We start from the raw sequence: 1,144,714 nt of genomic DNA on the forward strand, positions 1-1,144,714 counted from the left end.
TTGTTTGGCTCAAATTTAATGTTAATTATATAGACCAAGATTTACTTGATCATTGGTTTATTTACTTGTGATTAAAATTGTATTATTGGGCCTCCCCAGTGGTGCAAGGTGTTAAGACGCAACCTATGAAGCTGTCCACAGCCACTGCAGCAGGAGTTTGATCCCCAGGCTGGCTAAGGAACTACCCACATGGTGCAGCGGACCTCTCCTATCTTGCCTGCTACTCCCCTCAGCAGTGTACTTTGGTCAATCTGCCTGTTCTGCTCCCCACTCTGTCTCTGGTGAATCCTCTCACCCCCACACCTCTGGCCTGTACCCCAGTTCTTGTATGCATAAATAAATCTTTAAAAAAAGCTTTAAAAAATAAAATTATGCTATTACTGATAGAATATATTTATCATCGGTCAACTATCAATGACAACAATTACAAGAGAAGTATTTCTCTGAGGCAGTGAAGTGATTGATTAGCCTGGATCAGAGAAGCATATGATCTGCCATATGACTGAGCAACTCAATCTATCAGCTAGAAGATAAACCAATAAAAATGTCCACCAGCATTTCAGCAGCCTGAAAACACCATACTTTATATTCAGCTACTTCTTTGCAACTTTCTGAAAATTGTCCCACAGTTATTTTCCAGATATAGAACAGTGCAGAAAAAAGTATATGTGTATATATTTGACTTGTCAAAATGTTATGAGGCAAAAAGGTAAAGAAATCACCCAGACACTAAACTAGATATGCGGGGTCACACCAATTGAGATCAGAACAAATCTCTGCAATTGATATATCATTATATATCAAATATAAATCCTCTCATCACATGCACCTCTGACCTATACCTCAGTTCTTGTACGCATAAAGAAATAAAATATTTTATAATTAAAATAAAATAAAAAATATTTACCAATGTTAATTGGTAAAGAGATTCAGATCCTCCTGAGATTTCAAATGTATTATTAAAAAAAAAAACAGAAAGAAAATAAAGAAGTCAATTAACTGCAAAGATATGACTTCAAATTTTCATTAGCTTTACTTTTTTTAAAGATTTATTTATACATACAAGAGCTGGGGGGCTCGGCAGGGGTAAGGGGAGGGGTGAGAGGATTCACCAGACACAGAGTGGGGAGCAGAACAGGTTGATCTACTGAAATCCACTGCTGAGGGGAGCAGCGGGGAGACAGGAGAGGTCTGCTGCGCCATGTGGGTCACCCCCCTGGCCGGGGGTACAACTCAGGCCGCAGTGGCTGCAGATTTCTTCATAGTTCTGTGACTTAGCCCCTTGTGCCACCATGGAGGCCCCTCAAAAACTTTTAGAAGCTTCTCTAGTCTACTACTAAAAGATATTTTGGGAAACTCTGAGGTCACACTGATGTTTTCCTCAACCTTTGAATTCCTCATTCCCTAACCAGGATGTGGTCTCTTGTTTCAGATTCCTTACTGTTTTCTCCTTACCCATCAACCCACATTTCCTGACAAGTAATACGGCTTTTGATGGTCAGATACTAGTCTGCCTGCAAAGATTTCTTCCATTTCAGGTGTGAACATTTATTTGATGGCAATTGGATGTTCATACTTGGGATTACAGATTCGCCACTCAGACGCCCTGTTCCGGCACGCACCATCAAGGCCCAAAATGGCTTCCTAGCCTGTTCCTGCCAAGCTTTGATTCCCTTTGTTATATTATCTCTGTGATTATGCTGTTATGTTGTGTCTAAAGCACTTTCTCTGCAGGAAGGTTTTACTGTTCCTTTGTCTTTATCAGTCACTGCTCAATTTTATCTGCTCTGTTGTCCTACAATAATTGTTTTGAACTATTACATCTAAGTCAATCTTTTTTGTTGTTTCAGGAATAAATGTTATTTATCATTTCAATAAGATTATAGAGCAACATTTCTCTGAAATCTGTTTGCTTTTCTCAGTAAAATCCCTCTCTCGGGAATATTTTCATCTGCCTTCTGCTTACATTGTTTCCCTCATTTTATTTATTTTTCTCCCCAGACTTTGAATAATCATTATGATGTTCCTTTTCTGATCTTTACTCAGCTTTGACTTGGAAGAGAAATGTAGGAATGCCCACAGGAAGAGGAATGGAGCTCTCCGCCAACTAAAATTCTGTTTTGCCCTCCTGAAAATGCCCTACCAGAATAATTTCTTTCAGCTTAGATGCCTTATGATCAGTGTAGAACATTTAAGCAATCACTGCAAAACCCATTAAGTGTAGTCCAGTGTGTTGACCTCTCTCTCCTTTCAAATATCTCTCATCTGCTAGAAAGTATTATCTTGTGCAATGGTAACTTTATATTCATTGAACAATTCCCCATTCCTCTTAGTCCCCCATTTTCTGGCTGTTAGTCACATTGGGTGATTAATCAATTAACTGCTTCTATAAGTTTTCCTAATTTAGATTCCTCACGTAAGTAGAATCATGCAGTATTTGTTCTTTGTGTCTAACTTATTTCACACAGCATGTTGCCTTTCAGACCCTTCAAGTTGTCACAGAATGCAGAATTGTTTTCTTTTTGCGGGTTAAATAATATTCCATTAAATTAATTTATGGGTGGATATTTTTTGTTGTTTTCATATTTTGACGACTTTGCCCTTTTAATGGCACACTCATAATCTGTTATTTCACAGATCTACTGCAGAGATAGGACAGGAGACTTAAGTCTCACACCCCATATTTTGGAGGTGTATGTTTCAAGATCTGGGGGTCCATATCAGTTTGGAGCTGCCGTCTTCATTTTGATCCACATTTCACAGTATTTGGTATGTTTGCTTTGTAGTTTTTATTCAAGATACATTCCTTGTTACATCATTGTGTTGGTCTGATAGATTTTGTAGCCCTTATTCCAACAAAATTTGCAAAATATCTATTTTAATGAAAAAGATTTAAAATATCATTTTTCTATTAAAACAAACAGATATAGAATGCTGTAGTGCGTTTAAAATACAGATGAAAATTTAAGAACCCATGAAGTTTCAAAGATATTACCCATTTTGGGTTTCCATGTTGTACAACATTAATTCTGAAAGGATTACAAGGAAGTGCTGCATTACTATAAAAAGATCTAGAAATAAGCCCTTTCTGGAAATTGCTCCCTGACACAGGTTAACCAAAGGGAGACAAAGAGAAAATTATTAATTGTGGGTCAAGTTGAAAGACATTTTTTAAATTAAGCTTAGTTTTCACAACTCTGATTAAAACTAACTTAATGACTATAACTCTTGTTAAAATGCAGATCTTATGTATAACACTAATATTTATTTTTAAGTGTTAATCAGCACCAATTGAAACGACATCTCCCAAGCCATGAAGATGACTTGCAACGATGCGACAGTTCCCTCTAAAACCTATGCCACTTCTTTCTGAAACTCATCTTGCTATGTGGTTTAATATTTGGATTTGAGATATTAATGCCAAAACTTATAGAATAAAACCACTCATTCAGTCATCCCTGGGTGGCCTTATTTTACCCAATTCATAATTCTTAAGAGAACGGATAATGTTAAAAAAATAAAATTAAAAAAACTATACATTATTTTTCTGTAGTTTCTATCTAACTTGGGGTTAGAACTAAATGATGAATCACAAACTTACCGAAATACTGTTTGACTTGTTAATCACTCTTTAAGATCAAATTTGCGCATTTCCCACAAGTTCACACCTCATGACAACATTAATTGATGCAATCCACAGGCTTGCACCTTTTACTGAAGTTGTTGATTGACTTGACCGGGAGACAAGAGAGTCCTCTGTTACACTGCAGTATTCCCCAAGCAGGACACCCTCCTAGACATGGCAGTGATGGCTGCAACGAGAGCACCAGCGAGTTGCAGATTATAGGATTGTCCAGTGCATGTTAGAGCAACGAGAAATGCCATCACTGTTGAAAAGTTAGAAATTGATAAGTTAGTCCAATAAGTTATTTACACACAATTGATACTTACAAAAACTGATTAGCATATTTCCTAAGAGTTATGACTATGTATAAGAAAACATTAAGCAGTTTAAGGAAAACAGTTGGTGTGAAAACAAATGTCAGTTACACCCTGGCACATCAATTACTCTTTGAAAGAAAGAACAAAACCTTTAATGTAATTTTTGATTTTAGGTCAGTCCTTCCAGGGGGAGGTGACTTATTCTCTCTGATGTTACCTGATAGCATTAAATTAATAGTTTTCAAATACAGGTTATTCCCCACTTTTCAAAAACAAGGTTTAAGCCAATTTGATTTTACTATAGACCCTAGATAATTAGTACCTGTTTTAATGAAACAAAGAAATTTGAAGAAGTGTCTCAATTTTATCACAAAAGGTGAAAAGTTTGCATAACACTCAGCTAGTATTTATAGTAGCTGTTCTAGAAGCAGTTGCATCCCAGGCACTAAGACTGGCCCCACCAACTCCTTCCCTGAGGACTATCTCCTTCAGCTGATATATATGTACCTTGTCATTCCTACTTTTCCTATATGTTAGTGTGACTTTAGGTTTCATGTGTTATTTGATATGAGTTGGTTGGTTATTTATGGGTTCTGGGAACACTCTAAAAATTTCCCCATAAATTAATGATAATGGCTTCTTCACTTTACATCATATCAACTTATAAAATGTTTCAGATAGAGAGGGAAACCTACATCTCATTCCAAAGATCTCCAGGAATTGTACAAGGACACTGAGTCTACAGTTTCCTTTTCATTTCTAAGCCATTGGGATGACTTTCACAAATGTCTGGCATGTTTACTACCAATTATTTCAGACTATTCTGTGATGTGTTAAAGAATTTAGTATACATGTTGGTGCTGTATCATTGTTGCACAAGAGTGAAAATCGGACCACAGGCTTATCCACTGAAGGGGTGTGGAAGATACAGGGATAGGCAGACCCAGAAAAGGGAGAAAGTAGTAAATCCTTGCTTGACAAGTAATTTAGTATTATGATAATTTATTAAGTATAAGGATAAGCACTACAAGAATCTCTGTTTTTCATGTCTTAAATACCATGAGTATATCCATTTCTTCCCACAATTTAATCATCACTCCAATAAAAACCCCTTTGACCTGGTTAATTTCTCCAAAGACCTGTGTTTCCACCAAAGGCAGAAAAACTTGTTAGTGCATATAGATTTTTTACTATAGCAATTGATGATTCAATATATAGCAGCAACATACAAGTTTCAGTAACTAACACATCTTATAAACAAATTAATTAAATTCTAAAATTCAGGCTTTAATCCCATCATTTCTGGTTGAAGTGGATCATTACAAACTCAAACGGATTTGAATTTCATTTATATCTTAAGAGAAATCCAAGTGTGTGGTAAGTTAAAAAAATATATATATGTGTGTGTGTGTGTGTGTGTGTGTGTGTGTGTGAATTAATGGGAGTAAGCATTTCAACCCAAGAAAAGGAATATTAATACTCTCACTTAATCCCCAGTTATATAAATATATTCCCACTAAAAGCTGTAAAGGCCATTAAGAAAGCAATCCACATTTAAAGCTCACAGAATTGTGCCAAAAAAGTACCTGTCCTCCCCACGCCTGCACTAAATGTTCATTCAGTGCAATAAAATTTTAAAGAATATAATAAAGCAATAAAATACCATTTATTAATGATTTTTATTTGGAGATAAATAAAACAGACTAGCAGGAGGAATGAAATTTTTCCTTACCACATTAACTGAGATAGAATAAAGGACAAATCAAACTTGTGACAATAAGGAAGAATGGCTTTTCCCACACCCCTGGCCCGAGCCTGGGCAGCAGGAGGCAGCTCACAGGGAAGGCAATATCTATGTCTAGGCATCAACCATCCAACAACTTAAGGAGGCCAGCTATATGCACCTCCTCTTGTAAATTAAAGGCTATCCTTAGAAGAACAGGCGAGGTTGACCTAAAATTTCATTAGAATTCCTTATAGAATATATATATTCTGGGACTCCCTGGTGGTGCAAGGGGTTAAACACAGCACTGTGAGGCTGTCCACAGCTACTGCAGTGCGAGTTTGATGCCTGGCCAGGGAGCTGACCCACAGGGTGCAGCAGACCTCTCCTGCCTCGCCCACTGCTCCCCTCAGCAGTGTATTTCAGTCAGTTGCCTGATCTGTTGCCCACTCTGTCTCTGGTGAATCCTCTCAGCCCCTGCACCTCTGGCTTGTACCCCAATTTTTATACTCATAAATAAATAAATCTTTACCAAAAGTATAAGTATATTCTATATATAGATATAAGCAGATCATATTTGTGTTTATATATCTATATATAACTCCATATATAGATATAATTCTCTCTATATATATAGAATCCATTAGAATTCAGAATATAACACTGACTTGGGGAGTAGAGGGTGAGCCTCTGCCTCAGATGGTGAAAATGGAAATATTCAATCTCTAGTAAAGAAATGTAGCCTACTTGCCTTCAGGTTCACACGTGCAAGGAAGCAGGTGTGCGGGTTACAAAATCATCCACTAAACAGAGAATAATTTACAACAGTCCTGTCACTCTCAGTGGCCTCAGCAGGACTGGTCTCTATGTGATCCTTGAGAAGCAAGCATTTAAAATAGCAATGGAAGTGGTTATTTAAACACAAAAGCCTTCTCTTAGAAGTCAGCATTGTTTCATCTTGCTGCCAGATTCATTTTAAACAAATAAATAATATAAAATTAAACTTTCCAAGAGATCACAATAATTTTATAATCTTGAGGTGGTTTTCAGAATTTTAAAATGCTCTCAGAGGCATAACTGTGACCAGAATTCCCTGTAAGTGAGACAGAAAGATATTCACAGGCAGGATTTGGCAATTTGTGCACCAGCTCTCGCTGAATTGACCACTTGTGTGTTTGACTTGTATTCTAAAGAGACAAACACACACTGTCCCTTCTTTCAAAGGCCAAGTGTATGGTCTTGATGCACAGCCTTGTGTGTATTTAAGTTGAATAAATAGATTTAAATTACATCATCTGCCTTAGCCCTTATGTAACTGCTCCCCCAAAAAAAATAAAAAATAAAAAAGATCAGGTATTTATTAGATTCCCTCCATCCTGCTCCCAAAGCTGATAATTAAAAAACTATGACCTTGGGAATCCTCCATAAATATTTATTAGGTGAATATGAGAAAAAAGACTTTAGTCAAATGCTGTAACCCAGATCACACAGTGAAATATTTTTGAATCCCATGAAGGGTTTATAATAGAAATTCATCATCGAATCACATTATTAAGCACCCAGGTGTGCAAAGCAGTGTGTCGGGTGCTGAGCAGAGCATAATGAAATCAGTTTGAAATCAGTTCAATGCTGGCCTGAAAAGAAAAAAAAATTATAATTTTCAGTAACATTTTCAGAAATAAAATTCTACAGTCCACCAGGACAATTCCTTAAAGAAGTAACACACATCCTGTTGAGAACATAAAAACCTTCACCTTCCAACTGGATGCATTTAAAATACATAAACTTCTAGAGGTGTACCCAGGAGAGCTCGCTTTTAATAGGGCTGGGGTTGAAAATAAAGTCAGTGCTAGATTGTGGCAACCATTGCTTTTATTTCCTTTTTAAAGCTCAATCAGAACAGGTAGCAAAATCTCTTATGTAATTTTATCTGCACATGCTCCCTACACCCACGGCATCCCTCATCCCTCTCCTAGAATCCGGTGGCCATACCCCTGCGGTGCAGAGGTGACACTACGTGACTTCGGAGGACGAGACTGAAGTCGCATTCAGTTTGCTTTCTTGGGAGGCTGATACTTTAAACAGAGTCGCCAGGCTATGAAGACGCCCTCGCAGCCCTTAGGCAGGCTTGAAAGGAGAGTCCAGTATGGACAGGATCACCAGCACTGGCTCCCAGAGCTCAATCATGATCCACCTGCTTGTCCTAGTTTAAGAGCCAGGTCCAGCCACTTAGGAAGTGGCTCGTCCCCTCCAGGGCCATCACTCAGCCGTGGTCATGAGGACACTCAGCCCTCCCGAGCTCTGGTCAAACTGAAGACATGCTTCATTGATCATTACTTTTGTTTAAGAAAAAAAAAAACATTATATTCAACCATCTATCCTTGCTATTGCTGGTTTAATAGGCAGTGAGGGGCTCTGGCCCAGCAAGTTTATAGAGATTATTGCATGTGTGTGTGTGTGTGTGTGTGTGTGTGTGTGTGTGTACACATACATATATAATGACATTTCTCTGAGGTTATCTGAGTTGCACTCATTGTCACATGGACCACAAAGGACAGTCCACATGGGGCATAATAAAAAAGGGGAAGACAGATAAATAGATTCCCATTAATGGTTCCCAATCCCCAAATTCGACTTTCTACTTTTTACTCAGAGTGAATTGTGGCCTTTGACATGTTTTCTATCCCAAGAATGTTATGCAGATCAAAAATTTGAATATGGTATAAATTTAAACAGCTCCTATAGAGTGAGGGTGAAATAAATGGGCTCAAATTCAAACTGATTTGAACTGTAGTTTTCCTTCTTCCATGCGCCAGCTGTGCAAAATTGCAAATGAATTAATTTCACCAAATGTCTTTTCATTCATTTACAAATAGACTGAAAATTTAAATGAAATAGGGCCAGAGACTTAAATCAAACTCATTAAATGGTAATCACATTTATATTGGGGATATTATCCACTGTTCTATATTAGCTGTGTGCTTTAATTAGCTAATATATTAATGAGACATATTTGGAAATAAAAACAAAATTAAGGTTACATGAATCTTCTACAGGCAAGAGAGGAGGAAGGATGCAACACTTTCATGTAAAAAAAAATCAGCCATCCACCCATATTTAGTTAAATACCGGAACAGGGGACCTACAATCCCTACAGGCAATAATCGCTCCAGTACCAACTTCCTCCAGAGCCTTCACGAAATCTCAGGCAGGATCCTCAAGATATTTCAAATGCCATCAGAACTTAGCTGAGGAAATTTTGTTCCCAGAAAATTCTCCATGAACATAAATCAGCTAAAGCAAAGATTTATGTAAGCTTAGACTCAGGGAAAATGACATCATTTGTCCTCGTAGACAGAATTTCCTAAAGTATCAGTTGAAAAGCATTTGTATGTCTTCAAAAGCAATGACTTGCTAATTTTCAGAAGGAAATGTAACACAGTATCCTAAGAAAATGCAAATATATATATATTAATGTCTACCTAAGCAAGTGTTTTCTTTCGATTTGGGAATTAAAAGAACATGCTGGTTCTGCAGAGGATAAAGGATAAAGAATCGATAGATTTAATTACAACAAAAAAGAAAGGCGAACCCATTAGCCCTGTATCTACATTCATTTTTGCCCCACAGAGCTCACTTTCTTTCCACTTTAGCTTGGTTTCTTAATTCCCCTTGTCATCCCATAAAAAAAAAAAAAATTAAATATCTCTATAGAGAAGGTAGCTCTTAAAATATTCTGTGATCTTGGTGATTATTTGAAATATGTGGCCCGTCCTTCCGCAGAGCACGTCCAGAGCTGACCCAGAAGGCTCCTTCCCCTGGGCTGGTGCTCGCTCCTGGGGGAGCAAAGACAGGCCCAGTGTTGGCATCTTCAAGGTTGCTGCTGCTCCTGCTGTTAGCGAGGTTGCACTGAGCGTTCCTTAGGCAGGTGGACTGATTTATGGGGCTGTGTGTGAGGGCAGAAGGATGGGGGTGTGAGCAGCACCAGGCTAAGGGAGGGTAATTAAAGGCAAGTGGGGCAGGGGGCGAAGAATCCTATCTCCTTGCATTAGCTTGGCAGGTGGCATTAATGCACGGTGTAGACGAGGACAGAGTGGCTGTGTCTTCCCTCTCTGGGAAGACACTAGATTGGAAGATTAAAAGCAGACACAGAACAGATTCTATTCTTTTTTGTTGTTTGAGCCTCTCTTTCTTCTGATCTCTGTAATAAGTGCTTGTTATGGAAACATTAGAAAATGCATAAGAACAAAAATAAAATGAAGCGAAAAGAACATGTGATCCTCCCATCGGGAGATCAGGAACAAGTCTTTTTTTCTTTTTTTTTTTTAATGTGGTATGTTAACACAAGGTAGACAAATGAAGCCGAGCAGAACCAGTGTAAATGATTGGAACCCACACTTTCAACAGACTTGCTTTGCTCTCCCTAAATCCCTCCAAAGAAGCAAAGCAAACTTTCACCTCCTCTTCTAAATTTTTGATATAATAGTTTATGCACATGTAGGGTAAAGAAAATATCAGGCTTTTCTGCCCTTCCGCCATCAGGATAGATGATGGATCCTTGTCCTGAATGCATGCCTGATGGCGGGCACCTGGAATAGGGTGTGGGCATAGGTAGATGGGATTCAGCTGAGCTAAGACTGTGCTTTTTAAGGGCGGTGTCACGGGGGGACGCCAGCAGCCCCAGCCAGCAGCAGCAGAACCTGAAGGAGAAGCCGACGCAGAAGCAGAGAACGCCAAAGAGCCCAGATAGAGTAAAGACTTGTGGGGGCTGGGAGGCCTGCCAGCCTCCTAGCCCCCCAGCCAGCACCCCTGCCTGCCATATGCCTGGTGAACCCCAATAAAAGACCTGCAAAACCACTGAGGACTCTGACTCCTCCTTTACCCGGTCTGCATGGGATCAGAAAACCTGCACCTGTGCCCAGTCTGGCCCTTACACACATCTTCTAGGTAATATCATCATTAAATTAATTACTATTGGCACTTCATTGTCAATAGTTACATATTTTTCTTGCAATGCAAGTACCACAATTTATTGAGTTTTTTTTAATTGAAGTAATATTAGTTAAGATCGCCATAGGTTTTTTTGCTATTATCAAAGCGCTGCTGCTGATAGTTTGTAGATGGCACCATTTCCTGCCTAATGCTTAACTTTATGATGTCTGAAGAAGGAAGAATGATTTGCTATTGACAAGTTTCCCCAGCAATGCCATTCAGAGCACTAGGTTGGACCAACTTTTTTTGCAGTGATGCAATCGCTGTTTTCCCAAGACAGAAAAGAAAAGCAAAATTTTGCTGAAAAAACTGTTCCCTGCTGGCAAATATACAGAGCCATGCCTCTCCCTTCTCACTAGCTCAATTTGGAGTTTTCATGGTTTTTAGATTTAACCAGTTTTTCGCAACTTTCCAATTGAATCTGAAAGACAGAATGCATCCACTTGGAACCAGTGTAGATGATTGGAACCCACACTTTCAATAGATGTGCTTTGCTCTCCCTAAGTCCCTCCAAAGAAGCAAAGCAAACTTGGACAGGTGCTCTAGCCCCGTGTCTTTATTCAGCGGGGCAGTGGATCAGATGTCAAAGACAGCATGACTTCTCATGAGCAAACAGGCATCAAGTTTACAAACATCCTCTCCTCCTTTTATTCTTGGGTCACCTCATCAGAATATGGGCTTTGAAAGGTCAAGGAATGCGAGGATTCTGGAGGCTTCAGATTTGCATTGATTGAATGAACTTCAGGAGCAAGATGGAGAAGATTTCATTAGCCTGGTGGAGAAGAGCAATTACATTCAATTAACCGCATAAGGCCAAACTGCCCTTTGAAATTACTCAATTCCATTATCCCTTGGTGTCTCATCAGTAAAGTTATCGTTGCCCATGTATTTTGGTGAAAGTAAATAGGATAACATTTATGTGAAGTGCAAAACAGAGAAAGCCTACAACTTATTGAATATACAATATATGTTTGCTTCTTATTATTTCATTATTATCTCTAATCATTAGCAATGCTCTCCATGCAGGACAAGGCCTAACAAAGTAGGTTAAGGTCAGTCAAGGATAGAATATGATTAACTATCTCAGGAGATAAAAGAACCATAACGGGACACTTACAAGCAATACTGGAGAAGATTATTCTTGGGATGTTTTAGGGACTGTAACATGGCCCTGTACCTTTGAGAATAGTTTCCCCTGAAGTTGTAGGAAAGAAGGAAACTATTTTCTTTTAGGATCTGAGAATAGAGGAATTTTCCAAAATAAAAATGCAAAAGGAATTGCCATTAGGAAAAACTCGAGCCATTTCCAAATTAATTAAATGCATTATTTTTAACTACAGAGGAGAAATATATATACACATATATACTTTCTAGTGGGGAACCATGGAAAGAGGGAGAAAAAGACCAGGTAAGTCTGGGACAAACGATAAAAATTAATGTACAAATTAAGATACAGCTGCCCGGGTCATCCTCCTGTGTGTCTCTCCCATGTGTCTCTCAATGTCTCAAATCCACATGTCTCCGTCCATGTCTCCCAAGTCCCTGGGGCAAGTTCAAACCTGGGGCAAAAGCATGTTCCTCTTCACTTGTCTCCCCCTGTGTTTCTCCACGTGCCTCCAAGGCTTCTGCATCTTCACCTGACCTCTCACTCAGTCCCTCACTGGATGGCAGGGAACCCAGCACCTCCCCTTTACAGTAAGTCCTTATGATGTGTGCATGTTTCCTTGTGAATTTTTCATCTCCCTTTAATGCGGTAAGATCTCAGTTTCTTCCTTATTTTATCCCAGAGAAATAGGATTTAATGATTAATTTTGTTTTTCAAATGAGAGTTTTCATCCCTCCATCCTTCTCTCTTTTCCTTCTGCTCTGTTTTCAGAACCTTTCCTATGTCATTTCCTTGAAAACAATCAGTTTAACACAATCCTTATTCCAAAGAAACATATTTTGGGCTGGCAAAATTTGCTCCCATTCACTAGAATATAAAGTACTGAGACTAGGGACCTAATCTTATTTATATATGAATTCTTCACATCACCTAAAACTGTGGCAAGTAGCAGAACATCTTGCAAACACTGAAATATTTATTTGTTGGGTAAATGAATAATGCAGCAAGTACATAAAAAGTGAGGGAATAACATCAAAACTCTTCACAAATGCATTAACCATCAAAGAATTTACTATCTCTGTAATCATACATTCTGCAAAATATTATTTACGTGAAGTTTCTTGAAGAAGTTTAGTAAGTTCATTATTTTTTAAAATCTGTTTTGGGCTCATTCTTCGATGTAGTTAAGGTAATGGTGACAGTTCCTTGTGGAACCTGCAGGGCCTCACATGGTCTCAGCTGTGCGTGGCAATGAGACACATCTTGGGAAAAGCCTGCTCCAGACACCTTGGGGAATCAAGCTTCCCCTTGAGCATCAACCATACGTTCAGTCTGGTTTACTTTATTTTTCTCCTTTGGTCTTTCACTGCAATGTGATGCATTTTTCTTGTCTTTTTTTTATTTCTTTCACCCCAATGAATGGTGAGGTACACAACAAGGATTTTGTCTGTTTTTGTTATGACTGATTGTCTGGAATAAATTCCAGGTTCTTTAATGAACAGTTGAATGAATTAATGAAAGAGAAGCAAGAAGCAAGGTAGAGTGAGAAAACTTTAAGTAGAGTCTTCTCCTACTATATCAGAATAAGTAGAAGGTCCAGAATGACCTGTCCAGAAAGTACGATCAAAATAGAAAAGAAATACTGGTAACCATGTAATCTTGCAATAAATATGTGCCTGCATGCAGCATATAGGCATGGGGCATGGAAACATATTTTTAAGGGGACTGATAAGAAACTTCTGAAAGAAGATACTCCATGAAGCTGAAGAATGTTTTCTTCAGTGTTTTCTAAATAGAGCTAAATAAAATGAGTAATAAATCAATAAATCGAGAACTTAAAATTGTGATAAGACAGTGAGATGTGAGCAAGGGAAATCATTTGCCAAGAAAAATAATCAATAGTTCACAATGAGAACACACAACATAAATTTGGAGCGGCAAAGAACAGAAAACACAAATTTGAAAGGAATGAATCAACATAATATTAAAATTATTTTGAATTCATTCGACAGGTCTCCAAAGGGTTGTTAACAGCCGGAGGGGAACTTCTGCCTAAAATGACAGACACTTAGAACTTGACATATTCCGCTAGAGAACAGACTTCTTCAGGAGAAAATATCATTTCTTTGCATTGGATTCTTTTCTACTTTTCATATCATCTTGTTGTCAAAGAAACCCAAGAAATACCAAGATAGCCCATTTATATGCTCGTAAGATTGTTGTATCCTTGCATAGTCAATACAACTTTAAATATATTCTATTTAAATTTGTTTCTTCAAATTCATCTTGTAGATATCCAAAGCTTTAGTAAAGAAATCTCAAAATAAACACATCCTGTTTATTTATTTATTTTTGGAAGCTAAACACTTTCAGAATTATTTAAACTTAAATTGATTTGTTTTTTTTTTTACTTGACTCAACCACTGAGGAAATCTGAATGTAAAATAAAAAGAGCAAATATTAAAAATAAGAATTTTTAAACAAAAATTAAATTCCAACAAGCTAAGACATTCAAGCCCATGGGTAACCAGAGAAGTAATATCCTCAAACATGGTACTTAACTGACAATGTCACTGGTCTGAGTCAGCCAAGGTTTGGCCTCCCACTTCATGCCAGCTTCTCCCTACCACCTGACCCCATCGGCTTCCACTGTTAGGAACAGAACAGGACCGTCCCAGGACATTTTTTTTTTTAATAAAAAGAAGAAAGTGAGAGAAATTACCTATTATTTTTCCTTCAGGAAAAGCAATAGAATCCCAACATTACTAGAAATAGCCTAGAACTGAAAAGTCTCCTGCATTTTAAGTTTGGCTGCCCTTCCTTGGTCAAAACACATCCAACAATGGACTTGAAGGCAGTGCTAATTTAGATGCTTCCTGAACAAATCAGCACATAGGAATTATTTTCTTATTTTTTTCACCACAGCATCTCAAATACTAAAAACAGAGCATGAACAAATAGGCACTCAATAAATATTTATCAAATACTACCCAGTAGATGAATGTGTATATGACATATTTGTTTCTATTATCTAAAAAAAATGTTAAAAAGTTCACATAAAATTACTGATGGTTATTTATGGTAGTAGGTGTGGGGGAAAGATTTAATTTTCTTTAGGTAGCACTTGGGGATTTTCACATCACAATTTTAATCTTCCAAAATGTAACTTTTTCATAACAATTTAATTTGAATTCTATGCTGCCTAACAGAAAAATGATCTATATTCAATTCCAGAAAACCTCAGTAAACTTAGTTAGAAACTCTTTCAGCTAAAAATTAAAACTTCATCCAGGCATCCCAGTGCCATCCTCGGCCTCCTCTGGTGGGTGCCTGTCTGCACGCATCAGCCCCGTGGCTGGATGTACTGGCCCCTGACGCTGTGATTCGGCCTCAGTGTCATTTACTCACCTGGGTGTGCTCAGTGTGGCCTCCAGGCTGCCCACGTGCTCACAGGCACTCTGTGGTGCTGGGGTGAGGTATGTTTGGAGAGGTGCTGGGTTCAGAGAGCGGGATCCTTGGGTTACCTCTGGAAAGTGTCACCAGAGATAAGTGGTGAGTTTCAGTGGCACGTGATGAGTTTCCCCACCAGGCAGAGACGTTTAGTTATATCTAAAAGGACAGGTTTATTATAAAAAGGGAGAGAATAAAGGACACTTGCAGAGACGCAAGTGGGCAGAAAGAGCTGCCATAGTAGGGACAGGTTTGCTAAAAAAGAGGCCTGTATAATCCCAGGCTGCAGCCTTGGGAGGAGCCTCCACTGCTTTGCAAAGGGAGAAGGGTGAAAAGCAGCACCTGCACAGGCAGGTGGGCGGAGCGCTGCTACCTGCTGCCAGGACAGAAATTGCACGGATTGGATAGAGTCTTCTCCTTTGAAGGGTTTCATCCCTGTGGGGTTGATAACTCTTGTTAACCTGATTAAGCAGGTGAAACCTGAAACGACCAGAGGAGATTCTCTAATGGTCCTCAATCTCCATATTTCCTTTTCTTTGGAAATGTTCATCCCTTTGTGGAGTTGTTAACTATTGTTTAATTACTTCTAGGGAGAGACTAGGCCGAGTTGTAAGGCTCTGTGATTCTCTGCAGCGGCCCTCAACATCCATAGCCCATCTCTGGTCTGCGCTGCCACATACTTTTTCTATAGCATCTGATACTGGGCATAGCAGTTGGGAGTGGAAGGATTTTTCATTTCTGTAGCTGCTTTAACAACTATGTTAATCCCTTCTATCCCCATCTCCAGCTTTAGGCCTATGGGAGCCAGTTTCTGGTCTTGTGATGCCTCCTTTCCAAATTTCTGCACTTAGCCTCTGCCAGCTGGAGCTTGCCACCTCTGCAGAGGCCCACGGTTGACTGTTGGCTACCCCCTTGGAGGTAGTTCAAAACCAAGTGCCCTTAGACACCTGACGTTTCTCCCTCCTCCCCAACCTGGCAAATTTCTGTCTTAAGGAATTTGAGTCACTTTTCAGGAGCTTTCATCCACAATTAAAATGAGTGCTGCTTCTTCCAATTCTTCCCTCTTCCACGAGTTGTTTAACTTTTTCTCATTTGGAGCGCTACACCCATGCCTTTCAGCTGCGTAGTGTTCCAAAAGCTGCCTCTTGTGGCTGTACCACAAAAGACACACCACAGTGGGGAGGGCCAGAGCCACCTGAACAATAGTTTTAATTTCTATGTTTATTGATCTTTATAACTCCTTTACAATTGTACTTTCATATGAAACTTGCGTGGCTATGTTACGCTACCACAAGATTATATCCATTTAGAAATAAATCTATAATAAATGGGAACAGACTATACCACCCCAAAATATGCCTCTTTGGTGTATTATTTTGAACCTGTGTTTTTTTTTTTTTGTTTGTTTGTTTGTTTGTTTTTGTGGGACTCTCACTGGTGGCCAGGGATCGAACCAGCACTGCAGAGGCTGCGGGCAGCCTCGCAGCCCAGTGCTCAACCGCTGGGCCACCAGGGGAGGCCCTGAACCGGTTCTTTTCTATGAAACCACAGACAGGAAAAGCTCTGAAAACTGATTACAAATTACCCTTTTGTAAAAGATGTTTGCATTCATAAGGAAATCATCATTTGTAAGGCCATCTTCCTCTCTGTCTTAGGAAGAATGAATACATTTCTGTGAGAAGACAACAGATTTAAATCTGCAAACAACCATACCTCTGTCTGCTGTGCCTTGTCCACTAACCTCCCACAGCTGACTCCCTTTGCCCCCAACATCTTTTCTCATTAGCTAAAGATGAAAATTAATGGTTTACGCCATTTCTGGGACTTACTCAATTTTCCTGGGTCTCTCTTTTGTGTCTGCAGGGAGTGCAAATATTATTAACTTCTGTTTGTTTTTTTCCTGTCAATCTGTCTTTAATTACAGGGAGTGTCTCAGTGAAGAACCCATAAGGTGTTGGTTGCAAAGGAAATTATTCCCTAACCCTTTGAATTCTGCTAAGCTGCCAAGTAATCGGCAAACATCAGCCAGATTAACAAGAGGAAAAAGTCAAAAAGAAGTTTAATAATAACACTGAAAGGTCCATGCAGGAATGGGAGCATATGGGTGGAGAAGGAGTTGGTTAAAGGTGGTACAGGACATGTCCCGAATGAGAGCCAGTATAAATTTTAGGAGGCGAGGAGCGAAAAGAAAAATAAGGTTATGTTTCTTTTACCATCAAACCTTATGCTAGGGGAAAAAGAATGTCAGTGAGGACCCACAGCCAGGCAACCCGTTTAATATCGGAGCTGCCCTATAACACTTAGATCACTGCAAAAATACTTACAAAGAATATGGGGGGTACCTGCCTGTTCCTCAGGGAAGAATGTTATTACTAGTAAAAGAGGGGCCTCCAACTCTCCGCTAACGAGGTTTCAAAATCCTATAGTGTCATGGCTCCTCCCACTCTTAGGGCCAATATTAGTAATAACCTTATTTTTTCTTTTCTCTCCTCGCCTCCTAAAATTCACACAGGCTCGCATTCGGGAAATGTCCTGTACCACCCTTAACCAGCTCCTTCTCCACCCATATGCTCCCATTCCTGCATGGACCTTTCATACACACGTACCTCCTGTCTGCAGGGGAGAGACCCACATAACCACCAGGTAACGCCCCACAAGGCTCTGATACAACCTTAAATAATTTCACTAAACCAGGGAAGCTGGGGAGAGGAAGGGGAGGTCAGTTAGGAAGTTTACCAAGGAAGACACAGTTGACAAAAACAGTGCATACCTAAGTTCTACAATTCCATAGCAAAGAGATAAAAAGCGATTAGGTCTTTCCTAAGTTCTACAATTCCATAGCAAAGAGATAAAAAGCGATTAGGTCTTTCCGGGAGATTGTAGAGAGAAGTTTACATTTAAATAGCTTTCAAAAGCAACCTCCACTCAGCCTTCAGAGCCCCTCCCATAAGGTCAGTCTTTTGTAAACACATATTTTGGGTTGAAAGATCTTTGCTCCCCTACAAAATGCAGAGAGAGTTATTTTTTCTCCCCTATGACTCAAGAACTATCACAATGAGAAAAAAAAAAGGTATTATTCTCTCTTTTTGCTAACCACATTTATTAGTTTATACATTGCAATATTTCCATGTTGTTACAATACTATATTTTCCACACAGAAATCCACATATTTGTTTTGGTATTAAATCAAAAATTATATCTAATCCCATGAATTTTTGCATACTGAAACTTTTCTATGGCTTTGAATTTTGAATCACAGCTTGGCTGGTAATAAAATATTTCTTCAGACCACCTTTTCTCTTACTGAAAACATGGAAGTGTTGTAGAGCAACCCCGATACAAAACGGGGTGCCTGACTGTGGGTCCTCACCCGCGCGCTTAAAAGGACGTATCAATGCTCTACTGCAGGCCCACGTGAAAGGTTCATAAAAGGTTTGTTTACAAAGGGAAGGGGAAATGAGGAAATGGACAGCTCTGGGAGAAAAGTGGGAGACAAAGTTTTAAATGCGTCCTACCCGATCCGCCGATCAGGAATCCCAAAATGGCGCTCTGAGAGCTGGCCGCCAGCCAGGAGCCGTGAAGCCAGGAGGCGAGCGATCGCGAGCCAGAGAGCGCCCAAGGCCCACGTGTTTGGTTTTTCATATCCAACCTGGCTGCCCAACTCCACCCTCAGGTCCCAGCCACCCTCCCTTGGTGGTGATGGGATTTGTCTTTCCCAGAGTCTTGATGGCTTTAGTCTGGAGTGGGGGTGGAGTCCACAAAGCCTGTATGGGATTAGCTCAGGACATCACTTCCCCCTATCAGAAGAACCTCTTAATTTGTATATTTCATTTAAGTGCAATACCAACTTGACTTTTGTCGCTGATGTTTTCTCTTATATATGGCATTGAAAATACTCTTCATTTAGTGTTAATATCAAATAATTTAATCAGAATATGTCTTACTATGACCTTGAAAGCTCTAGATCAGTTTTTCCAGGTCCATAGTGGCCCTTTAAAAATAAACTCAGGGGCCTCCCCAGTGTTGCAGTGGGTTGAGCACTGCTCTGTGAAACTGTCCGCAGCCTCTGCAACGTGGGTTCAATTTCCAGCCCTCCAGGGAGATTCCCACATGGCGGCGAGGCAGACCTCTCCTGTCTCCCCGCTGCTCCCCTCAGCAGTGTATTTCAGTGGATCTGCCTGTTCTGCTCCCCACTCTGTCTCTGGTGAATCCTCCCGCACTCCAGCGCCTCTGGTCTGTACCCCAGTTCTTGTATAAATAAAAATATAAATCTTAAAAAAAATAAACTCAGGTCTTCAGTTAAATATTTATGTAGCACAATTTTTTCTTCTTCTGAGTTCCATTAACAATATAATGGATTTTCCCCTTATCCTCTGGATAGATGTTTTCTGATTTTAAATCATTTAAAAATTTGTAGTACCTTTAATAGGTTTTTTTTTTTTTATGTCTTTGTTATATTTTTTTGGCCAATCTAATCTCCCTTTGATTATTTTGTATTTTAATCCAAAACTGATCTCTTTTTCATTTTCTTCAGTTATTTTTTTAGTTTGTTTAATTCTTATTTAATGTCTCCCTGATTTTTTTTTTTTGTTTGCTTCATTTGGTTTCACTATTTTCTGAGATGTGTTATATTTCTGAATAAAGATTTTATAACTGCAGTAGCTTAAATAAGGTATTTATTTGGATTGAGAGGGTGTGTTTAATTTTTCTCTTTTGTGATTGTGTTAGTGTATGAGTGAGGGGCACCCAAGGACCCCAAACTCTAAAGAGGTGCACTCTCTAACAGGTGTCCACCCATGCACCACACAAAAGCCAAGTGGACTCTTAGTGTGAAAGACCTTTAATAGGATTAGTGTGTTCAGAGAGAGAGAGAGAGAGAGAGAGAGAGAGAGAAGAAAGGCAGGATAATACTTTCCCAATAAAACATCCAAAATAAACCATCCCCTTGTTTGGCAAATATCCAGCCAATGGGGTTGCTGCAAAGTGGAGCATCTGAGGCCTGATAGCATGTCACAAGCCTCAGGTAACTTCTAGTGGGACTTCTGCCAAGGGCAGCATCCCCACATCTCTCTCACCCACATGTTTTTTCTAAGTACCTCTTCCAAGAGATTCTACATGTCTCTCCTCTCTGTATCTGCTACAAGTCTCTGGGTACAAGTTGAAACCAGAAAAGCGAGAGGGGAAATCTGAGCCCACATGCATTCGGTTACACACCAAGCATTGGTGTCTAACTCCACCCACAGTCCCCAGCAAACCCCTGTCCCCCTGAGCACTGCAGTCCAAGGAGGCTGCCTGTAAGTGGAGGCAGGATACCGCACCTCCCCTTCACAAGGTGTATCTATAACAATTTGTGGCTTTGGAGAAATGTTATCATGTGATATTTTTAATTTCCATGCCCTATTGTCCTCTCTTGGTGTGCCATCTGCAATTTTCTACTTGTTTTGTGATATTTTATTTTTCTGGATCAGATACCATGGCTGCATGCAGATGGGGGTAAAGGTGAAAGGGAATGAACTCATTCCTTCTTATCTTCTTTGTTCTTCATGAATCTGACTAGATTATTTTGTTTTCTGCAGTCTTAGTTTAATTATATCTTAATATCTGGTTTTGGTCCAAGAAGGCATATTACAAGCATCTCACAATCCCTTGAATTTTACAAAAGCCAATTCTTCTGTCACTAAACAATGAAGGCAAGGATTTTTATCTCTTGTGCCTATTGTTGAATCTTGACCCCCCTAGACAGGTGACAGGAATATAGAAGTTGCTCATTGAAATGTTTTGTATGGTCAGTAAATATCTGAATCTAATCATCAAACATATGGTCATAAATGTTTATTTTCTTACTCTATTTAAAAGATGTTGGATCTTGTCTTATATCAAATACAATATATGGATTAACTCCATAACTATGTTAGCTCTATAACAAACAGGTGCTAGCTTGAAGAAATTTTAGCATACAGTGGTAGTTAGCATTGGAGAGAAATTGAGGAGATTTTTAGCTAATAATTTTGTAAGTAATACCTAAGCTTTGAATCTAGGCAAGCTTCCCACCACAAATTGAGTATCAGAATGAAAAGTAAGCAGAGGAGTGAATGTAGGTAAGAATTGAGGCAAGGAGCTATCCCTATAAAATTGTATACTTCTATTACCTAAAAGTTATCCAATAAATAAAAAACATAACAGTTTACAAAATATCTGAGTACCACATTGGAGAAACAAAACTAAAATGCAATCTAAGACAACATTCCTGAAGGTCCGGCAGATTTGGGATCAAAATCCTTCCAGCTGAAAATCGTTTGATAAGTAAAATGAAATCTGTGACCTTCCTGGCAAAAGGGGGTGACTGAAAATGTCTTAGGAGCAAGGCACCTGTTATGGGTTCATCCCCAGAGGGGGGGGAAATAATAGCTCCAATCAAGCTTACCATGTACTGTGATCTTTGTTATGGCTTTGGATGACTTACACTTGGTGACACAAATCAGTTAGATACATTTAACAGCCAAGAAAAGTGATAGTTCCTGGGAACAACTATCGCAGCCAAGAAATTCATTCTTCTTCCAGAACAAGTTGAAAACACTTTTACACACAGGATCTCAATCTTGTAATGCCCTTTTGTGAATTGTCACATTTAAAAGAGTAGCTTTTGTTATACCGAATACGCCTCAGTTGCAGAGGGAAGTCATGGAACTCTCCTGCTGGAAGTAAGGAGTTTTGAGTTAATACAAAATTTAATAATAAACAGAAATATTGTTTAGTATTTTTGACCTGTTAATGGTCAAGAATTGAAAAAAATGTTTTTGAACACTAAATATATTTTATATCTCAGTTTGGTCAATAGGTTATCAAGTCATCTAAAACGAGAATATAAAATCCACAATACATATCTGATTTTATTTTTAGTAGTTTGCCATTTTTATCTTTTTTGAGTTCATTTTTCATTAGAAATTTACAAGCCATGTAGTCTCTGTCTCCTGCCCTCCACCCTCTTCCTCTTTCTTGTTCTTTATTCTTCAATAAAGTTGATCCCAGAACAACTCAGGGTGTGGGGTGTCCAGTCCACCTAACATCAAAAATCTGGGTATAATATTTGACTCCCACCAAAACTTAGTTACCAATAGCCCGCTGCCAATCTGACACCTCACAGAGGACACAGTCATGTTTATTATACGTATTCTATGCTGTATTTTTACAACAACATAAAATAAATAAAAAGAAAATGTTATTTAAATATCATAAGGGAGATAAAATACATTTGCAGTAGCAAGTGTGGGGAGTAAAGGGTCAACTGATTATTAATTGGGGACAATCCATGTGTGTTTCAAGGGTCACCATGGCTAACTGTATTGTCAGTTACCTTCCTGCTAGGACTGCTTGTCCTTTACAGCCATAGGTGAGGCAGCAGCAGGTCTTGCAACTGTTCCCAAGTGATTCCCTGCCCATCTGGTCCTCTCTGCTTGTCCCATGTGGGCTGGGCTGGCTGCACTGAGGCAGCTCTGTTCCCCAGGAGAGGCTGCCCTCCCACAAGGCTAGGGGTCACAGAAGTGTTTCTCCCAGCTTCCTTGGCTGGCCTCCACGAGGGCTGCCTCCGGCTATTCTCAGGGGATTAGGTCTTATGGGCAGGAGAGGAAACACTAGGAATGTAGCATTGTACACTAAAATCACAAGGGTGGAGGGGACAGTGTGGGGACATGGGAAGGAGAAGCAGCCTGACAAAGGGTTAGGGGGTCTGACTCTGGAGTTGGGGTTTAACTCACTGCATCAATCATCTTAAGAAATGTACTTATTACTCTGAGATTGGGTTTACACAGTTTTGAAAATAGAATCTTAATAGCACCAAATCATGACGACCATAGAGTTTTGGTGAGGACTAACAAGAATCCACAGTAAGAACCGTTCACCTCCCTTTTGGAGTGTCTCACTTCACAACAGAGGTTGTGCTTGCACTGAGGTCTTGTTGGAAAGAATGATTTTCCAGACTGCATTGTTTAATCCAGACCTGCTGTCTCTCCATTTGGTTGTATCCACATGGTCCGAGTTGTCGCCAGGTATTGACAATACAAGCCTAGTACATAGCTGAGGTCCCAGCCAGAGTGACAAACTTTTTCCTAACTTCAATTTCCACAAAACAAATGGAGGTGGTGCATCACGTCCACACATATGTTGGCGAGATTCTCTGTCCTCCGCTGCCTGCATTCTGTTAGAAATTTGCTCCCATCTCCCTTCTTCCTATCCTCAGAGGATGGACTCATTATCCAGAAATATGTCTCCTTGGCATTTCTCTCCTGTACACAAAAATCAGGCAGAAAAGAGCCATCCGGGCAGGAGAGGCAGACTCCATTCTGAGGGATCGGCCACATCTCCCCTGGTCAGCTGGGAGATCAAGTGTCTGGCGTTGATTTCTTTCTTCAGGCTTCAAATGTTTTCTCTAAGTAATAGAAAAGGGAAAAAAAATCACAAATGTATTGAACGTCTTTAGATCAATTGTAAGAGGAAAAAATACAAGCATAATACCCTATTGAGTAGACAGCATTTCTCAAATGTATTTCCTTTTGTTGACCCCATCAATCTATGCTCAACATCTCTGTGAAGGAGGCAGGGATCATCATTTTAATGATAGGAAAATAAGTTTTGGAGAGTTAAGTGAGATTTCTCCTGTTACAGATACTCAACTCTGACAGCATTATTTTCTCAACTAAAAATAATTTTTTACCTTAAAGATATTTACACCAATTACTAATAAGTCACAGGTATGATATATATCATATGTCTGATATACATGTCTGATATATATATATTTGTATTATGAAAATGAAATTTGATAATTAGATAGCAACTTGAGCTGTAAATAGTCTTTATTTTTTATTCACTATCATAATTAAAATGTTGGTATATATCCTTTGTTGGAGGTACACTTTTTTTTTTTTTTTAAAGATTTATTAATTCATGCATGCAAGATCCAGGGTACAGGTCAGATGTATGGGAGAGTAAGAGAATTTACCAGAGACAGAATGGGGAGCAGAACAGGCAGACTGACTGAAATATACTGCTGAGGGGAGCAGTGGGCGAGTCAGGAGAGTCTGCTACACCATGTGGGCTTCTCCCTGGCTGGGGATTGAACTCATGTGGCATTGGCTAGTGATAGCTTCTTAGGTTGCATCTTAACCCCTTGCACCACCAGGGAGACCCGTAGGCTATCTTCTTGACTCTTGGATCTCTGATTATACAAAGCTGAATCTTGATATTAATTTATTTTTTTGAAGTTAGCTCCACTTGGTTTTCTCACTGTCAGTCAGTAAACTCTATTAATTCTGCAGCCACTACATCTGTGTCACCCAGTCCACAACCAAAAGGCAAGCACAGTTTCTTCACGTGTCTCTCGGCTCCATGTGCCTCCTCCAGGTCTCCTGGCTCCATCCTGCTTCCTTGTCTCCTACGGACTACATTGAAACACATGAAATTGTCATTCATGATCATCCTAGACTTATGTAAATTGCAACCTATATTTCAAACTAGTATGTTATATCAAGATTATATGGAATATCCAAAAAATAGACATTTCAGTATTAAAAAGATATTACTTAGAAGAAAATACACAGGTGGAAGAAATGGACAAGAAAAGCTAAAGGCTCATCTGTTCTGTCTTCCCTGCCTGTTCACACAACCCTGTATATTAGGTGTCGATTAATTTTGAAGTTTATGTATAAAATGCACCCTCAGTATATATTATTAAAGGTCAAATGTAGGGCCTCCCCGGTGGCGCAGCAGGTTGAGCACAGAGTTGTGAAGCTGTCTGCAGCCTCTGCAGCACAGGTTCGATCCTGGCCGGCCGGCAAGAATCCCACATGGTGCAGCAGACCTCCCCTGTCTCCCCGCTGCTCCCCTCAGCAGTGTATTTCAGTCAATCTGCCTGTTCTGTTCCCCACTCTGTTTCTGGTGAATCCTCTCACCCTCCCGCACCTCTGGCCTGTACCCCAGCTCTTGTATAAATAAATAAAATCTTTAAAAAAATAAAGGTCAAATGTATTCTGTTGTAAATTATTCACCAACGAACAATGATGAGGTACATCATATGCTAATTTACTTTTTTGAAAGTGATATCTTTGACTTCTTGGGAAATACTGTGCGACTTCGTCTCTGGACTGATGGGTCCTTATCTTCAAGAAAACAAAATCCAGTGCTAAACTAGATTGTGCTCTCAATTGTTCTGTGTGCAATGAAACAAGTCAAGCTGTTTCCATCACTTACCTTCATACTAAAATTGGGGACTTATTAATATTAGGCTGCCTGGTGACCACCCCAGGTCTGGTGCAGGTAAACAGCAGGCAGAATGGAGTGAGAGAGGGAGATGTGGCCAACTGTGAAAAACACATAGGAAGTGCAGGCTCCATGGGCCAACAGAAGGAGAAAAATGAGAACCATGGCAAAGGAGTAGAAAAATTAGCAATGTATTTTCAAAATGCCTCTGAAAATAAGGTGAGATTTGATGACTTGCTGTTGTAAGTCCCAACTACAGACAGCTGAGACAGTTGAAGTCAGCAAGATTAGGCTGCACTAGTAAGTGAAACAATCACCAAAAATGGGCAGGATGAATCCAGAAAAACAGCAAATAGTAATGATTGCCATTAGGTTTTCCATTTCCTCCAATTTTTCATTCTCTAAATGCTCCTTGCAGACAGTCTTCAACTCGCTAAATGACCTCTATCTAGAAAATAGATAGGCACTCATTCCCAGATGGAGAGCTCACATTTCTTTGCCAAGACACCAGCCCAAAGTGGTCCTGGGGGGAGGAGGTGGGAAAATGCACAGAGCACTGAAGAGCATAAACAGATTCTAAGAGCAGACTGCAGTGCTGTCATTCATTGAATTTAAGAGGCCATTTATTTTTCCAGAGCAACATTATTTTATGGAGCATAACAAGAAAAACATGACAAACTATGACAATGCTTCCTAATTTAGAGTTTTAATTTTGTTCTCATCAGAAGAGTTGTTTTTAGAATTATTTAAACATTTTTATCATTTATCTCTTTCATTCACAAATGATAAATTAAAATACAAACCAAATAAATTAGAAGTTGCATGCCCCCCCCAAGTGAAGACAATTGAAGATATTCCTCCTATAGTGAATATTTGTGTTACTAAAAATCTGTCCACTGCACAATTTCTGTGCTCTTTCCTATACATAGTAACTTTTCTTTAGGATCAAGTCATAGTGTAATATTCTTAAAAAAATATTTCAAAAGGCAATTAAACTTACTGTATGTACTTTAACTGAAGAGATGACAATATGAACAGCTTAGTCCAAGTTCATTATTGCACATAAGCAATGAGAATCATAAAATAATGACCTGCTGAGTGGGAATAGTGGTAAATATCATTAATTATAAGAAAATTCCTGACCACAAATGTATGTAGAAAAAAAATCAAATATATGAAAAACAGGAAGAATAAAGATAACTCGAAGAATAATGATAATGCAAAATATAAGCACATTGAGTGTTCAACACTCAGGAACGCTTTCATTTTGCATGCATGTAGTAAAACTACTGTTATTTTCATGCCCTCTCTCAAGCAAAAAAGTACAATTTCACTACACCCAACAAAGTACCTAAAATGATAACAATGCCAAATAACAGCAACGATGTAGAACCAAACAAAATCTCTCTTGCATATCTTACTGGGCTGTAAAGCAATATTACTATACTGGAAAAATAGCTCTCAGGTTTCTAATAAAGTGAAATATAGCCCTGTTGTATGACCTACCAATTTCACCCTTAAATAAATGAGTGTATTTATTTCCAGAAAGACTTGCACATGAAAGGGTGTATCTATCCACATAAGGACTTGTACTCATAGTAGCAGAACCATATCGGTCAAAACTGGGTGTCTCAGACACCCCTGAAGAAGAAATGTAATTTCAAATGCCTCTGGAATGTTTGTACAAGAACCATTCAAGCACAGACAATGTAATAAAACATGTAAGTCAGAACGTCAGAATAGCAGGTCCTGTCTGCGTGCTTGTGTGCACGTGTGCGTGTATTGAACATTAATACACAAAACCCTATTGAAATGAGGTCCAGAGGCTGAACAATGCCCAAGCACATAGAGATCAGCAAATTCCAGGACCCAGCATGCCAGGAAGAGATGCTATTTCTTCCACTGAGGAGGTGGTGGCCCAGCAGGCGCACGGTGGGCTGTTAGCCTGGGGCTTGGGCAAGTGCACCCTCTTCCCTGTTGTTTCTACATAAACCCATTTTGTTGTTAAAATAACTGATTGCTTTTGTTTGTGGACAACAGTTGTATAGACCAGAAAGTACATGAGGGACTTTTATCTGACCCTGGGTATGTTCTGTACCTCAGTCTGGTCGTAGTTAGCCCTGTGTCTGCGTGTGCGTACAGATGTAAACTCATCACCCTGCGCGTGCCAGACCTGCACGCTGGATGCCTTCGGCTGCTTGTCTGTTATCCCTCAGTATAAAAATACTAAAGTTAATTTACTCAAATGGGCTGATATGGTTTATTTTGTGATTCAACAGAATTCCGCTATGGACAGTTTCTAGATACATTCAAGGTAATGTTAAAATTTCTCTCCTGATAAGCTGAGGACAGTAGAAGCCAATTGACAAGTTGAGATCAACACATTAGCTATCATTTTAAGGTCAACGTACAGGGAAACACATTTGGAGCAAAGACGTAGGTATAGTCTTTGGGGTATTGGAAGAGGAAAAACTGGGATATCAGACAGGAGTACTGAAATAGGTAAAATGTGTTGTAAGCCAGTTACCTTAATAAAAAAAGATATAAGAAGTTACAGTAAAATAAAATGTTTCTACGACTAGCAATAAAAAGTGAGAGGTTTCTCTACCTCATACTATTCACTTTTGATAAATCCCATCTAGTAATGTGAGTACACTCGTTTAGATACATTATTAGGAAAGTAAGTTTTGTGGGCTGATGTGAAAACACGAGCAGTACATAAAATATAGACAATTTGGTTCGTTATATTTTATGGAAATACGTGTTTCGAATTGCGATCCTGCCGTACAGTGACCTTTTTAAAAAGTCAAGTATTTCAGGAACAACCTGTACAGTTTAAATTAGTGTTAATATGCATGTCTAATGCTACTTACAATTCCACTTTCACTCAAAATGCAGTGTTTGTGGGTCGGAATTTCAAGTTGCTTTCCTTGGAGACCTGGATACTGTCTTCCTCCTGGGACCGATACATAAAAGGCAAAACCTATGGAGAAAGAATCAAGAGGATGCATAACATTTTGAAATGCAGAGACATCTCCTTTCATAAAGCCACATTCAGAATATTTCCTAAGGACAAGCATTTTTAAGAGTAAGTGATGCAACATAATTTTAGAGTGGAAAATTAAAAACACCCACTGCATTGAAGAGATGGGAGCAGGTCAGGAATATAGAGCTTCCTCTCAGCGGAATGCTTAGGAACCATTGACATTAAAGGACTAAATTGTCCTTTGGTAAAGGAAAAATTAGAAAGGCTAAAGAATTGAAGGATGATTTCACGAGTTATCCACACAGTTATCGAAGTCACAGAGCTGTTTGTCAAAGGAGAGCAGTTACTAAGTGGAATGAACAATGGAAAACTTTCTACTAAAGTTTTCTATTATGTAAATACTGTATAAATTCACAAAAAATCACAGATTATGGTTATGTTTTCAAAACTGAGGAAACATGAATTAAAACCTAACAATTATATTCTGGTTCAATTATGAAAAGTGTATCTTCTCAGTAGTCCCCAACTTGCCAGAGAATAAATTAGCAGTGAAATGAACCTGCATTGCCATTTTCCCAGTTTTTTTTCATGTAAGGGTCTAATTTTCTCATAAAATGATAGAGCAATATTTAAGGTGTTTTGTAAAAATGCATTTATTGTGTGAACAATCACACTTCACATAATTCTGTTTCTCAAAGAATTCTATATTCAATTAGTAACCACGGGGGAAGATCAATAAAAATGAAAAGTGATTTTATAATTGGCCACATTAATTGAGAAATTAATAACTCTATAATAGAAGCGTCCATCACTCTATCTCTTGAGTACATATTTCAAATCACCACATAAATCACTTACTTAAGAATTACGTATCTTATTTTCAGACACCCATCTGGGATGCTCATTATGCCCCAAATATTTATTCTCTGTTTCTTTTTATATTGCAGTGCTAGCTATTTAATTAAAGGAAGAGACTGTCTGCCTGAAATTGAATAAGATGCATTTACATGTCTCATGTTAGAAAAATAATTACCCTGCACTAAAAGGGAAGTTTTAACTGATACTATCAATTGCCCAATTTTCCAGCCACTGAGACCCCAATTGCTAGGGTTAGCTGTTCAGTTTTATTTGTCACAGCCTCTGACTTCAAGGACACTCAGCCTTACAGGAAGCCAAGCACTTACCATCTTGAACAAAACATCTTCTAAGGCAAAGAGCAGAGTGCAATGGAACCCATGGGGAAAGTTGCTAGAAATGGCTGGAGCTAGATGAATGAGTCAGAAAGTAAATTACTAAGGACATTTCATTTCAAACTGCTTAAAATTCATAATCACAATGATTCAAACAGAAATGATATCGCTTTTGTTTATAAAACCATTTTTAAACAGAATAAAATTACCCAAATATGTACTCACACAAAGTGGGGTATAGTCTTGAGAGTAAGCAAGTATAAGCTAAATCTAAATCATTTAACCACATCAACAAACTAGAAAGGCAAAAAAGAGGGGTTGTGGAATGGTTGCCTGCAAAGTGGACATAAGCATTGAACAAATCCACGCAAATCTACACCCAGGCACAGTGAGTATTCACCTGAATTTCCTGCTCTGTTGGCTTTTCTTTTTGATGTTTAGGAGGGCATGGGGGAGTCATCCACTGATATATGCTGCTGGATTTCAGACTGCATCAGGAACTAAGATTGTTTTTAAACCTTTTGCCAGATAATAAATAAGGTAGAAATGAGTCCCTTCAGCTTAAAGAACTTGGGGCAATCAACTGAGACTAACGGCAGCAGAATTAATATACATGGTATACCTATCCTCTCTTTCTATCCGTTCTTTGCTTGACATTTATGGAAATATTCTTATGCATATGAGAAAATGATGTAACATTGTGAGCCTAAGAAGGAATATTCTTTGCTAAAAATGAGGAAAGTGACTAAAGCCAAAAGAGGTAGAAATGTAACTGGAAACAGGAAGGTATTTCATTGTAAATGAATGTGGAACTCACATAGTCCATCACATCAAAAGATCCGTGGAAGGAGAGTTTATGAAATTATTTATAAAGGTATCCTATGCCCTGATGTTTGGATGTAAGATATAATGCAAATTAAATAAGTCAAGATTGAATTGTTCAGTCTGTTAGATTTCCATAGACATAATATCCAGAATGGAAAATTTAAAGGCACATCAAATTCCTAGAATTCATTGCATTTTTGCTTCACTGCGAACTTTGAAGTTTCACAAACCTATTTATATATATTTCAAATTTGAATTTCCTTTTGGAAACAGCAATTCTTACAAGGCATCTCAGTATTAGCACAGAGGGGCATTCAGAGAAATAGATTCATATTGAAACACTAAAATTTTGTAATAAATCAATTTGACTTCTCTCTTAATATCCCAAATGTGAATCATTTGTCTTTCCTTCTGTCTAAACTACACATCTCGCCACTTTGTGCATCTATTCTCTGAAATTCCACTCAGTGACTTTAAATGGTTGCTTCTCATTGAAGTTAAGATGCCTATCAAATTCCTTAATTTCTACCTAAACCTAAGTGATAGTGAAAATGGCTGAAAGTGTTAGGGATAGAAAAGGGTCCCCTTAAGAGCCCCAGGGGAGTATAGCCATAGCCCCACATTCCAGAATTGGCTGGCACCAACACTTCTTTTCCAAGGACCAGATTCAACCGTGGATAATTCAGTGCCAACATCACTTCTGCTGCGAGTAGTAGGGACCAGTTCTTTGAGGACTGCTGGACTGGAGACCTCATTTTCCCACTGGTCATTGACTGGAAACTGCCCTCCATTCTATGTCATGTGGCTTCTCCAAACAAGTAGCATGTTTAAACAAAGCCAGTGAGAGAGTGTGAGCTAGCAAAACAGAAATTAGAATTTTTGTAACCTGATCATAAAAATTACAGCAGGCAAAAGTTGCCACAATCTACTGATTAGACAGAAGTTCTCTAAAGCTGGGGAGCTATTCAAGGGCATAGACTCTGGAAGGTGGGAGCCATGGGGGTCTTCTAAGAGACTGTCACAACAATCCCCTTCCTATCATCCTGATTTTAGCCCTCCTACTCATTCAAAAGCATTGTCTCCTGGTTTAATTTAAATTTCCCTGAAGAATAATGAAAGCTTATCATTTGTATATCTGGTGTCATCAATTTTCTGTTCTAATATTTTGCCTGATTTTAAGAAATTGGGTTTCTGCTCTTGAGTTGTAAGAACTCTGCATATTCTGTGGATACAAATTTTGACAAATATATTCATAACAAATGTTACATCTAGTTCTGTGACTTTGTTATTTATTAACTGTATCTCTCCAAGTACAGAAATTATTAATTGAAAAGTCTCATCCAATAAATCTTTATTTACCCCAGATTTGTAGATAAAGTGTTCTATGTGTTTTGGAAAGTTTTATGTTTCCACATGTTATGCTTACGTCTATGATCCATCATAAACTAATTCCTTTTGTGGATGGGATCAAGTAAGGATAAAATGTCATTTTTCTTCCCAAAATGTATACAACTGTTTCCATGTTTATTGAAAACATTATTATCTTTCTCCATTGAATTATCTTAGCACCTTTGTCAAATGGCCATACATGCACAAATCAATCTAAACTCTCCATTTTGTTCCGTTGATCTATTTTCTCTATATTGATCTTACCAATGTTAAAACTAGTCAAGGCAATGTAAGGTTTCCATTTTTGCTCATTTTGAAATTTGTCTGTGCTCCTCTAGGCACTTTATATTTCCACATAGTATTTTCAATCAGTTTATCAATTTCTATCCAAAAAGATCTACTGGATTTTTATTCAGGTTCCTTTGAAACTAGTAATAATTCTTTATACATTAAAAATGTTTCATGAGTTTTCATTTTCTTACTGTTTTACAAATTATTTTTCAACTTTTATCCTTGAGAAAAAATTGGTAAATAGAACCCCCCCCCATAAAGACTATTACAAAGATTCCCAACCAGTTACTAAAATACATTATAAGAAACAATTTTAAAATATGGCATCAGCACAAGACTGATATACTTAAATAAAGAATCCAGAAATACACTTGCATATAAATTGATATTTAATTAGAAAATCTTGAGCTAGAAAAATTAATGTCATATTGACAAAAAGACCAAAAAATGTAATTCATGATGTTTTTTTCCTAACTCCTGTGTGTGTGTGTGTGTGTGTGTGTGTGTGTGTGTGTGAGACAGGAGAGAGAGAGAGAGAAAGAGATAAGTACATTTAGTACATTTACTCTCTTACCAAATTTTGCAGTTCACAAAGCTGTATGGTTAACTGTAGGCACTATTCACACAGCAGATCTCTAGAATGCATTCATCTAGCACAACTGAATCTATGCACCCATTGCACAACTACACCATAGTCCCACCAAAGTATGCTTATAATTTGATCTAACAAGACTTTTTCTAGGCAACTGCTTGAAATGCATACAAAAAGACCAGTACAGCCACATTCCCTGCGGCATTATTTGTAATACTAAACCATTGGAGAAATGTACATGGCCATTCCAACAGGAGCTAAAGACACTACCACACCAGTGCAGTGTAGTATCCTGTACAGGAGTTAAAAATAATGAAGTAGTGCAATACAAATTGACAAGGAAATAGTTCTTAAATACATATTTATCTTAAAAATTGAGAAGTCGCAGTTTCTCGCTGTATTGTGATCTTAAAATTTATTTTTCTTAATTTTTAAATACTTAGTAGGATACATAAAAACTGCTGTTGGAAGTGAGAAGTGGAATAAATGGGAACTTTTGAAACTATGCAGCTTCCTATTTTTTGATGATTTTATAAGAAAAATGTGATCCTATCTAAAAATATACCAAATAAATATGAAAGCTTAAAATAAAGGTTGAACAGAGATTTTTCAAATGCCAAATGCTCTCACTTTTACTTCTCTCCATCACTGGAATTTGCTTTCTTTTCCAGAAGAGGATGAAAAGGATGTCTCTAAGCTCCAGGATAACACAAGAATTGTGGAATATTTGCCCTACTCAAATCTTTAGCTCTACTTCACAGCACTTAATGGACATTTAAAAATATTTGGAGAAGTAATTCAGAAATAAATTGTTAATGAATTATACCAGTTAACTACCTAATAAATGGAACATGAAAAAGACTGGTACTAGTAATGACCCCGAAATACTAAGTTTAGTGCAAAAATGTAGAACAGTTTATCATTGCTGGTTATGTAGTAATTCTGCATTGGAGAAATGCATTATTTGTAAGTTTCTCTCCTACTCTAAAATTCTATCTTATTAAAAAACTTATACAACATTATAACATGTTTACTTATAGTGCTGTTAAACTTACAATCATTCTAAGTAAATAGTTTTAGAAGAGTTTTCTTCATAAAAGTTTTTGATATGTTTGAAATACAGATTCCCTTTTACATAGCATTAAAATTAAATTAAATCTTGTATTCTTTTTAACTGTGGTATATAATTAATAGTCAAAGGTTGGAAAACAAAGACAGCTTTTAAAAATGTATATTACAAGACCAATTATTTAAATGAGAAACTGTAATTTTTTCTACTGCTTAGTAATTGAGAATGAAAGGTTGCCTTGACAACAGAATATAGCAAAATAAAATGTTAATGAATCGTAATTGTTCTAACCATTAGATAAAGTGCTGACTTTATAATATGTAGGACAAATACTTATTGAATTGTTAAATCATGTAACTACTGAACACAAAACATTCCTTTAATACCTATTTCTAAGTATTAATTTTGATAATGAACTCATTTCTTCTTATGAACCAAATTAATGTGACTTATGGAGTTCAAAGTTAAGTCTGCAATCTTACATTCATCTCTCAGTGATGGATGGCCCGTAGAGAGAAAAAAAAAATGGAGCATTAGAAGGGAAATTGATGACATCCCTTTTTCCCCACAAAATGAAAACTGAAAAGAAAAAAATGACAAATGGAGAGAACACTGGTATTATTATTTGTAAAGCTTATAGAGGAGAGCATAGGTTGGTTGCAAATTAGAAGTGGATTACAAATAGTCCACCAGATTGCCTATGCTTGGGCACAGGTAGGTAATCAAAGTGCTTATAATATTGGAATCTTCTCTTTGTGGAGCATATCTCATGGAAGAGCAAACCACAAGGGTGACAGATCAGCTAAAAAAAGTGGGGACAGCAAGGAGCTGGTCTCAACCTGCCAAGTTTCTTGTACTGAACCTGCTGGATGACTCATCTCCACTGGACAGTGTGAAAAGCCACCAGTGAACAGTCTAACAAACCCTACGCACAGAAATTCCAGGCTGAAGGACTACCCCCATTACTCATTCACCAATGTTCTTTTTGCTTGTTTTAGATGTTTATATTTATTATTATTTTATGAGGTATCATTGGTTTACAACACTGTATACGATTTAGGGGTAGAGTCTCTCATACCTCTTCAGATACATGTCACCACAGCACCCCCCACCACAGCACCTAGAGTTCTCCACCACAGTCTATTGCCCACCCCCTGGGCTCCACACCTCTTTTCCCCTTTGGTATCCTCAATTCTTCAGTCCAGTTTCTGTTAACAACATGGATCACTGCAGAGGGTTATGCAATGCAAATTAAGTCAGAGAAAGACAGATACCAGATGATTACACTCATCTGTGGAATATAAAGAAACACAACAAAGAAACAGACAAAACTAAATCTGCTCATTCTGATCTCATTCTTCTGTATAGAATGTCTTTAATTTTCTCTAACAGCTTTCAAAATTTTATTTTTCTCTGTTTTCAGCAGTTCAGTTACATCAAGTTTAGAATGAGGTTTTCGATTTTTTTATCAGACACTTTTATATTCAAAACATTTCATCATATTTGGGAAATTCTCCATGATCTTTTTCCAATATTTATTCCATTCTATTCTTTCATTTATCAACCTAGCATTCCAAATGCATGTCTATTATACCTTCTTACATTATCCTAGAGCTCTTAGAGAGTGTATTCTGTTGACTTTTTAACCCTTTGTCTCTGTATTTCAATTTAACACTACAATTGATGTCTCTTCAATTTCACAGATTCTTACTCACCAGCATAATGAGGTCAAGTTTTGGGATGAGTCTATCAAAGGGAATTTTTCACATATTATTTCTACCACTTTTCTTTATCACTTTGTTACTTCCATGACTGCACTGAAATTTCCCATCTGCTCATGCCCGTTGTCAACCTTTTCTACCAGGTCTTTAGCATATAAATTGTAGATATTTTAATTTCTGTCTGACAACTGAAACAAGTGAGTCTGGTTCTGCTGATTGCTATAGCGCTTGAAAATGCTTTCATTTTTCCTTTGTGTTTTGTGCCTTATAATTTTTGATAATTGATCTTCTTCTCAATAGTTGAATCCTTGTTTCAGCTGTGTTTACTAATCAAAGCATGCTGGACTACTTAATTCTGATGCAGCTCCCTTTCAGCCCATTCTGTATCACTAGGGCTGACACACATGTTATTTATAGGCGAGGCAGAGCAGAATGCACACAAATATGGTGTCAACTATAAGCCCTGGATGACATAGAGTGTTTGTTTTTTTAATACCCAGAGCAAGACTCCTACTGTGTACTAAAGCCCCCATATCCTGCCTGTCATTTTCTTACAAGCCTTTATAAAAATAGTCTCTTGGCTATGTAAAACATCTTATCATTTTATACCATAACATCACAGTTTCCTTAACTCAACAAGTCACTTGCTTAAATAGTCTGGGTAAAATCTAAATATAAATGTGGGAACAATAACAAGAACACAAAGCAGGAATGAGCATGATACAATATGACAAAAACATAAACACTTTTGAACCCAACATGGGTGAACATGAAGACTCTGTGCACATTTATAGAACAATGTTTTATAACCCAGACAATAATTTCATTTTAAGTATCTTCTTATTGTAATAACTAATGGATACAGTAATAGATATGCTTTTTGTATAAACTCCTAAATAATTTAACCCCATTGATTCATTTTCAAAGGCTTTCCGTTATGAATTTTCAAAACAAAAAAAGAATTAGTCATGATCAAACCGACCATTTCATATAAGATAATAAATTTCCTTGAACTCTGAGGATGTGATCCATGTGATTTCTCATGATGATCTTGACCCTAATGGTAGCAGTATCCTTATTCTCCAAAATGAAATAAATTATAGCTATCACAAAAATGTTCATTTACAGAAATTATTTTTTAAAGTAACATTTACGCAATTGCTTACAGGGTTGTTTTCATTATACAGTCAGTTTTTGTTTTAAAAACAGGCAAGTCTTTCTTGTAGGTAGGCTTGGGCAGTTTTCCAAATGAAGGCAATAATATACATATGTATATACACACATATTTTATCTATCTATATATACACACATGTATCTGCATATATATACATGTGCACATATGCACTCACACACTTACACACACACACAAAGTCTCGCCCTAAATTTAAGTAATATAAGAAATAACAAGTAAAAGAATGAGTATGAAGCAGAAAATTACAGAAGAAAAACGTCCTTTAGTATGTGATGGTTGATTTTATATCAAGTTAACTTGGCCATGAGATGCCCAAACATTGGTCAAAAATTATTCTCAGTGTTTCTATAGGGTTATTTTTGGACGAGTTTAATACTTAAATATTAAAACTGAGGAAGTGGACACTGAGGAAGTGTCCTTCCTAACATGAGTGAGCCTCAATCAGGTGGAAGTCTGATCAACAAATGGTTGGTCATCCTCAAGTAAAGGGGACCTCCTTCAACATGGCTTTTCTCAAAAACCACTGGTTTATGGCAGATGTATTATGGCTGTCTCCAAACAATCCATTCCTTGTCAGATGGCCAGTCCAAGCTAGGTAGCTTTGGAGTTTCTCTTTAACAGTTGATCAGAAATGAACACGTGATCAGATTTTGGCTGTTGAGATCTGAGGGGAGGTCTGATGGTGGCACACAAAGGAAAGCACATCCTAATTCTAAGAATGAGACATAGCAAGAAACAGTCTTTCTCTTGTCTCCTAAGTTCTCAAAATGCTATCACTACTTTGCTGTAAGTTTGAGCATGGAAAATTAGAACAACGGAAAAAATCTGGTTCCATCATCCCTGGATTTCTTTGGATGTGAGTTAATGAGTATCCCTACCATTCAAGTTATTTTGATTTGGGACTTACGTTACTTGACAGTTTGAAATATTAATTAGTGGTTATGATGGTTAATTTTATGTGTTGACTCGACTAGACTGAGGTGCCATGATATTTGCTCCCTTATCTAAATGTTGCTGTCAGGATACTTTTTAGATGTGATGAACATTTATAATCATTTGACTTTAAGTAAAATAGATTGCCCTCCGCAATATCACTGGGCCCAGCCAATCAACTGAGGGCCTTCAAAGGAAAGACTGAGGTTTCTCAAAGAAAGAATTCTGCCTCCCAGAAATCCTTCTAGACTTTCCAGCTTTCCAACTCAAGACTAAAAATATCAGCTCTTAACTAATAACCAATCTGCCAGTTTGACCTACAGATTTTGATCTTGACAGCCCCAGCAATTGTGTCAGCCAGTTCCTTAAAATAAATCTCTTTATATGTATCCTACTGGTTCAATAATCTGTAGAAATCTGACTTATTCAAGGTGCAATAGTTCTATTTTGCAATTAGGAATATTATTTTCAAATAATCAGTAATAATGTTAATTGATAATTAAACAATTACATAAAATCCATTGCCTGATTCTTTCTTTTATAAAAGAACCTATATTGGCATGTATTGGAGAACGAACAAATTAAATAATCTTAATCCAGGTTCAATTTACTAAATACATCTTCATTTTAAACCACTTACTGTTTTGAAAAATTCTAAGTGACTGTCTTTATGATTTCTTGCAACTTAAATTGAACAAGGATATTTTTGCTTAACCCCTTTCTTATGTGTTCTCTGTATCTGAGATTTTTACATTTGTTCTTCCATAAAGGCAGGATTATTTTACCTATCTTTGTTTAGTACAAAAGAATTTTCTCATAGTAACATTAAAACAATGAGACTATGCATTGAATTTTGAGATAATATAATTTCAAACTCATAAATAAAATTTTACTATCTCTTGTTGTCAAGGAAACCACTTTGCATGCCCTTGTGTTGAATTACTAAAATGGTTGGGTTTTTTAAATGCAAATGCTAATTCTTACTTCACTTTGTATGCTGCATTAAATTAATCATTGTAATTTATATTTGATGAAGTTATTTTGTGTTTGCCAATAAAATACATGAAAAATAGAACAAATAAGTTATTGTCAATGAGCTAGGCATCATTATCAGAAAAAAAATAATATTATCTCAATGTCAAAAAAGTGTATGAAAATAATTATACCTGCATTTTATAAGAAAAATACTATATTTTGAGTCAATAGTGTATATGGTATTATAATATATGAGTTTGTCTCAAAGAAGGCAAAATTATAACTCATCATGAAAAGTGATGGGATATAAATATTTGTCAATAACTAACGATTCAAACAATTTTACTTACGTGGGCCAAGGAATAATAAGGATATCATAAATTCCACATAGACTCAGATATATCTTCCATTTGTTTGATTGTTCTCAGTTTGAAATAGCTTCAATTATATATTGAATGTTATTACTAACCAAAATCTTTAAAAAAGATAAGGCTAGAGTTCAGGCATCTAAATACCCTTCAATAACTTTTCATAAAGTTGTCAGTTAAATAAAAACATATTAAGCAAATACAGTTTTTAAATGAAAGTATATAGGCTTGATGCAAGCACATATTTAAAAATTGTGAAGGAAGCCACAAAATTTTTTAGTCTATTGTTGATTTTTTTTTTAACATTTTAGAATTTCATCTTATAAAGTCAAAGGAACTGGAGATACCAAAACTAACTAGGATTCTTTTTATAACATTCTGGGAAATTTGATAAAAATGTGTTAATAATAGAAAACAATTTTCTTGATAGGTTATATTTAATTTGGAATAATATATACAGGTCACACTATACATTTGATACAATAAAATAGCTAAATACAGATGTTTGAGCCATCTGTTATATAAAAAAAAAACTTTTCAAACTGTGATTGAGATGATAATAAATGGATAAAATGGAAATGGAGTCATTACTATTAATTTATGTTTAACTCCACATGAAAATTGACAGATTTCAGATTTCATTAGTATTTATTGAGATTGTTAAAACAAAAAAAAAATCAGCTTCTCAATCAGTTTTAGAAGACAGGCTCACTCAACAAAGAAGGAAGCTAAATTAATAAATTCATTGAATTAACAAATTCATTCACCAACCAGGTCTGAGTATGAATCTTGGCAATTGTATAATTGTTGGTGTTTCTACTTCTGACATTGAACAACACCCTTTCATCTATTCATAGGAAAAGGTCCACTTTTCTTAGTGTGGATTCTTCACATCATCACATCTATTTTTGTGTTCATGGTCTTTCAATACTTCCAGTCACTAGGTTTGTCTATTTTGTCCCTACTATTGAATTAAGGCATACCCAGCTCTTCATTGGTGATTAGAGCCCAGTAGTTCAGTAAAGTCAGTTGAATCTGTAGTTGGGTATCCCCAGAGAACTGTAGAGGGCATTGTAGTACCTCAGAGAAACTCAATGGGAAGGGAAATTAAATATTTGAAGATCATTTCTTATCCACATTTGTGTAATCCTGTCTGTATATTGCTTCTCCCAAGATGGCCATGTTAGCAATGGTAATTCTTCCAATTATTAGCATGCAATAAACTTGCATTTTGTGTGGCTTCTATTTCTTTTAAGCAATGTCTCACAATTTTCATTGTATGGGTCTTTCTTCACATTTGTTAAATTTATTCTTAGGTATTTAATTATTATGAGATTATGAATGGGATTATTTTTCTTGATTCTTTTTCTTCTAGCTTCTTGTTGCATATAGAAATGCAACTGATTTCTATAAATTAGTTTTGTACCCTGAACTTTACTGTATTGGTTTATCATTTCAATTAGTTTTATTGTGTGGTCTACGTATATTACTATGACATCTGTAAATAATCATATTTCTGTATTTTTTTTCTGGTCTGGATTCCTTTCGTAGCTTTCTCTCACCTTATTAGCTAGGAATGCCAATACTCTGTTGAACAGCAGTGCTGAAAATGCATGTCCTTGTCTTGTCTTAGTGGGAAAACTTTCAGTCTTTCACAACTGAGCATGATGTTGGCTATGAGTTTGTCATACATGGCCTTCATTATGTTGAGGTCTGCTGCATCTGTCCCAGTTTCTTGAGGGTTTTTTTTTTTTCATAAGTGGATATTGAATATTATCAAATGCTTTCTCTGTATCTACTGATATGATCATATGATGTTTTCTCTTTCCTTACATTGACCTGTGGTGAATTACACAACATATTCAGATGTTGAACCACTCCTGTACCCTGAAATAAATCCACTTGGTATATATGTGATCCTTTTGATGTATTATTGATTTCAATTTGCTAAGATTTTGTGGAGGATTTTTGCATCTATGTTCATCAGGCATAGAGGTCTGTAATTTTTTTTTTCTTGTGATATCTCGGTCAGGTTTCGATATCAGAGTGATATTGACTTTATAGAATATAACATATATTTCCCCCTGAGCACAATTGATTTAACAAAGCTACCCATGTCGTTATAATTAACAGGTTCAGGTGTTAACCCTTCAGGAATTGCACCAACTGCAGAGAGCTGTCTCATAGGTGATGACCCTTCTCAAGTTGATTCATATCCAATGCTCTCTGAAGCAAGATTATGAAGATCCGGCTATTTGTCCTGACAAGATAATTTTCAAAGACCATTGTAGCTCAGCTCTCCCCCACAGAGACATGCAAAGCTGTATATCACAGTTCTATTTCCCCCTCTGCCACAAACGACTGCCATTTTCCACTACCTGCAACAGGTGTGGCCTACTAATGGGCACAAATTCATTGAGTAAAATGTGTTGCTGGGAAAACAGGATAATCAGTATCAATGCAGCATCCTGTATATTATTTCTAAGAGGAAATGCTATTTTAACAATGGAGAAAGCCAAGTGAACCAACTTAGCATCACAATGACAATAAAAATTTCATCCCATGAATCTAATCATGAGGGAACAGACAAGAACAGGTGCCCAGCTGCTGTGGTGCCCAGCAGGAATTTGGTTCCTCCAAATTATCAATTCCATGAAAGAAAAAACCTAGATAAAGTATTCTAAATTAAAGGAGATTAAAGAAATATAAAAACTAAATACAAAATCTACTCTGCAGTTAGATTTTATATCAAAATTCAATAAAATTTATTAGTAGGAAACTGAGCAAATATGAATGTGTTATCAACATGAAATTACTTGGATATGGTTATATATGGGGTTATAACAGAGAAAATTCTTTTTTCTTAGATAAATCATGCTAAAGTGCTTAGGAGAAAGTGTCATTTTGTCTACAACTTATCCTCAAATGGTTTATGGAGAAAAATGGTTTATGGAAAAATGGTTTATGTAGAAAAATGGTTTATGGAGCAAATGTATTATTATGTATACTTATCTAGAAAGATATTAAAATGTGGCAAGAATGTAACTAATTATGGTAATAATAGATCCCCATTAAATAATTCATTCAACTTTTTTCTATGTTTTGAATTTTTATCATAAGTTATATTAAAAATGCATACACTTAAATTCTTTTATCAGGGCTTTAAATATCTTTAGACAATATTACCAGGTTGCTTAACATTTTTAAATCCACTGGAAGCTAGAATAAAATACATATGTCATCAAATTTTCCAGAATAATAATTTTGATTCTTGATTGGTTAGAAAGAAAAAAATATTAAGAGAATTAGTTTTAAACCATTGAATAACCTTAAATGTAGTGAATTTAGTTTTGATTTTGCTCTTAAGATCTCACAATAGAGGAGTGTAGGGTAAGGAAAAATGTCAGGCTTTTCTGCCCTCCTTTTCTGCCAGCAGGATAGATGATGGATCCTTGCAGTCCTGAATGCATGCCTGATGGCAGGCACCTGGAGTAGGGTGTGGGCAGAGGTAGATGGGATTCACCTGGGCTGAGACTGGGCTTTTAAGGGCGACCTCACGGGGAAGCCAGCAGAAGCAAGAGAGAAGCCGAGAAAGAAGCAGCAGAAGCCTAGAGAAGCAGAGAAGGCCGGAGAGTCCAGATAGAGTGAAGACTTGCTGGGGGCTGGGAGGCCTGCCAGCCTCCCGCCCCCCAGCACCCTTGCCTGCCATGTACCGGGTGAATCCCAATAAAAGACCTGCAAAAACCACTGAGGACTCTGACTCCTCCTTTACCCGGTCTGCATGGGATCTTAGAAAACCTGCTCGGTGGCCTGTCCTGCCCTTACAAGGGGCCTCCCTGGTGGTGCAAGGGGTTAGGACTTGGCCCATGAAGCTGTCCACAGCCACTGCAGCATGAGTTTTGAGTCCCAGGCAGGGAGCAATTCACATGGCGCAGCAGACCTCTCCTGACTCACCCTCTGCTCTTCTCAGCAGTGTGTTTCAGTCAGTCTGTCTTTCTGTTTCCCACTCTGTCTCTGGTGGATCTTCTCAACCCAGCTCCTCTGGCCTATACCCCAGTTCTTGTATGCATGAATAAATAAAGCTTTAAAAAATCTCACAATATATAAGTGGACGTAGATGCAATTATCACTATGTATTTTAATAAGTTTTTTGAAAACATAGGTTTCCATCAAAAAGAGATTCTCTGGCAAAGAAAACCACCCCTTGCTATACTGAAAGCAATGCACTTCAGATCATGCTTAACTGAAATGTTGAGGGGATATGGTAGTTCTGGGAACTCTGTTCTCTCTTGCCAGTATCATCACCATGACAACCTCCATTACCTGTACTCATCTGCTAATTGATACTCCATGGGTTTTTTAACATTTTCTTCCATGTTCTTGTCTCAGAACATCACAAATTACTCTTAAGGGTACTGCGCAAGAAGGTTGAGACTGTGGTCAGTCTCCTGCTAAGAGTCCAGTCCGCTCACCACTTTGTGTCCGTTCTTCCAGGCCCAACAGCTTATCCACCAAATTCTGCATGGATCTTTGGCACATTTGTATTAAGTGAAGGATAAAGTAGATGCTGCCAGAAAAGGTTATCAAAATCTATCAAATGCATTAACTTAATTGTATCTATTTAAACACCCTCTCTGCTTCAATTTTAATCAGAGAAAACTGCAAAAATCACCACTGGAGTGTCATTCCCGTTTTGTTTTGATCCTATCTTTCCATATAACTTTTGTAGGACAACCTTCTGAATTGCTTCCAATTTCTTAATTATTACTATTTTTCAATGCGGATTGTAATATATACATATTCATTATGTATTTACTAGTTTTCCTTTGTTAAAATATTAATAACTAAGTGTTTTTTACCAGCCACTTTCTATAAATTGTTTTTTGTCCTACATCACTTTGGCAGGATTCATTAAAATTCCTACTAAACTGTAAAAACCAGGAAGTTAAGGGCTTTCTTTTTCTTAGCAACTATTGAAAGTTCAGCTGATAGCACAATTCAGGGCTGCCCTTTATGCAAGTGGGTGATAATATCTCCAAAAATACCCATGTCCTTGGTCCCAGAACTTGCGAATTCATTATATTACGTGGCAAAAGAAAATCTGTAGAGCTGATTAAGTTAAGGACTTGGGAATGGGGCAATTATCCTAGATTAACCCATTGGGCTCTCTACCACCACAAACCAGCCTTTTAGTAACAGGTGGGATGGTCAAGGCTGGAGCTCTGAAGAGGCTGTCAAGGATCTGAGGCTGGAGGCAGGACAGGAAGGAAAGCAGCGCCCTCTGGAGGGGAAAAGAACAGGAACTGTACTCACCTAGACCCTCCAGAAGAAACTGGTCTTACTGATACCTTGTCTTACAGTGACACTGACTAAATGGCTGACCTCCAGGAAAGTAAGATAATGAGGTGTGTGTTGTTTTAAGCTATTCTACGTGTAGTAATTGGCTATAGAGCAAAAACGAATGCATCAGTAACTAATCTTCAGATTTTAATCATCAAGGTAATTCTGAGATCATATGTAAATAGAGTCGGGATACAAAATGAGCTCTCTCTGAGAATAAAGCCTATGAGATTTTCATTAGATTTACTAAATTACAACAGTCACTCTCACGAGACAATTACATGAAAAGTGGACCATATGTTTGGCACAGAAACATTTTCAGCATTACATTACTTTACTCACTACAGGTAAAATAGGTGACCCAAGTAAATGCGTCCTCATATGTTTCAGTGAAGACTATGCATCTGTGCAGCAAAATCCTCAGCGTTTACCTTGTAACATTGGGAGTGCTCTTCTGCTTACTTGCTAGTTCATGCAGAATGTTTGCTTTCAGATAAACACTAAAATCACAGAGTTATCAAGACTGTCTTCATATGTTGAATACCCACTTATAAGTGTTTTAGAACGTCTCATATATAACAGTACAAGTTCAGCTGATTCCCTGAGGTGGTGTGTCAAATTTTGTTTGATATTATAATTAAATTGTGTATTTTTTCAGCACCCACATCTTAAAATATAAAAATTTTAAGATCAGGTTGGTTGAAATATAATTTACATACATGATACCACACCCACTCAGGGTGGTTCAAGGGTCAGCCAAAGATGTGGTCAGACAGAAGTCGGGTCCTTCTCTGTCCTTTTCAGAGAAGAAGTGGAAATAGGTATCTTGCCCTCTCTTCAATGGGACTGAATTACTCTGACTCCTCAATGAGGTTCTTTAGATCAGAAAGATGGTGGTTTCCACTATCCGCCATTCCCTAGCTCCTTGAGAGCCTGTTCAGAGCTCCAGGGGGAGAGAGAATGGAGATGCTGATTCATTCAGCGTCCCCCTGAATCAACATCCCTCACCTGCAGGCAGCTGCTAATTGTATTATCCCAAGATGTTGCCATTGTTCCGGCGGCAGCACCAGCCACTCCTTGGAACTTACTCTTGGAACTTACTCTTGGAACTTACTCGGTCACTCCCAGAAGCACAATTCAGTGTACACTGATTTTTGGACTTGGGTGGATTTAATAGACAAATGGACACTCAATAATAGATCAGTGGGTCTAATATGGTTCACAGCCCTGGAATACATACACGAATGATTAGAACATAAACATTTTCTACGGGATATATTTTCCCCACATTCTCTATACAGTGGAATATCTGCTAAGAATGTAATCTCTCACACCATATAGAATTAAATCTTTCCTATATTTCTTTGAATTGGCAATATTTGTAAAATGTAAGATCTCAGTCAATAAAGGGTACAACTTTTGTTTTGAAGCAACACTGCATTATTTCAGAGAGAGAGAGAGAATAAGTCGGTGATAACAGTGATTAAGAATGTTACAAATGAAAGTCCCAATATAAAAATAGAATAGCATTTTCATGAGCTGCTCGTCAGTCTTCATGTGCTTTGGTTATTACCCTTTTCAGCAGCCTCATCTTACCTGTGACTACGTCTTATATTGCCCTTTCCTGTAATGGCTCTGTATTTGTCCCTCGGCGGGATGTTGCGCTCATAACCCTCACACTTATTTCCATGATGTAACAAAACACAGTCTGTTGCTATGGCGATGATCAGCCTCTCCCAGCTTGAGCCACTGTGATTACAAGACTCTAGTGCTACACTCTTCTTTCAATTTTCAGAGATCGCTTTTGTTCTTCCACACACTTCAAATTCAGCACTTAATGTGCTTTGATTAATGTTTCAAAGTTTAACGGGTGTAGTGGTGTGTTAAGTGGTGATGCTTTATCTGCATTTTTGTAGCACCACATTGTTCCCTATGAATATTTCACGGAATCACCGTAAACGAGGTGTATCTGACATTTTAAAAATACATAAATCAGTGTTGAGATAGCAAATACATGTATTTTACAATTTGTTTACATGAGAGTGAGATAGTAGGACTTTAATCTCAAAAATGCAAACTGAATTATGAGGGAAAAATTATTTCAATAGTGTTTTGATTATTAAATATGGGTCAATCCCTGAATTATTGGAGCACAACGAAAATGTTCCTACCACAAGAGTCACCCAAAGTTTGACACTACACAAATGTTACCTCGAATTTATCAGACACATTTCAAAGAGCTCATTTGCCAGGTGAAATTGTATTTAAAATTGAAAGCACAAATTCTATGTTTTGACCTTCAGTGCTAAGTAGGTCAATAAGAGAAAGGCACCTATTTTATGTATATTTCTATATTTTAAGTATGTAAAAATCCTTTTATAGTTGTCAGTTATAGTTTTGTCCACAACTAAATATCCAGAAAGTGGTGAATTTTGATTTCATAAATGTAGTGAAACCATATGCCGCATTATAAATTTGCATATAGCAAACACACCATGAATTTCCTAGCTAGTAAAATTTACTGTTGAAGTTTTCATGTAATATTGAAATCAGTATTTTTGCAATAGGGCAAATTTTCCATGAAATGCAAAGTTGTTAATATGTCATCTATATAAATACATCAATTAATATATAGGATTATATATACAATTAATTAATATCCACTGATATGAAACATCACCCAAGAACCCATTACTCTCCTACCTCCAATTCATTCTGAAGTCCCATTAAATATCACCTAGTAATTTGAATTGGCATTAAAATAAAAGCCTGGACTTTATTAACTGAATCAAATTCTTTTCTTCCCCAGAACAAAGATACCCAAGCTTAAAGTGCTATTTAAAATTCACTAGATAAGAAAACCAATTTTGTGAACTCTTATCTAGCATTATCACCTAAATTTTCTCTTACAATTACTAATTTATGGACTGAGTAACTTATATTGTTTAAAAAATCATGGGCATTTAGATTCATCTATACCCATTTATCAACCTCCAAATTTGTTCAATATCAAGTAAATCTAAAAGACTGAACCCTATTCAGAAAGGGAGAAGATAAATTTCATAGGGAATGGAAATGTTTTCATCTATAGTACTGTGCTAAAAAGGGACATAATTTTTAAAATGAAAGTTTGGGTTATTTACAAGTTTATGTGTTTATACTAAAACCATGTATCTTCCAAGTACTATATTCCACACACCAAGTGGAATTCATTCTCTCAAGTTGCCTTGTTTTCAGTCTTGAAACAAATTTTCTCAAACAATTTTAATCCCCCATGATTAATTAGTAATATTAATGAATGGTCTTTGTATTTCATTAGAAAGAGTTATTCTTACCTAACAGTGAAGAGTTTCTGCTTAAGTCTTCCTCACCCCTAGGCACCCAGGGAGCTAGGTCAAGGTCAAAGCTGCCATGTTTACCCTGGAAAACAACGTCTACCTCCATTAAGCTCACACCAGCATTAGAGTTCTGCATAGCAGGAGAGCAATAACAATTGTGTTATATAATGATGTTTATGTTACACGATCTCAGAGGACCTCAGTCCATCAATCAAATATGACATTGTGTCCCTTATGGTCCTAGCAGTTAATGCAAATACTTACAAAAACATATCCCAGAGCAAGGGAGTATACATTTCAGTGTCAGAAGTGCTGACAGTAATTTTGAGTAGAGTAAGAGTTTTAAACAATATGGATAAGGCCTAAAGGAAAACATAGAACTTCAACTGGATCTTTACAATGAGAAAATTTTAGATGAATATAAATGTATCAGCTTGCAAAGACAGTTGGCATGAGGCATAACTTGAAGGTAAGGACCATGGGGAAGGTGAATCAACTTCTGCAACATGCCAACAGCTGTATTGCAGGAGACAAATTGAAACTATCTCCTAAGTTTCGTGGCCTTTCTCTTGAATAGCAGAACTAATCTATAACTTAGAGATGGTTCCATAGAAATCACTTAAGCATTTTTAATAACTACTTTACCTTTCACATAAGAAAAAAATGCTGTGTTTTAAAATTGTTTGCCAAGTTAAATAAAAATTATATTTAATTTATATCAGATTCTATTTTTCAAACTTTAAATGCTATTAATCAAAATCTGAAGTAAATATTTAGTTTCTTACAACTGGATTTTACCTCTTTTTTAAGTGACTGAATTTATATGAACACCAAATATCATACTGCGCTTATTGGAGACACGCAGCAACAAATTCTAATCACTTAAAATTTTTAAGATGTTCTTAAGTTTCATCTTAAATATTGAATTTTTTCTCATGGATGTTTCTAGTTATTATTTTTAAGGAAACTGAGTAAAAATAGGCTTAGAATAGTTTGAATTGATTATACTTCATCCCACATTACCTTGAATGAAAATTATTAATCATGCATTTTTTTATTTTTTATATATCATTTTGATCTATTTGAGCAGTTCTTACACTCCTGCTGATAGATTCCTAAAACTGGGTATTAAAACCTTGTGATATGTTGAGGAAAGAAAATATTAAAACATGTTTATGATTATGTCTTCCCTTCTTAACCTGAATTTCATATAGGCATGTGAATGTGTGTTATTTAAACCATGTTATGACTATAATGGCACATACACATTTAGAAGTTACAAATATACAAAAAAAACCTCAAATTGATGCAAGGGTTTTACCAGCAGATTCCAAAGACTTGAGGTATTAGAATGCCTTAAATTAGAATTAAGAATTGAATTACTGGTTTTATATTCTATCGTGTCATCTTTTCAATTTTTAGCAATTTGTCTACACAATAGACTTAATATTAGATATAATTACAGTAAACCTGGACATAAAACTTGGGAAAATTCACCTTTAAATCACGTCTTACTTTTAAAATGTGCCCAGAAAACTGAATATATGAGCTGCAAACATAAACTTGAGGACACAGCAGATGACGTAAATGCAGTTTGTTCAAATAAAGGGATCAAACAAATATACAGAGTATAAAGTAGAAATTCAATTTCACTGGAGGACCTGCTTCTCCTGGAAGTGCCTCTGATAGCCACTACCACTGGGTTGGAGAGAGCATTACTTAAAGAGGAAATTGCATAAACATGAAAATTTGTGATTCGTGCAGTACCTAATCTAATAACATCTAAAAAAAGATTACAACATGTTTTCAGAAAGGCTTAATTTATCTAATCAGGATTTATTATTGCTTTTGATTAGAGCTCATATTCACTATGTTAATACAAAATAACACCCCGACCAAGGGAAGTTATCAACTGGATAGAAAGAGCTATTAATTCTCTTCCCTCAACTTTAGCCGATTTGTCCTTTAAATCCTTTAAGTTCCTCTTTTAAACCACATGATTCTAAACATATCACCAGAGCAACCATATGGGGCATCCTAATTGACCACACAAGGGAATAGGGTTTCCACACTCATGTAATTTGGGGATAGTGCAGCGATCATTTTCCTTGACCTGATCAAAATTACTAATCCTAACATCTACAAATCTGTTTGCAAATTGGAAAATCTCTTATAGTTTTTTCCTCTGGAACACTATGCCATAGTCGCAAAGAGTCATGGGTCCATTTTACACAGGGTTGGAGCTAGGATTATAGCATCATGGTTCTCCACATATGATGCAGGTCAAATGTGGCATTGCTGGCATAAATTATAAAATCAAATGTAGTAATGTGTTTGATTCAGTTTATTATTTTATTTATTTAAAGTAATATTTAATAATAAGAAAGAGCATGCTTTTTTGCCATTTTTATGCTGTAGATATTTTCTTGAACAGTGCAATAGATCAAGGATCTATTAACACCAAGAACTGAACCATTTAGTGTGTACAACAGTGTGGCAGCTAGACTCTAAGACAACCCCTGTGGTCGCCATGTCTTGGTGTCCATGTCACGTGTACGCCTTCTCCTTGGTAACAAATGCAAACAGGAAGCTCATTTTATGCTGATGACTAAACTGTGTCACTTCAGTAGTTGAAGGAAGGATTAAGAGGCCCACCAGGAGTCTTCATAAAAAAAGAAACTCTTATTGATAGAAATCAAAACCAGCACACTTTCAAGGTTTGGGTAAGTTTGGTGTATTTTCCTGCTCACCGAGCTGTCTAATATTATCTGAGGGACCCACTGTTTGATGTGAAGTAAATTATTAATATTGAGTAGGAGCAGGCAAAAGAATGTTATGGGTGTCATCGGTTCTGAGTTAACAAATAGTATAGAAAAAGTCACAGGCTCTAATTACACACCACCTGATTATTTGCAAAAATCGACTACATGACTATGTTTGTGCTATTATTTCACTGATATTTCTATGAAATGACTTTAATAGTAGACTATTTCTCAGCATACCATTGGAATATGAAGAGTGCATTGAGATATATAAATGAGAAGTATGCCTGCATTCAATCTGAGAAGACTCTTCTGTGGTATGCCGAGTCAGATTTCCAATGGGATATGTAAAAGGTATATGTCAATTTTACTTCCCTTTTGCTATTCCTAATTGTCACGCGTTTGCGCAATGAAAATCAACGCCACTGTTCTTTCTACCTTTAAGAAAAATTTTATTAAATCTAGATACTATTGATTTGATAGGAATGTTATTATTACCCTGGTTATGTTGAATTTGGAGTACATTTTCAAGGATTTCTATTTCATTTTGGAAATAACATACCTAAACATAAGTTGTTCTTTTTTCCCAAGAAATATCTTTATCAAGTGCTTGAATTAAATAACAAAATGCAAAAAAGAACAAATTTTATTCTGCTTTCCTGATTCGAGCAAATAGCAAGCTTAAATGGACATAAAAGGGAAAAAACAGTATTTTTGGAAATTAAAGTTGAAAGTGAAGTTAGCAAGTGGAGACATTTTTATGAGGAATAAATATGCATCTGATAGTTCAAAAAGGTGAAAATGAAAATGCAATCAGTTCTCTAATGAATTAATTGGTACAGCCAGGACGCTCATGTAACTTTATGTGAAGTTGCTAATGAGCAGAAGAGCAGTTGCCAAAAACAGGCAGTCAGCACATTCCAGAAACTTCCTTGCCTTTTTAAAGGCATTATAAATAGCACATTGCTGTTTCTTCCAAATCAACATATTTTTCCTTTGCCTTCTACATTTAGAAGAAATTGATAGTTTTTTTTTTCTATCTAGAGAAATAATGAGAACACAGAAAGCCTTAAAGCTACATATTTTATATTTTGCACTGGGGTTTTTTGTTTGTTTTGTTTTGTTTTTGCTATTCTTAATTTGCATTGCATATGCAGTAGTAACAACTAGTTTTTCTTGGAGAGTTCCTTTGTCCATCCTGGAAAACAACGTTTCTAAGAAACACTTCACTAACGCATGTCAGTCACACAGCCTTATGTTGGCAGACCCTCTCAGGAAAGTAACGTGAAAGACTGGAGTTCATTATCAGGCACACAGGAACTTGGGGACACCATCCAAGGGCAAATCTTAGTGTTAGTCATTTGTGGACATGGTGAAATAAAACTCAAGATTGCTTGATAATTATTTCAAATGGTTCCAGATGTTTGCTTGGAATTTTTAACTTTTAACCCCTAAGTCAAACACTTTAAAATATTGGAAATGCTTAGTAAAACATGTCTAGCTGCAGGTGACCTGAATTAGGTACAAGAAGCGCTTCCCCTGTGGCCCAGCCTCAGCTAACACCCAAGTGGGGAGGGAGTCTGTCTATGGACCACCTGCTGTTGCCAGGCAACCCCTCGTTGGAAGAGCTTTGGATCCTCTAATAAGTCAGTGATAACAGTCACAACCAGCCAATGAGGAAATGGGTTTAATGTAGATGGAGAGGAAGAATATCTAGGTAATCAAGGCTAATGCTATTCGATAGTTGGTTATTCTTCTGTTCTTTGTTACAATTGTAATACTTGTTTGTTTACAACACTGCAGCTTTGGTGGAGTGTGAGCTGCCCACAGCAATGAGTGTCTCCAAGTTAGGCAACTGTGCCTGGCACCTGGAGTTTATGAATAAACATATGAAAACACTGCTAAAGTATCGCTTCGATCAAGGTTCCTTGGCAATTGTATTTTCCACTAAAGAAAGAAGTAAAAGTGAGCGAGAGTAAGAGAGAGAGTTGACTTTTCATTATCTATTTATCCCAATGATTAACATCTTATTCCTTAGCCTAGCAAAATTGAGAGCCACAGCCAGGCTGCGATGAACGTATGGAAGGAAATTCATTTCTTAAAGAGAGGATGATCTGTTGCTAAACTTGGTGTAAAATTCTAAAAAAAAAAATGAAAATTTAAGCAAAAACCCTGAGTTAAAGCTGAGTCAAAGAATTGTGTGAACACAGTTGATGTCAGATGTCTGCTCTTCCAAGGAGAGTCAGAAATATGATGTGCCCACTTGGAGCAGGATTCACTGTTGCTGCTGGGGGAAAGACCAGCAGAAGGCACAGGACAGAGGGAAGACTAGCAGGTAGTTTGCAGAGAGACATCACTGGACTGTGTCCTGTCATTTATTGTAACCCACAGGAAATCTTAACATTCCAAGCTCCAGCTTACTCAATTTTAATATACTAATGATTAGAATGTCTATCTTCAGCCATTTCAATCTAAAGGCATTGAAAATAACTTTGCCAAGCACCTGACATGCAAAAGATACTCAAATACATCCATTCCCCACCCCACTGAAATCAGGACAGCCCCATCTATGCAAATCCCAGCTGTTATAATTCAGCAAGTGTTGTCTGAGGATAGTCTAGTAAGAGGCACAGGACGAAACAGGTAAGGCTCTGGCCTTCTGTAACCTGAACAATTTGAGGTGAGACTCAGTCACATCATCTGTAACTCAGAGGGGTGAGTCACAATCAGTGCCACCGTGAAGTTCAAACACTGCGGTGCAGTTGTCTGGTAGACAGTGAGAGGAATCTGAACGAGCCTAATCCCTCAAAGGTTCTTTGAGAATGTGTAGGGTTTACACAGCCCAAAGCTTTGCATCATATATTAAGCCTTCTCTGGCCAGTGCAATCACCAGGGAAATCTCTTCTTTATTGTTATGGATGTGGTATTCTCATCTCACTTATTGGATTAAAAAAGTCTTGAATTTCACAGCTTACATCACAGGGGGAAACTAATGCTGAGATGCACTCATGTGTAATAAGTGGGACGAAAGTTGGTTTGGAATGAAAAGACCAGAGGTGTGTTTCCTTGATCATTCCCAGGAAGTTTTTTTATCTAGAAAATATAGTCATACCACTCATTCAAAGAGTTGGTATGATGATTTAACAAGGTACAATCTATAGAACTGTAAAATTCTATAAAATGGAGGTTGTTTTTATTAGAAGTGGAGCTCAACTAATAGCTGTTGATTGAATAAAACTTGCAGTTATATGGCTTAAGAAAGGATTTTTCCATTCTCTAAATGAATCACTGAGATTCTTCATTGAGGGCAACTAAATGAATTTCTAGCTTTCTGTTTAAAATCAGCCAACCATACAAGTGCTATATCCAGACCATTCCTTGAATGTATTAAATCTATTAACATTTTCATTATTAGCATCAATAATAGCTCGACTTTTGCTTTAATAAAATGATGCTAAGTTGTCATAGAATAAGAATAATGATATCTTAAGCTCCATAGAAAAAACTAAGCTGAAAATGGAAGATTTTATACTGTCAAATTACACTGTAATTCCAATTTTAGGGCAATTGCCTTACAAATAAATAGAATTACTACCCACTCTCTTGTCGAAAGTTCCTGTCCTCTTGCAGATGAACTAGTTGATCTCTATGCTTTCACAGAGCTCAGAAACTAATTTCTTCAATTAGTGGAGGAGGAATTATAATAAGGAGATGAGCCCTTATAATACAAATATAAATAAAATATAATTCAGTAGCAATAAACCCCAAGAATTCAAAATAAATAATATAAATTCAGTTACGTTTTGGGTTTCCAACTTTACATAAATAATAAAGAATTCAGTATCACTAATATTCACTTGAAAGTGGGATCTCTACAAGCATTTTAATTTAAAATAAATCTTCCTTCTCTTTGAAATACTTTAAGCAGGATCTGAACTGAAGAACTGAGATTCATTTAATCTCTGTCTAGCTAAATTTTTCACATCTTTCAAGACACAGTATAAATGCCTCTCGACCAAAATGCAATGATTTCCACTACACTTTCCATCACTTAACAATTCATATCATGCTTTCTTGTGTTGGTATCTGATTGTATTCTTTAAAGATATTGATAATAGCGGAAACCACTGAGATATTATAAACTTGAAGTTTAAATTATGTACATTGTTCAAAGTAAAATAAGAGAAATTATTTAGTGGGGAGTGACGACATGAGGATACTTCTTAAAAGTATGAATATGTGCAGCTGTATATAGGATTCCAGTATATGGATGTTATTGAACACAGGATATAGAAGAGAAAACTATAAATGCTACAGATAAACCATGTCACACAGTCTGTGCTCCAAGAAGTTTTCTCACATGTAAATTTTGGTTTTTGCATTCCTAAAGTTCTGTTTGTTAAAATAGTTGTACTTCTTTGTGGTTTTCCCACCTATTTAAATTATACTAATAAAAATGTCAAAGAAAATAAGTTTGTTTTAAAAACCAGAAGGCAGAATTAACAAAAAGGAAAAGCTTTCTCTTGAACCCTAGTAACAGAAGAGATAGAAGTCACAAATGAATCTTCTATTAATATTAATTTTTGCATTTATGAAATAATTTCTGTACCAGTATCACAGACCTCAAGTTATTGCAAAATCTTTAAGATTTTTTAATAAAATCAGATCAATAGATCTTATTGGGGTAATTTTTGTGTCTGCAAATAAAATGCTGTGTTTATCAAGCATCTGTCCTGTGCTCAGTTCACCTGCACCCACTGCCCCAGGTCCTCACTGCACCCCTGTCCTGCTCTCCTGGTGTCACCTCACTCCTCCTAGTACGCATATGCAAAACAATGAGCTTGACGAAACCCAAAATGAATCCTTCCCCTGCTTACCCTGCTCTATGCCTTCCTAATGCCATCAAGACAGTCCCAGACGTATCCTGCAAATACTTTTCCCCCTTAACTGACCCCATTACATGTACACTCTAAGCTACCTTCTATTTCCAAACACACATTCCTTCTCACCCATTGGTCTCTGTCCATGTACTTTGTATTAAGCAAATATCTATAATTTCCTACATTACTAAGCTATGCTGATTTTTATTTTAACACAATTTTGGGCCTTCCTAGTGGCACAAGGGGTTAAGCACAGTACTATGAAACGATCTGCAGGCACTGCAGCATGAGTTCAATCCCCAGCTGGCCAGGGAGCTGACCCATATGACCCAGCAGAGCTCTCCTGCCCCGCCTGCTGCTCCTTTCAGCAGTGTATTTCAGTCAGTCTGTCTGTTCTGTTTCCCGCTCTCTGGTGAATTCTCTCACCCCCCACAGCTCTGGCCTGTACTCCAGTTCTTATACGCAAAAATAAATTTAAAAAAATCTTAAAAAAAAAAACACAATTCCTAGTGAGTTTTGTCTTGTGTCTTTTCTGCATCAGTGGAGAGTGGAGATAATCCAATGTTTTTATTCTTTAGATCTCTCAACAGTGGATTAAAATTTGGGGTTTGCTAATAATGAAACCACCCTTGTATCGATGGACTAAGTCCCACTTATTCATAATGTTTTGTACTTAAAATGAGCTGTTGAGTTATATTTGCTAGGTCTGCTTACGAAGGATTTCTGCATTCATGTTCATAATTAGTCAACCCTATAGTTTTATTTAGTGCTATCCTTGCAGAGCTTGAAGATCCGTGTTATTCTAGTTTGGTAAATCAGATGAGGATCATTTCCTCCTTCATGTAAATTCTGGGACAACTTCAGCCTTCCTCCATTGATTTAGTCTGGACTTGGAATTTTTTATGGCTGATCTTTGTGACTTCGTCCTGTCCTCTATCAAAGTAGTTGGTTTCTTTTAGGAGTTTAAACTTTAACTTCCTTTACTTATCTGTTCTTTTACTTATTTTGCTAATTTTCTTCAAACCACTGGCTTATGTGTTTATTAGTTCTACCACTTTTTCTCTTTTTTTCCAATGAAAGTGATTGAAATTTGCTAAGAGAGCAGAACTTAAATCACACCCCCCTCCCGCCACACACACACAGGTAAAACACATAAGGTGGTGAATATGTCAACTAACTTAACAGGAGGAGAAGTTTTCCACAATATGAATGTAAAACAACTCATCATATTACCTACTGCAAATATCTGCAATTGTTTTTTATCAATTTTACCCAGGTAGAGACAGAAAAAAAACTATTAAATTCTTATTAATTCATTGTAACGACTTTCTTTTAGTTTACTTCAGTATTAATTTTCTACCATTTGAGTTGAGAGTGTTCTTTAGTAATTTTCATGCTTAAATTTTTTATTAATGTAAGTATATCTACTACTACAATTCTGTCTGGGAAAGTTCAAAGAACTACCAGCGAACAGGGTGGAAAAAGAAATTATCTTCAACTCACATTATTGTATGGCAAAAGGAACTTTCCATAGGATTATGTCAGTTTCATTAAAAACCGACTCTTACTATTTATTTTGAAATGGACAGCTTCTTGGATGTCCTGTGTTCTTTGGACCTCCTGCAAGTTTTTGTTATATGTGACGTATCAGAGTAAAACACAAGGCCTTTTAGAACTGTGTTTTCTGAGTTCTATGGTATGCTAATATAGTCCAAATAACAAGTAAAAGTAGTCAATTTCACTTTATGATTTTCTTAATTATGACAATATTTTCAAATGAGAGAGTATAAATGTTAACTTGTGATAAATATTTGCATGCCCTAATCCTATCTCACAGTGTATTATTTTAAGATAGTTTGAGTACAATGAAAGATGAACATTTTAGGTCAATATTTAATACTGAAGTGGCACAACTCATTTGAGTAATTATCTGATGCACAAATAATGTTTATAAAATATCCATTTTGCTTATGAATAAATTAGCTCAGGCATGAACACTGAAAATTATTGTTAAATAGCACTTCTGCTGTCTGCTAAATAATAAATTTATTTTGCAATTACAATAATAAAACCACACTTAAGGCAAGTCAAAATCTTGAAGGAACAGAAAAATAATATGAAAAAAAAAAACTGGTTTTCAGGACAACTCTAGTAAATATGCATCCTATGTCATTAAGATCATTTAAATTCTAGAACCTGCCACCGCAGTTTTTGAGCTACTGGATTTTTATCAAGGCTTTTTATCAAGCCTGCATATGGCCTCAGAAATTTGATCACATGCAGGTTTCTTAACATTAAGAAGTTAAAAAGGAGATTAACTCCACCTAAGGTATTGTGATACTAAAATCAGTACTTTTTTGGGTAAATACATTCTAATTGGAACACATCCTTGCCCATTCATGGTTCCCTGTGATGGCTCCGACACTCCAGTGACAGACTAATAGAGGCTATATGGCTGGAAAGCCCAAAATATTTACCATAAAGGAAAAAGTCTCCTGACTCCTGTTAATGATAGAAAAACATTAAGTCGGTAGAAGTCATTGAAGGGCCGTTTGAGAAAGTTAGAGAAAAACACATGCTCTGCTATTTATATCTATTATTTTTTCTTCCCTGAAGGACAAACAATATTACTGTGTTTGCTGAGATTTATTTTGTGTATGAGTCAAATTTTAGTATCAACTGTTGATATTTAATATTTAATAGCAACTGTTTAATTGCAACCATTACTTCTATCGATAGATTGTCATCTAGATGTATTCATTAGCTACCTGGAGACTCGGGGACAACCACAAGCAGCAGCGCTGCATGTGAGCCTGGCGATCAGGAGACTGTTGGTTGATTGGGCTAAACCTGTGGGTCCCTGGGAGCAGCATGAAGGGTCCAGAATTTGCCCTTGCTGGTGACAGTTCAGCTGCAGGATGGATGGGTGACGATGACCCCCCGAGGGAATCCGCCTGAAATCAGATCCTCCTTCTGCTCAGATTTGAGCAGAATAGAAGCCCTTTTGCAAGCAATCTACCTAGACATTAAAAATCACCTCTGAAAGAGGTTTTGGTAACACTTTTTGGGGTGCGGGGAGGGAAAAATAGTACAAAGCATATGAATACAGTGTTGGAGGATTTGGGCCTGTATCTCTCCACCCAGCACAGTTCCATAAATTACACTTGAATAACGATCACTTTGTTTCTTGGAGGATCACTTTTTTTCTTGGAATAATATTTTTTTCCTTTTCTTCATGACTTTTTTTTTTTAAAGATTTTTTTTTTTTTATACAAGCACTGGATACAGGCCAGAGGCACGGGTGGGTGAGACATTCACCAGAGACAGAGTGGGGAGCAGAATAGGCAGACTGACTGAAATACACTGCTGAGGGGAGCAGCGGGGAGACAGGAGAGGTCTGCTGCGCCATGTGGGTATCTGTCTTGCTGGCCAGGAATCGAACCCACGCTGCTGAGGCTGCGGACCACTTCACAGCACTGTGCTCAACCCGCTGCGCCACCGGGCAGGGCCTCTTCATGACTTTTTCCCCTTGAAAGTCTATGATCTTTTTGGAAATTTTAAAAAAGAATGTTTAGGTTTTTGATTATTGGTTTTAATTCATGGCTTGTTCTTGTCTTCTGTGATTTGAAAGGGAAGGTGTTAAACCACCAGGGAACTGTGGTGAGAATTTAAGTGGCAGATAAGCTATGTCAAGGGCAGAGTTATCCAGACCGTAGAACATGCGTATTCAGCTTCTGGCGCTCAGATGGTTTGGGCCCCTTCCTGGAGACTAGCGAGGTCTCCATGTCCTGTGTCCTTCTGCTCAGAATCTCCTTCCTCGACTTTGTGGATATTCTGTGTTCATGCCCATGGGGTCTGGGCTTCCAGATTCCTGGTGGGTAGGTGGGATTTAAAGGTCTTTAAAATCATAAATCACTGCAAGTGTAAAACTATTTTTACCTGGTAAGAAAACATATTGAGCACAACTTGAGCAGATTAAAAATAAAGAAAAATACAGTATGTACTAGCAACCTTGATCAAATCACAGTGTGCTGCATCTGTGAACCAAAATACAATGTATTCCATATTAGTTAGCAAGTGTTTTGGTGCTATTATTGGAAGGAACTTTACTGAAATACAAGGCCCAACATGGAGTTACCAGGACCCAGGTAGTGCTTTGAAATGTGTCCCACCTGCAGGTGCAAGTTTTGTGTGTTGGGGTCAGGGTCTTCTTCACTGATCTCCTGACCAGGTTGAGTAAGCCCTCAGGACAGGACTGACCCTCCTCTCTCTCCTCCTGCAGCTGCATGGAGATGCCTCTGGGGATCTGTCCATCAGGTGCCCACGCAGAGGGCTGGTCACTGGGAGGATGTGGGAGCTCCAGTCAGGTCCCTGGTTCTTCTCCATGATGACTCCACCACCTTCTTCATGGTCTGGTGTTAACATGGCCCATGTTGGCGGGTCCCTGGGAAGGAGGACCAAAGTGTGTTTGTAGGTTTTGCTTGTTAACTGAAGTACATGGGCAAAGAAGCAGCAAAGAATTTAAGGTGGGGATACAAGCAGTAAGTAAATCCATGATCTACCCACTGAGTCAGCCCCAGGGATGGGGATAGCAGGTGAGCTGTGACATTAAGAATTTGTCTGGTGGTGCAGGGGTCAAAATCTCAGTGCTATCAAACAATTGCCAGCCACTGCATCATGAGTTCAATCCTTGGCCAGGGAGCTGACCCACATGGCGCAGCAGACCTCTCCTGTCTCACACACTGCTCCCCTCAGCGGTGGATTTCAGTAGCTCCGTCTGTTCTGCTCCCCACTCTGTCTCTGGTGAATCCTCTCACACCACCCACCCACCTGTGAGCAGGACCCCAATACTTGTGTGAATAAATGAATAAAATAAAATCTTTAAAAAAAATTTGTAAAAGGAAGTTGTTCATGTTTGTCAAAGACCTAGCAGTGTGAGATACACTTAGGAAATCCAGGGTTTTAAAATGAATAAAATTTAATTGAGGCAAACAATATATGACAAGGTGTTTCTCAAACTTCCTAAAATTAACTGGATATAGTTCTTGACATAAGGTTTTGGATGCTACTCTGCCTTGAGCCACTGGGTCCTGTTTGCTAATCTGCCCAGACAACGAAAAATACTACCCACAACATGATCCTCATTATTTAATATGGAATTCAATGTACTTGACTGGGAAATTCTAATGTAAATCCTTATCTAAGCTACGTTAGCATTCTGTAACCCTTAAAGCTATATTTTTTTACATTCTTCATCTTACTTGTTAGTTTCATCCAAACTTTTCGATTTCTCTAAATAAAAAAATTATAATGCAGCAATTTTTTAAAAACTCAAATAATTAAATCAGAGCTCTAATTACTTTGATTAGACACTTCAATTATAAAGAAGCTTTTTCATTATCTACTCAATTAGTATCACCTGTCTACAAAAACAATTCGCTGTGAGAGGGCATTTTAGTAAGTTCACTTCCCCGAACATTATCATATAATCATTAAATTAGGAATTTTTTTAAGATTTATTTATTTATGCATACAAGAACTGGGGTACAGGCCAGAAGTGTGGAGGGTGAGAGGATTCACCAGAGACAGAGTGGGGAACAGAACAGGCAGGTTGACTGAAATACACTGCTGAGAGGAACAGCACGCGAGTCAGGAGAGGTCTGCTGCACCATGTGGGTTGCTCCCTGGCCAGCCGGGGATCGAACTCGAGCTGCAGAGGCTGCGGACAGCTTCACAGGTTGCATCTTAACCCCGCAGCACCACCGGGAGACCCTAAATTTGGAAATTTTTATTGGAGCACAGTAATTGAAGTTTTAAGTTTTCTTGGGAAAATGTTGTGTTTTTATTTCTTTGACCCTGATAATTTTTTTTTGCTGAGATTCGGAGAATCCATATTTAAAAATAGTAACACCTAAAATTAAAAAAAAAATTGTGAAAAGAGACCAGTATTTGCACTGTATTCCTCTATTTTAAGGAGAATTCTATTAAAACATAATGAAGTCACTGTGGCTTAACTACAGAATATTTAACATACATGTAAGAACAAAATCAAGCAATTTTATTTTACAAGGTGTGTCCTACAGATAATAGGATAACCTAGAGTTCTACATCATTACAATATGAAAGGATTTTCAACAAAAAATTCAATCTCTACATTTTGTACCGAATATGTAAGTTTCAGCTAATCAAGCAATGACTCACAGGACTGACTTCACATTAGATGCACCTGTATCATTCCTAAACCCCTCCCTCCCAAACAATTTATCCCGGGTGACTCTGCTCCATCCCTATGCTAGGTTAAGCTATTTTTGTTTTCCTTTATTGACAAAAAGAGATTAGCAGCTGAGTCCTGAAGGGTTCATTAGCCCTGCTTTAAGTTCAAAGGCCCAGAGCTGCCACACCTGATAGCTAGGGGGGCTTCTGCTACCTGCTCCCCGCTAGACCAAGGAGCTCATCTCATGGTCACCTTTCCCAACTTCTATGTCCATTGGATGTTTGTTCAAACTTGACCGTTTCCTCCTCTGCTTATTGGGGTTGTTACATATTTTACATCTTTATATTTACTCCACTTATTTAATGCACCTATTTTAAAATCTTAAACCAAATTTCGATTATCGATCATATCTCTTGCTTTTATGCAATGAATATTTGCTTCACTGCCCTTTTTACAAGTACCTTTGTTTACCTTTCTTCCTTTTGTTGATTATCCTTTTTCCCTCCTGTCTGGGGAGGGTGGCTATTAGCATACCCTATTTTTATCTCAAAATGTTCTAAGTAGCCTTCTTTCCTAAAAGATAATTTGTCAGGATGGGAATTCTAGGTTAACAGATATTTTTTCTCTAATGCTATTCCATTACGTACTACCTTTGTTGTTATTGAGAGGCTGTTCATTTCTGCTCCCTCTGAAAATAACCACCTTTCCAAATGAATTCACCACTTTTAGAATTTTCTCATTTTGTTTGTTGTTCTACTGTTTCTCTATAATGTGGGCTGATATATTTTTACTTGTAATGTTCTGAAATCTCAGCTTCATCCCCTTGATTATGTAGCTTATTCTGGATCTACAGGGATGGAGAACACCTTGCTGGGTAACAGGGACTAATTCTTACTTATCCAATTAGCTTTACCACATTAAGGAAATGCTAAATATAATGTCTGTAATAAAAGGTGCAATTGGCCATTAATGCCAAAATTCATAGTTTCTAGACTACCGGAGATACCCTGAGGAAGGCCAATTCTTGGCTCTGCCTTTTCTCTCAGGATTCTGCTTTCACTGTATTTTGGAGATTTGGAAATTCCTTATATTCGTTTCTATTCATCAATACATTCCTCTATTTTATTTTTATTTTTTTTTAATAGAGGCATGTTATTTATTTGTTTGTTTGTTTTGTTTTTATACATGCACTGGGTACAGTCAGAAGCGCGGGAGGGTGAGAGAATTCACCAGAGCCAGAGCAGGGAGCAGAGCAGGCAGAGGGACCGAAGTACACTGCTGAGGGCAGCAGCGGGCGGCAGGAGAGGTCTGCGCGCCATGTGGGACCCTCCTCTGGTGGCCGGGGAGCAGCCAGGGATCGAACCGGCACCGCAGAGGCCATGGGCAGCTTCGCAACCCAGCGCTCAACTGCTGCGCCACTGGGGAGGCCCCATTCCTCTATTTTAAATGTATCTTTTATAACATAATACTTGTTTGAATTTCAGGGTCACTCAAAATATCTATTATAACAATGCATAGAAAATTGAGAAACAGAAGGCCTAGCTTGGTATAAAGAAGATTGTGAGGCAGGAAGAATACACAGGCCCCTCCACTGTGGCTGCGGAGCTGGCATCGTGTTTTGGCCTCTCTTCTGTTCTCCTCTTTCCCCTCGTGGGGGTGTGGGACCAGGGTAGGGTCCTGTTCTCTTTCATCTCATAGTCCTGATTTGAGGATTTCACCTGTAGGATAGCAATGGTTCAGAACAAAACCAACAAGAAGAGAATAATCAATTCACAAAATGGGTCTAATTCATTGGCTTCCATTTCCTTTTCATAACACGAGGAGTAGTCCAGGGAGAGGCAGGTGGAAATCCGTGAGCACATCTCCATTTCTGCCACCATCCACCCAACCAGTGAAGCCACCTCTCCCCAAACCTTGAGCCACAGAGACACCTTTGAATTAAACAGAAGATTGACTACAAATGTATCAACAATGCATCAGAAATGGAGTCTCCTAATAATTGATGGCTAAGAAAACACTGTGGAATCACTGAACTGTTGCCTTCCACCATTTTATTTCTCAGCATTCATTTCCAAGTCTTACTTGCAAATCCTTGGCCTGGCTAGATCACCTGTCTGTCTTCTGGTTAAGGAGCAGAGAATTTGGCATTGATTTTCCTACCAGAAATATATGAAATAGGGAAGGGGTATTTCTGTAAGGGGGCAGCCAGATGGCCACAAAAGGCAAAGGACAAAAGGTAGTAGGCACATAAGGCATGGGATGACATTGAAATGTTATCAAAATAGGGGAAAAAACAGTAAAATTTGTTTTGAAAAAGATAGAAGATAGATAGATAGATAGATAGATAGATAGATAGATAGATAGATAGATAGATAGAGAAAAAGGACCATGGGTCCTTTGGTGATGAGTGTGGTGACATACATCTGAAAAGGTGTGAACCTATTCCTATAAATCATATAGGAACTGGGCCTCCCCGGTGGCGCAGCGGTTGAGCGCTGGGTTGCGAAGCTGCCCGCGCAGCCTCTGCAGCGCCGGTTCGATCCCCGGCTGCTCCCCGGCCACCGCAGGAGGGTCCCACATGGCGCGCAGACCTCTCCTGCCGCCCCTGCTCCCCTCAGCAGTGTACTCGGTCCTTCTGCCTGCTCTGCTCCCAGCTCTGGCTCTGGTGAATTCTCTCACCCTCCCGTGCTTCTGACTGTACCCAGTGCTTACATAAATAAATAAATAAATAAATCTTAAAGTAAGTAAATAAATAAATCATATAGGAACTATATGCTATAAACCAACATTACCTCAATAAAATAATAAAATGAAACTCATTGAATAAAAAATTAATTTAGATTAAAGTTATATACATGTATATATATACAACACCTACAAGATATGATGGGAGAATAATATAAAGAAAGGAATGGATATGGGCATTAATATTTAGACATAAAGGAATCTGGGGCAAAATTGTGAATCAGCTACTTTGGAAAAAACAAAGTCAATCAAAGGGACAGGTTTTACATGAGGTGTGATGAGGTGTGACACTTGGCATAGGCACATTAAGAAAAGAAATATATTTCTGAGGATAAAAAATACATTAATTAATTGTATTATAGCCATATCATCTATCTTTCTTTCTTTAAAGTCATACTGAATAAGTCTAATATTTTATGCTCTACACAGGCATATATGAGTGTATGCTTTGTTATTGTTGGGTTATGCTTAGATATTTCCTATAATAAAGTGCAATTTTCTTAAAAGCAGCAAAATTATTTATTAGGAAGATTACAAAAATATTTCAATGCTACATGTCCAGAAAGAAAGAAAGAAAGAGAAATGGGTTGATTAATAGATTAAATGAAATAGCAGCACACACACTGACAAACAATAGGAAGTAGAAAGGGAAATCTTGAGATTCAATGTGCTTTGTTTATATTATTTTCTCTTCCTCTTTCTTCCAAGGTAGAATTGAAAAGCTCTTTTCCAATGTCAGCCAATATCAGGCATTTTGCCAGATGGCGAAGTGGAGGTAATATCATAAAGGGTAATGACTAAATTTATTTTAGAACCTTTGCTTCTATAGCTTTGGAAAGAAAGTGATTCATAGCTGAGAAATCAGGATAATGCAATCAAAAATCCCTGTGGTACCATTCTTGACCTTTAAAGCCAACACACATTTGCAGAATGGAAAATTGAGTGGGAAGTCTGCTCTTAAATACTTACCTTGTGCTGCGTGGTGGCTCACCAGCTAGACAGTGCTCCTTATCAATATTTCAGAGTCTGATGAAACAGGTACCCTTTGTAACCAAAGGTCACACTAAGATCTGGAAACTAAAGCAGCTTGAAGGGAGTCATCTCTGGGAGTACTACTCCTAGCGACAAAAGAATGTAGAAGAAAATTAGAAAGAGATGTTTTTGGAAAACATTTCATAAAAGCTATTCTAATGTTGGACTTAACTAAGAAGCTTCAATAGTGACAATGTGATTGCTATTACTTAGTAGCAAGAGCAGAAAAACTTCATGCTGATAAACAGATAGGAGTTTATTTTGTTAAAGCATATGAATAGTCCTGTGAATATAAAAAATGTATATCCAAGGTACATGGGTCTAGAATTGGGAAGCTAGAAACCTAAGTTCTTTTTATTTATGCCTCACACTCTGTTACCTAATGTGCTCTACTACTTCAAATGCAATTTCACTAATACAGTTTGTCTTTTCTGATTCCCGTTGGCTTTAGCATGACGTATGTCCCTTCTGGCTTTATATCTAAAGGGGCTATTAGTTTAGATTCAACCCCTAGCATAACCTAGTTAGCCTGGATTCTAAGGTTTCTAGGTCAAATTCTTATATAATCAAGATTTATATGACATACTCACAATAACATGTAGATGAGGTCCCTTGAGTCAAAACTAGTCCCTCCAACTTTCTGACTTCACCCTCTGCCCTCTTCAGATACTTGCTTGCTTACTCTGTCCTTTTGCTTCTGTGAGATGAACTTCTGCTCATCTCTGAGGGGGAGATCAAGTCTTCCCATCCATGGAAACATCCCCTAACTCCCTTCAAACGAGATGTTCCATCACCCATGATTTCCATGCGGACACTGCAAGGCATTTAGGAATCCATGGTGTCTTAAAATAATTGTCTTGTAACATCTTCTTTCATACCAATCATTTCTGTCTTTAAAAAATCCCTCCTCAATTCCTGATCAATTTGTAATCAATTAAATAAAGTATACAAAATGTATTGGATTGATGTCAAAAATATAGCCCCTATTCTTCAGCTTCTCCAGTGTCCTCTACACTTCAGAAAGTGACTTGGGATTCTTCCCTTTGATTCTGAACTGACCCTGTGCCTGGCCTTGGATCTCATATGTTCACTTCTCCCTCTCTCTTGGAGCTCTGCTCACAGTGGGAAACAGCCAGGGCTAACCTCTGACCGTGAGGGACATACGGAGTCGAATGGAGTTGAGTGGGCACTATCTAGTCTTCCCGAACCAGACTGAAACCCAACACAGACACAGGACAAGTCATCCCAATTATAAAGCCATCAAATGAAAGTTCATATATGTGACATAATAACCCTTTATGGTTTGAAGCCACTGAGTTTCAGGCTACTTACTATGTTAATGATAATTAACTGTCAGAAAAAAAGAGAGAATTTTAAGACAAGAAAACTATCCCCTTACCTTAGAAAGACACTAGACTAATGATGCAAAGAACAAAATTGAAAATATTTTACATGGAATAAGAGATAAAAGACTCAGTATAAGCTAGAGTCAAAACTAGGTTAAAATCACATTATATAATTATTCTATTCCATGGAGATGTTTTTGTCAGATTATTTTATGAAAACCAGTTATCAATACCTCAGGGTTTTATGGTCATATAAAAATAATTAAGTGTCATGGTAAAAGAACTTTACTCATAAGAGCATAAATATCTTGTTTTTTATATTGCTATCTGGCATCCAATTTTCTTGGAAAGTTATATTTAGACTCACAAAAGTGATTGAAAATGTATCTCCTCATTGGAGTGCCTAGCATTGCCAGTTCTAAAAGTGAAAAACGAAAACATTAGTTTTGTCCCACTACTTCATTTTCTATTTTCTTTTTAATCTCTTGGATGAGTGACTTATTCAGATCAATATCCATGATTTATAAAACTATTTTATTATCTGTAATATTAAACTATTTGAAGATTAATAATCCTTCTATTTAAATGCTACTGTCTATAAATAAAGGTGTGGAAAAATCTATTTTTCTCATACATAAAGACCATACATATTAGTAACTAAAAAGAACTGACATGGCTCCACTTGGGTCATGCTTTTTATCACACAGACTAAAAAAAATCATTTATCTTATACTGTATGGGGACTTTATTATTAATTTGATAAATTCCCTGTGTCTTTTGTTTTTTAAAATGAGCCATGATGCACTTTTTATTTTTCTTAGAGTCAGGACAAAGATTCAAGTGTCGGGCCTCCCCTGGTGGCACAGAGGTTGAGCACTGGGTTGTGAGACTGCCCACAGCCTCTATAGTACCAGTTCGATCCCCGGCCACCGGCAAGGGTCCCACAAAAAAAAAAAAAAGAGATTCAAGTGTCTTGGAGAAGGTTTTAAGATAGAAAAAATTTAAGTATGAGGACATCACATTAGAAATTTCTGTATAATAATAATATATGTGTAGTAGCTAGAATTTGGAAAATTTAGAACCATGTACAAAAGAAAAAAAGCATATTATTAGAAAATTTTACTCTGCATTTAATTTATTCCTAAGCCTTCACTCCCAAGCTCAGAGAACACATAGCTAAGACTGTAACATTATCTCCCAGTGTGGAATCTAAGAAAACCAAACTCATTGAAACAAAAATGGTGGTTACCAGTGGCCAGGCTGGGGGAGTTGGACAGATGTTTAAGATTACAATCATGCAGCTAGTACATAAATAAGTTCTAGAGATCTAATGCCCAACATCATGATTATAAACAATATTGTGTGATGCATTTCAAAATTTATGAGACTAGAGCTTAAGATTAGATTTTAGTCACCACAAAAAGAAACGATTGCTATGTCATGTGATAAAGATGGTAGCTAATCTGATCATGGTCATCATATTGCAGTATAAATGCAAGTGAGAGGTACCAAGTCAAAATAGATGAAGCACTTTGTCCAAACCGAGCACTCTCTCTACTGAGATCTCTGTTTTAAACCCTGCCATATCTCAAAATATTACTTAAACTTCTCTGCTTCACAATTCATTAATCTAATGTCATCCCATACCAGGATTCAGGCAACAACTCTCTAAATGAGCCAGTGTGCTGTTACAACCAAGTAGGAATGTCGTCATTTCCAGACCAGCCCTGAATGTTCAAGATCTGCTAAATTCTTTACTCTCCAGATGAGGCATAATAAGCTACTTGTGAGTTTCATATTCTGTCTAGACTGGGGACCTTGAAAATTCAATTTCCTCTTACTGACATTCTGTCTTTCCTTAGATAATCCTACTTGTCTTCAGACATCATTTTCTCCACTGCTTCCTCACCTGTACCCCCCATTAAACTGTACGGTCTTGGAGACTACAGCCTCTTCTCCTCTGAAAGGGAACCGCTAATCAAATGTAATCTGTCCTGTTTCCTGCTAAAAGAGTCACAGGTCTGGCGCAGTAAATAATGCAAAGTAAATGTAAACAACAAGGTTTGCCTCTCTAAAGCCTATATAGATGAGATTACCTAAAAGAGGTTACATTTTAACAAGGCCAGACAGCTGCCAGGCTGATTGATCTCCCAGGGCATCCCTGAATACCTGTCTTTTGTCACAAACTTTCCTGCTTACTGACCGATGTTCTCAATGTAAGATGGTTATTGATAAAAGAAACCTTTTGTCCCTAGACTGGTGCTCAGACCTTATGGGACTACCCGGGTCTGGGACCTCATGCATGAGTATTAAAGCTTCTCCTGACCTCACCATTCCTGAAGTACTGCTTGTTCTTCCCCTACCTGGGTAAAAGGCTAGAATTTATTTCTGCAACATTCAAGTTGAGTAATAGCTTAGTAATATAGATAATACCCACCACAGATCTTGGTTCAAAATGAAAAAAGCTGTTTGTTGAATGAATCAAATATTGAATATACTTATGATGACTATAAATAGTTAACTCCAAATTTTCTATTGCTTATATTATTTTCCCATGTGGATTTGTTAAGTTGAATATTTTTCTTGATACACTTTGCAAGACTAAGACTACTGGGTGAACCAAGTAGGCAGATATTTAGAATACAAAGAACACTGAGTCAAGTCAGGAGAGAGGAGGACAGGTTCTGAAATATATTTATACCTGTGAAACCATCACTACAACCAAAGTGGTGAATGTACCCAAAATTTATCAATGAAATACTTTAAATATGTTTAGGTTAGTGCATGCCATTTACAATTAAGCTGTGTTTTTTAAAACCTACTAAACATAGAGTTTCCATGTGATACAGCAATTCCACTACTAGGTATTTACCCAAAGGACACAGAAACATCAATTCAAAGAGCACCTGCACCCCTATGTTTATAGCAGCACTGTTTACAATAGCTAAGCTTTGGAAACAACCCAAATGCCCAAAAATAGATGCCTGGATCAAGAAGATGTGGTACATATACACCATGGAATATTACTCAGCAATCAAAAAAGATAAACACATGCAATTTGCAGCAACATGGAGGCAGCTGGAAGGGATCATGCTCAGCGAAATAAGCCAGAAAGAAAAAGAAAAATACTGGATGGTCTCACTAATAGCAGGGATCTAGAAAACTTAAATAAGGGACCAGGAAAAAGAACATAAGAAAGTAAAAATCAAAATCAACAAACTATGAACCAGAGACACTCAATGGGAGGTGGGGAGCGGGGAGGGGAGGGATTGGGGTCAAAATAAGAGGGTCGCAATTATATGGGGAATATAAAAATAAAATTTATATTAAAAAAAGAAAACAATTTGGTCAAACAAAAAAAAAGAGCAGTATTTAGTCAAGGAAAAACCATGAAAATATGGTAGCTTTAAACATAAAACATTTATAATGTGCTTATTCATTCATAGAGGTTAGCTTTTACTATAAGGTGGAAGAAAGAGAGACTCCAAAGACCGCAGCATAGCAGGAGAGTTGAATGATCACCAAGAGTTCCAATCCTAATTCGGCCAATCCTAATTTTACAGTGGAGCAATCTGGGATCCAGAAAATCGTCTGAGCACTAGAAGATCACAGAGTGGACAGCTGAAATAGATTCAGGCTATCCAATTATAAATTTTCCTGTAGAACACACTGAAAAAAAGTTATTTTGAGTAGTTTTTTTTTATTGAAAACAACTTATAATTTAATCAAATTCTGTATCAGTCAACTCAGGTAAAAATTAGGTCTGCTCCTCACAACATTCATCCATTTTCACCACTGCCTTACAGTTTCTATCAATAAGTATAATGACTCTCTCTCTTAACCTTCATTAATAGAATTAACCTACTGAACTTTCATTCTTCTCTAAATCTTCATATTAATATGGTAGGCCATTGGGCAGTGTGCATCTAAATCTTGAAATTTTGGATTAGGAAAAGTCCTTCTGAGAAATCTGTTTTATTAAACTTTTGGAGGAAAGCCTTCACGAGGGTAACCTCAGGATTAGATTTCTCTCTCAGCACTCTCAAAGCTTCCTTATGGTCATTCTAAACTTGGGCATTGAGCTGATGGTTCCGTTAGAGATGAAAAGTTTGCAATGGTTCATCATAAAGTTGCCACATATAAGACTTCAATCACCAGGCAACTTCCCCCTATGGAGACAGAGAAAGCACTTGGAAAAAAAAACTGCTTGAATCTTGCCTCCTCCTGGGTGCCAGCCACATGGGGAGGACTGGCCCCACACAGACATCGCCAGAGGCAGAAAGGCCTCCCCAGAAAAGTGAGCTCTCAAAGCAGCCAGTAGGTTGTCAGCTCCTAGGAGTGTGGACAAGTAGTATGTTTTCCCCTTGGGGGTGCAAATCATAGTCCTTCCACAGGCCGTGCAGTTTGTGCAAAGAGAAGCTGCAAATGCCAGGAAGCCCAAAGTCCTAGAGGTGGTCAAGTGAGGGGCCCAGCCCATTATGCAATCTAGGGGCAGTGGGAAGTGGCTCAGGCCTGCCAGCAGTGAGAACCCCAATACAGTAGCAGCAGCCAGTGGGGGGTAGGTCATTAAATTTTCAGCATTTGAAATTCTGGTTTTAAGGTGAAATTTTCAGCACTAGGCCTAGGAGTCCTGTTTCCCCTTAGCCTTGGGTCTGTGGTTCTGCTGAAGCCAATCTCAGAAGATCTGACAGCAACGCTGGGGGAAGGCAAGCCTGACAACATCATTCAAGAGGTCTTTCTTCCTCCCTCTGTATAACATTAGAAGGTTGAGTAAGATCATCTCTTAGGTTTCTGGGTCTGCTGTTCTCTAAGGTTTTCATCTTCCTGTCATTTTCTCATATAGTCTCTTTAGGGGTTAACACTTCTTAAGGTCATCCCAACCATATGATTCTGGAAATTCAGACTCATTGAGATAGCAGAATTAATCTAGCCATAAAAATAGACAGAGGTCAGCACTGGCTGAGGCCGAAAGGGAAAAGCAAGGAGGGTATGATGAGAAAATTATACCCTATCTCACCTTTCTATTTCTTTTGGCTTTGGTTTTTATTGGGTGCTATATATCTGGGAACCATTCACATTTGCTGCAGGTAAAGACTTGTGTCTTGGATTTACTGAGACAGGCAGCAGGTCAAGGTCCAGGCCAAGGGTAACTAAAGCAGGGGAAAGCGGGCATGAGCACAGCGTGCAGGAGCGCAAACTTTGTGGGTCAGACACGTGGGGAGGGTTAAGCCTTTACAGAAGCCCCATCTGCCCGAATGAGGCAAAGGCCCAGGGTCTTAATGTAACAGGGGGGTCCCCAGGAAAGGGGGAGTTTCCAGGTTCCCTGCCCCACCTAAGGGAGGGTGGAGCTGAGCAGGGAGAGAAGAAGCTGCAGAGGAGACTGAGGAAGGAGCAGGATGGAGCCAGAAGGAGACCTGGAGGAGGCACGTGGAGCCGAGAGACATGTGAAGAAACTGCGCTTGCCTTTTGGTCGTGGACTGGGTGACACAGATGTGGGTGAGACCGTGGGGAGGTGACAATGGCGGTTTTTGTCTTGATTTTGATTTTGCTCTTTTCCTTCCAGACTCGTCTGGTTGTTTCTGATCCTTTTCTGTGGGTCCCCACTGGAAGACGCTTTGGACTTGGGGCAGGCTTTGGGGCCTTGCTCTGGGCCAATCCCATTTGGAATGAGTTTTACCCATGAGGGGACGGGTCACTTTGGATGCTTGATGTAGAAACTAGATTCTTTGCCTTTCCTGTATTGTTTCCTAGTTGTATTAAAGTTCCTTCCCATTAACTTCTCGTATGTTTTGGGATGGCAGAACCCATTTAGAGCAGGCAGTTTTGTGGGGTCTGGGCTGCCCTCTCTCCCTGCCCTGTAACATTAAGACCATAATGAAGGAGAAACTGCAATCAGTATTTCAAGGCAACGTGCTGAAAGAGCCACATAAATTATGGAAAGTTGAGTAACCTGAACACTTTGAACTTCCTAAAGTTAAAAAGATCTGACCAATCAGACAGAAAACATTTTTCTGTGAATTTTAGTAGAAATGTCCATTGACACAGTATATTGATCTACATATACTTTTTATAAGCTGTGCAGTTTTTACTGAAGGTTTCTAGAATTGCATCATCATTTATACACGCTTTCTTAAATCTGAAACAGTGAAGTGATGTTTATTTGCCACCATAAAATAAAGTGTGTCAAGTTCATGAATAACAGTGCAATTATTTGATATTCTCTTACATTTGCATACTGTTAGAATAATCTTCACTGGCAGCAGGCATCACTCACAGCCCAGAGTCTGAGAAATAATTATAATAACTGCAATCAAATGTTAGCGTTGCACCTTGGCATTTACTAAGAACTCCTTGGTATATTGCTGCATTCAAATTTTATGGGGAAAAATGACTTGGAACTTTAAGTGAACCAATGTTAAAGCAATACATCATTTTATCTTTTTCCTGAAATAAAGGATGTACATGGGAGTAAGATAGGTTGCCCCAGTGCTCATTGCAGAAGTAACTTTATTGCAACTGAACTGTTACAGTAACTTCCAGAGTTAGATTTATCCTTCCCTTGCAAGACTTACTTGATATACTGCCTTCAAGTTCTGTCTCAGTTTTGGTCTTGAGGTAGCTGGCTATGTTTCAGTATGTGAAATACACTCTTAGGGTGATTATACACACGATCTGGAGGGTCTTTTTATTGCATATAAAGTGCTCGTTTCTAGCAGTTTCCACTCTGATGTGTTCTTCAAATAATTACTTCTATTCAAATCAAAGAACTCATCTCTTCTCTTTCTACATCCTTTTCGTAACATGGCTACAGCAAGACTTACTTTGTATTCCAAGAAGGCATGCAGTTATCTCAAGGGTTTCTATATTTCTTGCTACTTAGACTGCTATCATATTCAGAACTTAAACAATTCATCAAGACTGACACATTGCCAGTCTCAGGAAAGGCTGCCATGTTTAACCACAAGTAAGTTTGAAGAGAAGATAAGAAAGGCAGGGAGAGAAGAAGAGAGAGGGAACAAGAAGAGGGCCAGGGTGAGGGAGGGAGTTGGGCGTAGGCCTAACCTGTCTATGGATTTGTCGTACATCTATGTTTTCTGAACAAAACTTCTTCCAGTGTCTCCAGAATTACAGGTTATACAAGAAACACATTAGTTTAATAATTACACGGATGATTGTGACTGATGATTTTGAACAAAACAGAGTTGCAGTTTATATATTTTTAAGCATTTTGAGTTCCAATGTCAATGAAAAGAATTAATTTTGTAGTCATGACCATGAAATATGGCAATTCACAATGTATATTCATAGCATAATTATTTCTCTACAGTAAAAAAGTTACCTAGCTCATCAATTTTAATGGAAAAAAAAACCCATATTATTATAATGGAGAACACAAAAAAAAAAGGATCGAAGGAAAAAAGACATTTTATTTTCTTGCACACCTACTTTTCTTCCAGCACCCCCAACATCCTTCATTTTGTATTATTTCCTTTTTTATGGCATTCACTATAATGCTCAATTTGCTTCATTAATGTTCCTTGTGGTTCTCTCATTGTTTTGTATGTGCACACCTACATGTATGTATGTGTCAGGTGTGTGATGAAAGAACGTGATAAATGTATGAAAGAATACTTCATGTCTCATGATTTCACAGCAAACTGAAAGAGACAGAAAGGCAAGGAAGTTTTCAACTACTCAAAAATCACTGTTTTCATTCATTGACTCAAAATTCCTTATTATGTATCATAGTTTTAATCAATCGATTTCGGTAACCTATAATACAGGTGGTCCTACCGGATTCACAAAAACACCCTACTTGGTGAGGACAGTTTATGGACGAAGTAACTGTATTCCCAAGAGCCTGACTGTGTGCATGGAAGGGAAAGCTGGTATAATTCTAGCAATGCGGGTGGAAGTGTATGCAGCAACACTGCTAGGATGGAGTCAGCCTGGGTATGGGATGGGGCTGGAGAGTTGAGGGTGTTCATTTGGTATCAGGATTGCTCCATTTATTTTTTGCCAGATGAGCAAGTAAGACTGTTAGACAAACTAGTACCTGCATAGGAATGGGAATCAGGAGAAAGTCTCCACTAGGAAGCCACGTGTGTGCAGTCTTGAAAGAAATAAAAGCAGATGATCTGGTGTAAGTGTTGATATCCATAGAGCTAGCGTTGGAGTAATTCATTTCAGTGTGTCAACACATTTCTTTGATTCTAAGACTTGTTTTCTCATTTTAATGTCTTCAAAATTGTCATAAACTTTGTACATAAACATTTATTTACATATATAGTATATCTTATTTTAATATCACTGTGAAATAGAGGATTTTTTTTTTATATTTCTGGTTCATATAACTTGTAAGCCTCATTAAAAGACACATAATTCCCCGGAATAAATAATTGGGAACACGTTTTAACTTAATGAAAGTCTTCCCACAACCCATGACTTGTGATGTGTAGCATTCAAATACTACAAGCCAGCCGTAGAAACAGTGTGCAGAAAATGAAAGGTTGAGGTCCTTATCCTTCTAGGCACAAGGAATAGGCTGGAAATTCATTATAAGTGGTTTTGAGGGAGTGGGGAGGCTGGAGGAGAAAGGAAATGTTTTTCGTATCACTCAAATCTCCAGTTTTGGCAACTGGCCAGTCATGCCATTAAATAATATGGAGAATATCTGTGAGCCAGTTGAGAAATTTGAAAGGTAAGGTAATTCAACTTCAAATTTTGAACTCAAATTGAATGTGAAGGTAGGTAGTTCTAGGAAGCTGTTGAGATTTAGATTCAGAATTTAACAGATATGTTGATACTTCATTTTCTTTGGGAAATTTGCAAGACCACAGAAATGTTTTTGAGAACATTCTATAAATTTTTTGCGTATAACCTGTAGCTATAGTGCTAGAGTAGATTTTTATCAATGCAGTTATGTACAAGTAGAGATCTAACTTGACGATTACCTTCAAATTTGTTGTTCTTTGCATTCTAGTTGTGTACCACCTCCCTGATAAGGCTCTCTGTTTTAATTAGAGAAGAACGTGGTCTATTGGTATTTAACTACCTTCTTGTTGGATATGAATGGTCTTCTCTTCCCCTTGAATCCTGCATTCTTTTGTCTTCTACCCTTTGTCTGACCTCTCTTGGACTGATATTTTCTCTCCTAGAAACCTGATAGATTAATACAATTTACAAAATTCTTTTACTATGCTTTTTGGTAACCACCCCGAAGTTATAATAGGTAGGCTTGACTTCTAAACTTCTAACACTTCTTCCACTTACTGTGGCAGCCAGTGACCTTTATCACTTAATCTCATTTGCCCTCCTCCAAACTTACTCTGCCTTGGTCATGTGATTTAAATCCCTCTGTCATAGATTTTAACCATTGTTTTCCATTTGTGCTTATTGATGAATTTGTCATTTCCTGGCTGTTTTTTCAAACTTTCATTTTCAACCTTGAGTCTGGTATTATTGTCCTTCTCCATAAGAAGCATAGTTCTTTGATATAGTTCTGCTAGTGACAAATGCTCTTCAAATTTGTTTTCGTGAAAGTGTCTTTTTTCCACATCTTCCCTCCTCAAATACTATTTTTATGTGTTTCAGATTGGACGTTGACAGATATCTGCTTCCCACCCTTTGAAGATGCTGCTTTGTTGGCTTCTGATTTCCAAGCTTCTGTGGGGAAGACAGCTGTGGTCTTCTTGTTCTTTGAAAATGCTGTGCCTTTTTTCTCTGACTTATTTTAAGATTTCTTAAGTCAAGCATTTTTTACAATGGTGAATGCATGTTTTCCAGCAGGTAGTTAGTTTGAAGGAGACTATAGAAAGAGTTTTAGTTAATTCTTGAAAAGAATCTATCCTGCTTTTGATCAATTCCTGAAGAAGGAATGTCATGAAGATGTCAAGAAGCCCAGACATTTTCAGTCACCCTGACCCACAGGCCAATTTCTAACAGCACTTTCATTCATTGTTTTCTCTGGCCACTGGGAAATATATGTTTTCAATGCATCTTTATCTCATTTATAAAAGAAGTTTCAGCAGAGCCTTGTTCTATTCATGTGAAGAATTACTCTCCCTGGTCAAGGTCTCTCTCAAATGAAATGTGCTGATCACGTCCTCGAATAAAATCAATGAAAATGTATACTTACTTTTTTCAGCATGTCTCTTACACATTCTGGTCATTTTTGATAATTAAATTATTATTCATTAAATATCTGATATCCAAGTATGCCTTCCAGGTAATTGTAACTGAAGTTTTTCATTACAAAACAATGAACATATGAAATGCCCATGTTGCTATAGGGAGTTTGTCAGCACCCACATGACAAGGAAGGAAGGGATTTTGAGTGAGTCTGTCTGACTTTCCTTGTACGCTCAACACACTTGCACGTGTAGGTGCGCTCACACACAGTGCTTGTGTGTTAGTTTCTTTGATATTGTTCAGTTGTCCTCATGATCCCCCTATAAGCTATTGCCCACCCCCAGCAGAAAGCACAAGTGCAAGCCAGTTAGACTGCAGTGTACATCTGGTCGCTTCAACATGTGTTTGGCTTAAACATGGAAATAAAATTTTATTAATGATAACTTGTTAATGCATTTACATAATGTGTTTTTGCCTGTCAAATAGAAAAAAAACCGAAGTAGATGTACAGAAGTAGAGTAAAAGAGTTGACTAAAATGCAGGTATTAAGATCCACCACTTACTACACTATGTACCATGCAAGACTTTTGTCTGTAATAACCAAGAGGTCTCATAAGTAAATATCAAAATAGTGTAGTCTAACAATATCATTATATACTTAATACCTACATCTGAAAAATTATTTTTTCTTAACTTTTATCTCCTGATATCTGATAGTCTCTGACTCTCAGTGTCTCCCATTCCCAGTCGTACGACAGCTTCCAGAATAACCCTAGATGTGATTCTTTTCTAGACACTGATTCATTACAGCAACTAGGATGATCGTGTCTGGCACATCAACCTCCAGCTGAGAGCTGCCCACACTGGCGTTTGTGTAACTTTGCCTTCTTAAATGGCTATGTCTTGTACCATTTCTGCCGCTTGGGTTCCAGAGTCTAAATTGAGATAGCTTATATAGTTTTTCCAACCTATTCACATAAGTTGATCACATGCCAATGTAGCTTTTCCAAGAACGATCAACTGATTGTTTGGATTACAGCAAAGTTTCACTAAAATTGAGAGATGCAAATGCTTAATGGAGTAAAGACTTAAACCTCAGAATAGGAAGACTCTATTGATGGAGGGGCCAAGTACTGTATGTCTTAAATATTCCCTTTAGGTGAGTATAAACAAGTAACCTTCATTCCCCAAAATTGTCTCCCCGGTGACAGGCATTCTTAATCAAATGCAGAAAATGTCAACTTTTATAATAGATTTATCCATTATTTTTAAATAACATATTTTTCTATGTATGCTCAGCTTTTAGATCTTGTGTACCTAACTCAATGAAATATTGGAGTATATTCACTGCAACATTTTGGGGGAGGATTGGACATCAGTTTGATAGCATGAACTACCTGCTGTAATTGAGGTTTTTCCTAGGGATTTCTCCCATTATTACAGAGAAACAGAGGGAGATCACTGCTTTGCACATTTTCAAAGATATGAGCTGTTATCATTAGTTAATATTAGACTCAGAGGAATGTCAGCACTTCAATTATGTAAAAAATAATTCATCAGGAAACCATGAATCAGAGTCAAAAACCTAAGTATGGGAGCAGTGATCATTAAGTACTTGTAGAAAATCTTGTCTAAATGTTAAGGACTTTTTTGTATAATAATTGCAAATTCAGAAAGGTTACCAGTGAACTCCAGGACCTAAAGAACAGTTCCATCAAGAGGAATAAAGACTCACAAAGTTCATAGCTACAGCCAACTGGGATTTTGTTAAATTAAAGAGACAGGATCACCATCAGCCTCTACCCCATAGATCCCAGCAATGCCTCTTGTTTCTGGTCATTTACAGATGTCTCCGGGGAGGCAATATCACCCCAGTTTGAAAAATATTGTTTTTAGATAAAAGTCCAGAAAGTTGCCTAAAGTCTTACCGTGTCCTCAAATTTCATGTTAATTTACCTAATATTAAGATATTTGAATGATCTGAATTTTGAGGGAATTCATCTACCACAATGAGTTTCTAACTGTAAAATAATTTATTTAATTTGGAGTGAAAATACTCTCCTTGATACTGTGGTGGTGGATACCTGCCTTCATACGTTTGTCCAAAGCTTTAGGACGTACAACACCAGAATAAGCTGCAGTGGGAACAATGGGTTTGGGTGGTTACGATAAGCCAGATGGGTTCATCACTCACAAGAGATGTGAGTTGTGATGAATCTAATATTCTTTAAGGAAACTGCTGTGTATGTGGGGGGAGGGGGCAGAGGGAAATGGGAAATTTCTATGCATTTCCTTCAGTTTTGCTTTGAACCTAAAACTACTCTTTAAAAAATCTTTTCAGATTCCATGTGTGGAAGTTACATTATCCAGAACTTTTATGGTTTTATGTCTATTTGATGGTGTTTACTCCTGATATTTGTTGTCATTTCTTCTCATAGTCTGATTACTTTCTGATTGACTAAATAGCAGATACTAAACATCACAGAGGAAATGTGTGGCCCTTTATGACTGGCCCACAGAGGATTTTTCATTTGCTATTTAAATCAATTTGGGATTGAATTAATTTAGCCTTGAACTTCAGAGTGGGCGAGTGTTTGTCGAGCCCTGGTCTACACAACCCCTAGCAGGCTATGATGTGTACAAAGCCACCCCCATCTTACAAAATATGAACTCCAACTTCAGCCAACCACGAACTCAACAATTATAATCTACCAGTGCCTCAAAAGAGACATGATGTCCAAATTCCTCGCTCACTCCTTTAGGATTCCATTCTTTTTTTTTTAAAGATTTATTTATTTATGCATACAAGAACTGGGGTGTAGGCCAGAGATGTGGGGGTGAAATACTGAAATGCACTGCTGAGGGGAGCAGCGGATAAGACAGGAGAATCTGCTGTGCCATGTGGGTCAGCTCCCTGCCTGGGGATCAAACTCATGTTGCAGTGGCTGTGGACAGCTTTGGAGTACTGTGCTTAACCCCCTGCGCCACCAGGGAGGCCCCTAGGCTTCCATTCTTGAGGAGAAATTATTCTTAGTTATCTTTGTAATTACTGTTTACTTTCAAATAGCTCTGCCCCAGTTTTCGATCTGAGGTTTTGGTTTTTTTAAAGATTTATTTATTTATACATACAAGAACTGGGGTACCGGCCAGAGTTGGTGGGGGTGAGCGGATTCACCAGAGACAGAGTGGGGATCAGAACAGGCAGATCGACTGAAATACACTGCTGAGGGGAGCAGCGAGAAGATAGTAGAGGTCTGCTGCGCCATGTAGGTAGCTCGCTGGCCTGGGATCGATCATGCTGCAGTGGCTGCAGACAATTTCATAGGCTGCATCTTAACCCCTTGCACCACCAGAGAGGCCTGCAATCTGAGTGTTGTTGACAGTTTAGCCTGTCACTGTGTGAAGTGGGATTGCTGATGTCTTATCTCTGTGATGTTAGTAACTTACGTGTTGGGAATTTATCACCATAATCTCCATTCTCCCTTATTGTGGTTCCTTGTTTTATATTCATTTGTATGTGATGTGTGAAAACTCTGGTGCAGGAAAAACCACTGGCAACATATCTTTATTTGTGAAACTAAGAGATAGGTTCATAAGTATTTTTACTAAGCCATTGCATTTTCATCCACCATGTATGAAAGGGCGCCATTCCTTTCCACCAACCAGCTATGTTGGTTATTTTTCAATTATTAATCTAATGGGTATAAAGTTATGTGTTCTTATTAATTCAATGTGTATTTTCATTAATATCAGAGTAACTCTTGAAATATTTATTGTCTACTTGGATTCACTTTTCTCTGAACTATCTATTCTTTTGTCCATCTTTTGCAATGTACTTTTTTAAATTTTTACTTCAATTGTACAAGATCTTTGTATATTCTGGTCCTTAAACTGTCACCAACAAGCTCTTCAAATATACCCTCTTTTGCTCAAACATTTTGTTTATGAAATATTTTTTATCCATAATTTGTTTTAATTTTAAATTCCAAATTATTTCATCTTATAGGCTGTGTTTCCTTTTGTGTTTAAGAAATTTCAGTAATCCTTAGTCTAAAATATAAAAATGCACATAGTTTTACTTTTCAGCAAAGATATGAACTATATTATATGCTACCTTTAAATCTTTAATTTAATCAAGACTTTGCCATAAGCTAGATATATAATTTGCCTCAATGGTGAGTCTTTTGTGTTAGCAATATTTATTGAATAAAGCATTGTCTCACTGAACTGAATTAATTTATTGGACATTTATTAAATTTATGCATACTGTAGAACATAAACATACAGGCTATTAGATACATTGAAGAAGCTTGATTTATATATTAAATTCACCTATTCTGAAAGAAAATCACTTAGATCCTAAAATTATGTACACAGATAAATAATAATTCAAGTGTGAGAATAAAACAAACATTCTCATGAATGTAAGAACTACAAACGTGTTACACTTAGATTATCTTTAAAAGAATTTCTGTAGGTTGTAACCCCAGTAAAAAGCAAATAAAAGCCATTGATGAACTTGTGCTCAACAAGCAAAGATTTTCAATTAATCTGGCTTTGTCAAATCGTATCAAACTTGTTTGTGAGAATAGCAATCTATTTAGAATTGAAATTATTATTAAAATTTTAGAAGCTTTAAAAGCATAATCTAACTTAATTTTCACAACATTATAAAGTGGAAAGTATGATGATCTGCATATAATATAATATTATTATTAAGGGCATACTTAGATTTCATTTTTGCACTATTATTATAAAGTCGAAAATAGTGTTATCCTCAAATAATAATATAAGATGTAATGATAAGCTCCAATATTAACATTATGATTATGTTATGAAACTGAAGTTTATTTTTTTATTTATTCATAGTTTTTCTTACACTGTTGTTTATTTTTGTATGATATTTGATTTCTCCCCTCAGGTATGTCCCCACATTTCTCCCACCATGACAGCCCCCCATGAACCATGTCCACTGTCCCTTGCTTCCCTCCCCTGGTTTGACCCTTCTCCCTCCTCCTTCCCTGGTGGATATCTCAGATCTATGGTGTGCTTGCAAGTTTTGTCTTTTCCCTGCCCCTTTGTTTGTTGAAACTGAAGTCAGGGAGGGCAATAGTCATCTCAGAACTGCTCAGAGGCAGAGCTGGGGTTGGGTTTGCAAGCTGGAGCTGCAAAGTCCATGCTTTTACCCACAAAACAGTTTCTAGTCGCCTTTGATCCCCATAGCATGCCCTTTGTTTGGGACCTGAAGGTTGATTCCAAATTAGTAGGTCCAGAAATTCCATTCTGCCATGTCTTCCTGATTCAGATGAAGTGGGAGGTGATGAGATTCTGCTAATTACAAGGGAGCTGTATTTGTGGCATAAATTTTCTCAAAATGGCTCTTGAACATCTGTATCTCCAGCAGGTCTCCACCGGTTTTTACCCACCAAGCTAGTTCTCTTTTCCAGTGTTCACCTTCTTGGTGCGTTTTTATTTTCTTCTTTTGTTTTTGAAGGTTCTGCTTCATTTTTTAAATGTATTTTTTATTGAGGTGACATTGGTTTACAAAACTGCATATGATTTAGGGGGACAGATTCACACCTCCCCACACCCACCACCAAAACACTCATAATCTTCACCTTAGAGAGTTGGGCCTCTTTGCTCCCAACTCCTTGCCTCCTCTTCTAGCAGCCTCCCCCTTACTAACAATTATTTCATATATTAAATAAGGATCATCTATCTTAATAATAAGCAGAATAGAAAAAATTTGTGAAATTTCTGTATGTTAGTTTTGTTTCCACATTCTTTAGAAGACGTGCGGTATTTCAAAACAATTTCATCGAGTAGCTCTGATTATTCTTATCTTACAGTTTAGAGAAAGGAAGAAAAGGTGTTAAACAAATTGCCCAAGGTCATAATGCTATAAGTGACAGGATCTCCATTCCAAAAGATGCAGTCTCCCTCCAGAATTCTGCTCTTAACTTCAAGAGAATTCAATAAGTTACCTTAAAATAATACTGTGACATGGATAGCCATTGAGTTTATTTCATTTGGCAACAAAAGTTCATATTAGCAACAGATCATCAAAGAATAATGATGAGCTTATTGTGGAGTGAATCAATGGCTAGGTGCATTTTCCTGAGCTGGTGAATAAGATAGAACAATTTAACTTGCAAACACTACATAACAATTACTCAGTTAAATTAAGCAAACATTTCGATGTATTTTGATTTTTCAGTTTATTCAAAAATAAATGATTTCCACTCTTTGCAAAGCTTGCATGATAATAGATCTTCATTTGCATATATTCCGCAATTAAAAGTCAATATTCAGATGTTTGAGTCATCTGTCACAACTGAATTGTGTCTCCCAAAAAGATGTTGAAATCTTAAATCCCAGTAGCCCAGAATGTGAACATGTTTTGGAAAAAGGTTCTTGAAGATGTAAACAGCCAAGTGAAGCTGAGCTTGTGCTGAAGCAGAGCGGGCTCTTAGTTGAATATGACTGGTATGGTGACTAGCGGGAACTCTGGGCACACACACATTCATGCACACAGAGACACACCTGCGTGTATACACACATTGTGTACACACAGATGCAGAAAGTGGAGTCATATTGTCACCAGCCAAGGAGTGCTGGGGGGCCCCAGAAGCTACCAGATGCCAGGCGAGACAATCCCCTGGAGGCTGCAGAGGGCACATGGCCCCGCCAAGGTCCTAAGTAGGACTTGTGGCCTCCAGACTATGAAAAAATACATTTTTCTTGTTTTAAGCTCCTCAATTGTAATACTTTATGACAGTGCAAGGAAAGGGGTGTACCAATTCAAGTAACTCACCACTGACCTCATATTTGGAATAATCCTTCCTTTAAAATCCAGTTTCCAGAATAATATTGGAAACCGTAATTTCTTGTCTGAATCAGACAATTGTAACATGATACAGGAGTTTCCTTTGTTTAATGGAAAGAACACATAGATTCCAATATTTACTTCTTAATTGTGGGTAAAATGTATCCATGAACCCTCACAGGTAAGCTCATAAAGACTTAGTCAAAGATGATATTGTACATTTGTTCTCCAGGAACAGTAAAGGCAGACTGTTCCAGTTTTCCTGATTCCTCCAGAGATCAAGGTCATTTTCTAAGATCATATGAATTTCAATGACACAAACAATTAATAAGGGAATCGCAGAAAACTTATGCCTCTTGAGTCTCTTTCCACAGTGCTAGTGTGTACGTGGAAGAATTAATCAAAGAACAAGAAATAATTTGGTGTGCATTTCAGCTGCCACAGTGGTGATATTTATGAGAAAAATTATTCTCTGTCCCATTGATGCAATTAAAAACATCAGAGATTTCAACTCTTCTGCCTTGGAAAAATGTAGTAGAGATAGGAAACATAGTAACTCAAGTTTTTTATCCAAAAGAAAATCCAAGGTTTACTACATAGTTTACTATATGACAGAGATCATTCTTAAGCCTCAGCCAAAATATTCCAAACTTAGATCTCAGAGTAGTGGCTTTGGCACCTCAACCCACAGCATCTCTTAAATAGCACACTGGTATAGTTCTTCAACAGCTGGACCAATACCCTTAAATAGCTCAGCAATCATTTGTCATCATTGCTGCATACAAAATTCTATATTTTTGTGTTACGTGCACACAAAAGTATTAGCAGATAGCAATACATTAATTTGAACATGAAAAATACTATTCTAGCCTTTTAAAAGCATTTAAAAAGCACTCTAAATATACACAAAACAAATTGTCTAAAACAAAATCCCTTTCCAAAAAGCAACTGTTCAAATACGCTTGCCAAAAATAACTGAAAAGTATGATCTAACCTTGCATTTTTGAGAATTCACTAAAGGGGCTCATGATCACAGCCTTAAAGGTAGGAAAATGCTATTTGACCAAAGATTTTACCCACTACCATCATGTGAAAAGATAAAAAAAGCACATTGTAATTTTAGATAATGATTTGAGGGGAAAAATACTAGTCAAATGGAATTTTTTAATAGATGACTATTACAATATCATTTTATAACATTCAATTGTAGGAATGTATTTGATGTTTAGATTCCAATATAGATAATCTTGGACTTTAATTTATTGCAACTTAACTGGCTCACAGATAAAAAATAAGGACTAGAAGTAAGATCATCAGAATTTTAAGTGCTAGTGTTTAATTTTATAGATGATAATCTCAGTTTAAATAAAGAAATATTCTATCAAGGCACAGACCTTGTGATAATAATTTATTGTACTGTAAAAATAATGTTAAATTTTGAACAAGAAGATTAATTAAACTGAGCCTTAGAAAACCAAACTATTTTTAAGGTTTGTTGGCAAATAACTATGTGTGCATATAAGAAGGACAGAATTATATACTGCCTGTTCATTTTAACAATTACTCAACTACATAATTAATGTGCATTTAGAATTTCCTCTAAAAGTGATTGACTTAGTTAATGTGTGGTTGGATAATGCAATGCACCCAGGATATTCTTACTGGGGGCTGGGAGTTAGCTAGGAAACAAGAATGGTGACTTACTAGAGGCTGTTGAGAAAAAGTGACACCTATCTGGAGGAAGAATCTAGAGATTGATGATCAATGAAAAAAGAGAGAAAGGCCAAAATAGCATCTAGATTTCTGGCTGGTGGGATGAGGTAGACAGTGAGGCCATTCACTGAAACAAACAGCACTATAAATTTGACTCCCCATCTATATGGTTCTTGCCTTCCATTTACAAGAAGAGCAACACGAATTAACTGGGAAGTGAGTTCTACCATCACTACTAACATCCAACAACAAAATACTTGTTGCAGAGCTGGAGTAAAAGGGAACACAAATAAATATGGTGAAAGTATTAATTGATAAACCCTCCTCCTGAGCAATTTGACAACTCTTAGTAAGCTGAAGATGCAAGCACCTTGAGTAGAAGCAATCTGGGATTGTGTCCTGGGGACATGCCCACATGTCTGCCTGGGGAGGCACATCCACACATCTTCACTGCACCACTTTGTTATGGCAAAGCAGGGAAGACACATAATTCCATCTCAGGAAGTGTAGCCACTTTAATAGCTTTCAAACAACGGAGTTTTCTAGTGCAGCAAAAAGAAACCATTGGGACCTATGTGTACTAACATATGTGATGTTGTGTTTAAAAGTTGCGAAAGAACATGAACCTTATCATACAACGTATATAATTTTTAAAAGCATAAACACTATATATTGTTAATGTAAATTACAAGCTGAAATCTGGGACTGATTAACACCAATAATATGGTGGTAATTACCACTAGGGAAGAAAGACATGAGGGAACTTCAAACGTACAATACAAAATATGTACCAAACAATGCTCATTATAACATATCATCAGGGAAATGTAAATCAAAATGACAATGAACTGCTATCTCACACCTGTGAGAATATACTGAAAAGACCAGAAACCACAAGTATTGGCAAAGATGTAGAAACAAAGAAACCCTCAAACACTGTTGGTGGGGATGTAGACTGGTTAGACACCAAGGAAAACAGGTTTCTCAAAATATTAAAAATAGACCTACCATATGATCCAGAAATTCCACCCCCACATATCTACTCAAAGAATACAAAACCACTAATTTGAATTGATGTGTATCCCTGTATTCACTGCAGTACTAGTCACAAAAGCCAAGTTGTGGAAACAACTCAATGCCCGAGTACAGAAGAGCAGATTAAAAAGATGTACTATATTTACCCGGTGGTATACTATACAGCTATGAAAAAGGTGAACTGCCATTTGTGAGGACATGGAGGCATCTCAAGAGGATGATGCTAAACAAAATCAGCCAGAAGGAGAATGACAAGGACAGGTGATTTCACTCATATGGGGGATTTCACTCAAAGGAAGGCTCAGAAAAAACCAAACCAAAACAATCCCTCCAGATCTGACGGCAATATTGAGGCTACCAGAGGTGGAAGAGGAGGAGGAAGGACAAAGTGGAGGGGAGGACCCAGAGTTCTAGGGAAAAGGACTATGGTGCTTTGGTGGTGGACATGGTGTGGGGACATGCGTCTGAAGAGCTGCCATCCTATGCCCAAAGATCGTAAATGGTGTTATGAACGAATGCTATCTTGATAAAGATAAAAAGCAAAAAACAAAATAATAATTTCTGGCTGGTGAAATTAGGAGTGAATTTTATTTCCCTTACTATACTCTTCTGTATTTTTGCATGTTAATGATAATTTTAATAATTAATCAAAATGTTCATTAAAAATTTATTTAAAGTATTTTATTAGACCATAACTATTGTTATACCTTACGATACACAAAATATTTAAATACAGCATTTTAAAGATGAAGTGTAAATTATTTTGAGAAGCACGCCTACCTTGGCACCAACACACACAGCACCGCCCCACTCACGTTCCCGCTGGGTTCAGCCGACAATTCTGACCCACACCTAAAGCCACAGCATTTAGTCATCGGACTGCACTGACAGATGTAATCTTTGTGTAAAGAAAGGAGTTTCCGAAACTGAGAACTTTAAACAATATTATCATTATTCGCTTATCTGTTTTAACAAGTTACTAAATCAGACCTAACCTACTGAAAGTCAAATAAATTCAGCCAAATTACAGGCAGAGCAGGCAGGCGGCTGGGTGGGGGTCATCACCCACTTCCACAGGGATTCTTGAAAGAAAAACTGTTCTCATGTCAGGATTATTTATGCCGTATCATCTGATTTGTCTGGCTAACTTCTCATTTTCCCCTCGCTTTAGGTTTCCCCCCACCAAGGCTCCCCCATCAATGTTTCTTTGGAGAAGTGGCTGGTGGAGGAATTACATGTAGGAAGTAAAATATTCTAATTTACTATAAATTATTTCATTCTATAATAACATAACATTTGACGTGGGTTACACTTACAAATTAAAAAGAGCAGAGCGGATGAATGTGGAAGTGCAGAGGTGTGAAGATTCAGGTTAAGGTCAAAGACTCTTGACAAGTAACTATGCTGAGCAGCTAACACAAGGGAAGCCCGGAATGAAAAGTGTGTTATGTTTTTTAATGACTGAATGCTGGTTTCAGGTTTTCATTGTAGAATATATGCCCTTAACGCTTGTAAAATCGTCTACTTTCCAAAATCACCATCATGCATTTCATGGCTGTATTTTGAGAATCTTTTACCTTGTATTTTGAATCTTTGAATTTTTAAAAATGAGATCAATATTAGTCTCTGTGGAATGGATCTTCATAATTTATGTTTTTTTGATAATTTCTAAGCAAACACATTCTGCTCTAGGGTAGACGTAGCGATAAATTTCATTGTCCCAAGAATATTGGTAATTTACGTTCTTTGCACTCTGAAGTTCCTTATTGATTTTACTTAACCCTCAGGATCCAATTTAAAATGAAATGTTCTCTGCCTCTGATAGAGATACGGGGAGAATTTGGATTAGAGGAAGCAAGGTAGAATAAATCCAAATAGTATTTCATTATTTGTTATTTCTTTCTCAATTATTTTGTCTTTCTTTCTCTTGTTTTGGGGGCAGGAAATGAACCTGAGGTGCCATTTTAAGGATGTTGGAAAAATTAAAACCAACCTAAGGAACACATCCTCTCCCTGAGTTTCAATCCTGATTTCTCTGTGTTTCTGTAACACCAAAAAGTTGCAAGTTTTAAGAAAAGTGTGTCTATTGGGGACATTCTTAGAATTATAGTTATTTCTAGGTAGGAAGGAGAATCCTAGTATGTTCCACCTAATACTGAAATTTATCCTTTGAATTTGGAATCACACTTTCTCCCATGATGTATTTTATTCACCCAGATGCTGTCCCAAGTGCTTCTGGGTACTGTTATTTGGGTACTGTTGTAAGTTTTTCTCATGAGAACAAACGTGGTTACCATATTGGTCGGGTAGGCACTACTATACCCCAGTTAGCATATTGACTTTAGCATGAGATGCAGAGAGGTTGGGTAACTGTCCCAGCTCATACAGCAGGTTCGAATGAAATCCAAGCAGTCTACCCAAAATACTTATGCCATGATTACTGGTGGTGCTAAGATCAAGGAAGGACCTTCTTTGGTGCTCAATGCTGTATACCATATTGGAATGGCGACTGGAATGATCTACATTAAAATTAAAGCACCCTTCATGTGTAAGAATTTGTAATTTCACTTAATTTTGCCCCTGATATAACGAGGATGCCTTCTAATCCATTAAAAATGTGGTTACCCCTCAACATATATATGTACCCATAGGTTCAAGGCAGCATTATTCACAATACTCAAGACATAGAAACAACCGAAATGTCCATCAACCCATGACTGGATAACCGGGCCTAGGTGTGTGTACTCAGTGGGATTCTACTCAGCTATTTGCAAAGATGAAATCATGCCTTTTGTAACATGTGACTGCGATTTTAGGTGATTATGCTAAGCAAAATAAGTCAAAAAGTGAAAGAAAATTACCTGATGGTTTGTCTCATGTGGAATATAAATAACAGAAGAAAAGGAACAAACAAAGTCAACAAAAATAGACCTTAAATGTTGTGAAAAAAAAGTGTGCTTAGCTGAAGGAAGGGAAAGTGTTGGGAGGAATGGGTAGCGGTGTCAACTCTGTAGTTTGCGGGTGGAAGCAGGGCAGTATTTATGCATATAGAGGTGAGAAGCTGGTCATCACTGGTAAATCAGTAAAATTATATTTTAAAATAAAAGAATATGGTAACCCATCTTCCTGTCTTTCTGGACTATAATACCATCTGCCTAGTCCTCTCACTCCCATCGTAATTCAGTGATAAGTGCGTGGGATATAATGATCCTCTTTCTCTACAGTGTGTCTAGAAGCAATCACTTGGTATTTATCTTGCTCTCTAGTATTAGTTCTATTCATTTTATTGTTCTGCTACTCAAGTCTCCCTCCATCTATCACAGCTCACTTTTGTTTAAAGATAATTTAAAATACGAATGTTGGTTCCTTCTGGTTTCAGAGAAGTGATTGATTCCCCCTGACAAGAGCCCGTAGCACTTTTAGCCTCACCTTTTATTGCATTCTCAGTGTTGAACCTGGTGAAGACAATAAACCATATAAAGAAGGTTTTGTCTGAGACCTTTTCCTTCACCCTGACTCACACCCCAACTCCACTGGAAACACAATATTTTTAACATGATCTCTTCCCTCATCTTACCTGCCTACTTTCTGACCCTGCCAGGCCTGGTCTCTTGCTAACATGATCTCAGATGAATCCAGGAAATGAATCTCATGAATGTGTAAACAGACATAGCACTTATATGCCTTCCAATGGGATAAAATAATCCTCCTGACTTTCTCATTTCTCATAACAATATAAAATTATCCAAATTTAGAGAATTCTGATCCAGTTGGAGCATTGCTCTTTGTCTGTATACATATTTAGTTGCTAATTTATGAAAATTGTTCATTTACTATCACTCTATTCTATTCTGGATTCTACTATGTCTCACCTGTGCTATCATAATAGTTTTTAAATTACTTGTTTCAAGGTCTCCTACCCCTCTGCTATCATTTGGTATTTTAACCAATATTTTGGCATCTACTCTGTGCTTAGAGCACATGAAGTTCTGATAAAACAAAGTCAAATAGTGCATTGTTCCTCTCCTCTGCAAAGGTTGATGGCCCAGTGTGTGTGTGTGTGTGTGTGTGTGTGTGCAAGCACTTGCTCATCCTTCACGCTGCAGTCACATTAACCTTCCTGAAATATGGATTTGATTATTATGTCCTCCTGCTTAAAACGTTAACCCCTCCATGTACCATCAACAAATCTTCAATGCAGGGGCCAAGAATACACAATGAGGAATGGGCAGCCCCGTCAGTAATGGTGTCGGGCAAACTGGATGTGTCCATGCAAAAGAACATCTTAACACCATGGAGAAAATCAACTCAAAGAGGATTAAATACTAAGTGTAAGGCTTGAAACAGTAAAACTCCTAGAAGAACATGTAGAAGGTAAGCACCTGACAGCAGTCTCAGCCAGGATTCTTTGGATTTCACACCCAAAGCACAGGCAACAAAAACAAAGATGGACAAGGTGAACCACATTCAATGAAAAGTTTCCTGCCCAGCAAAGAAAACCATTAACAAAGTGAAAAGACCAGTGGAATTCAAAAAATATTTGCAAACAACATATTTGATGAGGGTTCAAATATAAGGAACTCATGCAACTCAATAGCAAAATAATAGTAATAATAATCCAACTTAAAATGGGCAACAGACATGAACAGACATTTTTTCCAGAAATGGTAAATGTTCAGGGGTGGCCTCCCTGGTGATGCTAGGGGATATGTCCAAGCACTATGAAGCTATCTGCAGCCACTGCAGCACTAGTTCAATCCCCGACCAGGGAGCTACCCACATGGCACGGCAGACCTCTCCTGACTTGCCCACTGCTCCCCTCAGCAGTATATTTCAGTCGATCTGCCTGTTCTGCTCCCCATTCTGTCTGGTGAATCCTCTCAACACCCGCACCTCTGGCCTGTACCCCAGTTTTTCTACGTAAAATGAAACAATGGTAAATATTCCATAGACACACGAACAGGTATTCAGCATCACTAATCATCAGGAAAATACAAATCAAAACCACAAGGAGATATCATGTCATACCTGTTAGGATGGTTATTCTCAAAACGTAGCAACGTTAGCAAGGACGTGGAGAAGGTGGATCTCGTGTGCGCTGTTAGTGGAATGCAAGTTGGTGCAGGCATTACAGGAAACAGTATGGAGCAGCCACAAAAAGTCAAAAATAGAACTACTATGTGATCCATCCCTCCCACTCCCAGGGCTAGAGCCACAGGAAGTGAATCACCTCAAAGTGACAATTCCCATGTTCACTGCAGTGTTATTCTCAGCAGAACGTCAGGTAAGCAACCTGTGTCCATTGATGTCCAGACAGCTTTTCTGCCTGGATGTTGAGCTGTGACTTTTACTATGTTTACATAAGCATATATGTTGACAGAGAGAATATTATTCGCTCACACAAATGAAGAAAATCCTGCCATTCGTGACAAATGGATGAAGCTGCAGGAGGTGATGCTAAGGGAAATAAGCAAGGCCCAAAAAGGCAAAAGCTGTATCGTCTCATTGACTTGTGGAATCTTTAAAACAATCAAACTCATAGTAACAAATATTAAAATGTTGAATAAGGGGGGTTCTGGGTGGGAAGGGCGAATTGGGAAGATGTTGGTCAAAAGGTACAAATGTTCATTCTAAATTGGCTATGTTCTGGAGACTTCATGTACTTCGTGATGAATATAGTTAATAATATTTTTTATACATGAAATTTGCTAAGAGTAGACACCAGATGTTCTATTCACACACACACACACACACACACACAAACACACACACACAAGAAAACTGTGTAGGGTGATGTATATGTTAATTAGCTTGAGTTTAGTAATTGACATACATACATACGTACATGTATATATGTGGAAAGATCATTTCGTACAGCCTCAATATATAACAATCTTTATGTATCTTGACAAAACTGGAAAAACAAGACCGCATTTTCCATTAAATTGATTGAATACCTTGCATCTCTATGACAATTCCCCTAAATGCACCACCCCTCTTGGGAGCAGTATTCATCCTGGATGATTTTCTCCTTCCAGAATGTCCCTCGGCTTCCCCACTTCCCACTTGGGAGTGCACAATCGCTTCTCTGTGACAAAGCCCAACATTCAGCTTCCCTCCTGTCCCAGAGGACTTCCGTGCTGGGCTGCTGCATTTACATCCCTCCAACACCATGTCCTTGGGAAAAGCCTTCACTCTTCACAGCAGAGTGACCTCCACCCTTTTCATACTCATGATGCTTTGTCTCTTTCTTAAGACAAGTCCCTGATTATAGCTTACATGTTTCGCATTTAAGGCTTTTGGAATATGGAGTAGATTCAAGCAAAGCTCTAGCGGTTCCCATTCTGGCTCTGCTCCATTCTCTCCCTGTATCTGGGCATAATCTAACCTCTCTATCCATTTTTGCCTCATCTCCAAAATGCAAAGAATAAATAATTCCCCATCTGAAATTGTGCAGAAGGTGTTTGGCGCTCTCCAGGTGTTCGGTGGCAGGTTCAGTGGTAGTTGGCTTATTTTGTCTCCTGAATTAGATGTTTAACAACCAGCAACAGCTTTACTTAGGTTTGAATGCCCCTGTGTTCTCCACACATTATTTTGAATACACTGATAACTCAATATCATGTCACTGATTTAAACTTAACTTAATATTGCTGGAAATATTTGCATATATATGAATATATACATGAAACCAGAGTAATGTGGGAGTATCAGAGATTGCACACAATTTAGTGTGGCAAGGAGACAGAAGTTTTAAGGTGGGGGAATCTTGCTTCTCAATTTTCAAATCACACCAAAGGATTCCGCCTGTGAAAGGTCATACTCATTGGCACAGAGCTCGTGTTTTCTGCCCTGGTTTTTATAGTCTGTCTTCTCCTATTTCCAGAAGGAGTTGGTCTCACAGGGATTACTCAGAAGAATTGCTTTGACATGTATTCCCTGTGGTTTGAAAACTCAAAAGACTGCCAGACTGCTCTCGGAACAGCAGGAGGAAGCTGCTAGTATCCAAGAGGCAGACATGAGATCATGCAAGAGAGAGTTGTCTTGGGTTCTGTTCAATAAGATACAAGAAGCTAGTTGTGAATGTCAGGCTCCCAGACAGTTGGAATGACTGAAGAGAAGCATCTCACCATGCAATGTGGGAGAAATCCAAAAATATCCACAAGTTCATTGACATGACAAAGAAAGTCAGTTCCTGTATCTGCCTGTTCAAGAAAGACCTTCCACACTTCTCATCCTTGCTCGGTCCATGAAAGGTCACAAACAAGCCAGCAAGCTGGTGACTGCAGGTAAAGGACTCTGGGTGGAAGGGTAGAGAGGCGACTGTTCATGCTCCTGCCCCCTCTCAGGTGGCTGGAGCTGCCAAAGCATGTGATAAAATACCAAGTCGGATGTGGTCGGATGTGGATGTGGTCGTTACCATCTTGAAATAAACATTCTCATGAAGAAGTGACTGTAGTTAAGGTGCAAAGTGGCTTTTGCTCTTTCATTGCCAGAGGGGGAGAAGACAAGGGAGACAGCCTCCTTGAGTTTTTGTTCTGTAGAGGGAGGCGATTTGCAGAAAGAACAAATAAAGTTCATCTCCCCACATTCTCATTATGTTTGCAATTCACATCACAGGGCACCAGGGCTAGGTGTCACCCCCACTTCCACCAGGGCCAAAGCACCCCACTTTGTGGACCACATGCTCAGGTCAAGGGTCCTGAAAGAAGTGAGCTACCTGAGCTGTTCTAGACTGTAAAGGCACATTTGTCTAAAGCAGTTTTGTATTTCTTCTCGGCCCCTAAGGGCTGCAAAATCACCATATTCCTCAACCTGCCTCAGTAAGGCTGGAACAACTCAAAGGGACCCACAATTAAATGACACAGTTGTAAGAGTCCTAATGGAATTACCACCAGACTCTGGGGTCTGTGGGCTGAGAGGACAAACGTCTGGTTGAGAGAAGGGAAGGGAATGATGGACACTCCAGGCCTTTGAATATCTCAGGGGGCTGATTCCACCAGGGGCAGTGGACACACAGGGGCCATGTTCCAGATGCCGCATGGAGGACCCGCTGCCAAGGGCCACTTTCTAAGTTTCTCGTGTAACATTTTGGGTGAATTTTTTTCAGCAGCCTATCACTGTGGGTCTCCTTAATCGCTGAAATTCATTTCCCGAAAAGCCTCTTCTCTCTTCCTTTCATTCTCTCTGGCCTCTGCCCAACCCATCTCTTAAAAACCTGTGCAAATATTGACTTGCATTATGTGTATAAAAAACAAGAAAAAAATATGCTTTGACCTGAAATGCTTGTGAAATCCGAAATAAAATGCAATCCACAATTCAAAGAAAATGTAGGTCAGAGAGCCTGACATATATTTGTGGCAAAAAGGCCAGTCCTCATACATCCTTTTATAGACAGCCATCCTCACCTCTGCCCTGCACCCCCAACATGCACACACATACATGTTCACACAGGAACTTGTTTGTATTTCACCTAGGTAGGTGCTAAGAGCACTAAGGATTGTAGAAAACAGAGCAGGTAATTTACAATTGATCTATTTCTGCACTATCGGTAGGTAATCACAAAATCTCCATAAGTCCATGAGGACACTTGGGGTCTTTAATACATGCATTTTTCTTAATCATAATTGCAAGTCATTTACATAAGCAGGCCCATTTAAAAGGACTTGATCTTATTCTTGTGTAATCATTTATAAAAGATTAACCCTATATTTAAGAATAGCCAAAATGGATAGTTTAAAAGATACTATTAATCATGTTTCTGAGAATAATCAGGCAGCTGTATTTTTGGTTATGAAAACAAAAGAGTATTTCCTTGCTGACTGGAATCAGCTTTACAAGCAGTTGGGGAGGGGGTTAGAGGTAATAGAGGATTTTGAAATTGAAATCATCCTCAGAATCCTTAGATTCAAGAAGGACAGTACCGCCCAATATTCTCACTTTATGAGAAAAACAAAAAAACTAAGGTTCAGACTCTGAGATTATTCAGTATAACTGGAATTAAATCTAGGAGAGTGGAGCCTCTTTTCCATGACTAATCAGTAAATATTTATGAAAGAAGGCTAAGCACACATTGAGAATGATTCATACACACACGTAATTAATAAATGCTTAATGGATCTGTTTCTTATGTCTGTGCTCTTTGAGTCTGTGGATCTGAGCCATAAAGATTTAAGACAATAGTCTTCTACAAACAATGTAAGGAGAGATGGCCTGTCAGTCATGGTTCCTTGGGGTTTACCAGTCTTCTCTTTTTTTCAAATTACTGAAATTTACCCAATCGAATATGGACAGTAAAATGTCAAGCAGGTTTTTAAATGAAGACATGGATTCCTCTGTGTATATGGACCACATCTTCTTGATCCAGTCATCTATCTTTGGGCATTTGGGTTGTTTCCAAAGCTTAGCTATTGCAAATAGTGTTGCGATAAACATAGGGGTGCAGATGCCTTTTTGAATTAATGTTTCTGTGTCCTTTGGGTAAATACAATGGAATATTACTCAGCAATCAAAAAAGATAAACTCATGCAGTTTGCAGCAACATGGATGGAGCTGGAAGGGATCATGCTCAGCGAAATAAGCCAGAAAGAGAAAGAAAAATACCGGGTGGTCTCACTCATAGCAGGAATTTAGAAAACCTAAATAAGGGACCAAGAAAAAACCTAATTATAATAAAGTAAAAATCAAAATCAACAAGCAACTATAAACCAGAGACCACTGCAGGGGGAGGAGGGAGAAGTAGGATCAAAACAAGGGGGGTGGGAATTGTATGGGGACGATAACCAAGATGAAAATGCATACATTGTGCAAAAATGAAAAACGATGTAAAAATCTATAGAATAAAAAAATACTTCTCTTTCTTGAATTTTTAAATAGTCTATCTGCAGACCAGAAGAATTTTGTTGTTATGGAGTCAAATGTCCTAGTCATAAATGCATCAATAAGATCATTGTCATTTTACTGAATGCCTACATTATGAATTATGCTTTTAAACCAGGTGAGAGTTTGCATTGCAGGTAGAGAAATGTTGGTATTTGCTTTGTGAAAACTGCAACGGAAATGAATGCAGGCTAAGAAATCTAAGTACACTAAACTAAAAGCTCTCTTACAAAAATTACAGTATCAGTAATTGCAGACATGGGAATAAAGACAAATGTCCCATACATGTTTGATCGATTATGTGCTAGTGTAGAGAGTGATTTGTGTAAACTTTTACTGGGGAAGGGATTTAAAGGGAGACTGTACTGATTTCCTATAGATGCTAAAACAGGTTACCGCAATCTTGGCATCTTGAAAACAACGCAAGGTATTCCTTTACAATTTCAGGACCAGAAGTCTGAAGTCAGTTTCCGTAGGGGCAAGTCTAGATCTCAGCAAGGCTGGTTCTGCCTTGAGGGTCCAGAGGAGAATCTGCTCCCGCCACGTTCTCCTTCTAGAGTCAGGTCCCAGGCCACGGCTCCTGCTGCACCAGGACCCTCCGTTTCCAAAGTCACGTCCCCTTTTCTCCCACTGTGGTCAAATCTCCCTCTCACTCCTTTGCTAGAAGACACTTGTGATTGCCTTCAGGGTCCACTCCACTAGTCCGGGACAATTGTCCCATCTCAAATATTCAATCACATCTGCAAAATCCCTTTTGTCATTTAAGGCAACATTTACAGGTTCCAGGGATTAGGGCATGGATATCTTTGTGGTTATTATCTAGCCTACCACGAAAATCCTGGGGTTATTCCTAAGGAACATATTAGGAAATGTAGTTGGAAATCCCTAAAATTCCTGAACTTAATAGAAATTTGAACCTTATTGGATCCATCAGTCCACAATAACACTGGAGATGGTGGGAAATATTTCCTTAGGTTTGTCATTAACTTATTAAACCTTCAACATCACCAAGAACAACTTTTGCCCTGAAATAATAGATTATTCATCTAAGAATCTTTTCCTTGACAAGTATTGGGAGGGGCTTTTAACTAAAGTAAAAGAATGCTAACATTGATCTTGGAAGCTATTCATCAATCAAGTCAGTATTGGCATGTAACCATGCTTTTGTTGAAACAATAAGCCTAAATGCTGGGCAAACACTGTCAAATGATAACAAGAACTGAGAGAGATGAGGCTCGTGGATAAATAGATCATTGGCAGAAAGCCTGATTATTCAGACTTTTAAAAAATTAAATCATCAGCTAATTATAATATTTGGTTTGTAGATGGGTGAGAGAGAAAATATGTTTATTCCACATATGTATATAACAAAGTGAAGTGAGTGGTTGAATAGTTGGGAAACGATGTAGTAAATTAACGTTTTTGATAACTATAAATGATCATTTCCAAGAGAAAAACAACTTTCCTTTCCATCTTACTTACTTTGCCTAAATTTGCTACACCTCTTCATTCTGCCACGTGGGCACAGCAAACATCTCCCCAATTAGATTCGAGGTTCACATGGACAGATACAAACTCTGTATGAGGCACTTTTTGAAGCTGTCCGTGCAGGGTCCCCTTAGACCCTTGAAACCAGCTGCCTGTGAGTGGAACTGGGGGCTAAAAACTAGACTCTCACAGCTCGTGAAAGCTGAGGAAGAGGAGAAAGGGGGAGAAGGAGGAATGGATGAGGAAGAAAGGATGAGAGGGAGGGAGAGGGAGATTCTCTGGATCATGTGATTTTCTAAATTAGAATTCTCCAAGAACAGGATCACCAGATTCTGTCAAAGCTGAGAGCATCTTTAATGAATTTAGACAGTCAGATCCCCAGAGAAGAATGTCTTTTATATGAGGAAGGGAGACAACTCTCTCTACTGATTAAGTAGAATGGCTTGTTTCTCATATTGTCCATACGCCAAGTTTATTTTAGGGAAGAATCCATCCAAATGTTTCCGGTGAATCATTTCTGGGCATTTACTGTATGGAACACTGACAACACAGAAACATCTTTCAATTATACAATTTAAAGTAAAAATGGCACTGCTTTCAGGTCACTTAAAAGTATAATTTTAAAAATATAAGGCTAGTAAATACAGTTTTCCACAATTAGCACTTCCCCCAAGCACACGCTTTCTGGAATGCTGTAGGTACAACATTAGTTAGGAGATAAAACATGGTGAGTCATCTTCCTGCTAATATCTGTATTACGAAACATTTAGTTTCAAGTCATGGCAAGTAGCCAGAATGGTCCAAATTTAAAATAATAATTCAATAGTCCACATCAAAAATAATAATTTGAAATTTATATCACAGCAAAGACCACGAAAGTCTGTGTTAAAAAACAACCATCACCAAAAACAGTAGTAATAGCACGATGGGTTGGGCTTCAAATGATCCCATTTATTTCCAGTTTGACAAATGAAATATGGATAATCTTGTAATCCATTGTGAATATCAGAAATTATTATGAATTCCTAGTCTTGTAAGTAGATGTGTATACTTTCTTCAGTGAGTCACCACAAAGAACTACTGAATTCTACACTTCATCAAAGTTTAATTTATTGCACCTTAATTTAGAAAAAGAAAAAGCACGCATATTTTTCCAGAAATCACAACTTCACAATACAGATAACTTAGTTTTATTTGTGTTTTTCCTCTTATTTCTCCTACTTATGTTAATGACTATTGCAGTTGTATATGAAGACCATCCTACATCCTGTTCTGTTTTGCCTCCTCAAGAATCTAGCATAACCTTCCTTTTATCCAACAGAAAGTAGGGTCCTGTGGTTCTTGGGAGCATTAAATTTATTATTGGTAAAGTACTTAGAATATAAAAAGCCCATAAGTGCTAACTATTAATTAGTACTTCTATTATAAGTATGACCTTGAAAGATGAAAATTGTAGCTCACATAATTAAATGTTGGTTATACTTAGCAGCTATAAATACAGCTCAGGGAAGAATCAGATTCTAGATTGAACAATATAAAATATGTTATCTAAATACACTCCATTTTTAGCTTGAGAAGAAGTAAACTATCTTGCATGTATGCTATAAAATCATGCATGCACACATATCATGTACACACACGATACACACATATTGGCACAGTTTGTACCTTCTGCTATATGAGAGTGTCTTAGGAGCATGCTTGTTGCTGTTGAGCATTTCTTATGCTTGAGAACAGAATATAGAGTTTTTCAGGTCCAGGAATCACTGACACCTCTTTTACTTATCTTTTATTTTCTGACAAACAGACAAGATTTTGTTTGGAGAAAATTAAGAAACATACTATAAAGCACACAGGTAACATAGAAATCTTAAGCACCAATACCCTACAATACCCCAAGTTTATATTTGTTCACATTTTGTGATTTTTTTAAGACTTTATTTATTTATTTATTTATTTATTTATTTATTTATATAAAAACCGGGATACAGTCAGAAGCGCGGGAGGGTGAGAGGATTCACCAGAGACAGAGTGGGGAACAGAACAGGCATATCCACTGAAATACACTGCTGAGGGGGCAGCGGGCCCGACAGGAGAGGTCTGCCATGCCATGTGGGACCCTCGCCGGCCAGCCAGGATGGAACTGGCGCTGCAGAAGCTGCGGACAGCTTCAAAGCGTGGCGCTTAACCGCCTGCTCCACCAGGGAGGCCTTCTTGTGATTTTTTAAATTGAATTTCCGTTGATGTACTTTCTATTCTTTTCAGGTGTACAATACAATGATTTGACATTTGTATGCAATGTGAAAAGATCACTACAATAAGTCTATTTCTCACTTACTGGAAAATTTTCAAACTTTCTCATAATTCTATAAATTTTCACGAATCGAACTCACGATTCTGTGTTGTTTTCATGGACCACTCTCTGAGCTATTTATTTTATAACTGGGAGTTTATACCCTGAACTCCCTTCACACATTTTACCCATCCCATAACCCATTTCCCTCTGGCAATATTCTCTATATCTACTATGAGTTTTATTTATTTGTTTAGTTTTAGATTTTTTTTAAAAAGAAGTCATTTTAAAGCTTTTATAGCAGGCATTACAGATGAACTTAAGTTCATTCTATTCCCAATCACCAATTTCATTTTCTTCCCACTTTGCAGAGATAAACTTTGAATCCAGCATCAAATCTTTGTTCACAAAAAAAAAAAGAAAAAAATAAAATTAAATGAATATTTATCAACATTTTTATTTCTATTACATAAATTCTACCCTTCCATCTGCATCATTCTTCAACTTATTTGTTTTATATAATCTTCTATCCTTTCGCTAATAACCTTGTCTCTCTCTGTGACTATAAACACCTAACATGGGCCTCCCTGGTGGCGCAAGGGGTTAAGCACAGCACTATGAAGTTATCTGCAGCCTCTGCAACATGAGTTTGATCCCCAGACAGCCAGGGAGCTACGCACATGGCGCTCAGACCTCTCCTGCCTCGCCCGCTGCTCCCCTCAGCAGTGTATTTCAGTCCATCTGCCTGTTCTGCTCCCCACTCTGTCTCTGGTGAATCCTCTCACCCCTGCACCTCTGGCCTGTACCCCATTTCTTATATGCATAAATAAATCTTAAAAAAGAGTTTTAAAAAAATAAACAACAAAACAAAATATGTTTATAGTCAGCTACCGTCATGCAGGCTATTGGCAACAACTGGGTGAGCTGAGTAACGTGGTGAAGCTCTATAGCTCAGAAGGAAAGTGGACAAAAACCAGGAGAGCTCTTGCTTCTGCAGCCTGACGCACACCCTGGAATCACTAGAGGTGGACTTGGGGGAAACTCATAGGGGAGAGACATGTAGAGACATTTGAAAGAGACATGGGCGAGAGGCACATGGGAACGCTGGCCCATATGCAGCCATTGTCTTGATTTGTACTTATCCTTTTTCCCTTTTGCCCAGTTTTCTGGGGCCTCCCCTCTCTTGCTGGTCCCTGCCAGCAGGTGCCTTAGACTTAGGGCAAGCTTCCCCGCTTCAGTTGTCCTCACTTTGGGCTCACCCTAGTTGGCTGGGCACTTGCCAGGAGAGGCATTTTGGGTGTTTTACTGAGCAAAATATCTTCTCTTCCCTTCCCTCCCGAGTCACACTAATTCTGTTAAAGGTTGATCACATCAGAAGTCTGCTTTGCCTTTGTGTGCATGGATGGCCAGATTCCTCTGGAGCATGCACATTGGGATCCCTGGGGACCCCCCAGTCCTGTGCCAACACTTTCACTTTGCATAACTCCAAATGTGGCCTGTCTACTTACCAGCCAGGATGCCTCCAATTCATGGATCCTTTAATAAAATGAATTATATTTTTTAATTCATTTGCATTAATTTCTTGTTTAACCAATGTCAGGCACACTTTGCTGTCCATGACCTCAACAGAAATATTTGTCTTTTTCTGTAGTTATTAACAACTGTTTTAGGATAATTAATTTAGGCACACACAATTGTATCCTACTGGATACTATCATCTTGAGACAATGATGGTGGTATTTTTTTGAAACTTAGAGTTATTTACATTTTTTGTCCTTTTAATTTTACATTTGCCTACAGCCTTAATAAGCAGCTTGTATTACGCAACTTACATAATAGACTCTCAACATAAATTCTAAGCATTTTAAAACTTTTCTATTCAGTTTGTAGATATTATCTGAAGTTATATGTTAATGTTGCTGTAGGGGAGGAAAAAGCATTTCTCCTTTATCCTTTTGAGTTCTTGGCTCAGACACCACTGTAATAAAAGTCTGATTAGCAGGAGAAAGAAAAACATAAGTTTACAACATGTTCCTCTTGCATACATGAGAGGCACCCAGGAATACTGAGTAACTCCTCCCAAATGCCCAAATCATCACTCTAAATACCATCTTCAGCTAGAGACAAAAGATGTTGACGGGGGAGAGATAAGCTATGGCAGGTTACTGGGAACAAGGTAGAATAGTTGTACAGATTTCAGTTTCTGCCTTCTTCATTGATAAAAGTTTCTGGAAACTTGTCATCTACTTTCTGGTACAGAGAGGGAGAGGCCCTTACAAATGGAGATTTTCCTTATACGTGTAAATATCTCTCACCAAAGGGTAGCTTCTACCTGGATTTTTAGAGCTTTTCCTGTCTGCTCTTTCTTTAAAATTATGTGGTACATATACACCATGGAATATTACTCAGCATTCAAAAAAGATAAACACATGCAATTTGCAGCAACATGGATGGCGCTGGAAGGGATCATGCTCAGCAAAATAAGCCAGAAAGAAAAAGAAAAATACCAGATGGTCTCACTCATAGCAGGACTCTAGAAAACTTAAATAAGGGACCAGGAAAATGAATAACTATAAGAAAGTGAAAATCAAAATCAACAAACAACTATGAACCAGAGACACTCTATGGGGGGGGGGGGGCGGGAGGGAGGGATTGGGGTCAAAATAAGGGGGTTGCAATTGTATGGGGACTATAAAAATAAAATTTATTATTAAAAATTATAAGCATTGTAAAAAAATGATTCTTATGCCAAAGAAAAATATTTGGGAGTGGCAAATTTTGCTCCTCAAAATTCATGTCAATATCCATTAAACACATATCACTGGTTTCATTCAATTCTACCTTTTCCCAAAAGAGCTGTATCTGAGGTTTTGTTCTGGGTAAGACTTAACGTACAAACAACTATACTGCTTGTCTACTATTTTGTACTAAAGTAACATGCTTTTTCAGATGGCCTAGTTATAGAACTATCGTGATGATAAGCAGATGAAAGAGCTTTTCGAGTCTTAAAAACCTAAGCTATCATTTCAATGCTTCAAAATGGAAATGTGACACTTGGAATTCTGATTATTCTTACATAAATATGTAAGCAATGTATTAAAATAGACTTGCATTTTTAAATCTCAATGTGTAAGCAGTTCATAGAAAGTGACACATACTTCACTGTTAAATAATGAATAAGTAGCCTATGTGTATTTTTTTTTTCTTATAAAACAGCAGTCTCTTAAATATGCTAAGTTGCTTTTCATATGCATCTGTGGTCTTATGCTAAACCAAACAATCTCTAGGGGATAAAATTATTAATTATTCTTTTTGTATATAAACAAAATAATATTGGCCAAAATATTGAATTTAAATTATAGTTTACTTCCAAGTTATTTAACCAGTGGTATGAAATGAAAATGGATAGCATGCCTTAAAGGGTTTTTTGCTCCTACATCTGAAGCAATGTTTAAATTAATTGTCAGGACAAATGATGCAGTTATCTTAATTTATAATATGTAGAAAAAAGCTTTATTTAATTAATACTTAATATCTAAATAGCAAAGTTCAAATTCCATTGGTTTATCCAAACAAGTTTTTCCAACTTTTTATCGTTTCCTTTTATATATTTTAGCAGACCTACAATTACTTGAAGTATTAGTCATCCTAGGACAATCCCCACGGACGTCCTGACTCTGTCCATTTGCTCCCACAATTCACTCCACCATAAATAATTTTCTTTTTCCCAGTAATGAACAGGTAGGCTCTACTCAATGTCTTATCACTCTCTGAAAATCCATTGTATTCACAAACACTGATAAACCAATTTAACCAGATTTACTTGCATACAGTTTGATATAAATTTTTAGTAAATGGTAGCTGTACTTTTAAATTTTTAATTTGGAAAACATTATTGTCAACAGTTCTGGCTCCCAAGATTTCAGGTTCCTTTCACTTCTGTGATTACACCACGTTCTTCTCATTCTGCATGCCCCTAGGATTCTCACTTACTCCCGGGGGTGCATCTCTATATCATCACTGGCATTTCTCTAGAGCCCCCGATCCAGAAATCTGCCTGGTGCTTGGAGAGCCCCACCCTAATGTGTCCTGAGCAACACAGACCCAACCAGCCTAAGCTGACTTCCCCGCCCGTCCCAGTTACTGCTGTTGGTGGGTCAGTGAGCGAGGTCTGAAACCTTCAAGTCATTGTAAGGCCATTGCCTTCCGAGGCTCCTTTATTCACTGAGTCACCAGCATCTCTAGAGTTTCCTCCATGTCCAATATCTCACTTCCTTCATCCTCACTGTTGGCCCCATGAGCCCAGAGACATGATGTGCTATTCAGGCTGGCACAGCGGCACAATGCGAGTGTCTGTCTCGCATTGTCAGCTTCACCTCACTCTGCTCTAATCCATCCTACAAATTGCTCTCATATCCTTCTCTAAGATGCCAGCCTGTCATTTGAGACCTGCTTCAAACTGTCCGTTTTCTTTCTGCTGCCCTCAGAAAGTACTTAACTTTTGACCAGTATGCCCAGCTCTTTACGATCTCACTACTTATTTTTGTAAAATCCTTTTTCAAACACACTCACATATAAACAATCATTTTCTCAACATTTTTAAAAAATACACTTTGATAGAACTTAAAGCATGGGTTGAAAATGGTGTTCCCTTTCAAGAGTATAGAGTAAAGTTATCAGTGTTACTCATTAAGGATAATTCTTCATATAGTAAATATCACAAAGGAGTATAGTTAATAAGGTTGGAAATATTTCATGAATAATTAACAACTATAGCCATGATTTTCACATAAGTACATGATCTTTTACCCTCAACAAATAGACAGACAGAGGGATGAACTTCCTGGATCCACGTAAACTGAACTTGACTGAAATCTACGGTTTCACGCCTCTATCACTTCTTAGAGAATTATGGCCTGAAAAACTTTCAAGAAACTGTTACCTGTTAAGAGACTTGCTACTAGAAAAATCTCATTAATGGCCTCATTGAGGTTCTGATTTTGTTTATTGAAGCTCCAAAGGTAAGTCGCCAGTGTAATTTACTTGGCAACCACACAACTGTACTTAGAGGAGACGTAAAGGAAAAAAAAATGGGGATAAGCTTTCACAATGCCTTGTCTTTAGGGGGTGAGTTGATTTTAATTACTGAAAATACTTAAATAAAGTCATATACTTATTGAAGTCATTCCTCTTATCAGTATATACAAAAGCAAGACAACTACATGATGCCAGGCTAAATCCAAATGATAAATACACAACAAAAAGAACATAGAAGAGAGAAAGAAGATATTAAAATGGAAAGATAATAGAGAAAAAAATCTCTATTTATCCTTCTCCTATCTGCAAACAATAAAATCTTTCAGGAAATAAAAAGAAGAACTCTTATAACCAAAACTGCAATTATCTATGTCAGACTGCTAAGGTGACTGAAAATTCAGGCAAAGGTTGGGACTAAAAGGGAGAGTCCTGGTGCCACAGAATCCAGTAGATTCTCAGATGAAAGAGGTCTCCAGTGGGGACTTCATCCACGGGGCAAAAGCACAAAAGGCCTTTTGTGTGAACAGGATCTGAAAGAGTTTTGTGAGAAGCTGTCCCAAGTCCTCTCACAGCAGGAGTGTTCAGGAAGGTCCTAAGTGCACACGGATATCTCCGTGAGCCATTTCCAAGACTTGGGGCATGGAGCCTCTGGTGGTACCAAGAACTGCACTTCGACTCTTGACATGCTAAGACTTACCAAAGCTAAGTCACCTCAGTGTCCACTCAACACATACTTATTTGAATACGGACTAGAGACCAAGCATTAGCCGTTCATATAACACGAATGAGCACAGCAGAGAGATATCTCTGGCTCCCGGTTTCTCTCTCTTCTGCCCCCAAAATATACACACTCTCATCATTCTGGGATCTTCCTGCAAACATTCCTACACTAGACAGCATTCTCCTTTACATAATTATTCCAGAACGAATTCCTCTCATTCCAACACAATCCAGGAGATAGAATGGGAGGTCTATAAATATGCTGTAAAGAGAAAAATGATAGGGAATTAAGAAAATCAAGGGAAAAGCACTTTGTCATGGAGTTGAAAAGAATGATGAATCAATTTCTCAGTTTCAAGAAATATAATAAAAATGAACTTGTCAATAGAGGTAAAAATAAAGATTCAAGTAGGAAAGAATAAGGCAATATAAAGAAAAAATTTAAATAAGCAGAAAGAGCTCAGGAAAGAAGTCTAATCAAAATATAAAACCATCAGAAATCTCTCAGTCACACGAGGTGAACAGCTACATCAGAGAATAAGAAAGTAAGAGAAATGCAAAGGAACACACAAATAAAATAAGTTCAACATAAGCTTAACTGATATTCTCAGTGAATGCAAAAGCAATGAGACAAAAGGCCATGAATGATTCACAGAAACATTCTTAAAATGAAAGAAATCTTGACTTTACAAATGGTGCTCCCACAGCGCAGCCCCAAACTGACACACGGTTATCTGAGATGCATCTTAGGATAGTCACCAGACTTCAAATGTAAAATAAACATCACTGCAAATTCCAAAGCAATCAAACTAAATAAATTAAATTAAATTATCCCTAAAATAAATCAGACAGACTCCAGGTTTCTATGTATCATCAGCCAACAGCACAGTGAACTAATATTTTGATGACTATAGTAGGAAAAATGTGTTATTGAATTTTCTGTATTTCTAATTTAGACCTAGAAATCTTCAAATATTTGCAAAAGACAAGTATTTCCAGGCATGCTTTAATACAGGGACTGTGACTAAAAGCAATTAAAGACAATATGGGGAATATAAAAATAAAATTTATTAATTAAAAAAAAAAAAAGACAATACTCCCCAAACAAGGAAAAAGTAGAAATGTGTCAGTTCAAGGAACTGATTCTAAATGACTTAAATGTAATCTTTAAGCATCGCTGAGGGAAATAAGAAATAAGACAAAAGTAGATGTTGTAAATCACAACAATGGAAATAAAAATAACATAACTTTTAGACTTAAAAGTAACAGACTTAAAAACAACATAAGACTTTTATTTTTTTTAGATTTATTTATGCATAGCAAGAGCTGGGGTAGCAAGGCCAGAGATGCAGGGGCGGTGAGAGGACTCACCAGAGACAGAGTGGGGAACAGAACAGGCAGATCCACTGAAATCCACTGCTGAGGGGAGCAGCAGGTGAGACAGAAGAGGTCTGCTATGCCATGTAAGTTTCTCCCTGGCCAGCCAGGGATCAAACTTGTGCTGTAGAGGCTGCATATTGCTTCACAGTGTGCTACTTAACCCCTTGCGCCACCAGGGAGGCACAATAACATAAGACTTTTAGAAGGAGAAAGAAAAAAGCATGAGAAGGTAAGCAAGCAAGAGTGTGGTATTTCAGCATGAAAACAAAAGCAAACAAGCCATCTCAAAGACACCTGCACTGAGCTCATGCAGCTTACCCAAAGAATTCATTTTCCACCTTGTACCTGAATTCTAGATATGTCCAGAAAATTTTCGTCATTAATCTGAACAGAGCATGATGTATTATTTAATGTTTCTCTAATTTTACCCATACATCAGACTCTTATTTTGGAATTCTGAAGCCACAATTTTTGGCTGATGTATATTTTGTTCCTTTATCACCTTGATTTCCATCATCTCTGCTATGAGATCTTATTACCTATTTTCCAGAAAAATCACAGCAGTCCCCATTTTTCAAAATGTGTATATCATTCTTTGGTTTTATTTATTAGACTGTATGTTAAAATAGATTTAAATAGTCTCTCCTATTAAATCCATCCTTTCTATTCTGTACCAGACACCCACTGAGAGGCTGTGAACAGCCAAAGTCCCTTCCGCCCTGGCATACTGGCTAGTGATAATGAGCCTTTGGGAGGCGTCCATGTGACTTTCCCCTTGACATCTACAATCCTGCTGACTCAAGTGGGAATGGTGGAATGGACAAAGACAGTCTTCTCACCAATAGCGTCATTGTGAATTCCTACTCATCAGACTGTAATATGCTTATGAAACAGAAAAGGGTACCTATTATGTAGCATTTAATCAATTAATATATTATCTATTATATAGTTATTTAGTATTTATTGTCACCTTTATGTCATATATTAAATTCTGTATACAGATGTGTACTATTAGAGAAGATAGGGAATATGTAGATAGTCACACATATATTTAAGAATTTATAACTTAGTTGGGTAGAAAAGAGAATGCTAAGGTTTATAACTTAGAATACAGTGTAGTTGAAAATAGTCTTCTGATTTGAATGTTTTCACTTAAGTTGCATGTTCAATTATTTAGGGATTTTCTATGGATCGTCAAATCCCTTGTTACCGCACTTCCTGCTGTTTGCCATTTAGACGGTTCATATTACTTGGCTCCTCAAGGACAGAGGGACTTGGAGAGGTTGGGACACTTTTCTGCCTGTCAGCAGTTCTAGCGAAAGGTTAGCAGGTAGAGACATTTAATATACTGACCAGAATGTGACTGGGGAAATTACTTGTGAATTTTAATTCATCCTACTCTCATATCTCATTATCTCAGATAATTAGTTAGCTGTGTTTTTGTGATCAAGGAGATTTTGGTTGTGTTGTCGGTAATGATATGATCAAGGAAGAGATCAGTGGTAATAAAATACAATTTTTTTGGTCTGTATACTACATTTATAATTTTGAGAAATATTGTTGTCCATTATTTATATTTTTTAAATGTGCTAACAGTGCTTATTTCACTTTGTCAAAGAGAAAATCATGTTTGACAAAATGAAGATAAGAATAACAGTGTTCAGTGTGATAAAAGAGAGAAAAGTGAACTATCATTTACTCTACATCCACTTAACAAATTTTATTCATCTTCTCCTAGGTGCCAAGCATAGTCTTCTAGAAATATGAATAACTCTGGAGCGTATACAGTCATGAAGTTGACTTTCTAGTGGAAAATGTCACACACACACACATATACATGCATATATATATGTATATATAATGGCATTTCCTTTTATGTTAACATGTATATAAATATAGAGAGAGAATATATGCATATATATAAGTATACGGAAGGTGGGCTTTGAATGAAAAGTGGAAACTCTGGTTGAAGTGAGTAAAAAGAGGTATTGTTATTTTCCTTGTGACCACAATTTGAGCAACTAAAAAAAATGATAGATACTTAAAATGATAAATATATTCAGAGAACGTACTGAGTGGTTATAGTAGCTAATCAAATATTTAATAAAGTGTAATATGCAAAATGAACTCTTTGTATCATGAAACATTTCCTAGAGCGATCTAAGAATTCACGCAAAAACAGACAATATCTAAGATGTATTTCCTTTTAGTTTAACATCTCCTAAAATGTTAATTGGGGCAAAAATGATTACAGGTAATCAAATTACATAAGTCGTCAAGTTCCATGGGGCGCATAACAGAAAGGTAAAAGGAGTACAAATTAACATAGTTAGTACGAGTGCATCACAAAGCCTGGACAGGAAATAAAATATCTAGGCCAACAGGGCCCAAAGTGTAACCATAGCACCCTGTGGGTAACCTCTGTGCACGCCTGGACAGGTGAAGTCCACCCCTCGTAATGGGTACCATACAGGTCAGACCCCACCCCAGGAATTAGGACACGGGGAGAGAGAATCCAGGCGACCCAGGTCTGAGAAGGGCAAGCCGGTGAGGCAAAAGGTTTAACCAAAGGCAAATAGTTGCGTGGGTCTACTCGACGGGTTCAGTTACTGAGAGCAGGGACAGTGTTATTTTGTAGGAACAACTGAACAAGAAATTAAGAAAGTTGTAAAGAGTTTCACCTTTCCTAGTTTTGACATTTCCCCCTCACATACAGGCCTGAGTGTCATGTGTTACTGGGCGCCAGTAGGGCTGCCATTCTCATAGTTTCTCAGTTTGTTTACAGGGTGTTTGCCCCAGGAACCCCCTGTGCCTGGAAAACCTGTGTCTAATGATATGCAAATCTTCAATTGCTCATTCAAACTTTGTAACTAAACATCTACCAAGATATAGAATCTCAGGCCTCCCCTGGTGGTGCAGGTGGTTGAACACAGTGCTGTGAAGCTGTCCACAGCCTCTGCAGCATGGGTTGGAGCCCAGCTGGCCCGTGAGATACCCACATGGCACGGCAGACCTCTCTTGTCTCACCCGCTGCTCCCCTCAGCAGTGTATTTCATCAGTCTGCCTGTTCTGCTCCCCACTCTGTCTCTGGTGAATCCTCTCACCCTCCCATACCTCTGGCCTGTACCATGGTTCTTGTATACATGAATAATATAAATCTTTAAAAAAAATAAAATTAAAAAAAAGATATAGAATCTCTTCCAAATCAATCTCCATTCCACCCATGCCCAGAGGCAGTGTCACTTTCTTATGTATTTTTTTTCCATCATAGAGTAGGGATTTTTTAATTTCATTTTTTATTTATATACATTTTACATCATTGTTCATTTATAAACAATGTTTGCTACCCCCCAGGAGTAGTCCTCATAGAATTTCCCTCACCAAGTCACCTGTGCACCATTACCACAGTCCCCTGTGCTCCTCCCTCCCTCCCTCTGAGCCCTCTCCCACCTCCTCCCCTGCAGGATGTCTCTGGTTTATAATTATCTGTTTGTTTTTGTTGTGTTGTGTTTTGTATTGCTATTGATTTTTTCCCTGATGTCTTATTTGGTTCCCCTATAATGCCCAAAAATAGATGACTGGATCAAGAAGATGTGGTATATATACACAATGGAATACTATTCAGCAACCAAAAAGATAAACTCAAGCCATTCGCAGCAACATGGATGGAGCTAGAAGGAATTATGCTCAGTGAAATAAGTCAGAAGGAAAAAGAAAAATATCGATGGTTTCACAGAATAGTTTTGCCTGTTATAGATTTGTAATGTATTCAGTGTGATAAACCTATCCTTATGTATAATGTTTCTTATGTTCAGCCAAATATTTTGTAGAACCATCCAAGTTGTAACATGTTTTAGAGAAATTTATCCTTTTTGATGTCACAGCAACATAGGTGACCATGTATCCATTCTCCTACAATGGACACCCAGGACATTTCCAGATTTTTGTTTATATGAATAACATTATTATTATACAATTTTTTGTGAGCACGTTTTAATTTCTCTTGGATAAAAATCTAAGAAGGTAAGTATATTTCCTGACTTATAAGAAACTATCTGAGATGATTCAAAGTGATTTTCCGATTTGCATCCCAACCAAGTATTTCCAATTGCACCAAGATCTAGACAATACTGACATTGTCAGTATTTTGAATTTAAGTCATTCTGCTGAGTAACAGATCTAGATTTTAACTTTCATTTCCCTGATGACTAAAGATTATTAGCATTTGCATGTGTCTGTTTTCCATTCACAAATTTTTTGCAGCATATCTGTATCTGAAATTCTTTCACCTGTTATATTGCTTTTTTACTCCTCTTGTTGAGATGTGGAGTTCTTTATAAATTGGGTACAGTTCATTGTCACAAATATGAGTTACAACAATTTTCTTTGGGACTGTCCCATTTCTTTCCCTACCACTGTCATTGGCTGAGCAAATAAATAATGATGACAATGATAATGGCAGGAATGAAGTATATACAGTATATTATTTTAAAGGTTTCTGGGATTAGCTTGTTTATCAGCAATCTTGAATGGTTACTAATTGTGTACTGGATTTTTTGTGTGTGAATTGTATGAGGCTGAAGTTGATCTTACTTTTCTATCTAGATACACATCAAAATTTGTTGAAGAGATTTTTATCACCCCACACCCAATCGAACTACTTTGGCCTCTTTATATTTCCTGAAATGATCTTCTAAGTCTGGGTCTGTTTTTGAGTTCTATTTAATATCGCACTTATTTGTCATTATAATGTCAGCAACAGTCCTGATTATTTTAGCTTCATAAGCATGCACTCAGCAAGTGTAAGCCCTTCAGGCCTATTCTTTTTTGAAAGATTGCTTTGGATATTTAGGTTGTTGTGTTTCCATATTAACTCAAGAATTAGCTTGTCAATATCTGAGGGGGAAAATTGCCTGCTTTTATGTGAAGGAGAATGCAATGACTATCAGTCAAATTGCAGACAGCTGACATCTTAACACTACCAAGCCTTCTGATCTATGAACACAGTTTCTCTCTTTTTTCAGGTCTTTTTATAATTCCTCTCAGCCATGCTCTATTGTTTTCATTGCAAAGTTGTAGAGTTCTTGAATATCATTAATCTTATCCCTTAAATATTTTGTTGTTGATTCTATTGCATTTGCCACTGCTTGTCTCATTTTATTTTCTAATTTTTGCTGCAAAATTTTTAAAAATATTTTTATTTTGTTTACTAAACTTATACCATGTGATTTATTAAATTATTGGTTCTAATCATTAGTTTATGGGTTCTTTAGAAATAGTCACATAAATAATTGTATCCTACACAAATAATTTTACTCCTTCCTTTTCCATCATTCTAACTTTTATGTCTTTTGGTTGACTTATTGCTATGGCTAAGACACCAGAAAATACTGAATATAAGTGATAAGAGAGGAATTTTGTCTTGTTCCTGATTCTAAGGGATACTGATAAATAAATAACTATAGCTAATGATGTTAGATATTGAGTGAGGGAGTTTTGTTGATATGGTCCAGTAGACTGAGAAAGTTTTTTTTTTTTTTTCATTCCTAGTTTCCTGATAGTTTACCATAAATAGGTATGGGATACTTTTTCAAGTGCTTTCGTAATTTCTGGAAATGATTTTAGGGTTTCTCTCTGCATTGATTGATTTTCAAAAGTTTAATCAAACTTGCATTGCTGTGATAAAGCATGCTTACTTCAAGATACATTAACATTTTTTCATGCTGCCAGTTTCAATTTGCTAATATTATGTTAAGTAATTTTCAGTTGATCCGCTAAATTTCCTTCTTTAGTCCTGTCAATTTTGTAACACATTTCTTGAAAGCTCTAATATTAGATGCTTACACACAATTGACAGTTGACCCCTTTATCAAGATCCATCCATCACACACCAGGAGAACATAAAGAAGGTGCTGGCACTTGAAGGATCTACAATTTTCACCGGCATGTGTGTACACAGTGACACCAGTGGACTTTCCAATGGGCCACTGTCCCAGAGGAGGATGATTTCATAGACTTTGATTAAAGATTTCTCATCACTGGTGTAACCAATTTGCTAATGTTAGAAGGATTTTTTTTTCTTAAATTTTTGGACACAACTATACTTACCTAAGTACATCATTCTTTAAAGATGTTTACATCCTGTAAGAACATAAAGTAGCTAGTTAATATTATAGGAGTAATTCTAAATGTACTTCCTATTCTTTATGATCTTCTGGCTGATTTAATATCCAATGCAGGGCCCCCTAAGGCAGAACACAACTCTGATTAAGTTACTGGGTCCTTGTTATCTTGTAAGTTGGTCAGTGCAGTGACTTCCTCCAGGATGTATCTTTCCATGCATAGTATAAGGTGTTTACACCAAGGACCAGGAAGTTCACCCTAGACCCATAGATAAAACACTTAACCAATAAATGCACTGATGGATGAAATCTCTCCCCCAAGTAATAAAAGACAACACAACTTGATTTCCATCTTGAGGATCAAGGAGAAACTGTGTTCACCTTCTCATGAGTTTCAAGTTATGTTTAACCAACTACCAATGAATATTGCAAGTTTCATTGTTTGAAAAAGAAGCTGATGAACATCATGTTGAAGATGTGTGCCTGTCTGCAGGCAGTTAGCACCTAGGTAGGAATGTGATGAGTCTGTCACCCAAAATCATCCATCACCTGTCTCATCATGAAGATAGCTTAATTTCCATAATCTCTAAATTGCATAATCACTTCTCAGTGCATAATTATTAAATGGCATTAAGCATTGCATTGGCGAGTGTCAGGACCATCAGTTCCAGGCATTTCACTGCTTGCGAGACAAGGCCGGTGGCTGAGACTCACAGAGCAGCGTGTTCCTGGAGGATGAGTGAGCATATAGGAAGTAGGAATCGCTGCATTCCAGATGGCACGGTGTTCCGTAAGCTCCAAATTGGCACATTTTGGTTATTTTACCCATTACTTCCTCCCCTCAAGACCATTAAAATCCCTAGTTAAATCATTCAACAATCCCTGGAAATCTACAGCTCTCGACTAAATGAAAATTTATGTAATCTTATCTTTCAGAACTTAAAAGGTAGTGATACAATTGAAACCTATAGTCTTTGAAATTTTAGAGATTAAACAAATAGAATTATTAAAATAGAGTTGTGGCATTTCCATATATATGTATATATGTGAATATATATACTGCATCACAAAATAAGTGATTTACTTAAAAGTAATGTGGTCCATTTCCTTTTTTCATGGGATCACAGAAATTCCTGAGACTTAAAAAATACGATGCTAAGACATGACAGTACATAGCCATTACTTTACAGGACACCTCCGGATTCTTACATTTTAGTCAAGACTGTCATTTCTCACTGACTTGATGCTTTCTAAGGAAGAAAAAATAATTTTCTCTCTTGATTTATTCCGCCTGTCTAATATACAATCCTAGCTCTGAATTTTTATGAGGCTTCTTTCAAACATCCATTGGTACAGTAGATGATGAGCTGGTTTTTAGACTAGTAATTGTTTTCTATGGGTACCACAAAATTATTGCGTTCTAGAGCTTTCCATTTGGTAAAATACTGAAACAGTGCTCTGTAAAACAATTGGGGGGAACATTACGGAGGTGATTTAAATTAAACACGTCGACGAAGAAATGCTAGAAAATCCATGTCCCCCTCTGTGTTGTGTGAAACTTTCTACACACCCGTAGATAACATCTGGATATAGCAATCCTAATTAAACAAACACAGCGGGGAAAGATCTCCTTATTGCTAACCCATCTGACACCTGCAAGTTCCTCATTAAACTATACATACCAATGAGAAGAAGCCTTTAGCATTAGCGGAGCCTACCTCTACCCTCGCTGCTAAATCTAAGACGTCAGCAAAATGAGAAATCTGTGTTTAAATATAGACTCTCAACTGCCTTGTTTTACTTTGAAAAGTTGGTGCTAAGTCCACTTTTTGATTTTTATGCTCAAAAACCCCCTGCATGGTGCATACTAATTTTATCATGTAATGGTGAAATTCGGTATATAATTTCTTATTCAAATGTACACTATTTTAAGCTTCGAGTTTTAATAAAACCAGAAATAAGGCCAATTATTTTTCCCTTTAGGAAAATGTTATCACTTTCTCAAAAAAAAAAAAAAAGTATTCCAAACAAGGTCTCACCAAACTCTGTATTTGAGAAACATTTCCTGAATTTAGGAGGTGATTTATGGGCAAATGAGTTTGGTAAACACTGAGTGCCTTTCTCTACCTTAATTGTTTACCTTTCACACGGTCATGAAAATGTCTGAGAACTGATCATGGAAAATTCCTGTTTTCTTTGATGGCAGAATCTTTTCCCCACTGAAATGCCTACTAGAAAAACAAACTCTGGTGCCAGCAATCCTAGAATATTCCCTGATCTGCATTTAGCATGTGTGAAGCATTTCATGTAGTGAGGCTACACAGCCCTACACACACACACACACACACACACAAACACAAACACACAAACACACACATGTCACTGACCCCAGGCAGCCCGGGCCCCTGAAGGGCTGCTTGCTTGGATGACAGGCTGGGAAATCATGAACCTCGCTCCTCGGCGGCGAGTAAGCTGGTTTGGAGCCCAGCAGGTCCTGCCTTCCAATCCCCAAGCCCTTGCCTCTCCCATCTTAAAAAAAAAAAAAAAATTGAAAATGTCCTTTATTCAAATGTAAGATTAAGTTAAGCTCATTCAAAAATAACCTCATGGTAATGTAGAATACCTAGTCTCTCAGGATTTGCTAGAACGCCATTATTTCCATAGGTTTGCTGGGCTGAGGTTTCAGGAGGGGGCTGGAGGGAGGTGGGTATAAGGATGGGGATGGGGAGACACCTATATTCAGACTGTGACATCAGCAAAGAATCCTATAGGTCAGGACTGAGCAGTGTCTCACTCCTGACCCAGGTATGGATGCAGAAGGTGGTCCCTGGGGGTCTTCCCATGCAGAGTTCAGGTAAAGCTTAGCTGGAGAAGCAGTTTTTTTTTTAATATATATATATATATTTTAAAAGCAGGTTTATTAGGAAAAGGTTAGAAAAGTAAAGTGCACCTGCATAGACACAAGCGGGCAGGAAGAGCTGCCCCAGCAGGGACAGGTTTGCTAAGAGAGTCCTGCATGTTTGCAGGCGGGCGGCCTTGCCAGGTCAGGGGCAGGCAGGAGGCTGCCCTGCAGAGGTAGAGAGTTGGTGAAAAGAGGCACCTGCATAGTCACAGGTGGGCAGTAGGAGTGCTGCCCCGAGAAGCAGTTTTTGACCTTGAGGGAGACAACCAGCCATTGACAGTATGATTTTTTAAGTTTTAAACACGTCTATGAATTTTTAATTTCAAACCCAGCATATTTCAATTGATTCAACGATGGTTCCTTCTGCCAGGAACAACGCAAAAGCAACAGGAGCAAGATCTGCCCTGGCACCCTCCGGCCTGGAATGGCGGCTGCCAAAGGGGCCACAGAGGTACCAAGGAGCCTGCGACCGTGGCATGTTCCACCTTCAACTTCTAGGTGGAAATCTTGAGAAGGAAATCTTTCTGACAATTATTTAGTCAGGAAACTACATGCCAGAGTTGGCATTAAACCCGCTGTTCTATCTCCTCCAGCCTCTCTCCCTAAAATGGGGTCATTTGTTTTTATTCTGCCGCTTGTGATGTGGATTCCTGCCTCTCCACCCCCTGAGAAACCTCCTTCTGTCTCCTCCGTCAACCTACTTGAAGGTGGAAATGATTCTTTATATTTCCCATCCTTTAAGCTCTAAAGCCTTACACATGGTTGGTGGGCCACCAAGATTTATATCAATATTCTGTTTTTATTTCATGCCATTATTTCGCGCCATTAACCATTCATTAATGTGACTTTCTCCCCTACTAACATACTTTCAATTAGCTGATATTTTATCACAAGAGGAATGTCACTAAGGAAGCTGAATTTTTCTGATCTTATATTAACACAAAAATTTCCTCTTTCCTGGTACTTGTATTTTAAATGTTTGCAGATATCTTTATGCAGATGTCTTAAACATGAAAAACCCATTGAAGAATTTAAATACATAGTCCTTGGAGTTTTATCATTATGATCATTCCTCCACTGATACAGATTAAGTTCATTAAAATGCCGCTATTTTAAAATAAAAATGACACAGTTGCCTTCTTAAGCTTAAAATAAGTCCATTCAATTATATAACCTTTAATTTTATAATTCATCCATAAAATCTCCAGTTTTGCTGGAAAATTATTTTTACTGATTTCAAGAGCACAATTAAAATTGTGCCTGGACCTTAAGAGCTTATCTTTGTACTGACCATCTAGGCTAAGATCTGATAATTATGCCCCAGAAGAATGTAGGTAAAATCAACTTACAAGGTTATCCAAACTTATGGGGAAGAATCACTCATGCCAAGAATCCACTTTCTTCACCACATTTACTGTATAGAACTGCATTCTGGTTAGGATTACTTTTCAGTTATTTTGAATGCTAATTATTTTTTATTAAAAGCCAGTTGAAGTGGCTAAAGCAAGATGTCAGTAATTTCTCTAACATATGCATTCACCATATACAATGATAATTATATTTACTACCAAATATATATTCCTTGTAATTGATTTCAAGAACACAAAGGAATTAGATTGTGTTATTTTTAATTACACATCTTCAAGTTTAATTACTTGGCACATAATTTAATCATTTTTAACTATATTTTAAGTCATGGGACATAGAAATGTAAAGTATGAGTATCAACAAAAGCTCCCCTGAAAATGAGATTAGTTATATTTAACCTTGATGACCATTCACTTTAATCATCTCTTTATTAGAAAATAGGGGGTCTTTTTAAATAAAATTCATGACATGGTCAATATAACTGGTCAGTTACATAATATGGATCCAAAAACATTCTGAAAATTTCAAATAAGTGATCCTATCCAACAATAAAAGATTATTAAGTATAAATTGAAGGCTTGCTTCAGTCAAGATTTCTGCTGTCCAAATTACCAACTTGGGGAAAATAAATAAGCTACTGTCAGTGTGAAAATACTGAGCTACCTTTAACCACAATGAAGTTAACATAAATGGAGAATGTAATATTTTGGTGAAATATTTAATGAGCATAAAGTCTTCATGAATAGAAGTAAGCTATATAGAAGAATTTTCTCCAGAGGGGAATGTACAAAACAATGCACTGAAGAACAAGAAAAACTTATTTTATTATTTAAACTTTATTTAAGTTAAAGAAAGTTGTTTTATTGTTATTAAAGAATTCATTGATAATTAGTTAAGAACATAATTATTTAAGAGATATATAATAATAATTATTATTATAAGCATCTTTTTAACTTGTGGCAATTGATAGTGTCAAATTTTTTGTAACAGGGATTACTCATTTCCTGGCTTATTATTAGACAATGGGAATTTTGGTAATATTTCTCATATATACTGACTTATAGAGTCTACATGTGTTTATGAAATCTACTGTGGAGTCTGAAGTCAAGTCCATCTTCAGTGATTTCTATTAAAATTTAATAAATTATTACAAATGAGCATCCTATGGAAATATATTTTAAGTTAAAACTACTTCCCTAAAGCATTGGGTACTTCTGCTGAGAAAAACACTAGAAAGCATAGAAATATTCTTGATGCAAATAGCACTTAAACCTTTGGATGAGGGCCTCCCCTGAGGCGCAGCGGTTGAGCGCTGGGCTGCGAAGCTGCCCGCAGCCTCTGCAGCACCCGTTCGATCCCCGGCCGCTGGGCAAGGATCTCACATTGCGCGCAGACCCCTCCTGCCACCCGCTGCTCCCCTCAGCAGTGTACTTCGGTCCTTCTGCCTGCTCTGCTCCCCGCTCTGGCTCTGGTGAATTCTCTCACTCTCCCGAGCTTCTGACTGTACCCAGTGCTTGTATAAATAAATAAATAAATCTTTAAAAAAAAAAAAAACCTTTTGGATGATACAAAGGCAATTGTTCTGCCAAATAAAACATAAATCACATTGTTCCAAAGGAAAGTAATAGTCTCCTTTAATTCATTATTACAGAAATACAAGTATTAGCGTGATGTCAAAATCATGGGTGACTGCCAGGTCTTCCACTTAGCTCACAGATTCCTGGAGAGATCATTATAGCCAACCTTCAATTACTAATGAAAATAGCTGAATAACTTGCAAACTATTAACTTCTCTTGAATTCCTTAGAGAGGTGGGGCTTGGGGGTAGACCCCTAACACAGTTCTAAGGTAAGACAGGTGCTCCTTGGGGAGACAGCACATCAACACTTCCCTCCCTGAAGCAGGGAGAGTCACCTGAGCTGGTAACAAGTTTTTAGCAAATCGTTAAAGGTCCATTGAGGGCTCCAAGAGACACAGATGTCTCATGTATTTTGTTTTGTTTTGTTTTGCTTCCATAACAAAGCATTGCCTACTGCTTGGCTTTACTAAGAGAAATTGGTTTTCTCATAGTTCTGGAGCCCAGAAGTCCAAGATCAGGGGGTGGGCGGGGTTAGTTTCCTGCAAGGCCTCTATCTTGACTTACTCTCGGAGGCCCCCTCATCCTTGTGTCCTCACAAGGCCTTGCCTCTATGCACCTGCGTCCATGGTGTCCCTGTGTGTCCTCTCTCTGTCTTCCCTACTTATAAGGACATCAGTCAGATTGAATTACGATCCACCCTAACAAAACTGTTCTAATTTAATTACCTCTATAAAGAGCCTATCTCCAAATACAGTCACATTCTAAGGTACTGGAGGTTGGGGTTTCAATATATAAATTAGGGGAAACAGTCCCCAATAACCTGGCAGCCTCAGATAAAGGAGAATTCACACCCACTCACGGGTTCTCCATGGCCCTCACACAATATGCTGAAAAATTTTCCTCGTGTGATGCACGCCTGGGGAAAGGGAATAAACAGTTTGGGGAAAGCCACAAAGCCCAATCCTCCTCTGTCTCCCCAAGAGAACAGGAAAATCCTCAGCCACTGAGGGGAGAGCAGCGTGACCTCTCTCCACCTCCAAGGAGGAAGCACCAGTGTCGGCGGGTAAGGAAGGAAAGACCCCCGCGCCTGGGTTAGGGTAAGAAAGACATCCTGGGTCCAAAGCAGGCGGTGTCACTGACAGATACAAGAGCTATGGGATGCCTGAGGATAACCCACACCCAAGACCTAGAGACAGAGTTGCCGACAAAGTCCCAGATTCAGAGTACAGAGGGCACCAGGGCACAGAGGGCACCAGGGCACAGAGGGCACCAGGGTACAGAGGAGGCACTTTCTTACGCTCAGGCACCAGGAAGGCCCCACGCTGGTCAGGAAACAGAGAGGGAACACCTCAGGCCAAGCAGCCCTCACTCTTAACACAGTCAGTGAATTTGAAATCTGGGTACAGTGAGTGTGACCCGAGAAACAACATAAATCCAAACGACCTGGCTGCTGAGTAGACTGGCTCAGCCCCCAGAATAAATGCTCACCAGAAAAAAATTATATATATCACTGCAGAGTGTGTGGTCATTACAGGGAGAAGGCGGCCTGGCCTTCTCGGCCCTCCTGCCCGTAGTCCGGATGCTCCATCAAGTGCACGTGCGCCTGTCTGCACGGACCCGGAGAAGGCTCCTCACGGCGGCTAACAAAGGGGTTTGCATTGAACCAGCGACCACAGATATTCTTCCCTCTAATTGGGGATGAAGAAACTGATACTCGCTTGTTAGCCACGGTTATAAATTGCAGAAAGAGAGTTCAAACTTGGTTCTGTGAACTTCAAACGAAGTGTTCTTCCCTTTTACCAGATTGTTTCTTGTTTGATAAATTCTGAAAACACAGGCAGCGAATCCTTAATGTGGAATTAAGTCATTATGGAGGTGTCTGTACTGCCACGTTTAATTAACTCCATGGATGAGGAGGAAGGGGTGGTGAAGTCTTAGATGATGATAGTTCCACTCCGCTGGGGCTTTGGGGGCCTTGGATTAGCCGCTTCGGGGAGGCTGTATCCTGTGCGGGTCCACAGGGGTAGGGATGGAACCCAAAGAGGTCAGACAACCCAAAGTCTAGCCAATGATGCTTTTAAAGGTAATCTGCTTCTATTTTTTATTTCTTTGGAAATTCAATGTAAACTCAATAGCTTGTCTTTTAATTACACACATACTTGAAATCAAGCCTATGACATGTTTTCCTGTGCTGGTGTGTTCTGGGAGACACTCTGCAGCGGCTGAAAGGCCACAAGGCAGGTTGTCTGTGACCGGAGCACATGGGGGACGGAGGAGTCCTGGAGCCCTCAGCGGCTTTTTCAGGGTTTTATTTGGATTTTACCAGGTACACGGCAGGCAGGGGTGCCTGGGGGGCCGGAAGGCTGGCAGGCCTCCCAGCCCCCGGTGTATCTTCCCTTTTCCTGAGCTCTCCGGCCCTCTCTCGTGGCCTCTGTTTCTCTGCTCCTTTCGCTCTGCTTTACTCTTCTCCTGGCATCCCTGTGACGCCGCCCTTATGAGCCCAGTCTCAGCCCAGGTGTACCCACCTATGCATGCCCACACCCCAGTCCAGGGGCCGCCATCAGGCATGCATTCAGGACCACAGGGGTCACCATCCGGAGGGTGGAAAAGCCGGACACTTTTTACCTCACCCTACACACTCTGTGCTCCCAGCCCTGCTCACCAAGCCCAGACCACCCAGCCCTAGGCTTCAGCATCTGGTAAATGGTACATAAATGGACCAGTTATGCTCCTCCAATGATTTCATTTCTCAACCCCTCATCACCGGCGCCCACAACGTCCGAGCTTTCTGTATTCTCACGTGAGTGCGGCATATGCCTACCCTGCATGCCACACGCCTACCCTGCACGCCACACGCCTACCCTGCATGCCATATGCCTACCCTGCATGCCACACGCCTACCCTGCATGCCACACGCCTACCCTGCACGCCACACGCCTACCCTGCTGTATCCACACTGACAGGAGCAAAGATGACTCTGACTTTCCCATGGCCGAGGCCAGCAGCCTCCTTCCTTCGTCCTTCCCCTTTGGGGCTTGTATAGGGATTGGGCTTCCATGAATCAAAGTGTGGAGAAAAGAGGAAAAGGATTCCTTGTGAAAATTCTTAAAAAACTATATAATTTCTTAAAATGCTTCAGGATTGGTATTAGTATACTAAAGGACGTGAGCTATTTATAAAAGCCCCTGTAAAATATTCATACACTAATTCCTGGAACCTGTGACTATGCCGCAAGGTATGTCAAGGGCGTTAGAGTTGCAGGTGCAATTGAGGTCGTTAATCAGCTGATGATAAAATAGAGTAGCTGGGTTTGCCCAGGTGCATCCAATGGAATCATCTGCATATTCCAGGTTGAAGAGGAATGCAGGGCTTCAAAGTCAGAAAAAGTTTCTCTCTCTGCCCCTTCGCTGAGTTTAAAGAAAGTTTAAAGACACTCATGCAGTGTCCTCTAGAAGCTTGGAAATGCAGAGTGGATTCTCCCCTAGAGCCCACAGTTGGAGCACCGCCCTTGAGCTTAGCTCCATGAAATCGGAGTGGACTTCTGACCTCCAGAAATGTAGATCACAAGTTTATCTTGTTTTAAACTACTGTTCAGGTCATTTTTTTAAAGATTTAATTATTTATGCATGCAAGAACTGGGGTACAGGCTAGGGGTGTGGAGGTAAGAGGATTCACCAGAGACAGAGTGGGGAGCAGAACAGGTGGATCAACTGAAATACACTGCTGAGGGGAGCAGTGGGGAGACAGGAGAGCTCTGCAGCACCATGGGGGCCAGCTCCCTGGCCGGGGATCGAACTTGGGCTGCAGTGGCTGCAGACAGCCTCCTAGCACTTTGTCTCAACCCCCTGTGCCACCAGGAAGGCCCTATCTGGTCATTTAATGCAACAACACCCTGAAACTAATATAAGCAGTAAATAAGATGGCTTATTTTTGTTGGATTAAATGTTTATCAAATACATGGCAAGAAGACCCGTATTTTCCTTAAACACCTTGACAGTTCTAGTTAGATGTATCTTTAATAAATCTAAACATCATGTTGTTGCACATAAACTTGATTTTCAAAATGCAAAAATCCCTTTTTACAAGACAATGCTTCTATTTTTATAAACTGCCCACACATTACATCAAGGGGTTATGTCATGAATAAATAGTGAAAGGCAGATGGAACAAACCGTAGTTTGCTATGGCAATGAAAATCCATTTTTGTATAATTTGTGTAGCACATGTATATGGAGTCACTCCTTTAGAATGAAAATTTATTCAAAACTGATTTAAAAAACAATCTTTCTCACAATGCAAAATGCAGACAGGAACTTTAAACAAGTTATAGTTGTTCTGTTAGCTTTGTAAGCCTTTGACATGAGGGAAAGCGTAATTAGCTATCTCCCAAAACATCCAAATTCACCACCAAAAAAAAAGAAGAAATGATGAATAAAGTCAGTTAAGTCAGTTATATCCTTTGTGGCCTACTGCATTTACTATCCAGAGATACTTACTCTCATCCTCTGGCCTGGGAATATGCCCCCAATTTTTTTCTTGACCTGCAAACGCCTCCCACCATCACTGACATTCTTGAAAAGGTGTTTCATGTTCCTTAACCACCTTCTAGTCTAGCCGGTGTCATCTGACTTTTACTCATCCTCCTCTTTTGACACTCCCGACACTGTCACCAGTGACCCTGTCTTGGAAGACATCCATGCGGCACTGACATGTGTCAGCAGAGTGCCAGGCATTCAAGGGTGTTGCCCTGTGTGCAGAGGTCTTGAGTGGGGTGACAAGGGTGGCTCTGGGTGTCCAGGAGGTAGAGCCACGGTCTAGACTCATGTGGAAACTGGAAATCACGTCACTAGACTTTCTAAAACTACAGCGATATTTGTGGACAGGTTGCTTATTTTCATGTTTTTAGACAATAACACAAAAGGGAATTCTGTGACATTTAAAAATCACTCTTTTAATAAAATGTCTGGAAATCTTTTTTTTTAATGGTATTTTTATTGTGGTAATAATTGGTCACAAACACTAATATTTTGGAGTGTGGGGAACACCTCTTCAGGTGACTTCACACAGCACACCCACAACCAGCACAGCATCATTCCACCCTAACAACTCATTGGGGCCCCTCACCCTCTGCACCCCAGTGTCACGTCCCCCTGCTAGGAGTTAGAGTTTTGTAGTGAGATATCTAGGGTTTGTATTGGTTTAGTTTTGACTATTAAAATGTATGGTGTTCACATCATGAGTAATTAAGTTTGAATCTGAACTTAATTGAGTATGTTTGTGACTTAGTTTGTGTGAGAAATTATATAGTACGATGCGTAATAAAATTTCAAATTCTTTGCAAAATGCAATAGCATGTATTATTCTGTAAATTATTTAATAAGACTAAATTTAAGAAAATAAAAAATACAGTACTTAGATGCTCATTGAAATTATTTGATTTATTAAATAATGTTAAGTATAAAGAGGGGTATTAATTCAAAGACAAATTTCTATGGCTGATAAGATCCACTGAACTCTGGGTTTTGTAAGTGTATAACTTTTGTTTTAATTTTTATTTATTTATGCATACAAGAGCTGGAGTGCAGGCCAGACGTATGGGGTGAGAGTATTCACCAGAGACAGAATGGGGAACAGAACAGGTAGAACCACTGAAATCCACTGCTGAGGGGAGCAGCAGGGAGACAGGAGAGGTCTGCTGCACTGTGGATCAGCTCCCTCGCCAAGGATCAAACTCCTGCTGCAGTGGCTGCAGATAGCTTCATAGTGCTGACACTTAACCTCTTGCGCCACCAGGGAGGCCCCTGTAATTGTATGATTTAATAAATGAGAATATGCAGAATATCTTAAAAGCACACATATACTTGCACAAATTTTTATGATTCAGAGTGAAACAGTCTTTAGTCGACCTATAATTCTTTTACCTGACTCTTCCTTATGAAATAGCTAAATACTAACTTGCTTGACATGTATGCTATAGAAAACTTTAAATATACTTTCAATTTCATGAGAAAAGCAAAATGTTCAAGATGTCAAAATTATTGATGTTCTATAATGAATGATCTTCTAAAAGCTAGTTGAGCAATTTGTCACATTCTTACTCAAAATTAAAGCCACATCTTTGGCATGTTGTACCTCTTCCCTGATGACATTTTCAAGATAAATTGTGAAGTTAAAATGTCTAAGCAATCATTCCATATCGCTAAATGCTTTATTTTTCTTTCTGAGTTCTTATTTTTCTGATAAGGAAGTCTCTTTGGTGTGAACATTAAAAGAGTGAACATTATTGATAAAAAATATTACTGAGCCCATGCACTTGATTACCAGGGAAAAATAAATCAGATTACATTTTAGCATTGGAAATTTTAACTCAAAGATATTTTAATTTTATAAATGGACACACAAAATTAGCTGTGTTTCAAGTATATTGAAATACATTTCCTATTTGATAAAAGTGTGATAAACTAGAACAAAGATTCCATTTTCTACAGCTTGAATGATAAAAACATTTGTGAAACTAGCTGAATGAAAATATGAGGCATCTAAATGAATAATTTAAAAAACTTATAAATATTCATATTTCTCTTAGTTTTCATTTGGGTGTTCTTATCACTTTTGCAATAAGCAGCTACTTATTAGATAGACTTTAAACTGGAAATGTTACGTATAAGCATTTATATAACTTTCATTTCCCAAAAATATTTAGAGAACAAATAGTAAAGCAGAGATATTTACAGTTTATGAAAAGAAAATGGGGTTCTAACCATACATTGGAAAAGTATAAAAGTTTATGATCTAAGGACTCCTAAGGAAAATGTGAGAGTGTTTTTGCTCTGCAAGTTACTGAATTTTGCAATTGTATTCCTGCTGAGCAGAAGGGAAATTGACCTAAATTTCATATGCTCGCCAATTCTGCGTAGTTAGGGAATGGCTTGGAAAAATAGATTTGGAGAAGTTTTTGTTTGATTGCTTCAGGAACATGGTTTCAATTGGTATATTTGATTTATTAATATTGATCTTTGTACCAATTTCACAAAGCCACATGTTTACCTTCCACTTCAAAATAAATTATCCTTATTTGGAGGGTAGATTTTTACTTTTGATTGTATTGATGAACTGGTATCAAGAAAACATTGAGCAAATATTTTTATGAAATCTAGTGTTCAGCCCTAGAGAGAAGAGGCTTAAAGAAAAGAGTAATTTCCTCTCAAGAAGCATGGACTCTAGTGAGCCAGGCAGATGTAATGCCCTGCCTAATGGCTTCTAAGTAGAACTGAGGGTCAGGGCACTGCTGGACAGCTCAGAGGACAGATTCTCATTGGACTGCTGGGGTCAGAACTGTCATAATGGTCAATGTGCATTTGAGATAAAGCATGATCAGGGCCTCTCCTGCTGTCAAGATCTAAATGGAATAGCAGAGCATTCTGAGCGCAAAATTGATAGAGGAAAATGGCAGAGTCTGGAACAGTATGGCCAGTGCTAGAAAGTGACTCGTATGGTTGGAATTGGTGGAAAAGACAAAATAAAAGAGGAATAAGTAGAGTGTGCAGGGATAGGAGCAAAGCAAAGACAGAGTGAGTGAAAAATGAGAGCCAGCAATAGCATAAATACCACTGTCCAGAGTCAGAATGTGCTGGACTTGTCTAAGGAGATGCGGGTTCTGCTGTAGGATGAGTGCTGGGAAATGATGCAGCCATCTTTATGTCGCGCCACCTTCTCCCAAGTTCCTGGAACTCATGTGATCAGACCTCCACAGAGTCAACCTCCTTTGCTCCCCAGGTGTGGTGTCGAAAACACAAACACCCTGTATTACCTTTCCCTCAGAACAGTGTGTAAAATGAAATCCTGTGGAATTAAGAGGGAGGAAAATAAAGAACTTACAACTTCCCCTAATGTTCCTTTCTGCATTAACAGTAGCTGGGGAATCTTCTCTCCAGGAGATGACATTTTCTGGATTGAAATTGTAATCTGGCCAAAAACACCTCCAAGGAACCTAGCTTTTCCTGAGAGTCAACATCACCCCACAAGTCTTTCAACTCTAAGTCCAGTTCCCAACCTCTACTGGCCAAGATAGGATCATTGTGGGGACTTTTGCAGAATCAACCAGCCATGCATCCAAAATTTCAGCATATTATGTCATCAAGATAACTGTAATTTACTAAGAAGCAAGAAGCAAAGAGACGAGAAGGAAAAGAAAAGAAAATGTAGGAAATGTGGAGAGGAGGTTAGATAAGAAAAGGAAAGAAAACGGAGAGATTAAGAAAACATAGAGAAAAATGGAAGGGGAGGGATATACGAGGTAGCACACTGAAAAAAAATGAATATTTTTGAATGTCTCTTGCAGTTGCAAAATGGAGAATCCAGTTTCAGGAGTTGTATTTGCTGTCTATTTGTGTAAGCAAAACAAATTGTGATATATTACCCCCCAGGGTCTGCAGATCATAAATGTGCCACCTCCTCGGTTCAAGATCTCTCCCAAGCTGTGCTCAAGGTGCTATTACTATTTTGTAATTCTTCTGATTATAAAATTCTGGGTTAACTGTTCTATTCTTATTCTTGGACTTGAAAGAATTCCCTCCACCATGCCCTGGCATATATGGTTTTTGACAAGAACTATGCTTGCATTTTTAGTTTTTGTTGCTTTATGTGCACCACTTCATTTTTCTCATACTTTAAGACTCTTTACATTGGTTTTCTGTTTGACTGTGATGTACTTAGGTATGTTTGTGTTTATATTTATCCTTCTCTGGAAATGTTTCTACCACATTTTTGCACTCTCCTATAATTACACATGTTAATCCATTTTGATATTGCCAGCAGCTCTTGGATGTTCTGTTAGTGGTTTCTTTTTTCTCACTGTTTCCTCGTGTTTTATTTAAAATAATTTGTGTTGATTTCATCTTGAAGTTCACCCATCCCGTCCTCAGCTATGTAAAATGCAATAAGCTCATGAAAGTTACACTTCATCTCTTACAGCATGGAATTGGAGTAAAGCAATAGAAGTAAAGCAACACTTATAAGTGTTGTGAAATGCCCATGTGACAGTTCCCATACACTGACCATCTCTGGCTCGATGACGCATCATTACTCAGAGTTCAGAAATTCTGAGATGTTCTAATTAGGGTGTTGACAAAGGGGGGAAATCATTTTAAAAGTTTGAACTGACTACTAGAGCTGCATTAATTAGACTCTAGAATTATATTGCCTAGGAAACTTTTAGATGCATCCCTCATAGTTAATATTTAAGTAGTAATGCAAGAAACTGCCATTTATATAGGTAGACACATACTAGGTAGACAAACAAGTGCCTAGTAAGCCAATCAATGTTAAATCCTCAGAATTGGGGAGTCAGGGGGTTGTTGCAGTAGTGACAAGTATACCATTATCATTACAGGGAGCATACACAGCAAATAGCATTTGCTGGGTGCTACTCTAAGCACTTATGAATTCACCATTTTTCTATGAAACAGGAAATATTAGTACCCCTTTTTTTAGATGAGTTGCAGAAGTTTGCAAAGTTTAATATGCGTCCAGTGAAGTGACAATGCCATTGTGGCAGCCAGCAATGGACTCCAGACAGTCTGGCTCCTGAGTCTGAGCTTCTCCATGATGTTTTATTGGCAGGACCCCACACATCATGTCCTAGTCTACCTACACTTTTTCTATTGCTCAAAATGGAATGAATCCTACTGCCCTTTATTCATATAACAAATTAAAATACAAATTAAAATTTTAGAGGAGATTGTTTTGATGGTATCTCTCAATAATAATGTTATTTTCCTTCTGAGAAGAATTGATGTGATTTATTTGAAGACTTTGGATGACAATTATTCACACAAATACAATTTAAATGTAGACTGCTAAATTTCATAGATTACAAGTTTATTCATGAAAACTTGTGTTGATACTGAATCAGTATTCCTTTTCTCATCTAAATCAGCACATTATTATGAGTGTTGTAGATATTCATTTATTCAAGATTATTGGTGAATATTTCTGATGTACTAAGATAATTTCTAGGAATATCCAGCTGGATATGAATAATGAATACTTAAAGGTAAGATGGAAATTAAAGAACATGCTGAGAATTTAGGGGGAAGGGTAAGTGCATCAATACACAATTCAAATATTACCTACCCCCCAAAAGTTACAAATATATTTGATTTTGGATTCATTTTCATTTCTCAGTGACCACAGGAAGTCAAGCAATGAAAATTCAAAATGCCGAAGTTTAAAGCAGCACCTCATTGTCCTACACCAAGTGCTAGTCCTTTCCCACCTTCTTATAGAACAATTTGTCTTTCCATTGTTAAAAAAAAAGATGCTCCTCAGTCTATTTATGATGAGTACTCCATAAAATTCATGATTTTTTTTAAAGATTTATTTATACAAGAACCGGGTTACAGACCAGAGGTGCGGTGGGTAAGAGGATCCACCAGAGACAGAGTGGGGAGCAAAACAGGCAAATTGACTGATATACACTCCTGAGAGGAGCAGCAGGTGAGACAGGAGAAGTCTGCTGTGCCATGTGGGATTCTGGCTGGCCAGCGGGGATCGAACCCGCACTGCAGAGGCTGCAGACAGCTTCACAGTGCAGCACTCAACCGGCTGTGCCACCAGGGAGGTTCCAAATTTGTGAATTTTTTAAAAATGAGAAATGAATGCTTTCTTCAAATATTAACTGCAGTGTATGCTGATGCCTGACATAAAATAACTTCACTTTCTGCATAGCATTTTCTTTTGTTTATTTGTTTGTTGGATGGTTTCCTTATAGCTAGCAAGGTATAGTCCACCAAGAGTTTGAACTAATTGGTGGACTGAAAAAAGAAAAAAGTAAGTTACCATAGGGAACCAAAACATTTGTGACAGGGAACATGTTTAAAATAAGTAAAAAAAAAAGTAAGGTTTAAAAATCAAGCATCTGTGTCTGTGATCTGTTTCATTCCATACCTCCATGAATGGCACACAGCAAGGCACCTGCTAGTATAGTAACTGCTCTTGAATTATGACAAAATGACTTTGTCGTGGTTAGATTTCAGGTCACTTCCCTTGAATCATTTGCTTTCCTTCTAAATTAAGCATAGCAAAATCAATATTTTCTTCATCTGTTCTCTCTAGGTAGACTAGTTCCTACATCTATTACAAATATGCTTGAAAACATAAAGCAGGTGAAAAAGAAAACACACACACACACACACACACACACACACTAGAGGGTAAAACCACAAAACTGGTAGATGACCATGTTAGTATACAACGTAAATCATGCCACATTAATACTCGTGAGTTTATTTTTTGGGAGATTCAGAAAAATAGGAAATGATCGATCACCCAAATCAATTTAAAAAATTGCTTGTTTTTCAACCACCAGGAAGAACAAATAACTGGGGTCAGAAGTCTTCAGAAAAGGATTCTCCTTCCTGATGGATAAAAGGAGGGGAGGTGGCATTAAATGTGTTTTTGACCCTCTCACAGATAGTAATTCTGTAACCATCTGGTATACCTTTCCCTGCATTTCATAGAACTGCTGCAAGCAATGTTCCCAGTGGTGTAATTACAGCCTTGAAGCTATGCTTATTTCACATGTACTAGATTTTGCCTAATTATTTTCCAAAGAGCATATTCCAATTTATTTTATATTCTTTTAGATTTCCCCAATCCAACCTACATTCCACAATCATTCCATGGCCACATCCTCACTGATAGTTGATAGCATCTAATTTTTAGTTTTTTGCCAATCTGAAAAGCATGAAATAATATCTTCTTTTGTTTTTTGCAGCTCCCTGACTACTTTTACATCTGAGGATCTGGCATATTTTCATTAGTTATTCTTATATTTTCTCCTTTAAATTACCTGTTCATCTTCTGCACTGTTGGCAGGAGTGCAAACTGGTCCAACCACTATGGAGAGCTGTGTGGAGATTTCTGGACCTACTAAACATAGAGCTTCCATATGATCCAGCAGTTTCATTCCTAGGTATTTACACAAAGGACACAGAAACATCAATTCCAAAGAACACCTGCACCCCCATGTTTATAGCAGCACTATTTACAATAGCTAAGCTTTGGAAACAGCCCAAATGCCCAAAAATAGATGACTGGATCAAGAAGATGTGGTCCATATACACCATGGAATATTACTCAGCATTCAAAAAAGATAAACACGTGCAATTTGTAGCAACATGGATGGAGCTGGAAGGGATCATGCTCAGTGAAATAAGCCAGAAATAAAAAGAAAAATACCGGATGGTCTCACTCACAGCAGGAATCTAGAAAACTTAAATAAGGGACCAGGAAAATGAATAACTATAAGAAAGTGAAAATCAAAATCAACAAAAAACTATGAACCAGAGACACTTTTTGGGGGGGGGGTGGGAGGGGAGGGATTGGGGTCAGAATGGGGGGTTGCAATTGTATGGGGAATATAAAAATAAAATTTATTATTTAAAAATAAAATAAAATAAATAAATTACCTGTTCATTTACATCTCCTGTATTTCTATTTGTATATTTTTATTTATATTTGGATCTTTCTACCCTATGAATATTGTATAGTCCATTGATTTTTATGAATTTCCCAACTGTGGCCTTGCTTTTTATATTTCAGATTTGAATTGCCAAGAGTGTATTATTTGCATATATGCTGAAGGCACCCAATTTTATTCTTTAATATGGATTACTAATTTTCCCAGCATTCTTTATTAACTAGGCCATTCTTTCCCATATGATCTGTATGGCCAAATCTGTCATGTAACAGGTATCTGCATCTCAGTCCATGTTCTGCCTATTATATTTCTTTAACCAATTTGTCTATTACTGGGCTAATATCAAACTTGTCTTAATTACAAAATTTTAATATGTCCTTATAGCTAAAGGAAAACTCTGCCTTGTTATCTTTCAACTTAACCTTCAACTTAAAGGGGCTTAAAGAACCCCTTCAAACCCAGAGTTATGGTTTTAAAATATCATTTTGACTGCCCAGTGAGGGCCAATAGTAAAATTGAGGAGGCCATTAGGAAAACTGTCCAACTGAGGTATGAAGGTAGCTAACCCTAAAGGAGTGGTGATGGAGAAAGAGAGCTGAGTAAAGGCAGTGAATATTTAGGAGATAAGATAGACATAATGATTGATTGAATATGTTTGGGTAAGGAAAAAAAATATATGGATGACTGCAATGCCCTAGCTTAAAGAATTACATGACCAATAACGGCATGGTCAAAGATCGAGAATATAAGCAGAAAATAAAGAAGATCAATTACTCATTCAGAAACTAGCAAGTTTATAGTTAGCCAGGATTAGACTGTGTTTTAACCTACCAAAAAAAAAAATCACACTTGCAATTCATGATTCATTTGTCCCTACACTTGATATAATTACCCCTACACTTAATATACTTGCAATTTAAAAAGAAAGAATGTTAGCAAATGGGATGTAGCTTGAACACATGAGGTTGAAGCTCTGTAGATTCTGGTATTATTTGTTAATTAGTAATGTGATTTTTAGGAGATTTGAAAAATGTACCTCATCTACAAGATACTCATTTCAGAATTTTCATAGGCAAATTTCATGCTTTTTAGCATTTTATTTTCTAGAGATTCCATTGTCTACCTTAACTTTCTATTTATTAATAAGTAACAAAATTAAGCATGATGCCATGTGAAAACAGGAAGGAATTTAAAGATTGTGCGGTTACCTCATTCACACACCACTTCAAGGTAAACATTTGTGACACACCCGTTAGGAGCTTAGACTTTCAAGTAGACTGCATGAGGTCTGTCCTTCTACACTTGTATGACTTCAAAGTAACTGAACTCTCTCTCCTGTGCCTCAAATCCTAGTGGCAATTTTATTAATAAGTCATATGATTGCAAATATCATTAAATATTTAAAATATGTATAGGCAGGTGCCTGGCACTTAGTAAATATCATTAATACCAGTTACTGTCTTATTAAATTTTACTTCCATAGAAAAGATATAAGAAATCCCAAGAGACTGTCAATTGTCCACCATCAGATGGTTAGTGGGTCACGCATAGAGTTGGGACCAGAGTCTATTTTTTTTCTTCCAAATCTGACTTTCTTTTCAGAAGTCTGATTTACATTTGCCATTCTACTAATCATATATGTGGAAGCAAAGTGCATATCCTATGCCACACATGTTCAATCACTGAAGATTTACTTATTGGTTTCCATCTGTGGTGCCATGAGAAAAAGATAAAAAAAGATACTATGTTGGTCAACTATGCTCAGGGTGCATAATAGTGTAATGATTAACATCATGCTGAAGAATAGTTCCTCTTACAGCTGTTCCTATTATAACCCTCCCAGAATGGAGGCAGGGATGGGTGCCCTACTCAAAACACAAATCATGCCAGTAAGCATAGAGACAGGATGGATCGAAGACTACAAGTTAGAAAAAATTCAGGGATGAAGAAAAGTTATAAAAGATTTCAAGGTTCTCTTTTCATCTGTTTCTGCATGGATTGCATACCAGTCAAGAGATGAAAGTAGATAATATAATATCTTGAACCACTGTGAGCAGTCATGAATACATTAAGGCACCTGCGCACCTGCCCAGACTCCAGCAGTGGGTCTGAGAGCATGGCTACAAATCTGTTACATTATTCCAGCATAAGTAAGTGCCCATATCTTCAGTGAGGTTAACATACTTCAAAAAATAATCATTTCCCTTATGTATGAGTTTAAATCCAATCCCTGCAGATGGATTTAAGAGTATGTATGAATTGTCAATACGAGGGACATAACAGATTGCCAGAATCTGCACTCCAAAGTGCATGATTGTGGAGAAGGGAAGATTGGTTACAAAGACTACAATTTGGGATAGTCTGAAGTGTTAATACAATTTTTCATATCCACATTTTCTAAATAGCATAGAAAGAGAAGACCAAAACGAAGAGGCAAAAATATTCATCTTCTACAGCTTTAATGTAGTAAGGCAAGATACTTTTGTTTCATAAAGAAAATTTCATTTGAGATTTATCTTTTAGAGGATTTCTATTATTAGGAAAGCAAGATGAAACCAAACTCCACTACCACCCCTCTATAAAAATTCTTGCTGTTTGACTAACATCGTTCGATTTCAGAAGAAACCGTGATAGCCGCAGGTTTATCCACATACAGTAAATTCTGACCAAGCTCTTGGAAAGCAGACCTGGTTTAGATGTCATAAAAGGTGTGGAGATGGTACCACCATGAAGACTTGGGAATTTCACAAGAAACATACCTAGGCTTCAGTGCTGACTCCTCTGCTTTTATCTTGAACGATTAAATTGAAATTTTTATAAGAAAAGAATATTAATAACCACCTTAAGATAACATTTTATGGATTAAATTTAAATGATATAATGTTTTGGTAAATCCCTTTGCAAAAATCTTGCACTTAAAACAATGAAAAAATGTTAAACAATGAAAACAATTAATAAATGAATAATAATGTTAGGTATTACTATTATTACCTACTTTAAAATAATAATGGGATTTTATCCTGTGGAAATTATGTATTTGGAGAACATGTGTGCCAAGACAGAGTTTATTTTTTAACTCCTATGCCAATTGGATACTGTAAAGACTGGTCTGCTCCAAGATCTTCTAGGAAACCTGCTGTCCATATCCAAGCAGCCATTGGTGTCTTGTTCCAAGAAACATGACATGTAATATATCGTAATGTCTTTGTACGTGGTCTGACTTGGTGCCTGATGAATAGCTTCATGTCTCTTTGCCTTTGATATATAATCATCTCACTGCAATGTCTAGGTATGGATTGTTTTACTTTATCTTGTTCAACATTCAAAGCGCTCCTTTGCTGGAGAGAATCAAGTCGTTTTTCCCATCTGAGGACATCCAGTGTCTTATTTTTTGATAACTGTCCTGTTTACACTTTCTCTTGTGAAATTCCCTATTAATGTAGCAGCCCTGTTTGTCTCCTCTTGATTTTCCTTCAACCTTTTCAGGTTTTTCAATTGTTTACATTTCGCAAACTTGGCTGCTTCGCTCCTACCTCCTGTGGCAGGCGTATTCTGCAGAGTCCAGCAGCCTTTTGGGAAGCCTTCTCTTGGAAGCTGGCTGGCTGTGCAGGTACCCTGGAGAAACCTGCAGGTGAGAGGACTAGGTGGTGGGGGGGGCGAAAAAAGGGGGAAGGCAGCTCCAGCTAGCCAGACAAACCAGCACAGACTGTGTTGGAAGTGAGTTCTCCAATCCTAACCCCTCAATGTGGATCACCTTAAATTCTCCCCAAATATCTTTCCCTCAAAATTACAAACAAAATAAAATGGTTGTGTGAAGACATTAATCTGAGGGAAGGGAGAGGTAGATTTCTACTTAGCAATAGATTTCAGTGAAACAGCTACCACCCCACCCCTTGATTGCTTCATGCACAGCAATACTATTTTGGAGTTTCTTTTGAAGGTTTCTCTGATTTCCAATTCTTCTTGGACTGTGTCAGTCATTATGTTAATCTGTTTCTTTATGTAATTTGTTCAGCACCTAACAAGTAACCACAGATATCATAACATGTGCCTGCGAGGGAAAATGACACAGAACTGGCTGCCATTCTGTATCTAAAATTTAGTTTGAGACAAACAGATATTAATGACATTCAATAATATGATAAAAATAATAAAATCATGGATTCATTAGATTTTTAGGTCATGAAAACCACATCAAAATTATTTTTCATTAGTGTTTTATGCCCTTTGATTTTTCTACCATATAATTCTACCATATAATTTTTCTACCATATAATTAATTTCCTCCCAGTTTGTTCCAAATCTTTTTTCAAATTTATGGATGTAGGGCCTCCCTGGTGGTGCAAGGGGTTAAGACACAGCATTATAAAGTTATCCACAGCCACTGCAGCATGAGTTCGATCCCCAGCCAGGAAGGTGACCCACAAGGCACAGCAGACCTCTCCTGACTCGTCTGCTGCTCCCCTCAGCAGTGTATTTCAGTAGATATACCTGTTTTGTTCCCCAATCTGTCTCTGGCGAATCCTCTCACCACCCCACAATGCTGGCCTGTACCCCAGTTCTTGCATTCATAAATAAATAAATCTTTTCAAAAATTAAAAAAAATAGATTTATGGATGAAACTGAAACTGAACTTATTTTTCAATAGTTATTTAATATTAATTAGAGTTCATTTTTTGAGCAATATAAGGCAGGTCTTGAGCATTTGGATTTTGATTTAAGGGGTAATTAATATAATCTCGTATGGTGTTAATTTTTAAAATCTCTGCCCTGACATGTAACAGAGTAAGGAGGAAAAGAGAAGAAAAATGTCTCACAATTTCTCACAAGTATCTTACAAAAAGTGTAACTAAAGTAAACAATATTCTATCACCATCCAAATATATGCTATAAATAAAATAAAGGTGAATTAATTCTACTTGCACCAGTTCAAATTGAGTCTTGAAACAAATACTAAACCGACTTCAATTTCTTATCACTTAACTTTATAATACAATAGAAGACTTTTCTCTCACATATCGAAGTCCCCAAAGTAGCTAAGGTCAAACAAAGAACTTACTGCATTGAAATCAAAGGATGCATTTATTCAAAACAAGTACAAAAGACGTAAAAATGTTGAAAAAAGAAGCCAACAATTGTCATGTTTTATGATAATAGTCTCAGTCTCTTCCACTTAAAAAATATCAAAGCAGTTAAATTTGAATTATTTTTTCCTGTATTCTCTACCAAGCTGCTCTTAAATAATTAGAAATCCATTAATATCATCAGAGTTTTCTTCACCCAGTAGAGGGCACTGCTACATATGGAAACCAACATACTACGAGGTTTTGTAGAGTTTGTGAATCAGTGACCCCATTAACTCCTGTGCCTGGAAGAACTTAATTTTTATTCTTGAAACATAGACTCAAATCCAATGGGAGAAAATGGCTATAGAGATATGGAGAAGAAAAATCATCTATAGCTAAGCAATAACTACAGAGCTGTGGCAGCATGGATAACACTAATCTTATTCTTCTGAGTTATAGGAATATTTAGAATAATGGGCTAACATAGAAATATACATCAAAGTCAGAAATTAGACTTTTTAAAATTAATATTGAACAGTATAAAAAATATGTTATCTTTTTTTCCTCCTTACTAGAATAAGTTCTTCAGGGCTAATGTTCTGGATGACATCATAATTTGGTGAATAAATTCCAGTGGAGGAAGCTTTCACTCCAGTTGACTCTTCACAATAAATGATTCTCTCTCTTTAATTGAAAATTCCAAATTCATTATCCATTTTTACATCACTATTTTTCTTATAGTGACATCAACATTCTAGCACCAAAATTTGAAGTAAAATTCCCCAATAAACATCCTCCTCAAAGATATTGGAACAACACCAAAATCTTTTTTTCAGCATTCAGCCAACTTACTTCAAAAAAGCAAGAGTTTTAATATGTGTGTCTGCTCCTTAGGGAAACAGCACCCCTTCTCAACTATAGTTTCATTTATTTCTTCTCTGTTTATCCAACCAGCTCTTAAAAATTGCTTTCTGATTTGTCCAGCAGATGATGTATAGCACCTTGGATAGATTTACCTTTAAAACTTAAATGTTAGCAGCTCCACCAACCTTCTTAGTTTGAATCATGGCTTTAAAACCTATTTTATTTTTTTATAAATATCATTATGATTAATTATTGAAAGATGTCAACTTGAATGTTTTGTCTTTAAACTGCCTTCTTGTCAGAATTTTGATTTAAGAAGAAGGAATTTTATCTTCTTTATTTTATAAAATGCCTAGCAATAGATTTTTAATAATGATAATAATGATGATGACACAGTTTCCATAGGGTTTCTTCTATAGTTCATTATTTAATCTTGACTAAGCGGAATGTCTGGAAAAATGATTTAGCTAAGCCTGAGTATGAGGAATGCATATCCAGCCACTTTATGCTGCCATCTCTAAGTCACATTGCCATATGCTGACTCTTATTGAAGTGCTCTGCAGGGAGCAAGAGAAATTAATAATTTGACAGAAAATTATTTTCAAAATAGTGACTTTTAAACATATTCTGTCTATAAAAATTGCCAGGAAACAACTAAATTAGTCCACATTTAATCATTTGACCTGAAAAAAATGAGCCCAAATTACTCTTTCATCATTACAAAAAAAAAATCATTGATATAAACTACTAGAAAAGAAGAGAGACAAATACGAACCCTATCGTATGACTCCAATGAGACACACTTTAGTTCTAGACGTTGCCACCTAGTTAACTGGTCTAACCTCAGTTATTATGTCAGTAATTGGTAGCAACATCACCTTCTTGACAAGGTTGTACCAGGATGATGAGCAAAAGACTCCTATCTTAATAACCAGGATGGACCCTGCCCTAGCAAAGGCTAATGGCTCTTATTAATTGTTCAAATCACCTTTTATCTGATGGTGGGCAATTTACTGTCTTCTTTGAATATCTTCTTCACCCCTTATATTGAAATGATAATACCCACCTATTTAGCAAGGAGATTTGTTAATTTGAAATTAAATAATAAATGTATAAGTGTGAAAAACACTTTGCAAGTGATAAAGTGCTGTATAAATATTAGGATATAAAATTAATTGGGAATATATTCAGGAATCAAAACTGGCATAAGAAAAAGTTGTGCACTCTTATCATCTGGGGAATTTCACAGGAGATGATTTTCAATGGAAAGTCTACATTGGCTTGAAGTGAGCAGATCATTATTTTAACAGCACCATTATAATTTTTGTCTGTTTGTGGAAATCATGTTTACATGTTTCAGTTTTGACTGAGAAGTGACGGATTGATTTAGTGGTTCAGAACTGTGTTGGCATTATGCTTAAAACACAAGGCTATCAAGATGCATATGCATTCACCTTTTCAAGATAAATTTTATCTTCTAAGTAAGTGACATCCATACTTTCACTCAAGGAAAATTGTGCTAATACCAATTTACTTTACTAATACGAGGATTCATGTTGAGAGTGGCCACCACACATGGTTCCTTGGGAGTTCTTAAGGAAGCAAGGAAGGAAAGACTTAGATTGATAGTCTCTGAAGAATGCAATGCACATGTGGAAAATACAATGTCTCTAGACAGTGACATTCCACCACCAGAGCCACGAAGGGCTCTTTCCTGAGGTTCACTGGAAAAAAGAAACAGTGTTGAATAGATTTTAAGTTCCATTCAGAACCTCTTTCTCAGGCACGCCTCAATTCCCTCCAGTCCTCTGAAAGTCCATTCAGCTGTCTTCTCAGCAGATAGGAAAAGGTCACTACTATGATTAGACCAGCGCTGTCTGTAGTAGTGAGAGCACTGTAATATCCATGGGTTGATTCATCTACGTAATCATCTAGGAATCACCAGTCCCATACACAGGGAGAACAAGAGCAAGAAATATCACACTATCATTTGGAGAGATAGTTGGGCAGATGATGAGAATAATGATGATGGATGATGAGGGAGAAAGAGAAGACAGAAAGAAAGAGAGAAAGAGAGAAAGCGAGAGAGAAAGAAAAGAGAGAGAGCTAGATCACTTCAAACATGTGAGTTATAAGGACAAAGGCTTTATCTTTATAAGTGGTAGAGACTTATTCCTCCAATGATCTTATTCCTAATAAAAGTGGAGGGGAAGTAGGAGAGAAACATTGCTTACTTCAGTGAGGCAAGGATATCTTTAGAGATCTGTTTGAATTGTTCACTCAAGAGACCTATGGATGGACATCAAGTTCCCTGGCATAATAAATCGCTCAGAACATCTAATGTAATACACATACATCTAATAGTTTTCCCTGTTTTATATACATAAGTTCCTCTTCTTATGTTGCTAAAATGAAGTGATACTTCCTACCACAGGCCCTTTTCACATCTTGTTTTCTCAGCCTGGACTGGAACCCCTGGATCTGGGACAGACTTCTTTCTGATGGGCTGTTTAGACACTGAGACACTGCCCGTAGGAGAACTTCTGCAGACATGCATCACATGAAAGCTACGCCTCTCCTGCTGGACTGGAACCACACACAAAGCAGGGCTGGTGTCTATCTTCTCGTTATTGTATCTAGAGATGTCTGCTCAGTGAAGGTGCACAGCAGGTCTTAGTAAATGTATAAATGAGGGTGGGAGGTCTGAGCATTTAAGCAGACAAGCAGGATCGCGCATTTATTGGCGTTCTGTGTAATTGTGTGTCACCTTAAAAAGCAAATGATATTATGGAACCCTTTCATGGTTAGAAAGTCGAAACTGGTAGATAAGCTGGGGAATAATGAGGTACTTAAAAGCATCCAGTGGACCATGCATGTTGGGGTGTCAAGTGCCAGGAGGGTAGATGAAGGCTGCTGAGGGGGATAGTGATGGAGCAAAGGAAAGTTGCATTCTGGGGGCAGTATTTGAAGCCATGCTAAGAACAGAGGGTCCACTGAAAGTTAGTTATTCATTGGAATTGAAATGTTAACTCAAGAGACATATGGAGGGACATCAGATTCCATGTTAAGACCAGTTACCTAATAAATCACTCAGGACATCTGATTTAATACACATACATTAAATTACAAAGTGAGAGATGATTTGGGAGTATCTGCACCATTACAGGAGGAGCGAGCAGAGGAGGAGGGTGAAAAGAAGGTATGGACAAAATGCTGGCTGGAAGGCACTTGCCAATATAAAATCCTGGACATTTTCTCAGTTATTTTAATGTGACTTAGCCAATTGCAAATATTATCATGATAAACAGTTGAATAAACTAGAATAAAAAAAGTCCAAGAATGTTAGCCGTGGAATGTCAGCTAGTTCAACTCCCACTCGTCACAAGGACACTCAGCAGCCAGCAGCCTGGTGCTCGGTGGCCAGCGACCATGCATTGCAAGGACAGGGTGGGATGAGAACAAAGGTCAACTTCTTCTCGCCAAATTTGTCAGCATATTTTTAAAGGACTGTGAAGTAAAATGCCCTTGTTTGACAGAATCTGCTTCTACTAATTAAATCAGCATTAGCGAAAACCATGTAATTCTGTTTAATTCTGATATGCCTTTATTCTTCAGAGGCAGAACAGTGTTTCTCTAGATATGCTTACATTTTTCACTTGGTGGGCATCCAAGCAAAGCTCTTTGCAACTTATGTATCATGTACACTAAAAATACTGTCTGGATATTTGTTTCAGAATAGAAGGAATTCTAGACTAAGTGATAAATGGCATTCCCCCAACTGCACCCATAATGATTCCATTTTGGTTATAGCGTCAGTTCCAAGACTCGATAGAGTCCAAAATGTCTATCTTAATGCACTTTAAATTTATGACATTAGGAATTTCAGGGATGGGGATACAGTTGCTTTTGTGTGCTTTAATCCATAGGTAAAAGGTTGAATTCTAACGCATTTCTTTTAATTAATTTATTTAAGCAATATTTGAATGGCCAACATCACAGTGCAAAGTATGAAAATGGAGCTATTCAGGAAAGAAAAAATATAGAAGCCACAGTGCTGATATCCAAGTCATCTTATTTTCTAGTGAGGGAGAATGTGCGGGCATATATTTTTCCCTTTTTGAACTTTTGTTTGTATTTTCTGGAAACCCACATAGAAATTGTTGCTATGCCAAACAAGAGGAGAAAATCGTTATTACTTAGAGAGCTAGGAATTCAATAACATTACAATTACATTATTAATGGTCAGAATTAAATTATTTCCTTTCAATCTGTTCCTTTCTAGTACAACCGTGTCTTCAATTAGAACCATTGAAATGAGATGTAAGCATTAGATGCTAAAGAATATCAAAGGAGCAATAAAAATATTCCAAGAGTCCATTATCTGATCCATTCTTTTCATATTTTTTGAACATTTTTTCCCACAATTTCAAATAAATCTTTTCAATAGTTCAGAACTATTTCATCATCTGCCAAAGGGATATCCACCCTGAAATGGCACAAACCCTAAAACACACCATGCTGTGTGTCAAAGCATTAGCCGGGGAGTGGTTCCACATCTTCACCGATGCCATGGAGGAGCGGTGGGAACAGGTGACAATGGTAAAGGGCCTGACAACCATTGGCTGATGATGACGGATGCTTTGTCCAAAAGGAAGACTCTTCCACTTTGGGTTAGAGATGGATCAGCAAAACCTCAGCTCTGAACTAGCAGCCCCACGGATTCTCATTAATTTTAATTGAATGTCCAGTCTAGATATAATTTTCAAACCCAATTAAAAAGGTACTTAAGGTATGGGCAAAAGTCACTGCAAGACTGCTAGCTATAATTTTAAGAATTTGAAAGATGAGATTGGTACCTGGCGAAGACAGAGACAACACAGTGATTCTAGTTGAGAAGGGTAAGGGGAGAGGGTGCTGTGGCACAAGGAAGCTTGCCTTATTTATATACTTGCGTGCAAGAAATTTGAATTTTAAGAATGTCAGTTTTAAAACACCTGGATGAGAGCAGGTACTAGGGAACAAATACGGCTGCCTAAGGGGAAAAAAAAAGATATGTCAGATCCCTTTGATTTCTCACTGTGAATAGGAGCCAAAATTAACATCTTGTGCTGGGAACACCTTTTATCTTTTCAAATATGATCTGCCTTGTTAAGAAAATTCATCTTTTTCATGACAAAATTTTAATATTTTCTCATCTAAACTGACCCATTACTGATGTTTAATCACCAGACTCCTGGCCGGATTTGACTGAAAGATAGACTTTGTGGAATGTAACTTGCATTTTACAAATGTGTATCACAAGATAAGACAACGTGGCGACTGTGTTATCTAAAATAAATACTTTCACATCACTTTCCTTGCTCAGTCTGATCTTCCCAGCATTCCTGCCTGCACCGCAGAGTGGGGTTGCTAAGTCAAGTAGCTAGAGAGAAGATTCTCTGGGGAAGGGAGGAGAGTAGGAGTTGTGAGTGAGTCCAGAAAGACTCAGAGCTAAGCCAGAGCAGGCAGTGAGGGTGTGGTCAGAGTGAAGTCCTGAAGACCGAGAGAGCTGACATAAGAGGAGGGGACTCATGCCCTGGGTCAAGTCCAGTGGACACTAAAAATTAAAAAGTGCCAAACAGGTGGCAGGTCAGGGTGTTACATGATGACAGGGAGGACACATGTGATTCAAGTCCAGAGGTGGTGAAGGCCCTGCATAATGTGAGGTTCGCAAGAGCTGTTTCACAGTGGCCTGACCCCCAGCTTTCAGGAGAAAGATTTATGAGAACCTCAGAGAGCAGACAGAGCTGAAGACAACAAAACTGAAAATGGCAATATTTATTACATAAGTAGATATACTAACAAATATTCTGCTGTAATAATATTATATTCCCTAACCTGGACCTTCTACCCAATGGCACAGAAGGCAAGCACAATGGCATCAGTTTTTGAGAAATGAACCAGTTTAATGGGAGGGTCCCTAGGCAGGAGGCCAGGCTCTTGAATCAATGCCCCTGAGGATGGAGGAATGGTTCCTCATCTTCTATTGTTTCTGGATCAATGGGTATCTGGCACTTATGGGATTGAGCAGCATTTACACACTCACACACACACACATACACACACATATGTAGCATTTATGGGATTGAGAACAAAGGAAGCACTAAAAAAATGCAAGTTGGTGGAGTCTGATTGGTTACTTTCTGTTAAATCACAATGTAGCTCCTATTCGGCTCGTTCTCTGCCCGGAGAACGAAAGATGTCCTTGAGATCAGTGGCCACTTTCTGGACTGTTCTCTGAGACAGGACCATGATTCTCTGATAATAAACCTGCTTGTTCTTGTTTCAAATGGGTAGGAGTGTTTTGCGCCGTTGTCCCACTCTTAAAAGCCTGTCCTGCTGACTTTCAAAACAAGCAGAAACAGCAACAGAACATCACAACCATCACTGTGTCGTCTCTAGGTGTGTGTGTGGGGGGGGGGGAAGTGGGGCATAACGTTTTTGATTTAGATCATTTTTAAATAAAAGCCTACATTTCAAATGTATACATCTGAGATTTAATCTAGTTATGATCCATTCGGGAATCAGAGCATAATCTCATGATCACCCACTGGGCAAGTCTGACGGGACAAGGATCTCAGGGTGTCTCAGCCCAGGACCCCACAGAAGGGGCAGTCCTGCTTCTGGAAGGGACTGAGAATGGCCTGGATCCTTTCTAATTTTCTGCCTCTGAGTTCCGCTCATCTGAACTCTTTCTATTTAATCTCCTTTTTCATCATGCTGGCTTCTTTTTTCTCCTCCTTGCCATATGGAAGAGAGAAGCAAATGTTCCCTCCATTGCCAAACTTACAGCTGTGGATGGATTAAATGCCCGAGGAAAATACTGTGTTCAGTGGCGCTCATATCAGTGACAGGTCACAGGGCTGGGATCTGGGCGTCCATCGCCTGCCTGTGGCCTCTGCTCTCTTGGGGAGGAGAGAGTTTAATAAAACCTGAAGTGTCACATTTTTAAATGATGTTTTTATATAGTTCTCACATTTTCAGACACTAAACCAAGTGAGGTTTCTGAGATTAAAAAGGCGAGGGGAGGGAGAAAGTGTCAATGGGGTATAAGAGATGGCGGTGGGGAAATACATGATAGACAGACAGACAGATGTTGGGAAAATTATATATTGGTCGTCTCCTAATAATCTCACATCACACATGACAATCTAGAATCAGAGTCTTTAACAAATGTATTTAAGGTCACCTAACTGCCAGTTCAAGCAGGGATTTCATGGCATGGTCAGAACTAGAGCATGGTGGTGTTATAGCCACCTAGATAGGGGCTGTGCCTGCCAACACCTACCATTGTGAGAATTCCACCATATTGGTTGATGAATGATGTTTCCCATCTCCTCATCCACAGCTCACCCATTCGGCCACATTGACCTTCTGTGGTAAATCTTAGTAGAGATTATTTGAGGTTAAAACAGATATCCATTGACCCAGAAACAATAGTTTTCCTTTGAGTCAGGATAAAAAGTTTTGCTTAGATGTCTAATATGATTATGGCATTGATGATGATGATGATGATGATGTGATGATGATGATGATATCACATATGGTTGAAAGAGTCAAACTCTCTTAGAAACTTATGGTAACTGGATAGATGAGCTCTGTTAGATGCAAGACTGATCCAGAGATTATACAAAGCTTCAGGACCATGAAAACTATGGACATCTCTCCCTGGAGATATTCCTTGTGTGTGCATGATGTCAGGCTGGAGGCCAGGGGATATCCTTCCTCACTGAAATTTGTCCTGTCATCTCTGAACCTGGCACCTTCAAGTCCTGAGCTTTTAGGGGTTCCAGTGGGGTTGGTGCTGGTATAGTGGGGTTCACACCACTTGGGGTAACCATTCCTCTGCATAGCATCCTCTTGCCCAAATGCATGACCTATGGTCTTCTATTAGCATTCCAACTCCCAGGGCCTTTTTTTGTTAATGTAATATTTTAATTGGTTTACACCTTCACTCTAATCATAACAGCATTTCAGAGGGTGCTCAAGGACCCCAGAGATCAACCTCACCTTTGGTGAATGACTGGCATGCATAGCACTGTTGTCTTCTGTCTTGATGACTTGAGATTACCACCATGAAAAGAATGTGCTACAGCATCAATGAAGGGAAGAGACATCAAGCCCAAGCTGTGAAAATCCACATACAAGATTTCTATGACTTCTTCCCTCCAGTCTGAAAGGACTAACAGAGAGTGTGTTCCTTTCTCCAGCAATTTTTCAACCCAGAAAATTCAGTTTAAGAATCCAAGTGCCGGGAGATGGGGATTGTCATTGGGAGATGGTCGTACTCTCTGCCCAGGTGTTCCACATAATCACCTTTATTTGTGCCAACAATCTAAACACAGCAAAACAATCTCATCAATCAGGAACAGAGACCAGTGTGACAGCCACATTCCCAGATGCCAACCGAAGGCCACCTCTGCAAGCTGGACATGCTGTTTTAACTGTTTCCTGCACAGGTGATAAAAGGAGATAACTATATGTCTATTAACAAAACTAAAAACATTTTTGAACAAGGAGACACTCAGAAGGAAGTAACGCTATAATGAATTTGTGCCAAAATGCTTGATACAATTAATTAATCAATAATATTTGAAGTAGGTACTTATTTTTACTTTGGTCAAGTGGTTTTAATCTCAGAGTTTTCTTTAGATTTTGAAGCATGAGTGGAGGACCAAGAAAGTTAAGGAAGCATAAAACAGCATAGAAAGAATGTGATGTTCTGTGTAAATGCACATTATAATTCAGAAAACAAAGCCATCCACTTCTCTAGATATGGAATCACACCCAAAAGCACATGGAGGTAAGAGTTTATAGGTACAATAAGAGACAGTGTTAAACAATAAATTTTGGCATTCTTCTGTAACCCAAGAGAAGAAAAAAAGATTTTTTCCCCAGAAGTATATAATGGAATTGATGTTGTAGAAAAATATATCTGGCTTGGACCCAAGGACAGTTCCTGCGGAACATGGTGTTACATCCATGCACACCCACCTGAGCTAAGGATATAAAAGCTAAAAGGTAAAGTATTTCCAACTTCAGTGCTAGCATGAAAGCATGCTTTAAAATTCCGAGCTCTAACTACAATGTTGAGGAGGGGGAAAAGAGGTAACTAAGGGATCTTGATGGAAAGCAAGCCTGAGAAAAGTCCAGGCTTGAGTTCTGAGCATCCTGGCTATGAAATGAAAGAGCACGGTGGATGGTCAGTTGTCTCATTCACATTGTCACTGTGGAGCAAACCTTCCCTGCATATTATCTGCAACATGACATTCCCACAGGAGATGTATTGAGGGGGAGGGTGCATTTCCCTGCAGGTCATTAGTGAGTTCTTAGGCAGATGCTGTTTCTGCAGCAGCCCTTCTTGAGACGGAAAAGTTGTCTCAACACAGCTGCAATTCTACCACACATTCAGAAACAGAGAGACCCGGAATGCAACACTCAGGGGATCCCACCTAATGATGGAATCTGGAGAAGCTGAGAGCAGTGCTGTTAGTCATCCACTATCACCGTAATTATAGCTTCTCTCAAATCACCCTGTGATGATGCTGGACAGACACCATCAGCTTGGGTTCTTTGGGGGAAGACGTGGACTGTAAATTTAGCAAATCTGCCCACTGACCCATAACTCAATTTTAATAATTTTATGGGATTTAAAATAATTTCTATGCTATAACATTCTTAAAAATACAGCCAAGCAAGCACGACTACTTCCTTTGAAAGGGGGACCCATAATTTTTCTACCATGGGTCCCCATCATCTCTACCCTTCTCATGTCCTCTTCTGGGTGCACCCCTACACTTGTAATGGGGTACACCCTCAGAGTGGCCTGTTGTCAGCACCCTGTGACCACAGTCATCTGAGCCTGGCCAGGGCTCCCATCAATGATGTGTGACTTGTTCCCCAGAGTTAAGCTGAGATAGTTACATTCTCAACATTGAGAATCTGAACCCAAAAGGAAGACACTTTGGGAGTGAAGGCTTGAGTGCAGGGGCCACGGAACTCTGAAATAGGACAGCTTTCATGGAATAATAAACACCGAAAAGCGGGAGAATGAAGGTTCAGGCATACAAAAAGAGTAAGGCAAAAAGAAGCAGATCCACAGAAAAAGTGAGAAGTCATAATAAAGGAGGTAGAGATAACAACTGCCCATCTAGGAGCTACCTGGAGTCTTGCCTTTGAAAACACACCTTTATTCAGCTTCTCCCAGCATCAGAGAGATGGCCCCACTGCATGTGAGCATCAGAGAAAACTAGACTTAGGAGAAGAAAATGGAGCAGACATGCAAAGGCAAGCAGGCCAAAGCGAAATCCAGAGAAACCACTGGTGCCTTAGTGATGAGAGAAAGCAGCCTTGAGCCCACGGATCCCAGCCTCACGCCCTACAACTCTCTCCGTTTGTTCTTTATGTTTCTGACGCATATTATTTGCAAGTCTTGCAAAAAGCTCCCTCCTCATTTGTTGAGCAAGTTCTTCTTGTGGGAAAAACATTCACCATCAATTAGCACTATCTGTTGTGTTATAGATTGATAACAAATGTATAACTGCATATTTCATTTCCTTGTAAAAATATGTAAATAATCATAGTTGTTACTAATCTATTGTATTTGTATCAAGTGCAGGTCTCAGCTTAAACCTCAAAAGGCAAGAAGGAAATGGAGACATTAGTTCCTTCTCTGCAAAAAGGAAATTGAGATATTAGTTTTTATTACTGCTACAATCAAAAGTTACGTAACAGCAGATCCTCTTGACTAGACCAAGAGATGGCATGCATGTCTAATGGAATAAAATAGAAAGCTATCTCTAATTAATCTCACATATAAGTTACATTAGTTTAAACTGAATCTTAAACAAATGTGATAAACAGAAGAATTGACTGAGCTTGGTTATGTTGTGAACTTTAAATAGAATAAATCAAAACATTTCACGTTTGAGTTGTTTCTGTATGAAATACAATTTTCAAAACTCAAAGTGCGAATTCTCTTTTTGATTAGTTGGTTAAGTCTTTGTAACATATATACACATATGTATATATATGTATGTACATACATACACATATATGTATGTATGAATAAGAGGAGGCATGAACATATTATGTGTGTATATGTGTATATATATGTGTGTGTATGTTTATATATATATAATGAACTTGGAAATGCATAAAACAAATTTCAACAAAAATAAATTTACTGAGGCATGTTAACATGGAAGAAACAGGTTAGCTTTGCTTATATAAAGTTACTCATTTATTGTCTGTTTTGAAGCAGCTTTTGTGCAATATAATGAGTATTATGAGTTTATTTTGTTTGCATGAATTGTAACAACAACAAAAATAAATACAGAAACAAGAGAATCTGTGAATATACAAGAATGAAGGAATCTGTAAACCAGGTTGCAAAGTCCCAACAGGGCAGGCGCTTTTGAAATTGAAATTTTTATGTTCAGTGGGTTATTCTTGGTGGGAAAAACTTACAGTGTTTGTGGGATAGGCAGATATTGACATTATCCTGTAGAAATAGAGATGTTGGGGGAGAAGATCAGACGGGGGAATGGTCACATTACAAAAGAGAGAAGCTAAAATGGCCGATGAGAAGAGAGTGGGACCAGGCCCATGGTCGATGGTCCTGAAGCGCTTGCCTGCAGCCCCTTCAGCTGCTGCGGCTCCTGGGCTTGCTCCGTATCTCCTTTTTCTCTAGCCTTTTTAGTCTCCCTGTTTGATCATTAAGAGGTTTGATGATATTCTCAGCAACTAATCCCTAAAGGATGTTTCAGGCTGGTTTCTGGATGTCTCATGTTAACTAGATCTAAAAGATCTAAGGGAAATTTGGGAGCTAGGAAAGAACCAGAATGATATTGTGGGGGTTTTTCCCACTGAAATTTCAGAGCATTAATCTCAAAATCAGAAATAGTAAGAACCGAAAGATACCACTGAAGTCTTGTTTAAACCTTAATTTTCGACTTCTTTTATCTTAACGTTGAGACCAGCTTTGAAACTGAGCAGTAAAATAGTGGTTTGACCCCTATGTTCTCTCTCCCTGCTTGTCACTTCATGGGGTGACACCCAGGCTTATTCAAAGGGCCCAGTGTGTAGGCAAGTAGGAGAGCGGAGGGTACAAGTCTTCTTTGATATTCTTTACCATTGATAATGAGACCAAAAATATAATGACTATACTTGAGAATATTAATTAACAGAATAAATTGGGCAGCTAAATATATCATCGAAACATGCTTTTCAAATATAAACTTTTAAAAATTAAGAAACACACAATACTAAACTGGTCACACACTCTATAATATTAAATTACAGAGATTGATGTATTTAGGCTATGTCAAAAATTAAAGCATGAATAAAAGACATTCTATTTCTTCCTCTGGAATGATATTTGAAAGTTGGTGAGTTCCTATTATACTAAAAAAAAAAAAAAAAAAATTTCCAGATCTTTTTCTTTCTTGTATGAACTATATCTGAAAGTAATCAAGTAGTTGATGTGGGAAAATTGCTTATTATACAAGTATTCCAAATAATAAATACTGATAGAATTAAGAAAGCATGCAGGATTAGTCAGAAGAAGGTAGCAGTTACCCACTATTATGTAACAGATCTTCCCAAGACATAGCACTTCGAAAGAACAGGTACTAGCTTAAAATTCTTTGCAGAGGCAATTTGGTGAACACAAAAGTTCAAGCAGGCAGATCTGCTGGTTTCTCCTGGATCACCCATGTGAAATCTGTCAGTGATGCTGGTGGAGCAGAGCCTCGTTCACACATCTGTCAGTTCATCTGTTAGAACAGGCAGCAAGACAGCGAGACTGAAAGGTCTTCCTTGAGTGTAAATTTCAAGCCCCCAAATTCATGTCCATTGATTATGTCAATCAAGGCAAATCTCAATACCAGCCCAGAGGGAAGAAGGTGAAAAGTGAATCCCATATTTGAGTGGGAGGAGCTAGGAAGTCCATTTCCAAGAGAGAACAGAGTTAAAGAGGGTGAGTATTTATGGAAGGATTTGAGATCTATCAAATAGTTCTTGGCAATGATCATTTAGCATGGCTAACATCTCAAAATTGAAGCAAATAATATTATGGGCCATTAATCAATACCACCTAACCAATACCAGAAAATAAAATTGAAATCTGACCAAGCCTCTGGGGATAAGAAATTGAGGGAGCAGAAGAACAAGCTACAAAAAATCATGGACAAATACAATTGCAATAGTGTTTATAGCACATAAAATCTGACTCCTTCTAAATAGTAAACTGCAGGGAGAATAAAAGTTAAGTCAAAAAAAGCAGAGATTGGAAAAGGAAAAGCAATGTTATTTTATTTGCAGATAAAATGGCGCCCTACATAGAAATTCAAGGGAATCTACTAACAAAGTATTATGAATAGTGGTGGCTGTGTAGAATATCAATAGAAAAGTGGTGTTTCTCTACAAAGTGATAAACAGGGAATCTAACAATACCCCTTATCATGGCAACAAACATTTGGCGTTCTTTGGAAGAAATCAAAAGGAAGTTCACCAAACTCTCCATAGAATAACGTTTAAAAGACAAAAAATGAGAGAAAGTGGTTATGTCTAAAACGTTAGAATGAGATTTTTATAAAAACACTCAGAATGTATTAACCATTATTATCTGTGGATTGAAAGCAATTGCACCTCATGTTGGAACTGGAACTTGAATAGTTGTAAAGTGCATCTGAATGTGCAAGAGCACATAGCCAGGGCCTAGACACCCCTAAGGAAGTGTGAAAGGAGGGTTTGCCTGCCTGGCATTAAGCTACACCATAGAACCGTGGGGCAGAAACAAGCAGATAAAAGCAGGGTCCAGGGGAAGACCTGGAATATGGAGATGGTGTAAGAGACCTAACATTGCCTATCCCTGTGGAAGTGAAAGACAATAGGCAGTGCTGGCACCATCAGTGTGGAGTTTGTTCTCATTCTAGTCACAAAAATTCAGATCAGTTGGACTAGACTTAAATATTAAAAGCTAAAAAGTAGATTTTGTGGAAGAGAAGTTAGGAAGGTATTTTTACATCCATGGGTTAGATATTCTCAACTGAAAAGTATTGGCCCCGAGGTAAAACAATAATGTATTTTGACTACATTAATATTTTTAGATGATTTTCAAACTTGGGAAACTGCAAAAAAGACAAGAAAAATGGAAAACCTCACTCCCTTAGATATTTTCAACACAGATAACTGATTAGTATCCAGAATGTATAAAAATCTTACAGTTCATTAAGAAAAACACAAATAATAGGGAAAATGGCAACAAAGTTAAACACTTCTCATAGGAGTAAAAACAGTGCATTTCCAATAAATATATTTAAATTTCCTCAAACTCATTAGCAAGTTGGAAAGTACAGATTAAGACATTAGCTAGGTAGCATTTTATATGTGCCAGATTGACACACACAAAAAAAGAGGAATTTGTAGTGTAGTAGAGGTTGAAGCATAAATTATTTAAGCCACTTGGAGAACAGTTGGGTGTTCCCTTTTAAAAATAAAGGAACATATAAGTGTGACTCAAAGATCTTGTTTCTATCTATATACCAATTAAGAAAAGTGAAGGAAAGGAGGGAGAAACATGTTCAATGCTGCATTTTTCTTCATGTTAAAAGTATTGAAAAAAAGGCAAATTCTATCAACAAGGAAAACTAAGTTGTGGTGTTTTTCACCACATGAACATCATAAACTACAACAGAAAAAATAAATTCCATTACATGTACTAATACAAGGCAAAATCCATGCAAAATTCTATAGGAAAAAAGCTACAAAATCCCCCCAAAGTCCAAAATGGATGATTTAGGTTTAGTCATTAAAGAAATGTAATCAAAACGACAATGAGAAACCTACTTAACACAAGCTAAAGATGACTAAAATAAAAGACAGACACTGGTAAGTGTTTGCAGGATGAAAATAATTTAGAACACTTGCATCACTGCTGGGAATTTTAAATTAATGAAGTTGTTTGGAGAAATGTTAAGCACAGGGTTTTCCTATTATCTAGCCATGTCACTCCCAGGTATATATCAAGACAATATAATACACTGGCCCACACAAAACATCCGTGTGATTTTTTGCTGCAGCTCTATTCATAGTAGCTAAAACATGCCCATCAGTTGATAAATGGATAAAGAAAATGTTTATCTATACATTGGAGAATTATTTAACAATGAAAAATGAAGTAACGACATAAACTTCAACATGAGTGAGTCAAAAATGCAGTGAAAAAAAAAAAAACCAGTCAGGAAAGAGCTCATACTATATGATTGCTTTGAAATGACATATTCAGAGAAAACAAGTCTTTAGAGGCAGAATACACTTTAGTGATCCTGAGAAAGTGGGGGTGCAAGGGATGGAGAGGGACTGGCAGTGAAGGCCCAGATACTTTCTTTGGTGTGATGGAAATGTCCTGAAATCAGACATTAGTGATGATAACACAAGTCTGGAAATATGCTAACAAAGTATGGAACTGTGCATTTTAAAAGGCTGATTTTACAGTGTGTGTCGTGTAAGCCACTAAAGCTTACATTTAAAATAGACTAAAACCTGCCAATGACATCAAGGTTACTTTCAATTTAAAATCTTTTTTTAAGAGTAAATAAAAAATGCTGAATGCTATATTAATTTTTCAAAGGCAATTTGAAGATATGCTAATTTCTTAGAAACTGGAATAAGAAGCATATTATCACTGCTGAATTTTTTTTAGCCCCAGAGTGGCATTTTCTTATCTTTTCATTTATTGAATTGTCCATTTTAGAATTAGCACTCATTGAAGTGAGATAAATTGTCTATTTTTGCAGATGAGTGAACCAAAGTCAAGTGAAGGAAATTGGAACTTTTAAATGATGTCCCAACTTTAAATTACAAAATGATGATATTACCCATTTTAAAGAATTTGATTTTCTACTCATACTATTCCATGTTCAGACTGTTGATAAGCCCAAAAAATCAAGGGAAAAAAATCCTATCACGACACATTTCAACAGATCATCCTTTCCAATATACACACTTCTACTTTGCTAAAGTTTGACAGATTCTGCTTGCTTTGATTTATTATAATGTTTTATCCCAAGATGATTCCTTATTGCACCTTTTCTTCTTAGCTAGTATAAAGCTGAAATTTCAAATAGATTTTGTTTTGGCTTCTGAAGTTGCAAATGAAACTGAATGCAGCACAACAATATTGCTGGAACTAAATGATAAAATTAAATTAAAATTAAGGGATTAAATATTGGGGTTGTCTATGAGATGATTTATCATCTGTTTTCAAAATGACTGTTTTCAAAAACCATGGGCTATTGAGTTATAGACAAAGTAGTCACTGCATTTAAATTTTCTTATGAAGCCATAATTTTCATATTCATTTAATGTGTCTATATTTAAGTTAATTGAGAGATAAACATTTTATTTCATTTTAGATTCTAATTCCTGGATGTTACAGTTAAGGAGGTTTTTGTTCTTGTATCTAACAAGTTATGTTTTTGTTTTTCTTCTGTTTTTCTGTTATGGTCTTGGATCCATTGATAGTCTGCAGACATTTAAAGCATCTACTTATATACACATTATATTTGACTAACATTCTGGCTTGGGTAGAAACAAAATTTTCCATCTTTATATTTGTCTTCACTAGATAAAATACTTGGGGGTCACATTTTATTCCCCTAAGAATTTCAAACATGACACCATCATCTTTTCATACCAGAAATCATTGCATGGAAATGATCTTAAGTTAAAAAAAAAAAGAAACACAATGAAAAAAATAGCTTGCAAATACTAGAAACAAAAAGAAACTTCCCTATTGGTTTAAAAAGAAATAAACAACAACTTACACTATACTTAATAGCAATGGAAAAGGAGACTAGGGATAAATTTAATAAAAGGTAGGCAAGAACTTGGAGAAGTGTGATACTTTATTGACTAACATTAAAGAAAATTCAAATACACAGAAAGCTAATTTCTCAAAAAACTCCATTACTTGCATGAAGCAAGGAGAAAAATTTTAATCCCAAATGCTCAGACTGATTCTTATTCTGGGGCACTTTGCTCAGCTGGTGTTGAAGAGTTGTTTATTCCAGAATGAAGGATAAGAACACAAGGAATTTCAGAGAAGGTGCAGACCCAGGCAAACCTCAGAGGATGGCTTTCTTAAATCAACTACAACACTATTTCCTATGCACGATCCTTACCATTTTCTAGATGATTTCCAGAGTCACTGCATTTGACATGCCCAGCCTCCTCCCCAGGCTTACAAACACATCAATATATGCAGAAGTGATGAGTTCCCCATCAACACAAAAAGGGAAAGAACTTTTTGTATTTGTCTTTTGTTACTGTGATGAACAAAAAATAGATGCTCAATAGCCAGACGTCTTAAAATATCCTGGATTTAAAACCCTGACTTCACAATGAAATATGTGAGTTAATTGCAAAATATGCAAACCTGAATCTTCTCCTTCATCAGGTGGGGGTCAAGGATAGCTCTCCTGCTGCTCACACACAAGATGGTGTGGGAAGGTGACTCATAAACTACACATCACTCCCAAAGGCTGAGGCAGGGTGTTGCCACATGTGATCTTTATTTCATTTACCTCCTTGAGAATTTTATTTGTATTGATTTTCTTGTTATTAGTAGTACACACCCCAGAAGTTAATGCTCATATTGCGATATGGCTAGCTTTTTTTTATGAATAATTCCTTTAAACAAGAATTATCACTAAACTTTTCAGTCTCTATATGTTCTGATTCCATTGTATTGTGATTTCCCAAAGGTGACACCTACGTTGAAAAAGTTATCCAGTCATCAAGTCAATATTTACAAAAATAAATCATGAAAATGTTCAGCAGGAATGAAAGTCCATGGATGAAATGGCATACATAAGTCTTCCTTCCCTCATTAGTAATTCACTAATTATTATATGAAAAGAATCAGTTGTTTGTGTTGGTCACAAGTCTTGAAATTTCACTACTCGAAGGAACATGGAGCACTTGCAAAAAGGAATTAACATCATCTTTTTCATTAACTGTAACCAAAATACACCATTTTATTCATTATGAACATGGCAAGAAACCATAGTGCCATCCGAGGTTCTGGTGACACTCACAGACAGATACCATGATTCTGTCATATCCTCCGCCTGTAGCTGCTTTAGACACCTCAAAATATCATTTTTGAAATTATAGAAGTTATAAGGCCTTGAAACTTAATGTACTGATAATGAAACACATATATTACTAACAACAGCCTGCTTTATAATAGCTTGATGCTAGCATTTATAATTGCTGTGTTTGTAATCTTAATTTTATGACTTTGATTATACTATTTTGAAAATGTCCTTATACCGCATAAATCTGTCAAAGATTTGGTTTTTGACAGATATGTTTTTTTAATGATTAAGAATCTCTGCCTTAGTGGATATTTAATTCTACTTCCAAGCCTCTATGGCCAGTTACTGAAAGTGGTGGCCGACGGCATCCACAACGCCTGGCCATGTACCAGAAATACGAACCTCACTCAAACTGCAGGATCAAAATCTGCATGTCAACAGCAACTGTGGGTGAGCTGGACATTTTTCAGTGTGTTATCCTATAGCTTTAACATATTTCCTACTGCAAAACCTCCTTTAGTGTCTATATTTTTCATGGCATTATCTAAACACTAACCAATTTGCAAGAATCAAAGCAGAAAACAAAGGAAAGAAAAAGCATCACAATACCTATTCTATTGCCAATAAACAGTGTGTTTTCTGTGTTTGATTTGACAAAAATACTACTTATCTAAAGGATTTATTAATATGAAATGCAAGGTGGAAGTAAGCCCTATAAATGCAAGGTGGAAGTAATCCCTATTCTAAGGCATACGATTCTAGAATAAACAGACAAATAAATACATCTTGATTCTTTTCAGTCCTATTCTGGAATTTTAAAATCCTGGGAAGTATGTGTTTATCTTGGATGCAAGAAAGAAGAGACAAGTCACAAGAGAATACTGACAAGAGGCTCGTATCCAATATCTACAAAGACCTCATGCAATTCAACAAGAAAACAAATAACCCTTCAAATAATGAGTAGAAGAACTAAATAGACACTTCTCCAAAGAAGACATACAGATGGCCAACGGGCACATGAATCGCGTTCAATTTCATTGATCTTCAGGGAAATGCAGTTCAAACCGTAGTGAGATGCCACTTCACACCTCTGTAAATAGACCTCATCAAAAAGACCAGAAACAAGTGTTGGTGAGTGTGTGGAGAAAGAACTCGGGCACACTGTTGGTGGGCATGTAGACTGGTCCAGTCCTTATAGGAACAGTAAGGAGGTTTGTCAAAATATCAAAAATAGATCTACCATATTATCCAGCAGCTCCACTCTTAGGTATCTACTCAAAAAATACATAGACACTGTTTTTGAAGGGATATGTGCACGCCCATGTATCCTGTGTACATTGCAGGACTTTTCACAGTAGCAAAGTTATGGAAACAACCTAGTCCAATGACAGATGCCTGGATTCAGACAATGTGGTATATCTACACAGTGGAATACTACTCAGCTATGAGAAGGATGAATTTTTCATTTGCAACAAACATGGATGGAACCAGAGGGGATTAAGCTCAGTGAAATAAGTCAGAAGGAGAAAGAAAAATACCTGATGATTTCACTCATAGGTGGAACATAAGGAAACGAATGAACAGACACAACTAAATGGAAATAAGCTCTTGAAATCTGTTGGGGCCACCAGAGATAAGCAGGGAGGAGGCCCAGTGGACTGTGGAGGACGACTCTGGGTCCCTTGGTAGTGGGTGTGGTGTGGCAACACACAACTGAAGTGTGTGATTCTCTACCTATAAATCATATGCAGTGTTGGAAACACTGTGATTGCAATAAATACTATAAATAACAAAATAATACAGTTTTAAAAGAAATAATGTAATATTTATACCACCTCTAAGGACCCTTTAAATTAATGAACATATTTAAACGTTTAATTTCAAAACAGTATGTTAAATAAACTGCAGCAATTTTCCATGGTTTTCCTTTAATCTTCTCTTCACAGATTTCACAAGAGTTCAGAATATTAGCCTCTTGTCAGAAGGATGAAGGGAAATTATTCTCTCCCATTTGGTACTATGTTTTTTTGTTTTAATGATAGTTTCTTTTGCTATGTAGAAGTGTTTTAGTTTGATGTAGTCCCATTTATGATTGCTTCTGTTTCCCTTACTATTGTAGTCAAATCCCTAAATATATCACTGAAATCAATGTCTTGTAAAGTTTTGCCTACATTTTCAATGTATTTTATGGTTTCAGGTCTTACATCCAAGTCTTTAATCCATTTTGAGTTAATTTTTCAAAGAAATTCAAGATGAGGCTGAACTTTCAAAACACAAAGTTCATAAAGTAAATGATGCAATATCTTTCTTTGAAAAATTTGACGCAGTAATTCCTGCCAAAAAACCTTTTTAGCTGTGCGGCCTTCCAGGAATATAAATAAAATGATTAAGTACAGAATCCCTTCAAAATATGAGATGAGGCAACATGCTTATGTAATGAGAATTTCTGAAATTAAATTAAATGTGCATTTTTGTTATTCCTTTGCAGCAATATTTATTGACTATGATGTCGAAATTCTGACGAGCTCTTGAAAAAATGAGTGGGTAAGCAAACACTGAGGCAGCAACTTTCACTTTTTTAATTCCATTGATTCGTGTTTATAAATTTTACTTAGCTATGGTTTTAAGAAAGGTGTATTTACATGTTCATATACACATCTACTATTTAATCAATAGTCCTACCTGAGGACCTTTTTACCTCAAATGTAGCAGAGAAAATAGCATATATTTTTTTTAAATCTTCCTTCCTGAGAAAGTTCCAATTTGTTGGATCAGAAACTAACTTTTCATCATGAGAATAAACTAAAAATACTGTTGAAAACATTGAAAGATACTCATTGATAAATAGAATGGAAACTGTATTGGCAAACTTTCATTACGATGAGCAAAACAGCTGCATAAATGAACATAATCATTGAACGAATTTGATTCTGTTCTTTCCAGGGCACAGAATTCAAGATGCAGAGTCATAGAATGAACAGGCTCACATCAAAAACACAAACCGGGCCTCCCTGGTGGTGCAAGGGGTTAAGCACTGCATTATGAAGCAATCTGGAGCCTCAACAATCTGGAGCATGAGTTCAATCCCTGGCCAGCCCGGGAGCAACCCACATGGTGCAGCAGACCTCTCCTGTCTTGCCCGCTGCTCCCCTCAGCAGTGTATTTCAGTAGATCTGCCTGTTCTGTTCCCCACTCTGTCTCTGGTGAATCCTCTCACCCTCCCACACCTCTGGCCTATACCCAGCTGTTGTATGCATAAACAAATCTTTTTTAAAAAACTGTTAAAAAAAAAAAACAACACAAACCAGTTAAAAACTGGACCATAATACAGAAATCACCAATCTCTGCCCAGTCGTAGGGAGTAATGGACAGTGGCCTCCTTCCTATCTTACAGAGTGAGGTTGAGGTTGCATGGTCATGCCCTGAGGCCTGGAAATTTCCATGCTGCCATTTTGAACTTGCTTCTTGACCCGGCCCCTATCTTCTAAACACATGATGTATGTTCATTTCCTTTAATAACCAACAATTTTTGCAGTATTTTTGAATGTTTACTGGATTGCCATTGTTTTGAAATCTATTGAACACAAGACAAGCAAGGTTTGTTCCTGTACTGGGACATGTTACTGTATCGTCCAGACTTCCCACCAGGAAAACTTCATTCCACAGATGCTCAGAAAGAAACATCAGCTGAGACCACTTCAGGGATTCCCTCAGCTGCAGAGTCCCTTATTACTATTCTACAACCTCATCCCACCTGGAGACCCCAGACTGTCTGTGGGAACAGTTTTGTCTTCTCCTTTGCACCTTTACCTCTCCTTCTGCCCACCCACCTCCTTCTTTTCCAAAGGTCACCTTAAGTCTAGAGCCTATAAGCTCTCCCTCATAAGCACCTTGACCCCTTACCGATTATTTTGTCTCAGTGCCTACTTTCTGGATAACCCCACCTGAGATAGTGCTGCTTTAGAAAAATTAAGCAAGTGAGAATGATCTTTGTTTTTCTTCATCTTATTTACTTTTTTTTTTTTTTTTTTTACTTTTCTCCGTCCCCCTAGAGATCTATTTTGGAAGGATTCCAGATGTCAATTTAGTTACAAGGAAGTTTTTGAAGATGATATTTCCTTGTTGATCCAAAGGAATGAAGCAAAGATGGCTTAAAAAAAAAAGAATTAGCATTTTTTATTCAGGCAACTTATTGTATCAACTCTTTCATGTCATTAAGGAGCACATAGTACAAATGTCAAGCAAGGAAGGTTCATAAGATCTGTCTTCAAAAGTAAGTTGTATAGAATAATCCAAAAGCACATAGCACGCACTAATGTCTCTCTACTACCAAGATCCACTCATGTTTAGGGGGAATTATAGCTAAAACCAAGCATTCTCTGAACACGTCACCCCCCCCACACACACACATGCACACACACACACACGCGCGCGCGCGCACACACACACACACACACACACTTCTTCCTAAAATACACTCAAGGAGGGTTCTGTTGCCTGTTTGTAATACTCAAAGGGTCACAGATGCTGGGGTGCCTGCTGACTTTCATCATTCTCATCAATAGCCTTCTCAGAATTGTCAATGGTAATGACCACAAGTCCAAACAGGGGCTGAGCCACACATTAGGCCTGTATCAAAGGCATTTATTACTTTATATAATCCTATAAAATGAATTATAGAAATGACTTATAATTTAAGTGTTATGTGCATATTTCCAATATGTCTAAGAGTTCTAAAACGTATGAATATACTCACAAATCTGCTTAAAATTTAACCCTGGGTAACACTGAATCAACCATAAAAAGCAAACTAACCTAAAACTCTTACTTTGCTTTTAATTTTTGAATTCTGTTCCTTCAAGGCAGAAGGAATACAGAGAAATGTGAACTCTAATTTATCACTAGACAGTTCTGCTCCTCTGCTTAACAAAAACACCTTCCTCTTAATCACAGTCCTTTTCCCTTATCCTCTACTTTTCCATCTGTTTTCTCCTCCATGTGCACTCTGCTTCCTTCTTACAAGACACAGATGCTGGGCACTGTGTGGTGGATCAGTCAGCTGTTTAAAACTTTTTTATAGTCCAAGATTTATTTACACAGGTTTTAGAGAAAAGAACATACATTTTTCCCTATGTCTCAATTAATCATATATATTTTAATCTCCTAATTCAATAAGCAGGGCAGAGGTGGGTCAAAGAACAGTAAGAATTTCCAAAGATTTAGCTCCCCATCACAACATTCAGAAACAAGGTCCATTGCCTATTGCTTTAAAAAGATCATTGGAAAATATAAAGAAACGCAACTGACAAATATATTCTAAGTTATTTGTAAGTAATGCATCATATTAATAGAAAAGAAAAAATCATCCTTTCCTGAGATTTATCATACCCTGGATTATGTTTTTGGCCTCTTTATAACCTGCTATAAACCTATATAACCTAGATAAGCCTATTATAAAATTCAAATGTGGTAAAATCAGAGAATATTTCAAATATCTGACAGCAAAATTATTGCGCATATTATTTTTTCCAAGTATAGCATTAGTTTCATTTCTTGCTACTCTAAAGACAAAACAAAATTGTATTTTTTACTTCTTGAGAATTCATGGGTAATATTTAGTAATAAATTTAAATAATTGGAATTTTAATGATGTGTGTAAAACAATGCTGGAATATTTTATCCATTTATGTAAGCATTTATGTATCTTTAAGTAATATAGCTTAAATATGATAAATGTTGAAATTTACTTTAAATCTTTATCTATCCAATTTTTTTATTAACAGTAAATCATTTATTTAGTTTAGATTGACCCCAGTATGCTACAATCTATCGCTGGAAAATGCATAATTTTTTTAAAGAATTACTGTTGGGAATAATTAATATGCTAGACACTACTTCACAGCTTAATGAAAAAAGATGAAGGTTAGAAGGGCAAGCATTTTATATATGTAAACTCTCATTTGAGCTTAAACTCTATTCCACTGCATCTCTTTTTTTTTCTTATAGATTCAAATATCCTCATCAGTACAACTTGAAAATTTAAATTGATTAAATGAGTTCTAAGTCCCCTTGCTTCTTTCTGAAAATGTCATTTTTCTAGTGCATTATTTTAATCTCTTTTAGGATATTCTGTATCTTTTGTTTCTCATAACTATCAATAAAATATGTAAAATAGAACTGTGCATTCAGTTCATGAAATAACATGTATGTGTGTATCATATATTTCTTCTGCAAAAAGCACCCTGTTTATATGGAATAAGATCTTTTTCTCATTGTAAAAATCAGTTGTTTCTTTATTCTTACATTGAAAAGAAAATATGGGCAAGCAATACAAATTCATAATCACTCAATCTACCTATTTACCTTTTCATTCAATATCTGTTGAAGCACTGAGTTTTATATGCTATGGGTCAATCTATTTTTCATCAGTTACCGAATATCCTGAAAAAGAATAAAGTAAATAGTATATTACATCATTACCTGAAGCCACTTAACTTTCAAAAGTATATCCACAGATGTTTTTAAAAGAAAGCAACTATGAATATTTGTTCTGTAAAAGAAATGAAATATTTGCTTTTATGTGGCAAAAGAAATGAAGCAATCTATTGAAGTATTCCAACATAATGTGATTTTACTTGAAATGTCAAAACTCCATTTGCTCTGTCACTGAAATAAGATAGGTCTTTTTCCCATAGGTCTTTATTCAGGGGATGATATACTAAAAATAATCAGTTGGACATATGTGGTAGTGTAGAGAAGAATGCTAAATGCCTTTAAATTAGTATTCTTAGTGAAATTAAAGATAGAATTATATTAATTTTACATGGTTCCTAAGTAATTTTCCCTCTTAATGGAATATTTAATGTTGAAGAAGTGAGTCTTATCTACTCTTAAATGTGCTAAAGTTTTTCAAAAGTCTGCAAGAAAATTAATCCAAAAAAATATTGAAGGTGTATTTGAAGTTCTCTTTAGGAAAGCGTAAGAAATAATCTCAAGCTGCTTTGCATACAAACCCTACAAAATCCCTGAAATCCAACGAGATGGTCACAGTTAAAGTGGAGACTGAATTATTTGATTCCACCAGTGATAAATAACCAGCAGGGTTAACATGCAAAATGACTGATATAATCAAAACCAAGTTGTTCTTTTATTTCATTGACTTTTTGTCTTCCATTGCTTACTTAATGCGTATTGAATATAGTTTCCTCTACTCCTGGATGAAAACCCCGCTGGAGTCCAGCACATTTATGTTCGTTGTTGGGAAGAGATCATTCTGCGGCCACTTTCAATATTTAATAGCACACCTATTCCATAGCAATATGTTCATTCCTGCATATTAATAAACACAGTGACAGAGAAAATTAAGTCCTTTTCCTTCTACTTCTAATATCAACCCTGCTGCAGGCTGCAAATCTTTCGGGAAGTTGGGAGCTAGACTGCATTTGGCATCATCTTCCCTTTTGCTTCTCCTCCTCCTCACACCCACCCTCTGCTTGGGGTCTAGTCAGACACCTAAAGAGGATCTCTTGACCTGGGTGGTCTGTCTCGATGCCACGTGGGCAAATCTGCCATGCAGAGGGCTGCCTAGAAATCTTTCCACAGCCCTCTCCAATCATCTTTGAACCCGATTGTGTCCCTGACTCCTCTGGCCATTGTCTTTTAGGGGACACAATTTGCAGAACCTAGATATCACTCTAGAGCTTCTATTATTGTAATCTGTTCCATGAAAAGCTAACCCCTGGGTTTTAGGAAAGACATTTGTAAGGAGAAGGAGCGGGGTCATAGCACTGAGGAGTCACAAAAGCCCCACTGTCCATATACTCACATAATTTACATTCTAGGTACAGGTGTTCAAGGATCGTGGGGTATGGTTTGTTGTTGTTTTGTTTTGCTTTTTAACAATATTTCCCTATAGTGATTTGTGTATCAGACACTTTGGGGCCTAATATATTTCTTATTTGATCCCACACTGAAACTAAAGCAAGAAGAGGCCAATTATAATCTACTGCCTCAGTCACTTATCATTAAGGCATTACAAGACACTACAAAACTTTATGGACTAATATACTAAGTGTTCTCCCTGATGTTGCAAGATGACTGGGATTTGGCTGATTTGGCTTGGGCTCCTCAGGGTTTGGTCAAACGCTGTAGGTAGAAGCCACGTCTGTTCCACGTCTTTCATCCTCTTGGGACCAGTAAGCAACTAGGGCATCTTCTTGGCATGACCAACCAAAATGTGAGGAAAGGAAACCCAAACGCACAAAACACATTTCAAACCTTTGCAGATGGAAATTTTTCTAGCATTCAATTGTCCAAAGAACGTCTTTAGCAGGGAATGATAGCATGTCCACCTCCAGTGAAGGAACAGCCAAGACTCGCAGCAATAGACAATGGGGGGATGGAAGTATTATGGACAGCATCCCAACTTACCTGCAGTCTCTAAAAGTTGTGGTTAAGTCAGAAGTTTCAACTCTGCATTAAGGGTCATTACAGAGGTACTCAAGACCGCTGTCTTCGGAGAAGTTAGCTTTAGAGACTGAGGTATTCCGTCACCACGTTCACCTTTGCCCATGATGACATCATGAGTGGAAATGAAAACATTCCACGCTAGGTGTTGTTATACTCCATCTTGAATCCATGCCCTCCCTTCTTCTTCACACAATGCACCTAAGCTATCCTGTCTCTTTGAATTTGCATTGAAATTTAATAAATTCTTCTATTAAAGTTCTACCTTGGAATGAAGTAACATAGTATCAATCAAATTCAGAATTTAATTAAAATGACTGTTGCCTACATAAAATGGTTTTTTAACCTCTAACCACTCATTAGTGTTTGTTCCGGGTACCATTTGTCTTTTCTATGTATCTTTTGTCTTTTCCTTGTTTCCTGCCTAATACTTCCAGTAGGTACTATTGTGAGTCTCAGCCTCAATCATTATGTTATCACATTGCACAATTTGGATCATTTTTTAGAATTCTATGTGATTTCCTCCCCAGGAAAGCAAATTAAAGATTCATACGGTGTGGAAAGATAAGAGCTTGTGCTATACCTATAGAAAGTTTTAAGATATTTATTTCTCTAAACTTTTCATCTGAAATAATTAGACTTATTTTAAAAAGTTGCAAAGATAGTCATATATTTCCTATATATCCCTCACTCAGATTCTTCTCATGTAACAACTCACATTCATGGTAAAATGATGAAAAGTAAAACTGTAATCTTACTGACACTGATAAACCATTATGAACTAAATTATTCACTTTGTTCAGATTCCTTTATGTTTTCCCTCAAATATCCTATTTTTGTCCCAGGATTCAAGCCAGTACATCATCATGCATTTATTGCCACTTGCTTTTTGATCTTTTCTCATTTGTGACAGTTTTTGACTCTTTCCTTGTCTTTCAAAACCTCGTCATGTTTGAAAAACACTGGTCAGGTAGTTTGTGAAATTTTCCTTAATTTGGGGTTATCTCATGTTTTCTCATAATAAGATTGATGTTATAGATTTAAGGGATGAAGACTCCAGAGGTCACATGCCCTTCTCATTACTTATCTTGGGGTAACATGATGTCAATGCATCTCATTTCTGGTCATTAAATATGGATCGTTTGGTAAAGGTCCAATGAAGAACTAGTAATTTTTCCTTTTCCACACTCCATGCACTGGAATTAGGTCACTATGCCCAGCCTACACTCAGGGAGAGTAATTAAGCTTCACTTCCTAGGAAGAGGAATATGGAAGGAGCACCATAACACATATTAAATCCATCACGATAACTAGTAAATATTTTAGGAAAGCTACTTTGAGGCCATTCAGATGTTCTGTCCTCCCTTAAAATTTAGGCACATAGTTTTAGCATTCATTGGATTTTGCATATCTCTCTTATTATTGTGATGTTCTAATGGTGATTTCTATTTTTCCTTTTTCCTTCTACATTTATTGAATGGAGTTCTTATGTAAGGAAGAGTTGTTCCTTCACCCTATTAATTTCCTTCATTCTTCAATAACTTATTTATATGAGTATAAACTCATGGATATTTATTTTATTTTGGTGCAAACACCAAATATTATCATTATTCATTTTGTTAAATAAATTATTTCATATTTAAACATTGGCAGCTCTTTCAGATTTTTTCTTACATCCTTTGGACATGCCCATATATTTTTCTTTTTGTAAAAGCTCGCCCTCATTTTTTTGGCACCAAAAGTCAACCCAACTTCGTTTTATATTTTCCCTGCTTCAACCCATTTCTTCAAGAAATTGTATTCTTTCATTGGAGAATGTTATTTAGAAAACAAGGTCTGGACTTGGTTAAATGCTAAGGTGTACTTAATTTTATACAGACTCTCTGTCCTAATCATCCTTTCCCAGCCTTATCCCTGGTTAAGTGAATCCTAAGACACTCTATTAAAATAAAATAAAGTGGAGATCAGGCTTGAAGATTACTAAACTACAAAACCATTTACGCCTCATAAGCAAAACTAAATCTAGCTCATGTCAGAACATTAGCAAAACTTAACTTAGGTTATTTCTGGGAAATGCCCTTTCATAATCGTAAGAAAGCTTTTGCTGTATTCTTAAAATGGTGTAATGTAATGACATTTAACCAATCCCCTGTCTTCTGCCCACACCAGTGGTAGGAACCAGCCACTGCAGATTTTAGAGGATTTCCTCCTTCACTTTCTAAGCCACCCTGTCACATAAGCCTTGGAGCTGGCCCTCAGTTTCAGATCGCAAGTCTCCCAGTTTGTGAACTGTTCTTTGATGCATAATAACTCTTTACTAAATAGTATTTTGCTGCTTGGGTGTTATTTTTAAGGTCTCTCAATTTTTGACACCCTCTTACTTTTGTTCTTTTCTTTTTCTATTTTTTCTAAAACCCCTGAACATTCTGAGAGCCACCTCCCTCCATGTCTGCTCTTCATTCTTTAATATCTGTCTTAGGAAGCTTAGTCAGTCTCATGGACTCACAGCCCACATACCGGCTTGACCTTTGCCTGCTCCCAATTTGTCCATTAATGGAATACTTCTTTAATGGACTCGTTGGTTGAGATGTTTTATTTACCACATATAACTTCATATGTCTTCAATAACATTCCATTTATCATCCCTAGAATTTCCATGGAGATGAGAAACAAAACAGGGCTACGATACATACAGTAGTTTGAAGAAGAGTTTGAAGAAGAGGAATTATTTTCTCTTTTCCTGGGCCTTTATATTTTTGTATGATAATAAGAAGAGATCAAGGATGCAGCGTACAGCCGGATGTAAGCCTTCCTTCTAAATTCTGTGTCCTCAGGAAAGTCATAAATATTAGAAGAAATAAAATCCAGGATTGTTTAATATATGAATACCATATTAGTTAAAATGTAGGTTCAGATACCACTGGAAAAGAAACTCACATGCCCAGTGGTTTACAGTGGATAGAAATATCTCTTACTGAAATTGTGGTTGCAAGAGGTCTGTTTCATGAGGCATATACATGTATTTATTTTCTCTACCTTTCACTTCTCTGTTACTTTCAAGGCTTATCAGGAGCTATTCCATGACTTTAGGATTACCCACCTTTTCGCTTTTCATTTTCCAGTTGTCTTTCATAAAATGGCCCCATTTTCTGTATTAACACTTAACTGTTAAGATATTGTGCAATATAATCAGGTTGCTCCAAAATAAAACTCTTTCTTCCATGACAATTTAAATCAGCAATGTCAGATGTGGGATTTGATGCTTGGTTTGAGGAAAGAGGAAAATAAACTGGAACATCAAACAATTTTTATTTAATTCATGGTTTGAATCAATCATAAAAATTAATATATATGCATTCCAAAACACAATTGACAAATATAATTATCTGTTACACTCCCCAGGAATTCATTTTCCATATCACTGTCTAATGGTCATCAGCAAAATGGGAGACTGAGACCAATGGACTCACAATAATTTCAAGATATTATTTTGCTCATTGGGGAGCCAAAGCCTATATATTTAATTGGTACATGTGATTAAATAAATATGTAATCATCATGACCTTTTCCTTTTCAAAACATTGACATCTATATATTATCAAGTTTGGGTGTGAGATGAAGCATCATTTTGAAAAGTCTTATAGGAAAGCTGAAATAAATCAGTTAGCCTCTGCAATATCTGCCTATCTTCCCGGAAATTCCTCACTAAACTTCTTGGGATCTACTAGCATTTAACCTTTGTTACAAGCATCGAGGTCTTTCCAGACAAACAGCCCTAAATATTTTGGATCAGCCACATATCTAAAATCATAAGACTTAAAGAATATTGTGGTCACATGGATCCTAAATGAAAGCATGGAGTGAACAGAAGCATTGTGAGAAAATAAAAACATAGGGAGAGCAATCCTCCTATTTTGGAAAATGATGTCCAAGTCTAATAGGTGAAAATTGTAGGATACTTACAACTCTACACTTCTGATGCTGAGAAGAGGCTGTCAGAAGAATGCTGCAACCCAAGTGAACCATCAGGACTGATTGTTCTCAGAAAGACCATCAGATGCCAACCTCATTTACCTGGAGATGATGATACAAAGGTGACAACCAATGAATTGTTTTTAGAGATTAGCAAAGTGAACTGGCTATGCCTCGGAGTATAGCATTTCACTTCTCCTGATTGAGAAAAAGAAGAATTATGTTTTCAAAATAAAATCGCTGTGCAAGCCATAGAAAAATGAAATGGTAGCCTCTGGACCAAAGAAATATAAAAATATAAAAGGAGGAGGGCTTGGTAGGAGCTTATAAAAATGAATAGAGCAATGAAGCAAAGCAATAACACAGAAAGATGGTAAATTTTGATATATCATATTTTGGCCAGCAACAGAAGTTAGCTTACAGGGAAGAGACAAAGATGACCCTGGGGAGTAATAGAAGCAAAGAAGGAGAGAAAGAAAATATGCTGTGTATAGTCTCATAGTTTGGAATCTGAGTTTAATTTTTAAAAAGTCTGGTTTCATAAGACAGAGACATACAGAAGCAAATAACAAAATTTTCTAACCTACAATCAAGTATATCTGAAACTCAGCTACTCTTGTGTTTTTTTATTAAATTTAATCTCAAGTTAGATATTTAACTCTAAAATATACTTCACAAGACACATTTTTAAAGCACAAAAACTCTCTTCAGCATTTTTAGGGAGACTTTAAGGAATTCACATCAAAGCATTGTGTAGTTATTCTTATAAATTTAATGCTGATGAAATTTGAAAAGAAATTCATGGCTGCATATTCAATCACTTTGGTTCAGCATTTCTAGGAAAGTAAATTTGTAGACAGTCATGAAAGAGAATAATGATCCCTAATGTTGAGATTGCCAATTGTCCATAACTAAAACAGGGTGTCTCTTCCTCTGCTTTTATAATTCCTATACTCCCACCACTTTCTTCATTCCCAAATCCCACCTCTAAATCCCTAAATATGATTTTGTATCTTTCCTTTTGTGCTTGCAACTAAATTTCAACTCTAGTGAACCTTTCTATTTCAGGTTTAGAGCATACAGGTTTTCTTGATGTTCTCTGCATTGAAAATGAAGTTAAGTCACTATGTAGGTGAGTCCTTGATGAATATTTAGTCCTATACCACCTGCTGCTATATAATCAGAATTTCCATCATAAAACAATATTTTCTAAATGTTCATTGTCCTTGTGATCTTGAGTCATTATACAAGTTCTTATGCATTGTTCCATAATATTGTAAGTCAAATGTCACAATCTACATTTATAATTAGCCATATGCCATGAATATTATTTTGTTTTTCAGTTATTATATTTTCTTATCATCTTCAATATTTAATGTATACTGGATAACAAATTCTTATAAAACTTAGCAGCTTAAAGCAACAAATAATTCTTATATCACAGGTATAAGATTTCTGGGGGCAGGAATCTGCACATATATTATGTGGGTAACAATGGTTCTAGTTATTTCACAGGCACAATCTCATTGTCAGCTAGGGCTGCAGTCTCATCTGACAGCTCATCTGGGGAAGGATCCATCTCCAAGCTCACTCACATGGCTGTTGGCAGGTTCAGTGTCTTCTGGGTGTTGGTCTAAGTTTGTCACTTTTTAACTAGAGGTCTCCTTCCCTGCATATGGAAGATGTCACAGGGAAGTCCACAACTTACTTCCACCAAAGTAAGTTGCTAAATGAGCATGAGAGAGTATGCAAGTTGTCTCTTTATTACCAAATCTTTATTTATTTTTCCATTTTCTAATTGTTTAGGGGAGTCACTTGGTCCAACTCACACTTGAGGGAAAAAGATTGCAGAAAGACATGAATATCAAGAGGTGGAGAGCTCTGTGTTTCATCCAGGGGCCATGCCCTACCACATCACTTTTAACCCCAGATTCCCTGATTCCTGATACAAAAGTGAAATGACCACAATGACAGTGGCTTGTAAAACCTCCTTCTTTTCAGGATGAGATACTAAGTTAGTGATTTACCTTATATGAAAGGGTTGACTATAACAAAGGCAGAGTATCTGCAAGGACCTACCCCAATCACATGGGCTCTTTAAAAGCAAGAACATCTCCATTTAATGGTAGAAGATGAAATGGTAGAAGATGAAATAAACATTTAGGAGGGGGTCAAAGTGAAGCAAATTTTTCACTTCCAATCTTTAAGATAGAATGGAAAAGGCCAGAGAACTGCCTGTGGGAGACCCGCATCTCACAGTCATCATGAGAACGGCAACCAGTCTTAGAGCCACAAGAAAATTAATTCTTCCAACCACAAGAATGAGTTTTGAAGCAGACACTTCCCTCAGAACATCCAGATGAGAATTGAAGCAACACTTCAATTTCAACCTTGAGATGCCTACAACAGAAATCTAACCCACATCGTACCAGACTTCTGACTTAACAGAAATTTGTGATGATAAATGGGTATTGTTTTAGGTGGTTGTAGCAATTTGCTATGCAGCAATAAAAAGACAACCAATGTTAGCTCTTAAAGCAAATCCTCCCTAGAGATTCTTCAATGCAAAACAATCATAGAAATGTATGCATCTTAGTAGCAGTTGTGTCTTTTTGACAAAAAAAAAATACATACTGCTTTTTAACTTGTGTTTATAGCAGTATATATTATTTGTAATAGTAATACATGCTGTTACAAATAAGTACATATACATGTATGTATATATATATACACATACATACAAACAAGGGTATTATGTTATATTGACTCTATTATCATATATGTATATATTAAATATATTAGTTATTTTTTAAATTTATCTCTAAGGATTGCTTTCTTCATTTATTGCAGTCTGGCCAACACACCAGGCAGTAGCTAATAATTTAAAGCAGTGTTTCTCCAGTTTTTGTGGGTGGTGACAGCAAAGTATAATACATCTTTATAATAAAATTAAGACTTTGGACAAAATGAGAAAGATAAATACCAGATGGCATCACTTATCTGTGGAATATAGAGAAACCAAACAAAAGGTCAAACACAAACTTTGAAACCAATCCTTGAAAACTGTCCATAGATCTGCAGCATCCAAAAAGTATGTATTGATTTTTGTAATTGAATTTCCACACCTTTTATTTGAATGTAAACTTCAAATGTAGAACTTTAAATATGCCTAGCTTTGGTCCCTGTTCTTTTCCGGCCAAGGGAAAGCAGGTTGTGATAGGGGAGCAGGGAAAGTTTAAGTAGTTGCACTAAACAGAGAATTCTAAACTAATCTTATTATAGCAATGAACCCCAAATAGCAATGCAGTACCAGACAGAAGGCTTGATTCTCATTCATACTGCATGCAAGAGGAGTTTCCTCAGAGGGGACCAAGAACAAATTGGAAACTCTTCTGAATACTGGAAAATTTACTTATGCATGTGGTCAATTGGAAAAAAATATCAAGCACTAACACATTTAAGACAGTATTAAAATATATCACATTAGTGTTGTTGTGATTAAAGCTAGACTATTCTACGTGGAGACAATTCAAAAGAATTCAGAGAAAAGTTTCTAAGTTTTTTTTTAAGACACTTTGAGGAGGAAGTCTATATTATTGTCAATTATTTGTTCTTTTATTGCATCAAACTAAATATCACATTTTCTTTCTCTTTGCATAATAGTCTGTAAAATGTACCCATACTTGTCTTTGATATCAGTTAAATTTTCAAAGAAATGTATTTTAGAGAGAAAATTTTGGATGATGTTCAAAAAATAACATTTTTGCAAAGTTGCTTTGACAAATAATTAGATTTGAAGTGTGTATTTAAGTTTCAGACTGGCAATTGCTGCCTAGTAGATTCTTTTTAAGTCATAAAGCACAAAGTAAATTATACAGATGACAGACCTTAAAGTTCTCAACTTTTTCATCTAACAGTCTATTGTAGATACAAGGGAAAGTGGCTGACAGATTTTTGAACAGTGGTAAGTTTGTTGGAATATAAAATCTTCAATCCCAAATTCCACTTTTAATATGGGAGATAATAATAACAAAAGTTATTCCTTGAGAGCTTGAACATCTATCTTAGATACCAAAATTAGAAATCCACCAACTATAGCTACATAAATAAAAAAAATTATAACCCCCCTAAATGATTCTAAAGTCACAAATTATCTTTCATATCAAATTACCGTTATCAAGGAAAATTTATTGCAAAGTAGAATGATCTTTTGATCATTGCTATAATCATTGCTATCCTCATATCATTGTGATCATCCTTCAGACAGGGTCCTCCCTGGTGGCACAAGGGGTTAAGCACCGCACTATGAAGCAATCAGCAGCTACTGCAGCACGAGTTCAATCCCCAGCCAGGGAGGTGACCCACATGGCACAGCAGACCTCTTTTGTCTAGCCTGCTGCTCCCCTCAGCAGTGTATTTCAGTCAGTCTGCCTGTTCTTTTCCCCACTCTGTCTCTGGTGAATCCTCTCACCACAACACACCTCTGGATTTTACCCCAGCTCTTGTATGCATAAATAAATAAATCTTTAAACAAAATGCTTCAGTCATTTGAGATTTCATATATACATGTATAAAAAGGATCTGAATTCAAATTTTGCTGGCATGCATTTGCCCAGCCAGCACAATTGCATCACAAGCAATGGTCCTAGCTTCTGGTTTTTACTTCACTTTGTTTTTATTGTATGAGAAGAGCAAAATAGAAAGTGTCAACTAGGAGTGCTGAGAGCATGTCTATGTTGCTTCATTCAGTAATGAAGCTCAACACAATCTGGTTGAGTTATATATAATGGGAGACTTAATCAAAGATCTCAGAGTGAGTTGCAAGGAAAGTTAGTCCACTGTTGTTAACAAAAGCAGTTACCTTTAAGTATGGAAAATAGATCCACAGTTGGACAACTTGCTTAGCAGCTCAGGCATCTCCATCCCCAGGGAAGAGCATGGAGCCCGCCCACCCTTGTGCCGCACTATGAGGTCACAGTGTCCCTGTGGGCATTGTGAATTGTTTGACCCATACCAGGCCTTCCATATCCCTTGCATCAATTTATCTCAACTGAAGAAAATTCCTTTGGTAAAAATCAGCCAAGAAGCAGAGGAAACTTGAATTTAACATTCTGAACTGTATTAAATATGTGCCATGAAAATGAAGGAGAGGTGGATAAATCATGAATCAATAATTTTAAAACAAAGATTTTTTTTAAACAGAAAATTGATTTATTTAGGAAGAAAACTTTTTAAAAAGACAAAATAGTCTTAGAAATGAAGACTTCACCACGCAGTACACAAGGCCAAATGAGTTTAAATAAAAAAAAAAAAAACATTTAAGAAAACCTAAAAAGTAATGAATAAATGAAAATTAGATTTTAAGAAATGAAGTTTTTAAAAGTCACACAGGAAATGGTGGCAAAATAAAAAGGCAAGGATGGAATAATCTTCAAATTATGGATGCCCACTGGGAAGAAATACAAAACAAAGAAACAGACTAATATTTAAATATTAGCACCAAGCCAATATTAAATAATTAAATATATGAGCTAAGAAAATTATCCCAAACAAAAGGTGAGCAGAATCTACATACTGAAAGGGTTTACTCAATAATCCAAAGATACCAGCTCTGAGACATCGCCAGTGAACTATAAGAATATAAAACAAAATCTTCAAGGCTTCCAGGCACAAAGATAAAATAACTGCTAAGGCAAAAGGAGCAAAGTGACATCTGTGTCACAAACCACACGCAGAGCAGGGCGACCAGGGAACAGGTTCCTGACAAAACTCAGCACAAGCAAGTCCAAGCCAGGATTTCACCCGAGCCAGGTTTTCCTTCAACAATCAGGGCTTTGAGGAGGCATCCCAGAGTAACTCCATGGGGAAAGGTTGGCTTTTTCAACAAATGGTGTTGGGGAAGCTGCACAGCCATTTGCAAAAGAATGAAATTGAACCCTTATAGCATATTTAATAAAACAACTCAACAAGAATTAAAGACTTAAAACTGCCAACCTCTTAGGAGAAAACAGGTGTCGAGACTCAGGTATTGGTAAAAGCACAGCTAACAAAAGCCAAAACAGACACATGAGACCATATCAAAGTGGAAACTTCTGCACAGCCAGGAAACAACAGAGTGCAGGGGAGAAGATAATTGCAAGTGGAGAGAGAGAGAGAGGGGGTAAGAAAGTATGGGGGGCTAATACCCAAAATACATAAGTAACTCATGTAACTCAAAAGCCAGAAGACAAGAGAAACCCTGTATGTAATAAGTTCTATTGCTTATTAAAAGTGCCACCTACCAACCCCACAAGCTCTGCCTCTTTCTTTGGTCTCTTCTTGGCTCTATATAGGCAGATCAGTTTTGAATTTCACCCAGAGAACTCCCAGAATGGTGAGCCAACAATCACATCTATGGAGCATATCTAGAAATATGATGGACTTCATTAATCTGTTAAAAGAAAAAAGACAAGATGACTTCAGGTTCTTCCCATATCACACACTCAGAAAGTTCACATTATTTTGAGGCCTTCAAGCCAACAATGCACAATCTGAATCTGATTATAAGGAAATATCTGTCAGACCAACAAGAAGTTAGAGACTCCCAACGATTAACCAATATGTTACAAAATTGTCAAGATCATGAAAGACTAAGGGATTTCTGACGTCATCGGGAGGAGAAAATGCAGGACAGGAATCCTAAGAAGACCTGGTCCAGGGAACAGTTCCATGTGGGACAAGGGTGGAAACTAAGTTTCCAGACACCGTAGAAGCATTGTCAGCGCTCATTTTCTGGTGAAATTAGTTGTACTACAGTTAGGTAAAATTTTCACAGTTGGGAAAGCTGGGTGAAAGCGTACGGAATCTTTGTGTTGCTTTTGCAAATTCTTAAATCTGAAATTATATTAAAATAGAGAAGTTTGAATGAACTTATTTTGAAAAAATGTTGGGAAAATACATATAAAAGTATACAAAGATGATGAAGCTCTAACAAATACATTTGCAACGAGCTACACCTAAGCAGAGAGAACAGTGAAATGGAAGGAAATCCTAGACTGAAATGGAAGTCGTGAATATGATGAAAATGGCCATTCAAATCAGTGGGAGTAATGATTATTTCATGGTGTTTGGAAAATGGACTTGCTGTTTAGAAGGGAAAATATGAGTTACCACGGGGTTTAAGCTATGAAATTAGCTATAATTACAAGAAATATTTATAAATGTGAGGTGGAAAGGCCTTCCTGAGTAGGAGAGAAAATTAAAAATGAAAACAGGCAGTATGGAAATGAGTACAGAGTTTAATGACAGACTACGGAGGGAAAAATGAGTTGCTCAATAGAAGATAAACATAAGGCCACAGGCTGGGAACAGGTACATCACAGAAGCATTAACATGGCACAAAAATATGTCAAAAATGTCCAAATGCAACACAGTCACATAAATGCAAATTAAAGTAACACTGAGACATTTGTTTTATGAATCAAATTGGCCAACATTTGCAAAGATGTGTAAATCGGTGTGGGTAAGGTGTTGCTGCACCCCCTTAAATGGCTGATGGGGTGTCAGCCAGGCTGACCATTTTTGAGGTCAATTTTACAATAACTGGTGGAATTTTAAAGCACATACTCTTTCCACACTTTTAGTCGTGAACTTGACAGTGAACATGTGTGCACATTGATTCTCGATGAACACCTGAAGCTTACATTCAATGCATTGTTATTTCAATAATAATAATGATTTCCCCACTAGGAATTTACATCTTCATCTATTGTCAATTATACCCTGCAGATGTTTATTTCCCGAGAGTAGAAAATCTGTGAGTGAAGGGACTGACTCTTTATTCCCTGCAATGTATCTAGAAAAACCTGCCAGGTTCTCACGCCCTTGATATATTTTTTGGTTGAATCTGTGAATCAGTGACTGTCAGTTGTAGCATTGTTTGTACAGCAAAAGCTAAAAACATGTATCCATGAAATAATCTATGGTACCTCATAGAGCACAATGTTATACAGAGATTTTGTTCTGTATTTTACTGAGAGATACCTGTGTCCAGTCGCCTAGTTAATAAATAAATCTTCAAGTTCAATGTGGTCTATTAACTATTTATTTAAAAAGCTTTACTCAAGAGTCTGCCATCAATACCTTTTTTTTTTTTTTTGTTCTCTATTTTCTGTCTCTTCAATCTAGGCAATGAGCAATTTCTTTGCCTAGCTCTGAAATAAAACTGGAACAGGTTTTCCCAATTTCTCCAGTCCCTTGCAGATAATAAAAAGGCCCCAGGTCATTTCCAGACAAGTGACAGACACTCTTGTTTCTGGATTTAACCCCCCAGGCCAAAGTCATACGGAATTAATTCCACACTGTTTTCTCATTGGCAAAAACTCTCTCTCTTCCAGGGAAGCCTGATAGAGCACTGGGAAGTGGGGTGCAGGAGAGGGGTTCGGGGGTTCGGGGAGGAGGAACAGTGGGCCTCCTTCTGGAGTCCAGATGCCACAGCTCCCTCAGGCTTCTTTTCCCTTCACTTCCTTACAGAAGTCCAGGACTCCTGGGCCTCCCCTGGTGGTGCAGTGGTTGAGCGCTGGGCTGCGAAGCTGCCTGTACCCTCTGCAGCGCTGGTTCGATCCCCAGCCACCAGCAAGGGTCCCACATAGCGTAACAAACCTCTCCTGCCGTCCGCTGCTCCCCTCAGCAGTGTACTTCGTCAGTCTGCCTGTTCTGCTCCCTGCTCTGGCTGTTGTGTTCTCTCACCCTCCCGCGCTTCTGACTGTACCCAGTGCTTGTATAAATAAATAAATAAATCTAAAAAAAAAAAAAAAGAGGGGAAACTGCCTCGTGGAGGGGTGAGGACCAGACACAAGCACCAGCCTGTCGACTTGGCAGACGCCTCTGCTCACCCTTCTTGGAGGACCCCTTATGTGGGACATCAGGCTCCAGAACCAGTTTCTCCTCCAGGTCCCCTCCCTCCGAGGTCAGTGGGTCAGTCCCTGGGAAAGCTGCTTCCCCCACTCCTACCCCCACAGGGAAACTTGCCCCCACTCCTAATGAGAAGCCTCAAAGCATTAATTCTTCCCTTGCTCAGTAAAGCACAAGAATGAAGACGTTTATTTGGGACACTTAAAATTACCTGACATTAAACGTGATGTAATACTTGATGTGTGCTATCGAGATTAATCTCATTTAGATGAATTCCTTTTAAGCTATTTTCCTTCTTCAGGTTCAGCCAGGTTTAAACAGTTGTCATATAGAACATGTTTAACCAACGTTGGTGGGTGTAATTCAGGAATCTGGGCCAATAATCCATATAATAGTAAAAAGAGAAAAACTGGAGAAATGCTGTGTTTTTAATTGTCAATTTATATTAGCTTATAGTTCTATTAGTTTGAAAATGCAGGTTCTGCTTTTCGAATTAATAATAAGTACCCTGTACTCCATAAAGTTATATTTTTATTCATGGTATTTTGATAAGGGTTTCATAAAAATAAACACAAGCACTTTTTCCAGCACCCAGCACTGAAATCTGGCATGGTGTCTAGTGGATAAAGTTGCAGAAGGAAGTGTAGGATGATCTATGCTTTCAAAAATCTATTTTCAGAACACTGCAATAATAAAACCAAAAAAATGTATCTGAAACTTCCTTCTTTTGGACACCTAGACATCACCTCTGATTATGTGTGTTCCCCTGGCTACAAGGACATAAGACTCAGCAGAGAATTTTAATTACATTTAGCTTTCATTCATTTATACAATAGTCTTAAAGGTAAGGGACACATCCTTGATTAATTAATAAAAAGACAGAATTTAATGGTACAAAGAGGCAATACATTAGGGAATCATAATTTTGTGATACTTTTGTGTGCAAAATGATATAACTGGATATCATTTCTATTAGATTGATATTAATATATAAATATTGATTTCTCAAGGTTGATGTTAAAGTAATATGTGAGAGAAAAACCTGAAAAATTAAGTAAATGAAATAAGATTCAGATGAAAGTAGATTAACACATTAAATAGAAAAATCTCTTTTGTTATTGCTGAGTAATATTCCATGATGTATATGGACCACGTCTTCTTGATCCAGTCATCTATTTTTGGGCATTTGGGTTGTTTCCAGAGCTTACCTATTGTAAATAGTGCTGTGATAAATATAGGGGTGCAGGTGCCCTTTTGAATTAATGTTTCTGTCCTTTGGGTAAATACCTAGGAGTGGAATTGCTGGATCATATGGAAGTGCCATCTTTAGCAGATTAAGGAACCTCCACACATGCAATTTGCAGCAACACGAATGGAGCTGGAAGGGATCATGCTCAGTGAAATAAGCCAGAAAGAACAAGAAAAATACCAGATGGTCTCACTCATAGCAGGAATTTAGAAAACCTAAGTAAGGGACCAGGAATAAGACTCATTATAATAAAGTAAAAATCAAAATCAACAAGCAACTATAAACCAGAGACCCACTACAGTGGGGTAGAAGGGAGGAGGATCAAAACAACGGTGGTGGGAATTTTATGGGGACTATAACCAAGATGAAAATGCATATATTGTGCAAAAATGAAAAATGATGTAAAAATATACAAAATTAAAAAACAATTTTTTTTAAAAAAAGAAAGATCAAGTTCTAAAATAAATAAATAAATAAACAGAAAAATCTCAGTCAAAATTGTAATCTAGGGCTTCTGTCTGAAATCATTAAAGTTTGAATAAAATGATGAGCTATAGTCCTAATTAGTAATTCAACAATATAGTTGATAATACAGTATGCCAATTATTAAATCACTGACATCATTTAAAAATATATATTTGACATTTTATAAGGTTGGTCGAGAAAGATATATATGAATCAATGTGCTGTTTAGGTGAGCAGGAGTTAATAGGGATTGACTGTTGCATCCTATTTTAATCTAGTTTATTCCCAGTTTCAAATTTCAAATATTTTTGAAAATACTTTATTTTCCATAATATATGTTCATGTTTATCTTTTGCAACTTTTTTATGTAATAGTCATAATATCCTATTTTAAAATAATTTACTGATTTTTTTTAATTAACTTGGGCAAGTTTTATTTAATGGAATATTTCCACATCACTAAATATTTACTGGTCGTGACATACAGCTTCTAATATGTGGAAAAATACTTTGTAGATTGTTAATATTTTATGCCTGTTTATCTCCAGCATATAGGGATGACCTTTTCAAAAAATAGGAGATTAGGGCCTCCCTGGGGGTGCAGGTGTTAAAGTCTCGGCACTTTCAAGCTATCATCAGCCACTGCAGCACCAGTTAGATCCCTGCCCAGGGAGCTACCCACATGGCGCAGCAGACCTCTTCTGACTCCCCGCTGCTCCCCTCAGCAGTGTATTTCAGTAGATCCACCTGTTCTGCTCCCCACTCTGTCCCTGTGAATCCTCTCACCTTCCCCCCACACCTCTGGCTTATACCCCAGTTCTTGTTTGCATAAATAAATAAAAATAAATCTTAAAAAAAGAAGTTGAGATTAACTTTGCACATAAAAACATTTTCACTCTTAATCTCTAAAACCAAGGAAAGCAACAAAGCACTTGCTGAATAGAGAAGATAAGACTATTGGCTACATTACTAGAAAGTACTATTAATTTTTAATTCTGAAGACATCTTCCTGGCACCCGGTCTGGACAGGGTAAGCCAGCATAACAAAAGTCCCTGCTGCCTTCCCCTCTCACTTCTGTGGCACTTAAAATTGTGGATCAAGGTCCACCAACCATGGTCAGACCTGCCAGGGGGTCTCCTTGGTGACTCACTGACACTGGGGACTGTGGAATGTGGAGTTGAGTGAGAAACAAAAGAAAACTATTAGTGTAGCCACGTGGAGAGGACATCTGGGTTCCTGTGGATGGCAAGTTGGGTTAGTCGAGGAGGAAAAGAAGGCAGGAGGGAGGTAGGAGGGAAGCAGAGAGGGGGAGGGAAGGCAGGGAGCAGAGAGGCAAGAAGACATCTTCTTTATGTGACCTGCTGCATATACCCCGATGTCGTGTTGAAAGTGTTTGTAGATAATGAGGACTCGTTTTGTATATTATCATTGAAGAATGTTTTTTATTCCCACTGAGAAAGTAGGGATGGGTATATTAGTATAAATTGAGGCAATAGGCAGGGCAACACAGGAGAATAATTTATAATGTTAAATAAGATGAGCTACAATGAAAGCCTCACAGTGGTATTATATAGTAAATTAGGTAACACTGTTTCTCATGCTGTAGAAACTTCAGGAAATAGAAGAAGGTAACAGCAAGAGGTAAGCTTCATATTATTCCTCTTAGCCCAGATTAAGTGGAAAAACAAATATGCCATATGTAATCATGAGTTCGGCAAATCTAATTGATGCATTTATACTAACTACTCTATTTGTATTCATTTATAAGACTTCCTAGCAATTATCCATGAAGCATTTTAAAAGCCTTACAATGTATTAAGCTGAACACTGAACTTCATCCTATTCTTCAATTAGAACAGAAAACTAAGAAAAAAATATGGAAAATGTTTACTGTGCCACTTAGCAATTTTAAGTGATAATTAAGGAAATCTAAGACCAAAGGGAAATCAAGTCACATTTTCAAAATATCTGGAAAATAATGATGAAGGTATTACCTACTAGAAACTATGGAAACCAACAAAGCAATACTCAGAAAATGGACCAAAAATGCTTTCATCACTTGAAAAAGTGAATTAAAATACTCAATTAAGCATTCAATTTAAAGATTTAGCAATAAAACCATAAACTAAACTTGAAAAAAATTTAAGGGATGAATTAGCAATGATTAAAGCCCCCGCAAAAAAGAAAAAGTTTAATAAGAACAATATAAAAACCAATGGCTATTTCTTTGAAAGCAAATAATAAAGAAGAATAGAAGATTTTTAATCAAGAATTTTTAATCAAGAATTTTCTCAAAAGCGAAACAATTATAAATTTACATAATGTAGTCAGCATCAAATATACACATATATTCAATAATATTTAATATAAATTTAATTACGATTATAATATAAATTAAAACTAAGAATCTAAATGTGGCAATGCACTGAAAAATGAAATCATGAACAAGTAAAGTTTATTCCAGGAAGGCAGAGTACTAGACATTTAGCAACTTAATAATTGAATTTGTCATATTAGCACATTAAATAGAAAAAAAAATCATGAAAATAAAAATAACATAGGGCCTCCCTGGTGGTGCAGAGGTTCAAATCTCGGTGATATCAAGCTATCGCCAACCACTGCCTCCTGAGTTGGATCCCAGCCAGGGAGCTGACCCACGTGGCGCAGCAGACCTCTCCTACCTCTCCAGCTGCTCCCCTCAGCAGTGCATTTCAGTCAGTCCTCCTGTTCTGTTCCCTGCTCTGTCTCAGGTGAATCCCCTCACCCCCTGCACCTCTGGCCTATAGCCCAGTTCTTGTATGCATAAATAAATAAATATAAATCTTTAAAAATAATAATGTAACTCAAAGGAAGATGGGAAAATTACTGAGAAGTGTGCAAAACCCATTAATGATCAGTTGCAAATTAAGAAACTAAGAAACTGCATTTCAATGATAAGTGTATCCATTAGAAATTTACAACAGTACTTGCCAAATGGGGAAAACTTTGAAACATTTATCTTAAAGTCAGGAGCAAAACAAACATGAGCACTCTACCAAAAGCCTCAACATAAAAAGCTGATAACGAATACACTGTAAAGAGAAAAATGATAAAATATTGAAATGGAAGGAAAAGAACACTCTCATTGTTGAGAGAAAATACATTTATTTAGGAGTGCATTAGAAACACACTAAATCAATAATTTCAGCAATGTTGCTGGTCACGCGATCAATAGGTGGCTTTTGATGAAATGCCTATAAGAGTTAGAAAATTTATTCAGTAAGATAGAAAATCACATTCCAACAGCAACATTAGAGGTTACCTCAATGTAAATCTTACAAATTATGCATAAAATATCTATAAAACAAATTATGAAGTCCAGATAAAAATCAAGATGAATAGAACGTCAAAATTTACACTATTCTGTGTTCTTAAAATTAGAACGTGTACTTAAAAATCACACTGCGTGTCTTCAGCTAGTTATCAGTGTTAATATCCAGACATTTTAAATGTGTTGATTGATCTCTGGAAATCAAGGATTTTCTAAAACCAAATATACTGGAATTCCAGAGGGAACAAATTGGATAATATATTGTCTTATAACTAACATGTAGATTAAGCTAGGAAGCATGTTAATTTACAGGTAATGGGGCTAAAGAACTGTCTGAGTAGCTCACAGCCCCTGCAGAGAGTCTTCTGCTGACAGGCAGTACTGCTAGCTCTAACTTCCATTGGGGGTTGGGTTCTTATTCCAGAACATTCCCAAATCAAATACAATGGCATCTCCTCTGACGCTGGGGTTATCTCCAGCATATAAATGGAGTGTCACAATTCTATCTTCCTTCTTTTTTCCCCAAATTTTGCTTATTGAGGTAGTTTTACATCTTTGTATCTGCTGCAGTTGTTATGGGTTTAAACCTCTAATGGATGCTATCATATCCACCACCAGTGCCCCAACCATTCTCAAAGGGGTGATGGCCAAAATATATAAAGAGCTCAAGCAACTCAACAAAAAGAAAACAACCCAACCAAAAATTGGTGGTAGATCTAAATAGTTACTTCTCCAAAGAAGACATACAGATGGTCAACAGGCACATGAGAAAATGCTCGTCATTGCTTATCATCAGGGAAATGCAAATCAAAACCACAATGAGATACTACCTCATACCTGGGAGAATAGCCCACATCAAAAAGACCAGAAACTGCATGTGTTGGTGAGGATGTGGAAACAATGGAGTCCTCGTACACTGTTGGGAATGTTAACTGGTCCAGCCCCTATGGAAACAGCATAGAGGTTCTTCAAGATACTAAAAATGGATCTGTCATATGATCCAGCAATTCCACTCCTGGTATCCGCCCAAGTATAGAGAAACACTAATTATATGGTACATGCATACTCCTCTTCCTTTTTTTTTTTTTTTTCTTTTTTAAGTTTACAAAGCCCAAACCAATTATTTTCCACAGGGTATTCCAGTTGGTAGGCGCATTCCTGCCCTGGGGAGGCTTCACCCCTTCTCTGTGAAGAACTAACTCTCCAAGTTGAATTCCACAGTTATGAGCCCATCTTTGTGAGATCTAAGGATTTAAACTTTAGAAATGACTTTCACAGAAAAGATATGAAGAGAGGTTTTAATCACTGAATGGAAAACAGAGTCCAAAGTGTCCACGCTTTGGTTGGGTAATGTCACTCCAGGCCAATAAATATTTTTTGGTGTATTTCCTTTTGGAAGCAAGTAAGCAATTCTCCATCTCTGATGAGTAAGTTTTTTAATGCATACTTTTAGAGTCACTGTTGATTGTCTTAAAATTACTTTTTACCTAAATGTGGATGTATTTACATCTCACAGGGTCTAGGGTGTATTTATTTGTCAAGTGATAATTTTGCTTCAGAAAGAACACATACACCTGCTAATATAATTTGTTACAGATTTAAAATAGCTATGGGGCCTCCCCTGGTGGCACAGGCTGTTGAGCGCAGTGCTGAGAAGCTGTCCGCAGCCTCTGCAGCGCAGGTTCGATCCCGGCCGGGCAATCCCGCATGGCACGGCAGACCTCTGCTGTCTTGCAGGCTGCTCCCCTCAGCAGTGTATGTCAGTAGATCTGCCTGTTCTGCTCCCCACTCTTTTTCTGGCAAATCCTTTCACCCTCCCATGATCTGACCTGTACCCTGGTTCTTGTATGCATGAATAAATAAATCTTAAAAAAAAAAGAATTAAAATAGCTAGAATAAAGTCCATCACAAGATGTCCATTCACGTTTAATTCTTTATTCCTCTGGGTGACTGAGACAGTTAGAATGCTGTGCTGAGCTAGCAGAAGACTCTGCAGGCGATGAGGGACAGATAAAATTGCACAGGTTCCCTTGTCAATGGGAATTGCTTAGATCTAGAAAACATTCACCTGGGTGCGAGGAGGGAGGGTCTCTCCTGGGAGAACTGGTCTTCCCTGTGGTGCCTGCTCTCCCGTACAAAATTTCTCATCCATATTCATCTAGAAGAAATGGATTCTTAGTTGGCTGGTGAATGATAAAAAAAATAAACAACAATAGGAGTGGAAATGAATGAACAACAAAGCAAACACAACAGTATTATATTTGTACTTTTAGATCAGTGCTGTGTCCCCAGTTTTTCAATAGTCTAATTTAAATGTTTTATTGAAAATCCAGGGACTCTCTTATTGGAAATGGAGTTTTTGCAGGCTTACATATTCACAATTCTATCAAATCCAAAATTTATAAATTTAGAGGACAATCTAATATTAACTGGAAAACACAGTATGCTTGTACATATGTTTATCTACACACATGAGTATGAATGCAGCTCTTTACACTAAGGGATCATGAAAGTTTAATGCGTGTTAAGGCAGGATGTTTTCTAAGACTTCAGACCAGTTTTGAATCTCTTTGACAAGAACAGTCATTTATAGTTAAAGCAGATTTTCTTGTTGTTTCTAGAAAAGAACAAATTCACTGTTTAACATTATCACATCTTTTTTTAAACAAAGAAATTACACCCAAAATTGAAGTCTTTCAAAAAAAGAAAAAACTTTCAAAATATGTTCAAAATGGGGAATAGTAAAGAAATAAGTTGGGTAGTTGACTAATATGTTCCAATAAATGATTTTTCAAGATTCCTTTGGCATACTCCTGGCATTGCCTTTCTATACTTTCACCCTGAATAATATATTGATGGCATTTGTACAAAAGTTAGTTGTAATTTCTCTCACTTATAAATGTACAAATGATATAAGTGCACTACCAATTCTATTTATGGTTAGTTTTTCTAATCATGTATTATTTTTTGGAGTCATAAAAAATAAAACTTCTTAATAAATAACCTAATGACCACAAATCAACTAAAATAATAGTGAGAGTAATTGCAAGTGAAAGACACATACTTTCTAATTAGTTCTGGTGAATGGATGTTTACTCTATAGGTCTTATAGTCCTCTGATTTGATTTTTAATTTAGAGACAATTTTGATTTTCTTAAGAAAAGAAATAATTATAATATTTTCTTGAGATAGGACAATACCTATGATATGTTCAATTCTATTTGTTAAATTTGTCCATTTTAGGACAGAAAAAAATTCTATTTTTTGTGAATCACAGATTTAAAAATCAGAACATTTTTATCCCTGAAATCTAAAAATGGTTACTCCCAAGTATAGCACAATACAATCAAATTGTCGTGGTATGAAAACATCAAGATGATACGGAAATCATTTGAAGGGATTTGCAATCAATTGGAAGATGTATTAAAATGTGATTTTGAAAAAAAAGAATCACTGGTGACACTTCAGTCCTCAATCTTCAGTCTTCAAGACATTGTAAAACTCATTCCATGAAAACTCACATGAAGAATGTGAAGAAAAATTGTCATTCACACTATCTTTAAAAATGGTGGTTTGTGTCAATAATCTATTATTTCACAAATTCTTGATGCTCTCATGTCTATGCACAATTATATTAATATAAAGTGTGGTGTTTTAAAAGGCAAAGCAAAAAGTAAATCTATACCATTATTTACAAGGACATAAAATTTCTTTCTAAAACATGACATTCTGTTTCTTGGTCAAAGCCAAATGGCATAATAAACCTAAGAACACTAAGAACAGGCATTATTATTTTATTTTTTTAAAGATTTATTTATTTATACAAGAACTGGGGTACAGGCCAGAGGCGGGGGACAGTGAGAGGATTCACCAGAGACAGAGCAGGGAGCAGAACAGGCAGACTAGTGAAATATACTGCTGAGGGGAACAGCGGGCGAGACAGGAGAGGTCTGCTGCACCATGTGGGTATCTCCCTGGCCGGCGGGTAAACAAACGCGCACTTCAGAGGCTGTGGACAACTTCACAGCACTGTGCTCAACCTGCTGTGCCACCAAGGAGGCCAGGGCATTATTATTTTAATGAAAGCATTTTTGTTGCCATATAGAGAACAACCTTAAGTCAGCACATACATGATTCTGATGGATCAAATGAGATAGAAATTGAGAAATTGAAGGTAAACAGAACTACAGTTTCCATGGAGAAATAAATCTTTTAAAATTTGGAGTAATACTATATCAAAATAGGTAGATGATAGATGACAGATAAACAGACAGACAGATGATATTAGAGAAATCAGTACTTCTAATACATTTGGCATCTCTACATATTTTATAAAATAGTTAAATGGAACAAACATGCTAAAATGTTGGCTGGAAGTTTGCTTGAGTTAGGCTCCTGGGAGATTGCCCCTCCCCACAGACAACACAGGCCATTGGTGTTCATATTCCTGCAACAGCCCTTCAAGTGCACAACGGAGCTCACTCATTCTTTCGGGTACGCAGTCTCTACCTGACCCTCCAGCACCTATGAAAATATTGAGTTCCTTTGCTACAACTCAAAAAAGCTGGAATCAATTATTTGAAGCTCAGAAAGTAGTGCCTACTTTTAACCTTCCCAAACTTTTGCTGCTTTGGTGGTTACGGGTTAATTGATCTCTACTCAGAAAATCAACCTGAGTCCATGATTTTCTGTAAAGATGCTATAATGGGAAGTGCTCTCTCCTTGGAAGGACATATTTTAAACCAATCTTCTGAAAAAGATTTTAAGTGGAAAAGCCTCTATCGTTAAAAGTATAATTAATTTTCTCAAACAAAAATTGTTCAAGTCCAAACCTTAGATTTTCTCCCAAGGTATTTATAAAGTGAAGTTTCAAACAAGAATTGGAAAAAACCTCTCCACAAGAGCATAAAACTTAGAGTTTCAGTATTTTCCCTGATGCTTCTTTTGTGGAAAGAAATGATACAGAGGTGATGGTGTGTTGTTTTTCTACTGAGAGCTTGGGTGTAAGATTTATATATTTGTTTCCTTCCTTTGAGCAGTAGGAATAGAAGAAAAGCTATCCAAAAAACTCTCTGTGCTGGGCTTCATGAGAAAATTTAATCCGAGTACCAGATAGTATGAGGCTAACTCGTCTGACATTTCTGCCTTAGGGTTGTTTTTAAGTGATCTCACCTTTTCCTGTCAATGGAATTCACTGGACAATTGTACAAAGCTCCCTTTTAGGATAGGAGAAAATGAAAGCCTTTTCCCATCTAATAACATGCCGAAGGTTAAATCAACAAAGCTAAGCCAATTCTAACTTCTAGATTTCCAGATAGAAAAAAAAAAACATATTTCACATTTAATTTTGTGTTATTTGTTCTCCCATTCTTTATAAAATTAGCACTAGTCCCATAAGCTATGAACTGGGATTATTTGGTGAATTATCAAGCTCCTGATATTTTCTTTAACAAGGTAGCATGAACATTAGCAGTATTGGGAGTTCCCTATTAATAATATTTTCAGGGAAGAGTTTTCAATTCCACATCTCTGTTAAGATGAAATAATACAATGGAAATACACCTACAGTCAAACATGAAATATATGAAAAATTTTTCAGAAATGACTACAGCTAAAATATTTTTAGTGTTTTCCATATGGTCCTTAAGCAGAAAATACTCTTTACCTACAAAGAAAAGAAATTTTTGATAGTTTTTTAAAATATTTCTTAACTATTTCAATTACAGGTCCAAGTTCTCTTGGAAATGTCCTTTTACCTAATGATGTCCTTTTACCAGACTAAGTTATTACTATCTGTTTTGATTTTTTTTATTGAGACACATACACACATTCACACACAAATACCAAACTGGCAGATTTATGGATATAAATGCTGTCCTCAGAGTAATCTAAAACCAAATTCTTATTGCTAGAAAAATTGAAGCATAAAGACATTAAATGTGCTTTTTCCCAGATAGCTACTAACAGAGACTGTGAAATATAATAAATTTCTGGAACAACATTTGCTTCATTGTCCACTGATGACATATAGACTACCAATAAAATACCTGCTCTTTTATTAAGTACTAATTGATAAGTATTGATGAGAACAGTCACAATATGTTGTTCATGCGATTTACTTTTTTCTTCAAAGTACTTCACAAACATCCTTGAAATGAAAGTGTAGATTTGTCTAATGCTAGAGAGGGTAAAAATGAGAGAGTGAGAAATTACAGGATAGGATCAGTAATAACTAAGGATTCAAGTAGGAATGGAGTCTTGGATCTCTTGAAAGTTCATTCTAAGTTCCATATAAGACAGTGCCACTGTCTACAGAATTATCTTTTTTTTAACACCTCCACAGTGCAGGAAATTCTCTTACCAGATTTGTTTTCAATGACTAGTACCATTGTTTTATTAAGTTTCATACAATAGTAGATACAAAGGTCATTAAAATAAGCATTGCTTCTGTCTCATTAATGTGTTTGATAACTCTTTTTTATGCACACCAGACGATGCAACCTTTCTTTAAAATAACATTTTATGTGCACCGAACATACTGACCTCGTTCACAAACACCGGCATAACACTAACAGAATTAATAGGATTGTTTCAAGGTATTATCAAGTATGCATAAAATAACACATTAAGACAGAAGTTACAGAGATCTAAAAATAATAATCAGCAATCAGTTCAAACCATATTTAGATTCCCAGGTGGCTGCTTCAATATCTTCTGAATCCAATTCCTGAAGGGATAAGACCCTTTTACAGCAATTAAACAACACTCCCCTTTAAGTCATGAAAGGGTGAAAATCTATTTTCACAATCAACTGCAATTATTGGTCCATTATCCCATTGTTCCTCTGAGGATTGCTCATGATCTTGGACCTCCTTAAATACATGAGCTTTGCACCCTTTCAACCTAAGGCACTAGCCATCGCAATGTAAAGACAAGACAACTCAGTAGCAGCCAGTCATGAAATAAAAATAGAGCACTCCAAACAGGTTGCCTCTGAATATTCAAATAAATATCTAAAATTAATCACACCATTCTGAAAATGCACACCATAAAATACACAAGCAAGTGTATTGATTATGTGAATTTAAACGATATTCTGGAGAGTTGTAAGAGAAATCACAAGAACTGAGACATGGCCATCCACCAAAGAAAAGGCAGGGAGCACCTATCCTGTTATGATGGCTGGGGGCTGCAGGAGCTTCAAAATTAAAAGCAGAACTCCACCTGCCTAGAGATTTAGTGAGGAGGTATGACAAGTAATGACTTTGAGGTGAGATGTGATTAATGCCCTATAAGTGGGGCAAACCAATTTGGACGGTTATAGCCACTTAAATCACACTTGGCTCGAGTTGCCAGGGGACATTCAATAAAAAAAAAAAAAAAGGAACATTTCATCAGACTTTTATCCTTTCTGGGGAATCGCAAAGATATCCAGGCAAGTTAAATTTATGTCAATGCATTTTCTGATCCAGGGGAGGGTGGAAAGGCATCCCTAAGACCTATACACTTCCTGTTCCAAATGATTATGAAAAAGTGTTAAGACATTCATGTTGGGAAGGGTACATACCTACTGGTCACTGGCCAAGAAGTGTAAGGGGCTAAATGACATGGTGTCCTGTGACTGATAACAGTCAAAAGACTGTCGGTCCCCTAACATGCTGTACCTCTTGTCTTGCCTTCATTGGGACAAAGGTGAATATTGCTTGAAGTTCCATGGCTTAGAGCTACTTCTTGCCTCCAAGAAAAATTACTCCATTCCCAGGCCTCCCTGGTGGCGTAGGGGTTAGTTTCATCATCACACCGCTAAGGAGACAGGGAGCTGACCCACATGGCACAGTAGGCCTCTCCTGTCTCATCCACTGCTCCCTTCAGCAGTGTATTTCAGTAGATCTGCCTGTTCTGCTCCCGACTCTGCCTCTGGTGAATCCTCTCACCTCTCACATCCAAGGTTTTGTATGCAAAAATATATAAATAAAATATTTTTTTTTTTAAAAAAGAAAATGACTCCTTTCCCATGAAATTAATGGAGCCACCTGGTAAATGCTGTGTGGGTCCCTGTGAGTCACAGCCATTTCCATATTTCCTGGAATGCGATTCCACTGGTTAAAAATTCCCAGGACAGAAAAACAATCTGAGATATCACAGCAATGCACTTTGTTTTTTACCCAAGAGCTTCCTCTCCAGATATTGATCCTACTGGCTTCTTATTTCTCCCTTGAGCCAGCAGTATTCAAAACCATCACAGGGCACAGCAACAAGGGTTTCCAGCAAATGAGAACAAAGGAGTGTGTTCACGAGGGCTAAACATGCCCTTCTTTACAGACATGATCAAACTTGCCCATTTGTTTTATTAAGGAATCTTCCGATTAAGCTTCTGATTCAAGTTTTAGTTAGAGAACCCTTTGGAATATTTCCTACTTACTAGATTAAAAAAGAAAGAAGAAGAGGCCAGTCTTGTAAATGTATTTAATGCCAAAGTAAAACACAAATCTCATCAGAAAGATTAAATTTCTTCCTTGTAAAACTTCCCACAGAAAACAAATTTTCACCTTTTTCTTGAACTCAGGTAAGGTAGAATTCTGTCTTAGATACTGCATTATTCTTCTTCCATCAGTGCAGAATAAAAGTTCCTCGTACAACTTCAACTGTTCCCACATATTGCAAAATGTAAGTTAAAATACGTGTCCGAAGTATTGCACCACTAAATGTAAGGTTTCTTGTCCATAGCACTCGTTTTTCTCATAACCATTTTGATACTTTCAAAGAAATAGGGGTTAAATCAGTGATACTCGGAGATTCCCTATGATCTAACTAGACTCAGACGCTCCCTTTAACTGCACATCAGAAATATTCCTGAAATTATATTTCTTTTGCTAGTCTAGTGTCCCCCTTATTCCTCCATGGAAAATTCTATAATGCATTCAAGATTCATCTCAAATTCAAACTCCTTTCAACATCTTCACTCTAGAATTTCACCACAATAATACTAAAGCATCAATTTTGTCACATTCACGGAATCTATCAGTTTGTATTTTCCCACTATTATTGCATATGTATTTTGACTCAACTGTTCAATTTTTATTGTGCAAAAATGACATCAACTACTCTAAATCCTCCAAAGAAGGAAAGATGATTCAAAAGTGTATGCCACTCAGAAATCTTTCTGTTCTGTATGAAGTATTGGACATGTACATAGATATCTTCTGTGCAGAGTCCAGCATATAAAGTAACAGAAGAGACCCAGGTGAAGAGTGAGTGGAGGAAATAAATCCGAAAGGGGGAGCACCAGAAGATGATGATGAAGACTACAAGTGACCACAGGGCTAAGCAGTTTGGATTTTATTCTGTATAAGGAATAAGTCAGGTTTTCCAGAAGTGTAAAATGGTCAGTGACAACTTTAAAGAAAATTACCCTGACCCCAATGGCTGTGTGAAATCATGTAGAGAATGGATGGAGGTGGGGTAGGTATTTCACTATCCTAAATTAAGAAAGTGTCAGTGAAAGTAAAGAGGAAGAAATAGATTCAAGATGTTTTTTGAAAGGTAGATTTAGCTGCACCCAGACATGGACTGATGTGGTATCAGAGGTAAGAGGAGGAAAAAGTGGTATCTCTAAGTTTTGGGAACTGAACACCTGAAGGGCTTGTGGGAAAAGAAATGAGACATATAAGAATGGAAACCTGCTCAGGAAAAGATGGCAGTTAGAAAGGAACACTCAGGAATGGATCTGCATCCAGATTATAGGAGCCGATGTTTTCTTTTATGTATTTTATAGTTTCAGGTCTTATATCCAAGTCTTTAATCCATTTTTAATTGATTGTGCATGGAGTTAAGTAACAATCTGATCTCATTTTTTGGCATTTGTCTATGTTTTCCAAAATCGTGTGATAGAAAGGCTTGCCTTTCTCCATTGTAAGGATCCTTTGTTAAAAATTAACTGTCCATGTTTGTTCGGGTTTATTTTGGGATCTTTATTCTGTTGGTCTGAATGTCTGCTTTTGTTCCATTGCCATACTTTTTTTTATTACTATCACTGTATAGTATAGTTTGAAGATAGAGTGTGTGGTGGCTCCATTTCTTTTTCTTTTATCTCTGGATTGGTTTAGCCATTCAGAATCTTTTGTGGCTCCATGCAAATTTTATAATTGTTTGCTCTATTTTTTGAAAAATATCATCATGATTTTGATGGGTAATGCACTTTCAATAGCTTTTTCAGTAGCCAAAATCCAGAGAGTACACACACGTACTGATAACACTCAGGCTTCTGGAATAATAGTGCACGAATTTGGGAAATTTGGAAACCTAGGAGCCAATTACTTGTCAGTTAGAAGACACTAAAGAGATCTAAATATGTTGATGTTGTTCTAACCTTGTGTAATAGGCATCTTTTCTTCCTCGGGTCCCTATGGCCCTACTGGATAGTACTTCCTCTATGTCCAGCATAAGGGGACCTGTTTGCCTCTTGTACTTTAGGGTACAAGAGTTACTTTTCCTTGGATAGTACTTGGAGATTTATCTACACAGAGACACTAATCTCATAAACAACCAAGCCTGGAGATTCCAACTCAGACATGAGCTGCAAGGCAAGGCTATTCTTGATTATGCACACACTGTACATGGAAGAAATACTGACTCATTGTTTATATGAACAATCAGAACAGTGTTCCCAATGGGAGGGGAAGATACAAAGAGAAAATAATATAAGAACATTATTACTTCTCCTGGCAAATGTTATTAATTGTATTACTTTTTTTTTCCACAGATGGAATACAGATCAGTCTCAGCTTGTTGGCAAAGCCATGATGGACAATTACATTGTTCTAGATGTCTTGTTGGCTGGTCATGGTGGGGCCTGTGCCGTTCCCAGTTCTTTTTATTGTGTTTAAGTCAATGAAACAGGTGAGGTAAAACATTGCTTTGGGGAAAAGCTATTTGGTTCTCTAAGGTTCGTCCTCAAGCTTGACAGATTTGCTCTCTTGGTCTGGGCTGGGCAATCAGAACACATAGTTCCAAAGTATCTTGGAAGGAATATTATTTGTTCCCATTTTCTGCTCTGTCATCATGATGCTGTCCTGATGTGTTCTGTATTCTAGCTCAGAATCTTAAATTCTTCTGTCTAATTGCCAGATGAGCTCCATGATGATACAACAACAAAGAAGTCAAGGGAATCTTCAAATATAGTTGATGAAAAAGACAAATGAAGAACTTCCAAACAGAAAAGATCTACATTCATAGCCTTCATGAGCACATCATATAAAACAACATAATACTGACCCACAAATTCTGCAGCTACCAGCCCAGGGGGCAGCCTCAGGAGACTCTGCTTAGATTGAGACGCTCGAGGGGAGTTCAGGAAAAGTGATTTGTCCTGAGTTAGAAATGGAAGCATAAAATAAAGAAGATGAACTTATTGAACTTATGGAATTATATTTGGTATCTTTGCATTAGAATTCTAAATCACAGCATTCTCCTGATAATTTATGATTCTGTAAAACTAATTTCAGAGATCTCATTTTGTTGCAAATATTTTTGGGGAGAATTTTGAATACAAATAACAATGAACAATTCTTTTTAATTTTTTAACTTCTTACTAATGTAAGATCCTTGCAATTTTAAAACTAAGTTATTTGATGTAGCAATCCAATTTGATTTAATTCCATGCTAATTCTGTGTACCCATGAATATATTTATTTTTGCATCTTCAATGTACATTGGTTCTGGGCCTCCCTGATGGCGCAAGGAGTTAAGATGCAGCCTATGAGGCTGTCCGAAGCCACTGAGCACGAGTTCGATCCCCGGCCGGCCAGGGAGCAACCCACATGGCACAGCGGACCTCTCCTGACTCTCCCGCTTCTCCCCTCAGCAGTGTACTTCTGTCAATCTGCCTGTTCTGTTCCCTGCTCTGTCTCTGGTAAAACCTCTCACCCCCCACACCTCTGGCCTGTACCCCTGCTCTTGTATGCATAAATAAATAAAGCTTGAAAAAAATGTACGTTGATTCTATGAAATGTTGTTTATGTTCCTCAAGAAGTCTTTATTCTGCTCATAATCCTCACATGTTATATTATTGCATGAGTAATACAAGATTATAATCGCATGTATTTATATGCAATACAATGTTTATATACTTTATTAAATGTATTAAATTTATAAAATATATATTAATATATAATATGAAATTATACATAACTTATACCATAAATTTAACATTATATTAATTTTTTGCTTCAATAGTGTTTCTTCTATTCGCAATATTTTTTTAAAGATTTATTTATACATGCATACAAGAGCTGGGGTACAGGCCAGAATTGCAGGGGATGAGAGGATTCACCAGACACAGAACGGGGAACAGAACAGGCAGACTGACTGAAATACACTGCTGAGGGGAGCAGCGGGGGAGACAGGAGAGGTCTGCCTTGCCATGTGGGTTTCTCTCTGGCTGGCCAGGGATCAAACTCCTGCTGCAGAGGCTGCATTTTGCTTCATAGTGCGGTGCTTATCCCCTTGCGCCACCAGGGAGGCCCTCTCCTATTCTTAATCTAATTTGGCCTCTGTTACCAAAATTTATTTCATAAATTTCATAAAGATGGAGTAGCAACAAGACACTAGATTATATTACACGACCCCAATCATCTCACGAACCATTTCTTCCTCTCTGAGTAAGTTCCTTTCTTTCTGGAAACTCCATTTTTTCCATGTATAAAATGAAAAATCTGGGGCAAATGGACCTTCACCCAGCACAGGTGATGAGTATAAGCCAGAGAGTGGCATGGCCATCTTTCACCACTGGGACATTTTCGTAAGAACTTTCTTTCACTTGGCAATGACCACTCTCACTATTGACCCACTAATGAGGTTTCTGCAACTCAAGCAACCTTCTCAGCTTACACAGGGAAAGATGAAGCACTACGGCAAGGATTTCAGAAGAACCAGGGCTCAACTAGCACAGGAAACTGGTGTAAAGGAACAGGGACTCTTAGGAGAATATTTCCTAATTAGACAAGGCAGGTAAGCTTGAGTCAGACACATTCTGCCAAGTGAACCTAGTGTGTTGATATTTGAAAACTACTGCATATTTAGTAATAAGTAAACTTTAAGTCTGCCTTCATAATATGACTGTCATGTTAAAACTGAAATTGTATTTATTAAAATAAGCTTGTGACTCAGTACTTACCCAGCGGCATTATGTAAGTGTACATATGTACCGTTTATTCTTCACTAGTATTAAAGTTGCAAAAATTGCTTATGAAAGTTACTGTGCCACTTAGTCCTCATTTTCAATTACTGTGACTACCTTTACCAATGTACACTGGAGCATAAAACTGAGTAAAAGCTGAAATTAATTTCATGTGAAAAAATCATTTCTGTCATTATTTTATAAAACTTGGTTTAGTGTTCATGCTAATAACAAAATTCCGTGTCAAATATTTCCCTCACTTTTAGTAACCACATTTCCTATAGAATTAAGAGCAAAATGCACAGAGCTCACTAATTTCCAAAGTGTCCCAAGTGTTCCTTTTGATTGTGTTACTTTATGTGATAATTTGTACCAATAAAAACAAAACTACAACTCAACAGCTTTTCTTTTACTGGTGTCTTTTCCCATCTACCTCAAAAGCCTATTTAAGTTTATTTTTAAAATATTCCATCACACAATAACTTATTTTAATTACAAAATGGAAAGATATTCTATGCTCACAGATTAGAAGAATTAATCTTGTTAAAATGCCATATTAGCTAGAACAACATGCAGATTCAGTGCAATCACTGTCAGAATCCCAACTGCATTCTTCACAGAAATAGAATTTTAAAAATCATAAGATTCACTTAGAATTACAAATGACACCAACCAAGTAGCCAAAAACTTCCTGAGAAAAAAGGCACAGAAATAGAGGTATTGTGCTCCCTGACTTCAAGCTGTAATTCAAAGGGATAGTAATCAAAATATAATAATACTGGGATAAAAAAACAGACACGCAGGTCAATGGAACAGAATTGAGAACTAAGAAATAAACCATACATTGATGGACAACTAATTAACAAAAGAGTCAAGAATATACAATAGAGCAAGGCAAGTCTCTTCAATAAGTGGTGTTGGTGGAAAACTGGGCGGTCATGTGGAGAGAGTGAAACGAAACCATTATCTCACAACATATGTAAAACTTTGCTTGAAATGGGTTGGAGACTCGAATGAGGGACCTGAAACTAGAAAATACATAGAGGAAAGCATTGGTGATAAAGTTCATGATATCAGCCTTAGCAATGTCTTTGGAGATTTGACTCCAGTGGCCAAGGAAGAAAAAACAAAAGTAAACAAATGGGACTATATTAAATGAAAAATCTTCTACACAGCAAGAGAGAAAGACTCCCATTCAACAGGCAAAAATATTTGCAAATCCTATATGTTGATTTATGGTGATGTTCACTTGAAACATGTGTGATATTACAGAACAACATTACTTCAATATACTTCTTTTAATTTCCACCTGCCTCTCACTGAGGCGATGGAGTTTGCCTGCGGAGAAGCATCTCGAGCACAGACCATGGTTACACTTGGAAGAACCTGGATTTTCCTATTTGTTGAGAAGATGTCTACTGGGAAAGCGACAGGCAAGAAGGAAGAGATAATTTAATGAAATCACTGGTCATAGGAACAAGTCCTCTTTTAATATAGGCCCAATGAAAATTAGTATTATAACCCGAGAGTTACGTACTTTTTAAAAAAATTTTGACATAGAATTGACAAACCTGAAAATACACCCATTGAGAGCAGACAGCTGATTGGTTTTCATTCAGAGAGATGTTTCACCCCAAAAAGAAACCCTGCATCATTCACTCTCCCACTGCCCCGGCTTCCACCCAAGTGCTCGGACTTCATCTATTTTCTGTCTTTGTGGGGTTGCTATTATCTTCATTTCAAATAGATGGAAGTCTGCACCCTGTGGTCTTTTGTGTCTGGTTTGTGTCACTCAGTGAGTTGCACTGTAAGCTCAAGAGTTGACTTTTTTCCTTGTAATGCAAGAGCCTGATTCAAAGATGTGCTGAGACATTCATATTAAAGGGGCATCCACTTCAAAGAGGGTTAAGTCTAACAGGGCCAGCTGCACTGCCAGATATCAGTCAGGCCAGCCCCTCCCACTGAGGTTCCCTCAGAACTGTATACAGATCTTAGAAGATTTACAGATAACTGGCCAGTTGGGATTGACTTGAATATTTTTCTCTCCCCTTTTTCTCTGGTCTTTGTTCCTGCACTTTAAATGTCCACTCTTATCATTTGAACAGACCAGCGAAGAATAAATCTGAGAAGTCCCACTCTTGACCACATTAGAAACAGAAGCCCTGCATCCTCTCCTCTCGCTTTCCTTCTCTTCCCATGAGCTACGATGGCCCAGGTGTGCTGGGTAACTTTCAAGTCTTCTAAATAATAATAAACTTCTTTATTTCCCCAAAGTTTCCCATGGTTATTGCTGATGGCTACCTTGCAATCCTATTAGAACATTAAGGGCTGGTCCAATCCCAGTTTCAACAGGCTGAGGCCAACACATTACATGTTTTCATGATTCATTCATATTGTATCATGTACTAGTACTTCATTCCATCTTTTTGCTGAATAATATTCTACGGCATGTCTATAACGCAATATGTTGATCAGTTGATGGACAGTTAAGTGGCTTCCACTTTTTTAACTACTATGAATAATGACACTATGAAGAGTTGTATACAGGCTTTTGTGCAGACATATTTTCATTTCTCTTGGATTCTCAAGAGTACTCCAGACTTCAAGACTCTACCTTAGAGTCAGATGCCTAAGAGCTAGGTTGTTAAAGCATACAGTAATGATGTTTCTACATGTTCCACGCAATAAAAGTAAAGTAACCATGTGCTTTCTAATGAAAATAACAACTTTGTGACATTGAGGTCTTGCTCATTCTCCCATGGTATATGTGCTTTGGGTATTATCATTTTTCTCTTTAGCCAGCTCTTTCTCATGTGCTTCATTGGGCTGAGGAAGACCATGGTACACCAACGTCAGAGAGGGAGAACACACCCAAAGATCAGAGCCTGCTCATCATTTTTCCTAAGGACATGGTAAATCTGGAGAATGGAAAGTGCTTAGATCAGAGAAGAGGAGTTAGTAAGGTAAGCGAATGTGTTAATAAATTCACTACGTTGCATAGTAGATGAATCAAAAAATTGTGTAACAACAGTACAATGATATGCGTTGTGAATTTCCAGCAACAACAGACAAGTTTTTAAATGATAAGCTTTTCTTTTATATTCCTTTACTTGTCATTTGAAAATGCAAATGTAACTGCATGTTTTCAAGTCATTTCCTCTCTCCCAAGGTGTGCCAGGAAACCTTGTTTCTGTACACCAGCCACTTTCACTGTGTTTTCCTGTTTCAACTACTAGTCCAGGTTTTTCTAGTTATCGCCACATAGTGTATGAATGGAATTCATGACTACTAAGTATGAGAATTTTCTTGGGGAAAGAAATACAGGGAAGAAAGAGAGAGGGGAAACATAAAGCGAGCTCACACTCTGGTGCTTACTCTTCTTCTAGGGACATCGATCCCATCAGAACTGGACCTTATTTGACTTAAATAACCTCCCAAGAGTTACCATCTCTAAGTATGATCACATGGCAACAGGCCATCAATATATGAGTTGGAGGTGGGAGGGTCAATTTTGTCTATAACAAAAACTCAAGTAATTTTTGGTAGTTATGTATAAACTCAAATTGTGACTTCTCCTCTTTACTGATGACACAGTATCAGGGCTACGAAGGCATGCTTCTGCATATTGTAAGTGTTGGTTATCTAGTTAGTGAGCCTTCCACACATGCTGATACATGGACACTAAGTCAACAGCAGCATCCCTGGCCTTTTCCAATTTTTTATACCAGGATTTTATTCATAGATTAAATAAAATACCATAAATTGATTTCTGATGGGTCTTGATATAGAAATGAAAAAAAAAATCTAGGAAATGGGGATATAGTGGTCAAAGGGTACAAACATCCAGTGGTAGATGACTGAGTTCTAGGGAGCTCGTGCATCCCTGAGGAGTGTAGTTCCTGATGCTGTTTTGCACACCACTTGAACTTTGCCAAGGAGAGTACATCTTGAGTTTTCTTACCACACACAGAGAAAAAGGTAATTATGTAATTAACCTGATTGTGATAATCATTTAACATATATTAAATAATAACACTGTATACCTTAAACATACACAATTTTTATTCATCAGCGATACCCCCATAAAGCTAGAAGAATGAGATAAAAGAGTCCTTCCATCATTAGCATCAGCTTTGTATTTTTTAAACAACAACGAATATGTCAGTCTTGTAAGACTGGGTTTATGAAGTTGTCAACAATATCTTCTGGTGTCCCATATGAGCAGCATATACGTACTTACTGTTTTGTGTACTGATGGTTCAGAATGGCAATCGATGTGTTCCTAGTTTACTTTTGTTACTAGGGGTAATGTGACCATTGCAACATTTTTGGTCTTGTAAAAAACATTGTGTTTGCAAAGATAAATCACGTCTAATATGGAGAAAACTCCTGCTCACTCGCTGCCTGAGATGAGTTTTCTGTGACGAAACTGTCACCTGTATTCAGAAATACCTTGTGTTCATGCATTCCCCTTTCATTGGCAAATGTAGACCACTTCCCACTTACCAGAACTTCCACTGGTATTCTGGTTTTTAAATACGACATTCCTGCATCAAATTTCAGATTGAAATCTGTAATATTAACAGCAAGTCATTGTTACTTTCCTAGTAACCGTCTGCTAGCACCACATGTAAAAATTTGCATAATCTTTTTGACTGATGGCAGATAATGCTAGTCAGCAAGAGTCCTCTAGCATTCAGTGATGGACTGGCAAATAATAGGAATAACAGGATGCAGGTCAGTATCAGTGTGGTATCCTTAAAGCATAAACAATTTTAACTAAGAAATAAGTTATCATGAAAGCATAAACTTGTGTCTGAGGTTTCATCCCAACTCCTGTGACCTTGGACAAATATCTCATCTCCAGGCTTCAGATGCACAAAAGGGAGTTTACCCAAATGATTCACAGTATCCTTTATAGATAAAACAGTCTATGATAATTGTGTGAAATTAAAAACTAATTTCCTTCAGGCCACAAACATTTTAATCAGACTTAGATAAAAAAGAATTCTTTTGTTTAATGCCATCCCTGTCAAAAAATGTGATTTTTTAATTCAAGCCCTCTTTTCTCTCAAACAACAAGCATGGTCACTCACCACCTATGCAGTTGTTGAACGTGAAAGTGGACGCCTGAAACTAATAAACAAAAAGCAAGCATGGGAAACACCTTTGCCACGTCTGTGTCTTGCCTCCATGGTGTGTGACCCGGATCTGGGAAGGAAGGGGTGAGGGTCCCATGGCGCCCCACCCCACGCCCTTATCAGGCTTGGACAACAGGCCTGGTGTGTATGTGATTTTGCATGCATGCAAGTGAGGGAAGAGAGGACAGCTTCGTATGTGCCGTGTGGAGAACACTGTGCGACAATGACCAGGAGAAACGTGCACAAAGCACTCTGCACAGCAGCTGGTGCCGTGCAAAAGCACACGCATGTGGTTCTTGCCTCCTGCTCCTGTGTGGTGTTGTCCCAGATGACCACACCAGTGTCTGATCCCGTCCAGTCTCTTCTTGCAGTGGGAGTGGCACTGACTGTTCTCCAGGGTGGGAGAGGGCTGTTTCCTCCTGCTGGGAGGGGGAAGGACAGGCCTTTCCAGATCCTTGGCGCACAAAGTGATGCCACCTCCTCCAGGTAATGCAAGGCTGCAGCGTCTTCCTGACTCAGTTGCCACTTTGCCTCTCATGGTCTCCTGCTCAGTCTGTAGCAGGGAATCAGTTGCCATGCTGTTAGGAAACCCCATTCCCAGGAGATACCACACGGGGTGTCCCTCAGGGTCTCAGGCAGCAGCCAGCACCCAGCTGCCCCCCGGGGCCAACCCCCAGGCCTCCCAGCCCCGCTTCTTGTCTTCACGTTTTCCATCGGAGGCTCCACTCAGGGAGGGGAGACCAGGCCTCCTCAAGTCCCCTCCATTTCCTCACCTGCAGAAAGGTGACAGCTTGCTAAGGAACTACTGCTGTTTTGAGCCACAGAATCTTATGACAAGCTGTTAGACAGATAACTAACACAATTTTTTTTTTTTAATTTTTGTCAGTGATAGAACTTTTTAAATGGGCCTCCTCCCTACAAGATCATCAGTACTTAATAAATGTTGACCGGCTTGAACTAAAGCAAATTTCATTTCACAAGAGTAGAATAGAGTGTGTACCCCACACGCTGGGGTCAGATAGAACTTTTGGATGATGACGATTGCAATAAAGATAATGTGCTCCGAATGGTGGGCTGCAGTCATAATATGAGGGCTATATCTTTGTTGTCAAATGTTAGTGAAAACAATATAGTTAAATAAAATAGTTTTTCTAAAATTCAAATTATTATTATTATCGCAAAATAATGCTTTCATTATAAATGCTTCAATCAAAGTAGGGAGAAACATAATCAAATCTAGGAGACCCCTAGTATGCAAATGATGATTTTATTAATAAGTTGCTAATATCTCTATTTCCTTTGATGTATTTTATGCTCTATCTTTTTTCCTGTTGATGCATAATTTACATTCAGCAAAACTAATTTGGGGAAGACAGATCTATGAGTTTTGGCAAAGTCATGAGGAAAATGTGTTGGTTCAAAGGAAAAATCATCTGGTCACCCGCGTGGTGCTAACTCTATGCACATGTATCAATGTAAGAGGCGCATAGTTCATAGTGGTGAAACTGACAAGAACGATTCTCCAAATTGCAGAGAATTTGTGTTAAAAACTGCATCCACCCGAAGGGTCAGGCGTGCAGATAACACTGCTACGAGACAAGAGATCCGAGTTCTCCCTCTCACTGAGTGCGCTGAGTTTGAATGCCAAACCTATTCCCGCCCCTTTGCTTGCAAATGGCAGCTTTGGCTACAGATTGTCAGACTCCACTGCCTTCGAAATAATGTGAAGAGGCTCTGACTGTGGTCCTCACAGTGAGGTGCTCATACTTTTCAATGTAGGGGTGAAAAAAAGGCGCTATCGGGTGCAAAGCTCTGGAGCCTAGTCACCAGGGCAAGTCAGTCTTACAGACAGCTTTGAGAGCTCTCACTCCTGCTGCCTACACACTGCTTCCCCATCACAATCCACAGGGGCAGGATAGGACTAGGTTGGAAGATTGAGTTCCTTTAAAACAGTTTGGTAGAGGCCTCCCTGGTGGCACAAGGGTTAAAGTCTCAGCACTATCAAACTATTTCCAACCACTGCAGCATAAGTTCAGTCCCCGCCAGGGAGCTACCCACATGGCACAACAGACCTTTCCTGTCTCCTCGCTGCTCCCCTCAGCAGTGGATTTCAGTGGATCCACCTGATCCGCTCCCCACTCTGTCTCCAGTGAATCCTCTCACCCCCCACACCTCTGGCCCACAGCCCAGTTCTTGTATGCATAAATAAATAAAAATAAGTCTTTAAAAACAAAACAATTTTGTAGAAAAAGTGCGCAGAGTTTCAGTGGGTACTAGAAAAGTGCGTCTTTCATCTCTGAAAAACCCAGACTTGTATCTTGAAATTCCAAAACAGAAATGAAAAGAACCAATAAGTAAATACAAGGTCATGTCTCAAAGTCCTGCTCACCACAAAGGAATGGTTTTCAACATATGAGTTTTTCCCCAGATTTATCAAGATGTATTTATATATAACATCGTGAAAGTTCAGCACATACGTTTTGGGGAGACACAAACTTCCAGGGCATGACAGGTGCTGAGATTTCAATAATTCCCAGCATGCTTTGGGACACTCCCTCCAACATAGTTTGTTCTTATGGGGGTTCTGGTACCCGAACACTTCCTGCTCCCCTACCTCCCTCTTACACTCTGGTCCATGCTAACATCTCCCCTTCCCAGGTGGCCACAAAAGCGCTTCTCCCATCCTTGCCTCCCCCCGCACTGCCATCCACCCTCCACAATTCTCACTGAAGGTCCAAATCTGATGATGTCATTCCCCTCATTGAACTCCCCAATGTCTTCCCACCAAACTTAAAATACAAAGACCTTTCTGTGACCTAGTTGCACATGGGTATCTGGCCCCTGGCTGTCCAGAGGCTCTGGATGCCCTCCTTGTTTGCTAGAACACTCTTCCTTAGGGCTTGATGGAGGTTGTCCCTCTGCCTCCAGGCAAACACACATGCCAGGTCCCCAAACACTCCTCTCACCATAGTCAAACCTGCCCCCACTTAGAGCATGTCCCCCGAACTCTCCTGCAAAAGTCACTAACACCCTTTATATCACCAGCACCATTTTTTTCTTGTTTTTCCTTGGAGACCTTACCACTCACAGAGTGATGATGCACTATGGAAGAATGGGTGTATTTATCACTGTCTTTCTCTCCCTTCAAAATACCAGTTCTATGAAGAAAGCAAAAGTGCTGTATTCTCTGTCCCTAGAACACACACTCTCACTTAATTGGCATTTAGTAAATATTTAATGAGCAAATGAATAAATGCATGATGGGGAGGGTAGTGAGGTTGGCAGTATGATTGGCTAAAAGGAAACTAAACCCTTAACCCCCATTACACACAACCAATAGGTGATGGTTATGTTGGATGTAGCAAGAATTGACAGTAGAGAACTTTATTTAGAAACGTAGCAGAGAAGACAGTAAAAATAGACGAAGGATCTAATACCCAGGATATTAAGCAAATTGACTCAACTTTTAATAAATTCAAGAAGTCAAATTTCTGACAAAATTTTATCCACAAAAATTCATGTAATATGTTTCTAAATAAAAGGCATATGAATTACTTATTGTTAAATTTTGCTGGGAACTAGAACAGATTGTAGCTTTAAATAAAATGGACTGAGTTAAATAAGCACAATTTGGTTGCTTATTCCTGATTTAGAAGCAGCAACTACTTTAAATTTATCTATTAAAGTCAGCCTAAATTTTCACCAACACTTTAGTACATTGATCATTAAACAGAGGAGATAAATAATCAACATTTATGCTTCATGAAATGCAGAGAGAAATCCTGTGAAAAGGAGAATGATGGACACATGTCAGCCTGCAGAGATGTATATTAAAAACAGATACAAATTAATGGATTTTAATAATGAAAGTAGAACTAATTAAAGGATGACTCAGGACAGTTTGACTGCATTAAGCCAAGAGTTCCTGGGGACAACAGGGAGCAAAGAGGGTGACTGTACATAAGAAGCTCAGGGACCAGGGGGCTGGGGTTGCAGGTGGCAGCTGAGAGTGGGGTATTAGAGTCACCTCTAGACTGACTCTGAGTGGGGGTCAGCGGTGTGATGGGCACCGCAGACTGTCAACGATGCTTCACTTTCACATTCAAGGATAGGAGGGGGAAGCTCACTTTCCAGTAGGTGGAGAATTAGATTAGCTGGTGTCACGGATGCTCACTTCTGAATAGAATTAGCAGCAGCTTGCAACAGTTAGTAAATCCAATTTTCTCTTGAAGGCACTGGAAGGAAATTTCCCTAAACAGATGGAATGGAGTGAGAGGGAACTGGTTCCAGGAACACTCAGGGACTCGAGGGATGGGAACAACCCATTAAGCCCCGATACCTGGAATCTCATCCAGAATCTATAACTCCTACGCTGAACTTGTCCATGCCACTGTTCTAACCTAAAGGAAGCCTTTATGTTTCTCTCCACTGAATTTCACTTAGTTTTAGACCACTGGGTTCATCTCCTGAAATGTGTTTTGGGCTTTTTGTATCTCCTTCTTCTCTGATTTTCTTCTCTTGCATGTCCTTCTGATGTGATGCTATCTGTCCCTTCACTTAAATTTATTGGCCTACAATGTGAAGCACAGTAAGGCCTCTTATAAGTTAAAATTAAATTTTAAATAAAATTAAATTTTATTATTTAAAATTGTTTAATTTTATCCATAAAGGGTAAAGAAGGATAAACTAAGAGTCCTCTTTTCAGTTTGACCTCTATTTATTCAATAACTCTAGAAAACCATCTCATACCAAAATCATCCAGCTCAGTATTTTCCATTCTTTCTTTCTCAGAAGTTTTGCAAAGTATTTTATTTTCTGTCCTATAAAAGTAAAGATAGAAAGTTTCTAAGGAAGTCTTCTGGTGTCTATTAGTACAGGGACTCGGTTACAAAAGGAGAGAGGCATGGTGTGTGTGTGTGTGTGTGTGTATGTTGTGTGTATGTCCGTGGGCACACATGCAGAGTGTGTTTACTCAAGTAGCCTCTATAGATAAGCCCTCCTTGGTGATGGTTAAGTGTTCAGAGTCCACTGTCATTTAATATGAAGCCAAGAGACACTGCAATATCACCTGAGACTATCATGGTATCTTAGTGTATTAATATTAATATTATTCATCTGCATTATCAAAAAAACATTTAACTCTATTTCCCATGCTCTGCTTAATAAAAAGAAACTGAGTTCTTCAAAATCATTTTACATAAAGCAGTCTAAGTTTGGAATTTTTTCAGTCTTGGCATATATGGGAAGCTAACCACTGAAACTCTTGGGATAATGTGAATCCCATCAGCGCTTCTCCATTCTAACCAACATCAAACACTGTAAGGGAAGAAGCCTTAGGAAATGTGATAGGGTTTTGCAAAGCCGTTTTAATTGTTATGGCCACGCTTACTAAATTTGTTTCTGTGACTACATTTTCTCATTGAAATATATTTCTCATTTTTATCTTTGTATTATAAATATTTCATAACCATATGCATGATCAGTAATTTTAAAATTAATTCAAAATACAGCCTATTTGTAAGCTAAGAAAACTTTACAAGTATCTATCTACCCACCCACCCATTAGGAAACCAATGGGAGCTCCCTCCGTGAATCTACAGTCTCCTCCTGGGGTGCTCTTACTTCTATTGTACACCCCAACTTTCCTAGGGCCCATTCAGTTTAAGGAAATTACTTTCCATACTATCAGCTTCCCTGAAATTTATATCCCATGTAACCCTTGTCAGGTTTACCAAAAAACAAGGTATATCATGCATTCCATCCTCATCTTTTTATATTTATGACATGTCCCTCTTTATTTCAATGAATTTTCTTTTTTTGAAGGAAATGTACTGATATTAATATAGACACAGTAGTACTTTATTTTGCTTCCTTTTTGCTCAGTAGATTTAGATTTTTTTCTTCCTTTATTTTCACTCTTAGTACCTTTGTATTTAGCCTCTCTCTATAGACATCATATAGTAGGATCAGAGAGTAACATCTTCCTTGGTATTCACTCTGTCAATCTCGGCCATTTAAATATAGTGTTAATACTATTAACACTTGATATAATTAAACACAACTGGATTTAGAGTGCATTTTATTTTGTTTTCCTGTTTATAGCTTCTTTTTTTTTTATTCTGCCATTTCTCCCTTGTTCTTGCTTTGGGTTATATGAATATATTTAATATTGTATTTTAAGTTGTATATTGATTGTGTAGCTATATTCTCCTGTGTCGTTTTCATGATTAGTTGCTAGAGAGAATAATTCAGTATATCAATGAAAATATATTTTATAGATACTATAAAGACATTCCATTGCATCACACATTGATAGACACATATTGTTTATCACTTATCTAAAGTAGATTTATCTTGAAGTAGTGTAGATTAAGTTCCTAGCAGAAACAATTTCCATTTCCTATTTCTTTTTAGTCTTTGATTTCTGTCTTAATCCTACTGTTGTATGAGAAAGTATGCTGAATGATCCCAAACATTTCAGACTTGTGATTTATTTTATCATCCAGCATATGGGTGATTTTGTCAAAAATCATGTTCCTTATAAACTTGGTAATATTTTGTATATAATGGGTTGATTAAAGTTTATTTTTAAAATTATAATAAAGTTCTGCAATGCCAGGTAGATACTATCTTATAGATCCATAATATCCAGTTTTCATGTTTTTGTCTTTTTTTCCCCTATAGTCCTATATGCTTTTGAATTTACCTATCATTATTATTTTAAATATCTTTTTTGCTAATTCCAATATCTCCATCACCTGTGGGTCTATGTCTATTATATATTTTATATATTGTCATATATATGTGATTTGCCATATATTCTATATTTTAATGATAATTATCATATATTGTTGCTTATATATTTGTGTCTGCCCTTGCATATTACATTTCACTGAACACTGGAGGACATGCACACCAGGAAATTGTGCAGGTTGGCCTGGAAAGGCTCATTCTTTCCTGTGCTAGGCAGATGGATGACCTGGTCATCTCTAACCCAGACAGGGACTTAGGTGAATTGAGCTGGGATCATAGCAGTTAAAGTGTCCATGCTGCTGTCTCTCCTAGCAATTCAGGGGAAGCTTTCTAGGCATTTTAATGGAGAACATGATGTGTTTCCCATGGTCACTCTCTCAGGCTGGTCCTGGATGCAGATAACGTTCTTTTATACAGCGCTAGACTGTGACAATTATATTCTGATTTTCAGAAGCCTTTTTCTTAGCTTTTTATCCCTATACAGATTAAGAAATTAGCAAGTTTGAAAGGGAAAACCGATCACAGTTCAATCTGAGTTCTCTCTCCTCCATTTTTTACTGGGATCTTGATCAGGTTTCAATTTGAGGCCCTCTGAGACCAACAGAACCTTTATTGGCATCTGTAACGCTGTGGTCCTGTGCCCAGGAAAAGTCTCAAAACTCAGCCTTTTCACTGCATGCGGTGTTGGCAGAGATTCCAGGGAAAAGGCAGACACACAGTATCAGTTCAGCCATCCCACTCTCCTTTGTCTGCAATCTTGGATGTTCTGGGCCTTTTTGCTTCAGTAGATTTCTGATACTTTAGCGACATATTTTTTGTTTTTTATTCAAAACTTCTAATTATTTTCAGCAGTAGTATTGGGCTGCCATGAACAATTTCATCCTATCCAGAAATAGAAGTCTAGTGTATTTTTCAATTGGGATGTTTATCATGTTAAACCACTTGAGAAATCATTTGTAATTGAGCCTTTATCATGGGAGTGATCATGTAATAACAGCAAAATGTATAACATAAAAAACCGGCTACATAAAGAATGAACTAAACTTAGAAAATGTAATGATAAGAAACGGATGGGAAAATTACAGGAATATAATCTTAACTGAATAAAAGGATGTAGGTACATTTGTGGACTGCAATTCAGCCAAATTGTTTTAGTTCTGGGTCATGGATTATGATTTTTTTCCCATAATTTTCTAATTTATTTGTTGTGATAATTTCTTGCTTTTATAATAAGCAAGACCAAAGGTTCAACAAAATATTTACACCAACTAAATATTCCATTAGTTGGAAAATTCATTAAGAAGTCCTTATCCCTGATTATAATGAAAAGATAAAAATAAATGAATGTGACTGAAGAATTACAAACTCTCACTAAGCAAATACATAAGCCACACACAGGGACAGAACCTTGGAGAACACAGAAACTGTTTGATAGCATTATTTTCAACAGATAAACTAAAGTAATAGGTTGCATGGAATAGCCATCCAATTTAAACAGTGTATATTGTGAAACAGGATATTTTATAAAGCCTATAAAGAGATGAACCATCTAGAAATATAACAAAGAGAAAATTCACTTGAGTCTGGTCTGGAGGTTATATTTTTGTGAGTTCCTAAGGACTCAGTGAAAACAATAAAAACAACCAGTTTATAAAATGAAAATCAGGGTAAACTGTCATCTGATGATGACAGTCTGCAAGATATAATGATTTGCGTGTGAAAGGAAAGTGTTAATGCTTATTAGGAAAAATGAATATGAAAAGTATTCATTGACTGGGTGGTATTGCCTCCTCTCTTGATGACTGAATAAGATATGTGTAATCAGATAACAAGAGTGCTCTGGCATAGCAAGAAGATAAAACAGCAGAAGTAAAAGGGCCTTTCAATGTCATCACTACTATTAGCCAACATTCATTAACCGCTCACCATGTACCAGGCTTAGTGCTGTGTGTTTACCATCGATTGACTTGTTCCTTTAATTCCCACTACAATCCAAGAGGAAGATGCTATTTGTTTCCATGGGTTATAAAATGGGAGCTGCAAGAATTGTAATGGGTAAATTCATTTTGGAATGTGCCCTCTATACAAACATGAGAGTCTTACTGGAGTGGATCGAGAACATCAAGCAGACCATTAATTGGAAATGAGTTGCCACATTGGGAGACAGTGTAAGAATCGTTGGGTTATGTAAGGTGGACTCATTATGCCACAATTTGACCTGGTTTCATTTACGTGTTAGTAATAATAAAAAAATTCTCATCTTATGTCATTCATTGATTTATTTTCAAAGTGAAAAGACCAACAAAAGCAAGCTTCTCTCTGAACATTCCATCAGCTCCCCTGTGGTCTCAATGACACGTTCCATGTAGCAGCAAGAGAAGCTGGGAAGTGTATTACAGCAGATCACATTTGACCACTGAACCTAATGTGAGCCCCATACAAAAGAAGATGGTGAGGTAGATCTCACAAAGGCAACCAGACGTGATTTAGACTTAATCAGAAAAGTGAATTGAAAAACTAAGGAATAAATGAACCTAAAAGGTGAAATCAAAGCTGTACAGCAAAACAATACAATAAGATGGGGATACAGACAAATATTTAGAATTAAGAGAAAAAACTGAATCTGAGGCAACAAGCTGATGAAAATAGCATTAGCACAGATTTTTCCATGGATGTAGATATTTTTTAAATCCTACAAATGTGATTAATAATTAATTAGATTTTTTTTTGCAGGCAGGCACTGATTCTAAAGGATTAGCAGTGGGCTAGGCATCCCCGGTGGTGCAGTGGGTTGAGCACTGTGCTGTGAAGCTGTCCACAGCCTCTGCAGCGCGGGTTCGATGCCCAGCCAGCCAGAGGGAGATACCCACATGGTGCAGCAGACCTCTCCTGTCTCACCTGCTGCTCCCCTCAGCAGTATATTTTGGTCCCTCTGCCTGTTCTGTTCTCCACTCTGTCTCTGGTGAACCCTTTCACCCTCCTGCGCCTCTGGCCTGTATCCCAGTACTTGAATACAAATAAATAAATCTTTTTTTTTAAAAAAAGGATTAGCAGTGGGGTCCAAAGTTTTATTAATTAACCCAGATTTCCTTCCTGAAGCTACAGTATACATGATCACAGTATACATGATCACAATAGATGCTACTGATTTTTTTTTAAGATTTATTTTTTATTTATACAATAGCTGGGGTACAGGCCAGAGGCACGGGAGGGTGAGAGGATTCACCAGAGACAGAGTGGGGAGCAGAACAGGCAGACTGACCAAAAGCACTGCTAAGGGGAGCAGGGGGCGAGACAGGAGAGGTCTGCCTTGCCATGTGGGAATCTCCCTGGCTGGCCAGGACTTGAACCTGTACTGCAGAGGCTATGGACAGCTTCACAGCACTGCACTCAACCTGCTGTGCCACCGGGAAGGTCTGCTACTGATTTTCTTAAGAGAATCATTTTGGTATTTCATTCTCAGGACCTATGGGAACTTTGCCTCATTTTCACAACAAATATTGTGCTATCCTGAAAGATAATTCACAGCTATTAACTGATTTTTCAGTGCCTGCACACTAACCAAATATAAATACAGAGAACAAATAAGAAGCAAGTTATCTAAAATGGAATATGTTTTCTTTATGTAAATGCTGGGTCTTGACTAGGCTAGAAGAGCTAAGCAGACACTCAGAGACTTCACTACATGGAAGATTCAAAGACATGAAGAACGCCGTAGATATTTCAAAAAACATTTGCTGGTGAATGAATGAGTGAGTGAGTGAATGAATGAATGAGTAGGTGATAACATCATATGAGCAACAGCAGTAGGAAATGTTAGTTTGGGTGAGAGTATAAAGTTTCAAATCAAATAATGGTATGAACCACACACCAATCTTACTAAGATGGCTAGTTGGCTAATTCAAATTAACTACTTTGAAAGTCTTATAAAAACAGAGTAACATTTTCCAACAACCTAAGTGCCCATAGACAGAGGAGTGGATTAGGAAGCTGTGGTATGTATATACAATGGAATACTACACAGCTATAAAAAAGGAAAAGATCAACTCTTGACTTTTGCATCATGGATGGAATTGGAGGGAAATGCTATATGAAATAAGTCAGAAGGAGAGAGACAAACAGGGGATGATGTCACTTATAATCGGAATATAGAGACCCCAAACAAAGGGTCAAATAAAAATAAACCAATAACAAACTCTAGAAATACAACTATGGAATTTAGGCTACCAGAAGGGGAGAATGAGTGGAGAGAGTCAAACATGGAGGGGGCACAGTGGACTATGATGGAGGACCTTCACTGCCTTGGTGGTGGGAGGGTGGCATATGGCCCTATGCCTGTAAATCATGTACAATGTTGTAAACCAGGGTCACCTCAATAAAAAACAAACAAAAACCAAAGTAGCATTTTCCAGTAACAAATGCATATGCTTTATGATCAGCAAGAAGCAGTGTTTACTAGCTTCAATAACAGCTATATGTGCAGTTACTATGACACTAGAACAGTTCCTATTCTAAAGAATTTGACTGAAATGGCAAATTTTAAAGGAGTGTCACAATTCTTCCCATTTAAATGCTCAACAGCACATCAATCACTCACATGACTTAATTTCCCAATTTGACAAATTTCCACTTGCTTATTAATGAGTAATTCACTTTAAAATTTACAGGAAAATTATCTTTATTTGAACCTCACAAGTAAAATATGGTGATACATTTAAATTGCTTTCATCAAACATGGGTTTCACTCTCCTAAAACTGCCATATTTGAACTATAAAATGATGCACAAATTTACAAAAGTAGCTTGAATGATTAGGTTTTATGGTGAAAAATAAGCAAAACTTCCACATAAAAATAGATTTGCTTCAAATTCTGAAAAGTGATTGGAAAAATTAAGGGATACAGCACTTTGGATTCAGATGTATTTCTGTATGTCATAACGATGGACACATAAACAGAAACAGCACAATAAAGGCTTCTCATTTTGTGTTGAGCGCTCTAATTTGAAAATAACAAGCTAATAAGTCTGGTCTGATAGTGATAAGGGCATCAGAATATTCCTTTTTTTTACAAGAATATCAGAAGCAGGAGGCAAAAGATGGCAGCAGTGAGTTGTTTCAAGATCTAACTCTGCACATGATTATTTTATGTTTTAATATTATCTCATTGTGCATCTAATAATATCTTAATGGACAAATTATTTTAGAAGAAGGGCAATCATAAATGTTCCAATAAAACTTGGCACAAACATAATAAATTAAGTTACCCCAGGGTATCCCTGGTCTCCAACAATACCCACCTCACCCACCCAACCTGTCAAACAACGTGATCGTTTCACCTCCAACCTGAAAGATGAGTGAATAGGGTTTGCCATTGTTTGTTTAAAAAATAACTCTCAAATACTCCAGAAAATTATTTTGATGCTTAGATCTATGGAGGCAATAAAGGCACACATTTCCTGTGGATAGTATCTATGTGCCTACTTAAAATTTAATCCCAAGTGTAACTGGCCTCCCTTCAACCACAACTATCCCCCCACATACATACACTTCTTGAATTAGAAGATGCACAGACCAGGTAAGAGAAAACAAAACAGAAAACTGGTCCAAGCTAAGGCAGGAACAAGAGTACCCTGTCAAACATAATGTGGCCTAAAATGGACACTGCCTCTTACTCCTCCCACACCAGCACACCCCACGGATTCAATTGCCTTTCTGAGAAATGGATTAAAAATTATCCTTCACCACGTGCTGAAACAATGGCCTTCCAGGGGCTTCCTTCACAGGCATCGGGTCTGTGTTCGCGTGGAGCTGGTTTAAAACTTGGAACCAGCCTGGAGAACTGCTTTGGAGGTGAGATGAACGCAAGGCTGTCCATGCACAGTCCAGTTCTGGTGCAGCAGAGTTAAAAATGAGTGATCCACATGCAGGCCCATGGGTGCCTGGCGGGTGGGTGCAGTGCAGTGACTACACCAGGGGGGGAAATCCTCTACTTCTCCAGACTAACAGGGATGGTAACCAATGATACTTTACTGGGAGTGGGGGGGGGGAGTCCATTTGATGGCTTCAAAAGTTCTCACTTCATCTGTGGCTCATTGCATTGTTTTCTACTCGACCTGTCTAAAACTTCTGCTTTGCTCTTACCTCAAAAGTATGGAGACTAGCCCTGGATACATGCTCAAGTCAGGCGCCTGTGCTGGGTCATCTCTTCCCACCTAGAGGAGAAGCACGTTGTCACCCAGAAGCCTCAGTCCCCAGATAGCTCTGCCGCCAGTGCCCTGTGTCTGTCATGATTATCTGTCTCAGAAATGAGCTCTGGGGAGAGGCGAGCGCTGGCGATCCCCAGCCCCGACACTCTGGGAGGTACCGGGTCGGGGAGGGTGAGCTGTGCCATCCTTCAGAGGCCACTGACCCTGGCCCCGGGACAGGCTGTGCTCTGCCTGCCCAGGGCTGGTACGCGCAGAGGGTGCCCCCAGGGCTTCTGGGCAGCGCAGCAGGGGTGAAGGCCAGGCAACTTCCAGGCACAGGACCTGGGCAGCGTTCAGGCTCCTTAAGGTGATCCTACAACGGGGCTGTTTGTCTCAGCAGGAGCCCAGGGAAGCCCCACGGCATCAGGGAGCTGTGGGCCAGGAGGTGGTGCCGGACACACACCTGGAAAGGAAGCGGGCGAGGCCTGGGGCCTAGGAAGACCAAGGACAGGCCCCCGGGGAGCGCGTCTGTTTCTCCCTGCGCCTGGGGCGCGAGACAAGACGGTGCAGAGGGAGGTGCAGGAGCTCCAGGAAAGGAAGAGGGGGTGCAAGAGAAAGAGGGGAACTCATGGCCGCCTCTGCCAGTCCGGGCCGGGCCAGGGTCTTTCTTGAAAGTTGACCCACATTCCAGATTCCAACCCAAAGGGATTCTGTGACGGGAGACAGTTCTTCGCCTGCGAGGAGCCTCCGGAGGAGCGGGTAAGCGTGGACAGGCGGCGCGAGCCCCCGGGCTTCTCCGCTCCAGAACACAGGCCCGGGCGCCTGCCCCGCCGCGGCCAGCCGGCCCCCCAGCCGTGCCCAGCCCGGGCGCACGGAGCCGCCGGCGCCCCCGCCGCTCCTGCCCTTTGTCTGCGGGCCGCCCCCGGCCCCGCCGCCCTCCACGGCCGCCGCTGGCCCGGAGCGCCCGGCCGCGAGCCCCGGGCCCCGCCGGGGGTGCAGGCGCGCCCGGGGTCCCTCCCGCGCGCCCCAGCCCCGGGCCGGCGGGGCGCTCCGAGGATGCTCGGCGCCGTCCCGGTCCCCGGCCTCCTCCCTCTCCGCGGCCGCCGCGCAAACCCGGAGCCGTGGAGCGCGCACGGCCCGCCTGCGCCCTGGCGGCGGCACTGGGCATGCTCGGCACCCGGGGCCGCTCTGGGCGGCGCGGCGGACGCTGCCTCACTCGCGGGGCGCCCGAGCCGGCCGCCGGGGCGCAGGGGGAGGCCGGGGCAGCGGCGCGCGGCGGGGGCAGCCTCGCCCTCGGCGGCGGCGCGGGCGGCACGGGCGGCGCGGGCCGCGCGCGGGCGCCCCCGGGAGCGCTCGGCACCGGGCGCCGCGGCGGCCCCAGGCTCGCGCCCGCGGCGGCAGGCGGCCGAGCGGAGCGGCGGGCGCGGCGCAGGCGGCTCTCCCGGGCCGGCCGGCGGCGCCCGGAGGCGCCCGCAGCCCGCGGAGCCCGCGCAGCCGGGCAGGGGGCGCTGCGCTCGCCGCGCGCCCAGGGGCGGCCGGGCCGGGCGCCGCGCCCTCGCGTCGGGAGCCGCCTCGCCCCCGCGGCGCTCGCCCCTGCGCCCCCGCGCCCCGCCGGCCGCCCGGGCCCCGGCCGCGCTCGCGCGACGCCAGGCACGATGCCGCGCGGGGCCAAGGTCGGGACCTCGCCCTGAGGCGGGCGGCGGCGCGCACGCCTCCCGGACCCGCAGCGCCGGCCGCCGGCGGCGGGTGCATGTTCGCCAGGAAGCCCGCGGGCGCCGCGCCGATCGGTGAGTCCCCCGCGGGGCCTCCCCGCGCGCGCGGCCCCCGCCCCGCGCCCCGCGCCCCGCGCCCCGCGCCCCGCGCCCCCGCGGCTGGTGCGCGCTGCCTGGGCGCGATCGCCGCGCCGGACCCTCGCGGGGACGCGGCGCCGGGAAGGGGCCGGTCAGTGCCGCGCCCGCAGCGGCTCGCGCGCGGCTCCCCGAGGCCCCCCGCGCGCCCCCCGCCCCGGGCAGGCGTATGTGGGGCAGCCCCGACCGCGCGGCGCCCGCCGCCCCCGGAGCCGCCCGGGGCCCCCGCGACGTCCCCCCTGCGCGGGCGAGGGCGGGTGGGGGTGGGGAGGGCTCCCTCCAGCCGGTGCCCTTACGCTCAATGTCATGACGATGCTTGGCTAGAGGAGCGGGGGACCCTTGGCCAGACGCGCCCATGGCCGTGGCCGCCCCTTCCCGCGGCCGGCCGGACCCGGGGCCCCGCGGGGCTGTGCGTGGCGCTCGCCGGGGACGCCTCGTGAGCCCGATCCCCGGCTTTCGGGGGCCGGCGCGCCCTGACAATAGATAGCGAGGCTCGGGGAAGCGCCGCCTGGAAGCAGGTTTGGAAAGCGGCGCGTGTGTTGGGGCGGGGGCTTCGCGAGGCGATATTGGGGGGATCGGTAATTAATGGCTGCGAGCGACGCCGCTGGTCTGGCGTCGCCGAGCCGCCGCCTCCCCGGCCCGGGTGGCTCCGCCGATGGCCGCTCCGCGCGCCCCGGCCGCCGCGCCCGCAGGCGAGTCGCCGCCGGAGAGGGCTGCAGCCTCCGGGTCTGCGGGGTGGGGGAACAGGCTGGGGGCTGTCGGGGTGTGTAGGGGTGGGTGTGCTTCCCACCGAGAGCAGTTACTTCCCAGGCACCTAAACTTGGGTTTCGCCAGGTGTGGGGGGAGTGGAGGGTGTGGAGAAAGCGCAGACCAGGGGCAGGCGGCGCCTCCAGGTGTGTCTTATTTATTCCCCCCGACACCCCTTTGCGTTTCCCCTAAACTGATCTGATTTGCTTTGGCCCTGAAAGGTGCTGTGGACGCGCGTGCCCGATGTGAGGGAGCACATAGGCGGGTTTGGCAAAAGAAGATGCTGAAAGCGCAGCCTCGGGCCTGGGTGCGTGGCTTTTCACTTTTAGGAACTGTGTGGCCAGTATTTGGGGTGTTTGATGCTGGTGGCAGAGACTTCGGTGCAGACAGGGAGGGGCCGAAACTACCTGGGAGTTGGCGCATTGTGAGTCCAGCTGGAGGAGCTCGGGCTGCAGACGGTGGCTCAGTTCATCTCTGTGCTGGTCCCCACACGATTACAGGGCTTGAGAGCTGCGCACTTCCCCAGTCCCCGGGAGAAGTGTTGGATAGGACTCATGGATTTCCAGGGGTGAACCTGGCTTGGCGGTGGGGGCTCGCTCTGGGCAAAGCATGACAGGGGTGGGCATCCCCAAGTGAGGACCAGATAGATGCTCCATCCTCAGGTGAGGACCAGATGCTCCATCCTCAGGTGAGGACCAGATGCTCCAAACCACCTCGCAGAATCCATTTTTGATGTTTCGGGGAAATGTTAGGGAGCCTTCTCCCTGGTCTCTGAGGGCTTGAATGAAGAAGAATGCATTGAGCATTGAGCGTGAGAGGTTGAAATTTGGGGGGCTGGTGATCACACAGCCTGCAGCTCTCAGCCTTGCAGGGAGACTCGCCGGGTCTGCGCTGCTCCGGTCGAAAGGACCCTGACGCCAGCTTCCCCAGTATTGCCTTAGTCTCACCTTATTCACACTCAGAGAACTTTCCACGAGCACACTGAGCACACGCTTACGCGCGCCTCATTGTTTTAACACAGTATTTCTTTCCCAAAGCAGCATCAGGGGAAGTAGACGTTCATGTCTGTCTTTTCCTCGGGTGTCTGTGTTCTCAGTTCCGCGAGCCTGTGTGTGCCCAGAGAGCAGCCGATGGGCGAGCGTGAAAGCCCATGTGTTGTGTGTGTGTGAGTTTTATGCTATATTGTGGATTGAAAATGATAGTACCTGATTGAGTGACAATCCTAGTAAGTACATGAGGTGGTTGCTGTAATAAAATTGTCAGAGTCTTGCGGAAGGGAGTGATTTAATTTGTTATATGTTTGTGTAGTTGTATAACCTGATCATTATAGGTGTCACTAATGTTTTCATTGTTTCTGATAAAAGCCATCCACTGTCAAATTACACTATTTCCATCAGCTTTACATCTTTCACAATAGAATACAAGCCAATTCGTTCTCCAGGGGGAATGGTTCATCAGAGAGAAAAATGAAATGCAAATGATATTAGTGGGAAAATGCAATTTGTAGGTTTGTTAAATAATGTCTAAGGTTAATATCACTTGCATGATGACCTTTAAAATGAAAATTGAAGTTATGTTCTCAAACCTAACATTACTTTTGACATATAATTGAATATGCAGTGCTTTCCCTGGGAATGTTATAAAACAGGCTTTTTCTGTTGTGCCTCTCAGAGTCCCTTTAACAGGCTCTGCCTTCATGCCAGATTGTTGCTGTGCAGTCTGGGCAAGTTTCATCAGGTTGCCCTTCTGGAGGAAGACATTAACTTTATGTTTTAAATAATTTAAAATAATTTATTATCATTTATCCACAAAGTCAGGTGTTCTTTTGATGGTCTGGTATATCCACTTGTAACAAGCCAGTGGGCTAAAGTAGGAACTGTTGCATTTTGAGAGCTGCCAGAAGTGTTATTGTTCTATTTGTTCTCACGGTCAGCCCCAGAAGATCTGAATATCCACTAATGGTTGTTTCTTTGAACATTATTTTCACAGAATGGGTGATGCTAGCGTTACTCTTCTGAAAAGCTTTTATTTTATGATAGAGATTTGTATTTTTCAAAGGTACCACCTCCTGGAGGGTCCTTTTGTTGAAACACCATAATTTAGAGGGTAAACAGATGCCCAGAGGAGAAAGGCAGATATTTTTGAACCCGGGGCTGTTGCTGGGTGCAGTATGCCTGTTGAAGGGTCCTTGCTGGCTGATGTGTAAGACAGAAATACACTTTCAAGGCCAGACCCTTTAGTTGGCTTCCAGGAAGCTTTTCATCATCCGGCCTCCCAAGCTGTTCTGAGAATCCCAGCACTTCTTGGTGCTCTCTTCCATGGGTGCGGGTGAAACGTTAATTTGCGTGGGAAGAGTTCATGGTACTTGTTGCTGGCTTCAGGTTTGTCTGATGATATGCCAGAGCAGCCCCTTTTTAGATTCATGTGAAATATTAAACATGCCATAGATAAATAGTTTCTATCCCATTGTCTGCCAGTCTAGCCTACTGATTAATAAACTGCCTGGTTGGATTTAACGAATCCAATTATATTCATAAACAGTACCTCCAGCACAGGAAACTTGCAGAAATATTCGATCATGCTGTGCTTTGGTCCATTAAAAATGTTAAGACTCATAACAAAAAGTGTATAGTTATGGCACCTCCAGGTGTTTGTCTTTTGAGCACATAGCAGCTAAGCGTAATTTCATTCTTTGCATCATGGTTAATTGATTTGTAGGACGTGTCTTAGCTATATACTTAGGATATTGGAGTTGTACTCTATATCAGTTAGTGTTTAGAAAATGAAAATAATGACTAAACAAGTAAAACACTGCCTCATCAAAGCTGTCTGTCTTAGATTTTCACCTGTGTCCCTTGGCAAGAGTCCTGCAGTGTTTTCTGTAAAATGAATCCTATATATCAAAACTGGTTAGTCTGATGTCATTTCAGATAAGAAATATATTTCTGGAGAAAAAGCTGGGCTTTGCATTAGAGTGAACATATAAATATGGTGTGTATATATAACACTATATGTTTATAGTGTTTTATTTACAGTGTAATATATAGTTGTATGTATATAGTGTTATTTGGGCTATACCTTAGAGTAAGTACGTGTAATGCTATGTGGCATTCTTCTTTGGCCAGGTGCAGAAATATGGAGAAAGCACTGGCTTTGGATGAATCCCAGCTCTATCTCTTCATTGCTGTGTCTTTGGCCATTCATATGTTCCCCAGATTTATTGCTCAATTATTTAGCTGTAAAATGGGTACAATAAGACAACATTTCAAAATACTGGTTTCAGAGTAAAGTAAGTACATAAGTGACTTGTCAGTTGTAAATATCTTTGCAAACACACGGGCGATGGATGGATAGATCTTTCTCACCCTCTCACCCTCTCACCTTCCCTCCTGCCCTCCCTTCTAATGTCAAATGATAATTATGTCTCCTTTATATATTGCTAAAAATATGGGCAACCACCCTTTCTAACAAAGACTATTAAATGAATCTATTCTCTCCCGACTTGTATTATAATCTTATTCTATAGATTCACACAGGAAATGTGCCAGATGTTTTATTCTGCAACCTACAAGTCCTTCATATTGAAATATATAATAGTTCTTTTAAAAGTCTCTAAAAGAGAATTAATTATTTAAAAAAGATTCCAATTCACTAGTCAGAAATGGCAAAACTTTGATACCTTCTATTAGCACTGTATTATTCACCCTGTTATTCACACTAAGATCAAATTTTCTGTAGTGATCTAAACTGTACAAAGAATATTTTATGGTGTAAGAGGCATCACTCTTGGTGAGGCCAAATGTTAAACATCTACTCTGTCTAGAACCACAGAGCGTGAATCCAAGTGTACTATCATCAAAAGAAACTGGAAACAGCTAAATTTGTTACATAAGGAAAAGATTCACTCCACCCCTAATTGAAATCAAGCTCTTGGAAAAAAATGTAAGTGTGTGTATTGGTACCTTTTCGGACAGAAATGCTCATTTTCCCCTTGTTACCGTATCCTTAGTAGCTTCAGCGAAGTGCCAAGCTCTTTTTGGGTCTCATTTTGCCCAACTACTGTTATGGTAGAACTGTGACCCCACAGCACACAATTTCTAAGATAATAATGCTTGCTTGTATCTTAGAATTTGTTACAGAATGTGACCTGTCTAGCAGAAGACTAATTTATCTTCAGTCAGAAAAACATTTTGACTGTAAATATGGCTATTTATATTCAAATTTATGTGTTGTTGTGGGAACTGCCAATTATAAGTTACCAGAGTAAAATGCATGTTATAATAAAAGACCTTCCAGTTTTTCAGATCAAAGTAAGCAAGTGAGCCAATTATGTTTTGTTAAATAAATATAAGTGTCAAAATTTCTGCAAGTTTTGAATGATAGGGAATGTGTTAATGGGATGTTTCCAGCTTTAGATGATGGGGAACAGTAGAGTCAATCATTGATGTTAGTGAATGCATTTATCCTGCTGAGTAAGGAATGGAGTTTTCTCGTTAGTTACATTTTCACGTTAATATATGTGGTTATCGGGCCTCCCCTGGTGGTGCAGCGGTTGAGTGCTGGGCTGCGAAGCTGCCCATACCCTCTGCAGCGCTGGTTCTATCCCCGGCCACAGGCGAGGGTCCCACATGGTGCGCAGACCTCTCCTGCCGCACCTGCTGCTCCCCTCAACAGTGTACATCGTGAGCCTGCCTGTTCTGCTCCCCGCTCTGGCTCTGGTGAATTCTCTCACCCTCCTGCGCTTCTGACTGTACCCAGTGCTTGTATAAATAAATAAATAAACCTTAAAAAAAAAATATGTGGTTATCACAACTGTCCTTAGAAATTTGATCCCATAGATATGAAGTAAGAAAAATGTATTCTGTACACATTTTTATACAATTTAGTCATTTATAACTTTATAATGCTGATTGTAATATTTTCTCAGGTAAATATGTGACAACATAAATCACAGAAAGGTATATAAATTTATCTTGTATTATAAAATTTATGCAGAAATGTGGATCATTGGTATCTTTAAGATTCCAAACATCAGTGCCCCTGCCACCTTTCAGGTTCTAAGAACATTGGGATATTAGAGGAAAAAAAGATAAAGGAGTTGTTGTCATGTGTGATGTGTCACTTTTGATTAGCTGTGGCTTTGATGTGATTCTGACTGGCATCCCAGAACTTGGCCTTCTCCCTCTCCTCCCTTCCCACAGTGAGAGTGGGTTCTGAGCCCACGAACCCTAGCCATGCTCTCTGCAGGCAGAGAGATCTCCAGGGCAGGAGGGAAGGAGTAAGCCAAACTGCTATTCTTGCAGAGAAGGGAAGGGCTGGTGCAAGGGCAGGAGTGTAACATTAAGTAAGTTTCCTTTACCTGGACAGAATTAATAAGAAATAGGGGAGAATAGTTCCACATTGACCTGGCCTATCAGGAATTCTGGTTGTGGAATTCTGGATATAGTAGCTTTCACACTTTTCCTTAGTAGTTGAGCTCTCTAAATATTTTATGGTATTTTGACACTACCATCAGGGAATGTCTAATCCCTGGCTGATTTATAGAGAGTTTGGTCCTTGAAATTCAGCTGATTTATGTATTACCAACTTTAAAATAACTTATTCTTCATGTTTCTTCCCTATTTCCTATATTAGACTTTGCCAATAAATTGGATGCCTTGGTAAGTTGTGCAAATTAGGCATAAAAAGTCAAAATCTGACTTTCAAAGCCACATGTAAGTGATGATCCATGCTAGCTATTATTCATAGCACTTTCTGGCTCAGTGTAGAATAATCAGAATTTAGCTGTCATTTAGTGTTTAACTTTTAATAAGGAAAATAATGGATATAATCAAGAAGGAGCCAAAAAAGAAAGGATTTCCAAATAAAACATAATGTTTTATTTGATTCTGGGCATGACTACTCAACTTAAAGCACATTTCTTAAGATAAATTTTATTCTTTGCTCTTGATGCTTTTATTCGGTTTCTCAAACAATTGAGTAACATAGCAGTCATTATCTGCAGTAACAGAATAATTTAATTTCCAGGAAGAGCACCTTCTTTGGCAGCAAACCAAGTATCCTAAATATTAAAGAGCCCAAATTCAGCCTCATGTCTATAATGCAGTCTTCACTGATTAGGTCAAGCATATTTGCGTTTTTGTTTATTTCTTTTGAGTCATTGAAATGAGGTGGAGGATTTCTTCAGAAAGTGGACAGGTGAAATGGATGTTACGTAAAGACTTTTGAAACAGTAAAATCATGTTATGTTCACCCAGGACATGATAGGTGGTGCAGGAAGGATGGGGCTTGGTGCTCATGGGTAAGGCAGTTTGGTTGAGTTGGGTGGGAAGACAGTCATGCTTTTAAATCCATAGCAGATACATCAATATATTCTAACGTCTCTGTCCAAAGGAACATTAAACAGCTGGGAGTTCTCTTTTGCAAGGATAGTTAATTAGGGGAAGTATTTATGATAGTGGAAGTTAAAGAAAATCAAGAGAAAGAAAACTATATTGAATATGATACCCAGCACACATACCATGCATGTACCCAAAACACAGAACAAAGTGTGTATGACAAGGTTTCTAGTGTTTTTTTTTCTATCAAATATATCATGATTTGATTTATTTTTTATTGCCAGCTTGGAAGAAAAAGCTTGCCTTTAAATTTGTAATACCACATTTGTAATAACAAATATATAATAACATATTTGCTTTGGGATAAGTTTCATTAATTAGCTGACTGCATGATAAAACATTAACAAAGTTCATTCTTCATGGAATGTTTATTATATGTATTTAATCAGTGCTGTACATTGTTTTCTTGTTTTTAAATTTGAGATATAATAAGTAGCTTTGGCAAGTGGGGATCTTTCTAGAACTCTGTAGTATATCGTGAAATATTTTAATCTACATCAAATAATGTTTTTATTTTTTATGTTTCAAAAGTAATGCATGCTTGTAAAAGCTTTGAAATTATAGAATGACAAAAGAAGCTAAAGTTTGTATATGAGCTCAGGTTTCAGAAATGATTATATTTTGGCAGAAATCCTAATATATCACATCGTTAGAAAATGTTTCATGTTCTGTTTTGTTATTTTTCAACATGTGAGATGGTTTTTCTCATATAATTAGTATTCATTTTTGGTGTCTGTTTCCTATACCTTTGTGTACTTTAGTTTGCATAAATAACTTGCTATTTTTGGAGATTGATGGCATTTTCATTTTTTGACTGTATATGTATGATACTGTGATTAAAAATAAGGAGCTTTCATCAGCTAATTTTCTCTAGATTACTTCTTAGAACAGAATGTTTCCAAAGCTATTGATATAGGTTGTCAAACTGACCTCCAGAAAGGTTATATAATATGTATTTCTTTCATCTAGACAGGAGTGTTCCACTGTCCCTGTTATTTTAACAATAGTGAGCATTATAATTTCAGAAAAAGCCAATTTTCAATTAAATATAGGGAAATTGTGTTTTCCTGTAATTTAATTTGTTTTTCATTGTATATGGCTGGGATTAAATATTGCATTAATTTATTACCACTCCTAAGTGTTTTGTGAATTGTCTTTTTGTATTGTCTGCATATTTCTCCATTGGTCTATTTGACTTTTTTCTTACTGCTTTATATTATTTGTCTATAGTAATTGCATTACCCATTGCCATGTTTTCCAGTTTATTCCTAATTTTGTTGTTATTCTCATTTTGTTCAAGCTTGTAGTTAAATGTATCCCCTCTTCCTAGGGGGGATCTTTTTAAAGAAAATGTTCTATTACTTTGTGATTGGGTGTCTCAGTAGTAAATATGGCATGGAGCCAGTGCTGGGGGGAATAACTGAGCAGTTGTGTTCCAGCTTGGCTGAGACCATAGCTCAACTTTTCCACTTTTAATTAGTGGATGTGTTACTATTGAGTGTCATTATTGCTAGAAGGGAAATAATGATTCCTGAATCATCAGGTTGTTGTGAGGACAAATTAAGACTCTGTACCTAAATGACACAGCAGAGACACACCTTTGCTATTTTCAGTAATAGAGATAACATCTCCTTCTCTCTAACTCTTGCCCTTGCTTTCCCCACCCGAAGTGTAATCACACACCTGCAGAGGCCCAGGCGCCTCTGTAAAGGGCCAGTCTGAGCTCACAGGTAGAAACTGTGTCGTGGTCCCTTAGTTGTGTGGCCTCCAGTGCTGCAAGTTCCTTGGGAAGAGTAGCTAGAATGCCATTGACATGCACGTACGTGATTTTCTGTAGCATGCATGATTCATCACATACATGATACATGGACACATGTATGTTTCTGTGTCATATCATGTGTGTGTCTCCAGGTACATGTCACTTTCTCTCTGGTTACATAAGACTCTGCATCACCATGACTCCATACCTGTAATCTGTCTTTTTAAATATTGATCCTTAATTTATAGGATAATAATTGTTACGTAATAAGCACTCAGTTAATTGTGGGCTGTGCATATGCATGTTTTAAAGGGGTTCATACACTAGAGTCTGTTGGATTGGTCTTCGTTCATTTTGGGGCTTGGAGGAAATAGTGGATTAGAATTCTGAGTTCTGGGATCCAGTTCCCGCTGGATACCTGCATTATCTTGTGACTCCACATATGTGATTATTTTGTCTTTTGAATATTAAGATCAAAAGTCACAGGCTTTTGTGAATGTGGTATGATAATTCATGTGAAAATGCAAGCATTTAAGTATAAAATACATTGCCTGGAACTTTTGATGTGCTTCAAAAATAGGCTAATTTTGGGAGGTAAGAGTTGGAGTCAAAAGTTTTTCTTATCTGTATAACTAAATCTCTGACCTCCATTACTAATATGGTTATGAAATGTTCAATTCTCTAATGGTTGTACATTACACACCATTGGGTCTTGCTTAAAGGAAGAATTCTCCTTTCTCCATCAGTGGAAGTAATTCCTGTTATTTCTTTATGCTAGTTCAAAAATTATAAGTCAGACCAAATGGCTCAAAATGTCCCTCTAATTTTTTTTCTTTTTATACAGATATATGCTGCTTGAGAGGGCAGTGGAATGAGACCCGATTGTTCCTCAGAGTATGAAGTCTGTAGAAATGTCCCCAGAATCTGATTTTCTCTTCTGGTGGGTTGCAGAGCCTGGTGCCTGGAAGGCTTTATCACAAAGGTTTTAGAAGTGTGAACTGTAGCTGGCTTCCATTTTTTGAGCATATTTCCTTAAATACTTTGAACAAAATTTTAGAGAATTCTTATCACTCTGCTACCTGTCCACAGGAAGAGATCATGCTTCAAACACAGAAAAAAATGTATTTGTTCCCCATCCTCAAAACTTCTGAAGCAAGTACAGAGGGAATTTGCTACCCCCTAGTATGACTGTGTTCCTTCAAGAGTAGCAAAGTGTTAAGTACTCAGGAGGAGATCATGATCACGGTTTTTTCTGCTGCTTAGAGCAGTTTCAGATATGGTCCTTTTTTATTATAAATCTGAAGTCTCTTTCTGCAGTTGCGGGCGGATTGCATGATAATTGTAAAGCGATTCCTGTTTCTTGTGTAGGCAGTAATGGGGGTACACTTAGCTTGTACTTGTGAACCCCAGAGTGTGAGAAGATAGGGGCAAGAAGATGGCTGGGGAAACTGAGGCTCAGGGACACCCCTTCTTCCTCTACAAATATAGACTGTGGACACAGAAGACAAACATGTTCTGGCGACCTCTCAGAGAGGAGATGGGAGTTTGGCTGATGTAAGAAGAAATTTGGGGGACAAAACAGCTTTTTGAGTAAGCAGGTTGACGGTACATTAATCATTTCACTCAGTCAACAAACTGAATATAAGTTTTGAAGAAACAGTAAGCTATAAATAATAGAAATACTAGAAAACAACAAGTGCTCCAGAACTGGATCATCTGCCCCTCTTGGTGTAGTTTAGCAATTTCTCTGTTAAAGGATGTTAATTTTTGTCCTTTTCAGAAGTGGAATTCAAACTCAGGGAGCCATGCAGCCTTCCTTCCTGTCCCAGCTCTGAAATACTTCACTTTTCCCATGTACACGTTCTGTTAGATTTTGATTGTGCCTAGGACTCAAAATCTTTCAGTCCTATGTCTACATAAATTACATGTACACAGGATAATAAATAGGAGTTTTTGTGGCTTTTTGATGGCCTGACCATTACCCACTTTGCGGTGGCACAACTGTACCTACAGAATGGCAGGTGACCCCTGAGTTGAACTGAACCAGGTGTGGGAGGAAATAGAAGCAAGTTATTCCTTTGAGTTTTATAGCACATGATGAGGGCTTTCCTGTATTTCATCTTTTGAGAGTGATCTTTTGAAATAAGAATTTCAAAAGCAGCATCACACATTTTTGAGCCAATTAGATTTTGTCCTATTTGCATATATCTGGAAGATCCTAAGATGATTTTCATTTGAGTTTAATCTACATACTGTTCCTTACAGTTACTCATCATCTTAGCTAGCTGAGATGTGGCAGTCCAGGCTTTGGTGGCTACGTGATTTTTGAGCTCTTATCCAGAGAAGATCTTCTCTAGCTCACCTCTTTTCGTTGTTGCTCTCAATGTCCTCTACGCTTACGCAGTTGTATTTAGTGCCTGTTGCTTTTCCTCCATATTTTTGGGAATGAATTATTGTATGAACTATGAGACAAACTTCAGGTTTGCATATATTGTACTTTATTGGTTTTCAGTATATATACACCCATCTTTTACATTAAACAGCTACTCACATGCTGTAGGAACAACTTTTTGTTGTTGTTGTTGAATAGTTTTCTTTTAAGTAGCATGTTGGTGACTGTATGTCACTGCTAATGTTACCTTTGGAGTCAGATATCACTAGGCATTGGGGAAAAGGTGAGGCTGCTTCTCTTCCATGACAAAGCACGGAGAAGGCCAGTCCCTGGTGGTGACTCGACACACTACATGCAGTGTCAGTTCTTCCCAGTGCTCAGTTCTTCCCAGTCTGGAAAACCTTGCCACTTCCCCAGACGCTCAGCTGCACATGCACATGAAGCTCAGAAATTCAGACACAGTGTGATACTGCAGTGTTGGACATGGTGCTATGCTCTGGAGGACATCACGGTGCCAGCAGCTTTTGTGATGCTATTTGCAGGTCACCAGAGCAGTGGTGACCATTTGGACAACATGCCCATAGACTGATATGTAGCGCTGAGTGGACAGTTGAGTTCCTTTCTGAATAGAGTCAATATTACCTAAAAATGACCTCAGAATAGGCCTGGTTTCCCTCAATCAGAAGTTCTGGAAGCCACCATGACATGTCTGTTGTAGTACAACCGTCCTGGGAATGACCTCATTAAATGAAGACATCATGAGATTGTCTTAGTCAGCTGTCTTAATAAGATACCCCAGAATGGGCGACTTAAACACACACTTGTTCTCTCAGTCCTGGAGGCTGGAAGTCCAAGATCAAGGTGCCAGCTGATTCATTTCCTGGTGGACACTCTTCCTGGCATGCATGTGGCCTCTCGCTGCATCCTCAGCTGCCTCGCCTTGGTGTCTGCATCTCGCTTGCTGCCTTTTCTTAGAAGGTCACTCGTGTGGACATTGAGTCCATAAACAGACCACAGGGCAAAACCAACAAGGCCTGTAGCTGAAAAAGACCCACTTTGGTTTCAGATCTGAGGTGTTTGGCATAGAATTATTCCCTAATTGAATGAAAATTATTGGTCAGTTATGTGGATCATCCTTGAAAGTGTTTTCAGTGACTCTTCAATTCACTGTAAATGTTTTGCTTTGATCTATAAATATAGAGTGTGGCACTGAACAATATGCTAGATTGGATACCCAGGTGCACATTTTTATATTTGCTAAGACGTGGTGTCCAAATTTGAATTTTGCATGTGTTTTTCATTCAGTGTTTCTTATCTTGATTAAACCTCCCACTTGTTATCGTGCTGATCCAGGTTGCCAAAGTCTCCTAGTCTCCTAGGATTTCCACAGAAGGCTCCTCAGGGGCCACCTGCCTCACCTGTGCTGTGCATCTCCACAGCAGCCTCTCTAAGCCCCAGCACAATTCCCCTTTGCTTCAAACTCAGCAAGGAAAGAGAAAGTCCACCCCTTCCGGTCTTACCTCATCTGTCCCCTCACCCCCGCCTTATTGGCTGTGGCTATCTTGGCCATCTTTCTGTCTCCTGATCATCTTGCTAAAGCTATGATTACCTGTTCTGTCTTCACGGCATGCATGAGAAGTGGGAGTTATTTATCAGTTTATTTTTTTTTTGGCATAGAAGGATAAACTTTTTTTAAAATTTTTTTCTGTAACCAAGATGAAAATGCATACATTGTGCAAAAATGAAAAATGATGTAAAAATATGTAAATTAAAATAATAATAAACAAAAAATGTAAGTTTATTTTTATGTTGATTTCTCCATTAGAATACAACCTCCCTGAAGGTTGGTCATTGGAGTGACCTTAAAATACATCCTATGTTCATACAGTACAAATTGGAACTCATGCGCATCCCAGCTTGCCTGGTTTCTAAGTAGAGAGGCTTTACGTGGGATAAATTTTTAATATATAATAACCATTGGGTGCTATCACAGATAGACGTTGAAATGGGAGGACTTGATGAAAGACAGCTAATCTATCACTGAGTGCATGCCCAAGATCAATATGATGATTATTAGTTAGAAGGAGCTGCCTGCACTGCCATGTACCAAGCGAGTATATTGCTTTTACGTATCAAGTCAGCTGTCAGGTGATTTCCTGGCATCCCCAGTACAGCAGGTGGTTTTTCTAGGGCATATTATCTCATGGTCTATGGAATACAAACATGCCAGCAGTTTTGATGAAGGAAGACATTAAACTTACTTAAAAATGAAAACCGGCAGTGTCCAGAACAATAACCATTGTCTCAAAGAAAAGTAGGCATGGAGTGCAAAATAGCCAAAGGGTCTCCCACGGATGAGATCTCCCAGGATCTTGTCTTGTGAAGACATTATCTTTAGAGAAAGAACTGATGAGTGTTGGCACAGTTGTGGGAAATCATCCTATATAATTGTCAGAAGTAGATTTATTTTCTCAAGGTGAATTTATATTCCATTTCCCATTATATTTAAATTGAAGAGAGCATCTATGATTCTGAATATTGTCAGCTAAAAGAAAAGTAAATTATTACATAATTATACAAATGTTAATCTTGGCATGAGACCTGGAATGATATATGTTGGCAATGTGGTGATGTTTTCTAGAGAATAAATGTTAACATGTTAGAGATAGAGGTTTTTTTTTTTTTTTTACTACTACATAATAAAATATCAGGAGCCTGTTTCTGTGACTTCCAGAGAGGTATTTTAGTATTTCATGTTTACTTTTATTTCATCTCATACAGGAAATGTCTGTAACTCAGAGTTAATATTAACATAAAAAGAAGTATTTGCTTTTAGAAACTTTCATGTTTCATGTTTGGACTCTGCTATCACAAAAATCTTTTTATTTAAATTAGCTATTCCTTTATTCACAGTATGTCTTTGAAATATAAAACCTGCACATAGAAAATGCTGGAAGTTATTGAACTAGGGTCATTGGATGGGCGAGTTTGCGCTTAACCGGAGTATTTTCCTTTGATGTTAAATTGTTGCTGTCCATTCAAGCAATAATTTGGATTAAATGACTTCTCTCTTGGAGCATTGTGTTCACGGAACCCTATCTCTGCATCTTCAGCTTTTGAAATCTGTCTGTAATCATGTCTTAAAATCACTGGCCAGGTTTCATGTTTGAGCTCACATTAGGGGTTTGTGACTGAAAAGATGGTGGTGTCCAGACACCAGCGACCTCGTGGCCGTGGAGGTGGGCAGTGTCCAGCCCCTTACAGTGTTGAGCTGCAGAGCTGAGGTTCAGCACTCTGGCTGGTGACTTCAGCACAGGGCATCCAGTCTTACGCACACAGGGAAATGAGAACCTCGCCTGATTAAGGTAGTCCCTGGGAAAGGTTTTATTTGAGTCATTCTGGGGATTTGGAAAATAGGGATCCAGGGCTACACCCTGCACTGTTGATGAGGGTAGGTGGACTTGCTGACATGCAATCCATATTGACCTACAAAAAAAGGTAATATAAATCTGTCGTTAACCTCATTCATCAAGGAGCTAACTGGTAATTGCACAGTAACATTTATAATCTCCACCAGAAATCCTTCATGTATTGGGTTAACAACAAAGATTCAAATTCTCATGTGTTTTCAAGTACTAAGGGATATGCCAGCACTTGGGTCATGGGGGAAACCATTGATTGGATTAAGGTTGGCAAGGCTGGAAAAAATTAACTTAAGTCCCTGAGAAACCTAAAGAACTGCCAGCGGGTTTGTTTGGCCCTGGGGAGTGGGGAGTAAGGAGCCAGTTGTCATTCTTATCAGCAGTTTTATCCTTTCTGGATTTTTCAGCCTCCCTGATCGATTGTAACTTTTGTCTATAAGCCCCTTGAGATTTATTTAAAGGATGAATAAATGCAATATTTAATATTTTCATGAGACTGTTTTTCTTAGTTTCACTGTTTTTTATTTAGTTATTTTTTGGCTCTTGTATTTTAAAATGTCAACTGATCCTTCTGGATGTTGTTAAACCTCATCTAAGAATGCCATTCATTGATGCAATTAAACTCACAAGTCTTCTCCAAATGGTTACATCAACATGGATGTGTTGGTAGTGAAAAGTTGGGAGTATTAAATAACTTGGTCTCTAAGAAGACAAGTAAGAAATTCATACAAATTGTCAATGGAAAAAAATCTATTTTGCACACTTAATACAGCGATATGTGTTGAAAAGGGCACTTGACTTTTGTGGCTTCCTCCTGAAGGCTCATACCCCTGTCTAATCATGAGAAAAATATCAGGCAAATCCCAAGTAAGGGCCCTTCTACAGAACATCTGATCAGTAATCCTCAAACTCTCAAGGTCATCAAACTAAGGAATTTCTAAGAAGTGGTCAGAGCTAAGAGGATCCCAGAGACACCTAGAGGCAAGATGTAGTGTGAAGCTCCCTGGGCTTCTGGGAGAGGGGTGAGGACATTAGGGAAAAATTATGTAAATCTGAATAAAGTAAGGACTTTAGTTAATAATGTATCAAATTGGTTTTATTTAATTTCTTCTTTTAATTTGTTGCTTTATTTAAATTGTTAAGTTATAACAAATTATATGAAGATGTTAGTCAGAGGGGAAGCCAGGAGTGGGGTGTATGGAAATTCTCTGTATTATCTTTGCAATTTTCCTGTCTAAAAGAGAGTGATTATTCACTTTGCAAACCCAATTTTTAACATGAGATGTTTTTAAAATCACCTGTTCAAAGTTTTTAAAGGTCTCTACCAGGGAAAAGAGGTTTTCCTTTGATTTTAATACCCTTGGATTATGTGGTAATACTTTTGAATTTTTATTCAAATTGATTTATTAATTATTAAATAGTAAGTCAGCATAAAATATTTTTTATCATCTAGTTCCAAAATTTATGGTTAAGTCAAAGAGAATAATTTGTCAAATTACAGAAAAAGCAGTGAAAAAGGAAAAGCTATTTTCTCTTGATGATGATTTATAACCATAAGACATGGGGAACTTAAAATCTGCAAAATTTCGCAATGTGTTTAGTATGTGACTTTTATAGAATTAAAGGCTGTTATTGTCATATATTTTGAAAATATTTCTTAAAATGGGTGGGAATCTTTTCTTCCTTCCATTTATAACCCTCCCCCAGTAATTCATCTTTATTTTATGAATCACCTTATTGACAGTCTTTGACATCTTATGACTAGCCTTCTTCTGAATTCCATGTGGTTCTTGGAACATGTGCATCCTGGTTAGGATTACTAGAGTTAGCAAAGGAAAGCACAGGATGCCTAGTTAAATTTGAATTTCAGGTAAACAATAGTAATTTTGTTTCAAGGTCAATATGCCCCAAATACTATGTGGGACAAACTGGTACTAAAAAGTTTTTGTAGTCCCTGTACCATCCAGATTGAATGAGGCCTAACCATGATGGCCTCTGGGCCACAACAGGCCAGGTATTTCTCTTGCTCTAATAATGATGATGATGATGATGATGATGATGACAGTAATCATAGAGCACACACCATACATGTGGTAGAAGTAGCTAAAAGAAGGAAGGAGAAGGTGGATGCCTTCCTCTTGGTATACTGATTCTTCAACAACATCACTATCTTTTATTTTTTTTTGAGGTTCACACCTCCTCAAATGTATGTCACCATGCCACACCCACCACCAAGGACCCATCGTCCTTTACCTTCGACCATTGAGTCCCTCCCAATTTCGATTCTACACTCTCTCCCCCTCTCCTAGTTGGATCAGTTCTACAGTCATATTTCTGGGTCTGTTTCGTCTAGTTTTGTCAGTTCCTTTGTTTTCTTTTTGTATTTAACACACGAGTGAAGTCATCTGATTCTTGTCTTTCTGCTTGTGACTGTCTTCACTTAGCATAATCCTCTCCAGGCCATCCCTGTTGTTGCAGATGGCGAGGGTTGATCTTCCTTTCTACTGAGTAGGGTCCATAGTGTGTACCCATCACATCTTCTTACCCACTGCTCTACCATTGGGCATGTAGGTTGTTCCCATAACCAGGCTATTGTAAATAGAGCTGCAGTGGACATCAGACTGGATCTCCCTTTGAATAGTGACTTGGTGTTGTGGGGGTCAGTACCTCAGTGTGGAGCCATTGGATCATGTGTTAGATACATTTCTGATATTTTGAGGAACCTGAAAAATGTTTTCCATAGAGACTGGACCAGTCTACATTCCCACCACTGATATAAGGGTTCCTTTTTCTCCACATCCTCACCAACATTTGTTGTTTCTTGTCTTTTTGATATGGCCCATTCTCACTGGAGTGAGTGGTAACTCATTGTGGGTTTGGTTTGCATTTCCCTGACAATTAGTGATGTTGAACATTTTTCTATGATTCTGTTGGCCATGTGCATGTCTTTGGAGACTTGTTTATTTTGCTCATTTTTTGATTGGGTTCTTTGTTTTCTTTTATCAACATCAGTACTTAATGACACTTTCTTGTGCTAATTGTTCTCTTAAACTCAGCTCAAAGTGTACCCTTACAGAAATCTTGTTTTCCATTTACAAGACTGTAACCTTTAAGAGGGAATTTGCCATAATTTTCTGGGCACCTCATGCAGATGAACACAAAATGTCTTGATAAAACAGTTTATGGTTGAACAAGGAGGTTGTGTGTCCCTTGAAATAAGCTGGGAGTTGCTGCTTTAACAAATAGACCCCATATTTCTGCATCTGAAAAGATGAGGAGTCATTCCGTCTTCGTTGTGTGTTGGTGAAAGATGGGATTGGAAACTTGGATAATCCTAGACAGTCTGGGACACAGGACAGTGGATCTGACATCATAGAACTTTCTTCCATGATCCACTGGGGCAGAGAAAGGGAAGCATAAAATTGAGTCATATATCATTCAGTCCAGTTTCATCAGGCGATGAGAGTTATGTGGCCATGCTGAACTTTACAGGGAGAGATGATTGTGGAAGTACCATTTGCCTGGGGGAGGGTGATAACTGGATTACTGGTGAACAGCCTTCCTGTGGTAGACAGAAATGTGAGTGCCTGATGTGAACAGCTACATGTGCTTTCACTTCAGGAGTCGGTCTCTGTGACTTCCTGTTCTTAATCACACAGATCTTGCTTAAGAATATTAGTTAGAAACTGAGGATTTTGTGTATATGTCAGAAAAAGATGATGGTCAGACTCCTGTGGTGGGCACACAATAGGGCGACTCACAGTCGGGAATACACACTATGATGTGCTTACATCAAATGGTAGCTCACTCCAAAGCGATTTGCCGTTTCTTCAGTAAGTCTATGAAAATTCCCTTTTCTAGAAACGCTGTTTCCAGATATGAAGAGAAGCAGATCCGACTTTTCTGTATGTAGCCATATATTTAAATGAACGTGAAGACCTGCTTTTTGCCTTCAGTGCTGGTAAGCGGTGCATCCCACCCGGAGACGCTTCAGAGCTCACTTTGCTTTCTGCTCTGTCCTGCTGCCCTGTCATTTCCCGGCTAAAGGCTAAGCTGTCTGTCCCGAGGACCTCAGGAGTCGGGGTGTCTTGGTCAGGCTCCGTGCCTCCGCTTGGCAGCTGCCTGCCTCCCCCTCCATGCGGGCACCGTCTCCATGGAAACCGCAGGCTGCTCGGCAGGCAGCTCAGCTCTGCTGTTGGGGTGGCTGGAGCTGGCAGAGGCAATCAGAGCGCGAGGAGGCCTTCAAGAGCCCTGGAAAAAGCTGCCAGTGTAATTGCAGAGACAGAAATGAAAAATGTTATTAATTTGAGACATCCAGGCTTGCAGGGACTCTCCTGGGAGGCCTCTCACCCCCATCTCTCCTCAGCATCTTGGAGGCCGGCGCTCCCAAAGACAAGTGATTCCAGCTCCCCAGGACTCTTGTGCTCTGCTGGGGTCCAAGGAAATTTGGGAGGGCAGGAGGCTCTGAGTCTGGGCAGTGGCTCCTCTGCAGAAACAGCGAGGGCTCTGCTGAAATAATCTTGAAAAAGATGTAAGCACAAATATGGCGGTCAGTGGCTGTTAAGCTACAAACTTCAGTTCAGGGTTCTGGAAATAACTTCTTGTCACTTGCATAACTGGACAAGTCTAGAGGAGTTCTCGCTCTTCAGTTTTTGGAAGCTTTAGGTATTTTTTTTTAATTGTAGAAATATGGCATTACATAGATTATGTAAGTGTCAGGGGCGCATCATTCAGAATCAGCTGGTGGATCTGCTCCGGTAGGGTCACTGCTGGTGCTCCCGGTCTCTCCTCCACCATACCATCGTCCTCACTTCCCCGATTTACTCCCCCTTCCTCTTTCCCTTCCAGTAACCACAATTGACCGTAGTCCAAATGTGTATTTCTATTTAATTTATTTCATCTCTTTTCTGTGTGCCACATACAATAAAGTCTTAACAGAGTTTGTCTTTCTCCATCTCACTTTTTTCGCCAAGCATAATGCCTCCTACATCATTTTTTTCTTCTTTTCTTTTTCACAGCTGAATAGTATTCCATGGTAGACTATTGTACAATAGTATACAGAGCACATCTTCCTAATCCACTCACCAGTAGGGTGCTTGGGTTGTTCCCAGTTCTTGGGTGCTATAAACAGCGCTGTGATGAATACGGGGTGTGTGGATCTTGCAGAGGGGTTTTCTGTGGGAACTACTCAGTTTGAGATGTGAGTCATCAAACACCACCAACCATTAGCTTCTCCTGTTTACTCTAAGCTTTGATCTGCCCTGAAAGTGGAAACAAATGCAAGCGCAGGTGCCATTTGTTTCTTACTCTCCTTTGAACACCGTCTGTTGGGGCCTAGACTTTTCCTCTGCGGAAGCTCACCCCATAGATAGGCCAAGAAATTTACAAGAAATAACACATAGCGGTGAGGAGAGAGCACAAAGGAGGAAGAGAATTCTTTAGGGAACAGAACTGAGGGAAATGTGCAATATATATAGTGGAGTTCTTTATAATTCTATTTGGCCATGCTTGTGAACACACACTGATGTTGTTTTTCAAGTATGAAATGAAAAACATTTCAGAAAAGATAAAATCGTACCTTTAAGGTATGTCTGATTCCTTGCAAAATTCCTGCCCCTTACTGGCCTCTCTCTGAGTAGCTGTGAAATTGTTGCACTAGCTATAAAACACATTAAAAAGAAGAACACTTGGGCCTCCCTCGTGGCCTTGGTGTTAGTCTCAGCACTATCACTGCTGAGGCCTGAGTTCAATCCCCGGCCAGGGAGCTGCCCACATGGCACAGCAGACCTCTCCTGTCTCCCCGCTGCTCCCCTCAGCAGTGAATCTCAGCAGATTTGTCTGTTCTACTCCCTGCTCTGCCTCTGGTGAGTCTTCTCCTGCTCTTTACCTCTGGACTACACCCCAGTCTTTCTACACAAAAATAAATGAATAAGATCTTTTAAAAAAAAAAGAAGAAAGCTTGAATTGGTGATTGTCTTCTGTTTTTCTTTTTTATCCATGAGATTCATTATTTGATTCTGCCCCATAGAAGATCTCATAATTGTGCATGTTATTCTGGTGCTTACATACTTCTAGCTATTGCATTTATATATGGTTTTATGGAAATTAATGTTTATAATGTGAAATTGGATTTTTTTCTTTCCTTTGACTATAGCAGTTCTTTGCAACTGAAATAGAGCATAAGCCCATCACATTTGATTCTGTTCTGTCGTTAAGATCAGTGCTCCTTCCTAACAGAACATGATGATGGTGTGATGATTATGGTGATGGTGATGATGATTACCGTAGTGAGGAAGTTTTTCTCCTAAATATCTTATTTGCCACTTCTGGATTGGGTAGTGGTATGAATTCAAGACTTCTCAATAATAGATACTTTAAACATTATTCCAAGCCTACTCAAATATCAGCAATATTGACAGTAAATAAATATCAGCAATAAATAGTCAGTAAATAAACAGTAAACATTTACTGTCAGTAAAATGACAGTAAATAAATATTGTTAATAGGGGGCCTCCCTGTTGGCGCAAGTGGTGAAGCTTCAGCACTTTGAACCTGTCCTCAGCCACTGCAGTTTGAGTTCGATCCCCAGCCAGGGAGGTGACCCACATGGCGCAGCAGACCTCTCCTGTCCTGCCCGCTGCTCCCCTCAGCAGTGTATTTCAGTCACTCTGCCTGTTCTGTTCCCCACTCTGTTTCTGGTGAATCCTCTCACTGCCCCCGCACCTCTGGCCTGCACCATCTTAAAAAAATTGACAATAAATTCATTATCTTTTGAAAAACTATTTCATTTATAAATTAAATGTCTTATTTCTCGTAGCTTGATTTATAATGATAATTCAAAATTGATTTCACAATTTAACTTTGAGATATCATAATGAATTTTAGAAAGTGTGACTTAACGCAGTCAATCTAGCAAATAGCAAAACCCAAAGAGGACAAACTGGCATGGTACCTTGAGACCACTTTTTAGCATTTAATGTAGATGCTGGACAAGAAGAATGATTAATCATTAATTAGCTAGTGTCCATCTCAAAAAATTAGAAAAATAACAGGGCAGTGAGGACATTGAAAGAAAGTAGATAAAAGCCAGCAGTTACAAATGTGCATAGGACAGTCATTCCTAAGCTTCCAGGTATGGTTTATAATTTTATCAATCACAGTTCACTTCAGTAGTTTCAACTGGGGAATTTAACGTAGGGGATTGTACAGCTGATATGAAGCCGAGAAAGAACACAGACATGAGCCTCGGTCAAACATCACTGCCTTTGGCCTGGTCAGGGTCACTCACACTGGCATGAGGTACCTTCTCTCCACCCAGGAAATGCTCAGCAACCTTTGGAGACATTTTGATGCTCATGATGTTGGGGGAGGGTTTTTGGCATCTGGTGTGGAGAGTCCAGGGATGCTGCTCAACACTCCACAGTGCACGAGAGGTTGAGAAAGAATAAAAAAGAGAGGAGGCAGTGGCCCCTGAACCCCGGGTCTGGGTTTCCCAGAGAGAGAGAGGCCCACCCAGCGTGGCATAGAGCACTGCAGGGGACACAGCAGCTGCCTGAGAGGCTGAGGGAGGCGGAGAGGAAGGAAGGGCAATGCTCTGCCTCCTGTCTCCTCCCATCTACCCTCCTGCCAGGAGCTCTCCAGGCTAACCTCAGCTGAAGTAGCTGTTAGGGATGCACAGAAAAATGGCTTCCTGACCACCCATGATACAGGGCAGAGCCAGAGGGTAGATGGGACGGACCAGCAGACAGTCATGGTGAGTCACCATCTTAGCAGATGGAGCCATTGGTGTTTCAAAACCGATAACATTCAATACTTGACCATAACTAATAATTCCTAGTAAAATCATGGAGAACATTCTTAACCTAAATAATCATGACATCCCTAGTGTTGCAGAAAACTCTGCTCTCTCCACTTGTTTGACCTCAGCCATTATAGCAAGACAAGAAAAGACAGGAACAGATTGCAAAAGAAGAAAAATGTTTAAATGTATTTGCAGATAATATGCATATTTATATGTAAACTACAAAGGAATTTGAGCATTAACTCTCAATACAATAAAGAGCATTCTCCTAGTTTCCTGGATTATAATCAGTTTAATAAGTATTGCTTATTTTTACATGCTTGATTAATAGTGATAATTCAAATATCTTTTCTTCAAAAAGTTAATTTTGAGACATCCTCATGAACTTTAGAAAATGCTCATAAGTCGGTGATAATTAAAGGAGCAAAGTGCAAAGCAAAGACAATGCAAGCTTTGAATACTTATTTTAATTGGTGACATTATAGAATGGTCATTAAAAACTTTGAGATGACCTTTTCTCTAAACCAAACTCATGGACTGTTTCTGCTTCACTTTCCATGCAAAGTCATCTTTTTATTTTGCATATACATACACTGCCCATTTGTTGAAGGAGTATGATTATGTTGATTTTAGCTCTACGATTTAGTGTTAAACTTACACACTTTTAGATGAGATTCTCAATGAAATGTATTGTGACTCAAGTCGTCGTGTTAAAGGTTATATAGACAGTTGTAATTTATACATCTGGATGTTCCCTACTAGCCCAAAGATCCAAAAGTAGAAAGTCCCTATGTATATGATCAGTAGGTTATTTTTTGGGTCTGGGAATGCTGTTCCCCTTAGGAATATTATTGAGTGTTCTCAGACTGAACAAGTCACCTATCAAACCACGCTAAATAAGAAATTTCTATTTTTAGATAGTAGGGGGAAAGTGTATGTCTTATATATAAGCAATAAAATAAATATGTAACTATGAACACATACATATGCAAATAAAATGACACACATGAACTGCTCATGGTCTTTCCACTCTCAGAGATTAGGACAAAGGATTAATGAACCTTTTCTTCTATTTGTTTACGTGGATGGCACCCAGTAAAACATGATGTTTCCAGTGATGTCATGGCTGTTATGAAAATGGTGACTTAGACATTTCTCATCATTTAGTGTGTTTAATTCTGTATCCTTAAGGATATCGTGAAAGCAAAAATATACCTGCTAGAGCACCAGCATTTGGCTTGGGTCACCTTGATTGATTTCTTGCCAGTGCTCATGGATGGAAACTCATGTGCTGGGGAATCTTTCTAGTAAAATCCAGCCTCTATTCAAGGCACTAACCCAGTTGCTGAGGGGCTTTGGGTAGTGTTTCTTCTTCTCCAGGGGATGAAGGTGTTTGAGTTGGCATGCTCGCAGTCACCACCTGAACGGGTTCAGTTAGCAGCTTAGGGAGCAGAAATTCAAGCTGCAAGGCCGAGGGAGGGGATTGTGAAGCTAGGGAGCAGAAGACAATACTCTGATCGCCTTGTCTCTCTAGTGTTTGCAATGCAGGAGAGCACGGGCCCCAGAATGAACAATACAGGAACCTTTATTCCCAGTGGAGAACACACAAAAATGAAGGTTTTAACTACAAAAAGCATGAGGTTTAAAATCTTGTTTTTCATTTGTGTGAACCAAGTTAGTATTAGATAATTTATAATTTTTTTCAAAACTTTTGAAGGTAGTACCAGCTTAATCACTGGTGGACACATATGTCTCATGTCTAGCTTAAAAGGTTTATGTTTTCCTTTGAAAACTAAGAAGGGATTTACCTCCATTTAGTACAGGTTATCTGTATGAGAGAGTGTCTTGCTAATTTCCTCAGGTACATGTTTCTACACTTCATTGGCCCAGTGCCATTTGTTATCAGTACTGTGTGTTTGTACATCATGGAGGCTGTGAGAACTTTCCCATGAAGTTTGTAAGAATGAGAGAATTTTATCATTAAAAGTTGCTGTTTTAACTTAGACATAGGATGGGGCCTCGGTAGGTGGTTACCAGTGTCCCACAACCATGTATCTTCCTTCAAGTCAAGAGCAGAGGCGCTTGGCACTCAATCCCAGGCTAGGAGGCCTGGAGCATTTGACTGGTAGGAAAATGGGCAATTTATGCACTTACCCACAATCATGACAGTTCAACAAAATCAATACTTTTTTTTTGCACAAGCGGGAGGAATCTATTAAAGGTGTTCTCTTCAGGGTACAAATATCACCAGCAAAAATGTGAAATGTAAGAATCCCTAGAAGAAAATCTCAGTAGCAGAGGAAAGAGAACTCTCCTCTGCTGTGGCATTGTCTGTTGGCTAGGAAAGCCCTTCTCTGTAGCGGGAAGCGCGTCAGTGCTGGGTGATGGAAAGCAGAGAAGGGTACTCTGTGTACTTCCATGCAGCAGAACTGAGTTAAAAAACATGCCGGGGGCAGCCTGCTCGTGGGCTCTTTAAAGGGGCTTAACCCTATGGCGTCAGGAAGAAATTGGACTTTTACATATCTGAAGTGGCATCTACGTGTGTCAGGTATTGTACAGCTGAACCTTATGTAACATTATAAGCCAGTCCTACTTCAGTATATGTTTATTTAAAAAGCACATGTAGTACATTACCCCAAATACAAATAAAATTTTCACAGCATCTTAATTTAAACTCATGAATGGGTGCATTAGTTACTGGTCAGGGTAATTCTACCCCACATGTAACACTGAGAGAAAATATGTAAAATAATTGAGAGAAGCTATGTTTATAGCAGCACTATTTACAATAGCTAAGTGATGGAAACAACCCAAATGCCCAAAAATAGATGACTGGATCAAGAAGATGTGGTACATATACACCATGGAATATTACTTAGCAATCAAAAAGATAAACTCATGCAATTTGCAGCAACATGGATGGAGCTGGAAGGGATCATGCTCAGCGAAATAAGCCAGAGAGAAGCTTCATTTGTAAGTTGAAATTAATGACATGTCTTCAGAAATCTTCCCAATGAATAGCTTTAAAAAAGAAAGAACAATGTTACGTCTGTGTTGGTTCCCGCTCCCTCCCCTCCCTGGCAGGTAGAAAGAGTAGATGGATCCTCTGAGCTCTGACTCTGTTGCCTTCTTCCTTGTCACCCATGGGTGCCTGTCACCCGCTGTTCCTCCTGTTGGTGAAATGATAGGTCAGAAATCTGAGCAAGAATGCAGTCAACCTGCATATATTATGCTCCTCTGTCAGCTCCTCCTTGGGTGGTGTTGGGGTGACCTCTGTAAAGTGCTCCAGCTGTTGGCTGCTGGGGAGGCTGTGCCCAGAAAGAGAGGAGGCAGAGCGAGCTGTGGCCTTCAGTCCAAGCGACAGATGAACTCAGCCTGCAGGAAAGCGGATGCTGTAGGTTTCGTTTCATCCATGCTTTTGTCATGGGAGGGGCTTCTGCATACACCATGCAGGTGCTTTTAATTCTGTGACAAAGTGGCAAACTCACTGATCGCCAGTGAAGTCTGCTTGGGCCTCCATTCAGCTTGGAAGGGAAGCCTGCAGGGGTTAGTGAGAAGCAGCCTCTGCTCTCCCAGTTACCTCTCCCCACCCCTGGCCCTGGGAGCAGACCCACAGTCGTGGATGGTTCTGCTCACTGCCTTGTGTGGTTTGGAAAAGAGGGTCATGCTTCTGAGTACCAGTTTCCACCTTCCATGGCAAGTCAGTCATTTCAGGGAAGTATCATGATATTGATGAGCTTTCCAATACTTGTGCTTGAGGGTGTTCTGCCTTAAGCGCTGTAAACAGACTGGATTTTTTTTTTTTGCATAGGCATTTAGGACAGAAATGCACTGAAGAGCTACTTGGTAATGAATTGTTTTTTCCTGGGAAATAACCAGAAGTCATCAAAACAAATCCTACTTCTTTACCCTCCCAAATATTTAATCGGTTCTCCATTCTGGTAACAGGATGTGCCGGGGACTGACAGCTCTGACTACAGCACCTCTTGTTCTTATCCAGATCGGGTCTCCAAAGGAAGGATGACCAGCTCCTGCATTTTAAATTCCTAAGACATGCACAGCATCCTGGGGCAACCACACATGCAGAGCCGTCATGTGGAGTCACGAGAGAAGCCTCTAGAGGGTGCCAGAAAGTCTGTCTTTGGTAGTTTCTGAGAACTTGGTAAACTGTCAGGTACATTTCTAGAGATTTCACCATCTTGTCCTTTCTGAAAATACGGAATGTTGTTATCTGATCGTTGGAGAAGCCGAACAGGGAAGGACTCTGTGCGGTCAGCCCCCACTGCGAGGATTTGCTGGGTGGTCCTGGGATCCAGGTCTGATGATTTGAGACCTTGTAGGACAAAGGCATTCTTGTTGAGTGAATGAATAAATTAGCACCTCCTTTCTCTAACGGAGGGCACATGATTGAGCTTTCAGGTTGCTTTTAGCTCTGATACACAATTCTAACACAATCATTGTTCCTTCTCAGTCCCCTCCGAGGCTCATGGCAGGGGGAGGGAGTGTCCCGTTAATTCAGCAGAACTGCTGTCTCCACGAGGTGGAAGAAACTCTCAGTCAGGAATGTTCTGATACGCTGATTCCAAGAATCTGGGGTGTCCCTCTCTCTCTCTTGAATGTTTTCTGTGACTTTGTCTTTTCTTCCCTTAATACAAACAAAAACAGCAATTGTCTCTTGCCTCAAATAATTATTGGACTTTTTCCCCCTGAAATCAGTACAAAGTCTGAGCAAAGGGCAGTTTTCCTGGCTAGAATTAGCATGATATAAAATTAGCACTTCAGCCCTAAGAGGCATGTGCAGCTTGTTGAAACCATCCCTTGCCCATCAGCCCATCTGCTGGGTAGCCTGGGTAGCCTGGTTGTGGCCATTATACCTGAATGCCACACGGCATTCAGAGGCGAGCTTGAATGGGACTCAGGTGGCACCACACGGAGTTGTGATAGTCAAATGAGGCTGGGTGGAGAAAGTAGAATGCCGTTGCAGGCATTTGTCATGGTGATAGATGCATTTGCAGATAGCCAGAAGAATTGCTACAGCTTATCTGCTGTTCCTGATAAGGTGTCAGGAGGCAGCCACAGGAGTGAGCACATGATGATGGGAATCGCGTATTGATTGGGACCTCAAGGAAGAGCACGTATTATTGATCCTTCTCAGGCTATGTGCAAGGCCTCCGGGCATGTGATTTCTCTCTCTCCCTGTACATTTAGCCTGAGAGTCGTGCAGTTAGTTATTAGGCCAACACAGGAAAAGCTGCTCCACATGGAAAAGGCAGGGGAATGTCTGTGGTAGATGATTCTTTAGCGAGGAAGCGCCTGGCTTGGCACTGCTCACTCCATACACAAATCTCTCTAAATTCTCCAACTAGGTCTTTGAGATGGGTTTTTTTTTTTAATTGCCTGCATCCTAGAGCACCGTGAAGTCCTCCCTATTTTCATGGATGTTTCACCTTGACCCATACTCCCATTTAGATGACCTTTCAGATATGGTTCTCTTCCACTGGACATTTTCTCAAAGTGCCTGACAGTTCACTTGTTCAGGTTTCTAGTAGCCAAGCCCAGTGTCTGCACAGGCTTTATTAGTTGCAGCCGCTTGTATTCACTTTCCAGCAAGTTAACAAAAATGCAGTGGCTTAGAGCATCGCAAGTTTGTTCTCCTCTGGTTCTTTAGAGTAGACTCTGGATCTCTGGGTGGAACCACAGTGCATTGTCCACAGAACTGCGTCTCTTTCTGGAGGCTCAAGAGGAGAATCTGTTTCTGCCTTTTCCTGCATCTAGGTGTTGCTCACATCCCTTGGCTTGTGGCCTCCTACCGTATCTTCAGATCCTGCAACAGCAGGTGGAGTCCTTCGTATGTCACATCCCTTCTACCGCCTCTGGTCTCCTATGTCCACTTCTCAGGACCCTGAGGGTCACATCAGGATAATCCTGGAGAACCTTCCTGTTTCACGGTCAGCTGATTAGCAACCTTAATTCTATCTGCAACCTTGATTTCCCTTGCCTGCAACATCAAACATCCTCAGGCCCCAGGGCTTGGAGTCTGGGCCTCTCTTAGAACTGTCCTTCTGGCTCCCAGAGTGATTCAGTCTGACGACGTGGAACGCTGGCTGACTCCATGATGGGTCTCGCTGTCTGCCCCAGTGATATGTGGAGTTTACTTGGTTTGTGAGACTCTCTCCCTGTCTCTTCTTTCCCTTTCTCCATTAATCAAGTATTGGTCAAGTCGCCTTTCTGACAGCAGAAATTTCTCCCCATCTCAGCACCTTGAAATCTCATGTTTAATAACAAATGGGGCACCAACTCCAGGTTGGTAGAAAGCCAGGCATGGGCTGAGACCAGGGAGCTGTCATGCCACAGAAGAAAGATGGTACTTTAAGGAAAGTGTCAGCTTGTCTTCGTGGTAAGATTATTGATTTGTTCTTCATGACTCATGTTTAGAGTGTTCATAAATATCCAGAATGCACCATTTTGTCTGTGGTTGGCACGACTTCCGCAGATATTGGTCGTGCATTAAAGATTTCTACTGAAAAACTGCAATAGCTATTTCTAAGAAGAGAGACATTATTTGTCTGCCTTCAAAATTAAACATTTGCCTCTGTGCACTAAATCTTTTCTTGAATTGGATCAAGAAAGGGTCTGTTGGTGGTGCCCTGGATCAGACCTGGGAGTGATAGCTTTCATTTGGGAGAAGTGTCTTCCTGTGAGGAAGACAAATTGAAATGGATTAATTATGAATAAATTTAACCAAGGAGGTGAAAGACCAGTGTGCTGAAAATGATAAACACTGATAAAGTGAATGGAAGGAAACACACACACCCCCCCACCCACCTACCCACCCACCCACACACCCACACACCCACACACCCACCCACGATCTATTATAAAGTAGAAATGCTGCACTGAGCAACCAGTGTTCACAATCCACTTAGGGTGAACCAGTGGGGAGGAGCCAAACCATTGAAAGATCTGAGTTCTGCTTTCAGTGAACCATAAATTTGAACTTCAGTAAGTTGATTTCAGATACATGTCATTCCCTCATTCCAGAGACATTTGAAGGGAAATCTAGAATTTGGGGGTGCGAAACCATCCCTTTCTTCACCACAACCATAAATCAAATCATTCTTAATGTGTATTATCTATTATATAATATAATGCCTTAAAAATGTGAGGATGATCTTCTCCAAGTTTTTTGAACATGAGTGATGCTTTGATGTAAGTGGGGACGGTGATGTCGAGATTTTATGCTGATTTTACTTGCACTATATTGATATTTACCCAGCAATTCTAAAATTGTGCTTTTAATACTCAGATTTCATTTTCATAAACATCAGCAATAAAAAGGAAGAGCTTATTTCTGCTCCCATCCTAGCTGGGTAATGCACATACATGCACCCATTGTCCTCAAAATTAAATTTACTGCTGGAAATTATCAATAATTTCATTGTCCTCTTTGCATCTGTCCATGGAGCGCTTTCACATCAAAAATAATTGGTTGGGAAGTTACGAAAGCTATTATGCCTGGGATCCCTGTTGGGATATATTTGGCCCCGTAATTTGATTAATTCCCATTGAGTAAAATCCTTTGTGATCTACAGCCTCACGTTCTCAGAGAGAAGAATGGAAGAAAATATCATTTACACTAAGTAACTGTGGTCTTTCCGCAGTCAGCAGTTTTGCTATTGCAAATATGCATAGCAGTGTGCTGGGGGCCAGGGGGAATGTGAAGAAACATTAATATATGGTTTATTGTCATCATATGTGATTTCGTCTCTTTGGCCTTTGACTTATTCTCTTTGAAAGATAGCTTTAAGCTTTATTAGAAGGACAATTTTTTTAAAGATTTATTTATTTTTATACAAGAGCTGGGGTACAGGCCAGATGCGCAAGAGGGTGAGAGGATTCACCAGAGACAGAGCAGGGAGCAGAACAGGCAGACTGACGAAATTCACTGCTGAGGGGAGCAGCGGGTGAGTCAGGACAGATCTGCTGCTCCAGGTGGGATTCTCACCGGCCGGCTGGGATCAAACCCGCGCTGCAGAGACTGCAGACAGCTTCACAGTGTGGCGCTCAACCGCCTGCGCCACCAGGGAGACCCTAGAAGGACAATTTAAATATGAAAATTTTCATCTATGTTTACAGATTATGTGAAATATGAGGAAATCAGGGCTAGCAGGTTGCTTTGCTAAACTAGGGAGTGCTAGTGTGGGGCCCCGACTCTTACAAGCAGCACAGTTGAGTCTTTAGTCTAACTCGATTGCAGATTTCATTTTAGCCTGAATTTCCCTGTTCGTGAGATATAGGGGATTTTGTTTTTATCTTGTATCTGTCAGTGATATTCAGTTCTTTTCACTCCTATTCGATTTTGGTATTTGATGTAACATTGTCTTTGTATCACTTCATATGGATTGATAATAAATGTAAGGGAATTTGGGAACTATCAGGAGGTTAATACAGAAAGTTGCCCCAGGTGTCAAAAGAACTAGATTGAAGTAGAACCACAAAATGATGTTTTCATAATTAAGATAAAATGAAAACTCCCTTTTGAGTGGAGAACTGGGGAGTGAAAAAGAAAGTGAAGTGGCCGTGGTATGATTATTGTATTTTGAGTAAATCTTCAGAATGTGAACTTTTTAGGATTCTGAGGTAACACACTAACATTTTTATTTTAATACTAATGCCCAGCAATGCATTAAGTCATCAATTTCTTTTCGTGTCCTAATGCCAAACGGTGTAAGTGCACTTTAGGGGCGAGCTCCTTTGGTAGATGGAATATAAATTTATTTCAAAACCATAGCGCCGTCAAAGCAGGAAAAGGTCATGGTAGTGAGTACCTGAACAGATTCTATATCTGAAAGAAAACTTGTCCCCTGTTTGACTCACTGTCCATGCAACATAAGCAAACGTAAATTTCTGCAGCAAATGCATTCCTATTTTTTTTTAAGATTTATTTATTTATTTATGCAAACACTGGGTACAGTCAGAAGCGCGGGAGGGTGAGAGAATTCACCAGAGCCAGAGCGGGGAGCAGAGCAGGCAGAAGGAGCGAAGGACACTGCTGAGGGGAGCAGCGGGCGGCAGGAGAGGTCTGCGCGCCATGTGGGACCCTCCTCCGGTGGCCGGGGAGCAGCCGGGGATCGAACCGGTGCTGCCGAGGCTGCGGGCAGCTTCGCAACCCAGCGCTCAACCACTGCGCCACCGGGGAGGCCCTGCCTTCCTATTTTAAGTGGGACATCACTAGTATTGTAGTGCTTAAAACAGAATCTTTGAGAAAAGTTTCCTAACTATGGTCCATATCCACGTGATTTCAATTTGACTATTTGGTTAAGTAGCAACTGGAAGACACCTTGATTTTTATTTGCTTTGTCATTCCATTTCATCCAGTTAGCGCAGAAGGGGATAAGCACAGAGCCAGGCTGGGGGCGCTGCATGGGGAGAGGCAGGGGGTGTTGTTACCAGTCCCAAGTAGGGCGTCAGGGTCGGGGATACGGAGGGGTATCCTGGGAGCTGATGCTTGAAGAGGGTGGGGAGCTAGCCTGTGGGTATCTGGATGAAGAGCAGGGGGGTGGGCGAGGTCCCTAGGGGTGAGGGTGCCTAAAATCCCCGAGGAAGGAGGAGGGGGCTGGGCTGGGGCTGGAGCACAGGAGGAGGCTCCTCGTCTAGTCATGAGTCAGGTGGTAGGGGGAGGACAAATCAAGGGTGTTTGGTTTTCACTCTGGAGAGTTTTGAGAAAGAAGTGACACCATCTGGTCCTCGCCTTAAAGGATTGTCCTACATACTTTGGGGGGGCAAAGGCAGGAGCAGGGAGCTCAAGGAGGAGGCTCCTGCAGGTGTCCAGGCAAGAGCCGCTGGTGTAGACTCTGGTGTGAGATGCTAACGTGGTGTGTCCTGGGGTCAAGGGTTTGTGGCAAGTTGGGGGGGCGTGTGAGAAGCACCCCATGTCTCCACACTGTGACCGAGCAGCCGCAGCGGAAGGAGAGAGTGGCCGCCCACTGAGGAGCGGCCTAGTGTGCCTGGGAGGTGCCCAGGAGGCAATGGACGATACGATCCGGAGTCGAGCAGAAAGTATGTGCTTGGCATCCTGTTGTCCGGACATCAGGGTGGACTCTGTGTTGAGAACGTGTGTGTGATTTTCTGTTCCAGTTGTTTTCTGCTGTTTACAGGGCAGAGCAGGACAAAAAGCACTTTTCGGTCCCTTTCTTGACACTATCATACACCAATGCCTTTCAGTTTGTCATTTACAACAGAGAGGTATCTGAAGACGTTATCTTTATCCTTTAACAATAATAAAAAAAGAAGTTATGTTTTATTGGGAGAAACATTCTACTGTTGTTGTAAAGTGTAGGTGACAATTTGGGAAGACTGTTCTGTATCTACCACATTTAGTACCTGAGGTCTTGGATTTATGGGGATTTCCAGTCTTCTCTAAGAACCATGATGCTTAAATGCTACATTTCATTAGCTGAGGGTCACTGCTTGAACAAAAGTAAATTAAAAATTTTAATTGCTTTCTGAATTTTCTGGTTTAGCTTCTTTATAATGTGTCAGAGAGTAAATGAAAACACATGTTAAGAAAAATATCCAAGCAAAAACCCCAGACTTCCATAGGACATAATTGTTATAACTTGTAAACTTATGTGTATGGTTTTAATTTTTTCCAAAATTTGTAACTAGACTGCTTCTTATGTGCCTTATGGAATTTTAGATGCAATTACCAGAAATTCAATTAAGATAGTAAAACAATAAAATTTACAGATGAGCTTAGAAGTACTTAGCTCTAATTGAGGATTGGTTATAAACCTCTGTTAAACATGACTGATCTGTCTGCGGACATTCAGGTTATTTCTGCATCTCGGCTCTGGTAAATAATCCTACATTATTGCGCTGGACCTGGCTGCAGATAGCTTTGCAAATTAGTCTTTCTGTTACCGGAGGCAGAGGTGATGGAATTAGGAGTGGGGGTAAAATGGGCTAGAAGGGATTGGATTCCTTTAGTGATAAACATGCTGATGTATAACAATGTCAAATTGTAATGCTGTCCACCTGAAACTTACATGATGTTATAAACCAATGTTACCTCCACAAAATAAAACAAAAAATGGCTGTGTATCTTTTAGAATGCTACAAAACAATTTAAAACAATAACCTTCCCCACTGAGTTCTAAGGTTCACGAAGAAGGTAATTATCCAGAAAGTGTGATTATAGAATTGACCAAAAGTTGAAATATTTATAAATTGGCAAAAAAAGGTTGCACAGATAGGAATGTGAATGATCTTTTGCTTAAAAAAGGTAAGACTTCTCAACAGAAAAATGAAGCAAGAGATTAGAATATTTTTCTGGACAGTGAGTCTTGGTTACCCAGCATCCCTATTACAAGAAATCTTTGTGTGTTGTTACAGATGTGCCATCTAGGTACTCATTTCTCTAAGGATTCGAAAGTGTTGCAATACTATAGGGTAATGAAATCCCTTGCTAGTTAATTCCAGTGTGAGTTACTGTAATAGAGTAAGAACACTCTTTAAAAAAATAAGCTGAGGAGCAAGAATGGGTTGCAAGAAGTAGCAATTTCATCATTCCCAGTACTTCTGCGGTTTCTATTTTCATGGGAAATTGAAGGGGACGTGCTGGAATCACCAGTCCACAGGCATTTTCCGGCAGCTCCCAAACCCGGGACGGACACAGCGGAGTCCAGTTTTTGAACGAATTTGTTCTGACTGATGAAGTTGTGGCGTTTTCCCATTTTAATTGCAGTGGTAGGTAGAGGTTTAGCCTGATGGACCGTGATTCACCTGGTCAGCCAGCGCGTGATTGACGCTTATGTAAAAATAGAACAATTCAAACCGGATTGTTTGGCCCTTATTGCTGCAGATCCTCAAACATCTGGCAAATGAAGGACTGGAGGAAATGGTCTGGCTCTGGGCTTCTCTGCCTGTGCTGATTCTGTGGGAAGTGTGGGGGTTGGGATAGAGCACAGGACACCAGGTGGATCTGTCCTCATCCTCCTGTGCTTGGTCTTATGGAGTAGCCGAAGGGCAGCTTAGCACAAGGCCTGCGGGGACAGGGGCAGGATGCTGGGAGAGGAAATGTTGGACAAAGTCGGTGTGGTGTGAGGGGTGTGCGAGCAGCAGGCATTACATGGCTGAAAGGCTGAACAGTGGTTATCGAGGGTACAAGCCAGAGATAGTTCTGGATAGAGCATTTGCAAAGCCTCTGGGGCAAGCAAGACCTTGGTCCCTCCCCTGGGTAGAAAGGACAGCCATGAGAAGCAGGTGGCCACGGAGCTCCTCCCGATCACACCTCGCCTCTTTTTCTTCTACGAGCTGGAATCTCAACTTCCCGTGGACATTGCCTGATCCCGGAGTCTGGTACTGGACAGAGGGCGTTTTAATTATTCTTGTCATTGTGCTTTAGTAGATCCGTTGGGGGTGGTCTGCCCAGACTCTAGCTGTGAGGTCTGCCTGCGGAGGGAGCTCCCAGGGGGTTCCATGCATGGCCACGGTGGGTCAGGTCACAGGGAGGAGACATCAGCGTGCAGGGACCCAGAGCCCATCAGGAGCTCCCCGTGGCGGAGGCCTGGCAGAGGGTCCCCTAGGGATGCTGCTGCCTGCAGCTGCTCAGAGTGTGGGTCAGAGGTCCCCACCCCACTGTTCTGAACACATGCAAGTCTTCATGCATCGGGCCATCAGCGAGTCGACCTCATCTGCTTTTTCAATCAGTGAGATAATGCACGGGAAGCCTTTTACCTGGGGGTGGTATATTCAAGCTTGAAATAGCGATTATTGTTGTATCTTCTGCTCTTCTTGAGATGATTGAGTTGGGAACCAGAAGGGTGCACAGGCACAGAGGAATTAATGCTGTGACACAAGAGTATGATCCATGATAGATGAAGAGCAGGCTGCTGCGGGAGTCACGTGGACCAGCGCTAGTGGTGGCGCTAGAGCAGGGCAAACACTGGTGTGTTATTGCTTATATTGTAACTTCAGGCTTGGCAGTTCATTCAGTCAGCAAACATTTCAAGGTGTCAATCCACACCAGCCTCCATGCCCTCACCCCATTTATAGCAGTTGGATATTTAATTACCTATAAAATTTTGGGGACATCATTTTAAAGGAGGTAGTTAATAAAATCAGCATTCCTTATTTGTGTTCTTATTAGGTAGAGTCCAGAGTTGTTCTAGAATAGTTTAAGAAGGCTTGCCAGGAAGCCTTGGCAACAAGGAGGGTCAAATTGAAACTGGAGGGAAATTCGTGGGAATGAGAGGCGCCATCCAGTGTAAAGTCACTTTCAAACAAGGACCATGGCTGGGTGGAGCCACATTGTCTGTGACTTTGCTGCCTGATCACCCTGGGGGGTGGAATGCAGCCGCCAAGAACGTGTGCATGAAGGAGTCCTGGGCTTGATCTGGGCACCGAGCAGGTGTTCCTCAGCGAACACAGTGCAGTTGCCTCCCAGCAGGAAAGCTCCCTCCGGCTTTCAGCTGGGTGCTGACCCTCGCCAGCCCTGGCCAGCCTTCTGTGGACCCTCTTAGAAGTTCATACTGAAGCCATAATGAGCGTGTCGTCTTCCCTCGCCTCCTTGCTTGTGTATGAGCTCAGACACCGAGGCGTGCAGGCAGGCCTAATTCCCCTTATATGGAGGTTTTTTTTTCTTTAATAGCACAGGCAGTCAGTGATTACATATGCACATTTGTAGCTTAGCTCAAATTTATTAAATATGACACTAAGTAGGTTAACCCGTACTTACTGTATATTAGCTCTTATGCTTATTGACCCCAGAGAGCAGAGGCACCCTTCCGAGTCAAGAGGCTTGCATTATTCTAGGTCCAGACGTGCATGTGCCATTAGTATGTGAGGATGAACTCCCTGGCAAAGGGTAGCCGGATTATATTATGCTCTTGCTTCCTGCACTCCCTGCTGCGCTGCGCACTAGCATAAGCATCATTACTGCAAGCGTGTTCCCCGTGGGACCCCATGTCTTCCCACCCTGGCTGTTTCCCTGCTTCTCACACAGACTCTTTCCTGCCTCAGTGCCTTTGCACCTGCCACGGAGTTCCCTGCCAGTGTCTTTGACAGAGCATTACACCCTGATGTGGCTGCTTCACTCATCCTGTCGTCTCAGGATCCGTTCCATGGGGAGACTGTGTCTGTGTGTTTTCTGACACCAGAATTGATCATATAAAAATAAAGAACATCAATATGTGAAAAGCCATGATTTTAGTATTGAGAGTGAACTTCAGAATTTTGGCTTCTAGTCCTGATGTCAGTAGCATAAAAATCATTTTAAAGTACAGCTATCTAATAAAGGATGTGAACATTTAAAAATGTCCACTCTCAGATCAAATAATTGGACATTATGTGCCTTTAACGCTCACTGTCTTAACCGTTGAAGCTGGTTTGGGAGTTTGATCGAGCATAAGGGGTGTGAGGTAACATTAAAGGACGGCCATGGATGATCATGTTTCCATATTGAGTTGGCAGTTGAATATGCTGAGCTTTCGGTGTGATGCTTTTTCTTTTTGGGGTACCAGTGGGCCTCACCTCAAGTTCTGATCGATTCCAGGTCAGGTATCCGTGGTGAGCGTGTGACACGTAGCTCAGTTTCTGCACATTGTCAGTCAATGCGGCGTATCACAAACCACATGCATGTTGGAAGGAAGATCTGGTTTTTGCGTTTCTTTCTAGTCTCAAATCTGGGACCCTTTGTAAGGGATCCTTACACCTCACCCAGTGATTCTTCCTGCAGGGCTGGTCCCGGATGCTGTTTTACATTCTACCCTGAGAATGTTCTGCAGCTTCCACGTCCACGTCACTCCCCTGACCTCTCCTTTCTGCAAGTTCGCCTCTTCTTTAGTGAGCCCCTTCCCCTCTGAGACTCAGATTGCTGCTGAACCGTGACCCTGAGCTAAGTTTGGCGAAGAGAAAGAAAGAGAAAGAGAGAGAGAAAAAGAGAGAGACAGGCTTTCTCGAAACCCTTCAGCAATGTTGTACTTAAAAAGTTTTATCACTATAAAAGTTATAAAAAAGTTAAGAAGTTAAAAAGTCATCCTTCAGGGTGACTCTCAGCCTCAATGACACGACCAGCCCCCACAGTCCACCCCCCACACACCCCCACCTGCATCCTCATGACCTCCATACCCAGCGGACCATGTCCGGGATCCTCCCCAGAACTCTGCTCACCCTCCTTGGCACAGGGGCTACGCTGCAGGCTTTGTGTTCATGTTTGTTAGCCTTTACAGGTGTAAAGACCTGGTAATCATAGAAAGTTCCAGCACCCATGGTCTATATTTTATTCATTTTTCCTCTCCTGGCTGATAGCAACGGTGGCTGATGGCTATGGCAGGAAGGTATTTCTGAGTTGAAGCTCTTGGGTCCTGCCAAAACAAGCCCAGTTCCGCAGCGGGTGCTGCAATTCTTGGTGTTTTTGAAAGACATTTTCCTGCCGCCAGATGCTGTCCTGTGTCCCGAGTCAAGGCAGTGGGGAGTCCTGTGCGATGCTCCGTCCGTAGCTTTTCTTCCCTCTTCGCTGTGCTCGGACTTGGGCTCCTGTCCCCTCAGTGCCAGAGCACGTGGTCCTGCTGCGGCAGAGGCCCCTTAGAGAACCTCAGTTTTAAGGGGACCAGGGCCCCGAGTTCTGTCCCAAAGTTGTGGAGTCAAGGGGTGCTCACTTTGTGAAAAATCTTAAAATCGGAACCAAAAACAGCATCTGTCGGGCAAATTCCACATCCCGCTCTGGTTTCAGATTTTGAATCTCCACCTGATGAGAAGGTGCTCCCCACCTCCTCCGGCTGTTCCTTCCTTGGCAGGGAAAACGCTTTAACCTGCTGGATGCGGTGCTGGACGGAGCTGGCTTCCCCGCGCTTGGCTGCCCACACGTGCGCCTGTTGCGCGGATCTGGGGTCTGCAGCTGGGCTCATTCAGAGCTCACGGTAAACCGGGGGATGATCTCCGCTCTGGACATGAGGGGAGGGGAGGTGATTTGTCAGCAGCCGGGCCAGTGAACCAAAACTCAAGCTCCACAGGCGTGACCCCCGAGGCCGGGCACCTCGCCCCTCTCCCCTGGCACCTCTCTGGGTAAAACAACTGCTGTTGTCTTTGGTTCAGCCTGTGGCTTGGCGCCTTCTCCGCGCATCCTTTCAGCATCTGCAGTTAATCCCTGGCTTGGAGCTGCCTTTGGGGCATCAAGGATTTTATGCTTGAATGGGAAGAGCCCAAGCAACCGTCTCTGTTTAAGGAACTGTGTCTTAATCAGATTTCTTTTGCTCAGTGCGTACAGCTGCACATACAATTACAGAATATTTTTTATCACTTGCTTTATTAAAAAATGACAACACATGGCAGTGGCCCAGTTCCAAGGGGGAGAGTGGGTCCTCTTTTCAAAAGAGACTGCCATTTTGAATGTAAAGCTTTGCGGGCGTCCTCATGGCCGCCCTTAAACATAAAAGCAACAACAAAGAGCTGTGCAGTATTATCCTGATTTTGTAGAGAAGGAGTGGAGTCCTGCAATGTGGAAGAAATTCTTCAAGGCCACATCGTAAGATCTTGTCCCGGTTTCATCTCCCGGTGCAGTGTAGACATCACTCGCGGTTGGATACCTGCAGGAAGATGCAACACACACCTTTATTCCACTGTAGGGGACATTTTGGAAATACTGGGCACATTTTTTACATGAGATTTTCGAATATTTCTTGACCCCCAAAAATGGTTCCTGAGCCCACTTTGTGAGCCACACTGACTTCTGGGGCTTGGGATCCAAGTGAACAGAACAGCCACTAGCTTCTGTGGACTCACCTGCCACGGAGGAGACTGGCATTAAAGAGTGGACTTAAGTGGACTTAAGTGAGGAGATGGCTTGTGTGCTCGAAGCTGCTGAGGCCTATGGAAAATAAAAGAGAAGTTGCGTAAGGCCAAGAGGAAGGGACAGCAGGCCAGGGATGCCTTGGAAATTTGGCACCGGGCAGTTAGGAACAGGTGCCACTTAAGCCAGAAGCAGGCTCAGCGGGAAGGAGGGATCCTGAGTTGGTCTGTGGGAAAACTTGTCCAGGCTCAGAGAGCAGGGACTATGGGGGGGCTACAGCATCCAGAAGACAGTGCCCAGGAGAGGACAGGCCACTGCCTGTGGGTTTTCACCCACATGCACAATTGCAAAACCACTCAGGTTCAGAGAACAACCATGGGGTTTATTTAACGAACAGGGGACACTGCATTTCTAAAGCCACAGGTGGCTGACTCTCTCGCCCCAGATAGTGTCCACAGTGTCCAGAAGTCCCAACACAAGCCGCTCATCCAAGGCGATGCCATCCTGTCAGCAAGGCCTGGAGCTCCTGGCACACCAGCCAGCAGCGGGCCAGGGCCCAGCTCTCCACAGCTGGAGGTGCTCACAGGTGGGGCCACTGGGAGGACACTGCAGCAGCACCAGTCTCGGTCCGGAGGTTGGGACGGACAATACTGGACGCTGGACCAGACAGTCACAGAGGCAGCAGCACCGCGAGGTGGTGCTGGATGTTCAGCATCTCTCAGAGGTGACCCAGACATAGAGTGCCAGTCACCATCAACAGTGCCGGGCAGTGCTGGCCAGTATGCCGGTCACCTCTAGTCCGCAGGAGGCGATGTCAGAGATGCTGTGCTGACGGCTCTTTGGGAGTGGTTGGCCCACACCAACAAGGAGCAGCTCGTGGAGACTCCAGGTTGGGACCTACTGGTGCTCTTGCAGGCCGTGTCAGAGGCAGGTGGGAGGCAGGTAGGGCAGGTGCGGCAGGCCTGGCCTCTGCAAAGCGCCTGGGTTTCTCTTTGGAGGACAACTGCTGATCCTTCCTTCTTCTTCAGAGACCGGGACCAGAGTCTCCTAAGCTGGCTCCCACCCTGCCTTATATTCCCTTCCAGGATAATAAATCTGATTGGGCCGTTTTCAATCCTATGGCTGACTGGGCCACTTAGCACCAATCACCTCAGGGCAGGCTCACGGCCCAAGGGCTCTGGGGAGCCACAGCCAGAGCCAGCCCCAGTGGGGCCGGGTGTAACACTGTAAAGGGGGGAGTCTGTAGCAGCACCCCAGGGTGGGCTCTGCTGGCAGGCTGCCAAGTGACCTGGCTTCTCTACTGCCTGTCCCTGGAGGGAGCCACAGCACTGGAGCTGGCCCCGTGGGTCTCCACATTCCTCCCTGGAGTCCTGGACCAGGGGCTGTGGCGCTTGCTGCTGCCTCCTATGCCAGAGCTTGCTGCATCCCCTGGTAGGGGAGCCGCTGCTGGCCTCTGCCTTCACTGCCCACAGTCAGCCGCTGGAGCCCGTAGGGCGGAGGTGGCGAGGGGCAAGGGAGAGGCCTGTGACTTTCAGATCCAGCCATCAAGCTCGACCAGCACTAGGGGAAGGGCTGCCCACGGGCACCAACTCTGGCCCAGGTGGAAAGCCACTGCTTTCGAGAAGAGCCAGTCTTGCCCAGCGGCTGGAGCTGCATGAGGGCCTCTGGTTTCAGAAGTTACACTGGTTCCCTCAAACAGGCTTTCTCATGTCTGCCTCAGTTTTCTACCTCCTTGTTTCCTTGCCATTCGGCCATGACGAAGAATTGCATTGACCAAGTCTGGTCTCATTACTAAACAAGGAGTCCGTGTTCATTTATTTAGTTTGAAGCACACACTTTATAAGCTCTTTGCACTTGCGGTGATGACCTTGGGTTATATGACGGTGGCTTGACTGAGCATTTGGATTCAGAGGACAGTGACAGGGTCTTGGGGTTGAGCCCAGGACCATTGCCAGTGCTGGGCACTGAAAATACCAAGTTAATAACTCAAAGTTAGTGAACGCAAAGGTAGGAAATAGGAATAAACAGCAAATGCCAGTTAAGACGGGAGCAGGTTGAGATCTGCAAGCTAATCCTTAGCGTAGAGACGGAGAACAGCAGCAGGTGGGGTGGGCAAGGGAGTGTGTGGCTCACTTGAGGCAGAGAGAGAAATGCGCCGTGGCCAACTGGAAATCACACTCACTCCCATCTTTCACTTGACCTTTGCAGAAGGCAAGGGCAGCATCCAGCCGCCCTCCGTGCTGCCCAGTTTGTCTGCTGCTGCTGAAATTCTGCAGAGCTTTGCCTGGCTTGATTTTGGGTAGCAAGGCTCAAGTTTGGGATTACTGTCACCATCAGCACCTTATGGAACATGCCATGTTGACCAGTACCACAAATGGAGCTGGCCATGGCCAGCACGAGCGCTTGACAGGAACACACAGGACACGCCAGCTCCCAGAATCAAGCCTATGGCTGGCCCCAAGCAGACCTGGCACTTGCGCAGGAAGGTCCTGCTCGGACCCTGTTGAGAGCCTCCCTAGTAGCCTCAGCACACGGGCCGGTGTTGCTGAACAAGGCGGGAGGGCCAGCTGCTCCTGTGGACAGTGGGTGGGCAGGGCCAGTGACTGGCGCCTCCCAGTGGCAGAAGTAGCTGTAACTGAGGCAATGCATGCCCTTCCCTTTCCTCAGGCAGAGGACAGACTTCTCCCTCAGAGGGACAGTTTCAGCCAAGATCTTTTTGATGGCATTAGAATTAATAAAGAAATCCACTTCACGATAAGCCATGTGGACCGATACTGTTGTTTTAAAGATGGACGCTGTCATTGGTGAGTGTATTTTCAGGCTTCTCCTGGGAGATACAACTGGCAGGAAAGTAGGAATTTCTCTCTGATTCTCATTGGGGTGAGAGAGAGAGGGAGGGAGATGGATGGGTTGATTGTGGGGACTGACTGACAAACCGCAGCTTTTAGGGCCGACTGACCCACTGGATATTTAGGTAAGCGTTGATGTTTCTCTCTGCCCACTGGGCTGCTGCAGCAAAGTACCATTCACCGGTGGCTTTTAACAACACTCGTTTCTCACAGTGCTGGAGGCTGGAAGTTTGTGATGAGGGTGTGGGCCAGCCTGGCCTGGCGAGGACCTCCTTCCTGCTCCCTGACCTCCCTGGGTCTTCAGGCAGTGGGAAAGGTGAAGGAGCTGCCTCTTTTACAAGGGCCTTCGTCCCACTTACAAAAACTCTGCCCTCGCGACCCAACCAGAATTCACAGGCCTTAACCCTCCTGTTGCCATCACATGGGGGTAGAATTTCAACCTAAGAGTCTAGGGAGGATGCAGCTATTCAGAGCAAAGCAGCGGAAGTCTTGAATCTAGAGTCGGCCTGGTCGGCTACAGGATGGGGACTCGGCAGAGCGTCCATATGACAGTCAACACAATTCCCGGTGGCCTCAGTCTGGGCTCTCGAGACCTTCAGCTGATTGGATGAGGCCCACCCCTGCTTGGGGGCGATCTCTTTTACGTAAGGTCAACTTTAAGTTAATCACAGCCACGGACACCTTCCTAGCAGTGTCTGCACCAGAGCCTTGCCCTGGTGACACCTGAATACATCGTCATTAAATGGAAAACCTTTATACATTCATGTACTGTACAAATAGTCTCTTTGGCTATATTTAAGGAAGTTGGTCTCAGACAGTACAATGAATAATTATTTCAAATAGAAACTTTTGTTCTTCATTAATGAGATGCAGATGTATGTGAGTGAACTATTGTGATGTTGGATTTGCACCCCAGGTTTTATTATCTTTATGAGGGCTCCGTAACAAAAAGGAATTTGAAAATAAATGATCAAATAATTCTCATCGATTTAAAAATAAATAATGTTTTGCATTAACAATAGTGGCTTTCTTTCTCATTCCCCAATCCAGTTTCATTTGCGAATTTAATCATTTATTGAAAATGTAGAGTAGGAATAATGTCAGTATTCATAAAGGACATAAAGTTGTATCTTGGACATAAATCATGTGAATGATTCCTTGCTTTGCATGTAAATGAAAAGCCGGTTGTTAGTAGCTGTGTTATTACCGATCTATATTCTTAGTTTCATATCTCGGGAATATATTTGTCTTTACAAAACAAAACTTGTTCATCATGTTCAGTGTGACACAGAATTTTAGCCACATTCTCAACTTAGGTTTCGCGTTTTCTGGAAGATTTTGGCAAAGTGGCGAGAACCATCCTTCATGGCCATGTCATGGTGTCTTTGCAAGAACAGTGTAAACCTGTTATAGGGCAGGGAGAGGGGCAGCCCAAACCCCGCAAACCTGCCTATTCTAAATGGGTTCTGCCATCCGCCGCATCAACACAAAACATAGGAGACTTTAATGGGAAGGGACTTTAATAAAAACTAGGAAACAATACAGGTGAGGCAAAGAGTCTAGTTTCTAAATGAAGCACCCAAAGTTACCCATCCCCTCGTGGGTAAAACTCCATCCATATGGGGTCGGCCCAGAGCAAGGCCCCAAAGCCTGCCACAAGTCTAAAGCATCTTCCAGTGGGGACCCACAGCAAAGGGTCACAAACAACCGGACAAGCCCGGAAGGAAAAGAGCAAAATCAACATCCAGATAAAAGCTGCCATTGTCACCTCCCCACGGGTCTCACCCACATCTGTGTCACCCAGTCCACGACCAAAAGACAAGCGCAGTTTCTTCACGTGTCTCTAGGCTCCATGCGCCTCCTCCAGGTCTCCTGGCTCCATCCTGCTTCCTTCCTCAGTCTCTTCTGCAGCTTCTCCTCTTCCTGCTCAGCTCCACCCTCCCTTGGGTGGGGCAGGGAACCTCCCCCTTTCCTGGGACCACCCTGTTACAAACCCAGCTCTCTGTTTGCACCCTTGATCTTTCTTCCCATGCCCCGTCCCTTCCTTCCACTGCCCTGTGGATTTTATTTTATTTATTTATTTTTTTAAATAGAGGCATGTTTTATTTATTTATTTGTTTGTTTGTTTGTTTATACAAGCATTGGGTACGGGTCAGAAGCACAGGAGGGTGAGAGAATTCACCAGAGCCAGAGCAGGGAGCAGAGCAGGCAGAAGGACCGAAGTACACTGCTGAGGGGAGCAGCGGGCGGCAGGAGAGGTCTGCGCGCCATGTGGGACCCTCCTCCGGTGGCCGGGGAGCAGCCGGGGATCGAAACGGCGCCGCAGAGGCCGCGGGCAGCTTCGCAACTCAGCGCTCAACCGCTGCGCCACCAGGGAGGCCCTGCCCCTTGGATTTTAAAGCTTATCTCTCATAGTCAAATTTCTGGAGGAAAGGAGAGGCCATCTGGGACCTAGAATGGACTTTTCTAGATCTGCCAGGTGCAAGGTTTTCCGACCCAGGCATGTAAGTGCTGGCCGTTCTCTCCCTGTTTCCTGTCACCCTGTTCCTGGGAGCACCTAGCACGTCCCACACCCCACCTAGCCCTCTGACCCTCCAGCCTGAGATCCGAGGCACACACTGAGGTATGATGCTCCCTTGGTGAGGAGCACAGATCGCTTCCTTTCTGGTCCAGGGCAGCATCTTCCACACACACCTCCCCCCTCCCCCCAGCAAACAGATCCAAGTTTCTGGTGTGTCACCAACTCCAGGGGCAGGTTTCAGATGCCTTAGCAATCTCTTTGCAGATCACAGAAACCATCCAGGCGGGCTTAGTGGGACATTCCTGGAATTTATTGACTCTGATAAGGCAAAAATCTAAAGTTTTAATGCAGGCCAGGCATTCCGCTGCTCGAGGCTCGTCTCTCTGCCCATCATTCTTCTGCAGCAGGCTCTTCACAGAGTGTCAATATACCCATGGGGAGTCCAAGTTTAGATTTTAGAAGTTAAACACCAGCTAGAAAGAGTGTACATTTTCCAGATGGTTCCAGGAGACTCTGAGGATTGGTTCTGCTTGGTCCAGCCTTGGTCTCTGGGAGTTGTCTGGCCAAGAGGATGAGACTGTCCCCCTCAAAGTAAGGGTTCTGCACACAACACGCCTGCCTGGGATACCACGTGCCCCAAGACACCTGGGTTCAGGGCAGGTGGAGACATAGATGCAGAAGCCATTTGTCATGGAGGTTGGGGGTAGAAGAATGGCCTGGGCAGAGGTGGGACAGGGTGGGTGGGGTGGACCACAGCTTGGTTACTCAAAGCTCAGATAGACAGGATAGACTTCGGACAAAGAGAGGAAAGCAGGACCACAAGCAAGTATGAGGAAACCAGCAGAATGGCCAAGCCCTGAAGCCACAGAGAGAAGGTTTCATGGGGAACATTTGGGGACCTCTCACCCTGCCGGAGAGGATGGAAGTGTGTACATTAGGGTTAATAGCATGGTCTGGCAGGGCCACCTGCAGAAGCCAGCCTGGTGCAGTGGGTGGGGGCTAGGTAAGCGCCATCCCAGCAGGAATCCCCTGGGTTCTATCAGCTTTTCTAACCAGATGCCATGGCATTTGTGGAAGGAAAGAACGAGGTGGCTTAGCTTAGCCACGGAGTGTTTATGCACAACGAAGGCCATCACGTCTGTCAGAAATATGTCCTGTGTGAGTCATGTTGGGGGGATGGAGTCATTTGGTGACATTCACAAACTATGTATCCCTTGCCAGGCAGCCCCAAGTTCATGGTGTGGGCGGTCATTCATTTCCCTAAGTAGCATCATCAAACACCATATTGATGTTGTCAATTGAATTTTATTTTGTACTAGTTTATCTTTATTTAATAACTTTAAATTTATGAGGGTGTAATTGCCGTCAACCTCAGGACTGTTTCGCCTCGTCGTGTATTGGTCTGTGTCTAGGTAACTTTACCATCAGTGTAATTTAAAACAAGGAGATCCTTTGATTTCTTGTGAGACATATGTTTTAGGCCATATTATGGCCTTCTCCTGTAGAACTTGGCAGTGTTTGAACAAAAAGAAGCTATTTGGCAAATATTTTGCTGTTCATTTTGGACCAAAAGAAATGACAGGGAGGGGCAGAGGCAATCACTGTGCATTTCCCAGGAGGGAATTTGTGAAGTTTTTGCAGAATTATGGAAAAGTCCCCATCATTCTAAAAATCTTGGGTTCTCTTTGCCACTATAAAATATTAAAAATGAGTATTAATTAACTTTTTTAAGACTCATAAATTATGTCCATCTTTTAGCATAATTTCTATTATTGTAAGTTTTTAATGTGTCACTCCACAGTGGAATCCACAGGTCACTCAGGCACGAAGGTACCTGTATGGTGCCAGTCATACTTCTTCACTTAAATATTTCAGTATCAGTTTCCACATTGTTTATTTTTAATCACCCCTTTAAGACACAGCAACTTGCCATCTGCACAGCATGCAGCAAAAATTTGATAAATAGTTCTTTGAAATGTTGAAAATGTCACTGTACTTGTGTTTTTCTCAAGCTGACAACATATGGCACATTTCTAATTTTTCTACTAGGATTTCTGTTTTAGTGACTGACATATACTTGATTTAAAAAAAATTGCAACATTCTTCAAGTAGGAATGGTAAAGAGACAATGACTTTTTATATAAGCCAATTTCTGACTTGAATTTTCAGTTTTTAAAGTTTTAAAACTCATCAATTTCCCCCTGAATTTTCAGTTCTACTTGTCTGTATTACCATTCATTCATTCATTCATTCATTCAACAAACACAGCAGCTGAGGACCTTGATGTGCCAGGCTGGCTTTTAGGTACTGTGGATACATTAAAGTGTCTTTTCTCAAAGGGCTTTTGTTTTTAGATATTTTGCTTTAGTTGATTTGCTTATACTTTTCTAAATGTAGACTAGGTGCAATTTCAGGGTTCTCAACAGTCAGTGTAGTGACAAACATCCCTTGAAATATCTTTTCTTAGCTTTGATAGCCTTGGATTTTGTTTGGATTTAAACTTTTCATTTTGCTTTATAAATAGCAAGTCATAGTTGTTTTTGATGACTCAATTTGCTGTTACAGAGTGACTTTTATGGGCTGAAATGCATCATCTGAAGGCTGGATTATTCCCTCACTTGTGGAGCTAGAAGGCCACGATGAAGGGGTGCCACTGGGGACTGGGCAGTAGAGTCTGTCCCCACCCCTCCTAGCGTTGATGGTAGCAGGACCGTCTCTGGTGGTACTGGGCTTCTCCTGTGCACCCCGTCTGTCTGCCTCTTCACATGCCTTCTCTGCGTTCTCTCTTCAAATGAGGGACATGTCCCATTGGATTAGGACCTCACCCTCCTCTGGCATGACTTCCTTTTAACAAATCACATCTGCAAGGGCCTTATCTCCATATCAGGTTGAGATGCTGGGGTCTAGTGCCAGCGTGCATGGGGCACACAGAAAAGAGGGTCCTGGAGGCCTCTGGACTTCACAGGCCATTAATGCCAAATAAGGGACCCGGGCACCAGGCAGGGAGGCCAGCATGCAAGGGGACAGGCACCTCCAGACCCCCACAATTCTTCAACATAGGAATTTTGGGGGATGATGCTGTTCAGCCCATAAAAGTCGCTATGGAGTGGATGAGATTAATTTTGTTCATTTAACAAATATTTATTATGTACCCAGCAAATGGTGTAGCACTGAGTCAGGCATTGGAGATACCAAATTTATTTTGAAAAGAAGACATGATGAGGCCGTGACTTTATGAAGCTGATGGTGGGGTTCATCCTTGTGGTGGTGGTAAGCCCCCTGTGGAGTCCCTGGCTACTATCCCCTGAAAGTCATGGCGGGAAGCTGCTTTCCATTTTGAAACTGCTTTCCTAACGCGGCCGAGGCTCCCTTGTCAACAGGCCACCAGAGAGTCAGGTTCCCTGACCGGGTCACAGCAGGTGCTCAGTTCTGGACACACTCCAGCTCCTGTTCAGCAAGACAATGGGGCTCTGGGCACCGTCAGTTCCAGGACACCCCCAGTGTCTTCCTGCTGTTAACTACAGCCAGGCTGTGACATGCAAACTCAACTCAAACGCTTTCTGTGGATCCTGCTGGATGACACTAGCAAGATTCACCACACAGGATGGTTAGACGTTAAGACTAGTTTCCCAGGTGAATACTGTGATTAGGAAGAAAAGGGACCTACCGGCTGAGGTTATTTTTTAACCATCAGTGATCAAAGAGCTGGCAGCAGCATAAACATGGCATATCTAAGAGAGGAGAGATCAAGTAAACAACAGGTGCTCCCGGAATTCATCCATTCTACAATTAAAAACAAAGTAATATAGACTTTTCGAGCTAGGCTACTTTATGCTATAACAGATTTCCCAATTTGTAGAATGCGTGAAATAATTAGAGCTAGGAGATTGCTTTCATTTTAATGGGAATCTGCAAATGCAAAACCTAATTTGCTTCGGGGGTTGCAGTATTAGAATTCAAAATCTGGCAAAGAATATGTGGGTTTCAGCCTATCCATCCCTTTCTGGGGAGTGTTCATAATGCTTTCTGAATAGACGGCTTTATAAAATGTAAAATGTCTTTGGGGACCTAGTGGACATTCTTCTCAGAAATATGTGTTAAAACTATTTCTGCAAGAATGTTTTATCTTAAATATACCTAGGTTTTATTTGGATAAGTATGGGTTTTCTTTGGTTAAATAGGATGCCCTGTTGTCCCGTCTACTTTATGGAAATGTGGGGCACGGAAGGTCAGTATTGGGAGGGAGCTATCGTCCTCAGCAAGTGATGAACAAGCAGAAGTCTCGGAAATGTAACCACCAGGAAAATTAGAACTCCAGCGGAATTCTTTTGAATGCAAATCTAACAGCAGTATTTGAACCACATCGGGCTAGGATATTTCATATTAGCAAGTCAGATCAAACAACTTTTAAGATCATCTATGCTGGATCAAATAATATAATTCTATGGCCACATTATGGCCATCAGCCATACTGATTTGTTAGCTTAATAGTAACACAGAAAAGTATTACCCAAAATACGGGAACAGGGCCTCCTGGGTAGCACAAGGAGTTAAGTCTCAGCATCATGAAGCCATCCGCAGCCACTGCAGCACAAGTTGGATCCCCAGCCAGGGAGCTACCCACATGGCACAGCAGACCTCTCCTGTCTCCCCGCTGCTCCCCTCAGCAGTGTGTTTCTGTCGATCTGCCTGTCCTGCTCCCCACTCTGTCTCTGTTGAATCCTTTCACACCTTTCCCCTGCACCTCTGGCCTACACCCCAGCTCTTGTATAAATGAATAAAATAAATCTTTAAAAAAAATACAGGAATGAATTGGTGAAAATGCTTAATAAAGCCTGGTTGCATTAAAACCAAATAACTTTCCAAAATTTTTCATTGTTTTGCATTTCTTTGAATCACTTGGCATCAGAGCCAGTCTCTTAAGGACCACGCACCATCACCTTGCATTTCTTTTCTTTTTTTTTTAAAGATTTATTTATTTATTTATACAAGAACAGGGGTACAGACCAGATGCACAGGAGAGTGAGCGGATTCACCAGAGACAGAGCGGGGAACAGAACAGGCAGACTGATGAGATATACTGCTGAGGGGAGCAGCGGGCGGCAGGAGAGGTCTGTCGTGCCATGTGGGACCCTCACCGGCTGGCCAGAATCGAACCAGTGCTGCAGAGGCTGCGGCAGCTTCACAGTGCAGCGCTCAACCACCTGCGCCACCAGGGGAAGTCCTCATCTTGCATTTCTAATGGTAACTTGAAGATAAACTAGTAAGACATAGTGAAATCCGAGCCAATGTATTGTAGCCTTTACTCAGAGTAAAGACAAAGTAGTTATTTTCTGTGGTGTTAGCTTCAATTTCGTGATGGTGAGTTAGGTATTTCTTTCTAAGCTCTGTTGTCAGTCTTGATTATATATTTTTGAAAGCTGGTATATGGAGAAGCAGGAGACTTTTTTTATTTACCTATTGTTTTTTTCCTCCTGCAATATTCCAGTGGGCTGGCTGGGAAGCTCGGCTCTCAGTGCAATATCATAATCCAAGATGTGCAAGTGTCCATGAGGATGCGTGGTAGGTCAAGGTGGCATCTTTGGAAAATGCCCATCTGCAAACAAGGCTGCTATTGGCTGCCTGGACATAATTATAGTGTATAATATATTGTTATATGTTATGTAACAAATATATGTATAAATGCATATTGGTATATAAATTCATATATTACAATATATCTATAATATATAATTACAGAATGACTATAGTAATTATAGTCATTCTTTTTTTTAAAGACTTATTTATTTATTTATACAAGAACTGGGGTACGGGCCGGATGCGTGGGAGGGTGAGAGAATTCACCAGAGCCAGAGCAGGGAGTAGAGCAGGCAGAATGATGAAGTACACTGCTGAGGGGAGCAGCGGGCGGCAGGAGAGGTCTGTTGCACCATGTGGGACCCTTGCTGGCGGCCGGGGATCGAACAGGCGCTGCAGAGGCTGCAGGCAGCTTCACAGACCAGCGCTCAACTGCTGCGCCACCAAGGAGGCCCTATAGTCATTGTTGAAAGAGAAAACAAAATGAGTTGCTGTCATTCTCCTGAGGGAAAGAACCCATTGGGCACTTCTCAAGAGTCAGTGTTTTTGGGGTGGGCTATGTTTTCTTGTTTCTTTTGCATTGCCCTGTTTGCAGATTATTTTGTAGGCTAAGGAATGCAGCCTTTCTCTACAGGGCATTTTTGAAAAACAGGAGGCTCTTTGCCTGCCCCCAGTCATATAAACAGCATTAAATCCTGGTTCTGATTTCTGGCTCCACACTGACCAGGTTGGTACTTACTCCCCGCACCATGCTCCACATGCAGAGAAGCGCGGCCCCACCTGCTCCTGGTTTTCTCCAAAGCAGCTGCATATGGTAGACGTAAAATTTGAGCTGCTGCAGCAGTTCAGCTAATTCTAGCAGCCATATTAAAAATGTAAATAGAGGACCTCCCTGGTGGCACAGGGTTCAAATCTCAGCACTGTCAAGTTATCACCAGCCACTGCAGCATGAGTTTGATCCCTGGCCAGGAAGCTGACCCACATGGCGCAGGAGACGTCTCCTGTCTCCCTGCTGCTCCCCTCAGCCGAATGTTTCGGTAGATCTGCCTGTTCTGCTCCTCACTCTGTCTCTGGTGAATCCTCTTACTCTTTCCCCCCCACCTCTGGTCTGCACCCCAGCTATTGTATGCATAAATAGATAAAAATAAATACAAGAATGCAAATAGGAATGGGAAAATTAGTTTCAGTAGATACTTGACTTTAACCAATACATCGTTTCAACATAATCAGTATAAAATGACACTTCACATGGGGATTATTGCTTATAAAGTCTTCATAGGCAAAGGAGTTGCGGTAGTGCAATTGTGTGAAGTGTGTGTGTGTGTGTATGTGTGTAATATAAATATATCTATTTATATATTGTATATATTGGTTATTCAGATGACCAGACCTGTTTCTCCTACATGCTTGCCTCTCATCCGCAGATCCTGCTTCACAGCTGCCAAAGCCCTTGGAATTGCCTGCATGTTGAGTGATAAGGGTGTCTCTCCTTACAGTGAAGAGATGACTTGAAGAGAAAAACCTAAGGATGGGGGCTGGTTGCCAGGGGAACCAGTCATGTGATGAGAGGGTTGGAACTCACTGCCAATCCTTAATACCCTCCTCCGCCTGTCCCACAGTCTGGGCAAGACAGAGTGGCTGGAGCTTGAGTTCTGTTGTCAATGGCCAATGACTTAATCAGTTTTGAAAACAATGAAGCTTCCATAAGCCCCCCACGAAGGGGCTTCTGAGTTGGTGAACAAGTGGAGATTGAGGGAGAAAGAGGGCATAGCTGCTTCCACCCTCCCCCATGCTGTGCCCATGCAAGTCTCTTTTCTTTGGCTGTTCCTGAGTTAGGTCATTTGTAATAAATTGCTGTTCTAGTGAGTAAATGGGTTAATTTTCTGAGTTCTGTTAATGCTGAGACTTGAAAAGGACCTGGCATTGCAAGAAAGGGACATCTCAAATGGGCGAATGAGAGGTAGAGAAGATTGCATGTTGGAAGGTTATTTTGCTTTTTTCTTTCATTGATATTTGTTGTGAAAGATTGAAATGATTCCTTGAACATTTGTAGAAAATTGGGTGATTTCACTGTACGTTTCTCTGGTCTAAAATAGTGGGCATGTCATGGGCCTCACAGTGTATTTCAGGCACTCAGGGTGGCAGTTAAAATAGTTTGTTATGGGCCTCCCTGGTAGCACAAGGGGTTAAGAAGCAACCTATGAAGCTATCCACAGCTGCCAAAGCACGAGTTCAATCCCTGGCCAGGGAGCTACCCACATGATGCAGCAGACCTCTCCTGTCTCCGCGCTGCTCCCCTCAGCAGTGTACTTCAGTCACTCCTCCTGTTCTGTTCCCCACTCTGTCTCTGCCGAATCCTCTTTCCCACCCCCACACCTCTGTCCTGTACCTCAGTTCTTGTATGCATAAATAAATCTTTAAAAAAATAGTTTGTTGTATCAATCCAATTAACATGCAAATATTTTAATTTAAATATTCTGTATAATCAGTTTATCACATTGAAAATTTCTTTTTAAAGTTTGTTAGTGGTTGACTATTAATATAAAGTGGAGTTTCTAAATCACTCATCCGTATCACAAGGACAGACTTTGAGTGTGTCTTGTTTTCAAGTTGAATACATTTTTTACCAATATTTCCTCCTAGCATCCCTGTAATTTCTCCTTGTGTCTTCTTCCCATCAAAAATAAACCCCAGAATGGTAATTTTGGAGACTTTTGACAGCATGGATTCCTGTGAGCTCCAAGTCATGGTTCTAAGATAACATGAAGCAACACCGGATTATGAGGTTGGGCCCAGTTTCCAACATTTGAATGATAATGCGCAGGTTTTAAAGTTGAGTCTCACTCATAGAATGGGCATCTGCCTGTTTAAATGTTTATATCTTTGAAAAAGATAAAGTATGTAGCACATATTGTTTGTATTATATGGGTCAGGAAGCTTTCCATTTCTCTGGATGCAGTTCACAGATAAGAAACAAAGTTATGCACTAACCTAGACCCAAATCCTTGAGAGACTGCAGTCAGGAAGACCAGTTTTGGAGGCCTGCTGATACTGCTGCTGTTGATGGGGCAGTGGTCTGGAAATAGGAGAGCAAAAGGAAGTATGTTGAACTGCTTTCAGAATTTGATTTTATCTTAAAAATATGACCCCACGTTCCAATAACCAACTACTCTGGATATTAGTGATCAAAAATTCTTTACCTTATTTTTTTACCCTAGAATAAGTCTGTAGTCTGAAAAAACAGATTAAAAGCTTTTGAACTGGGAAAAAAAAACTCAAAAATTCCAAACTTCTCATTCAGGGGTTCTGATTGGTCCCTAAAGATCTTCAGACTTAAAAGGCTGAGAAATACAGATTCAGCTACTTAAAACCAATAGTGTGGGGCATTGTGGAACTGTCCAGCTGTGAATTGAGAGTCCAGGCTCCAAGTCTTACTGTGACGAGTCTTCCCTACCTTGCCATATGCTGTCTAAAAGAAAACTGAATAACTTACTTTGCCAAAAATTCCATAAAAGCAGTGAAGTCATGAATTTTTATTAAATTTGTTCCTCCAGTATTCACCATTGACCATTACGTTTTTCTAGTATGTTTATAATTTACAAAGCATTGTAAATCACATTTATTTAATTACATTTATTTTTCAGACAATCCTTCAATATTGAGACAATAACATTCTTTCAGTGACTTGCTGAAGTCACGCAGATAGTAAAATCCTGGATGTTTTGATTCAGATGATTTCATTTTTCCCTTTCCTCATCAGCTTTTTTCTTTTCCTTTGAAGTGAGTGTCTAGTAAATATTGGCATCCCAATGTATGTTTGATCTGGAATATGTGGTCCTTTCTTTGTACTTCATCATTAGGAAAATTGACACTATTTGGAATATTTCATGGGAACAAGGAAAGCATGGTCATTCTCTCCAGTAACTGTGTACCCTACTGGAAGTGCTAGCCAGTGCAATAGGACATGAAAAATTAAAGTTGGCCAGCTTATGCTTTCACAGCCACTTACAAATAAATGTAGGTTGCAACAATTTTTAATAATTCGTAACTGGAAACCATCCCAATGTTATTCAGCTAGTATAAGGATGAACAATCACTGGTTCATCCTTGCATTGGGATAATAATTAGCAATGAAAGAGGAGGGGCTTGAATGAATCTCAAAGGCATTGTGCTTAGCAAAATAAGTCGACCTTCAGAATATACATAGTATAGGTTCCTTCATGTTTTTGTAAAAAAGATAGACCCCTACGTGATAAAAGACCGATCAGGGCTACCAGTGATTATGGAGTCTGATTAATGCCAAGCCATGAGGGAGATTTTGAGATGGTGAGTATGTTCTGTGTCCTGACTGTGGTGGTGGTTATATAAATGTGCACATGTGGTAAAATTAATAGAACTGTATAAAAAGTTGATTTTGCTCTATATTAATTTGAAAATAAAATTACAATAAGATGAAACCTATAATTAAGAGGGAATGGAATTCTGATAAAATCTACAGAAGAACTTTTTCTGTAGAGAAGATAGGGTGGTTGGGGGAGAAATTCACAAGAATGAATTTTGAAATGTGTTTTCTAAAGTTACAGAAATAGTATATTATAAATTACCTATGTAAACTATACATACAGCATGTCTTCCATCCATACACATACATGCATGTATATATATATATACACACACATATATATATATATACTTGAATTACAGTTGATGAGAATGGTATGTAACTTCTAAAGTTGCATATTTTGTAACTAGTGTCATCTAAAGATCCATGTGGTAGCACTTCTGCCCTGATCACAACCTCTAGGGTTAGATTTGGGTCGCGTGTTTTCTAGGAATGAATCTGTGACGTCGAATGCACTGTATTACATGATGAGTCATCATGTAAGAATTCTACACTCATCAAGAAGGGCAATACAAGTGGTAAGGACTGCAAAATTCTAGCAACTGGTTTTGGTTTTACCTCTGCATAAACATACAAGCTATTTTTCACTGATTTCAATCTCAAATATTAGATTAACTTAATTTAATTTAAATGAGTCCCTATTAGATATTCTGTCAGAATGATTGGTTAGAAATGAATTGTTTTAAACAGGTAAATTAATTTATCTTCCAGTAGTGGTGTTATCTTTTTACAATTATCAATTACTCTTATTAAATTGCCATTTATTATTTTTAGTGCATATGCTATGATACATTGAGTACACTTTGTGGGTGTTATAGCTTCATTTGACAGCCAGGAGACTCAGGGAGGTTGTTAAGGATGAGTGAGATGCTGTCTGTGGAGAGGGGTAAGCTCCCCCCTCATACTCAGAAAGCGTGCTATGTTTTATTCTCTTTCTTTCCTCATCCATCCACTGAACATTGGTCTTTGTTCCAGTCCAATCCTAACTTTCTAGAGCATTCTCAATTAGAAGGTGGGCAACTTGATAGACCCATGGATTTAGATTTGGTAGACCTTCTTGTTTGTATTTGTAGTTTTAATTCCTCCAATGTAGGAGTCAGTATTTTACTTTGTGATTCATGACCGTATCCAACTCAAGCTCCTGTAGGATACAGGTGTTCATGGATTCTACTTCACTGGGTGCTTTCAGATGATCTTTCATCTTCTATTCAATAATGAAACATTGCATAATTACTTGTTTTGACTTCTTTTGTTATCTAGGGAAGCACAGTTAGGAGGCCTAGGAAACATCCGTATGTTCCAGTGGTTGCAATGCTGTAGTCTAAAGCAACATGGGTGGAGGAAAAGAATGAGAGAAAGAAAAGAGGGGAGAAGGGGGGCAGAGGAAGAGTGAGATCATGCTGTTCCTTTGAAAAACTAATTTACAAATGCACAGGTTTATGTAGGGGGCTGTCTTAATATTTTACAAGCGTTTTGATGGTGCATACTGAGCGTTGGCTTCTGTCCTTGGGTGTGTGCTTTCATGCTGTTTCCTGAAGTCTTTTTCTCAGAATTTTCCTTCAAGCTACTCCTTTGCTGCTGTAAGAGCAAACTGTTCCTTTCCCTTCCATTCTGCCTTCCCCACAAATGTTTCATTTGTCATAGCACTAATATCTTTTATCTCTGTCGTGTTATTAATGTTCTCTAAGATTCAAGTTTTTTTCATAGTATATTGAGGACTTGGTATTTGATATACGTACAGTACAAACTTAAGTTGTAGGTTTAAATCCAGTGAGTTTTGAGAAATGTGTGCCATCTTTTAATTATCACATAAAGTATGATATAAAGTAGTTCTGTCATTCCACAGCACTTCAACTTGCCCCATTGCCTCTACTCCCAACCCCTGACACCCCTATCTGATATCTGTCTCTGCTCTTCTGCCTTTGTGGAGTGTCATCTCAATACCTTATGCATTCTTGTGTGTCTGCCTTCTTTCACTCAGCATGGTGTGTTTGAAGTTAACTGCGTTGTGTCTCGTGTCAATAGTATGCCAAAAGATTCCTGCATAGTATGTTTTTCATAGTATGTTTTTCCTGCATAGTGTGTGTTTCACAATTTGTGTATACATTCACCAATGAATGGATGAAGAAAATGTGACATGAATATATAAAGAGTGATATATATATTACATGTATGTCTCTCCACCCAGGAAGTAGCCGTGTGAATGAGCACTTCTGCTCCTCTGTCTGTCTGTATATCTGTACCTATCTCTCTCTCTATATATACACATATACTCACATATATGTCTTAAAAATTAATGAAACCCTGCCATTTGCAATAACATGCATGAAATTAGAGGATTTTATACTAACTAAAGAAACCAGAGGCAGAAAGATAAAAGCCACATGACTTCCCTTGTATGTAGAATCTAAAAAAGTAGAACTGATAGAAAATGAGAATAGAGTCGTGGTAGCCAGAGGCTGGGGAAGGGAGAACAGGGGTGATGTTGGCCAGAGGGTACAGATTTTCAGTTGTGAGTAAGATCTAGACATCTAATGTTTAGCATGGTGATTATAGTTAATACTAGATTGTATGCAGTTTTGCTGAATAGATCTCATGTCTTCTCACCACAAAAGACACACAGATAGAGAGATAGTTTAACTTAGACATAACCATCTTTTCTAAAATATATTGGCTGAATTGAGAGTGAAATAATAGTTTTCAAAATTGCAATTAAAAAGTAAATTTTGGTGGTTAAGTATAAAGTGTATAAGTATTCACTATGCATTTAAATATTTGTCAACCATTATTTAATGCTACCTGTATACCATCAGCTAGAACTCAATATTTCTTTGATGTTCTTTCTTAGGTATAGTTTATGTAGACTGGCATTGGTAAAACTAAGTGTAGCATTCAGTAAGTTCTGACAAATGAATATTAGAATTTAGTGTGTATGTAGTAAATAAAATCATTGTGAAAACTATGGGGAATGGCAGTTTTGACAATTGGTGAAAATTGTATTATCCACAAATCATATTAAAATCTTAACAGAAGTTTTATTGCTATATGGGAAAACTCCACGGAGTTAGCATTTTGACCAATGAGTGGTAGTTAAACGATGCATTGTAAATCCCTCTGAAAGCTTAATTTACCATGAAAGGACCGTTTTGACCTGTGATAATTCCAGTCCTCTCAGACTATTGCCAGTTAGCCTTGGAGTTAGCTGAACCCGCATTAGTGCAAAAGCAGAGAGTGAGTGTCCTTTAACCCCACACCAGGTGATGCCTGATGTTACCAGGAACTTACTGTGCATGCTTGAGAGGACTGGAGGGACCATTACCTACCAACAGGTGACCACCCAGCAGAGGAGCATGTTAGTTTGCAGACTAGAGAGATCATCTGAATGGTACAGTTTCATAAACTGTGAGGAAGTAAATCCTGTAGGTTAGGTGAGTGGCCAAGAGAATCTGAGTTGAGTATATAAAACTTGTCCAGAGCACATCCTCTGTGGAGCGTTGGGACTCTTGCTGCTACCCTGATTGACCCTAGAGTAATGTCAGCACTGGCTGTGCTATTTTAATTTTGGAGCAGAAGCTATTGTAGAGTGGACAGTATTTTGCAAATATTTAGGTGATTGTTGTGGCAAGCCCACAGGCCTGCAAGGCAGGGAGGCCGGCCCAGGCCCAGCCAGTGGGGGCTGGGAGGCAGCTGAGCCTCCACCACCCCCATGAATCTTTTTTGCTCTTTCTCTGGGCTCTCTCTGGCATCCTGTCTCATGTCGTCTCGTGGGCTCACCTCTTCTGTAGTCACGCTGCTGGACCTCGTAGCCTCTGCCTGTCTGTGAATGACACTGCCCTGCCCTCCAGGCTCAGGTGTGCACACACACATGCTTGCACACCCGTACTCCAGGCATACAGTCAGGCATATGTGCCTGCACCCACATTCCCAAGCATCTTCTGCATTAACATGCCCAAGGGCCACAGGTGACAACCACAGAGACTAGTGGCATCGTCAAAAGCCTGCTGAGGTCATACCTGGCAGTGATGCATTTTAATTTCCACCTGCAGACGTGTCCATTGCACTGTTCTTTTGTGTTTGGACCTTGTGGTGTATAGCCCCATGGACGGAAGTAGGAGCTGTGACCTCTCATGAAGAGGCGACTTTGGGTTTCAAGGAGGCTTTCTTGACCCCTAACATGACAGAGTGGTGATTGGTATGGGATGCATATGGGATCCACAGACGGAAAAGGGTTCCCTGCATCTTTATCTCCCATGTCCTGTATCAGCAGCCAGGACAGGCAGCCAATGCTCTTTCTTACCTGAAGGTTCCAGAGGGTGAGAGCTCACCTTTTCTGCTCCCATGGTGTTGGAGGGAGGAGAAGCAGAACCAGGAGAAGCAAGATGTAGTCCTGTGTCCCTTCTCCCAACAGGAGTTCTGAAAGAAGAGGTTTGCTTTGCGTGCTTCCAAGTTAGAGCAGACTCATCCGGGTACATTTTGAGGCTTGTTTCAGAGTGCGGCTTACTGAGCTCTCAGGTGTCACCTTGAGCTGCCTTAGTTGGGAATAATTCATAAATAGGCACAACAGGACCCAGAAATCTGCTGAGTCTCTTCCTGGAGAATTTGCCAACAGTGTCCCGAGTAAGCATTAAGGGCTCTGCTAGATGCAGCAAGGATGCCTTGACGGGGATCCATGCAGATGTCGAGAAACTTGAGAGCACCTGTTGACCTAACCGGAGTCTGCAGGGAGGTGGGTGGACCCTGCTTAACCAGAGACTGAAGCTTCAGCAGCCCCAGCTCCTGTAGCCATATCCTCTAGGATGCTCTGGGAGTGCCCCAGGCACCTCCAGCTGCTTGCTGGTGAACAGCTGGAAGAGATAGGCCAGAAAAGTTTGGGGAATCTATCTCCCAACCCTGCATGCTAATCACATAGGAGTCAGCACCATCTTGGAGTGGGACAGGCCCAGGTCAGACCCTGAAACTCAGCCTTGATTCCAGACACACAGACGAGTTACTAAGACAGTTAAACTATTCCATCTGGCTACAGTCACCTCCACTGCAGTAAAATGTATTTTTCCACCAACTGGCAGTTCAGCTCAGCAGGCTCAAAATCATTATGGGGAAATGGGAGATAGGTTTTTTTCATGCTCCAAGGTAAGTGTGAGTACATCTGAGACCTCTGTCTAGTGTTTTCCTTACATTGTCATTTGTGTAGCTAAATTATTCAAAAATATATTTACTACATTGAGGTAAAACTGGAGCCAGTAGATGATATATACCTATTGGACACCTCTTACCCGCTGCGGGTGTCCCGGGAAGTCCCACATGGAGAGGAAGATGGTGAACTTGCATTAATACCCGCAGCCTCTCCCATGCGAGGTCACAGCTCCTACTTCCTTCCATGGGGCTATACACCACAAGGTCCAAACACAAAAGAACAGTGCAACGGACACGTCCGCAGCTACAGACCCAAACTGGAGGCGTCCACCAGAATGAAGACAGTTCCTCAAAAATATCAGGAATGAAAATCACCTGAGTTATTATTTTTCTGTCCATCTAGAATATAGAGGTTTTTATTTCTTTAACATTCTGCATGCATACCTCCTTTTCACTCATTCTCACAATGCATTAATGAAATGGATTGAATTCCTGCTCTCCAGACAGTTGAGTGGTGCCCCAGAAGGCAGTGCTCAGGTGTCCAGGAGGAATCCACAGTCTAAGGGGAAAGAAAACTAGCAAGCCTTTGTAAAGGCTCCCCAAACACAGACAGACAAAAACAAAAACAGTTTCTCAAAACAAATAGGTCTTTGAGGCAAGTTGTAGTTCCTTCCCTTACCCATCCTGACACAGCAGCACCCCCGCGGGGCTGAGGGTGCCCTGACCACATCCCACTCTTTGCACCGGTGGGTGACTGTGGATTTTACGGCTTCATTTCACGTGGTCTGTGAGCATTCCCTTTGGGACGGGTACAGTGTCATGTGTGCATGTCTACACTCTGGGGCACATCCTTATTGTGTTAAACTCACTGATTAGTCTAATATCTCCCTGCCACTTCACCAGCTCAGAGGTAAGTGGAACATGGAAGCTACAGCCAGTTGGCCTCACGCAAATGAAATTCTCACCATCTTGGAGTGAGCTAAGCACTGACTCACAGGGCTCCTGTCACAGCTGGAAGAATTAGCACGTTCGTGAATTAATGCGTTCGTGGACATTACTATCCTAATATTAAAGTCCTTACCTTAACATGTGGACACATGCTTTTCATTCTTTCCATCTGTTCATCTTTTCCTCCCTTCTGCAGTCTTTCATTATTGCTAATTGGTTTCCATGTTGCTTCATTGGTTAGCATGTGCTAAGAACGAGAGCCACCTGCTAAGTTAGGGGCTCTGCAAGGAAACGTAGGGTTTTGATAGTGAACAGAGGGAGGCTGTAGACCGAAGTTACAATTTTGTCTGTGTTCAACTAGAAAATACGGTTCTTTTGCCTCTTGATTGTGCTCCGTCCTGGGCATCAGGGTGGGCTCAGGGGTCGGCAGCCAGTGGCAAGCGGGGAGCAATGAGTTGCTGTCTCCCTTCTCATGTGCGCCCCCATGTATCTCAGTGGGTGTCTTGCAGACCCTATCTGTGGCACGAGGATGGGAACAGCTTTCTTCTTTGCTCCCCTCAAATTAGGACCAGACCCCTCACCTCTTAGCAAGCCTTGGGGGAAGCTAAAGGCAGCTCCTTCAGCTGTTGTCCATAGGGACCCTGCTTTGGGGTCTGCTGACATGACCCCTATCAGGAAGAACACGTTTCTCATCCTGTTACAGAAATGTATTGCTGGCTTTAGTCCTGTTGCCCGAAGGCGTTCTTGGGTGGGCGAGACTCAGCACTGCTTTCTTGTAAGGGGTGTTTTTACCATTGAGCAAACTTGGATTAAAATATTTGGGGATCATAATGCAGGTAATGTCTGCAGCATAAGAGCAGCTGATCTGTAATCAGAACTCATTGTGAGTCTTATAAAAGTTTTATAAGGTGAAATTCACCAATAGCTGTCAATTGGTTAAAATAGAATCTGTCAGATGACATCTTTCATTTAAGCAGTAGCTATTATTAGCATAATTGCGAAAGTAGGCATATTGATGGCAGTGTTTCCCTTGAATTCAGTGTGTAGACTAAGTAAAATAATATAGTTTGAAATTCTGCATTAGCATTGGTTTGATTTAACATGTAATGTTAATTCATCGATACAGAAACCACTTTTCTATATAGTTTTGAATTAAAATTCTTCATTTTCATTTCATTCATGGCAATCTTCATGCTATTTTTAAAAATTACACTTAATAGCCATTTATATCATGTATGTGTTTTAGGGGTACAGATTCAGCCCGCTCCAAATATATGTTATCATACCATATCTACCACAGTCCTCCACCATATTCCTGGCCAATAGCTATCGCTCCTCTTAATGAACTTGGGTTTTATAGTGATTTACATTTTTAGGTGTAATGTACAGATGGAATTCCTTTAACAAGTAGGATCCTGGCATCCACAAAATTCTCATTTTTGAGAGTCTTACAGAATGAGAGAGAAAACAAGGTCTTCAAAAAAAAGTGTTTGCCCTCTACAATGTAATTCTACTGTCAAATCTCTCCTGGCTAATGATAACTCAGCTCCAGTTGATCATCATAATGGGAACACCAACTCACTTCCCTTGTTTACCCATCTTAAATATAAATCTGTATTGTAACTTAAGAGCCAGAAATATGGCATTTTTTCTGCACTACTCTTTATTTGATGTTTCATTTTATTTTGTCAAGTGGAGAAATCTGTCTATATCTGGATGACATTGAAAAGTCCTCTTCAGAATGAGACCTGAGGATTTCTAGCAAGATCCTTGACATTCACCCATTAAAACTGCAGTTTGGATGTGATTCAGACTAGCTTGGCCTTACCCAGCAATAACTCATCATTTGCTTCATAGCTTTCCCTTTTCAACTAGCCAGGTGCCATTCTCTCTGCTTTTCTATGCAGCCCATCGGCCCACATACTGTCACTTTGCATGCAAACTTGAAGGTAAGTTTCAGACAGATCAGCCTTGCTGTCATAGAACTATTTGAATTAGCAATTCACTCCAGTGTCACTATGTCCATCAGTGATATTGCACCCACATGAATGTGAACTGCAATCATCAACTGCATCTTTTAGTTCGGGAAGTGTCCACTGGGAACATAGTGTTTCCTCGATGTCAAATTGTCTCCACCCTTACAGATAAGAAGACTGCTCTCCATAGCTGCACAAAATGCATGGTTCAGAGTCTAAAACTCATTGAAAAGCTGCATTAGCGTGATTTAAAGTGTTTGAAGAACCACCTTATTGAAGTCTAAAAAATATGTCTTCATTGTAAAGCAGATACTGTAAAATAAATAAAATGTTGCTGAAACAAGTAAAATGTGTAGATGATGAAAATATATGTCAGGTACAGCACACATAAATTTAAAATCCAGCAATTAAAATGGTATAATTATATTGGCTATTTTTGCTAGCTTAACAGTTAGCCCTCTTAAATAATTATGCAAATTCTTATGGGATTTACCTGAAGCACTAACGGAGCCCATTGATGACTTGTGATAAAGCATGAATTATTATAGCTTCATCTGAAGACCTTGTTAGCATTACAATTATTAAAATGTTTGTTCTGAAAGGGATGCGGACTATTTTAGAAAGTAGATGCTGACATAAAATGAGATGTATGTATCACCCAAAATTTCGGTTGCTAGGGAAATATTTGGATATGCATGTCAGTTCATATAAGACCCAATTAAGAGCAGAAGTAGTTGAATACACTCTTCAATGAGTGGTGGTTAGAAATGAGAGTTATTCAGTCTATTAAAATGATAATTTAATAGAGAATACTTCATATTTTGAAGATATTTTAGGGTTTGAGTGGCTGAGACAGAGCTATGCTATTCTGTTCTGGAAGAACAGAATAGAAATAAGATTAAAATAAACCCAATTATATGGTGTCATAAAAGTGTGTGTCTAAGTATGTATGTGTGTGTGGGGGGGGGCTAAGGTGGTAGTCCATATTCCTTTGGACTATAAAGCAGAAAAAAATAATTAAATAATCATGGAATTTACTGTTCCATATATCTAAAAAGTCTACCGGTATTGTGGTCTTCAAGCGTGGTTTGATCAAGACTTTGTAATATATCTATGAGATTGCCTTCACTTTGCCCCTCTCATACAAGTTAGCTCAATACCTGCCTATCTCCCTATCATAACACAAAGGCTACAGCATTTCTCGATATCACTTTTCCAAATATATCATCTATAGACAGGAATCTTCTTTTTCTTGATCAAAAGTGCTCAGATTTGCTCCTATTTTCCTCTTTGAGGTTTTTGTCCACCTCTGAGCTATTCACTGAAGGGTGTTTAAAGCCTGCTTGGAAGTCTTTGGAGCTGGGATACTGACCCATTTCTGTCTCAGGTTTTGTGAGAATGTAGTGATCAGACCAATTCAACACCAAAGCCATGGTCATTGAAAAATGGGCTGGAAAAGGAATAAGTGCTGGGAGAACCCTGTAGTGTCTGCTGTTGGGGAGAATGTGAAGTGGGAAGCTGGGAGGTTGAACAGGGGCATTGGCCTGTTCCCAGGCTTGCAGTTCTAGAAGGACACACCTACTTCCAAACTGACCTTAACCAAAGAATATGTTTTTCATTGAACTCAAACAAATGCTAATCTAATTTATGGATAAAAATATAACTAGAATATCAAGGGTTGCAAACACAGAGTGATGATAATATTACTGTAATTAATGTCATTAATTTGATTCCTGCCACTCAGGTGCCTCCTTCTCTGCTCATGTCTCGTTTGTCTCAGAGAGACCATATTGCTCTATTCCATTTTAAAAAAGTAACTTCTCACCCAGCAATCCCAATTCATTTGCCCTACATGATGTTTGTCCCACCTGACCACCCTTCTGTAATGTACTAATTGGTTTACTGTTTACTTCTCTTTTTACAAGGGTAGGGATTTGGCTTATTTGAACATGGAATAGTGCCTGCATTTGGTAGGTGTTGAACACATACTTGGTGGCCATGTAGCCATGGATCCTTTGGATTTGACATGTGTGAGGAAGACCATTTTAGTGAAGATTTCTGAAGAAGATAGTGGAGTAGAAAAGCACTTCCACATCCTTCTTGGGATGCCTTGTCTGATGCTGTTCCCAACATAAGACAATGATACTTCCTGCTGCTCAACCACAGACACTCTGTCTGGTTGGGCTCCCATTACAAAACACTACAGACTGGGTGGTTTAAACAACAGAAATTGCTTTTTGTCACAGTTCTGGAGACTGGAAGTCCAAGGTCAAAGTCTAGCCAATTCAATTTCTGGCGAGGACTCTTCCTTGCTTGGATCTGTTTGCCTTCTTGCTGTGTCCTCACACAGCCTTTTCTTGTGTGGGCACAGAGAGTGCTCCCAGATGTCTCCTCTTAATAGGACACTAATCCTATTAGGTCAGGACCCCACCCATGGAGTCTCTTAACTCCAAAGTCAGCCACGCATGAGGTTGGGGCTTCAACATGTGAACTGGAAAGCAGGGGATCAAGCATAGTTTGTGCAGACAGCTGACTTGTGGGTGTAGTGTCTGCATAGTGGCTGGGCTGCAGGCCTGTCTTTATGTTGCCAGTAGGATTCAACACCCTCTGATTTCACTAAGTGGATTCATGTTCTTGAAATTGGGAATTCACGAATACATAGCATACCTTATCTTGAAAGCGAAAATAGATCAGAAACTTAATTCTTGCTTAACTTCAGCACTTAAGTAATGCCTGCTATATAACTCGGAATCTACTGGACCCTGTCTAATCCCCACTGAGGGTGGGTGGGTCCAGATTTAATTGCGTGAAATGGAAACATGCCTCCTCACACCTTGACTTAGGCAACAGAGAACTTCCAAGCGCCTAGTAGGCTTATTTGTGTTAATACATCATCCTATTTCATGACAGTCTTTAACTAATCTAATCTAGGATCAGGCAGTTGTATTACATATGTGCACTCAATCGGGAAATCGAATGTTGATGCAATAGCAAGATCCTATCAGCAATTATACAGGCCCGTTCCACTGAGCACCAGAGCTGGTATTTTAAGGTCCCAGGTCAGTGTTTAACCGCTGTCTCTGTAGTTAATGCTCTCTTCCCAGTTCTCGGTTAGGCAGCAGTGTTGTGCTGTAGAGAGAACTAGGCATCTGGAGTCGGAAGGCCAAGGTCAGGTTGTCGCTCAGCTGCACTGTGTGAGGTTTGTCCAGGGCACCGAGTGTCTTTCACATCTTTCATGGACCCCGAGTGTGCCCAGTTCTTAAGGAACCCTGTACGGCTTTGTCATCTGGTTATAAGTCCGCACATATTTCTAGTAATTTAAAAACAAATCACTTCATTTTAAGGTGATTTCTTGGGGTTTGAAGTATAATGTACAATTCTAACACATACTACAAACACCAGTACCATTCAGACATGGTGCGGGGCATATTGACAAAGGAACCATTTTCACCATAGTATGTCGCCAAGTATGCAAGTGTGTCTTTAAAAATGATTTCTTAAACACTGACTCCAGGTGTTGACTCATTTACCCTAGGATTTTAAGCTCACATTTAAGGGGATATGACAATACTTAATTAGCTGGTTTAAGAGGTTCATTGCATTTCATATTAATCAATAGCATACCTGTGTACACATACACACCCACATACACACACCAGTAATTTGGTTGCTATCCAAATTATAATCATGCCTTGTAACAGGCATTAGACACAAAGCTGTTTTTCACATTAATGATTTTCTGACACAACACAATTGATGTAATTGCAAATTATGTCATAGTAAGTGGAAAATATGCTCATTTTTAATTTAGAAATCAACATTTGTTAAAAGTAGTAATCCACATTTAAAAATTTAATGCAATGCACATTTAATTTTCAACACAGTGCTTTAGGCAATGGTTTGACATTTCTTATTATTTATCAGATTGTTTTTCAAGATTAAACTAAAGAAATTAATTTACTATAGTTAATCCTTGAAAAAATGATGAATATCACCCCAGACTCTACAAACACCCTTAATGAAGGCCTCTCTTTGTTACATTGAAAGTGTCATAGTTATTAATTGCTTTTTAGGCTTGTGTCATAGTCTTAGCAAGTTAACGCAAATAACTCAAATTAACATAAAAGCTCAGATGGGAGCTTTAAGCAAATGCTCAGGAAATGCACATGGCATCATTTAAAACTACCGCGCTGGATACCAGATACAGATTTCCTATATAACACATGGCATGGTCTATGAAAATATTTCATATCTTCAAGAATGTGAAGTTCAGTTTGGGTGCATGTGGTCTTACATTTAGTTCTTATCTATAGGATGCCAGGTTTCTGTGGGCATGTGGTTTTCTCAGTATTTAAAGAGTAGGGGGTACTCAAAAGTAGGGGGTACTCTAAATTCATGCCTTTATTCCAGAACCAGCACTTTCTTTAATATGTTTACTGGCTCATTAAATCCAGTATTTCCCATTGTTCTTGTTCCTGAATTTCAACCCTTGCTCTGAGAAAGGTCAGACTCCCTCCTAGTGCAGTGACTTCCCTCACACCCATTTGGCCATTGTTGATTACACCCCGCATCTGACAAAGGTGCCGTCAGTTGTTGTCCATGGTTGTCTGTTGGTTCTCCTAACACTGAACTGTGAACCTGCTAGAACTGTGACCCATCCCTGATTCTTTGTATCAAGGGAGGTTTACCTTGTCCCTGGGTCCATTTGACATGAAATCAGTATTTGCTGCTGCTGAGTCAGCGCCCTTGACTTTGGAGGCCTGTGAGTCCATCCTGACTTGGCTCTTCCTTTCCCTGACAGCACAGATTTCTTCCACGGCTCACTCTTTATCATCCGTTAGATTCGTGCTTTGAGGATATCTGATGGAAGGAAGTGCAGAAAGTCAGTTACATAATGAAATTATGGACATGTTCCTTGAGTTTTTACGTTCCAGCCCAAGGAAAGGTGACTGAGTTATCTGTGTATTATGACACATAGACTTTAGAATTTGGACCCTGAACACTTCTAGTCCTTCAGAATTTATCTTTATGTTCTATTGTCTTATGTATGGTTTCATATCATTTTGCAAATGATGTCATTCCCAAGAATGCTAAAAATAAATGGATAGCCCATTTGGAATTTATTTGTGCTAAGAGACTTTAAATAAGACATCCATCGTTAAGAACCTTTTTTATTAAATTGACCAGATTCTCTGTTCTTATCACAAAAGTTTGTGCTTTTACATTTGCATAAACATTTATAATATAGCTCGGCGCTCAACCTGCATAATTCTCAAGAAGTTAAGTTCCCGGAATCTTCTGTCCCTTGTACCCACAGATTGATTTTCCCCCAAGCATTTTCAGTACTGCTCATTCTGGCGGCTTCCAGTCTTACTGGACTGAAGCTTTCCATGGCACAAATAAATTTCCATAGTTTCTGCGTAGAAGTTTTGTTGGGAAGTTGTAAGTACTCTTATTTTCACAATATTTTGTAATAATACATATCAAGAAATCTACTTACAACTGCTGAGCTTGTGGAGAGTACTTGACTTCTGGAGAGTACATGGAATGAAAATATACTGAAAATGTGCTTTATATTTCAGTACAAAGAAGTCCTAAAAAGTTTTAAACTGTGTGTTGATGTATCAGCATATTTTAAATAAGTAAGGGAGCTATACTCATTTAAAGTCCAAACTCTCAGCATTGGATTTTACATATGTGGATAATTGGTCAAAGGCAAAATAGCGTGGTGAACACAAGTCCTCAAGGATCTAGAAACTCCAAGTTCTTTTGTGTTTTTGGAAAAGTCATTGGGGACAAAATCTGACCTGGACTGAGGTACAGTAATCTATTGTTATTTATCACACTTGATGAGAACATGTTTTATTTTGCCTCAGAAATATACATGTTTCACTAATGAAAATAGCCTGGGAAGAATAGAGTCCAATTAAGAACCAAGAACAACATAGCAGGGGAAAAAAAATGAATAACCATAGGAAAAAAAATTGGGGGGATATTGGCTTAGCTGAGAACCATCTAGAAATAGCTAGGAACAAGGAAGAAGGGCAGGGACTCCCTGTTTCAGCCACATGGCAGATGTCATCCCCAAGCCTAGTGGTCTTTGCAGAGGACCCTGGCATATTGGCCCTTGACAATCTCTACAGCCTCAGTCACGGTCACAAGACAACATTTTTCATAGTGTGTCCACTGGCCGTGGTGTCCCCTGGCAGCTCACAGATGCCTACAGATAGAAGGGGAGCAAAAGGAATGCATGACCTGTTCAGTTACAAACTCTACCCCAGTCCCTGCTGGTTGTGTTGTATCAAAACAGTAGCTGCATCTTTTTACACCCCAAAGAATCAGAACATGCTGGAAACAGAGGATCCAGGATGTAGATGACCACCTGGGGAGCCGGAGAAAGGCAAAGGTTGGACCACGGCCCCACCAGCAGGCAGGGCGAGTGGTGGTTGGCTGGAGAAATGCACAAATGAGGTTTTGCATCCTCAGCTCTGCAGCAGAAGGACTGATTCTGTGTCCTCTGCGTCGGGGCCTGTAAAAGGGAGGTGAAAGGAGGCAGAGACCTGTGAGCCCTGGATGGTGGCAGAACAACTGCAGGGAGAACATTAAAATGGAAACCTTCCAGTTGTCCCAGAAATTGACTTCTGGCAGCTCTGAAAAGCATCACAGAACAGTTGGTAGGAAAGTTCTTGAAATCCCTGAACTCCAGACAAGTCCTGAGAGAATGTGATTCTAAATTGAAGAATTCCCAGTCAAGTGTGGCTTCATTGAAGTAATGATTGATCTTGCTGCTTATTGGGCAGTGTTCTTACCACCTGTTTATCTCCTGTGCCACCCCCTCCCCACTGGACCACAGGCTCTGTGAGCCTAGTGCTTTCTATCTGTGTTGGCTGTTGGCGAGGGGTGTGTGTGGAGGGGAGAGTTCTGGCTCCTGGCACATGGTCTGCCAGGTGTTGGTTGTTCATTAAAAATTTGACAATAAGTGAATGAAGGATGTTCAGTTAAGCTCCAGTGACTGAGTCTGCACATTATGTTTTAAATCTATGGTGTTTAATGGAGTGTGGGAGAGTAGGGAAGCGGGTAGGCAGTGGTCACGTGCTTCTAAAATCACTTTGGATAGAAAAGTAGAATTTATTTTCAATCTGGAGGGTTCCTGCCATCCCGTCCAAATTCTTATATGGCAAGGAACCCACTCTGACGAGCGCTTCCACTGTAAACGGTGGCAGCACTGATGGAAGATGTCCTGTTTTCCCTCTGTACCAAAGTGAAAAGCAGGAATGAGAAGAACTGTAGAAAACAGCACGTAATCAACATAATCTTACGTTATGCAGGTGAATTGAGACAGCAGCAGTTCCATGATCATGGTGGTTTTAATATGCATTTCATTGGAAAACACTGGCAACCACTTCCTTCTGCTCCAGTCAGCCTGTGGGAACTTGCAGGCTTGATCAGTGGGTCTCTGTTTAGTGGGTCTTTGGCACATGAAAATTGCAAACAAAGTACCAAGGGGAAATATACAGTGTTTTACAGTTGGCCTTGCAAACTCAATCCTGTAATGACTGTGAAGTTAACAATTTTTAATTTATATTGGAGACGAAGGCTACATTTTCCTGGATTGCCAGTGGATTCAACAATGTAGATCGTGACTCTGAGCTGTATGTTATTTATCCCTGATCTTCTGGACATGGTTATCTTGGTCCATATGGGCTGACGTAATCCTGGAGAACATCGATAGCAAAAGAGACTTATGAACAGTTAATCACTTAAATTTAAAAAACCTAACCTGTACAGAGGCATAAAGTTATGAAATAAGTACCAACAGTGGGAAGCTGATGCTAGTTGGGATGGTTTCCGCTAGTCACATGCTCATTATTAAAGTAGGAAGTGTGATACCTCCTTTCTCCTTTGTTTTCATCAGTAGGACTTTGGCTATTCATGGTTTTTTGTGGTTCCATATGAATTTCATCAGTATTTGTTCTATTTCTTTGAAGAATGTCATTGGGTATTTTTATTGGAATAGCATTGAATCTGTATATTGTTTTTGGGAGAATGGCCATTTTAATAATGTCGATTCTTCCAATCCATGAACAGGGGATGTCTTTCCATTTCTTTGTGTCTTCTTCAATTTCTTTTAACAGTGTTTTATAATTTTCTTTGTATTGATCTTTCACCTCTTTTGTTAGGTTTATTCCCAAGTATTTGATTTTTTTTTTTTTTTTGGTTTCAATTATAAAAGGGATGGTTTTCTTGATTTCATCTTCTTCCGATTGATTGATTGTGTATAGGAAGGCTACTGATTTTTGTGTGTTGATTTTGTGTCCTGCTATTTGACTGAACTGGTTGATTATTTTGAGTAGTTTTTCTGTGGAGTTTTTAGGGTTCTCTATGTATATTATCATATCATCTGCAAATAGTGATGGTTTTACTTCTTCTTTCCCTATTTGGATTCCTTGTATGTCTTTCTCTTGTCTTATTGCCCTGGCTAGGATCTCCAGTATTAAAGTAGGAAGTGAAGAGACAATGTCTAATTGATGCAAACTTTCTTGATAGAAGAACGCTAGAAACTTCGCCATAGCCACTATTAGAGCACAAATAGAAAGGAATCACACATATTAAATGAGGAAACACATTTGCTTTTCAAGATGAGTTGTCCTGAGCTATTTAACATTTAAGTATGTACAAGTATTATTTTGCTAGTAGAAAGATATGTAATCAGTGGCCTTATAGATCATGTTGGTTCAGGATTTTACCTATTTGTATTTTTGACAAGTTAAAACATTCATTAGGAGTCTGATAAGTGCAAAAGCATTATTGAAGAAAAGGTAATTTCCTCAATCACCTGTGATCCATCAACTCAGAGGCAATTGCTAAGAGCATTATTATCCCTCCTCGCAGATCTCCCTCCCCTAACACACACAGTCTCCTTAATAAAAGCAGGGTGAGGGCAGTAATTACTAGTCATCTTTTTTTTTTTAAGATTTATTTATTTATTTATACAAGCACTGGGTACAGTGAGAAGCGCGGGAGGGTGAGAGAATTCACCAGAGACAGAGTGGGGAGCAGAACAGGCAGACTGACGATGTACACTGCTGAGGGGAGCAGCGGGCGCAGCAGGAGAGGTCTGCACACCATGTAGGACCCTCGCCTGGTGGCTGGGGATTGAAGTGGGGCTGCATAGGCTGCGGGAAGCTTCGCAACCCAGCTCTTAACCCCTGTGCCACCGGGGAGGCCCTACTAGTCATCATTTTTAAGGGTAACTTAATGATGATAACCTCTCATAACTAATGTTTATCCTTGATATGCTATGTATCATGCCTCTTATGTGGTGTACATATATATATATTGATTTATTTTATTTTTCCAACATGCTATGAGATAAAGTGCCTTTACATCCTCCATGTCAGCGATGAGGTAATCCAAGCCCAGTGTGTTACAGATGTATCCAAGACAGAGCAGGTAGCAGATTCGAGGAATAAATCCTAGAAATGAGTAAACAATATTAACTGAAGCTTTTTAACTAAAACAATAATAACTAAAATCCAATTTTGACTGATTAGTTTATATCTTAGGAAATGTAAATTAGATACTAAGTTAGCTTTGATCCTTAACAATTCCTTGAGGTATTTGTCTGTATTCAAAATATACTGTAGATGTCTAGTTAACAGTTCCTATTGCTTCTATTTGCTCTTAAATTACTAGAAGTAGAATGTATTTTTTAAATACACTAAAAACTTTAGAACAATTTTAGATGTCTAGAAAAGTTGAGAGGTAGTTCAGAGCCCCCATATGCCCTGCAACCACTTTCCCCATCTGAACAGCTTGCACTAGGTGTTTCCTACTATTGAAGAGTCGGGACTGATACCTTGTCATCAATGGCAGGCTGCACTTTGTGCACAGTCCCTTAGGTTAACTTGACATCACTTTTCTGTTCTAGGCTCACAGCTATTCTAACATGTGATCGCATTTGGACTTCTCTTGTTCTTACTGACACAGAGTTTTGGGGCTACTGGTCAAAAATATTGTAGGATGCCCCCCCACAGAAATTCGTTTTTATCCTGTGTAGACTGTTGTTGACATGTTCTCTCATTGGGGATGTTGACCTGATTACCTGGCTGAGGTCATGTCTGGAACAATTTCCCTCCTTTTGATCTACTTTTAGTCACTATGCAGCCCACACTCATGAAGGGGGTGATGCTCTAATCTTTCGAGACTGGTGTGCCAATGGATTATTTGGAATTCTTATGATTTCTCATCATTCATTCAGTCAGTCCTTTATATTATTACCAACATGTGGATGTTGATTTCATACTTGTATTATAATGCAATACTACTTTATTTTTTTGCTCAAATTCTGCCAACTTGGATCAACGGGCCCCTACTCCCTTGCACATCCCCAGTATATTTTTTCACATGATGCCCAGCCTTGTCCAGTATTTACCCAGCTGCAGTAGTAGAATCAGCCATTTCTCCAGGGAGCTCTGGTTCCCTTCATTGAGAATGGCCTTTGAAACAACTAGTGTGAGGTGTGTTCTTTGTCTTTGGGTTTTCCTTGTTTAGGGACTCTCAGCTGCGAGGGCTAGGAAATAGACTTCTAACTGTAAGAGTTATTATGAGTAACTGTCTTTTCTCTGTGAAGCTATACATGAGTTCATTTGATGTCTCCAAATCTAGTCCCATAACACAGGGATCCTTCTCTCCTCTTCCCCTTGCTTACATGTAACTTCTTACTCCAAATATGAGAATTTCAGTCCATACCATTTGCCTTCCATTTATGCAATTGTTCAACTACACTTTGCATGCCTTCCAGGAGCAGAATTGTTAACCTTTACCCCTGCTGGGAAATACCATTCAGTAGATTATGTGGTTACAGTTAGTTTCTTTTTCCTTTGTTCTTATGGTCTCCAGACCTTCTCTTTAACCCACCCCACCAGCGTGATTTTTTTTATACATTTATAACACAGTTCAGTTGCCTTGACACATTCTACTTTCCATTCTCAGATTCCCTGATTTCCTCAATGATTTCTAAAAATTGCAAACATAAGATGTCATTCTGTGCTTCAATGTTTTGGGGTTTTTGAAAAAATACATGTCTTGTAGCCAGCATTCTAGTTTCATCCAGAATCATTTCACCAGCCTGCTGTATGCCCTGAGTGCCACTGGCCAACAGTTTTTTCTCTCCCCAAACCTCTGTCAAGCCACTGCTCTTTTCAGCATTCTACAGATTTATACCATGTTTGTATTTAGAATCATACATGTATAGTCCCTTCATATCGGTTTCTTTGGTTGAATAGGTATTTAAGAGTCATCCACATCTTTTCATTGGGTGATAATTCATTTCTTTTTATTGTTAATATTCCATTTTGTGGCCATTCCAGAACTTGTATATCCATTCACCTATCAAAGGTGATCTTGAATACTTCCAGTTTTGATAATAATGAATAAAGCTGTTGTAACCATTCACATGCGGTCCCCTACCCATCTTTATTGAGATATAATTCACATGTAATATTGTGTAAGTTTAATGTACACATTATGGTCTGTGGTCAAATAAGCTAGGTAAGTACCTAGAAGTGTAATTGCTTAGTAGTATGTTAAGACTATTAAGTGGCCAATTTGTCTTCCTGAGAGGTGGTTCCGTCTTACCGCCACGTTAGTAATGAATGAGTGTTTTGCTGCTTCTGTATTCTCGACAACAATTCATGTTGTCAGGTTTTAAAAAAAAACATTCTGATAGCTGATAGCTCTAGAGTGGTACCTCATTGTTGGTTTAATGTACCAGTGAAAAGAAACTACAGCTTCTACTTGAAATAGCATCTACCTAGAAGTCCCCGAATCAGTCTTTGTAAATCGTACTCGGCAAAGTAAGAACACTTTACAGACTCATGGAATTCCTCATAATAAAACTAACAGTTTAGTATGATTTTTATTGATTTGGGTGCAGTGGGGAAAAAAAGAAAAAAGAAGAGCATTGTCATAGGACAAGATATGGGCAGGGTGAACATGGAGATAATGCTGATTTCTGGCAGGAGTGGCATAAAATAGAGACTCTGTGAGTCTTAGATCCCCTTTTAAATAGAGAAACAGGGTGTGGAACAGGAAATAAATTCCTGATAGTGCTGGACAATGACAGCATTCAGAACCCTTAAAAGTAAGCTGTGGGGGGGTCACACGTGACAGGAAAAGGGTTCCTGGCCTTAGTATTTTAACTGGTCTTCAACTTGGTGCTTCTTTCTCTCCCCTCCAACGTATTGACTCTCCAGAAGCCCTGTCATGTCTACCTGTGAAATACCAGTGAGCACACTTGCTCACATCACTGACGAACGGCAGCCGCCCAGTCTGTTCAGCCATGTTCACTTCACATCCATGTTTCCCTACTGGAAACAAAATAATCTTGCAAAAACACTAAGTTGAATTTCTCAATGGGCCTTCTCTCTGTGAATGTCAGAAGTCCTTAATTTGGTCAAAAGCCTGGCACAAAGTCATTCCTTACTAATAAACCTTTCATGCATCAAGGTTTCCTCTCTGCTTTATGCTCTAGGAATCTTGAAATGTGTCAACATCCCTGTTATTTGCTGTTTCAGGGGAAATCTAGGACACTTGCCTATAAATATATGAGAACAAATATTGTGTTTATTATGTAATTGTGCATGCAAAGGGCTCGAAGTTATTAGTTGAGTGAATACAATTTGAGAAAACAATGTTCATTATAATACAATTAATAATAACAAGTGAAATTATCAAATTAGCTAATAGTAGGAACTTGTTAAATAAATTAGAGCCGTAACTGGCCTACTAGCGTGTGGTATTGAGGCCCTGTTGGTAACGTGTGTGCATTACATCAAACATTAACTAACTCTGTTTATGTAATATGAATCCATTATCAGACACATCAGATGGAAATGAGTTTGGAAAACATTTATCAAAACATGAGCATATTAGTCTCTCATGAGTGTCAGGATTATTTTCTTTTTGGGCACTTTTTCCTCTATATTCCAAATATCTTTTAATTTCTCATGAAATTGCTTATTTAAAAATTCATTAGAAAATATATTTTTGTTTTATCTATCACTCTGTTTAACTCAAAATAACTGATATTTCCTAGTGATTTATTATTGTAAGATACTTTGACATTTGATTAGAAAGAGTGCTTGTTTCATATTTATGCTTATAAAATGAAAGTTCGTTTCTACACAGTGCACTGTAGCTAGGGGTATAGAAGCAGATGCAAAAGACAGACAAGAAGTTGCTGCCCATGGAGTTCCCTAATTAGTGCCAAAATGTGCCAACCATTCTCATTTGAATTGCTGTTACATACTGTGTCCCCCCAAAAGCTCTGCAAAATGGAGTCTATAATTGCTTAATTGTCATAGGAAAGAAAAAAACAGTGCTGGGGTACACGCGTGCCCACTTCTGTGCCTACTCAAAGTAGGTCATTCACAGCTGAGGAGAAACCCAGATTTTGTTGTTAAACGTAGCCAAGAACTGATGTGAGAGCTGAATGAGGTCCAGAACTACGGTGTCTCTGCCCTGTGGCTTGCACTTAGTAAATGCAGCTATCTGCCCCTCCGCGGTGGTGGGTAGAGTTGTTCATTATTCCATTATGTTCTAGATCGACTCAGAAAATCAAAGCACTGTGCAGGCTGACACAAAAGCTCCCTGCTTAACTGGTACCTATCAGCTACCAGGACGTCGTGCCAGTGTGCTGTTTACCTCAGGGAACACAGCCACAAAAGAGTGTGTTCATCTTGGAAGATAAGATTGTAAAAGATAATTATGAAGAACACCCCTGAAAGCATCGAAACCGCATATTATTCCTGGAAGAAATTAGCTTCTGAAATGCCTTCTTTCAGCCCCGATAGGTGCACAGAACACCCCTGACAGTCACCAGACACCGCAGGCACCTCCTCATTAGATAATTAGCATGTTTCCTCGTTCAGCAACAGCCTTTTCTGGAGAATCATGAGAGCCAGAGAGGGAAATTCCAAAGTGTATGTTATGCCTTATAAATCAAGTGTCTACTACTTTATCTTTAGGCTTCAAATATAACATTCAAATGAGTATGATCACCTGGTAGCTGAACACTTTGTGATAAAATGTTGTTCTGACAAAAGGAGCCGTTTCTGCCTGCTTATCTCAATGGGTTCTGTTTTCCTCAGTCGCTATTTTCTGTGTTGCAGAAGAGTCCAATGAAAATAGTGTAAAAGCTTGGCTAGTGGGCGAAGGGATTGCCACCTGGGCACCCAGCAGAGTGCCTGGAACACAGTAGGACCTCAATAAATGTGTGACTTGTAGAGGAGCAAATTAAGAAATTTGTGATCATCAGTTTGTCTTTACTAGTTCTACCCAGCAGTCAGCAGGCACAACATACTTGACATGTGTGATGTGACTCTGTGACTGTACTACTGAGTATTATATCATGTCTATATTGACCTTTGAAATGTCTGTCTCTGGGTGTTTTGTGCTATTAGGCGTTCAAATCTCTTAGACAATACCTAGTGTTAGGAGCACGGTATCTTTGTACAATGTCAGATGGACTCATCTTGGGAGCCCCCATATGCTGCTAAGTGTCTATCCAAACCTGATACTATGGAATGTGAGTCATTGTTTAAAGATGTAAATACTTTTCAGCAACAATTACTTGACCTCTTTCAGGTCTCAGGCCTTTTCATGGTCTTTATTTCATTTATTCAACTCAGAGACCTGTGCAATTGACGTTATCCCTCACATTTTAGGGGAAGTATTAACTTAGGTAAAGAAAAACAAATTTGGTTGGCAAGCCAAGCAGGTCATTGTCCAGTATTCTGCAACAGCGACTCTCCTATTCTAATCTGTTCCTTCATGAAGTAATTTAAGACCAGGTTTGGTGTAGTAAAAAAATGTCTGCAGCAATCTGGCATGAGTCTAGATTCCAGCCTTGCTCTTTGCTACTTCCATGACTTTGAGTAAATCACATAAACTTTTCCAGCCTCACTTTCTTCATCTGCCAGCAATTCCTTGCCTGACATAATTTGTCATTTAAATAGCATCTACTGCTGTCTGCACTGTCAGAACATTGCTTCGTTCTACACCTTACTAATATGTCCGCAGCGTCAAGTAGCTCCCTCTTTATCCATGCAGTGATTTGGACAGAAAGAGGTGCAGTCACACCTCATGTCTTCCATTCTAAGTGTCAGTCCCTCAAGGAAAAGTGCATTGAAAATAATGCAACTTAAATAAAAAGGAGTAGAAGCTTATCAGAAGCAACACTGGAAGAGTGAATGTTTTGAGAACGTGTACTCTGCAAATGGGGTAAGCCACGTACGTGCAGAGACACTTGGAATTGTGCCACTAAATGAGAAGTAGACACCAACAGAGGAGCCACAGCTTTACTCCAGGGATAAAAAGAGGACACAGCATGTTGGAAACAAAACCAGCATGGGATTAGGACATCCCCAGGGAAGTGAAACGACTAGAAATCACTGAATGGGAAATTAAATCAAGGAGTAGAAGATGAAGTCAGGTCACCCCTGGCCAGTCAAACTTGGAAAACCTGGTTAAAAAGTTGTAGGTGTTTGTGGCTGATGGGGTTGGACATGGAAGAAAGACTGGACATAGTAGCCCCCAAAGGGATGGAACACACAGCACATATGAAATAGCTGAATATCTCCAATCTGGAAAGAAGATTGAGCTTTCACTTTGGGAGACATTACAGATTCCTATTAAAAAACACCAATACAAACCCCTGCAGAGAGAATTATTCATAAAGTTTAGCAGCATTAAGGGAACATTCGTTAGCATATGGTATGTTGAAAAACATGCATTGTGTATAAGTAAGCTATTCTGGATGTTTCTCCTGATTAACTTATGGGCATTATTTATACACACGCACACAGACACATATACACACAAACATTGTAAATATGTGAAGATGTATGTATTGTATATATCACTAAATAACATGCACATATAAGTATTCACAGCACACTATTATTTTTGTAATGATATGAATTGATGTCATAAAAATGGAAAATTCATGTGTTTCACTAGATTCAGGACCTCTTTTCTTCTGGAAGTGGAAGGCTGTGATGTTGCCATGGAAATGTATGAATGAACAATTAGTGATCTGGAAAACTTTTATAGATACCATTCATTACATAAGTGTTGGGAGAACAATTAAAATATCTAAAAATCTATAATTTAGCACTATCTCAAATGTTAATGCTCGACTGTAGGTCAGTCTTATGATAAGGAGGAAAAGTAAAATTCAGCATGTTATTGTTAAGGACCGAATATTTTTGTCTTCCCCAAATCTGTGTATTGTAAGCCTAGCCCCCTCCCTAAAGTGTGATGGCATTAGGAGGTGGGGCCTTCAGTGGTGTTTTGCCTTAGATAAGGTCATGAAGGCAAAGACCCCACAAATGGGATTAGTGCCCTTCTAAGTCTTGATTGCTTGCTGCTCTCTGCTCACCACGCTTTAAGGATGCACGGTGGAGGCCACCAGGAGGAGGCCTGCACAGAACCAGGTCTGATCTTGGACTTTCTTCCTCCAGAACAGTGTCAAATACATGTCTGTTGTTCAAGCCAGCCAACCTGTAGTAGTAGTATGTTGCAAACAGATGAAGACAGTTACGAAAAGGGGTTTGATAATGGCATAAAACACACATACAACTTCTGTGGGGTCAGCTATGAAGCTAGGTGGTGAAATAGTAGGGCCATTATCTGCGAAAGAACAGGGATGACTCATTCATAATAGTGGCCAATATATGAAGTCATTTTCATGAACTTTAATCCAGTGGTCTATGTGGTGTACATAAAGCACTAAGACATTGCACTAGGAAATATATCGATATTCTTTAGTTTGGTGATGTTTCTCTGCTGATCTACACCAGTTGTCTCTGTGTTTCTAGTAGGTACCTCAAAGAAAACATAGAATATTTGGCTTAGGAAATATTTCTTGGCTGAATTGGCTCATCTCCTGGGGACAACATTTCTGTTCTAGCCAACAAGGGTTCATTCACCTTTGAATATTTGATGTGCATTTAGATAATTCACTAGCTAGTTATTGTTTTTAAATAGTAAAGGATCCTTATTAATAATAAGTACTTCTGCTTAGGAAAGTGACACAAAATGGAGATTTTGCATATTTTAATTTTAAAACATGCATTCTATTGAAACCGAAGCTTCTGTCTTAGACAGGAATTGCATCTTACTATTAATGTAATCAACTTGAAATGTACAATAATAGTTTTAAAGTGTGGTGCTGAATTCCTCAGGGAACTATGATAAAAATAAAATGCATGAAGGGAGGCTAACAAGCTTATGTTTCAGTGCTCCTATTAAGGTTTTATAAGAAAGTTTGTTTTCTGTGGTTTAATAGTATGTTTGTTAAAAGAACTTTTTTGTGGACAAGATTATTTTTTTCTGGGCAATGCATTCCTATAATATAAGCCAGTATAAAATAAGTTCTCCAGTTTTTCAGGAGTATATTCTATAAATTAAAGACCACTTGTGTTGTAATTTATTGAAGAAAAGCACTTTTAAAATTTCATCTTTTTCATTGGGTTATTTTCTAAAATCCTATGCTTTAAAATAGATAGCTTATTCAGATTCTTGTGGGTAATTTGCCTGTTCTAGCCTGCTCACTTATCTTTGAATCTATGTGCAAAGTTCTGTTGTCTACATCTCTTAGTGATGTTTTAATCCGTGATATGTTTACGATGTATCATTTCCTGAAAATATTGAGTAGAAGTATACTACTCAATTTCATAGAGTCTATTGGGATGGTAAATTTCATAATTTGTATTACCTAGGAATGCTTCCCCTGGCATTAGTATTCAAATTTACCAATAATTGCTAGTATATTGAAGATTTTGCAGATGAACAAATGAGCTTTACAGAACTTAACATCCTCAAAGACTACTCAGCAAAGAAAAATATATTGGATAAGCAAGATTTGGCTTTAGATATTTCCAATTCTGAGACATCATTCTTATCGATGAATTAAAGTGCCCCGAAGGTCTGCGAAATTGGAATAATGATAATTTCTACCCCAAGTGGGACAAGAATTTTTCTTACCATGATTTATACTGTATTTTATGTGCTGTACAGTACATAGTCCATGTGTCTTATTGTAAAACCTTCGAATGCAAAACATTATCTGCTAATGCTTGTTACAGAACGATGTTTGCAACTGTAGAAGTCCTCTAAGCTTGTAGAAACTGTCTTTCGACCTCATGGTGTTAATTCTCTCTTTCTTACACACACACACACCCCCCTACATAAATCTGTGCAATAGAAAGATTCTCACATATAAAAATTCCCAGTAAAAGGAAATAGCATTTAAAATATTTAGAGAATTATAATGAATATCTTGATTTGAAGAAACTTAAGCTATTAAAACCCTTGTTCTTTCCTCTTTTTCTCTGTGGTGCATTTAAGCTACCTCTGAGTTCTTTATAAACATACAGAAAAAAATAAAATATCACACTACTGCATGGTTACTGAGGCGGAAAGGCAACTCCTCATACTGTCGTTTTATAAGTTAAACCTAGCAGCAGTGCTATAAATTTAAAGGATTAAAATGTATAGATGTAGAAACATAATTAAAATTTAAATCTAAAATTTACATAAGCTTTAATTTCTAGAGTACTAGCAAATATTTATTGCCAAGTACATTTTGAAACAGCCTGTTATTTTCATAACTGTTCTTGTGTAAAAATTCCATCAATACAAATCTAACTACATGTGCTTACATGTAATCTATTCAGATAAATAATGTGGAGATTCGAGTTAGAGATGAATTACTTGAGAATAACATTTTAATACTGAGCCTTTAATTTGGGGTTGTATGCTACAGTGATTGTTAAACAATATATTAATGCATTTTTATCTTGGATCATAAGTTTTTCCTTTAATAATGATACCACCGAACCCGAAACCCTCATTCAAAATGAAAGAGAAAATAATCCCTCTTTTCCTTGCCCTGGCTAGAGGCCAGGGCTGTTCTCCAGCCCCTGGTTCTGAGCTGTGAGGATGGCAGGAGCACACAGCATCCCTACCACCCTGAGCGTGCATCAGAAACTGAAATAAATGATAAAAGATCATTTATTTGCTGTGAGTGGGGGGAAATTTTAAAAGTCTTTTTATCATTGTTTCATCACGAGGCTTGGGAAAAGTGTTTGCAAAATCAGTCTGCATTTAAAAATGTGAAAAAGTTTGGCCTTTTTTCACCAATTTTGTGGGTTTCTGCTAGTTTATTTTTGATGACTCTCAGTAACGAGATAAACACAACCCCGTGTGTGGGTATCGGTTCTGTGAAACCCGAGGTGTGTGACAAGTCCAGAGTGACAATGAGGGTCACCAGCTGGTCTCCAATAGCTTGCTCCTTGGGTTCCACCGGCTCAGGTGGCACCCACTCTGGCCTTTTTGCTACCCACTTACTCTTGTACTTACTCATTCTTTTGCTTGTAACATTGGAGCTGCATAGGTTTCCCACTGAACTCTTTTGTTACAAATGTTACAATGTCATGTGTGCATCAGTATTTAAATTTTCATATTGACTTTTGTGATACTTGACTATTTGAAAAATTAAAACACACCTGGTTTTAAGCATATTTCTTCATTTTTGTAAAAAAGGCTGAGCTGTTACTTTGAAAACTGGCCAATGCTTATGTACAAAAATATGTGCCTGAGGAGGACAGTTGGGGAAGTCAAGTCAGCAGCTCACAGGATGAGACAGGGTTTCAGGAACATTGTGGTTGTGAAAGACCGACTTTAGGATTATTTTGCTGGAATATTGCTGCAAATGAAAGCCTCTGGGTCCAGGTTCCAGGGGAAGAGCTTGGCCCTTGATGGGCTCTGTTCAGAGCAAAATAGCCTAAAAATAACTTCTAAGGAAGTCATCGGGCTGGGTATGAATGGAAATTGTCAGCAGAAACACAGTCTGCATGGCCACAGCCTAACCTTGGGAAACTGTGAATAATTGATGTGCCCTGGAGAGGGGATTGGGGTTGCAGGTTAAAGCAATGATGTTAAACATCTGAGTGTTAGAGGAGCAGCCGATTTTGGGGTGAAGGGAGGGGGGCTCCAGCAGTGAACCTGCATTCATTACCCCGTGGGGACAATGCACTCCCCTTGAGTGCCTAGAAGCTGAGACCATACCCTGGCTCAGAGAGAGGTGGCAGGGAAAGAAGTGGTGGAGAGAGAGAGAGAGAAAGAGGTCACCTGTGGTGGCTGAACCACAAGCCAAGGAATGTGGGCAGCCAGGCAGCCTGTAGTGGTTGGCAAGGGGGGGACCCAGATTTCCCCAGATTTCCAAGGACAGGGCTGCCTTGCAGATACCTTGATCAAGTCAGTGGAGACCTACCTTGGGCTCTGCCCTCAAGAGTTAGGACCTTATAATTGAGTCAGGTAATTTTTTTCCATCAACCATAGAAAACTTGTAGGGTAAGGTAGGAACGTCAGGTTTTTCCATGTGAGTGATTGTTTCTTCGAAGGAACACCACTTGGGATTTTAAGAAGTCTTATTCTCCTTCCAAGGAAATCTTTGTCTCCTTCATCCATCTTGTTCCTTCAGCAGCTTGACCAGCCTCGCCATGTTCTAAGTGTTCCAAACTCCTCAGGTTCTTTCTAGACCCTCTGCCATCCTTTTCTCCCTGCCATTCGAGGTCTACTCTGATCTGGAAGCCACCTCCTCACTGGTCTGTTATCCATTTTCTCTCACTCATTAAATCTGGAGTTGCAGATCCTCTATCAGGAGGATCTTCCATGGTGCACATTCTCTCCATGGCTTAATGTCACCCAGAGGATCAAGTTGCATCTCTTGAAGCCAGGTGACATCTTGTTCCCAGGCTTGGCTTCCTTTTGTGCAGTCTGTATCTTTCCCTTCTAGTGTGTGATTCCTCCTTTTCCTCCAGTGCTCAGCCTCAGTGTGACTCTCCCCAGGAGCCCCTCCGAGCCTCCTCAGTAAGCGTGAACTTGGTATTCATTGCCTCTCAATCCTCAGGGTGACGGGCACTAAGGGTCACCAGGGCAGCCTTGGGTTCACAGCCCTCCATGTGTTGTCTTGCATGGCAGGATCTCGCTATGCTTGTTTCAAAATTAAACGAGTTATGAAAAATAAACAAATGCTTATGATCCCTGATTTGTTGTTGTTCACCCAATGGCATGAGGTTGTGAAAAGAGAGAAGAGAAAATGAGCGAGCAACTATGAGACTGATAAACCCCAAATGACTGGTCTAGTACATTTGGAAAGAGGAATGACAGTACTTTTGTCTTTATGGGGCCAAGAGCTTTTTTTTTTTTTAAGATTTATTTATTTATTTATACAAGCACTGGGTACAGTCAGAAGCGCAGGAGGGTGAGAGGATTCACCAGAGCCAGAGCGGGGAGCAGAGCAGGCAGAAGGACCGAAGTACACTGCTGAGGGGAGCAGCGGGCGGCAGGAGAGGTCTGCGCGCCATGTGGGACCCTCGCCCAGCGGCCGGGGATCAAACCGGCGCTGCAGAGGCTGCGGGCAGCTTTGCAACCCAGCGCTCAACCACTGCACCACAGGGGAGGCCCTATATTTTTTTTTTTGTGCCAAGAGCTTTTTCCTGAGCCAAGCAGACTAATTCTGAATACAAGGGGTCAAGCCACGTAGCTCTTCCTTACCCAGAAAGACTTGGAGCTGTGCAAATGTGGAAAGCCCACCTGCTTGGGTTCTACACATTTACTTTGTTTTCTGCCAATCACTCATACACTGGAGAAAAGATGGTATAAAATCTAATTTTGGAAATGAGTGATGTTTATCATTCTTGCTGTCCCTACTGGCTTACACTTATCTTTCAGTCCTGTGGAAAAATCAGCATTCCTTGTGGACAAAGATATTTCAGCATGCCTTCCGATTGTAAATTAATTCTAAATACTTTTAAAATTTCCCAACCAGAGATGAGTCTACAGATGAGAGACACACATCCTCATCCTCGCTTGGCGAGCGCCCAGTGCACTCTCCCTGGTCTCTCGTTCTCTGATCTCCTCCAGCAGGGAACATCTGTGCACACAATTTAGCACCTAATTGCATAGCGCCTTGTGTCAGTAACTGTTGCCTTTCAGGTTCACAAGCTATTGTTTCTAAGTGTAGCTCAGTTACTACATTTTCCACAGATTGATAGAAAAAACATAAACCCAGTGGATGCATTAAAGCACAGAGATCAGTGATTGTGCTGGGTGCTCTGAAGCCTTCAAGTAGTTGGTTTGCCGCTCTGTCTCCCAGAAGTAGCACTCTGGGATAGAATTCCCAGGGCAAAGCTGGCTGTGAGTGAAGCCCCTGGAGTCTCAGGTTGGAACATGAAGGCACAGCCCCATGGCTGGCTGCTGCCCTGGTGGGCTCACCTGGTGTAATGACCTGCAGCGGGGCACAAGCCCCTGTCCTCAGCAAGCCAGAGTGGGCGAAACAGCAAAATGAGAAGCTTGGCAAGCTTTGCACCTTGCACAATATTTATCAGTCAATTTGAAATAATTATATGCCACGAGCATGGGCGTCGTGCAATGAATCCCATGTCAAGGAAAACTTCACAGAAAGTCAAGTCTAGGAATAATCCCAGTGTTAGAAGAAGAACCTTTGCTGTGGCAGAGTCACACCCACAAGGGGCCTTCCCTCAGCTGAAACTTAGTGTCTCGCAGTTTGGAGGTCAGAATGTGAAGTCAGGGGGTCCACAGGTCTTCCCCTGAAAAAACCAGAGAGAGATCTGTTCTAGGCTCCCCCCAGCCTCTGCTAAGTTCCTCAGCTGGTAGCAGCAGAAGTCCTGTGTTCCCGTGGCTGTCTCCCTTTTGGGGTCTGTATCAGTGTCCCCTTTCATAGCCACACAAGTCAGTGTGGATTAGGAACCCATCCCATCCTAGTGTGACCTTAGCTTAATGAATTACCTCTGCAAAGACCCAATTTCTAAATAAGGCCACTCTCTGAGTTATCGGGGGTTAGGACCTCAACATATGGGTGTATGGGGGGCACTGCTAACCCGTAGCCAGTACTGTGTTGATCCAAGATAGGAGTAGTGAAGGAGTCCAGGGTTTTTGGCTGGGTCAGCTAGGAGAATGGAATTGTTTGCTGAGAAAGGGAGGGCAGAAGAGCAGGTGAAGGGAAAAGCAGATACTTGAGCCCTGGAAGGGTGGATTGATGGGCCTGTATAAATAGTGTATGTTGAGAATGAGGATCATGGCTCCTGTAAACAAATAAAACAAGTCACAAAATATCTAGTTCTCTGTCTCTAGATAATTATATCAATAATCATCTGTCTGAAAAATACACTGACTGCAGAAGATGATTTTTAATTACTCAAGTCATGTAGGTATTTTCACAATATGCTGCACGGGTAGTCATGACATGTGTTTAAAAAAAGTTCTGTAACTGTGGACTGGTTTTTTTTTTTTTTTCCGCCTAAATAAATGTAGCTTATTATGCATTTTGTCCTTGGGTTAGTTTATCATTTCAGGTCTTTGTTGGCAAGAGTTTATTGGCTGTGAATGGAATCTGGCGAGGAAGGTTTCCTTTGGGAATGAGGAAATGGAAGCAGAATAGAAGCATTGTGCTCTGCTAGAATATTTTTCTTTTAAGAGGACATTGCTGTTTTATTGGTAGGAGTAACCATGGAATTTGATAATTAGAAGAAAGAATAAGCAAAATTCTAGGCGACAAGAAGTGAGAATTTTATAAAAAGCCATGTCAAGCATGAATAATATCTTGAACACTCAATTCATTGGCCTTGATATGCTTCCTCTTAGAACCCTGCTGTAATCATATTTAAATTTCTGAAAGCTTTCACGCTTGCACAAAAAGATACAGGGAAGAAATGTCTTGGACTTTTTCTCTCTGTTATAGTAGCAGACCATGTGATAATAAAATATTCATGTATTCATTGATTTAACCAATATATTTGAATTACTTGAAAATGGAAAGCTAAACATAAGCAGCAGAAATAATTTGATACTTAACAATTTGTCTTAACAATCATTAATGATGAATCTAAAAAAATACATGCACTTTTGGATAATTTAAAAAATACATGTGCATCTATGTCTTAAAGAAAATTGGACCTTGGTATCTAAATCAATCAGCATTGCCCAACAATTTTTGAGGGTAGAACATTGCAATAATTATGATCAGTCCTTCCTAACTATGTAATTAGAGTGTTGAGTTTGGCAGGAGTTCTCTCATTTAAACTGATAATCATTGCAGAATAAAAACTTGGAGACCACATGGTCTCGAGAAGAGAAAAGAGAAATTGATGGTGAGAAATTCTGGTTTCATTCCCAGATTTAGAATAGCTCCATCATATGACTTGGAGAGCAAGTCAATTAATTCTATTTGTAGAATGTGAAATGCAGTCACCCCCTTCCTTGGCATGGCACCCACATCTTTCATTCTGTTTGACCAGAGTGAAACCAGTAGGACTGCATCTTGCTCGCCTAGCATCTGATCAGATCTAGTAATGCTCAACTTAGCATTAGTCATCACTCAGAAAATACAGAGGGAGAAGAGAACGGAATTACAAAGGTTGTGAATGGCTCTATCTGAGAAAGGTTACACGTCCCAAAGTTTGGGGTAATGAATTGATAGGACAAATGTGAGTTACAAGGTAAGAAACTGACTCAGAGTCCAAGATCTTTTCATGAAACACTTTTGTGACATAGTAGAGGTTACTTCTGTGACCCATAACGTCGTGTTTCTGCACTAATGTTTGCTCACCACTTCATCAAATACATTCTGGTAGCTAAAGTTGCACTCATTACCCTATGAATCAAGGGGCATCTGATACAGTTTTAGTCGTCTTGACCACTGTCAGCCAGTGTGGCATAAATGGTCAGATTCTCTGCCCCCTCCCACCTTCCCCCATCTGTTCTGATGGGCACACCATTCAGAACTCATCCCTCTGTCTGTTCTAGCTCAGGACACATTTGACTTATCAACATTTTCCTGTGGCTGGTGTTGCATCATCTCTTTCCTTTTCCTTCATGGACAACCGAACCTCCCAGACATTCCCTGCTCCTGACTCTAAGACCAACCCTTTTCCCACCCAGGCTGTTTGATCAAAGTAACTTAACTGGGTGGTTTGAAACAACTGAGCTTTATTTTCTCTGTGTTCTGAAGGCTGGAAGGATGAAATAACAATGTTGGCAGAGCACATTCCCCAGAAGCTCCTAAGGAGGGTTCCTTGCCTCTCCAGCTCTGGCAGCCCCCTGTTTTTCTGGGCTTACAAGATGCGTCACCCCACATTGCCTCTGTCATTGCGTGGCCTTCCCTCCTTGTGCCAGTGTCTTCCCTCCTTTTCTAAGGGCACCGGTCCTTTTGGATCAATGGTCGCCTTACTCCAGTTTGACCTCATCTTACCTGTTGTAACTTCAAAGATTCTATTTCCAGATTAAGGTCACATTCACCATACTGTGGATTTAGGTCTTCAGCAGATCTTTTTAGGGAAACAGTTCAAACCACAACAGTTGACTATCTGGGCTCCTAACCCTGCTGCATGGTTTTCATCTCCCCACTGGTAGCTGCCCCAAGTCTCTTTTGAATTTCAGATGCCAATTCAGCCTCACAAGATGGATATGCCTGCCTTCCTTTTGTGAGAGATATCTGTGCGTTTCCTGTGTAACTCTGTGCATCCCATGACATGCAGAGGCCAAAGGGACATCTTCAAAGAAATGAATGTTTGTGTTCAAAGTCATTAAGAAAAAGTCATCAGAATCATTTATAGAAAACCTCACATACCAGGCACTTTCTGGGTGTTAGTGGACTCAGGTCTTACAGCAGCCTGTAAGACTGCGGTGTCGTGGCCACTCACAGAGGTGAGCCAGGACTGAGTTACACAATGAGCGGCCGCATCATACCTCGCTCATCCCACAGCCCTGTGACCTTGCCTCTCAGCCTAGGGGGCTCCAGGGCTGCCTGAAAATATTCTTTGATGAAACAGTGAGAAGCATATGGGAGGCACCCTGGGGGTGTAACATAATTTGGGTTGGGGGTGATGTAGTTTGAGTGGATTGGCAAGGGGCGATTACTTTCAAGAGATTTAATTTTGTGTAAGAAGTACAGGTCCCCAATATCAAAACCAGAAATGGAAAACAATGTAACTATATGTCAACCTCATTTTTAAGCCTGGAAGAAATAAAAAAAAACTAAAATTTAATCATGTAAGTGCAAATCAAATAATAAAATAATTGAATATAATTCTGTTATGAGTTTAAATAATAAAATAACAAAATGAATTTTATTCCAAATTTTCAAATTCACAATGAATTTTTATTCCAGATTGAGTCATCCTGAGATGACTCAACGTTAGGAAACTAATTAATGTAACCTAGTACATTAATATTAATCAGAAGAAAATCTTAGTGTCATCTCTACATCTGTCTAAAGTATAATACCCAAACATATCAAAAATTAATTAGCAGGGTAGTATGGAAGGAACATTCTTTAACTACTTTAGGAGATGCCAAGCAGAAATATCGCATGTAATGAATACAATATTAGAAGCACTTCCATTAAAATCTAGAATATAACATGTTAGATTTCCTCTAATTTTCAACATTATATTGGAGCTACCAGGCAATTCTAAGGGAATCAAGGGCGAGGAAGCAAGAGGCATGCTATTATGTGTGGACTTTACAGTTGTATACCCAGAAAACACAAGGGAGTAACTGACAAGCTATTAAAACTAATAAAGTGAGTCCATTAAGATAGCTACATCTCTCAAAATGCAAAAATCAATAGTTTCCCTATATACCAGCCATAAATAACTAGAAAATGCAAAAGGAAATGCAGTCTCATTCACAAGAACAGTGAAATGTAAGATACAGAGGAAAAATCCTAACAAAATATGCAAACATTTCTGGGCAAAAATTATAAAATTTTACAGAAACTCATTTAAAAAAGGAGGGAAACAAGACTTGCAGGCTCACTGCAATGGGAATGGGAGGCCTCACTCTAACAGCCCTGCATAAAAAGGAGAGAATCCCCCCTCTTGTGCGGATTTCCTTTCTGTTCAAATTCTATTCTCAAATTCTCTTCTGTTCAAAAACTCCAGGAGGATTTTCTGGGAGTGACAAAAAGTCACATGTAAATATAAGTGAGCAAAGCAATTCAAGAGAGAAGAGTCGTACTTCTGGTAATAAGGCGAAGGACAAAAGGTAGTATCTTTGTTTTCATGGGAACTACCTTGTGAAGTGCTGAAAACATTAGACGGTCTCAAAATTGGTTCTGTTGTGGGAGGGAAGAAGACGACATTTCATCTGTGCTGTTGTCTCAGTGTTGGGCGTGGCTTGTCACTATGGGGAAGTGAAGTGAACATTTTTTGCCTGTCCGCTATTCACAAGTATAAATTACAGTTGATTGAAAGTCTAGATATTTTAAGAGCATAAATTACTAGGTACAGTTATGGAAGGTTTATTAATTTTTACAAATTTTGTGTCTTTGTGAACACAAAATTTGCGTTGAGAGTTTTGACTCAGTTGAACTGTGAATCTTCTGTGAATCTTCTGAAGAAAGTCTCCAGAGCTAATGTTGAAAGTCAAGGGCCGTGTAGATGAAAACAACAGAGATCCCACAGCACATGTGTTAGCGCCCGAAACACTGGTAACAGCCAGTCCTGGGCAAGATGTGGAGCCGGAGGAAATTGTCCTTTTGTCAAAGCTGGGAATGCAAAATGGTGCAGCCACTTGTAGGCAGTTGGTCAGTTTCTTTACAAAACTAAACATACACCTACCCTGTGATCCCCAGCTGTGGTCTTTGGTGTTTACCCGAAGGAATGAACACTCAGGTGTACCCAGACACTTACCCTGGGTGTTTACAGCAAATTTATTCATAATTCCCCAAACCCAGAAGCAACCAACATGTCCTTCAGTACGTGAGTGTACGTGTCCACCCAGACCGTAGGGGATTGTGCAGTGCAGAAGAGAAACAACCTGTCACTCTGCAAAAAACATGGAGGATCCTGAGATGCAATTTGCTAAGTAAAAGCAGCCAATGTGAAAAGGCAACATATTGTGATGATTCCAACCATAGAATGTCTGGAAAAGGCTGAAATTTGGAGGCAGTAATATGATCAGCGGTTGTTAGGGAACTGGGGGTGACAGATGGCTAGGTGGAGCACAGAGGAATTTTAGGGCAGTAAAAATATTCTGTCTGGCATCAAAACAATGGGTGCATGTCATTATTATTTATCCAAACATAGAATGCACAGCACCAAGAATGAACTGTGAGGTGCAGTAAGGACTCCGTATGATGAGGAGGATGTGTCAGTGTAGCTTCATGCATTGGGACACTGGGAAATGATGAAGTATGGGGACAGGGCTTATATGGGAAGTGCTGTACCCTCCCCCCACTTAGCTGTGTGCCTAAAACTGCTCTAAAAATGGATTCTTAATAATGAAAAAAAAAAAAAAAGGCAAGGGACTGATGCAAATACACGCTTATAAAAGCAAAGAATGAATAGACCCTGACTATACAAAGAACTGCCATGAATGGATTTTCAAAAGCCACACAGGCTTATGGGATTATGTCAGAATGGAGACTCTCAGCCCTACCCCTGATAGGCCCAGTCAGCCACTGGTGGCTCAGCAGGTCTCCGGGCGATCCTAATTTGACAAGCATTATTAAGGCCATTATTAAAGAAATTATGAGAGATGACAGAGCCACGCCATGGAACACTATGCTACAATTAAGAAAATCTGGGACTGATCTGGAAGCCTTGTCTTGCCAAGATAGATGTTGTCAACAAAGCGAACTGCGGAGCAGGACACGCGGGGCAGGCTTTATGCAGGTGGCACATAGCCCTTGAATCTGACCTTGGATCATTCCATTTGTTACAAAGGAGAGGGCATGGCACATGCCACCGAACCTGGTGGATCCTCTGCCCTGGTCTCTAAGTGGCCACATGTGTCCACGCCATAGGGCACCTGTTGGGCTCTTGTAGAATTTATTAGCTATTCACTTGAAGGTGCAGTTTTACATGCTAAAAAGAGGAAAATGTGAATTTTATGGGTGTTAATTATGGGTTGACAAAGGGGCCTTTGTTCTGTGCATCAGACTAGTGGGTGATATTTGCAGAGCACGTGATAAACCCTGACACACTGAGGGGGAGCATTGGAAATCCGCTTGCAGTAATGGGCCTCAGATTGTTTACTGCTTTCTGTTTATTGCTTTCTGTTTATTCAGTTCAAATGGTTCCATAGAACATTTTCTTTTAATGCTCACAGGTGAAACACATGCTAATGCAAGGGAAGCAAACTTGAAGTTTACTAAAGGGAGGGAGAGGTTCCAAATTATCCTGAATTTTTCCGTGGTGACAGGTGTCAGCAGTATGCTACATATGTCCCCACAAAAGCACATCTTAAAAAGTGGCTATTTAGAGGTGGATTTTAAAGAGGAAGAGTAAATTAACTGCTTCTATAAACGGGTTTTGCTTTGGAAAGAGAATATTGAAAGTTTGAGACCGTTGGTAATGGTCTCCGTGGTCATTATGTGATTTTATTGCTAAAATTACCGCAGCCATCATGTCTTTTTACATATTTACTCACTTAACAAAACCTGAAAAATAAATGATCTAAACATTTTTGATTGTTCAAACAATCAATTTTATTGGAATTTGGGCCTTTTGGTTCAAGCGTATTACATGAAACAACTGGGCGTTTAGATGAATGGAAATAAAAAGCAACAACCTCAAATTTAATAAAATAGACTTCATTCATAAATTCACAATTTTTTTGGAAAGTGATGTTTCTTTTTTTAATTTTCAACTGAACGATGCTCTGGATTCCAAAAAAATATTAAAAGCTGAACAATGAAGGTTCTCATGATTCTAATAAATAATCACAACTCATGGTTTCTTTTTAAAAATTGATTCACTGAGAGTTTACAGGATTCTAGTAATCTCGGGTCAGATCCACGTGGAAATGATGGCCATGCATGCACAGAATCCAGTGCCCAGTCTGTGCACTCCCGGGGCGTCCTGGTTTGCGCTTCAGCTCTCTCTGCTCCCCTCCTGAGTGCTGATTCCTCTCATTCTATGCTAAGTCATCCAGAAACTTTCTTGTGCTAAGTCTTCCAGAAACTTCCTTTTGCTTTCCTGCCCTACGCGTGTTTCTCCCTTTGGCTGACTGCTGGCAGCTGTGGGAAGGGCCTGGCTGGCCTGCTCTTTAGTGGGGCTCAGGGGGTTGGTTCCCAGCTGTCTGCGCTCCATTGTCCCTGTTACTTGTGCATGTCCTATGGAGCCAACAGCTGTTTGTTCGAGGGTTTCTTCATTCATTCACTCATTTATTCACTCAGCTTTTCATTCATTCAGCTTTTCAACACAAACACTTAGTGGGGACTGGCTTAGCTAAAATGAACAAAATAGAATTCCTTCTCAGAAAGGAGTGGCCATCTAGGGAGAAACAGTTAATACCATGCAGTCAGTGGGAGGGGAGAGAAGACCATAGAGCTTATTTGAGTGCAGAAAAGTCTCAAAAGTAGGATTGGCAGGAGGAAATAAAGGACTCTTTTCTAGGAAGCTGGTCAATAACTGATGAAACCTCCTGTTTTTAGAAATTTTTATTCACTAAATTATAAAGGTAGGGTTCTTAGCCCCAACTAAGCTTCCAAATGGCCTGGGACCCAACCCCAACACAGTAAATTAGAAACTTTGGGGGGTGGAGGGTGGTACTATAATTTTTCCAAGATAATTAATTCTGCGGAGTTGGGAAGTTTGGGGTAGGTATGTATTTTATGTTCATTTTTAAGGGCAAGATCTTACCACCTGGACGTTTATCTGTCGGGGCAGGTGCTTTCTTGATTGTTATTTTCAGATGTAGGTCTTTGCTGGACTTCAAGGCAGTCCCCTTATAGATGGGAAAGTGCTGTCTTGGAGCATAAAATTATTAGGCTGATTTGATGTGCAGAAATAATTTTAATAGCCAGACCGTGGAAGTCCTGAATACCATGCGAAGTTAGTTCAAATTGAAATTGGCTAAAGGTGGATAATCAAACTAAGCAAAATCACCTGGAGTTAACAATTAGCTGTGGTCACTAGGTAATGATGTCAGCTTGAAATCTCCTGAAAATACTTTTAAATGGGGTTTCAACAGAAGACATGTGGATTTTTAGCATTTCTTCTCCCAAAGCAATAAATTTGAAGGGAATTGTTTTCTACAGATGAATATCTAGTGTGTTTGTTGTTGGAAAGTAAGTGTTATTAACTTATAGAGCCCTGTCAATGCAATTTAATTTCTTCGATTTGAAGGAAAAGTGCATTGCGAATTGAACATACTCTTAATGGGAAGTAGAAATATTTCCCCAAAGAAACACAACTGTATTTTACCATTTGCTTCTGCCTTTCTTATTGAAACACCTCCCCAAAAGTTGTGTAGCATATTCTTCAGAGAAATAATTCTTCCTTACTCATCTGAAGTCTAGAATCCATATTGCTCAGGCATGCATGCATGTACCTGTACACACACACACACACACACGCACACACACACACAGGGAGCCCTTTACTAAGTGATGAGATCATGCAGAATCCAATAATTTCCAGTGTGAACAACCAAAAATTTCAAATGGAGTTCTAGTAATCATTTCTGTTAATTAAGAATTTTTAAATTCTCCAAGTCCAGTCTACCAGGGAGCAGAAAGAAAACCTTTCAAATATTCTACTTAATTAGATGAACTGCAGAGAAGACTGGAATAGTCACAACTAGAGAAGCTATTTCATGACCTGACTCAGGGTAAATGACATGTAGATGATTCCCTAGGAAAGCGGCCAAAATAGAGTATTTAATACGTCATGAAGTTCAGTGATAAGTATTGTTGCGTTTATTTTACCTGTACGTTATGCTCACACTCATATCTTCAGAGTTGGTGATGCAGTTGGAAACATTTAGTAAGTCTGTTTATGAACAGACTTTTCAATCCAGACATACTTATATATACAATTTTGCTTCACTGTTTTTGACCAGAATATTGTATGAGGCAGTCATGGTTTAAGTTAAGAAAATCTATTAGTATTAATAAAGAGTTGCATTTAAAAAAAATCAGAGTGTTGCCTATTTCATATCCTGCCCACTATTGTAACACAGACAAGTCCTAGGTGAGGATCCCAGATCCATCCGTAACATTCTCGAACGTACGGCTGACTTCCCCGCTGCAGGACAGCCGTGGGGTGGCTGTCATGGGGCTGTATTGTTGAAACAGTTTTGCCTTTTCGTGGTGCTCAAGCATTAGGAAGGTGAGGGTTTCCTTTGGACACCATTTTTGTGGTCTGCCTTCTGGCCCCCAACCTATTCCAGCACTAAGACAAAATGAAATTCCTGTGCAATAATAAATAAAAATGTGGGTAGACGCCATGATAACCCTGGCTATCACCAGTTGCATGTACTTGTTAGCCCAGTGGGAGAACCTTGGGCCACTGAAGGTCAATGCTCATTCATGGAAGCGATGAATGAAAAAAATGGCAGACTTAGGACAGAAATGTTGAAGAAACGTCTTTATTTTTTACTTCAGTTCTATTTCTTTAGTCCAGAATAAACTACCAGTTTTCTTTATGGTCCTAGGATAGTTTCTCATTTGTCTTTGTCACTTGCTTTTTCTTCTGGCTAGCATTTGAAAATATTTTAACTGTCGAGCTTGCTCCAGTTTTTCTTAACTTTAGGAAATAAGTGAATCGAGGACATAATTTTCACAGCATCTCTTTGAAAAAATCACTAGCATTTGCTTTTCTGGGCTGGTTATCCATGACTTAAGGTGCAATGCTTTATTTATAATCATCTCAGTGATTCATCAGGCACAGGGCACCCTGGGAAGCTGTGCCGCTTTAAAAGTGATAATAAATTAATAGAGTCACAGGAAGAAGTCTCCAGGAAATATGCAAATTGAAACAGTCCCTTCTGAGAGGGCTGTCTTACACTTCACTGTTCTCTTTTTTTTTTTAAGATTTATTTTATTTATACACGAACCAGGGTACAGGCCAGTTGTGCAGGAGGGTGAGAGGATTCACCAGAGACAACTGAGTGGGGAGCAGAACAGGTGGATCTACTGCAGGACACTGCTGAGGGGAGCAGCGGGGAGACAGGAGAGGTCTGCTGCGCCATGTGGGTTATTCTGAGGCTGGCGGGGATCAAACCAGCGCTGCAGAGGCTGCGGACAGCTTCATAGTGCTATGCCCAACCGCCTGCGCCACCAGGGAGGCCCCATTACACTTAACTTTTCTACAATAGATTTAAGATGCTGTATAGGTGACTCTGGATCATGGAGACAGAAAGAGCAGCTGCTGCGGGCCTGGGTCCTCTGTCCCCCAGGGCACTGGCGTGTGTCCCCTGGGTGGTCATCACCACTTCCAGAGTGGACAAGCTGGTAGAGTGGGCTGGGAGGCTGGCGTCACACTTTACAATAGGTGCTTGTGTTGAGTGGGGTGAGAGGGTCGCCCCAGCACTGGGCCCTGTGTAAGAGAAATGCCCAGGGAGGCGGTTGTGCAAGGCGCTGTCCACCGCTGTCCAGAGCTCCCCACCGACCTGCTGGGACTGGGTCATGCTTCTGCACTAGACAGCCAAAGCCAAAGCCAGGAAGCGGCTGGAGTTCCAGCTCCTGGTCTTACACTCCTGTCACTCCTGTCCCTGTTGGGGAGGAAAGTGATTTCTCTCCTGAAACTCATCCAGCATTACACTGTCCAGTGTTACTTCTATACATCTAGATAATTGTATACATCTAAAAGCCAAAATGTTGCCTTTTACAGCAAAGTGGAAGGAGTTGGAGGGAATTATGTGTAGTAAAGCGAGACAGAATGATAAAGCCAAGTAGTAGCCTTGACATTGTGGATGATTTGACAAAAGCAAAATGCTTATTAAAATTAGGGGACATTGGTAAAGGAAGTAAGGCTTCTGAGCTTAAGAGGGCGGGGTGATGGAGAAAGTATCGAAGGTTTGGCGCAGGGCAGCTGCTCAAGTGGACACAGAAAACGGATTAAAAGCCACCTTTTCTACTTTCTTTCTCCCTGGCAGTAGTGTAGACTTTTTAAAATTTTATTGTATATATATTTTTACATCATTTTTCATTTTCGTACAATGTTTGCATTTTTATCTTGGTTATTATAGTCTCCATACAATTCCCACCACCCTTGTTTTGATCTTACTCACTTCTCTCCCCCTGTAGTGTGTCTCTGGCTTATAGTTGCTTGTTGATCGAAAAAGAGAAACTCATGCCATTTGCAGCAACATGGATGGAGCTGGAAGGGATCATGCTCAGTGAAATAAGCCAGAGAGAAAAAGAAAAATACCGGATGGTCTTGCTCATAGCAGGAATTTAGAAAACCTAAATAAGGGATCAGGAAAAAGACTAATTATAATAAAGTAGAAGTGTAGACATTTAATGTTACTCCAGAGACACTAACCAAAACCCTCTCTTTCCTTGTGTCCACTGATTTCAAAGAAAAGATTTAAAAACTAAATTAGATTAAATTGAAAACAGAAAAATGTTGGGGAAGATGCTAGTGTCTCATCAAAATTCAGCAGCGGCACTTCCCTCTGCAAGATAAACTCTGATACTGTCAAGTTTTTTTCACTATATAACCTCCAAGCTTGGAATATATTCCATTTTGGAGTTTCCTTTTTTCCCATCAGAATATTATTAGTGTATTTTTCATTTCACTGCTTTTGATGGTGCTAATATAGATTGATTTGGGTAAACCCACATTGAGCAACCAATTCACATTTTCTTCACTTTAAACCTGAGCTTAAACTTTTTTAAAAAAAGCTTTTAATATTTGATGTTCAGGTCACTGAAAAGGTTTTAAAAATGGTCATCTTGTTACAAATCACACTGTAATAATGAACATAACTTCCAGTATTTCTTGTAAAATTCTGCGCTTGTCCTGCTCCCAAAGAGATGACTTGCAAAATAATCATTGACTCTTTTTCATCCACACACTATGGTAACCTTCTAGTTATGTGTGAATAGTGCGATTACGATACATTATGTTGCAAGCTATTATTCTCAGTATACTTTCTCATATTTGTAACAAGAAAAAAGACAATGCCTAAAATATTTCCATTAGAGAAGTAACCTTAATCAAGAGAGTTTATTTTTACTTCTGACTATTAAGTAACATGCATGTTACTTAATCTGCATGCATATTAGAAAAAAAGTGGTGCACTCTACCCCTGCATCAGTTACATGCTCCTGTGCAGCAAATGACCCCAAGCTAATGGCTTAAACCATTGCCCGTGTGTTATCTAATAATCCCCTTGGGTCACAGATCCAGGCAAGGCTGCTCCTGCAGTTCATGAGTCCCCAGCCTGATGCTGGATGTGGCAGGGTTGTGGTCTTGTCTTCCGGGAGCCCTGCTTGCAAACTCTTTCTGATAGTTGCCAGAGCTCACTTCCTTTTGGTTGTAGAATTCACTGGACCGTCTTGTTCACTGTTACTAACAGATGCAGACAGTGTGCTGTGTTAAGTCCCCTATTTCTAGGCCTGCTTTAAAAGTCTTCACCGCGTTAGGTAAGGCCCACCAGGATCCCCTTGGTTTGGATGAACTGGAAGTCACTTGATTAGGCCCCTTAAATCTACCTGAAATGAATACCTTTGCCTTTGCCATCTAACGTTGCCTAATCCAAGGGAATCCACCATCTCCACAAGTCTTGCCCACCCAGCTGTGGAGCCCAGAGCACAAAGGCAGGGCTGCTGGGGGTCACTTTCGTTTCTGCCTGCCATGCCCCACCCAAGAAAAACTCCTAGATTGTTACCATTGGCATTCTTCATAACTAGGATGTGACGGATCCAGCGTCATTTCCTTTTATGAAGCACCTAAAGCCATCTTGTATGTTTTGTAAACTTTTGTTACGTAGCTTTCCTCTCTCTCCCGTTCTTCACTGTACACTCGACTCCATGGACATTGGTGTGATGTCCTGTTTTTGAATTCGTTCAAAACTGTTGATCCTGTTTGGCCGTAGCTTATGTCATTTTCAGAAAGCAGCAGTAGCTTTCACAGCGTCAAGTGCGTATCTGTCCTCTGGTCCCAGCACAAAGTCTGCTCCCTCTGGGGCCGTGGTGGGAGCGAGTGTCTGCATGCTGTCCCTCCGTTGTGCAGTTTGCTGCTCCTGGCTCGTCCAGCTTCTGTGCTTGCTCTTCCCCCCTCCCTCAGAGAGCATCCCCTGGATGTCCTGGGAAAGGCGCTTGGAGGTCAGGCCTCTGCCAGGTGCGCTGGAAGGAAACTAGGGCTCCTCTAAGTAGTGGGGCAGGAGAGCAGAGGCCGTCACTGCAGTGGAAAGTGTGAAGAACGGCTGAGGGTAGCAGGAGCAGCTTGGGCGCTTGCGGTGCGCTGAACACATGTGCAGGGGAGAAGCTGCCTCTGCCTGACTTCCTTTTGCCCCAAGAAGGCACAAAATCTAGGGAATCCTTCTGACTTTTCCCCAAGCCCCATCCATCTTCTGTGGGCTGCTTGGGGAGCCTGGGAGAGGAGACCCAGCATGTAGGGGCCTGCGCCTCTGCCTCTCCTCCGTGGGGCCTGCTGTCCACTGCTCTGCTCTGGAGTCTGTTGACTGAAGGCTGCTCCTTGCTGGGTCTGTCTCGCAACAGCTGCAAGTCACCTTCTCAGAGCCCACTGCACCAGCATTGAAAGTATTTTTTATGGTCACATTTGGAATCTTGCTTGGCTCTCTCCTTTGGTTCTAAACATGGGCAGTAAACAGAGGACACTTTACTCAGCCCCCGAAATGGTAGCATCATAGATATCAGGGAATTGGTTATAATCGTAAGACAGCGACACATACAAGAGAAAGTCCTTCTATCATAATAGACTATAATAATGAAATATGTGAAAGATACTGAGCTTTCCATGATGAATATGGATAGTTCAAATGTAACAAAGGTTCAATTAGGCCCAAGTCAATGATGGTTTTAGAATATTGCTTGAAATAAATTTTTGGGTGTGGCCTATAACTTTCATTAAAATACTGCAACAGCAGATAACAGAGGATGGAATTTTATAAGAAACACACACACACACACACACACACACACTCACGCACACTCACACACAGCAGGCTTGTTTTTATGCCTCTAGGTTCATCCTCCAGAGTGTAGATAAATCATTCTGTGCCCTTGTCGGTGAATGATGAGGGCTACTCTTAAATTTCATGTCTTCAAAAGGAAAATTATAAATATACTAAGTTTAAAACAAGCAACATTTTCATATTTAGTGTTTAGGAGAGACGTGGGTCTAACCCATCTTTACATATTGAATTTGCCTTGCAAAATACAGGGCATCCCCAGTTTGGCGCTCTCAGAACCGTTTGGAGACAGGGATTTGGGTATCAACATATACATATATTTAAAATCTAGATAATCCCAAAATTATAGACACATTTAAACATCCTCATGACAATAATTTAAAAGTGGTCCATTGCCTACAGCACTTAATTTTAAGTGTATTTTGCTGAATGCACAGCCTGGGAGCAGATGTGGTATTGTCAGGTGCTGTGAGTCGAATTCAGTGTGGACAGGTTCAAAGGAGAGAAGACAGCAAATGCCTGGTCTCAGCACAGGTGATAAATCACTTGCAAACTTGTAAATTTTCTGTTAACTGTAGTTTTGAGAAGAACAGATGTTTTCTCTTGCATACAACTGTTTCAAAACTTGTCTTAACAAGGGTTATGCTCAGAAAGCGCCCTGTGGTTTCATCAGATCTTCCTTGTTACAATACTCATCCCCAAAAGACAGTTGAGACTATCAGGGGGAGGGCAGGGGAGGAGGTAAAAGAGGGAGGGGGCAAAGGACTGTGGAGGACTGTGGCCGCCTGGGTGGGGTGTGGGGACACACATCTGGGCAGACGCGAGCCTGTACCTCTGAATGGCATACAGAGCTGTCAACCAGTGATCCCCAAGTAGAAAGACTACAGTTGGAAAGCAGTTGAAATGCATTTAAGAGCAAGAGCAAGACCCCGAAGCACACTGAGGACAGGGGCTGGGTGTTGCTCATTTCTCAGCTTGACTCAGAACCATCAATCCTTGGCAATGGATGATTGATTGATACTGACCCCCCCTCAGTATTAACAAAGTGGTCCCATGGGAATCTTGACATTAGCGGGATGCAGGAAAGGCGGGTCTTTCTGGCCCAGCTGGGCAGGAGCGTGAGCCTGGTGCTTGATGACGTTCCTCAGCTCCCTTGTGAATCGGATACGTGTGCTCAGCAGTACCTGCTTGCTGGGCAGCCAGCGGCGTGGTGTTGTAAGACCCCTGGTGCCTGCAGTAGCAGGTCTCTGTTAATGTGGTTCTCGCGTCCGCTTCTAGCTTGGAAACAGCTTGTCAGTGTATTTAATTAAAGCAGGGCCGAGGCAAAATAAGGTAGTTGGCTTGCACGAAGTTTCGGGGCTTGTAACATGTAATTAGTAGTGTGTTGTTAAAGATTTCTCTGGAACCCGGGGCTCCGGGTATGTGATGTCTCATCCTCCAGGGGCATTGAGTCCCGGGCAGCCTGGACCACCTGGCCCTGCCCGTCTGCCCTCAGGGCTGGCCTGGGCCAGGTCCCAGCGGAGCAGGCGCCTCCGGCTCCAGTTTCCTGTGTCACCTTCCTGGCTGCAGAGCAGGACAGTGTAGCCTCTCGCACCTTCTCCCCTTCTCTTTTAGAGGCCGGTGAGACAGTCTGTCTCCCAGGGTGGGGGTGCAGTGTGGGAGCTCCCGTTCTCCGGACTTGGGGTGGGGGGTACATGGGTTCTGTCACATTCTGACCGCTGCCACCTCAGGGGTGACCAGAGGGGCCTCGTCACAGAATGGCCACCGTAGCCTGGCACTGCCCGGCTGAGAGGGCTGGGGGAGCACTGTGGTGCCTTTGGGGGCACTGTAGGGTGAGCAGATGCGAGCCCTCCCCAGCTCCTCCAGGCCGAGGGAGGTGGCAGGTGACTGGAGGGTGTTCCCTTTCCAGGGTCCTGCCAACCACTGCAGAGCTGGGGGCTCCAATCTGGGGAGGGGAGCAGCATCTGCTTGCCTGGACCTGTTGGCCTTGGGGCTTCCTGAGAATTATGAAAGATGGGTCCAGCCTCTGCCCAGGAGCTCAGAATCGGGTTTCAGGGGCTGATGAGATGGGACCCCCTCAGCTCCTCAGGAGATACAGGGATGCAGAGTCCAGGCACGTGCCTTGAGGGTCATCGGGAGGATGTGACCCAGTCTCCGAAGGTTCTGCTGCTGCCTGAGGCTGGTGCTGAATTCCGAGCTGTTCTCACAAGACACAGGAGGGACTTGTCTTCCTGGGACCTGGATGGGGCCCTTCCAGGAAGGAGACCCCATGCTCAGCAGGGACAGGTTCCTGGGCCCTTCCCTTTACATCCTCTTCTTATCTCAACTCCTGCAGGAGGGCGAGAGAAGAGAGGAAGGTTGTGGGGTGCCCCATGCGCCACCCTCCAAGCACTAGGAGGGGAGATGGAGTTGAGGGTGCTACTGGATGTGCAGACCAACTTGAGGACGGAGTCCTGTGTCTCCAAGCGTCCTCACGAACTGAGAGGAGACCTTTTTAGTAACCGCGTCACTGACAATTTAATAAACTGAACCGAGCTCTCTTCAAGGAAACCAGCCAGAAAGGGAAGACTGACAAATCACAGCGGGTAGAAGTTACTAGAAAAAATAAAACCATTTGATATTTATCCATCAACAAGTGGTGACTCCTCATCTATCCAAGGGAGAGGCTTTAAGTTCAGGGGAAGCTGTGATGCCCCTGGCCTTCATCCAGGTGACTGGCAGGTGACTTAGCAGCACACGCGGACTGGGACCAGCAGCTTGTGGGCGCCTCTCTCCACGGGAAGCCTCGCATCCAGCCCCCACCAGCCCACGTGGAGTCCCCAACTCTTGTTTCCACGTCTGCTTGTGCCTGTTGTGCTCTCCCAAATAAGTAATTTAGCTCCGTAGCACATGTACCAAGGAGATAGGGTGGATGAAGCCAAAATCAACTATTGTCTCATGAAACTAACAAGGACTGGACAGTGAGAACAAAAAGATGGGACTAGGGTATGTGAAAAAGTAGTAACAAGAAGCCTGGTTAAAAAAAAATCCTAAAAATCCAAAATTGGTTTGCGCTCAATCTATTTCAGTTTTGTTTCTTAATTCCCCCTCCTCTTTCCGTTAACTGGAACCTGAGTTCCTGAAGGAGGCCCCCTGGGTATGTGTCCTGTGTGAGGCTGATGGGGCCCTCGCCAAAGCCCAGAACCAAAAGGGGCTGTTCTGCCCTAAAAAGACAGGAGATTGAGTATATGTTATGTTCTAAGTTTTAAAGAAAACTAAGGGGTGTATTCATTTTTGTCTGTCTTTTCTCCATTAACTATTTTGGGGGGGAGGGCAAATTGTTATTTTAGGACAGTTTTAGATTTCCAGGATTATTAGAAAGCTAGCACAGATTTTCTGTATGCCTCACACCCATTTCCCTGTCATTAACATTTTACATTCCTACATTACATTTTTGACAATTGCTGAAGCAATGATATGTTATTACTGCTTGAAACCCACCATTGCCCCAGATTGCCTCAGTTTCCCCTAATGTCTTTCTGTCCCAGGACCCCACAATGCACTGACTATGGCCCCTTGAGCTCCTGCTGGCTTTGCAGTTTCTCCAACTTATCTTACTTTTGATGATCTTGACAGTTTTGAGGAATACAGATCAGGTATATTTTCGGTTATTCCGCCTTTGAGATTTGTTGATATTTTCTCATGATTAGCCTGGGGTAGTGGGTTTGGAAGACCTCAGGTGCAGGGTTCCATGACTGCCTGTGCAGGCTCTTCATTGTCTTCGATGTCACTTGACTGATGCTTACCTTGCTCCTCCAACTGAGATGCTGCTCAGAATCACCTGGAGAACTGGATTCACAATTCAAAGCTGTAGGTGACAGGTGGTTGGTTCCAATAGTGCAGGGACTGGAATGCAGTACACACTGGTAGGCTCTTAGGACTGAGTTGAACTTGCATGCACTAAATGTAGTAGATACTCACTGATGAATGTCTGAAATGTTTATTGTTAAAGTGCAGTGTTACTTACATTAAAAAAAAGCAAGAAATGGACCTCCCTGGTGGTGCAGCGGGTTGAGCACAGCACTGCGAAGCTGTCTGCAGCCTCTGCAGTATGGGTTTGATGCCCAGCAGGCCAGGGGGACTCCCACATGGCACGGCAGACCTCTCCTGTAACACCCGCTGCTCCCCTCAGCAGTACTTTTGGTCTGTCTGCCTGTTATGCTCCCCAGTCTGTCTCTGGTGAACCCTCTCACCCTCTCACGCCTCCAGCCTGTACCCCAGCTATTGTATAAATAAAAAAAAAATTATTTAAAAAAGCAAGAAATGATTAGGAGGGGTTACTAGAAATATGGAGTAAAGTTCAAGGAAAAAGCTAAAGACCTTTGAGTTTTCAATATTCTTTTATTTTGAGACTGTATTAGAAGGAAATCCACAGGCTCTGAAATTTTAAAATTTGTGGAACGTCTAAGTATTTCTCGAATCCTAAGTTTGTCAGAGTCCCTTGGGCAGCTAATAAAAACACAGAGGCCTTGTGTCCCTGTGTGAGGCAGGACCTGGACATTTGTAATTTTTAACAGGTGTTTCAGGCAAATTGTGATATGACTAACGTTTAAGAACTAAAACTAAAAATGTTGGATGTGGGATGATTTTCCTGTGGGAGATGCCTGTTGATTTTTCCTACCAGATATCCAGTTCCCTAGTTTTTCCTGCCAGGCACCCGGCCCCTCCCAGTTTTTATGATGCCTTGGACTAAGATTGGGAGTGAGGCTTTTGCTCAAGTCTGGCCAATCAAGCAGCTCCATTTCTACTCCTCAGAATCCAGTGCAGGCTGGAAACATAAACCAGATCCACCTCGTTAAGCGGAGTTAAGCATGTGATGGGAACTAGGACTATAAACATGGCATCTAACCAATGGCACGTATTGAACCTTGGCAGACTAAATGCAAAGGTAAACTTGACCCCAGAAGTGCTTTTCATCAGTAGTCAATGAACTGATTATCCGATGGTGGGCAAAGTGCCATCTTGGATTAGCGATAGATGGCTATTGTTAAAGTCATTGTGTATGGAGGCCCTGTTTACCGAGGAGAAAGGTGATTCATTTGTAGCTGAAAGGCAAATTCACATGCCAGGAAATGTTTCTTGATAGTTTGCTCATGTGAAGGTTAATTACAACAATTTAGTTAAATAATTCATTGAGTATCTGAAAACAAGGTAATTGAAAGTGAGGCTGTGCTTATTAATTTTTCAAAATAACAAAATTATACCACTCCTTTATATGTCATGAATATTACGTGTTGGCTGAGACTTCCTTAATGAAGATGAATGCTTTTTAACAAGTAATCCCCTAAATTTCCCTTTTAGAAAATCTGGATTTTTATATACTGCTTTTATTGGAAGCACTGATGACCATAGAACTTAGCAAATTATTTATTTTGCAGTGCTTCCTTCCTATTCTCAGTTATTTTGATCATCATAATTAAGAACTTGTAACTACATTATATTTAGGCATATTTCTGTCCTCTGGTGTGCAAGATTTTGCCTTTTTTTTTTTTTCCAAATGCAATTTTTTGTTTACTACCTGATTAACATGGGATGATCACCCAGGGATAAGCCAGATCTCATGTGTGTGGAAATCCCAGCTGAGTTCCTCATCAGCTGTTGGTGAGGTTGAATATATTATTTAGTCTCCTTAATTCTCAGTTTTCCCATCTACGAAATAATTGACATTTCTGATATTACATTTCAGACTCTGTGGATAAAATTAATGTATGCAGTAAGGCTAGAGTATAGTATGTATTCAAATGACAGCAGCTCCTTTAGAATCTCCTCGATTGCATCTCTAACTTTCCTCCATCTGTGCCCCTATACAAACATTCATTTTCTCAGCAGGGCCTTATGATTAGGAATTATATTAATGAAATATTCTTCAAAATGCATTGTGGGAAAGTGTCATGTGGAAGCTGGCAGTCTCAAACCCCAGTATTTCCAGCAGCCTTTCTGTAGCTCATTGAATCAGGAAGTCCACCTTTTGCCCCCAAATCTGCCATGCCTCCTTGCGACCACAGCAAAGCCAAGACTGGGGTGCCCTGCCTGCTCTCCAGGGGCATCAGTTTTTAGGACTGCTCTAACAGGACACCACAAACTGCATTGTTAAAAACAATAAAAATCTATTCTTTGACAGTTCTAGGGCCCAGGAGTTTTAATCATGTGTCAGAAAGACTCCAGCAGAGAATCTTTCCTGCATTATGTCGATTTCACTTAGTTATGGGCAGTCACCGCTGTCACCTGGCTTGTGGCAGCATATGCCAGTGTCTACCTACGTCATCACAGGCCACCCTCCCCGTGTGTACCCCAGTTTTTCTCTTCTTATACAAACACCCTTCCATTGAATTAGCTCACACCCCCATCCAGTATGACCTCATCTTACTGTATCTGCAAAGATCCTGTGTTCCAATAGGTCACATCACAGGTTTCAGGTTAACCTAAATTTGGGGGACACTATTCACACCAGTAGACCAGGGCTTCAGATGACTGCTCCATCCCTAGTGCCCTCGGGAAACCAGGGCCCCTCGCAGGCTTCACCCCTTTGACACCGCTGAAAGCAGCATCCGTGAGAATCCCCATAACCCCAGTGAGCTCCACAAGGTCTTCTGGTGATGCTAGCCATGTGCCTCCGTGAGGTACAGACACCATAAACTGCAAGTCCTCCGGGGGATATTCTTTACAAGAAATCTATGTCAAATAGCAAGAGAGCTGGGGAAATGAAATGGAGGTGTGCTGGTAGCATTCTGAAACACCCATTGGTCGACCCAAGCCTCCCCTGCTGCCCTCCGCTCCCCTCCACTCCTCTTCCCATTAGAAAGATGAGGAAACGAATATTCTGGTTACCTCACTTCTCTGAAGTCGCCCTGCCGCTAATACAGGGCAGAGGAGAATTTCATGTACAGTTTCCTCCAATTCAGAGTCCACATTCTCTCCTGGTCTCCAAGCATTTAGTCTGTTTCGTGTTCACTTTGGTCCGCCTGCCCACTGACCTTCTGTCGTCTTATGTGAAGTCGGCCTGGTGGGGTTATCTCTGAAGCGGCCATGTGGTGAAAGCTGCACTCCCCCAACCTTTGAAAGCGAGTCTGTCCCAGGTCCTCTTCCTCCTCTTTATTTTGCTTTATTTTACTACTTAAAAGTCAACACAGATGGGCATTTTGAGGGATGAAAGGAGAACTAGGATGGAATTGGCTGGCAGAGGTGAGGAGCTGGTGGTGTTTCCTCCTGAACAGCATCGTAGGCGGAGAATCGCCAATATTTCCAGTGTGGTGGTGAGAACTGCCTCCTGCAGCTGCCGAGAAGCCCATTTGCTGACTGCACCTTCAGGTGGGGGTTGGGGTGAAGGACCTCAGCCATTTTTATTTGAATCCTTGAAGAAAATTGGCCCAACATAATCCAGTCAGTGGGATAACACAAAATTGACTATTCTACATAGTAGAAAAAATATGTTCCTCAGATCAAGACAGAGCTGTGTGTTATTTCCATTTTGCAAATGAGAATTTAAGTGACTCTAATAATCAACTTGGGTAGTGTATAAACCAGCGTTTCAGACAAAAGCCAGCATTGCTTTGTTCTCTGTCAACAAAGAAGCAAATTGATTTAGGCTTGAAATGTATTCCAATGAACTGTTCCATGCGTTTATTGAATAATAAACAACACGATAAAGTTGAAGCATATTCAGTTGTCGCTTTTTAAAAATAATACTTGGATTTCCTTCTGTTCAGTATTATTTGATGATCAATTTCAGTGCTACAGATGAAAATGCTCTTCTTACTTGACAACGCGCTCAGTATTTTATTTCCTGTAACAAATTGTTCAGAACAGCAAGCACAAAATTTAAAAGATAATGTGTATGAATGAACCTAGTTTTCATTCTCTTAGTATTAAAACCTTTTTAATGGCTTCTGCATGATGATTTCCTCTTAAAATTGATTGGATATCAATTTCAGTGCTTTTCACATGCTTTTTTTATTAGATCCTGATATATGGAAACTAGCTGTAAAACAATACAAAATTCTCAGAATTCTGTCCTTGAGAGAATCTGGGGCTAAGGCTGTGCTTGATATAATTAATTCTGCATTGAAATAGTTTCCAAATCAACTGATTATATTATTCGTTAAATAAAAATTAGATGTTTTTGAGTAATATTATTAGAATTGCACGAAATAGGAAGGTGAAAAAATGGAATGGACTGCTTAGGGAAACCCTTACATTTGTTTAGATTGTGTGGGTGAGTTTTTTGTTCCTTTCTAAAATAGGGGAGTGAACTCTTAACAGACTGGGGGTGTTCCCTGGCCCCCAGTGGCGTTTGACATTGCTGTCACTGCAGTCACTGTTCAACATAAAAAACTCCTGCTGTGATATTGTCAGTCCAGCTTTGTACCAACAGCCAGACAGTTGGATCCAACCTGATGGGTTGAGTCATCTTACACTCTGCTCTTTGAAGCAAGGCTGCCTGTGCCTTAACTAATCCATGGCCTCACTTGTTACAGATTCTATAGCCGCTGCAAATTTGAGGTATGAGTCAACCTGAGAACTTCAACTTGAAGAGACAGAAGGTGAATTCATGTGATGCTGATTTTTCCCCCTTGAAACATACTCTAATACAGAATTTCCAAATTCTGCTCCATGGCCAGGCTCCCTGTGTTCGGGCGTAAGAGAAGAACACGCTCTCCTCTACTCGGCTACGTGTGACATTTTATGGGAACAAAGGATTCCGTGGCCAAGAGATCAGACAACTTTCTCTGTTCTTCTGAAATTTAAAGGGATTTACCACCTTTTAAAAGAAAAGGACCGTTGTGCACCTAATCTATATTTTATTCTTTAAAGCACAGTTTTTCACCATTTAGAGTTCAGATGTCTTTGTGAGAGTTTTATATAAGTTTTGATACTTTGTAGAAGTCACAAACACATAGACATCTAACTTTTCAGAGATAATAAAATGTTCAAAGTCCTCTGTCAGCCTTTCATGGGCCCCAGGTTAAAAACACTCATAAAAGTTGTCTTCTTATTATTATTATCATCTTTAAATTTATTTATTTATGCCTCCAAGAGCTCGGGTGTAGGCCAGAGGTGCAGAGAGGTGAGAGGATTCATCAGAGACAGAGTGGGGAGCAGAACAGGCAGACTGACTGAAATACACTGCTGAGGGGAGCAGCGGGGAGACAGGAGAGGTCTGCTGCGCCATGTGGGTAGCTCCCTGGCCGGGAATCGAACTCGTGCTGCAGTAGCTGATGATAACTTCATAGTGCTGAGATTTAACCCCTTGTGCCTCCAGGGAGGCTCTGTTTCATTATTATCATTATTATTATTATTATTATTATTATTATTATTATTGTTGTTGTTGCTATTATTATTATTATTAAGCACATCACCAGGAAAGCTGAGAGAAACCTTTATCAAAGCTTTGTTACCAAAACGAATTCAAAAGATACATAATTTTAAGTTCAAAAATAAAACTTTACAAATAACTACAAGAAAAGTTATTTATAAAATTTGAGAAACTCAAAAGCAAAAATAATAGAGCACCAGTGATTGAATCAATTTTAGCAGTTTAAGTTTCTAGGTAGTGAAATCACAATGAATATACCATAAATGACAAATAACTTGATAGATCTAAATGCCTTTCTAGTTAAAGAGTTCATCTTATAAGAAAATCACTATTGACACTGTAGAAAAATGGGCAAAGAACAGAATGTACAAAGTGTAAAGTAATAAAAAAGGATAGTCAAGAGGAGGAAATCTTTTATTTTCCCTGGGAATTAAAATTCTGGGGTATGTTGGTCTTTCAGAGCTGCAGACTTCACCAGAAAATGCTGGTACCCAGCCTGGCCCGCTGATGTGCCTGCTGAACCCATAAATTGAGCAGCCTCCTGGTATGAAATGTTTCAGTGTTTCAGAAGCCCTAAAATGGTTCAAGGCTTGAGGCAATAAAACCTTCCCAAGGAAATCATTTTAAGGAAACATATTAAGGCAAGCCCAGAGGTTTCCATTGCACCCTTTTTAATAGTGGAATAATTGGAGACAACTTAAATATTCAAAACAGCAGATGGAGTGGATAAATTATAATGCATCAGCTAATTTGATATGATGGAAGCATTAAAATGACACTGGGTAAATGATCACCGATACAGAAGTGTTCTGGAGGAGATAAGAAATGAAGACTACGTGTTACTAAACACAGAATTGTGAGTGTGTGTGAGAGAGACAAACTCCAGTCTTACTATTGCTTTTTCTAAGTCATAGTTTCTAAATGAGCATTTTAGTTCTTTTGTTAATTGTTGCTTATTAATAAGTCATTTACAATGTTGCAGACCAGTGTTATTGCAATTAAAAAATTAAGAGATTTAGCCACAGACATATGGGGAAATAACTCAGTAAGCCAGTTCTGCTGATACGTGGCCTTGGACTCCAGCCTCCAGAGCAGTGAGAAAATAAATTTCTGTTGTTAAAAAATAAAAAAGTTCCTATCAAACTCTAATGTTAATGCTGGTGATATAGGTCTGTGAGAATGTCACTGTCTCCAGGATGAAGCCCTTGTCCTGTTGAACCCACTTTTATACTGTAAAGCTGCCAACATCACATGGATCTGTGTTTACAGACGTGATGTCCTGTATACGGTGGCTTTAAGAGTGTCATAGTAGGAATATTTGATTCTGGCAGAATCTAACTCATTTTGGATACAATTTAAGAAAAAAGGTGGTTTGGGGATTGTTTTGCTTCATAAGAATGTGCTTGTGTCTCCCACAACCCAAGTCGAGGAATGTGAATGAGTCTCAGGAGACAAGTGAGCAAGTGAAACTCATCACCTTCCTGCTCCTGTAGGGCGCTAGCTGTGCGCTCTCCCTCCCTCTCTCCTGCCCGGCCTCTCCCCTCCCCATACCCCAGCCCTCCCCCCTGCTACCCCCATCTCCTTCCATCACCCTCCTCTACATGGCAGCAAACGCAAGCTCTCACCGCTCCCACACACCCCCTCTTACAGCTGTGGTTACTGGTGACAAAGCAAGTAGCCCCCCACCCCACCCCTGGAGTCCTTCTCTCTCTGTCAGATGCCCAGGACAGGACTGGATGGGGCAGCTCACAGTGTGGAGGGTGGGAGGGAGAGAGAGCAGCGTGTATGAGAATGCTTCAGTCCCCTTCTGCTCCCCAGGTCACCTTGCATGCACTGGGAGTTCCCTGAGTGCAGGGGAAAACTCAGCCACTTTAAAGGTGTGTCCACCCTATTGAACAATTTTTTTTTTCTTCTTCTTTTTTTTTTTTGCATAACACTTGATAGACTAAATCTGAATCTTTACCAGCATTTCAGGATCCTTCAAGTTGTCTTACCACTGAATATTCATGTTAATGCTAGATGATAAGTTGCTATCACATTCCATGAATTCGAGGTCTGTGTTTGAAAAATTTGAAAGCCAGGATTCAGGGCTCCCTGTACCCAAGTGCGGGATGCTGGTGATGTCTCCGAGCTCCAGGGAGTTTTCTGTTTCTTCTTTTCTGACACTTGACTCTGGCTGGTCCTCTCCAAAGACTTTCCCAAGTCTAATGCATAGACTGTTCTAGCAGTTTAACCTACAGTGGTAGCTTACTTGTATAGTTTCCTCAGGCCGATTACATTTTTTTAAATGTGTTAGCTGTTTTGAATTTCATAATTTCCCCCACAGTTCTAGCAGAATATAGTCCTAAAAATACACAGAAATGTATTAAACCTGGAATTAGACTGCCAACATATTTTCGGATCGAATGTTTAATTTCATAATTGGAAAATGATACATCTGCCTGGAGAAAATCAGTGGGGTTGGAAAACAAATTATGTGTCGACAGTGTTGGTACAGAAAAATTATACATATTTATGAATGGCCAAATCATCTTATTACTGGAATTTGAAAATATAATTATCAATCATTTATAAGGTAATGACTTCAAATGAATGCCTTCTCCTGGGGCATTTGATTTATGTGTGTGTGGATTTACACATACGTCCTGTCCATTGTAAGCATCTGTGGTACCTTTTCATTTGATTATTAAATTTTCATTAATACAACTCAGATGTGAAGCTATTAAGTGTCTATTTCAGGGCTATAGGCAAATGGACATTATAGAAAAAGATGAATTAAATGCCAATTTTAAGCTTTAGAAGAATGCTGTTTTCCAGCATTTCAACATTTTTGTGTGATACATATTTTAAGGATATTGTACAAATGGTTCAAAGACAGTGTGACGCTAACTCTTTCAGGATTCCATTTCATAGTCATAAATGTGAAATGGAGCCTCCTACTGATGGGTAGCTGTGGAGGTGCCTTACCCATGTCAGTGTGTTATCACGTCATTTCTGCTTGAGCTGAGCGGCCTCAGTGACCCCGGATGGGATCCTTACGGGAATTCTAGAAACCCATAAATCAGGTTTTCTGGTGTGCTGCCTAGAATTTTCTGTATTTGTACCAAGTAACCAGGGATTCGGCTGCATATTGAAGTCTGAGATCCACTGATTGGATTCACAGGGGAAATGCATCACTTATATAGCTTAAGCAACTCCAAGAATAAGACAATGCTTTTTCCCCTTTAAGAGAAATGGGCTTTATTAAGTTCGCTGAGTGCGTTCCTTCCTGCAGAAACATAAATCAGAATCGCTCCATGCGCCTTCAATCGCTGAATTCTCCAAATGTCTGGCGGACAGAAAATGACTCGGGAGCCTGAGGTCCTGGGAAATCAGGTTCTTTGGGGACAGAGTGTTTTTCTTGGAAGCACTTCAGGGATTCAGCGCTGGCACACGGTCATCCTCAGAAATGACTGCAGGTCGCTCTTGTCAGTTAGCTGAAGGTGCTTTGTGTTTGCAGGATTCCTGAGAACCTTACATGCCCAGTCAGCACTGGAGTCTGGGTTTCTCTTATTCTCATCGATCATATGAACTTCAGAAATGTCTCTTAGGGTCCCAGATGTCCGGCTCTTTACTAACATCCTGATGGAGAAGGAAACTTTTGGGGTGTGGGTGCCCCTCACTGCCCATGATTCAAAATAGCACGCTCCAACTATAGTTCTGTGGTTGTCTACAAGGTGACAGGCTGGTCCAGAGACCACAGACAGGCCGGTTCACTTAGCTTTAGGAAGCTCCATGCCAGAGCTTTTTCATGCTTAATGTATGAAAACACTAGGCAGGGCAAGGCAGGGTTGACCCCCACAGAAACCCAGGAATCTGTCATTTCAACTCGAAGTTTTTATCTGTTGGTTAAGAGTTAGTGAGCCATTATTAGAATATCCTCTTAATTGACTAATGAAACCATGATTGTTATGCATAATATTTGAATCTGTCAAATATGTTTCTTTTCCCTTATTAACCAAGAATGTACTCTCTAGTAGCCAAGGGCATTGCAGCAAGGGAGGCTGAGCAGAACTGCCAGCTGGTGCTGCTGATCGGTGTTTGCGGAGTAATAGGCTCGATTCTCACGCCTTCTGCGGGACTGGCCATCAGTGCCTGGTCAGTGGGAAGACAGTGCCGACTCCAGGAGGGTGGTGCCGATGGCAGGCTGCCTTGATCTGCGTTCTTAGGAGTCCATTTTCATTACCCTCACAGAGAGGCTGAATGGTGTTATGCTGAGGTTTACCAAAAGCCTGGAAGTCAAAAACAGGCAATCTTCTGACACCCTGTGCAGAGGCATCATCATCATTCATCAACCGCACCCCAGCTTAGTGTATACTCAATAGTCCTTTGTCATGGAGACAAGGTGCTCAGGCATGAACTCTGAATTTTTGGAGATGAAATTGGAGAAATTCTGTGAGTATATATGAGCTCACAGCGACATAGACAGTGCACACTCTCTCCCTGTGGCATCTTTGTTATTAATGGACATTGGTTTTCCTGCCATCAAAGAGCATTGAAGCAGTGGGAGTATTGGGGCTGCCCTATACAGCTGCACAGGTTGTGCACTGCACAACTCTAAGGGACACTGTCTGTCTGTGCTCCTCATCAATGCTCAAGATCTTGTTAAAATGCTGATTGTTTTCAGCTGTCGGGTGCTAACCGACGCTGCTGGTGTGCTGATAACATTGAGTGGATGCCGAGATGAAGCTGTGGATTGTACCCTTGAGGTGTGTGATAGGACAGCCCTAAGCTGAGTCAGTCTTCCCATAGAAAGCCACATTCCTAGCCACAGCTGTGTGCCACAGACACGGGCCAGTGTTTCGTGTTCCTGACCACTTTTATACATTACTGTGAGTACTGCTGACTCACAGATGTTGCTCTGAACCAAAGGATAGCTTTGAAAATTTATGTTACCAAACTTTAGAGGTCAGGAGAGTAATAGAGGAGGAGAGTAATAGAATTCACAGCACATTAGTTCATAGGTGACAAGCCCAGGAGAACTCTAGGAATCTAAGCATCAGGGACTAGGACATGACTCGGGGTGTCCCCATTGGCAAAACCAGATTCAACGATCATATCCCAAGAGGACCACATTCGGCCCATAAGTACCCCACCTGGCAGAAGGCATGGGGTAGTGAGTGGTTCCTAGCGCCACTGTAGCACATGACCACACATCTAGTAGTTTAAAACAACACACATTCACTGTATAATTCTGGAGGTCAGGAGTCCAAAATGGGTCTTGTTAGGCTGAAATGAAGGTATTGGTTGGGCTGCATCGCTTCCAGGGACTCTAGAGGAGAATCCATGAGCGAATCCATGACCTTGTCTTGTCCCTTTTGTAGAGGCTGCCAGAATCCCTCTGCCCTCTGGAAAACCGGCATTTCCAGCCTCCAACTTCTCCAGTGTCCTGTCTCCTCCTTTGTACCTGAGCCTCTGCCTTCCCTCTTCTACTTATAAGCATCCTGGTCATAACAGCTTGTTATTTCATTGAGCCCAACCGGATAATCTGGGATAATCTTCCCAAGGGAGGGCAGCTAATCAGCAGTCTTCCATCTGCAGAGCTCCCCAGCCGTGAAGGAAACATACCATTCTGGGGATTGGAACACGGACATCTTCGGGGCTCATTATTTTGCTACTTTGGATGGGAACTTTGGTTGTGAGCCTCAGACACTCATGCAACTTAAGAGGGAGACTTCCCTCCCAGAAAGGCAAGGTTCAGCCTGGCTACAGCACAGAGTAGGGCTACAGCTCAAAGAAGCAGTTTCCACTGCACATGTTGAAGTTCATATTGTCCATTTTTAGGCCAGGAAAGTGCATTCTAAAGATGTTTCTCCTTGGAGTGAGGAATACCTGAAGTTCGCTCAGTGAAACCTTAAAAATAGCATTCAAGGAAGCCGGTCCCCTCTTTCTTCTTTATGACTCTCTGTGGAAGCTCTTGTGGTGGCGACTGGCCAAGCTTGGAGGACAGTTAAACCCAAGTCAGCACTTCTGCCACAAAAGAGTTGCCCCAATCCGTTTATGCATAGGTCATTAATAAGCCAAATAACCAGTGCAGGATGTGTTACTATCCTAAGTGAATTGGCCTAAAGGACTTTGAGTCTGTTGACTTGTTTCCCAAGTGTGTTGACTTGGGTCACTGGGCAGAACCGAATAAATCTGGATGAAAGGTTTCTCCTATTCTAATGCCTTTTATCAGCCTTTGCAGAGCATGTAGAAAGTAGATCTCTAACCTAGATTAAGAGCGGTTGTCCAGCAAGATTCAATTACTGTGTTCTCTTTCTTTTGCACAGTTAAATGTGTGATTTCAGATTCAAACCCACGCATATGCAAAAGAAAGCAAGCCCTGGGGCTGGGTTTGGGGTTGACTGGCCCTTGCAGGAGATGTTTTTCCCATCTGGACTTGCTCCTGGCCCTTCTCAGACAGCAAACTTGTCATTCACGAGGCTGTAAATTAAATTCACAAGGTCATGGCAAAGGATGTGCATAAAAGTAAGCAAGAGAGAAATTTGTTTGAACATTCTCATTTATCTTAAAGCAAGCTCTCACTTGGAAATTCAAATATAGCTTTATTTCATCTTTACTTTGCAAAATCATTTTCTTTTTTTGGATTATTTTGTGTTTTGAATGAGCAAGTGTTTCTTAGGACACAGATGAGGCGTGTCCTGTGCCAGGTGCTGGGGAGAGTGGGAGGTTGGAAGCGGGCTTTAGACTTGACATAAGCCAAAACTTATGTTTGTGTTCTCTGCTCTGTTAAAGACTCAGGCTGTGACCTTGAAGACGTTATTTAATTTCTTTATGCCCTATTACCCTGCCATTTATAAAATGTATCCTCTGCTGGAGGGCTGCTCATGTGTTTCTGTCTTTTGCAAAACACATGTAAAAGCATCATCTTTATTTGAGTGGCTGGAGAATGAACTGGAATTCAGATTTCACCGAGTTGTACCAACAAATATATAGAGTCCACTTTTCAAAATTTACCTAGATGTTAACTCATGTGGCCAATCTAAATTTTAAATAATGGAAATTACTTTGGTGACAGTTATAAGCTACACATTTGGGGGGGGATGCAATTGTGTGCATCTTGCACAATTGGTGCCACTTGCTGAATGTCAGCTTACTCGAATGCAGCCAAATCAGTTTCCTGTGTTCAGACTCGGGGTGTCATCTATTCTGAGGTGGTTTAAATCAGCCTGCAGTAGATCTAATAGCTTGAATTTCATAGTATGTTTGTGTGGTAGGATAGCAGTTTAAATATAAAAAAAAATAACATTTCTGTATTAATTTGATTTTTCCCAGGTACCTATTCAGTGATTAAAGCATCACTGGATCTAATGAGATACTGAAAATAAAATATACAAGTTAATTTCTGATAAATGTTTTTCATCCTATTTTGTTCAATTCGTCGAACAAATGTTGAGGCAGGATGGGCCACTGAGCAGGATTTCTATGATCGAGCAGACCGGGTAAAGGACAATCCTGGAGCCCTCCGGCTTTCTTAGGCTTTTATTGAGCTTTTGCATGTAGAGCAGCAACCAGGTACACAGCAGACAGGGGTGCTGGGGGGACCAGCAAACCCTCCCAGCAAGTGTTCACTCTGGGCTTCTCTCTCTCTTCTGCCTCTTATCCTGCCCTTTCTTCTCTTGGTGACTATCTCCATACTGAGCCATGGCCCACAGAAGTACACAACACAGCTTACGACAACAACAACACCTGCAGGTGCCCCATCAGGCAGGGCAATCCTAATGGTGGGAGGGCAGAAAAGCCTGGAAACCGTTTACCCTTCAACATGTCAATGGAACTTTAATCCTATGTACAAAGTTCAGAGAGTTTATTTTTTTATATGAAAAACAGGTCATGGAAAGGATTTTTTTCTCAATGGTATAGTTTTTTGTAATACACCGAAATGAGATGATTTTCCAATAAGATGACGTATAGGTTGGTATTCTAAATTGAAATGCTGTCACTTGTACAATTTAAATAAATTTAGCCTTGCTCTCCGGTGATCACTGCTTCCTAACAGCCTCCATCAGGCTGCACTGCCTCTTCATTGCCCTCTGCAGACACAGCCGTGTGCGGGCAGGACAGGGTACCGCTCCTTCCAAAGCCCACACTGTTGCCTTTGGTGGAATTAACATCAACAAGTACCACGAGCTCCCTGTTCCTCCATGAAGTCAGTAGTTGATCTTGTAGGTAAATGATTCCACACAAAACAAATGCTCACACAATGAAAAGACCAACAAAATAATCCCTTATCAGACAGAAAAGGTTTAACATGGTCCATTCGCTTCCCATTTATTCATTCAACAGCAGGTATTGAGATGCCGGTGGGTAAAGTTTTAACCGTGAGATGGGGACCAGTCAGTACAAAGAAGTGACTTAAAACAGGAAGACATTAGGTCAGTTCATAAATGATATTTCCATTTGATTTCATTGAATTGCCCTCATGTTCACCCATCACCTAGGACTGTCGAGGTCATTGATGTGAGCCCGGGCCTGCTCCTGACGGTGACAAGTGAACGTTCTTATTTGGTTTTTTAAGTGCATTAACATTGGTTGAAAACACTGTGTGTGATGAAGGGGAGTAAGTTCACCCTTCGCAGGTGTGTGTCACCACACCACACCCACCCTAGACCATCGGGGCCCCTCCTCCCTCTCCTCGTAGCGGCCTTTATGGCTAAAGTTCTGCAGTTATGTTTTTGGGGTTTATTTTGGTTTTGCGTTGTCAGTTTCTATGTTTTGTTTCTCTGTTTTCCACATACAAGTGACATCATCCAGGATTTCTTTTTCTCCTTCTTATTCCCAGAGAACATGGTGCATATTTTCTCCTCACCCTGGTCTCCCCTTGGTGCACCCTCACGAGTCCTAGTTCACGTTTTTTTTTTTTTTTTTTTTTTTTGAGTAAGGATTCTTAAGACCCTTGTGAAGCATTTGAAGACTCCTTCTAAATGTTTATACTTCTTGCCTAGACCTTCACAATCATCTCATCTGTGATTAGTTGTAGAGCATTCAAATAGTTTAAGCCAAGCATTTATAAAGAAAACAAAACCTCTTATCCTTGGTGCAGTTATAGCTCATGGGTTTACATATGTTTAATTAAATGGTGTAATTAGAAGTTAAACTGGAATGAATGGATTTGAAAGAAGCAGCGAACTCCTGGTAGGCTGCTGAGGAGCTGACCACATGCTGGGTGGGGATTACAGGTGGAATTACAGGTGGAATTACAGGATTACAGGTGGAATCAGTTTAAAAAGTTTCTAGAATATGTGCTTCTCAGACAGTGTATGATTAATGACGGCGCTTCCTTTGCTGCTTTGAGGTTGTTGAGGTCTTCGGACCTCAGTTTCATTATCTGGAAAGTGGGAATAATAATGTAAGTGCAGCACAGCTTTGTTCTGTTAATTGAGCCAATTCTGGCGAAGAGATTAAGAGAGTATCTGGTACATTGTAGTCACACAGTCAGTATTAGGCTAATGTCTTGTAAAAAAAAAAAAGTATTTGTGAAATAACAGAGTTATGGACTATTTATGCCCAAGTACGGATGAGTGAGTCAGAAAGATGAGTGGCGTAGGTACATATTGGAATACTGCCCAGCTATCAAAAATACACTCTTTTTATTTGCGGCATCATGGGTGGAGCTGGAAGGCTTGATGTTACGATGTTAAGTGAAATAGGTCAGAGGAGAAAGATGAGTTTGCATGGCGTTATTTATATGTGGAATATAGAGAAACAAAGCAAAGGGTCGGATAATGCCAAACTAAGAACAAATCTTACAAATGATACTACAGAGCTGAGGCTTCCAGACACGGACAAAGTGGGGTGGGGGCACATGGATTAACGGAATAGACTGTGGGTGCTTTGGTGGGGGATGGGTGCAGTAACACCCAGGGGGAGAGCCCCTATCTCTAAGATGCAAACAATGTTGTAAGCCAGTGTTGGCGCAATACAAATATATATTGCTCAACCGTAACTTAAAATTTATAATTTACCTTAATAGCTACTACCTCATTGATCCAACTATACTTTTATTGATAATATTCTTATGTAGACTTATTAAAACTGATAAGACACTGATAAACATTCTACCATCCTTTTTAATCAGAGAAATAAAGTAATAAATTAAAAAAAAAACATGATTGTGGGAAAGATAAAAATTTAAGAGACTTAATTGGATTTTCTAACCCAAATCAGTGTAACTACAGGATAATTGGAATTTTAAAGGCACGTCATGTTGGTTTATCTTAGTGTAGTATTTCCTTACGATCCTTGGACATTCATATATAAATTTTGATATATTTACATATGAAAAAATTCATATATTTAAAAAATTCAATCTCAAGTTTTGTTTCTATGCTTTCAAGATTATCTTCATGTTAATAAGGTTTTCACATTGGTAGGACTTTAAGCCTTTTTTCCTTTTAAAATAATATTATCTTTAATTGATTGAAATTTCATGTATTAATCGTCTTTTGGGGACTATGAAGGTTTGCGAGTGAAATAGAGCCATAAAACAATAGATGATAATCAGGTTACTCTTGGACCTTACCCTTCAGAAAGACTGGTAATAACAGCAAAATTTTGCAGCATAAAAAGTACAGTTTTTCTATCTAACTGGCAGAATTTGTTTTTGTTTTTTTGGTCTGGACAAAAAGCCACAATTTCTTGTAAGGACTTTGCTTTATTTCCTTTCAATGAGTTTATATGTTTGAACTCTTATACTTGGCTATTTATAATAATTAAATATTAAAATATTTGACATCTCATCCAGGAATAATTTCTCTATTAGGGAATTATAACTGATGATGGGAAATATTGTAAATATATTTATAAAGAAGAATGTAGAGTGGGTCTCCCTGGTGGTGCAGCGGTTGAGCGCTGGGTTGCAAAGCTGCCCGCAGCCTCTGCAGCGCCGGTTCGATCCCCGGCTGCTCCCTGGCCACCGGAGGAGGGTCCCACATGGCGCGCAGACCTCTCCTGCCGCCCGCTGCTCCCCTCAGCAGTGTACTTCGGTCCTTCTGCCTGCTCTGCTCCCCGCTCTGGCTCTGGTGAATTCTCTCACCCTCCCACGCTTCCGACTGTACCCAGTGCTTGTATAAATAAATAAAAATAAATTAAAAAAAAACTTTATTAAAAAAAAAAAGAATGTAGAAGTTGGAAATCCAACACAAAAAGGAGACTTTTTTCATACAAAAGGTAATTTAATTGTGAAAAAAAGTTATTTAAAATGCACTAAAATTGGTACAAATGAATTTTAAAATATTAAGTATTGTAATTTTTAGACCAGGCATATAATAGCATCTTAACAAATCTATTTACTCATCTCAAAAGAAAAAGAAAAATACCGGATGGTCTCACTCATAGCAGGAATCTAGAAAACTTAAATGAGGGACCAGGAAAATGAATAACTATAAGAAAGTGAAAATCAGAATCAACAAAAAACTATGAAACAGAGACACTTTTGGGGGGGTGGGGGTGGGGGGTGGGAGGGGAGGGATTGGGATCAGAAAGGGAGGGTTGCAACTGTATGGGGAATATAAAAATAAAATTTATTATCAAATATGCTAAAAAAAATTTATTTTTTTAAAGTTTTTATTTATTTATTTATTTGTTTGTTTGTTTGTTTGTTTGTTTATTTATGTGTAGAAGAACTGGCGTGTAGGCCAGAGGTGAGAACATTCACCAGAGACAGAATGGGGAGCAGAATAGGTGGATCTAATGAAATACACTGCTGAGGGGAGCAGTGGGGGCAGCACCATGTATGGGTAATATCCTTGCCGGGGCTCAATCTCAGGGCGTAGTGGTGATAGCACTGAGACTTAATCCCTAGGCCACCAGGGAGGTCCCATGTCTGCTTTTACAGCATGATACCTTGCAAATAAATAACTGGAAACAAACCTTTTCACCAGCTTTTCTGAACTTTTGGTGTTTTGAATGATCTTGATCTCTTAGAAGGTGATGGACTTCATATCACTTTAAAAATTTGTTGGCATTGTGGTGACTTAAAAAGATGACATCCTTGCTTCCAGATCACAATTGTAATTAGTGTGTTAGTGTCAAAACCTAAGGATTAACTAAAATTATCCAAAAACATCTCCCCAGAAGCTGCTGAGCACTGCCTTCTGGTGGGTAGGCAGTACAAACTGTTGTGTTCAGACCTGAGAATTCTGAGGTCTGATCAAAAAGACCTATGACAAAATATAAGGTATCTGGCTCAAAATCCTTGACCACTTCTGACAGCTGGGACTGGACTTGCTATTTATTTTTTGAGTCTCATTCTCCATTTGTGAAATGAAGTCATAGTTATGACTGTGCATTTTTGTGAGGGTTAGGAGCTTTTTATCTATCACAGTGAAAGAAACACAGAGCTATAAACATAGCAATATACAAGTGACAAGGCCCAGTGAAGGCTTATAGTTCTCTGAGCTTAGAATCAGCTTTTTGTCTGATGAATTTTATAGTTTCAAATATCATTTTATGGGCAGAGCAAATGAAGAGACCTTTTCCCAAAGAAGACATCTAAATAGCCAGTGATGTCATCACTAATCAGAGGGAAACTCAAGTTAAATCACGTGGAGCTACCGTTCCATAAATACAACCATATTAGAATGGCTTTTATTGGAAGGCGAGGAGTTAGCAAGCATTGGCTAGCATTTGGAGAACAGGACTCTTGTTCACTGCTGGTAGGGATGCAAATGAGCATAGCTACTATGAAAATCAGTATGTAGGTTTTTCAAAAAGTTAAAAAATAGAACGACCATCTGATCTAGTCGTCCCATTTCTGGGTATTTATCCAAAGGGAATGAAAGCAGGGTTTTGAAGATATACCTGCTGCCTCCCGTGTTCACTGCAGCCTGATTTCATTATTCACAGCAGCCAAGCTAGGGAAGCAGCCGATGTACCCAGGAGCAGGTGATAAAAAAGGTGGGATGGAGTGTGCACATATACTTTACATATAAATTACATGTGTAAGTACAGTGCAATAGCCAGCCATGGTAGAGAAGGTAAAAGAGTGAAATCCTGCTGTTTGGAATAACAAGGACGGACCTGAGAGCATTGTGCTAAATGAAATAAGTTGGGCAGAGAAGAACAAAGAGTGTGATCTCACTAGTGTGTAGACTCCCAAAGAAACAGACGAGACAACTAAACAGTTGACAAAAATAGGGCTAGGGTTTGAGAGTTACCGTTTTACAACATCTAATCATTCATCCACGTAAAAGCTTTTTATTGATCGCATATCAGATATTTCAACCACTAAAATGTAAGTTTTAATGAGTATCTATATACAAATAATAAGAATTCATGAATATAATAAACTGCTTGCAAACATATGCTTTGGGGGTCACTCTTAGCAAAGCTGTACTTTTTTCTTGAATTGAGTGTTGTAAGCTCTTTATGTCACTTAGCATTTAAAGACTTCCTGTCTGTGAGTACAAAGGATCAACATATCTTGGCAGCCATCAGAATTTTGTGTGGCTCTATTCAGGTTTTGTTTTATTTTGTTCTTTTTTTTTTTTTTTTTTTTAAAGATCTGTTTACCCATGCATACAAGAACTGGGGTACCGGCCAGATGTGTGGAGGGTGAGAAGATTCCCCAGAGACAGAGTGGGGAGCAGAACAGGCAGACGGACTGAAATACACTGCTGAGGGGAGCAGCGGGCAAGACAGAAGAGGTCTGCTCTGTCATATGGGTTGCTTCCTGGCCGGCTGGGGGATAGAACTCTTGCTGCAGAGGCTGTGGATAGCTTCACAGTGTGGTGCTTATCCCCTTGCGCCACCAGGGAGGCCCCCTATTTTTGTTCTTTTAAAGGCAACATGTCCAAGTCAGGGTATCTACTTTCCATGTAGAGGAGTCATTGAAACTCTGTTCTAGAATTAAATTTTAAGTGCTCATTGACAATTTCTCTGCTTAGATGGGGTGACTGAGGAGCACAGATCTCTATTTACAGCCTGAGATTTTGCATCTGACTTCCCATTGATAGCAGTTCTAGGGGTGGGGGTGGATGTGTGGTTCAGCTCCAGGATCTTGAGGAATTGTGAAGTAGCAGATACATATTTGGAATCAATATGAAGGGCAAATTGCCACAATTCAAGTGGACACTTGGAAATACTGAGAAGTGAGAATATGTTGCAGGCCAGTCTGTGGTTGCCATTTGGGAACTTTCTGTTTAATGGGCTGTGACGGTCATTTTGTATTTCACAGTCATTAAGTTGTCCTGGGCTGGCCTTGGACCATGCTTTTCTTGGGTTTGGGGTACCCAATCTTATGTCAATCTGTGATTAAGTAGAGGAGCTTAAAGCGGAAAACTGCTCTCTGTTTAAAATCTTATTCAGGAGGATAGTTGAGAAAACAGGTTTTCCTAAGTGTTGACATTGTTGCTCAGTGATCTGCACAGTATGAAATGGATGGAAAATCTCAAGATCCGTCATGGGGACCAGTGCCTGGGGCCTTCAGCAGGGCAGTGGGTCCAGGCAGTGAGGAGCACTGTATGGGGAGCTCCATTAAGAGGCCAAAAGAATTGTCAGCCTCACTGAATCTCTATTATAAATGTATCAGAACTTCCCTACTCACTCAGAGAGACACAGGTTTTCAGTTTCCATTTCAATTTCTACTCTACTCACCCTATTCTGATGGCTCTGTAATTGCAGAATCTCAGATTGTGTTTCTCTGGCACGAGGAGAAATATCCCTGTGTCTTTGTTAATTCATGAAATCAACTGTTGAAACGTATCTCTGGTATCTGAAGGAGCTAGAAAGGTTTTCGATCCCAGAAGTAGGTCACTATCTGCTTTATAGTATAGACGAACCTGGGATTGTATAATTGTATATATTTTATCATAATCATTAATTTCATGCAGAGGTATTTCCACTGTCAATGTGGACCCAGGTGTGAAGTGTGTGTGTGTGTGTGCATGGTTTCACTTCTTTCATATTACGCATCACTCAAACACATTAATTGGATTATTTTTATTTTATAAACCTGAGAAGATTTATAGGACATTTATGCACCGATTGTTGTAAGTATAAAATTCCTTGGCAAGTTTAAATAGGGCTGATGATGAATTATACATGTTCTTATTTAATAAGCATTTCATGTTGGCAACTCTTTCCCACGGGCTGTCCTAGGCACTGGGTCCAAGGATAGACAGTCCAGTGTTCCAAGGATTTGTGACTGAATCAGGGGACATGTAATGGAAAATATATGATGCTTTTATCAATCTAAAATGTTGGGTAGTATATAATTGATTTAATAACACTTTCACTTGCAACTGACACAGGATCCATTCCAACTGGCTTAATGGAAAAGGAGACCAACCAACAGTGAGGTTAAGAAGCATTCCAAATTTCCAAACCATTAGGAGATTTAAAAAAATCTCATAAGGGGTAAGATCATTACCGCTCATGGTGATAAATGCAGTGCTGGAGGAGGATCCTAGTTGCAAGAGTAACAATGAGGAGGAAGGGATTTATATTGTCGAGTCCTTCAAAGGCTGCAGAGAAGAAGAAATGCGTGTTGGGGGATAGAAGAGGAAAAGAGTTTGACAGCTAAAGTCTCGGAGATGAGTTAAGCATGAAGAAAGAGAAATATGTGTATGCAAAATTTTAATCAATAAGTTATATTTGGAATGACAAAAAGCTTGGTGTGATTATAGTGTAAGAGATGTCTGGAGAAGGGAAAAGGCAGCTTGGACCAGTAACACACATCCTCTGCACCAGAGGATGTCTTCCAGACTGCACTGGAGCCATCAATTTGTGGGCAAACAATGGCAATTTTTAAGTTCAATTGAATAGAACAGAGTGAATGCATCCTATGCACAAGACTTCACATCTCGTGATATTTTGTTTCAGTTGTGTGTGTTTCAGATGTGTGGTTGTGTGTCACTGGGGCCCAATATAAACATTCCCCATCTCAAGGAAAGGTTTGGAAACCTGTGTTCAAGGTGTTGAGAGCCACTTGGATGGATTTAGGAAGAAGCACATCATGGCTGGAATCATGGTCAGGAATTTGACTCTCCCACTAAGAAATCAGAAGCTGTTTGGGGGAGAGGGAGGAGAGGAAGCAAGGAGAGAGGAAGGGGAAGCATTCATGAGTGTTCAGGCAAGAGAGGAGCGGTGGTGCTGATAAGTCAGGAGGGGTGATGCTGAATGGGGTGCAGTTGCGGGCCTCTCTGGGAGCCATTTGTGAGCTAGAGGCTCGTAGAGCTCTGTGGGCCCAGCTGGAGGTAATCATCAGTCCTTATCCACGTGTCTGGTCTCAGCTGTGTGTGACTTTGTTCAAGACTGATCTGTTCAGTGCTCAGTGAGGGGGGAGGCACAGAACCCTTGGGGACTCACTTGTAAGCAGGGACTTTCAACCGTGATTTACTGGCCCACTGATTGCTTCTACAGGTACCTGTAGAAATGTTTCAGGTCACTTGTTAAGAATATAGTGTTTCAGGCCACTGCATTGTCTCACAGTAGCGAGTTGAAGTTTGCAATCATCAACAGATTGAAGGTCATCACCTACCTCTTACCCTCCTCTTCAGGGGTCACCCTGCATTATAGCAGCTACTGCCTGTTGCCCTCCGCTTGGGGTTTCCAGGCCATCCAGTGCTCCCTGAATCCCAGTTGCCCACCTTCCCTGCTCCTTCCATCTCACTTATAATAAGAAAGATTGAGTCTGACTCTTGCCTCTGGGCCTGTAACCCTATTCAGTGTCAACCCGTCACCCTGTCCTCTTTCATAGCTGTTTATCTGTCATTGAGTTCAGTGAGGACCCTGGGTGCATTTGAGAAGTCTTTGTGCACCATCCCTGCGTCAGCCCACCCACCTCTGGGTGGCGTGAGTGTGCACCCCTCGCTCCATGGCCGGTGTGGACTCTGGTGTCTCAGGTCACAGACTTGGCTCTGGAGGAACTCAGGAGAGGCAGCTGCTTGTCCTCGGATCTGCTGTCACAACTTCCACCTCTTAGGTAGTACTTTTTTAAGGTAGAGAAGTTGTTGACATCATGTTTGTTATGACCGATGTGCGTGCCCAAGATCATGTTTTAGGACTCAGGAGAGTGAGACATGGGAGAACAGGGCCTGGAGAGGCCCCCTCCACCCTCAGTGACCTCATTCTGCAAGAATGTGGCTGCTTAGGTGACCTCTCGAACGATCTGTCCTCAGTGATTAAGAGCTCAAGCAATGACATGAAATGGATTTTCAGCCTCCTCTGGCTCCCTTTTCTCCAAACACACAGGTAGAGTGTGCAGACAAGGGGCCCTGCACCCAGAACCCAACCCAGCCCCACGCCTTCCGCAGCAGCAATGACCGTGTCCCACACCCCATGAAAAATATCTCAGCCCAGCTTATCTGGTAGAATTGGACATTCCCCTGTCTCCTGGCTTTGCCTGCCGACTCCCTTTTCTTTGCCTGTTCTGAATTTGACTCAGTGCTTCCAGCCATCCTTCCATGATGTGCTCCCCAAATGCTACCAGGTTCTCTTTGCAAGTTGCAAGTGTCAAGTCCCAGCAATCCTGGAACCTGCTGGTGGACGATTTTACCTGAGAAGCCAACACCCCAGGGTACACGTGTTCAGGCGGTCGGTGGGAAAGCTTTATACTTGCCCAGGGATTTTGCAAATGAAGGCTTTTTTTTTTTTTTTTTTGCATCAAAGTAAAAAGATCCTTTTAAATACCTTTCAGAGAAATGCTCCCGACGCCAGGCCCTTCTTACTCACATTCCACGCTCTAGGAAGCAAGCGTTATTGATTTGACACTAATAGTTCATACATTAACTCAGCAAATATTTATTAACTGGCTGCTATACATTAATGACTAAACTAGGGGCAGGAAATCAAACAGAAACTGAGACAGATTGAGTTTCTGCCCTAATTGTATTGCGTTTGGACAACTTTTACTTATTGCATCACTTATGTTATCAAGAAAAGCTGTATTTTCAAATTTCTTTTAAAAAAGAAGAGGCGAGGATGGTTGTACTTGTGTGCATGCAGAGAGCTGGTGGAATGATGCTCTGCCTCTTGGTAGAGGATGCTGGCCTCACATGCAGCATTGTGATTTTGCAGGTGTCAGTGACAACATGCGTAAAAGGTGGCTGATGCCGTCACTGCCACCCACGTATACTCACCGGCACATTCTCTGCACCTGGACACTCATCATGTTTATTTTTTTCTTCAATTTTACATAATGGTTGTCTTTTACATAATGGTAGTCTTAATGTTGGGGTGTAAGTTTGTGAAAACCCAATATGTTAAATTACATTCAATTAAAAGCATTAAGTGGCATAGTTATCATGACAATATTTGGAGTGTTCTAGTGGCCAGTGCCATTATTCCCTTGGACAGATGGTGATGGCACATCATGACAGCGATGCCCATTTTGAGCATGGAGCTGAAAGTTCATTGTGCTGATGTTCTTGTATTTAGAAGATAGGATCAGAGACACAAGGGGCATGGTCTTGAAGAGGGTGGGACGCATGAGGGGATAAGAAGGCCTGGGATGGCAGCAAGGGGCTTGCTCATGGTTCTTGTGGTGGACAGGAGACAAGGAGGCTAATAACAGGGAGTCTTGGATTAAAATCATTGGCTAAAAGTACAGCAAGAGAAGAGTTGTAGAAGTTTCTAGCAGTTGTAAAGTACATGATTGGAGGAGACATGCCTGAAGAAAATGCGAAGGGGGAATAAAGATGTGACAAGCAGCGTTGAGAAATCACTCATCTTCACCTTCCCTCACTCACTCCAGAGTGTGGTTTCTGGGTAGAGTTGCTGTCAGCTTCCCAGATATTTGCAGTGGAAGACCATTCCAGGTTAGGTACGTGTTGGCTTGTAGCTTTGTAGGCCAGGAGGACTTCAGCCCCAAATCTTTTTCACATATTGTTTTGATATCTTGGCCGATGGCCACTCAGTCAAGATGCTGGAATCACATGGGCTCCTCTCTGATGGTTTCACATCCCACATGCATTCTCCCAGCAACCCAGACTGTTCTCCCTTCAAATTATATTTATAATCTGACATTTTTTCACAACCTCTCATCAAAGAGTTGACTGTTGGGTATAGATCGAGATTATCGGTAGAATTTTCTGTGATGATAATCACTTGTATTTTTACTGTCCAGTGCAGTAGCCAGTGGCCACCTGTAGCTGTGGGTCATTTACAATGTCAGTAGTGCAATTAGAAAACTGACTTTTTAATGTTACTAAAATCTGAACAGGGACTACCCTATTGGGCAAGTCTAGCTATTGGGCTTCATTGAGTCCCACAGCATATCAGGAATTTATAGATTCCAGAATTTGAAGCAGATGGAACCTGCAAATGTGGGAGGAGAAAGAATCAGGATTTGGGGGCAACAGAGTGTGAGGGTGCTGCGCTTGCAGAATGAGAGGGTCTTTGCAAGGATTGAAGCTCCTGGGCTGCAGAGAGGGGGCTTCAAAGAGGAGCAGCTCCCACAGGACGTCCAAAGGAATGCATTGCTGAGTCAGGGAGGAGGGAAGTAAGACAAGTGGCACAAGAATGTCAGTGGGTGACTGACCCGGATGATTGTGACACTAGAGTCATCAGCTACCTTGTTGAAACAGCCACGTCTTGATGCCAAAGTCATCAAAGACAGAAGTGGATAAAGAAGGAAGACATTTAATTACAAAATAGAAGACTTTTACTTTCCGTGTGATGGAATCCTTGAACTGAAACCAAGATAGTCAGGCAGAGAAGATTTTAATGTTGCCAAGTATAATGTAAATGTGTAGTGACTCATGTTTGTGAACTAAAAGCTTAGAATATTCAATTTGAACTCAAAAAGTCTTATAAAACATGGATAGAAGAATTAAAATTGAAAAGGAGGTGCTGTAGATGGGAGCTCCCAAATCTTCTTATTACCACCATCACAGCCAACTTTCTATGAGTTTTTACTGCATCCTCTACGGCAGTGGCCAAGCTGTGGCTATTTCTAAGACTGTTGTGTTCTTCAGGTGTCTTCCACCATGGGCCACACCCTTTGTAGGCTTTAGTTGATGGAGTGCGCTGATTGGAAACAGCACCTACCACTTCCTGATACCTGTAGCTTGAGGGTGAAGGGTGTAAATAGTACCACCTTGCCACCTTTGGTGTTTAAGCCCGTCATGCCTACCCCCTGGGGAAATTAAGGGAAAGACATTAGAGTGAACCAACCTGGCTTTTCATGGTCTGTTTGGGCGGCCAATAACATAGCACCACAGACTGAATGACCAATTAAGGAACTAAAATTCATTTCCTCACAGTCTGGAGGCTAGAACTCTGTTATGAAGGCACGAGGGGGGGGTGCTGAGTCAGTTTCTGTTGTCCAGTCTCTTTCTGGTGTGTAGACAATGGCCACTTCTCTCGAGTCTACACAGCAGAGATTTCCGCTCCCCTGTCTTCTAGACCTAAGGGACTTGGGCACCACCATTAAGGTCTCATTAATTGCAGTTACCTCCCTGAGGCCTTATCTCTAAATGCAGCCACATTAGGAGTTAGGGCTTCAGTGTGTGAGCAGGTGAGGGGGTCAGATGCTCTGGCCTGTGCGGGCAGCTGGACCATCCAGGGAGCCGGATCATCTGCTGCTTGTGTTCTCTGGACACGGACCATGTTAGGCCAAATTCTGCAGGAGCATGAGCCCGTCTCACATGGGACACTGCTCATTCATGTACAAGATGGATTTGTCGAAAATGCAGGGTGGTAGTTGTAGATTCTCATTCCACTATATATAGAAGAACTTCTTACACAATAAATACAGAGTGTGAAGAGGTGTTTATGTGGGATGCAGAAATGTCTGGGAAAACGTCTGTGGCACTTGTACTTTGATAAAAAGCGAAATCAGTTGGGAAGAATTTGTCTATGTTAAGTTGGCAAAAGCAGGAGAGGATCCTAAGGGCCAGGATTGGTGCACTGTGGGGAGGGCAGTCCCGTGACACCTGTTGGGCAACTCTTTGGGCCAGCCAGGCAGCAGAATAACTTGATTTTGATTTTCAACAGCCTTACACATGCACAGGGTCCTCATCCCACCAAAACCATTTCTGGGGATTTGTCGAACATGTCGTACTTGTAAAAATGGTGTTCAAGTTACAAACAAAAGCAAGTTTGGTGAGTTCTGACACATACAATTACCAAATACTAAGTGTGCATTCCATTATTAAACTGCAGAAACTTCTTACTGATAGAAGAAATAGTACTGTGTTGCTGAGCAAGAAATTAAAAAATAAATAAAACTTTACTTTAGTAATCCATTATGTAAAACTCATCATGCAGAACACATTAAATCAGCAAAAAATAAATTCTATCAGAAAAGCCTAGACCGAAATGCCAGTCCGAGGAAATACACTTATCTGGGACGGCAGAGCTAATCGTGGCTGTTCTGCCTCTGCATCTTTCTTTTTGCCTCTCCATTTTCCAGATTTTCTGGATTTAGGAGAGATTAACTACTCATTTTGAGTGGATTAGCTGTATCCAAGACTGAAGTACTTGACTGTAGACCGCAGAGTCGGAAGGTTTTTGTCTGGCAGTCGTTGGCGTGGTTCTGGCTTCTTGTACACATTCCTGCCCTTCTGTGCTCTGCGCAAGGAAGACCGAATGTGGGGTCTTCAGCATCCATAGGCAGTAGTGACCAGTGCCCGAATTAAATTTGATGTTAGGGAGTAGGGACTCTGGAGGTCTCTCCGGATTATTTTTGATAATTTTGAGAGGTCATCTGGGCAAGCAGAAGCTCTGTGACCAGACAAGCCTTGAAGATTCCACTCCTCACCAGTTATTCTCAGAGGAAAGGGGCTAATAAACAGACTCGATTCAATGTCATCGTCGATGGGTCAAGGCTGCCAAATGCCTAAGATGTACCTTCATCCATTGCCTAGTAAATCCCGTATTTCACTATGACAGGCCACTCATGCTTTTAAGAGTTACTATTCATAGAAATTGGTGTGTAGGGTAGTGTTTAGGAGACCTTACAGGTTTTAGGCAATAGGCCGACAATTCAGAGGAGTAAAAAGGCAGAAAACCCAAGTTATAGACTGACTTATGATATTTAGTGACTTCGGGATTTTGGATAATTTCTTTGTCAAAAATGTGTTCATAGAATACATAGAAGTTAAAATAATAATTTAAAATATGTAAGTCTCTTCCTGTCTCAGCTACAGGCTGCGCTTGAGTATTGCCCCACTTGGACACCACTGACGTGGATACAGGTGGACGTGCAAGGTCGCAGGTGGACCGCCCACTGGCCAGGGCAGATTTGGGACACAGGAGTGCCATTTTCTTTCCTTCTCATTTCCTGCCTCTGCCCACCTCCCCCATCCTTCAACCCTCTCCTGGATAGAAAGTCATGCCTCTCAGTCTGCTTCACCGGAGTACAACATTTGCTGATCTGTTGATCTACGTTCTTATAGTTTGGAAGTTTGATCAAATAAGAAAACCACCTATGAAAGCAAGTGGAATATACAATTTTCCTTGCTTATTTTCCTCCAGTCCCACTGTCGTTACTTAAATCTCTTTTTTTCATTCTTTTGCTGTCCATCGCCTAAAATACTTTGAACTCTTTTATTGTGGATGCCTTTTACCAAATCATACTTAATACAATCTTTATTCTTTATTGAAATTCTGCTTACTGGTTTTATGTCCTCACATCCTCCCATATATTTTGTATTTTTACCAGCTTGTTTTTCCAGTGCTGTTCTAATTCCCACCGGTTATTATAAGGAACTTACTTAAAAAATTAAAAACAGATCAAAACTAAGTTGGAAGGTATGACAAGAAAATTAGAGGACTCCTTTTTTATCATCATTTTAAGTAAAATTCTGTAATGGAACCCACTTGGGTTGGAGTATCCTAAATTCATAACTAAATGTGGCTAATCCCATATGTAGGGGCTGCTATGAAAATTGTGTTGCTTAGTATAAAACCCGGTATGCTCATCCGTAGTATAATAGGAAGTACCACTTAACATTCACGCTGCCCTTCTTCCTGAAAGAATATGTAACATAATAGCTTTAGGCAAAAACAACCTTTATTTTCTCCCAGGATCTTTATTTGAATGGTGATTTTGAAGTGCCTTGCTAAAACTTGCCCTAAGTTAATTATTGCTTCCTCTGCTGATAACCATCACTAGGTAATACATGTAACCAAAGCTTTGGTCTTAATTATTTGTGCATGAAAGACAAGTATAATGGAACAAAATGACATTTGAGAATCCTGGGTTTAACTTGTACCTGTGTGCCCATTATGAATTAGACTGATGTTGTTTGAGTTTCTCCTTTCTTTTTCATTGAACTCGGACAAAATAAACTGTGGTAAATGAACCAAGTCAGCTTCAAGGAGCTTTTGTCTGTTGTCGGTCACAGAGTAGGAATTTGGTAAATATTTGTGGAGTGGGCTAGTTATTTACTACGTTTACAGTACCAGCTAAGCTTCTTATTAAGTGAATTATAGTATTTCCTTAATTACTTATGAATGATTGATCATTTACTCTGTGTGATTTCCTTATAAAGGGAAATAAATAATAGGCTTTCTTTAGAGGCGTAACTGTACCGCTACACAAGTCATGAATGTACCTAAAACAGATCTAAAGTGGTGGTTAGACTAGCTTCTCTGGAGACTCATGCTTTTCTGTCTCCTTTGTCTTTCTTAGAATCTCACTTGCCATTTCCTTCTTGTCTTTTTGGCCTTCACTTCCCAAGACAGAACGGCGTTCGTAGTGTCTTCTGGAACAAGGGTGGGTTGATCCGGCAGAAAACATGGCGTTTACTTGTCATCTCCCCTTCTACAGTTAGGTTGTGTGCTTCTCTGTAGTTAAGACTTTTCCTTTTCCCCAAAATCACCAGTTAAGGTTGCCTGACAGTTGCATGCGCTCCCGGCCTCAGCACCCGCTCATCGAACCTGTCCTCTTGCCTTGCAGGAGCTATGCCTGTCCCAGACCAGCCTTCGTCAGCCTCTGACAAGACCAGCTCCCTGAGCCCTGGCTTAACCACCTCCAACGGAGATGGCTCAGAAACAGAAACCACCTCCGCCATCCTGGCCTCGGTCAAAGAACAGGTAGAAACGTTCCACTTTTGTGATTGTGTCTTGGGGGGGAGGCTTGAAAATTTGTTTTTCTTCATGAACTGTGATGGTATGATTATGGAGGAAGAACATCAGGATTTTCTAGCAGAATTTGGTATGTGTTACAAAATTAATATTTCAAATGTGATTATCATTGCTCTTGACCCCATGTTTTGAGTCATGTTGTAGGCACCTTTCCTTAAAAATGATTCCATTGGGGGGGAAACCTTACAGTCAAACTCCCCTGTAGCTGCATTTTTGTCAGAATGAAATGATGAAGCTGACATTTAGTACTATGCAATGCATGTATCCCAATTATTGATCTTTCGATAATATAACATCAAGTAAGCTGTCCAAATATATCCATGAGGCTGGAGAGTGAGTGTGGGACAGCATTGCATCATGTTTTGTTGGGGCAAGCTGGTCCTCCTAGTATTTCTGAGACAGATCAGTTGAGTATGTTACCTGTAAAACTTAAAGTCTGAATGACTCCTCCATCATTTCTTTGCCATAAAAATGAACAAGTAAATATAATCTGAACTCTTTGATTTAAAAGAAATTGTTTCAGAGAATTCAGATTTCTCTTACATAAAAGGTGGCAAAGCTGGAAGATCAATATTTTTTAACTTCACTTCTTCTTAACGTGTGTTAGAATAGAAACCTGCATTGCCTTTTCAAATTGAACAAGCACTGTGTCTCTTGTTAAGGTTGGTGGATGCTGACTCAGCAAGAGTGGTGGAGGGAGCAGAGTACTTCCTAATTCCAGAAACATCTCAGCAGAGCTATAGCTTAAATGGTACAGTTATTCTAATCACAAAGAAGGCTTCCAGTTTCTTTGAGGTCACTGATTTTCAATAAGTGAGGGCAGACTTAGGTAAGATAGGAAGCCACTTAACTGGTCTTGCTGTCAGGAGAGGATCTGAGAAAAGGTCTGTTGAAAGGAGGGAGCTGTAATGCTGTCCCTGAAGTTGGGCCACAGGTGAGGGAGCCACAGCTAAGAAGGCCTACGAAGGACACTGCACTGGGCAGTCTCGCTGGTGAAAATGGTATTTGGGAAATTAGGTCCAGGTGTACTGTCTGTGTAGTCTGCTTCCCAGAGCCCACCTATGAGATGTTTCTGAATTTTTTCATGGATAATGGAAAAGGGAAGCCAAGGTTCTTCCTCTCCCCATATTCAAGATGCTGTTTTGTTACAGTTGATTTATGCCATGGTGTCTTGTTTTGGTGTGTTCTGGAAGTCTTGCTAGACCATTGATTTAGAATGTGGCAAGAGCCACTACAAGTAAAATAAGAGGAATAAATATAGCAAGAAAACTACAAGAGCTGCTTGATGAAAACGTTTAATATTTTATCATGGGACATAAATTCAGAATAAATATCATGTGCCATAATCCTGTATAGAAAATTTGATATGATCACAATATTATTCTCTCCCAAATTAATATGTAAAATTAAGTCCTTCTAATTAGGATCTCTTGGCTATTTGTTGTTTTTTTGCCAAATGGATTAAATGTTTTAAAGATTATCTAGAAGCATGACACATGTGATTTGCAAGGAAAACACGGTTAGAGAGATTCTGACTTTACCAAATATATTAATCACAGCGGTGTCCAGCTGGTCCAAAATAGAAAGGCTGGTCTCTCTGTAGGATGTCACTGAAAGTTCAGAGCAGATTCAGACATACATGGAGACCTAGTTCATTTGAAGTATTTCAGTTTAGGGCAGAGTAGTGGCTTACATGGTTTAAATATAACCGGATGAATTAAAAAAGCAACAGAGTCCATGGGCTTCTTTGGTATGATCTGATGCAAACAACCAATCTCTTCCATCACCGGGAGCTTTGTCCTAAATTGCCCTCAGGTCTCCTTCCTCATTTTCCCCTTTAGGTACAGACTACCATCTGCGGAGTCAAAGTCAACTGTATTTTTTAATTAGCTGTGATTAAGAAAAAAGTGACTTTAAAAGTTAATACCTTCTGTAATTTTTAATATTTATATGCATGACATATTTATAAATCTGTTTACTTGAATATCATTTGTCTGGGCCTCTTTAAGTGCTCATGATAATGAGCTTTCTTGACTGAAAATTTTATTAACATCAGTTAATTTCAAGGAAAAATGACATGACACTTGCTTGTTCCTCTAGTTCTATCTCCTAGAACATCCGGTTTGCAAAGGAAAATCATTCTTTTGTCACAGGAGTCATAGATTCTGACCTGATGGCCATATAATAGGTCACATAGTTTGTTTATTCATTCAACAAACACATGACACACCTTACATAGGTAAAACATAATAGAGAATAAGAAAGGAAATGCAGACATCAGGAAAACTCCATCTTACAGACTCCATTGAAATAAGATTTTAATGAGACTATGAGTACTGGTTCTTAGGTAGTTAACATTGTAGCAAATAATTCTAGTCTATAACCATAGAATGATGACATTTAAGTTGTGCAAAGCCCTAAGCCATGCACTGCATCCCTCGGAGCCTGTGTGGCATGACTAGTACAGCCCCTCGTGTGCTTGGGCACAAACCATGGATTGTCAACGAAACGATGCTCATTGGCTTTTTTCTTTGATCTGATTTTCCATCTTGATTGCCTTTTAACTGGTGATTTCTACACTTTATACCTAACACAACTACAGCAATGATTTATACTGTATTTTATGGGTAATGATCTGTATTTCAGACGTATCTGTCATATTTCCATAAGTTGTTAAGTCTCTTTCTGGTAGGGCTCCATTTCCTCTCCTGCAAGCCTGCAAGTGAGTGGCCGGAGCTCGAAGACAGAGGAGGGTGGAGGTCGGGTATGTGATGACTTCTTGTTAGGTCATTTGAGTACAGATCTGAGGAAGGTAATCTGTGACCACTAATTACAAAGAGGAGCCAAGAGGATGTGGTGATGGAAGAAGGGGTGACAACAGTCTCTAAGTTTCTAAGAATGGGAGGTGTCCCTGTGGTGATGGCTATGACCCAGATGGAAGAAATGAGTGATGCTTGAGAGCATTAAGGGCATTTGGGGGAAAATCCACTGAGTAGGTGAGAGCGAGCGGGACCCAGTGCACCAGTGGATGGAATGACTCTTCGAACGAAGAGCACACCTTGGAAAGGAGAGGGAACTGCGGGCAGGCCGAAGAGCAGGCTGGGGGTGAGTGGCTTTCGCCTCCACTGTCACTGACAGACACTGTCAGCCTGTTCTGAGTTGGAGCGTGCAGGGGGTCTGTGGCGAGCTGGGCTGAGCCAGGCTGGGGGTGGTGGGGAGGGACACCAGAGAGTGGTGGTTATGGCAGCTCTTGGAGTCCACGCTGAGGGCATGGAAATAAATCTGTAAAGTTGGTAGGGACCGTAGAGGGTGATAGCTGGGGAGCCATGTGCTTAAAGTCAAGGATTGGAAAGCAATTGTTAATGTCAAGACAAGGCTAGGACTCTGAGACAGGAGATGGAAACAAGGAAGACAGAGGAAGCTGGTTGGCTCTGTAAAAGCTGGCGGTGAGAGAGCGTGCTCTGTGGATAGTACAGCGCCCCTCACGGAGAAGAGAGACCCAGGTAGTCTCCTGTCTACAAGGGGGCCAAGTGTGTAGGCTGTGATCCACCTGAGATTACTCATCCTCCACTTCATTTATGGGTTCTCATGTTTTAAAAATGTGTTCGAATGCTGTTGTATACCACAGACATAAATGTGCAATCACTCATCCTAGGTCTTTTTATTTCTTTTTATTTTGTATTAAGTCAATGTGCGCATTGCTTTGCTTTTAAGAAAATCATGACTTTCTGAAAAATGTACTTGTTGCAAAATAAGATTTTTTTCCCCTTTCAGTTGACCTGTGTTTCATTTGATCACCACCTGCTGCCAAGTCAGCATGCAAAGGGTCTTCTGATATAAACTGGGGAAGTTACGGGGGCGTTTGAAAGCCTTTAGAGCTCATGTAGTTCATTGATCGTTGGAAGTTATTATGACTCAGATAAATGTGCTTTTGTAATAAATCTACCAGTCAGTGACATTTAATAATGAATAGATTGAATACACAATCTCTAGGTATATAACAGTCTATGCAAAGGTATTATTTCATTGCATTTATTTGATGGTGTTTACTAACTGCCTCCTCTGTGTACAGCTGTGCTTCCTCGGGTGGTCACAGCTTTGGGGTTCTCCAAGTAGTTAGTAGAGGAGATAAAAATACAACACACAAAAAGTAATGAGTTAGGGAATATTCAAAAACTGTACATGAAACTTTAAGAAACACTCCATTATCTTTATCAAACTCCCAGTGATTCAGGTAAACAGCCTCCGGGCCTTGAACCGCTGCATTAATGTCTCTTGTTCCTTAAATACTGTAAGGATTGTAAATCATGTTCTTGATGGCAGAGGAAAATTTTAGTATCATTATTTTGGATATTGATGATTTGTGTGTAATAAAACAGAAGTTCCCCTCTTTTCATAATTTTTTCAATCTTGTCGTTATACTTCGAGTAGGAAAGTAGAAGGAAAGGCATTTTGAGCTCCCACCTGGGATAAAACTACTGCACAGGCCTCCTTTGCATCTGTTATGTTATATGAAGTCAGTAAGAAAGCTTTGAAGATTCATCTTACATAAAATCTAAAGAAATCTTGATTTTTTTTATATTGACTCGTGTGAAAATAGCATGTTTTTATTTTGTTTAGTTTCCATCTTTGTAATTGTAAAAGTACCTTAGCTCTGTATAACAAGGTTATTACTTGGAGGGAGCATGTTATAAAATGCTCCCTTAATTAGTATTCTGCCAGGGGAACATATCATTGCAAAATCTTTCAACATTAGTGCAGCTATAAAGTGCAACAATAGCTTCTGACAACACGGTTTGGGACATGACCTACAAGTATTCATCAGCCTCCAAACTATATTTTAAAACAGCATTTTAGGCAAGCAATGGCAAAATTATATCTGTGGGAAAAAAGAAGAAATGAAAACACCTTTCGGAAAGGTCAAAAAGACGGAGTAAGATTATCTGCAAAAACTAGTGAGCTTGGTATTCGTTTAGTTGGAGGATAGAGAATTATACATTGCCTAGTACCTCATGCAGAACTTTCTTTCCTCATGTACCAAAATTAAAATGAGAGTTACTTGGTTGATGACTTTAAAATTTATTTCTTGTTTCAAGCCAGATGTTGATTGAAAGGGTGGGAAAAAGCATAATTTTCCCCTAAGTGTCATTGCCAGAACATGGACTATTTTAGGTTCAGTGGGTGTCTGTTCCAAGGTGTAGATTGGATGTGAAGGCTCACAGCCAGGAGCCTGTGGGTCGTGGAAGCTGGGGAGTTCATAGCCAGGAAGGAGCTGAGCTGCAGTCAGCAGGAATTAGAGCTTTGTGAGGATCATACTTGCAGGATGGGGCGGGTGTAGACATATCTACCAAACTGGGTGATTAGACTCCCAGCAGAACAGCAAAGAAACACTGTGTACGGAGAGTTCCGAAGTTCAAGGTAGGAAGGAAAGGGAGCTTTTGGGGGCCACCAGACTGACTGGGTTTGACGTGGATGTTTCTTGCTGGATCTTTTGCAACACAAAAGTGATGGTTGAAGCTAGAGATCAAGGAGCAGAAGTTGTCACGAGCTATTTGGGTGACATCCGGGGACTCAGTGGCAAGAGTGGAGTCCTGGTGTGTCATTCTGGATGTGTGGACAGTTACCTGCCCCTTCCCCCACCCTCTCTTATGCACCTTTATGTCTACTCTGTCTTTGCCTGTAAGTTATTTCATTTTTTATTAAAGCTTGATTTTTCCTTACAATTTTAGTTTGTAACTGTTCTTAAGGTACCTATGTATTGCGCTTTCTTTTTAATTACTCCAGTGCTATGAATTCATTCATTTGGCTGCTGTCTGCTCTGTCCCCTTTGAAGGAATTAGTTGTTGGTTCTTAGGGGATTGGAGACTGTAATGGGGAAAATAAAAATGGAGTGAGCTTTCATTTGCTAAATTAGAATATAACCTTTTAATACGTGGGGTTTTGTAACATGACATTATCGTGTATTCCTACTGCATCTTTCATAGGCATTGCTAGAATTCATTGTCAAATGCTGATGTGAAATCAGACTGAATATTTTAAAGGTGATAGTTTCATAATTTTTATAGATTTTCCATTGTGAAGAAATTCATGCATATGGCAGCAAAATGAAAAACTCAGAATAGAATTAACATGATTTTACTTGAGAATAATACTGCTCTAGATATTGTGGGAAATATTGGGGGAGATTTCCCTCTAAGATTTTTATATGAAAGTATAATTATACTCAATTTTTGTTTTTCTTTATAAGTATTTTATCTTTGTAAATTTAGCATGATATAACAAGTATTTTTTCAAATCATTAAATAATTTTGAACCTTTTTCTAATGGCTACATAATATAGGTTCACTGTGAATTACTAAGTATCATTTTATTTAAGTTTTCCATCTTTGTTGGTCTATTAGAAGGGTTCCCTTTTCTCTGAATGAAAAATAAATGCCATGTCTTACTTTCTTGTTCATAAATCATTAGGTCTGCTTTGACAAGGCTGCCGGGAGCAGAGTTTTGAGAAAGAGTTTTAGGACCTTTACAAACTCACTGGGAAAATATGTCAGAGTTAATTACTGATAGTAGCGACAGGCCTGGCATACAAAGCAGAATACTGGCTGTGATAGTCAGTGCCCTGGATGGGGTTGGCACAGAGTAGGAGATTAACACATAGAATATTCTAGAAGGAGTAAATGAGAAAAATATTCAGTATTCAGAGAAACTGAACCAAATATGGTAGGAATAGTCAAGATAAAATGAGAGTCATCATAGAACCAGGCAGGAGACCATATTACACAGTATTCTCAAAAATAACAAAAATGGCTTTGAAAGGGACAGTTAGTAAATTCCTTTAACATGTATATGTTTTAATAAAATACAAATTGCCTCTTTCTACAAAATCTATATGTGCAATTTCATCAAATATAATTAAGTAATGGGGCCTCCCTGGTGGCGCAGCGGTTGAGCGCTGGGTTGCGAAGCTGCCCGCAGCCTCTGCGGCGCCGGTTCGATCCCCGGTTGCTCCCCGGCCACCAGAGGAGGGTCCTGCATGGCGCGCAGACCTCTCCTGCCGCCCGCTGCTCCCCTCAGCAGTGTACTTCGGTCCTTCTGCCTGCTCTGCTCCCCGCTCTGGCTCTGGTGAATTCTGTCACCCTCCCGCGCTTCTGAATGTACCCAGTGCTTGTATAAATAGATAGATAGATAGATAGATAGATAGATAGATAGATAGATAGATAGATAGATAGATAGATAGATAGATAGATAGATAAATAAAAGTCTAAAAATATATAATTAAGTAATGAATATTCTTTAGTAATTATTTTATTCAGTATTTTCTATTCATGACCAAAGAAACTCAGACTGTAAGAAGTATTGTTGACTTTCCTAAAGCCTTATGAGGAAATGCCGTAGCATTGAAACGAGACATCAGATTGTTTCACTCTGAATCTAGTGCTCTGTCCATCATACTACCAGGTCCCATAATTTAGATGTAATGATGGGGCTTAGAATTTTTTTGTTTTTCCCAAGGAAATATTTCTCTCTGACCAAGGTTTTGTTGAGGTCAAGTTCAGTGGTGTCCCGGCCTGTCTAACTCTTACTTAAATAGGAAAAGGGAGGGAGTTTGACGTCGTTTTTGATCTGCATTATATTTTTTGGAAGGAATCATTAGTGAGATACCAAACGAAAAAGAATTCAAGGAGTTATTCCCCTTGTTGCTAATTAACCCTGTCTGTAGTGAAGGGGTGGTGTGGGGGGAGCTGGGGGTACATACCACTTATTCGTGTTGCTGAGGCTCTGAGGCTGGGACAGACGTTCTCTCTAGCATTCCTCAGCGACACAGGTAAACATGCTGCAGGGAGCCCATCGATCATGTTTAAATTGCTGTCACTCAGCAGCAGTCATTAAGGGAATGTGCAGGTTCATGCCCCAGACTCCAAATGAGCCAGCTCGATGCCGGCTGCGTTCAACAAGATCAGCACCTCCTTTCCTGCAAATAATGCCTTCTGACTGCCACGTTCCATGCGTGGCTCCCAGGGATTGGACCCCTTGTCATATGACTAGGAGAAAGCAGCAGAGAAAGAAGCCCTCAATGTCAGCAGGAATCAGACAAACCCACATCACCTTGACAGATAATCTTTGGCATTCAGATAGCCAGTACTCAGTAAACTACTCACCGCGTCAATATTTCCTCGTCTACCGATGCATTTTGCCCTTTCACATCCTGGAAGGTCTGCTGCATTGAAGAAGTTGTATTCAGAATTCAAAACTCAGTTACATAAAAGTCAGTGGAGGATGATTCCATAATTATAGGAATGTCCAAACAATTCTGTGAAAGCTTTGCCTCTGCGAACTCCTCCATTCTCAGAAGTAGAACTCTGAGGTGTCAGCTGAGGTTATTTCAACCCGTGAGTTGGTTGGAAGCATTTGAAGTAGGATGGTAGCCCTGCTGGCCAGCACCTGAGCCTGTCACGTCCACGCTGGAGGAGAATCCCTGCGCGGCACAAGCCAGTCTTGCTCCTGGCCCACCTGTCAACAGACGCAGACTCTTGAGTCCATAACACCCCACGTGTGCAGGTGCTTGCCAGAGACCTGACGTTGCCTGCTGGGGACCTCCTGTCCAAAGGCAGAGGTCAGTCATTTTTAAAGTGAAGATCTAGGGTGGAAAGTCTGTTTGGGGAGCTCAGCTCTCCTCGGGAATGCTCTCCGAGTGCAGGAGCAGGATGATACCAGGATACCCTGCTATCACGGAGAACCGAGTGAGGTAAGAGATGGGCGCTTGGGGCTGTACAGAAACCTGATCATGAGACCATCTCCACGCCACGGTCACTTGATCTGACATGAACGAAACCTGCTAGCACCGGCTGTGAAGCAGACCACGACTGACAGTTGTCCTCGCAACAGGAGTGTTTATTTCTGAAAAACACCTAAATTCATCAGTTTACTTACCAGACTAGGGTTGTGGCCACGCCTCCTCCTCACTGTCCTTTCTCCAGCTCCCAGAGCGGTGCAGGACTTAGGGGAACTGCGTGAGTGAGCTTCCTGTGTTTTCCTGTGTATTTTAGTTCAAAAGAACATGCTTCCACGGTTGTGTTGAATTCCCTGGCCAGCTGCGGGCCATGAGGGCCTCACCTCTGGGTCCTGTTGATTGTGATCTTTTATCCCTGCTGTCATGGCTGTATGGGGTCTGTGTTTTCACTCTGAGCTACCTGCATATCGTTTTGGAATTAATCCATTTATGTTGATGAATTCCAGACCCCCAAATTACAATTTCCTTTATGAATGACCTAAATTAAAACTCATTTAATCAGGTTGAATGGGAGTTTCCATTTAAAAAAGAAAGGTTCTAACTTGAACACTCTTCATTATTTAGACATACTGACCAATGTCTGTCACTATGAACTGGACTGTGTGCCTTCTTTTCTTTTTTTTTTTTTTTTGTGGTTCCATTTTTTTATTATTATTTAAATTTTATTTTTATATTCCCCATACAATTACAACCCCCTTATTTTGACCCCAAACCCTCCTTTCCCCGCCCCCCTCCCCCATAGAGTGTCTCTGGTTCATAGTTGTTTGTTGATTTTGAAATTTTCTTTTTTATAGTTATTCTTTTTCCTGCTCCCTTATTTAAGTTTTCTAGATTCCTGCTATGAGTGAGACCATCTGGTATTTTTCTTTTTCTTTCTGGCTTATTTCGCTGAGCATGATCCCTTCCAGCGCCATCCGTGTTGCTACAAATTGCATGTGTTTATCTTTTTTGATTGCTGAGTAATATTCCATGGTGTATATGCACCACATCTTCTTGATCCAGTCATCTATTTTTGGGTGTTTGGGTTGTTTCCAAAGCTTAGCTATTGTAAACAGTGCTGCTATAAACATAGGGGTGCAGGTGCTCTTTGGAATGGATGTTTCTGTGTCCTTTGGGTAAATACCTAGGAGTGGAATTGCTGGATCCTATGGAAGCTCTATGTTTAGTAGGTCCAGAAATCTCCACACAGCTCTCCATAGTGGTTGGACCAGTTTGTACTCCCACCAGCAGTGCAGGAGAGTTCCTTTTTCTCCACACCCTCGCCAACATTTGTTGTTGCTAGTTTTTTTAATATGTGCCATTCTCACTGGTGTAAGATGGTATCTCATGGTAGTTTTGATTTGCATTTCCCTGATGACAAGTGATGTTGAACATTTTTTCATATGCCTGTTGGCCATTCGCATTTCCTCTTCAGAGAAGTTTCTTTTTAGCTCTTCTACCCATTTTTTTGACTGGATTATTTTCTTTGTTGTTGTTGAGTCTCATCAGCTCTTTGCAGATTTTTGTGATCAGTCCTTTATCATTAGTGTTGTGTGCAAAAATGCTCTCCCAGTCGGTGGGGTTTCTCTTTGTTTTTGTTATTGTCTCTTTTGCTGTACAGAAGCTCTTTAATTTGATGTAGTCCCAGCTGTTTATCTTTGCCTTCACTATCACTGCTTTGGGTGATGTGTCTGTAAAGATGTCTTTGATGTGCGTATCATGGAGTGTTTCGCCTATATTTCCTTCCATGTATTTTAAGGTTTCAGGTCTTATGTCTAGTTCTTTAATCCATTTTGAGTTGGTTTTTGTGCATGGTGTTAGGTAGTAGTCAAGCTTCATTCTTTTTCATGTAGCTACCCATTTTTCCCAGCACCATTTATTGAACAAACTTTCTTTGCTCCAATGCATATTCTTCGCTCCTTTGTCAAAGATTAGTTGACCATAAATCTGTGGGTTTATTTCTGGATTTTCTATTTGATTCCATAGGTCTGTGTGTCTGTTCTTGTTCCAATACCATGCAGTTTTGATGATTATGGCTTTGTAGTAGAGTTTGAAGTCTGGGAGTGTGATGCCTCCATTCCTTCTTGTTTTTTCAGGAGAGCTTTGGCTATTTGGGGTTTTTGGTGATTCCATATGAATTTCATCAATAATTGTTCTATTTCTTTGAAGAATGACATTGAAATTTTGATTGGAATAGCACTGAATCTGTATATTGCTTTTGGTTGGATGGCCATTTTAATAATGTTTATTCTTCCAATCCATGAGCTGGGCATGTCTTTCCATTTCTTTGTGTCTTCTTCTATTTCTTTTAACAGTGTTTTATAGTTTTCTTTGTATAGGTCCTTTACCTCTTTTGTTAGATTTATTCCCAAGTATTTGATTTTTTTTGTTTCGATAATAAAAGGGATGGTTTTTTTGATTTCTTTTTCTTCAGATTTATTGTTTGTGTATAGGAAGGCTACTCATTTTTGCATGTTGATTTTGTAATCTGCCACTTTACTGAACTGACTGATTAGTTGAATTAGTTTTTCTGTGGAGTTTTTGGGGTTCTTTATGTATATTATCATATCATCTGCAAATAGTGATAGTGACTTCTTCTTTTCCTATTTGGATTCCTTGTATGTCTTTCTCTTGTCTTATTGCTCTGGCTAGGACTTCCAGTATTATATTGAAAAGCAGTGTTGAGAGTGGACATCCTTGTCTTGTTCCAGATCTTAATGGAATTGCTTTCAGCTTTTCGCCATTGAGAATGATACTGGCTGTTGGCTTGTCATATATGGCCTTTATGATGTTGAGGTATGTTCCTTGTATCCCAAGAATTTCAAGGGCTTTTATCATGAATGGATGTTGCCCTTTGTCGAAAGCTTTCTCGGCATCTATTGATATTATCATATGGTTTTTATATTTCTTTTTGTTGATGTGTTGGATAACGCTGATTGATTTTCGGATGTTGAACCATCCTTGTGTTCCTGGAATGAATCCTACTTGGTCGTGGTGAATTATCTTATGGATACATTGTTGGATTCTGATAGCTAAAATTTTATTGAGGATTTTTGCATAAGTGTTCATTAGGGAGATTGGCCTATAGTTTTCTTTTTTTGTGTTGTCCTTGTTCGGTTTTGGTATTAGTGTAATGTTGGCTTCATAGAACGTGTTAGGTATTATACCTTCCTTCTCAATTTTTTGGAAGAGTTTGTGAAGGATAGGCACTAATTCGTCTCTGAATGTTTGGTAGAATTCATTTGTAAATCCATCAGGTCCTGGGCTTTTGTTTTTGGGAAGGTTTTAGATTACCATTTCAATTTCGCTGCTTGTAATTGGTCTGTTTAGGTGTTCTATTTCTTTTTAATCTAGCTTTGGGTGATTGTAGAGTTGTAGGAATTTGTCCATCTCCTCTAGATTGTTGAACTTGTTTCCATATAACTGTTCATAGTAGTTTCTGATTATTCTTTTGATTTCTTCTGTGTCCGTTGTGATTTCTCCTCTTTCATTTATGATCCTGTTTATTTGTGCTTTCTCCCTTTTTTCCTTTGTTAGCGTGGCTAGGGGTTTGTCTATTTTATTTATTTTTTTGAAGAACCAGCTCTTGGTTTCATTGATCTTTTGGATTGTTGTTTCAGTTTAAATTTCATGTATTTCTGCTTTGGTTTTTATAATTTCTTTTCTTCTACTGGTTTTGGGTTTTTTTTGTTGTTCTTTTTCTAGATCTTTGAGCTTCGAGATTAGGTTGTTTCTGTGAGTTCTTTCTTGTTTCTTGATGTGAGCCTCATTGCTATATATTTTCCTCTTATTACTGCTTTTGCTGCATCCCATACATTTAGGAAATTGGTGTCCTCCTTGTCATTCAATTCAAAGAATTTTTTAATTTCTTCTTTGATCTCCTCATTGGTCCAGTGGTCATCCAGTAGTGTGGTTTTCAATCTCCATGAGGTAGGAGAGTTCCTTGCCTTCTTTTTATGGTTTATTTCTAGTTTGATGCCTTCATGATCAGAGAAGATGGTTGGTATGATTTCAATCTTGGTGTATCTGTTGATGTTTGTCTTGGGTCCCAGTATGTGATCGATCCTGGAGAATGATCCATGTGCACTTGAGAAAAATGTGTACTCAGATTTTTTTGGGTTTAGTGTTCTGTAGATGTCTGTTAAGCCCAAGCGCTCTAGATCCTTATTTAGATCTTTAGTGTCTTTACTTATTTTTTGTCTCGTTGATCTATCCATTGTTGATAGTGGTGTGTTGAAGTCTCCCACTGCTTATGTGTTTTCTCTGATGTCTGTTTTCAAAGATGATAACAGTTGTCTGATACATTTTGGTGCTCCTTCGTTTGGTGATATATGTTAATGAGTGTTATTTCTTCTTAAGTATTGTCCCCTTGATCATAATGTAGTGACCATCGGGGTCTCTTTTTACCTTTTTGAGTTTGAAATCTGTTTTATCTGATATAAGTATAGCTGTTCCTGATTTCTTTTTTGGTCCATTTGCTTATAGGATTGTTTTCATCCTTTAATATTGGGTTTATTTTTATCTTTTGTAGCTAAATGTGTTTCCTGGAGACAGCAAAAGGTTGGGTTTTGTTTCTCAATTCAGCCTGCGACTCTGTATCTTTTTATTGAAGAGTTTAGTCCATTTACATTTAGAGTTAATATTGATATGTTAGCATCTGTATTTGCCATTGTGTTTGTCTTTCCTTTGATTTTATTTATTTATTCTTTTAATAACTTTTTTTTGGCCTTCTTTTGTTGTTATTCGTCCCTCTGAGGTTCTGGCTTTAGGACTCCTTGTAGTATTTTTTGGAGTGGGGGTTTAGTCGTAATGAAATTCCAGAGTTTCCTTTTGTCTGGGAAGGTCCTTATTCTTCATAGAGGAAGGAGAGCTTTGCGGGATAGAGTATTCTTGGTTGGCATCTGTTTTCTTGGAGTCTGTTTACTATGTTCCTCCACTCTCTCCTTGCCCGTAGTGCTTCTTTGGAGAAGTCTGATGTCAGTCTGATAGGTTTTCCTTTGAATGTTATCTGTTTCTTCCCTCTTGTCAGCTTCATTATTTTTTCCTTGTCTTGGATTCTTGGGAGCTTTACTATTATGTGTCTTGCTGTATTTTTCCTTTCGTCATGCAAGTTTGGTGTTCTTCTTGCTTCTTGTATATCAATTTTCATCTCCTTCTTCATGTTTTTGAAATTCTCTTCAATTATTTCCTTGAATATTTTCTCTGTTCCTACATCTCTCTCCTCTCCTTCTGGTATTCCTATAACTCTTATATTTCTTTTCCTCATGGAGTCAGATAGTTCCCGAAGTCTTTCTTCGGTCCTTTTCCTTCGTACTTCTCTTTCCTTTTCTGTTTTGGTTCTTTTTATTTCTGTGTCTTCAAGAGTACTTACTCATTCTTCCATTTCATCTATTCTGCTTTCATTGCTTTTCCCAGAGTTCTTTAGCGCCTTCATTAATTCTCTGATCTCCTGCATTTCTTTTACTTCCCTCTTTAGGGACTCAATTTCATTCTTCTGAGCGTTGTTTTCCATAATGACTTCCATCAGTTTTTTCATCACGGCAATTTTAAATTCTTTTTTTGGAAGGCTCAGAAGTTCTTCCAAGTCAGTGTAGTTGCAAGCTGGTGGGTGTGTTTTTTTTTTTGTGTGTGTGTGTGTGTCTTTTTTCTGAGGTGTTGCTGCTTTGCTTGTAGTTTTTCTTTTCCCTGCTGCCTGTCTTCTAATTTGCCTTATGCAGTTGGGACACTGTGCTGCTGGTACTGGCTGGCATCTTTTTGGTGTGTTCTTTCGGGAGTTTCAGAAACTGGCAATCCAAACGAGTCAAAAACTGTTATGCCAGAAGTCTAGTGAGGCAGTGGTACTTTGAGTATGTTAATGGTCACTGTCACAGAATCTCTCCTCCTTCTGTGTTTAGTTACAAATGTGTGTCTTGAAGTCCCACAGACTTCCCTGGAGGTGGGGCAGCTGGATTGCACTCTGGGTTCCAAATCTCTGGATCCTCCTCTGGGCTCCGAATTTCTGCAGGTGGGACCAGGCTTGTGGGGGCCTTCAGCTCACCTCTGACTGCACAGGGAGCCTTCTCTCTCTGGCTCCACGGGGAGCCTTCTGCCAGATTCAAGCAGTCTTTATTGAAGAATGTTCTAAATGGCGCTTTGGAGACAGGCAGGTGCCTTCTTTTCTTGTAAAAGAAGAAAGTAACTCCACATTTGTACATAAGTAAGCCACTTCACATAAGTAAGCCACACGCATACCCAATCTTTTAGATATATGCAGTTGTGCATATAAACAAATTTATTTGTTTATATAAACAGATTTGCATTTGTTGACTATCTCCCTCAGTCTTTTTAACAGTTCTTTTAAATAATATTCTCCCCAAGAACCCAACTATTTGTTTAGTGTAATTTGCTTATCTTGTATTTCCTTTGTGTTGAAGAGATTTTCAACATATTTGCACATGATAAAACAGTTAATATTGTCATATTAAAATCTTCTAATTATTGCAGATTTTCAAGTTATGTTTCTCTGTAGTTGCTATTTATTTAAATGTTTGTTTAATAGTGGTGTGATGTATGTGTTATACATCTTTTTTTTTTTATTCTTTACAAGAAGATACAGCTTGAGCATATTTCAGTAGAAGGTTCCAGATGGATAGGACATTTACTTATAAACAGCTGCCTGTAAGAATAATTTCAGTCTTATCTATGGATTATAGGAAATAGAAACTTCATATAAAAATGCTATAAGGATTTTTATTGACTAATAATTGCTGTTATGGCAAATCCCCTGTCATACCCTGCACATTTCAGGGTTTATTTTATTAAATTGCTTTATTGTAGTAACGTTGGGTTACAACATTGTGTATCTTTCAATGGTATAGGGTCACACCTCGTCAAAAACAGTGTATGTAATCCTATCACCAAAGTCCCAATAATCTTGTGGGTCTATTTTGTAGCATTCCCTTAGGGGAAAAAGTAAAGATGGTGTATTAAAGCACCTACTTTTGAAATCTGCTCCACCAAACATAAAATGTGAGTATATTTTCCTATTTATACAAGAAGATCTTTTTTGTTTTTTAAGAAATGTTGACCCTATATGGACATTGCTGCCTTGGGAATTAGAACAGATGAATTTTGACAATATATTTAACCTAACACTCACTGTGACAGAATGTGTTATTGACAGGTGGGCACCAGGCTGGTCCCCATCTCTAGTGTCCTTATGATTGAAGTTGACACTGTTAATTGATAGAGGGGCTCTGCAGTCCCTCTCTCTGTAGGTGGCTTGAGGTAGAAGTGACACAACATGACATCTAAGTCTAGGCATAAAGACTGCAACCCCTCCTCTCAGTTCGCTTCGATGTTCATTCTTAGAAGTCAGTTGCCATGCAGTGGTGTATTAAGACCTTTGTCAAGTCACTCAGTCTAGGACATGAACCCTCAGTGGACATCAGCTTTGATTCATCTGCCTTTCCAGTGAGCCATCCTCAAGGCGCCCATTCAGATGGCCCCACTGAAAACATGCAGAGCAGACTCACTCTGTTCAAACTAATATTTGGATAGGAATGACCAAGATAAATGATTGTCATGGTTTTAAGCTAATAAGGGTTGAGATAGTTTGTTGCACAGAAGCTGGTAACTGATTCACCTTCATTATATAAGTTTGCTGTATTGTTCTTCACCAGTCTTTCTTAGATGGTTAAACATATATGCAATCTCAAACTTGAGATGTGTTTATGAAACCCAAAGGTCAATCTGGGGTTTCTTTAGTTACTTAGCAAATTGATTAACAGGGAGAAGATGTTTCACTAAGACTAAAACAACAATAAATTGGCCTTCAGAGTTTTATTTATTGTCAGAATGTTATATGAAATTGTCTATAAATATAATGCTAAGGAAGAGTGTGGGAGGTGCTTTGAAGTTCCTTGATTACTCTTAAATGTAATAAATTTCAACTCTCAGAGAGAATATGTAACTCATTCTCTCTCACTTTTCTTAATTACACTCTTCCTAAAACAATGAAAAACAATAGGTGTCCAGAAACCTGGATAATCAGATCATTTGTGTTGCTGTGATATAAATTCTGCTGAAACTACAAGAATGTTGTACATCCCACCAGATGCCAATATCTGAAATTTAAAATTCTGAGGAAAATTAAAGAAAGCAAATTGCAATCCTTATCTTGGTAAGCAGGAGGGACAGATTATTTTATTTTATCTATTTATTTATTTATTTATTTATTTATTTTTTGGGAAAGAGAGATCTTTCCATAGAAGAAGGAGTGCAGAGCTAAAGGCGACTGACACAATGTAAAGGACTGGCATTACAGAAATCTTAGACCTATTGGAATATTCTCATAATAATGTGAATAAGAGCCTCAAGGGGGTGTCCTCGTGAAATCTCATGGACATCAGCCACTATGTCGTGAGAAGTGCTCTGGGCCCCTTGGAGGTATCCTTCTTTGTAGCTATTGGGAGGCCCTTTCATCGTGACTGGAGTTGGAAGTTTTTCTTTGCTCAATAGTTTTAACTAAGAAAATTAACATTTTGTTCATGAATGATACAAGTAACAATAATAATAAATTTCATTTTTAATCACCAAGTTTGAATTGATTGTGCAAAATCCATTCCAGTAGTTCTGATGTTTTATTACTATTGGATTGTTTTGTGTCAGTGAAATGATCTTCCATTTTATTCAAGTGGTTGGAATATTTTATTCAAGTGGTTGGAATATTTTAAAAATTCATAATGGGTATAGTGAAACTCATTTTTACTTTTAAAAAATAATCTCTATTTGGTAAAAAAAAAAAAATAATCCTGGTATCAGATGCCAGTACTTTGCAAATTCTTAACTGATCTTGATACACTTTTAGCTGGGTTGAATGAAATACATACCAACTGTGAGCAATTATATGTAGAGAGAAAATAGATGCAATTTAATATATTTAGAGAAAGTTGAGAGTTGCAAGGTCATGATGTGAATATTTCAACAGCAATAATAGCTTATATTTAATTTAAAAATAATGTAACCCATGTAAATCACCTTCGTTCTTCACGATAATGTGATATTCCTGGGTTTTACTTGAATATCACCTTTTTCATACCCTGCTCGGGAAGGGATGAATGAGAAGCTGCATTTCACCTTGTTAACATTCCTTTTATGATTTTATTATTGAAACCATTTAATTAGCTATGTGCATAACTCGATTGCTACTCTTAGTTACTAGGATTTACATTTAAAGCATTAGGACTTGATAATGGTTCATTGTCATTTCATGCTTCCATGTAAAGGAATCCAGATGTTTACCAGGGGACAGGACACCCCGGGGTGGCTGCCAGGCTCAACGTAGGCCCCCACTTTGTGTACAGACACTAACACTCAGCGTTTCTCTGGTTGGCCACAGAGGATGAAGGACCTCAGGATGGTGACTCGAACAGACGTGAACTTACCAGCACATTCCTCAGTCTTTCTGTCCCTGTGGGGGTGAAGGGGGTGCAATGGCTAGAATCTAACATCAAACCTGGATCACTGGAGACCTTGCTTTCTGTCCTGTGAAGAAAGTCAGAACACTTGGTGTTTTGGGTTTTTTTTTTTTTTTTTTTTTTTTTTTCAGTATCCTTCCAACACATGTTACCATGTGCCCTGTGGGGTACTCAGACCTTCCCCGAAATGGGTCAGGTCCCATGCACACAAAAGTACAGCAGACTCTTAGTGTGAAAGAACATTATTTTTTTAAGATTTATTTATTTATGCATACAAGAGCTGGGGTACAGGCCAGAGGGATAGGGGGTGAGAGGATTCACCAGAGACAGAGTGGGGAGCAGACCAGGCAGATTGACTGAAATACACTCCTGAGGGGAGCAGTGGGCGAGACAGGAGAGGTCTGCTGTGCCATGTGGGTAGCTCCCTGCCCGGAGATCGAACTCATGCTGCAGAGGCTGCAGATGGCTTCATAGTGCTGCGTCTTAACCCTGTGCCACCAGGGAGCCCCTGAAAGAACTTTAATAGAATGAGTGTGCACGGGGAGAGAAGACAAGAAAGGTTAATAGTTTCTGAATAAAACACCCCAAATTACAATCCCCTCATGGGCAAATGCTCAGCCAAACAGGGTTGCCTGAATCAGGGCTGAGGCCTGGAAGCTTGCCAGCAGTCTGCGTTGGGGAGAGGGGAAACCCCCATAGGGAGAATAGGAGAGGGGCTCTGAAGCAGGTCTCAGAGAACAGCTGCCACCGCCCGCCTCCCCAGGGATCTCGCTCACCCTGTCCCTGTCAGGTGTCCACATGTGTCTCCTCCCCTGTGTGCTTCCCAGCACTGCCATGGCTCTTCTCTCCTCCTTCCTGAGCCACCTGCCTTCCCTGTTGACAGCTTTGGCCGTTCAGCTCCGCTCATCATTAAGTGGGCCGGGAACATGGTACCTCCCCCTTTCATGGTAGTGTCCCTGTAACACACATTCTTTGTTGTTGTTGTTTTGTTCATTGTATTTTGCTGAAAATATTTCAGACTGAGATCTCCTGCTCCTTACAGTCCGGTGGGTCTTGGGTCATCTCGTAGCTGGAACTTGATGGGAGCTTTTTAAAAGCAGGCCCAAGATCGTTCCCTTTCTGCCTGAAACCATGGATAAGGTGCCTTTTTATAAGCTGTTAGTCCAGAATATTGACTCCAGGCCCAGCCTGTAAGAACAGAATTCTCTGTCAAGAAGTGCAATCACTTCCCACATGCCTGGAAAACATGCTATAGGTGGTTCAAGGATCTTAGGTTAAAAGACTTGATTAGTGACTACCTGGAGAGTTCTGGAATAAACAGTTAAACCAACTAGTTGTGAACACTTGAAAAAAAAAAGTCACCACATACATCTGAGGAGGTGTGAACCTAACCCCTGAATCATATGCAGTTGTAAACCAGTGCTGCCTCAATTTAAAAAGAAAAGAAAGAGAACTTTTTTTTTAAGATTTATTTTTTTGTACATACAAGAACTGGGGTACAGGCCAGAGGTGTGGGGGTGAGGGGATTCACCAGAGACAGAGTGGGAAGCAGAACAGGCAGAGTGACTAAAATATGCTGCTGAGGGGAGCAGTGGGGAGATAGGAGAGGTCTGCTGCACCATGTGGGTAGCTCCCTGGCTGGGGATTGAATTCGTGCTGCAGTGGCTGCCGATAGCTTCATAGGTCTTAATTTCTTGCACCACCAGGGAGGCCCCAAGAACTGGTTTTGAAGTCTGATAAACCTAGGTTCACAGTTTGCCTCCAGCATGTTCTAATTATGTGCTTTTGTACACACTAGTTACCTTCTCTGAGTCTCGGTTTCTTCCTAGGTAGAGCGTTATATATAACTGACATGCATAGAAATGTCTTAAAAAATAATGTGTGTATTATTTCCATTAACAAAAGGCATCACCAGGAGCCAGGGATGTTCCCTAGGAAGGAAGCAGTACAGATGGTCTTGCTCCTCTTTCTTTTTCTTTTTAAATAGATTTCCGTATAGATAAGAGCAGCGACAACCGAAGCGACAATGCTTCCTGACTTCAAGAAAGCTCGTGCCAGTCTCTTGTGAGATTCTTGTGTAAAAGGAGTAAGTGAGGAGTTTCTGCTTGGTGGTTCACATCTGCACCAGTGTGAAAATAAACTCCCTCCCAGAGAGTGTTGGAAATTAAATTGGGGCACGCTTTTTCCTTCTCCTAGTCCATCTGTGGGACTATGGCAGTAGAGGGAAATTAAATCTAAGACTAAATCTGATCTCCCAAAAGCTTTCATTTTATTTTTGTATACTGCTCTTGTCGCTCTTAATAGTGGTAATCATAATAGGCACAGCTAAGAATTCCATGCCGCAACTATAAACCAGAGACATTTTACAGGGGGCCAAGAGAGGGTGGGGTCAAAACAGGGGTGGGAAGAGCTCAAGGGGCTAGGGTGATGGTGCAGAGGTAAATGGGTGGTGGGAATCCACGGGGACTATAGCTGAGATGATAAAGCATACATTGTATACAAATGAAGAATGATGTAAATATATATATATAAAATAATAAAAAAATTAGAAAAAGAATTCCATACCATGATACAAATACATTTTCATTCTCGAAGCTTCTACCTCCTTCCAACCTGTCTACGAGAAAGGCTGTGTTCTCCCCTGTTGAAGATGGCCTGAGAGGGGTGATACAACTTGCCCAGGGTCTACTCCGCTTCAGAGTGGGTTTCCAATCTGCATTTCCTTGCCTTTATAGTGAGTTGCTTCCTCACTGCTCTTTAAATGCACTGGGCCTCCCCGGTGGTGCAGTGGTTGAGCGCTGGTTTGCGAAGCTGCCCGCAGCCTCTGCAGCGCCGGTTTGATCCCCGGCTGCTCCCCGGCCACCAGAGGAGGGTCCCCCATGGCGCGCAGACCTCTCCTGCCGCCCGCTGCTCCCCTCAGCAGTGTACTTCGGTCCTTCTGCCTGCTCTGCTCCCCGCTCTGGCTCTGGTGAATTCTCTCGCCCTCCCGCGCTTCTGACTGTACCCAGTGCTTGTATAAATAAATAAATAAATCTTTAAAAAATAAATAAATAAATGCATGGAAATACGATCATGAGATCAGGTCTGTAAATGTGCCTGAGTAAGGTATTGAAGAGAAGAGGGAGGAATTCGGGCAATGATCTTTAGACAATATGAGTTTCTTAAAAAAAAAAAAATGACATCACACCTGAAAAGATAAAAACAGTTAAAGGCGTGCTGGAAGATCACTCGGTCAATTTTTTTTTTTAAAGATTTATTTATACAAGAACCGGGGTACAGTCAGAAGCGCGGGAGGGTGAGAGAATTCACCAGAGCCAGAGCGGGGAGCAGAGCAGGCAGAAGGACCGAGGTACACTGCTGAGGGGAGCAGCGGGCGGCAGGAGAGGTCTGCCACACCATGTGGGGTTCTCCCTGGCCGATGGGGAATCGAACTGTCTCTGCAGAGGCCGAGGACAGCTTCGCAGTGCTGCGCTCAACCGCTGCGCCACCGGGGAGGTCCACTCGGTCGATTTTTGCTGGGGTTTCCCTTTTTCATTTTCTGCCAGTTTCAGCGCCACAGGCCCTCTCCTTCCATCAGATCCATTTGCTCTGTTTTCAGATTCAATCTCAAGAAAAATCTTTAAGTTCTCTTTAAAAATAAATTAAGCCATCACTCACGGCAAATGTACACTCCCCATGTGATGAAATGAAATGTAGAGGATCATTTATGATTAAGCTAATATTTAACTTGCTGTCAGAGATGCGGTCTTGTTACCAATGTGACCTGTTCAAGGGGCGTAATGTGGAACTTCAGGTTCCCCGGGCTCCCCTGCCATACCTCCTGGACAGTGGTAGGTCGAGATGGCATGTTTAGATTGTTGTCATTGATTCTTTGAACCATTTCAGTTCGTCTTCAAATCGATCACAAATTTCCTTATAATTTGTACCCTAAGAAAGATGCAGCATTGTACTGATAGCTCCCTGTTAATTTTCTTTCTATTTAAGTGGAGTTGGTTTTTAAATATTTCTAATGATACTGAGGTCATTGGTGGAGAGCTTTTATCTCCCTAATGAGAGTTCTAGGCCAAGGATTGGCCTGTGTATGTGATGTTTGAATTTCTAATGTAGTTAGACGTTAAATATCTCTACAAAGAATAAAGACTTTTAACCCAACCTTTATGATAAAGACAGTAAAAATAGTATTGTCAGCAACACATGGTGTTGGTGAAATTGCCATGGACATTAATTTCTCTTATGCAAATATGTGAAAGTCAAGTGCTAATTGTATTTACTGTTTCCATGTGGTCATGATGAACATTAGTTTTCAGAGGCAGATACAAATATCCTAAGTTTTCATTTGTTTCTTCTCCCCAGTTTGTGACACTGTGCTATTTTGTAGTGAATGGAATTATTACTTCATTTTTATTTATCTTTTGAGTGACCCCCATGCTCACACAGAAGATTTTATTATCAAGAAGTAACCCTACTTTCCTAGGCTGCTGTTCAGTACTAGTTCTTCATTTTTGTGATGCCATATAATTAATAAAAAAAAAAAACCTTCTATAAATGTTCCTTCTTAAACTAGTTTATATGTGCTTTTTAAAATCTATTTTATCCCTTGTGTCTAATAACTAGGAATTATTAAACTAATCTCTAGAATCATGACTAGTTGTATTTTACCCTCTGTTTGCTATAGGCAAAAGCAATCTTCATGCCATCCATTTGGAAAAATATTATTTATACCCATTTGCTCAATATCATTGAAAAATGGGGAGTTTTGAATAAATAAAAATTTACATTTCATTAGCATTTTTTATTTAAATTATCTTAAAAATTATCTTAACATTGTTCTATGTTATTAAGTGAATTAAGACCAAGCATTGAAAATGTCTCAACATTTCCTTGATGCCTTTTCATTGGTGGGATTAGTGGAGATCCTGCATTTATGAGGAATTTCATAAATTTTATCGGGAATTTATGAAAAAAAATTCATAAACAATTATAAACACAGGGCTGTGACCATGTTGAGAGTTGAGTCTCTATCCAGCAAAATATCTGAGAGTTGCTTTATTGAAAATATTTCTGAAAGTCATTTTCTTAAAATCACCTACCTCTTTCCCTTTGGGGAAAAAAAATGTAGTGACATCATTAGCTGCTTGAGCTCCAGGGCCCTGGAACTTTCGAAGTGGTGATTTTTGCATAAAAGGATCAAAGTCATTTTCTCCCAGTTGATTGAATGAATGATCGTTGTGTGTGTGTGTGTGTGTGTGTGTGTGTGTAGTTGTTTATACCTTACCCACTGCTTCTGCAAACACTGATTTCATTTTGCACTACATGATGTGGTCAGCAGGGGACTCTTAATGTAGCTAATTTCACTCTGCAGGTAGAGAAACTGGAAGCACAGGGTTTAAGTCTGTCCTCTAAGATTACACACATTGTAAGCTCTGAGATCCCAAACTAGAAGCCAGTGTTTGAACTTGGAGTAATAATATTAGTAACTAACCAACACTGATGGATTTGAAGACTAACTTAAAAGTATTAACTGATCTTTATTGTAAAGGTTGGGTTAGAAGTCTTTATTCTATGTAGAGCTACTTAACACCTTATTCGATATCTTGTTAGCATTAATTAACAAGAACTATTAACTATTAACAAGTAGTATCAGTGTTAACTAACAGGACTGACTCTGAGGCAGACAGGGTGTAATCTGTGAGTGCTCCCCACTTACAACCACCCTCACAGAGCTCATCTGAACACAAGTCAAACGAGGTTCAATGAGGCACGTTCACTTACCTGATTTCACGTGCTCAGGATGTGGCCACATGTGATGCCCACCATGCGAACTCTCCCCAAGACTGAACTGTGCACAACTGCATTTTGAACATTACCAGGTTTCTAAAGTATATATTTATTACATTAGTTAATCTTTCTGTGCTTCAGTTTCTTCATCTATCAATGTGGGGTTAATAATCATGTCTGCCTCACAGTGTTTGAGGGTGTCATTTTGCACTTCATGATGTGGTCTCTGTGATCTTAAAACAGTGTTTGATTTGAAGTAAATATAAGAAATATTAGCTATTATTTTTATGAGCCTAAGAATAGTCACTCAATTTTTTTATTTTAAAGGCAGTAGTAAACCCTGAACATTAGGTAATACAGTTTAGGATTAACCCAATTGGGGCTTACAGGTACATCTCCATCTTAAGTGGTAGGTGGTAAGTGTGCTACAGGCTGAAAGGATGATTTCAATTAAATTAAAACCATTGTCATCCACAACAACTAGTCTTGGGTAAGAAGGAGAACCCCGATGAATCGCAGTGAATCTGGGGGGAATACTAGGAATGACGTGACAAGGCCTTCCCATTTTGCGTCCCCGCCGGTGACCATCCAGATAGAGACTGAGTTTGCTTCTCTGAGTTGGCTGAAATCAAAGGAATAATGTTTACAGTACTATTGGAGAGAAGGTTTATTACCTTTACCTCTAAATAAACCGATTACAATAAAGCCATGTGTCTCTGATGGGTAAAGCAGAAGGAGTTGACTGTGAAAGTCTCCCCGAATAACCCTCTCTTTCTGCCACTGTCTAGTCCTTAAGGCTGCAGTGTTGGCCTCCAAAAGAGGCCAGTGAGGCCAGCTCATGGCTGGAGATCAAGGGAGAAGTTCTGCAGAGCAAGCAGTCGGTCTGTGGTCCCAGCAGGTGGGTGGGGAGTTTGCTCTTGGCATCAAGAGGATTCTGGGACCAGGTGTGACCACATCAGCATTGCCTGGTGTCACAGGCAGGCATAGGGATGAGGGAGATGAGGTTACCCAGGTAGAGGGCTGGGGACCCCTACATCTCTTTCTTTGAGTCTTCATTTTTGGGTCATCGTCTCTTTTACTTCAACCTGGACACTGGGCCATTCTTCTAGTGTAGTGAAAGGCAATGTATTCAAACATAAGGAATTTTCCTTTTATTCTGAGGACAGTGAAAAATTGCATTTAGATTTGGTGGTGGGTAAAAGGGTAGTGTCTACTTTATAGCTGGGAGATGCTATGATCAGATTATCCTTTGAGGGGAAAATGACCCCAGCAGCCTTTTGAGAATCAAATTGGGAGTTTAGGTGACTTCATAAACTGTAGGACAGAGAAAATAATAGATACCAAGAAGGTGTACAGGGTTGGAGGGAGAAGAGAGAGCTGCAGGCCATGGGACTTATCACCAGGTTGAAAGTGTCAGGAAGGCCTTGCAGCCTAACGCGTCGGGCAACAGAGGAAGTGGAGACAAAGTAAGGCAGGTTGAGGTTCAGATGAACTTCCCCATCTCCCTAAATTCCGTCCCAAGAATAATCGTCTCTCTTTTGCCTACCCCTCCCTCTAAGCGAGGCTTAGTGGGTGGAACTGCTTGTAGGGTTCTCTGTGCAAGTTTCTCCTTCCTCATTAAATCAAAAGATCCCCGTGTAACCCCAACAGTGGAAATGTTCTATACTCTATGTATCAGAGTCCAAAGTACTCATGAATGTTCCATGAAACACTGCAGGCTTTTTGCTCAATAACTATTCTTGTTTAGTTATACCGACCAATCTGATTTTTGTGGTATTTCCACTTAATTTTATTTAAATGAGCATATTTTCTATTTTTTGAAATATACTGACATGATATGTCCTAGCCCACAAAACATCAGTTTTATATTAAAATACTTTTCATTATGAAACTTCTCTTTATTAAAAAGAACCCAGTCTTATGCTAACTGACAACATCATTTGCATTAAAAGTTACATAACCTGCATATTTTCTTTCCCATTTCAAAAATGAAAGAAGCAGTTCTTGCTGGGCTACTCTTTTTGCTTTCTGCATAACTTTTTACTTTGTACATTGTTTTTGCAGTACAGCGTATGTTCTTAGTAAGCAGGACAAAAAAACAAATTAAAAAATCTCTGAAAGTGCTTGGCATTACAGTGTACAATTTTAGAATGCAGTACTCATTCATCATCCTATTTTATCTGGTGTTTGGACAAGTGTCTTAACAGATCAGAGAAAAGAGAAGCTTACAGATGATTAAATTATACTAAGACACATGCACACACGCACACGCACACGCACACACACACCCCCTATGTGACGGTGTTGTTGAGAATCTTCCAGAGTCAGTGATCACTGAATAAGAGAAATTCACACTTCTGTTAATGTCCTTAAAGAATAATAGTGATAATTAGGTTTTTTCCTGGTCCCTTATTTAGGTTTTCTAGATTCCTGCTATGAGTGAGGCCATCTGGTATTTTTCTTTTTCTTTCCGGCTTATTTCTCTGACCATGATCCCTTCCAGCTCCATCCATGTTGCTGCAAATTGCATGAGTTTATCTTTTTTGATTGCTGAGCAGTATTCCATTGTGTATATGTACCACATCTTCTTGATCCAGTCATCTATTTTGGGGCTTCTAATTATAATAAAGTAAAAATCAAAATCAACAAGCAGCTATAAACAGAGACACACTGCAAGGGGGGTAGGATCAAAACAAGGGGGGTGGGAATTGTATGGGGACTGTAACCAAGATGAAAATGCATACATTGTGCAAAAATGAAAAATGTTGTAAAAAATGTATAAAATAAAAAAAAAATTAACAACAACAACAAAAAGAATAGTGGTGAAAAAAGCACAATGAACTTGTAAACCCCTGCCAGGAACTGCAGATTGGCCAAGTTCAACCATCTTCTCCCTTCCCAATCTCAGCTATGAAAATAGGAAAGCTGAATTTTATCTTCCAGTGTCTTTTGTTGCCAGGTGTGTCCTGTGGCACAGACCTGACAGTTAAAACCAGAAACCCGCTGAGTTTCTGGAGATAGTTCTTACTTTCGGGAAATGGTCGCTGCCCGGTCCCTGCCCATTAACCCTGCCTCACATGGGGACCAGTGGCTGGAACTACACAGCAGTTCCCGGCGCTGAGCTGGCCAGCAGAATACCCAGTGGGGGAAGCGTTGGGAAAGATGGACTGACCCCTTAAAGCTCAGCATGGACTGACCCCTCCAGCCCAGCATGCAAGAGAAACATGTCTAGGTCTGCAGTATTGTTAGATCAATATGCGCACATCCCCGCAGACACAGTACAAGTAAACGAAAGTCATTCTTAGCGCCATTGTAACTGTTAGAAATAGTCAAATCTTCCCAGTATTTGGAGAGAACACCACTAAACCTTTGCAGAGGTCGTCACCTTTTCTTACTTTCATCCTTTTTCTGTAAGAGATGTTTCACCCCCCTTGACTAATGTCTAGTGGCTTTAAGATGAGGCACACTGTATACTCTGGGGATGAAATGCAGCTGATTCCACTGCCCTGCACACTTTTACATCTTACTATTGATGCATCTGTTCAACTCCTCCTGGACCTTAAAGTAAAATACTTTTAAAACATCCTTTTAATCATGCTCGTATTTTTCCTCTGAATATATATGAGTTACCATTTATTGTCTAAGTTATGTCCTGAACTGGCAAAATACAGAATTTAGAATTGGGAAGTTCTTAAAAATATTTAATTATGTGTCTTGAAAGATGTGAATGGAGCTTGTAAATCTGCATGATATTAATGAAAGCCAAACAGTGAGACTTATTTACAGTTATAGCCTATAAAGACCCTTAAGTTTGGGTCTTTTTTTCTCTCTCTCTTTTTAGAGGGGAGCATTTTAAATTACAACCTTTATCATTGTAAGTTTTTGTTACATTTATGTGACTAGACTGTGGGTTAGAAGCAATGTACAGGTCCTGCCTGCCCTTGGCAGGAGCATAACACCAAGGCGTGAGCAGGTCAAGGACAGCTTGGGGCAGACACACCCTAAGGTCTGTCCACCGGAGTCAGGTAGGATAAAGGGGAGCTTGCTCTATTGTAGGGGGACAGTCAGGGCATGGTGGGAAATGAGGACAGGTGGGGTGAGAATCCGGTCAGGAGCAAGGCGGTGCTGAGCCTGTGACCATGAGGGTTTGGCAGAAGGTGGTGAGGGACAGGTCAGGCTTGACACCATGTTGCACAACATCCCTGGACAGATGTGCACTCTCTCAGAGACCAAGCTCAACTTGGCCATTTATTTATAAATGATAGTTAAGAGTACAAAGTGTATCCTAATGCATGAAGAACAGGAGTTTCTCATCTTCCCTCTTGATCACTGGATATCCACTGCTTCCCTTTCAGATGGCTCATCCCAAAGTGTTGTCTTCATGCGCTTGTATAGACACCTGTTTTTACATAATGGGATCTGGTTATTTTACATTTGGTATCTTACTGAATTCATTTTTCTTATCTGCCTTATACTTTTTTTTTCCATTTTATTTTACTTTCATCTTTTCTGTTAGTTCTTCTTCTTTGGATCGAGGTCTGGTCCACAGTTTGCTCAAGAATGGGGCTGCCTGGGGGCCAGAGTTTGGGCTGGTTCACTGCTGAGCCCCATACCATGTCTGCAGCATTCTCTGGACCAGAGACACGTCTCCCCACAAAGGAGCAGATCCCCTGCACAGGGACAGTGTGGTATTTGTCCCTTGAAGACATTTGGTTGGCTCTTTGGAGATGATTTATTGCTATACAATTGACAAATGTCAGCCCTTCAAATGCTCGTAGCTGTTTTCACTTACTTTCCCCTCTGGCTTCATCTCCAGACAGTTTCTCTAGTTTAATTGTCAGAAAGTGAATCACCGACTGAGGCACTGAGGATTCACTCACTCAATTGCCAAGAAATCTGCCTCCTGCTTGAGCTCTGGAGACCAGCACGTCGCGTCTGTGTGCCCCCCGGGAATGCCTCTGGCTCCCCTCTGTGTGGGGGATATTCCATTTTGTTATTTGTGATTCTAGTCATTGTTTTTCTTCATTTCCACAGTTTTGGGGAAAGAGATCAAGTAAACACACTTTTCTTAGGCAGCTTTCCTCCTTTTCCTAGCTCTGAGTCCCGACAGCTCTCTCATAATGAGGCTGGACAGGCTTCTCCAACGGGAAGCTGAATGTGCACCAGTCAGGTGTGAGTGCAGGTGCCGTGGCCTTCCAGCGGGTCACAGGTTAGGATGCCTGCAGTGGAGCTGATGAAAATGGACACGAGGGCCACGCCTAAGCTTGTGTGGCCGCTGCTGATGTTTGCCATGATCCGGTAGCCGGAACTGGAGCCGCATGCCAGGCACGTAGTGCGTGGGTCCAGGGCCCTGGGTGTCACTGAGGTGCCTTCGACACTGCCACGTGGCACGAAGAGGCTGTTACTCATACTTTTGTTAGCCCCACGTTACAGTTAACCATCTGCTTCTCTCTGTCGTCTGCTTCTTGGCCTAAGTAAAAAATGGTCTGTGTCACTTCAGTTCTCATTAGGTAGGCATCTGTATGCTGAGAGGGCGTCCTAATTAATCTTCATGTAGTAGATGTCGGCCAAGGCCAGGTGTGGAATTGTTCTGAGATGTGAGCTGTCTTCATACCTTTGTAGGTGGTCCTTGGAGGTCAGGCCCGAACAAGATTGATAGGACGAGAACTATCGAGGCTTCTTGATAATTAATTTCAAAGGAGTCTCACTACATCTAGTCTTCTAGTCATGGCTATTAAAGTCATGTGTTCAGATTTTTGATTTAAACATTATTTCCTTTCTCTTCTGTCTTCCTCATGAAAGATGCAGAAATGGTAAAATTGGGAACTAATGATGCTTTGAGGTGGAGATTCCAGTACAAGTACTGAGTCTGAGGTCTTTAGAATTCCACAGGAGTCCCTCAGACAAGAAAGGATTCTTTTAACTTCCCTCTCCCAGATAATGCTTTCTTGCTCTAATCCTTCTTAGCTGTTTCACTGACTCCTTGGTTCTCACCAAAGATACTTGGTTCTAATCAATATATGTTTTGTATCTTTGTTCCTGGTTCCCATTCTTTGGTAACTGAACAAACGACCCATATAAATAATTCCAGTACAGTCTTTTAAAAAATTAACTGTATCAGACACAAAAGACAGAAAATCATGTTTATTTATTCACTAAATTCTGTTCTTAGAGATATCTGTGTTCCCAGGACACAGACTGTTTTACTCTGAATCCCTCAGGCAGTGAAAGCTGTACCTTGAATCGACTATTTCCTCAGTAAACACTAGAAGGAGAGGTAAGATGTCCCTCAAGGTGCTCTTGATTTTAGCAGCAGGCAGAGCACCTGGGAGCTGTGACAGTGCCCAGCTCCTGGGGTCTGTGCTATGCCGGCTGCAGTGGCCCTGGGGAAGGCGGGCAGAAGCGTGGGCTTGTCTGTCAGCAGGGTGGCCCGGTCCCCATGGGCCTCTGACTGCAGGGACATTGCCTTCCTGTGGGAAGAGTCCACCCTGTAGAGCAAACCCCGCGGGGAGTTGCAGTCTCCTCAAGGAGGCACCAAAGTGCAGCTTGCTCTTGGACCATGTTAATATCATTTTAAATACTTGTTACCAACGACCTACTTTTCATTTCTTTGGACAATTAAAAGCACATCCTCCTTAGGAAGGGTTGACTAGAGCAGCCTGTCCCCCCTTAGGGTGAAGTTGACAGACCCCAGCACAGCAGTGCGGGGTCCTGGCCCTGCCTGGCCCTCCCTGGCCCCTGAATGCGTCATCCTAGAGTTTCCTGCCACAGGATTCTCCTGCTGCCATGTTTTGAGTGTAGCAGGAAAGCAAGGAGAAGTGGCAGAAAACATGCCAGAAAAGGGGGACTCAGAACCTCAGAGAGATAGAAACTGAATCAGGGCCACGGGGTTCTTGCAGAGTGCCCTTGGGGTGCTCTCTGTGGGGCGTGATGGCACGCCTGTCTAGACCGGAGAACCAGACGAGCTGCTCCTCTCAGATTTCCACCCCCAGATCCAGTGCAACTAGCCTCGACCTTCAGAGGTGGCTGGATGTAGCAGCAGGTAGTTGGGTGTGGAGGAGGATGGGGTGGCAGGTGGTGGGAGAAACAATAAACGATGGGAGGAAAAGAGCTGCAGGGTCAAGGAGCTCCTGTTCACATGTACCGTCTGGGCGGGAAATCTCGAAACATGTGCGGACTGAGCCTCGCCTTCATGGAATTCCTTGGCTATTTTATTCCTAAACAGACATGCAGGGTGTTGGCTTGAACCTGATTTTATTTTTTTTAATTTATTTTTTTTTAGAGGCATGTTTTATTTATTTATTTGCTTGTTTGTTTGTTTGTTTGTTTTGTTTATACATGCACTGGGTACAGTCAGAAGCGCGGGAGGGCGAGAGGATTCACCAGAGCCAGAGCGGGGAGCAGAGCAGGCAGAAGGACTGAAGTACACTGCTGAGGGGAGCAGCGGGTGGCAGGAGAGGTCTGCGCGCCTTGTGGGACCCTCCTCCGGTGGCTGGGGAGCAGCCGGGGATCGAACCGGCGTCGCAGAGGCTGCGGGCAGCTTCGCAAGCCAGCGCTCAACAGCTGCGCCACTGGGGAGGCCCTGAACCTGATTTTAAACAGTGCCCATCAGAACAGAAGGGCAGAATGGGAGCCACAGCAGGTACTGGGTGGGGGGGGGCTTGATGGCTGTTTCAGCTACTGCTATGCAGCCATCACGAGACCGCCGAGGTGAGCATCAAGCAGCACTGGTGGAGCACAGCCCTGGCGATTGGCTTGGTTCTGCTGGCTGTGGCTAGTGGCCCTCAAGTGTCTGAGGTCACCCAGACGTCAGGAGGGGCACCTGGGAGCCCCAGTTCTGATCATGACATCACCCTCCAGTCTAGTCCCTGCACATGTTCATAGCCGAGGTTGGGGGAGGGGGAAGAGAGGGAAAATAAACCAAACTGTGCAAATGCTTTGCAAGCCCTCGCCTCTGTCCTGTTTGCCATGATGAGCTGCAGGGTCAATTTCAGAGACGAGATAGGAGTCCCCAAGTGGACTCGCATTAAACTCGTGTTGAGTTAGCCATGAGGGCTGTTAGGGGTTTTTCCTGCAACAGAATCCAGCCAGCCTTGCCTGATAAAACCATTGCATATTTTCTCAGCCTCATTTTTGTGTCACAGATGGAAAACTGTACAAGTGAAAAAATACATTCGAGGCCTAATAACAGAACTCCTGTACTCACACGGTAGGGGACTTAGATACTGGATGAGGGGCCACTATTCTCCTTCCCTTATTATGCCTTCTGGGGCTCTCCTTCCACATGCGTGTGTAAGTATGGGTTTTAGGCATTCTGTACACAGACTATGTTACAGTCAATGAAGCGGGTAAAATTATACCCTCATTGTCATTGTGTACACAATCCCATCTAAAATTCATCAGTGATAACTCCATGCTTCGGAATGTAATTTCATATATTAAGTTTCATACAAAGTAAAATATAAATATTGAATTACAGAAATTCTTTGAGATGTTTGTATAATCCCCTTATGCAAGATGTCTACTGAGTGAATTTGATATTGTCTTTAGGCTGTCAGATCAATTTGAACTCACTTGAACTCCACATATACTCATCTTGAATATTCAGCCATCAGTCCCTAGGTCTCCCCAGCGAATGGATGCAATGCAGCCACTGTCTCTGAATCTGATGATGAAATTCTCGACCTAGAAGGTTTCTAGCTGATGACGTAGTGCTGGGGCTCCTCTGTGGGGATTTCCTTCTGGGAAATTAGGTCTTATTAAAGCAGGAAAGGAACCTGTATGTAACAGCTAAACGTGAAAGTGATACTCAGTACAATTTCCTTCCATGCCTGCAGACACTCCTAAGGCAAACACGGATCCCCAAGTAAGCACAGAAATGTCCATCTGACCATTTGCAAGATCAGAGAAAGCCTTTTTAGCCAGGGCTGATCTTCAGCTACCACACGTGCCACGGTCACACCAGCGGTTGAGCACTCTTTGTTCGTGCTGGTTGGCGTATGATTTATATCTGGATTTCCAGGGTGCGTCTGATCTCCCTTAAGATCTGCAGGAGCTCAACCTGAACACCCTAAGAGGGTTAAATGCTGGCGCTGAATACCACTGCTTTCCGCAATGAGAGCTCATTTTTACTGATAAGAACAGATACTCCACTTGATCTTAGCCCAAGTAGCTGAGAAGCAATGAGAACTCACTTCTAACATCTGTTACGCTAGCAGGCCGCTGCCTACCCCCATGCAAGCTCCTTCTGCTGCAGATTATCAGCAGCCAATGAGCTGAGAATGGTTTTCACATTTTTTAATAGTTGAAAAAAATTCCAAAGAAGATGATACTGTGATGTGAAGATTCAAATTCAAATTATAGTACCTATAAATAAAGTTATATGGAGGCAGCTTGCTTATTGTTTATGCATTGTGGATTGCAGCTTACAAATGCCCATGACAGAGATGGGTGGTTGGGACAGGACCTTATTATCCAGAAATCCAGAAATACCTACTGTTTGGCACTTTATAGAAAGAGTGTGTCGGCCCGGCTTAAACTAACACCTGGGTAATGTCACCCAACCCATGGTCAGCATTTTAAAGTAAATTGTTGATAACCATAAAAAGTTTAAGGTACTTGCATAGTGTGGCAAATGCTTGAGTAATTCATACATCACAGGTGATGGGAACTCTTTTTGGAAGTCTGTTGAGTGACACTGGACATACTCGGTGATTAAGTGCAATCATAACTTTAATATTTAATACAAGAATATGTAAGGTTTAATGCTTATAGTGAGATAAATGTAGCCTTTTAAGGGATGATCTATTATAATGTTTTACTTTTTTAAAGGTTTATTTATTTATGCATACAAGAACTGGGGTACAGGCCAGAAGTGTGGGGGGTAAGAGGGCTCACCAGAGACAGAGTGGGGAGCAGAACAGGCAGATGGACTGAAATGCACTGCTGAGGGGAATAGCAGTGAGACAGGAGAGGTCTGCTGCGCCACGTGGGTAGCTCCCTGGCCGGGGATCGAACTCGAGCTGCAGAGGCTACAGATAGCTTCATAGGTTTCTTCGTAACCCCTTGCACCACCAGGGAGGCCCAGTTTTTTTACTTTTTTGTGTTTATTGCCTAACTAAGCCTGTATTTATTCTGAAGGCTGCATCACTTTCATAATATAAAATCACATGATAATATAAAACATCAAACTCGGACCAAAGCTCCATAAAAGGAGTTGTGCCTGATCTTCTTCATTAAATAAGCAGGAGGGCCTCCCCTGGTGGCGCAGCGGTTGAGCACTGGGCTGGGAAGCTGCCTGCAGCCTTTGCAGCGCCGGTTCGATCCCCGGCTGCCGGTGAGGGTCCCACTTGGTGCACAGACTTCTCCTGCCGCGCCCGCTGCTCCCCTCAGCAGTGTATTTCGTCAGTCTCTCTGTTCTGCTCCCTGCTCCCTGTTCTTGCTCTGGTGAATTCTCTCACCGCCCCGTGCTTCTGACTGTACCCAGTGCTTATATAAATAAATAAATAAATCTTTAAAAAAATAAAAAAAAATAAATAAGCAGGAATGGGCATTGTTAGGAATTAAAATATTCCATCAACTGTACAGATGTCAGAATGCATTTTCCTAACACATGCCTAGGAAAACATCTCTGAATCACTTGTTCCCTGGCCTTTCAATTATGAAAGATCAAAGAGGGAAGCTGGGTGTCCTGTCCTTAGTCCTAATGATTCTACAGAGAAAGTTCTGCTCTTTAGTTTCAGTGGGATGGGAATGACAGGTCCTAAGCCAATACATAGGACACAGAGTTGTGAAGACAGAAGTCTCCCCTTCCTTGCGTACCCCTGAACAATGGCCCAGGTAGGGGAATATAGGGTATTAATTCCTCCGAGACCCTTGTCTCGAACAGTAGGCAGTGTGGCAGGATTTGACAGAATCGACATTTTTAATAACATCCTAAATAAACCAACTTCTTCCTTTGTGTGATCTCTCCTCTCCCGGGCTGCCTCTTCCTGAACTGACCTTTTTCTGATCATAATCTCTCCTAGTCCCTGATTGAAACTAGCGATTTTATCTCAACTTTCTATTTACTCAATCTCATCTCCCCTGATTCTTCCAACCATTCCAAAGCCTCACCTCTGCACGGCACATCTTTCCAAAGGACCTGCTGAAGAAGTTGGGGTACCTTCTCTGGCTTACAGATTTCAGGTGACTGGCAACATTGTCAGCTTCTTCCTCCTTGTGCATTTTGTTTCCATTGGACTGAAAATGCCCTAATCACGCTCGTTTTCATATTCAACAAGTACCGACTGGTCAGTTGATTGTTTACCGCTTGCAAAGCAGTATCCAAGAGGTTGTTGCCCCAAAGGAAGGGAGGAGGGGTGAGATACACAAAATTAGGAGAGGCGCTTCTGTGAGTCTCTTCCGTCCATGGCTAGAGGTTCAGCCTGCCCTCATTACTTGCAGATTCCGTATTTGTGACTTTGCCCAATTCCCAGAATATTAGCAGCTCTGCCGTCAGTGTTCTGCTTCTTTCGGTGTCCTTTATGGGAATCACATAGAATGGGGGAGGTCAAACTAGATGTTGCTGTAACGCCTCGTTCCAGCTCCCACGCGGAAAACACGAGTTCTTTTTGTAGTGGACTTACTTCATGCCCTTTTTTTTTTACATGTGTGGGTTTGGGGGTCAGTGTTGCTATCGATATGGCACGTCCTGAAGTGCCAGGTGATGCACTGAGGCTGTGAGGTGCCCTCATGAGAGCGTGCATGTGTGAGATCAGCCTCCGCTCCTGCTCTCGAGTTCCATGTTAATGAGTCAACAAGCTGTATTAAATGTGATGTCTTTAAACAAAAACGCACACAAAGCAAGGTGTTAAGTATCGATGACTTGATGCTGTCATCACAGAATCTTAGGAACCTGATGCTTTCAATCCCCGAGGAGCTACAGCTCATTTTTAACTGATTCAGGGCACCTGCTGACTTTGCAGAATATAACTACACCAAGTAACAGGGATTTGATATGCTGTTATTTAGCTTAATTATGTATTGTGTTATTAACACTGTATTGTCTTTAAGCTGGTACTTAATGTTTAGAGAAAGATCTTAGAATAATTCTTGGTGACGATGGTCATCCATTCATTCAACAAGCATGTGCTGAGTATATCTGTGTGTCCAGCGGGAGGGTGATAAGAGCATCTTCCTGCCCATTGCAGTGAAGATCGACTGGTTTCTAGGGGCCTATGCAGGCTCTTAGTGTGGCCTGTATGATCCTCTCGGCAGTGCTGGGAAGCAGCTATTTGGGGCCTTATGGTAAAGAAATAATTTAAATTGTTGCCCAAGATAATACAGAGTATATCTTGCAAAACTGGGTTTCAAACACAGGTTGACTTGAGTCTAAAATCTGTGCTCTTCAATACTGTGCTATTACATTACTATTTATTTTCAAATTATCTAAAAAGACACACTGAGGATAGACATAAGGACTCCATGCTACCACTATACATTCAGCTTGTCCTGGATTAAATGCTGCAAAACAGCCCCTCTGATTCAGGATTTGGTGGTTTAGATACTGACTTTCTTTTGCCGTTGGTGGATGCTTGGTCATCTTGCTCTTCTTTGGAAATTGGAGTTAACTTTATACAAATTTTTTTAGTTTCTGGAGTTTATGAATTTGCATGGAGTGATGTATGAAAGTGAAGTCCCAGATATTTTCAGGATTAAACTCTGAAGTGGGATGGCAACTATAGCTAAAGTTTTGGCAAGACAAGATGGAGCGATTTTGACAAATATCTCAGGCAAAATAATCTAAAAATCCTTTTTCAGTGTCCACTTAATTTTCTGCATTTCACCTGATGGCATCTGTCCTCCGAGCTTCAGTGTCTCCCTCCTCCCACACAGCCCTGGCCTCTTCTCCAGCAATTCCCTGTCCTCGGGACCCTCCTTGGAAACTGCCTTTCTTCCAGCATTTTCTGTGCTGCTCACCTGATCAGACGAAGTCCACGAGATCCCAGCCATGCCCGCATTTCTGGCTAGATCCTTTTTACACAATATCCGAAACAAATACCCTTTCAGGTGGAGTTTTATATTTTTTAAGCTGGGGCTCATGACCCTTTATTTTAAAAGTAATTATTTTTTTTGGTAGAAACTTTAGATGAAAGGTAAGGTAACATGGAGAAAATAAAAATCCCCAATAATTACATGCTTGGCATTAGCCGAAATTCCAATTCAAACATACACTGCAGCCACACTTCCAGATTATTTTTCATCTGCTAAAATGTGCTGTTTTAATGAGCCTCAACACACTGAAAAAAAAACTTTTATGATTTTTTTGAGATGTCAGGTAAACTTTGTTAACCAAAGTTGTAACCGTGTACTTATTTTAATGATTAGCTACATAAACTTTAGATGGTAGAGAACTACTTGAGGGAAAATGTTAGCACATTGTGGAAAAGGGCACTGAGAACATTTTTAAAAATATAGTTGCATAATTGGATCCAAAATATGCCCTACTTATTCATTATATGATTCAAGTTCCCTGGAAAACAAAGGCACTCTGGTCTGAACTGCTTGTCTCGATGAGGAAAGTTACTTTTCAAAATCTCGAAGCTTCTGTTGAGTGCTTGTGTGTTTGGGGAAACTATAATTTCCAAAACCCACATTAAATGCCACATTCTGTGATCTGTTCTCTAGACATATCATTTCTTGCAGGATATTTACTGTATTCACATTCATTTGTCCTTATCTTGCGGAGACTCTGTCTGATGGGCTAAAAAAAAAAATTAAACAAAGCAGCTGTTATCTTGGTCAAAATCACTACATTTGGTTAATTTAAGGTTTCCTTGTGAGATTCTTCCAGCTGGAGTCATTCACTTCATGTTAACCCTTTGTGCACACCGCAGCGTTTTCTACAGTGATTCTAAATGACCGTGTGTTGTAGTGTTTGGGAATGGGATATGCTGCTGAGCACACAGATTTTTTAAGTGAGAGCCCCACCTGCTTGGGTGTGGATGTCTTTTCTGCTTCTGCATGTTGCTTCACTTCTCTGCCTTGCAATGAGATGGACGCTGCATCGGTTGGGTGGAGCTGCTGTTGTTGCCACTCCTATGTTTAGTTGTATATTTACTCTGCTGCATCGCTGCGTAAATATTTGTCAGCAGTTGCCCATTTTGAAGGCCTGTGCTGGTGGGCTGTTACATGGCTTTCCGACTCCTTTTCCAGCACTGATTTTATTTCCCCATCAAAGTGTGATTTTCTTTGACTTTGTCACTTTCGTTGAAGTCATTTTACAATTGCTGCAATTTGAAAATTGCCAAACTTGAAATGATAACCTTTGAAAACTGACGCTCAGGTTATTATTTTTTAAAAGAATAAGACATTTCCCCTGATGTTTGACTCGTGCTAAATAGTCTTCACAATTTGGTGTAGGAAGGAAGAGTGTGATTCATGCCTGTTGTTGGCTGGCTACCCTAGACACAAGGCCGGGATTCCAGGGCCACTGTGACAAAGTGGCTTCCACACTTTACAGTCTACACCGTTGAAAAGAGGCTCGACAGCATCTGTCCTCCTCAGATTAAGTTGGAGGAAATAAATTTCTTCACTTTAGCTTTCCAGGTAATTTGATGTAACTGATTCCTTCTTTATTGTCACAGGTTCTTACAGCTTCTCCTTGTCAAATCTCACAAGATCATACCATAAAATATAAAAAAGGTGTTATTAAGAAAACATCTATTAGGCCATTTCTGCAGTACGGTGGTTAATAGCCCCCTGAAACTGGCTCAGTATATGTGGAAAAAATCCTTGATCCTCTGCTTGGTGGCATTTGCAAATAGATTTATTTATTCAGAAGCCTCATTAAGATAGGGATGGCTAACTCCCAGGAATCTGCCCAAAGAACATAAAAACACTATTTGAGAGGATCCCCGTACCCCTATATTTATTGCAGAACTATTTACAACAGCTAAGTTATGGAAACAACCCAAATGTCCCAAAGTAGATAACTGGATCAAGAAGATGTGGTCTATGTACACAATGGAATACTATTCAGCAATCAAAAAGATAAATGCATGCCATTCACAGCAACATGGATGGAGCTGGAAGGGATTATGCTCAGTGAACTAAGTCAGAATGAAACAGTAAAATATCTGATGGTTTCACTTACAGGAGGAATATAGGGAACGGAACAAAGAGTCAAAAAAACTTGCAGGTAAACTATAGAGCTGAGACATACAGCAGGGGAGGGAAGAGCACAAGGAACTATGGTGATGGATCTCAGGGGCCAATGAAAATATTTGATGAAAATAGAATAATAGAGAATAGGCTGGTAGATCGTCATTTTGGTGTAAATACTGTTCCTTAGTCACCTTACAGTTCCTCTGATTCCGTGGGCCTGCTGCCTCCTCATTACAAGAAGAAGCCTCCCTGATGAGTTGAGTGTAGAAAGGGATTGTTTCTGCTGATGTTCTGCCCTCTCTCTGCCAGCCTTGCCTCATGCTCTCAATGTGTGGGTGCAGGTTTTCTGCTTCCCCAGTCACCATGTGGCCGCTATCAGGATGCAGGGGAAAATTCCCCCACCCCATCTGTGATCTTCTAATGCTGGATGGATGAACAAATTACCATCAGCAGATGTCTAGGAATAAAAGTGAAAATTTAATAACATGCACCTGAAGAATTCCAGGGTTGTGAGTTCTAAAGTAAAATGGATCAGACCAGGGACATTTATCTTGTGCTTAAGCAGCTGAGCATCAAGGAGAAAGGGGAGATTTTATATGACAAAGAGGGGTGACCTCATCCAGAGTGAAGGATGAGAATCTCAGAGAGAGGACATATTTACAGACCAACCTGGATGGTGTTCCACAAACTACATTCTTCTAGGTCATAAAAATGGGGAGTAGTGATAGACTAGGAAAAGGGCAGACAACTGAGGTAAAGACAGGGCTTCTGTCAACCTCTGCGGCCTTCACTCCTCATAACTTAGAATCTTCTTTCTTTACATGATGGTGGTAGGTTACCTGAGGTCACAAGACTCTGACCTTACAGTCCCCATATCAAGGTTCCACGTAGCAGAATAAGAACACTCTGGGAACATTGAGAATAGCCCCCCGATGCTCTTGGGGAGATCAACCCAGGCAGCCCTCATGAGAGGGAAACTCCACCCTGTTTTCCGTGGTGTGGGAGGTGGGTGGCTCTCATGAGAGGGCAGCTCCACCATGTTCCTTGTAGTGTGAGGGTTGGTCCACGTGTGAGGTCAACTCCGCCCTGTTCTCTGTGGTGTGGGGGGCGGTCCTCGCGAGAGGGAAGCTCCGTCCTCTTCTCTGTGGTGGTGGGGGGCTGTTCTCCTGAGAGGAACGCTCCGCCATGTTCTCTTGGGTGTGGGGGTGGCTCTTGTGAGAGGGGGACACTCCGCCATGTTCTCTGTGGTGTGGGAGGCGGTCCTCGTGAGAGGGAAGACCGCCCTCTTCTCGGTGGTGTGGGGGGCTCTGCCCCTGAGAGGAAGGCTCCGCCATGTTCTCTCATGTGGGGACGGTTCTTGTGAGAGAGACGCTCCACCATGTTCTCTGTGGTGTGGGAAGCCGCCCCAAGCCCGGCGAGCACCGGCCCCCTCACAGGCTGCAGGCTGCTCCACCCTAGTCCTGAGTCTGCATTTGGTATTTTGGGTCTCAATTTCCTTATGTGGAAATGGAGAGACTTAAATCTGAAAAGCACAGGGTTATTTTTGAGACAGATTTAGATCCCACATGTGAAAATCTTGAAAAATTATGAAACGTAGTAATTTTAGCAAAGTAGTCTGGCGACTCTGGGCCTTCTTGCTGAAATTGCTGTAAATCCGAGCACGATGTCAGTGGAAGGCAGAGCTTAGCCACGCTCACTGGTCTCAGAACATGGCCGGTGGCATCGGCCCTTTGTGGTGGTCTTCTGAGAGTGTGGTGCTGGCTTTGTGCTGTTTCTTCAACTTTTATTCATTCATTGCCTGTTGAACTGTTCCAGTGTGCGGATCACCCCGCAGGTCACTGGGATACGAACTGGGTATGTGGAGGCACAAAGGAAATCAATCATCCCATACCCCTCTGAGCTCTCCAAGGCTGGCAAATAATCAAACAAGCATCAGAACTGACGAGAGACAGAGAGAATAAAAGGAAGTTGGACAACATGTCTACCCCCTGGCTGCATGGGAAAGACCCAGCAGGCCTAACTTCATGCCTCACAAACATCTGACATGGCCTGGTCCTAAGACAGGGGAACTGGGGGATGGAACGGGGAGGTGAGTTAGGGAGCTTGCCAAGGAAGGCCCAGCAATCAGCAGTGTGGAGATTGAAAATCTGCCTTCTTGCAGGAAAACAGATTATGGCGTTCTGTCCTCCTGGTTGGAGAGGAGAGGCCCTTGCAGAGAGGAGTTTATGTGTAAATGTTTTTGTCATAAGCAGCCTCCCCCACTCCCCAACTTTAGAGCCCCTTTGGTAAAATCAATCATTTGCCATCAAGGCGTATTTTGGGATGGCAGAGTTTTGCTCCCCTGAAGATCACTGGCTCTTGTCTAGTCAGGGAGCTGGGCCGGGAGCTGAGATGGAGGTGCCAGAGCTTCTGACCCAGCTTGGAAGATCTGGGTGACAGTCCCAGAAAGATGAGTAAGTGAGCTGTGCCCAGCAGCAGTTACAGCCCTTTTATCTCACTCAGTACAAAATACAGTGTCCTCCATTTCTTTTTTTTTTTATTTTTTATATATTTTTTACATCACTGTTCATTTTTAAACGATGTTTGCTTCTCCCGCCCCCTCAGGTGTAGTCCCCAGAGAAATGCCTTGCCCAGTGCACCTGTGCAAATAAGGCATCAGGGGAAGCAGTGTCCTTCAAATGGCCTAACACACACCAGCCTGCTTCACCACTGCTTTCTCTCTGATTTCCGTCTACACCCGCCCAGCCTTGCTGCTGCCCCACCAGTCCCCAAACTAACCCGCGCTTGCCAGCTTGGGTCTTTGCCTGTGTCCTGCCTGAGCAGACAACTAGAAGAGTCTTTTGAGGGACCAGGGAGATGGCTCCGGGAGCCCCATCTGGAACTGACGAATGTGCCTCAGAGAACCCTTTGACGGTTCACATGGAAAATGCTTTTTAGTAGTAATGGCATCATCATTGTTCTAATTTTAGAGCACGTGCCCCACTCCACGCTCCTTCCATGAGCGGCTCCCTCCTCCTCCAGACGCTTCCTAACTCCACCTGGAGGACGGGGATCTTGAAGTGAGGGGAGGCCGAGACCCATGCCCAGCTCTCCTGCTGGTGGGTCCCCTGCTGTGCTGGGTGGTCACCCTTGCGCTGTCATTATCCACCTTAGCCTTTGCTGATGGAAGAATTTTCCAAAGTGTAGTGCGTCTTCTGAGTTTTTTCTTAATTCCTCAGCTTGTTTACATAAGGGTGTGGATGTTCAGTGGATGTGAATGTTCGTGTTTTGGCAACTTGAGGAAACAAGTTTTGGCAACTTTAAGGGGAAGCTCCTCTGATCTTCATTTCCTCAGCTCTAAACTGGAGCCATCTCCCACAAAGTCTTGATAAGGCACCGTTCTGTGCAGTGGTGTTCCACAAGTTTCTCAGAACAGAGATCCATAATATTACAGATGCTTGTCAATCACAACTAGCCGTAACAGGATTGGTATTAGCGTTAAAATAATTATTGTATTATTTAGTGATGCAACTTAACCTAGAAAAACCTCCTGTCTATGTGCAAAGCTTGCTGTCGGGAGAGTTTCTCTATTTATAAGTAAAAGGTTGAGTTTAAGAATATAATGTTTGCTTTGTAAAGCAAGCCACAGTTAGAAGAAGTTGCCTTGTTTGAATTTATCCTTGTATCTTAAACCTGCAATGGACGTTATAAGCGACTGTAGGCCATCATGTTGCCAGTTAGCTTGTGGATGTGGACGTACAGTCAAATGTTACTTGTTACTTGGAGGATAGAAAGTTCAAGTCATTATAAATTGATTGTGAGAGGTCATGAGAGAGGAGATTGTGAACTGTCCATGTGTTTATTATGGTGTCATTAAAAAAATAGTTGACCCGGTGTTAGCTGAACATACATTCTTTGGACCGCTGTGGCCCCAGTATTCTCAGGTCTGTGCTGAGCCCTTGGCCATGTCTTGGGCCTTCTGCCCTGTGCTGTCAGTGTGTCCCAGGCAGAGATGCTCACTTAGTCTTAGATGTCAACGGCTTGCAGACACCCGTGAACACTACCCTCTAGCTGTCGCGATTACCTACTCTTAAAATATAATCACCTATGTGTGCTAAATCATATGGAATTGCTGATATGAGAGTGTTTTAGACACAGAAGACAGCCCTTGTGTTAGGTTCCATCACTAACAGCATGAAAGCAAGAAGGTACAGATATCAGTCTGCTAATTTCATGAGGGTCGTAAAGGGAGTATCAGGTTTATGTAGCTGATCATAAAAAACATGTATGGTTGAAACTTTGCTTGAGAAAGTTTACTGTTTTCTCAAAAAAAAAAAAATGATATACTTTTTCCCTGGATGATGAAGTGATCATTAAAACAAAAGGTTTTAGCAGCTGAATAGGTAACCATTTGAAAACGTGACTGCAATATTTATTTTTGAACTTTTACAGGGAAGAGGGAGGGAGTGAGTCATTCTTTGTACCTGCTGGTTTAACTGGAAATAAGAAGTGTCCTAAGAAAAGAAGTTCTAGGAGTTTAGAAGTGGGGAAAACTTCCTGTCCTTAAAACAGTTAAGGAGATGATTAAATGAACATCTGAGAAGGGTGACTGACTTCCCGCGTGTTTGCACGGTCACCACAGGTGACCAGCATCGCTGCAGCGAGAAGGCCTCTGGGCACCCTCACCCCCCCACCCCCAGCTTCCTAACTGTGCTACTTATGGCCGCTTTTACCTGTGCCCTCTCTCTTTTTGTCCTTATGTAGTTTCTGTTCTTTGCCAGGCATTCATCCTCCAGTCTTCATTCTGTTCTTCTGACCCTTAGCTAAATGCAAACCATGAATGTTGAAAACAGTGTTTCTTACCCTCCTAATTTCCTTGACAAGTACAGTAGACATAACTGGTTGCGAAGGACATCTTGACCTTGAGCTTTGAGGATTAGAAAAGGACCTGGTTTGGGTGGGGGGGTGGCGAGGGCAGAATCACAGCTCAGAATTAACTTGGAAATCACACCTTCTCTAAGAAAGCAAACTTGCCTTGCAAGCACGTCAGTCCTTGGGACACGCTCTTCGTGTGTGGAGCACAGGTCAGCGTGACAGCCACACACACTCTCCCAAGCAAAGGCAGCGTCATTCTTTTTTCCCAAGAGGAGGCACGTCTGCAGAGATCAGTTAAAAATGTGTCACTCTCTTCTGTGAAATCTGCGAGCCCAGCACTTAGACTGTCATCATCCCGTTTTGGAACCACCCAGAGCTCAGTTTGTTTCCTCTCTGTTCCTCCTGCGAAAGCTTGGCACGCGGAACTGGAGGCCTGGGCACAGACTAGCGACCTGAAGCTTTGACCTAGAAAGGTCGCTCAGTCATCGTGATGGAAATCCACCTTCCAGCTGCCTGCAGCTCCACACACTATTTCTCTGTGGGGTCTCAGCAGAGATTTCTAGTTTACCCGCCTTGATTTCTAGTGATTTTGAAGAAGAGAGATTGGCGAGTCACCGCCGTAGAGAAGGGAGATGCATTCGCTGGACCTTTTCAGCTGTGACACCCCCATATTCTGGGTGCATATTTCTGGGTGTATGTTTACCTGCAATTAAACATTTAGGGAGCGAAGCATTTCTTCTCTTTCTGAGCACTTTACAAAGAGCAGTCTTGTAGAAAAGGGAAGCGATCACTAATCATTGGCAAAGTACCCTGTAAACGCGAAGGCAATCTAATAATTACGGGATCATTAACTTAAGTTGTGCTGTGAACCATTTAAAAAGATAAATATGGGTTCTGGGGGAAAATCATTGTCTTTACACAGGGTTCTGAGTATTCTATTGATGATCCTTATCGTAGATTATAAATCACTCTTAAAATATGTGATTTAGGGGAAAGTAAATGTTAGGAGCATGTGAAACCTGCAGTTCCGTGCTGCTTTTGATGCAGTTTGTTTGGAGTTCTGAACACTTACAGTATGTTTTGCTGAAATCTTTATCACCCATCTTGACTTTCCATTCTGATTTGGAAGCCTAATATTTTGTTCAATGCAATGCATTTAAAAGAATATTTAAGTATCTTGAGTGTGAATTTCTAAGTGATCTGCAGAGATGGGTAGGTTATGTTAGAAACTAGTTAAGAGCTGTATCAGCAGTGCAGACTGAACCATAAGAACATGCAGAGGACATTATAAATCCAAGGCAAGATTGACTGGCAAATAAAGAATGTGGAAAATGTGTTCTAAATTGGATGGTGGGGCTATGTATTTTGTTCCAAGAAATCTAATAATTAGCCTTATTTAATTATGTTTCCTACATGTTTAGTTTCTAAATTTTAATTCCCTCTTCCTATCTTTTCCTCCTCATTCATACATATTTATTTCTGTGGTATTTCAAGTGGCTGGTTTTTTGTTCCTGATCTTTAACCCCATTCTGAATAGCACACTGCATACCAATGTATTTAGCTTCTGAGTCTGCTCATGTGTGGCATGAGAACCCTTTGTGTTACCCACCTGAACGCGTTTCCTGTGTTTTCTGTGTTCAGTAATTTCAGTCTTTCTATCCAGTCTAATAATTGCTTGTCCCGCCCACCTTCCGTGTATAGTGAAATGTGTTAAGATTTTCATAATGCCCAAGTGTTGACCCTTATAAATGAAACGAAAGGAGTAAATAAGATATTAAAAGAGGACTCTTGTTTTTTTTCTGCTGAATGTATATAAAGAAATGCCTCCCAGTGTACATTCAGTAGCATCCTTTATATTTTGAGTCCTTTCACCATCCAGAATAGACATCCTCCTATTTTTTATGTGTCCAGAGATCACCAGGAGAGAGTGCAAGTGGTTCTGAGTAACTTGCATTTGGACCAGCCCTCCCCTCCTGTGCCTCTCTGTGCTCTTGCTTTGTCCATTTGTTTCTAATAAGCCTTGAACCCAGCCCAGTGGAAGCATCTGAGGCTTTAGACACATAGAGTCAATTCAGTGTCAAGATCTGAGTGTCAGAGAAGGTGATAATGCCACGTGTCCCACCAAGTATCTTGTCTGCAGAAACCAGAGAGTCAGATGCCGCCCAGCTCTGTCCTGACAATGGCAGGAAGTTACTGATGGGCCCATGTGTGTTCCCAGGTACCTGGTGGGGAGCAGGCAGCCCACTTACCTGCACAGAAGGAGAGCAGGCTGTTGCTGCCATTCCCGTGTCAACAGCTTGTCTGATTCCTGCTAGATTGTGATAATTACTTCAAATGGTGACCATGGGGATGCTGCTGAGAAAAATTAACCCTTTCCTGAGAGGTCAGTAGGTTTTCATAACAAGTAATTAGTGAACTTGCAGGAAGCTGGCACGATCAGCCTTTCTGATGGGTGTTAAGCAGATTTGTTTTAAGGACTTACACATAAAATTATCACATGTGTCTGCATGGAATGGTCAGTGGTAATTACCTTGTGATCAATGATTCTATGAGTAAGATCACTGTGCAGTAATAAAAAAGGTTGATTTGTACAAATAAGTCTGTATGCCTTCTGTTGCATTTATCCTCCCTTCATTAACTTTCCCTACTGAAAGTGAGAAGAGAAGGTTGTGTTTCTGAAAGTGCTAAGGGTTGCTAAGACAGAGTCCTTGAACCAGTATATGGCACAAGTCATGTGGGTAACTGGCAAGATCAGGTTTGTGTTTGGGCTTGAACCAGTGCTGGGCAAGATGTGTATGTGGGATCAGAAAAAGCCAAACACACAGAAACACATTTTAGAGGGGTGGTTTTGTGGGGCAAGGGGAAACCAGAGATGCTGTTCAGAGAACAAACTTCCAACTCTTAAGATGATTCAGTTCTGAGGAACTAAGGAGGTGACTCCAGTTAGTAATCATGTAGAATATGAACAGAAGTTGCCAAGATACAGACCTTAAGGGTTCTCGCTGCATCAAAAGAAATGGTAATTATGTGATGTGATACAGATGTCAGCTAATGCTTTGGTGTAATCGATTTGCAATGTATAAATGTATTCAAATAAACTCATTGTACATTTTAACCTTTTACAATGGTGTAAGTCAATTATAGCTCAAGAGAGCTGGGGTGGCCAAGTAGGAGAGAAAGGAAAGCAAGAGAGAAAATTGTAACCTGAACAAGGCAGAACTCCAGTGTCAATGCATACACAAATTTGCGGGTTGTGGTTCAGCGACAAGGTCATGACGGTTAATAACTAAGGTTCAAGCAACACTGGGCCAGGTGAGGCTGTGACTTCTAATGGGACCACACATGGAGGATTGGAACCCCTGACTGACCTCATACTCCAAAGCAGCTTAATTCCTCCTGTCTGCTCCAAACCGAAGTGCTGGTCACAAGTATAAATAGTGTGGCTTTGGATTCTAGAGGAAATGATAAGTAAATGTGCTCTCAGGTGTGAAGACAGGGGCAGGCAGCCCAACTTAGTCACTAAAAGAAAAGTATTCGTGTCTGTGGTTAGGCGGGGCTCTGGAAAGTGCTTAAACATCCGTTTTAAGAAATAAGAGCAGCTGGTAAAATAAAAGCTGTAGAAAACTTAAGTAAAACAGAGACATATATAAAGGATGATTTCTTTTAAACCATATTATAAAGCATATAACTAATAATTTGATTTATAAAATCTTCATACTTAAATGATAGCTGGCACAACCCAACTGAGAATGGTCCCACCGAATGATTATTTATGCATTTTTTTCAGAGGTGTTTACAAAGATTCACTTTAAGGCGACACTTCATTTTCAAAATTGTAAAACTCAACATTTCATATGAACTCATACAGTCCTAGAGGAAAAAAAAAGAAAGGATGAAGGAATCATATTAGATTCACAAATGATGTAAAACAAAGGCATAAAGAAACAGCAAAATTCAGGGAGCATGATGCAAAATCGTTAGCCGTGAAAATCACACTTAAAACAAAATTTGTTTTGCTAGATCTTGCGCTTTCTCTAAATACACCTGTGTGCCTTTTCTATGATTAAAAAGGGCCAAAATTCTCAAGACAACCACAGAGAAATTCTGAGATACCTCTGCATTTGAACAATAGTCAGGTTCAACTGGAGTCTTTCATATCTTCCCAAAGTATATGAAGAACACAATTACATTTCCAAAACTCTGAAGAACTGCTGTGTGGCACTGCTTAAAAACCAAGTCAAGACTTCGGCTTTCATGCTTCCTCTGGTGGGACTTCTTGAAACAGTGCCGGCCAGAGTCAGTTGAGCACTTAAACCAGTGCTAATGAGTTGGAAGCAGCTGGGGTATATGAATCAGTGGTCATTTCTCTGTTAATATATTTATGTTCAAATGATTATCCAGATGACCAAATAACTTGACCAAGAAAGCAATCTGAAAATAAGGAAAAATCAGTAGATCAGGAAAACCTGGGGAATAAATCTCAATAAGGATTAATTTGCTTTGACTTCAACTGTTCTCTGTTTTCTTCTATCATTTTCTCAGTTCTTTTAACAGCTTTCCAGAGACTAAGGAATCAAGTGCACTTCCTTATCTTCCTAAGAACACAATAATGACCAAATTGGGAAAAAAAAATTACTCATTGTGTATAATTAATAAGCACAAATGATAAAACGGTTCACTAGAATGAAACTTGCATTAAAAATAGGAAAAATACCATAAAATGATGTCTGATTATTTTAATGGGATATGTAAAAAAGCACAAATGGAAGTTTCATGGGACCAGGTAAATGCCAGAAATGGAAGTGGGTATAACAGCATCCCTACTTCTGGCAACACAAACGTTCCTTGTAAACATCATTTACACTATTTCCCATACCTAATTTGGGAGATTTAATTTCTCACATTCACAAATGTTCATTAGTGGACTGTATGTGATTTTTAAAATAATCACAAAGCCTGGCACATAAATAAATACCCTCCCTTTAGGTCCTGCTATAGTTCAATGTTTACCCCATTTTTTAAACTCACTTTTGTTAGTTTAAGGAAAAATAGCATAAGCATTCCCTCATATAATTAAAAACATTAACATAAAAACAAAAAAAAGCAAATCTTTTAAAAAATTGTTCTGGAGTTTTTAATCACTTAGATGAATCTTCAGTTTATTCATTTGCATAGCTGTTGATTGGCAACTATGGGCAAGGTCTTATTCTCTGTTTGCTTATCTGCAGACTCTCTGTTCCATTACATCAACAGCCCAGCTTTCTCTTCTCCCTCTAAACCCCCCCTTACTACTTCATAGGCTTGATGAACTCAACATGTCTAAAACTCTGATTTTTGCCCCAAGTCCTGGTCTTCCTTAGCCATTCCCTTGTTGGTGAATGGCATCTCTGCCTACCCAATTGCAACAACTAAAATCATGAGAAATTTTCCTGCAACCTTCTCTTTCCTTCCCTTGCCTGGTCAGTTATGAGCAAACCTGTTGGGTCTTGCTCCATGAGAGTCCTTGATGTGCCATGTGCCCACCTTTATAGCCACGGCGCTCACTCTCACCATCTTTCTGTCTTGCCCCATTTGGTCTCCCATGTCTGCTCTTGCTCTCCTCCTGTTCATTGTCCCCTTAGCAGCTCCAGTCTTTTAGTCGTTTTAAGTGCACATTTCAGCATGGTACTCCTCTGTCTAACCCCTTTCTAGGTCTTCCCCCCATTTGGGTACTGGTTTTCTTAACATTGGCACTACACCCAGGCCAGGTAACCCTTGGTTGTGGGGCTGTGTATGGTATTATGTTTAGCAGTGTTCCTGGTCTCCACCTGCTCGGTGTCACTGACATCCCGCCCTACAGTTTTAACAACCAAAACGGGGCCTCCCTGGTGGCACAAGGGGCTAAGCAATTCACATCCTCTGCAGCACGAGTTCGATCCCTGGCCAGGGAGGTGACCCACATGGCGCAGCAGACGTCTCCTGACTCGCCCACTGCTCCCCTCAGCAGTGGATTTCAGTAGATCTGCCTGTTCTGCTCCCCACTCTGTCTCTGGTGAATCCTCTCACACCCACACCTCTGGCCTGTACCCCAGCTCTTGTATGCATGAATAAATAAATCTTAAAAAAAAAAACAAAAAAAGAGTCTCCATTCCTTAGTAAATGTTATGTGTGTGTGCATGTGTGTGTGTGTGTAACCATTTAGCATGACTCTAGGTCCGTGCTTTATCTCATTGCTACCCAGCTCATCAGATTTATTTCATGCCACTTCCTTGCTTGTCTCACTCTGCCCTCCTCAGTCTTTTGAGAAAACCAAGATCTTTAGCTCAAGCTTTTTCCTTAAACTGCTGCTTTTGTCTGGAAAAGTCTCTTCACTCTCCATTCCCTTTGCCCTAAATCATCCCTGTCCTTCCTCTACTTCCAACATCATTTCTTAAAAAAAAAAAAAAAAAGCTTTTCTAACCTTCCAGAATAAGTCATATATTTGAATTACACCTTTCTTTTAACCTGGCAATTGGTCTTATAAACATTCATTATAATGCAATTAAGTGATTAATGTGATTAAATGATTAGATAAAATTCAACAGATCTTTCTCAAGTATGCGAGAGTGAAATAATTCTACCCCCAAGATATCTGGATCATAATCGTCAGAACCATGAATATGACCTTAAGTGCCGAAAGGAACTTTGCAATGTGGATATGTTAAGTATTGAGATAGGACATTCTCTTGGATTCTCACAAAGTGTTTTATAATAGGGAGGCAGGAGGAGATTTGACCACAGAAGAAGGTAATATATGTTCAAAGAAAGTCACCACACTGTGGTTGTCAAGATGAAATAAGTTGGCCAAGAGCCAAGGAATGTAGGCAGCCTTTAAAAGTAAGAAAAAGGCAAGGAAGCAGTCTCCCCAGGGCCTCTCAAAGGAACCAGCTCTGCCTACACTTTGACATAGTTTAGTGAAACTGACTTTGGATTTATGATCTCATGAGCTGGTAGTGTGTTAAGCCACTAAGTCTGTGCTAAATTATTATTTCAGCCATAGCAACTAATACATCAAACATGAAATAATTCTAGTGGTGATGACATCTTTAGAGATAGTATAGTTTTGACATCAAATACTTTGTAATCTAACAAGTAAAACACACACATAATTATGGGGAAAAAGAGATGAATTATAACTGAAGTACAAAGAAGGTGTTGTACTGGTACAAAGGAAGGATTAGCGTTATTCTGTTGGAAAGATCCAGAAAGGATAGGTAGGCTTGTTAGAAACGTTAACCTTTTAGGGGCACACAAGGGCTCATGATGTTTTGAGGCACAGGGATGATGTAAAGAAATTTCAGGTCATTGAAAGAGCTTACAAGAGGAACAGAAGCATGATGTGCATTTGGGAAGAGATCCAATTGACCTTGAGTATTGAATGCACTGAAAAGCACACAATGGGATCAGAGTTTGTTTGGTAAGGTAGACTGGCATGTATGATAACAGAGGATCTTGACTGACAGCTAACCAGCTACTCACATTGCGTATAGCCCATGCACAGTCAGCTGAAGTCATTCAGGAGATGGTTGAGCTGAAGCAATGGAGAGCGGCAGTTGGTTGGCCAGAGACCCGAGGCCCCAAAACAAAGCAGGTAGTTTGTGGCTCATCAGTCTAAGGTGGAGATCACCAGATCATAAATAACAAGGGTGGTAGCAGAGGGCATGAAAACCAATAGGATATCTTCTGAGACCGTTTGGAAGTGGCAGCTATGACGGTGTCATGGAGGCCAGAAGAACAAAGGAATTGATGCTGTCACCAAATAGAGATTTTCAGATCTGAAATGAGGACATCCGATGAAGGAGCTATTTTGGTGCATCAAAACTGAATGAACTTGACTTCTGCATGAGACATGCAGGTACAGGCAGGTAAAGCCAGCTCCTATTCAGAAAGCACTGGAGATCCTGTGTCCAGAGGAAAAGGCTGATGAATATGGGGAAAGAGACCTTCTTATAAGCCCATTTGTTGCCAGCCAGCAAAGCAATTATTGCAAAGTCCAGGCAAAGATTTGAATAGTGGTTAACATTATCAGCACATAGAATGTATAAAAATATACGTATTATTAATCTATTTAACATTTTTATTACCCGAGAGAGAGCCAGCCTGCATGAAAATTCTTTGGTGTTTTTATAGACTTGGGTTCAGAGAAACTTGCTAAGAACACGATCAGATAGAATGAACACACATCATATGAAGATGAGAATCTTAGTACTTGGTGACCAGGATGGAAGCAGCTTTGTTTTGGAGTCCCTTGTTCCTGAATTTTTAGGACTTAGCACAAGGCCTGGTCATACTAAGTATTCCAAAAATACTTAGATTGAACAGATTGGAAAAAAAATAGTGTGTCTGAGTGGACATATGCTGTTTTTGCAGCTTCTTTTATTGATAGAAACCCTCAGCCCCCGAGGGTCTGATGGGATGATGGATTCCGCCCTCAGCGATGGGGATGAGTCATGACTACAATCCAGGACTTCATCTCCCTGATCACAGCAACAGGTTGCTGGGTGGGCATCATCCCAGGAAGAGCCCATCAGAGTCTGGACTACATTCTATGGATGTTGAGAAATCAAAGTACCTCTGCTCTCCCCTAAATGCCCATCCTGCCCCCCCATGTCCACCTAGTTCATGTGTTGAAAGGTAGTCCTCTGTGTGAGAGCATTTGCAGGTAGGACCTTTGGAAGGTGTTTAGGCCTTGAGAATGAAGCCTTCAGAAATAGATCTGGTGTCCAAATAAAAAGTCACCAGAGCTCCTAGTTCCTTCCATCTTGCCAGCTGTGAAGCCAGAGGAGGGAGTTCATCTGGTCCTGAGTATAACTCTGGTGTTTAAAAACACCCAGTCTGTGATATTTTGTTATAGCAGCCTGAATGCGTAAGATGATCTCTGTAATCCTAGAGCCGTTGATGTCTGCCTTGCCATAAACATTTTCTTACCCTCATCGTGCTGTCTGTATGACCAAACCCAGGAGTAGTGCAAGGACTTGGCAGTGAGGGATGGGGGTGATGGGGTAAGGATGCTCCTCTCTTCTTTGTGTCTTGAGCCAGCGCTGCCAAAACTCACTCTTCTGGACTCACTTAGGAGAGCCAGCAAATTGTACTTTTTTCCTTAAACAAAGCTGTAAACCCACTACAGTCTTAACGCAGTATGTTAAGACAATGCTTGTTGTTTTTTTATCTCAGGGAAGCACACCCTTCCCCCTTCATGGCTGCAGAGTTTGCATTATTTTAGCCATGTTCATTTGTGGGGTGGATGCAAAGGCTGTAGAGCCTCATATTCGGCTTAATCCTCAGTGCCTACTACTAGTCAGTAGTGCTGGAGGGTCTGATCTCCGTGATGTTTAACTTCCTTACCGAAGCTGATGGTTGAGGCAGCATTCCCAGGAAGATTTCACCTGACATCTCTTAAAGACAGCCATCTGTGCTGTGGCCTCCTGAGCTGTCCCCACAAAGGATCGCTGGTTAGGAGTTTGACCATTGTCCCTCCTGACTCTAGCAGAAGGCTTCTAGCTCTCGCCAGTTCATGAAAAATACAGTTCTGAAGTTCTGAAGTCTCCACCCAGAAAATCCAGTCTGCTCCTGAGACTGAGTCCTGGATTTGTTAAGCTGCAGACATTGAAATAGAAAATGAAAGGCCATTTCTAGCAGACTAGAAGGTAACTCCAAGTTGGGGTGGAAGAGGTTGATCTGATCCATCGGTTTTCTAAACCATCTACCCAAATCATTTCTCTGATAGTGAAGGGGATGCTGGCATAACCCACGAGCTTCATGGTCAACGCCAAGTCGCGTTTAACTGCTTACTTTCAAGTTCTGGCCTGATAGTCCTTATTCCTCCATGGTCTGTAAGAGGGTGGATGTTTATCCCGCCATGATCAAGGAATCTTTTGCTCTTCATTTTAGCTCACTGCCTGTTTATGGAATGTTAGGCCAGAATAGTATTTTGAAAGGGTAAATAGTCAAGGCAAAAATACATTTCCATCATAAATCAGCCCTCTGCTGTGCTTGGCTGAGCCCTCCTGGATCAGACCAACATGACCTTCGCCACAAATCTGGACTTTTTACCTGTGTCGTTGGACACACTGGTGACATCTGGGGTTTTGGGAGGAAGCAATACACACGAAATGTAAATGGAATTTTTTGTGATGTTCTCTTTCACATTTTTGTACAACAGTGACTGAAAAAAACCAACTTGAATCATGGGTTTTCAGAAGACCAAATACACTTTTTTGAATTGTCCACGTTTCTTAAATACTCCCTGTGTTAGAGTTTTAAATATTTTTACTGAAAAGCTATTCCCTTCCTGCATCTAATACTGCCTCGTGTTCACCCCTGTGTCTGGGGGTAGCCATTACTTAACAGCCTGTTCAGCATCACCTTCCCAGAAAACCACTTAGAATCAATTAGACAAGGAAGCAGAGGAAGGACGGTCAGTTTACACCAGAAGCAACTAATTGAGAACCACATTTGGGTTATCTTTTAGAGAGGATAAATAATTGTGAAAAAGTGAAATGTTTGGTAAACTTACCATCACTTCCTGGGAATAATGTCTGCAAAGGGAAATAGCCTCAGCAGTAATTGAATTAATATATTGCCTCAGAAATCCTTCATGGGATTCCAAATCAGAATTCAAGAAAAATAGTATAAAACCTGAATGGAAGATAAAATACAGTTTATCTGCACCTAGGAGGAAGCGGTCAGAGGCCTTCTGGCCTGAGAGGAGATGGCACAAATTTGAGATGAAAAAAACTATTTAAAAATAGGTGTTAAAAATAATAGTTCTGAGAGATATGAGGTATATTTTTTCCTTTACTCTTGTGAGCATCCAAGAACTATGTAGACATTTCTGAATCGCTAATTGCTGTTCTAAAACTTCAGAGATTTACCTTCCTCAGATAAAAACATCCGCTGTCCCTGGGTGAGCTCCTTCCTGTCTTTAGACTCTGAATCTCCTGCCACGCCCCACCTCCTTGACTCCTCTTCCCCTGCCGCTGGACCCTGAATGCCTGGGACTGAGGATGCTGGAGATGTGTGAAATGCTGCTTTTGCAGCCCTATTGTCTAAGTCTAAGAATTTTCCACCTCTTCTCTCCGTAACCCAGTTGGGAATAACTCAGCAATGGTGACAATAACAAGCTGAGCTGTGCACTTTCTTACCACACCTATTTAGGCTTAGGAAGCAAGCTGCGGTGCAGAAGTGTGTCTGTGCCAGAAAGACCACAGAGAACAGAGCCGTGGGCGAGTAGTGTGGATGCGGGTGACGTCTGCCCTTAAATCATATTAACAGATTTTTGAGTGTCACAATCACAAGGAATTGTTTTGATTGCTGCTACATTAATTTTTTTGGGAGGGTCAAATTAACACAATATGCAGGAGAGAAAGGAAGAAAAATTAAAGAAGATTAAAAGTGGAGGGGGTAGGTTGCAGCAGGTGGTGTGAGAAATGGGGGCCTGAGAGGAACAGGAACTGGCCTCTGGGCTTGGTGACTGATCGCTCCTGTTTTCCTCCCTTAGTCCCACTGTGGTCACGATCAGATCAGCGCATCCACCCAGGGGGTGCACGCCCCGGAGAATGCAGGTTCTGTGGCGACAAGTCTCTGTTGGCCATGCAATGGGAAGCTTGAGAAATGGAATAACTGAATGAAAGCAGCTGGTGGGTGCGGTGGAAGTCGGGGTTCTCTCCTGCTGTACTTAATTTTACCAGATTGGTTTATTTTACGATCCAAGTAGGAGAGCGGCATAGTGAGTATTGGTGTCTCCCCCCACCCCGTTAATCACCTCCACATCCCCTCCTCCTCTGCACCTGCTCCTCCTCCTGCTGCTGCTCTGCCTTTCTTCTGTCACCCTCTCATCTCCCCACCCCCCTTCTCTTTTGCATTCCTCTTTCTCCTCTTACATATTTTTTAGTAAATGCTCTATGTTCTCCAGCTAGGTTTTCAGTTGTACTTTGAACGCTCAGATCAACTAAAACATCTGACCTTCCCTACACAGTTTACAAAGCACTAGATGAGACCTGATGTGTGTTGTCTCAAAAGATTTCTTTTAGACTGGAATCTCTTTTAAATTCACTATTGTCCCAAAGGCCAAGGGATTATTTCATTAAGAGAAAAAGCTTTAGGGCCTCCCTGGTGGTGCAGTGGGTTGAGCGCTGGGCTGTGAAGCCGTCCATAGCCTCTGCAGCGCGGGTTCGATCCTGGACAGCCAGCGAGAATCCCACAGGGCACGGCAGACCTCTCCTGTCGCGCCCGCTGCTCCCCTCAGCAGTGGACTTCAGTCAGTCTGCCTGTTCTGTTCCCCACTCTGTTTCAGGGTGAATCCTCTCACCCTCCTGCACCTCTGGCCTGTACCCCAGCTCTTGTATAAAAATAAATAATAATCTTAAAAAAAGAGAGAGAAAGAGAGAAATCTCTAGGTATTATTTCACTTTAGTATCTACTGGCGTGCCTTATATTTGGAAATAAAAGACACCCAAAGAGTCAACACCTACACAGATCAAATTAAACAGTTGTTGAAATACAAAAGCCATCCGATTTAGTCATTTTTGTTCATAGATGCCTTTCTGGTAATTGGATATTTACATCTATTTCCCAAATCTCTGTGAATAAATATGACTTCATTTTAAAAAAAATGATGATGACCATGTCCAGGTGTAGTGAATAAGGTTTCAATTGCATTGATCTTCCCTGGATATTGAACTCATCCACTCATAATTATGGTCAGGGAGAGGCACAAAATCAAAACCGCGTCCTGAGTCAGCACCTGGGACAGCGCTCTCCCTTCCTGTGGTTTTGATATAGGACCCGGAGGATCAATGACACGGCTTCAAACTCACCTCACATTACATGCATGCCTCTTTCAGTTTTATAGTCCATTTCCCCTCTCATCTGAAGTTACGAATAAATCCTGCATAAAGTATTCCTTCGCTTTTAATGTAAAAAATCAGCTAAATTCCTAATATGGGATAAATAAATCTGCATGCTAGTATCAACTTGAATCTTTGATGTGTTTGACTTGAGGACATTGCAAACCTTCCAAAACAATAAAACACAGCCTTCAGAATAAGATTTTAAAATATGGGAAAAGGAAGATTAGACTGAAATCCCAAATGGGAAGCAACAACATCCCAAGTTAATTTTAACTCATAAAAACCAAAGCATCTGCATAATTATTTATGGCAATTTGAAATAAGACTTTGCTCAAATTTTAAAGCAGCCTTTAAAAAAAGAGACTGCAAATGCTATAAACATGCATTTGTATTACAGTGGCATTTATATCTGTGTCTATCTATAGCTACAGTGAGAGCTATATCTATAAATAGATTTAGAGATAAGTATATAGAGAGATAACCACAGGCAGTAAAAATCAACAGCAAGTAGTTTCTGTCCTCCTGCTGCTCTCTGCTTGGGGGAGGAGGAAATCAGGTTGAGCCCATATAAGGACAGCATAAATTCTATAACTTGCTGGAAAATTCTGCGATGCATTCCCAAAATGGAAGTCCTAGATTTCCTGCTTGGATAACCTGGATCAAAGTGATTAATTAAAGCATCAGGAAGGATTTGACCAGATTCGGGTCCCACATCTGCAGATTTCCTATGGTTCATAGAAATCAGGTTCTCTCAATTGGGCGGGAGAAAGAATTCATTCACATTCCAGTTAAAACTCTTCAGTGCCTGCCTTCTTTTATACCGAAGCAGGCAGCAAGCTCTCTCTGTTCTACTCAGATGCAAAAAGAAAACAGTTCCAATGATGAGGCACAATTACTTCCATTTTATGAGTGCATTACAGCACACTTTTATTTTTACCCAGACATGTTTCTTCGACTAAATCTGGGGAAAACTTTTCTTTTTATGTTGTCATTTCTGACTATTGAAATAATCCCAGCCATGAAAACTGTAATACTTCCTCTCTTTATAAAGGGCATATTGAACTTTCTAGGCAAAAGCAGGCCTTTCCTTAGTCTTTGTTAAAACTACTTTGTACCATTCGGGTTTCTAAGGTTTTCCTTCTGGGCTGATGAACGCCTGTTCACTTGGGGTGTTCATGCTAGGAAATGCACCCTAGCCCAGGTCAGTAGAGTGAGATCTGAACACAGTCTTATTACAGTCAGCCCCTCATTGCTTTTTTTTTTAACAGTGTACAAACTGTGCAACTGGACCGGGAGGCTATGATTTAATCTCAAGTTGCAATTTGGGTACGTGCCTTTATCCCTGTAAACCTTAGGCTTGGGATTTAAGACCCATCTTTCTTCTCCATCTTCCTCTAAGACAAATGCCATTTATTAGAGGTAAATTTAATAATTATACTGTGGCATGCAGTCTGGTGAGGAACCCAGATCTTTGGAAATTATATCTTTGTTCCTAACACCTGTGTGTCCTTAGTGGTGATTATCTTAGTAAACTGTGCTGCATTTTGCTTTCTCCTTACATATTTCAACTGTCACATTGTAAGCATGGCATTCGAAGGTAGCTGCCTGGTATTTTGGAAGGACAAAGCAAAGGGATTTACGGAAAGGCAGATAAAGCTGAGGGCGCTGCAACCAGGTATCCTCTCTCTTGCCATCCTGGTCCCTGAACACACGCAGTTCTCAAGGCCACATCAAGAGTAAGATAGAAGAAGCCGAAGTCAGTCCTCTCCCTCTGTGTGCTGCAGTTATGTAAATCTGCCATTCTGGGTTGTTAAAACTCTAGGGAAAGACATACTTGATGTCACACCCCATATAGCTTTAATTCTGCAACGCCAAAAGGAAGGCCCTTACAGCACCAACTCTATTTCCCCTCAAGTGAAATCCCTGAAGAGCATGGCGTTTGTGGAAATGTATTAAGAATTACCCAGAGGCCTCAGGAGCCCAGTTTGTGGTAAGGAACCAGCTGTGTGCTGGAAGTGGACGCCAAGCATAGCTATTCGTACCCACCTGTGTGCAACGATTCTTTAATGCCCCAATCTAGCAGTGAATCAGCTAATTGGATAACTTGCTCCCTCTCTCACATCTGCTGACAGGGAGTGAGGCACGCAGGCAAAGTTCCTAGCTAGCCTACTGCACCCCGCTACATGCTTTCACCCCCAAGGGCTTGATTGAGAGACCCTGCACCTGTCACAAATATTTACCCCGTTACCTAGAAACTCACCCCTGACTTCAGTCATTTGGAGGAAATCTGGTCAAGGAAATAAATTGACATTTACCCACTCACTGTCTAAAAAACATCTTGACTACTATATAACCAGGTAAGACCAACTATAAAAATTTCAGTGGCTTCTTCTCCAAAGGAGTCATCCCTTTAACTGTTCTTCTTCCTTCAAAGTGGCCACTTCACAGTGTTAATTTGCATCCATTTTGCAATGACACACTTATTCCTACATGAAGACCGACTTCCTACTTCATTTTCTGTACAAGGTCCACTCTGGGGAGGATAGAAAATGACACCATTGATACCAGCCTCCCCCACAGGTTTCCAGAGGGGACACTGAGCCTTAACTGAGTTACAGCTGCTACCTTGAGGAAGTTATGTCATCCTTCCAAGACTTAGGACACGAATGGTGGGTTTTGTGTGATAATTTTGTTAAATACATCCATGAGTTTATGCTATGAAGTTTAAAATAAGATACCTATTTTTATTTTTTAAAGTCTTCATATAATCAGTCCAGAAAATTCATTTTTCTCTAAGTATGACACCAAAGTGACCCTTTTTTTCCAAATGCTGTTTTGTTAGTAATACGGTGTGTGCTGACGTATTTGATAAACATGGCATTTTGACTGACAATATCAGTGGAAGGCTCTGAGTTCTCATATGAGAGAACTGCATTTTCAGCTGAGACACTCAGATCTGAATGAGTTTCAAGACTAAACCTTTTTAATTAACTCCTCTGGAGCTTTGAGATCTGTTGGCAACTATGCAATTTGAAGATGGAGTGGCAGCTGGTCTTGAGATGGTTGCTGCCTTCGTAGCTTACTAAAAGATGCTGCTCCGAGTGTTGTCACTCACACCCTCCTACCATCATTCCTCAAGATGGTATCATTCAAGGACATGATAAGTTACTTAATGCTGTGAGACATGATGTGGTGGTAAAATAAAGAATATCTTTAAAAATTATTTTACATGTTTATCATCTTATCATTATTTTCTTATTGACCTTAGGTCAAATCTTGACTCCCTTCTGGATTATTTTATTAGAAATAATCATTGTTTAATAGAGCCTTTGAATTGAATACTTGTGTTTTAAGACTTTGTATGAGTTTAAAAATTGGCTTTAATTAGACTTTCATTTCTAAATACTGATCTAAAACGTAGTATTTTAGAATGACAAGAATTTTAATTTTCTGTTAATTGAAAACATGCATTTTATACATACACACATGGAGTACTTACTCATACTATTAAGAACATATCATAGTTTAATGGTTTTTATTAATAAATATATATTTTATTTTCCAAAAGTAGTTATCTTTTCTTCCAGGAATACCTGCATCCTACTTGTGAAGCGTCTGAATAGTTCATTTGAGTCTATTTTCCATTATGTCTGTTGACAAGCTGTATCTATTAAAATATTGATTGCAGATAGGAATGAAACTCAAGTTCACAGTTGCACATCTTCTTTAGAAATAAAATTCTTAAAAACAGCTGGGAACCATTTGATGTTTCCTCACCCTGGTAATTCCCTGTAACTTGGGATTTAGGATGTCACTGAGGATGTCACATCCTGCTCATCACATGATGTCCCAGTGTCACCTCCTCAAGTGGGTGCAACCTGGGAATATTTTGGCCATTTTGTTTGCCAGAGACTTTTGTCTAAATGACTGTCTAGCGATCATATTTGGTCTTATAGTATGAATTAAAATAAAAGTTTTAATATGGTTTTCTCATCATCTACATCAATTAGAAGGACTTATTCATTTCTTGGAACTTTGTGATTCCAAAGTGTAGCAAGTAAAAGAAAAAAATACATATTCTATCTCTGAACTAAAAACGTATAATTCTTATTTAGTCTTTGCAATCAGGAGGAAGTAATTACTCTTTAATATGGGGGAAATAGCACTTTTCATATTTAGGATCCATGATCCTAAAGGATTATATTTAGGGCTTCTCAATGGTCCAGCAAAGATGATATTTGCCAGTAATCTGCAATGTGTGCTTTTATGAGACTGTCTTGGTTGTCAAGACTATTTTTCCTTTTGAATTAGTTCACTGAAGGCATCTAATATTACAATTAATCCTCAACATTCTTTTGACCAACAGGGAAGCATTTCCAACCACACTCACTAAATTATTCCTAGGATAGAAGTCATGTGCAGTAGAAAAGAGCTCTTGGTTTCAAGGGTCTCATAGTTGATGTTCAAGTCAAACAAGTAACTCATCAAAGGTAGGCAAGTTCCGAATTCTATATATAAGGTTAAAAAACGCAGATGAGGAGGATTCTCTGGGAGCTGAAGTTTTCAAAATGAGACATAAAGAAAGAATATTACGTTGCACCTTATAACCTTACAATATTGCAGATTCCACCATTTTTGACCTGCGGAAATGACAGTCGCATAAAACTCCAGCTCATACCTGCAACTGCAGTGTTTCTGGCAAAAGAAGCCCGTGTGGGAAAGACCCCAAAGGACCGCCAAGCAGTGCCTTAGAGGAAGGCTAAATTCAAGGAAGAATTGGATTGAGTTCCAGTAAGGCTGAACTCTGGGGATGATATTGAAACTGGAGCAACTTATAGAGTGAAAAGTATAGAATGAAATAAACATCATTTTTAAATGACAAAAAGAAGAAATGGGGGGGAGAGGGGAGAGGGAAAAGAAAAAGAGAGAAATCAACCCTAGAGCAGGAAGTGATGGCCCTGATCATAGCTGCATTTGGCTTCCATGTGCCCAGTGCTTGAAAATTTGGTGGGTCCATTAACACCTGCATAGAGAGAGCCCACTAAACTGGCATCTGGCATCTTTATTCCCAACTTCCCTGTCCAGTCCCAGCCGGAGGGCCATTTGTCAGCTGCTTCTCTTGCATTAATACACATGCAAACTGGCCAGAGCCATGTTGCACTAGACAACTGTGAAAATTATGCCTGAATGTCTGCAGTCCGCATCTCAGCTTATTCTCCAGGAATTAAGGATCCATTCTAATTGGAGACACTGTATTAAGAACATTTGCAAAAAAATAGTGCACCGTTTGTGCATAATCTACTGAAATGAATTTTGAAAATTTTAATTTTTTTATTTTTATTTTTTTTAAGAATGGTAAACTATTTTTTTTAAGATTTATTTATTTATTTATGCAAGCACTGGGTACAGTCAGAAGCGCGGGAGGGTGAGAGAATTCACCAGAGCCAGAGTGGGGAGCAGAGCAGGCAGAAGGACCGAGGTACACTGCTGAGGGGAGCAGCGGGCGGCAGGAGAGGTCTGCACGCCATGTGGGACCCTCCTCCGGTGGCCGGGGAGCAGCCAGGGATCGAACCAGCGCTGCAGAGGCTGCGAGCAGCTTCGCAACCCAGAGCTCAACCGCTGAGCCACCGGGGAGGCCCTGAAAATTTTTATTAAAGTGTGAAGCGATTCCGAAATGCTATCTGTTATGCTCACTGTTTTATGGTAATATTTAGTTCATTATCAATCTCTAATGTGTTTTCAGCTATCCTCTATAAACCAGATAAAAATGGGACTTGTTTTTATTCCACAGAACTTTGGTTTATGGGATTTCATGTTTCCTACATCTTTTTGAAATCCATTTTGACAGCCAGTACTGCTAATTGTCAGGACCGGTATTCATGGGGCACAGCGTACATATTTAACTCACTGACTTGTTATTTTCTCTCTTCAGCAAGCAGTGGTCCAGGGTAGAGATTGTGCAGGCTGGGTGCAGGGATCCAGAGGGCAGCTGTGACTTCCAGACACTGACTGGAATGCTTTTAGGGCCTGGACAAAGATGAGGGATGTCAGGATTTCTCAGGTTAACGAGCTCCTCATCAGATACAGCAGTGCAGAAAAGCACAGGGGGGCAGGAAATAGGAGCTGTCCAGTGATGGAGTCTGCTTATTTGTCAGTTGTCAGTAATTTGACTGGCCTCATGCTCCCCACCAGATTGACAGATGAACTGAACGCATCCCAGATAAAGCTGCTCCAGCATTCCTGGTGTTCAGACAGGGGTCCCTTCCTGTCTGTTTCTTTCTTCCTTTTGCTCTTGGTGTTGACCTCCACTTCCGGTGATTATGTTCTTTGTCATCTGTGAAAGGTTGGTTCATCTCAGCTCATGCAGTGAAGACATGTCAATAGGGAGATACACACGCAGGGCATCTCAGATGGTGTGTTACTCTCTCTTGGTTAAACACATGATAATGCAAGTTCCACAGTCTTTATGAAACTGGAGGTATACTGTAATTTATGAATATAGAGATTTAAAAATATTTGTTTAGAACTACTAAGTTCCCAAAGATGAATGCAGTGCTCTTTTGTACACCGAAAATTTTACTTTAGTAATAAAAAATAAGAGGACATTCTCCTTGATGATGACTTTGAGAAGATGATTTTTGTTATTTTGCAAATAGTTATAAACATCTAAAGTTTATAAAATTTAGAAGTCATAGAAAGGTGGTGCAAGGGGTTGTCTCCGTACTATCAAGCTCTTGCCTATCACCAGTATTTTGAGATCGATCCCCGGCCAGGGAGCTACCCACAGGATGCAGCAGACCTCTCCGGTCTCTCCTGCTGCTCCCCTCAGCAGTGTATTTTAGTAGAAGCATCTGTTCTGCTCCCCACTCTATCTCTGGTGAATCCTCTCACCACCACCACCCCACCCACCCCGCCGCCACACCTCTGGCTTACACTCCAGTTCTTGTATGCCTAAATAAATAAAATAAATCTTTTAAAAAAATTAAAAAATAAAAGTCAGAGTTAATAAGCAATAATCCAGGATTTTATGTCATTTAAAATATGAAGAAATAATTTTATGAACGTTTGAATTTTATGTGTAATAGGTATATCAAAATGAGATTAAAAATACTTTGAGTGCCATGCATTTTAAAATGTACTTGCAAAAAAGGTGTTAATCTCAAAATTGCTTTTCATAATGCCTTAGACTCATTGTCACTAATTGTGCGACTAATTGTCAGAATACCTAATGCTGTTTAAATTGTTAGCAAATTTCATGAAATCTAAGACATGTTGAAATTAAGATACACCATGATTTTATGTATCGCTGAGGGAGAACGGAAGGAAGATGGAAAGAAATCAAAAAAGAGGGAAATAAAGAGGGCGGGCCGGAGGGAGGAAAGTGAGTGAGGTGCAAACTCGGACGTCACATTTTTTGTTTTATAAAATTTTTGCTTTGTACCTCTTGGAAAGCTTTGTTAGATTCATCGATAGATTTTTCGTTATTATTATTATTATACATTCTTTTATTTTTAAATATTTATTTATGCAAGCACTGGGTACAGTCAGAAGCGCGGGAGGGTGAGAGGATTCACCAGAGCCAGAGCGGGGAGCAGAGCAGGGAGAAGGACCGAAGCACACTGCTGAGGGGAGCAGCGGGCGGCAGGAGAGGTCTGCGCGCCATGCGGGACCCTCCTCCGGTGGCCGGGGAGCAGCCGGGGATCGAACCGGTGCCGCAGAGGCTGTGGGCAGCTTCACAACCCAGCGCTCAACTGCTGCGCCACCGGGGAGGCCCCTATTATACATTCTTAAAAAGTGAAAGTACAGTTCAGTAAGTTGGTTACTTATTTGTAAAACTTCCCCACAGTCTTTGTCTTCTGATTCACTTTTTATACTTTTGGGGATGTATTTATTTATTTTTGATTGTGGTAACGTTGGTCTCCAGCACCGTCTGTGATTCCAAGGCAATAGGATCGCAAACCCCGTGCCAGTCAGCACGGCACACCCACCGCCCAGACACCCGCAGGCCGTGGCTCCCCACCCGCCCCAACAGCGTGGGGCATCCATCTCCCAGTGGGGTTTCTAGGGCTTGGTTCTGCCCATGCTGCCTTATCACCCCTCAGCTCCCCGCACTCTCCTGCCCTCCGTGGCTCCGAAGGTGGGGGTCAGAACATTTTGAAGGGGTGTTTCACACCTGCCTCTCAGATCTGCTTTCCTCTTGTGGTGACACGTTCTGTAAGTTTGTTTTCTTTTTTTGAAAGATTTATTTATTTATGCATACAAGAACTGGGGTACAGGCCAGAGGTGGGGGGGTGAGAGGAGTCACCAGAGACAGAGTGGGGAGCAGAGCAGGCAGACTGACCGAAACACACTGCTGAGGGGAGCAGCGGGGAGACAGGAGAGGGCTGCTGCACCGTGTGGGTCAGCTCCCTGGCCGGGTGTTGAACTCGTGCTGCAGTGGCTGTGGGTAGCTTCATAGCGCTGTCTTTAACCCCTGCGCCATCAGGAAGGCCCTAAGTTTGTTTTCTTGAGCTCACCGGAATATGTCACTGGAAGGTTTTCAGGCGGCAGCCCTGACTGATGTTCCAGAGAATTCGGAATGGAGCACAGAGGGGCAGGTTTCCACTGAGAACCCTGTGACCCTGGGCCTGGCTGACAGGGACTGGGAGAAGCAACGGCTCTCGGTGCTTTCTGATCTCGGAGGTGTCGCCGTGGGCCTCTGGGAGTGTCCTGCGTGCCTTTCAGCACACACTTCTTTTTGTCCCTGGTGCTGAGCTTGTGTAGCTCATTTCAAAGGTGCAGCTGTTCTCTTGGAGGGCTCAGCTGTGAAGCTCCCCTGTGGTGGTGGGGCGGCTGGGGGCATCCTGGGCTGAGGATTCTGTGCTCGGGATCCTGGGGGGTAAGAGTGACCTTTGTGGTGGAGAGCAGGTGGGGTCATTGGCAGTGACAGGTTTGGAATGATCTCTGTGGCCACAGCAACAGAGTGTGCAAGACCAAAAACCTTCAACAAGCGCTGGGGAACCCGAGATGGGGCTGACGGTCCTCATTCAAACTGGTTTTCCCAGGCTGTGCTCAGCAGACAGCGGAGAAGCAGCAGTGGCGTCCGCAGGGCTGATGAAGGTGGAGGTTTTGTAGCATAAGCTTGGGAAATCTCTGCAGGGGCACTCTCGTCTTCCTTTCTTGCATATTATACAGGACCAGCCCAAAAGAGTCATTGCAAAGAGATTTATGGAAAAAGCAGACACACAAAACCACATAAATATAGATGTGGAAGTTCCAGCATCATCCTTTGTGAGGAGCACGTCACGGTATCTTGCCCATATATAGATCTTCACATTCAGTGTGGCAATGTCTAAGTTCTAAAATCCTGAAAATGAGGTGGAATGGAATTATTCAGAGCCACTTTCAAGCTAAATTTATTTATTTATTTAAGATTTATTTATTTATTGCATAGAAGAGCCGGGGTACAGGCCAGAGATGTGGGGGTGAGAGGACTCAGCAGAGACAGAGTGGGGAGCAGAACAGGTGGATTGACTGAAATACACTGCTGAGGGGCACAGCGGGGAGACAGGAGAGTCTGCTATACCCTGTGGGTCAGCTCCCTGGCCGGGGATCAAACTCAGCCCTATGGTGATAGCACTGAGACTTAACCCCTAGGCTACTAGGGAGGCCCTGAAATGACTTATTTTTTAACTAAGTCACAGTAACCTGCCGCAGGTCCAGCCTTCACAGTTCTGCAATGGGAATAAGTAAAAAATGGTGGACTCGGCACCTCTGTGTTAACAACCAAATGAGGGTGTGTCACCATTAAAAACAAGTTAGAAAGCTGGAAACCTTGAAAGCCACATTAATGGCGGTTTCAATGACCAAAACCACGGGTGTGTGTAATTTTTACTTCCTGGGTAACCGCCCGTGAAGCGGGTGAAAGCCGCTTAGTGCTGCTTCTCCTGTGCTTGGGCTGATCTCCTGTGATTCTTAAGCCCTGAAGGAAAGTAATTCAATCAACACAGACACAGCTCTCTGCCATGCAGACTGTGATTTGTTTCCATCAAGAACGCATGACCTTGGGCTGAGCAATCATCTTCCAAATTTACCTGCTAATATAATTTATCCTGAATGATTTTAAACACATTTGGAAGGGATAGTTGTGACAGAAGAGAAATAAGTCCCTCCTCAGCTGCTCCTTTTTATGTGCAAATACTAACTGTTTCCTCTCCATAGTAAGTCTGCGAGTCCCACCCACGATACTGCGCTGTCTGCTCAACTGAGTGGACAGTCCTGTTTTGCTGGATGTGGATGAGCGTCTGTCTTTTTTTTTTTTTTTAATAATAAATTTTATTTTTATATTCCCCCATACAATTGCAAACGCCCCATTCTGACCCCAATCCTTCCCCTCCCGCCCCCCACCCCCCAAAAAGTGTCTCTGGTTCATAGTTTTTTGTTGATTTTGATTTTCACTTTCTTATATTCATTTTCCTGGTCCCTTATTTAAGTTTTCTAGATTCCTGCTATGAGTGAGACCATCCGGTATTTTTCTTTTTCTTTCTGGCTTATTTCGCTGAGCATGATCCCTTCCAGCGCCATCCATGTTGCTGCAAACTGCATGTGTTTATCTTTTTTGAATGCTGAGTAATATTCCATGGTATATATGTACCACATCTTCTTGATCCAGTCATCTATTTTTGGGCATTTGGGTTGTTTCCAAAGCTTAGCTATTGTCAACAGTGCTGCTATAAACATAGGGGTGCAGGTGCTCTTTGGAATGGATGTTTCTGTGTCCTTTGGGTAAATACCTAGGAGTGGAATTGCTGGATCCTATGGAAGCTCTATGTTTAGTAGGTCCAGAAATTTCCACACAGCTCTCCATAGTGGTTGGACCAGTTTGCACTCCCACCAACAGTGCAGAAGAGTTCCTTTTTCTCCACACCCTCGCCAACATTTGTTGTTGCTAGTTTTTTTAATATGTGCCATTCTCACTGGTGTGAGATGGTATCTCATGGTAGTTTTGATTTGCATTTCCCTGATGACAAGTGATGTTGAACATTTTTTCATATGTCTGTTGGCCATTTGCATTTCCTCTTCAGAGAAGTTTCTTTTTAGCTCTTCTGCCCATTTTTTGACTGGATTATTTTCTTTGTTGTTGCTGAGTCTCATCAGCTCTTTGCAGATTTTTGTGATCAGTCCTTTATCATTAGTGTTGGGTGCAAAAATGTTCTCCCAGTTGGTGGGGTTTCTCTTTGTTTTTCTTATTGTCTCTTTTGCTGTGCAGAAGCTCTTTAATTTGATGTAGTCCCAGCTGTTTATCTTTGTCTTCACTATCACTGCTTTGGGTGATGTGTCTGTAAAGATATCTTTGATGTGCAAATCCCATAGTGTTTTGCCTATATTTCCTTCTATGTATTTTATGGTTTCAGGTCTTATGTCTAGTTCTTTAATCCATTTTGAGTTGATTTTTGTGTATGGTGTGAGGTAGTGGTCAAGCTTCATTCTTTTGCATGTAGCGACCCAGTTTTCCCAGCACCATTTATTGAACAAACTTTCTTTGCTCCAATGCATAGTCTTTGCTCCTTTGTCAAAGATTAGTTGACCATAAATCTGTGGGTTTATTTCTGGATTTTCTATTCAATTCCATTGGTCTGTATGTCTGTTCTTGTGCCAATACCATGCAGTTTTGATGATTATGGCTTTGTAGTATAGTTTGAAGACTGGGAGTGTGATGCCTCCATTTCCTTCTTTTTTTTTTTCAGTAGAGCTTTGGCTATTTGGGGTTTTTGGTGATTCCATATGAATTTCATCAATAATTGCTCTATTTCTTTGAAGAATGCCATTGAGATTTTGATTGGAATAGCATTGAATCTGTATATTGCTTTTGGTAGGATGGCCATTTTAATAATGTTTATTCTTCCAATCCATGAGCTGGGCATGTCTTTCCATTTCTTTGTGTCTTCTTCTATTTCTTTTAAAAGTGTTTTATAGTTTTCTTTGTATAGGTCCTTTACCTCTTTTGTTAGATTTATTCCCAAATATTTTATTTTTCTTGTTTCGATAATAAAAGGGATGGTTTTTTTGATTTCTTCTTCTTCAGATTTATTGTTTGTGTATAGGAAGGCTACTGACTTTTGCGTGTTGATTTTGTATCCTGCCACTTTACTGAATTGATTGATGAGTTGAATTAGTTTTTCTGTGGAGATTTTGGGGTTCTCTATGTATATTATCATATCATCTGCAAATAGTGATAGTTTGACTTCTTCTTTTCCTATTTGGATTCCTTGGATGTCTTTCTCTTGTCTTATTGCTCTGGCTAGGACTTCCAGTATTATATTGAAAAGCAGTGGTGAGAGTGGACATCCTTGTCTTGTTCCAGATCTTAATGGAATTGCTTTCAGCTTTTCACCATTGAGAATGATACTGGCTGTTGGCTTGTCATAGATGGCCTTTATGATGTTGAGGTATGTTCCTTGTATCCCAAGAATTTCAAGGGCTTTTATCATGAATGGGTGTTGCACTTTGTCGAAAGCTTTCTCAGCATCTATTGATATTATCATATGGTTTTTATATTTCTTTTTGTTAATGTGTTGGATAACGTTGATTGATTTTCGGATGTTGAACCATCCTTGTGCCCCTGGAATGAATCCAACTTGGTCGTGGTGAATTATCTTATGGATACATTGTTGGATTCTGATAGCTAAAATTTTATTGAGGATTTTTGCATCAGTGTTCATTAGGGAGATTGGCCTATAGTTTTCCTTTTTTGTGTTGTCCTTGTTCGGTTTTGGTATTAGTGTAATATTGGCTTCATAGAACGTGTTTGGTATTGTCCCTTCCTTCTCAATTTTTTGGAAGAGTTTGTGAAGGATAGGCACTAATTCGTCTCTGAATGTTTGGTAGAATTCATTTGTAAATCCATCAGGTCCTGGGCTTTTGTTTTTGGGGAGGTTTTTGATTACCATTTCAATTTCGCTGCTTGTAATTGGTCTGTTTAGGTGTTCTATTTCTTCTTTATCTAGCTTTGGGTGATTGTAGAGTTGTAGGAATTTGTCCATCTCCTCTAGATTGTTGAACTTGTTTCCATATAACTGTTCATAGTAGTTACTGATTATTCTTTTGATTTCTGCTGTGTCCGTTGTGATTTCTCCTCTTTCATTATGATCCTGTGTATTTGTGCTTTCTCCCTTTTTTCCTTTGTGAGCCTGGCTAGGGGTTTGTCTATTTTATTTATTTTTTCAAAGAACCAGCTCTTGGTTTCATTGATCTTTTGGATTGTTTTTTTAGTTTCAATTTCATTTATTTCTGCTTTTGTTTTTATTATTTCTTTTCTTCTACTGGTTTTGGGGTTTTTTTGTTGTTCTTTTTCTAGATCTTTGAGCTTCGAGATTAGGTTGTTTCTTTGAGTTCTTTCTTGTTTCTTGATGTGAGCTTCTATTGCTATATATTTTCCTCTTATTACTGCTTTTGCTGCATCCCATACATTTAGGATATTGGTGTCCTCCTTGTCATTCAATTCAAAGAATTTTTTAATTTCTTCTTTGATCTCCTCGTTAGTCCAGTGGTCTTCCAGTAGTGTGGTTTTTAATCTCCATGAGGTAGGATAGTTCCTTGCCTTCTTTTTATGATTTATTTCTAGTTTGATGCCTTCGTGGTCAGAAAAGATGGTTGGTATGATTTCAATCTTGGTGTATCTGTTGATGTTTGTCTTGTGCCCCAGTATGTGATCGATCCTGGAGAATGATCCGTGTGCGCTTGAGAAAAATGTGTACTCCGTTTTTTTTTGGGTTTAGTGTTCTATAGATGTCTGTTAAGCCCAAATGCTCTAGGTCCTTATTTAGAGCTTTAGTTTCTTTACTTATTTTTTGTCTTGTTGATCTATCCATTGTTGATAGTGGTGTGTTGAAGTCTCCCACTACGTATGTGTTTTCTCTGATATCTGTTTTCAGAGAGGACAACAGTTGTCTGATATATTTTGGTGCTCTTTCGTTTGGTGAGTATATGTTAATGAGTGTTATTTCTTCTTGAAGTATTGTCCCCTTAATCATAATGTAGTGACCATTGGGGTCTCTTTTTATTTTTTTGAGTTTGAAGTCTGTGAGCGTCTGTCTTTAATAATGAAAGATCTAGAAGGTGGAGTCGCTGGATGAATGTCCGACTCCCAATGTCCTTGTTTCTCTAGTAGGTTAGATGGTTCCCACCTGCAAAACCTGAGATCAGGAGCTCCCTCACCAGTGGAGTGCCAGCGCCATCGCCACGGAAGTGTCTGAACAAGTCCGTTTGTGTTCTGGACGTGTTCACCAAAGCAATTTTTAAAAAGAACGCGAAATGCCAGATTTTGGTTTTTAAGAAAAGAAACCTCGATTTACAACAATGACCTCCTTAAATCACCTAAGATAATCCACTAACCAATGACTAGAATTCATAATCTTTCAACAGAGGAGGGAGATAATATCCAGAACCAGCATTTCTCTGTAGCCAACAATAGCAAGGTCGAAATAGAACAAAAGAAGTTCCCACTCACAAATATCAAAAGTAATGACTAAGTAGAAATAAACATTATCGGTGATGTGGTAGGTAGTCTAAGAGCTCGGTGACTGAAGTCCTGCGTTCTGAAGCCAAGACAGTGCAATCAAAATACTGTGATGAAGTGTGTAGCACTTGGCCACTCATTGGTTGGTGTAATGGGAAGTCATTTAATTGAAGAGACATCTTGTTTCCTCCTCTGTGGTATGAAAATGATAGTAATAATAATGCCAGTTGCACAGTGTCGTGGTGGGAGCTAAATTAGTTAATATTTGTATATTAAAAATACCCACAATATAGGAAGTAATCTATAAGTACTTCTTCTGCCAAACAATATAAACCTTTAATGAAGAACATAAACAAATGATGAGGCAAAGAGTAATCGTAACGCTGAACAAGAACCGCTGTTCAACACTAGGAGTTGTCCCCAAGAAATCTAAGGATTTAATCCATATCCATGCTCACTCTCGACAAGAATTTTTATAGTGGCAGGGATGCGGTGTAATCAGAGAGGGTGTAAGTTTTAATCTGAGATAACCTGGGCGCCTTCCTTAATGTTTCACTCTCCAGTCCTCTAATCTATAAATCCAGTGTATAATGAAGAGTTCCTCATAGGATTAAATTAGTTTATTATGTCAGTAAAGCTTTATAGAGTGCCAGATCTATAGATAAGAATCCACGAGTAACCATGGTTGGCTGGTATTATTCATGTTTTATGGAAAAACTATTTTTTGAAGGAAATCATTGCACAAGAGTAGCAGAGTGAAGCTTGGGGGAGGGAAGGTTGGAAGACCTCGGTGAATTCTTCTCTTAGACATGAACCTGAGTTATCCTTCCACTCTGATTAGAAGTGTGTGGCACAGGTTCAACAGTGAATAGGTGGATGGAGCTGAAGCTCAAGTTCAAGAAGGGATGGCAGTGTTGACGATCAGGAGCTTCCGGAGGCTGCTCCGGATCTGTACTCCTTGAAGTGTTTTCCATATATATTAACCACACCCTGACAGGTAGTAGAGTTGTTACCCTAAACTAAAGAGGTTCAGGAGGGCAAAGTGACCCACCCAAGTTGAGTATCAGCTTGGGACTGAACCTGGGCATCTGGCCCTGAGCCCACACTCCCCTCGGACAGAGAGAGGTTTACTATTTGGTGGAGTTGAAATTTTAGATCATTGGAAAATATTCGGAAAGTTCAACAGAAAGTGTTAGGATAACTAATCAAATGAAAAACATACATTTATAGTTAGATCTACACCCACATCTGTCTGTCTGCCTACATCAGTGTGTCTGTCTATCCTCTGTGCCTACTTCTCTATATTTGTCTCTGTTTTTGTGTCTCTGTCTATCTTACTTTCCAGGAAAAAATAATGTCAATATACGAAATGAATAAATATACGTGTCATGTCAATATACGAAAGATGTCAATATACGAAATGAATAAATTACAGGGGAATAATTCTAAGAACTTCTTTTCAAAGTGGTGTGGCAAAGTATAAAACTGAACCCAGATAATGTCGAGTTTCCTCCTCTCTGAAAATGGAAGATTCAGTGACTTCATTAGCATCAATTCATAATCCCTGTGAAGCTTGGAGAAAGGGGCTTTTGAGGGTGCTGCCTTAGACAACCATCCCTACAAAGTGACAGTGAGACTTGAGATCACCAGGGCAGGACACACCCCTCACTCGGTGGCCTGCGTGCCAGGAGGGGGCCCAGCGGGATTCGCGTCCATTGAGGTCATCGCAGTGACCGCTTGTGCAGTGGGCAGTGTCCAAATGCAGGACGGACAAGTCAGGGAGCCGGTGTACAGTCATCTGGGGTGGACAGAAAGCTGTAGGAGGGGTGATGATAGTGTCCCGGTGCTGTGGCACAGGTCTGTGGAATAAGAAGTGCCCCAGTCTTGATGGCAGCACTTGGAGAAAGCATCCCCAAGAAGAGAGTGTCCAGGCTATCAGCTAAGTGTCCAGTAAGGCGGCGCCAAGTGCCCTGCTCTTGTTCCTATGTCTGGTTTGTAAAGGAGAGCAGGGGAGAGAGCAAGCGGGGGAAGGGGGTATCTTTCACAGACACGTGGGAAATACAGCACGGTGCATCCCTCAGATGGACTATTCTATTATGTGTTCATGGATAGGGACAAGGACAGAGTGGAACACAGGACTTTATTGATTTATTTATTATTTTTCTTTAATATTTTCTGAAATGGCTCTAAGATTCAGAAAGATAAATAAAGGTGCTGCAGTGATCCATGTCCCAACACGGCGCTGCGCCCTTCACGATGACCTCCAGCCTCAGGGTCAGTGACGCTGTCACTCCCTCTTTTACACACTGCACCGTTTCTGGATCCCACCCTCTGCCTTCCCATTTGTCTGTCATACTCATTTCAATCCCCTGTTCAGAGGGAGCGGGTTTGTTTCTGTTCTGCAGAGAGGACTCTTCCCCCATGAGTGGGTCCTCATGCAGCCGAGTCGGTTTCTCCCGCGGTCGGTGTCCCAGCAGCGCTGAGCATCTTCCCCGCCTGCTCCTGGCGGGAGGCCACGGGCGGGAACACGAGGACGCGCCTCCCAGGACCCCGCACACGGCTGCTCCGGGTCTGCAAGATGGGTTTAGAAATTTGACAAAAGCAGATTATAAAACTAGACGAAGAGTCTGAGACCATTTCTGCTTCAAAACTGAATGTTATTTTTAGAAAATCACATCCATGCAGATGAAGCTGTCTGTTTTTTATGAGGAGGATGATTTCCTTTGTGTTGTTTACTTTCCTGAACATTTCACAGTAGGAGGTAAGACGAGGTGAACAGTAAGCGGAAGGCATTTTTATTTCCTATTTTTTAAAAAGAAACTGTTGCAAGGGCACAGATAATACAGGATGCGTAGCTGGAAGTACCGTTTTAACACTTTCTTCGATGTTGCTGCACCAAAATAGAGTCCCGGGTGGTTGAGAGGCCGTAGTGATGACTGACATATTCAGATACCGCACTGAGAATTGTTACTCTATGTTTTTATTTCACATCCACCACCACAGAAAGTGATTTTCATGCCTCTTCCTTTAAAAGTGTGTGCACCTGAGCAGGATTTCATGACACATGTGCCCATGTGTCATGCTTTGTTGCATCAGAATATAATCAATACGTGGGATCGCAGCAGCCTGGCATTTGCATATCGGAGAAAATGAAATAGATTTGTACTTAGGTGACATAGGACACACCTTCTAGGTTTTTGCCATCAAACTGAATTACTTCTCTCATATTCTCTCTGGATAAGAAGTGGATAAGAAGTGCCCACTAGATGAGTTTATTTTCCTATTAATCCTCAGTTAGATTTCTAGGTGACAAGCATCAATTATCTGATTTCATGCATGAAGGGGCCTATGCAGTGATCGTGTGATGGACGGTCAGGGCTGATTGCCTCTGTATTAAGTCCTTATTAAAACAGCAGAATGAAAACGATCCATTGCTAGGTGTCACTCACACAGCTTAATTGTTACTGTAATTAGAAATAACAGTTATAGTTGCTTGCCTACAACATGTTCTAGAAGTCTAAAGTGAGAACACAATTTATTTGCGTGTGTGTTGCATAAAGTGACACTTGGTGTCTGGGTCCTAGGACAGGTTCCTGTTGGCCGCTCAAATCCTATTCTCTAGGTTGTTTTCACTTTTTCTTATTGATTCATTTATTGATTGAACTATTAATGAAACTTTCCCACTGTAGAAAAGGATGGCCAAAGTAATAAAGGCAGCCTCTCGACTAGGTGATTTTATTGCACGTCATGCCCTGAGTGCTTGAGAAACAAGATCAAGGGGTCACTTTCAGTCATTGACCCACCTTTGTATTTAAATTAGCATTCCCTCCTCGACACCAGAAGTCTCTTCAAACATAATTATGGAATCATATGGGAAACAGTGATAACCAAAAATTAGGTGCACGTGAAAATTTCCATAATTTCACCTGTATGTTCAGGCTGCTAAAACAAAAAAAAACTTAATAATGTAGAATAAAAATGGATCTAAAAATTGACTCAGTACTTCTCGGTTACCTTAGTGCATTGGGGGGTAAATAGAAAAAAAAAAACATTACTTCTAGGTGTTTCACAGTAATGAGTGATAACATTACGGCTTCATAAAACGTTGGTTATATAAGAATAACAACTTAAAAATAATTTTCTATTCTGAAGTTGTCATTGAAAACGAGCAGTTACATGGATGAGCTAAATGTGCACACGGACACGCACACACACACACACACACTGAACACGAGGGGTGCAGCCGACTTGCTGGCTTGAACTTGAAACACAACCCAGAGCTCCCACAGGGTATCACGCATGTTCTGCCTCTGCTGCCACCGTCAGTGTCCCGTCCTGACATTGGAGCTGAAGACAAGCCTCCTGGGGCGGTTGGAGTCGCATACTGCACCCACCACCAGTTCAAACCGTCTGGACATTGCAAGCTTCCTCTTGAAATAAATGAGTCTGCAGGTTTGAGGGGTCACTGTAGAGCAGGTAGTTATAGTATATGTATATAGATTGCATACAATTAAAATTTCACAGCAACCACAGCAATTATTTAGAATTTAGATCAAGAGAAGATTTAGGGTTGAGGAAGGAGGGTTTGCGGTGATTATTTAGAACTCAAATCAAGAGAAGATTTGAGGGTGAGAAGTGTTTTATCTATGCCATTGCTTGGAGTAGGTGGCATGTGGTATAAATGAAAAGCAAACTGAATTCCGGTTCGCTTATTGTTATCAATAAATTCTCCATGGCCAGAGCGCCCCAACTGAAGACTCTCTGCCTCCGTTTCCTTTAAGACCTGGCAGTGACAACTTCTGTTCACCTCCAGTCCTCACCTCTCTGCCCCTGGTCTTCACTCACCATGCCGAGCTCCTCCTCCTGCCTTGTGCACACTGGTGCACACTCACTTCACACCTAAGGGTTTTTGCATGGCTTTCTCTGCCTGGAAACCTCATCCTGTCCCTCAAAGTCCACATTATTGGCTTCCTCTCTTCCTCCAACTTCTTGCTCAGTGTCGCCATCTCTGTCACCTGCTTTGACTATTCTGCTTCCAGCTGCAGCCTACCGATGTCTGTTATTCTTTTTAAAAATACATATTTAGCCACTTACAACAGAATATACAATCTGTGCATATGTTGTAATACAGGCACCTCTCAGAGATTGTACAGCTTCAGATCCAGACCCCCTGCATGGTCTTCTATGGCAATAAAGCGAGTTTCACAAATTGTTTGGTGTCCCAGTGCATAAAAATAAGTTGCATTTGCATTATACTATAGTCCGTTAAGTGTGCAATGGCATATGTCTAAAAAATGTATGTGCTTTATATTAGAAATTCTTTATTGCTAGATATGCTAGCCACCATCTGAGCTTCCAGAACGATGAAACTAGCACCATCCAAGATCACTGATCATGGGGCCTCCCTGGTGGTGCAGTGGGTTGAGCGCAGCGCTGTGAAGCTGTCCACAGCCTCTGCAGCGCGGGTTTGAATCCCAGCCGGACAGGGAGAAACCCACATGGCACCACAGACCTCTCCTGTCTTGCCTGCTGCTCCCCTCAGCAGTGTCTTCGGTCTGTCTGCCTCTTCTGCCCCCTGCTCTGTCTCTGGTGAGTTCGCTCACCCTTCCGAGCCTCTGACTATATCCCAGTTCTTGCATAAATAAATAAATCTTAAAAAAAATTAAGTTTTAAAAAATAACTGATCACAAGTCACCGTAGCAGATAAAATAGTGATGGGAAAGTTGCAAATATTGTGAGAATTTCCAAAAATGAGCACACAGAAAGGAAGTGAACACCTGCTATTGGAAAATCGTATCAATAGTTTTGCACCTTCAGTTTATTGAAATCACAATGAGCCACAAAATACATAAAGTAAAGCACAGTCAAATGAAATATACCTGCAATGGTGATTTTCTTCTTCCTCCTACTTCAGTTGAAGATCCAGGAGGACAGGGATTTCTGTGTTTTCATCACTGGTATGTTCCAAACATCCGGGCAATACCCAGCTCCTAACAGGGGCTTCATCAATATTTGCTGAATATCTCAATTTTTACTACATATAATGGGATTATCAGGTTGTTTTCAAAACTTTCTTTCTTACAATCTGAGGAAACACTGGCCCTAATTTTACATGTTAAGCTGGTACAATTTAACATTCACTGAGAACAGCAAACAAAAATTACCCGAAGCCTTATGGGAGAGAGATGTGATTATGTTACATGCCATAAAGAAGAGGCTATTGAAAATGGGATGGAATCAATAAACAGCTCCAGCATTTTTAAACCTATAAATTGTTTTATACTACCTGCATGAATTATTTCGATAACCTTGTGGATAAGACAAAGGAAAAGATTTTCTTCTACTCTTGTTCTGAGAAGGAAATAGATGCTAAAAGAAACAAAAGGACTTTCCTAATGGGCCATGGGAAGTGACAATGGGTCTGTGATTGGAGTGTGGAGTGGCTCATCTTGTTCTTGCACCAATGGTGTTTCCGTTCACACTTTGATCTCTTGCATGGCCCATGTTAGAGAAAATTACCTGAGACCGTCAACATGAACCTGTCTGATGTCTCTGTCCTGGCACCAAACAGACTCTTCATTTATTTCATGTGGAATCCTAAATGATGAGTGTGGATCAAGTTTTCCAAAATCCTAGACTCACAGGGGTCTGCATTGTATACGTTGAAAGTTCTAGAAGACCCTCTCCCCGATGCCTTGACTCTTCATGTGTTTCACATTAAACACTTGATGATTTTTTTTGGCTGCATTGATGGTACATTCAGTGAAAGTTAAGTACTTTTAAGGTTTGCTGTTAACGTAAGGCTCTGGCATCGACCAATCTGTCGATCAACAGAATTGATGGGCCATTCTTCTTTGATCACAGCATTGATTGGCAGAGGTTATAGACTCGTTATTCCTTCAGAAGCTCTATCTAAGAGAAGGACTTTGGTAAACTGAAATGACTAGTTTTTAGCCAACGACATCTGAGTAGAAGCAGCCCTCCAATTGTGTAAACCGTGGGCAGTCGGAGTGTACTTACTGAGAGAGGGTCACCTCACGGGTAGAGCTCGGGGCTCTGTTTCTTAGATGTCACTTTCTCTGCTACATCCTGCACAGATGTGTGGAGGTGGGGGGCCTTTTCTTGACGTTGGGGGCTGTGGCTTTGGCATCTCAAAGGGGCCTGTTGAGGGTCGAACCCAGACGTGAGACTCCGAAGCCATCCGTGCTCATTGTTATGAAGAAATGCTTATTGTTGGCTTTCCATTCACCCAGTGATACTGTATGTGTGAATTTCTGTACATCAGCATGAACACCTGGAATTTGAACCCCGTCAACCTCAACCCTAAGGAATTGTAAGCTGCTAAGAAAATGTTCCCACCAGGGTGGCAAATCTTAAATGACATTACTATAGTTAGTTCTGAAAGAGTTCTGGACTCTGTAAAACATAAGTGCATAATAAAAGCTCTGTAGCCAATTGATCACTATTTTATTTTCACTTCGCAGTTGTTCCCAAATATTGCCTGCTAAGTGATTTTTCTCTTTGTTACCAAGAAGAAGTGTGGTATGAGCACAGTAATGAGATGATGTGAGGAAGGAGTTGTCCTTTGTGTGTCATTTCTGAATGTGGAACCCCTCTCCAGGCTAGCTCTGGCTGTCTTCCAGCATGCAGCAGTCCCCAAGAGATTTTTCTCACCTGGATTTTGCATGTGAGACATTCCCCTGCAAGGCTCGGCTTGGACATGGCGAAGACTCTAGAAGGACTTCCCAGTGTTGAGGTCCTGGGGGCTCCTGTTAGACTTGCATCGTCCAGACAGACCCTGGGCTGTGCCAGTTGTGCGAGCAACGGTGTGTGAGGTAATAACTAGCTCAGGACTCCACTGAGTAAGATCTGAACTTTGATCAGTTCCTCTTTCATTGTCATGCTGAGAAAAGGACAGCGTGCTCTTTGGAGCTTTAGGCTAATTAAATGTTCTAGGAGAAAGTGAGCCTGCACTTAAATACTGTTGGGAAATGCCACATTTTGCAAAGCTCCTCTCTTGGAGTTTCTTGAGATGTGTAAACCTGATAGAGGCTCCAAGATTATATATATATATATATATATATATATATATATATATATATATATATATATACATACACACACACACATACACACACACACATTATATGTATATAATGTGCATAGACGGCTCTATGCTATCGAGGAATGGATCCTTTCTTTGTAAGAGTGGCCAGTATTCAGTGAAACTAGTGGTGATGATGGTTCGTGTCTTGCTAGGATGCTGTAACATTGACTCTGTCATCTAGGTCAAGGGTATTCTTTTGGGTATAAGACAGATGATCTTGTAGTACCTTCAAGGACTGCTGAAATTTTCTATAGCCAGTGCTTCTTGGCCTTGACTATCCTTTGACCAGTGTTAATGCATCTTGCTAATTTTTAAATGAAAGTAGAATTAAGGAAATCAGCAAATATAAGACACCCAAAATAAGTATTGTTAGATTTTTGAGGAATGCATTCTCTAGTGAGGGTGCCATGGACAGAATATTTGGGAAGGGTCACTTAGATTGGAGACACAAGCATTATGTGCCCGGTCCAGTCTTGTAGTCCATGGAGTGTGCCCTGACCAGCCTTGTAATCCGTGTGCTCTGGCCATCCTGCGCATCCATCCACAGGTGTGTGCCATTGCCTGCTGAACACGAACAGTTAACCTCCTGGAGGGGCACCTAGCAACAGGCAACTGCTCCCCCTCATCTGACTCAACTAACTATAGTTCTAAGGATATACTGATAAAACTTTAATAAATCTGAAGCTAATTCATTTGACTTAGAAAAAAAAAAAAAAAAAGGCTGTTATCTTTTCTCATTAAAACCAAAGACCTTGGAGACCAGTTCTTTATGTGAGATGTTACTGGGAACTTGCTATAAGGCCTTATGTTATTTATGCAGATTAAACCTATATCCAATTTATATAACTGCTCTGGGCCCCGTGGTGTCCTAATCTAAAAAATGAGACTTAGAAATGATCTCCAAGACCTCCTCCAGCGGAAAGACAATAGCATTCAGTAATCTTATAATAGGTTTTGAATGGGGGAAAGAAGAAATCAATGTAAGTTTGAAAAATGAATCATTAATAATAATTAAAAAATAAGTATGTACATTTAATAAACAGTATCTGGTGGGACTGTTTTTAAGGTATACATTTTTTATGTTTTTAAATAAATATAAATGTTATGATCATCATTTTCAAAATGAGGACTGAGAAATACATGCGAATTAGAAATGATTATTGCAGAATCGATTTGCTGGTGTAATTTTTAGTAGCATGGTTTTGAGGCTAAAGAGGTGGAATTCTATACTAAGATATTTTGAAAAACAAATGAGCAATTCAAATAGGCAACTCATCATATAAAATTTTGTGGGAAAGGTAATTGAGGAAAAATTAAGTGTAAGGTATCAATTCGCATATTCTCAAGATAAAAATATTTTTGAAGCACATTATGTTTGAGCAAAAGCCAACTTCTCATCTGCTTTTGGACATTAATACTCATTTTTTTCAAAGGAGTTGTTAGCAAGAGGGTCTTTTAGTACACCTTATCACCCTGAGTTGTAGGTTCTATTAAAATGATTATTGGCAAGAACTCAGCCTATTGGTGAGCCGCCATATTCCATCTCTTAATTATTTAAACATTCAGTGGATATGTAGAAGTAGAAACAATGAACTTCATCTTTTCCAAGGTCATGATTGTGAAGGTATTTTTCTTTTAAAACTTCACAACTGCTAATGTAATTGTTGTCTTACTATTCTGATTTTGCCATCGATTGGAGGGAGTAACTTCCTTTTCTGATGGTAGCCCTTTTATTTTTTTCATGGTTTTCTGGATCATGATATTATTTATTTCTAGTACAATCTGCCTGCACCTTGGAATCCAGAGAAATAAATTCTAAATGCATAAAAGTCCATGTGAAGAACTGCCTCCAACTTCAAAACGGAAGGTCATTGCTTAATATTTATGTCGGCTCCACCGCTCTTTCTTCACGCTCCATTCAACACCAATGGGCAAGTCTTGAGCTTGATCTCAGCACGTATTGATAAATAGATCTGCTCCAAATGGTTGCACCCCAGCTGGTTACCAAGATGACACACTTTATAATGTTTCAGAAGTGTCTTCCATACTCGAACACTGGACCTGGTTTCCTTTGATTAACAGCGTTCCACTTTTTCAGGCAGTAGGGCTAGTGTGCCAGGTTGTACTGGAAGGTGGAAAATAATCAAGAAGAAGTAGAAATACTCACTCAAGTTTTCCCTCCCCACCTTAGCTGCCCGTGTCAGTGTTTCTTAGCCACGTGTACATTCTACCCTCCACCCCCACCCAAGTCTATTCTGTTTCTAGTAAGTTTTATTTCCATAATTACTGTGATAATGAAGTCTCTGCTGTGACCAGGATCTGGATGGATAAAGCAAAGGACTATACTCCTACACAAAATTACTTCCTATCTTGGAATGGGAGGAAAGACAAGACAAGGCTTATATTTCCTGTGGAATGATTCTGGGGTAAGAATAAATTTGAGCTTGGCAGTGATTACAGCTGTAAAAATATTCTATAGTCTACTTACAAATAATGTGCATGCGTGTGTGTGTGTGTCTTATTGACGGTGATACCCAATTCTGGTTGGGCTCCAGCTACCTGTTACAGCTCGAGGGTTACTACAACATGCCTGTCACAGGGGAAGTGCCACAGCTCTGGTGTCGTAGCAGCAGTGTTACAGCTCTTGCCTTACAGCTCAAGTATCACAGCACAGGTGTGACAGTTGGGTGTTATAGCTCTAGTGTCACAGCAATATTTATTCCAAGCTCAGAACCACAGTCCAGAGAATGACTCAAGGAGCACTGAAGCTGACTGCCCAAGGAGCTCTGTGGAGCTTGATTATATAGGCAAAGTGTGTGGGCCACGTCTTCCTTATGCAAATGCAGTTTTCATTTCATGTGACACATGAGTGAGTACAGTTTTGATTGACACATGAGTGAGTATAGTTTTGATTGGTGGACAGTTTGTCAAGTGGTGATTTGTCGAATCTGAATCTTGGGCGTGGCTTACAGCATGATTTCATCTTACCTGTGGACATTTACACATGTGTCTACCTGCCTGAGCACCTGGCTGTGCTTAGGACCTGACCCTCCACAGCCTTCGAGCACTTTTTGGTTGTTACCCAGATTCTGGTGGGCTCCATTGGTTCCGTGTTCATTTTTCATTTATTTGTCAATGTGTGTGTGTTTAATTTCCCTTGGAAATATAGTACATATGCTAAATAAATTATGTTTCAAAGGATCATTTGTAATGCTCATTTAAGGTTTTCTCATTTTTCTTTCCTTCCCACTAAAACTCCATTAAAATGATAGCAGAATCATGAATAAGTAGGAATTAAACTATTGATGTGGAAGCCCCTGAACATGAAGAATTTGAACACATTTCTAGAAGACTGCAAATTAATGGAAGAGCTTTGATTTATGATGTGAGGTGGAAGGAAAAGAAACTCAGAAAACATGCAGAAAGCAGAAGCTGGCTTTGTGTGGGAAGGGGTGGGAGCTGATGTGCAGACCGAAGCCAGCAAGGCTTCAGATTCTGCAGGATGAGTCTGGAGGAAAACCTGAAAATCAGGGTGTGCAGAAATAGTGTGTCTTTGTTAGAAAATATGGGCACATACTCTTCTGAGGAAAGAAAGAATGGACCTACTGTAACAGTCATAAAACAAAACAAAACAAAATGTCAGAGATGACATGCATCTTGGAGTGTGAGATGTGGTGGAGGAGTTCTGAAAGAGAATCCAGAGCCATTTGGGGAACTGTAGGTATTATTAGTAGAAATGTACTGTCCTTAACATCCATTCAGAAATGATGAACCTCACCCTTTACAATCTCAGTTGATCTGAAGCTCCTATGAAATTCATTCAGGAAATAACCAACAGGATCCCTGTGAGCTCCATATGTCCTCTCCTCTGCCTTACCTCTGTCATGCCTCCCCTCTCGTTACCCTAGTGCTTAGTAGGTGATCTGAACACCCCAGTTTCTCACCTTGCATCCAACATCACCCTTCTTGGGGAGGATACCTTCTTTCTAAATAGAACATTTAACCCCCTCTTTTTTTGTTCCATATTCTTCTGAATCTTACTTTATAACCTATTTTCTTTCTCAAATTTTTAATAAGTTTCTACCCAATGCTGCAAATTCTTTGCCCCAAAACATGCCTAGTGTTAGCTCTGCCTGAATTTATGAGGGGTGTGGGTGTTGTTTCCTTGTCTGTCCATCTATCCCTCATATCTTGCATGGGTGCTGATAATCTTTGCCTCTAATTCTTCATTTCCTATTAATCCCTCAACCTACTCACCATATCTTCTGCGCACCAGCTGATATTAAAAGTGCTCCAAAAGGCCCATGATCTCCAAAATAATACCCTCCTTAAGATCCTTATCCTATTTGACATGTTCACAGCATCTGATGCTGCAGGCAGAACACGTAGCAAATTGTTTCCACCCCAGATTTTTTAGCTCTGCTGTTCTTTTTCTTTCCTTTCAAAGATTCTTCTCATTTCTGTCATTGGCTCCATCATTGTAATATTTATATAACGCTCTGTAATTCTATACTGAACCCTCTTGTTACTCTTAAAGTATTTTCTGGACAACTTCACCTTATTTTGTGTTAAGCTACCCCCAACCTAAACCAGTAAAATATTCAACTTTTCCTATCTGGCTTTTAACATTGAGCATGAGTGTGCACAGAAACAGCATCTATGGGGAACTCTGATTCCAATGGGAGAGGATCTGACCACTCGAAGGATTGGGGTTGAGAAATGCTCCCAAAAAATCATATAAATTTGGGCCTCCCTGGTGGCGCAAGGTGTTAAGCACCACACTATGAAGCAGCCCACAGCCTCTGCAGCATGAGTTCAATCCCCGGCCCTCCGGAGAGCAACCCACAAGGCAAAGCAGATCTCTCCTGTCTCGCCCGCTGCTCCCCTCAGCATTGTATTTCAGTACATCTGCCTGTTCTGCTCCCCACTCTGTCTCTGGGGAATCCTCTCACCCCCCGCATCTCTGGCCTACACCCCAGCTCTTGTATGCATGCATAAATCTTTAAAAAATCATATAAATTAATGGTAATAGCTTAGTTTCTTAGACTCCCCAAATAGCCTACCAAATATCACTAGAACCATAATCCCAGCCCTCACTGGAGGAAGGAAGCTGATTCCATTTGATTCCAAATGCAGAGGGGAAAAAAATGGATAGTGAGAAGCCATCTATTAATTTTGTTAATGTCCCTTATCAATAAAGCCTCTTCCTTGCTACTTCCAAGGTTTCTCATGGCCTTTCTCCTTTGCCATTCTGTCTGTGGTTGATGTGTCTGGGTGTGAATCATTTGGGGTTATCCTACTTGTGTGTTACTCTAGTAGGTATTACTTAAATGTAAAACATCATCGTTCTGTGTTAATTTTGTTATTTAGTTTCCAAGCAACCTACTTTGGAACAGAAGATGGTTTTAAATCCTCAGTTGATCACTGTTGATCTTCTGTTTAACTCTAGGCATGAAGGTGAATGCACCAGGGAAGACTATACCGTCTAGGAGATATGTCTGGGAATAGAGATATGGAAATTGCCTTTTTTCACTGAAATTTCTATTTGGGTGATTTTTATAGGCACATAAAATTTTTAGAGCTTAAACACCTTCAGTATCATCTTGTCCATTCATTTATTTTAGAAATAAGAAAACTGTAGCTTGGTATCAGAGTTTAGTTGTAAGAAAACCTCTTAAATCTTTCTTTTATTTTAGAAGTAAACATAAATGCCTTGAGAGCATACTTATTGATCAGAGGCTTTATCAGTAATTCCTGGAGGACATTGTGGTCACTTAGTAATATGATTTTTAGTCTCGTTTAAATATTATCAGGATCTTAATGATTTTATTGGGTATTTTAAATTATGGAGTGAAGCAGCTTAAATTGTAATATTATCTCCAATATAGAATTAGAATAGCAGGGTCTCTCTTTACCAAGTAGTGAGAATAATTTCATGGCAAAGAATCTGTGGCTTCTTGAGGAAATGATGAACAAGTATCACTGCAAGGAGCCCAGGAAAGGCCCCACGATGCAGGCTCTCTTGACATATGAGGAAAGTAGAGTCACTTGTAAGGAAACTTGACTTATTGTAGGAAGAGCTATAAAACTTCTGATGTTCTGAACACCTAGATGTGAAAGAGAAAAATGTTGGAGAAAACCTTAATGACATGAGGAAAAGCTTTCTTGAATAAAAAGCTTATTCAAGAAAGCTTTTCCTTCTACAAATCAAAAATCAAGGGGGAAATTGATGTTGCAGACTATATAGAAAATTAGTATTTCTATTCAATGTGGAGGGAGTTGAGAGAGTGATGAAACAGGGGAGTGGGAGAAGACATGATTGTTTACCAGCAGCAAGTCAATACTAGAATAATGAAGTGATCTAAATAAAATTAGAAAGGGAAGCTCTTAGCCCCCTACAACACAGAACAAAGCACATAACTAGACAAGAGGTGGATGTGGAAGTCAGAAATCCTTCTTAGTTATTTGTGCAGGCAGTTTAAGAAAAATATGACTTCTCGCCACCAGTCAATGTGGTGAAAGTCAGATGCTATCTACTGTCATCAGTAATATGGAGGGGTGACGAGCACAAGGGACTACAGGGACGGCACGCAGGGGCTGTGGTGGTGGAGAGTTATGGGGACTGCAGGTGACGGGAGAAATCAAATATTGTACAAAAATGAACAATGATGTAGGAAAATAAATTAAAAAATTTAAAAAGTAAATTGCAGAACATCCAAAAAATGTGGAGACAGAGCCCTCCCTGACTTTCTGGGGGACGTGGGTGCTGGTCAGCCTCTCCAGAGCTCAGGAGTGCCCTCCAGTGGACAGAGGTGCTCTCCAGCGGCAGGGGTGCTGAACGGGATGACATTCAGTCTGCGTGTTGTCTTCCATCCACCCTGGCATGTATTAGCGGGGACATTCCCCAGCTCATGAGAGGGTGTGTGGGGGCAGGCACCCAGCGTGGCACTGCTGGGTAGAAAGAACAGAGGGACACCTGGAGGTTGGAAAATCAGGGTGTGCAGGGGGGAGTCTGCATCAACCTCAGCTCATGACTGGGTCTCCATGCAGACACCAGGGCTCAGGAGCTGAATGCTGGGAGAAACAACATGACAATTAAACACACACAACGTATCATTTTCCAAGACAAGGTACATATATATAGAAGATAACCAGAAAATGGATTAGAAGACTCAATATTAAATACTCGTGGGTGCATTGCCACAAGGGAATGGAGATTGAGTTGAAGACAGAAGATGAAGATGAGGATGACTGAAAAAAGTACACACAAACGAAAGCAGACAAACAAAAAATAAGAGGGTGACTTTTCATAGACCAACTGTAAGAGTTTAACTGTTGGGCGAGGGAGATAGACATTTTTATTTTTCCAGCACTATTTTTTAACTTTTTCCCAACAAGTAAAGCATGGCTTAGCATAGTCTGTTGGCAGTTGGGATTAACTGTATATTAAATAGTGAATGGATGTTCAGATAGAAACAGAATGAGCCAAAAATAGAACGTGAAGTGGATAATTTGGTAAAAAAAAAAAAAAAAAAAAGCTGAAACAGCCAGTGGTGTTACCTGGTCCTGGATCACTACCTCATGCTCCCCTAACTACTGCTAGTTGTTATGTGAGAAATTCAACTTTTCTGTTTTAGAGATGAAAACTTTTTAGAATCTTGCTTTAAAAAAGATCGTTATCACTTAGTGAGGTGAGCACCCTGGAGGATGCAAAGGAGGTGCCAGGGGTCCTTGAGTCAGCTGTGGGGTCCAGCTCCTGACCTTCCTGTTCCCGTCTGCTGGGACTGACTTACTTTTGGGGTGAGGACTGTGAGTAGTTTCTGTGCAGTCAGTTAAAGAAATATTTTATCTGCATTTTTCAAAAATATTATTTTAAGATTTATTTATTTATGCATGCAAGAACTGGGGTACAAGCCAGAGGTGTGTGGGGTGAGAGGATTCAGAAGTGATGTGTTAGAAGGTATTCCAGGATGCCGTGGCACCTTCCTGGCTGCTTGACTATAGTCTGGAAGCATCATTTTCACAGAATTCCCTGGATCTCCCAGTTCTAATAAATCCATCCAAAAGACAAAACATCTGCCTTATGGGACTTGCTCTCTATTAACCCATTTTAGAGCCAAGTGACCACCAGTAGTTTTTCAGATGCTTTCCAGACACCTCTGCAAATTAACTCAAATATTCTTCACCATTTCTCCTCCAGCTGGCAGCTGCCAGTAGATGAAAGAGGTTTCTGGCTTAGCAGAAATATTGAATGATCACCAGCACACCAAGTGAAGCGAAAGAATGAATTTGCACAATTTTGAAAACTTAGAAGTAAAATACACATGGATTCTTCAATGGGTGTGTGTGTGTGAGAGAGAGAGAGTGTGTGTGTGTGTGTGTGTGTGTGTGTGTGTGTGTGTGTGTGTGTGTGAAAGGCTGCTTATGCTTGTACTGTCCTATTGGCAGAGTCTGAAGGAAATACTTTGTTTTTGTTTTTTTAAAGGGAAGGAAGAGGAGTAGAGAGGAGTTCTATTTTTTTTTTAAAGATTTATCTATTTATACAAACACTGGGTACAGTCAGAGGCGCGGGAGGGTGAGAGGATTCACCAGAGCCAGAGCGGGGAGCAGAACAGGCAGAAGGACCGAAGTACACTGCTGAGGGGAGCAGCGGGTGGCAGGAGAGGTCTGTGCACCATGTGGGACCCTCACCAGCGGCCGGGGATCGAACCTGCGCTGCAGAGATTGCAGCAGCTTCGCAGCCCAGCGCTCAACCGCTGCGCCACCAGGGGAGGCCCTGAAGGAAATATTTTGAACGGAGCGTTTCTGTGGGTAGGATTTGCAGTGTCATTGCTTCCGTGTTGGAGGGAGTGTTCCTGTTGTTGCCTTTGCTACTCTGAAGAGGGAACTTTAATTACACAGGGGCAGCCACCAGAGACAAAGTCAGAGCATCTAGCAGAACCGAAAACACATTCCAAGACCCAGACACTTAACAACGTGTTAAGTGACTTAAACACCCTGACTCTTCAATTTGTGATGGTTGATGGAATATAATTTGGTAATTAGCAATGTGTGCATTCCTAATATGACAGTGTTTTATATAATCTCAGTAAATTATGTAAATGTCTTACCTATAAGCTTATATTTTTGTTGCTGCCTCATTATTAAATATCACACATGCCATAGTGTTCACTTTTAAGACAATGCAGTTAAAAACTTTAAATGAGGTAATCAGAAGGCCACAAAAAGCAATCAGCCTGAAGTATGCAATCAAACAGAATAAGACGTAAACATGGCTAAGTATTTAGGGTAAGGTAGGCACATTGCTATCAACCCATAGGGGGAAGTTTTTGTAAAAAGAAAAATGTGCCTTTGCTGCACTTACAATGGAGAGTTCCACCCCCGAAGCAATTTTAGATTTTTGTTGGGTTGCATTTCCATTAAAGCCATTATATGTTATTTCACATTAGGTATCTGGTATACCTAGTTCTTTGTACCTAGTCTTTGGAAGAGGTTGGTCATAACCATTCTATACTGATCACTAGGACTTACACATATTTTATGTGTTTGTTGGTCCTCTGTTGGCTTCACAGTGTATCTGATGAGCTTTTGGTCCTGCACTCACATTGTTTTCTGACTCTTGAGTAAGCCCATGGTTCCTGCTATAAGTGTCAAGGACCCAGTGTGCCCTGGTCTTTTGTAGCACTTGTACGACATGCCTGGCCTTCTTGGAATGGTGTCAGCAACAAAAGTGATGTTTCTGGTGTTGGAAGGGGCATGAGTCATGGGCTGCTTCCGGGGCCTATATATCAATTATGTCTGGGCTTTGTGAGATCCATTTTGGCCACTCAGCACTTTTGTGTTGCTTGTAAGATTTTGAGTATGATTCAAATAAAATTCTCAAAGCAGTAATAGGCTGGTAGCAAAGATCCCCAAATGGAATTAGCTTCATTTATTTGAAAAGTTTCCTGTGATCGTTGATTTCTGCAGTGGAAGATTCCACAAGGAAGAGAGCCAGGGAAAGATAGACTTTCTCAGCAGAGAAGGAAGCTCTTGCAAAGCCAGTCCTTGATCTCTAAAGATAGAAACCTAGAGATGCCAGTTCTTTAGGTAGAGCCATCCAGAGAAGGACACAAATATCTGTTGAAGAAACAAAGAAGGTTCTCTTTTAAAGTGTTTCAAAAGAGTGTTCATGGAATGAGTGTTTTAAGCTTATAAATTTTTGCTCTTCAAAAGATATTACTAAAAAATGAAAAGGTAGGTGCAAACTGGAAGAACATATTTGCAAGATAAATCTGATAATGGACTTGTCTCCAGAACACATGAATGCCTACGACCACCACCACCAACAACAATAACAACAACCTGATTACAAAGATGAACAAGTGGTTTAAATGAGCACTTCAAAAATAGATCATAGGTATGCACAGTAAAAGCAGTAATAGGCTGGTAGCAAAGATCCCCAAATGGAATTAGCTTCATTTATTTGAAAAGTTTCTTGTGATAGTTGACATGATATGACATGATATGAACAGTCTTCTCATCATCAAATTGCTGATCTCTCTCCTCTCACATAATCACAGAATTCTGAACCACTTTTCATGTCCTCATTTTGTCACCTTGCTGCTCACCTTCACCTTGCATGGAAGTGAGAATGGAGTGAGTTGGGCTTCTTCCTAGGGGGTCAGTTAACTCATCTCTCTCACTCTGTGGACTATAGGGTATAAAGAATATGGTTGTAATTTTTGTTAATATTAAAAAATCAAGTCTTTAAACACCTATTAAAATTTTTGTTGGCTTTTTTAAAGTATAAGTTAAAAATCATAAAAATGGCCAGTGTTAAGGTTATGATTCAATGACAAAAGTCTTTAAACATGTAACCAGCACAGTCATGATAGGAAACCTTCCTATCCCCCCAAAATTTCCCTTGAGCCCATGTAATCATCTCCCTTCTCATAGCACCCCCCTCACCCGAAAAATCATCCTTCTGCCTTCTGTCCCTCTGATTGTGCAGAATTCATATAAGCAAACTCACATTTATTTTTGTATATGATTTCTTTTTATTAGCACACCGCTTTCGAGATTCAACCAAGTGATTGATGGCATCAATAATGGATTTCTTTTAATTTTTTTTAAAAAACTATATATTGTATTTATTTATCTAGTCACCAGTTTTCCCCATTTTTGTCATTAAAACTGTTTTGAACATTCAAGTACAAGTACTAGTGTAGACATTGCTTCTTGGGTAGATGCCTGGAGGTAGAAATCAGGGTCATATGCTGTGTATACTTCTTTGAGGAAAGTACCAGTCTGTTCTCTAAACTGTCTGTCCCCTATTGCTTTTCCAGCAGCACTGCAAGGGCTTCAGTTGCTTCAGGTTCTTGCCAACACTTGGCATTGTCTACCTTTTCCAGTGGAGCAATTCTAGGGGCTTGTTATCACATCTCATTGGGGTCTTAATTTGCATTTCCCTAATGACTAAGTATCCTGTGAATCTTTTACTGTGCGTACCTATGATCTATTTTTGAAGTGCTCATTTAAACCACTTGTTCATCTTTGTAATTAGGTTGTTGTTATTGTTGTTGGTCATAGGCATTCATGTGTTCTGGAGACAAGTCCGTTATCAGATTTATCTTGCAAATATGTTCTTCCAGTTTGCACCTACCTTTTCATTTTTTAGTAATGTCTTTTGAAGAGCAAAAATTTGTAAGCTTAATCAATCCTAATATGTGCATATTTTATTGTGTATTTCACGTCTATATGTCATTTACCAGAAATATTTGTCTAACCTATGTTCATAAAGATATTCTCTTACATTTCCTTGTGGAAGTTTTATAGTTTACTATAAAAGTGTAAGGTGAGAATTTATTATTTTTCTTTTAATTTGGGAATATGGGTGCCATACATCATTTCTCGGAAACATTACTCTTTCCACATTGAATTGAGGTGACTCTTTGTTTAAAATTAATCGATCATGTGTATGTGGCATTCTACTTTTTGGACCAAAAAATGTTTTTCCCCAGTCTTGTAACAAGAAAGTTGGTAGCAGTCCCTTCCCTATGAAGACAAAAAGCAAGAGGACATATTGATTCATAACAGTTATATAAGGACTCATTGATGAAATATTTTTGTCTCCTTTTGTGCTCTAACAGTTTCAGCCATGTGGTCATTTCTCTGTGTGGCATTTGCTGTGTGTTGTCATTTTGTTCACTGTTGTTATGCTGGAGTTTTGTTTTGTTTTGCAGATTACTGCTCTGGAATATAAGCCATATGTCACTCTAAATGAGCCGCAGCTCTAAGGTAGCACCCAGCATACAAGTAGACCCTAAACAATGTCTCCAAACCAATGAAAAATTGATAGTTTTGGCAATGGCAGTTATATCATGATATCTTATTTTGAAATTCTAATTTAAAAAAATTGGAACACCTGCAATTTGGGACAGGGAAACTGGCCTTATTGTGAAGGTCCCTACATTAATTTTCCTTCAAAGAAGAAAAATCATTTTGTTTTGATTTTTGCATTTTTATAAGACATTTTGAAATGTCTTATAAACCAAAATCACAAAAGCCATCTTAAAAATTACCCCTAATATATTTTCCTGAATATTACTGCTCCATATTTTTCACATCTACTTTTAATTTTTGTGTTTGAAGCTACTTCTGTTTAACAAAATTATACCTGAAAGCAAATCTATGTAACAAAAGCATCTGAAGTTAAATTATCTTTAAAAGTACAACCTACACTGCCTACTTTGAGTGATTATCACCACTAAATAAAATGACACCATTGCCATCAAACAGTAAAAGGAATTCCATGTTGCCTTATATAAATGAAAATAGCAGGGATTATTTGATATTTTGTATTTATCTATGGAGATGTAGTTACGCTAGTGCCTCAACAAGCCAGTGGCTGTCCTTAGAGAAAAGCAGACAGCCTAAGAGTTCCTGCTTCTGAGAGCTCAGTCTTGGTTAACACATGCACTTTCTTCTCATCTTAAGAATTACTAACATGGGGCCTCCCCTGGTGGTGCAGCGGGTTGAGCGCTGGGCTGCAAGGCTGCCCGCAGCCTCTGCAGCGCCGGTTTGTTCGCCGGCCACCTGCGAGGGTCCCACAAAAAAAAAAAAAAAGAGAGAATTACTAACATGTTCCTCTGTACCATTCCTGTATGTATTTCAAATACATACAGTTTTCCTTATTGTACTTTCTGTCAATCTCCTAAACAGGGTTTTGTGTTGAAATCCATTCCTGAATGCAATTCTGATTATAAATCATATCCATATCATACACACACACACACACACACACACACACACACACGAACACAATATTTCAGACAGAGAATGCGTCCACTCCTAAATGGATGGGAATTAAACACTATGTTTTAAAAGTGGAAATTTTACATGTTTTGGAGTAAAATGATTGTTTTGATCATTCTGATGTAAACGTGAAAGGTATTAGTGTTACTTGCGAGTATTTTTATTTATACATTTAGGGTTCCCCACCCCCCCTGACATCACTGTCTCAACTCTCTTAAAGTAGGCAGGGTAGAAGTACATGGTCAAGGAGATTCTGCTGAGACACCAGCCTTACATGAAGGTGGGAAAACTTTCAGGATTATGCTTTAATAGGGATAATTTTGCCTTTCTCAAAGGCATGTTTTTCTAGAAAACACTATTGAATTGTAGTCAATATTACTATTTTAGCTATTTTATCTGCATGGTCAGTTCCAATCAATTGTGCCACTTAGCATAGTTGGAATAAAATCATCAAAACTGTTCCATTTATGAGCCAGCATGAACACTGAGAGCCCTAGCTGACAAGGACGCGAGTCATAGTGCTCTCTTGTCACTGTGTTTACTGTAAAATGTGTTAGTGTGTCTGCTTGTCGTTGAGGTTGTATATTAAGTTGGCTGCTCTTTTATCCCCAATCGATGATATATTCATCATGTTTTATGTTGGTCAGAAAATAAGTTCATTTAATTTTAGGACTTCACTCCAAATCGTTGCTTGGTAAATAGAATATTCCTTATAAGTCTGTATAAAGTCATGATTTTAAATTTATTTAAAACTTCAGAAATAAGTTACATGATTCCTCACCAGAGTTTTATGGTAAGTTTATTTTCTTGCAGATTAGTAAATCTGCAAGAAAGCTCTTGTCTTTTCTATAAGTGAGCATGATGATATTTTTGGAAAAAAAAAAATCTTTCAGTAAAAAAAAGAAAAGTGGTCTCTTTTTACTTAGACCTTCAGTGTGCTGGTGGTGATTTGGTCTTTCTCAGTGGTGTGGATGATGGCTGCCTTGCTGGACACTACTTTCTGGTAGAGGTGGTGGGGTCTGGGCTCTGGGTTTGTCATCTCTGGGGAATCATTTATTAGCTTCAGAAATAGGTTAATACTGAGAGTGGCAGTCTCCCAGAGCATATCAATATGTAATATGTCAAAAAATCAGAATTACAGAAAATAAAATGGCATGATTAATACCGAAATGATACGTGATATTCTCACGAGAAATAACAATAATGACAATAGAAAATACTACTCTTTCCAATGTTTTTTAAAAAGAGTTAGATTTTAAAATCAAAAAGGAAAACTATCATTGATTAAAATTTTGTTAAAATTAAAATGCATTGGATACATCATTCAAAAACGTTCTCGATTATTTCAAAACAGATACAGAGCTCAGTCTTTGGCTTCTAACTCAAATTAATATAAACTGGTTATCTGTACCTCCAGAAAGAGTGAACCCCCAAGAAAGGAGTCATGCCTTATTAGGCAATATAGAATTGTAAGAAATTGAGGAGTGTAGTGGGATGGTGACAGCAAAATTCAAATGATAAGAGAATCATGTGTTTTTTTCTCCCATGGACTATCCAATACCCTCCACTCAGGACGCCCGTCCCTGAATCACCCACAGATGGCGCCAGTGCTTAGTAGACACGGTTATGCCTCTAGCTGAGAAAAGTAGAAGAATTAGATTCCCAGCTACTGGTGCAGCGCCAAGAGGCTGGGGTATTTAGATAATGTTTTTACATAGCCACCTAAACCAGCGTGCTTGCACACTTCTGTTTGGAATGTTTTAAGTGAATGATACCCAAGTGTTTGGTGATAAGTAATTGTAGATCTGTATTCATGGAAACAAGTTTGGCAAATAAAGATAGCGTAATTAGGACGGATGTCCACCTTGCAGTGAGGTGGTGTTCAGCAGAGACTCTGGTATTTGGATTTAAAAGGTGCAGTAATGAGTGGCCCAGCACAACCCCACATCAACTGTTGCTTTCAAGTTGTACACGGGGCAAAGCAAAGAAAGGGGTGTGTATTAAGAACATAGTTTGAATTGTTTTCATTTTCAAGATTCTCAGTTTTGTAGTATAAATCAAGAAAATCCCAGAAAGAAGATACTGGCTTTTAAAAATGATTGTCTCTTAAAAATAAATAAATAAATATCTCAATATTGCAAAATTCTCTCTTGGATTCATACAGACATCTCCTAAAGTTATGGGACTTATTCTTTTAAGTGGAAAAATAATGTTGTTTTCAGTTCATCAATAATATTTTTCCACAGGGCCTCCCCTGTGGCGCAGCGGTTGAGCGCTGGGTTACGAAGCTGCCCGCAGCCTCTGCAGCGCCAGTTCGATCCCCGGCTGCTCCCCGGCCACCGGAGGAGGGTCCCACATGGTGCGCAGACCTCTCCTGCCGCCCGCTGCTACCCTCAGCAGGGTACTTCGGTCCTTCTGCCTGCTCTGCTCCCTGCTCTGGCTCTGGTGAATCCTCTCACCCTCCCGCGCTTCTGACTGTACCCAGTGCTTGAATAAATAAGTAAATAAATCTTTAAAAAATAATAATAATAATATTTTTCCTAGAATCTTGAAAATGAATATTTGAGAGGTAAAATAATGTACTGATAAAATGAGGGTGCATAGTATAGACAGTATATGTACATATACATATGTGTATATATATGTATTATGTGTGTGTTGTATGCATATAACATGCATGTGTATATCATATGCATGCATGATATACATATATGATATGCATAATGAATGTGTATGTTATATATGTATAAATCCATATATACATATATGAGGCTCATCTCATCCTAAAAGATGGCTTTGCTGATAGCCATCAAGTTTCTTTGGCTTGAGATAGTCTATCAAGGTTTAATTTTGAAAAATCTGTTTATTTTCCATTGTGCCACTGAATAGTAGTTATTTCTTATTTATGTATCAGATAGTCAGGAGTGCAGAAAAGGTGAGAGGCTTACATAATAGTTTTACCAAATTGCATTTGTTATCATTTAATTCTAAAATCTGGGAGGGTGTGTCACCATTTAACATTATGGTCAATGGTGTGTGTGTCACCATTTAACATTATATGTATGCTGCAGGTGTGTACATGTGGTGAATGTTCTGTTGTGAAGGTTTTTCCTAAGAACACTTAGCAATATATTGTCAGCAAGGCGTTCAGGAGCTAAATGACTGAATCTTTATTGCTTTATTGAGGCTAAACCAGAACTGAATAATTTAAGGTTATTTGTAGTGTTGTTATTTTCACTGATCACATGTAATTTTGTAGAAACTTTAATGTAACTATCCTGGGTGCTTCCCATTGAATCCCACAATGTGTGTGTGTGTGTCTGTGTGCGTATTTTTATATTTAATGAGTCTGAACTCAGAAAGGCATATAAAGTCCTGTGTTTATTGATACCTCATTGTAAGCCTGTATTTATGAAGAGCACATGTTTACATAATACACCTGACGTAAAGTGAACATCAGGAGTTAAGCACCTGGCGTGGGCTCAGATGAATGGCGTTAAAAATCTCCACAAATCTAATGGTTTAAACAGACGGCGGCCGGCCGGGAGGGAGATGAAGTCATAGAACAGATCAAAAGACTGAATATATGCAAAACATGGGGGGAAATGTCCTTTAGCAGCCTTAGAAAGATTAACCATATTTTATAGCCTATTACTATGTGGTGTATAAATTGCAACTGGTCTGGTCTGTTAGTAAAGTTCCACTCACATCAGTCTCCTCTCTGTAAATACAGGTAACCATATAGGTAACCATACCTCCTTTACAGCCGTGGTGGTTTTCAGGTGCCAAGGGACAAAAAAATCTTTGTCTGGTATAAGAAGTTAGTGGCTGTCTATCCCTCTGCCCTACCTGGGTAATTTACAGTGTCCATCAGCATATTAATGACTCCAGATCATATAATAATGACCTTGTTTAAATTTCACCTTGTACTCAGCTTGTGCCAGAATTATTTCCATAACACTTGCTGACGTAATTGTTCTCTGCAAGACATTTGGGGAAATGGTTTTTATCCCTCAGCCCAACAGTATTACAGAGGAACTAAGGGCAAGAGATATAAGGTATATTCTATTCTTATGCATACCATGTGTCCATGACCTGACAATGGGCCTAGAATACCAGCTGCTGGTAAATGGGTTTTTTGAATGATTACACGCCAAATATCATATGGAAGTTCCCATTACAGTATACTTACTCCGTACATGGTGAGTGATGGGTGATCTGCTAAGTGGCAGGAAAGAAGGCAAATCATTCCTCAGGTTTAGGTCTATACTGTCAGGACCTTGTGAGTGTCCCATGAGCTTGAGAATTCTAGGGAATTAGGGAATTCTCACACTAGGAAATTAGGGAGCTTTGGACCTGGTCCCCCAGTCTTTCTGCAGAGTGACGGTGATGGAAACTCTTCTGCAGTGGACTAAGGTGAATGGATGAGTAGAGTAGAAGAAATATTTTTAGAAGCTTGGCAAAATAGTTATAGTAGAAAATATTTTGACAGAAAATATGGGGAAACTGGTAAAAATAAGCATATTTGTAGTGTGAGCCTGGTCCACTGCAGACAATGAGGTTAAATGTGAAGGAAGGGATAGGGGTGGACTCAGCCACCCAAGCCAGCAGAAGTGAGTGCTGGCGGGAAGAGTCTTGGCTGCCAGAGAGGAGGGAGCCTGCCTGAAGGAAGAAATGGCTGCTGAGACTTAATCATCTGGGGGCGGTAGAGGTGAGGTCGGAGGAGGTGTAGATTGGGGAGGTTGTTAGGCTTCCAGCGTTCTAGGGTGCTCCGCCACCCCACCAGAAACCATCCTACATGCAGGCCCATGGTGTGCTTGACTTGCCACCTAGACACTCCTCCCAGGGGTAACCCCCCAAGCTGGTTTCCTTCTCCAGGACCTTGGAGCATCTTGTCATAACCACACACTCCCAGGCCAACAGGTCACTGACCTCATTCTTATCCTGAGCAGCTATTGTATTACCTGGTCTATTTATTTAAAATGTTTTTTACAAAAAAGAAAACTGACTAGTAGCCAGAACATACGGTTTCCAATGATTTTCCTGTCCTGTGATTTTTTTGGGGGGAGTAATTATTTGTTAACTTCTCTGCATCTCGGTGTCATTCATTTAAAACCCAAAGATTTTGAACAGATGTTTTCAATGCTCTCCTCCAGTTGGATTTTTTTTCCTATTTCTAAAAACTATCTTCCTTTTTAATTTCAGTATTTAATTAAAACTTATAGTCATGCTAAAGTGCTTATTTGATGAGTGAACTTACATTATTTTTAAGAATAAAATATTTAAATATAAATCCAATTAGAAGCAACGTTGAGTGTGTCCATATTTTTTACAGTGATCGAGGACACATATTAATAGAATGGTTCTTCAATATTTAATAGCTGCTGCTATTTTCTGCTGTTTGCTCCAGTTAAATAAATATATCCAAACATTTTAGTATGTTAAATATAGTAAATAAAGTTATGCTGTAAGAGTTAGAAGTGATCTCTTTACATGTGCTTTATGAATATGAACACTAAATATATTTGAATTTTTACTCAAATCCTATTGAATTCTGATAAAGTATGTTTAAGTGGTAAAGCAAAAATGTGTGTTATTATTGTCCCCCGTTTGCATAGAATAACTGGGGTGTAGGCCAGAGGTACAGGGGTGAGAGGATTCACCAGAGACAGAGTGTGGAGCACAACAGGCGGATCTGCTGAGATACACTGCTGAGGGGAGCAGTGGGGAGACAGGAGAGGTCTGCCGCACCATATGTTGTTAGCTCTCTGGTGGGAATCGAACTCAGGCTCTAGCGGTGATAGCCTGAAACTAAACCCCTAGGCCACAGGGAGGCCCTTGCTCATTTTAATTGCTCTGTGTGTGTGTGTGTGCGCGCACATGTGAGTGTATTAATCCTATGTATGATATATATTCATCAGTTCTCACAGCGACCCAATAAGCTCAGTACCATTATCTTTTCTCTAGAGTTAAGAAAACCAAAGATCAAAGAAAGGCAAAGGCTTTCCAAGGTCACACTGTCATCAGTGCCAGAGCTGATTGGGTCTCTGCACCAGCTTTCTCACCCCCATGTGATACAGCCCCACAAAATGAGGAAACACAGACTTAAATGGCTCTCTGTGAACCCAGCTCTCGTTCATTGAATTCACCGGCCTAGACTTTTCCATCAAGGCACTAACACAATTCATCCATTTCCCCTTGATGGGCATTTGGATTGTTTCTGATTTTTTGCTCCTATGGATAGAATATCAGGATACTCTTATGCCTGTCTCTGGCTTTATATTTTCCAAGAGTTCCATGCCAAAATGTTTTCCAATGTGCCTCGATAAATTATATCCCCATCAGCAGTAGAAACTGTTCTGTTAATTCTCATTTTCTGCATCACTTGGGTTGCTTAACTTTGTAAACTGAAGTGGAAATAATTCATCAGGTGGGGGAAGGAGGTAGTACTTGGTGGGAGGGAAAACAAGACTTTCAAAAGCCACAGAACTATCTGGGTTGGAAATTTATTCCTTTTGAGTTATCCAAAGCTGTATGTCATGCACAATTTTTCACCTTTCTGAACATCATTACCTACTTTTGTAAATTAAAGATTCTTAGTTTAATCTTTTAAACATAGTAGCTACATAATAGGCTATCAGTATAAATTCCCTAAAAATGTGAATGTCAGCAAGTAATCTGAAGTATAATTGCACGCTCAATAAGAAACAAGTTATCATCAAAGTAATTACACTTCACAATCAAAAGGATCATGGAAGGTCATCATTAAGTAATAAATGACACCAAGTTTTTATCAAAATAGTCAAACACTTTCAACTGTCACACTTTTTCTTTTTTCTAGATATGCACACACACACACACACACACACACACACAACGACTAAACCCAGCAAGACTTCATACAGTTACTAGATCTAATAAAGTGGAAAGGGGATTTTGTAGGTCAGCATATAGGACTAGATATTTTTAAACTACAAACTATTATGGAAACACAGAGGAATGTATAATCCTAATCCTAATCCTAAATCCAACCCAAACTGAAGAGAGTTGGGGGGCGGGTGGGAAAGAGGAGGTGCATAGACTGTGACTGTGTGGACAGCAGGGCCTGAGTCTCTGGGCTATTTACGAGAGTTACTGCTGAGAAGTGTGTGCACACCAGTATTTAACTCAACCCTGAAGCAATAAATTGCCAGAAGCAGGAAGATCAAATTAATACATAAAAATTAATGCAGAGCATGTCAATTATGCTGTTTCTGAATGCTCTGATGAGACCTCAGGCTTGCCTAGATTTTTAGTTTTTAGTGGTTTCTCTCCTGGACTCTCTATATTTGGTGATATTTTCTCATCATTTTGCAGAAAGCATCAGAATTTGCTTTCATCTTTTATAAATGCCCTAGGAATTGTTAATAAAAACTTTAAAAAGATTGTTGTAAGCTTCAACAAATGACACAGACACACACACGAATGTCTACATAATTGTGGGAAGGAAGCAACTTTATCCATAACTTCATTACTTATACAAGCTCCTTTCAACAGGATAATTGCTCTGTGAATGCCATCTTGACATTCAAATAAAAACAACTTCAAATCAAAATGGGTTTTGATTAAGAAATCTTGACATTGGCAAAAATTTATTAGAAAATGTCACAAAGAAGCAGATTGGAACCACACTCCGCATGCATCTCACTGACAGTATTGTTCAGTTCAGATGGGGAAAAAATGTGCTAAAGAAATTGATACCAGACCAAAGACAGAAATTGTGTGACCCTCATTATAGGGAACTACTATAATCTACTGTGAATTAACCCTGAGAGAATGTAAATGGTTTTCATTTTTATTTTAGATTTTATTTTCAGAAATAAGAAGCTTCTTAGTCTTACTAAGTGATATAATATTTCTTGTATCTCTACCAACAGTTGTCCTTTCATTCAAATTTACTGTATACTATATATCTTAAAAAATCAGGGAGGTAGAGGGCTAGGAATCATAGGCATAGCTGTGGATCCTTGCACAGCTACTTTAATAGTTCATTGGTCATTTAAATATATCCCAGGGAATTGTTTAATATTGTTTTTAAGGTAAATGAATTATTCTGAAAACATTTGGTTTCCAAAAAGACAAAACTTTCTCTTTTTTAATATTTTATTTTATATAATTCTGACGTCACTTTTCATCTTTGCACAATGTATGCATTTTCATTTTGGTTATATTCCCCATACAATTGCACCCCCCCCTTATTTTGACCCTAATCCTTCCTCTCCCCGACCCCCACTGTAGTGTGTCTCTAGTTTATAGTTGCTTGTTGATTTTGATTTTGACTTTGTGTTAATTAGTCTTTTTCTTGATCACTTATTTAGATTTTCTAAATTCTTGCTATGAGTGAGACCATCTGGTATTTTTCTTTTTCTTTCTGGCTTATTTCGCTGAGCATGATCCCTTCTAGTCCATCCATGTTGCTGCAAACTGCATGAGTTTATCTTTTTTGAATGCTGAGTAATATTCCATGGTGTATATGGACCACATCTTCTTGATCCAGTCATCTATTCTTGGGCATTTGGGTTGTTTCCATAGCTTAGCTATTGTAAACAGTGCTGCTATAAACATAGGGGTGCAGGTGCCCTTTGGAATTACTGTTTCTGTGTCATTTGGGTAAATACCTAGGAGTGGAATTGCTGGATCATATGGAAGCTCCATCTCATAAAGACAAAACTGTTAATGCAGAAGGCATAAATAGTAGTATACCGAAAATAGGATTATAATCAAACAAAAAAATATTCAATTTCACATATTCCTTCGGTAAAATCACTTCTCTTAATTCCCAAGGTCAACAGCATTGAAGTAATAGAAAGACTGCCTGCCTGCTCTGGTGTGGGACATTTCCTAGCAGCCATGCGTGCGTGCACTCGCACACACACACACACAAACACAAACACACACACACATCATTAGCTTCAAATCTCTTGTGACTTTCCCTTATAGTCTAGGCTTACTGAATTCCCAGCACGGGACTAATATCAACAAAAATGAAAATGAGATGATGTTTTCCCTTCATGTCAAGTATACTTAGACTGTTTATTTGCAACAGGGACACAACTGCAGTAGGAAAAAGACATACCCTTGCCCTCAAAGGGCACCGAGTCTGGAGGGCCCAGGAGGGCTGGGATTGATCATACTTTGGAGTGAGAAAGATTAGAACATCGCCAGTGAGCACTTGTTGCCAGTGTCCCGTGGCTGTTGTCCTTTGAACTGGAGAATGAGACGATATCTCTTTGTGGTTTTGATTGGCAGTTCCCTGGTGATAAGTGCATGATGAACACTTTGGCAGTGCCGGTTGGCCACCTGCATGTCTTTTTTGGAGAAGTGTCTGTTTGTCTCTTCTGCTCATTTTTTGATTGGATTCTTCATTTCCTGGTTGTTAAGTTATATGAGTTCTTGGCAGATCTTGAATATTAGCCCCTTGTCAGCATATTTTTTACTCTGATTTAGGCAACAGTCACATTAAAAATATTCTATTGTTTAAAAGTTGTGGACCATCAGCTAAAACCAAGGAGTTTGCTTTTATAAGCAGAGGAAGGAAAGTGGCATATTGGGAGGGGGCTGCTCTGGATCTCCCTTTGGCATTAAAATTTAGTGATTTTTGTAAACTGGACAGACTCACTTCACTTCTGTCGGCTTTAGTTTCTCGTCAATGAAATGAATTTCTGTTGTTCTCTTACATGCCTTATAGGGTTGTGCTGAATATCATATGAGTTTGTCTCAGGCTTATCTTTATATTCTAGAATGTTCAGTTATTCTTTGAAATATATTCTTCAACATCTCTTTTCAATGAAATAGTTTCAAATCTGTATTTTAAATCACAATACACAAAACAAGATGAAGCTTTCAAATATCATTTACCTTCATGATGCAAACCAAATGTTTCTCCTTCCCACCTAAGCAAAGCATGGGTTTTTGCTTGGGATTCATTTATGAAGGTCATTCCCTCCTCGGGCTGACTGGTCATTAGTCAACTCCATGGCAGTGGAATGACCTAGCAACTTTAGTCTGTGCCTTTAGAGGGAACTCAGTATATGGGGAGCTAAAGTGGAACCTTGTGTCCAGAACTAGATATAAAACTCTTTGTCATCAGCACTTATATTGTTATCATAAATCAACATAACAAATACTAGGAGTCACACCAAATTACTGTCACATAAATCAGTTCTAAATTTCTCCTCATGTTTGAAGGAGGTCATTGTGTAGGTTAAAAGATTCTCAATGTGATTTTATTAGGAGGAAACTATAATGATGAGAGGTTAATAGAGTCTGGCCAAAGAGAGGATGTTTATTATTGTCAGGTTACCAGGTCAAGTTCCCAACCTGAGGGTAGGTTGAGAAGATTCCCAAGTTGAAGTCTCTGTTGGTCATTGGCTTCAAACCCATGGACCCTAGGACCAGCCAGGCTTTGTCTAGACACATCTCTGCAGGTGTAGAGCTCTGTCAGGCCTGTGGACAATGGAGCCCTTCTTGTTACTTTACTCGTCAGTATTAGGCATCATTCTCTAATGGACCCATAAGTAAGTTTTGAAATTTTGTCCATTGCTGGTATTATAAAATAGACTATTGTGCTCCCTAAAGTTCAAGAAATGTCAGTCTTCTATTAGGATGTCAGGGAGTGATTAATAATTCGCCCTCTGTTAAGACTGGCTGTCATAGTGACAGAGGGTCATTGGAGATCCACTGATTTGGAAAGAAATTCGTACTCAAAAATCACACTTTATCTGTGATCAGAAAATTGCTGTAGGCTTGGGTACACAATCCATAGCTCATCACAAAGAAATAACCCTGATGGTTTGTGGAAAGTTTAATAGGACTGACTTACTTGGAGAGACAAACAATAAATAAATAAACAAAATCTACCACAAATGATAATAAATAACAATACTTAAAATTTCAGGTAATGGTCAATGGCTTGAAGAAAATAAAATGCATGGGGCATTGAAACTGAGGGTGAGTTGGGGAGAAATGGGTAATATGATGGATAAGAAATGGTTGATATGGGCAAAGTTTCCTGAATTAGCAACTTCTATTCTAAGGCTCACAGTAAAAGCAAGAGCAGCCAGGTGAAGGAAGATCTGGGAGAAAAAGGGCACAAGATCAAGGAATTGTTTCAGGGTTCTAAGGAAAAAAGTATTTTTAGAGCTTAGTGAAGAAGGGAAAGGTGGAAGCTGAGAAATCCACAGGGATGAAGTCCTGGAGCATAGAGTATTTTGGATGTCATGGGGGGGGGCATAAAGGAAATCGTCTCATACTCCTCTGAGTTCTTCTAGGCAGACTGTTTAAAGAAAAGTCATAAAAGAAGATTAACAACATGTAGATCTTCTGTCTATATGGGAGAGACCCTACTTGACTGATTAACTCACCAAATAGCTTTAGACACCATCTTATATAGCTTAGCTAAGTCATTAGAGGCTGGGAGAGAAAAGGGGACAGCCTTTTAGGGAATTTGTCAAAGAAAGCTCTGCAAGCAAATGCAAACAAATGCAGGTAGCTCTGCGATCTACCGTTTCCACTGAAAAAAGAGTGATCACGTCTCCCTGGTTCTGTGATGGAACCACCCTACAAAGAGAAATTTACATGTTAATGTCTTTTTCAAAAACAACCTCCGCCAGCCTTCAGATCCCCTCCCATGAAATCAACCTTTTGCCAAAAACATAGTCTGGGGTGGCAGATATTTGCTCTTATAAAACATTATTATGGTGATGGTGACCAATGATGATGGTGATGATGGTTATGATGATAATTTCATGTAAAGCCATTTGAACATTTTTAGCCAAGAGGTGAAATGTTGTAATTCAAACAATTAGGAATTATTTGGCTGATCTCTTGGGAATAAAGACTGGAGACAGTGGTAGGGGTGGGAAGAAGGGAAACATAGACACCAAGTAAGATGCTGTTGTAGAATTGGAAACTGGTGATGATGGTGCTATGGCAATAATAGGAGTTAGTGTATCACTTGCAGTAGCGCAGAACCAACAGAAGCTCGAAGACGTCTTTTACCTTTTTTTGGGGGGTGACATGTATAAGAAATAGATACAGTTTCAGGTTCTCGTCTATGATTTTTGTACCCAAAGATTGGATTGATGGTGGTACAAAAGAAAATCTAGATTGTGTGAACATAAAGCTAAGTCTAGTAAATAAATACACAGTGGAAATTGGAAGTAGGTAGTTGACCGGATGGGTGTAGAGCTCAGGAAGGGGGGAGACTTAGAGCTGAAAGCATTGAGAATCATCAGCATATAGACAATATTTAATGCCTTGGGCCTGGATGAGATAACCCTATATTAATTTTTTTCTTCCAGTAGTTTCTATGATCAGAGCTTTTCAGAATTTAGCAGGTCTCTTCATAACTTCCCTTGCTCTGCACAGGTTCACATTACATTTAGCATAATACATTTAGTTGGCGGCTTCCATTTCTACGTTTGTTGCAAATGGTTGATAAAAGCACAAGTACCATATTTTATAAGAAATGTTTTCCTGAGTTATTTTTTATGCTTGTTAATGAAATCCAGAATTTCTTATAATGCATTGTGTCAACCTTAAGCACATTCCTTGCATGGGGCCTAATTATGTATCAATTTCTGCTTCTAGCAGAAGGCATGGGAGGGGGTTTGATGCCTGCCGAGCTCAAAGCCGTTCTTCCACGTGGGATGTTGACAGTTTGACATTTTTTGCAGGTCTGAGTTAAATAAAACAGCATTTGAATAAACACAGATTTATCTTGTAGAATTGGGTTCATAATTAAAATTGTTGAGCATCTTTCTTTCCATAATATCTCATGGACCAATCCTCGCATGATAGTAATTTGTATCAGTTGAATTGTAATCTATCTTAATATCCTCTAGTCCAAGGAACTTTAATGTGTAAGTGAATTTATGCTTGTAATTAATGTGTTTTTCTTAAAATTAATGTGCATTTCTTAAAAAACTGAATAACATTCATTGTATGATGACTTGCAATTATTTTAATACATCATTCTTATCCTCTATTTTATCTCCTTGAAAATGGGTAATAATGTGTTTGCCAGATGCAGAGGCTGCATTGCTTCACATATGCTGGTTCGAACTCTCTTGATCTGTGTATATCCTTGGGTGGGGGGGCCACATGTAACCCCTTTTATATTAGACACATTTATGAAGCCTATTAAGCCTGTGGACCTGAGCTTCACATACATATTCCCAATTGCCCTCTTGTCACCTCTAATGGATACAGGATAGACATCTGAAATATTCCAATCAACATTTTCGTTTTCTCTCACCTTCTGCAAATAGTCTTTCATCATTCTTGTCCACCTCGATAAATGATCTCCCATTCCCTAAACTCTGTCCGGAGGTCTAATTATGCCGCCCCGCCATAGCTCCTTTATTCCCCTCTCATGTCTATCCCATGCTGTATGTATTTTGCATTGCTCCTCTAGCAAATTACCACAATGTAGTGGCTCGAAACTGTGCAAAGTTATTGATCTCACTGCCCAGGAATCTGATATGGTCTCACTGCACTGTCAGCGGGTCAGCCGGCTGCCTTCTTCTCTGGTTCTCTGGAGAAGACTCTGCCCCCAGGTGTGTTTGGGTTGTTGGCCAGGTCAGTTCCATCAGAACCCACAATTAGGGTTTCCATTCTGTGATGTCTGGTGCCCAGCCTGGCTCTGACCTCAAGCGCCCACCTGCTTTCCATGGATCATGGTGCCCTTTCTTCTATGCAAAGCCAGCGGCAGTGGCTTTAACTCTCTCTGACCTCCTTTTCTGCCATGTTTCTTCTCTCTTCTGCCTTATTTCTCCGGCACTAGCTGGAGAAATTCTGAGCTTTCAAGGAATCTGTGATGAATTGAGCTGGTTTGGTTCATCTTGCTTTTCCATGCCTCCACATGGAACCTTCATCCCAGCTTCAAAATCCCTTCACAGTAGAACTTAGATGAGTGTTTGATTGAATAACCGGGGCAAGGATTTAGAAGGACCTATCTTTACAGCTCTTCATATCACAAATACCATTCTAGGGCACTTTTGCTTTTCTTCCTCCTCCATGTTTAATCCCTCCACAATCACTGTTTCTGGATGGTCAGTTTCCTCATAGGCCATTTGATGTGATTTCTGTGAATCATAACAGGGTTATTTCTTCATCACTTGTGTTGCTCCAGGTAATTTCACATTAAATTTACCATACTATGTTTAGTTGACCCTTTAACACAGCAGTACCTGTCACTTAGATGCCTCCAGTGGCTTCCTTAGACTAAAATGCAATCCGGAAATGTTCTACACGGGTCTGTTCACGCCGGCTGTTCTCTCTCAATTCACCAGACAGCCTGATTTTCTTCCCAGCACCTACCTCCACGAGAACCACCTTCCCCATTGCTGTGCGTGTTGTTGGTCTGGGAGGCTCATTAAAACACAAGACTTTGCTTTTGTTCAGCATTAAATATTCAACTCCTATAATACATTGATATGGTGATTATTCTTCTTATTTATTTTCTCATAAAAGTTAGTTGCATTTTTATGTGTGCACTTATTTACAGAGTCTGTCTGCTGTGAGGCTTTTTTTAAGGTGCCAGGATCCTTTTCCCAGATTGGTGCTGGGCGCTCAGCCTGAGGAGCCCCTGCTGACTCTGGGAGGAGTATGAAGTGCAGAGGCCAGCCCTGGGCCTGACTGCTCGTGCTTCAATCTCGTTGTATTTATACATCCTCTTGTTGAACGGGCTGTGCAGCTGTTATTCCCAATGGGTAAATAAACTGAATTTAACACAAATTGAGGATCTTCTCCAGGAATGGGGAGTCTGTGACTAGGACTTGGGGCAGTTGGTCCTACTCTGGATTCCTTTCTGAGTCAGCATTGCAATTTAGCCCAGCTTACTTGAAGCACAAGTAAATAAATTATTCATTATTTCCCCCCAAAGTGAATATATATCAGCTTCATCTTATTGTCTAATACTTTCTCTTTAGCATTTTTATTACTGTCAAATGCTTAGTTATATGAGAGATGCCTGAAAACAACGGCTAATGTAAGTCTGCATGAAAGTTTTCCAGGGTGAGATAGTAGGACAGTAGGAGATGACTTGCTGAAGGACTTGGTTGTGAGGAGCAAACAAAACAAGGACTCCAAACTCTAAAACCAAAACTTCAAAGCACTTGTGAACATTTTCCGCTGACACACATGGTGATGGAAATCGTCCATGAATCCCCTTTAAGTATCGCCAAAGCCATTGTTTTCATGAGCTGCTTTCTGAGCTCTTGGGATGTGGGTGTTTAACTGGAGTCCACGTCAGATGAAAGCATTTGGCACCTCTGGGAGCCCCAGAGTAGCCATCTAGGGTGGAGAGAAGGAACCCGGATTGGAGATTCAGCGCCAGGGCTGGGAACATGGAGCACGTACAGAACAGGGAAGGAAGCACCAGTGTTTGGGGTCAAGCGCTGTAGGGAAGACTCCAGGTGGAGGGACCCACCTCGAGATACACCAGCAATCGCCATGGTCCCTTGTGCTCTTCCCTCCACTGTTTTGATCTTAGTCCCTTCTTCCCCCCTGCAGAATGTCTCTGCTTTATAGTTGCCTGTTGATTTTAATTTTTACTTTATTATCGTTACTTTTTTTCCTGATCCCTATTTGGATCCTCTACATTCCTCCTATAAGTGAGACCATCCAATAGTTTTCTTTTTCTTTATGGCTTATTTCGCTGAGCATGATCCCTTCTATCTCCATCCATGTTGCTGCAAATGCCATGAGTTTATCTTTTTTGATTGCTGAGTAATGTTCCATTGTGTATATGGACCACGTTTTCTTGATTCAGTCATCTGTTTTGGAGCATTTGGGTTGTTTCCATAGCACAGGTGAAATGTGTGGTGGGAATTTCATGGGGACTATAACTGAGATGAAAATGCATACAGTGTACAAAAATAAAAAATGATGTAAAAAAGATATAAAATAAAAAAGAAGATAGACCAGCGATCTATACACCGTGATACACCAACTCAGTGCTGAGAGAGGTCACTCCCGTTCCTGCATCTCTCTCCTCTTTGAAGAGGAAATTGTATTTTATTTGCCACAGTGAAAGTTATTGTTGTTTTAGGGAAAGAACTTCCCGTAATATGGAGATTATGGTTACCATTCAACTCAAGATAACAAGCAGAGTGCTTGTCAATTCCCAGGCCTGCTGGTCGGGAAGACGCAGGTAACCGCTGCCCCAGCTGAATGCTCGCTGTGTGCAAGTCACTGCAGGGATAAGTACACAGATTTGTTTAAAAGAAATGAAATTGAGTTCATAGAAGCAGAAGCAGATGTCAAATAGTGAGTGTTTCCAAAATAAATCGGACTGTAGGCTATGGAAGGGCAAGGCTGTCTATTTTACTGCCCTTCTGAATAGATTTTGGAGCAAACCTGGTATTTAATAGCTATTTCATGAATGAGTGATAATCAACATGAGAGACTTCTCAGTCTAGTCGATTGTTGGGCTGTGCAAAAGTCTTTTCTACAGTATTATTTGTCATGAACTCAACCTCTGTCCTTCTACATTGCATTTTATTTTTAGCGACATAATCTTTGTGGAATTTACATTTTACATGAAAATAATATGATGATAAAGCTAAAGCAGCACCCCTGTCATTGGCCATTTGCTCTGGACTTTTTTGGGCCATCCAGTCTGCCTTTTTTTTTTTTTCAGAGCCAGGCTGTGATGGGTTACCTGGGGACTTCAGGACAGATGAGGCTTTCCAGGAGTCCTGGGGCAGCACGCGTCATCCTGACAGCAACACCGACAAGGGATAGCACAGCTGAAAGCCATCAGCTGCTGCAGCAATGACATTTTAAATTATAATGTGGATAAATTAATTATGTTTTTTCATAGTGTGGTTCATGTTAAATGCATAGACTTAGAATCTGTCTTGGAAACTCAAGCTGACAATTTCATATAGCAAAAGTAGCTGGCTACCTTTTTAATTACTACATGCAGATGCAAGCCTGTTCATAGATTTATACCCATATGCTGATGCTGAGTATATGTTGCATTTTGGAGGTAAAGGCAGCAGAAACCAGCAGTCTGTTTGGTTGTTATTAAAATGTCCATGGTGAAGTAGCCTCTTCTAAATTCCTCTTTACTCTGTGTGAAGGTAGGGAATAACCCAAGTAGCATCTTTGCTTTGAAGTTAAGAATGATTAATTTGTGTCATGCTTATCAAAATATCTAAATAATACATCATATCAGAGTGTTTTCTTGTGTTGGATTTTTCCCCATTGATGTTAGGCTTCCAAGAGCACAGGTGCATTCTAGGACAAAGCTTGCTCAATCTCCCACTGCACGTTGATATGATTAGCATGAAAATGAAAAGCAGTATTCTATATTTTTAACTAATTTTTGTGGTCATTTCCAGAAGTGAAACTGCCACTTCCTTCCCATCTCTTTCAAGTGAGACTGTTGTAGGTTCCCCACTAGTGCCACACTGGCTCAGCATGTCACTCTTCCATCTGGACAGACTCTGGAAGAGATGCTCTGGGCTCCATGGCCAAAGGGCAGTGCCCCGTCTTGCTGGGACTGCCAAGAAAGTGTTTGAGTAGCTCTGTCCGATGCCTTCGTGTTTATTATGCTCACTGACACATGTCTGTGGGAAACTGGTCTGAAAGAAATGCTCGCTTGTGTTGCTTTGGATTCTAGGTCTTACCAGATGACAGAGACCATGAAGTTGTTCTTGCTACCAACAATGGAAAAAAAAAAAGTCCTAACTCTGCCTATAATTTCCTAATTATGATAACATGAATATAAAGTGGTAATGCTAAGGTCTTGTGAACCATTAGCAATATAAAGAATTAAATTGGTATGAGATATTTTACAATAGTAAAATAGATGCAAAAATTCTGTCATTCATTTCCTTAAGAAGCTGAATCTCATTTCTTGCATTCCCTTATCTCTAAGAAGGCTTGATTATCACACTCTTTGGGAATGCTCTGGCTGCCTGAGCCTTGGGAACAAAGGTTGGTAGGGAGAGGACCACTATTTCCCAAGTGGCAAAACCTCCCACAGAATTGGGGGCCAGGTTTTGAACATACTACGGCCGCAGTGTTTTCTTAGTGACCAGTACCTCAGAATATTTTAATATGTGCCTGATTATTTTTTTGCAATTGGTTTGGTAATTTAATTTCCCAAATAAGACTTTTGATCTAAATTACCATTCTCTTACTACATTGATAATCTTTCTGGTTTTAGATGTTAATATCTAATGGAAAGATGATGAAGAATATCAAAAAATCATTTACATAAGACTATTTTGTAAGCTGCAAGACAATAGATAGATATATTTATGTGGTTATGATATATTTTCTCATTTAGAAAAGTATGAGCTGTTAAAATCTTAATAAATAGTGAAAAGTGAACAATAAAATATTAACAATGAAATCTAATAAAATGATTTCAATAGAAGTCTAGCAGCTAAGGATTTTTAAACAAATCACATTGGAATTTAGATATGTCAGTTTTATTTTAATGGCCTGATTTAGTCTGTTTCAACTATATATAGATATATGGCTTATTATGGTACCTTATCCTTTTAGGGACATTTCCTTCAGGAGAAAATTAAATTCATGTGTAGCAATGTATCGTTTTCCATCGCATTAGAAGAAAGTCTGTGCAAAATAGAGGGTCATGGAATCTGATCATTTCAATTAGCTCAAAATCCAGCAAAAGTTGGAATGGTTTATAGATTATACCGTGGAAAAAAGAAATATTGGTGATGCTAGCTTTCCTATAGTTCTGAAATAATGTATTGCTTATCTGAAATAATGTATTGCTTCACACTATGTATGTGAAATATATATGTGTGTGTTCTCATCCACACGTACCACTGCAAATACATGGTCACCTTCCTCAGTCCTTTCAGTTCAGAGATGAGATAGTCTAAAATATTTCTATATCTAAGTGCAGTGATACTAAAATAGTTGTAAATTAGGAAATGTCCTTGCTGCCGTACATAAGTCAAATTACAGTATTTGTTGGATGTGGAGCTCTAAATGCTTTTCATTTAATTCAGTTATTTATCTGGGTGCTTTCAGCCTCACCAGCAGACAGGACCTCCCGGATGTCTGCACGGTGTTGTTCCTATTGTTGCGTTCGACTTCTGCGCTATTACCACTGAGCTAATTGCTGACATGTCTTTCCAGATCAAACCTTTCATTACCAACATCATTGTCTGGAAGTGTTTTGCCCAATAATCTTGAGATGCAATTTCCTGAGCCAGTCTTCCTTTTAAATGATGTGCGCATATGTTGGTTTCAATTGTTGACATAGTTTTTCAATTTAGAGAACTAAAGCACACATTCTAGGACTCTTCAAGGCACCAGAATTTTCTGAGCTCACAATGGGATTAATAAAAAAAACCTCCAAAATGTCATCAAAAAAATCTACCTAAATATGTCGATACCTTCAAAAATTTCTGAAATACCCAAGCTCCCCAAAGGATCTGGTAGATATAAAATTTCTATTAGAGATAAAACTTCCTCAGTGGGCCTCCCCGGTGGCGCAGCAGGTTGAGCGCAGTGCTGTGAAGTGCTATCCGCAGCCTCTGCATCACGGGTTCAAATTCCGGCCAGCCAGGGAGCAACCCACATGGTGCGGCAGGCCTCTCCTGTCTCGCCCACTGCTCCCCTCAACAGTGTCTTCAGTCTGTCTGCCTGTTCTGCTCCCCGCTCTGTCTCTGGTGAATTCTCTTACCGTCCTGCAACTCTGACTATACCCCAGTTCTTGTATAAATAAAAATAAATCTTAAAATAATGAAAAGCTTTGTTTAAAAAAAACATTTCCCATATATCTTTGTTGTTTTACATTACTTAATTTTATTTTCTTTTGATATTATAAGCCTGTTCTTAGTGAGTATTAACTTTAATGTTATTAAAGTATTACATTTGAACTTACTGCTAAAATATTTTGGTTAAGTTCAGTACATATTACAAATTTTTAGCAAAAACATAATTGAGAAATTATGTTTCTTCCGTTTCTGGTCTTCTATCCTTCTTTCTAAAGAGGGTGAGTAATGGACACTTTCTCTCCTCAACTTGTAAACTTTCCCTTAGGAATCTTAGTGAAGGAGAAAGTGATCTATTCCCTTCTATTTATGGAAGTTTAGCAAAATCTTTCAAATGTTAGCAGACAAAGGATGTAAAAGTTTCTCTCTAAAATATTGACCTTAGGGCCCCCCTGGTGGCCTAAGGGTTGAGTCTGAGTGCTCTCACCCCTGTGGCCAGAGTTCAATCCCCGGCCAGGGAGCTGACCTACATGGCGCAGCAGACCTCTCCTGTCTCCCCCCTGCTCCCCTCAGCAGTGGATTTCAGTGGATCTGCCTGTTCTGCTCCCCACTCTGTCTCTGGTGAATCTTCTCACCCCCCACACCTCTGGCCTTCACCCCAGTTCTTCTGTGCATAAATAAATAAATAAATCTTTAAAAACATATATTGACTGTAATAACCATAGTTGGTGAAGGATTTTTTAGTAGCCAGGCCAGATGGGGGGATGTCTGCTAGTGCTGACTCCCCGAGACCTGTCTGATTCTTAGTGGCCACATAGTTCTTATGAGACCATTCTGCTGTGGGTGGGATGGGGGTGGGTAATCACATATTTTATTCAATTGTTACATTTTTTAATTATGGCAATGATGATGTACATCGTTCCTCCCGCTGTGTCCTCCGCCTCCCCCTTGCATCCTCAGTACCACAGTCAGGAATTTGATGTTGTGGCTTTCAGCCCTGACCCTAAAATACAAACTTTTAACACCTTATAACTCATCATTGACATCTCCAGTGGTTAGAAACACAAGGTCTGAAGGCCAGCTGCTTAAGTTCAAATACAGCTTCCTCCACTGAAAATCTGTGGGACCGGGGGCAAATTTTCTAATGCCTCTTAATCTCTTTCTTCAAGAAGTCACACAAGTGAAATAGAAAAGGAGCTAATGACTTGTTCCATCTGCCATGTGTGCACACACCAGAGCGAAATTCACTCAATGCCCAAGCTGCTTTCTTCCAACCACAAATACGCCAAATTCTTATCACAAGGATGTGGACAAAGGCAGTAACAGGGGTGCAGGAAGTGTGTTTTCTTGTTACCCAGTGGTGTGTAACAGCTTCTTAACCTTCATCATCATCATCATCATCATCATCATCATCATTTTTTTTTCTCCAGTCCAGATCATTCAATTGTGAATTCAAAAAAGACCATTATTGGCAGAAGCCAAATTGGGAACTTAGAGAAAGAAATAGAGAACAGAGCATGAATCTACAAGAGCTAAGTGAGCCTTCATTTTTCATGAAGTCCATCAATGATGTGGGAAATTTTGAAAATTCCAGGGAATAATTTCATTCCAGATAGACAACAGTTATAAAGAGAGCAGCCTCAGTATTCAGATGCTTTAAAGAGCTGAGTACAGTGTCTCTGGGCATCAAAATACACACTTGATTCAGATAAGCAATGTCATTTTTTTTTTTGGTCAATTAAGCAAAACCTTTATTTTATAAATGGTTTGTTACCCAAAAGTTTGTCTATTAAGTCAGTCGTTTGGCATTTTTAAACACATTTTCTAAAGGAGAGTTATCATATGGTGCTGTGATACCTAAATCAGCTCACAAAAGCCTACTTTGATACAGTTGGATTATAATAATATTGTAAAATTTCAACCCAACTTCCAGTTTATCATAATATTTTCTTTTGCAATGAGAACAGTGGTATTATGTTCTTGACAACAGGGCCAGATAATGAATTTCCTGTAACTCAATACTCTGTGAAATAGAATATACGGTCACAGTTATTGGATTTGTAAAGCCTTTGGCAATTAATAAAATGCTTTCCTCGATAAGAAAAAAATACAATTAAAAAAAACTATCAATTTGAGAACCAACTGAAGTTGGTTAAGAATGTCAGTTAAGTCGGATGTAGTCAAGGTCTCCATTTTGGGGGGTACCAATATTTGGGTCATGTTAACACACAAGAGGGATGCATTCAAAACATTTTGTAAAGAAGCCTTCAACATCCTCACAACAGAATGTAATGTTTCAACAAATGATATATTGTGATTTACATCCACTTAGCATGCACTGTACAGTGGCTGGAAGCCAAGTACTTTTGTTAAAGATCAATTTGGAATTTTTAGAATAACTCCTCATCTTGCTCCACACACCTCCAACCTCACCCAGGAGGAAATAAAGGTTGTTCTCAGTCAATCAGGAAGAAATGCAACATATTATAACTCATGAACCGTGACTCACTAAGTATGTAAGTCCTACTATGAGTTTAAAAAATGATGACAAACAAGCAAAGGCACAGAGATCCTGCTTATAGGAAGGTCCTCTCTGCTGAGTCTGTCTGGCCATCTGTAGCCCCTCATCGAGATCTTAACTTCCGCAGCTTTTTGTATCTAAGTTAAATCTTAAAAAATAGAGGACAGAAGTGTAGGGGTAAATGTAAGTCATTGTGATAATATCCAAGGAGAATGGATCCAGCTACTCAGCAGCTAATTACACCAAAATATTTATATAGTTATGATTCGACGCATTGAATGGAAGTATTCAAGAACTTCTGTTTGTGTTCTGTGCACTTCTCTGATTTATTTGAAATTTGGTGTTTTACTTTGCAAAGGAATAAGTTCAAATTATTCTTATTGGTGAGTGTCTTAGCCAAACGGGTTGTGGGGAGACTTGAAATGCTTCGTCATGTGTGTGATCTTATTGGTATTCCCGGGGCGCCTCAGCCTATTGCAGTCACGTCATGCCAGGCCCGGCCAAAAGAACAGTGTCTGCTCTGTTTTGACAGTGTCTTCATGCTACCACTTTACATAAATGGCAAAGGATGTCAAATAAAGACATGGCTAATGATGCCAAAATCGAAATAAGTACTGCTCTTAACACTGCTGATGGACACACACTATTCTGTGTGTCCAGATATTTGAGCTGTTTGTTAAAAGATAGTGCCTTACATATGATGCTTGAGAGATGGAAAAGGTGAACTATGATACACACTGCATGCCAAGTTTTCTGCCAGGAAGAAACTCTCCTTTGCAATTTAAAATGTTGCAGTCTGTGTGTGTGTGTGTGTGTGTGTGTGTGTGTGTGAGAGAGAGAGAGAGAGAGAGAGAGAGAGAGAGAGAGAGAGAGAGAGGGGATAGATTGCTTTAAAAATAATAATTCTGAATTTAAAATGAGAAGTGTACATTTGTTATTAGTATTATTTGGAAAGAACCTGTATTTGTCGTCAAACTGGAGCTTTCTGGCATTTTCGATGTATTCTGCAGGCAGATGTGCTTCTCCCTCTAATTAACCAACACATTGAAACACTGTGTTGTGAATTCATTCTTTTGCAGACATTGCGATAGGGAATTCAGTAACTGGAGATTCCTGTCTTCAAGCTTTGTTTGTGCCTCAGATTTAAGTTGATAGGAAGTTCATGTTTAGATCATTTACATCATCAGAAATGCCAAGGGGTTTGCTGAACGATCACAGCATGGTCAACTACACGTCCTCTTTGAGAAACCAAGGGCGTTTTGAATGCAATGAAATTAATTGCATGCCAGTGTCCAGCACTTCCCAGGAAATCATTTGAGTTTCTTAACCTGCCATTGCATAAGCTTTTGTTTAAGGTATAGAGTAAAAGAAGGCATGTGTCCTGCCCAGTGTTAAAAAAGAACAGGTTTGTGCTGCAATAGTCCAGATGATAACCAACTTACGTTTTATGGGTGGGATTATGTGTTACCTGCACTCCTACTTCAGGGTCAAGTTTACACAGATTCAGAACCACGAGCCACTGTGTGATGTATTTCCAGCCTCTAAGAAGCTAGTGTCCTATTTCTGATTGTCTGACCCCAGATCATGGGAGCTGAGCCACAGCAGGCAGCATAGGGTTTGGTTCTATCCCAGAGGCTGTCAGGACGGGGCCCAGGCAGAACTCCAGCAGGGTTTGTTTGACTCCTTCCTTTTCCTTTTCTCCTGTTCTTTCCCCACCACGTCAGCCCCACCATCCATTCTGGTCATGGCAGCAGAGATAACTGCAGACTACAAATGCAAAGCTGAGCTGGCCCCGAACATATGACTCCTTGCGACTATTTAATTGCAAAAGAATCTTTGTGCTGGAGCTTCCTCATGATCTTGGAAGGCAGCCTCTCGGTAATTTGACTGCCAATCATTGGTAATTTTATACCTTAAAGTCTGGAGTGATAATAAATAGAATTACAGAGTTTTATGCTGGAATGCTGATTCTTAGAAAATGAAAAGCCAAAATTTCAGGAAAGAACGAAGTCTATAAGCAGTTGCTTCTATTAAAAAAGGGAACATTTCACATTAAACTGATTTGGAAATCACGATAAACATTTCACTTATTTACACCGCTGCAGCTTTCCTGTCTGGTGCCACTGATCCCTCTCCCTCTCTGTCACTGTCAGCAGATAAAAATGGCTGTGACATTAAAATGCAGTTTTCTTTGACTTTTGTTCCAAAAGTAGAATTATGTATATCCCAAACAACCACAGACGGAATTATTTTTAAATTGAGACCACACCAAAGAGTGATTTCATCTTTTTTTTCTGCTTTTATTTTGTTAGATTTAGAAACCTTTTATTTCTCTTTAAAAGTGAGATTGTCAAGGATATTGCTGAAAACCTCTGAGGTTAACATATTTTTTTTAATGAAGACCATTTGATAGATAAATAATGTTCTTTTTTGTACATGCATTCCTATTACAACTTCCAAAAGCCTGGGATTGAAAATAATTTAGGACTTTTGTTTTTTACGTGTAATGTACACACAGAAAAGTTCATTCATCATCAAGATTTTGTGTTTGAGACTCAGCCATCATTGAGTTTGGTTACCAATGAACTATCTTCTCTGCTGAATGACAGTTCATTGTGCACACAGGAGGCAGGCTAGCCATGCTTGTTAGTGGATATGTTGGTAGCATCAGATGGGGCTGATGTGAGTAATGCTGACATCATAGATGTCCACATGCATTGTACACACATGTAGCATGTGCACACAGATGCACATGCTGTTGAGCATGAGCCAAGAATACCATTGCTGATGCATGAGCATGCATAGAGAAAGCTCTAGAAGATATTGACAAACATCAGATTTCTCTTACCATTGTGCTTTCTACCCACAGTCTGTAAAGTTCTGATTATACACAGTACTCACCAATATTTGGTATTTCCTTTCCTCTCCTTTTTATTTTAACCATTCTGATGAGTGATGAGTGTGTATTGGCATCCCGTGGAGGGTATTAAATTCACATATATATTATAAGGTTCAAGTTGATCATCTTTTCACTTGTTTATTGGTCTGTGGCTGGCCTCTGTTGTGAAGTCTGTAAAGCATTTTAACCTTTTTTCTATTGAGTTGTGTATTGTTTTTGTTTAAGGCAATATTTCAGACTTCTACTGATATATAGATGTGATGTATACGTATCCATGGAGATGCAGTTACATGGAATGAGAATATTTTCTTCCACTAGTCCCACTTCATTAATCAATAGTATCCCAGTAGACAGAATTTAATGTGGCCCAACTTGTACATTTTTAAATTCCTTTTATGATGAGCACATTTGGTGTCCTGCTTAAGCAACCTGTGGCTACTCTGAAGTCATGCATGTATTCCATACTTTACTCTCAGCTTTATTGTTTAATCTTTCACATGGAGACCTGCATCCCACGTGGGACTGGGAGATCAGATGGGAGTCAGGATGTACTTTTCACCAGACAGATACCAGGTGAAGCACTGTCGTCCCCACGGCACAGAGATGGAAGTTGCACATGGTGAGATGGGGTGTGACGTGGTGTCTGGACTCCCCCCCACGCCCTGTTCCCTTTGTCTCTCCCCACATGAGTGTCACATGCTCTCGGTGATTGAAGCTTTATAATGCGCCCTCCTGACTGGCAGGTTGAGTCTCTACATTTATTTCTTTCCTTCATGATACTTGTTCTCAACCTCTGCATTGTTCATGTAAATTCTAGAATCCACCATCTATTACCAAAACCTCACTACTCCCCTAAATAACTAATACGCTGAGATTCAGGTTGGGGTTGTGTTAAATCTGTCAGTTAATCCAAGGAGATGGAAACTTTTACAATATTAAATGTCAGTCCTGAAGCCTAGAATCTCTGTCTAATCACTCAGTCCTGCTTTAATTTCAGTAGTGCTGTGAGCCCTTTAGTGTGGGGCCTTACACAGCTTTCATGGATTTATTCCTGGGTATTGGAGGACATTGTTCTTTATATATCATACAGTGTGCACATTTCATTAAAGAAAAAAAAAAAAACCCAAGAGAAAGGAGGGGAGAGAGATGGAAGACAGAAGGGAAAGCAGTGGGTCCAGGGACAGGGACCTCTGAAGACCTGAGGGGCTAGAGAGGCTGGAGGTTCTGGGAAGGACAGCAAGAGACAGTGCTGTGGAGAATGGGGGCTACAAGAACCCCAGTTTAACATTCTCTCTTCTTATGGTCACACTCCCACTGGCGGTGGGAGAGAGTGGACTAAAAGCACTCTTATACTTTATGAAAATACATACTGTTTCAATTTCTAATAATAAGCTTGTATTTACAAAAATCAAAGTCTAATTTTTTTAAAGAATTATTTATTTATTTATACAAGAACCGGGGTACAGGCAGAGGCACGGGAGGATGAGAGGATTCACCAGAGACAGAGCGGGGAGCAGAACAGGCAGACTAGCGAAATACACTGCTGAGGGGAGCAGCGGGCGAGACAGGAGAGGTCTGCTTAGCCACGTGGGATTCTCCTGGCCGGCCGGGATCGAATTGGCGCTGCAGAGGGTGAGGACAGCTTTACAGTGCTGCGCTCAACCGCCTGCGCCACCAGGGGAGGCCCAAAGTCTAATTTTTAAAAGTCACCTTGCTTCATTCTCATTTGAGCTAATACTAAATGGAACCCTTTCCCAAAAAGGGTCATATTTTCTTTCAGCGTCATCAAATATGATCCCAGCAGTGAGTGGGATATTGTTATAGAATTCAAGTATTTCTTCAATCAGACAGAACACTCAGCGGAGTCTAATAACATCGGAATGTTGCTTCTCTCTCAAGAACTTGTCCCAAGTCATGAAACTGTAAAATGTGGACCTAGGGCCCATTGGGTAGACAGTGCAAAGAAAAGTGTTTAAAATTCTTTGCTGAGCTGATGTTTTTGGCCATCGTGGGGTAACATCAGAAAATCCCGTGAAAGACCCAAAGGCATTTGAGGCACTATCATCCTTGGGGGTGGGTAGGAACGGTTATCAGTGCAGAAAATTTAGTTTCAAAGTCAACATCTAGACAAGTTCTCTTTTTTATAAATCTTTGGGGGGGTTAGATTTTGTCCCGTTTTATACGTCTCTTGAATTGCCATCTATTTTCAAAAAAAGGAGATTATTTGAATAAACTTGTGTTTGTCAAACTGTTTGTGCTTGAAATAAAAACTAGACTGGCTTTGAATATGAACTTCAGGCAATCTTGAATCTTTTGCTTGCCTTGAAATTCACCAAGGAAACAATCTAGATTCAGTTTGAAGATAATGTTACAATTCTTCGGGATTTTTTTTTTTTTTTTTTTTTAATGTTGAGATACGTTAGTTCAGGATCCAGATACAAATTTAGGGCAAAGCCATGGAAGACAGAAAACTAGAATTTGCTGGGCAGGCTAGTGGGAGGGTCCTTTTGTGATGAAATGTTGCATAAATAATGCCGAGGGGGGTCTAAATTCACTGTTGCCATGGAGACCTTTGTGCCTGGCTGAACTCTATTATTTCCTCTTGGAAGAAGGCATCCACTAGGCTTGTTGGTATCTTAGAGGCGTCCTGCTTTGCTTTCTCTTAAACTGTTTGCAAGTGAAAGCAGAAATTAAACTATGATAATTCGGCATCCTGACTTTCTGGAGGCTGTTCTTCTACTCCTGTCGTGATTTCTGCGCCCTCTGGGGTTCCTTCTAGCCCTGGTGCGGGGAGGGAGGAGCAGGTGGGGAGAAGCCTGGAACCGCCTGCCTGCAGAGCCGCTGGAAAGGAGGGAAAGTGACCCCCATCTTGTGCTAGTCGACTTGTGTGCTCACCCTGCAGTTTTGAAGTATTTAAGGAGCATTTGTTGTCAAAGGTAAAGCCACCACGTGGAAACTAACGCATTTGTTTTTCCAGTGCTTTTATTATTCCTGTTGCTTTTGTCATGGATTTTGCTAAGGTTTTACAACTACGGGTTGATGGTTGTGTGGAGAACAACATGGTTCGAATGTATTTCTGACCTCACCGTGGTCGGGCAGCGTGTTCATGTTGAAACTGTTAACAGCCAAATAGCCAGGGAGGCAGAAAGCAGTTGGAAGGAGCCCGGGCTGTCTCCCCATTAACTCACCATTACAATGACTTAGTTGTTTTTGTAAAACTTGCTGTGTCTAAGATACATTCTCTAGATTTTGTGAAAGTTCAGATTTTCTCTGCAAATAGCCATCTCTAATGAAGTGAATATTAAGTCATTCAAACAATTTGGAAATTGTGGCCTTTTTTCTTCTTCAGTACACAATCTCATGAATAACCGCATGCAGAGAGAAATTATTCGTAGAAGTAAAGGCAAAAAAAAATCACTCAGTGTCACTAGGTAAAGTAGCTCAAAATTCAATATATTGGACAGCTAACTTGTTGCATTTCCTTTCTTACAGAAATGCTGTGATTCTCAAGGATAAGACTCATATTAGAACAAAAATGCAATAATTACATGTTTTGATCATTCTGAACGGTGCAGGCACCCTGGGGGGGACACACCCATAATTACAGAAAAGCTTTACCTTGCAAGAATTAAGTTTGCTTTTGTTTATGTAATTCATTGAGAGACTCACTCCTTGAACAAAACTTGCTATGATTTTAGTGTAACCTCTGTATAAGAAAATATTTGTAAAGCTCAAGAGATTAAAGAAACAAATTAGTTTCATAAAAATTGTGATTTAACAAGCTGACAGTCTATAGGATTGCACAGGGGGTGGTTATCTGTAAGAGAGGAATCGTAGAATTATGAGTAAGGGAAAATGGAAATCCTCAGAAAGTCTAGATTTTTTATCTTTACTGTTTTCAAATAGATGATAATAGTGTCAGAGAATGATTTTCAGCTTAATTGTGACAATCAAAACCTAAAATGTCTACTTGATTAATGTTACGTGAAATTGGAATTACTTTGTAACTCGGATACTAAGTATGAATCATGACCGTGTTGACATAAAGAAATGATTTATTTTATCAGAAACATATTGTCATGCGTTTTAGTAGTTTCATCACCTAGTGTGGAAATGTTTCATTTGAAAGGAGCTAACCAAGATAGGCTCCAGTGTACTCTGGGAATACCTCCTCGGAAATATTTCATTTCAATTAATTAATGATAAAAGTTTGTGTTCATCAGATTAAGGGTAAGGCATATTTTCATTTTTAAGGAATGAAAGAAAACCTCACTGGTATAGATTCAGAAGAGTGATTCAGGAAAACTTTGCCCTTTGAAAGTGTTTCCCATACACTGACTGTTATTTAATAATACCACCTATGTATAATGATAAATGACTGTTACTTCCCTTTAGAGTTATAATCTCTGGGTAATCACAGGTTGTTTACCAGCACCCTCTGGTAGGTTCAAGTGTATAGTAACTCTCCAAGCATTACATGTGCATGTCCCTCTAATAATTTTTTAAAAAAATAAAGTTGTTAATTTCCTCACATTGACACATACATGTATTTCATACGGGAAGGAGATTGAAACTATTTTAAATTTATTTTTTTAATCTATATGTTTAGATCATGTAGATACATCCAAAGACATGCTACATTGGTTCTTCGGATGGCATTCTAAATACAAGCAGGCAGTCAAACAAAATGTGATTTAAAAGTCATACACATTCTGAGGATTTCCCAAGGCCAAGTGGTGGAATCCTTTCTGGACTGTCGTACTTGTAACTTTTATGTGCACAATTAAGAAAAATAGATTCAACTGTTTAAAAAATATATACTTAACTGGACAACTCAGATTGTCCAACTCCAGATTTGATCCAACTCAGCCAATATATCAAGTTGTAGAATCACAGCTAATAAGTCAGACCAAATCTTCCAGTTTAGGAACAAAGATTTGTGTTTGTGTGTCTACAAGAAGCTTTTTAACCTGTGAATTCTGATGTAGATTTCTGTTTTATAGCTTTTTTTTATAATTCTTGTACTTTGTAGTAGCTTCTATTCAGGAAATCTTAGTTGAGTCCCTTCTATTTGCTAAATATTTTATGAGGTGCCAGGGACGAAAATGGAAAGAGGAACTCTCTAGGGTCCAAGAACTAAAAAGTGTCTGGTGGGGATGCAGATGTGAAAGACAGTGACTGTCAGGCAGTCAAATAATTGCCATAAGAGGGGTGGCGAGGGGAGCAGGGACTGCACTAGAGTTGCCGTGGTGCATTAAAGTAGTTATTTGATCCTCTCAATCTGACAGGATGAAGATAGGTTAAATGACTTGCACATAGTAACTGCTAATGAATGACTCTGATGATTACTTCTAGATAGAAGCCAGAGAGATCTTATGAAAATGTAAATCCTGTCATCATTACTCCATGCAAAAAGAAGGTCACAGGTCCAAAAGTCAAAGGTCATATAGTGGAGGACAAGTCCCTCCCTGTCTGTGTTGCATCTCCTGCAAGTATTCAGTGCTGCTCACTTTGCTCCAGAATACAGAACTCCGTGCTTCTCCTAGACTGTGCTCCCAGGTCATAACTTGCATTTATTACTTCTCTGCTTAAAACTACCCCCTCAGACCCCATTGCTCTTGCAGCCCCAAATAAGCATCCACATGCTGAGCTCTCAGATTCCATTCAGAAGTCACCTGGCTCAGAGTCTCTTCCTGACAGCCCTACTGCCACTGCACCCCTATCTCCTTTGCCTGCATTGTTTTTACCCTGTTTCCTTATCAAAGATGGTGCTCTGCGTAATCTATTATGGTCATTGTCTTCTCTACTGGAAAGTAAACTCCAGAAGGGCAGGGATATCTATCTGATAATTTCCGTTGATGAATTCCCAGCACCTGCAGTCATGTCTGACTTACTTGTTAAATGAACAAATGAAGATCTAAATATATTTTCTGAAACCAGATATACATTGTACTACTTTGTTGGGGTACTTTTCTTCAGGTTTCTAAAAATACAGTTGTGAATATTCAGTTATTTTCTTCAGCCCATTTTTTCTAGCTTAAGTATGTGAGAAACTGGTCAAACACAGGACGCGGACCCAAAGCTACTTAGGCATCAACACTTAGTTGAGCCTCCTGTATCATAATAGAAGTTGAGAATTTCCTTTCATGGTGTGGTAAATGACATCAGATGGACTTTAGTGAAAAATCTAGGCTCTTCCCCCATTAATCTGATAACATGTGACTGAAGGGTACCCAGGGACCCTGAACTATTACAGGTACTAGAAAGGGATCTGGTCATCTCTGTGCATACAGGCAAAGGAAGCAGACTCTTCGTGTGAAAGATCTTTAACAGAATCAGTCTGCATAGAGAAAGAGGAGAAGAAAGGATATATCTAATAAAATTCTGAAAATTACTCACCCCCTCATGGGCAAATGGTCAGCCAAACAGGGTCAGCCTGGAGCAGGGCCTTTGAGGCCTAAGAGCTTGCCCCAAGTCTTAGATATCTTCTAGCAGGGAACAGCATAAAAGGGGTACAGCAAGTCTGGGACAGGAGAGATGCAAAAATACCTGGAGACAAATACAGTGGAGCCATTGCTAATACAGTGGATGGTATTGTCTCTGCCAAGGGTAGTCTCCCCGCTTGGCTCTCACCAGTTGGCTCCTCCAAGTCTCCTATCTATCTCTCCTTCACATGTCTCCTCCACGTCTCCTTCCCAGTAGTATCAGGGTGCAGTTTGGGCTGCAGAATCAAGAGCACAAGACCCCACATACCTCCTGTGTTATCTAGTGTCACCTTGCTGCCCAGCTCCACTCCTGGCTCCCAGCAGCAACTATGCTCGGAAGTCCAGTTCATGACACATTGGAACCTGTAGTCCAAGTTGATGGCATGACTGCATGTAAGTGTTACATCCCCTTCATAGAGGTGCACCTGGAACACTTCCACCCTCTACTGCCCCTAGTCATGGAAACTTGACCTCTGCCCTCAGTTGCTGTAGCTCTCCATTGCTTCTACCATAAAAGTTATAGCTGTTATAATGATATCCTACCTCTCCCTAAAATTCTGCAGTTTATCTGCCTATTATCCAAAATATTTTTTATTAAAAAAGAAATATAAACACTTAAAATATGAAATTGTGCATTTCCAGGTGTTTCTAACATCTGCTAATATGAGGAAAATAATCCAATGACCTGGAATACTTTTGCGACCATATATGTCAGTAGCTCTGTTAAAGTTCTACTCCCAAAATACATTCTTAGGATACAAAGAATCACCAGTCAGTGTTGATCCTGTCCACAGTGGGTATCTCTAGAACCTAATGCTGACTCACAGGGAAAACCTAATAACAGGAGGTGTTTGTCACTTGTGGATCAAGTCATCTGCCTCTAGCCCATCAAGTTCATCCTGCATTTAACAAGTGTAATTACATTCAGCACATGTGGTTTAAAAATAAACTCTGCCAGCTTTAGAAATTTAATAAATACTACAGCATGGATAATTACATAGTGACCTTCTGCACTGCATACATATTTTTAAAAAATCTAAGGGTTCTTCCCTCTAGGGATAAAAGTATTGAGCTGGTCTCTGACTTCTAACAGTACAAACTTATCTTTAAAGAAGAAAAACTAATTTTAAATGTTGGTCAACTGATTGTTTCTTACCACATAAATAGATTCTTAGAGTCTTTCTGAATCCTGTCCGCCTCAGCTGCTGTTGCTTCAGGAGTGAAGGTCTGAATACATGATCCTGCCGCACAGCGCCTCTGAATGTGATTATTTATTGGGCAGCCTCCACTCCAGTCACATGCCCTTCTGCATGAATTTCAGCTGCTTCAGTTCATTTCAAGCCCTCATGCTCTTCTGAACCCATTTCTGGTCATTGTCATTAGCTAATAGGTTTCTGTGAGAGATACCATATTCAGCGTTGCAATGTGAAATGTAATTAAATTTAGGCACTGCGGTTGGAGATTAACCGCACCCATATTATGCCCCAAATTAGAAACTATCAGTATGGAAATAAAGATGGGAAAGACTTAAGAGAGAAACTTTGCCAGCTCAGTGCTGCCACGGACCTGGTAGTATTTAAAGCCTGGCCCACTCTGGCATGTGTCCATTTTCCATTTAGAGGTTTATGTGATCACTTCAAATATGGAATTAAATAGGACCTTTGCATTTCCTCATTTAAAAGTTCATAAACCTGACTCTTGCATTACTGCTCTGAAATGGACACAGGTATGGGGCACATGCAGTGTGCTCCTGATTCCATACTGGCACTGCTGTTCCTGATTGCCAAGCCTCCTTGTCTTTCACCTGTTAATCCCCTGCAAATTTTGAGGTTTCAAGCTAGGAACATTCATTGTGGATCACACAACAGGGTGGATACCCTGTGCCACACTCTTGACCTGAGGGTGGTGAGGGTCTGCTTTTATGGGGCTGATTCCCAGGACAGGTAGGGGGGTAGCCTGAGAGCTTGTTTTGGGCCAGGCCACACTGGGCATGTGCAGAAGAGCCACATGCTTCTTCATACCTCCTATGCCCCATTAGCATCTTAGGTCTCCACCTAGGGGTGTGTTTATTAGTGGGCAAATGAGACCTAGGTCACTACTAGGTCAGCTCCTCTGCCGCCTGCATCTGCGTGGCCAGCAAGTGTCAGTTGATTCTGGGGTCACTGAAAGCAGAGTCTGTGTCTCTTGGTGATTGGCCGAGACCTATTCACCTGGGACCTTAGCAGTAGGAAAGTGAGGCCAGCCAGGTCTAGGTTCTTGTCCTGCAACTTTATCATGTGAAATCTCAGGAAGTGTGAGATATTATGGCTGTACTATAAGTACTAGGCTGAATAGTTATTTCCCAAAGTGCTATGTTAAGATCACACGAACAAATGAATACAAGGCAGTGAACTCAAGTCTGTTTAACCCAGCTTGGATTTTCTGCATGTCCTTGAGTAGGCACTCCAGGCAAACCAAGATGGTGGTGGTTCCTCTGGGTCAGCCTGGGAAGAGCCCATTCCTCTGCCCTTGGGAACAGGAGGCGGTTTGTCAAAGACGGGGTGACCCAGGGCAGGGCAGGGAGCCTCCCTTCATCCTTCCATCCAGCAGCACTGTTCAATTAGCCACCGCTGTTGGTATGGGGAAAACCTCAGATTCCATGAGTTCTCCCCCACACCCCCCTGTTTTTCTTTCCTATCCCCTCCAGTCAGGTGTTCTCCAGGACACTGTTGCCTTTAATGCATGCTTGTACAGCCCCTAGTCAGCACATTGCAGAATGGAATCCTGCAGGGCCTGGAGCACAGGGATTGGTCATGAGGTGCTGTGGGATTCCACATCCAACCCAGGCTGGTGTCTGTTAGACATGCAGTTCCAGACTGTGCACCTGGCAGGCAGGGGTGTGTTTCTTTTTGGCTTCTTGGAGGACTGGTAGACCTATAAACACTTGAAAACCTCCTAGGTGGCTTTACAGGTGCAGAATCTGACTGTGAAGGAGGGAAGGTTGAACATCAAGGGTGAGCTGAGAGTACACTGCCGAGGGCTGGAGGCAGCCTGGGGTTGGCGCATCCTGTCTGCCACATTGGAGACGCTTAAAAGCTCAAGATCCTAGCACACTGGAGGTGGCAACCGGCATGTGACTGACACCATGTACAGTACCAGGAACCCTCTGCCACGCTGCAGGTACGCTCACCTAAGATAAGGGGGCACGGAAAGACAGAGGGCTAAGTGCCCACAGCGAGATACAGGATGCCCCTACAGCGATGCTGGTCAAGACCTGGATCTTATGACGCCTCCAACCTGAGTGCATTTCTTCCTTCTCTCCTCTCTGCTTTCATCCCAGCCATTCAGATCCTTTTTTATATAGTGCAACCTTGTGTATCATTTTCACTCTATTCAATAAGTCTGGGGAAGCTAATAGTTCCAGAGCATCTCATAAGGATGTTCTAAATTAAATGGCGTAATAATAGTGTTATTATCACAGCACTGTTACAGAGTTTCTCCTGCGTGCCCAGCCCTGTTCGGAAAGTCAGGAATAAAGAGCTGACAAAGCTCTGCCCTCACGGACCTGTCATGCTAGTGGGGCCCAGAGATACACCAAGGATTACTGTTAGTGCTTCTCCCCTTTCAGAAGCACCATCTCCAGGAGCAGAGTGAGTTGTGGGGACGTGGAGGCTGGGCCCGCCCTCGTGACACCCAGCAGGTTTCTCTCTTACTGATTTTCTGGAAGAGCTTACTTTTTACCTTCGTTGTTTCGAGGAAGCCAGGACAGCTTTTTCATCATCCTGTTTTACAGGTAACATTGACATTTTGGGGAAACTGAGACAGAATTCTTAATGTACTGAAGGAGTCCTGGCTGGCCGTTAGCCATGGGCAGCAGGAAAGACCAGGGCCCTTTGCTGGTCCCAGCGATGTCCAGCCCTCTGCGTCTGGCACGTGGACTCCTTCTGTGCATGACTCTCCCTCCGTGATGGGGACACTCACCTTTGTGGCTAAGGTCACGTGGGAACCTGCTGGTGTGTGCCACTTCCCGCTCCAGGCACAGCAGAGCATTTCCCAGATCAACGTTCCCAGACATTATTCCTCGGCCGGGAACCTGGACTTATTTTTCGCCAACGTGTGATTCATCCACAGTGTGTGTCTTGGCAGCTTCTACGGGCAGGATTCTTCAGGGTTTTGAGTTAGAAGGTGCTGAACATGGCCACCAGGCAGGCACTCATGGTGGGGGTCTCACTGCAGTGTGTCCTGGCCCAGAGCCCCCTCCAGGCAGAGGTGCTGAGACGCCCTGGCCTGATCTTTCCTTTCTTTGTTGTTTTTGGTTTTTGATGGGTTGGTTTGTTCAGAGTCACCTATTTTGAGATAGAGCAACGCAGTGGAGTCAGATCCACCCTGGTAAGAACTTGGTTTAACTTTATTTCATTTTGTTTTCTCTTCCTTGGTTTGTCCGAGGGCTGGGCCAAGACTCCATCCAGTCACTGAATCTCCGTGCACCTCGGCCTCCAGACCTGCACAATTACGTGCTTCCAATCCGTGCTCTCTTCTGAAAGAGTGGGGTTGCATTGTTTCTCCCACAGGACTTCTGTGCGATGAGCAGGGGTGCATTGTCATAATTTGCTGGAGTCAAGCAGATCGGCCTAAGTGGGGTCTCACCCGGGTCCCTGTGTGGGTCCCTCATCCAGGGGTCTCCAGCCTTTGTTATTAGTTTCACTCTTTGATGAGTAAAGGTCTTTTAAGCAAGCACATTCATTATGTCCTCATTTATTTTGTACCTGAAGTACGTGTACTACTATAATGAAATGTGTATCTTAGAAAATAGAATAAAAATTTCATTTTTATTGGTTTATTTTTTTAAAGATTTATTTAGTTAATTATGTGCAGAAAAACTGGCGTCTACACCAGAAATCCGGGGGGTGAGAGGATTCACCGGAGAAAGAATGGTGAGCAGAACAGGCGGATTCACTGAAATACACTGCTGGGGAGAGCAGCAGGGAGGCAGGAGAGGTCTGCTGTGCTATGGGGGTAGCTCCCTGGATGGGGACCGAACTCAGGCTGTAGTGGTGATAGCGCTCAGACTTAATTCCTAGGCCACCAGGAGGCCCCCCAAATCTTATTTTTAATTGTATTTCTTACTGAGGTAACATTGGCTTACAATGCTGTATCTGACTCAGGTGTGTATGTCACCACCCCACGCCCACCACCAGAGCACCCAGCAGCCGCCACCATAGCTCACAGGCCCCCCCTCGTCTTCACCCTCCGCCCCCCAAGTTCACATCCAAATTTCTGGGGTTTTTTTAGATTTAGTTTTATCTGTCCCTTTGCTTCTTTTCTTTATACCTCACAACTGAGTGAAATCGTCCCATATTTGTCTTTCTGCTTCTGATTTATTTTACTTAGCATACTCCCCTGCTGTTCCATCCATGTTTTTGCAAATGGCAAGAGTTCATCATTTTGTTTTTTAAGCTGAGTATATCTCATCGTGTATCTAGACCGTGTCTTCTCAACCCGCTGTGCTGGGCACTTAGGTTGTTTCCATAACTTGGTTATTGTAAATAGTGCTGCCGTGAACGTGGGGGATTCATTTCAAAAGATGAGAGCAATTTAAAAAAAGTTCAGGCCTCACTTTGCCTATCTCTGTGAATCATCTCCTGCACTCCATCTGTCTTTGTAAGATGCTCTGTCTTGATTCTAGCCGTATCTGGGGTCACTGATGAAGCCAATCATATAATCATGAAGAATTGCTCGTCATTTACTAATGAGGGTATATTGGCCACCAGTCATTCTGCAGGTAGGGGACCCATAAGACACGTTGGCACCCCAGTGCGTTCCATCTGGTACTAGAAATCTATCCAAGGCTTATGCTGATCTTTCTATGCCAACAGTTATGTAGCTGTTTATAGTTTCCCTTTGGATATGCTGTTTGATAGATCAATATCAACAAAGGAACAGACAAAACTATGATTAAAGATTGCGTTTCTGTCTTTAAAGCAGTCTTACAGAATTTGCAGATTATACAAGATAAGAAAATTTGCCTATGTTTGATTCAGAATTAGGTTTCAATAAGAACCTGAAATGCTAAAAAAATATAAGATAAAAGCAAAAAGATAAAACCTTGGGATACAAGTCCACCCTGGTGTGTAGTTTCAAAGGTATTAGTTACAAAGGTATATGCTGTTTGAAAGTCTGGCTTGACAGCAATTTAGAGAAAAAAGTACTGGAGATTTACTTGGATTCAAGTTTCATATAAGGCAACTATTTGACAAGGTTAAGAAAGCTAAGGCAATCTTAGCTTACATTAGTGCAAGTTCAATGCTACAAGACAAATGATTTTCTTAAGTACTTGATACTTTCAGACTATCTCTGGAACGTGTTTGAAATGTCAGATATTATGAGTTGAGGGGTGGAAATAAGCAAAGGAGAGACCATGCGGAGGAGTGGTGATGGAAACTCTAAAAACAAGAAGAGAAGTTAGGGTTTTCAAATATTCGATAGTTTGTAGCATCCATGAAAAAACCAGTGTAATCCCTTGGAGAAACAGAAGACAGAACAAGAATGCAAGTCAGAATCGGAATTGATTATTCAGTTTTTATCAAGAAGGCATTTTATGGCTTGGATGATCTAAACTATCCTTCTGTGGATGGTATCACCTGAGGTTAACCTGTGTGCCAGGTAGCTTTCTGATGGAAGCTGTCAGGCTGACTCTTAAGAAGGATGGATGATAAAGAATCTTCTGTATTCCTCACATGGGAAATTCTACGAGACTGTAAAGGTTATATATCTGGATTGATTTGAATGAAATACAGCTTATATGTCTAAAGAATTTTTTAAAGAACATAATGATATTGGAAGAACCCAGTTATCTGCATGCTAAGGTTTGAAGAGAAGGGCTGTGAATTTTAAGAACAGTGCCCAGGTGATTCATGTGTACCCACTATTTTATATGGATCAAGAACAGTTTAGTAGATTATTCATATAAGTACTTATTCATTATATACATAAAATTCCATGTAAATACCTTCATCTGTATACTAAATGTCTGTTTTCCTTGGCAACCAGTTAAAAATAGGTAATATATGCCTCTTTTCTGTAAAACAGGAATCATAATTACTATAATAGTGGTATTATTAATTTTTAATATTACAATTTCCTGAATCCCAGAAGGGTATTCACAACACTATGGGAACAGAAGATGAGCTTTACTTTTATAGTGGGGAAAAAACGGTCTAAATTTGTTAAAATAGGAAGGTCCTCTTGGCTGAGTTTATTAGTAGGATATGAATAAAGCTATTTGACTTAGCTAAATGCAGGTCCTATAATATTTATTAAATACACTATCTTGTTGACTAATTGCTGACTTAGACTACTGCTTTTCTCATTGAAGAACATGGAAGAATGTGGAGAAAACTAGCTGAATAGGCATGAAGCAGCTGCTGGAGTCATGAGCAGCCTGCTGCCCAGCTCCACGGACAGGGAGGCTGATGGTGATCAGCTCTGCCCTCTCTAGCAGGTAAAGCTGCAGTTGGTGGAAATTACTGTCCCTACTTTCAGGGGACACGAGGATAATTTGGCTGTTCCTAAGAAGGCATAAACAAAATATTGGCTAAGCACAGACAGATGTTAAGGTTATACTCTGTACATGAATTCATGTACTTGAATTCACTTTAATGGAGTTGAGCTTATGGTGTAAGATCTTGCAGCTGATTATAACTAAGTTGTTATGGGCTGCTAATTTGCTAGAAGCTTCTGTCTCGTGTGCTAGCCCAACTGCTTTGATGGGTCTCCTCCTGGTAGTTAATATGAATTAAATGTGGATCTTTTATTTTTTCCCCTGTGGTCTCACATAATGATATTAGCTTGTCTACAGTGTGACAAATTCAGTGTACCAAGAGCATCTGGTACACGATTCTTTATGATTGAATATAAGCCTGCAAACTTGATAATGCACATCCATTAAGACTCTTCCCTGTACTGGGGAGATGTGAGAAGATATGGAACAGGGAAGGAATGTATTGGTCACAGTTCATTTGATCTGGTGTAAACTGTCTATTTCAATGGGTTACATTCATCATCAACACTGTATTCCTACAAGTTCTTTTTTGATTATCAAGACGCAACTATGGATCTGTTCCTTCTAGACAGCCCTTCCTTCATTCCCAGCAGAGGAATTTTAAACAGAAAAAAAAGAAAGAAAGAAAGAAAGAAAGAAAGGAAGGAAGGAAGGAAGGAAGGAAGGAAGGAAGGAGGAAGGAAGGAAGGAAGGAAGGAAGGAAGGAAGGAAGGAAGGAAGGAAGGAAGGAAGGAAGGAAGGAAGGAAGGAAGGAAGGAAAGAAGAAGGAAGGAAGGAAGGAAGGAAGAAGGAAGGAAGAAAGAAAGAAAGAAAGAAAGAAAGAAAGAAAGAAAGAAAGAAAGAAAGAAAGAAAGAAAGAAAGAAAGAAAGAAAGAAAGACCTTCACAGCTGGAAGAGAGGATTAAATTCATTCTTTTGAAGTTGATCTGAGATCTTACACCAAAATATTCAAGTCATAAAGCTACTTTAATAAAGAGTGTTTTTAAATCAAATGCATAGTATGATAGAGATAAAAAGCCCCTGTTGCTGTCCCACTTGGATTCAAACAAGTTAATATGAGAATGCTCATGTTTTGAATATGTCGTTGCCTTAAAAGTAGGGAAATATATTTCACCGATGAAATGTAGAAGTTGACCTGTGTATGTCTATTACGTACCTTACCAAGAATGGAAAAGACTGTTGACTAACCCGTGCTATTGACTAGGTTTAACCACTGGCTGAATAATCTTAAATTACTCAGTTAGGCTGTCAGTTCCCTCCTCTTTATCCAAATACATAATTCATATTCTAAATAATTTAATTGGTTATTTGAAGGTAAAATAGAGAAATACTACAGATTTTGTTGTATAGAGAGTAAAATCACTAAACTGTTATGTTAGGGTACAGTTCCTACCTGATGTCTTCCCTATGGTGACATTAGTCCCTTCAACCAACACTACAATTGACGGTAACAATTAAAAACCACTCTGGAGGCGGCAAGGAACAGGAGTTCTGATACCCCCAAAAATAAAGGTTTGTTAGATCGGTATGACGAGTATAACCCTGCGTATGATAGATCCAGAGAGAATAGTGTCTAGAATGACACATGAATCTTAGAACAGGGAATTGGGGTAAATGATGTTGCCACTTACTAAAACAGGGGAGGGGAGCTGGGTGGCAAGTCGAAGACTTTGACTTCCATGTTGCACATGACCCTCTGGGTTGTACAGAATGGCCAGACAATTGGTTGTACACCGAGAGCTGGCTATTGAGGTTGCGGAAATGGATGAGATTATTCAGAGAAAGCATAACATAATAGAACTTAAAGAGAATCCTCTGGATAATGGTGGTTTAAAAGAGGAAGAGGCACCCACAGAGGAGACTGAACAGGGCAAGCAGAGAGGCGAGAGCAAAGCAGCAAAGAAGCCTCCTGCAAAGCAGAGGAGATTTGCTTCCATGAGCGAGGGAGAGGCCTACAAGGAGAATGGCAATGGCAGGTCAAGTAAAATGCTGATGATGTTCAATGAGGAGAGAATGTATAATTAGTCTGCTGATATGAATATTCAGATATTTAAATTTCAACAAAGAACATTGAGTAAGAAAGGATAAACATTGACCTTTTGTCAATCAAATATTTCTGTTCTGAATCGAATTATGCCAGTAATTTTTATCCTATAATTCAAGTTAGTTGAGAGAGAGCTAGAGAGAGATATTCATGGGAAAAGATAACAGTATTAGAAGTGCCATGAAAGAAATTTAGCCCTCATTTTTTACATTTCGCCTAAAACATGAGTGCATTTGTTCTGTGCATACACTGTTATTGCACACTTCCTCGAATGATCTAAGCATTATTTGTTGATGATATACATGGGGTCCTCCCTCCAGGCATTCACTCATGATTTATCGAGTCTGTGCTAGGGGAGAAGAAGGTGATACTGCAAAGTTAACGTCCCTGTTCTCAAGACATGCATGTTCTAGAGAGAAGACAGGCATGTAATTAGGAAATTCAGCAAAGCGTTGTTAGTCATAGAGTGGTGGTCTTTTCTTCTCGGGTACGGGGAGTGAGGTCAGGAGTGTGCACATACAGAACACCATCCAGTTGCAAGACAAGGACCTTTCATTGGATTGAGGAGCAGAAAGATGGGGGAGCAGAGTGGCTCTCCAGAGCGGTGGGTGCAATTAGTGCTTGTGTTGTGTTGGCCCTTTGAGCAAATGTGAGTAGTGGATCTTGACTGAGCCAAAGGTTCTTGTTCTTCCTCTTTCCCCCTTGAATATTGGAAGTTGCTTTCTCCACTGTGGAGGAAGCCCAGAGAGGACCGTGGAGTGTGACCCTTGCCATGCTCTTTGCCCTCACTGGGTGAGGCGGGATTGCACCACTACCCTCTTAAAGTGTCAAAAGCCCTTGTTTGGAGGGACTATTTCAGTTGAACAGTATGATGAGTACAACCCTGCCTATGACTGGACATCATAAGTCCAATATTTTGTTTCTGGGAAGGTAAGGAAAATTAGGAGGGCACAAAAAGATGAGCTGTAGTCACCCCTCATTCAAGAAATTTGTTATTATTCTTACTGTTATTCTAGGTTGTACAATCTCAGTTAAACTAGTGAACAAAAGCAGTCCTCGGGGTCAGAGTCAGTGGTTTCTGAACAGTGTGAATTACATTTCCAGTCGCAGATCCAGCTCATATTGGGGATGCTCTGTAACATCAAGCCTGAGAGGTTTCAGACACTAAAGTGCTTACCTTTGGGGTCATTGTAAGGAATACATTATTTAATGCATGTAAAATATTCAACAGAGGAAATACAATACTTAATAGTTAACTGTTTTAATGAATTACTTAAAATATTGATTATCATTGTTATGTGCTATCGTAACCAACGGAACTGTCATTCCCAGGAAGGTATGAGCATAAACATTGCTAGGATAAAATTTAAAAAATGTCTATGTTGGTGCCCCATTACTATACATTTTTATACTATGGTTCTGAGTTATGTAGCAGGGATTCAGAAAAAGTTCTAGAGATTATCATGATATAGTTAAGGTCCAACAATCCAAATATCCCCCAATTTTTAATCTCTAGAAAAATTTTACAACATCTTAAAATACCAAGAAATGCGTTTGTTTACCTTTCTTTCATGGAACCTTTTCATTTAGAATTCATGACACCATGGGAAACATGCTTTATTTGGCTAACAAGGTATTTGTTGAGAGATAAAGTGGCACAGCAGAATAGATGGAATCCTGCAGAATGAAGGAGCGGGTCAGAAAACAGTGTTTTTATATATTTTTGTTCTGGAAAGTGCTTCTGATTCTGCTTCATGGTGCTGATCCTGTCAGCTGCTGTCTTGCTCAATGACCTGGGCTAACATTGTGTTGTTTAAAACATTAATCTGTCAGTTTGGAAACTTCCACAGACAGCTTTTGGCCATCGTTTTTGACTTGTCAGTGAGGTCTACATAGCTTTACAGTTGACATTGATTTGTTCCATCCCATGTGGACGTCGAGGCTCATTCTTCCCAGATTTGTTGGACACTCTGCTGTGGGCTTCATATTTACCCTGTCCTTTCTGCCCCTTCCCTTCTGACTTAGCTTTGCTTTGTGTTCCAGTGGGATGAATATTAATAATGCTAAGAGTTTGTGTCTATGAAATCAACTCATTCGAGTGAAGTGGGAATTAGAAGTGATTTGAGAATAAAAGAAAGGTCACCCAGGATTACTTGAAAGTGCAAGTCCTTTATTAGTGCAGAAATGAGGGATGCCAGGGAGCAGATCTCATCTGCATGTCTACCTGCTGGGAAATGGGCCTTTCATCTCCCTGCAGAGGCTCAAGCCAGAGGACAGAGAATCCCGGTCCTGGACTCTGTTCCACTCCCAGGTAGAGAAACGTCTGAGGGTATTCACAGTGTGATAATGACCATAACTCACTTTCTAGTAAAATATATCAAAATACCTGGTCATTTTGCTACAGTATTGCAAGCACAGTCACTTGGTCAGTCCCCACATTGGATCTTTCATTCTCTCACTTTACACAGAATCCACAGGATGTGTTGACATTGTCACTCTAAGACCCAGGTTTCAGGTGTGAGTGGACGGGCAAGACATGGGGAGGAGTGAGAGAAAGATGGAGGCTGTGGGATCTTCTGCATGAGGACAGTTTGCTGATATTCCAGCAGGAGGCAGTGGAGATATCAGGCAGTTGAGAATCTTAGTGGGGGAAGAGGGAGGAGGCCAGGGTAGACCAGGCGAATATCAAGTGTGTGGCTCATAAGACAGTCCAAGCAATCATCAAATGAAGCCAGCAGCAGACCCAGAAGTGGTAGAGAGGGAGAGCCTCTGTCCCCAGGAAGCCGAGTCATTCACAAAGCACTTCTCTAAAGTCCCAGGTCAAGAGGGTGATGGATGCTTGTATCACTGACCCAGAGATCTGCTCAAAATAAAACGTTCTATGAACCCAAATTACAGAAATATAGGATACAGCATGAAAGGATATATAGGATATAGCATGACAGGATATCAAAGTGTCAAACCTCAGCCATTTTTAAAATATTTCTGAAGACTTGCTTATTCTTGGGGAGAAAGCGGGAGGCCACTGTGCAGATGAGAAAGTTGCAGGCCAGGGAGTTGAGCAGATGTGGCAAACCCTGGGGGCCTGTAGATTTTCTCTTATTCTGATATGTCCTCCTTTGCTCTGAGATTTTTGGGTTCTTTGTGAAGATAAACATACCCTGCAAATAAAGAAGGCAAATTGTGTTAACCCCACAACTGTTGAGAATCTCAATGAGAATATTTAGAGTTATCCTTGTATTTGGAGTTATCCTTATAACTCCACAAACCTAGAAAATAGGTGAATAAAGAATTAAGCTACATCAAGTCTGTGAATCCAATTATTAGAATTACATCATGGACTATGAGGAAGCAGCAGTCTTTCTTTTTTTTTTTTTTTAATAATAAATTTTATTGTTATATTCCCCATACAATTGCAGCCCCCCCATTCTGACCCCAATCCCTCCCCTCCCGCCCCCGCCCCCCAAAAAAGTGTCTCTGGTTCATAGTTTTTTGTTGATTTTGATTTTCACTTTCTTATAGTTATTCATTTTCCTGGTCCCTTATTTAAGTTTTCTAGATTCCTGCTATGAGTGAGACCATCCGGTATTTTTCTTTTTCTTTCTGGCTTATTTCGCTGAGCATGATCCCTTCCAGCGCCATCCATGTTGCTGCAAATTGCATGTGTTTATCTTTTTTGAATGCTGAGTAATATTCCATGGTATATATGTACCACATCTTCTTGATCCAGTCATCTATTTTTGGGCATTTGGGTTGTTTCCAAAGCTTAGCTATTGTAAACAGTGCTAGGAAGCAGCAGTCTTTCTAATCCATGCCATCAAATATGTCACCCCGATCCTATAGACAGAGATACCAAGGTGTGAAAAATGTGGGTCTTAGAATTGATAAAATGTGGCATAATTGATATAGTTCTCAACCAGATAGATAAAGTGGTAAATGACTCATCACATGTAAAAAACTGGAGTCCAAAGACTTTGAAGTAAAATTATAAACCAGTTTTCTAGAACATCTTCCAGAACTGACAGGGCTTTTCTGTGAGTTCTGCAGGAAACTCACCCAGCAATTTGGAAGAACACAGCCAGGAAGCCCCACTTACACCAAGAGTCTGATCCACTTTCTACCTACTTCACAAACCCCCTCACACACACACAGCATTATTGCCACAACCACCACCACCTCCTCCACCCCTCACATAGGAGCAGACTATAGGAAACTCGACATATTTTCAGATATCCTTACCATGGAAGTTAGAATCTGAAATAAACAGAAAATCATTATAAAATTGGAACTCCACAAAGAGAGGAAAACATAATATCATTGAGAGAAAAAGGGATGATTTCAATTTCATAACACAAACACCAGATAATTAAAAGAAATACTCAGAGCTCAAAAACCAGGAAATAATTTCTAAGGAAATGGAAAGTATAATAACAATGAAGCACCTGTTAGAGGCCTGTGTGACTAGACTGAGGAATCTTCCAAAAGGTAAAAGCAGAAGATAAAGAGGTGGAAAACTAGAAGAGGAAAAAGGCTTGCAGAGGACACTTAAGGAAACAATGGAGATTTTAACATCTGAATGAGTTAAAGAAAAAAAAATATTAAAAATAAACACAGGGTAGCAAAGCATAATTTTTTCCCCAGTAGAATTGCTTAGAGCTGAAAAACATGCCTCAATAGATTGAAAGGTCCAGAAAAATGTCTAAAATCAGATTTCTAAAATTGGGAACACTAGGGAAGACAAGAAAATAGAGCCTGTTGGCTGAAAGTGAAGTGGTTACACAGAAGAAGCAGAATTCGGGATACTGGACACTTGTCAGCATCAGCGTGGGGGGAGCACAGGAGGCACTTCCTTAGCACATAGGGAGGTCCCTGCCCTCCTCAAACGCTCTAGTTCTGTGCCCAGCTGAGCTCCACACAAGGACACAGCAAGACCAGCAGAGACGCATGGTCTCAAGACACTGACTGCCCTTCGCTCTCTTTCTGGAAAGACATTTTCAGCAGAAAAGGAACTAAGGAAGGAAAATGAAGAAGATGGCCTGGGGACGAGGAGGGGCCCCCAGTGAGGGCCAAGCAGAGACCTGGTCAGAGCAGGTGGGAGAGATTTCCTCAAGGCATTAAACTAATGGCATCTCGTGTGTGTGTGCTCAGAGGAATTTATATACTTGCGGGAAGTTTGTGGTTTTGGATTTATGGTAAATACATAGACAACTGAACAAATAAACAACCAAAAAGAATATTCATTTCCAGAAGGCAAAACTTGTGCTAGTGTTAAGAAATCATATTATGAATAGTGTTCAGTCTGTTATTCTGCCCAAAAATTGTAGTTGAACTCTAGGGAGTGTGTGGAGGAAGCTGGGAAATACGTTTCTGTGACATGGCAGATGCGGAAATGGTGTGAAATCCTCATCTTCCATTATGGAAGATCAACTGATGAGGCCTGTCCCTGAAAATTCAAGGAATAATAATGCCAGGGAGTTAATAGAGTCATGGAAATAGACACCAGAGGGAAGGCGTCTCAAGTTGCATGCTCTGCCAAAGAGATGAGAAGGTAGAGATCGCTGCTGTATCTCAAATAAACTTGACAGATGTTTCTCTGTCCATTTGTGCGCACACAATTTGACTTTAAAAACAACAATGACAATTACTTTATCCTTTGCAGTTGGAAATATGGAAGACGAATCATGTGATGCATATATACACACAGAATTCTTTACATTCATGTTTTTGATTTTATGATACTATTATATAGAATATTATGATACTTTAAATTCCTCTTTTTTGCCTTTTCTCTCCTTTTAATTGTGTCCATCTGAATATACTCATTGGATAACAGCTCTTTCAAATAAGAGTCGCACATCTTTGTTTTTACGTTTGATGAGAGTGCTGAATTCTGAGAATAACGTGATGATGGAGTCAATTTGTAGAGCTGCTGATTTTCTTGCAATCCTCACATCTTCCTTGAAAAATATTATTGCATAAGAAATAACTTGGTCGTTCCTTTTCAGGAAGCTGTGACACCAGGATCCTGGGTCATTCATTCCTAGACATTTACCTAGCTCTAATACAGGTCAGGCATTTTGCTCAAATGTAAAATGAGATTCCAACCGCTTTTCTAAGGAATCGCAATGTCAGAGGAGCGATACAAGCATTTGAACTGATAATTAAAATAAAATATGAGAATGAAGCTCAAGGCTGATTATCATTGGATCACGGGTGATAGGGGTATGTAAAAGAAGTAGAGATGAGAACAGTGGGCCATTAAGGGGATAATTTAGTTATTTAGTCTAAATGTTTCTACTTTCTCAAATCTGGCTTGTGTGATCCCAACTGATGCTATACGACAATGTTAAATAAATTATTCATTGATGGAATTAATGAAACTCTGAGTATATGTTTTCTGATTTCAGTTTTCATATTGAGTTAGCTAAGCCCCCTCAAGAGACTCTACATGCTTTCATCCATTTACAAATACTTAGTGAATTCCATTTAATTAAGTGAAATTAATTATTCATTTAGGCTCTTTAGGAAGAAGGAATAAAAGTATTTGATATTTTTTCTTATAATAATCCTAATGTATTATATGACTCAGCGATGTGAAAACCATGTAAATCTACATCTTAGTAAATTTTAATGAACTTTGTTTCATGCATCTGCTACTTCTATAAATTTTTATGATTTCTTAAAAAAGGTAATTTCTGCATAGTGAGACTCTTCGAACTGCTTTCCTTTTTCTTGAACTTTGCTACCACAACTAAGACCATTTTGCATTTTCTTAAAACTTCGTTTGTCATAGTATGCCATCACTATTCTTAATACCCATGAAATCCCAATTTTTCTGGACAGTTTCTATATCATATTTTTACCAGTTTTACTTAGATATAAAGTATGTATCCCCAAAGCCTGCATTTGCTTACATAGTTTTGATGAGATTGGCCATCTATATTCTCCAAGGGCACCACCACAACCGAGGCAATAAACATGTCCATCACCCCAAAAGTGTTATGTCCCATTGCATTTTTAAAAGTTTTTGTTGATAAGTATCACACTTGACATGAAATATATGCTCTTAAATTTTTTGTACACAACAACACATTTTCAACCATAGGTTCTGTGTTCTACAGGAGATCTCCAGAACTTGTTCATCTTGATAAAAGAAACTTCACCCCCATGGAAGGCAGCTCCCTATTTCCCCAACCCCTAGTGTGTGGCAGCCATCATTCTGGTTTTTACACCAACAAGTCTCCTGAGCTCATGGAAGTAAAAACTAACTAGTGAATCATAATATGAATTTGAATAAGCTTCATCATCTCCATGGGCATCATCCGGCTGTGCAGTGTGGTCTTGTGATGGTCTGTTAAACAAAACAACTGCAAGTATTAGGAATGTTTAGTCCATCTTTTTAGTTGGACTAAGTTCCTTCAACACCCATCTGCTCTTTAAGCAGATCTCCTAAAACATGGTAAGAGTCTCATTCTTTTTCCTGCTTTGAAGAAAGAATTTCTTTCCTGGCCAAGGCTAATCATTTTGCCTTAATTACTTTATCATTTTTTTTGTAAAGTCAGGAAAAACAGAACCCGGGGAATACTTTTATTTTGTTGACACAAGATAATGCATGCAAAGTATCTACTCAGTGCAGATACATTTATTCAACAGATATTTATTGAGCACCTAGTATGGGCCAGGACTGTTCTAGACAGTAAATGCTAAGACAACTCAGCTGCTAACTGTCTGTCATATGTACTACTCGCTAAGCACTCTTTCGTAAGTGTTCAACAAACATTTTTTGTAGTCTCCAATTTTATTATTATGTTCTCTGTTATTATAGAAATAAAACATTGGGTTTTCGATGAAATTCAGATATTTGCTCCCTGAAGACCTTGAAATTTACTGTGTACCCCTTAGCAAAGCACAGAGGGGAAATCCAGTTGATGACCAGCTTCTTTCGTATCCAAAACCACAAAGTGAACACTGTTGGGTGGACATTTTAAAAAGCAGCATAGTGATCCAGTTTATTTAATATAGAAAAGTCAACTCAATTAAAAACTCAATTGTAAAAAAAAAAAAAAAAAAGATGCAGGTAACCCACTAGTTGCCTTTATTTTTAATGCTATAATCACAAACATTATGAAAATATAAAAACTTAAGTACTTCACTGGTTAATAGTTCATTTAGTATGAATTTTTAAACACTGGAAAATATGCATTTATAAATCAAACATGGGGGAAAATGTTATTCTTATAAACCTCCCAACTTTGGGCAAAAATAGAATAATAGGGCCTAGAAAAACGCTAGCCCCTGAAACACAACACACACATGCACATGGACAGAAGATAGGAAATAGCAGCTGTCAAGACACTGCATTTTAGGCGATGCAAGGCCTAAAGTAATTTCTAAGCGATACAAAGCTGCCAAGATGAGCTGAACCTTCAGTTGTTCCAGTGACTGCCTGGGAGAGTTGCTACTGCACTAAAGAAAGGGGGGTACAAAAAGACCAGAGAACTCCCTGATTATGGAGACTGCACTGAGAATCCAGGGAGGCAAAGGTTGCTGGAATTCCCAGACTATTCAGAAAGAAAACCTTGCAGTCTGCAGAGGGCCCCCTTCCATTCTGCAGAGAACCAGGCAGCCCACATATATAAGGAAACCAGCAGGACCTGGAAGGAACTGTCTGAAAGAATGGGGGCAAATAATACCTGATACCCCCAAAGGATTAGAAATTTGTGCCTTCACCCACCAGCCAAGCTGGGAAACCCCAAGATTTGGGGATGTTGAGTAGAGTGTTCAGAAAGGTCTACCTAGGTAGTGTAATTATCTCTGTACTGACTCCTGTTTGCTTCCCCTGGCAAATGTAAAATAAAATAGCTTATGCATATCAGATTGCTTCTAATAACTGTGCCCCAGAATAGAGCTTAAGCTGTGTGTGTATCTACGTATAGATACACACACACAATGGAATACTACTCAGTTATAAATATAGTGAATTCTTGCCATTTGCAACAGTATGGGTGGAACTGGAGAAGGGTTTTCTTAATTGAAGTAAGTCAAAAGAGAACTGAGAAATACCTGATGATTTTCTCATATGTGGAATATTAAAAAAAATAAAAATAAACTTTGAAATCTATCTGGAAAATTGAGGCTGCCAGAGGGGAAGGGTAGCAATGGGAAGCAGGGGAAAGAGGGGACCTATTGGGAGGATTATAGAGTGGTGGTGGATTGGCGTGGTAACATACATTTGAACTGGCGTGAACTGATACCTTTAAATCACATGAAGTGTTATAAACAGTGTTACCTCAAAGCAGATTAAATGGTGCAAAAAAACCAAACAAACAGAAATACAAAGAAACTCAGACTGCAACAAGGTAAAATACAAACAGTTTTATGTTCAAAGATCACCAATATGCAAGGCGGAAGGAATTGGACCCATACGGATTAAAAAAATTCAATCAGTTGAAACTGAACAGGTGTTAAATTGGTTAAACAGGACATTAAAAACAGTTTTCATATGTGTATTCTCTATGTTCAAAAATGTAGAGAATATGGAAGCTATAAAAAATGAAACTTAAAGAGTTGTTGAGTCATCAGTGTCTGGCAAGATTGATGACAGATTAAACATAGCAGAAGAAAAGATGAGTTAATTTGAAGACGCCAATAGAATTATGCAAAATGAAACACAAAGAGTAAAAAGGAATTTTAACAATGGAAATAATATCTATGAGTGGTAGGATTTTTCTAATTGAGCAATTGTATGTGTAATTGTAATCACTGAAGGTGATGAGATAATGAGGAAGAGAAAAAATTCAAAGAAATAATAGATGAAAATTTTCCCAATTGGGTAGAAACTAGAAATCCTTAGGTTTAAGAAGCCCAGTGAGTCCCAAGCATAAGAAGCATAGAGAAAACTACACCAGTGAACATTACAATCAAGTTATTCAGCACCAGTTATAGAGAAAATCTTAAGAGCCAACAGAGAAAAAAGCTACCATATATACAAAGACACAAAAATAGGAGGTCACAGATTTACTTATCTAATGTGATAAAAAATGAGAGGACAGTGGAGCAACGTCTTTCAAAAATGAGGGCAAAATCAAGACTTTTCAATATGTGAAGCTGAGAGACTACATCCCAGAAGAAATGCATTGGCAGAAATATTGACAGAAATCTTTAAGGCGGAAGGAAAAGGATGCCAGATGGAAACATAGATCTAAGCAAATTGATGAAGAATACTGGAAATTGTGACTGTGTTTGGAAGGCAGCTTGCAAATGAAAATATATCTCCTGTCACCTCCCTTCTACTAGACTGGTATGAGGCTAACATAGAGACACTGGCTGCAGTAAGCTCCCCAAGCACTGCATCCATCCCAGAAGTCCAGGGAGAGGCTCCTGACTCATAATGTCTCATATGGGGCCATAGGGCTAATTGGGAGGAAGTCAATCATGCAATAAATTAAAGTACTTTAGGTATCACAAAGACTGAATCTCCATCTTGGAGCTGTGTATGGTTTTTCCATATTATGTACTTAACACAATATCATCTCAAACATGAGTTGGTGTCCTGCTACACAGATTTAGAATAAATAAACCACAAAGCTTGGAAATGAAAAATCCTCTAGAATTTGCTTGTTTTGGTGGAAAAGATCTACCCCCCTCAAAAAAAAAAAAAAAAAAAAAAAAAAGTCCCTAAACCGGTAGAACATGCAAGGAGTAGGAGGAGAGTTTAGATGCACAAACGTATGGAGAGGTCTTGGTATTCGCACCTTACAAATAAACTTTGCTGACCTTCAGAATATATAAGAATAAAAATCTGAGCTCAAACAATACACTTCCTCTGTTTTAGCATCCTAAAGGGAAAAGTTGAGTTCTCGTTTGCAGAGTGTCTCTTAAGTAGATCCTTGTGAAAATGTCAATATGAAAATATCTGCTTTAGTGGAAGAGTGCAAATTTTTTTTTTTTTTTAATATATACAGAGAAGACATCAGCACTACTTTTTAAAGGTCTCATCCACGAGTGTCCCAGGGTAACAAAATAGGCTCATCTTTTTGGAAAAAACAAATCCCTGCTACTGTGGGAGTTACAGTTTTCCAAAATGGATCCCTATAGTATTTTTTGACATTCTTGTTTTCCCAGCACAAAAACATCACTGCTCAGATAACTTACAATCAAAAAAAAAAAAAAAAAAAAAAGAAAAAGAAATTACAGCTACTTTACTTGTAATAGCTCCGAGTCAAAAGCAACTCAAATGTCCATTCATAAATTAACAAATTCTGTTACATTCATACTTTCATCAACAAGGAGCCAACCTTTGCTACAAACATGGTTGAACCTCCAAATGATTACCCAGAAGGAATTTATCATTGTTAAAACATTTTCTGAAATATTTAGTTAAGAGGCGTGGTTTTCTATAATTATTTAACAATGTATCAGAAACTAAAATATGGTACAGAATCTTTCATTGGAACAGCTAGGATCCTTAAAGTGTTGGTGGAATCATTTTTATTACAGCTAAGCCGTTAACAGTGGATTTCAGGCTGCTTTGCAGAAGCATTCTTCTTCATTGGTTTAATTGGTTGCTTTTAAAGGGGATTTGTCAAATACCTCAAAGGGTTTTCACTTTGTAATTGGACTGTACCGAATCGGTATCTTTGCCATTTTGCTGGAACTTAAAGCACAAAAAGTGTAGGTTTAAAGCATTATTTGCCGAACGTACAATATGCAGTTAAGTATGAAAAACAAATAGTGTCAGAGGCGGCCAGAAGAACAGTAAGGAATGAACAGCATATTCCAAATGATTGAAAGAAGTGAATTGTTCCTTTATTAAATGTTACTCTGTTGGTGAGAAAGGATGAAGTTAGAGCCTGTTGGGTGCCAACCATCCACCAAACAGCACAGGCTAATTTTTCATGGACAGTGTTTCCTGAAGTCCTCGTTCAAGTTAGGCAGTGAGTCTTGTGAGCCCATTTTACAGAAGGTGAGAGCGGGAAACTGGTACTCAGAGATAGAGCCTCCTCAAAGCCGGGGCTGTGCTGTCAGCTCAGATCTGCTGAATGGCCAAGCCCCGTTGAGTCCTCGCCCAGTCCCTGCTTCTCCACTTGGCATCGTGGTAAATCACAGTTCCCCCGCTGACCAGCCCGTCATTGTGGTCTGAATTCTGCCCTCCGGAGAGAGGATAGGATTAATCTTTCTGGTGGTTTTATTTCAGGAATTACAGTTCGAAAGGCTGACCCGAGAGCTGGAGGCAGAACGCCAGATCGTAGCCAGCCAGCTGGAGCGATGCAAGCTGGGGTCCGAGACCGGCAGCATGAGCAGCATCAGGTACCGAGCGCCGCTCCTCACTTCTGCGAGGTGCTGCCAGTCAGAGCTGGTCCCTGCCCGTAGGAGCCTGGCGGTGGGCGTGGAACACGAGAGATGTTAGGCGGGAATTGTCACCACCTCGATTTAAAATGTTCAAAGGCCCCCACATGGCCTGGTTTGTACTTGCAGCTCTTTGACCAAAATGATCATGGGCCCTGGATGCAAATTTTGCATCATTTTACACAGAGAGGCTTTTCACTGACTCAAGTTGCTGAAGTCAGGAGATGCCATATCACAGTCTACCAGTTTGATTTTTTTTTTTTCCCCCTAAATGATTGAGACTTAGAGGTTTGGCCAAGGGAGGCGTGAGAGAGCACACACAGATGCAGCTTTGCTGTTGTATGAGGCGCCATTAAATATGTGCTCCTCAAACCTTCTGCACATTCAATTCCCACGTGCAAAAATATGTCCAGTCCACAGGTAGAATAATTGTTCAGTTCGGGTTTCTTTGAGATTAGGAAATGTTTAAAAAGAAACAAAAGTAGTCATTTGAGTAACTCAAGTCACTTGGGAAAATGAATTATCCCCCTTAGGATCATACTTTTTTAAATTCCAAAATGCAAGTGCATGTGTGAAAGAAATGTAATGGCGGCTCTAAGACATAGTTGCATTTCAGGAACGCACTGTGGTGGCCCAGCATTCGCTCTGTGTTGTGTTCTGAATTGCACTTAACACAAGAGCCATTTATTTCTCAATTCATGCAAAAGATGGAGGAGGGGCCACCCTTGGGGGAGGGAGGTGCTGCTTCCCAGCTTCCCCTCCATGCATATCAGGGAACCAGCTCCCTCCATGAGATTCCCACCAACCCTTGTGGCCTCGTTGTCAGTGGCCCAGTCTAGACAACCAGGCTGGTGGCCCCCAGAGATGGATATGCAGCAGGCATCATTCTCAGTCCTGGCTGTTCTGGAAGCAGGACCATGTGTTTGGTGTCCTCTTAGCTGCCTGCTGCTACAAAATATAAAATAAAATAAAATAAAACATCATCATTTCCATTGTTCCAAAATTTGTTATTGTTGGAAGAGCACATAGGTGTCAGGACTGGTGCCTATTGGACTCACCTGCCTTTCATTTTTTAATATTGACTTTTTCTCTGCAGAGCAGTGGTAAATCTTGCAATGGAAAACATTGCCACTCTTTGTTAGACTAGGTCACTTAGATGGAATATCATTTCCAATTGCAAATCCTTATTTAAGATACGTGCAAGAATATCCAGTAAAGCCTCCAGGAACTCGGGCAGTCAGTAAGTGCAAGTGAGGACACTGTCATCTCTTGAGCTCATCACAGACTTGCCTAAACATCCACATTAAACAAAGCAGGGTAGACAAGAAAAAGAAAAGTGAACTGTGTCAACTTAGAATTGTGTTCAGGAGGTTGATGGGTTGAAGGCAGTGAGTATAGGTAGGGAGAACATGCTATTTCCAAGTGTGTGTGTGTATGATTCCATGTGCTGTGCATAATGATTTGAAGAGCTTTTTGTTAATGCTGAACAACTCCTGGGATGTTAAGTCTGTGGGTTCACACATACCACTGAATTGACCTCTATTTTGCTTTGAAATCTGTTTGAATAATAATCTGATTACCTTTTTAATTCACATCCCTGGCCTGATATTTTCGCATTCTGTGCACCTTGTGCTGTCCTAGCCACTTTAACCCTGATAGGAGCAGAGCTAAGAGCTCATGCTGAATCGTGAATTTCAATTCCCAAATTCTCATTAGACCAGAATCTAATTCCTGGGATATGCATTCAGATGCCAGCCTGTGAGAGATTGGGCTCCTGGTCTTGAGAATGTGAAATAGGTGACCCCAAATCTATGGCACACAATGCTAGGAGCTGGGGTGAAGGCCCAGTGGCTGGGGTGCTGGTGGAGAAAGGGTCTGCTGGAGAGCATCCCAGCAGAGAGACACTGTCTGGTCCCTGACAGAGACCCCTTTAATTACCACAGGACTGACGGCCTTTCAGATGTTGTGTCTTTGATGTTGCATCTTTGAACTGACCTACGACTCTTAAAGATGTCCCTCCTCCCTCATCTGATTTGGTTGAGTTGATTTCTTTTCTTAGGTTCAATGTGTCTTGAATAGAATACATCAGTGAACTACCAAAGAGGACAGAAAAATTATCCCATGGTGCCTTTTGGTTCTTTATATCTTGAATCCCTAGCTCATAGCCCATGATGCATTATAAATGATTTCTTGTTAAATATGTATTAAGTAATAATGTTGAGTGCAGATGACTCTGCCTGATGATTTCCCATTACTGTATCACTATATAATATCATTCTTCATCAGCCTTAATTATTTTGTATTTTGGAAATCTCTTATGTATGAATCTTCATTTGTATAATACAAGCAGTTTACTGATATTTCACTGGAGAACAACCAATACTAGTTTACATGGTTCTTTTTTGCCATAACCTAATTGTTTAGCTTCAGAAATGCACCTCTGGAAATGCAAGTCTTCATTAAGGGTGGTAGACTAGTCTAGTGGGCACATCAAAAGGGTATTTAAAAATTTAAAAATTAGAATATCATTTTTTAAAGAGGAATAGATAACGAAGTCTGACAGTTTGCATGTTGTTTCATACTTATTAAGGGTACTAGGGAGACACCACAAAACCAAATAATCATCAGATAATCTTATGGAAATGGTAAAAATGACTAATGCTTGGTATTACTGGGGGATAAGAAGTTGCCACATCTGGTTCCTAATACCTCATTCCTGGTAGTGACATCAGCAGTTGATCTTATTGGAAAAAAATATTAGTATGCTTTTATAACAATCAATTTTTATAGTGGTCAGTCAAACTGCAAATGAGAGTGCTGATAACTTGAGAAAGGGAGACTTCGCAGGCTATCAGTGCCTCGTCTAAGTTTGTACGATGTAAGTAGCTGCCAGTGGAAACATCTTCATCTCTTTAGCTCTTTACATATTCTTCTGAACAGCCAACACATGTTGTAGTTTCTAGAATTCAGCTGTGTAAGTGTTGTCCATCTTCTAGAATGGAATTACTGGTGTCCCTACTGCAGCTGCGGTTCCCCTATGCAACATGGCCTCCTCTCTTGAAAACCCAGGGTGGCTTTCCTCATTCTATTTTTAGCACAAATCTTTCCAAAAAGTGGAAGCTTTCCCTACCTACAAGGAAAATTGAGTTCCATACCTTCTCCCTGATTTAGATCTGAGGCAGGAACATTATTCACCCAGATGATATCCTTAATTTAGGGTCATCGTCAAGTTGCTCTGCTAGTTAGTCTCCTACTCCTATGTGTGGGAGGGTTGTGATCACTTGATTCTTGACTGCCCCAAGCCCATCCCTCCAGCCCAGGCCTGCCAATGAGGTCTTGGGCTGGCAACCTGATGACTCATCTGGTCCCCCCCAGCCTGGGAAGCCTGTGTTGCTCTTGTGAGTCCCCTGGTCTGAGGACCTGCCTGGACTCATGTCCTTGTTTTAACCTCCATAGACCTCTGAGACTATTACTCTGCTTGCCTTATGCCTCAGTCTCACCGCCATGTGGTATGAGGTTGATCTGCATAGAACTTAATACAGAACCATATCTGTGCAGAACCCATGCCCACTTCTGCAAATCCAGAATACACCATAGTCTTTGATTTCCCTCAACCTCAAATGTCCTCCTTCTTCCACCTGGCCATCTCTTCCTTTGGGTCTAGTTACTCAACAGAGGGCTCACATTCTTCTAAATGCCTCCTGATCCAAATTGGGTGAGGTGTCCCATCTGTGGGAGTCATTACAACTGAAAGTATTGGGGATTTGACTCTGCTTGCCCTTCTAGAAGTTCTCTGCTACATAAAAGTAGTTATCTACTATACCCCTTGATTCCCAAGGGCAGAGAAATAATTAGAAATGAGAGAGAGAGATTGAATTCAGAGCACAGTTGGTTTTATCTTCTTGATGAGATCTGACTCTTGGAAGATACAGTGGTGGTGATGGTGATGATAGATGATGATGTCGATGATGATGTTGTTGATGACAATGGTCTATAGTGCAGAGACAAAGAAAATAAAAATTCGGAAGATAGAGAGATTTGATACCTGGTAAGTTCTCCTTGCTGGCTTTCAAGGTTGGGGTGACTACTTTTGGCCAGCAAAGAACATGATTCGTAGATGCTGAGATCGATCTATGACTGACAGCCAGCAAGGAACAGAAGGCCTTAGTCCTAGAACCAAGAGGAATGGAATTTAACCAACAGACTAAATGAACATGGAAGCAAATTTTACTCCCCAGTAGAAAGTAGCAGACACATTGACTCTAAGACCTGAACAAAAGAAATCCAACTAGGCCATGCATGAACTTAACAAAATTTACAAAATGTAGCTAAAAAAAATTGATGTTGATTTAAGTTGCCCATCTCATGATAATTGGTTATGGAGTAGAAGAAAACCAATACAATGTTTTCCAATTGGTTTGTATTATCCCTAGATTACTAATAGCTATATATTACTAGTTTTTCATATAAAGTAAATTTTATTCTGCGGCCATCTACATTTCATTCAAAAGATGACTGTGCATAGCCTATTTTATTTCTCATGCATATCTATATGCATTGGATTCACATATGAAAAAAATCTGTAGCTTTGATTTTAAGAAGTGGAGGTATCTGAATGTGGAGAGGATTCTTATTTCCAGTGAAAAGGACAACCACATATAGTCTTGCCACTTTTATATATAGATCCCCAAGCTTCTGTCTGGAGTTATATATATTTTAAAAGATTATATATATATATATATATATATATATATACACATACCCATATGTATATATATATATATAAATTGCTTGCTCCACATTGAAAGATTGCCGCCCCACAGATGAACTGAGTTTTTTGCAAACAAGTTTCCACTAAAGTCAGCCATTTTTTGAGAGTAGGATGCCATAAGAATTAATGTTTTAAATTTTATCAAAGGTCACTCCCTTTATCAACTAACTTCTATGAGTCGAAATGCCAACAATTCTAAATATAGAGCCTAAAATCATTTTCACAGCTACAAAGAAGTCAGACTTGTTTTAGAGAAAATGCTGACTTCTGGTTAAATTCACAGTGAAGAAACATGAGTCAAGAATTCACATACTGGGCCTTCCCTGTGGTGCAGGGGCTTGAGCGCAGCGTTGTGAAGCTGTCTGCAGCCTCCGCAATGTGGGTTCGATTCCAGACCCGTCAGGGAGACACCCACATGGCGCGGCAGACCTCTCCTGTCTCACCCGCTGCTCCCCTCAACAGTGTTTTTGGACCATCTGCTATTCTGTTCCCCACTCTGTCTTTGGTGAATTCTCTCACCCTCCCATGCCTCTACCCTGTACCCAGTTCTTGTATAAATAAATAAATCTTTAAAAAAAGAATTCACATATATTTTGTGAGCATGAAATCTACTTATGTAAAGTCAGGATCACTGAATTTTATTAAGGAAATACACAGTTGTTTCCCAAAGTCAAACATTATCCTGCAGCATAAGATGTTTAAGCAGGTAGGTGGTTATAGGTATTCTTTTTAATACAAAAGGACAACATATGCCAAAATATTTCACTTGGGAAACAGATGCCTTTGGTAATTAAACAATTACTTTTTAATTTTTTCACATAAAGATTGTTAAATTATGTAGATATTTATACACATACCCACATTTCCAAACACAGTCATTTAGCCAAAGGTAAAAACGACTCATCAGCAGGATTCTAGGTCTATTCCCAGAGTGAGTATATGTTTGCCAGAAGAAAAAAGAATCTGTGTCTTTTAAATTACTTCTAGTTTTGGTTGAAAACTTTATTTTTTTTTCATGAAGTAAGTTTTTAATTTAAAGTCTGAGAGTGACAGTTTCCATGTAGGAAATAATCTTTTCTCATGTGGATACAATATCACTCCTCCATGGACTTCTTCAAACAGGACATTTAGTTTGTTGAATTGGCAATCAGAATTAACATTGCAGTGATGTTTTCGAAATCTAATGTTTGCTTCATTACAAGAACGTAAAGAAAGGAGAAAATAAAGGGACTATAGACATATTTTGGAGTCTTCTTTGCACTGCCAAGTTTGTTTTCAAAAAAAGTGTTTCTCTCTTTGTTTCCTTCCAATCTAAATTCTAGGCAGAAACCTCCCCTTGCAAATATCCTTAATTTTCTTAAGTCCCTTTGGGAAATACCGTTCTTCCTTTTCTTAACCCTGTGTCATCATCTTTCCCAATATCTCTATTTTTTTCCAATTTTCTAACATCTTATAGCTCACTTTTAATGCTGAGATTATTCCTCTAGAGTTTCCTGTTGTATTTTTCCTTATATAAATTAGGAAGAATATTCTAGAATGCTTTCTGGGCCCTCCAGATTCACCTCCATTCTTCCAGAACCATCAAATTTCTGTTCATTTCCCCACAGGTCTCTTCTCCAGAAATAGCAGGAACATTTACTACTCTTCTCCCAATCCTCCTTCCTCTCCAGCCTCAGAGCCTTTCCCTACTGGCCTCGGCTCCACGGTCCTTTCAGAGTGGCTGAGCCATCTCCGTAGGACCTGAGTTCCTTGAACTTGTAATCCTGAAGCAAAATGACAATCTTGAATAAAGCTCCTGCTACCTGCTCCCCCACAGTGAGACTTGCTGAACCTCTTCAACCCCCAAAAGTGCTGTCCCTCTTCACTTTCCTCCACTCCCGTAAGTCCTCAAGGCAGGAATTTGGAGTATGTGCCAAAGCAGTGGTCAGCCAGAAGTACGTTCCATCAGTGCCGAAAAAATAGGTGATTGAATGAGTGTCCCCTGTTTCATTACTGTTCTTATTCTCATTGCTATAGTTTGGGCAGAATCACCAGTCTTATTAATCTATAAATATTTCCAGCACTATATATTCTGGGAAACACCCCCCCCATATATATGTGATATGTATCAACTATGTATTCCTTGACCTGCTAGAACAGAATATTATATTTCAGCGTCATCGTCGTTAGTTTCCACATTAAAGCAGCACCTGGACTTGAGGGGCTAGTGGGTTTCACGTGGTCTGGGTGCAGAACTGTGGCTGAGTTGGTCTCATACTTGACTCTTATTTTAAGATGATAATGACAGTAGTGATAACAGTGGTTATGATAGTGATACTTTTAATTATAATAATGTAGTATTTATTGAGCAGTTTCCTTAAGCCTGGTGTAACATCAGCTGGTCTAGCCAGATCATGCCCTTTACTCTTGTTCAGTCTTCTTCTTCCATCGTGCAGTTGAGATCCCCAAGATTCAGACAGGGACATCCACTTTCTCAACATTCAGCAGCTACTGAGCAGACATTGATTTTTGAACCCAGGTTCCTTCCCTCCCCAAGTAAACATGTTAAAATGTCACAACGTGTTATTCAGTCTTAGCTGGTGTGTTGAATGACTTTGCTTATAACGTCTAAATATCTCCAATATATTTTCATTGTAGGGACATAAACATTTTTGGACTGGCTTGCTGCCTCTTTCCCTCCCTACCTTCCAGTGATTATATTTTGAGATACTTTGTATGATTATATTGCTGAGATTCCTTCTTACACAAATAAGAGGAAGAGAGTAAATAATTTATGTTATCATTGCTTTTAAATATATCCATAGTAACTGCTCAGGATTCGCCTGCAAAATTGCAATGGATAAAAAAATTCTACTAAAATTTATGTCTATAAAAGACCAGCCATTATATTGTCTTAGTCTGGACTTATAAAAAACATCATTTTATTTCTCATAGTTCTGGATGCTGGGAAATGCAAGCACTAAGTGCAGGCAAATTAGTATCTCTGCTGAGAACTCACTCCTTGTCTTTGCTCTGTACCCCCAAGTGCTGGGATGGTGTGGGGCGTCTTCTCAGGGCACTGTCCCTGGTCGTTGCAGGATATAAGCATGACAGAGTAGAAGGTTCTGTGGGTGTGTCTGTGTGTCTGTCCATTCTGCCTTCATTCAATGCTGAGTCCCCAAAAGCTTTTACCAAGTTGCGAATATTTTTATTTGTTTATGCTCACTTGGGAAGATTGGAAACCAGTGATATTTCAACTGGCAAAATAGCAATGAGCGTCGGACCCATTTAAGTGAGACTTGAGTTGTCAACACGAGCTGACGGTGGCTTTCCGAACACCAGGAACAGAGTGTGTTCAAATGATTGAAGTGGAAAAGGGTGTTCAGAGGTGGTGGTCTCGGCACCAAGCACTCAAAGTGTCAGTTGGCCCTCAGTTTCCTCACCTACAAAAGACAAGATGGTGTGTACCTTGGTTTACCCCACGTCTCTGCTCTGGTGGCCCTCACTCATCTCATTCAACCTTTTCATTGCTGGCAGTAAGTCAGTAAGTCTCGTCTGGATACCTTAATATGGGGCATTTCTTAAACTTGAGCCACAAATGAGATTTGGTGCTGCTCTGCTGAGGTTCTGCTCAGTGAGACAAGCGAGTCAGATACAAGGTGGGCTTGAATCCATGTGGCTGGAACAGTGAATCCACGGGGAGTCCAGTCTTGCTGGACCAGGGTGTGGACAGACTTGGCCACTCCAGGGGCAGTCTTGTGAGGCAGGCTGGAGGCTGAGAGTTTTCTTTTTTTTTTTCTTTTTTTTAAAAGATTTATTTATTTATACAAGCACTGGGTGTAGTCAGAAGCGCGGGAGGGTGAGAGAATTCACCAGAGCCAGAGCGGGGAGCAGAGCAGGCAGAAGGACCGAAGGACACGTCTGAGGGGAGCAGCGGGCGGCAGGAGAGGTCTGCGCGCCATGTAGGACCCTCGCCTGGTGGCCGGGGAGCAGCCGGGGATCGAACAGGCACTGCAGGGGCTGCAGGCAGCTTCGCAACCCAGCGCTCAACCGCTGCGCCACCAGGGGAGGCCCCTGAGAGTTTTCTTGATTGGGCAGCAGAACATGCGAGGCAAGTTCATGTGACATGATCAGCTGTGGTTCTGCTGAGAATTGATTGAGACGTCAGCCCAGTGACAAAGCTCAGGCTAGAGACGGCGGCCCTTCTCCAGGAGATTGAGCATAAAACTTAAACCGAGATCATGAGCACTTATAGTGGCTTCAAAATTAGAGTGGAAGGATCTGGAGACTTAACTTGTATCTAAGGAGATGGCGAAGAATGCAAAATGATTATTTATTTCAAAAAACAATTAAGCACTCAGAAGGCTAATCTGACACTGTGGGTGAGCTCAGCTTCCACCAGACAGTACCAATTCAACAGGGAAACTTTGATTTCTTTCTGCCATGATATGTGAATGTATTCTGATTCCCTTTCATCCAGGAGAAGCTATCACAGAATTTTGAATTTAAGAGATAGCTGTGTTAGCAGCAGGCAGCAAAGATGTTGCCTAATTTGTTGACAGTAAAGCTGTATTCATAAGCCCCAGCCTTCTTAAACATCTGTTTGTTTAGTACCTCAAGAGCCGAGGAAGTTTAAAAAATTGTCACACATTGTTGCTTAGTCATATGCACTTATATGAGAATGTAACTCTCAGCAAGATTTTAATGAAAGGATCTGTCCAAGGAATTGACTGCCAGCTTTGCTCAAAATTTAGCAATTAACCTCTCTCTAATGAGTGAACGATGGTGTCCACCTGTTTAGGACTTGTGGACATTTTGACATTCCTCAGTTGATGTGAGAAGCTTCATTCTGTCTCTTGGGACTCACGTGTTGCCCATGTTAAAAGTGTGGCACATTCCAAAGCTCCAATCTAAGTAGGCAGGGGAGGGTGAAGCTTAAGATAGTGGAGCTTGGGGCCAGTTGAAGCCCAGGTCTGCCTCCTGCTAATTGCAAGACTTTGGGAAATTGACCCTCTAGAATCCCCATTTTTCTATTTGTGAATTGGGGAGAATACTGTTTCTCTTAGAAGTTCATTGTAAGGGTTCAACTGGAAAGTGTATTCACGACAATTAGCGTGGTGTTTGTCACTGAGCAAATAGTCTATATATGTGTATGGGTCCTCTTAATTCATTTCTATAAATATTAAAATTGAGTCAATTGTCACATGCACAAGTAGAGAGGAAATGCCTTGCCTCTTTCTTTTATGTAGTATGTGATTATGATGATACCAGCAAATCTGAAGTCAAATACTCTGTCACCATTCCATGCCAGAGAACCCTGCAGTAAAGCGATGATCTTAAATGAACATGTGACTAATGTGGAGGTGGTAAGATAACCATGACAAACTGAAACATTCCACTGTTCAGGACACAGTCTCCTCACCAGGAAACATACTTGCCCGTAGGTGGACATGTGCTCACGGTCACTCTCATTTTGGGCATCTGTGCCCTCCTATCAATAAGCTCTATTGAAGCCTTTGTAGCCTAACAGCAGAAAGGACTTTGCCAGCAAGATGAAGGTGGGCATAGAGAAAATCCTGGACATTACCTAAACATTAGAATTGTAAGCAGTCATTTAAAGCCTTGGGGGTCTTTGAGGGAATGTGGAAGCTAATGGCATCCTTCTAGGATTCATGTTTAAAGCTGACCTTATCTTGTTCCTAAATCAGAGAAAGTCTGGCCCGTTGTCGTATGGTTGGGCTGATGGCATCAACTAAACAAGGACAAATCATAGGAACTTGGATTTTGAAGTTCTCTGTTACGACAGGAATAAATGTGATATCTCATACACTCATTCATTCATTCATTCAGCAGAGACACAGCGCCTTGATTCACAAAGAATTGATGCCTCTCTTTTTGTAAATTTATTGATAAATTACTTGAGTTAAGAGTTGCATAGTGACCTCTTCATGTCCTTTCAAAGGCATAGTTAGACTAACTCGACTGGATTATATACCTTCAAGTTTATTATTAAATACATAATCATTTTAAGATTTTCTCATTATTTAGATAATGTGTGCAAAGGCATTTTTAAATGGTAAGGTAGGATGTGAATGGAAGTTGTTAAGGTTAACACCAAAATCCTGATATGCCGCTATGTAGCAGTGACAGGTGGACAACTGTCGTTACCAATCATTTCTTTTTTACCTACACCAAGGTAATACTCAGAATCATCATCCTGAGGATTTACTCAGAAAATGAACAAAAATCTGGAATGATAGTTAAAAGCATTTTAAATAATGAATAAGTAAAATAGTAAAATCATTTTTTTTTTAAATTTTGAGTCTTTTTTTCCCCTGGGGATACTGATGCAATAGCCCAGCTGGACATGGTACTGTGGCTTCCCCAGTCCAAAGAAGTGATCCATGGCTTGCTGGGTGTATCTGTGTTTCTTCAAGGCATTTTCTGCAACTGAACAAATGCCTCGATCACCTAGGCCCTGGACCTGTGCTAGTGGGCCCTTGAATACCAGCAGCACGAGTGACTGAACTGAGCCTCTGATAGATGACAGTTAGAACAGATGATAGAAGCCCAGTGCATCACTGGGGCTTAGAACTCAGAGCTTCCAAAAGGGTGGAAAAGACATACCAATGTGAACCAATAAGGCAAGGCCATTGGTTGAACCTTGGTCTGAGAAAGCAAACTCATACCCAAGTACCAGCTACTGGGAATGAATAAGAACCCAGATGTGGACTTATTTCTGTGGTCAGCCAGAGTAACCTGCAATCTTCAAACAGATGAAATATTTGCGGAATCTCACAGGAACCCAGACATTTTTATATTCAAAACCAGCCCCTAGTCTGAACATAGGACACCAAGGAGCATTTCCCTCCTGCAGGATGAATGGACTTGGTGCATGGACCACGTATCTGGGAAGCAAGTAGTAGCAATAGTAGTAATTTTAATTAACAACAGTAACTTAAGGACTTTTTGAAAATGAGTGTACATGCTACATATCATTTCTGTAAGAATTACCTATGGTCATTGCTGATTGACTTTAATGAGTTTTGTAGACAGCCAGGTGAAAATTTATATTGCCTGGTAGAAAACAATTGAAATTTATTTATGAGATTTTGTCGTGAAAAGCAACAGGCTATGAATTGTTAGGGATCTCTACAAAACTGAATGCCTTGGTCTGAGCATTTCCAGCCATCCTGGTTAGGGAGAGATTCTTTATAAAAAAATAACTATCAAGACAACAAGAAATAGATTACCTACATTTCTCTTCATTAAGCATATATGTCTCAAGTAGAGTATCATTGAGTAATGAGGGAGGATATAGAATAAAGTTGCTCAACTGCCAGATTCCTGGATTTCTTAGCATCCAGAAAGTGTTGGGAAAATAGAAGCAGCAGCATTAACGACAATGATTAATCTTTGAAATTAAGATCAGGGGAAAAATTATTATAATAAATCTCTTTATGTGTACAGCATCCCTTACTGTGATATACTAAGAATATTATTAAGAATAGTCGTCTTTGGTTAAATGAGCTAATTGTTAGATTGATAAAAGTGTTGAAATGAGTGCGAGTTAAGTTTTGCATTTGAATAACCCTTGCTTGTGACAGAAAATTGTTATGCCAGAGGCAGAGACAGTATGTTTAGCAGAGTGTCCTGCAAAAAAAAAAATCCATGCTTATTCTTTTCCTTTTCCCCATTCTTCTGTTAGTTGAAAATCCTGACTTCTAAGTTATTCTCATAAAATTGGAAATGGAGTCTAATTCTTTTGGAATTTGAGGCTATGGCAAATTTGCCAGTCTCAGGAATTCTTATTTCTGTGTTCCCAGATGTTGCCAGGAACCACACTTTGAGGCCCGTTGTTGTGAAATACTAAATGCATTTTGAAATAATGGTCACATTTGTTGAGTACTTACTACAGATCAAAGACTCTTCTAAGCACTTTGACTTTTAAATTTCTTTACTATTACTTTATTAGTATATACAAATGATTAAGTATAAGGACATAAATGTTTTTATATACATTTTCTAATCTGAAGTGGTAAATACCTATAATGAATGAATGTTGCTTATTAATTTTTATTGAAGTGCTTTTGGTTTACCTCCTTGTTCGTGTTTTAGAAGTCCAGACTCTTCCCTTGAGGTGTCGTCTCCACAGCAAACCCACCACCGGAGCGGCTTAGTCCTCCCGTATTCCATGGTGCTCTCTCCCCACCCTATTATCGCCTTTCTCCCTCCTCTCTGGATGCCTCAGATCTATGGCCAGTTTTCAAGTTCTGGTTTTAATGCTGGTCTTTTAATGCTGATCCTTTGTTTGGTTTCTCTGTATTCCACGTATTAGTTGGATCCAATATTTATCTTTTTTCCTTCTGACTTATTTCACTTAGCGTAATGATCCCTTCCAGCTCCATCCATGTTGCCACACATGGCATGAGTTTATCTTTTTGATTGCCAAGTAGCATTCCATTGTATTTATAGACCAAATCTTCTTGATCTACTCATCTGCTCCGGGGCACTTAGGTTATGTCCATATATTCACTATTATAAATAGTTGCGCACTTTGACTTAGAATTGCATGTTATTCTTACCACAAACCAGGAGAGAGGTTCTGGGTTTAAGTCTGTTTTACAGATGGGGGATAGGTCAGAGTTCAGCATGCTTGTCTAAGTTATCAGAACAGTAAGTGGCAGCTCTGAGATTTCAACCCAGTAATGGACATCCAGAGATTTCTCTCGGAAGACCAGGAGAACCTGACCTTTGTAAGGAAGTCTTTCATTTATTTGCTCATTACATAATTTTACCCCTGTTCATTTTTCATATTTCACCAATACCATATTTTTGAGATGTGTCAAGCATGGAAATACCATAATTTTATAATGTTCTTGAGATTTACAGATGCAATAATGCTTTTTAGTTTTCCTTTGATCTATAAATACTTGAGGAAGAAGCAATGAAAAACTGCCCTTTATAAGATTATGCTTGTAAAAAGTGCTCATGATATAACAGAGAAAAGAGAGCAGGACAAGAAATTTCATACTCAGCAGGATACCGCCTATGGGGGGGGGGAATTATGCATAGGAATCAAATTTGAAAAGAAAATACAGCACAATGCTAACTACATAATTTGGGGATATTTTGAAGCCCACTTTATACCATACACCAGCCTCTTTCTTTGACAAGGTAGTAGAGTGGATGAGAGTAAGAAAGTGAATCTTTTTACTAGAATTCCTCTTATGTTTTAAATTATCTCAGATTGATTAATGTTCCATAATAAGTGGAAGCACTCTTTTTTTATTATTTCAGTGTTTTAGGAGCCAGAGATGAAACAGAGAGAATAGTAAGTCAGGAAAGCCTTCGCGTTAGCTTACCTTTCTTCAGATATTGAGCTCACAAGCAGATCCTCATACTTGAGTTCATTTTATTCTGAGCAATCTTTGTTTTTTTTAATAAAGATTTATTTATTTTATACAAGATCTGGGATACAGATCAGAGGCACAGGAAGGTGAGAGGATTCACCAGAGACAGAGCAGGGAGCAGAACAGACACTGCTGAGGGGAGCAGCGGACGAGACAGGAGAGGCCTGCTGCGCCATGCGGGAATCTCCCTGGCTGGCCGGGAATTGAACCCGTGCTGCAGTGGCTGCGGACAGCTTCACAGCGCAGTGCTCAACCCACTGCGCCACCAGGGAGGTCCCCTGGTAGCGCAAGGGGTTAAGAGGCAACCTATGAAGCTATCTGTAGTCACTGCAGCACGAGTTTGATCCCCAGCCAGGGAGCTACCCCCATGGCACAGCAGACCTCTCCTGGCTCCCCACTGCTCCCCTCAGCAGTGTATTTCAGTAGATCTGCCTGTTCTGTTCCCCGCTCTGTCTCTGGTGAATCCTCTCACCCTCCACACCTCTGGGCTATACCCCAGTTCTTGTATGCATAAATAAATCTTTCAAAAAATAAAATAAAGAGGGATGCAGCACTTTCATTTTCAAACAAGGAGCCCAAGATTCAGATTTTAATGGACAGCACCAGAATCTGACAGCCCCAGGCGCTCTGCCTCCTATCCTGCCCACCGCATGTTCCCCTCCAAGAAAACTGGACTCTCTTGCCTCGAACGAGCCAGGAAGCCAGGGGTGATGTGCAATAACTTGTGGTTTTCGATTTTTCTGCAAGATGTTCCTAGTCGTCAAATTAAGGAAGGTGAAGTGATTTACAAAATAGAAAACCAGAAGGAAAGACTGCTATTTTGTATTCCTGCCATTGTTGAAGTAAAGAATGAAGGTTGCACTTTGTGTTGTGGGGGGGCGCTCAAGGGAAAAACTGGTGCCGTGAAGGTGACCCTGCAAGATGCACCCTGTGCAGAAGCCAGGGCTGTGGATGCAGGCTTGTCAAGCAGGGGTTGCAGGAAACCTCAGGAATGATGTGCAAGCTCCGCCCCCACCCCACCCCCAGCCTCCATCACCAAGCCCTGGCTTCGCAAAGTGAGGTGCCAGCCCAGGAGCATCAGCTGACCCTGGGAGCTTATTAGAGCTGCAGCATCCCAAGACCCTGCAGCAAGCGGAACATGTAGCAGGGCTGAATAAAGCAGCCCTGATGGCGGAACCAGCAGGGCACGTGGGTGAGCATGCAGGTGTGCGCAGGGAGGCCTGGGTCCAGGAACGGAGGCTTCCTGGGCACCCAGAGGAGGGAGAGTGGTGCCTGATATAAGGACTTAGCTGAGGCCAAGCCACCCCCGCCTCCGCCCCCACCAGGGCTCATGTCTAAGGCGGCCCCCGCCCGAGGCCCAGGAACCTGTTGCTTGTGATTCCCCATGGAGTCTGCTGAGCAGACATTTCCCCAGCCCCAGGTGGAAGGGGTCATGAGAGCAGGTCCCCTGAAGACTTCAGAAGCCGTTGAGGGGCATCGTCTGATGAGTCAGGCATATAAGCCCGGCCAGTCCTGTGGCTTCCTGTGACACACGCTTGTCTGTTTGGGCGTGGAAGGCCTTGCGTTTGATGTCGGGAGGAATGGAGACGTGTATTTTTAGAGACAGTGACCGCCTGTGTGAGCTCCTCTTGACTCCTCTTAGCTCCAGTGTCTTGGTGAATCTGCCTCTCAGCCTTTCCCCTCCTCGGCCCCCTGGGGCTGCCACTTCAGAAAATGCTAGTGGCTGGTGTTAAAGTTTCCACTAATTGCCTTATCATTTCATAAAGAGGCATTAATTGCTAACATAATTTTCCCTTTTCCTCTGAATTGCACACTCCTTTTATGCAAAGTGACTACTTAAAATGCTTTTCCATCCTCATGCCCCCCTTTATTTCCTGTCAGTAGAGAAGCAACAAGCAAACCTCCTCCCGTGACTACAGGAAGTCTTTTTGCTTCAGCCTTTGACACTTCCTTGCTAGCATGAAAGTGGATTCTGTGAAAGATTGCTTGACGATTATTTTCTGAGTGAGCAGATATCCATTTTTTCTAAGCCCCTTCTTGATTTTCTTTTGCTATCTTGAACCTGTGGAAATAATCTGAAATGCTAGAACAAAATGTTTTTATTTATTTATTTATTAGATCTCGTCTTTTTTTAAGATTTATTTATTTATTTATACAAGCACTGGGTACAGTCAGAAGCGCGGGAGGGTGAGAGAATTCACCAGAGCCAGAGCGGGGAGCAGAGCAGGCAGAAGGACCGAAGTACACTGCTGAGGGGAGCGGCGGGCGGCAGGAGAGGTCTGCGCGCCATGTGGGACCCTCACCCGGTGGCCGGGGATCGAACCAGCACTGCAGAGGCTGCAGGCAGCTTCGCAGCCAAGCGCTCAACTGCTGCGCCACCAGTGGTGGCCCAGAACAAAATATTTTTAGACCCAGTGATTTTCTTACTGCCTTTTAATTTCAGAGATCTTGCTGTATTTTAAATTGTTGTGTCCTCTGCTGTCTACTTACCCCAATTCATGCAAGTTATACAACTTCAGGGCAGAGAGGAAAGTTCCCATCCCTCTGGACTCTCCTGGAGCTACAAGTAATCAAATAACAGCAGAGAGATTAGTTGAAGTAAAGAACAAATGTAATTACATATAGGGGCCTATGTGGATTTAAATTCTGAAGTAAATGGAGCAAAGTAAGGATATGTGTCCCGAGCTAATGAATGGTAGAGGCGCTTCAGGCTTCCAGCAGAGAGAAGGGAGTCACAGGGCAAAATGGCCAGGTGCTGTATAGTTTCATGTTTGCCCTGCAGCAGAGGCAGGTTTCTCTGATAGAAAGGTCATATCTGGAAATAACCCTAAAACTGGGTTGTACCCCAATTTTCATTCTTTTCAGTAGTCAAGGGCGCGGTAGAAGTTATTCGTGAACTGCCAGTGTGACCTGTCTCGGGAGGACCTTTTCTGAACAGCTTGGGGAGGCCAGTCCTGCAGAACACATGCTATGCACTATACCACACATTCACCCTCACATACACACACAGCCCCTCACATACACCCCCACCCCCACATGCACACACACACCATCACACACATACTCACACGCACACACATGCACACACATATACTGTCTCACACACGCATACCCTCACATAGACACACATGCCCCGCATGCACACACACATGCCATCACACACACATGCACACACGTATGCCATCACACACACCCACATATACCATCACACACATCCACATTTATCATCACGCACACTGACACACAGACACATACAACACACACACACACACACACCAGAAATGTCCAGAGAATGTAGACGTTAAGGACTCTACCTGTCCTCCTGTGTGTTACAGCAGGCAAATGTCCTACTGTAAGTCCTCGGTAGCTCAGCAGAAACTTCCTTCACAGTTCCAAGGCCTTTAATATCCTTTTGACTGAGAGAGTATTTTAAAATTTTGAAATTGAAATTGCATAATGCTGTCTCCAAAACAGCTGGAGATGAAATAGCTCATGTTCCTAATAAAAGCTCATCGTCCATGTTGGCTCCTGGGAAGCTGACTCTGGTGTCAGGAGAATGTCAGCAGAGCAGGGCTGGGAGCATAGGGTCTGCTTGGCCAAGGGCCCACGAATCCCCACAGTCAACCAGAAACCAAATTTTCCAGGAGAGGCTGTTCAGCCGAGCCCTTCCCCAAGGGTCTGACTTTGAGGGTCACCCGGTGGCCTGTCCCCCGGCAGCTGAGGTGGGGTGCAGGGGTGGGGGATAAGTCCTTCCATCCTGAAAAAGATCTGGTCAGAACATCACAGCGCCCCAATGGCGTGCCAGGGGGTAGCACAACTAGACTTGACTTGGCAGACAAGCCAAACCACTGCTAAAGATCATTGCTAAATGATCCTAATAATAACACTTGGTGAAAACAGAATATACATGTTCATGCGCTGCCCATCAACTGTGTGAAACATTCATAGCAAAGATGGCTGAAGGAGAATATAGCAAAATGATGAGTGTTTTCTTTGGGTGATTCTAATTCGATTCTTCAGTCTTCTTAGTTGGTCTCCTTTAATAATTGATGTTTACTACCTTCAGGTAAAAGTGCCTCTTGGCAGCAGCTGTTGCTAACTTTATGAGCTCGCCCGTGGCCAAGTCTGATTAGTTTAGTCCCCTTCTGTCGGCCTTTGTCCCTACATTTGATACCTACCGTGATCTATGGCCTTTTCCCATTTTCCTTGGCCGGCCTTGCTTTCCGGGAGACAATTGTAGTCTCCAGCCCTTAACCGGAACACGGATTAGACCCTTTTTATAGATTTAGGAAGATCAGTTCGGACAGGTATCGATCGCTGTGCTCGTCACGTCCTCTCCCGCCATGGAGTGAGCCTGGAGCAGGTGTCTGCAGGAGAAACCTGTTCTGGGTTGCAGGAGAGCAGGCCATGTATTGTATTGTCTGGACCATCATTATTTTTAAGAAACTCTGATGTAAACGGGGTGCCATATAGGTGTATTTTCAAGTTTATATTACTTTCCACCCTAGGATGGGTGATCAGCAGTTGAGGGCCCCAGTTAGGAGTCTATGGTCTAGGTGTGCCCATGTGAAAGGGACAGTGGGTACCTGTAGTCACGAATGAGGTGAACAGTGTCAAGACGTGAATATATACACGTGGATAGGAATGCTGGCAGCCCCCCCCCCACTTTGTGTAACATGGTCAGTTTCAGGAAACCTCTGCATTCTAGATCTTTGAGTACAGCACCCCCAGCGCTCCAGTTCCATGAGACTCTGTCTCATGACTGATCGTGTAAAGATTGGCCATTCCTGGCACAGAAATGTTACCGTGTCCACCTTGGAATGAATCTCACCTCTCTTCTGGAGACAGCAGACCCCAGACTCTGACAGCAGAGAGGGGGTCTCCCCCAAACCCCACACCTAGGCTGTGAGCTTCTGTGTCTGCTGGGCAATGAATACTTGGACATGAGCCCAAATGGGGGATAAAACCGGATCCCTTTAAGCCACATGTTGTTTGGGGGATAGGGAGACTCATCTCCAACCCATTTCTAACCATCTGAAGAGGTTGATATTTGCACAAAGAATCTTTCACTGGAGCTAGTCATTCTGAATTTAGATATCAGAACCATTCTGAAATCTGCATCTCACAGCTACTTCCCAGTCAGAATTTTACCTACTGCTTCTATAATAATGAAAACCTTGGGATGAGCGCTTAGGGAGTTAAAGTCACCAGAAGTCAATGAGAATCTAGGATGCCCTTGGATAGAAATATTTTGTTACCCGAAACTAAGCAGGCTACATGGGGAGTGTATAGCTTAAAGCTCAAGGAAAAAAAAAAAAAAAAAAAAAAACCACAGCTTAAAAAAGCAATCTTATGGCATAAAAAGTATGTCATTTTCAAGATAAATTACTATTTCTAAATGATACAGGGATGATGGAGTTATCAGTACAAAGGGATTTTGATAATTCCGTTCTAGATACCTAAGCCTATATTGTTCTGAGTGAGTTTGAAGACAGTAAACCAAAGCAAGTCTTCCCAATCCGTGATTTTAGATTGTTTGAAAAGACCATTAATCTCTTTACAGCCCTTTTTTATGAAAACTATTTCTAATTCTATTTGAAAGTTTGGCTCTGAGGAAATCCTGAGCTATCTGCATAATCTTGGGTTAACTCTAAAGTCTCCTTTCATATTCACGATTTGCTAAAGATCTAGTAAATCCCGTGCATGCTTTGTATTTGGGAGAATCCAGCACCGGTTTCCACACTAAGCTTCATTGGCGTGGGCTCCCGAGAGGAGACTGCTTTTTATTGAATTATATTTTCCTGTAAATGTCTCTTCAGCACCTAAAGCAGAGTTAAAAATGGATCAGAAATGACTCAAATTAGGTCGAACCAGACTGTGTGTTTCTTATTTATGAACTTTAGAAGAATCACCTTCTTTTTTGTCGTCTTTTCTGAGGATCTGCAGACAGAATGTATGTATGTCCATGTCACTCCCGTGTGCCCCTGGTCTCGATGCCTGTGGCCGGCGAATTCCAGTCAGTGTGTTCAGTTTTCTTGCTCATCTCCCCGTGGCAGGCTCAGGCTGGTTGTGTGGGGTCAGGCACCGTTGTGTGGTGACATCTGGGACAGAGAAGGGCAGGATGCAGAAAGCGCCTCCAGCCTGCTCAGAAGTCCCTGTTGCTAAGCCCAGATCTCTTGCCTCCCCATTGCTGGTCCCCCAGGAAGGAGCAGCCCCCCCATCCCAGAGTTCCTCTCAATTACATCGACTCTCGTAAATCTCCAGCGAAATGCACGACTGCCTCCTGAATGTATATAATGAGAATTTTCATTTTAAACCATTGGGAATAAAACTCTTGATTTCATAGATTGCAGTGTTTTACTTGATGAACCCCAAGTAAATACAGATGGTCCCTGAATTAAGGTTTTTTGAGTTGGTGGTGCAAAGGCAGGCTCACTCAGCAAGAAACGGACTTGGACTTTGAATTGGGACCTTTCACTGGGCTTGTCCTCGGGGCTGACACGCTCCTGTGGGCCTGGGCACTAGGCAGGGGCCCGCAGCTCCCAGCCAGCTCCATAGTGGAGGGTGAGCACCAGACCCCTCCAGGCATCTCCCCTGCAGCCCAGATTCAGTCAACCACACGAGACAGTCCACACTTCACTACAGAGCAGGCGCTGTGTTAGGCGATTGACCCAGCTGGAGGCGAAGGTCAGTGTCCCGAGCGTGGGTAAGATCGTGAAGCGAAGCCGCCCTGCCGGGTAGACTGGGCACATCACTTAGGGTATCTTCCGTTCACCATGGGGGCGGGGGCTGACCCCGAGGTAAATGGAGGAAGGTCTGTTTACATGGGAAAAGCCAGCCTGCCATTCTTTCAGTGCAAGGTTTGGAGGCCCGGAGAAAAATCTTAAATATTCCAAAAAGCCTCTGAGCCTGCAGCCCAAGGCGGGCTTGTCTTGAATTTGCCATGAGGCCTCCTTGATGGATGACATTGTCATTTGACACCAAGTACAATTGGAGGAGTAACAATATGTTCATTCTTTCTGGACCCTGTGTTAGATGCCTGGGCTTGGAGGCCGATTGTGAAAATGACAGTGATTGATCAGCCCCCCGGGGCGCGGCACTGTGCTCCCTGAGCTCCCTCCGCGTGATTTTTTTTTTTTTAACTGAATCTGCTAATACTGTTCTGTGAGATTATTCTAGTTTATTTACTATTCTAGGGAAATGTGTTCAGAAGACCACTCTCGACCGGTAATCCATCTTGGTGTCCAAGTCACAAACTGTCACCATTATCGACATGACGCCCCAGGGGGCCGTTCAGGAGACATTTTTTATGCAAATGTTTATCGTGTGTGTTTGTCCACCATCCTCTAGCACATGTCAAGGGGAAAATAAAGCACAGGATCCCCTCTCCTCTTTAAGAGTACCCAGTAAAGTTTGGAGGACGGTTTTAGATGGAATGTTACTGGTAGCTTAGAAGAAGGCTTTCTGGTGACAGTTCTAGGCGAGAAACTGTAACTCGAGGTACAAGTACTGACACAGCCCCAGAATGGGTGTCACAGAAGGAGAAGTGGACAGCCATCGAGTTCCTTGTGCCTTGGCCATCCCGATGGAGCCAGGAGGGTTATCTTTAGAACCTGGGGTTAAAAGGAGGCTGAGCTGGGACACAGATGAGCTGCACTGGGGGGGCATGGGTGGAGGGTGGGACCTGGGCAGGTTTGCAGTGGCCTGGCGGGGGCCTCGGGGAGGCCCGGCGCACGGTACTTGGCTCAGCCATGAACCTTTCAGGTCCTTCCCACAGCCAGGCCTGGGCTGGGAGTCCCTGGGCCCTTGGCCACACTGCTTAGAGTGTGGACTCGGCTCCAGACCTCAGCAACTGCCCTCCATACAGCAACTGCCCTCTATTTGCTTACGCGGAGGCTCCCTTCACTTAATTCAAGGTCTTCAAGGCCCCCACGTGTAGCATGTATAGGAACTTTCTTCCTTTTCTCAGGCTGAACACTGTTCCAGTACTGCGTGGGCCGTCCCTGTCTTCCGGGGCTGGAACATGCACAGGCACAAGCCCCCTGGGGCACACGTGTGCAAGCACCAGTGTGAGTCCTGCTGTCAGTTCCTCTGGGAATATACCTGGGCATGAACATTGCCGGCTCAAGCGCGGGTTCTGCATTACCTTTGCACCTGTGTTCTCTTACACGTGGAAGGTGGGGCTTAATCGTTCTTCCTGTGTGGGGTTCCAGTGAGGCTAAATGTCCGTGTTTATGAACTTGGTGTTGATGAAGTTAGTGCTGTGAAGCTCGGGGCTGGTGGAGCTGGCATATGCTTAGTTAAGTGAGGGCCGATTGCCTGCATCCAGGCCACCTGGAGAGCCCTGGCGTCCTCACTTTCACCCTCAAGGCGATGCACAAACACAGGGAGAGTGGGGCTGTTCTTTCAAGGTGTGTTCGGTGCCCACAGCACTGTCCCTCCCCAGCGTGGGTGCTTCTGCGCACGCTGGCTGGCAGCTGTCCTCAGACCCTGAGATCTCAACCCCAGCGGTTACTGGGAGCTGCTCCCTAAGTTCCCCAGGAAATCAAATAGAACTCTCTGTCTCGCGAGCATCACATTCGTCGTGTAAAGACCTGCTTCCCTCTTCACACCCTGGTGTTCCCCCAACACCCCACATGCCGGCCTGAGCCTTCTGGGGAAGGTGTCGCCCACGCTGCCCGTTGAGAATTCAGTCTCTGAGTCCTGCCGCCGACTGTGTTCCCCCCAGCACGGGGGACGCCTAGAGACTTAACTCAGGCCTGAGATTTCCACCCTCGAGAAGCACCTCGGAGCCCTCCCGTGTGTTTCACCAGGTGGTTAAGACCGTGTCGCTCCCCTGCGCTGGGGCAAAGCCATCTTGCAGCTTCTTAGACAACCTGCTTTTCTAAATAAGTTAAAATTAGTTAGCTCTTCTGTTTAAATTTGTGATTCAGTTAATACCTACAAGGAATTCTGAGAAGTGGGAGGCCCACACCAGACAACACAGCCTCTGCCAGCTCAGGTCAAATGGCAATTTTTTTTTTTTGGCAATTTTTTTTTTTTTTTTTTTTACTGTCTGTCTCCTTCTGAAGATGGGAAGCAAAGATAAGTCTGTGAAATGAGTTGTTCACACATCATCTGGCGCCTGACACAGGTCCTGGGGTGCAATAGAACCAGAGAGGGTCCGACTGCTTTTATTTAGTCATGGGCAATAATTCTGTTGAGGTGTGTGGGTATTTCGATGATAAAGAAAAGGAGCCATTTACTGTGGAACAAACAGAAGCTGTCATTTCTCCGTCCACTCCCCTGCAGCACCGACCCAAGTCCCTACAGTCTTTTTTTTCCCCTCATTGCTAAGTCAAATTCCCTGCTTTGCTAATGAGGAAATTGCCAATATAGAAGACAGACCGGCATTGGATGACGGACCTGGTTTATCTTTCAGAGGAAAGAAGAGGTAGTCTCTGTGTCCAGAGTGTTAGTTTCTCTTCATCCTCCCGGGTCTACGTCTCCTCCAATAGAAAGTGTGGATGTGGGAGAAAGGAGCTGGCTGTAGCCCTTGGGAGCATCTCTAGGCTCCCCCATCTTCTAAACGTCATAAGAACTACACAGAAATGGCCATTCACGTATTCATGCCAGGAATATTCAATGCCCAATGCCCAAATCCTTTTGGGGAGTCTCTTGAGCCAAGACGTCTGGGCGCAGGGCTCCCCAGCCCCAAGAGCGTCTGCAGGCACGCTCCCTCCCCCACCACGAAAGCAGTAAGGGCTGGAGTGCCCCTTCTCTGATCCCCTCAGACCCCAAGCAGCAGTGACAGTCCTCCATTGGCCGGTGCTGGGAGTTCTGTCCGCCAAGAACAAAAGCGTTCTCATGCTGCATGGCGTCACAGGAACCCTTTTGGTTTACTGCTTTGCTCCGAGTGTATTGAAGGCAGGATGTGAGAATTCAAGAGCCCCTTTAAATGGCTGTTTCATTAGGGGGTGAAAGGGCTCCGGAGGCTCTGGAGACCTGCGTGGGCGGGAGGCAGCGGGCCGTGGGAAGATGGAGATGAGGGCTGGGCCCCGCGGGGTGGAAAGGCAGGGCAGGGAAGGGCTTAGTGATGGCAGCTGAGGCTCGTGGTGTGTTCCTCCTCTGCATTCTGTCACCCTTGTCTGAGGCAGTTCCAAAAGGAGCTGGCCCCAAGGGACGTTTTTTGAACAAGCAGTTCTGCCCATCCAGATTTGCGAGGACCACTTTTTAAACACGATTGAGCTTGTATTACCAGGGGATTAGTTAGCTGAGGGATTGCTAAGACCCAGGGCCTGGAGGGGCCTGGCCTGTGCTCAGAAGGCACTTGGTGCAGGCCATCTGTGGGTCTGTGTCCCCACTGCCAGCAAGGGGAGCACTGTGTGAGCCAGCTGTGTCTGAGGAGGACCATCTAGAGTAGGAGGGGGGGTGGTCTGGCAAAGGAGGGCGGGCAGGAGCTGGATGCTGGAAGAGGAAGCGTTTCAGAGAGTGTAAAGGCCAGGAATGACACTGAGCAGGTTTTCTGATCCAGCAGACCGGGTAAAGGAGGAATCAGAGTCCTTAGTGGCTTTTTGCAGGTCTTTTATTGGGATTTACCCGGTACACAGCAGGTAAGGGTGCTGGGGGGCCCGTAGGCTGGCAGGCCTCCCAGCCCCAGCAGGTCTTCACTCTGGGCTCTCCGGCCTTCTCTCGGCTTCTGCTACTTCTTTCTCGACTTCTCTTTCGGCTTTTGCTGGCGTCCCCGTGATGCCGCCCTTAAAAGCCCAGTCTCAGCCCTGGTGAACCCCATCTACCTATGCCCACACCCTACTCCAGGTGCCCGCCATCAGGCATGCATTCAGGACCTCAAGGATCCATCATCTATCCTGATGGCAGGAGGGCAGAAAAGCCTGACATTTTTCCTTACCCTACAAAGAGAGAACAAAGTCCTCACTGCTTTGGAGCTTTTCACACCCCAGTAAGTGGACCAGTCCATCATGTGCCCCCTGGTAATAACCTGGAGTTGTCAAGATTGTATATTGAACCCCAAGTTTCTCCCTCAAAAGATGTGGACTCCAGCCTATAATAACCCACACCTGGACCACTAACCCATCGAGACCTGACAAATGCCCCTTTGTCAGTTTGGGATTATCTTGGTCTAGAGGCATAAAATACCAATATAGGATGGGAAACTTGGCATCATTTATTATTGAGGGACTTGAGTTATACAACTCTATGCATTCTCTCTACTGGAATGTTATTTTTAAAGAGGCAAAGAACTCCAATCAGAAACTGTAAGACCATCTTATAAGATCATCTTATGTGATTTGAAAACCACGGGATGACACGTGCACAGGTTCCTGCAGCTATTGTGGAGGGATCTGCCTCAGACCAGCCTAATTGTATCCTTCATAATTGCATGTAGATTAAGCATTGAACATAATCAGTGTTTGTGGATTAAGCATGAAATTAGTATCAGTTTTGAAATGTTCATAAAATCTACATATTTAATTATAAATGGCATGCAAAAGCCACCCCATTGTCAGTAGTCATGCCAAATAGCTTGTGGCAACATGCACAGGGCAGGTCTGCTATGGATTCAGGCAGATGGATAAGGGGAGTCCAGGAGCCCTCGATGGATTTTCCAGGCTTTAATGCTGGCTCAGGGAACCAGGTGCACAGGCCCGCCAGGCAGGGAGGCAGGCAGGGGCTAGGCAGGTACGAGGCAGGTGGACTGGGAGGCCAGGAGGCTGGGAGTTTGGCACACCTCCCAGCCCCCGGCAAATCTTTTACGCTTTTTTTTCCCCTTGGGCTCTCTCTGGCATTCTCTCATGGCCTGGCCTCGTCTATAGTCACCCGGCCTCTCCTAGCTGTCCTCTAGGCGACGCTGCCCTTACCTCCCCTCCCTCCCGGGCTCAGGTGTGCACACTTGCACATGAACACGCACATACCCATGCAACAGGTGTCCACAATCAGGCACGCATGCCCCATGCTCAGGCATCAACACCATCAAGGCCACAGTTGATAGCCACAGAGGCCAGTGGCACCCAAGGCCTGATAAGTCCACTTAGCCTGCACAGCTCCCCTCTGTATTGTTGTGAGACATATTGGACAATCCATGTTGAAAATGCCCTGGTTTCCCCTCAGGATCAGGATGACGCATTTCACTTATGATGCAAAGTAAAATGTATGTGTGCTTGTCTAGAAAATACGTGTGTTCATGTAATTTAGAGGTGGCATTTTTCATATTCCCTTGCTCTTATACTCAGAAATTTCTGTCTGCCCCTTTATCATCTGAGAACGGCGTGGGTCCATATGGAATCACTGGGTCTAATTGGTCCTGGCTGGTGAAGCCTGGTACTTGCACAGCCCCGTCTGCCCCCTCGCAGTGAGTGTGATTAGCATGAGTGGGCAGCGCTGCTGTGGGCATCTTTGGACCACAGGAGAGTCTGGTCTGTATGGAGAAGAGTTGGCTGCAGCGAAAGCTCCTTGCGAGTGTAGAATTGACGTTGTCTCCCTGCAGCTAGAGCCTGGAGAGAATGTTGAATTCCTAATGGAAAACTGAGTTGATTATAGTCTGTGGCAGTGTTTCCGGAGGACGGTGCTAACAAAACACCACATCCTGGTGATATGGTTATTATTAGAAAAAGGGTTTTATAACTGGAAGGGAACTGACAGGTTCCAGATGAAAACTATTCCTGGGTGGGAGGTGACTTAGCCCAAATCACAAAGTCAGGACTTGAGAGCTGGGTCCCTTGGACTCCCAGTTCAGGATCCTTTCCTCTACCCAGTGAAGACTGAGGGGTAAATTGCTCCCCCTCTTGTCTGCCATGCAGAGACGCCATCTTTACCCCAAAACATGAAAACTCAAAAAATCCATCTAAGTGACACCATTTCATGGGTTCTTCTCTATTTAACACTGTGGCTCTATTTCATACTTAATATTTTTAATTATCAAACTTTGTTAGACTTAATAGCCAAGAGTCCGACTATGCGTCTGGGTGTAACTGGAATCCCCTCTCACCGTGCTGTGGCTTTCCCTTTGGGCCTGACTCCCGCAGCTGGGCAGACGGTCCTGCAGGCCATGGCGATGTTCTTACCTGTCATCAGTTATCGGCCAAGGAAAGCAAACAGAAGGTACATCTTCTCACTGGGAGTGAATCGGCATCACCTGCTGGTGTCAGGGACTACATGGCTCTGGGTCACGGATCTTAGCACTGACCACCATTCTGTGAGGGACGGGAATTCTCATAATGGGTACCAAACTGTTTGGAGGGATGTAGGGAAAATTCCAAGTAAGTTTCAGCTGCCCATTTGCAGCCTCTGATGCCCAACCCCAGAAGAGAAGTGGCTGCAGCATGAGTGACAGATACTCACAGGTTGGTCCCCAGGAAAAGGGGAGGTTCCAGGTCCCCTGCCCCACACAAGGGAGGGTGGAGCTGAGCAGGGAGGAGAAGAAGCTGCAGAGGAGACTGAGGAAGGAAGGAAGCAGGATGGAGCCAGAAGGAGACCTGGAGGAGGCACATGGGGCAGAGATATGTGAAGAAGCTGCACTTGCTTCTTGGCCCTGGACTGGTTGAAACACGTGGGTGAGAGACCTACGGGGAGGTTAACAATGGCAGCTTTTGTCTTGATTTTGATTTTGTTCTTTTCCTTCCAGACTTCTCTGGCTGTTTCTGACACTTTTCTATTGGTTCCAACCAGAAGGTCCTTTAGACTTGCGGCAGGCTTTTGGGCCTCAGTGGCCCTGCTTTGGGCCAATCCTGTTTGGCTGGGTGTTTACCCACCAGGGGATGGGTAACTTTTTTTTTTTTTTTAATTTTTATTTTAAAGAGGCATGTATTTTTATTTATGATTTATTTATTTGTTTGTTTGTTTTGTTTATACATGCACTGGGTACAGTCAGAAGCGCGGGAGGGTGAGAGAATTCACCAGAGCCAGAGCAGGGAGCAGAGCAGGCAGAAGGACCGAAGGACACTGCTGAGGGGAGCAGCGGGCGGCAGGAGAGGTCTGCGCGCCATGTGGGACCCTCCTCCGGTAGCCGGGGAGCAGCCGGGGATCGAACCGGCGCCGCAGAGGCCGCGGGCAGCTTCGCAACCCAGCGCACAACCGCTGCGCCACCGGGGAGGCCCAAGGGATGGGTAACTTTTGGGTGCTTGATTTGGAACCTTTATTCGTCCCCTCTTCTTCATTGCACACTGAGTGTATTCAAGTTCCTTTCCATTAAAGGTCTTATGCACTAGAGCATGTTCTGTCTTGATGCAGCAATGAAAGAACCTATTTAGGATGGGTAGATTTGGGGGTCCTGGGGTACCCCTCTCCCTGCCGAGTAACAACAACACACTTAGCACTTCCCTTCTACCAGACACTGGGTTGGGACAGGAATTCTAATGATGGGTGCAAACTGTTTGGAAGTATGTAGGGAAAGTCCCAAGTAAGTGTCAACTGGGTATTTGATGGCGGTGAGGATCATGATGGCAAGTGTGCACTGGGCGGTTACCTTGAGCTGAGCATTGTGTAAGTATTTTCCTTGCATGCTCCCTTTCAACTGGCAGAACTGCTCTTTAACGAAGACCTGCTATTGTTCCTGTTTAAAGAATGATGATGAGAAGATAAAGGCTTAGATCAAATCCATTGCTGGAGAGTGATCATGAAAGGCCCAGTTAGGAAGCCTCTGGAACTTACCTTGATGTTAAGACAGGGCTGTGGTTGCTGGGAAAAGAATCCAAGAGAAGTTGTAGCGAAGGGCAGGCAGCATTAAAAATATGGTCATTTTACTTTTGAAGATAACCCTTGTCACTTGGGGGTGTGCCCAGTTTTCTCTTGCTATGTATGTGTAATATATTTCTAAGTGGTAATAAGTCCATCTCTTGCATCAGATGACTCCTCACTTCTGGGTGAATTAAAATGGGAAATCTAGAAAATAGAAAAACTACGAAATAACATAAACCCAAGAGCACAAAGTCATATACCTTACTCCTTTTTGTTTCTTGAGTTTCACGTAATCACTCTGTCCTGTTAAGGAATGTAAGTCACTGTCATCATTGGCATTTCTCCTGCACACAGATCCTGGCTGTATTAAGTCTCTTGGTCGCACGCACTAGGTGCTGCGCTCTGGCATGTGGTAGGTGAAGCCGCACAGACTCCCACACAAGCTGCTGAGGCTCTGCTGGACACCTGCTGCCCGTCCGACTGGCACCATGGTTGGGTTGGCACTGAGTGGAGGCAGCCAAAACCAGAAGGGCTGCCATTTAAGGTCGATGCAGAGAGCAGCATACAGGACTCAAAGGAAGTTAAATAAGACCACTCAGAATCCGGTGGGTGACAAGTTCTAGAGCTGAAATCAAGGTCGGATGCTGAACTCTAATCTCCTAATCACCTGTGAATGTAGCCCTTGTGGCCTGGGATGGCCTCGTTGTGCCTCTTGGTTCTCAGCATCCCTGCTGGTGGTCTGGGTTGGGGGTGTACATCCAGTGGGATTGACTTTCCGTGTGGAGGATTTGTATTCTCAGCACATATCACAGGCTGACCCGGCCTTCTCTTGAAGCAGTGAGTCCAGGATTCAGAAGGGGTGGGGGCGGGGCCAGCACGTCACTGCGGGTTGGCCAGAGCGAGTGGGAGGTGAGTCCCAGGCAAAGCCAACTGAACCTAAAACAGATGTTTAGGCCCATTTCCCCAGGAATAAGGGATATGTTTAGGCCCATTTCCCCAGGAATAAGGGATATGTTTATGCCCACACCCCGCTCCCTGCTCTCCCTCCCTGTCTTCCATCTCTCGGTCCAGAAAGCTGATTAAACAGGCCTTCTGTCACAGCAGCCCCAGCTGAGCTGCATCAGCCCGAGTTGATGGCCGACCCCGGGCAGCCGTGTTTGGGTTTTAATAGAAAGAAAAAAGCACGTCAGTTTTGGAGACACGCAGCTGAGTTTGGAACCTGGCTGGCGCCGCTCACATCCATGCAACAACCCTGCCCAGCTCGGCTCGAGATGCTGCAGGGCAGATTGGACGCACTACAGTGGGGGCTGGATTTGAATCCTGAGCTGGCTTTGAAAATGGATTAAACCGGTCCAAGCCTCCACTGACACCCAGGTCAAGCGGCCCAGCATCAATCCAGTCTTGGGAGCAGCTGGTTTGGAAAATGGACCAATCAGGCTTGAAAGACGGGGCCTCTGAAGTGGGATTTATAAGCTGAGGCTTCGGAGAGGCTGGGTGCTCGGCTTGATGGAGGAAGGGGTTGGAGGAAAGCTGCTGCGGAGGGTTGTTGGAGAGGAGCTGCCTGGAGAGAGGCTGCCTGGGGGGGGAGCCGCCTGGGAGGGCTTGGAGCCAGCTAGAGAGGACAGGCTGGAGAGAGGCTGCCTGGGAAGGCGGGAGTCTGAGGTGTGAGTCCTCCTGGCAGAAGCTTCAGGAGAAGACTTGACTTCGGCTTCAGGAGTGCCGGCTGCTCGGCAGCCCTAGCAGCACCCCCTGTGCCCACCCCAGCCTCCCCGGTGAGCTGGGGCCTGGTCCACCGCTTACCGGGCCACCAGCCCGGGCTCTCATCGGAGGGACAGCACCATCTTGCACCAGCGGCCTTTGGTTTGGACGCCGGGACGCGGTGGCCACTCAGGGATGGGAGCCCCGGCCGTGGGTGGCCTTGGAAATGCTTTCCTCATCCCAGTGTCCCTTCGGAAGTGAACCTGTTCTGTTGCACCTTGAGACTGGGCGTGCCTCGCTATTGGGAGTGCTGGGGAAGAACCCACACCCTGCCATCCCCCCCCACCCTCGCTGCGCACTTCCGAGGCTGGGCTCACGCCCAAGGGAACTTACCGTCTCGTTTGGAGAAAACAGTGAACCAGTGAACCAGGTGGGAAAGCAGGTAAAGCTGAACAGCATCTCCGTCTGCCTCAGCAAGTGCCAGTGGTTTAGGACAGAAGCACCAACACTCAGAAATGGAGCCCATGTGAAGAGTTCACAACAGATGAAGCCCACACCGCCGGGCCTGGTGAGGAGAGAGGGTCCCCGGAGGAGGGCGCCTTCGCTTCTGCTCGGAGCCGCGCTAAAGGGAAGCCAGCGGGACCCTCGCAAGGTCGAGTCCAGAGAAATGAGGGGCCAATTCAAGGAGGTGAGTGGGTCCCTAAGAAGTGAAAGCTTTTTTGAAAAGCTTTGCTGTGAAGAGAAGCAGTAAACCGTCGCCGCTTGGAAAGTAGAGATTGAGTTTGTGGTTCATAAAATGATTAGCCTGAACTCACCTGGGGCTCCGAACGGCTCTCAGCCTGCCTGGGCCTGGGTCACGTCATCGCTGCAGTGAATCAGCGGCACTTTTAAGGGCACACGGGGCTAATTTTTTTTTTTTTTTGAGTATAGTTATTTGTGTGTATGTTTGAAAGTAGGGAGAACTTGTGGGGGCAAAAAGGACCAGTTGGTGTTTCTCAGGTGTAACTGTGTTGTCTTATGCAGGTAACCTAAGCGTTTGAATGAGGGGGCCCCTCACCCAGAGGGAAGTCTTCAGAAGCGTTGAGAATTACTGTCGCTTGTTTAGTTTGATATTAACTTGAAATTCAGTGCTAGTAGGATAGATGTAAAGACTTTTCTATATTTCTTCTTAGATTTATTAATAGGCACAAAGCTTACAGTTAAAGTAGATGTAAAATTAAGGAAGATCAAATGAAGCAAGTGATTTAAGGCCTAAGAGGATAATTACAAGATTGGGTGTATTTTATGCTGAATACTTGGTGGGGTGTATTTCACGTAACTTACCCTCGGGGGTTGCTTATTCAGAAACTGGAACTTCTCTTGAATGCTGAAATTCCTTTTAATATTGGAAAGAAACTATTGTAAAATACTTGCCCCCAAAATAGTTGATGCGCAACGTTTATTTTAGGTGATGGTAGGTTACATGGTAAACATGAAGAGCTGAAATAGTAACTGCTATTTGTAGCTGGAGTTACTGTGTTTCTATAGCAGGTGGACCTTGTTTCAAATCCGTAACATCGTTTTGAGGTGGGAATGGTAAAAGGAAGTCCCCACTCAGAATGCAAAGGCTTAAGTTACTTGGTGTGAGTGTTTGGTGGTCGATGGATGATAAGCGCGGGCTTCTGGTGACCAGCATGGCGTCAGGAAAATACCCAAGTTCCTACCAAGGTGCTTGTCTTCATTCTAGCTTTGCTCAGGGCAGCCAAAACATGTGTGGCTTGATCTGGACGGTTCTTGCATGAGCATTTTATCCATAGGTACATGCTTGCCAGACAGGAAGTGATTGTGACAGTCAAGATGATTTTTTAGAAAGTGTTATCTACTGCTGTGCTGGTCCGCGGCAAGTACACATGTGATAAAATCCATGCTTTAAAATGTTAGCTTCGGGCCTCCCCAGTGGTGCAGCGGGTGAGCGCTGGGTTGTGAAGCTGCCCGCAGCCTCTGCAGCGCTGGTTCGATCCCCGGCCGCCGGCGAGGATCCTACATAGCGCGCAGACCTCTCCTGCCGCCCGCTGCTCCCCTCAGCAGTGTACTTCGGTCCTTCTGCCTGCTCTGCTCCCCACTCTGGCTCTCGTGAATTCTCTCACCCTCTCGCGCTTCTGACTGTACCCAGTGCTTGTATCAATAAATAAATCTTAAAAAAAATAAAAAAGTTATCTTCAGTTTTAGTATTTTCAACAGTTTTGCAGTCAAACACCACTATCCAATATTAGAATATTTCATTAGCCCCCAAAAGAAATATTGTTCCCATTACCTGTCCTCCCTCACTCCCCTCTCTTCCTGCTCCAGCAGCTGCAAATCTACCTTTTGTCTCTGTACTACACACGCTCTGCGGCCATGTTGAGCTTGGTTATCAATGTACAAGTTGTTTGGTGGATCCTTAGTATCTTCTTGATGCAAGATTATATCTTCTCTGAACAGAAACAATTTCAGTTCTTCCTTTCCAATCTGGCTTTTATTTCTTTTTCTTGCCAATTGTCCTGGCCAAGACTTTGATTAGTGTGTTAAAGTGGCTGCAGCAGACATCTTTGTCTTATTCTGCATTTTAGGGGTTATGGTTTGTTTTAAGATGTGACTATTTTGGAGAGAGATTGGTGGTGACTGAAAATTCAGCAACTTGTTCATTTTCTTGTTTAATAAAATGACATTATTGTACTTAAATGTTTTTGACTGTAACAGAACTATTTACAGTTTTTTTATTAACTGGAGTAAAATCTTATAGATTCTGTAAAGTCTCTTACAAAACATTGAACCCTTGGGTATTTAGATTTTCCTTGTCATTAACACATACACTTCTGCTGAAATTCAAACACGAGTGTTATTTTAAAGCCCAATGTGGTCCTATGTTCATAGAAAGTCGTGCTTCGTAGTGTTGTAAAAAAATGTCATTGCTTCTTTGTGACTTGCTTTTATGTCCAAGTTTACAAAACAGAAACAAATCCAAACTTACCATGGCACCGAATATGGCATATATAGCTCAACCTAGATTGCTGCTTCATTATAACATCTTGAATCTTCTTCACCATAAGTGTCTGTGCTCTGGTGCCTGCCACCCAGTCAGGTGGAGTCCTGGCTGGTTAATATACGTCATAAATGAATTTCCATCTGAAACCCTCTTTCCTTGTTTTCCACATAGTGTTGCTGTGGTCTGGTCACAGAGAGAGGACAGTAACTTCATTTTGTCTGCAGGACTTCACATCATTAACCTTCCGGTGTTACTTTTATTATATGAGGAAAATAAACGGAATCGCTGCAGTATTTTCGTGCTAAGAAGCAGGACCTCAGGGCGTGACAGCCATGAGGCTTTAGCCAAGAAGAACATCCCCCTTTCGTTAGGAAACTGATTTTGTGGGTGTGAGATAATGAATGTGTATTTCTGTTGGTTTGCCCCATTTTCGAGGAAACTGGTTGACTTTTTTCATAGCCTCGTTATTTGACGTAAGCAAATATGTCCCATGGCAACCTCCCTGCTGCTGATTTTTTTTGTGGGATGTGTGACTGTGCATATGCGTTTGTACCTTTTGCAGAAGAGGGGGTCAAGTTCTAAGCAAAGCAGTGCTTTCTAGTTTGTTTTAATATTTCCTCTGCGTCTGCCTAAAATGCCAACTCCCGTGCGTAACTATCACTGCACATCCATGCAGCGTGGCTTTTTGAGGTCACACTGTGACATTTGAGGATGAGAATTTTTTTATTATAGCCAAAGGACACAGTAAAATAAGCTTGACAGCTGATCATCCTTGAAATGTGTTTAGCAATTATATCAAGAAAATGACTCTTAAATACTTGTATTCATATTCAAACATATTAGTAACTCAGAATCCATCATGTGAATACAGCCAGCTCTCAGGGAAAAATAACTACTTTCCAGAGGAAGACATATTTATACATCACTTAAAAGTTGGATTATCTTGCATGGATAGTTAGGCATATTTTATGTCATTGTTTAATATATACCAACCAAAACCATTAGAGCTAAATGTTAGTTCATTACTTAAATTATTTATTATAAACACTGGGAAAGGGAGTTACTGGGTCAGATGCCTCTAGTGCACTTGATAGATGGACATACTGCCTACTGCCTATCGTATGACTATTAATATGCCCTGTGTATGAATGTCACTTTGTGTTATTGAGTCACATGTCTCTGGATCAAATTTAATAGCGTGGACTTAATATATGTTGGTCAATTGAATCACTATTTATAATTCAGCACATTTGGAAATTAAGACCCACTTGTAGAGTTTTAAAACCTTGTAACTGACATGCAAGAACATCAAATTCAAAAAGATTTTTTTTTAAAGATTTATTTATTTTTGCATACAAGAGCTGGGGTGTAAGCCAGAGGTGCGGGGGTGGGGGTGCTGGGGGTTTGAGAGAGGATTCACCAGAGACAGAGACAGAGTGGGATCTACTGAAATACACTGCTGAGGGGAGCAGCGGGTGAGCCAGGGGAGGTCTGCTGCGTCCTGTGGATCAGTTCCCTGGCCAGGGATTGAACTTATGCTGCAGTGGCTGGAGATAGCTTGATATTGCTGAGACTTGACTCCATGTGCCACTAGGGAGGCCCCTCAAAAAGATACTTTAAATCACTGGTAAATGTTTAGTGATTTTCAATCATGTTTCACCTGTCTTCAATCTTTTCTCTAATAGAAATAGTTCTTCATTTAGTAGTGAAAATCATTTTTATGAAAGTGAAATGGTGAAGTGCAGAAAAGTTCAATGACCATAAGTGAGAAATATGAGCATGAGACTCTTAGATAAATGCCAGTCCTTTCTCCATTGTGTTGACCAAACATTTTGCAACCAGTCTCATGAAAGGAACCACATCAAGCCTGGCCCCTGCTGACCAGGATTTCCTTTGTACTAGATGGGGCCAGTTTGTAGAGCAAGCGTGGGGTTAAGTCTTCAATTCAGGGGCATGTCTTCAGCTCCCCAATTTACAGAGAGGGAAGGTAGAGGAGAAAGACATGGTGGACCTTTCCACAGTGACCATCCCAGGGGCCCTGGAATGGATGAGGGCTTTGGGCAGGCAGCCGGAGTGTGAGTAACCTGGTGGAGCCAGAGTCCCGTCGGGCTGATCCTTGAGTGCCCTGTCTACCAGCTCCTGGACGCAGCTTGGCAGGGAGGGTTCCTGTGCTCCACACACTGGTAAGGTAAGGAAAAGGAGCCAGGAAAATGAAGTGCACCATATTTAGAAGATAGTGAGTTTGTGCCCCCTTCAGGAAGATCTGGAAAGAACAGGAGTGTTTGTGGTACAGAGATTGAAAAAAAGACAAACAAAAAATGGGATCCAAAAAAGACAGACCATGTGATTTCACTCATGTGCTACAGAAACAAAACATGTGAATGAATTTAAGAAAAAAAACCCGGAACTTTTAGATGTAAGGCCCAATGAGTGGTTGCCAGAAGGGAAGAGATACTTCGGGTGAAGAAGGGCCTTCTATCTTGTATGTTGGCTAGAACTGCGCTTTGAGTGCGCTTAATGTCGTTAATTCATCATGATGCACACCTGAAATGCAATGTTATGTTAGATGCAGTATTCAATAAAATTAGTTAAAATAACTTAAAACAAATAAAAGCACTAGCTTGAACCTTTGAGCTGGGGAGACGTTCTTCTCCCATTGACTTGGGTCTAAGCCAATGTAATTAATTACACACCCATGTTGTTTTGCTTGTTCTCGTCAGCCATGCTGGATGAGGCATTGCTCATCTCCTGGAGCCCCATGTAAATCAGCTGGTGATCAGGTCCCAGCAACGGAGACTGGGGTGCAGGCATGAAAAGACAAAGAAGAACTCCCTGTCTCATCAGTCCAATGGAGTCTTGAAGGCTGAGTGGCGTGTCCCAAATACAGAAAGCGGGAAGGGTCTTCAAGTCCATGTGATACTGACACGAACACATGTGGACAGGGCTGGGAAGCCCTGTGTGTAGAGGTGGGAGATGGGTGGGAATTTATGCTGGTGCAGCCATTACAGCAGATCCCTGCAGACACTGGGTCTCACTCTAGTCTTTGGGAAATTGATAGCAGAACTTTAGCCTTCTGAAAGATGTTAATGGAGGTGTTAACTACCTAGATTGGCTTTCAGAGCAGTCCCAGCTGTGGTGTGTAAGGGCTGATTATAGAAAAGCAGCACTATTAGGGCCTGTGGGCAGGGCCAGTCATCATGGGGCTCTCTTCAGAGAGAGTGTGTGCTGCTTCCAGCTCAAAATTGTTAAGACTTTATGGATGGCTAAAATGTTAAAAGCACTAAGAGAGAAAAGGTAGATGCCATACAAAGAAGCGGTTAGATTAACATCTAATATCTCATAGCAACAATGAGCCCAGAAGGCAAAGCAGATCTTCAACAGGTTCAGAGAAAACACATGTCAGTGTGTAATTCCTTACCAAGCAAAATGATCCCTGAATAATGAAGGTGAAATATAAGCATTTTAAACAAATTTTAAAAAGGTGGTGACACCAGAGCATTTGACTGCGCACAGGGGCTTTAGGTGAATATGCAGCCGTGTGCCCTTGAAGCCAGCGCTGGTGGAGGAGTCGGAGAGGTGAGAGCAATCCAGGATGCTGACTCACGTGTAAATGAATGAAGGTGCTGTTCTCCCAGTAGGTGAGAAATGAATTCAGGAAGAAAAATACACTTTATGAGGCTGCAAAGCAGATTTGTCCTGAATGTTCTGAACTGACTTAAGAATGTTGGGGGGTGACGTCCAGGTACGGGGTGATGTCCAGGACGCCCAGGTGCAGGGTAACGTCCACGTGCAATCGGAAGTACAAGTCTGGAGCCCACGAAAGCGGTGCAGTCTTGGCGAGTGCAGTGATGGCAGTATCAAGGTGGTATGCGAATCCCTGGGATTAGCTGCATGAGCAAAGGTGACCAGGAACAGGGCTGGGGAACACTGGAATTAAAAAATGGGAGGATTCCTCTGGCTGCCTTTCCTTCTCAGGATCCCAGGAGTCCAGCCTCAAGTTCAACGCTTGGCATGGAAAGGGGAAATTAATAGGCAGGAGGAAAAAAACAGATGCGGGTTTCACTACATTTCTAGAAGTTAGATGATCCATTCATCAAAGGTCCCCAAATTGACTTGTGCATCACCCCCCAAATTTGTGGGAAATGAATATAATAGGAAATTGAAGTTAGGATTCTTGGGTTTTATCTTGGCTCCCGACTCAGCAAGGTGGGTCTGCCCCGGCCCTTTTCCAGTCTCTTCCTCTTTGATGCAATCTCTCCACTCTTGCAGGACTCCTGCACCTCTGACCTTTTCCACAGCCATGACTCGGGATCAATTATTTTAACTTCTTGACACACCCAGGTTAAAACTTCGGTTTTGATCTTTGCCCACTACAGATAGAAACCAAATAGAATGATATGTTCGGTGACTCATTAAATGTTAGATATTTTTTCTTAAAAAAGTGAAATGACCTTTAACACTTTCTGGGAAAACATGACAGAAATGTTGAGAGTAATGATTCCTTTAAAGAAGAACTCCAATCAACTCTCAGCAAGATAACGTGAAATGCCACTGGCTTTTACTGTGCAAGCCTTATTACCATAAAGTTCAAATTCTTGGACATAGCACATTATCAGAGTTGCCTATTTTATCCTGTGGAAACTCCACAGTATGATGAGGAAAGCTAGAGACAGAATTCCTATGTAGATGCATTTAATGTGAGTTATTTACTTTCTCAGTACTTTGAATTCTGACATAATTTTTAATGCTCAGCATAAATATATACTACAAATAGAGAAGGTCCAAGTAATAATTTCTAAAAGAGAAGCACACGTTAGGGTCATCCATTAAAAAATATAGCAACAAGGGCATCAGCAGCCAATGCAGCACGAGTTCTATCCCCTGCCAGGGAGCTGACCCTCATGGCACAGCAGACCTCTCCTGTCTCCCCGCTGCTCCCCTCAGCAGTGGATTTCAGTGGATCCGCCTGTTATGTTTCCCACTCTCTCTGGTGAATCCTCTTACACACACCCCCCACACACCTCTGGCTCACACCCCAGTTCTTGTATGCATAAATAAATAAATAAATGGGCCTCCCCGGTGGCACAGCGGTTGAGCGCTGGGTTGCGAAGCTGCCTGCAGCGTCTGCAGCACCGGTTCGATCCCCGGCTGCGGGTGAGGATCCCAAATGGCGTGCAGACCTCTCCTGCCGCCCGCTGCTCCCCTCAGCAGTGTACTTCGTCAGTCTGCCTGTTCTGCTCCCTGCTCTGGCTCTGGTGGATTCTTTCACCGTCCCACACTTCTGACTGTACCCAGTGCTTGTATAAATAAATAAAAATTAAAAAAAAAAAACCTTTAAAAATAAACAAATCTTAAAAAAAAAAACATAGCAACAAGATAATGTTGTCAAGTGATATCTAAAGCTCAGTTCATTTCATAGCTGTTATTTAGACTCATGTTTCTCAAACTGAGGATGGTGGGCATGGAGGACCTTGCTTAATGCAGATTCACACTGACTAGTTTGGGGATGAAACTTGAGGCTTGGTATTTTTAATGAGTTCTTAGGTGAGTCCCAGACGGCTGGGATCAAAGAATGCACTGAAGTGGCAAGAATTTCAGTCTTAAGGCAAAATACTGTCCTTTTTAAAACAACTCTTTTTCTACCTTGTGAAGCTTTGATTCTCTCCCTAAAAGTCACTGTATCAGTCGGAAAGGGAATCATCTCTAGAGAAAGTGAGAAATTTAAACCCACTGCCATGAGGAATGGCTGTTTCTATGCTAGATTTAAATGCGTTTCTGCTTAGGGAAAGATGAACTATTTGATCTACTTTCAAGATTTTGCCTCCCGTGGAGATTCTATATGAATTGTACATTAAAAAAAATAAACAGGTAACTCATTTCTTATGTTGAAGGATAAACTGGCATATTTAACATTTTTAAGAGTTCATTTCAGTGAAAGTAGATTTGAATTAAGCTAATGCTATCTCAATAAAAAGTAAATTAAAAAGATAAGTAAAATACCAAAGTATCACTAAACATGATTTTTTCTCTCCTGAAAAAGTGGGGATTTAAAATTGAGCAGTGCTAAACAGAAGAGGTCAGAAGTGCTCCACCAATGGGAGCCAGGGGGAAGTCATGAAACATTGAAAGGAAATTCTTCGATTGGCTGAAGTGTAGCAGCTGGCTGAAGGGATTGGCTGTTTGTGATTGGTTGTCTTTGGGTATTGATGACTGACCCTTGAGGCATTTGCAGACCAAGAGCTTGGTTTGCTTACTAAGCTGTTCCCAGCCTCAGGTCTGTCCGACCACCTCTTTGTTTGACTCATTTAACATTTATTTATGTCTTATTTTACTTCAGTATTTTTTGTGGGCCTATATAAATATGATCCCTGCTTTCAGATTCTGCTTACATCATCCATTCTTTAGCCCTTAATGCTTTCCTTTTTCTCATTATTACTTTTCTTCCACTCCCCTCCCCCAATCTATTATTGAGGTAGAGAATTAGGAAATATAACATTATTTTGAACTAGATAAGTGTAATAAAGCATCCTATCGGATGGTTCTTTAAAATGATATTTTTAATAGTTCCTTGATGTGTGTAATTTCTAGCATCCTTTGTCTGTTTTATAAGCACCTTTCATAAGTCTAAATGCCTGTATTTACAGAGAATTGTTCCCTTTAGCCGATAAAACTCAAATCTGTTTGCTGATGCAATGCCTTAGGGAATCAGCAGAATGCTAGACTTTAGTGTTACTGGAAATATGTTCTTTTTTATTAACGCTTAGTTATTTGTTCTTCATGGTGCTCTCTTGTGTTTTAAAGCAGTTGCTTGCTTTGTGTCTTAAAAGAGATAAGTGCATCAAAAAGTTACCTATGTTAAAGGCAAATGGTATGAATGTCCCGCTAAATTCACCTGATCTTAATAATAATTTACTCGTGAGTCTCTCAATTCTGGCATTAATATCCCCAGTTCTGTAGGTTGTTGGGTTTTTTTTGTTTGTTTGTTTTTTGTTTGTTTTTTTAATGATGATTTGGATACTGCTAATCCTGGAGAAATTTTGTAGTTTAATTTTTTCCTAAGTAGGCATTTATTTTAGTATGAGTATTTAAACTTTTTCAGGGCACATAATAAAAGAGATCATGTACCTTGATAATGTGTTGATGTATGGTGCTCAGGGCTACCCTAAAGTAAACCAATTTTCTCCTTTGCGTGATCCTGTCAGAAGCAGGAAGGAAACACCTTTCTCTGTTGTCCAACATCTATTATCTCAACTCCAGTCTCAGAAACACGGTAATTGTGTGCTTGGCAGAACATCAACATAAAGGCAAGGCAAAACTCATGTCCTATATCAGAAAAGCACTTTCCATTTAAATGCTTATCTGGAAGAGCATCCTTTGTTCCAAAACATGCTGAGTTCTGTATCTAACAAAATGAAATGTTTGTGAGCAAAATTGTTCTGGCTGGAGAAGAGACCAGTAGTTCTAATAGTTGAATTATTTGCCTAGAATATCTCCATAGAGTTTGTGGAATATTATTTCATATTCTTAATATTGCATATAGAATATTCTATTAGAGTGCTGTCTTTCATACACTTAAAGTAATTAAGTATAATTCATATACTTAAGTAATTTCATTTACTTAAATTATATTTTAAGTATATGGAATATTTATGTACTTAAACAGTCTTTTGCCAAGTCCATCACATAGAATCTGGTATTTTCCTTTAGGTTTATTGTTCTGAAACATGTTGTTATGGGACCAAATTCAGTCTAATTTCTAGTCCCTCTCCTCCCACCCTCCGGTCCCAGATTATCTGAGAACATTTGGAGTCATTGTGGACATCTCTTCAGGGGCACTTTATACCTCTACAGGCATAAAGCGTCCAAAAATACACCGAAATTCATGTTACTCAACAACATTGAAAATCCCAGGCCGAAGCCCCTGCCAGCTTCACACTGACTATCTGCATGGCCAAAAACACTCCCCAAAGTGGTATCCCCGCCCCCCAAGACAAAGAAGCCCACCTCTGAGTGCCACTCCATTAGTCAGCGTCAAATACAGCGCTGGTAACACGTGCGAGGCAGCGCCATCCCAGCAGCAGAGACTCATTCCCTTTCCCCAACCAGACCCGCCATGAGGGAGCCGGGTACCGTGTTCAGCTCAGCACGATTATCAGAATTAGCGGGAAATGACTGCGTTTTCCAAAGTGCTCTAACTTGTCCTCCAAAATATGAATCAGCCACTTGGGAGTTCCAGACAGTTGTCAGGAACAAGAAAAAGCAGCTTTTTCCCAAGTTGAAGGAGAGTCATTTAGATGGAATCAAACCCTTCATTCCTTGTGGTAGTCTTTCCTCAAACACTTGAGTGCTGATACCTCTGTTGCGGGGGTGTGGGGGGGTAATAGCAGGAGAATACACTTGTATATGTACACACACACACTCACACACACACTCACGTATAATATACTTTCCACTAAGGAATGAAATATCCTAGTTGTGGAGAAACTGAGGCATTTGTTTTGCACAATGAAGTGATACATACGGAGGCACAGGTGTGAATTAAAGTGCAGTGAGAGGGACACTGAGGCAGGTGGGAGGTGGTCTTTGAAAAGACTTGTCCGAAGTGAGCACTGAGAGGTAGTTTTCCAGCTACGTCCCTGCTGACTTCATGGTGCGTCTGTTTCCGTAAAGAGGATGAGTAGAAATTATCTCTCTCCCCCTCTCTGTCTCTGTCCATCTGTGCCTACCCATCTAGGTTTCTCTGTACCCTAATGACAGACCGAACATGGACTAAACCTTGGACACTGTCAAGGCTTGGCAAGCCTCCCCTTTTAATGAGACTTGGGACACCTTTTCCTACATGGCTTTCAGGAAGCAAATCATGTAAACATAAACATGAAGTGTAATCACGCTTACCTTTTCTTCTCAGAGCGACTTTCACGTCAGTTTTCCCTTAGTCTATAACTCAAATGGGAGGTCGCTGCCAAAGGCCAGCTCTTGGTTCCCTCACAGAGGCTTCTAGCAGGTCCACAGAGACCTGCTCTGTTCACGAAAGGCTGCTGCATTCAGGGGACAAACTTGGTCTCTGGAAGTGTGGGCGTTCTGGTCCTCGCACGCCACGTGTGGGGGGCAGGTGGTGCAGCTAAGGGGAGTCAGTGCAGGTGCCGGTGGCCACCCCAGATGGTGCCCCTAACGAGCTTAGCAGGACAGAAAGACCCTGAGCCCCAAGAGGACTGAAACCCGAAGGGAGTGGACATGCCACGTGGGGAGGAAGGGACACGTTCTCCAGCAGATGCCGGCTGTTTGCACCTGCCCCTGTGCCGGGGAGTGGGGGCGGGGTAGGGGGAAGACAGTTGGGGTGGGGGTACATCTCCCAGCTCAGAGGGAGCCTGATTCCCCTCCTTAGAAGTCTGGTCTTGATTTGCTTAACCAACAAGTTTGTTCAGATTATAATAAATTTATAACTGGGCCTCCCTGGTGACGCAGGTGGTTGAACGCAGCGCTGTGAAGCTGTCCGCAGCCTCTGCAGCGCCAATTCGATCCCGGCCAGTCAGTGAGGGTCCCACATGGTGCAGCAGACCTCTCCTGTCGTGCCCGCTGCTCCCCTCAGCAGTGTATTTCATCAGTCTGCCTGTTCTGCTCCCACTCTGTCTCTGGTGAATCCTCTCACCCTCCCGCGCATCTGGCCTGTACCCCGGCTCTTGTATAAATAAAATAAATCTTTAAAAAAATAAATTCATAATAGATTATGAAGAAGCCAGTGATGGCTGACAACTTTTGGGCTTTATTTTAGAGGGTTTGGAAGAACACAGAAAATATTTCCTGCCACATTATATTTTACAACACATTTCAAAATACCATGACTCATAATTAGATTTTTAACATCATAGACTTCACCCATGCCTTTATTCATGTTTTGCACACATCCTCAGTGCTAATTAGAATGAAGATAAGTAAAATCCTCAGTGAGTATAAAGTATAGGTAGATAGCTGCTGGTTAGATAGATAGATAGATAGATAGATAGATAGAGTGAATGAATGAATGAATGAATGAATGAATGAATATATGAACAGGTGGTAGCTTTCATGGGTGAGTCAATGGATGAATAAATGGAAGGAAGGACAGACTGATGGATAATTGATAGATAGATGATAGAAAATAATTAGATACAATAGGTAGGTGATAGGAAGGGAGGAAAGATGAGATGCTGAAAGATTTGTGCAGTCATACACACACACATATGAAATATGAAATATCAATAGTTCTATTTTCTAAGAAATCCTAGTGATGGACATATAGATTTGTCTCCTAATATATATGTCTTGTATTTTATGTAGATTACATGTATATATGTATTTGCTCATGTGTCATTCTCTGTGTATATAACCACACAATCTCTGAAAGTTTAATCAAGGTGTGCAGGACCTAACTCCATCCAATTTCCAGTTACAGGTTTCCTTTTATGAGCATTCAAGAGAAGATCAGACCACCCATTTACAGATTAAACATGGAAATTACATGTTTTATGAACATTTTGTGTATGTATCACAGAAAGATGGAGAAGAAAGCTTTTTAACTTCAAGGAAAGTTTAAGAACAGATGCCCTGTTTGCACTCTTTTAGTTATCCTGTACACATAGAAAAGTCACAGTGACCGAACATTTAGTTTAACGTCTAGAGAATGTGGAATATATTTAGGTGATTCTCTTGCACTCTCATTAACATCTGTTGTGCTTTGGATACTTATCTTTGAGAGCGAGGTCATGGTAAAGCCATTTAAACAAATACTGATTTGATCTAATTCACTAATTTTTCTCTGTGAGGGAGAGATCAGAGATTAGAATAGGGGTTAAGAGAACAAGCTTAGATTAAAATAATTTTTTTACCTCCTGTTTATTATAACATCCTAATTTGTTGCATCCACCATCATCACAGGGTATTTACGAGGCACTGTGGAGGGTCCAAGCAGAGATAAGCCAGTTCATAGAAAGAAAAATAATGTTCAGTCTAATTGCAAAATATGTGGCGATCTTCAGGTCTCTGATTGCCTGGAGTTTGGGCGAATGCTTTTTGTGTCTGACCCTCAGTCCTAAAACTGTGTCTACATGAGGTTCATATCCCTTCCCAGACCCGGTGCTTTGAATGCATATACTGTGAATTACTAACAGGTGCATTTATTTACCTGGGTGCTTTGGAAAGCTTATGACCACATGGTTTATAGCTTGTGAAATCCACCCAAAATAAAAGCTGTAGGGCCTCCCCGGTGGCACAGGGGTTAAGATGCAACCTATGAAGCTGTACGCAACCACTGCAGCACAGGTTCAATCCCCGGCCAGTCAGGGAGCTACCCACATGGCACAGCAGACCTCTCCTGTCTCCCTGCTGCTCCCCTCAGCAGTGTATTTCCATCAATCTGCCTGTTCTGTTCCCCACTCTGTCTCTGGTGAATCCTATTATCCCTCCACCGCCCCTGCACCTCTGGCCTATGCCCCAGTTCTTGTATGCATAAATAAATAAATCTTTTAAAAAATTAAAATAAAAGCTGTAAGTGACAGTTTGAATTAATAGGAAAACATCAAAGATGTCATCTGTGACATTTGGGGGTCTTGTAGACCATCTTTCAATCCAGGCCAGTATTCACAAGCTAAATGGAATAGCACAGAAAAAGTGAAGAGCTTATTGTTTTTGTGAGAGAGTGTGTGCCAAAAGCTAAGAGTTGCAGCTCTCATTAAACACGAAGAGGTATCCTTGCCTTGCTTAAGCACGCAGAGCAGGAACGTGACGAGCTGCCTTCTCCCTGCCTGGCCTGTTCATCTGTGGTTGTCTTCATGGGATCACCGCAGCCATGGCTGGCAATCTGAAGATGCGTGAGGTCATTTACACTCCAACCTCGATGAAGTCATAACCCCACCCTCACTGCCATTTTTTCACCTGATTTCTTTTGTTGTCTTAAGTTTCCTTCACTGAGACTGTCATGTGAACTTGATCCTCTAGATGACAATTAAAATTTTGTATGTTCATTATGAGTATGATTAAAGCCTTCATGAGAGCTCACATTTGCTGATAAAATAGATATACTTGTTGGGCCTCCCTGGTGGCACAAGGGGTTAAGACTCAACCTGTGAAGCTATCCGCAGCCACTGATCCTTGGACAGGGAGCTACCCACGTGGTGCAGCAGACCTCTCCTGACTCGCCAACTGCTCCCCTCAGCAGTGTACTTCAGTCAGTCTGCCTATTCTGCTCCCCACTCTCTCTCTGGTGAGTCTTCTCAACCCCCACACCTCTGGCCTATACCCCAGTTCTTATACACATAAATAAATCTTTAAAAAATATAAAATATTAAAAATTAAATAGATGTACCTGTAGATACATCTGTGCATTTCCAGGATTCTATTCATTGTCTTTCATTTGTGTGTGTGTGAAGAACATTGCATTTATGGTTTTAGACCATAACTTTTTTTGCCCTTATTTCAAGGAACTTGCTTCTTTTCCTTAGTGCATTCCTATGGGATTGAGCACTTTCTGCTCCACCTTCCAGTAACAACATGGTGAGAGACATTCAGGATTTGGCAAGGGAGGAAGAAGCTGGATTTATCCAAGAGGATGTGAATGCCTGTGCAGACAATACTGTAGGAGCTGACAGGGGCTCAGGGTTCTTGGGGTTTTTTGATAACTGATGTGATCAATAATAAAAGCAGAGGGAGATTCTCCAAAGGGTTCTCAAAATAGATGGTGGTGGTGAGGCAGGGAGTGCTGACAAGGATGAAGGGTTTGGTTTTGTTTTAGTCTCATGATGTACACAGGTAATTTATTTATATAGCAAGTGTTTTTAGCTTGTAAGTAATTCGCAGACATGAGTGGTCTCTGCCTCTGGCCATAGTGGCTAAGTAACTCTCCCAGCCTTTGCCCAGATCCCACATCCAGCATGGCAGGTGTTCAGTCCCTGGACCAGTCTTGCATCTCCCAGCTCAGAGCAACCATCAGCTTGAGCCAGTCATGCACTATGGCTTTTGTAGGATTCTCTGTCCCCACTGGGCTCCTTGAAACTTTGAGGAACAGTATCAGTTTATTCAGCACCATCTGACTTGCACTTTAAAAAATATCAGCAGTGTAATGAATATGTGTTGCATTGAATCGAACCTTTAAATGTAACAGTGACTTTCAGATTGTGTTAGGAGGCCCGTGCCGTGGTCAGAGCCAGGGCATCAAAGCTCCCGCACTTGGCTTGCTTGGCTAAGCCTCACTTGGGAAAGAGCTGGACGTCACCCTCCATTGTCATGCATGAGAGGAAGCTCTTGCTCGGGCACAGGTTCTAGATTTTCTCCTTCTGGGGCAGTAGGGGTGTTCCCTGGAGAGAGTCCATCTAGGAAGCTCCCTCCTTGTTCTTGGAACAGATGAAGCTCCCAAAAATGGGTTGAAAAGGAGTTGGAAGAAGCAATTCTGTGGATGACAAACATCATCATCCTCCTTTTCAAGTTGTCTAATGAAAGAATGAATGATCCCATAAACCCTCATCTTCCTTAAGCAACATTGCTAGGCTCTGTTTCAAGGAGTTTTGAAATATACTTGAGAAGCACATATAAAAAATAAAACAATAAAATTCAATAAAAGATATTACAAGGCAGTTGTTGATTAATTGCCAGTTAAGAGGTGTTGACGACTTTGCTGTGCTCTGCCAAACACTATCCTCGCATCAGGGCTGATTAGATTCAGTCTTTAGAAGCAATAATAATAAGCCTCAGTTTTTCCATAAAGCAGGTTTTGGCTGTACCTGAGAGAGTACCAAAAAAATCAATTCTGTTAATGTCCTTACAATGAGATTATAACCTGAGATGCCTGAGAGATGCTTCCCCATCGTGCACCTCACCGCCCGCTGTTCAGTCTACCCTTTGGAATGTGTAGCTATTGGAGTAATCACCTGATCGAGAGTCTAGTGGAAGAATAGTGATAATTATGGGCAATGTTCATTTTTTCTGCAACCATAAGAGGTGAACTGACTCACCTTCCTAGGTTGTAGTCCGAGTCTTCCAACTTCTGACTGTGCATTTTTGTTATTGCTAATTTTGGATTGTAAATTGTTAGGAACCAGGTAGAGACAATATTCTCTACAAGTTGACGTAATCTGTGGTAATGAATGAAGAACATTCTTACTCCTCTGCCAAAACTGAGAATATATTGGTTTGTATTGTGATGAGTTATAAATCAACTGTTTCTTTTAATAGCATGTATAGTTATTTTGAGGAATAAGTAATAATAGTATTGCAACAGGGTGGTCCCCAGGAAAGGGGGAGGTTCCCTGCCCCACCCAAGGGAGGGTGGAGCTGAGCAGGAAGAGAAGAAGCTGCAAGAAGAGACTGAGGAAGGAAGCAGGATGGAGCCAGGAGATCTGGAGGAGGCGCATGGAGCCTAGAGACACGTAAAGAAACTGCGCTTGTCTTTTGGTCGTGGACTGGGTGACACAGATGTGGGTGAGACCCGTGGGGAGGTGACAATGGCAGCTTTTATCTTGATGTTGATTTTGCTCTTTTCCTTCCGGGCTTGTCCGGTTGTTTGTTACCCTTTGCTGTGGGTCCCCACTGGAAGATGCTTTAGACTTGTAGCAGGCTTTGGGGCCTTGTTCTGGGCCGATCCCATATGGATGGAGTTTTACCCACGAGGGGATGGGTAACTTTGGGTGCTTCATTTAGAAACTAGACTCTTTGCCTTACCTGTATTGTTTCCTAGTTGTATTAAAGTTCCTTCCCATTAAAGTCTCATATGTTTTGTGTTGATGTGGCGGATGGCAGAACCCATTTAGAATAGGCAGGTTTGCGGGGCTTGGGCTACCCCTCTCCCTGTCCTATAACAGTTTCAGTTCCACTTTAAACAGCATTGAAGAGCTTGCCCATTGTTAGGGATGGTGCCAGACGCTTCCATGCATATTGTCTCAGTGCAAAAGTATACTTTATTACAACCTACCTGCTCTTCAGAATGGAGAAGAGAATATATTTAGGAAAAAGCAGAGTCCATATATTGGGAAAAGTCTGTTCTCTAGAAAAGAAATAAGTCAGCAAAATAATAAAACAATTCATATTACAGTAGACACGAGGGGAGGTCAGCTTGAAAGAAAAAAATGTCTTTAATTGATCCTTTTCTCCCTGGGGGGAGGGGTTTCTTGTAGACTTGCCCCTATTTAGGCTAAACAGAATAGTGCCAGAAATGAAAATACTTCAATGCCTAGCTTTGAAGGCATTGTCAGATGGAGGGAAAAATTCAATGAGAGTTCAAGAAGTCATTGTTCTAACTCACTATGTGGAAATTTTGTCAAGAAAAAAAATTTTAATTCTTTTTTAAAACAAATCATTGAAAAAGGAGTCCCAGGGCCTCCCCGGTGGCGCAGTGGTTGAGCGCTGGGTTGCGAAGCTGCCCGCAGCCTCTGCAACGCTGGTCCCGATCCCCGGCTGCCGGGGAGGGTCCCACATGGCGCGCAGACCTCTCCTGCCGCCTGCTGCTCCCCTCAGCAGTGTACTTCAGTCCTTCTGCCTGTTGTGCTCCCCGCTCTGGCTCTGGTGAATTCTCTCACCCTCCCGTGCTTCTGACTGTACCCAGTGCTTGTAAAAATAAATACAAAAAATAAAATCTTTAAAAAAAGAAAAGAAAAAGGAGTTCCAGAAGGGACTATTAAATAGAGGAGATGGAAGAGCAAACAGCTTACTTATGCAGATGTTTTGGGATCCTGATTTGCACAAACTGTTCAAAGAAATCTTTAAGACCAGAGAAAGTTGAAAATGAATAGACCTGCTCTATTCATTGACCTGGGAATCTCTGCCTGTTGGGATAATGGACTGGCATGATGCAGTTCTCACGGATGAAATGGAGGAAGCCATAGATTTATTTAAAACACTTCAGCCAGGAAGGGTGAGAAGAACAAGGTGCCCAAAATGTTGGTGGCTGTTGAAAGCTGGGTAACAGATACACTGATGTTCTTAACCTTCTTGGTAAATCCTGATGAATGCTTGAGATAGACCAGAATCAAGTTGATAAGCAGCAATTCTGCAGAAGCCTGACCTCCCACTGGAGAATTAGATGGTGGGACAAGAATAAAAAGTGCATGAGGCCAAGAGCTCTTATTCTGGACACCATGAACTCATGGTTGTCTGAATTCCCTTTAAGTACAGACTAAGTTTTGACTTGAAATTTTTTTATAAAAAGAATATTTCATAGATTTCACTAGCTCCTCAAAGGCATTCTTGACCCACAAAAGTTGGGATTCACTAGCTTAAAGGAGTTCTGAAGCCTAAATGAGCTCTAATATTCTATAAACCCATATATCTAAGAAGAACTTGTCCTTTTTAATAAGTCCCTGCACCATGGAAAGGATTCCTAATTTCCTGAACTCTGTACACTAATATGAGAGCACTTAAGAGCCACAGTACATTTAAAATAAATCACATCTAGATCTTAGACTGTTTTGGCCTCTCACAGAATACTCAAATATATGCACATGACTTTCTCTCTTTTAAATGCCTTTCAGTGTCAACCCAGAATCTCGTGAAGTGAAAATCACTGTTAAAAGACCTACTGAAAAAAAAAAAAAAACAAATGTAAGAAGTGGCAGCATTGTGGCAACATGCGATCCCTGGCGGTGCACCCAGGAGTGATGGTGTAGCTTTAAGTGCCAGCATCTAATTGGCTGCCCAGAAGAAAAGATACCATGAGAGACTGAGATTTCCCTAAGCTGGAAACTCAGTGTGTGCACCTCCCAGCTGCTCAGCACAGTTCTCTTTCATCATTGAGTGAAAGGCGTTTTGGGGACCACTGTTGTGAGGAGCCATGAAGCAGGTGTTGGGGGATTAGGAGGGCAGAAAAGGAATTGAGAAATGGCCTGTGGGTGTGCCCACTCTCTTTAGGCTCCATCAAGGGCTGCTGGCATCAGCAGCTGATAATTTTCTGTTGCAAAGTCACTTAAAGAATGACCTTCCTGGGCCTCCCTGGTGGAGCAGTGATTGAGTGCTGGGTTGTGAAGCTGCCCGCAGCCTCTGCAGCGCTGGTTCGATCCCCGGCCACCAGGCGAGGGTCCCACATGGCGCGCAGACCTCTCCTACCACGCCTGCTGCTCCCCTCAGCAGTGTACTTCATCTCTCTACCTGTTCTGCTCTCCACTCTGGCTCTGGTGAATTCTTTCACCCTCCCGCGCTTCTGACTATACCCAGTGCTTGTATAAATAAATAAATAAATCTTTAGAAAGAATGACCTTCCTGGGCCTCCCCTGGTGGCGCAGTGGTTGAGTGATGAGCTGCAAAGCTGCTTGCAGCCTCTGCAGCACTGGTTCGATCCCTGGCCACTGGCAAGGGTCCCAAATGGCGCACAGACCTCTCCTGCTGTGCCCGCTGCTCCCCTCAGCAGTGTATTTCGTCAGTCTGCCTCTTCTGTTCCCTGCTCTGGCTCTGGTGAATTCTCTCACCCTCCCACACTTCTGACTGTACCCAGTGCTTCTATAAATAAATAAATAAATCTTAAAAAAAAAAAAAAACATTAAAAAAAAGAAGAATGACCTTCCTCTATTGGTCTGGAGGGATGCAAAAGGCCCGCTGCTAGGAAGGAACCGAGTTCCAAGGACAAGCAAGCCAGGGATGGAAACTGGAATGTGGCTTTTCAGTGAGGTCACCGGGCATTTGCCCACAGAAGTACAAGGAGAGGGTCTAAAGACTCAAGGGGCAGTCTTAGCCTCAGCTTATGTTTGGATTGAACACTGAAGGGCAATTCAAGGTTAATACTGTGTGTGTGTGTATGTATGTATATGTATGTATGTATACAGGACTGAATCTGTTTCCTTGAGCTTGCAGAGCACCAAGGAAATCACCCCATACCCCTATAGGTGCTCTAGGCTGGCAAACAAACAAGCATCAGGCAGATTGACAAGACAAGAAGCCCAAAAGAAGTTTCATAATAACATGTCTTCCTCATGTCTACATGGGAGAGACCCAGCAGGGCTGAGTTAGTCCCCTTGTGGCTTCAGATGCCATCTTAAATAGTTTACCTAAGAAAGAAGGACTTGGGGTGAGGGCTGAAAGGGAAGGCCAGTTTGGGGTTTACCAGGGAAAGCACAGTAAACAAAGGTATGCAGGTTTAAGTTCTGCCCTCCCCACTGCAACGAGATAAGATTAGGTCTTCCTGGGAGAAGACCTTACAGACTGAATCTTACATATAAATATCCCTTTCAAGAATAGTCCTCACCCAGCCTTTGTGAAATTAATCTTTTGCCAAAAAGACATTTTGGAGAGGTGTATTTTTCCTTCCTGCAAGCCTCTGGAATAGCTGGACACTGTTTCTCTGTTCTGCAGGTGCATTTTGGAACTATTTAAATTGTTGGCAGTTGAAGTCTTTGATTTGAATAAATAATTATTCAAATTATAATTATGCATAATAAATGGTTATTCACATATCTAATTATTCAAATAATAAATATTTTAAAGGAATGGAAGAAGTATCAACAATGCTACTAAGTGGTCTTAACACAACTGTCCAGTTTTTACAGTTGAAATGATTGGCACTTAGTATATGCAATTAATAGTTCCATTCATTAAAATATTTTGGTAAATAATAAAGATAATCATTTGAATCAAAAAGTATTTTCAATTTCAAATCAGTCTATTAAAGGAAGCAATTAAAAATCATGGCATCCACTCTTATATTTATTTATCAGATAGCAAATGCAGTCACTAAATAAATTATTTTTTAGGGCCATCTGTCCCTTTAGCCCTCCGGTCAACAGTTTCCTTAGGGATGAAAGAAATTTTAAAGTATTTATAAGAGGGGCCTCCCTGGTGGCACAAGGGGTTAAGTCGCAGCACTATGAAGCTATCGGCAGCCACTGCAGCACGAGTTCAATCCCCGGCCAGGGAGCTACCCACATGGTGCAGCAGACCTCTCCTGTCTCGCCCGCTGCTCAGCAGTGTGTTTCAGTCAGTCCGCCTGTTCTGCTCCCCACTGTCTCTGGGGAATCCTCTCACCACCCCCACCTCTGGCCTACACCCCAGTACTTGTATGCATATGAGAGGCCAAGAAGGGAAATTTGATCCTTATGTTTATAGTGGAATTTATAAAAATGTATTCATGAATATGAGAAATAACCTCTGATGAGTGGACATGGCATCTGCTGGGATGGTGAGAACCAAACATGCAAGTGATCTTTCGTGGTCTTCTGTGGATCAGAGATCTGTCTGTGTTGCTGGGTTGGTACCTAAGCATAGCACTAACATGTCTGACCTCAATAAAGCACAGACCGTGTCCCCATTTCTAAGGTGGCTCTTTTCTCCTGTTACATTAACATTTGGAAAAATTGCCTCATCTCCGTGAGTCTTCTGAAACCTATCAAAAATAGTGGAAGCCGCAGCTTCCTTCTGCCTTTCTTCCTAATTTGAAGCGCTCAGGAGTGAGTGTTGCTTCATGGGAGAGCAACCAAAAGGTGGCAGCACCTCTCTGGAAGTTATTTGTATTCATTTCATGTAGGCATTTGTTTTGCAAATATCACTCACATGTCCTTGAGCCTTGTTAGCAGACATTTATTTATCACAAAGCTCCCTTCTTTTGCACAGAAGATGAATACATTAATAGCTGCTGATAAAATTCAGAAAATGTTTTCAGTGAAGACTTGTGCTTCTCTTTAGCCAGTTGGTTTACCAGGCTGAGTGATGTGATGACACACCCACGTCGTCTTCAGAGAGACATGTGCCTAAAGTCCCCTCTCCATCCCCAGTGACTGTGTTAATTACCCACTGGCAGGTTTAGAATCTCACTTTTCAGGATTTTGTGAAAACTGACCTTTAAGATTTATTCATTTATACAAGCACTGGGGTACAGGCCAGAGGCACGGAAGGGTGAGAGACTTCACCCAAGAGAGAGTGGGGAGCAGAACAGGCAGATGGAACGAAGTACACTACTGAGGGGAGCAGCAGGCGAGACAGGAGAGGTCTGCCTTGCCATGTGGATCTCTCCCTGCCCGGCCAGGAATTGAACTGGCGCTGCAAAGTCTGCAGATAGCTTCACAGTGCTGTGCTCACCCCGCTGCACCACCGGGGAGGCCCGAAAACTAACCATTTTTTAAGAACTACAAATAGGTCTTTTATTCCTGACTAAATAATTTTTATATGTGCATATTTTTGTGTGCACAAATGTTACCTTTTTTTTTTTACAAGTTTTTGATCACTATGACATTTGATATACTTTAATGTAATGTATATTAAAATGGTTTTTTAAATCATTCAGGCATCTGTAATTCTAGATTATCCCACCTACAAATCTACATTTAGGGTAGATTAATCTCTTTATAGCTCCTTACCATTTTCATAAACTTTTTAGTCTTCACTTAGAAAATTAACAAAGTCACATTCAAAATTGTCTTGAAATATTGCCTTGTGCTTCGGAAATAAGACACTATGTAAAACCCCATTGATTCAGATAAAATAATGTCTGAAGATTAGTGTTGTTTAATGGAATTCTATTACTGTTGAGTGCTTATAGGTAGCCTAAATTAAGCTAAGTAAGGTACCAGCTCCTGTCAACCTGCTTTGATGTATAAATTACAGATAAGCATAAATGACTTCCCCATGACAAGGTTGTCAGCGCCGTGAGAGCAGCATTACACCCTTCTGTGTTTTACACAGATGTATAGAGACTGAGAATTCCTTCTCTGTAAGAGCGCAATAAATTCTAACATCAATGTGTCTCTTTAAGGCGTTACATGATAAAATCTACAGCTCTAAGTGGTCTTAAAGATCAGAGGGTTTTGCATCTTTTTAAAGATAGCAGAGCTTTTCACATTTGTTTTGATCTGTGGTTTCTTGTGAACTCTTCCTCAGAAGTCCATTCTCTAGCTCAACCCAGAGAGGTGGGGTGTTATTGCCTGATGGGTCTGGAACCTTGAGTTTCAACTCCTTCCTTGCATCCCAGTCACCCTGAGACATGAAACCAGGGGCTCTGGAGCTCAGGCTGAAAGACAAGGATGTCGCCTGAGGCCTTCATCCTGCCCTTGGCTCCCAAGTGGCTACTCAGAACACTGTCATACAAGCAGCCTGTTCAGAGCCAGTGTGGTCTTTGATCCAAACTCAGTCATTACAGAATTGTATACTTTTTAAAAAAATTCTTTATTTTACTATATTTTCTATTAGTCCCTTTCTTTTTCATCAGAAAAAAACTGGGAGAAGAAAGTAGATACCAATATCTGAAAATCAACTCACAGGAGGCACTAAATAGGCAGACATACATACGCGTGTTTACAGACATCTTCGTGTGTGTGATATTTGTATAGACTTGTAAATGTGTAAGGCACATTCACACCATTGAATACAACTCTCCTAGCACTGGACAGCAAGAAATGAAAAATGGTTCCTCTTCCCTCAAGGGAAAGCACTCATCTAAGAGCTAGTTCTCATGGTAGTGACTCTAGATGCGTGTTTAAACCCCTGTGAGCCTTAGAGACCCTTTCGCAGAAAAGCAAGTTAAACACCTCTTGACCAGCTCTGCGTGGTGATGGTGAGAATCCAACGCATGAACACGGCTGGCGTGTGTGGCCAGTTTGTTAGCGATATCTGGACGTGTGCAAGAGCACACGTAGGAGACCTGCGTGAATAACTGTGAGCCGGGCTTGGTTTTCACCACCACACGGAGAGACACCCGACAGCTTATTTCATCCTTCCTCACATTGCAAAGGTTGTGATCATGTTTGACAGCTGTCCTTGTTCTCTTTGAAAATATTTTTGCTAAGCAAGTTCTCTTGCATGAAGTCGCAGTGTTTGGTGACAGCAGAGTGTCTGCACAGAACCAAATGTTCAGTGGTAATTAGAAAGAGTGCGTCACCAGGAGCTGCTGAGTCGCTGGGTTCTGTCTAAAAGATGTTATTTAAAACATTGACTGGTAGCTGCTTGGAAGTCAGACTTGTCACTTTAGCATCTTTCCCTGTTGGCAGCAGGAGCTGCTTCCAGAGTCCCCACTCTGACGGGGAAGCAGAGAGCTTGCACAGCCAGGAGGGGGCTGATGTGATGGCGCCTCCAGTCTTCCAGAGTCCACTGAGAAATGGCATCTGTTGCTCTCGGGGGGAATTCTGCATGTCTGTCTTCCTAGGATGCAGGGTGGGTGAAGATTGTGGACTCTGGGTCCGGGCTGCCTGGGTTGCCGTCCCAGCTCTGTCTCCTGGCTCTGGGAACCTGCAAACTACTGAACCTCTCTGTGCCTTAGTTTGTTCATCCATTAGTTGGGGCTGGTATTAATAATCCTCTGAGTGGGGGCTGAGAGGACTGAAAGGCAGAACATCTGGGAAGCACTTAGGATAGCGCCTGGTGGGCAGTAAGTGCTACTTAATCGTTTGCACTTCTCATAATAAATGATCCATTCCATTATCCATCACAAGTCCTGCCGTTCATGGGAAGGCAGTGGTCTCCCCAGGAAAGGCTAGAGGTGTCCTCCCAACCCCAGGGAGATAGCACAGTTTCAGGACAAGTAATCTTGAACCAGGTAGTTTCAGTAATTACTGTCATGATTGTGTAGTGCTGTGAAATTTAAAAATCTGTAGGCTTAAAATTTACTTTTTCTACCATCTCAAAATCTGGAGATTAATCATTTCATTCCTCTTACTTTGTGACTTCTTGATAATGCTAAGTATCCACCACAGTCACTCATGATTTAATGACCATGTGTGTTCTGTCCTATGTTCATGCCATGGTGGGGGTGTGCAAGATATGAGGTAAGGCTTGTGAGCTGCTGGGGCCATACAATTTTAACATTTAAGAAGGTGAGCTTGCAGATTATCTAAGCAATCAAAATCCAGAATTCAAACATTATCTGTGTGTGCGTGCATGTGCCCGTACAGGTTTATATTCGATTTTGCTTGTGTCTTTAAACAATATAACAACATTTGTTGTCTAGCTTAAATAATCAAAGAATATAAAACACAAAATGAAATAAGACATTGAAGTAGTCTCCTTCAGATTTGTCTGGCACTTGGTAAATCTTTTGGCTCCTTTGGTTAGCGCTAGCACAAATTTGCCCAAGAGTAAATGTGTGATAAACGTGCATTTAATTTCAAAAACTGTGAAAGAAATGAAAGTGTTAGAAATGCACTTTGCATTTTGTTTTAATGTTTATGTTTTATAAGTAGCACATACAAGAATAAAATTCAACTTATTTCTCAAGATGCTTTATAATTTGTAATGGGCAAAAGCAAAATGATGAACCATTTTCTCATTCTTTGTTAATAGCTGGCTTCCAAAATGTGTACATCATTTTCTTTTCATATGGAAAATTTGAAAATCTCATGGACTAGAGTTTTGCAAAATGCCACTGCAAGATCTAAATAGCCAAAAGTCAAATGTGAACCCAGAGATAGAAAGGGAGGCTTTCTAAGTAGAGGTTCTATTTGCTTCATCTTGAGGTTCTCCTGGCCCCACGTCAGGGATTGACGGCGTCTTCAGTGTGTGTTGCGATGGATACTGTGCTGAGAAGTGCTTTCTGGAATATGAATCTGAGCCGTGACTACAGCAGGTGAAGCCAAGAGACATAGAATAAACACAATCAACCTAAAAGAATATTTGCAGAGACAGCCTGGTGTACACACTCGCTGCCTTGTCGTTTCACACACAGCTGTGTCTGCAGATGATAAAAATGCTTTCCTCATAGCAAATCTTGTTCTGAAAAAACTATAAATAAAATGAATATCAATTGAGAATGTGTGTTAGGACACCTCAATGAGCAGGCATAGAGAATAAATTTATGCGAATGGGAAAGTTATGTGGGCAGCTGTGTGCCAATCACAGCATTATTACTCATTAATTTTGTTCTTTGCGTATTTCGTGGCGGTATCCAGAACACATCTCCCAACTCATTCTGTTTTCATTTCACTCAAAAGAAGTGAGGCTGTGTGTTGAAGAGCTCCTCTATTCACCTGTTTATTCCTATTCGGGGATTTTCAGAGAACATTTATTGAATTTACCGAAGGAAAATGAGTTGACAGCATAAGAAATTCAAACAGATTGTCTAATTCAACCATATTTTTACAGCCTATACATTTTATCTAGAAAAATGATGAAGTATCTCAGTAGTTTAGAAGGGAAAGGTACGCAGAGGACTTGAACAGATACTTCCCCAAAGAGGGAATGGGGGTGCCATTAAGCATGTGGAAAGGTGTTCAGCGTAATTAACCATTGGGAAGATGGTTTGGCAGCTTCTTATAAAGTCAAGCATAGACCTACCCTGTGACCCAGAATCAAACTTATGGGTATTTACCTTAGAGAAATGGAAAGTTAACATTTCTACCAAAAATGCATTAGCGTATTCATACTCTTTGTGATAGTAAAAAGCTGAAACCTAGTGTCTTTCACTGGTCAGTTCTTTAACTGTGCTGTGCCCATACCATGTGGTGCTATTTAGCAATCAAAAAGAACAAACTCCTATACATGCAACAACTCCAGCAAATCCAAAGGCATTTGCTAAGAAAAGCCAATTGGAAATAGCTGGATATGTAAGGTGACGTGACACTCTCCAAAGACAAGTCATAAAGATGAAAAGACTGTCAGTGATTGCCAGGGGCTATTGGTGGGGGGTGGAAACTGGGGAGGGGGGAGGAGAGTCTAAAGGGATTGCAGGAGCAGGGAGGTGTTTAAAATGATGCAGTTGCTCAGTATCTTGCTTATGCTACTAGTTGCACAAATCTATATATGTATAAAAATTCTCAAAACTTTATTTCAGAAAAAAGTACCAATTTTATTATATGGTAATTAAAAAAATTAATCACAGAGTTAGCATTTTCTATCTAAGCTGCTTACAAAGCTAAAGTCATATTAAAAAATTCAAGTCGGTGGCAATTAAAAAAATAATCAAATTTTACTTTTGGTTTACATGTTCTTTATCAACTCTGTGAAACAAAAATACCCACATCTGGAACAGCTCTTCCCAAGTGGCAAGGATGAGGTGTTGCTACTTGGGGTGGTAGCAGGTGGTTCATGGTTGAATATTTTCATTTGAACAACTTTGCATTTCCTTAAGTGGGTGCTTAAAAATGTAATTAATATACCAGGGCCTTAATTGTGTGGATTGTGTGGCCCAGAAGTGAGCTAACTATAAAAATAAGTGGAATAATTTGAAAATTATGTGAATAATGGATGGTTCAAAGACAGGCAAGGATCTGATTAAAATTTAAGAAATAATAGGCAGATCAGTATTTTTTGTGATAACTAGCTTTTTCAGTACGTACACAGTAGGAAAGCGAAAGTTTTAAGGAAATGACCATATGGTCAGATTTTTTTTAAGTTACAGCATTTTTTTTTTTTTTTGCTTCAGAAAATAAAAGAGAACACTCTACTGAACATTTCCATTGTTTAGAATTAACTTTATCTGTGTGTTTGTGTGTTATAAAAGCAAATCAAAAGTGCAAAATGGTCAAGGGAAACCTAGGTTTCCATTTTACAGAATAAAAACAAGTACTATACACACAATGGAATATTACTCAGCATTCAAAAAAGATAAACACATGCAATTTGCAACAACATGGATGGCGCTGGAAGGGATCATGCTCAGCAAAATAAGTCAGAAAGAAAAAAATACCGGATGGTCTCACTCATAGCAGGAATCTAGAAAACCTAAATAAGGGACCAGGAAAATGAATAACTATAAGAAAGTGAAAATCAAAAATCAACAAAAAACTATGAACCAGAGACACTCTATGGGGGGTGGGGGGCGGGGAGGGGAGGGATTGGGGTCAAAATAAGGGGGTCACAATTGTATGGGGAATATAAATAAAATAAATTGTATGGGGAATAAAAAAATAAATAAAAACAAGTACTATAAGTAAGAAGAAATTCAAATGGATGTTTTGTCTTGGTTTATCTCTTTTAAATGGTTTCTGACGTGACCATTTATATCTTCTGTGTTCAGTCACGGATACTTCAATAAGGAAAATAAAATTGTATTAACGTATCCATGCATAAAAATATTTAATCTGTTTTTATTTTCCCTGAACCAAAGGAAGCATTATTTCTATGTGAACATAAGTGTGCACATTAAAATAATCGAACATTTTTACCTCTTGTCCAAAGCTCCAGGTCATTACTGTATATGTCAGCTGTTTCCAGATCAGCCAGGGTTATTACAGTATTATGCACCACAGTGAAATCTATTAATCAGCAATAAGTAGGGAGACACCAGGGCTAATGAGCAACTGGTTCTTTCTATGCAGTTTTAAATTATTTAGCACATAGCCCTGATGAGATTACCTGAGATTAGAGATGAGGACGAGCTCGCGTCACCTGGTGATAGTCCCGTGGAGGCGATTGAGATTTGGCGTGGCTGCAGAGAAAGGGAAAATGACGTCGATCGCTTTTTTCTCCTCATCCTCCTTTTCCCCTCCTTCCTGCTTCTCTTCTGCCCTCCCCAGGTTCTGTCTCCCTATCCCTCCTTTCCGTCCACCTTCCCGGGAGACTCGGGGTTCAGTGCCGGCGGGGAGCGCACATGCAGTCACTGGTGTACAAGGATGTGCTTCTCAGACCCGGGAAGCAGCAGCAGAGGTGGGGCTCGGCCCCCCAACCCGGAGGCTGTGTGCGCTGCTTTATCCCTTGCAGCCTCAAGTGCTGTGGGCGGGGATCCGGACAGAGACAGCGCACTTAGAACCTCGCAGACTTTGCACCGTCAGCTGGCCCGGCTGCCCATGGCCGTGGCCCCCGGGAGATTCTGCCCACCCCGGGCCAGCGCCCTCCAGCTGGTCTGCAGTAGGAGCCCAATACTGGCCAGGCACATAGGGCCCTGCAAATAAACAGGCGCCTCCTGCTGGTGATTCCTGTTTTGTTCTGTTTTATTCCTGCGAGCACCTCTCAGGGCTGGTGCCCTGTTGTGACTGGGCCACGTGGGTTTTTGGGTTTCCCCGTGCATAGAAAAGCGATGGTCTCGTGATGCTGTGGTCTGTGACGTGCCCAGTGGTGTCGTGTTTAAACACAGTGACACACCTTAATTACACATGACACACAGACTCGAAGGAGACTGTGCCCATGGATTTGCCGGAGTTGGGGTGTGGGGGGACCCACCTCTACTCTGTAAAAACCAAACCCAACCCCAGACCATGGATCTGTGACACGCAATAAAGGGAAGCCCAATATAAAGAGATTCCCTGCATGTTCTTAATGCTCCTGCCAGAGCAAGATTAGGGGGCTCAGGAGAGGAACGCCCCAGAGGCAGGGAACCCTGGTGGGGGAGCCCAGCATCACAGCTATCAAGATACAGACTATTTTAAGGCTTGTTTTGAAAAATCAAAATTAAGGCTAAGATGTGTGACGGCTAGACAGGGAGGCTCTTGGGGGCACAGGGGGCCGTGTGCCTTGGGGCTGCTGCCGTCACCCTCTTAGGCTGCATCCTTCTCCGCTCCCTGCGTCTCCCCTGCCGCTGGGCTTGTGGGATGGCCCCTCCTGGTGTGCAGAAGACTGGGAAGTCTTTATATAGTCACACTTTTTCATTGTGGAGCTTTCATTTCTTTCCACTCGCTTGCACATACAAATGTGCGTGCTGGTGAGAGCCTGGAGGGCACATTTGTCCTGTTGCCCAGAGGGTAGGCTGCGGCCCTCCCCATACCTGTGCTTGGGAGGGACCATCCCTAGCGGGTCACCTGCCTTGCTGGGCCTGCGGCTTCTGCCCACAGGAGCTCCCCTGTCCCCAGCGCCCTCCCCCCAACTCCAGCTCCTGCACACGTGGATTCACCTCCTGCAGACTCCGCTCCTCCCCACGTTTTTTAAAAATAATGAATCTACCTAACTCTCCATACGTGCACACATCATTTAGTCCCAGAGAAGGCACATCTTACTTGGCTTTAGCTAACACAGACACGTTCCAGGCGCCTCACCAGAATGAAGAGCTCTCCGTGAATCAGCATTAGATGTACTGAGCGGGAGCCTGGGGGGAGTGCCAGTGTTCCCGCAGCACCTCGCTGGCATCACGGGAGCCGCACGGGGCACAAGTTCAATAACCAGTTACTTAAAACGATAGCACGGAGGATACAGCGATGCAGTCTGTGCTCCGCTGGGGGAGTCTTAAATCGTAAGGAGATAATCACCTGCCCACGCCCGCTCAGCAGTGAAAACCGACTCCAAATTTGCTCTCTCTCTGGTGTGTAGCGGACTGGAATCTCCTCAGGATGTTGAGATCGTTGTTGTTATTTTGACCACAGTGAGTCTGCAAGCTCACAGCTCCAGGACTTGGCTCTGACTGTGCTTGCATCTCTTGATGTTCAGGTGCAAGCTTGGCAGGGACTGTTGCATTGCAGCTCACTGCGGTGGTGCTGACTTACCTGGCTTTTAAGGCGCCTCTGGAGTCGAGATTTAATAATGGTTTCCAAGAGTGAAATATCGTGTTAATTGGGGTGTGTCAGGACATGAGAATTAAACAATGAGATATAAAAGATCTTTCTGGAAAGCTGTGGGATGGAATCCACAAAATTCTCCCTGAACTTTGTCTTATTTTCATTCTCGTATACATTGAACTTACTCCAGCCAAGTCATGAAAAACATGACTGAAGCCAGTGATTTCCTTAGCCCAATATCCTTAAATGTGCATTCTCCTATTTTCTTTTTATTATTTATGCATACAAGAGCTGGGGTACAGGCCAGAGCTGCAGGGGGTAAGAGGATTCACCAGAGACAGAGAGAGGAGCAGAACAGGCAGACTGACTGAAACGCACTGCTGAGGGGAGCAGCAGGGAGACAGGAGAGGTCTGCTGTGCCATGTGGGCAGGCTATCTGCCTGGGGATCAAACTCAGGCCGCAGCTGTCATAGTGCCAAGACTTAACCCTTAGGCCACCAGGGAGGCCCTTCTCTCACTTTCTATGTTGAGCTTTTTCTATGTTAAATTTTCTGTTACATAAAAAAGGGGAAGTTTCATTCCAGGCCATTCAAAGTTAACTAAGATCCTTTCTGTTCTTTACAATAATATGATTTCATGGGAAGAAAAGGCCAACACAGAAATAGCTAATAAAGCAACTATTATTGCAGCAGGACACACTTGTCTATTATGATTTGGCACTATAAGAAATAGTGAAACATATGTGTGTAGAACCCTTCACATTTTTTAAGTGTTTTGGACTACACATTAATTCTAACAATGATTGTGCAAGTTCAGCATATTTCTCTTAATCTACACAGAAATAATGCCCTCGGGGCATATTCCCATACTGGATAGGAGATGGATGCTGTTATTTACAGAGGAGTAAACTTGTGGGGTGCTATTATGTAGGAAAGATTGCTGGGTGCAGGGCTACGTGGCGTTTTTAGTATGTGAAAGTGGTACAGATGAGCCAATTTGTGCTCAGTTTGAGCTCATCAGGCAATAGGATCATGGGAGAGGCTCCCTACCCATCTGGACCTCCATTGCTTTCTCAAAAAAACATGAATAATAATACCTGGCCTGCATTATTATTGAGGAGTTGGAGTGACTCGTGCATGTACTCACTGCCCAGTGCCTGGCATGTGGTGAATTGTCCAGGAAACCAGTCTTGTTGGTAACTGTAGCTGAGCACAGAAAGGCCCAGTGGGAATTTCAAGGCATTCTGCAATTCTGAAAAGTCATTAATAATGGAAGCCTATTGATAGAGTTACAAGTCCTTAAGTGGATTTTCCAAGTTAATTAGTTTCCCGAATCATCTGGTTTGAGTCCATCCAGGTTTGGCAGCATGAAGTCAACTATTTTTCTCCTTTATATGAATATAGGACATGAGTTGCCCAAAGCAACTCCACATTTAAATATAGAAAGTAGAGGAACATGAAGGTTTCGTTGTCAGACTTCCCTTTCTCCTGCCGGTCTGCTCTCTGCACTGTCGTGTGATACCTGCTCTCCCCTTTTCTGTGTGGGGTTCTCAGTTTGCTGCCCTGGTATCAGCAAGTCATGCCATGTGCATTGGGAACATCCCTTCTGTCTTGGCAGGAAGTTTATTCTTTATATGTGTGTCTCCCCGGGACGCAATGGGTGTGTTGGGGCACAGATGAAAACTCCCCACGCCTCTGGGCTCTTCGTGGGCTGGCTGAGTGGTCAAAACAGCACCAGACTGGCTAGCGAAGAAGAAGGATATTCAATAATATGCAGGGGAGCTGCAGTGAAGGTGCCGGAGAGCAAGAATGCTTGCCCTGAGTTGGGGGTGCCGGTTCCAGGAGACAGGACAGGGGACTCTGCGTGTCAAGGAGAGGATGAGCTCACCCTACTCTGAGAGTGGGATTCTCAGAGAGAGAGTGTGTTTACAGATACACTGCCCCGCATGAGGCGCCCAGACTGCCTTCTGCTGGGCATGAGCAGCAGTGATTGCTTCTTGGGATAGGGGAGGGCAGAGGACTGAGTCAGGGTGACAGCTGCTTTCAGCCTCCGGGGCCTTGAGTTGCTCTTAAGTTAGAACTACCTGTAGCCTCTTGGTAAAGGTCATGGACTTCCTGGGGCTGCGATTGACCTTGGGTCCCCATAGCAAGGGGACACTGATTGAAGAGGAATTCCTATATGACCCCTTCAGGGAGACCTCTAACCGAGTGTTTGGCACCCCCAAATTAGGAACATAATCCGTGCTGCTGAATCCACACTGATTGGAAAGTGGACATCAAGGTGGTTTGCTGGAAGGTTCTAGCTCTTGCGCTATTACTTGTTGACCCTTAGGCTCTATGGTGCATACAGGGTGGTAAGATGGTGACTTGAACCTTGACAAGTCCTTTAGCCCGTCGCTCTTACTGGAAAACAAAAATCAGCACAAAACCGGCCACTCAACCTTCTCTCACTTTCTAGCAACCCCCAGGTCGTGTGTGAGCTATGAAGTGGCCGAGGGCTGGTGAGCAAGCTGGCTTGTTTGCCGTGTGGAGAGAGAAGGATCGTCCCAAGCCTTGCTTGGTGTGTGACCTGGGAAGGGACTTTCCACAGACTTTGAGGGGGCCCCCTGAGGGGACAGTTCATCACACCCCAGCCTTGCAGTGAGTTTCACAGAAGTGGCCGCAGGCCCAGTGAGGCAGGAGGCAGTGCAGGGGCCGGGGCGCATCCAGGGCACCCTGGACGGTGGCTGGCCACAGCGAGGACAAGAGCCGAGCCAGGAGGCAGCCGCAGGCAAATGCTGAACTAATGGAAACTCCACCAGAAGGGAGGGGGTGGGACACACGGAATGACGCCACATCTGGAAAATCGCAGTTATCACGGCCGTCAGTAACAGTTCATGAGAAAAATCAACGTTCCGTGCCGCGTTCCTTCCAGCCGCGATTTCTGAGGCGCCCATGAGGGAGCACTTCTGTCTTGGTGCCTCTCTCTGCTTCGTCCTCTGAGAAACCTCCAGTCCCCACCTCTGTCTTTTGAAAACTGGCCAGTGTCCAAGACCAAGGTCAAATACTAACTTCTTCCAGATGCTTTTTTCATTCTCACTTCTTGACCAGTTTCTCAGTCTGTTACCCGTGGTCTCCGACCAATTTCTGTCCAGTCTGGCTGTTACAACAAAACAATTGCATAGATGAGTGTCTTGTAAACAACAGAAATTTGTTTCTCATAGTTCTGGAAGCTGGAGATCAGGGAGCTGATTGGGTGATCACGAGGACCCTCTGTGGCTTGCAGCCTGCGGCTTACCTGGTAGAGGGCAGAGAGCGGAAGCTCTCCAGATTAAAAGGATGGTAATCCTGGTAATGAGGGCTCCCCGCTCCTGACATCACCTCATCCTAACCACCACCCAAAAGCCCCACTGCCTAAGACAGCAGCACCCACTTAAGCGGTTCCTCTCGCTATGGTTCCAGTTACCTGCGTTCAACCTCAGTCTGGATATATTCCATCCAGGGAGATATTTTGAGAGAAATAGACCCTGTTTCCATAATGTTAGTACTGTGTATTCCACTGTATTGTTAGTTATTGTTTCTCCCTTACTGTGCCTCATTATTAAATGTCGCTTGGCCACAGGTCTGTCTGGATGTGGGAAGGGTGTAGCGGTGCCATCTGCAGTTTCAGGCATCCCCTGGGGACCCTGGATAAGAGGGGGCACCTGTTCCATCATATGGGGGGAGGCAGCATTTTAATGCATGAATTTGGGGAGACGTGAGTGTTCGGTCCATAACATCCAATCAAGTCTTATTCTCTCCTCTCTCTGGACTCTCCTACCATTTTTGAAACTTAAAGCTTGATTCTGATAGTTAGAAAAACATTCTAAAAATTTCCTATTTCAGTGTTTCTCAGTCCCCCTAAATAGACTGGAGGTTCCATGGTAAGTCTTGCTTATTTGGGGGTGAGGGTGAGGAAGACCCACTGTCTTGCCCAGGGCATGGAGTAGAGCCAATAAGGAATTGAATTGGCCAATAAGTTATCTTGATAAATAATGTCTTAACTCTACAAGCCGTGTTGGAGGTGTTTTGTTTTGTTTTAACCTCACAGGACCAGAACGCGTAAGTCTGCTGTTTAGGAAGGTTCTGGTTTTCTCTAGAAAAATCGCCATGCTAACCAAGTGATTATGTCGGGATCTGCTTTGTGTGTCCCCAGCCCCAAACAGCCTATCGATGCAGTCCTTGAGGCTCTTGCTTGCTGCTCTCCAGGGAGTAAAGAGCCCTTGAATTCCAGTCAGACTTGCTCACAAGCTCCTGCAGAAGTTTACACATTTAGGACAGATGAGGGTGTCTTCAGCCTTGTCACAGTCACCAGGACCAATGCAAGCCTTTGCACTGTGAGGTTATGCCCCGTGTCCCCTCTGGGACAGCAGCAGGCCCCATGGAGACACCCCTCAGGTCCTCAGCGTGGTCTGCTCTCCAGGCTGTGCCTGGCTACTTGCTCCTGACCGCTGGGTGGGCTGTGAGCCCCCACAGTGCCCTCACTGTGCAGATAGCACTGTGCCCTCTCCCTGCTGCGGGGCAGGTGGGCAGCTGTCCCTTGAGAGGAAGGTCTCCCCTGGGAATGGCGAGGGGGCCCTCATCCTTAGAAGTCCTGGCCTCAAATCCCTTGGACTTCCTTTCCAGCTGCAACCTTGGACATTTTCAAGTCTTTGACCCTGGGATGAAGGTGGTAACTTTGCTCATCCTGAGGGTTATATTGAAGATGTGCAATAAGTGTTAGTTAATTCGGTTGTTTTATTTTGCTCATAAGAAGAGGACACTAAGGCTCTGATAGGCTGTGCAACTGGCAGTGACCAAGTTGCTCATCAACGGGAAAGACCCCACAGGAAGGCATAGTGAGAAGTTGCTTGTCTGTAAGCTGGGAAGAAAACATCACCAGGATCTGGCCACACTGGCAGCCAGTCTCAGACTTCCAGCCTCCAGGGCTGTGAGACACAAGTTCCTGTTGTGTGTGAGACCTCAAGTCTCTGGTTCTTGTGGCAGCCCAAGCAGACTCAGACGCCCGCCCAGGGAGCAGGACTGTTTCAGCTGCAGGAGGCAACAGCTGGAGGGGGTCTCTGCACCGTACTTGCTGGCGGAAAGAACAGCCCCAGCTGTGGAAAGAGCTGAAAGTTTCTTCTCTGAGCACTGCCTTGGGATCAATAGAGCAGCTTGCCCACTTGGGCTTTGGTGGAAAAAATGTTCTCCCTTGAGAAAACCAAACTCAAGACTCACTTAAGGGTAGGGTCTGGTTTTATACCACCTGGGCCCTTGCACAAAACCTTGCTGACAAGGTTAAACTGAAGAAACCCCAGATCCTGGGCCCAGGGCCCTGGCATACGCCCTGGCAGGTGACCCTTCTCAGAGGGCCTTCCACAAAGCAGACCATGCAGGAATCCCACAGGAAAGAGAAAACCCTGCTGAAAATGAGCTCAGAGTTAGAAATGTCAAATAGTAAAATGAATGAGTCATCACGAAGAAGTCAGCACTTTCAACAAACAGAATGATTAGCAATCTAGGAATCTGAGTTGCTATAGGAAGCTGAAAGCAATAATAAAATAAGAGACCATAAAGTCTGATAAAGAGCAGAATTTCTACAAATGAACAAGTATGGACTCTTGAGAGAAAGCCTCCTGGGAGAGTTTTGGTGATCCAGGTGCTGCCCTTGCACTGGCTGGGATGCTCAGGGCAGAGCCCAGGGCATGGCACATCTTGGGTACCAGGCTGGAAGGCAGCCTGAGCCCTGGTGTGCCTGTGAGGGTTCAGCACTGCCTGTGTTTGCACCATGGGGTAAGCCTTGCGACGCCCGCCTTTTCTCCCCAAACTTTTATCCTGAGTGAATTTGTTTTGATTGAAAGGTAACCTCAGAATCCACCTTCTAAAGCCAAGAAATGCCATGGGTGGATTTATTATTCATCTTCATGAATTTTGATTCTAAGACCCCACAATGAAATGCGCCTTTTCTTCTTCCTTTCATCTCCATTGACTGGAAGGCTGGCTTGGTGCTTAGGGACTCTGATGCCCAAGAACATTTTACTTCTGTGCTGCTGTGATTCTTTCTTCCGGGGCTGATAACCACTGCTCCCAGGCTCTCAGACACCAATAAAACACTGCGATAATACAGTTTTCTTTCATTCTTAATTGTGCCTTGAGTCTTATTCCCACTGCTACCGTTGCCATTTTCATAGCATGTAGAATAATGATTTCATCTTGGCTTTTTGCAATGAGACATTTTAACATTCATTTGAATTAATGACAGAAGAAGAAAGTTACAAATCCTTTAGTTAAAAGAATAGCACAGCATCACTTCAAGCTCATGCATACATTTTTATCCTCTTCATTTTACTAAATTTAAATGCAAGAAGTTTCTCCTGTTAATCCATATGCCCCTCTAAGTAATGTGTTTTTGTTAGAAGCTTAAAGAGACTTATTAAAATGTTTAAGTACTGTTGCATGTCTTTAAAAAATAGAATGTTAGTTGCACATTGCAGCTAATTGGTCAGAACTCACCTTAGGATTCTGTCCTTATCACGCAGACTGAATCCACAATCATTGCTACTGAAATAACATTAAAATTTCTGTAAGTAAGACAATACTCCCAGGAACACAATGTGAGGTTGTTTGCACAGTCTGGTTATTGTAAATAGTGCTTCAGCAAATGGGGCGGGCACTGATCCCTTCCAATTAGTATGTTTGCATTGTTTGGCTAGATACCTATGAGTGGAATTGCTGAATCATATGATAGATCTATTTTTAATAATTTGAGAAATCTTCATATTGTTTTCTGTAGAGGATGGACCAGTCTACATTCCCAGCAACAGTGTACGACAGCTCCTTTGTCTCCACATCTTCATCGGCATTTGTTGTTTCTGGTCTTTTTCATACCAGCCACTCTCACGGGTGTGAGGTGGTATCTAACTGTGGTTTTGCTTTGCATTTCCCTCGTAAGCATTGATGAGCATTTTGTGTGTGTCTGTTGGCCTTCTGTATGTCTCCTTTGGAGAAGTGCCTATTTAGCTCTTCTACCCATTTTTTATTGGGTTATTTGGTGTCTTTTTATTGAATTGTACGCATTCTTTGTAGATCTTGGACCTTAGACCCTTGTCACCTGTATAAGATATTTTCAGATATTTTCTGTTCTGATATTTTCAGATATTTTCTCCCATTCAGTAGGGTATTTTCTTTCATTTTGATTTAGCGATTGTTTCTTTCACAGTGCAGGAGATTTTAGTTTGATGAACTTTCAACTGTTTATATTTTGTTTCTTTTGCTCTTGGAGATGTAGCTACAAAGACATCACCGAGGCCTATGTCATGGAGTGCTTTGCCTATGTTTTCTTCTATGTTATTTTGTGGTTCAGGTCTTATATTATTCAAGTCTTTATCCATTATGAGTTAGTTTTTACTTATGATGTGAGACATTGGTCTACTTTCATTCTTTTGCATGTGGCTTTCTAGTTTTCCCCACATCATTTATTGAAGAAACTTTCCTTCCTCCAATGTATACAAAACTTTAGTATTCAAAACAATGGGACACTGAAATGAAAACAGACACACAGACCAGTGGAATTGAATTGAAGGCCCAGAAGTAAACCCACACTTAAATGGACAGTGACTCTACGACAAAGGAACACCTTTTATTTTTAGGGTGATAGGTTTACACCTCTTCAGATGTATGTCAGCACCCCCTAACCACCACCAAAATACCCATAGTCCTTCACCATTACCCTCTCCTTTTCTCTACCCTCCCGCTCAATTCTGTAGTCAGCTATCTAGGGCTGCTTTTGCTTAGTTTTATCTATTCCTTTGTTTTGCTGCTCTATAATCAACATATTAGAGGCATGATTATTTTTTTACATATTTCAAATTAGAATGAAGTGGGTATCTGACAAAGGTAAAAGGAAAGGAGAAAGGAGATGAAGTTTTCTTATGGTATTTTTCACTCCTGAGTCTATAAACGTCCCCCTAAATGTGATGTATCGTAGTCTATGTTCATTTGGTTGTAGGGCTTGGAAGATTCTAGCTAGTCCATTTTACTCTATTTCCTTCATTTTTTTTTCTCAAAGACAGTGGATCCAAAGGAACTCATGGGCAATTGCCAGATGAGTGTCAGGCCTAGAACTCAGTGATAAATTGTCACTCTTCCACTGAACTACCTCCAGGTGGAAAGCAGGACAAAAAAATTCCCTCTGAAATTGGTTGTGTCTTTTTAAATTAGTAAAAGAAAGCTTCATAGATACCAATGTTAGTTTTACCCCAGTCTGTGTCCATAGAGTCTGCCAGGAGGGAAGTTTATCCAAGAGCAGCCATCTGCCCTTAGGATTGCACTTGACCTCTGTCTTCCACTGTGTCAGCTGTGAATCAGTCACTTGATGCTATTACAGTGCCCATATTTTCACAATGGAATTCCAACAAATAGCAGCAAACTCCAGATGGACTTGGTCATCTTCCTGCCAGTCTTTTTTTGAGAAACTAAACTAAACCAGTCGGCTAAATATATTTAATCAACTTAATTGGATTTAATATTTTCAGGGTCCGAACCATTTTGGAAGGAGAAACAGATGTTGTATGAAAGCTATATGAGTTTTTCAGAAGCTCCTACTAAAATAATTATAGATCAAGAACTGCACAGTCAAATGTGATCTTCATTGGAGTCATTTTGGCAAAAATAAAGATGACAGGAAGGCTGTCTCAGTTTTGTTTGCCTGCTTAGTCCTCACATTTCAAAATTGGAACACAGAGCATGTGAGAAGACCCAGTTGTTGCATTAACTCTGTTTCATGTTATTACCATTTGCTCAAACACACGTAGCCATCCACAGCAATGGAGAGCAACCCATGCACTGTCTCAGTTTGCAAGAACAGCACATCCTGGAAGACCATGCGAATGGGACACTAGTTTGGAATATGTTGTGCTATTTCAAGAAAAGTGCTGAATGAGCAGGGACAGTGAAAGAGGGGTTTACTTTTTTAATATTTTAATACAGCTTCATGGGAAAAGTCACACCCATTAATAGCCGGGTAAACAGTAACTATGTGAAAATGGAAAAATGCTTTGAGCGATATTAAGCTTAAGTATTTAAGAAAATTGTGTCCTTTGAAAGACAAGAAACAGTTTCAATGATTAGGAAATCTAAAGGAAATATTTTGGGGGCAGGAAAAAGGGACTATCCTTGCAATGAGGGAAGCAAACTGGAAGCAGAGGCCACCGGGCTCTCTACTTGTGCTCCCGGTGGCCCAGAAGGGGGTTCACAGCAAATGTCTTCACAGTGAATAAAACCTCCATTGGACCCATGACTGAACATGCCTGGAATTGTAGTTAATAAAGTATATGAGTCAATCTTGGCCCTTTTGAGCTCTTAAACCCCGTATCTACCCAATGCCAATCCTGCCACCTTATTTTCATCATCTACCACCTCCTGACCTGTTTGGCCCACTGCCCCATGGCTCCCCAAGAATTGTCTTTCCCCCATCCCTGGACTGCCCTATAGGCAGTCCAGCCTGGTCCTTGAAAGCAGAAATCGGATGCTTTACTCTCTTGCTCCACTACTTCCAAGGGCCTTTCTGATACTCAGCCAACATCACATCACCATGCGTGGGCCTGTTCTCTGGCTGCCCCCCTGGTTCCTTTTCTGATCCTGAGCTCTGCCCTCTCCTCAGCAACTTGGACAATGCTGTTCCCTCCACCTGGGTCTCTCATATCCCCCCAACTGCTCCTTCTTATCACCTACTCAGTGAAGAACCCCAAAATTTGATTTAGAACTAAACCATTGACACTACATTCCTGTGTCTTTATTTATCACCTTCCAATAGACTGTGAACCTGTTTACTTATTAATCGTGTTTATTATCTTTCTCTCTACTACAAAGGAAGGACCTTTGGTTAATTACTGAATTTTTCAATGCCCATAGAGGCACATTTTAGGGAATCAGTAAATATCCTATAAATGAATGAATGAAAAATTCAACATATTTACAATTTAGTTTCTTAATCACTCATTTAGAGATAATCTATAATCTCAAAAGTGAATTTATATTCTGGTCATCACTAGTTAATAGATATTAACTCAAAATAATTAATTAAAATTGCTGCTAAACTAAAATTAATCTTGGTAGTTTCTGTAGAGCTTGCCTCACCAATCAGTTGAGAATGGAAAAGAAAATCAGAAATCTTTTTAATTTACCAATAAAGTCATATTTATAAGGAACATTTTCCTTGCTGCTGATGTTGGACCAGCAGTTTATGAACACCTGCCTCCTTTACCCAGTCCTCCAAATTAACTAAAAAGGAAAAAAATGCAACAAATCAAGTCGATGTTTGCTCTTTTTATGACAAAGAAATAATAGTTTTTCATATCAAAAATGCACCCATATATACTTTCTCAAGTATCTAGTACAGCAATGGCCCTGAGCTCTGCCTTAATCCTGGCAAAGAGAAAGTCAAAAGTTGGGAGAATGGTGCCAGGAAGTGATTTTCTCTCTAGTTTACTAGGAATGAATAACGAGCAGTGATCCAGACACACAACTGGGAACCAATTCCACTAGGCACCTGCTTATAAGCCGAAACAAGCAGTGACTGAGATCTTTGGTGTAAAGTTTTTTATTAAAAACCAAAGTGAAGGGCCTCCTCTGGTGGCGGAGTGGTTGAGTGCTGGATTGCGAGGCTGCCCGCAGCCTCTGCAGCGCCAGTTCGATCCCCAGCCACTGGCGGGAGTCCACAAAAAAAAAAAAAAAAACCAACAAAGTGAAGGAAAAGGGGTTGTACCAAAAGCTTGAACACTGAAAAAAAAATAATTAGCCCCCTTATGGATTTATGAATATTTATATAACTTCACAATTAAAGCATAGATGTATGCATGGATGGAGGGAGGGTGAGAGGAAGGGGTTGATGATAGGTAGATAGATGATAGGTAGGTAAGTAGGTAGATAGATGATAGATAGTGCATGGATGGATGGATGAATAGATAGACAGATAGATAGATAGATAGATAGATAGATAGATAGATAGATAGATAGATAGATAGATAGATAATCCTACTTCTATAGACACTTAGAAGTAGATTTTCAAGTTTTATGCATAATTAACATGAGGAATAGCCTGAATAGTGTACATATACCAAAAATAGGATTATTATTTGAATGTATTTTCTAACTTGGCCAGAAGCAATATAATATAATTACAATGCACTTGAAATGAAATGTTAAAGCAGGAGCATTTAAATTGGCAAAGCTATTATGTTAGACTTGTGTGATTAATCTTTGCGAGGAATGGCAAACTGATTTTTAATGAGTTTTAAATGTAGGACTAAGATTGATGGCTCGTGCACACTTGGTGTGAGGACTGAGGCGGACGCAGAAGCAGGGAGGGATACGGCCGTGTGAGGCCACATGGGACAGAGGCAGTTTCTGGATGGTTAATCTTGTTGTCCTTTGCTTGTTTCTTTCCACCGTGGTCGTTTATTTGCTGTAGACCAAAGTTAAGAAACACATAGATTAGATGTGGAGCAACTCATTTCTTTGTTGACATCTGTAATTATTTAAACAAAACACTACATTACATGAAAGTTGCTTTCTGAGATCCCAGTAATGGAATTTATTTCCCATTTGTATTCCTGACTTTAGATTTTAATTTTTTTCTTCAGTTTTTGTGTTGATATTTTCCCTCATTGTAGCCTATTTCAATATCCAGCTTATTATTCTAAGAAAAAAAAATTAGAGTGTTGCTTCCATAAACGCACCACCGTGTCCTAACACTGGGAGCTGGCGTCCATGGCGATGCCAGGAGGTGGGCAGCTGGAACAGGAAGCCAGGAGAGACAGAGCTGGACTCACAGGAGAGGTGCCTGGTGACACCGCTGCTTTGCTCTTAAGCAAATCCAGAGTGAATTCCAGGCAGCCAGGCCACACCCACGAGGGGGAGACCAGTCACCAGGGTCTGCTGCCTGAGATCACTGAACGAGAGATAGGAACCAACTGGACTTCAGATCAGAACTGTGAGCTCTCCCGTCCTCAGCCCTTGGCTCTTGACCTGGAATTACACCCCGTTTGGTTTGGGTGGGGCAGCTTGCAGAGGCGTGTGTGGAAATCCTCGATGGCGGTGGGGTGAGGGGCCTTGTTGGTCAGGAAGGCCGGCTCTCACTGATCTTCCAGAGAGGCAGTGGTTTGAATGCTTATATCCCCCCAGTTTCTATGTGGAATCCTCACCCCTGTTGTGATGGTTTTAGGGGTGGGACCTCCTGTGAACCGACAAGCCACGGGTTTGTGAGGAGTAAAGAGAAGAATGCAGCTCGGAATTCCTCTGTGGGTACCTGCCATGTGAAATGGACTCAATGTTTATGTAAAATCCTAAACTAGCAAACGGAAAGACAATATTGAGTCAGCGACGTGGGGTAAGCGCACAGGTCTCCGTCCATGGGGTCATTAGAAAGCGTCTGTTGTAAGTGAAGTATCTGTGCATGTCTTTCTGCACATTTTGGGTTTGACAATCCATGGGGAAGAGGTGGTTTCCTTGCCTGGCCGAGAAGTCAAAGATCTCTCTGGAAACCTTTCCCATTCCGAGAGCAGAGATGTGTATGGCCACGGGTGCTGTTCGAGCAGGGGAAAGTCTGCAACTTTAAGTCCTTCCCCTTGGCTATTGCTTCTGTTCTTGGCTTTAAGAGGAGGAATTTCACTGCCTTGGAATTTGTTGTAGTTAATAAACAGAGCCTGGCATTTCCTTCAGTGGCTGCCAGGGCACCTCACCAGGTGCGCGTTCAGCGCTTGAGATGTCACTTAATTTTCTACAAGTGACAAAGTTGAGACGGACATGCTGTTGACAGTGGCTGACAGTTGTTAATATTACAGCTGTGAGCAGTTGTTTTTATTTAAATGACTGGGCTTGGGAGAGGTGGGCGAGGCAGAGCATCTCTAGAAACCTGGGGGGTAACTTTCCATCCGTCACCTTGTGTCATTGTGACAATTATTTATCATTGTTAAAATGAACTTTAAATTGCATTGAAATGGAAACCTAAGACTCTGCTTGTCATTTTTTTTTTTTTCGGTTTTTAAAAATACCTTCATTGAGGCAGACAGTACATGCCCTGCCCTCTGCCCACTTGAACTATTCGCTTTGGCACATTCATAACCACAGTAAACTTTTTTATACCCTGTAAAAACTGTACCCTTTAGTCAACACCCTGGTACCATATTTTGAAGAAAACATTCTTTTTATCAGGAGTGGCATTGTTGAACTAAATAGTTTCATTCTTAGCCCTGGTGGCCTAAGGGTTAAGTCTCAGCACTGTCACCCTATGGCCTGAGTTTGATCCCTGGTCAGGGAGCTACCCACATGGCACAGCAGACCTCTCCTGTCTCCCCGCTGCTCCCCTCAGCAGTGGATCCACCTGTTCTGCTCCCCACTCTGTCTCTGGTGAATCCTCTCAACCCCCACACCACTTGCATACACCCCAGTTCTCCTACAAAATAAATTAATAAGTAAATATTTTTATGAAATAAGTTTCATTTTTAACTGTCATAAGATAATAAGTAATAAGAAAGAGGAGCCTTCGTAATCTCCTCCCTGACGAGCACTCTGCTAATCACCTTCATTTACTGTCTTGCTTAATTTTTACCTTACTGTTTTCTTCCTTTTAACAAATCCTTGAGTCGATCGGCACCGTGATCTCTCCTATGAGAGAGAGTGAAGTGACTCAGAGCACTGAAGAGCACTGAAGTGCTCTTGCCCCTTCTCACTGGGGTGAAGAGGAAATTTTGGGGTTCAGGGAACTCTTGTTTTTCTCTCTGCAAGTGAATCACCAAATCCAGATGATCTCTGCAAAATTGAAGTCCCAACAGTCTTGCTCTCCGGGTGTGTTTAACATGAGCTTATGTCCTTTATCTCCCGTGGTAAAAATCTCATATCTGATCTCCTGGACTTGGGTGACAATGAGATGAAAATTTTAAGAAAAATAAAAGGTAGGAAAGGGAGAACACTGTTAAACACAGTTAAACCCACGGGTTTGCTGCAGCGATTCTGAGACATCTCACTATGTTAGTGCGCCTTGTCATGCTCCAGGAGAAAGCAGGAGCCTGGAGCCCTTCCTGGATGTACCTGGGCTGCCAGGGAGCAGCTATTAATGTGTGTCTGGAGATGGGGTTCTCTCACCCCTGCCTACTCCCCCCGCCAGTCTCCCACCTGCGTGGGCTCAGATACTGAAGTTGTCATCACTGAGGGAATTTCACATTCACTCATGGGCCTGGGAGCCGTCCCACTGTGATGCTTGTGTGGAAACACTTTAGGATGACTCAGCCCTGCTTCTTCTGCTCCCTGGGGTCACAGTGCTCCCCAGTTCCTCATGTCCCTCGGAATACAGCAGCAAGCTGGAGCTCTGCCCAGTGTCTGAGGGTACAAACTCCACCATCCACGCTTCCTTTCTGGGCCAGTTCATAGAAGTTACCAGACAGATTTCCACAGCACCACTCTGCCTTCTCTCACAGACCCAGTCCCATTTTGAGCTCTGAAGTAAGCAGATTCTCAGGGATTTTCCCGAGTAAACACATTGGTGAAGACCAGAGAAGGAAGGTCGAAGGTTGAAAGACTTAATCAAATGCTGTTTAGTAAGTGCTCACGAAACTCCAGGTACTACATGGATAAACTACATGGATAAACTCACCTTGTCTTCACAACTCTTTTAGGGCCTTACCGTGACAGGAACATTTGCCCGCCTGGTAAATCACAGAACTAGAACTGGGCTGAGCCCAGAGTCAGATTCCAGAGCCCTTGCCATGTTCCTCTCATCAGTTAATATGATTGTTACATTTCTGAGGGAGGCAGGGATAGCGGGGGTTACGATCCAACAGATGACATTGGACTCCAGGAGGCAGCTGACATGGAGCAGGGCTGAGGTCCCAGCAACAGAGACAGACAAGGGGCTCAGGGCCATACCCCAGGGTCTTGGAGTGACGGCAACAATCTGCCATGAGGGATGTTGTGAAAGGGTGTCTCTCTTGTGTGTGAATAGAGAGGTGCCCCAAATGCCTGCATTCACTGATAATCAAACAGGACTCTTTGGAGCTACAAATATACTATCTTTGTTTTTATCAATGAATCAACAAGTATTTCAGTTTCCTAAGTAGGACAATGTGGAGCTGAGCTTCCTGGCACCACCATTCACTAGCTCTGTGACCTTGAACAAACGATGTCACTTCTTTTGGTTTAAAAAATGTGGAAAATCCTGGGGCCTCCCCGGTGGCGCAGTGGTTGAGCGCTGGGTTGCAAAGCTGCACGCAGCCTCTGTGGCGCTGGTTCGATCCCCGGCTGCTCCCCGGCCACTGGAGGAGGGTCCCACATGGCGCGCAGACCTCTCCTGCCGCCCGCTGCTCCCCTCAGCAGTGTCCTTCGGTCCTTCTGCCTGCTCTGCTCCCCGCTCTGGCTCTGGTGAATTCTCTCACCCTCCCACGCTTCTGACTGTACCCAGTGCATGTATAAACAAACAAACAAACAAGCAAACAAATAAATAAATAAACATGCCTCTATAAAAAAAAAATTAAAAAAAAAATGTGGAAAATCCTACAGAGGGTGTCATATGAATTAATGGGATGACATGTCAATTGTCATGCAAATATAATGTGGTGAATTAATACTGTTTCTCCATTGTATCATGGTGTATATAGCAACTCTGCTTCTAGAAAACTTTCAGTTTTAAGAACTATATGTACAAAATAGTTTCTAGGCCTTTACTCTGGATAATATTTTGGAAAAGTTAATTTGTGATGACATTTTTAAATAACAGATCCGAGCTGAGGCTGCCTTCTGAGGGGCTGGGGTTGGAGTGTAGAAATGTGTGATGAGCACAGAAAAAAAAAACTTTTCTCACTTGTGACATCTCCCTCTGTGGGGTCATAGCCACAAATAGGGAACCGCAAATCTATGCATAACTTTCCATTGCTGTAGATAGGATATTGGAGGCTCTGTCAAAAATTCACCACACCCTATTATACCCCATCATAAGTAAGCTGAGCCAGCCTGCTTTACATGTGGGCAAAACCAATGCCTTCCCCTTGATGCAGGGAAGGAAGACAAACACAATCCTTTTTCCACTTGGGACCCATTGAGAAGTAGCAGAACCCATTAAAATCTATTGCCCAGATGATTGAATTAGACACTAAATGAGTGACAGTAATAAATGTGCATTTGCCCAGTGGGTAAAGACTGAAATATAATGTGCAATCTCGTGGATACTGTCTGTGTGAAGATGAATTCGAATTCGTCTTTGAATAAAAGTTCCATTGTGTTTAATTGTATTAATTTAGTTGCTTTCATTCTTAAGGCTTATGAGATAACTTCATTTTTCAGATCTGAATGAATGAATGAATGAATGAATAGCCCTTGCTGATGGGGAAGATTTATGCTGACAGGGTGGAAGAGCATAAGTAATCTTGCATTGCTTTCAAGGCGCCTGAGCAAGCAATCTTGTTTGGATGGAAAGCAAAATGCTAAATCCCTATTCTATATGATCACTTTAATTCTGAGCAGAACAAACCTTCCTTGATAAGCATTACTTACCAGTATTTAAATGAAAAAATCATCTTTCCATGCCCTTATTTTCTCTCCTATTAGAAATGATCACTTCTTGAATGACAAAATGATTGATTTTCAACCAACACATCAAAACTGAAAGGCAGAAAGAGGAAGGAGGAGTGATTCCCACAGAACTGCCTAAGCTGTAGCTAAAAAGAGACGTTAAAGGTCACCTCCTGCCAGTGACTTTGGAATTCCCCGTGTGGTGGTCACACCGTCATGATGGGTCTCCTTGTGGGGAGCAGGACAGCCAGTCCTGGGCCCGGCATCAGTGTCGCCAAGTGATGCAGTTGAGCCCATGGTTTCCAGTAGGTGTGGAGGCTCCTGGTTAGGACATTTGTGTGCTGTGAAAAGTGAATCAGAACAAAACTGAGCAGTGTCCTGACCGCTCTACCAGGGGCTCTTGACATCATGCTCGTTTCTCCTTGGAAACTAGCAGGGAAAATCGTACAGATTTGCTCATCCATCTCTTTTGCATCTCACTAAAAAAACTCTTACGATACACTTCAATCCCATGTTTCAGTCCTGCATGTACCTTTTGTACCCCAATGTGGGCATGACCTACAGGACGTGCCGTCAAGCATCATGCATGCTCCCAGGCTACCATAGAAGAAACCAAAAGGTTTCCTCTTTGTTCACACCTTGTCCCATCTGACTTACACCTTGAACAGGCAACGGTTCCAGTTTCTGTGCCATGCTGAAAAGAACAAGCCATTTACTAATATTCAATTTCCTAATACTGAGAAAATTCCCATTTGTAAGAACATATCCCCAAGCCCCAGAACTTTCTGTTATGCATTTCATCAGGAGTTCCTAACGTTGACATATTAGCAAATCCCTCTAAACTGAGAATGCCTTTGTCTGAATATAAGTAAACTTGAATTAAAGTATGTAAAAGCACATTATACTGATCGTGTTTTCTTTTTTTATGTAAAATATATAATATGCAATATATGTAGTATAATATATGTATAATACATGTAATATATATTATTTTATATATTAATGTCATGTTAATATGTATCAATTAATGATTGATATAATGTTTCATAATTTATTATATGTACTATGATAATATATTGTTATATATTACATTACATTATATTATATATATATATATATATATAAAAAATACTTTAGTCATCTAGGAAATGTTCTATAGAGAATATTGGAAAACCTGTAGGGAAGGAGCAAGAAATTGTGATCATGTCACAGTAAATCCAGAAATGACAGAGCTTCACATCCTGACAGGGTCCTTTCTCCAAAGAGAACTGAAGTGCTTTTGCAAAGCACTGGGGTAGCTTGTGATTGTGGCTGTTGATGTCACTCCTGAGGATGGTTTTTAGTGTTACTAATCAGTCTCTGATCTAGTGCTAGCCAACGCGGGCACTTTCATGCATGATGCTGTGGGAAACAGGTGAGAAGCAGTGTGTTGGGCAGAGACAGAGACACTGGGCCTCAGATGGAAAGGCCCTGAGATCTCAGTTTAAATTCCTTCACTTCTTTCTGGCTCTTGATGTCAGCCAGTCACCTCATTTTTTGGCATATAAAACGGAGACAGTGCTGTTGGCCTTACAGAGTGGTGCATGGTCTCAGATGCTTAAAAGGAGCACCTGAAACTTGCAGGAATTTATCATTGTTTGCTGTTGAAGAGTAAGAAGTAAAATTTTTCTTTAGAAATTTTTTTTTTACCTAAAATTGATCAATATGCTATATATATATAAGTATGATGAACTTCAAACATATGTATTGCAAACAAATTTATGCACATAGTCTGTTGGACTGTAGAGTTTCCAGCTCCAGTATTCTTCAAATTTTCATTTAAATGAGCTGTTTCAGAAGAAGTACAGCTTTTCATGTCTGAGCTTTTTTTCCATCCGGAAACCAGTGAATGAATAGAAATTACTGGATAAGGGCAAAATGCTAGTTGGTATAAATGACTCCAACCTGGAATCATCTCATGCCCCACAATATCTAACTATATCTTGCATATGTAATGTTAGATATGTCATGCTGCTCATTAAGGGCACCTAAAATAAAGCCCTTGAAATTCTAACAGAGTTAAGCCTCTATGGAAGATGAATTTCCTGAGGAAAGAAACAACTTCACAATAATTTCCTAGCTTTTCCCTAAACATTCCTGGGTGTGTGTGTGTGTGTGTGTGTGTGTGTGTGTGTGTGTGTGGAGAGAGAGAGAGAGAGAATATATATATATATAGAGAGAGAGAGTTTGTAGTAAAATTTTTTGAATTATCAGAACTCAGATACTTGCATTCTGAAAAACATGAGACTTCCTAACATTTTCAGAAGGTTTAAATTACATTAGCTTTTTGTTTGGGGATGTTTTAGCAGAAAAGCCATAAAACTTTGCCCTTATTTTCAGAGGTATTTTTCCATAGCAACTCAATTTTTCTTCATGGAGCAGGAAATGCACTTTTATTTACAATTTTCAATAATTTTATTTACAATTATATTTTCTTCATTAATTTGGAGACATGCAGTAAAACTGTTTTGGCCATAATAGAAAGACTCAGTTAAAAAAAAAAAACACACAATATTGAATTCTGTTTGTTCTTTGTATTGATGTTCTACAGCCTGGGGGCACATCCTGGTGATGCCAGCACGGGCTACTTAGCCAGGAGGATGTAGTAGTTCTTATCCTTGCAACATGTAACATCATTAAAATCAGCTAATCTGTTATGTTAAAAGTTTCTTTCTGAAGCAAGTTTAGCCTTAGAATTTACAATTACGGCTGGAATTATCCCTGTAATCAGCTTGGAAAGTGTTTATGTTGAGCAAATAACAGAGGAGAGCAATCTCTGGAAAGCTGTGCTTGCTAGTTGTGTTTCTTTGGGTATAAATAGCTAAAGGATACCGCTAAGTAGAAAGTCTGCGATTATGTTGATTCTTCTAATGAAAGAAGGTGTTAATTGTGTGTCTTCTGCCATCAGAAAAAGATTGCATCAGCTTTTTGTTTTAAATATTAAAGACCTATTATAGGATTTAAACAAATAGGTTAGCTCTTTAATGTATGGATTATATAAATTAAAATAACGTTGAAAAAGATACATAATAAATATATAAAAGAATTGTGCATTTTAGTCTGATGCTATTATTATCATGCACTTCCTAATATAATTGTGATGAAAAACTTTCAAAGAACACAAGACTTGTGGGTGCCATTGGCATATACAATTGGGGCAGAAGAACTGTACTGAATTTAGTGTGTTTTTAGAGCCCTGGTTCTAACTGTGACTGTGCCACCAAAGTGGGTGATATTATGGAGATATAAGGCCTTCACTGTGATATTAAATATAAATTTTATATTAGATGAGCTATAAATCCCTTTTTATGACAGGATTAAAAGCTATGTTTCAAGATTATTAACTGATTATTACAGTAAAGGTGTATTAACTAACTCAGAAATATATAGGTATCATAAGGCTGGCCTTCATCTGCATTATACAAGAGACTCAGGTCGAAAGTTAATATCTTTGTCTTTTTGGAATTTTCTATAAACCAGAGAAACTTTGCAATAATAATGTACTGTCTGTCTTATAGTCTGCTCCTAGATTGCCTTGTAAAGTCTACCTTACATGACAACTTGTAGTCGTGAGAATAGTGTATTAAAATAGAAAGTAGACATTTGAATAAAAGGTTGTCAGTATCATTAACAAAGAAAGGCTGCTGATAAATAAGACCAGAAAACATGCAAAAATCCTAATGCACATGTGTGCAAATGTCATGAGTATATAGTGGCCAAGAAAGGAGTATTTGCCAAATATATAAAAATGGGGTCACACTTCTTGAAAATCAAAGAAACCAAGATTTAAAGATGTGGTAAGGACAGAATATCTGTCTTCCAAAATGTATACATTGAAATCCTAACCCAAGATGAGGGTGGGTGGAATTTTCATGAATGGGGTAATAACTGCACTGGCACCTAACCCCAGATTTCCAATGTCCAGAACTGTGAGAACTTAATTTCTGTTGTTTGTAAGCCAGCTCAGGCTGTGGTGTTCTGCTTTGGCAGCCCAAACAGACAAGGACAAGAAGACGTACCGCTTTTATCAAAAAAGTTGAGAAAAACATATTTTTAATACTCAGTGCTGGACTGTGGGCCGTGACCCCATAATACTCATAAATTGCTGGCAGAAAGAGAAAATAGCTTCAATTTTTCTGTTGAAAAAGCAGCTATATGTATGACTACCTTAAACATGCTTACAACCACTGACCATTAAATCCAATTTTCAATTTCAATCCTAAGGAAAATAGGAAAATAGTGGCACAAAAGTTTAGCTGTTATTTAATAAGAAAAATGCAAAGCTAAATCTCTAGTGGAAAATGAATAGTTAAAAAGTCTCCATACATCCATTGCTTAGAGTCTATGCATCCATTAATTTTTAATATAATATAGAAAACATATTGGCAACAATGTTACTAGACAAAACCACATATGCTAATTCCAATACACTCATGAAAAACAACATAGTTGTGGTTAAGTTGTACACTGATAAACTTTTATATTTATATACTTTGGTGATTGTATTTTTTTTCTTTATTGAGATAACCTTGGTTATTGCAGTGTATGTGATTTAGGGGAATGCCACAGAGAACAGGAGGCAGAGAGGGGAGCAATGCTCCATAAGCCAAAGAGTGCCAAGGGTTGCCAGAGACTAGAAGAGAAAAGAGAGGACCTGCCCACCAGTCTTCAGAGAACATGATCCTTCGACACCTTGACTTAAGACTTGAGCCTCCAGAACTCCTAGAAGATAAACGTCTGTTACTTTGAGTGACCCAGTTTGTGGTACTGGTTGCATCAGCCTTAGGAAATTAACAGGGTTCTCTCATGGCCTTCTGGGTTGAGCAAACCCCCACTACCACCCTCAGTGAACCATCCCCACCCTCAGCACAGCCCTGCTTGGTGCGTCTTCCCACCTCCGCACACCTGTACGCAGGACCCACTGCAGCTCAAGACTTTACCCTTTACCCTTTGCTTTCCATGGTGTCCAGGGGCCACCCCAAGCAGGAGAGGATAAAAGCGAGAACCCCCCCAAGCCATCCAGAGTCCAGAACTGCCTGGTGACTTGTATTTGCTCTGTTTCAAGTAGATGACACCCCCACTTGACACCCCCAGTGTTACTCTTCCTGGTGCTCAGCACCTCCACCGGTGTTCGAGCAGCTCAATTGCAGACTCGAGCATTTCAAAGACTAGTATTTTAGAGAATCACTGTATCTATATGGGGAGCCACAATTGTCTCCTGCTTTTTACTTGAGTCATTTAAGACAATTGTGGGGAAAATAATATTTTTTGTGATGAACACATTTCAGTATCTATAGTTCTGAAGAAAGAGAAAAAGTTACCAAGGGAGATGCTTCTCCCAACGCCCAGTGATTTGACTCCTCTCACTGTCACAGACACTGGAACCAGTGTTGAGTTCTCTGTGTCAGTAAGTCTAGGTCAGGGTAGACCAGTTAGCTCTTTCTAGTTGCTGTTTCTGAACTGGTTAAACAAAGCCAGTGTTCTGTTCTACTGAAGGAGAGTAATTAATCACTTTTTTAATCCAGATATATATGTTAAATTATGTTATTGTGAAGCATCCAGTAAACAGTCAGTGTCAGCAGGGAATGAATGAGTTAAGCAGAAGGAAGCTAATGTTGATCTAATGTGTCTGCTTTGCTATACCACCCAATATACTTAATATTAAATACTATCTTGGAAAAAAAACTGAAACTCCAGTGTTTAAAAATCTCACTGAAGTTTATGTTTTTGAGAAAAAACAGATTGAAGTGGAATCTAATTATATGTGATTTTAAATAAAAAATATTTCCTCTATATTACATATTTTTTCATTGTTCAGGGGACTTAAATGTCACTTTGGTTCACTTTTACTTAAAATAACAGTATATTACTTAAGGGACTATAAAGACATCTGAGAAAATAGGACATTAAAATAGGAAAATAAAGATTAAAAATTTGGAAGAGAAATTTCAGCTGGAGAATTTAAGTTAATCTGTAGCTACATGTGCTTATACAGACATAAGCATGTATATACCTATTTATATCTATAAATAGTGTTACATAGAAAAGATAGATATCTGCATGTGCTTATAGAAAGACAAACATAGGCACATGTATATCTCTGTCTGTGTAGATATAGTTCAATAGGTGATTTAGAAAGATATAGATAAAAACACAGAATTAATTGTATTTTCATCATATGGTGCCACCAAGCCAAGCCTGCAGCAAAGAGATAATTCTTTGGCATAGACACAAAAATTCCTAATTGTCAGCCTATCCAGTGAATATCTGTATGCTATACGCACATTTTTATGTAAAAATTTGAAGACAAATATCAATACAAAAATCATCCTAATAGTTCCCACATGTTCTGTGCCCACAGTCTGCTGAGTAAACAGCAGCACTGGTACATGTTAGAATGTGTCTCTTTGGTAGACACATTGCAGCTTTCTTGTAATTATTTCTTAGAAGCTATAATGCAGGTATTACTTAGATCTTCTACAGAAAAATTGAGTTACTGTTAAATCAAAGTGAGATGGATGGTGATTTTACACTCTCATAAATTAGCGATTCTAATGTGAGATTTTATAAAGACATAAAAGGCTGAATAACTAATGCAACTATGTCAGACATTCCCTTGTAAGCATTATTATAAAGATGGAAACAATAACCCATTGAAAAATCCAGTTATTCTCTCTGCTACATTAAGATAAATTTGATCTGAACATAATAGATTTAATATGAATGTATGGAATTTTTAATATTTGGGATTGCTCTTAGTTCTTTTAAGAAAAATAAGGTTTAAATATAGATTTATTGTGTGTTTTATAAAAGGCAGAGGTTTTTTAACATTTGAATATGTTAGGACTTAATCTGCGTATGACTTAAAGATCATATTTATTTGCTAAGCCTGTGCAATTTGAGAACTGAGTTGGTGTCCTGAAAATTTCCCATTTGCATTTTATTTGTTCATATATTTTTATTAAGGTTTTCATTGGTTTGCAAAGCAATATGCAATTTAGAGAAATAGATTAACATCTCTTGGGATCTCTCACCACACCACCCTCACCCCCACAGCACCCATCCTTCTCCACCAGAAACGCCCGCTCCACCCTCTCTCCCACCCTCACACCCCTCCCCTCTAGTAGCTTCAGTTCCACAGTCAGATTTCCAGGATTTGCTTTGGTCTGGTTTGGTTTGCTCCTGTCTGTTTTCCTCTATGTTCCACATATGAGTGAAATCGTCTGGTATTGTCTTTGTCCTCCTGACTTATTTCACTTAGCATTATCCCCTACATGTGGCTGTATAATTAAATCTTAACATTCAATTCAGATGTTTTAAAATCCTTATATGCCATCCTTGAACTTTTGGCAATGTAACTTTAAACAGCACATTTTTAGGGCTTCCCTGGTGGCTCAGCGGTTGAGCGCTGGGTTGCGAAGCTGCCCGCGGCCTCTGCGGCGCCGGTTCGGTCCCCGGCTGCTCCCCGGCCACCGGAGGAGGGTCCCACATGGCGCGCAGACCTCTCCTGCCGCCCGCTGCTCCCCTCAGCAGTGTACTTCGGTCCTTCTGCCTGCTCTGCTCCCCGCTCTGGCTCTGGTGAATTCTCTCACCCTCCTGCGCTTCTGACTGTACCCAGTGCATGTATAAACAAACAAACAAATAAATAAAACATGCCTCTAAAAAAAAAAAAAAAATAAACAGCACATTTTTAGTTGTTGTTGTTTTTTTTTTTTTTTTAACTAGGAAAGGATTGTAAATCCTTTATTTTTTTAAACAGCACTTTTTTGGAAAGGAAGTTATAAAATTAAGACCACTAAGGAGCTCCGCCACTTGTCCCCACAATGTCACCTCTGTAAATCTACCCAAAGAACACAACCAACATTTATAGGAAATTTATTACCGCCATCTATACATCTGTACAGCTATATCTATTGATCAGTTGATTGATCTCATTTATTTAAGTAAATGTAAAACTAAGAGAAATTGGAAATAAAATAACTGATCAAAAAATCACTTTACATGGCTTGTACACATATTGAGATATGAAGTTAAATTCTGAGCATTTATATGGTGTTGTAAACCAATGGTAAATCAATAAAAAATTATTTTAAAAGTAAGGTAACCTCAATAATAATATAGTGCATATATAACATCATGGTATGTTGCCATTATAAATTATTTTCTCCAAGGAATAAAATCTAGGAGAAGTGCTGATAAAACATTGGCATTAAAGAGGTAGTATTATTTTAATTTTATAAAGTAATTGTATGTGGGTGAATAATAGTGGAAGAAAATACAGTGTCTTACAGAATTGAAGGTGATTTTATTATTTTAACTTTGCTGAATTTCTAAATTTTTATCATAAATACATATTAGTTTTATTTTTAAATAGCCTAAGAAATAAAAGGAAACAGATTAAAAGGCTCATAAAACATTGTCATCCCTGACAAGTTTGGGGTAAAAACAAGAATAGAAAGGCATGCAAGCCTATTTGCTTACTGCAATTTTTATGTCAGATATATAAAGATTTAAAAAAAAAAAAAGGGTAATTAGAGTCCAGAATGATGCTAATAGAAGCACACATTGAAGAAAATATCTTGTTAATAGTCACATTAACTGATAATTAAGGGAGAAGACAGTTTGACTGATGTGCTTTTCCCCAGACAGGGTAATAGAGCTGAGGTGGTTGCCCAGTAGCATCCCAAGTTCAGTTAGAAACCATCCCAACCCTCTATGGAGAGTTCCATAATTTCCCTTTTTTTTTAAATTGTAAACACAATGAGCTCAGTAATAAAGCGGATTGATGAGCAGATTTTACATTTATATCAGCTCTGCTCAATGCAAGTGAAATATACTTGCAAGATGACACCTCATTGTAAGAAAGACTCTAAATGCTCTCATTTGTGTTATTAATGTTATGACACATGTTTCATTAACAAGCAAAAATTAATTACCAAATATGATCCTGATGGAGTGTTTCTTTTTTAACTTTGACCCAAAGCAAAATGATCATCCTTTAAAAAATAAATTTAATTGTAATACATTATAATTTTTGGCTCTTTAGATGAGCAGAAACATATTCTTCTGTATCCAAAACTTTCTACAGCAGATTTTCTGCAACCATGGACATTTTCTGTATAGTTTGTATCTTTTCATGCATTGGAAAATACATATTCTCCCTCTACATGATTATATTCCCATTTTATTTAGTTTGCATACAGTGCATTCAGCATATAAGAGCTAGTCTAGTTGGACAAATTTGTATATATAGAACCTTGGGAATAACTTTATCCATGTTCTCTGGAAGTTAAATTTTAATTTCGGGAGCAAATACATCTGTGCATAATGTATTCTCAACATATACTTATTTTATCAAAAATATGTAAAACTATATATATTGGCCCTGTGATATCTTACTAGCTATGAATATTGACACATGTATTTATAATGCTGGTATTGTGAACACTCCCAAGGAGTTGTTGCAGAACAAAACACACTTTAGCTTTCTCAACATCTAGATTCAAGGCTTGATTATTACCCAGTATTTCTCATTTGGGGATTCTCTCAGTCAATAGTTCTCATCCAATAATGGTACATAAGAATTTGGAAATATATTTTATTTGCTCAGAGCTTTTCATATGAATTCCAATATTCTCAAGGTAAATTGCCTGTCTTATTAAATAGTTTTTAAAAGCTCACACACTGGGATCATAACATCACAGTTAAAGCTTGAAGAAAATGAAAATGTATGTAATTTCTTTGTAAGTGTGAGTTACGATAAAGCATTGTTGGCAGACAGTTTTGATGCTGTGAGCCAAGTTCTCCCATTGATGAGAATAGTTGCAAAATCACTAGGATCCATTAAAATTAATGAGAACTTATATATAGAAGAAAGGAAATATGTTAGATTGAGCAAATAATCACCTGGGTAATTTTTGCTTGAATATTAACAATGAAACCTTTGAGTGTCTGGTTAGTAACAGTGTGGACACCCTATTCCCAGTTTGCCCAGAACTACGTGGTTCACACCACTTGTGCTGAAATAATATTGATAGTGTTCCCTTCCCTTGTCTTCCTGTCTCAAAAACTATCCCATTTTGGTCCATAAATTAAAGCAATTACTCATGATGAACAATTCGCTTTCACTTATCTGCTCTTCTTCCATGGAGCCATCCACAAGACACTAAAGGAATAAAAGGGGAATAAAAGCATCCAACAACTGTGGATTCTTCTGGCTAACTCACAGGCACAAGACCCTTTATTTGCATTTTGGTCAGGGGCCCCCACCTGTGCCCACAGGGATTCCTCTGTGCAGTCTAGGCCTCGCCCTAAGAAGTTGATAGGATGCCTGGGGGTTGGGGCAAGCATTGTCTGACTTGGCCTTCACACTAAACAGTTGCAGAGACTTGTGAAACCCTTCTTTTGGGCCTCAGACTTGATGACCCCAGGAACTGAGGCCGGACAATGAGCTGGACAGTGAGCTGGCTGCCCTCTCCACCAGGCACATCCCATACCTGGGAAAAGCTGGGTCTATAGCTGTGTGGTGTGGTTTACAGCTCAAAATCAGCAGTTAGCTATATCATTCGAAGCCATCGTAAGTCAATGTGCAAGTTTTAGGCATAACAGCTTTTTAGTTTGCTCCAGACAAAGGGGGGAAAAAGAATTATATATGTAGATTAGACTATTTATAGAAGAAACAAGTCCTTATCTAGGACTGTGTACTATATCTCTTACAAAGTTAAAATTGAAGCATGTGTTTTGGAGAGAACTGTACCATGTTTTTCTAGATAATGATTAAATCATCTGATATCTAGGGAGCTGCCGAAGACATAGATGATGATATGAAGAAATCATGTAATCTTGCATGTGAGGCCATTCAAATATCCTCTTTCATAAACCAGGGATCACTAGGGTTAACTATTGTGTTCTTGTTAATTGCTTCTTCTTACAATCATTAAATCCTAGAACGCCAAATGTAGCAGTCAGTGTAATCACCTTTACAACTCAGAATTCCTTTATCTAGCATAATATGAAATTAGGTGCTCGGTTTTAATACGGGATCATGTGTTTCTCAACACCACTTGCAATTCATATGTTAGAGTGTGGAAGCTTTCTCCCTTCTCCAAGACCCTGGCCCAGACCTCTACCCTGCCCATCCATGCTGATTCTGTGTTCACAGTGGCTGGTGCCTCCTCGTCTTCAATTCTCAGCATCCAAAGGAATAGGACTTGGTACAGTGTGGACACATATACAGAATGAATGAACAGATGAAATGAGATCAAAGCAAATGAATGGATCTTGGATGCTGTATGTTCTCTGTGAGATTATCATACAGAGAGCCTGGGGGATAAAATCCCTGTTCTTCCCATTCGCTCATCCAGTCCAATGGGCAGGTCCAACTATTTTTGTCTACCTTTTAGATCATTGGCACATTCCTCCCCAAACAAAACTCTCATCAATTTGGAGGTCTTGGCAAAATATGATCGAGATATCATAGATCTGAAGCTAATATTCAATATTATAAACACTAGAAGAGCTGTGATGTGGGGTTACAGAGTAATTCAATCGTCAATGCTCTTCAGACACAGTAAGAGTTGGTAGACTGCAGCTTGAGGGTCAAATCCAGCCTGCTGCCTGATTTTCTAAACAAAGTTTGTGCATACACAGCCTCCTTACTAGGTGTTCTGTATTGAGGCTTTGCCCTACAACGCCAGAGACCTCGTGACCCACAAAATCTAAAAAAATCTGGCCCTTTACGAAAGAGTTTGCCAACTTCTTAATAGATTGTGAGACAAAATAGATCTTCCTTTTATTGCACTGAATGCCCCATATACTTCCACAGTAAAGTACAATAGCAATTTTTAATTGATGTTGGAGAAAAACAACCTCAAACATTTGGTTAGTTATTGTTTGTGTGTATGTTACACTTGTAAATACTCCATTTTCTATACAGTTATCCAGTTAAATTAGATTAGATAACCTCCTTACTTGGGGAATGTGTTTTATTCCCTTCAGATGTATCATGTAACATGTTTGAGCCAGAAATAAGAGATTCATTCTTTCCCCAATGATGAATACTGTAGATAATTCGAGTGAAAAATGATAATTGATAATGAAAATATGCACACACAGAAAGTTGAGAATTTTGGAGTGAAGATCCTTATACCCACCACCTGTACTCTATCACTAACAGATTAATATGCTTTTTATCATGTATCTATTCATCCCCCTATTTCCCTTTCCAAATGCTGTTTGTCATATAACACATACCATTTGTTGTGCTTTTCAAAGACATCCCAGACATCCGTATACTCCCTCCCCATACTGCAGTTTATAGATCAGTAACTGTGGTTAAATACTGATTTCAAATTCCTAGTTTTCCCTTTGAAGTACAATTTACGTAAAAGGATTAGCAAATTCACACAAATTTGTAACCAGAACTTTGTGAAGATAGCAACATTACCTGTCATCCCAGGAAACTGGCCCATTCCCCTTCCCAATAACTCCCATTCCTGCTCTCTCAAAAGCAACTTTCTGCTTTCTTTTAATAGGACTACCATTGCTTAGTTTTGCCTGTTCAAAAGTCCATATTAAATGGAACCAAAAGGACATTATTTTGTGTAAGTCTTTTACTGAGCATGGAGCTTTTTGGCTTATCCATGTGTTACTAAGTTTCTATTGTTTTCATTGTTTAGCAGAATTTCATTGTATAGACCATGGAGTGGTCCAGAATCACTGGATCATTGAGTAGATTTATTTTTTCATTTTCTAAGAAAATGACTGACCATGCCCCAAAGTATCTGTGCAATTTTACACGCGCACAAGAGCATATTGGAGCTCTGATTGCCTCACAGTTTTGCCAACTTTGATAGTGCCAGTATTTTCAAAATAGCTATTTAAAATGTGGGTGTGAAGCATTTGTCATTTCCCTAATGACCAATAATGTTGAACATTTCGAATTTTATTGTAGCTTATTTTAACATAGATGCTTACAGCTAGTTTATCTGTCTTTAAAAAAAATTCCTGTGAAAATCTTGATGTGGGGAAAATGCACCCATACTTTTCCGATGGTCTCAACAGAAGTTAATTTTTTCCCTATAAAATTCCACTACATAACCAATTGAAACACCTTTATTTCAATATTTGCTGTTGCAACACACACACACACACACACACACACACACACACGTGCATGTGTAGTAATAAGTCCAAAACAAGCTGCCCTTGCAATTATTCCTCATTTCTGTGCTTTGAGCTTCTTTGTGTTTTACTGGTGGTTGGAGTTGGCTTGCATTTCTTTTTTTCTCTTTTGGTTCTTGCTTATCATTTTATTTGACTTGCCCCTTCCACTGTGTCTCGTGATAGCTCACAAATATCACTGTTCAGTTGAAACTGCCCCACCCTCCGCCTTTCCTTTCATTGCTACATGAGCAGCCAAAGAAATATTTCTCTGGCTGAATTGCATTCTGCAGAGCTTAGCTATTGTGTTGTCTAGAAATGTTAAATTGACTTAAATAAGTTATTGATTTTTATTTTTCTTTCATCTTTAGCTCATATTAGAAATCTGCCATGTCAATATTCCTACAGACTCCACTTCATCTCACTCTCCAGTTTTATTCCATCATTTCTTTCAAGATCTGGTTCAAATCATGTCTCCACCCAGATATCTTCCCTGGTGAAGTTCAGTTTTCCTGGTGTATGTTATCATATGTTCAGTTTCTCTTAACAGGTAATACTTTCAACATTACCCACTGGTTAATTCTTAGTTATATGCATTGTTTCCATTTAAAACTGTGGGGTTATTTTTCAAAATAAAAGCCTTAAGCATTTCTGATTTTTTAATCACAACCCCAGAAATGAATAATATTGAGTGCTTTTAGTGTGTGTTCATTTTCATTGAAGAATTAAATAAAATAGATTAATTTATTCAGATACAATGAAGCAGATAATTAAATGTTTAGTCCTGTGTTTCTGCAAGTATCTTTCTCTTCAATACCAAATGCAGAAATCTGTCAGCCTTGTAAATGTGAAAATCAATCACTAGATCAGTTTCCCTAACCATTGGCTGTCAAGGAGTATTCCGTGCTGGGCACTCTGTTTTGGTTTTCCAGGACCTTTATGCACCTAGCCCACTTTAGTGGTTTCACAATGCCGTTTTCCTTGTGCAGAATCCTGTGAATCAAGAATCCCTGCAGGATTTATTCTGGTCTTTCCTCTAATGTTGTGGCATCAACTAAGTTCCTCGAGGCTACGGATGGCCTCAAAAGGCAGATCAAGAGGACTTCAGTCCTGTAAGCCAGCTCAGCGCTCCTCGAGATGGCCTCTCCTTGCTCATGGCTGCCTTGGGTTTCCTCACAGTATGGCTGTCAGACTTCCTTTACAGAGACTGGCTTGTACAGCAGGAGCTCTCTTAAGGCTTAGATTGTAGGAATTAGAAAGTTACAAAGTATTGCTTTGCTGCCTATTAATCATCCAAGCAGGTCATGGTCAGTCCAGATTCAAGAGGAAGGAGGGAAATAGACATCATTTCTCAAAAGGTGAAGTAGTAGAATTTGTGGCTAACTGGAGCCCATCACAAGTCCCTGACATAAGGGTGTCTAGTTTGACCTGCTGCAGTTGTTTAACCAGGATGAGCTGCTGCCCTGAGTTGCCGGGGATTCTTCTGAAAGCAGTGAGTTGATTTCCTGACCTCTGTGTGGATTTGTGGTAGTTTTAGCTGAGTTTGCTTCCAAGAGCTCTTTGTCCTCTTTCACCTTTCATCTCAACTTGCAGAGCACAGGCAAGAGGTGTGATGCACCCCACAAAAGCAGGCTCAGAAAGAAAGAAGAAATTTCACAAAGTCCTCCACTAAATGTTAGAACCTCAGTGAGGAGTAGCTGTCTCATAGGTTCTTGTTTTATATAAAGACATTTTTACTGACCAAATCCTAACAGGGGGTGTGTGTGTGGGGCAGTGGGGGGTGTGTAACAGAGACGATACCTTTTCCCAGCAGGACAGACTAGAATTCTTGATTGAATCTCTAAAATAGAGAAAACAAAGTACATATGAAGTAGACCCCTTATGTTTAATTATATGAAAGCTACAATTTCCTTACATTGAAAGTTTCTTTTCTCTATTTCCTAACACAACATACTGTCCCAACTTCCAAATTAGGACAAAAAGCATGTGGTTGTGGGTGGTGGTGGTTGAGGGTTGAGGATGTGTGTGCATTTATGTGAGTGTGCTAAGGAAGTCTGAGCAGATGATGGCAAAATAAAGAAACACATACTTTCATCAGTTTTTAACAAATTGATAATCTTGTCCATTTACTAGGGGAGAAAATAGTCCTTTCCAGGGAATTACCTTTATTTAAAATTTTTTATTTGGGGTGTATTTAACTTTTTGATAGTTTCCTATATTTTGAGTGCCAGAAAAGACAAAAGACAGAAAGTAAGACTTTTGCCCTGTTTCAGTGTTAAGCTTCTTTTTAAAAAATTTCAAATTGTCCACTATGATTTTTAAATGGTCATTTATCCCATAAATCGGGGAAGTCTGAACTCCAAAGTACTTCATTCTATTTTATACCCCATCCGAACACTTTACTCCTTTTTGTGTATTTTATTAACTATTAGTATTTTTTCAAATAGACACTTTATTGTCCAGTTGTGAAATGCAAATCAATCCCATCAGTTACAAATAAAACACACAAAATTCACATTTGCCGTCCTGTCCCTTCTGCATCAGAAAAGGGGGGGAGCACATCTGTGTTACTGGGGTTCCCCTGTTCTCCCAGTTGGATAATGATCTGTGCTCTGAGGGCTGTGATCACCCTCTTTGTGGTGACTCATCATTTCACTTTGTTGATGCTTCTGGAAAATCTATGCAGGATACCAAAATCTGGTTTCCATGCTGCATTTTCTGTGAGAAAGGCTCATTAGAGTAATTTATGGGGGCCCGGTAGGACTTAGAAATGGGTGCAGTCGGAACTAAACCAACACCACCAACTCATTTCCTTTAGACCATTAAGCACATTAGGTGATGAAGGGCTCGTCAGTTCCTCTCTAGCCAGATTAAACCAACAAATTAAAAATGAAGGATGCCCTTGCTGCCTGTGAGTGTCCTGAGCTCTCATCCAGGCGCTCTCTGGGGTCCTGCTTTGCCCTATTGCCTTAAACCAACATGTAGGATCAGATGTGGAACTGGGACGTGCTAATGACAGCTGCCTCTGATGTGTTCTGATTTATCTTTGTATAATTGTCCCCAATTAGAAACTGCTAGGAACACATCATGGAACATTTATAAGTGAAAATAATGTTTCATTTAACAGGAAGCTCAAGTGAATGAAATATGGAAGCGGACTTAATTAAGGAGAGGAAAATGAATTTGTTCAAGTGTCTAGGAGGAAAAGATTTTAACAATTGAAAACAAAAATGGAGTTCACTATGTACAGACCTAAAATGTAGTTGTACTCAAAAAATAAGTTTTCTTATGCTTATGGTTGTGGACACTACCTTCCACCCCCTCTAGCTCCCCCCTACAGGAATAATTTTGCCCATTGTGGTCTTCTCTTACATCAAAACATATTCTGAATTTAAGAAAAAAGTGATAATATGTAGATTTAGAAGTATAAAAGTATAATTAAATTTTCATTGTTTGCATAAGAGAATCTATCGTGCACCATTGCATAGTATGTGTTCTTGAAGTAATAAATATATAGGGGAAGTTAGCTCAGCAGCTGACTCATGAATGTTTCATTGCAATTGAGGTTGTACACGCAAACATTCGATCTTTAGGTGACTTGCTGTCAGTGATGTTTCATGACAGAAGTATAATAAAAGTGTATCATCCTCTTTTGTCCAGTACAATTCTAAAGAAGACAAAGCTCCATCAAATAAGGAAAGGCCATGTTTAGAATATGAAACAAAGGTCCTATCTTGTGTGTGTAACTCTGATGGCTTCTTTTTGTGGGCAAATGTTTCATGAGGATCGGACATCGAGTTCCGTACTGCAGAATCCAGAGATGAGTGCTCTTGAGTCTTTGTCCTCAGGTGCTCTGCTGCAGGTAAATATTAAAGAAGCAGATCATCATAGTATGTTTTGGAAAGTGACCAACTACTCTAGGGCTTTGGAGGGGCAGAGCCTCAGCCACCTCAATACCTGGGACAGGTGGCTGAAATTGGGTCCTCAAGTTGGGTCAAGGGCATCTTTGCCAATCAAGCATGCTCTGGGAAGGAACTGGAGTTTCCACTTCCCAACAATGCAAACCCCTGAAAGCTTCTGAACTTGAAATTTCCATGACCAGATTTTTGGTTTCGGATGTTGATTTCAGGAGGGATAATTAATTGGAGCAAGAAGAGACTGCAAGTATGGAGAATTGGGTGGTGTGAATTGGGAGGATTGGTCCGGTAATGTTTGTTTCCGGACCTTTATATATATTATCATTTTGTCCCCGGAGCAGCAATCGAGGTAACCCACATTTAGAGCCTGCTACATAATCTGCAATGCCCGGGGGCAAAGTGAAAATACAGAGTTTCTTGTTCAAAAAGCAGGTGGAAGAGGCCTAGCAGTACTAAAAAGATCTCAAGGTTTTTCCTGTCTCCCATGGTCTCAGTCTTAACTGTCATGGTGGTTTTGAATTTCGTATTTGATATCTTTCTAAGCAAAGAAAAATTAAAAATTAAATATTGCCTGAATTTTGCCATTTATCTTTCTTTGGCACCATGCCAGATTTAGATGCAAATGTGAGAACATTTAACTCATAAGCAGAAGCACTGAAATGATCCAATTCATATTTCACAGCCCAGGCACACATGCATATGCATTTTGTTCTTACCAGAATAGTAGAAACTGCACGAATCTGCCTCAACTGTTGTTATTTCACTTTTTGATAGGCACGTATTCATCATTCTGTTACTGAGAGTAAGAAAGGACTGGAAGGAAATAGAACTGTGTGCCACCTTATCATTCCCTTTGCCTCTAGGTGATTGTTTGCAGCTTAGTAGTTGCCTAACACAGGAGTCCCATGAGTGAGGATATTGGAGCGGGGGAGGGTTCCTTGGTGATTCTGGGATGTAGAACAGCATTGCCTTCTCCATTCAAAGCAAGTTCTGGGACAAAGAGAAAGCATGGCCTTTGGAGGCTGCCGGCATGCCTGCTTGCTTATTCACAGCACAGCCAGCTTACCTTGAACTGACCTTGATCCTGCTCAACTTCCGTAACACATCCCGGGTCCGGCAGGGATGGCCGGTGCTGTAGGTGGACGGGGCAGAAACCGAGGACATGTGTGTTGTGTATGTCTCATCTGCTCATGCATTTGTGTCATTTGTCTCACTTCTGCCATAAGGAAGGGCGTGACCATGAAAGGATATTGTCGATGGAGCACGGATAGGTAGAGCTAAGTATCTCCAAAATGATTTGGGCGCCATAAGCTTTAAATATCTGAGGATCACGAGTAGATCCTTTAATGCCTGGGTTTTTAAATGATCTTATACACTTGGCTGACAGTACAATTGTTGAATGAGACCTACATTCCTGTCCTCATCCTCCCAGTGCTATGCTGAATGGTAGTGATGAGAGTGGACATACTGTTCCTCTGCCTGATCTTACAGGCAAAGCCTTCAGTTTCCCACCGCTATGCATGCAGCTTGCGGTGGTGTGGGACACATGGGCTTACAGGAGGACTTCAGGACAAACAGTTGCCCTGAGATGGTGAGAAGAGACAGAGACAGACCCAATATTTCAGCTCCCAATATCAGACTTGAAATGTGGGAAGACAGTAACTTATTTTAATGTGTCATCTCTGTCTCCTCCATAATAAGTATGGAAAGTCACAGTCCAGTGTGATCAGGGAGAGCAATTTCCAGGAGTCAGGCTAGGGGGGCGGGGTCATGGGGCAGATCAGCATCGAGATAGCTTCCCTACAAACTAGTAGGAGGAGCAGGTATGAGTCTGCCAAGTGCAAGTCTGGCTTGAATGTATCTGCTTCCACAGAGCCAGTGAGTTATATCACGTGAGGCCTCTTGGACTCCCGTAGACTGCATTAAGCCTTGTACTTGGCTCTAATACCCTAAGCCAGAATATCACTTTTAATTTTCCCTGAAAATATATGCAGTGGAAGCCAACGTGGGGGCCTGATGAGCAGCAGGAAGCTTGCATATCATGGGTGAATTTTCATTCCAAAGCAGCTCAATTCCTTGCATCTGATTGGCAGTGGGCCCTGTGATTGGTATATTATGCTGCAGAGAGAGTTCCTTCATTCACAGAACAAAGCAGAAATGAGCCCAGGGCAGGGTCACCGCAGCTCAGCCTGCAAGGAAGGAAGAACAAAAAGCATAATCAGGAGTGAGCACTGGCTTCTCTTTTTTCCTTCTTCCTTGCTTCCTTTCTTGCTGTCTCTTTACACCACCGTTAACAGTCGTCTTTTAATTCACTTTTAGTTATTGCATGGGAATGAATGAGTGAACATACTGCATGTAGAAAAGCCACTTCAGGGAAAAGAAGACAAAGCAATACCAAACCATACTTGTCATTGGGTTAACCTTTTCATTGAAGTGATGATACAGTCATAAAAAGATGCAAAATAAATACTCAGGATGTCCCTGTAACTCTCCCAAGTCCCACGTCTTGGATATAGTGCAATAGTGCAATGAGAAACTTACCACGGGTGTCACTAACAGATTCCCCCAGACTCACATACACTGTGCATATGTGTGCGTGTGAGTGTGTGTGTGTGCACTTCTGTTTGATCTTATCTCCTAAGTGACTGCCTGTGAACACAAGGTCATCGTTGTCTTACATGCAGCCAGTTGAGTGTAACGAGATGCCTCCAAGTTGTGCTTTCTGCTTGTAGCAATAATGAGTTTCTTTTCACTGCCACCCACTCTCCTCTGTGTGGATGGACCAGCGTGTCTAACCATTCACCTGTTGCAGGAAATTTAGCTATTTCATGGTTTTTGGCCATTTTGAAGCAAATACTATGAACATTTGTTTGCCGATGAAGCATTTTAACGGAGCCCATTAGATATTTAAATCACTTCCTACTGCTTCTGAGCAAGGGAAGACGCAGCAGCCCACGAGAGCACTTTGTGTGTATTGTGTGACTTCTCCGTAAAGGCACTCACATAGACATTTATTTTTACAGATCACCTGTTGGTATTCAAAGACAGAAAACAAAAGATCCAGTTTTCTCTTTCCTGTGAAACAGGCCATGGCTATTTGCATCAATACCCACTCAGTATCTAAAAGATAGAACTTCACCTGTTTAATCCAATTATATCGATGTCAGAGAAACTCAATCCTCAGGGCGGGACATGTGATAATAGAGAACAAACTTAGGGAACAAGAGCAAGGGAATGAGAAGCTGGGAGCAAGTCAGTGTGATGCCAGGGATTGTAAGTATGAGGGATACTCACCCACAGACACACCTCTCCCCTTCCCCGCCTTCCCACCATCACGAGAAGTGAGGGAAATGCAGGCTTCACCCCTCCAGAGATGTCCCCAGGGTAAGGGGCTGCTTTCACTGAGAGGGATGGGCCATAAGGGGGATTTCTGGGATGTGGGATACGGAAGACTGAGACATGAAACACCTGAGAAGCTTGGTACAGGTGCCACCTGTCGGCAGACACACCAACAAGTCTTCTCCTGCCTCAGATATCAGTTATGAACGATCAAAATGCAAACCTAGTGAGTGTGTCCACTCCCAGGATCTGCGTGGAGGCTGCAGGTAAATCAGAAACCTCACCTGAGTGGCACTGAATACCAAAGGTCACCACTGTCAGGACATGTAATGCAGTGTATACACTTAGCAGACACTACACAGGAGCTCCACTTCTTGATGGCTCAGAAGGCAATTCAAAGGGAGGTCTCAGAGTCACTTGATGAACAGTAGCCCTGGCCATCTGAAATGGCCCCTTCCGACATTCCAGTTGATGGGCGCCCACAGGTGGAGGTATTCTCTACGCTCCTTTGTTGTCTGCTGTGACTGGCCTTCTGAAATATTTCAACTGCTGTAAAATTCTCTTGTACTCGTATGAGCATTACAAAGTGATCATACCCAGCTCCTGCATGCAAAATCTCCCAGAAAACAGAGGTACAGCAGCATGAGAACTTTCTAGTTTATAATTCACCATTTGTTTCTGCTTTGGGTATGGAATTTGGCGCACATAATGTGTCTCTATAGTGTGACTACAGTCAGCTCCAAGATTCCAGAAGCACTTGAAGGAGAGAAGCTTGTGTGTGCTTCTTTCCCATGGTGAGAACTCGGCCTCCCTGTCCATGCACAATCACAGGGTTGAGCCGAGGGCTCATTCTTTGCGGTTGCTGGAAACTGGAGTATGGATTTTGAAAAATTAAAACAAAACGGAATTCATGTTGGATCGCCCTTGTCTGGCTCATGCCAGCCAGTTCGCAGACCTGATGGACCTGGGGGCCCTGTGTGAGCAGCCGTGGCCTGCAGCAAGCCTGGCAGCAGGACCAGCACAGTTGGGTTAGGGCGTCTCCCCTCCACTCACTGAAGAATATAGATTCTTGATTCAAAAAAATTAGACATCCAGTTACCACTTTGGATCTGGTTTATTTTCTTCCAATAGTTTTGAAAGTACCAAATGGGCTTTAAGTTCTTTTTCTTAAAGATTCATTTATTTATGCAAACAAGAACTGGGGTACAAGCTAGAGGTGCAGGGGGGTGAGAGGATTCATCAGAGACGGAGTGGGGAACAGAACAGGCAGATGGACTGAAATATACTGCTGAGGGGAGCAGCGGGGAGACGGGAGAGGTCTGCCGCACCATGTGGGTAGCTCCCTGGCCAGGGATCGAACTCATGTTGCAGTGGCTGTGGATAGCTTCATAGTGTGCTACTTAACCCCTTGTGCCACCAGGGAGGCTCCAGTCTTTACAGTCTATTACAGCAAGAACAGAGGTTGTGGTGGGTGGCAATCTGGGCAGTACTGGTGGGAAAATTTACCATTTAAAATCAGTTGTCTGTCTTTTTAAAAAAAAAGTTTTATTAATTTTTTTCAAATTGAATTATTTCTTATATCATTGTAGTCCCCATGTTCTTTCACCACCTTGTCACCTGTGAACCATCCCCGTATTCCCTTATGTTTATCTCTCCCCTGTTTTGCCCACCCTTTTCCCCTCCTTTGCTGGATGCTTCAGTTCTGTGGCTGGTTTGCTGGTTTTCACTTTTTCTTGACTTTTTGTTTGGTTTCTCTGTATGTGCAATTTTCTGTCCTTGGAAATCACATACTACATTTATAGCCTTTTCCAGCTTATTTGATTAAAAACAAAAGATGAGGGGCCTTTCTGGTAGTGCAAGGGGTTAAGTCTAAGCACTGTGGGCTACCTGTAGCTACTGCAGCATGAGTTCGATCCCTGGGCAGGGAGCTGACCCTTATGGCACAGCAGACCTCTCCTGTCTCCCTGCTGCTCCCCTCAGCAGTGTATTTCATTCAATCTGCCTGTTCTGCTCCCCACTCTGTCTCTGGTGAATCCTCTCACCCCCCACACCTCTGGCCTGCACCCCAGTTCTTGTATGCATAAATAAATAAATCTTTAAAAAAAAACAATAAAAAAGATGAGCCTGCCAAGCCCCTGCCCTCTGCATGTGACTGCATGTATTAACCCGAAGCATGGGTGGTCTTTACTCTCTCAGGCTCCCTTCTGCATATGGTGTTGCTGGTGTTGCTGGCCTTTTATTTTCTTTTTATTTTAATGCCACCTATATTGCCAGTGCTGTTCTAGGGGGTATTTAAAAGTTGTATTATTTTTTCACTGAGATAATGTTGGTTTACCGCAGTGTAGATGATGGACAGGTTCACTCCTCTTCAGGTATGTCACCGAACAACACCCACCACTGAAGTCCACGTTATCCTCAGGCCCCCCTCCTCCACTTCACCCCTCACTTCACACCATCTCCCTCTGGAAGCTTGAATCTCACAGCCAGATTTCTAGGGTGTGTTTTGGTTCAGTTTCATCTGTTGCTTTGCTTTATTTCCTTCTGTTCTGCATGAATGAAGTCATCCAGATTTGTCCTTTTTCTTATTTTGCGTAGCAGCAATTCCGCTCCTAGGTATCTACCCAAAGAATGCAAAATCACTACTTTGATGGGACATCTGCAATCCTACATTTGTTGCAGCACCATTCACAATAGCCACACTGTGGAAACAGCCTAAATGCCCAAAAACAGAGGAGTGGACTAAGAATGTGTGGTGTGTATACACCCTGGAACACTACTCAGCCATTTGCAACTTGGACAGAACTGGGGGAGGGAGGTATTTTCATGGGCTTTGCACATATTACACTCTTAACTTTCACAAGGTCTCAATAGAAAAAATTCTAGTAACATCCCCATTTTACAAATGGGGAAACTGAGGCTTAGAGAGAGTGAAAGCCCCATGGGCTGAATACAGTAATGCTTCTCCTTGCAAGGGCCCCCCATTCTGTGTGTTTACTTCTCATGCCTGGGAAGCCATGGGAGCCAGTGCTGCCTCTCCCTGTCGCCTGCAGTGAAGACACATTTATTATTCACCTATTTATGGTGACTTTTTTCACCCCTTCTCCAATGCTAGTTGTTACCTTGATTGGAAGAACAGATACCACCACACCTTGGATATCATTAATATCACTGTTCCCCTCACCCCGTGTCTTTCTCCATTTCGGTTCCCTCACAGTGAGCCGTAGTCCACATCACAGGATGAAGGAAAGATGTGTAAGCTGCAATGGACAAGGGGCGAGAACCCTTCCAGCAGTGTGTCTAATTAAAGAGAAGCAGCACCAGGCTCCCTCAAGTTGTGCTGATCAGCTGATAGAGATATTGTTGGTCCTCAGAGTGTCCTCAGAGCACTCCACAGGCTTGTCACCACACACACAACCCCCAGATGAGGTGCTTTATGGCCCAGTGTTCCCCTCTATAACAGCTGTAAAATCCTGTCTTTGGTGAAAATATTTAAAGCTCAATGAAGATGCATCATCTCAGAAAGAAATGGACATCCTGACTGCACAGCAGAGAGAGTGTGCATCCGCTTGGAGTGACACATGTAGTAGGGGGGAAACCAGGTGCACAAACATTCTGGTGGAAACAGCATTACTCACCAACCGAACTAACATGGACCAGCTACTATGCAATGGCAAACAGCAAGGGCAGGCTCCGGGCTCCACTCCCTCCACGTGTCCTGAGTAGCTTCCATTTCTACATTGCTTACCACAGGTGACCAAGGTCTTTTTATTCCCAACCAGTGCCTGTTATTGTGATGATGCCATGTGCAAACCATGCACCCAAAGACTTTCTGTCATAATGCACTTTTAGGACCACGGGCCTCCAGAATCGAGGGGCCTGGGTTCTGTGGACTAGGCTTAGACATCAGTTCTGAAGCCATTTATTTCCCCATAGTTTCTCTAGCTGACGTTATAGGCACATCACTTAACTTGAGAGCAAACTAGCAAAAGCCTTGGGGTCCCTTAGTCTTGAGTGGAACCTTGAGTGTGTACTCACATGCTGCAATGTGGAAGGGGTGCTTGGGCTTCAAAATGCAGGGAAAGATGATGCATTTGAGGTTCCTAACAGATGAGTAGCTGCAGTCATGGTTTGCTAGGTGTCTTTCCTGCTGTTAGGAAAACTCCCTGGACTTTCACTTTCATAGTATATGTATTTTATTAGATGTGGCCTGGAGGTAGGTAAGAGACTCGTGTGCTGGAAATGAGGTTGTACATCGCTTCTGAAGGGCTCAGAGGTGGCTCTTTGGTTGAACTAGCTCCCCGCACCATGCCCCCAGGGCTTGGAAGTTATTGGTTGCTCACTTGAAATGTTCAAGCTGTTCCAAACTGGAAACAGTGAAGGCAATACTGTCAATTTTCTCACATGCAATGTAGAGAAAAAGTAGTTAAATCTCTAAAACAATACTTCTCCTCTATTTTTATTTCTTACTTGTTTCAGACTCGTTTTGCACCATTTGAATTTCAACTCCGGGCGATTCTAACAATGATGAGAATATTGTGTTGAACCACAAGGATTCAGCTAAGATTTAACTAAACATGTTTCTAAATGTAAATTTTTTCCTATTTCTGGTATCAAAGGTGTTATCAAATTAATGCTACCATTATGTTCTCATTTTTCACAGAGTGAAACAATAGAGAGCCAATAGAAATTCCCTTTTGCTCCCCATCTGACTCATTTCTCTCAATTCTCACTCAGAAGCCACTACCCTCATGAATTCGGATGTATCTTTTCAATCCGGATATTTATCTTCTGTGTGTGTGTGTGCGCTATGTGTCTATACACTATATTGGTTAGTCAGTGTTTTTAAAATTTACATAATTGATATCATGGAATAAATAAACTTATGTGCAGTTTGGTGTTGAGAGTGACTCATGTTGATACATTTTTATCTGGCTAATCTACTTTAACCGCCAAATTGTATTCATTCCCCTAGAGTGTCGTGTATGACAGGGATCCGAGTTATTATATCTGTCCGTCCCCCGCACTGCGGGTTAGCTAGGGTCCCGCAGGGTTGCTGCCACGGGCACTTAGGCATGGAGAGCCTCGTGTGTGTCTTCTGGAAACAAGTGCATGAGTTTCTCTGGAGACTCTACCTGGAAGTGAAATCGATTGGCTTTTGCATGTCAGCCGCCGTTACAGGTGTTGCTTATAGCTCACTTAAGTGTCTCTTCATCTACTCTCCCACGTACAGTGCTGCTTTCCCCATCTCCTCCCCAACACGTAGTACTCTCGGCTTTCTAGAAAATTGGCCAGCAGTCTGTGGAGGATGAGAGATATCTTATGTCTGATTTTTATACCACCAGTTCCTAATTGGGTTGACTCTTTTCATCTGTTCAGTGGACATATATTCTTGAATTTTCTACTATGCATTAGCTATACACACATTTGTTGATCTCTCTTCTATTTGACTTGTACAGAATTTGTAGGATTTATGTATAATTCTAGAAACTAATCCTTTGTAAGTTATGTGCATTGCAAGTATCCCGTCTGAGGAAATGATTTGTTTTTTGATTTGGTTATGGTGTTTATATTTTTATCACTAAGTAATTTTGTTGTCTTTTCATCTTTTAAAAATTTTGTGTTAAGGTAACATTGGCTTACAGCACTGTATAGAATTAAGGATTATAGATTCCCACCTCTTCAGACACACGTGACCACACCACGCCTGCCACAGAGGCGCCCACAGTCCAGTGGGCCCCCTGCCCCGCTGGTAGCCTCAGTGTTACCGTCAGGTAGTTAGGGCTTGGTTTTGGTTTCTTACTGCCTGTTATCTGTTTTGTTTCTCTGATTCCACGTATGACCAATGATATCTGGTATTTGTCTTTCTCCCTCTGGCCAAGTTCACTTAGCTTAATTCCTTTCAGTTCCACCATGTCGTCACAAATGGCAAGAGTTCATCTTTTCTTTTAATAAGAGTAGATTTCTGTGTGTGTGTGTGTGTGCGCGTGCACTCATGCACCCACATAATACACACACACACACACACACATATCTTCTTAATCCATTCTACTGTTATGGGCACTTAGGTTGTTTCCATAACTTGGCTGTTGTCAGTGGTTCTACAGTGAACACAGGAGTGCAGGCATCCCTTCTTTTTTTTTTTAAGATTTATTTATTTATGCATACAAGAGCTGGGGTGCAGGTCAGAGGTGTGGGGAGGTGAGAGGCTTCACCAGAGATAGTGGGGAACAGAACAGGAGGATTGACTGAAATACACTGCTGAGGGGAGCAGTGGGCGAGTCAGGAGAGGTCTGCTGCGCCATGTGGGTTGCTCCTTGACCAGCCAGGGATCAAACTGGTGCTGCGGAGGCTGTGGATTGCCTCATAGGTTGCATCTTAACCCTTGCATCTTAACCCAGGGAGGCCCTAATGGGTAAGCTTTTGCATTCTTCAGGTAGACACCTAAGAGTGCACTTGCTGGCTCATAGGGTAGATTCATTTTTAATATTTTGAGAAGCCTCCACACTGTTTTTCATTAGGGCTGGAGCACCAGCTGAGTGCGAACCTGCAGCCCACAGGCAGTATAAAAGGCTCCTTCTCCACATTCCCCGCAACTGTGTCCCTGGGCTTTTTGGTTATCGGCCATTCTCCCAGCGTGAGGCGTTCTCTCATTGTGGTTTGGATTTGCGTTTCTCTGGTGATAAGTGATGATGAGCTTTTTTTCATGTGCCCATTGGCCATCTGTGTGTCTTCTTTGGAGAAGTGCCCATTTCTTATTTGGTTTTTTGTTTTGCTCTTGTTGATTTGTATGAGATCTTTGTAGATCTTGGTATGAATCATGTACAAATATTTTCTCCCATTCAGTTGGGTGCTTTCCTTTTAATGGTAATGTCTTTCACTACTCAGAAGCTTTTTGATTTTTGATGTCATACCATTTTTTAACTTTTGCTTTTTGTTCCCTTGATGTAGGAAGGAGTCAGTTTTGATGTGTGAGTAGAATGTTAGTTCAGAAAGGAAGCTCCAGTGTCAGATTCCGGGGTCAGAATCCCCATTCTACTTGCTGACTATGGCAACTCTAGAAAATTCCCTAGCATCTTTTTATCTCAGCTTTATTTTCTGTAATAGAAAAATTATTGCCTCTCTCAAAAGTTTTGACATGCAGATTAACACCGGTTAGAATATTCCCGGTGTAAAGAGACAGCTCTCTGTTAGCTATCAGAATGTGTCCTTTTAATATATCACTTATAGAACTCTTTCCTAGCATTACCAATTCATGTACATATTTATGTATATGTTTACAGGTTAAATGTTACTCACAATACTCTTTGTTATAAATATTTGTTTTTCTCACAATAATTGGTTTCTGGGTCTTACACATAGTTATGAATAAATACATATAGAATGATATAAATTACACTATATTTTTATTACATATCATTCTTCAGAGGTGATTTCTCTTTCAAGAATGAGCATTCCTGTAGTAAAAGCAAACTTTACTTCCTCAAATTGAATCTGCTTTGAAGTTAAAACAACCTCAGAAATGACTTTCTTGTCATATTAAACTGAATTATATAATTGGGAGAAAGTCCACTACCAGTAATTCCTGGACACTTAAAATAAATGTGTGTGACGCTCAGGCACAGGCTGGGTATATTGAATGAATACTTTGTTTGCTTTTTTAAAAAAGTGGCCACCTTAAGGCAATTTTTAAGAGAAGAAATCAAGTGCACAAAATACACAATTGCATAAAATCCCTTAACAGAGTGTAGTAGTAAAGTGTGCATTTAAAGTAAACAAGTCTAAATCAGGTTTCCCTCAGGATTTCAGTTTTCTGTGATCACACATGCTTTTAATGCATTTCCACTCAAGGACTCGGGAAACCACTTAAGTGATTAGTGCTCTTTGCCCCAAAGGAAGGTGCCTCTGTTTGGAGAGGTTACTTTCCTACTCACTGCCAAAGGGTTGTTTTTTTTTTTTTCAATTTTATCAAAAATGTGTTTCTTCTTGTTTCTGTTGCACCATTTTTGAAAGAGGAACAAAAAGTAAATATTATGTAAGAGTGTGACCAGTGTAGTCCCACACATAAAATCACCATCACTGCACATGCACAGATACATCTCAACGTGTGGGACAAGCTGTGGTTCTAGAATAACCCAAGGCTTTCTTCCCACTCCATCCTGCAGGAACGGCTGCTACAGGAGCACAAAATGCCTTGGGACCTCAAATAATGGCCCCTGACTGGATTATGCAATTGTGACATTGATTCTGCAGAAACAACCCTCCACCTACCCTGTCAGCAGAGTCGGGTGTAGTTCCCACTCATGCTGGGTCTCATCTGCCTTGTGGGGGTCTCCCCACCCGGGGCCACTCCACATGGCCAACCCAGGGTCAAGAAGGAGCCACGTGAAGGTCTCAGGCCTGCCCTCGGGGCCCAGGGCAGAGGTGGCACTTGTCACACCACCTCACAAGCCAAGCCTTCCATGACCCCACCTGTGGGCAGGCGGGGAAGCGTGTCCTTGACGGTGCTGGTGGGGGAGAGCGAGCTCTGCCCAGACTCGGGTCGCGCTGCCGTGGGCTCACCCTGCTGATGCCACTGAAGTCACCTGTGTGTTTCCCCTCCATGACCGCTCAGTTGTTTCACAGATTAATTGGCTATAACATACATAAGGGGAATGTACATACCAGCAAAGTCACCCATTGAAAGTGTAAATTCAGCAATTTTTTTCTAAATGTATAGTTATGCAGCCAGCACACAATCCAGCTGTAGAGAATGTCTGTCATCCTCTCCCACACGACACCAATTCACTTGTGTCCATTGGCCGTTAAGACCACTCGTCACGATGAATTCCAAGGTGAGCTTTGGAGTCTTCATCGCTGCTGAGTTCCTTCCTATGGTCCACTGAGTGGACCACACAGACCATGAGCCTGTGACTCCCCATCTACGAAGAGAGATCTGTAGTGACTGTGAATTAAAAAAGCCCAGTATGCAGTAAGCACTTAATAAAAGTGCATATTAATGAAAGGAATGGAGTATCATAGAGATCTCAGGAAGTGTAGCATGAGAACGATTTTTATTGCATCAGAAAGAAAGAGTCTATCAGGTTTCCAGGGATGCCATAACAAACTAGCACAGTTGAATGACTTCGAAACAAAAGGAATTCATTCTTTCCTGTTTGGGAGACCAGAAGCTGGAAGCTGAGAGTTTGGTCTGTTCCTTCCCTGCCTCCCTCGGGCCCTGACAGCCTCAGGCAACCCTGTCTGGCTTCCTCTCCTGCCTCTGCCCCGCAGTCACAGGCGGCTTCTCTGTCTCTCTTCTCTTCTGTCTCTTAGAAGGAGACTGGCCTTTGGACCTATGGTATTATCTGAAGGTCTTTGACTTAATTATATCTGCAAAAATCTTTTTTTCCAATAAATAACTACTCTCGCGTCCTGGAGATTTCATGCAGTCCTGCTGCGGAGGGTGGGGCCCCCAGTTACTCCACTAAAATGTGAGACCGTTTTCTGCAGCTGTCTTAAGTGCTACTTGATAAGTGAACGTGTCCTGCCATTTTTAAAATACTAACTTTAGGATCAGATTTCTGTTTTAAGTATTAAACTTTGTAGTTATATGTTACTAGTATAAAGCATTTCATTTTGATGCAAAAAAGTAGTACTGGATTGAATTTATAATGTTACCATTTCATGCATCAATTGTCTATAGTTCTCACCATTTAAAGCTGTTTTCTAGTTTGATATAACAGATTGAGAACCTGTAAAAGTCACATGTGTCTTAAGAGACTAGTCTTGTATTCCTTTGCATTAATCATGGCTTTTTTGATAACTGATTTGCAGCAGAATTCCCTTTTTTTCCCCCATAAATGCATTCAGAAGTCATCTTTAAAGTACAGATTAAAGGTCTAAAATCCACTAGCTGTTGTGAAGCTAATGAACTATTCATAGAAACTGCTAGATCTGAGTCAAAGATCTTGAGAAATGAGTGTCAAACACGTTCTCAAAATGGTGATTGTCTCAGTAACTGGCATCTGGATTTCTCACCAATTATTGACAGATAAAAATGGGGCCTGTAAGAAGTATATGCATATGTATTGAAAGACTTGTTCATATTTAGAAAGTTTAAATGTGTATGTTTAATAAAAATACACGTTGCATATTAATTTAACATAATATTGTTTGACTGTTTATTAATAATGGCATAATTTATAATTAAGAACAAATTAATATTATATCAATCTATTCATTTATATATTTAAATCAATAAATCATCTAAAATAAATCTCTGTTATGCCCCTCAGCTGCTGGGCAAACATTAATTGTATGTGCATTGCAGAATGCACCAGAAGCCTCATGTTGTCACCTGTTTTAAATATAAAGTATCTTGAAATAAAGAAATTTTAAAAAGAATCTGTGTTGCCCTGCATGGGTCTTCTCTGTAGTGTCCTTGCACATTTTGTATATGAACAACCCTTTCTACCAGGGTCATTTTATAAGATGAGTTTGTAAAGGGAAGATTTGGGAATTGTATTAATTCCATTAGTAGTAAAGTGTTACAATTTTAAGATACTTAATTTAAACTATAATAACCAACTGAAATAACTGCTCATATGTTATGTCAGGGAGCTATAGACTTCCCTTATTTATAATGAAAAGGAGAAAGTTATTTCTTTATTACACTACCTTATAAAGCTTACACTAACTACCCAGACTTGAATTTAAAAATAAATAAAATATATAGATGCTATTGTAAGGAATAAGTGCAATAGATGGGTTTCACAAAAAAAAAAAAAAGCAAAAGAATGAGCTTCTCTTCTGAAAGTTGCTGAGCAATGTCATTTATAACATATTAATGCCTGTGAATCAGGAGATGTCTATCAAAAAAGCTAAGGCTGTAGCAAAATGGGATCTCTTTTCTCTAAGAAATCATGGAGGTTCCCTGGAGCCACGCTGACTGCCCTGATGTGCCTTTGTGTCTGATAGTCTGGGGTCCTTTCATTTCCAACAGTGCATTATACCTGTGTATTCTCTCTTTTACAGTTCAACAGAAGAGCAGTTTCACTGGCAATCACAAGGTAAAGTACAGCCCCTTGATGAACACACCTGCTTGTACATGCGGATCCGTTGATTAGTCCTCTTGGGAACTTTGGAAAGAGACTTATCACCATGAGTACAATAGCACCATGACACTAAAATTTGATGAAGTGGTTTGATAGCGCCCGTGTCATGGGAATTAAGTTCTCTCTAGTCCCAGGTAACTTTATGTTTTGCATGGATACATGGAATTGGCTGGTCATGTCTTTCCAAACTGCCATCCAAGGGTGGCCATGTTGTAGTTAATGTGAACTTCATAGAGGTAATATGTTTGGTTACCACACTTTAGATTGTTAAAGAATAGTCTTAAGCTCTAATGTTAACATTATCATGTGTTTGTTCATCACTTTAAAAATGGTGTATTTCAGATGGTCAAAAAGACATCGAAGATGAACTTACAACTGGTCTTGAACTGGTGGATTCCTGTATTAGATCACTTCAGGAATCAGGAATACTTGATCCACAGGATTATTCAACAAGTGAAAGTAAGTTCAATGCCAGTTATGCTTGAAGAGAGTTAAAATATACATGTCTTATGCTATTATTTTTCTTCTATGGTTGATATCATGAGCCACACCCAGTATGGCATTGGACCCATTTATGTACGTTTTATCCATTTCACTCCACTCTCTACCTCTTTCCACCCTCCCCCTCCCCCAACTCTTATTAGCTCATAAGCTCTCTGAATCAGCAGTCAGGATCTAGATTTCCCATCAATCCCTGCCATATTGGTGAAACTCACCAATTCTCTCGTCTCTTTTTGGTTTCTACACTAGCACATTGTATGAACTCACATCTGTATTTCTTCAATCAATGAAACAGCTGCTTTAAAATTAGCTGGCAATGCTTTCTTCACACAGCCCTTTGTTGATAGATATCTTGAATAGTGATTATATGACAAAATTTAAACAATGCAGATATTATAAGCAGTACCAAATATTTAGTGCTATACTATAACACTGTAACACCTTATATTTCTATATCAAATCATGTTGCATTGCTGTATCAGAATGTGTAGAGATTTCTTCTCCTCCATTTAAATATATATTTTTCAGCCAGATTGGTTAAGGCTGAGAAATAAAAGTGCTAGAAATTGAAATGAGCCTCATTTTAATAAATCATAAAATTCTCTTGACTTATTTTAATAAAATTCCACAAAAAGCCAAAAATTAAATCATTGGAACATACATTACCCTGATGATTTCTACATCAGAAATCAGTGGAGCATCTTATTTCTTAATTTAAAAAAATGAAATTTCCTTAAATAACTATCAAGTTTTGCGATATGAAAGGAAGATAAAAGAACAGGGTAACAGACTGATCCTGATATTAAATTACACATTAGTTCATTTTCTCTATACTCTTTAAAAATGCCACTACTTTTAGAATAAGATTATCATGCATGTATGCTTAAACCCATAAACATCCCCTCAATAAACCTCCTAAATTAATATATATGATTTATATTGTCTTTGTTATCTATTATATTTAAAAAGTAGAATTGTTAAATATATTTCCTATGTAAGATGGTCATAGTTAGAATCATGTTTAATATTTGAGACAATGCACTCACTTTATTAGAGTAAGAAAGAAAAGTGGAGTTCAGAATGGGGCATCCTGGAAAGTGACGGCAGAGAAGACCTTATTTTTCATATAATAATAGAGAAATATGGTTGATTATGAGGTAAGGAGAAGGAAGACCTTTATTACATGTAAAGTACAGAAAAGGAAGGAAGAGCAAACAAAGAGGCAAATAAATTAAAATAGAAATATATCAATCTTGCACTACATGTACACACAATGTTTTCTTCTTTGAAAAGAATGAAAATTCAAGTTTATAGTAAGAAAAGTAAAATAGCGATGTGACGTTTATGAGACATTTAGAGTAATGAAATAAATGCTGAAATTAAAGGAGTAGAAAAATTGTGACAGCAGATACAATGAATAGAAAGAATGAGATTAGGAAGAAGGAAGTGGAATTTAATGCAGAAGCACTAAGCAAGGTCAAAGAATTGTGTAGTGAAAATGTCTTAGCTCATCACGATACAATAAGCTCATACTAAAATCCAATGAACATTTATGAACCAAATATTACAGCATATGAAACATTGTTGAAAACAAAAGGAGAAATTAATGAAAATATCATTGTGAACATTTTGTTGCATATTTCTCATGATCAGAGAAATACTAGGAGACCACAGAAGGTTAGATTTATAATTAACAAATTAATGTATTAATAAATTTTAAAAGTTTTATGCGTTGTATGATAATATATATTTGTTATATATGTCCGGGGAAAAACTACAGAAATTGATTAGCCAATGGATGGTAAAGACTATCCTAAAAATCAAAGAAAGGTCACATTCTTAGATAAAATCCAATAAAATTGAAAGTAAATAATAAGCTGATAAGCAGAAGTAAAATGACATTAAAATTAAGAAACATTTTTATATCTACTACTAAGTCAACATGGAAACAAAATAGAAAATTGCATATTTTAAAGCAAATAAAATAGCAACACTTCATGAAAATGTAGTGATATGGAAAAACTTTACTCAGGAAATCTTAATTTTGTTATTAAAAATAGAAAACAGGGCCTCCCCGGTGGCGCAGCGGTTGAGCGCTGGGTTGCGAAGCTGCCCGCGGCCTCTGCGGCGCCGGTTCGATCCCCGGCTGCTCCCCGGCCACCGGAGGAGGATCCCACATGGCGCGCAGACCTCTCCTGCCGCCCGCTGCTCCCCTCAGCAGTGTACTTCGGTCCTTCTGCCTGCTCTGCTCCCCACTCTGGCTCTGGTGAATTCTCTCACCCTCCCGCGCTTCTGACTGTACCCAGTGCATGTATAAACAAAACAAACAAACAAATATAATTAATAAATAAATAAACATGCCTCTATTTAAAAAAAAAAAAAAGTTAAAAAAATAGAAAACAAAGTAAAGAAATGTAGTATTCAGATTTTTGAAATCTTAAGAACAGCTAAAGAAACTGAAAGAAACTAGAAGATGGAGATAATAAAAGCAGTGCGGACATGAAGTAATATAAAAATAAAATAGCAGAAGAGATTTTTTTAAAAAAATCAGTAAATCAATACCTGGAAAGATTAAATAAATGAAATAAACACAAGGGTAAATATATAAGCTTTTTAAAACTTTGTCAATTAATACTCCTGAACTTTCTTAATTGAGATCCTCTGCTATATATATATTTTCCTGCAACATGTGTTCAAATATTATCCACCAAAAAGTACATCTTTATTACTAGAAAGTTAAATATCCTGGTGGGTTTGGGGGGAATATATTTCATATCTGCTGAATTTGTTTTTTCTTTCAGAAAGAGTAGTTAGTCCGTGTTATTATATATACATTATCTTTTTGAGGCTCCTAGAATCTTAGTCGAGTATTCTTTTTGTAAGTCCCTACTTCCTTGTTTAAAGTTAAGAAAAGAAACAAAACAAGCAAGTAATGAAATCACCATCAGTTTTAAGCAAAAGCACAATGAAATGCAAAATACCGATTCTTAAACAGTCACTCAGATCATGTTCAAGAGTCACTTAGAGACTGAAAGTTGAGTAAAATTTACGACATTAATTCTAAAAGGTTGAGTGTCCTTTGGGTGGGTCAATTAAGGCATATTTTAAATAGACCTTCTAAATAGTAAGTCACAAAATAAAAATCTCTGTCACTGTATTTGTCTCAGGGTCAGGTGGGACATAGATTCTACTGAAAAGAGTTTAACTGAAGAGAATTAAATTAAGGGGCTATTTACAGAGGAATGGGCACCATTAAGGGAAGGAGTCTTCAGGAAGTAACAAGATGGCAGCCCTTGACTCTTGGTCCTGAAGGAGAAATGAGGGACTAGCACCAGCAGAGCCCAAAGGCATGGCAGGAGCAGAGAAATTAAGATTCTACGCACACTCTGCTCCTAGCATCTGAGGTCCCTCTCATATCCTCGACCCACAAGTCCACTCAATCGTAAAACCAGAGGCCGAGGACTCCCAGCAAGACAGTTTGTGGAGGAAAAAAGGCGGAGGGTGAATATGGGGAGTAGACACAATAATTCAGCGCAGATTCTACTGAAATAATAGAGCCAGCTACGTGTTTACGTTCTTGATGTATAAATATAATAAATAGATGTGTCATGGCTTCTTGACACATTTCATATAATTAGCACAAGCCCATAAGATTCTTCTAGACCCTTGTTTTTGTGATTATCCGATCAATGGATTCATTAGCTGGAGCAGACATGAAATAGCTGAAGCTAAATTAGACCTGGCAGGCTGCCCTTGAGAGCCAGCCTCCTAGTCTTAACTCAACAGAGACTAGCGCAGCACTAAATACTAAGTAGGAAACGTAACCCGTCTTCACCCCCAAGCTCATTGTACTTAATTTGTTGTGTTTGAAAACTTTTGTTATTTTTCTTTCCAAGGTAAAATTTGAATCTTACTATAAACCCATCCTCTTCTTGATCCTAAGGCAAGTAGTCGCTGCTCCACTGCACTGACTTCCGAGTGTCATACAGAGATCAGTGTTTTCCAACACTTTGCTGTTTTTGGAAAGTGCTATTCTAAACAGTATATAAATCGTGTATGCAACCTTTGTCACCCCGCCACTATTTTGTGACTGCCAGCTGTGTAATTTCAATTTTAACAAATATGTGTCACAGAGTCACTTGGAGAATTGCTACTGCTATGCTGGGAAAAAATACTGACAGAAGCTGAGGGCCATTAGCTTCTCGAATAATGCACGGCTTGACCTGAAAACTGCTGTGGACCATGCACCTTATTTAATCCATGCATCCTTGGAGATATTAACTCAGATATGTGTGATTATACCTTAGCCAATAATTAACACAAATATTGTCAATCAAAATCAGAACTAAAGTGGAAAACTGGGGAGGACTAGACGTAAGTGTTTATAGAAATTGTTAATCTTTTGAAATAGTGATTTTATTTTCTTTCAGGAGCATATGACAAATGGATGTTCCACTGTAGTCTAGAAAGTCCTAGTATTCAGCAGGAGAAAAATCTTAGAAGCTTTAGAAGCTTAATGTATTCCAAATGTTATGGCAAAAGATCCATGTTATTTAGTTTTCAAAACAACGTGTTTTGAAAAATCAAAAATCAATCCTCTAAGTTGCCATTCTGAGCAAGTGGAATGCTAATAGAATAATCACATGTAGTTTGATGGAGGTGAATGTATTATTTATTGTTGATTTGCAGCCTGTCATTTTCATTTAATTTCTGTGACTATATTTAATTATATATGGCAAGAGAATTATTGAGAGATCAGGTCATTAAAATGCTATAGAATTTCACATAGGGATATGTCAGATATGCAATAATAATAATAAAAGCGAGAGCATCCTTTTCAAGTCAATTTTTCACAATTTCTGTTCATGGACCAGAGGATGCAGAAGTGTTGTAAGAATACAAAATTTCCATAAAAATTAGAATAGACAAAATGAGAAATACAGGAATCACATGGCTGAGGCTAGACACCAGAGTCGGGCTCGGGGAAAGAGCTGTTTTGCTTTGTTTTCTGTTATGGTGGAAATGAGGTCCCCAGTTCCTAATGGAAGGAAGACCCACCCTACCCTTTGGGGTCTGAAGGCCTGTTCAAGTGCTCCTGCTCTCCTCACTCCACCAGTGGTTGAGGACGGACGGTCTCCTGAACTTAAGAGACCCAAGTCCTTGCCTGGAAATGGATTTCCTCCTACTCAGGAGGTGCCTTTGCTGGGAAATCTCCTTATCATAGGCTCTTAGGTTCAAATTTTTGAAACACAAACAGGCTGTCTTCTTTCTAGACATTTTCAAATCTGAACCTGTAGCTGTGGACACTACCTGCATCCTCTTGCTTCCTCTCCAAGTTCATCCCCACCGCCACCCGCCCTCGTAGCGCTGGATGGCGTAGAGCCAATGAAAATGTCACAGTGTCAGAAACGCATGGTGCAAGTTGAGGGAAATGTCCCAGTGACAACAGGGGTCATGATGTCCTTCTGGAAGCTACAATCATCTTCCTTCTCAGACGGTGTCGCTACCTGATTTTTAGTTGATGTTCAATTTTGTTTTCTTTGATGTCCTTCTATCATGTAGACATTTAAGAAGCATGTTATACCTTCCCCAAAGAGGCCACCAGCTCAGAGGCAAACCAAGGCATTGAAAGTTCAGGAAAGACACACATACTCAACACCCCCTGGTCCATTCCTTACAATGCACATGTTTCCTTAAAAACATCATATTCACTTGTCATCCGGATCTCCTGACATCAAGCTTAAGGCTTTGAGCTTGGAGAACATTTCTACTCAAGATACAACATTTCTAAGAAAAATGTCCCAAACACCAAGCTGGGCATTGGATGAAGGCAGTGAAAGTAAGGAGACTGTCAGAATGGACATGAGTGTGAAGTAGGGAAAGAAGCTGAAAGTCCCAGCAGAAAATCAGAATAACTAGCCTTCCTGGGGGACCGTGGAGAAGGGGTTTCCAGGCAATACCTATGGACATGTCTTATGGGGTTCCTATGAGTTTAAACATATTGAAACTGCTACCAGTCCAGTAATAAGCCAGTTCAGCCACACCTGATGTAATCAAATCTTAATATACTGGATTTTCTTTAAATCTGTATGGATCCAGGTAGGTGTTACTGGCATTCATTTTTTTATAAAGCACTTATTTTATTAAGCACTTATTAACAGAAGCAAAGCATCTCTGCCCTGTGGCATTTATATTCCAGCCAAGAAGAGTGAAATTGAGCAATAGCAATCGAAATACGCCAAGGTCCGAGAGAGTTGCTTTGTGTAATGACAGAGCTGGTAATGGGGACAGTAAGTCAGGCTTTAACAAAGTGTACCTGGGGGAGGGGGGTCCTACAGGCCCCCAGGTCCTCTCATAGGGTCCACAAAGGCGAACAGTTTTCCCAATAGTACAATGATGTTATTTGCATTTTCCATGCTGACAGGCCTGGCATGTGTGATAGCGATCATCTGCTCTTCACTTTTCCCGGATTTCCTATGGTGGCCAGCACTCCACATCACCATAAAAAGAAAAGCTCATTATTTCTCACATAATGCAAAGCCTGACCCCAACTGCTGTACACTATGGGCCTTATTTAATCTGTGCAACCTTGGAGATACAAAGTCAGAGCTACAGGTGAAAGGGGTAAGAGGCTGGAACGTTTGAGAACCATCCTTGTTTCGAGAGCATGATCAAAGTCCCAGGAAGTCCTCCGGGGGGAGAGGATCTTAGCTCAGGGACCTGAATAAAATGCACAAACAAGCCATGCAGCTGTCTGCGGAGAAGTGTGGTTGGTGGCAAATCAGAAAGCTGATATAATTCCATAAATACACTGTAGTGTTTTCAGGACTTAGCTTTGATATTTCGTTTTCTTCTAAACCGTTTTGTGTTAATTTTCTATTTTTATAATTATTGATAGTCAAGAATACAATTTTATATCTTTAGACTATTAATTTACGAAACATTCGTAAAATGTTTTTTTTTCTTCTCTTGAGCTATGTTAGTTTATGAATGGTAAATAATCAAATGATACGATTTTACGAGGGAATAGATTGCAACTGGAGTAAGCTAGACAAAAAATACCATTTTAGGATTATAACATTGTGTAAAATTTCATGTACCCTAAAACTCTTCAGCTATAGATTTGAAACTAAAGTTAAATATTTAAAGTTTTTTTGTGATATCATGTTGCTTATTTCCCTCCATTGGATACAGATGGAAAGAAACTGAGTTTTTGCTCAGTGTGACAGGTTTATCTAGCTTCAATTTATCCTGCTACAGTAGTCAAACTTGAACAGGCATACTTATTGAGCCAATAACATTGGTTAGATCTAAATCAGTTCAGAATTAAATGAGTACTTCTCCATTCACATCACATTAAAGTTTTAATTTTCCCATCAAGCATTACTTGTTGAAAGCATCTTACTAGATGAAATTGATATTCTGGAAATAGAGACTTATGAAGTTTCAAAACCCACCTTCCCAGTACCATCCACATCATCAGCCCCTGGAGCGTTTTCCCTGGGTTAATTTTAGGACTAGTCAGTGGGCTGATTCACTGTTGTAGAGGCTGGACACGACACAGTGCAGGTTTTCTGATCCAGCAGACCAGGCGAAGGAGGAGTCAGAATCCTCAGTGGCTTTGCAGGTCTTTTATCGGGATTTACCAGGTACACAGCACTCTATCTGGGCTCTCTGGCCTTCTCTGCTTCTCTCTCGGCTTCTGTTCGTTCTCGGCTTCTTGGCTTCTGCTGGCGTCCCCATGACGCTGCCCTTAAAAGCCGTCTTAGCCCAGGTGAATCCCATCTACCTATGCCCACACCCTACTCCAGGTCCCCACCATCAGGCATGCATTCAGGACCGCAAGGATCCATCATCTATCCTGATGGCGGGAGGGCAGAAAAGCCTGACATTTTTCCTTACCCTGCAACTGTTTTCAAAGAAACTTCTCATTGAAACTCCAATTTATGAGCTGTTCAAGGAACTCATGAAAATCACCTGTTTATCACCACTAGCTCCTCTTATTCCAAGTCAGTTTGTAAATACACTGGTTCACCCAGAATCCATAAAGAAGAAACTGCTGCTATAAATGAAACGATTAGTAGCGCACTTTAAGCAAAAGTCAATATTTTTACTCTGTAGAGTTAACTTGTAGTTAAATATGACTAAAGTACCTTGAGCTTGCTCTAAATCAATTCGATAATCTTACAAATAATTGACAATTGTTCTCATTGATTTTGTAATTTGTAGTCGTCCCTTTGTATGTATATAATTTCCACCGCCCATTTTCCTCATCCTTACTTAATATTTTCTATAAAAAGATTCCCCCGTCTCATCATTTGATTTGCTCTGAGAATTTACCCTCATTTAAAATAAAGTAATGCTTAACCTTCAAATCATTCTTAATCTTCCTTAAAGATTCGATAATAAGAAGGTAGGAATGAATACCGATTCTTTGTCAGGTGTGTGTGAACCTCGTCATTATTTGTATGGTTTGCATAAAGATAAGATTTTATATCATGTTGAATGAATCTCTTTTACCGTTGAGTTAATTAAGGTTTCTGTAATTCCTGACAAAGGTAAATCGAAACAAAGCTCCCATCAGCCAATGTTTGGCCCTGAACTTGGCTGGCTCCATCTCTGTTTATTGTTCCTTTGTTTATGCTGAATTTACCACCTCACAAAACATCCATTGAGTGTTTATTAGAGACATTGCCTAGTTCCAGGAGCTATTTATTTGGGTGCATTCTTGTTCATAACACTTGTCTTCTATTGGTAAAAGAATCCTTTAGAATGAAATGGGTAATTTAATTACGCCTTAATGACCTGGTCCTGTTCTTGTGGCTTCGGACACCACTGCTGGTGACTTTGATCGCTCCATCTCTGTCTTGAAATTTCATTTCCATATAATCAAAATTTGATCTTGGAAGTTATTTTAAAACCTAGAAAGATTAATTGTGTCGTCTTCCATTTGAGTCAGAGTCCCTTTCTAACGCCATGAATTCCCACCAAATCCACCTCTGATTTAAAAGTGTCCTTCATCACATCGAGTCCCCAGCATGGGTTGTCATCCATCCTGCCCTCTGAAATGCCCTATGGTGATAATTTGTGTTTTTCTGCACTCACTCAGTTAATATCTGTTGTCTTCTGAGACAGGTGCTTCAGTGAAGCAGAGCAGAATTAGCCTCTCCCCATCAGTCATCTTAGAACTGGTAGACCCTGGAGGGCTGCCTCATCTGCTGGCTGTCCACAGGGATGCCTCTGCTCTGCCAGGTGCTCCAGGTGCCCGTTGCAGTCGGCCTGGGTCCTGCTGGTGGCCACTCAGTTGTGGTCCACTTAGTCACGAAGTCCTGATGAACTTCTCTTAAAATATCTCTTAAATGCACACCTTTCCCTTCCGTCCTAATGCGACAAGTACTCCAGTTAGGATTCCCTGAACCCCTGTGGCTGTCCTTTCTCTGCTCTGCAGGAAAACCTGGCCCTAGTCTCTCCACACAGAGTATCTAAGCAGAGTCTTCCTGCCTAAATGTGCAGGCTTTCTGTTTCCATCCTGTTACCCTTCAAAGAACCTGTTGTTGTGTAAGATCGTACCAACTTGTCTGTCAAACAATTAAATTCTTCAAGATCTTAATTTAGAAGGTTAAGGTAGTATGGTGAGGGGGTGGGGGTTGCTTTCTGGACAGTCAGGAATTATGGCAGGCTTCTTGGAAGAGGTGACATTTAAACAGCACTTTAAGTTTGGAAATTGATTTTATCATCAGGCTGTGTGGCTAAATAATTAGATAATAATAATAACTGACGTTTATATAACAATTTATATTTTTCTAAGTACTTTCACATCCTTTATCTCATCAGGTGCTCAAATTTGCAGAGATTAAAATTTGAGAGACTGAACAATGCAGTGTGGTCAGGGACAAGCCTTCTGAAGCCAGACGGCCTTTCTGGCCCCCAGGCTGACCCCCAGGAGCCGTCTGGTCTCAGCTAGTGCGACCTTCAGTTCCGTCCACCCAAATGGGGAGGAGGGTACCATCCTCCTTGGGGTCTCATTGGGGAGTAATATAAATAGCTGCAGGCTGCTCCCTATGACGCCTGCAAGTTAATACTGCACAAGGGTTACTGGTGACACCACATGCACCATGGCCGCGCTCTCCATTATGCCTCCATGAGCATGAAGCTCAAATCAGCTCAGGTCTGCTGAGTCGCCGTCCTGGATCTTTGCCAGTACATTCCCAGCCATCCCGTGGGCGTGATGTAACCTGGATGACTAGAAAGTGCCACCTGGTAAGCCTCTGGGTTTTCCCTCTTAGTGCACGGAATGCAGTTAATTAAGACTAGCCATCCTCTGGGCCTGATGTTCAGCTCAAGCGGGCAAGAGAGCAATTCCACGTGAAGTCTTACGGCTTGCGTCTAGGCAGTGCTGCACAGGATCACGGGACCCTAAGATGTCTAGTATGTAAGAAGACTAACAGCGCATGGAAATGCATGTGTCATCAGGACCTAGGAGTGAGTCCAAATTTTGATGCTGAAAATTGCTGTTTCAGCCTGCTGAGGTAGGTCTCTGCCCCAAAAATGGTGGGCACCAAGTTGCCCCTCCCAGCCCTGGATCCCACAGGCAGAGGCTCGCTTGGGAAGAGCTCAGTCTGAGGCGTGGAGATTCCTCCTGCAAGCAAGTTGATGTCTACTTAGGAAATAATCTTCCCACCTGAAGATGTTGATATATACATGTGACTTAAACAGTGCTTTGGTCCTACACAGCAACTCCTGGATTTTAATATGGAAGATAAACATCCGAGTCTCATCTTCGTCTTACAAAGTGTGTGGCATTGATTGACCGCTGGGCCATTCCATGTCTCTGTGTCCACTTCCTAGAATAGTGAAGAAGACCATTAGCCATTCTCTTCCATAGTATGCTGTGGAGTCTCTCATCTATTTGAAAATATTGAGATCTTGGTTTCACACTCCAGATGCTTTGTTCCAGGTACTTCTTCTAGGGTCACTGTGAGGTTCCATGTGCCTCTAGCCTATATTGCACTTGGGATTTCCCTCCGCTGTCCAGACAGAACTAAAGTGTCTTGTTTCAATGAAGCCTGGACACTGAATTTTATCAATTTATCAGGAAATGCTTTTACCTCCTTTTCTTGGCCTCACTTGGAGCAGACCCTGCGCTCAGATTTCTGGGCTACCCCAGCATCAGATGGCCTAAAACGGACAAAGTCATGAGACCCCACAGGTCCAGGTCCTGGACAGATGCATGTAGAGTGTGGCCACTGCTCTCTGTGACCTTACAGGACAGCGTGACCCACTGTTACTCACAGCTCGAGTTTCTTTTAGAGCAGTTTCATTGCAATAAGACCACATTCCCTTTCGTGACTGGTCTCTCCCTCCCGCCCCAGGCCCACCAACCCAAGAAATCCTCTAACAAAATCCTCATTCCCTCGTGCGTACAGTTGCTGTCCTCAGGACTGCACACTAATTTGCCTCTAACCCAAGCCAGACAAAAGTTTAGAGGAAAAAAAAACATAATTTAAAAGGACAAAACTTTGATAAATGCTTTTGAAATCTGGAAAATGTGTATTTTCTACCTCAATGCACAGTAATATTACTAAAAGGAATCAAGAGTTATGTCAATGTTACTTCCATTATAAAGTAATTAAACATCATCCTATAATTGTCAACTTTTTCACTTTCTCACGTAGCTGTGCTCTTTAAAATGGCAATGAATAAATGCTGTTGATGAAAACTTAGTAAGCAGTGGGAAGATCATTCTAGAATGCTTGCAGTGTTTTGGCTATTGCCCTGCCCCCTCCTGGGAGACACGATGTCAGTGTGTCAGAGTCATAATATTAAGATACATCGCTCATTGTTGCAATTACCTTTGTCAGGGTACAAGGGTTTCACGCTTGAGGTGAATGAGAGAGTAATGAGCTAGAGAGCATGGGTTTGTTTTTGTTGAGTATTGATCAAAGACACCACGGACCCTGTGAACGAAGACGTGATTAGTTCGTGATGTGTACTTCAGGAGCACATAAATCATACTTTAATTGAAATGCCTTTGAAAAGGGACTTCAAATTGTCACCTTAAGATCCAGCATGGAGATCATTTGTAGGTTTCTGAGATCGCCTAATGAGTCTATTCGGGATTTATAAGACGTTTGACTTGCTAGCTACACGCCTGCAGGAATGTCCATCAGCCCGAAGTCACACAATCACTTCAAAAGGCAAATAACCACTCTTCTGCTTTCTAGATGATGTTCAACAATTTCAATGAAATTAAGGAATTTATGGACATTTCCAAAGTCCTGCACATGCTGTGTCTGTCTTTCATCACCCAGGGGTGTATGGCCAGGCGGGAGAGGACATAGGCTGTGAAGCCCGTGTTTCTAGGCTGTCCTGAGATACCTAGAAAAGTCTCAGCAGGCCTCGCTGCATTGCCAGGTGGACTCGTGTCCACTAGCCCTCAAAGCCCTCTGCTCCTCCAATGCTCCCTCCTCCATTAGGTTGTAGACCCCAGTGGGGCGGGAAGCTCCTGGCCGCAGGTCATCATGTCCTCCCTGTGTGTGCCTCTTCCTTCTCCTCTTAGCACTTGGTCCCCATCTGCCCCTGCCCCGGCAGCTCTCCCTCTTCCCTCCCAGACGCTCTCCACATCTCAGCTTGCCCGTGGCCCGGACCAGCCCTTGACTCTGTTTCCTCAGCCTCCACAGTAGCAGCGGGGCTGTATGTTCCTGGCAGCCTGAGTGGGACTCCGAACGCATCCCCGTGGAGACATTGTGTGTCTGCTGAGTAAGCCTCTAACTCCATCGCTAAGGAGGAGAGGATTCTTGCAGGCTGTTGCAAACCTCACCATCTGGTGGATATGTTTTCTTGGGAGTGCATTTTCTAAATTAAAAGCAGAAGCGTAACAATTTCACTTTTTTTGTGCCCTTGGTGGTGAAATTGGGCCTGGATAGAAATGTAATGATTTCCGGGGCCTCCCTGGTGGTGCGAGGGGTTAAGTCCTAGCACTCTGAAGCTATCGGTAGCCACTGCAGCATGAGTTCAATCCCTGGCCAGGGAGTACCCACGTGGCGCAGCAGACCTCTCCTGTCTCCCCGCTGCTCCCCTCAGCAGTGTATTTCAGTAGATCTGCCTTTCTGCTCCCCACTCTGTCTCTGGTGATTCCTCGCACCTCTGGCCTGAACCCTAATTCTTATATGCATATATAAATAAATCTTTTTAAAAAATGTAATGATTTCCTTGCTTGGCAGTTTCCAGCAGCTCTAGAAATTCCAAAGTACCGTGTCTTCCTGGGATTGAGGAGTTGGAATGTTACTCAATATCCAATGAGGAAAAATATTTTTACATTGCTTAGACATTCCATCAGGGAATTAGAAGGAAAGCAAGGTCTTATATGGTAAGGTTTCTGTGAACAGAATGACAAATTATTTTTTTTAAAGATTTATTTTTATTTATTTATTCGTTCATTTATTTATTTATGCAAGCACTGGGTACAGTCAGAAGCGTGGGAGGGTGAGAGAATTCACCAGAGCCAGAGCGGGGAGCAGAGCAGGCAGAAGGACCGAAGGACACTGCTGAGGGGAGCAGCGGGCGGCAGGAGAGGTCTGCGCGCCATGTGGGACCCTCCTCCGGTGGCCGGGGAGCAGCCGGGGATCGAACCGGCGCTGCAGAGGCTGCGGGCAGCTTCGCAACCCAGCGCTCAACCGCTGCGCCACCGGGGAGGCCCAGAATGACAAATTATTTTTATGCCAAAAAAGCCCATGCCATGTCAAATCTGGAGGCTCGTTTGAAATATAAAGCTTTGTTCTAATCTTAAAGAACTAAGGAACTTGAATTTTGCTCAAACGTCTTCAAAATTATACTGCTATACAAAAGCTAAAGGGCGAGATTGAGGGTGGGAGGATGTTATCTGTGGTCCATGTGCGTGGAACTTGCCTTCAGCCACAAAGAAGTGACTGCGCCGCGGTTCAGACAACATGAGGAAAGTGGAGCTGCCAGTGTCCACCCCCAGCTCACTTTCCTCCACTCCCCTGTCACCCATACACAGTGCACATGCGAGTATACTCATCCCCTTCTTTCAATTCCTTAATTCTTTAATTCTTTTAATTCCTTCTTTTAATTCCCAAGGTAAGAAATTTGATTAAAGAAAACGTTCTTAAAAAGAAAATGGGGAAACTCTAAAAAGGACCCCATCTAAATAGAATGTGAGCAAATAAAATACAACTTCTTGTAATTAAATAATAGGGTGAAGAATGAGTTCCATATCTCCACCACTTGTAACATCAGCCACTTTAGCAGTGCCAGCCTCCACGCCTTACCCTCTCTTTGTTCTTTGACTGTGCATTGCTGTGAAGGCAAAGATAACCAGCTGTCAGAGATCCTGTGAGATCAGGGTGAATTCTACATTGTACAAAGAGCTATTAATATTTTAAATGCTGTCTCTCCACCCTTCAGACCTGGAGGTATGACATCACTATTTATACAATAGGATTTAGCCCTGATTGGAAGGTTTCAAGTGTTTTAGCATCCCGATAGTTAAGTAGCAGATATAATTATATGAACAAAATTAACATGTACCAAAAGGTGGAGTTTCAAATTATTTCAAATGTTTCTGATATGGTCCCAAAATAACTACTTGATTAACTAATTTGTCTCATAAGAAATATCTCTATGTAGGTCAGGATGAGATCACTTGAAAAAAAAATCGACTCTTTGGAGAACTTTTAAACCACTGGAAAAAAAAATCTCATTTAAGGGCTGGAGTTGAATTATATGGTCATTTTATTTCTCAGAATTCAAAGCATAGATGGCTGGAATCATGTGCGTGTGATAATTCTAGGCTACTTGCAATAAATAATACATGTCATTTCTGCTCCAGCGAGGCTGTCACTTACTGCTCTAAATGACTTTCTGTGCAGGGCCCAGCTTGCTCTCCCAGAGTGCACTTCAGCTCAGTTCCAAACCTGAAGGGTCCTTCCAGTATCCAGCCAGCTACCATAGCAACCAGACCCTGGCCCTGGGTGAAGCGGCCCCAGCGCAGCTCCCTGCCCGCGCCACGCAAGCCCGGGGTGCCAGCCAGAGCTTCAGCCAGGTAGGTGTGGGGGGCCCTCTGCCTTGCAGCCCCTGGTGCCAGGGGAATGGATGGGAGCAGGCTGGGGGCGGGCAGGAGCCCTGCCTTTCTTAAGCTGTCCCACACCTTCAGCAGGATGCTCTCCCTGCGGTGGACGAAATGCAGGAGGAGAATCCTCCCAAGTGATGCTGAGCTGTCGCCAGCTTTCCCTTGGGCTGGCTGGCTCACGCCCCGGCCGGCTGTGTTTAGCTGTGTGAATCGGTGGGTTTGAGTCTCCTCACTCTTTGTCTTTGGGCTAGAAACAGGACAGGGTTTCTGAGTTTGCCTGCGCACCTGGAATATTTCTTCTTGAAAATAACAGCACAGAAGTGATTCTTGGGAGTTCGTCCAGGAAGGAACACTGTTTGTGTGATGGCATTTCTGAGCTCTCCTGAAGATGGTTGGGAGTAGTTTAGTTACACTTTGTCAAGTTTGGTTGTGAAATGTGCCCTTAATTGTTTCTGTAAGGTGTGTGCTTGTTCTTGGAATGTCACTGCACAAATTTATTTGCTGCGTTAAAACCAGCTCTTGGTACAAAGAAGTGACCACTGATCTGAAATATTTTTCAAGAAGATTTAAACGCTGTAATAGCTCTATGAGTAGGTAGGTAGGTATAGATAGAGTGTAGATAAATATACCTAATATCTTGGTTTCGGTATATTTAATTGACCTGCCAGAATTAATATATTGGAGGGCTATCTTATTGAAAACTAGTTTAAACTTTATTTCACCAACATATAGCCCTATTAATCTGTGTTTTTGCTCCTGAAGTGAAGACCCCCCCAAACCCATGAGCACCCTGCCCTTCTGCTGGCAAGCTTCATTTCATCCTTAGTGTTTATGGAGAGGTGCCTTTGCCAGGAACTCGGCCCAGGCCTGGCCACCCACCACCGGCTCTGGGACAACCCATCCGTCTCCGTCACCAACTTGTTACCATTCACCCAGTTGTCTTTCCCATTGAACCAAAAGCTACTTGAGGGCAGAGGCATTTTCATGTTTTAACAGCAGCCCCTGGCCATCTACATGGCCTGGAGCAGTGCTGGTAAAGAGAGAGGAGTGAAAGGTGAGCCGAGACTTTTGCACAGGACGTGAGGTGCCCATTTAAGGTAACCTGGACACACAGAAGTGTCAGCGGAAATGCCTCCGTGCACCGCAGCTGTTCAAGTGAAGTGAATGTCCCAGCACTAGTAAAAATGCAAGTGTCTCCTGCCAACAAGACCCTGAACAACCAGGACCTTGGAACTTTCACCTGTGGTGCCAGGCTATAGGGTGCAGGGTCACGGGGGCAGGTGACTCCTTCCACTGGGCAGAGCCTCCCTTCCCTGATGGCTCTGTGTGGGACCAGGGTTCAGGGGACACCTCTTCGTAGGTGGAGAAGGCAGGTGGGTGGAGCTTGAGGGCGTGGGAGCTGAAGTCCTATGCGGGTCCACACACGCAGGGCTCCCCAGCACCGGTGATCTCTCACCTCCAGGATCTCAGCTCCCCCAAAGTGCTGGAAGCAGACGTGACGGCTCTGTGAGCAAAGTCTAAACATAGTTGTGCATTTATTAGAAGAAAATATTCTGTGTGTACAAATGCACCTGTATGTGCTCTTATTATCTGCAGAAAATAATCCTCATCATTTCATTATAGATGAAGATTCTATCTTGTCTGAAATACTGAGGGAGGGAGTCACCTAGCCAACATCAGACTTTTAAAGCCAATTTTATTTTAAGATGAAATGGAAGCTATATGATTTCTTTTTTTACCCCTCAAAAGCATCCCTATATTGAGAGGAACTATGTTTCTTTTTTCCACCTACACTGACTCTCTTTGACCTTGACGTGCTGATCATGGTGGATTACATTCGATTTTGAATTCTTTAGAAGCAAACAGGTGTCTCTTGACCCTGCTATTATCCTTATATCTGGCTGCTCTCCCAGGTTCGAGGGGCCACATTCAGAAATAAGGGATATTTTTTACTCAAATCAACCTACAAAAACTATGAATTTAGCTTTTATGGTTTCCTAGCACCTCTCAGACATGTACCTTATAAAATAGTAAAGTTGTCCCTTCTCTTATTTTTATCTTGAACTCAGTTTTTACTCTTGCTTGGCTTTTTTCTTATCAGTGTCAAAGGCCCCATCATTTGGGTTATAGACACTGACTCAACTGGAAATAAAGACCAGCATCCCCCTGGCTGAGCCTCAGGGAAAATGGAAATATTAGCACAAAACAAAAAGTATATCAGCTTATCAAGGAGTTTGGGGGCGTCTTATAAGCTCATCTCACAAGTAGCTGGGCAGGGACCAGCTGTTAAATCAAGGGTTTCTTATAAGACCTAGGACAGCCCTCCCCTGGGCCCCTCGGGACTCATCTCAGCTGTACACTCTGCTTCCTCCCCGCAGCCAGGCTGCGCAGCCCTCTGCATTTCATGTTTTATTAAGTTTCTTTAGATAACTGGTCTGCATTTATAGATGAAAAGACTCCATCACAACCATTTAGGGGAGTTCTCTTGCACCCATTGTGTCCCCACCAGTAAGAAGGGAGCAGAATCTTGACTGATTCAGCTCTCCCCATGGCCAGGAGTATGTTCTCTTGTCTTGACCGGTTCCTTCAAGTGCATGGATGGCCTGAGCCTGCTAAGGGGTCTGTGATGTAGACAAACAGCGGGGGCTCACACCCCGAGTTAAGTGTCTCCTGGAGGAGTTTGCGCTCACATGGCTCATTGCCAGGCGTGAGACAGTCGGTGGCGCTCCAGACAGCAGGACTGGGCTTCACATGAAAAGTCTACGTCCAGGCTGAATCAGAGAGTTGGGGGGGAGCTGTGGAGTCATGGCGGGGGGCGGGGGGTGCTGCACCCCCCGAGGAGCAAGGTGAGGCAGCTCTAAGTGGGCTCATCCCAGGCGGTGCTGACGCTGGGGCAGAGGTTCGAGCACTTTCACTTCTCAGGCCTGAGGGCCTGATGCTGTCTGAACATTCAAGCCAAGGGCTGCTGGATTCGTGTGATCTCCGCCCAGCCATCGCGGCCGCCATGTGGAGGGCAAGCTGCATGGACATGACGGAGGAGAGGGAGGCGCTGTCTGGGCACTGGGGAGCTGGGCTGGTGTGTTGATGGAGCAGGAGGGGGCGAAAGCAACTAAAAGGGGCCCAGGAGACGGGGGGGGGGGGGGGGGGGCTGGGAGACTAAGCTCACCATTCTGAGAATCCTGTCTTGGTTGGAGTGAATCGAGGCACAGGCAGAGCACTAGGAGCAGGCAAACGCCACGGCCTGACCTGTGTCACCCATCATTGCAGGCTTCCCCCGCTATCCAAAAATAGAGTGATTTCTGAGTCTAGGAACATTAAAAAATGTTTTCCATACAAGTCAATGGTGACAGTGTTCCAGACTCCCAAAATAATCTGCAAATTCTACCAAATAGGAGCTGGCCAGGTAGCCGAGGAGCCTGCACGGCATCTGCTTCTTCCCATCAGGCCGCTTTGCCTCTGGGGCTGACCCATGCAAGGGAAGTCCCGAACTCCCAGTCAGTGCCTCAGGGTCCACCCGCTGCTCATCAGGCTCCAGCTTTATTCTTCATGCTTCCTCTGCAAAGGCTGTGGGCTAAGAGAAGAAGGAAGCTGGTCCTTTGCAAGACTTTATCTCGCATCCAGTTTCCTATGAATTTTATGAAATGCTGAATAGCAAACCTCCTCTAGAGGAGCGACTATAAACGTTGGTCTCACCTCATATGCAAACATGAAGCAGCCTCACCGAGGAGTCCGTCCCTCCGAGAAACAAAGCATGCTAGCAGCTTGGACGCAGCAGTTCTGGACAGTGGCTTAGTGGTGCAGGATGCTCCTCCTGCTCCGGCAGATCCGGGAGCACGCGTGTCTCATTCCTGGGGAGGTGCCTGCCACCTGAGGGGGGTTCAGAAGGGGTTCTTGTCTAGAAATAAAGCTTAATCTATAGCGGATGCTCTGGAAGAGGCATCAGCTTTTGGAGAAGCAGCATTGCAGCTTCTGTCTCATGTGGCCTGTTTCGTGCTGGACTCCGTGTCCTCAGTCTCCCTCACGTGTGACACGTCACTGTTATAAACATGCTGCTGCTGCTTCCGCCAGAGCTTGGCGTGTTTGCAGAGCCCGGGACATTGCGTGTTGGTGCACTGGTGTCAGAGAACTGTGAGAGCCAGGGCTGGGCACAGAGACCCCAGGGGCGAACAGGGAGACATCCCCAGCCAGGGCCTGTTTTTGCATCTTCCCTTAGAACGAGCTGTGACAGACGACTCACGGGTGCACTCAGGGGCTCGGCTGGGAAAGCCGTCTCTGTTGCGTGAGGCTCGCAGAGAGCAAAGTCACTATAATGCTGGGAAACACAGAGTTTCAAGGAGATGTGTTAGTGCAGAATGTGTACATAATGCAGTGTTTCAAGGAGAAATCATATCATTTTGCTTATTTTCCATGTCAGATTTGAAACTGTCAGCATATTGGATTTGTAGTTCTCGGGTGATTACCTCTTAGAAATCCCTGCTTGTCACCGTCTTAAAATCTTCTCCTGCACTTGCTCTCGCCAGCATGAATGCACGTCATCTGGCTCCTTCAGGGAGACACGCCCATCGCAGGCAGGGGGGTGTGTGACTGTAATTTCCTCTTCTGAGCAAATGTTTGCTTTATTCCAGGTGTGCTCGATGGGCCTCTGGCTGGAATAAAAGTTTCATGTACCATGTTTTTGACAAGTCTCTGGTTTTTCAGATGTTGCCACGAAGAGATCCCTCCTTATGTATTATTCTCTAAGATAAATTTATATAAGTCAGTTGTGTCATTGTTTCATCTTCCTTCTCTGTGTTCTTGCGTTGACTGAACACTGCAATGGCATGTGAAATGCTTTTCAGAATAATATGTATCACTAAGAACCCTAATCATAATTTTATTAAAGGAAGGTAGAGAGAAGGAGAAATCGGTTGGTGCCCAGGATGCAAAATCTGTATCTTTTTCACCCCATTTGGATTAGTGACTGAGCTGCAGTGAGAGAGACAATATGATTTATAAGATCTCTCTCTCCCTCCCTCCTGCTCTCCCTCTCTCTCTACCTCAACTCATCCCTCTCTTTCTTCCATAATTTTGATACCTTCATGCAAAGAGAGAGTGAAAGTGGTCTCCATTTTCATCTCCAGCATCGTAATTCTTGTGGACTTTTTAATTGAGATGTTCTCATCTGAGAAAGGAATTCCTTCTTGGCACCTTGGTTTTTCAAATGCTTAAGCTTAATGAGCTCTGACTTTCAATGATCATGTGACATCACTGCCAGGTAAACCCAGTTTTTCTCGCCTGAGGTGAGCTCACCCAGAGGTGTGCTCCATGCAGAAGCTCTTTCTTCATTTATGCTTATTCTTAGTTTTTACCAAAACCAGCACTTCTCATGGGAATTAGTAGATGAGGGACTTGATGAATGTATTTGACTATTTCCAAAATTAGCCTTTCTCACAGCACCAGGATTTTCTACCTTGGGAATTACGTTAAGGAGCTGCATTCCTTTAGAAGACAGTTTCAAGAGAGAACTGGGTAAGGCTGGGGGAGCACTGGTAGCAGTATTCCAGAAAGCCGAGTTCATCCCCGGGAGTAAGGTTGAGACAGGACTTGGTGGGGGATGGGCTTCCTTGATTGTACTTCATGATGGGGACAGTCCATCCTCTACCAAAATGAGACAGTGTGCACTTTGGAGTGGGTAGTTTCTTCTTGTTCTCAAGCTATGAGAGTAAATGGCTTTGTCCATTTGCCTGTGCAATCTCAACGCCCTGTGCAAACTTATCCCAGCAAAGTCTACAGACTTTCCGATGTTTCAGTCAGCAGCACAGAGCAGGTGTTAATAAATCATGTTACCAGATTGTTCCATTTTAGAAATGGGTTTCTTCAAATATGTCATCTCAAAGACATGTCCTGCTTTTCAGTATTTTAAACTTTTCCACAAATCCTCCTCTTGACCCAGAGTTAGAGATTGTGCTGACAGCCTGACTAATCTAAATGCTTCTTCCCACGCACTGTCCTGCCCATAAGCCATGGAGCCGCTTTATAAAATGTGGTGGGCCTCAGTGACCCCGCGGGCGCAGGGTCTGAAGTCACCATGCCGGCGACTCCAGCTGTCAAGGCTCTTGTTCACAGGCTGTAAACGTTGCGGAGTTTTGTTTTGATTTTTTTTGAACTGCCAAATCCCTAAAGAATGAGGATCAAGTAAGTTTCCAAGTTCGGAGAATTTTTTCCCCTGCTCACCCCAATTCCTTTCTTATTACCCTGTCTACAGAAGACCACATGGCAGATCAGGAAACAGACGGGTTTCAAACCAATGCCACATTCTGGCCTAAGAGCACCATAGACACACAGGAAATCTCACTGTACCCCCTAAAAAATGCACACACAAACACAGGCAAGTGTGTGATCTAAAAAGTACAACTTAGTGTTTCTGAAATCTGACCCATCTGAAACTTAGATGTGAACTATTATGCAGATGAAGTATTTTATTTATAAGCATTTTAGTCAGCTAGGTGTATTGTTCATGTGTTTTGTTTTTTTTTTTTTAACTTGAAGTCTAATGTACATAAAGCGTCCATATGAATATCATGTTTCTTGTTGCTCTTGGTGAATTTCCCATCATGGGAAACAAGAAAGGAATGACATTTAATGTGCACTAAACTCTGCTTCTGGGAAGCTATTTAATCAGAGAATCTACTTGGCAGTGGTCTCCTTCCTTGTTAATTTCACATAAAGGGCACCCCCATTTTGGAGGAGTGAGAAAGACAAAGTGGCCCTTTGGGTGGAGTCTGATCCAAAGAGCTGAGAGTGAAGACATTAAGAGGAATTATCCCTTTTGGTAATTCATACCATATCTAGGGCAGTATTGGGTTTCCATCTGCTCCAGCTATTTCTAAATTTTTTATGTCACAAATTTGTTAAGGGTCTCATCATCAACCAAAAATTTATTTCAATTCTCACTGCTTGTACACACACATATTTCTAAATATCCCCAGGGACTAAGGGTAAACTCATTGTTTATTTTTAAAGGTAACATTTTGGAATTCTAGCTCTGAAGCTGGATTTACACCTTGATGGTATTATATTTTTAAGGTGGAATTGAGCTTCCATGACAGTCAGGTAGAGATGAAACCCAAGGTGTGTTGAAATAGGCTTACATTATTTTTAATCCCTGCGAACTGTGCAGGAGACTTGAAGTACACAGAAGCCGAAAGTACCCTAAAGTGGCAAGAGTTGTTATATGAAATTACATAGTAGAACAAAATAGAAACCCAAGAATAAAAACAAACTCCCAAAAGATTACTTTTTTGTCAATTGATGCTAAAGAACGGATGTCTTTGTTCAGCCATGAAACCATTTCTAGGTCCTATTACTCCCTAGATAATCAGATTGGAGAACGCAGCCCTTGAATATTCACTGTCAAGTAAAGCAGAGCTTATACAACTGTGCAGTCCTGCGAGGTTGCACCAGCCACACTTACTGTTTCAATTCAAATTGATTTAAGTTAAATATGTATTAAAATCCTGTGCACATTTCAAGCTTTCAAAAGGCCCATGTCTAGTGGTGACCATATTGGGCAGTCTGTGTTTCCTATACGGAAAAATATCAATCTTAAAAGTGTGTTTAAATTTTTATTGTTTGTTTTACTTTATGCAAGAAAAATATGCAAAATTCAGGGCCTTCCTGGTGGCGCAGGCCGTTGAGCGCAGCAGTTGAAGCTGTCCGCAGCCTCTGCAGTGCTGGTTCGATCCCCACCGGCCTTGGAGCAACCCACATGGAGAGCAGACCTCTCCTGTCTCACCCGCTGCTCCCCTCAGCAGTGTGTTTCAGTTGGTCTGCCTGTTCTGTTCCCTGCTCTGTCTCTGATGAATCCTCTCACCCTCCCGTGCATCTGGCCTGTACCCCAGTTCTTGTATAAATAAATAAATCTTTAAAAAAAAAAGAAAGAAAATTTTGCAAAATTTCATCAAGATCCTATAATATTTAAAAGATTTTCCAATTGTTAAAATTTATCAAATACCTGGAGTTAATGTGGTATCTCTCAAAAGTTCTATAGATTGGAGGACAATTTAAATTACAAGACAATAATAACTGAGCAGAGACTAGAAGTTTCAATGAATTAAAAGGAAAACAAAGGATTTGCAAAATGTACTCAAGGTTTTCCTAGTAGCCATGTCATTCTACTATTTAAATACTAGAATTCTAAAACATAATATTGTCTTGATTTATATTGATATATTTTAGTGTTTATTCAACTCAGAATTACCATATTTGGTAATAGCATCATTAATGTTGCATGAGGTTGTTAGTAATGTTATATAACCAATGCAAAACAAAACACAGTTGGTTTTGTTGTAGGGAGAGGGCTCTCCTTAGATGCCATGAGACTCTTTCTCCTTACTCTGCTCCTGTGGGAAGGGAAAGCGTTGACAGAAACCTGATAGAAGGCTTTTCTGTCACTTTCCAGCTGAGTTTTGTGCAGCTGAATGTGGCTCCAGCCCCCATAGAACTTCAGAAGAAAAGTTTCAGGAGAGGAAAAATAATTTTACCTCTACTCTTCCATGTGGTTGGCTGAGCTACTCCCTGTAATAAAGGACAGATTAACAGGAGAAAAAAAATAATTTCATATATACTGGGGTGCCAGTGATATGGAGCCAAATGCAGATCAGGAAATTCAGACTCCCATTCTATCCTGAGTCAGGGGAGGATGGGTTGGGGTGGCCAAGGGGCGGAGAGGAACTCACAGGACAAAGGAAGGCAGGTGTCAGAATTAGGTGATGGCCCGACCACATAGATGGTGAATCAAGTAAAGGCTTACCTCTGGCACTAACCTTTTCTAGCCAGGCCCCCAATTCAAATTCATTTAGGTATTTAAGGAGGTAAATGTTTTTCTGGAATCTTCTGAGTCTTGACTGCAGTCAAAACAATCCACATAGCAAAGTGTCAAGTCTTGGGGAAGCTGATTCTGAACTTTCCAGCAAAGAAAGTAGGTCCCTGTCTGCAGTTTATCAGTGATTGTCATACCAGCAGTGCCTTCCTCCCTTCCAGAGACTGAGAGAAATGCAGACTCTCAGATCCACTCCTAACTTCTGGATCATATCCAAATGCCTTCTAGATCAGTGACTTACAGGCTTCGGGGACCATCATGCTCACCTTGAAAATGTGTTAAAAGCTCCCTCCCAAGGCCCCGAGCATTCAGTCCGGTGGAGGTGGGTGAAGCTGACCAGTGCAGTCCTGATGGTGGCTGCTGGTACTGGGAAAAGCTGTGCTTGGGGCCGGGTGGGTCTCATCGTCAGTTGCAAGTTGGAATCACCTGATGAGATTCCAAAAGCCTCCCATAGGGCCTCCCCGGTGGCGCAGCGGTTGAGCGCTGGGTTGCGAAGCTGCTTGCGGCCTCTGCGGCGTCGGTTCGATCCCCGGCTGCTCCCCGCCCACCGGAGGAGGGTCCCGCATGGCGCGCAGATCTCTCCTGCCGCCCGCTGCTCCCCTCAGCAGCGCACTTCGGTCCTTCTGCCTGCTCTGCTCCCCGCTCTGGCTCTGGTGAATTCTCTCACCCTCCCGTGCTTTCTGACTGTACCCAGTGCGTGTATAAACAAAAACAAACAAAACAAATAAATAAAAACATGCCTCTATAAAAAAAAATTCTTAAAAAAAAAAAAAAAAGCCTCCCATGATGGATGTGGAATTGAATGACTGGGCTACAGCTTGAGTCCTGAGATTTTTTAAAATCTCTCCTTGCAATATAATATGCAGCCAGGTTTGGGAGGCCCAATCCATGCATTTCATGCTCAGAACTTTGACTGGGAGGAAGTCAAAATCGGAACTATGAGGAAACACCATGTCTCTGCATGAGGCTGGACTTTGTCTCCAGGGCTTGGGGGGACACATGGCTTTTACAGAGCTGCTCCATTGCCCTGCACCCATGAAATCCCTCACTTCCAAAGCCCCGGGACAGGCCAGATCAACCATTCTTGCATTTACTCCACAAACATCCATGACAGCTCTGCTACGCAGCCAGCCTTGTGCTGCTCACAGGAGACACATCATTGAATAAAATGGATCTTACATTTTACTCTCACTCCTACTGTTATGCTAAAAATGATTGCTCCTTGGTGTTAAGGAAACACCAGAAGTGGACAGTACTTACTGCCGTAAGAACAGATTTTATTCAGTGAAAGCTACTGCAGTAGGGAAAAAAAAAAAAAGAGATCTAGCAAGCACTGGGCTCAGTTCCAAAGACAGCCAGGCAAAGTGGGGATGTCTAGCCGGGGACCAAGGGTGGGGGTCCTTAGCTGGAAAGTTACTCAAAGCAACATCAGATGAGGAGCGGCGGGCTGAACCCACCTAACAGGATCCTGGCTGAAGCTCAGCTGGGTGACGGAATTCTGGGGGATGTGGAACCCCATCACCTGTGGAGGGCGATCAGATGTGGGGCACAGGGATCCCGTTAAGCTGACTCAGCAGGATTCTTGCCAGAACTGAACAGTGTAAAAGTGAAACCTGAAGGCCAAAGGTGAGGGCCCAGTGGAGGCGACAGCTCAGGGGTGCCTGAGTAGTTTGGTAACAGGCCATCTTTGTCAGTGTATCAACTCCTTATCCCAAATATATATACAAACACAAATATATATGTATATACACATATATGCATAGTTACATACTGACTTTCATATATGCCCGTAGTGAAGTCTATGCATCCTGTATAAATAACTGCACACGCCTTGCACAGAAATTTTCTTTCAGTAAAGGCCTTCTCCTTCCAGGCTGCTCTTAATAGAGGATTTTGTTCAATTAACTCCCTCACATCTTCGCGTGAGCCTGACATCCCAGATAAAATTTGGGATGCTGTGTGGGGGTGAGATGCCCAGTCTAACTTGCCAGTTGCCTTCCCAAACAGGTGGAGAGGCATAACTGCAACTTTTGATGGAGATCGTCTGTTCTTTCTCCCCTGCCCTTGTCCTTCAACTCAGCTTCTCCCTTCTCATCCCCCACAGCTATTCCCCCCCCAGATTTAAAAACCTTCCTTCCCAGCCCCAGACTGCCTGCGCCCCCCCCCCCCGCCGCCCCCCCATCCTACCCCAGTTTCACACCCACCCTGTTCTCAAAACCCTTTCTCCCCCTCCGGGAAAGCCTGGAAGATCCAGCCCTCTGGCCAGGAGCAGTAGACAATGCGGTGTTTTCATGGGAATGCTAATTTGTCTCTGGACAAGATTCAAGAAAAGTGCTTTCCCCTCCAACTGTCTCCACCCCGACCCTTGCTGTCTTTTCTGTTCTTGTAAATAAATGAGAGGCGACTGGCTTTCACTTGGAAGGCCCAGCTGCGGGGGGCTCTCACAGCAAGCTCCAGGCTGAAGATGGGGACACCAGCACGAAAATCTAGAAAAGGGAAGCCTTTTTAGTTGTTGTTTTTTACAATTACTCTGATTCCTCTAGAAGTGCTTTTAAAAAATTCTGAAAGGCCACGTTTATTTATTCAACTGAAGATGTCCCCCTCCTTCTAAGCTTTCTTGCGCCCCCCAAAAAAGAACCGACACAACAATAGCAGCAGAATAAACTCTGAGCGGTGCTTATATTCCCGATGTTCTCAGCTGGAAGCCGCTGGGCTTGGGGAGCTGAAACTTCAGCCAATGACATGACCTTGGGGCGGGCGGGGCGCGGAGGGGCGCGGGCCGGGGTGGGGCCGGGGGTGGGGGAATGGAATGCAGGAATTTCTCCTGGAAACCGCCCCAGAGCCCCTGATGGCCATTCGGGCCGGGGCGCGCGCCCAGGGGGCGGCCTCTGGGCATCTCCAGGCGGCACCGGCCGCGCCCCGGCCTCTCTGACACTCGGCGGAGCCCGCGTCCCGGGCCGGGCGCCCCCGCCGGGTCTGCGCCTCCCCGGGGATCGCGCCCGGGCGCGGGCGGGTCGTGGGGCGCCGCGTCTCGGGGTCGGGCGCCCCGCGCCGGCTGAGCGCGCGTGTCTCTCTCCCGCGCACAGGCCTCCACCAGCCGCGCCGGCCACCTGGCGGGGCCCGAGCCCGCCCCCCCGCCGCCGCCGCCGAGGGAGCCCTTCGCGCCCAGCCTGGGCAGCGCCTTCCACCTGCCCGACGCGCCCGCGGCCGGCGCCGCCGCGCTCTACTACTCCAGCTCCACGCTGCCCGCGCCGCCGCGCGGGGGCTCCCCGCTGGGCGCCGCGCAGGGGGGCTCGCCCACCAAGCTGCAGCGCGGCGGCTCGGCCCCCGAGGGGGCCGCCTACGCCGCGCCCCGCGGCTCCTCGCCCAAGCAGTCGCCCAGCCGCCTGGCCAAGTCCTACAGCACCAGCTCGCCCATCAACATCGTCGTGTCCTCGGCCGGCCTGTCCCCGATCCGCGTGACCTCGCCCCCCACCGTGCAGTCCACCCTCTCCTCGTCGCCCATCCACCAGCTGAGCTCCACCATCGGCACCTACGCCACCCTGTCGCCCACCAAGCGCCTGGTGCACGCGTCCGAGCCCTACGGCAAGCACTCGCAGGAGCTCTATGCCACGGCCACGCTCCAGAGGCCGGGCAGCCTGGCAGGTAAACGGCTCCGCCCCGGGGGGCACCTGGGCGCCGGGTGGGGTCTTGGGGGCACCTGGGCGCGGGGTGGGGTCCTCAGAGGCACGTGGGGGCGGGGTGGGGTCTTGGGAACACCTGGGAGCCAGGTGAGGTCTTGGGAGCACCTGGGGGCCAGGTGGGGTCTTGGGAGCACCTGGGGGCCCGGTGGGGTCTTGGGAACACCTGGGAGCCAGGTGAGGTCTTGGGAGCACCTGGGCACCGGTGGGGTCTTGGGGGCACCTGGGCACGGGGTGGGGTCCTCAGGGGCAAGTGGGGGCCGGGTGGGGTCTTGGGAACACCTGGGAGCCAGGTGAGATCTTGGGAGCACCTGGGGACCGGGTGGGGTCTTGGAGTCACTTGGGCACGGGGTGGGGTCCTCAGGGGCAAGTGGGGGCCGGGTGGGGTCTTGGGAGCACCTGGGAGCCAGGTGAGGTCTTGGGAGCACCTGGGGGCCAGGTGAGGTCTTGGGAGCACCTAGGGGCCGGGTGGGGTCTCTGGAGCACCTGGGGGCCGAATGGGGTCCTCGGGTGCACCTGGGAGCCCGGTAGGGTCTCGGGCAGCCCTGGAGCGGCCGCAGCACTCCTGTGGGGTCAGGCTGTGGCCTCTGTGCCACCCCTGCGGGGCTGCCCTCGGATGTTCCAGGGTCCCAAGTGAGACCAGGCAGCAGTTTTTTTTGGGGGGAAGTGATGCCATCTCTCATTATCATTCCCTCGTGCTCCCCTCCCTCCTCATCGCCCCCCCTCCATCTTTCCAGCCTGAGAACTAAGCTTCAAATGAAGGCAAATGTAATAAAGAAGGACTTTGACTTGGTGGTTGCAGCCAGAAGAGGAGGCAAACAGGCGCATCATGCAAATGGCAGTATTGCCGGGTCCCGGGTCGCCCGTCACATGTACTTGCAGGGAAAAGTCAGGCCCACGCTGCCTGTGCTGAGATGTCAATAGTAGCAGAAAAGCAACCTCCAGTGAATGGCCTTGTGTTCTTCCACTCTCCTGTGGCTTGGCTGTATTCTGTCTTGCCTACATTTAGTCACTGGGGAAAGGAAAGGGCTCCCCCACACCTGACATCGAATTCACATAGATTCAGCAGTGGCGGAAAGTCACCCTCAAGGAATCCCTCCAGGGAGTTTCTCTCCTGCTCATTGTAGGGACAGCAGGCGGGGCTGGCGTGGGCGGAGCCCGCTGCCTGGGGCTCTGGCATTTCTGTGCCTGTGAGTACCCATGGAAGCCCACACTGAACCCCCAAGTCTCTGCTGTGCACACCATATGTTCCGCTTAAACAAGACACTTTGATTGAAAGACTAATGTTTTGTCTCCTAAAACACCTGACAACTCACCCGGATTTATGGTCGATTTTTTTGTCTTTTGAAAGTATTTGGTAATTGTGTCCCTCTGGTAACAGATGCTGCGCTCATATGTTTCCTTTCTTGACACAAATAGATGACTGCGAAGATAAATAGGATAAAAAGGAAGCTGGTTGCTTCCCTGTGCCGTGTGCAGGGCTTCTGTTAATCCCACGCGGTCACTGCTGCTGTGGACCGGCCTGGCAGGGCAGGGTGCTGACGGGAGCTGCTGCTGAAGAGAATAAATTTGCTGAAATGGAGAGATTCTCTCTGTCATAGCTCTCTGGAGTGGAGGATCTTTGTGCCAGCTAAGTACCAGCCCAGAGCCTCAGGAGTAGCAATCTGGTTGGCAGAGGGCCAGGAAAAGAAATAGGGAAATTTCGTTTATATGTTTGGAAACTTTTTATGTTTGTAAAATAAAGTTACTGGGTCACATCAAGGAGTAGAGCTGGTGCAGCTTATGGGAGACTAAGGGCCCCTGGGACCTCCCTAGTCACCACGGGGCGAGGAGGCAGATCCAGGCGCTGCACTGACTGTCCTGGACAGCATCCCTGGTGACTCTGCTTGGTCAACCCCGGCTAGCCCCTCTCATCAGCTTAGTGAAAGTAGGAAGGCAGGGCTGCAGAAGCTGGGCAGTGGGGAGAGGGTGCACTAGCGCAAAGAGCCTCTAGGGTTGGATTTAGGAAGTTTTAAAAGTAAACACCTTGTGCATGTAGCTGGCACTCTCGTATCTGCAGTGAGTGTCTCTAAGGGTGTTGGGGGGAGGGGATTGGGGTGTTGTTGTTATTGTTGTTGTTGGGGGTAAGGAAATTTTGCCTGAAAGAGAATTTCAATTGATTTTTTCTATCTAGTCCTCAGATTTTCTGATCATTGCACTGTTAACTGAAAAAAAACAATATGTCTTTGAAGATTCTTAATCTTATAGGAGTAATAGATACTTTCTGTGTTTGAATTACCTTGTTTAAAATACATTATTTTAGGGCCTTCCTGGTGGTGCAGGGGGTTAAGCATAAGCAATCCCCACCCAGGGATCTGACCCACATGCGCAGCAGACCTCTCCTGTCTTGCCTGCTGCTCCCCTCAGCAGTGTGTTTCAGTAGATCTGCCTGTTCTGCTCCCCACTTTGTCTCTGGTGAATCTTCTCAATTCCCCCACACACACCTCTGCCCTCTACCCCAGCTCTTGCATGCATAAATAAATCTAAAAATAATAAATAAAATAAAATACATTATTTTAAACATACCTTTATAGAGTTTCATGCCAATTGCTGCTGGTGGTTTTGAGTTCGAAATGACAGCTCTGCACAAATGCTTGGGTTGCTTTGATCCTGTACCCCACCTTAAAATTAGCAGGCCCTTGAAATTAGCCCAGGAAAGGTGTGGGTACAGATGCACCTAATGTTTGGAGAGATCAGGAATATTGGAGCTTTGGATTCCATGCCTCCATCTGTGGGCTTGGTACCCTTCCAGGCAGCGTATAGTTTGGAGCCAACTGGTTTGCTAATTGAAAAAGCATAGCTAAAGTGAAGACTGAAAAATAGCTTTTAGATTTGGGGGGTTGTGATTTGGGAGACTTGTCCCTGATAACCAGGAAGTGCGAATACAGGCTAGTTAGTGACTTTCAAACTGGAGTGAATTAATTCGTCCAGTCATCATTTATTAAGCACCTCTTCTGTACTGGCACTGATTTAGACCCTGGGGATACAGTAGTGATCAATATCAGCCCAAATCCCTGGCCTTGTTTCAAATGGAGAAGAAAGAAAATCATCAAGATAACTATCTTTGATAGAGTGGCCAGGTAAACCCTAATTAGAAGGTGCCTTCTGAGTCAGCCATGAAGGAAGGGAGGGGGAGTTGGCCTGTTCATATCTAGGGGAAGTGTGTTGGGAACAGAACTTCTAGTTCAAAGGCTGGTCAGTGGAGGGTGTCCACTATGTCTGTAGGACAGCAGGGAGGCTGTCGGTGGATCCGGAAGGAGGAAGGCAAAGAAGGAACATGTCAGCTTAATAACCAGTGATGGTTACGGCGCCTCTGTAAATAATATGATCCTTTCATTTTCTGCTGTAGAGCAAAATTAATCCTGTTAAAAGTAGAAACCTGAGTTGTAAATACATATTAAAGTGAAGTCAAACATAAGAAGCCTGTTTGGAGGTAAGAATGAAATGAGTTAAATGCAGATTTTTTTAAACAATGATTGTAACGTTGACCTAAGGTGGACATTAAGAATCTGCTCGGGGGTCCTCCCTGGTGGCGCAAGGGGTTAAGATTCAGTACTGTGAAGCTATCCTCAGCCACAGCAGCACAAGTTCGAGCTCTGGTCAGGGAGCTACCCACATGGCGCAGCAGACCTCTCCTCTCTCGCCCGCTGCTCCCCTCAGCAGTAGATTTCTGTCAATCAGCCTGTTCTGCTCCCCACTTTGTCTCTGTTGAATCCTCTCTCAACCCCCCGCATCTCTGGCCTGCACCCCAGCTCTTGTATGCATAAATAAATAAATCTTAAAAAAAAAAAAAAGAATCTGCTCAGGGGATAGCCAACTTGTCCTGCCAAGTAGACAGAAAAGTTGACCACATGCCGTGAATCCCAAACACCACATATTTGGAGTTTTCACATCCATTCACCGAGCGGTTAATGCTTCCAGGTGCACCTGTTATAAGAAAGAACTAGAAAAAAAAGTCTAATCCTAGATAAAACCTTCACCATCTCCTCTGTCAGGTTCTCAAAGGAAACGTGAAGTCCACTGGGGTGATGTGAGAGCTACTTGAACACCTGACTCCTGGGGTGTGGCCCAAAGGCCATGTGGTCCCTGGTAGCCGCTGTGCAGGTCATCTGTCCCCACCCGTAGACAGACAGATCCCTGAACTGGGTTCTGATGAACCTTCTGCTAATTTGAGAAAGTCCCTACTTTAGATTTACTAATTAGAATGTGATCAGCCCTTTAATTTTTTTTTCGAAGTCTGGCTCTCAGCCGGAACTTCTGGGACTCCTTTGGAACTGATGCCCCTGGGGGCCTATCCCCAAACACAGATACCCAACTCCTTCCTCATGGGGTGAGGGCCTTGCAGGTGGCTCCCCCCACTTCATTGTGAGGTGGCAGCCCCAATGCCTCTGCTTCCCCACCAGAAATCAGAGACACGTCGTGAAAATCACTCCCTTTTGCACGGAGGCAGAAGCAGCTGCTACCGGGGCGTTTGTCCCCCTTAAATCTAATAAATTAGCACGGATTACTGAGAAATTGGCAAGAATTAGTGGCATGAAAAAATAGAAAAATAAACTGTCAGAAGAAAAGGAGATAAATTATAGGATAAAAGAGATTTAAAAAAAACAAGCCGAATCTTTAGCTTCACTGCTGAGGATTTGAGAAGATCTTGTGTTGATTAAATAAGGACTGGAAGGTATGTGAAAAGGTCAAGGAGAAGTCGGCCTTTCTGGCTGTTTATGTCTAACTGCCCAGATCAGGCAAGGAGCTCTCCGAGGAGGCAGGGCGTAGAGGAAGAGCCGAAAACACGAGACGTGCAGTAGGAGCAGCAAGGGGTAGATCCAGGACACCCAACCTGTGACTCGACTCCCAGAAAGAGAAAGAGAAGTCACCCAGGACAAGTCTCCAGGGCTGAGGAGCCTGTGGCTCCAGAGAGAAGCCCATGTTCATGTCATGAGCTCTTCAGCACACTTGGTTCAGTGCATGTGGAGGTCTGGAAGGCCTAATCCTCGCTCCCTCACTCCTGAGGGCCACAGGTATTCTGGAAGCATCTTTCTGGGATTTTAGGCTCAGTTGCAGTTAAGCAAAGCCTGCAAAGAGCTGCGTGGGACCCAGGAGGCTTGCTGGAGGGCACAGCTCTCCCGTGCAGTGCCAGAGCAGACCGTGCACCAGATGACACCTGTTCTCTGCTGTCTGTGGACCGAGCACCTGCCCAGGAACCTGTGGGCAAGAAGGCAGCTAAGAGAACCCAAAGGCAACTGTGATTTCGACTGAGTGGACCTGAGTCTCAGCATGCCACGTACATGTCTTTGAACAGACTTGATATCTCTGATTTTCCTGTCTAGTTTTCTAGACAGCACCTGCCTTTCCAGACAGGGGCCTGCACTGAACCTCTAACCGCCCTGCATTTCCTGATGCATCTGGCATCCACCTTGACACTCCTTGAATGAATCAGCAATGTGTTAAAGTCAACTCTTAAAGGAAAAAAAATCAAATATCCCTTCGGAGATAAGCTTTGTTTTAATATTTGATGCAGAAAATGTATTTCTCATTAGAATGAAAACATGCACTCACACACAGAGGGTTTAGTTTTGTCTGCAACCAGCTGGTCAGAAGCAGATAAAGCCACAGACCTCACCGCTGGTTGTTGTAGGTGTGTGTGGACCCAGACAGCCTCCTTCACTGTCACAGCCTCCTGGAAATGACATCTCCATGAGAGTGAGCAAAGGTAAAGGAAGAATTGGAACCTGGGAAACAGGCTGGCTTTACTCTGACAGTCACAAGTTTGAGTTCAGCTTATGTGCTTTGCTATGTGTAGATAAAGAAAAGGGGCAGTGAGTCTTTGATCATAAAAATGCAGTTGTTCTTGGATCAAGACCATGTGGTCTACAGACACAATGGAATACTACTCAGCAGTCAAAAAAATAAACATTTGCAGCAACTTGGATGAAACTAGAAGGGATTATGCTCAGTGAAATGAGTCAGAAGGAGGGCCTTCCTGGTGGTGCAGGGGGTTGAGCGCAGTGCTGTGAAGCTGTCTGCAGCTCTGCAGTGCAGGTTCGATCCCAGCCAACCAGGGAGCTACCCACATGGCGCGGCAGACTTCTCCTGTCTTGCCTACTGCTCCCCTGAGCAGTGTTTTCGGTCTGTCTGCCTGTTCTGTTCCCTGCTCTGTCTCTGGTGAATCCTCTCACCCTCCTGCACTTCTGGCCTGTACCCTAGTTCTTGTATGAATAAATAAAATCTTAAAAAAAAAAAGAAATGAGTCAGAAGGAAAGAGAAAAATAGCAGATGGTTTCACATATAGGAGGAATATAGGGGAGTGAAATAAGGGATCAGGGAAAAAATTAATAACAATAAAAAACAACAAAACAAAACAGAAATTAACAGACAACTATAAATCAGAGCCATTCCGCGGGGGTGGGGGGGGGAACAAAACGAGGGCGGGAAGAGCACGCGGGACTGTGGTATGCTACACGGGTGGTGGAAATTCTGTGGGGACTATACCTGAGAAAAGGAAGCAAACACTGCAAAGAAATGAACAATGATTGAAATATTTTTGAAAACTGCAGCCATTCTCGCTGGGGCCTCAGGCTTCCATCTGCCGGTTTAGCTCTTGCAGTTTCCTGCGTTATGTTGACCTAAAGAGACGTCACTAGTGCCTGTGCACAGGAGGGCGATGCTGGGTGTCATTGCATCCCTGACGTCTAAGGATACCCCCAGGAGGCACAAAGGCTGGATGTCCAGCATCAGAATCTTCTTCAGCGGCTCCTTGGGGTCACGCATGAGGCTGTGAGGCAGGATTACCGCAGACGGCAGACCCCGACGTGGCCTCCCTACAGAGCAGGATGGACCTGGAACTTCAGCCTGTGCAGAAGTGTTACACCAGAAAAGTGTTACACCAGAAAAGTCAACACCAGTGGATTCCTGGGCTAGGAAAGCATCAGCTCCTCTGCTGTACCAGACCAGTCAGAGCTTCAGTAGGATCTTCCCTGGGTAAAGACAGCAGGAAAAAATGGGGTGGGAGGATTATAACTATACATAGTTCCAATCAGCGTTAGGGATTAGTGTTTTAATAAACGTAACTCATATTCAAATTGCTATTCATATATAATTCAGTTACTAACTGGATTCACACACACACACACACACACACACAAACACACACACACAAGCTTTTAACCAGAAAAGAGTCATGGGAACATTTTAAGCCTTTGCCATGAACCTTCTGTAACACAACATAATTGGTCTCTTTCAAACATTTTTTATATGCCAAATATTACACTGAGTAAAATAATAAAAAAATAGAATTCAGTGGTGATATAACAACTTTGTAAAATGTAAATATAGAGAGTGACTAATCTTTGAGGCACATTATTTGCCATTTTTCCCCTTCCAAATATGTCGAGAGTTGATGTCTTTTTGTTCTGGAATTATCATTCAGGGCACTGTTTGACTGTTGGTGAAACACAAACCAGCAGGAAAATGATGCAGGGAGAATCCCTTTTAAGGTTTCATTTTAGAAGCTGAATATCTGATTTTTTAGCAGAAATTTGTGCAGCCTGTCTCTAATAGGGACTGAGTAAAAGGCCTGTGTTTAACATGCAAAAAACATCTCACATATTTTTATAAAATTTGAACCACTTTATGAATAAAGCTGCATGCTAAGCCTGTTACTTTTCCTGATAAACCCTTCTCCTGTCCTTACACTGAGACTCTCATCAGGGCAAATCCGCCTCCTCCAAACAAAAACTTAACCTCCAGCTCCCAGGGCTGTCAGCACTTTGGAAAGTGGCAGAGAGACCTGCGATCCCTTGGAGCTGAAAAGCCTGTCTGTCTGTCCGTCCATCCTGCATCTCAAAATGACAAAAAAGATGGGTCCGGAGCACCTTGTTCTGGATTCTTTCCATGGACATGTCCACGATCATCCATAGTCATAGGTCTGGAAGCCAGAGTCCACCTACACTGTCAGCGACAGATGAAATGACGCGCTGCGCTTCGCCGCCTTGCTGGTGAACAAGAGCAGTTGCGGGTCTGAGGCCGCCCACCCGAGCCTGCGAAGGGCCGAGTCACACAGTGCTCTGCACCAGGCCTGCCTGTGCTAGCACAGTCGGAAGGGAGCCGGAGCGAAGCTGCTGCGTCCACCCAGGGGAAGCTGCTCCCAGGGAGGCCTGGGTGGGGTTTAAACAGGGAGCCCCTCCCAAGGGACATCAACACTCACAGGGTTGGCTTCCAGGGTCAGGGACAGAAGACTTCAAGTACAAGCCTGCAGTCGGGCCAGATGATGTTGGCCTTCTCCACAAAGTTAGTGCAGTTCATCCAACATTCACTCCCCCTAGTTTCTTATTCTGCTGGTCTCCGTTGAGGATTTGTGGTGCCTGCGAGAGTCTTTTGGGGTCTTTTCCCCAACCTCATCGGCCTGCCTCATGGCGTGGCAGTGATTGCACTGAAGAGATTCTGAGAAAGACTTGGAAGAGCTCACGGGACACAGGACATCACGAGGCAACCCCTCCCTCACCCCTACAGCACATGGGGACCCCAAACCTGAGGACTGGGCTTTACCACTCCCATCTGAGAACTCACACTTGGTCTGGCCCACAGGCATTTTCCAGAAGCCCACAGAAGTGAGGGCCACGGGGGACAGAGAATGCCCACAAGCTTTGCAAGGAAACTTAATTGCAACCTCACACGGAGCTTGCCGAGGCCCAGGCCCGGCCCAGTGTGCCTGGAGACCTTACATCAGCCCCAAGTCCGCCAGACCTGACCATCCAAAACTGACCATCGAGAACTAAGCTTGGACGCCTGGGGGCTTTGAGTCTTCCATCCCCCGGCTCCCTCCTCTGAGAGCCCCCGTCTGTCTGGAGTGAGCCCCAGGACTGTTCCAGGGGTCTCCCAGGCTCATATGCGTGTTCATGGGAAGCACGGAGTGGAAACCTTACACGTGTGCTGTGCAAGGCGGGGAACCTGCAACATACCTGCTTCTCCAGAGGCAGCCAAGAAGCGCTGTGAAGATGGCCCAGCTCTAGAAGTTGTAAAATAGATGAAAACAGGAGCACATTTTCTGCTTTCCAAAACAAGAGTTATCATAGAATCTTACATCATCAGATGACGTGTGGCATTGCAATTATTGGGCTTTAGTGGCAATTCTGTCTTTGAATATATATGAAATAATAATCCTGCTTCCAAAAACAGCCTGAAAAATATCCTTAGTCTGTGCAGAAAAGGTGTCCATAAATCTTAGCATTGATAACAGCATGAAATCAGCTGTCAAACTCATTCGGAGAATTAGTGCTCATTTGCAGTGAGATTTGACTCATGGAGCCAGTTCAGGACATATAGGAAACGTCTGGATGTCCTTTAAAGACTAACATTAATTTGTGTGTGGGATAGGAATAGGAGTAGCTTTTGGAAGTTTGATTTGAGTCAAAAGCAGAATTCAGTGTAGAAAATTCAGAATGTCATCGGCCCAAGTCCTCCTCCACATTCCTCCCCAAATGGCAGTGTGAGCACAGCTGTCGAAATAGGCTTCCCTTTTCTCATGTCGAGGGGTTCCTTGGCTCTAGGAGGGGATATTTGCAGCAGTGGTACTTAGCACCCATTTATTTATGAGACAATAATGTTAAACCAGATTCTGTTAGACTTTGTATTTCTTTTTTTATTATTTTTTAAAATTTATTTATTTATGCACACAAGAGCTAGGGTACAGGCCAGAGGTGCAGGGGGTGAGAGGATTCACCAGAGACAGAGTAGGGAACAGAACAGGCAGACTGACTGAAACACACTGCTGAGGGGAGCAGCGGGGAGACAGGAGAGGTCTGCCGCACCATGTGGGTTGTTCCCTGGCTGGGGATTGAACTCATGCTGCAGAGATTGCGGATAGCTTCACAGTGCTGTGCTCAACCCTTTGTGCCACCAGTGATGCCCTAGTCTTTGTATTTCTAAGAGTGGTCATTTCTGGTTTCATTTCCCCCACCCCCCTCAAATTTTATAACAGATTATCAATCCAGATTTTTAAAGTCCACACGCAACTTTCACAGCCATGTTGGAGGAGGTCAGGTACCTGCACTGGCTGACTGCATCCCTTGGGGATAACGACATGTCTGCAGTGGACGCTGGGGAGGGAAAATTCCTCTCATCTGGGGTCCACCTTCCGTAAAAAGAAAGTTCTATTTCATCCTTCAAAGATGTAACTTCACTAATAAATACCAATGCATGAACAGATTGCCCAATTTTTTAAAAACCTAAACTTTTAGATTTTACTTAGACATTCCTAGCACAAGAAATTTATAGCTCTTCTTCAGAAGACCACTCATTGCAGAAATGAAAGTGCTTATTCCAGCCACCTGCTCACAGGCCCCGCATGCGCCGTCTCTGCCTGGGACCTGTGTTGTCTCTGCCGTTCTTTCTCACCTTCCGTTTCTTTGTAAATGAGCATTTGAAACTGTCGGCCAAATCTGCAGAGAAAACATCAGTGGCGTTGTTCTTAAGAACTGAGTGTTGATATTCCAAAATGAAAATGATAAAGAAATCTATTATTTTTTTGCAAAAGCAAATGAGTTTGTACTAGGAGTCACGGGTTATTTGGTAAGGGATAAAATGATAGGAATAGGTCCCAGTGAGGACCAGAATGGGTCTGTTTCCTTCTACTCGGTGAAGTGATTGGATAATGTGGCAGTGACTGATACTGTCTGAATAAGCAAGAAATGATCCGTTGAGGTTTGTAAGCTGTTAGGTACATAATTCTCTCTTTTGATGCTTCATCTTTAGATGCTTAATTCTTCTGTCTGCCCTCCTTTACCTGGGGCAGGGTGAACTCTGCAGTGGCGGCCGAAGGCATGGGTGCCCATTGAATGCACAGTGCTTCTAGGACCAAGTCCAGATTTGAGGGGAGGGGGGTGTTCTGGACCTAGCATTACAACAGACCACGCCCTGTGATTCCCTGGGGATAAACACAGATTTGAGAATTAATCGTAGTCTAAGGAGTGAACATTCAAAGGCGAACCAAATAGCTGAGCTGCAGCCCAGCGAGTCCCACTATTCTCAGGAGTTTGTGGTGCGCATTCTCCCGTTGACTGTTTCTCATCCTTTTGATAAAATTGTGGCTCAGGTGATGGGAAATTTTGAGCTAAAAGAAGATCTGTTCAGTTCTTGTAATGAATCGTAGCCTGCACTCATAGATTATATGCTAATTGGCATTTCTTTTACAAGACAACACAGATTAAATAGACACTAATGAAGTCGCAAGTGTGAGCTTTGTAACCGGGACCCCTGCAGGCTCTCACTGTGGGGTCTCTGTCTGAGAAAGGCAGCGTAGCTTATTCTCTGGCCTCACATCTGAAGTTCTCTGCTGAAATGTCAAATGCTAGAAAAGAACTTGCTTAAACAAAACAAAGGAACAGACAAAACTAAACCAAAACAAACCCCAGAAATCTCACTGTAGAATTTAGCCTACCAGAAGCGGGGGGAGTGGGGGGTATGGTAGGAAGACAATGGGGTGGGGACTCAGTGGATTAGGGTGGAGTGTTACGGGGCCTTTACTGGGGGGCCAGGTGTGGAAACCTCTGAAGAGATGTGACTCTATACACCTTCATCTGCACAGGGTTCTGAACTTCGTTGCCTCAATAAAAACAATTCAAGAGAAACTTTCTTGCCCACCTGTCAGAACAGCCTACCTCCTAAGGCTGCTCTTCCCACATCCTACTTTATTTGTCCACGGTATCTGCCTGTATATGATGACTTACTTGTTTTTAAGACCAGGGTCCTAGTCCTGAGCACGGTGGTATCTCCACTCCTCAAAGGTGTCCAGGCACTCAGCAGATACACGTTGAATGAGGCAGAAACCAGTGTATCGATCAGTATGATCAGTGTGGCTAGGCCGCACCTCTGGAGGATGTACACTCATGTGTTGCTTAGCGACTGGGATACCTGCGGAGAAATGCATCCTTGTGGAGATCATTGTTGTATGAAGGTCACGGAGTATCACTGCGTGACGTTACATGTTAAGCCTACTGCACACGCAGGCTGCACACCTAGCCTGTGGGCACGCCGCCACGGTGCTGACACGTGACAGTCCAGACACGCCTTGGAGCTGTTGCAGGTTGGCTTCCAGCCTTCTACGATGAAGACACACAGTAAAGAGAGCACAAGGATTTTTTTGGTTTCTGGCGTATCAAACTCGTGTTTACACGAGAGTCTCCTGAGTGTGCAGTAGCGTTATGTCTAAAAAAACAATGTGTGTACCTTCATTACAAAATACTTGATTGCTAAGACAAGTTAGCCATCCTGTGAGCTGTTGGATAAATGCGGCCCATAAGCTTGCTTGTTGAGGGATCTCCCAAACCTTCTGTTCTTAAAAGTGCAACATCTTAAAGGACAGCAAAACCAAGAACCCTGGGAGGAGGTGTGCCCGTAGGTAAGCGCCAGCAAAAGAAATGTATTTGCCTATCATTCTCGAATGGCAAACCTTCCATTTTTCTGGTCAAGTGAAAACTGAACCTGTGGCTTGTCTGGCCCAGGGGAAATGTGGTGTGAACAGAGACGCGGGCAGGCCAGTGAGTGAGATTTCAGACCTTCCCGCTTCATGATTTCCCAGCAAGGATATCCTGCACGTCTCCTGCTGGCTCCCTGCGGGAGTAGCTCATGTTCCTTATCTGCAATTTGCAGGTTTAGTTTCCTGCTGCATCCCCTTGTAAGAAGGAGTCTGCTTTTCTTGGTCATTTTGATATTTCTTTTTCCTTTTGGACTTCATTCCTCTGCACCCTCTACAGTGATCCATTAAGGAGCAACACTAATTTTATTAAGGAAAGAAAATAAAGCAGTAAGATGTACATTTTGCAATAGTACTTCACGGTTATCCCAAATGGTGCCATTTATATTTTAAAATTACTTCTCTGAATTGTTTGTGCTATTTTGATAGTTTGTGTTAAGAGGTACTTGGTTTTTCAAATCAGAGGACATGTTCTGCTGAGGTGACATAATTTCTTGGTTCTCAGTTGAAGGGCATGAGCATGCCTGTGTCACGAGGTTTCCGTTGCTTCACAGAGGCTGGGCACTTTCCCCCAAGCACGCACATCCGATGCCCTACATCCCTTGCCCTGCAAATGTCGGCATTACTAGCTGTGTTTTTACACTTGAGCAAAATAGGGCCCAGAGAGGTTGGCTGACCTACCTGGATTCGCCCAGCTGGTTAGATCCAGGTCTGGGGCACAAGGTGGTTTGGGAAGAATTGACAAAATGAACAGCAGGAGAATTATTGGTTAGATGCTTTGTGCATCTGCCGCCTTTCCTGTGCATAAGATGATAGTGAACCTTGAGTTCAAGCTTCTGCATAGTAGTTGCTCATGTAAATGATGGTGCTGGAGTGAATGCGCCTACCCAGATGCAGGGGGGGTCCGAATGTACCGCACTCCAGTATACCCACTCTGAGCCCCTGTAGCGCCTACCTGCTCAGCCACAGGATTGAACCAGCCCTTTCCTCTCTCCACACCTTCACCGTAGCTCAGTAGTAGGGGACTTTGGGTTTTGCACCATCTGAATGGCCATTCAAGTCCACCTAGCTGCAGGTAGCCGTGACCAATGTCCTGTGACAGGTGGTAGCTTGCACACGGTGCCTGCAGTTTCTCCCCCGCTGTCCACAGCCTACACAGTGTGTGGACTGTTGGAACACATTTCACTCCCCTGCATTGCACCCTCCCATAGCTCGAGCCAGGCATTCATGTTGCAGACAGGAGTCTTCAAGACCAGTTTCAGAAACACATTTTATGTGGCAATTGCCAGTCCTGAGCTCTCTAGACCCAAGCTTTGTCTGGTGAAGAGCAGAAGGGAGAAGAGTGAACCCCTATGATGGTGTTGAGAGGTTGTGAGCATCGTGGCAGAAATTGATCAGGAAGTGCCTTATAGATGCAGGGCCGATACTGGATGGCCCATGTCTGCAGCAGCGGGGACACCCTGGCTGCAGGGGGTCTGGTCTGTGGGGTCTGCTTTCTTTTGTGCACTGGCCATTGGCCTTTGTCAGGCTGCAGTTCTTTTTCACCCCTCAGCTTGGTCAAAGTGCAACTTCCAGAATTGTTCTCCACCATCATAATTGTTTTTGATATGTGGTATATTTTGGACAAATTCAATAGCTCTTGGCTTCTTGTTATGTTCATATGGTACCAGTTCCAAGCAAAGCTATAAATGCTTCCTAATATTTGGAGTTCACTGTAAATGCAGCGCTCACTGTCAAATGGGTTAGAATGGAGAAAGAAATAACAGAAGAAAGGTGCATTCTCATGGAGTCAGCAAATATATTCACTGGCTTATAACATTTTGGAATATATTCCCAGAAGAGGTGGTATGAGAAATCTTTTCTCAAAATCCCCACAATAAGGTACACCGTGTTAGTGTGAATCTGATACGATGAGCACTGGACAAGGAGTGAAAGCCTTGAAGGTGCTGTGCCTAATGCTGATTTAAAGAAGGTCGCATACTATTCAAATATTTAATACTTTTACTATTGTGCTTTTCTCAGAATCAGCATGTTGAAAGTCTGATAGCCACAGAGGTAGATAGACCATATCTCAAGATTCTTATTCCTGGACCAAGACTCTTGGTCATTAATTCCTGATTCGTAGAACTACCAGAGATTCCTAATGTCCAGTAAGTGCTCGTCATAGGGACACTGTCACACGTGCCCGAAGATGGTGCTACTTTGGGGCATCTCGATTTCCATCATGGGATGTTTTTAGAGGCTTTTTTATAATCAAGGAATGGTGATACAGTCACAAAGCTAAAACTACCAGCGGTGATAACTTTTAGTTTAATTCTGTTGCATTTGGGATATAATGAGGTTCCTTTCTTTAACACTTGTTATGTTCTGGGCAATATTATCAAACCTCCAGGAGTAGGAAGAATTGACAGCAGGAACTCGAGGCATAGCATGCTGAAATATATTCCTGGAAAAGAGGAATATGAGATAATATTCAGTGTGATGTTGGCATTTGATAAATCAGATGCAATGAACCTCATTATGCAAAACAGTTATTTTGAATCTATCATTCATCTGAACACGATCTACATCAGATTTTATTTAATTACTTGCGAAGAGAAAGGTAAGGAGCTAGCCTGCTTCATTGCTTCCCTCTATCCCAGCTCTCAGTAATTTCTATAAACACTGAATTCATTGACTTCTCAGCACTGACCCGCCACTCAGAAGTGCTGTTTTCTGTTTATTTAAATTTAAAGCTGCCTGTGTACAGTGTACCAGCCAGACCTCTATCTATCAGCAATCTCAAAACTTTTGAATAGCTTTTTCCTGTACCATACTAGATTCAAATCCTTGGCGTCAGATGCCAGCATTAGTAGATGCTCAAGATTTTAAGCTTTGGGCCTTGGTGTGGTCACAGGTGTTGGTGGTCAGGGGCCGGCGCAGCAGAGGCAGAGCTGTCGCAGACACTGCCGGCATCAAGAGACTCCTGTCGCCTTAGGTGGGAAGAGCTGTCTCCCTGCTGGGGCTGATCAACAGCCCTGACGATTGAATTCCAACATGCCACGGGCATTAATAGCTTTGGAGACTTGCCGAAGCAAGTCTTTCCTAAAATCTGGGATTCCCTAAAATCTGGGATTTCCTAAAATCTGGGATAGAATAAAATCTCGTGCTGTGTCTTGTCCACTCGCCACTGTTAGAAGAGCATTTCTCCTTGATGTCCCGGGGTGCCCTCCGCCCGCCTCTCCCCCTGGAGAAGATCCTCCTGGCGTTGCCCTCTGCCTCGACCACAGATAAGAGGTCGACTCTCTATCGATGGCTTCTTCCCCGGGTGTCAGCTCCAGCTCCTAGCCCTGGGGGGCCCAGTGTCCTGGTGTACAGGGGTCCTCTGGGCCGTAGCATGTCTCCCCAAGGTGCAAGCCAGTGACGCCGTGAGGATTTGCCCCTGTTACCAGGCAGGGACCTGTTGCCTCTTTCTGTCAATTAAGCTAGTTCCTGACCAGCGTTTGGGCCTACTCAGGGGAAGGTGACTAAATGCGGAGGCTCCAGCTTGGAGGGCTCAGCGTGAGGGAAACTAACTTGAAAACCCTTTTCTTTCAAGTCTGCACCTCTCCGAGATCGAGGTTGTTGTAAGTTCGAGTGTTTTGGTCCATTCATTGTCCACGGAAAAACGCTGATGGGCACAAATTCGGAATCGCTTTTCAGGAACAGCACCCAGGGCTTGGCCACGGCTCATTCACTGGCTCATTCCTTTGCGCGGTAGTTTCTGTTGTGAGCTTGCAGGTGGCAGAGGCGACGGGGTGATAAGAGGCTTTTAGGTTGGCCAGACTGTGTGGCTCCTTTCGTGGGGAGCCAGCTCCCTTCCCGGGGCGGGGAAAATGACGTTTCGCTGCCCCGTGCAGTGTGGACTTATCTGACTGATGCGCCTCCTTCCTGGGGGGTCAGGTGGGTGCAAGGCAGCTGGGTGACGCCGATAAGCCCATGAGCTCGACATAATGCTGCCATTTCCCGAGTTCATTTGATCGTCCGCAGATTGCAACATTTCTGTGCAAAAACTAAAAATCGGAGTATGTCTTTGATAAAGCAGGTCATGTTGGAGTCCCGGCCGGGTTGTAACAGCCCCCATGCATTTCTTCCAGCTGGGTCCCGGGCCTCATACAGCAGCCAGCACAGCCACCTGGGCCCCGAGCTGCGGGCCCTGCAGTCCCCAGAGCACCACATCGACCCCATCTATGAAGACCGTGTCTACCAGAAGCCCCCCATGAGGAGTCTCAGCCAGAGCCAGGGGGACCCTCTGCCGCCAGCCCACACCGGCACCTACCGCACGAGCACAGGTGTGTATTGGGGAGCCCGCAGAAGGGTGGGTCTGCCGGGGAAATAGCTGACTCCTCTTCATGAAAGGGGTATTGTGTCCATGTGTGTGCACGTGTGTGTGCATGTGTGTGTGAACATGTATGTCCTCACGCCTCACAAGCATGAGGACCGTCTTCGACCAGTCATGTCTGTGCTGATGATGAGACTCCCTACCAGCGAGTCTCGGTGTGTCACCAGGCGAAGAAGGCTGAGGCTTGTTTTGTGAAACAGGCAAGTGGAAGGAAGTGATACTCATTTTTTTGTACCTCATGATTAACTTATTTAATGACTATAAATACTCCAAGGAAATACCGTCACTCCATAGGACAGAAAAGGCGTCTGCTAATTCTGGGAAGTGTTCAGTGGTGATGTAATCTACCTACTTGGCAAGCTTGGGGATAAACACATTTTTACTGAATATGTCCCTTATTTTGTAAGACCAATGGAGGATATTTGCACACACACATGGGTGAATCCTCGGAGGTATTCTTTAAAGGTCAGGTATGGGCAGTTGCTTACGGTTCGATCAGCTGGAGAACCCTCCTGGATGACAAATATATTTTTGGAACCAAGTGCAATGAGAGACCACGTGAAAAAAGCCAAGTGTTTCTCAGAAGGTGTAGCTATTTGTAAAATAACTGGACAAATGCCGTGATTAAGTGTGCTAGAGAATACTTAAGTATAAAATCAATATAACTAAGAAGATGTTGAGAACTGGCACTTATAGAAAGTCATATGGTAAGTAGATTTAGAAAATACTATATGCTGCTTGCCGGACAGTGAAGGCAGGGCTCCTGACCGCTGGTGGGAAGGCAGAGCTCAGGTCCAGGGGCCCAGGACTCTGCATCCTCAAGCCTTTGTATCGCTAGTTGCCGTGCAGAAGTGGCACCTAGCAGTTTGGTAAGAAGGCATGATGATGCGAAATCACATGCTTTTAAGATCCAGGCACCCTAAGTTGCTTTTATATTTGATTACTGATATTTACGTTTAGATGTATGATGAGAAGAAACTATGCTTTATTCTATCTCCGACATTGTAAATGCCAGCCCATATGAATAATACACATCTTGGCTTAGATGAAAAAGAATACCCATTTATTCCTCTGTCAGGATTTCTCTGGCCTTCGTCTGCTGGAGTCACTCCTGTGTAAGGTTGGGCCGTTTTGACATTTCGTTTGCTGCATATTATTAACTAAGATAATTTGATGTCCAGGCACCCCTTATGAAAGACAACTTAACAACCTCAGAGACATTCCATGTCTAATTTGAATAGAAACTGACAACAGAGGGATTATGCTGATTGTGTCTTCCATATTCACATTCTCTAGGAAGTCTCTCTTGTTAATGAGCTTCTGGCGGTTTAATAAAAAATTAACTACAGTAAGAAAAAAATACCAAACTCATCTCTGTCACAAGATAGGTAGGAGAAGATATTCACATTTAATGAAACAGCTTTTTCTCTAAACCAGGGGCCAGCAAATGTGATTTATGGGCTGGCTACCTATTTTGGTAGTGCCAAATACCAAATGCCTATTTGGTATTTGGTAGTGCTAGCTAGTGAGCTAAGAATGATCAGTACATTTCAAATGGCTTCACATAATGGTGGATTCATTTTGTGATATGTACAAATTATATGGAATTTGCATTTCAGTGTCCATATGTGGCAACAGCCAATCCCCTTCATCTGTTTCACCTATAGCTGTCCCCAGTATGGCGACGAGCAGGTGAAGCAGTAGTGACTGATGCCACAGGGTTGGCAGAGCCTGAGAATATCCACTTTCTGGCCCTTTGAAGAAGTTTGCCCAGCCGTACCCCGGGCATCAGTGGAGAATCTTGCTGAAAGATGATCAGGTGTTTCTCTGTGTTCTCCCATGAGTGAAGGGCACAGGATCCTCTTAAGTGTTCAGGGGTGAAACCTGTTGCCCCAGCTCTCCTCCAGAACAGTCCTGGCAGATACCTGCCTACGTGTTTCACCCAGTTGTCTGAGATCCCATCCCAGGCCACCCCATGAATGTGAGACACTTTTGCAGATGCTGATTTCTGTAACACTGCGGAAATTTCTAGAACTCCATGGGTGATGTTATGAGATGACAGGTGGAGATGCCACTTCTCCTCAGGCCCTAAGCGTGAAGTCATAAACCCTGCCCCCCTGCACCTGCCAAGGTTACCCCTATTTCTACACTAAATTCACTTCACTCCTTACACTTTCGCACCTGACCCCACAAAGCCAGGCAATGTCTCTGTCAGAATGATTCTTTTCAAAGAATCATTTTAAAAAAATGCTTTTAGTATGGGCATGTATCTTTTACTTATAAAATATATACAAATTATATAATATCAATAATTTATATCCAATAAAGTAAAGGTTAAAAATGAATATAAAGGGCCTCCCTGGTGGCGCTAGGAGTTGTCTCAGCACTCTGAAGCTATTGGCAGCCCCTGCAATGTGCTGAGTTCTATCCCCAGGCAGGGAGCTACCCACAGGGTGCAGCAGACCTCTCCTACTCCCCTCAGCAGTGTATTTCAGTGGATCTGCCTGTTCTGTTCCCCACCCTGTCTCTGGTGAATCCTCTCACGTGCTGCATCTCTGGCCTGTACTCCAGCTCTTGTATGCATAAATAAATAAATCTTTAAAAAAAAAAAAAAAGGATGTAAAGGAATTGCCTAAGACAGCTTTCCTACAGCCAGAGGGTCATTTATAACATCTGCTGTGTTGCCCATATCCCACCCTAGAGACCACTGGTGTAGACCCTGAAGGAGCTCCTGGGCCAGAGGAGAAATATTCCTTGGACAAGGAAACAAGTGCTGGTAGACCAGAAGCTTTGGGGGCCGCTGCTCCCGGCTGAGATGGGTGGCTGTGCCTCATCTCTGTGCCTTTAAGAAACAGACCACTGACCGGGGCCCCTTGAGTTATATCCTGAGGCATTTCCAGGGAAATAGGTGGGAATGGAGGAGCAAGCACTTGGGATTGAAGACTAGCAGACCTGCCTCCCTAGTTAATAAACGATGAGTCTAGTGTCAGACAGGTGAGGCAGGCAGCCAACCTTAGAGCGCCCTGCACTTGCCCGGACCATTCCACAGGCGTCAGTATAGTCACCTCCCCAGGACCACCCTTGGAAGAGGTGCTCTTGGGACACCCACTTTACATGTCAGAAAACCAAGGCACAGAGGCTTTGAGTAAGAGGCCTGATGTCCTAGGGGGTGCAGAGTGAGGCTTTCCACCCTCATACCCTTCGGTCACCCTGGACCTGGGGTCTCTTAATGGTCATTTGGGTGAGGCTGCATTTGTAAAACCCATCTTTTAAAACAGAAATAAGTATGCAACCATGTGCATTTCTAGAGGTTCATGATTTTCTGTTGTTCATCAAACACACCATTGAAGACCACTATGTGCTCAGTAGAACATGACACTTGAAATCCACTCCAGAGAAGCTTAAATCTGCCCCGAGTATGCTCACTTTCATTTCAGAGGACATGCACATATGAAACGTTCACTAGCAATGGAAAGTAATATCTTAAAAACTAAGTGAATATTCCAGACAAAATTAAAGACAGAATATTAATAAAGACACTAAAAGAACACGTAGCGCCCTTTTTATCATAGGGAATAATGTGATTCAAGATTGTGCTTTACCCAGCCTCCTCCCCACGCAGCCTGTCCAGCTTCTGCTGAGGGTTGGGTCCAGGAGGTGTGCCTTTTCCTCCTGCCCATGATCGTTCTGGGATGCCCACCTCCCTGGGCATTGCTCTGGGCTTGCGGCCCTCCCTGGCCCTGCTTGGACCATGCTCACCCACCCCAGGCCTCCCTTACCCCAGAAGCACTAGAGTAACCCGAGTGATAGACTCTTGTAGAGCTGAAAGACACACGGGGAGGTGACCTCACAGAGACCAGGACATGACTGAGACATCAAAGATGGCACAGTCAGCTCCCTAGACTATTGCCAGAGAGGTTTCATGGGTGCCTTTCACTTCCCCCTGCTCTGTCCATCCCTCCTCTTGGTCTTCTCTCTCGGCTGCCATGGTGAGCACTGGCTGTTGTCACGTTATCGTGATGACTGACCCTCAGGCTCAGGTGAGGCCCCTCTCTGCGCTGGGCATTCCAGGGCCCCAGAGGCCTTCCCAAGCCCAAAAGCGACCTCCCCGCAATGGTGGAAGCCTGACACCTGTGTCCACTCGATGTTAGAGCATCAGGCCGTCCGCACCCTCCTGCTCGCCGCTCCTCCACTCCCGGCTGGTCGCTGGTGAAACGGGCCAAGCAGGTTCACTTCTCACGTGGGAAATCAGTTTTCCCAGCTGAGCCCTCGGAGAACATGGTCTGAAAGGGTCTTCTGCAGCCACCACAAGACCCAACTCCAGTTCCCTCAGCCCCCGCAGGACAAGACAGATGACCTTTCTCCCACACTCAGCCCTAAAGTGGGGGGACGGCGACAGGGAGATGTCATGTCCTCTTGTGCAGGGAAGGAGACTGTGTGAGGTGCAGGACAGTGACTGCGGCTGGACCATGGGTGACTATTTCCACCTGCTCGTACAGGACGATTTCCCCGAGATCTGAGACTGTATTTCCTGCCTGATGAAAATTTAAAGAGACACATTTTTAACTAAGGTGTCTGTTTAGATAAAGCATAGATTTCACTGGGGATAAAGCTTGTCAAGCTAGAGCTTGTACACCCAGCAAGGTCCTGGGTCCTCGTGGATTTGCTGAGGATAAAGTCTATTAACCAGCAGCTAAATAACAGGAATTTTTATTTCAAACTCAAACATAGCAATGACTATCAACTTCGGAGTCCCTTAATGAACACAAGCACTTTCCTCTGACAACCTCCCAAACAAATCTTCCTAACTCGTGCAAATGGCCAGTGTGGGCTGCAGGGAGTCACGTGACCTGCCACTTGGATAAATGTCTCAGAGAGTGGCGACAGCAGCATCCTGTGAGGAGTTGTCAGCTTGTAATAAAGAATGAATTAGCGTGAGACTATTGCACTAAGAGATTCTGCTAAATATCTCTATGAGGTTGACACGGATGGCAACATAAAGAGAAAGGAAGCATGTGGGGAAAATATTTGCACATTTGGAGAAAGTCATTTTCATTCTCTGCAAGAACAGCCAGTGTTTAGTAAAGCTACAGAGTTGTTACCTAGGGCCTTTAGCTTCCTAATGTTGTAGGTCTGTCCTTCCATAATATGTAATAATCTTCTTAATTAAAATCATTTGAGTCCACAAAAGTGGAATATTAGCAGTGTATTATGAAATGCTGTTATACTTCAAACTCTAAAGATTAGAGTTTCCCATTAGGGAAAGTCAGGTGAGGTCTTCTATAATCTCTTAAAATCTTTACCTTCTTAAGGTCTGAAGTCATGAGCACTTCAGGACTCATGTGGAAATGTTTAATGAGCCCATCCATAAATATCTCAAAGCCTGGAAGAACTTCCAAGGCTTACCTCTATCAGCTCACCGCCAAATGGCTCCATAAAAAGTCTAATTACTGCTGAAGGAAGACAGAGTTTGCTAGCAGAATAGCTCTTTAGTAAAATTCAGAAGTATGGTTATTGCCAGAATGTTGTACGGCGAATAGGGGGCACAGTGTTGATCAGTGTTGATAAGACTGATAACTTACACGCTTGGCTTCACCCCAGAAGGTGCACCCCAATTCCCTGGAAGATGTGACAGCAGGTTCTTAGGGATCCGTCACTAAAGCTAGCCATGCCACAGAGGGTAGCAGGGAAGGATTAGATTTCAGCTGAGCTGTTACAACACACCAAAAGTAGGAATTTAGGAATAATGAAGACATTTCCAGATGATGCCCAGTGGTGGAACAATAATTACAGATTAGCAGATTCTGCCTCACCGACTTTCTCCGTAAGTTAAAATAGTAATTAAAAAGCTCTAGAGCTAATTTATGTGACTGTTGTAGTTCTTGGAAATGTTACAAATGAAAAGGAAAATGCATGGAGCAAGATGACGGTATAAATCACACTTGGCAGAGAAATGCTTATTTTTACAGAATAAAATGAGCACAGCACCTACCGCTCCAAATCTGCCAGGTTCCAATTCCCAGGGTGGCAGCCAGTTATGGGACTAGGAACCCTTTCGCTTCCTTCGAGAGTCTTCTGGAGCCTCTCGGTCTGCAGGTGAAGTTGGATGCATGAAGGACATATCCACCTTCCATGCAAGGACCCATATCGCCATGTACTTGGTGTGAACGCACTTCCTGCCTCAGAAGTGGAAGAGATTTCTCCCAGAGTGAATCCTGCTCTCCAGCAAGCAAGTCCTTGCTTACAGCTCCATCTCCAAACTAGGGTGCCTTCTGCCACCTCTTGTGGCACAGACAGGCAGCTAGGACGCCCACGCATGCCCCCGAGGTCACTGGGCTACCTGCCTCTCCTGCCTTGTCTATCACGGGTTTGCTCAACTCTCGCCCCAGCTCAGGAAACAGAAGTGAGTCCCCCATGGACACGTTAGCACGCCCAGCCAGCACCCCCATTTCCACCAAACCACCTGCCCCTGGGCCCCTTCCACCTTCAGTTGAAGGAGATTTTGCTTTATGCAAAGAACCCAAAGAACAATGGCAGCACAGGTTTTGAGGAATATGAAAACAACAAGGATTGCGGATTACGGGCGCTTACCTGTTCTCACTCCTGTATCACAGCAACTGGGAGCGTTTGTTGTTGTTGTTTCTGTTTTTGGCATCACTCTTCAGAGGGTAGGCCTTGTAAATAGGTCTGCTGTCATTTCTAGCACTCAAGAGCGGAGACAGGGTAAAACCAGAGGCTCGGGAGTCCCAATGCCCGAGTTTAAGTTGGGTTGTGCCCACAACGGTGCCAGGCTTTTGGACAGTCCTAGCAGCACCTGCCTCATCGGCGGCTGCGGGGGCGCCAGGCAGTGGACAGGGTGAGGGTGTCTAACGGGGCAGCTGGTCCACGGAGAGATCTAAATGCACCACAGTTGTTGTTCTTTCCTCGGATCTAGGCCGTGTAGGCCTCTCCACTAAAGCTGAAAATGGGTTTGAAATGTTGAAAAGTAGGACGAGACAACAGCATCACCCTCCGACCCCCACCCTCCCACACACTCTTAAGAGGGGACTCAAAATGGACACGTTAAATATGTCTATAAATATGTATAAAATCATCCATATGCAGGAAGAAATGTAGGCCCTTTGGATTTCCACTTTATCCATCACTCCTATGCATTTTTAATTTTTATACCACATTCTATAAATCTACCGCGGCTCACGATGCTGTGAGTGCCATAACAAAGTAGAAATTGTAGCCATTGCTGAATAGCAAAATGATCCTCTTTTGCGGATCTACAATAAATCTACAATAAATTCACTCACCTGATCTCACCTTTCGTTGGGGGTTAACACGGTAGGCAGGTCTGCTGGTGTTTTCAATAAAACAATGAAAACAACATCAGTTATAATGATTCCATCACTGCTAAATCCTCCGTTAAACGCCTCTCCCCACAAATGTGATAATTCACGAAGTTAGAAGATTATGTTACATTTATCTTCGCTTCTTTTTCCATTGAGTTAGCCAGGATCAGCCCCTGCTCTAAGTACAGAAAATTGGAAGAACTTTTCAAGTCAGTTCTGGGTGAGAAGATACTGGGTTGTGAGCAAAAGTGTCCTTATCCCCAAAATAATGGAGCCGAGCCCCTCTTTCAAGTGTGTAGACCATCTTAGACTCATGACACCCAAGTGGAACTTATTTTCTGACCCCATTACTCCAGGGATCATGACTTAATTGCCTTGTTTTATGCTTATTTTGTATTATATAACACATTTTAAGTTTTTATATGTATACATATATATTTGAAAGCAAAGATAAATAATAAAATAATCTTATTTTTCCCTCTGTTGTCAAGCTCTATTTTATATCTCCCCAAGTTTCTTTATGTCCCCAGATTCTTGCATTTTATTCCTTTCTCCTTTTATTCTGTTGCCAGTAAATAATGCAGCAAAATTAATTTGCTGTCATCAGCAAAATGGAATGTTTAATGTTATTAAAAAGGCTGGCTCTTCTCTTTTAAACAGATATAATCCATGAAAGGTCCAGTTTCTCCATGATACACTAGACCTTGGTTTGTGTAGCTCCATGGAGAAGCGGAGATTTCATGCGCAGTTTAGATATTGAGGGAGGTATGAAGTCAACTGCTTCAGATTTTAAGTGCTTTAAAATCTCCCCAAAGAGACCAGCAGTGTGGTTATTGAGTTCTAAGAGCTTGTTGAGGGAAGAAGGGGCTGTTTGCAGAGCAGGTGAGGGGAGAGGAGTGTTTGCAGAGCTGATAAAGCACCTTCCACTTCAAATGTTTGCCATGAAAAGGTTCAATTGAATAGAGTAATCCTACAAGACAGACAATTTGGTCAACTGAGCGCTAAACCTTATATACGAATAAATGTACAACAGGGCAGACATGAAGGGGAAATTGCATTAGAGGAAAGTGTTCTGACCCATGTGTGTTTCTCCACACTGATGGGGCCATTTTTTTATGTCATGAAAACAATGTCATGGTGACATTATTGGTGGTTAGTTTGAGATCTGTTAGATCATCTAGATCTACTAGATGACCACGTAGCCCATCCCTGAACAGTATTTTTTCTCCCATTGTTATATGTGGCTACTTTACATTACTTTCATCGCATGCATAGGTCCTTTGTTTATTTTAACCTGCCAGTTCCAATATGAATTCTGATTTTATATCTTGAAATTCTCAGCAGCCGTCTTACTGACTGTGACCCACCAGAAGTTTAAACCATGAATTCAGGGATAATACTTCTAAAGGGCCATTTGTGAAGTATCACAAATATAATTGTGATTTTTTTAAATATGATCTTTCTAAAAATAATTACCCCAAACTTAAGTACAAATAAATACAAATAAAAAATAAATAAAAATTAATTACCCACCTTAGATTTCATTGCCCAACTCGTTTTTCTTAATATAGTCCTATCATAGGTTTAACGAAGTCTCAAAACACTTTAAAATAAAACTAAGGTGTTTAAAGGTATGTCATTCTTTAATTTGTCTAGATAAAAGCAATTGCAATTTTTGGCATAAAAATTTTTCTGTTTTATCCTGCATATCTCAATACAAGTTAATGAGAAATGGTATAAAGTGCATACTCGCCAATTTGTAATACATTTTAAATATAGTACCAGGGTGTTAATTCCTATCGTAAGTCCATCTCCTCTCTGTGCCTTTAGCAGACATTTCCTTTCACTTTGGGGCTCTCTTTCATCCTGTTTTCTCACTCTGCTGCGTACCTCCAACACCTTTGGGGTTTGGAAGACTGGCCTGGTTTATACAAGCAGAAGCTCTGGAAGCAGAGTGCAAGGGTGTGACCCCCCAACCCCCATCAGCTGTCAGGCACATTGAGGCAAAACACTCAAATCTCTCTGTGCCTCAGTTTCCCACTTGAAAAGTGAGAGAGATGAATGACGAGTTTACTGTCTTACAGGGTTGCTGGAGGAAATATGAGGCTCACACATCCAGCAGCTGGGGGAGCTCTAAAGTGTGTGCCCGCAGGGCCTCATTTCCCAACACTGGGGGGGGTCCTCGTGCTCCCTAACTTCCTGTGATTCCGCATTGTCAGTGGTAATGATGACACAGCTCGTCTGTGTCACGTTTTCAACCTGTGGGGTATTTGATGTGCTCTGTACCTCTAAACACCATCCCTGGGGCCCTTTTGCTCTCTTCTGCAACACTCAGGAAACCCAAGCCCAGGGAGATCCCGTAACATGCCCCTGTGCCAGGAATGTCCTGGAGGGCCCGGTGGCGGGCCTGGTTCTCTCCCTGCAGAGCCCAGCCCTGGGCGTTCCCTGGTATGCCCTATAAGCCCTAAAAAAGGCCGCCAAGTGGAGTAGGAATAGGAATGCCAGCCACAAATATGTGTGGGCCTCCACCCTCCCTTCTCCTCTGCCTGAGATGTAGCCTTCTTACTTCTGCTTAATTAGCTTCATTTCACACCCTATTTTCACATTTCGACCCAATCTTCATTTACCTTTTTCATCTTTTTTTCTTTTTTTTTTTTTTTTTTTTTTGGTCTGCTGTTGGGAGTCTTTCCTCTCATTATACTCCCATTTAATTTATGGTCCTCCGGGAGAATTTCTTCAGCATGGCTAGTCAGGATTTTGCCTTTACCTGTCCTATGTTTTTCTTGATTTGGTTTCGTTTTTTAACAAGAATGTGTCTTTGGGTTTCAGTATTGTTTCCTGATGACTCTCATTGTGTCCCTCCTTCTGCTAACCACTATTTAATATGCTGGAAATGAATAATTTTGCATAAAAAAGGCTTCCTTTCCTCACATCCATAACCATGTTAAGCAAGCTTAAATGTAGATATTTAGTTTCCTGGACAACAAAATACATTGCTCTGAAAAAAATGTCAGGTGTAGCAAGTGTCCCCTTGATTTGCTCCTAGGTTAACACAGCTTCTAGAAAATGAAATTCCTTTACTTCTCTGTATTTGTCCTCCAAAAAGCAAGTTATGCCTGACCTCAGTTTGACACCCCCATCTCTATAAGAGAAAGCACAGTCATACATTTTAAAATAATTTTTATTAGATAAGTTTATATCATTTTGAAAAAATAGAAATCCTCCAGAAATTGCATGAACACAACACGGATTCTCTGATGTGTATGTGATGTTTATTGGTCTAACTTGGTGGCTGATAGTTTAAAAACTCTAGCAGCTCAAAAAAGAAAAGAAAAGAAAAGAAAAAACTCTAGCAGCTCAGCACTCCTCACTTCAAACTACGGCTCCTCTGGGAACATATTCATCTTTTATTTAGAAAGCGATTCTTGAGACTGTTTCCAATTCTCCTCACCTCTTGGTGCCTGGTTTCCTAATTTTTGGGCATCAGGAGTGTGAGTATTAAAAGCTCATTGGAAAAGGGAAGCCCTGAACTTAAAACTAAAAATAGTTCTATGTGTTAAATGTGCTCCCCAAGTTCACTTTGCAACTTTTTTTGTCATTTTGACCCAGTTTCCTTAACTTCCTTCAATTTGACATGCTGTCTCTCTGCTTGTCCTGGCGTCTGTCCCCTCTGGGGAGTCAGGACGAAACAAGTCCTGCCATCATGCACTAGGACGAGCTAGGGTGGGCGTGGAGGGTCTGGTTTATGGCCGGACACCAGCTCCAATGGCCCCGTGGTGGAATTGGCCGTGTCCACCATGCGGCTGGGTTATGTCTGTGTCCTGACCCTCAGTGCTTGCAGCAGTGACCAGGCTAACAGTGGGCTGGCCCCATTCTACTCACACCAGAGCTGCCCATCCCCTGTGTGAGCCAGCTCAGCCGCAGGCATCAGAAAATGTTGGGAACCAGACAAAACAGCCACATGCAACAAACTGAGAGAAATCCAGGAAGGAAACAAAAAATTGGAATTCAGTTTGGAAGTGGTCAAACTGATTGTAGTAACTGGTATAAAAATCCTCAAAACAATTTTAAATGCATTTTAAAAATGCAAATATGCCTGAAAAACCCTAGTAGCTCCTCCTTCTGTGCTGTAATTGGGTGAGCCTTCACCCCTGCCCGCCATGCCTGCCTTTCACCAAATGCATTTGTGGCAGCATTAGCTGAAAAAGAGGTGCATGCAAATCTAGAAGTGTTTTTACAGGAACTCAAGGGCCCTGCATTTCATGCTTCAACACCAGCCTGGAAATAGGAGCTGTCCCTCTCCACCTGCACCCCCATCACTTTCCTTATTCTCTTTTATTTGGGAAAATTAACTGCATTGCCAAATTTGGATTACACCCTTAATAAAGTGAAAACTTTCTGAATCTTCACAACTTGAACACAAAAAAAGTGTCCGTGATTCCTTATAAAATAGTCCCTAGATTAATATGTGTCAGTCTCACTGGTGTGAGATGGTATCTCATTGTAGTTTTGATTTGCATTTCCCTGATTACAAGTGATGTTGAACATTTTTCCATTATGCCTGTTGGCCATTTGCATATCCTCTCTGGAGAAGTTCTTTTTAGCTCTTCTGCCCATTTTTTGACTGGATTATTTTCTGTGTTTTTGTTGAGTCTCATCAGCTCTTTGTAGATTTTTGAGATCAGTCCTTTATCAGAAAAATACCGGATGGTCTCACTCATAGCAGGAATTTAGAAAACCTAAATAAGGGACCAGGAAAGAGACTAACTATAATAAAGAAAAAATCAAGAAGCAACTATAAACCAGAGACACACTGGGGGTGGGGGGGTGAGGGAGAAGAAGGACTAGAGTCAAAATAAGGGGGGGTGCAATTGTATGGGGAATATAACCGAAATGAAAATGCACACATTGTGCAAAAATGAAAAATGATGGAAGGATTATATAAAATAAAATATTTAAATAAATAAATAATAAAAAATGTTATGTGCAAGCGGAAATGAGAACATTTAAGACTGGTTGTCTTAAAAAAGAAAAAGTCCCTAGATTGACTTCCTCTGGGTTTTAGTTTGGCTGAGCAGTTTCGTGCAGGTTAGCACCTTCTCTTGCGTGTCGGTAAGTGACACACACGCCCCAGATGTGCCCCCCACAGCTGTATCTGAAATAGCACGAAATGGTCCGTGCCCTGGATAACGCCGAAGGTGTCGGTTCAGAGATGACCGATTATTTTTTATTCTCTTTGCACCCTTATTTTTCTCACGTGTGTAATTTTCCCCACCTAGACCCGGTGCGCCCTTTCTGTGAGCGGGTCCTCAGTGTTTCACTTTGTCCCTACTTTCCTGTCCTAGCCCCATCTTCCCCCGGTGTCGACTCCGCCCCCTTGCAGCGCACAGGCAGCCAGCACGGCCCCCAGAACGCCTCGGCCACCTTCCAGAGGGCCAGCTACGCCGCCGGCCCCGCCGCCAACTACGCCGACCCCTACCGACAGCTGCAGTACTGCCCCTCCGTGGAGTCCCCCTACAGCAAGTCCGGCCCTGCCCTCCCGCCCGAAGGCACCCTGGCCAGATCCCCGTCCATCGACAGCATCCAGAAAGACCCCAGGTGGGTACCGACCTTTTCCTTTTCCTGCCATGTCTCGGGAGGATGTCCAGCCAGGCCTCTCTGGGGTGTTCTCAGCGCTGATACCCCATTATTCACTTGTGTCAGCACTGAGCGGGGAAGGCTCGGCTTTGCTTGGGTTTTATCCCCTGTTGTGAGGCTTTGCTTATGGGTCGTGGATTTCTAGTACCTTCTGTGAGTCATCAGCAGACAATAAAGATCTTTGGATCAGAACACCTGTAGGTCTTGAGAGTGCAGCGGCTTGGTAAGATCTAGAACAGTTTCGTAATGCAGTGGGCACTTCATGGGGAGGGTGACACTGGATGTGGCCGCTTGGCCTTGGGGTAATGTACTGACTCGTGAAAGCTTGCTTTGTCACAGAGTATTTCTAGGTGTCAGCGTTAAGTGGTGCATCTAATAGTTTCCATGAAAACTTGGAAATTTAGCAAATCTGTGTTACCTGCCTTTTTCTGTGTCTGAAAATAAAAATAAGGTTGATACGGTTTGGGCATTGATAAAAACTTGCGCATAAACGTATTAGAGAAAGTGTTACTATTAAAATGTGTTTCCTTTTGCCGCAGTGGCAAGGGATTTAGCTGGCAATGCAGTACTTCTGAAGCAGGAATTGAATTCCCATAGAATTAAATGATGTTTTATTCAAAGCCATTTGATTTATACTGATAGTCCCATAAATATATCTGCACCTGTAAAGACGATAGATATGTCAGATTTCTGGGTTTCTTTACAGCAGGCATGTGAATTGACGGTGGTGCACTTAAAATTCATCTCAAGGAATTTTCCCAGATAGAGGCAAGTGCATATGTACTGTATTGAGGGACTTGCATAGATTCTTTTGTAAAAAAGAAATCATTTCTACAAATATAAAAGGCAGAATATAGAAATGGAATAACAGTAAACCCTTAAGATCTGCTACATAGAAATACATGTAATTGAGTTGCCATTGCTTTAGCTAACATTGATGTTTAAATGAAGGATAAACGTGTTCTCTCCTATGGAGATATTCATATTAGGGAAATTTGACTTATGGGAAACTAAATTTATGTTTTTCTGGCTACAGCTTTACTTCATGGTTTTATACTGTGCATCAAATGCATTTTATTTTATTAAATGCCATATCCCTTTTATTTTGTTACTGTCGGTTTTATAGCTTTTTTCTTCTTTCAGTGCATTGTCATAGCTCCTAACTTCAAGTGATGGGTTATATCACATACATTTCTTGAGTACCCACTATAAACCTAAAAAAAGCCCATAAAAAGATGAGGATGAATAAGATAATAATGGCCCCAACCTTTGCATATGTGTAACTTGTGTGCAAGTCAGTGTTACAGGAATTAAAAGGTCCCTCTATTATTTCAAGAATGTTAAGCGTTGGCCTTGAATATCTGTAAATCCAGGGCAGGGGTGGGGGTTCACGCCACTGGCTCAGATAAAGAAACAAAAGAAAGAAATAGAAGCACTTCTAGAGCCAGGACTCGACTGTTGTGGCTTGAGAGGAAAGAGACTAGGTCATGCTAACTGCATGGAGGAGAAATACACTAAAGCCTTTCTGTAGAGTTTTCTTAAGATGAAGAAAAATTTAAATCCGTGTTCAGACGCCATTGAAAGATATTCCAAGTCTAAAGTTTCAGTCCAGCCTCTAAAGATTCTTTTACAAGTTTTTACATCTTCCTTGGAATAATAAATTTTTACTCTCCCTAGGTTAAATAGCACTAGAACTACTGTGATTAACTTTGAGGGATCAAAATGGATCATTTCGGAATTACAGCTTATGATTTAAACTTTTTCAGTCTTTAGACTTCTTTAAAACCCAACATCCATTCTTAAGAGAATTTGTCAGAGATTTATTTATTATTAAATACACCAGGAAGCTGCTTTGCCATTGCAAGTGCATGTTTATAACACATTACAATTCACAAAGCACTTTTATTTCCTCTTTGATGTTGTTCTCTTTTGAGGGAGGAAACGAATAACCTCATATTTTGCGCCAAGAACAGAGACTCAGAGCACTGAAATGACTTACTGATGGTTACTGCTCTGATGAGGGCGGGCCATGCACCCTTCCATCAGACTTTCAGGACACCGCGGCGTCTATTGACATGAACATTTTTATTTCCTTATAAAATACAAAAAGCAAAAGGAAAGAGCAAGCTCACATCATTTGTGTGTGATTTTTGGTGTGAATGGTGGTACCAGAAATCCATGTGCAGGAGTGTGGAAGTTGGGGGTGGGGGGAGCAGATTTCTCAGGGGGTCTGGTATCTCTGATCCTGCTCATTGGGTGTGTGATCTTCGTTTTATTTTTCATTTCTTTGCTTTCTCTTATCTACCTTGTTCATCTTATTGCAGACCATGTCCTTCTCTATGAAAAGAGTTCTGCTATTATTCAGAGAAATGTTCAGATAGTGCATTTGAAAATAAGAATCTGAGTTAAAATAACCCCAGTTTCGTTAGACTTGAGACCAGACTCTTCCCGTTAGCTTGTAGGACGAAGCCAGCAGCTGTCAGCAGATCCGTCTAGGGGCTGGATTTTCCCAGGTGGCTTAGCTCAGTCCCGTGGATCAGGAAAAACCTCAGTCTTTTCTCTCTTGACCCCCTCCTGTATCCCACCCAGGATGCACAGCACCACTGTACAGAGAGCTGGTGGAGTCAGTTTTCTTTTTAAAATCAGTAATCATTGAGAAAAAAAATTTCCATATATAAAATTTACCAAATAGCCATGTTTATTAAGAAGCTTGTCTTTTAGTTGCTGGTGATCTTTCATAAAATGGGAATTGCGGATGAATTGTTGACATGGCTGGTGGCTAGGGGGTTGTTGGCGTTTTACACCTGATATTGAGAGTCGCGTTTGGGTGTTTTTAAACTTAGGGGTCAGATATCATTCTTCAAATTCAAATGTGTGAAAGGGGTTTTGGCGAAGTCAGGTGTGATAAGTCATAGCATCCTTATTTTGAAAATGTGATTGATGAAATAGCTAGGGGAAAAAAAGTAAAGCAGAACTGGTTTGCCTTCATATAGGAAAGGAACCGCGAAGTTCTCGCCCTTGAAGGAAGAAAAGTTAGGGCCACGATGTGACTCACTTAACGCGCAGGTTACAGCTTGAAGAGCGTCTTGTAATAGCGTTTGATTCACTCCTCTTCAGGAGTGAATTACATCAATCCTTGATGTAATCCTTAATGTAGATGACCCCAAAAGCAACTTTTCAAACAGGCTCGAAGAATCTACCTCATTGTAAACCTGACTTGAAATGAAACCTTCACTTTTTTGTTAGTCACCGTAATAGAGAGATAAATATAACGACTCACCATGAATGCTGAATTCGGGCCCAGATTAGCAACTGTGGTCTCAGTGAAGTGTACAAACTTGCACTCCAGGCAGATGTTTTGTTTCAGCCCACAATATTTGTTCAATAATATAAAAATGTGCACTTTTAAGGAATTGCCTCTTGCTCTCTACTACCTGTTACCTGCTATTTTATTACTGAAGTTGTTTTATTGTTGGGTTTTATAATATTATTAAGTGATGCTGCTTATCATAAATAGCGTTAAGTAAACCTTGGTTGAGAATGTTCTCCTGATGTCATTTGTTCCCTGTTACCTGCCCAGTACAAAACCATCCTTACAGCATATTGTAAATCGAATGCGTAGTGAACAGAACAGACTATAAAATGCGTTTTTGTGGCTGAAGCGTTTATAATAAACAGCTTTAATATTCTTCACAGCCCAGTCCTCCTGGATTGTGAATCTCTAGGGAGTCTGCTTTTCACTTCAAATGAAATGCAGTCACTTCCTTAACTGGGAATTGTCAGGTGGGGGGAAGAAAATACTGAAATCTAAGGACCCTGAAGTTGAGGGGGCTCAGAAGTCATTTATTCAGGTCGGAAGCAGACCTTGAATGCCTCTAGCCATGGGCCACTCATTACCTCCTAACATTTGACTCATTCTTTGAGTAATTCAAACCTTGTGCCCTGATGTACAGATACCAAAGCTGCATCTCTTGAAAGTTCATTTCCTGATCATGCTTCTGGCTTTTGAAATCATGAGGACTTGCCGTTCCCTTCCTCAGAGGACAGTGTGGAGGGCAGCTTCACTCGCCCGCCGTGGCCAGGTCTCTGTTCCTTGCTGGCTGCAAAGGTTCCTCAGCCACCCTTTCAGGAACTCTCTCCAGGGGACCCTCGGGGGTCAACTCCCTCCTGGTGCAGGAGGAAGATGAGGTTTACCACGGGCAAGTTTTCTGGATGCTCAGATGAGAATCATTCATAATGGAGATGATCAGGAAAATGAAATCTAAAATAATTGCTGTGTTCCATGGTCGGCATTAAACCAGCATTTTTATTCACTAAGATCACCCCAGACCCCCATGACATGACTTTTAGTGTGTCCCATTTTATGGACGGGGACTGTGAGCCTCAAAGAGCTAGAAATTGACTCAAACCATCTGACTCCCAATCCTGGTTTTAAACTACTGTGAATATTGATACCAATATTAATTGTTATGAATATTAACACCAATATTAACTGTCTGGTCAAATCAAGAGTTAGCTCTGTTCACACATGACTTCCACCAAGCCATAAATCAAGTCTCCTTAGCTGGTATTTTTTTAATCTTTTAAACTGAAACGCAGGACTTTTCATTCACTTCTTATTAGTTGATTCTATTATTTGATACTGCAGGAATGTTTTCTGAGTCCTGGTTTTGCTATCCAGTAACCGCTGCTCTGGGGCGTGCGGACGTTTGAAAGGCGTGCATATGCGTCCTTGGCGAGGCTGCAGCAGGGCATGGCCAGTGCTGGCCCCAGGATGGGGCCCTGCAGCCCTTCCTCCTCTGGACCCTCCCTCTGGGTCCACCTGAAGTCACCCCATACATCTAGGTGACTTTTCTTGAATATTCTACGACAGACTCTTGTAGATGTGCTGACAACATGAGAACAGCTTCATTCTTTCTGGAGCTTTCAAAATTCCATGAGTGAGCGAGGCTTATCTGCAAATGACTGGAATGTGTTGGAGAAATAAGATGCACATGTTGGGGGAAATCCAGGGAGGAATCAGTTGGCACAAATCTTGGGAATGAAATGGGAGTGAAAGCTGTTGTAAGTGGAGAACAGTTCAGAAGAGGCTGGAAGCAGCAGGGGCCTGAGATACGCAGGTTCTCCTGGGACTTGGGTTCTGCAGGGAGTGGCTGAGGGCAAAGGCTCCTGGGGGCATCCCCTGCCTCGTCCAGCTCCTGGTGGCCAATGTGTTAACATGTGACTCCAACTTCCCAGTCTCTGACTCCACAGCCACATGGCCTTTTTCTCCACGTCTCAGTGGCATACACAACACCCGTCTGTGAGGAGTGGGTTTTCGCGGAGGAGGAACGTTACTCGTGGTGGCAGGGACTCCTTGGGCCGGCGGCGGCTGTCTCTGTCTGGTGCTTTTCTGGCCTAGACTTTGCTCTTGAGAAACAACCCCTTCTTCCCAGTCCTCAAGTTCAGCAGGCCCAGGGCTGACCCCCACTGGCCCCACCACTGGGCTGGGCTGCAGGTGCAGGACGCCAGAAGCCGTGCCCCACTCTGACATGCCGCGCTCCCGCTTTAGACTTTCCCACATAACCTGGGGCAAAATTCCTAATACAGACAGCAAGAGCCAACACGGGAGCAAAAACTGCTGAACAGCCCCTCCTGTGTCAGCGAGCATCCCTCCCCAACACCACTCGTTGAGCCTCTGCCCGCCCTCCCTGGAGGGGGATACTGTGGTCCTGGGTTTCTCCATTATAAAGCGCAGAACAAAGGTGTCCTTGGTCATGGAACTGGTGTCGCTTCTGATTTTCCAGTGCCTTGATTATATGTGGTTTTATGAGCTTTCTAGAACTTTCCTTTAACCAACCCTTCTAAAGCCACCTTCACGCCCTGTCCCAGGAATAGATAGTAACTTCCCGCCCATTCAGCGCCACTGATCAGTTCCCTACAAGAATTAAATCTTCATGAAATCTTTACCAAGTAGGTTTATAGGAGACACAAATCTGGTGACTCCATCCAGTGTTGGGTATCGTGGATCCCTAGAAGTGAGAACAAAGATGTCAGGCATCTTTACCCTTAGGGTCTGCAGTAATCTCAGGACAATGATGATAACATGTAATGCAAAATCAAGCACTTGTTTAAAGGGATGGCATGTTGAATTCCCAAGTAAAATGAGTTAATTATTTTGAAATATTAAAATGCTCTCATCGGGCCTCCCCAGTGGCACAGCGAGTTGAGCACAGCGCTGTGAAGCTGTCCGCAGCCTCTGCAGCGCGGGTTTGAGTCCCAGCCGGCCGGGAGCTACCCACATGGCGCGGCAGACCTCTCCTGCCTCGCCCGCTGCTCCCCTCAGCAGTATATTTCCTCAGTCTGCCTGTTCTGTTCCCCGCTCTGTCTCTGGTGAATCCTCTCACCCTCCTGCACATCTGGCCTGTGCCCCAGCTCTTGTATAAAAATAAATAAATCTTAAAAAAAAAAATGCTCTCATCGCTTGGGCTAGTAATTCATACATACTACTTTCTGCTTCGTGGCTCACTCTGCTTTCTCGCTGATAAGCAGGCTTGTGTGTGTGATGCCTGAGTATTACCTCCTAGGTTTAGCTCTTCTCATGGAGACAATAGTAGGAACTTGAAGATGACGTCATCCCTGGTCCCCATCCCTTGAGAGAAGGAAGAGCCCTAAGAGAGGGAGCTGCAGATGTGGCGAGGAGGGACCCCTCCTCTTCACCTTCACTGTGAAGATGCCATCAAAATATTTGACAACCCAAAGTGCGCAAATATTAAGAATGGCCTTGGAAACAAGCCAAGAACCAGAAGCGAAGGGAACATCTTTCCCTGGACTCTCAGGGAGAATTAGAGACCTGCAGATCCAGGAGGAGGCTCTGAAGTTCAGATGCTCCAATTCCATACACGGCCTCTGTGTCCTGGCCGTGCGCCATTGTCCATGCCCCATGATATCCCTTGTCGAGTTCCAGGGGTTGGTTTTGAAGGAATCCAAAGAAGGTTTCATGCTTCAAAAGGATTCAACAGAAAGTTCTGTAGATCCATTATTGGATCAGATACTAAAATTAAATAGTGGCATCTCTCCTCCCAAACTTGGAGTCGTGAGTGGGGGCCCTTCCCAGGGAAAAACAAAAACCAAAAAACAAGGAATTCAAGGGGCAGATTTGGTTCACAAAGTTCATCATTCCTCAAGGGCTTTTTCCAGGACAGCCCTAGACTTGATTTTATTAAAGAAAATCATCTGTGGATTTGCTACAAAGATTGTGTGTCTGTACACATGTATTAAGTGACTGTGCACATATTATCTGTTTGTTTATGAGCTCTGCATACATTTATCCAAAGATAAGATCTACAGAGCTATAAGCACACAATAATTAATGCAACAAGACGCACAATAAATCACACGGTATCGATTTTGCTTTTTTGTTGTTTATCCCTTGTGCTCTCAATCCTGTGGTTTGCTTTTGTTTTACCATTTAAAAATGTTTTCCAGTCTTTAAATCAAGATTGATGCACTGCTAAAAATTGAAACCAGAACTTGACAAAAGTAAAGAAACATAAGACTTGTTGGCCTTACAGAAATGTAAATCCATTATCAGAGCTCTGAGAACATGGAGAAGCCCATTCTGGCGGGCCGTGTCGTTCTACAGCCCCCAGTGAGCGGTGCTTGACTTCTTCAAACTCTGCTTTGTTTTAAGTGCCCTGTGCTATGCAAACCACTTGATCATTCCTTAACTAAAAGAATTTCCTTGATTGATTCCTCATTTTATGCTTTTAACTATAGAAAGGTTGGTTCATTTTTAGCATAGCTCAATTAATCCATCCTCAAAACCCTCCTCTTTCTTCCTCTACAGTGAGAATCTGAAATCTCCTTTGGTTATTTCATGTACAAACCAGTTTTAATATTTTTCTTGATGTCAGAAGTCACTTTTCGTCACTATCTAACTTTGAACATTTAATTGAGGACAGAAGTGGAGCGTCCAAAACTTTTATTGTCTCACAAGGCAGGTGGTAGTTGACTGTCAGTTTGTAACTAATGGGAATTAATTTCCATTGCTTCTTGAGATGTTTTGCGGCTAATAGCACTCATTAATTTGGAGCTACTGACATCAATAGAGAGAAAATTAGCATTTTACAGTAAGAGAAAAAATATATTTTGAGCTGAAATTTTTTTGTTGCTTATGATACATTTTGGTTTGACAAGTCTGGTAACTCGAATTCTTTGATCTACTGAAGATCACACTCAACTATCTGGACTGAGTTGCTGCCCAAGCCTGTTGTAGAACCCACACTGAATTCTGTTAGGAATAGGAGGAAGGATACAAAAGGAGGAGAAGAGAGGACGCCAAGTGGGAAATTCAGTGGGCAGTGGCCCTTCAGGGCACAGAATGTTGATGTACTAAAATGCACCTCATCGAGGCAGACGCCACAGTTACAGGACGTCCTCACCAGCAGCGTGCGTTGTCCCCTGGAAACTGTCTCTAAGCAGAATGACATATAACAAAACCAATTTGGCCACAGGCTAATTGAGAGTCAATATCCTACAGCTTATTTCTGATCACAGATTCGTTACCAAATTTCTAAAGATCCAAAGCACTTTTTGTATTTAATGAGCATTGTCTCATTCATTTTTCAACCTGTTTAGTCCAGGTCAGGGTCATGTGGCTACTGCCTGACTGGGCAGCTCAGGGTCAAGGCAGAACCAACCCTGGACAGGGTATCCTTCCCCCACAGGGCCATCACACACATACGCAATCACTCCCACTGGGACCATGGAGTTGTACACCCTTGCAGCCCCCTGTGCATCTGTAGGATGTGGGAGGAAAACAGAGTCCACACACACAGTGGCCCCAGGTATTGAACTTTTTCCCTAGTCACCATAATAACGAAAGGATTGAAATGAAATGATATTACCCGGCAACCTGGATATCCTCACTTTTTTATTGTTCTACCTTCAGAATTCTCTGGGGCATTTCAGGATAGACTTCGCTTATTTAATGGTCTGTTTCTCAATACGTCATATGGCCACATGGCCACAAGCTGCCACATCAGGAAAACTCGGATTGTGTTTGAGATCAGGGCAATTTGCAGAGCATCCCCTAAAGGAGGGCCGTGTCGCCCTCACCTGCTCTGCTGAAGGTTCACCCCATGAGACCTCAGCATGGTCCCCTTTGACTTTGAAACTTAGTACAGGGGCTCCCAACATTTTTAGAATCAAACACTCGTTCTACTTCAAAGGTGTACTGGCACCGTGGCCAGTCTTTTGCTTTGCAGATAGTCTCAATCTCCAAAGAATCACTTCTTAAGACTCAGGAAAGGCAGACATGAAATAGCCTTGGATATAGGACAGCCTTTGCAATTAAATAAAGGCACCCTTATGAAAGAAGCAAGGGTGGTTTGCAGACAGACTGGAAACCACTGGCTTTGCTGCCAGAATGAGGCCAGAATCACTTCTCTGAACAAACAAGTCTTGGAAAATTCACTTAAGATGCTGACAAAGGTCCCAATGAGTGGGAAACAGAAATCCCAACCTTTTTACCTTATTTCCTGTGTGTGTCTCTACTGCTTGGAATGTATACACTGAAGGAATGGATGGTGAAAGGACTTCTCAATATATTCAAGTGTTTTGAAACAGAAATAATGTCCTAAAACTTCGTTTCTGGGAAATCTCCACATAATGAGCATGAACTCTAGAATTAACAGCAATACTGGAGGTGGTAGCCGGCATCCAAGACGGCCCCAGTCACCACAGCTGTTCATGTTCACACCTTCATGCGCCCCTCCCACGATGAGTCGGAGTTGGCCTGTGATTAGAGCCCTGCAGGAGTGGCTGTGTGGTGTGTGGAGGGAGAGAAGCCCGTCCAGGGTCCCGAGGCACTCAGGCACCCCTGGAGAGGACGTCACAGGGCGGGACCAGCTTGCCCACCTTGTGACTGAGTCTCCTTTGAAGCAGCCCCTGTGCCGGGCACACCTTGGCATCTTCCAGGTTAGGTCCCAGATGCTGCAGAGCAGGGACAGTCCTTCTGCTGCCCCCTCTCTTACTTGAGGTAATAAATGGTGCTGCTGCTTTTAACCATTGGGTGGTGCCATGATTTGTTACACTCATCTGACTCTCATCTCATCCAGGTTCTCACCCAGGTTATCAGGCTTTCCTTCCAGTATCTTCTGTGATGTTCCTGTTCCCCTTTTCTTGATTAAAACTACCCATACTTCCCTGATGGGTGAATAGGTAGAGGAGATAAACAAAAGGTCTATTTGATGGACTATCACTCAGTCTGAAGAAGGAATAGAAAGGTTGACATTTTACCGCATGAGTGAACCTTGGTGGCATCACGATAAGTGAAATAAGTCCGTCGTAAAAAGACAGATGCTGTTGGATTCTCCTGTGTGGGCTCCCAAGAGTCATCAGATAGAGCCAGAAAGTGGGGGAGGGTTATAGGAACCAGGAGGAGAGAAGTGGAGAGTCAGCATTTAATGGGACAGTGGGAACACACTGGACTGGGATGGTTGGTGATTGTTGCCAAATCACACAAATGTCCTTTATGGCCTTTAAACCATGCACTTAAAAATGATTAAGATGCTGAATTTTGTGTTATGTGTATTTTACTACAATAGAAAGAAAGGTAAGGAAAAGGGCAAAGAGTCAGCTAGAGGCTGTCCAGGCAAGGCTTCCTAGAGACAGGACCAGCAGCTGGGCCCAGGAAGAAGAAGGAAGGCACAATCTGTGGGTCCTGGGCCTGATTCCTTCCAGAACACTGCCCCTGCTCCTTGGCTGGCGTATCTGACGTCCCTTTTTTAAGAACATGCACAGTGCCCCATCCCATTTATCACTTGCCAAGTATGTGACCTAAATAAGTTCTTTAATCTCTAGCCCACATTTTCTTATGCTTTATTAAGAATAATCATATAAGAAAGTATTTCCTAAATATTAACTATGAAACTCAATTAAAATCCTGAATGTGAAGTAGCTTTTCTAATTAACTGGCACAATATTATCCTATAGAATAAAAGTAGTTCTTGGTATTATTAGAGACTGAGTGAATGCCTTATGTTGATTTTTTTGCAATTTTATTCATTCATTCAACAAGTATTTCCCGAGTAGCAGCAGGCTGGCAGGCATCATCTGGATACTAGAAACTTCAGGTAGGAGAGGTGAGGTAGAAATATTAACTAGGAAATACTTAGGAAAAAATTCACTTAACAGCATATAAACTTCAAAAAAATAGCATATAAACTTCAAAATAAATCAAATTAAAATGAGAATTAGCAGCTACCTTTTTATTAAAAATTGTCCTCAGTTACTGGTTATTCCAGTTTACCACATAATTCTCTTTTAGTAGCTTCAGGTGCTTCTACTGTGCTTTTTGCTTTTAAAGTCACAGTTCTAGCTCATGACAGCTAGTGGAGTTAATTTCCCCTCGCTGTGGATGAAGGCAGTCGCTCCTACCTCAAAGGCCCCGAATCAGAAAGCTTTCAACCAACACAATGAAAGCTGACCAAAAAGAAAGCATCCCATTTCACTCAGGAGCCAACAGAATCCTTATTCCTATCTCTTCTCGACGAAGGAGTCGGCTCTGTTTCAAGCCAGGCCATCTTATATTAGAAAAGACCTCATTACGATAAGTGGCAATTAACATCTGTACTGCAGTAAAAGTGCTTCTGACATTAAAGAAGAAAATATAAAACATGGGCTCTTTCAGATAAACAAGTGTTTCTGCAGGGAAGCTTGCAATGCATTTGCTGTGCTTTGTTTTGAAGATGACTGGAACATTAGCAGATTTATATTTGTTATAGACCAGCTTGAAAGTAGCAGGCGGTAGTGCTGATATTGTAGGACCGTAGGAACAGCATCCCCGGGCGTGCCTGCCCGGTGCGCGCATCCAGACTGGGCCTGCTCCTTTTGAGGTAACTGAGAACACTTGATGACTAGAAATTTTAATTGTGGATTGTTAGAAAGGAAAGGTATTTCTGTTTGATTCCCCTACACTGTTGCTTTAATGCAAATGGAGCAAGTTTGCAGCATGTTACGGGCCCCTCCATGTCCAGCGAGTGTTTCTGCACATACCAGGCCCGCCCTTACCGGCCACACGCAGCTTTGTACACAGCGTGCAGCATTAGCTCATCCAGCGACATGAGCACGAGTCACAAGGCATGAAAGTGCACTCTGGCTGTCGCCGTCAATAGGAGCTTGTTGCACGTTCCAGGAAGAGACAGGAAGCTGCTTCAGCAGCCTCGGCGGGCCGATCGCATTCAAAGCCACATCACGATCCTGGAGACAAAAGTTGCTTTGGGGCCATGGTAGGAACTCTGAGCCCGGTGCCGAGAAGGACGCGACTGCGCGCCCCCTGTGCAGAGCTTGGCGGTGTGGGGTCTCCTGGCCCTGACCCCCAGTTTCCTCTGACCTCCTCTCTCCTGGTCTCGTAGCACACACCCCCGGGCTGCTGGTGCCTCTGCCCTCTCTGCACCTCTCTAATGGTCACCGCACGGTGCCTTGAATCTAGCTAGCTCAGTCTGTGATGGGTTAACTGTGTGCTCCCCCGCCCTCGTGAATTCCAGTCCCAAGGCCCAGTGCCTCAGAATGTAACTGTCTTTGAGAAAAGTCCTTGCAGGGCTGGTTGGTAGAGTGAGGCCATCGGGGCGGGGCCCACTCTGGTGTGACTCTCGGTCCTTATAAGAGGAAAGGGCACGTGAGGCCAAGGAAGAAGGCAGCTGTCTGCAGGCCAGGAGAGCGGCCGCACAGGAACCCACATCCGCCGACATCTGGGTTGTGGGTTTCTAGCCTCCAGGTGGTGACACAGTGAACTGCGGGCCTGAGGAGGTGGTTGGGGCAGCCTGGCAGGTGAAGCAAGGGGTGTATCTGGAGGCAGGAGGGGCATCCTGCACATGCTGGACACGGCTCCCGTGACTGGCTGCCTCTCTGCTGCCCCTCGGGAGGAGATGCCTTTTGGTCAGTAGGAACCCACTGGCCCTGAGCGGGTGGGTTCTCTGAGCAGTGTGTCCTCAGAGTGCAGCCTTGGGGGGTGACTGCTGCTCTGGAAGGTCTAAGAGACACCCCTTAGCTGGCCCATCATTTTGCTCATCTAGATGGACTTTTCTGAAGATGAGTTTTGTAGAGTAAGAGGAACGGAGCAAGCGCATCAACAGGGCACATTTCTCTTCTCTGAATTTGGATAAGTTTGTACGGATTGTTGAAAGTGAGATTCCAAAAGAAAGGAGTCGTCCTACTACGTTCACACCTAATCATTAAACAGGGGAATAAATCGGCCTAATAAAATCAAGGTCAAGGGCTTTGTTGAACCCATGGAAAGGGGATAATTTCTGTAAAATAAGAATCATTGTCTTTTCCATCTCATTCCTTCAGTTTTAAAATCAATCACCACATTCAATCCACCACATTTTGAATTTTATATTAAAATATATTTTATCTTTATACTTTAAAAAATTACAGGGGCCTCCCCTTATCATAGGGGCTAAGTCTCAGTATCAGTGCTAGGGCCTGAGTTCAATCCCCGGCCAGGGAGCTACCCCCATGGCACAGCAGACATCTCTTGTCTCCCCGCTGCTCCCCTCAGCAGAGTATTTCAGTGGATCCGCCTGTTCTGCCCCCTGCTCTGTCTCTGGTGAACCCTCTCACCCTCCAAACCTCTGGCCTACACCCCAGTTCTTCTACATTAAAAAAAAATGTTTAAATAAAAAATAACAAACACTAGAATGACTGAAGCTTAAAGTTTCTAGCACCTTCTCTAGGCTTTGCTGTCCAAAGTGTGTTTCTGGGCCTGGGTGTGGGTTCGAGGTGCACTTAATGGCATAAGGATCTGCATTTTAACATCACCCCACGATGACATCTGTGCACATTGACGTTAATTGCTGATCCATTGTCAGAAGCGTCTCCCAAGCACCACATCTAGTTCTTTGCAGAAGTCAGAAGTCAAGCTGAGACCGTGAGATGTTCATCGGTCAGACCTCGCAAGTGTGCTTGTCATTGTATTGCCGTATCAGTGACCTAACACGGCACTTGGATCTCTGGTCTTTGCAGTCTGATCTGGCGGGTGGGGCTGCACATCTCATTAGCACCTGGGAGGAAGGACAGAGGAAGCGTGTTGCACGTAGGAAGCAGCGGCAACACCATCTCCATCACTGTGATGCTTTTGGGGTCGGCAAGAGGAGCAGTAGCACCTTAATTCAGGACTGTGCTGAGGTGCAGGTTCCCCCAGGGAGGGGGCTCTGAAGGCCCCAGACAATCAGTCTTAAGACTCTCATCTTCACCCCAGCTATGGACCCTTCACCCATTCTCCTGCCACGTCCCTGTCAGTTTCTCTTCACCTCCTTGACAGAGGTCACTGCCCTCTGGAACCTCAGTGCACCTTTATGTGAACAAAGATTTTCAAGATTTTCATCCATGGAAGCCCCAAATGGAATGATTGCTACAAACACATCTCATTCTAGCAAAAAATTAGCATTTGTTCTTGCACACATAAATTTATTATTTAAAACCCAGCTCCATCTCGCTAGGGATGCATCTTCAGTAACACCGTGCTCTGTGTCCAGCAATGGCATCTGCTTTGTTTGCTTAAATCATCCCAATGTTTCGGTCGGTTGTGCACAGTCCATACCAGCAATGATAACTCAGTCCCCAAATAAAAATCAGCAGTTAGGTCTTTACGTCACAGGCGATGCAGGACGTCGCATGGGTGTGTTGATTGTAGTTTCGTGGAATATCAAGGCCTTGTCCTTTGCTCTCCCATGTACGGTTATTTTAATGAGAAAAATCCTTGGATGTTTCTCCAGCCACTGAGATTGCTTCATAATCCAAACAGTATTGGGTCAAGTCCTGAGCCTTTCATGAAGGCGACAAAGGAAAATAAGACTTCTGAAGATTTCCATTAGGCTCGATCTTTGAACCAGTTTCTCAGAAGTAAGGAAAGGATTGGAGAGTGTGGCTCTGGCTAGCCACCAGTTCAGGCAAAAAGGGTTAGTTCCTGCATCTCAGACTTTGATTTCCATTTAGGGTTTTCACTCTTTTAGAAGAAGAAAAAAACAGATAATGTGTTAGGTGGAAGACTGACTAAATTAAAGTTGGCCTGGAGGTTTCTGAGAAATCAGCAGCCATGTCTTAGCAAATTTCAGAAGCAAACTATTTTAGCCACAAAACAAACGGTTTCTTTCAGTCAATACACAGCGATTGAGGCTGTCTGGAGTCCCTTTGGAACAATGGGCCGACTATGCTTTTCCCATCCTGCTCCCTCTCCACGGTCAGTGGCGCTCTGTGGCAGAAGTGGCAGGCTGCCCTCCGCCTGAGAAGTCTGGGGCATTTCATCTTTTCAAGAAAGCCAGAATTCTCCCCTGCCAGTAACGTGGTGTGCCCCCAGCCCTGTGAGGATAGACGCTATTTAGTTTTTTCCCGTATTATTGAGAACAGAGAAGCAGAGAGCATATCCCCCACACTCCCCAGGTTGCTAATGTGAGTGCGACCATGTGCCCTCTCTTTGGCCCTTGTAATTAATTGATGGGGCCATCTCTTCTCTACGTTTCGCCGTGATGCATGGCATGAGGGCTTTCCCGACTCAGTTTCAAGTGGTAACGTTTGGAGAATGATATGCAGGCTGGTGCTTGGGAAACATCCTACTGTGCGCAGGGGGCTGGCTCGTGCTCACTGGGGCTGTGCCCTCGGAGCGCAGGAAAGATGGTTTGTAAACGGGCAGGGCGTTCCTACTGGACTTGGAGTATCTTGGTTTCTGGCATGTGAACATAAGAAAGGGTTCCCTGGCTCGTCCCAAGTCCCATCTGTTGACGCCAGCAGGTGTGGGCTCCTCTGGGCCCCACAGTCAGTCTGGCCACACCCAAGGCAGCGAGTGACACTTCCCTGACCCGCTGCGGTCCTCCAGGAGTTTCATGGGGAAGGAAAGGCAGGGCCCTTGGGGAGAGCGAAGGTTACCCAGGAAGGGAGACGTGGATGTCCCCAGGGAGGCACGAGCCCACACCAGCCGGGCGCAGGGTGTGGAGCTGGGAGATGGGCGGCTTAGATTCCTTGTTGTCTCTGCGAGCAAGGCCCACGGGCTGGGGAAGGGGCTAGACTTAGGAAGTCGCCTCTGCTTGAGGAGCAGACACAGGGCGGTGCCATATGCCAGCCTTCCATGTTCACAGACTCCGGGCCGATGGTCCTCTCTTGGCCAGTGTTTGCCCCTTACATGTGATGTGTGTGTGATGGGTGTGTACATGTGGGGGAGGGTGTCGTGGTCTGTATTTCTTCAACCTCATTGGAACCAAGCAGTCTGTCCCCTCACACGATTCCCATCTCTCTTTTTCAACCGTTCTGCTTTCCATTTTTATGAACTTGTATCAATTCCGACGTCACATTTTATTGCATCATCATCACAATAAGGCCATGATTTAGGAGCTCGCGGTGCTCGCAGGACGTCCTTAATTGGCTTGTGCTCAAGGGCCTCCCTGGTGGCGCAGCGGTTGAGCGCTGGGTTGCGAAGCTGCCCGCAGCCTCTGCAGCGCCGGTTCGATCCCCGGCTGCTCCCCGGCCACCTGAGGAGGGTCCCACATGGCGCGCAGACCTCTCCTGCCGCCCGCTGCTCCCCTCAGCAGTGTCCTTCGGTCCTTCTGCCTGCTCTGCTCCCCGCTCTGGCTCTGGTGAATTCTCTCACCCTCCCGCGCTTCTGACTGTACCCAGTGCTTATATGAATAAATAAATAAATAAATCTTTGAAAAAAAAAAAAATTGGCTTGTGCTCAGATGTGACGAAGAAGCTTGTGATGTTAGTGGTGAGTCGGAGCTACTTGTCGCTACCCGATGGCTGTTTGAATCTTTGCACCTGTGCCCTTACCCACATCCCTGGGCAAACAGGGAGGTGACGCCAGAGCAGTGGGCTGGCATCCACTGTGGCCAGCACGGGGGGTGGTGTGCAGAGTAGGGTTGCTCTGACGTGATACTCTTTACCTTACCGTTTCTCCAAGTGACGGAAAGGAAAAGGCAAATGCCTTTTCACTGTAGCAACACACATGTCGAGAAAATCACTGTTTTGTAAAGTATTATCCACTTTATGTCAATTTTTCTGTTCGTTCAAACAATCAGAAACAATTTGGCAGCCTCAGCGTGGCAGCAGGTCCATTACGGTCTCAGTTTTATGTTACGAGTATTAGAGCGACGCTAAGACTGATTCCTGGCATGCGTTGTTGAGCTGCGGCTTATTGGAGGGAAAAGAGGGTAATGTGTGTGAACCTTCAGCCTGAAAATTATAATTTATAGCCTGCGATTTGGAAGACATTTTCTATATGCCCAGCTCAAAAAAAATAAGATTACATAAAGCTATGGGACATTTTTTTAATTCTTAAGAATTGGTGTCATTTTTCAGAAATTTTGCAGATTAAAATGTGCCTTTTTTTTTTTAGTTTCTCTTGAAGATACTTTTCTTTCCCAGTTCTTGGACTGGTGAACTGCTTATGTTTAGTCGTCTATATTTTCTCTCCCACAAGGTTTGTTGTTGTTTTTTTTTTTTAACCATACATAGTTTTCATTGCTGGTTTGTCTGAGGGCACCAATATATAGATAAGCAAAGTAACTAGTGGAAAAAAAAAACAAAATAAACAATTTTAAATATGAGTGAAAGTTAAGTGTATTAATATTCCCAAGGACTCTTTACCTGCCCAAACCTGTTGCCTGAATTCACACAAACTACAGAAAAGAGTTCCACAAAAGGTTGCCTTTGAAGATCAGTTTCCTTTGATATTTGTTTCTCCTGGGAGTGGACTCTGCCAGTTGACTGTGATTGAGCAATGTCTGATTGAGGCGCTCAGAGGTAGAGGCCTACATGGATCAGCGCAAACCACTGGGCTTTCCTGCCATTCCCAGTGTGACAAGCGTCTGAAATGCAAGTTTGGGGTCAATGTGTGCGTGTGTAGCTTCTGTATGTAGCTTCCATAAGGCTGCAGGCTTGACCCTTCAGGAACCTAGGAAGCCCTTTCAGAGAAGAATATAGTCTACTAAACTATTCTGACCATCAGTTAATGGAAATACAAACTGAATACAACTGTGGACTTACTCTGTGATTTACCATGCAAAAGAAGAAAGAAAATTTGCAAATGACTTAATAGGAATTTCATGTAGAATGTTCATTGAATATGTATTTTAGTTTACAAATATTTATTTTACATATTCTTAAAGATAACTCACACAAAATCTTAGTGTAGGTATTTAACATTCTTTTTTGTTGAAATACCATTGCATCGGCACATTGTAAGTCTCAGGTGTTCATCGTTGAAAATCAACATAAATCTAGAGTAAACTAGACTAAGGTCACTGCTAAAAGTCCATTCTCTATTCAACAAATACTTACTGAGCATCTTCCTTGGACTTTGGTTGCTCCAGGTATTAGAGAGTTTCTGTTCTATTGGAGTTTACGTAGCAGTGAGGGGAAGGATGTATAGAACAAAGAACAACAATCACAGGTAGAGAGAATGTTTAAAGCAAGATAAGGCACTCCAGGGTAAGAGGGGGGTTTCTGCCACTAGGGAAAGCCTTTCTATGGGAGGGGCATCTGGATGGAGACCTGAGTAAGACGGGTGTCACCCAGCAGATGTCCAGGTGAAGATTCTTTGAGCTGGCAGGATCTGGAAGTGCAAAGGTCCTGAGGCACAAACCCGGTTGCGGTGTGTGACCTGAAGTGTAGCCTCAGCCTGCCACAGTCAGCCCTCATGAAGCTCAGTCCTGCAGTCCCACCAGGAGTGACAAAGGGTTCCTCAAAGCCCTCTGAGTGCCTGTGCACATGCACCCCAAGAGGTGTCCAAGGACTTAATCAAGCTCTCAACCCCATCCCCGGTCCAGCTTTGGCAGCACCCAGCACAAAGGATATCCAGCCCTGGGGGGGTCTTAGTACCATCATCCACTTGGTGCTCGGTCCCAGGCCAGTGAGCCCCGAGCTGCTCGGGGAGGAGAGGAGGTGGGAAGACACAATGAGCCACCTGGGGAATTTCCTCCAGGTGACAGGTGAGAGCAGAGCCGCCTGGAAGAGTTGACTGTAGCTGGGAAAGCGTGCGATTCTGAACAGACTGGAAAAATGTGCCAGGTCCAAGCAAATCGAAACCATGGAACAAATGGGAGTGAATTTAGAGGAAAATAAGATCCCAGAGGAGATGAGTGGTGTTTAGATTGCACCTGGCCGGCGGGGTGTGATAAGGACAAGGAGCGCAGCAAAGCACTGCAAGATGGGGCCTACAATTCCCCACAGAGGAGGCGGAGCTGAAATGGATTTTAAGGGTGTTTTAAAATGGAGATAAAGGTTTTCTAGAGGACTAACATGCCAAGCAGAAATTCACTTAGATAATACCGAGTATGTGACACAGGCAAGTTGTCCCTGCTGGGGTGGGAGGGCTTGAGTGTGAGTGTGTATGAGTGTGTGTGTGTTGCATCTGTGTGTTGTGTGTGGTGTATGTGTGTAGGGTCAGTAAAAAGTATCAGGCTTTTCTGCCCTCCCGCCATTAGGATGGATGATGGATCCTTGCGGTCCTGAATCATGCCTGATGGCGGCACCTGGAGTAGGGTGTGGGCATAGATAGATGGGATTCCCCTGGGCTAAGACTGGGCTTCTAAGGGTGGCATCACGGGGACACCAGCAGAAGCAGAATGAGAACAAATAGCAGAGCAAAACCACCAGAGAAGGCCAGAGAGCCCAGAAAGAGTGAAGACTTGCTGGGGGCTGGGAGGCCTGCCAGCCTCCCGGCCCCTTGGCACCCCTACCTGCTGTGTACCCAGTAAAATCCCACTAAAAGCCTGAAAAGCCACCGAGGGCTCCAGGACTTCTCCTTACCCTGTCTGCTCAGATCATAGAGGTCCTGCTCTGTGTCCTCCTGCCATTGCAGTGTGTCCGAGTGTAACTGTTTGAGTGTGTGCGTGAGTGTCTCTCACAGGGTAGGAGGGGCATCCAGGCAATGTGGTGTGGGCAAGTCTCAGGGGAAAGTCAGGGAAAGCCGGGCTCAGTCTGGACCCTGTGGGCGATCGCCACGGCGAGGAGTTTGAAAGGAAAGGCCAACTCCCGGGTGCTCTGAGCAAGGCCAGACAGATCAGAGCGGCGCTGCAGGGAGATCACAGCGACTACAGTGTGTGTGGGACGGAGTGCAGGGCTGGCTCCGCAGCTGTCACTAAGGATGACTTGGGGATTTTAAACCTCAGAAAACAATGTTATAAATAGAAGCAGTGAAGGCAGGAAGAGAAATTAAGTTTGAGGGGAAGGTAAGGATTCATTGTAGAGGTGTCAACTATGATACAGCAGTTCTCTCAGTCAGCACACGTGTGCTGCGGTCCTCCAGCACCAGACTGGCCCACGGGGGGCTGGACTCACCGATGGGCACTCGGGCCTGAAGTGGGAGCCCTCAGGATTAGTCCAGAGGTTTTCTGTCCATCCACCAGCCGGCACCAAGCGAGCGCCTGGGCTCACTTATTTGTTAATTAATGAAGAAAGATACAAGACAGGCTGGAGGACATCCAAGTGGAAAGATCTGAGCACCTGAAAATGTCACCTGGTTTTCCATAATATTATTTGCTTTTGATTACTTTTGCTTTGAATGAAGCTCAGTTTGTTTTATGATATGAAAATAAAGCCAAACACAGCACACTTGAAACATGAACACGGGAGTCACTTTGCATGTAGTTCATCACTAATTTTAAGTTTGTGTTTAATGGAGCCTGCATGATGGCCAGAGAACCTGCATTCCCTAAATCAGGACTGGGACATCCATCCCACAGCTTGGTTTGTGATTAAAGTTTTGTGGTAACAGCCGCACTCATTTGTTTGTGTATGATCTACATAGCTGCTTTTGTGCTAGAACAGAGGAGCTCAGGAATTGTGAGGGACTGTCCTGCAAATTTCCTGGCACTTTACAAAAAAAAGTCTGCTGACCCCAGCTTCTGTGCCAGTATGTGATGAGTTAAGAGCAGGTTTGCAAATGCAGTAGATTAACAGCTTGCTTTAAAAATGTAATCCATTTCTAAGCCTGGAGTCGTGGTTCTTAGACATACGGTTTAAAACACTGTCACACAACATCTCCACATACCGTAATTAAAGCCAGGCTTTTAGTAGGCAGCTCTGTGAGTCCAATGTCAGGATGTACTGAAAAGGAATGCATTTCAGTTATTCTGAAAAATCATCTATAATTCACAACTTTTACACCGTTAGACCAAAATACTGAATTTTTCTTAGGAAATCATGATTTTTCCCCTAGAAAATTGCCTGGTGAGTACCAGTTCAAAGGAGCATAAAATGATCCCATCAGACAGTGAGTTCATTTAAAGTGTGTTATCATCCCAGAGAACCTATTTAAAAATATAGGTAGCCCTCAACGAGCAGGTCTCCCAGCAGCCCTTTTTTTTTTTTTTTTTTTCCAGACCACATCACAAAATCAGGTCTCACGGGGTGGGCCTCATGTTGAGAATAAGAACAATTTCCTTCTACCAGGTTGCACTTCCCACCCCCCATGCCTCTCTGCATACACACATACACACACATACACACACATGCACATACACACAGGCACACTCACGTGCACATGCACACACACACAGGTCCATGCACACACACACCCTTGTGGCTTGTCTGTTACCTCAGGACTTAGGCTTCTGAGCTCTCATTTCACTTCTGAGTGTGGGCTTGGAATGAACTGCTATAACCTTAAAGACTAACCTGACCTTGGAACTAAAAATTTACTCTAGATGCAGAGAGGTTGGAGGAAGCATTGAAACGCATTTAGAAGCAGAGTAGCTCATGGAGAGAAGCATGTGGCCTCTCCAGGGGACGCTGCTGCAGGCCAGTGGCCACTTCCGTGCCTGCCCCCGAGCCTTGGAGGTTCCCTCGATCTCTGGGCTGCAGAGCTGAGCCGCACCCAGACCATGGACAAGTCCCCTGATGCAAACAAAAGGGCACGCAGTCTGAGCAGGTGGCAGTCCTGGGCTGGGGCCGGATGCAGGAGTTGCCACTGAGGACAGAAGACTGGATGGTCTGGCTGTAAGATCAAACCTGGATCTCGATGCCTTTTCACTGGGGCACAGCGCAAGTCAAGCCTTTGAGGCCCTTTGACATTTTGACTCAGCAACATGGTAAGAGACCGCCACACCAGCCATCCTCGCATACGTGTGGGTGTCAAAGCACTTGCGTCTTAAAGATAGCTCTGCCTTGCATAACAGGGCCAAGGTGAACCTGTGCTTTCTAAAAAGATATCAGAGCAAGAAAGCAAAATTCTTTCTGTTTCCAAGGCAACTGAATGACAAATAGCTTGATTCTTAATCCAGAGGCTGATCTGATGATTCTGGTACATTTTCAATTAGAGAATGGCTATGGGAAGGCAGGCCTCCCTGGGCCCTCTCCTGGCTGGCCAAGGAGCTGTCTGGCCAGAAGACATTCTCATAAGCCACACCATCCTGCTTCTGATCTGCTGCGAAAAAATTTAAAAAGCAGAAAAAATGTAGAGCTAATGCCTGCACTTTCTAGAATGCATCATTGTGTGAACTGCATGGGGTTGGTTCCAGTGCCTCACTCAGCTGGTTGACAGATTCTTGAGCACACACGTTATGGAGGACGGAGTCTGGTAGTAGTCGGTTGACAATGGCAAACTAGCAAGGCTGCCGCTGAGACAGTTCCCCCGAGACTTAAAGAGTGTGTGGAACGTGGCGGCCGGGGGGTCGGAGCAGCACCCTGCAGACCCAGATAGCAGGATCTGTTTGCGGGATGCTGCTGAGCTCACTGTGGGTGGCAGGTAGGCTGAGAAGTTACTCAGTTTTTAGAGGTGATTATTCTAGGAAGCTTGGGTGTTCATGAGCAGCAGAGCGAATGTCTATCAGACTCAAGTTTAGAGCTCTGAGATGGATCAGAGAGGGTGGAGATGAGACCAGGAGGCCATTCTCTCATTCGCCTAACTAATTTTTACCGAACGCGCTGCGTCCTCAGACCTACCCTTTGGCTGTATCTCAAATCCATTCATGTGCTTTCATGAAATTTCAGGCTTCCCCACTGGCAACAAGCCCTGTCAGTGGTTTTCCTTGAAGTGGCTGCTTATTTGTCCGTAAGAAATAGCTGCAAATACCAAGAGCAGATAACCATAGTGCATTTGTCAGTCTTTCTTTCAAGTGAAGTGAATGTCTCTTGAGAGAAGCAACTGGTCCGATTCACAACGTAACACGCAATCAAGTGCTTTTCCCGCAACAAACAGCAGAGAGCAGTTTTTATACTTATTTTCCATTTTTTCATCCAGACTAGTTAAAAAGATGTGCATTCAAGGGTCAGAATTTAATAAAATTAACCTTTTTTTTTTTTAAACTGCAAAGTTGAGGATGTTCTCGAAGGGTCCTGGCTTTTTTGTGATGGTTAAGTGTGTGCGTGTGTGTGTGTGTGTGTGTGTGTGTGAGAGAGAGAGACAGTGACGAATCCAGTGGGAACAAAATCAGTGCCACGCCCTATGTCCATCCCTGCGAAGTCGCGGGCAGCCTCACCTCTGTAGCTTCTGCAGCTGCAGGCAGGTGTCAGCAGAGCTGAAAGAGCATAGCACACCTGAGCATCGTGGCCATGAACTTCGCCCTGCAGCTGGCGGGGCTGGAGGGCAGAGGCCTGAGGCCAGACTGAGCGCTGCTGCGGGGGCCTGGTCTGTGTCAGCCCCACGATAGCTTTGGGTACAAGGAGAACGTGATGGAACAAATCTCACGAGTCTGTTCTAGAAAATATTGTTTTGTTTTTTTAAAAAAGCACGGGTTTCTTTGAATGTGTGACGAAGGCTGAGAGCAGGCGGCTGGTCCGTGTTCACGGCAGAGCAGGACACGCTGTTGGGTGCTTCTCCCCTCAGCTGCACACGACGTACTGAGAATAAATGTAAACTTTGAAATGTCTTCGGGATTTAGTTTTCACTCTTCGCGCCCAGTGTGATGCTACCGTTTGAATTTCTTTAGCAATCGTGGCAGATTTGCATCCTAACAGAAGCCGGGGCGTGAGCCGCAGCCTTGCGTGTTAGACAGGGGTGTGGCATTGTGTTTAAAATAGCGCGTCCGATCCATTAGATAAAAACGTCTCTTTGGGGCGTTTCTGGGAACATGGTCTTGTCTAGAATGCAGTGAATTTTTTCATCCATGCGTCTGCTGCGTGGTGTGCCTGGCGGGGACAACTGGAATTTGCCCCCTGCCTCTTAAACTAGATTTTCAGCTCCAGGAGGACAAAGTGGCTCTCCATGTGCTGAGAACTACTGATGCGGTGTGTGAGGGACTTGGGGAGCCACGCTTCCCCCGGGGGTTCCTGCTGCTCACTCAGTCGGGACAAGCTGCTCCCAGCTGCAGTTTCAACCCTAAAGGGACTTAGGTAGTAAGAAAGTGGATCTTTGCTCCCAGGGGACAAAATTGCAGCGAGTTAATACCATAAATCTGTGGCAAGGTGGAGCGGGTGACGAGGAGCCTGCAGTACGCGTTCCTCAGTGTATCCAGAGGGGGAGCCCCTCTTCTGGAGACGTGTTTCCCTGCGCTCTGTCCCCGCGCTTGCCCAGGAGCAGCTGTCTTGGCAGGCTGGATGTGCAGGGCGATTTTCCAGTGGTGACGGTCACCTCTTGTTGGCGATAGGGACTGCTTGGGGCTCAGCACCTCAGCCAGGTGGCACCCATGCGAGCTTGTGCTGCAACTTTTGGACTTGGGGTGACGAGCGAGGACCTGCAGCAGGAGCAGCCTTGAAAGAGAAGGGGGCAGGCTTGGAGAAGCAGTGGTGGGGAACCTGTATGCAGTGTCCCAAGCCTGCCCTTCCGGAGAGCCAGAGGCCCAGGAGCGCCACCCCCACTCCACACCCCGGGGCCCAGTTTGCATACTTGCCTGTTGCTTTTTTCTCTGTGCTGCTGGTCATTTGCATCCAAAGGCCTCTGACTGATGAAAAGGAATGCTGTGGAAGGTCTCCCCGTGAAGCCATCTGTGCTCCGGGTGCTGGGCACATCTTGAGGGTGAGGAGTTGCTCACTTGTGAGTAGACCTGAGTCACCTCCCCAGTGTTCTTTTAGCCAAATCCCATTTGATGAGGTGATGTGTGATCTAATTAGAGTTTGGGGGCATTTTCATTGTGCTACTAAATAGTTGCTCTTTCCCTGGGAAGCCATCAGCCTGCAGGCACCTGCGAGCAACTAGTGACCGGGATAGACACATCTCCCCCTGCCATGCCCATTGGCTGCTCCCCGCGTTGGGCCGGGCACAGTGGAGGGTATGCTGGAGGCTCCCGGAGAATAGCATCGGCTCCCTTCTTGAGGTGCTCGGTCATGTCACACAGTGACATCACCACAGCCCAGTGTTACCTGTGCTGGGGACACACCTGGTAGGAGGGCAGGAGGCTGACAGGGAGGGGCCTCAGAGCCCAGAGGCAGGAGGTCTGCAGCTGGACCAGGGACCCCAAGGACAGAGGCGTGGGGGTGGCCTCGGGATGGTGGAGCCTGAAGGATGGTGTGAAGAGCAGAAGGGATGGGGTGGGGGGGTGGAGTCTAGAATATACAAGACAAGAAATGAAACTAAAGTCATATCTTTGCAACTCTTTTATGACTATCTTCTAATTCAGAAAAACCATGCTGCTCCTAAAAGAATGCACATTGGCTTAGCGGCGTACTTTCCAGAGAGTGTAGCACAACTCATCATTTATTGATTTAAACTGTCGGCGAACTACTAAAGTCAACAGGGTATGGAGCAGTGGGTGTGACCTCTTATCGCTGTCTCCTCAAGTAAGGCAGTGAGGACGCTCGGTGTCCTGACGTTCCCTGGAAGGTCCGGCCAGATGGGTGACATTGAAGCTGCAGTAGCCGCTATCATAAGGGCTATGAAGTGAATTTTGCAAAACGTACGTGAGGACCAAGAGGGAACGTGACAGGATGAAAGTGCCAGGCGGCATCACGTGTGCCAAGAAGGAAAATCCATGACCTTTCAGTTCATTGATGAATCCAATCAAATCTAGTAAACAAGTGTGAGTGTGTGTGTGTGTGTGTGTGTGTGCATGTTGAGGGGGAGTATGTGCACATGGATGTGCTCTGGTTGGCAAGTAAAATAGATTTCATACTACAGGTTGCAAGAAGATAAACAGGGAAGAAATGATGGTTTGGGTATAGTGACCAAAGTCCCAGCAAGAATGTGGTCACCTGTGCTGGAGACCCCAGGATTCTCAGCACAGGGCATCCTGACCGACGCTGGCCGACTCCCGTAACCTCCAAGGCCCGTGCTCACCTCCCTCTGCCCTCAGGCCCCACCTGCTTCCTGTGCTGAGCTTGTCCTTCCTTCCCCCTCCGCCACCCTGCCCGCTGGCTCTAGCCCTGTCTCCTCTCTAGCTCTGTCCTGATTTTGACCAACTGAAAAGCAGAACCTGTGTCTCTAGGGGGAGATCCGGAAGACAGGGAGAATAACACGAAAGGAAGGAAAAATCACCTGAGAGTCGGTTCTGGAAGCCCCGTGTGGGCGCTGGGAGGTGGCCTGCTGGCCCCCACAAGTCTGGGGAGACAGCTCCTTCGCCATGGGCATCCCCTTCCCTGCACTCCCCTGTGCTTACCTGTAGCCCCGTGCCTGGCCTGGCTCTGGGGAGGACCAGACGCCAGAAGCTGTGCGACTGCACCAGGCGCTCCAGTGTCCTCGGAGCTCAGGGAACAACCTCTGCAGAGGCGGCTGAAATGAGAGGCAGGCAGCCGGCACCTAAAGGCTTCACCGCGTCCACCACATGATTTGAGCTTGGGGTCTTTGCACCTGACCGAGTGACAATTCAGGAGCGGAAGCCAAGGTCCTAACCCCCGCCCAGCGTGGCCTGCGCTGTCCCATGCCGCCTGCACCTCAGACGCCAAGAGAAACCCCTTCTGGGATATTCCCATTTCGTTAGACTAACTTATCTGCTATTCCCTGGAGGGGCCACATTTGTAGAACAGGAAACTGTGTTTACACGTGCAAATTATTTGTTTTCGACACAGAAGGCCAATCTTTCTAGCTCATTTGAATTATTTATGTTTGCTGAACGCAAAGGGTCATTTACATCCTTGGCTTCTCTACGGATCACTTCAGGATCCAGTGGTAAAAGCTGAGCTGAAGGAGCTCAGCGTGCGGGTAGCAGGAAGGATAAATCACCGGCGTCTGGGCCCCCACAGAGAGGCCCAAGGCCAGACGTGTGGGGACTTTTCCCGAGCACGTGCATCAGCGGGTGAATCAAGAATTCGGACATGAGTGTTGTCATAACATGGGGCGATCGAGGGCCTTTGAGCTGCTTCTGCTCTTGATTAGGACTCAGTGTTTTCTTCTTCCTCCCGTGGAATTTGGAAATGGCAAAATCCTAATTACAGATTTCCGATGTATAAGCAAATTCGTGTCTCCGTCGTTGTCCAGAGCTCATGTCTTAGACATTGCTGGCTCCCTCATTGCGCACGATGTGAGCGGCAGGAGGACTGCTTGTCACCTTGCTGACGTCTCGGGTCTATGACAGGCTGGTGTCTTGTTCCAGCTCTTGTTGTGGGTGTAAAAATCAGCGCTTTTGCAACCAGCTAGGCACCCCACGGTGGAGCTTCTGCTTTGGAGGCACCAGTTCCTCTTCCCATCCCGCCCTCTTCCTACCCCATGAGGGTGGCAAACGGAACTGGAAACTGGACATGACTTGTCTACCACCCAAGCTCCATGGCTGCCTTGCAGGTCCACTTGCAAATCAAAGAGGAGAATTTTCAACATAAGCTCGTCTGGCTTTATGATGGGCCGTGGTCTGGTTCCTGCTTCTCTTTCCAGCCTCCTCCAGCTTTATTGTATTCCATTGCATGCAGAGACCACACATACTTATCTGTTCTCCGATACATTCTCCGATGGTCACCATGTTCCTTTTGGTGGACATTTAGCAAGTAGTGACTGTCCTTGTGCATGTGCTTGGACAAATGTGGGGCATTAAAATCACTGGCCCAGATACATGTGCATTTTTTCATTTACGTTGCCCTTCATGTGTTGTCTAAAATGATTGTGCCAACTTACACTTATGCTTGCCAACAGCCGCTTCCCCAAGGCAAGCTCCAGCCATAGACAGTGGGTATCTATCCCCCAGGGACTCTGCTCTCTCTCACTTAGGAACCCCTAGGCACACTGGTCCTACCTGTGAAGTGTCTTCCTACCCCCTTTTGTCAACCCTCCTGATGTTGAGGACTATGCTCAAATGCCACCTCTTCCAGGAAGCCATCCCTGGCTCAGCCTGGATGACACATCAGTCCCTGCAGGCAGCATCTTACTCCAAAGCAGAGTCTGTGTCTGGTTAGTGCTGCCCCCAGAATCTAGTACAGGGACAGGTCAGTAATAGGGACATACTGGACACACTCACTTTGCTAAGGTGTCCACATTTAGCAGCACATGAAGTTACAACATTCCAGATACCCCCAAGAAACCCTAGCATCTTACAGCACAGAAGCTGTGTAGTTTTAAGTATTTTTTTCATTAAACAATAGTATATAATCAACCTGAAATATGACATCCAATAACCCTGCTGCTCTATCCACTCTTCGCAATTTCCTTAGAGAAGCTAGTTCTTCACCTCTGACTCTTTCTGCCTTCTGGGTTGTTCCATTCCATAATGAGCATCAGTGAACTTGCCTCTGTAGTATCTTAGATATGAGTCTCTCTGTATCTACCTGGTGCTAGGGATGCAGAGCTGGTTATGCACAAGGCCTGAATACAGCCAAGCCCACAGTGTAGGCTCACGATCAAGTTAACAAGTGTCTGCTGGCTGACAGTATATATAATAATTAACACTATACACACATGCAACACACAGAGAAAGACTGATTTACCTCACCAGGATTTTAATTAGGATTTTATTAACATAATTGACATGGTGTTATAATTAATTAGCAATAGTTTTTTCCCAAGTCATCTTTAAAGAAATTTCTTGTAAGTATACTAGAAAACAATTTATGAGTTGTTACCATAAAAAGAAGAACATGAATGTTGATGATTTTCAATATATCAATGTCATTTAGCATTTGTGTTTGTTTTGGAAAATCCAGCTCTCTTAGGACTTTAACTACAGAACAAAAGTTTCCCCTGCTACATCACCTTAAAATTCTGATGTAATATTTCTTGCAAAAAAAAAAAAAAAAGCAAGAGGAATAACCTGATGATCTGGACCTGCCTGTGGGAACATAATAACTTAGAAGGTAGTGAATTATTTAACTGTCATACCTGAACGATGTCTCACATGGTCCAGAAACCAGCACAGCATATTTTTCTCTAACTCAAAATGACAAAGAGACATTGTAAATTATAATACACAACAGAATATAAATTATCTTCTGTACCAAAATAAAAATAAAAAATGACAGCCCAAGAAAAATGGGTAATTTGCATTTATTGCATCAACTGACTGATGTGGAATTTTGGGGCTGATGTACTTCCCTTGATAGTTTTCAGAACTGGTCGGATGATTCAAATTATAATTGAGCAAAATCAGCTCATCTGCTTGTTGCCGAAAAATGAAGCATAGTCAGTTTCCTAAAAAATGACACGCACTTTAAATGCAACTCTGAGAATTGTCCCTCTGTCCCTGGCATTTATAGCATGCGAATGTAATGATTAAAACCATCCATTACGCTGTTGTATATTGGGCATGCACTGATACTTGTGCGCACTGAGAATTATGCAGGACTCCACCTGGCCCAGCTCTTAGGATGCCACTCACCTAGTGTGCACCCATAAACTGCTGTGATTTAAACATTTGCATCATCAGCATCCCTATTTGTCAGCCTTCTTCATGGAAACAGAACCAGGATATTTAGCTAAAGAGAGAATTTATTTTGGGAATTGGCTCATGCCGTTGTGACATGTGGACAAGTCCAAAATCTGCCAGTGGGTGAGCAGGTGAGACCCAGGGAAGCACAGGAGTTTGAGTCTAAAGGTCAGGTCATATGCTGGTAGATTTCCTTGATGGGAAGATAAATCTTTTTCTATTCAGTTCTGCAACCGATTAGATGAGGCCCACCAAAGTGGGGAGAGTAATCTGCTTTTCAAAATGTACTGATTTAAATGGTAACCTCGTTGTTTAAAATATCTTGAGAGAGACATCTTAGATAATATGCAGCCGGACATCTGAGTATCAAGTAGAAGCCACCTTGACACGTAATGTTAACCTCCACAGCATCACACTGCGTAGACATAGACATGGGTATGGGTATAGATATAGGTAGATCTACCTGAAACTTGCCTTTTTGATTCAACACCATTGCTGAGATTTACCTACATGGTCATGTGGATGCATAGTCCATGCATTTTTCCTGCTTTATTGTATTCCATTGCATGCATAGACCACACATAATTATCTGTTCTCTGATACATACTCCGATGGTCACCACGTTCCTTTCGGTGGACATTTAGCAAGGAGTGACTGTCCTTGTGCATCTGCTTGGACAAATGTGGGGCATTAAAATCACTGGGCCAGAAACATGTGCATTTTTTCATCTAAGTTGCCTTTCATATGTTATCTAAAATGATTGTGCCAACTTACACTTACGTTCTCCATTTGTGACAGTTACCGATTCATCCCCTACCTGCCAACAATTGGTATTGTCAGCCTTCAAATCCTTGCCAATGTGATGGGTCTGTTGCATCCATTTGAATTTCCCCAGTTATCTCTGAATTTAAACTGTGTTTAGAATTGTTAGTTGTCTATCAATGCCTCGTTGATACCTTTCCCCATTTTACTATTGGATTACAAAGGAGAGTGCTAGAACCAGGTTACTGGCATGTAGATCTCATGTCTGCTCATCACAGGCTCTTGTGCACACCTTAATCTTTATTAAAGGTGGTTTCTGTTCATCTTTTAAACGAGACTTATCCAATTATCCCCTTGTTACAGTTTTTATAACCTAAGTTGATACATACACACGGTATTAAGTGGGGGTTGGTTCAGTAGTGAAAGCTATTATTAATATACATGGGGGTATTTATACATACTTAATGTCATCTGGATCTTAATGTATTCTCCCAATCTGTGTCATGCCTCTTAACTTACTGTTTTTTCCTTTAAATTTTAATATATTCAAATTTTGTTCTTTAGATATTGAAGAACTCCTTCCATGTGCTAAGTTCATACTAGTATTCTTTATTTTCTTATTAAAAGATGTTTAAGATTTAACCCTTCACATTTGTTCTTTAAGGTATCTTGAACTGATTGTGGTATAAAGTATAAGATAGAGATCGAATTTTATTAATTTTTATATGATAATCTGTTGCCATAAAAGCACTAAGTTTTCTAGCTCCTTTGCCCCCCAGATTTGTAATATTACTTCTGCCTTTATGATTTTTAAAAATCTTTTCTCTCAATGTCCCATGCAGGGACAAAAAAAGCAAGGAGCACTTTGAAATAGTTCTGTGCATTAAAGAGTATTTCCATTCCCTGTTTTCCTTTATCTCCCAGAACATAACATATTCATTTCCTAGGACTACTGCAACACATTACCACAGAATCTATGGCTTATCCCAAAAGAAATTTCTTCTCTCATAGTTCTGGAGGCCAGAAATCTGAAGTCAGGATATCAGTAGGGTCTCACTCCCTCTGAAGACTCCAGGGGAGAATGTTTCTTGTCTCTTCTGGCTTCTGCTGGGTCCAGGTGTTCTCGGCTCGTTACTGTGTCTCTCCAGGCTCTGCCTCTTTTTCATGTCACCTTCTTCCTGTTTGTTGTCTTTCAAAGCCCCTTTTTATTTAGGGCCTGTATCATCAGTCCATCTGGAATGATTGCCCTTGAGATCTGTAACGTCATTACATCTCCAAAGACCCAATTTCAGACAGCATTGCAGTCACAGCTACATGAGTTAAGGCAAGGCCATTCGGGGACCCACTTCCTGTAATTTTGTAATGTGATTCGTGATTTATTTTTTTCCGTTTATCATCATTTTGTTTCTGGAAAGTTACATCTCTTAAAATAATTATAAAAATAAAGTTGTACTGACTTTCGAACAAACAACTGAGACCAGTCTTTAATTGTATTTTCTAGATCATGCAAGTAATGGATGACTTGTGAATTAAAATGAGATATTCAGTAATCTACAAATTGTATGTTTCTCTTGCTGATACTACGTCGACTAGAAAACACAATTAGTCTTTTGAAAAACGGTGCTTGACTCAAGGTATTTCCCATGGATTGGTGGAAGATAGAAACCTGATTATGTGAAGTCATGTCCCTTTTTAATTCAGGCGGTTTCAGGTGACTTGTTTCCTTTCAACACAGAGCTGTAGGAGTTTATGAATAAGCAGGGAACAAAGGAAAGCTTAAGACTTGAGATGTGAGGGAGGGAAATATGTTTATTAAGCACCTACTTGATGAAAAGCCTGGGATCTCATTGGAATCAGCAGGATTTTTCCATTGCCTGAGTGGCCAAGAGGCAGACAGATCTCATCTGTCTTATTCAGTGACTTGAGAAGCTGGATTGTGGGAGAATTAAATGGAGTCCATAGACAGAAAGTGCAGCTACTTGGGCCTCCCCTGGTGGCGCAGTGGTTGAGCGCTGGGCTGTGAAGCTTCTTGCAGCTCTGCAGCCCTGGTTCGATCCCCGGCCGCCAGCGAGGGTCCCACATGGCGCGCAGACCTCTCCTGCCGCCCGCTGCTCCCCTCAGCAGTGTATTTCATCAGTCTGTCTGTTCTGCTCCCCGCTCTGGCTCTGGTGAATCCTCTCACGCTCCCGCGCTTCTGACTGTACCCAGTTCTTGTATAAGTAAATAAATCTTCAAAAAAAAAAGAGAAAGAAAGTGCAGCTACATTGCCTGACATTCAGGGGGCCCTGTGAAGGGCCCCGCCCCCACCTCTCACCCTGGCTTCATGTATTGATAGTGAGTGGACAGAGAGCCCTGTTGTCTCTCCACCAACCCTGGGCTGGGGCGTGATCAGTCAAGTTTGTAAAATGCCACTTCAGTAGCAAATTCTATTCCATAGTATTTTTTCCCACTCTCTTTCAGTTATGTCTGAGTCCTGTTTTTCCCCATTAGAAAGATTTCCCCATTAGAACGGTCTTGTCTATCTGCAGTCCTACACCTGCCTCATGTTTGTCTTTGAAAAACAACTCCGTTTTCAATAAAACTTTTGCTTGGATGAAAGCCACTGTTTTTTTCAGAAGCTTAAAAGCAAAAATGAGCCATAACAGTGTATGTAGGGAGAAGAAAATCATTAATTATTAGACTGGATTATTTGAGTTTATAATCTGTTTCCAGAAACAGCGTGTTTAATTTAATCTATGTGGCAAGACCATATTCGGTAAACCTTGAATAAATCTTGTTTCAGGGAAATCTTTAATGTGTTTCTTCTTGTTACTATCTTTTTTAAAATCATCTAATTTTAAAATCATCTAGCTTTCTGGAAGTTGTTTTATTTGTTCCTGCATGTTTGTTTTTTAATTACTCACCAAAATATGTTTTTAATTTGATATTAAACATTTTTCCTACCTGGGGCTTATGTAATATTTTTATTGATGTGTGGCTTTACCTTAATCTATGTTCATGAGGAAGGGATTTAATAACATAATAGTTTCATTAAAAAAACAAATAAACAAACAAACAGGGCCTCCCCGGTGGTGCAGCGGGTTGAGCGCAGTGCTTTGAGGCTGTCAGCAGCCTCTGCAGCTCAGGTTTGATTCCCAGCTGGCCAGGGAGATGCCCACAAGGCACGGCAGACTTCTCCTGCTGCTCCCCTCAGCAATGCCTTTGGTCCGTCTGCCTGTTCTGCTCCCTGCTCTGTCTCTGGTGAATCCTCTCACCCTCCCATGCCTCTGGCCTGTACCCCAGTTCTTATATAAATAAAAATAAATCTTTAAAAAAAAAACAAAAAACACTGTTAGTTATTTTGAAAACAACCAGCCAAAATGTAATAAAGGCCCAAAGCAGTCATACAAATTGTCATGAGTATATAAACCCAAAGGCCTTAAGAACAAGTCTTTGATTAATTTATGTCATATGAAAATTAAGAATGCAAAATCACTCATTTGGAGGGAGATAAGCCCTCCTGTGTTCGCTGCAGGACTATTTATAACAGCCAACTTATGGAAACAACCCAAGTGCTCACGGCCGGAGGAGTAGACTAAGATGACATGCAGCGCATGCGGTGAAACATGACTCAGTGATTAAATAAAATAATCATTTGCATCAACATGGATGGAACTGGAGGGACTATGCTAAGTGAAATAAGTCAGAAGGAGAAAGGCAAATATCATATGGTGTCACTTATATGTGGAATATAGAGGGGAAAAAAGGGTTAATTTAAACCAAACCTGTAACAAACCCTAGAAATCTGGGCCTCCCCGGTGGCGCAGCGGTTGAGCGCTGGGTTGCGAAGCTGCCCGCGGCCTCTGCGTCGCCGGTTCAATCCCCGGCTGCTCCCCGGCCACCGAAGGAGGGTCCCACATGGCGCGCAGACCTCTCCTGCCGCCCGCTGCTCCCCTCAGCAGTGTACTTCGGTCCTTCTGCCTGCTCTGCTCCCTGCTCTGGCTCTGGTGAATTCTCTCGCCCTCCCGGCTTCTGACTGTACCCAGTGCATGTATAAACCAAAACAAACAAACAAACAAAACAAATAGATAAATAAGACATGCCTCTAGAAAATTAAAAAAAAAAAAAAAGAAATCTGTTCAATTAAGGCCATCAGAGTGGGAGGAGGAGGCAGAAGCCAGGAGTGGAGGGAAGCCAGGAGTGGAGGGGCCCAGTGGTCTATGGTGAGCTGCGGGTGCCCAGGTAGTAGGTGTGGGGTGGTGACAGGCATCCGAGGAGGGGTGAACCTGTACCTCTGAATTACAGCATTGCAAACGAATGTTGCCTAAATTAAAAAATATATATTAAACCCAAAAAATTTGTAAAAATATTGCCTGTAAGTTAAGTGAAAGCATCAGAATTATACTATTAAAAGGGATCTCAGCTTCTCCCCCATTAACATGAGAAGAGGCAGAGAATACTTGTTGTGTGTAGAAAGTTCTTTAAGCTCACTCTGGGGGAGTATTAAACCCTGGGGGCCAGGGAGAAAGAAAGAGGAGCAGTCAAGGTACAAACATGGGGGGAAATAAAAGCAAAAATCAAATACTCCCCAGAAAATTTAGTATTCATTCACATTGTGTTTTTCTGGGGCTACATTCAAAATCTCAATACCCCAAATAGCAAAACATCTTTTTAGGGAAGCACTCTGTGTATCAGGATAGAATAAAACTTTTCTTCTCAAGGAAAATATACACAGAGGGAGATAAGCCATGTTGCTTCGTGTCAGCCTCAAAACAAATTAGTACTGCGTGAGGGTAATAAAGATGAAGTTGCTCTGTCATGCCATTTCTCTGGGCCTGTAAGTGGCAGTTGCTCAGGATACAATCACAGAAGACAGGAATGCTCGTTTCCCTGGGCTGCCGATGAAGCGGGCAGATCTACGCCCTTCCGGGATGTCAAGGGAATTAGTGGAAAGCAATTTCACTGAATGAAAAACCACTTTTCCTTTGAGCTTATGGCTCTTAATAAAACAAAAGCAAAGTTATTTTTAACAAAGACATGTGAGTTTCCTTGGCTTAAGCTGTGGGCTTCTCCTTAGAGGCAAGACTGTCCCTAGAAGCAGGGAGCAGCTCTGCACCTGGAGCACAGGAGGGGGTCTCCTGCACCTCCACACACCTGGTACCTCTGACAACTGTGTGCCCACCTGGGCATGGGATCATGGTAAAGGCTGCCTCCAGGTCACTGTCGGAGCTGACAAGTGTCTATATGAATACTGATGACAATGTAAAAATGATGCTTCCATGCACTGCTCTGCAAACTTGTGTAAAAGGTCAGAGAGTAGTAAGACTTTTAGGCACTGTGGGCCAAGTGGCAGATCAAGAGTGTTTCATGTCTACTTATATAACAGGAGAAGAAACAAATTTCCACAAAATTATTATTAAAATCCAAAAATAGCAGAATGTTAATGGTAATAATGTTTGGGCTCACAGGTCATTCAGTGAGAGTGGGATTATTTGGAAGACTAGCCTTTTGCCTAATGGGGGTTCATGGTTAATATCCCCTGTCATCAGCTCTGTTGTCAGCACATCTGTAAACCATCTTTGACTCCCCGGCCACACAAAAGCAGCAGTTAGCCAAGAGGCAGTGAAGATGCTGAGGCTGCTCCAGTGTGTCATTGCCATTCATGAGCATGGCGATAGTCCCAAGATTGTTCTCTGAAATACAAAAGTAGACACTTTGCCCAAATATATTTGTGGTAAAGTAGCCCTTTGAGTGTAAGTGATCAAAATGAACTTCTATGCTATTTTGTTAAAAGAGATGCATTTCTGTCCACCTCATAGGTAGAGTTAAAGAACCCATGGTCTGGGTGGATTAGTGCAATTTTATTTTCCAGCTAGGAACCTCCCACAAATGAGCAGTCAAATCAATTCAGAGGGCTTTGAGCAGTATTTGAAAAGTTGAATGGGATAGACTGGACTAGACTAGAAGAACTAGAATAGATTGGCATGATGTTAGAATATGAATCAGACAGAACAAGGAAAGTTTGCTTTGGTGTCATAGAAAAGGGGTATCAAATTTCCGTGTATGGACCTAAGATATATTTTTATTGTGGTGGATGTATTTTAATGCCAAATATGTGCAAAACACTGAGAAGTGCTTACCTTTCCCGAAATAATAAAATAATAATGAAAAACTCTCTCCCCAATGCTGACAGAAAACAACCTGCTAACAAATTGTGCCATAATTGATAGGTATAAAATAATGTCAATGACTGTGGGTGGTGAGTGAGCAGGTGAAGAAATGGCAAGTTAAGTCAGGAAAAGAATCTCCCATTGCTATAGTTGTTTTCTAAATTAGTTCACTAGTTTTAGTGCAAACATTGCCACATTTTCACAGTTTAGTGACCAGAATTGATATTTTAAAAAATGTAATGGCATTGTCTTTATCAGAGAAATGGAGCTTCTGTTTATAAAAATGTTTTTTTAATTTTTCAATTTGGCTTCTTCCCATTGAAAGTTCTTTTCTCCTTGTGTTAAATGGGATGTTCTGTATCTCAGAATGAAGTCTGTTCTCTATCTCTTACTACAACTTCCCATCATTTCTCATCCAATGGGCTATTGGTAGGGACTTTCCAAATGGAGCCAAACATGTAGATGACATGAGATGCTGAAAGGAACCACGTGATTCTTACCCTGGATCATCTACGCCTCACGTCTCCTCTCAGTTGAATATACAAGTTTTCACAAGGACAGGGGAGCTCACCTGAGAATTGGGACTAGTGTCCAGAAGGGAGTGAGCACTGTTAACAATATCACACTTCTCATCATCTTCATGTGCCTCTGAAAAGTGTATCATGTTCAGAGGAAGGAACTAGGGGAGATACTGAGTAGACAGGAATTTTTAAAATCATAAAGCTCTTTTTTTCTTGATCTAATTTTAGCTTATGCAAGTTGTCAAGCAATTGATAAATTATATGCAATTCTTAGTATGTGATAAGTGGGTATGCATGATTAGCTCTCATGAATTAATCTATAAATAGGCATGTATCTGTGCATAGTATATGTATATAGTAGTTTTAAACAACAGATTGTGACTCATTTATGGGTAGTAAAATGCTTTTATTGGTCATGGCTAATGTTTTTAAAATAATTTAATGGAGTAGAACAGAACAGAAAAGAAAGAAAAACTATCAAAATGCATCTACCTTAATAAGGATGCCTTGGTTTCCCATTTAATTTGCATATATTTATATGTGTGCTTGGATGTGTGTGAACTGAGTTACACTGTAAATATTTCATATTGTTTCTCATTGCTAAAAAGTTTGCAAAACTCTAAAGTGCTGAAGTCTTGGCCATAGCAATAATTAACATGTTCCGTTTACTCTCCCAGATACTTGTATTTTATTGTCAAGTATGCCAAAGTATAATAATTAGTTCAATTGCTTCTTGGAAATGCATGCTATAAATTAGTTTACAGAATTATTTTTATGTTTGATTCAATGAGTTATTCACGTGAACTAGCTATGATTTGGTTAGCTTCTTGTATCTGCTAGGTATTGTAGGTTCCTTATTTACATTTAAGCTTTCTTGCAATAATAAGACAAAGGATTGGGTTGCAATACTCCAGTAATGCCAACCAAAGTAAGTATTAAGGGGCATAGTCCAGAAGTATAATGTTGAACACTGATTTGGGGAGAAAAGAGCTTGATCCTCTCCAACACTTTTCAAATGGTACCATGTGTGAAAGCAGGATCCTGTATTTTTTATGAGTGTTACATAATCTATTGTCTCCCCATTGAATAAAAATCAATCCAACCAGAAATCTGACACTGTAAAAGCAAAAGAATTCTCACAGTCTAAATATTACAGTGGCTGGATATTTTTTTCACCATATTGTTTTCCTTTGAAGGTAAAGGAAGAATAGACTTATGGGAATATAGTAATCTACCTGACAAGTTGCATCGTTGTTATGCATGGTATTTCATCAGTTGTTATTAGCCAGTGTATATTAAGTACATGTCAATGCATTACCTTATGGGTGAGTTTCTGGATATACAAAATAGAAGTTGCTCTTTAGAACTTTAGAAATAATGTACAGGGAAAATCCTATCTTGCTTGCACTTTTTGTTTGGGAGTAAAATAAAAATAAAAACAGCTCCACATTGGGAAAGTTCTTTTAGAAGAAACAACTTCTAGTGAATTCCAATAGTGATGGAAAGTGAACTCAAAATTGAGGGGTTGGATACAAATTTCATTCAAGCTCACCAGAAAGCTCCTGTTTACAACTTGGAATTCAGAATTGGTGACATAGAAAGTTTGTGCATGCCAATGTTTTACAAACATGTAAGCTTTTGAAAAAAAATTGTTCTGTGATTAATATTCCTAAGGTTAACATGTTTGTACAATTCAGGGCTCCATGTTTTATAATTTTCAATCACTAATATAATTTTGATAGTCTACAGTACATGGCTGGATTTCTAACTTTCTGAACATTTTAGCCTTTTGGTTCATGTTATGCAAATGTAAATATTGCTGATGTCCTGCATATTCTGAGGGGGAGGGCTTACTCCTGTAAAAATCATTCTGCAGGGTTCCAAAGTGCAAGTCTAGAGAGGAACTCTGGCAGCAATTTCAAAAAGAGGCACCTTTTTTGTAAGTATTTACATTTATGACAAATAATATATTGTGAACTTCATGTACGTGCAGTCATTGTTGGGGCCAGAAATATTGGTTTCTTATATTAAACATGCAAATCTATGTCAGATTATAGCCCTATTACAATACTGAGAGTTAATTCTGTGCTATGATCCAGTGGCAGACGCAATATAAATGTAGGTTGAAATACCTATATGGACACAATATAAATGTAGGTTGAAATACCTAAGATATAATGTACTCTTTTAAAATAGGATATTATATCTATTTTGGTCAAGATCAGTAGTCAGAGTAAACTGCTTTCTGGCATATCCTTACACCCAAGGTAGATGTCTACTTTTTTTAATTTAAGGACCTTAAGGTGTTACAAAGCTGTTCACATATTTTTCAAGGCTGGGGAGCAAGGAAATATGAATGAGTCAGTACCATTCCTAGGGGAGGGGATTTCTCTAAGTGCTCTCCCTCCAACCCTCCTTCACTTCTGCCACCTCCTAGGCTGGAGGCTGGTGTCTTCCCCATTTTGCAGATGAACAAACTACCTCCAAGAAGCCTATACACCTTAGCCATGGTTTCATAGTCAGTAAGCAGAGGACCTGGAAGTCAAGCTCTGGTTGCCTCCAAGGCTATGCTCTTGGCCTGGATTCTGTATTTTTATGAAATGTTTTGATAAATAAGAAAAGGTACAGAACGTGCATTAAACACCATAGTGGAAATGAGGGCAGTTCAGCTTTATTAAGGAATGTCCCATAGCTCTTAAGACAGCTGTGAGGAGACGTCTGGAAAAGCTTTGCCACTGCACAGAATTGTAGGACTAGTGTGTATATTGCTCACTGCTATGGGAAAAGAAATTTATCCAAAATTTTGAAGCAGTGTTTACAATCTAGTAACCATTCTGGAAACATGACCTCTAAGTGGTTGAAAGTGACACCGTGAAAAAACAAAATAGATTGTGATGCTATAAATGAGCCTTCATTGCATAATATTAACTCCATTGAATCTAAATAGTGTGACAAATCATTTATTGTGTTATTTTTCAGTTGGCCCTTTTGTGATTGAGAAAGTATATAATAGGTATCGTACTGAAATGACTCTTTAAGTTGACTCAGGATTTTAAAAAAGGTTTGTTTCTAGTATACATCCCAAGAAGGAAAACATGGGATTATCTCAGGGAGAGGAGACACGTGTCCTATGTCTCATGGAGCTATTTGGATTTTCTAGAAATCATGTTGATGTCAAGCGTGTATCTAAAAACCTCCTCTTCCTAGAGGTCCCTGAATTGCACCTTCTGCCATTGATCCTTCACACGTGAAAGCCTAACATGTTATGGGTTCCACCGTCATTGTTTTGATCCATCTGCTTCTTTCATAGTTTGCTCCATTAAAGGTTCCCTGCAATGAGCAGCTGTTTCCAGGCACTCCCCTCCAGGCTGGTCCTCTTGTATGATAATGCCACCTCCCTTTCAGTGTTGCAGGCTCAGAAGAAACAAACTGTCTCATTCTTTCCTCTGAGCAATGAATGGAAGCAGTGAAAGACTTGGTTAAAAAGTCAACACCACAAAAGTTAACATAAAAAGCAAAGGCAAACATTTTTGCAAAGTCATTTTAAGTTAAATGTTTGTATGAAATATAATGAGTCACTGGAATTGAAGATTTTCCTTTAAATCAGAGGTTTTGGGTTATTATTAGGAGAAATGTACAGTACTTGCAAGATGTTTACAGTCCTACTAAATCACAAGTAGGTGTTTGCCATTTCACTGCCAAGCAAGTAGGATGATACCCTCTCGTCGTTAAATTGATCTCCCAGAAGTGAACTTGCAGGGGAGACCAAGTTGCTTTGAATCTTTCGAGTTAATAAGGATGTCTTCAAGGTCTCATTTATGTGTCCTCATTTATGTGATGACTGGTGACATATGGTCGTGGCTGGTTCACGGCAGGAAAGTGACCACCCCCCTGGGCTACAGATCCAAGATAAACTACAGAGACTGTTTCATACCTCAGAATAGACATTTCTAGACTCATGAGGTCAAACCCCAGCACCTTGTGGCAAAATCGACAATCACCCACCACTGCCATCAGTAACGATCTGCTCATGCCTTTCGTGGATGACAGTGGCTTGGGAGATTCCATGTTCTTCCCCGTGTTCGTCATTCATGGAAAGCCAACCTCAGATCATTTCCATGCATTTGTGTCAGCTAGTGAGTAGGAGGCACTTGTCTCTGCTATGGTGTTCCTGCTAGTGTTTCCACATAAGAAGCCAACCCATAATGGCAGCTTCTTTATTAAAATATGTGCAGTGGAAATTATGCTAATTAAGCCAGAGTGTAATTATAGACTAGAAAGATTCTTTCACAGTCTGAATTGAATTGTTTTAGATAAATGTGCATTAACTTAATAGTGTGCAGCTAATTATGAAAGGTAAGGGAGAGGGAGGGAAGTAATCAGTTACAAGATGTTTTTCAGATATCACTGTCCCAGATGAACTCTCCAGTTAAAGCCCAGGTAACCCTGTAATGAGAATTCTTCTAGCATTTGTCTTGGATTTTCAATAGTGCAATTAAAATAGCCACTGGTGACTAATTAACCCATTTAACTCTATTTGTCTGTGGCATTTATTAAGCAGAGAGTTAAATATGGTGACTCGCTGCAGCTTGATTCCAAATATGTTTGCAGAGTTAATTATTTATGTTTTGTGTGCATTTGTGGAATTATGAAAAGGAGGCAAGGATTCATCTTCCCAGTGTGATTTTGCCATGCTCAACTAAAGCTGTATTCTGCAAAATAAATTCTTCTTCTTTAGAATGAAAACAAGCTCAAGTGGCAGTCATATGCCTTTTGTTCCAAAGTCGTCAGTTCAGAGGATCTGAGAGACAGCATCACCATGCTGTGGTTACAGGAAGGAAATGTTAGTTGTTTAATCCTTTCAGCTAAAGAATTCTAAATTCTTTGAGCAAGGTGGGTTCCCAGGTCCATTGGTCAAAGCCACTGGAACCAGCTAAATGAAAGGCACTTTAAAAATAAAAAATAGAATACATATCTGATGCTGAGCGATTTTCAACTAATTTTAGAAATCTTCATGTCTACATGTCTTCTGAGTAAAATGATTGGAACATTTTACTCAGTTGAACAGTACTAGAGAGTTTTGAGAAAAGAAGGTTCAGCAAAGCACTAAGATACAAAAAGGTATGGTGTAGAGAGGTCCATTACAGTGGGTGTGACTGACAGGTAGGGGAGAGGGCTTGTAATGTGGGACATCATATTCTCATTGTTTTCTCCCCCGCCCCCCAGGGAACTTTCTTTAATGTCTTTATTTGCTTTTTTCAGTTAAAGGAAAAAGAAAAATGTTGAGATGTACATGAAGGTTTTACCAATTCCCTTAAATTTCTATTTTCTCTCTTCTCTCATTCACATTCTTGGTTTGTCTTAAACATACTTTGTTCAATAATACTGAATTTTATTTTTAATGGTATTTTAAACCAAAGAGTGTTAAATTTTTTGAATTATAACTTCTTATAAATATAATTCTCATGCGATACAACTCACATATTTAAGGCGTGCGGTCCTTTGGTTTATAATATTTCGTCTGAGTTGTGCAACGCTCACCACAATGAAGATGCCAGTCATGACCTGAGCTAGTGTGACCTTACAGCTGTATTGCATCTGCAAAGATCTTATTTCCAAACAAGGTCACACTCATAGGATCTGAGGGTTAATATTTTAAGATATCATTTTGAAGAGACACAGGTCTACCCATAATGTCAAGTAACTACCTGTTGGAAAATTGGTAATTCTCACTGCATTGTAAAATATGTATTAGATCAAAAAAAGTGATGGAAACAAATATTTCAGTCAGTTAGTCATTTTGATGATTGGAATCAAGAATAAAGGCTGTTCCAAATTCTGTTGGCAACACATTTTTTTAAGGGACATCAATGTTTAGTTGATTCAAAGGTTAACATGAGATTTCGGAAGATAAACCTCCTCAGGGTGCAGAATTTCAGATGCAGGGGTAGAAAGACTCAGTCCAGGGCAGGGGAGCCTGCCGGGTGCTGGTCAGAGCACCCCTGGGACACTGGGGAGCTCCATTGGCAGCTCCTGAAAGAGACAAAGGCCAAACTGGAATGTGTTCAGAGGAGAGGGTGAAATGCTCAAAATCACACCAGATGAGGGCGACTTGGTATTGATGGAAGCAGATGAAGAGCTGGAGTGGGGCGGGAGAGAGGCACTCAGTGATTATCAGCGTCAAAGCTCCTTTGGGAAAGTCGAAAGAAGGATTTGAAGGTGCCCCCATCTTTCACATGGTTCACGTGTTTGTTTATTCTTCCAGGGTTTTAAACTTGTCTTGGTTTTCTCATCTGTGTTTTCGCTCTTCTTTTTCACCAGCCCTCACCAGCTCCCCCCTCTGCAAGAGACACATACAGTCACATCTGTAATCACGTTTCCTGTATAGATTTGTGTCTAGGTTATTTGCATTGAATACTGTTGGGGCACAGGGGTGATCCCCCACCCCTCTGGGTTTTTCTTGGGCTGAATGAGAAATCAACACAGCATCAGATGGGTTAGCAAGGGAGAAATCAATTTCCTAACCTACACATGGAGAATTTACATGACTATAAGTTAAAGTAAAATGGGGCCGACCAGGGATATACATCCTGTGCTAACGGGTCTGGAGCACTGAGGAGAGAGAAGGGAAAAGCTTCACGTGACAAGGAGGGAATGACCTCATCCTTTTATTTTGAGTGTAAAAAGATGAGTTTCTCAGTAGGGTAGACATGTTCACTGCTAAACCTGCACCTGGTTCATCTTGTCCAAATGATGTTCTTCTAGTTCATAAAGGGCAGCGGTGGGGAGCAATGATTGCTTTTTTTTTGTTTAGGAGACAGGAAAGGCCAGCGTTCTCAGCTCCAGGGTTTTCATTTCTCTTAATTAAAATGTTTTGCATTCTTTTAAGTAATGACAGTAGGTTTCCCAAAACTCGTAGGATTTCAATTGACCTTCAGTTTCCACACTCACTGGAAGAGTTTACTCCAGGCATATGGAAAAAAGACAATTTCCCCTTTTTGGGAAGACCAATCCCATAATATCATGTCTTGAAAAATTTTCTATGTTATTACGTAGATTGTTCAAACGTAATCTTCAGAAACGTTCAATGTTCTGCCGTCTATATAATGGAGAGGCATGTCTGTCTACTCACCATTCCTTCTGATTGCAGTACTTTAAACACTAAGTGGGCCAGCGTAGAAAAGAGATTGTAGATCTCTGGAAGGGTTTCAGAAGTCGATGATGAAGCCAGATGGGTTGAGATATAGATGTGGAGTCGATGTAAAAACAAATTAGAAGAGAACCATCTTCAAGTGGAGATGGGCCAGCTGGGAGAGGTCCTCTCTGGTCACCCGTAATTAAATTTCTCTCTGAGTTCCCCTGGCGGGTGAAGGTTGGACGACGTGGGCACAAGTTTTCTTCCCCTCCGTGATGTTTTTAAGTCATTGGCAATTCCTTCTGGATCCTGGCAGGTCATATCTAAATAAATGGCATGGTTCTGACAGGACAGTGGTTTTTAAGAACAGTTTTTGAAAAAGCGGTGTGGTTGAAAATAGCTGGAGGGATAAGAAAATCAGCCCAGGAACATACATTGTGCCTGTAAAACTCGGCACAGCTTTCATAGAAGGACTATGGTTTAAGTGACTAACAGCTACATGTGAATACACCCTGAATTTTTTGATGAATTTAAACCTTTCACATCAGATTTTTTTGGCTTTAAATATTTATCTGTCTCTACTGGTCTGGGCAGTCACTCCATTCTTTGATAGTGTGTGATCCTCGTAGTTCAACTTCTAGTTGACTGTCAGGAAGGCAAGCTGGGAGTCCCTTCACTGGCAGAGGCAGCCACAGGCCCCTTGGGATTCCCTGCTCTCCTCACTCCCCCATTTAGCTGTAGGGTGAAAAGGCCTGGCCTGGCCGCAGTTACCAGCTCAGCCGCCTCCAGTGGGAGGGGCCAGGAGGACTCACCCTGGGGCACGCTACCTTCCGGACCGGGAGAAACACATGGTCCTTGCTTGGTTCTGGAGGATCCTGGGAGACTGCTTTATTATCTTTCTAAGATTTATTTATTTATGCATACGAAAGCTGGGGTGCAGGCCAGAGATGCCGGGGAGGTGAGAGGATTCACCAGAGACAGAGTGGGGAGATCAGGCAGATCCACTGACATACACTGCAGAGGGGAGCAGCAGGCGAGTCAGGAGAGGTCTGCTGTGCCATGTGGGTCAGCTCCCTGGCCGGGGATCGAACAGTGGCTGTGGACAGCTTCCCAGTGCTCCGTCCTAACCCCTTGGGCCACCAGGGAGGCCCTGAGATGGCTTTAATGACTGGGACGGAGGCCAAATCAAAATGCTAAGTGACTCAGTTCTTGGGAGAGTTAACTGCCTTTTCAGCTGGTGGATTTTATAACTGGGCATTTGTCAGTCTCCATTGCAAATCACCCGGGAGCACTAGGGAGCATGCCAGACCCTAAAGAAAGTGTCAGCATGCAGGGAACAAAAATAAATCCCCTGTCAGCAGGTTCTGCAGGAAGGATCTCCCGGAATGGAAAGAGGCTCCAACCCACCCCTTCTCTGACGTTGGGGTAAAATCAAGAGACACAGACTGGATCCAGATAAGGCAGGGGGCACGGACAGTGCTCCCAGCCCCATCAGTCATGCTGACGGGGTCCCTTTGCCTCCATAACTAGGGCCTTCATTTTAATCCTGAGTTTTTGTCGGAGAGAAGGGAGCCATCTTAAATCCCTGCAGGCCAGGTGAAGTTAAGAGTCCACGCATGATGGTGTCTGTGGAGCAGAATGAAAATGTCCACCCGCCCGCATCACCCGCTCAGAGAGCCAGCGCTTCCCTCCCGATGGGTGAGCCCGTGACAGTTAAAATCTTTAGAGTCTTGCTCTTGGGCTAGTTGTAATTAGGGATATGTCAGAATTAATTTAACAACCTTTATATGGATTAATTCCTCACTCACTAACTCATCTATCATACTTCCCAATAACACTAAATTTAATCTTACTTCCGTAATGGTTGCCAGTAACATAATAATCTTTATTTGTCTCCCGGCTTTTTGCACGTTATTGACTGATTTTTTTTCACACATTAAAAATCCAAATTATATGGCGTTTTGAAATAGTTTAATGTCATGAACGTTTAATTGTAGTTTTCACATTGGTTGTTCACTTGAGAACTTGTATTTTCTTAGTCCCTTTCTTAGTGTGGACTAAGAAATATTCAACTCCATAAATGAGTGGAATGCGTTTGTAGGGCAATTTTAAAATGTGAGTCATTATCTCATACATTGCAGTGGAAATTCACTTAGTAGCATCTTACAGGCCAGACCCGCAAAGTGGGCTGAACCCCAGGCAGTATCGTTTGTATTTTCACCTCCGCGCAAGTGAACCCTTGCTCGCCTGCTGAAAATTCGTCTGTCTTCGCGCTTCTTAATTCTTACCTCTCTTCCTTCCCTATTCTTCACTCAGCTACGGCACTTTGCAAAGCAGAAAACATTTTCCTCTGTCCTTCCAGGTCCTTTGGCTGCTCTAAAATTTAAATCCATGCAAGACAAATGAACAGGAGGGTATTTTTACACATAAAGGGGCCACAGAGGTAGAGGCTCAGCACATGACACCCTCCTGATGTGGGGCTGGGGGTTTCCAGGGGGAGGGCCCCCCCCAGGGTGACAAGAAGAGCAGATGTCTGGGAGTCAGATGTTGGTCCTGCTGTACAGACAGTCCACGCAGATAAAGTTACCACCGCTGCTAACAGCTCTCTTTATGTGCCAGACCACCCCCCATCTGAATTTTTTTTTAAAGATTTATTTATTTATTTATACAAGCTCTGGGTACAGTCAGAAGCGCGGGAGGGCGAGAGAATTCACCAGAGTCAGAGCAGGGAGCAGAGCAGGCAGAAGGACCGAAGGACACTGCTGAGGGGAGCAGCGGGCGGCAGGAGAGGTCTGCGCGCCATGTGGGACCCTCCTCCAGTGGCCGGGGAGCAGCCGGGGATCGAACCAGCGCTGCAGAGGCTGTGGGCAGCTTCACAACCCAGCGCTCAACCGCTGCGCCACCAGGGAGGCCCACCATCTGAATTTTTTAATGTAGTTAAGAGGAAGATAAAAGTTTTTCTTGAGTCTGCTGGGTCTCGATTGCCTTCCGCTCACAGTGGTCCAGCTGCAGAGCTGCCCATTTGGGGAGGTCTGTGCTGCTGCCCTTTGATCTGAAACAGGAAGTGCTGAACATGGACATTTGCGTCCAGGTAATGAAACACCCAGATGCAAAGTGTCACATCCTCACGGATGAGGGAGAACAGGCAGGTGGCATTCCCGTATGTCCCTTTTAGGACAATTCCAAGTGGCTTAAAAGAGTGTGTGTTTTGAATTCTCTGTGAGACGGCCCATCAGGTCCAGTAAAAGAGGAGACAGGAGAAGCTCAGGGAACACAGGGCATTGTCTACACAGGCCTCGCCTAGGGCAGGAGAGGGTCAGGAGGCAGAGGACAGAGGAGGGTCGCTGAGGTCGCAGCCTCTGTTGGGGTTCCGTGGGGCAGGCATGGCCGCGCAGGGCGGGCAGTGAAGGGCTGGCACGTCTGAGTATTTCCCCCAGGCACTCTCATTGCCTGGCGCCTGGCACCCGCCTGGGGTGGTAAAGGCAGAGGAATATTGCCTTAGTATTCGTTTCTGGGTGCATGGGATGGACAGAGAGGGCAAGGCCCTTGCTGAGAAGTTTGCAAATCAAAAGCATCCTCCAGGGCCCCCCTGGTGGCCTAGGGGTGAAGTCTCAGCACTGTCTATCCCCAGCCAGGAAGCCCCCCCGCGGCTCCCCTCAGCAGTGTATCTCAGCAGATCCGCCTGACTGCTCCCCACTCTGTGGTGAATCCTCTCACCCCCACACCTCTGGCCTGCACCCCAGTTCTTGTATGCATGAATGCATAAATCTTAAAAAAAAAAAAGACCCCACTGGTTCCCGCAGTGGAGACAGATGAAGATCGGGGAAAAGACCAGACTGTTTCACTGGATCATCCTTTCTCTGCAGAGGGAAGTCAGAGTAAAGAAAAGAGCACGAAAAGATTGCAGGGACCATTCAGACCCTTCCTATTTAAATCCAGCTTGGTGAACACTTGGTGAAATCTAAAACTGGAAATGCTGTTAAAAATGACCTCGACTTGTTGTTTTAATTCTTTTATAAATTTCGCCAGCTTTGATAGAAACTGCTATTCCTCTCCATCATGGCGAAGATTATCTTTCTTCTGTCTATATTTTTTGTCTCAGATGCAGTGACCTGCTTTTACTCCAAATATGGGGAAATACTTAGTGCGTCCTGTAACGTATTCAATTTAAATGACAAAAAAAAAAAAAAACCACTTTTGGGCAAAAAGTTTCGCTTTGTGAAAGTCCCCGAGTTGGGCAGTGTGGTTTTAATAAGGATGGCGTGATCACCAGACACTCTAGCCTTGTAATCTGGTGTGTGTGTGTTTGTGCTTACACATACACATTTATACACACATGTTGAGAGAGAGATTTTAAGAAATTGACTCATGAAGTTGTGGACTCGAACGTGGAGACTTTTTCAGCTTCTTTAAGACTTTTCTGCGTGAGCTGGGATCCCCTGTCTGCCCAGCTGGTCCCTCGCCAGAGGTTTGTTTGTGATGTTGACAAGTTGATGACTTGAAGGGTTTGGGGGTGACCAGAGCAAAGCCAGTGTGTTTCCAGGAAGAGAAAGGAAAGCAGAGGAGGGTCCGAGCCAGCCTCTCCGTGTGCCCTGGGCCTTGCCAGCTTTCCAGGCCCTCAGGACCACATGTCTGTCACCTCCCCTTCCCAGGCAGCTTATACCCCGTTCCCTGATGGGGAGGGCTGGCGCTGCTCTGATGTCTGGGGTTTCGAGGGGAAATCCATTAAGCCTGAGGTCCGGGACTGGCTTCCTGCCGCCACGGTGCTCCCGGCGGCAGCCCTGAACAGCTCCGATTTTCAGCGCAATCTAAGTGTGATTGAGACACCAGATCCGTGCAAGAGCATCCTTCACCCCAGGACCAGAACCATTGAAAACGCCACAGCAGCTCTATTCCTTGATGGAAGAGGCTCCAGGGGTAATAGGAGAATGATGAGGCTGTTCCAATGCATGAGGGGACTTATTTAGTGCAGGGACTCCCGCAACCTTTTCTTGCAAATATGCACGCAGACAGCAGAACTGCCTGCAACGAAGCAGCATAAAGTAGCCGCCGCTCCCCAGCAGTGTGATGGAGTGCTAAGCAGCACACATGGGGCAGAGGCGTGCCCCCCAGGCGACCCAGGGGGCTCACAACATCTGAGAGAACATCCCCACTCTGCCTGCCACTGTCCCGGGTCCCCTCTGTGCCTCATGCTGGGCGATCGCTGCTCATGCACCTTAAGCACCTGAACCAGAGGAAACAAGAGTAACTCCTGTCCACCGCCTCCCCTCTTTCCTTCACACCCACAGTTCTAGACCAGAAATCCTAGATTTCTCACCAGAATCCTAGCACGGAGCCTACTCCGCTCTTGGCAGCTCCATCAATACAACATGAGTTGGTGGAGGCCAACACAACACGACCAGAGCCGGCTGGTCTCCCGGGACCTCCCTCACGTTGCCTCAGCTGGGGTCCCCAACTGGGGGTGAGCTCACCCCCATGCTGCCCTGGGCATACTTGGCAAGATCTGGAGACAGTTTTGGTTGCGTCTGGAGGGATGTTCTATAGGCTTCTGGTTGATAGAGGCCAGGGAGGTTGCTAAACATCTTGCAGGTCAGGAGACCCCCCTCCAAGGAGTCACCCAACCCCAAACGTCCCCAGTGCCAGGGTTGAGAGAGCCACCTGCAGTGCAAGTCTCCCCACCCTCAGTCCCCTGATGGGAGCCCCGGGGCATGATCTTACATTGTTCAGTTTGCCTGTTGACAGTGCTCTTTGGCGAATGAATGAATGAATGAATGAATGGATGGATGGATGGATGAGGAATGAATGACGTTATGGAGGTATGGTGAGCATGGGAGCAGAAAAACTACTAAGTTAGCACTTCTATGCTTTCTGTTACCCCGGGATAGTTACATTTGTTCGCCGAGTGCCTGTTGTGTCGGGGCGGTGCGCTGGTCACGAGAGCATATTCTATCACGAGTTAACAATAGCATGACCCCTGCACACTGGCGAGCTCTTTCAAGTGGAAGAAACCCTCGCCAACCAGTTACGAGATCAGTGTAAAATCCGTGCGCCAGGCGGAACAGATTCTGTGTGCTCGCCCCAGGAATGGCCAGGGATGCCCTTGGGTCGGGGCCAAGCTGGAGTCCACTTCTGCACGTGGTGTGACCAATGCTTTCAGTGTTGGTGTCGAGCACACCAGTGTGGCATGTGGGTACATCGGCGTCCGTGTCCTCTTCGGGAGGGGCTTTTACGGGTGTTCGTGTGGGACCCAAAGTGTCAGCTGGCAGGTGGGAGAGAAGCCACATTAGCCATGAGGAAATGGCTCTGCTGGGCTTGCAGAAGGGAGTCTCTGCGGTCTTTGTGTTTCAAAGAAAATGAAAGAAATCGAATCTTCCTTGTAATACGGTGATTGTAGTCCCAAGAGTCTTTCTCCAGCTGCCAAACAAGCACAGAAATGGCTCAGATCCAAAGATGCTTCTTTGCTTCACACTGGCCTCCCTAAAGCTTGGCTGGGTCCTCTGTGGTCCCGCAAGTACAGCCTTGCTCCCTGGAGGCAGAGCTGGAGGCCCGGCTGGAGCAGAAGGAGCCAGACCTGGGGACCGTCTGCAGCTGAGCGACCACAGTTTCCATGAACCATGCATTTTTTGTTTGCCCCTGTGCTGTTCCTTCAAACCTCTCTTCCCTCCTGGTGTAACCACGTAAGAAATGTTGAAACACACAGTAGGCGGTGAATGTAGTCTCGACTATTATAGAGACTCAGAACATCAAGAGGTCAAGGCATATTTAGAAGATCTCATAGATGCCACATCCCTACACTTTGATCTCTAACATCCTGCAGAATACGTGTTTTATTTTTATTTGTCTTATTAAGATAGCAGTGATTAAACACTGTATGTGATTTAGAGCTATGGCATCAGCCCGTCACCCACCCACCGCCGCACCCCCACAGCTAACCAGCGACCCGGCCGCTCAGCCCCGCTCTGGGGGATGGAGTGTCCGCTGGGTCGCTGGTGTTTCTCGCCTGACATGGCGCCTTCTGTGGCTTCTGTCTGAACTATCGAAGTGTGCGAACTGCGTTAATCAAAGTGTTTTCACATCTGCAAAGAAGGGAGATGCCTGTTTCTCCTCACTCAGAGAGTGTGTGGGTCTCACCTACTCCGACTTGAATTTAAAAAATAACCTTAGACTAGGGCCTTCCCTGGTGGCGCAGCGGTTGAGCGCTGGGTTGCTGCCCGCAGCCTCTGCAGCGCCGGTTCAATCCCCGGCTGCTCCCCGGCCACCGGAGGAGGGTCCCGCATGGCGCGCAGACCTCTCCTGCCGCCCGCTGCTCCCCTCAGCAGTGTCCTTCGGTCCTTCTGCCTGCTCTGCTCCCCGCTCTGGCTCTGGTGAATTCTCTCACCCTCCCGCGCTTCTGACTGTACCCAGTGCTTGTATAAATAAATAAATCTTTTAAAAAAATAATAATAACCTTAGACCAAATCTGCCTTCCTATGTTCACATCCACTCACGCAGAATGACTCTGTGTGTCCCCTTAACTCCAGAAAATGTGCGTTGCCCGTGACATCCTGGAAGAAAGAAAGCCTTCTCTGAGCTCTTGCTCAGCGCAGCCGGTGCCTCTGATGTTTACTCAAATGGGAGTCAGAAGCTCCCTGCTGGAAAATTTGAGTGTGCTCAGTCTATCATGCAAAATAGCAGCAGGTTCCTCACGCTACTACCTATGATTAAATTCCCCTTTGTGCACAAATTCCAGCTTCTGTGACCGTCCCTAAGCTGCTGGCTGTGGATTGGGCACTGCCTCTTGCAGGGAGCTCAGAGCGTCCAGCAAGGACTCAGTGGCTCTGGGGCTCCCGCTTACCAGTCCTCTGACCTCCCCCCCCCTTCCTCATCTGTATAAGTGACGACTGCATGCGTCCTCCCTCACAGTCTGTGGAAGAAAACTTAATTGACCCTTAACATTTATTAAGCAACTGCCTTGGCCCATCCCTCTGCTGACCTGAGTATATTGAAATTGAAGTGATTTCTGTAACTTTTAAAACTCCAGTCCAGATTTTAATTTACTAGATTAGAATGTCATTTTTTGAACATCTACTCAGTGGAAAGCATTTTTTCCGTCCTAGTGGTTTTGAATAGAAAATCCTAAATAATTTGGAGCAAGGTACTGTATTACCGGGTAAACAAATAAAAACAGATCAATATATCAAGGGTACAGAAAGATAGTTTTACAGCAGGCCTTGTTTAAAGAAAACATGTTTTTAATTTTCTGATTGGCATAACAAATGCCTAATGAAAGGCTAAAAATAGTATAACTGGTGATCATGGCAGGCTTTCCTGGGGCTGAAATGGTTTGCTTTCTCTGGCCATGGATGCAAGAACTGGGGTACCGGCCAGAGGTGCGGGGATGAGAGGATTCACCAGAGACAGAGTGGGGAGCAGAACAGGTGGATCTACTGAAATACACTGTTGAGGGGAGCAGCAGGCGAGTCAGGAGAGGTCTGCTGCACCATGTGGGTAGCTCCCTGGCCGGGGATCAAATTTGTGCTGCAGTGGCTGCGAATGGCTTCATAGTGCTGCAACTTAAACCCTTGTGCCACTAGGGGGGGGCCCCATTGGGTTCTTCACGTGATTCCTTATCCTGCAATCTGAGTCCACATAGCCCAGCCACGACCCTAGAGTAAGGGCGGAAATGGGTCCCTAGGAGGCCTCTCAAAAGCAAGTACAAGTATAAAAATGTTGCGTACAACTTGATACCATGAAAAGCATGTCAAAGTCCTTTCAACAATGCCAACACCCCAGAGGGCTGCTTTTGTCCCTAAAACCGTGGAGTGAGGCGGCCCTATTGGGCTTGAGTTCATTGCACTGACTCTCACTCAGGTGAAGAAAAGAGAGAGCGAAAAGGCAATTTTAAATGTTGGTCTCTTCCTCCAGATTATGTTGTTAAACATCTTTTAAATAGATTAAGAAGCTTGAGAGAATGCCGTGACTTAGGTCTTTGAAAGCCATAAAATAATACATTTCAAAACATTTACAAAAGAAAAAACTGTTACAAGGAAGATTTTCGCAAATGACAAGTGTATATTATATGTTCCTTGAACCTTCCTTCTGTGTCACTTCATCGAAATTCTAAATTTAAATCTTACAAGGGAAAACTTCCAATTCCTTCCGCCAGTAATTGCTGTTATGTTAAAATTCTCTCATGTAGCTCTTGGAAGGGCCATTTGCTTCCTGCTGTTCCCAAACTGCATTCCAGGGGGCCCCTAGGGAGTCAGCATGGCCTCAGAGGGGCCCTCAGAATAGTATAAGATTTCGAGGGAAGCACAGTCTCCGCAGGACAGAGGAGAAGTGTGAGCTCAAGAGAATTTCATTTTCAAATTTCGTTATGTCCCATTCCTTTTTGAAGACGCCATAACTTAGCCAGAGGTTTCTGAAAATCACTAGGAAGGAGGATGATGGTGAAGCCCAGCAAGGGGTGACGCGTCTGGGAGGCACTAACTTGTTAGAACACAGAAAAGGCTTAACTTGGTTAGACTGAGGGAATAAATAGAACAATAAATAGAACAAAGGAAAGTCAACTTTTCTTTTGGGCCAAAGGCACCCTAAGAACATTCCAAAGGGGCCTGTGACCTCTGAGGCCTGACGTTGTGTTGTATAAAGTCAGGCTCTGTCTGCCGCCCTCAGTCCCTCCTCACAGGGAAAAAGATTTGATTTTTAAACACGAATTCGTACAATTAAGAACAAAGCCTTGTTCCCATGTGGCTTCAGTTCACTGTTGTATAAACAGAGCCTTAACCAACTTCCTAGTGTGTAAAGAAATCATAACTCTTAATTAGTGAAAACATTAAAGAAATGGTGTATGCTTTTTATTATTCCCATACATCAAATTATATTTATCTGCCTCTTGCAGATAAATCGAACCTATTCCATCTGCCTGGCCCGCTCCTCTCCCCATTGTAAATTATAAAAGTCTTTGACAGCAATCACAGGAAATATCTTTAAACACATTGCAGACTTTTGAATTAATTTTCAAATTAATCACAGGCATTCTAGTGAAAGTTAGGCAGACACAGGTAATAAAGACTTTATCAATGGGTAGAAATTAAGGGTAATGGGACGCTATAATCTTGAAGCAAATCCTTCTCGACGCTTGAAAGGGAAGCTTGCGACAGAGCATCTCATCTCGGCTCTCCCTGTAGACAGCACCCATGATCTGCAAGCTCTGCTCAAAATATCCAACGGTTGTTTTATTCAAAATGAAGGGTGACTTTATCCTCTACATTTTATATTTAGAAAAAGCCAGACAGCAGAAATGAAGGTAAATGAATCATTTTCAAGCAAGAATACTGTGAATTGTGGTAGAAGAAAATACCTGCATGTGGGATTCGCTGCATTTAATGTCTGATCATGAGAAGAATCATGGATGGTCCCAAGGATACTGCGGTTCTTCTCTGATCTGGCTTGATATTAGGAGCGAGCCCAGAGTGATGACAGTCCCCCAGAATTCCTGTAAGGGTAGATGCAGACGCGAGGTCGGGATGGGTATGTTGGCTTATTGTTGCTATGGGCCCTTGTAACCAAGGACCTAACTCAGGGTCTGCCATTGCGTTGTTCTGTTTTCCATTTCTAGCAGCTAAGCCACAACAATGCCCCAAAAGCTTCCCTCTCATCCCTGATGAGAGTCAGGGAGGGAGCCAGTAAAACTGCTGTGAGTCGTGCCCATGAAACACTGTCAGAGTCACATTGAGTGTCACTTGCAGAGTCTGTGATCCAAAGACTCTGGAGACTGAGGAACAACCGTGTCTCTCTGTTCTTCCCTCTTCTCTTCTTATAATTTTGTACGATGTTGACAGAGTTGAAGAGCATCTTTCCCCCTCACCCCCAAACCAACCCTTCCTCAGAGGCAGCGGTAGTCAGGCCAGAGCCTTCATCCTTGGCCCACCCCTGTTATAATGCCCCGGACCTCCTGCCTGCAGCCACCCGGCTAGAGGCCGGACAGAGCAACGTGGCCCCTGGAACCAGGCACACAGACCCAGACCCAGTGGCTCCTGTTGAGCCGGGATAATCTCACAGACAGCAACATCACCCAAGGCCTCTCTGGCAGACCCTTCCCTAATCACGTCTGAAAATGTTCAGCACATGGATGTTTCCCAACCACAAAACTGACAGAACAGATGCCTCTCCTGGCTAGTGTGCGTGCTCGGGACCCCTCACCTGTCAGGCTTGGAGCCTTGCTCTTCCCCATCCTTCCAGATAAGAATCTCTAAGACACTCAGCCTCCTGGTGTCCCTCACATCATGGGAGCCACGGTCCAGACGAGCCCTGCTCCCTGGAATCGGCCCGGAGGCAGCAAACAGGAGCCCAGACTTCGATCTTCTTACCCTTTGATGGAAAAGACAGGCCAGAACAGCAGTACCAGCTTCTGCGTCTGAGACCATATTCGAAAAAGCCCAGGCGCCTGCACGTCAAACCCCCTCCCTCTCGCTCCCGCTGGAGGGTCACGGAGCCAGGCGGGTCCCTAAGAAACCTCATGGGCTGTTAATTTTTAAATGGATACCGAGTCAGGAATGTAAACATTTTCCATAAAGACATTATGGCTTACAGGACAAACTTTATGGGGACTAACTGGTCGTTTTCTCCCTTGGGCTATTACTACCAAACAGAGTCTGTTAGAATTTGCAAGGCAACTAAATTCTTACGTGTATGGCATTAATTTTTCATGGCAGAGCATATTTTTATTGAAAAAGTCTAGTTGTGTTAATGAATAAATAATGACTATTTCAAGGTTAATAGATATTGAATAGGTATTATAATATCATTGGATGATATTCTTTGTCATCTAATGGACTTTTAGAATATTTAGAATTTCATCAGAAGCAAAAATTCACTTGTACTCAAACTCCATGTGATTAAAAATGATAAATAATCACTTAAGTTTTGGCTTATTTTATATTACTGTCCCCCAGCAACTCCTAATTAATTGAATTCAGAGAAGTCCATTGCTTGGCCAAGATTAATTTAATGTGCCCAAACTCCATTAGAGTTCACAAATAAACCATTTTCTCATTTATTTCATCGTTTCTCTCTGCACTTCAGCAGCCAGTAGAGAACTTGATAGTTGAAATTGCTTCTTCTTATTCTCAAATAATAGGTGCCAGTTGCAACTATTGGGGGTTCTAGCCTGACTGATCCACCCCACTGGCCTTGGGCTGGGCCTGAGTGGTGAGGTGACAGGACCCACCAGTTAACATGGAGTGGTCATCACTCCTGCATGCCTGAGGGCTGACCTCACATGCGTAACCTTTGAAATCTTCCTCTTTTGCGTACTTGGTTTCTCATTTCTGTTTTTATCATATTATATTAGATGGTTTGTATGAGTTGCCTCAATCTTTTGTGGAATTAGAGAGTATCATTAATAACCCAGATCTCAGATGAAAAAAGGATCATCCAACTGGGAGGAATAGCTATTGGCTGTGTGGCCCAGGACCCTCCTAGTTCCCTGAGCTGAGCCCATCTCCAGGGAGCTCATGGTTGAATTAATGCTTATAATGCAAGCTTGGGAATTACATTTACTCAAAAATGTAAACTTGGGGAAAGCCATTTCTTTTTATTTTATTTTATTTTATTTTATTTATGCATGCAAGAACTGGGGTACAGGCCAGAGATGTGGGAGGGTAAGAGGATTCCCCAGAGACAGAGTGGGGAGCAAAACAGGCGGATCCACTGAAATACACTGATGAGGGGAGCAATGGGGAGACAGGAGAGGTCTGCTGCGCCGTGTGGGTCAGCTCCCTGGCCAGGGATCGAACTCAGGCCGCGGTGGCTGCCTATAGCTTCATAGTGCTGAGACTTTAACCCCTACGTCAGCAGAGAGGCCCTGGAGAAAGCCATTTCACTCTACCAACTATAACAATTGCGACAGTCATAATTCCAGAGCCAGTGTTCATACTAAAGCAAAGTTTTGTTGTTGTTTTTTTTAAATAAAACTATATAGGGGAGTTTTTGTGTTGGCCACAAACACTCCAGGAATGAGGATTAAGGCACTAGCACTGCCATATGTTTATCATTTGATAAGTTCTCTGGTCAACAAAATTAAAATATCTACACCTTGTTATTAAAAGGGAATCCGTCTGTCTGACTTTCTTATGGACACCACCTCTGTAGCCCCTAACCCTACAAACAAGACCAATTCAAAGGCAAAAGAACACGCCTCTTGACCGAACATAAAAATTAGAGCCAACAACATCTTTGAAACTTTTGCTTGGCATGCAAAATGGTTGTACATGGTTGAGATTTTTCATGCATTTAAATAATATCCATGCAACTCTGCCCCAGTGGATAGCTTAGGGTTGTAATCAGTCTGAGCCTTGTCCCGCCTACATAAAACTTGGCTGAAAATCCAATTTTGAATTCCGGAAGGCTGCGGTTATCTTGGGACTCTTTTCAATACAAATGTAAACTTGATCAATGTCGTGACAGTCCATCAGCTCTTTGGCTCGATACCAGCATCACAGAGTACGGGACCTCAGACTGTTTGCTGCTTAGCTCTGTGCTGAGCGTGTTGTCATTATAACAACTCAGATAGTCCGTATATAGGAGTGAGGGCTCAGTCACAATATTGTTGGTCTATGTGACAAGTTTTAATGGAGAAAAGGTTACATTTGCATACTCTCCAGCTCCATTACCATTTCTAAAGTGAAGCCCAGTAACAAATGAGAGTTATAAGCTCAGCTTCTTGGGAAACCCTAGATGGTTTTTCTTACTTATTTTTCTGCATCTAGTTATGTACATCGGACACATCTTGAGGCCCTACACTGTGTGTCAAATGTTGCTCTAAGGAACTCACACCCATTATTTCTAATCACCCCAACCCTATGCCAGGGGAGGAATTACTGTTGCAGTTATAGATGCACTTGTGAGCAGGTATTCAGAGGACACCTGTATGGCAGCCAGTGGAGGGTCAGCAGCCAAGATACACTCAGTCCCAGGCCACCCAGAGGTGGAAGGAGAGGGGCCCAATGGACCAGGGTGGAGGGTTATTGGGACTTTGGTGATGGACATGCTGTGATAACATACATTTGTAATGTGAACTTAATCCCCTAAAACATACACAGTGCTGTAAACCAACATTATTTCAATAAACATGATTTAAAAAAACAATAAAGATTGAAATGGTAATCAAAAACCTCCCCAAAAACAAAAGCCCAGGACCTGATGGATTTACAAATGAATTCTACCAAACATTCAGAGACGAATTGGTACCTATCCTTCACAAACTCTTCCAAAAAATTGAGAAGGAAGGTATAATACCTAACACGTTCTATGAAGCCAACATTACACTAATACCAAAACCGAACAAGGACAACACAAAAAAAGAAAACTATAGGCCAATCTCCCTAATGAACACTGATGCAAAAATCCTCAATAAAATTTTAGCTATCAGAATCCAACAGTGTATCCATAAGGTAATTCACCACGACCAAGTAGGATTCATTCCAGGGACACAAGGATGGTTTAACATCCGAAAATCAATCAACGTTATCCAACACATCAACAAAAAGAAATATAAAAACCATATGATAATGTCAATAGATGCTGAGAAAGCTTTCGACAAAGTGCAACACCCATTCATGATAAAAGCCCTTGAAATTCTTGGGATACAAGGAACGTACCTCAACATCATAAAGGCCGTCTATGACAAGCCAACAGCCAGTATCATTCTCAATGGTGAAAAGCTGAAAGCAATTCCATTAAGATCTGGAACAAGACAAGGATGTCCACTTTCACCACTGCTTTTCAATATAATACTGGAAGTCCTAGCCAGAGCAATAAGACAAGAGAAAGACATCCAAATAGGAAAAGAAGAAGTCAAACTATCACTCTTTGCAGATGATATGATAATATACATAGAGAACCCCAAAAACTCCACAGAAAAACTAATTCAACTCATCAATCAGTTCAGTAAAGTGGCAGGATACAAAATCAACACGCAAAAGTCAGTAGCCTTCCTATACACAAACAATAAATCTGAAGAAGAAGAAATCAAAAAAACCATCCCTTTTATTATCAAACAAGAAAAATAAAATATTTGGGAATAAATCTAACAAAAGAGGTAAAGGACCTATACAAAGAAAACTATAAAACACTGTTAAAAGAAATAGAAGAAGACACAAAGAAATGGAAAGACATCCCCTGCTCATGGATTGGGAGAATAAACATTATTAAAATGGCCATCCTTCCAAAAGCAATATACAGATTCAATGCTATTCCAATCAAAATTTCAATGTCATTCTTCAAAGAAATAGAACAATTATTGATGAAATTCATATGGAATCACAAAAAACCCCGAATAGCCAAAGCTCTCCTGAAAAAAAAAGAAGGGAATGGAGGCATCACACTCCCAGACTTCAAACTCTACTATAAAGCCATAATCATCAAAACTGCATGGTATTGGAACAAGAACAGACATACAGACCAATGGAATTGAATAGAAAATCCAGAAATAAACCCACAGATTTATGGTCAACTAATCTTTGACAAAGGAGCAAAGACTATGCATTGGAGCAAAGAAAGTTTGTTCAATGAATGGTGCTGGGAAAACTGGGTCGCTACATGCAAAAGAGTGAAGCTTGACCACTACCTCACACCATATACAAAAATCAACTCAAAATGGATTAAAGAACTAGACATAAGACCTGAAACCATAAAATACATAGAAGGAAATATAGGCGAAACACTACGTGATTTGCATATCAAAGACATCTTTACAGACACATCACCCAAAGCAGTGATAGTGAAGGCAAAGATCAACAGCTGGGACTACATCAAATTAAAGAGCTTCTGCACAGCAAAAGAGACAATAACAAAAACAAAGAGAAACCCCACCAACTGGGAGAAAATTTTTGCACCCAACACTAATGATAAAGGACTGATCACAAAAATCTGCAAAGAGCTGATGAGACTCAACAACAACAAAGAAAATAATCCAGTCAAGAAATGGACAGAGGAGCTAAAAAGAAACTTCTCTGAAGAGGAAATGCTAATGGCCAACAGGCATATGAAAAAATGTTCAACATCACTTGCAATCAGGGAAATGCAAATCAAAACTACCATGAGATACCATCTTACACCAGTGAGAATGGCACATATTAAAAAAACTAGCAACAACAAATGTTGGCGAGGGTGTGGAGAAAAAGGAACTCTTCTGCACTGTTGGTGGGAGTGCAAACGGGTCCAACCACTATGGAGAGCTGTGTGGAGATTTCTGGACCTACTAAACATAGAGCTTCCACAGCATCCAGCAATTCCACTCCTAGGTATTTACCCAAAGAACACAGAAACATCCATTCCAAAGAGCACCTGCACCCTTATGTTTATAGCAGCACTGTTTACAATAGCTAAGCTTTGGAAACAGCCCAAATGCCCAAAAATAGATGACTGGATCAAGAAGATGGGGTCCATATATACCATGGAATATTACTCAGCATTCAAAAAAGATAAACACATGCAATTTGCAGCAACATGGATGACGCTGGAAGGGATCATGCTCAGTGAAATAAGCCAAAAAGAAAAAGAAAAATACCGGATGGTCTCACTCATAGCAGGGATCTAGAAAACTTAAATAAGGAACCAGGAAAATGAATAACTATAAGAAAGTGAAAATCAAAATCAACAAAAACTATGAACCAGAGACACTTTTTGGGGGGTGGGGGGCGAGAGGGGAGGGATTGGAGTCAGAATGGGGGGAAAAAAATGTTAACAGCTATTAAATTTTTCTGTTTTCTGTGAAAAAAAAAAAGTTATAAAAATACTGTATTCTCAAAAAAAATAAATAAATAAATAAATAAATAAAATAAATAAAAAAACAATAAAGACATGTGGGAGGAGCCCAAGAGTTCAGAGAGAGCTCCTGGGGGGCCAGAGAACTTTGGGGGTAGGGGGAACAGAAATCATTTCAAAAATCGCAAATTTTAATGCATAGTTTTTACCACAAGCTAAAGCAGTATCCCTTATAGTCACTCACATGTTTGAAGAATACAGTTGAATATACATCAGTAAAAAGTTATTTTAAAAAGTTAAATGGTATTGTATGAATTAAAAATATATAAGTATACATATAGCATATGAATTAAAAATATATATACAGGATGGAGGGTTATTGGGACTTTGGTGATGGACATGCTGTGATAACATACATTTGTAGTGTGAACTTAATCCCCTAAAACATACACAGTGGTGCAAACCAGCATTATTTCAATAAGCATGATTATAAAAAACAACAATATATTTTAATATATATGTTCCATAACATATGCTCTATCACTTCAATTACTAGTATATATCCAGCTTTGAACAGCTTATCCAGTGCTTTTATATATATTATTTTATGGAGTGATTTTAAAAATGAAGCTTCATGAAATAAGTGGTCTTTGTTGCTATGTGTGCTCTGTGGAAACCAAACCCAGCAGCCTATTCGGATTTATAGACTAGACGGGAGAAAGCTGGGTGTTCAAGATCTGAGTTCTTTCCCGACTTTCCTGAGACCAAGACCTATTGCCATCCAACCACAGAATTCAGGAGTGAGAGGGTCACAGCGTGCCCACAAGCACGACCACACTAAGACAGTCTGAGTCCAGGGTTTCTGCCCATCTCATGATATTTGGGGGTCGATAAGTCATTGTAGGGGACTATCCCCCATTCTGTAGGATGTTGAGCAGCTTCTCTGGCCCCTACAACTAGATTCCAGTAGCATCTCGCAGTTATGGCCACCAAAAAGTCTCCAGACATTGTGAAATGCCCCCGGGGACACAGTTTTAGACATATTTAATTTTCAGACAATGTCTACAAAGTCACTTGGAGACATTCCTTCCAGAGAATGATGGGAAGGCCCTTCATGATCTCACCCCAAACTTGCCTCCAGCCCGTCCCCACCACATCACCCCGTCACAGACCTTTGCCCTCTACCCCCTGCTCTTTCACAGCAGACCCCACCCCTGAAGAGACAGCTCCCCTTCCCAAATATGTCAGCCCTCTGTGACCCCAAACCTTCACACGTGGTGTCCCCCACTGGTATTTGTCTTTTCCAGAACTTTCTGCCTTGTGAGCCACACCTTGTCCATAAGAGTCAAGACCTCATGTGAAGCATCCTTCACATATACTGAATTTGGGCTAAAATGAGACATTCTCTCCTAGGCTCCCAGCTTTTCCTCTTACATATCTCCATGGACAGCAACATCTAAATGCTCTCTCATCTCAGTGAAACAGAGCTATTCTAGAAAGAGACCCAGGTAGAAATCCCCCCAAACTCTCTGCTGGGTTGGGGGCTGAGCCTTCCACCCCCCTCATGATGCTGAGTTGAGATTTGGAAAACTTTAGTGTTCTCTTGGGGGAGAGCAGCGAAATAACTAAAAATCAGCTGCCTGGACCCGCCTCGACGGGAGAGCGGCTCAGGCTGGGACAAGAGAAGTCATTGCAAACGCTGTCTTCATCTGCTGTCTTGTTCGACCCTCTGATCTGGACTTATCCTCCCACTGCCTTTCCTGCTGACCCAGAGTAGTCCCCACACACCCACCCCAGCACCCCACCTTCACTTTCACCTCACAGAGTCTCACCGCGCCAGAGAGGGATTGGACGTGGTGGCGCCAGGCCTTTCACAGGAAGGGCACTCCCTTTGGCCCGGGGAGCTGGCGGTGGAGGGGGTGAGGCTAGGGTAGCAATAAACAGCAATGGTACAAGCGATAAAACAGAATTTCAGATTTTATCCATACTGTGGGTAACATAGGGCGGTGCAGAGAGACGACTCAAGGGGTGGGGCTTGTCCAGAAGCTTCAAGGTGACCCCTGTGGAGACATTCGGCGAGTAGGCCATACACAGGAGGGGGAGGCGCTCTGGGATCTGGCGTGGGTGTGGGGTGCTCCTTGCAGGAGGGAGAAGCCACAGGTCCCGTCAAATGCTGCAGCCTATTTACAGCACCTCTGTTTTGGAGACAATAAAATTAAAGCCGAGGTAAGGGCTACTTGACCCCTCAAATGTGGATCTGGTGTCAAATTCATCATCCCTGCGCCAGCAGGCGTCCCGTCCCTGGCACCACAAGCAGAGTGCAGGGGTTGGGTGTTGTCCTGAGTGCAGTGAGAATTCACTAGAGGAGAAAGCCTCCGAAAAGACTGTGCAGATTTCCAGGTATTCTACAGATTCGGATGTAATTTGTACAAAGAATGTAATTTGTACCAAGAATCTCATTCGAGGAGGCTGCTGTTCTAAGAAGAGGCCTCAGGTATCTCTGTGAGGCAGAGGTGGTGGAGAATCATGCGACAAAAGGAAATTAAAAAGAAATCAAGCTCCCTGCATTTTAATCCATCGTTGGTCTTAACTGGGATCCCAGAGCCAAGAAGGCAGTAGTTGGTCCCTCATCAGCAGTCACTTAAGTCTGTTGTGTATCAAATCTATCACTGACCTGCATGTCCTTTAGGAAACGCGTCTGCCTGTGGTTTTATGTACCCTTTATTCAATAGTTAACGCACAGTAAATCGAATTTTTTATCTTCCCAGTAAAAATAAAGCAGATACAAAAGAATCCTATTCCGCGTCGTCATCCATAGCTGTAGAAGAAGCACCACCGTGTTTCAGGATTTGCTTGTCAGCCATAGTTGTGTGAAAGGAAAGATAAAGTGAAGTGGTTAGCATCTCCGAGGAGACTTTTAACCTCTGTCTGTTCCTTCTCGCTCCTGTTTCTTGCCCCCTCTTCTTATTTGACAGCACTGACCTGGCATCAGTAGAATGGATGCTTTTGAGTTCTTTCTCTAGAAGTAGAGTGTGGCTGTACAAAGCTGTCTCATTTATCTTCCACTAGATAAATAAGATTCTTTCATGGCTTGTGGGGTCAATCAAGATTTTATCTGTGGTCTCAGAAGTTGCTTTTTTATTTCTCTGTTAAAAATTGGATCCCTGCTCCAGGAGTGTGACCCACACAGGTGGCCCCACAAGCCCCGTGTTTTAACCAGCTGAGCTGATTGATTTCATGAAAGAACATTCAGTGACATAATGAATAGTCAGCGTCATGCTTTAGGATGGACTTAGCTGTCTTAGAGCATGTCGTGAAATTAAACAACCAACTACTCAGAGTGGCTACTACATGAAAAGGAGGACGCAGGAAAATCTAGAAAGCACAAAATATATTTACATTGTCTGGACAAGTCAACTTCTTTAAATAAGTGATTTCCATTCATAGAGTCTTGTCGTTTATGCCCAGAGAATTGTTTAGGAAATCTATTTTCAAGATGAGATTATGAGTATAATAATAAAAATAAAGAATGGTGATGACATCCACTGCAACTACAGCATTTTAGATTAGAGACCTCCAGATGTATTTTCTGTTACTTGGTAATTATGTAAATGCTGCACTCGAACCAGATTGTTGAAATGATAGATTAGAAAAGAAATATGACCTCATCAGTGATCCATTTAAGTCAAAATGAAAGGCAGCCATAGCCATAAAATCACGTACAATTCTATTTTTCTTAATCTTCATAAACGTCTTTTAAATTTTTATATATGTACATGGTATCTATGTGTGTACACATGTGTATACTTAGAACTCACAAAAATCTTTTCAATCCTTTACGTGGGTACATGTGTAAGAATATCAGAACCATCATTTGTGAAATGTTCCCACTTAAACGCTAAGGTGCGCTTCATAACTGGCCAGCCGGCGCCGGCGGCGTGCGGGGTGCCCCTCTCACGTTCTCTCCTCTCCCTTCTGTTCAGAGAATTTGGATGGAGAGACCCCGAACTGCCTGAAGTGATCCAGATGTTGCAACACCAGTTCCCTTCGGTCCAGTCAAATGCTGCAGCCTATTTACAGCACCTCTGTTTTGGAGACAATAAAATTAAAGCCGAGGTAAGTGCTCCTTGGGCCCTCACACGTGGATCTGGTGTCAGATTCATCATCCCTTAGGTTCTCAGAGTAACAGTAAGAGGCGAAAAGGTGAGAAAAATGAAAGTCACGTTTTCAAAATTTCTGTCCGCGTTTAAGACCCAGGCCACGTCCTCTGCGTCTGCCTTGCGGCGTGGACCGCTGCGCCGTGGGGGAGCAAGGACATGCACTCGTGTCCACAACACAATCTTGTCCAGGGCTGTACTTACAGGCGCTTCGCCTCCTCCTCCCGCGTCCACCTCCACAGCCCTCTGTGCCTGTGAACACTACAGACCTCCACGGCACCCTCAGCTGGCTCCTAGACTGCAAGATCCCTGCAGTCAACACGCGTCCTCGGTCCTCCCTGGAAAATGTATTGACAAGATGCGAGCTGCAGGCAGCTCCAGGTGCAAATGCAGGCCAGCATTTGGAGCCGTGTCCAGAGGTGCCGGGGTCGGAGGCAGCACCGTGTGCTCCCTGCCAGGCACCTGACGGCGCCTTCCTATAAACACGGGGCGGTGCTCTCTGAATGTGGAGCGACTTCAGGTGCATTCACGTGGTGCCTGATAGTTCTGGAAAATCACAGTGGTCAGCGCGGCCAATTCTGAGTGTTTTAGACAAGGGACAAGCATTTGCATATAAGCAGCTGAGTAATCAAATTTTTAAAAAAGATTTTATAAGCTATAAAGAGTCAACTCCATAGCATGGAAGCAATTTGAAGCTGAGTCTCAATTAGTTTAAGAGAGGAAAGAAGCAACTGAAGATATAATTACAATTTATTATAGATTTTGCCTGCTCGCGCTGGGATGCATATAGCCGAGCAGCCTCGCATCTTCTGTCCCTCTTCCACTGGGACGGCAAAGGACTTGAGTCAGCTCCTGCTTAACAGAAAAGTCCTATTTGTTTATGGAATGAATATAGCACAGTGGATCGCAAGCAGGTGTGACTTTACCCCCAGGAGACATTTGACAGCATCTAGAGCTTTTTTTGGTTGTCCTGCTGGAGAGTTGAGGTGGCGCCACCAGCATCTGCTGGGTAGTGGGCTGGGTAGTGGGCACGGGGCAGCCCCTCCAGCAAAGTGAATAGTGCCAGGGTGATAGATACTGTTCATCTGAAATACATTTAAAATGTCAAAAATACCACCTCCCAAGATGAGCTGAAATTCAAGTTGTATCCCCACTGTCCCATTGAAAATGAGCCTTCTCTGTTTTTAATAGAAGACTAAATGGCCACCCCACATGGAGGACCAAGTCCTGGCTGGGGTCACACAAGGTCATTTTTGGAAGATTTCAACTTTGAGGGTTTCCCTGACCTCATGAAAGCTTCTCATTCCATTGTTGGCATGAACTCGGTTCAGGCGGTTGTGGTACCCCCACAGAAGTGGGTTGGGCTCTGGCCCAGAGCATGGTTGATGTCAAGATTGTAACACAAAGATACCAAGAGGGAATAAAAAAGTGGGTAGCTCACATATTGAGGCTTATGGGGGTGAGCAGGGTGACCCCTAAGCAGGAACCAAACATGGCTGAAGAGAGCAGGAAAGGGGGCTACTAAGGTGTCTTTTGGTGGTTACAGGATGGGGCTGGAGTGAGGTTCTCACATGGGACAGGGGCCTGTGTGGTTTGAACCACCAGCTGGTGCTACAACAGGAAACACCTGAGCCTTCTTATCAGCTGGCTCAGGGGGAAGCTTAAAAGCTGTCAGAAGCCAACTATCAAAAAATGCAATCTTGACTCTTGATTACGAGAAGGCTTGTGGGCTGACACAGGAGAGAATTGGTTGGACTGTCTCTGTCTGCATGATCCAGGGACTGGCCTGTATCCTTCAGTAGCACTGACCCCAACAGCTGGCAGTAGACCTGTGTGTGGGCACATCAGAAGCACCCCCGGTATCATGTAGACAAAAGGGGCATGATGGATGGGTGACCAGACACACACCTCAGCGTCTGGCACACACGTCCTGGTCCCCTGCTCACCCACTGTGTCTCCCTGAACACACTGACCTTCCAATCCTCTCATCTTTTAAGAGGCTGGTACCTGTGTTGTGGAGTCTTTGTCAGGACTGAATGACTTAAGGCATGCAGACTGCTTAGCAGTGCAGTAGTAATTCATTTTCTTTCTTGGTCAGGAACACAGTTAAGATACTTCAACTACTATTTTGTGTCATGTGTATGCACAGCACATGGCTGTGTGTAAACGAGTGCTTTTTTTTATTATTTATTTTTATTTATTATTTATTTTATTTTTATTTTATTATTTATTTTTTTATTATTTTCTCTGGGTGCTCTCAAGGTGGCTTGTGTACCTCTCACTGCCCAGAGACCCTTGTGACAGCTGGTACTAAGAGCAGCAGTTCATGCACAGGATGTCAGTCCTCTGCTTCTCCTCCCAGAGACCCCCCACGCTGCCAGGACCTCATGATAAGGTTCCCCCCCAGATGAGAAGGAAGGAAAAGGGATGTGGGGCATAATCTGACGATACATTAACAAAATGAAATTGAAGTCAGTAAAAGCCCGAGGAGCTGGGAACATGCAAAATGCATAAATAAAATTCACAATGAGCCTTCAGTCACGGAGGGCACACGTGTGCGTGCACGGAGAGGCGTGTGACTCTGACAGGGATTTTGCACAGACCTGCTCTGTCCTCTCCTCCTAACTCAGGGCCCAGACCATTTAGCAACGGCTCTCCCTTCGTGATGGATGGCTGCCTGTCATGTTTTCATCTACAGGTATTGATTTTTGTAATTACCTGTTGTCCAAATACTAATCTTGCAGGCACTGGCCTTTCCAAATTTACTCAGTCCTCTAGTCCTTCTATTGCATTTTATTGAATTGATTTAGCCCCTCAGTCTACATTTCATTATTGGTATTGACTTTGTTCACACAATGGATAGGCCATTGAGCAAAAGGCAGAATTAAATCTCCTAGCTGTGGAGGGTCATCAATCATACCTTTCTCTCTCCCTATTATGGTGCTTGGTACAGTTTTCATATAATGAACCCAAGAAAGTCAGTTTTGTTCCAAATGAGGCCAGACCTTAGAGCTACAAAATTGAGATTCACTTCCATAAATCAGAAGATGAAAGCCTTTTCGCTTTCCCTATTGGTCCAGTGAACTTGGACTTGAAGCAGTCGCCCTGTTCTCCTCCCAGTGGGTAAGGTGGAGCCTGCAACCCACGGGTGCCTGACCCAGGGCCCAGGTCTACACGATGCTTGTTTATACGTACCTTGAAGTCCAGTGAGAGTCCAAAATGTGGGTTAGGAGAGTCTCACACAAACCAGCTTTCAGAGCCAGACAAGATGGAAAGAAAAGCAGTTAAGGAAAAATTGAAGCAGGTGGGGAAGAAGGGAACTGGGCCATCAGTGAGATGAGCCAAGTCTGTGTGGCTGCTTCTCAGAGGCTAGAGAGTATCTGATGTGGAGGTCAGTCACCTGCTTTAAAGGGCAGCATGGGCCACTGATGGACGTGGCACTGTTTGAACCATGCCTGCTATCTACACTGTCGCCTCCATTGTTGGGAACGTTACAAGAAGTTGAGCTGTAAATAACATAGAGTTATTGTTCCAGGGCAGCCCCAGGAGACAGTGTGACCTGAGTGTGGATGCTTAAAAATTTAGAACAACACCCAAAGCAGACAAGCTGGGGGAAAAATTTAAAAGGTTTATATAAAAGGGATTGAATGAGAAAGATGGGAAAGAGAGAGAGAGAGAGAGAGAGAGAGAGAGAGAAAGAGAGATTAGTCGACATGTCCTACCAGTAGTCTGAGCTGAGACACCAGGGTGCAAGTTGAAAGAAAAATTAGAGCAACCAAGTCTGCATGTGTTCAGTTAGACACCAAACAGGGCACCTTAACCCCACCCTTGGGTCCCAGAAAACCACCCCCCCCCCACAGGAAGTCAGGTTCGCGGCTTGCTGGGAGTTGTAGTTCTTAGCACCTGAGCTCTCTTCCAGGTTGATACTGGGGTGGAGACTATAAAAAGTCAGGAAGTGGTGGTCATTCATGCTCAGAGTTTGCTCTCCACTATTCCTCCACCAGTATTAGACATGAAAACTTGCTCTGTGTGTACTATAGACATGTTTGTCTAGCAGGTGCCTAAATAGTGATCATTTTTCAGCATTTTGCATAAGTCCTTTCTTCATTCTTTCCTCCACTAAGAATATTAAGAATATTCCATTGATTTGGGGGTCATACAAAGTATCTTTTATGGGTTTTAATAATTTGAGCTTATTTCTGCTCTCCCTCATGCATTTTCCCCATTTCTTCTCATGCACACCAGTAGTCATGCACACAGGTAAGCTCACAGGTGGGCACCCCATTGTCACACCCAGGCTATCACCCACACGGGAGCACATGTGTGCCCATGTGCTCCATATGTTGGTGTTCAAGTTATTAGGTTTCCTAGATATAAAAAAGTATTTGTACTTTTTTAAATGACAAAACAGGACTCTTGTTAAACTGTAATTTTTAAAATATTTTATTAGATACCCTTTAAATATTAAATTCAATTTAATAAAAGTTTTTTAAATTTAGAGCCATTCCATTAAATCAACCTCTTACCAAAGATGTGTTTTGGGGTGGTAGAGTTTTGCTCACTACACTACTATTGCTCATCATCCACACTTAGAAGCAACTGTCAGCTGAAGGAGGCCGTGGTTCTATTCCAAGCAAATGTTGAAACATATAGAGTCAGCCACGGGTATTTGGGAAGTTAGAATCAAAGAACAATTCACAGCTGCCAATATAAACAAGCTCATAAGCTGGTTCAAATGCCTAATACACTAATGTTATGTGAGCGTGGTATTAATGAATGCATTCATTAGATGGCCTTTGGTTAGCTACACACTTTCACACTCTGTTCTTGGCCCTGATAATACTCAATAAACAGAACAGACCCAGAGGAGTGGGAGGCAGGCAGAGCATCCATCACCTGTGGATAGCATGCTTGCATGCAGAGAACACAGCCTGGCCATGGGCTAGAGGTGTAGGGTAGAGGTTGGGAGGGTGTAAAGCTATTTTGTATAAGGCAGTCAGGAAAGTCATCTGAGATTGAATATTTGGGGAGAGCCCCAAGGCGTGGAGAGAGAACCATGGAGTTAGTTACCGAAGAAGGAAGGTCCCACACAAGAGTAAACTAACAAGTGCCAGGCAGGGTGTGCTCGTCTGTATTTCACAGGTGTATGTGTTTCCTGTTGCTGCTGTAACAGAGGGCTACCAACTGTGTGGCTTCACATGACAGAAATTCTTTCCATTTATTAATGTGCATCAGGGAGCTCCGGTGATTGTGCAGGCTCTGTTCTTGATTGGGGAAAGAAATATTTACATCCTGAACTAAACAATGGGGTCAAAGAGCCAGGGATGATAAGCAGAGGGGAGGAGAGCACACCCCGCTGAGGGAGGGACTTAAGGAGCAGCAACGCCTTAGGGAGCAGCAATGGCTTCCTCTTTGGTTAGGGAAAAGACAGTGGCATCAGGAGTGGTAATTACTTCTTTCTGGAATAGGGAAAGACCAAAAGGATTGTGGGTTGGGCAAGGCCTCCTCCTCACTCTTCATGGGTCTTCATTGTCCCCAGCTCGATCTCCACACCTAAGTAGGGAATCTTGGGGAGACAAGCGCTGGGAATCTTGGGATGATCTCATTTGAGCTCCTTCTTCTAGCCCCACAGGTCACAAAACAGGGGCTCCCGCTGATCATTAGTTCCGGGGACCAAGTTCAAAGAGAGCCTGTTGCCAGGCGCAGGGTCTAAAATCTGTCACCAGGTCAGAGCCTCTTTCACTGCTTCCGGGTCCAGCCACCCACCCCCGCAAATGCAAGCAAAGGAGCCTTTGGTGCAGCCAAGGAATAAAGCCAGCGTCTCCAACCAATAGGGAAGAGGGGGTGGGAGAACCAGGAGCTGCAGGTGCAGGAGCCCAGGGTTGTTGCTGCTGAGGTCGGGGACCCCCTGCACTCAGGGAGGGGGTGGGACAAGTCCCCCCACCCAGTAGGCTGCCTTCCATCAGCTCCCACAAAAAGGAGAGGAGCTTATGTACATCCCTCCCTATTAAAGGCTCTCAAAGAGGTGGCCCAGCTCCACCCCCTTCCCAGCTGGCCCCACTCAGGACTTCACGGGCAGAGTCCAGACCAGGCAGCTGTGCAGGCTTGTCCCCTCCTGCTTACGTGGCGTCCGGACATCAGGGATGGATTGCCCGCCTCAAGCCCCAGGCTGCTCCAGCTGGCCAGTTCTTGGTAGAAGACCCTAGAGGCTCCAGAGACCTGGCTGGTTCCTTTCCATGAAGAAGCTGATCTGGAGAGCTGGGAGCCAGAGGAATCAGCCTGGGGAAAACTGACTTAACCATGGGGAGCCACCAGAGTGTGTAAGTGGTGACCAAAAAAAAGGGAGAATGACACTGCCTCGTGTCAGCGCAGCCTCTCAGCTGGTGGGTCACTGTGTGAGCAGAGCACAAGGAAAGCTAGGGCAGATGACAGTCAGCCGTGAAGGGCAGGGCCCTATTCCCTCAAATTCCTGGACTCTTCAAGAATCACGGACCACAGCAGGAAAAGCAATTCCTGGTGCAGGGGCTTTGTACACACTGAGGCGGGGCTGTGGCGGCTCCGCGTGTGGGGTTCAGAGCGTGCATTGAGACACCCCCCACTAGGGGCAGCAGAGAGCTATAGCCACCTCCTGCAGGTCGGCAGGGCCCTGCCTGTACCACCTCCATGGGCACAGGCCCTGTCCTCAGACAAGACTGCAGTCAGAGACAGCCTCAGGGGCTGCCTTTGTGTGAGGAGAACATCTCCCATAGCCCCTCCCACAGCAGAGGAGACAGCAGGATGGAGGAGGAAGAGGAGAACGCACCAGGGGGAGGCAGCAGAAGAGGGGTTCTTGGCGATGGGGAGAGGTGAAGTGTTGAAGCTGGAAAACGACCAGGCTCCATCCTGTATCAGGACGGAGACCATTTCGATAACCAAAAGTGAACGAAAGTTAAAGAATCAGCCTGACGTTGTGCTGAAGTGCAGCCAGCCTGCAGCGAGCATGCGAATCAGCCTCCAGGTAGAGGTCTCTGCACGCAGGGAGAGTTGCGAGAGCAGGCGCCGAATCTAGGTCATGGCTCAGGAACAGCGATGCAGCGGGTACTTCTCTATTCTCTTGGAAATTTCTTTGAAGGGTTTGCTGCAATTTGCTTTGGGTTATTTTGCCTTGATTTCTTCATGGGGCTGTGCTCTCCTGTTTTGACGGTTTATCTTTTCATCTGCCCATCCCCTGAAATGGATTCTGAGTTCCTTCTGATAATTAAAGAAATGAACCTTTGTAAATATCAGTGCTTTGCATTTGTATCACAGCCTCTGTCCTAGCTTTGTTGTCTTGGCATATTTCTGAATGAAGGTTGCCTGTGCCTTATCTGAGAAAAGACCTAATCCCTCCCTTAGGAAATCATCCCGTCCCCCTCTGGGTTCTTCTGTGCTGAGAAATAATCAAACAAGCATCAGGCAGATTGGTAAGAGAAAATGCCAAAAAGAAGTTTGATAAAGCTTGTTTACGTGGGGAGACCCACCAGGCCTGGGTACCGCTGGTCGCCATCTTGAACAGCTTAGCTAGGACAGAGGGGGTGGCGGGAAGGGACATTCAGTTAGGAGTTTATTGGGGGCGGGTGAGCAAGCAAATGGTGTGGTTCTGCCTCCTCCACTGAAAAGAAATAAGGAAATTCCATCTCCCGGGAGAGGCCCCTACAGAGAGTTCACATGTGAATATCAGCACAGCCTCCACCCAGTCTTCACAGCCTCTTGCTAAAAAGACATATTTTGGGGTGGCAGATTTTGGCTCCCCAGTGGAGGGATAGTCAAACTTTATGCAGAAACTAGATTTCTGCAACTAGCGTCTACAGTCGTTTCCTTGCCTTTACTCTTGAGCCCTGGTCTCTGCCCTCCTGCTGATTCGCCACCGTGCAGCCTTATTTCCGGTGAGACGCTACCCTTGCGCCAAGGAAAAGCCTCTTGTTGGTCTGTCAGCTTTTGCTTTTCCCCTTCCACACAGCCTCTGGGTTTTCCTGGCACCCGCAGGAAGGAGAACACTTTCTGAATGTGCGGGTAGAAGCAGCACTGTCTTACTAATCCACTAGGAGCAAACTCCGCTCTGCTCAGCCTCTGATCACTTTTCCAACTTTACCAAGATAATTGTTAGTTTCGTTCCAAATTCAAAGTTTCCAGCCTCCTCCACCTGACGGACCTCGCAGATGTGCCGCTGACCTTGCTGTGGGCGGCCTGCGGGCACCCTCTTGGAGAGGGCGCGCTCCCTGTGAGAGGTCCGGGGAGGACAGGGGCCTCCCCACTGGAACCCCAGCCTCACGTGGCTGAACGTGTGGGCAGGTTTCTAGCTCAGCCCCATTTCAGTGATTCCCACTGAGATTTTTATTGGAAGAAATGGGTCTTTATACCAAAACGACATCAGAGATAGTGTCCTGTCTCTTCCCTCTTAGCGGCATCTCCTCTGCACCAGTGAGTCTCACCTGCTTCAGGGGAGTCTGGAGGTGGCCGTGACAGGGTTTGCTTCCCCGGGTGCCCTTTTTATCCAAATCCCTGATAGAAATGAAATGGAAAAAAATATTTTTCTAAGAGCTCTTCGGAATTCAACTTGCTTTTCCGGCATTTGCAACCCTTCATAATTAACTTGCTTCTTGAATAAAATGTAAAATACTGAGTAGTCATTAACTCTTTTGTTATTTGTATTTAATTATATGTATGGAACAATAACTTGCAGTTTCTTTGAATCTATGTAGACTTTTAATTTTGGAAAATTTTTTGAAAGAATCTTATGAATGAAAATGAATTATCTCTGGCAATGGTGGGATGCAGACTGCCCGGGCTCCCGGGCCGCTCACGAAAGCCTTGATAACTCCACCTGCCCTGAGTGGTGGCAGCGGGTGGAACCGTCACTGTGGGTGACCAGCACCGGAGTGTCCCATCGCTCTGTGTGCACCAGGAAAGGCAAGGGGTGCCCCCGTGGGGTTGCTGCGCACCCCGCTCAGTGTTCTGCTGTCCAGGAGAGTGGTCCCCACTGGGGGCTTCGGGCAGGGAGGGAGACCGCCCTTGCTTCCAAGCACAGCGATGGAACCTGCTGTCTGGGGCAGGCACCCAAGGGAAACAGAGGCAGATGAATGGACACCAGGAGCCAAGGACAGCGCTCTTCGTGGCGGGGTACGGGGAGGGACAGGTGCACCATGACCCGCCGTCAGTGGACTGAATGGAGGGGTCTGAAGACAAAGGTTAGAAAGTACGTTGTAGGCGCTTGGAAAATAAAATCCTGCGGAAGTGGGCGCTCCTCTCTATCACCTTCTGCCCCTTTTTCTTTTGATTCTCAGCCTCTGGTGTTTGCGTTGCTCTGTCTGCCGTCTTCGAGCATGTTCTCTCTCCTCCTTCACTAGGGAACCCGAGTTTTATTTTCCCAGCTGGGCCCTCTTTTACATAGAATGCAAATATACTCTCAACGTTGGTGTTTTTTATTGACTTTTACTGCCTTCGTAGGTGATGGAGACGCAAACCAGGAACAAAAGGTTCCCTCATAAATACCAGCCTTCCAGTTCTTGTACGTCCTGTTGACGCCAATGTCACAGGGAAATGGCGAATTGGTGCCTTGTATATTTGAGCAGCGAGCTTCCCTTAGGGTGTCTCGTCGAGTTCTGCTTTTAAGATGGAGCCACTTGGGGACTCCAGGGCAGAGTTGGGAGGCAGGGTGAGAAATGTTTGTACATAATAGGGCACTTCAGTTGCAGGCTGGAGCACCCCACCCATTGTAAGAGCTACTGGAATTAAGCCACGGGAGAAAGAGCTCTCTCAACAGGGACCCTGGAATCTCATCTAAGTTCTTCTCGTAAAGGATGCATCGAAATTCACGCTCCACTGACGGGTCCCTCTTCCCGCTGATCACGAGGGGTCCCAGTCACCCCTTCTCCCCACCTTGACTCGTCTTACTGTGTCAAGTGTCCACTAGAAACAATTCCAGTCAGTGGCTTGCCTGCAGTCGGGGTGCTCAGGCACCGTTTCCTGCTGTCGTTGCTGGGGGCGGCACATGGATCCCAGGTGCCCACTGGAGGCCATAGCGGTGCCCACAAGCCAGCCACCCGCAGCATGGTCGTTGCTCCAAGCCGCCCTCCTGGCGCGACCCTCCATGACTAACGCTCTGTCACCGTACTTCACTGAGCTCTGCCACCCCAGCCGGCTGCTCCTCCTCCTTGAAATGGATTCCCCATCTCCTGCTTCTTTCTCCCCTCTTGCCTTGCTCGTGGTAGATTTTTTCAAAGCCTGAAGCATGCCCAATGTGGTAGGAAGCCTCTGGACATCCCGATTGAATGTGTCATTATTTCCATCTGGATCTAAATAACAGCAAAATAAAGCAGATACCATCTAATTTTATTTATGTCCTCAACATTTTACCAGCAACTAAGGCCTTTTTGCAAAGTAAGGTAATATAGGCACAGCTTCCAGGGATTGGAATGTGAACATCCTTCTGGGAGGGGTGTATTGAACCTAAGTCCTTCTCCTTTGATTAGGAAAACATAAAAGCCTTGGAAGAAAAGCAGATCAGAATTGATGTTCTTCACCCCCCTACAATGTTAAGGGAAAGTTTAAATATTTATGCTTCTCTCCACTGATTTGAAAAGACTCTGATGGATGTCCAGGAAGAGATGAGACACAGATCTTAGAAACGATGTTGATTCCACTCGAGTAATGGCAGATCAAGCCACATAGCGGGAGGTGAGCAGGCACGCCAGGCGACCCCTGCGGGTGGGGAGGCTCCGTGACTCTCTGGTACTCTCCCAGCTGACGCTTTAAAAAAAAAAAAAAAAACTGGAAAACCATATTTCCTGGGTTCATAGAAGACCATTTACCTGGCCACTATACTACAAAATTGGAGGTTGTTTCAAGAGAGAATGGAAAGGTGGCTGCTCAAAAACTGAAGGTAATTTCATACTGAGAAGATCCAGACGTATCACAGTGAGTTTACGTTCCACTAGCCCTTGAGGGGGACTAAGAAGGTGAAAATGGCAGCCAAAGGAGAGCCCCTGAGCCAGCCATGGTCCAGCAACTTCAAGACTAAAACAAGACAGACTTTTGGGGGATGTTCCGGTGATACCGACATTAAGAAAAAAGGTGGTAGAAACTGCTCCCCTAGCTCATATACACTCCCTGTACGGAAGACTTGTTTGATGAAGCAGTCAGCTGTTCTGGCTGGCTTTGTAGAGTAGCGGGGTCTAAATAAAAGTGGTTCTCCCAACACCTTTGACCATCTCCAATAACTTAGTTCAAGTTCATCAGAAAGCATAGTTCAGTGCCAGGGATGCCGGTGTTGTCATTGATCTGGAAAGTCTTTGTTTCTCCACTCCTAATTTATGAAAGGAATAAAAAAGCACTCAGGATTCGACTTTACCTAAGAGTCCCTACATCTGTCTAACTGTTCTTTCACAAGGATGTGATAAATCCCTTCCTGTGCCCAAGATTCCCCCCATGGGACTCACATTTTCTGATGATAAAAGTTACTCTAATACACAGTTCTGATGGTATAATGATTCACCACCTTACCAGAGAACAGGCCAGCAGAATTGGAATTAGCATGGCTCCCGACGAGGTGAGGCTGGCTTGTAAATTGCAGGATTTTAAGGAGCGATCCAACAAAGGAAATTTGAAGAATTGAGGATATTTCTACACTGTTGAAATATTCCCCTTATGCGACTATAAATGAATAAGAAGCATAATCTTGCTAGAACTCCTTGGATCCTGGAGAAATCCTATCTCGTATTTGGAGGTATTGTTGTTCCATGGGGGAGGGAAGGAAAGGAAAAGAGAAAAACAAAGCAAGTCACTATTGAGGACCATTTCAAACAATAAGAATCTGTCAAGGTCTTCAGTAGATAAGAAGCAGAGGATTTACTAGGGTAACCTTAGATGCCTAAAATCCACAGCTTTTGAAACCCAAATAGTGACAAATACCCAAGGATATTGGAGTTCATGGCAAAAATCCTGTGGGGACATCAGGAAGACAGCCTTAAGGCTTTGAACACATGAGGTGCCACCATTCACCGTTTGGTCTTACTTTTTGAGAGACAGGTAGTGACTTGTTGGGCACTGGAAGAGATTTCCTGCCTTCCTCGGGGCCACTTGAGACCTGAAATTCCTGTTAGGCCTTTAGGAATTTCAGAAGACATTGACAAACTACTCTGATTAAGCGCGATGTTTGCTCCATCACACGCTCAGTTTGCTTATACCAGAGGGCACCCCTTCAGGCAGGACTAGATCCATCTCAGGGTGTCTCACCTCGCTTCCCTCCTTATCTCTTCTGGTGCTTCAGCCTCTTCTATCGTGATATCATAGGACAGAGAACCTATGATTTCTTTTCAGAACAATGGCAGAGCTTGCCAACAAAAGCACTAAAGTGATGGAGAGAGAGCACTAGGAGAAGGCCACCTTCTTCCAACGTAGTCTTTAGAAAAGTTACTATTAACACAAAACCAAAACCCACAAGCACCTCTTCCAAGTTCGCCAGGTTGTCTACTTTTGAATCATCATCTGAAAAGATGCTGGTTATAGAGCCAACCTGACTGTGCAGACAGGGTCAGCCATCCCCTGTGCAGCTAACACCTTAAGAAGACTTTGTCTTTCCTCCTGGACGTTATCTGAACAGAGAATCATTTACCAGTGACTGGTGGGCAGTGGCCAGTGGGGTTAGCCATTGAGTCAAGAAAATGGAGAAAGATCAATGCCCTGTCTTTGATACTTCTTTGTGGAGAGTGGACTGCGAGGTTGCCGTGGTCCTCCGGGATAGAAGGTGGCCAGGTGATGCAGGCGCACCTCACCAGCAGCCAGAGAGCAAGCAGGTTTTCATAGTATCTCTCCAAGTTTCCAAAGGCAACATTTCCCCCTTTTTTGCTAGACTTCCAGGCTCTAGGCTTAATTTTTCTGCAACAAACATCCTAAGAAATGAATCAATAGATGATAATTTGTTTTGCAATTCAGATTTTTCCATCTTCGTGTCTTAAACCCTGAAGAGTGACAGTGGAATGAGAAGATTTTGAATTATGAATAATCTTCCTTATTGTTCTGACTTTTATCTGTCTCTTTACCGTTTAGCCCAAGTTCATCTAATGGAAATTGGATATTCAGCCATGGGCCTGCGCACCACACTCTTCCACAGGCTTTTCTATGTTTTTTTGCATTGAGGAAAACAAGACATCTGCATATCTATAATTAGCTAATATATTCGGCATTGGCTCCTATAAACAAGATGCAGGTGTATGTGCAACAGGAACACCTCCTACCTAGTGTTGGCTTCCACTGGTGGCAAAGTTATTCTCCCATCATAAAATGAAAAGATAAAGTTATAAGTAAAATAACTTTTAAATGCCCATAACATTGACCCGACGGATGACTTTGTATTATGGTTGTGTGGTTTTCTGACCACAGGCCTGACCATCTCCAATTGGCCACCCCAAGTCTTTGTCCTCAAAGGACTAATTTACTTGGCCTATGCCATTTGTCTTGAAGGATAGACTGCGAACGTTGGCTTTATTTCAGATTGTCAAAGTTTAGAGTTATAGTCTGTGAACAGAATAGTACAAGCACCTGCTGGGAATCTGTGTCCCCTCACCTGGGATTTGGCAGTGAACACACCAGGCAGAATCTCTGCTGTCAGAGAGTTCACATCGCTCTGTGTGCAGGTGGGACAGAAAATCAGCAAGTGGGTATCATAAATACACCAGGTGGTCAGTGGGAGCTAAGGAAGAATCTAGGGGTAGGGAGGTGGACCAACGTGGAGGGAGAGAGTGTGGATAGAGTTCTAGTTTTGATGGTTCATCGGGTTGAATGGACACCTGCATGAGAAAATGGAACCACTCTGCAGAGTTCAGGAGATTGGCCAGGCTCCTCAGGACTTCCCAAAATCCAAAGGAACTGAAGCAAAAAGCAAGACTGATGAGTGATGGAGACAGAGAGCAGACAATGGTAGACGTGTAGGTCCAAAGGCCAAGGTTAATATGAAGGGATCGGGCTCATTTGAGGATCTGAAACAGGAGCAACAAGATCCAATTGTGTGTGTTAAAAAACAAAAAAGATCCTGATTACTGCGTGTGCAAAATTTAAACATAAAACAAAATTGTACCCAAGTCCCACCCCTTTTATTTAGAACTCCGTAGTGACCAGCTTACTGAACCCAGGGAGTGTAACCTTTGCCTGCCTTCTAGTGTGGAAGGTTTTATGCAATAACAGAAATAACTTACTTGACAATCCCCAAAGTGTTCAAATACAAGCCTAGACATTTTAATATCGGATACTCTTTTCAATGCATAACTAGAAAATCAAATAAGACAGGAAATAAGGAAATGACTTTTTTCACCTGGGATTTCATATGTTGGGGATGTTTTGAAAAGCTTTGTTGATAAGCTATTCTGGGAGTTAAAGTCTGAAAATGGAGTAAAATCAGCATTTTATTATTTATAACTGGAGTTTTAGATATTTAATCTGGCACACCCCAGGACTGAAGATCTTTGAACTGAAATGATTAAGAAATGATCTTCTCAGCCTCATTGGCTGTTGTATTTACTAGAAGGTAGAATGTCAATAGGCAGGTCTTTTGAATGCATTGATGAGTTACATGAAGAAAGACAATAAGTGCTACCAGAACTTAAAGTAAAATAATTGGAAGAACTAAATGAATATCATTTGGGTGGGGGAAGGAGGTGCAAGACTTCTGAACTGATTTTTCTTAAATATTTATGCAAATTTATTTATACATACATATGTTATATAGTGTGACGTTATAATGTAGAATTATAAACGTGTGATTTAGAACACACGTCCTACCAACTTACCAGATTATTTAGGAGAGCTGTTATGCCACCAGAATTTCTGAGCTAACCATCCCTGTGATGTCTAGATTTGAGTCTCCTCCCTCAGGATGGCACGTGGCTTGAGGATGTACTGTATGGCACTCGAAGCGATTTCTTAGATAATTTTTAAATTTCAAAGGGCACAGATGCATCCAACAAGTGTATTTTCTTATTATTCCAAGACCCAAGTGTGGCATAAATGTTCTGCTTGGGCAGGTGGATAGACTGAAGACTGAATTGTATTTAATCAGTTGTGCAGTATCATCGAATAACTCGTATTTCAAGATGCCACGTTACAGATTTCCCTGGCAAGGCTTCCTCAGTGTTAAATAGAAACATGTGACAGACTAAGCTTGACACGTCCCAGTTTGTGAATTCTCAGAAGAACTAACTGGTCAAAGTGGCTGTATCCCTGGGGAGGCCTAGGGGTCCCTGAGTGTAGCTTCCCCTATTGCTCAGTCTCGGGGTGCCCCTGCAGCCTCCACCCCTGACGCTGGGACAGAGATAACAGTGGGCTTCACCAGTTACCTTGCTGGGGCCCAGAGCACAGAGCTGCCGGAGTAAGGAAACCACAGTTCATTTAAACAAGTGGTGGAGAGACGTCAAGTCAAAACCCTCCCGTGCATGTGATACTGTCTCTAAATTCGCAGATGCCTGGAAAGTGGTCAAGGGTGTTTCCTAAGAGAAACTCAGCACAACCCATCATGCTCTCTTTTCTGCTGGCCCTCAAATACCTTCTCTTGCCGATTGCCACGCTTTTCTGCATTGTCCTCTCAGAAACCATCATCGATTCCCCCCACCCCTCCACCACTCCCCCCAACTCGTCTGGTCTCTTCTGGGTGACGCGGCTGCACTTCTGCATCCTGCCACTGGGAGGCGACCGATGCAGGCAGAAGTCTCTGCACCTGCGAGGCTCCCCAGCCTCCCACTGCTGACCCCTCTCCAGAGCCACCATCCATGTGGCTAGAGATCTGGGGGCTCTGGGCCAAAGAAGCGCTCTCTAAGCACACCATTCCCTTAAATGCTGTGCTGCTGCTTTAAAATCCCACAAGTCTTATATTCTACTGCATCGGGTATTCAAGGTGGTGATGAAATAAACGATAGTGGTAGTTGTACTAACACTAATACTGTCTCCCCCTCTCAATCACTGGGTAAATGGAAGGTTCTGGATGTTCCACTACCTGTCCTACCCACCCATCCTACCATATGCACAGCCCCCCTCAAAAAGCCTGACCCCACCGCACCCAAACATCTTAGGATTTAGTCATGTTCTGTTGTGGAGGAAATTGGGGAACATGCCAGAGGCATGGGGGTGAAAGAATTCACCAGAGTCAGTGGAGACAGAGAAGGCAGATTATTGAATCCACTGCAGCGAGGGGCGGCCTGGGGCAGAAGAGTCCCCTGTCCTAAGCGGGGTTTGGTGCTCCCCTTTACACCCTATTTTCAGGAGCCTTTCCTGTCTCAGGGAATCGGTCTCTGCTGGCTGCTGTCTCTGGGACATCAGGCTCCGGCAGCCCCCACGGGGGCCGATGTCTGGTTCCCATGGCAACTTTATTAGTTTCCCTTCTTATCTACTGTATATTTTCCAGAAATGTTCTCTGAGCAAAGTGCTGAGCAAGTTCTGCGGACCAAATCTTCACTCTGTTAAATATACCCCAACATACTCTACACTGTACAGCCCCCCAGTCTCAAACTTCCCAAAAGTCAGTTCAGTTGTTCTTTCTTCTGGAAAACATTACACACTCGCTTCCCCAGGAGGCCGATGTGCTGACCTGCCGCGGGCCTCACGGCCTCTGATTTGTTCCTGGGTTTCTCCCTCACCAGCCTGCGAGCTCCTCCAGGAATGTGGAACGAGCCTTAATAAATATCAGTTGGACTGAAAAAACAGAAATTCTTTTCTCAACCAGTTGTTGAGTCCAGTAAATATTGGGCATGTGAACACATATTTTCAGAAGCTTTAGTAGAAATAAGAAATGCATTTGCATAACAAAGAGGCACTTAAGCAAATTTTATATTCTGTGTCATTTTCATAAATATAGTGTAAGTCTTGATATAATTTAAATGTTTTAAATCTAAGATTTTTAACTTGAAAATAAATGCATAGGACAGTGTTCTCGACAAATCCATCACCACTCTCTGTGGTGGAATAGATTACATTTACTTCACCACTTATTATTTGTTATAACTACAGGGAACAAAACAAATTTTTCTATTCCTCCTATGTCTGCACTTAGCATATTTTTATATTTTAGGAAGATGTTATTTTCTATTTTGTGCTAACACTGTTCTAAGTGTGGTTTATAATACAGATGAAGGTGTGTGTTTCATCAAAGCTTTGCCATCTGCCAGTCAACCAGAAATCACTGCTGTGATGAATGTCAATGCACTTGCTTATTAACAATGGCTCTTTGCCACTTGGGGTCAGCCCAAGAAGACCTCCTGTCTTTCTCCCTACCTGCAAAACGGTTCTGGAGTCTGACTGCTCCGCAGCCTGGAAGGCCCATGACTCACATCTCAAGCTGCCTCGTTTCTTGAACCTGCCCCATCTCAGTGCCCCTGTTTCTGACTTTGGTCCCTCCTGTCTGTGTCCAGCTGGCACGCGTTTCCCTGGTTACACAAGTCATTCCATCTGCTCTCCATCGCATCTTTGTCTTTGTCAAGCAAACCCAAAGCTCTCCCAATGGCGGACGGCCCCCAGACCCCCGTGTTGCCTTCCATCTCGTTGCCTCCCCTCCTCCCTCCCTTCACTCTGCTCTTGCCACACTGGCCACTTGCTCTTCCCCGGGGCCCACATACTTGGTTTGCTCTGGCATCCCCGGATCACGGTACCCTAGGGAGCCTTGGCTACTGAGCTACTTGTTTTTCATAGATTTTCAAAGGACGGGTCTTCTTTGCATCCAAATAGCACTTGGCTACTATGAGTCAGGTTTCCAGATGTCTAAAGCAAGGACAGAATGTAGATCGGAAAGATCTGAATCATAATGTATGTCTAGACTGCTCTATCTTTTCTGTTGCATTTCAAAAAGCAAATAGCGTTGACTAGACACAGAAGAAACCAACCCTACTACATCCTACGCCTCAGTGCATGAGCAGTAGCCAAGAAAATCTACAAGAGATTGGGATCTTCTGAGTCATTTACTGGTGCTAGTGCCATTTTGTTACTGGCTTCATCGTTTGTTGCTTGTTGCCATCTTCATCTTTTTAAGTAAGTTTGTCAATAAAATCAAATTATGGTCCTTCTCTCTTTTGCCAAATAACCCTCTCTATACTTCAGAAAAATATTTCTTCTTTTTCCAAGAGGTAGAATAACCTAAAAACTATTTTGAATACATGTTTTGGTGAATTAAGAAGAAGTCATTGCACTCCTGTTCTTCTTTAAATTTATTTATTTTTTAATTTTGTCTTCTAAATTTACTTTTATGCAGAAGAACTGAGGTGTAGGCCAGAGGTGTGGGGGGTGAGGGGGTTCACCAGAGACAGAGTGGGGAGCAGATAAGGCAGACTGACTGAAATATACTGCTGAGGGGAGCAGCAGGCGAGACGGAGAGGTCTGCTGCGCCATGTGGGTCAGCTTCCTGTCTGGGAATCGAACTCAGGCTGCTGGGTGATAGTGCTGAGGCTTAACTCCTGCGCCACCAGGGAGGCCCCTGTTCATATTTTAAAGACATTGAGGTATTGGGAGAAAGGGGAATGATTTAAACTCAGTTGCTCTAGCTTCTAAGCCAGCACCCCCAAATACTGCAGTATACCCCTCTCTGAAGCATAAGTTTAAAAAAAGACATAACCCGGACCTCCCCGGTGGCGCAGCCGTTGAGCGCTGGGTTGCGAAGCTGCCCGCAGCCTCTGCAGCACCGGTTCGATCCCCGGCTGCTCCCCGGCCACCAGAGGAGGGTCCCACATGGCGCGCAGACCTCTCCTGCCGCCCGCTGCTCCCCTCAGCAGTGTGTTTCCTCAGTCTGCCTGCTCTGCTCCCCGCTCTGGCTCTGGTGAATTCGCTCACCCTCCCACGCTTCTGACTGTACCCAGTGCTTGTATAAATAAATAAATAAATAAATAAAACTTTAAAAAATATAAATAAAAAAGACATAACCCATCGTAGTTCAAATATTGATTACAGAAAGAAATTTGACACAACTATAGACAGAGATTTTTTCCTCAAAAATATTTGCACCATAAAAACTAAAAAAGATTTTGGCCTTTATGAGTGCTGTCTCTGTTTTGCTCGGAGGCTACTAAATGTGTAGACATCCATTGAAATGATATGGAAAACATCTTTGACTTTACTATAAGTAAAAGGATAAAATTCAGTGAGGTTGGTGTGTAATTACAAACTGATAACTTTGCAGTTTCTACATTAAAGTTGAACAGTCGTATTTACCTCTGGTTAAGCCTCTGGTTTCAATCCCCGAGCTTTCTATCATACAGCAGCTTTTTTGGCAGAGAAAATGATTTAATTTTTAAGTATTAGCAAGGGATATAAGACAACTTTATTGATTTTTTGATTTTTTCAAAACAACAGCTTTGAAAATAGCTATTAAGCTATTAATCTTACTAAAAATTTTACTAAAAATCACTTAATCAAAATCATTTCTTTTTAGTCAGCTTTCTGTATAAACCAGTTCTCAGTGGGCCTTGATGACTCGTAATACCTAGAGTAAGAGGCAGCACTTCCCTAAGCCTATTACTAGCTGTGGAGAGTCTCAAGCCCGCTAGTATCTTTTCGCCCCTAAACCGTAAGCCCAAAGATACATCCATTTTGCTTAAAATGAAGTAGGTCCCTGAGATATAGAGAAATGTGTACCCAGGTCTTTAGATATTTGAGGTCTTTACTTCAGCAACCAATTGCTTATTAACAAAAACTTACTCAGCCTTGTCTAATCCCAGCTCCCGATTCCTCCACCTTTCTGATGCAGAATAGGTCAGCCATCTCTTTTAACTCTATGAACACCTACAGGCCAAGTACCTCCCAAAAGGAAGTCCGTTCCCGGTTAAGTGATTTTATATCCAACTATACATCAACTATCATTATAATTTTATGAAGACTCATAAACATACAAACATTGCTGTAATTGAATATATTTTAAATTATTCATTGATATTGATCTTAATTTAATAATATTAGCAAATTCATTGGTGAAGGTATTTTATTCTCAATAAATATACTGTTGAGATTAATGAATCCATTAAATGGTTGAGGCTCTGTTATTTGCAATGAATGATATTGCATTATTTGTTTTTTTCTTGTATTTGATTGTCCATCCAATCATTCCATTTCAGAGAGAAAGAGAATGACAGTGAAAGGTAGGCCAAGGAAGAAAATCTTTGCATCTTACTCTTGAGTGATTTTTAGACACTTGCAGTTCTGGAGTTTAATACTGCCTACGAAGATTATGAATGAAAAGTCCTTTCTGGTCACTGCCCGATTCTATGAAGTTCAGCAAAGTAACAAATAATAGATTTGCCCAGTCCAAATTCAGATCAAGATATTGTTTCTCCTATATGGGTTTCAACATTGATTTTTATTCAGTCATTTGTATAGATATATTCCTGCATCATGCTCCTTGGTATTCAGCCCAAGAAGCTGAAAACTTATCTCTGCATGAAATCATGTACTTGAAAGGTCACATTCATATGTTCCAAAGTAGGGCTGAGAGGCTTTGAATTCTATGATGATTTCAACTTCTTTTGTTTTCATTGTGATGATGGATGAATATAATTGCCATGGCCAGGAGTGCTCTGAGTCATCAGGTGGCATGTCTGCATGCGAGCGGCACAGGCCCTGTTGTATTTGTAAGCTGGTGTGGGAAAAGCTAACCCCCTGGAGACATGTGTGACTGTCCTTTAAAGTGGGACATTGATTTCTTTTTTTTTTTTTGAAGTAAAATTGCATTGTAACATGTAAGTTTCAGGTGTTCTCATTGAAAATGAACATGTGTACCTACTGTATTAAGTTCTCCACTACTACAAGTCTAAAACTCTTCCCTATTTTTGAAAAGCTGAGTGCTCCCCGAGCAGCCCTAATGTAGCAAGTCCTATACCATCCCTTGCATCGCTCTACAAATATTCACTGAGCAGCTACTGTGTGCCTGGCATTGCACTGGAGACAGACAAAGTGAACCAAAGAGACTTGCCCTCTAAGAACATACATTTCAGCAGAAGACAGTGCCAATAAACAGGAAGTTTGAACATTTCCCATGTTATGGAGAATTCCGTAGTAGATTAAGTTAAAACAAGAAAACTGGTTTGGAGAGAAGGGATGGTGCAGACGGCAGTTGTGAATAGTGTGGTTCAAGTAAGCTCACAGAGCCAGTAGCATTTAAGCCCCTTCGAAAGAGTAGAGAGATTTAACCTGGTGCTCTGGCACATCTGTGGGCTGAATGAGTTTTCTGTAATAGGAAAACTAAGTAGAGAAAGTGCCAAATGATCCTCTTTCATGCCAAATTCTAATCTTTTGATCCCTGGGAGGCTTGAAGCTAAAAAAGGGAAGGAATATTACTGGATGAATCTTGTTATTTTTCCATATAAATGGAGAAATATTCAAATATGGCTTTGCTAATGAAAAACTCCATGAGATAGTCTGGATGTTTCACTAGCCAATTTATGTGCCATTTGAATTTCAAAATTGGTCTAAAAATTAAAGAAGAACATGAATCTAGAAGCATACAGCAAGTTACTTTTCACTCTTATTTAAAAAGTCAAAAACTAGTCTGGGTAAAAAGAGCATGAAAATAAAATGTGATTTTGTTGCCGTAATTCATCAAATGGTGAAGTTCAGTCTTCATGTTCTGACTGGCTGTTGTTGGGATCACTTTCTTATTTTTCAGATTTCTTCCAATGAAAATCCAGTATCAGTTCTTCCGCTTTCTCATTTAGCATCTGATTCCTAAAGTTGGGTGTGTTTCCCCACGAAGCATAACTTTGACACTTTGTACGTCATACCCACAGCCCTTAAATTCGTGGTTAAATTGAAAAAGTCTTAGGAATTAGAAATATTATTCTGCCTCTCTGTCTGCTTCATGCCATGAGTGACATATATTTCCACAGAGAAATGTCTGACACTCCACAATGAAGTTAGAGTCACCTATCCAAAATTCTTTTCTGTCAGTTGAAAGGAAATGCATTTGAATTTTATCAATGGGATATTCAAGCAAGTAAAAGCAGTAACATCTAAAGAAAACAGGTGTTTGTTTTCTTTCCCTTCTGTGCGCCTTGATTCAATTCAGAACAATGAATTGTAGCAACTACATTAAGTCCTCAATGTTGTCCTTGGTTCTTGGAAACTTTCCACTTTAAGGGAAAAACGTGTAACACAAGCAGGTCCTGGCTTCACATCACTTCATTCACCTCTGGTCAGGATTCTCTTCCCTCTTCACCAACAAATGATTGGAACATAACGTCGTGATTTGAGGACCTGCTGTATTTCATGTGAAAACCCTGTTTTGGTTTATATAGTGAAACGGTAGTGTCTAAGGCAAGAATTGTGTCCTCTGCTCTTTCAGATAAGGAGACAAGGAGGCATCCAGCTCCTGGTGGACCTGCTGGACCATCGGATGACGGAAGTCCACCGTAGTGCCTGTGGAGCCTTGAGAAACTTGGTGTACGGGAAGGCCAATGACGATAACAAAATTGCCCTGAAAAACTGTGGCGGGATCCCCGCGCTGGTGAGGTTACTGCGCAAGAGCACGGACCTGGAGATCCGGGAGCTGGTCACAGGTTAGAGTCACTACTCATAGCGCAGCCAACTGGCAAGTCGGGAACCAGGGTAGCAGGTCCACTGAGCAGGTGTGATGGTCCAGGGCCATTCAGAGGGCCTGTGATGTAGGTAGCCCCACTGTGATAAAGTGAAGCAGATGTAAGTGTGTGGATCATAATAAATCATTAGACTCCAATAGACAGAACCTTCACGCCAATGCTATGACCATAGTTGTGTCTTGTTCATTTGGTTTAGAAAAGTCCAGCATCTTAGAATACCCACTGATCATCATTGCAATGGTTTTTAATAATAGCTGATAAAATAATGACTTCTCATAATAAAATAGTAATTATTGATAGAATAATAATATTTAATAATGCATAATGATGGATGAAAACAATTGATCGTTGGTAGAATGACTTTATTTTTTTTAAGATTTTGTTTATTTTTGCATAGAAGAACTGGGGTAAAGGCCAGAGGTACAGGGGGGTGAGGGGATTCACCAGAGACAGAGTGGGGAGCAGAGCAGGTGGACTGACTGAAATAGACTGCTAAGGGGAGCAGCAGGGGAGAGAGGAGAGGTCTGCTGTGCCATATGTGGGTCAGCTCCCTGGCCAGGGATGGTGCTGAGACTTTACCCGTAGGCCACCAGGGAGGTCCCTGGTAGAATGACTTGAATTACAGTTGACAAGGTCAGTGAGTTGTCGCTGATAAGGTGTACACTTTGCTTCATGGTGTGGTTAACAAGAGAGAGCTATGTAACAGTTAATTTCTTGAATAGTTTTGCTTACTGAAAATCCCAGGTGATGGTATTACGTAATAAGGAAATTTTTAAGAAGTGAACATGAGAGAAAGTCTTTCCACAAACATGCACTGTTTGAGTTTTGTAATATGGAGATAACTGTAGTAAGCCCTTCCCGCAGCTGTGAGGCCGGAATGATTGAGAAGGTGACATTTTCAGTACATTTCAGATGTGTGTCCGGTAGATATTGACTATGGTCCCTCGTGTTTTCACTGTGGCCTCAGATGGGAATTCAAAATACTCTTCTTAATTGTTTTTTGTTCTTCTAAGTGTGATTTATTTTTTGCTTTATCTAAGTGCCCCCAAAACAAGTATTTGGCAGGTGGATTGCAAGGTGGAATCTCACAAAAAGGATCTTTTAATTACCATAGAGTCACTGACTTTTACTTCTCAACTCTAAAATTTCCTGCAACTGTACTGAGGTCTCTGTGAACTTACTCACTTGAGAAAACACATTGCTGAAGCAAGAGAGTCATAAATGTTTGTTTAGTCTTGGGTCAAGACACCTAGCATCGGAGATGGGATTGTCCCATCTCTTTCACACTGTTAGCTAAATTGGAACTAGGCCAAGTCATTGCTCCTTTCTCCGAGTGGAGAATTGTTTTTGTGGAGAAAAATAGTTAAGGGTTGCAATGTTGCTAAAGTAAATTTTCACACTAAACAAACACGGGGTGGCCTGGGTCGGGTGAGATAAAACTCTTGCTGTGTGTGTATTGTGACAGGAGAGTCTGGGCGTTAAGGAACTGCTCTCTGCCCTGTGTGCATGTGACAACGCCAGTCCTTACCTGCCTGGGTGGTATAGAAATGGGGAATGCCTGCAGGAGAATGGACCCGGTGTGGGTGAGGAAGAACAGACATCAGGTGGTTTTGTGCGTAAGGCCTGGCCGTGGACAGCCAAAGCCCGCAGCCCAAAGGGCATCTGCTGCTCTCACTTTGTGGTGAAAAGAATTGCATTTGATTGGAGTTTGGATCTGCTCCAAGCCAAACCCCTTCCCTGGGAGCACTCTCTGCTGGTGGTGCGTCTCAGCCAAGGAAGCTCAGCCAAAGGCGGAGGGTGAGAAGACACATGGCTTCTCCAGAAAGGCCAGGTCAGGGACGGCCTGTCCCTTAGCACCGTCCCTCACGGTGCACCCGCACAGCTGAGGAAGGCACGGGGAGGAGCCGATGGCCGGTCCTCCACAGCAGTTATACTGTCCCGCAGATGCTGCGTGTCACGCTGTGCACCGGGGCGACATAAAAAATGCCTATGTGAGCCCCTTGTGGGTGCATCTAAGGCAGATTTCCTTTTCAAAAAGGCTAACAAGTTTCCATTTGTGCAAAAAAAAAGTTTTAGCTTTTTAAATATATATATTTATATATATTTATACAGGAGCTGACATATAGACCAGAGGTGTGGTGGGGGAGAGGATTCACCTGAGACAGAGTGGGGAGCAGAACAGGCAGATCTACTGAAATATACTGCTGAGGGGAGCAGCGGGCAAGACAGGAGAGGTCTGACGTGCCTTGTGGGTCTGCTCGCAGGCTGGGGATCGAACTCATGCTACAGTGGCTCCCAATAACTTCATAGTGCTGAGACTAAACCCCTTGTGCCCCCAGGGAGTCCCCATTCATGCAAAATTTCAGCCATAGGAAAGATGCTAGGATGTGGTGCACAGAGGTGAGGTGTTGTTAGGGGGAAAAGATGTCCTGAACAAACTCCATACAGGCTTTGTGAGCTCCACCCACATTCCATCAAGACCCTAGAGACTACAAATCCCAGGATCCCCAAAGGGAAGTTGCAAAGACCTAAGGGCGGAGTTAAGCAGCCATTTTCTCTGTTTGTAAATAAAACCAGCCCTGTGAGTGGGATCTGGGCACCTGGCTAGTGCTCTCGGCCAGGCATGTTTGGTCTCAGCAGGTCATTTGGGATTCCAGGTCTGCGGAACGGGCAGGGCACATTTAAGAATTTATCTCCCTCTTTTCTCCCTGAGTTGTACATTTCCTCATTTCCCCTTCCCTTGTAAATAAACCTTTGTTAACTTTTAGTGTGTGCCTGCAGTGTGAGTCCCTTTTAAGCATGCAGGTGAGGACCCACAGTCAAGCAACCCGCTTTAGAGCAGGGTTGCCCTGTAACAGTGTGCCTGGGATTCTGCTCTTTTTGAGAAGAACAGAGATTGGCTCCCAAGGTCTTGTGACCAGCTGTGCTTTATCAGCCATCGTTGGTGGCCAGCACTTTCTCTACCCTTCTAGAAGAAATTCCATATCTCCCTATCCCTTCTAGAAGAGATGCCATGTCTCCCTTCCCCCTTATAGAAGAAATGCCACCAGCACCCAGAGAGTCAGTGAGCTGCCGCCGCTGGTTCCTGCCTTCTGAGGACTTGGTTTATTGTGCCTGGCTGCATTCCAGACGTGAATTTCCTTCTGAAAGGAAAACATGTTGTCAAAACATTTTGACAGCCTGCAGTTCCTGGATCCCTGAGTTGCTACAGTGGATACTTTTAAAAAAACAAGCCCCTTGGCCAAGCTGCTCCTCTAGAAAGGGAAATTGGAAGTGAGCATCCGTGACTGTTCCAGCGTGGAAGGAATCACTGCTGCAGGCCAGTGTGTAGTCACAGAGCCTTCGAAATTTCCGTGCTGGTAGAAATCAGGGGGCGCCCCAACCCCACAGGGTGGGTCCTGCTGACTTTGGTTTAAAAGTAGCATCTACAGTGCAAATCCAGCCAAAGTCAACTCCACCGCCTGAAGCCAGAGTCACACGAGGCCAGTGAATTCGCCTCAAGAAACTCAGGCATCTTCAAGTCCAGCCCGCCACAGTCATCTGTCAGGGAGCCCTGATGCTTGCATTCTGGGGTCTCCTGCAGAGCTTTGAGAGCCTCGTATTTTAGTGCTGTAACCCGATTTCACCTCAAGTTCCTCAAATCCTGTTTCTCTGATCTTTTATTTCTCGTCTGTTTGTTATCTGTTTCTCTTGTCTTTTATTCTCTCTCCCTCCTCCTCCTCTGCAACCTGTTTGTGCCCAAGTCTGATGAGCCCTTTGAATTTTTTTCTTCTGGAAGCAGCCTGGTGTCACGGCAGATCAGTTTCAGGCCGTGTCGCTGACCATCACGGCTGCACCTGCTGCACTAAGGTTGCCTCTGAAAGTCCAGGTCTGTCCTTTCAGACGGTCACCTTCCCTGTGTGGGTCCAGGCTCCCGGTTCAGCCCTGACTCCGCCGCCGCCCAGATGCTTTTCTTTTCTGCGGTGGCCGGTGCGCGCTATGGCTGTGCTGACAGCAATGCCTGCCGCGATGGCCTAGGGGGCCCCGTGTGGAATTGCCACACCCCTGTGTCCCTGGCTGCTGCATTTAGACTCCCCTGATGAACACATCCACCCCTTAGAAACTCAACTAGATGAGCAGCCAGGAGGCGATGATTCTGGAAGGTGGAGGAGCATGTCCAGTAAAAAGGCTTATTTCACCTCTGTTGTCCCTGCAGCCAACGCCAATCCTTTTTGGAATTAGGTTTGATGTTCCTGCATGAAGTAAATAAAATAGTGATTCAGTCGTAGCAACTATATCATCTGCAGCCTCAGTGGATCTTCGGTGGGCCTGTTGCTGAGTTCAGCAAGGAGCAGTGGCTCTGTGCCTTCGGGATCCCCCTGGATTGTGGCGTTTTCTCTCTTGCCTGCTCCTTCTTACCTGTAGCTAGTGCATGAAAACAAAGTGTGTCACAAAAACACCGTAGGGGAAGGGAGGTGATGTTCCTCTTCAGTTCCTCTCTTGATGCTTACAAACTAAGATGGGTGGTAAGCAGATATTCAGAAGAACACTCCAGTGATTTTTATCACAATTTACAGCATGTTTATGAACCAGATTGAAGAGTACTCCTAGGATATATATCCAGAAGGATTTAAGGTGTCCAGAGCACCAGATGATAAACAATATGAAGAGCTTGAGCCAAAAGAAAGGAAAGACCTTGCAGGGATTTAAATTATTTATTTATTCCTTGGCAAACTATTTGAGCCCTAATAAAATGTTAAAATTGAGGCATTCACATGCATTTACATTCAGCACATAAGCTCGCCTGCTAAAAAAAAAAAACAAAAAAAAAAAACTGCTGCCTGTTTGCACTGCAGTGTCCATTCTCAGCAGAATATATTTTTGCCACTGCCTGTTAGGCCTTGCAACAAGTAATTTTCTTCCTATGCAATAATTACTATGAGATGATGATCAGAATTTTATTTAACTCCAGTTGAAGCTCTTGCGGGCTGGCCATTACTTGAAATGCTCCTAAGCAAATAAACCTGATTAGAAAGGCCGTGTGTCCTTTGGGCTTGACTAATATAATTTTTCTCTCTCTAAATATGGAAATAATCAACTTAAATTTTGAAATGCCCAACTAAAGATTTCAGAATGCTTTACAAATCATAATAAAACAGTTTTTATTACACCATAAAACTTAATAGATAAGTTTTATTTTGCTTGAAAGCAAGCGTCCTGAAGAGGACCCCTTCATCTTAGGGTTCATTTGCCAGAATCCTCTTTCCTTTCCTTTAAGGGCATGGTCCTCGCTTGGGCTGTTTATTTGCAAACATCAGGTTGGTTGATTAAATGCCTGATCTCCAAAACTCTCTGATCTAAGCTGAAGTAAACCCCACCCTGTTCCTAGGTTGAAGTGCTGGCTTGTAGGACTTGAACGTGTGACTCAGCTCTAAATAGTTGAATTAGGACAGGAGACTGGGGAGCCTTCATTCCAGTACAGCCAGGGCCCTTCTGCAGAGGGGAAACCTGGACACCGGGGCTCTCAGGAGGCTGCCTGTGAAGATGAAGGCAGAGATGGGGCTTCTGGTTGTCAGCAAGTGCCCAGAAGCCTGGGGTGAGGCCCGGAGCAGAACCTCCCTCCCTGCCCTCAGAAGGCCCCTCACTGACACTGGTCTCTGTCCCCCACCCCCAAGCCCCTGAGGCCCAAGTTTCTGTTGCTTAAGCCACTTTGTGGCACTTTGCGCGGCCGTGTTCATCCAGGCCCACACCAGGCTGTGCTGCGCCTTTCCCCAGCGAGAGCAAACCCATTTGTCGGGCAGGGAGATGAAACAGCAAGTGAATACAGAACGCTGCGGGCACGATCACGTTGCTCTGTGTAAGAGAAATAGGCCCCAACGGGCCTGCCTTCTTCATGCGTCTTCTTACGGCCACTGCTTGTGAAGGCGCAGACATGGCCAGGACGGGACGCGGGTGCATTGTTTTCTTTTAATTCTTTCAATCAAACTCGTAGAGACACGTGGTCAAGAGTCAAAATACGTAAAAAGGCTTCTAGTGAAAACAGCGGCCCGGCCCCTCCTCCCCCCCCGGGGCTTTCAGGCTGAACCCCTGCTCTGGTCCTCAGGGTCGCGTAGTTCGCCCTCGTCTTTAAATAATGTGCTTGTCTCAGTCAGCGACCACAGACCTTTCATGCTGACTTCTCTTATGACAGAGAAGGATTTTTCGCATTTCTATCACTCAGGCCTTCTCTGTTTTTCCAAAATGGTGGCTCATTCCCCTGCTGACTCCCCAACATCACGGTGAACCCCATCTCCTCCCTGATGCAGGTGTCACCTCCACACGGCTCCTTTTGTGCTGTTCCCCTGTCTTGAACCTTCCCCTCTGCACCCTTTGTCATCCACCCACTCTCACGCTGTCGGAGGTGAGTATGTTTGCAATCGATTCGACAACCAGAGTCAGCCTTCTGAGGTTTCTATGGCTTGGCTCAAAAAGTTGAAAACCCAAGATCGATGCTCCATTGTGGTGCAGGAGCAGAACCTGCCATAACTCAAGGTCTTGCCCTCACCTGTAACAGGGTCGCCAGGGATGGGGAGGCCCCAGGTTCCCTGCCCCACCCAAAGGTGGAGCTGAGGACAGAGAAGTTAGCAAAGACGTGGAGCAGGAAGACAGGAGAGCGGGAAGAGGGCCTGGAGGAGGCACGTGGAGCAGAGAGCACTTGGTGAAGCCGCGCTTGCTCCTTGGCCTTGGACTTGGTCCAGAGACTTGGGGGACATGGAAGAGGGCGCCTGAAACAGAAGCAGTTGAGAGACCGCGGGGAGGCTGACAGTGGCAGCTTCCATCAGCATTTTGATTTTGTTCTTTTCCTTCCAGACTTGCCGGCTCCCTTCTGCCCCTTTCCTGTGGGTCCCCACCAAGCTCGGACTTCAGGGGTCCTGCTTTGGGCCAACCCTGTCTGGCTGGGCATTTACCCACGAAGGGATGGGAAACGTTGGGTGTTTAACTGAAAACTGAAGTATATTCTTCCTCCTCTCGCTATCAGGCACTAATTGTATGAAAGCTCCTTTCCGTTGAAGGTCTTACACGCTAGAGCATGTCTTGTCTTGATGCAGGGGATGGCAGGACCCAATTTAGAGCAGGCAGTTTTGGGGTTTCTGGGGTGGCCCTCAGACTCTCCAATATCAGGCCCACAGGGATGATCCTGCCAGCGGATCCACTTCTAACCACACATCCGAGTGGATCCTCATGAAGGACAGTGACTAGCGACTCAATGTGTCCATGATTTCAGTCATCGTTAATTCTGGTTGATATTTACTAGATATGATGGGTAGAAAATGTTTTCTCACACATTGTGAGAGATTTCTCCAGCATCCAACACCTCCTTCAATCTGTCTATGAGATGTTAGATTTTCTTTGTTTTTTTTTTAGCGTGACTCTAGGTAGATGCTATTAATTGGTTCTAAGAACTCTCTTTTGTGCTTTTCATGACCTCTGTTCTTGTTTTATGAATGTAAAACACTCTTGAATGTTTCAGGGATATTATTTCAAACTAAGGGGTGTTTTCTTTTCTCTCTACTATGAATTACCTCCTTTTTCCTGGTATCATTTCTTTCTATTTTCATGGGAGTCTTTCTGACTGATTTGCAAATTTACTTTGTGTGATGATGCTTCATTGCCTGCCCACTTTTGAGGCAGAAGGAGTCGTGTTTGAGCTCTCTGGACACTGGTGAAGCTTATTCGCTGTGAAATTCGACATCAGATGAGAAAGGAGGAGAGAGCTGTTGAGCGGGGCATGTCTTAGGAGGAAGGCTGTTCTCTAAGGCTCAAGATCAACATTAGCATGTGTGTTCTTCCCTGTGCAACACACCTCTTTGGAGAATATTCTTCTGAGTTACTTGTTTTGTTGTTCTCTCTGGCCTGGAAGGAAGAGTCAATAATTTTCTGGCTGCTGGTGGTCTGTCCACTGAGGCAGGAGTGGAAATGAGCAGGTACTGTCCTCTTTCCATGTGTCACCCTTGCATAGGCCCCTCTCATGCCTCCCTTCTGTACCCTGCCTCCTCGGAGTGTGAGTCTTTTCTGGAAAGCCACAGGGAAAATCATTGACCTCATCAGGTCATCAGAATGGAATCCCCTCCCTCGTAACCTGACGTATGCTGCCCTTCCCGCAACTCCACTAGTCAGCTCACCTCTGTTGGTTTTGCATTTTTGCAGAAATGCGATGAACTGTCTCATCTGCTGAATTAATCCTTCTGTTTTCTTCTTTACCCCATTATGGCCCTAATAAATGACATCTTCTCTGCATGAGTCTGAACAGTTTGATAGATAAAAACAAAGTGTCATTAGCACTAAATATTATCTCTGTTGCTGATAGGAGCCAGGTTGAAGGCATTACCTTGGTGCTGTTAGCCAAATTAGCTTTCTGATTTAAAAGCCTAGGGTGTAACATTAATTAAACATCCTTTGTGGAAGCAGACATTAGAACAGAGGGGAATCATTTTCCCCACTAACCTCCTCTGTCCTGTTTTATTCTCTTATCCTATTTGCTGTCATCACCCAAATACATGGCTCAGAAGAAGCACAGCATTCTGTAACAATGGCCTTTCTTCCCTCTCCCTGCAACTTCTGGGTGATCACCCATGATTCCTGGTGAGCACGTTGTGTATTACTACCAAAAGCTGCTGAAATAGTTCAGAGTAGCCCATTATTTAAATCAAATCCATGGTTACCATATTCCTAAGATTTGAAATTAAATCCCAAATTTATTTCTTATCCCAAATAATGTCCAGCCATGTTGTCCAACGTAGCATTTCAGAGATTCTGCATTAAGATGAAACCACTTCATAAAGAAAAAAGTAGAGACTTTCCAATAATGAAATGTCAGCAATGTCGAGATAGTTCGAATTTTAATGTAAACCCCACCAAATACCAAATTCCCAAGGAGAAATTAAAAATCAAAGTTCAAATCCACTTTCATATGAAGTCCAAAGGCATTAAAGTTCAAAGGATTTAAAGTCTAAAAATCAATCTCTTGCCATTGTGTGTCAACGTTCAGAGTCCACAGTTCTCAACTACGGGGAAAACCATCCACCTCAGCTATTTTATTCTGCCGGAAGGAGGAAGGATTCTCCTTGTCTCTTTGGGGTCGGTTTCTCCAGCAGCTGAAGCTGGGGCTGCCTCACACTGGGATCAGCAAAGTATTTCAGGACACCGGAAGATGCACCATTTTTAATTCCAACCCCTACTCATCTTACTGTTCAAGGGTATGAACCCCAAGTCATGCCCATCACCTTTAAAAAAGAAGCCTGAGAGCAGTTACCCAAGACACAGACATGCACCCCGAAGCTAACCCCCACGACACTGGGCTGCTTGTCTGTTCCACAGTAGGGGGCCGTGCTGCGTAGCCACCTACAGTGATGCAGACATCTCCTCTCTGGTTTCTGGGGGTGAGAACTCCAGTGTAAGTCTCACTGGACTAAATCAGGTGTCCACAGGACTCTGCCTCTTGTGGAAACTTCAGAGGAAGTGTTGCCATTTCCAGCTTTTCGAGGCTGCCCACATATCTTGCCTGGAAACCCACTGCTGCTGTCTTAGAGTCAGCAAATTGCATCTCGATGAGTCTTCTGAGGTCATGTTTCCCACTGAGTCCAGCCAGGAATGGTTCTCTGCTTTTAAGAACCCAGGTGATTTGATTGGGTCCCTGGATAACCCAGGAGAATCCCAGCAGTCACCCCTCTCTGGATCCTTAAATGCTATACATCTGCAGAATCTCCCCAGAATCCCCAGATTCTGGGGGTTAATAGGTGGGCCTCTTGGAAGACCGCTGTTCTGGACCACAGTATCAGAGGAAGAGAAGCAAGGGGGGTGTGCTTGGGTATAGGCAGGTGATGCCAGTTCTGGGATGTCTGGCTTCAAGGACCCCCCATCTGTGAACTTAAATTGAATCAGGTCCCAGCAAAAAGTGCATTTTGAGATGACGCAGTTGCCATTTGAAGGGAGGGTGATTCCATCCACGCATATCACATCATTTTGGGAAAGCAAGATGTCAACATCTCTCACAGCGTACTGAGTTCTGCCTAAATTGGGTGACAGCAGCATAGACAGTACATAAACAGGTAGGTGTGGTGTGTTTCTATAAAACTTTATTGACAAAAGCATGTAGCTGTGGCTCTGTTTTGATAAGACTTTGCCTCCTGCCATATTTTAAGGCATACCCTCTGTTGTACCCTCTCTTTGACAACCAAGTTCTCAACAAAATTAAGACAGAAAGCACATATCAACTCATTACTGTTAGAGGTCAGGTTAGACACAGACTTTAGAGCTGTTACTCAAGTGGGTTTGCAGTACAGAACTGCAGAATCAGGCAGGTGTAGCTGCCTGTTGTCAGACAGCAGATGGGTGGCAGCCTCCCTCTACCTCTGCCAGGCCGCCAGGATGCGCCCAGTGCCTCAGGAGAATCTGAGTTCCTGGTGGCCACTCATTGCCCGGGTGAGGAAGCTGGGAACAGAGCCAAGCCAGGCATGCATGAGTGAGGGGCTGGGAGAGCCTGCATGACCTTATTGTGCTCTTCTCGGGAAGGAAATAGCAGGTCTTGGAAGAATTGCTCCCCCAGCCTTAGTGTTCATTCTACTCCCTCCTGCAAGAGATAGGAGTAAGTGTTGCCTTGGCCTGCCTCTTGACCCATCTAGCCATCTTTGTATCTAGCCATCTTTGCATTCTTTATAGAGATGCCTGCTTCATATCTCCTGTCATTTGACCATTTGGGGATGATCTCTCTATGGAGGATGGCCCGTTTATCTCCAAATGCAAAGGGCAAAAACTCACAACCCTCAGCACTAGTTCTGATTCCTGATTTCCTCTCCAGCCAAGCTGAGTCTAATCAAATTGGGAAATCCACACCATTAGCTTCCTGCCAACCACCCTCAGTCCCAGAGGTTGAAGCAACTCTGAAAGCTGCTGGCCTCATTCATTCGTTCATTAAACAGGTATTTGTTGAGTGTGGAGATGATGACTGAGATTTAGTTATGAATATCCAGGTATTCACAGCTTGTTGACTGTGGCCATCAGCCTTAGAGCCCTTCTTTATTAAATGTGCATTTATTAAATGCAAATGTGCCTCTAGCCATTGATCACCCCTAGGGCAGGGCACTTTTCCTAATGGCCAAGATGGTGGTGCCTGTATACCGGGAGCCAGAAGGGAGAAAGGGCACAATTGGGGGGGTGTCATGATATGCCAGTTGATCACAGGTAGAAGAACAAACTCCTGCCCTCATGGAGCTTACTTTGTGGTGGATAAAGACTAGAAATGGAGACAAATAAACCTGTAATTTCAGGGCATGGTGAGCGCTATGATGAAAAGTGGAGCAAGCTATGGAGATTAGCAAATGATGGGAGTTAATTACTTAGAATGAAACTCAGCTTAAAGGCACGCAGAGCCCCAAACAACGCTGTGCTAATCTGTGGACATTCCATTCCCTCCTAAGTGAGGTCTGGAGGTTCCATGTTCCAGGGTGACAATGCAGCTCTGTCCCAGAGTCTCGAGAATGCCAGGCTTCTGTTTGTCACAGACCGTGACATGTCCCTCTTATTAATGACTGGGGTGATGGCGCCTATGTCCCCTAGGCAAGGCACTTTGATACAAAGTATGTTCAAAGGAATTGTGATGTGTGCTGTGATAAGATCTGGACTTGTTGACTGTGCCCATCAGCCTATAGCCCTTCTTTATTAACTGTGCCTGAGAATAGAACATGGTAGATGTTTCTAGAGCTCACAAGTCACACAACTTCTTGTGTTTTGCATTCTTATTGCTGCTGTGCCTAACCTGAGAAAGTTCTGCATGTTCCCATATGCCAAGAAGCATGAACAGACGTTCCTGAACACCCGTGTGCCAGGTGCCCATATATGTCCAGCAGTGCCCCAAGGTCAGGCTGAGGGCTTGCTCCGAGTCACATAGCCACAGCTGTGTGGGCCCTAGTGCTCTGTTCCCCACCCTGTCACTAGACACCCGCAACTTCCCACTCCCCCAAATATAACACTGCTTTCTGGGCCTCAAATCCCCTCCCCTTTCTGGGCCTCAAATCTTCCAGATTCTCTGGAAGTTCTCAAGCCCACCTATGTGTGAGAGATGTCACTTTCTACTCTCACCAGGCCAACAGTTACCACGGGCAGCAGTGTGGCAGCAGGGAAGGCACTGATGTGCCTGAATACCCATGTCATTTGCTGCTAATAATAGCTCAATTATTCAAAGAAATTATGTCACTCATTTATCAGTTTTGCAACTTAGAATGAATTTGAGGTTACTTCTTATCCCAGTGTGCTTGCTCATGTGAGAGAGAAAAACTGGAGTGAATTCTAACTGGAGTGAATTCTAGAAATTGCCCATCATCACCACCCCCACCACACCCCCACCAACGGTTGTCACAGCAGCAGAAATGCAGCCGCTATTATTGGGAACATTAACTGGGCGAACTAGGTGGAGCGTGCCACTATCACAGTCCTCTGTGTCCCACAGGGCCCCGTGGGGTTTGCTCAGAACCCCTGTACACCACAGAGCACACTGTCCGCAGGAGTGGCTTCCGCTTACCCCTACTGAAACGGAATTTCTTCCAATTATGCTTGTTCTTCCTGGACTGTCTGAGCGCGCCCTCGTTGTCCATGTCCACGATCGGAGGTGTTGGTGGGGTGAAACACGTGTGCCCACCCACACTTATGTTTCAGAGTCCACCAACGTGTGGTAAAGACTCAAAGGAACAACACCAAGAGTGCTGTGTTTTGCTTTGTTTATTTTCCCGGATGGAAATGTACAGTGTCTTTTACTTGTTAGGACTGACAAAGCATAACTGATTTGTGACTCTTCTGTGCAACTCACGAGTTACAAGTTAATTAGAAGCACTTTTCTCTAATTATATTTGAGAGTTTGCTCTATTTGCTCTACAATTATCACAAAAATTACATTAACTAGCGTTACCGAACACAACGTTGCAATCCCCGTTGGATGCTGGAGGAGGGGAGAGAATTAAAGGATGGGGCACCCCTCACCCAGCACCTGCTGCCCTTTGCCGCAGGGGTTTTGATTTTTATTTCTGATGAAATGTTCAAAATAAACTTCCTCCCCAGTTGGCCTTGGAGGATGAAACTCAGTCTGGCAGGGGAGAAGCCTCAGTTTTGCCTCGCATGTGCTGGGCTCTTCACACGCATGACCTGTTAGACCCAGCGGCTCCCATCATGGCTGTGGGAATGCTGGCCATCACAGCAGCTGTGTGCCGTCAGCTGCGTGCCTTCCCCAGGAGGTGCCTGGGAGAAGAGTCTCTGCAAAATGACTTGTTTTTAAGAGTGTGCATATTTTTTAAAGTAGAATGATACTGCATCATAACAGCATGAAGTTGCAGGTGTTGGCCGACCATTGAATGTCAACACGGGTACCTACTCTATCAAGTTCAAGGATGGGAGGCTAATTCCATCTTCAGCATCATCCTCTTTGTCTTCTTTTACCCAACTCCTCCCCCTTCCCTTATGGTAACCACGAATTAGTCTTATAATCCTTGTCTTCTTCCTGATCTTAGAGGAAATACATTTAGCTTTTCAGAGTTGAGTGTGACGTTAGCTGTGGACTTGTCATATATGGCCTGCATTATACTGAGGTACATCCCCCTCCATAGCAAATTTTTTGAGAGTTCTTATCATGAACAGAGGCTGAATTTTGTCATAAACCTTTTTTGTATCCATTGAGGTGATCATGGTATTGTTCTCAGTCACTACCGCCTTTCAGTTTAGTACTTCTCTAGATGCCAGATGCCTTTAGAGGGAAGGAGTTGTGGAAATACTCCTTTATAATATTCTGAATTCACTTGATTCACTGCACACCAATGTCCCCGGAGTCAGCATTGAGAAAAACCTTGTAAATATATATGAGTTCAACATAGTAAACAAGAATCAATCGCTGCACAAATGACAATTGTCCAACCTAAAAGTTTAGAAAATTTTTCGAGTACTAACTTAAAAATTTAGAAACTTGATCATAAAGTACTCAGCACTGCACGGGTAATCTCAAAACAAACACATACTTAAAATAATGGTGAACCTTAGCGAAAAGAACCACTTGTCCTACATTCCATTTGACTTTTATGCACCTTAGACTTTTTTTTGAGAAGATGATTTTAATTCAGAAACCCAAATCCATTTTCAAGTGGCCTAACTGCTCTGCTCCCCAGCAGGGTCTGGGAAGCTTATCTGTGCAGTTAATTAAAGGCAAACTCAAATGTGTCCTCGTCCGGTCTGCTTTGCCGGAGTGTTAACAGCCCCCGGATCTTGCATTCATAAGTATCAGCAGTGAAAAGGCTACTTCTGCTGCCCACATTCTGTGTTGAGATTTTTTTTTTTTTTTGAGATTGAAAAGCATTATCCTCAGTCTTTTATTCTGCATTTGGAATATTTTCCCTCTAAAGCTAGTGGGAGGCAGTGATACCCTCGCAAACCTCAGCTGAGCCACAGTGCCAGAGCAGTCGGGGAACTCTGTATTGACAAGAAGAGCTCTTGGATATTAACTGTAGCCCTTTTTGTTTGGTGTCTGGTCTTTCTTCGCTTTTTAAGTGATATTTAAGCCTGGAGGGAGCAGGTGCTTAATTTTATATTGTTCCCAAGCCTGTGCACAGCAAAGAAAAGAAAGAGAGAGTTGGGGAGAAGGGGGGACAACACTAAATACATGTGCCTTTCTTTGGCAGTGGAGGCTCAATTTTGGGGTGCTTTTCCCAAACCAGGGGTGAGTGTACATGCTTTCCTCTTTGCAGCTGACCCTGGAGGCTCTCTCTAGTACATATAATCAGCTCCACACCCCCTCCGTGTCCATCCACCACCATTCAGGACCTTCATGGCAGGGTCTGGTTAATTTGCTTCGCCTCCCATGCATTTTCAGGAGACTCCCTAATGCTTTGTTAAATGAACAGCAAGTAGAGGCTTGTATTTAACACACAGTTGTGGTTATGAGATGAACATGGGGTCATTTAGGATTTTCAAGCAGTTTATCAATTGAATAATTTTCTGCAAAACTGCCCAGCTATTAACTTAGGTATTGGAGTGTGTCAACCCAGATGTGAGATTTCACTGTCATGTGTAACTTCCCGTTGAACGCAAAGAGGTATTTATGACTTGAGCCTAATGAAAATGTGATTGAGAAGATAGAAACGACCATGTGATCCCAAGATGAGAATGCTGCAAAGCAAGCGCTAAGTCTGATTAAATAATCCACGTAATCAAACATGGGGTCTTATTAAAAGTCTCTGTACCTCCAGGGGTTCCCCTCACTATCCCTAGGTGGCTTGGCTAAAACTTCCATTTTGGCCATGATGTGATGTTATAATAACTGAGTTACTATGGTAACAGATGTATCTATGCAAATGACTTTTTGAAAAATCATTAGGCCATAGAAAGTCAGTCTGACATGAAATCTGCAAGGATTCCAGCCCCCAGCTACTCTTGCCATTGTCTTTCCTCTCACTGTCCCCAAATTCTTGTGCTGTGTGTGTTTTTATGGCAAATACTCTTCCTTAATTGAATGGACTCGATTAAGAAAACAAATACAGGCTACACATAGACAAATACAGGCACTACGTGTGTGTGTGTGTCTGTGTGTGTGTATCTGGTATAATACATACATATCTGGTAATAATAACAGTAATTTAAGATTTTCATGGAAGGGGGCCTCTCCTGGTGGCGCAGGCGGTTGAGCACCACGCTGTGAAGCTGTCTGCAGCCTCTGCAGCGCGGGTTCGATCCTGGCTGGCCAGCGAGGATCCCGCATGGCGCGGCAGACCTCTCCTGTCTCGCCCGCGGCTCCCCTCAGCAGTGTCCTTTGGTCAGTCTGCCTGTTCTGTTCCCCGCTCTGTCTCTGGTGAATCCTCTTGCCCTCCCGCGCATCTGGCCTGTGCCCGGTTCTTGTATAAATAAATCTTTATAAAAAAAAAAAAGATTTTAATGGAAGGCTATAAATTGGAAGGGACACACTCAAACCTCTAATTATTAACTCTCAGGAGTGGGGGTTGGAATGTGATTGTCCAAAACCACATCTCTAGTAACAAAAAATACCTTTGTGAAAATAGTTAAAATGGAGGCATTCCAGAGGGTCAGTGTTAGGCACTGCCCGTATTTTAAATGATAGTCTTGTTTCGGAACATATAGTCCTCTGCTTTTATCTTTAAAATAAATGTCCGTGTGATTTATCTTGAGATACGTCCATTCAGGAAGCTGTGGTCATCTGAAATTGAGAAAATTTAATTAAGCTAAGAAAAATTGCTTATTATGGAATATCCCAACTCCATAATGACTAAATAATAGTAAAATTTATGAGTGAAGTCGTCTGGGTGAGGTAATTTAAAATGTCTGCTTTATGAGCTACTAGAGTTAGGCGTTTCAGAAAGACCGGTAGGACTGTTTTCCAAACAGCTAAATTTAAATATAAGGTCCATCATCTGTGGCGTCTGCCTTACTTGTGTACTAAACTGATCATCATCGTGAGGCTGATTAAATGCTGTGATTCCTCTGGGTCTAGTTAATTTTAATGACAAAAATTTACATGCTATAAATTTTCAATTTTACATATAGTTTTAAAGAGTCTAATTCTGGACTCGCCTGACCTCTCTCCCCTCGGCTCCCCACGGCTTCCTCGTGTCCACGCTGCCTTCTGTCAGGGGCGTCTCTTCTCGGCGCCCCTCCAGCGCTGATATCACGGGGTCCCTTCACTTCCTCCTGCAGACATCCGACGCCCTCTCTCTCTGTGGCGAGCACTGACACGCAGCTCCTCGGGGGCAGGAACTAAGTCATCTTTGTAGCCAGGATGTTAGACCAGCACATCGTTGAAGCAAATAAATCATTCCTGGATTAATTTGTTGGAAACTCTATTCCAGTTTTCCCCTTCAAGCTGCATAGCCAGTCCTCAAGGCAGCCTGTTCTCCCTCCAGCTTACGGAGAGAGAGCCTAGGACAGGGGTGGGCAGGCTCCACACTGACGGCTCGTGTGGCTTTGATGTCATCGTTAGAGCTTGTGTGTGAGCTGTCCTGGGTGACAGTCTGTCTGCTCTTCCGAGAGCACTGGGCACTGCCGCCAGGGTAGGAAGGGGCAGTGGCAGAGCTCACTTCCATCTCAAATGATCTAAAACCTATTTAAACCGAAGGTCACCTTTTATTTTCTTCAACTTCCCTCTCTGCTTTGTTACCTCCACCACAACCCCCATGATCCCTGTCACCTCTGTCATGTCCTCAGCCATCGCCACCCCTCAGCACCTCAACCTCTGCCTCTACGACCTCCATCAGCCTCTCTGTACCCCTTTAACCCCCTCTACCACCTCCGCCAGAACCACCTCCATCACGTCCACCCCATCCACCTCCACCTTTACTACCCTCATACCAGCAGCTGCCAGGAGTCATGTGTTACCTTGTCTTGTTGAACAACTTGACATAGTTTTTGCTTTAATTGATATATGTTTTCCTTGTGATGGAATTGAAGATATTTTTCATCTGGTAATGTGATTTTATCATCACACACCATGATTCCCCTGAAGAAATCATTAGCAATGCTGTCTCATTATTGCCATGAAGAACAAGTCAATATCAACAGTCACAAGGTTGTTTCTCCAAGATGTTTTTTAAAATTTAAATGGATGACATAAATATGTCTGTCGAATGGTCGGTTCCAGGCAGTGTAATGAGGCTGAATTGTAGTTCTAATAGCCCTGAGCAAGACCAAAAGAAATGAAATCCACAACATCTGACTTCCACCCAGTTTTTCTTACTTCCACCCCTTTTTTTTTGAAAGCTATTCTTAATTATTTGCAATGTATATATTTCATGTGTTTATTGATTAACTTGTCTATGTCCAAAAACTGGAGTCTCAAATAAGAGGAACCTTAGATTCCTGAGAAGACCAGGATTGTCTTGCTTTTTTCAAAGAACAACATGAACCTGACTGTAATCATTTCCTGGCTATCACCATATTGTAGATACGAGTTGGCAGGAAAATCAGATGTCTTGAAGCTGACAATTGAACATCAGGTTTCTAGACACCTAGAAACATAAGCACAAGGATTAACCTTGAATCTAAAGCACAGACCATCTCCAGCCCACTCTCTTACTAAAACCTTAACTTTGACTTACAGGACCGTCACTGAACAACCAAGTGCTTTGGGATTAAGTAAGGTGAGCCGAAGGACATGATATTCATCCATCTTTGCAGTTTATAACACTCAATCTCAGCATTGTATGCCTGGACCTCACTAGCTCAGACCCCAAGAAGGGAGGGTTTTTTTTTTTAAACATTATTACTCATATTCTTAGCAAGGGTTTATGTAAGAAACTTATGAAAAACACATCAGCATAACCAACAACCTTGTATTTTTAGATGTTCTCCATTATGTCACCTGTTCATTACTCTATGGGTTACAGGGACAAACATGATTGTTGAGTGGGGCAGTGACACGCGTCCCTTCTGCAGGGAGAAACATTAATCTGGGCACAATGACACGATGGGTCAGAATGGCCTGGTGTGTGATGAACAGAGGTGGGGAGAAAGGATATGGTTTATTTAAGATGGAAATAATGAATGAGGATTATGACATAGGGTCCAGTTAAGATAATGCTGGACCCTGAGTTCCCATTATTGCAAGATGAGGAAAGAAAGCTGGGCTTCACAGAGGAGCGTGATGTGGAGGGAGGGCAGGAAATTGCTAGATAAATAGGACCTCGTCCCATGAATGATTTGCCTCCTGTGTTTCAGCCCCATCACTGCTGTCACCCCCACCTCCACACACAGCTCAGAGGATGTACTTCATAAAACTTATAGCCAAGAAAAGAGCTTGCCTTGGACACATGAAGGTGTTGTTATCTGTGGTCGACAATGTGTACATCTGGTGGCTGCAGCTTCCCAAGGGAATTTATACATCCTGTTTATCATTGTTTAACCCCCCTCCTCCCAGGACACGAGGTAGAAGAATCAGGTCAGTGGGAAAAGACAAAGACAGAGATCACCTGGAGTTTAAAAGATTAATCATAGAAAACAAATGAATTAAAAGACACCATTTGAAAAGTGAAATATGGGTGTCAGACGAGGGTCACAAAACTGAGGTTTAGAAAAAGGGAAAATAATGATTATGGGCATCCATCCTAGTCTGCTCCCCTCTGAATTCCTCAGGGTCTCCACCACTGTGCAACTTCTATTAGCTTATTTATGTTTATTCCCAAGCATCGCCCAATTGGGAAATAAAATAACAAAAAGTATGAACTGGCATTTCAGAAAGCAGCATGCAGGCAGCTAATTTGCCCATAGAAGAAGTTAATTAAAAGAACTGCCATGGGCAGGAGGCACCGGGTTTGCTACAGACCTTGAAAGAGACAAAGAGGATGATGGATGGCAGCCCGCACTGGCGAGGGGCGCAAAACCAGCACTGCTAGGGCAGCGTCCTGAGTAAACGCCTTCTGGAAAGCACCTGACGGCATGCCTCAATATTTAAAATGCACAGACATTTTACTCAGTAGTTCAGGGTTTAGGGAGCTATTAAGAAAACTTCTCGGGCCTCCCCGGTGGTGCAGCGGTTGAGCTCTGGGTTGCGAAGCTGCCCGCAGCCTCTGCAGCACCGGTTCGATCCCCGGCTGCTCCCCGGCCACCGGAGGAGGGTCCCACATGGCGCGCAGACCTCTCCTGCCGCCCGCTGCTCCCCTCAGCAGTGTGCTTCGGTCCTTCTGCCTGCTCTGCTCCCCGCTCTGGCTCTGGTGAATTCTCTCACCCTCCCGCGCTTCTGACTGTACCCAGTGCTTGTATAAGTAAATAAATAAATCTTAAAAAAAAAATTAAAAAAAAAAGTAAAAGAAAACTTCTCAGGGCACGTGAGTTCATCAGTGGACGCATGGGAAGCTCACTCTGGGGCACAGTAAGCCAGGGTCAGCCCGAATCTCAGAAACAGCCCAATGGGCAGGTGAATACCCCCCTGGAGGAGGGCAGCCACCCGGGCTCCCTGCCCTGTGTCATAAACTGAGGCGCGGCTGGGTGCCTGTGGGAATCGGAATGCACCGGTGACACAGTGAATTCAAAGGGCACCCCCAATCTGACCATTCCTGGGTAGCTTTTGTTTTTTCACTTTGTCCCTTTTTAAAAGATAGAAGATTTTCAGATGAGCCTGTGTGAGTTTTATCGTCATGAAAATCAGCACGCTCGCTGTCCTAGAAAACTCTCAACCTGCCAAAGACATGCAGTTGGGGGGACCTTAAAACTCGCTAAAACTTAAATGTAATCTACAAGGGAATTTATAGTTCTGTATATCCAGACAAACGGCTAAGTTCGGAAAAGACACCTCCTCTTTCTTACTCACTTTTTTTATTATGGAGACATCGATGTGTAACTTTATGTGTGATTCAGAAATCCAGGGTGCCGTCTGCTCTGGGGGCGATCCCACAGGCCACGCTCCCATAACCCCACCGCATCTGCCAGCCCCTCTGCCTTGTGCTCCCCATGGCACCACCCCCCCCCCCCGCACCCTGGTAGCCTCAACTAATCAGACACATTCTCAAATTTGGCTTGAATTAGAGAAAACCTAGAAATGCCAAAGTCATGGCCTCATGACCCATAAACGCCACCGCCGGTTTCAGGAAACGCCGTATTTGTATGTGAACCTGCGGGCCGGTCGGCGAGGCAGGCTGATGCGTGCGCAGCGTGTTCAGCGCTGCTTGTAAAGTCGTTTGATCAATTTTGTGATCAGTTTACCTGAAGGAGGCCTGCTGATCCCCCCCCCCCGCATTTAAATAAGCGGGATTGTTACTTTTTCTAAACTGTTTTCTGAAAATCCTAATGCTCTTTGCATCCCAGTCACAGCCAGGCTCTGCCACTGCGCCTGCTTGGCCCGGGTCTGGCTATGTGGCTGCTGCTTTGACCTGGGAAATAAGCTGAGATAAGTGGCCTTATCCCCTCACGCCATTTGTTCTGCTCGTGGCCGCTGCATACAAGCCGTGATGGTCACTTGGTAACGGGGCGGCCTTCGTCTGCAATCTGCCCGCCGAGGACTCCAAAACAGATGGTTCCAAATGAGGACTGTGGCTCGGGGGGTCATGAATGCACAGAATAAAAGGCGGACTTGAACTCTCCAATTACCTGTGAGCTATGGACAGGTACAGAAACCCTCAGCAGCTAACAGGGGCACAAGCAGCTGAGACACGGGGTCGGGGGGAGAGGGGGGCAGTAGCCCAAGTTAACGGGTTTGTGCTGTAAGTTGTTCCTGCTGCTCCCCCTCCCCCCGCCAAACGCCCTCCCCCAGCCCCAGACGCTGGTTGCTCGGCCGGCCTGGTGCTCTCAGCTCCTCAGCCGAACAGCGTCCAGCTTCGCCCAGGCCCTGTCCTGCAGCCTCAACACCTAAACGCACAGGACTCGCACGTCGTGTCCTGCACGGTGCTCGACTCAGCTGCCCGCCGCTGTCTGCAGGGACTGCCCGGCTCAGAGCCCCAGCCCGTGTCCTGCAGGCCTGCTACCCCTGCTCTCGGCGCCGCCGTCCATTTGGTTGCAAATGTCAAGATTCTGTTGCCTTTTCTGGCGGAGCGGTACTCCGGCGCGCGGAGACGGCATCTTCTGCGCCTCTTCATGTGCCGTTGGGCATTTGGTTTATTCCCGTAACGTGGCTGCTGTCCACAGCGCTGCAGTGGGCACAGGAGAGCCCTTGGGGTGCACAGCCCAGTCTGGCACAGTGAGATCAGGCCCGAAAGACTGTGGATGTCCACATGATAGGCTTTTTCTTCCTCAGTTAACATTTTAGCGGGTGTCTGTTGGACGGTGAGGCCCTTGGCCACTAAGAGCATCATCCACTCCTCGGTCATGCCTGCGGGTCTCTGCTCTCTTTCTCGACACGTGGGTGCCTGCTCCCATTCCATGCCTTTTTCTTCTGATTCCTCGAGGGCCCAAAAGCCCCCACTTCTCCTTCTCTAAAGCCTTCTGGGATTCCTTCCCTGGGTGATCTTCTGTCACGGGAATTCTTTCGGCACCTCATCTCGAGACAGTTAGTGGGTCGTGTCACACAACCCTATAGTGTGATTTCATTTCTCGTTGGACAAGTGTGCATTTCCTCTCCCCTGGCAGACTCACCTTAATTTGCTGTGTGTTACCCAGAGTGCCAAGTGACACCCTGATTCCACAGGATAGCTGCCAAAAAAGTGAAAACTGTGGAAATGGCACAAGGAAATGGAAGTTTCTCCAGATGTCTGATTTGGGCACTGGATTAACTTGGGGAACGTAAGGGAGAAGAAAGTACATCCAGAAGAAAATACACAGTAATGAATGTTCAGTCTTGGAGATACAGAAATAGAATTCAGAAGGATGAGCTGGAGCATGATCAGCAGAGACTGCCGTTGAGGTTTGATGTTCTTATCCACTGTCAGCGTATTTTCCGTGAAAACTAACCTCTGAATAGAGTGTCTCTAAGAGGCAAGGTAATTTGGAGCATGAGAACATGTATTTATATCCAAGTCTAACTCTCGGCTGCTCCCTGTCCTTGGGGGATTGTTGTAAACCCTTAAATCTTTAGTTATGAATCTGTAATGTGAAATCAGGTGCAACCTCCCTCCCAGGGTGGGGCTAAGGACTGCATAAAGCAGCGCGTGTGACATGGAAATACCTCCGTCAATGAGGGTCGTCATTGCCATTCATGCTATTATGTTGGAGTGACAGCACCAGACAGTTTTGACTTAACTGCAAATAAGACCTAATTTTAAAATGAATGTGGTCCATAGTGGAAGGATTTCGTTTTAAAATCACACTTCATCTCAATCTGGTTTTTGTTCAGTATGTTTCATGGAAGATTGTCACTGTGTGTATTTTTAGTAGAGGTCAGCAGAATTAACTACTTGCAAGAAAGATTATTTGTGAAAGTTTTGTCAAAACTGAATGTTCTTCATTTTCTGAACTGAAACACCTTCTTAAAATTTCTCAAGCTGCATGACCTGAGGCTAAAAAGAAACTGACAAAAGATGAAAAGCGAAACTTCCTCTTGTGTCCATGTATTCTGCTTCAAAGGACTGCACACCACATCACCTCTCTTCAATTTCAAGTAGCAGATGGATGTGCCTGCCATTGTCTGGTTGCTCATCTGCCTCACAGCCCATAGCCAGTCTCGTCTGACCTTCATTTTCACCTCCAAGTTCATTGCCAGTGGATAAGTGACGCAACCTCTCCGTGACTCAGTTTCCTTATCTGTAGAATGGAATTGGCTCAAGGTTTACAGGAGTTAATGCATGCATGGTGATAAACAAAGACCCTGGTCTATAACAAGAACTGGAAAATGTTAAGTATTTGTAGCTCTTACTCTCTTTTTTTCTGTGTGAACTAATTTGGGGTGCCCAGCTGTAGGGCAGGACAGGGCACTGAGCAGGTTTTCTATGGTCCCATGCACACCGGGGTAAAGGAGGAGTCAGAGCCCTCAGTGGCTCTTGCAGGTTTTTTATTTAGATTTACCAGGCACATGGCAGGCAGGGCTGTTGGGGGGCTGGCAGGCTGGCAGGCTGGCAGGCTCCCAGCCCCCAGCAAAGCCTCACTCTCTCTGGGCTCTCTGGCCTTCTCTCTGCTTCTCTTCTTCTTCTCCTTTCGGCTTCTGTTCATTCTTGGCTTCTGCTGGCGTGCCCATGACGCCGCCCTTCTAAGCTCAGTCTCTCAGGCCAGGTGTACCACTCCAGGTGCCCGCCGTCAGGCATGCACTCAGGACCCCAGGGTTCCCTCTATCCTAATGGCGGGAGTGCAGAAAAACCTGATGCTTTTTCCTTACCTACACCAGCTCAGCCACATTCTGAAATTCTGAGTGCTTGTCTTTTAGCATCATCGTGACCCAACAACTTCCTTCCTTTCTTCTCTCCTTCATTCCTTTAACTATTCAGTCATTCAGTAAGTGCCCGATGAGGGCCTGCTCAAAGCTGAACTCTTTAATCCTGATCACGTGAAAGCTGAGCTAAACCTTGAGTCTCTGATTCTCAGCTACCACTCTTTTCTCTCTGTGGCGTGTCTTCATCAAGTCTTCTTTCCTCGAGAACCTGGAACAAGGACACTCATTAAAGTGACCCTAGTGTAGAAGACTGTCCCCAGCTGTCCTCGATCAAGGATTCTTAGCTAAGGTTGCTCCGATGAACTCAGTTCGAGTTCATGGTGGAATGAGGGGAATGTGCCACCTGTAGTATAAAAGAGAAGTCTCCAAGGCAATTGCCAACCTTATGTTTGTGCGGGTTGTGGATTTCCCAACTTCCTCCTCGCTCCAGGCCCAGAGAGTCTGCCGTGGCCCCCTGGGATCCTACCGAGAAGTGTGTGTTTGTGTCCCTTCGGTTTTTTGCTTTTTAAAAAAAAATTCTCTCCTCTGCAAGTTTTTTTTTTTTTAAGATTTATTTATTTTTATACAAGAGCTGGGGTATAGGCCAGAGGTGCGGGAGGGTGAGAGGATTCACCAGAGACAGAGCAGGGAGCAGAACAGGCAGACAACGGAAATGCACTGCTGAGGGGAGCAGCGGGCACGACAGGAGAGGTCTGCTGCGCCCTGTGGGATTCTCGCTGGCTGGCCGGGATTGAACCCATGCTGCAGAGGCTGCGGACAGCTTCACAGTGCTGCGCTCAACCCTCTGCACCACCAGGGAGGCCCATTGTGCCTTCTTTTTGATGCTTCCTAGAGCTGCAAACACACATTGTCATCCACATAGATAAAGTCATGACTGTACGGCTTCTGGATGCCCTGGAGTCCCCTTCTTAGGTGCTCCCGGGAGGGCCCTGTGACTGAGATCAGCAAAAGGCAGATTAACATGAGAAAAACAGAAGCCTATTCACATGAGTATCACACACACACACACACACACACACACGGAGCTCCCATAATGAGGAACCCCAAGAGGTGGTTAGAATTAGGATTTATATATAATCCAAGGCTTAACCAAACAAAAAAAATGATGGGGTTGTTGGGGCTCCTGGGCGGGGGATACAAGTTATGTCAAGCTGGCCAGGATGAGTACCACGAGCAAAATTTGAGTGGGAGTCTTCTCCATCAATGAGCTGGTGAGGGCCCTCCTCTCTCTGGAACTCAGGAGAACAAGACATCTTGACAAATGGAAATTTCCTTTAAAAATGTGAGTTTCAGGGCCTCCCTGGTGGCGCAAGGGATTAAGCACTGTACTGTGAAGCAATCCACAGCCTCTGCAGCACGAGTTCCATCCCCGACCAGCCAGGGAGCAACCCACAGGGCGCAGCAGACCTCTCCTGTCTTGCCCGCTGCTCCCCTCAGCAGTGTGTTTCAGTAGATCTGCCTGTTCTGCTCCCCACTCTGTCTCTGGTGAGTCCTCTCACCCCCCACATCTCTGGCCTGTACCCCAGCTCTTGTGTGCATAAATAAATTTTTTTTAAAATGTGAGTTTCCTTTACCAAAGCACACACTGTGCGCTGTTCTAATGCTTTTCCTGTCTCCGTTGGTGTCAGTGGCCTTCAGCGCACAGGTACCATGTGCCAGAGACCCCTGCTGGGGGAGGCGTGTTCTGCTACCTCACACATCCTAATTGTTTTCAAGAACAAATACCTTCAAAAATTACCATGACAACAGCTTCCTCCTCCTTACTGGGCAGAGGGTCTAAAAACTGTCACTGGGTCAGAACCTCGCTCATCAGTTCTAGTCTGCCACCCATTGTCACAAATGCAAATAAAAGGGCCTTTGGTGCAGCAAAAAAACAATAACTTATTTCAGCCAACAGGGTAGAGTAGAGGGAAAGGAAAGAGCAGTAGGATAGAGGCAGAGGGTCCAGCTACCGGCAAGGGGTGTGAGGTGGGGCTGCAGCTAGGGGAGCAGGCAGGACCAGGCAGAGGTACACCAGTGCCACGGTCACCCCCTTCCCAACCTGGCAGAGTTCCCTGCAGCAGAAGCCACCCTCCAATCCAGGAGGGTCAGCCCATGTGCCTCGATCCCTTTTCAAGGCTCCCAACATGGCCACTCCATTCTACCCCCTTCCCAGATGTTCCTTGCCCAGGTCACCAGGGCAAACTTCAGACCATGGCAATCAGCTGGATCTTCTCAGTGTTGGGGCTGCAAGTCAACCCCTCATCCTGGCGGGTGACTCTCCACCCACAGAGAGCCCAGTGGTGCCGGACTTGGCCAGCCTCTCCGACATTCCTAGAAGCAGCTGCATTGCCTTCTCCCACTTGGAGACAAACCTCATTTCCCATGACTGGAGTCTGGCTCATTATTCCTTTATTATAAACATTTCATAGAACATTCTAAAGAAACTGTAATCTGCAGACTGACTTACCATGGAAAGGCAGATCATAGACATGCCTGAGGTTTTATTCTTTGTTCCAAAAAAATCATCTTTTGTTTATAAAATTACTTACTTTTAAATTTATTCAGGCTCTGAAAAAAGCATGAAGATTGTTTTTTAAACTATTAGCCCAACATTTATGTGAATATGGGTGTCTTGCTTTCACTGATCCACGGCAGCGTGGTCGCACTGTTAATGGATGCTGCTGGTACATCCTCAGCTTTGCCATAAGACAAGATCGCTGGCCGATGGCCGTAACGGGTAACAAAGTTGTTAGAGAAACTCAGGATGTAAGACTTGTCCTGATCCCAGGAAGACTGCATCCGCTTAAACCAGAACTTGTCTGATGTCTTATAGCAAAGGTCTGATTTACTTTTGTTCAAAAGCAAAATTAATCCAAGTAGATTTGGGGATGTAATTGGCATTATTAAATGATTTGTGAATCAGGCAGCTTCCCATCTAGCAAACAGGAAGGTGTTGCAAGAAAATGGTATGAAATGGAACATTTCTTATAGTCAGAAACAGGGTAGGACAAAAAAGGGGAAGGTTTCAGGAAAGGGTGCCTGAGGACCAGGCAGAGGCAGGAGGAGTATTATCATGGAGATGGCCTCACCAGGGTCAGATTGATGGGTTTAAAATTACACTTTGAGGAGAAGCTGAAGCTGCAGTGAGTTCGAGATTAAGGCTTGGTGGATCTTGGCATCAAGTTTTCTCTGGCTCCATTTGGGATTGCTTCTTTCTAACACTTCCTAATATCAAGAACAACTTAACTCTTCATCCTTTCTGGAGTTAACCAAACTCTGTGCTTATCTTGAAAATGTGCCAAGAATAATTCTACTTACTTCTCAGCATTAATGTGCATGTAATGGTTTTTAAATGAATTCAATATTCAAACCAGAAGCCCTAAGTGACAATAATGGGGAGACAGTGCAGCGCCTCTCCCTGCTGACCATACACTAGCGCCCCCTGCAGACCTTCCGTGGCGTCTCTAGCTCTGGGAGACTCCACTCAGTTATTCCAGGAGTCAACTTCTGAAGGATTAAGCTTCACCCAAGCCCCATGGTCCCTGCAGCTTCCTCTTGTGACATCTAAGGAGAACTTAGAGGTCATTTGATCCGGTCAGCCAATCCCTGGACTTCCTCCAGGAAAACAGAAGGAGTTTTGGTAGAAGGAACTTACCTGTTTTTAACTTACCTGTTCTTTTAATATTCTCACTTTAGATTTATCTTAAATTGGGAAGTATGATCACTTATTGTGAAAGGTTGACAATGTTTGACTAGTAGAGGAAAAGTCACAAAAGTAAGATGAAGCTTTCAGCTCTTAAGAGAATTTTCCCCACAGATGTATGGGGAATACTGATATTCTGTTGGTCATGTCCGCTGAGGCTCTCCCGTAATATCCATTTTGTAAAACTAGGGGAGATACAATTATTATTTAAAATGTATTATTTAAAAGTATTAAATGAAATTCTTTTTTTAGCACTCTCCTAACTCTCTTTATTATGTGTGTTTTAAACAGTTCTCTGCACGCAGAAAAGAATGACTAGCACATCCATTCCCTGTAATAACTCTTCTCAAAGTAGCAGCAGCTAGGACTCCTGAAAATTATCTGTTTTTACTGAGATACAACTGACCACATTGTGTCAATGGAAGGTGTAAGTTGTGTAAGTTGAAGGTGTCCATGTGTTGATTTTAATGCATTTCATGTTACAATATTACACCATAGTGTAAGCTAATGCCTCTAAGCCTCTAATACTTCCTAGTTATTTCTTTTTTGGAGGTGGGAACAATGGAGATCTAGTTGCTTAGTGACTCTAGAGCATGTAAAAGGCTATTGTTATCACACAGTATCACTATATTCACAAAGTTGTGCATCTCATCTTCAAAATGTATTCACCTTCCAGCCACACATTTATAACCTTGAACAGTATTTTCCCAATTCCCCTACCTAGGTTACCCCCGTAAGCACCATTCAGCCCTCTTATACAAGCCTGAGTTTTTTAACTCCAGGTGTGGTATTACACAATGTTCGTGTCTCTCTGTCTGACATCTCACTTAGTATATTGCCCTCAAGGTCCATCTGTGTTGTTGTGAATGTCATGATTTCCTTCTTTCTCGTGAGTGAATAATATTCCACTGTATGTGTCATGCTTTGCTGACCAGGGATACTTCTGAGATAGTTTCCATTAGGTGATTTTGTCCTTGTGCAAATGTCGTAAACTGCATTTGCACAAATCTGGATGCTTAGCCTACTGCGCACCTGGGCTGTGGGGCACAGCCCACTCTCCACCATGGCACATGCTCGCTGTCGTTGACCAAAATGCCAGCTGTGACTTGTGGAGATCACGTTCGCTTTCCTTGTTCCTCCATCGGTGGACACCTTACTTGTTTCTTCATCTGGCTATTGTGAATCATGCAGCACTGAGCCGGGGAGTGCAGGTAGCTTCTTAATATCCTGATTTTATTTCCTTTGGATAAAGACCAGAAGTAGAGTTGGTGCATCAGATGGGCTACCTTTTTATAACTCTGTGGGAACCCACCAGTTTTCCATCATGGCTGCCCCAGTTTACAACCTCTCCAACCGCGCACAAGAGGCTCCTTTCCTTCCTGCCCTGCCAACATTCACCTCTAGTTTCCTTGGTGACAGCCCTTCCAACAGGTGTGAGTTGACTGCTCATGGTGGCTCGGTGCGCATTTCCATCATGATTAATGATGTTGAGCATCTTTTCATGGACCTGCTGGTCATTTTAGTGTCTTTGGAAAAAAGTAGCTTTTTTGGGAAAATGAGTTGCTCTGTCCTTTTATAATTGTTTTGTTTGTCTTTTGTCGTTGAGTTGTGTGGGTTCTCTATTTTGGACATTAGTCCTTTATCAGGTACATGATTTGTGAATATTTTCTCCCACCGTGTAGGTTGCCTTTCATTTCACGGATTGTTTTTGCTTTCTCTGTTCCCGAGCTTGTTGGTTTCGTGTGTCCCACTGAGTGATTTTTGCTTTGAATGACCCATGATTATTGCAGAATTTTGGTCGACTTTAACATTAAGATGAACATGTTTGTTCTCAGAAGCACTGCTTGAAGGTGGTGTGTAAATCACACACACACCACCTGAAAGGACTGTGTAGACGATCTCAGTTCACAAAGGCACCTTGAAGACTTCTCAGGACAAGTTATATGTTTACTCAAAAACTCATGTACATGCACACATGACCTGTGCAGACATTGGTGCACATGCAGACATGTGCACATCTATACACATACTCACGTGTGGCTCTTCCATGCGTACCCACCCACTCACACTCAGACTTACTGGTAAGTGCACACATACTACACACACAAACACACACACAGGACACCACCAGTCCAGGTGTCAGGAGCCTCCAGATTTGGATCAGTCTTTTTCCACTCATGACAAATGTGTGACTGGATGGGGTTAGAGAAGGTAGGGAGGGGAGTCCCCAAGCTCTCTTCCGCTCTGCACCCCAGTCAGGCCCAACTGTTTGGATAAATAATTTTTTTTGTCTCCATTCTTTTCTTTCCCTTGCACAGAGGCACAGATTTTCACCCTTAGAATAAGATGAATGATAGATATGTTTAAAATAAATCTCCATGTGTTCATTATGCTGATTTTAATTAGTTGATCAATTCAACATAAACTTTAAAACATTTGTTTAAAATGAATCAGCCCACTTATCTTTAGTTTAAAGTTCCCCCCTGTTCAGGAATTGTGGTTGAGGTTTAAGGGTTTAAAGAAAATGAGGGGGCCAGAGGGAAATCCTGTGCAGCCAGCAGCACTGGGTGATTTAATAATTGTTGTTATTAAAATGCCTTTTTTGGTCAATCTGATTTTTTTCCAAGATATTCTTCATCTCTCTTAGGGAAGAAAACCCACAATTACCTCTATTAAAACGAAGTAAGGATCCAATGAAAGTAATTAAGAATTTATTAAAGAAATTTTAATAAACCAGTTATTGCTCATGAATATGGATAATCTCAAGGAAAAGAACTATTCTGTGCCTGAAATAAAAATAAACTATGTTTTAATATATTTAGTGTACATAATTAGTTATTTAAATGTCTCCTCTACTAAACCTACTGTCAAAATTATATTTGGAACAGCAATAATTTTATGCTGATAAAGGGAAGCTGTTGAATACATATAATTAATGTAAAGATGCTGTAAAACAGTTTTATTACAGATTATAATCTGGGAGAAATTAGCATATTTTCATCAGGTAAATTAAAATTTGCTGGTGACCATCAACTGAAATACTAAAGCATTTTTATGTTGCTTTCAGATAAGAATAAATGGGGTAGTTTGATATAAACATTGAATACTGCTGTGAATTCAATTTATTCCACAGTGTTCCATGAATTGAAATTTTAGTATTACCTTGGCTAATTTAAGATTATCGGGGAATTAATGCAAGAAAATTACCGAAGTGAAGTACTAGAGATAAACATTTGAATGCTAAATTGATTCATGTTTTTTAATGATTCAAATTTTTCGTGCTAAGGATGGAATTTCTTCAGAGTCGATTGTTGTACCCTCACTGAGGTCACTTCTTTTGTACTTGCATTTGGATTTATGATAACTTTGTATCTTTGTCTGCTGTTTCAGACCAGGCTTCTGGTCTAGCACCACAGTAAGTGAGGGGTGTTCTGCGCCAGGAGCACCTGCAGGCTGAAGGGTCACATGTATTCAGCACCTATTTGGGGAGCACTGTCGATGCACTGCCATGTTCTGTGTGCCGTGAGTGCTCTGGCAGGGTCTGTGTTGCCATCTAAGGACTCTCCTCTTGTCATGGGGAAGAAACAAGAGCAAATGACAAGGAAATGTGCATGTCAATGGGTGACAAGATGACTTAAAATAAGAGCTCTGACAGCAGTTACCTGAGGAGGTAACTTAGGTGAATCTTTGCACTTAGCACATATAAAGGGTCAGTGAGTGGAGACAAGGCTCAGCCCCAGAGGGGAACAGAGGGAAGGAGGAGGAGAGAGAAGGGAGGCTAAGAGGGGAGAAAAGGGAAAGGACTTTAATTCCCAGGGCCACATAATCAATTACCCACATTTAGCAGGTTTTCCATTCTGTTCCTTACCTCTTTTCTGTTTGTTAGAAAACATTGGAGATTGCTTTATTATAAGACAATGCCTTTAGATTCTTTGCTTCATGTAAAGATGTAGGTTTCTCTTACTAGTAAGTTTTTTTTTAGTTTAAATCTTGAAATACATTTTCTTTTTTTTTATAATTCATTTATATCTTTTGCATCGTTGTGTATTCCCCATAAAATTCCCACCACCAGTTCACCCGTGAATCATCACCGTAGTCCCTTGTGTTCTTCTCTTACTAGTAAGTTTTTAGAGCAATATGTTTTACAGCAAATTGTGTCACCCAAGGTATTTTCAAATCAGGATTTGGGAATGAAAAATCTCACACTTTGTTTCTGTATATTCGCCTTATATAGTGAGAACAACTGACACAAACCCTCTGTGACTTCTTTTAAAATTCATCCTCAACTACTAGAGTCGATATTAATTTCATCTTCATATCCTTTCAAAAACGAAAGACTTGTTATTTTGCTGGGGAAAAGAACAGCCTTGCAGTCCACAAATGAGTGAATGATCATTTTGATTGTTTAGCTTATCCACAATTTAGTAAAATATTTCTTAATGAAATGAATAAAGAAACAGCAAAGTATATTACTTAAAACTTGGCGCATGGATGTACAACACTACTATTCAATCAGTCCAAATCAAAATAGGTTTTTGGTTGCCTTCTGTGTACCATTGAGCATATTTGATAGACTTGACTTAAGATAGTAATGGGAATACAAACATACACAGAAGCAAATAGAAATGGTTGATGAGCTAAAACTAAGGTAGGCAGCGTATTTCTATAAAGGGACACATAGTAAGCTGTTTAGGCATGAACAGGGATGGTTATGGTCCAATAAAACTTTATTTATAAAAACAGGCTGGCAGGATTTGCTCTTCAGGCAACCTGCTTTACAAAAGATTGACTTATACATACTGGGCACGAACACGATTTGTTTCCTTTGCATTTGCTTTAAAAAAAAATTCTCATTAAATGTAATTTTAATAGAAAAGTTTGTCTCTGTCACATTTTAATACAACAGGTTTAAAACTTAGTACTTTGAATTATTAACAATCCAGTATCATCAGCTTTCAGATGAGCATGATGTATGCCCTTGGAGAGTTTGACATCTACCATGCAAGAAACTAATAAAATAAATTTCAGGAATAATGTGTTCTGTTTATTTTACTCACAACACAGTAAATGAACCACAATCTCATCTCAGAATTTATTGAAAATTTGTTTGCCAATTACTCTGGAAGCTGTGTTTCTAAAGACAACTATAACATTTGATTCTAATCTGCAGTGATGATGTCTATTTAGTCTTGAAAGAAAATACAGTCCTTTCATTGGAAAATAGAAAGTTAATCTCTGTTTCTTTGACCACTGTGCATGCTGTCTTGAACAGATAGAATGATTATTTTAAAAACATTTTCATGTGGTGTTACATATTCTGTATACTTATGATCATTTCTAAAATTAATCTCATTGTAAGTCTTTAAAAAAAATATTTAAAGTCTAGAGTATTTCATCTCTCCTAAAAGTTTTGCTTTAGCTCAGCCTTGATCCTTGCTGTTGTGGTCTGGCCATTGTGGACATGCCCTCCACTTTTTTCTCTGCTCCTTTTGTCTTTATTTAAGGAAGAACCATCAGTTGGTCCTCCATGACCTTTGCTTTCAGAGAAAAGCTGACAGAACATTTGCAAGTGACAGGAAATTTCAGTGTCGTGTTAAGCCTGTAAAGCCTGGGTATGGCTTGTTCCACATGGAAGCTAAGTGAGCCAGAGAGGCTACCTGGGTGGAGTGAGCTCTCAGGGAGAACAAAGATGTACAGTGAGTGCACTTCGCCTCACAGCTGTGGGTTAGAGCTGGGTTCACTCGTCCGTTGTATTAATAGAGAACAGGAGCCTGGTTGGCATCCCCCAGTCAATCATTCTTTCGACCGGGGTCACTCTCCTAAGTTCACCAAGGTAATCACATCGCAAGCCCTCCGTCCAGTTGTCAGACTTACACAGCTCTCTTCATAGTACACACAGGTGCCCCTAAGTTGGCAGCGTGGGCTGGGACACAAGCCCCCACGCTTAGCCCTGCCAGCCCAGGCTGCATACGTGATGAGGGAGTCACGTGGAAAGGACTCTCAGCACCCACCCAACAGCCCTGTCGTGTGTCTCTTGCAGGGGTCCTGTGGAACCTCTCGTCTTGCGATGCCCTCAAAATGCCAATCATCCAGGACACCCTGGCAGTGTTGACTAACGCCGTGATCATCCCACACTCAGGCTGGGAAAACTCACCTCTTCAGGATGATCGGAAGATACAGCTGCATTCCTCACAGGTGCTGCGAAATGCCACCGGATGCCTAAGGTGAGCCTGCATCGCTGCCCCTCTGGCTGACTCCACCTCTCTTGTCTCTTTTGGGGCTCTCATCGCAAATCTAGGAAGAAATGGAGTGTTCTGGAAAGACGAATATGTTGATATGGCAAATGAGTAAGGTACTGACAAGGTATAGGAACCTCCACTGCTCAGTGGAGCATCAACGCTTGACATATGTAACACATTCTCTTAGGTCAGTTTCGATCCGATCCAAAATAATTCACTTTTTTATTGAAAACATTAGTTCATAGTAATTTCCCCTATTATGTTATATAGAATAACCTATAGGATAATCAGGCTGGTCAGTTGGCTGAGTGAGTGTATGATAGATACATAAGACTATAGTTGTCACCTGTAGCTATTCTTTTTTATTTTTAAAAGTGTTCTGTATGACTTCAAGAACCTATACTTCTTACAAATAACTCTTCAATAAGGCCTGCTGAGTGTAATTTTTTAAAATAATGAAAGTAGAAAAGGTGTTATAATTCTCTCCTGATATATTTTGACAAAATGATCTCCCAAAAGCTCTTTGAGATGTTTTACAGTCATCTTTGTATTTTGTTTCATTTTTGCTCTCAGAAAAGAATGTAACAACCCATGTACAATTCTTCCAAACTCTAGAAAGTATGATCTCAAGAATGTTGCATTTTGTGGCAGAGCTGGAAATCTCCTCTGGCTAAACTTACTGATGGGATGGGAGCATAAGGGTTATTTAAAATTCCTCCTCAAATAATCTATATTTCAGAAGTTCAACGTGCAGGGTGGCTTCAGCTGGGCTGCCCCAAAGCTGCTATTTCTCCAACAATTGATCGGTTTCTAGTTGCAAAAGCCAGTCTCCACTGAGAAGGAACAGAATCACCTTGGTGACATTAATAATAATTATCTCATGAATATTTATAACAATGCTCTCAGGCTCCACTTTGGAGAGGGGTGTGTATGTTTGTGTGTGCATAGAGGGAGATAAAGCGAGTTCACCTCCATAAATATCAACGCGCATTTGCAGGCAGGAATATGAAAGCCTTTGATGAGGTTTCTTTCCCTCAAGGTCATGAAATAAAGATCTTTTGGCGTGATTTCTCTGCATAGACTCTACCATACGCCAAATTTACAGGCTTCCAAAGCCCCCCACTGAGATCTCTACTTTATAAGCTGCTGAATTCTCTTCTCCTTCTGTAGTCTACGCCCTGCCACAAGAAATGCAGTTCTTCCAAAGACAAAATGGTAGACACTGAACCTTTATGTCTGCTTTTTCTATCACAGTTATTTACAACTATTACAAGTGATGTTTCCCTTCTGAGCTCCCTTGACTGTCAAGAGAGTCATTGCCAATGAAGCCTGTGGAAGGAAGGGCCTCAGAATGATCCGTGTGGTCAACAGAGACCTGTTAGCCCTGTTCTCTCTAATCAGGAGCCTGTTGTGGCTCATGGTGGTTGAGCTAAGGCTGCAGGCCACCTCCAGCAGGCGTGAACATCCGGTAGCAGAGGTGAGGCCACAGTCCCCTTGGTGGGTGTCCTGGATGAGTTCAGGTCTGGGATGTGACTCAGAGCCAAGTGGGTGTGTCTCAAACACAGGAGCATGGCCCTTGTGCCCAGGAGTAGCCACGTTGTAGGGAGCCGAGAGGACCCAACGTAGAAGGAGATTCATGTAACAAACCGGGTTCATCTGATCAAGAAACAACCGGGTTTCGTGTTTTCTCACATCTCTGAGTTTATCGGGCGAGTAACAAAGCAGAACCCATCAAAATGTGGCAAATATTTCACTCCTCCCGTAATTCATTATCTCATGCTGTTCTGCAGAAGGAAATATAATTTTTCCTCTTACCCGAATATGTTTGTGAATCAACCACACTGAGGAGAAAGTTGGACTGGAGAGGGAGAAAACAGCCCTGGCAAAGGGCTAAAGTGACTTATCAAGTAACGGTTCAATAATGAAAGGGTTCAAGAAACATCTCCTATTATTTACCATTTACTTAGAGCCAATGTTGGCAACACACCCAAACAGTCCTGGATGTTTATGTCACAGGGGAGCTCGCTGAGTTCTCCTATAAGAAGTTACATACATTCCAGATCTTTCCCAACAATGCCTAGGTCTTTTCATTACAGAAATTACTTTGGATGCTGCTCCTGCCTTTGTGCAGTGTCATCCATGTGCCTGCTGTGTGCCTGGCAGGGACCAAGGAGCAGAAGTAAACATGGCGCCCTCGCTTCAGAAACTCAGTGGAGGCAAATGGTTCCCATATCATGAGTCCTACTGTGACATCTCTGTGGCATTTTATTTGTTTAATTTTTCTTAGTGGCATTTTAATGCTATGATTAGGTGGGGGCGAGGGGAAGGGACTAAGTTACCCAGTTTGGTCACAGAAGGTTTTAAGAATCAGGTGAGACTGGGGGCTTCTCCATTCAGTGAAGTAGGAATGCTTTGTGGCCAGAAAGAGGGCAGGCTGCTCTCTGGTGTGGACACGAGAGAATTCAGAACCGGGAGGTGGTGCAGGATACTCAGAAATGCCAGGAAGTGCATCGTGCATAGTTGTAGCATGCCAGGTGGTGAAAGGCCGTCAGAGCACGGCTAAGAAGGACAGACTCGAGGCTGTAATGATTAGACACCTATGGTGATCGTTGTGCAGAAGGACATCGTGGGCAACTATGACCAGGGGCAGCTGTACAGGAAAGGAAAGGAGGTGGGGGCAGGAGAGGCGAGAATAAGAGCAGAGCTGTGACTCTAGCAAGAGGCCCTGCAGGCTTTGTTTCTAAGAGACCCACTCTGGACAACAGTAAATATCGGCATTTTGTTCCACTGGGTGAAATTCAACTGATTCATAACTGTGGACTATTCATAACTGCTCAGAAATTCCTTCTGCTTTCCTCTGGTAATTTTTTTCTTCTCATGACATCATTCTTATTAAAATTATAATTTCAGTATAGAGTAGTTTCTTGGCACCAAATCATTATTATTTTGAACCTGAGGTTCAAGAAAACAAATACCCCAAAGCAGGAGGGGATTGTAAACGCTAAAGCTCTCCCAGCTGACAGGTAATGCAACAGACTCAGCACAGGTCCTCTTGGAATTCAGCAATTATTTGAATCTAGTCCTTAAAAAATGTAAAATAACATCTGGATCATCTCAATAATTCAGTCAGATATGGGTTTATACCTTTGCAAGGAACATTTTTCCATCAAAATATTTAGGAAAAACGTGGTGATTCTTAATCAGAAAAAAACACAGCAATCATTGTTTTGGTCTTTTTATGTACTTAATGTACACCTTATATAAAATTGTATAGTGAATTTTTTTGTCAAGCTGATCTAGTGAGTTTGATATTTGCTTACCTTCATCTGGTCTGTTAATTTACAGCTTTAATCTTGAAAGTTACCAAAATTTTAGAAAAAATACACATTTACATATTATGATTCTTCTTCCAAAGTATTATTTCCTAATTCCTACAACTAGGTCATGAAATCAGGCTAAAGATAAGCATGTGCACAGGAGTTTGTTTAGCTGGTAACAGTACAGCAAGTTGCATACACAGGGTATGTGTGTGTGTGTGTGTGTGTGTGTGTGTGTGTGTGTTCACAGAATTCAACAGAACACTCTGGAGAGCACTGTGACAACTTTGGTATAAACCAAGTCAGTGTCACAACTCAAAGCTAATACAATTTGTTTGGTGATTTGCAGCTGTTACTCTAGGTGGAGGCAAAGAAACGAATGACTCCTACAAAAACTGAAATTTTTCTTTCTACTGAACCTCTCTCCCCTCTTTTTTCATTTTAGCATTTATTCTTTATTAGAGAAGTATTTTGAAAAGCAAGGCATTCTTGTTGAAAACCATTCTGGGGTATTAAAATTCTTTTTAATTCTTTCCCTTTACTCCAACTTTTAGAAATTCTCCACATCCTGTAGGTATGAGGATTTGAATATGATTCAGTCCTTGCCATAATTAGACATCTTAGAAAGTTTTTTGAGATTGTATCTGTCTTATTACCATTCATTATCAGATACTTAGAATCTGATAATGGGGAAAGTGGGGAAGGTGGCATGAGGTCACTAAATATATTTAATGTATATTCAATATATTTCACTTAAATTGCATTCAGTATATGTCCTTGGGAGATGGAAAGTCTCCTTTCTTCAAAATTACAAAGAAATTGAGGAATGGAGCTGTGTGTGTGTGTGTGTGTGTGTGTGTGTGTGTTCATTTAGTCATTCTAACTTGTGACCTGGCAGCACAATGAATGTTCATTAAAGCATTTTATACATTGTCAATAGATAAGATTTTTAAATAAAATGAGGATGAGTAGTTTTATTCATGACATTCCTGTCTCCCATGGACCATAAATTTCTGCTTCAAATACGTTGTTCATTCTTGTATTAATTATAAGTTCACTAGTGCACATTCAGTAAGTCATTGTCCTGCTCTCCAACATGCTAGAGCTGATCAGAGTGGAGTTTAGGTCAGTCACGTCGCTTGATCCTTCGTCAGCTAAAATCTGGAATGCTGGCACTTTCCAGTCTTTAGACAGTTTGGTACAGTTTTAATATCTGCGTCCATTTGCTTGGCCATCACTTTGGCAGTGGGTGCTGTGCCAGTGTTATGGTGGTAATAATCACACGCACACACACGCGCACGAGCCCTGGGCATCCACAGAGCAGTATTCTGACGAGAAGAGGCTCCTGCTTTGCCTTCTCTGCAGAGCCAAGGCAGATCTTCGTGGAAAATGTCCTTCCATGGTGACATGACAAAAATTCAAGCACATATGAAATACAAAATGAAAAGTTAATGCCCTTCGTCCCGTCCACTTAAACTTCATTCTGGGGCAGGAAATGGAATTTTTCAAAAGCAGATTTGTTCCTAAAGTATCTATCTGTCACTGAGAAAGGACAGAAATGAAAAAAAAAATCTCTTAAATTTCATTGAGGAGGGAGTCGGTAAGAATGATGGAGGCGAGGTGGTGGGATTCTGGGAAGCCCTGCCAGCGCGGGCGTGGGTGCTGCGTGGAGACAGCCAGGAGTCATTCTGGGGGCTCCTGCAGGGCACGTGACATGACCCAGGATCACTTGAGGACTCTGGCCGCGGCGGCTGCGTGAGAATGGATGCTTCCTGGATGTGGCATGAGGCCTGACAGTACTTCCCATTCCAAATACCGCACTCAGTATCCTAACGACCCCTGCCGTGGCCATTACGTCAGTTCACGGTGAACTGCAGGTGGAACCCTGCTGCCGGGTGTCCTCTTTGACGTTTTCATCCAGCGCCCAGCTCAGTCAGACTCCTCCGAGGCCCGAGTCCTGGGCGCTCAGTACTTTGTTCCTGCCCAAGTGTCTGCACACGCTGGTCTTGCTGACGTCCACAGCTCATTTCCTGTGCCACCAAGTCCTTTATTTATTTTTATTATTCAATTCCCTCTTGGGCATCTTGTCCTGAAGGACAATAATATACACCCCTAATTTTTTCCATCTATCTTTGTACACACCAGAATGTTATTAAGCCCGTCAAAGGAGCAGTGCCGCGCCTTTGCTTATGAGTATAATTAAACTCAGACCCTCAATTAGTCATTTTAACCCATATAATGGATGAGTGCTTGGTCCCCTGGTGCCAATAATTCTAGAGTGACCTTGAGAAAACCCCTTCACAAAGTAATACAAGTGATAATCACAGTCTGGCTAGAAAGCTCCAAGGTCGCTTATTTTATCTGGTTTACTTATGCATTTAGCCACAGGTAGCAAGAGGAATAATTATTATTTTTATGATAAGTTCAGTTGGTTGCCAGTGTTATTCGTCTATTAAAAAGAATCTTTTTTAAAAAGAGTTTTTAAGTCTAGTATAATGAGCTCTGGACTTATCTCAGTATTATCACGGGTGGCAGCTGTACCGAGCACTGTTTATCCGGGTACTTAGAATGGAAGGACCTTGTTTACACGGATGCTGTGAACAGATCCCACCCATCCCTCTTACACAGGTTCCCCACCTGCCCTAGCACACGGTGCTCCTCACCTGAGTGCTCCACTTCCAGTCAGGTGTCCAATATGGATGCAAATTCAGTGGTTTTCTCAATAGTTCCTGACTCAGCAAGAAGGGAGTCCTGAGTCTGAAAGGAGGGAACAGGGTCTGGCAGCAGGGGGAGGAGGCAGAAGGAGCAGAGGTCTTAGGACCCCATGAGAGGGCAGTTGGGGAGCCCACTCTGTGGCTCTGTTGGTGACCAGGGTTCCAGCCTCCCCACGGGGCACCCCAACGCCTTAGCTCACTCCTGCCTGCCCCGTTAGAAAGGTGGTGGTGTGTGATGTGTTGTTGAGCTAGGGCTTCCCTGCAGAGTGCAGACCAGTGGCTCCAACAGCAGAAACTTGTCATCGCTCAGATCTGAAAGTCAGAAGTCGAAGGTCAAAGCATTCTCGGGGCTGGCTGTCTCCGTGGCTTGCCGCTGGTCGTCCTCTCAGCCATCACAGGGCCTTCCCGGTGCCTCTGTGTCCAATGTCCTCTCCTTACAAAGACACCAGTCATTAGGGATTTGGGACCATAGAGAAACCTCATTTCCTCTTAATGACTTTAACTTTTTAAATGAAATGTCTCGGTTAACCTTCTTTTACAAATATATATACTTCCGGGGGTACATCTTCACACCCCAACCTGTGCACAAACTACACCCGCCCCCCACCAAAGCTCTGGCACCCATGCCCAGTGCTCTTCACCCCCTCACCTCCTCTTCTCTTCCGCCCTCTGGTCTTCACCATGGTTATCACAAAATCAAAGAGTTATTTTTGCTGTGATTTGCCAGTTTGTTTTCTTATGTTCCCCAAATGAGTGAGACCATCTGGGAATTGTCTTCAGTCTCTGACTTATTTCATTGAACATCATCACCTCAAGATCCATGTCCTCCCCAAGGACACAATTTCATCTTTTTTTAAATAGCTGAGTCATAACCACTTAAAGAATGGTGAAATAAAGTTCTTGTAGGGGTCCAAGGAGGATCCTTTGGGTCCAGTCATTGGTCCCATGCCCTTGTACATAACCACTTAAATAGCTGAGTCATATTCCATCGATTATTCATTTGACTATTCCATTGAGTATATTCAAAGATAGTCACATTCTCAGGTACTGGAGGTTGGAAAAACTCATGAACAACATGGAAAAACTCACTGTTCTCACTTTGAGAAATAATTTTTAATAAATTAAAACATTCTTTGAACAAGGTCATCTTGACCAGATTGAAGCATGTTTTAATTGGATAATGTAAACCAAAATCATGCTGCCCAACCTAAGGCAAAAAGCTAATGTCAACTTTTCATCTTTCCTTCCAAGTGGAAGTGATCATCAAAATATTCTACAGGATGACACTTTGCTTTTCCTAACTCCAAGGGGAAATGGATACTGATGGGACTTCAAGAAATTCCTATATGTCAACATAAGAGTCACAAAGACTAATTAGGGAATCAAGATTGAATTGAGTTTACATAGTTCACTAGATAACTGTGAGGCTGTAGTTAGCCATGTAACGATGTGGCTAACTATATGAAATTGTTATACTTGATGAAATCAGTCACTTGATTTTACATTCAAAGAGGGAGCCTAGAAAGTCTCTACATACATTGAACCTGTATCCAAATTACTGAATGTATTTGAATTGACCTTTGGTTTGGAATCAGGTGATCTGCTTTTGGGCCCCACATGGATACATCTTACCGGCTGTCCACACAGTGAAAAGCAGTGCCCCTTGTCACCAAGACAACTGGACACCTCAAAGTCCCGTTAGGTCACCTCAAGACTGGGCGAGCTGGAGTATGATTTTTCCTAAATAGTGCGTCAAAGGCCTTGCTCTTTATCTCAATATTTTCATGACTTACCAAACTCCCTCTTACTGATTCTTTCTTTACGTCTAAGAAGCTTTTTAACCTTTATTTGGTTTACTCTTACATCTTCTAGGCCTGACGCTTATTGTCTCTTTAGGATTTTGCCTTTCTCTTACTCTTTTGTATTTGCAAAAGTCTGAAAAAACTTTATTTTCTCTTTTTCAGAAGATCTTCCTGTCCCCTGAGGACAAACTACATTTTAGTGAAGTTCTTCCTGGCATTTATGTTCCATGAAATAGTAATAGGGTTATTTCTCCCCAAACATTATTTTTCTTCCTTAAGCTAGAAAAAAATGTGTGTATAATAATTTCACCTTAAATATAAAAAATTAATATAAAATACCCCATCATCTCATTCCCACTTAATGTTTCCATCATTTATTTCTGAAAAGTTGATTTACCTCATTAGGACAATTTTTAGAATCTAACTAAAACTTGTTTTAAATTATTTATTCCATAATTTGGTTGCAAATACGAGCTTCCTTTAAAAGGACAAGCAAATATTAAATTTTATCTTTTCAGTAAGAGAGTCATTCTTCCTACTAGAATATGAATATTCAAATATTTCCATTAGTGTGAACAAATTACTTTCTTTAAAAAAGATTAAATGAAAAGGTTTAGTTAATTCCCAATTGGTAGACAATGGTGGTTAATATTTATCCTCCATAAAACGTTGGGTTAGAGCTTTAACTGCCCGATGAATAAAAAGCAGGTGGTAAAATCCAGTTCTTTCTTAAAATCCTTTATAACTTCTTGATATTAAAAACATAATTTTTCTTCTTGCTGCCTTCCAAATTACAGCCGTGGCCTCAGAAGTAGTTTCCCCAGAGGTGAAGTAAAGAAACAAGTCCATTAACCATGAATTCAAGAAGAAAGAACTGGCCAACCGTGTCTTTTGTTTATGTCCTAATCCTCTCCAATATTTTAACATACCCATTTTCATCCATTTCTCCTTCCCTCCTCAAAGCAGCACTTGCTTTAAAACAAAGTCTGCATTTACCAGACCTGGGGTCACCCCACCAAAGAGATGAACAGAACTCAGAGAAAGAACCAGGGCGCGTGATAAGAAACACAAACAACCGCTCCAGGGTGCTGCTTCCAAGACGCCTGAGTCCAGAAGTGACTGCATTTCTCCTTAATTAACCAGGAATGCTTGAATTATGTTAATGTCTTCCTTAGTTGACCAAGGGCATTAGAAATGCAAGAGCAGGACGCTTGGATTTGTCCTTCTGTCGCAGCAGCGTCCGGCCTCCTCGGCTTGGCGTGTCCTTGAGGGCAGACACACCCGGCACCTGTACAGCAGGCCCTGGGCAGATGTGCAGTGAAGGCCCCAGGGAACTCCCTCCCTCTCCTGGGGAGTTTCTCACACCTCTGGAGTGAGAGATGGGGTCTGACCTGGGCGTGCTCTGGTGGGGGGTCAGAGGAAGCCTGTGCAGGTAGTGGAGGGAGGACCACAGTGTGGCTGCATGACCCACCCTCTCAGAGCTCCTGGGAGCCTGTGTGCTGGGCTGTCACCTCCTAGGAAACTGCTCATTCTGGAAACAGAATTTGGGAAAGTGAAATTACCATTCTTTAGTCCTTCTGAGGCAGTTCTTGTTCTGAGCTGGCAGAAGCTTCTGGACGTCCCCAGTAAAGTATGTTAGCAGAAATGAGCCAAGGAGAGAGCATTTCTGCCCAAATTTCAGACTTGGGTTACATTTTCTTGCCTCTGAAAGGTTTAAGTGAAGAAGAAAAGGATAAAAAAGAAATAGTAATAATGGGGTGATAACATGTGCTAAAGGGTTGACAGCTCTCGACACTGGATTTTCAGGACGTTGCGCTATTCTGCCGGTGTTGTGAATTCACTTTCACTTTTGCAGTCTGCCAGTTAAAGGACAGACTCGGCAGGACTTCAGATGAGCCCCCATCCTTCGCTGCCGCCCCATCGGGGTGCAATATATCATTATTCCCCATTAACAAGCACTCACCTGGCAAGGATGCCTCGCCATGGATGCGCAGACTGCAGCTAATGAATCCCAACACCTAATTACATTTCTCCGAAGGTAACTTATTAGCAGAAAGTCGTTGTGTTGGCACCGAGATTCTGTGTGAGAACGGCGGAGCTCAGGGGGAGGCCAGGCGATAAATCACCCCCAGAAGTCTCCGTAGTGGCCCGGACTCTACAGACCAGGGCCCCACCCAAGGTCATTCTGACCTTACGCTGGACCAACCATGTGATTGGCACTTGAGGGCTAATTTATATAAACAAACCAGGATCTTGCCAAGCAAAAGCACTGACCCCCTGAAAGATCTGGGGGAGCTCTGTCAGCCCAGGTTTGAGTCAGGGGGTGGAGTCAAGGAAGCTTAACCCAGAAAACCATTATTTCAAGTAAGGAAAAGGATCCCATTGGTGAAGTCCTGCTGGGAGGCACAGTTGGGGTCAGTTGTAAGGAGTAAGTGCGAGTATGTTTTGGAAGAAACTGGTCAGTCCTCTGTCCAGAGCCTGTGAAGGGCCGTGTTTTTGCTGGACAGATGTGAAAGCATGCAGGTGAGTGCCTTCCTAGGACATAAAGGAACTTTACGTGTCCCCCCTCTGCAGGCAGCACTGTCATTCTGACTAGTAAACGTGATGAAATGTTATCAGTCCTTGGCCCCTGTCACTCCCAAGCAGCTGACACAGCTTAAGAGGCTGTGCTTTCCAGATCAGAGGGTGCACAGTTCTCAGCCAGAACCTGCAGGCGGAGGCTCACAAAGACACAGATGCTGAGCTTTGTAGGATTTTCCAGGGCTCTTTCCTACTTGAGTGGAGGTCATGGAGACATATTACACTCTCCTGTCCAACTCAGCATTCAGACAGCAACCACTGTGAACTGAGACAGAGGCCTGCAGGGGACAAAACTGAAAGTTATACCAAACTCCTAAGAAGTGCATGAATCATGGAGATCAGGGGAGGGTGGGCCAAGAGGGAATCTGACCAGTGAAACAAGTCCCTCCACCTCTGACTTAACCCCAGCGTGACCCTCCGGCCAGGAAGCCTGTGCTTCCTACTCTTGCATTTCATTCATTTTTTGAAAAATCAGGCAAAATTCACATTAAGTGAAATTAGCCATTTAAAAGTGAAGTTTGGTGGGCATTCAGTGCAGTCATAATGTAGTGTGATCCCCTCTACTAGCTCCAAAATATTTTCATCACCCCAAAAGGAAACTCTGTGTCCACTAAGCGGTCACTCCCCAGCCTCCCTACTGCTGGCCCTGCTGGCCAGGGGCTTACTTCTGAGATTCTTATTTACCTGTTCTAGATGTTTCACTTAAACGGAGCCATAGGATGTGTGTCCTCTTGTGACTGCCCTCTTCACATGCTGTTTCCGAGGCTGATCCATGTCATGGCCAGTGTCAGTACTTCATTCCTTTTCTTAGCTGTATAGTATTCCACTGTACACATTCACAGCACTTTATCTGTTAATCTGCTCGTAAAAGACATTTGGGTTCTGTCTACCCTCTGGCTGGTGTGACAAATGCTGCTGTGAACATGCATGTATTTTTTTGAGTGTCTGTTCTCAGTTCTTTGGGGTGAATGAGGTTTCACTTAGGAGTGGAACATGAGAGGCCCTCCACCTCATCATTTTATGAAGGTGACATAGCACTTGACCAAAGTGGGGAGACAAGGTGGTCGTGCAGGTCTGGTAATTCACAAACAAGGCCGACTGCTGATGCCCAGCAGTGATGTCAGGGGAATTCACTTAGGAATGAACTGACTGTGTCAGATGGTAACTGAAGATTCTTGAGGAACTCTGGGACTGTTCTCCCCAGCCCGTCCTTCCCTTTCAATGTCTGTGCATTTCCATTACATTTTCTGGCCCACACTATTCTCTTCCACACACATTATTTGCCATGTCTTTTGTCCTTTCATCCCAAGAGGTTGCCTCTCCAGCTGCTGGATTAGTCAGACCATTTGTCTTCATACTCTGGCATGAGTCCCTAGAAGAAGGAAACTATGTGAGTTTTAGAGTTTTCCCTTAAATCTCTGAGGACTGATGTCAACTCAGACATCAAAGTTAGCCAGACCCTCCAAGTTTCCAGCCCCATGCTGGGCCCTTGGCCCTCGGCTGAGTTTATCCTCCTATACATTGCTCTACACACTGAATCTTTTCTGCCTTAGGACCTTTACACATGATTCCTAGTATCCAGAGGACTTTGTTCTGTCCCCTTTTCCTTTATGTCTTAGTCTGTCTCCTACTCAGAGAGACCCTCCCTGCCATGCTAACGAGCCCTTCCCTACTACTTGGATGGGTGTCTAACAGTTTGGATAAGGTATCACCAGGCCTATGTGTTTGTATGTTCAAGGCCAGTCACTGCACGAGCTACATTCTTCTCCAGATGAGGATTGTGCAGATTTCTCAGCCCCAGGACAGCAGCTGACATGCAGTAGACCCCTAAAAAACAGCTCTTAACTGAGTCAATCAGTGAATGACTGCTCTTGCTGCTTTCCTGGTTGCCTAATAACTGTTCTATATTAATTATCACCAAAGCAAGGAACCTTTTAACTCTCCTGGTCACTCATAAAATCTTTCCAGTTGCAGAGATAATATTAGCTGATAATTACCAACTCTCCCGGTTGCTCATAAAATCTTCCACTTGCAGAGAGCACATTACCCAGGCAGTCGCCAGTTCTTCCCGAGATGAAGGTCTCGGTGAGAGCCACGTGCTACTTGCTCTTCCAGATGGGTATTTGTGACATTTCTGCTAAAGAAAGCCACCACACCAGCTAGTTTCACCAAACATCAGGATCTCTTTCCTCCTGGAGGTGTTCTGTTCTGTACGTGGTCCTTCGCGTTGGTCTCTGGTCCTCATGACTCTAGATTCCCTCCTCTCCCTCCTCCTGTGAAGGAAAAGTTGGGGTCATCAATGCAGATTGTCAAAATTAAAATCACTGTAGTGCTGTGTGAGGAGGAAAATCAGTGGTGCCTCTAGTGAGCATGCAATTCTCGTGATAACGTTATAAAGTCTTATTTTATTTTTTTAAAGATTTATTTATGCATACAAGAGCTGGGGTGCAGGCCAGAGGTGCAGGGGGGTGAGAGGATTCACTGGAGACAGAGTGGGGTACAGAACAGGCAGACTGACTGAAATACACTGCTGAGGGGAGCAGCGGGGACACAGGAGAGGTCTGCTGCACCGTGTGGGTAGCTCCCTGGCCGGGAATCGAACTCGTGCTGCAGTGGCTGTCGATAGCTTTGCAGCGCTGAGACCTAACCCTTAGCGCCCCCAGGGAGGCCCAACTTTATAAAGTTTAAACAAGAAGAAACTGGAGTTTGGGGAGACTTCACACTTGGTCCTAGAGCCCGTGGCAGATGCTACAAGTCCGGATTCTGCTAGAACATTCTTTCCCCGACCTCACTGCTGGGCATCAGCTGGTCAGCCAGGCCTGTGGGTAACCAGACCTACCTTGACCACCTCGCACCCCCTCTTCGGCCAAGTGCACCATCACCTTCATAAAGCGGCCGCTGTCCTTCCACACAGACGTCTGCCAACTCTCCAGTGTGGCCCAGGACTCTGCTCTAGGAGCCAGAGAAGCAGGATGAGTGAGATAAGATGCTCAAGCCTGAAATGACAGGAAATCTGACCCCAATGCATCGGGGTTAGTGACCCTGAAAGATGTGCTTGCAGAATTGTTGGAAGGCATCGTGTAGGGAGTCAAGGGCTCCAGTTGAAGAACCCCAAGGCTCCCCAGAGGCCTACATGGGGAGAGGGGGTGGTGTGGCTGCCGGGGCAGAAGAGACCATGGCCCAGGTCCAGGAGGTGGTGCAGGGAGCCGAGGCCCCTTTGGTAATACAGGTTGTTCAGGGTGGTTGGCAGAGGGAGCTGAGAGGGGAACAGTCTGCTGGAGCTGGTTGACGAGAGTGTTGGAGAAGGGGGGTCGTCTTGATGAGGGTTTTCCATCCTTGTGGGCCCGGGAACCCGTGGAAGGTTGTGAGCAGGTGGAGAAGCGCTGGTCCTGTGTGCAGACCGGGGCCAAGGCAGAGGAGACATGGGCAGGGGGTTGCTCAGCAGCAGTGGGGCTGGCCAAGAGGTGACACATGCTGGGCCCACACTATATCCGTGTCCCGACCGCCTTGGAGGTGGGCGTATTGTTATGGGATGTCATTGTCAGTGTCAAATCCAGACCTCAAGGAACTGGCATTCAGATTCAGATCTAACCAGAACCCACTAGTTGTGGGATCTTGAGTAACTTGGGTTGCCTCCCCAGCCTGTTTCTCCATCCGGGATAGACATGGTGGTGATGACGCAGGGCTGCAGCCTAGGCGAGTCAGGTGAGACCTTGAGTATAGGACCTCGGGAAAGTCCACCAACACGAGTTGACTAAGACGGGGACCGGGGTGGGGGGCATGTAGGGAAGATTGAGGGAGTTCTGGAGTGATTCATGGGAAAATGAAGCCTGAAAAGGCTGTCACCTCCCCAAGAACCGCTGGGGCATGAATCCACCCCATCAGTACGTTGGCATGATGCCCGTTCTGTGTGGCACTAGCTTCTCGCCAGCACAGTCCACATCCTCTTAGTTACAATAGGCCCCTCTGCCCTTTGCTTCTCCACTAGGCACAAAGGAGCAGATGTCAAGGGGCCTGGAGAGATGGGCTTTGACTAAAGATCAGACTTTGCCTCATCTAATCCTCCCAAAAGGGTCTCAGAGGTTCCATGCGTCACCCACGAGCAGGCAGATAATAACAGAGCGGATGACAAAGCTTTGGTCTAGCTCTGGACTGTCTTTGGAGAAGCTCTCACATCCTTCCCCATGAGCATCCATATGTACATCTACCCTGCAACATGCTGGGCCGGCAGAGGCATGTGGAGGTGTCCTGGCAGGTGTCTCTCGCCCGTCATAGCCCTTCCCAGCATTTCAGAATCCCCAGTGCCTCCACCCGCAGTCTGTTGCTTGAAATTCCTTTAACATGCTTGAAATAAAAAGTCATGTGTGCCGTCTCTAAGCATCTGCACAACAGGGCTGGAGAAGGTGCGGGCAGGAGGAGGCTGTTCTGCTGCTGCTTTCAATTTTATTTCCTTTCTGTAGCTCGAACACACTTGCGTGGGTGCTGGTGAGTCCTTCTGTCTCCTTTTCATTCTAGCAAGTTATCTATTTGACAAGCAGAGAAATCGATCCCAAGCAGCCAAGCACATTTAGTCACACACCAGAATGGGCCCTGGAGGGACAGGCGGGACCACGGGGAGCCGCCTGGGCTGACCTGGGTTCCCGAGTGCGGACGCAGTGGCCCAAGCGCAGCAGCCCAGTCTCTCTGGACCCTCGTCAGTCTGCCCTCACTTTGTCAGCAAGCGCGGCTGCCCCTTCTCCCACTGCTTGCTGCCTGCAGGCCACTGCCCAGCCTTCAGCCGCAACCCAAAGCAGCCTGGTATTACCCGAGAGCAGAATGCCAGCCAGGAGGAAGCCAGGGTCAGGTTACAAGGGAAACCATTCCCACCCTGTATGGGTTCTCCTAAGCATAGACAAAGGAACAAATGAACATCAGACAGCTCCATAGAGGAAAAGGACAAAATTTAATCCTATGCTTCTGGAGCATTCCCATGGGTATAAATTCTAAATATTAGAATTAACCATTTACCACTACCAGGGCCACTACCACAAGCACCTCCACCACCGTCACCACCTGCCCTGTGCTCCGCCACATGGCACAAATGAGCAGAGGTCAAGTGGGGAAGGAGGGGTGGGGATTTAACTAAAGATCAGAGCTGCCTCATGTAATCCTCCCAGAAACTGCTCATTAATAAAACGGAGGTGTCTGGCCAGGGATATTTATTCTGCAGGCAGAGGGTCAGGGGCTTCAGAGAAATAGGAATTGTCTCTTCCTCCTTCCCTACCGGGTGGCCACCTGTTAGACTCACTGCCACGCTGGTCAGTGAGCAGTCAGCCCGAAGAAACGAGAATGGCTGTAGTCGCACAGTGAATACCCAGAATAAAACCATATTGGGGAGGGAGGAGCCGGGGCTGGGAATTTGCACTGAGCATAATGGGCTGGAAGCACAGGGAGGGGGCAAGACCCCAGAGTAAATGGCAAAGATGTCTTCGCTCCTTGGCGTTGTCCTTGGTGCTCAGCAAGGCATAGTGAGGGATCCAAGCCATCACGAAAACAAGAAACACCTCCAGAAAAATGTGTCTAGTGAGTGAGCTTTTCCAAGTCACATTGATTCCCAGCTTGAATAAGTCTTAGAAGTGCAATTTGTTAAAAATTTCCTGTAAGTAAATAAATTGAAAGATTGCATGACTGCATAGAGGGAATTAGGTGATGAATTGAAATGAAAGTTAGAAAGGTTGTTTTAATAATAGCTATTAATAATCCAGCACATAATGCCAAATCTTGAAAGTCTTCAACCCCACAATCTGACATTTAAAAGGCAAGTAGCCAATTACCTATAATCCTTTATTACTCAGCTTTGTTCTCCAACTTCCCAGAAGAATGAAGGACTCAAAATACAAGGAAACGATGGCCTTGGCATTGCTCATTATTTATTTAGCTTCGATGCTCATTTTCCTGGAAGCCACCTGCTTGGTCAAGCGAACATTGCATTTTTGTTTTGCAGTGTCTTCACATCATAATTTACTGTATGTATTATGAAGCTCAGGTTTTGCGACTTACATTAAATCATGTCTGGTTGATGAGAAATTGTTTGGTTTTGCAGAGAAGAAAAGAAAGCATGGCTTGGGATTCATTTTGGAATAAATTTTCAGTGGGATCCCATGACATTTTGCTTTTGCTGATGTTGCCTTGGTAATTGGGCCATGTCTGGCAAATGGTTTTTTTCTAGGAAAAGACTTGGTGGCGGTGGAGGTGGTGGTAATGGTGGTGGTGGTTGTGGAGGTGATGGTGGTGGTGCAGGTGCTGATGATGGTGATACTGAGACTTTCAGGGAAGCCTTGTTGTCTTGAAACTGGGGTGTCTGGCCAAGATTGGATGTTCGGGCTTCCAGCATGAGATGTACCCTGATTCTGGGCAAGGAGAATAGAAAGAAGAGCACCCCAAAAATGGACCAGAGTGGAATATTTCTGGCGTGAGTGAAATACAGGGCAGCCAGGGTCAGCCAGGGTCAGACCCCACGTCACCGCTGGAAGTTCAAGATGGGGTCCGATGACTCCCGTCCCAGCCGCGGGAGTCCAGCTCGCTCCCAAGAACTTTCTGCAAGTTAGGAACCAAGTGTGGGTGGTTCTGAGTGTTTGTGGAGCCTCAGGCACAATTAGGTTCTCAGTGAATGGCGTAAGCCACACCACAGCCTCCCTCCCTTTCCCTTTGATTTCCTTGTAATTTAGCCCAATGGGGAACTGGCAGCAGGCGTTTCGCAGAGCAGTTAACTCTGTGGCGTCCATCAATTTTAATTGGAATCGTGTCGCTAAAACCCTAGGTAGCACTTGACAGCGAGAGGGTGTCTTTTAACTTTGGTATTTCTGGTTCTGCCCTGGGCTCCTCTGGAACAATGTGCGTTGGTGCATGGCTGCGTCCAGAAGGCCCCGTGCGGGCAGTCGCGCTGGGCAGCGGTGAGTAGCCAACGAAAGCGGAGCTCATCCGTCTCCGTCTGCTGGCTTATTTACATGTGTCACTACGGGCGGGGCGCTGGTGCCCGGGAGACGCCAAGGACAGCAGGGCACAGAGCTCACTGCCAACGGTGGTCTCTAGGCCACGGAAGCATTCTGTCCCTGCAGCTCAGCAGAACAATGACCCAGCCACCACTGTCCTGATTTCTAAAGAAGTTGCCTTCCTTGGGGGAAGACAGTGAAGTGCATAGCAGGAACCCACACAGCAAGACAGTGCTAATCTTAGGAAAAGGGGGGCATTTATTTCTCTGGAAATTCTTCAGACTTGGCTGGGATGAAGTCCCAGCTTTAAAAGCACATATGTATGGGAATGTAAACTAGTGCCACCCTCATGGGAAGCGATTTGGATTCATCTTTAAGAACTAAAATTGGAAGCGCCATATGACCCAGCGATCCCACTCTTGGGCATCGACCCAGAGAACAGGCAACCAGTCACACACAGGCTCTGCTCCCCGGGGCCTTTTGCTCATGTTGACACGAGCTCCGTCAGGGAAGCGACCTCAGTTCCCACGACGGGCAGTGGATCAACACGGCGTCTCCACTGTGGACTTCTGCCGGCCATCGGGAGGAAGACGGGACGTTGCCGTCCACAGCAAAATGGAAGGAGTCCTGGGAATTCGCAGTGACGCAGGCAGAGGACGAAGACGAATGATGGGCGCTGACATCACGGGTGATGTGACGAAGTAAAGGACTCACAAAAACTAGCAGACATCAGTCAGCACGTGAGAGCGTCTAGGAGTTCACGGAGGAGGAGGGCGGGCAAGGGACTAGAGACGTAAAGGATGGTGGGGAAAGTCGGCCGTCCTTGCATCAGAGTCATGTGTTTGAGAGGTTTCTGTGTGGCTCTGTTAACAACCAGCAAAGGAAATCAGCGGCTCAAATCGGTGCCGAGTGTCCAGACCGCGACTGTGAGTGTCACGCAGACACAGGAATAGGCCTTAATTCACGGGTTAATTATGAACACACCAGCGAGGTGCCAGCACTCTTCGGGCAGTCGGCCGCCCATGAGGTGTGCCGATGTGGCTTCTGGAGGGCTGACTGCATCGTCCTGTGCAGGTACTAGGTCTGCTTGGGGAGAACAGGATTTCCTTTATCCCCCAGGGTGTGAAACCGAAGGTATTCTTCCCATGGCTTGCAACTGGCTCAAGAGGCCTCCCCTGCTGGGGCAGGCGGTTGAGCGCCGTGCTGTGAAGCTGTCCGCAGCCTCTGCAGTGCTAGTTCGATCCCAGCCGGCCCGTGAGGGTCCCACAGGGTGCAGCAGACCTCTCCTGTCTCCCTGCTGCTCTCCTCAGCAGTGTACTTCGTCAGTCTGCCTGTTCTGCTCCCCACTCTGTCTATGGTGAATCCTCTCACCCTCCCGCGCATCTGGGCTGTACCCTAATTCTTGTATAAATAAATAAATAAATCTTTAAAAAAAAAAAAAAAGAATGGGCAATTAGAAGGGGGAACCCAACCCCAAAGTCCTACCCTGTTAGCCCCTGGGAAGGGCCAGTGCCCATCTCAACTCGTTTAAACGCTCTGGGCCTCTCATGCCTGCAGGCCCCGGGGGGCACCTTCCTTCCCACCTCAAGTCATAGGGTGTACGTGTACATGTGTGTCTGTGTGTCCTCGTCACACTCCGCTGGGACCTTAAGCTACGTGTCTTTCTCATTTTTCAGTATCTTACACATTTTAAAATAATAGCCACAACTATTTGAATTTTGGCAGAGACTAGACCTGGATCGAGCAGAGTGTAGGAAAGCACCTGGCTAATGTCAGCATCACCTGCACCCGCGCGCCAGGCCGATGCTCCTGAGCTAGTTTGTGAATCAGAGACAGCGCCCCTCTTCCATCAGGAAGCCACTCAAAGCAGACACTGAGTGTCCCTCCTCTGAGAAGGCTGTGGAGACCACTTCAGGTGAGGGTGGGCAAAGCTCTCCAAGACCTCTCAGGCCTAATTCATGCTCCTCCCTCGCGGCCTCATCAACACAGAGGTAGGATTTAAGACACAAGAGCTCCCCATCAGCTTTCTAGCTGGAGCAGCCTGACTGGAATGGTTGGCGAGGCTGCTGTTCTGCTCAGAGCTAGACCAGGGCATCATTTCAGGGGGGACGGCCTAAAGGTGCTCCAAGCAGGCCACCCTCCCAGTTTAGCAAACACCTGCATGCCTCTTGCTAATTTTTCCAGGAGAAAGTTCGTTCTTTCTCCCACCCTGAGATCTGTCAGGATGAGGCCTGGTTTACATAAAAATGCTGTCAGTATTTGCCCAGTTTTATTATCTAAGGAACTGGGGAGTTTTGCTTCTATTTCAAGATCAGCAAATGCCAAAAATACTAGCTTGAATGGAATAACCTTTCCCCACGTTACATTCAAATGCTCACAGATCCTGTTTAAACACATCCTGCGGGTCTTTGTAGGCATCAAAGAAAACACTTATGCTCAGTAACATTTCAGCATGAGGCTCATTTTAATTAAAAAAAAAAAAAAAAAAAAAGGTCCACCACCTATGTCCTCCCCAGGCTCGAGTTCCTGCCTTCCCCTCCTCAGGGCTCAGCCTAATCCCGCTTCCGACCTGGGTGGCCTCAGACAGCCTCCCCAAGCCTCAGTTTCCTCAACTATCAAACAGAACGAAGGTGGCAGGGAAGGGTCGTAAAACCATAAGGAGACCATCGTGGTGGTGGCTGAGGGTGGGGAGCTGCGCCCAGTCTGCGTGCACACCCCCCCAGGTGTTCCCACACTTGTCAAAGCAGGGGAGCCCCACCCTGCAGGGTCTCCTGTCCTTACAGTCTCCAGATCCTTCCAGTCTCCATTCCTTCCATGAACTCACGTCCTCCAGCACACATTATTTCTTTTATTTAAAGATTTATTTTATTTATTTATGCATACGGGAGCTGGGGTGCAGGCCAGAGGTGCAGGGGGAGGAGAGGATTCACCAGAGACAGAGCGGGGAACAGAACAGGCAGATTGACAGAAGCACACTGCTGAGGGGAGCAGCAAGCGAGACAGGAGAGGTCTGCTGCACCATGTGGGTAGCTCCCTGGCTGGGGAGCGAACTCGTGCGGCAGTGGCTGGCAAAAACTTGATAGCACAGAGACTTTAGCCCCTGAGCCACCAGGGAGGTCCAGACATTATTTCTGATGAACCGAATCCTGACAGGGGTGGGAGAGGAAGAAACTACTCGGGGTGGCGGAGAAAGTGAAAGCACCCAAGATTCGCCTTCAGCTAGGATTGTCTTCAAAGACCGCAAGGTTCTCGCCTCCCACCTGTGCCTTCCCTGACAGCAGCCTCTGGACTTGGGCTCAGCCCAGGGAGGAACCCGGAAAGCTGATGCTCAGAGAAGGTGGCAACATTTCACAGAAAACCCCGTTCTTAGGCTGAATCTCAGCCGGAAGACGCTTACTTCTGGCCGGCCACAGGAGGTATATTTTTGAGGCAGGTGCAATTAAATCTCTAAAATATTTCAGCTTGTGGAAGCTGTGTTTGAAAAATGGTTCAAACGTCTCAAAGAAGAATGTTTGGAATCAAAGAGCTTGGGGTTCCCTGGTCGATTTAAACCAAGTAACCTTGATTTTCTGAACATCCCCCATTCTTGGGGGTCACAGGCCCTCACAGATCCCTGTAGTGGGACAGCCAGGCACAGGGCAGGCATGGTTCCCTGGGGAGAGGGGCGCAGGAGGCTGGCAAGCTCCCACCCCCCAGAGAGTCTCTGCTCTATTTCTCTGGGTTCTCTCGCGTCTCATGGTCCCGCCTCTTCTGCGGTCACCCTGTCCCTCCTCCCACCACCACCGCTGCCGGAACCTCTGCACACTCAGGTGTGCCCCTCACACTCCTGGTGCCCACACTCAGACAGGCGCGCCCCGCAACCACACTCCCGAGCGCCTTCTCCAAGAGCAGGATCAAGGCCTCAGGTGACAGCTCAGAGCCCGGTGGTGTAAAAAGCCCCATTCACTCATTTACCGACAGTCGCGTGTATGGAACCGGGTTCTGCATTTTGAGAGACTCATTGCAGGGCCCCCTGACATCACCCCGACTCACGAAGACTAGAATCGTGATAAACGTTGTGAAGAGGCAACGTGTGTCTCTGCAGAGCCAGGAGAGGAAGGTGGGCGTGGGAGGTCTTTGGGGGGCCCCGTGTAGGTAGCTGATGCGTCCTTTTGCTCTGCAGGAATGTGAGTTCGGCCGGCGAGGAGGCCCGGAGGAGGATGCGGGAGTGTGATGGGCTCACGGACGCGCTGCTCTACGTGATCCAGTCTGCGCTGGGCAGCAGCGAGATCGACAGCAAGGTTTGTGGTGACTGCACGGAGAGAGCGGCACAGGGAACACACACCCCACCCCGGGGCCCGCGGTGGCCGGCCTCGCTGGAGAGCTGGCTGACCCGGCGTTTAGTGCTTGCGCTCTGAAGTCTGTCTTGATCTCCTTACGTGAACCCCGAGTCCTCTAGGCCGAGCTACAAATCGGCAGCCCTAACTCTCTATTAGTGGTGAGAGAAAACTGGGGTGGGTCTACATTAGTCAAACCACAGGTGCTCCGACAAGCATGGAACCTTAGAACCAGTTTCTGGTTTTATGTCGCAAAGCCTGCCGCCAAAAGAAAATGAAATATCAAAACAAATTGAGGATTTAATAATCCCATGGTCTTGTATTAGCTTTATGACAACTGTTAATGACATCAAGCACCATTTAAAAAGTGCCTGATGAAACCTAAGTAAATGCCATCAAAATGCTGACTAAATGAGACTGTCGACATTAATAATCCTCAGTGATTTTTCAGTGTTTCAGTTCACAAGCCAGAAGAGAGTCAGATGGACCCTCCGGTGTTTGCACCGGTTCGTTTTGCCTTAATGGGTCTGCCGGTTAATTTTGATTCACTCGAACTATAAACTTTTAACATCATAATATCCTATTGATATAAATAGGCTATTGATTGATGCCTTTAAAGTAAGACGTGGGATGTGGTAATAAGAGCTTCTCAAGGTCCACACTCTTCATATTCGGGGCCAAGTTATTCTGTTTGGGGGCCATCCTGGGCCCGTTGGGTTGAGCATTCCTGGCCTCCAATCTCTAGATGCCAGAAGCCTCCCCCCGCCCCGGCTACATCAAGCAAAAAACGTCTCCAGCCCTGGCCAGGTGTCCCATGAGGAGCAGGTGTCCCATGGCCCTGCTTGTGAGCGCAGCCTTCGTCCATGGTTTTCCCTGCAGAGCCTTCCTCAGAGGTGCCTTTGGCACACCAGCAACAGCAAGAGCCTGGCCCCCAGCACAGCCTGCTAGTGCGAGTGTCAGTCTCTGCTGTCTGGTTTTTATGCCTTTAAAAGTTGGTCAGTAAGTCATGCTGGCAGTGATGTGGTGGGAGCACCCTACCCCTGTGTTCTTCTTCCCCAAGACCCACAATCCCAGCCCTGGGCATGACACGAAGAGACCTTACACAAACCCCCATGCTGAGATGCACCCTAACAGTACCTGGAAAGGCCCTTGGGAAGTGCCAGGGTTGTCAAGAACAGAAAGGCTCTCTCAGTGGGAGAGGCCTCAGGAGACTGAATGGCTCGATGCCACATGGTGACCGGCTGGAGCCCAGAACAAAAAAGGACATTAGTGGGGAAAACTGGTGAAATCCGAGCAGAGTGTGGGAGTTAGTGAATAGCAATGTGCCGATAGTAATCGCTCCGTTGTAACAAATGCACCAGAGTGATAGGAGAGAACCAGGTGAAGGGTAGGTACACAGAAACTCTGTGCTGTCTATCACTTTTCCATTAATTGTATCAAAATAAAAGGCAAAAGCTCAGCAGGTGACTGGATGAGCATCCTGGACTGAGAATCCACCCTATGGGACGCAGCTTGGAAATGGACTTTGCTCAGGAGTCAGGGTTGTGGATGTGGCAGTTTGTTGGGGGTCAGATGAAGAACAAGTGCATCTGTCCAGGCTGTCACTAATGGGCACAGGGCGGATGCCCGGAGGCTGCACGCCTGGACTGCCCACTGGGGTGGAATCGAGAAGATCATTCCTGTCAGAGCTCCTTGCCTGGAAGTTTTGGGCCCTTGGCATCTTCTGGGAGGCCAGCCTGTTGCATCTGGTCAGCTCCACTTGCAAGAGCCATTTGTCACCTCGTCCCTGCCACTCAGTGACATTTGCAATGACCCGTGACTGTGTGTGTTCACCAGCTTCAAAGATGGGACGCGGTGTCGTAAGATGTGACATCCGCTCTTGTGAACACCCCCCATGGCCACGCTAGACCTTCTCATGACATTGACTGGAATATGAAGTCCCTGGCGAAATGACCGGTCAAGAGGTCCTGAGTGTTTACAGACGCCTGTTAACAGGAGCTACGGAAGCAACTCGCTGAAGCCGCAGAGCCGGGGCTGCCTGCTATTCGCAGCGACAGCCATGAAAGCGTCGGACCGAGTCTCCTGCTGTGATGATACTCAAGAGCTTACTTGGTGCTGTCTGGGCTTGGAGGCGGAAACAGGACACACGTGCGTGTCCTCTGGCCGTGGAGAGCCGACCCCTGCCGGGAGAGGCAGCCTCCGAGGTGCTCAGACCCTGGGTGCCCCATGTACGATGACTGGGTTCCCACAACTCCAGGCCCATCTTGGGTACCCACTCTTTTGTGGGTACAAAAGGAGGACACTGGCATAATCATTGAGACGCTTGTGGGCTGGAACCAGAAGACCAAGTGGATCTTCTCTGGGTGGCCTTGACGCCGGTGTCCGGACAGCACCGTGACTGCGCGTTGTGACGGGTAGGCCCGTGACGGCCGCTGTCAGCTGCGATCCATTCCCCGGCCGAGCCCGGCTGCCCAGGGGGCGCCGGGCGTGCGAATGCAGAACGAGCGCGCGGCCGTCCTTGCCCCCCAGCCCTCTGGGCGCTGCCCGGCGCTCGTGAGCTTCACAGTGACAAGCCAGAGGGAGAAAACGCAGGGCACGTTCTCTTTCAGGCCCACAGAGTCGGTGAATGAAGGGGGCCGGAGCCCAGGCAGGCTCAGCTTGCGCCCCTGATTGGGACGCTTGGCTGAACGGGCAGCAGATGGTGGCGCGATCTCCAGACAGCTCCCAAATTAGCCCTTTCTAATAGAGAAGGAGTCGTGATCACCCTGGTGACCAGGCGGCGCGGCGGGGAGGGCCGCCGGCAGCCGGGCCGTGGGACGTGGAGCCGCCAGCTGCCACGCGCCTTCTGCCGGCGTCCGAGAAGGGGGTGCTCCCGCCCGGTCCCTTGGGCGGAAAGCACAGGAGCTGGTGCACGCAGTGCTGGCTGCCCTCGAAGAAGCTGAAGGAGAGCTGAGCCCCATCCCCGCGGCCCCGCTGCCCCTCCTGCCCCCCTCCTCGCTCCCCGCCCGGCCTCTCCCGACACCTCCAGGCGCGGCAGGCGAGGGGCACTCCGCGTTTATTCCCCGGAAGCCATTTGTTAAGCAGAAGCACGGGAGGCCCAGGGAAGAAGACCCGCAGGATGAGAGAGAAGTTTGCTCTCCCAAGTCTTTGATGTAAGAAAAATCAGTTGGAGCCAATTTAAAAATCTTTCCAACTCATGCCACAAGATTTTCCTTTCCGGGAGAGATTTTTCTCTTTCATGGCTTGTCCGGTGTTTACCTGCTTTCATGCGCTTCTTTTTTTGATGCTGAGAATATGCTGGAAATAGAAAATCAAGTTGACTCAAAGCCCTTGGGATTTGCAGCCCACGAATCCTTGATAAACGGACAAGAAAGGTCTGGAATGGCCAAGGTTCCAGACACAGATCCTGGAAACTGGTTTCCGGGTTGATTTTCAGGCTCCTGGTGGCCGAGTCCAAGACATCAGTCAGAAGAGGGGAGCCGTGCAGGGTTCGCCCCAGCCCCCAGCCACCCTGCCCAGGACTGGAGAGTGCACTGTTGGGTCTGGGTCCCACAGCTGCCAGCCGCTCCTTTGTCTGCAAGATGGAACCACGTTCCCTGCCTTGGGCGGTTCTGTCACACAGTAGGTGCCCGGAAAATGACCGTCAAGGTGCTTCTGAAGATAAAACTTAAATCCATTCAGTTTTGTCCTTTTTACTGGGTATTTTCCCCTCTTCCCACGGCTCTTGAAATCCAGAGAGTAGGATAAGGAAAAAGCATCAGGCTTTTCTGCCCTCCCGCCGTCAGGATAGATGAGGGAACCCTGGGGTCCTGAGTGCATGCCTGATGGCGGCACCTGGAGTGGGCGCACCTAGGCTGAGAGACTGAGTTTATAAGGGCGGCTTCACGGGGACGCCAGCAGAAGCCAAGAACGAACAGAAGCCGAGAGAGAGAGAGAGAGAGAGAGAGAGAGAGAGAGAGAGAGAGAACACCAGAGAGCCCAGATAGGGTGAAGATTTGCGGGGGGCTGGGAGGACTGCCAGCCTCCCGGCCCCCCAGCACCCCTGCCTGCCATGTGCCTGGCAAATCGCAATAAAAAGCCTGCAAAAGCCACTAAGGGCTCCAGGACTCTGACTCCTCCTTTACCCCGTCTGCTGGATCGGAAAACCTGCTCCGTGGTCTTCCTGCCCCTACACAGAGTAAAGGTCAAGGCTGATGCCCTGGATGGCATGTCCGTGTCCCTGTTCACATGTGAGATCTAGTCTCCAGTGTGGGGTGTTTGGAGCCAGGGGCCTCTGGCAGAGAGATCAGGCGCCTTGCCCAAGGGCGCACGGCCCCTTCGGTGACAGACCCTCGGGCTGTAGCTCACACCCTCTGGACCTCTGAGGATGCTGTCCCTGCGCTGGTGAGTGACTGGAGCCCCCGAGCATGCCCCATGCCAGGCTCTGGTCTCCGTCCTGGCATGTGGGGTTAGCTGGCTCTGGCTGCCGTAGTAAATTGCTGCAGACCTGGCGGCTTAAAGCACCACTAACCATGACCTTCCTATTTCAGAGGTCAGGAGCCCCACGTGGTCTGGTAATCAGGCCACTCTCAGAGTATGGGCAGGTCACCCCCCTCCTGGAGGCGGCAGGAGGAGACTCCGCTCCCTGCCTTTTCCTCTTCTGGAGCCACCCATGTTCCTTGGCTTGCGGCCCCTTCCTCCATCTTCAGAGCCCTGCTGGGGGATCATGTCCTCCTCAGATCACTCCCCTCAAACCCTTCTGCTTCTTTCTCTCTAGTGTCAACCCTCATGATTGCATAGACCCACCTGGATAGTCCAGGATCACCCCCTCTTCTGAAGGGGATCAGCAACCTTAACTCTCTCTGCAGCCTTCACTCCCCCAGCACATGACCTACCATAGGCACAGGCTCTGAGAGTAGACGTGGGCATCCTGGTGGGGGCATCAGTCTTCACCCCACACATACATACACTGGCTCATCTAGTGCACGCGGCAAGCTCACACCTGGCTACTGTTACGACCATCTGACAGACGATCTGAGCCACGGGGCTGTTAGATGCTTTGTCCAGGTCACAGAGCCAGTGAGCGGTCAGAGGCAGAGGCTCCTACGGGATCGGCTCTACAGCAAGTGGCCTTCACTGCTGTTTAATCTCCAGGCTTGGACAGCAAGAGCACCAGCCTCTCAGAGAGAAGCAGTATGGTGGGAACACGGATACCCCCAGTGCCCAGCTCTCCCCTCCCGCCCCAGCCACTCCCACAAAGTGCCCTGGTGGATGAGGAGGGTGACTGCTTGCGCCCATCACCAGTCTCCACGTTCTTGGGGTTTGCGAGCCCCAGGCTCCAGAGGGCGTTGACTAAGCAGCAGCACCCTAGGTTCCTCCCCACCCCCAGGTGAAGTTCCCTTGGCAGTGACAGCTGTGCGGAAATCCCTAGTCTTCATAAATCGTTTCTTTGGGGGGCAGAGAAGGGTCTCCAGAACCTTCCAGGTTCCTCTGAACGATTCCCACAGCAGCTCACGCCCCCAGAGAGAAACGTGCATGTGGAGGTTGGTTGCTTTTCTGGGAGGAGGCATGCCGGTTAGTCTTTATTCATTGCTCCTCTGTTTCCTTTTCTTGTTTTTGTTTTTGTTTTGGGGTTCTCCAGACCGTTGAAAACTGTGTGTGCATTTTAAGGAACCTCTCGTACCGGCTGGCAGCAGAAACGTCTCAGGGACAGCACATGGGCACGGACGAGCTGGACGGGCTGCTCTGCGGGGAGGCCAACGGCAAGGACGGCGAGAGCTCGGGGTGCTGGGGCAAAAAGAAGAAGAAGAAGAAGTCCCAGGACCAGGTGATGCGGGCGTGCGCCCTCCCCACCCGTCCCGCACAGAGTCTAGACAAGGGCAGGGCTGCCGGCCACGGCGCGGGGCATCTGCTCCCTTTCTCTGGGGAGGTTTCACAGCTGAGATCATGGAACATTCCTTGACTCCCTGCGGCTTGCAGCTGAATCAAGATAGGAAATTCCAAAAAAGAAAGAGCTGCTCAAGTCCCAGGCAGGCCCGTGGCACCAGCTCGTAGAGTCCAGTCTGGTCCAGGGGTGCCCTGGCTGGTGGGGCGCACAGAGCAGGCAGTGTCCGAGGGGCACTGAGAGAGCCCGACACCCCACACGCACTTCAGAGCGTGTATTGAAAAGATGGCTGAGCCATCCTCCCCCATGCTCGGCCCCGGGGGAGGGGCGACGATCCTCAGCCCCCAACAGGATGACAGTAGGGGCTGGTGGCCGGGCCGATGGGTCAGATTGCTTCGACCTCCTGCAGCTGCGAGTGGGTTTCCTGCAATGCGGTGAAGGCCCGGGCAGCACCCTCACCCTTGGTGGAATTTGAGCAGCCTGGCTGCTCTCCTGGCAGCACTGGCCGAGCTGTCACCCGCCCAGGAGAGGGAGCAGGGTGCGGAGGAGGCCTGTCTGCTCTCTGCCCGGAGCCCCGGCCACCCACGCTTTCCCCTCGCCCCTGATGCTCAGTCTCAACTCCAGCCTGCGGGGCCCGGTGGGCAGGTGGGCAGTCTCCCCTCACTGAGGTCGTGGGAGCTGCCTCCCATAGACACTGTGTGCTCACGTGTCCACTCTTCCCCTGGACACTGGTCGTATGTCCCGCCTCCCCTGGACATTGGACATGGCAGGCTGCTGTGGGTCACACAGAGACTGAAAGGAGGTTTGGGGAACTATGGTAACGAGACACCAGCCTGGCTGAACCCCTTCTCACTGAGAGTGCGTCGCTGTTTCGAGACCCCTCTCCCATCTGATGGCCCCACACCTGTCCCTGGCGGCTCAGGGCGTAGGTTCTGCCCCAAGCCCCAAACCTGCCTCCTACCTGCCCGGGTACACTGGTGGCTTGACGTCTCCGCGGTGACCAAGATGCAGGTGGGGCAGGCTCGGGGTCACGGGAGCAGTCCCTGACCCGGATGCAGCCCTGTGACCACACAGCCCCGCTCTGGCCGAGCTGGGTGAAGGGATTCGTAGATCTACAGAATTTTTACCCAAAACCTGTGTGAAAATGTACATGGTTTGTCTGTCCCAGTTTTCTCTTCCACTAGTTTTTAAGGGGGAAGAAGAAACTTGAAGAAAGTCTTGCTTAAACTACCATAAGTTAACGCACAGTGGAATAGTATTTATAAAGAAGCTTCGAAATGATGGTTTCAAGCAAATGAGAGCATTTTTCAGTGGCCTTCTACCTGCGCTCTAATGTAATAGGAAAATACTTGGAAGCGCCAGAAAGCACAAGTAAATGGGTAACAATTATGCTTGTTTGAAACTTGGTATGTTTTGTCAAATGAGTTCCGTAGAGTCAAGGACAGTTAAAACTGTCTTGCACTTGACCCGGTGGAAGGAACAAAGCTGAGAGGCCTGGGTGTGCAGAGGCGGCAAAGGCCGGACTTGGGGAGAGGAATAGCAGTGCCCTCCGGGCCTCGGGAGTCCCCGGGAGAGAAGTGGGTCAAGATGGCGCCACCTGCTGGGAGCAGTTGGCTTTTGAGCCAGCTGGGGGCATCTCAGCAGGGAAAAGCAGAAAAGCACTGAGGATTTTCTCAAGTGCTTTGCACTAGGAGACCAAAGCCACCTTCCCTGCAAAGGAGTGAAGGGGTCCTAACAGAATTAAGGGCCAGCGCCTCAAGTCGGAGAGCTGAGGCCCTGGCCACGCACTGTTAACAGGGTGCAGCTAAGTGAGGAGAGTCCCAAGACCTCACAGGCACACGGCATCCCCAACTCTGCTCACACCAGGAGGCAGGACATCACAGGAGCCTCACGCTGATCTGACTCGCCAGAATCTGCCAGAGTGCCAGTGTTACAGCCTTAAAGATGGTCAGATATCATCCACTCCCCAGAGTCTCTACTGCTCATAAAGCGGGATTTTCGAAGACTATGAAATGATTAGAGAAAATAGTGCAAAGTAAGGTGAAAAAGGAAATATACAAATAGGTGTGTAGATAGAGGTGTGACGCAAATAAAACCTGGCTGGTTTTGTAAAACTATGAGCAAATATTAAATAGGCAAGTACCAAGAAAGTGTGCAATTTGAGAAAAAGTTCATTAACATCAAAGGCAGAAGCTTGCAATGGGTTCTTCTTACACTGTGTGTTTGCAGATGTGCTGCAAAGGACGTTCGTCTGTAATCTCTGCAAATACTGTTTAAAAACAACATTCGAAAAGGAATCAGCTAAGTAAATGGTAGCTGGTAAAAATGTGTACATTTTCCTTCTCTTGAATTTAAGATGTGGTAGACAAAAGCATCAGAGACTCTGTAAAATGAAGGGTTAGGTAAAGCCCAGCAGAGACGCGCCAAAACAGGGGAGACCCACGTCCTACCAGGAGCTCATGTGGTGGGAAGCACAGCTGGCTCAGTGACGGCCGGTGGAGGCTGCTACTCCAGAAACTGGTGCTGACTCTGACTTTTGACCTTGCTATCGTATAACCTTCGGAAAATTCTGCAATGTTCTACAGGTCAGATTTAGTTAGAATAAAAGTCTTGGCGACGTTGTCTTTCAGATCCCTGATAGGGATAATTCAAGAAAAGTTGGGAAACAAAAATGTGCTGCAACCATCCTCTTGTTTCCAGAAATGGTTGCTATTCCAATGTGCAGACCCCAGTGCTGGGAGTGTGTGATATATTTGGACACTCCTATTCACCCTATTTGAAAGCACTTTGAAGATTCACTAACTTCTGACTTGTGTTCAGCGTCTGTTGCAGAATTATAAGAAATTGCTAATTTCTCTGACCCTGTCTGGGCACAGCCTCCCCTGGAGCAGTGCTGTGTGCCAAGACCACAGCCACTGGCTGGTCCTCACCACCTCCACAGGCCTTTGTGCAGCCTGCATGGTGGCATGGGGGTGGCAGCTTGCGAGATCAGGGTCCAGGGAGAAAAAAATAGATGATGTCGATTGACTTTTCCACCTCTTGTGGAAGTGACCATTGTCCTGTTTTCAGTCTGGGATATGGTGGTCTGGGGTAGCAGCGCTCCAGCAGGGACTAAGGTGACAGAGCACTGCTGATTGTGGCCAGAGTGGAGCCTGCCCTGCAGGACCCATCAGTGTGACCTGATGGGGCGGCCTGAAAAGTGAGGAGACTCAAAGTAAATAGCAGCCCTCAGCGCCCCAAAGCTTGCAGCACACACGTGAATTTTATCACTAGTTTAAATCACCACCATGGATATTGGACTGTTGAACTTATCTACATTTTAAATAATTTCTCCTTATTCCAGAAAAACATAGACGTTATCTATGTGCATGTATACATGTGTGTGCACATGTGTGTGAATGCACATATAACATGGGAATCGCATGTAAGTAATACAGCAGTGAGTTACAAGAAGACACCTCACACGAGCCGCCACCAGCCCCCACTCCTGAAGAATCACAGTGAGACCCCGCCCAGGCAGGGGCCCTTCGGGGCTGGTGTGCACACCTGAGCACGTGTAACCTTCCGAGTGCACGAGGCTGCACTGGCTGGAGGGCGAGTCAGATGCCACATCGGCCACGTCCACAGGCGCTGAGGGTAGGTGAGTCTGGTTTCCAGCAGTGAGGTGGAGCTGCTGCCGCTGCGGGGCACAGAGCCTCAGACCCCCCTTAGATCTCACCCTTAGGAAGCTGCCCCCTTGTGTTCAGGAGGCTGTTCATGTCTGCACTCACATGAGGGAGCAGAGACAGGGCAGAGCAAGGAGGCCCCTCCCTCAGGGCCGCTGACCCGCTGCCCTCAGGCCTGTCTGGGACAAATCCCCTGCAAGGAAGGATGGGGAGCATCGTGTCTCTGGGGGGCAGCCAAGCCTCCAGGGTATTCTCTTAAAGGAAAAGGGGGTGTAGTGGCATCCCAAGGGGGTGCAGTGGGCACTGTCCATCCCTGTGAGGAGGGTGATTTCATCACTGCAATGGTTTAGAAATGTCTGCACATAGGAACTTTTTCGTAAGATCAGCTTTTCTTTACCTTCCTGTCTGCAAATTCTCTGCAAACAGAGCTGCCCCGATGACCTGCACCCAGGGGACGTCAGCCACTGCCCGCCCTGGGCCCCTGCAGGGATGAACAGGCGCGGGCTCCATCCGCACGCTGCCTGCACTGGGTTCCGCCCAGACAAACAGGGGCCTCCTGACTCGGGCGGCTCCTGCTGGCCACGCCACTGTCGTTTACACCAGACTGTGGCAGCTGCCTCGGAGTCCATTGCAGGGGGTCCCCACCAAGAGTGTGCGCCAATCCCCACTGTCAGCAAAGCAGGTTGCTTCCAAATTCTAACTAAGACAAAACTGCAATAAGCATCCGTGCATCTAAATCTCTCCTGCATCCCTGGTCACCTCCTAAGGATAAATTCTTAAAAGTGAAGTTGTCTAGACCAAGTGGATGTTCTTAGGCTTTGGGTAGATGGGTCAGGATTGTGCTGCATCTCCCGGATGCAGCGACAGTGTGAGCGTGTGTTGAGTGTGCACGACCCTGGGCCCTGCCCGCCGCCGGCCTGGCCGCTGTCACGCTCCACTCCCGGGACCACAGCTTATTTTTCTCCAGTTTTCGTTGTTTCGCTGGTAACCATACTTCTCCCTTCACTGCTTCACACCACTTCCTCCCTGGCCATCTGCTTGTTTCAGCTGCCGCTCCTCCCTCGGGCTGGTTCCAGAACAGTCTGGCTGGGCTCTCCCCTCTCCATATGCAGGAGCGGGGGTCTCTAGACGTGATAATTCATGTCCTCGAGGCAGTGGCTCTCGTTCATGCCGTGGGGTTCCTTTGCCACTCCCCAGGAGGACTGAGTCCTCCGGACCCCTTGTGTGAAGTAGAGCCATCCCATTGCCTAAAAACCCTCCCTCTGCTTTCAGTGACTGCAAAGTTAGATGCCACACATGTGTTTTCTTGAGTTTCTGTGTTCGCATGTTGCTCCGTGCTGCTACCAGACCAGGGTTGGCACCCTTTGCAATGGCGACATCTGGGGTTGGGTAATTCCCTATAGTGAGAGCTGTCCTGTGCCTGCCGGGTGTTTAGCATGTCCCTGACCTCTGTCCAGGGGATGTCAGATGCACCCCTCTGCTAGTTGTAACAACCAGAATTGTCTCCAGACATTGCCAAATGACCCTTGGGGGGTAAAATCACTCCAGTTGAGAACCACTGTATTAGATTGTCTTTGAGGGGTGTATCACCAAAGATATAAACAACCAAAACACGGGGGCACCTGAAGGAGGTCAGCATATCAGGGCCAGAGCCCTTTTATAGAGTAGGTAGTGGTAGGAGCCATGTTCCAGGTTTTGAGTGATGTGGATGAGAAGTTAGGAGCAGAGAGAATTCTAGAAGGGCATTCTTGACTTTCCAGCTGGTTCCATCGTGATGACATAGAGAAGTGGCCAGGGATGTGGACCAGACTTGCCCATACTCCTCCTTGGGGGCCTCCCCAGCCTCCCTCTGATCCCTTCCTCAGGGATGTGTGTCTTCCTGGCCTTGGGCCCCACATCCATAGGCTGAGTGAGCATGGCTGTCCCTGGATCTCTTGCTGACGCTGTGTTCTGAAAACACGGTCCCTTGCCTCTTGTTCAGTAGAGTCCTGGTTTCTCACACACAGAGTCCCACGTGTCTTGCCACAAGGAGAGGCTGGAGACAGCATGTGCCACCTGATTACAGCCCTGGCCACTGCCTCTCCCTCTGCACAGGCGAGCTTCCCCTTCCCGACGCCGAGCCACCCTTGCTTCAGAATACCCAAGAGTCAACACAAGAGCCCTTCCAATCTGGCTTTCTACAGTTATTGGAGTTTTTAAAGAACCATCACTTTGATCCTCCCACAATACAAATAAGCTCGGAGCGATCATGCATCAAGCCAAGATGGCAGACGGTGGCTGGACTTGGGTTTCGGCTGTTGCTTTTCAAAGACCCAAGTACTGGCTCCAACCTAATTATACCAAACCCTGCCTGCGAGCTCCTTCCCTGGCCGCTCACCACCGTGGGCACCTGTGCTCCCTGCGTTTGCACAGGGTGACTCAGCTGGGAGGGCAGGGCCAGTCCCTGCCAGTCAGCTCCTTTGATCTTGCAGTGCCTTCAGACTTGTTCTTTTCACAAGAATTAAGTCAGCCGGGGGTGGAGAAATCCAGGCAATGGAGATGCATTCTGCTGGCCAAGTGGCCTTTTCTGTTGTGTGCGGAAGACACACTCAACAGAGAAAGGTCTTTTCTTTACGCAAAGTCGAATGGCCACGGTGGAAGTCAGAGGCGGGATGGCATCAGCGCTTCCCCTGAAAAGTAAACCCTCCTCCTGATTAGGTGAGGCTTCTTGTTCTCCTCTCCTTCAACTTTCCCTCTCAACTCATGAAAGTTTGAATACAGAAGCAGAGACAGGCCAGGTGCGTGGGCGGCCTTTGAAATAGCCCCTCTTCCTCAGGGTTGACACCACGATGCCGTCAGCAGTCGGAAATGGCTGAGAATCCCCGTTGAGCTCCATCTCTGGCTGCCATCAAAGATCATCCACATTCACATCAGCCTCTCTTTTTATTTCCTTCAGAGTCTCTCTGCAGCCATTAAGAAAATATTGTAATAAAGGGTATTTAAGAGTGACATTGAGCACAATTCAGAGCAGAGGAAAGCTGTTGACTGATGTAGCCGTTTACCCTGCTTTATTGTGCCAAAGTTAAAAAAAGAGAACAGAGCAGCCCAGTAAATGATAACACAGCTGCTTTCTCCTCTTTTTCAAGTTTGTCACATTTTGTAATGAGCCTGCAAATACTCCGACTTCCCTACGTTCCCCGCTGTTGTTAGCTATTACACGAGCAGGGGATTTCATCCATGTTGAGCTGTAAATTTCAGTCTGGTTTTTCTGAGTTTTATTAAATTCCTATGAAAATGGCTGCTTAAGAGCTTTAAGGAGATGACAAAATAGAAAAATGGAAACAAAAGAATAATTTCTCATTTCCTTTGTGGATCCAGTGTCTCAAGCTGGTTTCCTTTAAAAGCCAGTATTTTTCCTGCTTCATCCTCTAAGTCAACAAGCCTACAAAATGACTCTTCCATTTCTCTGCCCCGTGTGATGCACCACACTCAAATAACAACCAGCAGCAATGTGACCAGGCTGATTCCCTTCCATGTTTTTAATACCTATTTAAAAGAGATGGACGGGTTTCATTAATAAGCTATGCACAGGTACAAAAACCATCTTTGAATGATTTGGAATTAGCTTTATTTAGACTAAAAGAACGTCCTGCATTAAGTATCCTGGTTAAGAAATTTCATTCTCAGTGGAAAAATGACCTCTGGTGGGCTGTCCACCACCTGCCCTGGGATGCCACCACCTCCTATGGGATGTCATTGTCCACTGAGCTTTGATTGTGACTTACACTAAGTTGCAGGGAAAAAAGGCAGAAGATTTAAATTTTTCTCTTGAAAAAGAAATGATGCAAGTGTTGACTGTGACAAACAACTTTGCATTATTTCCTTCGACACTTCCGTGTTCATGTTCCAAGGATATGAACTTAGCCTCTGTTGTCATCCAGTAAAGTTTTCAAAACTAAGGGACATACAGATTCTGAAATAGCTTTGCTTTCATATTTTTTAAAAGTTTTTTTATTTTATTTACACACGCACTGGGTACAGTCAGAAGCGCGGGAGGGTGAGAGAATTCACCAGAGCCAGAGCGGGGAGCAGAGCAGGCAGAAGGACCGAAGTACACTGCTGAGGGGAGCAGCGGGCAGCAGGAGAGGTCTGCGCGCCATGTGGGACCCTCGCCCTGTGGTCGGGGATCGAACCGGCGCTGTAGAGGCTGCGGGCAGCTTTGCAACCCAGCGCTCAACCGCTGCACCACCAAGGAGGCCCTGCTTTCATATTTTTACAAACACATATATATACCCAGATATGTATGTATGTAAAATATCTGTGAGAAATCTTAATACAGAGTCAACTATATTTAGCTAAACACACAAATAAACAGTTAAATAAATTCATATGCCCACCCAAATTTTATAAAGGAGTTCTTAGTTTTACTGTGATTTTCTCAAAAATGCTTAGGCAACTATTTTTGAAAACACTTCATCTCTACTGTTTTACTCTGTATTTGTCACAAAAGACCAAGGTGGTGAGTGTGATCTAGAAGAGAACCATTCTTATAATTTTAACATCCTTTAAATTATGAGTAATAGAACAGAAACATTGTAAATGTAGAAAAGTATTTTATCTGTAAGTTTTCATTCCCAGCTCAGGGCTGTGTGATGCATCCTGCTTGGATAAGGCGCAGACCCGGCGTACCTGCTGTTACCCAACTTTCATCATGCTTTCTTGCCCAGGTGGCCATGTGGCTTCAGATCTATCACTTTTTTAACGGTCTTTTTTTAAACAGTCTACTGATATTTCTTTGTGCATATAAGCCATAATTATGTTAAGTAATTTTAAAGTATGCATTCTCTTGTTATTCATTAGATTCAATTCAAAGCTAATTTAACTCTTGAAATGGCCACAAGACCTCAATTCTCCCATATCTGATGTCAGTGTATTGCATAAGCCATAGCCATTCTGTTGTTTGTTGGGTGCCCACAGGTGCAAAGATGTTACTCAAAAATAGATATGTATTTTACAAGGTATCTGGGAATGTATCACAGTTAACACTTGTGCATAAGAGATGTGGGGACTTCATTGTTCCTGCCTATTGTGCTGTGCCTGGCGTATATGACTGCAAAATAAGCTGCCTTGGTCTTCGACCTTCTTCCACCCTTCCCAGTCAGAGTTAATCCGTCTCTTCCCCTTCCTTCCTATACCCATGTCTAGAATTGTCCTCAGAGAGCGTGCACTCCTGCCTCTGCAAGGTGCACTTAACATATCACAAGCTCTCAGTAGGCAGGAATGGCTCTTCCGTGTGGGAGGCCCTTCTAGCACAGAGGCAGTGCCCTTTCTGCAGATGCCCCCGAAAGGTGATCACACCTTGCTTTGGTTTTCATCTTGAATGTTTGCAGAGGACAGTATTGAGAAATACAATGATGTTAAAAGATGTTTACTCTCTCGTTTTTCTTTCCCCAGTGGGATGGAGTAGGACCTCTTCCAGACTGTGCAGAGCCTCCCAAAGGGATCCAGATGCTGTGGCATCCATCAATAGTCAAACCCTACCTCACACTGCTCTCTGAGTGCTCAAATGCAGACACGCTGGAAGGGGCGGCGGGCGCTCTGCAGAACTTGGCTGCAGGGAGCTGGAAGGTATGGCTGGTTTGTTACAATAAAAAAAGAAATATGAAGTCATGAACCATGTCCTCAGAAAATAAGAGAAGTTCAGTTTTGAGCAGTGCAATTCTAATAAGGTTTTTAAGGACTTCAGAGGGAGACCTGTGACACTGAGCTGGTGGACTTGGAAAGGTATTCCTTTTAACAGTTTGTCTTAAGGGCTCAGGGGTCCTTGAAAATCACTACAAAACACAGAGGAATCGATGTATAGTCACTGAAAATGCCGTGATAGGCGCTCCGTTGCATTTGAGCTGCTTCATTTTCAGGGGAGATTGTGACAGGTTGATGCCTTTCAAGCCCCCGTTGCTGACTGTTAAGGGAACTGATACCCAAGCACATGGAAGTGATTATGTTGTAGCTGGTCCTGTTCCCTTAGGAAAAGACCCTCCTGCGTGTTTAAATTATGGGGTGACAAGGAAAAAGAGTGTTGGTAGTTATCACCAGCAGAATGTAAAATCAAGCAAATGTGTGCTTGGGTAGGAGAGTAAGAGGGACCTTTTCCTCTTAGCCCTTGTAAGTGCACACTGTTGCGGACGGGTCTTCAGGGAGAATTTCCATGAGCCTCACCATAAGTAGGAAGGGACTCCCCATAACCAAATTCTTGAGTTTGGTCACTGATCATTCCAGAGCTAACTTGCTTGATTGCATTAAAAAAGTGTAACCTCTTAGAGAAATCAAGGCAGTTGGGGAAAATATCAAGAGAGGAACTTTGGGCCTCTATTATCCATTTTCCATTCATTTGCTATCAAAACCTGGGGGTTGGGATATTCAGAAATCACTCTTGCTCATTCACTTTCTATATTAATATTGACACAGGAGGAGTCGCAGAAACTCAGTGCTGTGGCTGCCGCCCTTGTCACTCTACCCTCCCTTCTAATTGCATCTTCTGGTCTCTGCCTTCTTGTCTCGGCCTGTTTCATCCTTTGTGTCTGTTGCTATAGTCCCAGCTGTGGTGCTGCCTTCTTGAGGATGCACCTCGTGGAGCTGGTCACTGATGCCATCCTCCCCATGTCCTGACAGTCTTGAGAATGGACATAATTGTCCCATTTCACCCTCCCCACTGCCCCACAAACACACCCATCGGCCATCCCTAATGTAACTACAGCATCCATGTCGGACTGGGCTTGAAGTGAAGGTGTCTCTTGCTTTGAACCAGAGAAAAGCTTAAAAAGCAGAGCTGCAACCAGAAAAATTCCCTATACCTCTGCATGAGCAAGACAGAGATATCAGTGGAAGTGACTTTCTTGAACCAGCCCTTAGAAGTCATCTCCCTCAGCTTAGCGGGTATTGACTCAAATCACAATTCAAACCTAGGCTCTACCTTTTCTGAGCCGTCTGACCCTGGGCAGCTATCAGTGCCTCATTAGGTCTCAGGTGTGGCATCTCTAAACAGAGACCAATGGCTGCTTCACCCCATCATGTAGATTAGTTATGTCACTGGATGCAAATACCGGAGCAGGATGCCCAAGGCCCAGGGGTTGTCACTGTATCTTGCCAAGAGTACTCAGCTTCTGCTCGTCTCCGTGCCACCTCTGCCTTGGAGGAGGGACCCAGAAGGGCTGGGTGAGATGGCCTTCGGGTGCAGGGGTGAGTGTGGCCTGAGGCACAAACCCATCTAGATGGTGGCTATTAAGTGTGCCATCTTACGATGAGATTTTTTTTAACGAATTATCATTTTCCTTGACAAATACTTCAGTTCTCATTATAACAATAAAAAATCAGGGAAATGTCTTTGCGCTTGAGAAGATCTTGAATGTTAAGTCATCAACCTTTGCTTTAGAAGTTCAACTCTATATCCCATATACCCAAAAAGTTGAGTAGGAACTTGAGAAATATATTTAAAACCCGCAAACAACTATAGTTTAAAATGCAGTGTCTGAAATGGAAAATACATGGAGTGAGATCAATAGCATATTAGACATTCAAAGGAAAATTTGTTGAACTTAAAGACAGCACTGGAGAGTATAGGCAGTGAAGACAATGAATACAGGGGGGATGTATGAGTGCCTGGTAGATGTGTAATTGCTGTCTCCAGAGAAGAGAGAGAGAGACAAAAATATTTGAATAGTTAAAAAGTTTCCAAATTTGGAAAAAAAAAACATATAAATTCACTGATCCAAGGAGCTTCAAAGCACAAAAATATAAAGAAACTACACTAAGCTACATTATAATCAAATTGTTCAACATCAGTGGAATAAAGAGAATCTTAAAAACAGCCAGAGAAAAAAAGACCCAGAACTACATCATATCTAAACACCGATTTTAAGGATCAGTTTACCATTTATTCACTACTAAGTGTAGCCTTGAAAACGGAATCTGGTCTGTAAACCTTCAGAGAGAAACCAAACCCCATTTATTTCTTCGTACTCAATGCTCAGTCTGATTGTTAACTGAGAGAACATTCTAGAACGTGCCTTCACTGAGCCGACAGCTATGTCCACACATCTTTCATGTGAATAATATCTTCTATTTATAAGTTTCCACCAGTCACTGAGTAGCTGATAGAACATATTTTGACTAGGCCATCTTCAGATGGCCACATTTTATGTATCTTAATTTGGTTCTTTGACTCAGATGGGAATATGCAGTCAATGCAATATAAAATTGACAACGAAGAGTTGTGGGTGAGCTGTTTCCTTTCCATTTCCAGACTCATCAGTGCTTTGTAGGTCAGATTTCAGCAGCACCACCCAGCTCCTCAGTTCCTACAACGCGGAGCTTTCTGTTTAGATGGGCAGACTCTGCATCTCATATGTCATCTTGTCAGCAGGGAGAGCTGCCGAGTCTGCCGAGGTACCTCTGAGTCTTTAGATGTTTGGAGTAAAGAGTTTCAAAAAATTTTGATATATTTTTAAATTCTCTCCTACTTCAGATTATATAATGAAAATTCTAGAAGAAGGGTGATTAAAATTCTCCATATTTCCTGGCAATAACATCCTGCTGACAGTCTCTAGTGAATGAACCTGTATGTTAGTTCAGCGCATTTATCTCCAGTGTAAGATCTATCTTCACATATGCAGGGGGCATTGATTTGGTAAAGTTTTTTATTACTAATAGAGACGGCAGAAGGGTCCAGAACAGCTGCAGTTGACATGATTAAAGTCTTTTTGTATTTGAGACAAAGTTTAACAACTTTAGATTCCCCTGGATACATCAGGTTTCAGAGCACACATTTAAAAAATGTAAAGGGGGCTCTTACAAGCAAGCACACAGCTCTGCCATCACAAGGGGAAATAGATATCCTGGTGACTAAGAGAAAAGGTAGAAGCACTCGGCAAAGCAAATACAAGAATACAAAAAAGAGAAAGTATCAGAGGCCATGCAGTGTCCTGCCCATCCCAGGGGGTCTAATACCTGGGAGTCATATGCTCCATCATCAAGAAAATGTTAAATTAGTCTTAGTAATTGTAGGAGACAGAGGCAGTGTGGAAAGTTTTTCATCCCAGTAGTTAAGGTGGAATTTTCACTGTCAGGACGTCAATCTTACTAATAAGAACTGGATTTCCTAATAATGCTGGACAAATAGGCTAGTCCTCAGGCAGGGCAGGGGACAGCTAGGGAATATGTCTGTGTCGTTATTAATATATAGACCTATGTAAGAGTTTTCTTATCAAAATGCAAATACATAAGCATACATAAAGGTCAATCATATTGTCACTGTCTACAATTTATTGCCACTGTTTAAAATTTACTAATTTACCATATTAAATGGAAAGGGAATATGTGAGAAAGTAAATCTATGGGGATGATTTGAGAAAATTGTCATTACGTCCAACACTTAAAATTTTTAAAAGATTGAGACTGCTTTGCACAATATCCAGACAGAAATTCTTTCTTAATGTCTTAATTTAAGAAAAAGATCTAGAGTAATTAAGAGATCGATTGAGCATACACAGTGCCCTCAAGTTTCCTGTGGACCTAGTTAGCCATCTGAAATCTGCAGTTCTAAGAATGTATTTTTATAGCAATAGTTAAAATTCCATGGCATTTTGGTATTCTTAACATTTTGTGACCCGAGCAGAAGCAGAAGTGTGTAGGTAAAACGCCAGAATTCTGTGTGGAAACAGCATTTTAGAAATCTTATCATCTGAAATAATAATTGCTCTTTAAGAGACAATCATCCGGACTCTTTTTCTGTGACAAATTGACTAGCAAATGACATCCCTGTAGAGCCCTAAACAATTTTTAAACTTTAGAACCCTCATTACCTGGTTTATGAGTGTCTGATAATAAACATCATGATATTATGGCCTAAGCAAAGTAACAAATATTTTTCATTTTTAACATAGACTTTGGTTACCTATTCCTCTTTTATGCACAGTGATTTTGCTTGTCAAGAATATTAAAACATTTTAATATAATAGTTTGAAGATTTCCAAAATGTAAATGAATGCTCTTTCAACTTCCATTCTGGGTGATCTCTATTATAATTCAACTTTGTGGAAAGGATTTGAACTATAGAAATACATCTCTATTTGCCAGTAAGCCAGACATTTCAGACATCACTATATAATCAATTTCCCCCTAAAGTGTGATTCTCCCCAAAGAGTCTATTATTGGCCCATTTGTTTTAAAAATAAAATTAAGTGAAGAGATACCTGGATGTTAATCTGTTAATATTTAATGAAGTAATATGATAGCAACATAGATTTAATGAAAAAGGAAACAAAAATCTCTGGCCATGGGGCCAAATGAATAAAAAATAAGAGAACTGGGAAATTTGAGACGTCCCTGGAGATGGGGAAAGCAGACTTGAGAAGGACCCTGCATTAGCGTGGCTTAGCAGTTAGTGTATCATGCAAAAGTGAACCAGAGCAGACTAGTGGAGTGCAACAAATGAAAGGAAAAATCATGATTTGACATCTAAAACAGAGAATTGTCTTTGCCCTAGTTATCAGTGTGATGTGAAGCGTAAGGTTTAAAAGCAAAGAAACAGTTTTAAAATATTGTGATGAAAATGGGGTAGGAAGGCTGCTGCCTAGTGAACTGGAAATAGAAACAGAATAAACACAGAGGTTATCTGGGGACTCTGACCATCAGCAGGTTCTTAGAGACAGCAGACTCACTGGCGATAATGCCCAGCCTGAGTCAGGACTAGGAGGAACCCGACCGAAGGTGAGAGAGATGAAAACAAGCTGAGTCATGACCCTATGATTGACCCTCATCACACATGACGCAGTGATTTCTGGAGATCCCAATAAGTAGTACTCATGGCAAGTACTAGTAGGTATGTATGTATGCAGGTATTATACACACATTAGTATAAATGCTGTTTACATCCAAATTGACTATCGAGTAAACTCATTTGTTTTATAATTTGGCAATACTTTCATCATTGCCATCGAACCATCTGGTTTCTAAGCCCTAAGTTACATAACTCCATTCTGAAGTTATAGAAACAGCTAAGCCTAAGGGACTCTCACTTCCAGCCAAGAAGCCAAGATGGAGTAACAAGGTCCAGATTTATTATCCTTTAAGGAACAACAAGAATGGAGAAAGGAGCCATGGGAGAGAGAAAGAATGTGAAATAATGCTTTTGAAGACACTAAGCATTAAACGATGAAGGACAGTGATTTCTGAAGAAATGAACAAGGTCAACTCTTTGTTGGCCCCAACTCACTGCCCTGAGAGCATTTCCAGACAGTGACATGAGGACTGAGAACCTAGGAGTCACTGCAGGCTCTCTAAGTGAGGAGATGGATCTAGGAATCTAGGAAGACCAAGGTGTCTAGAGTTCATAGGACAGAGTACCAATGAAGATAGAGCCACACATTGAGACAACCTTCAGCATTCTGCTAAGAACTCACAGCACATGCCTGTGAGAGAAATACCCATGGCTGATAAAAAAAACCTCCTGAAATTGTTAGAGAAAAGTCTTGTCACTCACACAGGGTTAGAGATTGTGTGCATGCTCAAAATCCAGACAGGAAAACCTCACAAATTATGGGCTCCTGGGTAGAGTGCTCGGGAGGGTCCTGCCTCATTGCTGAGTCTTTCCTGTCATATCTTAGAAGTAAGACCCAATGGGATAAACAGTTTCCATGGAAATTAACTTCATCTTAGAACAAAGCTTAAAAGAACACAAAAATATCCAGCACCCAATAAATTAAAAGTAAGAATATCTGGCATCTAATGGCATAATCCTACAAGTAAATAAACAGGAAAAGGAGATTCATGTTAAGGAGAAAAATCAATCACTCAAAATCAACTCAGAACTGACAGATGTTAAATTTAGCAGACAGTTACTATAACTGTGTTCCATGTGTTCAAAAAGTTAATTAGAAACATGAAAAATATATAAAAGACACAAATAAAACTTGTAGAGCTGAGAATATGGTATTATCTGAAAAGAAAAATGAAAGGATTGGGACTCACACTAGTCTAAACATTACAAAGAAATGATTAGTGGACTTGAAAACATCAGTGGAAGTTTACAAAATGAAACAGAGAGAAAAAAGAAAAGATACAGAATATTAGTGAGCCTTAACGGGCCTACTGTATGTATAATAAGAGTCCCCAAAGGAGAGGAGAGAGAAAGAAGACAGAGAACAGAAATAAATACTTGAACGGTTGAAAAAAGTTTTCAAATTTAGCAAAAGTCATAAATTCACAGATCCAAGTAACTCATGTAACCCCATGCACAAGATACATGAAGAACTATAACATTACAATCAGATAGTTCAAAAAACAGTATAAAGAGAAAATCTTAAAAGCAGCCAGAGAAATAGACACATTCATGTGAAGGTAAGAATGACAGCTGATTTCTCATCAGCAGCAATGCCAGTGAGAAAGCAGTGGTACAATATCCTTAAGACACAAAAAGAAACAATTAAATCTGCTGGGCCCAATAGTTTACATAAAGTTTTAATTTGGTACCTGGCAGGCACAAAGTGTCTCAAAGGAAACACTAGGACACCTTATTGTAGTTGTAAAACTATCTGTGGGGAAAATAAAATCCCTTCTGAGCTCAGTTTCAGATGTGAGCTAACCTAGGAACTGGCAGGTTAACCACCTGAGCAGCTGGATCAGAGAGGAGTTCTACTGTGAAATCTTCTGTGGAACAATCAGAACTATAGCCAATCAGTCCAGACATGCCACTCAAGATTCCTGAGGACAAGGAAGTACAACCATACATTGCCTATCAGACCTACCTGCAAAGAGTCGAAAGGCATCTTCAGGCAATTTCTTCATCGTGTGAACACCATGGAGTGTGCTTACACAAACCTAGATGGTGGAGCCTGCTGCCCACCTAGGGGCTCTGTGGTACAGCCTGTAGGGACCACTGTCATATACATGGTCCATCATTGACCCAAAGCTAGTTTAACAACACATGACTGTATTCTCAAGCCCTGCCTTGAATATTCTAGCACATGTACAGGGACCACAGAATTAAGGAATAACTCTGACTTTCAAAAAGACTAACAAAGGAGCTTGTGATTACTTCACACCCTAATAGCACTTTTTGAAAGTATTTAAAATGTGATGACCCTGTCAAAAATTGCAGTGGCTTTGATCCTTTTTCTATAGTTCCTTGCAATGAAGAATTCTGTTCTTAAATAAAAAGTACTTGATGTCAGAAATCAACCTGACATTTTCTTTCATCCATTGAACAGTTTTTCATCTGCAACTCTAAGCCATGAATGGGGGGAAATTGATATAAAGAGATGAATATGTTTTAATACCTTCCCTCAGATACCTTCCACTATAATGAACATGTAAATCAAAAGTTAAAAAAAAAAAAAACATGATGGATGCTAGGATAGGAGAGTATGCAGGCACCAGATGTCCCAGGACCCATTTTTACAAGGAAGAGGTCAGGTATGAAGACGCACACTTCCAATATCACTAATTAAAATAATAAGGCTCGGGGTGAAGATTAATTTTAATCCCCTAGTGTATCGCTATTTAGGAAGATGCTAGATGGTATAACAAAAAGGTCTCAAACAAGACAGACAGTAAAAGTTACTTTGTTCCCAGAAGCGACAGGGAAGGACAGGTGTATGAGGGGGGCAGGTCCCCTCCATGAATTAATTCACTCAGACTGACAACTGTCCTGCATCTGGACTTGTGACTTCTGAGGCTATTCATGTGTCACCATCCCCAGCAGGAAGCAGAAAACGAACACAAATCCACAACCAGAAATTTTCTCTGTGAAAGTCAAGATCACAGCTGCACGCCCCTCATAAACTGGGTTCAACTTTTAGCCTCCAATAGAAAGTCATACCACCAACAATAAACAGCAGTGTTCATCCATATGCTAGCCTCGATCCAGAGTCAAAAAAGTAAATTTCTAAAGGGGCAAAGCTTTGCCAGCACACTCAATTTATATCATAAAATACAGCAACAAGTCTGTACCCTGGAGACAAGTTTCAGATCCTCTTCCCCATCACCAAAAAGAAGAAATTGTTTAATATCCTTCAAAGGGCACATGTTTTAGCTCCAGGAAAAAAAAAAAAAGGTCTACACCCCATGAGGAAGTGAAGGAGCATATATTAAAGGAAACATTTTCTGGTGTGGTCTAGTGAGTGAGCACAAAAACCAACTGCACTGTTCTAATTTCTTATACTGAAGAGTCACTGACTCTCCCATGCCCTTGGTCACCTTCCTTGTGTGCTGGATGGGGGTGTTCACAATTTCATTTTCCTCCCCCTCGATGTGGTATGTTCATGCAGCCCCATCGCTAGGGACCATGCAGGAGCCTCAGGTGGGGCAGCCTTCATCTGGGACCAAGCCAGGTATATAACTAAAGTTCTGTTCACTTCCCCGGTAGGTATTTCCAGATCCCAGTTGTGCTCTGTCACAACAGCCACAGTATTTGATAACAGCCCACAAAAAACTTCTGTGTTCAGTAAAGTGCATGTTTTTTGGAAAACTGAACAGTGTTTTCTGCTATAATTTGAAATCATCTTTGACTTTTTCTTCTTTGTTATTATAATCTATGACCAAGCCTGTTAAACAGAATGTTCCACATACAGCTTTTTATTTGCTCAAGACTTGTTGCTGGCTCTCTATTATCCTTAATAGTAAACCAAAGCTTTTGCTCTTCTTTACCTTCTTGATACACCAAATTTCAATCATTTTTAAGATGTATTTTCAAAGACATGTTTTTTTTTTTCATTGAAAACGAGTGGTACTTGAAGTCATCTGAGAGTTTCAGGCAGGTGTACCTGTTATCACTATTTAGTAAATGCTTCCTCTACACCACTTTTTTTTGTGAGTGTGTGGGGCCCTCGCTGGTGGCTGGGGATCAAACTGGTGCTGCAGAGGCTGTGGGCAGCCTCGCAACCCAGCGCTCAACCACCGCACCAACAGGGGAGGCCCCCTCTACACCACTTGTACTTGAACTTGACCTTCCTCCTTCTTCACCACACAAATATATCTACATACTTTTTCCCCAGGAAATTCCCTTGCTGGGAAATTGATATTTTCAACCCTGCATGAAGACATGCAGTCAAATTCAGTCTTAGCACTTACCTGACTTGCATCTCAAAAACTACAAACAGAAAAAAGATACTGTGAATACTTTGAATATTCAATAGCCACCATTACTTTAACTACAATTTTTAGTTTTTAAATTAGTTTGTTGCCTTACTAACATAAGGGAATTCTCCACTACTCCTTCTTGATTAGCGTTACCACTTCTCAAAACAGATTTTGAAAGCAGAAGTACATAATCCTTGATTTATGAACTTAACACTTGGTTTAAAGAGTAAGGCCTGATCCTGTGTCCACTGCAGGGGGCCAGTGTTTGAAGTGCTTTGTGTTAACAAATGCCATGCCCTCATACATCCTCTTCCAGCCACCAACCACAGCCTTTCTCCTACTGGATAAACCTGGTAATTCAGATAATAACCACACTAGAGAGAGAATAATACAAGGCTTGTAGCAAAAGCCACATAGTTTCTGAATATTTTGAACATTTTTTCATGTTATACTGCCATTTAAAATAAAAATGGGTAAGTTTTTTGTTTTTGTTTTTGTTTTTTCTTTTTTGGTCCTTTCTGCCCTCTTAATCATGAGAATGAGACGGGAATAAGATATCACGGTAAATAACATGTCGTTATAAATGAATTCTAAAACAAATTTCAGAATCTAAGTGACGTGTACCAAATTCCTTGCTCGTCTTACATCTGTAGGATTTTAGTACGTTGTCGGCCTGTGTTACTACAAAGAAGCTAAACTATTCTTGGAAGATGAAATGATGTTTGGAAGGAATTGGTTTTTAACTGTGACCTTTCTTTACCATATGAAAAGAAAAATGGGAATGTAGCTAAATTGAGAAAGGATGAAAAAAGACAGACTGACGCTAGACATCTCTAGCAAACTCAGTCAAATCCAGCCCAGTCCCTTCAGACTTAAAATTTGGCCATTTATGTTTGTCAGCCACCATCCTCTCCTGCTCCCCTGCAGTTGATAAATTTGAGGAGCCTTATAAACATATCCTTGCAGGGGCTGGGGGCAGGGTGTCTATTTCGAAGTCTGGAATCATCTCTTCCTCTGCCCTCTTGTCCAGAACAAGCCTCTCATCCTGTTGGGTCTTCCCCTGAGACGTGGTGATTGGTGCTTGGACCGTGTGCTGTCCAAGGTGCTCCCTGGGCCACATCTGCCTCCCCTACTAGGGAGCTCCCCTAAGATGCAGCTACAGCTGCTCCTTAACCCAGGACAGGGTACCTCTGCCTGGGCAAACCATCTGACATTCTTACTCTGGCTTACTCGGCAGGGGCCTTCTGAGTCCTTGACCCCTGCTGGGTCCAGAAAGGGCAACAGAACTTCTGTCAGTGCGTCTGCTCTTTCATCTTCAGTGGGGGCTTATCATTAGTCTCTCACACACAGGGGAAATCGTCCCAGGTATTTCATGTGGCAACCCCCTCTGCTTTCACACCTGGTACTCCTGTCCAACCTGCACCCTTTCTCTGCCCAGCTTGGATGCTCTGGTGGGTTCCAAGGAGATCGCTGAGCATCCTCTCTGTGTCATGGGCCATTCTGAAAGCCACCCTGGTCCCCACCTGACTTCCCCATTCCCTCGACACTGGCCATGCCGCGGGCATGATGCTTTCACCCCATTGGCAAAAGCCAAGCCTCTGTCCAGATTCCAGCTTAACCACAAGGAGTTATGTGCACATTTCTCTCTTGCTCATCTCTCTCCATACCAGTGAAACTCTATTGTTTTCCCTGCAAAACTCTTAGAAGCCCTGCACTTCTCTAACCATCCAGAGGCGCCCTGCTCTCCGAGGAACTCCCTTCTCTTTGGGAAAAGCTCAGCTTGGGCCTGGCATTTCTGTGCCGGGCTCACCTGGGAAACACTCCCCACTTACATTTGTCTGTGTCATGCCTTCTCCCGCTGAGTCTCCACACTTCTGCTCCCACAGGGGCTCGTGCAGGCTTCACACATGGGTCACGGGTGACCGACTCCAAGACTGACCAGCTGCTACTTAAAAGGCATCATGATCATGTGTGACGCATGTCAAGATAACTTGTGGAAACTTGTAACATCTTTTGAATGAAATGGCAATGATTTTTTCTGAGTTCTGATGTTCTGAGCTAATACTGGAAATGCCCCACACATGTGAAAGGCACAGCGAAAGGTTCAAAACTAAAGTTACTTTTATGTCTGGTCAACCTCTTTCACATCGGGAGAGCTTGTCCCTGTTGACCAGTTTCTCATACCAAAATGGTGGATCTATAACTCAAATACACAGTTAACCCTACATAGCCATTTTTTGTTACTCTTAATTCAGCTCCCAGCAAAGTCAAAGGGTGGGTTTTACCTTCCAGACACCAAGTCATTCTTCTTCCACCACAAGAGGGATGTCTGAGGTAGCCTTCTATAGGGGAAAGCAAAGTCATAGCCTTCCTCGCATGGCTCATTTCAGAGGTGACCAGGTTCTCCTCTGTCATTTAGAAGGGTGGAGGCGAGGCCCAGGCAGTGGTTGGGAGCCAGAGGAAAGCGCAGATGACAGCAGACAAGAGAATATTGTCAGCATCATGACGAGAAACAGAGTTGGAGGAGCAGGACCAGGAGACAGGGCACGGGTGACTCCTGGGGGCAGGTTGCTAACATCTTGGTCTCTAGATTTCCTTGTCTTAAAAGGAGAATAAGAATGTGGCTCTCCCAGGAGCTGGGCGACTTAGCAGAAGTGACTGATAAGCCAGTCAGCACCTGGGCCTGGAATGAGGTGGGACAGGAGAAGAGCTCAGCTTTCAGGCCCTCGCCTCAGCCTGCCCAAGTGCCCAAGAACACCCCCTATGCTCTCCACAGGCCCAGAACATCACCCCAGGTTGAAATGCACAGCTGAGCTGCACCCCACAATATGTAAATATTGGCTCCACTCTCTGATGTCCATTCTCTTCTTTTCTATAGCTTCTCCCCCCCCTTAGTTTTAAGGAAGAGCCCGACCATGGGTGGGCAGCCTCAGCTGGGGGCCGCAGTCTCTCCCGGGTGGGCACTGAGGCCAGAAGATTAACAAGTACTGGGAGAAGCCAATGGAAGCATGTCCAGCCCGTCAGGCTGGAAATGACATTTCAGCGGAGTGCAGGAGTTTTGTCTGCCTCGGGGAAGCACTCCTGCCCGGAAGGGGTGTCCCCACCAGACAGCCGCTCCCATCAGCAGCCGCCAAGTCTTCCTCTCTTTCTGGGTCTGAGACCTCGGGGCCTCCCGCTTCTTTGCTTCCTGAGAGTGGGGCTAGGAATGAGCTCACTGGCCCCTGGAGATGCTTCCTAGGGCTCGAGGCAGAGGGGCGGCAGGACCCGCTACAGCACGAGTGGATGGTGATAGAAACTGTGAATGTGACATCTAACGTAGGATGGGATGAAGTTGTGTGTTTTTTTAATCTCATATTTCATGCAGGGCTGGGCTGAGGATGTGGCAGGCATGGCGTATGCCCTACGTTCACTGCCAGAGGGGGCTCCCTGCCTGCCACAGGTGAGAGCCAGCTCTGGGTGCCTGTCCCAATGGGGGAGGGGGGGCGGGGCCCCATGGGGGAGGGGTGGGTCCCCAGGAGGACACTGCCAGAGCACCATCAACCTCATGTTCTGATTGCCTTTTTCTTAGCTCATAAATGAAATCGCAGCAGGTGGGGCTTGAAGTCCATAGAGCTCCCTCTTCTCTGGAACACATGCAGAGGCACGCAGTGTATGTGCAGATGTCAGAACAGAATGGGCCTGCCTGCATTCCAGGAAGGGAATCGGCATGCTTGACCCCCTACACGCAAAGCCCATTCCAATAGTAAACACTGGGTGTGTCCTGCTGAGGCCCCAGCCCAAAACCCACTGCCTGTCTCGCTTTATAAATTAGACACTGCATTATGAGCCCAAACAAAATACATGTTGAGCCTCATGTTTATTTAAATTTTTTTTACAATTTTGACTCTTCATTTTCAATGTCATATTGGCCTCTCCTCGCGTTTTTGTGGCTCACTGTTATTCAGCAGATAACTGACCACCAGTAGCTTTGCAGTCATCTCTCTGCCCCAGCGCCAGAGCCAACTATTCTAAAAACTCACCCACACTCACCTTCCATCCGGCTCCTATCCCTGCAGTTGTTTCCCTCTAAACGTCAGGAGCCAGCCCTTCTATATCTTAAAACATCAACCCCCCCACCCCCAACACACACGACTTCCCAACTGCTCGAAGCTCTGACCCCCACCAAATCCAAGCACAGTGGACTGTTTACCCGAAACCTTTGTCACATGCCGAAGGTGCAGGAGTCAAGCGTGCAAGCGCACGTCCGAGGTCAGCCCCTCCTGCAACCAGATCCTGACAACCCGGCTCGTCGGCTCCGGTGAAGCACTGCAAAGCCCACGTGCCCTTGGCTTCCAGGTTTGCGCCTGCACCCCTGACGTGCTCTGCCCTCCTCTTTCTGCAGTGGTCAGTTTATATCCGAGCCGCGGTGCGGAAGGAGAAAGGCCTGCCCATCCTTGTGGAGCTGCTCCGAATAGACAACGACCGCGTGGTTTGCGCGGTGGCCACGGCGCTGCGGAACATGGCCCTGGACGTCAGGAACAAGGAGCTCATCGGTAGGTGCTGTGCGCGCGCAGGCTGCCATTTGGCTGATGTGTTTCCTGGCGGGCGCAGGCGTCTAAGTCCTGTGTGCAGACATGGTGCATTTACCTGTGTGCAGAGTGTGTGTGTGTGTGTGTGTGTGTGTGTGTGCAGACACAGTGCATTTTTTTGAGATTTATTTATTTTGGTGCGCTTTTTAAGATTTATTTATTTATGCATACAAGAACTGGGTATAAGCCAGAGATGGGGGGGTGAGAGGATTCCCCAGACACAGAGTGGGGAGCAGAACAGGTGGATCTACTGTAATCCACTGCTGAGGGGAGCAGCGGGCAAGGCAGGAGAGGTCTGCTGTGCCATGTGGGTCAGCTCCCTGGCCAGCAGGGGATCAAAGTCGTGCTGCAGTGGCTGGGGGTAGCTTGATAGCACTGTCTTTAACCTCTGCGTCCGAGACACGGTGCATTTATCCATGTGCAGTGCACACACATGCAGACATGGTGCATTTATCCATGTACAGAGCACACACATGCAGACACAGTACATTCATTATACAATACGTCCATTATGGGCCTGTTCGCACTCTCCTCCACTAAATCCCAGGCACCGATTTGTCTCTTAGACTTTAGAGGACAACTCAATGTTTTTTGACATTTCTAATCCTTGCAAATTAAAAACGACCACGGTGCTCAGCACTCCCGGGTCCTGTAAGCCCCATCAGGCTGCTGATGCGCTCTCCACGCGGTAGACTAGAATTCATAGTGGGATGCCTGCCTTTTGGCTTCGCCTCTCGATTTTTAAATTTATTTTGGATGAGGCCATACTGGCTTTTTCATCCCACTTTTTACAAAATCATCTCCCTTCAATTCGGTGTCCAAGAGAAGTGGGGAGGCTCTGTAATTAACGAAGCGCTAGCGAGGTCAGACGCTCGTCTGTTTACTCCACAAGAATTGATGCATGAGCTTTTCAGGCCAGGCCTGTTCTAGCCCAGAAATTACATCAGGGAGCCTTGCCTGGGGACGGGGGAGTGGTGCATTCAGCAGAGGGGAGCTGTACAGCCCCTGAGCAGCACAGGGGCCCCACATGTGTCAGGGCACAGTGGAGCTGGGCAGAGGAAGCTGCAGCTGGTGAGGCCCCGGTATTCTTGATTGAGTAACCACTGTAAAGTGTGCCACTTCCTGGCATTCAGTATTTTCGCAATGTTGCACGACCCCTCCTATATCACACTACTATGCCATGTTCCAGAACATTTCATCACCCTGTGGGAAACCCTGGGCTTTTAAGTAGACAGTCTCTGCGTTTACCTTCCTCCCCACTGGTCAGAGCCACCAGGCTGGTTCCTGCTTCTTTTTTTTTTTTTTAAAGATTCATTTTTATTTATTTATACAAGCACTGGGTACAGTCAGAAGCGCGGGAGGGTGAGAGAATTCACCAGAGCCAGAGCGGGGAGCAGAGCAGGCAGAAGGACCGAAATACACTGCTGAGGGGAGCAGCGGGTGGCAGGAGAGGTCTGCCGCCATGTGGGACCCTCCTCTGGTGGCCGGGGAGCAGCAGGGGATCGAACCAGCGCTGCAGAGGCTGCGGGCAGCTTCGCAACCCAGCGCTCAACCACTGTGCCACCGGGGAGGCCCTGGTTCCTGCTTCTGTGCATCCCCCTGTCCTGGGGACTTCCTGTAAACGGAGCCGTGTCATGTGTGTATCTTTCAGTTAGCATGAATGGTTGTCATTGCAGTGGTGGCCCAGGTCAAGATAGGTGTTGTCAAGAAGGTGGCCTTTGAGCAAAGGCTTCAAGGAGGTGAGAGTGGGCGGTGTGGCCATTTGGTGGGAGGAGCACCTTCCTTGAAGGAGTAGCTTCTGCAGACCAGCCTTGAAGGGGAGCTGGTGCCTGGGGTGGGTGCCAGGTCTTGAAGGGGCCTTGTGTGCTGGCGGAGAGTGAGTGCTGGATGCCCAGGTCGAAGGGATTTCTGGCTCCTGTCTTGTAAGGGGGAAGATGCTCAGGTCAAGGCTGGTGATGCCTGGGGAACCATGCACTTCCCACAGATCCTGGTCCTGGGAGGCATCTGGGGCGGCAAAGCTGCTGCAGCAGCACGGCTGGCAAGACCAACTGCAGGTACCAGGTGTCTGAATCTAGACCATTCATCATGCCGAAAGTTCCGGGGATGGGAAGAAGCAGGTTCCAGGGGCAGAGGCGCAAGACTAGATTCCATTCCTGGGGCAGGTGCAATATTCCTGAAGCGTCATTTTGTTCATTTCATACACAGATTTATAAAGGCTTCTGGGTCCATTTCTAATTCCAAATGCCCAAGCATCTAAAACCAACCACTTTTCTTCCTGCCATTCTGGGGTACCCGCCCCATCCTCGAATAAGAGCCTAAGAGTCTGCAGGTGTCCAGCCATTTATTTATTTACAAGGAAGCCAGATTTCAAACCAGAGTCTAAGAATGCAGTTGTTTGCTATACATGCATGATAAGGCATGTGCTATAAGCGGTTACAAGGCATGCCATAAACTCACCCTTTGGTATTTGTATTTCGTTTGATTTTGATTTAAATGTTTGCAGAGTTTGTATATTTGAACTAGGCGAGTAGCTAAAAAGGGCAGGAAATCCTCTCCATGTCCACCTTCCTTCTCCTTATAGTCCTTATAGACAGGACAGAGCTGGGGCTTCTAGTAAAATCCGATCGTACCTCTATAAAATGGAGGAAAAATCAATAGCTCATCAGCTTGCTGCCTGGGATACTACCAGGTAGGGTGCGTCCGTATGCTTTATTTCCTTTGGTGAGTTAAAATATAACAAAATAGGGAAGTATTGATTGGTCTGCAGCTCCTAAGCATCTCTTTTTTCCCAGAAGCCAGCCATCTCGTGCTTTCTGCAGAACAGTTGGCGCTCCATATTGCCCATGTTAAATTAAGCCTTTACTATCAAATGTCACCAGACAGGAAGGGAGCCAATCCTTTAAAAATAGAAGCAAAAATATCTAAGTCACTGGCTTTATGAAATCAATAACTTTTTTGAATGAGAAAAATAGAATTTAACTTTAAAAAACCACACCATTATATTCTACTTAGGAGAAAGGAAACAGCGTTGGCTGATGCTTTTACTTTAAAAATGGTTATCAAAGTCGGGCTTTTTTAGAGAAAAAAAAATGCTGCACAGCTCTTTATACACAGAAGAGAAAGCGGCCATAACTTTGAACCAAGAATGAAAAAAAGTTCATTTGGGGTTCCTCTTTTCCATCAGTTCTCACTCAAAGCGCTGGTGACCTCCTGGAGTGACAGTGCCGAAGGTCAGCCAGCGTCTCCCAGCGGCCACTGCCCAGCGCTGGCCACTCCCAGAGCCCCGCGTGCAGCTGTCTGGCCGGTATCTGTGCTGAATGCCTGACAGGCAAATACAGCGGCTGCACACCTGAGTGCCTTCCCTCCTGCCCCACCCAGGCCCTTGCACGTTCTCCCCCATCAGTTCCTGCAGTGGTTCGTCAGACACCTGCTGCCCCCTAGGATTCCTCACCCCCACATTCAACCCATCAACACATCTGGTCTTCCTTTGCAAGAATTTCCAAGAACCTGACACTTCTCGTCTTCATCTCTTTCTCCCTAGCCCAGAACTCCTATCGTCCCTCCGAGTTAGCACCCTGTCTGCCTGTCCCCCGCTTCTCCCGCTCTGTTCACCTTCACCCCTCTGACCGCCATCCCTGGCTTTGCTCGACTCTCTGGATAACTGTGGCTCCTTTGTCACATCAGCCACTCTCCTGCCTCTGGGCCTTCAGCTCCCTGCCCCTCCCTGCCGTCCTTTTCATTCAGGTGCCTCCACTCTCACCCTGCTCGGGTTGGCAAGCAAGTGTTATTTCCCAGCAGAACCTCTTGCCACCATTTTTAAAATTCTACCCCTTCCCCATCTTAACTTTTCTCCCCAGCACTGATCCTCTTCTAGTGCACAACGTTTTGCTCATTTTTCTTGTGCTCGTCCCTCTTTCCTCACTGGAGTGTAAGCCAGCGAAGGGCAGGCGCTGTTGGGTCACTGGCACAGCTCACGTGCCTGGAACAACACCTGGTCCGTCGTGGGGACTTAGTAAATATTTGGTGTGTGAATAACTGAACTAATTTTTTTTCCCATCTGGTCATCATCTTAAATTGAACTCCAAAGCAGCACATCATTAAGTGAGCAAGTTAGGTAAAACATAAACTAGGAGAATGATTTTATGTTCATTAAAAACATCATCAGAAGCCAGTTTGTTTTCTCTTAAAATTTAAAAGCTGTTTGCAGACACTCAGAATTACAGGCGGAGTCCTACTTTTTCCATCAAGGGTTCTGGCATTTCCGTCTAAATGAGAACCCTTCAAAGATCATTCTTTCAGTCTGGAGTGGTGGGGGGAGTAGATCCCACAAGGAATGGTTCGGCTTCCTTGGGGAAGCTGTCCTGGGGGACTCCTATAGGGCATCATTCGGCAAAGTCCCTGTCCCCGTCGGCTCTGGGAGGATCCTGTAGAAGACGTAAAAGGATGTCACGTCACGTGCTCTGCCTCTCTGTTGACTTCCCATTGGGCGATCGGTGGTTGCATGTCTGTGTCTGCCATCAGGTGATAGGTAGGCGACGGGAAGATTTTGAATGATGTGGTGCAGCTAATCATATCCATTCATTTCTTTGCAATCTCCCAGAAATGTTAGTTGACCTTCTAGGTGGGTCATTATGATTCAGAAAGGTTTTGAAAAATGAATGGTAGTAACCAGCTTCCGTGAAAATAGATACTGTATTGCCTTTTTAGCAAGTTTACGAAAAGGCCTTTCGTTTCAGCACCCTGCACGGTTCCTGATGAACTCGGCAGCTATTTATTCTAGCCAACCCCACCCGCTCTGCTGACAAATAAACAAAACTCCAACAAACTTTTTAAAAACTTGGAGCACATACAAGTACCAGACAAGAGAGACTGAATCCACCACCAGGCTACCACTGGTCATTAACCTACCGTATGTCATTCTCGGTTACTGCACTTCCAGCCAGCACAGAAAATCAAAAGATCTTCCAAATTATGCTAAGTATAACATGGTGCTGCATGTAGAGTTCCCAACGTGTAAGATTACTGAGGTGTGAGTGCCTTATTATCACATTTGATGTCCTACCCATGCTCACTCCAGTCCGCCTCTTATCTCTAACTGCTCTCTGTCACAGGTTCTATAGCACGCCAGTTTTTGTGCCATCATTCCCACTTACACACCTTTTCCCAAACTGTCCCTCTCTGGCACACTCATCCATCACTGTTCACATATCAACTCCCACCCACCACTCAACGCCCAGCTCAGGGTGCCCCTCCTGATGAAGGTTGCCCCCTGAGCTGGTAACTCTTTCATCTTTTGTGTGATGTTGCTCCTGCAGTCTTTACTGCTTTTGTGTATGCATCGCCTCTCCCCCCAGTGAGATCCCAAACAGGGACCAGGTAATGTGTTTACTCTTCTGTCCTGCATTGCCACGCACTTTGCTATGCCCAGAGCGGTCACCCAGCATATATTTGTTAAACCAATTAACTGATAGATGCACACCATGGGTCATTTATTCTGAAGAAAGGATCTAGAGGAAGTTTGGGAAATTCAAATAGAGTAAGGCGAAGAGGGGAGGTATGCTTTAAGCTCTTTCCACAGTATCCGGGGAATTGAGGAGAGATTAGATGCGCCCGCAAATGCAGGACTTCAGTCAAACTCATTCTGCCACCGCTTTGGAAGAGGTGTGGGATTGGATAGGAAATAGTAACACCTTCTGTGTGTGCCTCCATCATCGCCAAAGGTTCCTGTTGGCAGAGCTGATGCACCATCATGGATGGTGTTGGCAGAGCTAGCTGAGCTCTCTGCTTGCCTGGGTGGTGGCCGCTTGCCACGCTTTCTGGAAGGCGAGCCACGGTTGGGATGCTGGAGGCTTCCTCCCAGCTGCCCCTCCCTGCTGACTGACCTGCACTGGACCTGCTGTCCCTTCCCTCACCCTCTGCTGTCCCTACTCTGCTGCTGCCTCAATGTTCTGCTCATCACCCCTGGAGTGAGTGCTAAGAACCTTCTCTGGCTGATGTCTGAGCCTTTCTCCATATTTGACCAACCTTCTTTCCACTGTCAGCTGGATGAGCTTCTATCCAGGGCACACCCTCAATGTGTCCCAACCCCAAAGGGACACCCAGACAGGGATCAGGAGGGGCTGTTTTGTGGGGGAGTCTGTAGGCCACCAAACACAGGTATCCCCTCGAGGGTGCACTGCTTACTTTCCAAGTTAATAAAGTCATGGATCAAATAAGAGATAAGGGTAGTTTCTTGCCTGGGAGTTAGTTACCTTCCAAGTAGCAAATGGGTCCTGTTCCTTTCCCCCGACAGGATCTCATACCATCCCTGTCATCATGGTGGGAACAGGCAGCCTGCCCTGTCTAGCTTTTTCCCTCTTGCCACTGTCTGTTTTAAATATTCAGATGAAAGATGTGCCTGGTTCCTCAAAAGACTGTTTATAGACCATGGTCACTCATTATATTCAAAGGACAGGTCTTCAATGAATAAATTTGAAATATTCTTAAATAAATTAATTTTTAAACATTCAGTAAAAAAAATGATAAATAAAAATCATAATGTTGCCTGTAGAAGGAGTTCCTCTTAAGCCCCCATGCCTGAGCTTACTTTGTAAGAGATGATTTTCCCTTGGGGGGCTGGGGGAGAAGGAGGCGTTCATTTCTGTCTAGTCTGTCCAGTGTGCCGCATAGCTCTGGAAGCATTCTTTCATTTCATGATCTTGAAGGTGATCCTTTTTGAGATTCCTTGGAATTCTAGACCTGGCAATTCTGATCATCTGGGACAATCTGTGGGACAGATCTATACCCAGCTCTCGAACGCATGTTCTCTGGGGGATAAAGTGCTACCTCGAGCTGCACCTGCAGCTCCAGCAAGCATTGCAAACGTGACTGGGGAGACCCTCATGGTTTGTCTAAGTTCTTTGGCCTGGGGTTGAAAAGCGTCCCGGCCATCACCCGCAGGCCCTCGGGATATTTCATTGCACCCAGAGTGTCTCCTAGCAAAGCTGGAAAGCGAAGCCTCCACTCGCCCACGGCACACCCCCTGGGTGAAAAAGACACCTGCAAGTGTTTCACTTTGCTGGCATTCCAGCCATGGCTTGCACATGGCAGAAGCCTGGAGCTCTGGGCGCCCGGTGCTGGAAGGCAGACCACTCACCACACGGAGGCCTCGTCTGTACCTTGTCCCTGGCCCTGGGGGTCCAAGCTGTGCCCAGGAAAGGCCCAAGGCTCTGGAGCCTCGGTGTCCCCAGGGGAGGCGGTGGGTGGTTGTTCATGAGAATGTGTAAGCCTCACTACTATGTAGCTTGGAGGACATTTCAGAGCCATGCCTTCTCTTCTTTCAGCTCCTGGCAGATGTTGCTTTAATTAAAACACATGCAATTTTGCTTCGTGTTTTACACAGAAGCCTGGTTTCCCAGACAAGGTGGTTTAGCAGAGCGCTCTTCCCTGGCTAGTTTTAATAACTTGATTTCCCTTGCCAAGCTCTGGGCAGTGAGAGAGCTGTGTGCATTGGCTGAAACTTGGAATCTTCAGATTAGTTCCTGAGTTAGAGTTCTGGCCCCCAAACTTGGGGACCTAAGCTCCCTGGCACTGCCTTCTCTCCGATGCAGCCACGGCTCCTTTAATTAACTCGCACACCTGTTGGGGATTTGTGGCACCTGTTGGGGACTCATGGCACGTGGGGCTGGCAGACAGGAATTCCTTGGAAGGAGATTGTAAATAAACAAAAGAACTGATTATTATTTTATTAGACAGGACTTAATGATTCACCCCGGGGATATGGCCCATGTGCAGAAAAGGGAAAAAAAAACAAAACTGAGTTCTTTCCAGTTGATTCAATTCCAGGACCTGTGATTAAAGACCTCAAAGAAAAAAGGGAAAAACCCTCAGCTTTAGGTTGACTATTTTACGCCTGACCAAACAGTTTCAGAAGGAAAGCTTCAGAGAATAGCATGCCTGGGGAGTGAGATGGCACTCCACCGATACCCCAATCTTGAGCATCTAAAAATAGAAAAGAGGATTTTAGCAGAATGTTTCAAAATGCTATTCCTTCTGCAGGTTGAGAGCATCTTCTCCCATTGCCAACAAAAAACAAGTGTTAATCACATGGAAAGAAATTGTTATTTTTACTCTCTAATTCTCAAAATAAGGGATTACAAAATAGTTGGAAAGTTTTGAGACGAGCATCCTTTAGACATCTGCGCTTGAGTGGGGTTGTATTTTTATGCTGGATCTGGCAGAGCGGGAGAGCAGGCAGACAGTGGGGTTGGGAGTGCTGCAGGAAAAGGGGTGAGGCCGGTGGCATTGATGGCAGGGTCAGTGATGCCACCCCAGGGGGTATTGCAGGCAACAAGAGGGGAGAAGGCTGGAAAGAAGAGGGGTCCTGGGCCAGCCATCCCCGGATGCACACAGAGAGGAGGGCACTGGGGTGGGTGGGGCCAGGACTGGGGCGCTCTCTGCAGGGCATCGACAGATCAGATTTTGTTCCTTGAGAAGCAGCAAAGAGGGACACCCGGGATCTCTTGAGACCCCCTGAGAAGACTGTTCTGTTCACCCCCAGACCAGGGTGAAAGGTCTATTTGGTAAGAGGACGGGAGAACAAAACCTGGGTGATTTTCAGCAGCTCCTCAACAAAATGCCTGGTATGTGCTCTCAAGAAACTGAGGTGACGTGCTGAGATCCCGTGTCTTCTCACCAAGAAAATTCGTAAAATTCATTGTCAGAAAAACCTCTTCACAAATTTTAAAGAAACTTTTCCAATTCAGTGTTGCCTGTTATGACGTCTTGAAGACGGTCAGAGGAAACGGCCGTGCAGTGAAATGATGACAGACGGCTTTTGGCACTGAGAGTCCCTGGACTCAGGGTTATCATCCTTATCATTGAAATCTAGCAAATCTCTAGAGACAGTGCAGGCAGGGCTGGGGCTGGCTGGGGCGGGCTGGGGGGGGGGGGAATGGGGCAGGCTGTTGGCGGCGGGCTCGGCTGCTCTTCCCTGGGAGTCGCCAGCGTTGGCCGTGCAGACTTTCCAGCAACTATTGGTTTTCACCTCTCATCAGACCAGCGGCATCATCCACGCAGTATCCTCTGTAGTTTAGTTGATGAGACCATACAGAATTCACTGGCGTAGTTTGTGGGATTCTCTGGCGAGCTGGCAAACAAAAGCTGAACAACTACCCAATTGCATTCACAATGTGCTGAATCGAAATCATAAAAACCCCGTGTCTTCGGTGTGAGAGTGAAAGGTTATGCTGAGAAGTGATGACTTATGAGGGCCTTGTTTTCCAGATGTGAGATATTCTTCTAGAAGTGACATTCCAAACCTAAATAAGGGACCAGGAAAAAGACTAATTATAATAAAGAAAAAATCGGGGAGGGGGGTGGCGGGAGGAGGGATTAGGGTCAAAATAAGGAGGGTGGAATGGCACGGGGAATATAACCAAAATGAAAATGCATACATTGTGCAAAAAGGAAAAATGATGTAAGAATTATATAACATAAAATAAATTTAAAAAAATAAAAGTGACATTCTAGTCAAAAATGCATTTAGATGATGTCAGAACTTGAAAATGCTTCGTGTGGAAATAAGCTAACCTGAAAAAGGAAAGCTGCAACCAACAGCGATGGTTATCGGTTCTCATGGAATCACTTCTTTCATTCAGATACTCCTTCAACAAACATTTGCTGTGTGCAGACCAACAGTATGAACAACATAGCTTTAAAAAACAAAAAGATTCACGGGCATATCCTCTTTATACTTGAACCTTCAATCACAAGATTACTTGGTGCTTTTATATTTGCCCTTGGTTTCAGTTTTTTTAAAGATTTAATTATTTTTATACAAGAGCTGGGGTACAGGCCAGAGGCATGGGAGGGTGAGAAGATTCACCAGAGACAGAGCGGGGAGCAGAACAGGCAGATGGACCAAAATACACTGCTGAGGGGAGCAGCAGGCGAGACAGGAGAGGTCTGCCACGCCATGTGGGAATCTCCTTGGCCGGCCAGGAATGGAACCCGTGCTGCAAAGGCTGCGGACAGCTTCACAGCGCTGTGCTCAACCCGCTGCACCACTGGGAGGCCCCTTGGTTTCATTTTTAATTCAACGTGCAAGTAAATTGAAAGGTCTTGAAAGTTCCATGGTCCTCACCTTGAGATGTCAACACTTTGATTGATTCCTCAGAAAGACCAATTCCAGCCATGGGCTGGAAAGAGAGGGGGACAGAACTTTTGATTCACTGCTAACCCCATGCACTGATGCCACCCAGCGTTTCTGTGTGAGCACCAGGTCCACTGAGAGAATGACCTTGTCCTGAGAGCTGACCCGCAGGCTACTCTCACCAACAAGCAGTGTGGGGACCCCCATGTGTAAGACCATGGGGTACCCCCATAGGCCCGAGTTCCCTCCACAGCCTGCCATGAAAGGGTCCCAGGCGTGCTAAGGATTTGACCTCTTGGCTCTCAGGAGGTGTCAGGATACCGAGCCCCCAGCCCAGGACACACTACAGGTATCACTGCCTTGTGTGTGCAGCTCAGGAAGCAACATGGAAGTTCTGCCCAAGACCCGCCTCCCAGCTACTGGGCCCAGTACGTGGCATCTTCGCTCTGTCCCTATCTAGGACTCAAAGGTCAGCCGCTCAAGTCATGGTCTCTGTTACTCTCCAGATACTAACCCAAGCCCCAGGTTTGACTTGCCCCATTTTTCCAGTGATGGAAATGGACAGACACTTGCCTTGTTTTTTTCCTGCCTTTTCTTTATCCCAGCACTGTAACCCATCACGATGTCTTACTGGCACTTTCTTGGGCGTTTTCTGGAATTCTCCTATTTCTCACATGTCTTCACCTTGCAGTTTCAGCCTGTATCATGGCAGGTGCAGGGGCACCTCTACCTGGGTCATTTGGCCCCCATCACCCTGATCCCCACCCCAGTGATCCCCAGGGTTTCCGTGATTTACGTGAATTACGCAAAATGGCAGAAACTCTGCTGCTTGATCTTTTTTTCAGTGAAACAGTGTTTGTTCGGCCCCCACCCCCAAGAGTCTCCATCTTCCTAGCGTGAGCTTGTCTCGCCGTGAATCTCGCTCGGCCTTGCTGCAGCATTTCCCATATGAATGTTTCTTGGCTTCTTAGCTTTCTTGGTTTTTTCTTCCTTCTTTGTTTGTCCTTTGACTTTTTCTTTCTACTTTCCTCAAGGCTTTGTTCTGGCTCCTTCCTCCCACCCCATCTGGGTCTCTGCCCTGTCTTCTCCCCTCCACCTCCACTCCCCTCTTGTCCTGTCTCTATAGCTGAGACCGCCTTCTTGTTTCATTTCTGGTGCTTTTAATTTCTTCCTTCTGGTACAAATTCCCTTCTGTCTGAAGAAGATCCTTCAGATTTCTTACAATGCAGACCCACTGAAGACAACTTTCAGCCTTTTTTGTTTGAAAATGTGTTTATTTTGCCTTCTTCATGAAGGATATTTCTGCTGAGTAGAATTCTAAAAAGACAGGTTTTGTTGTTGCTATTGTTGTTGTTTTTAAGTAAATTTAAAGCGTTGTCCTATTGCCTGTGGTCTCCATTGCTTTTGATGAGAAGTCAGTTGACTTTCTTGTTTTTGTTACTTCAAGTATGTTTTATTATACTCTGTGCTTTTAAGATTTTTGGACATTATTTTTTCTCATTTCTCATCTGTCCCCTTCTTACTTTCCTCTTTCTGGGACTCCAATTTCTGTATATTGGATATATTAGACTGTGTGGTATTTCCCCACAGGTCTTGAATACTGCGTTCAAGATTTTTATTCTTCTTTTTCACTTTGTGCTGAGTTTCAGTAATTTCTAGTAACCTATATTCAAATTTGCTGGCCTTGTGCTATTTTCAATCTTAAGTAAATCCAATCATATCAGAGCTTTATTTCTAATATGGTATTTTCCAATTCTGGAATTCCCATTTGGTACTTTCTTACAGTTTCCATTTCACTGCTGAATTTAATCCTTTCTATCTTGCATGTTATCCCTTTTTCCGCTGGGTAGCTTAACATATATATTAGAGATAAAGCCCTTGTCTGCTTCTTCTTTCATCTGGGTTACTTGTGTAATTGCCTGGATTGAATATCTTTTTTCAAAACTTGTGACTGCTTCTTGCATGCCCTGTGATTTTTTTATTTATGCCAGACATTGTGTGTTAAAATATGAGAATTGACTGGTGCAGATAATCCATGACTCCAAAAAATAGAACATCAACTTCTTCAATCAGGCAGCTAAGGTGAGAGCTGAGTCGATCCAACATTTCTGCTGTATGAGTTAAGCTTTAGTTAAATTCATTTTCTTCCTCTGAGTTCAAATGTTTCAAGAACATGATCACTATTTAACCTGTAGTTGGGATTTGAAGCTGAGCACCTACAGATTCCAGTGATTTCTCTATTATCACAAAAGCATCATTTCCTGAACCAGAGGAGCCCTCGCTTCCTTGATAGCTCTACCTACCATACCCTCCTTCCTTCTCCCTCCTCTGCTGCCAAACTCAGATGCCAGCTGTTTGGATCATTTTATTCCCTACATTTTTGAGATGATTTTGCTCTCCGTCCAGCATCCACACTTGTTATCCCTGTGTGATAGCCTTCCTTCCAACCAGGCAGTCGGCCTCTGCCTGCTGTTACAATTCCCTTTCCAGCTCAGTCATGTCAGCTACTCTGTTTCCCCACCTTAGTTGCTCTTTCACTTACTTTCCAGGAGAAATTTGGGTTCCACCCCTTGACAAAGGTTCCCTGAGAACTTTACATTTAATTTTATGTACCACTTGAGCTCTCATGTTTATCCATGTAGCCCCCAAATTTAGCACCTAAGGAGTGTTGTGCACAAAACCCATCTTAGCCCATAACACTCCAGAGGTACTAGTGTCACCTCCTTGGGCAAGCCGATAGCTCTTCAGAAACAGGAACAGCGTATTCTCTATTTTCATTCATTATGCTTCTTTTTGAAAGCCCTGACAAAGCCTAGCTTTGTGAGAATATGATGACAGTCACATTTAAGTGTTGCATTGTTACAGTTTTGCTGGAATGTGAATTCATTGGGAGCAGGGATAGTAGCTTCCTTGTTTGCTGCTAGAACTCCCAGCACAGGGCTATGACTGATAACTGGTAGGTACTAGTTAAGTTTGATTTAAATGCATAATAGGTTGAAGTTTTAATCTTGTAGTTGCATAACCAAATTTCCATTCTTATTCATAAATTTCCTAATTATTCAAAATTGGTTTGTTTTTAATCTATGCCTCAGTATCTTTAACACTTGAGACCTCTTTACCTTCACCCTCTTTTCTCACTTTGAACATACCATCATCCCTACACTCCTGAAAACAGAGCCACATGCTGTATTTTTATTTTTTTTAAAGATTTATGTATTTATACAAGAACCAGGGTACAGGCCAGATGTGCAGGAGGGTGAGAGGATTCACCAGAGACAGAGCAGGGAACAGAACAGGCAGACTGACCGAAGTACACTGCTGAGGGGAGCAGCGGGTGAGACAGATGTCTGATGCACCCATGTGTGTTGCTCCATGGCCGGCGGGGATCGAACCGACACTGCAGAGGCTGCAGACAGCTTCACAGTGCTGAGCTTAACCACCTGCTCAGCCCCAGCACATGCTGTATTTTTATCACATACACTAAAGCAGATGAAAAACCCTTTAGACCATGGTTCTTGTTCTTTGTTGCATATTGGAATCACCCCAGCCCACTCCCAGAAACATTCAAGGTGTTGCACTAATTTTGAGGCTCCCTGGAGGTGGTAACTCTAGAGGATATTGGGATCTATTGCTTTAGGGTGCTGGAGGACCCATCCTAAATAAAAACAGTCTCCTAATCTCCCGTAACAATGGCTTCTTCCAATTTTGAAATATTTTACAATAACTACAATCTAAACCTAAGTATATTCCATTTCCTTGGTCGGAGCAGACCCAAGAGTTTTCTCCAAAATTATTCTCCCGCAGACTTCACATTATTATATGTAGTGGATCGCTGCTCGCAAGTGGCCAATTGCACTTAACATTGCCACAAATGGTGTTGGTGTCTAGAGTCAAAACAAAGCATGAATTGTTGTGGAACTTCCACTTCATGGGAAGGTCAAGAGGGCTTCATTCCTTTATTTGGGCGTGACCTCTTGTCACACACCCTTAGACGAAGATAACCCTGAGCTCTTCAGTTTGCAAAGGAGTCTAACTTTACATTTCCACTTATGAAAGCCCTTGTGTTTAAAGACTAATCAAGAGACTGGATGTAAAGAGCTTGTTGAAAATAGCAGGCACTGAGGGAGCACCACAGGGGCTGCTGGCCTCTGCCCACCCCCTCCACCCTCCTCACTGGAGCCCGAATCCCTTTTCTTTCAGGATGTCCCTTGTCCCTGCACCCACAGCCTCGTTGAATTGTGCCTATGTTGAAGACCAGGACACCTGAGGGCCCTTGGCTTCTGTTTTGCAACCATCCCAGGCTGGGTAGACTCATAGTCACTTCCCACAGATGAAAAGATAATTCTGGGGCCTTTGGGAGACTTTTTACAGGCCTTTAATGCTGACTCAGGGGACAGACCAGCTTCTCTCTCAGCATCTCTCTGGCTGTCTCCTCTTGTCTGTCCTCCCACCTAAACGCGATGACACCCTCATGCCCCCTCACCCCTGTGCACAGGTGTCCCCAAATATATATGCACATGCCCTGTGCCCTCGGGCCCAAGTGTCCGTGACTCCAGGTGCGGGTACAAGACCACAGGTGCCGTCATAGGTGCTCATGGTGGGAGGGCGCAAAAAGTCTGATACATCATTCACCCGCCAGCATCTCTGGAGAAAGGAATTTCAGATGGCACCAGAATAAAGCCAGCAGCGAGGGTTGTTAGGAAGCGATAGGACAGGGACTGCCAGAGGCGGGGCGGTCTCGAGAAAGAGGAGAGCAGTCCTGGGCAGTAAAGCAAGTGGGACTTGTCAGGGTTATTCCTTGCTGGGGGTGGGGCCCTCCATCACAGGTGACTCTGGACTCACTGGAACAACCCCTCCCTCCCTCCCTCTCTCTTTTCAAGTGGAGGGAAACTGTGGTTAAAGATGCCTCAAGGCCACCCAGGCCAGCGGAGACCGTATCTGGTCCTGGAAACAAAGCAATGGCCCAGCTGGGCTGTGGGGTGGCAGAGATGCAGCCGTGTGCCTCTGGGGGGATGGGGGAGCCCTTTCCTGTCACTAAGGCCCAGGCGTGGGTTAAGGAAGGGAAAGAATCCCTCAGAGCCCCTGCAAACAGGCAAAGGAGGGGAAAGGCAAATAAAAACGATGCAGATTAGCACTGTGAGATCTCGCCCTGCCTTGCAGCCATTTTCCAAAAGCCTGGGTGTCAGCATGGGCTCCTGGGAGCACCTCCTTTGGCATTAGATCTCTCAACTCTTCCCAAATACGCTCTTCTTTGCTGCCACTTTAAACCTTAGGGCTGAACGATTTTTAAATCGTGTTCTCTCTGATATGCAGAGGAGGCGGCTGGCAGCTTGTGCTCTGACTGGCTTCTGATCTGGGGTGATTTATCCGCTGCAGCTCCATTTTGACCCCCTCACCTCTCCCCAGATGCTGTGTGTTGCTAGTGGGGTGTCTCTGGGGTTTGGTGTGGGTACTGCACCAGCTACGGGGAGCTTTGGGGACCTGCTGAGGGTCACACCTTTGACCTTGCCTTGGTGCAGAATGCTATGGGGAGACTCCAGGAGCCCTTGCGTTGGGCACCCCTCGGCTGACCTGTGCCACTTATCGCCGCGTAAATGTTACCCTGTGTGACACTGGCTGAGGGCAATATGGACTGGTGTTCATTCTCACTGGCGCTCGCAGCGGGTCCAGGCCGGAGGAGAGAGGGTGGATGAGAAGAGGCAGGCGAGGACTGTCTGCAAGGAGACTCCGTGAAGGAAGAGAAGGTGCTGTTCCTGCAGCTGACTGTGGGGGAAGTCGAGGGCTTGTTCACTGACCTACTTCTCACTGGGGTGAGGACTAGAACCAGCTGAAAATACTTGAATCACAAAGCAGAGGGCCTCCCAGGATCCCTATTTTAAATGTAAGCCTCTGACTGCGCTTCTCAATGCGCAGTAAGGATCTGTGAGCAACAATGACTATCGAGCCTTCGGTAATTAGACGCACTTTGCAACGCAGCCCGTCTAAGTGGGTGAGTGGCCGCACTTGTGGAAGGATGGGTGCGTGTCCAGTAATTAGAGGCAAGTGGGAAGGGGTGGCTGACCCATCACGCTTTGTCTTCTTCCATGTTGGCTTCGGCCGCCCACACCCCACTCAGCCTGTCAGGGTCCCAGCTGGCTCCACAGAGAGATACCTCCACCCAGCACTCTGCTGTCGGCTGGGGTAGAATGGGGGTGTGGGGTGTTGGAATGGGAAGGGTCCTTAGCCAGAGGTGCTGGAAAAGTGATGGGAGGCATTTTGCAGGAGACACTGTTTGTGACAGGGGTAGCCCTGTGCCTGCTGATGAAGCCACAAGCACCTGCTCCCAGAGGTGCTGGGAGGCAGACACGAGGGCCAAGGGTCTCCGTAGTCTAAGGCGGTTGAAGTACATTAAGGCACCAACATGTATTTGATTACTTTCCTCTAAGTGTTCTGAATTTTTAGGGAGGAAGACTGTGTTTGTTTTGGTTAGAGAGGGGATGATCTTGCATGAGGGCATGGACCGATGAGTCAGGAGACCCCAGGCCTGGGGTAGGGAATTCGCTGGCCTCCAGGCCCACTGTGGGCAGCTCGTCCGTGGCCGCAGGTCCAGCGCTCCCGGCTGAGCGTGACAGGGAGGAGGGGAACTGGTGTGCAGCATGGACTTCGTCACAGAAACAAATCTTCTGGCAACTTCCATGCTGCCTGCCAAGCCTGTCCCTTCTCATCTTCCCAAAAGGTGGTCCCCACCTTTTCACTCCCATCCATGGGTGGTGGGAGCCAGCCTTGGCTTTGTTGGGAATCTCCAGTCTGGGCATTGCACAGACACATGTGTTATCTGTCTCTGCTCAGTGAGCTAGTGACTAGATTCTCAGGAGAGGCCCCTTGTCCTATGTTTCTGAAGCTCAGGTAATTTTCTTCTGTTTCCTGGGCTTCCTGGTCGTCTCCTTGAAGGTTGGACCACGCAGGGCCTGGAAAAGTTGTCTGTTAGTTTATTACTGGAATCAATGATTAAAAATGTTTAATAAATTACTGAATTTCAGGAGTCAATTGATTTTTGCTTGTTATTTTCTAAAAGGAAAACCTTATCTCATACAGCTTTTTAAATTTAAATTATTGGCAAGGATATAGTTTGCTGTGTGGTTTTTAAAATTAAACTGAACTGATATATGCCTTTTTAAGTGTGCGTGAGAACTCTGAATACTATAGTGGTTTAATATCCACCATTGTCCTTTTTAATATATAAGCAGATTCCTCATTAACATTGTAAGTTGCACATCATTCCGTTGCTCTTTGAACCGTGATCATTCCACATTGCTCGAGAATTTACCCCAAATGCTGTATGTTATGCTTAAAAATCTCATTGATCATTCACTCTGCAAATAAATATATACAAATTAGAAATTATCTGTTTAATGTTTCCTATGGCATTAGGCTTAAGTAAAATTGTCTTGTGGATTAAGTGGGCACTGTAGTCATTAATAGAATACAGTTTATCAAACAACAGGTATCATACATCTTGATCAAAATTTTTAAATATGAAAAGTGAAGTTGTATTGGAAATGCTCCTAGATGGATGAGCCTCTAATCCCAATCAATTCAAATATTTAAAAATGAATATTACTTATTGCTTGAATAAATAGGATTCAGTAGCATTCTGGTCTCTTGGTGGGTGGGGCCGTGTAGACTTAAGAGAAACATCCCTCACATCTGAAAGGCCAGGGGAATGGCAGACCCTTTTTGATCACAGTTATCAACTGATTCTTTGAACTTAGACATTTGAATTCAGATTTCATTGGGAACCAGCCTAAGAAGTTAGTTTTAACTCTATCCGTCAACAGCCTGATCAGGTTCTCCCTCAATGCTCTAGAAGGTGAAAAATGGAAACCTACCTGTTGAAAATAAGTAGAACTGACCATCATTAGACTCATTTCCCACAACCAAGATGCTAACATTTTGCAAACCTTTTAGCCTGATCTCTCACCCCCCACAGCCCCCCTTCCTTTCCGTGGAGCGAGAGGAGTAGCTGGGGCTGCAGGGGGAGAGGAAGGATGCCGTGAGGGACAGGCAGGCATTTCCAAGTCAGACTTGTAAGAGTGCATGGGGAGGCGGGGCTCTGGACATGATTCCCTTGGAGCCCCAGTTCCTCTCTCCTGTAGCCCCCAGGCACCAAGAGCCTGTTTAGAGATAGGCAGCCCCCACCAATGTGCCAAGACTGCTTCTCTGCCCAGTTAGCTCTGCTCCTGCAGCCCTTCCCTCTCCGCGCTGCGGTTCTCCAGGGGGAGCTCACCACACGGAGACAAGCAGCCAAGTGTGTGGTGGAACACACCAGACAAGATTTAAGGATTACTTTTTAAGCCAATTAAGACTACAGTAGGAATTTTATGTGAAATCATAATTTCCTATCTACATATAAAGAATCATTATTGGGACAATGAGTAGAGTATTTAAAGCTTCCTGGGGACTAATTAAATATAAAGAAGTTCGGCTTTTGTACTGGAAGTTCTAAAACCTGCTCTCACACCACGAGAGTCTAGTGTGATTATTTAATACAGTTGCCAAAATATTATGGTAAAAACTAGCTGGTATTTCAAGACTTTGGCGTCATTTTCTCCTTGTCTATCAACTTCAGGATGGGAATTGATTTATCTCCTCATTCAGTCATTGGACCAGTATTTATTGAGTGCCTACTATGTGCCATTCACAGTAGAGAATCAAAGTTTCTGCTTGTGGAGCTTATGGGCTAGAGAGTGAGAATCGTTTCAAAAGAAAGGAAATAATATTTCTGTTCTGATTTAGGTATGAGTAAAATAGTGTCCAGAGGAATAGTTCCCCTGCCTCTCTGAGGTTCTTCTAGGGCTGGTAGACAGGTTAGTAGGAGAAAAAGAACAAAGCTAATTAGATAAGTATGGAGAATTTACATGACTGTAAATTCCAGAGTAAATGGAACAGAAAGATGGACTGTTTTTATTCTTGAGCTAATGAATGGAGACAGGAGGGTCTTCAAGGACAGGGAGAGGGTGACTTATGACAGAACCAGGTGCCGTAGATGCTCACCCTCCCATAAAATTTTTTTTAATGGTAAGATTATTTCTGGAGATGACCCTAGATCTGGGAAGTCTTTGTTCTTTAAGATAATGGTAATAGGGTATCTTGAGGCCCACAGGCCAACCTTAGCTCCTCATGTCAAGGTGACGGGTACTGGGAAAGCCTGTCCTTGAATAGTTGAGAGGGTTCGGAGTGGCCAGGGGAGGAGCATGTTGAGTGGAGTGATGAGGAAAGGCCTCCACCAGGAGGTGACAGCTGAGTAAGTCCCCTGTGATGGACGTTATGACGGACAGTAAGCCATCTGGAGAGTTTTCTGAGCCAAAGAAGCAGCGAGAGCAGAAACCCCAGTGCAGGAGGGAGCTGAGCACAAGACAGAAACAGTAATAGGTGCAGTTGCTGCAGCCAGCATGGAGGCAGGTGACGGCGCTGGTGATGATGAGAGTTGGGGGATGCTGGTGAGTGAGAGGTGCTCTGATGTCTGGAGGTTGGGCTGGGGAGCACGTTAATGAGATTACAATCCTCTCTGGTGGCCAGATGTAAACTGGACTTGCAGGGAGCAGGATGGACCAGACAGAGCTGGGGTCCCGGTTCATGGGAAGGGATCGCTCTGCTGGACCAGAGCTGCCGCAGACAGGGTGGGGGTGCAAGATGCTAAAGTAAGAACAGGACAGAGGAGATGTACTGGCAGCGTCAGGAGTGTGGTTTTGGACCAGAGTTGGAAATATCTATCAAACATGAAAGTGGAGGTGTCCATTAGCAAGATAAAGTACTGGTTCGAAGCTCAGGATTGAGATGTTAATTGAGATGCATTGTCTGTGGGGAGAAACAATAAGATATTTAAAGTGATGGCATGGTCCAATTATTTTAATTCTCTAAATACAGAAACAGCTACAGGAAGCCTCATCTTATAATATAATGTCTAGCCACAGGAATACCAGCCTTTCTGGGCTCATTAACCGAAGACAGGTTTCTTACATAATCTTCTCTCCCCACCACCTGCCCTCCCTCTTCCTTGGGAAAAAGCAGACACGAGAGAGTATTTCTTTGTATGAGAGCTACTGAAAAAAAACACATACTCAGATAATTCTAGAGTCATCTTCAGGTGATATTGGGAAGCACACACAAGTAAGTGTGTCTTACTTGAGTACGTTCAGTACGTAGCAGCCTGTCCTGACACCACCCCAGGAAAGCAGCAGGCGTTTGGGGGTGAAGCCCCATCCACTTCGAGGGACGAGCAGTCTGGACTCTTACCAGCGCTCTAGATGCCCTTGCTGGGTGGTGTTTGACTTTTGCTTCCTAGAGCTCGTTATTTTGTATGTCAAGTAATCTGTGTGTGTACAGTCACCCCTGTAATAGCAGCTGTGGGACGTGATGGAGACCTAGTCGTCTGTCTGCTGGGTTTGCAGGGGAGGGGCCGGAACTGTACCCATGGACAGTATTATAATGAAATGATGGAAATGCTGCTTTACTGGTACATTTATAAAAGCCGCAGGAGCCGCTCCCTCCCCTGATACCACTCAGACAGATGCTCTGGTGAAGCGCTCACCTCCATTTCTCAGCAGCGTGCAGCGCTTGGCAGGAGACTTTGTCAAACATTTAGAAGTGAGAATAGCCTGCGGTGAGGCAAATACCTCCCGGAGACATAAATCTAATTGATAGAGACCCATTAGACACCTAGTCAAGCTCACCTTATTCTGCAGGAAAAAAATATTTTGCTTCCTTCCTCTTTTTCAATCCGAGCTAAGGCTCCACAAAATTGCAATTCTATTTCTATAGATAACAGGAGATGAAGATAGAGATATAAATATAGGTGCTGGAAGCAGAGTTTCAGTGATACTTTTATTTATAAATGGAATACTTCCTTTTCATTCTTTTGAATTTTAGTTGGCTACGGGTGAATGATTTTCTTATTCAGAGGCAGACCTGGGACTTTGTGTACCACCAGAGTTTTTGTAAGTAATGTGATTTTTGTCCCAAGCCACTTTGGGAGATTTATGTGACTCCTGTGAAATGGAAAATCGTGGTAGCTCTACCATCGTATCGTATCCTCTCCCCCAGATTTTCTACACTGTTGACTCATACCTGAGCCCCAGCTCTGTGGAGCTAAGGAGTCACCCAACCCGGCCCATCAGACAGTGTGTCCCCTGGGAACACCCTGCGCCCTCTGGTTTCCTAGCTGCTTGAGCCATGAGGCTCTTTCTGGTCTTGACATCCGTCCTGGGACGGCCATCCTGTGCTTAGAGGAGGAGCCGGAGGGGGATGTGGGTGGAGGCAGCTATTTTCTATATACAGATTAAAGGACCGCGTGATGATGTAGATAGGCGGGTGTCTCTGCATAACCCAAGACAGGGATTCCACACAGAGCGGCTAAGTGAGAAATGCTTGGCGTGGAATCACCTTCAGAGATATTCAGAACCATGTGCCTGGCCCTGGACCAGTTCTCCTGCGTCCGAGGCTGCGGTGCGGGGCTGAACGTGTCTGTCTGCCGGGGTTTGGGGAGAGGCTGCTACACCGAGACCCCCGGGCGTATGCGCGGCGTGTGCCAGTCCTCGCGGCCGCCCATCTCTCGTGGACGCTCCTGCCCCTCTCACCGGAGCTGCTTCCTCCTGGGCTCTGAGTGATTCTTTCCAAAAGGTCTTAGCACCGGCAAAAGACTCAGACAGCAAGCATGCTGAGATGGTGGCGTGGACCCACGATTTTCAACGCGCCAGCAGCTTGCCCGGGAAGTCCTGGCATTTCCAAATAAGTCACATGAGTGATATCAGGAACTGTCACCCCCGAGCCGCAGCCACAGAGCCGCATTCCCCTGGGCCTGTGGCGCTCACTATGCAACTGGCCCGTAGTTCTTCAGTAGTCATCTAAGCTGACTCGCTCTGGGGACAGCGAAGGGGCGGCTGGCAGCTCCCCGCGTGAGACCGGGGTCTGTGACTCAGCGACGGGAGTTTATTCTCAGTTCACTGACAGCCCAGTCGTGTCACTGAGCGAGCGGGATAGGTTCTGAGCATGTGTGTTGAGAGGTTCCGTGGCTGTGCGGAGGCGTGGCGTGCAGTTTCACAGAGCAGGTGGCAGGGGCGTGCGACACACCTGGGCTATGACCCGTGGGGAGGCCATCGCGCGCGGAGTCCACTGTGGACCAGACACGACACCTGACTAAGGTGAGGCGCTTCTCAGAGATGGAAGCCGTCGTGTCGGCAACACCGCCCCGATGAGCGGGAGGCGTGGAGCAGGCTGCACAGGGCTGGGTGCTGCTGAGGAGCAGGGTCCTGGCCTTTTTATTGATAGACTGATTATCCAGCATCAGTTACGTGGGGTGGGAGGACAAGAAGAAAGGATGGGCGAAGCTAAAGAATGTGTTTTTGTCATCTAGGGCTTGGGGGTCATGAGTCTGCTGGCCAGATAATTACCAGCTTGACGACCAAGCATTGTCATCAAAACCAGACCCCAGACCCCTGACCATGGTTCGAATCTTATTAACAAGGCGTTCCACTGGTCATCTTCTGGGGTCCCTCCAAGTGTTCCCTGTCATACCTCGTGATGTATGAGTCGGGATACATTTATGCATCTGTCATCAGCCGCCCGGGCGTTCCAGGTCACACCTTGTGATGCGCACCCTTCCCAGAGTGATCCAGTTTTCTGCTCTTGGTGGATTTGAAAGGCACCTTATGAGGTTTGGCTCCTATGACTGACCAGGCAGGTCTGACCTCGTACAGGCATGCAGAAGTGCAGGTAACAAAATGGTGGCCGAACAGACTGCTTAAGTCTAACAGATGCACAGAAAGCCATTGTTCAAGCATCTTATTTGGATTCACGCCACCGTCAGCCAAGACCCCACGCTGGGAGACACCCCAGCCCATCTTCAGGGTACAGGCCCCAACACAGAGCCTTCCAGTGGGCATGCCAATGACCCCCTCCCCAGTGGACCCCACTGCCTTCTGCCACCCAAACACCAGCCCTAACCCAGCCTGGCCAGTTGCGCTCCTGTCTTCAAGGCTAGCAGGTGCCCACCAAGGGCCACCATGAAGAGTGACTGACCAGGAACACGCGGGCAGTAGACGAGGCCGGACACAGGCTCTGTGCAAACACACCACAGCGTGTCTAGGACCACTGTGTGTGGGACAAACAGCTCTCTGTGAAAATATCATCTTAATACAGAGAAGCAAACACAGCCCCGCAGGGCTGGCGGTGCCTGGGGGTGCGTCTCCAGCCAGCGTGTGGGTGCTGATGTTTTCCCACGCCAACAAGCTGTTCTCAGGCTCTCGCGGGGTGTCCAGGCTCCTCATGACACCGTCTTGCCCAGAGGGAGCATCAGAGTCATTGGGTTCAGTCTCCCAAGACTCTGCTTCAGACACTACCCACAGCCCCGGGCTGATCTCCCAGCTGCAGAACAGAGGGCTCCACGAGCCCCTCCTCGGACTTCAGGGGTCTGTCCGCAGCCCTAGATTATTAGCTGTGCTTCTCCAAGGTCCCCCGGACACCCTCATCCGAGGCGGTGAACTCGCTGGAGGGCTCACAGCTCAGGGAGCCATTTGCCTGCAGAGTCACTGCCCTGTTACAAGGCGACGACAGGATGCGGCTCAGTGGCCAGGTGACTAGAAACGCAGGGTGAGGGGTGAGGGGCGGTGCAGACCCTCCGTGCCCTGTCCAGGCACAACAGCTCCCCCACATCTTCATGTTCAACAACCTTAGGCTCTCCAAAGCTCCTTTTTCGGGGGTTTTATGGAGCTTCACTTTACAGGCATGAGTAAAAAGTCACTGGGCATTGGCAGCTGAACTCCACCTCCAACCCCGGCCTTCTCGCAGGAAATCAGGGCGCTGGACGGAAAAGCCTGCCCTGTTCACATTGGTTTCCCAGACAACCTCCCCCATCCCAGGTGTTTCTCAAAAGTTACCTTCATTGACTTAACAAGAGACACCTTGAACACTCTCACTACTCAAGAAATTGCGAGGGGAGCTGTGAGCCAGGAGCTGCGGATGAAGACCACATATGCGTGAGACGTGAGTGCTGGTCACCTGAATTCACTCATACATGGACCCATGCATCATGGCATCCACCCCCAACAAAGACCCGGCTCCCTAGAAAACTGTTTACTCCATGGCAAGCCTTTAACTCTTATAAAGTCCACTAAAATTTTCATTTACAGTTTTGCGAGGCAGAGGGTCAAGTGCGCTTTTCTAGACAAAGCTGGGGCGTGATTCGTGGGCTTAGCAAGGATCAGGACCTGCTCTCCGGTGGGGGCAGGGAGCTGACAAGTGGGCGGGCCTGGCGAGGTGGGTTTGCAGGAAGACTCTAGGAGGTAGGTGCGCATCCTTTCTTCTTGCTCACCTTCCACTTGCTGCTCAGTGATGGGTGTAGCAGTGCACTTGCTAGTTTTGTTCCATGGCAAATTGCGTCCCTCCCCTGTGCCTTTCTTTCTTCACATGTGAGATGGAGGTAGTCATGTTGACGCAGAGCCCTGCTATGAGGAGCCAGGGAGGACTTGCAGGTGCTTGGAGTTTCAGCCGGAATGCAACGTGTTCTTGTTCATATGCTTCAGAGAAAGAGCACTGGCGTGGAGCGGCAGCCATTCTACAAGCTTCTTTCTTGCTGTGCTCCGTCGTGGGTTTCTCTTGAGTCAGTGGAGGCTCCCAGGCAAAGGTTCTGCACAGCTGCTGTTCTGTGAAAGGAGATTAAAAACTCTCCATACATTAAAGTTATCTCACGCTTATTGTGATGAGGCTTTTTTTCCAGAGCACGTTTTTAATTTTATCACCGGCACAAAGCTTTTTTGATGCAGATGCTTAATTTTTCCCAGGAAACACACTCCTTTCACCAGACGTTGTTCTGGGCATCCTATCTCTTTTCTTCCAAGAACCCCCCTGGTAAATAATGCAACAATGACAGGAAGAGTTGGCAATGAAAAACTCTCTGCAAGGGACACAGTAGCTGGAATCCCGAGAACCTATAATTATCTCCTCCTGCACATGTGCAGAGTTTGATAAAAAGTGAGAGCCTGTTTTGTTATTCCCTGATTTTTGAGAGGAAAGCACTGCCAAACACTCTTGGCTTTAATTACCAAAGCCAGCTTGCCTGAAACTAATGCAGACACCTGAGCACACACCAGGAGTTCAAAGACCTTCCGTGACCTGGTGACCCATGCTCAGGGCACCCAGCAGCAGCAGCGTCTTCTGGATGGCCGGGAGCCCCGCGCTGTCTGCCCTGCGCTGCGAGGGCCATCTCGGTGCCTCCGTGAACCACGAGGGAAGTCTAGGTTAAAAAAGAGCATTTCTAGATAGATTCTTGAGGATTCTCAAGAAGGATTTGAGTGCATTATTCAATGTAGTTAATTCCTTCGTTGGTATTGAAGATGTTTTGCTTTATACCAAAGAGCTCAGCCTCATCCTGCAGACATTGAAATGCTTCTCTTTCACTCACGGCACCGTTTAAGCTTTTTTTTTCCTCTGGAACTTCTTTGATAAGCTTGCTTCCACTTACAAAAACATCAAAGGCTGCAAAGACATTATTAGAAAAGAGAAAAGAAAGCCACCTTCCGTTTAAGCTTCAAATAAGGCCAAATCGATTAGTCATCTGAGATTAAGTTGACCTAGCAGCAAGCTTACACATCTGTCACCAATTCTTATTCTAATTTCTCTTTTAAACTTATAGTCAACTACCTATATTCAGCCCTGTCTTTGAGAGAGGCTGATCAAATCGAAACTAAACTAGCCTCTGCCCTGTTTGGGTCTTGTTTTATTTTACATAAGAAGAAATAAATCAACTCAGAGGGGGAAAGCATTCTAGACGTGGCCAGAAAGAATGTCTTCTTTGGTGGAGGGTGCACCAGGGTGATCATTCATGTAGGGGGGGACCCTTTACTCCCAAAATATAAATAATGATGTAAACCAGCACTACCTCCATTTTTTTAAATAATTAAAAACACAAGTATACAAACCTTAAGCATTGCACCATGATTTTATAGCCTATCTAACAAAAGGCAAACACACAAGTCTTGGCCCAAAGACCCTCCGCTCCTGAATTTCTGGAGAGAAATAATTGTCCACAGCGATGTCCCTGGCTGGCTCTTCAGAGAGCAGTGACAGGAGCTATTGCTGAAACAAAGCTGAGTCTATTGCACACAGTGGGGAGGCAGGGACCGCTCCGTGGAGCTTGGTCAGAGCCTCAGAAGTGTGAGGAGATCAATGTCAGGTTCTGCTGAGAGTCTAAAGTCTGATATCCGGTAAATCTTCCAATGCTGGGGCTTGCCAGTCTAGGATGGGTGGGAAAGAAGAATTCTAGGAGTCATGGGGCACCCGCTCCATGGAGCTGTATATGAAGGTTAAGAGGAACTCTGATTCTAAGATACACTTTATTTTACATTAGCTTTTAGTTACAGTTGTGATCAAACTGAACACAGCTGGGTGAATTAATTATCTTCTGTTGCTTGGCATTAACTACGTAGTCCCATTTGTAGCAGTGGGCATTCATGGTAAAGGAAAGTAATGTGGAAATATAAATAAGAACAGGGAGTTAGCCAACAGGGAAGATTTAACACAACTCAGTGCCTCCTTGGGTATGTTGTTTTTTTTTTTTTTTCCCTGAGACCTGATTTGGTGAATGCCCCTCAGAGTGTCTTGCAAAAAAGTGTCCATGGCTCTTGGTCTAAAAGGATAAGGAGCGATAGACGTGGGTGGAGAAAAAATATGACTTGAAAGAGGGAGGAAATTCATTAGAGGTTAGCAAGGAGGAGAAAGAAAGAGCATCCACTTAAGTTCTCATGGGCTAAATAATGCGTCCGGAATCCAGTGGGCTCAGCCATTCATGCAACCAATTGCTAAGAATAGACTATCGAAGAATAGATGATCCTCTTTATCCAACCGGCTGCTCTCTCCTTGAACATTGTTGGTCTCCACCATGACTCTCACACTGGACATATCTCCATTATTTGTTTGCAGCTGTCCACCAAGACAGTGGGTTGCTTGTGTCTTACCAACCTCGAATTTCAATGAAAAAGAGTAACCGCCAGGAGATTTTGCACAAGTGCCATTGAAGCCAGTTATTTCTTGAACACAGAGGGACTGGCTGGGTAACTGGACTATGGAAAGTAATTCCAGTCTTTGTGGAATTTGGGAAGCTTCTAGAAAAGGCATCGGCACATGTTTCTCTGAGGCTTTGGTGGGTGCTAAATACGAGTCATGGGTGGTGTTAACTCAAGGGCTCCCCCAGATCTCGGGGTGAGGAGGTGCAATTTCCTTGCCACTGGTGAGCAAGGGAATTATCATAACACGTTTGACAAACCTCACATGTTCGTTGTCAGGTTGAAAGTCAGAGCACCGTCCGCGCCAGGCGTCTTGCTCAGACACTCACGCTCTCTGCCTGAGCCTGGCCCCATCACACCCTACAGACAAGTGAGAGAGAGGAATTTGACAAGCAATTTGTACATGTCAGTTACCAAATCACATCCCTCACCAGCCCGGCTAATCACACAGAAGCCTCGCAAAGCCCCGTGAGGCATAAAGTTTCGGGGCTCATGGGGTTACTGAGGCGGAGAAGCACAGCTCAGACATGAGAGACTCATCCCTCGGCTCCCTGCTGCGACTGCGGTGACTTTCAGAAAGTGACTCGGCTTTACCCGTTTTTACCAGTTACCAAGTGTTACTTTGGAGGGGTCCCCCAAATTCACAAGGTGCAGCCCTAACCGCCAATGTAATAGCATTTGGAGGTGAGGCCTTTGGGAGATTATTTGACTTAGATTATGTCACCAGAGTGAAATGCTCATGGTGGACTTGTGCCAGAGGCAGGAGGAGCAGAGGAGGGAGAGGAGAGAGCTGCAGGTGCAGGCACCTGGGAAAGGCACACGCCAGGCTCGGTGTACACGCCTGGGTCAGCCCTCCCATGGGGTTGTCAGTGCAGCTACCTGGCCTCTCCTCCCTGGGGTCTACCTGGGGCAGATCCCCCCCGCCACTCTCCCAGGGGGCATTTGGCAATGTCTGGAGAGTTTTCCTCTGTGTGGTGGGCTTGCCGCTGGCATCAATGCGCGAGCCTGGGGAGCTGGTCATTGTCCCCAGTAGCAGTGATGCCACCATTGAGGACACCGGTCCAGATCCTGTGCAAACACTTCCCAGGAAGCCCTGGAAACATGACAGATCTTGTCTTCCCCCATAGCCTTGTTCTTGCCTATCTTTGTCTGGAAATTCTGAAAATTGCCACTGTCAAGAAACCTAGCAAAGCCCTGCTCTGCCGGGGACAGAGGACAGGCTGCGGCCTGTGCAGGCGTGTCCCCTGCAGTGATCTTGTCTGCTGAGCTCACCACGTGGGAGCCAAGCACTGTAGGGGGAGTTTTGGGAGCTCAAGTGTGTGTGATGTGCATCCATGGGGCAGTGTTGGCACCATGAGAGAATATTCCAGAAACACTTCTGTAGCCACTACTCTCCGAACCATCTCTCTCACTCTGCATCGACCTGTGGTCTCCCAGTCCACTAAATGTATCATCAAAAAACATATGTTTGCAAGATTTTTATCGTGAAAACAGCCATTTGTGTAACAAATTGCTGCAACATGAGGTTGACTTTAGAACTAGCATTTGCACAGTCTTCCTTCCCGCAGTAAGAGCTGATGTGGCAGTTTTAAAGACTGGGTGCCTGGCAGGTGTGTGCTGGTTGGGTCTGGTGGCTCCTGGCTGATAGGCACTGCCTCTCCGATGAAGCCTGGGGTAACTCGCGGTTTAGTGTGATGTGGCGCGAATGCCCATCTCCACCCAGGCCAGCACCAGCAGCGGGCACTCAGGTGACAAACACCCGAATCCCTGGCCTCAGGGAGGCCACTGAGTGGACAGTCCCTTGCTCTTCTAGAGATGTGCCTGGGTTTTGGGTGCAGGAGGGGTAGCAGAAGCAGCTTTGGAAGAATGGGATTTCGGTACCCCTTCCTGAAGTATGTGACCCCCGAGAGGAGCCTGGACAAGTGGGGGTGGCCTGACACGGAGCAGATACCTCAGGGCAGGAATGCTAGGGGTTAACCCCAGCACCCCAACTCCTGAAAATATACACCAGATAATTAGGAGGGCTGTCTGGCATGAACAGAGAGGCTCCAAGACTGGCAGGGGTCCGGGGGCCAGGCCAGGGGAGCTAGGGTTACCTTTTAAGCCAGGAGGCTCCCAGGTGGGGCCAGCAGAGGGGAGAGACACAGGCACTTGCTCCTGGCAACACCCGAGGTGAGAGAATACGTGGCTCGTGCTGACCAGGGCACCAGTGGGGTCTCCTCTCTGGCAGTGAAGGCGGCTGGTCCTGCTGTTCTCATTGCCTTTCAGTGAACACGCAGGACTCACAGGCGCGTCCCCTGTGCTACGACCCCTGTCACCTGCCACAGAGTCTCTCAGTGGCCCAGAGCTGAATAGATCATGGAGTGAGGCGTCAAACCAGGGAGAAGAGACTGGTGAGAAGGTTCCCAGCCACCCCCCAAGTAGAGCTGAGCTTACATAGTGTTGAAAGACACTGTTTCTTACAGAAGAAAATTAATTTCTGCTCGATCAAGCCACCTCACTTGGTGTTGGTTTACTAAAGCAGCCACAGGAAGCTAACACGGAAGGAAAGAAAGAAGCACCATTTGCAGTGACCTGATGTCACCCTCGGTGGCCTGAGGGGAAACCACCTCAAGTCCCCAATTCCTCTCCAGCTCTGCTCTGGCCCCAGTTTTTGAGGAAGAGGAGGCCACCGGGAAGAGGAGGCCAGAGGCTGCTGTGCCCTCCCAGGCTTGGCTCCCTTCTGAGTGTGGCTCCTGTCCCACCTCCCCCACCTTTCTGCCCAGGTGCTTGACCTTTGCTGTCGCCACTGCAAGGAAAGCGTGACCTTGAGAACTCTGTGGCGCTCATGGAATTGCTCAGCCAAACCACTGACTCGCCACACTTTCCGAGCTGACAGCCCCTCCGTGCTCAGACGCACGCTCCGAGTTTCTATCAACTTGGGGAGCAAGCCGGCAGAGCCGGTTCCAGAGTTCCCTCATGGAGCTCTGCGTGCTGGGGGGACCCCCATTGTGTTTTCTCCGTGCTTGGTTTGGATTTGCCTGGCGGGCGCTGGGGTTTCTTTTGATGGTGCCATAACTGTGGCCTAATAATAACTAGTCTGCCAGGAGAGCAGAGGGTGGGCTAGGGGTGGGGATCCTTTTTGCTAATCCCTCCCATCACGGCCGCCGAGGAGACGGCCTGGATCAGGCTGCCAGCGTGTCAGGGCAGCCAGCGCCTGCCGCACCGGCTCAGTGTCCTCTCGGGGCGGCGGCGCCACTAAGAAGCCATCCTTGCCCAGCTCTCTGCGGGCAGGAGGCAGCAGCCAGGAACAGGCAGTGCCCTGCGCCACGGGCTGAGGAGGCAGCACTGACCGCTGCTTGCTGGCGACGCTCCTGCCTCCTGGGAGGGGCTTGGCCGCTTCAGCTTTTGCACCGCAGCTGCTCGGGCCAGAACACGCGGACGCCAGACTCCGGCCGCTTGGCTGGACTGGAGCCTAAGCTGATCTGCAAGATCGCCGTCTAGTATTTTCTTGCCTCTGGAAAACAAAATCTGCCATACAGTCTCCATCCGCAGCCTCTCCTGTGCTGCCGGCGAAACCCCGTTAGAATAAAGAAATGGCCCAGGACCAGCCAACTTCCTTTCCTTTCCTAGGACGTCTCCGTGTCCGGCCAGCGAAGGGGCCGTCGGCCCGGCGCGGGGGTGACATGTCGCCAGGTGGGATGAACAGAAAAACCTTTCGTCTGTTTTGGGTCTCCCAGGCTTATGTTTTGCTTCCACCTTATGTCTACCTGGTCTCTTCTCATTTTTGGTTTTGATTTGTGTTTTTTACATTTGAAAAAGGACAGGTTTATTGGGACAAGGAGAAAGAGGCCCTGCCTGGCACAGGCGGGCAGGAGAGCTGCCTCCGGCCTGTCTCTTTCTATTCTTTATCTTCCTCCCTGTCTTTTATTCTAGCACTTCGTGGATGGCCCGTGTACGTATAATAGTTACTGGGTGTTTTTAGTACAACGTAAAGCAAGTTTTTAACTCCTCAAAGTACAAACCCTGTGAATTTTAGTTTCACATGCACAACGGAAGCCTGCGCTGTAGATGCCAGGATCCCGGGTGCTGAGCGATGAGCAGCGTGTCCATAGGAGAGTCCGCTGGGTTAATTAATAAAGAAACAGGCGATGTGATATAGTCCAAGCGATTTTTGCAGTTCATAGGAGGAATTTCCCTGGCGAGGGAATTCCAAGAAATCTCTAGAACACAAACCGATGTTTATTAAAACTATTTGTCAGTATCCTTGGGTTCCGAAGTTCCGCCTCTTGAAATAAATTCTGTGTGCTCTGCAAATACAAAGATGCCACCTTTCTTTATTCAAAAAAATCCTCTTTTGACCTAAACTGAAAATAAGCTCTCATCAAGTTTTTAAAATCATCATTAATCAACCTCAAAGTGAAGACAGCGGGATGCTTTGAAGAAAAGGCATTATCGCTTTTCTTGGCGGGGGCTCCTCTAAACTCTGTGTCCCAGAAGGCGGTTATCGCCTAAGCATGAGGGAGAATGGTGTTTTGGAACAAGTTCAGGCCCCTGAAGGATAATGGGGGCCCCCGGGATGGAGGGACTGGCCGACAGCCCAGGACCCCAAGCTTCGCGAGTTGCCCGCCCCCTGAGGTTCCTTTGAGCTGTGAAGGTGCAGCCTCCACGCCCAGGAATTATGTGATCTGAGCCAAGCCCTGGGGACCAGTCACCCCAAGGCAGCTAAGACTCCCTGGGGTTCGAAGCTCACTGACTTAAGTCAGAATTAGAATCTCCTGGTGGAAACCAGTGTCTGGGCTGTCTGGCTGGTAGGAGGATGAAACTCAGCTTGGGAAGCAGAATTAAGTGGGTTTCAACTTGTGAACCCCTCCACTCAGTACGTGAGCCAGGAGAGCTCCTGAGGCAGTGGAGCTGCGGGCCAATAACTGGGCCTCCCTCTTCGCCTAGGGCTGGTGACAGCCCCTGGAAACAAGGTGTAGGGGCGTGTGTGGAGGCAGGACAGGACCAGTGCATGGAGGGGAGCTGTGCTCGGGGTGAGACGCTCCTGTCAGACGAGCCTCGAAATGCACTGCCGCCCACGCCCCACCCGACCTGCCATGCGGCCAGGGCGATTTTTCAGTTCTGATTTTCACCCACATTGAATCAAGTAGTTATGAAATTAGGATTTCTTTGGTGGCAAAGCTCTACAGACCCATCTAAGCAGAGTCCCAAGAAGAGTGCCCAGCATCTTCCCTCACGGGGCCACCCAGCGTGAGTCCCCAGAACCCCAGTTCTGTTGAGGGGCTGAGTTTCATGCACAGAAAGCTCTCTCTGTTGACATATGCTTGAGAAGCTCCACCTGAAGTGCAGGGACCAGGTGTTTCATTCTGTCCGACCTGCAGGACTTCGTGGGCGTTTCTTTCTGAGTCTGGTGAGGATCAGCACAAGCGTGTCCCCACTTAGCTCCAAGGACCCCCTTTGTGTCGGACACGGCGTCCTGCACACGTAGACCCCGCGGATCTGAGGCAGGTGGGACAGAGGCCTGGTGTCATCACAGAGCTCTCGCTCATCAGTCGACTCTGGGTGGCCCAGAGCCCATGTAAATTGCTTATGGATTTATGGGTCAATAGAAGGTTATTAGATGCCATCCTGTGCTCCGTTTATAATATTACTGGAAAGATGGATTCTGTGCATAAACAGCTAGATGCAGCCTCCAAGATTGTCTGCAGAGTGACTGCAAGAACAAATGAGCGCAGGGCAGGTGTTGTTCAGGAGGTGAGGACCGTACCTGTGGTCAGAGCTGGGAGGGGTGGGCTGGAGAGAGGAGTTTCTGGTGGAGAAACTAACAGAAAGGCCAGGCACTCGGGAGACAGCGCTATGCTCTGACATGGTCCGTCCAGTCTTCCTGGACACAGATCTGTGTAAACCGGAATTTGTACCTGCCTTTTCTGTCCCCCGAGGGAGAAGCGGAGCAGATACTGAAATAATACACGTGGCTTTTGTTGAAAAAGTCAAACCACTTTCTGTTCTATCTATGAGTAGTAGCATAGGATGAAAACCTCGAGATGATTTCCTTTCTTTGTGTCTTTTGCTAAGATAACTTCTGATTTTGACAGAGGTGCAAACCAGTTGGAGGAAGCAAGGGCAGTGGGATGCAGCGTTGGATTCCTCCTCAGGCACTGTGTCCCGCTGATCCCACTGAAAATAAATTTTTTGTTGAGAAATCCTGATCTCACTTGCTCTCGGACGCACTATTGTCTGCTGAAATGTTTGTCCCAGGAGAGTTCTGGAGTCTTCTTCCAGCGCAATCTTGACCTAAATTAAAAGGCCTTCCTCGATCTCTCTCCTAAAGCTAGAACCTGCAAGTTCCCATTTCTGCCTTCACTGCCTTTCTGCTAAAATTTGACAGTGAGTTGAGATAATTATTATTTTTGGTTATCATGCTTAATATTTAATCAAATTATTTAAAGCCTGTTAAAATGTATCTTATCAGTGACTTACCTCATTTTCAGTATTTCTCAAAAATCAATTTATTTCAAGTTCAAAAGGGTTTGTCCGCTAACCTCCCATTAATTAACAACCATTTATTTTCAGAATGATTCTTATACAAATCAAATATGCATATCTTATCACCTTCTTGTTCATATTTCTCCTTATTACCTTACTTCTTGACGCTTCAACCATGTGAGAATTTCTCGGGATCTAATTCAGTGAATGCCTCAATATAAGCGCTGAAAGATACCATTCCTTTTGTCTTCCAGACAGATGAAATAGGTTATTTATTTGACGGTGGTAACTATTGGAGAATTGCACAGTGTAGACTGTGAACAGGGAGATTCTGTTTTCCCATAGCATTTCTATTCAGAGGGTCTCTTTGCTCTTGGAATCATTTTTCCAGATCACCAGTTCTAGCAGGCAAAGTAGTTTCTCCTATGTGACATAAATCCGTATTTGCTTTCTAAAATCCTAGTTATTAGAAAGAAGCATAAGGAACAGTGGTGTTTCTTGTAGAACTTTTCACAACCTCTGCCCATGACAACTACCATCCCTTGACTCCAGCTGATTCCTTCCTACTCTGCTTCCCCCTCTATTTGGAAAATTAATCAAAACAACCGGAGGATACATAAAAGGTTCTTTTTTCTTTTAGAAAATCAATGCATCTCATTATATTTTCTTTTTAAAAAAAACTTTTTTTAAAGATTTATTTATTTATGCACAGAAGAACTGAGGTGTAGGCCAGAGGTGCTGAGGGGTGAGAGGATCCACTAGAGACAGAGTGGGCAACAGAACAGGCAAACTGACTGAAATACACTGCTGGGGGAGCAGTGGGGAGACAGGAGAGGGCTTCTGCGCCATGTGGGTTGCTCACTGGCCAGTCAGGGATCAAATTTATGCTGCAGAGGCTGCAGATTGCTTCATAGTGTGGTGCTTAACCCCTTGCGCCACCAGGCCCGCTGCTCCCCTCAGCAGTGTATTTCAGTCAGTCTGCCTGTTCTGTTCCCCACTCTGTATCCGGTGGATCCTCTCACCCCCTGCGCCTCTGGCCTGTACCCCAGCTCTTGTATGCATAGATGAATAAATCTTTAAAAAAAAAAAAAAAAAGCCCAGCGTCGCCGTGACTGTGAGTCGCATTTAATCAGCTCATGTACTCAATTTAGTACGTTCGGCCACTTCCTCCCCAGATGATCACATCCTCACACATCCTCACACATCCTCAGACATCGTCACACATCAGTGCTGTAAATGCCTGGATGCTGTTGAGGGGTCGTGGGAGGGGTGACCCCGAGATTCATTATTTGGGACCCAGGGCGACCCTATGTTTCTTGTGCTCTTTCTCTCGTTTTGTCTGTCTGGGCCAACCCTTTGTCCCAGGCCCTCCCACGCGGAGCAGTTTGGGGGGATGAGCACAGGCCAGCATCCCCCAGAGCCGGGCACCCCTTGCCCCCCACACTACCCCCTAGTGAGGACGGCCTGCCCCTATGGGCCAGATTCCCCCTGCCAGATGCTTGTTTGGCTCTTTTCCTGTTTGTGACCACGGATTTGAGGGTCACCCTATCAGGCCCTCGCAGACATCACCTGTTGTACAGACACAGGTGCAGCCCGCAGGGTGGACCCAGCCACAGAGGCCCCTTTGCCACTAGCACTGGAACACTGTGGCGCTCAATCTTGAGGCTTAACCTCTGGTCTCTGTGTAGCTCCTCAGGGCGCTGCGTAGATGCCTCACCCCCGTCCCTGCCGTCAACTGCAGTCAGAACCCCGGGACTGTGGGGTCTCCTCCTCCAGGCATCACCACAGTACCTGCACCTGGGCTACTCCGTCTCTCCAGCTGTTAGGTGCCCCTCCAGGCCGGGACTCCTTGAGCCACGTGGCACAAGCCCCCTCTGCAGAGAAGATGCTGCAAACAGCCATTCTATCTATAAAATGCACTTTTTAAACAGGCTTATTCTTCCTTCTTAAATAATATAATTTAATTTGTCCTCAAATGCAACATCTCTAGAGAGATGTCATAGAAACAGTTTTGACTTTTTCAGTAATTTTTCAGTGGAAAGGAAGGAGGGTGGATTCCAGTTCAGGAGGTGAACACCTGTTCAAAGAAGGTGAAACAGATCAGTCAAGGCTTCTCTGGCCTGACTCAAGCTTTCAAGTGGTTGCAGACAAGACCCAGCAGCGTATGCTGTTATATTTGCAGGATTATTTTTATTGACTTTTCCTGATCATTTATCATCAGAGTTCAAGGGTTTTTCTTCTCTCAACCCTAAAGAATTAATTAGAACAAGATTCATTTAAAGAAGGTTTTCTCTACATAAGCATAACCTGCTAAATCGGGCATTAAAGACAGGAATAGAGAGAAGACAACATTCATGACACTCCCAGTTCAAAACAGGATGTTAACTCAGTCAGATCTGGTGATCTTGGGTTAATTAGCAGTCCGATTTCGACCGTGACTAAGTCCTGGACATCGTTGGTCATCCGAGAGATGTTCACTTGTGCTGCCGGGTCCACCCTGGCAGAACGATAATCGCTCTGATTATTTCCTCGTCACCACCAATAATATAAACATCGACACAAGTTGAGTTTTGCAAGAAGTTAGTAAATAATAACCAAGAAAGTGAGAGCTGGTTGTAGACAGTGAGGCCGCTGGAAAATCTCCAGGAGCTTTTCATTCATAACACATAAAACGTGTGCTGGGATTACCCCCAACTGGAAAGGCTGGTTTAAACCTAGAAATGGAATCTTTCTTTTGAAGCCGTGTTGACCGTCATTGTGGTGTTCTCTAACTAGAAGGGCAGCATGCTTTGTCCAAGCCGAGAGGCTCGGAGTGACTGACCGATAATCATGGTACTGGGCATAATCAAATGGAGGGGAGCACCTCGCTTTTTCATTCACCAGGACTTTTTATAGTAGAGGCTTCATAAACAGGACTCACGATGATATTAAACCAACTGAAAACCCACGAATGGCGAACATACCTGATTGTTTCTGCCATCCTCTGTTGCACAAGGTGAGCAAGAAACAGATGGCATCACCCAGCAGCAGTCTGGGTAAGGTGACTTAAAAGTCAAAGACTTCTTTAAGTCTTTGACATGGGGTGAGATTTGGGGGTGATGACTTCAAAAAGAGTGTTAGGGGGCACAAGCTCTGAGCATAAGTCGTGAGAACCCAGCAGCAGCTTGGGTCAGGACTTGCTTGGGGAGACAGGCGCTCGCCTCCCAGGGCTGGAGATGCCCTCTGAAAGCTACACTCTCTGGGCTCTGAGCCAGCTTTGAAAGATGAGGGGTTTGCGTGTTTTCTCCCCTTCATGTTAATGTCTTTTGGGTGTACACAATGATGGATTTTCATGATACAGTAAGCTCCCAAGAGTCCCCAAAAGAGAAACGGGGGGAAGAGAGGCGAGTCACATCACGGAAGGGCTGCTGCCGAAGGAGCCTGGTACAGGGTTATCCATCTTCCTGGGACAAAGGTGGGAGGGTGGTTTTCCTGTTCACCTGCAGACGCACAATCACAGGGAAATCAGCACTTCCTTTTACATCTTCAGTCACTAATCAAAAGCCAGTTCTGAGTGGGAGATGACCCTGCTAGGACGGTGGAGCAGAAAGCCCCAGGAACCGGTCTCTCCACAGACACAGTCACGTGGGCAGAGACTGCCATGACCGGATTGGAATTCTGTAGTTTGATGGGGGCTGCTTGCGGCTTCCAGAGGAAAGCTTGGTGCTTAATTGTGGGCAATTTTAGTCATTTTCAGCTCTTAGCAGATCAGCAGCTGCCCATGCATCACCCCTCACCCCTTGGCAGGCAGCTGTGCCTGTGTCCCAGGACAGCTCTGTGCAGCTGGCAAGATCAGAGGGACTAGTAATGATTCTGCCCTTTATATATGGGGGACCCGTGTCCATACCGCTGACCGCTGCTTCTGCAGGTGCAGACAGAGGCAGCCACCGTCCACTCCCACATTAGTGCACGCCCCTCCCCAGCTGAAGTGATTTCCAGGGGACTTAAGGGTTGGTACCCCTCCCCCCGCTCTATTTTTTTCTTTTGCCCTTTCGGGAGCCAGACATTAAAGAAGAGGACATTCAGAAGGAAACGTATCCAGGGGGTGGGAACGCTACCAGGCCTCCCAGGGACAGGGCTTGGGGCTTGGGAAGGTACACAGACCATTCCACCCTTCTAATCTGATTTTTTTTTAATTATTAAAAACAAAAACTAAAAGATGCTGCAGCAAAATCCTTTCTCTCCCCTCATGTTAACTTTCAACCTTGAAAATATCCAAGTCCACGAAACCAGTCCTCCCTGCTTGCCCAGGGGTGTGATGCCCCCGGGTGCCCAGTGATAGAATTTTCTGTTTCCTTCTAAAGACAAAGGGCCCATCCCCCACCTCATGTCTGTAGAAGGAACTTGGCCATCCCAGGGCTGGATGGGGCTCCTGAACAGACCCGTCTCCAGCAGGCTGAGCTCAGCAGAAGCCTCAGGTGATGCAGTGATAGGTAGATAAGTCCTCGTGTCCAAAGTGTCTTCTCCTAACTATTTTAGGTGCTGCCATTAGAAAATAAATATGCTGCATTCAGGAGTTTTGAGGCAAACCATTTTTGTCAGACACTTCTCAGCTCCCACCAAGTGCATCAAGACACTTTGCTGTCTCGGTCATTCAGACATCAGCATTTTTTTTTCTTGGTCCAGCCTAAAATAAACCACCTCCACATAGGATAAGGACAGATGCCAACATTATAAGGCCCTAAGTTTTATTTATTACTGCCCAGAATTAAGATTTCTCCTCCTCCTGCCATGGAAGCCTCTTCCTACCTGGGGCACCAGAGACTTCAGCAGCAGAAGAGGCCCCTTGGAGATACGTGTGCAGGAAAATAGTTCATATGGCTTCGGAGCTAGCTGGCTACGTCTCATTGGGGGAGGAGAGGCAGGACAGGATTTTATATTGGACACATGCCAATTCCATTCCCCAAATTTAAAAGCAGCCCACTTTACCGCAGACATTCATTTACTTGGTTCTGGAAATAAATTAATAGAACAGAATTGGAAGCTGCAGGTGGGATGAATGAATCGCCTTGCTGGCTTATTGGTGATGCTTAAAGTGCTTTGTAAACTAAAAGTGCTCCATAAAGATGTCATCGTAAGCACCGCTATCCATGGGAACAGCAAGATTAATAATGATCAAGTGAATTAAAGAAGCAAAGTTGGATTTGATTTTTTTCACATGAAGAAAAACATGTCAGGTTGGTAAATGTTCTATGGTCGAACCAGGCGATAAAACCCCATCAGGGAGACAGCCCTGTCAGCCGCCTCCCTCGTTCAAGCCAGCTCCAGTGATAGGCTATTTGTAAAGCTTCTCTCCCCTGCTTGCAATGTTTTCCTCTGCTTTGAGGGGTTCAGAAATGACACGTGTGACACTCAGCGTGCATGTGTGGTGTGACTTGTCTGTTAAGTAATACAGGCTCCCTTCAAGGTGTGTGGGGGGCTTTGCTAGGCCGACCATGTTCTCTTTTTTTTTTTTTTTTTTAAAGATTTATTTATTTATTTATACAAGCACTGGGTACAGTCAGAAGCGCAGGTTGGGAGGGTGAGAGAATTCACCAGAGCCAGAGCGGGAGCAGAGCAGGCAGAAGGACCGAAGTACACGGCTGAGGGGAGCAGCGGGCGGCAGGAGAGGTCTGCGCGCCATGTGGGACCCTCCTCCGGTGGCCGGGGAGCAGCCGGGGATCGAACCGACGCCGCAGAGGCTGCGGGCAGCTTCGCAACCCAGCGCTCAACCGCTGCGCCACCGGGGAGGCCCCGACCGTGTTCTCTTGACCTACATGAATAACGAGCAAGGACCTAGTGAGAGCTCGTGTCCCCCGAGTGCTTCGCCCTTGGTTGCCGCTGTACGTCAGATGCTTTCCCCACATTTACTGATTGAATCCTTGCCGCCACCTTGTAGGATAAGTCCATGGTGACCGGTGCTGTGATGATTTAAAAAGCTGGGGGGGGGGGGCTCCCTGGTGGCCTAGGGGTTAAATCTCAGCACCATGAAGCTATCGGCAGACTCTGCAGCACGAGTTCGATCCCTAGCCAGGGAGCTGACCCACATGGCACAGCAGACCTCTCCTGTCTCCCCGCTGCTCCCTCAGCAGTGGATCTCAGTAGATCTGCCTGTTCTGCTCCCCACTCTGTCTCTGGTGAATCCTCTTACTCCCCACACCTCTGGCCCGCACCCCAGCTCTTGGATGCCTAAATTAATAGATCTTTAAAAAATAAATAAATAAAAAGCTGGGAAATGACTTCCCAGAGACTCAGTGTCACATCCACCTGCCCAGCAGTCCTGCATCCCCCTGAGACGCTGTTTCCTCTGTGGCCGTGTCCAGCGGATGTGGGAACAGACGCCATGTCTCCCCCCACCCCACCTCTCCCTCACATCTCTGTGTTGGCCTCATTGCTGTCACCTCCTCCTCCGCAGGCAAGTACGCCATGCGCGACCTGGTGCACCGGCTCCCCGGCGGGAACAACAGCGGCAGCACAGCCAGCAAGGCCATGTCGGACGACACGGTGACGGCCGTGTGCTGCACGCTGCACGAGGTCATCACCAAGAACATGGAGAACGCCAAGGCCTTACGGGACGCCGGCGGCATTGAGAAGCTCGTCGGCATCTCCAAAAGCAAAGGAGACAAGTAAGTGGACGGCAGCGTGAGTGCCCGGTACCCCGGGCACTCTGGGAGCACTGCGGCGTCCCTGGGGAGCACTCCTCTCTGATGAGCAGGAGAAGGAAGCCCCTGGTCCCAGTCTTCCCACCCCACAGTGGCAGCTGGTCGTGGTCATTCTGAGTTGGTTACATAAAATCATGATGTTGCAGCTACTGAGATATGGGTAAGAGCCACCTGCCTGTGGCTTGTGCACGTGCACATGCCAGGGTGTTAACCCAGCACGGAGGAGACAACCGGCCTGACCTGGACCCAGGTGAAATTTCATGGTGGCTGTGGATGCAGATTTGAGTGTTGACGATGAGGGGCACCCCACCCTTGGGCTATGTGCCTTCTCTGCTCTGTAGTTGCTGGTCCTCCGTGGGGGCTGGGGGTGGGGAAGGACAGAGTGCTCTGAGTGCTCATCCAGCACCGTCCCTCACTAGCTGTGGACCTGGGCACAGCATTTAAAGGAATAGAAGGTTCTGCCTCCACCAGCCCAGCTAAAGCTGGGAGAGTGCCCTAATATTTCCCAGACCAAGTGATCATCAGGTCTTGGAGGATGAATAGAGATTTCCCGGGCAGAAGAGAGGGTGGGAAGGAGGGAGGGCTCTTGAGGGAATGGAGTGAAAAGAAATAAGGCTCCAGGTCACAGCAGCCGCACCAGCACTGCAGATAGGAACGTCCCCAGCTTGATTTAAGAATCAATGATACCTGATCTTGAATCAATATACCTGACCTCACACAACCGAAAAGTATCTCCCCAAGCCAGTGTGTCGGTGCACCCGTGAGCTGTCAATTTTACAGAAACATTCACCTGCTTTAATTAAGTTTCGCCTCCTGAAAATCCCTCCATGTAATCAAATAAGATTAAAAGGGTAAACCTTTTGTTATCAAGGGCCTACTTCCAGACTCTCCGCTCCCTGGCTCCTCCTATCTCACTCCAGCACATCAAATTGCTAAATAAGCTTTTTCTTGTTATTAAAAACCGTGAGAGATGGGCTTTGAGACTTTTAAGAATATCTCTCATTATTTCTTTGAATTCGTGATATTTCCATTGTCTTGTAAAAGAAGTATCAGCTTCCTTATAAGCACCCTGAGACTCCACAGAGGTTCAAGCAACAATTCAGTGTCAGGATTTGAGTCCTTTTCTCCAGCAAGTAGAGAGGCCACAGTAGAACGGAGTAATAAAATAATTGTGTGGTGTAGATGGTTGGCTTGTGTGAGGCTTCATGACATTGTACTAAAAGTAAAATGCTTTTCTTCATGGAAAGGGAGTCCCTGATTTCTTCTTTATATAACTGCACTTGACCTTTGAAATCTCTTATTAAAATGCCCCTCCATCCCAGCATGAAGCAAACTCACATGCACAATAATAGTGGACAGTAATAGTCCACAAAAACACTGATAGATTTATTAATATGCAAGGACTTTCAAAGAGCAAGGATTCTTTCTGAAGTGTGAGACTAGAGAATTTGGGGGGACAGGACTTGGATGGGCCTGTATTAATTCCTTCCAACTGTGAGAGCAGTTACTGCAGCATCACTATAGAGGCCTTAAAGAAAAAAGAGGCTTTTATCAGTTCTACTATCAAAGAAAATTATTTGGTAAACTAATGATTAAGTCCCTTGAGAAAATCATTTATAAAATAAATAATATATGTCTGGGTTACAACCCAACAAATGGTCCCCTTGGGTCTGGTTCAGTCTTGATTGTTGTTAATGGGAGGTTTCATTATAGATGATTTCATAAATGTCCTTTCATTTGACTGAAAATTTGTTTATGGAATAGTCACTTGTTTTATCTCTTTGCTCCTTTATCTTTTTCTCTACTGTTAACAGCCTGGGATTATGGGCTTAAAAAGAAGTATCAGATTGAGTTGGGTCAAGCATCATCCCAGTCACTCTTCTACTTTGTTAATCGCATTCATTTTTTAGTGTAGCTTATCTCACTTTTATAATGATTAATTGAAGATCAAAACAAGGTTTTTATAATTGCAGATAACCTCCTGTCCCACCTACACTGCTTCTCGCTGCTCTTACAGCAAAATGAGTGCGGGAGAATTGCCTGTATCCCAGCCCTGAATTCATTTATTATTTGAGTTCATTTTGACTGTAGACACTGAGATACCTGTGACCCCCCCTACACATTCTTTAATAATATAGAAACTCTTTATTGAAAATACAATTCGTGGAATTGGGATGATTAAATCCTTGGAAAGGAGAGGTACATCAGTTTATTCAAGTTGATGTATACAATACTTGCACATCTATCCTCAACCTAATTTGTTCTTAAAAATTACTTACAAAAATAAGTTTAATTCAAGCCTGATTTGTAAATATGAAATAGTATGACAAAACAGATGGAAAATTGTGCCTATGATTCTCCATTTTATGTATTTGTGTTTCATTTTCAAATATACACAAGAACTTCAATAATATTAAATAATATTCATGAGGCAGACCAGTGAGTTTTAATCAATCTGTCTGACCATCCCACTCACCGTGTCTAGTAGGTAACCCAACCCCTGGGACTGGTGTTCTGGGGTTCTGCTAAACACCCATAATTAATTGTACAAGCTGTAAACCTTTAGCCAATCCCAATGTGACAACTTTGGGGAAACTTACACTTATGTGATCATTAATGACTCCTGTAGGAGTCTTATACTTATTTTAAAGTTTTGCTAGCATATTATTTTTTCTTGCATCATTTTAAACATCCATTATGGACATTCTGTCATGTCCATCTGTTTCAAAAGTACATTTTTTTCTAATTTTAACAGTTCAATAGGAAATAGTGTTGAATGTGTCACTATATTTTGTCGTAAGACAGAAAAGCCATTAACAGCCTCAACTGTTACTTGTCAGTAGGAATGGTATTGTAGCTTAACTTATAATAACTTGTCACATTAGAAGCACTCAATTGTTCAAGTCCTTCAATCAATAGTTATAGTATTTCCAAGTCGAAGTTGCTATGGTACCAGTCTAGTAAATGGATCAAAATTAAGGTTTAAAAGAAAGGAACATTCTTTGACCTTCACATGTTGTTATAACCCTGTGATGTATTGGCATTTTAATTGAGAGGTTAAAATTTGCTATTCATTGCACAGTCACAGTCTCTTTCTAGTTTGTAACTAGCAAAAACAAAAAATATACCGTATCAGAGGGATTTTTGCATGCTAAATATATTTCAGTGCTGCCTAAATATTAATATATAGTCTCTAATGCTTGACTGTTATCATGGACATATACCTTGCTAACAGCGATAAAATACAGAAAAATCCAACATTAAATCTTTGCCCGATATTGATTTTATAAGAATAAATTGTAGCGTCATCTATACCCATATAAAGATCTAAAATTCTATCCTTAAGTCAAAGGAATTTAATATTATATTTAGAGCATTTAATATTATATTTAGAGCATGATACTACCATAAAGTGTGATGTTCTTTAGCAGTGGTCCATTTTCATAAAAATAAATATGTATGTTATTTAAATATAGCTTATCTTTCATAAGAGAAAAAAATTAGAATTTATCAGAACTCTATTCTCTTAGAACTATATTATATGATTAGATTTTCCAACTTAGACAAAGTTGAATTTCATCTCAGTAGTAATAACGGTGAAAGTGACTGTTACTATTACTAGTCAGTAAGTGGATGAAAGAACCTTAACTTGGTTGGTCTAAATGTGAAGACCAGGAAGGAACACAGCAGGTATTCAATTGACCGTGTATTGGCATCCCATAACTCCATGGCCAAATGCAAACACTCCCAGCAACACCCATGTGTTCTGGCTCTCAAATTGAATCTCAACCTGATCCCATGTAACCAGCTGCTCACTTTCTGTTTCAAAAGCAAAATTTTATTTCTAAGGCATTTTTGGCCTCAGTTCAGCTCTTCTCTTCAGGGGATGAGTACATCACCAGCCAGCCACCAGTCAGGGTGGACTTCACATGGGAGTCACTATGAAGTTTTATGTCCTGTCCACCTGCAGTGTCCCGGTTCCTGTAGACCAGGGATTGGCCAGCCTCAGCCAAGGGCCTTGTCCTCCCAGCACCTGCCTTTGTAAATAACATTTAATGGGAACACGGCCACATCCATTTGTCCATTCACTTATGTGTGATGTCGCCTGTCACCATACAATGGCGGAATTGAATATCTGTGACCAGACCATACGGCCCCCAAAGCAGAGGATGACTATTCTCTCACCCTGGATAGAAGGAGGAGCCCAGAACCGCAGCCCCAAGGTCTGGGTTTGTGAGATGCAGTGAGTGCAGTTAAATAGACAGATTGCCACCTCACCAGTCTGACCCGTTGATATCACGGCCTGTTGAAGTGTGTGTATCCTCAGACAGATACAGATTTGTAAAATGGAGAGTCATAGCCAGTCCCAGAGATCAGCCACAGCACCAATGGCAGCCACCAGAATCGTGCAACTGGTCAACCTTTAGAACCTAGACTCTGCAGCTAGTAATCTCAGTAGTTCCCTCACCAGCAGCCAAATTTGATCAAATTAAACAGATATCCAGAATTTGATCAAATTAAAGCAGCATGAATTTATGGACCTGCTGTATGTCTTTTGAGATGCACATTAGCTCTAAACCAGAACCAAAATACTTATTTATCCCTACTTTCATAGCACTTTCAAAACCATGACTCAAAAACCTGTTAAGAACCACCAGTGCAAAGGTTTACAAGCCCTTCATGGCTCACTAAGGTCCAGAGGACAAGACTTTGATCCAAATCCATTTGGCTGGACGCACCTGCACACCCGTGTGCCTACACCTGCTTCACTGCCAGCCTCTCTTGGTGTCCACAGCAAATGGAGAGCAACCCCTACCATCCCAGCAAGGGTGCCACCACCGTCCATGCTTTCATGCTTCAGTGGAGAAAGCAAAGCCGTGTTGCCCCTTACACACAGGTGCTGTGTGGTGCCCATTCAGCCCTGGGACCAGGGCCTCCCTCCTGGCCACGCTCTGTCCTTCCTGCTCCACTTTGTGGTGGACACGACACCTGCATCCTAACTCTATGCATTTCCGTTTACATTGTAAAAGTCCACTGCCAGCTTGTAGTGTGGTCCTATCTCGCACCCTCTTGGCATGTTGAAGAGAATGAGGTTGCAGTTAGGAAAGCGGTCCCTGGCCCTCTCCCCGGAAGGGAGGAAAGAGTCAGCACGGCCACCTGGGGGCCTGCGCATGCGTGCTCACCAGCTCACATGTCCTGTCTTCTTTCCTCCAGACACTCTCCAAAAGTGGTCAAGGCTGCATCTCAGGTCCTCAACAGCATGTGGCAGTACCGAGATCTGAGGAGTCTCTACAAAAAGGTAAGGCTGGCTTCACCCCGTTGCTCACGAGCCACACACAGGCCTGAGCCGTGGGACGTGGGATTTGGTTATAAGTGTTGGGTCATCCGCATGGAGACCCCTTGTCCACCACCTGAGTAATTGAAACACCCGAAACAAGAGAATCGATGAAGAAACAAAACTCTCCCTGACTGTCCTCTGTGTACTAAGACCTTGAACTTTCTGGCAGACAGACCCACGTGCATAGGGTCTCATCCTCGATCACCTTACAGACAAGAAAATAAGGTTGTTTTCCTGAGTCCCTGTTTTGTACAATAGACCAAAAATTAAGTAACTGGGAGATTTTTGTGCCCAAAAAATGCATCAGATGTCACCAAGCAATTGTGGGTGGAGAGGAGACAAGAAAGTATATGAAAAGCAGTTCAGGAAGGTCAGAAGCATCACACCTGGGACAGTGAGAGGAAGATCCCACCCCCGACCTTGTCCCTAGCAGGGGACACCCACCTGTTACACAGGGGCGGCAGGCAGCTGTTTCTCATGACGACTCAGGTGTCGAGGAGGGGCCTGAGCAGTGCTCGGTGCCCCATCCCGAGGCGGGAAGGAATGTTGAATCAGGCATTGGGAAGATGTCCTCAGCCCCAAAATGGTTTCAAAATAATGTCACAGTCAGGAATTTTGATTCCATGCCTCGTTTCCAAAGGCTGAAAGAATGAAGGATGTAAACTTCTCATCTTTTGGACAGGTGGGGGATTTCTTTACCAACACCTTCCAGAAGCTGGTGTTTGACTGTCTTAACCAGACCAGCAGATGTGGGGAGTGAACGTGGGTTTGCTCCATGGCAGATTTGAGTTGACAGAGAGGTGGGGAGCAGCACGGAGTCGCAGGACACAGTGCAGTCCGTGACCCCGACACGGGCTGGGCAGGGCACGCGCCGCCGTCTACACCTGCTCCAGCCCCTCCTTGCAGCCTCTGGAACCTGCCTGGAGGAGAAGAGGGTCTCAGAATTACCCCTGCCTCTATCCCCGGCTTATTCACCAGTAGCGGGAGGCAGCAAGGGGTTCACACCAGAGAAAGCAGGGCCCCTCTTCCCAGAAGGTAAATGTGTCTTTTTCTAAACCAGTGGGGAAAAGTAGATATTTAACAACTGACTCAACTAAGGTTTTGTCTATTTCCAGATATCCCCAAGGTTCTCTAGCTCCTGTGAGCATTCATTACTTTGCACATTGAGTTTATAAAAGTTGTCTTCTGTATCTCTCCTTGAAAGATCTTCCTGTTCTGCAAGAGGGAGTGTGTTTAAGTTGAAACTGAGATTGCAAATTAAGTATTATGGCAGTATTCCAGATTCATTATTTCCTTTCCCTAATATTTTGCACATTAGGGTAAGTCCTTCATCTAAAGGATGGTGAGTTCCTTTCTGTTTTGCTTGGAATTCATACCCCATTCTTACTCTGTTCCTCCTGGGACGGGAGTCCAGAGAGCTGCCTCCCAGGGCTACTCCCTGCTAAACAGGCAGAGGGACATAGATGAAAAAGAAACTGGTTGTTCTGAATCAGTGGCTCAGAAGCTCGATGAAATATTCCTGCCTCAAATAAACTCCACGTTCCTTCAGATCCTAATCATTCCTTTGCTCAAATGCCTTCTCGTATTTATACGCATTGAAGGGAAACTCGTAGATTCTACAAGTTATTTGTTGTAAGAGTTTTCCATCTTTGTGTTTTTTCTGTTGTAGCAGAGTTCAGAAAGTGTAATCGTCTTTCTGTTTCCATGAAAAACAGAATGTGTTGACAGGAATTCAATGGAGCTAAAACCCAAGAGCTGAGGATAGTTTAAAATGTGTTTCATGTGAGGAGATTTACAAAGTGTGAGCTGGATAAACTGATGATGATGTTTTTAGTGGACCCAGGATTAAAACAGAGTGAGAAAGAGTTGTACTTAATGATGCCCAAATTACGCATTTGTGAAATGCAATGAGGACCTTAGGTGCAGTGTGGTAAGTGCTGTGAACAGCCAAGCTCAAAATTTATAGAAGCTGTTCTTTTTGAAAAGTCCTTTTGTGAGGAAAACCAAATTCACTCATCAGTCAATGGGAAAATCAATTTTTATTTTCATCTTCATTGACAACTTACTTATCAGTGAAAACCTGTCTCGTCCGTCTCTCAGTTATCCTTGTTTCAAATCTATTAAACACCTATGACAGCCTTAGAAAAGGAAGAATTCCAAAGAAAACACAAGATAAGGGAAGTAGCTGCCGTGGCTACAAATAAAACGTGGGACAATTATTAGTAATGTCATCAGTTTCAGAAATATATTACAGATTTACTGCTGATAGGGAAATACAGAGCCACATCTTAAAGAGTTTTTGGAATTTGCATTCATCAGGAGGTAAAAGTCAAGGGCACCGTGGATAAGAGGAAAAGCATGAGTAGGAAGATGGAAATAGGAATTAAAACGGCACATCTTTGGGCAGAATTAAGAGCCCATCTGTCATGGGCTTTGTCCTCCTGGGACCCAAGCTTACAGGCAGGAATCTCATTTCATTAGCTCGACGACTTGATTTACTTAGAGAGAGACACATTAAATAAATAGAATATTCTTCTGGCTGGGTGTGTTGACCAAAACAAAATTATATTTGATTCCTGATACATTTTGAGCCAAAACATACTTGTATTATCTCAGCCTTCAGTTTTATGGAGGCCTCAACTTCAGCTTTTCTCCCCTAAGGGAAAGTAAGCCAATTGCAGCAGAATGTTATCACAGGCTGGCTAAATAATTCATTCATTTTTGTTTGTTTGTTTTTACCAATCCTTAAGTTTAGATAACCCAAATAGAACCTTAAATTTCTTTAATCATCCATTCCGTTGCAGAGGATGTGTCCAAAGGAAAAGAAGCTGACCCTAAGGGATAGACATGATAGAGAGATAAAAGTTGTGACTTTTTTGAACCTTGGTATGAAAAACAAGTTCGCTGACGTAATGGGCTACTTATGTTTGTTTCACTGAAGTGGGAGACTGTTGGGTCATATGATTTGCAAAGGTGATACATTGGAGGGGCATAGAATTATAATATTTTAGAAATCATAGTTTATTAAACCTTGTATACTACCTTAATAATCTGTATGGCATCTTCAAGAAATAATGGTTGGGACAGAGGATAAGTACTCAAACCAGGCAGAATGAAAAATACAAACGCTCAAACTGAAGAGGTATCTCTTTGCTGCTCGTGGAGTCATACCTGGCTGGGCAGGTGGCTCAGGGCCAGCAGGTGGTCCGGGGAGCCAGGAGTTGCCCTGTGCAGGGATGTCACCTTTGTCTGGGTCGGCACATTTCCCTGTGCTTCACCCTTGACATCCCAGACCCTAAGAAGAGAGGGGAAGTGATGTCATTTTAGCAAATGTGGCAGTTGTCCAACTCCTGTTCATATCCCAGGAAGAACTCAATCATGTAGACATGTCCAGCTACAAGGGGGGAAGAGAAAAAAGGGCAGTCACGATCCCTGCTCAAATCTGGCAGGGAGAAGTAGTGATTTCACTAAAGAAAGACGGGCGGTATCAGCTCCAATGTCATTTCCTTTTGTTCGAATAGCTTTGATATCCATTGCAATCACTACCTAATGAGGCATATTATTCCATTTTCGGGAGCCTGAGGTTATTCGGGACTTCTTACTTGCTTTAAGCAGAAATCTCAACTTCTGTCCTCAGATGCCATTTTGGAAATGTCCAATTTCTCTTCTCTGTGAAAGTTGTTCTGGTTTTAAACCTGGCCGTGCTGTGTCCACGCGGTCATGCCTCCCTGCATCAGACCCGCTCAGCCCTAATATCCCAGCATGTCCAGGCCGTTCAGCATGGCTAGCACTCTTTTCCCCACATGTATGCAAGTTTGTAAATATCAAACAGACAGTTCCCAGCTGCATGGCGTGGTCCCCCAAATCTGTTTCTCTCACCCCAATCTCCCTTCACATATCTGCCACCTGCCAGCTCTCCCTCACAAGTCTGCACGGCCCCACAGACGAACTCAGCTCTCAGACAGGCCAGTTTTTCCTGGTCAGCTTCTCTTCCAACAGCCTCCTAGCAGTGATGACACAGCCCACTGCCCATCCCCCGGCCGGTGCCCAGGGGCCATCCTGGCGCTTTCCTGTGCTTCACACATCTGCATCCAACCCCACAGAAAACCCGAGACGTCGACCTCCCCCTACTGCTTTCCGCCGTCATGGAACTGTGGCTGCTCCATAATCCTGGATTTTTGCCACAGATTCCTAACTGGGCTCCGACCCTTCAGCCTTGTTTCTCCCCAGTCCATTCTCAGGAGGGCAACTAGGCAAATGTTCTAGAAAGCAAATATGGTAAAATTGCTCCTCAGAGCCACACCCTTCAGGGGTTCCCAGTGTCCTCCAGATGGAGTCCAGGCACAGTCCCTGAGATGTGTCAGAGGCAGCCTCAGCCTCACTCCCTTGCTCAGACTCTGCTCCCGACCCACCTTGGCTGCCAGCTGTACCTGACCTTGGCCTCCAGCTATACCTGACCTTGGCCTCCAGCTGTACCTGACCTTGGTCTCCAGCTGTGCCTGACCTTGGCTGCCAGCTGTACCTGACCTCTGTGCACCCAGTTCATTTTCCCTCCCTGCCGCCCACCTTCAGAACCCTCCTGCAAGCCTTCACCTCACTCCCCACCCTGGTCTTCCAGTCAACTTGCCCATCTTGACCATCTGCATTTCCCCTCACTTTTAGAATCACAACCCCTGAATATAATCTTTCAAGCCTCTCCCCCAGGTCTAAATTAGTAATGACAATTAATTCCCATTCCTTAGGAATCTGAAATAATTGTAGCGCAGATTCGTTGGAATGAATACATTTTTAATTCAAACTTTTGAAGAATGACTTTTAAACATGATGAATGGCTTGAACGCACAGCTGAAAATGAAGCAGCATAATGGCGCTATGATAGTTACTAGCTAGAAAAGACCTATTTGCACTTTTATAGAAGATAGTTTTCTTCCTTGGCTCAAGATGAGTTATGGGAGCATTTGCTCTGTCAACTTCCAAGTCACTTCTCCCTAGAAGTTGGCATGAACCCGCTTTCCAACTCTGTACAATAATGTCAGCTCCCGAAGGGCCGGATTCTCAATGCAGGGCCAGCAGAAAAACTCTCACTCGAAATAAAGATTACTTTGTGCGAGAAAATGGGAATGGCGTCAATGAGAGAAATGAATTATATCCGTTATCTTTGGCAAAATAAAGTAGATGGCTTGACTTTGTTTTACAAATAGCAGTTTTTCCTTTACTTTAACTGTCGATGACTCTGCCTCCCAACTTTTAAATTCCTTTTTGTCCACCAGTGTCCGTGAAGACTTTCCATGCAGCCTCCAGTTAATGACATGGAAAATTGAAGTTTGTCTCATCCCCAGACAGTGAAGATGCCTATTTTATTGGTATAATTTAGTGGGGCTTTGCGAACACAAATTCAGTAACAGACTTTGGTCTGAAATGTTACATGATGCATCTTGCATTCAGGGGTTACTTATAGAGCCGTCACTTAAAATGTAAGTGTGGGTGTCACATGGACTCAGATTTGAACATAATTTAGCACAGTTTTCAGGCTTTGGATTCAAATCTTTCCTCAGTGATTGTTAAACAGTACTCTCTTGATTAAAAAAATGTAAATGAGATCATGTTTCTCTCTGCAAAAATAATATAGCCTTTTACTAAAGAATTGCAGCCCATATTCCACTGAATATTCCACTGGCTGGTGGATAATTCCTACCTAGTGGTGGGTGGCTGACCTGTAGATCAGCCTGTCACCTCCCGTGACATCTGTCTTGTGGGGGACTCATTTCTAGATTCCCAGAGTGAGCCAGTGGGGTCCCCGGCTTCTGTCTGCACCTCCCTACATACACTGGTCTCTGGGTCTCAATAGGACTCACTGGGTGAGGCCACTCTGCCCCATCAAAGCCCCTGGGAAGCTCAAGGTGACCCCATAGGGTCCCGAGAAAAACCACATTGCAGCCTGGAGCCACCCCTGTGTGATGCCACGGGCTGCTCCCCAGGGAAACTGACCTGTGTCATCACAGCTGGGTTGGTGCTGCTTCTGCCTTTGGAGGCACAGATGTGTCCTGAGGGCAGGTGGGAGAAGCAGCAGTGACAGTGCCTCCAGCACTGGGGGGGAGGGGGGAGATAGGAACTGACAGGCTGCACACTGTTCCTCGTTCCGTCATTTCTCCATGGGCTTCTTGCCTAGAAAACAGGCTGGGCCCTTAAAACAAACCCTGCGAAGTTGTCACAGAAAAGCACAGGGCAGCACCTACATCAGAGAGGAGGAGATGGCTCCAGGGTTTGGCTGATGGTTCTCAGCTCATTATTTTGCTCTGGGCTCGTTATTCTGCTCTGGCTATTTCAGAGGGCTTCAGAGAGAACAGAGAACAGTGCAACCTGGTCCCTGAGTAACTGATTGCTTAGCTCAGAGATGCCGCGATGAAGTGACGAGAGAGATGTCAGAGTCCAACTCTGATGATCGGTGGGGTTGGAAGCCAGACTGTTTCCCCCGCTGATACGCATGGCCTGGTGTTTTCACGGGTGTGTCTCAGTAGCACCCCCACCCTTCCACCCACAGGTGGCTTCTTGCATAGCCAGCTGGTGTTGCAAAGAAAGCCAAACTGAGTATCTCTGGGTAGAGATAGTGTGCTCGCTGTTGAGGACCCCTGCCCTTGGATGAGACACAAAACTTAAAACCAACCTTTAAATGTCCTCCCTTTTATGGGCACCAAGGTGGACTCCTAACTGCAGGTCGCACCCAGCAGGTGACTAACAGCCCGATGGGAGGGGGTCGTGCCCTTCACGGCACTTTGCTCACTGCTCTCGTATTCATGCCACTGGCTCCTGCCTCCATGGCTGGCACAGAGCAAGAAATCAATAAGTAATTATGGATAGTCAGTGATGCCCGTGGCTTCCCCGACCGTCCGCACCACGGCAGCGGGGAGAGTGGACACGGCCCTGGGTGGCTTTTCCCTGCTTTCTGGAGACAGACCCGCTGCGAAGCCCAGCCCAGCGTTTCGTCCCCCAACCCGCCTGGGGCAAACATTAAAAAATCCAAAACAGTCCAACAAGAACTGGGAAGTTAGGTGGAAATAGTGTCAAAGAAAAAGCCTGACATGGTCAAAATGCAAAACGTTGTATTTTCACTTTCGCGGAAAGAGCGAGGAAGACTTTAATTCTCTGTGAGCACGGAGCCGCCTGGAGAGCTCAGGATTTCTACTCTGCGAGGATCTAAGTGGGTGATAGAAAAGCAGAAAATCCGCTACAGAATTAAATTAAATGGGTGGATGTAGAGCTGTCATTTCAAAGAAGTTGCTTAACAGGAGTCAATTCATTTTCCTACTGTGCTGAAAAATTCCTCACCAAGAGGTGACAGGAAGACCCTGCGGACTTTTGACCAGATCCGAATGTTAGGGGGAGAGGATGTCCTGAGCTAATCCCATGCAGGCTTTGTGGACGCCACCCCCACTCCAGACCAAAGCCATCAGGACACTGGGAAAGACAAATCCCGTCACCACCCAAGGGAGGGCGGCTGGGACCTGAGGGTGGAGTTGGGCAGCCAGGTTGGGTATAAAAACCAAACACGTGGGCCTTGGGGGGCTCACTATCGCTTGCCCCCTGGCTTCACGGCTCCTGGCTCGCAGCCAGCTCTCAGAGCGCCATTTGGGGTTCCAGATCGGCGGATCGGGTAGGACTCATTTAAAACTTTGTCTCCCACTTTTCTCCCTGAGCTGTGCATTTCCTCATTTCCCCTTCCCTTGTAAACAAACCTTTTATGAACCTTTCACGTGGGCCTGCAGTGGAACATTGATAAGTCCTTTTAAGCGCGCGGGTGAGGACCCACAGTCAGGCACCCCGTTTTGTATCGGGGTTGCTCTACAACACGAAGACAACCCTTACTCTGGTTCCGCACACGTGCAGCTCTCAGGCCTCAAGTTCTTTCTTTTCTGAGTCCTTTGATGTCAAATTAGGGTGGAAGACAGAAGAGGCTGAGGTTACACCCAGCTGCATGCTGTCTCCTCCCTCAGCCTGGGCACTCACTTGTTGCTGTTTGTATCGACAGGGAAGGTCCCCGCCCTCCCTGAGACAGTTCTCCGTCACCCATCATCCGAGATCTGTCCAAAAACAAAGGTACAAATGGGAAGGGAAGAAAAAATCAATTGTGGGAAAGTGGAAATCGATGCCCATGGCAGCTATAAACAAGAAGTGACTAAGTTATAGCCGCGGCCGAATGGATGTCCACGTCAGGGGAGCCCGCGGAGCGCAGCCCCATTACACGTTTCCTCTCCGCCTCTGCTCTTTCTCAAACTCTTACCCATAGCATTTTCAGTAAGAGCCAACAAAACCCCCCAGAGACGAAAGGAGGGGCCCGGGCTGGACCAGGACCTGGAGAACGCGCGGAGCGTGCTGGCAGGCTGCCACCGCTCCTGACTGTGGGCGACGACGTCAGCCTTCCTGCTCCTTTCTGGGTGAATCCCTCTAGATGGGGGTGTGCTGGGAGGAGAGGATATGGGTGTCTTCTCTTTTTTTTTCATTTCTGTCTCCTCCCTCTCTCATAAACTCTTCCTTCCTCTGCCCTGAAGCCCCCAACCTCCTACCCAGCAGGCTCTGGCAGGGAGCAGGGAGCAAGGGAGCAGAGCCTGGCCAATGCACTGGACCGGCGGAGAGACCATGAGCTGGCTCCTTCTCTGGGGGGACGCGGTGCGGTTTGCTTGGACATGCCATCCCCAGCTGAGGACCTGCCTGGACCTGCCTGGCCTCCTCCAGCGAACTGCTCTGACTCTCCATCAGGCTCAGGCTTCTGCACATAGACAGGATAATAAAGATTGTGTGCCCCTATAGATTAAATAGTTTGGAAAGTCCTTTTCAAGCAGAAAAGGAAGTGATGACTGTACTATTCAGAGCAGGTCTTAGAAAGGGCCCTCGATATAAGCAGGCTGAAGCTTCTGTTTCTTGAACTCCTCTCGTGTTGTTTCAGCCACACGGGCCCCTGAGCTAGACCGCCTTGCTCTCACAGCAGACACACAGCTGTGCCGACCCCAGGGCCTTTGCACTGCCAGGCCAGGGTTTATTCCTCAGCCAAGAATGACCTCCCTCCTCTCCTACCAAGCCTGGCTGATCCAGTCTGCTTGACTGTGACTTTCTCCAGGAAGCCTCCGTGACTCTCTCCAGTTCTACCAGGCTAGCGAGGCCTCCTAATGACAAATACTTTGCTCCCCTGCTCTTCAGCAAACGTGCTGTGATGCAATCATGTTCTGTGACCGCCTGCCCCTCGGGTGCCATGCCTGCCTCGTCCCCTGCCCACCCCCTGGCTCAGCCCAGCACTAGGCACTTATTCATGTTTGTTAACTAAATGCAACCTGTGGTTACCCCAGAAAAGCTCAGCAGAGAGCACACCCCTCGACTCGACTCTGCCTCTGCTCCCCTGCTTGGAGCATTTTGATGGAGAGTAGAGAACTGGAGGTTGGGATGCAGGATGAGCAATGGATTTGCTGACCACTGACAAGTGTCTTTAGCTTCACCTGACTTGAGTACCAGTAGCAGACTGGGTTTGTAAAGCTACAAACTGAACTTTGTTCATTTTCACCCCGAATTTGACTTTGTAGCACTAATTAGAACCCAGAGGACATTGTACAAGATCCATATCAGACTGTTTTAAGGTCTAAAATAGCGGGAGGACCGATCCTTTCTTACTTCAGTTTCCCTACTTGGTAGCAAGTCACTACTGGTCATTAACAACGGCGTGCTTTCTTCAACCAAGTCACGTACATCCCTTGTCAAATCCACCCCATATCGTTTCCTTAGAATCCAGCCAGTGACCGTGGAGTGAATTCCTGAGCTGGATTGCCTTGGTGTTTGCATCCTGGGATGGTCCAGCAAAGATTCTTTCCTTAGATCTACTGTACCTTTAAGTGTCCACATCAATTTAATTAAATTTCATTAGAAGCAGTAGAGCTGAAACTAATGAAAGTAACTGTTATGTCAGGTGATATTTATTTCTGCATTAAACTGCAAATACTCCCTTTTGGCCCTTAAGATTTAGTTTAAATATTTAACTCTAATAGCTTCTGGAATTGTTGATGGAATTAGTTTTAATGAATCTTTAACGAACAGTTTACCTTAAAAATAGATGGAAGCTTGTTTCATTACTGCAAAGAGGAGCTGAGGTTTCACTGACATCCAAAATCGGGCTTGGCCTTCAGCCAAAGAACCCCGATTGAAGTTCCCCTTCCCCATATTGTTGCTTTTATTGCAACAAGGCGGATGGACGCGTCACTGCCATGAATATGAGATCTTTCTCCGCTTTGCATCGTTACGTGAGTAGGTTTGGGCCACTTAAAAATGATTGGGAAACAGACACAATTTGGGGCAATCAGGTATTTCTTAAATGGGCATCGATGTTTTTGTTGCCTTTTTCAGAGGGTAACAGCAATTTGTGTTTGGACTTGCATTTGAGACACCATTTCTCAAGTGAAGAAGTTGTTAAAGAATTTGGGTAACAGGCCGCGAGTGTTCCAGGTTGAATGAGTGGATGGGCTGGTGGCTGAAAGCCCAAAGGATCCACACGACTTTCGCTATACCTCAAGTCACTCAAAGCAAATTAGAATTGACAAGCTTTATGGGCCAAGAGCCTTCAAGGACGACTAAGGCGAAAAACTTGTATTTGTTCCTTCAGAGCCAAATAGTCTCTGAATGCCTACTGAGAAATTCTTGTTTAGAGGCCAAATAAATCTCAAATGAAGGAAGTTCCAGAGCTGTTTTAAAAAGAAAAGGAGGGTGCGGTGACAATACACTGGCTGGTGGTGTCTGAGCGTAGTGTGGGTTCCAGCTGACATCGCCCCTGGAAATGAACAAGTGCTCTCCAGTTTCAAGGTCATTTTGTATTGATGCTTTTGTCTGAGGCAGACGTGTCATTAGAAAAGAATTGTTAACTCAGCTCAAAGCAGAGAAGCGAAACTTACAAGACGGGCTTTGGAAACGGAACAGTGAGTGGGATGTGACCACGTAACTTCTCGTCTGGGCTGCGGGTAGTCACCAAAATGGCCCCCTCTGCCCCATGGTGATCTGCTCCTAGAACTTCTTTCAGAGGCCAGAGATCGTAACCGACTAACTTGCAATCCATTCCCTCTTGGTCTCATCTGCTGCAGCCGGGGATGAGGATTTGGATGAACCACTCTTCTCGGGCCCTAGTCCCCGGGCCCCCTAGTCTAACTAGCCCTGGAGATAGTTCCTCTTGCTTTCCTTGTCTCAAAATTCTTTGCTTGTGCAATTTCTCTCCCTACTCCCTGTGCAGGGAAAATGGAGCTGCTCAGCCTTCTTTTCACCTCCCACCTCCACCCTCTATGGCTACCACCTGTGGCCTGGCTTGCCTCCCAGGTTGTGTTACCTGCACATGAAATTGTGCTGATGCAAAAGGTGCTTGGGAGCGCGAGGACAGGGCACGCACACCTTTGATTGCAGACACCTGTGGAGAAGCCAGCGAGGGCAGGGCTTGTGTTTATGTAAATATGGACGCCTGAACCAAGAATTGAGGGGGAGAAGGGGAGGGTCGACGGGAGTGTGGGGGCGCTGGGGGCTCAGTGGCTGCCTCCCTGCCTGCTAGTCTGCCTGTGGGTCCAGTCCCTGGCGCAGCATCAAAGCCATGTTAGAGATACCGAAGGCTCCAAAACTCTCTTCCCGTCTGCCCCAAACAACCGTGACTCTGTCCTGCCTGGGATGGTTGCACAACCCTGTCTCTCCTCCTCCATTGGGAGGCACCCCTTCCCTTCTCACAGTCTCGGGGAATGGGGTGCACCAGCGCTCCCCGGCCAGGCGGCATGTTCCCTGGCTTCTGAGCAGGCGCCTGCAGGCCTGGGCTTCCTTCCAGCCTATCTCGACGCTCTGTTGCCCAGACTCCCGTCCTCAGCGCTCTCTGCCCCGGATTGTTCCCGACAGGTGACCCAGTAAGAACCGCTCCTCTGGGGTGCACACAAGCAGCAGGTGTGGGCTCCTGCACCCTTAAAGGCAGTGATGCAGATCTCAGGGGGAATGGGAGCCAGGCCGCCTTCTTCCTCCTGGTTCTGCTAAGGATTTTGGTTTGGGGAGCATGTTCTCTGGGGACAGGTGCAGTGTTTTCTGAGCTACAGGATGCACCAGGCAGCAGAGGAAGGTGCCAGTATGTGCATGGAGAGCTCTGGATGCAGCCAGCTCTGACCAGGACCCGTGCCACAGGCATAATGCCCTCCCAAATCATTTTTAGGATGGGCTAGAGAAGAGACAATTTCATGCACCTCCCGTGGCAACATGGGCAGGGAGCGAGTCACCATGTAAGATGCAGCAGGCTGGCTGGAGGCCCTATTTGTTTTGTTTTAGGTGCCTTTTACCTAAACTAGCACGGCCCTCAGCCCAGGTGCAAGGCTAGCATGAAGAAAGGCTTACCCGCAGCAGGAGCTGGCGGAAGAGGTTTCTCTAAGCTAAAGTCAAACATTTTTAGGTTCTGATAACCTGCCTTTGTTACAGAATTGCAGAATACGAGCTGTAGGCTAGCTGTGAAGCCCGTGCTGTGGATTATCATTTCACCCAAGAGTAATAAATTATTTAATACTTTTGTAATGAATGCAGTCATCTCAAGCCATCAGATGCAGCTAGCATTTATTAGATGCTTCTATTGCAAGTGCTACGGCAGGTACCAGGCCTAGGAGCCAAGCAAGGCCGGGCCTGCTCACAGCTGGGAAGGCGCCGGCCCACAGGGCGCTGCTAGATGCCAGAGCATTTTGTTGATAGCGGAGAAAAGCTGTCACAGCATCACTGACAGCGCCCCCAGACCTCTGACATGGGCTTCGGTTAGCAGCCATGGCTTAATGGCCAGGAATGGTCTTCTGTTTGGCGAGCACACAACCAAGCAGAAGGGAGAGCTGGCGGGGTGCAAAAGGCAGGTGCGTGCCGGGTGGAGGGAGCTGCCTCATCAAAGTGAAATTGAATAACACAGAGAGTCGGGGTCACTGGGCATGCCTGGGGCTCCGGGTGTGTGTGGCACTTCCCACGCTGAGGTTGGGACCTAGTTTTGTCCCCGTAGAGTCCACCTTAAGAAAGCCTTATCGGACGGTCCCCAGTGGATTCCGGGACCTCCCGGGATTCAGCACCTTGATGTGTGTTCTGTGCCTCATTAGTGCCCGCCAACTTTGCACAGAAACTGCCAGCCAGTGGCCACGAACACCCCTGGGGGCATTTGAGAATACCAGGGCCCCAGCCCTACAAGCACCATTTAACCAGGACCTCGGCAACGGAGGTCCAGGCGTTTCGACTGTTAAGCACCCCAGCGAATTGACTTGCCCTTAGTTGATGGGAAAGACCTGAGACCGCGCTGACCGGCAGCTGTGGACCGAGGCCCCAGCTGGCCGTGGCTCGTGGCGGCCTTTACGCGGGCGTGAAAGTGCCGCATCTTCGCCAGAAACATACTTCATAGGATGAGTTTTGATCTTTTCCCGGGCGAGCCACATGTGGCCAGTCCTCTGTCGTGGGCGGGCGGGGAGCTGTGCCTCCCACTCAGCCCCCCGTCGTGAGAGTGGACCGAGGCCAGAGCTGAGTGTGCAGAAGGCGGGCTGGGCGGAGCTGTGGTGTTGCTTAGCTTAGGTGGATTAAATGCAGCTTCGACTTCACAATATTTTGACGTTATGATGGGTTTATCGGGACGTAAGCCCACTGTAATTAGATCCGTGCTCCTGTTTGCTGGGCTGATTCCCACTCCCTTCCTGGGGTGAGCCAAGGTGACAGTGGCTCTGACACGCGGCTCCAGCTCAGCCTCCGCCCACGACCGGACCCGGCCACGTGCTGAGAGGAATGGAGGAAATCCTGGGCACCGGGCAGAGCCCACCACGGGGCGCGGGCGGCTCGCTAACCTTCGGGGGGCCGTTTGGAAAGCCTGGCTCCTTCATCTGAACGGTCAGTGCGTGTCTCTCGGGGAACACAGTTCTCGAAGCTGTTTACAGGATGGTCAGAAATACAAAACAGAGATTGTTGTGAGTTCAGGGACTGAAAAATAGTTCAGGGGACCATCTGTGGGAACTAAGTGACCGCCCCACAGACATCCGTCCAGAAGGCAGGGGGCTGCGGAGAGGGCATCACCTTGCTTCCCGAGTCCCCTGGACCTGCGACAGCGCAGACAGTCACTGTGGGGACAGTCCGGTGTCATAAAGTCATCGGGAATTTTAACACAGAAGCTGAAACTGGCAGAAGAACAGTAAAAGGATAAGATAAAGGAAATCAGATTATTCCTGGTGGCAATTTGAAGTTCAATGACTTTGAACTCTTCTGGATTTCTCTCTCTATATACTCGGAACAATTTAACAATCTCCACTTTTAAGTTTAATGTGTTAAAAATAAAAACCAATTGGAAGCACAGATATCATATCACATTTTGACAGCTTGGCTGGGTCTTGAGCTCAAGGGCAGAACTTCTGGGTCATTCGCTGGAGGTGAACCGCAGACATTAAAGGGCTCCTTATCACCTCGTGAAGGATTAACAGCCTCCCTCATTGCTGTGGCTATTCTTCATTCTCTGTTTTTCTTCCCTGGCCCTTCTTATCTGACCCCTGGAAGCTGAAGGGATGACATGAAGGGGAATTACGTCTAAGCGCCCAATCGGGTAGAATCCAGGAAAAAGCCTCTGGCCCACACTGAGTTAAACGTCTAAGGAAACACTGGTCAAAGTGGCAGGTGAAAGAGGTCGAAGCCCCTCCCCCAAATTGTATGTATGTATGTAAACCACGTTCAAGCCTTTCTGAGTGACAGTGGGAGGCAAATGAATAATTAATTGATTGCGAGTGGCTAGATAACAAGTATGTACTTGGCAAGACAATCTCAGGACAGTGTGCTTAGTAATAACCTTACCAAAGAAAATGTGTCTTCATTTCTCTTCTGCTTTAGAAAGCAAAAACTGTTTGCAATGGAATGATTAAAACTTCCATGCAACGGAGGATGTGGAGGGTCTTGAGATTTGCCCTCCAGGTCATGAATGACTCAGCAGAAGTAAAATGAGTGTGGCTGAGCCGCATCTGCTCTCTGGAGACCCGTGTTACCTGTTTGCTGAGACCCTGGATGGACGTGCCATCAGGATTAACCCCGTCTGGGCAGCGCTGAACATAGTGACGTCGCCATGTCACTCTGCATCGGTGCAAGAGAGTTACCTCCCCTGCCTGCTCCTTCAGGGACCCCCAAGCGTGGCTCGGGAAGCTGCTCTAATCAAGAGCTTTCATTGTGTCTCACGCCTGCTCCTGAAGTTCCCTCTCCCCGCCTCCCTGCTCAGCTTCTGTGTCTGCATGTGACAATCACGGGGCATGTGCAGAGATGTCCTCTACCTCTAATACACACCCCAGGGGTCTGCTGACCCCATCACCCACACACCTGCGAGATCACATCTCCCAGTGCGTTTGCATTCTTAGGGATGGGTCTTACGGAGGATTTGAAGCTAATGGGGTACATCTTTATGCACCCCATTTTACCTCCTTCATAAGTAGCTTGATTATTCCATCCACTTTCCTGATGTTTCCAGAGATGCAGATACTTACCTGGTCCCAGTGCGATCTAAGGATCATGGAGTCTGAACTGCTGAGCAAAACAAAACTCCCGCCACCTGCACGAGGGTGGCTGAGTTGCCCATTTTCATCCTGTCCTGTAAAACCAGGTCCAGAGTTGAGCTGCTGTCACATCCAGAGTCTCCTTAGGTTCCAGAATATGTCAGACGTTAGCTGGGTTGTGGCTGTGAAGCTCCTCACTCCCCTTTAATGACGCAGGGAATAGCATCACTCTTCACCAAAGAAGCCAAGGTTTTGACTAAAGCAGCTTCCTAAGCCGCTGCTCGACCCCCATGCTACACCTTGTAGGTTGCAAGTGAGACAAAAGGACCTGCCACTTTGGGGGCATATTTGAGGATTTTTTTTTTTTTTTTTTTTGGTCAACAAAGCATTCTAGAAGTTTCGGGGTCCAGGGCTGAAAATAAAGCAATTATGTTGTATTGGCTGAAAAGTGAGATGGGCAAAGAAATGTGGATCTGCCTGAAGTTCCCCAGCTGGCGCCAGGGCGGCTCACGCATGAAGTGCAGAGGTTTTCTTCAGACAACTGGGGTTTTGAGTCTGCGCTGGCGGCCCCGGCCTCCTGGTGGCCCCCTCTCTGCATTCTCAGTCTCCAGCTGGCCCTGGGCTCAGGTGGTTTGCTTCCCTGGCACACGCTGGTCACATAAGCTGTGTCTGCAAACAGAAGCCTCAAGGAGCAAGTTATGTAAGTTGTTTTCCTCTTGTGCTTTAGGGTCTGGGACCAATTGAACCGTTTAGCTCAGTTGCACCCTGACCCCCGGCCTTCCCACGACAGCCGCCTTTCTGTAGAGAAGATGTATGCCCCGCGCCTTCACGCCTCCTTGTTCAGCCACCACAGCTACCCGTCCTCGCTGGTCGGAACGGCCAGTAACCCGCGCCAACGGTCCACCCTAGTTCTCGTCCCGCCGCCCACTCCTTTCCCCCTTGAGCCCACGGTCTGCTCGCAGCAAGATCCTCTGCTGACCGTTCCTTCTTGCCATCTGTAGGGGCAGGAATGGCCACGGTGCAGGTTTTCTGATCCCATGCAGACCGGGTAAAGGAGGAGAGAGTCCTAGAGCCCTCAGTGGCTTTTGCAGGCTTTTATTGGGATTACCAGGCACACGGCAGGCAGGGGTGCTGGGGGGCCGGGAGGCTGGCAGGCTCCCAGCCCCCAGCAAGTCTTCACTCTATCTGGGCTCTCTGGCCTTCTCTGCTTCTGCTTCTTCTGCTTCTTTGCTTCTCTCTTTGCTTCTCTTTGGTTTCTGCTGGCGTCCCCGTGACGCCGCCCTTAAAAGCCCAGTCTCAGCCCAGGTGAACCCCATCTACCTCTGCCCACACCCTGCTCCAGGTGCCGCCATCAGGCATGCACTCAGGACCTCAAGGATCTGTCATCCGTCCTGATGGCGGGAGGGCAGAAAAGCCTCACATTTTTCCTTACCCTACACCATCTCCTTGCTCTGACACCTGATTTTCCCTGAGGACACGCTCCCCCATCGCATCCCTACCACCCTCCCCAGGGCGCCAGTTCCCTTCTCATCACCTTCCCCCCAAGTCCCTAGAATTGGAGGTGGGGTAGGTATCCTCCTTGCTCCCTGTCTCGGAAAGTGGCACCTCCTGTGGCATTGCTGAGGAAGCCTTGCCATCAGTGAGTCATTAACACGCGCAGGGTAATAGCTTTTTTATTTTAAGACGGCACGTTTGTGTCCCTGTCACCATTATGCCCATTTATACTCCTCTGTGCTGCACATTACACCTTTGCATCAGCAGGTCACACCAGCTGAAAAAACATCGATAGGTCAAAATCAATCTCATGTTTCTCACGTTTTTCCACAGATCAAGCTGGGACCATTTAAATCATTTACACATAGATTTGTTCAAGCAGTTATTAATTCAGGTGATATTTTAAAGATGAGTGTTTGGTAGTCACTTTTGAAATGGCGTCCTGCTAATCTTGCTGCATCCTACTCGTCAAACAACAGGGGGAAAATGAGTTACATAAAGAGGCATGAATATTGAAATAAATTGTTTATAACTTTTACTCTTCACTAGCTTTTGTCCTTTTATGTTTGTAACAATTATCTACCAAGCCTTGAATCCCTTCAAAGTCTAAACATTATCAGAAGCTAAAAAGAGTTTAAAATGGCAGCCTTAGGGGCCTCCCCGGTGGCGCAGTGGTTGAGTGCTGGGTTGCGAAGGTGCCCGCAGCCTCTGCAGCGCCGGTTCGATCCCCGGCTGCCGGGCGAGGGTCCCACATGGCGCGCAGACCTCTCCTGCCGCCCGCTGCTCCCCTCAGCAGTGGACTTCGGTCCCTCTGCCTGCTCTGCTCCCCGCTCTGGCTCTGGTGAATTCTCTCACCCTCCCACGCTTCTGACTGTACCCAGTGCTTGCATAAATAAATAAATAAATTTAAAATTTAATTAATTAAAATGGCAGCCTCTGTGAATGGGGGAGGGGCAGTGAGCTTTTCTGTCAATACTACTGTCAATACTACTTGGCATATTACTTTGTAGCCATAAACTTGAATTTGAAAAAAGAAAAAAGACTGGAAGGAAATAATGTGACATTACAAAAGGAGTTCTCTGGGGAGGGGCAAAGTGGAATTACTTTTTTCCTTCTGTATGCTTTCTAAAGTCACAAGATGATAAGTGTACTGACATGGATTTTAGAATGAAAAACAGTTATATGCACTTTTCGTGAGTTCAATAACTATTTGAAGGCTAAGGGGGAAATTCGTTGAGAGGCATTTTGAGTAGATTCTCTACTGGAAAACATCATTCCTGGGTCAAACCAGAGAATATGCTGGTGTAGGGTGAATGTCAGGACAGGCGCCCTGACCACCTTGCGCAGACAGGAAGGGCATTTGTGGCAAAGAAAGGGGCTGCAACGCACCTGAGGGCAGGAACCCTTGGGAAGAAGCTGCCTGACCCCCTCCCTGTACTAACAGGTCACTTACTCCTTCCCGCCCACAAAAGACTGAGCCCTTCTGGAAGACTTGGGGGCAGCCCAAAGTAGACAGAGCTGCAACCAGGTAGGCGAAGAACAGCTTCAGGGTCATGCAGCAATCTCAGCTTCGTGTTTTCATTTAAACAAAGCTTCAGGCCCAAAGCAGGTCTGCAGCGACACCACTTAGCCGACCTCTGGGCATGGAGGCAGCACTCTGGGCCGGCCCTCGCAGGGGCGGCTGCCTGGAGCCAGTGAGCAGGACCTCCGTTCCCTCTGGTCACTCTTACCTGGTGAGGGCGCACAGCTCGGGAACTGCTCTTGACAGACGGTAGAAAGGTTTTGCAAATTCAAAGGCCTGGCACTTGGAGAGTCGGAGCGCAGTGGCACACCGCCCCCCCTAACGGGCGCATCTGTTGCAGGACGGATGGTCGCAGTACCACTTTGTGGCGTCGTCGTCCACCATCGAGAGGGATCGGCAAAGGCCCTACTCCTCCTCCCGCACGCCCTCCATCTCCCCCGTGCGCGTGTCTCCCAACAACCGCTCAGGTAAGAGGCGCCCGTGGCCCCCACCCTCCCGGCCCTTGGGGGGCCCCGAGAGGACAGCCCTCCAAAGGGCCACGCGCTCGGGAGGGATGGGTGTGCGTGGCCTTGGTGGGTGCTCTGTGCCACGCGACTGCACACTCTGGACCAGGCACCCTCGTGGCACTTCTGCGAGCCCCCAGGGTGTCCACGAGGGCCGGGGGACGCGTATAAACAAAGCCCTCGGTGCCTTCAGTCGGGTTTCCCACGGGCGTTTTCCCAGGGGGCGCTGCTCGGTGTTGCTCTGATTGGGGTGCCGGAGCGGGAGGGGCCACAATCTCAGCGTGATGGCGTTGCCATTCCGTGTCTGAGGAGCTTTTATGACCTTCACGCCAGCAGACGAATCACTGACAGATTCTTTTTACAGCAACTGCAACTTTTAAGTCATTTGGTTTCTTTTTTTTTTTTCTAATTTTGTCACGTTCCCATGCTTTCATTTTAACAAATTTCTCTCAGTCGCTTGTAAAGATACTTTCTTTTCACACCCTGGCTCAGTCACGTTCTCTAATGTGGAGAAACAGGTAAAGCAAAATACGAGCCCATCATTTAGTACAAGGGGCGCTCGGGCTCCAGCAGCGCTTACCCAACGTGCAAGTTGCTTCAGGCTTTCCTCTTGGTCTCTGCACTCTGGCTTGCTCGGGTGCAGGGAGCGGGTAAATGGCCAGGCGCACAGCACACGCTCCTGCGCGCACAGCACAGATGCCACCGAGGTCTCCTTGCTCTCCGGCCTCCCCCTGCAGAGGGCGGGTGGCACAGACCCTGGAGCTGCGTGAGGAGGCCTGGAGGGATATGCCCTGCAGGGACTCTGTACCTCTAATATCCAGCCCCTCCCCTCGTGGGGTAAGTAGGTGGAGAAAGACAAGAGCATGAAGAACAGGGAGGCTGCAGCCGCGTGGCTGATGGTGTGGCCGACGGTGCGGCCAGTGTCCTCCCGTGGCTGTTTACGTGACCCGCCCTCAGGCGCTGGCAGGACCTGCAACTTCTCTGTGTTTCTCTGTGTAGCAAGTGCCCCTGCTTCACCTCGGGAAATGATCAGCCTCAAAGAAAGGAAAACCGACTACGAGTCCACGGGCAGCAACGCCACGTACCACGGCGCGAAGGGCGAGCACACGTCCAGGAAAGACACCACGACAGGTGAGCCCCGCGCCCCTGGGCGGCCTGGACAGCAGTGCAGGCCTCTGTGCGGCAGTCACCGGAGAGCTTGGCAGCGAGGGTTCCGGAGTTGGGGATGAGGCGGGACTCCAGAGATGGGGAAGCAGAGTCTCTTGCCCCTGGAAGTGGCCACGGGATAATTTCTCTACACACAGACGGTAGTCTCCGCCCTTCTCTGCTTCCCCTTCCCTCCTCGCTTGCCCAGCTCCTGCTGCTCCCTCAGGTTACAGAGAGGGGCGCCAGGGAGGCCCCGATGGCATGACCAGTGCAGGGTAAAGGCCACGGGGATGGTGAGTGTGGCAGCCAAGCCTCGCCCTTAGGAGCGGAGAGGAGGGGACAGGAAGGGAGGGCAGGGAAGAAGAGGATTTCAGGGAACCCCAAAGAGCAGCTCTTGAGATGTTCCTTCTCTTGCATGAGGACAAGCTCTGACCACGAGCGACGCCCAGGCAGACCCGTTAGAGCTGATGCCCAGTTTTCCTGAGGAGGCGGAGATCCTCTGGCCCTTTGTCCCACTACCTTTCCCTCCTCATCAGCTGCGACCCGGCAGAGACCAAGATGGATGCCAGTCCCCACCCCTCCAACATGCCCAGCCTGTCCCGTCACCGGGCTTGACTGGACTCTCCCGGGACACACACACTCTCCGGCTTCCACACACGCGTGCACACACACACCATCCCACCCATTTTGGCTCCTCCAAGAAGCAAGGCCTGGGCGGGGCTGTGGTTAGGTGGGTCACGCCAGCGCCAGCAGCATCTGCCCAGGGACCACACCCTTCTTTGCCACGTGACGTGGAGCTGGTGCCTCCTGGGCCCAGGCCTGAGGTCTGGGGCTTTAACTGGCCAGACTAGCCATTCATAAAAGTGCAGCACCGAGGGCACTGCCCTAAACAGACGCTCGAGATCGTCTTAGCAGAAGAATCTCGAAAGCATAGGACTCACTTCTCTGACGTTGTTTAGGTGTAGACCCGCGGGACACAGAACAGCACATCGGGTGACTTACTAAGGTGGCTCCAGGCCAGGAGGCCTCCACTCTGGCTTCCTGGTGGGGCCAAGAGCGCGTGTTCTCCACAGCGGCGCTGCACGGCTGCACAGTCACACATGCACGAGAAACAGGCCTGCGGCCTCCAGGTCCACCCTCTGCCCCCAGGGACAGGCCCTCCAAGGAAATATCCCCCTAGCTCCAAAACCATCTCCTAGTGGGAGGACTGAGCTCACTCCAGAGGACATGCCACCCTCCCTCGTTGGGCTTCCTCCTGGAGTGATCAAAGAGAGTCATGAATCCGAACTCCAGATCCCTGGAGTCAAAACATTTAAGGGGGAATGCAGTCTGTGCCGTGACTCTGCAGTCAGTGACACCAGGTCCTTCATGCCCTAGGTAACCCTCCCCAGCATCTGCGAGGACAAATGGAGGCTGTAATTAGAAGAACAATTGTTATTGAAGTGTAACTTTTCTCTTTAATTGCCTTGCCTAGTAGAGTCTTTCAAAAAGCTTTTAAATGTGGATGTGTTTATGTTGAAAGTTTCAGTGGAACGCGAGCATGCCCTGCACACATTATAAGATTAAAAAAGAAAGAAAGAAACAAAATCTAGCAAGTGTCTAGACGTTTAATCTTCCCAGAAAAAGGCAGGGATCTTGACAACTCCAGTATTGAGATAAATGCAATTTTCAAACTTGTTTAGAGGCTTAAATTTAGCTTTGCTTTCACTTACTTAGAAATGCAGCCCAGAACTACACTGCCAATCATGGAGCAGGTCTGCGAGAACACTGAGATCTTTATTGAGTTACCTGTTTATCCAGAAAGGTTTCTTCTAAGTCAAAAAGTACTGTGTAAAAGTTTGCTGCTGTTATCACAGTGGTGATAGTTGAGGGGGGGTGGAGATGTGATGGTGGACACAGAGGAGATGGGATGGTGCTGGTGGAGGCCATGGTGCTGGTGGAGGAGAGGTGTTGGTAGCGACAGAGCCACTGCTGCTGGTGGTGGTGGTGATGGCAGTGTGATGGTTCTCATGGTGGGGATGGAGGGTGGTAATGGTTGTGGCAGTAGTGGGTGAGGGTGGGGATGGTGATCTGTGGCGGCTGTGGTCATGGTGGTGGTGGTGGTGGTGAGGGTAGGGATACCGCAGCAGCAGTAAGGGTGGTGGGGGCAGTAATACTGGTGATGAGGCTGATGGTGCTGTTGTTGTCACCTCCATGGTGGTGAGATTAAACCCCCAGCCTCGCCTGGGGAGAGCCAGCATTTCATATAGGAATGCAAAGAATGAATTGCCAACCTCCAACCCACGCACTTTAGCAAGTGCCCATCATGCCAGCCTCTTCTTGCACAGCAGGTGTCTCCTGACCTCTGCGTGAAAAGCAATGCTTTCTCTCAGTCAGGAATAAATCCACGAGACACTCAACGTTCAGTGCACTGGAAAAATACCTGAAAAAATGTCCACCTTCGTTGTTTCTTAGGCCTCAGAGGATGTCCTACCATTTCTCCCAAAGGACACATTGCCTGTGCGCTGGGAAAATCACGGCAGTGAACCTCAAAATGCAGCCTGTGAAAGCAGCCCCTTCTCCCAGTGGGAATCTCCCCTACTGAGCTCTTAGAAATGCAGATCCATCAAGGTTTTAGCCCCAGATTCACCCCCACTCACTTTCTCCGGATGCATTTTCTAGCTCAGGTGAAGTCTTCAAAAGCTTTCCACCCTGGTGTTCCCAGCGACCAGGGGACCAGGGCGGCCTGAAGTGGGAGTCAGCTGTTCCCAGGCACGCAGCTGCTGGAGCTTCCCGGAGATCCTTGCTCCCCAGGCGCGTGACCTGTGCAGACACCATCCGAGGAGGTTGTGTCATCCCCGCAGCTGCACGACCTGCCTTTAAAACCCACCTGGATGATTTTGCCTCCCCTGTGCACTCCCAAACGCCTTTACATCAGAGGATCTAGTCCATGTGTCCATGTCTCTCTTATGCCTTTTCAGGCCATTCTAAGCTTCAGTGTTGGTTCCGTTGGAAAATGGAAGTTTGGGGGCCTGCACAAGGAAAGCCATTCGCTCGGAGTCTACTCTTAGCTCAGACACGGGGCCATGCAGCCGGAAGACGTCTGCTGCGTGTTTTTGCACAGGCCATCCGTTCAATCTCAACGGCAGGCTCCTTTAAATAGGTGAGGTGGCCAACGAGCAGGAGGAAAGAACTTTCCAGAAGAGACACCTTCAGCTCGAAAGCCACAAGGGAGCTTGGCACTGGAGCAGAGGACAGGGCACTGGAGCCAGGGAGGGAGGCCAAAGCGCTAATCCTCCAAGTGTCCTGCACATGTGTATAAATATTTTTTATTCTGAGATGACAGAATCAATCAAAATTTCACCTGCTCCTTGAAGTGATCTTTTCCTTTAGCAAATTATAGCTCAGAAGGCAGATTGTTTTAAGTTGACTCACCTGTGCGTTCACCCAGCAAATAAAGCACTTGCTCTAGGAGGGTCCCCCGAGGCCAGGGCTATCCTGGCACCATCCTGACCCTGGGGAAACCTACAAAGGAGGCAGGACAACCCACTCCTGCTCTCCTGGAGCTTCTCTTAGAAGCATAGGCAGTTTCTACACAAGGCAAACAAAAGGACACGCTCACTGACCAGGCAATGCCACGTGAGGTGGGTTAGGATGGCGCGTGCTGGTGGGAAGGCGTTACTTTAGGTATCAAGGCCAAGGAGATGTTTGGTCTAAACACCAACAAGGAGAGGGGGTGGTTTTCACGAAGTGGGGTCCGCAAGTCCAACATCTCTGAAGCAAAAGAGTTTGCCAGCCTGAGTGAAGAACGAGGCCAGCATGGCGAGGACTCCCTTGATGCAGGAAGAAGGCAGCCGATGCCAAGGAAGATGCAGGGGCCAGATCAGGAGGGGCACTTGGGTCCAGCCATAATTGCAGAGGGCAGGGGCGCTGGAGAACATAATCCAGCTGCCTATCCTATCAAGATGAACCTTGAGGTGTTAGGAAAGGAAGGAAGAAGAGCAGGCGTGGGGAGAAGGTAGATGGGCTCTGGAGGAGTCTCTAGAATTGGTTAAGAGTGAGATGCTGGTTTCCCAAGAATACAAGACCGTGATGATGCACGCACAGCCGGAGAGTGTATCAGAGAGGCTTTAGCATTGAAAGTCGGCTCTCCCTCCCTAGGCGCAGTTTCCCAAGAGGAGTTTCATTGCACAGTGATACGTGTTTATGTGTTTATAGCATCGATCCTGGGAGGAGTGACAGGTCGTGCTGACTCTGTCGGAGTAGCCTGCGTGAGAAGGGATAGTGTGTCAGCCATGTTCATTATCCTGCGGGTACTGGAAGCAGATTAGAACTTCTTGACTTTTGGCATGTTTTATACCCCACTGGCTCTGGGCAGTGTGTCCAGGGCTTTCTGAAACCGTGGCCTTTCCATGCCTATCAGGGTTGTGGTGCTCCGGAACCTTCCTCTGAGCTGGTGGCAGGAGCCCCAGGGGTTCCAGGTAAGGACACAGGCAAGTGGGTCTCCTCTGCTGGTAACTGGAGGAGACCATCCTGCTGTTCTTGCTTCCTTCCCTGCCCCCCTCCCTCCAGACCACAGGCTGGTCACGCCAGACCCGGGTCCTGTCCCTGTGTCTCACAGGCTGGAGACGTGCAGGGTAGAGCAGGTGGTGCCGCCCGCCTGTCCTCTGAGCTCTGAGCGATGAACTGTCTGGGAGATGATCAAGCACTTCTGGGAGCTCAAATTAGAAATTTCATTCTTGTCATTTTCCAGCTGAGAACTAAGCTGCTGATACAGATTCTTGCATGCTTCAATGCAGGTGACAAGCTTTTATTATCCGCCAGTTTCCACCAGAAAAGAAGGCAATAAAACTTGCGAGATGACCATCTGTTACCCGCACCTGCCCTGACCCTGTCGACAGTGTGAACGCTGTAGCGAGCACCTGACGGGCTGTGGGATTTTATGGAATAACCACACTTCTTTCTTAATACCTGGATGGAAAATGCAGGGTTCTGGGCCAGGGACTGCCTTCCGCTTGGAAGGGCCCACAGAAACCGGCCTCGTTAGAGCCAGAACGGGCCTCTGGAACCATTCGTCCTCATTTGACATCTTGTTTTCGCTGCTAACGCTTTGTTTCCCTTTGGCTTTCAGCTCAAAATACTGGAATTTCCACTTTGTATAGGAATTCATATGGTGCGCCCGCGGAGGACATCAAACACAACCAGGTAAAGGAGACTGCGCGGTGCGTGCGTTCCCCCTTGATGCGTGGGGAGCATCCTGAGTCATAAAATAGGTTAGCTTCTTGCTACCATGCAGAAGGACTGAAAAAGCAAATAATATTCCCGGCTGCTGTCCCCTCGCGTGTAGGTGACATGGCACTCCACACACGTGGGCGGCAGGGCAGTCCTCAGAACAGCCTCGGGTATGGAAAGTCATCTGAACACACTGTGGCTGCGTAAGGTGTAAGGTGCAGTTACCAGGTGTAAGGTGCTGCTTACCAGGCCCGTTGTCCAGCTCCTGGAAGGGGGATTATTCCTGTAGCCCGGCAGCTCTCGTCTGAACCGCATGCACCACACGTGATAGCGATGAAATGGGCACATCCAGTCCATAAACAACTAAGCAGGACTCGAGGTGGAGTCCGGGGGTCTGTTGCTGCTCTGCCTGGTGGGGGTGCAGTCCCCGGAGCTGGTTAGGAATGCAGATTGCTCCTTCTATGGCCCCCAGCCCTGCCCTTCCACGGTCTTTTGCGCCGGAGTCACGCCTCATCCGGATGTCTAGTGGTTCGTGCGTGTGGTGAGGAGTGCTGGTCGGTAGATACTTGATACGTGCGTGTGTGTGGTTTTTTCGCTCATCCTCTCTCTGGCTCTGTGGGTGCTTGCCGAGCAGAAGCGACCCCCTCTGCTCTTTCATTGGGCCGAGACGTCATGCTCCCCACACTGGTGGGTGTCACAGAACAACGGGACCCTTCACAGTCACCACTGCGGGGGGAGGCTCGTGCTGCTGCCCCAGACCCCTGGCATATCTCAGGCGGGTCGCAACACAGCACAGATGACATCAGCCTGCAAGGGGGTGGGGTTGTCTTCCAATGTTTGTCAGCACCCAGCAGGGCAGCTGCTGTGAAAGAGAGTGGGGCCCGCTTCTGCTTCTCTGGGGGGAATGTCCTGTGGATGAGCAGGGAAGGAGGAGGGGCCTGAGAACTCTCTCCCGACCTTGAGCCATTTTTTTCTCTAACCAGCCCTCATCAGGAGACAGGAGAGTGGGGGGCAGAGCGGTCCCTTCACCCCATTTCTAGTCCATGCACAGATTCTTCTGGAAGAATCTGGTGTCATCTGGAGCCCCTGTAAGTCCCCAAGCCCCACGGCCTGTCTGACGCTTGCTCTCACAGCTTCCCTAGGGCTTGGTCTTCACTAAAAGCAAATAGGCCCCCGAATGAATAAGGAGGGTCCAGGGCTGCAGAGGAGAGCGCACCGGGGGTGCCCCCTCGAGGCCCGGGTCAGCGTGCCGCCCAAACACAATGGAAAGTGGACACAGAATGGCTCGGAGTGGCCACACCAAAGGAATCGACCCTTGTTCTCTCAGCAAATATCAGCTGTGGTGAGTGACCATCTTTGCCAGGATGTGCCAGGACCCTGACTTCGCATCCAGGAGGGGATGATTAGTCGTCAGTCTCCGGGGTGGAGAGCTCATCCCCAGAGCCAGCGTACAGTCCCCCACCTGTGTCAGGGAGCTCCTCTGTCGTAGGGGATGAAGTGAAGCCGGGTGTGGCCTGGGGTCCTTGGCATCTCAGAGAGGCCGCAGCAGGTCCCCGAGGACACTCGCAGCCTCAACGGAGAGGCCACTCCGCAGTGACGCCGAGGGCCGCGCCTCCCCCGAGCCTCTCCGGGGCACGCCAGCTGGGCGGAGTGAGCGCTCCCAGGGCCTCCCTGCCTGGGGCTCAGCCCAGCCGCGTGGCCTTTTTGCCCACGTGCCCCAAAATGTACTCGACTCAGCCTCACCGTGAACCCTCGAGCTGCGGGGCTGCAGGCAGACGCCGCTGACAGGCAGCCAGGACGTGTGGCAGCAGGACCGGCGCAGCTGGGTCCCTCGGGAGCTGGGTCCCTCGGGGACGGCTCAGTGCCGCCGTCACCCCCTGGGCCGCGCCAGCAAAGGGACGTGAGCAGCGGGGCAGCGGCGGCGGTTAACCCCCCTTTAATACAAGCAGTGTCGTAAGCGTCCCCGAGGAGAACTGGTTCTCCCTGAAAGCTCTCCAGGCGATCATGACGACACCCCGTGAACGCGGGGCCGGAGAGCAAAGCGTTGTCCTGGTCTGGGACGACGTCTCTGGAACAGACTGGCCCGCCTGCTCTCCCAGGCTTGGATTCTCCGGCCTCGTGGGCACGGCCGTGGCACCGGATCGAACGCTCTTGTTCTGGGGAACCCCCTGGGCAGAGAGCGACCCCACAACCTCTCAGCCTGTGAAAAGCCAGCAGCCAGGCTCCTCCTGGTCCTCGGCGGGGCGCTCTGTCTCGTGGGCGCCATCATCTCCCGCCAGAGCCCACGGGCTGCCCAGGGGCCTGCACAGCGGCTGGGCCGCGTGGAGACGCAAGTCGCAGTGGCAGCTGTTCCAGGTGTTAATCGCAGATGACTGGGCCCAGCCCCAGAGTGTCTGACGATGGGCTTTGGCGTCTTCATGACCCATATTTGAATTCTTAGTGCAGACCACAAACAGCATCTGACGTTCCCGGCCGGTGTCCTCGGTCCCCCTGCCACGTGAGCAGGGCAGGTGAGATTGTGCCCGCAGGGGAGGAACAGAGATGCAAGGAGGCTAAGGATTGCTGCCGGCCACCCCACTAGGACCCGGCCAAGACTCGGCCTGGTTCTTCTGCCCTCCGCCCCTCCTTGCCCGTCTGCCTTCCTCTGAGCCAGCGGGTCTCAGTGCGAACATGAGTCGGCACCCCCTGGAGCCTCTGACTCAGTGAGTCTGGGGTGAGCCCAGAAACTTGCATCTCTGACAAATCCCAGGTGATGCTGATGCTGGAAGCTGGGAGCTGTACCTGAGGACCAGCGATCCCCCCGACTTCCTTTCTCACATGGTAACACCCCAAGTCTCCAGCTTCCGCTGTGCAGTAGACCTTGGCCATCTGTGATGGGCGCTGTTTCCCCTGGGTTACGGAGAAATCTAGTGTGTGGGCAACTGGGTGAGGAGCGTGCAGGAAGGAGTCCTCTGTCATATACAGTCAAATTGGGAGGTTGACAGCGGTGCTGTTCTTCATCATTTAAATGAGACGTTCCACCTTGAGGGGAAGGCCTAGCAAAGATAACGTAATGGGAGCAGGAACAGGTCAGGGCTCCCAGAGGGTGACCCCCATGTCAGCGGGATGACCGACCACACCTCCCCTTCCCAGAGAGGTGCCACCTGCAGGTGAAGCAGCAACAGCCTCAGGCTCCCTGGAGGTGCCAGGCACCGCTGGACCACAGCAGGCACTCCGGTTCAGAATGACCTTTGCTGTGTGCTGACATTGTTCTGCTTCCATCGGGGAAGCCTGGCTGACACAAGCTCTACGGTGTGAAAAATGCGCTAAGGTCGTGTTGGCTCCTCAGTGGGAAAGGCTTATATTCAGAACATTTTATCTCAATGCCCACTGAGGTAGAAACACAGTAAATTCTGGATCCCTCTGTGTATGTTCCCCACACCCCCCCACCTGACCCTTTGCATGCCCTATCTGGGGGAGCAGCATAGGGTTGGGGTGAGGAACGTCAGCACAGCACACAGCTCTGCAAAGAACAAAGGCACTTTGGCCTAACCAGGGAGCTTAGTACACCTGGTCAAAACAACACCGAACCTCAGCTTGCCGATGAACCCCAATGTCCTGCCCGTGGCCAGACCCTCAGGCCTGGCACTTCTGCAGACAGACAGAAACCTTTCCTTTGGCCACCCCTCACCGGAAACAGAGAACACCCGGCATCAGCGATGATGAAGTTCACTACTTCTTTGAAGAAGAGGTCGATTTTGCATGTAAATCAATTACCTATAAAAGGGAGGCTCACTTACTCGAGAGAAGAATTATGTGCAGACCATTAGAAGCATTCATTTACACACAAGGTACTAATTGCAAATCATTATCTATTAACTAAGGCCAATTTCTAGAGGACCTTAGTTAAATTAATAGGAAATTGCTGAATCTGCTCGAAAGTAATCAAACTGTGCTCTCTAAGAGTGCTCTGCCTTCCACTGAGACCTCCTCCCCAAACAGTGGGCACACGCAACGCTGTGCGTGCATCTGTGGGGGCTTCTGGAAGAGCAAGGATGCCTGGGGCTGGCAGGGCAGAGAGAGCTGTGCCGCCCGCCCCAATACAAATGCCAGGTACCAGCCTGTGGACATTCATTGTCTTGCTGTCCTTCAAGCTAAGCAGAGGCAACTGATGGTTGATTCCACATATCCTGAAGGTTCCCGGGGTCCCTCTGCCCTGCAGGGTCCCCAACATTAACCTGCAGAGGACAACAGTGAAAACTGGGAGCACTGAGTTGGGCTGGGGAACCCCAGCTCATCCTGAAGACCCTGTCTCCTTCCCAACTGCAGGCTCATAATCCCACAGTGTCCTCGCATTCACTCCGTTATTGATTGGACGAAGTTGGGGACCATTTTGGTCTGCCAGAGGATAAATATCTGGAGTGGACTTCCCTTCTGACCACATGCATTCCTGTGTGTCCTTTGAAAGCGTCGAACCTGCCACTTAGGCGGGCGTGATGGAATGGCGCGACCAGCAGAAAGCAGCAGTGCCTCTGAGCTCTGAGCTGGCAGCAAGATGCCCAGTGACTGTCAGGCCTCAGTCATCTTCACGGTCTCTTTGGGAATGCAGCACCCGGGGGTAATAGAGAAAATGTAGAAAAGATGAAAATGAGCTACCATTGTGCTGTAGCTGCTAGTCTATTCCTTTTTAATTGAAAAAAAAAGGAAAAGGTTATCTAGTAAAAGGGTGCAGCTGCCATTGCACTTTGGTGATTCCTCAAAAAGGTAAACATAGAATTAACTCATGATCCAACAGTTCCATTTCTAGATACATACCCCCAATAATTGAAAGCATGAAATATCTGTCCATCCATGTTCACAGCTGCAATATTTATAGTAGTCAGAAGCAACCCAAGTGCTAGTCATGGATGAATGAGTAAGCAAAATGTGGTATACCCATGTGGTGGAATATTATTCACCCACAAAAAGGGAATGGAACCGTCGTAAATTCACCTGATATAAAAAGAAGGAAAGGAAGGAATCCTGTTGCATGCTACACCGTGGGTGAGCATTTGAGTTCATTCCGTAAAAGAAGCCAGACACAGGAAGACAAATACATGATTCCACATATGAGGTCTCTAGAACCATCCAGTCCATTGAGACAAAAAAGTGGAATTGCAATTGCCAGGAGCAGGGGGTGGGTAAAAGGGAGAGGGGAGTTATGCTAAATGGGTCATTTCTTTGGGGGGAGGATGAAAAAGTTCTGGAGCTGGATAGTGAAATTCGTACAACACCGTGAACATCTTTAATGCCACTAATTCGTACATTTTACAATTGTCAAAATGGCGACTTTTGCATTGCACATATTTTACCACCATAATTTCTTTTTACAAAAAAAAAATCTAGATTGATAGCGTGTGCATGCAGGAACCCACTTTAAAAGGGACGGCAATCCGCAGTGGGCAGTGTTGGGAGAGACGCCATGCCGGCGCGGGCCCTCGGTCTTGACCTGGGGGAGGGTCGGGGCCTGGCAGCCCAGGCCCTCGGTGAAGGGCAAACAGATTCACCAGGTGGCTGTTCCTTCCTGCTCAGGTTTCCGCACAGCCCGTCCCACAGGAGCCCAGAAAAGACTACGAGACCTACCAGCCGTTCCAGAATTCCACGAGAAATTACGACGAGTCCTTCTTCGAGGATCAGGTCCACCATCGTCCTCCCGCCAGCGAGTACACCATGCACCTGGGACTCAAGTCCACCGGCAACTATGTCGACTTCTACTCCGCTGCCCGACCCTACAGTGAACTGAACTATGAGACAAGCCACTACCCCGCCTCCCCCGACTCCTGGGTGTGAGGTGGCCCGGCGCTCCGGAACAGTGCATGTGCATGCATACCACAAGACATTGCTTTTTTTTTTTCTCCCCCTGCGAATTTAGTTTGTTAAAGCCTGTTCCGTAGGAAGGCTGTGATAACCCGTCAGGAAATACTCAGAGCTATTTTAGAAAGCTAAACGAATCGAAAGTTAACTCAGAAGTCGATAGGAAGCTGAACGATCCTAAATCGGACGTGACGCGACACCTTTCTAGTTTGAGCTGTAGAGGGTCCAAAGTGCTTTATTCTGAACGTGGCTGAAGACAGCAGAGGAGACGGTGAGGACGAGGGTGTGGAGGTGGGCGTGGAGCACGCAGGAGGCAGAGCTCACACACTGTAGGGGGACGGCTTCTCACGCTTTGTTTGCTCTTCATCCGTTGTGATTCTAGGCTTCAAGTTGCATTGGGGTTCCTCTGTACAGCAAGATGTTTCTTGCCTTTTGTTAATGCATTGTTGTAAAGTATTTGATGTACATTACAGATTAAAGAAGAAGACGCATTGTGTATATTACACCAATGCGGACGTGTCTCCTCATCTATGGTTCTAAATATTGCTTCAGTTTCAAACTTTTGGAAGATGTATGGATTTCCAGTTTTTCTTTTTCTTTTCTTTCTCCCAGTATGTTTTAACAAAAAAAAAAATGGGAAAAAAAGGAATATTTAGCAGTATTGTTCGTTCTGATATGTGAATTTGTTTGTGGCAACTAAGCAAGGCATTCAGCAGTTTCTGACAATTAACATACACCATTCCACACTCCTTGTCAACAAAGTGCTTTTTCACTGCCTAAAATTTTAGATGTAGATATTTGAAATAGATTTTTTCATTTATACCAGTTTTCTTTATGATGATACAGTGTTAAAAGAAAATAAATTACAATTGATCTGTCATCCATATTTGCTAAGAATGTCTATTTCCAAGGACCTATCTTACAAAATACACATTCTTGCTCGTATGTCTGTGCGTGTGTGGGTGTGTGTATGTCCATGTATGTATAAAAATGACCTGTGTGAGATTTTATTTTGATAGAAGCTCTTTCATTTGCTGTTCATCTTGTACAAACTTGGTTTTTGGTTTTTGGTATAAATGTACATCTGTTTGTTACTGTATCTATTCTCTAACCATCTAGTGACTCAGGATATTAGGCCAGTTGAAGTAAAGTTATAGGATTTTCACACATTCTCGGAGACCAACTCTTTCTACAGATCCATCTCCATCCATGTTTTCTGCCCTCAGAACATGATAAACCAAGCCCAACTCAATCATTTCACTTTGGGGCCAATTACTTGAAGTATCCACAGAAAATGTGAACTGCTCCCCTTTCCCCCCCCCCCAAACTTTTTTGTTCATGTGGCAGGGAGCAGTCGACAATTATGGGTTAGATTATTAAAACTGAACTCGAAGCTAATGTTAGACTAGTGGTTAACAGAGCTAAGAAATAAGGCTAACCATTTAAAGAACACGGGCTGTGGATAAATTAGCTTTGCTCTTTAGATGCAAGTGACTGAGGCCAGTAGGTGCCTAGTAAATGTTAACTGTTCTTGAAAAAATAAAAAATTAAATAACAAAAGAAATTGGCTGCCATCTTCCTTTGAAACTTGGTCCCTTTCAGAGTTCAATTCAGTTCAAAGTCTAAATCTACGGTTCCTTCTCCAAATTTAACAACAATCAAAAGACTCTTTGTGCAGGTGTGTATTTGCAGATGGGGAGCTAATTTCCAGCGTAGAGCTGTAGACAGAAAGTTACATATATGTTGTCCTATCAGTTAACCACAAGGTGGATCTTGCCGTGCTGATTACTGAGGATCCCACATTCCTGGACTCCCTCATGGGAATGATCCAGTCGAGAGAGAGAGAGAGAGAGAGAGAGAAATATGTAGCAGAGCAGACAGTGTCTCTGCTGTATCTGTGTCATGGAGGGACAGAATAAAGAATAATCTACCAGGAAGAGATTGCAGATTAAGGAGAATAAGAGATTGTCATACAGACATGATCTGTCCATAACATCACAGCTGATTTTAACTCTTCCAAAGTAACAGCAGGACTTATCCCCTGGCTTGAGTTGTGCAGGAGAAATTAATGTATGTGTTCAAAAGTCCCCCTCCTAGCAGGAACGTTATAGCTGCTTTATGATTTTAGTCTCTGCATGCCCAACATCTGTGACCTTCAAACAAGGACATGTCTGCCGCTGGGAACTCTGAGAGCACACTGTGCCGAGCTGGGAAAAGCCCATTCAGCCAGGAAGGAGCCTCTGATATAAGAGATGGAGGCAGGAGGAAGAAAATTAGGTGTAGCTATTCAAACCTATTCTTTTTCCCTTTTCATCTGCACATACACAGAGACAGATGACAGTGATGACACACATACATCCATATAGATAGATGCTAGGTGCTATCTAATAAAGAAAGAAAAATAAGAAAATGTAGATATATATAGAAAATAGTAGAAAGAAAGGAAAGGGAAGAGATAGAGATACAAAAATAGGAAAAAGGAAGATACAGGCAGAATTAAATATAGAGGCAAATGTTCAGGTAGATGAGAGCTAGAAATAGAGGATAGATTATAGGTAGGCAGGTTTTACCTGAATCCCATGGTGAAGGTGCCTAAAGCCCCCACAGGATTCCTTGGTGATAAAGATTGACCAGTCGGTGATTTATTATTCATCACATGGGGTATATTGGATAAAAACCCCAAGCGGGGAGAAACCTATGTTTGTTTTCATTTTCATTGTGCTAAGTGCCGAAGTGCGACCCCCTCCCCCAAGTGACTGCCTCTGGAATTTGTCTGCTGAGGTGGGAAGGGTGTTTTTCATAGAAAGGGAGCGAAGAAGCTAGAAAAGTCCTTTCTGTTCTCACTCTGATGGTGGGTGGCCCATATGCCCAGCGCATGTGTAAGGGTGCATGTGTAAGGGTGGGTGGCACATATGCCCAGCTCATGTGTAATAGGATATAAAACCTGCACAGTAAGTTTGCATTTTTTTTCACTTGAGAGTTTTGATCACCAGGGACAAAGGAACACCTACACCACATAATTATGAATAATAGTCATATTTGAAAATAAGATCTCTCATACGGGTTGAATTTGAATATTGCACATGAATGCGTCCATCCTCATTATCTGTCCTGAATTACATAACAAAACATTAGACAGGTTCGTAAGAATTAGGGCCACATGAAACTTCACATCATCCTTGGTGCTAACTAGGTGAGGGTTAAACAAGGATGATCCATTTCATATTAACAAGACTCACACAATATAAAAAGTTGCTCCTAAAAAAAGCAAAGCGGTGTTTAAATTCAGTAGCAAAATATATATATATACTTTCTCTGTATATGTGCACACATCACTATGCATATGTGAGTGTGTATAGGTAGATCAATTTACTTTTCTCTTTTCCTGACATCAGGTCTTCTTAAGTGTCAGACACCATCTCGCTATCCATGAGAAGTGTGGCCCCTGGGGAGTCAGGCTGGGCTTTCTGGAGACAGTGTTCTGGAAGCAACCCCAGTGCAGCTGACCCCCATCCTGAAAGTAGGCCTGATTCTTCTGCCCATCGCTGAGCTGTTACCCAAGTCCAACCTGTTAAATCAGATTACAGATGAGCCCTTTGTTACAAGCAGGACTAACCTTCCCAAGCAATTCTGCCTCTCCAGATAGAGAAACCCAGCACTAGCCCTTTGTCCACAAGCCACCCACACATCAGAAGGCCTGAGCACCGCCCACATACGAGCACAAGTCCCCTCCTCCAGAGGTCGTCACCACTCTGCAGTTGTCTGTCTCCTGGATGCTTTGCCCAGTAACCTGATGGCAAACTAGCTTTTCTGTGCCTCCAGCCAATAGCATTCAACTCTTTTGTTCTCCAGGACCACTTCCCAAAATGTGATAAAGGCCCGTTCCCCCAATTATTCTGGAAGGTAAATCTGAGGTCGGGGTTTTTGCTTTAAAGTTCTTTCTCTTCCCAAACCCTAGTGGCATATAATTGGCATCTATGCACATTGGGTAAATGAGCCCTTGATTTTGGGGTAACATTTTTATTCGTGTAGAGGTAGGGGAAGCTTGACTGAGAAAATGCTGTTACCAACGATTCTTTCCAAGCCACCCATGTGTCTCACCAACCCAACACAAAAACCCAAGGTGACTCAGCTCGTTGTCCACTCAGTGGCCAGACTGTCCATGAACTTCATGACCTGACTTCACCACCCAGCAGGACTGCACGTCCACACGCAGCCTCAGCATCACCAAAGGAGCGGATGATGCGTCCAGCCATGGAGAGCGTGTGCTGTGCCGCAGAGCTGTGCCAGGCCATGCGCACAGCCGCTGACCCTGTGGGGTTGCTCCTCAGAGGCTCCCTGTTGGGCCCCGTGACCTCTTCAGTGCGTGAGCATTTAGTTTTCAGACTTGAGCAGGACATTATGACCAAAGTCCGTGCTGAGCCAGCATCTGAGATCAACCTGACCTCTGTCCTGTGATCAGCTTAGAAACCCCGTCTTTCTAAAGCCAAAAGCTATTTCCCAGCTCACACGATGGCCAGACCTGATCAGGACCAGGGAAGAGCTTGACTGCCCAGTCTCAGTCACACCACTTGGTTGCCAGGTGCCGCCCAGATTCAATAAGGGAATGTAACTTATAGTGCACCCCAAATTGCCTCCTAATATATGAAAATTTCAGAGCTCACTTATCTCCAGGTGTTTGTACAAATGAATGGTGAGTGAGAACTGGATTTATGAATTGCTGAGGCCTCCTTCAGCTTCTAGAACTGATGTCCTTCCCATCCTGTGACCTGGTCTTCCGGGGGCCACCTCAGCCCAGGGTCTTCATTCAAGTGAGCTGGCCTCTGGTCCCCACGCCAGCACTTGGGGCGAGGGAGCCCTGTGCTTGTCACCTCATCACAACACAAGGTTGTCTTGTAAACTGGAGATCTAAACAGCGAGAAGCACTTGGGGTGCGGCGGATAGTTCATGGCCTGATGAAATCAAGAGTCCGAGACATCCAGTTATTTACAAAAACAGCAAACTCACGAGCAACGTTAGTACAAGTAACAGTAGCTCAGAACTGGCAAAGCAAGTAGCAGAGGCCCCGCCTCTATAATTAGGTCCATAATAAATGACTGGGCTGCACCTAATGTCTCGTCAGCCGCAGAGGGAGAGGTAGAAGCAAACATATCCCATGCTCAGGAAATACAGAAGTGGAATTTTAAGTCAAGAGTTGGGGCTTCAGTTAAGACAATGGAATTCATGACCTGAAGTGGAGCGATGGCCTGTTAGCACCACACAATGGAAAACATTTACGATATTCGGTTGTTCAATTCCTCAACAGAATGAAGACCAGAGCTCTGATGAGGTGCCTGCACCGTGCACCAGGCCCGGCGTGCATCACAGACAGGCCAGGGCAACGCTGCCAATGGTGCCGAAGAGGAAGCTGCGGTGCTGCCTGTGCAGCCTCTCCAGCTCGAGCACTACTGACTGGGTGGGGGTGGGGGAGGGGTGATCTTTGTCTGGGGGCAGGGGTGCCCTGTGGTTGCAGGTACTCACCAGGATGCCTGAGGCACCACCACCTGCATCAGGCTAAAGCATCTCCAAATAGTGCCAAGTGTCCCCTGGTGTCAAAGTCAGCCCCAGGTAGACGACTGCTCCTGTGCGGCGCTCCTGAGGCCCAGCCTGGCTCCACCCCAGGGCCCTGCCTTCTCAGAGTAAACACTTTCTGAAAGACAAAACTTCCAGAGAGCGAAATGTACCCCGAAAGCGGGACACACACTGTTCCGTCAGCAAAGAGTGGAACGTTTGTTTCCAGACGGCCATGGAGCCTTCCCGAAATTCGTGTATTGAAGCCCTGACTCCCAGGAACTTGGAATATAAAAGAGTTTGGCAACAGGATCATTAAAAGGTAATTAAGTAAGATGAGACCACGGCTGAGCTCCCGGCTGGTAAGACTGGGGGCTCCGAACAGGAAAGGAAGTCTGGACACAGCTGCCCCCAGAGGCGAGGCCGCGTGACCACTCGGGGAGAAGCAGGTTTCCTGCGAGCCAAGGAGATTGGCTGCAGAAGAAGTGGACCCTGACAACTCTTGAATCTCAAAATTTTAATCTTCAGAGCTGTGAGAAAATACATTTCTATTATTTAAGCCACCGGTCTGTGGCATTTTGTTAGGGCGGCCTGAGCAAGCTCATCGGGGGCTCGCGCGTGCTCCGCTGAAGCCGAGCCGCCTGCGGAGGAAGTTTAAATTGGACTTGTCGGCGAGCAGCGAGCCTCAGTCTGGCGGGTGGGGCACTCCCGAGAGAGCCGTGTCGCCAGCAGTGAGGGCCACTCCCGAGGGGCTCCGAGGCCTTGAGCAGGGGCAGCGGCCACCCCCAAACCGGGCTTCTCCAGGCTCTCCCAGCAGCTCCGTGTCTCCTGCCTCAGCCGAGTCCCTGGAGGAGGCCGACCAGCATGGCCACCCGTCCTCCAGCCCCAGCCCCAGGTGAGGCCTGAGCAGGTGGCGCCGGAACCCTTCCTCCCCTGCCCTCCGCTCCCCTGCCCTCCCCGTTCCGCCTCCGGGCAAAGCCTTCCATTGGGTCTCAGCCCACTTCAAGGTCAGGCCTTTCAGGGGACCCCCGGGCCCTGTGAAGGTTCTCTCTGGACCCATTTGGGGAAGCAGAAACTCAGCCACCTGACCAATGAGATAGAGAATGAGGTTTTAAAATATGATGCACAACGTCTTCACTTTGTGGGCCGAGTTGAAGAGTGTGTCCCAAATTCACACCTTCTTTGGAAACAGGGTCTTTGCTGATATCATCAGATTGAGGAGTTTGAGATGAGGGCGCCCTGGGTTAGGGCGAGCCCTAAGTCCGATGAACATGTGCTGGTGAGAGGCAGAGCCGAGGGAGACTTCGAGGAGAAGGCAGAGGCTGGGGTGTGTGGCCACCAGCCTGGGGCAGCCCACAGCCCCCGGAGGCGGGAGCGGATTCCCAGGGAACCCCCAGCGGGAACCCCCAGAGGGAACCCCCAGTAGGAACCCCCAGCGGGAACCCCCATCGGGATCCCCCAGCGGGAACCCCCAGCGGGAACCATCCTGTCTGTGCTGTGACTTCCTGCTTCGGGCTTTCAGAATGGTCAGAAAACTCATTTCTCTTGTCTTAAGACACTCTGGTCGCCGCGGCAGCAGCCCTGGCAAGTGAGTTTGCTGAGGAAAATTCCCTCTAGCTGTGAAGAAGAGGCCAACCTCATTCTGGCTCTGTCACTGCTGGGTGCTTTTTAAGCCGTGTCCCTCCCCCCGGGCGCGTGTCCCTTTGGCGTGTCATCTCGAGAGACTGAGGCCCTGAGCTCGCGCCTCCTTCAGGGCTGGTGGGAAATGCCATGCCCTTTGCTCTGCCCACATCAGCCTGCACCAGCTTGTGCCCAGCAGCTCCTCGAGCAAGGCCTCCAAGCGAGCAGCCAGCCTCCGCTCACACTCCTTCCTTCATGAGCTCACTTGGCCTCTGAGCCCCCGGCAGGGGAGAAGCTACTCCGGGAAAGACCAGCGTCGAGTGACACCCACAGAAACCAAGAGGACCCGAAAGCTTCTCCCGCACCTGGGCCACCCACGGGCCATCACAGACCCGCCTGCTTCCAAAGGCCTTTAGGACAAACTGACATCAGACAGAGCCAGAAGAGTGACTCCGACAGCCTTGAATGATGGCGGGCGGATTCAGTGTTGCCTCCTCCAGCCTCAACCCAGCAGGTCTTGCCAAGGTTAAGTGAATCAGCCTCAGACACGGGCAGGAACACAGCAAAAGAAAGAAAACCCCCATGAATCCACTTGGTGGCTAATCGGGTTTCTGGGCATTTCTGCTTCAGCGCCAACATTCCTTGCCATCCGAGCCAGCCTTGGCACATGCCCCCGTCAGCCCAGGTGCTAAATTAAGTTTGAAGACATTTTAGGTATTCGTTTTTGATCAGGCTTTTGGCACCCAGAAGGGGAACTAAGACGAGGCAGCTGTGCTTTGAAAGGTACGTCTCTACGCCGAGAGCGGCCAAAAGTAACAAGTAGCTTTGCAGGTCAACGCGTCCGTGCTGAGGCCGAGCTGACTGCCTGGGCTCGAGGGGAGATAATGGAGGAAGTGGGTTCCCGGTGGCTCCCAGGCCTCACGCGTGGGCACCGTCTCACCGCCAGGCTGAGCCTTCACAGTGGCAATAGTGAAACTGCAAGGATGTGACAATGTGTCTCCAAAGGACTGCAGCTGTCGCGGTGCTTTGGTCGCATGGCTCTGAGAATCTGACCCAGGCTGCAGTCAGCCAAAGGGAATTAATCTGCTCACGTAAAGGAAAAGCAGGTTTCAGGCACGGCGGGATTCAGAGGCCACATCAAGCCATCACAGGCCTGTATCCCGCCATCTCTCAGGTCTTCCTCCAGCTGTCCTGGCTGTGATGTCCAGGCACAGAAGTGAAAAAGTCTCCAGGAATTTTTCCATTCAGTTTTAAGTTCCGGAAGCAAGAATAACTCAACGCAGCCTCAGCAAAAGTCTCAGGGCATCTCGTTCATCGGTCTGCGGTCACATGCTGTTCTCCAGATGAGTTATTATAGATGCAAGAAAGGAAAGCTCTAGGGACACAAACTTTTAAACAATTATGTATCAAACATCATCTTAAGGACTTCACTAGATAGTTCTTAAATTGGTTTTTAAAATTTTTTTGATATGAGAAGTTTTATACTATTAAGAGATTTGATCTTACAGACAAGGAAAGAGAGACTCAGAGAGGTTAATTAACCTGTCTAAGGTCACACAGTATGTGGTGGGAGCTAGAGAGTTGCTGGATTTTGGACTTGAGTTATGGTGGGGCTTGGGGACTCTCTGATTCAAAATAGGATCATGTCTCTAGCAACCCGGACAGATGTTCATGCAGCTGTCACACTCTTCCAGAAACGTACACCAAACTAAATCAGCCCAATCTAATACAATAGTGAGCAAGCAAGTTCCTTCTTATACTGAACTTGCTCCACTCCTGAAACAGGACCAATCCAGGGGACCTGGGCTGACCCACTTAGGGGGTTCTCGCCTGCATGCTTAAGAATGTAGGACATGACCCAAAAGCAGACACACGGTGGAAACAATAGCAAGATTTATTTACACAGGGAGTGAGAAGAGAAAGGGGGAATTCATAGGCTGGAAGGGCCAGATGCTGTCTGTCCTCACCCAGATAGTGGCTGCCGAGCAGAGCACAAGATCCAAGCTGAAGCCACGTGTGGAAACTGGGGGCTTCTCCAAAGACACCCTTCTCACCAAGAGTGCAACTCTGCCCCTTCCTCCCTCCCACTGCTGCTCAGAGGTGAGTCTGGAGAGTCCCATCTCCCACCATCCAGCTGGCAATGTGCCACCCCCGACCTCACAGCTGGCCCCTCACTGTTCTGATACCCCCCGTAAGCGCCTTTCTCTGTAGCTCTTGGACACTGAGCTGATTAATTCCATCTAAGTTTTCTTTTCATTTATTCCATAGTCACATCACGTTCCTGGTGCTTCCTAAGCATGACTCAACAGAAACTCCAGGTCATTTTTGTTGGGGAGCTTTTGATCATCTCTGCAAATGGGAATTACTATCACCAGGACGCTCTCGTCTTGCATCTCTGTCCTCGGTCTCTTCAATTGCACTTGTTTTCCATCTTGTTTGTTTCAGCCCTGCCTTTCTGCATCTTGTTCAGCCCTGAGGGAGCTGTCAGTGCCCCAGCCTGACCTGCGGGTACCACGTCCTCTAGGAGTGAGCTCGTTCAGGGACATGGGAGCCCAGTCAGCTCCTCAGGGCCCACCAGTCTTATCAGCGGAGAATACGAGTCCACTTGCTGTTTTCAGGTGGAGGGTCCATGGCCCTCGCTTGTGAGTGTCCTCTGTGCGCTTTCCACCACAGTGGCCATGGAGGGCAGCATCTCAGTCTTGGCAATGTCACGGTGCTTTCTTCTCCGTGAAGTGGCCTCCCAAATTTGCACTCTCTCCTACCTCTCAAGTGACCTTGGGCAGGTCATTTGCTTGTCAGGGCCTCGGCTCCCCAGGAGCAAAATTAGAGTATGTATTAGATGTATATCGAATATCCCTGCCAGAAAATTTATTTTCTGAAACCTACAAAGCTTTCATCTCCTTTATAATGGTGTGGTTCTGGAGTGAGACACTATTTTTAAAATACCCTCAATTTCCTGCCATGATAAATAGTGGTTGAGCTAAATGTTTCACCTATTATGTTCAGAGTCCATCCATTTATTTGCTCGTTGGTTTTTTTCATTCTCTCATCGCCTTTCATAGGTTTGCATAGCAAAGTCACTCCTTGCCTGTCCACGAAAATCTCAGAGTGATTCTTGGTGGTGGGTGAAGTGTGCCCTTCAGACATTTGAATATTTACCACTCCTCGAAGCAGTTCCCACCAGGAATGCCAAGTGATCTGCTTTCCATTACAGGCCTGAAAATAGGTTATTTTCTGTTAAAAGAAAAGAAGTCGATGGCACGTTATTTCCTCTTCCATGACTGTGTCCTGTCTGGCTGACTCCCGGGAGCTGCTGTCTCTCTAGCGTCCTGGCCCAGCTGACACCTATGAGTCCATCAGCATTCCTGCCACAAGCCACCCCCCCCACACACACACACACACTCACACACACACACAGAGCTTTAAAAGGCTGAGCATTTATCTATCACAGCAGCCCTGGTCCCTGCACGGTGCCAAGTACACACTCATCTCCCAAAAAATGAATCCCAAGTGCAGCAGGTCTGCATTTAGCTTGAATGTAAAGGAACAAGAAGTTATAAAAGTAATGAAAGCAGGTGCTGTTTTCAAACCTCCCGTTAGAGAAAGCCAGTGTGGATGGTTTCCCCGACACCTCAGTGACAACTGTCCAACTATGGATATGTCAGCGCAGCCTGGAAACTTGCCCAGAAAACTATGATTTCTGTAGTGATGGCAGGTCTTCAAAATATCCAGCAATGCTCACAGACTAACAGGAGATGTTATGTCAGAGAGACGGACTCCCGGGTCAACCGTGCAAGACACAAGCTCCCAAGTAAGTGCTGGCGGCACGCAGGACGCTGCCTGCTGTTAGAAGTTTGATGTGAGCCTTTCTTTACTCAAGGTGAGAACCAAGTTTGCACGGGCTTCTTTGACGAGAGTCTGTGATTCAACCAAGTTATAATATACCCAAGACAACGGGTTTTCCAAATAGAGAGTAGCTGACTCGGGCTGATGAGGGAGAAGGCGGTGTCTGTAGATTGTCGGGAAAGCTGGTGAAAGAGAGTTGAGGCCAAGGTTCTGCACATGACACCTGCCTCCCAGTCACAGAGCTGCTCTGGGAGGCCTGCGGCTGGTGGTCTGGGTGCAGAGGAAGCAGCCCCAACACGGAGGCCCCCCTGCTGTGCCTGCTGCAGGGAGGGACCCTGCAGAGAGCCGTGCAGACCCTCACTCCGGGAGGAGTGGACTCTGCACCCACCTCCCTGCCCATCACTCCGTTCCCCACTGACACGTCCCACGGAAGGGGCTGATGGCCCAAGCCAGGCCACTGTCTGCGAGGAGGCCTCGAAGGCAGTTCAGAACCCAAATGCTTTGGCCTTTGCCTTGGGCAGGTGGGACGGACTCCAAGTCCCCGCAAAGAAGTCTTCACTGAGCCACGTCAACAAATGCTCATGGGGTCGGGGGTTGTCATTGCGCTCACCGTCCCCACTCAGGCCTGAGCCAGCAGCAGCCAGGACGATGTCCTGCAGCCAATCAGGGCCGCCGCTGAGCCTGCCCGTTCCTGAGTCCGCCTTGGTCCCGCCCTCCTCTCAGCAGGTGTCAGGGATTCAAAGGTCAAGGGTCAAGGTAGAGCACCAGGGACTCCATGAATGCCCGGTAGGGTAAGTGAACCGTTGTCAGGTTTTGACCCCGCTGGCCTCTGTGGCTGTCACCTGCGGCCTTGAACGCAGGAGTCTCTTGGGCGCGCGGGCACGGCCCCTGGAGTGTGCTGTGGGCCTGCGTGAGTGGGCGCTCCTGGGCCAGAGGCTGAGGCTGTAGGGGCAGCGTCACTCAGAGACGGGTTGGCTCCGGTGCCGCGGCTCCAGGAGGGCGAGAGGAAGAGAGAATGCCACAGGAGAATGCCAGAGAGAGCCCAGAGAGACGGCAACGTTTCCCCAGGGGCCGGGAGACCTGCCAGCCTCCGACCCCGGCCTGCTGGCTCTTCCCTCAACAGCTGGCGTAGAAAGAGCATTAAAGCCTGAAAACACCACCGAGGGCTCCAGGGCGCTTTATCATCTGCCCCCTTCGTAGAGCACCCGCCCTGTGCCTGTTGGCGCCACACCCCCACCTCAGACCCCCAGAGGACTAGCCGAGTGCACGCAGGCGGGTTCAGACAAAGGACCGAAGGACTGTGGCTGAGAGGAAGGAAACAAGGGGTGGGCCCTGTGACTGCACCCCGCCATGCTGGGTAGCGGGGAAACAGAACCTGGCTGAGTGGAGGAGACCCCGAAGTTGGGGAGATCAAGGAGGCCCGAATGCCAGAGAGGAGGAAGTGCAGAGCGGTGAGTCTCCCCCACTCCCCCTGCGTCCTCCCTTCCAAGCCAGCACCCCTTTTGCAGTCTCACGTTGGGAGAACAGCTTGTTAAGTCCCAAGTGCGTCAAAGAGCACAGCAGTGAAAAGGCAGCACGGATTTGACCAGACAGAGGCCCCCCCAAGCTTCCCAGGACACACGTTAAAAACAAAGATTGTTTCTTGAGATGCTTCTGCAAATGTCTTCATTAATTCCACCTGAAGTGATCTCCTAGCCGGCCTTTCCTCCCCCACATGGTTGGAGAACAAGCTAGGCCTAGGGAAGGCTTGGTCCTTGGAGTTATAAACGACTTAAACAGTCATGATCATTCCAGCTGTGAAAGTCAGCAGAACAGGAGCCGCTGCAGGATGGTTAAAGGCTCACAGATCTTTTTTAATGAAACATTGAAAAGGATTTGAAATTGCACACCTGGAGAGTAGCGGGGGCGGGGGGAGAGGGGAGTGATTGACAGGGGTCTTTCTCGTTCCATTAGAAACTCTTGTAAATGACCCGTTGCTTGCAAATAATCTTGGCAGGAAGAAGTTTCCCCAGGCTCAAGCTTTTGTCTGATTTTAGAAGTGATTGTCCTTAAATTGGACCCCAGAGCACTGGCATGGTTTCCTGGAAGACGGGAGGAAAATGAAAGGATAACTGGAGTCAACTGATTCCTAATCAACTTGGAGATCAACAATTTTTCAATATCAATATATTAAAATATATATATTTTCAATATATCAATATATTAATATATATATTTTTCAATATATCATAGACTCTTTTGGCCTGCTAGACTTTTAACTTATTTCCGCTGTCCTTGTAATATTAAACACTCTACTTGACAGAAGAGACTGCTGACGGTAAAAATCAATGAGCTGCGTTTGCTCTGTATGCGAAGGCGACGTGGCCACTTATGCCCACTCGAAGTACGTGGCGGGGTGGGGGGCATTTTCCAGGCTGCCCTATCCACGTGTCCTCCCGTCTTGTGTCATAACTCGCCCGGCATGGAGAGCTCATGGCATCGTGCACAGGCTCTGTATTCCCTTGATATCAAAAGGTGTAACATCAGTACTCCGGTTTCTGCCCCTTTAAAATGGTAAAGAACAGGCGTGTGCAAAAAACAGAAATCTGTTGATTTTTCTTCCTCCTTTGCACTCCCCCGACCCCCAAATGATTGCAGGGAGAGAGAAAGCCGGACACAGAGAAAGTGGGGTGTAAAGGCAGGAATGGACACAGTGCAGGTTTCCTGATCCCGCAGACCGGGTAAAGGAGGAGTCAGAGTCCTCAGGGGTTTTGCAGGTCTTTTATTGGGATTTACCCGGTACACAGCAGGCAGGGGTGCTGGGGGGCCGGGAGGCAGGCAGGCCTCCCAGCCCCCAGCAAATCCGCACTATCTGGGCTCTCCGGTGATCTCGGCTTCTCTTCGGCTTCTGCTGCTGCTGCTGGCGTCCCCGTGACGCCGCCCTTAAAAGCCCAGTCTCAGCCCAGGTGAATCCCATCTACCTCTGCCCACACCCTACTCCAGGTGCCGCCATCAGGCATGCACTCAGGACCGCAAGGATCTATCACCTACCCTGATGGCGGGAGGGCAGAAAAGCCTGACATTTTTCCTCACCCTAAGAACAACTAAGAACAACTCACAAGAAATCTAAGAACAACTCACGTGTGTGAACTTTGTATCTCGCAATCTTTCTTTTTACTCGCAGTGACTCCAGCCTCTGAAATCTCATTTTCTGATATCTGTCCAACGTGTTCTTTTTTCCTAGTCTATGCTTGATTAAAAGACCGCGGCATGTTGCGATATCATTGTTGGTAACCTCGAGTATTGAATTGCTATATATTTTGCTACCTCATTTCAGAAAATACATTGAAACCTGCCCTTGAATAGAGTTAAATTCTGATCACACAGTGGGTGCCCAATGCATATTTGCATACTCAGTGAGCAAAGGATCTCTGGGGAAAGAAAAAATACGATTGTATTTCAGAACCTTTCACAGTCAGAAATCGCCTCCAGAGCAGACCCGCAGCTTTCTGCCACGTGTGTCCTCCCGCCTCCCAACACTGACCATCACACAGAGCCTTCGCCGACTTCCGTGTCCGGATACACATCCTCACCCTCCAGCGCCCACGCGTGGCTCCAGGCTCACGCAGTCCACGCCAGTACCGCTGCCTTTAGGGAGCTTCGCTGATGCTGTGGTCTGACCTCCACCCCTCCTCACCGCCGCAGCACCATTCCAAGCTTCCAATGTGCTGCCCTGCACGATATTTATTGGTTTGTTCTGTTGATCCTCAAAGACAACTTGAGATCCATCTTGATGGCGTGAGGGCCTGGCACCAAGTTGGCGCAGTTCTTAGACAGGTCACACAAAACACATTGTGTCTTCTCAGCGGGGAGGTTCCTGGCACAATGGGCCAGTTACCCAGAAATAACCAGGACGACATGTGCCCCTTTAGACGGAATGACTTGAGTCATACTGAAATCAGTCATCAGCTGCACAGAAACGCGCGTGTGACAGCATCCTGCGTTCCCGCGGGGAGCTCCTGACATCCAGCAGAACTCCGGGGAGAATAACGAGGAGTGAGAGGTCAGGCGTGGTTCTTCTGTTGGATGGGGACTTTGCGAAAATCTCTTTCAACCAAAGCAAAACCAAGGAGAAAATGATAAATGACTCTAAAAAAAAAAAAAAAAAAAAAAGAGGTAAGAATCTGCTCAAAACTATTTCAAGCTTGGGAAAGACTTGCACATATCAAAGGGACCAACTAACAAAAAAAATTAACCAAAAGTGAAGTTTGTAGAATTTGGGGACCCAGAGCAGAGGCACTGGTCAGGCGACAGTTCTTAGGCCCCTAAAGTACTGAGATTTTAAGCCAGATAACAGACTGAAAAAATGATTTGATGCTTTGGTTAATTTCTTTTGGCTCATTCTCCATTTTAACTTAGACCACTGATTAGAAAATCTGTGTGGAAGAAACACCAATAAAAATGATCTCTAGCTAAGGACAGGGTGTTTGATTCAGCTATAAAGTCATAAAGACATTTATGTGAAGTCTTCTCAAAGGAGCCTCAGCAGTCAAAAAAGATAAACTCATGCCGTTCACAGCAACATGGATGGAGCTAGAAGGGATCGTGCTTGGCGAAATAAACCAGAAAGAAAAAGAAAAATATCGGATGGTCTCACAGGAGAAATGTCAAGGAACCAAATAAGGAATCAGGAAAAAATAGATAATAAATTAAAAAACAAAACAGGCAACTATAAATCAGAGACATTCTGCAGGGGTCGGGGGGGATCAGATCGGGTGGAAGAGCACCAGGGACTGTGGCGATGGCGCACGGGTGGCCGGGTGGAGGGAATTTTACGGGGACTGCACCCGAGAGGAGAAACCATGCATTATACAAAAAAGGAGGAGTGGTGTAAAGTGTCTATAAAATAAAATGAAACTTGATTTTTTAAAAAAGGAGCCAAATCCTCCTGTTCCCTCAGGGCAGCCGGCAAGTTCTCCTTGGAAGACAGGACGTCTCTGCTGTGATCAGTCGTTGGAAACTTCACTACTGGACTCACAAGGCATTTCGTTCATGAGATCTTTATTTTCTCTGACATAAGCATTTACCTGGGAAGATCTTAATGCACCTGCAGCAGGAGGACACCCAAAGCCCGGGATGCGCTGGGGGGACACGGACAGGTTCGCAGTTTAACTGCGTCTCGTTAGTAAAGACAAGCTCACAAACTGGACGCCCTTGGGGGCAGTTTCCAAACTCTAATAACCACCGGCTGTCAAGACCGTTTCTGTGATCCGGTCGCTAACTCCAGACGAGCAGAGGGTTCAGGCATCGAGACGCCGTTAAGCGACTTGGGGTGTAAGATTCCCAGCGGCTCAGCCCGGCCGGGCCTAACTGCCGCCGCCGTGGATGTGAACAGCGAACGCTCTGCCGTTGCTTACAGGAAGGTTTGGCATGATTGAAAAAAGGAAAATCAACAGTGAGACAGTGGAAAACCTGAACTTAATGACAAAACAGCTTCTGGTGAGAAAAGCGCCGCGCACTCGCAACCGCTGCTCTCGGAACGAAGCACCTGAGGGGGACAGCGCAGCCCTCGCGGCTTTTTAGCCATCCTGCCCTCTGCGCCGCCGCCGTGGGCCTTGGCCCTGCTCTGTCTCACCTGCAGCAGGGATTTAGGAAACCTAAGGAAGGGTCCAGGAAAAAGACCAATTATAATAAAGTAAAAATCAAAATCACCAAGCACCTGTAAACCAGAGACACACTGCAGGGGTGGAGGGGGGAGTAGGACAAGACCAGGGGGGTGGGGATTGCGTGGGGACTGTCACCAAGATGCAAATGCAGGCATTGTGCTAAAATGAAAAATGACGTAAAATATATATATATAATAAAATAAAAATGCTCACAAAAAAGAAGAATGAATTTGGACTGGGTGCAGGCAAAGGACAGGTGGTGCAGAGGGGCACCCAGGAGAAACCCCGATGTAGCCCTGTCCCGCCTGCTGCTCTCCCAGGGTCTCCCTCAATCCCAGGAAGCGCCCTCCTGCCTCCACTGCTCCTTCCTGGTCTCCGCTTTGTCCTCTTCTGCCCCTTAACTCGGCCTCCTCACTGTCTGGGGGCACGCTGGGGTTGGGGGGCAGGGCAGGGGGGAATGATAGGGGATTTTCCAATATCCGTGCTGCCTTGAGAGGAACGTAACCGCCTGGAGTCGATGTTGTCACAGACACGATTCTGCCTCCAACGTCCATGCGCCTCGAATGGCCGTCAGGTTGGCTGCAGAGGCGGTTCAGAAGACACCTGAACACTCGCCTGCCCTCCAGGGCCCGCTTGCTGGAAGCTTCCATGTGTCTCATTGAACACCTTCTTCGTGGTCCCTCGTCACAGCGCGTGGTTTGAATTTGCTTTTCCCTGGTGAATAATCACGTGGAGCAACGTCCTTGCAGCCACTGGTTCTTATAATATCTGCTTTATGTTTTCAGGAGACTCGCATTTTATCCATGGTTTCTTGGGCAGTTTATCTCCCTATTATTGAGCCATGGGGCGCTTTACTAACTCTGCTTACAAGTTCTTGGCTAAATATCAGCATAAAATCATTTGTCCCAAAATTTGTGGCTTATCTATTCATTTTCAAGTCTCTTCCAAAAAGCAAAAACAGATTTAAATTTGATGAAATTTAATTCTTCCATTTTGTGATGAGTGTTGTGAGTGTCTGAGAACAACCTTGCCCGCCATGAGGCTGTGAAGATGTTCTCCTGTGTTTTGTAGCTTTAGCTATTATACTTAGATTTTGGATCCTTTTCTAGTTTGTTGCTGCTGCTTGCTTTGTCTGGGGCCTTTGTTTCTTGGCTTGTATGATGGCAGGTCGGATGCAAGGCTCAGATTTTGCTTGTGGGTTTTGAATGAATCTTGTCCCTTTGTGGAGAAGACTATGCTTTGCCACTGAACACACACCAGAGACTTGCATGTCTAACCGCAGGGAGTGTTAGGAAATGGACTTATTCTTAAGTAATTAGGAAACTGGGCGGCTTAACAAGCAATGGACGAAGGAGCATTCAGGACAGGGGCTGTGGGAAAAGGGAGACAAATGACTCATCTCCACAGTGATGCCAGCTTACCGCCTGGAGAATGTTCTATCTGCAAGGGGTGGGCTTGGGGGAGAGCAAATCAGTCCAGTAGTCCCCAAGTTAAGACTGAGGTTAGGGTCCAGGCAGGCCAGAGCAGCTGTTGCCCCACTGGCACATTCTGGAATGCTTAGTACAGGAGCCATATGGGCAGGAAGCTAGCAGTTTCTGCATAGGGGCTTCCTGAGCCACCTCTGCAAAGAAACCAGATGCTTTGGCGTTCCTGGTGAAAGAACTTCAGGCAAAACCATAACCCCCTACTGCCACCGCCCCCAACCCAACCCCAGAGTGGCAAGAACTTTGGTGAGGCCACAGCTCTTCCCAGAAACTTGGTGGTCCATGCTGTGGGTGGCCAGGAGCCCCAACTGTAACAGGAAAGGACGAACAGGGTAGAGAGGCCAGGGGGTGGCTGTGCAAACACCTGAGAGACACTTGTGGGGACTTGTTTCCAGCAACAACTGAGTCTGTGGGAGGCGTGGCTGGGGTCCTGCTCAAAAGCCATAGCCAAGGTGCCATCCTGCCAGGGGGTTACCTGTGAGTCCTAGCTCAGCAAGTAATGGCCTGTCATCCACTGGCCCCGTGACACCTCTCACCTGTCTAGTGTCAACCACACATACTGACGAACATTCTCGAAGCATGGAATAGGACCTCCAGGAAAATAGGAGCTTGTCCGTGTCATTGGCTGGTGTGCCCGAAGCTTGGAATGATATTGGCCGTATGGGTGATCACAGTATTTGTTACAGGAATAACTATCAAACAACCTCACATGTTTCCCTCAGATATATATGTGTTCCCTCTGATATACATGCCCCAGCCCCAAGCACCCCCCTCACCCCATCTGTACTCAACGTTCGCATCAGAAGTTCTTCCGTTATAAAACCTTTATCTCCAGATCAGGATTGGGATCATCTCTCCCACAGCCATGCAGCCGTCAGCATCAGTCCGTTCCTGTGTCCGGCACGCCCCACGCGATGCAGAGTGAGGATGCACCACATCACTGGCCACGAGCCTGGCTGCAAAGGTACCACGGTCTTGTTGAGGCAAAGAAACCATGCCCGATTTAATTTACCTCCAATCTACAGCCCCTTGCTAGCGTAGCTGAGGTGTCCTTCCTCACCACACCAAAAGCCAAAAAATGATGAACATTCTGTGCCAGGTAAATAATGAAAATGACAAGTCTCCACTTCCACCCCCTAATTAGTTCATCGTTACAGCTGCCTTCAAGTTACGCAGAGTAACAACTGTCGTTGAGCTGTGGATTCACCTGGAAGTAACATGTTGGTGAATGTTTTGCTCCTGGCTCTTGTAACAGAAAATTTCATTATTCAAAAACCTTCCAGCAATATCCCAACATATTAATTTCAAAAACTCATTCATTCAAAAACCTTATTCTGTTGGATTCCACGTTAAAGTAAAAGACTCATTAAAAAGGGAATAACAAGACTGGAAATGATCTGAGTCATAAGGCCCATCCCCCATTTTTCAAGTAAGACCCATTTTAGCCTCTGTCCTTGGAGAAATTGACCATGTGTGGTTCTTAACACCACTGGCCGGGGAACACACCGCCATCCCTGTAAGCACTTCGTAGTTAGGACAGCACCCACCAGGTCAAGGTCAAACCCAACCATCTCTTCTTGAGCAGCCCGCTTTGGTTTGGCTACCATAATTGGTTACAAAAATGGTCCCAAACTGTGGACATTCACTCTCTTTTAGTTGAGACAGTCTCCTGGACTCAGTAAAATCCTCCAGCATGGTTCAGAATCAGATATACTGTTCTCTAAGCTCTGACTTCCAAAATATAGAACTTCCAGAACAGTCCTAATGTAAACTCATTATACACATTCCTTCACACATCAGGGGTCTCCGTGAGGACACACAAACTTCAGTCTGCCACTGCAGAATTGGGGGTGACCAAAGAGGACAGTGTGAGGTGGTGGCTGATGCATAAATCCCCACATGAACCATGAACCATCATACTTCAAGAGCAAAATCCTGTGAGAATGGCTAATATCAAAACCACCACAAACAGCAAATGTTGGTAGGGTGTGGAAAATACAGAACTCTTGTGCACTGTGTGTGGGAATGTGGGCTGGCGCAGCCCCTGTGGAGAACAGTATGGAGGTTTCTCAAAATATTAGAAAAAGATCTACCAGGTGATCTAGCAATTCCACACCTAGGTGTCTACCCAAAGAATGCTAAAACACTAATTTGAAGACTATCTGCCCACCTATGTTCATTGTAGCGCTATTCAGAATAGCCAAGATATAGAAACAACCTCAATGCCTTATCAACAGAGCAGTGGATTAAGAAGATGTGGTATATACACATACATACATATATATCACATATATACACGATGGAATACTACTCAGCAATAAAAAAGATGAACTCACCATTTCAATGATGTGGATGGAACTAGAAGGATTATGCTAAGCAAAATAAGTCAGAAAGGAAAAGACATACACTGGATGATTTCCCTCATAATGTAGAATATAGAGATATGAAGCAATAGACCAAACTAAACCAAACAAATCCTTGCAATTTGACAGCCTCACTAAGGCTACCAGAAGGGGAGGATGAGGTCTGTGGAGCAAATGGAGGAGGGTCCCGGGACCGCTGGCTGGCTGGTGGGGCTGTGGTGAGGGCGTGGTATAGTAATCCACATCTGGGGCCGGGGACCTGTGCTCCAGATCACACACGTGTTGTCAACCAATGTCCTCAATTTAAAAATAATACAATTTTTTTAAAAAGAGCAACATTCCTGAAGACAGAAACAATGGGAACTCGGCTCTGCATTGTCCTGATCTGACTGTCTTCACTGCTTCCAGCCACGACTGTGGAAGACTCCGCCTTTGGTGAGCCAAATTCACTCTGTTGAAAACACAAACAGGATTTGTACACATGTAGCCTACACTCATCCGTGCCATGATTTCTTTGTGGTCTGAAATCAAAGAATCAATAATATATTCAATTGCCCTGACTGGTAGTTACAGATCTATCCTCGGTTCATACCAGCAACCTCCTCCGACAGATTTTGAGTCCGCTGTTATAGCTCACTGTGCAATTGTGCAAAAGATTTCTTAGCTACCAACTGCTTGGCCTTGGATGGGGCCTTGAGCACATCTCCCCAGGTCCTTGCAAACTGTCTCAAGCTGCTCACTCGGCTCGCACCAGCCTGTTCCTATCTGCTACCTCCTCTCCGTAACGGGCCACCTGGTTCCCACACTTCAGTGGCTTTGCCCTAATGGTGGGAAGAAGAAGTTGAAGCACCTTGAAGGGTTCCTCCTCATCCCTGCCCTCCGCCCCCTTTCCAGCCACATGAAGGACTCACCACTGCCCAGACATCGCGGTGCTCCTGGTCTTGACCCTTCCTGTGTGCTCTAACCTGTGCCTGGAATTCTCATCCTTGAACTTGAAGCCCCAGATTCCACTCCCTCTTCTCCAGGGATCCCTCTTCTGCCACGGTGCTCCCAACACACCAAGTGACACCTAGAGGAGTGAGGATGCTGGACAGCACCAAGCAGTGAATGGACTGAGCTGGAAGGAGAGGCCACTAGGGGGTGTCTGGCCAGAGATCAGACCCTGCCCGCTGGTCACTTCATGGCCCCTGACTGCTCCAGACGCAGAGATGAAGGGGGTACTGGCATACCCCCTGAGAAGCCCCATTTCCGGCTAAGTCTCATGTGCTTCTCCCCTGTCATGAAACTCATGCCAGGAAACAAAGTTGCTTCATGACACACTACAGGGGATACGGTGCTGTGGCTGTGCAGACTCCAGGAAGGCAGGGCTGTGCCTCGTGGGCATCCCAGCGATGCCCACTCCGTGCCTGCTGCATGACTGGCTCTCACTGTGCGTCGGCTGCTTTGCCAGCACAAACAGAGATTAATGAGGAACCTGGAAGCCGTCCCTTTGCCACTGATGTGCAGTCGCAGGTATTTGTGACAGGGGAACAACTTAGCAAAGCAAACCCGGCGGCCAATGGCCTTTATTATTGGCTTTGAGCCAATTATTCCCCTTCCTGGAATCCTGGAGCTGCAAGAATTCTAAAGGTCAACATAACATGCACAAATGGCATTTCCTTCACATCAGAAATAAGAGTTATTCCCTCCACAGGGAGCTGATTTGCTCCTCCTTTTTTTATTTTCAAACAGATACAACCTCTTTAAATTTGAAGAGTCTTGTGAAAATAGCCAGAGCTAGTCATGGTGATTTTTCTTGGACCAACAGGCTGTCGAGCAATGGCAAAGCCCTCCTCGGGACCGCCACTTCCATGGGTTCTGTCTGGAGCCTGTGATCAGCATCTCGGACAGATTTCAAAATACAAATACAGTCAAGTCTTGCTTCACAAGTGGGAGAAATATGCCATTGGGTGATTTAATTATTGTGCAGCATCATAGAGTGAGATCCCACAAACCTGGGGGCTTCGGCCCACTGCACACCTGGGCTTTGTGGTCCTGCCTGCTTGGATCCCCACCCCCGAGGCTGGTGGACTGAAGTGCCCTTAAGTGACTGGACGGCATCATCGTAACTACGCAGAAATCACATTGTACTACATGGCCTGGAATGTTCTGTCTCATCTGGACTGCCAAGAAATATTGTTTGCATCCTAAGCCCCACTGAGTAGCCATCCTCACTGCACTGCCCTTGCTTCATCGTGAACTTATCTGTCCTCAGAGAATAACTTAACAGTTAATGTCCAGGGTCTTTATAGTGCTCCATGCAGCCCAAGCACGTCTGAGAGGGTTTGTCAAAGCAGAATGAATTCAGGAGAGACAGATGCTTAATTTTTTGTTTTTACTTACCTTAAATGAAACACTATTTTCAGAGCTAAAATGACAGACCGGCTTAGCTGCGGGCCATGGCAGAAAATCCAAACAAAAGCTTTCCTGGCAGCCCCTACACACAGGGGACCCCAGCGTCCACCCCCCTGATGGGCTGTCGACACACTTCGCTCCATAGACAGGTAAATTTAGGAAAGGGAAAAAATCAGCAAGTCGAGCTGTTGGTCATTTTAATTCTTCATTTTCCTGAACGGATTTTTTTTTCTTGGTCTATTAAAAAATACACAGCTGCTTGTTCAGAATCTTTTCACGAAACAGACGTCGAGGCTAATCCATTTTGCTATTTTGAAGACCCGTCTCCTGCTCGCTGAAAGCTGCTCTTGTGGGAAGGGGAGCGCCCACACCCCTCGGCGCGGCTGCGTTGTCAGACTCCAGACGTCGGCTGCACAGGCATTTCCACGACGTCACCTAATTCATCTGAGAAGCAGAGTCCACGTCCTCCCCACCAGGTGAGCCCACGCGGCGACGTCTTCCCTCTCTAAGGAGGAAGGCATGTGTAGCCCCCCGGAGCCTTGTAGCCCCCCGGAGCCTTGTAGCCCCCTGGAGCCTTGTAGCCCCTCGGAGCCTTGTAGCCCCCCAGAGCCTTGCACCCCCAGCCCCTCATGCACAGTGAGACTCCGTGGTGTCTGTTGAGAGTGGAGACATGGAAGCCAAGGGAGATATTTGACGAGATGAGAGTAGATCCAGAACCCAGCCACTCCCGCCATGCCAGTTGCGCCCACCCTGCAGTTGGCTGTGGGTCGAAAGGGGCTCCTGAGGCTGGACGGGGGCCTCAGGGACGGCAGCTGTCCCCTGGGCTCATCTGGGGCCAAGCGCGAGCTTGTTCACTGACTGCTCAGAGCAGCGAGCACAGGCGCAGGAGGAAGGAGGGTTCACTGAAGCCCCTTTGAGGAGCCGGCGGCCGTGAGAGCGCACGCCCTGAGTGGGGGCCCTCGGCCGGCCCGGCCGCCCCAGCCCGCTCCCAGCAGCCTCCCCCTCTGGATTCCACGCTGTCCTCAGAGAGGGGTGAGGCAGCCACACTGCGGGCTCTGCAGACTTGGAGGAGAGGAAAGGGGAAAAGAGGAAAGTGGCCAGGAGAAAGTGACCCCTCAAAGAGGCACCAGGCTAGCCTGCCACACCCCAGCTTTGCGAGCAGCACAGCACCACGTAAGGGGCATACCAGGACCCAGAAAGAGCCCCGCTCACCCCAGAAAACAAGACCAAGAACACGTTTCAATGGGAGGAAGAGATGTACTTGTGATGAGCACAAGAAGGCCTAATGTGTTATTATTTAGCGATTCATTTTACTCGTGAATATTTTATTGATTAAATCGTGTTTTATTGATATATATTATTTTGTTCTATCATACTTATAAAGTATTAGGTTACAAAAATGGGGGAACAATAGCGTTCCCCCGTTTCATCATCTCCTCTTGCTAAATAAAGTACAGAGGCCATCACGTCCCAGTGAAAAAAAGAGCAAATGGGGGTGTCACGGCGAGAGGCTGTGGACACAGTGTCAGCAAGAGCGCCCAGGCTCTGGGGCGTCAGCTTCAGGGGCTTTTCGTTGGTCCGTGAGGTTCCTAGTCCGAACAGACGTTGTAAATGAGGTGAAGTGTCGCTGAGGATGATGCAGGCCCACCGGCTCCTGAAGCCCAGCCCCAGACCCCTGACTGCCTGGTGGGGAGGGTCCCTACAGCCTCTCCTTGTGCATGAAACAACACCGGAGACAGAGATTCATGCCTCTAACCCCACCACTGTCCTCACACATCACAAAGACATCTCGGCCAGCCCCTTCACCACGAGCTAAGAAGCAGTGCGTCCACGCCAGCGCTGGTTCTAGAAGCAACTGTGCACCGTGCAAGCCGCGCCTGATTCCACGCTTAAAAAACAACACAGCGAAATAGCCAGAAAGAAAAAGAAAAATACCAGACGGTCTCCCTCATAGCAGGAATCTAGAAAACCTAAATAAGGGACCAGGAAAAAGACTAATTATAATAAAGTGAAAATCAAAATCAGCCTGGCGATGTTTGCGGAATTTCAGCGACAGCAAGAATGATGCGAACTTCCCTGTCTGGGGAACTGGTGACCCTCCGGGATGACAGCCGCACCGTGAGCTTGAGCGACCTACCCCTGCTCCCTTCACCGCTGGGTCACTAAGAGACGCACGGAGGGGGGAGGCCGCAGATGATGATTTTAAAATAATGAGTGAATATGTCTCATTTAATCGCTGTATCTGTCTGAGTCTCTACACCTCTAACATTTATTCCTTTGCCACATGACTCACACGAGAAAAAGCTGGTCATGCAGAGAATTAGACAAAGGGGTGTGGGCGTGATTCCCTAAGACGGTCGTGACAAAGGGCTGCACGTGAGTGTTTCAAGCAAAGTCGATGCATCGTTTCCTGAACCTGGAGAAATCCAAGGCCTCGGAGTCGTAGGGCTGGTTTCTCTTGAGGGCTGTGAGGAAGAATGTGCTCCACAAAAGGAAATTTTCCTCTTCGATCCTAGGAGCTGGCATTCATACAGTTTCAAACTTTTAACCTGAAGCACAGTCAAGTGTCTCCGAAATATAAGGCCCGTTTTTGTATGCTTTTCACTGGTGGTTCTCAATGAAAACCATCAAGCACTCTCCCATCCCATGACGTGGGGACGTCTTCACCCCAGGGTGCTCCTCTGCGGTCCCAGGTGCAAGACCAGCCATGGCAGGTATGTCCAGATGGAGAGCAAGATCCCGGACTCCAGGTCAGCGGCTCTTCCCTAAGGAGCCACGGCCCAGCTCTGCTGTGTCCATGAAATGCTGCCACCAACACAGGCAAGAGAGTGAAGAGGAAATGTCTCAGCTTTTGAGAACAGAAGATTATGAACATGGATGTAAGTCTTGGGAGAGCGGCCCTGTTGCTCCTAATACAAGGCCACGTCTGTGTGACAACGCTTTCTGATTGCAGAGGTGGTGATTTTAAAGTTAATAAGTCAACGTGTATCCTTAAGTCACTAATATCAGTGACCTAACCAATAGTTTGGGGAAATAAATAGATAAAACCAAGACCCATTGGAGTTGGTATTCATGGAAAGGAAATTCCTCCACAGTAGCGCCATGGAAATACCCAGCCTCGGTTTTGTTAAATTTCTCATCAGCTGTTGCTTCCCGCTGAGTGTGACTTCTCGGCTATTAGCAGGATCCACGGAACCCTCACTTCAACCTGGTTTTACAAGAGAGTGCTGTGATGCTTTGTGAAAGAAATTGCCTACCTGCATCGAATTATTACTCCTAAAACCATTGATTCTGTTTTGCAGGACTGTAAAATGGAGGACCCTATCCCCAAATTTTATCAGCTCTATATTTTAGGTTAAAAAAAGGATATTTTTCTTGCTGTTGATCTATAGTTAAGACTAATAAAAACTGCTCATTCCATTGAAAATAAGCCAGGTCTCCGGGAGTTTGCCCTGGGCGCGATGCCCACAGCCAGACAGTCCTGTGGGAAGGATTTGCCCATGTCCTTTTCGGCCCCCATGTGAATTGCATCCCCTGACCTCCAAGCCAGAAGAACTAAACGAATCCCCCAACATTCCCCGACCCCACCTCCTGTTCCAGTAATAAGCTGCAACCAGCAAACTCATGCAATAAGTGACTGTGCCCTTGTGCCTTCTCTCCTCTCTTTTCAAACCTTCCGTGTGGCGAGAGCTGACTTTCACCTTGGCGTTCTAGCCTCTGACATCCCGGTGAGTGGCATTTTCCTCTGCTCCTCTCCTGCTCACTTCTCATCAAGCCTCACCTGTCCAGCCCTCAGCATGTCCTGATGGATGCTTCCAGCAAAGATGTCAATGATTCTGTTGTGTTTCCTCTGCCAGAAAGCACTCTGTTTAACAGCAGAGATTACTGGATTAAGCTAACAGTCCTGCCCGCACATTAGAATCACCTGCAGCACTTAAACGTTACCAAATGCCCACACTCTGTTCAGTTATTCAAATCGAATAGGTCCTGGGTGGCACCCAGCATCAGAACTGTTTTCAAATCCAGTCCACATGACGTCAGGCCAGAGGCTGGACAGTGCTGCTTAGCCCAAGAGAGAGGAACGGGGGCTGACTTCAGAGCTGGTGCTGACTAAGGAGACCAAGGTCAGGAAGGTGCCTCCATCTCACTGCGTTGCCAACTAGCTGCTCCTCCCAAGCAAGAGACCTTCTTATACCCTGGTGTTTGTTGACAGAAATAATTTCCTGAGTCTCACCTAATGATGACAAATGAAACAATTGTCCAGAAACTCTCTTTCTCTGACCAGCTGCCCCAACCAAGATCTTTGAGTTGGCAGAAATATGGTCAGTCCCACAATATGGCACCTCCTACGAGATCTGACTCCTCCAAGACTCCACCATTGCTTCTCATCATCGGAGGAGGGCTGAGCTATTTTCTGGGGGTCCCCAAAGAAACAAATTATAAATGGTCTTGTTCATTTATCCCAGAAATGGGGACAAGAGGCCTCCCTGGTGGTGCAAGGGGTTAGGACGCAACCTATGGGGCTATTGGCAGGCACTGCAGCACGAGTTCGATCCCCGGGCAGGGAGCTACCCACATGGCGCAGCAGACTTCTCCTGACTTACCTGCTGCTCCCCTCAGCAGTATATTTCAGTCAATCTGCCTGTCTGCTGCCCACTCAGTCTCTGGTGAGCCTCTCACCCCCCCCACAACTCTGGCCTATACCCCAGCTCTTGTATGCATAAATAAATAAATCTTTAAAAAATTTTTTTTAATAAATGGAAGGCGATCTGGTGACAAGGACTGTCAAGGCTGTACAATCTCTCCAACAGGAGGGCCATAATGGAGCGGGTGAGCCATTCTATTTAGATTCATAACTGACTCACAATTGGAAATGGTTGGCTGCTTAATTACAAAGTTTGTGTTCCCGAGTGATGAATTCAATGCAATGGCTTCATTTTATGTAAGTCCCACTTAAAGCCACATTGCCTGAAATGGAGCCCATTTGAAATAAATCTCACTGCACACTAGAGACTGGAAAAACAGATTACAATGAAAATGAATCCAAAAATCTATTTCTTTCCTCTTACTGAACTTGCCAAAATTTTAAATTGTGTATTTATATAAGGATCTTGACGTCCTCTTGGCCTAACCACATAATACAGGTTACACACCATATTATAAAAATCCTTTGAATTAATTGTATTCTTTTCAAGTCTAGGCAGGAGTTCTAACACTTACAGAGCCCCAAAACTCAAAGTGACCTTCAGAGGACATCTGTGGGATCACCTCCTCCGACCGTGGTGGGCTGTGCCCTCTGGGCTTGCTAAGGTCACTTCATGACCTCTGCACGACGATGGCGCTGGAGGAACAGTCTGTCTGGTGAACTCCACACACTGATGTTTACAGACCTCGCCGCACCTCCACGCCCAAGACATGGCAGGTGCCCAGGACTACAACTCCCATGACGCCATGTAGCTCACATGCTCTCGGCTTCCTTTAGGGGCATTGCTGGGAACTGAGGGTGGAGCTCAGCAGCCGGGCTTGGTATAAAACGGAGCACCTGTTGCCCTCTGGGCTCTTGGCTTGTCCTGCTTTCGGCAGCACCTGGGGTCCCAGCTCCAAGGACGTTACAGGTAGGGTGTGTCGGCCAGTTAATCTGGTTCTCCCTCTTCATTTCCCGTGTAAATAAACCCTTCATAACTTCTCTGTGCACGCCTCCTGTCTGTGAGGACTCACACCAGGTCACCCCCTCGCCCTTGGGGTTGCCCGTAACACTGAGATCACCTAATTCCTCGGAAGTGTCTCAGGTGCTATTCAGCTCTGTCTGCTGCGCTCAGGAAGGGGCCGAGGTTCCGAAAGGCCTCCGGGCCGGCTTCAACCCCGCCTGTCGGACCCTGGGTGAGCCTCTCGGGAGCCATGCCCTGCTCTGCACACATGGACTCCTCTCTCGACTTCCCTGGGGGGAGTTTCTGGACATTGAATTTCTGTGTCAAGGGGTGTGGTCTATTTGACGTTTGAAACAGACACATTTCCCTGCAAAAACGTGTTGTGCCTTTACCTTGCTTTTTTCCTACAACCCAGTCATCCTTGGGTAGCTCATTCTTGCTCTGCCCTGCATCTTTGTTCCTGACGTGGTCATGTTTCTTATGGTTTCTGGACCCGGCCTGTTGCTCTCCTGACGTTTATCTTTTTCTTCCACCCATAGAAACTCATTATACTGGGACCATGGACTCCCTGTTAATGTTTTTTCCCTCGCTTGTTTTTCTTCATTAGTATATGGGTTTTATCATTTAACTAAAGGTTTTCATCTTGATAGAGTCAGATCTCCTTGGGGATTTGTGGTTTTGAGCTCATGATCATAGATAGAGACACCAAATATCCAAGTTATATTTTTATATTAAAACAGTTAACTCTTCTGACCTGCATATGTTTGTGTAAATTGTGAGGAGGGATCCAAGTTTATTTTTTTAAATTGTTAGCCAAAACCCCATTTAGCTTTTACAAAATCTATCTTTTCTTTTTTTTTCTTTTTTTTTTTATTTCTACATTCCCCATACAATTGCACCCTCCTTATTTTGACCCCAACCCCTCCTTTCCCCGCCTCCCCCCATAGTGTGTCTGGTTTATAGTTGCTTGTTGATTTTGATTTTTACTTTATTATAATGAGTCTTTTTCCTGGTCCCTTATTTAGATTTTCTAAATTCCTGCTATGAGTGAGACCATCCGGTATTTTTCTTTTTCTTGCTGGCTTTTTTCGCTGAGCATGATCCCTTCCGGCTCCACCAATGTTGCTGCAAATTGCATGAGTTTATCCAAAATCTATCTTTTCTTCCATGATGTGAGATGGCATTTTTTCCCATAGATATCTGAGCCTCCCTTCCAGATCCCATCGCAGGGATCCGTCTACTTTTCTTGCATCAGCAAAGTAGTTAAAATCTGATAAGACTAGTTTCAACCCCTCTCACATTTCCTTTCTTTAAAAAAAAATCATGACTACCTTCTCAAATATCCTCTTTATAAATACCTGAGGGCAGGGGAGAGGGACAACTAGATCTTGAATTTATAGACTAATTTAGATGAAAATGTTGTCATGCCGGCGTAAGGTCTTTGAAGCGAAAGAAAATGTACCTATCACGTTTTATTTACTCAAGTCTTTGTTTATATTTTTCAAGTGGTGTTTTCTTCACACAGATGCTGTACCTCGCTACTTGTGAATTTTATCCCTAAGAAATTTTTCACGGTTCTTGAGAATAGAGTCTTTTCTTTCTATTCTAATTTCCACATATCTATTGTTGATTTAGTAGAAGAAATTGATTAGCAAAAGGAAGTGCTTGGGAGGGGATATAAAACAATGAGAACTTACACTTGCTGCTGGCTCCGTCACACTGGCACACAATTCGGCTGTCTAGAAATGGTGAGGAGAGGGGATTTCACCCATTCCCGCGCACGCTCTAGTCCCTGAAAAGGGTCATGATGTCATGTCCCTGACGGTCATGATGTCATGTCCCTGACGTCCATGACAGCAAACAGTGGGGTAAGTAGAGCCATATCCAGGCAGTGGGATAAGAGAGGTGCTGAGACCCTGTGCAGGAGTGTCACTCAGACACCCGCAAGCATGCAGCTGACCCAGACAGGCAGGCCAGATAGACCTGTTCCAGTGGGGTGCCCTTTGGATGAGGCATCAGACAAACAGCAATGAAATTTAGGAACACGCACATATTTAACAACAGCAATGAAAACGGCAGGACAATGATGCATGTCCTATTCTTGATGAGAATCTCCCTCCAAGTAGGAGGGAGTCAGGAGGGGAGCACAGGGATTTCAGCTGCACCAGCAACTCTGCATCCTGCTGCCAGATGGAGGGTCCGCTGGGCTCACGTGCTGCTCTGCTGTTGTTCTGCCTGCAACATGTTGCACCAGTGATAAGTGAAAGTGCCTTGCTTTGTGTGTGCTCGTCTTTGTAACCAGACAGCTTATTAAGTTTTCCTGTTGTTTCCAAGACTTTTTCCCATGGATTTTGTTAGGTCTCCAGGTAGATAATCGTATCACCTGGAAATAACTGCTTTGGTCTTTTCAGGGTACAGAACTCTGATTTCGGTTCCCCTAATTCCATTAAATATAGCACTTCTGAGTAATGTTGGGTGGTGGTGATAAACATGTGTCACCATCAGCCACCATGCTGGCTGTTGGCCCAGTGCACTGACAGGGCTCAGGGGACTCCCAGGTGTGGAATAATGTCCACACACGGCGGTCATGAAAATCGATACATAGTTCATGAGAATAAATAGAAAATAATTTTAAAATGTCTATTACTTAACAAGAACCCAAGCAAAGAATGATCTCACTGCACTATTCATTTATCTGTGCTTTTCACAGCATCTTGGGGGACTAGTGTGGGACCTATAGACTCTTGGCAGCACCCTCAGCAAGCACCCCCCTGGTTTGAGCTTGACGGCCCACAAAGATGAGAACTTGCTTGTAACAGTCACCTTGGACAGGTGAGAAGGGCCTCGTGAGACTCCACTGGCGAATCTGCCATTTTGCCCCACTTTGTCCAGTTCTGCTCTCAGTTGTCAATTGATTTGAATCTGCTCTACCCAACAATTCAGGAACACGCAGGCCAGGTGTTTCGATCTCCGCCTCTTTGGGAAACTGAGGCCCAGAGACTTCAAATGATTTGCCCAAGGTGGACAGCTCATCAGGTTGGAAATAAGGAAGGTGTCAGATATTTCAGCACGGACTTGGCCTTCAGGGTCAAAGCCAGGAGAAGGAAGGAGCCACACCTCAAATCTATTTACACCCTCTTTACCATTTGTCTTGGGCCACAATAGATTTTAAAAGAGTTCAGAAGGTGTCTCCTCCATGAATGATAAGTGCGTGAATGAGTGACTCCAGGACCATAAACACTGGCTACAACCCCAGACCCCGTACCCGACACTTAGCCTAGAATGTAGCAATTACCCACACTGCGTCGAGGACCAGAGCCACGGGTGATTCCTGCAGCTGTTTGGAGGTGATACAGGACTCTGACAAGACTCTTGCCAAAAATGGAACATGACAATATGCTCTGAAAGAGGCAGCAATTGGTATTTGGCTCTTGGGGCACAGAACACGGAGCATCCGGAGCGGGGGCCTGGCTCTGAGCCAGCGGTTCCCCCAGTCGTCCAGATAGATGCAGTGAGGACTCCTGAAGGAGAGACTTGCCTGCCCAGGCTTAGCACAGACACCCCACTTGTCCCCCAATACCCAGTCCCTGGGAGGTCACGTGAGCAAACCCTAAAATAGTCAGCAAGACCACCTTTTTATACTTCTCCGGTGAAGGGAGAGAGCGCAGAAGAGCAGGGGCACGTGGGACAGGGTGCGGGACAGCTCTGCCTGGTCCAGCACATCGCGGCGTGGAGGGTTGGAGGAGGATGTGCTGATGAGCAGCCGTGTCCCCCAACCCCCGGTGATGTTCCTGCTGGACCACAAGGGCTGCACCTGTGAGTCACCCATTGAGGGTCTTTTGCCTATGTGGGGTGATCTGAGGGATGAGATACGCCAGCCAGCTGGACTCTGTGACCAGCTGGTCATTTGCAGCTGTGGCCACGTCCCATAACGGCAGTCCTGAGCGACAGAGGTGGGCAGACATAGATGTCCTCGCTCTGAAGAGGCCGCTGGAACCTGCTTCCGAGCCATCATGGCCCCAGCTCCAGTCACCCTTCTGGAGCCCCTCTCGGTTATGCAAACACAAAACGTGCCCCACCAGTGCAGCGTCCTCAGTCTCAGCGGCTTTTCAAGAATCCTCGGCGTTCTCTTAGAGGACAGGCATTACCGTGATCTTAGCTGAACGTGATCTCAGCATGTTTCTGGTCCTTTAGAAGATTCCTTCTTCCGTGTGGACTCACATCCTTTGAGTGGAGCACCCGGCCCTGCAGTGTGCCTGCGAGGCCATGCGAGGGTTCTCGCTGCAGCAGGGGCCCCTGGCAGTCAGCAGCGACAGTTCCAAAGATGCCAGGATGAATGAACAGGGCCAGGCTTCCCCAGAAGCAGACAGAGAGCCTCTAAAGAGAAACACACCAAACCAGCCTGAAATCCAGGCCGATGTCTTTCCAGTCTCTGAATTTATCTCCTTCAATTCCTGAGCAGCTTATTTTATTGGAGTTTCAGAAATGTCTGGAAGTCATTCTGAGTGAATGTATCTCTATTGCATGAAAGAGAGGATATTGTCCTTGATTTATTTGTCTTCTCTCCTTTGGTTTCCAGAGCTGCGTCGCACAGACGGTAGAGATTTGCTAACTTGTGTACATCAAGGGTAGGACAAATCAGATGGCCACGGAACAGACACCCCCAAACACCCATTAACCAATTGTTTAGTTTTTCTTTTGCTTCATTTCGCTCACCCATTGCCCCTCCTGCGGCTGACCTACAAGGCCAGAGGTTGTGCCCTTCATGGCAAGATGGCCCAGAACAAGAAGATGTCTCAAAGAGAAAAGTCTGATTTCATTGGAATTCATGTCTTTTCCTTACCCTGATCTTCTTTCAAAGGGACTGCTTTCATTTTTCTTTGTTTAAGAATAAAACACGCTCTTGAACTAAAACGGAGCGCCATCAGCTGTCACATCTGAGCCGTGGACTCCGCGGAAGCCAGGTCCGCCTGCCACCCAGGGCTCACATCTCTTTTATTCAATGCTAAACCCAACTCTTAAGTTCCTTTCTGCAAAAACTCCTTTTATCTCGCTTTCTAAAGAAATCTCATTAGCACATTTTGTCTTTCTCTAAGAATGTTACTGAGTGTTAGCCATTACAGAGGAACTCTGTAATCAGCCACAATCTTTTAATATTCTCCCTTAATTTGTAGAAGAAATGAGATAATCAAAACAGTCCTTGACCCCAGGAAGAAAACCTGAGCTGCGCTGGAGAAAAAAGAGTCTAGTGGATAAGTTTCCCTGAGTTATAAACATATCAGTGATCCCCCATTCAGGAAAGAAAGACGAAATCTGAGGGCGAGTAGACCCTCAGATTTCCTGAGGAAAGAAGTGATGGCACATGTGGAGAGCCTCTTCGGGGCTGTCAGTGGGCCCCTTAAACACATACACGGCAGGGAAACACCACTTAAAAGCACTGTTTACAACAGCTAAGCTTTGGAAACAACCCAAATGCCCAAAAATAGATGCCTGGATCAAGAAGATGTGGTCCATATACACCATGGAATATTACTCAGCATTCAAAAAAGATAAACTCATGCAGTTTGCAGCAACATGGATGGCGCTGGAAGGGATCATGCTCAGCGAAATAAGCCAGAAAGAAAAAGAAAAACACCGGATGGTCTCACTCATAGCAGGAATCTAGAAAACTTAAATAAGGGACCAGGAAAATGAATAACTATAAGAAAGTGAAAATCAAAATCAACAAACAACTATGAACCAGAGACACTCTATGGGGGGTGGGGGGCAGGGAGGGGAGGGATTGGGGTCAAAATAAGGGGGTTGCAATTGTATGGGGAATATAAAAATAAAATTTATTTAAAAAAAAAAAAAGCAGCTTCCGCGTGCACTAGACACCCTGGGTCCCACGCCGGGGGAGCCTCAGCCGCAGGCATGGTCTACAAGGCCTTCTGCTGCCCCTTCTGTGTCTACTCGTCCGTTGTCACACAGAGAAGTCTACCGTCTGGCTTGAGAGCAAACCCTCTGTGGTGGAGAACTAATTTCCTTTCGTCTCTGGAGTGAACTGATGGTCCCGAGCCAGCCCCCGGGGCTCTGGCAGGACCTGCTGAGCTGCTGCTGGGGGTCTGAGTCCCGTCCCTTCTTCCCCAGCCGCCTCCAAATCAGCAGAACTCGCCACAGAGCGGAGCTGGAACTTAGAGTAGGAGTCAGGAGCTGAAGCTGTGATGGGGGTGGGGCGGGGTGGGATGGTCTAAGAGCTGTGTATGGTGAAGCCGCGCCGTTTACAATAACGAGGCTGTGGACGCCGCCTCCGTGTCCATCACTGGTGACCGGCTCCAGAAGACGTGGTCCCTCCACACCGAAAAATAGCGCTCAGCCATAGGGAAGAGGCGATGTGGCCACTCTCAGCAAGGGGGAGGGAGTGTGAGGGAATTATGTGCAATAAAACAAGTCAGAATAACAAACACTGGACATTTGCATAGAAGGTGACTTGACTCGCGTAATTATCAAAACTGGCAGATGCAGGTGGGCATGAATAAACCCGGAGGGCTCTGAGGTTAAGAGGGAGCACCGGGAGGAGAGAGGGTCAGGAGACACGGGAGATGGTGTTCCAGGAACCCCAGGACATGGGGGTGACCAGGATTGGGAGGCATCACCCTTGTGCTTCAGAACTTGGCACAAGATCCTGAAGCAGACACATGGTGAGAAATTTTAAAAGGGTTTGTTTATAAGAAGGATGAGGAGGGAATTGGCTGCCACATCCGACCGCCGACACCGTCTGGGCCGAGTCACCAGCTTGCGGGGGAAGCTGAAAGCCAGAGAGTCGTGAGCCCGGCATGGCCGCCTCGCACCGCCCCTGGAGGTCACCTGTCTGCGTGGAGAGACCAGCAGGCCTGGGCAGCTGCCCGCATGCCTTGGCTGCCCTCTGAGCTAGTCTAGCTCAGACAGGGCAAGTGCTGGGCTGGGGAGAGTGAAGAAAGCGAAGGTCAGTTAGGGAGGCTGCAAGGAAGCAGCACAGACAGAGGCAGGGCCTGCAGATTCGAGTTCTACCTTCTCCTAGGAGAGATCGGGAGATTAGGTCTTCCCAGCAGAGGCCCTTCCATGCAAAATGCAAAAAGCAGCCTCCAGAGCCCGTCCCTGAAATCAAGCTTTGCCGGCTGCTCCCCTGCATCTCCCAGGACCAACAGCGGCAGCGCCAGGGCAGATGCCCCCTGGGCAGCGCCCTCCAGAGACTGTTCTGGAAAGCGCCCGCCAGCCTGCAGGCAGCACCAGCCTCCAGATGCCCCTTCTGTGCTTAAGCTGTGAGGGCAGCACCGGGTGGATGCCCTGCTCCTGAGGGGCTCCCTGGAAATGCATCTCCCTGGAAATGCATCCCCACGTAGAGCTAGCGCTGTTCAGCTGCAGTGAGTTATTGTTCAGGGAACAATGATCACAACTTCCTGTCAATGCTGCTCTATTTTGCTAGGGGGAGGAGAGAAGGGAGAAAGGATGTATCTTGAATAAACCACGTCCAGGCCCCAGCACCTGTAGGGAATTAGCTGGTGAATCAGAGATGGAGGCACAACGCCACCCTGCCGGGGAATGTAAATCCTCGCGGGATCAGCTCAAGCCAACCGGCCCCTCAATACACACCCACCCACCCCCCACCCGCTGCAGGCACAGCGCTGGGTAGAGAAACCAAGTCCCTCCAGTGGGAGAAAGACTCCCCAGGGGCCCGAGGCCAGTGGCTTCTCACCCCGATGCAGCAGGGGACAGTGGTCGCCTGGGGCTGGCCTGATCTGCAAAGAGTTTTCTCGTATTTTGGGCCAGTTCCTCTGCTCTTATCAGAGTAAGCCAGCTCTGCGCAAGGGCTAAATCCATGAAGGAGGAAAATTCTAGAAGAGACCAGGGGTGGCCAAAAAGAGAGAGGAGAGTCAATGTTATTTGCAAAGTCCATAAACCCAGCAGGTGACTGTAGCTTTGTGAGACCATTAGCCCATGAAGAATTAATTTTACTTTTCGTTCAGCAGCAAGCGGCATTAAAAAAAATAGACCCCCTCAAGCTGCTCTGGGCAGCGCCACCGGCCGCACCGGCCGGACAGCCGAGGACACGGGCCGCGCTGTCACTCACCGGCTCCGCCAAGCGGGAAACAGCCACTTCAGAGGCTGGCAAATCACCCGCAGAAGGCCGCTTGCCCTTCTTTTGCCACTTAAAGGCACTCGAGAACGCGCGAGATGGGAAGCATCCTCTGGAAACGGGAAGATAGAAGATTTATTGGTCCTGGTCAGGTCCGAGCGGGCAGCAGGCCGTGGCCGCAGGGAAGAGGCGGCGCGCGCTTCTCCGTCCACGGCCAAGGAATGGACGCGTCAGGCCGCTCAGGCAGCGCAGGACAGAGAGGGACAGCATCGCCGGGCGTGCAGGCCGGGGCCGGGCTGGGGTCAGAGAGACACCTGGTGTCCGCCCACCTGCCTTTTAGAAAAAGAGCTGTTACCTGTCAGGACGGACTGAAACGGTCGCCTTGGAGCCAGAAGCTTGACTGCTCAGTGCTTTCCTCTAAAGAGAACCGTAAACTGGCGGGTGTTTGCTGTGCTCTCGGCCCGTCTTACCAGAGTCCATTTGCACGAGGGTGCCGCCAGGGTCAGCCCCAGCGCAGGGGCGAGGCTTGTCCTCCCGCAGCTGAAGTCCCCGCGGCTGCTGCAGCAGGAGGCCTGTTCTCGGCCAGTGCATTGATTCTGGCTGTTCTCGGGGCCAGCAGAAGCCAGGCCTCCAAGCCCTGGCTTCCTAACCCAAAATTCAGAAGGAGCATTTCCCCTCCCGCCCCCCTCGCATCAAGAGGACCAATTGCCAGAGCTGGCCCTGGAGTGAGCTTATGCCAGTGCAATGGGAAACCCATGCAGGGCACAAGCCGGCTTTGCCAGGGGCCCTGGAGGCCTTGGAGCAGCGTGAAATCAGCCTGACCCATGCCAAGATCAGACCCAAGCAGGCGCAGGGACTGAAATAGCTGGTTCTTCCCTGGACAGGTAGAAAGGGCGGGACGTGCTTGTGTGGCCTGGGGTAATGTAATAAACGGGTGGGCTGGTGGGTGCATGAAAGGTGGAGAGGTGCTACACGGCTGGGTGGCGATGGGCGAGGACAGGGGCGGGGCAGTGACAAGGTCCAGCGCCAGGGGCGCAGATGAGAGCCTCACCCCGCCTGGCAGAAGGCCGTGCTGATGTAATGGCTGTGGCATCAAGCCAGTCAGCGTTACTAGGGCTCTCTTACTAGGCAGGGAGCCGTGTGGGGAAAGCAGCCCTCAGAGGGAAGCCAAGGGGTGACACCGGGAAGGGGGACAGGAGGCTTTGACTAGGAGAGGGGCTTTGACTTCCCCGGGGGCTTCTGGCTGGAGAGACAAGACAAGCACCTTTGAAATATCTAGTAATGGGACAAAGGCCAAAACAAGTGATTCCAAAATAATGGCAACTGTAGGGCTCAGTAGAGATCGATAAGGTTGACAGGATTAGGAACATTCTAGAAATGGAAGCGGGCCAAGAGAGGCACCTACAATGAGCCAGGGAGAAAGTGAGCAGATGGGATTGAGGCGCCAATGGTGAGAAACTCTGACTTTACCTTGATGGAGGAGGAAGTTGGGGACATAACAGGTGAGGAGATGGGTCAACAGCCACCGGAACCCCCTCATTTTCCTCCAACAGAGTCTCCCACAGGAAGTTCTGCCCTCAACCCTTACGGGCTTTTTCCTCCAAAGATCTGGGAAAAGGAATTGGATTTTCAGAGGCAAACCTACTTTAGTATATGGGCACGTGGATCCTCGACAGTACACACCGGAAACTTACATAGTATTATAATGCAATGTTGCTTCGATTTAACAAAATAAAGGTAAAGATACATAGATGGGGGCGGGGGATCAATGGCTTATTTAGGATGAACTTAATCAGATGCTTATTTTTCCTTAAACAGGTTGTAACTAGTGAAACAGCCTAGAGAGCCCAGCAATAGACCCGCAGACAGATGTCCACTTTGCTATGTCAGAGGTGGCGCCACAGGGTCATGGGGGAAGATGGTCGTTTCTATAAACAGCACAGGGTCTGTCACAGTCCTAGTTTTCAAAAAGGAGCCTTAGCCCCTCATCCCATGCACAAGTCACTTTCTTGTGCTCATGTACCTAGAGGAGTCCATAAGAGAAAATCTGTTTGACCATGAGACAGGCAAATATTTTATCAAATAACACAAAACACACCTAACCACCGAAGAAAAGTTTAATATACAAGAATAAATGAAAATTAAGACATTTTGCTCATTAAAGGTCAAGAGAGTGACTAAGATCCCACAGACAGGGAGATATTTTCAATGATTCTATCTGATCAGGAAGTTGCAGCCAGAATATGTAAAAAGCTCCCACAGATCAATAAGAACAGGGCAAGCAAACCAAAGAACGATGAGAAAAAGATGTGAACAGCCGAGTCATTATTATGAGGGCGACTAAATGGCCAATGGACCTACTGTCCACGGAAAAAAGCACCGCTGGGAAGGTTCATGAGGAGCTTTGCTTTCAGAGTCAGAGTTTTCAGAGTCAGTGAGGACTAACCCAGGGCAGAGCGGGGAGAGCGCTCAGTCTGCTCAGAACTCTGCAGAATAATGCAAAGATCACATAAATTACTCTGTAATAAACAATGTGTTCTAGAAGCCTATCTGGTAATCTAGCCTCCCTAGGGGAGGTAAGGGTAGGGGAGAGCATTGCATACATTTAGCCGCATTATCTCTGTGGTCAGATGCAATCTCAGGGTGAGAAATGTAAGAACTAGTTCCTAAAGTCTTTATTGCAAGTGATGTCTCCTTGGAGAATGTGCGGGTCTGGTTGTACTGCCCTTTGTTTCTCTTTCCGTGGCTGCGGTGGGGATTGGAATCCCCATAGTGTGTGCTGGGTGGCGGGGAGCTGGGGGGCGCCCACAGGAAGTGTTCACAGCCAAATCGCTCCACTGTAGCGGACTCAGACTTCTGGGTTTTTTCTGTGCCCAAGATTACTGACTTTTACCCCCACTGATGACCAAGCTGCCTGATAAAGATGTCCCCCCCACGCAGCGGTGATTATTATTTGTCATCAAGGCGAGTTGGTTGGCAAAGGCTTGCCATGTGGAGATGATGGAAAAGCAGAGTGGAAAAATGTAGGATGGGGCCTCCCGGGTGGTGCAGTGGGTTGAACGCCGCATTGTGAAGCTGTCTGCAGCCTCTGCAGCGTGGGTTTGACTCCCGGCTGGCCAGGGAGCAACCCACATGGCGCTGCAGACCTCTCCTGTCTCGCCCGCTGCTCCCCTCAGCAGTGTCCTTCGTCCATCTGCCTGTTCTGCTCCCCGCTCTGTCTGGTGAATTCTCTCACCCTCCCGTGCCTCTGACCTGTACCACAATTCTTGTATAAATAAATAAATCTTTTAAAAAAATGTAGGATGGAAGTTTCCTGGAATTGGAAGTGACATCAGAAAAGAGCATCAGCCATAGGTGGGGGCAGAAAGGATTATCAATCACAGAAAACCCCCCCAACCCAACCCCAAGTGGTTGTAGTCATTTCACCAAAGAACACTGTGTAATCAAAGCCCCCTGCATAAAGCCCTCGCTCTAGCGAAACCCGGATCTTGTCCCCAAGGCTGCCTTTGTGTCTACACAGGCATTCTTTACCCCCCTTCTCTTGTTTCTAATAAATAAACCTTTAAAATGCAGCCTTTGCCTGTTTGCATCTATGCAAATGTCTTTTCCTTAATCAACCCCCCCACCCCGTGTACTGCTGATGGGGAAGCCATGCCAGATCCTTCTGAGGGACCCAAGAATCCCACACTCCAAACCCCAACACCGAGTCCAAGCCTCTGACTCAAAATGGACTCGCAAGGCCAGGCCACTTCGGGATCACCTGCCTGTTTCCATGCAGGAGATCACAGGCGTGGCCCATCCCCTGCACCACGGACATTTACTGGACTCGGGCTAGAACCTCTTAGAATTCAAAGACCCACAGCTGCTGCTGAATACAACGTCTCTGCACGCCGACTCGGTCTGGGGATAGGTCATTTTTTTAAAAGATTTAATTATTTATGCATACAAGAACTGGGGCGCAGGCCAGAGGTATGGGGGGTGAGAGGATTCCCCAGAGACAGAGTGGGGAGCATAACAGGCAGATCTATTGAAATACACTGCTGAGAGGAGCAGCGAGTGGGACAGGAGAGGTCTGCTGCGCCATGTGGGAATCCCCCTGGCCAGCCAGGAATCGAACCCGCGCTGCAGAGGCTGCAGAGGCTGCAGACAGCTTCACAGCACTGCGCACAACCTGCTGCAACACCGGGGAGGCCCTGTTTATTAATCTCTTATTATATGCTAGTTCCTGTGCTAGAATCATCTCTTTTCTTTCCACCACCCAGCAGAGGAAGCATAATTATCTCCCTTTTGCATCTGAGAAGACTGAGATCCAGAGGATTACATCTGCCCTAAGTCTGCCGGCTTGCAAGGAGAGAGCCAGCACGTGTCCTCTCCTAGATTCCTGGACGGGCAGCCTCTCGCGGCCTCCCTGCAGCAGGTGAACAGTGCTCGGCAGCCCCCACAGAGGAGAGTTGGCAGCCCTGCACTGCCAGCTGAGTTTTTTAGTTTTCATAAGTTCAGTTCTGAAAACATCAAAATAATCACTAAACATCAAACTAATCATAAAGCTGGGGTCAAATTCAAGATGCAGGGAGGGAGGGGGAGAGAGGGAGAAAGGACTAGAATAATAGTTATTTTAAATGCAGGGAACTTGATCCAAGTCTCTACCCACCTGCCCCTAGAATGGAGCAATAATTCTGATGGTTCCTCTTCCAAGTTAAATGAATCAGAAAAGGAGCCTCATCCTAGTACAGGTTTTCCCATTGACTTTACATCTCGGGGGCAAAGGCTGTCAACCTGGCAGAGGATCCATTTTTTACGACTTACTGAGCCTGGGGCAAATGGACTCCAGGAGGGAGCGCATTGAATCAAGCCAGTGGCAGGCCTCCAGCCACATTCCCCAGCAACTGGCATGTTATGCAAGTGGTAGAAGACTCCAGAAAGGGCAGAGGCCTATCCGGTCCAGGCCCCAGATCTCTAGGGGCGGGTGCCAAAAAGATAAAAGAGCCTTGAGAGGTGGAAAGGTGCTAATTCACTGCTCTTCCTCCTCCCTCCCTCCCCACACACCTCTGCTCGCTGAATGGAAAAGGCTGCTTTGAAGAAATTGCTTTTCATTGGGTTTAGGAGGCAGGTTAATAAAACAAATAAGTCGGAGACAGTAAGCAAAGCACTAAGATACAAGCCCCAGAAAAGCTCCAGTGGACCAGATGAAAGCCATGAATCAGAGAGCGAGAACGGATAATTTGTTGTACAGATTCAAGCAATCTATTTCCATCGGCCCCACCCCACCTCCCCGCTCCGAGCTCTGGCGCTTGGAATGTTGTTAAGAGACTGATGAGCAGCAGGAGAATAAAACGATGCTGAAAAAGGCTTCTCAAGGCCGGTTTTGTAAGGCAATTACAAACTGAGAACATAATATAATTGCAACCTTCGTAAAATGCTTTAGAAAGTATATTCAGGTGCTGTGTAAATTCAATTGATCTAATATTTGTGATTTTGAAAACACCGCCCTCCCTGATGTTCCTGTTCAAAGGTGGGTCTCCCAGGAGACCCTGATTCAAGGATTTGTGCACAAATGATCCAGAGGTGCCCTGGCCTGGGAACCCCAGCGTGGGGTGGACAGGAAGAAGGAGAAGCCAGCAGTGCTCCCTGCTAGTAAGTCTTATCCCAGGGAATAGATATTAACACATGTAGGGGACAGGAACGGACACGGTGCAGGTTTTCTGATCCAGCAGACCGGGTAAAGGAGGAGTCAGAGTCCTCAGTGATTTTTTGCAGGTCTTTTATTGGGGTTCACCAGGCATATGGCAGGCAGGGGTGCTGGGGGCCAGAGGCTGGCAGGCCTCCCAGCCCCCAGCAAGTCTTCACTCTATCTGGGCTCTCTGGCGTTCTCTGCTTCTGCTTCTTCTTCTTTGTTTCTGCTGCTGCTTCTACTGCTGCTGCTGGCGTCCCAGAGACGCCGCCCTTAAAAAGCACAGTCTTAGCTCAGCTGAATCCCACCTACCTATGCCCACACCCTATTTCAGGTGCCCACCATCAGGCATGCATTCAGGACAAGGATCCATCATCTATCCTGATGGCGGAAGGGCAGAAAAGCCTGACATTTTCTTTACCCTACAACACATCTCTCCAAACCCTAATTGTCCCCAGGGAAGCGGTGGAGAAAGCTCACCCACTTGCTGTGACTCGCTAACGTGGCACTAAATGACTCCAGCCATAGACGAGTTTGTTGGCCAGGACATCCTTCTGACGACAAAGAAGGAAACCATATGAGCAAGTTCCCGAGGAAACTTGATACTAAGAAGTAGGAAGAGTATCCTTCAGAGAGTAACACAGTATGCATCAAGAATCTTATCAAGCATGTTTTCCCCAAACCTGGGCTTACCTGGGTTTTCATAGATAATTATGTAGTGATTGTATCCATTGTGGGGGTTGTCTAGGAATTCAGGAGGGGGGTGTCCAAAGGATTTTAAACACCAAAGATTAAAGCAACGTCATGGTCAAGTAGAAACTCTTGCATTCCCCCCACATCTGGGTGTATAACCCACTGATGTTCAAAGTAGAAAAACATTCATCGAATAATTCACTTCTTTGAAGAAGTTCTCTTTTCAATTTCATCAGGGAAGTTCACAGATGTGTTTTACAAGGCACACGGAAAAAAAGAGATCAATTCTACCACTGTGAGAGAATCTGAGTCAATTTTATAGATTTTTCACCCACATGAAATCCACATAGGTACAAATTTTCAGAGACATTTGTTAAAAGAAAAATCATACCAAGTATCAAAATAAGCAAAATTGCTGTATGCTTACAGTTCCGTAAAAAGAAAATATCCTGAGTCTTCGCTTCAATCAATCTCTTTGGTGTCTTACACAAGCTTCCACAGGATTCTAGTAGTGCTCAAAAAAAAAAAAAAAAAAAAAAAGCTTTATACAACAGCGTTCCTCGGGAAGTAAAGACTGGTGACCAGAATTTCCATTTTTGCTCATCAAGATTTCGATTGCTTTTACTTGAACAAGCTGTTTCGTTCAATTCATGCTGGTTAACCTCGGCCCCATCCCTGAAAACGGGTGGTTCTGGGATATAGGTTCTCATTGTCTTCATGATGTACTTGGGAGGTCACTGGGGAAACGGAACACAAAAGATTTTCTATACGATGCTGACAAAGCGAGGGGCCCAGGGGTGGCGCTTCCCTCGGGAGTCCCCATCTGACGTGGACTTTCTCTGTCTGCTCTTTCCTCTCGCAATGTTTCTCACTGTTTCCTTTTTCTGTCAATCTTTATGTAGATGTCAGCTATATCATTTCCTCTCTCTAAATATTGCTTTTCTCTAGGGCACTGACACAAAGGCAGAATTTCAATCAAAACTCTGCTCATTTTTTCCTCCGTCCATTTGCAGCAAGAATAGGACTTGGATGCAAAATTGATAGGGGTGCCCCAAAATTCAGTCATCAAGATAACATCATAATGCAATTTTTCAATATAAAAATGAATGTGAAGAAGAACTCATGATGAATAACACGTGTCGAGGATCATCCTTACTTGCTGCACACCAGTTCCTGCGCTGGCAGGGGCTCGGTGGTTGTGGTGAGTGGCCACTGTGCTTCTGGGACCACAGGGGGGTTATGCTTCTGGCTCCCGCTTGGGTTAAGGGCCCGGTGTCTTGTTCTGATCAATGTGTTCTGGACAGAAGAGACAAGTGTCACCTCTGGGCAGGAACATGTGTTTGCCAGTTCAAGATCCCCCTGAGTGCTATTTTTTTTTTCCTCACAGCAATGGGCAACTTTCCGGGTGAGCAGTGCTGTGTTCACCAGGTGCTGAGCTCAGCAGAACTCGCCCACACACCCGCAGTGAACACGGAGCAGCAGCGAGTTGCCATAAAAAATCTTTGCGATTCAAGATTCTGGGCAGTGTTTGTTACAGCAGCTAAGCAAGCACCTCCTGACTAATACAGTCGAAAAATGAGGTTCTCACTATGGAAATCCTGTGTTTTTCAGATGGGAGAAAGAACACTATCGCTAGTATCCAGTCTTCCTTGCCTTGAAAGAGCAAACTACTTCTTTCCTTCCCAACTTTGCTACAGATTTTACTTCTGTGCAGAACACATTGATCAGAACAAGACACCGGGCCCTTTACCCAAGCAGGAGCCAGAAGCATAACCCCTCTATGGTCACAGAAGCCCAGTGGCCACTCACCACAACCACTGAGCCCCTTCTAAGTTTCACAGGGCTTTGTAGATGGACAGATTAAAATCTGAAATCATGTTTCACCTCCTTCAACCACCTGGCATTTAAGACCTTAATGGTCAGATCCATGAGGTAAGATTAGGGCACTTCTCATACAGGGCTGTTATGGAATTAAATGAGATATTATGTGAACACACCTGGAACACGGAAGATGATTAATGCATTTGAATCTAAATGTGCTCAAACTGAATCTAAAACGCTTACTAAAATGCAGATCTCCCCAAACCCTGGAGACAAGGACCCAGTAGCCTGCATATCAGCAGGACCCCTGGGTTTGCAGAAGACCCCAACTAAAGAAGCCCAGGGTTCTTCACTAGATCCAGGTGCTTACTGCCAGACACACCAAGAACCCACCTGTCGCTGCAGGTATGAACCTGCTTGCTCTGCTGAGACTGGTCCTCTGGAGGAGAACTGCTTGCAAGTCAGTCTGCAGCCACCTAGAAAACTGGAAGGGGGGGGCCTCCCTGCTGGCGCAGTGGTTAAAGACTATGAAGCTGTCCGCAGCCTCTGCAGCACGAGTTCAGTCCCCAGCCAGCCAGGGAGCAACCCACATGGCGCAGCAGACCTCTCCTGTCTCGCCCACTGCCCCCCTCAGCAGTGTATTTCAGTCAATCTGCCTGTTCTGTTCCCCACTCTGTCTCTGGTGAATCCTCTCACCCCCTGCACCTCTGGCCTGTACCCCAGTTCTTGTATGCATAATAAACATTAAAAAAAAAAAGAAAAGAAAAGAAAGCTGGAAGGAAAAAATAACCCCGGTAGCTTTGCCAAAAAAGAGATCTGTGAGGCTGTCATCCCTTACCAGTCTTAATGCACGCAAAGGTGAGTTTGCTTTAAAAATCCTGAGATTAGCAAAAAGCATCGTTTATTCAGTAAAAGTTATCATTCTCATTAAACCCATAAATATGCCCACTCAACTAATCGGCTGTACCAACTATCTGGAATGTCCTACAAGGCGGCTTGTCCTCACGGAGTCGAGGAGAGTGGAGTCCACGAAGGGCACTCCAGGGTCCCTGCTGGGTAAGCATCAGCCCATCCTGCCCTCACAGGGGCATCCAGCACCCGCCTTCATTCGGGCCAGCACAGGCCGGAGCAGACCCAGCCGGGCTCCCGTGAGCAGGAGGGAAGGGGCCGGGTCCCCAGCACAGCCCTGGGCGGCGGCAGGTGCGCACAGTCACAGCACTGCTCGCGTGGGGTCACCGTTCCTGGGGTCCCTGGAAGCAGAGCCTGCGACAGAGCTCAGGTGCATGAGCTGCTTGGAGAAAGGACTTTCAGGAGAAAGGGGGTGAGGAAGCCGGATAGGGCAGGGGAGGAGCTCAGCACCCGTGGGGGTCTTGGGGGAACTCTAGAAAGAACTCCAGGCTGCTGGGGCTTAAGGCGCACCCCAGCAAAGAGCTGGCTTGTAGCCTTTATCGGACAGGCATTGGCAGTCCTGGGGGGCTGCAAACTCAGCCGGGTGTCTCCCGCAGTTCTGCCCCTGTCCCCCTCCAGAGACAGGCAGGCATCGGGGGCCAGCAGCCAGCGCCCATGGGGGTGGGGGTCCAGGTGGGGCACCATCAGCATCTACTGCGCTTATGGAATCAATTCACAGGGGCCTGTGGGGGACAGGGAGGCGGGGAGAGGGTGGTGATCCTGGCACCTGCCAGCGCCGGGGGAGCGCGCCCGCCACCTGCTGGCCAGCCAAGAACAGAAAACAGAAAAACTCACATCTCTCGGGGGAGCAGAGTGTCCAGAGCCACCAGACAAGCCATCAGGTGGGTAGAACAAGCAGAGAAGACAAAATCTCCTGTGCAGCTGACATGGAAAGGCAGAGCGAGCTGCGGCTCTGCCCTTGGCGGGGCTGAGAACCCGGGGGGTGTCTGGGGGCTGCTGTGGGCACCTCCGCCTTGCCCAGGGAAGCGGGAAGCCCTCAAACACGCGAATGCACAGGCCTGTACAGCCGTGCACACCCGCAGGCACAAGTGTGTGCATGCACTCCTGGGGGTACACACGCATCTGCAGGAGCACAAGCGCTGGGTGCATGCGCCGGGGCTGCCGTGCTGGTGCCCACAGGGGCCTGCAGCCATGCAATGCGCACACGCACACCTGCCTCAGCACGCAGGTGTATGCAGTCAGGTGTGCCTGTCCGTATGACCACACGCGTGCACGCACAAAGGTAGTGTGCGTGTGGGTGTGTGGTTGTGTGGGTGTGCACACAGTGTGCTCGTGTTGGGGCACATGCATACAGCTGAGCACACAGATGTGCACAGCCACACCTGAGGACACCCCACTTCTCTCCTCTGGGTTTTGTGTCTTCTGCCTAATAAAATGACTTGGGGTCCCTTCTGTTTCACAGGAGCCACCAGGTGGACGTTCCTGGGGCGTCTGTCCACATCTGTTCACTCCTCCAAGCATGAGACGCAGGCCAAAGGGCTGCCCCAAGCACCGGCCTTCAAACACCCACCCCGCTGGCCTCTACCTCCTCCTGGCCCACAACCCACCACACAGACTCTTTCTGCCGTTTGCCTCACCTTGCACATGACGCACCAATTTAATTTCTGCAAAATTGTCCAGGCACGCGGACCTGGAGGCAATGAGACGCCCCCACCCCCACCCCCACCCCCACCGAGGCAGCAGGACCCCACGCGGATCATCGCAGCACTTGGAGCTGTTAGAAAAGCAGGTTCTCGGGCCCTCACACACGGGCTGACTCAGAACCCGTGGACTCGGCCCGGAGCTGCGTCTAAAGTGTGCAAGTGAGTCCTCGCGCCCCAGCCGAGGCCCAGCCAAGGCCCAGCCATGCTTCACCCAGGACAGCCAGTGGCTGGCCCAGAGGGAAGTCTCCGCCCTCAGGGAGCCTGGGGTCAGCTTCCCTGGAAGCTAAAGCTGAGGCGGGGACCTGGTGCAGGCTGGTGGGGTTCTCGGGGCCCGGGAGAGAGCAGAGCAGGACGGAGCTGGGGTGCGGGCAGGGACAGCTGTGGTCTCCCCTGGAGAGCTGGACCCTCCCCGGTGTTCCCTCAGGGGGCACCCACCCCAGTGGAGGCGAGGGGGCTGCTTTGGTTCCTCTTAGCCTGGGCAGGGGAGCAGCGGGGTGGAGGGCGCAGACCTTCCCGGCACACGGCTCCCAGGGCACAGAGGGCACTGCCCTCCCAGGGAGGGCGGCGCTGAGCGCTCAGCCTCAGACTGGGGAGGCTGGGGACGGGGCCAAGCTGGGGTCCCTCCATGAAGCGCCCCAGCATGTCTGCCCCCAGGGCTCAGGACTCAGAAGTGGGGCAGGAGCAAGGGCCTGGGTGTGCTCCTCCCCCAGGGCTGTGTACCGAAGGAGCCCCCGCAGGATGGGGGTGCGCAGCAGAACGGGGCTCCTCAAAGGCTGGAGGTTAGAAGGGCTGGACCAAGGGGCTGGCAGGGCCAGGCTCCCTGGAAGGCCCCAGGAAGAGGCCGTCCTCGCTTCCCTGGGGAGCCGGCCTGAGCTTCCAGGAGGGAAGAGCAAAGAGCAGAGACGAGGCCTTGGGAACCCCGTGTTCTCTGTAAGATCCTGACAGGTGAGGGAGGAAGAGCGGAGAGGACTTTTGTTTTCATTACAAGAAACCTCAAGAGCGCTGAGGGGACCCAGAGCAGAGAGCTCCACCGCAGCGCAGGTGACCACAAGCGGCCCCTCCTGGACAGGGCGCCCCAGAAAGGGCAGTGGGAGGGGAGGGGAGGGTGAGCTGAGATGGACTCCCCCTCTGATAGGTTTGCACCTGCGAGCAGAACAGACAGCTGAGAGTCTGGGGGGCTGGCTCCAGCGTGTCCTGAGCTGCAGGGGGGCCTCAGCTCACAGAAGTGGGAGCTGGTGCAGGAAGGGGGGTTGCTGAGACGTCCCTGTCCCCCGGCATCCCTCCCTCCTGCAGGATGTGGAAGGCTGAGGGTCCCTAAATGTGGGAGTTGAGAGGAGCCCAGTTGCAAGTGGACATTCCTGGTGGGAGACGATTGTGCGTCAGGTCAGGGGCCTCCCTGTGCAAGCTGGGAACTGGGTGGCGGGTGTGGCTCAGGTTTCAGAAGCGGAGCTCAGGGCTGGTGTGGACAGAACCAGATGTAATCACTGTCCAGCTCAGCTCATAGGTCCCCGCCGGGGTCAGAGCCTCCTCCCAGGCCAGACATTTACCTCCTGGCCATGTGCAGCTCCCAGGAGGAGAGCAGACGCAGCAAGCCTGACTTAACTAGCATTTCCCCAAAATGTGTGAAGTTTTAAGCCAGAATTGACAGAAACGCCTGGAATTGACGAGATTAAGGTCTCTGCCATTAGGAGAATGAAAGGTTTGTAGCTAAATTAAGCTCAATTATAACACAATAAAGTTACATTTCTGCACTCCGGAGCTTGATGGTTTGACGTTTGTATCCACCACGTGAGAACTATAATTGAAACTCACTCGAGGCACTCTGTGGTATATACCATGGCTGCTGCAGAAGCAAAGTGTTTTATGATTGCAGAAAAAGGAAAATGCATTCGTATCGGAGTTTTAGGTCCTGCCTCTTTGTAGCTCAACCTCTCCGTCTTATAGATCACCTGATGTCTTTCTTCAAACCCTCAAATTTTATTAGCTATGATTTCTTCTTACTACAGTGACTAAAACGAGCTCAAACTACCTGGAGAAAAGGGAAAGGAATACATTGTTTGCTCACAAAACTGAAGAATTCAAAGGATGCTCTGGCTTCAGGTACAGTTTGATCCAGGCTTAAATGATTTCAGTGGGATGGAGCTTTGTCCCTGGATTTCTCAGTTCTGCTTCCGTGAGGTTCAGTCCTTGCTCAGACCCATGTGCTCACACAGGATACCTGTCACATTCCAGCCATGCCCACTTTCCACGCTCCAGCAGGAAAAGGAAGGATGCTTGCTTGATGGCAGCCAACGCCTGGGAATTAAAAGGTGGGTGAGACTTCAGAAATCTGATCACACTGGACAGAAGGATGGAATGTGCCAACAGGCTCATCTGGGGTCAACGTGACCCAAGAGCATCTCTGGAGATGATGGGGCAAAGCTTCCACCAGGTAGAAGCTTCCACCAGGTAGAAGTGGCAGCCACACCACAGACATCCAGTGTTCTCTCTCAGATGATGGCACGTGGTTTGGCTGCTTTCCTTCTGAGGCAGACAGGCTATTCCTGCCTGGAAAACATTCCATTTGTTTTCTCATCACAGAGTTAGAAGCCTGAGGACATCTTTGGATGAGTTAATGTCATTGGCTACAAGTAATACAAACCAACATCTCCTGCTCCATGCAGGCTGCTACCACAGAATTCCCTGGGATGACTACTGAACTGAATGGTATGCTCTCTGCCCCCCAAATTCATAAGGGGAAGCACCAGTTCCCAGGCTGATGGTATTCGGAGGTGGACCCTTTAGCAGGTAATAAGGTTTAGACAAGGCCGGGAGGCAATAAGGAGGCCGGGAGGCTCCCAAGATGGACTTGTCCCTAGGAGAAGAGAGGGCACAGGCAAGTGGCCAGTGCAAGAGAGGAAGAGGATTCTCACCAGACCATGCTGGAACCTTGATTTTCAGCTTCCCAGTCTCCAGGATGATGAGAAGTAAACATCTGTTGGCTAAGCTGCTGTCTGTGATAGCCCGTTAGAGCAACCCACGCAGACTCCAGACAGCTTGGACCAAAAACTTGGAAGAATGGTGGTCCAAGGAATGAGGAAGACGTGAGGCTTCTTCTTAATGTGAATATTTGCCAGGTCCAATGTGCCTATAAATCTATTCTGTGTATTTGGGAAGTTGTTCACAAACACAGCTTGCATTCTAAGGTTATTTACATCATCAAAGAGCATTCAGACTTGCAAATCAGGGAGGAGTGCAGCATTGCTGGTGCAAACAAGGAACAGGTGCAGGATGCTGAGAATGGCAACTGGAGGCAGGAGGCTGCTTAAGAATGAGTGACACCGGAAGGGGGAGAAAATGAAGCTCAACAACGCCTGGCTAGTGAGTAGTACATGCATCAAACTACCATGTGTATCCATCAGAGTTCAATCAAAGAAATAGAACCTAAGAGAGTCTATACAGACATATGCATGTGTGAGTGTGTGTGTGTATGCGTGTGTATGTAGATTATGTAACAATGTGTGACATCTATCATACATATTATACCTTTGAAAGGATGTATTATATATTTATGTAGGGTATGTAAATATTATATTACACATAATATAATATAGACAAGGATTTGACCTTGCACAAATATGGGGGTCACTTCTGTAAAACTGTTGCCCCAGATTCTGATGCTGGAGCTTGAAGTCCACAGGGCAGCCGGCAGGGTGAGAAGCAGGATGTCCGAGCCCGTGGAAGTGACTCTGCTCCCAGCATCTCCCTGAGCTTCTGGGGATTTGCTGTTTGGTGGCCCCTGATTGGTTGTAGCGTCCCCCAGGCTTCTGCCTCCACCTTCTCCTGCCATCCTTTGTCAGTGTCTCTGTGTCCGAATCTCCTTTTATAAGGACACCAGTCCCGTTTTATTAGGTCTTCCCTAATGACCTCATTTCAACTGAATTGCCTCTGTAAAGGCTCTCTTCCCAAAAGAGGTCTTATTCTGACCTGAGGTCCTGGAGGGCTAGAATGCCAGTGAATTATTTGGGGAACACAGTTCAATCCATAACGGCCAAGATTCAGATCACTTATTTTCATTATACTTAAAAACGTAGTTGTATTTCCAAAATTCACATCTTAGGGTAACATCTTACCAAAGACCCTTATTTCTTTGTGGAACACTTCTGCTGTTTTTTAATAATCCAGTCTCCCCATGAGAGCAAAACAGTACTTCCTCCAATGTGAAAACAGCATGATTATTGGCTCTTTCTTGGTTACTTGGGTATTCCCCTGTAAGAGACCACAGATGTTGCATTATAGACTTCTACCCACAAGCACTAGGAGTGACCATACACGGTAGCAAATTTGAAACTGAAGAAGTCAACATCTCCTCTACCAGACACGAGCTGATCTTAATCATTATTGTCAAAGCAATAAAAAAAAAAAAAGGCCCCTGTCATTTGCAGCAAAACCATCAGGCAACTAAATCAAACATAATCAAATACTTGGAGGAAAATCGAGAGTTGGGAAACCATGGTACCTGAAAAGTCCCAAAGCAGGAGAGGAAATAAACAGGAAGCAAAGCAGACACGTTCTTTCTTTATTTTTTTTTCAAAATTTTTATGTTCCAGTTTGCCATGGTCAGCAAAAGCAGTGATTTCTTTCACAAATAGAAAAAAGGAACCACATTCTGTCACTGGCTCGCCGATGTAATTGGCCCCTTCTCTGATGTATACTCCTGAACCTGCAAGTGGAAATTCCAGCTATGAACAGTTCAATTTTGGACCTGAATATGGTTTCTGGTTCATTAAACTGTTAAATCCCTTGGCTCGAGGTTGCACCTGTGAATTATTGATTAGCCCCAAATTTAACTGGACTTGGAGGGAGGGGGGATTTAGAGTTCTAATGCACAGAGGCTGAAGCACTTGTCTGTGACTTTCAGTCTCGATTTCCCCAGTCATGCACTGGGCATGCCACAGCTACCTTATTAAGAGAGTCAATTTCCATTTCCAAGTATTAGAAAATAGCCTTTCTCCCCCTCAAAGCAGCAGCTGCTTTCCAAGCAAGAAGAAAGTCTGGCTGCTCCATTTGCAGACAGCCAGCTGGGTGAGTAGACTGTTGGGTTTCAACTTCAAAATATTTTTTCTCTGCTGCATTCTCATTGGTCAAGTAGGACTAGAGGGAAAAGAATAGACATACTCAACTTTATGGTCAATTTTTTGGGGAGTGGTGACAACGGTGTGGTTCTATCAGGGGTCACCCTTCTTGGAAGGAGCAGCTACAGTCCTTTAGGGTGACTGGTCAAGATTTCAGCAACTTGAATTCAAGCAATTCGGCAAAAATAATATTAGCGTTTACTGAGCTGAAAATTTCCATCTTTTTGTCCTAGGCTTCTGCTTTTCTTTATATTGACCAAAAAAACTATTTTCCATAATAAAAATGTGGAGGAAGAGGGAGGGTGGGGGTGAGGAGCTTCTTCCACTGTAAATCTGTCAGGTCACACCCTGTGCCCACCACACCCAGGGGTCACCGCATTGTCCCCATGCCCCCCAGCACCCCCCAAAGAGCACGCTGGTCTCAGGGCCTCTTAAACAGTGTCAAGGAGTGAAAACATTTGCATTTTCATTTACTGGTTGTGGCGACTTGGTGGGGGTTTTGAGGGCTCCGGGGACTGTTCTGAGCAAGGTACTTGGGCCGGTGCAAAGCTCCACGCAGGTTGGCAGCTGTGAGTTATTGTCTAAAAACTACAGACAGGCAGGCCCCCCACTTGACCTGCAAGTGCCCAGGAGCAGTTCTGCTGGGAAACTAGAGGCACCTGTAGGAAAAGGTGCTCCTGGCCTGGAGGCCAGAGGAGGCGAGACCAGCCGGCCAGAGCGTCCCCGGCCGGGTAGTGAGAACTCAGCTTCTCCGGCAGTGAAGGTGGGACCCCTCGGTGCGGAGGGACGCTGTCGTTTAATGCCTTGAAAACTGGGATTCACTCTTAAGGTACATACAGACATGCCCGTGGGGGAGTATGACAGGGGTGGAAGGTTCCAGACAAGTCGTTCTGGTGCTTCCGCGGGGCTTGGGAGGGAGAGGAAACCTGCCAAGCTCAGGAGCCTGTGGGTCTGCCTGCTCTGTCTTGCCTGCCCCGAGCCGAGGTGCCTTGAAGGGCAGCCCCAGGGGTAGGTGGGGGCGCTTGGACCCATTCTTCTCAGAGCTTAGAGAGGAAAGTTTACTAAGAACAACTAAGACTCTCACCCTTTCACTTGGCATTTGACACAGGCTACCACTTGCTGGGTGGCAGCTGCAGACCAGGCACCCTGCCCAGCCTTTACATGTTTTATCCCAATGTAACGGACTCTGCGAGGTGAGTGTCATTACTATTCCCACTTTAGGGACGAAGCAGTATGTAAATGTCCCACCCAGGACAAAGCATCTTGGGCAGGTCAGCCCAGAACCGGCCTCTCCCCTGCTGTGCCTCCTCTGAGGCTTGCGTCCCTGGCTGTACATGTGGGCTGAAAGGAATATGACTAATTGAGCACTAGATCTGTATCTGGCAGAGGCACCTCTGCAGACGCCTGGGACACGTGGGTGTTTGCATTGCGTTGGGCCCACAAATTGCTGTTGACCGCTGCGGCCTTGTGGCCAGCTGTCACTCGAAAGACAACTGCACTGCGGCACTGGTGTTGAGGGGGAGAAGCAGCTCTTTCTCCCCAAACCCGCTGCCAGCTGTAGCCATCACCAGCACGCACATCCCCACCCTCGGGTTCTTGGTGGAAAGATGACTCCATATGCAAATGTGGTCCCTGAGCCATGGGCCCACGAACCCCTGTCTGGTCCTCTCCGGTGCTCCAGGCACAGACACCTCCCACCTGCCGTTGTCACGTCTGTCCCCTGTTGATTGTTAGCAGATGGAGAAAAGCTTTGAGCTTGGAAGGTGGTGGGAGAATTCCTTGGAAGAGCCTGGCTTAGTCAGAAAAGTAATTCAACTATGCCAAGTGGCTGGATAATAAAGAAGGCAAAGAAACGGAGGAGAATGTTTAGTGAGAAAGGGTTGGAAATGATCGAACTCCGAGTGTGTAGCTCTGTAATCAGGGGAGGGTGGAGTGGGGATAGGGAGACGTCTAAACAGCACGATGACCAGTCACCATCCCATCCCGACAGATCATACGAGTCTCTCTCGATGAATATTCACACATGATTAGCGCTGCCTTACTGCCTGGGTCCTCGCTTAATTGGGGGGAAGTGTCTCCACGTTGGCGAGTGTTGTGTGTGTGTATGCAGGCTACATTTATCAGCCTATCCAGAGCCACTCTAAATCTGGAAAGGCAAAATGACAATATAGTATTGCTTATAAAACATTGTCCATTATGCTAAAGTACCACCAACTCAGACCTACAGTTTATCATTGTAAGGACATTTCCTGGGATACATTGCTTTTATCTCTAGAAAAGACCCATTCGCAATTATTAGTCATATTTGTAAATGAATTTTCTAAAGTGTAAGATGACTAAATCTTAAATTTGAAATATATTCTCATATAATATGGACTATAATATGGAATATAAATTGATGAGCCCTTTGAAGTAAATGTTTGCTAAATAAGAGACATCAATTGCGGTCCATTCTAAGTAAAAACAAGCTTTGAACTGGTGAAGGCTAAATAGATGAGGTGTGTTTGCTATCAGAGAGCTTGATGTGCCAGAAATTATTATTTCAATTATTAACATAATATATATAAATGGAAAATTATACTCTTTAGATAATTTTATATGAGCTGGTGAAAGGATATCAGAAACCAAAAATTGGGTCACATTTACTAAAATAAGCCATATACCCATGTCCATCAACTGTACCAGAAGGTTCAGGTGAGGTTGATTAATAACAGCCAAAGACTTGAAACCACCCAAATGCCCATTAATTGTAGAGTGGATAAATACAACTACTGTAGAGTGTGTCTCTATTCCACAGTTTATTCCATTACAATATTTTATTTTATATATAATTATTGTAATAAGTCCTCACAGTGGGAATATTATGCAGCACTGAAAATGATCACTCCATAACATGGATGAACTTCCCAAACACATGGGTGAGCAAGAAAAGTTCAGGGGATTTCACTTACATGCCATGAAAAGTCAAGCCAGCAATTACTTTTTAAGGAGAAGGGGGTGCCTGAAGGAAGTTCTGAGGGGTTTCAGAAATGCGGGTACTTCCTCTTTCCTGCACAGGGCTCTAAATACATGGTCTTGTTCCAATATTAAAATTCATGGTGTGGAATTTTTCTGTATGCATTCTTTCTTCAAGAGAAAAATTTTTTTCAGTTGGAGTGAGAAAAATAATACCCAGATAAGAGGGGAAGGACTAGGGGACAAGCAGAGAAATTGCCACAGGGTATTTAGAATCCTGTGTTGTTGAAGTCGCATTAGAATTCTGTCTGATTAAAATGCAAATTCAAAACAAAAGACTGTAAGCAGCTGCCTGGACAGCTCGAGGACCCAACCTCCTTTATACCACCAAAACATGGTAAGGGACCTCACTCATTGGTCTTTGCAAACCATTGAATTTGCAGAGATTTGAATGTACAGACAAATTGCCTGGGACACTAGAAATCACTCTGCATATTTTAACACATTTGAGGTCCAGGAAGGAATTCCGCATTTGCAAATCACAATTTCTCAATTCTGTCCTCTGTCAAATGAAACAAAGAATGCCTAAGTTACAAGCTTGTTTTAAAAATCAAATGATGGATACCTAGAGAGGTATTTCTGGGTCTTACAGAATTTCCATTTTTATTTTCTGAAGAAATCACTACACTATTCCAGAGAAGCTTGACCAGCGTGCATTCTCACCAAAAGTGGGGGGCAGTTTCCTTTTTACCATATCCTCACTAACATTTGCGCTTTGGGAGAAAAAACGGATGGCACTCGAGGTGACTATATTAAACAAGTCAGAAAGGAAAAAATAGAAGATGGTTTCACTCATCAATGAACTATAAATAACAAAAAAGAAATACACAAGCAAAATACAGCAGAAGCAAATCTGGAGCTCCTTGAGAGAATTCAGTGGTTGCGAGCGGGACTAGGGGGCAGGGAGGAAGAGGTAGGGAGAGGGAGAGGGGAGGTATAGGCATGGGGGGCTTGGTGGAGGGTGAATGGAACATATACGCACAGATGGAAGAGCAAAAATATAATCCCCAAGTTAAAATAAAAGATTCAAATGGAAGAAAGTCTGGTGTGTGTTTGTCAAGCAAAGCACTGCACAAATAGTTGTCAGCTTTGAAGGAATTTGGTGTTTGTTTGTTTGTTTCTTTGTTTTTTTAGCATTTTATACAAACCAGCTACAAAAATAAAGTCTCCCCTGGCCACAGTGAGGCTAGAGTCTGAAAAGAGGGATGCGTCTTTAAACTTCAAATCAAAATGTTTCATCCAGAACAACTTGTGGCCGGAATTCAGATTGCTGTTTTATTATCCATTTATATCTAATATAGAAGATCCAAGAATTCAAAACAGCGGCATTTTAATTCAGAGTTATCCTTCACAATCCTGCAAAGAAGTAAGAGATTGCCTCATTATCTCCTGTTATAAGACAACTTTATGACTTTGTGATCAGCTATTGCTTGCACTTTTCATTTTTATGAGGTCTTCTTTTCAACACATGCGGCACCTAACTCTAATTTCGTCTAATTTTGTATCCACAAATATAAACTCTACGTAGCCCTTCACTTATCCCTGAAATAAAGTATATTTCCAGTTCTAAATTCCTTTCACCAACACATTATTGTTGAATTATTGATCTTACTTGGAAAATTAGAATATTAGCTTTCAAGTCCTTTACATTAAAATGCCATTTGTTAATTTGCATTAAATAGTTGATATTATGGACCCACTGAGAATTAAATTTGCTTCTAGCTGTTACTAATTATTAACATTTTTTATCCTTGGTCTTCACGTATTCGTTTTGATACCCTACTTTCCTTTGTGTTCCAAGTCATAAGTCATTCTGGAGAAGGTGATTAAGCCAGCAGATTGCCCTAACGGCATTCATCCTGGGAGATCATTCATGTTATGGACTAGAGTTTTTGTGTTCACAAAAACTGTAAAGATCAATCTGTTCAAAGATTGGGAGTTAAAATATAGACACTTATTGAGTTTGCGAATGGATAGCCAGAGACTTCTGCTTGACTTTGGATTTCTGGTAAGGGAGAGCCCTGGGCTAATGAGAACATTCCATTTACCCATAAACAGATCTTGGATCAATATCACAACATGTTTAAAAGTACATAGTCAAGTTCAAATGTAAGGGAAATTTTCTGATGCTGCCAGAAACTAGAGGAAGCTCACAATGTGGTGATGTCCTGAGATCCAGATCTGGAACGTGAGCCTGACAGCTGTAGCCAGGGTTTGTGGACCATGTCAGGAGAGCTAGTGAGGTCTTGGATCCTGGGGAGGGGAGCTAGAGCTATTGCAAATGCTAGTCCCCCAGAAAGTCAACAGCTGGGGAGGTCGTCTGCCTCCTTCAGAAAGTTATTCTGTTATGAGAGTGGGGTCGTATTAGTTATCTATGACTAAGTAACAAATGGCCCCAAAACATCTCAGCCTAAAACAACAAACATTTTTTCAGATCACAGTTTCTGTAGTTGAGGCCACTAGGGGTGGCTTACCTAAAATCAGGGTACCTAAAAACTTACCTGAAAACTTGGGGTGAATCTGCTTCTAAGCTCACTGGTGGCTCTCAGCAGGATTCAATTCCTCGTGTACTATTTGTGTATGTTTTACTTTAGTAAGATATGTTGAAAGCTCTATGTAATGTTATGTGTGTATCTACACACATAGTGTGCATGTATGGACATGTGTCTGTACATACACACACATACAAGAAAGCATCGTTATGAATGACCGAATAAAATGAGAAGGTACAACAGATGTCTAAAAGGAAAAAGAGAAAGAGAAACAGAGGGGTATGTAGAATTGTTAAAGATATGGGCCAAAGAAGCTTTGAGGTTTTAAAGAAAGACTTTCCGTCCAGAAAAAGAAGCTCTCCAAGTCTCAAGTAAGATAAAATTTAGTACAACTATTTAGTAGATCATTTTCTGTGTGCTTTGCATTTGACTTAATTGTAAGTTCCTCTTCACTGGGGGTCGGTCGCGTGTTCACCGGGTCATAGAAACATCCTCACAGATTAGAAATGATGATGGTTTTGTTCCGTTGATCATATGAGACATGCAGCACCAAGGCTTTTTGAAGTGAAATGGAGAATTTATTATTATTCATGCTTTTCTGGGTTTTAATGATTCGGTAAAGGGTGATGACAGACTCTCCAAATCCCAGGGCAGCTAAAAATTCTCATTCTTCCTGGGTAGCAAGTCCATCTGTTTTTAACTGTCAGGGAGCTGCTGACACTGTATTAAGCTGTTGTTTGACTTAGAGAGCAGTTATCTAAAGCGACACATCCCTTCCAAGCCTGCTTTCCTGAGCTCAGTCCCCATAACTGCTGCTTATTTGGGAAATTGCATGTGGTTGCTACTCCAGTTGATTAAAACTTGAGTCAATATTTTTGCTTTTATTTTAGAGCATCGCAGCATGTTCCTGGATATTCACTTTTTGGTCCTCTCTTTTTCTTTTCTCCCCCTGCTGTAAGAGCAGACACACTGACCACATTCTATTTCTAGCAGGGGGAGGAAGCCCATGCTTGGAGAGAGTATTTTTTGCTATTTATTCAAAGATTTTTGTTGCTCACAAGCTGCAGCATCCTTGGACATATTTGTCATTGCAGGTCTGTCTGAAAATGATACAGAACAAGGGAATCTTCACTCAGTGATTTGACTCTGTGGAAGAAAACATCTTCTTGAGCCTTCAGCTCCGTTCTCATTTTTCAGGTGCCCTGTCTTCCCTGTGGAACAGTCGTCCTTGATCAGGAATTCGTGGGAGCACCTCTTCTTCCTTACCTGCGTGGGCGAGCATTCCATGCACAGTAAGAGGTGCTTTTAATCTCATCATGTGGCCGGTCCCCTGGGTATTCAAGGGACACCTGGTGGGAACAGCTTTCAAAGGAATCATCAGATTCGAGAATTGGAATCTCATATTTTTGGTTTACATATTTTCTCAGTTTGCTTTCAGCCACTGATTCAGAAAAAAAACAAGATGTAAGATGGAATGAGGAGAGTGGACAAAACAAAAACATTTGGGGTCTTTGCTTCTCGCCATCTCTTGAGCTTCACTGTTTCCTTCTCATTCAAAGCCCACACTCGCTGTGCCACAGACCTGCCAACTTCGGTGATGATCAGGGTAAGAGGATGAACAGGAGGGAAGGTGGCAGAGCTCTGGAAGTCTGGGTGATGCTTTGTTACAGGAACCCCTGGCTCTAGACCTGGCTTGCCTCATCTTCCTGCTATTGAGCCCCAGGCTAACAGGGGTTCAACCAAATATCAGTGAGAAACAGACCCTCCACCTGCAGAGGCTCTCTGCTTTCAAGGACTCCCTGAGCCCCGAAACCTGATGACTGCACAGATGCAGGTGCAAGAAGACCTGGCCTAGAAGTGACCAAGGACTCACTAGGCTGCTAAAACACACACTCCTGGGCAGAGAGTTGAGATACTAATGAGACACGTAATGAATGAAGAAGCATGTAAGCCCTTGCACCTGCCAGTGTGACCCAGCCTAGAACAGGCTCCCCGCCTTGGTACCCAACCCCAAAACCAGGACCCCACCTCTCTCAAGTGAGGGTGTGGCTCAGGACAGTTGTACCTCTCTCGCGTCATGTGATCCTCAGTAAATGCTCCTTATTTGAAGTCTGCTAACTCTCAAAATCTGGGGGATGAGCTGGTAAAAACAAAAGACACTTCCAAATCTGTAACCAATTAGAGTTTGCACTGCCTGGAAGCAAGTCACCGAATGACCCTACACCTTTATGTTTACTAATGAAAAGAGAACAATATGGCATCACTTGCTCAAACCAAAAGTCAGAATGGCTTTATGACATGGAAGAAATCATGTTAAGTTTTAACTTTAAATTTAGAGCTCACATATTTTTTATCTTAAAAAATAAGCTGTATCCTTCTTCCCATGAAAATGTGATTCTCATTCCTTTGGTTATGAATCCCATCAAGATATTTTATTCAACAAATAAGTTCTTTGACAGAGATTTACACAATAGAGAGTTGCAACCTTTACAACTCCTCAGCATAGTCTTTAGAAAGGAAGAGATTAAATCCCAGCTTTGCCTTTCTCTGCATATCGTTACATGTTGACAGCAGTTGAAATAACCCTGGACCAGAAGCCCTTCCCCAACCCGGGGCAAGATAGTGATGTTTTACTGTCAGTGACTCAATGTTCCTATCTCTGTGAACCAAACAAGTTTGCGATGTTTGGAACAGCCCTCGCAGTAAAATCTGCTGGACTGCTTTCTGGGTTCAAATTTTTACTTTGATGATCTAATAAATTCTTTGTTTAACTATCAAAAAAAAAAAGTATACTCTTATCACACCAATGTGGAGATAATAATACATGAAATCCATATATTATTAGTGGCAGATCCTAAGACCACTAGCTGTCCCAGACGAAGGCCAATCGCCTCTCATCTCTGCTCTGACTCTGGACAGTGCTACCAGCAAACCCAGTTCTTTATATGTTCACCCTTTTTGTGTCAAAGGAAGGGTAGGTCAGTAAAAATTAATTAAAAGAGTTACTTAAGCAGAAAGAAATTTACTGAACAATTTCCCACGTCTTAGTGAAAATCTCATCCCAGGCACGAGTATCTCCTGAGTAAGTGGCTTTATTCTGATTTAACAGTAGGGTATTTCTCAGCTTCCTCGTCCCATCTGCATCCATTTTCACAATGACTGAACAAATGCAATTAGCCTGCAGTGAGCCAAGTAATGGCTTTCTTAGAGGATTGAGAGCACTTTCTCCAACTCTGAGATGCACGAATGTCTGCCACAGCTTCCTCCAAGCAGGTGCCCATTAGCAGCCACCACATGTCTTTTCCTGTGTGCCAGGGCAGAAGTTGTGCTGCAAGAAAACAATAAGGATTGAAGAGTCAGTAGAAAGTGTGCACTGGGAGGTGTTGTGTCTCTGCCATTTCTAGCTCGTGATATCTACCTGGAAAGAAAGGAGACAAGTTCCTCACACCTACTAGATGATGGCTTACATCAGAGCTTCCTGCACAGTATGTCAGGAGTCCAGAACCTCAGTGCTCATCTGTCTTCTCACCACAGTATCACCAGCACCCTCGGGAGGCACACAAAACATGCTTATTTGTGGAGGTAACCGGAAACCCCTCAGAGTCATCTCCATCCCTGGAGTCGGTGGAATGGAAGATAGCTCTCACCTGGAGACCAGCTGTCTGCTCAAGAGTCGTCACAGCTGAGAATCCTCTGAAATCTGTAAGGTAAAATCCCCAAGGCTTTCAGAGTTAGGGAACTTGGAAACATTGTCACTGGTACGTTTTATTCACCATTCAATGCAGAGACCGTAAGTGGACAGAACTTGAATGACCACTGATGGATAAAAGTATTCGAATGAGACTTTTCCATCTTGACTGGCTGATTAGTTAACACTGTAGTTATGTTCCCATCCATAACACTCCAGTTGTTCTTCAGTAATGAATATTAAGAGCCTGCTCTGTGTGTGCACAGTAGGCCTACTGTGCTAGGAACATGGGGACTCCAAGCTGAAGCAAACAGGGCCACAGGTGGCCAACTGGCCACCAGGAAGAATCCAGCCCACTGATGACTATTTAATGAAATGTGGGACATGTTGATTATAAGAGACATCCTAATTTCAGAATGGTAGAATGTGAAATACAGTATTTTTAACTCCCCTTGCATTTAGTTCTGCTGTTTTTCTTCTATCCCTGCTATACTGTGACTGACCCACACATAGAAACAAGACAGAAAATTTGAAAGTACACGATGGTTTGGATAGAACTGGGGCCCTTCTCATTGGAAGAAATGTCATAGTATAGATCACCCATCGGGCTTCCCCCTCGAGCCTCAACCTTACCACGGCCTTCCATATCACTTTCATTGGAATATGCATTTTGCACACATACATAATTTAAATGAAAATTGACCATAAAAATACACTTTTAATGATAAAACGATATGGGAATTGAAAAAAACTATATTTTTTATGCTTGTACACACTAGTAGATCCATATTTAAATTCAGTTGACATATAAAAATCCTCATTTATTTATAATCAATGCAAACTATTTGGCAGGCTCATTCTGCATGCTCCAAATGTATTTTATTGTAGTAGAAATTTCCAAGTAGTTAATATTAACAGTCACCTACTTTATCCTATTTCAGAAGTGGACACTAAAATTGCTGGTGGCGGTGTAGCCCAGAGGAACTTGCCTAAGCAATTTACCATTAAAAAGAGAAATTAAAAGTAATATTTCTTAAAACTATTTCTGTATTTTCTATTTTTCATGGGAATGGGGGAACCCACCTTTACTAAGTAGATTTCTCCATACAAATAGAGACATCCTAACTATCACAGCTTCTAAGATTGCATCTCAGAAAATTTTTAGGGTCTAGAAACTTGAACAGTAAAGAAACCATAATGGCTCCCTGGAAAGCTGCTTCCCCTGTAACTATCACAGCAAAGGAATCGATAGGAAAGCAAAAGGCAAAAAATGAACTCCCTGAACCATCAGGCCCCCCAATGGGGAGGGATGGACGTGGGGTTTCATAGCACCTGGCATGTAGTAGGCTTTTAAGAAACATTTATTCATTGAATGAATGAACAGATGGGTGGATGAGTGACTTGGATCACCATGTAAGAAAAAGTTTAGATAAGCCAAGGATAAGAGCTCCTGGCGACAGACGGCGAGGGCCCCGCTGGCTGAGAAGGACGGTGTTTGAGAACAAGTTAGTTAAAATGGAGGTCACTGTTTATTTTCAACAGGCCTGGATTTATTCTAATTGGAAGAGCAGGCACATGCGCCCGCAGAATACAGATGGACTTTCTGAGGCGCCCGGGTCTTGCCTTGTCATCTCATCGTGTCTCTGCAAGACTGAAATAAATCCCGCAAATGTTACTTAGAAAACCGGAGGACTTTCTCGAAGATTGCACAGTCCAGAGATTGCAGGAGAGGTGGACCGCAGCCCTGGTGTTCCCCGCCCGTCTCCAGAGCCGGTGCTCCCAGCACCTGACGGCGTCCTGCGTCTCCAGCAGGAAGGTTAAGGATGTGGCCGATGAACTTGAGTCCTAAAAACAGCTAATACAATGGCCAAAGGCCATTGCCTTGATTCTATGTTTGCCGCTCAGCCTCACCTCATCTGGCAGGAGCTCTCTAGAGTGAACATTTCTGCCAGTCACGGACGCCCACCCCTCCCTGTGAGGGGAGGAGACAGGAGGATCCCCCAGCTTCCACCTCCACTGGCCCCTTCCCGCCCGCCGGCTCAGCAGAGGCAGACCTGCTGAGCTGGTTTTCCGGCCTCAGGTATCTCTGGCCACACTGTCAGTCGAGCAGAACCGCTGAATCTTTACTCCCAGTGATGAGGCAAGTCACGGCAAGTGCACAGCTGGATTTTCTGATCACAGGTTGGATTTGCGAGGCTTAGGGTTGGGGAGGGAGGGAGTTGTCTTTTAATGTGCTCACTGAATAGTCAGTTGGAAGCCCAAATCCATAAAAGCAGAGAGGGAATCCCATCTTCTACCGGCTTCTAGTTCTCAGGCAGGGATGTCCTCTAAAAAGAAATTGCAGTTTTGTCTTAGGTGATAAAGTCAAATAAGCAAGAACACCCCCCACGTGACTGGATTTAAGTAATTTGAATACAAAGCCTGTCTTCCTTTTAGGGCTTATGTGTAAACTTGGTGAGAGTAGAGAGCTCTTCTCCCTGTCTTGCCCCACAGGACAATTCAGGGGCCACACACCTAGCAGGGGGTGAACAAATATTTCTGAAAGGCGTGAAAGAATACCAACCTCACACAGTTTAACGCTCCACCAAACAAATGAACAAGCCTGAAAGGAGACACACAACATAGAAACTCTGCAATCTATTTGCAAGAAAACACCCAACCCCCTCCCCCACCCCCCCAATCTGGCTAGTGTGCCTGGTACCTGGTTCCCTGAGAGAACATTAAAGCCTGAAAAATCCACCAAAGGCTCCTGGACTCTCCCTATGCATCTGCTCGAATCCACAGTGGACCTGCCCTGTGCCTGCTGGCACGTAGCCCTGCACCCTGATGTCAACCCCAAAGGTAAGCAGAAGGGGGCGATGTAAATCAATTTGCCTTTGCACAACGCAGGAGGTCCAGACTGACCCACTCATGCAATTTAAGGACAGTTCCCTCTTGTTTGCACAGCAGATGGTTTAAAGCATCTCCTGGGCTTGGCGGTCTGCTCCCCACTGGATGGAGCAGCTCACACCCCACGGAGCTTCCCTGAGGAGTGAGCTCCAGCGTGGAGCTGCAGAGCCCCCGTGGCCAGCTTGCTAAGTCCGCGTGTCCTTGTTTCCTCCAGCATTTGTCCCATTCAGCCGCGTCCCATCTCACGTAACCCCCAGGGCAGGGAAGGGGGCAGAAGGAGGGGGCGTCTATGATGAGGTCTCTTCTCTTTGGGGTGTCACATCTTCCTCTGGGTCACCCCAGAATCCACATAGTGTGACCTATCTTTCCTCTTATTTTTTATGGACATGGTTTTCATTTTTTTGCCCATTTTTGATCCTAGTTTTCAATCTGGCCTGTCATCTTAATTCCACTCATCTTTGTGAAAATACATGACTTGTCGAAATACCCAGATTGAAGACTGACAAATGAGCAAGAGGCAGAAGCCATGCTGAAGACTTTTACTGTCAAACAGGGCGCCAATCAAGAACACAGCTCAGCGAGATTGCTCAGCTGTAAAGACGGGGCATCGTGCCATTGACAACAGGATGGACTTCGAGGGCATCTGTTAAGTGAGCCCAGTCAGAGAAAACTCTGTGGCCTCACGTGTATGTGGAATCTAAAAAAAAAAACCAAAAAACAAAACTCATAGAAAAAGATAAAGCTTGTGGTCACAGGAAAGTGGAAGGTGGTTAGAAGGGAAAACTCTGCTTCTTAGAAGTGCGGGGTAAAAGTAGAACCCGAGGACTCTGGTTACGCGGGTGGCCTGGATGCAAGGTCTTTAAGAGTAGACCCTGCAAGTTGTCTACCAGGAGACAGCTTGGGCTGTATGTGTGTGGATGATGGGTGGGTGTTCACCAGACTTCTGGGGCGATCATTTCAAATGCACGTGGGTCAAACCAGTCTCTGGACACGACTGCGTGTCGTTACGTCTCCATAAAACTGGAAAAAGAAAAGAAAAAGTAAAGAACACAGCTGCCGGTTGAAGGCACAGGAAGCCCCGTGCGGACTCACAGGGGCCCGCCGAGCACTGCGGAGGGGAGCACAGGACTGCAAAGGCCGAGGCCTCCGGCCTGCAGGAGGGACAGGGTGAGAGTTCATAGTTAGAACAACACGGGCAAAGTGCACAAGTGCGGGGTCGTTTTCCTTGGAGGGAACCACGAGGGTGAAGGCGCAGAGGCAGGAGCATCACAGGCCTCCTTGCGGCGTGGAAATCACCCAGCGTGAGCCAAAGCCTGGGGGGCGGACAGAGAAGCAGGGGAGGCAAGTTAGCACCAAACTGCAAAGTCGCAGACAGGCCCCGGGAGACGTCGCCTTGATGTGCGCTAACTAGAAACTGTGCGCGTGTTGGAGCCTGTGACTTGCTACAGGTGCGCCGCGGTCACCTGCTGGGCACCACAGCCAGCGACTGTGGAGGCTGCAAGCCCCAGGTCAAGGCGTGGGCTGGGTGGGCTTCTCCGGAGGCTGGCGGGGCTCCTCTGTGCTCCTGTCTCCTAACGGCTCTTCTACGAGGACACCAGTCCCATTGGACCAGAACCCACCCCAAGGACCCCTCGTCACTTTAAAGACCGTAGCCCCAAATACACTCATCCTGAGGCTCTGGGGACGAGGGCTTCAGCGCATGAGCTGGAGGAAGGGGCACCGCTCAGCCCACGTCAACAATATCCCAAAGGCAGATGGAGGCAGAACAGAGCAAGGGGCCTGGGCGGCCCCGGAGGCACAACAGGCCCCGTGAGACACAAGCACAGGGGGGACTCGGGAGGTTTTGTGACTATGGATCTTTGAACTCGGTCTGATGGATACCGGGGATGGTGGGGCGGTGGGGTGGTGCGGGGAGAGCAAGCCAAGACACCCCATGAAACCTAGAGCCAGGTTGAAAATGTCATGGCCCCTGGCGCCTACCAGCCCATGGAGACAGGGAGAAGGGAGGACTGGCTCCGGGGGGACAGAGGTTGTACAGGACTAGGGCAGGAGACAAATTGCTTTTCATAGTACCTGTGTGATGTTTGGGTTACTTTTTTTAAAGATTTAGTTTAGTCATGCATACAAGAACCGGGATACAGGCCAGGGGTGTGGGGGTGAGGGTTAAGAGGATTCACCAGAGACAGAGCAGGGAGCAAAACAGGCAGACTGATGAAACACACTGCTGAGGGGAGCAGCGGGGAGACAGGAGAGGTCTGCCGTGCCATGTGGGTATCTCCCTAGCCGGCCAGGGATTGAACCCGCGCTGCAGAGGCTGAGGACAGCTTCACAGCGCTGTGCTCAACCACCTGTGCCACCAGGGAGGCCCCGGATTATTTTTTTTAATGGTGTGTGCCAAATAATTGTGGAGCATCAAAGGTCTTTCCTTTCTGGACTGGCTTTTCATATCACTGGACTCTCTCCCTGACCCCTGCCCATGCAGGTTGAAGATGCCATTCGAGGAAAGAACCCAGGCGAGAAAACACAGTGGTCAAAGGTGAGGTCAAGGTTAGAAAAACCAGCTGAAATTCACCAGAAGCACAACAGGGCAGTTTTGTAGAGAGTGACAGGATACGGGAAGAATTAGCTGTGGAATTAGCCTTGGAATCTTCCAAGAAGCTTCAGTAACCATCTCCCCAAGAAAGCTCATCACCATGGGGCTGCTGAGTGGGCTGAACGAAAGGGTAGCACCCTACAAGCCTAGCACCCCAGAGTGTCAGCCCTCCCCGGCCCCCACCCTCATGACAATGCCCTGGGGCTGCAGAAGCATCTTGAGGAGCCCTCGGGGATGGAAGCGAAGCACTGATCTTGGCTGATGCCCCAGCAGCTCTTCCCTCCTTACTTAACCTGTCTGGAGGCTGGCGGCTCTGGACTGAGGATCTGCTCTTACCCCAGGGAGGACCTGGATGGGCCAGTCACGGCCACTTCACTCCCCTGTGGGTGTCAGACTTTGGAAGGAAACGCAGCCATGCTCTAGTGCAGTGGGAGGCGACCCGCTGGGAAACCTCTGGTGAAGGCTCCTCGCTGCTCAGGCAGGCAGAGAGGTGCCAGCGCTGGTGTCCCTGGACTGCAGCAGCCATCCTTGAGGCGAGCGGAGAGCTGGCCGACAAGCCAAGTCCGGGAGCAGCCGGCAGGCAGGCGGCAGGACAGAGTCCGGGTGCTTTTGCTGAGCTCTTCACTTACCCCATCCCGGCCCCGCCGCCCCGGCTTCCAGGTGAGGGTTAGAGAATGCGCGAGCCCGGCTAGCGTGTCCACCTGCCGTGCAAAGCGCCCTGACCAGATCCCCCCTTCGGCTCCTGGCAAAGCCTGGCTCTCATCCTGCTGCCTCCCGCGCTTCTCCACCCGGCAGGGCGAGCTCCAGGCGCGGGCCAGGGCGCCCACGACCTCTGCGCCGGGCAGGTCACCTGTGCCGGAGCCCCTTCTCCGAAACACCCGGGAGACAAGCGATTTCCTGGGAGCCGGAGGCGCATGAGCCCCCCTCCCCAACCGCCGCCGACGCGGCCAGCCTCCCGGGACTCCTGTCCTGAAGCCCGCGCGAGGCCCAGCGCGCCAGCGGCTGTCCCCAGGCTTGGGTCTTTGTGTTTGTGGCTGCAGCTTCTTTTTCTGGGATGCTTTCCTCCTGTTCCGCCGAGAGAGAGACAAGTTGGCCTCCCGGGCCGGCTGCCGGGTCCCTGCGCCCGCGCCCCGCTGGGCTGGAGAGGGGCGACCACCCAGTTTATAGAGAACTTCCCTCCAGCCGCCTAACGCCACCCTCGCGACCACCACCCTGGACCCCTTGTGAGGTGAGCAGCACAAGCCGCTTCACCCCTGCGCTGCAGAGGCAAGACCTCGCCAGGGAGGGTGATGGGTGTGCAAGGTCGAGGGCAGAGAGGGGGCCTCCCTGCAGGCGCAGGCGGGTGAGCGCAGCGCGGGGAAGCTGCCCGCAGCCTCTGCAGCGCCGGTTCGATCCTGGCCGGCCAGGGAGGGTCCCACATGGCGCGCAGACCCCTCCTGCCACCCGCTGCTCCCCTCAGCAGTGTACTTCGGTCCTTCTGCCTGTTCTGCTCCCTGCTCTGGCTCTGGCGAACCCTCTCACCCTCCTGCGCATCTGGCCTGTGCCCCGGTTCTTGTATAAATACATCTTTTTAAAAAGGGGGGAGCGGGGAGCTGGCACGCGTGCAAATCAAATCCAGAGCTAGACTGTCCCTCAGCTGGTTGCATCCCCTCGCACTCACATCGCCTGGGGCTGCCCCTGTGCTGGGCGCCAGGGCCTGCGGGGAGAGGTGAGAGGCGCGTGATGTTCTCGTCCTTCTGCAAAGAGCAGCCGGGGGCCAAACTGATGCCGCGCGCGGGGCGGCAGCCACACGGCCTCGGCTGCGCCGGTGTCAGGGAACGTGGAGACGGTCTGCGCTCCCGGCCGCTGGGACGACCCTCTGGGTGGGCGGGTTGGCTCCTGGCTGTCTCCAGTGGGGAGCACAGGGCAGAGCGCGAGGACGCCAGGCGGGGAGCGCACGGGCGCAGCCCCCAGAGCATCTCTGCTCGGTCTGTGTTGACTCAGGTCGACCCCAGCCACGGAGAAGTGTTAGGAAGAGAAAGTTTCCTTGAGACTTTTGCCAAAATAGAGTTAACCAACGTCGGCTTTCGAGCTGTCCAGAAATTGACATATGAATATTACTGGGTAAGCTCTGGGGGCCGTGACTTAGGAATCCGGGGGGTGGAGGGGGGTCACTTTAAAACAGCTTAGATCACACTGAGTCAGAAAAGCAGAAGCTCCTAGAAATGCTCCCCAACGTAAGTGAGGTCCTGGGGGAAGGGCCTCAGGGAGGTGGGGCGATGCTCGTTCTGCCAAATCCTCCTGAAACAGCTTCTTTTCATTCCCTGCTTCGCCCAGGGGGTTGCAGTTCGGGATCTGATTAGGATGTAAACCTGACATTCCCCCCACAGCGAGCAGAGGACGCTTCTGTTCCCGTCCATTTGAAAAACTGCCCACTGGAATTGGGGAAGAGAAAACACATTCTTGCATTTGCCCAAAAGCAACGGAGCCTCAGACAGTAAGTTAGGATCATAATATTCTTGAGGGAGACAAAAGCCTCAATTCCAACATCAACTGTACAATTGGTGATCTCTATACCGTTAAGAAAATGTTCCCCTGAACGACCAAACATCCTCAGTAACTGAGCTCCTTACACAGCAGCAGGCAGAACAAAGGCAGAGAAGAGGTAACAATAGAATCCTCCTCAGCCTACCTGCCAGGAGGAAGCTACCACCTGTTGGCAGTGTGGGTTTAAGGTGTCATCCCTCAGGGGGTCATTAATGAAGTTGTGGGTGATCAGAGCCTGGATTTATGAGGCTCAGGACTCACACCCAGACACCAGAGCTCAGAAAGGGGTGCGCTCACCCATTCCCAGGGCAGGTGCATGAGGAGTCAGGACCGAACCCCAGTCCTCTGAACCCGGGATACAAGGTCTTTTCTAGAGCCCAGGAGGGGCTCCTATAGCCTGCTTTAAAAAAAAATAGCACCTCCCCTGTGGCTCCCTGTGATGCAGGGGTTGTCTCAGCACTATCAGGCTATGGCCAGCCGCTGCACCCTGAGTTCGATCCCCAGCCTGCTCCCCTCAGCAATGGATTTCAGTAGATCTGCCTGCTCTGCTCCCCACTCTGTCTCTGGTGAATCCTCTCCCCACCCCACATCTCAGGCCTACACCCCAGTTCCTATATACATAGATAAAATTTTTAAAAAATTAAAAATTTAAATTTAAAAAAATAGCACCTCCCTGGTGAATTTGAATGACACAAGCTTTTCTTTTCATGTACTTTCTAGATACTTGCTTGTTGAATGAACTTAGGTGAACTAGCCTTCCAGGTGAAGGGGGGTCAGACAGAGGATAGGAACATCCAGCACCAAGTCCACCAGAGAGCGAGGTGGAAGGGTCCCGGTGTCCTCGAGCTGACCCCTTTCTCCTCCATTTTGGAGCTGTACAACCTTTGACGGGATCCTTAGCCTCTCTGAGGCTCAGTTGTCCCCACTTAAAAAATAAGCATCTTTGCATGTAAGCGGCAACCCCGTTGAAAGTGGTGGACGTGGGGCCTCCCTGGTGGCACACGGGTTAAGTCTTAGCACTATGACGCTATCGCCAGCCACCGCAGTATGAGTTCGACTCCCGGCCAGGGATCTGACCCACACAGTGCAGCAGACCTCTCCTGTCTCCCTGCTGCTCCCCTCAGCAGTGTATTTCAGTAGATCTGCCTGTTCTGCTCCCCACTCTGTCTGGTGAATCCCCTCACCCCCCCACCCCCCCACCTCTGGCCTGCACCCTGGCATTGGATGCATAAATAAATTAAAAAAAAAAAAAGAAAGAAAGTGGTGGACGAGGTAAACCAGACACGTGTGAAGCCTCAGCTGTCGGTTCTGCTCTTAGTTGGCATTAAGACGTGCATTTTCAGATTCTGACATTCTTCGGTGCATCTGACAGCCTCCAGCACCCTGGCATCTAGATTTGAACGGTACGTCTTACAATCGCTGGAGTTTGGATTTGATGGAATATGGTGTTGTAATTATCAGAACTATTATTACCGAAGAGATCAGACCATGCAGTAATAATGAGAGACTGCTGTGCGAGCCACAGACAATACGCAGCCTTGTCATTTAATAGCGGGGAGGCCCAGATCTCCCGACTGGAAGACCGTCCGGGACCTCGGCGCTCTGGCTGAGATGAATGAACAGGACCTTCTGGCAGCAGCAGGCTGGCTGTAGATCTGCATTACCTTAAGCAAGCCCAAGATAGGAAAACCCAGATGTCTATTTAAAGAGCTAGTTGAGGTAATACTTCAAGCTAGAAGACCTTTACGACAGCATCCACTTAGAGTGGTTTCTCCACCCTGTATTTTTGCTTCCCCCCTGCCACAAGCTTTTTTAGATAATTTTGTCCTAATCCTCAATGAAATTTTAATACTAGAGACACACTATCAGCTATGTCTGCGCCCTGTGGACAAAGCCGTGTAAACAACATCACAGCACAAGTCCCTCCTCTCGCTGCCCCCAATGAGAACACGCTGCAGACACAGACCTCGGACACATTCAAAATACTCTGTGATGGAAAATGTTTATTTGCACTCAAACTTTCCGTGACACGACAGCTCAGAAAAGGAGGAAACATGTAAGCTGTTTGACGAAAAGTCCACACTGTGTCCTTGCGTGCTCTGGGAGTTTCGGAGCAACACTCCAGGATGCAGGACACACGCCAGTCAGAACTTCCTCAGAGGAAAATGCCCCAAAGGTGAGCAGACGCTTCCCAGTGTCACCGTGTCCACCTGCCCCATCCCCTGAAAGCAGGAGGTCACCAGTCATGCGTAAAATGCACTGGAATTATCCCCATGTTAGCCCCCTGATGGCTTCTTATCTCCCATTACTATTTCTCAGGCAGCTGAAGTCAGCATCCTGGTCCACAATTTTCCTGAATATTCTTTACAACTAGTGTCCCCAGTTGCACAGGCCATGGTCAGGCAGGAGTTTCCTGGACTCCTGAAGATGCACAGACAACAGCTTCCTCCTTCCTGTGCCCCACTTCCTGCTTCCTGCCTCCTGGTCCCCATTTCCTGCTTCCTCCTTGCTGCATCCCATTTCCTGCTTCCTGTCTCCTGCTTCCTGCTCCCCATTTCCTGCTCTCTCCTTCCTGCACCCCACTTCCTGCTTCCTCCTTCCTGCTCCCCATTTCCTGCTTCCTGCCTCCTGCTCCCTCCTTCCTGCACCCCACTTCCTGATTCCTGCCTCCTGCTCCCCACTTCCTGCTTCCTCCTTCCTGCTCCCTATTTCCTGCTTCCTGCCTCCTGCTTCCCATTCCTGCTTGTTTTTTGTCAAAAGCCCAAAGCAACAGGACTGTGGGAGCCCAGTGCCTCTGCCTCGGAGTGGATGGGGCCCAGGCGGAGGCTGGTATGGAAGATGGACACAGGGTGGCCCCTGCACTGGAAACCTTTGCAAGGGGGAAGTGGAGAAAGAGGCTGGAGGCCCAGCGGGAGGGGCGATGGGAAGCCCCAGCTTCCGTGGAGGCAGCCAAGGGAGACGCCAGGGGCCAGAGCCAGGCCTCGCAGGGCAGAGCTGTGATTTAACGTGGACTCGGCCCCACGGTCAGCTGTCAGAACTGTAGCAGCTCTGGCTGGCAAGGTGGGGTGCACAGGAAGCCCCCTGAGGACCACTTTAACCCAGAGGAGGGGCTCAGGGTGATGGCGGCGGAGCCGAAAGTACAAAGGAGCAGGGGGCGAGGGCTGGCTGGGCCCGTGGGTTCCCCCGGGCTGTGCTGGCTTCCCCGACCCCCCAGGCGGCTGTGAGGTCACATCATCTCCCTTTCCAGGCACTGCGCGGCGAGGGGACAGCGCGGGTTGGAGCCACAGGTGAGTGTGCGCGGCCGGCTGCGTGTGTCCTAAGTGCACACCCACCACAGGGGAGATGCGCCTTTCACCCTGCAGATCCTCCCCAGGCGACGAAGGGGCTGCGGTGGCGACCGAGGGCTGACGTCGAGGTGTGGGAGAGAGGGCTCAGTTGTGCGAGGGAGCACCGGTCAGAAGCTGGAGGAGCCTGGGGCTGGCAGGGGAGGGGCCGCATGCGAACCTGCTCCTGGTTGACCCCAGGATTGCAGCCGGCGCCCCCTGAATGTGCTGCACTGGTTGTTGACCCAGGACTCGACCAACCCTCGGAGCAGCAACCTTGTGCACGTTGTTCAGCAGCGTTCCGGGGTCTGGAGCAGCGCCTGGAGCCAGGCCACCCCCCTCCCCGCCACACACACACACACACACACACACACACATACACACACACATGTGTGCTGCCAGTGAGGAAGGCAGGGAGGGCTCCGCAGCTGGACACTTATCACACAGTGGGCGCTGAGGCCCGCAGGCTGTGTGGCCACGAGGTTTCCTCCAAGAGTCCGTATATACTGCAGCGGACCGAGCAGAAAACCGCAGCTCCTGGAGAGAGGTCACCTCCTGCATTCTAAAGCGCCGCTGGCGTTTCAGCCACATAACCTGGAAATACCTTATTCCAGGCAATGGGCTGAAGGCTCGGCTTTCTCTCTTCCGTTTCGTGTCTGCACTGCACTCAGAAGCCCCAAATGCCCACACCCTGGGTACCCCCAGATGCAGCCCCACCCCTGGCCCTGTTCCCACCCCCAGGGGGGCGACCCGGCAAGGGCAAGCGTGGCAGCCCCGTGCTGCGGCCTCCCGGGAGGATGCGGCTGGGGCCCAAGACCCAGTGGCGTGATGGCTCAGCGTCTTCTCCGCAGCTGTGAGCGAAAATGAAAGAGATTTCAATCGAAAGGGGATGCTGCTGCGAGTGAGCGGAATCTTGCCCGCATCAGCGTTCTGGAAGTAGGTGATGATCTTGCAGCAGTGAACACACTTTGCTCATGAAGCCTTTACCTGTAAGTTCTTTCCAGATGCCTCGGCCGGGGAGTCTTAACACGATGTTGGCTTTGCAGCCAGTGGCGGGAAGGAGAGAGGAGCGGCTGGGAACGCAGACGCCCCTGAGGACCCACGCTGACTTCCCCGCGGCTTGGCCTCCCGAAAAAAGGTTCAGGGAAAATGAAGGATTTGGTGACGCCCAAACTGTGGGGTGAATCGGAATCACGTGGAGGACTTTATCGAAATACTCTGGCGTCCCCCACGCAGATTTTCCCATGGAGTGGATCCGAAGTCGCATTTTTTTTTCTTTTTCAAAGATTTTATGTATTTATTTATCCAAGCACTGGGTACAGTCAGAAGCGCAGGAGGGTGAGAGAATTCACCAGAGCCAGAGTGGGGAGCAGAGCAGGCAGGCTGACGAAATGCACAGCTGAGGGGAGCAGCGGGAGGCAGGAGAGGTTTGTTGCACCATGTGGGACCCTCACCCGTTGGCTGGGGATCGAACTGGCGCTGCAGAGGCAGCGGGCAGCTTCACAGCCCAGCGCTCAACCGCTGCGTCACCAGGGGAGGCCCATGAAGTCACATTTCTTTACAAGGTTTCACGGCACCAATGATCGTGATCCCGGGACTACATTTTGAGAACCATTGGTTTCAAAGGAGCCTGCAAACTTTCTGGAAGAAGCCAAATAATAAATATTTGGCCTTGCAGCCCACACCAGAGCTGCTGCAGCTGCCACCTCTGCCATCCTTACTGGAGAGCAGCCGCAGGAGACCCACAGGTGAACCTGCCTGACTGTTTCAGCAAAACTTGATTGCAGAAGCACCTGGTGGCTCAGCCCTGCCCTCCTGCCCCAAGTGAAGGGCTCTCCCCACCAGCCTGCCCAGCTCCCGGAGCAAGAGAAATCCCTGCAAGGGGCAAGCCGTGTGCAAGCCAGGGGCCTCCCACCCCAGCTTCTTTCCTGAAGGGTCTCGCTGCACATCCGCCAAGAGCCAGAACCCCACGGCACCTTTTTATCTTTCATCCTTTAAAATGTGTCCCTGGGAACTCAATGTGCTATTTGTAGAGGACGAGACAGCAGGAGACCAGGCAGCCTTAGCTCCACGGGAGATGAGACCTTTGGCCCAGCCGCAAGATATTTGTGGAATGAAATTAAGCAATAAAACTAATAAATTCCTTCCTCTTCTTGAGATTTCTGGATCTGCCCTCAGAGCCCAGTAACCAAGCTCGCCACCTTCCCCCCACCGTTACAACCCAGGGAGGACAGATTGGGTAGGGGCTGGGGGTCAGGGGGTGCTGGAGAGCAGAGCTTCCCGTTGTATTAGAATCCACCACAGCCACCACTTTTTTATTTATGTGCACTTCGTACAAGGAGAAACTGTAGACCCTGAGGCTTGTGAATCTTCCCAAAGCAGTGGAATTTACATGAGATGTGTAATCCATGATGGTGTTGAACTGGCACGAGGCCAGTGAGGTCATCTGCTGCTCCGTCAGTCAGAGAGGCCGGGGCCAGAGCAAACATGGCTGCTTCCCAGGGGCAGGCTGAGCATGATGCAATTCTCTCCTTTTTTAAAAAAAAAAAATTTATGCATACAAGAACTGGGGTGTAAGCCAAATGTGCGGGGGGTGAGAGGATCCACCAGAGAGGGTGCGGAGCAGAACAGGCAGATCCACTGAAATCCACTGCTGAGGGGAGCAGCGGGCAAGACAGGAGAGGTCTGCTGCGCCATGTGGGTAGCTCCCTGGCCAGCGGGGATTGAACTCGCGCTGCAGTGGCTGGCAATAGCTTAACAGCGCTGTCTTTAACACCCGCGCCACCAGCGAGGCCTGTAATTCTCTTAAATGTACTTTGCCACGTGGAGCTACACATGGTCTGGGTTAAAGGGTTCCATTCCTGATGAGCAAGCAATGACTCACGGAAGGTCCTTATCTCCTGGCATGGAATTCTGGAAAAACCTGACTGAGCAGGTCGTTGGCATTTATGAGAGATAACTGCACGGTCACGTTGAAAGTAGAACCTCCTCAGCCTGATGAATCAGTGAACAGAGCTCTCTAGCTGGCTCCTGGGTTATAAATGTCCCAGCCTCTTCTGCGTGGTTATCAGGCCCAGAAAGGCCCTTTAGAGCACAGCACCTGAGGCCCAAGAGTTTTCATGCTCTATGAATTAAAGGTGATCTCAGGGCCTCCCTGGTGGTGCAAGGGGTTGAGCACAGCACTGTGATGCTATCCGCAGCCTCTGCAGCACGAGTTCAATCCCCAGGCAGGGAGCTACCCACATGGCGCAGCAGACCTCTCCTGTCTCCCCGCTGCTCCTCTCAGCAGTGTATGTCAGTAGATCCACCTGTTCTGTTTCCCACTCTGTCTGTGGTGGATCCGCTCACCCTCATAACTCTCGCCTGCACCCCAGCTCTTGTATGCATAAATAAATAAATCTTTAAAAAAATAAAAATAAAGGAGCTCCCAATGAGTGAAAGCAGTTGTGCTGCGGGTGTTAGGGCTCTCCAGAAAAACATTGTCCACAGGATAGAGAGGGCGATAGACAGACAGACAGTGGGGGGAGGAGGGAGAGACGGAGGGAGAGAGGAGCGAGTCGGCAATAGCAGGGAGAGGCTGGTACAGCCATGGCTGCTGGCAGGTCCACAGTCCACAGAGCAGGTCAGCAGGGAAGAGCTGTAGTTTGAGCTTGAAGGCCTGTGCTGGAAGGACCCCTCCTCCCCAGGGAAGTCCGGCTGCTACTGAGGACCTCACTGAGTGGGTGAGGCCCACCGACGTATGGCCTGTGATCTGCTTGACTCTGTCCACTGATTTAAATGTTCATGTCATCGAAAAAGCACATTTACAGAAGCCTCTAGAATAATGCCTGACCATGTTCCAGGTGAGCCATGAAATGAACTTCCACGCAGTCAGGCCCTGGCAGTGACCTGGGGAGAAGAGCCAATTCCTGGCGTTTCCAGAGCTTTCCCAGTTTGCCTTCTTCCTTGGGCTCAACGACCCTCTTCCTATTTCCATGACCTCCTTCACTGCTCTGCAAATACTCCAGTACATTATCAGAGCTGGTTTTTCTTCTGTAAATATAAGGAGGAAGAGGAGACCGGAGGGGAGAAGAGAGGAAGAGAAGGAAGAGGAAGGAACGGGAAGGAGAGAGGGGATTAAGAACAATTTCTTAAATGACAGGGGACCAGTAAATAAGCCATTTGCACCCATCCTGGCTCAGCATGGCACCCCCCACATCTGTGGGAGCAATGTCCCCACCAAGGTAGCTTTTCCTTGCAGGGGACTCTGCAGAGAATCTTCCAAGTGTCAGGGGCCTCCCCGGTGGCGCAGCGGTTGAGCGCTGGGTTGCAAAGCTGCCGGCTGCCTCTGCAGCGCCAGTTCAATCCCCAGCTGCTCCCCGGCCACCGGAGGAGGGTCCCACATGGCGCGCAGACCTCTCCTGCCGCCCGCTGCTCCCCTCAGCAGTGTGCTTCGTCAGTCTGCCTGTTCTGCTCCCCGCTCTGGCTCTGGTGAATTCTCTCACCCTCCCACGCTTCTCACTGTACCCAGTGCTGGTATAAATAAATAAATAAATAAATAAATCTTTAAAAGAAAAGAATCTTCCAGTGTCCCTTTTCTTTCCCTGGTTCTTTGCTGAGGAGACAAACGGTCATGTAGGTCTCCAGCAAGCTGCCGAAGCGTGTCTGCTTCTTTTATCTTTCCCATGGCCAAAGGCAGTTTATTTACGCCAGTGAAACTCTCGGAATTGTGCCCCTCCGGCCCTGAAGGCTGGGTGTGGGCTCTGCTCTGACCTGGTCTAACAGCCAACGTATTTCCCAAACTCAGATCTTTTCTGAAAATGGAGCAAAAACACCACTGGCGTTTCTGCAAGCCCAGTAAGAACCATCTTCCTTTCTGATTTGAACTCAAGCCTTTTATTTCTTTGTCTTGCCTAATGGCCGTGGCTACACTTCCAGTATTACCTTGAGTAACCAACCTTGTCTCGCTCCTGATCTTGGAGGAAAAGCTTTCAGTCTTTCACCACTGAGTGTGGCGTCAGCCGTGAGCTCGTCGTCGATGGCTGTCTTCATGTTGAGTAAGTTCCTTCTAAGCCCAATTTGGCGAAGGTTGTTATCACCAGAGGAGGTTCTATGTTATCAGAGGCTTTTTCTGCAATGATGAAGATGATCATGTGATTTTTATCTTTCATTTATGGACCTGGGTAGGTTGAACCATCCGTGAATACCAGGGATAAACCCCATCGGGTCACAGTGTACGCGCCTTTCCCTCTGCTGTTGAATTCAGTCTGTGACTATTTTATTAATTATGTTCACATCTGGATTTATCTGGAACACTGATCTAGACCTCCCTTTCCTTATAGTGTCCCTCTCTGCCTGTTGGTATCAGGGTCTTGCTGGCCTCATAATATGCGTTCCCCTTCTTTTTAAAGTTTTGGCATTTTTCACATTAATTTTAAAAAGTCATAAAATTTGTATGGCTGCACAAAGCAGTCCTGAGGAAGAAGAACAAAGCCAGCGCTCTCACACTTCCACATTTCAAACTGATTTGCGGTGCAGCATGACTACAGAGCGACAGTAACGAGGGCGGTATGGTGTGGGATTGCTCTAAAAATAAACACATACACCAACAAAAAAGACCAGCGAGCCCAGAAATAAACCCTTGTATATGGTCAACTAATAATTCACAAGGAGCCAAGAACAATGGGAAATACTGCTGGGAACACCGAATAACCACAGGTGGGGAAATGAAGTTGCCTCTCTCTCTTACACGACTCACAAAAAAAAAAAAAAAAGCACCTCAAAATAGATTAAAGATTTAAACAAAAACCTGATACTATAAAATTGCTGGAGGAAAAATCCTAAGGCAGTAGCTTTTTGATATTGTTTTTGGCACTGATTTTTTTTTTTTGACAATGACACCAAAAGCAAAACAACAAGCAAAAATACACCAGTAGGAATTGATCAAACTAAAAGTCTTCTGCAGGGGAAAAAAAATCAACACAATGAAAAAAAAAAAACCTTTGAAATGGGAGAAAATACTTGCAAACCATCTATCTAGGGATTAATATCTGAATACACAACTCAGTTTTTTTAAATAAGATTTTAAAAATGGACAGAGAAACTGAATGGGCATTTTTCCCCCCAGGAAGATGCCCAGATGGCCAGCGGGCGCATAGTGGATGCTCAACACCACTCCCTGTCAGGGAAAGCACATCCCACCCCCAGTACACACCAGCTCACGCCTGCAGGGCTGGCTCCCGCGAAAAGAGATTACACGTCACAGTGAGGATGGGGGCAGAGGGGACCCCCGAATGTTGTTGTCAGGGATGTGAATTATTTCAGTCTGTGTGTAAAACAGTATGGAGGGTCCTCAGAAAATCAAAAATAGAACTAGCACATAACCCAGCAAGCCCATTTCTGCTTAGATACCCAAAGGGAATGAAAAGAGAGTATTAAAAAGTTATCTTCACGGCCATGTTTATTGCAGCGTGAGTCACAAGAGCCAAGACAAGGAAAGATGTGGAGACCATCTAAGTGCCATCAACATGACGTGAGGTGCAGACGTGTTATTCAGACGTGAGAATGTGGGCAGGAATGAGGGCATCGTGCAAAGGTAAGTCGGCACAGAAGACAAATACTGAGGGATTTCACTCCTGTGGGCTTTGAAGAGGTTGCGCTCGTAGAGTCCAGTTCTGGTCACCAGAGCCTGGCACAGGGGATCCGCACGTGCAGAAGGGGGTAAGCACTCCTGGGGGTGAGGGCTGTGAGGGCAGACGGCTCTGTGCTGTGACCCTCCACCCTAAGAGCCTAGACCTGAATTGCTCTCAGCTCAACAAAAGGAGTGGTGACCAGGCGGCTCCATGGAGGTGCGAGCTGCCCCTCAGGAGTGTTCGTACCACAGCACGAAGTGTATCAAGCCCACACCTTGCACACCATAAACAAGCACAATGTCATGTGCATCAAGCCCACACCTTGCACACCATAAACAAGCACAATGTCATGTGCATCATATTTCCATTTTTTAAAAATCCCTGTGAAAATCCTTTTGAGCAATGGGGTCACAACCAAACTCAAAGTTGCTCACGCTGCCTTTGCGAAGGTGAACAGCACAGAAGGGGGGCCAGAGGGGAGTGGGGAAGAGACAGCGGGGGCACCCGCCACTGTCGGGCGTGCACGTCGCCCTGGGGCCTGACCTCGCTGGCCAGCGCCCCTGGAGCCCACCTGCTGCCCTGGCCCCCCACCCCGGGTGACGCCAGCTGGCACTGCCTCCTGCCCGGTGTCCCCAGCAACCACAGTGTGCTGCCGCTGTTGACTCCCTTCTCAGTCTTAACTGTAAATCAGTGCGTGTCTGTAGACTAAGAGAGAAGAGCAGTTCCTTTGACCCATCCGAAGGGGTCTAGCAGGTCCGAACTGATTTTTGAAATCATCCTGAAATGTTATTCACTTTCCCCCACTCAGTCTCTGGGGTATACCGGGAAGTTTTCCAGAAGTTCCATGATGTGTGAGAGCAAGGGACTGAATGCAGAAGCCAGGGTGAGGAATCGGCCGTCTCCTCTGCAGCCAGACCTTAGCCAGGCCCTCCTGGTCCTCATGACCTTCCCAGGTGACTGGGTGGGTCGCATATGGGCATGTGGATGCTGCCTCCTGCCTCCATCTGCTTTTCCTGGTAGGAAACGCCCTCCCCTTGCCTCCTGCCAGCCAGAAGGCCCCACTCCACATTCCCTCGAAGCCTGTTCATCATCCCCACCCCCGCCCGCTGTGAGCCCGCAGCAGTCTCTCGCTGCTCTGGCACATGTACGCCTTCTGCCTTGAGTTACCTATTTACTCTGCTGTTTCTCTAAAATGTCTCTAACAAGCAACATGCCTTGGGGAGGCTGTGTGTAGTTCCTTAACCTTTACAAAGCATTTTCAAGATGCCCCCACCTATTGTCACTGTCATTTGGAAGGTTCTAGAGGGCACAGTCTTTCCGCCATCTTTAGGTTTGGGCGCTGAGACTCACCTGGGCTGGTTTCCCAGCATCACACTTCTGGTGTGTGACCAGGCTGAGTCTCAGACCTGGGTCTGGGGACCCCAAGATCAGTGCTCCATCGTTTATAAATTCTCCTTGTCAGACTGAGCCCCTGTGATGAGGCTCATGGGCTGGGAAAGGCAAGAGAAAGTCTTCCACGTTCTTCAACTACTTGCCACTCACTTGGGATCTCCAAATATGACACACTCACACCTGACGAGACTTTTGAGTTGGTTGTTGCATCGTGCAACACCATGCTGATAAAGACACGGGAGTCGTGGAGCAGGCTGCACAAGGCAAGATGCTGCTGAGAGCAAGATCCTGGCCATTTTTATTGCTAGAATAATCATAGAGCATCAGCTACGGGCATTAGGAGGACAGGAGAAAAGGATGGTGACACTCAGGAATGTCATCTAGGGCTTGGGGGACACGAGTCTGCTGCCCGTGTTATCAGCTTGATGGCCAAGTGTTGTCATCGAAACTAGACCCCAGGCCCCAGGCCATGGTCCTAATCGTATCGACAAGGCCTTCCACTGGGGTCCCTTGTCATACATCAGTCCTCGCCCACCCCGGGCATTCCCGGTCATACCTCATGATGTGTGAGTCGGGAGTAAGTTTATGCATCGGTCCTCAGCCCCCCGGGTGTTCTCAGCCTCCCGGGTGTTCCCAGTCATACCTCTTGATGCACACCCTTCCCAGAGTGATCCAGCTTTCTGCTCTTGATTGATGGGGAAGGCACCTTGCAAGGTTTGGCTCACATGACTGTGACTGGACAGTGCTGACCTTCGTATGGGAACGCAGAACTGTAGGTAACCCTAGTGGTGGCTGAGCAGGCCGCTTAAGTCTAGCAGCCACGGAAGTCTAGCAGACCCACAACTGGTTTATTTTTTTTTTAAAGACGAGGATAAAATGTTCTAGTACCAGTGGCTCCCTTTTAAAAAATAGGATCGTCTTTTAAAAAGCTAACAAAAATATGTTGTTCCTCAATGTTAGATTTCAGACTCCCTAGAGATGATTTCATCTTGCCGAGAGCCTCTTTATTCTTGATGCCTTTGTCATGTTTATTTTTATACTGATAGCAATTCATACACCCTGGCAAGGAATTTCATACAAGGAGATAAATGCCAAGACATAATATTGAATAACTATGCGAATTCCCATGTAAGAGGGCTCTTACTGCCTCGGTGCGGAGCTGAAATCAGGGGGTGCGGGCAGCCGGCGCAAGGTCAGAGAACGACTCAGTGAAGAGCCAGAAATAAAATCTCCCTACCACACACCCCCATTTCTCTGCAAATACACATTTGACATGAATAACTGACACTGCGGCAACTCCACAGGACATCAGTATTCGCGGCTGTATTCCTGCCATCTCTACTGCGGTGTCTATTCTCTGACTTCCAAATAAAGATAAAAGGAATAATTTTTCAAGATTCAGACTGCTTGTGTTTTTCTCCACATATCTTTAGCCAAAGGATAACTTCCTATGTGACTAAAACTGGCCTCCATGTCCCTTAATAGCTGTTGAATTACTTTTGAAAAATTGCCTCAAAGTGCTTCTCAATTACCCTGTGGCTGGCTGACCTGCTGGAGCCCAGTGGAAAATCTCAAAGGACTCTTCCCACGTGGGGGCCTACGGGGTGTGCAAGACATGATGTAATCAGATTTCCAGCTTAATTGGTAGGACAAAAGGAATTTAGAGAGAAACCCAATCAAAGGTTCCAGCAAGCTCTGTGGTCACACACTAGGAGAGGGGGTGCAGCTGCCTGAGTCACACCCACCTGACTGCAAAGGGGCGTCCTGGTTTCATGGGGTTGATCCCCATGCAGGCCAGTGGGGAGGCAGGGCATTGGCAGGTAGTAGGGAGTCCAGGCCTTCGTGGTTTCAACACAAATGAGTAGTTGACTTAGTAACAGCGAAGTAAGGTGACACCACGGAGCAGGTTCCAGGGGCCCTGAAATGAAATTCTACCATTTTTTCATTTGACCTTGGGACATGCATAGTATCACCAAGTGTTACATGTGTATCTGTGCTTTGATTAAATTGTATTTAAACTGACACTATTTAAAAGCTGTTACATCATCTAATAAGCAATGTTACAAAGCAAACTCTAAGAATGACCACGGCCTTCCCTTTTTTTTTTTTTTTAAAGATTTATTTATATATACAAGAGCTGGGGTACAGGCCAAAGATGCTGGGGATGAGAGGATCCACCAGAGACAGAGTGGGGAACAGAAAGGCAGATCGACTGAAATCCACTGCTGAGGGGAGCAGCGGGTGGCAGGAGAGGTCTGCTGCGCCATGTGGGTAGCTCCCTGACTGGCCGGGGATCGAACTCGTGCTGCAGAGGCTGCTAATTGCTTCCATGGTGTGCTGCTGAACCCCCTGCGCCACAGAGCACTGCCTTCCCATGCTGAGCCATGCCAGCCGTGGGAGAGAAATTCCCCGAAGTGAGCACATAAGCTCTCCTCTGCCCGGCAACAGCACGAGACAGAAATCGAGGACCCACACAGCCACACACGTGCACACACACTCACACACACACAAGCACACACAAGGATGCATGCACATTCGCACCACACACGCGCGAGTGTCCCCACACGTGTGCACACCTGCATAAACACACCCGCACATCAACACACGCGCACAAGCGCCCCCGCACATGCACACACAGGGAGGCACGCGCATTCACAGCACCCGCACACATGAATATACGCACACGTGCGCACACGTGCAGACACACACGTGCTCGCAAGTGAAAGTGAACTCGGAGAAGATCCCGCCGCGGCCCTCAGGCTGTGCACACTCTGCGGGCGCCACCTCTGCGCAGTCCTCGCCGCTGCCCGTCGTGAGAGGAAATGACCCACGGGGGGGCGGGGGGCACCCACGGAGTGTGACCCCTGCGTCCCTCCCGGCTTTGGGGGGCCGGGACTTCCCCCCTGATGGACGCGGCCTCTCCCCTGGCGGGCTGACCGGCCAGGCTGGCCAGGGAGGCGGGAGTGACCGCCGGGCCACGTGGACTTGGGACGAGGCCAAAGCGCGGCCAGTCACGCCGGTCCCGCTCCGCGGCCGTCCTCACCCCGGGGGGCTGTCCGTCCCCTCCCCGCCGCGCCTTCAGGCACGCGGCGCGCGCGCCCCCCGGGGTCCCCCCCTCCGGCCCCCCCCCCCGCCTGCACCCCGGCGCCGCCGCAGGGTCAGCCGGGAGGACGCTGGGCGCTGCCCGACCCCCCGCTCCGCCGCGGCGCCCCCCGGGCGGCCGAGCCCCCGCGTCGACCCGGCGGGCTGGCGGCGCGCGCCCCACGGAGGAGCCGCTTCCACCGCCGGCGCCCCGCGCGCCCCGCGCCCCCCACGTGGCACCACCGACCGCGCAGGCTCAGCTCCGGGGCGCGCGGCCCGGGGCGCGGGGCGCAGCGCGCAGCCGCGGGGGGCGGGGGGGGCGGAGGGGAGCCGCGCCACGTCGGCGGGGGCGGGGGCGGGGGGCGGGGGGCGGGCGGGGCCAAGTCCGCGCGCGGGGCCACACCCCCTCCGGCGGCGCGAGGAGCCCGCCCGCGCCCGCCGCGCCCGCCGCCCGGTGCCCGCGCCCGCCGCCGTCCCTGCCCCGCGCCCGCCCGGCCGCGCCATGTCTTCGCCTCCCGAGGGGAAGCTGGAGACGAAAGCCGGACACCCGCCCGCCGGTACGGACTCGCCTCCACCCTGTCTCCCTGGCGGCGCCCCGGGGCGGGCTGCGGCGCGGGGGGCCGGGGGGCGCGGGCGGGGGCGCGGGGCGCTCGCGGGACCCTGCCCGGACCGTCCCGCCGGGCCGCCCGCCCGCGCGCCCGGCCCCCAGACGTTGGGGCGGCGAGCGCCAACTTGGCGCCCCACAGGCTGCGGGGGAGCGGGGCGCGCGGCCGGGGCGCGCTGGGCGCGGGTGGCGGGGCGACCCCCTGGCGCGGGCCCCGCGCGCGGACGCGGCTCCCTCGGCGCCCGCCGGACGCTCAGCCCCGCGCCCCGGTCCCGCGGCGTCTCCCCCGAGCGCCGCTTCTGCGCGGGGAGGGGCCGCGCGCTCTCCAAGCCCAGAACTCAGAGCCGGGATGTTGCCCGGGAAAGAGCCTCCCTCCTGGGACGCAGGAACCGCGGCACCTCCATGTGCAGGGGGCGCCCCCAGAGCCCAGCTCCTGTGTCCCCAGGACCGTCCCACTGGGCAGCTCCACTTGTCCTCCCCTTGGGGTGTCTGCCTTCCATATGGAAGGACCGGGGGGCCGGCCAGGGCAGCTGGGTCGCGCAGACCGTGGCCTCTGCGGGAGAGAGGGGTGGTCAGGGGCCTCAGGGTCCACACCGGGGTCATCCGCTCAGTCTGGCTGAAGCCTTGGGCCGCTTTCTGGGGCCTACGTGGCATCTTGTTCCAGATTCCAGTAACCTGCATGGCTGCCGCACCAGCCTCTGCCCCCACACCCGGGGTTGCTTCCAGAATAGGTCTTACTCCTCACTGGTTGGAGAGGCTGTCCACAACACCCGAGCTGGCGCTGCAAGAGCCATGACTCACTGATGCGCTTGGGACTGTAGGAAATAGTTACGCTGTGAGGACAACAGGAGGGGGACCTTCGTGTGGCCTTAGTTTTTTAAAAAGTATCAGAGGAATTTTCCTTAAAGACAACTGACTGGTAATGCCTCCTGCAGTGGGGCGGCGTCCAGCTGGCCCCGCACCCCAACCTGGGCAGCCGGGCAGGAAGACACCCTGGTTTCCTCTTGGGGTTCCGGCTGTAGAGGCTGTCGGTGCTCCCCAGCCCCAGGTGAGGGTGACATTCAAGTGTATGTATTGGAATGAAACCAGATCAAAGCAGCAGTAATTAAATTGCTCCTGGAGACTCAGCCATATGGAGATGTTTAAGATCAGAAGTATAAACTGCTCAGATTAACTCCCTGGGAGGAGTCACGTGGAGGGCTCTGGTGTTCTTTGAACTGTAAACAGCCAGGCTTTGTGGATTTCACATGAAATAGCACATTGTGCATGAAGAGAGAGGCGCCGGCTTATTTGTGCTCCACAGCACAGTATACCAGTGCCTTGGGGTTCTCAGTTTTGACACTTGACAGACTCTGTGAACAGGTTTGGGGGCAGTCACAGGCCTGGGCTCGCTACTTTTGCTGCCGTTACTAACCAGCCGTCAGGATCGGCACCCAAAGGCAGGTGACCCCACAGGTAAACTCAGGGCAGGCCTGTAGGGTAGCGGGCCCCAGTCTAGCCGGAGCTACTTAGCCCTGTGTCACTGTCCGGCTTTCTCCAAAGTCAGTCACACTTTGCCAGAGTTGGAGAAGGATGTGGCATCACTGTGCAGAGGTTAAAAGGGGCCTGTTGTGGGTTGCAGTATTCTGCCTCCCAGCAGCACCCCTCAGATGCATTCCACCCCCGGCTCCCCATTGTACAGGGGCCCTCCTATGAAAGCCTTTTTTTTGGCAGAAAGCTCAGGGCGTTCCTGTTTAGTCTGGCATTGCCAGAGAGCAGGCAGTTCTGTAAAGTAGATGTTTAAAAGGGAAAAAAGCAACCCACTAAAATAAATGATAATCATCAAGGATAGCCAAGAGCACAGTTCATAAATCAAAATAACAGCCTTAAAAACTGTGGGAACACGTTCATTAAGTGCTTAAATTGGATAACTAAGACTTGTGCTTAACTCCTCAATCGGAAACAATAAAACTCTCTACATGACCGACGTCATGTCCTTTGCGTTTTCTCCTTATTGCAGTGGAACCAGGTACCTCTGTGCGTTCCCCAAATCCCCTGTTTCCTGTTACCCCGCCTGCCTGCTTCGGGGACTGGGGTTTGTTGATGTCTTTATTCCCAGGGCTGCCACTGCGCCTGGCACAAAATAATAATCAAGTGCGTCTCCCTGAACGCTCGTGTTGCCGCTCACTCCCCCATCCCTGCGGGGCCTGTGCTTCCCTTCCCTGACTGTGTGCAGCTGCGCCAGGCGTGCGGGCGAGGGCCCAGCCGTCCTGATGCTGGAAATAGTGACCTTGGTTGAGTGTGTCAGGGCACCAGAGAAGTCACCCCATCACCTCTCTGGGTTCTCTAGGCTGGCAGATAAACAAGCTTCAGACTGATTGATAAGAAAAAAAGCCAAAAGAATTTAATAATAACGTGTGTATTTCCTGTCTACATGGGAGGTTACCAGCACGAATGACTCATACATCTGGCCTCAGAGCCGCGTTACACGGCTTAGCTAAGGCAGAGCTTTGGAAGGTGAGGGGGAGGCAGGGGGAGGTCCGCTGGGACGGTCAGCTGGGGAGGTCACCAGGGGACACCAGAGACAAAGACGCCGCCTCCATCCTGCCTTCTGCTTTGATTTTTTTAAAAAGAATTATTTATGCATACAAGAGCCAGGGTACAGGCCAGAGGTGTGGGGGGTGAGAGGATTCACCAGAGACAGAGTAGGGGGCAGAACAGGTGGGTCTACTGAAATCCACTGCTGAGGGTTTCCGCGGGTGAGGCAGGAGAGGTCGGCTGTGCCATGTGGGTCTTGAAATCAGATTGGGTCTTCCTGGTACAGGCCCTTCCAGAGAAGTTTACTTGTAAAAATAGCTTTTCAAACCCATCCTCCACCCAGTCTTCAGAGCCCCTCCCATGAAATAACACCTTTTTACCAAAAAGACATCTTTTGCGGGGCACATTTTTGCTCCCCTACATCTGTCTTTGTGGGCCTCTGCGCAGAAACAGGGTGAGGCTGCGTGTCGTGGAAGCAATCGCTGGTACAGATGAGCAGCGTTAGAGTGAGCGAGGCTCTGTCTTCATCAGACACAGCAAGAGGACGTAATTACAAGCCCCAGTGGCTAATCTCTGCTGTCTGTGAGTTCGTGGCCGTGCCGTGGATAAAATCTCTGTTCCGCACACTTTGCTGGGCACATTCCCCTCCCCCCGGAGCCAAAACCATGTCAGTCACGTTGTCATAAATCTCAGAGGTGAGCGCTCTGAGCAGCTTTGAGCGCTCCTGGTTTTACACATGGTTTTCTTTGAAAAGTGCCCCCTGGGCCTCCCCTGGTGGCGCAGGTGGTTGAGCGCTGGGCTGTGAAGCTGCCCGCAGCCTCTGCAGCACCAGTTTGATCCCGGCCGGCCGGCGAGGGTCCCACATGGCGCGCAGACCTCTCCCGCCGCGCCTGCTGCTCCCCTCAGCAGCGTATCTCATCAGTCTGCCTGTTCTGTTCCCCGCTCTGGCTCAGGTGAATCCCCTCACCCTCCTGCGCATCTGGTCTGTACCTGGGATCTTGTATAAATAATAAATAAATCTTAAAAAAAATTCTTTTAAAAAAAGAAAAGTGTCTCCCCTCTAGACCAGAGCCATGTGGAAATACGAGCATGATTGTATTTACTTACAGTGAAGTGGGGAATAAGCTACTTTGTTCTTTTTCGGTAACTTCAAAGTAATTCAATGTTCTGTTAGGTTCATCAGTCAGACGTGCGTTAAGGACGCGTTTTGAAGGTGGCGGTGAGAGCACTCCCCGAATTCTCTTTCACAGGAAGGTTTCAGAGGACCCGGGCCTCGGTTGCTCTGGTTTGTCTTTCATTGCACTGACCTGCTGACATGGGTCAGCTCAGCCCCGTGTCCTCAGCCCCATCGCTGCCCGCGGAGCCCAGGAGGGCGCCTGCTTGGCTCTTGTGGGCGCCCTTTCAGCCACTGCAGCGTTGCAGACGCCCCAGTCAGGATGGGCCGGAGCGGGTCTAGGTGGTGGTTTGCATTTCGCTTTGGTCTCAGACTTGGGGCCTCTTCCTGCCCTTTTCATTTCAGCTGTGCCCTGTGCACTCACCCCTGCCCAACCTCGGTAATCGCAGCTGTGCGGGGAATATTCGCTGGGGTGTAGCTGGGGTGTAGCTGGGGTGTAGGTACCGTGTTTCTGTTGTGGGCAGAGCGTATGGGGATGAGTTACAGTTGCACTGGGAGCACAGGGTTACTATTGTAACAGGCGCCCCATCTCTACCCATGGGGGTTCATTTCTCTGCCAGGAGCCCCCTGCAGCCTCAGCACCGGCCTGCGCATGGGCTCCGGGGAGTGTCGGGACAGCGCAGTGGCCTGTCCCTGCCTCAGCTTCCGGTGGCCACTGTAGCAAAGTCAGACCAACTTAGTAGCTTGAGGCAACACCGTTTCGTTCCCTAGGCCGCAGCAGGTGGGAAGTCCCGAGGGCCTCACGGGACAAAGTCAGGAACTTGCGGGGTCGGCTCCCTCTGGGGGGATTCTTGGGAGCAGCGTGATTTGGCTTTTCCTGCCTCCAGAGGCTGCTCATGTTCCTCAGTCCTTCCTGCATCGCTGAAGCTGGTCGAGTCTCCCGCCTGCTGCGACTCTGCTGCCCTGGGAAGAGCACCTCATCCTCGCGGTTCTCCCCCGGCATCGGGCTCGCAGCCCCAGCCCGCCCTTGGCTGGCACTTGTGTCCCTGCCCGGCGAGGGGGCTCGGTCTCCTGGGAGGCGCATGCAAGGACAGGCTGCCGATGTGGTGAAGGGCGCTGGCGTGTGGGGCTCCATAAAGGGGGGGACGCGTAGCCAGGGGTTGGAAGGGGCAGCAAAGCTGGAGGGTCTGTGATTCTCGAGAAGCTCCCTAACTTAGATGTGGTGGGGTTGAGCCGAGCACATCAGCGGGCACCGCGGCGGCAGCTCCTCAAGGGGGCTTGCTCCTTGGCCACACAGGCGTGAGCCTGACACCCGTGCACATGCGGCGAGGTGTGAAGCACAAGGACACCCTACGGGTCTGAGGATGCGACGCTGGCTTTGAAAACCCGCTGCGTGAGAGTAGCTGGCGGGTGAGCACATGCGGGGAGGGCCTCACGGTGCTGCGTCACGCAGTCCTCGGCCAGGGCGGTGGGCACCATTTCTGCAGGATGCAGGGCCTGAGGCACAGAGAGCATCTACAGTTTGTCCAGACATGCACACACAGTCCTGCACAGTGTCACACACAGTCACATGCGTGTAGACACAGTCACACACATAGACACAGCCAGACACGTGCGCACACACACACACAGAGCAATGTACATGCGTAACAGGAGACACGGACACACACAGACACAGCCAGACACACATAGCCCAGAGATACAACTACACACGTGTGTGTACGTGTTTGTGCAGCTGGGCTTTGAACCCCGAGCTCCGGGCCTGTGCTCTTTAACCTCTGCGCACACTAGGGTGAAGGGGAAGCTTGTCACTCACATGATGCTCTCATTTAAACACTGCCACAGTCACTGCCACAATAACCCCAGGCCTTTATTTCTAACATTTCATAAAAATGCTATGTTTGCAAATCATTCTGCCAATAGAACCCTTTCGCGGAGGGCTCAGTGGCAGCAGGAAAAGGGTCAGGACAAATCCGCGCCGGCGTCGCTTTTATCGCGAGTTCACACGCAGCTGCCCCGGCCAGAGTTGCGGTCACTGCCCCGGCCGTCGCTGCCCTCACCCCGGATGAGGGACCGACAAAGTTAATTGTGTCTCTCATTGAGCGAGTTCTCGGGCGGGCGACGAGGCTCGTGGGGCCCCTGTGGAGGTGAACAGGCCGCCCCAGCCGCAGACGTGACCCTCCGGCCTCGCCTTCGCGGTCACGTCATTTCTGTGGCTGTGGCACGGCCCTTTCGCCTTCTGCCGGTGGACAGGCTCCATCTGTGAGTCACCGTGTCACAGTTTCGTGTCTGCCATGTCGGAAAGGGGGGAGCGTTTTAAAGTGGGTGCCTGCGTTAGTTTGTTCAAGTTGCTGTAACAACCAGGGCTTGAACAACAGAAGGGGAACGTCTCCAGTTCTGGAGGCCCCTGTCCAGGTGGCGCCGGCCGCTCTGGCCTCTCTGTGGCCTCTGCTGTGCCCAGGCCTGCCCCTCCCTGTCACCCTGCAGGGTCTCCCCTGGTCACCCTCCCCGATGGCTCCTTTTCCAGACGCCGGTCGTGCTGGATGAGGCCCCATCCCTGCAGAGTCGGTTTAGCTTACCCTCTAGGGGCGCATCTCAGCCCGGAGTCGCAGGCTGAGGTGACGGGGTTGGACTTCAGCATCAGAATCTGTTCCAGCGGGGTGGGGGGCTCGATGGAGGAGGAAAATGAATTGTAGTAAAACATTGAATGGAACAATTCCAGCTTCCTCCTTTAGCCCAAAACATTCATGACTCTAATTTTACGTTTCCAGAGAATGGGGAAAACATACTGCAGAATTTTATTTTCAGTCTCCATTTCTTAAGGTTTGGCAAACTCTAACCTGGGAAATCTTGATAAACTGCCTGCAGACATTTTGGGTTTTTTATGCTTTCTTTTTAAATCTAAGCCAAAGTGAAGGAAACCCCTAGAAACCACACCCAAAGAAGAAAGTGAAATCGAGAACAGCCGGATTGAGGCCTCTGAGTCAGGAGCCCTCTAGTCGGCCTCTTCCTGTCAGGGCCCACCTAGTCACCCCATTCAACCCCAAGCCCCAGCCTGAAGCTGGGTGCCCCCCGCCAGGAGAGAGGGTGGAAGCAGGAAGGTGCCGGTGGCACCAAGGGGCAGCAAGGAAGCCCAGGGTGCAGCCTGAGCCGCGGGCAGGGAAAGGGCCTTGAGCTTTTGCAGGCTGGGAGCTCAAAGTGACACTGGCCGCTCCTGTTCTGAGGAATCTGATGACGAAGGGAGTGTGGACAGCAGCTCTCCAGAAAGGTGCCGGCCCCTGAGGGTCCCCACAGATCCAGCCCTGATGTAGACAAGTTCCCAACCCACCGGCACCCCAAATAGCAGCCAGGGTCAGCAGAGCAAAGCTCAGCTCGGGCAATAATTGGATCAACAACTGCGAGGCGAGCTTGCCTAAAATGGAACATGTAAGAGATTAAAAACACAAGAGATGAATCAGACCCTGTCCAAGACCAGATGAATCTGAGGGGAAAAGAAAAAGCTCTAAAAATGAAAATCAAAATGATTGCGAGAGAAAGCAGCAGATGGGATTTCAAAAAGCAGCATTTTTTTCCAACCCCCAGGTGGAGAAAGCCCCCCACCCCCCACCCCGGGCGCCAACACGAGAGGGTGTCCCACAGTTATTACTCGCGCCGAGGGAAGTGGATTTCCAGCTGCTGTAATAGGTTGCGAATTACTTTGGGGGAAGCAGATTTTGAGAGGTTCCTGCGCAGGCTGAGTTTCCTCCTTCCCCACGGCCCCTCCCTCTGGAGAAGAGGCGGCAGGGGCGGGAGTCAGGCCCAGACCTGCAGGGCGCCACACCCTCCCGCCGCTGCCCCCTGCTTTGCACCTTCCTGAGGGACGCTGCCCCCTTCTTCTGGCCGTGGTCAGCCTCCGGGCATGTCCCAGGAGATGGGACACTGAAAAAGTCCAAGAGTGTGAGCCTGAGGGGCTTTGCATTCTCCTCCTTGCTCTCCAGCATCATAAACTTGTTCCCGCGGGATCCAGCCTTATTTGAAATGTCAATGGACACTGTGCTATGGGGTCCAAGTCAGGCCGTGGCAGGATGCTCTGAGGCCAAGGCTCGGGAGCCCCACACCCCACCCTAGCCACTGTGGGCACCATGGCAAGTGCTGGGCTGTGCCTTGACCCCCAGCCCCAAGCGCCCCTGCCTGGTCTGCTTGGATGCTGCTCTAGATACAGCCTGGGGGGCTGGAGTGCAAGTTCAGGGCACCCGCAGAGGCCATGTCGGGTGAGGTCCAGCCTCCTGGCTCATAGACCCTGTCTCCTCTGTGTCTGCACGTGGTGGGAGGGTGAGGGAGCTCTCTGGGGCCTCTTATAAGGGCACGGATCTCATCCCAGGGCCCCAGCCTCGTGTCCTAGTCACCCCCAACAACACAGCTCCTGATGCCATCTTTTGGGGGTTAGATTTCAACAGGCTGAAATTTCAGCTTCTGCATCTTAGCACATGGCCCTGTCCCTTCCCACAGAAGAGGCCGCCAGGCCTTGGGGAATAGCTAGTCTGAAGCCACCACCCTGTGGATGTGGCGGAGCTGCTGACCCTGGAGCACCTGCTGGTGGCCGCCTTGCGTGGCTGGCTTTGGGGCGGCATTTCTAAACTCTTCCACGGAACACTAGTGTCTAACAGACGATGACCATCATAACTGCCTCCCCAACAAAATTCTGTGGTCAAGTAGAGTCGGGACAGACAGCAAGCTCACCACCCTCAGGAAGCTTCACAATGCTCATGAACAGCAGGACGGTCTGTCCCAAGGAGACCCATTTAATCTCATTCATTTCCCACACTTAGTAGATCCTAAAATCCCAATTTTTAAATTTTTTGTTTGGTAAAATGATTAGCATGTTAGCCATAGGAAATGCAGGTCAGACTACAGCAAGATGCCAGTTCACACCCTGGCAGGACAGCAGCTGCAGAGCGGGTCAGTGTGGGCGCGCACAGCTCTGTGGGAATCCTTGCGGGTGAGAATGTAAAATGGTGCCGTGTGTAGCATTTGCTCAAAGGGTAAGCCTAGAGCTACTATTGTAGGTGACTCGGTGGCTCCTGTCCTGGTATGACTCTAAGGAGCAGAGCACGTCTGCCCTCAGGCCTGCACCCAGTCCTGGCGACTGCGTGGTCCACACAGGCTGAACGTGGACCCGGTCAGCGGGTGAGTGGACGGTGGAAGCGGGCTTGTCTGCGCAGGGTCTCAGCCATAAAGGAAGCCAGGCCTGGCCCATGCTCCTAGCTGGCTAAGCCTTGAAAGCATGCCAAGTGGACGAAGTCACCAGAAGCCACCAGTTTTCCCCCAAAGGGTAGCTTATTCAAAACAAGGTGACGAGGAGTAGGAAGGAAGAACAGCGATCTTAACACAGAGGCACACAGGGAGCTTCGAATTTTCAAAGAAAAAGCCGTGGAGGAAGTTAGGTCACATCCAACAGCTGCTGCCTCGATGGGGATGGGCTGTTTCCGTGCAAACCGTGTAAAGGGCATTTCACGTCAGCCTAAGCCAGCGTGACGCGTGTGTGTTACGAGAGGCTAAACGGCGAACCTCGCGTGTTCCAGCTGTCCGCCCTCAGCAGCAGCTGCGCCGGCCTTTTCCAAGGCGGCCCACGAGCGGCTGGCGGAGGCGCTCCTTCCCGAGCGCGCAGGAGGGCAGCACGGATTCCAAAGACGGACGGAATCCTGCTGGACCTGAACGTGGGCTTAAGAAAGGGGTGAGCGGGGGGGGGGGGGGGGGGGGGGCGCAGGGCAGCTGTCCCCAGCAGGGGCAGTCAGGGAGGAGCTGCGGGCCCCACAGGCGCCCGGGAACAAGCACCGGGGCCAGGGCCCGAAGACCTGGGGTGGCCCGGCCTGGCCCGGCATTTAGCTCTGAGCTTCCGCTTCCTTTTCTACAAGACGAGGACGGTCATCTGTGACTGTGGCTGTCACGTGCCCGGAGACGGCGGGTGCGGGTGCGGGAGCTGGGGGAGACGCGGGTGGCGTGGCCGTGGAAGGAGGCGAGGCGCTGTGGGGGGACGGGCCGTGGCGGTGCTCGTGTGAGGCTGATGTGACGAGGCCGTTTCACGGGACACCGTCCGGAAAGGGCTTTCTCGGGCATCGGGCACCTGGAGCGGGCTGTGTCCTGGCCGCCTGGGACTGCGTCGTCCGATCTCAGGGCAAAGGTCCAGGGGGCCTGGGCTTGAAGGTGCCTCACCCACGCAGCCTCATCCCCGCGGGGCTGTGCCCGTGACACAGCTACTCTTAGGAGAAATACTTGAGTGGGAACCAAGAAGACAACAAGCCAACAGCCTTGGGAAGTTTCTGGGTGATCTGGAGAGGGAGTGTCAGCGCAGCTTGGTGCCACCCCCTCGCACACGGTGCCTTCCCCGGTCAGCCATGTCCCTGCCAGGCTAGCAGGACCAACTCGTGATCCGGGGTGTCCCGCAGCCCCCCGTGCTCCCCAAGCTTCCGTGTCCACGTGGTCACACCCCTCTGTTTCTTTGCAGTGAAAGCCGGTGGGATGCGAATCGTGCAGAAGCACCCTCACTCCGGGGACGCCAAGGACGAGAAGGACAAGGATGAGCAGGAGTGGGAGAGCCCCAGGTGGGAGTCCCCTCGCCACCCAGCCCAGTTACACCCTCGCCCGGGCCCTCTGCTTCGGGGTCTCTGTCGGGGTGGGGGGGCCCTGCGGTGTGTTCGCTTCTGGAATGAATCAGTGACGTGGGGGTCCTGTTGGCAGGATGGGGGGCACGGTGCCTGGAGCCGCAGCCTGAGCCGGCCCCTGGACAGTGACCTTAACTTCCACCGCAGAGCAGAATCCCTGGCACGCTTGACCCCCAGGGGCTGGCCTTCTGGGCAGCGGGGCAGAGAATAAGAGTTAGGAATGTGCGCGGAGGGTGCGATCGGACGGCAGTGGTGGCCTGGATCTGCCGTGGGAAACGTTTTTGCCAGGCTGGAAAGGACCAAGCAGCTCTCCAAGGTCAAGTGGGCACCGGTTTTATTGTCATCACACTAGTGGGCCCCAGAGAGGATAATTCTGTCCTGGAAGATCTGGGCCCTGAACATGCACAAAAGTTTCCTTTTATACTCGGTTAGTTTAATTTAGGTTACATGGGTAGATTATACTTCGAGTTACAAGGTCGTGCAGATGGAGGATGAGCAAAAGGGGATTAGTGTAGTGGGAGGGAGGGGCAGTGCCCTGCTCTGGGAACATTCCAGACCAACCATCCATCCATCAGACAAAAGGAAATTTACAATTGATAAGGGAAAGCAAACTTGCTTTTGCCCTGGGTTGGAATGCTCTTCTAATGGGGCTTTTACTGCATTCATTTGTTTATTGGTTTTTCCCTTTAAGACCCACGCCCCGCCCCCCAAGCCTGGTTTTGACACTATGAAGTTCATCAGCATTTGGGCTCTCCTGACCCCTCCGCCAGATCTAGAGAGCGAGGCCTCGCTCCTGCTGCACCCTGGCATCCTTGCAACTGCCCCAACGGGCCGCCAGCTGGCCTGGCCGCTTCCCCTCCCCCGCTGCTGTGAATTTGTTTTCCATGGAGGTTCTGGTTTCAAGGTTGTCCAAGCACCTGGGTCCAGATCCACTTCCTTCCACCTGGTCACACACACGACTACACCTGCCTGCGTGTTCTGAGTTTGTCCACGTGGAAGAGGGTGGTGCCAGCCTCTGCTCCTGTCGTGCCACAGCCAGGGGAGGGGACGGCATGTGGGCGGCAGCCCAGATATATTTCTGTGGACCAGGCACTCATTTCATTTCATTCTGATAGTCCCGGTGGTCAGTGATAACCTCCCCAGCTTAACGAGTGAAGAAACTGAAGCCCCAGGGGTGCAGACCTGCCCCTTCGGGTGCATGTCAGCAGAGCAGGAACTTAAACCCAGATCCCAGGGGTCCAGAGCAGCCAGGTTTCCAAAGCGTAGCTCCCAGGAGCTGCATCCCGTGCTCTGGAACTGCACCTGTCTGCCCAGGTGTGCTTCCCACGGGGGCACTTCTCTGTACCTCATGTGGTGTCAGACACAAAGCAGCCACTTGAGGGGTGAACAGACCGTGGGGCCAGATTCCTGAGTGAGTATTGCCCACCCCTGATCAGCTATGTGAAGCTTCAGCCCGCATTCTGATTTTTAAAAAAGGCAGGTTAAAGAAAGTTCTGGAATGATCCTTCTCCCTGGTCATTTTCACGCAGTTGTGTTTGGAACATAACAACAGAAACTCTTAGAGGTCAGTCCATAGTCCTGTATCAGACAAGCTCAGGGCCACCATATTTCAGAATTGAGGAGCCTCGGGGTGTTGGAGGCCTGCGGGTCTTGGGGGAGTCATCAGCAGGGGGAGCCAGGCCAGGATGGCACTTGGGGCACCACCTCCAACGGGACCCTGTGCCCTCTGCGTGGCACGTGGACAGACTCCTGTCTGTCCAGCGCAGCTGTGCCTCCCTGAGAGTCACAGGAGACTTCCAGTTTTCAGGATTGTCTCCCATTTGGGATTGAACTAAGAGTGTGTGGCCTGTGGGAATCCCACCTCTGGGAGACCGCGATGTCTTTCCCATCCTGCCCAGCTGTTTCCTTATGGAGGAAAAGGACGAGGAAGAAAGCCTGGCCTAGGAGACAAATCCTGGGAAGGTGAAACCTGCTTTGCTGTGTGCGCGCACGTGCAGCGAGGGCCCGCGGCCTTCTCCCCGTGTGACAGTGTCAGTGCCGCGAGAGCGGGTCATTTATTAACGTGTCTGGGAATAAGGACAGAACAGCCCATTAGTTTCCTTCCTATTGATTTTCTCCACAAGGTAAAATACAGCGTTTATTGAAGATTCACTCTTTAAATAAACATGTCAGAGGATGAGCGATTGCAAGAGAAAGAGCTGGGCCCTGCAGTGTAGACTCACCCGGAGGTGAGTTCTTCCTGGCCAGATTGTTGGTTAGTTTTACTGGAGTAACATTGCATCAGCGGAGTGTCAGGAGTTTGAGATTCGACATGTGTATGTGCTACATGCAGGTCCCCGTGAAAAGTCCAGGTCTACCACATCACCCCACCCTCTTTCCACACTTACCCCACCCCACCGCTAATTGGTCTTATGGTTCAAAAGTCTATTTTTGTTTTATTTAGTTCAGCTGCTCATTTTCTCTGAGCTCCGCGCTGAGTGATGTCACGTGGTGTTTGTCTTTCTCCTTCTGGCATTTCACGAGGAATTCCCTCCAGTCCCACCCAAGCTGTTGAGATGGGGGGTCTCGTATTTTTTAATAGCTGAATAGTATTCCATCGTGTCTATGGACCACATCTTATTCGTTCTTCCAATGATGTGCACTTAGTTGGTTTCCAGTTCTTTTTGTGGGGGTAGAAGAACTGGGGTGCAGGCCAAAGGAGCAGGGGATGAGAGGATTCACCAGAGACAGAGTGGGGAGCAGAATAGGCAGATCTACTGAAATGCACTGCTGAGGGGAGCAGCAGGTGAGAGGAGAGGTCTGCCGTGCCTTGTGGGTCAGCTCCCTGGCTGGGGATTGAACTTGGGCTATTTCAGTGACAGCGCTGAGACTTAACCCTTGGCTACCAGGGAGGCCCGTTGTAAGTAGCACCACAATAAACCTGGGGGTACATATGTCTCTTTGAATTTGTGTTTTTGTGTTTTTGGAACTGGGCCTTTGGAAGCAGGCCAGCTGCAGGGTACGGCGTTCAGGACACACGGCCAGGGGTTCGGTCGCCTGCAGCCAGGTTGCTGTCACATGTCCCTCCTGAGCATGTTGGTTCCTGCCTCTTCAGTTTCGCTCGTTATCACTTGGGTTAAATGGAGCACCTTTGAGGGAGTGGGGTGGCCTTATGTGGACACAAGGTGTTGACATAAGCTGCCAGCACAGCTTCCAAAGCCCTGTTCAGGGCGTGGTATCTGTGTAACAGTTTACTTCCACCACCGCGCACTCCCTGCTTTTCTGATGACTGAGTAGTCACAACCGGCATCATCACCACTAGTAGAACATTAGCCTCGCCCGTTCTAAGCGATTGCCCGTGGTGGTTCATTTACTCCTCACAAATACTCGATTTATTATCATCCCAATGTCAGACTTGATTATGGGTTACCATCCCCAGTCTCATTGATGACGCCTACTTCAATGGCTCAGAGAGGTTAAGTAACTTTTCCAAGGTCACACAGTGAATAAATGGCAAAGCCAACATTCAGTCCTCACTCTCGGCTACTCGGCTGTGCTTACCAATTGTGTTTTATAAGGTATTTGTGCAGTGCTTCCCCTTGGGTTTAAGGTCCCAACCACCTGGAAGTGGGTGTTACTGTGCCCACTGTGTAGATGAATACCAAAGCTTAGGGAGGTGGTCCTGCCGTCACCGCCGGCCATCAGCAGCCTGGCCAGTGGTCAGCCCTGCCTCTGACTCGGAGGCCCAGGCCCTGACATGCTGTAGAAGCCCCCCAAATTGGCAGCATAGTTCTGGATGGACTGTAAGTTTGGTCCCCTCTGTGAAATAAGCCTGTTGACTCTGGGCTTGCCCGGACCCTCCCCCATATTCCTTGGGCTTGACCCCACCCTGCAGGCTCGCTATCAGGAGACGCCCAGGTACCGTTTACGAGGCTGGAGCGACCTGGGCTGGCTTACTTTACATCTGGAAAGGCCTGCGTATTTGCAGAATTTTCCAGATGTTTATTATCATCCCTTGGAAATGCCATGACATGTGACTGCAATATCCACATTATTCTAATTGCTCCAAGTGTCGTGATTTTGCATGTTTTGATCTTGGCGTTCTCCACATAGAAAATAAACGTGTCGTCTCGGAAGCCAACTCCCCCAGTGGCCAACTCTCTGCTCCCCTTCCCAGATATTTCAAACTGACTTTACGTTTACAGACTCCTCTCTGACTGTTGCCTGCCCATTCATCAGGAAATCAAACACTAATTACAGAGAAAATGAGCAAGTGGAGCCCTGAAGAGGTTATTATGTGACCAAACACCCAAACCAAAAAACACAACTTGTTTTCATAATTATTTTTTGGGCAAATATTTATGCTGCTCTTACTCCCTTTAATCGTGTAATTTTCCAGAGATTTACAAATAGTTTTCCGAGCGGCCGATTTGTTTTGAGAGGCTACGTTTAAGGGAGAGGTGGGGGTGTAGCAGAAACTTGAACATGTTGCCCGAGAAATCGCAGCAAGCTGCATCCTGGGGCCTGCGGCCTGCGCCCCTTTGCATCCAGAAAGGAACAGGCTTGGTTATTAGCTCCTGCCTCCTGGAGGGCTGCCGGGCTCCGTCTGAGCACTGAAGGGGGGACGGCGTGATGTCCCTAAGCCTTTTGTGGAGCGTATTGAGACAGTTAAATGTCCTATGTCTTGGGCCCCACCTGAAGGCCCGCTGTGGTAGATGTTACAAAGAAGAGGTGCAGAAAGAATGAGCTAGAACCAGAGGGCTTGACTGTGGACTAGGGTGCAAGATGGGCCAGGCCCCAAGGACGTGGCAGGAGCGGCCCCTCCCTGCATGTGGCTCTCTCGGCCCTGACAGGACCTGGTGCTGTTTCACGTGCCTGAAAAACAAGCAGGTGATGCAAATAGCGTGGGAGCCAAGGCTAAGTGCAGCTGAGCTTCAGGCGCTGAGCAGTGGGAGGGATTGGGGAGGAAAGCACTTGACTAAGTGAGCGGGAAACAAGGCTTGGAGGAGATACAGAGTCAGTGCTGCGTCCCGGGCAGCCTCTCTCCCGGACACGGCTACGGTGTGAAGTCACCCTGTGTTCTGGGCACCCAAGTAAGTGGCTATATTATGGCTGAGCGCCAACTTTCTCACTGTGTAGAGAGCAACCAGGCGCAGGGGGCAGGGCCCGGACAGGCGGGGGCGGGGGTGGGGGTGGAAGGAGAGGGGCCTGGGATGCAGCTGAGCCTCCCAGGCCCCCAGGAATCTTTATGCTCCTTCCTGGCTCTGTGGCATCCATGGTCTTACCTCTTCTGTAGTCCCTCCACCTCCTGCAGCCGCCCTCCCTCTCTGCCTGCCGCCCTTGTAGCCCCGCCCTCCAGGCTCAGGTGTGCCCACCCACCAGGCCACACCCACGCAGCAGGGCCACCATCAGGCACGTGTGCCCCACCCAGAGCCTTCTGCATCAGCACGGTCAGGGCCACAGGTGATAGCCATAGTGTCAGGTGATGTGAGAACAGAAGCAGTCCGCTTCCCCTACGCACTGTTGCAGCAAGAAGCTATGAATAGGAGAGAAAGAAGACTGAGCGTTTAGTGTTGACTTGCAGTTGGAGACACGGGCATAAACTTAGAGCTTTAAATGCATGGGTGCCGGGTGCGTGCGTGGGTGGGTGGGTGGTTACATGCTGGGGAGTAGTAGCGCTGGATCACATGGTATTTTGGCTTTTACTTGTATGAGGTGGACATGGCTGCGGGGCTCCTGTTCCCGCCAGGAGCGCCCGAGAGGTCTTTCCCCACCCCTCACCAGCACCTGCTGCTCCATTCCCAGGTGCGCTCCATAACCTGTTGTGGTTTTGATTTGCTTCTCCTTGGCGGTCAGTGAGGAGAGGGCCGGTAGGCCCGCGACGGGCCCACCTCACTGGCTCAGGTTGGCTCCAGCAAGCCACAGACGCCTGCCAGGCCGCAGGCAGAACCTCCGAGGGGCGGCGGGGTGACATGGGGTGTCCTGGTGAGAGACTGCAGATGTAAGTAAGTAACACCCGTGCGGGAAGGCCGCGTCTACAGCTGCGTGGATGTGTGTGAGAACCGACTCAGTCTTGCTTCTGCAGCTGAGCTGGTCCGGGCTGTTTGCTGCTTTGTTCGATTCGGGTCTTCACAAGCATGAAATTAATTGAAAGTGGGGTCACGCCGTGCCCGGTGGCTGTGAGCAGGACGCCCTCCAGGGAGAAGCTGTTCGAAGGCTCCAGTAAGACCCTGGGTGTAAAGCAGCAGACGCCTGGTTTCGCAGCCGCGTGAAGCCGGGGTGAGCCGCCCGGGCGCGGCGGGAGCACAGGAAGGCTGGGCGCTGTCGGCCGCTCTCGCTCTCAGGCCTGCCTCCGGGTCACTCACAGACCCAGTTCAGTGCCGGGGGGTCGCGCGGGGCCGGGGTGACGTGGCGTCACCGTCACGTGTGGGCCAGCAAGGCAAGAGTCAGGGTCTGTCTTTGCCAGTGGCAGCCTGGGCTGCAGACGCTGACAGGCCATCGTGGACGGGGCCTACCCGACTCCTGGATGCCCTCGTCTGAGCTAATCCATCCGCCCAGCTCTATTTCCAGATTAAGTCACATTCTGAGGTTCTGGGCGTTAGATGTTAGATTTGGGGGCAACGAGGTTCAATCCATAGCAAGCAGCCACCAGTACCCGGCTGGTACGTAATTTTATAATGTATAGAATGTGTGCGTGTGTGACTTATCCCTGAATTACATGTGTGGGGTGCAGGCACAAGGCACACGTCCCCCCAGCAGCCGCAGCGTGGTCACAAATGAACCGTGAGGCTTACCTGGCAGCTGACGCCCACCTGGGCCGGCACTTGCTGTTGCCCGGGATGGACACCGCAGCAGCCTGCCTTCCCGAACAGGTGGGTGCTTGGTGCCACGGAGGTGACCCCAACCTTTGATAGGGCATGCCAAGCATCAACAAATACTTTGTGCCTGCACCCCCATGCCTGTACTTCAGAATTAAGTCACACACGCACACAATGCACCAGTCTATAAATTATAAAATTGTGCAAAATGCAGGTCAGCATACTGAAGGTAAAATAAGCAATATTTAAGATGCCCTGCTGTTCGCTGTGACTTGATGTTATTGTCTACTTCTGACTTCTTCTCAAGGTCAGAGATCCTTGAGGTGAGGCTCCTCGGGAAGGACCCAGGGTGGAAATCTAAGTCTCCACGGGTCTTCATGGCGGTTTCAGGTTTGCGAGGAGGCGACTTCCCTTCAGGGCTGCTCAGAGCGTGGGTGTTGGTCACGTGACTCGGGAAGTACCAGCTCCTCCTCTTTCATTGTTCACGGTGCTTGTTTCGTGTTGGCTTCGGCCTCCAGGGTGTTTGTGCAGGCATCTTTCAAGTCACTTGTCCATTCTGTAAAAGTTGTAAACTCATTCACAGCACTTGAGCACAGGAGGAAACTAGATGAACTAGTTTCATACAAGGATGAAACTAGACAAGTGAGCCTCCCACCCAACCGCTGAGGGTCCGTGGGCAGTGACCCCACTCCTTCCTCCAGACCCCCAAGACCACAGGCTGGTGAAGAGCAGCCGGCTGCAGACCAGCGAGGCGCTGCCCGTAGTAAACAGGGCAAAGCGTCGTTTGTTTTGCTTGGGGGCTTTGTGGAGTTAAATGTGCATGCCCATCTGAGTTCCCTGGCCACAGCGTGGTCTTAGCACGGGGCCTGCCTTTTCCACCGAGCTGGCGGGTGCTGGTGCGGTCCTGTGGCGTGTAGTATACATTAGACGCTCCTGCCCAAGCCCGCGGCGCCATGTCTTTTAGGGCGAGTGACAGGAACGTTGCCTAATGCTTCGTTGGCCACATTTGACGACTCTGCTCAGAATTGCCCAAGAAGTGCGGAGCCCGAGGGGCGTCACCCGGGCACCTGACGTCCTCCACGACCCGGGTTGTGCGCTGTCGGGAGCTCAGGCCCCGCGTTCCCTTCCATACAGCTGGCTCCAGGGCAAGGCTGGGCTCTGGCGGGTAGTGAATCACGCCTCCCCGCCCGCACAGGGACGGAGCATATGGGCGTCCATCTGTCACGGCGCCTGCTGGCCTCCTCAGCTTGGGGATGAGGAGGCGGCGAGGCCCCTTCCCTCCAGTGCCGGCTGCTGGCAATCGGCAGAGAAGCAGCGTCTGCAGAACATCTGGTTCCATCAGGGATGCTGAACCAGGTGTGACTGATTAGCTTCCAAGGCCCCGTCCTGCTCCCTCTCCCTCCCGGCCTTCAGCTCCTTACAGGGTGCCCAGGCTCCCCGCACCAGAGCCTCGTCGATCAGATGGAGGAGGGAGGGTGGCATGGGCTCTCAGCTGTCTGGGCCCGCAGACAGCGCGATGGAGTCAGCCTCGGGGCGACTGCTCTTGTCTTCATGGTGTTCCTCAAAGGGGCGCGCTGTTCGTCAGGGTTTTCTTCTCCCGTAAGCATAAGAGCTGAATTGGAAGCGCCTCTCCACTGGCGGACTTTGTAGAGCGAAAGGGAGGACAACAACAGCATCGGCCACGTAGCTGCAGGGACTCACCTGCATCGGGGCAGTACCTGGCTTCCCTGGGTTCCTTAGATCCAGCTGCTATCCTGGAATTTTTAAACCCTCATTATTGAGGGTTTAATAAACTCATGGACTCAACTGTCTCAAAATGCGTGGCGTTCAGGAAGTAACTGGCGAAGCCGTAATCATGAGCTTAGACTTTGGTTCTTTAAAGGTAAGATCATTAATTAACTTGCTGATGGGCGACTTCTGACCACCAAGGCACCCACAGCCCCCACCACAGTCCATTGGGCCCCCTCCCCCCTCCTGCCACCCCATCTCCCCCTGCTACCCTCGATTCTGAGTCATCTCTAGGCATTGTTTTGGTTGAGTGTTGCCCATTTCTTTGTTGTATTTCCCTTCTGTTCCACCTATGTGTGAAATCACCCAGCCTTGGTCTTATTCACTTGGTTATTTCACTTAACATAATCTCCTGGGGTCCACGTGTGTTGTCACTAATGGCAAGATATGATCTTTTGTGTCTCGCTGGGTCGTATTCCCTGTGTGCAGGCCCCCAGGAAGGGCAGCCCTGTGCTGTGCAGGGCCCGAGGCATCCACAGGGGCAGGAGGAGATGCAGGTGAGGACACAGGCACAGCTGTCAGCATCCTCAGGACGGGCAGGGGGCGTGGACCCCACTGTGTCACGCTCCGGCTGCTGCCCGGACAGCCGGGTGCTTCCGCGCTGCTCCTGATGTGGGGTGCCTGGAGAGATGAGTTTTCCACTGAGGGCAGGGAGGATAAAGTCTGTGGAAATGGCTTCAGGAATTATGGTCCAGCCTGAAGCCAAGGACTTTGTGGTGGAGCCTGCTCTCCCGAGGCCCCTCAGTGCGGTGACCATGAAATGTGCAGCATGGCCAGCCGCTCTGACTAAACTTAGAGCAGTAATTGCTGTTTACTCTGGTTGTGGGGGGCGGGAGCGTGCAGGCCTGGAAAGCTAAGCCCAGAGCAGGCGGGCAAGTTCTGACGTGGACGTCCCCAGAGGTGGAGGTGGGTCTGAGGGTTAGGTTTGATTCTAGGAGCTCGAATTCCTTCTGCTGATCTAGCATCCTGCCCTGTGGACCAGCTAGCCCCAAGCTGAGGATGACCTTCACTGCCCTTGGCCTCCCTGGGGAGCGCCCCTCCTGCAGCGCTGGGGTCTGTGCATTGAAAGAAAAACTCGCAGAGTGAACACGTGTTGTTAACATGCTGCTCAGTTAACATGGAGGCCTTGGCGCTCCTGGAGCCTGCAAGCCCAGCCAGGATGCTAGCAGCAGATGCAGGATGGGAAGCCAGCTCCGTCTGGTTCCAGAGCCCCCGGCCCTTGCCGCCCGCCTCTCGCGCTGGGTCAGCCAGCCCTCTTTTCCCCCAAAATGGGGAACTACTGCTGAAAAGAGAGCCTAAAACTCTACTTTGAACTTTCAAGTGCAGAGGGGGCTTTTCAGCACTGGGGTCGCATTTAGAGATCCTGGTCTCCAGCCGAGCTCATTAAGTCGCGATGGTTTCTGCGAGTCTTCTACCCCCGACTCTGCAGCTTTGCGAGCACAGGGGCAGCGCCTCCGTGGTGGGGAGCCACAGCCTGAACAGTGTGTGCCCCAGAGTCAGGGAAATGACCATCCACTTAGCAAAGCACCAGCCAGGTGTAAAAGGAGACCCCAGCCCAGAGCCTGGGTCCAAGTCAGTTCTAGAAGCCACGGGCTGGAGAGTCCAGTGGCAGAGAGAGGAAACCAGCCAGAAAAGCACAAATACAAGGAAGCTGGCACGGGGTGAGGCGATGACTCAGGAGGCCAAATTCATCTTGACTCTGTGTGGAGAAAAGAAATATCTTCAGTGGGTCGGGCAGTGCCAGGTGGGCGCAGAACAAGAGCAAAGGATGGGGAATTTGTCCCCATCACAGGGTCCAGAATGTGCTTGTAGGTAGAAACGAAGGCAGACCTTTGCAGAGCTGCCAGGCCAGCCTCAGGGCGGGGTTCTCCCAGAAATGCCTCTGCCAGGGCGGGCAGGAGGCCCAGGCCAGCCGAGACTGCAGCGGCCTCTTGGGCGAGGGAGTTCTTCCCTGTTCGCTTCTGGGCATTTGAGCTCCTCCCACTGAGTCACTGCCCTCAGGGGCCCCAGAACCAGGAAAGAGGCTGGTTCCAGCTTGGAGTTGTGCCCGACTGGGGCTGGGCCTCTGTGGTTTAGAGCACGTTGTTGGCCAGCAAATCAGCTCTTTAGGTACAGGGGTCCCCTGGTGTCAGCCCAGCTTGTCCTCCTGACATGAGGATGCAGCAGTTTGTGCTGGGGAAGTCCTGATTGGGGCGGGGGACAGAGCTGGGCCCCAGAGGCCTGGTGGGGGGCTTCCAGGTAAGGTTCCCACCTGGAGGCTTTTCTCCTCCCCGGGAGCCTGAGGTCTGTGGACGAGTCTATTTCTCTTACAGAACCTTGACAGTGAAAACAGGAAGAGGACAAAGGAAGAGAAGTAACAGCTCAGATGAATTAGGGGGAGTCCCCGAGGTGTGGAGTTCCTGTGTTGAGAGGATTTCTCTAAACTCTGGGGGAGACGAGAAAAGCTCAGGGACTCCTAGGACAGGGAGGAGACAGATCCACCTGCCTGAGGTCACCTGCACTCCTGGGGCGCCCCGGTGGCTGATAAGTCAGGTGGTCTCAGCAGGATTAAAGATGCTGTGCATTTTGGGCTTTTTAAAGTGTTTACCAAAAATTATTGTATCATTTTTTTAGCACAAGGAAATGGACGTTCGTGCCCCATGCCTGTTGGACAAGCCTCTTGGGCTTACTTTTGCTTTGTATGTTTTTCCTGCTCACAAACAATGCACCATTTGTTTTCAGCGTTTGCTGTCTTCAAGTGGATGCATGCACCCGGCTAACACACAGTCCCCCCAAGATACAGCGCGAGGTGGACGAGCCCCCTCTTTGTATGTCCTTAGGAGCTCAGCAACACCCAAGGTGTCACCACTCAGGATGGTAACGAGGATGAAGATAACAGCATGTAATAAAAAATATAGCCCAGTCAGACCGATTTTTAATGAGCAAGAGCTTGGTTTCACACATTTGTTTTTTATCTTTAGAATCTGGCCCGGAGCCTGTGGTGCAATCGCTGCTGTCAAGCCTCCGTGTTAATTAGTGGCTCTAGCATGCTGGCTTTGTCTTCACTAAAGATGCTCCGGCCCTGGTTTGTTTTATCCCTTACCTGGGTATTCTTAATCGTTCCTGTGCGTGCCCACATTCCTCATCTGTTCTGTCTTGCCGCGCGTCCCCAGGAAATGAGCTTAACCACGATCTTGTTAGGATGACCCAGAGGAGTTAAACATTGTTTTCATGCGTCTGTAGCCACTGAATTGTTCTTACGAGGCATCAGGGTGAAATAGAAGGCCCGGTGAGACCTGAGTTGCGTCAGATGTACTCCAAGGGACTCTGGCACAATCCAAGTAATACTTGCTAGGTATGCTTATATGCTTAATCCATATTTATTAGAGGGATTGAATTAATTTCCATGGCTTTCAATATTCTTCTGTGTTTTTTTTTTTTACTCTGATGGGCTCTCATTATGGATTCTTCCCCATCTAGCTGAGAGTTTGTTAGAGGGGCTAATTATTCAGCTTTTTGGTTTGGTAAATTACCTGCTTGTTCTAGGAGATGGTGACGCCAGCGGGAGGGAGGCGCAGGATGAAAGGCCGATCTGTCTGCATTTCCTTGGTACTGACATTTCATCAAGGGACGTGGCGCTGAAGGATGGCTGTCCCTTCTAATGGCCAGGATGTGGTGGCTGTAGTGGCCAGAAGCATAAAGACGTGTAAGGAGGATTTCTCGGTACATCGAACACCAAATGTCTTGCTGTGCTGCTTCTGTGATGGATCGTGGCTTCCGTGCTCCCTCCTAGCCGCAGCCTTAAAGGTGGTGGGGATGGCACTTTCAGGGACGAGTAAGCGCGCGTGTGTGTCCATGGGTGGTGGGTGTGAGCAGGTGCTGCTGTCCGTGACCCTATCCCCAGGGGTTTTCCTCGAGGGAACCATTGTGTCCCGTGGCATCTGGCCCTGGTGGGGTGTCAGAGCCAGCAGGGACAGGCCTAGCATAGGCAGCTGCTGGGGGAAGGGGTGCAGGATGGAGGCAAAAAGACTTCTTGGGACCCACGGGTGTCTCAGCTCCCAATAGAATTTACTTTGCACAGTTGACAAGTTTCTCAAAAGTTCAACATGAATTGCAGCGTCTCTTCATCAGATTTTCTTGCCTTACCAACGTAATTGCAGGGTTGATTCAGCCTCATTTTCCAGCCGGTTCTCAATGTCTGGCCCCCTCCCGCACGTCCTACCTGCTTTCATGGTCAGTAAGCACCCCCGGGACGTGCTCCCCCAAATCGGCCACGGCTCCCGCTGGCAGGGCCAGCGTCGTTGTGGGCCGGACCCTGCGGTGTCTGGTGTGGAAATTAATGAAGCGACCTGGGGTGACCCTCGCGTCCTCTGCCAGGGAAATTAAAAGCGCGTTCATCTGGCTGGAGGCGGTGGCGGCATCATAGGAGGCTCCTGTCAGGTCCAATTTGGGATCATCAAATTAATTGTTGCATGTGACAGCTGACACCGGGAAAGTGATAAATACCTCCGTGCAGCTTCCTGCAGCGACTCCACCGTGAGTTTTCACGGCCTGACAGACAGGGCGGGGAGCCCCCTCCTCGCAGCTGGCCGCTGCTTCCCCGCACTCGGAGGGCGCCCCGGGGTCCAGGCCGCCTTCTTGACCCGGCTCGTTTCTGGCCATGGTGCCCCTCCCGAGCTTTCCCTGCGCTGCCTCCCCACATGGACTTTGTGGTCGCTTTCCAGGGTGCCCCTCACCTGGAAGGACTCGGCGTGGTGCTGCAGGCTCCGCGGGTGCCGGGCCCGCCGGCCAGGGGCCCCGGAGGTGAACCAGCGACGGCCCGACTTCCTCGGGGCCCAGAGCCGCGGAGGGGCTCAGACTTCTCTTCCGTGTCCGTGGGGCGAGTGGGCACAGTGGGCACCGTCAGACACGGGATCCAGTGTGCAGGGCTGGGGAGTCGTGGAAACTGAGGCACAGAGCACGTGTGGTGATAAATGCCACCTCCCCTGGTCCTCAGGAGGCTGCCAGCCCCTGCAGACACAGCACCTGGCACGGGGTCTCTGGTGCCGCGGGTTCTCCCCCCTCCAAGGTGGGGGCAGACACACTGGTGCTGGTCCCCAGCCAGAGGAGGGAGAAGGCCCACGGGTCAGGGGTCAGGGGGCCTGCCCTGTCCTCCACCAGGGTATCTCAGGAGGCACCAGGGAGAAGGTTCCCAGGGCCCCCTGCCCGCAGGCTGCTGGGTGACGGATCAGCTGCATCAGCCCCGATGCTGCCTCCTGCCCAGCCCCAGCCAGATCTGAGGCCCTTGGCAATCTTGTTGTGAGCCCATCGCCCACTGTTGAGTCCACACTGCATTTATGGTAGCTGCTTAGTAGCCTAACGCACCCCTCGGCACATTGCTTTGAATTGTCAGGCTGAAGAGCCATGTGGAGCTGACGTCACTGGCAGCTCCCTCGGGGATATTTTGCAGCACCCCCAACATCCCACACCGGCCGCCCCTCTGGAGGCAGGGCCTGCCTGCCCCCGGCCTGCGCCCTGGCTGCCCGTCAGCCCTGAGAGTGGGGTCACGGGCCTCGGTGCCCCAACCAGCTCACTGTAGTTTATGAGGGTCACTAACCCCATTTCTGAGGGGACCTCTCCATCCTCCCGCGAGCATCTGTTCTTGGAGCTTTGTCCTTTGCGAGGACTGAGTCCTCCCTCGTAGAAGCGGCCCCTCCCTCTCTTGGGTGCCTGATGAGGAGGGGCTCGGGGGAGCAGCCATGCCTCCTAATTCTTGCAGACGCCAGGACCCGCCGAGCAGGTGGCCATGGGTGATGGAGGGAATCCCCCGGGACCGGGGCCTTGGGGGCTGAGAAGCCAGTTGAGGAGACGGAGCCTGTGGGCCCAGCCGAGAGTCGGCCAGCGCTGCTTAGCTCTTCTCCTCCGGACAGCCCTTTCCTGTGGCGCTGGCTTTGGGGTCACAAGCGACATCACGCTTTATTCAAAACACTTTGGTTTCTTACGAGGCCGCTGCCTCGGCGCCTGGTCCTCTGCCTGCTCGCGGGTGCTTTTGGAGCCATCCCAGATTTTTAGAGAAATACGGTCCCAGTCCTACAAGGAGATTTCACCCTGCTGGCAGCTGCCAGGACTTGCTGTATGGGAAACAGAGGTTTATTCCTATTAAATGTGCTCATTCGGAGCCTCAAAGAAGGCCTTAGGAAGGTGCCACCCTCCCTTCTGCCCCCGGCTAATGCTGTGTCCTTCGAGATGCTCGAGTTGGACTTGAAGAAGCGAATCTGGCCTGAATTCCTTCTCCACAGGGAGGAAAACTACTAATTTTCAAGATAGTCTGGCCAACGCTGGAAGCCGAGCCTCTTCCGTCGCTCCATCGCCAGGGGCTCCGGCACGGTCAGCTGGCCAGGTGGCAAAAATCAACCTGGTCAGCCTGGCAGGTAGCAAAAATCAATCCCCGTGCCACTGCTGGCTCCTTGCAAGCCTTCAAGGCCCCTCCACGAGCCCCCAGGACACTGAGGACCGTCCTGGAAGGCTGCGTCTCAGCTGGGAGGGAGCGACGGGCTTTGGTGCTAAGACTCGTCACCCCGAGACTGCCCTGGGGAGCCCAGGACGACGGCTGATCCGGGAGTGACTGGGGCCCAGCCTCTCTTCCCTCTGCTGGCCAGGGAGGAGGCAGCAGGGCTGGGCTGCTGCTGCCGTTTCTCTTGGAAAAGAGTAAGACAACCCTGTGCCGCCTGCGTGGCCATGGCTTCCGAATTCTGCAGCGCAGAGGCGTTGGCACTTACGTCCCGAGGTCCCCCAGGCCCTCCCCGAGGCCCTGCTGCCGAGCCGTGGCCGCACGGCCGTTGTTGCTTCCTGTCCAAACCGGCACCCCTTCGAGGCCGTGCCAAGAAAAAGCGCCAAATCGCATCTGGAGCTTACAACAAACTCCTCTTTGGGGTTCTCTGCACGTGCCAGCACGTCCTTCTGCCGAGGGCATGACCCGGTGGGAGCTCCAGGCCGTCTTCTGCCGGAAGCAGGCGGCATGGACGCGGCATCTCACCCGGGCTGCGTGCGCCTCACGCGGGTACACGCTGCACTCAGTTTGGGGAAATGCCTCCGCAGATGGATGGTTCGGGTCACGCCCGCACCCTGCCCCGCCAGCCCCCTCCCGCCCTGGGCAGGTCTCCTCCCGGATGCCGCCCTGTGCTGGCTCCCCAGGTGACAGTCCGATATGGGGCATCACCCGGCACCACGTGGAACAGTGCAGGCTCTGGGCGTGCGGCCCCAGGGCAGGGCCACGTGGCGTGGACCCTCTGGACCATCCTCTCCGTGGCCCCCTCAGGGCCGCCTGTGTGCCAGCCAGAACAAAATGCACACTATAGGGTTGTCCTACCTTTGGCAGGTGACCCAGGGGACAGGTGCCCTGGCACGTATGCAAGTAGGTGAAAGCCAGGAGCCCAGCTCAGGCAGTGGGGTGCACAGGGTCCAGCCACCTATGTTGGCTGCTCTGGGTCTCCAGCCCCAGCCCGCAGCTGGCACTAGGCACATGCTTGTCGTGAGGTTGCCATGGACACCGGCCACGCTGGCGCAGGACAGCCCTGTGTCTAGAACACCTGACGGCCTGCCTCCCTTCACAGCTTCTGCTGACCCTCACCAGCGTGTCCCGTGGCCTGGTGAGGAGGTCGAGGGGCCCTCGCCCCACCTCCCTCACAGAGTCCAGGGGTTGCTGGTGGAGGAGGAAGAGATGATGAGGCGGGCGACATCCTGTCCCTGCAGCTGCCATCAGGCAGGAAAGAGGGTACAGCAGACGCCTCAGACACGGAGGGGGCTGCCTACAGGGGACGCAAGCCGCTGAGCAGGTAAACGAGATGATGAATCAGCAAGTAAACCTGAGGGCCCCGGACAGCCCCTGAGCTGGACGTCAGGCGGCACAGACGGTCACGGGACTCGGCGCCTGACCCACAACGAGGCCCGTGGACACTGGTCTGCCCCGCGGCCTTCCTGTCCCCCTCTCAGGATACTCTGAGGGCTTGCTCCCAGCACGCGGGTGAGGCTGGGCGCTCGTCCGAACTCAGTAGCTGCTTTAAAAAGGTGGGCAGTATGGTGGTGGGGTCATCGTCCGCATACTTGACTCTGAGCCTCTTTTTAATTCTGGGAAAAGCGTGTGACCGGGGGGCATCTTCCACCAGGCAGCAGCTGAGTCTGCAGATACTGAGACCACCGAGGACAGTGTCTGCCTGGCCTTGCCGTGAGTTTAGAGGGGTCAGGTGGCCCCAGTGGCTTTGATCATTATGTGTACTTGACTTTAGCCCGCGCTGTGTCCGGCTGCCGCCCTCCACGCTGCTGAGTCTCCCCGAGCTCTGTGGGACAGCAGCAAACCCTGCAGGTGCCTCAAGCCTCACCGCACACACGTCGGGACGCACAGCTGGGCTGCTCTAGCAGAGAACCCCGATGTCATTTCTGTTGGGGGCACAGCACCCACCATGGTGGGCCCGAGGGCTGCCCCAGTAGGCTGTGTCACTGCTCCCGGGACGTTTGCACAGCAGCTTTCAATCCGAGAGACTAGTAATTAGATGCTCACTGTACTTGTCTTCCTGCATGCAGAGGAGGGAGGAGGGAAAAGCCTAAGGTTGCAGGGTGAGACCCTCCTATGCAGGAGTCTAGAGCTGCAAATATGTGCCCGGGGGGACATCAAGACCCCAGCGCCCCTCACAAGCAGCAGCTGTCCTTTGAGCACCTGTCCCCACCCCACCTGGGTGTCGTCTCTAAGCAGTGGGGGCGCGGTGACTGTAAGTCTCTGTGGGCAGATGCCAGCTAGAGAGAAATCCAGACGCCCCAAGGAAGAGCATCTCCATAGAAACCCGGCCCCCCTGTCTCTGGGACAGAGGCAAGAGTGGGCAGCGAGGATCCTGAAGTCCCAGCACTGGTCAGCAGGTCAGCAGGCGACACTGCAGCTTGTTAACTTCTCATCGGAAGGCAGGTGCTTATTCCACAGCCAGCGGAGCAGGAGCTGACCTGGGCTCTGCCCTTATTAAAAAAAAACTCCTTGCCATGTCTAGAAAGAATGGGTTCCGATTGCTTTGGTTGAAGCAGTTGTGTTGTGTGCGCCTGGAATCAGACCCGTGATGCCCCAGGGAGCAGGGTCACACCTGTCCGAGGTGCCAGGAGCCTGTGGCCACGGCGATGGCTCTGGGTAGCGGCCCCTGAGCCTGACCACTCGCTGCAAGGACCGGCAGCGCCATCTAGTGGGGGCGCCCTGGGCCCTGCGCCCGGGCGGAAGAGGAACCCCCACTCCTGCCTTGGGGAATGAGGTGGCGAGGTGCCTGGTGCTTCCTCTGGCCAGCGGCCACGGGATGATTACTGTAGTGTCTAAAAAATGAGCAACCCAAATAAAGTACCACCAGAAAGATCTTTCAAGAACTGAAATGGCAAGAGAAGGATTTAGTTTTCATGCTTGCTCGGAAATGTGTTTAGAATCACCCCAGGGGGGAATGGTTTTCCCATAAGCCCCATAAAACCCAACAAGGGGTCCAGGCAAACTAAGGCAGCAGAACCTGTTTCTTGATCACCTGCCAGCCCCATCAGCAAAAGACCATTCTCCCCAGGCCTGTACCCCAAATCGCCCACCTCCGTCATGGTGAAGGGGGCCCCGACCTGTTACTCGGTGCTAAAAGTTAAATCATACCTCTTCCTGCGGCTCCGCGCTGCAGCCTGCGCATGTCCTCACCACATGCTCGCCCACGAGTGTGCACACACGTGCATCTGCTTAAACCTTCAATCTGGGGGTCTGTGCCAACTCCCCTCCATGAAGTAGCCGCCATGTGCCCTCTGGTCTGCACCGGTCCCCGTTTATAGGTCCACCTGCCCCTGCTCCTGCCGGGGCCGGCGCTCGCGGTCGCCGATGAAGGCTTAGGGCACGGGAGGGCGTGCACCGGCCCGCTTGGTGATTCTGCTGGTTCCATGTGAGCGGCCGTGGTGTGTGTCAAGTAAATAAGCTACATTGATGTGCGTTTCAATGATTGCTGTCTGGGCGCTCTGGGCGGGGTTTCTCTTTCTTGCCCCTTGGTGTCCATTGAGCGCCGGGTCCCTCTCCTTCCTCGCCCCTGCTCCGGTCCGTCTCGCATCTCATCTTCCCCGCTCTTGCCTGCATCTCATCTCATCTTCCCTGCTCTTGCCTCCGGTCCGGTCCGTGCCCCCTCTGCCACGGGCCCCCTCTGCCTGGTCCGGGTGCCTGCTGCGCCGGGTCTGGGCGGGGCTCCCCCCTTCTCATCTTCCCTCGGGTCCGGGTGGTCCATCTGCCCCTGCTCTTGCCTCTGGTCCGGTCCATCTCCCCTCATGCCTGGGGGCGGGGCGGGTGGGCCCCCGCCCGGAAAAGGCCAAGCGGGTGCCCGCGGGCGAGGTCTGCTGCACCGTATCTGGGTGGGGCCCGGGTCTGCTGCGGGGCTCCCTAGCCGGGGCTCGAGCTCGGGCCGTGGGCGGTGAGCAGTGATCGCTCTGGTGCTTAGGCCCCTGCGCCACTGGGGAGGCCCCCAACCTAGGGGCTTTCCTGATACCTATTAAAGAGCTAAAAACTGACGCAATGTGCGTACGATTGGCAGGGCCTGGAGACAGGCGCGCAGGCCCACCTGGGTCTAATGGGCTAAATGTAGTAAACAAGGCATTTCCCTAACCCGGCACTTCTACTTCCAGGCCAGTTCTGGGTGTAAGTCACAAAAAGGGGTGCATCGCACTTTTTAAATACTTAAGGTAGGCTTACTTTGGGAAATGCAGTCACTGGGTCCCCTAAATTCCTTTTAAGTGAATCTGAGATGCCACTTTAAAATACCATAACTTGAAATTTTGGTAAAATGAAGTTTCTTTCCCTGAGTCGGGGTGTAGCGAGCCAAGGGAGCAAGCCGTGCAGACACCGTTTATGCAATCCGGGCAATGTGGGTTATGCTCTGCACGGAACCCTCATGGAATGCAAAATGAGGGTGTTTCTGCAAACACAGCTTTGCAGACGCCTCGCCCGGCCTTCTCGTTAGCAACTTTTTGTCTAAGCTGCCACATCTCAAGGTGTCGCGAAAGCGCTCTCACTGCTTGAATGGAATTAAGAGTCTTTTACCAATATAAGACGTAACACACGGGTCCACTGGGGCCCGGGAGCACGGCACGGGTTTTGGGGGTCCCCTGTAGAAGCCCCCGGAAGCTCCTTGCTTGGAGGCTGGTGCGCCCCTCATCTTGATCTCGACACCAAAGCCCCGAGCTTGCCCGTGGTTGCAACTCGAGGATTAACCAAGAAGCAAAGTGCCCTCGGCGGCTCGCCCTCCCTTGCCGGGCTCCCTGCCCGCTGGCCCGTCACCTGTGCTCACCTGCAGGGAGGAGGAGCCCCAGGTCCCGGCAAGGGGGTCGTTCTGACATCGTGGCTCATCCAGAAGAGGTTTGCCTGCGCTTCCCCTCCTGAGCCCCTGCACCCCCCCACCCAGCTGCTCAGAATTCCCCTCTGAGCGCATCCCGCTGAGCCCCTTTCCTCTTGTCTTCCAGCCCTCCGAAGCCCACGGTGTTCATCTCCGGCGTCATCGCCCGGGTAAGCCTGCCTGTCCCCTCTCCGCCCTCCATCACCCCCAGCCTCGCCTCCTGACGCCCCCCATTCATCAGCCCAGTCGTCCATCTGGGGCCAGAGGCATATGGGGCAGCCTGGCTGGGCCGGGCGGGCTCTGTCCTTGGGAGATGAGGGCGCCCAGGGCAGAGCCGCCGCCCCTTGCCTCTCCGGCCCCTCTGTCAGCTCAGCCGTAGCCGGCGAATGACCCGCCCGGGCCGGATCACAGCGCGGTTCCAACAGGGCAGCCTCCAGGGCCTGTGAGCCCGAGGAGCGGCCGAGACCCGGGGTCAGGGCCGGGGACGGAGACCTCCGCGGGGAATGTTGGCCTGGGTGCCTCGGGGACCCCACAGCCCGAGGCGTTTGCCTGCGGCCTTCCATGCCACCCCCACCCGGGACCCAGCCCAGGAGGAGGGAGGGAGGCTGCCTGGGGCTGACCCGCGCCCCTGACCCCCTCCCATGCTCCGCAGGGCGACAAGGACTTCCCGCCGGCGGCCGCCCAGGTGGCCCACCAGAAGCCCCACGCCTCCATGGACAAGCACCCCGCCCCCAGGACCCAGCACATCCAGCAGCCTCGCAAGTGATGGGGGCGGCCCCGCCGGCACAGCTAGTTCCCGACCAGGACTGGCGTCTCCCCGGGACTCCAGCCAGCCCCAGCCCTCCCCCCCCCCCCCCCCCCCCCCCCCCCCCCGTGCCTCGCACCCCGTCCCGGGCTAGCCGCGGGCGGGCCCGCACCTGGTCTCCAGGGAGCCCTGGCCGGCGCCTTTGAGGCCCCGGGGTCCCGCAAGTGCCATCCGATCTGCCAGAGCTGAGTAAAGTGCAGTCCGCCCAGTGCAGCCTTGGTTATTTCCGCGCTCGCCCAGCGCCTGCCGCGTGGCCTGGACGAGAGGCTGCGGTCGGGGACCGGATCAAGGTTCGGGGAAAGCGCTGTCGTCTGTCGTCTCTCACCTTAGTAACAGGAGAGTCGCGCCTCTGCACACCGGGGGGAGTGGGGTGAGGGTGCTGGCGGTGGGGTGGGGTGGGTTTCGGGAAGGCGGAGCAGCGAGGACTTCACTTTAGTTCTGCTCCTGGTGGGACCTGGCCGAGCTCAGCTGCCCCAGGAAAGTCGAAGGCAGCCCCAGACCCGAGATGGCCCTTGGACTCAGAGCCAACTGCTGCACAATGAGGACCAGACCGTTGGTCCAGGGGGCGCCCTTCCAGAATGAGCTCCCGGGCGGGTCCCGCGTCCAGCACTGTGGTAAGACCTAGCGGCCCCGCCAGGGGAGCCCAGACACCTGCGTTCCCAGCCGTCACCCCCGAGCTGCCCTCGAGTTCCGGGGTGATCGCGGGCCGGGCGCAGGAGTAGACCCAGCTAACTCCAGAACTGACCGCGAGACGCGACTGCCTGGAGCGCCTGCCCCGTCCCCCAGGGAGAGGTCGAACCCCACATTCCATGTCAGCTAGGAAAACCCGCCTGCCCGTCGCCACCGTCCAGAGTTGGCCCACGTCTGCCTGGGCCCGACGGGCCTGTGCCCTCTGAGGCTCCTGCCGGGCCCCGGGGCTGCTCGCTGGCTCAGGCCGGGGCGCCCTGTCTTCTGAGAAGCCAAAGCTCTCAGATGTGCAGCCCCCAGAGCGCTGCTCTTAGAGCGGCACCTGGGTCCCCAGGGCACTTGCTGCAGGTCGGCAGTGTTGGGAGCGGCCCCCCGGCGTGTGGAAGCATCCCACGGTGCCACGGTCTGCGGGGAGATGCCCCAGCAGATTCCCCTTCTAAGGCTCCCTGCCCCAGGGCCTTGCCGCTGCCGGTGCAGCCCTCGAGGCCCAGGCCCGTGTCTGCACTTCGGGCTAAGCCGCCTTGGAGGCGAGGCTGCCTGGGCAGAGGCGTGGAGAGCGGCAGGCTCGGCCTGAGTGCACCGTCCCCCGGCCTGAGAGGACATGAGCAGCCCCAGGCGCTCTGAGCTCCTCACAGCCTCCGTTTCCCAGGGGCCGGGAGCAGCGGCACTGGCTGCAGCTCCTGAGCACGAAAGCGAAGCTCCTCCCCAACCAGCTCAGCAATCCTGTATGTCAAGAGCAGTGATTACAATAAAGCTCCTGCGTTTCTGCTGGTGGCTTGTGTGTTCCCGATCGCAGCGTTTTCCTCTCCTCGTGGGGGCCGGGGCCTGTGCCCCTGTTTTCTCCAAGGCTGCGCCCTCACGGGGCACCCCATGCCACAGATGGGAAGGCTGGCTCAGCGCCCAGCATGGACTCACAGTCCACGCATGATGGAGGATAAGGGTAGAAAAACTGGAGAGGAGGCGCCACAAGACCAGAGATCCGGCTCCCACACGCCACGAGCTGGAGGTGCGGGGAGAAGGCGTGAACAGCCATTGACCCAGCTTAGGAATGGAGGCCCTCAGCCGCCAGCCCCTCCCAAAGAGAAGGCTGGGTCAGGGCAGCCACTGCACTGGCCGGGGCAGCAGCCCTTCTGCCCACCTGTGCCTAGGCAGGTGCCTCTTTTCACTCTCTGCCTCTGCAGGGCAGCAGCCTCCTGCCTGCCGTGACCTGCACCTGCCCGGGCTTCTCCTCACTGACCCTCTCAGCAGAGGCCGCTCTCCTCAAGGCCCCCGCCTGCAACCTTGCAGGCCTTTCTCAGCAAACCTGTCCCTTTTGGGGCAGCCCTTTCTGCCCGTTTGTGTCTACACAAGTGTCCTTTACTCTTCTCTCCCTTCTATGATAACCTGCCCTTTGGCTAGAACTAACGTCCTGGGGAAACTCGCCGGTGCCGCTGAAAGGGGAGCTCTGGGGAGACCTTTCCCAGAGTGACCCCAAGGACTCCGCTCTCCAACCCAACACCTCCCAAAACAACATCACAAACGTGCCCAGGGGGATGCACAAGTGGCCCCCGAGCCCATAGAAAGATGCCCGCCACTGCTGGCCACCAGAGAAGGGCAAAGCCACGCCAGTGTGGCAGCACCGGCTCCTCACACCCCGGGGGTCCGTCCAGTACCGGGGCAGTGAGGAGGCCGAGGTCTCCTCGCGCAGAGCCGCTGGGGGCAGAGGACGGCAGGCCACGTGCAACGAAGCAGCTCCTCGAACACTGGCCCATGGAGCGACCACAGGGCCCGGCGGGAGCTCAAACACCTTCACACCGAAACGGGCGCGCGGAAGTTTAGGGTGGAAGAAACACCCACGTGTCCATCAGCTGAGCGGAAAACAGAACATAGCTAAGACGCGTCGCTCGGCAGCTAGCAGACCCCGAGGGGGTCCGCGCGGCCCCGCCCGTGGCTCAGCCCCCACTCACCAGGCAGCGGTGGGACCGGCCCCCCAGGTCTCTCCAGCTGGGCTGTTTCCAACACGAGTCACCTTGGTGTGAGGAACTAAGGGCCCCTGGGGCTCCGGGAGCCGTGGGAGAAACTTCCACAACCTTCACTAATGCAGACGACCCCGATTCAGGCCCATCTCCAGGGAAAAACCAAAACCCTTTTATTAGAGAAACTGACCTGAAGGCCGCGCGGAGCTCCAGAGGCGCGGTTGCAGCGTGTGGCGTCGTCTGCTCTGCATCACGGAGACCCCGCCATGAGGCCCGCATCCCATTTCTCAGCTCAGGGTATCAGCCCTCCATCTGCCTCATTTCCTCTAGAACTCACAGCCCTGTCAGTCCTCTGCACGTGTGTGATTACATTCGGTCTTTTTCTCCTGCTGCTCTGACAACGTTGATTTGTTCGCTTGCCCAGTGCAAGAAGACCCCCAAAGAGCGCGGGACTGTCCCCTTCAGCCCAGCGCTGTACCTAGCGTCTCACGTGCAACGTCGTATCTGCAGTCCGTGGGAGACAGACGCGCCATCACGCGTGCATGACTGTGTGCGTGGAATATTACTTGGCCTTGAAAAGGTGTGACGTGCTTTTCATAGTACGACATGGATGCACCTTGAAAACACTAATTCAGCGACAGAAGCTGGTCACAAAGACCATGTGTTAAGTGATTCCATTCACAGGAAACCCCCAAACTAGGGCACTACAGAGGCGAGGGCCTCCCAGGGCTGGTGGGCGGCGGGGGGTGGGGGGCGCTGTGAGGATTAAAGGGCACCTCTTTTTTCAATGATGAACATGTTCTCAAATCCACTGGGGGTGCTTGCGTGTGCCCGTGAATATGCTGAAAACCGTGAGTCCACCCTAAATGGGTGGCTGCGTGATGTGGGAATTACAGCTCAGTGAAATTGGGTTTTTCCTTTAAAGAATTAGCAAGTGCAGAGCTGGGGCCTGACTCCAGACGGTCTCCCCCAGAGCGGGGCTCTCCAGGGCGCCTGGCCTGGCTCCACGCGGCTGTGGGGCCACAGAACAGAAACGCCACGGAGGAGGCTCTGGGGCCACAATCTGCTCACAGACGTGGTTTGGACGCAAAGGGCAAGAGGGTTGAGGTGATGCTGGGGCCCCAGTGAGGTGGCGAAGGTACCCACCAACAGGAGCGTGGAGCCTGGAGGGGCCTAGCGTGAGAGGCGAGGGGCCAGCAGGGGCTGAGGCTGGCATGCCCGTGGCTTCGAGCAGAGTCCCGAGGCTTTGCCACGTGAGACCCCCACCCGGAGCTGTGCCAGCGCTGTGGGCAACCCAAATCTACCTCCTGGGGGGTCGCTGATGGGCAGGCTTGTGCGGGCAGAGTGGAGACCTGTCTGGGTGAGCCTGTGGGCTGAAGTCCAGCACTGCACTGCCCCGGGCCAGGCGCCTGCTCTGTCCTCACAAGGGTGATGCTGCTGAGCCCTGTGGGCACCAAGGACAAACGTCAGGGACATGCTGCCACAGTCACAGGCTGAAGCCCAATGAGGACAGGTCACGGAGGCAGGAATGACCACCCCAAAGTCAGGAGCATTGCTAGGCCCCTGTGGAGGTTGCTCCCAGACCCCCCACCCCCAAGAAAGGCGGGATGTGTGGGGGGGAATCGCCTGACTCAGCAGGCTGCACGGTAATCCATTATTTTCAGGCACATCTGCCTCCTGCCTGGCGGCCCAGGGTGGTCTCTTCCGCACTGCGGGGTTTTCTCACTTTGCAGCTGTCGTGCTGGTTAAATGCCTCTTTTCACAAACCCCAAAGTAAACTTTTTCCCCCCAACACTGGGCATCCTGCTGTTCTCTGCAGTATAAAAATCAAAACAAAACAAAACCCAGGCATTGCGTAACCCTCCCAGGAGGCGTCTACAGCCATATGCCCTTGACAGAGGGGAGCTCAAGGGGCGGCGAAACATGAAGGGGAGAGCTTGCTGTCCTCAAGAGCTGCATTAGCCAGGACCCCCAGAGAAGCAGGAATGATCGGATGAAGATGATGGATGGATGGGTGGGTGGGTGAGTGGGTGGATGGGTGTGGGGAGAAAGAGATGATAAAGAATTGGTAGATGTAATAACAATGTATTGATAGATGCATGCATGGATAACTGACAGTTGATAGATAGGTAATAGATGATGGTGGGTGGGTGGGTGGGTGGGTGGATGGATGGATGGATGGATGGATGGATGGATGGATGGATGGATAGTAGGTAGATGACAGAGATATGAGAAAGATTTAAGGAATTAGCTCATGTGATCATGGAGGCTAGCAAGTCCAAAATTTACCAGGTATGGTGATGGGGAAAAGAAAGAAAGAAAAAGAATATTAGCCTGGGCCTCCCGGGTGGGGCAGCGGGTTGAGCGCCGTGCTGTGAAGCTATCCGCAGCCTCTGCAGCACAGGTTCGATTCCCAGCTGGCCAGGGAGATACCCACATGGCACGGCAGACCTCTCCTGCTCCCCACTGCTCCCCTCAGCAGTGGATTTTAGTCCATCTGCCTGTTCTGCTCCCCACTCTGTCTCTGGTGAATCCTCTCACCCTCCCATGCCTCTGGCCTGTACCCCAGCTATATATAAATTTAAAAAAAAAAAATCTTTGAAAAAAAAAAAAAGTAACCCAAAAGTGAATATGAGTCTGTCATTCTTCTCAGAACATCTTGCTCCCCCAAGTGATTAAGCCTTAGCCGTCACACCTGCCCCCTACCCTGCGTAAAGCTCCCGTGCAGCTGTCTCTGGATCCTTCTTCTCTCGAGGGCTCAGCTTCCTAACCAGCTTCCCAGCCAGTTAATGGAGCAGCTGAAAATGCAAATGCACCGAGTGGCTCGTTAGAGGACAGAAGTTTGTGGTCCAAGTCCCAGGGCCGTCTGCAGACAAGGCCCTTCCTTGTCTCTGCTCAGAACTTTGACCGACTGGGTGAGGCCCAACCACAGGAGGAAGCACCAGACTTCATTCCAAGTCCATTGATTTCAATGTCAATCTCAGCCAAAACCCCCTCATAGAAACATCCAGAATGCTTGACCAAATATCTGGCCTTTGTGGCCGGCCACGTTACATAAAATGAATCCTCACGAGAGGTCACTGCAGCTCATTTTTCTTGAAGTCCTCCAAGACCCCAAGGTCCTCTTGGATCTGTTCTTACTTTGACAGTTGAAGCATCTGCAGGTCCTCACAATGGCAGGCACAATGCCTGACACTGAACTTGCTTTTCCAAACAGACTTCCTAAAATTCAATTAGGGACATTCGTGACAACAGAATGTCAGCTTCCCCTTTAATCTGAAATATTGTTATAACTCTAACTGCCACGCTTGCAAAAAAAAATCTAATTTGTCAGCTGGAAAAAAACCAACATGATCTGATACAATCAGTGATGTGATCTGGAGAGTGCGCGACTCCACCCAGTGGCCTTGACAAGCTTCGAGCTTCATGTCCATGTTGTCACTGTGTGGCACCAAGGGTCACTTACGTCTCAGCTTCCATGCACATGGAAGCTTCCACGTGGGCTCAGCTTCCATGTACATGACTCAGAAGGCACTTGTGTCTTTCTTTCAACAGAGATGTACTGAGGAAATGCACTTAGAGTACTATTACTGGTCTTCATTCTTTCTAAGGTGGTGGTTTTCACCCAGGGGTGATGTCACCCCAAAGAACACTTGGCAATGTCTGGAGACCTCACTGGTTGTGCCACCCCAGACCTGGAGAGAGGGAGCACTAGTGGGGAGGACACACCTGTTGTGCAGAGCCCAGCGATACTACTGAAAACCCTACAAAGCACAGGACAGGCCCCACCACAAAGGTCCCTCCCAGCCAGATGTCAGCAGTGCTGCGCTGGGCATTGGCCCGCCCTGTTCTAGAAGTCCCTGGTTTTTAATAATACTGCAGTCAAAAAGTAATGGCCAACTTCCCTCATGTTAGATCCTTGAAGAAAATGTGTCTCAGCGACAAGGGCACATCTAGGGGAAGCAACTAAAGTAACTCAAGCTTGTGTCTGCTTTTCAGTCTCTGAAGCAGAAAATAGCAAATTGCCACGATGCAGATTCACTTCTGGATGCAATGGAAAATTTTACATAAAGCAAGCCTTCTCCTTGGGGGGTACGTGCAACGCTTCTACGGCATAATGGTTGTTTTCTCAGTCACCGGTACAAAGAAGAGCGGAGATAAGTGTCCCAAGGTGACTCCCGGCACCCTCGCCCAGCACGGGCAGGACAAACACATGGGCTCTGGGCTCAGCTCCTCAAACACACTCAAAGGATGGATGGTCTAGGAAGTGCTTTCCAAACAACTGCAGCCTGTTTTCGAAAATGGACTGTGTGCAACTCAAGCTGATGAACTGCAGGGCTGTCAGGACAGGAGACAGAGAGAGAGGCAGAGAAAAGCAGGCATCTCAGCAGGAGGTGGAGGGAGAAGAGAGACAGGCAGAGATCTGCCTCAGGCACGGTCCCCCGCAACCCCTGTGTCCCTGTCTCTTAGCATCGTGCCCCATTCCGCTCCACCCCTCCACAGGAGCTCGTTTCCATCACCTAAGGAGGACCAAGGGCTGGCCAGGAACTTGGAGCCACGGGGCCGTCTCTGACCCTTGGTGCCCACCCGCACCGCACCCCCTGGAGCTGACTAGGAACACTGGGCTCCTTTCTACCTGCAGCCACTGAAGCTGCTCCATGCTCTGCACAGCCAGGTCACGTCGCCAGGCCACACAGAAGACCTCGAGCGCCCGGCAGACAGAAGCTTGCAAAAGTCACTTGCTTTTTGCAAAATGCTCATGTGCAGGGCCGGTGGTGCCCAGTGGGTCAGTGGGCGCAACTGTCCAGTCCTGCGGCTTCTGAAGCACTGCGCCCTGTCAGGGAGCGGGTGCTGGTGGCGTCCCTGGACGGCACCGCAAATCAGTGGTGGAAATGAGTCTCGGTCCCACCAGGTTAGGACGCACCCTCATTCTGGCCACCAGCACGGACAGACACGGGTGTTGGATCAGAGCAGAACCGGAGAGGCTTTTAAAGTGTATCTTTCCATATGTCTGCGAACTGGAACCCAGAGCCAGGGCTGGGCAGCCACTGGCCTTAGGAGGCCAAGGGAAGCCCCCCCACCCTTCCTTAGCAAGCCCAACTCCCGGATGAGTATAAACTGGGGCTAGGAAAGCAGATATTAGGAGAAGAACTCTCTGGACCAAAGCAACAACCAAAAGAACCAACTAAGAAGCAGTGTGGGGTAACCGCAATTCATAAAGCATAATGAGGAAACCCTTCAAATTCCGTATAATGTCACACCCCAAGATGACAGAGTCTGTCACACCAGTTAAAACAACTAATAAAATCTCTCTTCTATTTACAGCTTGAGTTTCACAGCTAAAGCCTTTCTCCTGCTTTAATGCTAATTTTTTTCGACTTAATGTGTTGCTTAAACTTAATAGGTTAAGTTATTTAACTCTCCTTGCAGGGCTCTTAGCATATCAAAAGGATTTCCCAAAAGAGTTATCGTAGGAAACAATAACAAAACCAAAAGATTATTGCATTGCAAGCACAAGTGTTGCAGTGTTCCAAAAAGAGACGAGACATTAGTGATAAACAAGTATTTTCTTCAAGGACAATTAGATAACCCGAACATAACAAGACGATGACAAATGGGCATTTCATAATACTTTGCTTAAACTGTATAAACTTAAGTGGAGTTGCACTGTTCCTCACGAGCAGGGTAAGGCATCCAAGTAGACAGATTTCCAAGTAGACATTTACCACGGGAGAGGATTAAAGGGTCTAAATCACTATTATCATCATCATTATCACTAGCACCACTGCCCTCATTACCCGCATGACCAACATCACCATCACCATCATCAATATCTTATCACCACCACCATAATCACCACCACCAACACCACCACTATCACCATCCTCACATTTATTGAGCACTTGGTAGGTGCCTAACGTCGGAGCAACTCTCCCTGGTAGATGTTCTTGTTGTTATTTACACTTGAGGTGTAATGTGGTGAAATCACTTATTTCATTCACGCAGCTACTGCTAATTCAATTTGCTATTAGTTGGCAAATTTAACGTCAATCTGAGCAAGTCCTATGCTTTCCACCCATCTTTACAAAGTGGCCACTCCGCTGTCATGTCCACACTCATCCCTTATCTAACTCCCGCCCCCACCAGCTGGCCACCATGCCCCCTCCGCTGTCCTCCGCCTCCTGTGCCCCAGCAGAGCCCACGGTCCCCCAGCTGCACTGGCCCTGACAATGAGCAGCGGCCATCCCAGGCGTCGGAGTAACAGTGAGACCCTCTGGTTGTCAAACATCTCGACTGGAGCCCCAGAGGCGTCTGAGCTACCCAGGGTGGGTAACCCCAGGCGAAGTGTGTACCCCGTTCTTCTCGCAGCTCTGCATTGAGTCAGATCATGAAAGGGAGGAAGTCGTGGGAGACCTGAATTCAGTCTTACTTCCTCTGTGTGGAAATCCAGCTCCAAGCTCCAGACCTGTGTCTCCCAGCACCCAGCAATACCCTCCTGCACGCATAACACCGGCGCTGACCGCGGGGCTGGAGCAGGGAAACAGAAAGGAAAGTCCTGAGGGGCAAACAGGTCTGGAATGCAAATGTCCCCCAAAAATCAGCCGGAGAAGAAAACAGAGCCTCCCGCTTAGCCCCAGGAGAGGAGTGAGCACAGGAAATACCCATCAGTGACTCCCTTCTCTTTGGGTGCAAGGACACCTATTTCTCCCCAGGGTCCGTTTTGCCTTTCTTCTTGGGAACGGAGCCCGGTTCCACAGCTCCACTCGCCCGCCTCGCGCTAAAGGAGACTTACGCCAGTTCTCCTCATCAGCCCCTGCCCCCCGCGGGCGGCGCCAGGCCGGGAGGGCGCTCAGCAGAGTCGCTCACCTTGCAGGGAATGACCAGCAGTCAGAAAGAGAACAGGTCGCAAGGCCCGCCTGGACGCCCCCCCCCGTGCACCCCCCTCCTGCACCCCCACCCGCCCGTCTGTCTCCAGAGACTCCCCCCCACGGCTTGGAATAGGCGCACCGTCACTTGGTTAATTAAGCAAGCCAAGCAGCTTCTTCCCCATCTGCTTTTCTGGGAGAAGATCCAGGCTGAGTCTAAAGAGTCGGGTATTTTCCACCTTGCTGTTTCTGCGAGATGGTTTCAGCTGGTCTCCATCGCCATGAATGTCCCTCCCGACAGCCACTCCACGCCCTGTGCCACAGAGCAGCAGGGGCAGGTCAGCTTTCTGACTCCTGGAAGGGAGGTGAGGACAGCGGCTGCCCTGGGCAGCCCCCCTCAACGCCCCAATGTCTTCAAGGAGCAGGACAACAATGCCCACGCCACCTTGGTCCCTGAGCCCACTGGTGCCTGGGCGCGTCGGCTCAACTCGGCTGTCAGCACCCGTGTTGCCAATTAAGGCTCACAATAAGGGCCTCCCTGGTGGCACAAGGGGTTAAGTGTCAGCACTAAGAAGCAATCCGCAGCCACGGCAGCGCGAGTCCAATCCCAGATGTTCGATCCCCCTCCAGGGAGCTACCCACATGGCGCAGCAGACCTCTCCTGCCTCACCTACTGCTCCCCTCAGCAGTGGATTTCAGTCGATCTGCCTGTTCTGCTCCCCACTCTGTCTCTGGTGAATCCTCTCACCCCCCCACCCCGCATCTCTGGCCTGCATCCCAGCTCTTGTATGCATAAATAAATCTTTAAAAATAATAAAGCTAATGAAAAGTTGAAGTTATATCTTTGCAGTTAAATGACTTCTTTATTTTCTTTGTTTTTTTTAAATAACACATTTGAAATCTCAGGTGGATCTGAATCTCATTAATAAATCTCCTTTTTTCCCCCAGCCTGGAAAGCATATTCACCTTGTAGCTCAGAATCTGGCCGTTCTCTCCGCGAGCAGTGATGAGCTTGGACCGATACCATCTCCAAGGGGAGCAACTCAGCCCAGTGCAGGGAAGTGACCCTGCTGCAGGGCAGTGACCCTGGGGCTGAGAGCTGCAGCCAGTGGCAGTTTCCTGGGCAATTTGCACATCAAAGTTTGTTTTGTCAGCAGACTGGAGATTCCCAGGCCACTTTTCTCTCTGTGACAGGCACTTACTGGGTCGTCATCAAAGGAAACCACAGGAGTGGCCTCTTCGGGTCACCAGAAGGGTCCGGGTAAGGCAGCCAGGCGCACGCAGGGATCCTCCAAGCCCTGGAAGGCCGTGCCCTTGACCTCATGCTGCCGGGACCGGACACTGCTCCCAAAGTCGTAGGACCAGGAGGAGGCCCAGCCACAGCTCCCAGCCTCAGGGGACGGGAACTCAGGACCTCTGCAGCTTCAGTGGAAAAATGAAGACTCGATGTCCCACTTCACTCTTCCTGTCCCTGCTCTCACTTGTCAAATAGGGGTGCTCCCTGGTAGCTGAACTTCCTGTTTACTGATATCTCCACCGAGACACTGATCCACAGCACCCGCTCTTTCACAAACACATTTAGTCCCAGATAACATTTTTTTTAATTTAGTTATTTATACATACAAGAACTGAGGTACAGGTCAGAGGTACAGGTACGTGGAACTGAGGTACAGGTACGTGTCGGTGGTGAGAGGATTCACTAGAGACAGAGCAGGGAGCAGAACAGGCAGACTGACTGAAACACACTGCTAAGGGGAGCAGCAGGCAAGACAGAAGAGGTCTGCTGTGCCATGTGGGTAGCTCCCTGGCTGGGGCTCGAACTCATGCTGCAGTGCCTGCCCATAGCTTCATAGTGCTGAGACTTAACCCCTGCGCCACCAGGGAGGCCCCCTGATAACAATTTTGACTTAGAGCCAAGTTTAATTTAAAATTGGATTTCTTATTGAGGTCCTTTCCTAATGAGTTTTTATGAGAGCATTTAATGAGTAAATGATGATTTTTAATGCATGAGACTTCAGATTTATGAAATTCAGACTAGAACTTCCCAAATAGGAACCGTTTTAAGGTCCATCAAAATTGATCTAAATAGTGAATTGTGTATGAAGGTGACTTTTCTTTAGCTTAAAAAAAAACCAAAATATCTATAAAACATTAGAAGAAAACTTTGTTGGTTTGGTGTAGGAAAGCCTCCCTTAAAGAAAAACACAAAATGCAAATGTCAAAAATCTGAGTTTTACAAGTTTGCCTATATCATAATCTAAAACTTCTACACAAGATACCTTAGAGATGTAGGTGAGAAAATAAGCATGATGTGGATCCAAAAAAACTAGGATCTGAAATTCATAGCGAATTTCTATGCAGCTGCAAAAATGACACCAAAAGTAAAATGAAAAATGAATGAGAAACAGATGAAAGTAAGAAATTTATCAAACTAGAAATAAAAATGGCTGAAAGACGTGTGAAAATATGTTCAACCTCACCAATAACTGGGGAAAATGAAAATTAAAATGAGATACAGCTTATTTTAAAAAAAAAGATCAGATTTGCAAAGGTTAGCAAGTCTGGTGGACACAGGTGGGAAGTGGCCTGTTTCATCCACTGCTCACGGCAAGTCCTCAGTAGCTTCTACCAGGGCAACTAGGCCGTTACTATTGAGTTCTCTGCAACTAGGCAAATCCCACTTCTGCACTCCTGCCTTAGACACAGTCATTTGTGTATACAAGCAGGTGCACACAAATAGGATTGTCATTACTAAGTGGTAGAAACCCAAAACACCGCAAAAGTTCAGCATGAAGAAATGGCCCAATGAGCCCAGTGCCTGAGGAATACTACGCAGCAATCAACAGGAGCAAAGGGGTTTGAACCATGCTCTCCCCAAAACAGCAAGTAAAAGACACTGTATGTACAATAGGTTCTCATTTGCATAGCACAAAGAAAAAAAATCCATAAAAATTATTTCAGATTTCAGTATATACTAAAGGACCGATTTCCATCTAAAGGACACATTTCATTGTCTGAGCCACCGTCAAGGGAAGGGAAGCCATTCTTCCTAAGACCATTTTATGGTGTTTTATTTCTCCTGGTTCTACATTACTTTAGCCAAGGAAAATCAAACATTTTCTAATTCTTAAGATAGCTTTCCCAGGACATAATTTAAGAAATAAAAGAATATTTACATTGTACATTTAGATAAAAGAGCACCATGCAGGTGCAGCAGACCTCTCCTGACACGCCTGCTGCCCCCCTCAGCAGTGAATTTCAGTAGATCCACCTGTTCAGCTCCCCACTCTGTCTCTGGTGAATCCTCTCACCCCGGAACCTCTGCACCCCAGTTCTTATATGCATAAATAAATAAATCTTTTAAAAGAGTACCATACAGACAGAACTCTATTTTGGGGTTAATTCATGGAAACACCACTGGAGGACCCTCCTGATCCATGGGTACTTTTGAAGAGGTAGATAGCAAAGAGATCATTTTAGTGTGTGAGGTGTTCACAGATCTCTCCTAAACTGAAAAATATCTCCTTTGAAAAAAATAAAGTGTGAGAATAAAAAAAAAAGGTACCTCCATCTTGACAAAAATAATTGTCATTAAAAATACTGATGTATTTCATTTTTCCCTTTATACATGCTTTCCTTTATACATGCTTCCTTTATAAATGTTTTATACATGCTTTAGGTTTATTCAAAAAATCACACTATTATACCGTAAGAATGTTTATTTCACAAATGATTTTTTAATTCTTGAGCCACAATTTCCCCACGGTATTACATTGCCAATCTTTTCTTCTAAGCTTTCTAAACATTAGATACAGAATTTGTTAATAATTAAAAGAGAACATTCTCTTGAATAATATACCATATTTAACTTAAAGATTCTTAAGAGCTGAAGCTGCTGGGTCCCCAAATAGCCCTGAGGTCTAAATAGGAAAATACCTGCTATAAAGTGTGACAGAACTCTCACCTCAAAATAAAGCACAATGAAATTTACACGATCACCTCCACAGTCAACATTATTCTAACATCCAGAAACCAGCTGGAGTTCTAGAAACAAAACAGCTTACATTCAGAATTCGGAGCTTATACCGGCTGACCCAGCTTGAAACTGGTTGCCTGCATCTGTTCAGCACAGATGGCTCGAGTCCCAGGCCCTTGGGCACCCAGTGGACAGTGGGCAGGACAACCACTAGGACAAGAGCATCTCCACGTTGGCTTTCCCTGTTCACTTGATCAGAGGACACAATTCCAGCTCCTTTATCTGCCCCACTGGCTCTCGAGACGCAGGTCACGCTTCTGGATCTGTTCTATCCTTGGCTGTCCATCGAGTCCCACCTACAGTGCAGCTGCAGACCAGCTTCTCCGCCTCAGGCTTGGAGCCTGGTGCTAAAGTGCTTGTTGACCACGCTCTGCAGACCTCAGAGGACGTGAGGTCAACGCGGGGCGGCCAACGGGCCTGGCGGCCCTCTGTGTTTCTCTCCTTCTTCTTAAAACACACCGCAAAGGTGTCACATTATGGGAGATGGTTTCTCTCCAGACCAAATCGAGTTAGCTTTGCTTAATTAGAGTCGCTAACATTTCAGCAGATTTGGCGAAGCGCCCAGTACTTCCTCGGGATAAGGTGCTGATTCTGCGGGACCTGAGCTGGAAATGGCTGGCAGCACCTGCTGGGGTTCTCCCGGGAAGGGTCCCTCCCCTGCCCACGTGCTGGTCAAAGGCAGTGCGAGCCACCAGGCCAGCACCCCCTCTCCATGGAGACCTGGGCTATGACACGATAGCAACGCTGCAGGGCACAGAGGACAACAGGTTCCCTCTTGGCCACCAAAGGTCCTGAATACCCACCCCCAAAGCAGGCACCCCGGCCTCCCAGAGCTGCCGTCGCCTGTGCCGGCAGCACAGGCCAGTCCCCTCCGGCACGCCAGGATAGCACGCGCCCTCAGACCCCATCACCCCTCACTGGGGTGCAACTGACAGCTGGGGGGGCCGGCTCCCGCCCGCCAGGGTCTCATTTCAGGAGCTGGGGCTCCCCTGGTCCAGGTGGGGTGGAAGCTCCTGCTGGCGCCCACCTCTTGCAAAAAGGCCCCTTTGGACGGTTTTTTAGCCACTTACTGAAAATGCTAATGTGAGACAAGGGCCCCGAGGGCAGAAAGAGGAGTGCTGGGTCACAGGACGTGCAGGTCCCCAGCCCTGGAGACAGCAGTGGGGGCTGCTCCTGGGGGGTCTCCTCAGACAGCCCCACTGCCATGACGACCGGCCATCGTCATAACTGACTTTGTGGGTTTTAGGAGGATTCTCTCCAGTTCTCCCAGAGATGGAGGCCACTGCCTTGCTGATGGGTTGGGGGGTGTGTGTCCACAGTGGGTGCAGAACCCAGATGGATCCCCCACCCCGAGAGGGGGCAGGAGGGGCCCCAAAGGGTGGGTTTGCATTTCCGCAAGCCTGGGAAAAATGACAACACGCAAGCACTTGCTCGTGTAAGACCATGCTGGGGTGCTCGAGCTCCGCAGCGCTGGGGCGTCACTGCACGAGGAGCCCCCAGGGCCCCCAGGGGCAGGGACAGGGACCAGCGGACACGTCCAGGCTCCGGCTTGAGTCGCGGACAAACGGAGGCCAACTGGGAAGAGACGGTCTTGCTGGGCCTGTGTGCGGCCGCGGCGGGGACCCGGCCCTCGGGCACGGGCTGCGGTGGCTGGTCGTTTCTTCCCTCTGGGGGACGCTTTTCTCCCTGAGAGCTCGGGGCCCGCGATGCCTCGGGCGAGGGGCGGCAGGCGTTGCATCCACGGCAGGACCCGGGTCGGGCCCCTCTACGGGACAACAGCCTCGTAGCCACGCAGACAGGGGACGTCCGGGGTCCCAGCCACCCACAGAGGGACGCGGGAGAGGTGGCCTGGCGGGGCCCCTCGGCACCCACAGATCCCGTCTGCACCTGACACAGGAAGCCCCTCCCTGCGCTCTGCAGAGGCGCCCACAGCTGAGAAGACACGCGCGGCCATCGCCCCCTCACACTCCCGAGATCACCCCGGGCTGCCCGGAGCCCCCAGGGGCGGCAGGACCAGCAGGTCTGCACGTTTAGGGAAGCGTGGGAGCAGCCTCTCCACACCAAGGTCGATCCAGATGGACTCCCCCTGCCCCCCGGCCGCGAGCTGGTGCTGGGGGACCCCTGAGCACCTGGTCCACGCACAGCATGGCCGGAGAGGACAGCGTGGAAGCCGCACCGTCACCCCTCACGGAGCTGACGCTTCAGCCTGGAACACAAGGCGACTGAGAAGCGCTGCAGTGACGTCACACGCGCCCCAAGACCACCTCGGCCACCAGAGTCCCCCCTTTTCCACAGCCAAGACGTCGGCCAGGGCACGGCCACGCGTCTCCCTGGAAAACAGCAGCACGACGCGGGCTTGGAAACGCCTCCCTGTCCCGTGTCATCACCAGTCAGGTAACCCCTGAGGAGACGCCTGCCACCTGGAGGCTCACGACTGTTTACAGCTATTAAGTATCAGGGGTGCGGCCCAACCCTGGCCGGGCCAGCAGGGGGCCGGGCCGCCCCCTCCCCGGGGTGCCCGGAGGTCTCTCACGCTGACCCTGCTTTTCTGCCCCGAGAAACCTGAGGAACCAGCCAAGGAAGAAAAGGCAAGAGACAGAGGCACAGACAGAAGCTGAGGGGGCCAAGCCCAGAGACTCGTGGGGAGCAGAAGGGGGTTCACTGCCCGCCCGCACCCCCAACGACACCAAGGAGTGTGGTGGGGTCCAAATCCACGAAAACACACAAACACGAAAACTGCTGCTGCGGCCACACCCTGCGCAGGATTCCAAGGGGAAAATGGGTTTCGGGGCGGAGAGGGCCGGGGCAGGGCTGCTGGAGGCAGGCTTGGGGTGGGCGGGGGGTCCCTACCTCTTGTGGTGCAGGCCTCCGGCCGTGGTGACACACAGGAAGATTTAGCAGCCGCGGAGGGTCGGAAAAGCCAGTCCAAGCAGAGGTGGCTCAGCAGGGCTGTCAGAGACGAGTGGGCGTTCCTGGGCAGGTGGAGCCCCGGGGGCGCTCAGGATGGGCGTCCCGGAGGCGCCCCTAGCGGCCCCCTACTGTCTGGCGGGCGCACACACGTGTGCCTGGGGACCTTGAGGAGAATTCTGGGGGCAGTGCTCCCCAGACCAGTGAGGTAAGAACCTCTTTAGCAGGAGCAGGGGCCAGAATCATCTAAAAGCTGCCAGGTGATCCTCAGGGGGCAGCCAGCATTGAGAATCACAGGCTGGAGACCATTCGGCACCGCGGGCTGGGCCACAGCTGTCGGAAATTACCAGCCTGGGGAGGCCTCAAATTAGCACACGTGGGAGGAAGATGCCTCACAGCCAGGGACGCACGAGCGACGGCCTCTCAAGAAGGTTCACCAACCCCTCCTCCCACCCACGGTGATGTGGGCCACCCCAGCTCCTCTCCACAAGGTGCCCCATGGCCAACGAACTCCACGGCTGTGGGTCCACACCCAGGCCACCTCCCGCCTTTCCAGGGTGCCTCTAAAGTCACTGACTCTGACTTTAAAGGCTGCACCTGCAACACACACACACACACACACACACACACACACACACCCAGGCCTGTGCGCAGCTGAGGGCCTGCTCCACCTGTTTTGAAAAGCAAAGGTGAGATCCCTGGTGGTGCCCGCAGTGGGGAGCGAGTCAGAGGGCCCAGCGCCACCTGCCCACACCACAGCACAGCCAGGGGCACACTTTACCCGCGAATCCGGGGTCACATTTAAGAGTGTTCAAATCAGCCCAGAATGTTGTAAGTCTACGGCTTCCAAGCAGGAGAGCTGGAATAAAGTGCTGTCGGCAGTGACTATGGGAGAGAGTCTGCGATGCAGATGGCCAGGCCAGAGGCTCATTAGATTTCAGAACTTTAGATAAAAGAATGGGCAGAAAATTCCCGCAGAGAGCTTGGGGCCAAGGCAAACCACCTATGTGCTCTGCCAGGACCCCCACATCTTGGAAACCCTACAAAGTTGGCATCACGGTGAACGGAACCTCAGGGGCAGGCATCAAAGAGTGGAAGAAATTACGTATCAGGGCATCTTCGGAACCGAGTCCAGAGAAGCGGGTGCCCCAGCCCGCTCCCAGGGCATGTGCCTAGAGCCAGTTTGCTGACTGTCCAATGCCAGTCCCTCCCTGCTCTTCTGGAAATCACCGCCCCATTTTGGTAGTTTTGCATTTCTGAGTTCCTGACTTGTTTTGTATCTGTTTGACGTTTTAAGGATCACTGGGTTCAATTTATCTAAGAGCACATGACTTAATTTTGTATTTCCAGTAATAATTTATTAGAGTTGCCCCCATTTTACTCAATGACAGCTTTTTCTCACATGGCTTGAATACACTAGAGACTCTGTTGTCCAGTGTGTCTAAAACTCCCTGCTGAAAATGAGTTCAGTGCAGCAACAAACACCGGCCTCCCTCTGCAGCGTCACAGTCTCACAACAGGTTTTCTTCATGATGAGGACGCTGTGGGGAAGAGCTTTAAAATAAGACCGGGGGAAAATCTCACCCGTCTGCCCCACGCCACCATTCTGCTGTAAGTCAGTGCCTCCATCAAGCAGAAACAATTACCGGGCATCAACAATCAAGCGCATAAGAACATACCCTGGACCACGGCAGAAGGCAACACCCACAATCCACAGCAAAAAGGGGGAGGGTTTGGGCTGGGGGAGAAGATTCTACAATATTTGCCACGGAGAGCACAGTTATTGCTGGACAGTTTTCTCAACAAAGGGTCTTCGGACCCATGTATCAAACTGCCTTAAATACAAAAACCCCATCACGATAAAATGCTCCAAATCTGATCATGGTTAAAAATACAAAATTACACAGAAAATGCCCCTGATAAATTGGCCTTAAAATTTTCTGGAGAGGTTTTTTCAAGGTAGACCTTCAGGCGCAGTGCCCGCGTATGCTGATCTCCAGGGGAACTGCTTTCTGGCAAGCCCACTGCGCCAGCTCCTCTCTGGGGTGCAGCCGGGGGCCCCAGGGCGCTTTCCGTGGGGGACTGTGCAGGGCGGGCTGCGAGGGGTGGGGTGCAGGGGGCTGATGGCGCTCTGCCCCCACCCCAGCCCCTCTCCTGGGGGGACAGCCGACCCCTCACGTCCTCCTTCTCCAGGGCGGCGCCCGCCTTTCCTTCTGCGCCTCCGCCAGGCGCTGCTTCTCCGCCTCCTCCGCCCTGCGCTTCTCCTCCTTGGCCTCCTTGTACCGCCACTTGGGGAGCTGCAGGTGGGCACTGTCCTTGGTGCTGCCCTTCGCGGCCACCCGCTCGGGCTGGAAGGTGGGCGCGGGAGCCTTGCTCACGCGCACCCGGGGGATCACCACACCGGGGCGCACGCTGCTGCGCCGCAGCAGCTGCAGGGCCAGGAGGCTGGCCTTCCTCGGGGTGCTAGGCAGCTGGGGAGACGCAAGGCTGGTTTTCGGGGTCCCCTCTCTGGAGGACGCCCCTGCCTGCGAGGTCCGGAATTGCTGCTCCACGGCCTCCACCTGGTCCCTCTCCTGAGCCTGAGTGCCGGGGTGCGCCCGAGCCTCCAGGATCTCCTGCACCGCCAGCCGCCTCTTCCCCACACAGGGGGGACTCTCAGGGCACACGGTCTGGCAGACGACGGCCACCGCCGGGCTGTGCAGGCTCGTGGTCATCCTGACCATGTGGTCCAGGACGCCCCCATCCACCAGGCCCTGGCGGGAGCGGGAGGTCAGAGCAGACCGGATGAACTCCCTGAGCCTTTGCAAGCAGTTTTTGGAGCCTGGAGACTTCAGCGACGCCTCCAGGGGCAGTGGCAGCTCTGGCTTGTACTTTTCCCCAAACTGCTCTGGGCAGGGTCGTTCCAGCAGCTTCTGGATGAGACGGACCGCCTCCGAACGTCCTGTGTAAGCGGCCCACTCCTGGGGCGACATCCCCCGGTGCGGGTCCCTGGCGTGTACATCTGCCCCTGCAAAATACAAGATAATCAGAGATGGGGGGATGCAACAAGAGCTTCTCCTTCCGCAGGCGGAAAAGGAAGACCGGGGGTGCAGCAGAAGACACAGCCCCAAGCCTACCCACGCTCTCCTGCACAGCAGCATCCCCGCAGGAGCCCGGCGCCCACCACCTCCGGGCGCCACTCACTGGCCTGCACTCCGCACCCTGACCGTGGGGTTTGTTAAAGAAGCAGATGGCGGGGCTTTCCAGCAGTGGAGAGGTGATTAGACGACAAAGGTGCTTTGTGAACACTAAATGATGAGACTAGAACATTCTGAATACATTAACGGTGAGAGGCACGTGCAAAAAGCATTTGGTCTCTTTTGTGAGGACTTTGATGGCTCCTAATTTGCAGGTGTTGTGGAGTCCTTTACTTCTCAAACTGGGTGGTTAGCTGAGTAAAGACAGAGACCAGGAAGCAGCATTTAATAAAGGCTGGGTACAGAATGGGCAGTGGTCATGGTGGGGAGAGACCTCTTAAAGCCTCGAAGCAGGTCACAGCGCACAGGACTTGGACCTGAGTGTGGAGACCCCGGCTGTGCACGCCCAGCACTCAAGAGGGCAGGCCTCTCCTCCTGGGGTGACCAGTTTTCTATCTGTAGTCTCCAGGGAGTCAATCAAGCACAAGTCTGGGTGTGCTCTGAAAGCGTTTTGTAGATGCTGTGAGCATCCACGGTCAGTTAACTTTAAGTCTGGTGAAGGACCCCTGATGGGGTGGGTGGCCCAATCAGATGAAGGCCTCGAGAGCAGTAAGTTAAGCTTCCTGGAGAAGGAATTCAGCCCTAAGAGGGCGGCTTCAGCATCTGCCCACGTCTCCAGCTACTGCTCTGCCCGTAGGATTTACCAACCCCCACGAGCTCATTGCCAGTTCCTGAAAATAAACCTTCTCTATTTCCTACGGGCCTTGTTTCTCTGGAGAACTCTGGGTCTTTCACCCTCACGGTCTCCCTAATCTAGTCACGTCTTTACTAAATCTCCCCCCACCGTCCCTCCTCCTATCGCGAAGTTCAACTTCAACTCAACCTGGAAAGATGTTCATAAATTCCCAAGTGGCCGGGTGGAAATTAATAAGGAATTACTGTTCAATTAATCTTGGTCCAATCTCAGTCCCGTATACAGCCAAAAATCATTCAGGATTTCAAGTCCCACTTGACACATGTCCACAGGCAAAGCACAGCGGAGAACTAGGGCAACCATCTAGTCTGGGGGCTCCGGGGGGACCAGGCTTCCACCTAGATCCTGCGCAGCCCCGGGTGTCTGGCCGCGGCGCTGGCCCCCGGGGGCGGAACCGAGCAGGGCAGGGGCTGAGCCGCCTCCCTGCCCCAGCAGCCCACCGTGGCCCTGACGCCGAGCAGAGCACCTCACCCGAGCTCACCCCACAACGCTCTTCTGTAATGCATGAAAGAGTAGCCGGTAATTATTTGGAACTGGGAATCAGGATGAAACTCATCAGCCAGAGTACAATTTATAAACTGACTAAATGAAAAGGGGGCAGTAAAAATGTCAATGCAAAAATAGATGACACATTAAAGCTTAATTAATTGCATGTCACTTTAAAAGGAACAAACTGCAAAATTAAAATCTTAATGAGCAGCGCTTGAAAGAGACATTTTTCAAATGCTAAGGGAAAGCGAAAGGAACCGCTGCCCTCCAGCAGCAGCCGCTCCAGGCACCTCTCCGAGGGTCTGGGGACACACTAGCACCCAAGAAGAAAGGTGTTCTGGCACAGGTCTTAGCCCAAGGGGCGGCATCAGGGAGGAGGTCGGGATTCCCTTCCTCCCTTCCTCGAGGAGCTGCTCGAGGACCGCGTGAGTGGGCTGGGGTGGCGATGAGAGAAATCACCGGGGCTGCTGACGAGCGCTTTATCCAGACACCTTTCAGAGAACACGGACAACTTCTGGACGACCAGGGTGTCCCCTCCTCCCCATGAGGACGCGCTCCTGCTGCGCAGACCACAGCTGGCTGCTGACTGGCCCACGGGCCGCCATGTTGGTGCTGAGACCTGTCGGCTCAGAGGCCTCTATTTTCTTCCTGACTTGCAGGGGCACAACACTCAGTCTAGGCGCTGCCTTGTGGTTGCTCTAACCAGGGCCCTGCAACCTCACTGCCGCTCTGAGTTTACGGGACTTCTAACAGCACCCTGGCTTCTGCCCACTGGGTGCCAGGAGCAGTGCACCAGTTGCAACAACCACAATGTCACCAGACATTGCTAAATGCCTTCTTGGGGCACCCCCCGCCCCTGTTGAGGATTATTGTCCTAACCCAGTGGCAGCAGTTCTGCCCCTTTCCCGAGCCCCCCGCACAGCTGGCCAGGAGGAGGAGACTCTCGCTGTGGCACAAAGAGGAGACTTTTGCTGTGGATCTGAAGCCTGTTGCCGGTGGCCCTGTGTGTCACACGGTGACAGTCAACAGCAGAGTGGGCTGGGGAGGGGCGCCCAGTGGACAAAGAAAGCTGCGGGGTCTGTGATGTCATCGTGGACAGACCCGCATGGTGACCGGATCAAGACTTGCAGTGAGGAGAGAGAGAGAGAGAGGCGCCTGCTTCCTTTAAGCCCGTCAAGTCAGGACTTGTGCTGGGCCTCCCCAGTGGCGCAGCGGTTGGGCGCTGGGTCGCGAAGCTGCCCGCAGCCTCTGCGGCGCCGGTTCGATCCCCGGCTGCTCCCCGGCCACCGGAGGAGGGTCCCGCATGGCGCGCAGACCTCTCCTGCCGCCCGCTGCTCCCCTCAGCAGTGTCCTTCGGTCCTTCTGCCTGTTCTGCTCCCCGCTCTGGCTCTGGGGAATTCTCTCACCCTCCCGCGCTTCTGACTGTACCCAGTGCTTGTATAAATAAATCTTTAAAAAAAATAAAAAAGCCAGGACTTGTGCTACTGGAAGCAGAAAGCATGGAAGAAACAAGCCACACTCACACACTCACTCTCAGACACGCCCAGCCCCGAGTTACCAACCTCCAAAACCCTGCTTTGGTCTCCCTGCTGACAAGAGGCCTTTCTGGCCCAACAGGACCGCTGCGGCTGGTCCCGGGGCCCCCTCCTGTGCCCAGCCTGGGCTGCATCCCGGGCACTGACGGTCTCACCACAACACCACGGATGCAGGTGGCAGGGAGGGGCCCCGCACACCAACTCCTGCCTCGGGACAGATGCAGCTGCCCGAGTTCGCACCCAGGAGCTCCTCCGCCCCGAGTCCTGGCAGTGGAGGATGAACACCGTTTCCTGGGCTCTTCAGAGATGTGTTTGCGGAAAGGTGGCGTCTGTGAGGCCATTTTAAAATGGAGAGCGGATCAGAGAGAAACCGCGTTCTCTATCTGCACTGGGCCAAATATAATTATTTTTAAGAAGCCCCAGGCACGCCGCTGGCGAGGATCGTCCAGATCAAGGACCTGATGACCACGGACTCAGCTGGAGGGCAGACCATCAGCTCCCTCTGCTCCTTTCTAGATAATCAGCGACCAGCTACGCGTAGCCGAGAACAGCGGATGCCTCTTACCACCGATCAACTCTCTAACCGCTCACCTCATCGCCCCGTTTCTCCCATAAAATATCCTGACTTTGCAGCCTGGGGACATGCTCTACGCTTTCTCACGGCACCATGTACCCTGAACTGCAATTCTTTGATCCCAAATAAACACACGTTGCCTTTCCAGCTGTCTCTTGAATTTTTCGGGTGATGTCTTTTACCCAGTTGTTCCTGGGGGCTCAGTGGGGCTGACCCCCAAGAGCCAAGGGCCGTCGGCTCCTTTGCACATGTGCCAACCTTCCCAGCTTCCTTTCGCTGCTCCCCTACCCCTCTGTGGCTTCCTGGGGTCACCGTCCAGAAAAGCTACTTGCCCCCAGCTCCGTCTGCATTTGCTCACGTGAGCTGAGGCACTGCCTGCTGATCCAGAACTCCTGAGAGTCTCCCTTTCTCGGCCTGATAAATGGGAACGATTCCAACTCGGCAAATGCTCAGTTCATGGGAAATTCACGTTTTCCTGATACACAGAAAGAAACCTTCACAGGGATGGCCCATCTTCGGTCTTCCGGATGGAAACGGTCAGGGCTGCCGGGGGAGAACCACCCCGCAGTCAGCAAGCTCGGCCACCAGCAGCCTCTGCTCTTGGTCCTCATTAAACAAGCCCGCCCCTCCCCGTCTGCTTCTGTCAGAGGCACAGTGAGGAGCAGCTGAGCCTGAGGGAGCTCATCCCATCTCCACGACCAGCCTCCAGCACCCTGGACTGCAACTCCCGAGCCTCGCGCCGAGCCTCCCAAACATGCGTGACGCAGCTCCAGAGACTGGAGATGGAGCTGGCGGGGAGATGCCCGCAGAGAAGCCACGTGGGTGAGCAAGCGTGGAGGGAAAAGCTCCTGGGATCTGCAGAGGCCGTGGCAGCTCTCATCTTGACTTCATGGTACATTATAGGGCACATTTTTAATTTGGGGCTCTCCTGCCCAGCTCCCCTGGACCTGCCAGCTAATCCCTTTCTTGTGTGTGCCCTGGACTTGTTCTGGTGTTTTGGGGTCTCAGCCACCCCCCTTTGGGCCAAGCTTGTTTGCGCATTTGCCTGCAGAGGGACGGGTGATCTCTGGAGTTCACCGGGAACCCGTTATTTGAAATCCTTCCTCCCTGTCCTCTTTCTCTCTCTCCTTTGAACTTGCACGGCAGGAACAGAGCCCCGCACTAGCAATCTGCTTCTTCCCGTTTGCGCAGATGGCTGGGCCCTTCGAGAATGTGCCCCTGAACAGAGCAGGGTCCCCGGGTACCCCCCATCATGGGGTTACACTTTGTCCCCATAATCACAGACGTCAGGGGTTGGTGGACTTGTTTTTGCTTCACAAACGCTGCAGCGGTGACACCACCTTCAAGCACAGACTCAGACCCCCGGAGCAAGTCCACAGCACGCCAGCCGCAAGAAGCCTGTCTGTCCTCAGAGGAAGCGCCTCCTCCCTTCAGCTTCCCTGAGCCACTTCTTTAAATAGACCTGTCACCTGGGCGTTCACACCCACTGGATTAACACAGCCCCCGGCCCCCTGCTCCGGTCTTCCGTGAGCCAACACTATTCCTTGGCAGCCTGAAACCAAAGAGCCAATAAATCAGCTTTTCAGAACCTGTCATTGCATTGAAATTCCAGGTTCTGATAATTCTAATATTATCTCCTTCTGCCTGACAAGGTGGATAGGAATGAACGTGTGTCTGCACGTGATGAATGACTGGACGAGTACACAGGTGAGCAGGGCATCCAAATCAACCAGTTGTTACTTCTAAAAGGAAATGGCTCCTCTCACTGACTGTCACAACACCGCCACTCAGAAAGTCAGCTCCAGGCCAGAATATGTTCAGGTGCCAAAAAATGAGACACACATTTCACCCCTCGCCATAAAGATGTCATATGCTGATGCCTTTGGCCTTTAAAATTCTCACGGGATGACCATTTGGAGATTAGCTCTCGGTACCTTCTGAGCTGCGCATAAATGTATTCTATGCTGAAGAGTCAACAGCTAAAGAAATACTCAGGCATTAGTATCTTGAAAGACTGATTTTCTTAATATCAATATATTTAGATGGTAATCAGAAAAACTATGTAAGAAGACTTAAATATTTGTGCAAATTTGTAAAATATCTGAACAAGTTTCCTTATTGTTATCCACCAAACCCAGGAAAGATACTTTTTTTTCAAAGATTTTATTTATGCATACAAGAGCTGGGGTGCAGGCCACAGGTGCAGCGGGTGAGAGAACTCACCAGAGACAGAGTGGGGAGCAGAACAGGCAGATCTACTGAAATCCACTGCTGAGGGGAGCAGCGGGCGAGACAGCAGAGGCCTGCTGCGCCCTGTGGGTCAGCTCCCTGGCTGTGGATCGAACTCAGGGCATAGGGTGACAGCTCTGAGACTTAATCCCCAGGCTACCAGGAGGCTCAACCCACAAAAGATATTAACCATACTTATTTTTCTTTTAAAACATAACACACACGTCTACTATGTGACTAAGTGAAGCTCACTTTCCTGGGGAAATGCAGAGTAAGCTAACTTAGCAGTGATCATAGAAAATGAGAATATTCTGGAAATTCAAGGCTACAACCATGGCCTTAGAGGGGAGCTCAAAAGCTCCCTGAAAAGGGAGTCAGTTTTTCATTTTAAGAAAGAATATAGAAGATGCTGGAAGGATGTGCTCATATACACTGCCTACATCAGCGATCCTCAAAGGAAACCGTCTCTCCTGGGGTCACGTGGAAATGCCTGGAGAAACTGGCTGGCTGTCAAGACTGGGGGTGCTCCACTCACCTAGAGGGTAGGGGGGCTGCTAAACTCCACCAACCCAGGACAGCACCCACCATCCCCACAAAGGATCGTCTGCCCCAAACGTCACCAGTGCTGAGAGTAAGAACCCCAGAGTGACATGCTCACCACCCTCAATGAGAAAGTTTAAGTATCTTAAGTAACCAAGGGGCGTTCACTGTGGGGGCAGGGCAGGGGTCACTGCACCCCCTTGGCAGGTGTGAGCAGGGAGGCTGAGGGAAGGGACACCCTCGAAGGTGACACGGTCGTGAAGAGTGGTGGGGGGGTTAATCCTCTGAGCCCCAGCTCCAGCCTCAGAACATCCCCCTGGGTGACAGGTCATGGAAAAAGGTGCCGAACCCCAAAGGTGACCCCAGCACCAGCCCGGTGGAGCTGGCACATTACTGGGCAGCCCCCACCATCCTGTGCCACCCGCAACAGGACAGTCTTCCCACGCAGAGCCAAGACCAGAACACACACAGGGGAGCAAAAATTTGCCTCCCCAAGACACGTCTTGGGCAAAAGGCTGATGTCAGGGGAGGGGCTCTGAGGACCGCGGGCGGGGGCGCTGCTTCCGAAAATGCCAGGTGTGACCTCTGGCCTGGCCGTCATGTCATCTCCTCTCAAGGGCCCAGCAGAACTTGCACCCGCACCCCTTCGTCTACGGGGCTTCCCCAGAACCCCCAGCTGGCCTCTCCTTTCTCCCCCCAAGGCCTCGGTCCCCACCACTGAAGACCGTCTGCGCCCCGGGGGCGCGCACCGACCCGGCGCCTCAGGGTCACCCCAGGGGCGCGGGCTCACTGCCTCTGCGCCCCACGACACATTTCTGAAGCACAAACCTGAGGGGAGGAGGCCGAAGGGGAGGAAATCGCGCAGGGAGGGGAGGGTGTCCCGGGGAAGGCGCGGCTCCGCGCCCCGGGTGCCCCGCGCCCACCTACCTGCGAGCATCAGGGCGCGCACGCAGTCGGTGCGGCCCTGCATGGCGGCCTTCATCAGCGCCGTGAAGCCGAAGGCGTTCCTGCGCTCCAGGTCCAGGCCCGGGAAGTAGTTGAGCAGGTAGCTGGTGATGGCCGCGTGACCTGCGGGGGAGGGGAGGCACGTGTCACCCGCCCCGCGGGGCTCCCTGCACCCCGGGGGCGCTCCGAACCCGGGGCCAGGCGGGGGGGGGGGGGGGGGGGGGGGAGGCACCCCGCGGGAGGGGGCGCGCAGGCGGGCAGCGCCTGGGGCAGGGAGGGCTGGGGGTGCGCGGGGAGGGCTGGGGGCGCAGGGACCCACGCGCCGCGCTCCCCGCGCGAGTCAGCATCGCTGCACAGGACGCGGGGCCGGGGGAGAAACTGCCTGCGTGTGTGCACGTGTGTGTGCAGGTGTGTGCGCGTGTGCAAGTGTGCGAGCCTGGCTGCTCTAAATGTCTCTCCTCCCTCCCTTTGCTCTCCCTCCCTGTCTTTCAAAACAGCTCTCAAATTCTTTCCCCCCACCCCCCCTGTTAGGGGAAAAGGCTGTCCAAAGCAAATTCCATACAGGCTTGTGGACTCCACCCCCACCCCAGGCCAAAGCCAAAGACACTGGGAACTCCAAATCCCATCACCACCCAAGGGAAGGTGGCTGGGACCTGAGGGTGGGTTCAGCAGCCAGGTGGATACAAAGGCAGACACGTGGGCTTTGGGGCTCTCTCCATTTTGGGGCCCTCGGCCAGCTCGCGCGTCCGTCTAGCTCTGAGAGTGACTTTGGGTTTCCAGGTCGTCGGATCGGGTAGGACGCATTAAAGACTTTATTTCCCTATTTTCTCCCTGAGTTGTACATTTTCCTTATTTCTTTTTCTCTTGTAAATAAACCTTTTATTAACCCTTTTGCGTGTGTCTGTAGTAGAGTATTCATAAGTCCCTTTAAAACGCGCGGTGAGGACCCACAGCCAGGAACCCGTTTAATATCGGGGTTGCTCTATAACACCCCCAGCCCCCACCACCCCCCACCCCCCACCCCCCCACCCCACCCCCCCACCCCGTGCTGTTACAGGACCCTCAGCCACAGCCCAAGGGGGTTTGCTTGAGGACACGGCTTCCCCCTTCACCACCCGCTGGCCCAGAAAGGACCTGATTTTCTGCTCATTCCCCAAAGCCCACATACTTGGGGGGTGAGAACTTCTCTGGAAAGCAGGATCCCCGGATTCTCCAGACCCGCCCCTGCTGCCGACGCCACTGGACACACTCGAGCCCCATGTGAAACGACCCCCCATGTCATCCCGGGCACCAGCCCTGGGGCTATCACCGCCTCGGGGCGGCCTGTGCTCCGCAGGACAGTGAGCAGCCTCTGGCCCCACTGCCCAGCCCGCTGCCAACTCCTCTGCTCCCATCCAGGAGGGGTAACCCAAGCGTGCCCAGATACTGCCAAACGGCCCTGGTGGCTGGGGGTGCCCTGCTGAGAACCAGTGTCCCGGAAGGGCAGGCGTCACTGAGTCTGGACAGACCCCACGGTCAGCACCGGCTTCCTCTCCTCCCGCCCACCCGCCCCGGCACCTGGGCCTGGGGCAGCACTGCAGCCTGGCTCCCATCACCCGGGGCTCGCACACCCTCGGGGGCCTGGGCAGGCTGCAGGGCCCTCTCCTGAGGCCCGTGGAGGGGCTGGGGGCTGGTCGCCATCCGCACACGGCAGACCCCGCTCTGGAAACCCCCCATCCATCCCACTGCGTGTTTCTTTGGAACCCCAGGAGCCCCCGGTGTTGGGGCTCAGGTACGAGGGCTGACGGCCATTGCAGTTGTGAACGTACAGTGCAGGGTCTGGGACGCCTCCCTGGCCTGCAGGCGAGAGAGCCACGCCATCCGCGAAGGCTGAAGCCAGAACAGGCCCGTCCTGAGAGGCACCGTGAGGACCCAGCTACCCGAGGGACACCAGGCTTCACCCCGCTCAGGACCAGGAGCCGGGGGGACTCAGACACCGGTTGCCCAGACCTAGCGTTTCTCCCCAGGTGCTCTTACGTGCCAGGAAGGCCACGACACCCCAGCACCACCCGCCTCTGCGCAGAGCACTGGCCTTTCCTCTGGGCAGGTGCCTGAGGACATGGAAGGATCTGGAGCTTCAGAGGACGCTCGGAACCGCCTCCCCCTGCCCGCAGCAGACAGTTACACTTTTCCACTCAGTGACTGTCCCCACCTACACAGAGTAAATTCACACGATGGTGGCGGCCAAACAGCTCTGGCAGAGGGAATCTTGTTGTGATTAGCTAAGAAAGCCTGTCTCACTGTGACTGAACCTTTTTTTATCCATGCACACAAGAGCTGGGGTGCAGGCCAGAGGCGCAGCGGGATGAGAGGACTCGCCAGAGACAGAGCGGGGAACAGAACAGGCAGACTGACTGAAATACACTGCTGAGGGAGCAGCAGGGAGACAGGAGAGGTCTGCTGCACCGTGTGGGTAGCTCCCTGGCCAGGGATTGAACTCGTGCTGCAGTGGCTGCCGATAGCTTCATAGGCTGTGTCTTAACCCCGTGCGCCACCAGGGAGGCCCCTGAAACCTTTATTTCAATCAACACAGTTGACTCTAAACCGGACACCCCCTCCTCGGCCCTGAGACACCCTTAGGCACCCTGGGGACCGGGTGCGCCCAGGCGGGGAGGCTGAGGGGGAGAAGAGCACACGGCACCTCTCTGCTGCTCTGGTCCCCTCGTGCCCACACCCGACACCAACACCTCCTGCCACACACAGGCGCCCAAGACACGACCCACAGCCAGGCCCCCCATCTGGCAGCTCCTGGACACTGCAGGCCGCTGCCCACGGGGTTCTAGATCCCGTGGCCTCACTTCTCATCCACGTCTAAAAGGATTCTGAATGAGAGCTGAGTTGGACAGCAGTGGAGACAGGGAGTTTAGTGCTTAGACCAGCTGGGCACCCCCAAGTTCGTGTCCCCAGCCGGTCACTGAAAATCTGGGTGAGCTTGGGAATGCGAGTCCACTTCACACACCTGGAAGATGAGAGATAACGTCGGCCTCACAGTTACTGACGTGACAGGAGCGTGTGTAGAGGGCGCCCAGGGGAGATCCCCAGGCAGAAAACTTCCTAGTGAAGTGTGCAGGTCCTCGCTGTCAGGGGGGTGAAATGTAACGACCCAGCCTTCACCTGTGGGCGCTGAGAGTGATGTCCCCCCAAAAGGTAGAATATGGGGGCAGGGAGAACCAACTGAAAGGGAAGAAGTTTGACAGACATGACCTCAGCCAGGGAGTCAAGGTCAAACGAGCAGCTGGGCCACAGGGCAGCACCGTGAGAGCCTCTGCTGGGCCAGGCTGCTCGTCCTCAGGCGTCTGAGCACCTCAGAGGCTCGACTGTAAAATCGCCTTTCAGCAAGAACCCCCACCCGCGGTATCTGACCGCCCTCCACATCTGGTGGCTTTCTCGTCCCCGGCCACCCCAGACGCCTGGTGCTGTCACCTGCCTCCAGCCAGGAGCCTGCCCGGTCAGCTTGCCAGACTCTCCCTTATCCCGAGGCTCTCGGTGACTTTCCACCCCTGGCGTCCCCACGCAGTGTGAGGGTCGAGTCCAGAGTCCCCCCGCCCCGCTGAAAACCCCCAACGCAGTGGCCCGCACCCGGGGCCCCATCAGGTCTGCCTTCTCAGGCCAACAGGTGCTGCCGAATCTTGGCTCTCACCCCTGCTGTGACGTGAGGGGAGCTGCACGCTCCTATGTCCCCAAGCTCTGCCGTGGAAACACCACTGGACACACCAAGAGTCAGGCCCCCCACGGGGCCGCTCCGGCCCCCGCCCAGATCACAGGTCCCGCCATGGAGAGGGGCCCAGGGGCCAACGTGATGCCAGGCGGGCCTGAGATGGCGGCTCAGGCCAGAGAAGGGGCATCGGGGGGAGCAGGGAGTCAGGGTGAAGAATGGACTTGAGATGGTGATGGACTGAAGACGAGAGGAGGGCGGAGGAGGTGGTGATGCAGCAACGATGCTCCCTCCTGGTCACCATCGCACGAGCGCAAGACCCTGACGACGAGGAAGGCGGGTGGGGGGAGCGGGAACTCTCTGGGCAATCGTCAGTTTCTTTCCTGCAAGCCCACACTACCCTCAAATCGAAAGTTTATTCTTAAAAGGGGAAGGGCCGTTGGGCAAGTGCTCCAGGCAGAGAGGAGGTCACGGCCAGATGCCAGAGAGAACCTCTCCTGGGGGTGCCCAGAGGGGGTAGCGGACAGAGATGATGTCTGGACCCCCTGAAGGGCAGGAGGATGGAAGAAGTGGCAGGGCCACGCGACTCCCAAAGATGGCGCTGGGAATTGTGGGGTTGCCCCACGTCACAGCAAGAGACAGGGCGAAGGTGAGCGCCCGCCCGGGGCCCTGGCCGAGCGCCTGCGCAGCGGCGTGTGTGCCCCACGCCCACGGCGCCCCAGCTGCCCTGGATTCTCAGCTGGCCCCAAGGGCGCTTCTGTGTTTCCCAAGCGACCACACTCCCCCAGGTCCAGATGGGAATTGGTTCACCTTCCCACTCGTAGGTCACCTGCTTCACAGCAAGCCCCTGGCACAGGGCGTGCCACACCCCCTACTTCACGGAGAGAACAGAAACCAGAGAAGGAAACCCTCTCCACGTTCCCACCGCCCCACGCCTCTCCCCACATCCGCGCGCTCTCTCCGCCCCTTCCACGGAAGAGGCTGGTTTTTCTCTGTGAAGATGCCAAGCTCTCCTTCCCAACGCTTTCAATACCCGCCTCTGCCCACTTCTGTGGCATCTGTGTGCTATCGGGTACCTCCTTGCTCATCAGCCTCTCCCTCCTGGCAAATCCATTCCCATCAGGGTGTGAAGGGCCCAAATTCCCCACCGGTCCTCTGCCTTGTGACTTGACGGTTCTGTCGAGAGAAGGCTGGTCCACGGGACGTTTGCAGGTGGCGGCAGAAGCCTGGCCCTAGGTTAGAGGTCCTCACGCGTGCTTGCAAAGCAGACGCTTTCTCAGCACTGTCCCCTCGCGAGCAGACCACCGCCCAGCACTGCCTCCTAAAGCCACCACCTTGGGGAGCAAGATTCAACATGTGACCGGGCTGGGGGCGGCCATCCGGTCCCTCGTGATGGTCGGCAATAATCCCCGGGGCTCCATCCTCCCTTCCGGCTGCCGCCGTCCATCCTGGGGTTCCTTTGCAGCCAAACTCCACGCCATCTACTCTCGCTCTCGTCATCGACTGCCCCTGAGCCTCCTGAAACTGGCCCCACAGGCTGTCTGGTGATGGATTCAACAATTCTCGTCTCACCGGACAGCTCCACAGATCCGCCATCCTGTGGGCGCACCCTCTTTCCACACGGCCCCAGGGCCCACCTCCTGGTTTCCCTCCCACCTCTGGGGCCACTGCAGGTGTCCCTTGTGAGCTCCTCTGCTCCTGCTCCTGCGGGCGCGCCTCCCTCTTCGCGCCTCACGCTCTCTCCCCGTCCCGTCCACTCTCGCGGGCCCAGTGGCCACCTCGCAGGCTCCCGGGCCGCCCGGCTCTCGTCTCGCTGTCTCCCCGCCTTTCTTACCTGGAAGTCTACCGGCCGCTTCATCGCGGGCATCCCACACACAGAGCCAGTTCAGCCCAGAACAGGTCTCCCCCTCCCGCATTCTCCCCTCCAGGACCAACACCGCCCGTCCTCCTGGTGCCGGGCCGGATACCTGCCCCTCGTCCCAGCCCGCCCCACCTTCCCCCGCCCGACCTCCCCAGTTCCTCCGCCCAGCTCTTGAACACGCCCCAGCCCACGTGTTTCTCCATCTCCTGTCCACCCCCCCGCACCCCCGGCCAGAGCCAGCACACCCCGAGCTGTGGCTCCTGTCCTAACTGTCCCCCTTCGCCCACACCCTCGGACAGGAGCTCCCGGAGGAGACGCAGGAGCTCCCGGAGGAGACGCAGGAGCTCCCGGAGGAGACGCAGGAGCTCCCGGAGGAGACGCAGGAGCTCCCAGAGAGCTTCTGGCCGAGACAACCGCTCCTTAAAGCCCCGGCACCTGCTCGCTGAAGTTGTGGCAGCTTCTCGGGTTCGGTTCCCTGCAGGGAAGACCAACGGCCGCCCCCAACCCGCCGCTGTGGCTCAGGCTTGTTTTGCTGAGAGGAAACAGGAACAAATGACGCCCCCTGTCCTCTCCCAGCTCCCTAAAAGCAGGAGCCGGATGTTAAAGGCGTTTCTCTTCTCCTTTCAGCCGGAGACCCAGCGGCGGACAGAGGGCCTGGCTGAGCTGGGGTTCACTCCCCGGGGTCTCAGGCCTTAGGGGCCTAAGATGCTTTTCTCCCCCATTCCCCCTGTGTGGGACACACTTTACGGGGGTCCTAAGCCCTGAGTGGGTGTTTCTGCTTCCCCCTGGGTACTCCCCACACACCGCCTGTCTGCATGTTGATGAGCTTCTGCCCGTCTCTCTCCTGCTAGCTGCCTTTATTGCAAGAGTCTCAGCCAGAAACTCAGAAAAGCACAGATTATTCTCCTCCCGACACCCCCTCCTCACTGCCCCCTCAGCTCCTACACACCCCTAAATCACACAACTCTCCTTCCGTTCCCCAAGTGCCGTGTTTCCTCCGACCGCGCCGAGGCTGCCCCTTCCCCCTGGAGGATTCTGCTTCCCTTCTTACCCAGCTGCCAGCTCTTCCCTGGCGCCCCGAGTTTGATCAGGCACCTCACCCAGACGCCCACGTTCCACATGCCCAGGGGGCCATGGGTCCCCGCAGCCCCCACAACGCTGCTCCTAAATTCACAACTTCTGATGTCTCGAGCCCAGTGAACACATGACCAATGGAAAAAGCTGCAGGGTTCCTCTCTCTGCCTCAGAGACGGGCCCCTGAGGGTCCAGGGTGCTAATGAGCAAGCCTAGCCCACCTTGCCGGGCTCCGTGGCCACTCCACGAAGAATCACTGACTCACTCAACACCGAGTCACGGAAAAGAGCCCACACACCTGCGCTGCTCCAAAACAGAAAACGCCACTGACTCCGGGTGTAGACTTGACAGGCCTGAGACCAGACACTCAAGTGTCATTTTCAAAACCAGGCCAGCAGAGGGAAGTGTTGACTTTGGAAACATCACATCCCACTGCATCCGCAGGAGAGGCTGTTCCTCCGTCCTGCAGGAGGAGGGGGCAGCAGGGCGGGGTGGGTGGGGGCCAGGGTGAGGGGCTAGGCCAGGTCTCTGCAGGGCAGGCAGCGTCTGGCTGAGGAGCCTGCAGTGGAGACTGGAGAGCCCTCAGGCAGCCAGGCTGGAAGCAGGCAGAAGGCCCAGAGACAAGTCCACAGGCGGATGCCAGACAAAGCCAGGAAGCCACAGAGACTTGCCCAGCTCTCACTCGACATGAGGGAAAGGAAAGTACTTCAAAAAACCATGAAGTCATGCTGAAGTCACGACTGTAGGGAGCGAGGATAAAATAAGAGAAACAGTGGGCCTCCCTGGTGGCGCAAGGGCCTAAGCACCGCCCTATGAAGCTGTCCGCATCCTCTGCAGCCTGAGTTCCATCCCCGGCCAGGGAGCTACCCACATGGCGCAGCAGACCTCTCCTGTCTCCCCGCTGCTCCCCTCAGCAGTGGATTTCGTCAGTCTGCCTGTTCTGTTCCCCACTCTGTCTCTGATGAGTCCCCTCATGCCCTGTATCTCTGGCCTGTACCCCGGCTTTGTATGCATAAATAAATAATTTTTTTTTCATTTAGAAAATTAATATATTCATGGCCCATTTAATATTAACTGAACAATTAATATTTATACTGTAGCCATGAAAAATGCAGGACTTTTTTTGTATGTCCTTTTTTTTTTTTTAAATAATAAATTTTATTTTTATATTCCCCATACAATTGCAACCCCCCCATTCTGACCCCATTCCCTCCCCTCCCACCCCCCTACCCCCCAAAAAGTGTCTCTAGTTCATAGTTTTTTTGTTGATTTTGATTTTCACTTTCTTATAGTTATTCATTTTCCTGGTCCCTTATTTAAGTTTTCTAGATTCCTGCTATGAGTGAGACCATCTGGTATTTTTCTTTTTCTTTCTGGCTTATTTCACTGAGCATGATCCCTTCCAGCGCCATCCATGTTGCTGCAAATTGCATGTGTTTATCTTTTTTGAATGCTGAGTAATATTCCATGGTGTATATGGACCACATCTTCTTGATCCAGTCATCTATTTTTGGGCATTTGGGTTGTTTCCAAAGCTTAGCTATTGTAAACAGTGCTGCTATAAACATAGGGGTGCAGGTGCCCTTTGGAATGGATGTTTCTGTGTCCTTTGGGTAAATACCTAGGAGTGGAATTGCTGGATCCTATGGAAGCTCGATGTTTAGTAGGTCCAGAAATCTCCACACAGCTCTCCATAGTGGTTGGACCAGTTTGCACTCCCACCAGCAGTGCAGGAGAGTTCCTTTTTCTCCACACCCTTGCCAACATTTGTTGTTGCTAGTTTTTTTAATATGTGCCATTCTCACTGGTGTAAGATGGTATCTCAAAGAAATAGAACAATTAATGATGAAATTCATATGGAATCACAAAAAAACCCCGAATAGCCAAAGCTCTCCTGAAAAAAAAAGAAGGGAATGGAGGCATCACACTCCCAGACTTCAAACTCTACTACAAAGCCATAATCATCAAAACTGCATGGTATTGGAACAAGAACAGACATACAGACCAATGGAATCGAATAGAAAATCCAGAAATAAACCCACAGATTTATGTTCAACTAATCTTTGACAAAGGAGCAAAGACTATGCATTGGAGCAAAGAAAGTTTGTTCATTAAATGGTGCTGGGAAAACTGGGCCGCTACATGCAAAAGAATGAAGCTTGACCACTACCTCACACCATACACAAAAATCAACTCAACATGGATTAAAGAAAACAGTGATAGTGAAGGCAAAGATAAACAGCTGGGACTACATCAAATTAAAGAGCTTCTGCACAGCAAAAGAGACAATAACAAAAACAAAGAGAAACCCCACCAACTGGGAGAACATTTTTGCACCCAACACTAATGATAAAGGACTGATCACAAAAATCTGCAAAGAGCTGATGAGGCTCAACAACAACAAAGAAAATAATCCAGTCAAAAAATGGGCAGAAGAGCTAAAAAGAAACTTCTCTGAAGAGGAAATGCGAATGGCCAACAGGCATATGAAGAAATGTTCAACATCACTTGTAATCAGGGAAATGCAAATAAATAAATATTTTTAAAAAGAAAGAAAGAAAAGCTTTTAAAAGAGAGAGAGAGAGAAACAGTGAAGAGGCGCTGCTTCTGGCTTCTGGCCAAGCTGTCCATTCGCCTCTAGGGTGGGGCCCAACTCCCCCCCAGCTGGGCCTGGCAGGAGAGCCTGCAGCAGCACCCCAGGAGCCTGTCGCCACCCTGTGTCCCTGCAGCCAGCAGCATCAACCAAGCCAGCCTGGCTCCCGGGGCAATCCCTGCAGCATTTTAAAAATGAATTCAAGGAGTCTCAAGTTTCAAGGATGAACCAGAGGTCACCCAGACCCAGCCCAGTTCCAACAACTACGTTATCACCAAGTTCAGAGAAGGCGCCATTTTCCTACCTAGCTCCCTCCACTCTCTCAAAGAGCCACCAGAGGCTAACACAGAGCTCCGTCCTGGAACTCGTGCTTTGTTTCTTTGGTATTTTATTCTATATTCTATTTGGGGGGCGGCCGCTATGGCGAAAGTTGAAATTACAGTCTGAAGAGATGTGAGGACTTACTTTCATCCATTCTTTCCAGCACAGAAGCCTAAGGTGGATTGAACTGTATTTTTATTGTGCATTAATATTTGAAGAAGTTAGACTTAGAAAATACCCAGCAGGCAGCTCAAGACAGCTGCACCCCAATTTATTAATCATTGAAACTGTTAATTATTGAAGTTATTCATTAATTTACAAATGCTGACTCCTGTAGAAACGCCAGGTAGAGAACCAGGACTCGCCACTCTCGGGCTTCCCAAGCTGCTGGAGCAGCAAAGAATATAAACACGTTTGCTGGCGACTGTCCTTCCCAGCCAGATGCTGCTGAGGCCAGAGCTGACCAGCTGAGCAGCTGGGGCCACGCTGCCCTCTGCCTGCGTGCGGGCATGTGACGAAGCCTAGCAGAGAGAGGTAAACAAAACTGCTGGAGGCTTCTGGAAATGTTTTCCTGTCTTGGAGAATGGGACCCGGGCAGGGATTGGCTCCTCCGTGGGGACACAGCCAAGTGGAGTGTGAAGCCAGGGTGCCTGGGCCGCTGGGCCATCCTGGAATCGGGAGGGAAAGGTCTGGATTGTTCCGGAGAAGAAGCCCGACTTCACGCGGCAACCTTTCCAACCCACCCAACCGAATGGGGGAGAAGCAAGCCCTGTTTCGTTGGTAACGGCACCCCAAAACATCAAGACAGATTACTAGATTCCAACGAGAAAGTGGAAAAAGCAAATGCAAACAGACAAAGTGGCTATTCCTGTTTATGCCAAATAAACACATTTTCAAACAGGCAAGAATTGAGAAGTTCCACGCGGGGACTGATTCACAGCAATGACCCAGCACGCAGAGGGCTCTTCAAACCACCCCAAGAGTCTCACACTGTGAGATGCCGTGTTCCCCGGGACTCCTGACACGCCCGTGTTAGCAGGACTGGCCCAGGAACGCCACACTCCCGACCTGTCCCCAAGGCCTCTGCTGAGGCGGCTCAGCACTGCAAAGGTCCGAGGACCAAATGGGGCTCCTCCAAGGACCAATCTTTCACCCGTACTTTCTGCCACGTCGCTCTCGCTCCCTCCTGCCTGCCTCCTGACCCACTGGGACCATCCGGCCTGTTGTCACATGCCCAGCCGCACGCAGCCCAAATGCATTTTCCTGCATCGCATCTAAATGCTTCTGGCCAGGTCCCAGCTCCCCCGGCTGGGTACTGCAGTCCTACAGCAACCTGGCGGCCTGACCCCTCGTGGCCCCTCCTCCGCGACCCCTGTCCTAACCCACCAGGCAAGAGGGGGTGTTCTCTGCCTGAGAACAGGCCTTCGTGTCTGTTTCTCGGTCCCATTAGCTGGAGAATTACTCAAGGGCACAACTGCCTTTTGCTTCTGCACCCCTGGCCCCCGACCCAGTTTCTGGCCAGCAGGTGGTAGCAATGAGCTGAGCCTGAAGCCACTGAGCCTCCTCTTACACGCTGGCAGCTCAGAAGCGGTGGCCAGGACTTCTCAAGCCTGGAGAGTCTCCATGGAGGCAAAGCTCCACAACTGGAGCCTTGGCGGTGGCCTGAGCAGCACAGCCCCGGCCCCATCCCAAGTTTGGGGAGGCCTCCACCTTACACGTCTGGATGAAAAAGCGTGTACACAGATCGCTTCCCTTGACAGGGGTAGACGCTGGCTCTGCCCGCCTCCCCAGGCGGTCAGGTTCACCCACGCGGACTTGGACACAGGAGCTTGGGGGGCGGGATGCGAGGACAGGTTAGCCCTTTCCAGCCTCCACACGCAGTGTGGCTTGGGGGCTTTCTCCAGCTTCTGGCCCAACCCCAGGCCTCGACGACCCCGACACAGTAGCTGCCCCATGTTCCTTTCACAAACAAAGGCCTATTCTCCTGACTCGGCCTGCGGGGGTGCCATAGATGCATCTGAGATGCCAAGAGCTGTGAGCATGGCCAGCTATAAACCTGGCTCATGCTGTTAAAAACAGGAAAAAGTGGCCCCAAATGGGGCTGTTGACGCTGGACCCCGCCCAAACTTAATACCTGATCTCACTGCGATTTCAGCCTCTCCCAGTGTGTCCTCCCAAGCCAGGCCAGCCGGAGTCGCAGGTCAGCACACAGGCCGGCAGCTCCGAGGCCCCCGGCCGCCCCAGGGAAGGTGGCCTCACCTGAAATGCTCTTTCCGTTTGCCAATGACCTTGTCCCACCTCCTTCTGTCTGAGAACACCCTCCATCTTGTGTGAGCCCTGCATCTCCACTGAAGCCGCCTGACTCACGCATCCTTCAATAAAACCAATTCCATCTCTAATTTTGTGAGTTTGGTTGCTAGCAGCACCCCGGTGGCAATGAAGTGAGGTCCTGAAGGGACAGGCGGAGCGGTCACGTTTGCCTCAATACATGTCCTGAGAAACTCTCAGAGGAGCAGCTCGCGCACTTGGCGATGAGCGTCAGCACCCGGGATGCTTGCAAGCATCACACCCCCAGGCTCACCTGCTGCCCCGATGCACCCCAGCCAGTGGCCCTGGCTTTTCTTTACACCCCGGGGCAAACTGCAAGGTGACCTTGTCAGCGTGCCCACTCTTGCGCGCTGGCCATTTCCACTACCAGCCTCTCCCACGACGAGCTCCCCAGCTTCCCTGCTGAGTCCAAGCACCGGCGGAGGCGGGGGTCGGGGGTCAGGGGGAGGTTGGGGCCCCGGGTGACATGAGGCTGGTGTCTGTGCAGCTCCATGTTCAAAGACTTGGGGCAGTTTCAGAGTTAGGTCCAGCCAGGGCTGAGCTGCGCACCAGCGGGCAAGCTGTGCAGGCCACAGGCACGAGAGACTGTGCCCTCAGCTCCGCCTGGGCTCAGTATTAACCGCACATCCGGCTGCAGATCTGTGTCCGCGCTTGCTCCTGGCAGCCCCGAGTTCATGCAGAGCCCCCGCGCCCCCCACCTGCCAGCTGCCCCCTGAGTAGCTCTGGGCTGGGGGGAAGGTCTTACCTGCCTGAGCGGCTGTGATGAGGGCCGTGTTCCCCTCGCTGTCCTGCCAGTTGATGTCAACATGGGGGCACTCTGCTAAGACCACCACGGTGTCCATAAAGCCGTGGTAGCAGGCAACGATCAGGCCAGTCTAAAAACGAAGAGGGGAAGCTGGTCAGAAGGGCGGCAGCCGCGCGTCACCCCACAGACCCTGATGCACCCGCGGCCCTCCCAGAAGGCTGAGTGGCACAGAGGTGGGAGAACAGAGGACTCCGAGGCCTGGCCTCGGTGAGAGTGCCAAGCCAGCCAGCTTATCACGCAGCCCCGAGCGTTCACCGAGCACGGATGATGAAGAAGGAGGCACGCCGGGAACACCCGGGGCAAGGACCCTGCCCCTCGGAGCCTGTCTTCCAGCGGGAGGAGACAGCGTGAGCTGCAGCCCCACACAGACGGGCCAGAGGGGGCCTGAGCCTGCGGACGAGGGCACGGGAGCTGGCGGGCGCAGGCGACGCGGTTCCGGGCCAGATCGTAAAGGTGGGCTCGCGGAGACGGGGCCACGGGTGAGCTGGGAGGTGCTGCGGGAAGAAACCCAGGGAACAAGGAGGGGCCGTCAGGTGGAGGCCGGTGCAAGGAAGCCAGAGTTGGAGAGGAGCGAGCAAGGAGGAGGAGGAAGAGCCACGCCGTGCCTTGGAGACCAAGGATGGAAGCAGCGGACCCGCCGTAGATGCAGTGAAGTAAAAAACAGGTATTTGGTCTCTGTCCCTGGCTCCTAGCACAGAGCTAAAGCCCTAAAACAAGTGAGTAGGATGACCTGCGGGCAGGGAGTGCGAGAACCACGTAGCTTCAGGATGGGGGTGAGTCTCTAGAAAAACCACCCGCACGGTAGACAGGGAGATCTTTGAGTCCCCCCAAAACAGGGGTCATCTTGACATCACTTTCGTAGGCCACAGAAGACACGCCTAACGTTCCCGTAAGGCTTGTTTTTGCAGAAATGGTTCTGAACTCGGATTTGCCCCCCGCCCCCACACCCCGCGGCTGCTGCTGGAGCCTGCTCACCTGACCAGGGGAGGGAGGCGACCCCAGCCACACAAGAGCTGGCAGAAGCACGCGCCACCCGCGGGCACGCTGGGCCCACCTGTGCCTGGCTAATCAGACCCTGTCAAGTTCCAAAACTTCCTCATTTTTAACTTTCATTTCCTTCTCTCGACCTCCATCCTATAATGGCCTCCACCCACTTTAGACCAGCCCTGGGGGGTGGGGTGGGCACAGAGCTGAAGTTTGTCTATCTTCTCGCCAGTGGACTTTGCAATAAAACTTTCTTTTCTCGAAAGTCAATGCCATAGTATCGACTGTCGTGCACATCGGGCCGTGAGCCCAGTGCTCAGCGACGACCCCCCGCAACCCCACCCCCAGAGGAGGGACGGGGTCAGAGACGGAGCTCAGTCACCAACAGCCAAGGATTTAATGCCAGAGCAAACCAGGTCCACTCGACAACAGGAGTGGATCAAGAGCTGGGAAGACAGCACACCCCGAGCGGACATGGGCGCCTCGTGTCCCTTCCCCAGACTTTGCTCCTGCAGCTCTGCAGTGGATGTTCCTTGTGATGTTGTATCCTTCATAATAAGCCAGAAATAATTTCCCTAAGTTCTCCGAGTCATCCCAGTGAGTTACGGAACCTGGGAAGGAGATAGGGGAGCCAGCTGGTCAGCAGGTGGCCGCTGGGTCATCTGCAGTGAGGGTGGTTTTGTGGGACTGAGCTCTGAACCTGCGGGAGCTGCACTAACTGGTTAGTGTCAGATCTGTATGGCTGGACACCTGCAGGTGCCCCAGGCCTGGAGAAACAAGTATTTGGTGTCAGAGAAAACTCACACGATCCGTATCAGAAAGAGACACCCCAGGGGACTCCTCGAGATGTGGGGCCAGCAGAGATAGCAGTCAAGTCAGGGTGAGAGAGCCGTGGAGGCCGAGACTTGTTGGGGCTGGTAGCTTTCAAAGGTAGACTTGCCCCATCACGCTTCCTCCAGTGAGGCCATGGTGGAAGGTGACTGCACCAAGAAGGGGGCCCTCACCATGATGGCGCCCCGACTTCAGATCTCTGGCCTCCGGAACTGTGGGAATAGCTTCCTGTCATCGCTACGCTGCCCATGTTGGGGTATTTTGTTGTAGCATCTGAGCGAAGACACCTTGAAACAAAGGGAAATCACCTCGGCACAGGTTCACCTCCTCACACACACGGACTCAGTGACATCCGAAAATTCAACCCAGAATAAGAACTTGTGACCCAGAGTTAACATAAAGCGAGTCTCTGCCAGCCCCCTGCCACGGGCGGGGCCACGGAGCTGGTCTACGGGACTCCACGGAGGCCCATCCGGCTTGTGCCAGCTCCGTAATCAGAATGCAGTGTCTCAGTGACCAAGGGGAGACTCCGGGAAACCCCACCTGCTTATGCCAACTGCTAACTGACCTCGCAAAATATGAAATCATGAATAGGATTTTTAAGCTTTAAAGAATACCGAACACCACCCGCGTCCGAACACTGACATCCACATTGCCGCAGATCAGATCAACTCACAAATCTTGTGAGCACAGCAAAGCTATTTAAAACCCTGGCATTCTTTGAAATAGGTCACAGAGTAAAATGTTTCATAACAATTTAACTTTAAAGAGAAGAGAGGTAGCCTGAACCCAGGCAGATTCCATTGAGAAGCCGCTGAGACTGTCAGGTTTTCCGATAAGGCAGTTGGCCGGCAACACGACCTCCATCCCCCGCCTGCTCGGCAGTTTAAATGTTTGGCAACATGTGACCCCAGCTGCTGAGCACCCACACTGACATTACTATTAAATAGCATCACCTTTATTCCCGATTCTCTGAGTCTATTCCAAATGTCGTATATTTTCATGTTTGAAACAGTTTTTTTTTTTAAGATTTATTTTATTTATTGATGCATACAAGAGCTGCGGTGCAGGGCAGAGGTGGGAGGGGTTGGGGGGTGGGTGAGAGGATTCACCAGAGACAGAGTGGGGAGCAGAACAGGTGGGTCTACTGAAATACACTGCTGAGGGGAGCAGCGGGGAGACAGGAGAGGTCTGCTGTGCATGTGGGTTGCTCCCTGGCTGGGGATTGAACTCATGCTGCAGTGGCTGATGATAGCTTCACAGTGCTGAGACCTAATCCTTTGCACCACCAGGGAGGCCCCTGAAACAGGTTTTTAATTACACAATTGGCCCTGAATGATACAGGGTGGAACGACCCAGGTTCACGATTACAAAATTACAAGATGTCCCCTGCTTCTTGTAAACAGTCAACATAAACCCTATGTGAACTTCTCTGGAGCATGTCTCAAGAACTCTACACTCCCTGACTTATAAATATGGCGAGTTGTACATGATGCCATCATTTCCATTTTACATAATTCCACAAGTTCCTAATTATTACAGAAAAAACATCCAAGAACATAGAGGCAAAAAAAAAAACCTCCCAGTGCAGGCAGACAATCACAAATGTGTGTGCACACCCGCATTTTTCTTTAAACCAAAATAGGATTGTTTGCTCTATGTTTAGGTCACGGAAGTAGCAGCAACATCTCTCCACATCAGTAAAAGCATCGCGGGCCAAAAAATGTCAAGGGTCGTGGCTCATTCTCTCAGACCTGGGGCAGAATCCCAGTTATTTAAGGAATCCCCACTCTTGGACACTGACATTGTTTCCATTTTTCTCCATAGTAAAATCTGCCGTGAAAATCCCTGGAGCTAAGGCTGTGTGCATATAATTCTTTAATTTCTCAGGAGACATTCTTAGAAGCAGTATTTCTGGATGAAAGGAAAGATTCTGAAGTTTTAATATATATTGCAAACTTGCCCTTCAGAAACAGGCCAAAGGGTATCCGCCTTTGCCAACCCTGCCAACCCTGCCATCCAATCTCTCCTTAAGGACTCCAGGTTCACAGAAAGAATTTCTGCCAGAGGGTGACACAGGGACCTCTCCAGGGCGCCTGCAGGACCCAGCTGCCCTCTGTCCTGGGATCGCCCTCCCGCTACCCCAGCCACTGAGGAGGAATGTTCTAGAAGCACAGCCCCTTCCAGTCCCCTAGGGGAAGATCCCCCAAATGGGCGGGAGAGTTCTGCTGCTTATAGCCTAGGAAACTGAGCATAATCTTAGGTCAGAAATAAAGATTATCAGGAAAAAAAAAAGGTACTAAATTTGAGAGCCCCAGATAAAATGATATTGGACACAGAAATAGTCACCCTAGTCTCCCCACATGGACACTGTCATTACTATTAAATAGCATTTCCTTTATTCCTGACTCTCTGAGGCTATTCCAAAAGTCATATATTTTCATGTTTGAAACAGGCTCTTAATTACACAATTGACCCTTGAACGACACTGGGTTGAACCACCAGGGTTCATGATCACAAAACTATAAGGTACAGGATTTTCTTGTAAACCATTAACATAAGAAGCCTGTGGTGTCAATAAATACAGTCCAGCACTCCAGCAGCCAGGATCCCCTCTTCCTAAGGGTTTTTTAACATTTTCCACTCTCCAGTTTCCTTCATTATAAGAATAGTGAATGATGCAAGTAACATACAAAATACGTATTTTGTTTCCTGTTTCTGTAGTTGTTAACTGGTTGTGTAAGGCTTCAGGTCAACGGCAGGCTACCAGGAATTCAGTTTTGGGTAAGTCAAAAGTTGCATGTAGATTCTGACTGGGTGGGAGAGAGGCAGATCAGCACCCCTGGGCCCCAAGTTGTTCAAGGGGCAAATGTAGTTTAAATCACGATTTCAATGGAGTGTCTTGGTGGCCCCATCCCATCAAGAAAGTGGGGTGAGGGGTACAATCTTAGGCAACCCTCACCATGGTCTCCCAAGGCAAACCACAACAAAAGATTGTCACCTTGCTGAATCAACAGAGCCCCATTTGCAGAAGGTTCCATGAAGCCATAGACCTTATTTTTAGTATCACAAGCAAAGTATTTATAAGCATAAAATAATAGTATTAAGACTATTAAGTAAGGGCCTCCCCTGTGGCTCAACGGTTGAGCGCTGGGCTGCAAAGCTGCCTGCAGCCTCTGCAGCGCCGGTTCGATCCCCAGCCGCCAGGGAGGGTCCCACATGGCACGCAGACCTCTCCTGCAGCCCGCTGCTCCCCTTGCAGTGTACTTCGTCAGTCTGCCTGTTCTGCTATCTGCCCTGACTCTGGTGAATTCTCTCACCCTCCTGCACTTCTGACTGTACACAGTGCTTGTATGTATGTATGCATGTATGTATGTATGTATGTATAAATAAATAAGACAAAGAGCTCAAATTAAAAACTTATCCTTAAAAAAAAAAAAGACTATTAAATAAGCTACCTACAAATGGAAGCCCCCATATGGAGGTTACCTAGAAATTCTAGACCCTCAGAACATAACCTTAATTTTCAAAGTCTACACACCATAGAAAAGTCGAGAAGTTTCTGCTCAAAAATCGTAAGGGCTTGTATACTTCAAAAACCGAAAATAAACTGGAATGCCATTCCTTGCAGGAAGAAAGGATGCGATAACAACCTCATTCTAATAACACTGTGTATCATGTTAACAGATTAAAGGGATGGAAGAGAGAGGAAGAAAGATATTCTAAGAGTAATATCCTCAGTAGGGGTGGAAACAGTGTGGCTGTGGAGGTTAATTTCATGTGTACCTAGATGTCTGGTCAGACATTACTCTGTTTCTATGAAGGCATTTTTTTAGATGAAATTAACACTTAAATCAGTACACTTGGGGCAGAACAGATTCCCTTCCATAATGCCGGTGGGCTCATCTGATGAGCTGAAGGCCTTCATAGAAAAAATGTTGACGCTAGCCAAGCAAGAAGGAAAACTTGGGAAGAGATGGATTTACCTTTTACCCTGTGCTTCTGTAGTTAGAATTCTTTACAACAAAGCTGTGCTCAGGAAGAACGTCTACAATTTTAATTCACAGTGAAAGCAGTAAGCAAATACAATGTTTACATTAATACCTTTCTCATTACGAAACACCATCTTATGACAACTATTGTAAACAAGTACAAACAGAACCGGCTGTGAAGGCGGAGGAGGGGCAGCCAGCAGAAGAAACAAGAGCTGACAAATAGGCCAGGAAAGAGACTGAGACCCAGAGAGGCAATACAAACCCACGGCCAACTGGGACAGTAATCGATAGAGTAGCGCCCCTGGCATCCGGAAGAAAAGGGACATTACCTGCCACAATGAAAGGAAAACGCCCATCACTCAACGTGCAATTCATGAAAGTGCAGAACCGAGAGACTAAACTTCACCTACTTGAAAATCAATTTCTAGAAAACACCTTTATATGAGTATTGTATAACCTTTATATTAATGCCACCCCCCAAAGGAGAAGTGTTGGTATTTTTATGAAAGAACTAGGAATTCTGGTTCCCTAGAGACACGCTCTGTCCGTCGGAGGCGGCCTGGCCATTCTGCTGGGTGAAGTTAGGGTGTAGTTTCAAGAATCTCGCTTAGGGTTAAGCTCCAAGACCAGAGCGAAGTCCAGGACGGGGTATTTCACTACGCTGAGGACCACCAAGACCCCAGCCCCAAGAGTCACGCCTGAAGTCACAGGAGCTGGAGGACGGCTGTGGATTCCGTGAATGAGGACCCAGATTTTTTAGTAAACAGCTTCCTGTTGGTAAGCGGATCTGGCCGCTGCAGGATGGCAGTGCCATGCCCACGCTCAGCCTGAAGCCACCGAGCTTGGCACACACTCCCAGACCTCACTCTGCACATTTTCCTAAGAAGACAAAGAAAACAAAACCACCTCACAGTAACATTTCTTAAACTCGCAGTTTCTAAATCATTCTCACCAAAACTATCACTCTGTGAATGCTGCCTTTGTGTTAGATGTTTAAAAAAAAGTGCAGGTTTATATAACCTTTTTCTTGTGTGAGAAATGCTTCTGGGTCCCCTTAGCAGGGGACAGTGGGGGTGGCTGACGAGGTCAGGCGGCCAGTCAAGTCCGTAATTCCCGGGAAAGGGTTGCTGCGGGCCTGGAATCTGTCCCATGAACCAAAATGCGGACTCAGGCCGGCCGTCTGGAATTAAGACCCAGCAAAGGGCCTCCCCGGTGGCGCAGCGGTTGAGCGCTGGGTTGCGAAGCTGCCCGCAGCCTCTGCAGTGCCGGTTCGATCCCCGGCTGCTTCCCGGCCACCGGAGGAGGGTCCCACATGGCGCGCAGACCTCTCCTGCCGCCCGCTGCTCCCCTCAGCAGTGTCCTTCGGTCCTTCTGCCTGCTCTGCTCCCCGCTCTGGCTCTGGTGAATCCTCTCACCCTCCCGCGCTTCTGACTGTACCCAGTGCATGTATAAACAAAACAAACAAACAAATAAATGAATAAATAAAACATGCCTCTATTAAAAAAAAAAAAAAAAAAGACCCAGCAAAGCCGTCTCTCGTGAACATTAAGACAATGAGAATTAACATCCAGGGCCTAAGAAGCATCTTCCACAGAGGAATCCAGGATAAAAATAAACGGCGCCACCTGCTCACGGAAAACACAACGGCCCTGAAGGGACGAGGTGGCTGTAAGGAGCCGGGGCCCCCCGACTAGTCCCAAAGGGTGATGCAGAAGGACACACACCCCCCAGGGTGGAAGACTGGCTTCTGTTCCACCCCAAACTTCTTCTGAAAACACCTCCTGACTATCCCGTGAAGCCACCGTCCCAAGGAGATGTCAAAGGGGGATTTCACTAAAGTTTAATATTTCAAATTCCCAGGACACCAGCTCATGACTTCAACCATTTCAGACCCGGGGTGAGAAGGAAGCCACTCTGTGAGGGGGGCCCGTGTGAGGGTAAAGACGCTGCGGGCTGCTGGAAGAGGGCCTCGGCGCGTGTCCTTGGCAGGGGAGCCCAAGCTGCACCCCAGCCCTGACGGGCCTCAGACTCCTCACTGACCAAGAAGCATGTGGCTGGAGGAGGGCCCCCCGACCGTCTCAGGGTCACTGGGAGCTCAGCCACATGGCCGGTCACAGTGTCCTCAGGACCCCCCAGAATCCAGATGTGCGTGCCAGGTGCTGCCTGCCTTCCTGTCCTGCACACTCCAGAAGGTGCTGGTTGCAATTTTTAGTGTCTTGAGCTGGATTACTTTGTGGGAGGCATTGTCAGCAGTTGTCAGCATTGTCAGCATTGGCGGGGGGTGGGGGAAGCATGTCCATGCAGGCGGGCTGACCACCTGGCCAGCAGGCAGGTCCCCAGGCCCTGTCTTGGCGTGGTGTGGCCCCAGCACTGCTCAGAGTCAGCTCATAGTAACAACCACCCAAACATTCCACGTGGAGCTGGGAGAAGCTGACATTATATAATGAAGCCATTTTGAAAACGGAGGAGGTGACTGATGGAAAAACTACATCTTCTCTCTCCTTTGAAGTGGCCCAGAAGCATTGTGGGTTTTTTTTTTTTTTAAAGATAAGTATTTATGCATGCAAGAACTGGGGTGCAGGCCAGAGGTGCAGGGGGGTGAGAAGATTCACCAGAGACAGAGTGGGGAGCAGAATAGGCAGACTGACTGAAATACACTGCTGAGGGGAGGAGCGGAGAGACAGGAGAGGTCTGCTGCGCTGTGTGGGTAGCTCCCTGGCCGGGGACCAAACTCATGCTGCAGAGGCAGGTGAAAGCTTCATAGCTATTGTGCTGAAACTTAACCCCTTGTGCCACCAGGGAGGCCCCAGAAGCAATTGTTTTAGAACTCCCAGGTAAGCCACTGGTAAGGATCATCCAGATCAAGGACCTGATGACCACAGACTCAGCTGGAGGCCAAACCATCAGCTCCTTTTGCATCCTTCCTAGACAATCAGCGACCAACTAGGTGCGGCCAAAAACAGTTGCCGCGTCTTACCACCGATTGACTCTCTCACCACTGACCTCATCGCCCTGTTTCCTCCCATAAAATATCCTGACTTGGTCAGGCTGGAAGAACCCAGAGGGGCGGTGGTGATCTCCTTTGAGATGCTGTAAGGCCGAACACGTGGTGACTGCTGTAGCATCCCCCACACGCAGGTCCCTCATCTTATTTATCCATTTCCCTGAACTGATAGGCATTGAAGTTGCTTTCAAAGTCCCACAAGTATAAATATGGACCACTGCAATAAAGTCCTGGATCTCTTGACAGACCTGAGTCAGAGCAGGTCAGGGTTTCTTCGCTGCAGCACTGTTCACATCCGGGGCCAGGCAGCCCCTTCATGTAAGGGTGGCCTTGTACACTGGGGGCCGTGTAGCTGCATGTCTTGCCTCTACTCAGTAAATACCAGGAGCAGCTTTACTGGCCCTTTATGCCAACCAAATGTCCCCTGAGAGCAAAGCCGCTCCAGGTGAGTTAGCCAGGGAGAGCAGAGGTGCTGGCGCGCTGCCCAAGAGCTTCCGAAAACTAAGGGCCAAGCAGGTGCGTGGGAGTGATACCTGCTCTTCATTCTTACCAATATTCAGTGCTATGAATGAATGTTTCATTTCAATTTTAATTTAATTTAAATTGGTGGTGTTCTCTTAATTTCCACCAATCAGGTGGATACACACTGCTATTGTGTTTTTTTAACAGTCCGCTGGCTGCCAGTAAGATGGAACATCTTTTAATATGCTCATTGGCCACCTGGATGCTCTAATGGTTAGAGGAACAGAAAGGTGCAGGCCGAGCCCCGGACTACAACTCCCAGCATGCCGTGCGCCTGCTTCCTGAACTGGGGGCTGCTGGGAACGAGGGGCGGGGCCAAGCGGCCAGCTTGGCTGTCACTGCACACACGTGGGCTCCTGCTCTCTTGCTTTTCTGGTTTTTGGTGCCTTGTTACTGCCAGAAGGAGACACTGGAGCAACCTGAAGGAGGGACATGCGGAGACTCAGGGGAGGCACATGCAAGAAACAGGGGCGGCTGCTGCTGGCAGCCAGTGGTCCACTCTTCAGGTCTCCAGCTTTTTCACTCACCACCTAATTTTACATTTTGGTGCAATCAAATTAATTTTTTCCTTTAGGAGGATGTTTTTGTGATTTAAGACATCCTTCACGCTCAAACACCGCTAAAGACACTGCTCTATATTTTATTCTTAAAGGTCTGAAGTTACTTTCTCACAGCGCAGTCTTTCATTCACATGCATTTTTCCCAGTAGGTAATAAAGGGTAAACATCTTGCTTTATTTTTTCCCATGTGAAGAGTCCATTTTCCCAGCACATCTATAGTCAAATCTGCTCTATTCCTTGATTTCTGACACTCTGCTCAGGCCTCCCCATTCATGAGGAGTGTATTTTGTTTTTGTTTTTTTTTAAAGATTTATTTACTTATGCATACAAGAGCTGGGGTACAGGCCAGAGGTGTGGGGGTGAGAGGTTTCACCGGAAGCAGAGTGGGGAGCAGAACAAGCAGATCAACTGAAATACACTGCTGAGGGGAGCAGCCAATGAGACAGGAGAGGTCTGCTGTGCCATGTGGGTAGCTCCCTGGCCAGGAATTGAGCTCGTGCTGCAGAGGCTGCAGATTGCTTCAGAGTGTGATGCTTAACCCCTTGCACCACCAGGGAGGCCCATGGAGTGTATTTTGGATATTGGTTTCCTTAGAGGGATGATCCATGTTGGCCCCAAGACAATCCTGACTGAACAAGCACTCCTGCCTGCTCGAAGGGAGGAGCCCCTCCTTGCTTCCCCTTCAAAATTACATTGCACAGCTGCCTTGGATAATCAAGTTTCCGGAGGAAAAGCTGAACTCAGTTATCAGTCCTACTAGCAGGGGTAAAAGAAAGAAGCGCAAGCTCTGACAGGAGATCACGAGCGATGCCCTAAGACTTGCTTCAACCGCCAGGAATAAACCTTGGCTGCCTCTCCCAGGGCGGGACAGAGGAAACTGCAGTGGAGAAGTGTTGACTCAGTGATGGTGAGCTATAAATAATAAGGTGAACTCTCAGCGAGTCTAGCAGAAAAACAAGATCTGGAAGCATCTAATATGCTGCTGCTCTTCCAAGTAACCCTGAGGATCCCCCAAATGTCCCTGCATTATCTCCTGTTTCTCCTGCCACTGGCCAGTCTAGGACCCACTTGGCCACATAAGGCGGCTGGCACAGAAGGAACAGCTACAGGCACACATACGTTTTTGAAAACCATGGACAATTCAGTTCTGGGGCCCCTAGGGCTGTCCCCCCATGATGTAATTCTGTTTCTGCATGGAAGAATTGCATTTCCCCACCCTCTTCTTGGGGCCTGACTTCCTTTAGGTGATGAAATGTAAGGGAAATGCTAAGTGTCACTGTAGACAGAGGTGACATGAGTTGCCACATTCTCTTTCTTTTCTGCCTTGATGATCCTTGGGCTGCAGAGGGAAGTTCCTCTATGAGCCCAGTGCCCCCTCCAGCGAGCCCACAAGAGCACAAGGAGTAAGAAATAAATCGTTGTTATTTTAAGCCCCAAGAGGTGGGCTTGTTTTCTATCACAGCAAACAGTCCCTATCCCAACACAAGACGTCTGTGGAATCCGCGTGACTATGTATGTTTCTACGTGTGTCAAGAGTAGCCCAAAGACTGTCCTCGGGAGACTGCCCTTCCTTTTAAAAAGACGTCTCTCCAGGAAAAAGACTAATCAACACAAAGTAAAAATCAAAATCAACAAGCAACTATAAACCAGAGACATGCTGGGGGGGGGTGCGTGGGGGGAGGGAGTAGTGGGGAAAGGAAGGACTAGAGTCAAAATAAGGGGAGGTGCAATTGTATGGGGAGTATAACCAAAATGAAAATGCATACATTGTGCAAAGATGAAAAAAGATGTAAGAATTATATAAAATAAAATATTTAAATAAAAAAAATAAAAAATGAAAAGACGTCTCTGTTATTTGATTATGCCTAAAACATATGCAATTAGAAAATGACAAGGATAGGGTTTATGATTATCCTTTCAATTTCGTTTTTCGCCTGCAAAATAAAAATTTGCTAATTATGTCATAACACGTATTCCAAACACACTGCAGGAGGCCAGTCCACCAGGCTGGCTGCTGTCCATGAGCTAGCACTGAGCTGCCACCGAGGCACTGACCTGACCTGGCCACACAGTGTCCACCGTTGGGTTCCCCAGGGCCACCCCACACAGCCTCTCGTTCGGTCTTCCAAGCCCCCAAGGCTTCGCACATACCTCGGCCTCCCCTGGGCCAGGGTCCTTCCTCCCCCATGGCCCCCTCGCCTGGGGTGCCTGGCGCAGGCCTGAGCGTCTTGGCTTAAGACCTTGTGCCCATTTTCTGGAGCTGCCAGAGTCTCCGGGCGCACAGCACTCCTCCTTGGAGGTGAGAGCATGGAGAAGGACCCCACCTGTTTAACGCCGCTTCCCCGGCGCCTGGCACATACCAGACCCTCCGTGGCATTTGTCGAATCAATGACACGTCCCTGAAATCTGCCTACCTCCCACCTCACACATGTGCACAAACTTCCTCTAACCTGAGGCGCTGATGACTCACAATGACATGAAATTTAAGCTTGTATCTCACTTCCACACTCAAGTCAGGAAAAGACTTGAGATCCCAGGGAAACCGCAAAGAAAACAGTTGCCTTTAGCGGGCACAAGACCGCTGGACTGGTGCCTTGAGACCTGGGAGCACAAGCCAAATGCAAAGAAAACGAGAAACCAGCCCAAGAAATGCACCCCTAGGAATTCACCCTCGGGACATGAAAGGTGATGGGGATCTGTAGGTACATGCGTTTCTCGTGTCTCGTGTCTGGGGAACCTGAAAACCGCCCACATTTACATCGGGAGGTGACTGGCTAGTTCAAGGACTGCCACGAACTACATCACCCCACCAGGGAGGGGACTGGAGTGCAGGGGCTGGAGTGCAATGGCTGCAGCACGAGTCAGCAAAGGGGGCTGAGCCAGGACAGAGGAGGGTCTCGAGCTCCAGGTGCTCGTGTGTGAACTTCCGAGATGTTAGCATCCCTCCTGCAAAGGCTGTGCACATGAGCGATCTCTTACTCTTCTGAAGAGAGACAGAAGAAACTTCACTGGTCACCTAGGAGGCACATACTGTGAAAGAGGAGACTTGAAGATTTTGCTATACATTTTGGATTTGTTTCAATGGCCTCTCAAGCCACATGCATTTTTTTAATGATACAAATAAATTTATACTGCAGTGGGCTTACAGGTGACATTTATACTTTCATTTCTGCTTTTCTGTTTCAAGTAAAAAGATGCCTGATAAACTGTTTCTAGATAAAGAAATAAAGCAGGGGCCTCCCTGGTGACCTAGGGGTTACGTCTCAGCGCTATCACCATACAGCCTGAGTTCCATCCCCGGCCAGGGAGCTACCCACATGGCACAGCAGACCTCTCCTGACTTGCCCGCTGCCCCCCTCAGCAGTGGATTTCAGTGGATCTGCCTGTTCTGCTCCCCACTCTGCCTCTGGGGACTCCTCTCACCTCCCCACACCTCTGGCCTCCGCCCCAGCTGTAGTATGCATAAATAAAATAAATCTTAAAAAAAATAAAACAAACATTGTAGAGATAAAATGTATAAAATCTGTCAGAATTTAGTCAGAGGCAGAGCTCACCTCCTTGCTTTGTAAGGAGCAGAGGGAATTCACAATTTTCCTTTAGAGTAAACTTTGCCTAAAACGGGAATGTTATTATCACTGCAAACCTCTTGTTTGGATTTATAATTTTCGGCCCTTAGCGGTTTTAGGGAACTGCTCTGTTCAACTACGGCCTCCCTGCAAACCCACGTCTGTCTCTCACCCCACCCCGCTGACCCTTGCACAGCGACGACGGGGAGGGCTCCGGCAGTCAACAATGCAAATGTGTCCTCGACTCCCCCAGGCACTTTACTGCTCATCTGCTCTTGACCAGAGCCTCAGCGACGGTGAACACGTTTTACAGCCATGTGTTACACGCCTCATCCTTACGGCAAAGTCACCCGGGGGTAATGGGGCGAAATAAGGAGAGAGAAAGCCTTTCCCGCGCGCCCTGTCACACACCCAGAGTTATGTGCCCTGCGTGCGAGGAGCCGCCTGGGCGTGCACAGTTCACCCCACGATGCTCCTGGGTCAGCTGTACTCCAACCTAATTTGGGTGTATGCTCCTGATCCAAAGAAGGGACACACACACACACAGAGAGAGAGAGAGAGAGAGAGAGAGAGAGAGAGAGAGCACGATTCTCCAGCTTTCCCATACTGGCACAGTTTTCAGGGTCATCTTGAAGCAGGAGGTTTCTGCCGCTTGCTGGAGCGGAGACGCTGCTGGGTGACGGCTCTGCGCTCTCCCAGCGGTGGCCACGGCTGCCTCGACCCCTTCCCGAACAATCAAGAATGTTATGCCATGATGGGCGGGCGAGCAGCTTTCCTCACACAAGCCGTATAGAACCACCTGCCATTTCGGCTCTCGGGTGCTCAGCCTTGGGGGCGCGATCCCACAGAGCCCGCTGGTGTGACAGGTCAGTCTCTCTCTCCACCCCTCTGAGCGCCGTCTGACTTCTCCGGGAAATTGCCGAAACAATCTTAGGACAAGTCCGTGACAGAAGACCCGCTACCGGAATAAGCAACTGTCAATGATAACGGCTCCTTTCACCTTCATTCACTGAGTCTTCTCGAAGTCAGGCTTGGAGTTTGAACAATGACACGCAGAGCTCAACAGGGAACTCCAGGGAGCAAGAGCAAGAACAAAACGTACGAAAGCGACACAAGCAGAAGCCCCTCTCTGGCACCGGGTGGAGGTCGGCTGTGCAGCCATCAGCTCTCAGACCAGATGGCCCCGGCCCTCGCGAGCTGGCCTCACAGGAGCCCCGGGCAGCGCCCCAGTCAAGCTGCCTCTCAATTCCTGGGGGGCAGAAACCAGGGGGAAATCAGCTCTCTTTACTCTCTGAACCCACCCTTCTCCGGGGCGACACCGCAGCACTTGGTATGGGACGCAAACTCCAGCCCCGATTTCTGAGCCCACACACGGGAGCAGGCAATTCATGGATGCCGCTGCCTTGAGCACGTCCCACCCCACCCCCGACGACAGCTGAACACGTGTATCCCTGGTCCATAAACCATGTGGCGTTTTCTCAGTCTCTGACCACTGAGTCTCGCCAGACGCAGCCGAGGGGCAGCAAGATCCAAATAATGCCACAAACCAGCTAAAGAAACTGCCCCCGGGTCAAGTCAGTCACACTGGAGTCTCAAAAGAGATGAGAATCGTGCTATTTCCCCCTTTCTACAAAAGTATCCTCCTTTTGAGATGAGAAAACAAGTTATAGAACCTTTTTCTACGGTGTCATCTTAAATGTTATCAAGCATAGTAAAGACGAAGTATGTGGGAATCTGGGTCCCAAGGAAAGGTGTCCACTGTCATATAAAGCCACAATATATGTGCTTTTATGCATAATTCTCTGTCAACAATGCATGAAAAAAAAACTACAAAGCAATACGCCGAGATTTCAGGCCTGGTCCAGCCGCAGGCCGCCCGCGGCGGCCTGGAGGACACCACACGAGAAAGAGAAAGCCGTTCGCCTTTTCTGGAGAGTTGGGAAGGGCGTATACAAATCCTTTTGCAAGCAACGCGTGACAAACAAACTGGGCCTGCCAGGACCTGTAGACTGTCATCAACTTTCTGAATTGGTTGTGAAAATGCTACATAAAGACTCAAGAGAGAAATCCAAACTATCCATGACACTGGCTTCCAAGAACCGAAGCCCTTGCTGGAGGGTTCGCCGACTCTGCAAGTCTTGTCCCTCCCAAGCCCCACGTAGCAAATACTCCCCCACTTCTCTCAAGTCACATTTTTCACAAAAACTGTAATGCACAAACACTGGCTTACGTCACATAGCGTGTGGGCCCGGCCCAGCCCAGCAGGGGGAGAATAAACAAGTGACTCACCATCTCCCCGAAAACAACCTATGTGCTGCTTTCACATTGGTCTAACTTCAACCCAACCACTCGCGAGGGCTGGGACGTCCCTGGAGCAGCAGCAGCCCCTGAGGCTCCCCAGGATGCTGGTTTCCGGGCCCGGCCTGGGCCTGCTGGTCCAGAGGTTGCACTGTCACAGCCCCCAGAGGGTGTACAGGGCACAAGTGTGAGAAGCACAAGCGTGCAGGGCGAGCTCTCAGGTGGTCAGTGCTGATGGCCGTTCCTGCACTGGGGAACCCAGGTGCAGACTTCTGGGTACCCCTTGGCGGATGCCGGCGACGGAGCTGGACTTGCTTTCCTTGTTCAGTTTAAATCTGACAGCTTTTTCTTTTGAGGGGGAGGCGCCCGCCTTCTCCTCACACCCAGTCTGTCACACAGCATCAGCATCGATTCTTCCCAGTGCTGGCCCAAGGGCCGCAGCACCCCTCAGACGTCACCTGGTTGGTCTCACGTACCCCTGGCTCCCTGATCCCACACCCTGAGCCGCCGCTGGTCCCTCCAGGCACCACCAGCAGGCTCAGGCACAGTCTGCTGAGACAGACCCGGCGCTACAGAGAGACAGCGCGAGCCGGCGGCGCACACCTGCCTCCAGGTACAGCGGCCAGTGGGTGTCAGAGAACAAGTCCACGAGAAGTGGGCTCGGTGGGAGGATGAGCCCACCCTTCAGAATGTCCTCTGCACCCACCGCCCAGCAGGAGATGCTCACGGCCTACAGCCTCCGATGCTGGGTGCTGAGAAGACAAAATGAACCTTGAAATTAAACAGTCCTTCCCCTCGGAAATGCGTCTGGGGAAGGAGATGAGGAAGTAAACAATGAGCGGAGTCCGCCCAGGAGACTCGGGAGGACCGGCCTGGAGACGGGTCCAGGCTGGGGGAGGGCTGGCACCGGCCCCGAGGAGCCTCGTTGGCCAGCCCGAGGCCGAGCACCCGGCGGTGCCAGGGGAGGGCACAGAGCTCCACGGGACACGCGACGAGCGTGAGCAGAGGCCGGGAGCTGAGACGGAGCGGGGAATTAAGGGAGTTACAAGTGGGTTCACCCCAATACCCAGAGGAGAAGGGGGATCCGAAGGGAGATCCACCCAGTTCTCGGGCAGATCTGCCATCATCAGACGCGTGCCCAAACGCCTGCTTCTCGGTGGCACGGTGGGGATAGGGGAGCATCTTGCCATTTTCTCCTATTTTCAAAACAGTCCTTCAGTGGGCTCTCCCCTCCCCCTTCTCTAGCTGATCTGGCAACTCCTTTGTGATTGAAGATGTAATAGAAACTGACATCTGTCTGTCTGACTCAGAGCTGTCGGGGCGGCCGGCTTCCTCAGAACATGCGGGGCTTTGGCGTCTGCTCTCCAGGTGTTCATGAATGTTTTGAATTTGATTTTTTTAATGTAAAAATTTAAATTATAACCTTTTCCAAATGTGAAGGTTCTTGATATCGTTAGTCATCAAGGAAATGCAAATTAAACCCACACGGAGATAGCACCACACACCCACTGGCACGGCTAAAATTAAAAAGACTGACAATACCAAATGCTGGTGAGGGTACAGAACTCTCCAGTTCCCAGCAGGTGCGGGGGAAAGTGGAACAAACACTGGGAAACTGGTGGGTTCTGATGCAGCTCGGCACACGCCTCCGTTACGACCCAGCAAGTCCACGGAAATGAAGTGGACATGCAGACCCACATGCAGACGTGGACGAGGGCTTAGCACAGCTTCACCACAGCCTCCAGCAACCACAGCAAGCCGAGCAGCCACCATCCAGGAACTGGACGGGCAGACCCTGCTGCCTTCAGGCTTGGGAATACTACTCAGCAAGCAAAAAGAACAAAATCCCAGTACACACAGCTGAACTGACTGACCTCAAACACATTACTCAGAACAAAATAAGCCAGATACCGAAAGTACAGGATGTTGACGCCATTTAACATACAGAATCTAAGAACAAAACAAATTAATCCACGGTGATAAAATCAGTGAGGGGATAACTGGAGGGGGGCGTGCAAGAAACTTCTGGGTAGAGAAATGTCCTATTGTCACAGGGGGGTCCCCAGGAAAAGGGGAGGTTCCAGGTTTCCTGCCACACCCAAGGAGGGTGGAGCTGAGCAGGGAGAGAAGAAGCTGCAGAGGAGACTGAGAAGGAAGCAGGATGGAGCCAGAAGGAGACCTGGAGGAGGCACATGGAGCCAAGAGACACGTGAGGAAACTGCGCCTGCCTTTTGGTCGTGGACGGGGTGACACAGACGTGGGGGAGAGACCCATGGGGAGGTGACAATGGCGGTTTTTGTCTTGCTTTTGCTTTTGCTCTTTTCCTCCCCTGTCTGGTTGTTTCTGACCCTTTTCTGTGGGTCCCCCCTGGAAGGTGCTCTAGACTTGGGGCAGGCTTTGGGGCCTTGCTCTGTGCCAATCCCACTTGGGTGGACTTTACCCCACGAGGGGATGGGGAACTTTGGGTGCTTGATTTAGAAACTAGATTCTTTGCTTTTTCCTGTATTGTTTCCACATTGTATTAAAGTTTCTGTTCATTAAAGTCTCATATGTTTTGTGCTGAGGCAGCGGATGGCAGAACCTATTTAGAGCAGGCAGGTTTGTGGGGTCTGGGCTGCCCCTCTCCCTGACTGCAACACTGTGTCCCCATCTGGGTGGTAGTCACATGTGTATATTGTTGAGTCAAAAATCATGGAGTTGTCCGCTTAAGAGGCATTTCACCACGTGTAAGCAATGATAGCATAAAAACCACCTTAGCCAAAAGCGTACAAATAACCAGCAAGAACGTGAAAAGCTGCTCAACAGCACCATTTCCCAGGAGGCACAGGTCTAACCACAAGGAGACAGCATGTCACGCCCACCAGGAAGGAGATAATCAAACAAACAGAAAATAACAAGTGTCTTGGAGGTGGTGGGGACACTGGACCCCCTCAGGGCTACTGGTGGGGATATAACATGCAGCCACTGGGTTTAGAACATTTTGGTCATTCCTCAGAAAACTAGACTCACCATACAATCTAACACCCTCCCCCTACCCGGGAAGTAGATACCAAAGGCATTAAAGCAGGAAGCCGGACAGCACCCGTGTGCAGCAGCAGTGACCACGGACAGGTGAATGGATAAACCAATGAGGCAGATCCACGCTGTGGAATATTATTCAGCCTTGAAAAAGGAAAGGCATTCTGCTACATGCTACACCACAGATGAGCCTCAAAGACATCGTGCGAAGGGAGATAAGCCAGTCAACAAAAGGACAAACGGACTGTTCTGCTTCTGTAAAATACCTAAAAGAGGCAAATTCAGGGCCTCCCTGGTGGCGCAGTGGTTGAGCGCTGGGTTGCGAAGCTACCCGCTGCTTCTGCAGCGCCGGTTCGATCCCCGGCTGCTCCCCGGCCACCGAAGGAGGGTCCCACATGGCGCGCAGACCTCTCCTGCCGCCCGCTGCTCCCCTCAGCAGTGTACTTCGGTCCTTCTGCCTGCTCTGCTCCCCGCTCTGGCTCTGGTGAATTCTCTCACCCTCCCGCACTTCTGACTGTACCCAGTGTTTGTATAAATCAATCAATCAATCTTGTATAAATAAATAAATAAATCTTTAAAAAAAAAAAAAAAAAGAGGCAAATTCAGAGACAGAAAGTAAGGGAGAGGTTATGTGGCTGGGAGGAGGAGGAGGGAATGGCAGGTGATTGCTTAATGGTTACAGGGCTTTGTGTGGGGCGATGCAAGCCTTAGAAAGAGACAGTGGTGATGTTTACACAACACTGAGAGCGAATCCAGGCCAATGACCCATGTGCTGGTTACGAAGGTGAAATGGGACAACTTATCTTCCAGTTTGTCACATTTTTTAAATAACAGCCCGTGTCAAAGGGCACACTGGGTTTCCTAGTTTAGAGGGGAGAGATATACAGTATATGAACTTTCTCAGTAAAGCTGTTAAAAATGAAAGAGTAAAGGAACTCAGTGGCAGACTTGCCATGGCAGGTGGAGAGACGGCAAAGCCATCAGGTGCTCCTGGAAGAAGCCAGCGCCTGGGCGCACCGTGTGGTCCCAGCAAGGGCCCCGGGCAGGCTCACCCCACCTGGCAGGGGAGTCTGAGCGGTGCTACCCCTGGCCGGGGCCACACAGGAAGGCGTCAGAGGGAACTTCCTGTGGGGAGGGTGGTGCTGCGAAGGGGGGAGGCTCACGCACGTGCGTGAATTCATCAAGTCATCAGCTGTGCGTTTGGAATTCGCACGTCACTAGATGTGACTCCCCCTCCACTAACCAGGATTCCCGGAAAGGGGGGGGGTTCAAGCCTCAAGGCAGCAGCACAGCTGGGGACCGGGCATGAGAGGGCAGGAAACCAGGGGCAGAGCCACATGTGGAGATGGCGGTGGAGGAGGGTGGGCGACCGACCTCAGATGTGGGCGCCTAAGGAAGCAAGAAAAGCAGCAGCAAGAAGGGCTGGCGCTGGCGAGAACACGGGAGGGCGGGGGCCTGGGAATCCAGCAGGAATTACAGGAAGACTCGCACCCCAGCAGAGACGGTTCCTGGCTCCGCGCTTCGGAGCAGAAAGTGGGATCGCCAGGCCCAGGCGCCTTTCTTTTCAGTGGTTTGGCTGGGGGCGCGCTCTGCCCGGGGCAGTCTGCAGGCTCTGCCCTGCGCAGCATGCCACCCTCCTGAAGCTTTGCCCTTAGCGGGTGAAAGTCCCTCTTCTGTCCAGAGTTAGGGCGCCGGGGAGCCGCCTCACACCTGCCGGCGGTGAGAAACACGCAACGAGGACTCGGACAGCGACTTTGAGGGTGACGGCAGGAAGCCGGGGCAGCCAGAAGAGGCTGGGGTGACATGTCGTTCCGGGAGGAGCCCAGAGCCCCCGTCTCTGAACACCGGTCCCTTGTCCGAGGGGCGCTCAGAGCCTCCCCTCTGCAGGCCCTGACCCCAGAATCCTCTTCCAAGAAGCCCCTCCACGTAGAGGCTGAGCCACCAGCCCGGCCCGCACCTGCCCACACACCGCCTGTGGAACGCACGTCCAGGTCCTGGCCTGGCCCCTGGGAAGGTGGGTTTGGAAAGAATCTTGGCAAAAGTGCCCGAGTCAAGGATCTGGAGGCGAGGTCAGGCTGGAGGCTTGAGACACAGGGGAAAGGCCCTGGGCGGGCAGATGCTGACAGAGGCGGGACCGAGGACGAGGACGCAGCAGCCAGCAGCCGCTGGTGTCTGGAGAGACAGGGAGGCCCCTCCCCCCGGAGTCGCAGAGCAGCACCTCGCCCCCCAGTCTCCACCCGTCACCTCGCCCCCCAGTCTCCACCCGTTGGGGCTGGGGCTACATTTCTGCTGTCCAAGCCACTCAGCTTGGGGCACTCGCTCCAGCTTCCCCAGAGGCTCACACACCACCCCCCGCCCCCCACTCAGAAGGTCCCCGCCTCTCCTGCTCAGGATGCCACGGGGGTCAGAGCCCCTCTCAGCTGCTGCCCTGCATCCCACTGCTCCCCACAAGGCAGAGGACTGGACCCCCCTTTGATCACATCCCCCAGCCCCGCCCCAACCCAGCCCTGGGGAAGAGGCCGAGCTTCTCTTCCACCCAGAAAAGGGCCTGTTCTTCCTCAGACATCAGGTGAGCCGTGAGTGAGTGAGGAGCCTCCTGGGCCTGCGTCTGTGCACCCCGACCAGGCAGAGGGGGGTGGCCGGAGAACTGCCTCGGCTCCCAGCAGCGCTCACCAAGACAAACACAGCTTCCTCGGGTGGGAGTCAATTAGATCAGGGCCCAAACACGCCTCAGCGCATGGGCTTGCTAAATACTCAGTCACTTTCGGATGCCACCTCCGAGCAACGACTTAACTGCAGAAATCTATCCAGATGGGGACTCCTCTGCTAACGGTTGCTCCAGCTTCTCTGCTGCTGGGGAGTCTGTGTTGTCATCTTGTGTCCTAATGGCCGTGGGCCAAACTGTCTTCTTTCTTGGGTAACACAACTGCCTCACTTCCCTCTTGCTTTGACCCCCTGAATAAAACGAAGGTCCGGGCAGTGCCAGGAGGCTGCTGGACCTGTTAGCATGAATGCTTGGGCCAGACAGGACAGAAACCCCTGCAGATGCGCCCCCAGGGGAGCGGGGGCCCATCAGGGCGATGAGCACAGAGTGGCCTGTGTGGGGCAAGCAGCTCAGTGACCACGACTGCTTTGAAGCAGGAAAGGAGGTGACCCATCCCAGGTGGGAGGGGGTCACTGGGGGCCAGAGGAGGGAGGACAGTGAGCTTGGGGTGGGGTGAGCTGGGGTGAGAGACAAGAGGAGCTCAAATCGGAGATGTGGGGGTTCAAAAAGCCCTGAGTACGTTCACGGTTCGGGCATTAGCAAGTAAAGCAGAATTCCTCCACAGCGTGCTTCTTGCAAGAGAAGAGATGAAGTGACGAGGAGCTAGACCGACTGTGTCTCCTCAAAATGCATATGAAACCTCACCCCTATTATGAGGGTGTGTCAGGAGGCGGTTGGGGCCTTTGGAAGGTGATTTGGTCACAAGGTGAATGGGATCAGCACCCTAAAATAGAGGCCCCAGAGCGCACCCTCCCTTCTGCCATCTATGGGCCGGGCGGCCTGACCTCACCCACACTGGACGTGCTGCACCTGCTCCCAGGCCCGCAGGCTCCACAGCTACCAGAAATAAATGTCGCCTAAGTCACCCAGTCTGTAGCCACCTGAACTGTGTGCAGAAGAAAACAGAACATGCAGCCCAGCTAATGCGGTCCTTAGCCCCTTTGAGGATTTCTAAGGTGGGCGGGCTCACTCACGGCACCGGTGATTTGATGCGGGCAAAAAGTACTCTTGCAGAAACACTTAAGACAGAAAGATATTTAACATGCATTTTATTTATGGGACTAGTCATTTTATTTTATAAAAACTGTACGGGCAGAATTTCATGAAAAAAATAATAGGCTATAGAGATAAATGAGTCCCTAAAACATCATTCAGTCTACTTATTTCTTGAGAATATACCTTCACTAAATGTATCCCCAAGCAGCACAAACTGTCTGCAAACATGTGTCTATCAAAAACGGGCACCGTCTTGGCCAGTCTGAATGCTGCCCCTTCTCAAAGTGGGTTAAGAGTTTATCGGGGGGCCTCCCTGGTGGCTCAAGGGATTAAGACACAACCTATGAAGCTATCTGCAGCCACTGCAGCACAAGTTCGATACCCGGCCAGGGAGCTACCCACATGGTGCAGCAGACCTCTCCTGTCTCCCCGCTGCTCCCCTCAGCAGTAGATTTCAGTGGATCCACCTGTTCTGCTCCCCACTCTGTCTCTGGTGAATCCTCTCACCCCCACACCTCTGACCTGCACCCTAGTTCTTGTATGCATAAATAAATAAATCCTTTAACAAAAAACAAAAACTGCCAGGGCGTAACTATCAATAGATGAGGTTGTCCCTCTCTGTGTGCAGGTGGCCAAGGTTCTAGCACTGTGACCGCCGCATCTTAACATGCACGACTTCCAAATGCACAGCATCCTTGACAGCTTGACATGATGATGACACCCATAGGCCATGCTTGATTAAGAGAGTTTGTAGGAAAAGGTACTGGGCCACTGGCAATTTTTAAATAGTTTTCTAGAAGACCAAAATACAAGCAACATCACTCTATTTCCTGTTCAAAGATAATCAGCTAAAAAAAAAAAAGAGACCCTTCATATTTAAAGAAAAATAAGCCAAAAAGAAACTGGGGCAGGGGGAAAGAGGAATTATTTGACACATGTGCAGAAACAAGACCTTCCTGGGTTTCATCAGTGCCCCTGGCCCAGTGCTCTGAGACGCCCTCTTCCGGGTCCCCTCCGCGCCCAACTCAGTGGGCATGGGGCAAGTGGCACCTGCTGTGGGGGTGCAGATATTGTTCTGCGCATTTGCAAAAGTAAGATCCAACTGTGTGGGGCCTTGGTGCTCAAAATGCCCAGCAATTTGCTTAGCTTTTGTTCCCCCAGCCGCAGGCAACCTCAGCTTTTCATAAATGGAAAAATATAGCTGATCAGGGAAGTGAACAGAGCAAACACCACAAACACAGCCTTGCATTCTAAACGTGGCTCCTGCAAAGTGCGGATGCAAATGCGAAAGAAACAGCCCTGAGCCACTGCAGGCTTCAAAGAGCATCCCCCACGGGAGCAGAGACGCTCACTGGGGCTGCTGTCTGTTGGCTGATGCGCAATTCCAAGCCGGGCAGGCCCCACCCTCTCGTCTACCCTTGCTCCTAGGTCCCTGTGACAGAAGTTGACGCTGACCTGCAGGAAGGTGGTGTCACAGCAGGGACGACGCCTATAAGTCACAGACCACAGAGCATCCCCGGCCCCACCCTTCCAGGGCGCCTGGTGCCCCATCTCGGTTCTGTGACTTGGGCTCCAGGTGCCTCTGGGCCTTCACAGCGAGCAGCATTTAAGTGCACTGGAAGCTGCAAACATGCACCTGCAAAGTTCTACTGTTTTTTTATTAACAGATTTTCCTTTTGCACAGCAGTTTTAGGCTCACACACAACTGGGTGAAAGGGACAGATATTTCCCTGCCTGTCAAGTTGTTTGTTTTTTTTATTTATTTATTTATTTATGCATACAAGAACTGGGGTGCAAGCCGGAGGTGCGGGGGCGGGGTGAGAGGGTTCACCAGAGACAGAGTGGGGAACAGAGCAGGGGGATCTACTGAAATACACTGCTGAGGGGAGCAGCGGGGAGACAGGAGAGGTCTGCCGTGCCATGTGGGTAGCTCCCTGGCCGGGAATGGCTGTAGTGGCTGGCGACAGCTTGACAGCACTGAGACTTTAACCCCTGCACCACCAGGGAGGCCCGCTGTCAAGTTTTAATAGCTCCTATGATGACCCAAGCAAAGCAGCGCCTAAGTCACATCCAAGTATCAACAGTGGGGCTGTGAAAGCTAAGACTGGCCTTTTGTTTTCTTTCTTTTTTTATTTATTTTGTCAGAAAATAATCGGTTCATAGGTAAAGCTGTACTCCCAAAAAAAGGGAGGAGAACACAGTTAAATGTGTTTTATGCCATAATCATCAAAATGCTACCTCATAGGGCCTCCCTGGTGGCACAAGGGGTTAAGCGCAGTGCTGTGAAGCTGTCCGCAGCCTCTGCAGCGCCGGTTCGATTCCAGGACGACCTGGGAGATTCCCACATGGTGCAGCAGACCTCACCTGACTTGCCCGCTGCTCCCCTCAGCAGTGCTTTTGGTCCGTCTGCCTGTTCTGCTCCCCGCTCTGTCTGGTGAATTCTCTCACCCTCCCGCGCCTCTGGCCTGTACCCCAACTATTATATACGTAAAAAATAAATCTTTAAAAAAAAAAGTTACTGCATAAAAGAGGGCAAGAAGTCCCAGCACATTAGCTGCACCTTCACTTAACAATAATTCTATTGTCCTAATAATATAAATGTTACATGTTTGCAACTCTCAGAATCAAGCTATGGACAGGTGGGGATGACCATAAGCAGAGTGAGAAATTTCAGAAAATGTGTCGACCTTGCCGGTGGGAAGAGAATGAGGAAGAGAGGAGGGCCTGGGGCAGGTGAGGACTCTGCTCCCGTCCTCAGACATGCTGGCTCGGCCTGATGGAAGAGACACCAAGTGAAGCGAGATATATTATACAAGGAATCGGAACAGTAAGTATGGAAAATGGCGGGTGAGTGTGTCTGGCCGGGGAGTGGGGAGAGCAGCGGAGAGAGACAGGAGGCCTGACACTGTGGGCAGGAACAAAAAAAAGGAAATCCCCCCCATGCCCCAGTAATGCCACTCTTGGGCGTGTGCCCCAAAAATACGAAACCATCAACGCAAACAAGGCTATCACCTAAGTGCAATAAAATGTTTGCTGGCGCACTGCTTGTAACAGCTAAGAAACGACTCCGAGCCCGGGGCTGGAAGAGTCCATGGAGACGCGCTCTAGTCACACCACGGGATCCTGTCCCGCCACGAGGAAAGACCAACTGCTGTCATTCACAACAGAGCACGGGGGGCTCGAGGGCATCGTGAGCAGTCCTCACACGAGCCAAAGCGAGAAAGACAAATAGTGGACATTGACATAGCGGACAATGTGACAAAGCAGAATATTTACAAAAACTAACAGATATTAACAAACACCAGGACTGTGAAGGCAAGGAGGGGGGGGCTCTAGGGGCGGCCCAGGGGGGCAATAATAACAACAATAATAATCTTTAAAAGTAAGCAGTGTGAGTCAGCAAAGGCCTCCACCTGCCACCCCAGGGAGTTATCAGCATCACCCCAAATCATAAGGCCAGACAGGCCATGAAGAGCAAGCTGTCCGCCCGCAAGAAGGGTCACTTCGGAGACGCAGGCCAGAGGGGAGGGAGTAACACGTCCCTCTGCAAGATTCCCTTTTCTATGGGACGCGTCCATCTGCTCCCCACTCTGGCTCTGGTGAATCCTCTCGCCCTCCCGCGCTTCTGACTGTACCCAGTGCTTGTATAAATAAATAAATAAATCTTTAAAAAAATAATAATAATAAATAAAATAAAATAAAATAAAAGTACATTGGTGGAAAAAATTAAGCAGACGGCTTCAGAATAAGATCTTTGTCTTCAGACTCAATGTCCAAAGGGGTAATCCGGGAAATGGATGGCTTATTTAACCAACTCTGTTAGAAATGCTGATTGTTAAGAAGAAAGAATACACACCCCCCATATTAGAATACAATTCAAAAGGGCAAAAACAGTAAGGACAAAAATTAATACGTGACAAATATGCCTACAATGGTTAACTAACGAGAAGTAAGGGCTTCAAAGGCACAAGAACTTTGAACAAAATGTCAAAACTATAAAAAATGTACTTAACTACATGAAAATATAATATCCATTTACTTCAAATATCCTTAATAAAATTAAGAGGAAGTTGAAAAACAGCAGCCAAAATTCATGACATAGAGGGGATTTTTTAAAATAGCAACAGAAATACACCGACACTATAATTTTTAAGCAAATAAAGAACAGAAAAATCAAAGCAGCACAGCAAAGAGCCAAAAAATATATACGAGATCGTCACAACCTCACCAGTACACAAAGTCACGCAAATTAAAATATTAATGAGACATCCTGGACTTCACAAAAAAGATTATATTGCAGAGATCTTCACTGAGGGTGGATCACTCAACTAATGGTGCTGCACAAATGCCCCCGTCATATGGGAAAACATGAGGCCGGGGTTTCACTTCCTGTCTCGTGCCAGAATGAATCATTAAATTCCCAACTATAAAAACAGTGGAACAAAAGTTTGATGATTATTTCTATAACGTTGGCTTTAAAGGGGCACTTTGAAGCATGATTTCAGAGCCAGAAAACATTAAGAAAACAGATAAATCTGACTAAACAAAAAAAAATCGATGCCATCTCAGCAAAACCACAGTATAAACAAAGTCAAAGACAAGAGACAGGCCCTTTCACTTTCAGCTCTGAGACCCCTGGCCACTGAGCCCACCGCCCACGGAGAGCAGCAGGTTGAGGCTCGACTTTTTTTTTTTCCCACCCATTTGGACACATTAGACTTCCAAGGTAGCCAGGACCGCCAAGGCCCCAGAGAGGGAAGAGCCGGAGATGACCTTCTGCTCTCATCACGCCCCCCCTACGGTGTCTGGGATTGCTCTGGAACCAGCAACATGTCGAGCGCAGTTGTGAGGATGAGAGGGGCGAACCAGGGGCTCCAAGGGTCCACGGGCTAAACAGACAAACTCAAAGCTCACGCCTGGCGAGTAAGCCCAAGGGGCTGGCCCAACAGGGCGAGGCAGGCCAGACCAGACCTTGCAAACACGACAGTGCAGCCTGGCATCGCCTGCCCCCTTTGTCTGCCACAGCAAATTAAATCCTCCGTGGAGAAAGGTCAGCACTCCCTGAGAGCCGCCTCCACTTCTCATTCATGATGTCTTAACATTCAAAATAAATTGATAACCAGGACCTGCTTGGTGGCGCAGGGGTTAAGTCTCAGCACTGTGAAGCTATCACCAGTCTGCACATGAGTTCAATCCCCGGCCAGGGAGCTACCCCCATGGTGCGGCAGACCTCTCCTGTCTCCCCGCTGCTCCCCTCAGCAGTGGATTTCAGTCCGTCTGCCTGTTCTGCTCCCCACTCTGTCTCTGGTGAGTCCTCTCACCCCCGTACCTCTGACCTACACCCCAGTTCATGTATGCATAAATAAATAAATCTGAGAGAAAGAGAGAGAGAGAGAGAGAGAGAGAGAGAGAACCAGATGTACCAGGAGACAAGAGCAAGAAAAAAAAAAAAAAAAACAATAGAAAACACCTCCAGAGATTCAGAGAGGAGAGGCCGACTTTAAGACATCAACATCTGTTACATGATCTACATGTAACAGAGAATAATGATAAATGGAAGCCGAGAGTCTAGGCCTGGAACAGAAGGCCCACATGCCAGGACTCACACTGGACTCGCCAGGGCACGTGGCAAGGCCGAGAGTGATGGCAGGGCAGAGGCCTTCTGGTGGCCAGGGAGAGGCAGAACTACTGTTGAAAACAACAGAACCCGCCCCCACAGGCCCAAACTTAAGACCTAGTAATTTCCTAAGAAAATGATTAAATCAATGTGCAAAGATTTATGCAAATTGCTGCGTGGCTCCAAAATGACAAATCCGAAATAGCCTCCGTGTCCACCGGGAAGTCATAAACAAAACCAATGAAAATATCCAGGAATTAGAATACATAGTAGTTGTTAGAAATAATGATGTGTATTTGCTGATATGCAAAGATGTCCTGATGAGTTGCCAAGGCAAAAAAATACCACATGTACCGTATTATATGAAATGAAGTTATACCTAAAAAATTTGATTATATCTAGATCTGTGTTTTCCTCTTTGGCATTTTCCCATCCCACCTTATCTGCATATGCTACAATAAGCGTGCATGACTTGGAATGTGTCAAGAAACAACAAAGCCATCGCCATTTAACAATTCATGTTCGGCATGGTGAAGATGTAACAGGCAAGTTCTTAGCCTGCCGGTGGAAGGAGAAATCAGTGCGATCTCCCTAGAAAGCAGGTGACCTTTAAAAGATTCAGTCTCGGATCAAGAAGATGTGGTCCATATACGCCATGGAATATTACTCAGCATTCAAAAAAGATAAACACGTGCCATTTGCAGCAACATGGATGGCGCTGGAAGGGATCATGCTCAGCGAAATAAGCCAGAAAGAAAAAGAAAAATACCGGATGGTCTCACTCACAGCAGGAATCTAGAAAACTTAAATAAGGGACCAGGAAAATGAATAACTATAAGAAAGAAAATATCAAAATCAACAAACAACTATGAACCAGAGACACTCTATGGGGGGTGGGGGGCGGGAGGGGAGGGATTGGGGTCAAAATAAGGGGGTTGCAATTGTATGGGGAATATAAAAATAAAATTTATTTTAAAAAAAATAATAATAATAAATAAATAAATAAAAGATTCAGTCTCCCCAAGCCAATATATGCCTTCTAAGATTTGATCTAAAAAGGGGTGCTCAGGGCCTCCCCTGTGGCGCAGCGGTTGAGCGCTGGGTTGCGAAGCTGCCCGCAGCCTCTGTGGCGCCAGTTCGATCCCCGGCTGCTCCCCGGCCACCGGAGGAGGGTCCCACATGGCGCGCAGACCTCTCCTGCCGCCCGCTGCTCCCCTCAGCAGTGTACTTCGGTCCTTCTGCCTGCTCTGCTCCCCGCTCTGGCTCTGGTGAATTCTCTCACCCTCCCGCGCTTCTGACTTTACCCAGTGCTTGCATAAATAAATTTAAAAAAATAAATAAATAAATAAAAAGGGGTGCTCCCATGGGCCTCGCTGGTGGCACAAGGGGTTAAGTCTCAGCATCATGAAGCTATCACCAGCCACTGCACATGAGTTCGATCCCCAGCCGGGGAGTTGACACAAAGGGCGTAGCAGACCTCTCCTGTCTCCCCGCTGCTCCCCTCAGCAGTGTGTTTCAGTAGATCCGCCTGATCTGCTCCCCACTCTGTCTCTGGTGATTCCTTCACCCCCAGCTCTTGTATGCATAAAATAAAATAAAATAAATCTTTAAAAAAAATTTCTTAAAAAAACTTGCACCTTGCTTTCCCAAACCCGTCCTCTGCACACATCATTGTTGCATTATTTGTTGGACATTTTGGGTTTCTGAGATTCTGCTGTACAAGTATTGCTCTGTGAATGACACTCAGTATATCATGATGGATACCCACCCGACTGTCCCTTTTTATCTTATTTTTTAAAAGATTTATTTACTATGCATACAAGAGCTGGGGTACAGGCCAGAGGTCCAGGGGGTGGGAAGACTCACTAGAGACAGAGTAGGGAGCAGAGCGGGTGGACTGACTGAAGTACACTGCTGAGGGGAGCAGCAGGGAGACAGGAGAGGTCTGCTGCGCCATGTGGGTAGCTCCCCGTCCGGGGATCAAACTCGTGCTGCAGTGGCTGCCAACAGCCTCCTAGTGCTGAGACTTAACCCCTTGAGCCACCAGAGAGGCCCCAAGGTGCATTTTTAACATAGAAATGAGCTTATCCATGAAAAGAGTAGGCTGCAAACTGGACTTCCAGGCTACACGCTGCAGAGACAGACAGGTCACAGCCAACGCTGGCTTCATTCTCTCCAGGTGCTGCATTAATTCTCTTCTTTGCATTTTGCTTTTTCCCATGTTTTTCCACATCTAAACATTTCTATTGGAAATAGAAAAAAGTCTAATAAATATTACTGTTCAATGTTGTCAGCGTAAAGAGGAAGGACCTGAGAGTGGGGAGAACAGGGCATCTACGAGGAGCTTCGCGAATCACACAAATCAGGACCCGTGCCCCATAATGAGCTCTTCACGAGCCCTAACATCATCACCCTCTGAGATTCATCAGGAAAAGGACACCCCAACCTCTTATTCGAGCCTGCTCTGCTGCGGAGAGTCAGGACTCCCAGGAGTGATGAATGTTCTGGGAAATGTAAATGTGTCAGGAAAGGGCCACACACCCCGAGAAGTCACAATCTGGAAAGCAAATGAGCCGCAGCCCGGGACGTGGAAATGTAATGAGAAAGGCCCATGTCTGCACCGGAAAGACCTTTCCTCATCGGAATCTGCTCCCACCATGTGAGTCCAGGAGCAGCGTCAATTCAGCAGGAAGAGACTGAAGGCGAGACCCATTCTGCTGGCCCAGAGGTCATACTAAACTCTATGGAGAGAGGAGAAAGCAGCTCGCATTTGCACACGCACGTTCCAGGGACACACGCACGTTCCAGGGACACACGCATCTTCTATTCTCATCAGATTCCAACAGTGACGTCCACCCAGGTGAAGAGTGGCTGTGGCACGAGGCAGGCGTCTGTCTCCCCCACCGGGGCTGCACTGCTCCTCCCTATGACCCTCAAAGAAGGGGGGTACCTGCCGCGAGGAGCAAGGAAGTTCGCAGCTATTAACGAAGACTCAGAGTCTAAATGAATTTGCAGCAGGGGGAGGCTGGGAAGAGCCATCGAGAACAACTGTGCCTTCCACTCTCCCAGCCCAAGCTTTTATAAACAATATGAACAAAGGAACAAGAAAACGGTGCGCAATTGGTTTCTCTTACATGAATGAATACCTCACTACGGGAACACGTTTTTCTAGTGAGTAGGGAACTTGTGCACAAGTCAGCACGTCCTCAGAAAACAGGAGTCAATTCTGGGAAGAAGTTCTGATTGCAGAACTCCTAACCTCCTGGAACTCCGTGTGCTGAGTAAACAGGTGCTTTCAGGAAACTCCAGCCCCTTTAGTGCAGCAGGGTCCCAACAGGTGCCACCAACTGGGGGCCTGGCATGGATGCCCCACGGTCACTCAGCATTCAGGGTCTTCAGCACAACTGTGGACAAGCCCAGGCATCCCTGGCTTCCTCGCAGGGCCTGGTCTGGGAGGAGCGGAGGGCGAGGAGGGTTAGTTCTGGCCTCTGTTCCAGAAAGGAGGGCAGGGAGGGGCTGAGGCATTCAACGTCTTCCTGATCCAGCACCGCGTGCCTGTCCCACTTGCCACCCCAACCCCAAAAGGAAATCCAAAGCCCAAATGGACCTCCTCCTTATGGGAACCAGGAACACCCCACTAGGAGACCAGCTCTGGGAAGCTGGGCCACAGCCTAAAGAGGAAACCACAGTCCCCCCAAGGGTGTCTCTGGTTCTAGAGGTTTCCTGTCACAAGAGCAAAGCCTTGTGTAACACGGAGTTCCAGATCCACCTTCTTGAACTTCCCGAGGCAAAGGAAACAACCGCCCAGACATGAAGTCAGCGGAAGCTCAAGGGCCCAGGTGAGCAGCCTGAGCCCAAGGCTGCCGTCAGGGAACAGTGTTTGGAGACCCTGATCTCCGAGGCCCCAGGTAGACGTGAAATGTTTGCTGACTCAGTGGCGTGCGTATTAAAAAGGCAGTAATTCAACTCAGAGCCACGCAAGACGGTCTCGTCCTCCCTAAGGCTCACCGCCCAAGTCTGCCCAACTCTCTTTAACAGATACGCCAGCCACTCCTGACCCAGTCTCCTGCCAGCTTCCCCACTTCCCCTCGGGTCTTCTAGCCATTCCAGAACATTCCAGACCCTCCCACCGCCCTTTGTGCTTCCTACTCCATCTGCCTGGTCTGCTCTTCCCCAGGAAACCACACAGAGCAGCTTTCACTCCCTCCGGGCTTCCCTCGAAGTCAAGGAGGCCGATTCCGCCTCAGCCCAACTCTGGGTACCCACGTTCAGTAAATATTTGCTAAACAAGCAAATCCATTAAATGGGTAAGAAGGCGGCTTCTGACAGAATCAAGAAGCATATTTAATGCACATTGTTCTTTGTGGTATTTCTTTTCAAAGGAAGACCTGCAGGAGGAATTGCTGGGCAGTGTTGGCTGCAAGTGTTACTCCTTCATAAAACCCCTTTGAAGGCAAACCTGAAATGCACCGTTCTCTTATCAGGGGGGCGAGGCCCAGCCTCCAAAGGCATGAAACGGGTCATCACTGGCTCATCAGTTTCAGAGCACGGGGTGGTCAGCGTGGAGAGGGGCAAAGAGAGAGCCCCGCAGACCCTCGGGAAGTGAGAGGGGTGTGGCAAACCTCTGCGGCTACTCTCCTCGTGCTATTTTTAAAAGCACAGCTTGTCCTGTTACGAGTATTTCCCACAAGGAAAATACAGTCTAATGTGAAGATTCTAACAATACAGCCCACGAGAGGCTGAGAAGGGCTCGTATCGCCAGGAACGCTAATGAGCGGGTTCTCTCACTTCACAAATAGGAGCATTTGGAAGGAGCTGTGAATAAATGTCCTACTAAACTGTGTAAATTATTTAACTTTAAAAAATCACCTGACAGCGCTCTGCGTGACAAAGAGCAGCAGCACACCCAGGCCAATACTCCAGGTCGGGCCTCCCCGGTGGCGCAGCGGTTGAGCGCTGGGTTGCGAAGCTGCCCGCGGCCTCTGCGGCGCCGGTTCGATCCCCGGCTGCTCCCCGGTCACCGGAGGAGGGTCCCACATGGCGCGCAGACCTCTCCTGCCGCCCGCTGCTCCCCTCAGCAGTGTACTTCGGTCCTTCTGCCTGCTCTGCTCCCCGCTCTGGCTCTGGTGAATTCTCTCACCCTCCCGCTTCTGACTGTACCCAGTGCCTGCATAAATAATAAATAAATAAATCTTAAAAAAAAAATAAAGTTATGACTTGTGAGTTTAAAAAAAAAAAAAAATACTCCAGGTCCCCTACAGTCCTAGCAGTTACTCCACATGGAAGGGATTCACATCCCCAACTCAAAATCATAGAATGAATCTGCCTTCATCTCCGCTTCCTCCGAGGGGCAAGTGAATGTTAATGTCTGGAGACAACTTTGGTTATCACAACTCGAGGGGCTGCTGAAGGCCAGGGACACTGCTCGATACCCAACGATCCACAGGCCCCCCAGTGTCATAGCGCCAAGTTTGCAAAGACTCACCATAACAAAGGTTATTTATGACAAGTCCACAGCAAACAACATAGTAAGAGGGATGCTGACATCTGTTCCTGGCACAAGCAAGGATGCCCACGCTCACCACTTTCATTCAACATAGTATCAGAAGCCCTAGCTATAGCAATCAGAAAAGGAAAAGAAACAAAAGGCAGAAAGGAAGAAGTAAAATGATCTGTTTGCAGATGACATGATCTGACATATAGAAAACCCTAAAGGCTCTTCCCCAACACTGTCAGAACTGGTAAATGATTTCAGTAAAGTTGTAAGATACAAAGTCAACGTGCAAATATCATCTCCATTTCTTCACACCAACCAAGATCTACCCCAAAATAAAATCATGAAAACAGTGCCATTTTTAACAGTATCAAAAATAGCAAAATACCCAGGAATAAATTTAACCAAGAAGATAAAGATCTCTACTCTGAAAACTATAAAGCATTGATGAAAGACAGTTAAGACACCAGGGCCTCCCTGGTGGCTCAAGGGGTTAAGCACAGCACTATGAAGAAATCCGAAGCCACTGCAGCATGAGTTCAATCCCTGGCCGGCCTGGGAGCAACCCACATGGCGCAGCAGACCTCTCCTGTCTCCCACTGCTCCCCTCAGCAGTGTATTTCAGTCAATCCACCTGTTCTGCTCCCCACTTTGCCTCTGGTGAATCCTCTCACCCCCCCACACACCTCTGGCCTGTACCCCAGTTCTTGTATGCATAAATAAATAAATCCTTTTTTTAAAAAAGACACCAATAAATGGAAAGATATCTCATGTTCATGAATGGAAAGAATTACTATTGTTAAAATGTCCATGTTACCCAAAGTGTTCCAGTGCCAATGCAATTCCCACGAAAATTCCAACAGCATTTTCCACAGAAATAGAAACAGCAATTCTAATATTTGTATGGAGTCATCAAAGATCCTGAATAACCGAGGGAATTTTGAGAAAGAACAACAAAGGTGGAGGCAGCATACTGCCTGACTTCAAATTATATTACAAAGCTATAGTATTCCAAACAATATGGTACTGGCATAAAAACAGACTCTCCAGTGGAACGAAATCGAAAGCCCAGAAATAAACCCACACATTTACAGCTCACTAATTTTTGACAACAGCACCAAGAACACACAAAGAGGAAAAGATAATGTCTGCAATAAAGGGTACTGGGAAAACCAGCCATCCACATGAAAAATAATGAAACTGTGTATGTATCTTACACCACCCACAAGAATCAATTCAAAATGGAGTAAAGACTTAAACAAAAGACTTGAAACTGTATTTTTATGTATTTTCAAAATAAAGGTGTACAACTGACAGCAAGACATGGTGCTTTGATTCTACTGAATAGGCAAATACCAACCACCCACTGTGTGCAACTAACTCGCCAGACTGAAGAAGGCATGCACTGGATGATGCTGAGTGCTTCCCTCTCAGAGCTTTTCAAGCTCGGAGAGGAAATATCCACCCATCCTCATAAAACAAAGCAGAAAGAATGGAACTTTCAGCCGTGACAAGACTTCAAAGTCAGATGCCAATCAGCAGAGGGAGACAGGCAAGGTTCCTGAGGAAGGTGATGTGAGAGCTGTGTGCAGAGAGGGGAGGAGCATGAGTTCTGGCGAGAGGAAGAAGCTGCTAGCCCAGCGGAGGTGGCCCAGCACGTGGGGGACAGCAAGGCACCCAGCATCTGCACACAAAGCAAGAGTGGGGCCCTATGGTGGGAGCCTCAAAGGAAAAGTGAAGATAATGCTGTGGTAATACAAGCCGCCCTGGGCATAAATCCAGAAGTGGATTTACTGGAAAAAAGAGGACATACAGCCCTAGAAGTGAGCATCTGTTAAGACACCAAAGGGGCCTCCCTGGTGGCGCAAGGGGTTAAGACGCAGCCTATGAAGGCTTTTCGCAGCCACTGCAGCACGGGTTCCATGCCCAGCCGGGGAGCTGCCCACACAGCACAGCAGACCTCTCCTGGCTCGCCTGCTGCTCCCCTCAGCAGTGGATTTCAGTGCATCTGCCTATTCTGCTCCCTACTTTGTCTCTGGTGAATCCTCTCACCCCCCACACCTCTGGCCTGTACCCCAGTTCTTGTATGCATAGATAGATAAATAAATAAAAAAAAAAAAAAGGCAAGACACCAAAGCCTCAAAGCGACGCTGCCGCGAGACATCACCAGAGACAGCCCAGTGCTTAGAAGGTGACTGGGTGCAGGAATGATGCTAGGTCAACTCCAGGTTGCAATTATGGGCAACTGGAAGCATGGGGACAACCAACAAAATTCACAGCCCCAGCACAAAGCAGAACGGCAGCACCTCATTCAAAATCACTGAGTTTCAACACAGCAGCACACGACCCATGTGACCCTTCCAAGCAGAGGTCCTGAGGAATGCACCACTTCCCTGCAGTGTGCACCCCTGCAGCTTGCCCTGCAGGCAACTGCAATAATGTTAAAAAGTTGCAGTGGTGGGTGAGTTGTTTTTCAAACATGGAAAGTACCAGACACTGGGAGGCTGGTGGGAGAAATCCTGTGGATAATCTTGAATGCAAGTCTGCCTCTCAGAAATGCATTCCAGGCATGGGTTGTGCAAGCCTGAGGGGTTCTGCAGAGGTAAGATTCCCAAGGGAATGCATGAGTCAGAGTTTTCCACCCAGAGAGACAGACATAAAGAAAGGTGTTTTAAGGAACTGGCTCACATGGTCATGGGGGCTGGGAAGTTGGATCAAGCATGAGCAGATGCTGCAGCCAGAAGCAGAAACCCTTCTCCAGTCTTCTTCATCAAGCCTTCAGCTGATTAGACATGGCCCACCCACATTGTCTCATTTATAACCCAAAAGATTTAGATTTGTTTACACCCCAAAAGAGTCAAATGATTATCTCTATTAAAAATATATTTGCCATGGCCAAGAGGCATATGAAGAAACGTTCAACATCCTTTATAATCAGGAAATGTAAATCAAAACCACACTGAGATACCACCTTACACCAGGGAGAATGGCACATAAAAAAACAAGCAACAACAAATGTTGGCGAGGATGCGGTGAAAAAGGAACTCTCCTACATGGCTGGCGTTGTGCAAACTGGCCCAACCATGGTGGAAAGCTGTCTGGAGGTTCCTCAGTCTGCTGAAAATGGAGCTACCATACCCCCCAGCAATTGCACTCCTAGGGATCTACCCAACGGACACAAAAACATTGATTCAAAAGAACACCTGTACCCCTGTGCTTATTGCAGCACTATTTACAATAGGTAAAATGTGGAAACAACCCAAACCCCCAAAAATAGATGACTGGATCGAGAAGATGTGGCATAGATACACAATGGAATACTATTGAGCCATCCAAAAAGAGAAACTCATGCCTTCGCAGCAACGTGGATGGAGCTGGAAGGAATTATGCTCTGTGCAATAAGCCAGAAGGAAAAAGAAAACTATCGGATGGTCTCACTTACAGCAGGAATATAGGGGAACCCAATAAGACATCAGTGTAAAAAAAATGATAACAGCACAAACAAAACACAACAAAGCAAAAACGGACCATTACAAACCAGAGCCATCCTGCAGGGGAGGAGGCGGGAGAGGGCTCAGAGGGAGGGAGGGAGGCGCACAGGGGACGGTGGTGATGGTCCACGGGTGCCTTGGGGAAGGAAACTCTGTGGGGACTACAAGGGGAGGGGGTAGCAAATATTGTTTAAAAATGAACGATGATGCTAAATGAATAAATAAAAATGTATTTGCCGCAGTTTCCTCGCTACATGGCAGGTATCTGAATTTTTTTAGGGAGACGTGTCTGCACCACTTTCCGTGCATGGTCATGGAGACCCAAATCTCCCCCTCCCACCCTTCTCCACAGATCCTCCTGGTCAAGGGTTCTCGGGTCTCCAAAAAGGCTCCCAGTAGCTGTCCCCTCTCCGCGCCCCCCCCGCAGGGCAGCTCTTCCCTGTGATGAAAGAGCCCAGGCTGCTAAGTCCAGCCAATGCTCCTCCTTGTCTGGAGACGGCGCGCACCGGGTAGCGCCCGCCTGGCTCACAGCGCCCGTCGGGTGCTTCGCCATTTTCCTAAACCGAGACTCATGTTCCCTAGATCTTTTCCCTGCAGATGAAACAGGCCCCCCGAGACCCCAGCACGCCGGCAGGTCAGCATGCCTGGGGGAGCTGCAGGGCTGCTCGTCCCGGGACAGGCGTGCAGCGACCCGGCTTCCACGTCTGCACGGCGTCCAGCAAGGCCTGGGGCTGCTGCAGGCGCATTTCATTTCCTAGAAGCCCGGCCCTGCTCTAACAGGACAGAGAAAGTCTAACTTGAGCCGCCCCGGCGGAGGACCTGTGTCCTCACCGCTATCTTTAGCAGCCACCGTCCCTGGAGTTCTCAGATACAAAAGCTGGAAGGTCTAGAAGGAAGCCGTCCAGACTGACCCTCTGGATGGGGTCAGAGCCGGGCGCTGCGACGCCTGGAGGACGGAAGGAATCCGCTGCAGCCCCTGGTGCCGGGGGACTTTGCAGAAGTCCCAGGATGGACCCGCCAGGACCGCGGGGCTCTCTGCAGGAGCCTGTGCTCGGGGAAGATGCCGAGGGAAGAAGGCAGGCCCGTGGCCATCTCGGCCCCCAGGAACTGCCCTCCCTCCTCGCCACTCGCAAGCCGGGGCCCTGCCTCTGAACGGAAACTTTCAGATGGACTTTTTCCTCAGTCTTTTCCCTGGTCTTTATTTTTGAACCGACTTCACGCACTGCCCCTGCGCTCAGAAAATGTGCTACTATAAACCTAACACCTCCAGGGCCCCCCCCCCAGCACAGCCCCTGCCTCTTCGTCACCCCTGCTGCCCTCTCTCTGTCCCCCTCAAAGATGGCGTAGCCTGGCCAGTGGGGTGTCCACGTCAAGTGTCCGCTGAGCCTGAACTTGAAGGCTGGACCGCCCGTGTCCACGCCAGCCATGCCACGTGGGGTGCGCGCTGCACCACGGGGGGATGCGCAGGCCTTGGGAAGGACCCACTTGTTTTTCTGCCACTTGGAAAATGCTCTCAAAACCCACCGCTCCAGGGAGACGTTGCCAGCAGCCGGCTGTCTGGCGGGCATCTACCTCCACTTCTGTCTCTTGACTTAGCAGAAATAAGGACAACGTACCTTCCGCTTCTTTGCGATGCAGAATCAGTCTCTTCCAGAGTCGTTTATGCGCAGCCTCTCCTGTCAGGATCAGCCCGACTGATACATTTGGGAGGGTGCCCACTGGGGAGCTGAGGGTCGGCACCACTGCTGGGAAGTGTGGGTCACAGGCAGGGGCACCACTGGGCGCTTCTCCTAATGCAGGGCCCCTGGCCTCTCCCTGACCTACAAGGAGACACATACAGGCACACAGAGGCACACAGCCAGCCAGCCAGACAGCCAGACACACGGTAGCAGGAGCACTCAAATCCTTCCACCAAAACGAAAGCAGCCGTCAGGAGCGATGCTGGTTGGCACGGGACGATTAGGGTGTGGAGGTCCCTGATAACCTCTATTTGGGCACCTCACTAAAATTTTCCACAAAGAAAATAAATTTAAAATAAGCAAACACGTAATTAAGGTCGTGAATAATTCACAGGAACAGGTAAGTCTGTGCTTGGCCAGGAACCTGATTCTTACTGGCTCTGCCCCCCCAGAGCTCGACCCCCTGCCAGGGGAGCAAGCCCAGGATGCCCCATGGAGGGTGGGGGTCCACCTGGAGCGGAGGCCAGTCACATGGCCACCACGGCCGTCCCCAACTGGGTGCCCGTCCAGCAGGGACCGGCCGCCCTTAGCAGATGCTTACTCTGGGGTCCACCCGTGCGGTCACTGCTTGTTTCTCATGCCACGGAGCGTGGTCACCCATAACAGATGCGTGGGGAGCAGACACACGGATGCTGCACGTCATCGTGATGGACGCTGGACACTATTCGCTTGTGCAGGCCCACGGAAGGCACAACGCCCACAGGGAGCTCTGGTGTAAACCACGGACTCTGCCCATGTGGGTGCCGTCTGGGGCGGACGCTGACAGGGGAGACTGTGCACATGAGGGTGCGGGACGCATATGGGACATCTCTGCCCCCTCCCTCAACTGTGCTGAGAACTTAAAACTACTCTAAAAACATGCTTCAGCCTTTAAACGTAACAACAGAACCAAGCGCACCCGTTCTCTTACTGGGCCCGGCGCGGCCCTTCCGCAGCAGCAGCCTGCTCCACGCGAGTCGGGGCCTCCAGACCCCCGTGGGGGTCTCGTCTCTGCTCCAGCCTCTGGGGCTCCGAGTCTAATCTGCTCATTCTCACCTCCTTGCTCCCACCTTCCAGAATCTGCAGCCAACACACGCACGCACACCCCCTCACAGCAAAGCCCAGCTCTCCCCAGGCCCCACGACTTTCCACAAGCACGAAGCAGAAGGCCGGGGCTCCCCGTCTATACTGCCGGCCACTTCCAAGCGAGCGGCCCGTGAACGCTGAGGCTGGGCTGGGCGGGGCGCCCGGCAATTTGATTTTCACTTCAGGGAAAGGTGCTTCCGAAGTGGATCCATCTTCCGGCCACATTCAGAAAACGAGACATTTGCTCACGTCCTTATCAAGACTGGGGGGCCAGTCCCCACTGAGCTCTAAAAGGCATGCAAGCCCCTTATGGGGTGCGGTGTGGGCGCCACTCGCCATCAGAGGAAACGTGTGGAAGGACCTTTGAGAAATTTCTCCAGAGGTCTTGGAATTTGAAGGCTAGCAGAGGAGGCTGCAGTGTTTCAAATTAGCGTAATTGGGCCTGCCTCGGGCCAGAGCTGGCTGGCAAGCCCGGGGCCTCTGGGACAATGAGAACAGCACACACCAGGCACTTCCTTTGTTTTCAGGGCTGTCTCCAGAGCCCTCAGGCCGGAAAGGTGAGCCTCGGGAGACAGTAAGTCAAAGGCAAGAATGAAGGAAAAGAATGGGCAGCTGTCACTGTCCCCAAGCGAGACAGAACAAAGCTGCCATCGCTTTAAAAGCCACACGTCTACTTGGCCTGTTATGGGGGGGGGGGGGGGGCTCTGACAAATATTTACAAGCTGCGCATTACATTATGCCACGCTTTTACAGCAATAAATCCTTTAGAAGGAAACTGCAGGAAGCCACCTCCAACATTCCATCAACCTCAGGAGTAGGGAAAGAACGCGCCTTTTTAAACAAAACATCTCTGATCCCTGGTTACCCCAACTGAACGAAACACCTGTCAGCTTAGGCAGCGCTCCCTCCTCCACCGAGCAGGGACCAGCAGCTCAACACACGCACCCCTGAAAACATTTGAAAGGCCTGAGAGACATTCTCCTTCTAGGAAGCAGGCTTTGGGCAACTGGGAGCTGACCGAGTCATGATAATCTTGCAGACCTGCCCGCCAAGGCGCCTGCCTCAGGGCCTTTGCACATGCCCTGCCCGGAGCTCCTCCCAGGTTATCTTCTCTGCATCTTTATTCAAAAGTCACTGGCTCTCAAATGACCACCCTCAGTCCCTGAACTCCTGGGCGGCCCTGACCTGGGTCAGGGTGCTGCTGGCTTGGACGGGGGCAGTGCAAGGAACTCCCTGCAAAGGAACCGTAAATCAAGAATCTGAAGGCAGTGAGGAAGCCAACTGTGTGCCCATGGGGAGGGGGGGCGGGGGGTGGGGTGCTGACAGCCCCAAGGTTGGACACCCGAATGCTGGACCCGGAGTGTTTCCTAAGTTTCTTTTTTTTTTTTTTAAAGATTTATTCACTTATTTATACATGCACTGGGTACAGTCAGAAGCATGGGAGGGTGGGAGAATTCACCAGAGCCAGAGCGGGGAGCAGAGCAGGCAGAAGGACCGAAGTACACTGCTGAGGGGAGCAGCGGGCGGCAGGAGAGGTCTGCGCGCCATGTGGGACCCTCCTCTGGTGGCCGGGGAGCAGCCGGGGATCAAACCTGCCCTGCAGAGGCTGTGGGCAGCTTCGCAGCCCAGCGCTCAACCACTGCGCCGCCAGGGGAGGCCCGTGTTTCCTAAGTTTCTACCTGCTGACCAGCTACTCCAGCTGGCCTCTGAGGCTTCAGCTCCCACACTGCCCCCTCGCCATGCCACATTACGACCCACCACACACCACCTGCCTGACTAGACAGTCCTCGCACCACCGCCTCCAAAATCTCCTTCCTCAGCTAACAGGACTGTCCCGGGCCTCTCCATCTAAGTCACTGGCTCCGCCTCTCTCAGATGCCGCCTCACGACTGCCCCTGGCTGGTCTCTGCTGTCCCAGCACCGGGCAGCGCTACCCTGAGGTTCCTCCATCCCGGACCGAAAGGTTAAGACTCGAAAGCAGGGAAGGTCGGCTCATCTCCAAGTCTCCACAGTACCTACCCAGTGCCCTGCACACAGTAGGACCACGATCAGCACGTATACAGGGACTGACTACTCCCCTCTGGCCTGAGGACTTTGCAACACTTGGTGCTTTCTCAGGTTTTCCGGAAGGTGGACTGTTTGGACTACAGCATCCAGAAGCCACAGGGCTCCCGCCTGCCCTCCCAAAGCCCAGGGTCAGGAGAAAAAGAAAAAGTGGGGGCTGGGGGGGTTGTTTTACATATTGTGGGCCATGTGCCACCTCTCCATCATGATTTGGTGGGGAGCAGAGAGAAGAAAACTAAAAGCAAAAAAAAAGGGGGGGGCTGGGGAGCATGGGCTGGCGGGGCACAAGGACATACAAAGCCTGGCAGGCGGGTTTCCTGAGCGGGGCGCGCAGAGCGGTGGCGGCCGACCCGGGCCAGGGCAGCCTGGGGTCTCAGGCGCCCACCCCGGAGCAGGGGCTGTGTTCATCCCTTCCTACATGGAGGAAACCGAGGCAGAGAGCCAGGAGGAGGCTGGCGGTGCCCTCCCCAACCCGAGTGCACCCTGCTGTATGCTAAAAGAGCACATCTCAGAAGTCGCCCCAAAACTCTGGGAGTCCCCTGGGAGTGGCTTCTGTCCTTCTCCCATGACACATTTGCAGCTGCTTGGAAACTTTTATTTTTGACCCCAAAGGAAGTGCAATAAAGCGGAATCCAGCGGAGCCTGGGGCGGGCGCTGGGGGGCCCGACCCTGCTCCTCCAGATTGGGGGGCTCCTTCAAAGGCCCCCCAGGTTTCCTGCTTCAGGAAGCAGAGGTCTGACATAAACAGCTGTAGGAGCAGCATCCTCGCAAAGTGAAAGTAGAGCCGGCCCGGCCCTCCCCGAGGCCCCTCCCCGCGGCTGCAGGAGAGGGGTGCCTCCCAGGGGGATCCATGCCGGCCCCCCACCCCTTACCAACCGCACAGACCCCCCCCCCGCCCGGAGCCGGGTCGGGTGAAAGGCGTAAGTGTGGGCGCAGCAGACGACACCGGGCGCGAAGCCCAGCCCAGCCCACCGCGGGGACAGTCCACTCCCCCGACAGCAGCGGCGGCCCCGGCACAGCGGCCCCGGGCCCCAGTCCACGCGCGTGGGCAGCGCCAGGCCGCAGGGGTCGTGCTCGCGCGTCCTCTCTCCAGCCAACTTTTTCCTCCGTCGCCCCGGCTGCGGCCCTCGGGCGCCCCCAGGCCAGACCCGGCGGCGGGTCGGTGCCGAGTCGGGACCCGCGGGCCGGCGGGCAGAGCGCGCGCGGCGGGGGTCCAGCCCGAGGGCGCGCGGGGGCGCGCGGGCGCGGGGTCAGTAGGGAAAGGGCAGGCGGGGGGCGTCCCCGGGAGCAGGCGCGGGGGCGGGCACCGGGCCGGAGGGAGAGTCTCCAAACCGGGTCCCGGCGCGGCCCGGGGGAGCCCAGCGGCCGGGGGGCGGCCGCGGAGACGGGGTGCCAGCGGCGTCTCCCGCGCGCGGGGACCCCGGCGGGGCAGGCGTGCCCGCAACCCCACCCAGCCCGGGGGGACCGGCCACGTTGGGGCCCCGCGCGCCGCGCCCCGAGAGCGCGAAAAAGGCGCGCGCGGCGGCGCCCAGGTCCCCGCGGAGACCGGCTGGGGCCGCACGCGGGGCGGGGGCGCCGGGGCGCTTACCCGGCCGTTGCGGTCGGTCTCCCGCACCTCCTCGGCGCGCGGGCCCCGCCGCACCAGCGTCCGCAGCAGCCCCACGTCGTTGGCGCTGGCGGCGCGCAGCAGGGTCGCCGCCTCCGGGGCGCCCTCCGGGGCGCTCTCCACGCTCGCCGCGCCGCGCGCCTCGCCTCCGGGCGGGTAGAAGGAGTCGTCCGAGGCGACGCTCGGGGTGTCGGGCAGGCGCGAGAAGTCCTCGTACTCCTCGTCGTCCTCGGGGTCCTCCCGGGCCTGCGCGTCCCGGGGCGGGGATGGCGGCCGCGGGGACACGCAGCGCGCCCCGCCGCCCTCCGGCCCGGGCCCGGCCAGCAGCACCATGCCGGCGGCCGGGGCGCGGGCCGGGGGCCGGGGCTCGAGCCGGGGGAGCGCGCCGCGGGGCGCGCGCGGGGGTCACCGCCCCGAGCGCCCGGCGGCCCCGGGAGAGCCGAGCTCCGCGCGCTCAGCCCGGCGGAAGCCAGCGCCGGCGGCGGCGGGAGAAAAGCCCCGCGGGGGTGGGAGGGGCCGGGGGCTTTCCCGGGCGGCGGGGGGCGGCCGCGCGGGGGGAGGCGCGCGCCCCAAGGCCCCGCCCGCGCGGGCTCCGGCCGGAGTGGGGCGCCTCGCGGGGCGCCCGGCCGCTTCGCCCGGCAGCGGAGAGAGACGCGCGCGGGAACCAGATGCAAGAACTCGAGAAGCCGCTCGCCCCGCCCCGCGCGCCGCGTCCCCGGGGAGGAGGGAGGAGGTGGGGCGCCCGGGGGTGGGGCGCCCGGGGTGGGGGTGCTCCCGCCGCGGAAACACGCGAACCCGCGGGGGCCACCGCCTGCCGGGGCGGCGGGCGAAGGAGGCGCCGAACCCACGCTTTCCCCTCCCCGGGAGCCCGGGCCCCTCGCCAGCTCCACCCCGGGCTTTGGGGCCGGGCCTCCGGGGCGCACGGGGCTCGGAGGGGACCCGCCCCGGAGGGCGCGCGGGGAGGGGTGTCCCGCGGCTCGGAGCGCGCGCTCGGGGGCCACGGGGAGCCGCGAGCCGGCAAGACGCCCCACACCGCCCGGGGCGCACAGAGCCGGGCCCGCGGGGACCCGCTACGAAGCCCCCCTGGCGCGGCATCGGGGCGCCCGGGAGGAGCCTTGGGTCCGGAGAGGTGGCCCCGGCGCGAGGGAGCGGCGAGGGGTTCTCGCCTCCCCGGCCCCGGCCCGAGTCGGGGCCTCCGTCCGCGAGGTGGCACAGCCCTGCGGGCCCCGGCCGCGCGCGACCTCTCCCGGCCCGGGCGGGCGTCTCCGCGGGGAGCCCCGACGGCCAGGGGCGGGAGCCAGCGCCACTCACGGCGGGGCAGGCGCGTGGAGGCGCGCCCAGCGCCGGGATGGGGGTACTGCAGCTGGGGCGCGGGGCCGCGTTTACAAAACTTTTGAAGTTGGAGAGCCCAGCGTCGCCTCCACGCGCGCCCCTGCGCGCACCACCGGCGCAGCCCGCCCCGCGCCCCGCGCCCCCTCGGGGACCCGCGCAGTCCTGGGGGCCAGGGAGCCCCGCTGCGCGCCGCCAGCTGCTTTTCTTGGGTAAAATTCCGCAAGTGAGTGAAGCCACCCGGCGACCGACTCTCTCTCCGACTCTCTGACTTGGCACCATCACCTCAGAGCCACCTGTTTCCCCCCAAGGGCGCTGCTGCTTCGCCTGCAGCAGCTGAATGTGCGCCCCCGGCTCGGACGCGCGTGGAGCAGGCCGGGCCCGCCCGGGGCTGTGGGTCGCACGCCCGGGACGCGGGGCGCGGGCGTCTTGGGGACCCGTGTTGCGCACTCCCGGGTCAACGCCGGCGGGGCAATGGCAGAGGTCTCCGTTTTCATTTTTTTGCGACGTCTCCATCCCGTTTTCCACAGCCGCTGCCCAGTGAACCTCCCGCGGGCGCTCGCGGGCGTCGCTTACTCCCAGGCCGCTCAGCGCAGGCTGCTCCCACCGGGGTGAGGCGCGGGCTCCTTGTGGTTTCCATCTGCGTCTCTGTTGCAGCTTTAACTCCCACATGGGGGTCGAGGGAGGGGGCGCGATGTGGAATCAGAGGACCCCCCACCCCCTCACTGTCCCTGTGCCACCTTTGGTTCCATTTGTGACCCGGGCCTCCAGGTGCCAGCCCGCGGTGACCGAAGGCCAACCCAAAGGGAACAAAACTGGGTGGACGCAGCCCCTGGGGACAGGCTGGGGGACCCTGGGCCCTCGAGGGCAGTCTCAGGAGCACAGTGGGGACATAGGCTAAGTGCCCTGGGCAGGCGCGGAGGCCAGCGAGGTGCCCTGAGCCCCACTAGTGCCCAGCCAGAGCCTGGCGCCCTGACCCCGGGGAGGGTGACGAGAGGCGATGCTTGCGAGGCCTGTCTTTGCCTGAGTTAGCAGTGACCTTGAGCCACTCACTTCTTTGTGTACTTGGGGCTTTCTGGAGCCAAAAATAACCCAAATCATGCTTTGCTTTTACCTTTTTGTTGGGGCATCAGCCATATTTACATAAATTCCCACTGGGATTTCCCCTTTCAAGTTTCCTGAGTCCAGCTAAATGAAACAGGGGATTTACAAGCCGGGTCTGCTGGCCCTCCCCTGGCTCCCCAGGCTGGACGGCAGTCTGTGCACAAGCAGCGTGGACCCCCGCTTCCTCCTCCCCGACCCTGTGGGAGTCTGTCCAGCAGGTGCAGCCTCGTGTCCTTCTCTAGAGTCCCCGGGTCCTCGTCACTCGCCCCCGACACCAGGGAATTCAGACTCTATCTTCAGAGCCCACCACTTCCTCCTTTCCTTCCTTAGAAATGTGGCTTCAAATAGCCCTGGAATGGCTTTTCCCTTTACAGAGAAACTTCTGGAACAGTCTGCTCCAAATAAGAACAAATGTGGGCCTCCCCGGTGGCGCAGCGGTTGAGTGCTGGGTTGCGAAGCTGCCCGCAGCCTCGGTAGCGCTGGTTCGATCCCCGGCTGCTCCCCGGCCACCAGAGGAGGGTTCCACATGGCGCGCAGACCTCTCCTGCCGCCCGCTGCTCCCCTCAGCAGTGTCCTTCGGTCCTTCTGCCTGCTCTGCTCCCCGCTCTGGCTCTGGTGAATCCTTTCACCCTCCCGCGCTTCTGACTATACCCAGAGCTTGTATAAATCAATCAATCAATCACTCAATCTTGTATAAATAAATAAATGAATAAATAATCTTTAAAAAAAAAAGAAGAACCAATGTTTTGTGACCCGAGCTGATCATTCCCGGCTTTTAGAAATGAATCCCTTTCCCCGGGGCAGATTCCCAGCATTTCTGAAGGACGGGCTTTTACACATCACAAACGCAGGCATCTCTATTTCAGAAACGTCAGCACGTGTCTGTGCAGAAGCCTCCCTCAGAAGGCGAGAGCTGCCTATCGCATGACCCCACCCTCAGGGCAGCTCTTAAATCGACATTTGCAGAAGTGGTGTGTTTTTCTAAGAATATTTGGTTTCCGTCAAGTCCTTTAAATTATTGTTTTTGAAAGTTTTTATCGCTACAGAATGGCACGGTTTGTTGGTTTTGTTGAATGATTTGGTCCACCCTTTAAAAGTGCCCCGACCCTAGCTCAGCTACAGTCCTGGGACAGGCCGCCCACCTCTAACGCCTGCAATAGGATCCTTTCGAAATTACTAGCAGCCAATGGAAAGACTGAAAACATATTTATTTTTAAAGATAGCAAATGCAGAATACAGCTAGAGGGGTTCCTCCCTCTCCCTCCCCCGCCCCAAAATTGGAAAGAAAAAAGTGGTGGCGCAAACCCCCTGTATAGAGTGACCAGGGCCTCCCAGCCAGGAGCAGGATGGGTCCCCGCGGCGCATGCCTGGAGCCCAGCACACTGAGGTCAACTTTCGCTATTACTAAAGCTGAAGAACTGTTCCGTGGGGGAGGCGCAGGTTGTGAGATCAGAGTTGGGCTTCCCCGCTGTTGGGGTGGAGCCAGAGTTCTAGATGTTGAACATCTATTCCTTGGGTAGAGTGTGTTTACCGACTCATCTACTCTTGACCCATTTCCAGCATTTTCCGACTATGCTCAGATGCACTCTGGCCCAGGTGTCTTATGGGAAGCCCCCACCTCCTGCCAGGTGGCTTCACTTTCTTAAACACCAATATTTTCTTCATCGCTGTGTTCCAAACGGTAACCCCAAGTCTGGAACAGTGGGAGAGAGACTCAAGAAATCTAGAGGCATGGATCTCAGGGCACACGATAGAGCCTGTGGAAGGCCGGGCAGGCATCTCAGGGGAGACAGGGCTGTAGGTTCTGTTCGTCTCCTGCTGTTCTAGAAATGGCAGGACCAAGCGCCAGTGGGTGTAGGAGGAGGGAGGTGATGGCAAAGTCAATCTTGGGCACATTTTGTGAGATAATGCACACCCAACCTGCACGCTGGCTGCTGCTGTCCTTTTTTTTTTTTTTAAGATTTATTTATTTATGCATACAAGAGCTGGGGTGTAGGCCAAAGATGTGGGGGGATGAGAGGATTCACCAGAGGCAGAGTGAGGAGCAGAACAGGAGGATCCACTGAAATCCACTGCTGAGGGGAGCAGCGGGTGAGTCAGGAGAGGTCTGCCATGCCAGGTGGGTAGCTCCCTGGCCGGGGATGGAACTCGTGCTGTGCTCCCAGACCTGTAGCCTGCAGAGGCTACAGACAGCTTCATAGTTTGTGTCTTAACCCCTGTGCCACCAGGGAGGCCCTGCTGCTGCTGTTCTTGAACCTCCCAGAGTCGGTTTCCATTCTAGCAACTAAAAGACCTTCATTCGACAAAAAACCACATTTAAACAAAAAAAAACAAGATGGTCAAAAAACATTAATTATAGGAGAAATATTTACTGTGCCTGCCTGTGACAAGCGGCTCCTAGAATATACAGGCTTGTTTGCAGGTCAAGAGGAAACACTGGGCGTGTTTATTATGCATTTTGTTAACTGTGTTGTCACCTGTGAGTGGCAGGAAGCTGTCTGCCGGCTGGGGTGGGGGGAGCCCCCAGCTGAGCCTGAGCCCCTCCCTCCTGGGGTCTAGACGGAGTGACGCCCGCAGAGGAAAGGCAGGAAATCAGCCTTTCTCTGGGGTAGTGTCCGAGAAGGGAATGGAGGCCTGAGGTGACCGGGGAATCCATGTCTCACTCCCCTCCCCGAATCCATCTTCAGGGTGGAGGATGGAGAGGCGCCTCAGCTCCTGGGCCGGAGCACCCGGCCTGCATGAGAAGGGACTGCTTTTCACTTGTTGTTTAAGAAAAAAAATGTTTAAATAAATGTGGGTTGGAGTTTCTCCGAGGTCCCCGGCTTACTGCAGTCAGGAGGGACGCGGCTAATCCCGAGGTCTGTCTCCAGCTGGGCCAGGGCCCCTCTCGTCTGCTTAGCGGAGCAGAGACTCTGGGTCTCTGGGTCTGTGCTGAGGAGACGAGCGGCTGTCTGGCCCCCGCTGGCAGCTGGCAGCAGCCCTGGCCCTGCCTGTAATCCTGTTGATGGAGACTTTCAGGTTTCGCTTTCGAACTCGCTCTCTTTCGGGAGGATTTTCTGCCTCTGTGGGATGTTTGGAAGCACTGGATGTGCGCGCGGTCATTGCCGAGTCTTCTGCCCTTTCCTGCCCTTGCTGGGAATTGACAGTAAAGGGTATAATGGGAGAGGCTGTGTCTGCTCCAGGGACAACAGGCCGTGGATCTTCATCTCAATAAAATGGTTGGAATTTTAAGGCTTTTTAGGGAGCCCCTAGGCTGAGAACAGCCATTGAAGGAACTTTCCAACAGAAGGTCCCTAGAGGACCCACCCTGGTCTCCCCCAAGTACAGGGCAAACACCCCATGCTGCCCCCCGCTCACGCCTAGAATAGCTCTTATTACCCTTCTTTCCTGTCATTTGGGGAAAGCTCTTCCTTTTTCCTTTTTCCTTTTTTTCCTGCTGTCTTCCCTCTCATTACTTGCGCTCACCAAACGCAAGGACCGGGCTTCACTCCCAGCATCTCAGCATCAAGCCTTACCAACTTGGTCCATAGAGAACAAATCCTTTGTCAAAAACAAAGTTCATCCAAATAACTTTAGAGAGCTGGTGGGTGCTAGTAAGGGATTTATAAATCGAAACCACGTCCCATGCACAAGGAGCGAGGCCCTCCCAGGACGTGTGCAACACGGAGGCCTTTGTGGTCTGGGGAACAGTTGGAGAAAAGAGGAAAGACAGAGGACGGCAGGCCCGGCCGCGCCCCCAGGGGAAGGCCGTGCACCCAGGCCACCGCAGCAGTGGTGGCGGCTGCGCTCCCAGACCTGTGACCCCACCCCAGCGGGACAAGGAGCAGAAAGATGCCTGAAAGTCAGCCAAGAAAGATAAAGACCCGGATAAAGAAAAAGACAAATCTGGGGGCGAGGCCCAAAAGAAGTGGTCCAAAGGCAAAGGTCAGACCAAGCCGATAACCTCGTCTTGTTTGACAAAACCGCATGACACTGGAGGGAAGTTCCCAACCGGCCAAGAAGATTCGTGGCTCCCAGCCAGGGAGGCCCTTCAGGAGCCGCTCAGTGAAGGCCTCTGAAAACACAGAGCCCGAGAAACTCACACCAGACACACCAGGAGGAGAGGCCCCAGCTGCTGGCGAGGATGCAACAGGTCCCTCCAGCTGCACGTTTTGAAAAACAGAACTTTTTTAAATAAAAAAAAAAATCAAAAAACAAAAGCAGGAAAGCAGATGATCACAGTAACTGGCCGGGTCAGCGAAGCAGGCTGATGGGTTTAAAATTCCACTCTTGGGCTCGGCTGAGCAGTGAGGTTAGGTGTGGGGCGGGGGGCGGGGGCAGCGTAAGTGGCTCCTAGGGGACCCGTTGCTCCCTTGTAAAGGAGAGAGAAGGGTGCATGGCCGACCCCCCGCCGCTGCCCCAGGCCCCATCCATCTCTCGGGACCTCCTGAGCGGTCACAAGCAGGAATAGAGCAGTGGCCACACTTGCCTTTTCTTACACGTGCAAATCTTTGCATCTTGACAACTAAAAAAAATTTAAAAGACGCAGCAGCTGAGGTTGGAAGACATGGGGCCCCGGGGTATGTGCAGATGCCCCCCCAACTTCTGAGGGCCCCTCCACTGGGAACGCCCAAGGCCGTCCTGTGGCGTGTGAGCACTCCGTTCAGACTCCAGGGGGCGCCAGCAGGAGCTGTGCGCACCCCCAAGGTGGTGTGTCCTCTAGAGGCACCTTGGGGGGAGGCTGAGCCCAGATCCGTATTTGCAAGCGAATGGATCTGTACCCCTCTTTGTTCTAGGCTGGCAAATAGACAAGCCCGAGAAAGGTGATAAAGGGGGGATTAAAGATGCTTTGCAATAAGCTGTGCGCCTCCTGACAGCCGGCAGGACGACTCCCCACGTGGCTTCAGATGCCATCTTAAGGAGCTTAGCTAAGACAGCAGGGCCTTGGGGGGGCCGAGAGGGAAGGCCAGTTGGGGAGGCTCCCAGGGGAGGCACAGCAGACAAGGGTGTACAGATTGAAGCTGTGCCTTGTCCGCTGGAAAGAGGAGAATGGGGTCCCCAGCAGAGGCCTCGTCAAGGTTTATAAGAAAATAATTTGTTCAAGCAACTTCCACCCCAGGCTTCGGAGATCCATGAAAGCCACTTTGTGCCAAAAAGACATATTTCGGGGTGAAGATTTATGCTCCCCGACACCCACATGCAAGGTGTCACCCATCACTCCCTACCGGAGCGTGAATTCAGTAATCAGCGCAGTGACTAAAGCAGCATCTTTAAATTACCCCATGAGTCATGCCGTTCGGTGATGTCTCCCAGCGGCCTGAGCTCTCCGGGCTGGGCCCCGGGTCCAACGTGTCCGGGGGGGGACAAAGTCACGGGCAGGGAGACCTGGGCCTGAGCAGGCGTTGCGGCTGGGGGGACCATCCAGCACGCCCAGAGAAAGTGAAAAACAAAATTTAAATTTCCTGCTGTCTTTGTTTGCTGGGGTCACCCTAACAAAGCATCACCACGCAGCGGGTAAGCAATAAAAATAATTCTCTCATAATTGTGCAGGACAGAAATCTGGGGTCAAGGGCCAGCTCCCCCTGAGGGTTGGGAGAGACCTCGGTCCGGCCCATCTGCGCCTCTGGGCTTGGCTGAGCATCACCCGCCTCTGCCTCCGCGCCCACGGGCTGCTCTCCCCGGGAGCCCCTCTCCAGGTCTCCCCTTCGCAAGGACACGGTCCCACGGGATCAGGGCTGCCCTGTGACCTCATCTCAGCTAGTTACACCTGCAACAGCCCTGCTTCCAAATAAGGTCACCCTCCGAGGTTCTGGGGGGTAGCACATGCACCTGAATTTTAGGGGCACCCCTAGCCCCTGACCTCAGGGGCCTCCATTCTGTTGGGCCCATGCATTTAGCTCCCCTCCATGAACTAGGGTCTCTCCTGCCTGCCAAACAGACCACGATATCAACAGGCTGGGATCTCAGCAGCCCCCCCAAAAGCCCCGCAGTGAAGCGGGGTGTCGCCGTGTAAGGACGTGGGTCATGTTCCCTCGTGGCTTGGTTGCCGGGTGGTCATCTCCGAACAGCAGCCACTCAGTAGCAGCCGGCACAGAGGGTAAAGGGACATTTTGGTGTGGAAAATACTGGAAACCGAGACAAATCTCCAATCTGTGGATTTGGAGAAAACGCTTCAGTTTTACTCTGGCTGCCGAGGCTGCCGTGGCTTCACCTGCACAATTACCCCCAGCCGCCCCCTTCCCCGCGCCACCGTCTTGCTGCCAAATCCCCAATCCCCAGTCCCTGGGGTTCTTGATCCCCCACCCAGGGCCACACCCTCATTCTTGTGCTTTCTTCCTCCCCAGCTGAGCCCATGCTCAGAGGCCCCCCCAAACTCCTCTCTTATCAGACTCTGCCTCCAGGCCCACCAGCCCTGGCTGCAGGGCCAGCCCTTGCCTGCAGCTCCCTTGGGCACCAGCACCAGGCTGTTAAGACCTGCCAGGGCTGTTTAGACCTCCCCGGTGGCGCAAGGGGTTAAGTCTCAGGACTGTGACGCTGTCCGCAGCCTCTGCAGCCTGAGTTCGATCCCTGGCCGGGGAGCTGCCCACAGGGCGCAGCAGACCCCTCCTGGCTCCCCGCTGCTCCCCTCCGCAGTGCACTTCAGTAGATCTGTCTTTCTGCTCCCCACTCTGTCTCTGGTGAGCCTCTCACACACACCCCCGCCCCTCTGGCCTGCACCCCAGAATCTTGTATGCGTAAATAAATAAATCTTAAAAAAAAAAAAAAAAAAAGAGCTGCCAGGGAAAGTCTGCCAGCTAAAAAAGGGGCCCTAGACGTGTGGGTTTGGTGTCCACACTGGGGGCTCTGAGAGTCCCTCAGCTATTCTAGATGCTCCCCCACTTTCCCTCCCTCCCTGCTTGGTCTTAGCCGGCCTCCTGACCCTCCCAGGTCAGTGTCCACCAGGTTCTTGTCTCTGCCCCACACTCCCGGGTATCTCACTTGATCCTTGCTTTCCGCACAGCGGGGCTCCTGAGCGCAGCCGTGAGAGCAGCCAGGGGCGCCCGGGACAGTGCCGTCCACGGGGGCCCACACTCTCCCCCCAAATGCCTCCTCTGCTGCTGTCAAACTCCATCACACATCCCCTGCCAGACACCACAGCCAGGGACTCGCGCCTGCTCCTCACACCCCCCAGGCCTCCCCAGAAAAGCTTCTGCTCCCCTTTCCTCCCGCTGCAACCCCCACCACAGCAGGGGCTGCCTCAGGAGTGCCCAGGCCTGCCCACAGCCCCCTGGCGCTGTCCATGGTGCGAGCAGCAGCACAGCTGTAGCGGCACACCCGGGGCCGGACCCCACTTGGCACCAACATTCCAGCTCCAGCTCCCCTCCTGGGCACGGGGCCAGCGCCAGGGACGAGGCCGAGGCTGCTCACAGAGGCTGCGCCTGGGCAGAGAGGAGGGGCGGGGAGCAGGAGGGGGAGGGGCAGGAGGAGGAGGGGGAGGAGTAGGAGGGGGACAATGATGATGATGATGAGGGGGAGGAGGGGGAGCAGGAGGGGGAGCAGGAGGGGGAGGGGAGGAGGAGGAGGGGGAGGAGCAGGGGGAGGAGGAGGAGGGGAGGAAGGAGGGGGAGGATGATGAGGAGGGAGGAGGGGGGGAGGAGGGGGAGGGGAGGAGATGAGGAGGGGAGGAGGATGATGAGGAGGATGAGGAGGAGGGGGAGGAGCAGGAGGGGAGGATGATGAGGAGGGGAGGAGAAGGGGAGGAGGGCAAGGAGGAGGGGGAGGAGCAGGAGGAGCAGGAGGGGGAGGATGAGGAGGGGGAGGAGGGGGGGAGGGGGAGGAGGGGGGAAAGGGGAGGAGGGGGATGATAATGAGGAGGGGAGAAGGGGGAGGAGGGCAAGGAGGAGGGGGAGGAGCAGGAGGAGGAGGGGGAGGAAACAAAGACAACAAGAACAGGATGAAAGGACAAAGTCACCCACAAGAGTCTGGGCCGACGTGGCGCGGGCACGCGGTGGAGCACTATGCTGCCATGAAAAAGGGTGGCCACCATCTACTCGACTGTGTGGATGGACGTCACCAAAACAATGGTCCGAAAGAAGCCAAACACAAAAGAGCGCGCGCTCCAGGACCCCCTTACAGGAGGGTCAGTCGGCGAAGCGAATCTCCACCACCAGTGGACACCAAGAGCGTGTCCAGCGCTGGTGAGGAGCAAGGACGGGGTTGGGACGGGACACCCTGAGAAACGACCACACAGACGCATGTACCATGAGGTCACTTAGCCGCTGATATTTCTGCACGTCTGCTGCACCTGAGCAAACTTCTAAGCCAAGCACTTTTTACCTTGGAGATCATTTAATCCTCCTCTGGAGGGGTCTCCCCGCCTAGGGATACTCCAGGGATGGCAGCACCTGCCTCTCAGGATTGCAGTAGAAGACCGAGAAGAGAAACGCACGGGAAAGAGCCGACGCGGGACCCACAGTTGGATGAGTACTTAGTTACAATCAGGTCTTACCAACTGGCGCTCAGTAGCTTTGTGGAAGATAAAGCAGAACTGCAGCTCTGCCCTCGCCCGGAAACCCCGTTGATCTCTGCAGCTGGAGGCCCCACCCTACCAAAGGCCTCTCCCTAGAACCCGCCTCTCCCAGCCTCACGGGGAGGGTGGGATTCCCACCACACTGCAGCAGAGGAGGGGCCTCCCCCTGGCTCTGGAATTCTGGACCTAGAGGACTCATGCCTCAGGCATTTCTCCTTGGCTGCAGCAACCGTGACTCACCTCATTGTTTGCCCACATTCCTCACGGCCAGATCACCCAGATCACGGCATTCCCTGTGAATGCCCACCCCGCGGCCCTAGCGCCCAGGCCTCACGTTTTAGCACAAAGAGTGACACGGAGGACGAAGTGTGTATCCACTAGCACCCAAGCCCCCAACAGGCCCCAAACATCACCACTGCTCTCCAGGTTCGGCCTCAGCTTGGGGGCCTGGAGCCCCCCAGGCTCAGGAAACAGGCGCTTCCTTTGAGCCGTGAATAGTCCTTCAGATACTAGTTACTCTTCAAACTCCAGCTTCTCCGTAAGGATGAACAGCCATAACCTTCTTCATCGTTTTGTTAATGAGAATGAAATGAGCTGATTTATGTAAAATGCTTAAAACAGCGCCTGGTGTGCGACAGCTGCCCAGTGTGAGAACGGGCTGCTGTGCTCCAGAAGGCGGGCACACTCTTTCCCCGCGTAGCTGTCCTGAAGGGTGAGCTGCGGCCGCCTCTGCTCTGCACCGTCTCCAAATAGACCAGGTTCAGGAAGAGAGAGCCGGGAAAGCAGCGTGGAGGGGGGGCCAATACAGCCGCCGAGAGCCGGGGACAACTCGGGAAATTTCTAACTCAGAGCAGCGAAAGACGGTCAGAGATGAGGCAAGCATGTCGTCACATGCTCGCCAAGCCTCAAGGCCGTGCACAAGCCCAGACATTGGGGGAGCCAGCTGGGGTCACCTCCAGCCCAAGGCCACTCTGCAGCCTCCAGCAGCTGGGGCTACAATGCCCATTCCTTCCGCAGGCTCTCTTTTAACAGCCCAGAGGGCTCCCACCCTGGGATCCTGCAGGCTGGGCCGTGGGACAGTCACTTCCAGTCTACTTGGCTTTTATCCTTGTGGCTGAGACAGGAGTTCAAGAATAACAAACATCGCAGAGTTTCTAGAACCTTCCAAACTTCTGCAAGCATAGGCCTTCCCTGGAGCAGTCAACTCCCCTCCACCACGATGCATGGAAGCCCTGCTCAACTCCCACCCTTGGCTATGGGTAGGGATAGCTGACTTTCTGGAACTTTCCTCCACCCTAGCCAATCCCTTCTTGGGGGAACCTGATCTTTCCTGCCACAGGGGCTGCTTCCCACTCTGAGGACAGGAGAGCCCCCCAGGCACAGCCCTGCCCAACCCTGGTCTCAGTGAGTATTCTATCTCTGAACCTTCCAGGCCCCAAATCCACCTACTGGGCTTCAACCCTTTTGGGTGGATGCCATGAAATGTTAGAAACCCAACTTAAAATCCAACTCGTCCTCAGTTAGAAGCAGTTCTTGATGAGTCCAGCTCAGCTCCTGGTCATCCTCAGACGGTGACAAGTCGCCCCCCCACCCCCCCGGTCTATGGGAGTCCATGATTGGTCTCCACGGCGAGCGGGCCACGGTGCTGAGATCTTCTCACAGCTCTTTCTACTCAGGAATATGCTGCAGCTATTTCCATCTGGGTCATGCTCTGTTATGTGATGGGTTGAGTGTGTCTCCCCAAAAAATATGTCAAAGTCTTCATCTCCCGTATCTCAGAACGTGACCTTATTTGGAGATAAGGTCCGTGCAAATGTAACTAATAAAGACAAGATCACACTGGAGGAGGCTGGACCGTATGTAACTGGCGTTCCTCTAAGAAGAAAAAGACACACAGGAGAAAGGTCAGGTGACGCCAGGGCGGACTCCGAGGGAGGCAGCTACGGCCCAGGAGCGCCGGGCATGGCAGGCCATGGCAGAAGCTGGGCAGGCAGAGAAGGATCCTCCTACAGGTTCCAAAGAGATCGTGATCGGACGGACACCCTGATTTCAGACTTCTCACCTCCCGAAGGGCGAGACAATGCGTCTCTGTTGTTGGAAGTTACCTGGATTGCGGCCCTGTGTTCCCGCAGCCCCAGCAACTAGCGCGCCAGATCATAAGCACGAACCCGCAACCTCCGTGACAACTGTCGCACGGAGGCGCCAGCACATGCTCATTTTTTTAAACAATCACGTGCTGACGAGCCCTCATTTCTTGTCAGGGTCGCTGCCTTCCCCGAAGGGCAATCGCCTCCTTGTCTCTAAACACGCATCCTTGTATGCAGCACATAAATGCGGGCGTCTATGGAATGCGCCCGGCTGTCTCTGTCCTTACAATCCTTGCTAAATTCCTCGTGCAATTGTGTATCTGCCTCTCAAGGCTTTGGAAAATTTAGAGCAAATCACCTACCAAAAAAAGGGAAATAGGAAATGTGTAAATAAGAAAAATTTTACCCAAAGAAATTGCCCATTTCCAAAAAGGAAGCAATTCAGGAGTAAGAACAAACGCCTTCTCTGCAGACCGCCCTGCCGGTGGGAGCCGCCTTCCCCGCTCCCTGCGCCTGCTCTGCCGAGGGACAGAGAGGAGGCACCGAGCTCAGGGCCGAGAAAGGAAAGCCTCGGAGAGGCAGGAGCAGAACCTCGCTCACGGTCCCTGAAATAAGAGAGTCGGAGCTAGGGCCGGCCAGCCAGCGTGGTCTTTCTCAAGGCAGGCGAAGGCGGGCACTGGCTGGGCCAAGGGGCAGTGAGTCCCTTGTGCTCACACGGAGCCACGGGGGACGGCGGGCCTGGGCACGGGAAAGTGGGTGCATGAGGGAGAAGCTTCTGTGTCAGGTGCTCCGCCCAGGTGCATGACAGGGACCCTGAGCATGCGCCCCGAGGCCGAGCAGATCCCGAGTGCAAGCTTCCCGGCGCTCAGGGCGAGACCTGCTCCGGAGGTCTGCGCCAGGCTGGCCCGGCCCACAGCAGGGGAAGGGCAGTCCCTGCGGCTTTCTCTTTCTTCCCCTTTAAAAAATAAAGTAAAATCATAACTCCTGCGGCCATAAAAGTGCACTTGCTGGAGATCGTATTTAACAATGAAGAAATCTGGCCGATGGCCAACCCGCTGCGAGACCATCTGAAGAGAGAGACAGGTACTGGAGCCAGGGATGTGCAATGAATGTGCAAATGAAGGCAAGCTGGTTTTCCCAAGGGGAGGGGTGGGGGAAAGTGAATGGCAGCTCTTCTGAGCAGGACAGATTCGCTGGTCTAGAGCCAGAGTTGTTTGCCTCAGCTGTCAGTGCCCACGCCCGGCTGAGCGCGCGCGCCCGGGAGTCCACAGGTCCTGCGGATGGGGCCTCATCTGGAAATAGGGTCTTGGCAGGCGTAGGCAAGTTAAGAGGAGCTCACCCTGGCTGAGCGCTACCTCTCATGTAACTGGTGCCCCTGCAAGGGGGGGATTTGGACACGGGACACAAGGACGTATACAATGAAACGTGGACTTTCCTTCACAGCAGCATCTAAACTCGAGGATGGGCTGGTTCTTTTTTCCTTTTATTTATAGGGGATACGCCAACCCTCCTTCCAGGGAGCCTCTCCCTGGCCCCTAGCCTAGCCCTGGCCCTGGGCCCAGGCCTGATGCTGGTCTTGAATGTGGATCCTGGTACTTTCCAGGGTCCTGCCCAGCCCACCCAGCCCTGGGGCTCCCTCAGGGCTGACTTCTCCATGAGCCCACATCTGCGGCGAGGCCCGTGGCTGCTGTGCTTCAGCGCACAGTGGAGGGTGCTGGCCGTCACCACCTGCAACATTTTGCCTAATGGAGACACAACCCTATATTCCAGAGGAATGACTGACAAACAGCATGGCCACACGCACCTTCGTTCGCAACCGAAGACCGCCCGTTTCCATATTTTGGTTTTACGTCAAGAAAATTAACGCGGTGGAGAGCCTCAAAACAACTCTCGCTCCTCTAAGTTCATCGCTGGGTTATTCGTGGGAAGCTCTTCTTCTGACGGAAGGATTTGGTGGGGGTGGATGCCAGAACACAGAGGGCCGGCCTGAAAGCGGCGGCACTGATCTAATATCCTATTTGGGAAATTAAAAACTTGTGTTTATTTTGCAATACAAATGATGGCAAATAAGGAACAAGTCTCCCGAGCAGTGGGGCCGAGCCGACCACAAAGCCAGAGCACCGTTAGCAGAAACTCCCGCGGAAGGTCCCGCCCGTGGTCTGTTCACCTGGACCACGAAATCCAATTTATTCTTCTGTTTCCTACGCACAGCAGGTGAGCTTTCTCTCCAAATACAAGTGTGCATATGTTTAAAACACAGCATTGGATCTTGTATTTATAGTAGTAAAATTTGGCAATTTGCGCGAGGACCGTCTTCTGTCTGCATAGGCCTGTCTCGGAAGGATGAGCTCACACGACTGTCAAGAAAGCTCATTCAAGCTTGTCGTCACATGGGGCGGCTTCAGGGCGGGGACAGAGTCTGGGAACCCAAGGTGGGCTCAGGATTCCGAGCTTTCAACTGGCCTCAGTTTGCAGATGGGACCAGCTGTTTATATCAAAACTTATTTTTACTAATTTTTTTCCTCTTGGGCAGTTGAAGGAGACATCAGAACTGTGGGCCATTGTTCAGCATCATATGTGGTTTCATGCAAAAGGATGACCAGCTCCCCCCTGTGAAGGTGGAGTTCCTAAAGTGTTAGAGAATTTTAACAGAAATGTTTGATTTAAATGATCTTTGAGTCAAAATATTTTAAGAGGACATTCTGTCGTGCTTTGTTAGTCCTGCCCAGGAGAGTTTTGTTTTTGTTTTTTGTCTGCTTTTTGCTTACACAGGACCGGCTAGAACAAGAACATAATATCAGGAATCTACAAAGAGCGAAGTTTGGTATGATCAGCTTCATCCATCGCCAAGACTGAAGCCAACAAAAGCCGACCTCCCCTTGGTGGAGAAACTCATGTGAAAATTCCTATTCCCAGGCTGCAGTTTCCTTTGGAGAAAGATGCTAAGAAAGAAATCGAGAGTCTCCCTGGTGGCGCAAAGGGTTAAGACGCAACCTAAGAAGCTGTCCCGGTCAGGGAGCAACGCACAGAGCGCAGCAGACCTCTCCTGTCTCCCGGCTGCTCCCCTCAGCAGTGGATTTCAGCAAGTCTGCCTGTTCTGCTCCCCACTCTGTCTCTGGTGAATCCTCTCACCCTCCCACACCTCTGGCCTGTACCCCAGTTCTTGCATGCATAAATAAATGAATCTTTCTAAAAAAAATAGAAAAGAAATGGAGATGATAGTTGAAGCCAGTCCAATTTTTCGGTCAAGTGATCAGATGAATGAACTTAGGACATCAAACCTCGGTTTTCACCGGATTGCTGTAAAGGTTCCCTTTCCCTGGGTAAACCAGTCGAGGAAATCGAGTGTAATTTGATTGCACACAATGGCTCAAGATACGCTGGAAACGTAATTTTCGCAGATGATGTATTTGAAGTATGAAAATTCCTCAAAGTCAGGGGGCCTCCCCTGGTGGCGCAGCGGTTGAGCGCTGGGCTGCGAAGCTGCCCGCAGCCTCTGTAGCGCCGGTTCGATCCCCGGCAACCGGGTGAGGGTCCCACATGGCCGCAGACCTCTCCTGTCAGCCCCGCTGCTCCCCTCAGCAGTGTCCTTCGGTCCTTCTGCCTGCTCTGCTCCCCGCTCTGGCTCTGGTGAATTCTCTCACCCTCCCGCGCTTCTGACTGTACCCAGTGCTTGGATAAATAAATAAATAAATCTTTAAAGAAAATTCCTCTAGTCAGATTCCCAGATGGGAAAAAAGTGTCCACACACTTCTGTGCTGGTGGGGCCCCTGGAAGGCTGGGCTTTGCAGATTCTGAGTGAAAATCGAAGGAAGCAGTCATTTCTAGCAGCTCTGGGTCATGCACATCCGCTTTCAAAATCCCGCCCTAGGCTGGATAAGAAACTTCAGGTGCAGTGACGAGCGACAGAAAACTCTCCCGTCAGCCTGGACAACGCGCTCAGCCCTCCACAAGGCCTGGCTCCTGAGGGGTGGGGATACCACATAAATGAACAGCTCCCCTGCAGCCAGAAGCAGGTGCCTGTTTGGGGGAGACTAGAGGAAGGTCCTGCCACGGTAGCTGTCGGCGAAATTCATGGTACTTGACACGGTATTTTAGCTTGAACACGTCCCCTTCGCTGAAACGTTTGGCTCCCAAATCAAGCCACAGATGCCGGAATCGGCTGTGTTTTCATAAATGTTTTCAACTGAAAACTTTTAAAGGCCAGGGTCTTGAAAAGAATTTCATGGAAAACATACATTTGAAACTAGTGTGTGTATAGACTGAATTTAGGAACTATTTTCTAGATGAAAAACATCCCCTTCCAGAGCTTATCAAGAAACTCCCTTTCCCAAAAATCCCATCTGTGCTGGAAAACATCGAAGAAGTTTTTAAGTTGGGGCTTTTGCCAAAGATAACGTCCTGAAAACGCTGGCGGAGTACTCGTAGGGCTGCTGAGAGCAGTGCAAGAGTTTCCTTCTGCCCCAGGAGGCCAGCTGCTTGGGGGAGGAGGTGACCCCACAACCAGTTCTGGGCTCTGCCCATCCGCACAGCGTCCAGTCTCACCACTGGTCCCGGGGTGACCTGGTGAAGGGAACCATCCACGCAAGTGACCCTGGCCTTCTTGGGGACTTGCAGGCAGACCTACTCTGTCCCCTCTGGATGTGGGGGAGCAGGTGACTGACTTCTGCAGGTCCAGGGCGGAGCTGTCTGCGCAGAAGGGAAACAGCCAAGCCCCTGCATCACAGAACTGAGCCACTGCCCCCGCCTCTGGGGCTCTGCCCACCCCAGATTCCCATCACGGGAGCCAGCGAGCTCCCACTGTTTCTGAAGTTGGATTCTGAATGGTTTGCCACATGAGGAGGCTTTGCCGAATGGGAACCTGGTGCCAGGAGGTGGGCTTGGCAAGGCCCAGGCCCAGAACAGCCGGAGAACCGTGGGGACCCTATAGCCCCGTTTGGAAGCTGCGGGTTCTCGCTGCGTGTTTGCAACGGGTTTCATTAAAACTGTTCACTTCGGAAAGAAGCAGGCAGCTGCCAGAGAGTGCCAGGCCCTGGGTAAGACATGTCCTGGGACCTGTTGGCTGAGTCTTGTCTTCTGTGAGGTTTTAAAAAACAGACAAAAGGCAGTTTGGGGTGGAGGCAGCCCCGTGGACTCAGATTCAAAACCCTTGTCAATCAAGACAGAGTCTTCAGGGGCCTCCCCGGTGGCACAGCGGTTGAGCGCTGGGTTGCGAAGCTGCCCGCAGCCTCTGCAGCGCCAGTTCGATCCCCGGCTGCTCCCCGGCCACCGGAGGAGGGTCCCGCATGGCGCGCAGACCTCTCCTGCCGCCCGCTGCTCCCCTCAGCAGTGTAATTCTGTTCTTCTGCCTGCTCTGCTCCCCGCTCTGGCTCTGGTGAATTCTCTCACCCTCCCAAGCTTCTGACTGTACCCAGTGCTTGCGTAAATAAATAAATAAATAAATCTTAAAAAAAAAAAAAAGACAGAGTCTTCACCGCTATGACCAGTTTGGACAGAAATGCTAGGCAAGGGTCCCTCTCCACAGCAGGGGGAAGCCGTCTCATTAGAGCCCATTTCTGCCACATATACTTGACTTTTCCTTACTGTGAACTTGGAAGCAAAACAGTCCAACAGACCAGACGCGGGGCAGACCGTAGCGAATTCCGGGGTGCCCCTTCTTCAGGCGGGACAAATGTCAACGCCACGTTGACGCCAGGTTCATATGAACTGATAGTTCCTGAAATGTGTCCTTAAGCACAAAAGTAACATTTCCTTCCATGATGACCATGCACTGGTCTGCTCATATTATTTGCTTTAAAGTTTCTAATAACATTAAAGGAAAATATGAATTTTCTTCTCAAAACAGGCATAAGGAAAAGAAAGTGGGGAGGGAGCCTCCCTGATGGCTCAAGGGGTAAAGTCTCAGTGCTATAAAGCTACCCGCAGCCACTGCAGCACGAGTTCGATCCCCAGCCAGGGAGCTACCCACATGGCGCAGCAGACCTCTCCTGTCTCCCCGCTGCTCCCCTCAGCAGTGTACTTCAGTGGATCCGCCTGTTCTGCTCCCCACTCTGTGTCTGGTGAATCCTCTCCCCCCGTACCCCTGGCCTATACCCCAGCTCTTGTATGCATAAATAAATAAATCTTAAAAAAAAAAAGTGGGGATAGATTTTTGAAGATTGAGAATTTCTGCCAGAGACTCTGGAAGCAGAGGAAACTAAAGCTGTTCAGACTTATTGTCATAGGGAGCCCAACCAAAAATAATTGAAAGATCATAGAACAGTAATGTTAACAGAGGAAGTAAGGAGGAATTTGATTTGCCAAAAAAAAAATCACTTTTATCTTTAACTTTTATAGAACTTGTCTGTTTTGAAAGGCAAGAGTAATTGAACAGCTTTCCACCGCCATCCGCCTTCCTGTCAACGTTTTCAAAGCATGTTTTTCTAGCGGTGGCGACACAGGTAGCTTGCTGCTCAGCAGCTCCCGGGACGCAGCGCTCTGCAGATATTATCTCATTAGTCCTGTGTGCGTCCCCAGACGCTTTGTCACATTCTCCTCCCTTTGTAATGACTGTGACTCGAAATGGAAATGACACCAAATCTCCTGCGGCTGTTTAAAAAACTGCCGTATGTAAATATGTGCTCCTGTCGTTACTCCAGGCTCTTGGCTGCAAACCCCAGAACCCCCCAGCTGCCAGCCTAAGCAGAGAGGGGGGTATTAAAAGGCATTGACTAGCTCGCCCCAATGCCTGAAGAGCTGGAGAGTCTGGGTCACAGGCGGGCCCCCCAAATCTCCTTGCTGCTGGGTTTTGCAGTTTAATCACCTTATCGTCTAGAGCAGCTTTAGATGGACGGGCGTTCCTATGCCCGGCCCAGTGTCCCCAGTGCTGACACCGTCAGGCTCGTGCATCTGTTACAAACCATGGACCTACGCTGGGTTTTATTCAGGGGTCGGCAACCTGGCTAGATGGGGACTCTTGCCGGAAAGACCACCTCTCCCGCTGGGCCAGGCAGGACCGCCCGTGGGGTGGCTACGGAAGGGGGCGAGGCTAGAGGGTCTGCACCAGTTAATGCAGCTCCCGGAACCCCCGAAACACGCCTGACCTGGGCCCTTTGCCTGAGGGAGCAGAGGGGTGTTTTCCACAGCAGGGTTGCTCTTCCCCTGGCCCCCTCCGCTGTGCCATGTGGGGGTTCACTGAGGCTATTCCCAGATTAGCAGATCAGAGACCAGGAGGAGGTGATGTGCCTGGATCAGGGGCGGCAGGGGCAGCTCTCACCTCCTCCACCCGTGACCCCGCCCGCACAGGGCAGGCAGCAGACCCCTGGCCTTGATCCGTCGCGATCCCTGCCCGCTGTGGGACCTGCCAGGTCGGGCTGACCCGCGAGCACCCCCAGGGTGGCCAGCCCCAGGGCTCCCATCTTGACCCTGCCCCGCCCCGCGGCTCTGCCTACGTGGTGGACGTTGGTCTGTTCATTTGGGTCCCCCGGGCACAGAGGACGGAGGCTCTCCCAGGCCCCTGCAGTGGGCAGCGGGCCTGATGCCCCCTGGGTTCTGGGGCCTCCCAGAGGCCCAAGCCCCTGCGCGTGCGGGCTGGTCCTTAGCACACGGGAACGCAGGCCCAGGCCCGAGACCCGGAGCATGACCGGCCCGGCGCGGCTGTCCAGCAGGATGGCCCCCCGGCCTTCCGCGTCGCCTCCCCCTTCCCTCTAGCCCAGAACTCTGAGCAGCCCGGGGTCCCCGTCCCTGCTCCTCCTGCGGCTGGGGCGGCCAGCGCCCCGAGCTGTGGCCTCCCAGGAGCCCGTGACAGGGGACCCAGCCGTGCAGGGCAGGGGGCGCAGCCAGGAAGGCTAGAGCCCTCTGGGGAGGTGGGAGTGGGGTGCACGTGAGGGGTCCCCCACACACGCCACCCCCACTCACTGCCCCTGGCGTGTCCCCTGCCCCAGAGGAAGCTTTTACGGAGCCACCCGAAGCCCCGGCCAACGGCATCCCCCATCAGCCTCGGCATCCCCATCTGTGTGTGCGGGGGGCGGGGTGCAGAGTGACCCTCGAGTCCATGCACACCCCCCTCGCCCCCCAGCGTCCTAGCTCCCGCGGGATACCCTGGAGCAGGGCCGCCTGCTCGGGGCTCAGCGCATCACCCACTCCTGCCGGCAGCCCTGGCGCGTGGGCGGCGTGGGGCGCTGCTCGCTGTTCCCTCGCCCTGCCCTGCACAGCGTGTTCCCCGCCCGGTTCATTCCCGGCTTAGAACCGGGGGGAGTGGCGGGGACAAGTCAGCCGCCCACCACCCTCTCCCTCCCTCCCCCGGGGCCTGCAGAGTGGGGGAGGGGAGCAGGGTCCCCAGGTGAAGGTGGGGACAGCCAGAGCCCCTCACCTCACCCGGAGCCCCTCACCACACCCGGGGCTCTGGGCAACACGCACACGCACACACGCTGACGCCCTCTCCCAGCATCTCCCCTGCAAGGACCCCGGTGGCCCCAGGCCAGGCCCACGCTGCCCTCTCCTTCGCTGCCCCCCGGGACATGCTGTGGCTGCCACCGGCTGAGGCCTGGACTCCAGGGCCTGGGCTCCTGCCTGCAGCCCTTCTGCCCCCTGAGGCCATGGTCCAGCTCATTCCACAGCAGAGAACAAATGACAGGGGGGACAGATGTGGCGAACACCCCAGCTCTTCAGCTGGGCCCCCAGTTCCCTCCAGCTTGGTGGCTCACGGCACTGGCCTCCCTCCCCCCCCACCCCGCCCCTGCCCCGACTCTCCCTTCACCCCCCCCCTCCCTGCCCTCCCCCTGGCTGTCCTGCCAAGTTCCGGGCCACAGCCGCCCCGTCCCCGTCCCTGTGGGCTTTCTCTGTGTCTGGACCTGTCCCCTCTGAGGCCTCTCCTCCCCAGACCGCCCTCCTCTCGGGCCGGGGTGGACGGGGCGGGACAGAAGAGGCCGGGTGCAGGCAGGGGCAGAGGGACCTCGGGGAAGGTGCCCCAGGCAGAGGAAAAGGGGTGCTGAGGGAGGGGCTCAGACAAGAGAGCCTGGGGGGCCCTCCCCATCGGAAGCAGCTGAGCCGGAAGAGCCCCAGGGCGCGCCACACCCTCTGTGCCCGCTGGCCTCAGAGCCCCTCGGCCAGGCCTGCTGGGCCTTTGCGGAGGGGCGGACTTAGACTCGCTGACCGACAGCCTCAGGCCGGGAGCAGCAGGACGCGGCCTGGGGGGCCAGGAGGAGGCTTTCGTTGGCATAAAGGAAAATGCACCTGGGACAGCTGGGCGAGCAAGCTGGGGAGCCCAGGGGCCTTCACCGGCGGTTCGTGGCCATCCAGAAGGCCAAGTGTGGGGGTCCAGGGAGCAGAGCAGCCAACACCAGCTGGTCAGCACGGGGCTTGCCGCGGACAGCCTGACACCCCTGGTGTCCTGGGGAGGGGCGCCGGAGAAGGGCGTCCACAGGCACCCAGCTCTGTGGCCTCCTGTCCCCACCCAATGCAGACCCTCGAAGCCACTTCCAGAGGATGGAGGGGCTCCCGGCTGCACATCCAGATATGAGCAAAGAGGCCCCCACTCCAGAGGGCCCCGCTCCCCATAACAGTGCAACAGCCCTTCCAGGATCTGTGGGCGATTCTGGTGGGTTCACCCTACACCCCTGTCCGGGCCCTGGGCTTCCTCTCGGAGAAAACGGAGCCTCTTGGCCACTGAGTGCTGCTCATGGGGCCGGGACAGTCTCACGAACTAAAGCTCAAAGTGGACAAGCTGGACTTCCCAGCTGTCCTGCCCCAGAGCTGAAGGGGAGTCGGGCCTGGAGCCTCGTAGGTGCCCCCTGCGCGCTGACGCGGCCCTTCCTGGGGGCTGCGCTTGCCTGTGCGGGGGCACCCGAGGGGCTGGCACCCCACCCGCGCCGCGAGCCTCCCCTGCCCGCCAGCTCTGGGCGGCAGGACAGCGGCCAGCGCCCGCCCGGGGTGTACCCAGCAGGGAGAGGCACAGATTCCTGCGGGCAGGAGCAAGCATCTGGGGGGCAGTGCCACGAGGGGGCCCCAGAAGTGTGGGCCTCGCCAGCACCTTTCCACGCGGGCCCAGAATCCGGCGTGAGCAGTTCTTTCCCGGCGGCTCCCGGCGCGGCGTCCCGGCGTGGTCAGCGCGAGGCCCAGGCCCAAGTGCCCCTCCAGCGCTGCTCCCCCAGGGCCCAGGGGCCCATTCGGGGGTGTGGCAGACCCCCTTCCTCCCAGCCCTTCCCGAGAAGGACAGGGTGCACTCTGAGGGCACAGAGCTTCTGGGGGGACCTGCAGGTGGCAGGGCTGTCCCTCTGCCCCAGAGCGGGGGGGGGGGGCTTGGGGTGCGGCTGGGGAGGGGGGTGCCTCGGCAGGGCGTGAAGAGATTGGCCAAGAAGCTGGAAAAGAGGATGCGCGGAAGAAACGGGGTGAGGCCAGCAAGTTCCCCTGACTTCATCACTTCTGTGTAGGCAGAGCTTCTAAAATGACTTACTTCTAAAAGCTAAGCGGATCCCAAAGCTTCTGCTTTTTATAGAACATCGGTCCCTGGTTCCAAATTAGGAACCTGAATCTTCCGCTGGTCTAGTTCTGAGGCGACTGTTAAGCTGCTGGGTTAGGATTTTCCTCTCTCGGTGCAGGATCATCCCGGGGTGACAGTGGGGGGGGGGGGCAGGAGGGACAGGATTAGGGGGCAGGAGAGGACGGGGGAGGGAGCCGATGGCCGCCCCCTCCTGGCCCTACCCCGCAGGAGGGAGAAGGTGGGCGTGGGGCCGGCGTTGGCACCGGAGGGTGTGCCCTGGCATCAGCCAGCAGGGCCACAGGTCAGGCACGGCCCGCCCTCTCCACTGTGCGCCCACCGTCCTGGTGAAGGAGCCCGCGGGGCAGGTGGTTTCTTCATGGGGGGGGCCAGAGGCCCGCCTGAACTAGAACCCCAAAGTCCCCCGGGCTTCAAGGGTCATGACGCATGAACCCCGGGATTTCTCACCCTCACGAGCGGCTACCCCCGCACCACGGACGCCCGGGACGTCACCCGCCTGGTCACGTAGTGCCCGTCTCGGGGAAGGGGTGTCCCTAGCTGGTCCGCAGCGGGCAGCGAGGCCACCCCCAGCCCTTCCCTCCCGGGAAGACGCCGCCAGCAGGCCCCAAGGCAGGTGCCCGGCTCAGCCCCAAAACTCCCTCAGGGACAGCGGCCAGGCCCCGGGGCCCAGACACCCCTCGGGGCTCTTACCCCACCGGCAACTTGGGCCTCTGCTCTACTGCCAGGGACAGGGCACCTGAGAGCCCTACTGTGCGGGCGGGGGCACGCGACACGCACGGACACATGGACACACAGGTACACGCGTGCACACAGCCTGGCACGCGCATACACACGTGCACACACACGTATACAGATGCTCACACAGGCACAGTCACCCGATGGTCAGCATGGAGACAGCCTCCATGACCACCAAGCACGGGGGCCCTTTTCTCCCCAAGAATCAGGGCCCCCGGGGGCGGGGAAGGTGCCATCGCCTCCTCGGAGGGCGGGAAGGGCCCGGTTCTCCCAAGTGGCGGGGACATCCCGCCCTGGTCTCTGCCTCTGGCTCGCACGACATTCACCGTGTGTCTGTGTCCAAATCTCACAAATCTCCCCTTTTGGTGGGGTCCCCCATCTTTCTGGGCTACAGACACGCCGGATGCCAGACGGCCTCATCTCCGCTAGCAGCAAAGCCCCCTCGGTGAGGTCACGGGTGGGGGGGCACAGTGAACCCACACCTGCAGGGGCAGCCTCCTTCGCTACAGAGGCGTCTCCGTGGCAGGGGGAGGAGAGCCCAGCACAGTCCAGGGGTGCCATTTCCCCACCCCCTGAATTCAGCCGCCTGGGACGGCCGCTCCCAGCAGCCCGCGCTAAATGGGGGCAGCCGGGAAGGGGAAGGTGGATGTGGACACTGAGGTGGACGGAGGAGGGAGGGACACCGCAGAAGGACGTGGGGAGACACGCGACGAGGCTGCTCCTGCACTTCAGGCCTTGGCAGAGACGCGGCTCTGGAGCTCGGCCTCGTGGTCAAGACGGGCCCTCGTCTCCCCTCCCTGGGGCCTGCCGAGCGCCCCTCTGCGCCTCCTGCCCGCATGTGCCTTGGACGTGTGCTCTGGTGCTTTCAGAACCAGCAGCCCCACTTTGGCCACGCCTGCTTGGCCAGGCCCCCCGCAGCCCATGAAAGGGGAGGTGATCCCCAGAGTGTGGTTGGGATCTGCTCTTTGGAGTCTTTTCTCCCCCGCAACGCCCCGTCTCTCACCAGTTAAAGCTCTTGCACACCGAGTCTGCTCTCTTGGCCTTTGTGCGGATGGCCAGACCCTTTAGAGCACGCACCCCTAACGGCTTGGGCCCCTGGGTACCCCTGCGTCACCCAGTTACACTTTCTCTCCTGTTTGCTCCAGGAGATGCCACTGGAGACGGTGACATCAGACTCCCTCTCGGACTTGCTCCGTCCTGACCTCTTCCCCAGCGGCCCACGGCCCTCCGATCCCACCCACCTGCCCCAGGGCAGCGTTCAGGACTTCTTCGGTGAACACGAAGCACATCGCAAGGCTTCAGGGCCGTGGGGTCAGCACACAGGAGGCGCCAACCTTGAGCTCTGTGTCCACACACCTGACGTGAGAAAGATTCTGGTGTCGCCATCTTGGGGCTACGCAGTCAAAATTCCACTGCATCCCCTCAAGAACCAGGAGAATTAAACAGATGGGCCCCCCCATCTGCCTCGTATGAACACAGCATCCGTTTAATCATGATAAAAATTTCACATCTATTAATGTCTCTTTCAACAATTCTGAACTCACATTGTCTCTAAATATCCCAGAGAGCAACGCAGCAATTTCCTTAAGTGAAGACATCCTAAGAGAATTTAGAAGTCTCTAAAATTATAAATTTTGCCCCCGTCCTCCCAAAAAAGACATCATCTGCTTCGAAGGTTTGGCTGGGCTCATCTCCGAGAGATTCCCCTCGTGACGCGGTGACTCAGGTCTCGTCGCGCACAGAGCGTGGGGCCGGGGCTGGGGGCGGGGGTTTCTGCTCTGGCAGCTGTGTGACTTTGGGCAAATTACTTAACCTCTCTGAGACTGGGTTCAAAATGCATAAAATGTCAAAGCGGGTGTGGGGGCGGAATGAAGCGGTGTGGCTGGGGTCTCCTGTAGAGCAGGGGCACAGAGCAGGTGTCTGCTAAGCCCCAAATTTCTCTGACACATACCCCCGCCCCGGCAGGCATCTTAACAAGGCTCCTCTCCCCTCCCCTCCTACCCACAAGAGGATCATGTCCTCCCAAGCAGATGAGTCACATGCAAATGTAAAATATGAATATGCAACTACTTCAGTGCGTTTTTTAAGAAGAAACTGGAAGTTATGTTAGAACCACAGATCCCAGACTTCCAGTGAGACAAACATTAACTTCAAAGGTTGGTGGTTCTTCCTACTCTTCTAGATGAACGCTCAGCTGAGGTTTTTTATGCTTTTGATACCCTCCCCGGCCTGACTGCCACACCCTGGCACCTGCCTGTGTTTACTGAATAAGCGAGTGGCCGGTGTGTGAGGTCGGGCTCTGGCTGCTGCTCGGTGCAGGGGGAGCCTGGCCCGCCCACCACAGACCGTGGTTCCTGTATGCCGAGAAGTTTGAAATCACCGGTTTTGCTTCCACTATTGGATAATGCCATGAGGGACTCAGATGAGCTCTTCACCCTCAGCCTTGTTTCCTCTTGATTTCAAAAGGGCTGCTGCAGCTCCAGACATCACGTCTACCTTCAAGGTAACGAGACGGAGGAGGCCATGCCCATGCCTTTTATCACAAAAGTCAAAGATTTTGCAGACACCAGGTGACTTCTGTGCCTTCATGAAGTGGGCCTCCAGCTTTAAGATCATTTTGTTACAGATACGCTTCTGTGAAGGGGGCGCGTGCCATTTTCCTCACCCCCACTTACACGCAGCTGCCTTGGATCGCAAATCCCAGTGTGCCACGCACCAGGTTTCCCGAGCAGGGAGCTGCTGGCAACTAGGGGTATTGCTGAGTGGGCAGGTGGATCGATATTGCACAGAGGGCAGTGGACACTCGCTCTGGCTTCTCTAGCCCAGCCTGCACCTGGTTCTGCTAGCCTTGCAGGGGACATGGAGGAGAGGCGTGAAGAGATACTGGAAGAGGCGCGTGGGAGAGTCTCACAAGATACATGGGGAACGGCTCCTGGTCCTGGCAGAGAGAATGGCCGCCATCGTCTTGAACTGTACTTTGATTTTGAATTTTGAGTCTCTCCTTCCGTCCCAGCTCTCTGAGACCTGGGTAGCCCCTTCCTTGTGGTTCCCTGCCAGAAGGTACCTTAGACCTGTGGGTAGCTTCCCGGCCTCAGCAGCCCGGCTTTCATCCACGCCTCTTTGACTGGGCATTGCCCCCGAGGGCAAAGCTCTGGGTTTTATTAGGAATATCCTTTCTTCTCTCTCTGTGTACACTAATACTACTGAAAATAGTTCATACGAAGAGTACAGTTCTGGGCCTCCCTGGTGGCCTAGGGGTTAAGTCTCAGTGCTGTCATCACGATGGCCTGAGTTCGATCCCCGGTCAGGGAGCTACCCACGTGGCACAGCAGACCTCTCCTGCTCCCCACTGCTCCCCTCAACAGTGTATTTCAGTGGATCCGCCTGTTCTGTTCCTCACTCTGTCTCTGGTGAATCCTCTCACCCTCCTGCACCTCTTGCCTGCACCCCAGTTCTACACAAAAATAAAATTATATATGTGTGTGTGTGTGTGTGTGCGCGTGTGTATATACATCCTTTAAAAAAATAAGAGTGTGCTTCCTTTGCCTTTGTGCACGTGATAGCCCAATCTTTTCAGAGCCTGCACCCCTTAAGAGTTGGTGTTCCCTGGGTGCCCCTCAGTCACGCACTAACAGTTGAGCTGGTTGAACAGTGGCTCTACACTACCAGGCAGAGGGGAGAGGCAGCTGCTTATGGGCCTGCCCTCAAAAAGCAGGGTGAGCTGAGACAGCCACTCAGTGGAGGCCCTGCTGAATCTAATCTGGTGTCTTCGGAGATGCAGGAACCAGGCATGACCTTGCTCCGGAAGTACCAGCACTCTGGGGCCTCTCTTAATTGTGTAAAGGCAGAAATGTATGGGAGAAAAACACCTGCCACCTCAAATGTGTCTTTATTGGCAAAAGCTTGATTTCAGGGAGGGACTCTGAGGATTGGATGGAGGTTGCTTTTGTGTTTCCCTCTGAACATCTCCCCATAAAGGTCTATTCCAGGAAGACCTAAATCCTTACCCTTTTTCCATGAAGAACATAGAAGGAGCTTTATTTTCTCCCAGTAAATACTCTGATTTTGCCTTTCTCTCCCCAACTTCTGCCCCTAAGTATGTAAGACGGAGTCTAAGCCGCATGGGGGGCAGCTCAGTCCTGCGGGTCTCTCTCTGGAGGACGTATTACTGCTGAGTTGCTCTGCGGGCTTTCTCTGTTCACTCGCCCACTGCTTGTGTGATTATTCGCCAGCCTAGAAGAACCCCGAGGGACACGAGTGATTTCCTTTGTGCCCCAAAGAAAGTAGGAAATGGTACATACACACACAGACACAGACACACACAGACACACACACACGCGCACACACACACACACACACACACCTTCTTCTTCTGAAGCAAGGACATCTTGATAGAATGGTCTGAAGTCTTTGGAGAAACACCCCCTTAATTATTCTGGCAGATTTGTATTGGTTTGTAAACGCCAGTTGTGACCATGAATGAAATGACTGGCTGAAAAAAAAAAAAAAACCTGCCTGGATTTGCCCTCTCCGTGAAGGTCGTCATGGCTGGCTGGGGGGGAAATACTTTTATTTTATTTATTTATTTATTTTCTGAAGCCTCTGCAGCGCGGGTTCGATCCCGGCCAACGAGAATCCCACATGGCGCAGCAGAACCTCTCCTGTCTCGCCCGCTGCTCCCCTCAGCAGTGTATTTCCTCAGTCTGCCTGTTCTGCTCCTCGCTCTGTCTCTGGTGAATCCTCTCACCCTCCCACACCTCTGGGAAATACTTTTAAATAATATAGTTGCCTTTGCCACTGTGGGCGCTTTCAAAATTCAGCTTGGGTCCTCCATGAAAATCAGTTTGATGGTTTCCAAGCTAGTCCCCATTTTTCACCTAAATATGCCTTATTTACTTCTGCTTGATCACCCACCTTGCTCCCCAGACTCAGCATGGAACGGCTCACCTTTTTCTAGGATTCAAATCAACCCTCAAAAATTAAAGTCTTTAACATTTTAAATTTTTTTTTTCCCCCACAAGGCTTGAAAGAAATTCAAGTGTTTGGGACATAGAACTATGCATCTGGCACCTCAAGGTGACTCTTTAGGGACCTCCGTGCCAGAGGTTGGGGAGAACGGGTTGCATCTTCCTCATCCTCCCGCAGCATCCTCCGCCGGGCCTGTGCTCCCAAGGGAGGAATGTTCAGAGGATCAGCCGCTGCCTCGAGGCCCAAAAGCAGTCCCAAATGACAGCCATAGACCAGGCTGGGCCCTGAAAGTTGCCGAGCTGGGAAAATATTGCGCCCACTACTGACCTGCACAAGGCTGGGCCGAGCTGGCACCAGGAGATGCCCCTGCATGGGGCCAGTGACCCAGAATGTCAGCCACACTGGAGGCCCTAAGAGGCAAGACTGCCACCCACATGCTTTTTCCAGAGACACAAGTTTCCTGTTATTTCACAAACATGTTCTGAAGTGCGTGGAGCCCCTGGGCCAATGCAGGGGCCTGGCAATGTGGGCACTGAAGAAGAGGGAGCCGAGGTGGCAGATGCCAGCCAGGACAGGAGGCCGAGGTCCTGAGGGTGGGTCGGGCAGCATGGCTCTGTGCCTGGTGCTGATCCGTATCCTCCTGTTTGTACATGTGGGCACTGAATAGGTGTGTGCCTTGCATGGGAGGTGCTGGGAATCACAGTGGCTCCAGGCTGGGAGACTTAAGTTAGAAAGACTTTAATTAGATCCTCTTTTCTGCCAGTGCCTTTGAGCTGGGTATTCATCCACTCTCATCCCACAAACATTTATTAAGTTCCCACAATGTGGCAGCTCCTGGCAGGATAACACTCAGCCTTTTGGGAACCAAAGTGATTATAACACAAATCTCTTTTTTGGCCGATTCCAGCCTCAGTGGCTGGGAACCTTTTCAGGAAAGCTATCAAACCATCATCTTCAATAAAGGCAGAGGCTACCTACCTATTTGCATCTCGACAGTTTATCATAAACAGAATTTTTATCAACGTAATTTCAAAAGTATTACAGCAGACCCCCAGGGACAGCACTGCCCAGGCCTGAACATTAGCTTGGTGCCCAATGGAGTCAACCACCAGCAGGTGTCAGAGGGAGTCCAGCCACAGGGGACTATTTGGTAGCCAGAAGAAGTGAGGTGGGCTCACTCACCCCGGAAGAGAGCGAGGAGCCCAGATGCCAGTCACCTGGCTATTCTGGATTAGTCTGTCATATCTGATGCAAAACATATTGGGAGTTTCTTTGAATAGTAAATGTATGTGGAATTGTTTGGTTATATTACCTGTAATTGTTTAATTGGTGCTTGTGTCTATAACAGTGCTCATCAGCTTATACAGATAAAAACTTGTAGATAATAATGATGAAGATCAAAGACAGAGAAAAAGTGGATTTGCAACATGCCTCTTTAGTTCTTACATATGAAATATTAAACAGAGAGGGGAGAACGACATTGAGAGAGAGAGAATGGCTTTGCAATGTGCTTCTGGACCGTGAGGCCAACCAAGACAGCACACGAGGAGGGGTTTGAAGGCTGGAGGATACTTTGAAGCAAGAGCTGGCTTGGCTGGCCACTGGCCACAGTACTAAGCAGCAGAGGTCAAGAGAAGCGTTTGTGGTTTGCCCCCAGTTGTGTAAAATAGCCTGCGTCCACAAATCCCAGAGACTCCCACAAGCAATCAGCCCTGAAATTTGTTCTCCAGCCCCTTCCCACTGACCCCCCCTACCCGGGAGTCACGCTGCCTGCCAGATATTCCAGGTAGATGGACCCAGGGCTGAGAGCTGAGGAGGTGCCCCTGTGAGGGGTTTCCTGCCCGCCTGTAAGCGCTCAGCCCTGGCATCTCACGACCCTGGTGTCGGGGATGGCAGCGTCCCGTGCTCAAGCCCCACCCACCCCCCCATCTTCTTCACTTTGGTGATTTGCTAGAAAAACTGATAAGACCCCATGGCAAATTGTACTCAGGGCTAAGATTCATTGCAGCAAAGGGCGTCAAGCAAAAGCAACAGGAAAAGACATGCATAGGCGAATCTAGAACAGCCTGGCCCTCCTCACACCTGCTCGTCTGAGCTCCCTCAGAACTCACTTTTCTCCTCTGGTAGAGAACTATAGGGTCACACTGGAAGACCTCTGCCCAGGGAACCCACGCACGTCTCGGGGCCTTAGGTGTTTACGGAGGCCAGCTGCATAGCCACGTCCTGCTGTCAGTCAGGCTGGCAGCCAGAACATGGGGCGTCCAGCAAGGAACCCAGCATGACTCCCCAGGCCCAGGCTTGTGCAGTCACCCCCACAAGCACCAGGGCACAAGGTCATCACGGAGACGGCATGTCCTCCAAGAGCCACACCCCGTGGGACTGACCTAAGGGGCCGTGGGCCCGGGGGGCCTTGGAGACACACAGGGAGCAGGCAGCAGACCTGCTGTGCTGGGTCTTTGCAACACTGACCAAGTCACCATCGGCTGACACTTCCAGCTCAGTTTGGACAGCCTGTGGCAACCATTTGCTGCTATAGGGTCATTGCCGTGGCCCTGGTCAAAGGGGAACTGGAGGAGAGCAACACAGAGCACCACAATGTCATAGAGCACCACAAAGCATCAGATAGTGCCACAGAGCATCAAGAGGAGTGCTCCTCAGAGCGCCAGAGAGCTCCTCAGAGCGCCACAGAGCACCACAGGGTGCCACAGCGTGTCATAGAGCACTCACGTGGCCTGGTTTCAAGTCTCCACTTGGTGTGGATCCTTGACACATCAGACTCCTTCCCACCTGCCACACCCAGGCCACGTGGCTCAGGCGCTGTCAGGCACAGGCTGAGGATGTCATCATTCTTGCTCATCACCCCATTTGTACAAAATCTCCTTCCTCCTTCGGTTCCCCCATCTGAGATCTAGAAATCCACAGTCTCCACTTACGATGATTCAGGAAATCAGCGCCCACCCCCCCGGGGTCATTTGTGACCTTTCTCAGAGGGTTGAGTTTTGCTGACTGGACCCTACACACAGCACTTGTTAGCTGCCCGCAAACCTCTTCCTGTGGGACGCGTCTGTCAATCCAGTTTGTCACACGTATTAATAACATCATGGGACTGAAAACAATTCTTCGTTTACTGGCAAGGGGCGTTCGTTCAGCAGATTTACAGCATTTCCAGCCATAATAATGATGCTTGTCAGCAAGTACTTATTGGATGCAGGCTTGGCACAAGGTGGGCGAGCAGAGGAGCACGCGGGGCCCTCTCCCCGGAGATCTCCATGGGCCTGCCAGGCACAGGGAGCAATTATCCTGGTTTGCAGGGAACCGGGCAGGTTCCCGGATGCAGCGTTTCCAGGGAAATCCCGAGCAAAATGGACAAGTTGTCACTATCACCGAGATACGACACCTGAATGTGTTTCCTTGCTGGGCGGCTGTCACAGGGGGACACACGCCCCAGAACAGATGTTCTCTGGATTTCTAACTGTCCAAGTTCAAGGCAGCGGGGCAACAGATCCCTAGCACAAAAATTTACCTGGAGATGGGGTGCTAGGTTGGGAAGGGTCTCCTCAAAGCCCATGCCCACCTGGAACCTCAGAACGGGACCTTATTTGGGGATGTAATCAAGTTCAGATGAGGCCATCCTGGGTGAGGGGGGCCTACCCACTTGATGGTGTCTTCATGAAAAGGGAAAAACTCAGACAGACAGACAGACAGGGCCTCCCTGGTGGCGCAGGGTTAAAGTGTCAGCACTATGAAGCTGTCCGCAGCCTCTGCAGCACGAGTTCAATCCCCGGCCAGGGAGCTACCCACCCGGTGCAGCAGACCTGTCTCCCCGCTGCTCCCCTCAACAGTGTGTTTCGGTCAGTCTGCCTGTTCTGTTCCCCACTTTATATCTGGTAAATCCTCTCACCCCCCACACCTCCGGCCTGTACCCCAGTATGAAAATAAATAAATATAAAAAAAAAAGACAGACACACGCGGGAGGCGGCCGTGAAGACGGAGGCGGAAAACCTAAGAACCCCGAAGACAGCTGCAGCCTCCAGTCAGGAGAGGGAGGGGCAGTTCTGACCCCAAGGTTTCAGGGGAGGGTCACCCTGCCCACACCCTGCTCAGGGCGCCCACCTCCGGCCCTCGGGGCAATAAACTGCTGTGGCTTTAAGCCCCCGGCCACTTGCAGCACTTGGCTGAACAGCCCAGGAGTTCACGGCCTGGGCTCCACCGAGTGTGATGTCAGAAACCGCACTGTCTTTAGCCCAGTTCTGGGCCAGGTGCTCGTGGTCGGCACCCCCAGTCTGCGTCAGCTGGAGGGGGTGAGCCCACCCCAGGGACCCCGCCCAGGGGTTGTCTGGAGACCCCCAGGCCGGCCAGCTCTCCTGCAGCCGCGGCTGGCGCCCTGGAGGCGGCCTGGGCACTCGCAGGCCCGTCGGAGGCCAGACTGCCCGCCCAGAGCCCCTCCGAGGCGGGTCCGTTTGCCACCCGGGCCTCAGGGAGGGGAGCTCTGCCGCGGGTGGGGGTTCAGCCTGCGTCTCCCCTCGTCCCTTCGCGGCGCCCTCGGGCAGCAGCACCTGGTGCATTCAGGGGCCTGGGGCAAAGCGCATCCGCCCGCCCTCACCCCCGCGCGCCCGTGTCCCCCAGCATCGCTCCTCCCGCGGCAGAGCGCGTGAACCCAGAAGGGGGTACCTCGGGGTCCGGGAGGCCGGAGTCGGGGGCAGCGCGTCGCAGGCCGGGCTGGCAGGGGCCGGGGCCGGGCCGGGTCTGCAGCGTCTTTGCGCCCACGCGCCACCCGGTCCCGCGGCTCCCCGGGGCTCCTGGCTCCACCTCGCGCTGGGACCCCGCCCCGTTGCGCTCTCGGCCTGACCCACATTCCGAGTGACCCGCTTCCAGGCAAACGGGGTCACCCCAGCGCGCGCCGGGCCGGGCAGCTCCCCGTCGGCTCCGGAGCCCTGGGGGGGGGGGCTCAGGATGGTCCGCGCGCCCCGGGGGCGGCTGGCAGCAGGGGCCGGGCTGGGGCAGGCCCCCCCCCC

General features: G+C 44.9%; 3 protein-coding genes and 2 long non-coding RNA genes across 21 annotated transcripts; 2 read left to right on the forward strand and 3 right to left on the reverse strand.

Annotated features, from left to right (window-relative positions):
* Positions 1 to 10,924: 10,924 nt before the first annotated feature.
* LOC119261109 (uncharacterized) lies at positions 10,925 to 46,007 on the reverse strand. Of its 13 annotated transcripts, none has more exons than XR_008549258.1 (10): positions 45,934 to 46,007; positions 30,043 to 30,160; positions 29,637 to 29,716; positions 28,340 to 28,449; positions 26,467 to 26,560; positions 24,582 to 24,649; positions 23,111 to 23,637; positions 21,637 to 21,904; positions 15,171 to 15,288; positions 10,925 to 11,429 (listed from the first exon to the last, which is right to left on the reverse strand). It is a non-coding gene; the product is annotated as an uncharacterized LOC119261109 (long non-coding RNA). The 13 variants fall into 13 exon arrangements; XR_008549259.1 differs by lacking the exon at positions 45,934 to 46,007 and adding an exon at positions 45,346 to 45,405; XR_008549266.1 differs by lacking the exon at positions 29,637 to 29,716.
* Positions 46,008 to 131,042: 85,035 nt separating this feature from the next.
* On the reverse strand, positions 131,043 to 173,046 carry LOC119261159 (uncharacterized). 4 transcript variants are annotated; one of them, XR_008549219.1, is made up of 6 exons: positions 172,978 to 173,046; positions 168,108 to 168,218; positions 167,245 to 167,433; positions 162,860 to 163,007; positions 162,042 to 162,119; positions 131,043 to 131,094 (listed from the first exon to the last, which is right to left on the reverse strand). It is a non-coding gene; the product is annotated as an uncharacterized LOC119261159 (long non-coding RNA). The 4 variants fall into 4 exon arrangements; XR_008549221.1 differs by lacking the exon at positions 131,043 to 131,094 and adding an exon at positions 145,977 to 146,025; XR_008549220.1 differs by lacking the exon at positions 131,043 to 131,094 and adding an exon at positions 159,808 to 159,828.
* A 41,985-nt stretch (positions 173,047 to 215,031) lies between these two features.
* On the forward strand, positions 215,032 to 912,388 carry CTNND2 (catenin delta 2). Its single transcript, XM_037529421.2, has 23 exons — positions 215,032 to 215,075; positions 348,073 to 348,209; positions 494,473 to 494,585; positions 604,477 to 604,511; positions 604,899 to 605,015; positions 619,949 to 620,121; positions 632,095 to 632,653; positions 649,309 to 649,503; positions 662,239 to 662,491; positions 727,523 to 727,655; positions 750,015 to 750,228; positions 783,778 to 783,961; positions 805,523 to 805,640; positions 811,297 to 811,482; positions 820,638 to 820,811; positions 833,683 to 833,757; positions 834,700 to 834,850; positions 874,956 to 875,166; positions 880,417 to 880,501; positions 899,415 to 899,541; positions 900,577 to 900,708; positions 905,834 to 905,907; positions 911,485 to 912,388. The coding sequence occupies exons 1-23, from the start codon at positions 215,039 to 215,041 to the stop codon at positions 911,740 to 911,742; spliced, it is 3,741 nt and encodes a 1,246-aa protein (XP_037385318.2). The 5' UTR covers positions 215,032 to 215,038; the 3' UTR covers positions 911,743 to 912,388.
* An 84,013-nt stretch (positions 912,389 to 996,401) lies between these two features.
* On the forward strand, positions 996,402 to 1,027,534 carry DAP (death associated protein). 2 transcript variants are annotated; one of them, XM_037529451.2, is made up of 4 exons: positions 996,402 to 996,489; positions 1,006,652 to 1,006,748; positions 1,026,851 to 1,026,893; positions 1,027,376 to 1,027,534. In XM_037529451.2, the coding sequence occupies exons 1-4, from the start codon at positions 996,435 to 996,437 to the stop codon at positions 1,027,487 to 1,027,489; spliced, it is 309 nt and encodes a 102-aa protein (XP_037385348.1). In that variant the 5' UTR covers positions 996,402 to 996,434; the 3' UTR covers positions 1,027,490 to 1,027,534. The 2 variants fall into 2 exon arrangements, with proteins under 2 accessions (XP_037385348.1, XP_037385347.1); XM_037529450.2 differs by lacking the exon at positions 996,402 to 996,489 and adding an exon at positions 1,004,029 to 1,005,105.
* Positions 1,027,535 to 1,043,892: 16,358 nt separating this feature from the next.
* ANKRD33B (ankyrin repeat domain 33B) lies at positions 1,043,893 to 1,110,844 on the reverse strand. The gene is made up of 4 exons (XM_037530195.2): positions 1,110,494 to 1,110,844; positions 1,066,838 to 1,066,967; positions 1,054,204 to 1,054,344; positions 1,043,893 to 1,046,986 (listed from the first exon to the last, which is right to left on the reverse strand). Exons 1-4 carry the CDS (start codon positions 1,110,842 to 1,110,844, stop codon positions 1,046,154 to 1,046,156), a joined length of 1,455 nt encoding a protein of 484 aa, XP_037386092.1. The 3' UTR covers positions 1,043,893 to 1,046,153.
* Between the last annotated feature and the right edge of the window lie 33,870 nt (positions 1,110,845 to 1,144,714).

Source organism: Talpa occidentalis, unplaced genomic scaffold (assembly GCF_014898055.3).
Source record: "Talpa occidentalis isolate TD23 unplaced genomic scaffold, MPIMG_talOcc4v2.1 talOcc4.6, whole genome shotgun sequence".
NCBI classification, from domain to species: domain Eukaryota; kingdom Metazoa; phylum Chordata; class Mammalia; order Eulipotyphla; family Talpidae; genus Talpa; species Talpa occidentalis.

Excerpts from the sequence above, each read along its gene's own strand:
- CTNND2 (XM_037529421.2), top strand. The coding sequence starts at position 215,039 with ATGTTCGCCAGGAAGCCCGCGGGCGCCGCGCCGATCG. Across the intron at positions 880,502-899,414 it reads TGAGGAGTCTCTACAAAAAG|GACGGATGGTCGCAGTACCA; the intron begins GTAAGGCTGGCT and ends CATCTGTTGCAG. Across the intron at positions 905,908-911,484 it reads AGGACATCAAACACAACCAG|GTTTCCGCACAGCCCGTCCC; the intron begins GTAAAGGAGACT and ends CTTCCTGCTCAG.
- DAP (XM_037529450.2), top strand. The coding sequence starts at position 1,005,018 with ATGATTAGCATGTTAGCCATAGGAAATGCAGGTCAGACTACAGCAAGA. Across the intron at positions 1,005,106-1,006,651 it reads GGACAGCAGCTGCAGAGCGG|TGAAAGCCGGTGGGATGCGA; the intron begins GTCAGTGTGGGC and ends GTTTCTTTGCAG. Across the intron at positions 1,006,749-1,026,850 it reads CAGGAGTGGGAGAGCCCCAG|CCCTCCGAAGCCCACGGTGT; the intron begins GTGGGAGTCCCC and ends CTTGTCTTCCAG.
- ANKRD33B (XM_037530195.2), bottom strand. The coding sequence starts at position 1,110,844 with ATGGTGCTGCTGGCCGGGCCCGGGCCGGAGGGCGGCGGGGCGCGCTGC. Across the intron at positions 1,066,968-1,110,493 it reads AGACCGACCGCAACGGCCGG|ACTGGCCTGATCGTTGCCTG; the intron begins GTAAGCGCCCCG and ends CTTCGTTTTTAG. Across the intron at positions 1,046,987-1,054,203 it reads GCGCGCCCTGATGCTCGCAG|GGGCAGATGTACACGCCAGG; the intron begins GTAGGTGGGCGC and ends TGTATTTTGCAG.